General features: G+C 46.0%; 2 protein-coding genes across 15 annotated transcripts; one reads left to right on the top strand and one right to left on the bottom strand.

Moving 5' to 3' along the window:
• The first annotated feature begins 95,515 nt into the window (after nt 1-95,515).
• Nucleotides 95,516-259,049, top strand: HABP4 (hyaluronan binding protein 4). Of its 4 annotated transcripts, none has more exons than XM_078675681.1 (8): nt 95,516-96,024; nt 134,130-134,283; nt 141,122-141,283; nt 141,408-141,479; nt 171,805-171,888; nt 171,967-172,132; nt 217,265-217,450; nt 258,508-259,049. In XM_078675681.1, the coding sequence occupies exons 1-8, from the start codon at nt 95,751-95,753 to the stop codon at nt 258,574-258,576; spliced, it is 1,167 nt and encodes a 388-aa protein (XP_078531807.1). In that variant the 5' UTR covers nt 95,516-95,750; the 3' UTR covers nt 258,577-259,049. The 4 variants fall into 4 exon arrangements, with proteins under 4 accessions (XP_078531807.1, XP_078531810.1, XP_078531809.1 ...); XM_078675683.1 differs by having other exon boundaries at nt 95,548-96,024; nt 134,133-134,283; XM_078675684.1 differs by lacking the exon at nt 141,408-141,479 and having other exon boundaries at nt 95,536-96,024.
• A 243,732-nt stretch (nt 259,050-502,781) lies between these two features.
• Nucleotides 502,782-1,142,907, bottom strand: CDC14B (cell division cycle 14B). Of its 11 annotated transcripts, none has more exons than XM_078675670.1 (16): nt 1,142,703-1,142,906; nt 969,261-969,351; nt 938,569-938,644; nt 905,034-905,129; nt 860,559-860,635; nt 818,881-818,947; nt 787,123-787,185; nt 786,660-786,747; nt 745,283-745,513; nt 705,860-705,998; nt 705,527-705,677; nt 668,141-668,247; nt 513,208-513,312; nt 512,473-512,701; nt 512,041-512,106; nt 502,782-511,763 (listed from the first exon to the last, which is right to left on the bottom strand). In XM_078675670.1, the coding sequence occupies exons 1-16, from the start codon at nt 1,142,830-1,142,832 to the stop codon at nt 511,743-511,745; spliced, it is 1,737 nt and encodes a 578-aa protein (XP_078531796.1). In that variant the 5' UTR covers nt 1,142,833-1,142,906; the 3' UTR covers nt 502,782-511,742. The 11 variants fall into 11 exon arrangements, with proteins under 11 accessions (XP_078531796.1, XP_078531797.1, XP_078531799.1 ...); XM_078675671.1 differs by having other exon boundaries at nt 512,500-512,701; XM_078675673.1 differs by lacking the exon at nt 1,142,703-1,142,906 and adding an exon at nt 978,987-980,202.
• Between the last annotated feature and the right edge of the window lie 10,526 nt (nt 1,142,908-1,153,433).

The following is a 1,153,433-nucleotide window of genomic DNA, read 5'->3' as shown; positions in this document are numbered from 1 at the left end:
TTATGCCAGGGGAGGTGAGTGATCACCGGGAGGGAATAACATTAAATATCATTGAGGCTCCTCAGTATGAGGTGATATTAGGTATGCCGTGGTTATGGAAACATAACCCGTCAATAGACTGGAAGAAGAAGTCTGTTGGTTTTGAATCCGGGGAGTGTGTCGCATTGTTTGCAGTCTTCTATATCTCAGGCTTCTGCTTTGGCACAAGCGTACACTGTAGCTACGGCAGCAGAAAAGGACGTTATGTTGCCTCAGGCATATGTAGAGTATACAGATGTGTTTAGTGAGGCGAAGGCTGAGTCACTTCCCCCGCATAGAGAATATGACTGCCGGATTGATTTGGTAGAAGGAGCAGTGGTGCCTTCATGTAGGGTGTATGCCCTGTCAGTTTCAGAAACTGCTCATTTGAAGAAATACTTGGAGCATTTCTGTTCTCTGGGTTTTATTCGCCCCTCGCGCTCTCCTGCAGCCTCGCCACTTTTTTTTATTTCAAAGGCCAATGGGGAATTGCGGGCTTGCATCGATTTTAGGCAACTGAATAAGGTTACCATCAGAAACCGATACCCGCTTCCGCTCATCCCCGTCCTGTTGGATCAGGTTAGAAGAGCTGCTATTTATACACGCCTAGACTTGAGGGGGGCCTACCATCTGGTCCGCATCAGGGCGGGTGATGAGTGGAAAACGGCTTTTAAAACATGTTTCGGCCTCTATGAGTATATGGTAATGCCGTTTGGGCTTTGTAATGCCCCAGCGGCGTTTCAATATTTCTTGAATGACATCATGAAAGAGTACCTGGACAGCTTTGTTGTTGTTTATATCGATGATTTACTGATCTACTCTGAGTCTCCGGCCCAGCATGTTAGTCATGTGTTAAAGATCTTGCAGAGGTTACAAGAAAACAGCTTATACTGTAAGTTAAGCAAATGTGAGTTTGAAGTGGAGGAGGTGGAGTTTTTGGGTGTGATTCTTAACCCGAAAGGGTTTAGGATGGCGGTGAGAAAGGTGAAGGCAGTTCAAGAGTGGCCGGTGCCTTTGAATGTGAGAGATGTCCAGTGCTTCCTGGGGTTTTCGAACTATTATAGGAGGTTTATATCCCATTTTTCACAGCTGGCATCCCCTATCACTTGTTTGTTACGAAAAGGAGTTCCTTTTGTTTGGACACTTGAGGCCTCGGATGCTTTTGACCAACTGATAGTCGCTTTCAGTACTGCTCCTATCCTGACTCATCCACAGATGGATGTGCCCTTTGTAGTGGAAGCTGACGCATCCGAAGTGGCGATTGGGGCGGTTTTGTCGCAGCGAGACAAAAAGACAGGCCAGTTGCATCCTGTGGCTTTTCTATCAAAAAAACTTAATCCTGCTGAAGCCAACTATACCATCGCTGAGAAGGAACTTCTGGCAGTAAAAAAGGCTTTCCAGGAGTGGAGACATTATTTGTGGGGAGGGCTCCATCCAGTAACAGTGTATTCCGACCATCGGAACCTCCAATATCTGAAAACTGCAAGACATCTGTCCCAACGCCAGATGCGTTGGATGTTCTTTTTTGCGGAGTATGAGTTTACCATCACTTTTGTCCAGGTATAGAAAACAGGAAAGCTGACTCTCTGTCTAGACAGCTGAATTCTGAGAGTCCTCCCAAATCAGAACCAAGACCCATACTGTCTCCGGAAGTGGTGTTGTGTTCCATACAAGTAGAACATTTTTTGGAAGTGGTGGCTAAACAGCGGTCTTTGCAGCAATGGAAAGAGTGGTCCGCTGCGAAAGGACATCGCTCTCTCAAACATGGCTTGCCGATGGTGCTAAATCGACTGTTCCTTCCTATACAGGCCCTCCGGTTGATGGCTTTCAATTGGTGCCATAACGCTTTGATGGCAGGTCATCAAGGTCATCAAAAAACCATTCATGCGTTGCAACGTCACTTTTGGTGGGAAGGCATGGCCAAGGACGTGAAATTGTGGGTGAACCAATGTGAGACATGTGCTCGAGCCAAGAGTGTTCAATCTAAGGCTTCGGGTCTGCTTATGCCACTTCCTACCCCCTCCAGACCATGGCAAGTTATCAGCCTGGATTTTGTGTTGGGTCTGCCTTTGGATAAAGGTAGCAATGCGATCCTGGTGGTTGTGGACAGTTTTTCAAAGATGGGACACTTTCTTCCCTGCACAAATCTCCCGACGGCATCTCAAACTGCACAGTTGCTGTTAACTCAGGTGGTTCGTCTTCATGGACTCCCTCAGGTTATCATCTCGGACCGGGGTCCGCAGTTTATTGCCAGGTTTTGGCGTTCTTGGTGTTAGGCGTTGAACATTTCTGCCGCCCTTTCGACAAGTTTCCATCCGCAATCCGATGGTCAGACGGAACGGCTGAATCAGACCTTGAAGAAGTATCTGCGGTGTTCTGCCGACGAGGCGGCGGACTCCTGGATTTCCTTGTTATGGCTGGCTGAACTGTCATATAACAATGCTTGGCATTGTTCCACGGGTGAGTCACCTTTTCGGACCAATGCCGGTTTCCATGCGGATACTCTACCTGTGACGATGCCGAGTGATGTGATGAACCACCCCACGGTGGCTGGACAAATAAAGGCGCTCCTGAAGATCCATAGGAGAGTGCAGGCACATCTGGAGAAGGCTAAGGTGGCATACAAGAAATGGGAAGATCGTCATCGGCAGGAAGGGTCAGAGTACCAGGTGGGGGATCGGGTGTGGCTTTCCACTAAGAACATTTGATTCCGTGTTCGGAGTATCTTCCATCCGAGGTTTATCAGCCCTTATACCATCCTGCGACGTGTGAATCCTGTGGCTTATACATTGAAACTCCCGGCGTCCTTGAGGATTCACCCGGTGTTTCATTGTAGCCTATTGAAGCCGGCTAGGTCGGCTCGTCGGAAGGCGGTTCCTCCAGTTCTCCGTGATGGAAATGTGGAATATGAGGTTCGCCGGATACTGGATTTCTCGTTACCGGCAGGGGCGTCTGTGGTTTCTTGTCTCCTGGAAGGGGAATGCTGCGGAGGATAATTCGTGGGAGCCGAGTTCTGGAGTTCATGCCCCTCTTGCTGTTCGCCGGTTCTATGCTTGTCATCCAGGGAAGCCAGGCGCTAGAAGACGCTAGGGAGAGGGATGTACTATCATGATCGGCCCTGGACAGTATATAGGCGCCTACTTGGATATCAGGTTTACATTGTTTATTCCCCTTTAAATGGCTTTTTGACTACATGGTCCATAACGCCTGGCGGCTGGGAGGAGTCTGGGAAACTATGAAGGTGGCCATTTTCTGTCTCCAAGTTGTTCGTGATTTTGCTATTTGAATTTGGAACTGAGCCCGGGGAATTTGTATCTGGATTTAACTAGCGTTCAGCGGCTGCTGGACGCTGTGATTTTATGACTGAGGATTGATCTTGTCTTCCACTGTGACACGGGGAGCGCTGTGTTGCTAACAACTGTTTGTGAGCGTTCGGCGGCTGCCGAGCGCCTTTTTGGAAATCTCTGTGTCTCTGAATCAGATACGAGAGAAGCCGTCTGCAGTATAACCTCAATGTCACAGCGGTAAGCGGCTGCTGTTTTGTTTACCAGAGCAGTTTCGAAAAGGAGAAAAAGAACTACGGCTTTCTCGGCGGAGAAGTTTAGTTCGATATAATTTGGAATCCTGGATTTTGGTTGCTGTAGAGTTCTTCGAGGGTGTTCTTTGCTCAGTGAGTACAAGCGTTCTCGGCCGAGACGCACATGAATGACTATAGCTCGAGATAGATAACAAGGAAAGAACTGGGCCTTGACATTTAAATGGTACAGTACTTTTGAACTTGGTTCTTCTGAAAGAAAAAGAAAACTCGTGACTCTTTGCATTTTTGGAATTGGTTAGTGCAACCCTTCCGTTGGATTGGAGATTCCTTTAAGGATTATTGATTACCCCTAATTTTTGTTTCAAGAGACTACAGGGAATTATTTGTTTCATTTTGGGAAGGCTGGAAGGTATGCGTGTAATCAGAGAGAAGTGATTGTGGGTGAATCAAGGGTGTGGAATTACATACGTGACCATACTCTTTGTTATATTTTACAGAATTGTTTCTCAGGGTATAGAGGCGTTTTATCTAATACCACTGAAGGAAGAGGAGGAAACAGTTTACTGATATTTATATTGGTTGGTGGAGTTCTAGCGAGAATTGAATGAGTGTAGATAGTAATTTAATGTACTTACCTTTGTGTGTTTTCTCTGCTTTTCTCGTTTCAGCCTCCCTTTCCCGTTCCAGACCCTTCCTTACCTTTTCCCTCGCCTGATTTCCTATATGCTCTGTAACATACTATAGTCAGAGTATAGGGCAATCGGGAGGTGGACCCCCTTGAGCAACAATCTGATCCCGAGGAAGCCAGGTCGTGACAATTACATTTTGAGTTCAGAATACATTAGCAAAGACAGATAGTTCCCAAATTTCATTCTCCTAACTCCCTAACTCAAAACCCTCACCTAAAGTACATTTTCTGTTAAAGAGAAAAATATAAGTCAGTTAGAATCTTACATCACAGGAAAAATCAGCATTCCAGCAGCATCTCTGGTAGAAATCGAGAAGTTTTTTCCTCACTAAAATCAGCACTTTTTATACCTTTTTCACTAACTCTATCTATCTCAAAGAGTAACTTTTATCATAAATTAGAGTTCTGATTGGACAATTTGGGGGTGGATGAGCATCATCTCGTCATCATAATATTACATTTTCCTTCCGTCCACAAATTTCTAATGGGTCCTTTGTTTGGCCCAAGTCCGGCCTAGTCCTGTTCTCTACTCTCAACTTTAGCATGTATTCCCACATTCTGAACCATTGTCCTCATCCTTTTGGCAGCCATCTATACTTCCAGGCCATCATGTCCTTGAACCGTAGTCACTCCACAGCTTGGACGCAGGCCCTTCTCCTGCCGCTTCTGAAAAAGCCAAATTTGGATCCGTTGGTATATGCCAATTATCGGCCCATTTCTCTCCTTCCCGCATTTGCCAAGGTTGTGGAGAAGCATGTTCATAATTCCCTATCCAATTTTCTTAAAACCAATAACATCCTGCACTGCACCCAGTATGGCTTCCGCACTAACATGAGCACGGAGACAGTGCTGCTAGAAGTAACGGAGGCAATTAAGGAGGTCTTGGATTCGGGGGGTAAGGTGATGTTGGTGATGCTTGATCTTTCGGCGGCCTTTGACACCGTCCCCCACAACGGTCTCCTTTTAAGACTTAGGGAGATTGGTCTGCGGGGGGCGGTGTTCAGTTGGTTTGCGTCCTTCCTAGTGGACCGCCGTCAAACGGTCTGGGCCCCCCCGCTCTCCGCCGTGGTGCCGCCTTTGGAGGTTGGAGTTCCGCAGGGCTCTATTTTGAGCCCTACTCTCTTTAACATATTACCCCCTTGGCGGCACTGGCGGAGTCTTATGGTGCCCAGCTCCTCTTTTCCTATGAGAAGGGTTCTGACTTCAATGGGGAGAGTATTAGAGATTGCCTTGGGGCTTTTTTCCAATGGTTCCAGCTCAATAGCCTCAAGTGCAACTCGGATAAATCCGAGGTGCTTTTCTTCGGATGCCCTTCCGACCCTCGGTGGCAGTCTTGGTGGCCCGAGGCCATGTTTCTTCCCTCCGCCGCTTCCGATACGGCCAAGAATCTAGGAGTGAAAATAGATAATGGCCTTACCTTGAAGCCCCAGATTCTTAGTCTAGTCGGGAAATGCTTCGGCCTTCTCAAAATGCTAAGGAAATTTCTCCCTTTACTCTCTCTGGCCCATAGAAAGATCACTGTGCAGGCACTAATAGGCTCTCAATTGGACTATGCCAACGTGCTTTATCTCGGACTTCCGGAGTATCTTCTATCACGTTTGCAAATAGTCCAAAACTCTGCCGCACGAGCCATCTTCGGACTTCACCGGAGAACTAGTGCCAAAGATCTTCTGAAAACCTTGCACTGGCTTCCAATTCGAAAACGAATTGTTTTTAAGACGCTCACTCTGGCCTTAAGGCCCTCCACGGCACGGGCGCCAAATATATCAGGAAACGGTTGGTTTTTTACCAGCCATCCAGATCGCTTAGGTCAGCCTCCTTGGCCTTGGCTTCTGTTCCGGCCATTAGATGAGCCCGCATAGGAGGCCGTTCTTTTAGACGCTTGGCGCCTCAGTTGTGGAACGCCTTGCCGGCTCCTCTGAGAAAGACTGTCAACCTGTTAGCCTTTAGAAAAGAGCTTAAGTCCTGGCTTTTTGTTCACTAGTATCTGGCATTTTTCTCCTGTCCCTGTACCGCCGCGGGTTTTCAAAGCGCCGGGACACTCCTCGGAGTAGCTGAGCGCTATATAAAACTCATTATAACATAGCATTAACATTAACTCCAGGCACAAACAGCTCGCATTCAGACTTTGCTCGCGCATGCGTATTTCTTTTGTGACCACAATAATCGAGTGACTCCATTTTCTTTTAGGCCTCACGAGTCAAAATGAGAACTATCATAAAAACAAACACAAACGAACGCTAATTTAAAATTTTTAACCCTTCTGTTTACCTCCCCCCTTACTAAGGTTTACCCTATTAGTAGTTACCTAGCGAATAAGCAACTATACTCACCTAATCCCACGATTTCTGCCACAAATACGTAAACAAAAGCACATTTATGCTGCGTTTTATTATTTTAAAGCTGCTTATTAGTTTACAACATGAAAGAATCACACGATTAGTTAATTATGATTGCAACACATAAGCAAAATTAATTCCCACGTGTATCTGTGTGTGCAACTTCTATTCTAAAATTGATTAGCTATTCACACCATTCCATTAGTTCATATTATGGTTATGGAAATGTGACTTCACAAGGGGTACACAACATTTTGTTTCTCCACCTTGCTCCATCAGTATTATTCCAAGAGGTTCAAGAATTGTCCTTCCGGAGAGTCTGCAACAACAGATATTGAAGCGGCGCATGAAGGACATTGTAGAATTGTTGCCACCAAAAGAGCTCTCCTAGACTGAGTCTGGTTTCCACATCTCGACGAGAGAGTTAAACGAGATTTGATGGCCTGTCATCTATTCACTGCCTGTCATCACAAACCACTCAACACACCATAATTATGTCAGAGTTGTCAATGCATGCATGGGAAATAATTGTTATTGACTTCTTCGGCCCTCTAGACAACGGACATCACCTGATGGTGATTGTTGACGAATACTCCTGTTTTCCATTGATTCATTTTATTTAACAGAGGGAGAGATGTAGTGTTGTGTGAGTTTGTAATGACGGAACCCTTGTGGCTCCTGATGTGCTCCATAGAACAGTGACAAAAGCATTAGAGCATAGTGCAGTAAATGCTGGGTTACAATGTTGTGTTTGCGGTTACACACAGAGGAAAGAAGGACATGTCTGTGTATGGTGTAGTCATTGGAGAGTACCCGGGCTAGGGAGACACTACAATATGCAGTTGGATTTCCCTTTGTATTTTCATGTGAATTTTGTGTTTGTCTCTTTCCTCTTGCATGATGTCAGGGGAGCTTATCTTCTGTATTAATCATCATCTTCAATCAAGAACTGTAAGGCCGCCAAGGAGTTTTTTTTTTACCCTTGTGACTTTTTTCCCACCTTTCACTCGTATATCTAAGTGCAGAGTAGCATTGTGGCTACTAGGAGATTCCCCTTATTTATTTATTTATTTATTTTATTGAATTTGTATTGCGCTCAGCTACCCGTAGAGGGTTTCCCGGCGCCAGGGACAGCCTAAAGAAGAAAGATAGGTAATTGCTGAAACAGGAGAAGCAGAGAACATTTGACCAACTAAAACAGAAAAGTTTTTAGTTTTTTGCGAAAGGCCAGAAGATTGGTCTCCATTTTAAGCGTCAGCGGAAGAGCATTCCACATCTTCGGCCCCAAATGGGCAAAAGAGCGGCCTCCCATTTTTGTCAAGCGAATTCTAGGAATTACAAAATTGGCTTGATTTGATGACCTAAGGGAGCGATTTGGCTGGTATGGCCGGACAAGATTGTGCAAGTATGTGGGAGCAGAACCCTGACGGATTTTGAACATAAGGCACAAAGTTTTAAAAGCTACACGGTCAGCAATTTTTAACCAATGAAGGTCACATAGGGCTTGTGTTGCAGACATTCTGCGTGGGACATTGCACAGAAGGCGGGCAGCTGAGTTCTGCACAACCTGGAGTATATTCATTGTAGCTCTATCAGCTCCCAGATAGAGCACATTGCCGTAGTCGATACGGGACATTACAAGAGCCTGGACAACAGTTCGACGAGTAGACTCAGGCAGCATCCATAGGATCTTCTGCAACCAGCGTAGAGTGTTAAAGCAGATTGCAGCGACCTTAGTTGCCTGTTGACGCATCGAGAGTTTCTCGTCGATTAGAAAGCCGAGGTTACGAACAACTGGCACGGGGGTAGGCAGTGGACCCATGTCACTAGGCCAGTGTCTCGAACCCCACAGATCTTTATGTTTGCCAAGTACGATAACCTCGGTCTTTTCACCATTGAGTTTTAGCAGGTTGACCTGCATCCAGGCTGCAACCCGAGAAAGGCCGATTTTAAGGGCAGAGGTGTCCTGAAACCTACTGTCAGACAGGGAGAACACGATCTGCGTATCATCTGCATAGGAGTAAATAGACAGACCGGCGTCCTCTACTATCGTGGCAAGGGGTCTGATGTAAATATTGAACAATAAAGGGCTCAATATAGACCCCTGCGGAACGCCATAAGCAGATGAGCAGATCGCCGATTCAGCTTTGGTTGAAAATACCTGAAAGGTGCGCTCATTAAGAAATGAAGCCACCCAGGCAAGCGCAGATCCTGCAACACCAAGGGAGCGAAGGGACTCTAGGAGAATGGAATGCGACACGGTATCAAAAGCCGCGCTTAAATCCAATAGTATAAGCGCAAAGGTCTCACCACTATCAATACCGTGTCGGAGTCGCTCAGTCACCCCCAGGAGTGCGGATTCGGTGGAATAATTGGCGCGAAAGCCTGATTGGGATGGATGGAGATATCCCGTATTTTCAACAAATCCCTTCCTTGGACAATCACGAAGGAAACTTAACAGACCTTCACAGTGTCCAGTCTTTTGACAGGAAACCAGACTGGATCTTCAGTAGTGGCTGGAGCACATGGAAACATAGAATGGTAACATGACTTTTAGGTCCTCATAGAATATGATTATTGTAAGAAAAGTAGATTATTAGTTGGGGTGGTTGTGAAACCTCACCAAGTAATAATGTCACTGTTGTTTATCAGGTCAAGTTAAGTTTCCTTAAAACAAACCTTAGATCGGTCCTGGGCTGCTATGGCACAGAGCAGTCAGACTTAACTCAAAGGAAAACAACTGAAAAGCATGTATCATTTACCACAGTAAAATCTCCACTCCAATTTAATTAAAAATAGAGTATATTTTTATCTTCAACAAAAATCCGATCAAGGGAGTTGGAATTCCTGTTTTTTACAAGCCTTTCATAAATCACTGTATTTCACTCCAAAAAGTTTGAAAACGTTTTTTAAAGTTTGTAAATCTTGCTTTTCACTTTTAGCTGTAATCTATGAGCCTTGTATGTGAGGTTCTAGATCAAAGTCAAAGTTTCCAGTCAACCTTTGTCGACCTCAGATGCAGGCACCGGGTTGGTCCTGGTCAAGATTTTAGCTTTGAATTTGGTAACTTTTCTGGGGATTTTTCTCATTGCCTGCAAGGGGTCCTCAGCAGCTTGAGTCCTGCCTTGGGTGTGATATCAACTGATTGGCGAAGTACAGGAATCCGGTGAAAGCCTTGGTTCTCAATGGTGTTCGAGGCTACACACAAACCGGCAAGTAGAGGTAGTCTATGAGCCTCGGACTCTGGGCTCAGGAACCCTTTTCTTTGGCTTTTGCTCACATCTTGTAGACCTGTGGAGAGAAGAAGTCTATTCTACCAATGGACCAGGGTCCATGACCTGAGAGGATCCTCTTGGGGTCTAGAACTCGATTCTTGGCTCCACCAGTGGAGTCCAGGGAAATTCCAGGGTGAACTGGTCAGTTGGGCACTTTGCAGGTGCAGGGCCTAATTAGCTTTTGTGTCCCTGAAGCTTAACAGGAGGCTAGCCAACTAGCCCTTGGAGTCCATTCACTGATCCTCAGCACAAGTATGAGCAGGTCCAGCCCTTGGGGTATCTCTCCATGGGTTCGCCAGCAGGGGCAGCCCTTCTCCTTCTGAGGTCATGTCTTGGCTCCGTCTGTGGATCAGGTGTAGTCTTCTTTGTGCAGCCTTTCTTTCTGAGGTCCACAGGCTCAGCAGGTCCAGTCCTCCTTCTGTCCAGTGGTGTTCCGAGGCTGGAAGCCAAAGGTGTCACTTTTATGTCAATATCAAGTTTATTGGTGAAGAGGACTCACTAGCCAATGGAGCTACAATTTCCACGGAGCAACGATACCTACTTTTACATCACTTTCTGTTGGGTTTGCACTAAATAATCCCACAGTACATCTCTACCAAGAGTTAGCAGTTTAAAAGCTGATTGACCAGGTTGAGATGGCAGACCTGGAGCCATGTTTTTACTTTGTTACAGCAGTGGAGGCACAGTACGTGCTGCAGTCCATTGGTGACATTTAACTCACTAGCCCTGGCTACACTTCGTACCATATACCAGGGACTTATAGGTACGTTCAATATGCCAATCAGGGATTAGCCAATGGCACATACAGTTTGAGGGGGTCAGAGCACATGCACTGGGGCCTAGACAGCAAAACTAGCAATTTCAGTCCAATAACTTGGGTGGGGGGGTGATCACACAAAAAGAGCCACTTTCTTACAATTATAGAATCAGATGCCAAATGCAGTGCATAATCCACAGGAGGGGCTTGGTTGAATCAAGAACAAAACCTCCACATAAATTGTCTGGTCCTTCTGGCCTCCTCCCTCACCGCGGAATGCTAGATGAAAGATAAATATAATTGTTGTGCATTGTTGTATATGGATAATATCTCAGCAGTCTACTACAGCAAAAATCAATAGGGTACCAAAACAATAACGTTAGCAGAAGTGACCCAAGATTTTGGACATTATAGCCTGAAAAACAGATTGTCAGTGACTTCAGAATATCTTCTGGGAAAAACCAACATGATGGCAGACTGGAGCTCTAGGTGTTTTTGCAGATTCCCGTTATTGGATGCTGGATCTGCAGATTTTCAAGAATTTCATGATAATTTTGGGTCTATTTGCTTCTGAGTGAACCAACATTTCCTGAATTCTACAGATGTATTTCTACAGAAATGGTGATGAAAGCTAGTCTATATCTTCCCCTATTTGTGATGATTCCACAAATGACTGCCCTTGTAAGGCATCAAGAAGCAGAGCTGCTTCTACTGATGGCACTTAGTTAAGGATGGGGTTGGTTTGTGATTTTGAAGTGATTTTTCGGTTGCATCTCCAGTTCTTCTATTGAAGACTTCCCATTCTAATCAACCCTCAGGTGGAATAGTACACCTGGTCATGGTGGGACAGCTGTGACTGTGACCTATATATGGAGATGATGTCAGAAGCCAAGCCCAACGCAAACAGCTACATTCTATATATAGTAGGCCTGGGCCCCTGTGTCAGGATGCACAAACCTTGTGCACAGGATCTAACAGAGTCAATATGCTTTATATCTCTCTGTACCCCCACCAATGACCATATACACAAGAATATGAGGGTCAGTGGTAGAAGCAGGGAAAGGGGAATAAGAAAAGTGTGAAAAAAGAGACGACTCTACCTCATCTTTTCTGTTAGTCCAGGACGTCTGAGGAATGTAGTGTCCATCTACAAGACAAAAGGGACGTCTAAATAACTTGTCATTACAATTTCTATGAGTCATTGTAATAGTGGATAGATATACCTTGGCAATATCTGTGTGTGTGATACGAGACTGGCATTCTTAAAAGCTAGACATGCAAAGAATGAGACCTTAACATATGTATAACTACATTAACTCTTCTATGTTTGATTGGAATAACTACCTCAAGTTTTGTCACTATGCTTTCTTGACTTCTGTAGAAGTGCAATATAACCAAGAATGATAGCATTCTGGCATTCTCTATTGTTAGAAATTTGTATGCACATACTAAAAATCGAATACCTTGAAATGACACTGTGAGGGTTGGGGTTTGGATAGTGAGGTACGCCACGACCTTTGGACTGTGGTTAACTGTTTTATTCGGTTTTGTGCGGTAAACAGTATGAATAGCCCAACAACCAACAAGTCTCGACACGTTAGGTTCCGGTTCGTTCTCCTTTTCCGGGCTTCTGAGTCCCCCGGTCAGATCTGGTGGGTCACAGCTTCAGGCTCGAAAACAAAAGGAAAAGAGACAGCCGCGTTAGTGGCTGGGACCGGGGTTCAAGGAATGGGAGGCGGGCAGGGGTGTGAGGGATCACCGGGACAGCTACACCATCTAACCAGCGTCTATAGTGAAGGGAAAACGGCGTACAGTGACCACCCTCAAGCTACCCCGTCCCACCCCGTGGTTTAAACAACCCCTGGAAACGGCCCCGTACCTTGTGGAGCCACACTTCTCCCCTGGAAGTGTGGCAGGGCAGCTCGTGATCACGTTGGCCTCCTGGCTTGTCGAGTCTCGGCTCCGGGGATCCTAGCGGCGGTTCTTCGGTGCTTCCTCCTTCTTCGTCCGTGGCGTTCTCCTCGTGGACCGGTTGGTTTCCTCGAGATTCCGCGAGATTCCGCGCCGTCAAGCAGGGGCGATGCTTCCTTAAACGCCCCCTGCTCCTCTGATTGGATGGTTGCGGATGACGTCCGCTCAGCTGATTGGCCGAATGTCGGGAAGTCCGTGGAACACACCCCCACCGTCACGGGAGGCAGGCAGTACGGCGGGGTCCGGGAAGGCAGGGCCGGCGAACCCCAGGAAACGTCCAAGGGATCCTGCGGACGGGGTGGAAATGGAGAAATGTTAGCAGGTACACCCCGTCCCGCTAAGTCAGGGAGTTCGTTCGAGGCAGGGAACTCGACCTCGTGACAGACACGTATGTACATATGCAGTATACTTCAATATAGGAATCCTTCCTGTTCTGTCACATAAACTCATAGCATAAGGGAACAACCCCAGTTTTTATAAGTATTCAGATAAATGTTTTAAAAAGTGTTTACATTTTGCTTTTAACAACATCTCAACTTTCAGAATACATATCTGTATTTCAATGTTTCTTAATATGAATTCTCAGGAAGCAATAGGGCTTAGCAATGAAAATACGAGATCCATGAAGTTCTGGTTTGCAACAACATTGTATCTCAGTTGTCTAGCAAAGAACGCCGTGAATAAAAAATTAGCTAGCTATCGCACCAAGAATTTTCAATTCTATTAAGGACATGGAGGTAAGGATTATGCTTTCTCTTTCATTTATTGCCACACACAGCAGCCAATGAAATTTAGTATTGTATAACAGAAAACTACATTTCCCATGATGCACATATACACATCACATCCTGTAAGACCCCATAAGAGGCAGTCAATACCGGATATCCACTCTTTCTTTGCTTCGAACAGTAAAAGTCGATTCAAATAACTCAAGTCCAACAATAACATCCTCCAACGTGGAAGAACAATCCAACTGGAAAGAACCTCTTCTTAACAGGAAGCATATTTAATCCATCTTCTTCTCAGAACCTGGAAAAATGAGACATAGAAAACCCGTAATTTCTGCTTAAACAGAATATAAACACACAGGTGGGTAAACATTACAATACTTGTAATATAACCGGGTGGGATAATCCTCGCCTCAGTGTCCTTAATAGAATTGAAAAGTCTTGGCGCGATAGCTAGCTAATATTTTCTTCTATTACAGGACCAGAGGCTTTGTATTATGCTAGTTTAATGCTGATGAAACACTACAGAGGAAATATCACCCACCGGTTTATAATAAAACTGTTTAAAAGTGGATTCTGAAGACCAATCAGCAGAATGCATAATGTCCTGAACAGTAGATCCCAACAAAAAACTCTTAGAGGCCATGGCGCCACAAACAGAATGCGCCCCAAACACCTGGGTAGCAATACCCGCCTCTTGCATAACATATTTCAACCATATGGCTATTGTAGCCGCAGTAACAGGCTTGTAAGGTTTCTGCAAAGCAATCAATAGTTGCACAATACCAGCAGGCTGAATGGACCTGGTACACTCCTCATAGGCCTTAAGACATTGCACTACACAAAGCTTAGTATTACTAGGAAAAGCATGGTAATCCACACACCGCGACATTGTCTTAGTTCTGGAAGTAATGTTAAAGGAGACTCCTTTCGGAGTAAATACTCTACCTGTAATGTCCAAAGCCTTAACGTCCGATGACGTCTACATGCCGCAAGGCATAAAAGCATGGCCAATTTGATTGAAAGTTGTTTCCTGGTTAACAAGTCATTCTGAGGCCATTGATTAAACAGGGAAAGAACTAGAGAAATGTCCCATAAGGAAGTATACTTGGGTTTGGGCGGATTCGCTACTCTAATACCTTTCAAAAGTTTACATATTAACGGATGCATCCCTACAGGTTTGCCCTCAATCTGGGAATGACCTGCCAAAATGGCGGAATGGAAATCATTAATGGAACGATATGCCAATCCCTCAGAAGCCTTCTGAGAAAGAAAGCTCACAACGCAGGGTAAGTCTGCCCCCACGGGATCCACGTGTTGTTCCACGCACCAGCTAACCCAGCCTTTCCAGGCTGAAGCATATCTCTTCCTGGTGGAGGGAGCCTAAGCTTGATTGATAAAGGCTGAAGCTTGTTCCGAAAATACTGGCATTTGCCAACGTTGGCGGAAAGTTTCCAGGCCATCAGGGAAAACTGCCCCAACACTACCATCGAGTGCATCTCTCCATGAGGGCCCTGGAGCATCATCGGGGACTCTGGAATTCTCCTGGGGGAGTCGCAGCTCACCTCCAGGAGACTCGGGAATCACGGCTGCGACTTCCACAGGGGAGTCACTAAGATCACTTCGGCCATCTGTCGCATTATCTGCGTGTACACCCACGGAATCAAAATGAACGGGGGAAAGGCATAATTCAGAGACTGGGACCAGTCCTGAGTGAAGGCATCCGTCGCCAGAGCTAACGGAACCGGTCTCCAGCTGAAGAACCTGGCCATTTGCCGATTAAATCTGGACGCAAACAGGTCGATATGGCATGACCCCCAGAGCACTTGCAACTAATGTTCTACCTGAGGCTGGAGTTGCCAATCGCTGTAATCCTTGAGGTGTTGTGAGTTCCAGTCTGCCATCAAGTTCGACTGACCCGGAATGTACTCTGCTATGACCGATATCTGGTGACTTAGGCAATAGTGCCAAAAGTTCTTTGCTATCTCCACTAACATGGAGGACCTCGTGCCTCCCAGTTTGCTGATGTAGCGAACTGCCGATATGTTGTCCATCCGCAATAGGATGCAACACAAGACTTTTTTGGGTGACAGAGTCCGGATCGTGAATGATCCTGCGCGAAGCTCTAGACAGTTGATATGGAGGTCTAGCTCTCGAAGGGACCAGCGCCCTCCTGTGGAAATATTTCCGCAGCGAGCCCCCCAGCTCCAGAGCCTGGCTTCAGACTCTATGACGACCTCCGGAAGGGAGCCGAAGGTGGCTCTGCCGTTCCACGCTTCCACGTGTGCTAGCCACCACTGAATTTCTTCTCGGACCTCTGACGACAGAGGGACCAGGTCCGTGTAAGAGAGACCCTTCTGCAGATGTTGAATCTTTAATCTCTGAAGGGCTCGATAATGAAGAGGACCTGGGAAGATCGCTTGAATGGATGACGCTAGGAGACCCACTATCCTGGCAATGACTCTCAGCAAGACTGTCTGTTTGGACAACATAGCGCGCAGCTCCTTTTTTTTATATCTCGAAGCTTGGAGCGAGGGAGACTCAACTGAGCCATGTGAGAGTTTATAACGAAGCCTAGAAAATCTATTTGTTGTGAAGGATACTGTACTGATTTGGCTTCGTTGACCACAAAACCGAGATTTTGCAACATAGCAATGGTCATGCGCAAGTGTTGAACTGCCACTGCCGGCTATTGCGCCATGATCAGTATATCGTCTAAGTACACTATCATGCAAATCCCTTGCTCCCTGAGGTAGGCTATCACTGGCTTCAACACCTTGATGAAGCACTATGGTGCCGAGGAAAGTCCGAAAGGAAGGACCAAATATTCGTACCATCGGACTCTCCACTGGAATTGCAGGAATCTCCGATGTGGAGGAGAAATCGGAATGGATAAATACGGGTCCTTCAGGACCAGACGGACCATCCAGTCTCCCTGCTTCAGAAGATCTGCCAACAGATGGATACCTTCCATCTTGAAATGTTTGTAGATCATATAATGATTGAAATCTCTTAAATTGAGTACCAACCTGTAACCTCCGCCTTTCTTCTGTACCAGAAAAATATTGCTGCAGAAGCTGCGAGGGCCCTCGTCGCACAACACTATCGTGTGTTTCTGCAGCAATCCTTCGATTTCTGAATCTATAAAAGCGCATTCTGTTTGGGAAAAAGACAGCTGCCTGGGCTGTCTTTCCTGATAAGGAACCTGGAGGAAATCTAGATGAAAACCCTGAACAGTCTGTAGTATCCAAGCATCCTGAGACAATTGAACCCAATTGTGAAAGAAAAATTGAGTACGACCCCCCAAGGGAAGTGGGGAGGTGTCTGGAGCACTCACCTGAAGATTCTGGGGCCTGAAAGCCTCCACGATATGCTCCTCAGTTGAAACGTCTCTTGTTGAAACGTTGCTTGGTGGGGTAGAACGTCCCCCCACGGGTGGAGTCCCAATCACCTCTTCCTCGACCAAAGTCACCTCTCTGGGGACCTTGGGAGAACTGATGGCCAAACGAGCGTCCCCGACCTCGTCCGGCCCTGTTGAAAACACCAGCTTGAAAGACTCTCTTGATCCCTGGCTGGGCCTTGTCGAGAGTCGTGAAGGTGCCCACGTACTTGGCTACATCCTTTACAAAGTGTTTAACAAATAGGTTACCGTCCGCCAGAGGACCTGGTTCTGCCGCAGCCAACTCGGTAAGGTTGGAATCCATCCTCATAAGGAGGGACTTCCGGCGTTCCGTGGATATGGCGCAATTAGTATTACCCAATAAGCATATTGCCCTCTAGGTCCAACCCGCCGAGACATGCAGATCCAATGCAGCACCAGATTCCTGCGCCTCTAGAGCCATCTCCAAGATTTTTGCTAGGGGTCCCACTACGTCCAGGAGCTTGTCCTGACACCCCCGCCAGGCGCGATCAAAGCCCTTTTTAGGGTCTTTGGCGAACTTTTTTAGGAAGGTCAGACGGCTGGAGTCTATGTCCGGTGTTAGTGGAGAAGCGTGGCTCAGTGGTTAGAGGCGGCAGACCCGGAAGCTGAGATCGGCTGTGGACCAGGGTTCGATTCCCTGCCTTGGCGGGACTCGGGCTCAAAAATTCCACGGACTCGACAATTCTCGCTCCGGTGCCTACTCGACTCACGGGTTCACACTCTGCGACTCTGGGCAATAGCTTGCTTAATCTCCACTACGGCCCCTCGCGGTGGGATGCCTGGCTTTCACCTTGTGGATACCCTGCCGGGGTATCTCACAGGGGAATACCAGGATGGGTTCCCTAAGCAAGTGCCTTGATGCCTTCGGGTGATACGTGCGCTATATAAGTCGCAATACATGGCCTTTCCACGACCTTATCATAGATGTCCGGCCTAGGACACTCTGAGCGGAGCCTATTCCGCACCTCCTTGTCGAAACTTTTGCGGAGGTTGTCATGCAGATATGCGGCAACCTCGGGAGCTGGTAGCGAGTCGGTAGATCTCGGGTGAACAATGTCAGCTGGATTAAAGTTAAAGGGGGTGGATATAGGTTGTGGAGGCTCCACATTCTTAGACTTCTTGGACCTCTTCTTAGGAGGAGACTCATCTGGGGTGTCAGTCGACGTAGTGTCCGTATCGGTATCAGTGTCTGCAGCCTTGGACTTGCTGGTGTCAGGGGGAGGCAATGAGGACAAGGTATAGGATGAGGCCAGGACTTAGCTTGAGAGTCAGAGGTTACGACGTCCTTCTGAGGAACTGTTGGGCAGTGAAACCATGACGCTTAGCGAATTTTTCCAACTGCTTAGTGATAGGTTTTAGTGCAGTAGCAGCGCCTGTTGTACAGTTCCCGGAACTGTCTTTTCAAGGGCCTTGTTGACAGAGTCCTGGACCGAAGCGTCCAGGGCCTCAACAATGTTGTCTTCAATGGAAGGATTAGCCACTTCCTCTTCATAGACATTGTCATCCTCTTCATAGGTAACCCAATCATCCATGGTAGTGCCAAATTTGTACATATATTTGCTCATGAGGCAAAATACTGAGAGAAGTAAAGGGGGGAGCCAACCCACAGCACAGAGAGAAAATAACCAGGTACCTAGCTCCTCAGCATCGGCTGTAGCAACAGTTCTTGCAGCCCTCAGGGCGTAGGTGGAGCAAAAGAGCAGTCTCAGGTAGGAGGTGTGCTCCCTCCAGGCCCAACGTTTTTTTACAGCCTGCCAGGCGTAGGGGTGCTGCTCAGGGAAGAAACCTAGCTGCAATGGGCAACAAGCATTTGCAATGCAATAGGTCTCGCATTAGGAAAGTTTGAGCTATTGGTATTGTACAATTTTTTTTTAAATTTATTTGTTGGGTTTGAAAATAGCGAAATTAATAGCTGTCATTTACAATGCCAATAGTTATAACTTTCGCAAATGTGACACCTATAGCATTTGTAATGCCATATGTGTTATATTTACATGACTTAGATGTATTGATATTACAAATAACAGGCTTTTATTTTTTTAAATAATTAATACTTAAATAAGTTATTGTAATTTATATTGGCAATAGCTTAAACTTTTGTAAATAACGTTTGTGAAGATTATGTTCAGTGTATTTTATTGTGACGAAAATCCAAGAACAGAAGTGAAATATTAACATCTTTTTGTGACATTTGTAATAAAGCTTGAAACATTGAGAGAACATATTTTAACCAGTTGTTGTTGAATGGTTGCACAGATTGATGCTGTGGTGCCGACGAGTGATGCTGTAGCCGTCAGTGATGTTGTGGTGCCCATGAGTGATGCTGTGGTGGTGCTGAGTGATGCTGTGGTGATGCGATAGAGGGAGGGAGGGTGATAGGTGGAGTGAGGGGCGATGGGTAGGTGGAGTGAGGGGCGATGGGTAGGTGGAGTGAGGGACGATGGGTAGATGGACAGATGGAGTGAGGGGCGATGGGTGGATAGAGTGAGGGGCGATGGATGGATAGAGAGGGGCGATGGATAGTGTAATTATGTGTAGTGTTATTATGTGGAATTGAGTGGTATTTAGAGTGTATGTTGCGTTGAGCGCAGTGTAATTCTGTAGCATTTAATTATGTGGCACTGAGTGGTATTATGAGGCGTGTATGTTTTCAGTAGAGTCTAATTGTGGCGTGTAATTATGTGGCACTGAGTGGTATTGTTTGGAGTGTATGTTGCATTGTAATTATGTAGCATATAATTATGTGGCACTGTAGTATTGTACTCTTACAGTGCCACGAAAGGCAATAACGAGTCTGTTGTAACAATTGCGTGCACTGTGTGCCGTTGTACCTGTTTGTGGCCCTTTTAGAGCAATACTTACTTGTGTTTGCCAAAGGCGATAGTGCACGATGTATTTACCCATGTCTTGACATCTGTTCAAATTTTGAATACTCTTCTATGATGTTATTTCAGTTGGAGAAGCCGTGCTGTGTCCTATTGAGCCGTTTTGTTGGTAGTGCTGGACAGATGTTAACAGCCGGAGGTGTAAGATTCACAGCAACACTATTTTTGATAAATGTCTGCGGTTGCGAAGTAGCGTGCTACACAGTGATGCTTTACAGCTCGTGGTGTAGCTATTGAGGCCTTCCACAGGAGGCTGAGAATTGAAAACGATGGCCGGGTAGGTGTGAGAACTGAAAACAACGATGGGAGGGTGGGTTAAGAATTGTAAACAATAGGAGGGTGAGGAGAATTGAAAACCGCGATAGTAGTGTGGGGATTGAAACCAGTCTGCTATAAACTCACAACTAGTAGTGGGTCAGAGGGTGGGACCGTGTGCAAGTAACTGGTGATCACGTAAAGCAGTTCAATATGTTCAAATCAAGTTGGCACTTTGATGTTCTAGTGAGTTGGGAAGACAGTAAGAAACGATGGGAGGCTATTTGGGAACAGGACGGGCAAGGCCAGGGAGCAAGGGAGAGCAGGCGACGGTTGACGGGGGGAGAAACCAGAACGCGAGTGAGGGAGTGCGATTATGCAAGTGGTATTCACACAACTGACCTGCTGGAATATTCCAAGCCACAAGAATAAGTGAACAGCCTCCAGTGTCCTCTCCTCCGAGGTCGCGCTACAGTTGAGCTAGGGCGAGGGAAGCCAGGCAAAGGCATTGTAATTAAATAAATCACGTGCCCCGCATCCCGAAGTGCGCATTTAAAGAACATCGGGAAAATAAAAGGAGGTGAAGTGATCTGCTGTCCTCCCCTCTAAACTAGCGTGGGGGAGGAACATTGGTGGAATGAAGGCACAAGCCCTTGCCATGGATGTTTTTGCTCAATGAGTCACCGGATCAACTTAAACATTTGCCCGTACGGGTATCGAAACCACAATCTCAGTGGCATTAGCACTGTTATGACCAGACTGGACTGTCTGATCAGGCTCAATGAGCCTTGTGCATGTTTACACAGATGAAGACACATGCTGCTCAATTTGTTCACCCCCGATAGCGCTAAGCAGTCAGCCCTTAAGAGCGCCACCAGGAGATGAGAAACCTCCCCTAAAAGGCTCTAGACTCACAGCATAAAATCACTGATGATGCCTCCTAGCTCAAAAGCGGGAGAGGGATAGGGCAACTAGCGATGCAGTCAAAGTACATTAGAAGAAGCGGCAATTGGGGGTGGGGGGCATGCAGCGATGCAGGGGGGAGTTGTTCAAGCAGATACTTGGGAGGGGTTGTGGAGCAGACAAGTAGCAAAGACATGCTTCTGTGGTCTTGGAGATTTCCAGCAAGGCAAGCGGCACCTAGTACCTGAGATAGGAGCCGCCGCTCCAACCGTTGGTGAGATGCGCACACGGAGCTCGTGGTGCTGGAGGCGCGGCTTGGGTCCTGAAATGCAGCTGGGTTAGTTGAGGTAGTGTCGGCGGCCTCACAAAAGGGGCTGCAATGACAAAAATCAAACCAATGAAAAATGCACTGACAAAAGAAACACTTGTTTGTGGCTTGGAACATTCAGTGGAATCAAACGCACAAATCTGCTTTAAAGATGACGGACGGTGCCTCGTTTCGGCCAGCTCTTTACCCGGGCACTTTGGAACTGAAAGGACATTGTTTTTAATGATAAAGTCACGCAATCCGGCAAACCGACCTGTCAGGCAGCGACATTCCGGATCTTCAAAGCGGCATTGTTTAGGAAGATCAACGGCATACATTTCAGGACAGTAATAATTCAACGTCCTTAACCACAGATGCCTCGTGACCGCCATTGCAGACGGACCCGGAAGCTCTTGGCCGGCCGGCCAATCCGCTCGCGGCCGACCGGAAGTCCCGCCTCCCCAGGTCCGCGAGCTGCCGGCGCATGGAGCGCCCTGCCGTCCGGTGTAGCCCGGGTCCCCAGGAGGGGGCCGGGGAGAAGGAGGAGTGTGGCGCCTGTTGCGGGGCTCCTCTGACCTGAGGGAGCCCCGATTTAGATGGAGACGCGCCGTGAGGAGCCCCGCCGGAAGAGCGCAGTTGGTGAGTGGGGCCCAGGGCTGATGTAAAGTGCGTGCGTGCCTGTTTGTATGCGTGGGGGGGGGAGTGTGTGCGTGTGTGCGCGAGGGAACGTGTGTGCACATGCGTGACTGTGTGTGATTGAGAGAGAATGCGAGGTAGGGGATAGTGTGCCTGTATGTGTGCCTGTATGGGTGCTGTATGCCTGCGTGTGCATGCGCGCGCCTGTGTGTGTGTGTGTGTGTGCGTGCATGCATGCAGAGAGGTGGGGGCTGCCTGTGTGTGAGCAAGGGCTTTGCGCATGCGCAGCTACCAGACGCTCGCTCCCGAGGTGAAATCCGACACTGAAAACGCTCGTAACACTTTGGTGTCCACTCTCCTAAATACGGATCACATTAGTTGTCGAGCTGACAGCATTCATGCTTCGCATGAATGCTAACGTCAGCTCGACCTAAAAAGGACAAAAAAACGGGCAGTAGCGATGTGCGTAGCCCAATCCTACCAAATGTAGCCCAATTGGGCTACGCACATCGAAACATAAGAACAAACTAAAGTAAAATGCTCCCTGCGCTTCCGGCCAATGAGGGTGGCCTCTGCGCACCAAACTTCATGCAAAATAACCTCCACCGTTGGCGGGGCGGTACTGGTGAGCTTCCTTACTGAATTAGACTGCTAAGCGGCCGTAGCTGTAATATCTTCAAAGCTAAATGCCTCTCTGAGCGGAAAGAACAGCGCGCACTCCCCGACCGCAGCGGGAGAGACGCGGGGCATTTAAACACAAGCGCGATGCTCGCGCTGACACAAGCGGAATTGTCTCATGCAGGGACGTACCAGCAAGAGAGCGCGCCCCACCATGACAGCGGGGTGTCACGGCACGCCTGAGAAAAGCGAGCGCAAGGCTCGCGGAGTACAAATCAACAAATACAGTCAAATGGGCAAAAGCACAGCATTACAGCTAGCGCGATAGACGCGCACTATCAAAACACACAAGTGGCGTGCAAAATTAACATATTAGCATATCAGTACTAATATGACAAGAAGTATAAAGACACTTAACTGGCTGAGTGAGCAGCAAAGAAAGAGGAGGATATCCGGTATTGACTGTCTCTTATGGGGTCTGACAGGATGTGATGTGTATATGTGCATCATGGGAAATTTAGTTTTTTGTTATACAATACTACATTTCATTGGCTGCTGTGTGTGGCAATAAATGAAAGAGAAAGCATAATACGAAGCCTCCGGTCCTGTAATAGAATCATAAGAGAAGTTATGCCTGACAATCCAAGTTCGTCATTCTCTCTATGATATGCATGAGTTTTTGGCCTGCTCTGAATCGTAGGTTGTGCACCCACACACAGTTCTCAGTCCAACAGCACCCGCATTCTATGATGACTGTCAGCTTTTCCTTCAATGAAGGGCGCATACCATGAGTGCGTTTGGCGTACTGCTCCTCCACGCATGAGCAGCCCTTCTTCCTGACACCATAGAACCCAGAAAAGCTTGAAATCGGTGAATATATTCGCGTATGGGATGATCTTTCGATTCTGTCAGGAGAGACATAATACATGTTATCAACTTCTTATCTGAGTTAGTAAATACCAGGTGAGCCTACAAAACCATCATTTCATATCGCTGAGCTATTTCAGTCGGTCACCATCCAGTGTCCAGTTTCCAGTTTACCTGTGGGTGACCACCCTTCAGTCACAAACTTGTTGAGGGGCACACGCATAACTATTTCACCTGAACCAAGATATTCTTGGGATGTCAATAGCCAACTAATCCAGACATACTATGCAAGCTGCTTCAGCTGGTTTAAACATATTGTTGTGTCTCATCTCATGTCACATGATGTCACATGTCAAGGCTTTGGAACCTAGAGAGTAGACTTTTTACTCCTGAAGGGGTCACATTTGTCTGTGCTAGAAGACAGAAACCTCCTCCAGGTGTTTTTATACTTCATTTCCATTTAATCCAAAACCATCTGTGCATGCTTTCAGAAAAAGGGGTCTTGCAGGCCGGGGGTACCATTAGTGAGTCACATCCCCATTTCCTACCAACATCTCGATTTTCCACCACCAATTGCAGCTTGTTTAACAGATTTACATATATGGATGCAGTCAGTTCACTCTAGATACAGAGAAGCATCACTCGACCCTTACTATCTATATCGATCTCAGGGCCATATTATCAAGAACGGCGTTAAAATTATCGCCGCTTTAGCCGCAGGAAACTACAGCTAAAGTGGTGATAATGGGCTTGATAGTATGCCCTTGTGAATTGCCATAGAAGCCAGGGTTCTGGTGTGAACCTGGGCTTCTATGGGAATACACAGGGGCATATTATCAAGCCCATTATCGCCGCTTTAGTGGCAGTTTCCTGTTGCTAAAGCGGCAATAATTTTAACGACCTTCTTGATAATATGCCCTTCAGTTATCCTATTAAGTGTGTTGCTCTTCACATCAGACAGCCTGATTCATTCAATGTTGAAAACACTATGGTGCATATTAGCAAGAAACTCGTTAAAATTATCGCTGTTTTAGCGGCAGGAAACTAATAATAATAATCTTTATTTGGCAGTTGTCACAGCCATAAAAGAACCCACATTTGCAATCAACATCAAATTCATTTGATAACTGCTTATCACCAAAATTTGCAGGACATCTAACCTGGGCTTCTATTGGGATTCTATAGCTCATATTATCAAGCCCATTTTCGCAGCTAAAACGGCGATAATTTTAACGAGCTTCTTGCTAATATGCCCCAATACTTTTAATCTCTTGCCTCTAGTCATTCTAATGTGATAAACTAAGCTTTGAAGGAGCATAATGCTCACCAGTAGTCTTGTCAAAGAATGTGAAAATTCCTAGCTTTTGCATCTGAAAGTTTTAATTGTATTAAGAACTCAAGGGGAGTACTATCCTACCCAAACTTGCACATTTTGGTGATAAGCAGTTATCAAATGAATTTGATGTTGATTTCAAATGTGGGTTCTTTTATGGCTGTGACAAGTGCCAAATAAAGATTATATTATTATTATTCAAACTTGTTACAGAACATTGTTGAATTGCACTAATAAATATGTTGTGATATATACATGTTTTTCCTCCTCAAGATATTTTTATGGATTTTTCATATTGAATCTTTAATATATATATCAGTTTTGGTTTAGAAATGTCCCCAGCATGATGACATGGCTTGAGTATCAGTGGTACATGGGTATCTGGATCCCTGGTATTGTGTGTGCTATGACCTAGGCCTGTCTCAGGGTAATGCAGTCTTGTTAGACTGGGAGGGGTGCGCCAAGTGCTACCCACATAATGGTAGAGGGCTAGTGCTCTTGCCAGGACTCCATTAACATGAGCGTGCTGGTGGTAAGACACATAGTATTAACAAGCCTTTTTACCTTTGTCACTGGAGTAGTGCCTACTGGCCCATGTAAAGTTCCTCTACTGTGTACTTATCTCACCCATAGCCTGCATGGTGAAGGTGTGTAGTGCCGGGCAGCATGTAATACTTGTATGTGTTTGCTGGGATTATGTATGCCAGTACATGGCACAAGACATGGAGGCCTGTGGGTTCCAGTTTGGAAGCTTAGGACCTGGAAAGGCCAGGGGAGGTGAGGACTGCAACTCCCAGACAGGAGATGTGAATTGCTGGCATTCCTGAAGCTGGGATAGGAACACACACACTGGAGTAAGAGGAACAGACCATCCTCTGCATATGTCAATGGTCTCTTAGATTCCAGGAAGAGTTGCTGGTCAGTGGGGATAGGGTCATTATAAAGCGAGAGTGTGGGTCTGATAAGGTTGGCATTGTAGTACCAGGGAATCATGATAGAGGGGAAGTTTTAGGCCTTTGAACCTTTTGGAGGCATATTTCAATGGAGGCTGACATCCAGGCGTGATCCCCGGTTACTCCTTTTGCCTGTGTTGTGGTGAATCAAAATTGGAGCCACTCCTGCTGTGGCAGACTGTCCCTTTGAGAAAGGAAAGGAGAGGAGATAGAGCACTTCAAAGAAGTCGACAGCCACAACAAGAATATTAAAAGACCAGACACTAAATCACATCAGTATCTGGAATTGGACTATAAAGGTAGGAGCCCAAGTCCCACAAGTGGTTTAACAGCACTCTTGAAAAAGGAAAACATCACCAAGACTTGTAACTGCTGAAACTAGGACTAGTGACCAAGGTCTGCAAGTCTCAGTGCTGGGTGAGGAGCCATCACCCAGGAAGTCAAGACCACGCGTCAAGCCCTGAGCCTTCTCCCTACCTGCCAAGACCAGTTTAACCTATGAGAAGGAGGAGAGTGACTAGAGGGGTCGAGGCCCAGCAGGGATCTTAATGAGTGATCCCATTGAGTGGAGTTTAAGACTCTGGGTGTGGTTGGGATCACCACACGGAAAAGTCAGCGACCCTGGCGTGTAAGGTTAGGGCTGTCACCCTTGTGTGGAGAAATCAGTGACCGCTTTCTGTCAGAAGGGGCTACTGTGAAGTTAGGGCCATCGTCCTTGTGCTGAGAAGTTGGCGACCCCTGTGTGTCAGGAAAGGGCCACCATGACGTTAGGATGGTTGCCCTTGTGTGGAGAAGTCGGGTACCCCTCTGTGTCACAAGGGGTTACTGTCAAGCTAGGGCTGCAGTCCTTGTGTGAAGAAGTTGGCGACCCCTTGTGTCTGGAGGGTGCCACCTTGAAGTCAGCGACTGCCACCATGAAATGAGGACTATCACCCTTGTGCAGAGAAGTTGGCAATCCAGGAAGGGGGCCACCATCAAATTAGGGCTGTGGCCCTGAGGCAGGTGAAATCTGTGACCCTTGTGTGCCAGGAGTGGGCCACTGTGGGTGCATGGCTCCTACCCTGGATCACCAAACCCAGGATATTGTGAAGAACACTTACCGAATGCCAAAGGAGAAGACCACCAACACCAACATGGGTCATCCAGAGACTGAGAAGGACTGACGCATCATCAAGGAAAAACCAAAAGATGTTGTGGACCCTAAGCATTGGGAGACGGGAGCCCCTAGAGACATGTCCCAGGTCTCCTGCACCTGCCAGCTGTCATCAGGTCAGGTAAAACTGTTTGCGGCCGACAGACCTATTGGGAACTTGCACAAATTTAGCTTGTAGCGCTGCTGAGCTTGACTATTGAGGCTCAACTTTTACTTTGTCATGTAGGTGCTGGCGTTGCATCCGAAAGTCGCTTACAGTACTGAATGAGGAATAATCAGCATCGCTGGAAGTGACAGAGGGACTCCGGGATACTGCCCAGGACAATGCTAATGTTCTGACTTTAAAAGACTGTGGATATTGTTTAGTGGGTTACCTCCATGCTTTGTGTGTTTTTGTTAAAATACTACTTTTCCATAAATGGTAGAGGTTGACTGGATTATCACCTTATTGTGGTTACTGTTTGTAATTTGAATCTTGTGCCTGTGTGTTCCTTACACCAAATTCCCTCTCAAAGAGCCTTGGACAGCACGACCCACGCTACCACTGGGAGTTCAGTGCTGAAAGGGGGTGTACTTGGCCCAGTTACTCAGGGTGCATATCGGGACCTGAGACTCCTGGAGTAAAATGTTACAACCCCCATGGTTGGGTCCAGTAGTGCTTGCACTTTGGTCCTTTGAATAGGGTTTCTGACAAATAGTGGCAAGTGGTGGGATGTCTAATGTCTGTGCATGTAAATAATGGAGAAAACAGGATTGGGAGTAGACATTATCACCATGTCTGTAGATCAGCTGAAGGATCTATGTAGGGACAGAGGGTGGAGGGCTCACAGGGGCATGGACAGAAATGTCCTTGTTGATTTCATTAGGGACCGGTTTGATAGACTAGGTGAATGGGAGCAGGCTGTGATAGATTGGGGAAGGAACAATCTAACAAGATGTGGAAATATGACCCAGACCAGTATAAGTAAGTATAAAGAGATTTACTTGCAAAATGAAAGGTTCAAAATAAACATTACGATATAAGGATGTGTCACAGTGGCTTCCTTGGCCGTCTGGTGCTTTCTTTGTTCCTTCTTCTTCTGGTGTGATTCTTTAATGATATCCCAGTTGTCACCCTCGGAGAAATTAATAAAGAAAACAAGGTGGTCCTTCACATTTACTTAATCTTCAATAGATGAAAAAATAATACTTTTCACAGTGTTTTTCAATCCTAAAAAGGAAGAGAAAGGAGACAACACAACACTCAAGAAGCCAGATACATGAACCAATTAATTATGGTTTAGACCAATTTTATGAGAAATCAATTTTCAAAAATTCGAATACAAGCAATTTATATTACAGCACAATATTAATTTACAATTTTTTTACAATTAGGCACAATTTTAAAAAACTGCTAGATGCAGAAAGAAAGTGAAAAGGTACATGCTCAAGTGAATGAAAAAGGAATAAGAAGAAGGAAAAAATACTATAATTTTAGTAAAACTCAAATTCAATTATTCTAATTGAACAATGGGGAAGCCTGCCCACAACACAATTCAGAACAGGAGGGCGGGACAGGGACACAAGGGAGCAGGCCCCTAACGCACAGTCAAGACGGGGGGATGGGCGTCGACGTTTCGACCCTGGCGCAATGGAGGGAAGATTAACACCTCTGCTGCGGGTCTTCTTCAGGACGGGGAAGGGATAGGACGGGGAACAGGAGTACCTAAAAGGGGAATTATTACAATGTAATCCCAGCTTCAATTCCAATTAAAGAAAAATGAAACAATAATTAAGATACTTTACCACGATTTCAAAAGCAATATAGATAAGTCACCGATGATAATTCAAGGCGACCTGCAAACACAAAATGAAATAAAATCTGGCTGAGTGCCTGTCTCCATTGACACAAAATTACAAGATCAATTAACATGTGCGTTTTTACAAAAGGCACTCACCGATTAATGGTGTGCCCAATGGTTCCAAATGCTGCCTTCAGGTTAAGCTTGTGGATTTAATTAAGAAATGCCACAAAATGATTATTTCCAATCCATTTTCTAAAAAAGAATACACCAAACATATAATTACTTCACCAACCTACACAAGAATTTCCTTTTACACAATTACCATAACATCGAGTGCAATACCCGACAAACACCTGCACTCACCAATTCACTATCAAGGTGAAGGCAGAAAGGGGTTAAGGATGTCCCTTCAGAGTTGGTCGCGAAACCAACAGTCAAATGTAAAACAACGTCCTCAAGGTGAACAACCGGGGGGTGAAGGGTGTCTCTTCAAACTTTTCCAAAGGTGTTTAATCAGCCCTCAAACGGTTCTTAAAGAAACATCACCATTGTCTAATATCAGTCATATTCGGGAGAAGCAATCATACTAAGATCCACATACAAAAACTGTATTTACCTGAACGGATCAAGCCGTCATGTACTCAAGGAGGGAGCCCACGTTCCAATTCTAGTCAAAACTAAGGGTTTTCAAACGTCGGGGCAACAGCGTTCTAGTCCGCGGTTCCACACGCGAGCTACTTCGATGTTCAGCAATAGTTATGAGCATGTGCGAATGCATCAAGGAACGTAAACAACCAGCGTGATGATGCTACTACGTTCCGGGTCATAGGTCGAAATTCATCACGATTAGGAAGTAATAGGACAGTATCAATGCATCATGTCCTTCATATTGGAGTTGGTAGTTTAACTGGAGTAATAAAAAATCAAATAAAAAATATGGAGTAATAAAATACCCATTCTTACGAAAGTCAGCGCATGCGCATAACCTGCAAATTAGGTGCTAAAATCGAGGTACATATGCATTGGATTCCCAATCAGTCCGACTCTCATATTACTCGTAGCAACCTAATTTAGAATGGCCCATATTTAAGTGGACATAGATGAAAACCTTCCCAGTATTCAATGGAAGAAAGAAGTGATAGGGCATAGAAATGGTAGGAGGTATTATTATCGATAGTAATATAGAACAATAAATACATTTGCAATTTTTGTACATATCAACACCATAGACATATCATTAATAATGCATAAGATGGCAGTGTCCTAATATAACATACACAGCAAAACCAGTAATTGATCATATTGATCACTTGATTTAGATCAGAAGATTAAACAAATAAGTATGAACGAGGACAAGATAGATCCAGGCATAATTGATCAACAGCATATATGGTACAACAACTGTCCATCACCCATTATGTATTTGCGCCATTTGTCTATTCACCTCCTCATATTCATTTAAGCCCCTGTTTACTGTATCGAAAAAATGCATCCATCTGCATTCCCGGTTATTCAGGATGTTGGCAAAATTTCCACCTCGTGGGTTTTTTGAAACTTTTTCAATCACCCACCATTTCAAACTTTCCGGATGGTGATAAAATTTTACAAAATGGTCCACTAAGGGTGCCCCCTGTACCTTGCAGCGAACTCTGATGCAATGCTGCAAGATAGGGGTTTTAACTCTTTGGGTTGTTTGCCCTATGTACATAAAACCACATGGGCAGAGAATTGCATATATTACCCCCATTGTGTTGCAGTTTGTATGGCCACGTAAGGTGTAGGTATAGTCGTTATATGTACATTCTTTCACTTCCATAGTCATAGTGCAGGCCTTACAGGCTCCACACTTATAATGCCCCAACACTGGAGGTATATTCCATAGGGTTGTCTGTCCTTCTACATTTTTCGGTTTTAGGAGAGAATGGACCACATAATCTCGTATGCTTCTTCCTTTACGAAATGCATGCATTGGTGGTTCCAAATCTCCAATCTCCTCTCCAACTAAATGCCAGTGAGAATTAATGATTTTCTTTATTTCTGTGCTACGAGTGTTAAAAGTTGTCACACATGTCATCCTTTCCACTGTATTCTCTCTTTTATTTTTCGGTTCCAGCAAGAGGTCCCTATGGCAAAACCATGCCCTCTTACGCGCCTTTTTAATCAGACTCCTCGGATAACCTCTATAAGGCGTTCAGTTAATATTGCTGCTTCTGAAAAATAATCAATCTTACGGCTGCAATTCCTACGCAACCTCAGGAATTGCCCATAAGCAAGGTTATCCCTGAGGTTGCGAGGATGGTGGCTTGAATATCTTAAAAGGGTATTCTTTTCACTTGGTTTTCTAAAAAGAGTGGTGTGTAATTTACCGTCCTCTTCTCTGATGGTAATATCCAAGAAATTGATTGCGTTCTTACTACTATCCAAAGAAAATTGGATACTCCTTTTCCTCTCATTCAGCCATACATGAAATGCTTTAAGAAGTTCCTCAGACCCTCTCCATATAAGTAGAACGTCGTTGATATATCAACGCCAGAGTTGGATATACTCTCTGTATGGATTAAAAACACTCAATACATAATCCTGCTCATATGAATCCATATAGATAATAGCCAAGTTTGGCGCAAAACTTGCCCCCATAGCTACACCATTTGTCTGCATAAAATATTCACCCCCAAAGATGAAGAAATTCTTTTTCATTGCGATCTCTAAAAGATCTATTAGAAATTTTGTCGGAACCCTATGGGGCCTAGGTCTTTCATCTAGGACTCTACTAATTACTCCTAGGGCAGCTTCCTGCGAGATATTAGTATAGAGGGATGTTATATCCATGGTGACTAGGATATCCTGTTCATTGTCAAAAGATCTCTCATCCACCAATTGTATTGCCTGCATGGTGTCTCTGATATAGCAAGTGGTTTCCTCTGCTAATGGTTTAATAAATATGTTGATGAACTTACATAATGGCTCTAATATTGATCCACAACCGGAGACAATGGGTCTCCCGGGCGGGGTTTCAAGTCTTTTATGCAGTTTGGGAAGTGTATAAATCGTCGGTAATCTAGGATGATTATTATTTAGATATTCATACTCATGTTTAGTTATATATCCTTCCTGAAATGCATTCTCAGTTACACCTCTAATTGTGGCAGCTATTTCCTTTGTTGGATCAGTTCGTAATTTCTTATAGTTGCCCTCAGCCGACAATTGGGTAGCTATCTCTGATTTATAATTGTCCCTATTTTGTATAACGATTGCTCCGCCTTTGTCGGCGGGCTCGATCACTATCTCAGAGCTAAGTTTATTCCGATCGGAAAGAAAATACACCAAATACAATATATCTAGACGAGAAAGGGATGCTCTGGAAACTCTGAAAAATAACTCTTGGTAATATTAATCATGAAAATGGGCACCGTGCTCGCGCTGACACAAGCGGAATTGTCTCATGCAGGGACGTACCAGCAAGAGAGCGCGCCCCACGATGACAGCGGGGTGTCACGGCACGCCTGAGAAAAGCGAGCGCAAGGCTCGCGGAGTACAAATCAACAAATACAGTCAAATGGGCAAAAGCACAGCATTACAGCTAGCGCGATAGACGCGCACTATCAAAACACACAAGCGGCGTGCAAAATTAACATATTAGCATATCAGTACTAATATGACAAGAAGTATAAAGACACTTAACTGGCTGAGTGAGCAGCAAAGAAAGAGGAGGATATCCGGTATTGACTGTCTCTTATGGGGTCTGACAGGATGTGATGTGTATATGTGCATCATGGGAAATTTAGTTTTTTGTTATACAATACTACATTTCATTGGCTGCTGTGTGTGGCAATAAATGAAAGAGAAAGCATAATACGAAGCCTCCGGTCCTGTAATAGAATCATAAGAGAAGTTATGCCTGACAATCCAAGTTCGTCATTCTCTCTATGATATGCATGAGTTTTTGGCCTGCTCTGAATCGTAGGTTGTGCACCCACACACAGTTCTCAGTCCAACAGCACCCGCATTCTATGATGACTGTCAGCTTTTCCTTCAATGAAGGGCGCATACCATGAGTGTGTTTGGCGTACTGCTCCTCCACGCATGAGAAGCCCTTCTTCCTGACACCATAGAACCCAGAAAAGCTTGAAATTGGTGAATATATTCGCGTATGGGATGATCTTTCGATTCTGTCAGGAGAGACATAATACATGTTATCAACTTCTTATCTGAGTTAGTAAATACCAGGTGAGCCTACAAAACCATCATTTCATATCGCTGAGCTATTTCAGTCGGTCACCATCCAGTGTCCAGTTTCCAGTTTACCTGTGGGTGACCACCCTTCAGTCACAAACTTGTTGAGGGGCACACGTATAACTATTTCACCTGAACCAAGATATTCTTGGGATGTCAATAGCCAACTAATCCAGACATACTATGCAAGCTGCTTCAGCTGGTTTAAACATATTGTTGTGTCTCATCTCATGTCACATGATGTCACATGTCAAGGCTTTGGAACCTAGAGAGTAGACTTTTTACTCCTGAAGGGGTCACATTTGTCTGTGCTAGAAGACAGAAACCTCCTCCAGGTGTTTTTATACTTCATTTCCATTTAATCCAAAACCATCTGTGCATGCTTTCAGAAAAAGGGGTCTTGCAGGCCGGGGGTACCAATAGTGAGTCACATCCCCATTTCCTACCAACATCTCGATTTTCCACCACCAATTGCAGCTTGTTTAACAGATTTACATATATGGATGCAGTCAGTTCACTCTAGATACAGAGAAGCATCACTCGACCCTTACTATCTATATCGATTTCAGGGCCATATTATCAAGAACGGCGTTAAAATTATCGCCGCTTTGGCGGCAGGAAACTACAGCTAAAGTGGTGATAATGGGCTTGATAATATGCCCTTGTGAATTGCCATAGAAGCCAGGGTTCTGGTGTGAACCTGGGCTTCTATGGGAATACACAGGGGCATATTATCAAGCCCATTATCGCCGCTTTAGTGGCAGTTTCCTGTTGCTAAAGCGGCAATAATTCTAACGACCTTCTTGATAATATGCCCTTCAGTTATCCTATTAAGTGTGTTGCTCTTCACATCAGACAGCCTGATTCATTCAATGTTGAAAACACTATGGTGCATATTAGCAAGAAACTCGTTAAAATTATCGCTGTTTTAGCGGCAGGAAACTAATAATAATAATCTTTATTTGGCAGTTGTCACAGCCATAAAAGAACCCACATTTTCAATCAAATTCATTTGATAACTGCTTATCACCAAAATGTGCAGGACATCCAACCTGGGCTTCTATTGGAATTCTATAGCTCATATTATCAAGCCCATTTTCGCAGCTAAAACGGCGATAATTTTAACGAGCTTCTTGCTAATATGCCCCAATACTTTTAATCTCTTGCCTCTAGTCATTCTAATGTGATAAACTAAGCTTTGAAGGAGCATAATGCTCACCACTAGTCTTGTCAAAGAATGTGAAAATTCCTAGCTTTTGCATCTGAAAGTTTTAATTGTATTAAGAACTCAAGGGGAGTACTATCCTACCCAAACTTGCACATTTTGGTGATAAGCAGTTATCAAATGAATTTGATGTTGATTTCAAATGTGGGTTCTTTTATGGCTGTGACAAGTGCCAAATAAAGATTATATTATTATTATTCAAACTTGTTACAGAACATTGTTGAATTGCACTAATAAATATGTTGTGATATATACATGTTTTTCCTCCTCAAGATATTTTTATGGATTTTTCATATTGAATCTTTAATATATATCAGTTTTGGTTTAGAAATGTCCCCTGCATGATGACATGGCTTGAGTATCAGTGGTACATGGGTATCTGGATCCCTGGTATTGTGTGTGCTATGACCTAGGCCTGTCTCAGGGTAATGCAGTCTTGTTAGACTGGGAGGGGTGCGCCAAGTGCTACCCACATAATGGTAGAGGGCTAGTGCTCTTGCCAGGACTCCATTAACATGAGCGTGCTGGTGGTAAGACACATAGTATTAACAAGCCTTTTTACCTTTGTCACTGGAGTAGTGCCTACTGGCCCATGTAAAGTTCCTCTACTGTGTACTTATCTCACCCATAGCCTGCATGGTGAAGGTGGGTAGTGCCGGGCAGCATGTAATACTTGTATGTGTTTGCTGGGATTATGTATGCCAGTACATGGCACAAGACATGGAGGCCTGTGGGTTCCAGTTTGGAAGCTTAGGACCTGGAAAGGCCAGGGGAGGTGAGGACTGCAACTCCCAGACAGGAGATGTGAATTGCTGGCATTCCTGAAGCTGGGATAGGAACACACACACTGGAGTAAGAGGAACAGACCATCCTCTGCATATGTCAATGGTCTCTTAGATTCCAGGAAGAGTTGCTGGTCAGTGGGGATAGGGTCATTATAAAGCGAGAGTGTGGGTCTGATAAGGTTGGCATTGTAGTACCAGGGAATCATGATAGAGGGGAAGTTTTAGGCCTTTGAACCTTTTGGAGGCATATTGCAATGGAGGCTGACATCCAGGCGTGATTCCCGGTTACTCCTTTTGCCTGTGTTGTGGTGAATCAAAATTGGAGCCACTCCTGCTGTGGCAGACTGTCCCTTTGAGAAAGGAAAGGAGAGGAGATAGAGCACTTCAAAGAAGTCGACAGCCACAACAAGAATATTAAAAGACCAGACACTAAATCACATCAGTATCTGGAATTGGACTATAAAGGTAGGAGCCCAAGTCCCACAAGTGGTTTAACAGCACTCTTGAAAAAGGAAAACATCACCAAGACTTGTAACTGCTGAAACTAGGACTAGTGACCAAGGTCTGCAAGTCTCAGTGCTGGGTGAGGAGCCATCACCCAGGAAGTCAAGACCACGCGTCAAGCCCTGAGCCTTCTCCCTACCTACTAACAAACAAAAGGGTATGGAGGGTCAGGGGGAATATTTACCGACCTGTCTGCTCACTCCCCAATAGTCAGAACAAACACACAAAGGAGCAGAACAGGTCTGGAAGTGGTGTGTGACCACAACAGTAACTCAGGGACAGTGGGCTGCATATGTGAACCCATGTTGCTGGAGGTTATGGGAAACATTAAGCTAGTACAAAACCCATCAGACCACCCATGTGGTGGAGTTTACGTCACGTGGGAATTGCAGATCAATCCATATCAAAAAGCGGCCATGTAGTGCCGGTATGGAGATGGATGTCGGAAAACTAGCAACATGTTTACCATGTGGTGGACTAGACAATGTGCAGTGCTAAAGAAAAAGTGATGAATAAAATTGACTACACAGACTCTGTGCGAACCTTTAAACAGAAGTCGGTGTGTCAAGAGATAAAAACTGCGCCTGGTGGAATGACTACCATATGGCGCTGTGTGCAGTACGGTCAACATGTTTCTGCCATAAAGGGGGTTTTGCCCCAGGCATTCTTCAGGACCTAATATAAATCAGCTACTGCAAACATAACTGTAATCATTGTGTACAGAGATAGGATTACTGGTAGAAGGATACATATCTATCAGCATTTAGATGTCCACTTGTGGGAAAGAAGGATATCTTCTTCCTATCAATAAACAAAGGAGTTATTGTATAGCAACATTAAATTAAACATACACACACCTCTGCCTCCAGAGAAACTGTATAGACAACACACACCTGCAAGAATACTTTACATTCTGCATATTAAGGAAGCATAATAGCTTAATCACTACGAGGCATTTCCTCAAAGTGATACTCACCCAGCATTGTGTGGGTGACGACCTCACCTCACCCGGCAACCGCTCGGGAGTATGAGGCCCTGCTCTGTGGTGTAGAAAGAGGACACAGTGAACACACAGTACTACAGTGCCCAAGCCAATTGCACTACACACAAACCCAACAAAAGTGTGATAAGCACCCAACTGGCAAGCCTAGTTCACACATGTCACCTCTACCCAGAAGAGATGGCGTAGTAAAAACCTCTAAAGATGGTTAGAAGAGTCTTATGATAGTGTATAGACCCCTCATGTAATGAAGTATTAAGGAAACTTCATAAAGACCAGTCAAAAACAAAAGATACTAGTGGGAGGGACAGAACAGGGACCAAACAAAGACTAGTTTCACTATTCTCAATTAGGACCCCTTACAGTATCAAGCAGTATCATAGTATGGCTATTCTCAAATCGAGGCCCTAACAATATCATGCAGTTACCCCCTAATATGTCCTAGTCATATTTAAGGACAGCACGATTTGGCAAGCTTAGACTACTCTATTCTGTACAGATTCAAAGACAAGAAAGTCTAAGAGGGCAATCACCTGTCCGTCGGTACAATGCTGGGTGAGTATCACTTTGAGGAAATGCCTCGTAGTGATTAAGCTATTATGCTTCCTTAATATGCAGAATGTAAAGTATTCTTGCAGGTGTGTGTTGTCTATACAGTTTCTCTGGAGGCAGAGGTGTGTGTATGTTTAATTTAATGTTGCTATACAATAACTCCTTTGTTTATTGATAGGAAGAAGATATCCTTCTTTCCCACAAGTGGACATCTAAATGCTGATAGATATGTATCCTTCTACCAGTAATCCTATCTCTGTACACAATGATTACAGTTATGTTTGCAGTAGCTGATTTATATTAGGTCCTGAAGAATGCCTGGGGCAAAACCCCCTTTATGGCAGAAACATGTTGACCGTACTGCACACAGCGCCATATGGTAGTCATTCCACCAGGCGCAGTTTTTATCTCTTGACACACCGACTTCTGTTTAAAGGTTCGCACAGAGTCTGTGTAGTCAATTTTATTCATCACTTTTTCTTTAGCACTGCACATTGTCTAGTCCACCACATGGTAAACATGTTGCTAGTTTTCCGACATCCATCTCCATACCGGCACTACATGGCCGCTTTTTGATATGGATTGATCTGCAATTCCCACGTGACGTAAACTCCACCACATGGGTGGTCTGATGGGTTTTGTACTAGCTTAATGTTTCCCATAACCTCCAGCAACATGGGTTCACATATGCAGCCCACTGTCCCTGAGTTACTGTTGTGGTCACACACCACTTCCAGACCTGTTCTGCTCCTTTGTGTGTTTGTTCCTTCTCCCTACCTGCCAAGACCAGTTTAACCTATGAGAAGGAGGAGAGTGACTAGAGGGGGCGAGGCCCAGCAGGGATCTTAATGAGTGATCCCATTGAGTGGAGTTTAAGACTCTGGGTGTGGTTGGGATCACCACACGGAAAAGTCAGCGACCCTGGCGTGTAAGGTTAGGGCTGTCACCCTTGTGTGGAGAAATCAGTGACCGCTTTCTGTCAGAAGGGGCTACTGTGAAGTTAGGGCCATCGTCCTTGTGCTGAGAAGTTGGCGACCCCTGTGTGTCAGGAAAGGGCCACCATGACGTTAGGATGGTTGCCCTTGTGTGGAGAAGTCGGGTACCCCTCTGTGTCACAAGGGGTTACTGTCAAGCTAGGGCTGCAGTCCTTGTGTGAAGAAGTTGGCGACCCCTTGTGTCTGGAGGGTGCCACTTTGAAGTCAGCGACTGCCACCATGAAATGAGGACTATCACCCTTGTGCAGAGAAGTTGGCAATCCAGGAAGGGGGCCACCATCAAATTAGGGCTGTGGCCCTGAGGCAGGTGAAATCTGTGACCCTTGTGTGCCAGGAGTGGGCCACTGTGGGTGCATGGCCCCTACCCTGGATCACCAAACCCAGGATATTGTGAAGAACACTTACCGAATGCCAAAGGAGAAGACCACCAACACCAACATGGGTCATCCAGAGACTGAGAAGGACTGACGCATCATCAAGGAAAAACCAAAAGATGTTGTGGACCCTAAGCATTGGGAGACGGGAGCCCCTAGAGACATGTCCCAGGTCTCCTGCACCTGCCAGCTGTCATCAGGTCAGGTAAAACTGTTTGCGGCCGACAGACCTATTGGGAACTTGCACAAATTTAGCTTGTAGCGCTGCTGAGCTTGACTATTGAGGCTCAACTTTTACTTTGTCATGTAGGTGCTGGCGTTGCATCCGAAAGTCGCTTACAGTACTGAATGAGGAATAATCAGCATCGCTGGAAGTGACAGAGGGACTCCGGGATACTGCCCAGGACAATGCTAATGTTCTGACTTTAAAAGACTGTGGATATTGTTTAGTGGGTTACCTCCATGCTTTGTGTGTTTTTGTTAAAATACTACTTTTCCATAAATGGTAGAGGTTGACTGGATTATCACCTTATTGTGGTTACTGTTTGTAATTTGAATCTTGTGCCTGTGTGTTCCTTACACCAAATTCCCTCTCGAAGAGCCTTGGACAGCACGACCCAAGCTACCACTGGGAGTTCAGTGCTGAAAGGGGGTATACTTGGCCCAGTTACTCAGGGTGCATATCGGGACCTGAGACTCCTGGAGTAAAATGTTACAACCCCCATGGTTGGGTCCAGTAGTGCTTGCACTTTGGTCCTTTGAATAGGGTTTCTGACAAATAGTGGCAAGTGGTGGGATGTCTAATGTCTGTGCATGTAAATAATGGAGAAAACAGGATTGGGAGTAGACATTATCACCATGTCTGTAGATCAGCTGAAGGATCTATGTAGGGACAGAGGGTGGAGGGCTCACAGGGGCATCACAGGGGCATGGACAGAAATGTCCTTGTTGATTTCATTAGGGACCGGTTTGATAGACTAGGTGAATGGGAGCAGGCTGTGATAGATTGGGGAAGGAACAATCTAACAAGATGTGGAAATATGACCCAGACCAGTATAAGTAAGTATAAAGAGATTTACTTGCAAAATGAAAGGTTCAAAATAAACATTGCGATATAAGGATGTGTCACAGTGGCTTCCTTGGCCGTCTGGTGCTTTCTTTGATCCTTCTTCTTCTGGTGTGATTCTTTAATGATATCCCAGTTGTCACCCTCGGAGAAATTAATAAAGAAAACAAGGTGGTCCTTCACATTTACTTAATCTTCAATAGATGAAAAAATAATACTTTTCACAGTGTTTTTCAATCCTAAAAAGGAAGAGAAAGGAGACAACACAACACTCAAGAAGCCAGATACATGAACCAATTAATTATGGTTTAGACCAATTTTATGAGAAATCAATTTTCAAAAATTCGAATACAAGCAATTTATATTACAGCACAATATTAATTTACAATTTTTTTACAATTAGGCACAATTTTAAAAAACTGCTAGATGCAGAAAGAAAGTGAAAAGGTACATGCTCAAGTGAATGAAAAAGGAATAAGAAGAAGGAAAAAATACTATAATTTTAGTAAAACTCAAATTCAATTATTCTAATTGAACAATGGGGAAGCCCGCCCACAACACAATTCAGAACAGGAGGGCGGGACAGGGACACAAGGGAGCAGGCCCCTAACGCACAGTCAAGACGGGGGGATGGGCGTCGACATTTCGACCCTGGCGCAATGGAGGGAAGATTAACACCTCTGCTGCGGGTCTTCTTCAGGACGGGGAAGGGATAGGACGGGGAACAGGAGTACCTAAAAGGGGAATTATTACAATGTTATCCCAGCTTCAATTCCAATTAAAGAAAAATGAAACAATAATTAAGATACTTTACCACGATTTCAAAAGCAATATAGATAAGTCACCGATGATAATTCAAGACGACCTGCAAACACAAAATGAAATAAAATCTGGCTGAGTGCCTGTCTCCATTGACACAAAATTACAAGATCAATTAACATGTGCGTTTTTACAAAAGGCACTCACCGATTAATGGTGTGCCCAATGGTTCCAAATGCTGCCTTCAGGTTAAGCTTGTGGATTTAATTAAGAAATGCCACAAAATGATTATTTCCAATCCATTTTCTAAAAAAGAATACACCAAACATATAATTACTTCACCAACCTACACAAGAATTTCCTTTTACACAATTACCATAACATCGAGTGCAATACCCGACAAACACCTGCACTCACCAATTCACTATCAAGGTGAAGGCAGAAAGGGGTTAAGGATGTCCCTTCAGAGTTGGTCGCGAAACCAACAGTCAAATGTAAAACAACGTCCTCAAGGTGAACAACCGGGGGTGTCTCTTCAAACTTTTCCTAAGGTGTTTAATCAGCCCTCAAACGGTTCTTAAAGAAACATCACCATTGTCTAATATCAGTCATATTCGGGAGAAGCAATCATACTAAGATCCACATACAAAAACTGTATTTACCTGAACGGATCAAGCCGTCATGTACTCAAGGAGGGAGCCCACGTTCCAATTCTAGTCAAAACTAAGGGTTTTCAAACGTCGGGGCAACAACGTTCTAGTCCGCGGTTCCACACGCGAGCTACTTCGATGTTCGGCAATAGTTATGAGCATGTGCGAACGCATCAAGGAACGTAAACAACCAGCGTGATGATGCTACTACGTTCCGGGTCATAGGTCGAAATTCATCACGATTAGGAAGTAATAGGACAGTATCAATGCATCATGTCCTTCATATTGGAGTTGGTAGTTTAACTGGAGTAATAAAAAATCAAATAAAAAATATGGAGTAATAAAATACCCATTCTTACGAAAGTCAGCGCATGCGCATAACCTGCAAATTAGGTGCTAAAATTGAGATAGATATGCATTGGATTCCCAATCATTCCGACTCTCATATTACTCGTAGCAACCTAATTTAGAATGGCCCATATTTAAGTGGACATAGATGAAAACCTTCCCAGTATTCAATGGAAGAAAGAAGTGATAGGGCATAGAAATGGTAGGAGGTATTATTATCGATAGTAATATAGAACAATAAATACATTTGCAATTTTTGTACATATCAACACCATAGCCATATCATTAATAATGCATAAGATGGCAGTGTCCTAATATAACATACACAGCAAAACCAGTAATTGATCATATTGATCACTTGATTTAGATCAGAAGATTAAACAAATAAGTATGAACGAGGACAAGATAGATCCAGGCATAATTGATCAACAGCATATATGGTACAACAACTGTCCATCACCCATTATGTATTTGCGCCATTTGTCTATTCACCTCCTCATATTCATTTAAGCCCCTGTTTACTGTATCGAAAAAATGCATCCATCTGCATTCCCGGTTATTCAGGATGTTGGCAAAATTTCCAACTCGTGGGTTTTTTGAAACTTTTTCAATCACCCACCATTTCAAACTTTCCGGATGGTGATAAAATTTTACAAAATGGTCCACTAAGGGTGCCCCCTGTACCTTGCAGCGAACTCTGATGCAATGCTGCAAGATAGGGGTTTTAACTCTTTGGGTTGTTTGCCCTATGTACATAAAACCACACGGGCAGAGAATTGCATATATTACCCCCATTGTGTTGCAGTTTGTATGGCCACGTAAGGTGTAGGTATAGTCGTTATATGTACATTCTTTCACTTCCATAGTCATAGTGCAGGCCTTACAGGCTCCACACTTATAATGCCCCAACACTGGAGGTATATTCCATAGGGTTGTCTGTCCTTCTACATTTTTCGGTTTTAGGAGAGAATGGACCACATAATCTCGTATGCTTCTTCCTTTACGAAATGCATGCATTGGTGGTTCCAAATCTCCAATCTCCTCTCCAACTAAATGCCAGTGAGAATTAATGATTTTCTTTATTTCTGCGCTACGAGTGTTAAAAGTTGTCACACATGTCATCCTTTCCACTGTATTCTCTCTTTTATTTTTCGGTTCCAGCAAGAGGTCCCTATGGCAAAACCATGCCCTCTTACGCGCCTTTTTAATCAGACTCCTCGGATAACCTCTATAAGGCGTTCAGTTAATATTGCTGCTTCTGAAAAATAATCAATCTTACTGCTGCAATTCCTACGCAACCTCAGGAATTGCCCATAAGCAAGGTTATCCCTGAGGTTGCGAGGATGGTGGCTTGAATATCTTAAAAGGGTATTCTTTTCACTTGGTTTTCTAAAAAGAGTGGTGTGTAATTTACCGTCCTCTTCTCTGATGGTAATATCCAAGAAATTGATTGCGTTCTTACTACTATCCAAAGAAAATTGGATACTCCTTTTCCTCTCATTCAGCCATACATGAAATGCTTTAAGAAGTTCCTCAGACCCTCTCCATATAAGTAGAACGTCGTTGATATATCAACGCCAGAGTTGGATATACTCTCTGTATGGATTAAAAACACTCAATACATAATCCTGCTCATATGAATCCATATAGATAATAGCCAAGTTTGGCGCAAAACTTGCCCCCATAGCTACACCATTTGTCTGCATAAAATATTCACCCCCAAAGATGAAGAAATTCTTTTTCATTGCGATCTCTAAAAGATCTATTAGAAATTTTGTCGGAACCCTATGGGGCCTCGGTCTTTCATCTAGGACTCTACTAATTACTCCTAGGGCAGCTTCCTGCGAGATATTAGTATAGAGGGATGTTATATCCATGGTGACTAGGATATCCTGTTCATTGTCAAAAGATCTCTCATCCACCAATTGTATTGCCTGCATGGTGTCTCTGATATAGCAAGTGGTTTCCTCTGCTAATGGTTTAATAAATATGTTGATGAACTTACATAATGGCTCTAATATTGATCCACAACCGGAGACAATGGGTCTCCCGGGCGGGGTTTCAAGTCTTTTATGCAGTTTGGGAAGTGTATAAATCGTCGGTAATCTAGGATGATTATTATTTAGATATTCATACTCATGTTTAGTTATATATCCTTCCTGAAATGCATTCTCAGTTACACCTCTAATTGTGGCAGCTATTTCCTTTGTTGGATCAGTTCGTAATTTCTTATAGTTGCCCTCAGCCGACAATTGGGTAGCTATCTCTGATTTATAATCGTCCCAATTTTGTATAACGATTGCTCCGCCTTTGTCGGCGGGCTCGATCACTATCTCAGAGCTAAGTTTATTCCGATCGGAAAGAAAATACACCAAATACAATATATCTAGACGAGAAAGGGATGCTCTGGAAACTCTGAAAAATAACTCTGAGATAGTGATCAAGCCCGCCGACAAAGGCGGAGCAATCGTTATACAAAATAGGGACGATAATAAATCAGAGATAGCTACCCAATTGTCGGTTGAGGGCAACTATAAAAAATTACGAACTGATCCAACAAAGGAAATAGCTGCCACAATTAGAGGTGTAACTGAGAATGCATTTCAGGAAGGATATAAAACGAAACATGAGTATGAATATCTAAATAATAATCATCCCAGATTACCGACGATTTATACACTTCCCAAACTGCATAAAAGACTTGAAACCCCGCCCGGGAGACCTATTGTCTCCGGTTGGTGATCAATATTAGAGCCATTATGTAAGTTCATCGACATATTTATTAAACCATTAGCAGAGAAAACCACTTGCTATATCAGGGACACCATGCAGGCAATACAATTGGTGGATGAGAGATCTTTTGACAATGAACGGGATATCCTAGTCACCATGGATATAACATCCCTCTATACTAATATCTCGCAGGAAGCTGCCCTAGGAGTAATTAGTAGAGTCCTAGATGAAAGACCTAGGCCCCATAGGGTTCCGACAAAATTTCTAATAGATCTTTTAGAGATCGCAATGAAAAAGAATTTCTTCATCTTTGAGGGTGAATATTTTATGCAGACAAATGGTGTAGCTATGGAGGCAAGTTTTACGCCAAACTTGGCTATTATCTATATGGATTCATATGAGCAGGATTATGTATTGAGTGTTTTTAATCCATACAGAGAGTATATCCAACTCTGGCGTCGATATAGCGACGATGTTCTACTTATATGGAGAGGGTCTGAGGAACTTCTTAAGACATTTCATGTATGGCTGAATGAGAGGAATAGGAGTATCCAATTTTCTTTGGATAGTAGTAAGAACGCAATCAATTTCTTGGATATTACCATCAGAGAAGAGGACGGTAAATTACACACCACTCTTTTTAGAAAACCAAGTGAAAAGAATACCCTTTTAAGATATTCAAGCCACCATCCTCGCAACCTCAGGGATAACCTTCCTTATGGGCAATTCCTGAGGTTGCGTAGGAATTGCAGCTGTAAGATTGATTATTTTTCAGAAGCAGCAATATTAACTGAACGCCTTATAGATAGAGGTTATCCGAGGAGTCTGATTAAACAGGCGCGTAAGAGGGCATGGTTTTGCCATAGGGACCTCTTGCTGTAACCGAAAAATAAAAGAGAGAATACAGTGGAAAGGATGACATGTGTGACTACTTTTAACACTCGTAGCACAGAAATAAAGAAAATCATTAATTCTCACTGGCATTTAGTTGGAGAGGAGATTGGAGTTTTGAAACCACCAATGCATGCATTTCGTTAAGGAAGAAGCATACGAGATTATGTGGTCCATTCTCTCCTAAAACCGAAAAATGTAGAAGGACAGACAACCCTATGGAATATACCTCCAGTGTTGGGGAATTATAAGTGTGGAGCCTGTAAGGCCTGCACTATGACTATGGAAGTGAAAGAATGTACATATAACGACTATACCTACACCTTACGTGGCCATACAAACTGCAACATAATGGGGGTAATATATGCAATTCTCTGCCCATGTGGTTTTATGTACATAGGGCAAACAACCCATAGAGTTAAAACCCGTATCTTGCAGCATTGAAGCAGAGTTCACTGCAAAGTACAGGGGCCACCCTTAGTGGACCATTTTGTAAAATTTGATCACCATCTGGAAAGTTTGAAATGGTGGGTGATTGAAAAAGTTTCAAAAAACCCACGAGGTGGAAATTTTGCCAATATCCTGAATAACCGGGAATGCAGATGGATGCATTTTTTCGATACAGTAAACAGGGGCTTAAATGAATATGAGGAGGTGAATAGACAAATGGCGCAAATACATAATGGGTGATGGACAGTTGTTGTACCATATATGCTGTTGATCAATTATGCCTGGATCTATCTTGTCCTCGTTCATACTTATTTGTTAAATCTTCTGATCTAAATCAAGTGACCAATATGATCAATTACTGGTTTTGCTGTGTATGTTATATTAAGACACTGTCCATCTTATGCATTATTAATGATATGGCTATGGTGTTGATATGTACAAAAATTGCAAATGTATTTATTGTTCTATATTACTATCGATAATAATACCTCCTACCATTTCTATGCCCTATCACTTCTTTCTTCCATTGAATACTGGGAAGGTTTTCATCTATGTCCACTTAAATATGGGGCATTTGCATTCCATTCTAAATTAGGTTGCTACGAGTAATATGAGAGTCCGACTGATTGGGAATCCAATGCATATGTACCTCGATGTTAGCACCTAATTTGCAGGTTATGCGCATGTGCTGACTTTCGTAAGAATGGGTATTTTATTACTCCATATTTTTTATATGATGCATTGATACTGCCCTATTACTTCTTAATCGTGGTGAATTTCGACCTATGTCCCGGAACGTAGTAGCATCATCACGCTGGTTGTTTACGTTCCTTGATGCATTTGCGCATGTGCATAACTATTGCCGAAGATCGAAGTAGCTCACGTGTGGAACCGCTAACTAGAACGCTGTTGCCCCGACGTTTGAAAACCCTTAGTTTTGACTAGAATTGGAACGTGGGCTCCCTCCTTGAGTACGTGACGGCTAGATCCGTTCAGGTAAATGCAGTTTTCGTATGTGGATCTTAGTATGATTGCTCCTCCCGAATATGACTGATATTAGACAATGGTGATGTTTCTTTACAGAACCGTTTGAGGGCTGATTAAACACCTTTGAAAAAGTTTGAAGAGACACCCTTCACCCCCCGGTTGTTCAACTTGAGGACGTTGTTTTACAACTGACTGCTGGTTTCACGACCAACTCTGAAGGGACATCCTTAACCCCTTCCTGCCTTCACCTTGATAGTGAATTAAAAATTTGCAAACATTCGTGACAAGAATTTTCAATTCTATTAAGGACTAGGAGGCGAGGATTATGCTTTTCTCATTTCTTTAATGAAATGCCCAGCAGCCAATAAATGAACAAAAAACTACATCTCCCATGAACACCCGGGAGTAACCATAGAGTATAGCGTATAAAAGGTCAACACATTAGTCTGTCTTCCTCTTTCTTTGTGGGAAAATGTCCAAGTTAAAATAAAATCCTAAATACAACAGGAACAACAATTCCAAACAGGCCGCTGTCATCCAGAGGATTCTGAAAAAGGCAGCCGAAGAACCATGGGTCCAGAAACCAGGAGGAGCAACCGATTCCGCCGAGGAACAAAATTCATCACTTCTGGTCTGAACCTGGAAAAAAGATACGAAGCCATAATATCCAAAGTAATATTACTGAACAACAAGTCAGGGAGGGAGAACAAGGAATGAAATATTTGTAACTGCGTATATACAGTCATAATACATTAGCATACAAATATGAAACACGGGTGGGATAATCCTCGCCTCCTAGTCCTTAATAGAATTGAAAATTCTTGTCACGAATGTTTGCAAATTTTTAATTCTATGTCAGGACAGGAGGCTCTGATTATGCTTTTTTAAAGCTGATCCACCACCACAGAAGCAACACTATCAATAGGCTTAAAATAAAATGTCTTAAACACAGAAGCAGATGACCAATCTGCAGCCTTCATGATATCAAACAGAGTAACACCCATGGAATAAGCTTTGGATGCCATCGCTCCACGTGCAGAGTGTGCGCCAAACACAGAACATCAATTCCTGCTTCAGACATAAGCCCCCGCACCCAGCGCGCCAAGGTAGCTGGAGAGACAGGGCGAAAAGGCCTTTGTAATGCAATCAGAAGCTGACCCTGCATGTCTGAGCGCAAAGAAGCGGTACTCACCTCATAATCCTTCAGGCATTGAACCACACAAAGGTTGGGGTGAGAAGGAAAAGAAGGATAAGAAATAGAAGGCGTATTAGATTTGGTACGTCTGGAGAGACGAAAGGAAACTCCTTCAGGAGTGAAGCTGCGACCCGCCAGATCCAAAGCGTGTACGTCCGACACGCGCTTACATGAGACCAAACATAGCAACATAGTCAGTTTTGCAGATAGTTGCTTGCGAGATAAGGAAGCATTGGAAGGCCAGGCCTCCAAGAATCTGAGGACAACTGAAACATCCCACAAGGTAACATACTTAGGAGTGGGGGGTTTTGCAAAACGAACTCCTTTAAGTAACCTGGAAACAAAAGGATGTTCACCCGCGAGTTTCCCATCTATGTGGGCATGACCCGCCGAGATAGCCGACCGGAAACCATTGATAGTCGAATAAGCCAGACCAGAGGTGGCTAAGGATGCCAAGAAATTAACAATCAAGCTGATATCTGCTGAAACGGGATCAACTTGTTGTTGTGAACACCAATCGCACCAACGCTTCCAAGACCCCTTATACCGTTTGTGAGTATTGGGAGCCCATGCCTCACTAAGGAGCTTGGAAGCGTCGTTTGAAAGGCCTGGGAGCGACCAGCGATCCCCGAGATCCTCCACGCGAGAAGGGGGAGGGAGCCTGAGAGGATCAGGGGATGAGGATCTCCGAGAGGGTCCAACAGGAGATTCCACAATGGGGGAAGGAGAAACGGTGGAGCCGAACACATTTCTAGAAGGACCGGAAACCACGCTTGAGCCCTCCAGAGAGGGGCAATCAGAATCAGATCCGTCTGAAATCGTTTGGAGTAGGCCAATACCCTGGGAATCATTAGAAATGGAGGGAAGGCATAGCAGAGGGTCGATGGCCACTGCTGGAGAAAGGCATCCGTGGCCAGAGCCTGAGGGTCCGGCCTCCAACTGTAAAAATGCGGAAGCTGCGCATTGAGGCGTGAGGCAAAGAGATCTAGTTGGCAAGGACCCCAACGCCGATGGAGAGCACGGAAGACCCGAGGATGCAGCCTCCAATCGCTGTAATCCCGGAGATGCCTGGAGTGCCAGTCCGCTATCTGATTGTGGCATCCCAGAAGGTACTCCGCAATAACAGTGATCTTCCTCTGCAGACAGAAGTGCCAAAAATCTTTGGCGATCTCCGCCAGGACTTTGGACCTGGTCCCGCCTAGTTTGTTTACATAGCGGACTGCTGATATATTGTCCATCCGGAGAAGGACACAACAACTGGTCTGCAGGGGGGAAAAACATTTGATCGCAAAGGAACCCGCTAGAAGTTCCAGACAGTTGATATGTAGTGTCAATTCCTGAGGGGACCAACGACCCCCGGTCGAGACCGAGCCGCAACGGGCTCCCCAGCCCCACCGACTGGCATCGGATTCTATCACTAGATCCGGGGACACACCGAAGAGGGCTCGGCCGTTCCAGGCCTCCATGTGGTCCAACCACCACTGCATCTCCCACCGGACCTCCTCCGTAAGAGGAATCTGATCGGAATATCCGAGACCTTTCCGGAGATGAAGAATTTTCAGGCGCTGCATTGCCCTGTAATGTAGAAGACCCGGAAATATCGCCTGAATGGACGACGCCAGCAGACCTACTACACGTGCCAACGACCTCAACGACACAGTCGGTCTGGAAATAACAGATGTCAACTCTCTCTTGATATAACGCATCTTTTGGTTGGGCAAGAGAAGTTGACAAGCTACCGAGTCGATCTGGAAGCCCAGGAAATCGATACACTGAGCTGGAACCAAAACCGATTTCTGAACATTGATTAGAAAACCCAGAGACTGTAAAAGAGTGATGGACAATTCCAGATGTTGAAGAAGTTTGAGAGGACAATCCGCCATAAGGAGAATATCGTCCAGATAAATAATCAACCTGACACCCAGAGACCGAAGATGTTCCACAACCGGTCTCAACAGCTTCGTGAAGCACCATGGTGCTGACGAAAGACCGAACGGGAGAACCTGATACTCGTACCAGACCCCCTGCCAGAGAAACTGGAGAAAACGGCGATGTGGTTTGTAAATCGGAACCGAGAGGTACGCATCTTTGAGGTCCAGCCGGACCATCCAATCCCCTTCTCGAAGGAGATCCCTCAAGAGATGGATTCCCTCCATCTTGAAATGTCGATAGACGACTCCGCCGTTGAAGTCTTTCAGGTTGAGAACAAGGCGAGCACCGCCCCCTTTTTTCTCGACCAGAAAGACAGAGCTGGCAAAACCCTTTGGATGACGGGTGGTTGGAACAACCGCCCCCTTCCTGAGGAGAGAGTCTATCTCCTCGGAAAGACAAACCTGATCCTGAAGGGAAAAACATAGACAAGGAGGGGGACAAGTCTGATGCATCGGGTGATAGAATTCTATTCTGAACCCTTGAACAGTTTGTAGCACCCAAGCATCGCCGGAGAGCATGCGCCAATTCTGCAGGAAAAACTGAATGCGACCCCCCAACATCACATCGCATGCACGAATCAGGCTCACCTGTAGAGTGGGAATCCTGGTATTGTCCCTGATGACCACCGGAGCGTCCTTTGCCGTACTGGCCTTTTCCTTTTCTGGAAGGATAAAAGTTGGCTCTCGATGAATAACCTGCGTCGTAGGAGCCTCTGTGCTGAGAGGAATTGCCTCTCTGGGACTGATTGGCAGAACCACGGCCGAACGAGCGTCCCCTACCTCGTCGGGCCTTTCCAAAAACCGGACGCATGGCTCGCCGCAAGGAGGCCTGCGCCTTGTCGATGCCACTGAAGGTGGATACAAAGCGCGTGAGTTCCTTAAGGAATGGCTGACCAAACAGGAGGCCGTCCGCCTCAGGGCCCGACTCTGAAGTGGCTAATTCAGAGAGTCTAGGGTCAAGCTTCAACAAGATGGACCTGCGACGTTCCGCAGACATTGCACAATTTGCATTTCCCAATTGGCAAATCGCCCGTTGCGCCCATTCGATCATCTCCTTTGGGTTCACAAGGGCAGAAGCTTCTTGTGCTCTGTAACCGAGGTCCAAAATCTTAGTGAGAGGCCCAAGCAGGTCTAACATCTTATCTTGACAAGACCGCCAAGATCTATCAAGGCCTTTCTTCGGGTCCTTGGCATATTTTTTCAAATACGTGACCATCATGGGGTCAACGTCAGGTGTCTCAGCCAAATGGGCAGACAAATCAGGCCTCGGGCACTCTGAGCGCAACCGGGCACGAACTGAAGCCTCAAAAGGCTGGCGGATATGCGCCTCAATGTAAGCAGCTACAGCTGGAGAAGGCATCCATGAGGAAGAGTTCGGATGAATGATGTCTGCAGGCTCGAAATTGAGCACCGGAGGACGCTCGGGAGCGTCTACAAAATGTTCTTTACAGACCCGTTTTTTAGGTGGAGGGGAAACATGGTCTGAAGATGCGGAAGATAGCATGTTGTCCGAATCAGCATCGTGAAGACAAGCAGTGGAGGATGGCGCAGATGCCAAACTTTTCGCCAGACGCTGAAAGTCAGTCTTGTGAGGGTTAACAGGCGACTTCGCCGTTTTCTTGGAAGCAGGCAACCAGCCCTGCTGCTGTGCATAGAGATTGAGATGACGCTTCAAAGGATTAATAGCACGTACTAGTGCTTTGTTAACGGACTGTTGAACACCCTTGTCCAATTGTTCAACTAAATCCTGTTCCAAGTAGCCTTCCTCCTCATCAGCATAATAGTAGTCGTCTTCAGCGTCATCATAATAGTCAGCCATTCTACACCAAGGTAGAGGTAAAATGCCCACAAGACGACTAGAAAAAAATATGGAGTGTTGGAAAAACACAAGTCAAGGGGGAGTGTATAAACCCCAAAGCAGGCTTAAAAGCAGGAACAAACCTGACTTGCTAGCAAATAAGACGTGGAGGGAGCCAAAGCCTGCACCAAACCACACTCTAGGCAGAGCCTATGCCAGGAATATACAACCAAAGTCCTAAAAGACCTCGGCGTCAGACGGGGTTAATTGCACTGACAGGCCGTGGGCAAGACGTCAACAAACGCCGTCACTCAACCAGCTGAAGAGAAAGCAACCGGAAACGGGACAGCGCGCATGCGCGACTGTCGCCTGCCAGTGAAAACCGCCGAGGAGCGCTCGCGCTCCAAAACAAACGGAACCCCTGCTCCCGCTCCACAAGAAGCGCGCGAGCAGCTAGGAAGCGCTCGGCGACCAAAACGGAGGTGAGACACACGCTCCGGTAACCAGGCAAACTGCACGCTAAAAGCGGCGAAAAGCGCGAAGAAAAACAACGGAGACCGAGCCCCCAGACGCGCGACACACTGCGCAAAGGCAAAGCACAAAGCGACAGTAAGCAACAAGGCACAATGTAAAAATAAACAGTAGAATGCCAAGAGTAATAAAGATAATGCACTTAACTGGCTGCGGAGCAGCAAAGAAAGAGGAAGACAGACTAATGTGTTGACCTTTTATACGCTATACTCTATGGTTACTCCCGGGTGTTCATGGGAGATGTAGTTTTTTGTTCATTTATTGGCTGCTGGGCATTTCATTAAAGAAATGAGAAAAGCATAATCAGAGCCTCCTGTCCTGACATAGAATTGGTGCGTGTAGGTGTTTGTTGGGGATTGCACTCGATGTTATGGTAATTGTGTAAAAGGAAATTCTTGTGTAGGTTGGTGAAATAATTATATGTTTGGTGTATTGTTTTTTAGAAAATGGATTGGAAATAATCATTTTGTGGCATTTCTTAATTAAATCCACAAGCTTAACCTGAAGGCAGCATTTGGAACCATTGGGCACACCATTAATCGGTGAGTGCCTTTTGTAAAAACGCACATGTTAATTGATCTTGTAATTCTGTGCCAATGGAGACAGGCACTCGGCCAGATTTTATTTCATTTTGCGTTTGCAGGTCGCCTTGAATTATCATCGGTGACTTATCTATATTGCTTTTGAAATCGTGGTAAAGTATCTTAATTATTGTTTCATTTTCCTTTAATTGGAATTGAAGCCGGGATTATTAATACATTGTAATAATTCCCCTTTTAGGTACTCCTGTTCCCCGTCCCATCCCTTCCCCATCCTGAAGAAGACCCGCAGCAGAGGTTTTAATCTTCCCTCCATTGCGCCAGGGTCGAAACGTCGACGCCCATCCCCCCGTCTTGACTGTGCGTTAGGGGCCTGCTCCCTTGTGTCCCTGTCCCGCCCTCCTGTTCTGAATTGTGTTGTGGGCAGGCTTCGCTATTGGTCAATTAGAATAATTGAATTTGAGTTTTACTAAAATTATAGCATTTTTTCCTTCTTATTCCTTTTTCATTCACTTGAGCACGTACCTTTTAACTTTCTTGCTGCATGCTGCATCTAGCAGTTTTTTCCAAATTGTGCCTAATTGTAAAAAAAATGGTAAATTAATGTTGTGCTGTAATATAAATTGCTTGTATTCGAATTTTTGAAAATTGATTTCTCATAAAATCGGTCTAAACCATAATTAATTGGTTCATGTATCTGGCTTCTTGAGTGTTGTGTTGTCTCCTTTCTCTTCCTTTTTAGGATTGAAAAACACTGTGAAAAGTATTATTTTTTCATCTATTGAAGATTAAGTAAATGTGAAGGACCACCTTGTTTTCTTTATTAATTGATACCCAGGTCGTTTGACTTTTGTTGGGTTACCCTATTGATTCCTCGGAGAAATAACAAGCATTTGCATTACAATAGGTCTCGCATTTGCGAGAGTTTGAGCTATTGGCATTATGACAACACCTTTTATTTATGTTTTGTTTTTCAAAACCGAGAAATAAAAGGCATTGTCATTTACAATGCCAATAGCTTAAACTCTTGCAAACGCAAGACCTATTGCATTGTAAGTGCTTGTAATTATATGGGAGCATTTTTACAATCATCCACGCAGCCCTTTATAAATAAATTCCTGAGGACGCTGTCAATCCTACATGATGGGATTTAAGTGCGTTACACTTGTACACTTCAAGTGGTGCACTGTAGAACCAGGGAACAATCTACAAGTGCACCCCAGCGTCCCACCTTTAGGCTGCGCAGTTTTACACAATTCACCAAACACAACCTGTGATTTAGGACATACTTTATAAACTCTGGTGCTCCCCCGTTGTGCATGCCTGCTCTCTTTAATGCATAGCTTGTGTCTGACTGTATTGCAATTGGTGCTGATGTAAAATGCTCTGATATCTTCGGGTAAAGTTTGCGCTATAGAAAAGTGCAAACAAATAACTAAATAAAAAAGCCTACTAGTAGCACATCCATTCTTTAACTGTGATGCCACATGTCTTTGGGTCCCTGTACTTATTAACTGCACCAAGCTGTGGGTAACCTCCATAGCAGGAAGACATGGGGAATGTAGCTGTTATCCTGTGGCTGCACAGCGGGGTGACACTACGGGGGCAGGAAGGCAGGCAGTCGGTACGGCTGTACCATGGCAGAATAGTCCTGAGGAGGTGCTGGTTCCGTATGCCGGCTTCCTGATACACTGACCTTGGGCAGGCCACGGTAATAAAAAAAACAAGTTGGGCGACCCGCAACAACGAGATGTGCAGTCACCATTATTATTTATTATTTTTTTTAAACAATTTGGGCGAGCTGCGCACAAGAAGATGTGCGGCCGTCATCATTTGATGTAATAACACTGGAGGAATATAACAATATTAAAAGATACACGTTACCATCTTTTTTTATACAGCGCAAACTCGACCCGAACGTATCAGCGCGCTTTACATGACCACCAATCCCATTACAGAGCAACGGATTTTTCAGCCCCAGAAGATTGTGATTTGTCTACAATCACAGAATTTTTGAGCCCCACACCACACTCGAACCTGGTTCCTAGCTTCAAAGTCGGCCGCTGTTGGGAATGCAACCTCAGCTTTACAAATGAAAACTACTTGCCGAATGCGCCGGCGCCCATGTTACAAATATGAAAAGGCGCCCTGCTAACATGTAAGTGCGGCACCCGTGCATGTAAATATTATGCGCATGGCGACTCCTGGTAATATTAATCATGAAAATGGGCACCGTTCTACAACATGAAGCGCGGCGCCCGTGCTTAATGAAGTTTCGCGCATGGCAGCCCAAGAAGCGGGGGCGGTGGCTAACAGGAAATTAAAAAAAAATAGTCCCTAAAGGACCACAGAAACAGTTTACAGTTTAAGTAAACAGTAGTTGGTCGGTGCTGCTCCATACAAAACTGAAATGATGTATTCAGACCAACAACAAAGAAGGAGCCACCAAAGAAGAGCAACAGGAGCATGAACCAATGGAAAGCAGGAGGTGGGATTTCACCCTTTTTACTCACAAATGTAAAATATTCTTCTTTGTAAAATGTAAGTTTGCCAAACTTGCAGCCAGATATTTTGGTACCACTGCGCTGAACGGCAGCAGAATAAAATAGAAGTTACATTGCAGTGGCTAGTGAAAAGGGCGCTGTGATGAGGAAATAAAGCTGCAACGTTTTAAAAAAAAAGTTCTCTAAAGAAAAGATGAAGAAAGTTAAGTGTAAGGATCCTGTGGTTGACCGGTGCTCCTAAGCCTTGACCGGAACTGACGTATGGGCTGCCCGAACAACTGACGAGGCAAAAAAGAAGAGTGACGTACGAGTAGTCAAATGGTAAGTAGCAGGCTTGATTTCCCTTCGTGTAGTCCTTTCAGTAGGTCTTACAGACAGCGCATATGCTGTCAAGGCTCGACCTAAAAACAAGGTTTGAAACCAAAATTACAGAAGAAAGGATACTAGCCTATAGAAGAGTGTTCCCCATTATTATATGCAAAATCAGCTGCCCAAAGAAAGGTTTCCCAATCCTCGGAACAGTGAAAAAGCTGATATCTTAAGTATTGTTCTAAACATTGGTTTACTCTCTCCGTTTGCCCATCTGTCTGTGGGTGATGTGCCGAGGAGAGCATCACATCTATGTGCAACAGGGATTTTTTCCCTTTCCAGAATTTGGATACAAACTGGTGATCCCGGTCAGATACAATGACAGATGGGAGGCCATGAAATCTTACTTCGTGCTGTAGAAATACTGTAGCTAGTTCTTTAGAGGCTGGCAGATTTTTTAAAGGTATAAAATGTGGCATATTTGCCAGCATATCGACAACAACTAAAATGACCGTGTGTCCTGGCATATTTTGTGGAAATTCAACAATAAAATCCATGGAAACAGAATGCCATGATGTAGAGGGTGTTGGCATAGGCATCGTTAACCCAGAAGAGACCTGATGTGAGGGTATGCAGACAAAATATCGATATTTAAATATCGATCTACAATTATATCGAAGTTTAAATATCGAAGGGACATAATAAAGAAAGTAAGTAATATCGATATATTTAATATCGATATTAGTAATATCGAAGTTTGAAATATCGATGTCAGTAATATCGATGTTAGTAATTTTGATGTTACTAATATCAATTTGTAAATTATTTTTGTGTATATTATTATGTATTTATTATGTTTTTAATTTATTTTTATGTAATTTAATTAGATTTTGTATTTTAGTACTGTAGCGGGTTGTGGGTTTACAGGGGAATAGGGTGGGAAGTAATTTAATTATGTTAAATTAATTATTAATTAGTAGGAATTATAAATTAATTTTAATTAATTGGTAATTGATTTTAATTAATTGGTAATTAATTTTAATTAATTGATTAATTGATAAATATGTTCTGTAGCGGGTTGTGGGATTATAGGGGAATAGGGTGGGAAGTAATTTAATTATGTTAAATTAATTATTAATTAGTAGGAATTATAAATTAATTTTAATTAATTGGTAATTAATTTTAATTAATTGGTAATTAATTTTAATTGATAAATATGTTCTGTAGCGGGTTGTGGGATTATAGGGGAATAGGGTGGGAAGTAATTTAATTATGTTAAATTAATTATTAATTAGTAGGAATTATAAATTAATTTTAATTAATTGGTAATTAATTAAAATTAATTGGTAATTAATTAAAATTAATTGGTAATTAATTTTAATTAATTGATTAATTGATAAATATGTTCTGTAGCGGGTTGTGGGTTTATAGGGGAATAGGATGGGAAGTAATTTAATTATGTTAAATTTATTATTAATTAGTAAGAATTATAAATTAATTTTAATTAATTGATAGTTATTTTTAATTAATTGGTAATTAATTTTAATTAATTGATTAATTGCTAATTATGTTCTGTAGTGGGTTGTGGGTTTATAGGGGAATAGGGTGGGAAGTAATTTAAATGTAATTAAGTAATAATGTTCTTTAATTAATTGTTTTGTTAATTATATAATTGTTAATTAATTATTAATTGGTAATTAAATATTATTATATGGTATTTTTTATTAATTTTTTTGTTACAAATATTTTGCTAATCATGTTTTTAATAATTATGTATTGGTATTTGTAAATGGTTTATATTTATTTAATAGTTAATATTTTTATTATTTAAAATAATACATTTATTTATAAGTTTGTTATTTTTACCCCTTCGCTATCCAACACTTTCCCTACTGTTGCACTCTCTGGAGTGGGAATAGTAATTTTTACCCCTACGCTATCCAACACTTTCCCTACTGTTGCACTCTCTGGAGTGGGAATAGTAATTTTTACCCCTACGCTATCCAACACTTTCCCTACTGTTGCACTCTCTGGAGTGGGAATAGTAATTTTTACCCCTACGCTATCCAACACTTTCCCTACTGTTGCACTCTCTGGAGTTGGAATAGTAATTGTTACCCCTACGCTATCCAACACTTTCCCTACTGTTGCACTCTCTGGAGTGGGAATAATAATTTTTACCCCTACGCTATCCAATGTTTTCCCTACTGTTGCACTCTCTGGAGTGGGAATAGTAATTTTTACCCCTACGCTTTCCAACACTTTCCCTACTGTTGCATTCTCTGGAGTGGGAATAGTAATTTTTACCCCTACGCTATCCAACACTTTCCCTACTGTTGCACTCTCTGGAGTGGGAATAGTCATTTTTACCCCTACGCTATCCAACACTTTCCCTACTGTTGCACTCTCTGGAGTGGGAATAGTAATTGTTACCCCTACGCTATCCAACACTTTCCCTACTGTTGCACTCTCTAGAGTGGGAATAGTAATTGTTACCCCTTCGCTATCCAACACTTTCCCTACTGTTGCACTCTCTGGAGTGGGAATAGTAATTTTTACCCCTACGCTATCCAACACTTTCCCTACTGTTGCACTCTCTGGAGTGGGAATAGTAATTTTTACCCGTACGCTATCCAAAATGTATTTAATTTTTTTAATTAGTTTTACATTGTTATTAATTGTTATTTATATTATTATTTTATGTATATAAATGTATTCATAATTTATTATATTTTCATTTATTTATAAGTTATTAAAATAATTATTTTAGAGTTATTATTAATGAAGTATATAGTATGTATTATATCTTTATTATTATTATTTTTTATTAAATTATTTATTAATTTTAAATATTATAATATATTTTTAACTATGTTTATTACATTTATAAGTATTATTTTGTTAATATTACATTCTTTTATTACAATAAAACGATATTTTCTAAAACACGATATTTTTGACATCGATATATTTTTTTCGATATTTTTGTACTTACCTTGTTAGAGATAGGATCTCGATATTATTGTCATCGATTTTTTTTGTGATATTTTGGTAGGTAGATATTTTTGTAGTCGATATTTTGTCATAGAATCGATGTGAGCTCTTACTTTGGGCACAGACATGACACTGTTGGATGTACAGGTGAGTATCCTGAACAATAGTGTATCACCAGAAAGATCTCCTGAGTAATTCAATCATTTTCTTATAGCCTGGATGTCCAGCTAACATATGAGAATGACACCAATCAAGAGCTTGCTGTTGTAAGGACTTGGTAGGAAGCAGTAAGCCTTCTTGAATATACAGAAGGTCCTGTACTCCTACACCCATGTGTTTATGTTCTAAGTCCTGCACTACTTTGGTATCTTGTGCTTGAAGCACCTTCTTCAGAAAGATGTCCTTCGAACATATATCCCCCAGGATCCGCTCTGGATAATATAAGGGGTTGATCTTGAGTAATCAAGACTTCTGATTCATCATAGCCATATAGCAATAAGGCATCTGCTTTTCCATGGTTCTTGCCTCCTGTAATTGTCTTACGTAACCGAAGTCACTGAAATAGTTTGTCCAACGTAATTGTCGCATAGATAGGGCTCTGACTCCTTTTAAGAATTGTAGGTTTCTATGGACTGTAATGACGGTAACTGTATGTAAAGCCCCTAACAGGTATTGGTGCCATTCCTCAAAGGCTCGCCTTATAGCTATCAGTTCTCTATCTCCTACAGAATAGTTTTGTTTGGCTGGAGTTAACTTGTGCGACTAAAAAACAACAGGGTCTAACTGACCAGTCTGTCTGTGTCTCTGTGATAAAATTCCCCCAATGGCTACTGGTGATGCATCAGCTTCGACTATAAACAGTTGAGAGGAATCAGGATGTTTTAGGATTGGAGCAATAACAAAAGCGTTTTTTAGTTCTGTAAATGCCTCTTCAGCAGCTGGCGTCCAACAAAAAGGTTTCCCTTTTTTCAAATGTCTTGTGATGGGAGAAGCTAGACATGCAAAATTATCTATGAAACGCCTATAAAATTGGCAAATCCCAGAAAGCTTTGCAGTACCTTTACAATACAAGGGGAAGGCCAGCTTCTGATAGGTGCACTTTTTTGTGGATCCATTGTTACCCCTTCTAGGGACAAGACGAAATCCAGAATAGTAGTGTGAAATTCACACTTGTCCAATTTGACATATAGATTATTCTCCCGTAGGCGTTCTAGCATGGTTTTTACATGTCCTATATGTCCTGCAGTGGTAAAAGAATATGTCAGAATGTCATCTATGTCCGCAATGACACTAATTTCCAACATATCTCTCAAGGCTTGGTTGATAAAAAAAATGGAAAGCGGCAGGAGCGTTGCAAAGGCCAAAGTGCGTTACCAAGTTCTCATAAAGCCCAAATTGTGTACTAAAAGCTGCCTTCCATTCATCGCCCTCTTGTTGCCGCACTAAATATTATGCCTCCTAATATCCAGTTTAGTAAAGATAGTGGCTTCTTTCACTTTATCTAATAATGATTGTATGAGGGGCAGAGGGTATCTGTTCTTTATAGTTATGTCCTTGAGGCCTCTATTATTGATGCAACACCGGAGATCCCGTTTGGGGACGAAAAAGAGGGGGGATGAAGCAGGTGACCTAGAGGGACGAATTAACCTTATCTTAAGCATGTCATCCAGTTACTCTCTTAGATAGATGTTTTCTTTTTCAGTCAGTGCGTAGATCTGGCTGCACAGAATCTTAGCTCAAGGAGCCAGGTCAATGCAACAATCGTATGGACGTTGCGTTGGCAACACAGAACTTTTTCCTTTATTAAACACCTCTCTCAAGATGCGATAACAGGCAGGCAATTCATGTAAGCTGGTGTTTGTTGCTAGGGCTATGTTCTGTGGTTGTGTAGAACCCTTCAGGCAGTGTAATGTGCAAAACTCAGAGGAAAAGACTAAAGAAGAAATTAGGTCAAATTGGACTGTTTCTTGATGATGCTCATAGATACAGAGCTCTAGCTCTGCAGTGGTATGTGTGACGAGGCCTGATTTTATGGTGCTCTCATCAATTGTTTCTACTACTTCCACTACAGATTCCGGTTGGACTGGGATTGCCATATACTTGACCCATTAGGAGTCGATAAAAATTCCCTGTTGCCCCAGAATCTAACATAATCTGGATATCCACAGACTGATCTCCCCAGATGAATTGTCCTCTAACAACAAAATGATGCAGAGGGGGAAAGCATGGCTCTGAGTCAACAGTTGGGAGACCATCAAACCTGGCCTACCCAAAGAACCAGCCTCCGTAGTCCACAGGTTTTTTAGTTTCCCGACTCATTGGGTCTTTTGGGTTTAACAGGGCAGTCTCATAGGTAGTGCCCCAATTTCCCACAATAGAGAGTTGTTTTTTATCTCTACGCCGCTGCCTTTCTTCATCACTCAAAGGTCCCTTGATGCTACCTATCTGCATCGGCTCAGGGTCTTCAACACTCTTTTCCAGTTCCGGTTTCCTTTCTTTAAACATAGGAAATTTGTTCTCTGAAATCGATGGTCTAGTTTGACCACAAGGTCTATTAATGTATTAAAGGACTCAGGTGGGCCCACAACTCAAGCCAATACATCTTTTAATTAATCGCTCAGCCCTTTATTAAAAAAAAGAGCACTATGTTTGGCTTCAGGCCATCCTGCTTCATCTACCAACCTATTAAAACAGGAGATATATGTCATTAAATCCTTTGACCCTTGCTTTAAGTTCAGAAGTTCGGTATTTACTGATTGCATGATGGAATGCCTGTCGAATCATCGACCCAACTCCTCTTTGAATTCAGCGTAGTCATATGAGGGGTTGTTGCATTTTACTAAAGGAATAGACCAAGTATCAGCCGTTCCCCCTAAACATGACAAAATAAATGCTACTTTTGCTTGTTGAGTGGTAAAACAAGAGGACTTACACATAAAATGCAATTGACACTGATTAATGAAAGTAGCAAATTCAGCAGGGTCTCCTAGAAACCGTTCTGGTGGAGCTAATGGTATAGGATGGAGTAGTTATGTGATACACTGAAAGAATGCTACTGGAGGAGTAGGGCAAGGACAAGAACAGATTACGCTGGGTCCCTGTTGCAGCATCCGTTGAGGTTGCAGGCAGGGAAGCATGCTGTAAGGCATCTACCCTGAGTGTCAGGGCTTGCATTTCTTTTTGCAAGTTCCCTATCATATGGGCTACTTCAGCTAATGTAATCTGATGTTCTTCCATCTCACCCAGGCAGAAATTGAACGTGGGCTTCGCGTTCTCTAAGTCTTACCTGGTGTTTCCGCAGGAGCGAGATGCATGGCTTGATGCAGGGTACCAACTTCCCACACCCACCAGAGTCAGCCCAACAAAGTCAAGGCAAACAAGGTGGAGGTGGGAGACGAGGGGAACAAAACAAGGAAAAGGAAAAGGAGATGTGTCACAGTGGTACGCTTTGCACAGCTTTTGGATGGGGCTGGTTGCATACAGCTCTTAGATAAAAAATAAAATATAAGAGGTATCCTATATCTATATGCATCGAGGTCTTGACCTATATCTGCCATACAATACCCTCTAGGTATAACTACCTGGTTAACGTCCCTCTTTCATTCATAATCATGTATAGTAAAGCAGGAAACAGATATAGAGTGATATATCTAGGAACAGGAAACTATGGATTAGACAATGTGCCTAATGTAACTGTACTCTTGAATATGTAAAAATAATTAGCGTAACTAACCTTAACATACATTATATAACAATCCAATCAGGCCAATAAAAGTACATCCAATATATATTAGGAAAAAAACAAAAAAACATATTCTCCTACTCTGGATAGGAAATAAAAGTATATACACAAAAAGGTACAGGGCCAGGTATTTCAATATATGTAGCTCCTTGCAAAGTCAGGAAACTAATAATGTGTGTATTTATATTTTCAGCCACCAAGTGTTAGAAACACAAAAAGAATAATGGGATCTCCACTCACTGTGGAAAGGATGCTTCGGATAAGTATAATTATAGTATCTCAATACATACTATATTTTCATACCGTTGTGTCAGGGAAACAAGGATTCCTTTAAATATCTGTATAGTCCTCTCATTAACCTTTCAGGCTGCACAAGAGGCTGCGGTGACAGGCGCGAGGAGAGACAGCAAGAGACGCAGACTTCTGACCCAATGAGGGAAACACCGGAGCCCTTCTGCAACCCAGAAGTAAAGCTCAATCAAGAGCCGTGACTCGGAAGTGGATGCTCTGGACGTCCAAAGTGAGGAACACATTGATCCGTCAAGTGAGGAATGGAGTACACCTATCAAGCGAGGAACAGAGTAGACCCATCAAGCAAGGAACGGAGGCTAAATCAGGAAAGTATCTTAAGGACAGGGGAGTGTGGCATGGCTGGACATTACTCTAACCGAACGCTAAGCGCGTTCATGTTACTGACTGCCCCTTTTATCCTCGCTTGGATCCACCCCACGCACGCGTGCTATTAGGAGCAGAGCGAGCATGACACTTTGGTGAAAATGTTGTGCTGTACCATCATAGTCCGGCCTGGTTTTTAAGAAATCACCTCTCTGTATCTATCTACCAGGGCATAGAGGTGTTCCTTTTGTGTGGTATTTAGACTGGGCCCAAACAGTACCATTCCCTCCTGTGGGTATGATTCCTTAGGTACAAAGGATATCTCCAGCAGTTGTGAATCTGTGTAAACATGTAATCAACACTGATTCAACTAACGGCCACTGTTGGGGCTATACCTTTTCTTTACTAATAACCAAGTGCCGAAATCCATAATCTATCAGGATCACCGTTGGTTCATTATTTACATGAATCTTTTCTGGTACTTGGCAGGACCATAGTGTAGAGATGCAGTCTAGTGTTCACGCTACGTGATGACGTAGCGTGAACGGCGGCCATTTTGAGTGGCGCGCGAAGAGCGCGAAATCAGGTGCCGGAGCTGCATGTAGACAGCAGCAATCTCGGAGCTCTCCGTGGAGAGATATTTATAAATAAATAGCGATTCCACTTAATACAGTGTCCTGTCATTTGTAAGGAGGAATACAACCTTCACAGTGGCGACGAGGCTGGGACCCGAAAAAAAAATATACAATGAGGGTGAACCCACAGAAGCAACAGGAGAGGACAGCCACACAGCAGCAAACAGACAGGCCCCACAGGAGGAAGGCCAGACGACCACGGAGAGCGCGGCAGAAGCGTCAGAACTCACCAGCACCGAGGGAAAATCGATGACTCCAGGTACAGGGGCACTATTCACCCAGGACAAAGGGGGAAGAATCAGCATAACCAAGAAGTGTGAGGCGGCAGAAAGACAGTTGCCCACGACTCACCAGACACCCAGAAAAGCACGCAGGGGTGCAGCACTGTAGAGAGGGAGCCCAACAGAGCAGGAGCCCTGGCGGAATTAAGGAGCAGTGATAAAGGAGAGGCAGAAAGTCCCCAACTCCAACCAGAACAGGGAGAGGAGAGCAGCGCGCCAGGCAGCCCCAAGAGCCCGAATACAGCGCCGGAAAAGTGCGAAACCATGTGCGCGCAGGCGTCTTCAGCGACAGCTCCAATACCATTCTTGTCCAAACCGGGAGAACCCCTAATGAAGTGGGACGATTGGAGAGAGTACATTCTCAATTACATTGAGGTCCTGGAAGATGAAAATGAGGAGGCGTTCACGAGCAAAAGGAAAAGAAGGATTTTACTGCACAACCTAGGCCCGGAAGGGATCAGGGTATTTAAGAACCTAGTACCCAAGCCTCTGCAAGATGCAGATGATGATGTATTCGCGCATGCCATAGAAGAACTCAATGAGCATTACCGACCGGCGGTGTGTGTGTCAATAGATCGTTACAACTTTCAGCAGCGGGAACAAGAAAGTGGAGAGTCAATCGATGAGTACGTGGCAGCGTTAAAAAGGTTAGCGACGACGTGCAAATATGGCGCACTCCATGATGAGTTCATCAAGGACCAAATTGTCATGCACACGACAAATAAAATGGTGCAGGACAAATTATGGGCGAGTAGCGAGGCCACATTGAAGAAAGTGATTGCGATAGTAAAGAAGGCGGAACTAGCGAAGAGATGCGCAGACGCAGCTAAGAGAGAACCAGGCGTGAGACCAATGGTGACTAAGGTTGACAAGGAAGAACCTAGAGGATGGAACAAGAGCACGGGGTCAACCTACAGAGGACCCAACAAGTGGCTGGGAAAGCCGGGACCAGAAGGGAAGCAGACGAAAGGAGTCAGGAACCCATGCTACCGTTGTGGCAGTTCGGCTCATGAAGCACAAGACAAGAGATGTCCTGCGTTCCCTGCTAAGTGCATGTTTTGCGGCATAATGGGGCATTACGAGAAGGTATGTCGGCGGAAAGCAGGCCACAACATGGTGAAGTACGTGGATCAAAACCAGGAGGACACAGAGGGAAGATGTCAGGAGGAAGAGGACACAGTACTATGTATAGAGGATCAGGTACTAGGAGTGGACATCCGGAGGTCGAATAAACCGCTGCTCGACATGCTAATAGGCAGAGTGCTGATAAGCATCGTGGCGGACTCGGGATCACCATACACAATTGTCCAGAGAGCAGTCTGGAATGAGAAGTTCAAACCTCATTTTGGTCCGAAGTTGGAACCGCCGGACATAAGACCTGTCTCGTACACAGGAGACCGTATCCCAATGGTGGGGTATCGACCGTTAAAATTCGAGTTCAGCGGACGAAGTGCGGATTGCAAACTGTATGTAGCAGAAAAGGGCCCGTCAGTCCTAGGGTGGATGGATCAAGGAGACCTGGGCATCAAGCTGGACCCAGGCGGAGCAGTACCAGTGCTGATGACGGCGCCAGAACAATGGCCGGACCAAGAAAAATTGAAAAGAGATTTCCCAAAGGTGTTTGGCGGGAAGGTCGGGAAGCTGGAGAAGTTCCCACACAAGATTGTCCTCAAGATGGATGCCACACCGGTGTCACACAAAGTACGGAATATGCCCATTGCAGTGAGGGTAGCAGTGCAACAGGAACTGCGAGAGCTGGAAAGGAATGGTATAATCGAACCCATAACGTGTGCAGAGTGGCTAGCACCCCTGGTGGTAGTAATGAAGCCCAACGGCAAGGTCCGGTTGTGCGTGGACCTACGTGAACTGAACAAAAGCATTGTGGTGGGAAAATTTCCGCTGCCCCGCATCGAGGAAATGTTAGCCAAAACCAAGGGCATAAAGTGGTACTCCACCATTGACTTAACATCGGCGTATCACCAGATAGCGCTACACCCGGAGAGCAGGAAGTTGATGTCATTCATAACTCCCTTCGGGTGTTACCAATTCTGCAGAATGCCTTTTGGACTTGCCTCGCTAGCGGCCGTCTTTCAGAAATTCATGCACCGCCTCTTCAAAGACATGGAAGGGATCCAATACTTCCAGGATGATATCCTGGTGATGGGTAGAGACCGGAGGGACCATGACACCAAGTTAACCAAGGTACTGAACGTGCTAGAAGAAAAAGGCTTAACCGCAGAGTGGGAAAAGTGCCGTCTAGGGATGGCTTCAGTTACCTATCTGAGACATGAAATTGGAGAGCAATGTATCACACCAAAAAAAGAAAATGTGAAAATATTATGCGATGCTCCACCTCCCTCCAGCAAGGAAGAAGTCAGGTCCTTTCTAGGGATGGCTGAGTACTACAGCAAGTTCATACAACACTTTGCCACCAAGACTCATCACATGAGGCAACTCATGAGAGAGAAGACGGCGTTCGCATGGACGGAAGAGACGCAGAAGGAGTTTGAATGCATCAAAACGGATGTTGTTCAGGCCATACCCCTCCAGGGGTACGATCCACAAGGACAAACGGTTCTGACGACGGACGCCAGCGACAAAGGGCTGGGAGCAGTCCTAATGCAAGACAGGAGTAGTGGAATAATGGAGACATTAAGCTTTGCGTCCAGATCCCTGACAGACACAGAAAAAAAGTTTAGCGTCATTGAAAAAGAAATGCTTGCAGTACTGTGGGCCATGGGCAGGTTTCGCCAGTTCTTATGGGGCACGAGGTTCCAACTGAAAACGGACCACAAACTATTGGTGAGAGTACTCACGTCCAGTGGACATGCGAGTGCCACTCCCAGAATTGCCAAGATGACCCTGAAATTATTGGAGTATCGATATGATGTGGAGTATATCCCGGGAAGTAGGAACAAGGTGGCAGACTACCTGAGCAGAGCTGCCGCGATGGAGGAAGTCAACGAAGAGACGGAAGTGAGTGAAGAGATGGTGGCTTTGATGGAAGACCCAGAGAAAGTAATAAGCAATCAAGAATGGAAGGAAGCGTACAAAGAGGATCGGAACATCCGAGAGGTGATGGAACACATAGTGGGTGAATGGCCCGAGAAAAAGCATTTGCGAGGAAACTTAAGGAAATACTATGGAGTGAGAGAGGAATTGTCCCTGGATGACAAGGGGGTGTTCGTGTACAGAGGAGATAAAGTGGTACCCCCAGAGGGGCTAATTCCTAGGCTACTAGCAATACTGTATGAGGGTCATCTAGGTATTGGGAAAACTAAGCTGAGAGCCAAACAAGGATACTGGTGGCCAGGCATGGACATACAAACAGAATGACATGTAGGAGAGTGTGACCAATGCCAGCAAGCCGACAAGACGATGACACCATTGAGGCCTTGAAGGCGGGTAATGAGTGTGTTTGGTATCAATTCTAAGTGTCCTTAGGCTCAATCCTTGCTTGTATAGTCAAAGTCAGAAATCCTTATTTTGTAGAAAAGTTGCTCTTTATTTGTTTAGATAAAAACATGCACAGCCGACACGTGTTTCGCCCCTATGGCGATTTGCGCCAGGGCTTTTTCAAGGCTATTTACAATATTTTTTGTTCTTTACAATTCTTCATCGTTTGTGCAAAGATTTCCGAAATAGAATCCGGTTTTTCAATTTGTAAGGGTAAAATCCCTGCGTCGACAGTCATTACCCCCTTCAAAACTTTATTGTTTAAAAACTCAAGAGGTCCAGAGTTTTTTTGAGTGTGTTGTTATTACAGAAACTGTGTGAAAACTGATATGGACTTGGATTCTCCTGTGGACCACTCCCTCCCTGTAGAACACCATTGAGGCCAGCCTTAGGAAAATTCGCTGCTCCGAAGAACCCGTGGGAGGAACTCTCAATAGATATATTGGGACCACCAGAGACCACCAGAGTGGGGCTACAAAGACTCCTTGATGCCTTAATGCAATACACGGCTAACAACCAGTTAGAAATTAACATGAAAAAAACTATGATTGTCCCGTTTGGCAAAAAACGCTACAGCGGTGGAGGCTGGTCGATAGATAAAGAAAGCCTTTCAATCTGTCAATCTTACAAATATTTAGGGGTCCATCTTGACTCCAGGGGCAGTTTTACTAAAAAGAACACTGCGATTGCAGCCAAGGCCACAGCCTTATTGGTATCCTTGGCTAAGTTATCGAGGAGACTCTCAGGCCCCACTGTCTTGCCCTTACTGGAAGTGCTTAGAGCAAAGATCGGCCCCAAACTCTCGTATGGCATTGAGATTTTCAAGGGTAAAATGAACATCACCTTAAATAAACTTACAACCAAACTCTACAAGAAATTGCTTCACTTGCCGAGCTCCTCCTCGCCAGCACGGGTCAGACTAGAGTTGGGGTTAATTAATTATGAAGCCTCCAACGTTGGCTCATATCTTAGGTTGATCCACAAATTAAGACAGGCAGAAGCAGGTACCCTGGAATCCCTAGTTTGGAAGGAAATCAGTGTGAACAACCCGGGGGGATCATTTGGCCGCCTCCTAAATGACCACATTCAACGAATGTCTGCTGCGGATCTCTGGGCTCTTAATCCAAGCCAGACTGTCTTTAAAAATACAATCAAAAAATGTATAAGATTGAAATCCCTGATCATGGACAAAACCCTTCTTGCGAAACGCAGTCATGCTTGGGCAGTAGCCAGCTCTTATAAACGACTATCCCCGGCCAATTACCTTTCGGCAACATTTTCTCATTATCTAAAGCAATGCCTGATCGCCCTTAGATTGGGAGACTGGCGTTTTCTTCAAAATCTCCCAGCATGGCGTCGAAAACGGGACGATTTAATGTGCAGAGGGTGTGGGGCAGCAAATGAAACCATTCTGCACGTGCTTTGCATATGCCCTCTCTTTACTCTTCAACGCAGACGCCTACTCAGGCCAGAATGGAACAGGTTGGGAGTCCGGACATGTAGGCATGCCCTTATTCCTGCTCTGTCTTTAGAGAACACTGTTTTAAATATAAAATTGGCCAAATTCGTTCAGCAAACTTACAGTATTTTAGAAAAATTGGAAACGGCTAAGGCTCCGCTGATAACTATGTAGAATGATATGTATTTTAACTTTATCTGCTTTGTCCGGGAGTGTTATTTTTAAATTGATACGTCGCAGTAAGCTCTGATAAGAAAGGCCAAATTTTATTTTGGTTTTTCTATTTTTTCAATCTGTAAAATTGTACTTAATGTGTTGGAAGAATCTTTTAAAGATATGTTCTTATATATCTAAATAAATAAATTATTATTATTATTATATTGGGACCAATATTAGATGACCAAGGGACTCCGAAATATCTATGCGTCATAGTGGACAGGTACTCCAAATGGCCTGAAGTTCATATTCAAGAAGAGATGGATACGGAGACGATACTCAAGTTCCTCACAGCGACCTTTCTCAGGGAAGGCATCCCCAGGTTCATATTGAGTGACAACGGTCCTCAATTCACTTCTGAAAAATGGCTCAACTATATGGAGAGGAATGGGATCATATTCAAACACACGTCCATATATCATCCAGCTGGAAATGGGCAAGGGGAACGGATTAATAGAGTGCTAATGGGATCCATCCAGGCAGCCATCATGATAGGAAAGGACTGGGAAAAAGAGATTTTACACATGATTTGGGCCTACCGCATCACACCCACAAGTACGGGGTATAGCCCCTTCCAGATCCTCAGAAGCAGAGATCCCTTCACTAAAGACAATTTGGCATGGAAGGAAAAGACGGTTACAAGTAAATGGTCTCCTGCGGTAGTACAGAAAAACTTGGAAAAAGCTCAAAACATATATACAGAACATTACAACAAAAGGAAGAATGTAAAGGACACATCCTTTGAAGAAGGAGAATGGGTGAGGGTCAAGCTGGCGGTGGTACAAAGAAAAGGTGACAGTAAATACAGCCGGCCCCTACAAGTAAAAGAGGTATATGACCGAGCAGCGTTGCTCATTGATGGGAATGTATGGTCCCAGGATCGCATGGCTCGGTGTAACAAGATCATACAATGGTTCCCGGAAGATCGGGAACAGAGGGCGAGAGATCAGAGCACAGCAGAGGATGACCACACCACACAGGAAGGAGATACGGAATGTGTAGAAACAGAGTTGGAGCAAGGAGGCAGCGAAAGTCCCAGAGCAGAGACACAGAGTCGAGAGGAGAGAGAGCCGTCCTGCGGAGCGAGTCCGTGTACCCAAGAAGGTAGAGAGATGGGGTCCACAATGGTCAGCGGGAGAGAAGGTTCCGAGACTATGAGATGGGTGCAGGAAAGTAAACCCCCTAGACTGCTTTTATCCATGTGATACAAAAAGGGGGAGATATGTAGAGATGCAGTCTAGTGTTCACGCTACGTGATGACGTAGCGTGAACGGCGGCCATTTTGAGTGGCACACGAAGAGCGCGGAATCGGGTGCCGGAGCTGCATGTAGAAAGCAGCAATCTCGGCGCTCTCCGTGGAGAGAGATATTTATAAATAAATAGCGATTCCACTTAATACAGTGTCCTGTCATTTGTAAGGAGGATTACAAACTCCACACATAGGCTCATAGGACCCTCCTTGGGAATACCCCTGCTCCATGGGTTCTGCCTGTGGTGTTTTATGAAGGCAGTTGGTTGCAATGTGTCCTCACTCTCCTCACTGGAAACACTGTGGCTCTTGTCTGGACTCCTTTCCTAGAGGATGAGGCAAATACATTCTTTCTGGGGGAATCTTTGGAATGACTTGTGGGACTGGAGGGTTTCTCCAGTTATGAGCAATGGGGGTTGCTACTCAGGGTTGGTTAACCCTAAAATCGGGTGACCTATAAAAGCACAGCCCAGGTCTACAGACACTGGGACTGTTATGTTGGGTTGTTTTCTCATAAAGGCTCAGGTGGGTCCTGGAAGGACCTCCAGGAATTGCTCCAAAAGTACTTTGTCCAACACGTCCTCCATCGAGGTAAGGAAGGCTTCCGCCAAGGATTCCCCAAATCCTGTATCCTATAAAACAGGGATCTGAGGTTGTCTCCTGGGTTCCATATTTCTTTTCTGAACTTCCCTCTGTAATATTCGCTATCAAAACCTAACTGTTCCAAAAAAATCCTCTTGACATCTTGACAGGGGGTGGTACCTACCGATTGGCAGCATGATAGGCTGTTTGGAATTTGCCTGACAAAAGAGGGGCAACAGAGCGAAAAGTAACAACCAAGGCACTTGGGTGAAAAATTGATAATATTGATAAAAGATTACACAAAAGAGGAAGGAATGTAGGTAGGTCTGAAGACAAATTTTATTACTAATTCGATTAAAAAGGAAATCACATACAATAATACAATTCATATATATCAAAAAGACTTTAAAAAGGGGGAAAATAAGATCAGAAAAAGAAACATTCAAAACATATTCATGAAATCTCAAACAAATTAATTTTCAAACATAAAATGGGAGAACTTTATAAAACTGTGGCATTAACTAATGAATTCTCTACGCGCGTTTCGGCGACCAGCGCCTTCTTCTGGAGTAGCCACGTGTATCCTGGTTGGTGAAAACAAAAAAAGGGAGGGAAAAAAATAACCAGATTTAAAAATAATACTAACCTAAAACATATTCACGAAAGGTTATCATCTTTAAACAATTTTATAAAACCATTATGTAAATCGACCTACATCACTTTCATATTGTCAAACATATACATTTTATTTTTGCCTCTTCGTTGAGGACCTTCATTTCTTTGTGCATTTCACACCCAACATACCCGGAGGGGGGGGGGGGGGGGCCGGGGGCGGGGGACCTCCAGGAATTGCTCCAAAAGTACTTTGTCCAACACGTCCTCCATCGAGGTAAGGAAGGCTTCCGCCAAGGATTCCCCAAATCCTGTATCCTATAAAACAGGGATCTGAGGTTGTCTCCTGGGTTCCATATTTCTTTTCTGAACTTCCCTCTGTAATATTCGCTATCAAAACCTAACTGTTCCAAAAAAATCCTCTTGACATCTTGACAGGGGGTGGTACCTACCGATTGGCAGCATGATAGGCTGTTTGGAATTTGCCTGACAAAAGAGGGGCAACATACTGATCCCATTGTTCTGATGGACAAGTGACTGATGTATCGACCCTCCCTCAAAGTTGGTGAAAAAAGTCTGGGTCTTCCCCCACTTGGTACTTTTGGAACACCGAACTAGAAATGGTCAGATGCACCTTCGCACTAGCAATGGTATCAGTCAGTCTCTGTAGGGCCGTGTCCTGAACTAGCTGGTTGTCAGCTATGACTGTGGCCTGGGATATTATAGCTGTCTGTAGTTTTTCCCTATCCCGATGGGCTGCTTTCATTTGCTGTTCTACTACAAGTTGCAGGTGGCACAGCCTTTCGGCCAGCTGCTTGATCATGTCCTCCATTATTACTGTGTGAGCCATTTCCACAGCCCGTCAATAAATAGAACAAACTCCCACTTCTAACACTGTAATGGGATGTGGAAATATGACCCAGACAAATAGAGATAGATCTAAATGGATGCATTTGCAAGATGAAAGATCAGTCAAAAAGAACATTATAAGGATGTGCTGCAGAGGCTTCCTTGCCCTTCTGGTGCTTTCTTTGAACCTTCTTCTTCTGGCATGATTCTTTCACAATATCCCAGTTGTCTTCTTCAGGGAAATAAAAAAGGAAGGCCTTAGTAATCAGACTACACTGTGAATATGGGTCCTGACTCCACACCATAATAAAACCCAATGTGCAAGGCCCGGCGGCCCATAAACTGGTCTGTGAATATCAGGCGCAATTTCAGTGAAGTTTGTATCTAGTATTAACTCACCCCTTGCCGGACTGTGTTGAAAACCTCTGCTGTCCTTAAGTAACATGAAATAAGGCTTGTGCCTTTAATGCCCATGTGAATACCTTGAACACCAATGTGCTCCCCATCTTCCTTGTGCTAAACACTTTACCTTGTGTGTAATAAAATCCCAAGTTCTTCCCCGTTCATCCATTATAGCCCAACCAAGTATCCTTGTGCCACCACCCACACAACAATGGTTCGTGCTCCCCTTTGTGTCTGTCACTTGCCTGAGGCCGCGACTCTGGTTTAGAGCCAAAGCGGCCCTGTCCGTATCACCTTTCCATAGAGTATGGTGCACGCCATCCTCTCAATCGTGCGGGGTCCCCGACTCCTGTAAGTGCGCTGCCATTCCTTGGTTCTCCGATTCCAGAACCTGCCACAAAATCATCTGTACCTCCTCTGACGAGCCAGACTCGATTGCATCCTTCAGGTCGTTCTTCCTCCCACTGGTGTATCCTTACTCTTTTTCATCCTCTGCGTCCAAATCCTTCTCTTCGGCCCTGCGCACACCACGGTTCACCTCAGCTCACCTATTAACTGGCTTGGAGCACTCAAGGGGTATGTCTTGGCTGAGGACTAGAACGCTAGGCAGTGCTCTACTCTTGCCCCCAGGTTCCACACCTGAGACAGTTTCCACTGCATCCCCAATCTCCTGACCACCATGTTGGGATTGTAAGAGGAGGGCATTGTGGTGTTGTGCTCCCTTTAGCAAAGGAGTCTCCAAACTTTTCTGTATTGAGAGCTACTTATGTTCAATAAAACACATTAACAGCTACTAATATTATTAGTGCAGTATAATTTAAATTTCTTTATATGTATATTAATTCAACCAAGCAAAATCTTTCTAATTTAATAAGCTGGGCTGTACACAGGTGAGCTACTCAGAGTTAGTTCAAGAGCTACAGTAGCTCACAAGCTACTGGTTGGAGACCTCTGCTTTAGCACCTCTCTATTTCAGACACATGCTGAGTGGGTCCCCGCACACCTCAAATTTCTAGGATACTACTGTCACCAATTGTAGGAGTAAATCCCTTGAGTGGGTTGAGTCTAGTACAGAACCTGAACTTGTAGTTGGCTCTCAAGAAAGCTAAAACTGAGCAGCAGGAGAAGGCCAGGGAGTTTGAGAGGGAGAAGGTGAAGGTGAGGCTAGCTCCCTAGTAACAAGAAGAGAGGAGGTGAGAGAGATAGAAGGAATTGGCCCAGGAAGAAAAATTAAGAGAGCAGGAAGAGAGGGAAAAGATTGCCCTTGAGAAGAAGCTTGGACTGGTAGTATGTACAGCTCCATGTGTGAGAAGTGACTCCACCTTCAGTTTTAGCCATGTTGTGGCCAAGATTCTAATAGAGCATGTACACATGTATGTGGAAAGGCAGGATATCTTAGAATGGTTTGTGAGCATTGAAGTCACAAGCCTTAAATGAGGTGTCTAAAGCAGCTGCCTAGGTGGGTTGCTTGCCTTCGGAAGGACAGCCATCATTAGAAGGATGCCTGTGGCCGACCAGATGTGTATGAGCAAATGAAGGAAGCTCTCATCTGCAGGTTTAGGCTGAATAAAGCTCAGTGTCTGTCAATTCTCTTTATTTCGATTCTAAGAATCATAAAATAACATTTACAAAGAAATCATTAAAAAAACATATCACTAAAAATTTCTCCTGATGCAAACATTGGGTACAATATTCACTAAAAAATAAGGTGCAGAACGATTGTACAGTTTAAAATTCCCATTATGTCCAGATATTATGACGCAGTTAATTTGTTGTGGGAATAAAGTAAAGTGCAAGTGCGCATTCTATAAACCCCGACCGGCCAAATAATATTTAAAGATTGCACAAGAAAGGGTAAAGCATGCACATTGTGCCAGTGAGATGTATTCTTGCTAATATACCTTCACTTGAGTTATGCTAGACCAGTATATTCATTTATATAATTTGAAAAAAAACAGTAATAAAACTTCATTATAAAATAGAAGTATTACAATTTTTATCCAATCTTTTTCCTTAAATAACTGGTAGCCAGTAAAAATCTGCAGACCCCAAATACAGTAAGTGGTGAGCTGTCTGTTTTCAGTATTTGCAGTGCCTCTAGGTGATGCCTAGTTTTCAAATTCTTACATAACGCATAACGGCCTAATTCATTTTCTCCTGGGCTTAACATAAGATGTACAGAAAAATAATACATGTGGAATATTTTCATTTGCACCTAACGAACATAGAGTACACCTGTAGTCCCTTCTCAAAACCTGAGGCATAGACCATTTAGATGTAAAAGAGTTGATCTGCAGCATCTCGTATCTGAAATTCAGGTAAAGTGTCTTTGCTAATTGAGATTCAATCTCGCCCAGAAACGGTTCAAAACTCGGGTCACTTTGAAAGGCAGAAATTGTGTGGTAAGTCTCCCAGACGCATAATCTAAAGTGACTTCGAGAAAAATAAAATTCTAATAGATGTGCTTAATCTCTCTCTTTGATTCTAATATCAATAGGCTGGGATTTGCCTAAAACCGGCTCACGCCCAGGTCCAGAAGCCATTTTCGGATGTGGGCGAACCATGGTAAAGTGTGATGGGCATCGAGTACCAGTAGCTCACACAGGCTCAGCCTATGTAGTCCCAATTCTTCAGTGGTCCTCATTCTGACCCGGGGAACATCCATTACGACGCAGTTGTTACACCGCGCTACCATTACAACGCGGGCAATACAACGCAAGTCGTTACCATACAGCACCGTAGCAAGCGAGCCCGAACCCCAAAAGGGGGATTTGGGGGGTTACCCCCCCAAGAAAATTTTGGAAAAAAAGAAGAAAAATTTGAGAAAGCAGGAAGGTTAATAAAGCAATTGTGAAAGTGCAGTTATTACATTAATAGATAGCATAACATAGGTAGCTGCTTATTCAGTATAACCACAGAGCTTCATACATTCCGTCCTATTATGCTCAGGTGCTGAATTCAGACTATAAGACTTTCATGGAAATCTCAGCTCTAAGAGTAGAAGAAGTTGCACAGCAGTGTAATGGTTGCCAGGCTCGTTCCGCAGGAGCGTCAGGAACTTGAAGAAAAGTCCACAGTCTTCCCCTGCGGCCTTCCGACTCTATCAGACTCTAGAGTAACGAATGGCACGCCAAGGGAAAACAGGGAAACAAAACAAGGAAAGGCGGGGGAAGAAAAACAGGTCTTGAGCGTGGGAACCTCTTTGTGAATTCTTGAAGAATAGGCACTGGCAGGCTGTAAAGGAAGGAAGATGTTACACTCTATTCTTATCTATACTACAGAGAGTATGAACACACTTGTATATACAACCTACACAGCTTTCAGTCTTGGTTCTAGTAGACAAATGGCAGGTTAACATAGGTTGTACCCATGTGCAACAGAAGGATAAGATTATGAGCACTATGGTCCAACACAATGTCAGTATATACAATGATAAGGTATGTATGGCTCAACACTCTATTCCCAGAGAAGAGTAAGAGGAGTGTGTATTCTTCTGTAGGTTATACGTTCAAAGAATAATCTGCCAGGAGAGAGTGGTCATAAAGGTCACATGAAAGACTAACAATATACTAAATATAAAAGAGGCAGCGCAATGCGCTGTTACCGTGATTCTGGTTGAGCTGAGCTTTGTACACACACTTCACATAGGTCCACGCAAGTACCCCAAACATAAATGGTATAAAGGTTTTCGCAAGTTGCCAAGGGGAAAGGTTTGATAGGCAACACAAGCAACGAATCAATCACCCTGCGGGAGACAGCTCCGGCCAATGAACAAAGGTGAGCAAATCTGTGTAGTCTCCAAATAGAACAAACACTACAAAACTTTTAAAAAAAGAGATAACAATGCATTTCTTACCTCAATCAGAATTTTTTGTATTCAACAAACAAGTAGCAGCATTCACTTTTTGTAAATGAAATCAGCACGTCTGTCTTTCAGTGTAGCAAACTTGTCAATTACTTTCATGTTGAAGTCCGGTATCTTTTGGACTAGCTTGCTCTCTACAGATAGCATCGCCAAAGCATTTAGTCTTTCCTCTAGCATGGTGTTCCTGAGGAATGTCTTTATGCGCTTTAAGGCTGAAAAACATTGTTTAGCTTCTACTGATGTCATTGGAGTCGTAATCACAATTGTTAGTAAAGTCACTGTCTCTGTAAGTGAGTTTTCCATATGCAGTTTATGAATTAAACTCAGCAAACTCAAGGCGCTTGTGGCCTTCTGGTACACAGGCATTCCGTAGAGTACAGTTAACTCAGTTCTCAGCTGCTCTTTTTTGAGCATAGGATATGCTTCCACAGCCTGATTCAGAGCACGCTCAGGGAAGGATTCATCATATTGTGCAAACTCTTTACTTTGCAATAAAGTGGCACTCACCAAATGTTTTGTGAATGAAAAACGTTCTTTTGCCTGCACAATTACAATGTCACATATCTCCTTTCCAATTAGAACCAGAGAGGTGATTTTTTGTCTGCGGTTTGCAAAAGTAGAATGCTCCGGCAGTTTGCTCTCTAAATCGTCAACCCCATCTCTCACTTCCTTTATCTTTTGTACAAATGTAGATGTAGCAGCTTTCACAGAGACAGTATCTATGTCTTTTTGTTGTAACTGATCGTATAACGCATCAACATGACGCATTATGTCATGAAATAAAAACAGTAAGAACTGAAACTCTTTGTCTTGTAGTGTTCTAATAAAGCCATGGGCTTCATTCTGACTTGTGTGATCAAAGTCTTCTCTGGATGCTATGGCGACAAAACATTTCTCAAGGCCCTCCTTCTGTTCAAAGATTAAGTTGACTGTACGAATGTGAAAGTTGCAACGAGTTGAGGATCCCCTTGGTACGCTTTTGTCCACAATCTCATGAAGGGCTTCTGTTCTTTTGGGGGAACGTGTGAAGAATGCTGCTATGCCTCCGATATCCTGAAAGAAAACTCGTGTCTCTCTGATCTTTGATACCGCCTGTTGCATAATAAGATTGAGTTGGTGGGCGTAACAGTGCACAAAATGAGCATTAGGGTACACATCTCGAATTTGTTTCTGTACTCCACCAAGGCTTCCACTCATTACGGACGCACCATCATAGCTTTGTGCGATAAGTTTTTGTTTTTGAGGCAGGTCCTGGAAAATTAAGTCCAGTTGACACGGTATAGCTTCAGTGATGGTTGCTGCACTAGAGTCTCTTAAATGTGTGAAACCATAGAACCTCTCCACAACGTTTCTGTCACTGTCAAGGTACCGAAACACTAACACGGACTGTGTTTTAGTGGCCACATCAGTGGTGTCATCAGGCTGAATAGCCACAAAGTCTGTGTTTCGCAACTCTCGCACAATATGGCTTCTTATAATTTCGAGAATACAGTCAAGGAGTTCATTTTGTATTGTATTAGAGGTGCCCTTAAAGGCTGTAGCACGTGCTAAATGTGTTTCCAAATCCTTGTCTATGGTTGACATTAAATCCACTAGGCCTCGGAAGATCCCAGCTTTTGAGGAAGTTTCTGATTCGTCATGGCCTCGCAATGCCAGTTCGACAGCACCACAGGAACGAATGCAATCAATGATCTTGTATAGATTTTGTCTGTTCTTATCAACAGCTACATTGTGTTTTTGAATGGATTTGCGATATGCATTATTTATCTGCTGCTCAATTGGTGCGTCTTCCCCCAACATTCCCAGTCTTGTCAGGTTTTCCAGATGATTTCTTGTGAGCGCATGCTTCTTTATTTTTTCAGAGATATGCTTCAAGTCAATCATTCCTTGACGTGTCCTAGAAAAGTCACCACCAAACAGCAAGCAGGGGAAGCAGAACAGAGATTTTTTTATAGGGCACCCTGTAAGCCAATCAGCTTTTGTGTACCAGGCATTTGAGAATGTACGTTTTGACATTTTTCCTCTGTCCTGTGTAGTTTGCTGTAGGTTTATTTCAGGCTGATGGGGTCCTAATTGCTTTATCTGTAGTTTTTGTTCAAGTGGCCATGCCTAGAATGACCTTGCAATCAGCTCTTGTACTGTATTCATGATGGTGTGTTGCTGGCCTTACCAATATATATATTAAAGAAACCTGTCAATAATCAAAGTACAACGTATAAGGTGCAGTGCAATTTCAGTATAAATAAATATATCTTGTGCATTATCGTAATACATCTCCAACAGCTCCCCTTTCCACAAAATGACTGCTAAAATACAGCCGTACTGCCTCCTGCCTCTCTGTGCCATAGTGGTTGCTAAAGGCACTGAAAGAGACACTGCTTGAGGGCCTGGAGAGTGACCACATACATACATAGCCCTAACTCTCATGTAAAAAAATATATAGCATCAGTTTCCTTACCTTTAACACTGGTGTTTGCTGGGTTGTAGCCGGGGTGAAAGAGCAGCAAAGGAGGTTGGGGTCCTCTTGTTGTTTGCTGGAAAATTGCCCCAAAATGCGGTAATGTTTCAGGTTGTCAGGTGCTGAAAATGAAAAGATAACAATTTATTTTTGAAACAGTAGGGTAATGAAACAAAGACTGTGGGGAAAAAAACATAACACTACAATTTTTTCCTTGCAGTTTGCATCCAGCTCTTAGATGACAGTTAATAGCTCGCTGTTGTATGTTATAATTTTAACTTAGAAACTGCAAGTAACAAAAGGATCTCTCTGACAAAAGCAGTGCCTCACTGACCTATTTACATCATATGCATTTTGTGATCTGCATCAGGTATATGTTCTTTGCAGCGGGCACATTAAGCTTCTGCGCTGCCGCCTGCTGCTATTTCACTACTGGATACACAATCTAAACAACTATGTTTTTTTGCTGAAGTTAAAAATCAGGGTGTCAATTTCACAATCAAAACAAATGTTCTCTCCACAACTCACCATCTACAAAGAATAGGACCTATACCGAAGCCAAAGGATGTAGGGGCAGGGAGGCAAGACCATTCACCAGTAGTCTGGGTTCAGAAGGACACAGTTCAGGGACAGATTAGTCAAGCAGCCAAACTAGTCTCAGTTTTTCCAAGTTTTTGAGTTGGGGAGAAATGGAGCACTAAGTAAACAACCAATTGGTAGTTTCTGGGGACAACATTGAATCTCACACCAGATCATTTCTGTCCTGTTTGTCCACTGGCAGACGCACCAACCGGAATGGAGGCAGCCACAAGAAAAAATAATCTACCAGATCTGAGTGGGAACTGGAATTTAGTCTACAGATTCACCATCAATGTAAAAAGTAAGGAGAAGAATGTAAAGGTCTGAGAATAACCGTGATCAGCCACAGCCAAAAGAACATATCCCCAGTACAAATGAGACAGATATCCAGGAAGACAGCACCAGAAAAAGTATTTTGTTAGGAATTTTCTGAACAACTCATCCCTGATTAGCGAGATGTGCTAATTTTGCAAAAATAAAAATGTACAAAATGCACACTACTACCAGAGCTCACCTACCAGCAACTTAAGTTCACTATCCCACCTGGTGCAAACAGAGGCCCAAATGTGTCTGGCTCGTTTGCCCCACGTTAGAGGAAGCATAGCCTGGCATTTCCATATACTGTTCTGTCGTGAACACGGGCCTCAGAGCAGTCAGAGGCAGGACACTGCATGTAGTTGTCATCCACACACTAGCTACAGGCAAACACCCGGACCCACCCTCCACCAGTTCCAACCAACAGCCAAAAATGAAGCTCTTGCACCACAGAAATCACCCCCTTGCTACGCCACCCAGCCAAGATGCCAGGCAGATAGCCTTATCTCCCCACACATGAAAGTACAGACAGCAATATTTATAATGCTGGGGGGCTTTGGGACTTACTTACCATAAGATATAAAATAGGTGCCAACAGTACAAGGCAACAATTCTACTTTCTAAAGCTACAAGTCCATGTGTTTACTAGCCTCTCGTATGCACCTCATTCTTAAATTCTATTCCACTGAAGGCTCTCTCTTCTCTGTCATTGTCCTCCCAACACATTGTACCCACCACTATGTCCTAGTCCCTCTTGCATTCCGTTCGGTCTTCTCTTTTGTAGTCTCCCTCACACAATCTACTCTTTCGTTTGCATCCTTTTCTGCACAATGCAGGCTATTCTGGCGATTGTCCTAGTCTCCTAGGTGATTACAACCCTCTCCTCTGTGCACTATGATCTTAACGTGCAATGCCATTTTAGTTCTATTTCTTGTCATATAGCAGCACTTACTCTCTCATACCGTCAAAATGAAGAATCGGAGCATCCTGATGCCAAAGTGAAACCGAAAGACTCACCAGTCAGGACAGTGTCAGAACCCGGCCAGGGCTATGGCCGAGTCATCCGCACGCCTGCCCTCCCACTGAAGAGCTGCAGGGCTTGGGTAGGACCCATCACAAGTCACACTGCCGCCTGTGAGGAGGGCAGAGCCGGGGCGGAGTCAGTCGCGGCTGCCTCTAAAGGGCAGGTAGTGCTTGCAGAGAGTCGGTGACAGTCCGACCCTTGTCCCTGAAGGGTCAGTACTTACGGGGTTATAGCGCGAGGTATGGGTCACGCAAGTGCCCCTGAAAGGTGGGTAGAACTGCGGTCGAGTCGGCGTGTGAGTCCGCTGCCTCTTCAAAGTGGCAGCGACGGTGTACTAAAGATTTGACGTACATAAAGAAGAATGCAAAAATAATGATTCGTCAATCAATCATATTTAGGGCATTAGCATAAGGCTCAGTCACGTCAGCAGGAAGTGTGACGTCAAGTCTCGGAGAGAATATTTTAAGTCCTAACCGAGAGACAGACTGTCAGGGGCCTGCTCTCCAAGAGTGGGGGTAAACCAGACACGACCCCTCCAGTACGAGCTCCGTTCATAATAAAATACAGAGCCCGTTTCACAGAGCACGAATGAACGAAATGTGCAGGGCTCATCCAATCATTTCACAGAATTAAATGCAACCTTGCATTGCGCCGCTCCCTCCCTGGATGCATTTTAATGAAATCCTCTTGAGGTAATGTCACTCACTGCAGGGGCCTGCTCTCCAAGAGTGGGGGTAAACCAGACACGACCCCTCCAGTACGAGCTCCGTTTATAATAAAATACAGAGCCCGTTTCACAGAGCACGAATGAACGAAATGTGGAGGGCTCATCCAATCATTTCACAGAATTAAATGCAACCTTGCATTGCGCCGCTCCCTCCCTGGATGCATTTTAATGAAATCCTCTTGAGGTAATGTCACTCACTGGGCGTGACAGCACATGACGACGGACGAGTCACAAAAACAAGATACTCACTAGAAGAGTAGTCGAGTCGACTTGTACTATAGTCTGTAGTGTAACGATGAGCAGTCCGCAAAGGCAGCAGACACTAGAGGCTGGCAGGTGATGGCGATGCGCACACGACCAGTCCACACCACAGCACACCACGAGGCAAGTCAGCCCAGAACGTCGTCGTCACCAGCACCGCGCGCCGCAAATGGCCAATCACTGCATGACTTCATGAAGTCAGACACAATGATTGGCCACATTGTGATGTGCGGCTGAGCCACCCACGCGTGGCATCCAATAATGGATTGCTGCGCGGTGACCAGCCAATCCTGGCGCTGCATGCAGCACCAGGATTGGCTTGGGGGGCACACTGACTGCTCGCCCTGTCGCCCTTGTTAACGCCGGGGCTCCCCAGAACTCTCCCCTGGCACTATTCTACTAATGGGGGAACTTTCATGCGCATGCTAGGGCTAGTTTCAGCCCCGAGCAGCACTTGCGCATTAGGTATGTGCCTGCAGTGTCTCGTGGACTCGACTCGTCACTGGACTGTCATCTGATTGTCAATCAAACACTCAGACCAGCCCCGCCGCCCGGCCCAGCCCAGCCCCCTGCGCAGTGCACACCCGTTTCAATCGGGTGCTGCCCGGATTCGCCGGCGGAAAATTTGATGTATTTTAAAAATACTAGTATTCAGTGACAATTAATTATACACTTGCAGCCGTGGGTCCATGGGCTGGTGGGGCTATGCCCCTACGCCCCAATGGACGCACCGCGGCTGGTGTAAAGGCGTGCAATAATTGTGCCCACTCTAAAGAGATGGGATGTTTGTGGGTACCCTTTACTTCCTTGTCCCGTAACACCTCCTACTCCGCCTTCCCCCATTTTTTCAAGGCTCCTATCCAGGCTACTATCGGGGGTCTGCCGGGGCCCACCAGTGCATAGCTATTCCTCTTTTTGGTAAGAGGATGGCGAGGGACATAAAGCGACACTGCACTTTCTCAGTCTTCCGTCTACGGAATATCCCGAGAGCGCACGCTTCCCAAGTGGAAATGGTTGTGATATTGGTGACTGCGCTAAGTGTCCGGTGGACTAGGTCCCAACACTCTTGAATGCGGGGGCAATCCCAGAACATGTGCTTAAAGTTCGCCTCAGGGGCTTGACATCGGGGCAGGCAAAATTTGTGTTGGGGTGGAATCTATGGAGCCGGTGGGGCGTGAGGTATGCTCTATGAAGAATGTTGAACTGTATGTTTCGAAAGTGAGCATTCCTGGAGACCTTTTTAGGATATTCCAGGGCCACATCCCATTCTTTGTAGTTAACCACCCTTCCTATTTCCGTTTCCCACTTCTGACGTAACGGCAGCAGTGAGGGGAGAAGCAGCTCCCGGACAGCATTACAGAGCAACACAACTAGGTGATGTCCTATCCCCATGTCTAAAATAGTGTGTATCACTGGGTGTGTAGTAGGCTCCTCTGCAGTCGGGTCCCAGTACCGACCACTACTATCAATAATTTGCCTATGTGTTAAGAATTGCCCTGGTGGGAGACCGTATTGTTCGATCATCTGGGCATATGTTTTAAGTTGGCCGTCCTCCAAACAGGGATTCCATTTCCGTGACTGCGAGGTCGGTCCAGACTTAAAGGGTGCCGGGGGTGTAGTATATGTCTTCCATGGAGAATCCTACCAGTGGGAGCAGGGGTGAGTATGGGGCCTTCCCCTGGACATGCGGTGAATTCGCATCATGCAGGTGCGGGCTAAGGACAACTGTAAGGGTCGGGTAGTGTTTTGAATGTGGCTTCTCACCAATAAGCCACACCCAATCACTGCACTCCCACCTGGGAGGCAAATATACCACTGCACCTTTGAATAATATATACTTTTAAGCATGTCTTACAACCCCTGGCACAGCAAGGTTGCAACACAAAGCAAACAGCACCTTTTGAAAAGGAGTTTTATTTAACAAAGTGCAAAGACTATCACTTTTAGAATAAGGCTTGGGGTTTATTACATAATACTCTCTAAACAAAGGCTGTATCACATACCAAATGCATTAGATTCAAATATATGTTGCAAACCTATAATCTAAAGGCATGAATCATTAACTGAGCAAACTTAAAATCTAATCTAAATGGCATGAATCAATAATTATACTGATTAATAAACAAGCAATAACTGATATAAGGTAAGATACACTGGACGTCCTGCAAGAGATCAGAAAGATATATATACAGAGCAGAGGAGCACTCTGGATGTGCACCTCCCACACCACAAAGAAAACACCTCAAATGATCACAGCCACTGGCAAACATCACGATGGCAATAACCACAAAACTCAATACATCACCTGATGCATACACTGCCCACTTCTGGCCGGGGGAAGTCTTCACACAGCCGGGGATCAGAGCTCAGCAATCAGGGTTCAATCCGAGATAGACACGTCTGCCCTCACTCGGAATCCAAACTCCCAAACTTCCACCAGACCAGTGGAGGCTCCCCCTTTTAATACAAATCCAAACATAACGAAGCTTCTAGCAAGCCCCACCCCCTCGTTCTCATGAGAGCCCGTACCAGTCTGCTCCAAGGCCACGGCATCGGTTGATCTGGCCTTTGCTATGGCTTCCAGACGGACCATGTACATTCCTCTGATAAGAACTGTTTTTTTCCAGTCAGAATAGTGTGAAAAACAGGAGGAAAGCAAAATATGCCCTCTTCAGCTCTGCAGCTTCGTGCAGGCACAGAAAATGCCTTCAGTCATGAAAATGGAGTTAGGTAAGCCATGCACACAGAAAGGCCCAAAGCAAAATGGAATTGAAAAGCAAGATAACATGAGAGCATGTCAAAGGCAATAGTCAGCACTGCCATAAAGCAAGGTAAAGTCAGAAAACAGAATGGTCAAAGCACAATACAATACACATTCCTGCACAACTGCACACCTTCAAATACACATCCCACACGCTCTGCTCTTGGCAAGACTGTTCCACTCCCTGACAGCTCCCACTGAAAGACAGCAAGATTACAGAACAGAAGAGAAGCAGGCAAATGCAGGACCATCCTACATTAAGGAACTCACTAAAGTCAATTAAAATGGTGGTGTTGAGGGTCATCATAGGGTGCCAAAATCACAAGAGTGGCTCATTTATTACAGGTAGGCATAGGTGTGGTGCCCGGTAACAGCATCTTATGGATTGCTGGCAATGGCATGCGGCCCTCTGCATTAGTGGTTTCCCCTGTGTGACGCTCCGCCGTCCAGTATGACAGCCACTGTAGTTGGGCTGCGAGGAAGTATGCCTCGAAGGAAGGCGCTCCAAATCCCCCACCCATCGTGGGTATGTATAGTGTAGACAGCACTACCCTGTGTCGACCACCTCCCCAAATCAGCTCAGTCTGTAGGGTGTCCAGTTCCTTAAAGAATATTTGCGGCGGTATAACTGGGAGGTTGACAAAGTGATATAGCATTCGGGGGACCATGATCATCTTGGCGAGTGCCACTCGCCCTATGGGGGATAGAGGCAGTGATTTCCAGAACCCCACAGCCGACCGTAGCCCTGCCAATGCCCTACGGTGATTCCCTTCATACAGGTCCTTAGGGGAGTGGTACAATCTCACTCCCAGATATCTGGGCGCCTCGGCGTTCCATGCAAGTGTTTGGGTTCCTATCTGTACTTTGAATGGGGCGATATGAGAGCTCAGTGGATAAATAGTGGACTTTCCCCAATTAACTCTGAGACCGGAAGCCTCCGCAAAGTCTTGCAGTGTCTGCCAGATGGGTGTCAGGTCTCGAGTAGCGTCGCGGACATAGAGTAAAAGGTCGTCGGCATAGAGGAACACACAGTGTGTCATGCATGCCAATGGAATACCCCATGTCTCACCCTCCTGTCTCATACGTATTGCCAGGGGCTCCACTGCCAAGGCAAACAGGAGGGGAGACAGAGGGAATCCCTGCCTTGTTCCCCTTTCTATTGCAAACACAGAAGAGATATATTTGCCTATTCGAACTCTTGAGGTGAGGTTGGTGTAAAGGAGTTTTGTGTTTGCCATTAAAGTGTGTCCTATGTTGATCTTGCCATGGAACTCAAATAAATAGGGCCACAGTGACGTGTTGAAGACCTTTTCTAGGTCCAGTATCAGACACGCTGCCTTAGGGAACTGCATTCCTGTCCTATCCTGTAGCTGGAATAGCCTACGTAAATTTTGCGATGTAGTGCATCTAGGGATAAATCTGCATTGGTCTGGGTGAATTAACGGTGTCAGAATTTGGGTGTATCGCTCCGCTAATATTTTCCCCAATATCTTACAGCCCGTATTGAGGAGGGTTACTGGTCTGTAGGAAGAGGGTAGGGTTGGGTCTCTATGCGGTTTAGGGAATGTGACTATGACCGATTCCCTGAGGGAGCCTGGAAGCTCGCCTTTGTCAAGTGCTTCATTATACACTACTGCCATGCGTGGGGTCAATTGGGCGGAGTAAGTGCTGTAATATTCTAGTGGGAAGCCGTCCATTCCGGCATATTTATTCCGCGCTGGTACTCTAATCGTCTGGGAGACATCCGCGGGCTTGATCCTCACCTTTAACTGTTTTTATCCGCTGGTGGGATTTGCGGCTGGGGTAATGGGCCCAGGAAGCTGGCGCCCGCGCGGTGATCACCTTGCTCTGGGGCCCTGTAAATGTCAGAATAATAGTTATGAAAGACACACAGAATGTCTAGTTGCGAATGCCGAAGAGTACCAGAGGCGTGTACTATTTCTGTGATTTGCTTGACCTCTGTATCTTGCTCGGCCAGCTAGGCTAGGAGCGTTCCCCTCCTGTTTCCTTCCTGGTGGACCCTAACTGCGTACATCCGAAAATTGTATTTACAGAGGTCTCTAAGTGTCCCCGCGTAAAGTGTTTTCACCACATCCATTTGCTCCAGAGTAGCCTCATCCTTGTCTGCTCATTTCGAGAGGTTCGCTAGGGTTTGTTCTGCCTTTTGTAGCGATTTCGCTAAGGTTCTGCGCACCCCCACTATTTGTTGGATACAATGTCCCCTTGCCACGACTTTGTATGTGTCCCATTCGATCAGATGAGAGGTCGCTGTGCCGGCCTTTAATGTGAAGTGTTCCTGAATATGTTCCCCATGTTCGTGTTTGAATACTGAATCCATGAGACAGTCTCTTGGTAACTTCCAAGTGGGTACGGGGGGGGTGGTGGTCTCCATCTGAGGGTCAGTACGTGTGCATAATGGTTGCAAGTACCCTTCCCAGGTAATCTGTGTTGTACTTTTGGGAGTAGTGCGGCAGTGCAGAGGAATCTGTCCAGGCACAACCGTAGGGTATGTGGAACTGAGTGGAAGGAGTATAGTTTGGTGGCGGGGTTGCAAATGCGCAATACATCTGTCAATGCCCAGTGTTTTACCCAAGTGTTAAAAATTTCCGTCTGCTTGAACACCAGTGAATGCGCTGGAGGGGGTGAGATCTATCTAAGGCAGTGTCTAGGGTGCAATTGTAGTCGCCACCAAATATCCATTGCATATGTTTTGTCAGCCTTCCAGTGAAGCGAGTCCAAAAGGGGGGTTGTTCTACGTTGGGGGCGTATATGCTTCCTATCAATAAGGGTTGCCCTTCTAATAGGCCCTCTATCACTGTGTATCGTCCTTCCTTGTCTACTTCCTGTGTCAGCTCCTTAAATGGGGTACCAGGACGAATCCATACTAGGGCCCCCCTGGCGAACGCCGAGTACGCTGTAGCGCAGATAGTACGTCGATGGCTGCTAGGACTTTGTCCAATTTGGCTGACATGGTGTCTGCGCTGGGAGGCTCCCCTAGTGGTCGCCGGGGCGCAGGGTCCGGGGAGGATCTTCGTGTTGCCATCGGAGTAGCTGTTGCATTTATCACCCATTGCCGGCCCATGTTGCTCTGGGGTCCCCTCGGGTTACAGTGGGATACCTTCTGGGTTCACCTCCAGCTGTCGGCGTGGTCCTTCCTCGTGGTACGGTTCCCCTACGGGCGATGGGTGGTAGCAGTCTCCGGTCTCGATCTTGGTGGCTCCACTTCGTGTAGTAAGAAAGTCCTCAGGGGCGGAGATCACTGGTCTTGGCTGAGCCGGTCATCAAAGTAAGAGGGGCTCCATGTGGGTTCCGCATCAGCGGCTCCGCTCCATCGGGGATGGTGTAGCTAACTCTCATCTCAGAAGTAGGATCCGCTAGGGGCCCGCAGGCACTCCGTGCTGCCTGTAGGCGTGCTTTGTAGCCCTTTCTCTCGGGTCCCAACGGGTGCAGAAAGTTGCATGTAGATGGGCGTATTCAGGGCAGGTTCCAGGCTCCTGTACGACCCACCGCTCCGCACTCCGATCTCGCAGGCCTCCGCACTTAACTGTTACCCCGGCGGGGGGAGATGGGGGGTGATAATCCTCCAATGTGCAGTGTGGGTGCGGCCGCCACTTTCCAGGCATGGCCAACTTGAAAGGTCCTGTCTCTGGGGGGTCAGGAACAAGGCACTCACCGTGTGTGCCCTGTCTCCTCTTTATTCTTCTGTGTGAGGCGACCCCACTCCTCCCGCTACACTCAAAGAGACTTTCTGGCACTCGCCCCCCTGCACCATGGGGTATCCGCGTGCCGACCGGGATCCGCCGATTCCCGGGTCCAGTGCGGGGCGACACTAGCAGCCTCCTAATGCGGCAGTCAGTCTCGGTGGGGCCCCGGTGAGTCAGGCCTTCTTTTGAGGGAGTCCCGCAGTCTGTGAGTTGGTTGGGGTCCTCCCGCCGTTCATCCCATCAGTGCCTCGATGCCTCCACGCGCTGTGACCTCAGGCGCCGATCGGAGGACACCCGGCCAGGGACTCAGGGCACGGTATCACTTATGCGGGGGCAGGGAGCCTCCAGCTCCGGCGTGCAGCCACCGCAGGATGGCAGTATAGCGGCCATCCCGCCAGGGGACCCCCGCCGGCACCAGGATGGACTCCCTCCCAATGCTCACCATCTACCTCAGCTCAGGTCTCCGAGGTGCTGCGATCCAGTGCTCTGTCCGCTCCGCTCGGCAGACCCAGGGGCGGTCCTGAGGTTGTGGGAACCTGTCCGTGTCGCCACTGGCCGTTAGAAATCGGCGAGTGCCGCCATTTTGGGCGAGTCTGGGGATCTTCAGAAGCATGTCATTGTCCTCGGAACGCGCTGCGGGGACCGGATTTCGAGTCTTCGTGGAAGCGCTTGTGGTCTGCGGTGGTTCCCGAGCTGGTTTTTGTCATTCCCTGGGCATTATATCTGTGGAATTATCACTTTGCGCGGGCAGCCATGCAGAGCTCTAGAGAGGTCCGCCATGTTGGTCGGCTCGGCCACGCCCCTGTCTGCGATTTGTTCTTAGACAAAATCTACTGCCCCGCAGATATGACTTGAATTTTTCGACACGCATGCACATGCTAACATTTCTTTTTCTATAACAGAGTATCTTGTTTCATCTTCTTTCATTCTCCTAGAGGCAAAACCTGCAGTCACTTCTTTGTTGCATCTAACTGTGATAGCACAGCATCCATGCCCTGAGCACTGGCATCTTCAGTTACAAAAGACTCCCTCCCTTCAACATAATGTTGAGGAAATGGAGCTGAAACAATGCTTTGTTTAATACTTTCAAAACTTTGTTGACATTCAGACGACCACTCAAAGGTAGTATTCTATTTTAGCAAGAATCTAAAACATTCAGTCATGTTCACAAACTTCTTAAGGATCTTAAAGTAACATTTACAAAGACGTAAGAAAAACCTGAGCTGCTCTTTATTGATGGGATGAGGTGCATTTAGAATTCCATCCATGATGCCTGGTTTGGGTTTAACTCCCTCCAAAGTTAAAACTTGACCCTAATACTCAACTTTATACACTCCAGATATGCATTTATTATTTCTGATAGTGACTCCATTTATTTCTAATATGGATAGTACTTTTTCCACACACTCATTATGCATTTCCTTGGTATTTGCAAAAATCAAAATGTCGTCTTGAAAAACAACTACATTAGACGAAATTTCAAACATTATTGTCATCACTTTATGAAATACTGATGCAGCTGAGGCTAGCCCAAAAGGCATTCGGCAAAACTGGAATATACCAGGAATGGAACTGGCGGGTTAACTGCCTGCATCATGGTATATATGAAATAATAAACACAAATACTAAAAATTAGTCCACCTGAAAAAATAAGCTAAAATGAAGCAAACTACTAAACACTGTAAGCATGTGAAGTAAATTTTAGAAATTATCAATGTAATATTAATCAAATGCAAGCAGTGTGCTGATCACTATAGTAGACCAGCAGATGGCAGTGTGCTGATCACTGTGGTAGAACAGCATATGTCATTAGATAAGATGATCCAAAGCGCTGCTCGACAACAGTAGATATCGCTGCTAATAGAAGAACTAGCAAAAGTGGACTTTCAAACAATAATTGGCACTGCACCATGGGGAACGTCCTTTACAATGGAACTTTTACAACGAAGTACCGTTACGACGCAGGTTTAACAATGAAAGTCATTACAACGACTTTCGCTGGAGGGCGCACTAGGATAGGTAATAGTTTAATTTACTATCCAACACCTTCCCTACTATCCACGGGGACTGGAGTTGGAATAGTAAATTAAACTATTCACTATCCAGCGCCCCCCAACGCAAGTCGTTGTAACGACTTGCGTTGTAAAACCTGCGTCGTAACGGTACGAGTTGTAAAAGCACGCATTGTACCATCATACATCCCTGCACCATAAAGAGCTGACAGGAAGTAGTATAGTACACAGGAAGTAGTATGGAACTTATAAGCTGAAAGTCGGAGGAGGCCACTGTCAGAGATTCCAGAAATGGGGAAGAGCTACTCAAGGTGGCTGTAGGTGAAATCCAGGCAAGCGTGGAGGAGCGTGCTCTGAAATAGCAGGCCGGCATTCCAAAGTGCTGAAGAAATAGACGCGCTGAACAAATAGATGCTCTCTGGAATAATGCGAGGCACGAGGTGTCCCGCGTGCAAGCAGCACGCTCAACAAAGAGAGATGCACAAGAAGCTACCAACGCAGACACGCACTCAACATAGAGCGATGCGCGACGAGACACAAGTGCTGATACGAGTGTAGCTCAAACAGTTGTCCGTAATCTGCATGCATAGACCTGTGAAAGCCCTCTCGTCTCGAGGAACAAAAGATGCTTAAACTCTAGAAACCAAAATATGCCGACTCAAGCACAGAGACAGGCAGCAGCTTCAAATACAAAGATCGCTAGGATCGCTGCAATGATGAGTGGAAGTGGATCCCTAGGCCCCATTAAAAAATCAACACACTACATGATAAATGTCCTTAAGGAAGCCCAGTAATGGTTGCCCATCTCATCCCCAATTTTGTAGTGTCCAAATAAACTCCAATAAGCAAAATTAACCTGAAGGTTTTATTGAAATACAGTAGACAGAACTTTCGGAGTACATCAGGGCCCAGACGATCCCAACAATTGACTTGTGATTCAAATCAAAGTATATATAGAGGCCGAAAGAGAACTAATACACAATTAATGATATGATAGTAGAATTCTGCAACACTTAACCACAGAAAGGAAAGACATGCTAGATGCTCCAATTCCCTCAATTCCTGTACTCAAATGTTGCCATGTATGCTCACTTGCCTTGTGATGCACTGTATGGTATCTGGCACCCATGATTCCATCTACCAATTTGAAAACACCTTAATAATGTATTCACTCCCAAAGAGGAAGGAACATCTAATATGAATTATACATTTTCCACTAAACGATGCATAAACATGTGAGACAACTGACTTTGGTCATGAGACCAAAGAAATCTGTCCAACAATGTGACTTTGACAACTGTATCTGCAAATAACTCTCAGAATACAAATCATTGTTAGCTGAGAACCTGCAGTTCAGACATAAGCTACAGCGAAAACCCCAGTTGTTAGACAGGAGTCAAAGCTAGGAAATTTTGAATTCGCTTTACATGAAGCATTGGCCCTTAAAAAAGTTGCAGCACTGTGGAATCCCACATTAGATCTTTTAAAAAGCTCTTAATCGACTGACTCAAATAGCATCATTTGTACTACATCGTTGGACTCTCAAGACCTGAAAGCATACTTATCTCATTTAAAAAATGTATAATGAAAGAAAGGTTCAAAAATATCTTACAGATACTTTTGCTGTGCACTATAAAATTAAGAAAAACCAAAGGTGATGATGGACGGAGCGTTGACAATACAAACACTCACCCCCAGTCAACTGATCTGGGTTTAATCCATCACCGTTCTTTAGCTCACTCCGCCACCCCAGTTCAGACATGGCCATATGCAAATCAGTCTGACCCTGTGCCTCATGGGAACAGTCCAGCCCGAACTGCCAAGCCATGTCTTCCCTGGACCGGAATCAAGCTTCCCAGGACCGGTTTCTGGCATTACAGCCGTCTTCAGCCGGGCTTGCTTGACTCCAGTGGCAAAATGAGCAAGGGACTCACATCTGAGCATACCCTGCCAACTTAGGGCGAACAAAGAAAAACCAAAGGTGATGATGGACGGAGCGTTGACAATACAAACACTCACCCCCAGTCAACTGATCTGGGTTTAATCCATCACCGTTCTTTAGCTCACTCCGCCACCCCAGTTCAGACATGGCCATATGCAAATCAGTCTGACCCTGTGCCTCAAGGGAACAGTCCAGCCCGAACTGCCAAGCCATGTCTTCCCTGGACCGGAATCAAGCTTCCCAGGACCAGTTTCTGGCATTACAGCCGTCTTCAGCCGGGCTTGCTTGACTCCAGTGGCAAAGTGAGCAAGGGACTCACGTCTGAGCATACCCTGCCAACTTAGGGCGAACAAAGAAAAACCAAAGGTCAAGATGGAGGGAGCATTGACAATACAAACACTCGCCCCCAGTCAACTGATCTGGGTTTAATTCATCACCGTTCTTTAGCTCACTCCGCCACCCCAGTTCAGACATGGCCATATGCAAATCAGTCTGACCCTGTGTCTCATGGGAACAGTCCAGCCCGAACTGCCAAGCCATGTCTTCCCTGGACCGGAATCAAGCTTCCCAGGACCGGTTTCTGGCATTACAGCCGTCTTCAGCCGGGCTTGCTTGACTCCAGTGGCAAAGTGAGCAAGGGACTCACGTCTGAGCATACCCTGCCAACTTAGGGCGAACAAAGAAAAACCAAAGGTGATGATGGAGTGAGCGTTGACAAAACAAACACTCACCTCCAGTCAACTGATCTGGGTTTAATCCATCACCGTTCTTTAGCTCACTCCGCCACCCCAGTTCAGACATGGCCATATGCAAATCAGTCTGACCCTGTGCCTCAAGGGAACAGTCCAGCCCGAACTGCCAAGCCATGTCTTCCCTGGACTGGAATCAAGCTTCCCAGGACCGGTTTCTGGCATTACAGCCATCTTCAGCCGGGCTTGCTTGACTCCAGTGGCAAAGTGAGCAAGGGACTCACGTCTGAGCATACCCTGCCAACTTAGGGCGAACAAAGAAAAACCAAAGGTGATGATGGACGGAGCGTTGACAATACAAACACTCGCCCCCAGTCAACTGATCTGGGTTTAATCCATCACCGTTCTTTAGCTCACTCCGCCACCCCAGTTCAGACATGGCCATATGCAAATCAGTCTGACCCTGTGTCTCATGGGAACAGTCCAGCCCGAACTGCCAAGCCATGTCTTCCCTGGACCGGAATCAAGCTTCCCAGGACCGGTTTCTGGCATTACAGCCGTCTTCAGCCGGGCTTGCTTGACTCCAGTGGCAAAGTGAGCAAGGGACTCACGTCTGAGCATACCCTGCCAACTTAGGGCGAACAAAGAAAAACCAAAGGTGATGATGGACGGAGCGTTGACAATACAAACACTCACCCCCAGTCAACTGATCTGGGTTTAATCCATCACCGTTCTTTAGCTCACTCCGCCACCCCAGTTCAGACATGGCCATATGCAAATCAGTCTGACCCTGTGCCTCATGGGAACAGTCCAGCCCGAACTGCCAAGCCATGTCTTCCCTGGAACGGAATCAAGCTTCCCAGGACCGGCTTCTGGCATTACAGCCGTCTTCAGCCGGGCTTGCTTGACTCCAGTGGCAAAGTGAGCAAGGGACTCACGTCTGAGCATACCCTGCCAACTTAGGGCGAACAAAGAAAAACCAAAGGTGATGATGGACGGAGCGTTGACAATACAAACACTCACCCCCAGTCAACTGATCTGGGTTTAATCCATCACCGTTCTTTAGCTCACTCCGCCACCCCAGTTCAGACATGGCCATATGCAAATCAGTCTGACCCTGTGCCTCATGGGAACAGTCCAGCCCAAACTGCCAAGCCATGTCTTCCCTGGACCGGAATCAAGGTTCTCAGGACCGGTTTCTGGCATTACAGCCGTCTTCAGCCGGGCTTGCTTGACTCCAGTGGCAAAGTGAGCAAGGGACTCACGTCTGAGCATACCCTGCCAACTTAGGGCGAACAAAGAAAAACCAAAGGTGATGATGGACGGAGCGTTGACAATACAAACACTCACCCCCAGTCAACTGATCTGGGTTTAATCCATCACCGTTCTTTAGCTCAATCCGCCACCCCAGTTCAGACATGGCCATATGCAAATCAGTCTGACCCTGTGCCTCATGGGAACAGTCCAGCCCGAACTGCCAAGCCATGTCTTCCCTGGATCGGAATCAAGCTTCCCAGGACCGGTAATGTATTACAGCCGTCTTCAGCTGGGCTTGCTTGACTCCAGTGGCAAAGTGAGCAAGGGACTCACGTCTGGGCTACCCTTTCAACTTAGGGCGAACAAAGAAAAACCAAAGGTGATGATGGATGGAGCGTTGACAATACAAACACTCACCCCCAGTCAACTGATCTGGGTTTAATCCATCACCGTTCTTTAGCTCACTCCGCCACCCCAGTTCAGTTATGGCCATATGCAAATCAGTCTGACCCTGTGCCTCATGGGAACAGTCCAGCCCGAACTGCCAAGCCATGTCTTCCCTGGACCGGAATCAAGTTTCCCAGGACCGGTTTCTGGCATTACAGCCGTCTTCAGCCGGGCTTGCTTGACTCCAGTGGCAAAGTGAGCTAGGGACACACGTCTGAGCATACCCTGCCAACTTAGGGCGAACAAAGAAAAAACAAAGGTGATGATGGACGGAGCGTTAACAATACAAACACTCACCCCCAGTCAACTGATCTGGGTTTAATCCATCACCGTTCTTTAGCTCACTCCGCCACCCCAGTTCAGACATGGCCATATGCAAATCAGTCTGACCCTGTGCCTCATGGATCCCTGTTAATTTACTTACAAGACACAGTCATTCCTTGTTACCGCTGTCCAAAGTCACTGGTCAACACTTTTATCAAAGTCAGGTATTTGCACAAGTGATATGGACTTATAACAATATTTTTTTTTATCTCATTAAATTATATTTTGAATGGCATGCTTTGGAACTATATTTAAGTGTGTTGTTTTAAATTTGTAGAGCAAAATAAAATAAGCTTGCATTCACAGTCTTTTTTTGTAATTAGCTCGTCTAGTTCGTTTTTCCCTATGCATTCTGGGATTTGTAGACCAATTTATCCCATTAATTAAATCAGGGCCTACAAATCGCAGAATACAATTCAAGGAAAGAAACCAAGGCTGGCTGAGCTATTAATGCGTGGACCTTGGAAACTAAAAAGCTCTGGCAGCAGTGCTACAAGGCGCTTACAATTCTGGTGACTTAACAAGTTTCTGACTTTACTTGCTGTAAACTTGAATCAACAATGTTATTTTTTGTGCGTCTTATAATGATTGTCGGTTACATTATTTGTACTCTGTTTTGTGAGAAAGTTTGTAAAACTGCAAAATAAAACACATCTTCGCGCTAATAACCTTACAATGAAATGCGGCGGCCATTAATTATTTGTGTCGGTGAACATAGGAGACACTCACACGAGTTCCACTTTTAAACAAACGCTTGTTTGTAATTTCTTTAATATACTAGAAGTTATGGGAACATCAAGCATATTTGTGAAATCATTTAGGTTTTACAAAAGTTGTTCCAAGAAAAATTAAGCATTATATTTATAAAAAGAAATATTCGATCGAGCCTAATTTGTTGAAGAGCAACACACAACCCTAAAAACACGGATGTTTGTTTTGTGTAATCTTCTTGCCGAGACAAGGCTGCTTGAACGTATGGTGCTCTAGTTCAAAGATGGCCATATTATACATGCGTAATGGATGGGAGGGCCTGTCGAGCACGTGTACGTTCCAGCTTTGACACTTCAGTTTCTCTTTTATGTCTATACCATGTGAGACCCTGATAGGCACCTCCCAAAAGTGGGACGAAATCCGTGACGCCACAGACGAGGAGGGACCTGGACTACCCTTAGTGGTGGGGTAAGGCGTGGCCAGCCGTGATTGACAACGCCATCACTGCTGGCAGGACTCATTGAGAGGCGGGTCAAAGAAAGGCCGCGCGGGCTGTTGAGAATGACAGACCTAGCAAGTGGGCGGGGCTCTAAAAAATGAGGCGGTGTTAAAATCGGGGCCGAGGGTGGTCGACGGGTTCCTTCCCATCTCCCACGGAGCTGAGTTCCTTTACTCCCTTGCTCGCGACGCGCTCAGCGCGCACCAATCAGCAACGGCCGTTGGAACAGCGCGAGCCGTGCAGTTCGGTTCGCTTGGTACTCGTGTCTTAGGCGCTCCTCACTCCGGCCGCTGCCATGAAGGGCGCGCTGAGCAGCCCCGTCTCCGCTGCCCTGCAAGAGGGCTTCGGCTGCGCCGTCGCCAATCGCTTCCAGCAGCTGCTGGACGACGAGGCGGACCCGCTGGACATCCTGCGACAAGCCGAGGAAGAACGCGCCAGTCGGAAGCGTAAGGAGGAGCCGAAAAAGACTGGGCAGACCGGAGCCCGGCAGCCTCAGCAGCCCCCCCAGCCCAAAAAGGAGACCCAGAAGGACCGTAGGTTGCCATCTGCTGCCGCTCCTCCACAGCCCGGTATGCGGTCCCGTTTGGGTGGTGGCGGGGGTTTGCAGATAGTCGGGGGAATAAGTACATGGGCTTTGCAAGTTAGAGTGCGGCCCGTGCCCTCGACCTGCCGCATGTGGAGGCTGGCCTGCGGCCTTAAGCACGTGGGCAGCACTCGACCTACCAGATGTCATGACGCGAGCCTATACTTTACGTTTTATTGCTATATAATGGCTGCATACCTTTGAATGTCTCCGTGCAGTATTTATAATTTGTTTCTTTAAACCTATTGTTCAGGGAGTCTTGCTGTAGTGTGCTTGTAGCAGGTGGTGTTCCACCGAGAGAGAATGTGTATGTGCGTGCAGTGCAAAAAGAATCCACCGAAGTCGTTGTCACGTGGGTAATCTGCAATGTTACAGACTACATCATACGAACTAATTCTTAGCATATGTTAACCACACAGCAAGTATTTTTGGAAGCGGTATAAACTGTTACCTCAATACTTGTATTTACCTGGGCAACGCTGGCTCCTATATATTGACTTTTAGCTGGAGCACAATAGTCTGTGGCTCCCACTGACGCTTCAGGGGCTAGTATTTGCCTGCCAGCACCTGGCGACACCTGTTTTGGCCACAAGGTATTCAGTGTGCAGCAACAGTTTATTTCCATTTGACCCATCCTAATAATTTGGTATAGCTGGAATAACAATTGTTGTCCTGTGTTAATGGGAGTTCTATTATGTCCTCCAGTGCAGCATAGACCTGTGACCATCACGTTTGTATTTTAGGACCATCCCAGATCATATCCAGAATTGTTCCTGTCATTCTTTGATGATTACTGGAAGTGGTACTAGAAGACCCCCCGCCTCTCCAACTGGTATCATCTTTCTGGGGGAGTGAGGTGGTTTGACCAGTGTTTCCAAACTGTGGGGCGTGTGCCGATTTTTGATGGTTCCAAAAATCCAAGCAATAAATAAAGATTGCTTTTAAATTCTGTAATTAACTTGTCACACTTGCAGTGCTTAAGAGACAGATCAAATATCGGACTGTCTTCTGATAAATTGCTGCTTTTTAGGTTGAGCATTTGAGACCTCTTGTATATGCTTTATTATATGTATGTGGCCTTGGAGATCATCCCTAGGACTTGTCTGCTTCCACGTAAGGACTTTTTTTCTGTTCAACTGCCTCGAACTGCCTTGATGGAAAACTACCACTAGAGATCAGTAAAATACCAGAATTGCTTTCTGCTTAGGGCAGTGGTTCCCAAACTTTTTCAACCCACGGCTCCCTTGACCTATTAGCCGTGAGCCGCGGCTCCCCATAATGTTACATTTCTTTTTTAGGTTGGGGGATGTAAGCCTGGCCTCAGGAGTACTTCCATTTGTCTCCCTGAAAATAATTGGAATGATGCCAATGAAGGCATTATAAACGTACACATACTGTGCCCAACCCACATATATTCGACATTTTACCTCTTGTAGCATCTCCCATGGCAGTATCCTTGTGCTGGTAGGGTGTGCCAAACCTGATACATTGCTCAATAAGTGTTACTTGTCAATTCTGCCTCTGCTCTTGAAACTGTTTCAAAGCAGTTATCGGTTAATACCTGGCTTCATTTCACTTGAAAGTAGGAAAATTCACGTTTTCAATATTTGTTTTCATGGCTTTTATACATTTACAAGCCTGAGAGGTAAATACCACTAATCTCACCAACTATGTGATATCTCTTTGATTAAGAAAATCGGGCTCTCACTTAACTGTATTTGTTCCTGTCTAACAATCAAACTTATGACAGTGCTATGCTGACTGCCACAGCAATATCCCACGTTTCTCTACCACACCACAGATATCGTCCATCATCTGGAAAGGAAACTTTCAGCCAAGTTTCCTTAAATGCTGTTCTGTGACTTTTAGTGCAGTCACATGTACTGCATCAAGCCCAGCGTGCGTCTAACACTTCAGTTTGGAATGATCGTAAGCTTGTGCAACACGCTTGCGGTCATAGAAATAAAAAGAGGACCGCACAAACACGGTCCTCAGAAGAGAGGCACATCTTTCACCGCTCAGTGGTTCCAAACTGTGCTTGATGCGCGGCGCCCCTGGTGGGTTATGACTGCGCACCAGGGTGCCGCGGCGCACAGATTGGGAACCACTGGTTTAGGGACTTATCTTTTTTTGATTTTTTTTTTTTCAGGCAACTGCCTCTAACGGTCTTGATAGAAAACGACCAGCAGAGGTCAGTAAAATACCAGAATCACTTTAGCATTCTCTAGATTCCAGTCCATAAAAATTGTCTTCCATGAGCACCTGTAGATAATGTTTTTTTTTTTTAATCTTGTATTTTCAGTGATACGACCACCTAAGGCCTTGATTGTATGTTCAAAACAGACCTGTGGGCCATACAATTTCCAGCTGAATGGCAATATTTCTCTCCATGTGTTCCCATACCTGGTGTCAGTTTGGTGCTTACTTTCCCTCAATGTTAATGAACAATAGATGTTTCAGCACCCAGGTTAATGTGCTGAATAGCTAAATACATATAAGGTCCCAAAGGTGAGACAGGTTGCATTGCAAATGCTTGTTTAATGTGGGGGTTGGATGTTTACAAGCTCCTCTTACTTTGCAGTCAGAGTAAAATTTATTCTATGACAAGGTGACTGTGGGATGGCATTTTTTATTAACACTACACAATGTTGAATCTTGCAAATGAACTGCACATTCTGCAAGCAAAATGAAGCACATGGTAATTCTGAAGTGTGATGCAAATAAACATTTTAATTGGATAAAAACAGATCAAGACACTTTACCTGGTGAGGCACATTTGATAGATATTCACTGAACCTGATTTCCACACACTATTATTTGTGTGTAATGGTATTTAGTAATACTGTGACAGAAAGTTTAGTGGAAATTTCAGTGGAAAATGTGGCGTGTGAATACCAGTGAGCTACCTCACGATACTTTAGTTGTATTAAGAAATTCACTTGCTTCATGCTCATTAAAGCTATCTGGGTCATGAACATTTGTGCTTGAAATTGGGTCGTGGTTTTAAAGTGTGGTAAGCTCTGTAATACACTGTATGAAAGTAAACTGCGTGCAGTTTAAGCAAGCTGAAACTACCAGACTCTCGTGGACATTTTGGCTTCAGTCTAGTACTCCTCCTTTAATGCAAACCAGACCAGCTGTCCATCTATCCCTCAGGATTAGAAGTGTCTGGTAATTTACCACCTGTGCCTGGTACAGTCTTGAGATGCACTTTCTCCTATGAAGTGAAGGACTAATTTGGCTTCTGTTTTGAATTCGGAGATATGGTTTAGGGTCTCCTTGTAATTAAGGCGTTGAGCAATTATAGGAAGAACTGCAATTTATGTAATTCAGATTCTGCTCTGAGATCAGTGTTTTTTTGTTGGTTTTTTATGTGTAGATACCCATATAGTCCGGGATAGGAAACTCTATCCTCTCCTGTGACCTGAATCCTTTCAAGCTAGTATACTTTCACAAAGGGAGACAAGAGGCTTTATGGGGCTCCTGCCTGCTCTTACTAAAACAAACAAATTGATGTGATACCCTCAGACAAATGCTGTGTGCTTAATCAAGTCAGCTGGTTAGTACCGGAGACCCAATGAGTTCTGTATGCTGCTAGTTGTTTACCTAAATTCAAGGCATTTCTAAGAATTGAACGAGGATGGCTCACTCAATGTGACGAGCTTCATCAATTTGGCACCCCGTCGCACCGTGGTAAGATGATGTTACCAAGGTGGACTCTGCCTCAGAATGGGGCTTTTCTGCTGGAGGTCTTAGATATTTATTCTCGCAGGACAATGATTTAGGTCCACTTTCTGAGTTTAAAAAAACAAGGGGTAATCCACTTACGTATCCTTTAATTTGCTGGTATCCCTGATTGATTAAAAAATTACCAAGGGGTGAATACAGGAGTCGTATTTGGGTGTAATGACCTGTATGCATCACTGTACAAGTAATTATGGCTTGTTTCTGCCTCGAATCAGCTGTGGGTCTAAGGCATTTGTCAGGCAGTGTCTATGCCCCCTACACTGCAATTAGTTAGTGCTGGGTGGATGTGAGGGGTATCTCATAAACTTCTCTAACAAGTTTGTGGGGGACAGTCTCCGGAGTACTGTCATGATCACTTCCCATTAACTCCTCTAGAGGGGTTTCAGTATCTTCTGTTGAATTGGTTGCATCAAACTCTTCAAGGAGCTCCAAGAGCTGTATGTTTGTAGAGTTTGAACCAGTTTTGATTTTGCTGGCTGTACAGAGGGTCCTTACCTTCTCATACTAAGTTGCAGATAAGATGTCCGGTTGAGTGCCTGGACTACTTCCTCTGTGCCAGACATTATTAAGAACAGCTGGGACCTTAGTAGAAAATCAACAAATTCCAAAATACTTTTTAAGACCTAACTCACTAGTGTAATTTTTTTAAAATACCCAATACAGTGGACTTTAAGCAAGGCCATAACAGTTGAGATTAAAAATGTAGAAACAAATCAAACATTTGCAAACATTTTTGACTAAAGTCAATTGTGACTTTCTTCGTGATGAAGTATGTTTAAACTCTTTTTTTAAAGAAAACATGTTTTTCTAGTGTATTTCTAGAACAACCATCTCTAAAACCTATATTCCATTTTCGCTGTGACTGAGACCACGATGACATCTGTACTTGCGATCCACACAAACGTCGCAAAAGCAGACATTTAATGGCCACCAACACTTTAAACTATCGGAACTATGTAATTCATTCTAAACTATTAGAACTATGTAATTCTATCAATCACAGTAGAGGATTCGCTATATAAAAAACTCTATAAAACATTTATCAATCTCTATTTCTATAACCATGCGTCATGAGTCACTAATATATTTTCACCTATATTTACGCCCGCGTATAATTGTTTGTAAATGTGTGTGTTTGTATATATGTATGTATGTATGTGTATTACCTACTGGCAGTCGCCATTAGGTAGTGATAGTTAGGACCAAGTTTCCCTAGGAAGAGCAATTCTTGTTTTGCTTATAACTTTGGTGTTTGATGAATCTACATGAAATTTTCCAAACTAAACCAATTCTTCGTTCAGATCAGCTCGTATGTTGAAAGTTTGGGGCTGATTCGTCAAGGGGGGCCGAGAAAAAAGGGGGGTCCCAGAACGTGTTTTCTCCACACAGTTTCCATAGGAAACTTTAGACAAGGCTACAGGTTGAACGGGTGAAATGAATTACCCCAAATTTGGCAGGGAGAAGGGTCTTGGTCTAGAAAGCACACTTGTTTATTTGGTGTAAATCCGTTCAGTAGTTTCGTAGAAATATCAAAATTTGCAGATATCGATATTTGGGAATCCTGTCATCTGATTGGCTGATGCGTTACGAGCACAAGCTTGCTGGTTATTGGCTGCAAACGGTTGCCACTAGGAAGTGTTGGCAGCCATTTTGTGAATCAGTTGAAGCAAGTAATGGGGGGAAAAAAGGATGAAGTAGGGAAGAGGAGGGTAGGAGTGCTGTGAGCTTTGTGGGGTGGTTAGGGTGTGCTATACAGGGGGTGTGAAGCAAAGTATTCACCCCTACCGGTGTGAAAATGCTGTTTTGGCCAGAGTGAGATGGTTCTGAGATGAGGTGACGGTACACTCTGGGGGTGAAACTGTGTGCCTAAACCGTGAGCCGAGTGCTGTAAACTGATGTGCTCTGGGCGCTGTAGCATACTGGCCGCTGTAGCATAGCTGTGCAGGTGGAGGTAGTATGCGTTTAGACTATAGCGGGAGTGGGAAGCAAACTACTCACTCCTACCGGTTTGAAGACTCTGGGATGAAATTGTGAGCCTAAGCCGTGAGCTGATTGCTGTAAAGTGATGTGCGTGGGCGCTGTAGGATACTGGCCGCTGTAGCATACCTGTGCAAGTAGTGTTAGTATGCGTTTATTCAATACAGGGAGTGTTAAGCGACCTACTCACCCCTACTGGTCTGAAGACTCAAATGCAGTGTTTTAGCAAGCAGGAATAAAGAGATAATCGTGAAGAATATAATGCAGAATGTTGTAATGCCACAGAAGACAAATCGTGAAATCAGGTGTCTAAAAGTGGCTGTGTAATAAAGCGATGGATACTGCAAGTTATATAAAAAGTGTCTTTATTTAAGTGCCATAAATGGACACTGGTGTAAGAGCTAAGGCATCCAGCTGAGGCAAACTCCAACCGCTTCTGCTGGATTCAAACATAAGCTCCTGCATCAGTGAATTCATAAACAATACATCTTAGACATGAATGACTCTAAATTCGATAATGAAAATAAATGTAAGATACAATTACCACGTGTATCCTTTAACAAAAAAAAATATTGCAAAATGTAATCATCAAACTTCTTGGGTACCCTGGTACTCCTTTTTTGAAACACAAAATGATCAAGAGTAGAACAGTCTGCATTCTTCTTCTCCAGTAGATTAAATCTGATGCGTCTCAGAATTGGTAATATATCTACCCACATTGGAACTTTGAGGAACACAAACATTGCGCTTCAGAAGCACATTCGGTACCCTTCTCGTTAAACCATACATTGTCTTCAGCCCTTTCAAAAAAACTTTCTTGTGCAAGAGCTAAGGCATCGAGCCGAGGCAAACTCCAACCGCTTCTGCTGTATTCAAACCTAAGCTACTGCATCCATGAATTCCACATTACATGTTACAGTTCCATGTGACTTAAGCAATAGCTATTAAACATGAATGACTAAATTCTAAAATGAAAATAAAGGTAGGATACTATTACCACACTGTGCCAACCAGTTCCTAAACCATGTTGTGTTTTTTGATCTTGATCGCCAGCTCGTGAGCAGAGGCTGAGGATGAGCTAATTTGTGTGTAAGTGCTTCTTGGATAACAGGCTGGCAGAGATGTGTGCACAAAGAATAGACATGGTTTTAAAATGGATGTCTGGTTCAGGCTAATTTAGCAAGTAAATAGCGTATTTGCATAGGCCATACATCACCCATGCCTGGTTAGGCTGGAGACGTAAGGGGCAATGATGAAAACAGTCTTCAATCCAAGAATAATGTGAATTTCTTAAGTCTTGAAGATTTCAGTCCAGAAGTTCTTCAGCGGTTTGAGATGCGTAATGTTCCCAGAGGCAATTGTTGCCATCGTGTGAGAAGCAAATCTATCCAATTCATATCCTCGAAAGGACAGTAATGTTCCTCGAATGTTGGAGCGGCAATTTGAATTGGCAGGCAATCTGCAATGTTGTCAAAGGTTGCATGTTGCAGGAGATCTTTCGCGGCTGCACAGATATCCCATTCCGCCACGTTACCTTTTTGCTTTGCATCACCATTGCCCGAACAATCCAGTTCATGGTTTTCAAGTTACTCCATTACCTATTGGATATTGGGAGTGATTATTGGGATGTCGGCAAGGCTTAGATCCATTCGGCAGTCGAATGGGCAAGTTTTGCAATGAAAAGATGGTTGCACGCAGATTGCGTATGTGTAAAATAAATGTCCTGTGGTAGATGGGTCTGATAATGGAAGCAGGCAGCCGAAAATTTGTTCCTTTTTTTTTTTCACTGTATTCTGCCTGACATGCTTGTTACCACAGGGAGCGCAGCCATTTTTTACAAGCAAAAATAATAGTAGGATGGCCGCTAAGAGCGAATTATGGGCACTGTTCCTGTACATATTCCAGATATGATAGAATGAATGAAGTCTGGTATTATACCAAAAACAGTTTGAAAGCCTGTGACAAGGTCCGAGGAGACCGTGTTAGTGTGCCAGAGTTTGGGTGTCAGATGTATAGAAAATTGTGTAACCATTCACAAAGTGTAATGGGAGGTTTGTATTTAAAAGGGACTGTATTTTACTTGAAGTTCATGGTATCTGCAGTCGATACATTTATTTTGCAGAAGTGAGGGACACTTCTGTTTTGAAACCAAAGTGCTTTTAGTTTGCTCAGTTTAATGAAATCTGTTTTGAAAGTAGGTGCTGACGGCCAAGGTGAACTTTGGGAGTTACTTTGTGTGGGTAGAAATAGAAATTTTGGAAAACAAAGAGGAGAGTAAGGAGTTGCGTCCGTAGTCGTCGGACGGGGATTTCCTGAGTTTAGACAAAAGCCTTCAGTTACCCTCATCGGGTAGTACTCCTCCATTTTGTTCTTTAGAAATAGAAATTGCCACATGAAGTTACTCTGTTTGACATAGTAAGGACATACGATATGCCAGCTCACATTCGGTAGCAGTCCTTGTTATTAAGAAGCAGATATTAAGAAGAAGATAACTGCCGTTAGAAAGCTGTGTGAAGGTTGGTCTGATTGTGGGAGTTGGTGTGCTTTTAAGAAAGAACGCAAGATTGGGGTCTGTAAGCTTAGAAGCGTGGTGCAGTTGGACATTCTTGCATGGGTGTCTGTGGCTTCCCCTAGTGCATCTGCTGTATTCTGGCCTACCTTGCCATGTGTATCGCCCAGTACTCCTTTTGTGCATTGACTGACTTCCTGCTTCCTGTTTGTTTCCCCAAGACACTGCAGCACCTGTGTGCTCCCTCTCACTCTGGCACCTGTTGCTTCCTTACCTCACATCCTTTGTGTGCTCTTGCAGGCTCTTTCAGTTCCTTTCACTAAAATTTTTTGCATTCAACCTGTAGAGGTAAAGTAAATTTTATTATGCTTGATTAATTAAAACCTTGCATATTACACATGAATAATAAAATCGAAATTACGATAAATGAACAGTGTAAAGGCTAAAATAACCACATTGTGTTATCCATAAAAAAGAGTAATTGCTTCCTATTGAATCATACGTGCTAAAATCAATGGTGCAATTAATACTCAGTCTGTAAAGTCAGTTTGATAAAGTTGATCACTTTAAACTGATGGGATGCTCCTGCGCAGCATGAGACAACTGCCTGGTGTCCCTGCTTGTAGTTTCGTAATACCAACCATTCAACCTGTATGTGTTCAGTACATCTCGCATCCACTGAATTTTCTGCTACTACTGTCACTCCCCTGCAACCTCTGCCTTTTGCACCCCTCAATGCCCTCTGTATGGTGCAGTCTCATGACTTCAGCAGTCCCCCCCCATCTCTCATAGTCCCTTGTCCTCTCGCATACCTCCCTAGGTTGGATGGCATAGTAGTCCCTCCACCTCCCACAAGTATGCATGTGTATCTTATTTCTATAGCACAATTGCTGCCAAAAGGCAGCAGCGCACTCTACATGGTCAACGATGGACATGAAGTAAACTAATAAGAGATGGAACTGGGTTGAGGATGGTTAATGCGTTGTGTAGTGCAGTGAAGGACATTGCTGGGGATTTCCATTCCAGACTCCAGGATGCATATTAGGGATGCATGGTAGACTGTGTCCAAGGCAACTAAGAGGTCCAACAGTATCAGGAGGCAGGGGGAATCTTCGTCTCTGGTCAAAGGCAATGTCTGATGTGTAAGGTAGCGGTTACGGTGCTGCTGCTGCCTGATCTGAAGTCTGACTGCTAGTCATGCAGGAGATGGTTATCATTGGTGTGGTCTTGGAGATGAATATAGGTTTTTTAATTACCTTTCCGATGAAGGTAGGTGATGGATGGGCTGTAGTTGAGTCATTTGGGTTTCTTCCTTTGTGGGAGGATCTGGCCTGTCTTAAATACTACTGGGAATGTCTTGCTTGCCAGGGGCATGGGCAGTGGCAAGTATGTTGAAGGACGATGGTTCAACAGCTTCATAAGTGGTTTGAGGAAGTTATGTCAAATCTGAATGAGATGGGGTTTGAAGGCGGACAATTGTGGTATTATATGAGAATGGGTAGGTCTAATAATTTAACCAGGCATGTTGGATGTGTGCTGTTGGATCTTCTGTATTTTTCTCACAGAAGACTAGATTGATGGCATTGCACTTTTCTGTGTAGGAGGGGGCAATACAGTACTTGATGGTCTTGATCACCTTTCTATATCTGTTGGTGGCTTCATTGATAGTGTTTGGGTAGTATTTTACTTTGGTTGATGTGATGAGGTGTCTGCTTGTTGAGCAGAGGGTCTTCAGTATCAAGAGATCCTCTGAAGTTCTTTTTCTTCCATTTTCTTTCTTGTCGATGTAGAATTTATTTTTGGCATGGCCTTTAGATTACCAAGGTGCTGAAGGCTTTGACTTGCACTTACATGTTTTAATTGGTGTTCGCTTCAGATGTGAAGTTGTTATGGTGAGATGAGTTCAAGTATTAGATTGCGTAGAAAAGCCTTTGAAAGATTGTATGCTTTCGAGCAGGCTTGTCTGGTACCGGCACATCCGCCTCGCCCTGGGGCTCCACCTCCCCCAATGGCTGCCCGCCTCTTGCATTTTCGTGACAGGATCATCTGTTGCAGCAGGCCTGTGCTCATGGCTCCTTTATATCCTGATTTCACCCTCCAGTTTCAGACACCGACACCATTCCTTGCACTTAAGAAAAAGCTGTGCAAACCAGGTGTGCTCTTACAGTGCCCAGCTCGGCGAAGTACAAACTGGATCAGGTGCACTTCACTGACTGAAGCATGGGATTGGCTCAAGTAATACAACAGGGGCACTGTACGACGAGGACTTCCGGAGCAGCAGAGTTCACTGCTTTTTCAGTGGCGAATATCTGGGCATATTGGTTAACTAAATTCCAGGTGGCACTGGAACAGACCAGGGCGGTGAAGACCGCTGCATCTCTTGGAATTGGTGATGGCTCCCCATGACTGGCCCATCGAAGCTCTGCTTCCGCCTCGGACTATTGTGCCAGGTCTGGACAACGTTCTTCAGTTGTCCTGGGCACAGCGGACTACCTTGCTTGGCGATTGACTGGATGGCGATGGATATGGATGTCACTGTAGTCCTGATTGTGCAGTGGTGGCTGCTTCTCTTCTGTTTTTGTTTCCCTTCTCTGATTAGTGTTGGTTGGCTGGGTTGGGGTGGTGTAAGGCACTGACCAGTTGGTATATAAAAGGGGAGACCAATCAAGCGAGTATAGGAATGGGAAGATTAATCCAGTAAGCTCCACTGGTAGGCTTCCAAAAGAAATGTACTCGAGTTGTGCTTTGTATCACCACAGGACCCGGACTGCAAGTAGGGGACTGCCTCAAATTGCCTTTGCAGAATACTATGGGTCTCTGTGCTGAACGCATATTCCAGACACGAGTAGGGCAATCTCCCATTAATTGCAGACATTCCAATGCCCCAGGTGACGGAAGGGGGTTGCGATTGCCTCTATCAACAATCCATGTTGGAGATAAACGAAGTGCTTGTTGAAGTTTACCCTGACAAGACTCCAATACCAGATTGGTTCCAGGCCAAATATTACTGCAGGCTTTGCCAGATCATCTTCCCACCCATTGTGCACATGCATTTTGAGGCTATTGCACAAGGCCAATACCCTCTGGAGGTGGACCTGGCTGCCAGTTGTTGCCAAAACTGAGCATGCCTCCTCGCTGAACTTTCTATGAGCTGATCTCGCATAAATACGCAGGTAAAGTTGTTAACCAAAGTCGTGGCAAAACGTCACACCCATATGGAACTACCTGGTGCATCTGGACCAATGTGGCTTTATTTCCAGTTGTAGTGTGCTCCACTGTATCAGGAGGTTTGAGTGCTGGCCAGATTCCAATTCATGCAGAGATCCATGACACCTATGCTATTAGGCTTCAAAAAAGCCTTTATTCTGTAGACAGGCTGCCTAAATGAAGTGCCATCTAAACAGGGATTTGGTTCTCTGTATATGCATCTTGTATCTTAGTGCGGGTTAACTGGGCATTGTCCTTCAGGGAATCAGGCAGGGGTGCCCATTGGTCCCACTTCCTCTCTACCCTTACTATAGAGCCACTGGTGTCCTGTGCATGTTGTCACACCCAGGTCTGGGGGTTTGATTTGTGAAGTAGCAATGGAGGACAGGAAAGCCCTCTACTGATTACTTCTTCTGTTCATGGTCTGTCAAGACTTGACAATGCCTCACCTGCTTCTTCGATATTTGATAATTATTAATTTATAAAATGCCAGAATCACCCCCAAAGGGGTATCTCCGTGCTGTGGATGAGCTACAGCAGGCCGAGAGGAGAGAATATTAAAACAGTGCAGTTTTAAGGAACCTTCTTAATTGAAGGTAATCAGGTCGTTGCCGAAGATGGCTAGGAGTTGATTCCAATAGGAGGGGTTAGGTGAAGAAGCTTTTCCACCCAAGCAAGATAAATATAGATTTAGTTCCTGAGCGTAGGGACCTGGGTGGCATGTATTGAATTAATTTTCCTGCAAGATAACTGGGACCTTTGTCGTTCAGGGTTTTATGCACATTGCTGCAGATCTTTAATTTGATCAGTTTACGTACCAGAAGCCAATGAAGTTGTTGGAGTGGGAGAGGTAGTTCTGGGAGGGGCATTCGAGACCAGGCGGGCCACAGTGTTTTGGACTACTTGTAGTCTGGTCAGCGATGACTCATTTGCTGAGATCAGAAGGGCGTTACAGTAGTCCAGGTGGCTCAGCACTGATGCCTGAATGAGTTTTCAGAGTGGGCAGAGGGAGGAAGGGAAATACCCTCCCTCGAAAGGCTTAGCGCATGGAAGCAGGAGCCTGTGGTGGTTGCAACGTGCTCCCTTGTCAGTTTTATGTCCGAGTGTATTCCAAGGTTTTTGACCGATCTTGGGAGCCGGGGTGTCACCTAGCTACTCTGGCCACCAACTTTGGGACCACAGCATTGGGTCATCTCCAACCAGCTTTATCTGTTTTCCCTGCTTTGAGTTGAAGTTATTCCTCATCCAGCTAGCAGTAACCATCATGCCTTCCACGAAGGTAGACTTGCCGTTCGGAGTGTTTGTCAATGGAAAGTAAAAGCGGAGTGTCATCAGCATACGAGATTGATGTGAAATGCAATTTCCTAAGTAATCCTGCTAATGGATCAACATAAATATTGATTACAGTGGGACTTAGACAGGAACCCTGGGGTACTCCCTTAGTCAGTCCCATAGGCTTCGAACGGAAGGGGCCTAAGTTGATAGTCGGAGTAAGAAGAGCGAGCACTACATCCATTGAAAGGCTTGTCCTTTGATTCCAATTTCTTTAAGCCTCCTGATCAGAATCTGATGAGATACCGTGTCTAAGGCAGCCGACAGATCGAGCAGTACAAGTAGAAATGCTTGTCCATTGTTCAGGGACTGCCTGATCTTGTCAGTAACCGAAATCAAAGCTGGCTTGGTACTGTGCCTGGGCCTAAATCCAGACTGAGATGGATCAAGGCATCCTGTGGCTTTGACCTGGTTAAATAGGTTTGTTAAGTTTTTCCAATATTTTACTCGGTAGAGGTAACCGAGAAATTGGGCGATAGTTGGATAGGTCCTCCATGGGGGCCTTGATCTTATGGATGGGAATTATTTGTGCCGCCTTCCATTCAGCAGGAAGTTGGCCCTCTCTCATCGAGAGATTGAGGCTAGAGCAAATGGGCAGGGATAGCTGTTTGGGGAGTAATGTGGTGGTTTTGGCTGGAGTAATATCCAGAGGGAGCTCGATTTGACTGTTCAGTGATTACTCCATGTCCCCAACCATGAAAGGGGATTGTGTTTTCCAACATCTGCACATTAGTCTGGGCTGGAGAGTAACAGGATACAGAATCATTATAAAGGTTCCGGAGTGAGGGGATTTGATCATAGATCAGCTCTATTTTCTCGGTGGCAAGAGTCTACGGCTGGGGTGACCAGAACGGGATGACTGCACAGGCTGGCTACGTACCCCAGGGCGAACCGTATCATTCCAGAAGTGGTCGACGCTGGAGTGGTGCACCGTGCTCCAATGGCTAATACTTTTGCTGAGTATTATCGGCAATTTTACACGGCACGGACCCCCGGGCTGACCGTCGCTGCTCTTCTTGACCGGGGTAGAGTGCGTCTCCCTACATTGGAGCAGGCGGCTCAGAAGGACCTGGACCGTCCCTTCTCCCTGAAAGATTGAGGAAGCGATCAACCTGGTCTGCCCGGGTAAGACCCCGGGTCCACACGGCTTGCCACAGGAATATTATGCGGCCTATCGAGGCACCCTGGTCCCCCACCTAGCCAACTTGTTTAAGGAAGCTGTAAACCAAGGATCGTTTCTATCGGAAACCGGAATTGCCACCATTGTGGTTATCCCGAAATCCCAGCCTCTCCCGGTCTTGTGCTGAATACCGCCCCATAATACCAATATCAAACTCTATGCCACCATTCTGGCCCAACGGCTGAAACCTTATTTGGCCTCATTGGTGCACCCAGATCAATGTGGATTCATGCTGCAGCGGGGGACCCGCCACTGCCTCCGAAGATTGCAATCGGCCCTGGCACATCAGCACCTGATAACCCCTTACCTGGCGCTCCCGTCTATAGATTTTGAAAAAGCCTTAGATTCCGTGGACTAGGAATATTTACAGGGCATATTGGCCGAGGTGGGGTTTCGGCCCCATTTTTGTTCCTTTATGCCCGCCCAAGAGCGCGTGTCCTGGTCAACTGGGTACTGTCTGTGGCCTTTCCCATCACCAGGGGCACTATGCAGGGATGTCCCTTTTCCCCCTTGCTTTTTGCCCTGGCAATGGAGCCCTTGGTGTCCCTAGTGCAGGTGGAGGATCGCCTCCGTGGATGGGAATGGCTGCACACGGACAAGATCGTGTTGTAAGCAGATGATGTGCTGGTCTTTCTGTCCGACCCCGCCTCTCCCGGGCCGCAGTGCCTCCTAATCTTGCGCGATTTTGAACAGGCCGCAGGGTTACGGCTTAACCCCGGAAAGTCTGTGCTCGTTCCCCTGCATCTCCAGAGTGCTTCTAGTGACAGTCCACCATACCGCTCCGGAGGCTGTCCTTTAAATATCTGGGGATCTGGATCACCCTTCTTCCCGAACCCTCAACGTGGCCCCCTTGGTTAAGAAAGCTAAAGAGGACCCCCTTAAATGGAAGGCGCTGCCGCTGAGCCCCCTGGGGAGGTTAGCTTTGTTTAAAATTATGATTCTCCCCAGATCCCTCTGTCCTCCAGAACACCCCCTTCTGGTATTCCAAGGTCTGTTCCAAAGAACTGGACAGTCTAATCACCAAGTTCTTCTGGAGGGGTGGAAGGGCCCGGTTGGCTAGGTATGTCTCTTGATTCCCTCTTGTGACGGTGGCATGGGTAGGACACACCTATATCTGTATTTCCTGGCGGTACGGCTGTTAGTGATACATGACTGGTTTAATGGGGGCTGGTCGGACCCTGCCTATCGGCTTGAACTGAGCGAAATGGGGATAACTGGCGTCCAAGCCATGCTGTATGGGGAACCCATTCTGAGCCGACTTTCTGACGTGATGCGCTCTGTGGTGCTGGCATGACGGGCCCTGCTGCGTCACACGGGATGGTCGTGAAAGTTGACCCAGTGCACGACCCTTTGGCAAGGGACCAGGCTTCGTGACGTCCGCGAGTTGAGGGGTTTTAAGCGTTGGGACCTTATTGGTATTTCTCAATTAGGGGATGTGTGGGCAAGAGGCCAGATGCTGTCCTTCCGGGAGCTCCAAACCCGGTACTCCTTACATTCCTCAACACTATAAATATTTGCAGTTGAGACATGCCCTCCTCACACACATTACAGGCGACACTAGGCTCCCTGAATACAGTCCCAGTGAGGCTCAAACGTTGATGGGCGACTTGGGTAGGGGGGGGCGTCTCACGAATTTATCGTACTCTAGTCAATAACACCTCCACATCACTAGACCAGTTGAGGGACCAATGGCTGGAGTGGGTGGGCCCCCTTGACGATGTGGACTGGCGCAATGCCCTCATGGCCCCCAGAATAGTTACGGTCTCTGCCAAACTCAAGCTGATCCAGTTATACCTACACGATGCATACCTCGCTCCCCTGCATCGAGCAGGGTTGCGCCCGATGCGTCGTGCGTGCAATGTGGGCATGTCCCAGCCGACTTCCTCCATATGGTTTGGTCATGCCCCTGCTAGGGGCAGTTCTGGGGTTCCATTGAGGCAGAGCTAACGGAGGTGCTGGGCTGGGATGTCCCCCATGACCCACAGCATTCCTTGCTGGGAATCACCGACTGATTAGATGGGTCCGGGGCTGATAAGTTGTTTTACAGCACACCTATGATGGTGGCCAAGCGGGACATTGCGGCGGCCTGGATAAGTCCTGATCCTCCCACCCTGGAGAGGTGGAGAAAAGGGGTGGATTGATGTGCGCCCCAAGGGAAAGCTATGTATAAAGTGAAGGGGCATATCAAGAAATATCGGAGAATGTGGGGGAAACGGCTGGGGGCTGTGGAAGGTCCCGATTGACCGGAATCCAGATTTTACTAGGTTTTTTTAACGGGGATTGTGATTGGGGGGGGGGGGGGGTAACAGCAATGATGTGAATGAACTTGTATCTGTGATTCTTTTGCTCTGGCTGATTTGTTCTTTCTATGTTTTTAAATGAATAACAATTTGCTTATCAAAAAATAATGGCATGTCGTCATAAATTTGTGATATAATGCTAATATTTAGTGCATGTATTGTAACGTAATATTTGGCAGCTTAAATAGCTAAATCACAAGTCGGAGTATACGTCGGTTAGCTAAATAAATATGGAAATGTACAGTTTTAAAACTTCATTTATACTCCAAACACAAAATGAAAATGCATAAATACAGATAGAATGCCCAAAAAATAATATGAATAAATAGACGGAAATGGTAAAAATAAATACCATAAAACCCGGAGCGGTATTTATAAGTAACTCACATTTGCGAGTCAGGTGGATCTTCATTAAAGGTTGGTTAGTTATTTGTATGCAACTCCAAAGGAATGCATTCGAGGGTGGCACACTTGGTGCCACATTAGTTAGGAATGGTTTCATAGATGAGGAGAAATGCGTAGATTACAGGGTGAAATCTGCTTGGTGCCTTCGATCATGAATATTTGTAAGCCAAGTTGATCTTCATTCGGGAAGGATGGCTTCTAATTAAAATTCTATGAACTGCTTACTTTGGAGAGACGTGGACATCTCCAGATCTACCCTTGCGTGCCATCTTCAAGACAAGCTAAAAGATCTCTTGCTCACAGAAGCCTGGGAAAATTGTCTTCCACAGTCTGCTTTCTAAAAGCTTGCAGCGACTACAGCGAAAATGCTACAGAGGCTGGATGACCTGGCAAAGTTGAGCAAGCGTTAGCATGCTTGGCCAGTGATTAACTTGCACTCCTTGGATCCAGCAGAAATACATTGCCTGTATGTGGCCGCTGTGGCTCAAAGGTAGATTTGCAGTTCTCTGAATGGGAGACTAAAATGGGTTGAAGGGGAGCAGTGCCCAGCATGGTGGTCATCTGCAGCTCAAACTCACCATGCCACCTATGCGGCCTGGGCGTGGAAACTAATTCACATTTTCTACATCTGCCTCACGCTGCTTCTTCTGAGAACTCCTTCCATAATGATTTTGTCGGCTTGGAAGTTCGCCCTTGAAGTCAGGCTGCCTGAACCCAGTGAACTCTATTTTAAATGTAAAAAAATCGAATACCTCCAGGTGGCAGTGACAAAACTAGGGCCCGCTTGCCCCACTGTCTACTAGGAGTTAGGGCCCTGGACATGCTTTAGCACGCTAGTTGCCGTCAAACATCTGAAGGCTGTTGCAACATGCAGACTAATATCAGCTTGAGCTGTCATGGGCATTCCATTGCTCATTAGTACTCCACTCATCTAAAGTATTTCTGGGACCTACTTGTGTTCATGATCATGCTGCACTATGCACCTTCTTCCTGTTTGCCAAATAGCACTATGTGAAGTCCAACACCTGAAGCCACCGGGTCCACTTGGCTGCTGCTCCTGCCCTTATTGACCAATTGACTCTTTGCAGGAAAGCTTTGCCGAGCCTTATCACATTCTCTCGGGTGAACTGTTTAGCATTTAATAATTTCTGGTGCATTAGCGCTGGATTAACATTGACACTCTGTCCTGGAGACCTTACACCCCCCCCCCCCTTGTAGTCTAGAGGCCAATTTTAGTGTGGTATTAACCTTCTCCATGTACATTTTTAAATTGCCTTGATTTTATAGGGAGGATTGTAACTTTATCCTAATATGTTTAACTAATCTTTCTGCGGTTTCGGTGGTTCATTTTATGATTACGTTTCTTGTACTTTTTAGGTCTTGCACCTGCGAACGGATCGCAAAGCGATCGTCGCTGCGAGACTCTATTACAATCAGTTCTGCTTACAAGGAGCCAAGGGAGACAAGAGATGTGCACGCGCGCGTTAACGGATCAGGTCGCGCGCGCTTCCTGTCTCCCATGGCTCCTTGTAAGCGTGCACACACACAGAACCCCCGCTGCCGCACACACACGTAGCGCACCCCCTACCGCGCGCACACCGAGAACCCCCCCCGCCACCGTGCACACACGCACACACATGGGGAACCCTGACACACACACACACCCTTGCCCAGCTGGCGGCCGCAGCACTCGTCGCTCACCACCACCTCCTCGATGCGCCGGAAGGACACAGTGTTTAGGCTCTAGTCGAGCAGCAGCCAGGGGTCAAAGAGCAGCGTGTCGTCCGGCATCATGGCAGGAGGGAGCGGCTACGTATCCAGCCCCGGTCGCCGATACCAGCCCGGCAGGAGCGTGAGCCTCTGACGTAGCACGGTGGGTATGGGCTTCTGGCGCCCGCAGCATTGTCTATGGCAGAGGCAGATTCAGACGCGCGCCTTCGGATTGGGGCGCGCCCGTGAGCTTGTAACGTAGACAGCTCATGACGCGACCCAATCCGAAGGCGCGACCCAATCCGAAGGCGCGCATCTGAATCTTCCTCTGCCATGCTTGTGAATGCGCGTGCCTTGTAGGTTTCAGTTTCTCATTTTCACTCATGCGTGTGCGGTGAGGCGACCCCGTGGGAGGAGGGGGCTTGTTATGTCTGGTTGCACATTTAGTGTAGTGCTTTCTGCATAATAATACCAGCTTAGATTCCTATTTTTCGCAACTGCGAGCTAATTCACAAGCCAACAAAGTGTAACAAAAGCTACTTTCGTAGCACTTTAAAAACCCGCTCTGGCTCAAAGTGTGTACATATCCACTGATTTCCATAGCTCACAATACTTTCCGCAACTGAAATTTAAAATATGTACAATCAAATATGTATAATCTCGGCGATATTGAAACTAGCCCGTGAGCCCATCTGCGCTGCCTTTCAACTTTTTGTATTAGCTATGTATATTATATATTTTCCTGAAAGAAATGTAACTATCATTGAAAGCGGGCACAATTCCAACTGTAACATTTGATTGGTCCGGTTTTACATACGCCTCGTCGGGGGTAGTAAGCACTATATAAGTATAATGTTGTACGTCGATGTTCTTAATTCCATAGTTTAACATGGGTCTTCTGCATGGATTGAGGAAAATAGAATAGAAGCGACTCGAGACGTGGCCAGATAGTGCACAACACAAGTTCACATCTTATGGAGGTGTCCATATCCCCACCCCCTCCCAAAGTTTACTGTGTCTCCCTCCAGGAGCGAGCTGCAGCCTGCCTGACTCTAATGCTGCAGAACGTGTTATTAATGGCGCGCCGCAGTGCTGCCCGGCCGGTCCGACTGCTTGGACTATAATGACTGAGGAGCTGCTTGGATAACGGCATGCAGAAATTGAGCAGGTCTAGTGTCACGTCTGTAACAGTATGCCTTTTTTTCCCCCCCGAGGGGAGACCACCTGCAAGTTAAATTACTCCTGAGGGGGACAGGACCTCGGTTCCAGCTGGTGGCAGTTATGGATGTGTTACTTTCGTTTGACCGGCAGCCTACTACTCTCACCACTGTGCCCAATTGTTCGCAGTGCCTCATCATGCCGCTGCCCTGCGACCGGACTTGGTTGGAAATGAAATGTTGCATTAAAGACACATCAGGGAGAAGTTGCTGCGTGGCTCAATGACCTATGAATAGGTTTAAAACTTAGCCTGACAGAAACTGAGCATGTAGCTCTATTCCAGGCACAGAGTGGGGCTGCAGCGGACTAGGTATGCTCCATTCAGCTGAGTTTGTTTTTTTTTTTTTTTTAATTGAAGCACTAACTAGAATTTAAATAGTTTCGTGCCCTCTCAGATCTGCTCTGCTGTGGAGTAGATCATGCTCACACTGACAGCAGTGTTTTTACGTCCTGCTGTGCCCCCTGCTGCCTCGCCAGCCTTGCCCCCCCCCCCCCGACAAATTCCCGTGGTCAGGGCGGGCGTGTGATACAAAGCATTCTTCACCTGCCCTGGCTCCACGTGCATTCCGAGAATGGTCTGGGCCCTTGTGTCCATTCAGGCGAGCGCTGTGCTGTACTATCTTGATAAGGCACAGCAGTCCAGAGCCTGTGACTTCTCAATGACCTGAACTGGCAGCTGAGTGTGAACGATGATTCTTCATACTGTAAACTCTGCACTGAGCCCCCTTATTTAAGAGAAGCCCAGCGACTGCTGCTGTCGGAGCAATACCAGCACCAGTTCGGGCCATTGGCAAATTTAGCAGAACCCGTAGTGGAGAAAGTCAGTTAGTGGCCTGTCCAGAAGGGGCTCTCAATCTGGGATTATAGAGTGATGGCTGCAGTTGGAGGAGTGACGTATACCAAAGAAATGTTGCAGGCGGTACTTTAAATCAAACATGCAAAATGTGCTGGTACTGATCCACAGTACATATTTCCTCCTTCCAAGTGCCACTGTTCTCCCATTAAATATTACAGTATTCCTGAGAAGTGCAGATGGTCTCTCTTTTAAATTAAAATGGTGCCAGTACTCGGTACCCCACACCATCTACCCAGTTACAGCAATAGTTACTTGAAGAAGATTGGATTTAAGGTCACTCTAAGATTTAGTAGCATTGGATGGCAATTTTACACTGAGTGGTGTCAATTATATGTGGTGCTAGCAGATGTTAAGTGTAGGATGAGAGGAGATTATGCTACTGCCAACTTAGCTTAGCATAAGCGTAACCATTCACAAACCATGTTTATATACCAATTGCAAATTTAAAAAAAAATTAATGCAAAGCATTGTCATTTACAATGCCAGTAACTCAAACTTAAATGCTGCGAGACCTATTGCATTGCAAATGCTTGTTTATTTTCTTAACCTTTACAAAAGCATATATTAATTAACTGTACACTAAATTCATACATACTAATTGATATACATGTTTAAAGGATTGCATTTACTTTAGGATTCTTAATTAGGTGCCACCTGGTTTTTGGTTGTTCTTAGTTTGAGCAATGCTACGTCTATGTGGTGAAGGCGATTCCCAAAGGGTGCTCTGCGTTCAGCTGGTATTGCTTCTCAAGCCATCCTGTGCTTTGGCAGCAGCATGTTTATAGTTCTGGGTTTGCAAACACCATTGACAGTTTTACTTCAACAACCATGGTTGTGTTTACATTTCATGTTTATTTATTTTTATTCTTAAATCAGTCATTTTAATGGCAAACATACTAGATCTTGTACTTGCACTTTCAGAAGTAATCCGTTTTTATCCCTCATGCTTTGTTATGTAGACTTAAACGTGAATTTGAGATTGCTGGAGCAATAGCATTCAAAGAGTTGCTTTTCTATAAAGATACTGAAGTCCTCTTCCCCAATTAGCGTTTTAATGTTACACTAATTACATTGATACTGGACTGAAATTCGAAGGAACAAACTAACAATTTTTTTTTAACATCTTTCATTGAGATCTCTGGTTCTTGTTCGGAAAAAAATAAACTAGTTTGGGATGACCCGTCTTTTGAAAATTAAGTTTGTTTTTCTTACTCCTAGTAAATTTCATCTTAAAATATTCTCTTTATACTCGTAGTGAGCGAGGTAGTTGATCTTAAATTGTGTGATTTGGTATGCTGTAATCAAAGGAGCAGCCAGAAAAATTACCCCCCACCCACTTTGAAATAAAAGTTTTACTGCACCAAGTAGGCAAGACCCATCCCTAGAACTTCCTGGTCTCTTGCATCTATCCATTCATTCTTTCACCTAGCCATCCACACACTGATATCTACCATTTCACCTTTACATTGTCTATTTTTGTTCCCTCCCATCTACTCATTTCATCCACCCATACTGCTGTTCATTCAACCATGCTGCCATCCAGAAGGAGATTCCAGTGGAGCGGAATCTGATAGACCGAGGCTAGACCCAGGGGAGCTTGAAACCAAGCCTGCTCTCATTGGCAGCAATCCTGGGTCAACATTGTGGATGATCAAGAATGGGGGAAAGGCATAGCCCAGGTTGGGGGTGGTCCGGTCCTGAAGAAAAGAAAGTTTCTGGATCTGGACGCCAGCTGAAAAAAGTTACAAGTTGGCAATTGAGAAGAGACCCAAAACATCTCGAACAGGTAATTCAGTGTATAAAACACTTGTGGATGGAACCTCCCTGAAGATGTCCAGACTGCCAATCTGCAACAGCATCCAAGAGGAGAATCTGTTTTGTGTACCGGAGGCCTTTCTGGAGATGCCATATCTTGAGTCTCTGAAGCACCCAATAAAGCAGGAGACTAGGAAAAATGGCCCGGATCGATGAGGGCAACAAGCCCCCACTGAAGCTATTGATCTGAAGGGTACAGTCTAGTCTGCCTGCTCAGACTATCTTTAATTTTTTTTATTGATCTGTACTTTTTGGAGAGGGCGAATTTTCGTTTGCCCAGAGGAAGGATGAACCTGGTCCTAGCAGATTAAGATGTGGAGCACTCAACATGTAGAGGATCAGGGGCTGAGAAATTGGATGAGGTGCTGTAGTCCTGATCTTTTGTCAGGGAACTGGCCAGCCTCTCAGTCAGCAGCATGTGAACCTCCTAGGGGTTTTTCCACTAGTTTTAGTCTGGAAGCATGCATGAACACCTTGTACACTCGGTGGATGGGTAGGCAGCCAACTATGCTGCTCAGCATACCCACATATGGTGTCCCCTCCTAATAAACCTCTTTGTAGTGCTCGGCCATATCTGAATGTCTGCACAGCCGACCAAAAGGTGCCTCAGGCGGGGTATAAGACCAAAGGGCAGAGGAGGAAATCGATCCACAATCTGAGGGGAGTACAGAGTTAAAACCCCCACAAAATGAAGGACCACAACAAACCAACAAGGCACTATGAGTGGAGGCAGGACCTGTTAAACAACTAGGCAGAGCCTACAGGTATTTTCCAACCCTGTCCCTGAACTAAAGGTTACAGGGCATACTTTGGAGCCAAACACTTGCAGGCCATAGACTAGAGGTTATACGAGTCTCGCACATTCGGTTTGAAGCCTCCAATGTCTGAAGGCAACAAAAATGACCGATGCGCGTTGGCTGCATAACAGTGAATATAGAAAGGACCGTGTAACAAGCAGCCACGCATCCTCTCGCCACGTACTCGGGCGAGGGCCCTATTGGGAGGGCAAACTCCAGTGTGCGTGACAATCACGGGCCAAAGCTCCGGAAGCAAAACTATCTAATGAGCACATAAATTAGCGTGTAATGAAGCACATTGCATAAAATAATATACCATCAATGAAAAGGCATTAAAAGCACACAAGGAATATGAGGAATGCACGGAACTGGCTGCGAAGCAGCAAAAGGAAGCTCAAGTTATGCTGAGGGGTTGTATGGGGCTGGGTGTCTATGGTGGTTCAGGTGACTAGAGGGAGTCATGGGAAATGTAGGGTCTTAAAAATTGATTGGCTGCTATTTGAAGTAAAAGTATAATCCGAGCCTCCAGTCCTGACATAAAATCAGATTTTCTTCGTTGTATTACATGAATATGTGGATCAGCTGCTGTTTTCAAAGCTCAAACTGTTGAATGGGTCTTTCGTTATTTATAATATGTGCACGTCGAAGTCCATAACCTTCTGTTTGAGTCGAATACCTAAAACTAGGTGGGGTCTGCTCCAACTTTAATTGTACAAGATCCTCTCCCTGACTCATGGTCCGATCATTTGTTTAATTCAATTCTCTTGGTCCATTAAGCCATCCTAGTCTTCTACAAAGACTTTGGGGGCCAGACCTCCTCCTCGCATTGAGCCTGCTGCCCTGGGCAGAGTCCTGGCAGATACCCGCCTGGGTACCTTCGGGGGTCTGTCGGAAGCAGTCTGTGGATTTAATAACTAGCCGTCTAGAGCAGTGGAGCATTTTTCCACACCCCTGGGTCTTAGAGCAAGAAAATCCCCGTCCCAACCCTGGTTTTCAAGGGAACTAAAAGACCTAAAAACAACTCTGTAAAAAACTAGACCGTTTTTGGAGACAGGCCGACTGTCTGCTAGCCAAAATAGCTCTCGGGAAGGTCCAGAAACACTACTATAACATGGTCAAGTTGGCCAAAGGCTACTTTTTTGCGGAGCGCATTGCTCAATCAAAAAATAATTCAAAGGAAATCTTTGCAATTGTACAAAGCTTCCTGAAACCATGTGCTGAACAGATGGCCTCGCTCGGCTCTAATGACTGGTGTGAGCAGCTTTCGGGTTTTTTATAGATAAAATTCAAGCCATACAGGATAGCTTCGGGACTGCTTACCAACGGCAGGCGACCTATTTGCATCAGACCGCTGTAGACTCTGATCCAGTCCGCCTCTGTTGGACTGCGTTTTCTCCCATCCCGCTGTCGGATACTCTGACAATACTTAAATCGGTAAAATCAGGCTCTCCTACGGATCCCTGCTGAGCTAGGTTACTGGCGGCAGTGGAGGAGGTAGTCCACCCTGAAGTCAACAAAATTGTCAATCTGTCCCTCCTGGACGCCATGGTTCCACCTGAGTGGAAACAGGCAAAACTCCTTCCTTTGCTGAAAAAATACTCACTTAATCCCGCTACCCCTGCTAGTTATCGCCCAATGTCACTCCTCCTGGCGGTGGCTTAGGTGTGAGAAGGCTGCTCACAAGCACCTCTGAGTTTGAGAGCTCTGGCACCCTCCACCCAGCACAGTCTGGCTTCAGGGCCACCCATAGCACCGAGACAGCCCTAGTTCTCCAGTATTAGGGGTGTCTTTCATAGATTCACATGCCTGAATCATTCCCCGTCGTCGGAGTAGGAGTCCCACGGTACATAAAAAAGCAGTAATATGCCATTTGTACATAGCAAATAACAGTTATACTAAACCAGGAAGTAAAGTAGCCCCAGCTACCAAGGAAAAAACTTCCACATTAGTGACTATCTAAGTCATTATGTTAGACCAAACTGCAGCCAATCAGGCCACAGCTCCCACCAGAATACTCTCCCCAGAGACCCAGGCTGTCAGATTTTTTACCGCACGTCGTGTGATAGGGAGTCTCTCTGAGCTCTGCTCAGTTTTTTCTCTATTTTTAAAGTTCTCACTTTCAAACATGTCTAATATCCGCATACTCTATGCATCTATTGCTTGTATCCTGATCATCAAGCAAAGGAGTGCAAGATTTGTCGCACTTTTCCTGCTAAAACCCTCAGGGACAGAGGGTCGCCTACTGCTGTGGATACAGAGGATTAAGGACAAGGATTTGCCACTCTCTGAGGTAGGAAGTTTGGCCTCAGTGTCTTCTATGGGCTCTAGGAAAAGGATGGCTGAGGGTAAGGTGACTACTCCTAAGGCGAAGGTGGCGAGGCAGGCCCAGCTCTCTCAGGACGCTGATGAGCCTTCTACCTCAAAACTGAAGAAATCCTCTGAAAAATCTGTGAGGCCACCAGAAACTAAACAGACTGCGTCTTTAATGTCACCTCAGAGGCCCATAACCAAGGCAGCAACTTCTCTGCCGGTTTCCTGCCAAACAGCCACTGCAGTAACTTCTACCATGACTTTTTCCTCACCAAAACCCTCTTTGGTGATGTCCTCAGCGTCGTCTCCTACCTTTGTTCATGTACAGGTTCGCCCCATCTCGTCGACGAAAATTTCACCCCCCGTCGACGAAGCAAAGATCAGCGTCGACAAACAGCTTGTCGACGACAGCCTTACCGTTGACTAAGCAGGCCGTACCGTCGACGACTATGCCGTCGACTAAGCAGCCGTCGACGATCCCATCGACGACGAGGAAGACCCCGTCAACGGCCCCGTCGACGATCCCTTCGTCGACGCGGAAGACCCTGTCGACGACCTCGTCGACCAAGTCGTCGTCGACTGTCTCGTCGACGAAGAATATAGTTCCGTCGACGGCCCCGTCGACGAAGAAAATGGTCCCGTCGAAGACTTCGTCGTCGACGACAAAATCCGCATCGATGGACTCTAACCAGCCGCAGTCGTCAACGGAGCAATCGTCGTCTAAGAGTGCATCGTGCACAGCCAAGTCTAAGCCACAAGACTTGTCAGTGCCTCAAAAAACTCCAATAACACCAAAGCTGTCATCCTGCACACATCCAAGTCTGGTCAGCAAGAAGCGATGTGATATCGCTGCCATCTCCAGCCACCACTGCGGCGCTATTACAAAAGCACCCATCTCATTCTGCATCTGTCGCCACTGACGCTGCCAGACAGGCTCTTGGATTCTGAGGTAAAGAACTCTGGTGATGAATTATTTCAAGCAGCCAAGAGTCCATCTGACTTGCTTATTCTGGTGAAAGATCAGGAAGAAGAGCAAGTGACGCAACCGCCCAGGTTGGATACTACACCAACACCAGGAATGCATATGCCTATGGAACTGTTCCACAATTTACAGTACATGTTGAGCGATTACTATCGCCGTTTTCCGCCTTTAGAGTCTGGCGCATCTCAAATCTCGTCCCCACAGCCTCAAGTGACCCCGAATTCAATGCCTACTAGGCCAGAAGAAACAGGGCATAACCCATCCATACCGGTGCCTTATAACCAAACGGAGGATGAGAACTCTGAGGAGGAGGCTCAGGAAGAAGGTGAATTAGATAAATCGGATTCGTCGGAGTATGAGGATTATCAAGCTGACACACCGTCTCCGGATGAACAACCAAAGGCTGAGTCACCACCGGTGGATATTGCGAATTTCCATAGGATTATGGACAATGCAACCAAGAGATTTCTCATTACCATGGAGACTAAACAGGATGAATGTTTCCTATACGACTTTAAGAGTTTGTCTCAGAGGCAAAGCTGGTCTATTCCTATTATAGACTTTATTTGGAAAGAAGGTCTCAAGATTATGGCAACGCCGAATTCTTTACCTACCTGCAGTTTTACCACGAGTGGATAAGAAATACAGAGCACCAGCATCTTCACCTGCTTGCCTGATTGGCCAGGCCAAGACGGAGTCAGTCATTTCACAAGCAGCTCAAAAGAGCAAAGAACCCGTCGTCTCAAATCTCCACTCCAACGGACAGAGACTGGAGACGACTCGATACCATTGGGGAAAAAGGTATCAACGATTGCAGCGACCACAGTTAGGGTTGCTAATTCTATGGCAATTCTAGGCAGGTATGATAGGCAAATGTGGTCAGACATATCGCCTTACATTAAAAAACTGCCTGAACCGGACAGGACCGAAGCCATGAAAATCCTGCAGGAAGGGGAATGTGCTTCGTCGGAGATCATTGATGCTGCAGTAGATGTAGCAGCTACAGGATTCAGACAGTTGGCAGGAGCCGCTGTCCTTAGAAGAGAGGGATGGTTGAAATCTACGTCCTTTAGGCAGGAGGTGCAAGCCAAGGTGTTAAACATGGCTTATGATGGCGAGCACCTATTCGGCTCGCATGTGGATGAGGCTTTACAGGCCATCAAAAAGGATACAGAGACTGCACGATCGTTGGGTACTTTGCAGTATCGGAAATCTTCCTTTCGTGGTGCTAGAGGAAGAGGAACCTTCACAAATAGAGGAGGATATTACCAACAGCGTTCCTATACGAACACCCAAAATACCCAGAGGTACCAGCCATATAAACAACAACCTTATGGCCAGAGAAGAAATAATTATTCACAGCCCCAAGGGAAAACAACATATCGGGGTAGAGACTACACCAGCAAAAAGTGAGAATCACTTCCTGCCGCCACTGTCCCAGCCAGAAAAAAATTGGAGGAAGAATATCCCTAAATTACTCAAAATGGTCAAATATTACCACAGACAAATGGGTGCTGGATGTGGTTTCCAAGGGCCACATATTAGAATTTGTAAAAACCCCTCCAAATTCACCCCCAAAAGGGCCGCCCCCAGCTCATCTCAAGGAGCTATTCATCCAAATCAATACAATGATTCGGAAGGGGGCAATCGAGAGAGTACCTCAACATCAGAGAGGAAAAGGCTTTTACTCTCGTTTTTTCTTGATACGCAAAAAATCAGGGGAATGGCGCCCAATCCTCGATTTGCGGGCCCTCAACAAATACATCACAAAATTAACGTTCAGAATGTTAACCCTCCAAGAGATCCTCCAGTTCTTGGCAGAAGGAGACCACTTGGCAACACTCGACCTTCGGGATGCTTACTTCCATGTACCCATTTTCCCCAGACACAGGAAGTTCCTGAGGTTCAGAGTGGCTGGCAGGGATTTCCAATTCAAGGTGCTTCCCTTTGGACTACGTTCAGCCCCGAGGGTGTTCACAAAGATGTTGGCACCTGTAGCGGCCCACTTGCGATTACAGGGTATTCAGATATACCCGTATCTGGACGATTGCCTTATCAAGGCCAATTCCTACGCCACAACAAGCAGACATGTCCAGAAATGCCTTTGCCTGCTTCAAAGCCTGGGTTTCTCAGTGAACTTTGAGAAATCAGATCTGATACCATCACAAAGGAAGTCTTTCCTAGAAGCAACACTGGACTCCAGGCTCGCTCAGGTCTTCATTTCAAGCGAAAGACAGGAGAAGATCCAAAAAATGGCGACTACACTCCTCAGAAAAGAGTGCGTTTCTGTTCGGAAATTCAAATCTTTCCTAGGAATGATCTCATCGTGCATTCCTCTCACTCCAAACTGTCGTCTGAGGATGAGACCATTACAAGAGGAACTCAGTCACCAATGGGTGCAGGTATCAGGTTCCTTCGAGGATATCACCTTAACACCTCGAATGAAGAATACAGTCCTGTGGTGGAGTCAGACACACAACCTGCAAGTGGGTTGTTCTTTCCTCGCAGAAGTCCCCAGGTTCATAGTAACCACAGATGCCTCGCTAGAAGGTTGGGGCGCGCACCTTCAAGGGAAGACTATCAGTGGCAAATGGGACAGTCAACAAAAGAAATTGCACATCAATCTATTGGAATTAAGGGACATTTTCCTCGCCATGAAATCTTTTCAGGCGATTCTGGAAGGCTCGACAGTGTTAATTCGAACAGACAACACAACGAGCATGCATTACCTGAACAAGCAGGGGGGGCACAAGATCAGCCCGGTTGTCCCAGCAGGCTCAAGAGATCTGGACTTGGGCTCTGGCTCACGACATCAACTTGTCAGCGGTGCATGTTCCAGGAGTAGTCAATGTGCTGGCAGACTCATTGAGCAGATCCAAGAGCAGCACTCACGAGTGGGAACTGCATCAGCCAGCGCTGGATCGGATCTTCCAAAGATGGGGTCACCCCGATCTGGACCTTTTCGCAACGTATCGGAATAAAAAATGTACACACTTTGCGAGCTGGATTCCCCACAGAGAATCTTGCGGGGATGTGCTGTCAATGCATTGGGAGCGGATATTTGCCTACGCTTTCCCGCCAATTCCTTTAATTCCCAAGGTCATCAAGAAAATGAGGAGACAGCCGTGTCGAATTATTCTGATTGCTCCACGGTGGCTACGACAGTATTGGTTCACACAGCTTCTTCTTCTATCAGAACGCGAACCAGTCCAACTGCCTCAAATTCCGAATCTTCTGACAATTCAAGAAGGCAGGGTGTATCATCCAGATCCTCATTCTCTGAAATTATCGGCTTGGCTCCTCAACACCATGAGTTTGCACACTTGAACATTCCGCATGACTGTCAAGAAGTCCTAGCCAATGCTAGAGCACCTTCAACGAACAAAACTTATAAACTTAAATGGAAGCGCTTTTGTGTTTGGTGCCAAACTATGAATTTACATCCCATGAATGCGGAACCGGAAAAGATCTTACCCTTCTTTCTACAGTTGGCTAAATCAGGTTTGGCTCACTCAACACTTAAAGTGTTTTTAGCGGCCATATCCCGATACCGTCAAGTTTGGTACGAATTCTCTATATTCTTCAAGAATAATCCAACAATTCTTTAAAGGTTTATTTCGTATGTTTCCTCCAATACGTCGGCCAACCCCATCCTGGCACTTGAATATAGTACTAGCTCAGCTCATGCGCCATCCCTTTGAGCCAATCCATAAAGTTGATCTCAAGTTTATCACTTGGAAGGTTGCATTACTACTGGCATTAACATCAGCCAGAAGGGTGAGTGACATGCAGGGTTTCCCGTCTAAGCCGCCTTTCTTGGAATTCACAAACTACTCTGTGATACTACGCACCAACCCGAAGTACAATGCCAAGGTGCCATTGGATTTTCATTTAAATGAGCCAGTGATACTTAAGACATTCTTTCCCAATCCGCAGTCACCAGCTGAGCGGACTTTACACACATTAGACATTAAGAGATGCCTTAAGTTTTATCTTTCAAGGACAGCTGCCATCAGAAAGACGGATCAGCTATTTGTAGCGCATGGCAGACCGAGACAAGGCTGTGCAGTGACAAAACAGACTATCGCCAGGTGGGTCTCATCCACGATAGGGCTCTGCCATCAGCAAGCAGGTAAACCCTTACAGACCTTACCTAGAGCACATTCTACGAGAGCAGTCTCCTCTTCGACTGCTTTGTTTGCTGGAGTGCCTCTCCTACAGATTTGCAGAGCTGCAACCTGGTCCAGCAGGCACACATTCACGAGGCATTACTGTCTGGATTCTTCAAGTGATACCGATGCCTCGGTGGGGAGAGCAGCCCTGCGCAATCTTTTTCAATAAGGTGAGCCTCTGATGATCTCTCCCACCTCCTATTGCTCTTTTGTCTCTTTCATATGTTATTGCATTACTTTATTTTCATGCATGAAAACTGTTCCTTGGCATCTAAGAGCGACATATGGTATTACTGCTAACTACTCGGATTCAGGCATGTGAATCTATGAAAGACACACCTAATACTGGAGAAGAACAATAGTTACTTACCTGTAATCTGTGGTTCTCCAGTATTGGTGTCTTTCATAGATTCACATGCACCCACCCACCTCCCCTCAGAGTCTCACCCAGGTTGTTCAGATATATCTCTATACACTTGGTACACTCCGGTGCTACAAAAATCTGACAGCCTGGGTCTCTGGGGAGAGTATTCTGGTGGGAGCTGTGGCCTGATTGGCTGCAGTTTGGTCTAACATAATGACTTAGTCACTAATGTGGAAGTTTTTTCCTTGGTAGCTGGGGCTACTTTACTTCCTGGTTTAGTATAACTGTTATTTGCTATGTACAAATGGCATACTACTGCTTTTTTATGTACCGTGGGACTCCTACTCCGACGACGGGGAATGATTCAGGCATGTGAATCTATGAAAGACACCAATACTGGAGAACCACAGATTACAGGTAAGTAACTATTGTTCTTGAGGTGGCGGAGTACCTGGATGCTGGTGGCAGAGCGGTTCTGGTGCCATTAGACCTCTGCCGCATTTGACACCGTGCCACACTGCCAGCTTTTGGCACAGTTGTCTCACATCTGCATCTCTTGTCAGGCATGGGAGTGGACTGAATCTTTTCTAGCCAACAGAACACAGCAAGTATGGCTGCCTCCGTTCTCCTCATCACCGCGAAGCCTGACAACAGATCCCCCCCCCCAGGGCTCGACACTGAGCCCTCTTCTGTTTAATGTCTACATGACGCCCCTTTATCTGGCAGAGGAGCTGGGCGCTAAGATACAGCTTATGCTGATGACACCTAGCTCCTTCACGTGGAAGAAAATTGAATACTCCCCGATCATTGCTAAAAACTGTCTGGCGGAAGTTTTTTAAATGGATAGCGCAGGCCCAACTAAAATGCAATGAAGAGAAATCTCAGGTGCTACTTTATGGATCTTTCCCCTTGCACTTTAGAGAAGACATCTGGCCGGTGGATTACCCCATGCCTCAATCTACAGGGAGCCCCGCGAAACATTTTGAGGTTTGGTTCAGCGAGGAATTGAGATTTCTGCCTCGGAGCAATAGACTGGCGTGTTTGCTTTGGCACACAAACTCAAAGTTTTTGCCACTTTTGCTCGAAGTGGTCAAAGAAATGGTGACCCGCGCCCTCATCCTCACGTCTGGACTACGCCAATGCCCTGTATATTGGTCTCACGGCATATCTGCTAAAAAAGCTGTAGATTGTCCAGAATGCGGTGGCTAAAGCCTTACTGGGTATTGGAAGGTCTAGCTTGAGGCAGACTACGGGATCTGCACTGGCTACCGGTTGACCAATGTATTTTGTTTAAAGCTCTTACTCTTGCCCACAGTGCTCTCAGAAGTATGTTCACGTTTTATCTGCCACACAGACATTTACGTTGTACAGGAGAATGCCTCGTTGCTGTACCGCCTGCCAAGAACGGGAGGCAGCTCCCTTTCTGTCAGAGCGGCCATGGCTTGGAATGCCCTGCCCTTTGAACTGCGGAACACCAGCGACCTCAGGCTGTTTAAAAAACATTTAACATTTTAATTTAAGTAAATCTTCCAGCCGGGTTTGCCCCTCTGTCTCCACCATTTGGCTTCTGCGCCAGGACACTTCCGAGTAGCTGTGCGCGCTATAAATAGAGGATAACGTAACATAACTAGGCCACAAGTGGCATTTTATTTTTAAAATGAAAGCAAAAATATTTCTAAGAATGTATCGCGCTTTATAAACCAGAGCCGGCTCTGGATACAGAGGCCTGCTGCACGAACCCTATTCGTCATTGCCGTCCTACTGATTAAAATGGGAAATACGAGCCAGAGGGAACACTCTGCAGGACTTCCTGCTTCCTAGGCAGGAAGTTCGCACCCAGGCATTGCGTACCACGACGTCCAGGTGATGGCTACAGACACCATGCTTGCCAGTTTCACACAGCTAATTTCAAAAAGGGGGTGGTGATGGACAGAGTATCTGAGTTAATCAGAACACTCCTACCCAGTCAACAGATCAGGGCTTGATCCATCACCGTTTTTTAGCTCACTGCACCATCCCAGTTCAGAACCTGGCTATATGCAAATTAGTCTGTCCCTGGCCCAGTGCATCATGGGAACAGGGCAGACCAAACTACCAAGCCAATTCTTCACTGGAAAGGAAACAAGCTTCCAGGGACCGGTTTCTGGCATTACAGCCGTCTTCGGCCCGGCTTGCTTGAATCCTGATGGTGCAGTGAGCAAGGGACTCATGTCTGAGCATACCCTTCCACACTCATGGTGGCCAAAACGCAGCTAGCCAGGGTATTTCCTCCACTGGGCGCCTCTGCCCCATATTCTAATCACCGCATTGCATAACTTGCAGATGTGTAAACCTGCACTGAGATGGAAAGATGTCCGGGGTGTGATTTAGAAAGGTAGCTGCAGGGCATTTTCCTGTCCTGGCGACCTTAAGGTGCCCAACTACACCCCCTACAACCTACCAGAATCCTAATTTTGTGGGCTTTTGTAGCGCCCGCTGTTTAATGCTAAAAGCTGAAAACGATACACTATGCACCCTTCCAGCACACTCCCGCAATGCCTGCCCTTATCATAATGAAAAAATGAATAATTGACACAGAAGCTAAATGGCAAATAAGGATGTGTGCCTTGATTTAGTCGTTCCTGACATCTTATGGCTAGACTGTTTTAACACATTCCTAAATTCTTGGTGCAATTCGGAGAGTGCGTTACATTCTCTGGTTCCTTTTAGCAGGACCTTTGGCAGTAGAGCCAACTTGTGCGTGTGTGCACAGGGCTGGATAGGTTTGGTAGGTTGGGCTGGCAACAGTTTCCTTCAGTTTGACCGTAGCGGGCAGTCATTGTCTGCGTTGTCGGGTAGTATGAATAGTACTGTTTGTGCAGTGCACATTTCTGTCCCTTTTGAAGTTTTTTCACTTGAGTTGCTAGACATGTTTGATTTTTGTTATTGCAAACGCGTTTTTAAACAAATGTGTAACACTGAAAACATTGCCTTCAGAGACCAAAACTGGTGTCTGCAGTGTATGAGGGAAATTGTTTGGAGTTTCTGTGAAGGCTGAACTAAATCAAGGTCTGAGAAGGTTAACCTAATTGAAGGCATTTGTTTAATTTGTGGTTGCTCCTGCATTTTTCTTTTTGTAACTTATTTAATGAATTTCAACCAGGTAGAACATTAAACAATCACCCCACCCTCCCATAAGAACCCACATTGGTAATCCAAATTGTGCTGGGGTCCGATGTCCTTCATTAACTATTGTTTGTCCGCTTGATTATCATTCTGTGAGAGCTGGCATTTGTGCATGTGTTTTATAGTATGGTTCTGTGTGAGCTGGCATTTGCACCCTCTCCTGAGGATATTGAGCCATAGGTTTACTATTCTGCGTCATCACTGCTATTACCTAGGTTCATTGTCCGAGCCGGTTCTAGTATGATCTGTGTACTTCGCTTACCTTTTTTCTGGGTGTAGCCCTCAAATTATGTAAGTAGCATATTTGCTGCCTATTTGAAATGCTCAGTATCGCTGGTATAGTTGCATGTGTTCCTAAAAGAGCATTTTGGAACAAACACCAATGCAGTTCTCACTAGCGGCATTTAGGGCACTTCCTTTTTTGGGTCGAGCATTGTAGACCTCTTGTATATACTTTAGTGTGTGTGTATATATACTTTAGTATATACATATGTGTAATGTACTTTGTGGGCTCTGGAGATGAGCCCTAGGATCTGTCTGCTTCCGCTTAGGGATTTTGTTCAACTGCCTCTATTTAACTGTCTTGATAGAAAACGATCAGCAGAGGTCAGTAAAATACAAGAGTTGCTTTCTGCTGAGGGACTTCCTTTTGAGAATTTCTGATAACTGCCTCTAGTTTACTTGATGGAAAACGACCAGCAGAGGTAAAAATACCAGAATCGCTAGCATTTTCTAGATTGCAGTCCATAGAAATGTCTTCCACGAGCACCCGTAGACAGTAATATTTTTTCAAAGCCCTGATTTCATGTTAAAAACGCAGCTTTGGACTAGATTTATGTTTATTGGATTTGTATTGCGCACAAATACCCGAAGGTGTCTCGGCGCATAGGATTATCAAGATGAGCTAGAACATACTGAAGATCATTGGTCAAAGAGCCAGGTTTTCCGTTTTTTACGAAAAATTAAGTGTGGGACTGGTCTTAATGGTAAGCGGGAGAGTGTTCCAAAGCCTCGCGGTGGCCACTAGAAAGCGTCTGTCTCCCCAAGCGACAGTTCTAGTGTGGGGGACATGGAGAAGATAGGTGGGTGTAAATCAAGAAAGCCTTTCTGAGGAATAGTGGTCCGGAATTGTGGATAGCCTTGTAGGCAATGCAAAGGGCTTTAAATTTTATGCGGCTACTGACTCGCAGCCAATGGAGTTGGCGTATGGTGGCAGAGACAGAATGTTGCTTGGGAATGGAGAGTAGTACTCTGGCCGCCGCATTTGGGACAGATTGTACTTTGTCTAAAACCTGCTCCTGAGCATTCAGCAAGAGCGCATTGCAATAGTCCAATTTGGAAAATATTAACGTAGTTATGAGTTTTTCCTGCCGCAGGGAGGAGTTTTTTGATTTTTCTGACAATGGAGGAAAAAATCAGTGTTGACATGATGGTGGAATGTTAATTTGGTGTCAAACATGACCCCCAGGTTTCTGACCTTGGCAACCGGTTCTGGCGGGGGCCCCATTTCGGTTGGCCACCAGTTATCCAGCCATACCGGGGAGAGGTTGCCAAAAGTCATCACCTCAGTTTTGTCTGAGTTTTATTTTAAGCAGTTCAACGACATACAGGAGCCTATGGCTAGCATACCCTCATGGAATCTCAACTCAACCGCCACACCATTCTTATGCACAGCCAACACCAATTGGGTGTAGTCTGCGTAGGTGGTTAAACTCAGCCCGTGAGATTTTATGACCCTCGCCAAGTCCGACACATAGATATTAAATAGTGTCGGACTTAGCGATGATCCCTGGGGCACTCCGCACGGCAAAGTGGACGTGGGCGAGTAGAATGTGCCCAATTTCACAGATTGAGTGCGGTTGGCTAAGAAAGAGGCTACAAGATCTCTGGCTAGGTGGTTGACCCCCAATGTTGAGACACGGTCGATCAAGATGGAATGATCGACCGTGTCGAAGGCGGAGAGGTCTAACAGTAGGGCTGCCGCCCCGCCAAGATCTAAGGATGTCCTTATCTCGTCAGCCGCCTTTATCAGTGCGGTTTCTGTCCCATGTCCTTGCCTAAACCCAAACTGTATCTTCCAGCAACCAGTGTTGGTTGATATAATCCGATAGCTGGTGATTCATGGGGATTCAAATATCTTTGCTGGGAAAGGGAGGCAGGCTATGGGTCTGTAGCTAGCTAATTCTGAGGGGTCTAAGGATGGTTTTTTAACAGAGGCTTAATTACTGCTGTTTTCCATATCTCCGGATAGTCACCAGAGAGGGACATAGAGTTACAGATATCCGTAAGTGGAGGGGTAATGGTTTCCGAGAGAAGATTGAAAACCGAGGGTGGGCAGGGGGTCTAACGGAGAGCCTGAGCTAATGGTGGCTAGACCATTTCCAGCTGAAAGGCAATATTTCTCTCCATGTGTTCCCATACCTGGTGTGTCGCGCAGTTTGGTGCAAAACAAGCAAATCCATGCATACAAATAGTTTTGGTGGTTGTCACTTCACCAGATTTTTCCTCTATCATGGAAATAGTATGTGCTCTATTATAAAAAAAAACCTCCACAATGCAGAAAACACACTGTTCTCTTTGTTTTAAAACTACTTGTTTTCATTATCAGAACATTCGAAAATGAGGGAGTTTTTTTCAATGTGATCACAAGTAGAAAATGAAAAATATCTACATTTGATATATCTGGCTTCATGTTATCCGCCAACCGGTGGTAGACCTGACCAGGTTAACAACTGGGAGGGGCCACGGGCCGGGTGGAGGGATGGGGCAGTCCTTGCGTCCATAGCGTTAGGGGTTTGGGTTGCAGATAACCAAGAAGATTGTAGTTTTTATTTTGTGGCTGCTAAGGTGGGGGGGATGATCTGTTTTGTGCTGTTTGACTAAGGGTAGGGGGGAACAGTTTAACGCTGTGAACTAGCTCTACATCCATTGTCCTTTTGCTGTAGTGGTCATTAGTTACTACCCCCCTCTTTCCCGGATTTCCCCCCCCCCCACCTGGTTCGAGGAACTGTCGGGGTTGATTATCTCCTTTGACATATGACATGTTACGTTAAAATGTTATAGCCTAATCAAACCGGAGTGGCTGCAATATGCATGCGAATTTCCAGTCCAATGTTAGTGTAGGTTCATTTCCATGGTGAGCACTTGCCACATTTTAGAGCCTCAGACGGCGTCTTTTTCTTTTCCACAAAAGCATGATAAGTTGATTAACCCAACCGGTTATATCTTATTGGTGTACAAGCACAGGTGATCATTATTAGAGGGTGTTAGACGAAGAGGGTTGTGAGTGGTTGTCTGGATAGGGTATCTCAAGGTGCCTTTAATGTGGCTAAGTATCTCCTTGTAGTACAGTGTTTAAGTCCAGGTTGTAAAAGAATTTATTTTCAAGGTGACTACATTTTGTGCATCATAAATAAGTATGATTGTAGAGTATATCACTAGGCCATCACGCTACATAAAATTGCTGCAGATTAAACTGATCTTTGTTGCAGATGTAGTAATTCCCTGGTGAATTGTATTTGCCTAGCATTGGACTGCTCTTTGATGCTTGCTTTCAGGTGAGGTTGGCTGCATTGCCATGGAGTACTATAAGGGGTTCAAGTTCAGACCTAGTTTCTGGTGACCTTTGTGGATGGATCTAATTAAAAAAAATTAGTTGCATCCCTTGACAGCCATCCTGATTCCTTGAAGTGTTTCCTCTCTTTGTTGCCCAGACAACCTCTTCTCCGCTGACTGGTTAGTAGTGTTGATTTGCTTCAGCAGCAAGGACCCTACTCATAACTAATCAACTTGCCATTACGTTCTAAAGCTATCCAATTTGTATTAGATCCTATGTGAATTTAATGAGTCTTCAAAGTATCACTGCTGTACTTTATTCGATATTGACTTCTTAATACTGCACTTGAGTAAAGAGTTGGATGCTTCCTAGTTTACTACTTCTGTATAATATGTGGTTACTGCTGTTCTATTTTGCTTTGTAAAAATTAGATGTAAGTTTACAGATGTGAAAGCACCGTCTTAAATAGGATTTATTCCCTTTTCTCAGTAGGTCAGAAGCCTGTTTCTAAAAGGGGAGAGTGGGATGGACAAAATGAAAACTGGGGAACAGAGATTAAAGTTGAAAGGACTGAACGGAGAACTGCCTTCAGAGAATTCAGACCCAATGAAATGGAAGGAGCACCGGAATTCGCAGGAGAAAAGTATGTACTCTGCCAGTTGTCTGTAACTCTTATGTTTTTATAACGTTTTCCCTATTTTTCAACTTAATTTTCACCACTGTACCGTGCACTGTGTTCCAGCAAGTAACATTTTAGATGTCTCGTGTTTTTACTAATGCAATGATTTTATATGCTTTAACTTATGTAATATCCAAAGTTGTAGCTAGTGCATGGAGAAAGGGTGAGTTATAGTTCATGTAGTGTGGCAAGTGAGGTGACCAGACTAAGGAGGTGCACGAGTCATATTAATTTAAAGGTGGGATGAAAGTATAAACTTGAGTTATAAGCATCACATAGTGATTTAAAAGTGGCACCTAAATGATACATTTCAACACTAACTTTAGAATTTCTAATCTTTGTTTGGTATACAGACCCACCTTACGTTTTTAAAGGGGGGGGGGGACAGAACCAGCAAGGTCGGAGTGAGCGATGACTGCACCCCAATTAGGAACACCAATATTTCGGATTGATAATTGTTTTAAAATCTAATTGCTCTCAATGTATGTGTCAACTGATGCATTGATTGCTGCTTGCTAGGCACATGCTCACACCCAGTGGGAAAACTACTTCAAAGGTCTGTATTTTCGCACATCTGCTTCTGAGTGGCTGCAGTATTCATGGGCATTCGACTGCAACACAGGTGCTTTCAAGATAAAAAAAGGCCAGTTTGGGATCTTGATTACCCAAAAGTTCATCCAATTGCAAATCTGCCTCAATATTTGCTTTGTCCATCCTACTAATGCTTAACAAATATTGTGCCACCCCTAGAGGGTTGATCTCCCCGGGAGTACTTGCATTTGGCCCAGCTTTGTAACTAAATATGGTCTCCAGTCAGTTAACTACTGCATTAGTCAGTTGCATGCAGCCTCCTGTGGACATTGCTGTTACTGAACCAAGATTCATATCCAGTTCCCCGGTCTCACCAACCTGTACCATAACGTCTGCCCAGGCCGGCATCCCTCTGTTTAAGGGATAACCAACTTCAACAATAGACCATGCCAGCCTTGGTCCATTGTCATTCCAAACCTCCCTTAATATCTGATGAACCAAGTCCCAATATCAGCACATATTCCTCGAGCCTCGGCTTAATAATCAAATTGTCTGTTCTATGCAGTGCTTGCTTCAGGGCACACATCTGCACTGGTGTGTGGCCATTTCATTTTCAGACTAGGATTTAATTTGCCACTTTTCTTGGCCATCTTAAATAGTGGGCATGTTTTGGGCATCTTCCTCAAATTGCAGTTCAGTCCTTACTCTGCTATCCTGTTCTCTGCTATCCTGTTTCCTCAGTTTCCAGAGGAATGACCAGTATTCATGCTTGATTCTGTGGGTTGTTGCATTGTTTCCTTTTGGATCATTTGTCTTGATATGATTCTAGGAGGCCTAGAATGATGGGTGTTTTTGCTAGGGGTGGTTAGTATCACTCTCCCACTCAGTTCCATGGGGTCTAGGGATTTTCTAAGTGTCTTGCCCTGTCGACTCACTTATTTTGCCACTTATAGAAGTTTGCAGTCCAACTGCGTTGCATGCAGTTAGCATTTTACACAGTGAAAACTTTTTCTGTGCTTTTGTACTGGTTTGTTATTGGCAAACAGCATAACTCCTATTGTCTTATTTAAGGTGAGTAATGCTGAGGCTATTATCCTGGTCAGTGTAATTTAAGTTTGGCAATGATCGCTCTGGGTGGCTCACATGTCCGTTTAGCATTAAGGCATGGTGCGCTTGCTCCACTACAAACCAGACTGACCAGTCTATAGGTACCCATGATTAGTCATGTTGGCAAGAAAATCTCATTTAGTGCCCTTTATCCCTTCTAGGATTCCCACAATCTTATGTCCTTTCTTTTTGAGTGTCCTTCCGCTTTTTCCATGTCTGCCTTTCACATAGACTTGACCTCCATGTAGGTTGTTCTAGTTCAGTCCTGATTATCTTCTTTCTCTAATCTTTCTTCAGCTGTGGTGACTTTCTGTCTCTGTCCTGCCGGCCCACTGGTGTTGCCTGCAGTTTACGGAAGGCCACTCGCACTTTCAGGTTACCGTGCTTCCCTTTGACCTTACCAGTGCCCCTCAGGTGTTCACGAAAGTGGCAGTGGTCGCAGCTCATCTGCGCAGATCAGGGGTTCCATTTTTCCCCTATATAGACGACCGGCTGTTGAAGGCAGGCTCTCCCCAGGCTGCAGTCTCCCGCCTACGGCCAACCTTCTGCATTCGCTGGGCTTCACCATCAATGTGCTGAAGTTGCACCCAATTCCCTCTCAGAAGCTCCTTTTCATCGGACCGGTTCCGGACACAGCGCAGTTTCGGGCTTTTCTTCTTGAGCAGCGAGTCTGGGATATTTGGGCTATGATTCTGATCTTTCAGCCTCTATCCTGGGTTTTGGTCAGAATGACTCTGATGCTACTGGGCTTCGTGGCCTCCTGCATCTCTGCCTTTGGACATGGCTGGAACATCAGGGCATATCCCTGGTGGTTCAACTCCTGGCAGGTACTCTGAACACCAGGGCGGACGAACTCCGCCACAGGTGCATGATGGATCACAAATGGCATCTTTACTCTGACGTAGTGCAAGGTCTTTTTCAGCAGTGGGGGAGAGCCTTGGTTAGATCTATTCGCCACCAAAGAAAACGCGCAATGTCAGCAGTTCTGCGTGTTGGAATATCCAAGGCGGCCCTCACTATGCGACTATTTCGTCGCACGTGGAGTTGCGGTCTTCTATACTCCCGCCTATACCACTTCTGCCCAAGTGCTAAAGATCAAACGCGACTGGGCCCAAGTCATTCTTGTGGCTCGGATTGGGCATGAAGAGTCTGGTATCACGAGCTATTGCACATGGCCATCAATCCTCTGATCAGACTGCCTCTTCGGGAGGATCTTCTGTCGCAGCAGCAGGGCGTCGGTCCTTCACCCAAACCTCTGCAGCCTCCACCTACTTGCATGGAGATTGAGCGGCGGCTGTTGACTACTTTCGAACTTCCTCCGGAAGTCTGTATGGTTATCTTGGCAGTTAAACGTCCCTCCCTTAGATGGAACAAGTTTGTGGCATGGTGCACAGCAAAGACTGTGGATACCCTTTCTGCCCCCCTTTCAGAGTTTCTCCTTTTCATTCTTGTTTGGCCCACCAGGGCTCTGCTCTGGGCACTCTCAAAGGCTATCTTTCGGCCTTCCTTCAGCTGCTTGACCAGCCTTCTCTTTTCAAGTCCCCATTTGTTAATCGCTTCCTTAAGGGCATTACTCATTTGTTTCCTCAACTCCTTTTGTGATGCCCCAGTGGGACTTGAATCTGGTTCTTACTTATGTGTGTTCCTTTAGAGCCACTCTGTATCTGTCCTCTCAGACTCCTAACCCTTAAAACTGCCTTTCTGGTTGCCCTCACCTCTGCTTGCAGGGCGAGTGAGCTACATGCCCTTTCTTCTAAGCTTCCTTACCTGGCTGTTCATCCGGGCAAGGTTGTCCTTCGCACTAGGCCTTCCTTCCCAAAGTGGTTACCTCTTTCCATATAGGACAGACCATCACTTCGCCCACCTTTTTTCCGCATCCTTAAGAGTAAGAGGCTCCACCATCTGAATCCAAAACATGCGCTTTTGTTCTATCTGTATCGCACAAAACCATTGCGGGTGGATCACCAGCTCTTTGTCGGTTATGTGGGCGCCAAGAAAGATCTAGCTGTGCAAAAACTAACCTTCTCGCGATTGGTCGTTCTTTGCATCGCAAAACACACAATATGATGGACGGAATGTTGCACAATGGCAAAACATTCACCCCCAGTCACATATCTGGGTTTAATCCATCGTTATTTTGCTCACCAAGCCACCCCAGTTCAGACAAGGCCATATGCAAATCAGTCTTGACCCTGTGCCTCATGGGAACAGTCCAGACCGAACTGCTAAGCCATGTCTTCCCTGGACCGGAATCAAGCATCCTAGGACCGGTTTCTGCCTATCAGCCGACTTCAGCCAGGATAGCTTAACTCCAGTGGCGCAGTGTGCATGGGACCCACGTTCTTTGCATCGAAATATGCTATTCCTTAGTGAAAAAGGAACCTTCAGTTGGGTTGCGTGCCCATTCCACCAGGGCGATGGCGGCCACCACTGCTTTAGTGTGGAGTCTCCCTTCTTGACATCTGCCAGGCAGCTACGTGGGCTTCACTGCACACGTTTATCAAACACTACTGCCTGGACAGCTAAGTCCTAAGGGACGGCTTCTTCGGCCATTCGGTTGTCCAGGACCGCGGCTGGTATTGCTGGGGTATCTATTCTAAAGTGAGGAATCCATAAATAGTTCTCTTTCAGATGAACAAGATACTTGGCTTCAGTAACAATATATCTGTAAGACAGATTAAATATGGATTCCTCACCACCCCACCCGTTGTCCCCGTTCTGCAAACTGACTTCTAGGGTAAGGGACTCCTTTCAGGATCCTAGTTTTCGTGCACCAGTGGTCAGTGTTGTATGGCTCTTCATTTCTGCAGCGGAATGTCTTGCGGCCATGCAGCATCTAAGTAGATACCGCAACGTCATTACGGCAACCACAATGACTACAGCAGAGTCGGCCAATGCCACCTCTCGACGTGCAGAGTTACTGCTCAGGAAATAATTCTCTGTATCCAATCCGATTCCTGGGGGTAATTATAAGGTGAGGAATCCATAACTAATCTGTCTCTTACAGATGAATCGTTATCGAAGTAAAGTAACTTGTTCTGTAACACTGCTGTATGATCTGCTATTGATACTACCACCTGTGTCATCTGCATATTAAACTGTTCTGAAGCAGAAGGCGTGAACATGAAGTTCAAGGAGCTAACAGCATATTAAAGTGAAGGGCTTAAGGATGAATCTTGACACACTGGTCTGTTGGCTATGGGTGGAGTTAAGCTGACCTAGTGAGGTAGTTTGGAGAGAACCGTGCATCTATTTGAGGGGCTTTAACTATGTTTTGGTTGTGCTAGAACACCTTGCTAACAGTGGAAAATTGTGCCAAAGATTGTAGAGAAATCCAGTAATAACCAGTGAGTCACCCCTTCCGTCACGCAGAATACCATGAAGATATTCTGCTACAGTAAGCAGTGCTTCCTAAACTGGCAGTCATCCAAGAGTTGGTGTCCTTCTAAAACTAGGCAACTCTTAAACTCCCCCTCCACCCCCAAACTTCCACTTCCACTCAGGATCTTGGTAGGAAGTAACCTGGAGGAGGAATTGTGGACCCCTAGGGGTCTGTGGACCACAGGTTAAGAACCACTGCCCTATGGAAAATATTCTTTAAGCTGTGTTGGCTGAGGAGCTCAATTTCTCAGCGTAAAATGTGGCATATGCAAGCCTCAGTTGTGGTAGTTTTTGAGTGTCGCAATGTATTGAGCCTTCTCTGCAGGATAGCCAGTGACTGATCCTTTTACCTCCCCACCCAGAGCGCACCATGCTGACTGATGTGCATTGGCTGCCTTGGTGAGGTCATCTGGGAAGAGCTGTAGGTCAGGACTCTGGTCTCCAACAGAAACCAGACTGTACCAGTCTGTTGGTGTTGTATGGCCACTTGCCTTGCTTGCCATCCATAAAAGTGAATTTGGTACATGTCCTCACGCACAACATCCCTGTTATATAGTACTGCAATAAGTAGGGTCCTGTGCTAAAAGGCGCTGCGCTTCTGGAGTTGGCTGAAGCATCTGCTAACCTCACTCTTGAACCTCCTAGCAGGGTCTTTAAAAGTCAGGACGGGTGAGCCGGATACATTTGAAAACATATATAATTTCTTTTGGCAGAAACTATAAATAGATTGTGTGCAATTGATTTTCAGTGATTAATCACAAACTGGGAACCATCGGAAATAGTCTCCCAATAAGTATATAATGGTTTACCAGAGTGAATATGACCATTTTTTATTCTGTAAATATTTCTAGGCAGCCAGCAATATATGTGCATGTTTTGTCCAATCACTTTTTGCTGGTGAAGAGTCTTATTTGAAGCCCTTGTGTGCTTTCTATATGGTCGTAAATTTTCAGTGTTTGACTAGGTGAAGACTATCATGGATTTCTTTTTCTTTGGCTCTGTTCCTATTATTTGTCCCAGATTAGATTGTCACACCTGTGCTTGTGTGACGGACAAATTTGCAATACATTACCATTTGAATTCCTGCTCCAAATTAAGTCATTCTGTTAATAGTAGCGCATTACTTGTGGGTGCATGGGTCTTTGAGTGATCCCTGGAGCTGAAAGTATGCTAGCCATGTTATGGGAGTATAATGTACGGCAGTCCGATACAACAGTCCTCTTTTGAAATGGGATTTTCTTTGGTGGTAGTATCTGTCACACAGACCATCTCCGACAATGATCGAATAGACTCGCATGTAAGAAAACATTTAAACTTTCTAGTTGAAAACTTTCCAGAGTTTTATTGAAGGTTTGTAAATTTTTCTAAGCTTTCACCTCCTCCCTTAGTCAGTTTGTACCGAACATGTAGTGATATGCACGGTTCCAGCTCTAGCATTTGGGTGTAATGCATTTGTAATTGGGCATGGGATGAGGATGAAAACAGCCAGCATTTCTGCATTAATGCTACCATTCTTTGCAAAGGTCAACAATACACACTTGCTGTCATAGGCTAGTTGCATAAAACACATAGGAAATATATTTCTTTGGAATATTAAATTGAACTTGACCCCCCCCTTCTCACACGTGCCTTGAAGCTGTAGTCTAACCATGTCCTCCTACTTCTATGATAGCCAGTGTAAAATTATCTTCACGCATATTACGTTTTTCACTCCTTATTAAGTAAGTCTACGATAAATTTATTTTTAAATTTTCCTGATTGTTCTCCTTTTTACTTTCTTTAGACCATTTGATCGTTGGGACCGTGAAAGAACTATGCGAGGTCGTGGAGGTGTAAGGGGAGGAATGCGAGGCAGAGGAAGAGGTGGATTTGTGAAAACTTGGGATGGTGGTGTGGACCAAAGAGGAAAACGAGAATTTGAAAGGCACAGTGGAAGTGACCGAACGTAAGTAGTTATAAAGTTTGAGCAGTGGTTCAATTTATTTGTGTTGGTTAATCCTTTACTGAAACTATTTGTTATGCAAGGGTACTAAAATTTTGTTGTTCTAAAATGCTTTCCCTGTCTTTAGAGGGATCAGAGCTGAAGACAAAAAGGGTGGAAGTGGAGCTCACAACTGGGGCACAGTGAAAGATGACCTCAGGTACAATACAAACTTGTCTTGGGTGAATGTGTAGTTGCTTGAGTCAGCACATCTTGAGATGTATGGGCTTGCTTTATTCAACAGTGATCACACTGACATGTTGGAATTGCAGTACAGTAACCTGCATTGTATGGTCTTGCATCCCCCTCCTCCAAAAAACATGGAGAACAACCCCTCCAACTAAACTGCTCCTTTTTGTTCTTTAACAGTTGGAGAGCAGGAGTAATCGTTCCCTCTACTATATGTATCTAGTGTAATTATTTACTTGAAGTAAATCATACTTTGGTCTTGAACCACAGGCAACTTCACCATGTGTTTCAAAGTCTTCCATCGTCCTGGTTTCCCATACCACAGTGGAAGTACTTGAAGTAAATCATACTTTGGTCTTGAACCACATGCAACTTCTTCACCAGGTGTTTCAAAGTCTTCCATCGTCCTGGTTTCCCATACCACAGTGGAAGTACTTGAAGTAAATCATACTTTGGTCTTGAACCACATGCAACTTCTTCACCAGGTGTTTCAAAGTCTTCCATCGTCCTGGTTTCCCATACCACAGTGGAAGTACTTGAAGTAAATCATACTTTGGTCTTGAACCACATGCAACTTCTTCACCAGGTGTTTCAAAGTCTTCCATCGTCCTGGTTTCCCATACCACAGTGGAAGTGCTGGAAGCAATGTTCGGGTCTATGGTCTAGACATTGCCTTTGTCGTGGTCTCTCAAAGTTGAAAAACAAATGTTCACCCCTTCCCTTGCGTTTTTTGGCTCTAGTCAGATTGGTGAGAGGGACTCCAGGATTTTATAGGCCCAGGACATCTAAATTGGGTCTCTAACTTTAACACCTACTTCAGCATCTGCAACTCCTTATACCTTTCTTAGTTTATCTGGTGTCCGATCCTTATGCCTTTCTTAGTTTATCTGGTGTCCGATTCTATCACTTAACTACAGGAGTTGAAGATTCCTTATCCATAATACCCCAACATGACTTGTCCTTAGTATTCGTACTCTGTTTGTTCCATAACCTCATTTGTGAGGCATTCATCACCTTTGAAATAAACCCAGCTTCCAGACTGTCTGATTTTTCAAAAGTAACTACTCCAGTGCATCAGCAAATGGCATTGTCCAGTGGCCTTTCGTAGCTCCAGAAATTGTGCTGAGCTGCATATAGGGCACCACTCCTGTGGCTTTCTTTCCATGTGCGTTGCAGATTCAGTGCTCTGCTCCCAACTTCGTCAATGGTGTGAAGCCAAATTTCAACAATAGTGTCTTCCTCAAAGATATTCCCTTTTAAATTGTGCTGCAACTGCAGAAAGCTGAGATTTTGCAGATCTGTGACCAGTGTTTGTGCTGCCTAGGATCCAGTGACACTTCAAAGTAGTGCAACAAATTAACCCTGATGCACCTGCAGGCGATCAGTGAGCCAGCACCACTATGTTGCAGAACATGGAAAGAGTTTTACTCTGGCAATTCTCTTCCAGTCCTAATCTCTATCTAGGTCTTCAGGTATGTCTAGGATTCTCCTTAAGTGCAAGGTGACCATATGGAATTCATCCCACCACCTCACCACACCAGAATAAGAAATAAGCCACACAGTCTGCATTCCAGTGGCCATATTCCTTGGGCATCTTTCAACTACAAGCACATTTTGAGGCTGACCATGGTGTTCCTAGAGTTCCCTTGTCTCTCCATGATCTTTGCTTGGAGATTGAGCAAGCAGCTTGACTTACCTTCTGAAATTGTGTGGCGATTTAACTGTTGGTGCCTAAATCTCATTTTTTTTTCTTCACCCATTTAGTTTGCTTGAAAGATTGTATCTTGCTCTATTAAGTGTGCCTTTCTAAAGGCAAATAATTCTGCAGCTAGTCCCCTCCACCTGTGATATGTTGCCACTAAAACATCTTGCTTCCAGTCTCTCCCCCTGGCTACTTGTGGGCTTATTGTTTGCAGCAGAATTTTAGTTGGAGGATACAAGCATCTTTGCATTTCAAGAGTTTGGAAAAGGGGACTACATTCCTATGTCCCCCACGGGTAGTTAAAAAAAAAAAAAAAAAAAAAAAAAAAAAAAATCTTTAGTTTCATTTTCAGATTTCAGGTCAATCAAGGTTCTGCGGTAGGAGTTTCGGTTTGACACCCATGGGTAGGTTTTGCTGCTACTTGATGGGGATTAAAATGTACAGCTTTTGATTTAGGTCAGTTGTGGCTTGGATTCTTATGCTCTCATCTGGATGGGGTTTTGCTGAACTGTGGAATTGCATCTCTGAAGAGGGCCAGAGAAGACTGATTAAGTCCCTTATGGTTGGATGTCCACTGTCTTCTGTACACACCATTTTCCATTTGTGTCCCCAGAGCGGAGATTGCTCTGCCCCTATAATTGCTGCTGTGTCTGGTATAGGGTCCCCCCTTTACTCTACTTATACTTCCAGCTACCTAAAGGTACATATTGGGTGAACAGTCACTATCCAGCCATGGGCTTTGCTAAGTAGTTCAGTGGCTACTTGACTTGGACTTTAGCAACTGTCCATCTACTTTTAGGCATCCGTGACCAGGTCTTTCCCTCTCTTAGTTGTCACAGGGACTGCCACAAAGTATTACTTACAAGGAAGTTGAAATTTTTGTATTCATAGCATGTTGGTTGCAGATACACATGCTATCCACACTCCTGCCTTCTAGTGCTGGGCCCGACTAAGCAAATTGTATTGTAGGAAGTCTTTGATGGACATTGTGCATCGCATGTCTTACTCGAGGCGTTGCACATTTTCAACAGCTTCTTTAGTTCGAGGCATGTGGGCTGCTAAATTCATATCTGTAGCATAGATCGCTGCCTAGTTTTGGGTCCGGATGATTGCACATTGTTGTCCTGGAAGAGTCTTCGAAGTATCACGAGATAGGTGGCTCCTCCCCTGGACTACGTGCGCATGGGCATCGACTCCATCCCCAGATTGTTTTTTTCCGCCATTGGGTTCGGATGTGATTTCGACGTCTCCTGTTCGGAATCGTAAAAGTACTTTATCAAGGCCAAAAGGCCTTATTGGCACCGTCGGTATTGTTCGCGTTCGGTCCAGTCTATCTTCCAGCTCGTAGAGTCGGATATCCGGGGGGTCGTGAGACTCTTCGGTGATCGGGGCCTAGTCGACGCAGCTAGACTTCGACGGCATGGAGCGGAGTCCATTCAAGAAATGTCCCGTGTGTGGATCCAAGTACCCACACATCGACGTCCATCCTGTGTGCAACAAGTGCCTGTCGCCGGACCACGACGAGGCCAACTGTATGGCCTGTTCGACTTTTTCAATCGAAATCTGGATCAAGCTTCGGTGCGCCTTGAGGCCCAGCGATCAGCTCCAGCACCGGTGGACATCTTTGACGACCCCGCAGAAGACTAGCAAGTGCGTCACCTGCAGATTTCCCCTACCACGGTGGAGGTAGAGTCCGAAGACGGAGCTGACGACCACAGTCCCGACATTGAAGAAATCGTCGAGGGTAGGGGACGACGACACATATGGGGCCATGGAAGATAGCTCGGAGGAAGAGCTATGCCCCGTTCGTACTCTTACAAAGGCTCAGGTCACGGGATCGCCACGCGGCCTTACCCACGACCTTACACCTTGATCCACGGCCCCGCCTTCCGGCTCTGCTACAGACACCTCCGCGGAGCCGCCATTACTGAGAACGAAACCCTCGGTACCGGTGAAAACAAAGATGGCCGACACGCCATCGAAACCGAAGACGTCCGCTCTGGTGCCGACGCCGTCGTCTTCGGGGGCCCCCAAAAAGGCGCAAGATGCCGACCAGGCTAAGGTGCCGAAGGTGGTTAAGGAGCCAAGCTCGAAGAAGCCCACCGGGTCGGAGTCTACCAAGGGAGACAAGCCGACGCCCAAGAAGACTGCCCAGCCTGCATCGGGAAAGTCTGTCGCGCCGAAGACCAAGGGGCCCGTTGACGCGAAGTCGGTGAAGGCCGCAGAGTCGAGGTCTGGGGCCGTGACCCCTAAAGGAAAACCGATCGATCCGAAGCCATCGACGTCTACGGTAGTGGACCGTGATCGAAGCGCACCAGTCACGAGTGCTCCTCGACCGGACAAACACAAGTCAGCCACGCTCGGGTCTTCCCCAGGGGGCGGACCACGGACATCAGTCGGATCGACGAAACCGTCCGCTTCCTTTACGAAGCAGGTCTCGGACTCCCTCAAGCGCCTTAAGGACAAGGCTTCAGCATCGGAACCGAAGACTCCTTCCGCACCGAAGCTAACAGACGCACCGAAGACCACAGCGGCACCGCTCCTCTACACGTTGCCGCCTAAGGTGGCGCCAAAGGCCTTTGCACCGCGGTTGGTGCCCAAGGACACCGTGTCGACTTCCACTCCACCGGCTGGGACCGTGGGTCCTCGACAACCTTTGGCTTAAGAACGGTCGGAGCATTTCATCGATGCCGACACCGGCAAACTCACGCTATACAAGAGGAAGATTACTTCACAACCTTTGCAGTCCTTTACCATTCCCCTGAAACGTAAAAGGCCTGCAGCAGACACCCCAGTTCTGGTGGAGCAGATTCTTCCTCAGCATAGGCGGAGTGCAACACCTTCACCCACATACTCAGATGGGGATGGAGGGGACCAAGATGAGTACAACTTCCCTGCTCATACAGAGCCTGGTGAGCAGCAGGACTCATGGATGGATACTGGTGATCAAGGGGACCAGCAGACGGTCCAGGATCCACAGGTCTATAACGTAAAGCCGTCCCCCACTGAGGACTCTGCGGCATTTAATGCCTTAATCGAAAGGGTAGCTACAAACCATAAGGTGGAGATGCATGCTGACCCCGTGGAAGTGGACTTCCTTTTTGACCCTTTCTCTACTGCTGAAAAAACTGTCAAGACTCTCCCAATGTTGAAAGGGGTCCTTAAGCATGCGGCAGACATTTTCAAGGAACCCATGAGATCCCGGGTGGTAAACCCACGCATTGAGAAGAAATACAGACCGGCACCTGGCGACCCCACTTACATACGGGGCCAGTTGCCTTTGGACTCTTTGGTGGTCTCTAATGCCTGCAAGAGGGCAAACTCCCAAACAACTGGTGAAGCTCCTCCCCAGACAAAGTCAAAAGTGCTGGAGGCATCTGGGAAGCGGGTAGCAGCTCAGGCGGCCAACATATGGCGCATCTCAAACACGCAAGCTCTGTTGGCCAGATATGATAGGGCGCACTACGACACCCTAGAGCAGCTGTTACAACACCTCCCAGACCAGTTTAAAGAGGGAGCTGAAATGCTTTTTCAAGAGGGGAAGCTCATCTCCAACGCTGCTATAAAGTGTGCGCTAGATGTTGTGGACACAGCAGCGAGAGCAATCAACACTAGTGTGATGCTGAGACGTCAGGCATGGCTCCGCATCTCGGGATTCAAGCCAGAGATACAAACTACTATCCTCAACCAACCCGTTAATCCAGACAGGTTGTTTGGCCCAGAGGTGGACACCACCCTAGAGAAGATCAAAAAAGATAGACTGCCAAGTCCATGGGAGCTCTCCAGTCACAACAATTTAGAGGGAACACTTTTCGTCGCTCAGGCAATCGAGGTGTTAACAGAGGGCACATGTCGCAGCAGACGCCATTCAATAAAAGTGGTGCGCAATCCTCCTACAGCAAGCAGGGCAGAGGTGGATACAGAGGAAACAGTGCCAAGGGTAGAGGAAGATTCAGAAAAGGGGGTGGTGATGAACAGAGTGTCTGAATTAAGCAGACCACTCTTACCCAGTCCAAAGATCAGGGCTTGATCGATCAACCTTATTTAGCTCACTGTCCCATCCCAGCTCAGAACCTGGCTCTTTGCACCATCAGGATTCAATCAAGCCGGGCCGACGACGCCTGAAATGGCAGAAACCGGTCCCCGGAAGCTTGTTTCCTTCCCAGTATAAGAATTTGCTTGGTAGTTTGGTTTGCCCTGTTCCCATCATGCACTGGGACAGGAACAGACTAATTTGCATATAGCCAAGTTCTGAGCTGGGATGGTGCAGTGAGCTAAAAAACGGTGATGGATCAAGCCCTGATCTTTGGACTGGGTAAGAGTGGTCTGCTTAATTCAGGCACTCTGTTCATCACCACCCCCTTTTCTGAATCAAGGGTAGAGGCAGAGGCAACAACAGTTCCCGTTCCTCTGCCGCCAACAAACAGTGACTCCCTGTCACTGCCCCCCGACCATCCTACACCTGTCGGGGGGAGACCAACAGTTCCTGCCCGTCTGGAAGTCCATCACCACAGACAGGTGGGTCAGGAAACTTATCCAGTTCGGCTATTGTTTAGAACTGACATCCACCCCACCACTCATGCCCCCAAAACACCGTCTTATGTCAGCAGAGCACTTGCACTTATTGCAGCAGGAGGTTCTAGTGATGCTGCAAAAAGGCGCAATAGAGCTCGTGCCGGTGGAGGAGGAAGGCACAGGGGTTTCTTCCCTGTACTTCTTAATCCCAAAAAAGGACGGCTCGCTCAGACCGATTCTAGACCTACGCCCCTTAAACCAGTACATTCTTTCAGAACACTTCCACATGTTGACACTGCAGCAGGTTCTTCCCTTGTTACAACGGGGAGACTTCCTCGCAACCTTGGACCTCAAAGATGCTTACTTTCACATACCACTCCACCCCTCCCACAGAAAGTACCTCAGGTTCACCATCCAAAACCGGCATTACCAGTTCAAGGTACTCCCCTTCGGAGTGACCACTGCTCCCAGAGTGTTCACAAAATGTCTGGCGACAGTGGCGGCACACCTTCGGAGACAGAGTATACATGTCTACCCTTATCTGGACGACTGACTCGTGCAGGCAAAGTCAGCCCAGCAGTGCGCCGCGGACATGTCCCACACCATTCACCTCCTTCACAGTCTAGGATTTACACTGAACTACCCGAAGTCACACCTTCAGCCAGCCCATGTGCGGCAGTATTTAGGCGTGACGATCAATACTCTGGCTGCCACAGCTCAGCCGAACCCAGCGAGGATCGACAACATCCAGACGCTGATCCAAAAGTTCAGACCACAACACTCACTCCCAGCGAGAGTTCATGCAGTTGATAGGCATGATGGCCTCCTGCATCTTCATAGTCCCGCACGCGAGACTCCATATGCGTCCGCTCCAAGAATGCTTAGCGCATCAGTGGACTCTGGCTCAAGGACAACTAAACGACCTAGTGTTGGTGACTGGTCGGGCATACAGCTCTCTGCATTGGTGGAATCCACACAACCTTTGCAAGGGCCGACCCTTCCAGGAGCCTGTGCCACAGATTACACTAACAACGGACGCGTCTCTCCTGGGATGGGGGGCTAATGTGCTCCACTATACGGTGCAGGGACTATGGACAGCGCAACAAAGGAAGATGCACATCAACTACTTGGAGCTGATGGCAATCTTCATGGCACTCAAGTCCTTCAAAGTACATCTGTGCAACAAAGTCGTGTTGATCCGGACAGACAACATGACAGCCATGTACTACATTCAAAAGCAGGGAGGTACGCACTCTCCACAGTTGTCTCATCTGGCTCAGAGCATGTGGAAGTGGGCCATTCAGAGGAACATCTTCCTCATGGCAGAACACCTCCCGGGCACGGACAATCAGATGGCGGATCTGCTCAGCAGGTACAGCCACCAGATGCACGAGTGGGAGTTACATCCATCAGTACTCCGCCCGTACTTCCAGCAGTGGGGTCATCCAGAGATAGACCTGTTTGCCACGGAGGAAAACTCAAAATGCCAAAGCTTTGCCGCCAGGTTCCCTCACCCACTATCGCAGGGCAATGCGATATGGATGAACTGGTCAGGCAGATTTGCGTACGCTTTTCCCCCAGCGCCTCTCATTCCGCTGGTGGCAAGAAAGCTCAAGCAACACTCGCTGACGCTAATCCTAGTTGCTCCAATGTGGGCGCGACAACCGTGGTACACCACGTTCCTCGAACTCTCCGTGGTACCGCATCAAAGACTGCACCTCACACCCCGGCTCTTGACGCAGAACCGTGGCGACATTCAGCACCCGGATCCGCAGCAGCTCAATCTGGCGATCTGGCTCCTGAAGTCTTAGAGTTTGGCTACCTTGATTTGCCCCCTGAATGCATGGACATCATCCGGGAGGCAAGGAAGCCCACTACCAGAGCTTGCTATGCAGCAAAATGGAAGCAGTTTGTCATCTACTGTACCAAGCACGCTCTATCAACCCGCTCGATGACTCCATTCCTAATATCATCTGCTATCTGTTTCATCTTTACAAATGCAATCTAGCATACGCTTCCATTAGGATACACTTATCCGCCATAGCGGCTTATCTCCAAAACAGGCAGCATCTCTGTCTTCAGGGTGCCTGCCATTAAAGCATTCCTGGAAGGGCTGAAGCGGGTCATCCCTCCCAGGACCCCACCAGCTCCTGTGTGGAACCTCAATGTGGTGCTCACCAGATTGATGGGTCCCCCATTTGAACCTCTGCATTCATGTGAGCTTCAGTTCCTCACATGGAAAGTGGCTTTTCTCATTGCCATAACGTCTCAAAGACGTGTTAGTGAGCTACAGGCGCTCATCATCCAAGAGCCATTTATACAAATTCATTCAAACAGGGTGGTGCTGCGCACTAACCCCAAATTTCTCCCTAAGGTGGTGTCGCAGTTTCATGTCAATCGAACTGCCCGCATTCTTTCCCAACCCAGAAACGGTAGCAGAAAGGATGCTCCATACGCTTGATGTCAAAAGTGCGCTTATGTACTACATTGACAGAACACAACCTTTTAGAAAGACACAGCAACTCTTTGTTGCCTTCGCAGCCCAGCACAAAGGCAACCCCATTTCCAAAGCAGGAATAGCCAGGTGGATCGTTAAGTGTATTCAGATTTGCTATCAGAAGGCTAAGCACACTTTAACGGTCCCCCCCAGGGAACACTCCACACGCAAGTTGGGGGCCTCCATGGCATTCCTGGGAAACATTCCTTTGGAAGACATTTGTAGGGCAGCCACATGGTCTACACCACATACGTTTACCAAACATTACTGTGTAGATGTGCATTCCAAACAGCAGGCAGCTGTAGGACAGGCTGTTCTTAAAACACTTTTTCAGACTTCTGCAGCTGGCACGGGCGGCCGCCGTTAATGGAGGGACTGCTATGTATTCTATGCTACAGATATGAATTTAGCAGCCCACATGCCTCGAACTGAATATGCTACTTACCAGTATGCATCTGTTCTTGGCATGTAGGGCTGCTAACATTCATATCGCCCGCCCTCCTCCCCGGCGCACGTAGCGGCTGCAGACTTTTCTTACATTTTATCTCTAGCATGGCCATCACTTTCACTGTTAAACTCCATCTTTGCCACAATGGCTAAAAACAATCTGGGGATGGAGTCGCTGCCCATGCGCACTGTAGTCCAGGGGAGGAGCCACCTATCTCGTGATACTTAGACTCTTCCAGGACAACAATGTGCAATCATCCGGACCCAACACTAGGCGGCGATCTATGCTACAGATATGAATGTTAGCAGCCCTACATGCCAAGAACAGATGCATACTGGTAAGTAGCATATTCATTAGCAGGGCTCAATCCTAAAACTGTTACTAGACCGCTGGTCTAGTAACTTTAATTCACTACTCGACTTAACTGTAATGTACTTGCCCTGTGAACTGGTCTCATCCCAATTGTCACACAGATCACTGTACAAAATCCTCTTAACTTCAGTTACAATAAGAAAAGTAAATGTAGAAAACAAACTGACTTTTGACCTCTGTCTCAAAGCGGGGAAATGTGGCAAGATTACAAGATTTAAAGACATCCTAATTGCTCATTCACTTTGTGAGCAAGCAGTACACCTGTAGGCAGCTCGCCATAATGGGCAAGTATTCTTGTCCTGATTTAATCTGACACATTGTGATTGGGCAAGTGGATTTTCGTGCCCTGATTAGATACATTTGTTTCCGCCATCAGGCTTGGACAAACTGCTTTGGAGCCCTGTAGTTTCGACGCCTTTCCATGCTAATGATTACAGGTTCCTGCTGATTGAAGATAAATGGAGACTGACAGGCTTTGGCAAATGCAGGAACTGTACTAATAGAGTGAAGGCACATGTTGAGGCCACGGGAGGCTTGGCGTCCTGCCAGGCTGGCTTCCGCCCCAAACACTCGACTGAGTCTGTGGTGGTGTCAGTCCTAAACACCCTCAGGGAGGGTCGGGACCAAAATAAACATCAAGCCCTGGTGCTCCTCGATCTCTCCGCCGCTTTCGATACGGTGGATCATTCCATGTTTTCACGTATCGGAGCGGCGGGAATCGGGGGGTCAGCACTAGTGTGGCTCTCGTCCTTCCTGCGGGATCGGACACAGGCGGTCCGGCTGGGAGAGTTCATGGCAGACCCTTTGAAGATCACTTGTGGTGTTCCCCAAGGTTCCTCTCTTTCTCCCTTATTGTTTAATCTTTATATCTACCCTCTGATCTTTGCACTTCAACAGCTGGAGGTCGCGGTGTATAACTATGCGGATGACCTCCAGCTGGTCTTTGACCTGTCTTCTCCTCACGCTATTTCCAATTTTCAGTCTATTATGATTTTTATCAGGGACTGGATGAGCCACAACCATCTGAAGCTCAATCCGGACAAAACCGAGTTGGTGCTTACTGGTGGCTCCTCCAGTCCCTGGAACTCTTCCTTTTGGCCCCTCACTCTTGGTATCCCTCCCCTTCCTTCTACGGTAAAAACTTTGGGTATAAAAATTAATCACCAGCTCACCCTTCACTCACAGGTTGCTGCTGTTGTCTCTTCGTTTTCTTATGCTTCGAACTATCCGTATTGTGTCCCGCTTCTTTTCCCCGTTGGCACTTAAACTCATTATGTCTGCCCTGGTCATCTCCCGGCTAGACTATGCCAATGCCCTTTACAACGGCATTCCGGCATACAGCCTCCGCAAACTCCAGCTGGTGCAGAACCAAGCAGCCCGGCTGGTGTATGGCCTTCCCCGGTCCCATCATTCTACACCTCTTTTGAAGGAACTACACTGGCTGCCTGTCCGGCAACGCTCACTTTTTAAGATGGGGTGCATGGTCTTTCAGGCAAGACAGGGAACTGCTCCGGCCTTCATTTCATCACTTTTAACCAACTACGTTCCCGTCAGACAACTTCGTTCGTCGGCTCGGTCCCTACTTCAAGTCCCTCGTTTTACTAGGAAAAAATGGGGAGGTTCTAATTTCTCCTTCCTAGCTCCGGTATTCTGGAACTCCTTGCCGGACCACCTTCGAAGTTCTAAACAATATTCTGCCTTTCGCAAGGGCCTGAAAACCTTTGTTTACTCAGGCCTTCCCACTCTAAATGGTCCATTTACTAGGTTGTTGCAAGCCGTTAAAGCGCCAAGAAACCGCAATGGTGTACGATGCGCTATATAAGCTTTTTAAATTCAAATTCACATGACTGCCACATTGTCACAATCCACAACTGTTTAATGTTCGTCTCTGGGTAATGTATACTAAAAGTTTTTCAGGAGGTTGCCTTCTGATTCTTCACTTGTCTGGGGAAGGCTACAACAATTTAACCAGTTGTGGACAGAAGTAACATCGGGGCAAAGGTCTTGGACAGCTTCAATCAGGGATATTGCCTGGAGCTCAAATAACCACCGCCCAAAATCCCACCAAAAATACACACTCCAAATCCTCAGCACCTACTCCTGCCGAAGGAAGCTGTAAAAGCATTATTACAAAAAAGGGGCAACAGAGCCGTTACAGTCAAACATCTGGGTCAATGAGTGTACTCGAATACCCAAAAAGGATGGGATGCTCTATCATATACTAGACTTAAACCCACTCGCTACATCCTATCCTAATTCTTTCACATAGTGAGACTACAGGATGTGCTACATCTACTGGCGGAAGTAGACTGACTGCTCCAGACTTGAAGGACTCATATTTTCTTATGCCAACCCATCAGTCATATCACTGACACTTCCAGTTTGTGGTAAGTGGAGGTCACTATCAGTTCAAAGTCCTACCATTCCGGGTAACAGCCCATGTGTATTCACTAAAAGCCTAGCAGTAAGCTGCAAAGCTAAGGAGGGAGAACATACAGGTCTTCCCTTAGCTAGACGATTGGCTGATCAAGAGTGCCAGCAAATAAGTGTCTACATAACACCCAAAACACTATCAAACTTTTACCCAGGTTGCGGTTAACCATAAATGTGTCCACAATTAATCTGCAGCTACTCCAGATACTACCATGCCTTGGAGCCATACTCTACTCAATAATTGCAGAGGCCAAATCCTCATTGGGTTCTAGCACCAGAACCAACTGGCTTTTTCAGCCACTTCGTTTAACAGAAAAAATGGTGATGCACCTTTTTAGGTGTGACTGCTTCCTAGCAATAGAACCACATACAGGACTACATATGCAACCCCCTACAATGGTGCTTAGCATCAGTGGTCACAGGCTGAGGGCTACACGGAGGATTTAGTGTTGGTTTCATCCCAGGTCCATCAGATACTATAATGGTGGAACTCTCAAAACACACTTAAGGGAAATGCCTTCAAGGACCCAATTCTGTAGGTGACAATTATAACAGATGTGTCACTCAGCAGTTTGGGTGCTCGTAGGGCTTCAGAGTACAGGGTCACTGGTCTCCACAACAAGAAACCGTGCACATAGATGTGCTAGAACTACTTGCCATACAGATGGCTCTCAAGGCATTCCTACCCATCGTAGCAGGGTAAAATTTTCAGCTTCGCATAGACGTATGACTGATGTACTACATACAGAAACCAGGAGGGTACCATTCAAAAGAACCTCTGTAGTTTCAATTGAAAATCCTTTATGTAGTGTTCTTCTGACCTACAGAGTGGCCCTAGCAGGAGCCAGCACCTCTAACCTTGAAATTGCTGTACTTGTATGCAATGGTGAGACTGTTTCCTCAGACTTGGAAGAAGATACAATTTGTGGTAGAGCTTGTAAGTCTTACAGCTTTCTTAAGCTGCACTTTCTGAGAGTCTGTAGGGTTTAAGAGTATCTTTGGGTCTCATTACCTTGGACTGCAGACCAGGGGTTGTCCTCTGAGCATGACCATGGCTGTCTGGTCTATGCACAGTATCTGATTCCAAATTGTCACATTCCTTTCTGGCACTCTTTTTCTTGATGGCACTTTGGGAGTGGTATTGGAGGTGGACATTTTCATTATTCATTGGAAGCAAATCTTAACTTTTTTTCTTATCTAACAAACCAAGGAGCACTATAAAATAAAATAATTGACAAATACTATTAGTTGTGGGACATTCCCCGATAACATTGTGTTTTGCCACTATTCAAATTGTGGTCCTGAAGGTGGCTTCATAGTGATAATGTGACACCGAAACGTACGTTGACGTGGATGATTGATACCCAACTGACAACACTGTGGCGACTGTTTTCGGTCTTCCTTACATGACCTTTTTGGTGCATGTCAGCTGGTTGGCTATGGAAACGCTTTTATGTAACTGTTTACGGCGTATGTCCCGGGACTGAATCCAGGATCCAGTCTTGTGGTTAGAAAAGTAATCCATCAAGTAATCTACTGCATTTATGCAGAAAAACCCATTGAGCTCCATTTTAAATTGGTTGAAATTGTGTGCCTATTGCAACCACTGTAGCTATTGAACTTACAAAGTCTATTGCCTTTTTGCAAAGTAATTACATAGTCACTCATATTGCGAGGTATATTTTGATACCTGTTAGTTCTAAAAAAAAAACTATCTTTTGATATAAAACAATTGGCCTAGAGTTCAGTTCTTGAGTGTGAGACAATTTGCTGACTGAGTGTGTACAACAAATGCTTTACACTGTCCTCTGATACTGCCTTACTGCTCGACCAAGCTACCACTTTAGAGAGTAAGGTTATACCTAACATTAACCTCTGCCATACCTCTGGGGACTCTACACACTGTACCATACTTTGGTCCAGTGTATATATAGAGCCACTTTCTTACAGTTTTACAATGGCAAGTAAAGCTAAGCATTTAGTACTGCTTGTAACACTGCTACAGTGGGAATCCCTCCACGACTATAGGGAAGATTGAAGCATGTGAAACTATAAAAGATATTAATACTGCAGAACCAGTGTAAAGGTAAGTAACTTAATTTGTCTCCATCATACACTTATTACCAGTTTTGTTCGAGGGCCTGGTAGGTTATGGAACTGGTCTTGAAGGTGGAATGCAAACTAGTGGAGTTGCTTCAGTGATGTGGCCGAAATCTTGGGGGTTTTGATGAGCTGTGACCTGTGTACCTTTCAGAAACATGTATACAACAGGGGAGGGCCTTTTCGTTTTCTCCATCCAGGGGTTTGGTGGGGAGCGGGGGCAATAAGGGGTCTGAATTCAATTTTAGATAGAAAGATATTCACTAAGGTATAGGGTGCATTGGTACCATGCTGTGTTCTTACATGTGCCCTTTAAAGGAGAGATGTCTAGTTTGAGTTGGCTTTGTTCTCTTTCAGTAGGGGTTAACGCCTCTTTGTCGGCCATGTTTGAAACCAATTGTGTAGAGTAATTAGAGAAAGAGTTCTGTATTTGAGGTTAGTGCTTAATATCCAGTTCTGAGTTACCTTGAGTTTTCATTGTCTCGGAGCGACCACCACAGGTTTTCAGGTAGTTGTACAATGCTTCGACGACTGGCTGTTTGTGGTACTGACAAACTGGGGTATTGGGTAGTGCAATGGCATGGAGGTAAAAGGTTTTGTCTCCTTGAATAACCATGTTTGCTGAGAAACTGTTGGTATATACAGCAGAACTTTGGTTGTACTGGATTAACCTGAAGTAGACTGATGCCAAGCAACCACTCCTTTGTCAGAAGCTGCAGCAGGCTAACTCGATTTTCCAGAAAGACCAGGGCTTCAAACACTCTGAGCACTCGGAGGCCTAGAATAAATGAATAAATACGCATAGATATAAATCATGCCAGTTCCTTAATTAAAGTTTGCAAATTGCACCAAACATTCAATGCAATTAAATAAACTGTATGTGCAGAAGTTCTCATGTATTTTAACTTTTTTTCTCTAGTTTATTGAATGGTGGATGGTCACTTGCTTGAATAATTCTGAGTTGAGTCCACAGTGACCTTACAGCACCAAAGAGATGCATTATTATATTGCCCAATCACTTCATTACACAAGATCTGAGTTTCAGTTTTAGTCTAACAACTCTACACACCACATACCCACAGGAGGTTTCAATTCATTGTTCTGCACTGCGTAGTTTTGGAAGGGCAGCACTCTGACGTATCACTTTATTTTTCCAAATTTGTGGGCATGTGCATCATGTGGCAGACCTCTTGATAATGACCCACATTCTAGGTGTGGTTACTACCCTCACACCCAGCCTCCCCTGTGCACACAATTACATCCAGCGCCTGCTCCTCTGGCACCAGTTCCTCTACCTGTGACTTTGTGTCTGAACCAGTTCAACTTGTGGATACAGATTCTTTAGATTAGTACATTGAGGAAGTAATGGATCTTCACATATCCTGAGGCACCATATGAGTGGGATAGCGGAGTTGCTGCAAAAAAATGCCCCATCTTTCCTCATTCCAACTTGCATCCGTATGGTATTGCTAGTTTCCACTCACAAGTGGAAAGAGCATCTAAACTATTTGACTTGCCAGGGACAGACTGACATTGACTTGTGTAAACATTTAAAGAGTTATCCTGTACATTGGTGATTACCCAAATTGTTAATGGCACCTGGAAAGAGGGTGTAAGAGCATGCAGAAATCTGCTTCATTTCTGGTTCCTAGATTGAACAGAAAATATAGAAACCCTGACAATTTAGTAATCCATCTTTGCTCTGCACTGCACCCCCAGACAGGAAAAGTTGTAGATTAACTATTTTGGGAAAAGTGTACCCACCTTTCTGCAATTTCAATTAAGACTGCAGACTCCATGGCAATAGTTGGCATGTACGGTCGCTAAATGTGGCCTGATATGAATTAATATGTTAACCTGCTGCTAGAAGAAAGTAGCATGGATTTCCTGCTGTGCAATTGCATTCTTATTATGCTTAACTACAGTATAGTTTCAGAACGATTCTGTTTTTTAGGTCGAGCATGCTCTGCTGTATGGGAGGCTTCTTGTGAGCACTCCAAACTTCCCCGTGTGGGTGTGACTCCGCCCACACATTTGATTGGCCTTTGGTTGTGGCTTTCAATAAAAGCACAAAATGGCCAAAGGCGGGAGCATGTCCCACCTTCTTAAAATGTTCCCTCCCACGGCGTTTAGGTCTCGGGTGTGCAGCGGCGCGCAGGGTGCAGTTGCATTCTTCCTCGCGTCGTGGATCAGGTTACAATAAACAGGGTGTCGTTTTCACGGCCGCGCTTGTTCCTACTTCATATTGTGCTCGTCACATCAAGTACATCGCAAACGTCTCCTTGTGGAGGGTACCGTCTGAGCGTGTAACCTAGAGTATAGCCCACTCTTCTGAATATCATTCCTGTTCGTGTCAGGCAAGAGTAGCCTAGCCATGCGTAAGAGCACAGAATTTGTTGTACAATTCCTAAGTGCACGTAACGCTACCACTGGTTGCACACGCCGTCTGGATTCTATCAGCGGTCAACAGACATTGCAGCTGCCTGCCCATAACGCAACCATGGTCTGACTTTAACCGCCAAATCTGACAAAACACGAGCCAACGTCATGTTTAAATTTTAAGTATATCTTGAACTCTCCCTAGTGGTTTAACGCAACTGTTTAAAAGTGATATTATTAAATTTGGGTATATGTGTTCGAGGCATATGGGCTGCAGATGGTACATTTATGAATAGATCGCCATCTGGTGTTGGTCTCGGATGATTGCACTTGTTTTTCTTCTGGAGAAGTCTTTGTCGTCATCGATGACTCCTCCTGTAGGTGCTAGTGCGCATGGGCATCGGCTCCATCCTTAGATTGTTTTTTTCCGCCATCTGGTTCGGATGAGGATCGAAGCGCTCCGGATCGACTTTGATAAAGAAAGTGATATTCGGCGCGTAACCATTTCCAATTCGACGGTATTGTTATCGAACGCGACTACACTTCCATCTCGACGCGTTTCGAAGAACGACGACTACGGGAAGACCAGCTCGACGTAGTCCAGCCCGGAGTCCATGGAAAGGACTCCATTCAAAAAATAATCCAGCGTGTGTTGCCAAGTTCCCACACAAGGACCTACACGAGGTGTGCAACCTCTGCTTGTCCCCTGAACACGAATCCAGGGACTGTGAGGCCTGTGCAGCATTTTCCTCAAAATCGACGATTAGAAACCCTCGAGCCCGAAGACACGAGGTATCGAGAATGCAGTCACAAGCAATCCCGGAGCTGTTCGAGGACCAGTACCCCGAAGAGGAGGAAGAGGCCGACGAGGCGGGGTCTGAAGTGGACGAGTCCGACGTCGAGGAAATCGACGTCCAACAAACCGTGAGTGACGACGTCCCTTTACCAAAGAACAGAACCCGCACGGTGTCGACCCCGCCCTCGAGCCCGGTCAGACAACCGAAAAAAGTTTCCGCCGCCCCGCCTTCGGGCCCGGCAACGAAACCGAAACACTCGGTCTCCCATCATGGTGGTTCCGATAAACGACCCACCCCGACATCGACACCGAAGCTCCATATCAAGAAAAGCTCTAAGTCGAAACAGTCCATGTCGACACAGAAACACGCTTCGATGTCGAAAACAACATCGACACCGAAGACACCCTCGACACCGAAGACATCTGATCCGAATAAAATCTCGGTGCCGAAAATACAAATAGACAGTCAGAAGAAAAAACACCTTTCGGACCCGAAAACTCCGGTAACGACACAGGAATATAAAACCGATCCTAAACAAAAGACTGTTTATTGATCCACAAACTGGCAAGGTAGTCACAGAACTACCCAAAAAGAGGAAAAATGAACAATCGGACGACAAAACTCCTCCGAAGAAGAGAACAATGGGGACAAATACAACTCCTTCCCCACATCCTAGAGACACACCCTCTTCTCCTATTCCTCACAATAGGCCAGCTATTCCTCCCACACGACCATCTACACCTACAACAGATGTAGAAAGTGACACAGGGGAGGGAGAGCATCCTGGGGATGATGAAGACACAATCCCAGAGGACGCAGACCCATGGGAACAGTACAATGTAGGGTCAGATAACGATAACTACCCTGAATTGTATCCGTCAAAACCTTCACCTCCTGATGATAATACTGGGTTTGCACAACTCATTGATAGAGCAGCAAAATACCACAAGGTAGAACTACATGCAGAACCTCAAATAGAGGATTTCCTATTAGAAACACTACCGGCTGCACAAAGGACATCAGGAACACTACCAATGCTTAAGGGCCTTCTCAATCACACATCAGAGATATTCAAAGACCCGGTGAGGGCTAGGGTACTGAACCCAAGAATTGATAAGAAATATAGGGCAGCTCCAAAAGACCCAATATTCATCAAGGGACAAATTCCTCTAGACTCACTAGTGGTCACAAACTCTCGTAAGAGAGCAAACTCTTTATCTACAGGAGAAGCTCCACCTCCTGACAGAGTCTAAGCTAATAGATGCTTCTGGCAAGAGTTGCATCTCAAGCGGCAAACAGCTGGCGCATAGCTAATACACAGGCACCACTTGCAAGGTATGACAGAGCGCATTATGATGAGTTAGAGAAACTCATCACACATCTCCCTAAAGAACATCAAGAGGGCAGATCAACTCATACAGGAAGGGAAGTTAATTACTAACTGTAGGAAGGTAGATCCCTGACTATGGTTGCCCCCAACTTTTTGCCTGGTGTTTTGCTGGTTTTCTGACTTAGTTGACCTGGGGCCCTGCTATTCAGGACCCCAGGCCCACTGCTCTGTTAAAATGGATTCCATGTACCTTAGGTACATATCTAATTGGATACTGAGTCACCTTATCAGTCCCTGTACAGTGTACCTTAGGTACCCAGGGCATAGGTGTACCCAGGGCCTACCAGGGGCTGCAGCATGTATTATGCCACCCCTGGCTGGCCATCCAAATCTGACACAACTGGCTGCACGACAGCTGGGGCAAGGTGGTGTAATCACCCTTTGCTTTAGATATAGTATTCCTATATCTAAACCTAAAATGGACACATATATTCCTATCAGTCACTCCTATGGCAGGCCTTAACAATCTTGAAGGCAGAGTGCATGGAATCATGTGAAATGGTGCTCTGCCATGAGCTGAGCCCGTTTGCAGCTTGCGGAACCAAGTCCTAATAGCTGTTCCATGATAACGCTATACCATATACTCTTAAGTGCATTATGTACCTCGCGGTCATATGCTAACTTTGGTATAACATTATCAAAACATGTCGAGTAAGGTGTCATACGAATTGGAATACTAACCCCTCGCCAATTCTGGCGACGGGGTTAGCATTCCACCCTTCTAGAGGGACACATGTTGGTAACCTGTAACCCTGGTTAAAGTCAGACATAGCCTCAGCTCCACAAGATGGATGCTGCCACCGAGACACAAGTCTGCCCTCCTGCTGCTGGGAGTCCTCCCAGCACAGGAGGCAAGGACAAAGGGTTTCCTGCCAGGGGCGGTGCCAGCACCGTCCCAGACAGGATTTTGTGTATCCTAGGTAGGCAGGGCTTTAGAGGAAGGTGACTGCAAGTGGCACCCCGGTGCTCACTGTGCATAGGCCGGCTTGAACCAGTTCCAGGGGCACTCCAGCCCCTGATCTGGGGAAAGCCTGCCAAAGGAGAGGGGTGTAACCACCCCCTCCTAGTCCCACCCATAGGGCAGGACTTAGTCGCGTGCCAGCCCCTTTTTGCAGGATAAAGGTAGGAATTGGCCCCCTTCCAGATCAGATCATCTTTGAATCCTGAACCAACTTTCCACGAAAGGACCTCAAGACTCTTCTCAAGATTTCTCCCTTGTGACTAAGGAGTAGTCACCCTGCAGCAGCAGGCACCAACCAAGCATCGCGGTCTGCTGTAAGTCTCTCCTCCGGATCAAGACTGCCCAGCACGACTAGAACCGGCTTCCCTGGCACCTCTGACCTCAACCTGCATCATCAGCCCAGCTGTGATCCGTGGGTGTGACGAGACCTCGAGGGACCAGCCATCTTTGAAGACTGCACGACGCTTGTCCAGCGCGACCACCGAGTGACCCTCGACTGAGTGCTTTGGGGTAAGAGAATCCCCGACCCTGAGCAGCTCCAGCACCGAAGTTCAGCCCCCCTGCATCCACGAGATCTGCGTGGGGCCCTTCTGCTCTTTGCTGCTCACCGCGTTGTCCAGGTCACTTGCCCGTTGGCTAGTGGCCCCCTTACGACGCTTCACGACCAACACCGCTGGTCTGGTTGCTCCAGACTAGCCCTTGCTCCCCTCCAAAAGAGGAGCACCCTGGACCCTCCTGGTCCACTCCAGACTCCATTTTAAGTCCACCTCGTGGGCTTGCATTTGCCAAGACTTGTTGCCCCAATCCTGGGTCCAGCGACGTTGACAGCAGAGACCTTCGTGGGACAGCTCGCACCTCCATCCTGGTCGCCGACAACGCCTCCTGGTCCGAGAGACTGCAGAGCCCAGCAGCGCCCACTCACCTGGTCGAGGTGACTTCGTCCGGTGCCATCCTGGTGCCCACCTAAATCACTGGCTAGTGATTCAGAACTTGGTCCCCTCTGCTTACAGGTTTTCTCCTTCCCTGATCCAGGCTTTGATCCCCACGAACTTCTTCACTGGCCGCCTGCCAGCAACTTCTTTCTTCAGGCTCCTGGATCTTCAACGAGGGTTTCCGACGCAACTTGAACCCTATGCAGCCGCAGCCCCTGGGCTATGTAAACTGAGTACTCCGGTGCTCCAGCATAGTCCAACACCCTAAGTGTTCGGATCCACTCTTGTTTTCGACCCACCTAGTCGGGTTCGCCCGAGAACAGTAACTTTGTGATTGCTAGTATCCATAGACTTGTTCCCGCATTACGCGTGAGAGTTCCCACTCTGCACACGGCGTCCCTAGGCCTCCTGCTTCTAATCCAAGGGTTCAGCATTGTAGGCCTAGCGTTTCTACAGTCTAGAAAAGTATTACTTACCTGCTAGTAACTTCGCATTCCACTTCTTGTGTATATGGTTTTTCGTGCCCCTCGGGCATTTGTGTAAATTGTGCGACTTTCAGTATTTCTTTAAGAGTTTTGTTGTGTGCTTAGCTCCCTGTCTCATAAAGAGCCAGGGTAGTCCTGTTATAAATAAATATACTTTATTTTTGATAACTTGTGTGGTGTCCTTTCACTTGGTGTTCAAGGGGTAATGTGATGGTAAAACAGCTGGCTTAACACGCCCTCTAGAGTCTTAGCCTTAGACTGCTCGTATCCATGCTACTAGGATAGCTGGTCTATAAGGTTGACTTACAACCAATCATCAATAAGGGTTGTTTGGACTGATACATAGTGATCACTAGAATAGTGAGCACTGCATATCAGGCCAACTTCTCACACTAACACTTCAATCAAGTGCGCCCTAGACGTGGCAGACACTGCAGCAAGATCCATAAACACAAGCACCATGTTAAGGAGACATGCATGGCTCAGGGGTTCAAACAAGAGGTGCAAACTTCATTACTGAACCAACCTTTTGATGAGAACACTTTTCGGCACAGGGACAGATGAGGCCTTAGAAAAGATGAAAAAGGATACGGAAACGGCTAAATCAATGGGAGCATTGCAACAGCCGACCCAAAGAGGTTCCTTTCGTAGGTCCGCCTATAGAGGAGGATCCAAAAATACAGGTACAAGCCAGCAACAAACCTCTTTTACACCGACATCACCCAGAGGTAATTCTAGAGGTAGTTACAGAGGTAACAGCAAGGGTAGAGGACGCGGAAACAACAACCGCAACTCTCCAACCCCAAAGCAGTGACTTCATACAGCTCCCCCCAGACCATATAACACCGGTCGGGGGACGCCTATCACAGTTCCTACCTGTCTGGGAAAACATCACATCAGACAGGTGGGTGAGACAAATTATCCAACATGGTTATTGCCTGGAACTCACATCTACCCCACCAAACATCCCCCCCAAACAGCGTCCAATGAAACCAGATCACTTAACACTGTTAAAACAAGAAGTACTATCTCTGCTACAAAAGCATGCCATAGAGAAGGTTCCAAAGCAACAACAAGGAACAGGAGTATACTCCCTATACTTCCTAATTCCAAAAAAGGATGGGTCTCTAAGGCCAATACTAGACCTAAGACCTCTCAACGCATACATAAATTCGGAACATTTCCACATGGTCACGCTCCAACAAGTACTTCCTTTACTGAAGAAAGGGGACTTTCTTTCTACACTGGATCTAAAAGACGCTTACTTTCATATCCCGATTCACAAAGCCCACAGGAAATATCTAAGGTTTGTGGTAGAAGGACAACATTATCAGTTCAAAGCCAAGGATGTTCACAAAATGCCTAGCGGTGGTTGCAGCCCACCTAAGAAGACCACAAATACATGTCTTCCCATACTTGGACGACTGGCTAATAAAGGCCAAGTCACAAAAAGAATGTCTTCAGAACACACAAGACAATTCACATGCTGCACCAACTAGGGTTCACTGTGAACTACAGTCACACCTGCAACCAAGCAAGGTTCAACAATATTCAGGGGCTACTATAGACACAGAAAAAGCCAAAGTATACCCCAATCCAGTCAGGATCCAGACGATGCTTACAATCATTCAAAAATTTCAGCCACAACACTCATTAACAGCAAGTGTTCATGCAGCTATTAGGGATGATGTCATCCTGCATAATGCTAATACCATATGCCAAACTACAAATGCGTCCGCTACAAGAATGTTTAGCGACACAGTGGAATCGGGCTCGAGGACAGATTACAGATCTGGTGTTGGTAGACGACCGCACACACCGCTCTCTGAAGTGGTGGAACACAACAAACATTGCCAAGGGGCGGTCGTTCCTAGAACCAATTCCACAGGTGACAATAACAGCGGACGCATCGCTCACGGGATGTGGAGCGCATATGGAGAAATATACAGTACAAGGAAGATGGAGTGTGCAGGAAAGAAGGCTGCACATCAATCATCTAGAACTACTAGCAGTGTTCCTAGAATTGAAAGCCTTTCAAATGCATGTTACCAACAAAGCAGTCCTGATCAGAACAGACAACATGACAGCAATGTATTATATTCAAAAACGGGGGGACGCACTCTCTCCAACTATCCAGACTAGCGCAGGAAATTTGGAGATGGGCCATTCCTCAAAACATCTATCTGTTAGCAGAACACCTACCAAGAGTTCAAAACCAGATGGCAGACATCTTAAGCAGACAGTCCGAACAAATACACGAATGGGAACTGCACCAACAAATACTGCAACCATTCTTCCAAAGATGGGGACAACCAGAGATAGACCTCTTTGCCACTCATCAGAACGCAAAATGCCAAAGCTTCGCGTCCAGGTACCCACACCACCTGTCGCAGGCCAATGCGTTATGGATAAATTGGTCCAACAAATTTGCATACGCTTTTCCCCCTCTCCCACTAATCCCATTAGTGGTCAAAGCTGCAACAACACTCAATGACCATGATACTAGTGGCACCCACTTGGGCACGACAACCGTGGTTCACCACGCTCTTGCAACTCTCACAAGTGCCACACCACAAGCTAAGAATTCTACCCATGCAACTTACACAGAACCATGGAGAAATAATGCACCCAGATCCCACACAACTGAACTTAGCGATCTGGCTCCTGAAATCCTAGAATTTGGGTACTTAGATCGACCCCCAAATTGCATGGAGATAATTAAGCAAGCGCGACGTCCCACCACCAGAGCATGCTACGCAGCTAAGTGGAAGAGGTTTGCTATATACTGTACCACTAATATCAACCCTCTGGACGTATCAACAAAGGAGATTATTTGCTACTTACTACACTTACAACAATGTAATCTCGCGTACACATCTAGCAGCGTACCTACAAAACAGGCCGCACATATCCCTGTTTAGAGTGCCAGCGATAAAAGCCTTCATGGAAGGCCTTAAGAGTCATTCCACCAAGATTACCACCTTCCCCAGTCTGGAACCTCAACGTAGTACTCACCAGACTAATGGGACCACCTTTCGAACCTATGCATAGGTGTGAAATACAATTCCTTACATGGAAGGTGGCCTTTCTTATAGCCATTACCTCACTCAGGAGAGTAAGTGAATTACAGGCATTGACAATACAAGAACCATTCCTACAATTACATCAGAATAAAGTGGTTCTTAGAACAAACCCAAAGTTCTTGCCTAAAGTAATTTCAGCATTTCACATCAATCAACCGGTGGAACTACCAGTCTTTTTCCCAAAGCCACAGACGGTAGCAGAAAGGCCCCTACATACACTAGATGTCAAAAGGGCCATTTTGTACTACATAGAAAGGACACAAAATTTCAGGAAAACTAAACCACTATTTGTAGCATTTTCCCCAACACATAAGGGCAATCCTATCTCTAAAGCAGGCATCGCTAGATGGATTGTAAGATGTATACAAATATGTTACATAAAAGCAAAGAGGACATTAACTGTTCCTCCTAGAGCTCATTCTACACGTAAGCTAGGAGCATCTATGGCATTCTTAGGAAACCTTCCTCTAGATGACATATGCAGAGCAGCAACTTGGTCTACACCACAAACCTTTACAAAGCACTACTGTGTTGATGTGCAGGCTACACAACAAGCCAGAGTGGGCCAAGCTGTATTAAAAACTCTATTTCAAACAGTTGCGACAGACACGGGTGACCACCGCTAGGGAGGTAACTGCTGTATAATCTATTCATAAATGTACCATCTGCAGCCCATATGCCTCGAACGGAATATGCTACTTACCAGTATGCATCTGTTCTTGGCATAGAGGGCTGCAGAGTGGTACATGCCCTCCCTGCCTCCCCGGAAACCAGTGTCTATCAACGTTGTCTTATTTAGATACATTTACATGGGCATATCTTTATGTATTATACTACACTACTCCATCTAACCCTACTATGGCAAAACAATCTAAGGATGGAGCCGATGCCCATGCGCACTAGCACCTACAGGAGGAGTCATCGATGACGACAAAGACTTCTCCAGAAGAAAAACAAGTGCAAACATCCGAGCCCAACACCAGATGACGATCTATTCATAAATGTACCACTCTGCAGCCCTCTATGCCAAGAACAGATGCATACTGGTAAGTAGCATATTCCATATGTATGTATATATATATATATATATGTGTATGTGTATATATATGTGTATATGTGTATATATGTATATATATATATATATATATATATATATATATATGTGTATATATATATGTGTATATATGTGTATATATATATATATATATATATATATATATATATATATATATATATACATCACACACATACACACACTGAGTTAAGAAAACACTCGGCTGTGTGGGAGTACTCCTCCGTGCGGAGTACTAACTGCATGATGGGATCTGTAGTACACACACATGAACTGGCCGAGTGATCCTTAAAACGAGATGTGGTGCGGGTGAGCCCCGCGCTACTTTAGAAGGAAGGGCATAAGATATAAAGAGAGAAACAAGACCTTGAGATTGCAACAACGGAGGCATCTGATGAGGCAACCGCCAAAACGCGTCATGCCAATACCAAAGAATTCCTATGAAGCCCTGCAGTGTTCCCCGATTCTTTTCAACCGAGAAGGATGGCTGCGGATATATATATGTATATGTAGCAAGTTGGATTTTATATAATATATATTTTTTTTAAGCATAAACAAAATTGATCATCACTACATAATACTTACAAGGTCCCAAAAGCTAGACCTATTGGCTATGCCAATGCTTGTTAATAGACTGCATATGCTGTTTCCTCTGATCAAAAAATCCTTCTCCGGCATTGCAAGTGTTTCCTGATGTAGTATTACCCAACTTAAAGTTGGTATTTGTCTTTTTATCCCCTTCCATGCTGGCCCGTTTCCGCCGCTGTGCGGTAAACGAACAGGGCGGGGCCGTGACTAACCCAGCCGTCATCGACACACTAGCACTGTGGAGCGTGACGGCTGGGGTTCGTCACCAGCATGGAAGGGGTTAATACCACTTACACTAGATATTCTCATATTGCTAATTAAAATATTGTCTGTTCCAGCTCGCCCCAATTGGTGTTTGTAGTAAAGTGCTCCTTTTTGTCTAAATAGCCTAATTGTCAGAATTGACTCATTTGCACCCCTGTAAGTCCCTAGTAAGTGGATGAAACACTACATGGCACACTCCCTGTGTCAAACAATGCGGGAAATCGGGATGCACACCCTTGTATTCAGCTTTATCAAACTTATCCATTCCTGTAAGTGAAATGCGTGCAGCATTGGTATAGTGCCTTGCCCTGATGGCACTTAAATAAACAAAGTTACGAGATGAGGCGAGATACGCCCCAAACCAATTGCACAGCTTTGAACTGCCTCCTTGGCGAATTCATTCATCTGTTTAACCATCAATTAGTCATATCGGTTTGGAGGTGGGAGAATGGAGTGCTGAAAATTTCCAGAGCAGTGTCCCCTGACGAAGGGCGTATTCCGCCCGAAATGCATTGGGTAATTAATAAACACCGCTTGGAATGAACCATGGCATCAGTCGTGTTTTTACCAGAGGCTTGGATGGGCACAGTTTAAACATGAGAAACTTGAAAAAAGCTGTATGAATCCCGCATGTAGAGCTCTAAACTAGTCAATAAAAAGGATTATATAAAGAAAAGTTGTGGAGTAAATTGATAAAAATGACTAATTGATGGTTAAACAGGTGAATGAATTCGCCAAGGAGGCAGTTCAAAGCTGTGCAATTGGTTTGGGGCGTATCTCGCCTCATCTCGTAACACTCCCTGTGTGCCATGCCAAAGTCTTTACATGTTGTATGCAAGTTTTCTCTACAGCATGCTTTGTAGCCCTACGGCAGGGTGCATTTTATATTACATGTGAGGGTATATCTGCATGAGCAGATATTCCCAGATGCGGTCTAGTCCAATTACTAGATGGTACAAGTGAATCTTGAGTATATGTATGGAACACTGGTCATTAAGAGTTCCCCCAGCTATATGATGGCTTTACTGAAACCAGTGGTGTTCGGTATCAAACACCTTGTCTGAATAAAACTGTACTGTTGCCTTATTATGACATGCACTGAGAGGGCACCTTGGAGGTTCCCTCCTGAAAAACCTGCCACTATCTAGTGGGCTGGCTGACTTGTCTCGTCCATCTTGCTACCACAGACCGGTTTCTGACCCCCTGCAGGTTAGAGACCATGCTCTGAGACCAGAAACCGTGCCTGCTCTGTAGGAAGGTGTTCACCGCTTTTCCAGCAGGATGGCTAGTGATGTAGCACATAGTCCAAGGGCTTCAGAGCCCTTGCTGCATTTGATAACCCAGATTCCTCCATACTTGGTAGCTGCCACCTCTACCCTGAGGCCCATTTGGCACCAGGACAGGTGAGCAATTAGCCATGCTAATAGGCGTGTTGCGTCACCAGGCTAGTCACACTCCTAAGGTGGGCTACCTGATGTGCTCCTTGAAAGAATTGTTCCACTGTTTGTTAGGTAGAGCATGGCAGCGAATTTGCTGCTGCAAGGCATGCAGTAGGAGTATTGCTTTGAAGCTCCACCCAAATTTTTAATTGGTTTGTCATTTTCCTTCGTAAAACACTGGCTTCTGAGTCGTTAGTAGGCTTTTTAGTCCTTCCTTGGTACCGCCTTGTCTGCAATTGCAACCTCTCATTACTACTGGACCTTTTGCTGGCGTTACATGGTCTGCTATATAAGTTGGTGAGCACCATTTCCTTTAATTCTTCCCCTATTCCACCCACGACATTGCTGCACACCGCACTCTGTGACTACTGTATTTAAATTACTATGCAGTCTGCTTTACCTATAGCGGCCGTCTTATTCAATTATTTTATTTAAGGTGGGCTCCGCTTTCAGTTTAGCTGCTGCGGTTATTTAATTTATTTTTCAGGCAGACTCTAATGTGAAAGTGGCTGTACTTATTTTATTAATAGCGCGGGCCACTCACTTCGCCGCCGCGCTGCAGAACGTTTCTAAATGATTCTTTTTGCTTTGTGTGAAAGCTCACCATATGCACTTTCACTTTAATATTGTCCGTGCCCCTTTCTTTAGACGCTGCTCACTGTAACATGACTATGGCAAGCTGTGTCTAAAGAGGGGCACTGCCAACATTAAAGTGCTCTCGCATTTGCGAGAGTTTGAGTTAATGTCATTAAAAATAGCAATGCCTTTTATATATGTGCAGGGTTTAAAACGCATCAATAAAAGGCATTGTCATTTTACAATGCCAATCACTTGCAAAAGCGATGCCTATTACATTATAATTGCTTGCCTTTGGTGGAATTAGGAGCCCTGGGACTGGGTTATGCCCACTCCCCCACAGGAAGTGGTCATGTGGGGGGGGTAGTAGTGACCCCAAGGGTAAGTAGCCAATTTGCTACTACCTTTGACTTACCTAAACTCCTCAAATCAGTATTTAGGTGGCCCCTTGACACCAGGAACTCTGGTTCACCTGATTGAAGGACAAAGGAGCCGAACAACGCAAGAACTATGGACTAGCTGAGGACCTCGCGCTAAATCCTGCATGCTTCTGTCTCGGCAGTTGCAAAGACCCGACTCTTCCTGCAGCTGTGCATCCTCCAAAAGCTTCGGAGGGATGCCATCACTTTGCCGACCAGCCTTGGTTGAGGAGCCACTTCCCTGCAGTCACCGACCGCAATAGCCGGTTCACTGATCTGCTGAGCACCTGATGCCCTGATGATGCAGCTGCTCAGGAGGTGGTCACCGTGCTCCAGGATGTCGGGTCAGTCTCCCCCCACCACGTTTGGAGATGCTAGGATCCACCCTGCACCAATACCCGGGGTACTGGACCCCTTGCAGCAACCACAGCTTGTTTAGTGTCTGGCCCGGTTATCACCACCACCAAGACTTGCCCACCTATGTTTGATGTCTGCACCAGAAAGGTCATTGAGAGTGGCCCTGCTGTCTTGTTTTGTCCCCTATCTCCAGGTCAACCCCAAAAGTGAGAGCCTCCAGCACAGGCAGCCCACCGGACAAGATATCTCTGCACCTCAACTCCACAGCCAGAGTCAGTGCCTACTGACTGTGCACCCGTGCCTACTGACTGTGCACCCGTGCCTACTGACTGTGCGCACCCGTGCCTACTGACTGTGCGCACCCGTGCCTACTGACTGTGCGCACCCGTGCCTACTGACTGTGCACCCGTGCCCCAGAGACCCTCTGAACCGATTTCCTATCCCCCACCACCCGCTTCCAGGTGCCGATTACTTGTCTCCACATGCAGCATTTTTCTGTATCCGGTTTTCTCCATAGACAACAGTGGCTGTGTTCACGCCTACCCTTGCAACCAGCGCCTCTGCGCCATGACACATCCGGGCAGGTAAATCTAAACTGCTGGTGGTTCGAAGGACCATGGCCCCTACTTACCTTAAGTCCAGAAGAGCAACCCTGTAACTCGATTGCAAGTACCCCTATGCAGTGACTATTTCTCCTATAGGATAAGTGTTCGAGCCTCATGCCTCAAATCTGGCAGTTGTATGTTTCTTAAAATCACTAACTCCAATTACTTGCCTAATCTTGTAGATCTTGGTGTCTAAATTAATATAAAAATCGTTATTTTTCTAAATTGCTGACTCATTTCCTTATTGAGTTTCATTTATTGACTGCGTGCAACAAATGCCAAACAGTCCCCTCTGACTAGCGTAAGGCTGCTCGACCACACTACCACAAATGGAGCACCTTGGGATTGTTAAAGCAAGCCCTTGTTCTCTAGTAATTGATACCTGAACTCTCTAAACAGTGCACCTGATTTGGTACACTACCTAGAGCAAGTTTCCTACAATTGTCACTTGAGCAGGAAGGGTATGATCAGTTACTGCATGCCTTGTGATGTTCATGCTCTAGTCCTTGCCTAGCTCCTGTGTGTAGTTTACTTTGTTACTAATGCAAGTTCTCTAGCAGCAGGACTGTTCAGTATCTACAAATGGAAGATCTCTGTTGTGAAGATAGCTTGTAATTACTGGCATGCCTTATGATAATGCTTCAGTCCTCTCCTAGCCCCTATGTTTAGGTTACTTTACCACTCCAGTGGGTGTTGTAGCTGAAGGAAGGACAGCTCTTTACCTACCAATGTCTAGTGCTATTATGACTTGGAGCTGCTGGCAGTAGTAATACATGGATCATAAGACAAAGGTTTTTTAACTTATTTTTTTTACTAATGTTCTATGCCCCCACCCCCTCCATCAAACCTATATATTACTTAGTATTCCTTTTCTTTATGTAGTGACATGGAACAGTCTACACCAATGGAAGAAACTCCAGAGACTGAAGAGCGTCAAGAAGGAGTTGAAGGAGATACAGAGGCCAGGTAATGTCCTCATGTGTACATTTTAATTGGATTAGTGTAAAATGTATGTTAGTAAATTGTGTGTTTGTATACCTATAGGGTGATTGAAGGAACTGTAGAAGCTTCGGTTCCTGAAATGACCTTGGATGAGTGGAAATCTCTCCAGGAGCAGGTTCGACCAAAACCAGAATTTAACATCCGAAAGCCAGATTCCTCTGTTCCTTCCAAAGCTGTGGTAATTCATAAGTCAAAATACAAAGATGATGTAAGTAAGACTCGAATGTGTTTTGCAATGCCATACATGTATTTATAGTTATTGATTATTACTGATTTTAAATGGTCTGTGGTTAGTTATCCTTTGTCAGATGTGTACTAGGCTTGGTGACATTTATAAATGGCTGAGGTGGAGAACCGTTCTGACCCATATCACCGGGATGGGGCAGATCAGTGACTGGTAAAAAGTGGGATGCGGTCATTCTAGAATTGGCGGAAGGAACTCCGTTTGAAAGACCCACATAATTGTGGCACATTGGAACCATATTTGCCTATTCCAATGCTGAGATGAGTTATTTCAGACTTGGTAATGTAAGAAGTGTGGCGTAAAGTGTGAATTACATAGACTCTGTAGGGCCCAGTTCCTTATTAGCCTTTTGAAGATGTATATTGTACACAACCCTATTTTCGCTATTGTATAAGATCATTTAACAAGCTTGACCGATGTGGATATCACCAAATATTGTTACTTTTATGGATCCCTGTTTTTGATTTGGAGTTATTGGATTGCTTACGTTTAGAGTGGCACTTTGAGAAGATTCTGCGCGCAGTTTCATGATTCTCACAGATGTCATGATTTTTATTCCTTTGGGAATGTCCAGGCATGCATGTAAAATAGATGTTTTTAAATAGTTTCAGTAAAGCCAATAAGTTTTGCTTTAGTCTTTTGGCTCTGCTTTTGCATTTTGGAGATGTACAGCATGGGCAAAAGAAGAGGGTGAAATTACAGCTGTCATTCTGTAGGTGCACCATAATTGATAACCTATGCGTGGACATGTCATGGTGAGTGCCTTTTTATTTTTAACGCTCTGAGTAGGATTGCTGAATAACAAATTAAAGTAGGTTGAAATGACTGTAGGGCTGAGGGAGCAGATGGAGAAAAGTAAAGCGGAGTTGGGTGGTGGGGGTAGTAGATGGGGGAAAGTGGCACACGAGCAACGCAGGGGCATGTGGAGAAATGCATGATTGAGAGAGCAACAGTAAGGGTGTGAAGCATGAAATTAAGCAGCACACTGAAAAGAGCAGTAGTGTAGGAGGTAGAGAAGTGCACAGAGCTGGAAACACATGCACTCTTCTGGAATACTTAACTAAGCAGAAAGTAGTCTTCCCCCAATATTCACCCCCCCCCATATCCCCCATGTGAACTGTGAAAGGATACAAGTTGGGAAATCAAAAGGTATGGATCTGAGGAGGGACAAGCACAAAAAAGACAAGACCACGTATACAAAGGAATCAAATGAGTGACCAAGTCAACTAATGGTAAGTAGTGGGCAGGTTCTAAGCTTGCCAAGTTCTTGGTAAGCCCACAATAGTTTTTTGTAGCAAAGACCGCTTGTGCTGTCTCGTAGGCGAACCCTTAAAAGTATTTAATGGAGCTTGATGGATTTCATTTTGCCAAAGTAGCAAATTCATTATAGGTAATAAAAAGCAGACCTGAACAGTGCCCTCCCCCTTTTTTTTTTTATTCTTTTTTTAGGGCAGGGCATATCTGCAATGTCAATTTTGGTTTTGATATTTGCCTTAACATTAGTAGTCTAGTGACTTTATTGATAACATCAGAATGTGAAAATTAAGGATGTAAGAATTAAAATATTAAAATATAATAGATTTGTCCTACATTAATCTACCTTTTGAAAAGGCAAAAACATGTTTATTCGGAGGGGACATCATGAGTCATTACTTGGCAATTATACTGCCAATTTCCTAAATGGAGGGTTCACCTATATTGTTGTGCGATTTGATCAGTACAAGTGAATAATGCTTTGCCCGGCATTCTTACAAAAGTTGCTCATCTCCCAAACTCCCCCTGCAATATGTAGTGCTAAACTATTTGCTCTAGACCTAATGCTTCCGACCTTGTAGACTAACACAAATTTTAGAAAGTTGCATCTTTCTTTGAGGCGGAGTTACTATACTACGAATATTGGCAATAGAGGTCTCATCCAGAAAAGGATCCATTGAATTTACTGTTTGTCTCATAGTTAAAAAATATTCTGATCCTCCTTAATGCTGGATTGGGACTGCAGATCTTTTTATTCCGTTTTGTCAGGAGCTTGTTATGAATTGCCAGAATTGTCTGGAATTTATTTTCCTCTGGCTGTGCTTTATATCTCATGTAATGAGATTGGCTTTCTTTTCAATATAGTCCAGTGTATTTTGATTCTGTTTGAAATCTTGTTCGATTTTCAGATACGTTCAGAAATTCTGCTCAATTTAGAGGCTAAAGAGTGATCTAGCATAGCCGTACAGTAATTTGGATAGATTATTGGTGGCTTACTATTGATACTGCCAACACATTTTCAGATTTCCACCTAATGTCCCACTCCCCCACCCCTCCCAACGTGCTGGAGTTAACTATTGATATATGCAGGAAGCATTTCACAAATTCAAATCTCCAGTTACTTCATTTTTTACATTTAAAATTGGGAGTTCGCTAATGTATTAACCCGTTCCGTGCTGCCGTCGGCAGCACTACCTCCCCAGTGCTGCCAATGGCCGCGGCCCCGCCCGTTTTGCGGAAGTGCTGCACTTCCGCAAAATCGCGCCCGGCTTTAATTACCTGCCCCTCAGGCAGCATGCATAATTGGTACGTTGTAATCTTCAGAGGAGCTAGAGGAATCCCTTTCGAGTTGATTTAGCCAGAACATCACTTTCTGAAGTAAAATAATTCTGTCAGACCCTTTTGGGGGGGGGGGGGGGGGGTTTGGGCGTTTGATGCCTTTTACTGCTAATGTCTCAGGGCCGAATTACTGTGGGCTCAGTACCTAGGCCAAGTACTACCCCTTCAGTATTTGACTTCCTGTGTTAGCAGGGGTTTATGCAGTCTGAGGTTTCTTACGAGGAGATATGTGCACTTCAAGGTTTACTCTGGCACTAGACGGTAAGTATGCTTAGCAACCCCAATAAGTGTCTAGCCAGATATTTGCTTTAATGAAAAGTAATATTTGTATACAAAGTGAAATACTGCACACTAGACATGTATACAGTCTTTGTGAGCCTGGCACTCTCGCCTTGTCTGTGTATGATCGAAGTCTCACTTCCCTACTGACTGGTTATTCCCGGTTTGTGAAGCAGCAGTCAAGCTAGGCCCCGCTAGTTAGTACGAGTCTTAGAAGTTCCACAATGGCTATTTAACAAAACAATTTCCTTGGAGCAAGTGCCCAGAGGCTCTGCGATCTGCTGATCAGTCTTAACTCACTGATGTTGCAATATGAAAAGCCAGTGTACATTTCAGCGGTTCAGTTGTGAATGGTTGGATGTGGCAGCCAAGGTGGCAGGCATCCACGAAATTTCTCCAGTACGTCTTCCAATTCCAGCGGCATGCCTTGGGTGGCTTCCTAGTTCTGGTAGTCCTGTAATGCTCTGCTTACACTGGTTGCACACCACTAGGCTTCACTTTTGACACTGCTCAAGGGTGACTGCCTTCTCTATTGCAATCCCTACCTGGTAATCTGCTTGGAGAGGAGGGGGGAGTGGGGGCATGAACATGTGACTGCCCCTGCAGGTCACAGCACTGCATAGAGTGGTGGCCCTCTTTGGTCGCGGTTATGCACCAGGGCAACACCCCTTTCGCTTAACTACACCCCCCACTTAGGAGATGGTGAAAAGCAGCTGATGGCCCAATCGGTGAGGCTGTCCTGACTGGACCAAAGCAAATCTCACACTTCACTTCAGGGATTCACTCAACTGGATCCCTGCTGGACCTCTGTCCCTCCCGGCACTCCCCTCCTTACAGGGTCCTTTGTTCTCTGTGGCAGGCGTTCCAGGCTTCTGGACAAGTGGTCTACATTCTCCTGGGTGATCTCACATTACCCAGCAGGGAGACTAACCGACCTTAGTCCCAGGCCTGGTTATAACCTGCAAAACTCGCACTGATCTGCTACACCTTGTCAAACGTTCCACAGGTTACTGTGGCTGTACATACATTTTGGAAGGCTTGACCTCCCCTTTTTATAATCCATTTCCTGACGCTTGTGATAGTGTCTCAGTCTTTAAAGTGGGCAACACCATTAGCACAAACATCAAAGTGCTCATTCCTCTGTCCTGTCCTTTGTCCAGGAAGCAGTCTGTCAAAGCAGGAGTAACTCAAACTTGCCTCCACCACCAGAAAAGCCATGGCGGGGACTAGGGTTCACACCTGGATGTCAAGCCTCACTTCTAATATACTCCTACCAAAACGTTAGAGAACTGCTTTGATTCCCGGTCTCTGCAGTGTTTCCCTTATCAGTCCTATAGTCTCCTACAAAATGCTCCGGCCCCAATAACCTTTTGGTAATCAAACTTTTGAAGTGCACAAAAGAGCATGGTTCTCCTTTTCTGCCGTGTATCCTACTAAGCTCTCCGAAAGACATGGGGAGGTAATGCCCCAGACAGGTTTGTGGCTCGGTGTTTCAAAGTCCCTGGGTTTTTAACATGAAGCCCACCATCCTATGTGTACTGTACCACACATACTTGCTGAGCAGTGCAATATACTAACATGTTCGAGGCATGTGGGCTGCTGAATTCATGTTCGAGGCATGTGGGCTGCTGAATTCATATCTATAGCATAGATCGCCGCCTAGTGTTGGGTCCGGATGATTGCACATTGTTGTCCTGGAAGAGTCTTCGAAGTATCACGAGATAGGTGGCTCCTCCCCTGGACTACAGTGCGCATGGGCATTGACTCCATCCCCAGATTGTTTTTTCCCGCCATTGGGTTCGGATGTACTTTCGTTCTCTCAGTTCGGAATCGACATAATTCTCGTGGCCAAAAGGCCTTTTTCTCTCTATCGTCGGTATTGTTTGCGTTCGGTGCCCAGTTCTGTTCGGACTCTTTTCCGAGTTCAACATCCAAGGAGTCGCGTGACTCTTGGAGCTCAAGGCCCAGTCGACGCATCAAGACCCTCGACAACGCGACATGGAACGGAGCCCGTTCAAGAAGTGTCCCGTGTGCGGATCAAAGTACCCACACATCGACGTCCACCCGGTGTGCAACAAGTGCCTGTCGCCGGACCACGATGAAGCCAACTGTATGGCTTGTTCGAGGTTTCGTTCGAAGAAGACTATTATCGGCCTTACCCAAGACCTTCTACCAAGATCCACGGCCCCGCCTTCCGGCCCGGCTACGGACACTTCGATGGAGCCACCATTAAAGAAATCTAAACCGAAAGTGAAAGCTTTGGTGTCCGAACAACCTAAAGTGGTTCAGGCTCCACCGAAACCTTCTGATCCACCGTCGACACCCTCGTCCTTAGAGGTGTCTGGACAGCCCAAGCCGAAGAAGCCTGTCGACCCGGCAAAGTCTGTGAAATCAGTCCTGCCAAAGCAGACTAAAGGCGTCGAGCTGACGCACAAAAAGGCCGTCCAGACTCCGTCAAGCAAGGGCGTCGAGCCGAAGTCCGGATCTGGCATCGAACTGAAGCCGAGCAAGGGCGCGGCACCAAAGGCCGCAAAGGGCGTCTTGCTGAAGACCAGCTAAGGCATCGAGCCGAAGGTTGGTGCCCCTAAAGCGGTTGCCCAGGACACCACCACGGGCACGCCTCGGACCGACCAGCCAAAGTCGTTGACGATCGAGTCTTCCCACGTTGCTGGACCAAGGTCGTCTGTCGTATCGGCGAAACCATCCGCTTCATTCACGAAGCAGGTCTCGGACTCCCTCAAGCGTATCAGGGACAAGGCCTCGGCGGTAGACCCCAAACAGCCTTCCGCGCCGAAACAGTCGGTTCCCACCTCCAAGTCATTGACGCCGCTCCTTCACGTTGCCGCCGAAGGTGGCACCGAAGGCCTTCGCACCACGGGCGGCGCCCGAAGCAAACGCACAGTGCTGTGGGGTCGACGCCTACTCTCCCGGCTGGGGGCTTAACGCATCGACCACCATTACTGGAGGAACAGTCTGAACGTTTCATCGATGCGGACACTGGGAAGCTTACGCTTTACAAGCGACGACGCCTTTGGAGTCGTATACCATTCCTTTAAAGCGCAAGAAGCCTGCTTCAGATGCACCAGTCTTGGTCGAACCATTGATTCCTCGGACTCGCAGAATTGCCACACCCTTGCCAACTTATTCTGATGCCGAGGATGCTGGGGATCAAGATGAGGAATACAGCTTCCCGACCCACGCTGATCCTGATGCACAACAGGACGCATGGGTGGACACAGGTGACCAGGGTGACAAGGGGGAATCAGCAGCCCACTCTTGACCCTCAGATATACAATATCAATACGTCTCCCACTGAGGATTCTGCGGCATTCAATGCCTTAATTGAAAGGGCAGCTAAGAACCACGACGTTTAACTCCATGCTGACCCTGTGGAGGTGGACTTCCTCTTTGACACTTTCAACAGCTGGAAAGACTGTGAAAACCCTCCCAATGCTGAAAGGGGTCCTCAAACATGCTGCGGACATTTTCATGGAGCCCACACTGGCACGGGTGGTCAACCCTAGAATAAAAAAAATACCGACCAGCACCTGGCGATCCCACTTGCATCAAGGGCCAGTTGCCATTGGACTCTGGTCGTTTCAAATGCACGCAAGAGGGCGAATTCGCAAATAACTGGTGAAGCTCCTCCCCCGGACAAAGAGTCCAAAGTGCTGGAAGCATCGGGAAAGAGAGTAGCAGCTCAGGCGGCCAATATATGGCGTATCTCTAACACGCAGGCACTCTTGGCACGCTACGACAGGTCACACTACGATACACTAGAGACCCTGTTGCAACATCTCCCAGATCAATATAAGGAGGCTGCGGAGATGCTAATCCAGGAAGGGAAGCTCATCTCCAACGCTTCAATAAAGTGTGCACTGGACGTTGCCGATACTGCAGCCAGGGCAATTAACACCAGTGTGCTGTTAAGACGACAGGCATGGCTCAGAATCTCTGGATTTAAGCCTGAGATTCAAACTACCATCCTCAACCAGCCAGTTAACCCTGACAGATTATTTGGTCCAGAGGTGGATACCACCTTAGAAAAAATAAAGGATACCGAGACTGCCAAGTCCATGGGAGCTCTCCAATCCCAACAGTTTCGGGGGAGCACTTTTTGTCGCTCAGGCAATAGGGGTGTTTCCAGAGGTCAGATGTCCCAGCAAACGCAATTCAATAAAGGTGGGGCGCAATCCTCTTACCCCAAGCAGAATAGAGGAGGTTATGCAAAGGCAACAACAACTCCCGTTCCTCTGCCTCCAACAAACAGTGACGCCCTGTCACTGCCCCCCGACCATTCCACACCTGTCGGGGGGGAGACTCCAGCAGTTCCTGCCACACTGGACATCCATCACCATAGACAGGTGGGTCAGGAAACTTATCCAGTACGGTTATTGTTTGGAGCTCACATCCACTCCACCCAACATACCACCAAAACACCGTCCTATGTCCACAGAGCATTTGCACTTATTGCAGCAGGAGGTTCTCGTCATGCTGCAAAAGGGCGCTATAGAGCTCGTGCCAGTGGAGGAAGAAGGCACAGGGGTGTACTCCCTGTACTTCTTGATCCCAAAGAAGGACGGGTCCCTCAGGCCTATTTTGGACCTCAGGCCCCTGAACCACTACATTCTCTCAGAACACTTCCACATGCTGACGCTGCAGCAGGTTCTTCCGCTCCTCAATCAGGGAGACTTCCTCGCAACCTTGGACCTCAAGGATGCTTACTTCCACATTCCACTCCATCCATCACACAAAAAATACCTCAGATTCACCACTCCAAATCGGCATTACCAATTCAAGTTCCTTCCTTTCGGAGTGACCACAGCCCCCAGAGTGTTCACCAAATGTCTAGCGACAGTGGCGGCGCACCTCAGGAGACAACACATCCATGTCTACCCTTATCTGGACGACTGGCTGGTTCAGGCAAAGTCGGCACAGCAGTGCGCCGCAGACATGTCCCACACCATTCACCTTCTTCACAGTCTGGGGTTCTCCCTGAACTATCCAAAGTCTCACCTTCAGCCGGCCCATGTGCAGCAGTATCTGGGCGCGACAATAGATACCCTGGCAGCCACGGCTCAGCCAACTTCAGCGCGGATCACCAACATCCAGTCGCTAATCCAACAGTTCCAACCACAACACTCTCTTCCTGCGAGAGTGTTCATGCAGTTGATAGGCATGATGGCCTCCTGCATTTTCATAGTCCCGCACGCGAGGTTACATATGCGTCCGCTCCAGGAATGCTTAGCACATCAGTGGAATCAGGCTCAAGGACAGTTGAAAGACCTAGTGTTGGTCACCGGTCAGGCATACAACTCTCTGCATTGGTGGAATCCACACAACCTTTGCAAGGGCCGGCCGTTCCACGAGCCTGTCCCACAGATCATCCTAACGGAGGACGCGTCTCTCCAGGGATGGGGAGCTCATGTACTCCACTACACAGTGCAGGGACTATGGACAATACAGCAAAAGAAGATGCACATCAACTACCTAGAACTGATGGCAATCTTCATGGCACTGAAGGCATTCAAAGTACATCTGTGCAACAAGGTCGTGTTGATCCGGACGGACAACATGACAGCCATGTACTACATCCAGAAGCAGGGAGGTACGCCAACCATGGTACACCACGTTTCTAGAACTCTCCGTGGTACCGCATCAAAGGCTACACCTCACGCCCAAGCTTTTGATGCAGAGCCATGGCGACATTCAGCACCCAGATCCGCAGCAGCTCAACCTGGCGATCTGGCTCCTGAAGTCTTAGAATTTGGCTACCTTGACTTGCCTCCTGAATGCATGGATATCATACGTGAGGCAAGAAAGCCCACCACCAGAGCCTGCTATGCAGCAAAATGGAAGCGGTTTGTCATTTACTGTGCTACACACATCAACCCGCTAGATGCATCCACTCCCAACATCATCTGCTATTTGTTACATCTTTACAAATGCAATCTAGCATACGCTTCCATCAGGATACACTTATCCGCCATAGCGGCTTATCTCCAGAACAGGCAACATCTCTCCGTCTTCAGAGTGCCTGCCATTAAAGCCTTCCTAGAAGGCCTAAAGCGGGTCATCCCTCCCAGGACCCCGCCAGCTCCTGTATGGAACCTCAATGTGGTCCTCACCAGGTTGATGGGCCCACCTTTTGAGCCTCTACATTCATGTGAGATTCAGTTCTTAACATGGAAAGTGGCTTTTCTCATTGCCATTACGTCTCTGCGACGTGTTAGTGAGCTACAAGCGCTCACTGTACAAGAGCCATTCATTCAAGTTCACTCCAACAGGGTAGTGCTGCGCACTAACCCTAAATTTCTTCCTAAAGTGGTTTCGCAGTTCCATGTCAATCAGACCATTGAACTGCCCGCATTCTTTCAAAACCCAGAAACAGTTGCTGAAAGAATGCTCCACACTCTTGATGTCAAACAAGCCTTGATGTACTACATCGATAGGACCAAAGACTTTAAGAAAACACAACAACTTTGTTGCCTTCTCAGCCCAGCACAAAGGCAACCCCATTTCCAAAGCAGGTATAGCCAGGTGGATCGTTAAGTGCATTCAAATTTGCTATCACAAGGCTAAGCGCACTTTAACGGTCCCTTCACGAGCCCACTCCACCCGAAAGTTGGGGGCCTCTATGGCTTTCCTTGGTAATATTCCTTTGGAAGATATTTGTAGAGCAGCCACATGGTCTACACCACACACATTTACTAAAAATTACTGTGTAGATGTGCACTCCAAGCAGCAGGCAGCTGTAGGGCAGGCTGTTCTTAAAACGCTTTTTCAGACTTCTGCAGCTGGCACAGGCGGCCGCCGTTAATGGAGAGACTGCTATGTATTCAATGCTATAGATATGAATTCAGCAGCCCACATGCCTCGAACTGAATATGCTACTTACCAGTATGCATCTGTTCTTGGCATGTAGGGCTGCTGACATTCAGATCGCCCACCCTCCTCCCTGGGGCCTGTCGCAGCTGCAGGGTTTTCTTTGCATGGCCATCTTTACTCTACTATACTCCATCTTTGCCACAATGGTGAAAAACAATCTAAGGATGGAGTCTATGCCCATGCGCACTGTAGTCCAGGGGAGGAGCCACCTATCTCGTGATACTTCGAAGACTCTTCCAGGATAACAATGTGCAATCATCCGGACCCAACACTAGGCGGCGATCTATGCTATACATATGAATGTCAGCAGCCCTACATGCCAAGAACAGATGCATACTGGTAAGTAGCATATTCAATCTGTGCATAGATCGCCGCCTAGTGTTGGGTCTGGATGATTGCACTTTGTTGTCTTGGAAGAGTCTTCGAAGTATCACAAGATAAGTGACTCCTCCCTTGCACTACAGTGCGCATGGGCATCTTCTCCAACCTCAGATTTTTTTTCCCGCCATTGGGTTCGGATGTTACTCCTATACTCCAACTTCGGAATCGAAACAAAACTTTTCTAAAGGCCAAAAGACCTTCGAATTCAACGGTATTGTTCTCGCTCAGTGCCTCTTTACTCGATCAAGCTTTCCATCTCGACTCGGTCGTCGACGCGGGCCGTTGGGCCTTTTCGACGCCACGTGGGCCTGCTGTCGATGGAAAGCCCTTTCAAAAGGTGCCCACAATGCCACTCCAAGTTCCCACATACTGACAAACACTCAGTATGCAACAAGTGCCTCTCACCAGACCATAAGGAAGAAACCTGCCCAGCCTGCGCCCAATTTCGGTCGAAGAAAACCATACAGATTCGACGGGCCCCTAGGCAAGAGCTGCAGCGACGGGAACCGGACAACATCTTTGATGACCAAGAACTACTGGAAGCTCCAGATTCGGACCTAGAGATCATTACCGTCGAGGACTACTCAGACTCCGATGACGAGATCCCACCGGGGCAAATCGTGAGTACACTGCCCCCGACATCACTTACCCCGTTACCGAAAGCTCCAGTAGAGGCATCGCCAAAAGGCCTTAGCCAAGATCCGAAAAGTTTCGCCAGCCCCGCCATCCGGCTCAGCTCCGAAATCGAAACCTAAGCCTTCAGAGACCCCAGGGCCAAGTACCGTCAACCCTAAGAAGGTTCCAGAGCCCAAGAAGGTCGTCGACCCGAAAAAGGGCTTCGAACCACACAAGGACACACAGCCGAAGGACGCCGAACCAAGGAAGGTCGCCGACCCGAACAAGCCAGCTGTAATGTAAACAGTCGACCCGGCAAAGGTCGCCGACAAAGGGTGCCGCACCGAAGCCCGTAACCCGGCCGTAGAAGTCTATCAACCCAAAAACAAGTGCTTCAAAAACACCAGTCGATCCTAAAAACACCATCGACTAGGCAAAGGACAGTCAACCAAAAAAGCCTGTCGAGCACAAACGTGTCGACCTGAAAGATCCAGTCGACCCGAACTCTTGACCCGAAAAAAGGGCCCGAGCCGAAGAAAAGCAATACGACTCCAAAAGTCATCAAACAGAAGGTGTTATCGACCCAAAAAAGTCAAACACACAACCAAGGACTGTAGAGTAAGAACTCTTCCATCCATGTCTATCAGACGACCAAGCAAAAATATATATTAATCCTGAGACTGGTAAAGTCACAATCCTGCACAGGAAGAAGAGGCCACTGGACGCTGGCTCTCATTCACCTAGTCCACTAAAGAAGCAGGACTTTGGGACTTCTCCCTCTAGACCCTTCATCCCTTTCTATCCTATTATGCCTACTACACCTTTTGCTCCTTACACTCCATCTCACCACGGGGACAATGAGGGAAACACAGGGGAAGATCCACAGCCTGAGTATGATTTTCCACAAGATCCTCACCCACAAGATGAACCATGGGAGGAGCCAACAGACATTTAAAACACCATCCCATCCCTGATGTATCCTCTTATCCAACTAAGCTGTCACCTACTGATGACACCATTGTCTTCAACCAACTAATAGACAGGGCAGCGCAGTACCACAATGTAGACATGCATAATGACCCTGTAGCGGAAGACTTCTTATTTGACACCTTCCCTACTTCAGAAAAGTGTCAGAACACTTCCTATATTAAAGGGAGTGTTAAAACGCGCACCTGACCTATTTAAAGATACAGCCAGGGCACGAGTAATCAATCCCAGGATTGAGAAGAAGTATAGAGCAGACCCTACCTACATCAGGGCAGTTACCATTAGACTCGCTGGTAGTGGCTGATGCACGTAAAAGGGCCAACTCACAGACTGGGAGGCACCTCCCCCGATAAGGAATCCAAGATACTAGAGGCCTCGGTTAAAAGGGTAGCGGCACAAGCCTCCAATTCATGGAGGATTGCGAACGCACTGGCCCGTTAAGATAGGGCACACTATGACCAGCTTGAAAGCTTAATGCAACACCTACTGAGCCTTTCAAAGCACAAGCTGCTGACCTCATACAGGAGGGAAAATTAATTACAAACGCCGCCATCAAATGTGCGCTTGACGCAGCCGACACCGCAGCCAGGTCTATTAACAGTGTTTTACTACGCAGACATGCATGGCTGTGCATTTCCAGCTGTAAGAACGAGGTGCAGCCCACCATTCTTAACCAGCCAGTCAATCAGGACTTTCTATTTGGCCCTGCTGTCGATACCATTTTAGATAAAATGAAGGACACAGAAACCACAAAGTCAATGGGGGCTTTACAGTTTCAGCAACATAGAGGCTTCTTTCGACACTCCTCATACAGGGCAACCACACGAGGCAACACCTTGCAAACGTCCTCTTCATACAAAGGCAACACACCAGGTTCCTTCACCAAAAATTCAAACAGAGGAGGTTATAGGGGCAACAATAATAAGGGAAGAGGACATGGAGGCAATAACACCAGAGCCTCTACTGCCACAAAACAGTGACTTCATCACGCTACCTCCAGACCACCTAACAGCGCTCGGAGGCAGACTCCAACAGTTCCTGCCTGTCTGCCACGCAATTACCATGGTCAGGTGGGTGAGAGAAATTATCCAGTATGGTTATTGCCTGGAACTCACTTCTACACCACCAAACATACCACCCAGACACCGTCCTATGTCCAAAGAACACATCACCCTGCTCCAACAAGAGGTGAAATGCATGCTGGAAAAGGGGGCCATAGAGCCAGTCCCTTTCCAACAGCAAGGGACAGGAGTATACTCCCTATACTTTCTTATTCCCAAGGACGGTTCTCTCAGACCAATATTGGACCTCAGACCCCTTAATCAATACATACTGTCGGAGCAGTTTCATATGATCACACTACAGCAAGTGCCCCTTTTGCTTCAAGGAGACTTCCTAGCAACACTGAACCTCAAGGATGCGTATTTTCAAATACCCATCCATCAGCTCACAGAAAATATCTCAGGTTCACAATACAAGGTCAACACTACCAATTCAAGGTTCTACCCTTCGGGGTAACCACGGCTCCAAGAGTGTTTACAAAATGCTTAGCAACAGTAGCAGCTCATCTCAGAAGGCAGCACATCCATGTGTTCCCGTATCTAGACGATTGGCTAATTCAAGCGAAATCGTACCAACAGTGTGCAAGACACACGTCTCAAACACTTTAGCTTCTACACAGCCTAGGGTTTTCAATAAACTACCCAAAATCGCATCTGCAACCATCCCACACACAATATCTGGGAGCCACTATAGATACCTCCGTGGCAAAGGCATACCCAAACTCTGCAAGGATAACCAGCATGCAGATGCTCATTCGCAAATTTCTGCCACAACACTCTCTGCCAGCTCGAGTCTTCATGCAGCTCATAGGCATGATGGCCTCCTGCATATTCATTGTCCCCCATGCCAGACTTCAAATGCGTCCATTACAGGAATGCCTAGCACGGCAATGGAACCATGCTCGACAACTTAAAGACCTAGTGTTGGTGGACAGTCGCGCTCACAACTCTCTGCAGTGGTGGAACCCACAAAACCTTTCCAAGGGGCGACGGTTCCAAGAACCGGTTCCACAACTAGTACGAACTGCGGACGCATCCCTGACAGGCTGGGGAGCCCATCTCCTTCAATACACAGTACAAGGGCTCTGGACAACCAAACAAAAGAAACTGCATATCAACCAACTAGAGTTGCTAGCGATATTCCTAGCCCTGAAAGCATTCCAAAAATACTTGTACAGCAAGACTGTTGATCCGGACGGACAACATGACCGCAATGTACTATATCCAGAAACGGGGAGGAACACACTCCACAGCTGTCCCACCTGGCACAAAGCATATGGAAGTGGGCAATTCCCAAAAACATTTTTCTCCTAGCAGAACACCTTCCAGGGAAAGACAATCAAATAGCAGACCTGCTCAGCAGGCACAGCCAACAACTACACGAATGGGAGATTCACCCCCAAGTTCTCTAACCATTCTTCAGAGTGGGGTCACCCAGAGATAGACCTGTTCCCACATCTGTTGTCACAGGGCAATGCGATATGGATGAACTGGTCAGGCAGGTTTGCATACGCTTTTCCCCCAGCACCGCTGATTCCGCTGGTGGCACGCAAACTGCGGCAACAGTCACTCACTCTAATCCTAGTTGCACCCACATGGGCGAGACAACCATGGTACACAACGTTCCTGGAGCTTTCAGTAGTTCCTCATCAAAGACTGCCTCGCACCCCATCTAACTCAGAACCATGGAGAAATCAGACACCCAGATCCCAATCAGATGAACCTTCCGATCTGGCTCCTGAAGTCTTAGATTGGATACCTTACCTTGCCTCCAGACTGCATGAACATCATTAGGGAAGCAAGACAACTAACTACACGAGCGTGCTATGCAGCTAAATGGGAGAGATTGGTTGATTACTGCAACAATAACCAAAGCAACCCATTAGATGCTTCCATACAAAACATTGTTACCTGCTGCATCTACAAAGATGCAACTTAGCATACTCTTCGATACGACTACACCTCGCTGCTATAGCGGCATACCTTCAAAACAGGCAACACCTTTCACTGTTTGGAGTACCAGCAATCAAAGCCTTTATGGAGGGTCTTAAAAGGGTGATCCCTCCAAGACACCACCCTTCCCCAGTCTGGAATCTAAATATAGTACTTACCAGACTCATGGGACCTTCCTTCGAACCTCTACACATGTGAACTGCAATTCTTAACGTGGAAGGTAGCATTCTTGATTGCCATTACTTCACTCAGACGAGTAAGCGAATTACAAGCACTAACAATTCAAGAACCTTTCATGCAAGTACATGCCAACAGGGTGGTTCTTAGAACAAACCCTAAGTTCATGCCGAAGGTCGTATCCAATTTCCATATTAATCAATCAATAGAACAGCCAGTATTTCAAAATCCAGTCAGTAGCTGAGAGCCCTACACACACTAGATGTAAAAAGAGCTCTGCTTTATTATGTGGACAGAACTAAATCATTTAGAAGGACAAACTAATTATTTATTGCTTTTGCACCACAACACAAAGGAAATCCAATATCAAAGTCAGGAATAGCCAGATTGATAGTTAAATGCATTCAGATATGCTATCAAAAGGCAAAACGCACTTTAACCGTCCCCCCAAGAGCACACTCTACAAGGAAAATGGGGGCACCCATGGCTTTCCTAGGGAATATTCCTCTTGAAGACATTTGTAAGGCAGCCACATGGACCACCATACACACTTTCACAAAACACTACTGTGTAGATGTGCAGGCAAAACAGCAAGCTGCTGTAGGCTAGGCTGTCCTCAAAACTCTTTTTTCAAACTGCTGCAGCTAGACAAGATACTGCTATACAGTCTATGCACAGATATGAATTCAGCAGCCCACATGCCTCAAACGGAATATGCTACTTACCAGTATGCATCTGTTCTTGGCATGTAGGGCTGCTGACATTCATATCGCCCTCCTCCCCGGTGCCTGTCGCAGATGCAGCATTATCTTTGGCATGGCCATCTCTTACTATCTTTATCTTCTCTGCCACAATGGTGAAAAACAATCTGAGGATGGAGAAGATGCCTATGCGCACTGTAGTCCAAGGGAGGAGTCGCCTATCTCGTGATACTTCGAAGACTCTTCCAAGACAACAAAGTGCAATCATCCGGACCCAACACTAGGCGGCGATCTATGCACAGATATGAATGTCAGCAGCCCTACATGCCAAGAACAGATGCATACTGGTAAGTAGCATATTCCTTAGGCCAAGGCGGAGTTTGGCACACAGCAGCCGAACTTTACATAAATGAGCCAGTAGGCCTTCCTCCTGTGGCTCTGGTAAGTCTGTTCACGCTACAGATTATGATTACAAAAAACGGATAAGCTGCCACTAACGTTCTTGTTTTGCTTAACCCTTTGTAAATGTAGTATCTCTTTACCCCTAAACGTTTCAGGCTTGTGCACCCCTCATGGTCTAACAAGACCTCAATCTGTGAAACCGGCATAGGTCATGGCACACAGCATGATCCGTGTTTCCCTTTGATCTAAATTCTGCACAGAGGAGACAAATCTTGTTGCAGCTGGGGCACTTAGGCAGGGGTGCATGTAGGGGACGGTTCTATCCAGTTTATGTCCACTAAACAGGGACCTGTAGGGATTTGAGGTTGGAATAGACCATACATCCTCTGACAGCATCTCTATGCGTAGTAACTAAATGTTGGTAGATGTTAAAGCCAAAATCTCCAATTAAGATCCTCAACGAATTTATTTATTTTTTAAATTTCTAAACGCACTGTTACCAGCCGGTGTTCTGGCGCTGATTGACCACTCCCAAAGCAAGACCTGAAACTTACTGTCTAAAAAGCCAAGTTTTCAGGGCCCTCCGAAAGGACATCCAATCCGGTGCCTGTCTGAGGGCCACTGGCAGAGCGTTCCAGGCCTTAGCTGCTCGCAGGGCAAAACACCCCCCCCCCCCCTAGCTGCTCGCAGGGCAAAACACCCCCCACCCCCCCTCTCCAACTCTTGGAACCACAATCAGCCCCTAATTGGCTGATCTAAGTGATCTCGCTGGTTTGTACCACTGAAAGAGCTGGGTCATGCAGTGAGGGCCAACTCCTTTGAGCGCCTTAAACTACACCGAGAGCTTTGAATGCTATTCCTTTGCGTACCGGTAGCCAGTGTAGTATTACCAGATCCTGTGCAACAGAGGCAAATTTAGGTGTACCTGTGATCAGGCGGGCTGCTGCATTTTGCAGGATTTGTAGCTTATTAAGCAGCCCCTGTTGAGCATTGAGCAGCAAGCTGTTGCAGTAATCCAGCCGGGACATAATCAAACCAGTCACCACTGTCTTCCTGTGCTCATCTGGGAGAAAGGGCAATACTTTGCATACTGTTTTCAGAACATAGTGGGTGGCTGAAGACAGCGCGTTTACTTGAGGCCTGAAGGACAGTGTATCGTCAATCAGGATCCCAAGGTTCTTAACCGAAGCAACCATTTCTTCCGGCCACAGTCTAGGGGACCAGAAATTATCTCTAGCCCCAAACAGAACTTCGGTCTTTGATGAATTCAGCTTTAGGCAGTTCCCTGCCATCCAACTGCTGACTGCGCGCATGCAGTCTATAAACCTGTCAGCCGTGCCTTCCTCTCCCCCTGGTAGCAGCGACACCACAATCTGCGTGTCTGCATATGATAAGTTGAAGCCGAATGATCAAATGACAGGTGCCAAGGTGGAAACATAAACGTTAAAAAGAGTCGGACTCCTGGATGAACCCTGAGGAACCCCACAAGGGTGCGCAAACGGATCCGACTCTAGATCGCCCAGAGCCACCACCTGACTCCTGTTGGAAAGAAAAGCCTGTAAGATCTTAAGTGCTTTACCCTGAATCCCGCAGGCCCTTAGACGGTCCACCAATAACCTATGGTGGACCGTATCAAAGGCCGCGGACAGGTCCAACAGAATCAAGGCGGCTCTGCCTCCTGCGTCCATCAGTCCTGATGTCTTCTGCCTACTTGATCAGGGCTGATTCTGTGCTGTGTCCCGCCCGGAATCCATGCTGTGATGGATCCAGATGTTGCCCAGCACCCAGAAACATACTCAGCTGGGTATTCATTATTCCCTCTATGATCTTGGCCGGCAGTGGGAGTCTGGCAATGGGCCGATAGTTGTTCAGGTCGGCCCCATCCAAATTTGTTTTGTTTTTTTAAGAGGGGCAGGATGGATGCCTGTTTCCAACGAGACGGGAACTTCTCACTTTCCAACATGTTGTTAAATAATGGGGTGAGTACAGTAGATATCGGAAGTACCGCTAACTTCGCTACGGTAGCTGGGCAGGGATCGCGAGGAGAGCCTGATTTTAGCCTCCGCAACCGTTTCCTGACCTCCTCCTCGCTTATCGGGGAGACTCTTGTTAGCCTATTTTCCTGTCTATTAGTCTCTGTACTCACTGGATTGGCCTCTAAGGGGTTGGTCTTTACTTAGTCATCCAGGGAGTTGAAAATCGTCTCCACTTTATTCTGAAAAAATTTGGCCAGATCCTCACAATTCCCGACTGGGGGGCACCGCCGCAGGTTTTGGGGCTGCCAGCGATTGAAACTGTTAGAAAAAGTTCCTTTGGGGAATTGCTCGCCTCCTTAATGCGATTGGTGAAGGTGCGTTTGGCCTTCCCCATTATCTTTGTACACCGCCAACTCCAATTTAAGTCTCTTTCGATCGGCCTCATAGTAGTGTTTCCGTAAGGGACCTGCTTCAGAAGAGGACAGGAGTTTTGGATTACTGTGCAGCACAAGTAAATAAAATGCACTTGTCCATTATTCAATATGTGGATCAAACCTTAAACTTAATTGGTAGGAAGGTAGAACACGTCCTAGATCCATGTGTAATCTAGAGATCAGAATGGGCATTCCTCTGCTTGCCTGTGCTTTTGTGGAAGCTGTTGTGGGGCTAAAATATATAATCCGAGATGAATATGCCAAGAGCCAATGTCTCTTGAGAGTAAGTATAGCAGCTTTAGAATTTTTGTTCCTCCTGGCAGGGCTACCGTCTGGTTAGCCCTGCCAGATTCCAAGACAAGATTGTTAAGCAGTGAATGTAATACTGCCAGTTTGTTATAGAGGAGAAAACCTGTCAGCCAGTACTTGCTTCCTCTGTCACAACCTTCAAGTGCTCTTGAATGCTTACCAACCAGCCCCCTGTGCTGTAATGGATCGAAACAGACTGGGCTTCACTAGTTGGCTCCAGTGAAGGAACCGGACTAGGCTTATGAACATATGTAAGACTTTTGCCTTTTGCTCAATGTCCATCTTCCAAATTTCTTGTATTGCAAATTATGGGCAATGTCAATTCCATGGCTTGAATGCGACTAAATAATGATTCAGAATAAAGGTGCTGGTTTCTTTTGCTTGATTATAGACTTGAGAGGCAGGATTTGCCATCACCTCCTCCACTGGCAATCCAGGTGGGTTTTGCAAATAGTTCGAAGGGGCTACTCCCTACCCATCGAGACTACCCCATCTCTCCATGCCACGGTCTTTCGATCGCATGTCTAAGGATCACTTGGCACTTTTCCACCAGGAAGTTTCAGCTCTCTTGGCCAAGGAAACTATAGAAAGGGTCCTAGCGCCAGAAGTAGGTTGAGGTTGCTATACCTGCTACTTTCTGGTGTACAAGGACTAAGGCCTGCAATCTCTTCTACACTTCTGGGCCCTTAACTGCTTCTGCCGGAAGAAGTTCAAGATGCTCACGTTGGCTTTGGTCCTATCTGCCCTCGATCCCAGAGACTGGATGGTGACGTTAGACTTTCAGGACTCCCAGTTCCATATTCCCGTTTTGCCGGCCCACAGACACTATCTACGGTTCATGGTGGGCCACAAGCACTTAAAGTTCACTGTGCTCCCCTTTGGCCTTACCTAGTGCACCTCGGGTGTTCACGAAAATGATGGCAGTGGTCGCAGCTTATCTGCACACATCAGGGGTTCCATTCTTCCCCCTATTTCGACTACTGGCTGAAGGTAAGTTCGCCCCAGGCTGTCTCCCACCTCCAGACTACAGTGGACCTCTTGCACTCGCTGGGGGTTCGTGCCAAAGTCACACCTCCTGCCCTCTGAGACACTCCCTTTCATCTGAGCTGTTCTGGACACAGTAAAGTTTTAGGCCTATCCTCACAAGCAGCGTGTCCGAGACATCTGGGCTATGATACTCATGTTTCAGCCTCTATCCCAGAATATGCAGAGTGACTGGGGTTGCTGGGCCTCCTGGCCTCCTGCAGCTTGCTGGTGGATCACACAAGATGGCGTATGCAGGCTTTAAAGTTCCAGTGGGTGCAGCATCAGGGGAATCTTTGAGACCACGTTCAGCTCTGTGGGAACTGTACAACTGCAGTGGTGGCTAACGAACAAAGCTTTGGTCAGAAGCAGATGCCTCTCCCTTCCCCAACCAGATCCAACAGTGGTGATGGATGAGCCACTCCTGGGATGGGGCAGCCATCTGGGAGATCAGGAGTCTGGTCTCCAGTGGAGTCCGGGCTCCATATCAATCTGCTGTAGCGCCAGGCGATCTGACTGGCACTGAAGGCATTCCTTCCCTCTTTCAAAGGTAATGTAGTGCAGGTGTTCAGACAGCACCGCGAGCAGCCCCTGAGCGTATAAGTATCACTGATCTAGAGGTTATTTCAGAGGGCCCAGTCATTCTATACTTGCCAGGGGTTGATTGCAGCAGTTTCTCTCCACCTGGCAGTCCGCAACATCAGATCAGTGGTTGTTGGGCATTATCCAACATTTGTATTGCCAAGAGCTGATTGGCACTCCTCCCAGTATTCCACCTTGCGCCCACACGCGCTCTCAGGAACATAAACTACTGCTCAAACAGGAAGTGCAAGCTCTTACTCAACAGAGCTATAGTGCCAGTTCCCCGAAAACATTAGGGGTAAGGGGTTTACTCCAATTTTAAATCTAGGGCCTCTAGAAGACTAGTAGGGTTTAGGGGGTACCTCTAAGGTACCCTCTGGATGCTTGTACTAAAAAAAATCCATCACTGGAATCAATGGGTTTATAACCAAATACAATAGGTTTCAGTGAAGCCATTATGTAGCTGGGAAACTAGTTTTGACCAGTAGCCATTACATACCTTAAGATGGCTTACCTCTTTACTTGTACTGTCAGTATTTGAACTGTCCAGCACAGGGGCATAGCTGCTCGTGCAGATGTCCCCAGAAGTTATATAATGCATCATCCTTTAGGGCTGTAAGTCCTGCTGTAGCAGTGACTTACAAATATTACATGCAGTTTCTGATGGATACATCTGCCAGTGGATTCCTCACCTTGTGAATATCCCCTGCGCCAGCAACATTTGCAAACTTTTGTAGCTCTCCACGCCGACTAATATGTAGACTAAGTCATAGAGGCACGACTCCACTCGTGACCTCGCTGACGGATCCATAATAGAGCCTCGTCGGCGTGATGACGTTCCTTCCCTTTTTTCCGCGCCAACGTTTTTTGGGACCATCTGTAGCTTGCTACTTTGTGTTTTCCAGTTTGTATCCGGTTCTCTCTTTTCAAGGATGTCGTTGAGAAAATCAGGATTCAAGCCATGCAGGGAGTGTGGTGGACACATGTTCATAACAGACCCTCACGACGATTGCGTATGGTGTTGATCATTGGACTATGACGTCGAGGATTGTCCTTCCTGCAGGAAAATGAACCCGAAGGCTCTAAAAATAGGAAACCCAAGCTGTTTATGGCAAAGATGCGTAAAGAAAAGAGGTCGGAGGAGATCGAGCCCGATCTCGACCTGGTCTTCGAAGTCTAGGTCTGGTCTTGCTTCAAAATCCTAGAAGCATAAGAAAAGGAAGAGGCATGGCTCTCAACGCGGTTCGGATAAAGAAGAGGCACAGTTGTCTGTTTCCAAAGCACATCTACATCGAAAGGACTATGTATCTCCTTCCCCGGTGAGAGTATCTTCTCCTTTGGCTTCACCAGCGCCGAATCCTTCTCCGTCTTTGGAGCATACTCCGGCTCCGGAAGAAGAGGTACCAGTACCTGAAAGGCCATCTACACCGGTGGATCCACACTCTGCGCCGGCAGGCCAGAGTCCTGTGATGCCTATGCCTGAGCGCATTCAAGGCGAGTACCCTCCTGTTCCTGGTCCAGGGCAAGACCCGACGCATTATCTTAATGCGATGTACGATGTCTTTGCGAGGGCAATGTACCCTCTAGTGCACCTATGGGTCCCATAGCATTCAATTTGGGAGTACCTCAAGCGTATGCTCCAGCTCCCTTCATGCCATTTCTGCCTGCGGCTCCATCTTGGCATTTGCTGACGTAGATTCCTCCATCTCCGGCTCCATCAGCTCGGCCGACTTCAAATGTGCCCCTTGATCCGGGTTCGACGTCGGTTCCGACTCCGTTGGATCTGTGTGCGACTCAATTGGCCCCGAAGATAAGGTCCAGACAGGCGGCACAAAGATTGCTGGAGGAGCAGCATTATAGAGCGGATGAAATGGAGGAAGGTGAACTTCATCAGGACTTTTTTTGAAGACCTAAGCGAGACAAGTGGTTTGGAACGATCACCAGAATGGCAACTCTCTCCTCCTTCAGAGGTTCCCTCCAAAGATGTGGTTCCTTACCACACTGATTTGTAAGGCTGCTGATCTTTTGGATTTGCAACTCCCGACAACTGAATTTAAATCTAATGTTCGAGGCATGTGGGCTGCTAAATTCATATCTTAGCATTAGATCGCCGCCTAGTGTTGGGTCCGGATGATCGCACATTGTTGTCCTGGAAGAGTCTTCGAAGTATCCTGAGATAGGTGGCTCCTCCCCTGGACTACAGTGCGCATGGGCATCGGCTCCATCCCCAGATTGTTTTTTTCCGCCATTGGGTTCGGATGCGGTCTCGACGTCTGTCGGAACCGTGAAAAACTAACTTTCAACGGCCAAAAGGCCTTGTATTCTTCGCGTCGGTATTGTTTGCGTGCGGTCTCGAGTTCTTCCGTCTCTTGGAGTCTGAATCAGCGGAGTGCTTACACTCTTCGGACGTCGGGGCCTTCTCATCGCGACACGACTGCGACTTTACAGCATGGAGCGGAGTCCGTTTCAGCTCTGTCCGCTCTGTGGGTCCAAATACCCACATATAGACCTGCACCCGGTCTGTAACAAATGCCTTTCGCCAGACCACGACGACGGCAACTGCAGGGCCTGTGCAAAGTTCAGGTCCAAGAAAACACTCAAGATTCGGCGCGCGGTGCGCCTTGAGGCCAGACAAGCGGCCCCAGATCCAGAAAACATCTTCGGCGACCAGGAAGACTAGGATCAGAGCCATCATCTTCAAATCTCCCAGCCCGAGACGGAGGTCGAGGCAGATCCGGAACACGACGACTGAGTCGGGGGTCAAGGCCTTGAATACGTCGAAGAGGTAGGGGACGTCGAAGAGGTTTATGGGGCCGCGGAAGATAGCTCGGGGGACGAGCTATGCCCCGAAGGTTACGAAGATCGAGATCGGGTCACGGGATCGCCTGTCGGCCTTACCCTAGACCCCGTACCGCAAGCCACGGCCCCGCCTTCCGGCCCGGCCACGGACAAACTTGCTGGGCAGGCCTTATCGAAACCGAAACCTACGGTATCGACGACACCTAAAATGGCTGACCCAAAATCGAAACCGAAACTTATGGATTCGAGCACACCTAAAATGGCGGCCGTACCAACGAAAACGACCAAACCCGCTTCTTCATCGACTCAGTCGACCTCCGGGCCACAGAAGTCGAAGAAGTCTGTCGATTCCACAGTGTCAAAATCGGCGACAGAGGAGGGATCCTCTAAGAAGGGTGGTCGGCACGGGTCGACCGCTGCGGCGCCGTCAAAGCCCGCAACAGCCAGCGACACGGCTCCGGTTCCGACTGGGACTCCGTTAGTCGGACGCGTGGTAGAGACGGAGCCGAAAAAGTCACACGGATCGAAGGCTGGGACATCTGCGCATCGCTCCAAGGACTCTGGGTCGGCGGCTGCGGCATCATCGTCAAAGTCTCAGAAGGGGCAACAGGACGTCGGATCCGAGGGAAAGGTCAAGTCCTCCTCGTCGACGCCAAGGGCCACTGTAAGTGACGCGTCCCTCGTCGACGCTTCACTACAGAGGATCAGGGAGAAGGCCTCTGCAACGTCGGCTCCGATGCCATCGCCACAGAAGCCGATGGACACTCCGGTGAAGCCTGCGAATAAACTGCTCTTCCTTCTGCCGCCAAAGGAGGCGCCAAAGGCCTTTTCAACAAAATCTGCGCCGGAGAAGTCGGATTCTTCGACGGCAGGGGAGTTTTCAAGTCGGGTACTCGACTCAGAGGAGGATTCTGAGCGTTTTATCGACGCAGACACGGGCAAATTGATCCTTTACAATAGGAGAATCACTTCACAGCCAGTGGACTCCTATGTCATCCCCCTGAAAAAGAAAAGGCTTCCTCGGGACGCTTCAGGCCTCATGGAACCTATCCAGCCTCCTCCAAGAAGGAGCCCAACTCCTTCCCCGGAACACTCTGAGGGTGAGGGATATGATGAGGATGACCAATACACTTTCCCCATCAATGAACCAGATGCACAGCCGGATTCATATGATGACATTGGTGACCAAAGCACTCAGGATGTGGGGCAAGACCCACAGCCTGACCCACAGCCTTTCAGTGTTCGTGCCTCCCCAACAGAAGATTCTGCAGGTTTTCATGCACTCATTGAGATGTGGACATGCATGCTGACCCAGTAGACGAAGACTTTTTATTTGACACTTTTTCAGTCTCTGAAAGGACAGTAAAGACACTGCCTATGCTCAAAGGGGTCCTCAAACATGCTGCGGACATCTTTAAAGAACCTACCAGGACGAGAGTGGTCAATCCACGTATCGAAAAGAAGTACAGACCAGCACCTGCAGACCCTGCATACATTCGGGGACAGTTGCCGCTTGACTCCCTGGTGGTCGCAAATGCCCGCAAAAGGGCCAACTCCCAAACAACGGGTGAAGCTCCTCCCCCAGATAAGGAGTCCAAAGTGCTAGAGGCAGGAGGCAAAAGAGTAGCTGCACAGGCTGCCAATTTTTGGCGTATTGCAAATACACAGGCACTCTTGGCACGTTACGATAGGGCGCATTACGACACCCTGGAGCAAGTTTTACAACACCTGCCTCCGCAGTTTCAAGAGGCTACCAAACTGCTTATAGAGGAGGGAAAACTGATCTCCAACGCAGCCATAAAGTGTGCACTTGATGCCGCGGACACGGCCGCTAGGGCCATTAACACTAGCGTCCTGCTGAGACGACAGGCGTGGCTCCGCATATCGGGGTTTAAACCTGACATTCAGACAACCATACTTAATCAGCCAGTCAATCCTGATAGACTGTTTGGTCCAGATGTTGACACCACCCTAGAAAAAATAAAGAGACACCGAAACTGCTAAGTCTATGGGGGCCCTACAATCACAACAGTTTCGTGGCAACAATTTTCGTCGCTCAGGTGCGCGTGGAGTCACCAGAGGACAGATGGGTCAACAATCACAATTCTCTAGAGGTGGAGCACAATCCTCGTACCCCAAACAGAACAAGGGGGGTTACCGAGGAAACAGCACCAGAGGACGTGGCAGAGGAAACAACAACTCCCGCTCCTCTACCCCAAGCAAACAGTGACTCTCTGTCACTGCCCCCGACCACTTAACACCTGTCGGGGGGAGGCTACAGCAGTTCCTGCCCGTCTGGAGAAACATCACCACAGACAGGTGGGTGCGACAACTTGTCCAGTACGGTTATTGTCTAGAGTTAAAGTCCACTCCACCCAACATTCCACCAAGGCAACGGCCTATGTCCGCAGAGCATTTGCACTTATTGCAGCAGGAGGTAGTGGTGATGCTGCAAAAAGGCGCTATCGAGCTCGTGCCGGTGGAGGAGGAGGGCCCAGGGGTATATTCCCTGTACTTCCTTATTCCAAAGAAGGACGGATCTCTCAGACCCATTCTGGATCTGCGTCCCCTCAACCTGTATATACTGTCAGAACATTTCCATATGCTTACACTACAACAGATTCTTCCCTTGTTAAACCAAGGGGACTTCTTAGCAACCTTAGACCTCAAGGATGCTTATTTCCACATTCCACTACACCCGTCCCACAGGAAATACCTCAGATTCACTATCCAAGGCAAACCTTATCAGTTCAAGGTCCTACCCTTCGGAGTGACCACAGCCCCAAGAGTATTTACCAAGTGTCTGGCGACAGTGGCGGCGCACCTCAGGAGGCAGAACATCCATGTCTACCCCTACCTAGACGACTGGCTCGTTCAAGCCAAGTCGGAACAGTGCGCCGCGGACATGTCGACTACCATTCACCTCCTTCACGATCTGGGCTTCTCGTTGAACTACCCAAAGTCGCATCTTCAGCCGGCACATGTCCGGCAGTTTCTGGGTGCGACGATCAATACCCTGACGGCCATGGCTCACCCAAACCAGGTCAGGATAGACAGCATGCAGTCTCTAATCCAAAGGTTCAAACCACAACACTCACTTCCAGCGAGAGTGTTCATGCAGTTGATAGGCATGATGGCCTCCTGCATCTTCATAGTCCCTCACGCACGGTTACATATGCGCCCGCTCCAGGAGTGCTTAGCAAATCAGTGGACACAGGCTCAAGGACAATTAACAGACCTAGTGTTGGTTACCAGTCGGGCATACGACTCTCTGCATTGGTGGACTCCACACAACCTTTGCAAGGGCCGACTGTTCCAGGAGCCAGTGCCACAGATTATCCTGACGACGGACGCATCTCTCCAGGGATGGGGAGCTCATTTGCTCACGTACACCGTGCAGGGACTATGGACGACGCAGCAACAGAAGATGCACATCAACTATCTGGAACTGATGGCAATCTTCATGGCGCTCAAGTCCTTCATTTTACATCTGTGCAACAAGGTAGTGTTAGTCCGGACGGACAACATGACCGCGATGTACTACATTCAAAAACAGGGGGGCACCCACTCGCCACAGCTGTCATCTGGCTCAGGGCATGTGGCGGTGGGCCATTCAGAGGAACATCTTCCTCATGGCAGAACACCTCCCGGGCAAGGACAATCAGATGGCGGATCTGCTCAGCAGATACAGCCATCAAATGCACGAGTGGGAGTTACATCTGTCAGTACTCCTCCCGTACTTCCAGCGGTAGGGTCATCCGGAGATAGACCTGTTTGCAACAAAAGAAAACGCAAAATGCCAACACTTTGCCGCCAGGTTCCCTCACCCACAGTCGCAGGGGAATGCGATATGGATGAACTGGTCAGGCAAATTTGCGTACGCTTTTCCGCCAGCCCCTCTGATACCGCTGGTGGCAAGAAAGCTAAGGCAGCACGCGATGACTCTCATCCTAGTTGCTCCAACGTGGGCGCGCCAAGCATGGTACACCACGTTCCTCGAACTCTCAGTGGTGGCCCATCAAAGACTGCGCCTCACGCCCAGACTCTTGATGCAGAACCATGGAGAAATTCAGCATCCAGATCCGCAACAGCTCAACCTGGCGATCTGGCTCCTGAAGTCCTAGAGTTTGGATACCTTAACCTGCCTCCAGAATGCATGAACATCATCAAGGAGGCGAGGAAGCCAACTACCAGAGCATGCTATGCTGCAAAATGGAAGCGTTTTGTCATTTACTGTACAGCCAATGACATCAACCCGCTAGATGCTTCTATCCCTAACATCATTTGCTATCTGCTTCATCTTTACAAGTGCAATCTAGCGTTCACTTCTATTCGGATACGTTTATCCGCCATCGCAGCTTATCTTCAAAATAGGCAGCATCTCGCTGTTTTCAGGGTGCCTGCTATTAAAGCTTTCCTTGAAGGCCTGAAACAAGTCATTCCCCCAAGAACACCGCCAGCTCCGGTGTGGAACCTCAATGTGGTCCTCACCAGACTGATGGGACCACCATTTGAGCCACTGCACTCGTGTGAACTCCAGTTCCTAACATGGAAAGTGGCTTTCCTAATTGCTATTACGTCACTGAGGCGTGTTAGTGAGCTACAAGCGCTCACAATCCAAGAGCCATTCATTCAGATTCATCCAAATAGGGTAGTGCTACGTACTAACCCCAAATTCCTTCCAAAGGTGGTGTCACAGTTTCATCTCAACCAAACTATTGACTTGCCGGCATTCTTCCAAAACCCACAAACGGTAGTGGAAAGAATGCTCCATACGTTAGACGTACGGAGGGCATTAATGTACTACATAGACAGAACACAACACTTTAGGAAGACAAAACAACTTTTTGTTGCCTTCTCACCACAACACAAAGGCAACCCTATTTCCAAAGCAGGAATAGCCAGGTGGATTGTTAAGTGCATCCAAATCTGTTATCACAAGGCCAAGCGCACGTTAACGATACCCCCCAGGGCGCACTCCACACGCAAATTGGGGGCATCCATGGCTTTCCTAGGGAACATTCCTTTAGAGGACATTTGCAGAGCAGCCACGTGGGTTACACCACATACCTTTACAAAACACTACTGTGTTGATGTGCATTCCAAGCAGCAAGCTGCTGTGGGACAGGCTGTTCTCAAGACACTTTTTCAGGTTTCTGCAGCTGGCACGGGCAACCGCCGCTAATGGAGGGACTGCTATGTATTCTATGCTAAGATATGAATTTAGCAGCCCACATGCCTCGAACTGAATATGCTACTTACCAGTATGCATCTGTTCTTGGCATGTAGGGCTGCTAACATTCATATCGCCCACCCTCCTCCCCGGTGCCTGTCGCAGCTGCAGATCTACTATTGTATTCAATCATTAGCATGGGCATCCTTTACACTTTTCACTCCATCTTCTGCCACAATGGCGAAAAACAATCTGGGGATGGAGCCGATGCCCATGCGCACTGTAGTCCAGGGGAGGAGCCACCTATCTCAGGATACTTCGAAGACTCTTCCAGGACAACAATGTGCGATCATCCGGACCCAACACTAGGCGGCGATCTAATGCTAAGATATGAATGTTAGCAGCCCTACATGCCAAGAACAGATGCATACTGGTAAGTAGCATATTCAATTCTGACCGAAGTGCTTAATTCTCCTTCTGCAGTAATTGAACCTTTACTTGCATTTAATGAAGTGATCACTGAGCCAATTATGGAAGTTTGGCAAAAACCCTTTTCGGCTCCTGCAGTTTCGAGGTCAGTTGCCAGGAGATATAGGACGGCTCCAGGAGAGATCTGAAGGTTTTTTTATCCTCACATCCTGCACCTGAGTTTAGTTATTCAAGCCGCCTGCTCAAAGAAATCGGCTGGAGCTTTTCCACAGACTCCAGGTGACAGTCTAAGAGGCTGGTTCAGGCTGCTAAATAGGTGTTAATCAGCTTCTATGGTTCATCAGATTCGAAGTCCACCAATGCCACTTGCCTTTTGGGCAGGTATATCCATGCTTTAATGGATTCTGCTAAACAACTGGCCCCAAAATTATCGGAGGAGGACCGAACTTTGAGGCCTTGTCTGACACTCAGGCGGCTACAAAACAGGTGATCCAGTGTGGCCTTGATACAGCGGACTCTGTAGCCAGGATAATGGGGTCATCGGTTGCATCTAGGAGTGCCTGGGTTTAGTCTTCAGAATTTTCTCAGGATGTCCAGGCAACTCTTTTGGACCTCCCATTTGATGGTTCTGGACTTTTTTGGGGAAAAAGGCAGATGCAGCTCTGGAAAGGTTTAAAGAAAGCAAGGCTACAGCCAAGTCCCTGGGTCTGCAGACACAACCTTGGGGGTTCTTCTTATAGGAAGTTCAGGGGCTCTGGAAGGTAGTCCTTGCGGACATACAGACAACCGCAGGAGAACACCCTATAGGTCATTTAGGGGCAGGAACAGAGGTCGCCCACGAGGTCGACAACCCTCCTCTTCCTCTCCCCCTCTTACCACAGCAAAGCAGCCCTAGATCCCCCATTCTGGATCATGTTGGTCTTGTGGGGGGTCGGCTTACTCATTTTCTACAAGATTGTGAATTGGTCACTACAGATAGTTGGGTTCTCAATCTTGTAGAAAATGGGTATGCTCTTCCTTTTCGGGAATTCCCTCTAAATTACCCTCCTTGCCAAGGAGCTTGCTCGGAGGACCATCTTCTCCTGCAGGAGGAAGTTCTAACCTTACAAAAAAAAAAGGTGCAATAGAGGTGGTTCCAGAGCAGGAAAAGGGTCAGGGATGCTACTCCTGGTATTTCTTGATACCCATGAAGGATGGCAGGTTACGTCCAATCCTGGATCTCTGGGTCTTGAATCCTTTTTCTGAAGCAAGTAAAGTTCAAGATGCTCACCCTAGGGCAGGTTCTTCAAGCGCAACAGCAAGAGGACTGGATGGTGTCGATCGACTTGCAGGATGCATATTTTCATATTCCAATCCTGAAGTCGCACAGTCTGTTTGCTTCCTGCATTCTGTTGGTTCACCATGCATGCTGGCATATGAGGGCGCTTCAGTGGTGCCTCCGCAGGCAGTAGTATCAGCACAAAGATCTCAGGGAGTCTGGATCTCCAGAGAAGCTGCAGTGATCTGTCTTGGTGGAGCGTGGAGGGCAATCTGACTCGGAAAGCCCTTCCTTCTCCCTCCATCGATGGCCACAGTGATAACTGATATATCCACTCTAGGGTGGGGTGCTCCTCTGGGGGAACTGGCGATCAAAGGTCTTTGGTCTCTAGAGGAAAGGTTGCTTCATATCCACCTTCTGGAATTACAGGCAATAAGTTTGGCGCTCAAGGCCTTTCTCCCTTCCCTTCGCAGTCAGTCTGTTGAAGTCCTAACGGACAACACTACCGCAATGTGGTATGTCAACAAACAGGGGGGAGTAGGGTCGTATTGTCTCTGCAGAGAGGCTCTACGTCTCTGGTCCTGGGTTCGGGATCATCAATTTGTCTGATGGCAAATCATCTGGCCGGAGTTCTAAACGTACGTGCAGACCGTCTCAGTCGGCAGTTCTCGGCCGACCACGAGTGGAAGCTTCATCCGGAGGTGGTTCGTCACGTCTTCTGGACGTGGGGATATCCTCAGGTGGACCTGTTTGCCACTCACGAACACTCACTGCCCGTCATTCTGCAGCCCCCAGTATCCGATGCAGGGAGCGCTGGGGGGCGCGTTTCATTTGAGTTGGGGCTCAACTCCTTTATGAGTTTCCTCCCATACCCTTGATTCCTCTGGTTCTGAGGAATTCGCCAAGAATGGGCCCAAGTCATATTGATCACCCCGGATTGGCCAAGAAGGGTGTGGTACACGGATCTTCTCCACCTGTCCTCGTGCCCTCCGCTCCGTCTCCCTTTCAGGGCAGATCTCCTCTCGCAGGGGCAGGTTCTACACCCTCACCTCCAGAGCTTACACCTTCATGACTGGAGACTGAACAGGGCCATCTGAATTATTTCTCTCTCCCGCCTGACGTGGTGGATATTATTCTTTCGGCCAGGCTGCATTCCACCAAGTCTATTTATTCCTATAGGTGCTCCAAATTTGTTTCATGGTGTGGAGAGCAGTCTATTGACCCCTTAAGGGCCCGTTTATCCAACATCCTTCAGTTTGCTCTTTCTTTAGCCAAGCAGGGCTTCGCAGTGGCTACTGTGGAGGGCTATTTGTCAGCTTTGTCGGCATTCATTTGTTTGCTGGATCAACCATCATTATTTAAATCTCCTATTGTGTTACGTTTTATTAAGGGCCTTACCAACAAATTTCCGCCCACTCCATTTATTGTCTCAATGGGACTTAAATCTTGTCTTAACCTACTTGATGGGTTCTCCCTTTGTGCCCTTGCACAAGTGTCCCTTGAGACGGTCTTTTAAAACTGTCTTTCTAGTTGGTATTACCTCGGCAAGGAGGGTAAGTGAGCTTCAAGCTTTGAGTTTGAAACCTTTTTTTTTTTTTTTTATCATTCATGCTGAAAGAATGGTACTCAGGACCAGGGCTGCTTTTCTGCCTAAGATGGTAACTCCCTTCCATCTGGGGCAATCCATTATCCTTCCTTACTTCTTTCCTCCCCCTCACCCTTCCAAGGAGGAGGAGCGGCTTCCCCGCTTGGACCCAAAGAGGGTGGTGAGCTTCTACCTTGACAGAACTAAAGACTATTGTGTGGATGACCAGCTCTTCGTGGGCTTTGCTGGCTGCAGAAAAGGCAGAGCGGTGCACAAGCGCACACTTTCCGGATGGATTGTCTTGTGCATCAAGATTTGTATGGAACCTCCAGAGGGTTTAAGAGCTCATTCTACCAGGGCAAAGTCTTCTACATCTGCCTTATCTAGAGGTGTTCCTGTCGGACATTTGTAGAGCGGGCATCTTGGGCCTCCCTCCACACTTTCGCGAAGCATTACTGCTTAGATTCCGAAGTGAGGGATGGCCATTTTGCGCGTTCCGTCCTTCAACGTTCTTGGTATAGAGGAGTGGAGACTGCTGTGGGATTCACAAGTTGAGGAATCCACTGGCAGATGTATCCAGCAAAAGAACAAGTTACTTGCCTTCGGTAACGCTTTTTCTGGTAGATACAGTATCTGCCTGTGGATTCCTCACTGGCCCACCCGCCTCCACTCTTCTATACCGAAGTGTTTATTTTAGGATTGTGTCTTTCTATAGAAATGTTTGTTTTTAAATTGATTTCACACTGTTAGTTTGAATACTGTGTATACTGTACCTATATGTCGGTCCGTCCGTGCGCCTCGGGGGCGGAAAAAAGGGCGGAACTGAGGCCATCACGCCGACGAGGCTCTATTATGGATCCAGTGACTTCAGCGAGGTCGCCAGCGGAGTTGTGCCTCCGTCGTCTACGTCCTCGTCGGCGTGGAGAGCTACAAAAGTTTCCAAATGTTGCTGGCGCAGGGGATATTCACAAGGTGAGGAATCCACAGGCAGATACTGTATCCACCAGAAGTAACTTGTTCATTAGGAAACATTGCACACAAGTGTGTGCCATGTCGTGTTTTCAATTTTTAGAGCACCTTGTCACTCAACCTGCAGTGGCAGTCTGTATTAGTTTGGTGTTGGGTCCCTTAGAGTGTGGATCAGCTGATCAGGGATATTTCCCAATGATTTTCCTCTCCTCTCCTTACGTGGATCAGAAGTTCATGCAAACATTCCTCACACTAATTCTAATAGCCCCCAACATGGGCTCTACAAGTACGGTTCACAACCCTACTGCAACTATCAGTTCTACGACATGAGAAGCTGCCCATCTGGCCACGTCTTCTAAATCAGGACCACTGAAGGGTCTTGCACCACTACCCCAAACTAAACTAGACTAGCGATCTGGCTCCTGAAGTCTCAGAATTCGGGTCCCTCAGTCTTCCACAAGAATGTATGAACATTCTTATAACAAGATTGCAAACTTACCATATTAAATGTTATGCAGCTAAATGGAAGAGGTGTGAGCATTGTTTAGAAAAGCAAATACAACCACTATGGTTTAAAATTGTATTCTGATACATCTGCCGTGTTGATTCCTCACCTTGTGAATATCCCCTTGCGTCCGCAACATTCGGAAATTCTTTTCGTAGCTTCGCGTGGACTTGGATGTCATAGAGGCACGGCATCGCTCACGACTCCGCTGAAGTCACCGACACCTATAATAGGCCCACACCGGCGTGATGACATCAGTTCCCTTTTTTCCGCGTCGTCGACGTTAACGGTTTTCTAGGGATCATCCGTAGCTTTTACAGTAACTTTGTTACTTTGTATTTTCCTTTATCTCCTATTTCGACATGTCTTTGAAGAAGACTGGTTTTAAAGCCTGTGGAGAATGCGGCAAGACCATGTCCATTACGGATCCGCATGAATGTTTATGGTGTCTTAGCTCCGACCACGATGTCGAAGACTGCCGATCTTGCATGAAGATAACTCCAAAGGCCCTCATGGAGAGAGAAGCTAAACTTATTGTTGCAAAACTTAAAGGAAATAGAGAAGAAGAAATCGAGGTCGCGGACTCTACGCTCGAGGTCAAGATCTCACTCGAGGTCTCGTTCGGATTCGTCCTCTGCCCATGCTGCGAGATCTTCAAAAAAGAAACATAAGAGGTCTCATGAATCCCGACATTGTTCGAAGAAAGATTCGGTTCTAAACCGAAGTCGCAGGTGAAGCTGGTTGAGAGAAGTGGTGTCTTCGGCTTCGGAAGAACAGGACGCCGGAGGTGAGGCGTCGCATGCAAATTCGCCTGGTTCGCCGAAGCAGACAGCGAATCCATCTCCGGTTCCATCCCATTCTCCGGATTGGGAGGATGAAGGTGAGGAGGAGATGGTTGGAGAGGGAGAGGCTCCGTTGCCCGAAGGTCTGTCGACTCCAGTGCACCAGCCTGAAGAGGTCGACGTCGTATCGACTCCACGCCCTCAAGAACCACCTGGGTGTTCGTACCCAGCCTTCCCGGCTCCAGGTCAGGATCCAACGCATTTTCTAAATGCGATGTATGGTATTTACTCCAGGGCTATGTACCCCTCTGGGGTTCCTGTTGGTCCCACGGGTCCGATGGCATTTGGTCTGGGTGTCACCCAAACCTATGCTCCTGCGCCCTTTATGCCGGCTCCGGCGCCGCATTGGCATTTTCTGACACCAGCGAGGCCTTCGACTCCGAAGCCATCATCTGATGCCGAACGACGTCGTGGGAGTCTTGCTCGGCTCCGACTTCGGAGTCGACAGTGGATTCGACGGCTTTGAATGTGAAGCACAGGTCGAGGCGTGAAGCCCAGAGACTGATTGTAGGAGAGTAGGGTCTGCAATCCTATGATCACCCAGATTTTTGCTTTTTGCTGCACTGGTTTACGACTTTCCCTGGCTGTGGGCCTGCTAATCAGACCCACAGCCTAGCTGTTCTCTCTATCCAAATTGTACTTAGGTACTGAATTGGCACTGGGCCCTCTCCAAGTCCCTGTACCCAGGGCTGAGGTGCACCCAGAAGTCTCCCAGGGGCTGAAGCATGTATTGTGCCACCCCTGGATTGACTAACTGAAACTGACACAACTGGCTGCACGACAGCTGGGGCAAGGTGGTGTACTCACCCTTTGCTTTAGATATAGTATACCTATATCTAACCCTAAAATGGACACACAGATCTCCTATCAGTCACTCCTATAGCAGGCCTTAACAATCCTGAAGGCAGAGTGCTTGGAATCGTGTGAGATGGTGCTCTAGCATGAGCTGAGCCTGTCTGCGGCGTTCGGGATCCATCCCTTAGCCGTTTCCATGATATCGCATACCATATACTCTTAAGTGCATTATAATCCTCGCGGTTATGTGCCAACTCTGGTATCGCTTTATCAAAACATGTCGAGTAAGGTGTCATACGAATTGGAATACTAACCCCTCGCCAATTCTGGCGACGGGGTTAGCATTCCACCCTTCTAGAGGGACACGACATGCATATAACCTATAACCCGGTTAAAAGTCAGACAGAGCCTTAGCATTCACAAAATGGATGCTGCCACCGAGACACAAGTCTGCCCTCCTGCTGCTGGGAGTCCTCCCAGAGCAGGAGATAAGGACAAAGGGTTTCCTGCCAGGGGCGGTGCCAGCACCGTCCCAGACAGGGTTTTGTGTATTGTAGGTAGGCAGGGCTTTAGAGGAAGGTGACTGCAAGTAGCACCCCGGTGCTCACTGTGCATAGGCCGGCTGGAACCAGTTCCAGGGTCACTCCAGACCCTGTGCTGGGGAAAAGCCCGCCAAGGAAGTGGGTGTAACCACCCCCCTCCTAGTCCCACCCATAGGGCAGGACTTAGTCGCGTGCCAGCCCCTTTTTACAGGATAAAGGTAGAGACTGGCCCCCTTCCAAATCAGATCATCTTTGAATCCTGAAACTACTTTCTGCGAAAGGAACTCAAGACTTCTTCCTAAGATTTCTCCCTTGTGACTAAGGAGTAGTCACCCTGCATCCGCAGGCACCACCTAAGAACACTGCGGTCTGCTGTAAGTCCTTCCTCCGGAATCCGACTGCCCAGCTCGACGAGAACCGGCTTCCCTGGCACCTCTGACCTCTACCCACCTCTACAGCCCAGCTGAGAACCGTGGGTGCGACGAGACCTCAAGGGACCGGCCATCTGCAAGACTGCACGACTTCTTTCCAGCAAGCCCGCCGAGTAATCTACTGGTGAGTGCTTTGGGGTCCGAGAAGCCCCGACTCTGAGCAGCTCCAGCTCCGAAGTGCAGCCCCCCAGCATCTCCACGATCTGCGTGGGGCCCTTCTGCTTTCCGCTGCTCACCGCGTTGTTTGGCTACTAGCCCGTTGGCTTGTGGCCTTCCTGACGACGCCCGACGACATTTCTGCTGCTGGTCTGGTTGCTCCAGACTGGCCCTTGCTCCCTCCCAGAAGAGGAGCACCCTGGACCCTCCTGGTCCACTCAAGACGCCATTTTGAGTCCACCGCGTGGGCTTGAATTAGCCAAGGCTTGTTGCCCAATCCTGGGTAACTTCGACGCCAACGACTTCATCCTTCGTGGGACAGCTCGCACCTCCATCCTGGTCGCCGACAACGCCTCCTGGTCCGAGAGACTGCAGAGCCCAGCAGCGCCCACTCACCTGACTGCGGTGACTTCGCCCGGTGCCATCCTGGTGCCCACTTAATCACTGGCTAGTGATTCAAGAACTTGGTCCCCTCTGCTTTCAGGTTTTCTTCTTCCTTGATCCAGGCTTGGATCCATCGAACTTTTCGTCACTGGTCGCCTGCCAGCAACTTCTTCCTTCCAGGCTCCTGGTCCGGCAACGAGATCCCCGACGTCTTTTCAGACCTATGCAGCTGCAGCCCCTGGGCTAGGTAACTTCGGCACTCCGGTGTCCCAGCATAGCCTCACTATCCAAGGGTCAGGATCCACTGTCATTTTCTCCCTACCAGGTCGGGTTCGCCCGTGAACACTAACTTTGTGAATTCTAGCTTCCATAGACTTTGTCCCGCATCCCGCGTGAGAGTGCACACTCTGCACCCGAGTCCCCTAGGCCTCCTAGTAGTAATCTAACGATTCCCTAGTCCAGTCCTAGCGATTCCAAAGCCTATTAGAACTGTTACTTACCTGCTAGTAATTCGCATTCCACTTTTAGCGTATATGGTTTTTCGTGCCCCTCGGGCATTTGTGTAACGTGCTAACTTAAAAGTATTTTCGTAAGAGTTTTGTTGTGTGCTTAGCACCCTGTCCTCATAAAGAGTACAGGGTTGTTGTGATTCTAATAAATACATTGTTTATTTTCATAACACTTGTGTGGTGTCCTTTCACTGGGTGTTCAAGGGGTAATGTGATGGTAAAACAGCTGGCTTAACACGCCCTCTAGAGTCTTAGCCTTGGACTGCTCGTATCCATGCTACTAGGATAGCTGGTCTATAAGGTTGACTTACAACCAATCATTAAGGGTTGTTTGGACTGATATATAGTGATCACTAGAATAGTGAACACTGCACATCAGGCCAACTTCTCACACTGATGGAAGAAGAGAACTATCGTGAGGAGTATTTGGAGGAGGGTGAGCTGCAGGATCCTGAGGACCCTTATGAGGATCTTTCGGTGGCCAGTGGTCTTGAACTGTCCCCTGAGTGGGATTTGGTTTCAGTAACAGATGAACCCTCTAAAGATGTGGCTCCTTACCACGTTGTGATTAAGAAGGCTGCAAATTTGTTGAACATTGCTTTACCTAATGCTGAGTTCAAGTCGAATCTTCTCACAGAGGTTCTTCACTCTCAATCATCGGTGACTGAACCATTGCTGCCCTTTAATGATGCCCTTAAAGATCCTATTTTAGAGGTTTGGAAGAAAGCTCCTGCTGTTTCTAGGGCTGTTGCCAGAAGGTACAGGACTGCTCCAGAGGACCCAGAATTTTTATCCACTCACCCTCTGCCTGAGAGTTTGGTGGTACAGGCTGCCTGTTCCAAACGATCAATAGGAGCTTTTCCTCAGGTTCCAGCTGAAAGTCGAGAAAGCAGGATCAGGCTGCTAAAAAGATTTTCTCCTCTGCTAGTATGGCGATAAAGTCCACAAATGCGACCTGCCTGATGGGGCGTTATATTGACTCCTTTATGGCCACTGTAAAACAGTTGGTACCCAAGTTGCCGGAGGAGGATAGAAAAGTCTTCCAGGAGGTTATCTCTGACACTCTTGGCTGCAGCAAGGCAGGTGATTCAGAGTGGGTTGGACACGGCGGACTCTGTGGCAAGGGTCATGGGCTCTTCTGTAGCTACGAGGAGAGCTGTGTGGCTGAAGTCGAGTGTTTTCTTCAGATGTCCAATCTACGTTGTTGGATCTCCCATTCGATGGATCTGGTTTATTTGGCAAAAAGGCAGACGCTGCTTTAGAACGCTTTAAAGACAGCAGGGCGACAGCCAAGTCGTTGGGCCTTCAGACCAGGGGCACTTTTGGAAGGCGTACTAGAGGATTTAGCAGATCTTCCTTTCGATCCCTACAAATCTACGCAGCAGCAGCCGCAGCAAAACACGCTGTACAGGTCTTATAGGGGCAAACAAAGAGGCCGTCAAGTCTCCTCCTCTTCCCCTTCCCAGCCCCCTGCCAACGCAGCAAAGCAGCCCTAGATCCGCCATTCCGGATCATGTGGCACCAGTGGGGGGTCGGCTTACCCATTTCCTACGAGATTGGGAATTGATAACATCTGATCTTTGGGTTCTCAATCTCGTGGGGAATGGGTATGCTCTTCCCTTTCAGGAGTTCCCCCAAATTACCCTCCTTGCCAGGGTTTTTGTTCGGAGGACCACCTGCTTCTCCTGCAGGAAGAAGTCCTGGCACTGTTCAGAAAGGGTGCGCTAGAGGTGGTTCCGGAGCAGGAGAGGGGTCAGGGATGCTACTCCCGGTATTTTCTGATCCCCAAGAAGGATGGCAGGCTTCGGCCAATCCTGGATCTCAGGATCTTAAACCTTTACTTGAAACAGGAAATGTTCAAGATGCTCACTCTTGCACAGGTTCTTCAAGCGCTGCTGGAAGAGGACTGGTTGGTGTCGATAGACTTGCAGTATGCGTATTTTCGTTTTCCCATCGCACAGAAAGGATCTCCGTTTTACGGTTGGGTCGGAACACTACCAGTTTGCGGTCCTTCCGTTTGGTCTTACTACTGCGCCTCGAGTCTTCACCAAGGTGATGGCAGTGGTGGCAGCACATCTCAGGAGGTCGGGGATTCCTGTATTCCCGTATCTGGACGACTGGCTGATCAAAGCGGAGTCGCCAGAGAAGGTGCTCCATCATCTGCAAGAGACAACTAATTTGTTGCACAGGTTGGGTTTTTCGATAAATGTACCCCAGTCTCACCTGGTGCCCTCCCAGCGCAACCTGTTCATAGGTGCGGTACTGGACACTACTATATGTCGTGCATTCCCTCCTCAAAGGATTCGCGACATACAGGAAATGATTCCTTTATTCTACAATGGAGCGGTTGTTCCAGTCCTGAAGGTCCTTCGTCTGATGGCTTCATGCATTCTGTTGGTCAACCATGCACGCTGGCACATGAGGGCACTCCAGTGGTGCCTCCGCAGGCAGTGGTATCAGCACTACAGAGATCTCAGGGAGTCAGAGGATCTCCAGAGAAACTGCAGCGGATCTGTCTTGGTGGAGCGTGGAAGGCAATCTGTCGCAAGGAAAGCTTTTTCAACTTCCTCCATCGGTGGCCACGGTAATAACGGATGCATCCACTCTAGGGTGGGGTGCTCCTCTGGGGAACCTGTAGGTCAAGGGTCTTTGGTCTCCAGAGGAAAGGTTGCTTCATATCAACCTTCTAGAGTTGCGGGCGATACGTCTGGCGCTCAAGGCCCTCCTCCCTTCCCGGTCCGTCTGTTCAGGTCCTGACGGACAGCACGACCGTGATGTGGTACATCAACAAGCAGGGAGGAGTGGGGTCGCAGTGTCTTTGCAGAGAGGCTCTGCGTCTCTGATCCTGGGTTCAGGACCATCAGATTTGTCTGATGGCAAATCATCTGGCCGGAGTTCAGAACGTTCGTGCAGAGAGTCTCAGTCGGCAGTTCTGTGCCGACCACGAGTGGAGGCTTCATCCAGAGGTAGTTCGTCACATCTTTCGGACGTGGGGAACTCCTCAGGTGGACCTGTTCGCCACTCAAAAGAATGCTCACTGCCTGTTATTCTGCAGTCTCCAGTATCCGATGCAAGGAGCCTTGGGGCACGCGTTTCAGTTGAGTTGGAGCTCGCAATTCCTTTATGCGTTTCCTCCCATACCTTTGATTCCTCGGGTTCTGAGAAATTCGCCAAGACCGGTCCCAAGTTATATTGATCGCCCCGGATTGGCCAAGAAGGGTGTGGTATACAGATCTTCTCCACCTCTCCTCTCACCCGCTGCTCCGTCTCCCTCACGGGGCAGATCTCCTCTCCCAGATGGAGGGGCAGGTTCTACACCCCCACCTCCAGACCTTACACCTTCATGCCTGGAGATTGAACGGGGCAACCTGAGTTCTTTTTCTCTCCCGCCTGACATGGTGGATGTCATGTCAGCCAGGCGGGACTCCACTAAGTCCATCTATTCTTATAGGTGGTCAAAATTTGTCACTTGGTGTGGGGAGAAGTCTATAGACCCTTTGAGAGCCCATTTTTCTAATGTTCTCCAGTTTGCCCTTTCTCTGGCGCAACAGGGGCTTGCTGTTGCCACAGTGAAGGGTTATCTTTCAGCGCTGTCTGCATTTCTCTGCTTGCCTGACCAGCCATATCTTTTTAAGTCTCCTGTAGTTTTAAGGTTTTTGAAGGGCCTCACGAATAAGTTCCCTCCTACTCCTTTTATTGTGCCTCAGTGAGACTTAAATCTTGTTTTGACCTTTTTGATGGGTGCTCCCTTTGAGCCACTTCACAAATGTCCTATGAGACTTCTGACTCTTAAAACAGTTTTCCTCGTTGCGATAACCTCGGCAAGGAGGGTAAGTGAGCTTCAAGCTTAGTTCCAAGCCCCCTTTCTTGACCATTCATGCTGATCGAATGGTTCTTAGGACCAGGGCTGCTTTTCTGCCTAAGGTGGTGACTCCTTTCCACCTTGGTCAATCTGTTACCCTTCCTGCCTTTTATCCACCCCCACACCCTTCCAAGGAGGAGGAGAGATTACACCGTCTGGACCCCAAGAGGGCGGTGTCTTTTTACCTGGACAGATCTAAAGACTGTCGGTTGGATGACCAGCTCTTCATTGGCTTTGCTGGCTGCAAGAGGAAGAGCGGTCCATAAAATAACTTTGTCAAGATGGATTGTCCTCTGTATTAAGATCTGCTACTCTTTGGCCGGTAAGGAACCTCCAGAGGGTATAATGGCTCATTCTACTAGAACGAAGTCGTCAACCTCTGCATTGGCTAGAGGTGTTCCTGTAGAGGATATTTGTAGGACGGCAACTTGGTCTTCCCTCCACACTTTCGCGAAGCATTACTGCTTGGATTCCGAGGTGAGGGACGGTCACTTTGCATGCTCTGTTCTCCAGGATTTCCTGGTCTAGAAGAGTGGACACCCTCCTCCGGGAGTGGGGACTGCTGTGGGACTCAATTCACAAGGTGAGGAATCCACAAGGCAGATGTATCTATCAGAAGAACAAGTTACTTGCCTTCTGTAACGCTTTTTTGGTAGATACAATTTCTGCCTGTGGATTCCTCACTGACCCACCCGCCTCCCCATTGTCCATTCTTCTATGCCAGAGTTTCTATAATGTATTTTATTGTCAAGGAGTTGTTTATTTCAAATGTTTTATTGCATTTGCTTCACACTGTTTTACCTTGATATTTGTACTGTGTATATGTCTACTGTCATTGGTCCGTCAGTGTGCCTCGAAGGCATGGAAAAAAGGGCGGAACTGATGTCATCACACCGGCGTGGGCCTATTATAGGCGTCGGTGACGTCAGCGGAGCCGCGAGCGATGCCGTGCCTCTATGACGTCCAAGTCCACGTCGGCGCGAAGCTATGAAAAGAATTTCCAAATGTTGCTGACGCAAGGGGATATTCACAAGGTGAGGAATCCAGGCAGATATTGTATCTACCAGAAAAAGCGTTACCGAAGGTAAGTAACTTGTTGTTTGCTACCCACTCCATTTACAACAAGCCGGTCTTGCATACACCTCTAATAGGTTACACTTAGCAGCACTTTCTGCATACGTGCAAAACCGACCGCATCTTTAGTTCCTCCATTAATGCTTTATAACTGGAATGTTAGTCATTCCTCCCTTTCCCCCAGCACCAGCCTGGAATCTTAATAGAGCTCTCACCAGGCTTTTGGGTCCTCACTTTTGAGACACTATATCCATGTGATATACAGTTCCTCACATGGAAGGTAGCATTCTTGTTGGCTACAACATCTGACGTAAAAGTTAACTTAAAGCACTCTCTAGAAAGACCCTTCCTTTCAAATCAGTCCAGAGAAATTGAGAACAAGCCCCACATTTCTCTCTGATGTAGCTTCATCTTTTGATGTAAACCAGAGCATTGAGCTCCCAGTTTTCTTTCCGAAACCAAACTTAGTGGGAGAAAGAGCTCCACACACTAAATGTTAAAAGAGCAGTAATATACTACATCGACATGACAAACTTCATGAAACGCTGCAACTTCATCGCTTTTTAAAACTCAGAAGGGCTAATCTATATCTAAAGGTGGATCGTAAATTCATACTAACCTTTCTACCACAAAGCTAAGCGGTTTCTACCTGCAGCATCAAGAGTTGTTTCCACATGTAAAAACTCATTGGTAATAGTGGACTATGTACTAAGCCGGAAACTGAATCGTGTTTTTTTTTTTTGGGGGGGGGGGGGGGGGGGTTTCTTTCAATGACTGTGATGGGGTGTAAATAGGACTGGTTGTGACTAATTACCTGGATGATCCTCCACTGTCTATGGACCTTGGCAAAAGCATGACCAGAAACAATAAAAACTTATAATAATTTAATTTGTGGTTTCACATTTTGTACATGGTCTGAACGGCTCATTTAAGAAATGGCACTTTGTACCCTGCCAAGGAAGCGTGCATATTAACCTCTTGGTTACGAACGATGTACTGGACATGTCCTTAGCACAGAAGTAGTGTGAAGGACATGTCCAGCACGTCCTAGAACCATGTACTGGGAATTCCTCTTGTGCTGAGGAATATATTGATGCCCCACCTCTGTGAGAAATATATTGATGCCCCACCTCTGTGAGAAATATATTGATGCCCCACCTCTGTCTGACAGAAGACCACCGTCCAGTCAAGCGTTTAGTTTTTTTTGCACAACACTGCATTGAATTTACAGTCAAATTTAGGCCATCCGTTCTTGTGACCGGATCACCCACGCATGGGGTTTTTTCATCAGTGTGAAGGCAGAATATGAATACTTTTTTACTTTCTCTGGAAGTACTGGAATTTTCTGCTCTTTTTTTCCACACCTGTTTGTTAATATTTGCAGGGCTTTCTGGGTAGGAAAATGTTGTGGGATTTACACACGCAAATTGGATTTCTGTATTACAGAAATGCCCAGGGTCCATAGTATTCCCTGGCTGGTGGCTCACATGGCCGAAATACTGCAACCATCCTCATTGGAAAGTGAGAGCAAATGTGGGATTTATTAGGCATGGTTGATATTTGCAAGGCATTTTGGGATAAAACCTACAGGGATCCACAAGCTGCATCAATATGGATCAACATGCCTTGCTAGTTTTCAATAAACCCCATTGTTGGTATGTTTAAGGGTTCTAGCAAACCCTCGTTCCGAAATTCTGTTGCAGTCCCCTATGGAAACTGAAAGAAATGTGCGTTTTTGGATATTGAATTGACGTTTGCATGACATTCTGAGTAAGAACACCTGCTTAGATTCATGTGGTCTACACCACTGTGGCCTCATCTAGAGGTTTAGTTTCCAGAAATGTCTGGGGTGGTAGCTTTTTATGCATGCTAGCTATGCCCAGGCTTGAATAGCGCAACTGCCCGAGACTCAAGAATCGATGTAACATCAAGGGAAAATTCTGTCGCTCCTTGCACATTCCAGAAACCTTTGACAAATGTGTTTTTATGCAATGTTTAACATTTGCAGGGCATTCTGTGTACGCATGTAGTGCGATCGAAACTCCTTTGAATGTCTAGTTTTCCAAAATGTCTTGTATTGGTAGACTTCACTACGTGCCAGCCAGCATTGGGTCCAGATAATGCAGCTACCCACAATCCAAGAATAAATTATACTGCAAAGCATATCTTTACATGTTCATGGGTTTCTTGGTCCTTCCATTTCTGGGAGATGGGCCTACCTGCACAAATTGTTTGACACTTACTTTTATATTGACTGCCTATTTTTCCCTTACAATCGTAAATTACTTCGCACAAATACAGTTGGGAAAAAAATTCCCCCAGAATATTTTGGCATTGTGTAATCCATAAGTCAGAGGAGTATGAATAACCCAGATCCTAAGCTTTGATTCTTGGGTGCGAAGGAATACTATGCATTTTTCAAATGTACCCATTTTATTGATTAGATTTTTCTGTATGAAGTATAGAATAGGTGGTACAAAATTTAAAAAAAATCAATTGTAAGCCATAGCCTGGTTGTTGTCTCTGGATAACGTGGGCAAAGGCTAAATGTATGCTGACAGAAGTATGATCAGTATGCTACTTTTATGGGTCTGCTTTCGGTGCAAAAACTAACAGAAGAAAACTGTTTCAGACCTTCCCTTTCTCCTACCAACTAAATGCCCACTAAAGTTCACGTTTTATATCTAAGTTTCTGTGGAAAATCTTTGCATAATCGATACAAATGTCCCCTTGATAAATGCAGAATGTTATCCAGTTTCAGATAAGTATAGCTTTCTGCGTTTATTCATGGGTTTTATTCCTTTTCCTCACTAGTTGCAGTTGGGTAAAAATTGGGAAATATTGACCACTAATTAGAAAATTGGATACAATGTAGTGAAAGGAGGGTTTTCATCCCACTTTGCTGGTTTCAAAAATTGGGAAGAATATCTTGGCACAGGGAACCTTTTGTTGCTGCGTCTTCTAAAAGTGTCATGTTCTTACGCAGCCCTTTCTTTCCACGTTTTTAAAATAAAGATCCTGAGTACCATGATTATCGCAGATATGTTGAGATTTGGGGGAGGGAGGACCTATTTTGCTTTTATAACTTGTGTAAAGTTAGAAAGCCTAAAGCACAAACTTCCCAAAATGGCGAAAAAAGGGCTCTGCACCAAAAGGGAAAAATTAGTGTGGCGCAGTGGTTAATAACCTCAATTTAATAACTTCAAGATTAGCAGAAGGATGAAATAGCTTAACGTTAATAATGTATACCTTGCTGACAAACACATTTTTCATGAAATTAGGCTAAACTGTATGTTACTTGTATGACCTGTTCACTATGTAATTCCAAAGACTAAGTTGGTGGCTTAAATTCAAAGACTCCTTAATGAAGCTTTTTGATTGTGTGTGTGTGTGTATATATGTAAATATATATTATTTTTTTAGGGTCTAAAGGAAGATGAAGATGACGAGCATCACTATTTTCGTAGGCCTACTAACGACATTACCTCTCAGCTTGATATAAATTTTGGAAGTCTCTCTCGTCCTGGTCGTGGCAATAGAGGTGGTGCAAGGGGAGGAGGAAGAGGCCGTATCAAAAAACCAGAGGGATTCATACCTGAAGTAATACATGTAAGTTTACAATGTCCTGGGTGTAATCTTGCCTATTAAACGATGTTCAGAAGTGGCAGAGATGCTCCTAACCCAATCACGAACTTTATTGCCCATGAGTAGTATCATTAAACACATTTCTTTCTGCCTAGATTGTCAGCTAACATTGGTGTAAAAAATGCATACAGCAGTGTATTGCTTCCCAATCTGTCCCTACCGTTTAACTTCAGGCATAAAAATTCAGGGTAATGATACTGTCTTGCTTCAAGGCACCCAGAGAACTTGACAGTTGGTGTGCAGCCACTTAAGTTAATTCCTTAGTTCTTTGAACTCTAGATGGCTTTCTAAACACTAGGCCCTGCCCGTCAATCTTTTTATCTCATATTAATGAATCCAGATTTTATCAATGTTGCCTCTGAAATGTAAGTTCCTTGATTTGCTGATGTCTATGCCACAAACCTACTAAACCCCATATTTTGCCCTTTCCTATCTTCACCTGAGGCCATCATACAGCGCTTTATTGCCTTGCACCGAAGTGTCCACCTCATAAATGCCCTAGATACATAGTTCTATTTCAATGTTTTGAAACTAGTACTTCTCCATTATTAGGGGTGTCTTTCATAGATTCACATGCTTGAATATTCCCCGTCATCAAAAATAGCAGTAATATATGCATATATGGAAGAAAAAATTATATCATCATACATATATACATATAGAGCAATTAGATATAAAGATACCATACAGTTAAAGTACCATAGAACAGAATAGGCACATAGCAGCCTAAGGGAGAATTCACTTTAGTAACATATCAGTGTCATTTTTATGGCCCACATTCCAGCCAATCAGGCTGCAGCACCCTCTATAACCTTCTCCTCAGAAGCTCAAGTCCTCAGATTTTCTACCGCACGTTGTGTGAAGGGAGTCTCCCTGAGCTCTGCTCAGTTTTTCTACTTTCATAGCTCATTTCTACCTACTAATGTCTTCCCCAGGGAAATCTTTATTTAGACAATGTTCATCCTGTGGCAAACAGACTATTTCATGAAGATCCACACAGTAAATTTATTTACTGTCTCTACCCGGACCATGAAGTCAAGAACTGTAAGTACTGCCGTACTTTTTCTGCTAAAACTTTAAGAGACAGAGGCCCGTCTCCTTCTGTGGCTACAGAATGTGAAGACCTCTGAGTCGGTGGTCTCGGATATTGAGTCTCATTTCATTCCAAGGCCTCTCAGAAACGTGGGTCAGAGACTGAGATGCCCTCTCCATTCCTCAAGAAACGAAGACTTGCTGAAGTCTCTAAGAAGGTCTCACCATAGGACTTGCCTCCCAACGCCTACGGGACCTGGTTATCTGGCGTCAGTCCAAAGCCGTGCCATCATCTTCAAAAACGGGCACTGGCTCGTCGACGGGCTCGTCGAAGCGTCCATAGACGACGACTAAATCAGTTGATGCTGTCTCTACGTCGCCGACATGTTCTGTCTTCAGGGACTACGTCGACTATGTCCACCTCGTCGACGACGTCCAATGAGGTGAGACCCATTACTTCTATCATTAAGATCTCGTCGACGATTGCCAAGACCTCATTGACGAAAAAGCGTCCATCTTCGTCGACGCGCCCCTCTTCGTCGACGAAGGCGACACCATCGTCGACTGGAACCTCTTCGTCGACGGTGACCACTCCATCGACTGTTGCATCCTTGTCAACGGTCCCAACTTCGTCGACTAGTAAAATTCCGACAACGGCATACTCGTCGACGGTCCCAACTTCGTCGACGAGTAAAATTCCGGCGACATCTGCGTCCACGCTACCCTCTTCGTCGACGGTGAAAAACCATTCGTCGATGAAGAATAAAGGGAAGTCACATCAGTCAATGGCTACAGATTCTTCATCAGCAGACCCAGCGCTGACAATTCAGCCTCCTTCTGAATCTTCTGCCGCTTCGTTGACGAGCTTGTCAACTTCACACCATCCACTGGCCGTAGCCACCACCTTTACAGTGGTCACTGCTTCAATGGTTAAGACTGGTACCTCTACTGCATTTAAGTCCTGTAAAAAGTGGCTCTGCTCTTCCTGAACGATTGTTTCAGTCCACGGAGGAGGACTCTAATGATGGCTCATAAGTCGATGTTTTTCGACCTGCGACTAGCCCCTCTGAACTTAACATCAAGTGCCAGGACTATGACGAGGAGGAGGAAGAAGGAACCGACCATGGGGCAGATCTTTTCCCCATAGAGCACTCTGAAACGACCAGAACGGAACAGATGACACAAATACCTCTGTCTTTAGTGTCTAATTTGCAGCACATGCTGGATGATTACAATCGCAGGTTTCCGCCATCTAGACCTGCTTCACCACCTCCGCAACCTCGCCCACAAACACAAGTTTCTATACCTACAATAACACCCAGATCACAGTACGCCTTCAACAGGATACTGATGATGAGGAACAGGACCCTCAAAACACCGATCAAGATGACGACCACAACGTCCTCACTGATTGGGATGATTACAGGGCTCAAACACCTTCTACTCCACCAACATCGCCAAGGTCTTCACCTCCAGTGGAGATTGGCAGCTTTCACAACTTGATGGTCCGTGCTGGCAAAAGGTTTCACCTGACTTGAGAGATCCAGCAGACAGACTGCTTTTTATATGATTTCAGGGATCTTCCTCAGAGGCAAGACCACACCATCCCGATCATCGATCACATTTGGAAGGAAGGTCTCAAATTAATGGAGCGGCCTAATTCGATCCCGTCTGTTTTACCTAGACTTGATAAAGTATAAAGCGCCTGCAAATTCTCCAGCATGCCTAGTTTCTCATCCAAAGGCGGATTCTGTCATCACACAGGTGGCTCAGAAAAGGTCTCGCAATCCTGCCACACCTCACATCCCCCCTGATCAAGAAGGACGCAAATTGGATTCCAACGGGAAAAAGTTTACCACTATGGCAGCCACAACAGTTAGGGCGGCTAATTCCCTAGCAATTCTTGGACGGTATGACCGCCAGATGTGGTCCGAAATTGCAGCATTAATTCCACAATTGCCGGATGCCATCCGCGCGAAAACGCAAGCCATTATACAGGAGGGAGAAACTATCTCTTCAGAGATCATCGACGGTGCCATCGACATCTCATCTACGGGATTCAGGCAATTGGCAGGGGCTACTGTGTTGCGACGCCAAGGATGGCTAAAGTCAACTGCATTTCGACCAGAGGTTCAAGCACGAGTGCTTGATCTACCCTATGATGGCGATTCGATCTTCGGCAAACATGTTGATGACTCTCTCGAATCTATTAAAAAGGATACGGCCCGGGCTTTAGCAACTCTCCAATATAAAACTACCGTTTCGAGGAGCACGTGGTAGGGGCGGCAGCTCTTCCACTTTTCGTGGCTCCAACCAATACCGTTCCTATAACGACAATAGACAATGAAATAACTACCAGTCTCAAAGTCGCCAGACCAATTCAAGACCATACCAGAGAAAAACCACGTACAGAGGTGGTTCCAATGCTAAGAAACAGTGACAACCCCAGCGTAAAGTACACAGTCTGTGAAAATTGGAGGTCGGATCTCCAAGTCAATCTTAAATTGGTCAAACATCACCTCCGATCATTGGGTCCTGGATGTGATCTCAAAGGGACATACTCTAGAAATTATAAAATTTCCTCCCAACCGCCCACCTACTGGTCCGCCCCACCTCATTACAGAGAACTATTGGCTCAAGTCAAATTGATGATCAAAAAAGGGGCTGTCAAGTGGTACCGCAGGGGCAACAGGGCAAGGGCTTTTACTCCCGTTTCTTTTTAATCAAGAAAGTCAGGAGAGTGGCGCCCTATTTTGGACTTGCGGGCCCTGAACAAATTCATCACAGCAAAAACATTTCAAATGTTAACACTACTTAAAATTTTAAATTACCTCAATCCCGGAGAATTCTTCTCCACTATCGACCTCCAGGACGCATATTATGTGCCGATACAACACAGAAGATATCTCCATTTCACAGTCTGACACCTGCATTTCCAGTTCAAAGTCCTACCATTCGGCCTTCGCTCAGCACCGAGGGTCTTTCCAAAGATCATGGCTCCGGTAGCTGCTTTTCTGCGCCTGCAAGGCATCCAATTTTACCCTTACCTAGACGACTGTCTTATAAAGGCTCCGTCATACCAGGTGGCGAATCAACCCACTCAGGTCTGCATCTCGCTTTTTCGCACCTTGGGCCTTACAATCAATCGCCAAAAGTCACACTTTCGCCCATCACAGCAGCGAGTTTTTCAGGAGCCTTGCTAGATTCTCAACTGGCAAAGGTGTTTGTCTCCCAGGAACGACAGAACCGAATAATCAAGATGGTACTTTCCCTGCAGTCAAAACAGTACGTTTCTGCCTGGATGTTTAAATCATTCCTGGGCATGGCTTCCTCTTGCATACATCTGATTCCACATTGCAGACTACATATGAGTCGTACAAGAGGAACTGGACAAGCAGTGGAAACAGATCTCGGGGTCGTTCTGACCAGATTTACCTCACACCCTGCATTCAATCTGCACTGGAGTGGTGGGCTCACTCTCCAAACATCTCCATGGGACGACCTTTTCAAGAGGCAATTCCGACACCGACGCTCACAACAGACGCGTCATTGGATGTTTGGGGAGCACACCTCGAAGGACTGTCCTTTAAAGGAAAGTTGAATGCACTCCAACGCACGTGGCACATAAATCGCCTAGAACTTCTGGCAATTTTCCTTGCCCTAAAATCTTTCCAGAGGGTAGTGCAGGGCCAATCGCTGCTGGTGCGGACAGACACCACCAGCATGCACTACCTCAACAAACAGGGTGGCACGAGGTCTCTTCTGCTCTCCAGACAAGCACAAGAAATATGGGACTGGGCGATTCACCATCAAGTCAATCTCTCAGCGATCCATGTGCCGGTTGTCTCCAATGTCATAGCGGACTCACTCAGGTCTCTCACAGACAATCACGAGTGGGAACTCAATCAACCAACTCTAGAGTTCATCTTCCGTCAGTGGGGTCAGCCACAGATGGATCTTTTTGCGACTGCCATCAACAGGAAATGCCGGCGCTTTGCAAGTCGTCATCCCCACAGTCGAGCGGGAATGCATTTTCGATCAATTGGTTGAACGACTTCATTGACGCTTTCCCTCCGCTCCCTCTAGTTCCGCCCCTGTTACACAGGATGAGGCTTCAGTCCTGTCATGTCATCCTAATAGCACCCAGGTGGCCACGGCGCCCATGGTTCACGGATCTTCTCCTGTTTTCTCAGAGCGCTCCAATTCCGCTTCATCCTCTGCCTCACCTCCTGACAATGAAACTGGGGCAAATCTGCCATCCAAATCCGGCGTATCTCCAGCTACATGCCTGGAACCTGAACACGATGAATTTGCACGTCTAAACAAGATTGCAGAGAAGTGCTGGCTCACGCTTGTGCTCCATCCACCATTAAAACCGATCAACTGAAGTGGAAGCGTTTCTGTGTCTGGTGCCACACTAAAGCCTTGGATCCAATGACCGCCAAGCCTGAACCGATTCTGCCTTTTTTTCCTGTCCGTTGCAAAATCAGGACTTTCTCATTCCACTCTTAGTCTTCTTGGCAGCACTCTCCCGCTTCCGTCATGATGGCTCCACGTCATTATATTCCTCTCTAGTTATCCAACAGTTTTTCAAGGGCCTCTGTCGGATGTTTCTGCCCATTCGTCGCCCTCCGCCTGCTTGGCGCTTAAATTTGGTCCTGTCTCAACTCCTCCTACCTCCTTTCGAGCACATTCATTCAGCGGGCTTAAAATTCCTCACGTGGAAAGTTGCTCTTCTACTTGCATTAACATCCTCCAGGCGAGGAAGTGACATTCAAGCATTTACGATCCAACCTCCTTTTCTTCAGTTTTCTAAAGGAGTTACACTCCTCACCAATTCAAAATTTATTCCTAAGGTTCCAAGCGATTTCCACCTTAATGAACCGGTCATCCTTATGACATTTTTCCCTAATCCTCAGTCTCCTGCAGAACGTTCCCTGCATTCTTTGGACTTAAACCGTTGTTTGAAATTCTACATTCAACGCACTGCGCCTTTTCGAAAATCAGACCAGCTCTTCGTGGCCTGTGGCCCAATCTGCAAAGGACAGCCAGTTACCAAACAATCCATCACTAGGTGGATCTCCGCTGCCATTGCTTTTTTTCCACCAACTGGCTGGAAAGCCCCTCTACTCCTGTACGAGCTCACTCCACAAGGGCGGTGTCAACTTCCACAGCCCTCTTTGCGGGAGTGCCTCTACGCCACATCTGTAGAGCTGCAACGTGGTCGAGCAGACACACGTTTACGAAGCACTACTGTCTCTGATCAGCAGACGCGGCTGTGGGACAAGCGGTGCAAGAGAATCTTTTCCAATAAGGTGAGCCTCTGGTGCTTCCCGCCTCCAGTCATAAAGGTATTTTCTCTTGAATCATAGTATGCACAGTTTTACGTTGAATTGTGTTATGTACTTTGGTATATGCTACCTTTATGACTCATGTTGTGCTTTACTGCTTTCTATTCAAGCATGTGAATCTATGAAAGACACCCCTAATACTGGAGAAGAACATAAGTTACCTGTAAACTGTGGTTCTCCAGTATTGGTGTCTTTCATAGATTCACATGCGACCCACCCTTCCTCCCCTCAGAGGCTCTCTTCTCCTCATGCACTCTTGGTCACTTTGTGCTACGAAAATCTGAGGACTTGAGCTTCTGAGGAGAAGGTTCTAGAGGGTGCTGCAGCCTGATTGGCTGGAATGTGGACCATAAAAATGACACTGTTACTAAAGTGAATTCTCCCTTAGGCTGCTATGGGCCTATTCTGTTCTATGGTACTTTAACTGTATGGTATCTTTATATCTAATTGCTCTATGTATGATTATGTAATCTTTTCTTCCATATGCATATATTACTGCTATTTATGTACGGTGGGACTCCCACTTCGACGACGGGGAATATTCAAGCATGTGAATCTATGAAAGACACCAATACTGGAGAACCACAGTTTACAGGTAAGTAACTTATGTTCTTATTTTTCATGTCCTATGCATGTTTATTTCTTAACTTTTATTTTCGGTTATAGAAGTACACAAACCAACATAGGCAACAGTTGCACAATATATCACTGTCAGGATCTAGTCGTTAATAGTATACAGTATGGGGGGGCGTGGCTTGGTGAGCCAGCATGGTGGACGTGCTCTAGACGAGCTCCGTCCGGCCCGCGGTTTATCCTTCACTTATCCTAACTCCCGCAGAATTTTGACGTCTCCCACATACCTTGCGCACTTGGCAGCACTGTTCCCATGGCGTTTTGGCTGTCTGGAGGGCCTGGGACAGGAGCTTGTGGTTCCCGGTGCTGCGCGGCCTAGACGCAGCGTGCAGAGCTGGTGCCTGTAGTTGGGAGCCTGCACCGTACGAGTTGAATCGCGGTGGCGGTCCTGCCGGGAGAGCCCGGGTGCTGGAGGGGCCAGCGAGCGGCGGTCGGGGGGCACATTGGCCTCTGGAGCTTATTAGAAGCTGCCCCAGACGGCGTGGGGGGTGCCTCGATCTGGATTAAGCAGCGGAATCTGCAACTGACGGAGGGCCCAGGCGACGGGAGCGGAGCAATGAGCCCGGGGAGGCGGATCCAAAGACCGGGAGAGGTGCGTGTTCCGGAGTACTGTTGGGCCCCCGAGGAAGGGCCACCCTCGCTCTGGATGATGAGCTGCCTGCGTGGGGGCCCTCATGCATGAGTGTTCGTCCCACCAGCCCGTTGATCCGGCTGTGAGGCCTGCTGTGTGCCGCCGGGCGGCTGCTGTGGTAGAACGGGGTGCCTGCCTGGGGATTTGGTTGTGACTTGGCCTGGCTGGTGCCCCGGAGGTGGCCAACATCGTGGTCTGGGGCACCGAGGAGAGGGGGGGCCCCCCGCCGAGCGTCTCCCGGTGGCCGGGGTCAGTGGCGCCATTAATCATAGACATTAGTGGCGGCAGCATGGATTGGCTGGGGCTTTTGGGACTTCCGCAGCGGGGATAAAGGGCCCGCAGGGGTTCTCCCTGGCAGGGTTGGACCTGCTTGGGATCCGCATTGACGACCATACTCTTCACCGGTGAAGACAATGGAAGGGGGATGGTGTGGTATCCGGAGGTCCCCCCCCCCCCCTTGGCGTGAAGATTGTGGCGGAGGGCCGGGTGAGCAGACTGCACCAGGCGGAGGTGTGGGGAGTGCAGCCCGGCGGAGTGGGGATTGTGGACCTTGGCTGGGGCCTGCTGACAGTTACTGGCCCGGGTTGAACTTGAGGACCCTTATAGTACCGTGTGCATTAGTGGAGGAGGCGCCTAGAACTTGGCCCGACCTGGAGGGCGCCCGGAGGCTGGTAGCCATGACCAGGGTCAAGGGCAGTGGGGGCACCGCGACCCATGGGCCCATTGATAAATTCACTGAGCCGAGTGGAGGGGCCGGAGCGGCTGGGGGACACCAGGAACCCGAGCCAGATAATGCTGCATTGATGGCGGCGATTACGCAGTCCCGGGACATGCTCCATGCTAAAATTGGCGCAGTAGGTGCGGACGTCCCACTCCTGCGGCAGAACTTGTGGAATGCTGTGTCTCGCATCAGAGGCGGAGACTAGGATCTCGTGAGTGGAAGATGAGGTCGCAGCCCTGAAGCGTCAAGTAGCCAAGATGGAAAGCGTACAAAAGGGTCTGGCGTTGCGGGCTGAAGATGCGGAGGGACAGGCGCAAAGCAATAACCTGCGCTTCGTTTGTTTTCTGAAGGGCTGCAAGAAGGGCGATATGGAGAAGTTCTTGACTCAATGGCTGGAGAGCTGGCTCCCCCTGACACTGTCTCGTTGCTTTGTGATAAAACGGGCCCACCGGGCCCTGATCCAGAAACCTCCTGTGGGGGCCCGGCCAGTCATCGCGAAATTATTGAACTACCATGATCGTGACGTCATCCTGAAACAGGCCAGGGCTAAAGAACCTCTGCTGTATGAGAACAGCCGCATCATGATTTTCCCAGATTACATGCGCCTGGTGCAGCAGCAGCGGCAGTCGTTCCAGGCTGCCAAGGCCAGTCTTTGGGACCTTAAACTTCCATACACTCTTCTCTTTCCGGCCAGGCTGAGGGTGGTGTTTCAGGAGCGCACCCACTTTTTCGATACCCCGGAGGACTTCTTTAAGTTGACCGGTGAGGGTGCGACCGCACACGCTGCCGGGGATGGACTCGACTCTTCTGCGAGTGAAGCCCAATTGAAGTCTTCCAGGGGGTCTCGCCGGGAGGGGAACTGGCGATCCCGGTCTCTACAGCGATCGGCCTCCGGTGGGGACACAGCCCTGGGTCCCCATGCCTCTGGACACTAAGCAGCATATCTAACTTGTGCAGTGTGTGTTTTTACTAATGTCTACCTGTTCCTTCTAGGGAGCTTATTGTTGTGCTACGATTCCTTTTTGCGGGAGGGGAAGGTGATGCGGGCCGTCCCTCTCTATTCCTTGGCCTGGCACGGGGTGGGCCAGGATGAGATTAAGAGGGGGGCGGTGCTGCGAAACGAATTGGGGCTGACCTACTCTTCCTACAGGAAACTCATTTACTAGGCACTAAAGCCCTGTGTTTGCAGAGCTACGGCTATCGGCAGGTCTTCCATGCAGGCTTTGTGAGGGGGGGTCCAGGGGCGCGGCTTTTCTCATTCACTGTAGAATCCCCTTCACCCACACGAAACTATGGGCAGATACACAAGGAAGGTACCTGTTAGGGGTATGGTAGGAGAGGACCCCCTGGTCTTGTGTTTATGCCCCGCCGCCATTGCAGTGGTTACTAAACGAGAAACTGTACGCGATATGGGCAGACATCCCAGATGTGCTTGCAGCGGTTGGGGGCGATCGGAACGATGTCCTGGATATTACCAAGGATGGGTTTAGGTGGGGGGGGGGGGGTATAAGCATAGATCACTCCACGAAACTGCGGGATATGGTGGTGGGACTGGACTGGGTTGACTCATGGAGGCATCTTCATGGGGAACAACGGGAGTACACCTACCTCTCTGCTGTCCATAAATCCTTCTCCCGGCTGGACTATATTTTTGTCACTCGAATCGCGATTGGACGAGTGGAATCGGCAGCAATTCTCCCACGGGGCCTTTCAGATCACTCGCCGGTATATGTAGAGCTTCGGCTGGGCCGGGGGAGGAAGCCATTCCGCTGGCGCTTGTCGGTGTGGCACCTCCAGCAGGAGGACTATAGCCGGCATATCCGTACGGCGATTTGCGATTATTTTGCTAGGAATGTTGGTTCGGTCTCTAGTGCTGGGACGCTATGGGAGGCATTGAAGCCTATGCTGCGGGCGGTGGATATTGCCTGGTGTGCAGCGGCGCGAATGCAGCGGCGGGCGGCCCTGGTGCGGGCAGAAGTGGGATAATTGGAGCGTCGGGAACGATCGACCGGGGGCGACTGGGGAGGTGAGCCAGCTCCTATTGGCACAACAGTCCTATGCGGCTCTCCTTCTAGATGAGGCAAGGCAGAGATGGTTAGCTACACGCAGTAGAATTTGCCAGTGGGGAGACAAGTCGAGTAAAATGCTACATCTGCTCTGCCAGGGGACCTTCCATGCGCATAAGTTGCCGGGGATACTGGCTGAAACAGGGGACCCGGTGACCAACCCCCCGGGAGTTGGCAGAGAGCTTTGCCGCGTACTATGCGGATTTGCATGCCCCACAGGAGTGCCTGCCGGATCATATGGTTGACAAATTCATAGCTGACTTGCCCCCCAAGGCATTGTCAGATGAGGTGCGAGACAAGTTGGAACTCCCCATGACAGATGAGGAGCTAGGTGCGGTCCTGGGTGAGCTGAATTCGGGGAAAAGCTCCCGGTCCAAATGGTTTTCCCAGTGAATTTTTTCAAGAAATACAACACGCAATTAGCCCCTTACTACCGGGGCGTTGGAAGAGGCCAGGGCCCGGGGCAGGCTCCCACCAGGCATGCTGAGGTGGTGGTGTTCCACAAACCGGGTCGTCCCCCAGAGCAACACGCCTCCTATCGCCTGATCTCGCTCCTCAACAGAGGCGAAGTTCTGATAGATACATCTGCCGTGTGGATTCCTCACCTTGTGAATATCCCCCTTGCGCCAGCAACATTCGGAAATTATTTTTGTAGCTTCGCGCCAACGTGGACTTGGACGTCATAGACACGGCATCGCTCGCGACTCCGCTGATGTCACAGACGCCTACAATAGTCCCACGCCGGCGTGATGACATCGGTTCCCTTTTTTCCGCGTCGTCGACGCTAACGGTTTATGGGATACTCAGTAGCTTTTAGTAACTCTGTTACTGTTTTTCTTCGTTTCTCTATTCTCTTGCCTCTTTGTCTCTGTCGACAAAGAAAACAGGATTTAAACCCTGCTGGGAATGCGGGAAGATGTCCGTTACGGACCACACCAGGACTGTATTTGGTGTTTGAGCTCCGACCACGACGTGGATGGATGTTCGTTGTGTCAAAAAATGAATCCAAAGGCCCTGCGAGAAAGGGAGACAAAGCTTCTTGTGGCAAAACTGAAGGCTGATGAAGGAAGTCTTCGAAATCCCGGTGGAAGTAGAGATCAAGATCTCGGGAGGCGTTGGCTTCGAAGTCCTCATCGGATCATGCTTCGAGGTCACATAAGAAGCATAAGAAAAGGAGACATGAATCTCGACGTCATTCGGGTTGAGAAGTCAGACTCTGGGTCGAGATCACCCAAGAAGATTAAATCGAAAGTGATTCCTCCACAAGAGATTTCAGATCAAGAAGGCGAGGCCTCGCCTTCAGAGTCGCAAATTCATTCTCAGACTCCGGTTTCCGACCAGACCCCAGCACCGTCTCCAGCTCAAGAGGTCGGTGAGGTTCCTAATGAAGAAGAGGAATCGACTCCTGTTGTTGAAACTGACTCATCTGCCTCGAGGTCGACCTGAAGGTGATCATCCACCTTTTCCAGGTCAGGATCCTTCAGCGTTTCTCAACACTATGTATGGTATTTTCTCGGTCATGGTACCCCTCTGGAGCGCCTTCGGGTCCTATGGGTCCAATGGCATTTAATTTGGGTGTGCCTCACTCTTATGCCCCAGCACCTTTCATGCCGTATATGCCGGCCCCGACTCCGCTGTGGCAGTACCCAGCTCCACCGAGGTCGATGCCGGCTCGACCGAAGTCGACGACTCCGGCACCGGCGTCGCCTGCTCCAAGCAAATCTCTGGACCATCCTTCTAAACCTGCAGATTCGGTACCGACGTTGGCTCCGGCGCCGTCTGAGTCGACAGTGGATCCGGCTGCAATCCGTGTTAAGCAGAGATCTAGGAGAGAAGCTCAACGTCTCCTGGAAGAACGGAGGTATTATGAGTCTCATTCTGACTTGGAAGAAGGTGAGCTGGATGAAAATTATTTCGAGGAGCTAGCTGATGCTAGTGGTCTTGAATTTTCCCCAGAGTGGGTATTACCATCAGGTCCTGATGCACCCTCTAAGGATGTTCAACCATATCATGTGGTAATGAAAAAGGCAGCAGGACTTTTAGGTTTAACTTTGCCTACTGTTGAATTTAAATCAAATCTGCTTACTGACGTTCTCCATTCACCGAGCTCAGCTGTGGAACCATTACTCCCATTTAATGAGGCTTTGACTGAACCCATTATGGAGGTGTGGAAAGCCTCTTTCTGCTCCTGCGGTCTCAAAAGGTGTTGCTAGGAGATATAGAGTGGCTCCTGAGGACCCTGCCTTTTTGTCATCTCACCCTTCTCCTGAGTCTGGTGATTCAAGCTGCGTGTTCAAAAAAGTCAGTTGGTGCTTTTCCACAAGTGCCTGGTGACAAAGAAGCTAAAAAAACAGGATCAAGTGGCCAAGAAAACGTTCTCCTCCGCGTATGGCATTAAAATCAACGAATGCCACTTGCCTTATGGGAAGATATGTACACGCACTTATGGACTCTATGCGTTCATTGATCCCAATGGTTCCAGTAGACTGCAGAGGTGACTTTGAGGAAGTTTTATCGGATACTCAGGCGGCAGCTCGTCAAGTTATTCAGAGCGGTCTAGATACTGCAGATTCTGTTGCAAGGATCATGGGCACTGCTGTTGCCACAAGACGTTCAGCTTGGCTAAAATCTTCAGATTTTTTGCTGATGTGCAGTCTGCATGATTAGATCTACCTTTTTGATGGTGAAGGACTCTTTGGCAAGAAGGCAGATGCAGCCTTAGAGAGATGTAAGGATAGCAGGGCGACTGCTAGATCTCTTGGTCTTCAAGTTAGAGGTTCAACAACCAGAAAATTCAGAGGTTTTGGACGCTCTTTTCGTTCCTATAGACAAGGTCAGCAGCAACAGCAGCAAAATACCTTGTATAGGTCATACAGGGGTAAGCAAAGGTCACGTCCTCGAGGGCGTCAAGCCTCTTCCTCCTCCACGTCCTCCAACCCCTCAGCCACAGAAAAGCAGCCCTAGATCCGCCATTCAGGATCATGTGGGTCCGGTGGGGGGTCGGCTTACCCACTTTCTAAGAGATTGGGAATCGGTTACATCGGATCTTTGGGTTCTCAATCTCGTAGAGAATGGGTATGCCCTTCCCTTTCGGGAATTCCCTCCCAATTACCCTCCTTGCCAGGGATATTGCTCAAAGGAACATCTGTTACTCCTAACAGGAGGAAGTTCAAACTCTGTTAAGAAAAGGTGCAATAGAGGTGGTCCCAGAGCAGGAAAGGGGTCAGGGGTGCTACTCCCGGTATTTCCTGATTCCCAAAATGGATGGCAGGCTTCGTCCAATCCTGGATCTCAGGATCTTGAATTTTTATCTGAAACAAGAGAAATTCAAGATGCTCACCCTTGCTCAGGTTCTTCAGGCTCTGCTGGAAGAAGCCTGGATGGTGTCACTCGACTTGCAGGATGCGTACTTTCACATCCCGATCCTGAAGTCACACAGGAAGTATCTCCGTTTTACGGTGGGATCGCAACACTATCAGTTTGCGGTCCTTCCGTTTGGTCTTACTACTGCGCCTCGAGTCTTCACCAAGGTGATGGCAGTGGTGGCGGCGCATCTCAGGTCAGGGATTCCTGTAGTCCCTTTTCTGATAGATACATCTGCCGTGTGGATTCCTCACCTTGTGAATATCCCCCTTGCGCCAGCAACGTTCGGAAATTTTCTTCGTAGTACGCCGACGTGGGCGACGTCACAGGAGCACGGCATCGCGCGCGACTCCGTCTGACGTCACCGACCCTACATCAGGCCCACGCCGGCGTGATGACGTCAGTTCCCTTTTTTCCGCGTCTTCGACGCTAACGGTTTTCGGGATCTTACTGCGATACTTAGTATCTTTCTGTTTATTAATAGACATTGTTTCTCTCTTGCGACTTGATTCTTCTCCGAAGATGTCGTCGAGGAAAACAGGCTTTAAGCCGTGTAGGTCTTGTGCCCGCACGATGTCCATCACTGACCCACATAAGGACTGTTTGTGGTGTCTTGGTTCGAGTCACGACGTCAAGAACTGCAATTCCTGTTTTAAGATGAATCCGAAGGCACTTCGAGAACGTGAAGCTAAATTACTTTTGGCTAAGGTAAAACAGGATTCTGGACGTTATTCAAGATCGACGTCACGGAGGTCGAAGTCGAAACAAAGGTCTCGATCGAAGTCTGTGTCGGCGTCGAGATCCAGAGCGGGTTCGAGATCTGGTGAGGATACGAGATCTAAAGAGAAATCGAAATCCAGGGAAAGATCGAGGTCTAGATCTAAATCGGCTTCCGGTCACGCTTCGAGCTCCTCGAGGAGAAAGCATAAGAGGAGGAAACACAGTTCGAAACATCATTCAGAAAAGGAATCCTCTGACTCGAAGAGAAGGTCTCATAAACATCGTAAAGACTTTATCTCTCCTTCTCCTGCTTTATCGAAAGAAGGTTCTCCGGCCCCGGAGCCAGAACCGGAGCCGGATCCGGATCCGATGTCCTCGGAACATGAAGAGGAAGAAGAAGTGATTCCTCAAGAACCGACTCCAGCGGAGACTCCTGCGGATCCGGAAGGTCAGAGTGAGGGTGTGTCGGGGCGACCTCCATTGGATCCGGTAGGTCTGTACCCTCCCTTTCCTGGTCCTGGACAGGATCCCTCGCATTTTTTAAATGCAATGTTCGGAGTATATTCCAGGGCAATGTACCCCACTGGAGCACCTGTTGGTCCCATGGGTCCATTATCATACAATCTGGTTATTCCTCAGTCGTATGCCCCAGCTCCGTTTATGCCATTCATGCCGGCGCCTCTTCCACCATGGCTCGGTACGGCTCCACCGAGGTCTTCGACTCCGCATGCGGCTTCGCCGGCTCCGGATCGACCTCGCAGTCGAGATCGAGGTACCACACCTGTTCATGACTCTCGTCCTGCTCCGGCTCCTCGATCGACGTCGGAACCGGCTCCGTCGGAGTCGTTACCGGATCCGTCGACGTCGATTCGATTGGAGTGGTCGAGGCGAAGAGCTCAGCGCCTTCTAGAACAAAAGGATGATGAGAGTTCTGATGTGGAAGAAGGCGAGCTTCCTGATCATGACGATGATTTCGATGAACTTCGGGATGCTAGTGGTCTAGAACTCTCTCCTGAGTGGGTTCTGCCTTCAGCTTCTGATGCTCCATCTAGAGACGTGGCACCCTATCACGTGGTCATTAGGAAGGCTGCTGACCTTCTTAATTTGAAGCTGCCCACAGTGGAGTACAAACCCAACATCCTCACTGAAGTCTTACATTCTCCTTCTTCAATTGTGGAACCTACACTGCCATTTACTGATGCCTTGACGGATCCAATAAAGGAGATTTGGAAGAAGCCCTTATCTGCTCCTGCAGTTTCAAGAGTTATTGCAAGACGCTATAGGGTGGCTCCTGATGACCCTGCATTTCTTTCTACGCATCCATCTCCGGAAAGTCTTGTGGTTCAGGCGGCTTGCTCTAATAGGGCTGCTGGCTCCTTCCCTCAAGTGCCAGCTGACAAAGAGTCTAAAAAATTAGATCTGTCTGCGAAGAAGACTTTCTCTTCTGGGAGCATGGCTCTTAAATCATCAAATGCTACTTGCCTTTTAGGTAGATACGTGCATGCGCTAATGGACTCAGTGAAGCAATTATCATCAACTTCCTGAGGATGATAAGAAGAACTTTAATGAGGTTGTCTCTGACACTCAGGCTGCTGCCCGCATGGTCATTCAAAGCGGTATGGACACTGTGGATTCTGTTGCTAGAATTATGGGTTCATCCATTGCGACCAGGAGAGCCGCATGGCTAAAGTCTTCAGATTTTTCTGCGGATGTGCAATCTACATTGCTGGACTTACCCTTTGATGGAACTGGCCTTTTCGGTAAGAAGGCTGATGTAGCCTTGGAAAGGTTTAAGGACAGCCGTGCCACCGCTAGATCTTTGGGTCTGCAGATGAGAGGATCGACGACTAAAAAGTTCAAAGGATTTGGCAGATCTTCTTTTCGTCCCTTCAAGCAGGGCCAACAACAACAGCAACAGCAGCAAAACCCTCTATATAGATCCTATAGAGGTAAACAGAGGGGTCGTGGACGTGGACGTCAAGTCTCCTCTTCCTCCACTTCCTCCAATAATGCCCAACCCCCACCCGCATCAGCAAAGCAGCCCTAGATCCACCATTCTGGATCATGTAGGGCCAGTAGGGGGTCGGCTTACTCATTTTCTACGAGATTGGGAATCGGTTACATCAGATCTTTGGGTTCTCAATCTCGTAGAGAATGGGTATGCACTTCCTTTTCAGGAATTCCCTCCCAATTACCCTCCTTGCCAAGGTTATTGTTCGGAGGACCACCTGCTTCTCCTGCAGGAGGAAGTCCTGGCACTGTTTCGAAAGGGTGCGATAGAGGTGGTTCCAGAGCAGGAGAGGGGTCAAGGGTGCTACTCCCGGTATTTCTTGATTCCCAAGAAGGATGGCAGGCTTCGGCCTATCCTGGATCTCAGGATTTTGAACCTCCATCTCAAACAGAAGTTCAAAATGCTCACCCTTGCTCAGGTTCTTCTAGCGCTGATGGAAGAAGACTGGATGGTGTCGATCGACTTGCAGGATGCGTACTTTCACATCCCAATCCTGAAGTCGCACAGGAGGTATCTCCGTTTTACGGTGGAATCGCAACACTACCAGTTTGCGGTCCTTCCCTTTGGACTTACTACTGCGCCTCGAGTCTTCACCAAGGTGATGGCAGTGGTGGCTGCGCATCTCAGAAGGTCGGGGATTCCTGTATTCCCTTATCTAGACGACTGGCTGATCAAAGCAGAGTCGCCGGAGATGGTGCTCCATCATCTGCAGGAGACAACTCAGTTGTTACACAGGTTGGGTTTTTCGATAAATGTACCCAAGTCTCACCTGGTGCCCTCCCAGCGCAACCTGTTCATAGGTGCGGTACTGGACACTTCTGTATGTCGTGCATTCCCTCCACCTCAAAGAATTCACGACATTCAGGAGATGATTCCTTTATTCTACAATGGAGCGGTTGTTCCGGTCCTGAAGGTCCTTCGTCTGCTCGGTCTGATGGCTTCTTGCATTCTGTTGGTCAGTCATGCACGCTGGCACATGAGGGCACTCCAGTGGTGCCTCCGCAGGCAGTGGTATCAGCACAACGGAGATCTCAGGGAGTCAGTGAAGATCTCCGGGGAAGCTGCAGCGGATCTGTCTTGGTGGAGCGTGGAAGGCAATCTGTCACAAGGAAAGCCTTTTCAGCTACCTCCTTCAGTGGCCACAGTGATTTCGGATGCGTCCACTCTCGGGTGGGGTGCTCATCTGGGAGACCTGGAGGTCAAAGGTTTTTGGTCTCCGGAAGAAAGGTTGTTTCACATCAACCTTCTGGAATTGAGGGCGATACGTTTGGCACTCAAGGCCTTCCTCCCTTCCCTTCGCGGTCGTTCGGTTCAAGTCCTGACGGACAACACGACTGCGATGTGGTACATCAACAAGCAGGGAGGAGTAGGGTCGCAGTGTCTCTGCAGAGAGGCTCTGCGTCTCTGGTCCTGGGTTCAGGACCATCAGATTTGTCTGGTGGCAAATCACCTGGCCGGAGTTCTGAACGTTCGTGCAGACAGTCTCAGTCGGCAGTTCTCTGCCGACCACGAGTGGAGGCTTCACCCAGAGGTTGTTCACGACATCTTTCGGATGTGGGGGACTCCTCGGGTGGATCTATTCGCCACTCGCGAGAATGCTCACTGCCTTTCGTTCTGCAGTCTCCAGTATCCGATGCAAGGAGCATTGGGGGACGCGTTTCAGCTGAGTTGGGGAGATCAACTCCTTTACGCGTTTCCTCCCATACCTTTGATTCCTCGGGTTCTGAGGAAGATTCGTCAAGACCGGGCCCAAGTCATATTGGTCGCCCCGGATTGGCCAAGAAGGGTGTGGTACTCAGACCTTCTCCGCCTCTCCTCTCACCCGCCGCTCCGTCTCCCTCACAGGGCAGACCTCCTCTCTCAGATGGAGGGGCAGGTTTTACACCCCCACCTCCAGACATTACACCTTCATGCCTGGAGATTGAACGGGGCAACTTGAGTTCTTTTTCTCTCCCTCACGAGGTAGTGGATGTCATTCTTTCTGCCAGGCGTGACACCACTAAGTCCATTTACTCCTATAGGTGGTCTAAATTTGTTTCTTGGTGCAGGGAGAGAGATGTTGACCCTTTGAAGGCTCATTTGTCTAATATTTTACAATTTGCCCTTTATCTGGCGCAGCAAGGTTTGGCTGTGGCCACGGTCAAGGGGTATCTTTCTGCCTTATCGGCATTTCTATGTTTGCCGGATCAGCCATCTCTCTTTAAGTCTCCGGTGGTTTTGAGATTCTTGAAGGGTCTCATAAATATGTTCCCTCCTACTCCTTTTGTTGTTCCTCATTGGGATTTGAATCTTGTGCTGACCTTCTTAATGGGTTCTCCCTTCGAGCCCTTGCACAAGTGTCCATTGAGGCTTCTATCTTTTAAAACGATCTTCCTCGTTGCAATCACCTCGGCAAGGAGGGTAAGTGAGCTTCAAGCTCTAAGTTCCAAACCCCCATTCCTGACCATTCATGCTGAAAGGATGGTTCTCAGGACCAGGGCTGCTTTTCTGCCTAAGGTGGTGACTCCTTTCCATCTTGGGCAGTCCATTACCCTTCCTACCTTCTATCCTCCCCCTCACCCGTCTAAGGAGGAAGAGAGACTGCATCGTCTGGACCCTAAGAGGGCGGTGTCGTTCTATCTGGACAGGACTAAAGACTTCCGGATGGATGACCAGCTGTTTGTTGGTTTTGCTGGCTGCAAGAAGGGCAGAGCGGTGCACAAGCGCACACTTTCCAGGTGGATAATCCTGTGCATCAAGATCTGCTACTCTCTTGCTGGTAAGGACCCTCCTGAGGGTATTAGAGCACATTCTACTAGAGCAAAGTCTGCAACATCTGCTTTGTCTAGGGGTGTACCTGTTGAGGATATTTGCAAGGCCGCGACTTGGGCCTCCCTCCACACTTTCGCGAAGCATTACTGCTTGGATACCGAGGTGAGGAGGGATGGCCACTTCGCGCGCTCTGTCCTCCAAGACTTCCTGGTGTAGCAGAGTGGGCACCCTCCTCCGGGAGTGGGGACTGCTGTGGGAATCTATTCACAAGGTGAGGAATCCACACGGCAGATGTATCTATCAGAAGAACAAGTTACTTACCTTCGGTAACGCTTTTTCTGGTAGATACTATATCTGCCTGTGGATTCCTCACTGACCCACCCGCCTCCCCGTTGTCCACTCTGCTATACCTGGTCTTTCTGTATATATGTTTATACTATTGATTTAGTTCTATTTGTACTGTGTACATTGTATATTTGCATATTTGCTGTCGTTGGTCCGTCCGTGTGCCTCGAAGGCACGGAAAAAAGGGCGGAACTGACGTCATCACGCCGGCGTGGGCCTGATGTAGGGTCGGTGACGTCAGACGGAGTCGCGCGCGATGCCGTGCTCCTGTGACGTCGCCCACGTCTGCGTACTACGAAGAAAATTTCCGAACGTTGCTGGCGCAAGGGGGATATTCACAAGGTGAGGAATCCACAGGCAGATATAGTATCTACCAGAAAAAGCGTTACCGAAGGTAAGTAACTTGTTCATTTGGACGACTGGCTGATCAAAGCAGAGTCGTCAGAGTGCTCCATCTGCGAGAGACAACCCAGTTGTTGTACAGGTTGGGTTTTTCGATAAATGTACCAAAGTCTCACCTGGTGCCCTCCCAGCGCAACCTGTTCATAGGTGCTGTACTGGACACAACTGTATGTCGTGCATTCCCTCCTCAAAGGATTCGCGACATACAGGAAATGATTCCTTTATTTTACAATGGAGCGGTCGTTCCAGTCCTGAAGGTCCTTCGCCTGCTCGGTCTGATGGCTTCATGCATTCTGTTGGTCAACCATGCACGCTGGCATATGAGGGCGCTCCAGTGGTGCCTCCGCAGGCAGTGGTATCCGCACAATGGGGATCTCAGGGAGTCAGTGAGGATCTCCAGAGAAGCTGCGGCGGATCTTTCTTGGTGGGGCGTGGAAGGCAACCTGTCTCTGGGGAAGCCTTTTCAGTTGCCTCCTCCGGTGACCACAGTGATAACGGATGCATCCACTCTAGGGTGGGGTGCTCATCTGGGGGATCTGGAGGTCAAGGGTCTTTGGTCTCCAGAGGAAAGGTTGCTTCATATCAACCTTCTATAATTACGGGCGATACGTTTGGCGCTCAAGGCCTTCCACCCCTCCCTTCGCGGTCGTTCGGTCCAGGTCCTGACGGACAACACGACCGCGATGTGGTACATCAACAAACGGGGAGGAGTGGGGTCGCAGTGTCTCTGCAGAGAGGCTCTGCGTCTCTGGTCCTGGGTTCAGGACCATCAGATTTGTCTGATGGCAAATCATCTGGCCGGAGTTCTGAACGTTCGTGCAGACAGTCTCAGTCGGCAGTTCTCTGCCGACCACGAGTGGAGGCTTCACCCGGAGGTGGTTCGTCACGTCTTTCTGACGTGGGGGACTCCTCGGGTGGACCTGTTCGCCACTCGCGAGAATGCTCACTGCCTGTCATTCTTCAGTCTCCAGTATCCGATGCAATGAGCCTTGGGGGGGACGCGTTCCAGTTGAGTTGGGGAAGAAAACTCCTTTACGCGTTTCCTCCCATACCTTTGATTCCTCTGGTTCTGAGGAAGATTCGCCAAGACCAGGCCCAAGTCATATTGGTCGCCCCGGACTGGCCAAGAAGGGTGTGGTATACTGATCTTCTCCACCTCTCCTCTCACCCGCCGCTCCGTCTCCCTCTCAGATGGAGGGGCAGGTTCTACACCCCCACCTCCAGACATTACACCTTCATGCCTGGAGATTGAACGGGGCAACCTGAATTCCTTTTCCCTTCCGCCAGACGTTGTGGATGTCATCTGGTCAGCCAGGCGTGACTCCACTAAGTCTATCTATTCTTATAGATGGTCAAAATTTGTCACGTGGTGTGGGGAAAAAATCTATTGACCCTTTGAGAGCCCATTTGTCTGATGTTCTCCAGTTTGCTCTCTCTGGTGCAGCAAGGGCTTGCTGTTGCCACAGTTAAGGGCTATCTTTCTGCGCTGTCGGCATTTCTCTGCTTGCCTGACCAGCCATATCTTTTTAAGTCTCCTGTAGTTTTAAGGTTTTTGAAGGGCCTCACGAATAAGTTTCCCTCCTACTCCTTTTATTGTGCCTCAGTGGGACTTAAATCTTGTTTTGACCTTTTTGATGGGTGCTCCCTTTGAGCCTCTTCACAAATGTCCTATGAGACTTCTGACTCTTAAAACAGTCTTCCTCGTTGCAATAACCTCGGCAAGGAGGGTAAGTGAGCTTCAAGCTCTTAGTTCCAAGCCCCCTTTCTTGACCATTCATGCTGATCGAATGGTTCTTAGGACCAGGGCTGCTTTTCTGCCTAAGGTGGTGACTCCTTTCCACCGTTGGTCAATCCATTACCCTCCCTACCTTTTATCCTCCCCACACCCTTCTAAGGATGAGGAGAGGTTACATCGTCTGGACCCCAAAAGGGCGGTGTCCTTTTACTTGGACAGATCTAAAGACTTTCGTTTGGATGACCAGCTCTTCATTGGGTTTGCTGCAAGAAAGGAAGAGCGGTCCATAAGAGAACCTTGTCGAGATGGATCGTCCTCTGTATAAAGATCTGCTACTCTTTGGCCGGTAAGAAACCACCAGAGGGTATAAGGGCTCATTCCACAAGAGCTAAGTCGTCAACCTTAGCATTGGCTAGAGGTGTTCCTGTAGAGGATATTTGTAGAGCGGCTACTTGGTCTTCCCTCCACACTTTCGCGAAGCATTACTGCTTGGATTCCGAAGTGAGGAGGGACGGCCACTTTGCGCGCTCTGTCCTCCAGGATTTCCGGGTTTAGAAGAGTGGACACCCTCCTCCGGGAGTGGGGACTGCTGTGGGACTCTATTCACAAGGTGAATCCACACGGCAGATGTATCTATCAGAAGAACAAGTTACTTACCTTTGGTAACGCTTTTTCTGGTAGATACAATATCTGCCTGTGAATTCCCCTCTGTAATGTATTCATTTTATTGTCAAGGAATTGTTTATTTCAAATGTTTTATTGCATTTGCTACACACTGTGTTTGTCCTTGATATTTGTACTGCGTATACTGTGTATATGTCTGTCATTGGTCCGTCCGTGTGCCTTGAAGGCACGGAAAAAAGGGCGGAACTGATATCATCACGCCGGCGTGGGCCTATTGTAGGCGTCTGTGACGTCAGCGGAGTCCCGAGCGATGCCGTGTCTCTGACGTCCAAGTCGACGAGAAGCAACAAAAAATTTCCGAATGTTGCTGGCGCAAGGGGGATATTCACAAGGTGAGGAATCCACAGGCAGATATTGTATCTACCAGAAAAAGCGTTACCGAAGGTAAGTAACTTGTTCGTCTTGGCCAAGGCGTTCGCCCCTATATCTCGGGGCTTGTTCACCCGGACCAGGCTGGCTTCATGCCTCAAAGGGCGACCAGACATAATGTCAGACGGGCGCATGTGGCAATGGAGATTATTAGGGGCAGCGGGCTGCGCTCCTCCTTGCCGACGTAGACCGAGCATTCGATTCATTAAGCTGGGTGTATCTGTTCTCGCTGTTGCTTAGGCTCAATCTCTGACCTCGCTTCCTGTCCTATTTGCGCCTGCTAGAGCAATCTCGTCTCCATTTCTGGTTCGGCGTGGTACCCCCTGTCGCCTTATTTGTTTGCCTTGGCTATGGTGCCCCTGGCGGCGTGGGTGCTCATAGATGCGCAGCTGAGTGGGTTTGAATGGGAGCGGGGCCCGTCAGACAGGATTGCGCTATACGCAGATTTCCTTCTTTCTTACAGACCTTAACAGATCAGGGCCGCGCCTTCTGCGGATCATGCAGATCTTTGGGGAGTCATCAAGGCGCGTTATAAAACCCCCCCCCCCCCCTTCCATTACCTCTGACGCATTCCAATACTTGTAAAAAATTCTCTGGCACCACCAAAGCCAGTAAACTAAAAGGCAACTGAAAACGTGGAACATCTAAGTCACTGGGGTTCTCCAACAGGACAAATTTCGGCCCTAGCAGGAGAGACCCCCTCCCCAAAAAAGCAGTTCTTGGAGGATTGCTGTCCAGTATGATTGAATGCAGGGACTAGTCCCAGAGCATGTGAATGAAACTACCCAGAGCATAGCTTCAAACCAACCTCCAAGCAGGAACAACCTAGAAAGGCAGTGCGCTTCAAAGGCTTCCCGTCCTTTGGAGGCACCCTGGTCAGCATAACAGATAGTGGAGGTGCTCAACCCCTGATGAGCCTTTTTTTTTTTTTTTTTTTGCAGCAAGGTCTGTGGGGAAATTAATAGGCAAGAGGTGTCTCCCTCAGCTAGGAACACCCCTAAGGTACCCTGAGCTGAAGTGACTCCCTCCTTTGAGAACCCTCCATATTGTTTTGAATGACTTTAGCCAATCGTGAATGGGACATACAAAAAGTGTAGGCAGACCAAGGGAAGTATCCCATTGGCTATTGTCTTCTAACCCAGTAAAACCCCAGATTACCAACTATCTATGAAGAAGAGGACAGAAAAGCTGTGCAGCAGCAAAGTTTGAAGACACCAGCTGACTTGGCCCCAGCCCTACTGGCCGGTCTTCATTCCTCAGACACTTCTACAGAAGAGCGCCTTGTCCCACAGCCCAGTGACTCCAGAACTAAGGACTGCCTGCCGCCTACAAAAACTCCTGATCTCCCATGAACAGCTGACTTATCCAGAAGAAAGCCCTCTTTAAAGGCCAAAGGCTCTGCCTGTGGAACCACAAAGTCAACCACCTCTTCACCTGATGCCCACGGCCAGAGTCCAAGAGGCCCACTGTTCCAGAAATGATTCCCCAGCTATCCTGAGCAAGACTACACATTGACTCCTGCAGTCTCTGCACAATGATGCCCCCCTGACCGCAACCGCATTGATAAGCTAACTTCCGACACCAAGGGACACACTGCACTCGGAGCCCCTGAGCCTTGGAGATCTACGGACTGTGTCCTGAGGCTCCAGCACATCCCAACTTGCCTGTGCAGCAGTAGGTTTCCATCGATTTGCCTCTTGGCCTGAGCCTGCAGCATTTTTCAAAGTTTGAGCTTCCTCATTGGTTTCAATTCAGCGCCCAACACTGTTTGCACTCTGCACCTGGCTGCCTCTGAGCTGCTGGAGGTGTACATTTGGTGCTACCTTGTGGCCCCCATGCTTACCTGAACACTCGGGCTGGGTTCCAAAACCATGCAACTCTCCTGCAAGTGCTACCACTTTAAATGCCCCCTTTCTCCATTGGATAACATTGGCACCAGATCCCGAGTTTGACCTCTGTACCCACTGCCTCGGTGCCGCTGGTGAAGCAGTGAGGTAACTTACCTGAATTTTGCCTGGTACTGATTCTTCTTCTAAAAGCTCTATACTGGAAATAGGTTATTTACCTGCATGTTGCAGATTGGGCTACTTCCCATAGTGCATTTTCCAATCAATAGATTGTTTTCCTGTGTCCACTTTTTACAGTTGAAAGTGATGGGGCTAAACTTATTTTACTGCACAAAGTGTATTTGGTTCTATAAAATATACCAAGTGATATTTTTACACACCATTGGTCTGACTTAGTCATTGTGTGTGTAATCCTTGCATGTGTGTAAAACAAATGCTTAACACTGATAAGCCTAACTGCTCGTCCACGCTACCACAAAAGAGCATTAGTATTATCTGCGTCAGCCACTGTAAAACATCCGGAGATTCACTGGACCATTAACTATACAAAATGAAGGTAAATTGTGCTCAGTCTGCTGCCTACACCCTCCCTTTTATTGGCTATGTTGTAGTGTTTTGAGCAAGATTCTAGAGTGGTGTCCATCCCATAGCAGGGTCCTCAATTCTCCATTGATATTAGGGAACCCTCTCTGGGGGACTGGTAGTAGGTCTTCTGTAATGTATAGATAAGAGTGGGGAGTGTAATCATTTTAAACTGTCCACTCCACCAACGTCCGCCTGAAAAGCTGTGAGCATCCTCCCTACTTTGTGATCCACGCAGAGTTCCCTCCGGTTCGAGGCATGTGGGCTGCTAAATTCATATCTTAGCATTAGATCGCCGCCTAGTGTTGGGCTCGGATGATTGCACATTGTTGTCCTGGAAGAGTCTTCGAAGTATCCTGAGATAGGTGGCTCCTCCCCTGGACTACAGTGCGCATGGGCATCGGCTCCATCCCCAGATTGTTTTTTTCCGCCATTGGGTTCGGATGTGGTCTCGACGTCTTACTGTCGGAACCAAGTAAAACTACCTTTTAGCGGCCAAAAGGCCTCGATTTTCTTGCGTCGGTATTGTCTGCGCACGGTCTCGAGTCTTCCGTCTCTTGGAGCCGGAAAAAGCGGAGTTTTCTTCGCTCTCTGAACTTTGAGGCCTTCTCATCGCGACACGACTGCAAGCCTTTTCGGACATGGAGCGGAGCCCGTTTAAGTACTGCCCGCTCTGTGGGTCCAAGTACCCACACATCGATCTGCACCCCGTGTGTAACAAGTGCCTTTCGCCGGACCACGACGACGGCAAGTGCAAGGCCTGTGCACAGTTCCGCTCCAAGAAAACTCTCAAGCTTCGGCGCGCGGTGCGCTTGGAAGCTAGGCAAGCGGCCCCGGATCCGGAGAACATCTTCGGCGACCAGGAAGAAGAGGTCCAGGGTCACCATCTACAAATCTCCCCATCACAGACGGAGGTCGAGGCGGATCCGGGAGACGACGACGGAGTCGCGGGTCAAGTCCTCGAATTCGTCGAAGAGGTAGGAGACGACGATGAGATTTATGGGGCCGCGGCAGACAGCTCGGGGGACGAGCTCTGCCCTGAAGGTTACGAAGATACTGACCGGGACACGGGATCGCCTGTCGGCCTTACCCAGGACCCGTTGCCGCAAGCCACAGCCCCGCCTTCAGGCCCGGCTACGGACTCACTTGCTGGGCACGCTGTTTCGAAACCGAAACTGAAACCATCGGGGTCGTCGACACCTAAAATGGCCAACCCGAAATCGAAACTGAAACCTAAGGACTCGAGTGTCCCTAAGATGGCTGCCGTGCCGGTGAAGAAATCGGTGCCCGTCGCCCCATCGGCTCCGTCGACCTCCGGTCCGCAGAAGCCGAGGAAGTCTGTCGATTCCGATGCTCCAAAATCGAAACCGACGCCCGAGGAAGGGGCCTCCAAGAAGGACGGTCGGCACGGATCAGCGGCTACGGCGCCGTCCAAGCCCGCCAAGGTCGGCTCCAAAGAGGCTACGCACAAGAAGTCTGCGCCCCGGCCTCAAGTATCGGAGGTGCCGAAGACAGTTTCCGCGCCCAAACCGCACAAGGCCCACGAAGAAGTCGGATCCGAGGGACCGCTCCATGCATCCTTGTCGGCGTCGAAACCTACTGACAGTGTACCGTCCCCCATTGCGGAGTCACTGCAGTGGATCAGGGAGAAAGCCTTTGCTCCTTCGGCTCCAAAACCATCTCCGCAGCCGCAAAAGGACACTCCGGCAAAGCCTTCTGGGAAACTCCTCTTTCTCTTGCCACCTAAGGAGGCGCCGAGAGCGTTTTCGACGAAACCGGCTCCGAAACAGGGTTCCTCGCTGGCTGACCCTCTTCCACGTCGTGTACTCGATTCGGAAGACGATTCAGAGCGTGTCATCGATGCTGCCACCGGCAAGCTGACACTCTATAAAAGGAAGATCACTTCTGAGCCGGTGGACTCCTACATCATCCCACTGAAGAAAAAGAGGGTGCCCCTTGACGCCTCGGGCCTCACGGAACCGATCCAGCCTCCTCCAAGACGGAGCCCCACTCCCTCCCCAGAACACTCTGTGGGTGAGGGGTATGATGAGGATGAGCAGTACAATTTCCCTATCGATGAACCTGATGTACAACCGGATTCATACGATGACACTGGTGACCAGAACACCCAAGGTGTGGGCCAAGACCCGCAGACCTTTAATGCACGTGCATCCCCGACTGAGGACTCAGCAGGATTTCATGCACTAATTGAAAGGGCGGCGGCCAATCATGATGTGGACATGCATGCCGACCCGGTTGAGGAAGACTTCCTTTTCGACACATTTGCAATCTCTGAAAGGACAGTAAAAACACTTCCTATGCTGAAAGGTGTCCTCAAACATGCTGGGGACATTTTTAAGGAGCCTACGAGGGCGAGAGTGGTCAACCCTCGCATTGAAAAGAAGTACAGGCCTGCTCCTGCGGACCCCGCCTACATCCGGGGACAACTGCCACTGGACTCTCTTGTGGTTGCCAATGCCAGGAAACGTGCCAACTCACAGACGACGGGTGAAGCTCCTCCCCCGGATAAGGAGTCCAAAGTGCTAGAGGCAGGGGGCAAAAGAGTGGCTGCGCAGGCAGCAAACTTTTGGCGCATCGCCAATACACAGGCGCTCCTGGCGCGTTACGATAGGGCGCACTACGACACCCTAGAACAGGTTATACAACACCTGCCCCCACAGTTCCAAGAAGGCACAAAAATGCTTATTGAGGAAGGAAAGCTAATATCAAACGCAGCCATCAAGTGTGCACTTGACGCTGCGGACACAGCTGCTAGGGCTATCAACACTAGCGTTATGCTGAGAAGACAAGCGTGGCTCCGCATCTCAGGGTTTAAGCAGGATATTCAGTCTACAATTCTTAATCAGCCAGTCAATCCTGATAGTCTGTTTGGTCCGGATGTTGACACCACCCTAGAGAAAATAAAGAAAGACACAGAAACTGCTAAGTCTATGGGGGCCCTACAGTCCCAACAGTTTCGTGGCAGCAATTTTCGTCGCTCAGGTGCACGTGGCGTCACCAGAGGACAGATGGGCCAACAATCCCAGTTCTCCAAAAGTGGGGCGCAATCCTCGTTCACTAAACAGAACAAGGGAGGTTACAGGAATAACAGCAACAGAGGTCGCGGCAGAGGAAACAACAGCTCCCGCACCTCTACTCCAAGCAAACAGTGACTCTCTGTCACTGCCCCCCGACCACCTAACACCTGTCGGGGGGAGACTGCAGCAGTTCCTGCCCGTCTGGAGAAACATCACCACAGACAGGTGGGTGCGACAACTAGTTCAGTATGGTTATTGCCTAGAGTTGAAATCCACTCCACCCAACATCCCACCAAGGCAAAGGCCTATGTCCGCAGAGCACTTGCACTTATTGCAGCAGGAAGTAGTGGCGATGCTGCAAAAAGGCGCAGTCGAGCTCGTGCCGGTGGGGGAGGAAGGCACAGGGGTATATTCCCTGTACTTCCTTATTCCAAAGAAGGACGGTTCTCTCAGGCCCATTCTCGATCTACGTCCCCTCAACCTGTACATACTATCGGAACATTTCCACATGCTTACACTGCAGCAGATTCTTCCCTTGCTAAACCAGGGAGACTTCTTAGCAACCTTAGATCTCAAGGATGCTTATTTCCATATTCCACTACACCAGTCACACAGGAAATACCTCAGGTTCACTATTCAAGGCAGGCACTACCAGTTCAAAGTCCTACCCTTCGGAGTCACAACAGCCCCGAGGGTGTTCACCAAGTGTCTAGCGACAGTGGCGGCGCACCTCAGGAGGCAGAATATCCATGTCTACCCCTACCTAGACGACTGGCTCGTACAAGCCAAGTCGGAGCAACAGTGCGCCGCAGACATGTCGACTACAATTCGCCAGCTTCACGATCTGGGTTTCTCCCTGAACTACCCAAAATCGCATCTTCAGCCGGCACATGTCCGGCAGTTCCTGGGTGCTACGATCAACACCCTGACAGCCATGGCTCAGCCAAACCAAGTCAGAATCGACAGCATTCAGTCGCTGATCCAACGATTCAGACCACGACACTCCCTGCCAGCGAGAGTGTTCATGCAGTTGATAGGCATGATGGCCTCCTGCATCTTCATAGTCCCTCACGCACGGTTGCATATGCGCCCGCTCCAGGAGTGCTTAGCGAATCAGTGGACACAGGCTCGTGGGCGATTGACAGACCTAGTGTTGGTTACCAGTCGGGCATACGACTCTCTGCATTGGTGGACTCCACACAACCTTTGCAAGGGCCGACTGTTCCAAGAGCCTGTGCCGCAGATTATCCTGACAACGGACGCGTCTCTCCAGGGATGGGGAGCTCATGTGCTCACTTACACAGTGCAGGGACTATGGACGACGCAGCAACAAAAGATGCACATCAACTATCTGGAACTGATGGCAATCTTCATGGCGCTCAAGTCCTTCATTGTACATCTGAGCAACAAGGTCGTGCTAGTCCGGACGGACAACATGACCGCAATGTACTACATTCAAAAGCAGGGAGGCACCCACTCGCCACAGCTGTCTCATCTGGCTCAGAGCATGTGGAAGTGGGCCATTCAGAGGAACATTTTCCTCATGGCAGAACACCTCCCGGGAAAGGACAATCAGATGGCGGATCTGCTCAGCAGATACAGCCATCAAATGCACGAGTGGGAGATACACCCTTCTGTTCTCCACCCGTACTTCCAGCAGTGGGGTCATCCGGAGATAGACCTGTTTGCCACAAAGGAGAACGCAAAATGCCGACTCTTTGCCGCCAGGTTCCCTCACCCACAGTCGCAGGGGAATGCGATATGGATGAACTGGTCAGGCAAATTTGCGTACGCTTTTCCGCCAGCCCCTCTAATACCGCTGGTCGCAAGAAAGCTAAGGCAGCACTCCATGACTCTCATCCTGGTTGCTCCAACGTGGGCACGCCAGGCTTGGTACTCCACGTTCCTCGAACTCTCAGTGGTGCCGCATCGAAGACTGCGCCTCACGCCCAGTCTTTTGACGCAGAACCATGGAGACATTCAGCATCCAGATCCACGACAGCTCAACCTGGCGATCTGGCTCCTGAAGTCCTAGAGTTTGGATACCTTAACCTGCCTCCGGAATGCATGAGTATCATCAAGGAGGCGAGGAAACCAACTACTAGAGCATGCTATGCTGCTAAATGGAAGCGTTTTGTCATCTACTGTACGTCCAATGACATCAACCCACTAGATGCATCTATCCCCAACATCATCTGCTATCTGCTACATCTCTACAAGTGCAATCTGGCGTACACTTCCATTAGGATACATCTATCAGCCATAGCGGCTTATCTTCAAAACAGGCAGCACCTCTCTGTCTTCAGAGTGCCCGCCATTAAAGCTTTCCTTGAAGGTCTGAAGAGTCATTCCCCCAAGGACGCCACCAGCTCCGGTGTGGAACCTCAACGTCGTTCTCACCAGACTGATGGGACCACCATTTGAGCCACTACACTCGTGTGAGCTCCAATTCCTTACGTGGAAGGTGGCTTTTCTTATAGCTATTACGTCTCTGAGGCGTGTCAGTGAGCTGCAAGCGCTCACCATACAAGAGCCATTCATTCAAATTCACCCGAATAGGGTAGTGCTACGCACTAACCCTAAATTCCTTCCTAAGGTGGTGTCACAGTTTCATCTAAATCAGACCATTGACTTACCAGCATTCTTTCAAAACCCGCAAACGGTGGCGGAAAGGATGCTCCATACCTTAGATGTACGAAGGGCGTTGATGTACTACATAGACAGGACACAACACTTTCGAAAGACAAAGCAACTCTTTGTTGCCTTCGCACCACAACACAAAGGCAACCCAATCTCCAAGGCAGGGATAGCCAGGTGGATTGTTAAGTGCATCCAGATATGTTATCAGAAAGCGAAGCGCACGTTAACAATACCCCCCAGGGCGCACTCCACGCGCAAACTGGGGGCATCCATGGCTTTCCTGGGAAACATTCCTTTGGAGGACATTTGCAGAGCAGCCACGTGGGTCACACCACACACCTTCACAAAACACTACTGTGTTGATGTGCATTCCAAACAGCAAGCTGCTGTAGGACAGGCTGTTCTCAAAACACTTTTTCAGGTTTCTGCAGCTGGCACGGGCAACCGCCGCTGATGGAGGGACTGCTATGTATTCTATGCTAAGATATGAATTTAGCAGCCCACATGCCTCGAACTGAATATGCTACTTACCAGTATGCATCTGTTCTTGGCATGTAGGGCTGCTAACATTCATATCGCCCGCCCTCCTCCCCGGTGCCTGTCGCAGCTGCAGATATACTATTGTATTTATTCATTAGCATGGACATCCTTTACACTTTCACTCCATCTTCTGCCACAATGGCGAAAAACAATCTGGGGATGGAGCCGATGCCCATGCGCACTGTAGTCCAGGGGAGGAGCCACCTATCTCAGGATACTTCGAAGACTCTTCCAGGACAACAATGTGCAATCATCCGAGCCCAACACTAGGCGGCGATCTAATGCTAAGATATGAATGTTAGCAGCCCTACATGCCAAGAACAGATGCATACTGGTAAGTAGCATATTCATTATGTTACAAAGATCCCGAAGTATTGGAAACCAGTCTGCCAGCTGCACCCCCTGTGGCAATGATGTTGGGTCTAAGAGGCCACTAGTGGTTACAGAACTGATTTGTCCCAATTAATCTTACAGCCTGAATGGGTTCTGTGTTCTCCCAATATTTGAAAGAATGTCAGGATAGGGTTCACCAGATTAGTTATATAAATGAGAATATTGTCATAATACAACAGTATTTTTTCCTCCTGGTCATCTGTGGCAGATGCACGAAACTCTGGGATGTAACTGCACTGCACAAGCTAAGGACTCAAACTTTGGCGTGAATAAAAGTAGGCAGTGGGAGGGGGGGCTGGGCAGAGCTGTCCCCTACCCTATCGGAAATTCGGCTGATGTTCTCCCATTAACCTGTAATGTTGCAGCCGGACTCTCATAGAGCACTGCCACTCACTTCCTAAAGCTGGGGCCAAAGCCAAATTTCAGTAGTGTTCTGTAACCAATGGCTAGTTGACCGCATTGAACGCTTTCTCTGGGTCTAGGGAGAGCAACACAAGGTTTTGAGCATGCTTTTACAGTGTTTAACCAATTATGCATTTGTCTCAGATTAAGGCAGGTCGACCTGCCTGGCTTGAGCCCAGACTGATCCCAATGTAGCTGGGGTGATTACCTGTAACAGTAGAGTGGCCAGGTTTGTGGTCAGTAATTTAGTCTCCATATTAAGTAGATTGGGCAAGAAGAATCGGACCTCTTCCCTTTCTTCGGAAGAACCATAATAGTGACTCTGCAGATCTGATGGAAGCTCCTCGGAGTCTCTGGCTTCTATAAACAGATTCAGCTGGTGAGGCCCAGTGTATTTGCATACCTTTTTATCAAATTCTCTAGGGATGCTATTTGGCCCAGGGGTTTTCCCTGATTTCAGTTTGGATATCAGGGCTTGCATCTACTCTTCTTCCAAAGAGACCTAGGCTTCCGCATCTATCACTGGGGTGCGTATCACAGACCAATATTGTGCAGTAGCATCCGGGTCCTGGAGCGATATACCTTTATAAAACTCCTCCTAGTAGTGGCCAGCAATGAGGGCGTCTGTTGCAAATGACCCCAGTTGGGCTGAGAATTGGTTCCTGGTCTTTTCTACTCAGCCACAGCAGGAGTCTGCTAGCCTGGTCTCTCGTTTCTAGAAATCTGATAGACTTCTAGCTGCAGATTCCTTACCTTTTGAATTTCCCAGACATCAGGCTGGATCCGTAAACATTTGCTGAGCAATACCCCTTGCGCGCACCGTGTTGCTTCATTTGGCTCTGCATACCGCCGGTAGTGTCTGTCATGACATTGCAGTACCCATATAGGCACTAACCAGGCATGCAGACGTCAGTTCTTTTCTTTCCACTCCAGTTAAGTACCGATCCGGAAAGTGCTACCCCTCTATTGCTTTTTGACAGGTTTTTTCTTGACTTGTGTCAAATTTGAAAAAAAGTTCCTTTGTGGGAGGATGTCTGAGGGGAAGACTGGGTTCAAACCAGGCAGTGCCTGTCTCTGCATGATGCTTTATCGACACAAACACCCTGCCTCTGGTGTCTCAAGCGCGATTATGATTTGAAGTTTTGCTCGGACTGTCTGGCTATGGCCTCGAAGGCCTTGCAGGAGTGGGCTAAGAAGCTCCTTGCGGCCCGGCAGTCGACACTGTCCAGCGAGACTCCCCGGAGGTCCAGATCGAAGAAGAGATGGTCGCAGGACTGCTCCCAAAGCACAAAGTCCTCTTTGTCCCACTTAAGGTCTTCAGGACACTTCGAGGCACAAAAAGGAGTCCAAGCAGTCTTTATCTTCACCCCGGCTGTTTGTCTGTCGACAAAAGAGGTAAGGCGCACCGACGCTCTAGGAAAGTTTCGGCGGAGCCAGGGTTGACTTTGAACCTCCCTCCCTATTGTGAGCCGGAGCAAACCCTCTGAGCCCTTCGGCTGCATGGAATCTGAAGGGGCCCCATTGGGTTTGACGCAGTCTGCTCCTGCCTGCCATAGCACTGGTGGGGCCTCTGGGTATCTGATCCCGTATCCAGGTCGACACCGGTTGTGCCATCATGACCTCCTCCAGCGTCTGACACGAAGTCTGTGCCACTGGCACCAGCCCTAATCTTATCCCTGACGACACGAAGTCTGAACAATGTCGCTCGACGCCAGGGGTTTTGTGTCGTCGCCTGGACACTTTGAGGATGTGTTAAGCTCGGGAGAGGAATGGGTGGGGTCTATAAACCCTTCGGAACACCAGGATGGCTCCGCAGAGCAGTTTGACTGGTATGGGGAACTTGAGGAAGCCAGTGGACTGGACTCTCCTCCAGATACTGGCATGCTCTCTCAACCAGCATGGCATACCCCATACCCACAGTTGGCGAAGAGGCCAGCTGATGTCCTCTGACTAGAGCTGCCCTCGGTACAGGTCATGATTAATCGCCTGATTTAAGTGATTCAACCTGGGGCAATCACCTCTGAACCCCTTTTGCCCTTTAACAAAGCATTAACTGAGGTCCTAAGCACATGGTCCGACTAGCACAGGGGCTCCTGTGAATAGGACAATTGCATGCTTCCATCGCCCACTGCCGGATGACCCACCGTGCCACAGCTAGCACCCCACCCCAGAAATTTGGTGCAGGCCTATACATCCCAGGGGGCGCATTCCCTTCCCACTGGATAGGGAATCCAAGAGGTTGGGTTCATTTGGGAACATGTTTTCTACTCCAGCCTGGCATTGCGGTCCGTGAATACAGCATGCTTATTGGGCAGTTTCTCCCCCTCCCTTTGGTAGACTGTTGCGCAATTGCTGCCTCAAGTCCCAGAGGATTATGCTAGAGAACAATGGTCCCTATTTTGGAATAAGAAATACTGTCAAAGGATAAACATACGCTGAATAGGTAGTATATTTTATGTCCAGCCGGACATGGATTTATTTATCAAATGTAAGCCTTCATAAAATTGGTTGAGCGCAATAGATTACAAGTGGGCACAGCCGTGACCCACAAAACATAAGACAAACCAACGAACACAGAAATGGCAAAGGCAAAGTACACATGTCTGTAAGCTTGTACTCAGTAAAACAGACTTGGATATGCATTTAGACACCATTACACATAATATTGCTTATTCATATTGCATATGGTGCGTAAGTGTCGACGTTTTGATGCCACCTTTTTAAATACAGGGCATCATCAGGACAAATTTATAAGTCATTGTTTTAAAAATAGATTACCCTATGCCTATATCACATTACTGTAGACAATTAACCATAGGAAGAAAAGGGGGGGAGAAAAATAAAACCTAGGACAAAAAGTAAGTTTGGTATCTGCTAGGCATTTGAACAATGTGATGAGTAACTTAGTGTGAATTTAAAAAGTTCCACATGAGCGGTGATCCGGGGTGGGTTCAATAATAAATGGGTGAATCCAAAGTCTGGCATATAGACTGCGAGTGGCAACGTACTGCGCAGGTGGCGAATGCTATCAATGCAGAGTACAAGCGAGAGGCTCATTGGTGGTAGCAGGCACTTACAGTGATGTTATCAGGCACTAGTATACGTGGCACAGTGTGTCGGACCGGTGGCAACAGGATATATCGCAGGATTTACAAGAACGAATGCCAGTGGTATTTACTACAATTACAAGAAAGAATGCCAGTGCTGGTATTGTCTAGCATCGCAGTGTCTAAATGGAGTATCGGGGGTGTTTGTGGAACATACGGCGCAGTGGGCACACTGTGGATGAGTGGCGATGGAACAGGGTCAGTATTCTTGCGTGTCTATGGAATGGCAGCCTCAACGGAGACTCTACGTGAAAATTAATATTGGGCAGCTGGTGTGGTACCACCAAGGGAGCGTGGAGGCTCAAAACTGGTCTTTGTCACCGCTGGGGGGGCGGGACCTGGTGGTGAAAACGGCACATGATTAGCGTGATGTGCCTGGCAGAGCGGGCTTGTTGAATAAGTGAGCAAGGCAAAAAATAATTAAATACCGTTTGGTTTTGAAAGTCGGGTTTGGAAAATATCTTCCAGCTTTGAGTGGGGTGCACGGTCGCACAGTCTAAAAAAAGGGGGGAAATAAAAGCTGCCGGTTAGCGATGGTTTCTATTAGTCCAGGTGGACCGGGTTTGGCAGCAATAATTTCACTTACTTGGAATTTGACAACAGGAGCTCGATAACTCATCTGTCTGCTCAATGGCAAGGATTGACGGCGTGATGGTGGGCGTGCTCGTGGTTAAGGCTGGAGTGCCATAGAAAGCAAGGGCGGACTCACTTGCTTGGAGTGGGGGGAGTGTGAAGCACGGTGGCGGACATCTTGGAAGGGGGTTGGATGTGAGGGGGAAGGTGAAACTGTAAGCTGAATTAAGTGCAGACGGCGCAGATGGCCCGGGGAGGGACCATGATTATTTTAAAACAGAGTGATGGGCTCATAACGGAGCAGGTGACTTGATTGGAGCATTAATACAAACTCAAAAGTGGTACATTACGAACAGAATTCATAGGTTGCAAGGGACCAGTCTGAATTGCTGGAAAATTCAGTCTAGAGCAAGGAGGTCCAGTCCTCAACGCGGTTCAGTCCATTTCGAATACTATTAGTCTTTAGGATCCAGTGCAGTTCTTCCTTGTTTAGTAGCAGAGAGACATCTGTGCCACGGGGGGGGGGAGGGGGGGCGTTTATTGAGAACAGTCCAAACCAGATCTTTTTCACTATGTCCATTTTCACTGAAGTGATCCACGAGTGGGGCGTTGGGTGTTTTGCAGCGGATTCTACTACGATGTCCAATTTGGAGTTGTATCTTCTGGCTTGTTTGACCTATATAGATAAGCATACAGGGACATAAAATCGCGTAGACCACGTCCCAGAGGAGGCCCGGGCTGTGCTCTCCCAAGCAGTCAAGGATGGGAGAGATGCAGCAAAATTTACCATAAGGTGTGGCCTTGATGCAACGGATTCACTGGGCAGATTTCCACAACAGTGGCCTTGAAGTGCCACGCCTGGCTCTGAACAACTGGCTTCTCTGATGTGCAGGTGAATTTGATGTCATGCCCTTTGATAGAACCTATCTTTTTTTGGGGTGAAAGGCAGAGTCTGTCCTAGTGAGGTTCAAGGACTCTAGAGCTGCAGCCAGATCCTTGGGCCTCTTCAACTCCTCGTAGCCAGTCTACCTTTCGCCCCTTTTGTAGCAACTGAAGGGGTTTCCAACCAAGTCAGACCTATCCCAACCACCGTCCTGCTCACGCTTCACGTGCTGTGCGTAGATGTTCATTCTGACCTAGGAATGGAAGCCTGAAGTAGTCTTGCCACCCTGCCATTGGCAGCTGAAGCCTCAAAGCACTCCTAGTCTAACTCTGCAAGACCACACCACTCCAGTTGGCGGGAGAATCTATCTCCCACACTGGAAGTCCATAACATCGGACACTGTCTTGCAGATCCTTCAGGAGGGTTATTCTCTGCCTTTCCTCCTCCCATTCTGCCAAATTAGGAACAGAGGATCATCTGAAATTTCTCCAGGAGGCAGTTGCAGCTCTTTTGGCCAAAGGAGCTATAGCAATCGTCCCCATTTCAGTAGTAGGCAGTGGCCATCACAGCTACCTTCTGATTCTGTAGTACAAAAGGGTGTGGCCCATTTTGGATCTTCGGACTGTCAATCTCTTCCTCAAGTTGAGAATGCTCACTCTAGCGCAGGTCTTGTCTGCTCCAGAGCAGGAAGACTGGATGGTAGCATTGAACCTGCAGGATGCATATTTCCCCATCCTGCTGGACCACAGATGTTACCTGCAGTTCAAGGTAGGCCCTGGCACTTTCAGTTCATGGTGCTACCCTTCGACCTTACCAGTGCCCCTCACATGTCCACCAAGGTGATGGCGGTAATTGCAGCTCATCTGTGCAGGTTAGGGGTTTCAGGTTTCTCCCTACCTCGACGACTGGCTGTTGAAGGCGTCCTCGCCCCAAGCTGTCTTATCCCACCTTCAGACTACGGCAAACCTCCTACATTTGGTTCTCTATAAACATGCCAAAGTCACACCTGACTCCTTCTCAGACACTCCCTTTCAGCAGAGCGGTACTGGACACAGTGCAGTTTCAGGGCTATTCTCCCGAGTAGTGAGTCCAGGATATTCAGTTTATTTCCGATGCTTCAGCATCTAGCCAGGATTTCGGTGAGTGACTGAGGCTGTTGGGCCTCATGCTTCCTGCATCCTGTTGGTAAAGCATGCCAGGTGGCGTATGCGGGCTCTGCAGTGGGACCTGACGTTCCAGTGGCCACTGTATAGAGTAAATGTCACCTGTATGGGCCTGATCTCTGAAGGAATTGCAAGAGACCTGCAGTGGTGGTTGACGAATGGGTCAACGGCAGACCCCTCTCCTTTCCCCAAACAGTTCAGTCGTGACGCATGCATCACTTCTGGGATGGGGGTGGCCATTTGGGAGAGGTGGTCATCTGAGGACACTGGTCTCTGGCGGAGTTGGGGGTCTGCATAAATTTGTTGCAGCTTCAAACAATTCGATTGGCACTGACAGCATTTCTTCCCTCTGTCAAGGGAAGTTAGTGCAGGTGTTCACAGACAACACACCGCAATGTGGTATTGCAACAAGCTGGGCGGGGTGGGGTCGTGGACCCTTTGTCGAGAGGCCTTGTGTCTCTGGAGAATGGCTGGAGCTGCCTTTACAGGTGGCCGAAATGCCTGAGCTGGTATCGCTCTGCACACTTTCTGCTTTCCCTTTAGGTTCTAAAGAATCTGTTCCGTCTAAAATTGGTTCAATCTCTTTGTGCATCCTCTTCTGGAAATCTCTTGTTCCTCACCTGAATAATCTAAATTCTGAGCCTAACATTTCGAACGACCGCCCAATCTCCCTAACTTTCCCAGCCAAATTCAGACCGCTCAGTTTTTATGGTTTGTGAGGCATCAAATATGTTGGACACATCAGTTTAGGTTTAATCCCGCCACTGGCACCAAAGTTGTTTTAATACCAGTTGCATCCGTTTGACACTTGACCTGGTTGGTGCAGCCGCTTTAATTTTGTCGGTGGTAAAGCTGCTTTAAATTTTGTTGAACATCTCAGCGGCATTAGATGAGGCCTGATTGTCTCGAAAGCTTTAGGGTAAAGATCTTTGAGTACTTTGTAACCTTTTTATAGGGTTGAGCACTAAGGTGGACACCTCACTCTGAGCCGTTATTGATTTATAAAGCATGCAGCTACCAACCAGGTCTCCCAGTGCTGATAGGGTCTCCCTGCGCTTTTGAACACTGTCTCAAATTATGAAGCTTTTACGAGCAAATTGTTTCCAGTGTTGGTGTAACGTGTTTAATGAATGCAAAACAGAACCACAACAGCATAAAGCATTGGGTCATCGCTCTAAAGTGCAGAACTGGAAATTGACTCCATAATGATATGGAAGAGGTGGCCGCCCAGACTCTTTCAGATCCATATTGTGCCGCGTTCAAGTAGATGTCTTGCAGGGTACCTCGGGCCTCCAACTAGAATCCTACATTATTGAACAAAATAATGTTTAAAAAGAACTGCAGTTCACCCTCTTTACTGGCTCTGTGCTGCCACTGAGCCAGTAAAGCGAGGGTGATCAACAGGCCAGCAGGCTGTAGAGTTGTTAAATCCCTCTGCTGCCTGCCTTTGAAATACGGGGGGTGGGGGGGAAATGAGGGGGTCTGTGAACTCCTAGGATGTTCCATTGTGGTGATGCTTTACGAAAATGTTCTTCTTACAAAGTTACTTTGTCACATGTTGTGATTTTCCAACTGTTCTAGTTTCCTTGTAGCTAAAATCGTCTGATCTGTGTGTATATATTACTTGACTTCTTTATCAGTACCTGATCTTCAGCAACGTGATCCTTTCACCCCCAGGTCTCATTACTATCTGGGACCACAGTATCCTTTGTGCACACTGATGGACTGAGCAAGTTTGGTCTGAATGTGCGAACTATGACTGAATAGGTTTCCTCTTTTGCAATGGTGCAGTAACTTCGGAGATTACAGCTGGTCTGTTTCTCTTGAACCACCTTTGATCGTAGGGAAGAACCTCTGCAAGACCCCAGCCTTGCTTAAGAGGATTAATCCCTCCCCATGTGGTATGTAAAATATCGATCTATATCTATCCTCCACCCTCATGTGCCCCTTTTTCCTGAAAGTGTAGAGTATTCCATCCTGGTGAGTAAATCTATTGGGTTTTCTTGGCCAAATATGTGCTTCATAACATGTGGATTCGTCTACATTTTTTGCATACTTGGGACCAGGGTAATTTCTTCAACCTGCTTTATCTATGACTAGGAGTCGGTTCAGTAATTCAGGCAAGGTGTTCTCAAAGGTGTCCATTGTAAAGTGCATATTCTTGCAGTGCATAGGTATTTCTACTCTTCAAGGATTATCTAATCCTGAAAATAGCCATTCTGCTGGCATGTAATAGTCCAGATAATTGCCGCCCCTTGTGGGCTTCCACCCATATCCTCTTATGGCACATGACATGCAGTGTCCTAGGGGAAGTTTAGGCAACACATTTAAAATACAATGCTTGTAGCTACTTTCTCTCTCTACCCTTTGACTGTTAGGTTTGGTTTGAAGCAAGCTATTACGTACCACAAATATAGTAAAAATGATGGACACGGAGTTTAGAACTTGTTCAATCTTGACATTAGGTGGCAGGCAGTTAATTGGTAATGAAGTCTAAGCGGAATAATGGAAGTAAACTACTTGCTCCATTATGATTTCCTGCATTTATATTTATCCCTTGCAAGTAACTAGTAAGCAAAATGCCCAGTTTAGAGCTTGGCTTCCTGATGCAATGAGAAGGCTCCAGACAACATGATTTAAAATCCCACCCAGTGTCACAGTAAAAGCCCCAAAGAAGTGAAACTGCTATATTAAAGGAACTGTAGTTCTGCCCTAGCCAAAATAAAGTGAGACTCGGACATAAATTTTGCTGAATCTTGAGTCTGTATGTTTCACACTTTACAGTTGTATGATCAGTTCAATACAGTGCATATTTTCCAGTGGTGTATACACCATTCTTAAAGTTTCTTCGAAGCAGACCTATGCTGTCCAATGGGCGTTCCAGCCCTCAGGTTAGCTGTGCGTGGATTATTCCTTGCCTACCGTCTAATTTCAATTATTGGATGTTACTGTTTTGTACATTAAAGTGTTTACGTTGAGGCAAAGTTTTTATGCAGTCAATAGTTTAAGCATTTATATATTTTTTTCTACTCCATGTAGACTGAAGTTCCTGCACTAAGCCTGGCTCCTAACCCGGATGACCCAGAGGATTTTCCTGCTTTGGCTTAAAGCAGCCCCAATGCCTTAATTTACGTCACCTGGAAATGGCTTGGTCTTGAAGTCAACTGTTCATGCTTATGGTGGAGGAAATGGGAGCGACCAAGTAGTAAAATGGAATGATGTACACTTTTCCTTGTAATGTCAGTTGATTGCGCTTTCGTGGATTTGGGGCTAAAAAGTAAGGTGCATTTTGAGAACACTAATGGTGTTTGCGTCTGGACAGGTGTGCAAAGGTTTATATGGTTACTCAGACAGTTAAGAGCAAGATGTTGAACAAAAATATGTATATAAAGGTTGATTTCTACTTTACCACAAATTCATGCAAGCTGTATATTACTGTTCAGTTTGGACAATGTACCAGAAAGCTGGAAGTTAAACAAAAAAAGTTCCCTGCTTCATTGTTAAATCAACAATGTTCCATTGAAATTTATGCAATTCTACTGCATTATTCAGAATTGAAAAAATAAACATATCTAACAGCTTTCAAAGTTACCTTTTTCAATAACTATACTTTATGTAGTGTAAGATTTGTTAGGATTGCCTGACTGCCTGACTTCAAAGTTTGCATGTGCGGTGTTGGTGTCTGTGGAGTAGTACCAGATTAAAGACTTTGAACTGTTCTTCAGTTTACTTGCCAGCAACCGAGTGCAAAAGTGTATAGTTGCGTTTTTTGTAAGGTCAAGCTAACATCGGACTTCCAGGTCGGGGACAGATCTCTGTAGTCTACATATGACATGTTGGATTCATTTATGTATGTTAGTCTAGGATTTGCGTCTTATTTTGGATTGAACCAATAGACCATGCAGGTTTTGCAGCATGAACAAATTCTCATGCTGTGCTTTACTCAATCATATAGTGTTTGGCTCCAACACTTTAATTGCTGTAAGTTTAACTTGTGTGTTGACTAGAGAAAGAGCTGTATCACTCCAGTGCTCTGTACTTAGCCACTATCTTTAGATTCTTTTCTTACACTGTTGTGGTTGGTTGCAAATGAAGAAACACCAGTTAAGATTCAACAACCTTTTAATGGCAACAAATGGTATATTATTCACGTTTGAACTCAAAATTGAAATCTTCATGCAGACATAGATTATGGCCCTTGCATCTTGAGCCAATGCAATGGTAAGATTTATGGGAGCTCTACTCACTAGATGTACTTGAGACGGGGCATATTCTTGCACTACCTCTCCGTGGATACCCCTCTGTACAACAAGTATACATCCAATAGTAAACTCTTGGGTCAGCATAGTCACAATGCAGCAGCAACAAATACATAGGCGTTTTTATGGAGGCAGAGGGTAGAAGCAAAACAGGATACATGATCAGTCCTAAAATACCCTGGCCACAAAGCATCAGTGTGATGTTTCAGAAGAAACTGAAGGATCACTCAAAGTAGAATATGATCTCAAACAAATGGTCTTTCAAATTTCACATGACCGTATTGCATAAACCTTTGCCACCAAATGTGTGACAGAGGGGAAAATACAATTAAAAACACCCCCTCTATTTTTAGAGGAGTGCCATGCAATGAAGCAATAAAAAATGTTCCACATGAGGTACGATACCAAAGTGTTACATATCCTGGGTCTCTGGCCCAGGTCTGCAGGGTTTGGATTCTTTACCCATGGGTGCCTGGACTGAGGACAGTGCACCTGCACTTAAGCAGGGGAGTCCAGGTTATTGTTGCCCCGCACAACCTACTGAGCAGACATGCGGTGTGGAGTCCATGCTTTCTGGGTTGTTAACAGTCCTGTAAAGTGCTTTGGGACGCAGTGGGAATTCAGACTCCATTTCGTACTTCAGAAAAGCGATCTCAAACAATGCACTAAGAAAAGACACTGTTTAAAAGTGCTTTATTTCAAGTCTCATCCTGTTGCTTAGTACATGTAATAGCCACACACAATATAATTAAAACAGCACTTATGCATCTTGCTAGCAAGAATAAAATGAACAGTTAGAACACTTAGAAGTGTACTTAAGGATGATAGGTGATTAGAGGCAATTTGGCTACTCCATGCTCTTCTAGAGTTAGAGATAGAATTTTCTTAAAGTTTCTTGGGGCCCACCACATCTTACACCTGTGTACAGCAGATCAGCTCCAGTTATCGACCTCAGCTGGGAGTCTGTTCACTCGTGGGAAGGGAAAACACATGATTAGCTCAGCTTATTTTTTTCGGCTCTTGGCATAAGAGGGGATGCTACGCCAGTCTGCCAGTACCTCTTGTGCGAATGCATTTCGAAGGCCTTTCAAATTCAGTGGTCAATTTTTGGAGTTTATATAGGGTTGACCACTGACTTTTAGCCTACATTTGGGGACTTTCCATTAATCCTAGAGAACTGGTCTGAACTTGCCTGATAATGTGATCTTGGGCTAAATGTTTATTCTACACATCTGTTTTCAAACCTTGAAACGTAGATAGTGGAGCTTGTAGTAGACTTGTCTTTTCTGATAGCAAAGCCCTTGTTTAGATGAAATGACACTTTCATGAATTCTGCAAAAGGTAATGAAGTGCTGAATGTGAACCACGGCAAGCAGTCTAACGTGACGTTCTGAAAATGGAGTCTGGTTTGGGATTTTTATGGTAAGTATTTTTTCCTTTTTTTTTCCCTCCTAACATCGGAAGTGAATTTAACACTTTATCTAGTACACTTAACGGAGTCCACACCACTACAGTAAGACCCAGGATATACTTCAGCCCTAACGCAGGATGGTTACTTGGCCACGCTGTATCTCATACCATATATGTGTAACCCATACTTAAGACCATCCGCTGTGCAGAGGAAGTTATTCAAGCTGTCACAAATGTAAACAAGGTAATAACATTCTTGTATCAATTGAAATTTGATACATCCGACTAATCTTCAATAAATTACACACTTCTCTGGGAACTGGGATTGATGTGATCAAAGAACCATCGCTAGAGTACTGGCTTTTCAGGATGAAATGTACCTTTACCACACGTCACCAGAAATGTGACGTTGCAGGTAAAGATGGCATTGTTCCTCCAAACGCAGCGATACCAATTAACAGATCAGTTTTCAGACTCTGGAGCACTAGGATCTAGGTGTTGCCACTGTTAGAGACATTTTTACAATGGTCAATAAGGCAATGTGGTGCAAAACACCAGCCGCACCCGCTGTTAAAATAACATTCTTCAAGACTGGATGAGAGGGGTACATTTAAAGAGGCTTCAAGTGAGTGAGAAGCCATTGGTCCTCTGCAGATGTAATGAACATACCCTTTTGGAGACTATTCTTTCTAGAGACAGAAGAGTGGTATGGTGCAAATCTGACTGCCATCACAATGTTCTTTAAAGGAGTGGGTACAAAATCCAATACAAGCTATCTTTGGAAATTTGAGACTGCTGCCAGAATATCTCGTACGAGTGATCAAAAAGTGGTAGATCAGATTGTATGTTCACATTAAATGTCAATCGCCTATGCCAGATTTTTGTATCCTGTTACTCTCATTCCCCAATCTAGATCAGAGTTAATGTGATTCAGCTGATGTTGGCCCTTTGTCATATGCATGTTCATTAGCCATTTGCAAGTGCATAGCCTCAAGAATGAATGTTGATACTCATTGTACTTGACTGACACGTCAACCATGGTAAATCCACCTCGTTGCACAAAATGTAATATGGAAGATAGCTGCATTCCAACATCTTTTGTCACAACTTGATGGAACAATTCCAAGAGCCTCAACACTATTACTTGTGACCTTGGGTGGTAATTGTTCATTTACATTTATGGTTAATCTTTGTATTAGCTTTCACATACGGCCTCCGACCTGTGGTGCTGTATAATCAGTGAGTTTTAACTGCTGTACAACACATCTAATAAAACAAAGAACCCCCACTAACCTCCCTCAACAGGCATGTTTGATGAAAGCCACCTCCTATTGCTTTCACTTTTAAGTTTGTACTTCCAGATGTGCACCCCTTCAACTCCAAGAAGGCCTAGGTCACAACAGCATCTGGATTTGTGGACTGTGATGCAGAAAACCTATCTCGGGCAGGCAAACTCCCTATACTCTTGGGAAATGTAAGGGCTGCCTGCCCTCCTAGCCTTCTTGTTTCTGGCTGCTTTGCTCTCTAGGTTCACGGAGAGCTTTTCCATACCAAAGAGCTCCCACAGCCTATTGACCCAACTCCCATACTCTGTGGCCAATCCCTCACTCTGTAGCAAACTCCCTCCCCAACCCAACAGTGTGGCGATTGCCAGCCTGATGGACTTTTTAGCAGATTCCTTACCTTTGATCGTGAGCAGTACCCCTGTGCGTCAGTTACTGACAGTGGGCTTAGCCTGTCAGTAACTGACCTGCACCTAGTCTGCCTGTGGTTCCTGGAGCATGACAGAGTCCTGCACTAATTGGTAGGTGATAAACCTGAAGGTGTGCTAATTGCCAAGTGATAAATCTGAAGGGATAGAGGGAGTGTTCCCTGACACGTTTGGCAGTCCAGCATGAAACTCCACAATAATTGAGGTCCCAGGCTTGTTCGCAGTGCCCAAAGTCCTTGGGACATTCAGGTAAGAGGCACAAGAGTAAGAAGTGGACTTTGTCTCTTAGGCTTCTCAGCTGACGCTACGAGCAAGTATTGGCTTTCGATGCCTTATTCCTCGGAGTCTTGGCAGACTTTGCACCTCCCTGATTTTTGGCCAATCGACCCCACCCACCCCTCTTCCCCCCCCAGCAAAACTAGTTTTGAGTCCATGGGCCTCCCCCGCCTGTGCGGCCATGCCCAGTCGACATGCCTTTAGGTCCTGCGGGGATTGCAGGGGCACTATCTGGTTCTGCTGCTCCAGTGGGACCCTAGGGGATCCAATCCAGGATCTTAACTGGCACCAGTCATACCCCCCTGAATGCTGGCAGGACTTTTGAGTCCTAGATTGGAGCCTGAGCCCTATTCCCTTGGGCTAGGACTTGAGTATGTGGGCAATACGTTGAGGACCCTAATAATGACTGGTGAGGAACTTGGTGAAGCCAGTGGACTGGATACTATTCCACATACTGGTATGCTTTCTCCACCTAAAATGGCTACAAAGGATTTGAGACCTAAAGGTTCTTTCCTCGCTCCAACAGTCACAAAACACTCGACATGTTTGAAGCTTTAGTACAGAAGGATTTACAGACCATATTCAAGATTCCACACAAACCAAAAATGAACTTAACTAAAAGTGACAGACAAGCGCTTGCACAGCTAGCCATGAATGAAAACATCACCTTGTTATCCGGACACCACGTTTTACAAAGATAGTGTAATCACACATCTACATGATACTAATGTGTACATGGAAATTAATTCGTACCCCACCTCAGAATACACTGCTGTACTCCATCCTCTCATTGACAAAGCAATCCAACAGGGTACGATTACGGAAAGGGACATGAGATACCTGCTTAAAGAACATCCTCAAATACCTTACCTGTATATGGTTCCTAAAATGCACAAGCACCCTTCCAGACCTCCATTCAGACCCATCGTGAGCACATGGAACTCACTACATGAGCCAATAGGCACTTACCTTGACAGACATCTGCAAGCCAGTGTTACCAGTGTGTCCAGTTACATCCGAGACACCACCAACTTCCTGCTGAAAACCAAAGACATACGCATTGATGATCACTCACCCATCCTTCTCTGTACCATCGATGTTAATTCATTATACACTTCAATTCCACACAACCTCGGCCTTCAGGCCATAGAATCTGCTCTTCAGACCAAGAAACCTACAGATTTACACATTTTCCTCATGGAACTGATGCAATTCACCTTACTACATAGTTGGATAAAAAAATGTCTGAGTATTTGAAGTAACTATCAGGAGTAGCGATGGGCAATTGTGCCGCTCTGGCATACGCTAATCTATTCATGCATGAATATAAGACAGAACATATCTTAATGAACTCAGAATGGCAACAACACCTCAAAACATACTACCGATGATATATTCCTTACCTGGTCTGGTTCTGAACAGGAATTAATCTCCATCATCCACCTCAATGAAGTCAACGAGCGAATCCAATTCACTTACACCATCAACGCATCAAGAATCTCGTTATTAGATGTTGACATTAAGATTGCACAATCCAAGTTGGAAACATCCATCTACAGCAAGCCAACTGACCGCAACAACTATGTTCGAGGCATGTGGGCTGCTGAATTCATATCTATTGCATTAGATCGCCGCCTAGTGTTGGGTCCGGATGATTGCACATTGTTGTCCTGGAGTAGTCTTCAAAGTATCACGGGATAGGTGGCTCCTCCCCTGGATTACAGTGCGCATGGGCATCCTCTCCATCCTCATTGTTTTTTTCCGCCATTGGGTTCGGATGTTAACATCTTAGCTCAAGTTAGGAAACTTTTTCTCAAAGCCAAAAGGCTTTCGCGACCGTCAGTATCGTTTCGATCGGTATCGATAACATTTATCTACAGGACATCGACTATCGGACGGCTTCATTCACCTCTCGCATAGTTTCATCATCGATGGAGAGTCGAGGCCTTTTCAAAAGGTGTCCGCTTTGTAATGCAAAATATGCACACGACGACGTCCACCCTGTGTGCAACAAATGCTTGTCACCGGACCACAATGAAGACCAATGTATGGCCTGTGCCCGGTTCAGATCAAAGAAGACTCTTCGTACCCGAAGCGCGGCTCGATTGCAATCGAATAGGTCTGCGCCAGAACCAGAAAATATCTTCGGGACCGGAGACGAAGAAGTCGTCGAACTACCGTACCGAGATGAATCGGAGCAGGGATCTGTGCATGGATCCGACTATGAAGCAGATGAAGAGGAGTATCTGGAAGATGAGGAGACTTATGAAGTCGTCGACGTTCAGGCTCCTGGGGCCGAGGAAGATAGCTCAGAGGAGCTAGGCCCAACCGTCGATACGCGGGCCGATGGACATAATATCAAAACGGCTCAGGTCGAGGGATCGCCTCAAGGCCTTACCCAAGATCTACCTTTGAGTTCAACAGCCCCGCAACAAAGCCCGGCTTCGAACATTATCATTGAGCCATCGGTTTCCAAACCAACTTTAGTTGATCTCAGCAAACCGAAGCCAGCACAGTTGAAACCGAAAGTGCAACTGGCTCTAGTCGGCGCCAAGGCCTCCAAACCCTCGGGCCGACTAAACAAATGAGGGACTTTGATGCGGGGAGCTTCCAGAAGGCCCTCGACTCGAGTAGCGGGGCGCCAAGGGCCACGGTGAAGATCTTCAAGTCTATGACGTCGGCACTGAAGGGAGCCGCTACGCAGCTCGAATCGAGACAGAGCTCTACTCCTCGATCAAAGACGGGACCGGAGACTAACGTCGGTTCAAAGTCAGATGCAGCTGTGGTGCATGCGGAGCATAAGGCCCAAGACATGGCCCTACACGTCGGGGAGTCGATTCAAAGAATCAGACAAGGCTTTGTCGGCGGGACCGAAGAAAGTCAACTGCAAAGTTGGTCACCGCGCTTGCTGCGTCGGCGCCAATAAAATACGGTTTGCCACCGCCAGTGAGGCCGAAGATGTTCGAGCCAAAACAGAGCGTTGACCCCGTAAAAAGACCCGCATTGGCCCACAGGCCTGCATACGAGACAGAGGAACAAGAACCGAGGAAGTTCATCGACTCTGACACGGGGAGACTGTCTATCTACAAAAGGAAAATAGTCCCAGAAAAACCCATGAAGTCTTTCAGGATTCCTCTTAAGAAAAAGAGGGGATCACCTGCGTCACCAGTGATGGTCGAACACTTGCAGACATATGAGCAGGAGCCTCAATCCTTTTCCCCTACATACTCTGATGCAGGGGCATGTGACGATAATAATAATGATGCTGCTGACGATGTGATGGACACTGGTCGTGATGATCAGAACCACCCATGGGCAGACCCTGCTGACCCAGGCAACACGCAAAATGACCCTGATACTACGGTCTACAATGTCAAAACATCACCAACTGAAGACACTACAGCTTTCAACGCTCTGATTGAAAGAGCTGCGTTAAATCATGACGTTGATCTTCATAGTGATACTGTGGAAGTGGACTTCCTTGTGGACACGTTCTCAACTTCCGAAAGAAGTGTAAAGACACTACCAATGCTCATGGGCGTTCTTAAACACGCCAAGGACATTTTCAAAGAAAATACTAGAGCATGGGTAGTTAACCCTAGGATAGGAAAAAAAGTATAGGCCTGCACCTGTGGATCCTACCTATATTAAAGGTCAATTGCCTTTGGACTCTATGGTGGTTGCAAATGCAAGGAAGAGGGCAAACTCGCAGACAACGGGAGATGCGCCTCTGCCTGATAAAGAGTCAAAGATACTGGACACATCTGGCAAAAGAGTGGCAGCACAGGCTGCTAACATCTGGCGTATTGCTAATACTCAGGCGCTTCTGGCCAGATATGATAGGTCACACTACGATACTCTGGAGACATTATTACAGCACCTCCCAGAACAATTCAAGGAAGGAGCAGAGCTATTGGTTCAGGAGGGGAAGCTGATCTCCAATGCTTCCATTAAGTGCGCACTAGACACAGCTGACACTGCAGCTAGGGCTATGAACACTAGCGTCATGCTAAGGCGACATGTTTGGTTGAGGATATCTGGTTTCAAACCAGAAATACAGACCACCATCCTTAATCAGCCAGTTAACACGGACATCTTGTTTGGCCCTGAAGTTGATGCCACCCTAGAAAAGATTAAAAAGGACACAAACTGCAAAATCCATGGGAGCTCTGCAGTCGCAGCAGTTTCGGGGTGGTTCCTTTCGGCGCTCCAATTACAGAGGACCCTCAAGAGGCCAAAACACCCAACAAACGCAGTATAACAAGGGAGGTACACAATCCACCTACAATAAAAATCCCAGGGGTGGATATAGAGGAAATAACATCAAGGGCAGAGGAAGAGGAAACAACCACTCCAGATCCTCTGCCAATACCAAACCGCGACGCCTTGTCACTGCCCCCCCGACCATCTAACACCTGTCGGGGGGAAGACTACAACAGTTCCTGTCTGTATGGAAATCCATCATCAGACAGGTGGGTACGAGATATTGTACAGTACGGGTATTGTCTGGAGCTTACAGCCACTCCACCCAACATTCCACCAAGACACCGTCCTATGTCTGCAGAGCACTTACTCTTATTGCAGCAAGAGGTCGTCAGTATGCTGCAAAAAGGAGCCTTAGAGCTCGTGCCTCTAGCGGAGCAAGGCTCAGGGGTGTACTCTCTGTACTTCTTGATTCCAAAAAAGGACAGGTCTCTCCGGCCCATACTCTACCTACGACCTCTGAACCAATACATTCTGTCAGAGCACTTTCACATGCTCACCTTACAGCAAGTCCTACCGCTTTTAAGTCAGGGAGATTTCCTCGCAACACTGGATCTCAAGGATGCGTACTTCCACATTCCCATGCACCCTTCCCACAGAAAGTATCTCGGGTTCACCATTCATGATCAACACTACCAGTTCAAGGTCCTCCCCTTCGGAGTGACGACAGCACCCAGAGTATTCACCAAGTGTCTGGCGACAGTGGCGGCACACCTACGGAGACAGCACATACATGTCTACCCTTATCTGGACGACTGGCTTATTCAAGCAAAGTCGGCCCAGCTGTGTGCCAGCCACGTGTCCCACACCATTCACCTCCTTCAAGATCTGGGATTCTCACTGAATTACCCCAAGTCACATCTTCAACCCGCCCGCGTATGGCAGTACCTGGGCGCAACTATAGACACTCTAGCAGCCAAAGCTCAGCCAAATTCAGTGTGGATACACAGCATGCAATTGCTGATACAAAAATTCAGACCTCAACACTCGCTTCAGGCAAGAGTGTTCATGCAGTTGATAGGCATGATGGCCTCCTGCATCTTCATAGTCCCGCATGCAAGACTACATATGCGCCTGCTTCAGGAGTGCTTGTCACGTCAGTGGAACCTGGCTCGAGGGCAGTTAAAAGACCTAGTGTTGGTGAGCGGTCGGGCATACAAGTCTCTGCATTGGTGGAATCCACACAACCTTTGCAAGGGCCGACTGTTCCAAGAGCCTGTACCACAGGTAATACTGACAACTGACGCATCTCTCCAGGGATGGGGAGCTCATGCACTCCATTACACAGTGCAGGGACTATGGACGACACAGCAGAAGATGCACATCAACCTTCTAGAGCTGATGGCAATCTTCATGGCACTGGAAGCCTTCAAAGTACATCTGTGCAACAAAGTCATGTTCTGGACGGACAACATGACTGCCATGTACTACATACAGAAGCAGGGAGGAACACACTCTCCACAGTTGTCTCACCTGGCTCAGAGCTTGTGGAAGTGGGCCATTCAGAGGAACATGTTCCTCATGGCGGAACACCTCCCAGGCAAGGACAACCAAATGGCGGACCTGCTCAGCAGGCACAGCCACCAGATGCACGAGTGGGAGATACATCCATCAGTACTCCAGCCGTACTTCCATCAGTGGGGTTATCCAGAGATAGACCTATTCGCCACAAGGGAAAACGCAAAATGCCGAAGCTTCGCCGCCAGGTTCCCACATCCGCAGTCGCAGGGCAATGCGATATGGATGAACTGGTCAGGCAAGTTTGCGTACGCTTTTCCCCCAGCGCCATTGATTCCGCTAGTGGCACGTAAACTGAGGCAACACTCTGACACTCATCCTGGTTGCTCCAACGTGGGCACGCCAACCATGGTACACCACGCTCGTGGAACTTTCCGTTGTGCCTCATCAAAGGCTGCAACTAACGCCCAGACTTTTGACGCAGAGCCATGGCGACATTCAGCACCCAGATCCGCAACAGCTCAACCTGGCGATCTGGCTCCTGAGGTCCTAGAATTTGGATACCTCAACTTGCCCCCAGACTGCATGAATATCATAAAGGAGGCAAGAAGACCCACGACTAGAGCATGTTATGCGGCGAAATGGCAAAGGTTTGTCATATACTGCAACAATGACATTAACCCACTAGATGCATCTATTCAGAACATTATTTGTTATCTGTTGCATTTATACAGATGTAATCTGGCTTACAGTTCCATCCGCATACATCTATCCGCAGTAGCAGCCTACCTGCAAAACAGGCAGCACCTATCCCTATTCAGAGTACCTGCAATTAAAGCCTTTCTTGAGGGACTCAAAAGAGTGATCCCTCAGACTTCCACCTTCACCATTCTGGAACCTCAACCTGGTTCTCACAAGACTCATGGGGCCAGCCTTTGAACCTCTACATTCCTGTGAGATTCAATTTTTAACCTGGAAAGTGGCTTTCCTGGTAGCCATCACCTCACTCAGAAGAGTTAGTGAACTCCAGGCGCTAACCATTCAAGAGCCATTCATACAAGTTCACCCAAACAGGGTTGTTTTACGTACAAACCCCACTTTTATGCCTAAGGTGATATCGCAGTTCCACATGAACCAAACCATAGAACTGCCAGTTTTCTACCCAAATCCAGAAAATGTTGCAGAGAGATGCCTACACACATTAGATGTGAAAAGGGCCCTCATGTATTATATAGACCGAACTAAAGATTTCAGAAAAAACAACTGTTCGTCGCCTTCGCTCCACAGCATAAAGGCAATCCCATTTCAAAATCAGGAATAGCCAGATGGATCGTTAAGTGTATACAAATTTGCTATGAAAAAGCTAAACGCACTTTAACGATTTCTCCACGTGCACACTCCACACGCAAGTTTGGAGCATCCATGGCTTTCCTAGGGAACATTCCACTAGAGGAGATATGTAGAGCAGCCACATGGTCCACTATTCATACATTTACAAAACACTACTGCGTAGATGTACACTCTAGACAGCAGGCTGCTGTAGGACAGGCTGTTCTCAAAACACTTTCAGACTGCTGCAGCTGGCACGGGCGGCCGCCGCTAATGGAGGGACTGCTATGTATTCTATGCAATAGATATTAATTCAGCAGCCCACATGCCTCGAACCGAATATACTACTTACCAGTATGTATCTGTTCTTGGCATGTAGGGCTGCTGACATTCATATCGCCCACTCCCCTCACCCTGTTGCAGCTGCAGCATTCAGAATTTCTATTTAGCATGGACATCACTCACTGTATTACACTCCATCTCTGCCACAATGGCGAAAAACAATCTGAGGATGGAGAGGATGCCCATGCGCACTGTAGTCCAGGGGAGGAGCCACCTATCCCGTGATACTTGGAAGACTTCTCCAGGACAACAATGTGCAATCATCCGGACCCAACACTAGGCGGCGATCTAATGCAATAGATATGAATGTCAGCAGCTCTACATGCCAAGAACAGATGCATACTGGTAAGTAGCATTTTCGTTACATTTCTCAAGCTTCCATCAAATGAGCCTAAATGCCACTTACCATTTTCTCAACTACTACGAGCTAAGCTAATTGCCTCAACCCAAGCAGCTTACAAATCGGACAATCAAATCCTCAAATTCATACAAAGGTTATCCCAACCACATCATAAACGCAGCCCTAAACAGTGGAAGAAATAGACCGCACTACTTTACTTAACCAAAAAATCTCACGAGATTCTTCAGAGACTCGAAGTGTATTCGTTTCCAAATATCACAGCAAACTTCTCAAACAATCCATTATAAAACACTGGCAACTTTTGCAATTGGAAACAGATTTCAAACAAATTTTTCAAAATCAACCTATATTCGCATACCAACATTCACGCAACCACAACAGATGTTAAACCAAATCCCACCGAACCTACAATATATATAAAGGAACAATCATGTCACAACTTGCAACTGTATCATTCCAGGCACTGTAGTGACACATCCGATTCATGGCACCCCATTCATCTTAAAGTAAACGCCACATGCGACACCGCAAATGTCGTATATCTTTTGAAATGTCCTTGCGGCTTACCCTATGTCAGGAAAACCGAGCGCAAAATGAAAATACGACTCACCGAACACTGCAGCAACATCAGAACTAAGAACTTAAAATAGTGTTGCAGCTTACCTGAACAGTCACACCATTAGTCAAATTAGATTTCACATCCTGGAGTTGGTGAGAGGACCTCGCGGGTTGGACCCCAAAAAGTTCTTGTTGCAACGCGAACTTTATTGGATGCACAGACTTCGCTCCATCCATCCGACGCTCAATGAGAGACTCTAATACAGCAGTTTCCTTTGATCAAATGTTTTATTTCTCTTTGATTCATGCATACCTTGTTACCGTTCCGTCATTGCTCTCTCTCTGACTGTAGTACATCCTCCCTCCCTTTTTCTTCTTTCTCGTGACTTTTGTATAAGTTGTTTAATGTTTTCTTCTCCAAGCACCACCGGCTTCACCCTTTCTCACACTCACTCTCCCCCGCTCTACTTCTGGTTCCTCCCACACCTTTATCTGTCCCATTCATGTTTTGTTGTTCCATTCTCCACTCTTTTACTTTTCTACCAATATTTACATGTCTATTCGTATCGTGTTTACGTTTTTCGTTATGTTCGTTTTATGTTTATTTGCATCGTCTGTTTTTTTTTTAAAACTTGTTTTTATTAAGAACAATAAGGCATCTGATAGACAATTGGTACATACAGCATGAAAGGCAATTCAAATTAAGAGGCAGTATCAGTAAAATTTGTAAAATATTCAAATAACATCACCCCAATCCATTGGTACATACCCTAGCCCCCCACCCCCTCCCATCTAAAATTCAGAATCACTTTCTTCATCCGGCCTCGGTGGATCACACAGATGCCCCCTGTATTCGTTCCAGGCACCCCAAATCTTATCCCATTTTCGGGGACGACCCCGGTGTAGGTATACTACTCTCTCTGCCATCATGGCCGCATCTAAATCTGTGCACGTCTCAACGTGGGTACCTCAGCGCCCCAGTATTTGGCAATATTGTGTTTGGCAAACATACCCAATGTCACCCAGTCCTGAGCAGGGTGGGTAAGGTCGTTCGGGTCCCAGACGTTTAATAAACGCCGTGGCTCAGGTAAAACAGATGCATTCACTACCTGCGACATCGTCCTCATGACCTTGGCCCAGTATGTAGCGACCCGGGGGCATTGCCATATGGTATGGAAGAATGTTCCCTCCTCCCCGCAACCCCTTTGACAAAAACGGTGTGTGGCGCGTCCTATAGTGTGCAGAGTAGTCCTAGTGTAGTACACACGATGGAGTATTTTTAACTGTATCAGGTGGAGCCTAGAGGGTATGGCATCTTCTCTTGGGGAAGATGGTGCAGTCTGCCAGTCTGCCTTGTCAAATTCCCCCAAGTCCCCAGACCAACTGTGCCTTAATTTCAGGGTGGGATCTGGAAAATATTAACTAGCTTGCGATACGTAAATGACGTCACTTTTTTATGCTTGTGTTCCGTAAGTAACCTGTCTTCCAGCGGAGTAGATTCAGGCAGATCCGTATTTGGTGGGATAACCGACCGCAGGGCATGGCGGACCTGCAAATATCTAAATCTTTCAGTGGGTGCCACGTCGTATTGGGTTTGAAGCTCGTCAAATGGTATGATTGCACCCCTCTTCCATAGGTTGCCTACCGTGGAGATTCCGATCAGGTCCCATTCTCTAAACCCTGTACTGTTGCAGAGTTTACCCAGTCTGCGTGTGGTCCATAGTGGAGTCATTTGAGTAATTGTGTCCTTGCACTTGAGACGAGTCTGCGCAGCGTACCATATGCCCACTGTGTGCGCTGTTGGGCGGAGGAGGGACGATGTACCCTTTTTGTCATACAGCACAGAAAGAATTCCTTCCTCCCCAATCTCGTATTTGTCCGCTTGGAATACCGGTTCTATTTGTGATGCGTGCAGCCATTGGTTTATTTTTAAATAGGCAGCCCAATATTACAACTGGATATCTGGGAGGGCGATGCCTCTGTCATACCAGCTCCTAATTGACTTGCCACGTGACATCTGTGCTGTCTTATTAACCAAAAGTAGACCTGAAACTAGGGTATCTATTTTTTGGAAATACTTTACAGGGACAGGGAACGGGGTGTTTTCCAATATATATATATATATATATATATATATATATATATATATATATATATCCGTCGCGGAAGTGTCATCTTGTAAAGGGCTGCTTTACCCAGAAGTGTCAAAGGCAGGGTATGCCAGTGCTTTACATCGGAAAGGAATCGCTCCAGGGGAGGTTCTAGATTTTTAAGGAGGAAGACACTAGGATTAGGCGTTAGCCACACCCCCAAGTATTTAAAGGACTCCTCTGTAACCCTTAGGGAGCATTCCGCCGGAAGTTGTGGAGGCGGGCCTTTAAGGACAAATAAGAGACTTAGACCGGTTAATATTCTAGCCAGACACCCGTCCGAAAATCTCACAAATATTTAAGAGTGCCATGATAGACTGCTTTGGTGATAAGTAAAAAAAAGATATCATCCGCATATAAGGAGGTGCAGTCCTCCCACGTTGCGGTCCAGTGTAGCCCCTTAATCATGCAGTCCCATCGAATCCAGGCCGCCAATGGCTCCAACGCCAGAGCAAATAGCAACGGAGACAATGGGCAGCCCTGGCGTGTGCCACGACCTAACTTAAAGTCCCTGGAAATATGGCCATTGGCCACCACGTGGGCCAGGGGGCGTGAATACAATAATTTCAACTTTCGCTGCAAAAAGAACACCAAAATGTGCAGGCATTTCCATGACAATAACCACACTGCTGATTCATTCAAGTGGTTAATACTGGAGGCCAGCCCGAATTGCCCCAAACAGAACCTATTTTTAAAGGAACAACGGCGGATACACCGATTGGCCACAGACACAATAGGCCTGAACGAAGATATTCCCTGGAGTTCCCTATAACCACTGACTTAATTCTGGTCCCCTTATACATCCATTACCTCATAGGGACTTCCTGCAGGATGGGACATACATAACCCTCAAACACAACATCACTACCCAACCTGGTTTTCCAGGTACAACAGCCGAAGCTGTGAAAGCCTGTTCTAACATCACCATCAGTGTCACTACAAAATGGCCACCACCGGTATCACCCCAACCATGTGACCTGCCTGACTACGACCGGCAGCACCAGTGGGGTGTTTCTCAGGGGCTGATTTGGTTAGTATCGTAAACCAACTCTCGACCATCAGTTGAGACATCTACTTCTTACACCTGGATAGGGAGCATTTCCCTTAAAGTGGGGCCCCGATTACAAGGTTTTTTTCTAGTGAAAATATAGCAATACAATCTACCGACTAGAAGCATTTACAATATTTATTAGATTAATACACATTAATCTTGCACGATTTGTGATACTAACTCCTGCCCGGTTTCAATAGACCATCACAAGATGGCGGTCACTGTTTTAACAACAATCAGGTGACTACCTGGCCACGTGACCTACACCCACGGTGAGCCAGAGATACAATATAATGGAGGCTGTGAACGTCCGACGGCATCTACCTGATCCCGGCGGAGAGGGGTAGGTCTAATACCACGGACACAGGAGACCTGAGGTGAGTGTTACCACTTAGGATGCCGGTATACACGGCGCACCCCGCACCAGATATCAGTTTAACCTCACGGTTACCATAATTAACTGGCCAAGGCGCCGGGAGGGAAACATCGAATATACGTAATAGCGTTGGAATGGGCCATACTTATACTTAAACTAAGGATTGGACACACTTGGTCGTCATCTACGGACGCACCCGGACACACAATAACTTCTATAGGGGACCCACTAACACCGACAGGCACAGACCTAGCGCCTCATACCTAACTTGTATTTTACACATCTAGGCACCAGACGTGCGGTGACTCCCCCTCTGACCGGCACTTTGAGCGCCAACTACATGCAGAGTAAACCCAACCTCTCTATTTGTCTGGCATCTCCTTAACTAACTCGCTAGGAGACCTACAAATATGGAACACCTAAACAAGGGAAGAGGTCCACAGTACACCCCACGGACATTAATTAGACCCACTCAACCCCCATCCTACCAGAATAAGAAAGATGATACAGAAGGAGGAGCCAAGCTCTCGAGCGTAATGGTCGCCTTTTAGCTCGGCTCCCGCAGCCCTCCGGCCTGATCATGTATCCTGTATAATATCCTGTCCGGAGATGACACATCGGAGAATCGGAAACGGAACACCTCGCTTGTACTCACCATTTGGCCCGGAGGTTTCGACGTGCAGCGGCTCCGAAGTTGTGCCCTCCGCAAGACCGGGGCCTCCGTGGAACCTAGACCGGGACCTAGCCTGTGGGATCCGACGACTGTCGGCCCCGGTCGAGAGAGTGAACCAATGATGAGAGCCGTTGTGCGAAAATCCCGGCAATCCGGATCCGGGCCTGCCCTGGTGACCGTGCGGCTGATGTGGGTGAGATGCACCTGGGACTGATTCTGTGAAGGGGTCCTCCCCCCGCCGCTGCTTTGTCTGGCGGCCCTGGACCTCTGCGCCCGGACTCTGCTTGTTGGGGGCGCCGGTGCTGGTGTAGGCGGAGACCCGCATTGGGCGGACATCCTTTCGGCACCAAGGCTGCCATTGCTGGGAACCCCCCGGAGCTCTGTGAAGTCCTACATTTTTTAACTGTTTTTTGGGGGTCGCGGAGGGCGGCGACTGGGCTGACTTCGCGAAATGGCGGCCGACCCTCTGAAACATGAATCTCCTTGTGGCGGTGGGCTTGGGTTGCCTAATTGCGCGGGGGTCCGGTCTGGTGAGCGTGAGCTTACGGTCAGAGATAGCCTGGAAGCTCTGAGATCCCTGCGCGCATCCCTGGCCCCCGATGTCCCTGTGAGTCCGCCACGATCTGCCGCCATTTTGAGCAGCCGTTTCTTCTTGCCGCCCTCTTGTTTCAGTGACTCCATTGCCTCGCCCCCCTCGATTGCTGCAAGTGTTGCTGCCGCTGATCGAAGATCATTTTGTGTGCCGGTGACTTTGGAGCTCCCTGTTTTTCGAGGTTCTGACCCCGGGGACTTGGACATTGTGCCGCGGCCCTGTTCGGCTCAGATGCCTAGAAATATTGGTGGACTGCCGCCTGCACCTGTTCCGATGGCTTCGCCTTTGTCTATTACAGAGACCCCCTCGCCTTCCCAAGCGGCGAAACTGAACTCCTGTTCATCACCCGTGCTGCGCTTGCTGATGCTTTTAAACTCTCTGCTCTGACTTTTGCTCACTTGCGGACCGATTTACCCCCCCATGTCTACATGGTAGTCAACATTTTTTTCGATTGTGTGCTGGTCTTGTATTGAGTATCTCATTTTACACTGTCATGTGGTGGGTGGGATTTGTGGTTCGGAAGGGATGGGGGTGATATGCACGACTCCTGGTTGATTATTGGTATACGACTTAGTGGCGCAGTTGTTTGTACCCGTAGAGGGGTGGGGGGTCCCCTCCTCTAAGTTTTATGGCGCTTGATGGGGTGTCGTCCTGGTCTGTTTTTGCTGCGATTGTCTGGTTGGGCGGAGGGTGGCGGCCGACCATATTGATTTCTGTTCTTATGCTCCTCCCTCCTGTTTTCTTTATTTCTGTTTCTGTTTCTTTTTGTCTCGTTCTTCTCTCTTTCTTGCTATATTTCGGGTTCTGGTTTAGGGCGACAGGCACGCTGTCTGAAGGGTAGGCCATAGCCTTCTACAGGGGTGTAGGGTGGGCTGGGTGGGTTGGGTGCTATTTGTTGTTTGTTTTATGGTTCTATGGCCCTTTTGTATCTCTTTATAGTAATGCCGCGTCTGTCCCTGCCTCCCGTGGTGTGTTCGGGGTGGGGTGTGTGGTGTCGTTGCCCCTCCTTTTATGGTTCGGTTGCTTTTCTTCTCGATTGCTGTACCCTCACTGGTGCTGATACTCCTGTTTTCTCCTGTACTCCTGCCACGGGACGCCTGTGTCGGCGTGTCTTCTTTCTTTCGTTTTTGTATTTCATTTCTTTTTTTCATTGTTCCGCCTTGTTCTCCTCCCCTCCCCCTCTTCCCCCTCTTTTCCTCGCCCCTGCCCCCTCCCTCCTTTTTCCTAGAGGTCACTATGACGGGTTAGTTTTGATGTAATGTTTCTCCGATCCCTCTGTTCTGGCTTAGCTGTGGTTTGGGTGGTGGGCATGTAACGATGATAATGCTCAAGTGTCGATTATGTCTAAATTATCCCGATCTTCCTGTGTGAATTGTGTTGCCTCTCCTGTATTGCGGCCCCATACCCCCTTATTGTCGCTGAGGCTGGTTCTGGGACTTCGGACGTCTCTATATTGAAAGTGAGCCTGTCGTACGCCTTATCCCCATATTATAAAATTAACCTTTTTTGCTCCTGTGTCTTGGCCCTCTGGTTCCTAGGTATATTCCCCTTTTTACGATTGTATTGCCTCTGCTTCTTGCTGATTGACTCTGTAATGTATGCCTTGGAACCTCTGATTGCTTTACGTATTGAGGCCGGCCGATTTGGTTGTAGGCCTAGACTTGTGTATCCTTTTGACGCTAAATAAAGGTTTAAAAAAAAAAAAAAAGAAAGATGATACATTACAGAGGGGAGGGGATCACGACTCACCGCGAGCCTAGGTTACCAACTGAACCCCACTCTACTTTCCATTTTTTCTTCCACATGTTCAGCCTTTGACTAAGAGGCCTGATCCCTGATGTACGACCCGCCGGGTATTGATGTTGCATATAAATTTGACCCTTGGGTGAGTTTGGGGTCCCCATTAGGAACAACCAGAATGTGGTTACATTGTTTGTTTTTTATTGATGTGTACTCATGGTTTAGCTGCTCGCTATGTTTTTAAACGTGCAATTCCACATGAGCATGTTACTCCTTCCACTCATTGTGGTGAGCACTCACTTGTTTTTCCACGCATGCTAATGCAAGTCACGTTTTAGCATGTCACGTTGTGTGTACTTGGTCACTAGAATTGTGGGTATTTAGCTACATATGCCCCCTAACCAGCCTCTTTTTGTTCCCCACTCCAGGCAAGGAACAGTGCAACAGAGGTACTACATTTCCATAACTGGTAATGAGCATATGATACTGACATAAGCTTGAGTGTTTGTAGACTTCCCCATATAGGTCCTGACTAATCGCGGGTCAATGTACCAAAGCGAGAAACATGTTGACCGATTTTTCTATTTTTTTTTTTTTTTTTTTACTTTAGTCTAGAGCCAGGAAACATTATTTTCCAGCACACAGACTAATTTACGTTTTTAATTGAAGCAAGGGACCGCCCGAATAAAGTTGTTTCTGGTACCCTATACTTCATATTAACTCACTCTTCTTGTCTACAACCCCTTGGCCGCACACCCACACTTCACCCATAGGCAGTTGAATTAAAAGATCTCCGCTAAAGAGCCCCTCTTTGAGGTGAGCCTGTCGGGAATTGCACCGTCTACCCGACGAGGAGCACTGCCTATGATGAAGCATGACACCTGCAAAGGTGTGAGGCAACTATATCCAACATAAAGGATACCCAGTGGTAGGTTTACACACGTTAACCACCACGTCCCCACCTCCTGGTGACCAGCACACATACAGGAACAGCCTTGTCCATCTATTTTGATACATACTCTCTTAGGGCACGGACTGCGGCTGGACCTTTCCACTCCCTTGAGTGGTACTTCTGCCCTCCTGACCAAATTGGATCACCCTCTCTATCTTTGTATACGTTCCTGAAGCACTGCCAGGTCAGCCTCCAGGGTGTCTAGCTCTCCCCTCGCCTATAGCCCGTTATAGAGGCAATAGCTTGCCCTCGAACCACTGTCTTGTACGCCTCCCATAAAATGCTCGGGGACTGTACAGAGTTTTCATTTTCGTGGAAGTAGTGCTTTGTAGCCCTCACTATGGCTTTACGGATCTTGGGGACTTGTAAATAACCCGGGGGAATAGGGAAAATACGCTTCCTTGTTTTGATATGTAGTGTATAAGTCAGGTGCACTGGTGAGTGGTCTGATATGCCTCGAGGGCGTATCTCAACGTCAGTGACATGGGGGAGGCTTTCTGCAGAAAGGAGAAAGTAGTCCATACGGAGAGACTATTATGTACCCCAGATAAGTGTACTGTAGGTCTGCGGGATGTCTATCGCCAGGTGTCCGTGAGACCCAAGGCGTCAAACCCAGTCATGCGGGAACCACCTGCCCCGTGGGCCTATTAGGGTAGCGATCCCTGGTACTATCAACCACTGCATTAAAATCTCCCCCTATAAGAAGTTCTCCATCAGGCAGGTCCAATAGGAAGGTGCTGAGTGCTGGGAAACCTACAGAATGAAGAGCGGGGGGGGATATACACTGACACTATATTAAATCTTTTCCCTTTCCACTGGCACGAGACTGCTGCAAACCGCCAGTGAGTATCAGACCAGGTGCGATGTACAATCAACGGGAATTGTTTACGAACCAAAATGCCCACTCCTCTCGAGCCCGATGTGAACTCAGAGTGCACCAGCTTTCTGAACCCCCAGCGGTCCATAGCCCTGCATGCCGATCCCACCGAATGTGTTTCCTGTAACAGTACCGCCACTGGTGCACAGCGCTTCAGATATTGCAACACTAGACCTCTCTTAATTTTATCCCCCAAACCATGCACGTTCCAAGTAAGCACTGTCAAAGGGGACACTGGGGCCCGATAGCGGGAGCATCAGTACCAATTTCAGAACGCGCTGATACAGTCTCTCCTGCCATAAATAACACAGTTGTAAATCGCTGCCGAGGCAGCGCAGCCACACAGCAGTATCATGTACATTAGCCCTCAGATTTTGTCCTAAATCTAGAACTGAAAAAACTAGAACATTATGCAAAAAAAAAAACTTCTCCCCCTCCCTGCTTTACGGTACTAGAACTGCCTGCCACCCCAACAAAGCAGAGTGCTTAATACCCATTCCCAGTCCTGAACGGTGAAGGCGAGAGAAAGTTGCTCCAGTCCTCCACAGAGCCCTTGTACTAAATCAATGTCAATGACCCAACATCAGTCGAGTGACAGCAGAGAATGAAAGACTGCAGCAAAGTTGTCTTGCAATTGTCATTAAAGCGCAGTCCGGTCAGACCATCCCTCCCGGTAAGACTCCCCTCTATCGGATCCCCTCTTTAATCCGTTCCGCCGGGCTCCCAGTCTCAGTGCTTCAACAGCTCTTGCAGCACCGAGGAGGTCAATATTCCTTACTCAGCCGCAGTGTCACTCGCAGACCATCAGCACACTCCGACCGGTAATGACGGTAGGGCAGTCTCCTCCACTCCGTCCTGGATCGTTGGCCCGCTCTCACGGGGAACTACGCCAGTCCTTGCCCCGGGCCGCCAGCCACTCCCGCGCTGCCTCTACTCCCCACCCCTCGAAGGACACTGGGGGAAGGCGGAGTCTCCGATGTCGCCGCCTGTCTGTGCTCAGATCTGGCGCAGGGCCTCCTCTCTCGGGCACCACAGTCACTGTGGGTCCCGGTCTTCACACGCAGGTAGGCCCCAGCCTTTCCACGACCACGGCTGCAGGCAAGGTCGCAGACTTTGGCGATTGGCACCAGATGGTACCGGACAGTTTCCACCGCGGTCACACAATTTTTGGGGTCAAGGAGAATACGGATAATTTATCTGGTTAGTCTGGCTCCGTGTTAGGTGCTCAGAGCCTCTCTAGGCTGCGGCCATATTCCTTGGCTGCTAGCCACTTCCCTTGCATCGTCTGGTTTAATTTCCCTGTATCTAGCTCGACCCCCCCACATTGTTCTGTTGTGTTCGTATGTTACCTGGACACAATTTGTTTTCGAGTACATTTGCAGTACTCTCTATTTTTATTTGCGACACTTTTTTCGTAATAATTTGGGTCTTAGCACCACTAAATCACTATAGTAGCCAGTTTCCTCCTTTTTTCTGTCCTTCGCATCGCTCTTTATTTACACTCTACAGTCCTCTTTCTATATTTACTATCGCAGCACTTATCACGCATGCTTGCGTACCGGCACCATTTCTCCCCGGAGAGTTTGAACGCCACACGTCGCTGATATCGGCGTTATTCGTTTTACTCAGGCATGGTAAGCGCTTCACAGCACGCTTTAATTCAAGATAGTCCTTACTCGGGCACGCATTTCTTATGCACGTACTAAAATTGGGTTAACATGCGCATTTTGACTCTTGCGTGATTTATGCCGCTCTGGCATCTACTTCGGCGCTAGTTCACCGTATTTATGCACAGCTCAATGTTCGGTTAGGATATCAGCACTATCTTAGATTCGCCTGCATTACCTTTACATCTCTTTTTTTTAGTCAATAATAGCGGCTCCACTGGTCGTTCACATGCACGTTTTTTAAATTAGAGCTAGTTAGTTAATTTGGCTTTCCTGTGCGATTAACGTTGTACCCATATTCATTCGGGCACCATTTTACCGCATGTATTCAAATCACTTTGTTTATTTATCCAGACTATTGGCACCATCCCACAGATGGTAGCAACCCCCCAGTCTTTTTCTAGCCATTACTTAGCAGCTCCACTGGTCTCCACGTTTTCTAACCGTCTGGTTCACCATGGTGACTTTTCACTTCATGACTCGTTTTATTATCCAGAATTTATCTCTGGCTCCTGTTCTAAAAATAGTTATTTGCATTTCCTCAGACATTTTTCCCCTGAAGAAGAGCTCAGGCTCGAAATGCATCGGGGTGACTCTCACAATATCATGCCACTCTAGTAATCTCAATTAATGCATTTGTACAACCAGTTTGGATCTGTTTATTTCTTGGATCTTACATGGAACATATGAAGTAATAGGACTCCGTTTACGGATTGATTAAAACAGTGAATACTCCAGTCATACCACATTTGGACATTTGAATTTTATTAACACAGCAGCTATTGATTCTGCATATAGGTGTGCTCAAGTTTCTTTCCTTACACTTGTAAGGCACCATTGTTTCCTCAATATCCTTGCGCCTCCACAGGGCAGAAGGCGACCTTCTTGAGCACCCTCAAATTTTGAAGTTTGATTATCTTATCTACCTCGTTTTACAATGGTTCACATTGACTTTGCTACAAAGGAGGGAGCCTCATACAGTGGTAGTGTAGAGGGATGCTGACGTCCTTGACATTCAGCTGCCCTCTCATTCAAGACTAACATCTTAAAGGAGGTGTTTCAACCAGTAGTCTCTATCAGAACCTGTACTCCATTTCAATGATGCCTTCACTGACTTCCTGTTGGGGACCTGGTCCAAACACAGCACAAGGGTTCTGTGAATTGGATTATTGCCCGCCACCACTGCCCTGTTCCAGGGGACCCAAACTTCCTCACCCTACCCCAAAGAGTTTGGTGATCCAAGCCTGAACTTCCCAGGGTGCATGCCCTACTGCTCCCCTGGATGGGGACTCCTAGAGGCTGGACTCTTTGGGGGAAGATATTTTCCTCCTTCAGCATTGCATTGCGGTCTGATCACAGCATGCCTTTTGGGTCGTTATTCCCACACCCTACGATATGCTTGCGCAAGTGCTGCCATAGGTCCCGAAGGAGGCATGGCCATGCTCTCCTGGGATGGATGCAGCAAAGATTACCATTTGTTGTAGATTGGACATAACTGACTCACTGGGCAGAGCAGTTTCATTGACTGTATCCCTGAGGTGCCACGCATGGTTGAGGATTGGTTTTTAGGGAATGGCCAACAGTCCCTTGTGGATATGCCCTTCGTTGGCACCGTCTTTCAGAGACCAGGCAGATCGCTGGACTGCTTTAAGGACTGACTGGCTACAGCCAAGTCCTTGGCCTCTCTGCAGCCCTACATCAATCTGCCATATCTGAAAGAGACACGTTAGTGATAGATTCCTTACCTTAGAATATCTCCAGGCGTCGGACTGGATCCAGAAACTTTTGCGTAGCAGTACCCTTGCTCGTCGGTAGGCGTCGTCTGCGGCTCCGCATCCGTCGTGGGCGCCGTGATGACGTCGTCGGAGTACTTAGACGCCGCCTACGCATGCTGACGTCAGTTCTTTTTTCCGCGCCAGCAAGCGCAGATCTGGAAAAAGCAGAAACCCTAGTCAATTTTTGACTAACTTTTTGATCGTTTTTTGATCATTTCTCGAAGTCTTTCGACTCAGATTGGTGCCGTAGGGATGCCCGGCTTTAAGCACTGCGAGGATTGCGACCGCACGATGTCGATCACGGATCCTCACCACCTGTGTTTAACTTGTCTAGGCAGCGATCAGGACGACAAGGCCTGCTCAGACTGCCGGGCCCTCTCTTCGAAAGCCAGGCGGGAGCGGTCCCGCAGGCGACTCTAACTCCGACAGTCGGTCCCGCGCCGCGAGAGGTCTCGGTCCCACGGGAGGTCGGGGGACAGGTCACGGGCTCGGAGCCACCACAGCTCCGAGAGTAGGCCGCACTCCTCCGGGTCGAAGTCGTCGTCAGGTAAGAAGCACAAGAAGTCCAAGAGGTGTCATCGCTCTGCGGACACCTCTTGTACGGTGTGGGCTGGATACCACCGACTCACTGGGTAGAGCGATGGCAACGACGGTGGCGGTCAGACGTCACGCCAGGTTGAGGTCCGCCAACTTTTTGGCTGATGTCCAGAACACCTTGATGGACATGCCGTTTGATGGCTGTCGCCTCTTTGGCGACAAGGCAGACCAAGCGCTCGACCGCTTTAAGGACTCCAGGGCTACGGCCAAGTCCTTGGGCCTCTCGGCCCCGCGCCAGCAATCGGCTGCCTTTCATTCCTTTGGTGGCCACGGAAGGGGTGTACCCACATGTGCTGCCAGCCACGCTCCGCAGGGTAATACCCAACGCGGTGGCGGCCGTGGGAACCGTTGTACCGGTGGTCGGGGACAACGGCGAGGTCAGTCCACACCTTCCCCCGCAGCATCCGCCTCAAAACCCTCCTAGTCCGTGCTTTCAGGCCCATGTGACGCCAGTGGGGGGCAGGGTTCGCCATCACCACCTCCACTGGCGCACCGTCACTTCGGACAGGTGGGTGCTGCAGATCGTCCGAAGGGGCTACTCCCTCCCCTTCGAGGCGACTCCTCCAGCCATGCCACCGCAGAACCACCGTGTATCGGGGGATCATTTGCGACTTCTGCAGGAGGAAGTTACAGCCCTCTTGGCCAAGGGGGCCATCGAGCGCGTTCCTGGGCCAGAAGTAGGGTGTGGTTGCTACTCCCACTACTTTCTGGTACCCAAGAAGGGCAAAGGGGGCCTACGCCCTATCTTGGACCTAAGGAACGTCAACGGCTTCCTCCGGAAGGAGAAGTTCAAGATGCTGACACTGGCTCCGGTCCTAGCTGCCCTGGACCCAGGAGACTGGATGGTAGCATTGGACTTGCAGGACGCTTATTTCCACATCCCCGTCCTGCCGGCCCACCGGCGCTACCTGCGGTTCACGGTTGGCCACGAGCACTTTCAGTATACCGTGCTCCCCTTCGGCCTTACCAGCGCCCCACGGGTGTTCACAAAGGTGATGGCGGTGGTCGCAGCTCATCTGTGCAGGTTAGGGGGTTTGTCTTCCCCTACCTCGACGACTGGTTGTTGAAGGTGGGCTCGCCCCAGACAGTAGTCAGCCACCTCCAGACTACGGCAGATCTCCTGCACCGGCTGGGGTTCTCCATCAATGTGCCGAAGTCACACCTGTACCCCTCTCAGAAGCTCCTTTTCATCGGAGCGGTTCTCGACTCGGCGCGGTTTCGGGTTTATCCACCCGACAGCGGGTCTGGGATATTCAGGCTCTGATTCCCATCTTTCAGCCATTATCCCGGGTCTCGGTCAGGTTGACGCTGCGGCTTCTGGGGCCGATGGCCTCCTGCATCCTGCTGGTGCATCACGCCAGGTGGCGGATGCGGGCTCTACAGTGGTACCTGAAGTTTCAGTGGGCCCAGCATCAGGGCAACCTATCCGACCACGTCCTGATCTCGGAGGGCACTGGGAGACAGCTGCAGTGGTGGCTCACGGACCGCGATTGGGTCAGCGGCAGATCCCTCTCCCTTCCCCAATAGGAGCACGTAGTTGTGACGGATGCGTCCCTCCAGGGCTGGGGAGGCCACATGGGAGAGGCGGAGATCAGAGGCCTCTGGTCTCCGGCGGAGGCCCGGCTCATTAACCTGTTGGAGTTACGGGCGATTCGTCTAGCACTGAAAACATTCCTCCCCTCTGTCCGGGGGAGTGTAGTGCAGGTGTTAACGGACAACACCACCGCCATGTGGTACTGCAACAAACAGGGCAGGGTGAGGTCGCGGACCCTTTGCCAGGAGGCTCTGCACCTCTGGCAATGGCTGGAACGCCAAGGCGTGACCCTGGTGGCTCAACACCTGGCAGGTTCTCTGAACGCCAGGGCGGACGAGCTCAGCCGTCGGTGCATGATTGATCACGAATGGCGTCTGCACTCGGACGTGGCGCAAGGCCTCTTTCAGCAATGGGGAGAGCCTTGGTTAGATCTATTAGCCACCGAAGAGAACGCGCAATGTCATCAGTTCTGCGCGTTGGAATTTCCAAGGCGGCACTCGCTCGGAGACGCTTTTCGTCACGAGTGGGGCTGCGGTCTACTGTACGCCTTTCCGCCTATACCACTTCTGCCCAGAGTGCTGAAAAAGATCAAGCGCGACCGGGCCCAAGTCATCCTTGTGGCTCCGGACTGGGCTCGAAGGTACTGGTATCCAGAGCTACTCCGTATGTCAGTCGATTTCCCCCGGTTCGTCTGCCTCTTCAGGAGGACCTTCTGTTGCAGCAGCAGGGGACGGTCCTCCACCCGAACCTGTCCAGTCTCCACCTCCATGCTTGGAGATTGAGCGGCGACAGTTGAGGCCATTTGACTTGCCTCCTGAAGTCTGTAACGTCATTCTGGCAGCCAGGCGTCCCTCCACAAAGTCGGTATACGCCTGCAGGTGGAACAGATTTGTGGCATGGTGCACAGCAAAGGCTGTGGATCCTCTTGCTGCCCCTCTTTCTGAGGTTCTTCTCTTCCTTCTTTCTCTTGCCCAGCAGGGCTCTGCTCTGGGCACTATCAAGGGCTACCTTTCTGCCCTTTCAGCCTTTCTAAGGCTGCCTGATCAACCTTCTTTGTTCAAGTACCCTATTGTAAATAGATTTCTAAAGGGCATCACACACACATTCCCTCCTGTTCCGTTTGTGATGACTCAGTGGGACTTGAACCTGGTTCTTACGTTTCTGATGTGCGCTCCCTTTGAGCCACTTCACAACTGTCCTCTTCGCCTTCTTACTCTGAAGACTGCTTTCCTGGTTGCCATCACCTCTGCCAGGAGAGTGAGTGAGCTCCAGGCCCTTTCTTGTACTCCACCTTTCCTTTCTTTCCATCCGGACAAAGTGGTGTTGCGTACTAAGCCTTCTTTCCTGCCCAAGGTCGTCACGGCCTTTCACATCGGGCAGTCTATCACCTTGCCAACCTTCTTCCCGCCACCGCATCCCTCTAAAGAGGAAGAGCGGCTCCACCGTCTGGACCCAAAACGTGCGCTCATTTTACTTGGATCGCACACGCCAGTTCCGGGTGGATGACCAACTCTTTGTTGGTTACGTGGGCGCTAAGAAGGGGAAAGCGGTGTACAAGAGGACCATCTCCCGGTGGATCATCTTGTGTATCCAGGTATGCTACTCCTTGGCTAAAAAGGAGCCCCCTGTTGGATTGCGGGCTCACTCTACCCGAGCCACGGCGACTACAACTGCCCTGGGCTGGGGAGTGCCCTTACAAGACATCTGTCAGGCAGCTACGTGGGCAATGCTGCACACGTTTGCAAGACACTACTGCCTGGACAGCCAAGTCCGGAGGGATGGCTTCTTTGGCCGTTCTGTCCTCCAGGACTTTCTGGTGTGATTATTGGTTCGCAGACCCACCACCGGGGTTGGTATTGCTGGGGTATCTATTCTAAGGTAAGGAATCTAATACTAACGTGTCTCTTTCAGATGCACAAGTTACTACTTGTGTAACGATATATCTGTAAGAGACATTAGTTAGTATTAGATTCCTTACCGACCCACCCATCCTCCCTGTTCTGCGAACCTATATCTAGGGTTAGGGTTACCCCCTTTCAGGGCCCTAGTTTCAATGGCACCAGTGTTGGTTATTAACATGGCTCTGCGTTTCTGGCGCGGAAAAGCTGTGTCTAAGAACTGACGTCAGCACGCGGAGGCGGCGTCTAAGTACTCCGACGTCATCACGGCGCCGCCGACGACGGACTCGGAGCTGCAGACTACGCCTACCGACGCGCAAGGGTACTGCTACGCAAAAGTTTCCGGATCCAGTCTGACGCCTGGGGATATTCTAAGGTAAGGAATCTAATACTAACTAATGTCTCTTACAGATATATCGTTACACAAGTAGTAACTTGTGCTTATGGCTACGAAAGGGGCTTCCAACCGCACCAATTTTTACTTGGATACCGAGCTGTGCATGCTTCCCAGCCTCTGCATAGATGCGGTACCTCTAGACTTTGTGGATCAGGTAGCCTGCGGTTTGGTCTGCCCACCACCCCCCCTGCAGCTTCCAAGCCCTCCAAATCTGCCCTGTTGCTATCATTGGCATCCAGTTGACTGCAGGATTTGCCACCATCTGCCCCACTGAAACTCAGTAACATCAGACAGGTGGGGTCTCACAGATTGCCCGAAGGGGCTAGTCTCTCCCCTTAGAGACAACTGCTCCCTCCATGCCACCATCTCAAGACTGGCTGACTGCGGATCATCTAGCCTTACTCCGCAAGGAAGTCATGACTCTTGGCCATGCAAGCCGTAGAGGGTTCCGGTAGCACAAGTAGACTGTGGTTGCTTTTCCTGCTACCTTCTGGTCCCTAAAAAAGAAAGGGGGCAAGGGTCTTTCTCCTATCCTCTGTCCCTCAACTTCGTCCTCAAAAGGAGAAATGTAGATGCTCACACTAGCTTTCAAGATACCCATTTCCACAGTCCCATCCTGCCTGAACACCCGTGTGATCTGAGGTTCAGGGTAGGCCACAAGCAAGTGCTCTCCTTTTGGACTTGCCAGCGCCCCCTCGGGTGTTCAGCATGCTGATAGTGGGAAGACTCACACCCCTAATCAGCAGATTAGCTGTGACCACCACCAGCTCAACAACGGGTTGTTGGTGGGCTTGCCCCAGGTTGTCATTCCCCACCTCTGTACTACAGCAAAACTCCTGCACTCATTGCTGAAGTCACACCGGACTCCTCAAGAGTACCCTTTCATTGGAGCTGTTCTGGACAGAGTGAATTCTCTGGCTTATCCTGCCAAGCAGAGTGTAGAATGGTCATTCTCTGATGGATGTTTCAGCCTCTATCCTCGGTTTTGGTGATGTAGACTGAAGCTGTTGGGCCTCATGACCTCCTGCTTAGGAGACATGCCCGATGGAATAAGTGAACTCTGCATTGGGACTTGGTGTCAGTGGGCACAGCATCAACGGAACCTCTTTGACATGGTCCAGATCTGATGGAACTGTAAAGAACCTCCAGTGGTGGCTTAAGGACCTCGATTGGGTCAGTGGCCAACCCCTTTCCCTTACCCAACCAAAACTGACTGACAGATGCATCACTCCTGCAAGGAGTGTGCCATGTGGGAGAGGTGGAGATCAGAGGACTCCTCCGGTGGAATCCGTACTCCACATCAACCTGCTGGAGCTCTGTGCAATCTGACTAGCATTGAAAGCCTTTCTACCCTCCAGGGTAAGGCTAGCGCAAGTGGTCATGGACGACACCATCCCCTCCATGTGGTACTGAAACTAACTGGATGGAGTGGTGCAATGGAACCTTTGTCAAGGGGCCCTGCGCTTCTGGACATGACTGGAACAGCAGGATATATCCTTGGTGGTGCCACACCTGGCGGGCTGCCTGAATGCCAGAGCTGAAACTCTGCCACAAATGCCTAGTGGATCGTGAATGGCGTCTCCACCATGAGGTGGCGCAAGGGCTTTTAGCAGTGGGGAGAGCCTTAGATATGTTTGCTTCTGAATGTGCAATGTCAGCAGTTTTGTATGTTGAAGTTGCCAAGGATGCTCTTGCTCATATACTCTATTTGTCTCGAGTGGAGGTCAGGCTTCTTGTTTGCCTTTCTGCCCATACCTCTCTTGCTCAGGTTCGTTGGCGCAAAAGTCATCTTTGTGGCTCTGAACTGGGCACGAAGAGTTTAGTATCCCAAGCTTTTAAGCCTGGCCATTGATCCTCCCATCAGGATGCCTTAGACCTGGCATTTCTTGGTGTGGTTACCCCCTGATGTTACCTCCTCTATTTTTGATGCTGTGATGGATTTCGTTTTGCTTTGGGTACTTTGCCACTGCTGATCATTTTTATAGTGCAAGTGCTCCCTGTATAGAGTGTTATGGTAATTGGTAATTGGTTGTCCATAATTGGTATGTTTGTCCTACTAGTAAAGTCCCTAGTAAAGGTCACTGTGTGCGCCAGGGTTGGTAATGCAAATGCTACTAGTGGGCCTGCAGCACTAATTGTGCCTTCCACACAAGTAGCCCTAAAATCTCAGGCCTGCCACTGCAGTACCTCTGTGCAGTTAACTGCCTTGTTGTCCTGACAAGTGCACCCAATTGCCAGGCCTTACCTTTTTATGCACATCAGACACCCCTATAGTAGGCCCAAGGTACCCCCCTAGACTGTGTATCTGAAAGGTAGGACATGTAATGAGGTGTGTACTATGTCCTGACAGTGAAATACTACCAAATTCGTTTTAAACTGTTGCAAGGCCATCTTGCCCATAGGACAGAATGGGAAATGCTGAGTCACATGTTTCCTGCATATCTTCCCATAGGCATAAGATGGTGAGATGGAGTTTAGTGTGCTTGAACTCAGAACTTCACACATCTTGTAGTGAAGATGGTTAATGAGGATAAATCTAGGTGGAGGCTGCAATAGTGGAATATAGGAAGGGAATTGTTTTAGCAAATCAGAATATTTTGCAAACATCTTAAACTCTAAAAATAACTCCAGAACTAATTTTAAAATAGTAAAGGATATTGCTGCTCCTGAATGTGCACAATCTAAAATCCTACCAACTCCTGCTCTGTGTGATAACTTTGCGAAAATTAGTAACATTATTGAAGGTGAACGATCTCTCCGGGAATGAGGGTCCTGTTACTAAAACTAATGGGTCATGAGATACAGGTATAGAGAATGGGGCGGAGCAAGGTCCACCGACTTCTCTGAACCATTTTGAGCCACCCACGGAGGAGAACTTTAACACAATTGCCTTGGGTGTGTCATCTTTCCCCCTTTAGGCACTCTGCCTCATAAAATCTGGAAGGAACTGGGCTCTTTCCCACTCTTCGACAGATCTGCAATAGCACCCTGATTTCTGGATCAGTACCAGCATGCTAGAAACGGGCTGTGGTCACACCACTTTTGAAAAATGCGACACGCGATCCTACTTGTGCTAGTAACTACAGACCGATGTCACTCTTACTGTATCCGGTTAAAATCATTGAACGACTGGTCAACAAAACTTTGTCCCAGTTCCTAGAATCTAACTCTAGGCTATATTTACAATTCGGTTTTCGACCTGGCCATGGAACTGAGACTGCTCCGGTGACCGTATTAGACGATCTTCGATTGAAGGCAGACGGGACTGTCTGGCATTCTTATTTTGCTTGACCTGTCTGACGCTTTCGACACGGTCAACTATGACATCTTGCTGACCAGGCTGGAAGAGATCGGGGTGTCGGGCACGGCTCTAGTATGGTTTGGCTCTTGTTTATCCGGTAGGTGTCGGGTAGTCTCTCTCTCCCTCTGTACCAAATTGAGTTTTCCAATATCAATCGTGGCGTTCCTCAAGGATCGGCGATCAGTCCTAGTCTCTTTAACATCTATATGAGACCCTTGATCGATATAAAGGCGCATGGTGTGAAATTGGTGAACTATGCTTACGACACTCAGCTCTTTCCCTCCTTGGAGGGAAGTCAGTCGATACCTCTTGCGACATTTCATGCCTGCATGCAGCTCACTGCCCTTTGACTAAGAGCCAACTCTCTTCAATTTAATTCTGACCAGACTGAAGTCTTAACTGTGCTGAGGGGAAAGTTCCCTCCCCTGGACAATTTCTGGCCAACTTCAGCTACCTCTACTCTGGTCCTGGCTAAATCGGTACGTAATTTGGGAGTTATGCTAGAGGCCAACCTAAATCTGGAAGTACATATAAATAAGCTGGTGGGCAACTGTTTTTCCCTGATTACAGCTTTGAGGAAGATCCTCCCGCTGTTGCCTAATACGGCTAGAGCCTTGGTCGTTGTAAGTATCATTCTCAGCAGGTTGGACTATTGTAGCGCACTACCATTGGAGTCCCCAAAATTCCTGATTGACTGCCTTCAGAATTCAAACTTTGGCAGCCAAACTGGCATTGATGAAACCTTGCCGCTCGTCGGCCTCCTCGGCCCTAGCAGAGCTTCATTGGCTACCAATAATGCAGAGAATTCAGTTTACATCTCTCTGCTTGGTATTCAAAGCCCTTCACGGCTTTGGACCCAAACTTTTACAGGAGACCTTTGCATGGTATATCCTGCTGAGGTGCCTTTGTTCCTCCACTGCTTACCTGGTGAGAACGCCTAAAATTTGAAAAGCCAAGGCAGAAGGTAGGGCGTTTAGCTCGGCCGCCGCAAAGCTCTGGAATAAACTTCCTTCGGGAATAGACAGTCCCATGACCTTTTGCAGATTTTTTGAAAAAGGTCAAAACATGATTGTTCACTAGAACTTGACATCTCTGAGGACTTTCTATGTTATCCCACACCTGATGCCATCTCTGACTGATGATTCACGTACTATAGCGCCAAGATACCCGTTGGGTGATAGCTGAGCTCTATAAATACTGCATACAAATTATGTGTTTAGATACAACAGTTTTAGAAGTGGCTGGTTTCTTGTCTTAAACCATCCTGTGTTCCTCTGCCTGGTTGTGTATTGACTGTCTGGATTTGACAGCGTCCGGACACCAGAGAGGAGTAGGTGAGACCGCAGCAGGCTGGCTGAAGATGGCTGTAATGCCAGAAACCGGTCCTCGGAAGCTTGTTTCCGGTCCAGGGAAGGCATGGCTTGGCAGTTTCGGCTGGACTGTTCCCATGAGGCACAGGGTCAGACTGATTTGCATATAGCCATGGCTGAACTGGGGTGGCAGAGTGGGCTAAAGAACGGTGATGGATTAAACCCAGATCTTTTGACTGGGTGTGTGTGTGTTTGATTGATTCAGATGCTCTGTCCATCACCACCCCATTTTGCACAGCTTTTGGCCGCCATAAGTGTGGCAGGGTATGCTCAGATGTGAGTCCCTTGATCACTTTGCCACTGGTTTCAAGCAAGCTGGGCTGAAGACTGCTATAATGCCAGAAACCGGTCCTTGGAAGCTTGTTTCCAGTCCAGGGAAGGCATGGCTTGGCAGTTCGGGCTGGACTGTTCTCATGAGGCACAGGGTCAGACTGATTTGCATATAGCCATGTCTGAACTGGGGTGGCAGAGTGGGCTAAGAACGGTGATGGATTAAACTCAGATCTTTTGACTGGGTGTGAGTGTTTGATTCAGATGCTCCGTCCATCACCACCCCCTTTTGTACTGCATGTGATGTGGGTGTAGGAGTAGCCCCCTGAATGTGAAGAGGGCTGTGTTGCTGCCACCAAAGGATGGTGCCACCTGCTGAGCATCTGGGGCCCAGACCCTCACTTTCAAAGGAAGAGGGTGTGCACTGGCAGGAAGACACCCAGGTCTGGCTTGGACTGGAATCAGAGACCCTCAACACAAAGAATTCAAGGGTTTCAGCTCACATTTATACCCCTAAATGCCTTTGAACTCCAGACTGAAAAAGGATTGGAACTACTTTGTAATCAAGAGGAACCTCTACCAAGGAAGAACTGATTTGACTGAGGCGAGGACAAGGGACTTTGCTGGTTCCTGAAGTAACTTGTCTCCAAGGGCTGACAGGAACTGGCTCCCTGTTGTGCCAACTCTGGAACCTAAAGGTTTCCAAGTGTGTGTCCTTTTTGCAGCCTGAGACCATTGTGAGAATTTGCCCTTGACAGTGTGCCCTGGAGCAGTCTTGCGCTCTGCTTCGATCGAAAGTGTAAGGAGAAGTGCTGCAATAGTTATCGTCCCATCCTTTGTCCAAGATCAACAGTCATGCTGTGAGCCAATCATCTGCAAGGCTGTCGCCTGATAGCCCGACTCTCACTGTGAGGAGCAGCTGCTGCAAACCCGAAGCTACACAGCTTGACACCCAATAGGCGAGAGACTGCCCCCCCCGGTAATGCTCAGCGTGCGTGTCGCCGCCTGGGGCGGAGTGTGTGCTACGAGAGACTGCTCTTGGCCTTTCCCATCTTAGCAGCGCTCAAGTCAGTATCTTGGCCTGTACTTGCCGAGGAGTGGCAGTACCGGGATTGGATTCCTGTGCTGCACTTTGTTTCCTTGTTTCCTTTCGTAACAGGATTAGGAGGGCATATTTTGGCAACTGCTGACCATGAGTCAGCCAGGAGTGGCATAGAGACCTTCACAAGTGCCGCAATGTTTATATGCTCCGCATTAGTACTTGCACTACGAACTGCCTTATTACTTGCTTTTACGACCCGCATCAGTACATGCACTACCAACTGCATTATTACCTGGTTTTACGATCCGCATTAGTACTTTCATTAAGGACTGTCTTATTTTCTACATTACGAACTGCATAGCATTAGATCATCGTGAACTGCTCGTTAATACTGCAAGAACCTCCAAGTGATTGTTGGCCTAATAATGGGCCCAGTAAAATACTACGACTACGCATATGCTGGATATTTTTATAGTTTGGTCTCATCGTAGTATTTCTTGATAAAGATACTGCTATTTTCCTAAATCCGTTTGGTATCCATTTGTGGTGTTATCACTGTTACTGGGCGTGTGGTTGCAAATTCTTTTCACATTGCCTTGGCGACGAGCCTGGCTGCTTGTGCCAAGCTGTGGGGGGTGAACATGGGTTATCTAAGAGTGTCCCTCCTTTCCCTGACTAGAAGCAAGGGTTCCTATTTGGACTAAGGTACCTACCTCAGCCAACTAGAGACCCCCACAACTAACAATGTCCCTTTGGGAGGATCTTCTGTCGCCGCATCAGGGGAGGGTACTCCATTCAAATCTCCCCTCTCTCTGACTTCTTGCTTGGAGTTTGAGCGATAGCAGTTGACAGCTTTCAGCCTCCCTCCCAAAGTGTGTAATGTCATTTTGTCAGCCAGGCGTTCCTGCACAAAGACTGTGTACTCCTGCTGTTGAAAGAAATTTGTGGCATGATGTGCAGAAAAATCTGATGGTGTGAGTGATCTGCTGGCATTGGTCTTAATTAAGGGGTGAGTCACTGTGTCTAATCTGTTTAGTGCCTGCATTCCCTCTCAAGGAGTAGATAGTCTTGTTTCAGTGTTAAGAAAGACTGAATGCCCTTCATGTTTGCAGTCTGCGCCCACTGTATACCATGCCTTCCTTTGCTGGTGAAAATTCTGGGTTATCAGTTATCTGGGAAGGATTAGTTTGGGTCTCTTGAGACTGCTACTGTCTCCTGATGCCATGGTGGCCATAACAACCAAGGACAGTTCCCCTCCCCCCCCCGCATCATGACCATTCGGACACTGTGGGTGCTCTCAGGCGGTGCGATGGTGGGTCGGTAGAGTCAAGCCGATACAAATTACACAAGTCTTGCCAAACGAAAAAAATCCTACTCACGGATGTCATGAAAGTCCAGTTTATTTACAATTAACAGCTATGCTGTAAACACACCAGCAACACCCAACGTGTTTCAGTCTCTTCAAGACCTTGTGCCCTGATTTCAAGTTATATTTTAATGTATCACATTATTATTTTCACTTGAATTGGTGTTGGTCTAATAAAAATGGGTGTTTGAATTCACAAAACTACGTTTGCCGTAATGCAAAGTGGCACAACACAGGTAGTGTTGCAAAAATATTGCAAGTGTTTAAATAATTAAATGCTGCCTTCTTCCTTAACCGTGAACAAGGTCTTGTAGAGACTGAAACGTGTTGGATGTTGCTGATAGAACATGTACACAAAGAGGAAGAAAGGTGCAGAAAGAAGCTAGAAAAATGCAGAAAGGGGAAACGGAAGTCCAGAAAGGTGGAGAAAGAAGCAACAGAGGTGCAGAAAGAGGCCTACTTTGACTGTACCTTTTTACATTTAAAGTAGCCTAATCACTGATCATTCTCCCACGATGTCTTAAACCTCACTTTTCTCTTGAAGGTTCACTATTAATAGACTGTGCGGAGTTGGGGACTACCAAATATAAACCAGCAATCCTAAGCATAATCACTGTTTTAGGTCTCACCAAGTTTGTGAAGGTATGAATGCAAGTGTGTTCTTTTACCTAGTGACATGTTACAAAAAATTAAACGTACAACAACTTGAATTCCTGTGTTTTGAACCGCATACTCTGTAAATGTGTGTACAAAAAGTAGTATGTATTTCTTTCTGCTCATAATACAGGGCACATTGGAATTCAATAGTATATTTTGGGGGTGGCTCTAACAGGTATATACATAAGACCTGTCCGCCTATGCAACCAAATGACAGAGCAGAACAAAGCAGATTTGACCACCTATAAGAGAAGCTACCTGCTATTTAGACTACCATCTCCAGATGCTAACGCCTGAGAATACTTTTATTCAAGTAGATGTATACCTGAGTCACAAGAGCATGCAGACCTTAAAACTTGACAGCTCGCACTTCCCATTTGAATAAAGAAATAGGCAGAAGTAGTACAGAAAAAAGCAAGGGAATTGCAGAAAAAAATGAGGTTCAGAAAGGTGCAGTTGCAGAAAAAAACTAGGGGTGCAGAAAAAACTGGTGTGGAAAGAGTCAAGAGTGGTGCAGAAAGAACCAACGCAGGTGCGGAGAGGTGCAAAAAAAGCTAGGGGTGCAAAAAGGCATGAGGGTGCAGAAAGAGGGAACAGGTGCAGACAGAGGCAAGAGGAGTGCAGAAAGTCAAGAGGGGTGCAGAAGGAGACAAGAGAACTGCAGAAAGGGAACTGGGGTACAGAAAGAAGCAAGAGCTGTGCAGAAAGAGGCAAGAGGGATGCAGGAGGCAAAAGAGGCACAGAAGTTGCAGAAACAGGCAACCGAGGTGCAGGAACAGGAAAATGGGTGGAGAAGGAAGAATGGGAAGGGCAGAAAGAGGCGAGAGGTGAGGAAAGAGGCAAGAGCCATGGAGAAAGAACTAACAGGTGCAAAAAGAGGCAAGAGGTGCAGAAAGAAGCCAAATTGCAGAAAGGCAAAAGGGGTGCAGAAAGAAGCAAGGGAAGGGCAGAAAGGCAAGAAGGACAAAAAGAAGCAACAGGGAAGAGGGTTTCAGAAGGAAACAAGCAGTACAGAAAGAAGCAAGAGCAGTGCAAAAAGAAGTAACCGGTGCAGAAAGGTTAGAATGATGCAGAAAGATGGAAGAGGGGTGCAGAAAGAAGCAAGCGATTGCAGAAGGAGGCAACAGAATTGCAGAAAGAGGCTAGAGGGTTGCAGAAAGAAGCTAGAGGGGTGCGGAAAGAGGCTAATGGGGCTGCGGAAAGAGGCTAGAGAGGTGCAGAAAGGCAAGACGGGTGCAGAAAGAGGCAAGAGGTGTGGAACGAAGCAATGGAGGTGCGGAAAGAAGCAACAGGTGCAGAAAGGCAAGAGGTGCAAAAAAGCAAGAGGGGTGCACAAAGGCAAGAGGGGTACAGAAAAAGGCAAGAGTGATGCAGAAAGAAGCAAGAGGGGTGCATAAAGAGGGAACGGGTGCAGCAGAGGCAAGAGGGGTAGAGAAATTTGCAAGAGCAGTGTAGAAAGAGACAAGAAGTGCAGAAAGAGGCACAGACAGGGAAGAGGGGTGCAGAAAGAGGCAAGAGGTGCAGCAAGCAGTGCAGAAAAGTAACGGGTGTTGAAAGAGGCACAGAAAGGGGAGAGGGGTGCAGAAAGAAGCAAGAGCAGTGCAGAAGGAGGCAACAGAAGTGCAGAAAGATGCAAGGATGCACAAAGGGAAGAAGGGTGCAGAAAGAGGTAAGAGGTGCAGAAAGAAGCAACAGAGGTGCAAAAAGAGCCAAGAGAAGTGAACAGGCATGAGAGGGGCAGAAAGATGGAATTGGGGTACAGAAAGAAGCAAGAGGGGTGCAGAAGGAGGCAAGGGAAGGGCAGAAAGAGGCAAGAGGTGCAGAAAGAGTAGGGCAGGTGGACTTATCTTTTCGTACCTTGCAGCTCTGCACTGAAACGAGCTACCGCTGGAACTGCGGCTGATCGAGGATTACATGACATTCAGGAAGAATCTTAAAACCCACTTATTTCCCAAGGACTGATGCCACCGAACTCATTAGACCCGCCTAATTCGCTACACTAGTGCCGTCATATCCTTATGGGATGAATGTTGCGCTTTATAAATAAATAAAAAGAAAGAGGCACGAGACGTGCGGAAAGCGGCAAGAAGTACAGAAAGAAGCAACCGATGCAGACAGGGAAGAGGGGTGCTGAAAGAAACAAGAGTTACTGAAAGTAGCAAAAGGTACAGAAAAGCAAGAGCAGTGCAGAAAGGTTAGAGTGATGCAGAAATAGGCAAGAGGAGTGCAGAAAGAAGCAAGAGGGGTGCAGAAAGAAGCAAGAATTGCAGAAAGAAGCAACAGAGGTGCAGAAGGAGGCAAGAGAATTGGAGAAACAGGCAAAAGAGGTGCAGAAAGAGGGACCTGAGGTGCAGAATGGAGCAAGAAGGCTGCAGAAGGAGGCAACACATGCAGAATGAAGCAAAAGAGAAAGAGGTAACAGGTGCAGGAAGAGGCAAGGGTTGCTGAAAGAGGCAAAAGGTTACAGAAAGAGGCAAAGGGGTGCAGAAAGAGGCAAGAGGTGCAGAAAGAAGCAAAATAAGTTCAGAAAGAAACTGGTGCAGGAAGAGGCAAGAGCAGTGCAGAAAGCGGTGTAGAAAGAGGCAATAGAGTTATGGAAAGGGGTGCAGAAAGCAAGTGAGGTGCTGAACGAGGCAATGGAGGTGCAGAAACGATGCAAGAGTGGTGCAGAAATGATGCAAGAAGGGTGCCGAAAGAAGCAACTGGTGCAGAAGGGGGAAAGAGCTCAGAAAGAAGCAAGAGTTACAGAAACTGGCAAGAGGGGTGCAGGAATAGGTGTGCAGTAACAGGCAGAAAGGGTGCAGAAAGAAGCAAGAGAAGTGCAGAAAGAACCAACAGATGTGCAGAAAGAGGCAAGAAAAGTGCAGAAAGGAGCAAGAGGATTGAAGAGAAGCAAGAGGGTTGCAGAAAGAAGCAAGAGGGTTGCAGAAAGAAGCAAGGGGGTGCAGAAAGAAGCAAGAGGTGCAGAAAGATGCGAGAGGTGCAGTAGATAGAAGCAAGAGGGGTGCAGAAAGAGGAATAAAAAGCAAGAGAAATGCAGAGAGGCACAGAAAGAAGCAAGAGTGGTTTGTGTACCATTAGTATCCAATGTATAACTGCAAAAAATTGCTGCAGCCGAACAGTCTCATAATTTCAATGGCCCTGCTCATACCTCTGACAAGGTCCAGAAGTGCTCCTCAGTGGTTCCTTCTTTTTTTAGTGTCTTATTGAGTTTATAGTTTAGCTTCTATGGAAATGAGGAATACTAAACATGAGGTTACCACTTCACAACACAGACTACCATACCACATAATTCATCTCCATAACATACAATCCCACTCTACATAATTCCTATACACTAAATACCACATACTTTCTATCCACATAATTTCACTGCACAACATACCACATAATTCAATCACACACAACGTACATCCACTCCACTTCAAAAAACATAAGTAAAAAAACGTTTACATTTACAACGCCAAAAGCTCTACTCTCACAAAGGCGAGACTTATTGCATTGCAATTGCTTGTTGAACTAGTAGTCGTGTTTCCAGAGTGGTGGAGAAAGGGGTCTGGGCCTTCGACCAGCGCTCAGGATTTCTGTTGCGTAGGACTTAAAGGAGGTACCAAGACACCTTCTTGGCCCCCAAAGTCCCTCAGGAGTAAAGTGGACTTAATCCCCCAACCAGTAGTGTGCCAGGAGGTGCATTTGCAGACTGGTGGACAAACGGGGGCGAGGCCTCCAAAGATCTCTTCGCAATCCCACTGTGTGACTTACTGGAGGTGACAGATGGGGTTGTTGCCCCACAAGAAAATCCTTGGGGGCCAACTACCCTTTCTATTACCTACACTAAGTCTCATACAGCAGGGTTGCTACGTTCTGATAGGCCATGCCCCCTTTGCCCACCAATCTGCAAACACGCCTCCTGGTGCGCTCTGGGTTGGGGGATGAAGTCCCCTTGCCTCTTGAGGGTCCCTGGGGCCCAACTAGCCCTCCTGGTACCTCTGGTAAGCCCCACGCAGTCTGATTGCTGAGACGTGGTTGCAGGCTATGCCCCTTTTCTCCCCCACTCTGCAAACGCGCCTCCTGGCGTGCTCTGCATTGGGGGATGAAGTCCCTTTGCCTCTTGAGGGTCTCTGGGGGCCAACTAGCCCTCCTGTTAACTCCAGTAAGCCCCACACAGCTGGATGGCAGAGTGGTAGTCAGAGGTCACGCCCCCTTTTTACACCACTCTGGAATTGAGTCTCCTGGCACACCTGCTACGGCGATGAAGTCCACTTTAGTCCTGAAGCCCTCTCGTCGCAAGGGGACCTAATCGCCGCACCAGCAGTGCGCCAAGAGGCATGTTTGCAGACTGGTGGGAAAAGGGGCATGGCCCCAATCACCTCTCAGCAATCTCACTGTGTGGGGCTTACTGGAGGTAATAGGTGGGCTAGTTGGCCACTAAGGACCCTTCGTAGGGAAGGGGACTTGATCCCTCAACCTAGAATTTGCCAGGACAGGCGTTTGCAAAGTAGTGGTGAAAGGGGGCGGGGTTTCCAGCGAGTTGCGGGGCTTCCTTTTTATTTTTTTTATTTTAGTAAGGGGGCTGTGTGACCCCTCTTCTCCTGACCCTTTTGGGCCCCGGGAACCCCATCCCCCGGGGCCAGACCCACTTCATAAAAAATACAAAGGGTGGGGGTCGTGGGCCCTCCTCCCAATGCCAAACCTGGCCCCGGGGAACCCATCCCCAGGGGCTAGACCTTTGCTTATATAACTTTTTTTAAGGGGAGGTGGGCCATGCGGCCCCACCTCCCCAGGCCGAATTTTGCCCCATGGACTCCATTGCACGGGGCCAGGACAATTTTTTATTTATTTTTTTAGTTCAGCCCCCTTCAGGCGATTTGTCTTTTTTGGGCCCCGGGGACCCCATTGGCCATTTTAAAAAAAAGTTAGTTCATTTTCAGTGAGGGGAACCGCGTGGCCCCCCATCCTTGGTCAATTGCGGACCCAGGGACCCCATCGCCCTGGGCTTGGCCACTTTATTTTGTTCATTTTATCTTCAGGGATGGGAGCCTGGTGGCCCCATCCGGGCCGTTTTCAGCCCCAGGGTCCCCATCCCCTGGGGCAGGGGCATTTTTGAATGGACCGCTGGGAGCCTGAAGGCCCCCGCGGTCCCAGCCGGCTCTCACCCCTGCGGGTGCCGCATTGCTTTTAACCCTCAGGAAGCTGCTAACGGTGATTAAATACAAAGTGTACTCGCTGTGCAGAAACTGAGTACACTGTTTTCTGTGGCAGGGCATGAGCCCTGCATACCAAACTGCAATGTCCCGGAGCTGGGCATCCCAAGACATTGCTGCAGCCAGCCCTTTGGGGTGGTGGTCCCCAGGGCCATGAAGGGCTCCTGGAGGGGCGCCCAGTGGCCCCCCTCCCTTAGTGTTTAATGCCCGGGGAGATGGTAGTCCCTGGGGCTGGGGGGCCGCAATGGAACCCTGCACTTAAATATTTATGTATGCCTTGGGGAGGTGGTGGTCCCTGGGGCCGTGTGGGGGGCTCAAGCCCCCACACTACTTTATTTTAATGCAAAGCCCCGGGAAGGTGGCAGTCCCCGGGGCTGCGGGGGCCCCGCATAATAGTTAAGCATTGCCCCAGGGCCTGGCCCACCCGGGTGCTTAAATGAATTGAAGCGCTTCGTTTTCTTAAAAACCTTTCAGCGGGCTTCGTGCACCCTCCGCAAATCCCGCAGATTTTTTTTTTTTAAAAAGCTTTTTTGGGTCCTGTTAGGCAGGCCAAGGGGGTCAGGGTGTTTCTATCCTGCCCCCTTTTCTTTTTTTTTTATAAACTTTTTTTTTGTGACTCGGTTGAACCGAGTCACAAGATGGCTGCGAACACTTACTGGTTTGAAGTGTTGGCAGCCAATCAAAGGTCCGCTCACGATCGGGAGGGTTCACGGAGTCACTGCGGTCACCAGATACCCATGTTTTTTTCTATATGAATTTCTCAGGGACTGCTGAACGGATTTACACCATTTAAAGCAAAGAGTGCACTCTGCCAAATTTGGTGTAATTCCGTTCAGCAGTTTGGGCTGTAGCTGCGACATAAGTTTTCTATGGAGCCCCCACTTGACGAATCACCCCAAAACTTTCACGACCGGAGCTGACCAGGGCGCCATTCGTTTTGAAAATTTTGTGATAATTCGTCAAATGGCACCAAAGATATTGGCAAAAGAAAAAACTCTTTTTGAATAGAATCAAGGTCCTAACTATAACTACCTACTAGCGACTACCAGTAGGTAATATATATTGCAAGGTAGTAACACCCAGCCCACTCTCATCCAGGGAGAGATACGCTTGTGTTTTTTTTAGCTATGTGGGCATCTTTACCACCCCCCCTCTTAGTCTCACACCACAATATGAAGCACTCCATAAGCCTCGGAAGTGTATCTATTATGCCCAGGGAGGGCTGCATTGGCACTGTTTGTTTTACATATAAAATTTAAGGCAGGAGGGTCCTCTTTATAGCCTTGATGCTGCCCAATAATGACAGCCCACCCATTTGCTAGCTTTGCCTTTGCTGGTAATCTCGGTCACTATAGTTTTGAAGGGCTGTCTTATCTGTTGTGGTGCAGATCTTAACCCCAAGGCATTGGATATGACATTGTCCAGGTAAGTGGGAACAATACTGTAGCGTGAGGCAGGAAGCAATCCACAAAGTAGGCCTTTTAGATAAATATTTATTGAAGCAATAACACACAGATAAGTTGCTGGTACAAAGGGCCCAGTTGGTCTAATGTTTTACCAGCCCTTCAAAAGAACAAAGAGTTCATTCCACAATAGAACATGAAGATAGCTAATGACATCTTCAACACATTAGCAAAGATAATAATAGATACTGTTGGACCCGGCCTCGTGGCGTGGTCCTTCCTGACCCGTGCAGCTCCCCATGACCCTGATTCACCCGACCATTCCCCCCATGACCCACTTCCCCGTCCTCGCCCTCCATTTCCCTGTTACCCGAGGCCGAGGCCCAGGCCCATGTCTCTGCACCTAAGATGGCCGCCCCGGCCCCAGCCCGACCTCGGCCTTCGGCGCCATACCCGGCCAGGGGGTAGAGCGCTCCCTGTGAGTGAGAGAGGGAGGAGTAGCTCGATCACACCTCCCACCTCCCCTCGAGAGATGAGTTTCGATCACCCATCCGGCTTCCCTGAGGGCTGGCTCCAGGCCCGCTGAGTGTCGGGGATCCCTCCAGACCCAACTTGAAAGGATGAAAGGAGCCGCCGAGGCGGAACCCCCAACAACCGGCCCCCAGGTGCTAAGACCTCCGCCGGCGAGGACTCCGGACATCAAAGAGGAGCAGTCCTATATCAAGAGTGACTCTAGGGACGTTCCCCAGTTGTATCCTGGACTACGTGAGCCCTGCTGACCTCGTCGCGGCTCCCCTGCAACCTGAAGACTACTTGAGCCCTGCTGACGCTGTCGCGGCTCCTACCGAGCGGAGAAGGACTTCTGCCCGAGACCACCTGAGCCCTGCCGACGCTGTCGCGGCTCCCTTGCAACCTAAAGAACCACCTGAGCCCTGCTGAGGCTGTCGCGGCTCTCTTGCAACCTAAAGAACCACCTGAGCCCTGCTGACGTTGTCGCGGCTCTCTTGCAACCTGAAGAACCACCTGAGCCCTGCTGACGCTGTCGCGGCTCCCTTGCAACCTTGACACTTCTGAGCCCTGCTGATTCGATCGCGGCTCCCCAAGACCGTAAGAACTGAAACTTCCTAACTCGAGCCCTGCTGATTCGATCGCGGCTCAGAGACTACCCTGGTCCGGCTGGACCCCAGATCACCCCATATCCCCCGGCTCGAGGATTGAGAGCTGTGCGCAGGATATGCACCCACAAGTAACCTTGAACTTTGAGACTGTCCCGCTACCCTACCCCTACCGAGACATTTTTGAGCCCTTGCTCGCCTGTACATAAAAATCTGCGGATCATAAAGATCCATTGCTTTCTTGAAGATAAAGAATACGTTCTCTTAATCCTACTGTGTGGTGTCCCTTTGTCGTGTGGTGCTAGCGCAGCGTTTACGATCCTAGATCGGAGGTCCTCTCCCGGTGGGGTCTCCCGCCAGTGCTCGGCTGTGTTCCTTGGAGAGGTGGGTCACAGGGTGGTCAGGTGTCGAATCTGCCCTCCCCTGGGATCGCCCCTCTAACATTGGTGGCAAGCGACGGGATCCAAGCCCATAATCTAGAGATCGTACAGTAAGCGGCTGACGCACTACCAAACAAAGATGACGGAAACAAACACCAAGAGTTCCACTGAAGCCGACGCGAGTGCCACGTTCCCTGCGGAACGGCTGGAAGAGTACACACACAGAGAACTGAAAGAATTTTGCAAAGCACGAGGAATCGATACCACAGGCCTAAATACAATGGAGGATATGCAGAAAGCCCTACAAGCATGGGTAGAGTCCGAGGAAAATCCGCCCCCGACAGGAGGAGGAGAAGAGCAGCCGACCGAACCCGAACGCAACCCAAGAGTGGGCAGCAACACTGCGGTACGGAGCAGCGCACCAGAAGGGGGCCTCTCCCCGGAAGAACTAGAAACCGCAATCATGAGCTCGAATTGGCAAAACTCAAAATTGAGTGAGAATTAAAGCTAGCAGAAAAGAAGCTAGCAGTAGAGCAGCTGCGAGTACAAGGAGAGTTGGAAGAGAAGAAACTCCAAAGGGAACACGAAGGCAAGAGACTCCAGCTGGAGCACGAGCGCGCGGCCTGAAGGAGATCGAGCTAAAGGCCCGGAGCGAAGAAAACCGAACCCCGGGGAACAGAGAAACCGTCCCCCCGGTAGAGCCAAAAGTCCACATCACCAAGGATGTGGTGAGAGAATACTATAAGAACTACGATATCCAGCAATGGTTCAAGGCATACGAAGTCGCCATGACCTCACACCGAGTTCCGCAGAAGGATTGGGGAGCTGGGTTGTGGGGCCGATTCCTGAGCGAGGGGAGAGACACCCTGCTTGATCTGCCGTCCTCCGTACAGACCTCCTACAGCCACATGAAAGAAGCCCTCCTCACAAGATACGGGCTCACCCCCGAGATGTATCGCCAGCGGTTCCGGGACTGTAAGAAGATCCCTGGCACCACGTGGGTGGAGTACGTGAACTTTTACAGTCGAGCCTTGGAAGGATGGATCAAGGGCAGCAAAGTTACCACCTTCGAAGAACTTACCGACCTTATCGCATGGGAACATTTGTCCGCGAACTGTTTTGTGGAACTACGCCAGCATTTGCTGGACAGCAAACTTGCAGACCCCAGGAAGCTGGCCGTGGAGGCCGATCGCTGGGTGAACACCCGAGTCCCCCGGGGGCCCGTAGGAGACTATCCCCGAAGCAATCAGGGATCGCCCCGCCAGAGAGGAGGGGGGAACCAAGGAAGACAGAGGGATTCCCAGTCAGGACCCCAGCATAGTCCCCCCAGAGGCCAATCCCAGACCGTACCAGCACCCCCACCAGCCAATCCTGCCCCCCGGGCAACCGTTGGCACCGGGTCACTATTTCCTGTTACCGCTGCCAACAGCCAGGGCATTACGCCAGTGAACCTCAGTGTCCCATGGCCCCGCGACCCTCCACGACAGCTCCCCCAGCCAGACAGGTAGCCAACGTAGCCCTAGGGGAGGAGATGGAGGACACCGAAGAGTGGGAACCCGCTGCCATGACCCTAGTCTCCCTAGGAGACCAAGAGATGATTCCCGGGCCCCCTTACCCGATAATACCAAGAAATACCGGCAACTGGTGACGGTGAACGGCCACCAGGTGGAGGCCCTTCGCGACACCGGGGCGAGTATCACCGGTGTCCTCAGTCACCTAGTCAGAGAGGACTAGATCATTCCAAATGTCCTGTGCCCCGTACTGTCCGCTGACAACACCGAGAGTCTCTGTAAAATGGCCCTAGTACCGTTCGAATGGGGGGGGGAGTGATAGGAAAATTACGAGTCGCTGTCCGAGCCTCCCAACCAGTAGACTGTCTCCTGGGCAACGACCTAGAAAGTTCCCAGTGGAGACAGGTGGAACGCAAGACCCACCTGGGCATGATGGGCCTACCCGAGTGGGTGTGCGCCACCACCCGATCCATGTCCGCCCGACTACCCCCCCTCGGGGCTGTCGACGCCGAGCCTCCCAGCCCACGCCCTGTAGGAGAAGATAGAGACGACCAAACTGAGCCCCCCGGCCTCTCCCCAGGAGGAGAGCCCATCACCGACAACAAAACCTTACATCCCGAGCCCGCACAGGTCCCTGAGCTAGATGACCTACCCGAGTTGGCGCAGTGGCGTCACGAAGGGGGCCCCTCCCGAGAGGAGTTCTGCCGGGAGCAAGCCATTTGCCCTTCCCTGGTCGGACCCCGGCGACAGGCCGCGGCCCAAGCTGCAGGCGACCAGACTGGATCCCATTCCGTATACTGGGAGAATGATCACCTATACAGTGAGCAGAAGTCTGCCGAGCTAGGGTCAGCCCGAGTGCTGGTGGTACCCCTACGCTTCCGGGACTTCCTCCTGGGCCTGGCCCACGATGTACCCACGGCGGGACACTTGGGCCAGGACAAGACCTATGACCGCCTAGTTACGCACTTTTATTGGCCCAAGATGCGAGCGAATGTAGAAGCCCACTGCAAGTCCTGTCTCACGTGCCAGGCTAGTGGAAAAAGTGGAGGAACGCGCAAGGCTCCCCTCCAACCCTACCCCGTCGTCAGTACCCCCTTTGAGCGGGTCGGGGTCGACATAGTAGGACTCCTGGACCCTAGAACCTCCCAAGGTCACCGATTCATCCTAGTCCTGGTGGATCACGCCACCCGATACCCAGAGGCCATCTCCCTTCGCACGATAACGGCCCCCGTGGTGGGACGGGCGCTAATGGGGATCTTCTCCCGAGTGGGGTTTCCCCGCGAGGTCGTGAGTGACCGCGGCACAAACTTCATCTCGAAATACATGATGTCCCTGTGGCAACAATGTGGAGTGTCCTACAAATTCACCACCCCGTATCATCCCCAAGGAAATGGCCTAGTGGAACGGTTTAACCGAACACTGAAGGGGATGATCATGGGCCTAGAAGAGCCCCTCCGGCGCAAGTGGGACGTCCTCCTCCCCTGCTTCTTGTTCGCCTACCGGGAGGTCCCCCAGAAGTCCCTGGGGTTCAGCCCATTTGAGCTGCTGTACGGGCATCCCGTCCGAGGGCCCCTCAGCTTGGTCAAGGAGGGATGGGAGACGGCCCCCCGAGAACCTCCTCCAGATGTGTTCAGCTACATTCTCCCCCTCCGAAATCAGACCCGGAAATTCCGAGCGCTGGCAGAAGCCAACCTCGAAGCAAGTCAGGAGGAGATGAAGCGCTGGTATGATCAGAATGCCACTCTGGTCGAGTTTCAACCGGGCCATTAGGTCTGGGGGATGTCCCCGGTGAAACCCTGTGCCCTCCAAGACAAATGGAACGGCCCCTTTAAGGTCGTGGAGAGGAAAAGCTAAGTGACCTACTTGGTGGATGTCCAGTCCCCTCGGAACCCCCTTCGGGTCCTCCACGTGAACCGCCTCAAGCCTCATTTCGTGCGGACGGAGTTGAGCTTGCTCTTGGCCACCGACGACGGAGTGGAAGAGGAAACGGAGCCTCTCCCTGACCTCCTGTGTGCCAAAGAGAAAGATGGCTCCGTAGATGAGGACTGCCGCCGGCTCTTGGGGCAGTTCCCAGATTTGTTCTCCTTGGTCCCCAAAGTCACCGACTGGTGTGTCCACGACGTGGACACCGGAGACAGCCCGCCGGTGCAGCACCGAGCCTACCGAGTGCCTGACCGAGTCCGGACCTGCATCCAGGCCGAAGTCTCAAAAATGCTCACCCTAGGAGTGGTGGAGCCTTCCGACAGTCCCTGGGCCAGCCCCGTGGTGCTGGTCCCGAAAGCCGCGGCCCCTGATGCTGTCCCCGAACTTCGGTTTTGCGTGGACTACCGGGAGCTCAACGCTGTCACCCGAGCAGACGCCCACCCCATTCCCCGCGCCGATGAGCTCATCGACCGACTGGGGTCTGCTCGTTACCTGAGTACCTTCGACCTGACCTGCGGCTACTGGCAAATTGCGCTCGCAGAGGGAGCCAAGGAGCGGTCCGCCTTCTCCACCCCGGACGGGCACTATCGCTTTCGAGTGATGCCGTTCGGGATGAAAATGCCCCGGCCACCTTTCAAAGACTAGTAAATCGAGTCCTGGCCTGGCTGGAAGAGTTCAGCGCCGCATATCTGGACGATATTGCGGTGTTCAGTTCGCAATGGGACGAGCACCTCCGGCACCTCCGGAGGGTGTTGCTAGCCCTGCGCCAGGCAGGCTTGACGGTGAAAGCCAGCAAGTGCCAGATTGGGCTGGGGTCAGTGACCTACCTAGGCCATCAGGTCGGAAGCGGGCAGGTCGCCCCACTCCAGCCAAAGATCGATGCCATCCTGGCCTGGGAACCGCCCAGCACCCAAACCGAGGTCCGAGCCTTCCTGGGCCTCACCGGCTACTACCGGAGGTTCATAAAGAATTACGGCAGCATAGTGGGTCCCCTCACAGAGTTGACGTCCAAAAAGCAGCCCAAGCGCGTGCACTGGACCCCCGCCTGTCAAGAGGCGTTTGATGCCTTAAAGAGCGCCATGTGTACTGCCCCCGTGCTTCAAGCCCCGGACCACTCCAAAGAGTTTGTGGTCCAGACAGACACCTCCGAGCATGGCATCGGGGCCGTACTGTCCCAGCTCAATGAGGAGGGCATAGATCAACCCGTGGCCTTCATCAGCAGAAGGTTACTGCCCCGAGAACAGAGATGGAGCGCCATCGAACGAGAAGCGCTCGCAGTAGTCTGGGCCCTCAAGAAACTCCGACCCTACCTGTTCGGAACCCACTTCCGAGAGCAGACAGATCATCGACCCTTACGGTGGCTCATGCAGATGAGAGGAGAGAACCCCAAACTGCTGCGATGGTCAATCTCCCTCCAGGGGATGGACTTCACAGTAGAGCACAGCCCTGGTACCGACCACGCCAACGCTGACGGCCTCTCCAGGTTCTTCCGCCTCAGCGAAGAGAACCCCCAAGAGGATGGGTAGTTCTCCTCGATCTTCAGCTGGGGGGGATGCGTGTTGGACCCGGCCTCGTGGCGTGGTCCTTCCTGACCCGTGCAGCTCCCCATGACCCTGATTCACCCGACCATTCCCCCCATGACCCACATCCCCGACACTGGGCTTCCCCGTCCTCGCCCTCCATTTCCCTGGTACCCGAGGCCGAGGCCCATGTCCCTGCACCTAAGATGGCCGCCCCGGCCCCAACCCGACCTCGGCCTTCGGCCTACCAGGGGGTAGAGCGCTCCCTGTGAGTGAGAGAGGAAGGAGTAGCTCGATCACACCTCCTACCTCCCCTCGAGAGATGAGTTTCGATCACCCATCCGGCTTCCCTGAGGGCTGGCTCCAGACCCGCTGAGTGTCTGGGATCCCTCCAGACCCAACTTGAAAGGATGAAAGGAGCTGCCGAGGCGGAACCCCCAACAACCGGCCCCCAGGTGCTAAGACCTCCGCCGGTGAGGACTCCGGACATCAAAGGGGAGCAGTCCTATATCAAGAGTGACTCTAGGCACGTTCCCCAGTTGTATCCTGGACTACGTGAGCCCTGCTGACCTCGTCGCGGCTCCCCTGCAACCTGAAGACTACTTGAGCCCTGCTGACGCTGTCGCGGCTCCTACCGAACGGAGAAGGATTTCTGCCCGAGACCACCTGAGCCCTGCTGACACTGTCGCGGCTCCCTTGCAACCTAAAGAACCACCTGAGCCCTGCTGACGCTGTCGCGGCTCTCTTGCAACCTAAAGAACCACCTGAGCCCTGCTGACGCTGTCGCGGCTCCCTTGCAACCTTGAGACTCCTGAGCCCTGCTGATTCGATCGCGGCTCCCCAAGACCGTAAGAACTGAAACTTCCTTGCTCGAGCCCCGCTGATTCGATCGCGGCTCAGAGACTACCCTGGTCCGGCTGGACCCCAGATCACCCCGTATCCCCCGGCTCGAGGATTGAGAGCTGTGTGCAGGATACGCACCCGCAAGTAACCTTGAACTTTGAAACTGTCCCGCTACCCTACCCCTACCGAGACATTTTTGAGCCCTTGCTCGCCTGTACATAAAAATCTGCGGATCATAAAGATCCATTGCTTTCTTGAAGATAAAGAATACGTTCTCCTAATCCTACGGTGTGGTGTCCCTTTGTCGAGTGGTGCTAGCGCAGCGTTTACGATCCTAGATCGCAGGTCCTCTCCTGGAGGGGTCTCCCGCCAGTGCTCGGCTGTGTTCCTAGGAGAGGTGGGTCACAGGGTGGTCAGGTGTCGAATCTGCCCTCCCCTGGGATCGCCCCTCTAACAGATACAGATAAAATACTTAAGAATGCCACACATCCCTTTTAATGTCTCTGGTGTCTTGTGGTTGGATACAATCTGCAACTTTTTAGTGTTCAGTTTGGACTTTTGGACTAAGAGTTGTCAAAATGTTTCCAACTCCTGTAAGAGACACACAATGGAGCTCATAATCGGTTCGGTAGCATCACTAGTATGTCATCAGCATATAGAACCAATTTATGGTTGTGATTCCCCATCCTTATCCCTTAATTAGGGGGTTTGACTGTATGCTCTGCCAATTGCTCTTTATTCAGAGCAGAGGAGTGGGGACCGGGGGCACCCCTGACTTGTACCCCTGTGCCCTACCAGAGGCTGTGACAAGATACCATTAACCCCACATTTCGCAGTGGGACTACAATATCTTTTAAATATCCAGGAATTGAATTTGGGGCCAAGGCCCAGCTTACCCAGGACCCTACTGCAAAAAGAGCCAGTGGACCTGTTCAAAAGCGTTCTTTGCATCAATTGAGATTGTCCTTGTACAGGCAGTTTTTGTCAAGAATATAGATTATTTATTTGCCATTGTCACTGACTCCCCCTCAGGGATGAATCCAATTTGTTCGGGGTCCACTAGCCCCAGCATATGGTGACCAACGTGGTGCGCCAAGATGTCTGAAAATCTTGACTTCTACATTCAAAAGTGATACAGGCTTCCATGATGCACACTGCTGGGTCCTTGCCTGGCTTGGGAATTACAGTAATGACTCTCATGCATTTACAGTGTTGCTGTACCTGTGGGAGCAAAGGTACTATATAAGCATGTCAGAAGTTGTGCCAAGAGGACAAAACGTCTTCTAGCATTCTCCCCGGAGCCTTTCAAATGTGTGGTTTAGCTGTTTCAAAGATAACCACCTTAAATGTTATATCTGTCTCTTAAGGTAACGACCTGCTGTGTTATGAGAGATGACAATGAAACTGCTGATAAGTGTGTTGATAGCGATTCTGTGGTTTACAGATATGCATAATATTGCTGAATGGCATTTTTAATCTCTGCACTCGTTAACGGTCTCTCCCTCTTTGCAGTGGCAATTTGTTGTGTGGTCCCTTTTTACATCTTAGCCTGTATTTTACATGAAAGACGTTTACAGGCTTTGTTTGTGCACACTCCCTTCCCCCGCACTCAATAGTACTGCTGACTGAGACAGACTGCATATCCCATCCTATCCAGATCCAGTGGTTTGAGTTGTTTCATAGCCAGTGAAAGGTGGTGCCATACTTTACGAGAGCCAGATAATTTATGAACGTCTTCAATTACTTTGTTCTGCTTCTTTGTTCAAACCGCTTGTCCCACCTTTCCCCCTTATACCATGCTGCCAGTGAGATCAGTTCCCCAGACACTTTTGAGGGTATCCCCCAGGCCCGTGATCTGAGTCTCCGGTCAGTTGTCTTGTAGAAAACTTGATCTTTTGTCTGAATTAGGTCATATTTTATTATATTCTCATCCAATCGCCATGTATGCGAGTAGGAGACTGTATGGTTGTCCTAAAGTGAATCTGTGGATGTCCTGATTTGCAGGTGCTACACCCTGACAATTACGTCTAGGTTTTCCAGTATTGTATCTTGTACAGATTCACATGCTTGAATCTTCCCCATCGTCCTGTTTGTGGTCCCACTGTAAGAGAAGGAATAGCAGTGATAAAACATCACCATAGACCTCCATAGAACAGAAAACTCACTTAAGGAACTTTTCAGCCTCATTTTATAACATCCAAATTTCAGCCAATCACTTCAGAGACCTCAGTTTCCTTACCCACAGAGCCACCATACCTCAGATTTCTTACAGCACATCGTGTGATAGGGAGTCTCCATGAGCTCTGCTCAGTTACAGTATTTCTCCTTCAACTTTAGACCTCCAGTCTCAGCTTTTGCTACTCTTGAGGTATTTGTTGGACTTTATACTTCTGCCCTTCCTTAGTGTTGAGATGCCAGAGCCTAAAAAAGGGCTGTTTAGGTCCTGTAAGACCTGTGGGAAGTATAGGCTATTTTCTGAAGACCCCCAAAAACAGTGTCTATGTTGTCTCTACCCTGACCATAAACCCAAGGAATGCAAGTATTGTCGCACTTTTTGAGCTAAAATTATTAAAAACAGGGAGGGTAGGCTGCTACTCTGGTTACAGAAGAGGCAAAGGCCCATTCTTCCTCAGGGAAAAGAAAGGAGGACAGTCCTTCCTCACATCATGGGGACTCTAAGAGATCAAAGTCTCAGGACAAATCTTAACCAAAATACCACAAACCTCAGACAGAGGCTTCAGAGCCTTCTTCACCGCCTGCTCCTCTCAGAGACCAATCTTTTTGACCGTTGTTGAAGATTCCACTCCCCTCAAGAAAGCCTGAGGTACCTGCGAAGTCGACGGCGGTCAAGAAGTCGACGGCAGCAACTGCGATGGGAGCTTTTACTACGGTAACTACGTTGTTGTAGACGAGGCCCTCATCGGCTACTAGAATTTCGCCACCAGCCCGTCGACTCCGATGACAGCCCCCGCAGACGAAGCTCGTCCAAGCACCGTTGAAGTTGCCACAGACTAACCTGTTGTGGCCTTGGCCTTAGGTGAAAGTAGATTGGCGCTCGATAAGTAGGACTATTTTGTTTGAACTGATTTGAGGATATGGGCATTCTTCCAGGATTTCATGGTTTTAGAGTCTGCCAGCAAATAATTCTGATTGGATGAAACCTTCAGATAGAACAAAATGTTAGAAAGTATTCCAGACATTTAATGTATGAGACATAAGTTAGTGTGCAGGGCTAGAACAAATTCTTGTAGAACTCCTTCAGTTACAGAGACCAGGTCAATCCTAACCATTTGTGTGTGCTTAATTACATAAACAGGAGGAGAGACCTAATTGATAGAGTTGCTGACTTTAAAACTGGGAACAATTTTTGATTCCTGGCCTCTGCTCTATTGTATGATTCTGGGCAAATTACTTAACCTCCCTATTCCCTTAACAAAAATACCCTTGGGACAAGTTTGTGCTGTATAAAAATCCAGAAAATAAAATATACAAATCACCCAATCAAGTAGTTTACCTTTGATGCCTACTGTAGGAAATTGGGTTACTGTGGGATAGAGGAGAGGTGAAATCCTTCTCAAGCTGCAACCGCAATTCCTGTCAGGGTTGAATCAGAAGTTAACCACACATTGATGTCTGCTTAACACTTTAGTAGCTTGACACAAAAGCAGTCAGGCTTAACATTGAAGTGCTGCATAAATACTTTGTCTGATGCCTCTCACAGTAATCAAGTCAAAACCCATCACAAGAAAAATCACGCACGAATTTAGAGAAACAGAATTTAATAAACTATTTGAGGCCTAAACAATAATCCAATCAGTAGAACCGGAGATTTTCAATTGTAAAGATGTAAGATGAGTATAGTGCCTAAAAGCACACAGCGCCACTTGTGGTTATCTAGTCGTGTAAGACTTGTTGAAAGTCGCAAGTTGCCCAGACACATGGACTAGGTTAGTCCAGCTGAAAAAGTTACTTTCTAGAATTCTGAGCGAAATGTCCAGTTTGCAGTGGAGAGGGCTGTGAGGAGCAGGGAGAGGGTCTAATATGGTTGTAACTGGAGCATTTAGAGGAGACTGGATGTCATGGATGGTTGTTGTTGTAGTACGAATATCCTGTCGGTGTCACAGACTGTCTTTGCTGGAGATTTGCATTGGTGGTCACTGTAGTCTGAAGTGCAGCTTTCGCATTGCTACCTGTAGCAAGAAGAGTCTGGTGCACCTGAGCTTTGTGTTGGTGGTCGGCATGGTCAGCAAGATCTAAGCGTGAACAGGCCTTGTTCACAATCACGAAGAGCCCAGAACATCAGGATTTTGCCTTTTCTTGGAGGTAAAGCTCAACTGATTCCACACTGAGGGACAGATTTACAAGCCCCTTGTGCCACTTTTGCGTCACGTTTCCCATGTTAAAAGTGACGTAAAAGTGGCGCAAGGGGCTTGTAAATCTGCCTATGAGAGTCCAGGATCTGAGGGGCAGCGCTTGGAGATCAGAGACCCACCCCAAAGAAGCCAGCTGGGCTACGGCAGGTCAAGTTGCAGGTCAGCTGAGCAGATGCCAGGAGGCCTCTGGAGCCTATATACTTGTAGCTGCGAACAGGAGGCGAGTCAGCTGACCCTTGGAGTCACTTCAGCCTGGGATGAAGGGTGCAGGTTCTGTCTTCCTTCTGTGTAAGCTGGGTAGCAGAGTAACAAGGCTGCAAAGTAGCAATCCTTCTGAGGTATCCCCAGGTCCAGAGGTGTACTGAAGAGTTAGGTCTGAGGGTCCAATATGTATGCTTGGTGCCAGCTTTGAAGTAGGAAAAAGTTTTGTAGGTTTGAAATGTTCTGCCTCCCGCTTGTCTGGGACACCAAGGACTAGTATCAATCCATTTGTGATTATGCTCAAGCAGATCCTTTGTGAAATGCAAAGCTGGTAGGTGTTGATTCTTCCCCATCACGTTGTAGATGGCCCATCCTACCGACCCCTATTCCTCTGTTTGTGTGACTCTCTGGGAGCAATGCTCACTGACCAGCTGCTAGCTACACCCAATCATGTGACCCAGATACAGGCACCAAATAGTTAGCACAAGAAAATGTAAACTTTCTGAAAGTGACATTTTTCAGAATTATGACTTAAAATCCAACTTTACCATTAAATACGTTTTTAGTTTTCACTTTTTTTTTCCTCCCTGACATATGGTGATAATAGTTTACGTTTTGATGTCAGTGGCCGGGGGGGGGGGCGAGGGGGAGGGGCACAGCACTCCATATATTGCAGGGACTAATGGTCCTTGGGCCTCATAAGTTGGGAAGGATGGGTGGGGGGGCGGGAGGGTTGGTGTTGGTGGTATGATGGGGTGGGGAATGGGTTGGGCACGGGATTTTGGTGGAAGTGGGTGAAAAAGACAGCAGCAGACAGCAATGATCTAAAGCAGATAAGCGTAGTAAGAAGGAAAATACGTGAAAGTGCTTGCAAGGTATTCGAATTTAAGAAAATTGATTGCCTCAATATTAATTTGGCTTTCTTTAATAATGCTTATGGATAGGAAAATAAAGATTTGCACGTTAAAAATATGCGGCCTTAATGACCCTAAGAAACGACAAGTTCTAGCTAAAATTGTGCAAATACTGCATATTGATATGTTGTGTTTGCAGGAAACACATGTTGCTTGGGCCAATAGAGGGTATTTTAGGAATATGGGTATGGAGCTGGTAGTATGTTCTAAGCAGACTGGTGTTAAAAGAGGGGTTGCGATACTTAAAAAAGGGGATTTGGGGAGTGTGTTAAAACTGCAGCTGACTAATGGGGACGTTGGGCTATTTCCGAGTTTAGGGTTGGCCTATATAAGTTCACACTTTGTAATATTTATGGGCCAAATCTGTATGACGCGGAACTTTTTAATTCCTTGAATTTGGAATTAGCACAGTGGACGCTGCCAGTGTTAATGTGCGGTGATCTTAATATTAATCTTGATGCAGGAGTGAATGTTAGATCTAATCATGTCTATACAGGAAGAAATAAGTTAGTTTTTAATGCTCTACGGGGTCTGATTTTGGATCATGGCCTGTATGATGTGTGGAACTCAAAACATTCCGACGACCCTGGTTTTACCTTTTTTGCTGGCCCTCACTCAAAATTTGCACTGTTGGCCAAAGCTAAAATTGAGATTCAACCCAAATTAGTTTCGGATCACAATCCGATCATACTAGATCTGTTCATAGATTCGGCTGAAAAAGTGGAGTTCCAACAGTGGTCCTTTGATAGAAAATTGCTTTTGGATGAGGAGTACTGTCAGTTCATAGATAAAATAATTCAGGAATTCTTTGTTATTAATAAAGGTACGGCCGCACAGGAGATAGTCTGGGACGCGTTTAAATCAGTAGTACGTGGAGAAACCCTTAGTTTTTCTAAATTGAAGCGTAAAAGGATGTGGATTAAACACCGACAGGATTTTGATCAGGTCTATATTGCCGAGAAGAAGTTGGCAGAGATAATAAGGCTAGGTGCCGAAGCAGACACAGTACAAGCGGTCCAAAGAGATCTTACTATAAAAAGGGCTAGTGCCTATGCTATTATTGCCGATCAAATTGCTGAAAAGTATGTACTAAATAAAGAAACAGCATATGAGTTTGGAGAAAAAGCGGGTAGATTGCTGGCAAAAAGGGCAAGGGAGAAAGCTGTTTACAGTGATATTCCTAGAATTACAGATTTAAAGGGGGTTTTGCAAGAGACTAAGGAAGGCGTCTTGACTTCCTTTCAAGAGTTTTATCAATCGTTATATAGTGATGAGACAGGCCGGGCGGAAGCCGGTGAATACTTAAAGGACGTGATCCCTGCAACATTGTCGGAAGCACAAAAAATTATTTTGCTGGCACCGCCAGATTGGTGTGAAATTGAATTAGCAATATTAGGCTTGGCCACGGGCAAGGCCATGGGCCCGGATAATATCCCTCTGGAATTTTATAGGACCTTTAGGAACATGATGAAAAGGGAATTGGTAGAAGTATGTCAACAAGCCTTTTTGGGGAGGGCCCCGCAGTCATGGACTAATGCTACAATTGTGGTGTTCAAAAAGAAAGGTAAAAAGGATACTGAAATGGGGTCTGATAGACCCATTTCATTATTAAACTCAGACAGCAAAATTTATTCTAAACTTATTGCTAATAGGCTAAACGATATGATGCCAGGTTTAGTCTCTTTAAGACAACATGGATTCATACAGCATAGAGGTACTACAGATCATATAAGGCGGATAATATCTTTATTGGACTGGGCGCAGGGTACTAACTCCCCTGTTGGCGTGGCCCTGTTGGACGCTGAAAAAGCGTTCAACAGGGTCTCATGGAGCTTTATGTGGTCTGTTCTTGCAAGAAAGGGGTTTCCGACGGAATTTGTCAGAGCTATTCAGACATTGTACTCACATCCATCTGCTGTTATCAGGGTTTCTGGGAAAACATCAGGGAAGGTATTTATAGCAAGGGGGACGAGACATGGCTGTCCCTGCTCCCCCTTGCTGTTTGCATTATATATTGACCCGTTTATCGTTACCTTGGAGAGGAATAGGTAAATTATACCTCTGCAGATACTTAACCGTGATTTTAAAGTTTGTGCGTATGCAGACGACATCGCGGTATTGACATCAGATATCAGCACTGCACTACCTAATATTATAGCGGAAGCTGAAGAGTTCGGCCGGTTATCCGGTTACAAATTAAACGTTGGAAAGACACAACTTATTCACTCAGAGGCCGGCCGTCCAGAGAACATTAAGTTTGAAAAAGAGGCTATATATTTAGGCATAAAGATTACAACTAATATGGAGTATATTATTCCTGAAAATTTGGATCCGGTCATAATTACTTCAAATAAAATATTAGATAGAATAAACAATCTAAAGCTCTCACTTTTTGGCCGCAGCAATGTCTTAAAAAAGCTAATTTTTCCTAAGTTTTTGTATTTATTTCGGGCTATCCCCTTTCTCATACCTAATTTTTACTTTACCCGAATGAGAGGATGTGTTCGCGATTTCTTTGGGGTTACCATCGGGCTCGGAGAGCATTTAAGAGATGTACGCTGTCTAGAGAGAGAGGAGGCTGGGGCATTCCAAATTTTCAGATGTATCATTGGATTGCGATATTACAGCATATGGGTGTACCTATATTACCAGAAGATCCAACCGAGGAATTTGCTGCTCCATCTATTTATGAGATGTTATTAGGTGCCGAGGCAAAACAATGTTTAAATCGCATTATAGAACTAAGTTATTATAAGAAAAACAAATTTAAGATTCTTTATTCTGCTTTTGTTATATGGAGGACAACTAAAAAGAGATTAGGAATAGGTCCAAATATTAATTTATATACTCCTCTCCAAAATTGTCCCCTTTTACCAGATATATTTAATGATCAGGTGATGTCAAGGTGGCACAACTTGGGGATTCGCAAACTTGGGGATCTGTTTCAGGGGAATCATTTTGTTTCTTTTGATCATTTAAGGGAGGCGTATAGGTTGCAATGTACAGATTTTTTAAATACCTTCAAGTACGTAGCTTTTGTGATCAGAAAATATCAAAGAATTTGATTGCATTAGGAAAAATCGCGATTTTTGAAGCGATTAAGGATAGGCAAAAAAATGGGGGTTTTGTATCAATTATTGCGGGAGAAGATAGTGGACGATTTAGAGGTCAGGGAAGCAAAATTGAAAAATAAATTGAGCATTGAGCGTGTCGATTTGGAGAGAAGTATAGAAATGGCCACCAATCTATTACTGAACGGTTCACTGATAAGCCAACATTTTATGTCAGTTTTTGACCTGTACTATACGCCAGGTAAATTGGCTAAATGGAACTCCGGGGGGGGGCAAACTGTAACCGTTGTGGCTTATATGCAGCCGATGCTGCCCATATGTTTGTTTTTTTTGTCCTAAATTGCTTCAGTTTATTTCTGATATAGAGTTTTGTTTAAAGAATAACCTGGGCATCCTAGCAAAGCTAACGGCACCATTGGTTATTTTTGGATGTGAAGAGAGCAATACCCGTAAGATTTCAGCTGCTGAGGAAGGCTTTATTTTTATATGCATGGCTGTATATCGTTCATGTATCACATCTCAATGGTTAGATGAGGAATCACCAAATTTTATTAAGTGGCAAACTAAATTACTGTTTATTTACCATCTTGAGATTGCACTGTATAAAATTAAGGGTATAAGGAAGAAAACTTGTGGATATAAATTATGGTCTCCTATTACCAACTGGATAGGATCTTAAGGGAAATTTCTAAATATCTCTGTTATTGCATTCGGTTATTCTATTTCTCTCTTTTTTTGTCTGTTATTAGTTTCACCAATTTGGTTTTGGAGATCTGATTTGTTTAAAGTGGCCTTATGATGTAAGTTTACCAATGTTTTCTCTGTCTGTCTGCTGTCATAAAACTCAATAAAAAAAAAAAAAAAAAAAATACGTTTTTAGTTTCATAAAGTAAGTTTATTGACAAAAAGCAACAGAGAGACAGTATCAATACTTCGTACAAGTGATCAAAAAGGATTCCATAAGTACGAGAAAAAGAAATAAAGAATAATGGTATTCTGCCATTACAATTGAGAAAAAAAATAAAATAAAGAATACAATGAGGAATATAAATACAGTCAGAATATAAAGATTTGGCTCATAGGGATCTTAATATTGTAATACATGCTAAAAATATAGAACTATCTGCATACTACTGAAATAGTATATTAAACAATGTCATATTCAGTATATAGGAAGTGAAGGAGGCTTTGTAACTTCTTGTATTGAGGGCTGAGGTGTATAAGATTTCTTCGCACTATTATCTAGGAATTGCGTGATAGGATATCATAATTGTAAACTCTTTTTAGCAAGAGAAATGGGATGTACCAGAGCTGTGTCTAATCGATGGTAGTGACAAATAGCACACCACCAAGCTAGATAGGTCAATTTAGAAGCATCTTTTCAATTTTTTGTTATCTGCTTGAAGGCGACTGCTAGTAACAAGTCTATAAGTAGTGTTTGCGATTGTGATAGTGATCTCTTCCAGTCAGTGAATAAGCTTCCTAAAAATAGATTCGTAAGAGAGAGAGGGGCGTTAGTGTGAAAAATGATGTTAATTTGAGACCAAACTTGTTTCCAAAATTCGCAGACGTATGGGCATGAACAGAGCATGTGTTTCAAGTCAGTGTTGTCCTGAGAGCACGTCCAAAAAGTAGTGGGATTTGTGTAGTGAATCTTATGCATATCAGTAGGTGTTAGAAACAATCTGTTGTATATGAAGAACATTGTTTGTGTTGTGCTTGCCGCTCTAGATGATTTCCGTATTTTTATCCAAATTTTGTTCCATACAGAAATAGGCCAAACAACTTCCAGATCAAGCTCCCAAGACAGTTCTATTTGGGTTTTGTCCCCATTGATGAGAGGATTCACTAAGCAAGAATAAATGGCAGAAGCCTTAGGATGTGTGCGTAGGAAATGATGCCATGTAGAAATAGAGTGGAGGGGCGGGAAGGTATAGTTATGAGGTAATACCAAGGTGCAAGTACTGTATTTCACAGAAGTGTAAATTTATGCTGAAACAAAAGAGGTAAATGATAGAGGGCCTGTGGCTGTGAGAATTGGATAGGTATGCCTTGATCAAATAACTGATGCACCCAAGGTAAACCCTTGTTTCTCCATACTGTCCAGCATACAGGTTTATTATTAAGAAGGATGAGTTTGTTATGCCACAATGTAGACTTGAGAAAGGTATCAGTCATGTGGAACAAGATGAAGAGTAGCGTCTAATATTTTACAAGTTTGCTGAATTACTGGGGTAGAATTCTTTTGCGATTTGCAAAGTTTTTAAGTTATAAGTTTTAAGACCTCAAACTCTACATTCCTACCTGCTCCTAATTGAATGTTATCACTAATTAAATGTTATAAGTTAACCCAATGTTACCCTATGGGAGAGGCAGGCCTTGCAGTAGTGAAAAAACAATTTGAGTTTTTCAATAGCAGGACATGTCAAACTTGGAAGTACATATCCAACTTTTTTAATACACTGTACCCTACCCTCTAGGCTGTTTAGGGCCTACCCTGGGGGGGTGACTTTTATGTAATAAAAAGGAACGTTTGGGCCTGGCTAAAGGATTATTTTGCCATGTCAAAATGGCAGTTTACACTGCACACACATGTTTCAGGCCTGCCATTGCAGCCTGTTGAAAAGGCTACTTAAGTATGTGCCACAATCTGTGCTGCAAGATCACTAGCTGCATTTCATTTATAGGCCATGGGTACATGTAGTACCATTTTACTAGGGACTTACAAGTAAATTAAATGTGCCAATTGGGTGTTTTTCACCATATTTTAGGGAGTGAGCACAATCATTTTTTTACATTCAAGTTTTCAGCTTTTACAGAATAAAGGCAACATCAGCTTCTACAATGTTTGTCATGCATTATTACATATAAGACAGTTCAATGCATTACTTGTGGCACAAGGTTTACAATACATAATATACATATAAGATTAGGACCCAGCAAACCTGGTCAGAAGATATGTGGTAAATGTGCCCCATATATGTGTGGGTGTCTAGGCCTGTGGAAGCTCCTCAGTATACAGATCAAACTGATCTCTGCAGTATGCCATAGCTCCCAACCACTGGTTCGAATGTGTGGGCTACTACCCCCACCCCAATGGATGACCACTCTCCGTTTTGCCAGCAATAAGGCTATTGCTGTCAATCTGCGGTTCTATTGTTGTTTACAGTATTTCCCTGACGAAGGGCCTGTTCGGTCCGAAATGCATTGGATAATGGATAAATAAACATACTGCTTGAAGAGAACCATGCTTTTTGTACGTGATTTTGGCTGAGAGGTTCTGATGGCCCACCAAATCATGAGAAACTTTGAAAATTGGCATTGCCTTGCATAAGAATGTGGTGAAAACGGATGATTTAAAAAAAGTTAGATCCATTGGAAGAATATTGATTAACAGTTGTAACGAAGAAGCAAGAAAACGAAAATGAGCAAGCAAATGCATTGGTAAATAAGGCTGTCGGCACTGAAATGGAGCTAGAAGAAAGTTCTATTATTTTGGTGTTTATGTTAAACTCGTGCAGCACGGGCTTGGCACGACACAGTGTGCACGCCGCGCGAAAAATTAAAAGAGATATAAGAGTTAAAGGAAACAGTTTGTGAAAGGAAGGTGTGCAACCTAATTCCATGTGATATTTGTCGTTTCTCAAGCCTAAAAGGTTAGCACCCAGCTTGAAATTATGTACATTCAACAAGGAATTCTGAGGAGTTAAGAAAAAACAGCGCACGTTATGCAAGGAGGATTATCAAGGTTCACTCAACACGTTTATTTTTCCTAAAGAAAACGCCAGTTGAATATGGTAGAACGACGAACAAGAAAAAGTGGACATATGACTAAAATATTTATGAATTCCCTGATTAAGACAGATGTTTTCAAGTTTGCATGTTAGATTTAAGTCTAGCTACGAGGAGACCGTGGTTCCACATGGAACAATGTTAGAATAAGGGATTATGGGAGATGTAGGTTTTTCACGAACGCAGGTGGGAGTCCGCTTGAGTTAAACAGGGGCGGGTCTGATGAAAGATGGCGGGAAATTCTATTCAAATGACGGGGAGGAACGTAGAAGGGTTAGCGTTTGATGTTACGAGAGAGGAGGCTGTTAGCAGTCAAAGCAGGTAAACGATGTGGGATAAGTGGAGGGAAAAGAAGGAGGGAGATGTAAAGCTAGAGAATGGTGGGTAGACTGCGGGGATGGTATACGCTTAAAAGAAGAAATATGGGAAAGATGTGCGTGAAAGGAAAAGTTGAATAGAAATGGACCGAGGGAGAGGTTTAATGAGGAACGGTATAGAGAGAAGGTTAGGGGAGAGGTTAAGTTGAAAACTGAATGTTAAAAGACACCCATAAATAAACATGATTGTTTAGTAGTAGCATTGCGGACATTATGGATGAGTAATGAAAATTGTATTTTAATATATAGGGTTTTAAAGATGGCTGTTAAAATATGTTCTATTGTTGTTTACAGTATTTCCCTGACGAAGGGCCTGTTCGGTCCGAAATGCATTGGATAATGGATAAATAAACATACTGCTTGAAGAGAACCATGCTTTTTGTACGTGATTTTGGCTGAGAGGTTCTGATGGCCCACCAAATCATGAGAAACTTTGAAAATTGGCATTGCCTTGCATAAGAATGTGGTGAAAACGGATGATTTAAAAAAAGTTAGATCCATTGGAAGAATATTGATTAACAGTTGTAACGAAGAAGCAAGAAAACGAAAATGAGCAAGCAAATGCATTGGTAAATAAGGCTGTCGCCACTGAAATGGAGCTAGAAGAAAGTTCTATTATTTTGGTGTATCTATGCGGAGCCCATACTTATTCAATTGAAGAGGAGTGTAGGATATTTGTTGAAGATACTTAAAATAGATTATTCTTAGGTTGCAGTTGGCGGTGAGTTGGCCTGTTTGTGCACAACAAAATTCCCAGTCCTCTAACGTGAATTGGACCTCTAGTAGAGTGTTCCTTTTTCAAATGCCGCACTAGATGCTGCTCTTCCATCTGCCTCGGAGGCATTATATAACCTTGTGACAAGATGCTTGACTTTGCTATGTGTAAGCAGTGTGGGTGGTTTGTCTGGGATTTGTGGGTAGAGCGTTCTCAGCCTCCCGCAGCCGATAACTGAATAGCAGCAGCGGGTTTCTGGGAGACTGAGATAGCTGGGTGGTGTATTAGCGGCAACGCAGGAGCATACGAAGTGGGCTTACTCGCCCACACACCTAAGCGTCCGCTATGCCCTTGTGGTGCTGTGTATGGTGTTTATTTCTAGACTTGTAACGTCTTTTCGCTCAAGAGGAAGAAGGGCATTGAGAGGTAAGGTAAGGTCCCATCTGCCTACCTAGTTCACGGTGCAAGAGGGGAGCTAAGCCTGAACTAGGTAGACAGATGGGATGGGACCTTTGACAAGACTGTGACTACAAGGCCTCCCACTCATTGTTACTGTTAAGCATACTTGTAAAGTGCACTGTAACCCTGCGGGCATCCTGACGCTGAGATACATATATACTACTATCATGCCCGCTGCAGAACCATACAAGGTTGATCTGTTAACCTCTTGGAAAGAGCCAAGTTTTTTTTTCTTGCGGAACAGTAGCAGGTCCTGCGCCTGCCTCAGTTCGGTGGGCAGACCATTCCATAGCCTGGCAGCTGCAGTACTGAAGGCCCTACCTCCTGAATTGGCTCTTTTAATCCTCAGTATTTTTACCAGGGTAGCCGAGGAAGAGCGGAGAATACGGGTGGGAACATACCATCTAAATTTGCTCTGCAATGTTTTAGGCCCGAGCCCGTGCAGTGCCTTATCGACCATGCACAGTGACTTGAACTGTATCCGTTGCAGAACAGGGAGCCAATGCAACTCCACCAGAGCCTGAGATGCTGAAGATCGCCCTGGTCTCATAAGGGCGAGCTTTGCCACCACAGTCTGGACTCAAGGAGTTACAATAATCCAGACGACTCAGGATAACGCTCCTTACTACTAGAGCTCTGGCCTGGATTGGTAACATTAGAAGAATCTTCCGAAGTGTTCTAATAATTGAGAACCCACCTCCTACATTTTTGTTGACTTGAGTAACTAGGTTCAGTTTATCATTAAAACTGACTCCTAGGTTTCGAACCTTCTCAACAGGTACCAAAGGTACATCCGTAGGGATAGGCCAGAAGTCAATTGGAAGTGTAGGAGCCACTTTCCCTATCACACATTGTAAAATCTCAGTGTTTTCACTGTTAAATTGCAAAGAGTTGTGTCTTAGCCATTTTACTGTTGCTTGCATACAAGCGTGAAACTTTCCTAAGGATGCCATGTGATCCCCTTCTAGAGACAAAATCAACTGTGTATCATCAGCATAATTAACAAAGCTGACATTGAATGATGTAATGATTTCCCTCAGCGGGCTCATATAGGCATTAAACAGTATTGGGCTAATTGCCGACCCCTGGGGTACACCATGCTCAATATCAGCAAAGGCTGATTGATAGGGGGAGAGCCACTGCTTGCCATCTGTTAGCCAGATAAGATTGAAACCATCGCAGGGCCACATCCACCACCCCTATTCCTTCTAGCCTGGTTAGAAGGATCACATGGTTAACTGTGTCGAAAGCGCCAGGCAGGTCCAGCAAGATCAAAATAGCTGACTGTCACCTGTCTGCACGCATTTGAAGATCATCCAACACAGTCACCAGCGCGGTCTCCATCCCATGTCCCGGGTGGAAACCAAATTGAGCGTCCTCCAATTTATTATTAGTCTCTAGAAACTTTGAGAGTGTCCTGCTCACCAGGCGCTCAATGATCTTCACTGGGTACGGTAAAAGAGAAATGGCCCTATAACTCTTAAGGCACAGGGGATCAAGATTTGGCTTCTTAAAAAAGCGGCGTGATAATTACTTGTTTCCAGCAGGGTGGTATAAATCCACTACTTAAGGATTGTCCACACAACTGGCGGAGTGGCGGGAAAAGTTCAGGTCCTAGCTCTTTCCAGGTTTTATGAGGCAAGGGTTTAAGAGGCGAGCCTGAAGAGACACCCATTGCTAGATTTTTAAAGTCCTCTTTTGAGGGTAGCTCAAAATGGTCTAAAACGGTCACCTGCTCATCTGTCTTGATCCCACCATCCTCACTCCATTGAGTGTTTACTGATGACCTGCCGTCTATCCCTCCGGAAGGTTGTATGATTAAACAACTACCTCGTAAATTACGAGTGCCTAAACCACGAAGGCTAAACAACGAACAATGCCAAACCACTAATTAATGAACCACAAATTACTGAACAATGAAAAATATTCATTTTAGATATAAACCGAATCTACCACTACATTCAAATCAACTCATCTAACTCACGTTTTATTACCTATGGGGGCGTTTTTTGCTAAAGTATAAAATGCACAATGCAGTCATGGGTTTAACAGAGAAGAACATAGTAAGTGTCACACGTTTATTTTTACTGCGAATGTCCATGTAGTTTATTTGTCCTTTAACTGCGCAGTATTTGCAAGATAATAGACAAACCCGTTTCAGGGCAGTCACTCTACCAAGGCCTGTGACACTTGCGTGAATATTAAACAGGATGGCACGGTCTGATGCATGAGGAACGGCGCTCAATCACTCTCAAATTACTATCTCCCCTATAACTCATGCCTCTATCCCACAAATGCCATAAATAAAATGAAAAAAAGGCTTTTAAAGATCAGAGTAACACGTCCCTGTGGCATCTTGCTGAAACGTTTCTTTTCTATTCGAAATGAAAGTCCGTCACAACTACTGCGGTAGTGCTCTCTCCAAGTAACTCTTTTTTAAATTTAGTTTATGATTTCAAACATTAGGAAGCATGAGAACACTAATAGCTCAAATTTCTGTAGGTCATTCTGAGATTCATTAATGTCATGGAGACAGGTGTTAACAGAAGCAGCGATTAAACATTTACGTGGGCTGGTTAATTTTCATTGTAATTCTGTGCCGTATTCTTGACATTCGCGGCTTCGGCTCAGTGAACTAGATTTTATGACTTTAAAAATAATTTCTTTAAAACAAAAAATAATAATAATATGATAATTAAACTTACCTTTAGCTCGTTCTAAATGAAGTAGTGGTTAAGGAAGTCGTGGTTAAAAAAGTCGTGGTTCAGGTCCAGGTCGTTGTTAATGAGTCGTTGTTCAGGCCACTCGTTTTAAAAAAATCGTTGTAAAGGTCGTTTCCCCCTCCGGAATTGTCCGGGTCACCCGCTTTCATCCCCATAATGATCTTACTTATTTTCTCCTCAAAAAAGACTGTTCAATTATCCCATAACTCCTGTGTTGGGCAGATCTTATTTCTTGTACAGTCTGGGCTGGCAATATCTTTCACAATTTTGAAAATGCTCCATCGTACTATTAGATGCCTTCATAATGACATCTGCATAATATTCTGCTTTTACTACAGTGATTTCTTCTTTGTAGCTAGCTATTTTCCCCTTCCTTATAACTTTTTCATTTTCCACGTACCTCTTCCTCCATTGCCGCTCTGCATATTTGCATTCCCTTTTTTACATTCCTCCTTTTTAGGTTTTGTTTGGCAATGCGTACGAAGTACGCATGCGCTAGCAAAATCTAATGATATCTCTATGTGGGGTCGGGTATCCGCCCCCTCCTCCCATTGGCTAGCTCCATAAATGGAGGCTAGCCATTGGTAGAGGGCTCTGTCCGTCAATCTCGGACCAGATTCGGGGGCGTTCCCGAGAATTTTTCCACTTTGGCTACGTCACGCTACGTCAGCCGAGAACGCCCCCGAATCTGGTCCGCCATTGAAGGCACCCGGAAGAAGTCCAGGTGAGTGCTTGCTTTTTTTTTTTGCTTTTTACCGCTGCCTCGGCTCCCGTTCCCGCCCCCCTACCACTGCCTCGCTCTCTGTGTCTCCCCGGCCCCGTTCCCGCCCCCCTACCGCTGCCTCGGCTCCCGTTCCCGCCCCCCTACCACTGCCTCGCTCTCTGTGTCTCCCCGGCCCCATTCCCGCCCCCCTACCACTGCCTCGGCTCCCGTTCCCGCCCCCCTACCACTGCCTCGCTCTCTGTGTCTCCCCGGCCCCTTTATGATAGTCCCTCCCACATCTCCCCAAACCACAGCACACCTCCGATGCGCACATTCACCTACAGGGCACAAAAGCCCTTCGAGCCCTAAAGGGCACAACTGATCAGTCCCGGTGGAAAACACAGTGCCGGCCCCTGGGGAGGCCCCGCCCTACTTTCAAGGAGCGCCACGACTGCAAGTCTTACTGCTGCCCCCGCGGACGCTTCCAGCTACTGGACACTGCACAATAAAACCAGCTGCATCGCTGCCCTAGCCGCACTCTCATCTTCACAGTGACGAGTGTTTATTCCACGTGCGCATTTCAATGGAGGCCTGACGCGTAAGCAAATAACAGGGCCAAAAGCTGCTTTTAATGCCCACTTACTACTCGTAAATATATAGTTGAACTCACCTATTACCCAACTGTTCTCGGCGAAAAGCCCATCGCCGGCGTTTTTAGGATTCCCATTTCTGGACAGCACTGGATGATGAAGTATACCCGTTGTTAAAATTTAAAATGTATTTTTTTAGCAAACGGTAGCTCTAGTAGCGTTACTATCACATATGTTTGGCACTGCATCCAATAAAGATTGTTTTCACGGATCTTCGATGCTGCACGTTTAAATACAAAGACGGGCTTTAATTAGTTAATAATAGCATAACTAAATTTGACTGTTTTTAAACAAACAAAAATGCCAGTGGTGCAATTTTGTATACACACTCTCCTGTTACTAAAGGCTCGGGTCATAATTGAGCGGCGCGCTTGATCCGAAATTAGAGCCCGGACTTAATTGCAACTATCTTCCAATTAATAAAACAGCTAAACAAGGAAAAAAAACAGCACCGAACATACCAGATTCTTAAATGATATTTTGAACGCATAAAACTACAGCGTCGCCCGTCAAAACAGATAGCGTAAGGAGCAGAAGCCGTGTGGAATTCAAGTCTTGCATATATTCTTTATTTAATGGGGAAAACGCTTGTATCCGTTTGAAAATGCCCCTTCTAGTTCTTTCTCGAATGGAATCGAGTATTTTGGAACGAAATGTTTTAATTGGGGCAGTTGCTTTGCAGGAAAGCAGTTTACAATTGTTAAGGTTGATTTTTAATTACAATTGATGCTGTTGCATTTTGTGTCCAAGGGAATGCTGGCAAGAGGCTAATCTCAAATAGACGTTCTTATTTCGGCAAACAGCACCGTGCAACGCGACGTTCATATTATCTGTATTACTATATAAGAAGATCTTAGAGAAGAAACCGTGTAAACATCGTTTTATGATCGTAAAATGGCATCAATGCAAATTCCTTGGCTTTTTTAGGGTTTCCACATAACCGGTTAAAAATCGAATTCCAAACAGCATCACACACAAAATAAGTTGCTTGTTTTTGTTACTATAGCACCATCCCAAACTTTGCTTATAAACAATCAGGCGTTTATTGCTCATGCAAATTAAATCCCGTAAGCACCCTTTCTCCAGAAATCAGCAAGCACTCAATACTGAAAAGTGCGAAATAATGCATTTCTTTACACATCGTTTTATTTAAACGTGACAGAAATAACAGCCGGGGTTAATGTGTGAGAGCGAGCGTGGAGGGAGGCGCTGCTCCCTGGAGGGGTTAGAGAAAGGTTGCGGTTAAGGTGAAGGTTAGGTTTGTTTACTAAATACAAGTGCTGCGTTAGTTGTGTTCTCTGGGAGGTGTGCGGGGGCTGCAGGTGTTGTTACCTCCTCCCCCACCCCTTTAAATGTAATTCGCACCACTCCATACAGCATCCAGCTGGGCTACAGCGCCTCTACGCACACATTCTGGGGCGTGGACCAACACAGCGCCCCCAGCTGGGCGGGGGCTCCGGCAGATAGAGCAAAACACGAGAGAAACCGAAGGGATGCAGGGGGCCAGAGAACAGTGTGTGCCGGCAGCTCCCTCCTTGTGCTGTGCGTGGAGGAGCCGACCCTTCTGACCACCCATCCCGCGCCCCTTCCGGATATCTTAAGTGTAACTCAAGGCGCGAGTCCCTCTGCATTGCCTTCGACGTGAAAACCCGCCCCGGATCCGGAGAGGAGGGTGAGCGGGCCCGGGCGCACAAGCGCTCACTCCTTTCATCCCCGCCATCCTCGTTCTGTCTATTAGCAGGCATGTCTAGCCAAAAATAGTGCTGCAAACATTCCAATCCGCGATCCATTCGAGAATGTCTTCGTTTTAGAGGTTCCTGCTGAGAAGTATTATTAGCCTCCAAAGGCACGCTGTTTTGTAAGTGATCAGCTGTCAGATACATGCTTGCATGCTCGCTTTCTGAGATTTATAGATATAAAGGTATTTGTTTGAAATGTTAAGATTCATGATTCTCTCTCCCCTGCACAATGGCCTCTTTACTATCCTAACAGATTATGTTGTCGACGCCGAGACTCGACCCTGGCCCCCCAGCTCCATAATGTCCGTGTTCCCGTTCCTTCCCGCACCCCCCCCCCCCCACCCCCCCTCCCGCTGTCCGTGTCTCCGGCCATCTGTCCCACCTCATTTACATTAGAACATCTTCAGTCCTGCTCTTTAATAACCAGCTCCCGCAACAACTCCCCGTGCCAAGTCCTCGCACACACTCTTTACATAAAACGCCTCTCTGTTGCCTGCGTGTGCCTCCGTGTGCCCCTGTTGCCTGCTTGTACCTCCGTGTGCCCCTGTTGCCTGCTTGTGCCTCCGTGTGCCCCTGTTGCCTGCTTGTGCCTCCGTGTGCCCCTGTTGCCTGCTTGTGCCTCCGTGTGCCCCTGTTGCCTGCTTGTGCCTCCGTGTGCCCCTGTTGCCTGCTTGTGCCTCTGTGTGCCCCTGTTGCCTGCTTGTGCCTCTGTGTGCCCCTGTTGCCTGCTTGTGCCTCCGTGTGCCCCTGTTGCCTGCTTGTGCCTCCGTTTTCGTGCCCCTGTTGCCTGCTTGTGCCTCCATGTGCCCCTGTTGCCTGCTTGTGCCTCTGTGTGCCCCTGTTGCCTGCTTGTGCCTCAGTGTGCCCCTGTTGCCTGCTTGTGCCTCCGTGTGCCCCTGTTGCCTGCTTGTGCCACCGTGTGCCCCTGTTGCCTGCTTGTGCCTCCATGTGCCCCTGTTGCCTGCTTGTGCCTCCGTGTGCCCCTGTTGCCTGCTTGTGCTGTGTGGGTGTGTGTGGAGGGCTCTGTGTGGCTGTGTGTGTGGGAAGCTTTGTGTGGCTGTGTGTGTGGGAAGCTTTGTGTGGCTGTGTGTGTGGGGGGCTTTGTGTGGCTGTGTGTGTGGGGGGCTTTGTGTGGCTGTGTGTGTGGGGGGGCTCTGTGTGGCTGTGTGTGTGGGGGGCTCTGTGTGGGTGGGTGTGGGGGGGCTCTGTGTGTGTTTGTGTGTGTCATTTGCGAGAGATAAAGCTAGTGGCATTGTAAATGACAATGCCATTTATTTATGTTAAAAAAAACATAAATAGAAATAATGTCAAGAGCAATGCCAATAGCTCTAACTTTAACAAAGGCAAAACCATTGCATTGTAAATGCTTGTTTCATTATACTTATTTATTTATTTATTCAAAGTTTTATATAGCGCAAACAAGATCCTTACAGATATCAGAGCGCTTCACAGAGACAGGGGTAGGGGCAGCAGGAATGAACAGAGATAATGGGAGCAGTATAATAATCACTAACATAGTAGGATAATAATAACGTACAGAAAACATATCAATATACAATCAGGTAAACAAGTAATATAAGACGGCACAAGTCATTGATCCCACTACAGAAGGGTTCAGGTAAACCTTGGATGTGTGGATGGCTTATACCAATTTCTTAGGATAGAGAGAACACAGTGTGGGGGCATCGGGAGGGTGATTCAATAAACCAAAGTGTATCATATATTGGTGGGTAGTAAGAGAGTAGCGTAGTAGTGTCACCATCAAGTAGGAGTATAGTGCCAAAGGACAGGGGGCAGAGGGTCTACCCACTTTCCTAATCGTTTTTCATGGAGCAATCTGATCAAGTTAATTTTTGATGCCCTTAGAGAATGCGGAGTAGTTTTCGTCCACCTGTTTCCTAGAGTCAAAAATCTAATTTTAAATGAAATACCTGGGATATTTTAGCCCTCTTCACCAATCTATTCCAATTTCTACCTGTATAACCCCTTCCTGTCTTCGGGGCAGAGGCATTCAAGCTGAGGTTAGTCACCCGGAACCTAACCAGATAATGATCGGACCATCCCATTGGTAGGATACCGTCCATACCAATGGAGTCTTTCTCAGCAAAAATCTAATTCAGTGCATTGCCTCCCTTGTGAGTAGATTCTGTGACCCATTGGACCAAATTCATATCTTCACAAGACTGTATAAGGTGTTTATAGCCTGAGTCCAGCTTCCCATTGGTCCACATGTTGAAATCTCCTAGAATTAGCATTCTGGCATGGGTCAGTGCCATATTGCTGAAGACATTGGCCAGATCCTGTTGGAATTTCACAGTGACTTTTCCCGGAGGTCTGTAACAGACCATCCCGGTCAGCACATGCCCAGTAGGATTTTTCAGGGAGAAGCAAAATAATTCAAGGCCCCCGTGGGAGCATTTTTTTCAACTCAAGTTTGGTCATTCCCAGCAGTGGCAAGTACAAATCTTACAAACCTTATGCATACTTTTTGCATGCTATTAACAACTACCACACGTTAGTCACGTCATTGGGGGAGTGACCTCTTTGCTACCCACCCTGACGAAAGCCCAGGACCTCACAGAGGTCGATAGAACAGGGCTGAAACATGTTGGTGAATTAGGGTCATAGGACCATCATTTTCTCATACCCTATAGCATATATTTATTTTCTTCACGCCCACTCCACTAATAAAGAATAATTTAGGAGTGTGTGTGGAATTTTATCTTTAAAGTTACTCCCCCCTACACCTTATCTTCACAAGCGCTCCGTGGAATATGGTTGAGCCCACCCTGAACTTTAGAAATCAGGATGAACCCAATGATGTAGGATGCCACTATTAGAGTGGCTGAGGGTTATTTAAAGAAAAGGGTTCTTCTCGCTTCCCACCCCTAAAATAGAGGGTGTGTTATCATTCGGTGTACCACTTGTCCTACTGTAGCTTCCGAGGAGCTGTTGCGCTCCGGAAGTGATACTTATTGTCTTATAACAGGTATAAGAATCTGTGCAACACATTAATTATCATGAGTGCTATTCTATTGGCAACGGACAGGGGCAGTCGTGAGCACCTCCTATGCTATTTATTAAAAATAAGTGAATACAAGTACACAGGCACTAACATTCTACAGTACATCTGCTGTTATCAAATATCACAACACATTCAATTTTCTTATTTCCTCCCTCAACAAAGCCTGTCCTTAGTACCCCTGCCCCCAAAGCAACCTGTAAGGGCTAACAATCAAGTTTACAATTTTGAAGTCACAGAACATAGTATCCACATTTTAGCACTATTTTAACATCCAGTGAAGATTCAGGTTCTGTTTTCACTACCAAATCTATCAACCACTCTTCAGTGCATTAAAGTTTCTCAGCCATGTGGGACAGCAAGTTCTAAGGATACCTTGCAACAGAAAATCAAGCAAAGCACCCTAGATCACTTCAAAGTATCCATAAGGGCGTTGCTCGGTCTCCATCGCCAGTTACCTTGAGACGAAGATGCCCCAAAGCAATTGGTATAGGCACTTTTTCCAGTGACCTGCCAAAGTTGTTTAAGTCGCACCCAAGCATCCTCATATCACCATTCTTTAAGATTTACAGGTAGATTCATCAAGCTTAAATCCGCTCCCAAAGGGGCAGATTCTCAGAATCTGCCCCTTTGCGACCGGTATTTTTGCATTTGGGATGCATCATCCCAAATGCAAAAATCGCTAATTAAGAATTTGCTAAATTGCGATTCTTTGCATTTAAGGATTATCAAATTGAGATTCCTTAAATGCAATGCATGAAAGTGAAAAAAATAGCAAATTCGCTATTAGGGCACGCAAATTACCATGAAGTACAACTTTGTGGTAATTTGCAAAAACTTTGAAAAATGCACTAAAGTGCATTTTTCAAAGTTCCATGTTGCGCACACACATGCCCCAAGGGCATGTGTGTGCGCAACATATGTGCATATATCAATTTCAGGGGTGCAACAGGGTGTCCTTTGGACACCCCTGCACCCTGGAAATCGCAATCTCAATTTGCGAATCGCTAATTGCGATTAGCAAATTGAGATTGTCTTCCCATTCATTCCTATGGGCCTCTAGGCCTCTAGGCCCATAGGAATGAATGGGGAGATATTCCTTAATTGTGACTCGCAATTTGCGAGTCACAATTAAGGAATTATTAGAAATCGCTATTTTTTTAGTGATTTCTTGATGAATATCATTTTGCTATTCCTTTATAGCGAATCGGTATTTTTCGCTATTAAGGAATAGCAAAATGTGTTCTTGATGAATCTGGGGGTTAGTTTGTTGTCACAGACTGAGAGTAATACTAGGCCTTCACAGTGGAAATATCAGTTGCTGCGGGATTTCCCCAGATCGTCTTTATTGCACCTATGATCTCAATAGTTTAATCAGGTCAGCCCCAGCCTAAAATTTCCTAGAAAACCACAACCTATCTAACACCCTGTACTTGTTTGTGTGAAGCCTTTCCATATACCAGTTGTACATGACCTAATAGTTTGCATCTCCACCCACCATACTATGACTGTGTGTAGATGTGTCCTGCTAAGGGACATTCCACTGTAGTTCACTAATATCCTTCCCTATATCCCTTGTGTCTTATATTCATGTGTAGTCAGTTGAATGAATTGATATAATATGGTGCTCGGAGCAATTATCCGTCCTCTTGACTCTCTAGACATTTTAACAAATGCTTCCTCGGGGTAAGCTTTTAAGTTGCTATCCGTCTAGTCTGTGGCTACAAAACCCTGGTATGTTGCGCATATTGGAGCCACTTAGATTAATCTAAACAGTGTAAGAAACTGGGTTCTTGCTGCAGTAACTCCCACTCCCTCTCCCACTGCCTGCCTGCCTATCTGTCTGCCTGCCTGGTATTTGATGCAACTTTGAAGTGCACTGGGTCCCTGCTAACCAGGTCTCCAGTGCCAGTGTTCCTTCCCTAAGACAAGACAACTGGTCATTTGATCCTCAAGTCGCCAGGCCTTTAGCACCTCTGTAAGTTCCTAGTAAGTGGTACCTCAGGTACCTAGGGCATTGGCACTAAAGAGGGACCCGAAGAACTGCAACATATCTAGTGCCACACTAAGGACCCCTGCTCATTGCACCATCAGGATTCAAGCAAGCCGGGCCGACGACGGCTGAAATGCCAGAAACCGGTCCCCGGAAGCTTGTTTCCTTCCCAGTGTAAGAATTGGCTTGGTAGTTTGGTTTTCCCTGTTCCCATCATGCACTGGGACAGGAACAGACTAATTTGCATATAGCCAGGTTCTGAACTGGGATGGTGCAGTGAGCTAAAAAACGGTGTTGGATCTAGCCCTGATCTCTTGACTGGGTGAGAGTATTCTGCTTAATTCAGAAACTCTGTCCATCTCCACCCCTTGTTGTTAAATACACTAAGGACCCCAGCACAAAACTCTTATAGCCTGCCACTGCAGGCTGCATTACATGGTGCTCTGAAGTGAAAACCTGACATAGCCCACACTTGTGTCATGTCTCCTAAACACTGCATGTAATAATTGTAAGTCACCCCCTACAGCAGGCCTTACACCCCCCTACAGCAGGGTGCATTATATTACATATGAAGACATATCTGCATGAGCACTAATGACCCTGTGCTGGTGAGTTCCTCTACTGCCAGTACCAGTGGTCAGGGAAGCCATTTTAAAACCTGTGCTGGACGCTGGTGAAGACGAGTTCCCCAGCTACATGGTTGTGTCACTGAAAATAAGGGTGTTTAGTATCAAACATCTCGTATTAATAAGCCCACACTGATTCTAGTATTTGATTTATTGACACATGCACCCAGAGGGCACCTTAGAGGTGCCCCCTGAAAACCTACCAGCTACTGATGTGCTGACTGGCTGGTTATTGCCAGCCTGCCACCAGAGACTAGTTTCTGACCCCCAAGGTCGAGGGCCTTTGCTCTCAGGAGGTCAGTATCAAACCCTCTCCCACAGAATGACCTGCAGTTTAACATTCCAAAGCAGGAGAGCTTGAAAGAGCCCCCGCCTTTGGTATGCAAATCTGACTTCCCTCACAGAAGAGGATGCCACCCCCCTTTGTCCATAGCCCTTTGGCACCTGAAAAGGTGGGAAATGTATATCAGGTAGGCGTGTCCACCTTCAGGCTAGTGCCACCCCTAAGGTGGGCTACCTGAAGTGCATACGATTTTTCAGAGTTGCCCATCTTGGTGATGGCAAACTTGGACCTCAGGGACGGGGTTATGCCTACTTCCCACAGGAAGTGGTCATTTAGGGGGTGTAGTGACCCCTAAACTCCCCTAATGCCCCAAAAACCAGTATTTAGGGGGGACCTGGCACCAGAAAAGTAAATCATGCTTACCTACTATGGACACTGAAGAACCGTTAAAGCAAAGCATGAATGAAGCAATTTGCTTGGCCTCAGCTCTGTCTGTCTGCTGTTCCAATCGAATTGTGCCATAAGTAGTCTTGTCCCGCAAGCTGTCATGCCTCCCACAGCCTGGGAAGACTGCCTGCCTTCAACAAACACCCAGGGACTCCTGTGGACAGGGTTGTTTTCCTTCATCCTTCAGGCACCTAAGAAGGGCCACAAGGTCTCCGGACCTGCCAAAACCAGACAACTCCAAGCATCACTGCACTTGAGCCCCCCAGCCTGAGCCGAATTGAGCCAACCATGTGAGCGCAGTCCCCAAACCATCAGGATACGGAGTCCACGCTGGTTTTGCCCCTCATGAACTCTTCGAAACTGCCTGCAGCCTCTCTGTGCAGGCCCTCTCAACCGCGAGTCCTCCCGGACAAAGAAACCCGACACCTCAAGGACCCTCTGCAACCGCCGCCCCCCCCCCCCAACCTGAGGAGAAGTGGACCACCTGTCCTCACGTCCCATAGCATCGCAAGGCTTGAACCCACTGGTTGGTTCAGCCAGACTGGCCCCTTAGTCCAAACCTGCAGCCTTCTTTCATGCAGACTGGGCATAGGCACAACCACCGCTGTATTACACCACTCCACCCGGCCGCCCTTGTGCTGCTGTATGTGACCTTCTGGTGCTGCCTTGGACCTTGCCCGATACATTAAGTTCAGAAGATTGGGGTCTTGTAAGTCGCTGTACTCTACCTGAATGCTGTACTTGTTTTTCCTCTCATAGGATAGCATTCCGGCTTCAGAAAAATGCAGTCAATTTTTTAAAACATAAAAGCATTTCTCTTGCAAAACGTATTTACCTGATCGTATTGATTTTGATGACTAAAGATGTATAAGGGTACGTGTTATTTTTATAAATTGGTGTGGATCTCCTTTCTTGAGTCGTATGCATCATTTATTAACTAGCGTGTGTATTTGCAGATGTCTAAAACTCCTCTGTGATAAGCCTAAGGCTGCTCAACCACACTAACCCCTAGAACAGCATCTTGGGATTGCTAGATCGAGCCCCTCTCCACTTATAAGGGAATACCTGAACTCTTTGCACAGTATATCTCTTTTTGGTATACTATATAAAGAGCCAGCTTCCTACAAACAGAACTTCTGCTTACAACATTTGAAAGATAGTACCTCCTGTCCTTAAAACATATTATCAAAGATCGTAAGACAATCCCCTGATCTCCATTTGTCAAGCAGACTGGTTTAGAGCTGGGCTAAGGGGAAAGGGCGGTTGTCGTAAAATGTATGGGAATGTGTGAGGACCGAAAAGTTGGTCTGAAGAGTCCTTCACCACCAGTGTTGTGTTGGCTTGCAATTGTGTGCCTTTCTGTTTATGGTTTCCAAATTACATCTATAAGTTCTACCCACAACAGCCCGACCCGAATGCAACCAGTGCTGTTCAGTGGCATGAAGTGATCAAACTGCTGTGACAGAAAGTTGAGCTGTAATGCACAAGAGCGTCCCAAGAAATATGTTATTCTTTCGAAATGTGTTTGTCCACCTCTGGACACTCACAAAAAAGTGACTGGATGCCCTCATACACCACCAGATGTCAAGCTTCATCATAGGACTCCCCTATAGCGCTGGAATAATTTTTTTAGAAGTCATGAAGGTTGAGTGAGCTATGAATGCCCAACTATTTAATAGATTTACTTGCCAATTTAAACGACAAGTAGGGGAGCAGAGTGGCCTTCCCAACTTGAAGAAGACTAAAATGCATAATCTGATTTGTGTGCATCTTAAACCCAAGCTCTTTGAATTCGTTCAGGTGTTGTTGGAGCTACGGCAATATTGTAGTTGGGGTAAGGGAGAATATTGGAGAAAAGTGTATAATTTTATGCTTCAGTGTGAATCTCCTTTTCTTCTCGTAACTTGGATACCAACTAAGCACAAAGCATTGGTAAGAGCTGGCGGTTACCACACCCAAAGGAGAGTGGGCGTGAATATCTCCTGTTGACTTTGTTATGGCAGGCTACAGTTATCCTAACGCGAGAGTAATCTTAATGAATATAGGGGCAAATGGTGCTCTAGTCAAAGCTAGAAATCTCCTATACACACAATCGAAAGCCGCCTTTGTGTATAGAGGCAGGAACAGCTTTATTTTTGGCTTATTCAATCAGGTAGAGTAGTCTAATGTTGTGGTTCTGCCTGTCCTGAAGGAAACACGATTGTACCCACTGATGCAGGGGCGGCCTTAGGCATGTGCAAGCTGTGCACCTGCACAGGGCTGCCAAACCCCAGGGGCCGCCACGCAAATATATATCCTTAATATAATAATCCTCTGAGGATGGATGCATATTTGCGTGGCGGCCCCTGGCAGGGTTTTGGCGGCCTCCAGCTCTGTTCCGCTTCCAAACACCCTGACCCCCTCCCCCCCCCCCCCCCCCCCTCTTCACTGGCCTCCGCGCCTGAGTTCCTCCGGGGCCCCCTACCTACGCTCCCTGCCCAGGGCCGCCATGAGCCTAGAGCCGCCCCTGACTGATGCCATTCTTGATCCATCATGATGACCAATCGGCGAGCTAGAACTTTTATGTTGCGCTTGCATCGAGATAATTGCTATAGGACTGTAAGCATAGCATTGTGCAGCATCCTTACCGGTACATTAGCCTCTATCACAGATGTGGTCGTTGCCCATTTTGTCTAATTACATTAAATAAGTTAGATTGGGTATAAGGGTGGGAGAGAAGGTTTTATAAAAGCTGGGTGTGCTGCCATCTGGGCCTGGAGCCTTATGAAGTTTTCACGACAAAGTGACCCCTTTGATTACCTTCCCTGTGAAGGGAGCTTCCGATTTTTCTGCTATTAGCTGTGCATGGGTGACTTCTTGCAGGTACTGGGATTGTGCTTTCTCTTTAGGGATTCTTTAGAGTACAGAAACACATAGAAGTTTCTAAAGGTTTATCATTTCTTCAACTCGTCCAGAAGGGAGATTTATTTGCCCTTTGTATTTTTGTTCTCGCTTATGTCTAAATTGCCTCTCCTATTGTGTACGAACTCCATAGCTAGAAGCGCATTGATGTGCTTTGAGTAGAAGGATGGAGTCCTGCTTTATTAGTGGCTATTAAAGATGTAACTTTGTGCATATGTTTTATCTTTTCAAAATGTTTTATGAGATGTTATTTTACTTATTTGTATTTGTCTGCTTTTGTGATTTTACAAAACTAAAATCGAATAAACCTCTTTTTGATTTGATTTTGATTTGATAGTGGCTATTTCATTTAATGTGTCCCTTCGGGCCATCCCTTTGCAGGTGTCTTGTGTTCTTTTTCTCCTTGTGTTAGAGACTACTAATGATTCTTGCTAAGCCCGCCTCGGTTTCTTAATATTAACTAGGGTGCCTCTGCTTCTATGAACACTTTGAGGCCGTTCCAGATGCAACCAGGGCTAGTGTCACTCAATGGCTTATGCTGAAAGTAATCAATGTATTCGTGTAACTTGGCTTTCATAAGCTGGTCTCATGTGGCATATACAGCGACCTTCTTTAGGTTCATGTACTAGGTCCCATGCCAGCGTAATTTTGGTAAAAGTATGGTCCAAAATCATTTTCTGACCTATTGGAGTATTGCATGCCATGGGCAATAGGGCACTGTTGACTACTGTATAGTCTATTCTAGAATATGATGGGGCAGATTTTACGCCACCTCTTTTACGCCGCCTTTGCGTCACTTTTGTGATGCAGCGGCCGCGTAAACCAGCACCATGGTGCGTGGTACTTGCAACGTGACGCATCTGGGAGATGTGTCACGTTGTAAAGCCCTGCGCCACAAGAAGGTGTTCCTGCGCATGGGGGGGCGTTCCGGTGCATGGGGGGGCGTTCCGGTGCAGGAACACCTCCTAACAGTGGCTGAGTGAAATCTACAAGATTTCACTCAGTCACTTTTAGGGCCATGCTGCGTCAAAACCCTGCGCCTGCTTGAAGCAGGCATAAGGATTGACGCAGCATGTTAGAGATAGGGCACCCCTGAGCCTTGCTGGAGCTGCGTCGCGCTTGCGACGCAACTCCAGCAATTTGCCGCATTTCCACCGGGGATGCGTTATGCATCTGCCCATCCGAGCGCCACGGTGTGCTGCATTTACAATGCGGCGCATCAGTGGTGCCGCACAGGTGGGCAGATGCATCGCAACTCTTCTGGCGCATCTCTGGTGATTAGCTGAGATGCGCCAGAAGTCGTAAATCTGCCCCTATGTATATGTGAGTGAAAAGTGTATAAGGTACTTGCAATGTATTGCTCTTTATACGGATCCCGGAGCCATAACCCTGAACATGTTTTATCTTTTAGAGAGCTTTCCCAACTTAAGGTTGGAGCCTTCACATCTATCCGCAGTTGGGTCCCACTCATTCACCCCTAAATCTCCCAATTTATTCGAATCGGGCCATAAATTGTCCGATTACTTTCTTTTCTTGTAGGATACCTGTTACTATAATCGGTGTCCTGTTTAACAGCTTTATGGTAAAAGGTTTATAGCCTAGGGTATCTCGAAAGTATAGTGCTAGACCCATTATGCTTAGTCTTGGCCGAGGATTGGAATACCAAAGGGTAGCATCTGTGCTTCATGCAGGCTTCATCTTATTTTCTAAAGTGTGTTTTGGAGAGCAGTGCTATATCTGCTTTCTAATAGGTGCTTCCTTATCTTGGCCCTTTAATTGGGAGAGATACATTTATATCCTTAAATACGATGGGGCAGATTTACAAGCCCCTTGCGCCTATTTTACGTCATCGTTGCGTCACTTTTGGGATGCAGCGGCGGCGCAAATCTAGCGCCATGGTGCGGGGTACTTACAACGTGACGCATGTGGGAGATGCGTCACGTTGTAAAGCCCTGCGCCACAAGAAGGCGTTCCTGCGCATGGGGAGGCGTTCCGGTGCAGGAACGCCTCCTAAGAGTGGCTGAGTGAAATCCACAAGATTTCACTCAGTCACTTTTAGGGCCATGCTGCATCAAAACCCTGTGCCTGCTTAAAGCAGGCATCAGGATTGACGCAACATGTGAGAGGTAGGGCATCCCCGAGCCTTGCAGGGGCTGCGTCGCGCTTGCGACACAACTCCAGCAATGCGCTGCATTTCCGCTGAGGATGCGTCAGGCATCTGCCCATCCGAGCGCCACAGTGCGCCGCATTTACAATGCAAAAACAACAGTTAATGGACAGAATGCAGAACAATGTCATACATTCACCCCAGTACAGAGATCTGGGCCTAAATCCATCGTTTTTTTGCTCACCATGCCATTCCAGTTTGAACCCAGCCATATGCAAATCAGTCTTGACTCTGTACCCCATGGGAACAGCCCAGCCCGAACTGCCAAGCCAGGTCCTCCCTAGACTGGAAACAAGCATCCAAGGACCGGTTTCGGGCTTTCAGCCCTCATCAGCCTGGATAGCTTGATTCCAGTGGCATGAAGAGCACGGGACTCACGCCTGAGCATACCCGTCCCACTCGGGGTGACAAATGCAAAAACAACAGTTGATGGACAGAATGCAGAACAATGTCACAGATTCATCCCAGTACAGAGATCTGGGCCTAAATCCATCGTTTTTTTGCTCACCATGCCATTCCAGTTTGAACCCAGCCATATGCAAATCAGTCTTGACCCTATGCCCCATGGGAACAGTCCAGCCCGAACTGCCAAGCCAGGTCCTCCCTGGACTGGAAACAAGCATCCAAGGACCGGTTTCGGGCTTTCAGCCCTCATCAGCCTGGATAGCTTGATTCCAGTGGCATGAAGAGCACGGAACTCACCCCTGAGCATACCCGTCCCATTCGGGGTGACAAATGCAAAAACAACAGTTGATGGACAGAATGCAGAACAATGTCATACATTCACCCCAGTACAGAGATCTGGGCCTAAATCCATCGTTGTTTTGCTCACCATGCCATTCCAGTTTGAACCCAGCCATATGCAAATCAGTCTTGACTCTGTGCCCCATGGGAACAGTCCAGCCCGAACTGCCAAGCCGGGTCCTCCCTGGACTGGAAACAAGCATCCAAGGACCGGTTTCGGGCTTTCAGCCCTCATCAGCCTGGATAGCTTGATTCCAGTGGCATGGAGTGCACGGGACTCACGCCTGAGCATACCCGTCCCACTCGGGGTGACAAATGCAAAAACAACAGTTGATGGACAGAATGCAGAACAATCTGATACATTCACCCCAGTACAGAGATCTGGGCCTAAATCCATAGTTCTTTTGCTCACCATGCCATTCCAGTTTGAACCCAGCCATATGCAAATCAGTCTTGACCCTGTGCCCCATGGGAACAGTCCAGCCCGAATTGCCAAGCCAGGTCCTCCCTGGACTGGAAACAAGCATCCAAGGACCGGTTTCGGGCTTTCAGCCCTCATCAGCCTGGATAGCTTGATTCCAGTGGCATGGAGAGCACGGGACTCACGCCTGAGCATACCCGTCCCACTCGGGGTGACAAATGCAAAAACAACAGTTGATGGACAGAATGCAGAACAATCTGGTACATTCACCCCAGTACAGAGATCTGGGCCTAAATCCATAGTTCTTTTGCTCACCATGCCATTCCAGTTTGAACCCAGCAATATGCAAATCAGTCTTGACCCTGTGCCCCATGGGAACAGTCCAGCCCGAACTGCCAAGCCAGGTCCTCCCTCGACTGGAAACAAGCATCCAAGGACCGGTTTCGGGCTTTCAGCCCTCATCAGCCTTGATAGCTTGATTCCAGTGGCATGGAGAGCACGGGACTCACGCCTGAGCATACCCGTCCCACTCGGGGTGACAAATGCAAAAACAACAGTTGATGGACAGAATGCAGAACAATGTCATACATTCACCCCAGTACAGAGATCTTGGCCTAAATCCATAGTTTTTTTGCTCACCATACCATTCCAGTTTGAACCCCGCCATATGCAAATCAGTCTTGACCCTGTGCCCCATGGGAACAGTCCAGCCCGAACTGCCAAGCCAGGTCCTCCCTCGACTGGAAACAAGCATCCAAGGACCGGTTTCGGGCTTTCAGCCCTCATCAGCCTTGATAGCTTGATTCCAGTGGCATGGAGAGCACGGGACTCACGCCTGAGCATACCCGTCCCACTCGGGGTGACAAATGCAAAAACAACAGTTGATGGACAGAATGCAGAACAATGTCATACATTCACCCCAGTACAGAGATCTTGGCCTAAATCCATAGTTTTTTTGCTCACCATACCATTCCAGTTTGAACCCCGCCATATGCAAATCAGTCTTGACCCTGTGCCCCATGGGAACAGTCCAGCCCGAACTGCCAAGCCAGGTCCTCCCTGGACTGGAAACAAGCATCCAAGGTCCGGTTTCGGGCTTTCAGCCCTCATCAGCCTGGATAGCTTGATTCCAGTGGCATGGAGAGCACGGGACTCACGTCTGGTTCCACTCGGGGTGACGAATGCAAAAACAACAGTTGATGGACAGAATGCAGAACAATGTCATACATTGACCCCAGTACAGAGATCTGGGCCTAAATCCATCGTTTTTTTTTGCTCACCATGCCATTCCATTTTGAACCCAGCCATATGCAAATCAGTCTTGACCCTGTGCCCCATGGGAACAGTCCAGCCCGAACTGCCAAGCCAGGTCCTCCCTGGACTGGAAACAAGCATCCAAGGACCGGTTTCGGGCTTTCAGCCCTCATCAACCTGGATAGCTTGATTCCAGTGGCATGGAGAGCACGGGACTCACGTCTGAGCATACCCGTCCCACTCGGGGTGACAAATGCAAAAACAACAGTTGATGGACAGAATGCAGAACAATGTCATACATTCACCCCTGTACAGAGACCTGGGCCTAAATCCATCGGTTTTTTTTTGCTCACCATGCCATTCCAGTTTGATCCCAGCCATATGCAAATCAGTCTTGACCCTGTGCCCCATGGGAACAGTCAAGCCCGAATTGCCAAGCCAGGTCCTCCCTGGACTGGAAACAAGCATCCAAGGACCGTTTTCGGGCTTTCAGCCCTCATTAGCCTGGATAGCTTGATTCCAGTGGCATGGAGAGCACGGGACTCACAACTGAGCATACCCGTCCCACTGGGGGTGACAAATCCAAAAACAACAGTTGATGGACAGAATGCAGAACAATGTCATACATTCACCCCAGTACAGAGATCTGGGCTCAAATCCTTAGTTTTTTTGCTCACCATACCATTCCAGTTTGAACCCCGCCATATGCAAATCAGTCTTGACCCTGTGCCCCATGGGAACAGTCCAGCCCAAACTGCCAAGCCAGGTCCTCCCTGGACTGGAAACAAGCATCCAAGGACCAGTTTCGGGCTTTCAGCCCTCATCAACCTTGGATAGCTTGATTCCAGTGGCATGGAGAGCACAGGACTCACGTCTGAGCATACCCGTTCCACTCGGGGTGACAAATGCAAAAACAACAGTTGATGGACAGAATGCAGAACACTGTCATACATTCACCCCTGTACAGAGACCTGGGCCTAAATCCATCGTTTTTTTTGCTCACCATGCCATTCCAGTTTGAAGGCATGGCTTGGCAGTTCGGGCTGGACTGTTCCCATGAGGCACAGGGTCAGACTGATTTGCATATGGCCATGTCTGAACTGGGGTGGGAGAGTGGGCTAAAGAACGGTGATGGATTAAACCCAGATCTGTTGACTGGGTGTGAGTGTTTGATTGGTTCAGATGCTCCGTCCATCACCACCCCCTTTTGTACCGCTTTGTTTGCCATAAGTTGGCAGGGTATGCTCAGACGTTGAGTCCCTTGCTCACTTTGCACCTGGGTTCAAGCAAGCCTGGCTGAAGACGGCTGAAATGCCAGAAACCGGTCCTAGGAAGCTTGATTCTGGTCCAGGGAGGGCATGGCTTGGCAGTTCGGGCTTGACTGTTCCCATGAGGCACAGGGTCAGACTGATTTGCATATGGCCATGTCTGAACTGTGGTGGCAGAGTGGGCTAAAGAACGGTGATGGATTAAACCCAGATCTGTTGACTGGGTGTGAGTGTTTGATTGGTTCAGATGCTCCGTCCATCACCACCCCCTTTTGTACCGCTTTGTTTGCCATAAGTTACAGGGTATGCTCAGACGTTGAGTCCCTTGCTCACTTTGCCACTGGATTCAAGCAAGCCTGGCTGAAGACGGCTGAAATGCCAGAAACCAGCCCTAGGAAGCTTGATTCCGGTCCAGGGAAGGCATAGATTGGCAGTTCGAGCTGGATTGTTCCCATGAGGCACAGGGTCATACAGATTTGCATATGGCCATGTCTGAACTGGGGTGGCAAAGTGGGCTAAAGAACGGTGATGGATTAAACCCAGATCTGTTGACTGGGTGTGAGTGTTTGATTGGTTCAGATGCTCCGTCCATCACCACCTCCTTTTGTACCACTTTGTTCGCCATAAGTTGGCAGGGTATGCTCAGACGTTGAGTCCCTTGCTCACTTTGCCACTGAATTCAAGCAAACCTGGCTGAAGACGGCTGAAATGCCAGAAACCGGTCCTAGGAAGCTTGATTCCGGTCCAGGGAAGGCATGGCTTGGCAGTTCGGGCTGGACTGTTCCCATGAGGCACAGGGTCAGACTGATTTGCATATGGCCATGTCTGAACTGGGGTGGCAGAGTGGGCTAAAGAACGGTGATGGATTAAACCCAGATCTGTTGACTGGGTGTGAGTGTTTGATTGGTTCAGATACTCCGTTCATCCCCACCCACTTTTGTACCGCTTTGTTTGCCATAAGTTGGCAGGGTATGCTCGGACTTTGAGTCCCTTGCTCACTTTGCCACTGGATTCAAGCAAGCCTGGCTGAAGACGGCTGAAATGCCAGAAACCGGTCCTAGGTAGCTTGATTCCGGTCCAAGGAAGGCATGGCTTGGCAGTTCGGGCTGGACTGTTCCCATGAGGCACAGGGTCAGACTGATTTGCATATGGCCATGTCTGAACTGGGGTAGCAGAGTGGGCTAAAGAACGGTGATGGATGAAACCCAGATCTGTTGACTGGGTGTGAGTGTTTGATTGGTTCAGATACTCCGTCCATCACCACCCCCATTTTTACCGCTTTGTTTGCCATAAGTTGGCAGGGTATGCTCAGACGTTGAGTCCCTTGCTCACTTTGCCACTGGTTTCAAGCAAGCCTGGCTGAAGACGGGTGAAATGCCAGAAACCGGTCCTAGGTAGCTTGATTCCGGTCCAGGGAAGGCATGGCTTGGCAGTTCGGGCTGGACTGTTCCCATGAGGCACAGGGTCAGACTGATTTGCATATGGCCATGTCTGAACTGGGGTGGCAGAGTGGGCTAAAGAACGGTGATGGATTAAACCCAGATCTGTTGACTGTCTGTGAGTGTTTGATTGGTTCAGATGCTCCGTCCATCACCACCCCCTTTTGTACCGCTTTGTTTGCCATAAGTTAGCAGGGTATGCTCAGACGTTGAGTCACTTGCTCACTTTGCCACTGGATTCAAGCTAGCCTGGCTGAAGACGACTGAAATGCCAGAAACCGGTCCTAGGAAGCTTGATTCTGGTCCAGGGAAGGCATGGCTTGGCAGTTCGGGCAGGACTGTTTCCATGAGGCACGAGGTCAGACTGATTTGCATATGGCCATGTCTGAACTGGGGTGGCAGAGTGGGCTAAAGAACAGTGATGGATTAAACCCAGATCCGTTGACTGGGTGTGATTGTTTGATTGGTTCAGATGCTCCGTCCATCACCACCCCCTTTTGTACCACATTTACAATGCGGCACATCAGTGGTGGCGCACGGGTGGGCAGATGCTTCGCAACTCTTCTGGCGCATCTCTGCTGATTAGCAGAGATGCGCCAGAAGTCATTAATCTGCCCCTATGGGACTTAAGTGCCACGTGTAGATCTACTAATGAGTTTATAGAGTCACAAGTGAAAAAAATCAAGAGTTTCAGGTTGCCCCATGAGTGTCTTGCAAAGGCTGCCCGGGGGGCCACGTAGGGGACCCACCAACGGGGCGGCCGCCTTAGTGCCACAGGAAGGCACACTAGTCAGCACACTAGTGCCCCCGGTCTGTTGTTCAATACACACACCTCTGGACAGGACTGCCCCCCCGAGCAAAGGGAAGTAAAACACTATATGGGTTGGCATGCTTTTGCAGATGTTGGTGATTAGCTCGCACACATGGGTATTCTGCAGAGTTTGGGGGCAGATGGCATGCTTTATCTTGTCACTTCTCTGTCAGAGCCAACAGACACCTGGGGTGACAGCGCGCTCAAATGTCATGTAGGAGGTAGGTCCAGGACGAAAAGGTTGTGCTGGGTGAGGCTCAAATCCAAAGTGGTTGTGGTATCTTTCCAAGGGGCACATCTGGTTGGGCAATACAAAATAAATAAATATATAAATTTGAAAGTACAACCGGGGATCCCCTCCTTTATGTCAGATTCTGCTTATTTGTTGTTTCCGCATAGTTTGGGGCAGGTTAACTGGCCGAATCTTGTCTCGGTGGGTTTGATGTGGGGTTGTGTCAATTGACTAAGTACAGCCAATTTTGCTAGGTATATCTGGGCATGATGGAATGCCAGGCAGGAGTCTAGCAAAGGCAGGTAGCGGTACTTATGGGGGTATGTGATGTATTATCTCACTTGCAGCCTGCCATGCAGGGGGACCATGAACCTAGGTCACTCAAATCAGGCAGAGGTGCCCAGTGGAAGCATGAGAGGGACTGCACAGAGCAGGACACTGCACAGGTTAGAGGTCGGTGAATTGTGGCGGCACTACGGAAGATGGGAAAAGTAATCCTGGACTGATTTACATGCGGTGTATGGTGGTGGTGGTCCCTACCTCATTTCTCAGGATCCCTCCCTGTTGGGCTTAGCTAACAATAATCTTAATGGACTTTAAATTTACAGCCTCTCTTATCTCTGCCATACTGTGAGTAGGTTAGCCATGGACTTTAATAAGTGTGGCAATGGCCCTCTCAAGCGATAATACAGTATTGAGTTTACCGATGCTAAATGTACCATCATTAGCACCAGCAGCGGCTCACAAGGGTAGCAGTAAAGCGTCCTTTTATTTCTCCTGGGATTGGGCTGGCAATGTCAACTAATTTTGCAGCCAGAAACTGAATAGGGAAATACACTCATGTGATGGTGCAACACACACTCAGCAGTAGAGCCAACTAAGTTTCAACATAATCCTGGTATACAGTCTGATAAACGCAAGTTCATGGGCTACACACGAATAGACACTTTGTCAGCTGGGGCGTGAGTGTGCCATTCCGAAAAGGGTTAGGGTTGCCTGGTTAGTACTGCTTATAGGCAGGGGATGGAGCACTAATACGGAAACCTACCAGAGCACATTGTGCAGTCATAGGTAAGGTTAAATTGATTAAATGGGTGGCATGTTACCAGTTGCTTCAGTTAAGCGAATTTTCCTTGGGAGTTGTCTGTGAACATTCGGACTGCAATGTTGGTGGTTGGCAGGCCTTTTAGAGGTGTGTTTCAAGCTCAGGCAGGTCCAAGTATGGGTTATGGTGCCTGAAGTCTGCCCTGGGACACAAGTTTACAGACAAGTGGAGCGGCGGAACTAAAAGGGGCTTAGGTTCGACCGCTGGTCACAGGTTCAGATCCTGGTAGGTCCACTTAGCAGTTCACCCTGCTGAGGTCGATGTAGCAAGTACCATTGAGTCGAGTAACAAGAACAAGTGCAAATTCTCCCGCCCTATTGCCTTGGCTGGCAGCCATGCAGGTTGTGGAAGTTGTCATCCAGCGAGTGTGCTATGGTCCATAAGATGGGGAAATCCATGGGTTAAACAAAAATGGGCTACAAAGTATTAAAGAACACTTGGCATTCCCAGTATTCAATAAAGGGCAGGTATTTATACTTATGGTTCCCCTTGGGTTCACACTGTCCTCTCTGCTCCCTGGTATACTAGCAGACGTTTGGGAGGGCAAGGCATCACCAAGGGTGGGGACGGACTGAATGCAATGGACATACTCCGACAAGTGCTATACACAGATAACTGGGTGAAAGTGGAAGTAAGGCGGGCTAATAACTCTTACTTCCACCCGCATTGCCACTTCTTGTCAGGAGTGGCTTGTCAAAGGTATTGCTCTTCAGACAGGCAATGTTAACATTGAACCAACATCAAACTATTGGTTTTAGGTCATATACATGAAGGGCTGGGCGAGGCGGGTACCACGGATACTGGGTCCCCTTCCCAGTTGTAGACTCAGCAGGACATGCTAACAGGTGGGGCCATGGGAATCCCAAGGCATTTAAGGGGACAGCCGGCCGTAAGCCACCCTAGGAGGGGTGGTGTAATTGTGCAGGCACTGGAACAGCTTCTGTAGAAGCAGCGGCCCGGATGGGGGGGGGGGGGGTCTTCCTTTCTCACCACAGGGGTCTGATAGCGGGGAGGCAATGATTTGACTTTCCAGGGTAGGAGGGTCCTGCTGCCAGAATTCAATTCCCCCTGGTGTAAGTAATGCATCCATCCCTGAACAGAGGGGTTTTGGTTAGCAGTCTAAAGTCCACAGGGAGTTTAGAAAGGATGGGGGCACCTGTCCAGAAGGGGCATGCTGGCCTCCGGTCCGGTATGGGCTTGAACTTGTTTTGGCTGGACCTGGGAGAGGCCCTGTAATCCGCAGGATGTAGGTAAAGATGCCTACCTCGGTGGCGGGGCCTGGTTGTGACGGTGGCCATCCCCAGAGCTGTGGAGGAGTTACAGGCGATCCAGGGTCTGAAAGGTACAGAAGGGTACTACATGCAGCAGCACATTAAGGGTGATAAGCCAAGGATACCCAGGGATGTCTTAGCATGTCCCCTGGAAGTACAATGGCGCCCCGTTTGTCCTACGGGCGGTTGTGGGCCTGAACATCCGGCGGGCTGCCTTGAATGCTCCGCCCCCTTTTGGGGGGGCGTGAGTAAGTGCATGGCAGTGCATGGTAAGTGCATCCTTCGACACCGCCACCTTCCCTGAGAGCTGGAAGCACGCCGAACTCAGCGCTCTACTCAAGAAACCAACAGCGGACCCCACCGAACTCAAGAACTACCGCCCCATCTCGCTCCTCCCGTTTCCAGCCAAAGTCATCGAGAAGACCGTCAACAAGCAGCTGGCCGCCTTCCTCGAGACGAATGGATCCCTCGACCCCTCACAGTCCGGCTTCCGAGCCAATCACAGCACCGAGACCGCCCTCATCGCCGCCACCGATGACATCCGAGCCCTGATGGACAACGGAGAAACAGCGGCCCTCATCCTCCTAGACCTCTCCGCGGCATTCGACACTGTCTGCCACCGCACCCTGGTACAGCGCCTGAGCAACGTCGGAATCCAGGACAAGGCGCTGGAATGGATCATCTCCTTCCTCGACGGAAGAACACAGAGAGTCCGCCTACCACCGTACAAGTCAGAGGCCTCCGAAGTCATCTGCGGCGTCCCTCAAGGATCATCTCTGAGCCCCACCCTCTTCAACGTCTACATGAGCCCCTTCGCGGCCATCGCACGCCAACACAACCTCAGCATAATCTCCTACGCCGACGACACCCAGCTGATCCTCTCCCTGACCAACGACCCCGCCGCCGCCAGAGCCAACCTACACGAAGGGATGAAAGAGGTAGCCGAGTGGATGACGACCAGCCGCCTGAAACTGAACTCGGACAAGACGGAGGTCCTCATCCTGGGCTCTTCACCCTCCGCCTGGGACGACTCCTGGTGGCCTCCCGCCCTGGGCACCGCACCCAAACCGACAGACCATGCACGCAACCTGGGCTTCATCCTGGACTCCTCCCTCTCCATGACCAGGCAAGTCAACAACGTCTCCTCGGCGTGCTTCAACATCCTACGCATGTTACGGAAGATCTTCTGGTGGATCCCCACCGAGACCAGGAAGACCGTCACCCAGGCCCTCGTCACCAGCCGACTGGACTACGGCAATGCCCTCTACGCCGGTACCACCGCCAAGCTCCAGAAGAGACTCCAGCGGATCCAGAACGCCTCAGCACAACTCATCCTCGACATCCCACGACACAGCCACATCTCCGGACATCTGAGAGACCTTCACTGGCTCCCCGTCAACAAAAGAATCACCTTCCGCCTCCTCACCCACGCACACAAAGCCCTACACGACCAAGGCCCGAGCTACCTCAACAGCCGGATCAACTTCTACGCTCCCAAACGCCACCTCCGTTCAGCCAACCACGCCCTCGCCGCCGTCCCCCGCATCCGAAGAGCAACTACAGGAGGAAGGTCCTTCTCCTACCTGGCCGCCAAGACCTGGAACTCCCTCCCGACCGACCTGCGCCTGACCCAAGACCACCTCTCCTTCAGGAAGAAGCTGAAGACCTGGCTGTTCGAGCAGTAGCGGCACCCCCCCCTCCCCTAAGCGCCTTGAGACCCTACGGGTAGGTAGCGCGCTCTATAAGTGTCACTGATTGATTGATTGATTGACTGGCGGTCCACTGATGGGAGGGGTGGCCCCTCCCAAAATTGGTTACCACCGATTGGTGACGGCCACTGTGTAATTTCGCTCATCAGGCGGGCAGGCAGCATAGGGGCTGGCCTGCCCTTGGATCGCCCGTAAGATAACCCACTATTTTGGCATATTTGTTATGCAAATAAACCTGCAGCAATATTCTCCACTAACAAGGTGTCTTGTGGTTTATTTATGTATGTTGCTGTATGAAAACTGAGGAGTGTTGCAGATATTGGCACTATGCAAAGGCTGCCCGGGGGCCACGTAGGGTACCCTCCAACAGGGCGGCCACCTTAGTGCCACAGGAAGGCACACTAGTCAGCACACTAGTGCCCCCGGTCTAGGGACCAGGGGGTCAGTCGGCCGTGGTGGGGGAGACCAAGGGTACAAATACCCTCCCCCGCCCACGGTGCAGCCTCTTGCCTGCTGCCCGTCTCGCTGTTTCCCGCCCTACCGCATATCCTGCAGACGGCCAGAGGTTGGTAAAGGAGGGGAAAAATCTAACTTATTTTGTTCTGTTGCAGGAGGAGTACAGGGTGATCCAGGGTCTGCAAGGTACAGAAGGGTACTACATGCAGCAGCACATTAAGGGTGCTAAGCCAAGGATACCCAGGGATGTCTTAGCGTGTCCCCTGGAAGTACAATGGCGCCCCATTTGTCCTACGGGCGGTTGTGGGCCTGAACAACCGGGGGCTGCCTGGAATGCTCCGCCCCCTTTTGGGGGGCGTGAGTAAGTGTGTGGACTGGCGGTCCACTGATGGGAGGGGTGGCCCCTCCCAAAATTGGTAACTGCCGATTGGCGACGGCCACGTAATTTGGTTCATCAGGCGGGCAGGCAGCATAGGGGATGGCCTGCCCTTGGATCGCCGTAAGATAACCCACTATGTGGGCATATTTGTTAAACAAATAAACCTGCAGCAATATTCTCCACTAACAAGGTGTTTTGTGGTTTATTTGTGTATGTTGCTGTATGAAAACTGAGGAGTGTTGCCGATATTGGCACTATGTCTGGTACCTACAAATTGCTAAGCGGTCTTAACTCGAAGTTCTGTTAATACCTTCTATAACGTTAACTGCAAAAACAGTTTGGAAAAAGTCACAAGAGCTAAAGTGTATTAGGAAAAAGGAATGTAGATGGTTTTCTACCTAGAATGGGGACCCCCTCTCCCCCCAAACACTGGGCCCCCACCCCTGGGCAAATGGTTGCCTAAGAGAGAGAAGTGAAATATCCCAGTCACTTGGGACCTCCATTATTGCACAAAGAAAAGGAGGCACTTGCGTTTTCTGCTAGTGATCCTGATTAGAGTAATGTGCACAGGTTGAGTGTTAGAAAAAGCCCCTTTTCCTCCAAACGAGGAGCAGGTACCCTTGGTAGGTAGAAGATCTTTCTCACCAAGAAGCATTTAAAGTGGGCTTCAAAAGTTATGTTGCATGTCTACCGTTGCTAGATTTTCTTGGCATCTGTGTTCTTGTTATCAATCAGTGTGACAAATGTATTGTCTCATTGGTTTCCTGACGGTCGGTATTGTTTGTGTGTTATGCAAGTTGTCTCAGTGCTTTTCTGTTGCACTAGAGAGGACCAAGGAGCACTCCACTGAAAACAGTTTTGCGAAGAGCCCGCAAGCTGCAATAGTGGGACACAGATGCCCCCTTTTTCTGTTAATCTGTTATTTGTATTTGTGAGTGGGGTCCCTGATTATCCATAGATGACTAGGTAAGACGCAGCAGTTTGTTATTGAATTAAACGTTCTCATCGGCTCCTATTGTCGCGTCAATTGTGGAAGCCCATTGAGTGGGAAGAGGCGCCAGGGACACAATCAAAGCGTTGATGCACCGTCTAGCTTGTATCTCAGATTGCCCCTTTAACAGACTCAACCACCTTTTAGTTAGCCACTTCAGTCTCTGCAGCATCGCCACCTCAGGGGCTATGGGAGCACAAGGGAGCATTGTGCAACCCGGCCTCAAGGCCTTCTAAGCAGTCCTTCCTCCAGTAGTTATGCCAGGGTCACCCGCCCTGCCGGTGTCACGCCTCCTCTAGTCTCTCCATTCCTCCATGGGCCTTTCGGGTGGGCTGCAGCTGCCTTGCTCTTGTCCCTATTATTTTTAGTTTGATTTTTTTTCTTGTGGGCTACTGTCAATGCCGTCTGGATTCTGCCATATTGTGTTGCCTTGCAGACAGTGCACATCTGTCTTCCATGGCTGTTTTCTCTGTTGCTGCATGTAATATTGGCTTCACTCTCAATAAGTGTCTTCCAGGGCGTTTCATGGGCAATCTCATGTGCCCATAGGCTTAATATTAAATCCAATTCAAACCAGCCGCTTTTTGAGCTCATGTAAGAAACTTGTAGGTGTACATATTGCTAGGTCGTGTACCAACTCATCTGCCCCATAATATAATTTTAAAAAGTTGTTATAAGAACCTTATGATTAATAGCAGCAAATTACATTTATTATCAACCTTCATTATCCAAAATGTATAGAGCAAAATAGATGACTTGAAAAATGACTGTTTTAGTACTGCAGTCAGCTCAAAGGCTAGACTGAAGATCGCCCAGAAAGTTTCTTTTGCTCAAATGAGTGAGTTGATGGTTCATACAACTTTTGAGCATTTTAACAAAAAATAAGCCAGCTTCTGGGTGTAGGGTTTGCATCTTCAGAGTATGCCTGATTACTGCTATGAATATATATGCCTGCGTATATTCACTTTTTTAGCACCATGGTAGAACGCTACCTTTTATTTACGCTGTCGGTGCTTTGCCATTGTATATACCTGTTTCTGTCTCATGGTTGTTGCAGCACATGTATTTTATACTAGAATGACGCTGGTTCAATAAATGCTTATTGAAAACATCCCCATCGTTTATTCTGTTTATTTCTATGAAACTAAGGGCCCTATTAGGATGGCGGACGGACCTGCGTCCGTCCGCCACCCCCGAGGAAGAGGGACCGTCCGCATGGGCAGCGGCGGTCCCTCCATTGCAATTAGGATGTGACCGCCACCCTGGCGGTCACATCCCCTACATTTAACATTGCGGCAGATGCTGCTTCAAGCAGCACCCGCCGCAAGGTTAAAAAGTGCATGTTGACCTTTGCATGCACGAAGCGGCAGGGACCGCGTGGTGCCTGCCGTTTCGTGCACGCAAAGGCAGGGGGGTACCATAGGTACCCCCCATGTGCAACCCCCACCCCCCCCCCCTTCACCCCTGGGGGCCTGCAACGGGCCCCCAAAGAAAAGACCGTATGCTTTTCCACGGCGGCATTTCCGCTGTGGAAAGGCATAGAACTGCCGCCATCCTAATATGCCTGGCGGTGTCTGATAGACACCGCCAGCCATGTTAGAGCTTTTCCGCCGCGGTCGGAAGCCGACCGCGGCGGAAAAGCTACGGACGGAAAAAATATCCCCCCGCCATCCTAATCTGACGGGGGGTATTTCTTCAGTCCGCAGCGGTTAATCCGCATCCTCCGGCCCGGCGGTGGCTTCCGCCGGCCATGAGGATGCGGATTATCCGCAATCATAATCGGCCCCTAAGTGAGTACGAGTGACTGAGCGAAAAGAAGTACACTGTTTCTTTGATCCCTAAATGATCAAGGGTTGTCATATTCGATAGTTGCCAGAGACTATTTGCTCCTTGGTAAAGTTAGAGGGCTTATGATGGCACTGTGGGCTAGCTGGTCTAAAGGGCTAACATAATTTATAATGTATAATTAGTGTGTTTAGTAAAATAATGTATTACAATCTGTAAATTCTGAAATTTGTATTTTTAAGTTTTAATATAACATTAATTGGTAACATTTTTTAGTAGCAGGATGTAGGTTTTTAGGGAATAGAGGCGGGGACATTTTTTGAAACGTTGATATTTTATTTTTAATGTAATTGTAATTTTTTCTTATGCAAATTAAAAGCAAAATGAATTATATATTTATTACATTTTAATAAATATGTTGAACGTTTTGCTAAATTAAAACAATGTAGGCTATTGACACATTTAATTTAAATATGAAATTAGTTAAAAAAAATGTTGGGAAAATAAATAATTTTCAGTCAAAAAATGATGTACATATTTATGCATATTTAATGAAATAACATATTTGTGATTTAATGAATGCATTATCAAAATGTATTTTAATATTTTAGGATATTTGTTTTTTTATGTTGAATAAAGTTCCACTATTTACCATTTATTTCATATACATTTTTTGGCAGAACATCTACATGTTTCAAAATATATTTAATAATTGTATATTTTTATACTATTACATTTATAATTTACAGTTATTTCAAATCTTTGACATTTTTTAAATATTGAAAAAAGTTTTTACATTTTCAAGTTATATTCCCATTGATTTCTATGGGGAGATAGTGTTTTTTTAAATTTAATTTAGCTGCCTTTTTGTTTTTACTGCTATCTTATATCTTGTAGTCTACTTGTCCTGTGTTAAGTCTATTATCTGTTCTTTAGGTCGTAGGAAGGTGCTGTTGTTCGTAGGAACAGGTAAGTCCTTCTTAAAGGTTTTTTTTAGTTTTGAGGGCAGGTGAGATTTGGGGTATCTAGGTTAGTTAGTGTTTTTGTGTGTTTACTACATATAATTGTAGTAATTGTAATGTTCTTCACTAGTGAGTTTTTGTAAGTTTTCAGACAGTGCTGTAGTAACGTTGGGATATGTTATGTTATATTGTGTTATGTTAGTTATTTTTTATATTATTTGCTTGTTTTTTTGTGGGTGGTGTCCTATTTTACTTTGCAGGATTGCTTTTATGAACGTGTTTTATGGACAACTGGATTTTTTTTCTTTATAAGGAAATCAATTTTCCAGTAAGTTTTTTTTTTCCTTTTTTTGTATGATGTCCTTTGTTTCCTGGTGTGTTTCTTTATATGAACTTTTTTTATCGTACCTGAATACTTTGGATTGCTTTAATTTGATATTCCCGATCATCTAAGAACAAATCACAGGCCAACTACCAACTATAGACACCTAATAATAAGTTTTTGGAGTAGTAAGTTAAAGTTTGTGTACCTTCTATATTGTTAGTTTAATTGATTGTGTGTGTGTGTGTGATTTCATTGGCTCTGTTTGTTTATAGTTTAACTTTATTGGTTAGTTATCCTTTGTTTCAAATTGCTTTTCAGTTATGTCCTACCATGGTGAACGCTAATTTATATATTTTTATAGTGTTTAATATGTAGGTAGGTAGTAATGTTGTTACATTTTATATATATACATATATACAATAGTGGTATAAAAGTATTGATTATACATATTTTTTTTGGGGGGGTTTATTTATATTTATTTTGTAATGTAATATGAATATTCTATTGTTAAAATACATGTATATGTTGTTTATTGTTTATTTTAATGTATAATGCAGTTATTTTTATGATGGGTATTTAAAAATATACTTATTTTGGTGATATTGCTCTTATCATTATTGTGTGAGGCGATATTTTTGACAATTTATATGTTTGTTTGAAGGGAACAATATTTTTACTGATATTTTTTTATTCGATATTAGTAAAAACCAATATTTTAACTGCAATATTTTTGTCATTCTTAATTATTGTTTTATTAGATAAGTGTAGAAAGGCTATATTTTTGTTAATAATACTTAATTTCCAATATTTTGGTGAATCGATATTCTGTGCATTGATATTGTCATTGAACCCTGTAACCCAGTAGAAGTCTATATAAATGTCTTCATTAATTTAGCACACACCTAACATCTTAATGCAAAGAAGCCTCTCCACTGACTTGTGCCGCACCCATGATGCTTCAGAGGAAAAGGATTTCCTGCAGCTTATTTGGCCCTGTCCTCTCATTAATGAATATTGGGAAGAGGTTACCACTGTTATTGATAATGACTGAGGATATAGAAGTACCACCTGGGCCACAAATAGTGCTTAATTCGTGCCAGTGAGTTCCGGTGCTCAGCGCTGGCACTTATTTCACAGTGCTGTGTCTACTGAATTTTCCGTCCTTGGGCTGTGGGCCTAATAGTTATTAAAAATAAATGTACAAGTTCTCCTTTGGATGTCAGATTGGTATGTCTCCAGATGATGACCCACCCAGATCCAGACATGATGACTGCATCACGATTATGATGTCAGCAGTGCATAGCTACCTTTCACCAAAGAACATCGTCATTTTCTTATTCCATTGGTACATTTTGGTTTGAGGGCGGGTTGATGGCTTAACTGAGTGGGGAGTGGGGCGCGGGGGCATGCTGATAAAGTTCAGGACAAACTTTAGGATGTAATGGAGCAAATTAAAAGTGCATAGCATACTGTTTTCATCAGCTCACACTGAACTGAAACCACCTGATAGTGGCCATACTACTACTTTTATGTGCTCGTGGCCTAGGCTCACCACAAACTGCAGTCACTGCCATAACACGTGTGCATGTGCTTGTCTACAATGCCACTGTATACAAACTGACAGCACTCGAATTGCTTTGCTGCGTGAGCCTCCCAGTGGCAGTATCACGGGGAGCAAGCACAGTAGGCCAAGCAGAACTGTAGACCCCGGCACCTGCCGCGTGGCCTACACTGATTAGAGCATGACGATGAACTGCTGTGACCAGCCATCGTCCCATTTTTTTAAAACAAAATGTATTAAGATTTTATCAGCATACAGTCCAAAACATAAATCACAATGCCTGTATCCTTTAAATATGTGTCCATGCTTACTCCCAACTAATGCCTAGGTTCCCCCCTCCCGTTTCAGTCGGTGTGGGCACATTTCAAATATATATATAGCACAGCATAGTTCAAGCTATAAGGACATTATTCGCAACGTAATTTGCATATCAATATTCACATGTACGTTCCTTATACATTAATCCTCATCTCCCCTTTGCGAGTCAAACAGAGCCTGTACCAGTGCTTCCCAAGTTCTCGCCAACTCCAGAGCCTTTTCATTTGCTGTTCGTCTAGCCTGTTGAAATTTAACGGTGCTCTCGCTGCTAGCTCATTTATACAGTTATGTCCTCCATCTCTTACTTGATGGCCCTTCTTTTGATTTCCAGTGCCAGGTTATCTCCCATTTTCCAGTAATAACCCCAAGTCAATGAATTTGCTAGTTATTTTGGTTTTAGCTGTGTGTGGAAACCAATGCAACAAGCATACAGACATATCGTAGTCTAAATGTCTATCCGTTATGTCATTCAGGAGTCCCCCTATCTCCACCCAGTATCGCCCCAAGATCGGACAGTTCCAGAGCATATGTTCTAGTTCCACGCCCTGTTCCGAACACCTAGGGCACGCTGCATCATGCACCTGGAAATATTTCCGGATCTTCCCTGGGGTCAGATAGGCTCGGTGCAATATGAAAAATTGCACCTGCTGGAATCGTGCATTCCCGTTCCCCTTCCATGCCCTCCTAAGGATGTGGCCCCATGCTGCGTCTGGTATTGGCCGGCCTATGTTCGTCTCCCATTTTAATTTCAGGTCATCTAGTTGTCACAGCCCCTCATGTAGCATCCGAGATTGGAGACATGTGACTGCTTTAAAAGTCCCCGCAGCCATTATAACATATTTGCAAGCCATTGTAGTTATTGGCTCTGCTTCTTCTTTCCAATGCCTCCAAATTGCCACTAGTACCGCTGCATGGAGTAGGAAGCTACCTTCTGGGAGGCCATACCTCTCCTGTAGCACCTGGAAAGGCATCAGCTCCCCCCATCGTACAGGTCCCCCACCATTTGGAGTCCTAGCTGTTCCCATTCCATGAGGGGGGTCCAATCCCCACCGTGTGATAGTGCTGTTAGCATTCCCAATGGGATTTCCGGTGCATAGGGATGCGCTACCCCTGCCCTATGCTGACTCCTGTTACAGCACAACCTCAGGGTTCCCTCTTCCATTGTTAAGTCCCGCATGTTAAGTTTTTGTTGTAAGACTATATATGATAGAACATGCCTTTGTATCCCTTTTCCTCGCAAATATTCAGGACCCCGAAATTCCGCTGTAACGCATTGTGTAAGAACCTGCAGCTGCGCTGCTTGCTGCTAAATAATAAAGCTCAAAGTTGGGAACTGCCATCCCGCCCTCCGTTTTAGGTCTCATCAGTTTGGCCAGCGCTACTCGCCGCCGTCCATTCCTCCATAGAAACCCAATAGTCTATGTCCTTAGTTCTTTAAACATGCGCGGAGGGATCCAAACTGGCAGGGTTCGGAAATAATAGAGCAGCCTAGGTAAGGCTACCATTTTGAGTAGAGCCACTCTCCCCACTACTGAAAGGGGGAGTGTCGGCCAGAATGCCATGCTCCCCTTCAAGGCACTTATACAGCGCCCCACATTCCCTTCTAGCATGTCCGTTGCATCATGATAGATTCGAACCCCCAGGTAAGTGAGACACGTCGGCTCCCATTTTATCTCCTTGGGCAGCATCGGCGGACGCGCGCATGGCCGTATCGGGAAGAGGCATGTCTTACGTCAGTTTACCCTGAGGCCCGAGAATTCTCCAAATCGTGATAACAGAGATATTGCTCCCTGTAGTGCGTCCTCTATGTTTTCCAAAAACAGGAGCAAGTCGTCTGCATATAACGATATGTACTGTGGCATTCCATTTAACCATAGTCCTTCAAAGATTTGCCAAGACCTTGCTTTTACTGCGAGGGGTTCTGTTTCTAGAGCGAACAGCAATGGAGACAAGGAACACCCCTGTCTCGTCCCCCTCATGACTGGATACTGGGTGGATATCACCGCCCCCAATCTTACTCTGGCCTTCGCTGATGAATACAGTACCCTTGTCCAGGCCCCAAACTGCGCTCCCAAGCCGAAACGTTCTAGCACCCTGTGGAGGAATGCCCACTCCAGACTGTCAAAAGACTTTTCTATATCCACTGATAGGACCGCCGGCAATTGTAGATCATAGTGGTTGCCTCCCATAACCCGCACTAGCCTCTGTATATTCGAAGACGTATTCCTAGTCGGAATGAACCCCGCTTGGTCTGCGTGCACCAGCGTAGTCATATGTGGCAATAAGCGGGTTGCCAGTATCCGGTTCAAAATTTTGTAGTCCGTTGTCAACATAGACAGCGGTCTGTAAGAGGTCACATCTGTATCCGTTCGTCCCGGTTTTAGGAGGGGAATAATCAGCGCTTCTCGCATTGACGTGGGCAACTGGCCTAACTCCCTGGCTTCTGTAAATACTTCCAACAATCGGGGCACCAAAATGTCCACATACTGTGCATAAAATTCTATGGGTAGGCCATCTACTCCTGGTGTTTTGTTCCGGGCCATGTGTTTAATTGCGCTCCGGATCTCAGTCAGTGTTATAGCTTGCCCCAATATCTCTGCTTGTTCCTCGTCTAGTCGCGGAAGCGGGACCCGTGCTAAATACTCATCTATTTCTGTCTCCTCTACTTCCAAATTACATTTGTACAGGGATTCATAGTAGGTTAGGAATCATGATAGTACCTCGTTTTGCATGTAAACCATGTCCCCTGCGGCTGTCTCTATCCTCATAACTGGGCCTCCTCTCGGAACTGAGTTCGCCAACCACGCTAGCAGCGTTCCTACCTTATCCCCTTCTGCGTGAACCTGTACCATGTAGCTCTTGTAATCAAAACTTCGCAAGCGCTCTATTTCAGTCGCTGATGCTTCCTTTGCTTCCATTAGTTTCGCTTGCAGTATTGGTTGTTCCGGTCTTTGTTTCTCTATCTCCCTTAGGTTTCCCTCCGCCTTTGCTACGTCATTGAGTACCGTTTTCCTTACTCCTGAGTATTTACTAATACAGAGCCCTCGTATCACCACTTTAAATGCATCCCATTCTACCGCTCTAGTAGATGCTGTTCCTTGATTCTCCTCAAAATAACGTTCAATGCCCTCTTCTACCTCTGTATGGAAAACCTGGTTTTCTAGTGTTTCCAGGCGGAGATGCCAGGTAGGTATGGAAGAACTCGCCCATAGCCAATTAATAGACAATAACTGTGGATTATGGTCAGATATAGTCCTGGCTTAATACTCGGAGTGTACCGCCATATGGGCTATTGATTGAGAGCATAGGATTGTATCTATTCTAACATGGAGCTCATGTAAAGCCGAGAAAAAAGAATAGTCCCTGTCTCGAGGGTGATGTCTGCGCCATGCATCAACCAACCCCCATCTGTCTTGCCAATCGATCTGATTTTGGCTAATCGACGAACGGGAGAATTAACTAGTGGTGGATGTGACCTATCAAGAGCTACATCCGTTATTGAGTTAAAGTCACCTCCCACAATTGCTGGGCCGGCCAGGTAATGCGCTAGCGCCCCAGACATCCGATCCAGGAAGCGTGCTTGATCCACATTTGGTGCATATATACTACATAGTACAACATCTCTTCCATATAGCTTTCCTTCCACTGCCATATATCTGCCTTCTGGGTCTAAGATATGGTTCGTAGCCTGGAAAGGGACACCTGCTCTCACCCAGATCAGCGCTCCTCTGGCAAATGCCGAGTACAACGTGCTGAAAACCTGACCCCTCCATCTACGTTGTAGCGCTTGTCCCTCCGCCCTGGTGAGATGGGTTTCTTGAAGTAGGGCTATTTGGATTCCCCTTCTCACTAGATATGCATGGACTTTGTGGCGTCTCGTCATTGTATTCAGACCTCGTACGTTCCATGTGATACATCGCAATTCAGGTAATGTTCCCATTGTAGTTATCCCACAGCTTCCTAACTTCTCATTTTATACTTGCCCACACCAAAATCACCCCCCCAGTCACCAACACCCCACTCAACACTCCCTCACCACCCCAAGAACAGAACTTAACATCAAACTAACAGTCCCCATCCAAACCAAAAAACAACACACACAACTATACCCAGTAGTAGTCACCACTGGCTTGCCTTAAGGGCAATTGGGGGTTGCTTGGCTCCAACAGGCAGCTACGCCAGCCCCAGGCCCCGCTGCTCTGCGATCCCATATGGAACTTGCAATACCTGTTCCCTCCCACTTCGCTCCCAGGTGCATTTTTATGTCCAAACATTCCATGTAAATGTACTAACTGCTAGCGTCCTCTCAGTAAATTTATTCATCCAGCATGCTTTCTGCAGTCCCAGGCGTGACATCCGGACCCTTATTGCTATCCGTTTCTGACATTTCAGCGTCTGATCGTGCCTTGTCCTCTTCTGAGTCAGTCCCTGCTGTCGATTCATTCCTCTGCAAGCCAGTTATCGCTGATGTCGCTTCCAATGCTCCCTGTCTGTATGCGCTGCTTGTGACATCAGTTGTTTCCGCAGGCTCTTATTTCTCCTTCTTATTCTCTGGGATTTACGCGTCTGTGGTGCCTATGTCGGTTCAGACTGTCGGTGCCCTTTGTGATCTGTGCCCGCTCTATTGGTTTCCAGCCATGCCCACGCTTCCTCAGATGTAAGTAAGAACTGCGTTGTGTCATCTACAATAACTCTCAGCTTTGCAGGGAAAATCAATGAGTATTGAAGCCCTTCCTCCCGAAGCTCTTTCTTAATTGTCAGGAACGAAGCGCGGCGTCTTTGAATCTCCTGTGCATAATCCGGGAATATTGTCACCTTGCTGTTTCCTACTGTGAAGGGGCCAGCCGTGCGCGCTCTTTGGATCAACAGGTCTCTGTCTTTGTAATGGAGTAATCTGGCTACCACTGGCCTAGGAGGACGGCCCAGCAACGGTTGCCCTGCTGGGACCCTATGTGCCCTCTCAAGTGTGAAGGAGGACAACCCCTCTGGTGCAACCACTGTCTGAAGCCAATTCTCTAAGCAGCCAATCATATCGACCCCCTCTGTTTTCTCCGGGAGACCCACTATGCGTATGTTATTGCGTCTATTTCTACTTTCGGAGTCTTCCGCTTTCTTCTCCAGCGCTACTATGCGGTCCAGGGCATCCACCATTTTGGCCTCCAGGGCAGTGTGGGCCGGCGTCAAGTCCTGGAGAACATTCTCAGTTGTTTTCACTCTGTCTGCCTAGCCCAGCCCTAGCCCAGTTGCCACCTGCGCAATGTCCTGTTGGAGGGCTTCTTTTGATGCAGCTATGGCTCCTAAGATCCTGTAGAATTGTTGCGGGAATCCCGGGTCTGGCATTGTTTCCGCCGTTCCCTGCTCCGCTTTATTAGTATCGTCCGTCTTCGCGGTCCCGTCTCTCTTTCCTTTAGGCTTCATCACGACCAAATACGACCCCACTGTTCAGCACAGTGCTTCTGTTTCTCTCAAGGCCCCGCCAATTCTTGCCCTCCACCAAGGCTCCAGTAGTTAGGTAGCCCACAGAGCTTGTTCACAGCGGTCCTCAAGGGTCCAGCTGGGTGCCTAAAACAATATCCGACCCCTTCTGGTGTACTCACTGGTTCTATTGCCATGCTAGAGTTTTGTTTCTGCGGTCAGTTCCAACTGAGTACTCTACTGTGCATGCCCTCCTTAATCTAGCACTGTCGGAGGATCAGGTCCCTGCTCCCTGCAGATATACACCAATGGCTATTCGACTTCAAACCCAATGTCACCGCGTCTGAATTAGCTGGTCCCCATTTGCTCACGAGGGCCAAAGGATCTCGCCCTATTTCAGCCCGCCGTAGTTCAAGCAATTCACAGGGCGTCTCAGTACCCTGTCTTCCAGCGCGCAATCTGTCAAGGCACTGCGGGATGTTCCTTGGGTGTTACACGCTTTGGCTATGGTGCGCTCCCTCCTCCTTTCTAATGTTTTTCATGTAGGGGATGTGTCTTGTGTCTCTGTCGCCCCTTCATTCCATGGAGTCAGTACCTCTCCCGGAGCCTGCCGCACCCAGTTGCATGTTCTCGCCCTAGTGCATGCAGCGCTGCGCGCCTGACACCCGCCCCACCTCCGCAGTACAGGGTTCAGGCACACCGCACTCACCCGGGCCTTGCTGTCGGACTCCTCGGCGGCCGCTACACCTCCCATGCGCTGTCTTCTCCGCACCACACCGCACTGCTGTGCTATACAGGGTCCCCAGGGCTTCGCTTCTTTCCGCAGCCAGGCTATTGACTCCCGTGTTGAAAGCGCCAGCCTCCGGTAGCCTCACTGTGAAACGGCACCCCAGATCCCAGCTGGTCGCCGTAGGGACAATTTCGCCGTTGCTTTTTCCCGACAGTGTCTTTGAGCCTTGGTTTCTTTAATTGCCTCACAGTAATCTTGCGCTCCATAGGCAGACCAGGCGCAAAGTCGCCATTTGAAAAAACTCGGTTCTGATCTATTGTCTGCCTGGGACCACGAAATGCCGGCATTGCCGTTTCTTGTCCTCGCACCGCACCTCTGTCGGAGCAGTTCCCCAGTTCACTCGCGCTCTCGCATCTGTTTCGCGATCGTTCAACTGGTTGCTCCGTACAGCTGGGGTCTTCAACCGCCGAGCTCCGCCGCCATTTTGTCATTCCTTTCGCTTCAGCTCCGCTGCACTAATCTGCTCCTGTAGCCTTGCGGATGGTTCCGGTTGTCCCGCAATCGTATACCTGCACTTTCCCAGCCTTTCATACACCGGGAGCGCTGGTTCTCGTTATCGGGCGAACAGGATATTCAGGATGTTTTCAGGGATCGGGCGCGGAGCTCCGAGCTCACGCCGCCTCTCCCATCGGCGCTCAAGCCACGCCCACCAGCCATCATCCCATCACCTCTCCTCACTGAGGAGGCAAGAGGAGGTTGATATCCACTTGCTGATTCTGTGTGTGTGTGTAATTCACCGATTCTGTGTGTGTTTTGCCGATTCTGAAGGGTGATCGATTATGTGTGTATCCTCACCCAAGACTGACATTAGCAAAGTGCATTTCTCCTTGGTAGTGCCTGTCAGCTATGTTTTTTCGGGTCTGTTTGTATTTATTATCTTTTAAAACATCTTTGAATGTGTATTTTTGCAATGTTACTACCCATTTGTAACTTTATATTAAAGTTGGCCTATTTTCGTAGCTTATAAAGCCACCAAAAAAAGTGCTCCAAAGCCTGCCAGGCCCTTGCTAGAGTATGTACTAAAAGCAACAGTTTCTAGTCCAGTGCAGGCACTGAAACGAGCCTTTACAGCATGTACATTTTGTCATGTAACTGGCAAGCTCAAGGCACTGCCAACCACTCTCAGTAGATCACACCTGCAAGGGATGTGTCTTCAAGTCATGAGACACTATAGCGAGGTTATCCAGCTGTCCTTTTTCATGCAGCACTGTAATTCTAAAGTTGGACTGGGAGTATTTAGAAGTCATTTTTAGTGCTATACGTACAAAGTATTGAATGTGAATGAAGCTCTGCAAAGCCGCCTGAGCAAAAATTGTTCTGACCAAATGGTTCTGACCAGGCGAAAGGATGATCTCCAGGGGGTTGGCCATTGAGTGATGCTGTGCTCGTGTGTTCGACAATGAACAAGTGAGTGCACAGGATCAAACTGTTTAGTAAAGTGAAAAGTCAGGATTAGAACTGAGGATATCACTCACAAAGAAGAGACTTAAATGTATTACTGACAGAAATTTGAAATTTGAAGTGACTTTTGATCAGTACGTAGTTCCTTGTTGTTGACAATGTATAGCAAAGGGAGAAGATCTTGTATTACATCAGAGTGCCGCCTTTGGATAAGGAGAACCAGCTTTGACTCGTGGCGTCGGGGCTCACTATTCTGTGATTCTGAGCAAATCGCTTAATCTTCATGTACAAAAAGAAATGTCCTTGCATAATGCCGCTAGTGCTCATGTGAAGAGCTCAAATGTCTTCGATGGAGTTCGCGCGAAAGGAAGCTATTTAGAACCGTGCAATATTAGTAATTGATGACTGGCTGTAACTTAAACGTCAACACAATATATTTGAATACCCGCCGGCACCAGATGTTCTCATGTCTGAACATCATCTCAAGTCTTTTGTTCCACGCTTTTTGTCTTCAGCTTTCTGATATAGGTTTTTATGATAATGATTTGCATAGAAACCTTCATCATTTTTTTCACAGATGTAGGTTTGTTTTGGCTAGAATATAAAAAGTCTCTAAACTTTGATACAGGCAGTTTTACCAACAGCACTTCATGGTTGATTGGAGACGGGTCAGTCAGCACCTGGATATCTTTAGTGTGTTTACTGCTGGCAGAAGGTGACTAGTAATAATACTAAGGAAAGAACTACTTGAAGACTTGGTGAAAAGTAGCTATTTTCTCAAATGGCTGGTGAGCACAAATGAAAGTTGCGTGGATGTACATTTTAGGTGGTACCAATTGCACATTCCAAAACAGAAAAGATAAAAACAAGTGAAAGCTTTTTAATATTAAATAGTTTGATGACTTTCTCTTTTGATCTCCCAGGATGAACAAGCAAAGGGCAGGGAAAGAGAGGTGCATGCCCCACTGTGAGAGTCAAGCCCTGACTGATTCCCAGTCTCTCCCCAGCAATGCCTCCTTTCTGAACCTTCCACACTCTTGCCCTCTCTCCCCAGCAGTGCTTGCTCTCACTCTCTCCATTCCTTTCCCGCCTGGACATTCTTTCCTCAGCAGTAATTGCTCTCCCTCTTTCTCCCTAAATTCTCGCCTTCCAACCTCCTGCTCTCATCCCTTTCCTCTCTTTGGCCCATCTCTCCCCAGGAGTGCACGCTCACTCACTCTCTCTCTCTCCCCCTGCCCTCTCTGTTCTCTGTTGCTTCTTTCAGCAATTCCCTTGCCTCTTTGTGCACGTCTCTTGCCTGTTTCTGCACTTCTGTTGCCTCTTTCTGCACCACTGTTGCTTCATTCTGCACTTTCCATGCTTCCTTCAGCACCTGCCTTGCTTCTTTCTGTACACCTGTTGTCTCTTTCTTTATCTCTTTTGCCTCTTTCTGTACTTTTCTTTCCTTTTTCTGCACCTCTCTTCCCTCTTTCTACATGTCTGTTGCCTCTTTCTGCATCTCATTTGCTTATTTCTGCACCCCTGTTGTCTCTTTATGCACTCGTGTTCCCTCTTTCTGTACCTTTCCTGACTGTTTTTGCATCTCACCTGCCTCTTTCTGCCCTTTTCTTCATCTTTCTACACCTCTGTTGCTTCTTTCAGCAATTCTCTTGCCTGTTTCTGCACCTCTCTTGCCTCTTTTTGCACCTCTGTTGGCTCTTTCTGCACCCCTGTTGCTTCATTCTGCAATTTCTATGCTTCTTTCTGCACATGTCTTGCTTCTTTCTGCACCCCTGTTGTCTCTTTTTTGTACCTCTTTTGCCTCTTTCTGCGTGTTTCTGCACCTCTCCTCTCTTTATGCACATCTGTTGCCTCTTTCTGCACCCCTGTTGTCTCTTTCTGCACTCGTCTTCCACTCTTTCTGTACCTTTTTTGCCTTTTTTTGCAACTCACTTGCCTCTTTCTGCACTTTTCTAGTTTCTTTCTACATCTCTTTTGCTTCTTTCAGCAACGCTCTTGCCTCTTTGTGCACGTCCCTTGCCTGTTTCTGCAGTTCTCTTGCCTCTTTCTGCACCCCTGTTGCCTCATTCTGCACTTTCCATGCTTCTTTCTGCACCTGTCTTGCTTCTTTCTGCACCCCTTTTGTCTCTTTATGTACCTCTTTTGCCTCTTTCTGCACTTTTCTTGGCTTTTTCTGCACTTAACTTCCTTATTTATTTATAAAGTTGTATATAGCGCATACTTGATCCCGAAGGATATCAGAGCGCTTTACAATTTGGGGGAAAGGAAGGTAACAGTTCATTACATGAGCCAAATGGGAGTATAAAACAGACAGGGAATCAATTAGGGCTCACATAACAAGGCCAGTTACAAATCATAGGGGCCAGCTGATACATAGCAACATAGGAGGGGAGCAAATGATTCAACAAGTAAAAAAAGGAAAAAAAAGAAATTGTTAGCATCTAGCTCTGGGCTTAAAGGAGTAAGTCCAATGCATTAGAGCAGACGATCGCGCACCCTAATAAGGTAAGAACTTGTTCATGAGGAATCTTTTTACTTCCAATTTGAAAGCAACCTTGGAGGAGATTCTACGAATTTCCGGTAGAAGAGAGTTCCAGATTCTCATTGCAGAGCCGGCAAAAAGCTTGTTGGCATGTTCTCTTTTTACGAAAGATCTACAATGTGTTTCACCGGACAAATCTGTTAAGGGGTTCCAAAACTTTTCAAGCTCGCGGGGACATTATAGACCCTGTTACACCTCGGGCTCTGCCAACTGGCACAGGTCAAGATCATTTTCCCAGCGCAAAGCTATATTTTTAAATAACACAATGTGGTAAGTAATACATTAACTAGACAAAGTATCATTTTTTTAAAGAAAAATAGGATCTTGCAAAGTCGGTATCCTTAGAATGCGAATTTGCCTGTTTTCTCACTAACTTTGCTTCAAGGCCGCACAGTCTGCCAGATGAGTGGCCTATGTGGCCTTGAAGGGTACCTTCTTTCAGCACCCCTCCTGCCTTTTTATGTACCTCTCCTGCCTCTTTGTGCACTGTTCTTGGCTTTTTCTGCACTTAACTTCCTTATTTATTTATTTATAAAGTTTTATATAGTGCGTACTTGATCCCGAAGGATATCAGAGCGCTTTACAATTTGAGGGAAAGGAAGGTAACAGTTCATTACATGAGTCAAATGGGAGTATAAAACAGACAGGGAATCAATTAGGGCTCACATAACAAGGCCAGTTACAAATCCTAGTGGTCAGCTGATATATTGCGACATAGGAGGGGAGCAAATGATTCAACAAGTAAAGAAAAGAAAAAAAATACAACGTTAGCATCTAGCTCTGGGCTTAAAGGAGTAAGTCCAATGCATTAGAGCAGACGATCGCGCACCCTATAAAGGTAATAACTTGTTCATGAGGAATATTTTTACTTCCAATTTGAAAGCAACCTTGGAGGAGATTCTACGAATTTCCGGTGGAAAAGAGTTCCAGATTTTCGGTGCAGAGCCGGCGAAAAGCTTGTTGGCATGATCTCTTTTATGCGAAAGATCTACAATGTGTTTCACCGGACAAATCTGGTAAGGGGTTTCCAAAACTTTTCGAACTCGCAGGGACATTATAGACCCTGATACACCTCGGGCTCTGCTAACTGGCACATTTCAAGATAATTTTCCCAGCGCAAAGCTATATTTTTAAATAACACAATGTGGTAAGTAATACATTAACTAGACAAAAGCATCATTTTTTTGATAAAGAAAAATAGGATCTTGCAAAGTCGGTATCCTTAGAATGCGAATTTGCCTGTTTTCTCACTAGCTTTGCTTCAAGGCTGCAACGTCTGCAAGATGAGTGGCCTATGTGTTCTTGAAGGGTACCTTCTTTCTGCACCCCTCCTGCCTTTTTATGTACCTCTCTTGCCTCTTTGTGCACCCATCCTACCTTTTTGTGCACCCTTCTTGCCTATCTCTCCACCCCTCTTCTCTCTTTCTGCAACTCTGTTGGTTCTTTCTGCCCTGCTCTTGCTTCTATGTGCAGCTTTCTTGCCTCTTTCTGTACTTCTCTTGCTTCTTTCTACACCTCTCTTGCTTCTTTCAGGAATTCTCTTCCCTCTTTCTGCACCTCTGTTGGTTCTTTCTGCACTGCTCTTGCTTCATTCAGCACTTCACTGGCTTTTTTCTGCACCTCTCTTGCCTCTTTTGGCACCTGTGTTGCTTCTTTCTGTATACTTCTCTTGCCTCCTTCTGTACCTCTTAGTTAGAGGTAGTTTTGATCCCCCTGCCCTATTATGTACTAGGACCATACAGGGGAGGTCATGCCAATCACAGGGGTACCCCAACCCATAGTGTACCCTAGAGGTTGTAGGTGTTTTCACTGTATTCTAAGTGTCTTTCACCATAGAACTGGCCGCCGGGCCTGGTTGGTCAGCGTCTGTTACCAAAACCAGAGAAATTTGGCCATTATAGTTAGTTCCGCTAACTCTAACTCATGCCCCCGCAATGCACTGCTGATGACGTCACATATTACATCATTCATGACATGGTCAGTGACATCACGGATGACATCTCAAATGACATAATAGATGACATCTCAAATGACATCACAGATGACATCACTGATGACATCATCCACATGATAATCAGATGCACCTCCTCATACCCTAATATAACCTTTGATACACCCACTCTAAAATACAGACTATCATTTTCGAAACCATAGACACACCAATACCAGTTAGTACATACCCACTCACTAATTCCTAGGTCTATACACATATCTACTTATTCACCCATACAGTCACTCATACAGGCAGTCAACAATCAATACAGCACTATCATATGCACTCACATATCTATACAGACACTCACACACCACCACTAATCCTTAGAGTTACTCTCCCACCTAGTCAGTCATGCAAAGAATCAATCCCACTCTCATTTACTCATCTATACATATATACACACACCACCTTACTTTTTCAAACATATACTAACACATACTTACACTCTTATGCAATAACTAATACAAGCACTCTCATCCATATCGCCACTCTCACAATCACTCACTCTCACATATAGTAATTTATATATTCCAACTCTCACATATACTGCCTTTCACATATGCAGTTACTCACACATGTAACACTGAGGCATCCATTCACTCACCAACACACCCATACACACACTCACCCACCCATACAGCCCTTCACAGATGCGCTCTTGAACCCATACACCCAGTGAATCACCCACTCACGCATCTATGCACAGTAACACCCCCCACCCACCCACACAGACACTCAGGCACTCATAAAGATAATCAGACAACCAATCAATAACCCATATAGACCCTCATTTAGCTACTCACCAACCCATGCAACCGCTTACACACCAACTGACAAACTAAACTGTGTGAAGGTCTGTATCAGTCACTAACACATGCATTCACTAAGACACATTTAATCACTCACTTATAGTCAGTGACGCACCTACTAAATCATCCATTCAGACACTTATACATCCACTCATTCTTCAATACACCTTGGCCTATATATATATATATATATATATATATATATATATATATATATATATATAACATTTAAACTTTACAGAAACACAGTCACTGGATGATGCCATTAGTGATGTCATTTGAGATTTCATCAGTGATGTCATCATTGAGGTCACTGACCATGTCATAAATGATGTAGTATGTGACGTCATCAGCAGGGCATTGCGGGGGCACGAGTTATAGTTAGTGGAACTAACTATAATGGTCGAATTTCTCTGGTTTTGTACGAGTGAAATGTCCAACTAACTATAACGTCCCTGAAGCCTGTGTTTTTTTCAGTGAATTTTTAAGGTTTTTATCTCTGAATATATATGTGTGTGTGTGTTGAATATCAACCCCTGCCCCTCTTAACTCTGTCCCTTGTGACTCCAGCATTGCTACCAAATTTCCCAGACCCATGCATAATGTGCTGCCCCAGCTCAGGTTTTTCTTTGAATTCTCAGATTTGTAGTCCTGTTTTATAATGGAATAAACAAGACTACAAGTCCCAGAATTCAGAGAAAATACTTGGGTTGGGGACATGGTAAAGTTTGCAGGCCTCCTCCAGCCCATTCATCTGCCACAATGTCAGCCCCAATTTATGGGATCCTTTAGTCATTTCTTTCCATGCGAGCACTGGTTAAAAGTAAAGCCTACAAGTGCCACAATGTAGCTTGTTGCAGGTTGAATTAGAGGGGTACATCATAGATAGCTCAAGACAGGTTCAAGACTGAAGCATGACTTTGAAGGCCCTGTTGGAACCTTGAACCCATAACAATCTGAGCTTTCAAATGGTGCTCAGCCCTGGATGTGGCATTATGGCTAGAGCTGTCAATTTTGGACTTGGGTAACCAAGTTCATGTCTCAACACTGGCTCAACATTCTATGATTCTGGACAAATCATTTAACCTACCCTTTCCAAAAAATATGACCTTGTGTAATTTTACCGATACTGATGTAAAGTGCTCCAATGCCTTCTGGTCGAGTTGAGCTATATAAAAACTGCAGAGAGGTAAAAACAAAGCCTCAACATAAAAGTAAAGAACTACATACCCATTTTGTGTATGCTTTTTATAAGGTGAAACCTGAAAGCCTATATAAAGCACGGTTTCCCTGCTTAAAACTTGTGATCTTAAGTATGTAGTTTATTTCACTTAAACTCCATTTTCTTCATAAGTACACATGAAAGTATTTTAAAAAATGTGAGTTCAGAATACCAGCTCTGCAAAAACTTACTGTTTGATTTAATAGACCATAATGATGCTCAATAATGATCTGGGAAGCATACAGGGTTCACATGACAACTGTCTTGCCTCTTAGTTCACTAATTTATACTGAGTTTATAGAGCGCCTGGTTACACTAGCCAGTGTGTCCCCGCGCTATTCTGTGGCCTAAATGATCTCTAATACAGTTCACAAAAAATACAATTTAATATTTAGGGAACAGGTGAGTTTTGAGTTCCTTGCGGAAAACTTTTTCGGACGGCTCCATCCGGAGTCTGAGAGGGAGGGTGTTCCAACTCCGGGCCGCCAGGAGGCGGAAGGATCTGCCGCCCATCCTGGCCCTGCTGATCTTCGGGATACACATTAACCCAGTGCCCTCCGACCGGAGGGGCCTAGTGGGTTTATACAGTGTGAGCAGATTCCGCAGGAAGCTGGGCTCTTACCGTGAGCGATCCGATGGCTTATACACAGAATTTTAAACTGGACACGCTCTTTAATTGGTAACCAATGAAGCGTTCCCAAGGCCTTTTTGGAGGAAGATCTTTTAGGCAGCGTCAGTACTAGGCGTGCAGCAGCATTTTGGATATTTTGCAATCGTTGGAGGCATCTCACATTAGCTCCCAAATATAAGGCATTCCCATAGTCCAGCCTGGAAGTAACCAGGGCCTGGACCAGGGCCCTTCTTGCTGACACTGGGAGCAGATCAAGCGTCTTTCTCAAACAACGGAGAATGCCAAAGCAGGTGCCGGCTACACGTCTAGTGTGATACTCGAAGGAAAGTTTCGAGTCCATCCAGATACCCAAGTTCTTGACCTGTTCTTTAGGTTGGGGCAAAGGGCCCAGAGTCTGGGGCCACCATGCGGATGTCCAAACAGACGGAGACTTGCCTACAATAAGCACCTCCGTCTTGTCTCCGTTCAATCTGAGACTAATGGCACTGTCATTGGTTGGGGGCAGGGGCAGGAATAGTTCTACAGTTCACTTTTACTGAGTACTTCTCAGTGCAACGCTATAATGTGTCCTAATAATGCTAAAACTTCCACATGTTAAAGATATACACTTCTTTGTTCAGGTATTTTACACAATGTTAGTTGTACGATTTCCATCATCTCTGCGTTCAATAGGGAGTCAGTCATATGACATATCACCACCTGGCAAGACTACATGCAAATATGAAAGCCCTTTGCTGCTTCTGTCACTGGTATCTCTAAAGATTTGAATATGTTGTATTAATAAGCCACATGTTTTCTTTCTCAATATTCTCTCTCATGCTTTCTATCTCGTTCTTTTTCAATTCTGTAAATATCTCTTGTTTCCCCTCTTGTTTTTGCAATATTTCCTAGCTTTTTAGGTCTTGGCTAGGAAGCGCTTGTGCTTTCTCTTCCAGACATGCTGTTATTTAATCTGTGGGCTTCGAGCATGCCTATTGTTTTCATTCATTCTTCTAAAAACCTGGCTTTTCATTGCTGCATTGGCTGTATTTGTCCCTCCTTTTGGTGTATGGTTTCCTCCCATGGCTACTGGCCCTTTAACATGTACTCCTCCCCTCCTGTCTATTTGGGTTAGTTTTGGCACACTGTTTGTTCTGCACATTTTTGTGGCATGGGAAGGCTCTCCCTGGCACAGCTGGGCTACCCCTTCTCGATTGCTGTAGGGCTCAGTGCAATAGAGACTAGGGGCCCCAATCCGATGTGGTTTGGAAATCATTCCGACCAAATCGGTTTTGGAATGGTTTCTGACTGACTCGGATCAGGAGAGTCCGACCGACCGAATACCATGCATCCGGATGCTTCCAGATACGATTGGGTCGGGCTCCCATTGACTTCAATGAGAACCTATGTTCTGACCGAATGCATAGGCTTCCATTGAAAGGGGTGGCTGGGGTAAATTGGGCACCCTGTGGCAGGCACTCCCTGGTGCCTGCCACACTGTGCATGGCTGGTAAGCGGGGACCCATGGGTACCCCCACTGGCCCTATTGGGAAGTATGCTATTGCTGTTCACGTCTGCGCACTGACGTCTCTAGTCTATCACTAGGCATTCTAAGTTCTCTTTCACATGATGTTTGTACAATAAGATATGGCAAAGCAATTAGCCCAATGTCCACTTCATTTCACTCTGCTTATAGCAATGTCCTTTTCCCGAGACCTACTTTGGCCTGTCCTTAAATTGAGAGAGAATTGAAGGGCCTGCCTGGACTTTCCATTCTGTTATTTATGTGCTGCTACATATACAGGGTATGCGCCTATCATCTTTGGCCACGACGCAGAGCCACTTAACCCTGAATAGCAGCATGACCGGAATATCATGGCAATTGTTTCTGTTTGCAAATGGCGGGTTGGTTTGAGTGACACGCCTTCCAGAAATTGAACTGTATTAAAGTTAAACCCTCTCTGAAATAACACATCAGCCAGATCGCCTCTGTGCATTTCATTATGCAAATCCCGCAGACGGCCAGGCTACAATTTAGGCTGCAATAATCTGCGGTTTGCATTTATTTAGCTGAGAAGCAACTGTGACTATGTAGCAAGCAGGCTGCAGTTTCCTCAACCCTCTCTCTCTCTCTTCCTCCACCCTCTCTCTCTCTACCTCCACCCTCTCTCTCTCTCTCTAACTCTCTCTCTACCTCTCTCTCTCTTCTTCCACCATCTCTCTCTCTCTACCTCTCTCTCTCTAACTCTCTCTCTATACCTCTCCTCCTCCAACCTCTCTCTCTCTACCTCTCTCTCTCTCTTCCTCCACCCTCTCTCTCTACCTCTCTCTCTATACCTCTCTCTCTATACCTCTCTTCCTTCACCCTCTCTCTCTCTCTCTCTCTCTCTCTCTCTCTCTCTCTCTACCTCTCTACCTCCCCCTCTCTCTACCTCTCTCTCTCTGCCTCTCTACTTCTCTCTCTCTACCTCTCTCTATCTCTCTCTACCTCTCTACCTCTACCTCTCTCTCTCTCTACCTCTCTCTCTCTCTCTTTCTACCTCTCTCTACTGCTCTCTCCACCTCTCTACCTCTCTCTCTCTACCTCTCTCTCTCTCTCTTTCTACCTCTCTCTACCGCTCTCTCCACCTCTCTACCTCTCTCTCTCTACCTCTCTCTCTCTACCTCTCTCTCTCTACCTCTCTAACTCTCTCTACCTCTCTACCTCTCACCCTCTACCTCTCACTCTCTACCTCTCTCTCTACACCCCTCTCTCTACACCCCTCTCTCTACACCCCTCTCTCTACACCCCTCTCTCTCTACCCCTCTCTCTCTACACACCTCTCTACCCTTACAAAGCACGAGGAGTAAGCAAATTTAAATACAACAAAAGGGGTTGGACGTGTCTTCCACAAATGCGAAAGTAAAATGTGTTTTATCGTACAAAGCAGTGTCATCTACATACATAAAGGTTGCTGCATCTTTAGAACCCGAGCAAGCACGCACAAACACACACACAATGTGTTGCCTAAAATGACCGCGGCTAGACAAATGTTAATCTGCATTTGCTGAGGCCGTAGAGCCATAATGCTTCTGGCCTCGGGTTATTTTCAGACAGCCTGTTATGATGGCCGGTCTTTCTTCAGACCAATTCTGCACCAAATGCCCCCACTCCACCAACAACCTGCTATGTTACGTTGTCGCCCACCCTTCTCTCACCTCCTTTACCTGCACTTCATCTGACGTCAAAGTTCCACAAGTCTATTACCATGCCTAATGGCATCCTGTCTGACCCCCAACCTGCTGCCCTTTCACGGTGCCTTAAAGATTTACACTTAACAGCAGTCAAGCAAGCTTACGAGCTACACAGAATAACAAAGGAACCAACTAAACAAGGGAAGATAGCAAAGTTAAGCAACCCAACAAAAAAAAGAGTGGAAACTTTAACTGACTTATCATTACAACCTACTCAAACTTCACTGCCTCGCCCCACTTGACTGACCTACTGCCTGTGGAGCAGCTGTAATCTACCCAGGACTGAGAGTGAGGTGGGAAGGCAGATAGGAGGGAAGCCTTCAAGGACTAGACAAGGAAGAGCAAATAAGGATTTCAAGGCAACAGGAACAGAGAAAGTCTTTTTATCGTCCAGATCTCACTTGTTTGCATTTAAACAATGCTGAATCTACTTCCCTCAGACACCAGGCCCCTTTAGATGATTCCTACTGCAACTTAGCAAACAATGGCCTTCAATTTAGAGCCCCTTTGCGAGAAGTATTTTGAAGGCATATCCACTTTGGCCACGGTCACACATATCAGTACACCATCAACAAACCTGGCGCATCCAACACAAGAACCAATTGTGGAATGGCCACCACAGCATCACTCACCGTCACCACAGCATCACTCAACTTCACAACAGCATCACTCTGCACCACACAGCATCACTCAGCGCAACCACAGCAACATTCAGCAACACCACAGCATCACTCAGCGCAATCACAGCATCACTCAGCGACACCACAGCATCACTCAGGGCCAACACAGCATCACTCTACACCACCACAGCATCACTCTACACCACCACAGCATCACTCTACACCACCACAGCATCACTCAGGGCCACAACAATATCACTCAGCACAACCACAACATCAGACAGAACCACCACAGCATCACTCAGCATCACCACAGCATCACTCAGCACCACCACAGCATCAGTCAGCACCACCACAGCATCACTCAGGACCACAAAAATATCACTCAGCGCAACTACAGCATCAGTCAGCACCACAACAGCATCACTCAGCACTACCACAGCATCACTCGAGGCCACCACAGCATCAGTCAGCAGCACCACAGAATCACTCAGCACCACCACAGCATCACTCAGCAACACCACAGTGTTAGACGGGGACCCAGAGGGTCGGCCGAATACTGGGGGAGAGGCCTCCGATGAGGGCCGTCTCCGGCGATCGTACAGACAAGTCACTACCCTCCCCACAGATAGACACCACACCAGGATGAGATCGACACTCTTTATATAGGGTTCTTGCGGCAAGGTTATCAGCGGTACAGGAGATTCAGGACTCGAGGGTCCTCTCAATTCTAGTCTCTGTAGGGAAAGGGGTAGCGGGACAGTCTTGGTACCGGGTCGGTACAGGGGGTGGTAAGAGAGAAGCTCACAATCCTCGAGCTTAGGAGTCTGCAAGGTCGGGCCGCGGCAGCGCCAGCCGGCTAAGATGAAGGTCGACAACGAAGGGGCCGCGGCAGAGCCAGCAGGCCAAGGCGATGGTTCAAGTACAGAGGGCCGCGGCAGCGCCAGCAGGCCAAGGTGGTAGTCCACGTTGCAGAGGGCCGCGGCATAGCCAGCAGGCCAAGGTGGTAGTTCACGTTGCAGAGGGCCGCGGCAGCGCCAGCAGGCCAAGATGATGGTTTCACGAGGGTGGGCCGCGGCAGCGCCAGCAGGCCAAGACGAAGGGTTCACAGGGCAGGGCTGCGGCAGCGCCAGCAGTCCGTCAAGGATGAGTTCTTCTCGGTGTCTCTCGACTCCAGGATACAACTGCCCTCCTGGTCTGGGGCTTCCCCAGTTATAGGTCTGGATCCCTTTGATGTCCGGACCCTCGCGCCTTGAGGTCGGGAGGTCCGGAATGAGGTGGTCCCGACACCCAGCAGGGGGTTGGAGCCAGCGCCCAGGGAGGCCGGGGGTGATCGACACCCGGCGGAGGAGAGCCGTTGACGCCTTCTTCTTTCATTGACCTGCCAAGTGGTCTCTTTACCTCCTGTGTGGAGGTTGGTGCCTCGATGTCGGGGCCGGGCCAGGCCCAGGGTTGGGGTCGAGTCGAGGCCATGCGGCCTCGTGCTGTAGTGTCCAAAGATGGCGGCTGGGCCGGGGCCATGGTGCTGACGGGGACCAGGGCCAGCCGGTACGGGAGGGTTCAGGAGCTGGCGTCCCGTTGTGGACGGGTTGTGGGTTGCCTCGGGGGGATGCCGGGGTGGCTCTTGCTGGGGATTCAGGGAGAGCCGGGGTCCGGGCCCTGTTGTGCGGAGGGGGGACGGCCCAGCCACGAGGCCTGTCCAACGCACAGCATCACAAAGGGCCACAACAGCATCACTCAGCAACAACACAGCATCAGCTAGAGGAGATTTAGTATGTGGTGTTGTACTTTAAGATTTTGTGGCGCAAAATACTGTAACGTCTCCAGATTTTACGGATCAAAATCTAAGGAAAACAAGCATTGGCATAGCCAATAGGTCTTGCCTTTGGGACATTATAACTGTTTAGCCATGCAACGGTTGATGTTGTTGCACACAGGATATTGTGCTGCAAAAATAAATACTTATTTCATCCCAAAAGTGAGACCTATTGGCTATGCCAATGCTTGTTTTTCTAATTCTGGCTTTTCCCCTTGTCATTGCTTCCTCCTATTGGCTTGCACATGCCCACCTCCTGTCGTTGTTGACGACCCACCCCAACCTACTAGCTCATTGTGGCTTGCCTCCACTCCCACTTTCCGCATGTCGTTGTTGCTTTCCCATCCCCCTCGCACCCCTCCCGACCCCCATTGTTGTGTATCATGCCCACACAGTTTTGCAATCTAGGAATGGCACGAACTAGAGAGTTCCGAACAATTTGCTTCTTGTGCCACGTGTAGCATCGCGCTCTAGTTGTCGCACGCTGCTTCATGACGCAGCGCGCGGCGGCCATCTTGGATGGCAAACTAGCGAAACTCGGAGAGCACCGGACTGCTGAATATAATAAACCTCCATTAGACAAACCTCACCCCTGTGTCTGTGGACTCATTGGGGGGATAAAATAGCAATATTACACCACGTTTGTATTTTTCAATAGAGCTGCCAGCATGCTTGTTCTAGGTACCATTTTGCACGTTGGTTCTCCTCATTATTTTCAATGCGTAACAGACCAAATAGAATGAATGACCAATTTCCAAATTCTAACTCTTGAACTGCAGTACCATCTAGTGGAATTTTGAACAAATGCAACGAGGAAGAAAAATATTCCACCTGCACTCATTCCACGATTTTGGCCTACTTTAGTCGCAGTTCAAAAAGCACATGGCAGCGTAAATAAGCAATGTATACCGATTTTTAAAAAGAATTTCGGTGTACACAGATAAATTATAATTTATTAAATGTGAATGTTATTCTCTGTGTATTGTTGTCCTTTGTGCTTTTTACATTTTCATGTTAATATCTACACGTCATATGTATCAGTCCTTTAATTGTATCCAAAAACAAAACAGTTTTATACTGGAAATTTCAAACCCGCACATGCATTGATATAAGCTTTACTACAAGTTTCAGAATGCTTATTGTAATTCTCTTCTGACTGGTCTTCCCAAATCTCACCTCTCCCCCCTCAAATCCGTCCTCCATTCAGCAGCTCGCTTCATTTCAGGGTCCAAACGAAGTGACCACATCACTCCTATCCTGTCTTCTCTCCGATGGCTTCCCATTGAGGCTAGAGCTATCGACAAAACAGTGTGCATCACCCACAAAGCTTTGCACTCTTCCTCCCCTCGCTATCTGGCGAATAAACTGAAATTTTCTGGAGGCTCAAGACCTTCTCGGAATGCTGAAAATTTGCTTCTTTGACCCCCTCCTTCAAAAGGGAAAAATTGTTGGCACAATCCTTCTCAGGTAATGTGGTGAGAATCTGGAACTCGCTTCCTCCTTTGCTCCGTTCCATCACCTCCATCCAGATCTTCAAAGCGGACCTCAAATCTCTTTTATTCCAAAGACACTTTCAGAACGAATTCCCTCCTTCTCGGACCCCCACAAGAAGTTCGTTAGTCATTGTAAATTTGTCACATATATTTATATTTTTGTTTGTACATCCTGCGCTTGCTGCGTTTGATATTGTGTTCCTTTTGCCTGCGTTGTTTTGATTCTATGGCCTGCTATTTCTCGCCAGGAAGTTCTTTATTCATTGTAAAATTTGTCATATTTATTCTTATTTTTGCTTGTACAGTCAGTTCATGCTGTGCTTGAGATTGTGTGCCTTTTGCCTGCGTCGCTTCGACTCTATGGCATGCTATTTTTGTTTGTTCCATTCTTGTAACAGTTCTCTCATGTAACGTAACTGGTTCTATTGTACAGTGCTCTGACCCCTTCGGGTAAAGTCCGCGCTTTATAAAAATGCATTAAATAAAATAAATAAATGCAGTGTGCTGTTTGCTGGAAAGCCAGGCCTGACTGTAGAAGTAACTCACACATGAATTGGGAGAACACGGCCACGATGTGTTGAAGCATGACACTATTTTTATTTTTATGTTAGCCATTTTTATTTGCTGTTTTCATAATGCTAGATCAGTTATGGGGCTGCTTCAAAGCGGCCTACGGGCTGAGAGGTGCAAGAATGAGTACAGAGGAGGAATTGGGACACACGATTTATACTGAGTCGATTCCAAATACTTTCTGGAGATCAATGGGAAAAGGTAAAGGATTCCAAAGAGTTTATATTTGTGAATGCACGTTCTCCCACCCATACCACTGTAGGCAGTGCTTTAAATGGAACAAAATAAGTGCAGGTACTCACCTGAGATGTTGACTAGGGGGCAGGGTAAGGGGGGGCAGAGCTATGGGGGCGAGGCTAAGGTAGTGCTATGGGATGGGGCCAAAGGCATGCATTTAATTTCATTGTGGCTTGCCTCCACTCCCACTCTCCGCATGTCGTTGTTGCTTTCCCATCCCCCTCGCACCCCTCCCGACCCCCATTGTTGTGTATCATGCCCACACAGTTTTGCAATCTAGGAATGGCACGAACTACAGAGTTCCGAACAATTTGCTTCTTGTGCCACGTGTAGCATCGCGCTCTAGTTGTCGCACGCTGCTTGATGACGCAGCGCGCGGCGGCCATCTTGGATGGCAAACGAGCGAAACTCGGAGAGCACCGGACTGCTGAATATAATAAACCTCCATTAGACAAACCTCACCCCTGTGTCTGTGGACTTATTGGGGGGATAAAATAGCAATATTACACCACGTTTGTATTTTTCAATAGAGCTGCCAGCATGCTTGTTCTAGGTACCATTTTGCACGTTGGTACTCCTCATTATTTTCAATGCGTAACAGACCAAATAGAATGAATGACCAATTTCCAAATTCTAACTCTTGAACTGCAGTACCATCTAGTGGAATTTTGAACAAATGCAACGAGGAAGAAAAATATTCTACCTGCACTCATTCCACGATTTTGGCCTACTTTAGTCGCAGTTCAAAACAAGCATTGGAAATGCAATAGGTCTCGCAGCATTAGAGTTAGTGCTTTTAGAATTGTTTATGGGTTTTTGTGTAAATCTTTAGCATTTTTGTTTCCTGTAGCCAATGCTAAAGAATTAAAAAAAAAAGCCATAAACATTTCTAAAAGCTCTAACTCAAATGCTCCGAGACCTATTGCACTGTGTGAGGGTGAGGGGTTGAGGGTGAGTGAGGGTGAGTGAGGGTGAGGGTGGGTGAGGGTGAGTGAGGGTGAGTGAGGGGTTGAGGGTGAGTGAGGGTGAGGGGTTGAGGGTGAGTGAGAGCGAGGGTGAGTGAGGGTGAGTGAGGGTGAGTGAGAGTGAGGGTGAGGGTGAGTGAGGGTGAGTGAGGGTGAGGGTGAGGGTGAGGGTGAGGGTGGGTGAGGGTGAGTGAGGGTGAGGGTGAGTGAGGGTGAGGGTGAGTGAGGGTGGGTGAGGGTGAGTGAGGGTGAGGGTGAGTGAGGGTGAGGGGTTGATGTTGAGGGTGAGAGGGTGAGTGAGGGGTTGAGGGTGAGTGAGGGTGAGGGTGAGTTAGGGTGAGGGGTTGAGGGTGAGTGAGGGTGAGGGGTTGAGGGTGAGTGAGGATGAGTGAGAGTGAGGGTGAGTGAGGGGTTGAGGGCTCTCACAATGTCATTCAGATATAGGAGGATAGTAACAAGGCTCATCCCGGCAGATCTCCCACCACCTCTCTCTTTAACCAGGCCTGCTTAGGACCAAACATGCTTAAAACAAAATATTAGGTTGGACAATCCAGTGCAGTAACCAGCTGTGTATGGACTAGGATTATAATAAGTACCTTATAGAGGGACCTGCAAGTTTACAGAAAAACATAAACTGTGTGTCTGTCTCACCACCACTTCTTCATGAACCACACTATTAGGCACAAAGTCTAGTGACACAAGGACCGCACTTCGGTGGTCCTCAAGCACGACATGGAAACACTTACTACACAGGATCAAAAAAGAAAGACAACACAATCCCCAACACACACCCTGCATAACGCGGCTGGCTGCCAATGCAGACAGGCAATTAAGTGCCCCACATAGGAGTAGTAAGCGCTATATAAATGCTGAAATACAATACAGCCACCTAAGTGGGTAATAATCTCTTATTTACAGAACATAGAAACGGACGTTAAATAAAAATAGCTTCTATTAGCATGTCATTCACCAGAAGAACCGCTGAACTTTATCAAACCTCTAAAAAAATACGTCCCTTAATCTTACTCCCAAACCTGCTCCTCCAGGTGAGGAAAGGTGCCGCCCACAATCCCCAAAGCACAATGCCACGCAGGAGTGTCTTGCGTAACAACAAAAACACATTCTAAACTTAAATGCCGACTTATTTAGTGAAAGGAAGCGTCCCCGCAAGCAAATGCAGTCTTAAGGTGCAGAAGTTCCCAAATAAACCGGTATCCGTGGAGTGCATGGGGACCGAGGACACCGGGGCTGCAGCCCGCAAAGCGTGCCTTACATAAGCCCCCGCCCTCTTTCATAACATCTGCGTTCTGTGCAAAACGTCAGGGGAGTTCGCTAACTACCCTGCGCAGTAAAGGAAAACTCCACCATGGAGGCGCTTTAGCCAGTACTGTGCCCTGGTATATGTCTCTTACCTCACATACAGCGGGTCCCGCGGTCCCTGGTGCGCCTCTCCGAGTTGGACAGGAAGTGGCAACTGCAACACATGAGCTTCTCTTCGTTGGTTTCTGGACTGGCCCTTCCCAGCCCATTAGTGTCCCTGGAATGCTAACCGGAAGTGAGCTAATCAATCGTTTGCACGCGAAGGTCGTTCGGTCTGGAACTCACACCTTTTAAAAAGGCGTCCAAAAGACCTGTCTGTGCAATGTTAAAATAGGTGCTTTATTATTGTTATCAGTGGGGTCTGCAATAGTTCTCATAGTAAGCGCTTCTCGCCTCGTCAGGGGTAGTAAGCGCTATATAAATGCAATTACAATACAATAGTGCTATGTTTTGGTAGCGCGTCAAGCGTGCTTGTTACATATTAACTTTTCAACTTCCAAGATTTGGTGTGATTACTTCAGTCTTTGACCCAGCTTGTGCATACGGTTGGCGCTTTTATTGATTTTCAAAGGACATTAATTATTCTTCGGGTGCGGAGAAAAAGCTTCTAGAGATTCAAGAAATAATTCTTTATTTAACCATGAGCTTGGCCTGAGTACAAAGCGTTAAGATAAACCCTTTTAAACTGGCACAGCCTGTTGATCGAAGGCGTTAACTAAATACACATGCGCTACAGCTAGCGGCAGGCAGGCAGGGGAGGAGGGGGGAGGAGAGTAGGGGAGGCACGGCCTAGCGGCCGTGCAATCAAGTAGTGAGGGGGCGGAGCTGGGGGAGGCTGTGGAAGAGAGTAGGCAAGGCGACACGGCGGGAGGGGGCGGAGCGGGTAAACAAAGACGGACATGCACGCGCCCGTGACTTTTAAGGTCAATGCGCATGCGCATAAGCTTAATGCGCATGCGCATTGACCTTAAAAGTCACGGGCACTGCAAGGAATCGCCACGATTCCTTGCAGTGTGGATAAAGAGTGGATAACTCGCAATACTCTCGCCTTGCTCGATGCGCATGCGCATCGACAGGCGAGACCTAAAAAAGCACATGGCAGCGTAAATAAGCAATGTATACCGATTTTTAAAAAGAATTTCGGTGTACACAGATAAATTATAATTTATTAAATGTGAATGTTATTCTCTGTGTATTGTCGTCCTTTGTGCTTTTTACATTTTCATGTTAATATCTACACGTCATATGTATCAGTCCTTTAATTGTATCCAAAAACAGTTTTATACTGGAAATTTCAAACCCGCACATGCATTGATATAAGCTTTACTACAAGTTTCAGAATGCTTATTGTAATTCTCTTCTGACTGGTCTTCCCAAATCTCACCTCTCCCCCCTCAAATCCGTCCTCCATTCAGCAGCTCGCTTCATTTCAGGGTCCAAACGAAGTGACCACATCACTCCTATCCTGTCTTCTCTCCGATGGCTTCCCATTGAGGCTAGAGCTATCGACAAAACAGCGTGCATCACCCACAAAGCTTTGCACTCTTCCTCCCCTCGCTATCTGGCGAATAAACTGAAATTTTCTGGAGGCTCAAGACCTTCTCGGAATGCTGAAAAGTTGCTTCTTTGACCCCCTCCTTCAAAAGGGAAAAATTGTTGGCACAATCCTTCTCAGGTAATGTGGTGATAATCTGGAACTCGCTTCCTCCTTTGCTCCGTGCCATCACCTCCATCCAGATCTTCAAAGCGGACCTCAAATCTCTTTTATTCCAAAGACACTTTCAGAACGAATTCCCTCCTTCTCGGACCCCCACAAGAAGTTCGTTAGTCATTGTAAATTTGTCACATATATTTATATTTTTGTTTGTACATCCTGTGCTTGCTGCGTTTGATATTGTGTTCCTTTTGCCTGCGTTGTTTTGATTCTATGGCCTGCTATTTCTCGCCAGGAAGTTCTTTAACCATTGTAAAATTTGTCATATTTATTCTTATTTTTGCTTGTACAGTCAGTTCATGCTGTGCTTGAGATTGTGTGCCTTTTGCCTGCGTCGCTTCGACTCTATGGCATGCTATTTTTGTTTGTTCCATTCTTGTAACAGTTCTCTCATGTAACGTAACTGGTTCTATTGTACAGTGCTCTGACCCCTTCGGGTAAAGTCCGCGCTTTATAAAAATGCATTAAATAAAATAAATAAATGCAGTGTGCTGTTTGCTGGAAAGCCAGGCCTGACTGTAGAAGTAACTCACACATGAATTGGGAAAACACGGCCGCGATGTGTTGAAGCATGACACTACTTTTATTTTTATGTTAGCCATTTTTATTTGCTGTTTTCATAATGCTAGATCAGTTATGGGGCTGCTTCAAAGCGCCTACGGGCTGAGAGATGCAAGAATGAGTACAGAGGAGGAATTGGGACACACGATTTATACTGAGTCGATTCCAAATACTTTCGGGAGATGAATGGGAAAAGGTAAAGGATTCCAAAGAGTTTATATTTGTGAATGCACGTTCTCCCACCCATACCACTGTAGGCAGTGCTTTAAATGGAACAAAATAAGTGCAGGTACTCACCTGAGATGTTGACTAGGGGGCGGGGTAAGGGGGGGCAGGGCTATGGGGGCGAGGCTATGGCAGTGCTAATGGACGGGGCCAAAGGCATACATTTAATCTGATTGAGGTTTCATTGGTGTGCAGATATGCACACTGCAGACAACTCTCACTCATACAAGAACATGCACAGGGACATAAAGGCACTAGTGCACGCAGACAGGGTAATTAATTCATGTGTTTTAGAAACGCATATTCTGATGTCCACATTGCTACCTTCATTCCCCCTCCCCCCGCCTGCCCCCCACTGCTGTGCTACAGCCTCATCATCACCACCTTTCTCCTCGTTCTGGCTCCAATCAAGTGCTGCCCTACTCTGCTATGCCAGCAGGAAACCTACTCTTAGGTTTCTCGAGTCATGAGATGTGCCTCTTAGCAGGCCCTTCTCGCACACCTGCAGTGTAAATGTCTCCACAGAGCGTGAGTGGACACTGTGTCAATAATCACAGTGCGACTCGGGCTGGGTCCCTCCTGGTTTACTGGAAAATATACTGATGATTTCTGACCAATTAATGTAATCAATCATTAGGTAATCCATCTCAGTGATTTAGTTATGGTTTATATTTCACATGTTATACTGAATCTTGCACTCAATTAGAGTGTTAGCTATTGGCAGGATGATGTATTTTTGTATTTCTTTCAGCGTAATGCTCTTGTATAGCACATGCTTTGAAATTAGTCACCAGCAGGTGTTCATAATGGACACAATTAAGAGATCTTGAGTTGAGGCTGAAGGTAGTGCAAGCTTCTCGCACCGCCTGTCAGTGGGTCAAGAAGGTGTTCAGAATTCTTGGCTTCTCACCAGGGTACACACAGGCAGCTATTGGCAAAGCCAATTCTGCTCACTTGCTTTAGGTGAAGGTCAAATATTGTGTTATATATCTGGATTCAATGACAGAAAGCTCAGAGAGACACCAAAGTACTGGTCGGGGGCACACAATGGGAAGCACAGAAATGTAGTTTGCATGGTTGAGTCACACCTATAACTACAAAGGCTATGCTCTTTTTTATCGACCCCTCGCCCCCCCCTCCACCACAACCACCACAAACACTTTTTTCATACCACTTAAGGCCCTGGTCGGAAGTAGAGAAACATGGTTCAGAGAAACCGAGCCTAGGCATCTCAATGGGTAGCGTTGGTGTCAGAATTTATGTTGGAAGGTAATACCCTGTCAATGCTTAGTGCCGCTTTGTGTCAGTGCGTGAATGTGCGGTAGCGCAGTCTTAATAAACCTGGGGGCTTATTTATGAGCCCTTGCGTCACTTATGCCCTGCTGGTGCGTCACTTTTTGTGACGCACCAGCAGGGTACAAAATGCGCCAGCTTGAGTCATATTTACAAAGTGACGCATCTAGGTAGATGAGCCACTTCTTAAACCCCTGCGCCACATTATACCTGTGCCAGGTATAATGTATGCAAGGGGGCGTATTGACGCAAGGAAGGGTCGTAGAAGTGACGCAGTGAAATCTATGAGATTTCACTGCGTCACTTTTAGGACACAGTTGCGTCAAAATCTTGCACCTGCCTCACAGCAGGCGTAAGACTGACGCAGGCCCTTTCACATGGGGCTTGCCCCATGTGAAAGGACGCATTGCTGGAGATGCGTCACTTTTGTGAAACACTCCAGCAATGCGTCCCTTTTGCGCTTACAGATACGTCAGAAATACTGACATATCTGTAACTCCTTGCGACATGATGCGTCATACATTAAATATGACTAGGCTGCCGGGTTTTAGGTTTAAACCTATAATAACTGATAAAACCCCACTGAAAGAAATATAGCCCTCACCGGTGAAAACATATAAACACTGAAAAAACACCTGGACAACCACAAACTAAATGCCATTCAAAAAAAGGAAAAAGAGAGTGAAAGTAATTTTTTTCTTCCTGAAGGGTCAATACAATGTAACTTTGTTATACAAGTAGCAGTAAGAAAGATTGGCTAACATTATTCTGCTTGAGTTTTGTTCTTTAGAGTTGCCACTAAAATATTGTTTCGTCTTCCTTTTACTTTTTCAGTTTTGTGGCCTTTGGTCTAAAGATGCAGGGTTTAGTTTCATGTTTTAGGTCTAGTTTAATTATTTTATAAACTACTAGCAGCCCGTCCCGACTTTGTCCGGGAGCAATTTTGGCTCAGGGCCCCCGCCCGCCCTGACGTTGTGTAACCTGCCCACCTCACTGGTCACGTCACTTTTTCCTGCTGTGATGCCTCGTTTGGTACCTGCCCACGTCACTTGCCAAGTCACTTTTTTGTTCTGTAATGCCCCGTTTGCTACCCGCTCCACTTTGTATGCTTTTGTCCCCTGCACACGTTTGTTTTTCCTCCTGTTAACCTGCCCACGTCACTGCCCACGTCACTTTTTCCTCCTGTAATACCCCGTTTCACCTTTTCATCCTGTAACGGCCCGTTTGCTGCCCGCTCCACTTTGTACGCTTTTGTCACCTGCACATGTTTGTTTTTAGGTCTCGCGACCTATCAATGCGCGCAAGCGCATTGAGCGGAGCGAGAATTCAAGTGCTCAAAAAGCTCGTCAAACCAAGGGCTTTTTGCTGCGGTTTTCTTTGAGTTCACGTGAATCACGTGACCAAACAAGCACGCGCATCAGCCTCCCTCCCTCCCTCCTAATTGCATTTTTTCACGGCCGCACAGCACATCAAAGGGCTTCTCCCAGCGTGTGCTGTGCGGCTTCTCCTCCCCTAATTATTCATGGCTGGCCGGTGGCCGGCCGTACTTTCAGTTTCCCGGCCGCTCTGCATTATCAGGTACGTGTTGGTGACGATTTACACAGAACGCTTGTTTCCGCTTGCATTTCCTGGCCGCTTTTCATTATTTTCTTTCTTTTTAATGTCCCGAGCCCTCTGCCCTCTGTTAGTGGCTATGCCCTCTGTTAAAATCGTTTTTTGTTTGTGCTTTGCATCAATGCCCGCACCTACTCTCGCCCAAACACAGATGTAGAAACAGGGAAACTGTCCCATCCGCTCTATATCCGACCTGCATGCTTTGCTTTCATAGAACAAACAACAGTAGTGAGCGCTAGTTGTTTGTGCCTTTCTGCCCCTATTAGACTCGTTTTTTTCCGCTTGCATTTCCCGGCCGCTTTTCATTATTTTCTTTCTTTTTAATGTCCCGAGCCCTCTGCCCTCTGTTAGCAGCTATGCTCTCTGTTAGAATCGTTTTTTGTTTGTGCCTTTCTGCCCCTGTTAGATTCGTTTTTTTGTGCCCTTCTGCCCTCAGACTCGTTTTTTTTTCCCCTTCTTTTTATACCCATTGGGAAAGCATGCAGCGGTCCATGGGACATCTTCCGATACCCGAAGCCTGCACTCGCATTGATAATTTGTTTGTACTACGAAGGTAGTTGCCCCCTCCTTGACTAGTTGGTAACATTCCTGTGGTTTCCGCAGAGCGCATCTCACTCACACACACTCAAGCCTCTGCGCCCCGATCCTCTCTGCACCCCAGCGACTTGTAGGGATTTCCAATGCGTCATTGAGATTGACAGGCGCTTGTGAATTGCAATCCACAGTATGTGTACTCTACATTGGTACTTAGCATTTGCGAAGCCTGCTTGCAGCGGTTTTGTGAGTGTGGCTCATCACTTCTTTGGGTCCGTTGCATGTAATATCTGTACTCGGACACATGGTGATGTTTGGCATGAATTTAGGGACAAGAAATGGTATAACTTGTTTACATTTGCTTTTGTTCGTGGTTGTTCAGCTTCAGCGCCCGTCTGTACTGCCCCCACCCCATCACTTCATTATTGTTGTCTGAAAAGCAGAGCAACCGGAGCCCAGCCAAGCCCCCCAGTAAAACACCGTATACCACGTTGAGGAAGTTGGAATTTCAAGTCCATTTCATGTTACTTTCCTTTGGTTTCAATTTAAGTTTTCAGTTTGGTATAACATTTTTGTCGTTCGTAGTGCCCCTTAAGAAGTGCTTCATTTTTTCATCTGCAGAACCGAACCCGTGACCTACAAGTAACACATCTCTGCATGGGTCTCTTAGCTCATTAAATCACGTTAAAACTTCAGAGAACATTTACCAGTCCTGGCTCAGGTGCTTTGGTGGCGGTAATGGGACTATGAAATATTAATTTGGGTGGTGTGAAGAGCCCACCTCTTTGGGTCTATAAAAAGAGGTCTGCGCATCAGGTGTCCTTTGATATGTGGGTGCAGAAATCATTCAATTAACCATATGCCCCAGAAAGTAAAAGCATTGTACGTGCTTCCACTAGGCAAACTAAAAGCAAACAAGCATTTGCAAAGCAATAGGTTTAGCATTTGTGGGAGTTTGTTATTGACATTGATTACAATGCCTTTTCTTTATATTTTTTTAAAACGAAAACCTCATTAATAGGCATTGTCATTTACAATGCCAATAGCTCAAACTTAAGTAAATGCGAGACCTATTGGCAATGCCAGTGCTTGTTCCTCCTGTTAACCTGCCCACGTTACTTTTTCCTGCACACGTTTGTTTTTCCTCCGGTACCTGTGGCTCACTCACCGCTCCTCCCGTTTCTTTTTCCTCCTGTTAACCTGCCCACGTTACTTTTTCCTGCACACGTTTGTTTTTCTTCCTTTACCTGTGGCTCGCTCACCGCTCCTCCCCGCCGCCGCTCCTCACTGTCTGCCCGCCGATCCTCTCCGCCTGTCCGCCGGTCATGTCCGCTGCTCCCCTGATCTCCGCCGCTCCTCGTCACTGCTCCTCCCCGCGCTGATCTCCGCCGCTCCTCCCCGCGCTGATCTCCGCCGCTCCTGTACGCCGCTCCTCGCGTGTACGCCGCTCCTGATGTCAGCACGCACGTCGCGGCCGGCGCTACTTCAGAAGGGACTACTTTTTTTTAAAACTTATATTTTTTACTAACGTATTTATTTTTAATTTATATAGCCTATGTCCATCTGCACACCCTGAGGATTACAACGATGTATCGGGTGTGTGGATTGGCGCTGTGGTTCCCGAGTTTACCTGGCTCAAAGGTTTGTGTTCTCTCTTTATAATAGTAGTATAGATAGAGAATCAGGAAATATCAAACTCATATTTGATATTTTGGCTGCATTTGATTCTTTCACCGATAGGTAAAATGGCTGGGTTCATAAAAATCTTTCCTAATATGTGTCATCACATTTACCCAAAGAGAATGGGTAAAACCCCCTAATACATCAGACCATAGTTTCTAGTGGGTCAGTATTGATAGTAGGTGGATTTAAACATTCAATGCAAGGTATAGTGACAAGTATATATATCACCAAGCATCTGGGATAGTGGTGAAAACATGACACCAGACGTTTGGAAAACATGGAACGCAGTGTCACTTGTAATGTTCTGCAAAAAAGGTTCTTTCCAAGTTCAACAAAGATTGGAGTAATATTGTTTGTATTTGCAGTGATTCTGCTACGTGTATAAAAAAGTTGTGTGATGACCTGTCAAAATTGATACCCGAGCTGAAGTGATTCCCTGTAGTAGATCCTTGCCACTTGTTGAATGGTATGCTGAAACCATCTTTACAATCTTAAGAGTTAATGAGGGATGCTATTGACTTTTTAGTCCATTCTGGTTCACTGGTTTCTGATGCACAGGAACTAAAACGCAAATATTTATAATTTCGGGCTTTATGTGGCATCAAAGAAAGAGTCATCCCAACTGTGTCCCTTAGCTGATGGTTCTCAGCCCAATGGGCTAAGAATGCTGAGAGTGCCTTTTCACAGAAGTTAGCATGGGAAGGAAAGAGCGGGCGCACATGACAAAAAAGACTCACTGAAGAAGTATTGTATGGTGTACTACAATAAGATTAATTTGCAAAAATCTATTTGGACCTCATATACACTATAAGTACAGTGTCTATATACCATGTTCTTTCAGTGCAAAAAGCAAGCAATAATGAAAGCACAATATTCCATAAACACCGAAAAAACAAGTTTTCTGTTGTTTTTAGTGGCACGAACATGTGTAACTACTGTTAACAACTGTTTTTTAAGATATTGAAAAAACTGAAAAAAACCCACCAGAATTTACCAAAAATAGAAACTGAAAACAGGAAAGCCTAAATATGAAGCATCAGGAATGTCGCAAGGAGTGCGCACTGAGAAGTGATGCATTGCTGCTTTCACGCAGCGATGCGTCATTTCTCATAAATGAGGCCCCTGCCTCTTTGTCTAGAAGAATAAAAAACTCCCCACAGAGTTGCACTTTAAAACTTCGATACATTTTTTGTGGGTTTGCAGAAGGACTCATCTGTAATAGGTTTAGCCGCGTATGTGACCATATAATGTGACCGATCAATCCAAGTTTGGCTTTGCACACTGGGACTTGAAGGTCCTTTATCATCCAAAAGTAAAAACAAAGCCATCTAAAAACTAAAGGCCGGAAATGGTTCATTGCCTTATAAAGGGTCGCTCTTTTGGAATGCTGCCACTGTGCACGTGTCAGTGTTACTTCCTTCCTAAATAGCAGAGTGTGATGATTGTGGGTTTTCCACCTGCGCAGTGGTATCGTTCCTTATCTCCGTCTGCACTCAGAGATAGATTTTTAAACTCGGAGACTGTGAGTCATGCCTGCTCCGCTACAACAGTCACATGGTGCATTATAAATTAGCACAATTGTATCAGGCCACTTGTACTTAAGTGAAATACTTCTCTTTAGTACTGGTGTGCACAAAGACATTCTGATCTTACTAAAGATATATGTATTTTAGTCAACTCTTTTCATCCATTGGTCTATCATTGTGTCATTCATGTTTTTGTTTTGCCCCCACTACATCACAGGATGATGGGGAACCACCTTCACTGTGACGTTTTCTCTTTCACAAGGAGCACACACAAACATGCAAACGAATTATCTTCTGTGTCATGGGCTGTATGCCATTTCTTTGATTGAGGTGCCAAACAGTTTCTCCTACAATAAAGTTTGTAAAATCCATCAAAAATTGAGAATTGACCACACCAATTTTCTGGCTGCCAACATTTCAAAGTCAACAAGCATTGGCAAAGCTATCTGGTAGTTGAATGTCTGCATTTGCAATGAAAATAGTTTGGTAAGCACCTTCAATGCGAAAGCAATTAATTTTTTTTTATCTCCACGGTTTCCATTACCTTATTATTCTCTTTAAATTTAAGCAACTGTTTAATATCGGATTAAAGCTCTTGAGGGGTTTGTCACTAATTAATAGATAATTTCACCTCATCAAAAGTGTTGCCACTTGTTTAATCCAGTTTGAATTGAACATGTATTTAATTATTTGTCTTAAGGCATGCCTTAAGTGATAGTCTGCCAAATCTAGGAAGGAACAAAAAAAAGGAACTTGAGCCATTCAGACGTCTTAGAAATAGAGTTGTTGCAAAGCGTCTGTCAGTCCTTTTCTATGCTATACACAGCAACATCTTAGTGTGTGGCCTAATTTATGTCACAGATTCACCCCCATTGTACACTTATTGTCAACTTACGTTCACTCAACCCATTCAGGGCATCTTTCAATTTTTAATCATGTTTTTCCATGTCTGGTCCAGTTACCAAGTTAGGGCCTCATCTACCAGAAAATTGAACAGCACGGCGCCGCAAGCCATTTAGCTGCGCCATGCCGTGTCATTTTCAAAGTACAGGGATACATCATTAACAATACGATGCATCCCTGTGCTTTTCGCCTGCACTGGCGCACAATTGACTGCCATGTGCCAGTACAGGCACCCTTGAGTCATTTTGCAAGGGTACCTGCGATGCAGGGATGATTGTTTTTGTGCAGAAAGAACACCTTGGCGCAACAAGGAGAAATACTTTTATTTCTCCTTGTTTTTTCCGCTTTCTATGCATGTTGAATTCGGATGTATGACATTACAACGCATGCTTTTACATCGCATGCTTTTACATCGCGGTTTTTACAACGCATGCTGTTACAACGCATAGCGCTTTGGGGTGCTGGATAGTGAATAGTTTAATTTACTATTCCAACTCCAGTCCCCGTGGACACTAGGGAAGGTGTTGGATAGTAAATTAAATCTATTCCCTATCCTAGAGCGCCAGCCCAGCGCAATGCGTTGTAATGGTTTGCGTTGTAAAAGTTGCGATGTAAAAGCACTGCGTGGTAAAGGTTGCGTTGTAAAGGATGTTTCCCGTTGAATTCGGCAGCATGCATAGAAAGAGGAAAATGCCATTAATGGTTGTTTTGTGCAGGTATGTGTTTTCTCATTTCTTTTCCGACTTTGCATGCATGCTGCACTGCGAAGCACACCTGCAAAGTAGGAAAAGTGCTCAAACTTGTCTATTGATAGTATTTTGTACAGGCAGGGTACCCTTACTGTACAAAACCTATGGTAGACTCAGGCACGCACCCTAGCACTATACTGATAAGGTGTGTGCCTGGCGCACGTCTGCTGAAATCACCGCAGGCGATAGGGAGAGGTGAGGAAAGAGCCAGATCTCTGTAGATATGGCAGTCTCCAGCTCGCTCCCTATCACGCAAAGCAGCACAGCATTTTTGGCTGCTGCGTTTGATAACAGTTTTGAAAATATGGCCTTTTGTCTTTGTCTATGCAGAGGGGCATATTTACCAGGGCATTTCCCCATAGGGACATCAATTTTAACAACGTTCCTGTGGTGCAATAACCTGCTCCTTATTTACAAAGTGGCTTAATGCCTCTTTGTAAAAATGGTACCCTTTCACGCAGGTATCTGATTTGATTTGATTTTATCTGTGTGAGAGGGGCATGCAATGGGTGTTGCTGTGGACATTCCACCACAACACCCATTGCTTTTTGACTCTGCCCTAGATTTACAATGATATGTAAATCTGAGGCAGTACCAAAAACTAACACAAAACGAGGAGAAATACTTTTGTTTCTCTTCATTTTTGCTTTTTCTATGTGTGCTGAATTCTGCAGCACATATAGAGAGAGAAATACACCATCAAGGCACACATTACCACACATAAATAATCATTAAATAATGCAGATTTGCTACTTCGATGTGTGCTGCAGAATGCAGCACACATAGAAGTAGCAAAATAGCCATTATTGATTGTTTATGTGCAGAAAGGGACACCTTTCTGCACATAAACAATAATTCCCTGCAACACAGGCAGCTCATTTTAGCACCATAAGTAGGGAAAACACAGGGGTGCACTGTATTGTTGTACATACAGCGCATCCCTACATTTTGGAAATGTCGATGTGCGGCGCTGCCAAATTTGGTGAAGCTCCGCGCTTCGACATTTCCTTGTACATATGCTCTAGAGTGTGTTCCACAAACTATCCTTCATTTTTCATATCCCATCTGTAATTTTTGGTAAACAACCTTTACAACGCAACTTTTACATCGCAGAGCCTTTACAACGCAACCATTACAACGCAAACTATTACAACGCATTGCTCTGGGGGGCGCTCTAGGATAGGGAATAGGTTAATTTACTATCCAATAACCTTCCCTAGTGTCCACGGGGACTGGAGTTGGAATAGTAAATTAAACTATTCACTATCCAGCACCCCAAAGCCCTATGCGTTGTAATGGACTGCGTTGTAATACTTGCGTTGTAAAGGCATGCGATGTAAAAGCATGCGTTGTAATGTCATACATCCGTAATTTTTCTTATCAATTTGGCATTTCCCTACATTATGCACAACTTCTGTCAAATATTTTCTTATTTACTCCTCTAGTAGCATGCATACATCTTCCAGACATATCTGCCTAGAGAGCAAGAGATATTGCTTCTCGTAGGGAGCATTCGCTGATTACCATTAGCTATTTACAGAACAGTTTCATCATATTTAAATTGCTTTCGTAAAATAAAAACCTACAATATGCAGTCATAGCTTTCATAGAGATTTAATATCTATATTTACATCCTTGCCTTCTCTCCCTAAATTCACCTTCTCATTTTTTCAAGAGCAAATGGTTCCTCATTAATTATACTTATGTAGTTTTAAAAATACTCCTTCTACAACCTCCATATTAAGACAGGTTATTTTATGCGTTATTTGGAATGCAGAGGGATACCATGTAGATGCTATTTGATTTGCACATGATACCATTTTGCTGAAGTCTTTAATTCTGGCTTTTTGTGATTTTGCTTGTGAATCTCCACAGGCACCAGCCTCTCTGTGGTAGCCTTCTTGCAATAGCTTCTCTCCTCTGGTAGGTGGGACCTTCTGCCTCTTTCTTTCTGTGGTAACTCTTGTAATACCTTCTCCCATCTGGTAGGTGGCACCTATTGCCTCTGTCGCTACTCCATCCTGCTCATGAACATGATGACGAAAAGGAGCCCCATTAAGGCTCCAGTAATGTGCCCTGGCATAATTTTTCCTTTCTCTTTTTTTTTTAACACCCAAAGACACAAACCTGGAGTTTAGCTCCTACCTATTTTTTTTCCTTATCGGAAACGCAAAGCTAGTCATACAGTTCAACTCCACACATTTCCAATCCACACCACATAATTTGACACCAAACCACATACTCAATTCAATTATACAGTTACACAACCACTACACTATATACATCCAATCAAAACTACAGAATTCCACAGCATTCCACAAAATTCACCAGCACACCACACAATTAAACTCTACTGCATACCACTCAACAACACAAAATACGATTTCACATAATTACACTCCATAACACACAATCCCACTCCACATAATTCCAGTACACTCAATACGACATAATTATTATCTTTATAATTCCACTGCATTCCATGCTATATAATTCTACTACACAAATCCACTCCACACCACACAATTACATGCCACACAATTCCACAACTAACAATTCCAATCCAACCCACATAATTCAACTACATACCACACACATACACCCCATAATAACACATTGGCAAAACACATTGGCATTTACAACATCAATACCTTTAACTCAAGCAAATGCCAGACTTATTGCATTTCCAATGCTTGTTCTATTACTGTGATGGTTCCCCTCCCTTTTTATTATCTTTTTCTCTTGTTAACTTCGTTCCATTTCCTTAAACTAATCTTTTAGTTTAGTATTCGAGATCTCTGTATATTTCTTTCTTTGTTTTACATTTAATTAATATTTTGAGGCTGTCAGTGCAAATAGTCTGGTGATAAACATATGGAACAGTTAAGCATGTTATTGAGACTATGCATTGGTGGAGTTCATAACTCCAGGAAGTGTTGAAAATACTCTGGCGCAATTAGTGGAGTTCTGCAAGCAGCGGAGTGAGGTAAGTTACGCTTCTCGCGCTGATTTGTAGCACCTGCGTTTGTCCTGCTCTGTAAAATCAATGCAAATGGCACCATGCGCAGCACAAGAGGGCGTAGCTTCTGACTGCTGCTCGAGTAGATGTTCTACTTGAGCGGCAGTTTCCTCAACGCGAGTGCCTCGTTTCTCAACGTTAGCGGTAGCGACCTGCCGCATCTGACCATGTTGAGAAATCTTGGTGGGAGGTGGTCTAGCATATGATTTATCTCGCTCACCAACTTAACCCTGGAGAGACGCAAGAGAGGGAAAACTCTGCTCCGCATTCTATGCAGAGTGGGAAAAACTCAGCGAGCGGAGAATTATACGCCCAGGCCTAATTGAGACCCTTTCTGAGTGTCCCCGTAAGCTGAGCGATGGGTGCCTTCCTACAAGCAGCTGTCCTCGGAGCGCTGCTGCTTCTGCTTGCCTTAAGCTGAGGTGGGCAGGGCTGCTGCGGACCCGTCCAAGCTCTCCAATAGGCAAGACCTTCGAAGACTGCAGAAGATCAGGGGATACTCATTCCCGGGGGGGATACCAAATATTACACAACACCGGCATATAGCTAACATTCATACCCCTTGCCTGCAAAATGCATATGTGCAGGTCATGAATGTTAGAGAAATGGGGAAGAAAGAGGATGTTTTAACTGTCAACCCAATTGTGCCATTTAACCATCTCCTGGGTGAATGTAACCGATTTTACCTGGTACTCAGCAACAAGTTTGATTTTTCTAAAAAGACTGCAAATAAATACTGATCCGTGCTGCAGAGTAGGCTGTGTTGCAGCTCCTGGTGCCTCTGTTAGGACAACTCTGAGTTGTATTGTGTTAGAGAACGAAAGCTGTAAACGGCATTAATGGAGTCAGGCCTTGAGGACAAGGATAAGGACAGGCCTTGAGAACTTAAAGGGCATTATTAGCAGCAGGGTCACCTCACGCAGGGGTTACTGAGAAAGGGAGGGATCTACTGAAGAAGATTGACATGTAGCCCAGTCTTGGACAAGGATATGCAGGAAACGCCCAGGGTCTACATTATATCTGCCCGAAGGTGCTTATGGCCACAGCAGCGCCTCTCAATTTGTACCATGGGCTGTTCATGCTATCATTTTGTAAGTGCTGCAAGCACGCACCTGCGTTTTTGCTGTGCCATAGTGCCCGCATGACAACAAAGTAATACTTAAAGGTTGCTAATTTAGGGGCTTATTTACAAGCCCATTGCGCCGCCAGTGAGTCACTTTTTTTGATGCATTGGAGGCGCAATGGGCTTGTCCATAATTTACAAGCCACGTAAAGTCATCCTGTGTCACTTTTCATGGCCTTGTGAATATGGGCCTCTTTCACGTATTACCCTGCGTGAAATGGGCATTCCATGGGTGTTGCTGTGGGTGTTCCCGCGCAACATTCAAGGAACTTGACGCATTCCCAGATTTACAACATTTATAAAACTGGAAATGCGTCACAATCAAACACCTACCCAAGGAAGGCGTAGGATTGGCGCAACAAGGAGAAGTACTTTATTTCTCGCCGTTTTTTCCTCTTTCTATGCGTGCTGCATTGTGCAGAACGCATAGAAAGAGGAAATGCCATTAATGATTAATTTTGTGCAGGAAAATCTCCCAGGGGAGAGAATTTGAGTGATTTTCCCCATGATTTTGCCAACTTTTGTGTGCTTTAGATGGGAGTCCTTTGACTGACCAGTAAGCAGGAAAAAACAGACAAACATAACATGGTTGTAGTCGCACTTCGACTCAAAAATCGCTTTATCTGAGGCAAAAGAAGCACATCATTTCATCGTGCATTCTCTTACCCACACAAATTGGATATGTTTAAAAAAAACACTACTAACACCAACAGAAAACAAAAGCCGACACATTACACTGCACCAAAAATGTACTTCCTGTTCTATGGAGCCCTCTCAGATTTAGAAAGGAGTCAGCTAGGACACTTCTTGACACCTAAGATAAAAGAGGTATAGTGCCCCCTCACACCAGTTCACAGTCCAACATTAGAACTTTTAAGTGAACATAAATGCTCACTTCTGGCGATAGCAGAGACTGTATTTATGTCCATCGTGCACTTAAATCATTTTCTGGAGCTGTGCTGGCTGCAAGGGAATTATCCCTAGCCAAGATGTACCCTGCCAATCCCCCTCACCTTCCTGTTGTAAGGCAAGGTCACAGATGGAGGCCTGCATCCACGTTATTGTTTCATGAACACTGCCATAACACATACATGCCAACATTTTCAAACAGGTTAGGGGGGATTTTGAAAGAAATTTCCGGGGAATGTAGTTTCCAGGGGTGGCTCCTCCATTAAGGTGGCGGAAAGTCGCCCCCATTGCTCTCTGAGCACTGCAAAGGAAAAAGAAAATGATAATACCATAATGTTATTATCATTTTATTTTTAGTGTGGAGCCAAGTTTGGGTGTGGCTCACATCAGAGGGAGGAGGAGTGGTCAGGGCACCATAGGTGTGCATAACAGTTTGGCGGGCCGTCTTGGGCCGGCCAAACCGTCATGTGCACTTAACGTATTGTCCACCCGGCCTGGGTGGAGAACATGCACAGGCTCCCACTCCCTGTTTGAGTGCTGAACCAGGCCACTCAGACAAATCATGATGCTGTTGACAGCAGTGTAGTGATTGGCTAGGGGAGTCTGGGAGCCTGGGTGATGCCGGGAGCCAGGATAACAGGGAGGACGGACGAGAGGCGGCTAACCCCCACCTCACCGGAACCCCGCCACAGTTCCCTACCAGCCCCCACTGATATTTTCACCATAGGCTTATATGGAAACAAAGGCACTTTTAGGCGGGAGATAGCTAAAATAAAGCAATGTTTGGCTTCAAAAATCGGTAGTCACCTGCCTGAATCGGGCCTATTGTTGCCACATATATCTTAACTTCAGATCCTGCTTGTAATTCATGCCAGTTTTACACCACAGGGCAGCTAGGTGGCTCATCTTCTGAGCCTGCTACCTCGGCAGGCTGTGTGTCATCCAGCAAGGTACACTCTGGAGTCATGCGGTCCTTAAAAATATTGTATCTGTTTTTAAAGACTTAGGGGCATATTATCAAGCCTGGGCGATACAATTATCGCCGCTTTATCGGACGAAAACGGCCAATAAAGCGGCGATAATGGGCTTGATAATATGCTCTATGGAATTCCATAGAGCATATTATCAAGCCCATTATTGCCGCTTTATCGGCCGTTTTCGGCCGATAAAGCGGTGATAATTGTATCGCCCAGGCTTGATAATATGCCCCTAAGTCTTTAAAAACAGACGAATTCCAATCGAAGCCCATGTTAGATGTCTTCACATCTAACATGGGCTTCGATTGGAATTCCGTAGAGCATATTACCAAGCCCATTATCGCCGCTTTATCAGCCGTTTTCGTCCGATAAAGCGGCGATAATTGTATCGCCCAGGCTTGATAATATGCCCCTTAATTATTGTGCCTTCCAAAACCACGTCTCTAAGTGGAAGTGAGTATACAGATTCAATTCTAAACAGGGCAGCCCTGAAAATTCCTATTTTCAAGCAAAGGCCACATTTTTAAAAATGTCAATTTGCCCAAAAGAATAGAATTCATCTATATATTCAAAATATTGCTGAGGATTCACAAAAGTAAATTGTCAGTGGCTGCCTGCACTTACTGTGCTTTGGCTCTATCATGTGGCAAAACACAGCAACTGCAGGCATTAGAAAAATTAGGGTAGATATGAAACATTTTGCGCTGCGTTAGTGTCACCAAAGTGACGCTAACCAGCACAAAATGTGTTTTTGTTTACCAATTTAGTGCCTCATTTACAAGGCCACCGCACCGCTGGTGTGTCATCCTTTTTGACGCACCCTCGATGCAGTGGGCCTGCCCATATTTACAAAGCCATGTGAAGTAACCCTGCGTGACTTTTCATGGCCAGGTAAATAAAGCCTCTTTCATGCATTACTCTGCGTGAAAGGCGTGTTCCATGGTTGCTGCTGTGTGTGTTGCCATGTGACATTCATGGAGCCTGACACATTCTCAAATTTACAATGTAAAGCTGGGAATGCGTTCGAATCCTACACCTTCCTTGGGGAGGCGTAGGAGTGGCAAACGAGAAGAAATACTTGTATCTCTCCTTGTTGTTTCCTCTTTCTAAGCATTCTGCATTCTGAAGCATGCATAGAAAGAGGAAAATGTCATCAATGATTGCATTTGTGCAGGAAGGCTCCCCATCAGGAAACAGGCCATCTTTAAATTGTTATGTACGGTCTTTAAGTCTCTACAGGGGATTGGCCCTGCCTATCTGAAGAAAAATCTTGAATGGTACTGACCAACACGGCAGTTAAGATCTAGCAATCGCTCTCTACTGTGTACTCCGAGAATCAGGAAGGTCAAAATACGCGGCTGGGCTTTTTCTCATGTCGCCCCTCAGCATTGGAATAGGCTCCTGGAGGATATTCGGACCTGCTCTTAATTTGCATGGTTCAAGAAGCTACTCAAACATGGCTGTTTTAGATTCTACTGCCCTTTTCGAGTCCCTCTCTCAGGCACCCTTGAGATCCCTCTGGGGATGAGTCGATGCACCATACAAATGAGTAAATAAGTAAATAACATCATTCTCACAACGCAGGCACCCTTGCAACATGACGCAAGAGTGCCTGCATTGACGCATGGCAGCCAATTGTGTGCCAGAACAGGGGACAGTACACAGATGCAGTGTGTTGTTGTTAATACATTGCATCCCTGTGCTTTTAATATAACGCATCTCGGCGCAGAGAAATTGCTTGCAGCACCACGCTTAATTTTTTGTAAACGAGGCCCTTACTTTCCAGCAATAAACTTGTTCTGCGTTGAAAAGTACCCTACAAGCAATGCAAAGCAGCGCATAGCATTGCTTTGCGTTACTTAGCGCCCAGGGGGAGTTACATGGGCTTCTAGGTTCCTGTCATTCAGACCAGTCTTCGAAGACTGCGTCATACCTGTTTTCCGATGCCTGTTTTGCGGAGGAGAAGGCAAGTTAGACATCTGTCTGACACCTCTAACGGAGAATCCAGCGGACTTAGACTCCAGGCTGGAACCACTGCGGTCCCATGCTCGACTCTGTCCTCAGCGTATTCCCATCTTAACGCATGCATTCCTCGAGGATCCGCTGGTGCCCTTGACCGAATTGGATTTCAGCGCCATCCTTGGCACCGAGGTATTGAATACAGCACCGGCTGCCTCACCAACAACTGTTGGCAGCACTCTGACGAGTTTCATCCATGCACACTTGATGTGCTATGCGAGGTACTACAATGTTTGTCCCCTACGACAGCAGGCAATTTTTATTTATTTATTTTATTTATTTAACTTATAAAGCGCACTGTCACCTTGCAGGCATCCTGGCGCTGTGACATCCTGGCACAATGACAATGTTATGTCTCCCAGCCAGAACATATAATCTGAATCTGGCTCAACGTGTGCTGGAAACAAATTCCGTTTTTCTTTCCCATTCTTTTTACTCAAAAGTACTTTTTCAAATTCACACTTTCTATAACAAAGCATGGCCTTCTAAGTACGCTTGCAGAAGTTCAACTCGTGTGATCGAACTCATTTAGAACTGTGATTTGTGGAACTTTACTACAAATGTCATACTTTCCCAAAGAATATTTTTCTTTGTTTTTTAAACTGTTTTTAAATGAAATTTTAACGTTTTTAGAAACATTTAAATGACTGCTTGATAAATTTATGCACTGACACTGTTATAAATGTGTATCTCAAATGTGCATTATCATTGTTAAGTATAAGGTGGAGTGGGTGTTATATTTCATATTGGTACCCTGATATAGGTCCAGGGAACATTGTACACTTTCCCTACATCATCTCCCCGTCATTTCATATAAACAAGCCTTTTAAGGACATAACACCAAATAAGGACAGACTCCCTTGTATGGACATAATGCCTTATAAGGACTGTAGCCTTTTATGGACTAATCCTTTCACCTAGTTCCATGCCGAGGGTGGGTTTTTCCCAATCGATATTGCTACGACGTCATCCTTAGCACATATGAATAATTTATGAGTACACTCTCCAGGAGGTACACTTCTCCTCTCCATCCCGCTGGTTGGCGGACTGGGTTATCTGGCACACGCTCAGACAGCATAAATCTAGACGGTCATGTCTCCGCGCAGGGCGGAAGCGCCTTCCTTGCGCCGAAGGAGCACCAAAGGAAAGCCTGTCTGCGCCCGTCCGCGCTCCGACCGGGCGCAGGGCCAGAAATGCTGTTCATTCACAAAACAGCACGCAAGATATCTTGAAATATAGTAGGGATATATTGCTATCACTAACCATAAGCCCCCAAGCCTGTCAGCACGTACTAGACCTTTCCTTATGGAAGGGACCTGTTAGCTGCCGGGATTGTAAAAAATTGTTTCCATACTAGCAAATCTCATCAATGGTACAGGGCACTAAAGAATTGCAAGGGGGGCTAATAAATGCATGGTCCATGTCTAAACATGCAATGCATATCTATGACATGTTAATTGAAAGTGACCTCGATTGTCTCTTTGTCACAGAAACGTGGCTAAAATCATGGAGCAACCCGGATATTGTACATGCACTACCGCCAGGCTACCTTATACAAAGGCTGGATAGGGGGGAACAGCAACGGGGTGGAGGTTTAGCAATTATTTATAGGGACACCCTGAGTTGCTCAATAGATGAACTTCAAGATATTAAAGGAGCGGAATGTATGGGCTTCCGTATTAAGATCAAGGACACCTTTACATTTGCAGGGGCCCTAGTCTACCGCCCATCAGGCCCGAATAAAGAATTTCTTGAAAGTATATGGGAGGTACTTAGCAACCTGGCATTAAGATTCTCTAATTTCACGATACTTGGGGATATCATCTCCACCTGGATTCCTCTACGGATCCGGCAGTAATTTTGTTTAAAGATACGATGGAGGTATTAGGTCTATCCATACTTACCCTGAATACCACACATAAAGCAGAGCACATATTGGACTGCATCTGCTCCAATCTTGGTACACTTAATGTCAACCCTCCTATGGTCCAGACATGGTCAGATCACGCACTGGTTCCATTTAACTTTCCATTAGGAGGGGGTGAGAAGAGCAAGAAATTAGGAAAAAATACGCAGGCCAGAAATGAAGGATGGAAAGCCATCGCGGACCATCCAGACCTGATTTCGATGGCTAACGATTGTAAACCGGTAATGACAGGAATTTCAGAAACTGACAATAATTGCTTCGGGGGATGGATGGCTGCCCCTAAGGAGAAAGCTGGGCCTGCCATTGTGAAAAACAGGCCACACCATAAGAGAATATCCGCCTCATGGTTCGATCAGCCACTAAAAGAGAAACAAAGAGAAGTACGCATGGCTGAACATAGGTGGCGGAAAGAATATCTGGAAGAGGAACACGGTAACTACAAATTAGCGAGATGTCAATACCATGCACTTATTAAAAAGACCAAAGTCAACTTCTACACGAAAGCAATAGAAGCGGCAAATAACAAGCAAAAATCTATTTTTAAGATAGTAAAAGATTTTAATAACCCCAAAATACTATTGCAGGAAATTCCTCCATCTGAAAATCTCTGTAATACAATTGCAGACTTTTTTTAACAAAAAGTACAGGGCCTTATTAAGGACTTTGTCATTCCCGACAAAGTTCTAGGGGAAGAAAGAAGCACGGTGAGCATGCTTTTTGACAGGCTGGAGACTTTTCGGAAAATCAACTTAGAGGAAACCCGCCAGGCCATCTTAGCGACCAAATCAGGGTCGCCGTTTGATCCTTGCCCTCCTCTACTTTTGCACAAACTTGTAGACACGGTTAACCCTGTAATTAACACTATCGTAAATACGTCATTGTCCACGGCCAGTATTCCCCTAGAATGGAAACTGGTGGCTGTTAAACCATTGCAGAAAAAACAACTGGCCGACCCCACCACGCTGTCTAATCTTCGACCGATTTCGCTGCTCCCAGTGTTATGCAAAATTACAGAATCCTTTGTAAATAAGCAAATCCCCTCATTTCTTGAAGACAGCCAAGCCTGGCACCCAAATCAATCAGGCTTCAGAGCACAACACTCCACAGAGTCAGCTCTCCTGTTCACTACCGATACCATCCGAATGGCTCTGGATCAGGGTAAAAGGCTTCGACACGGTCTCACATACCATCCTGATTGACCGGCTAGTAACATCTGGCATAACAGGAAAGGTATTGGATTGGATTAAGAACTTCCTAAGTGACAGGAGGCAAGTAGTCACCCTAGTAGACTTCTGTTCAAAGGAAAAAATAATTACGACTGGAGTCCTGCAAGGATCCAGTTTAAGCCCGACACTTTTCAATATTTATACCACCCCTCTGATTAGGCTAATATCGTCTTATAGCATAGACGTTGTAGCGTATGCAGACGATACACAGCTCATCCTAGTCCTTGACAAAGATACCAAGGACTGGGAAGCTAATCTCAAATGTTGCCTAACGGCCGCATTCGATTGGATGGGGAAAAACCACCTGAAATGTAATACGGGCAAGACGGAAATCATGTTAATGGGCCCCAAAAATGACTTTGTCCCCAAGTTATGGTGGCCGGAAAATGCAGAGGTACCGCCGCATACAACTAATATGGCACGGAACCTAGGTATTAAATTTGATACCGCTCGGTCATTTAAACAGCAGGCATTATCAGTAGCAGGTACATGCTTTAATGTCATCAAAGGACTAAGGAAATGTTTCGACCTACTGCCTTTGGCAGCAAGGAAAATGGTAGCGGTCGCTCTCGTAACGTCGAGACTCGACTACTGCAACAGCCTGTATGCAGGAACCATGAAGGTGGTCACCCACAGGCTGCAGACGGTGCAACACGCTGCCGCAAGGCTGGTGCTGAAATGGCCTAAGAAATCCTCGACGTCAGCTGCACTTAATACTTTGCACTGGCTATCAGTGATCAAATGGGTCCTCTTCAAGGTCCTGCTTATTACCTTTCGAGCTTTCCATGCTCAAGGACCAAAGTACATATAAAAGAGGTTCTCCCGATACTATCCCTTGCGGACTTTGAGGTCCTCAAATGCCAATTTGCTGACTGTTCCAGCTATTAGACTCAGCACGAGGGGTGGCAAATCTCTGCCGGTCCTTGGGTCCAAGGCATGGAATAAACTCCCCCCACATCTTCGCGCAATGGAACGAGAATCTGAGTTCCGCAAGGCATTAAAGACCTGGATTTTCAATCTCCCCGACACCTGTGCCAGAGCTTTAGTATAAACATCTTAGCAGGACTAGTGAAAGTAATACGATCAGAATCTAGATCTTCCTGATCAGTATAGGCGCCAAGATGCTCCATGGAGTGATAGCTGTGCGATATAAATGCCAATTTACATGACATTACATTACATTGACGCACAAGGTTTAATCCACAACGTCATCTCAATACAATGGGGAACACACTCACATAGACTGTATAAATACAGCACCTCTTGCTATCAGTAGGCTGGAGGGAACCGAGACTTTAAGGCCGACACACTGACCAGAGACGCTGCATCTCTTGCATGCCATTGCTCCAGCTGACAGTGGTCTGACGATCCCTTGTGGGGTGTCCAGCTCAAGTCCAGTACTAAGTCCCACACTCTCGCTATTCAGGTATGGGGGTTCGACTAAATCCTAGTGGGATTCTTGGCTCTTAGACTTAGGTTCTTTGACTTAGGCTCTTTCGCACCTACTCACATGCTAGGTACATTTAGGTACATCTAGACAGGCATTTTTGGAGTACTCACTTTATTTTATAAATGCATTTTTATATTCATGTATGTGTTCATGACTATTGCAAAATGGTAGAACAATGCTATTCCTTTTTATTCACTGTACTGCTGGTTCTATATCTCTGCTACTGTGTTACAGTTGTAGTAGCGCACTTATTTTACATGAGACGAACAGCGGTACAATAAACTCTTATTGTAAACACGCTCAACTGTTTCTTCTGTGTATCTCTCTGAGAGCAAAACAAGCAAGCACGAGTGACTGGGTGAAAGTAGTATATTGTTTCCATGAGTCTGATGTTATTATGTTCTGAGGTTGCTCTGAAAACAGGAGATTCTAGTGGCACTGCGAGCTAACTAATGCGAAAACATAGGCTGACATATTCGGTGGGGGTGTACAAAGTCAGTTTGCCACCAAGCCCACAGTATATGTTATCCGTAAACAGCGTCGGTCCTGCATGAAAAGGTACTATCGGAATTACACTACACACAGTACATGGGCGTTCCCATGCAACTAACCATGCCTTTTGATACAAAATCCTCTCTGCAAGCATTTGTCGACAGGGTTTAGCTCCAAAAGTTAACACCATCTGAAAGGTGGCGTTCGTAGGAGAAATGTTTAGTTGCTCCTTTTTTCCTACTTTGCATGTGTGCTGCCCTGTGCAGCACAGATACAAAGTGGGAAACGTGTTTGAGTGTAACATACTTTTTGTATAGGAAGGGTACCCTTCCTGTACAAAATACTATGGCTAGACAAGTTCAGACAGGCACCTTAGCGCTATGGCACTAAGGTGTGTGCCTGGCTCAAGTCAGCTGAATTCAGTGCCGGCGCTAGCGAGATGGAAGGAGAGAGCCATATCTCTGTAGATAAGGCGCCATCCTGCTCCCTCCCTGTCATGCAACGCAGCATAGCATTTTTGGCTGCTGTGCTGCGTTGCGTGACTTCTTTGAAAAACTACCTCAACGTGCATACCAATTGAAGTGGAAACTGACATTTTTTAAACAGTGAGGACCAGGTTTCATAAAGTTATTCACTGCAATGAAATATACTAGTAGATATTTGCAAAGCCACACAAGGGGTGAGTTGGGCTGCCTTGCGTGGCTTTGTAAAGAAATGTAACTCAGCGCAGCTGCTTTGCGCTGCTTTACCTTATATTTCATTCTGGTGAGCGAACCATGGGTGGGGCATGGGCATTTTCCGTACATCTATCCATGGATTTGAAAGGTGCATAAACATAGGATTTCGTAAAATCGCTACATCTTCCAAAGGTTGGCATAACCAGGAGAAAAATATTTTTCCCCTCCTTATTTCCCCTTTCCATGTGTGCACACATAGAAAGAGGAAAATGCCTCAAGGGATTGTTTTTGTGCCGAAAGGTATTCCTTCCTGCACAAAAACAATTGTTCTTGTAATGCAGGCACCCTTGCATTGTTGTGCAGGGGTGTCTGCATTGGTGCTAGGCTGCCTGAAGTCCGACAGCGCTGTGAGAGAGCAGAAGTGCACCATAATATTTGTCGAACTGGCGCATTTCTACTATCTCCATTTCACGTAGTGTAACGCAGCAAGTTGACTTGCTGCACTTTGTTGCGTGAAAGGTTCGTAAATTTGGCCCTGGGTTCCTATAGGTCTCTCTCAATTGAAATTGAAATCCAAATGCTCTAGGGGGCATATTTATGAACATAGTGGCACAGGGCAGCACAGCAAGTCACCTCGCTGCGCTGTCCTGCGTCACAGGGAAAGGGCAGGGATGGCCATATTAAAGAAATGTGGCGAATTCCTGTCCTTTCCCCCTGTGCTGGCACCGTTTTGGCATCCTAGCACCAATGCTCATGGAACGTATCCCTTGCGCAGAGTAAGGCAAAGCAGCGATTTGCACTGCGTTGACTTACTCCAGAAGCCATTGAAAGCCATGCAATGTGGCATTGCTTGGCTTCATTAATCTGACTTAGAGGCTTGTGTCACTCATGTACCACTGTGTGTGGTGCAAACATGACCCAAGCCTCTCACAAATTTGCCCCTAGGTATCTCATAAACCAACAAACATTTGCATTTACTTTGACTCAGTCTTTGGTGTTTCTGAGTTTTAAGTAAACTCAAAATCTTGTACCCTACAGTTACAGTCAAAATTGGTAACTATCAAAACAGAATTGTTTCATATAATTACGCTATCTCATGTGTCCCTTTATCATTGAGACCATATAGTAGGGCTCTTAGCATCATGTAGTCATGTAGTCTTTCCATAGCCTTTCACTGCCAACCCCTTCAGAGGATAAACATTTGCCACCTCAAAGAGGATCTAAGTCATTTAGATATGGTTCTTCTGGATTCAAAAAGAAGAGAGAAGGCACGCTCTTGGCTAGAAAATTTCCTCACTTGGAACTGGAGGTCTATTTTCAATTCCATCTCTGATATCCTATTAGAGTCAAATGCAAGTTCATCAGTGTGGGGGCAGGGTGCATATTGTAGCCATTTATCTTCTAGCAAAGCAGTTCTTTGAGTATCCTTTTCACCATCATATTTCAGTCACATCAGAATACTTACCAGGTCACATAAAGTTGGTTACAGATTGGCTATCTTCCCATATCAGACACTAGCGACTGGCAACTAGATGTCCCAATTTTTCAGCATCTCCTGACCATCTGGAGTCCGTGTTTCCATACACCTTTTCATCTCCAAACTCAATTCTGAACTTCCTCTTTTCTACAGCTGGGGATCAGATCCTCTAAAATAGGCAAAGGATGCCTTCTTAGAACCTTGGGGTATATTATCAACAACTAGCGATAATTTTTGTCTCTAACTTGTTTAGAGACAAAAATTATCGCCGCACATCGGCGATTTTTATCACAGATAAACCTTGCTATTAGCAAGGTTTATCGCAAATGCGATAAAAAACGCCCGCAATGCATGAATATCGCTGAAAAGTCAGCGATATTCATGCATTATCGAGCAAATGCTCTTAGCCATGTTATCCACCTCCCATTGGATAACATGGCTAAGAACTGCTCAGGGCAGGTGTTAGCTTTTGGAGATATTCGCCCTTAGCGCAAATATCTCCAAAAGTTGGTAATAGGAGATAGCGATGTTAGCGACTGTTTCCAGTCGCTAACATCTTAGCACGCCCACTTTGCATATCATTAGTGATAAATATCACTGACATGCAAAGTGGGGCCCATGATGGTCGCTATCTCCTATTAGCTGTCGCTAACTGGTGTTAGCGACAGCTTGGTAATAGGGAGATAATTTTATCTCCGCTTTCTTGGCTTTTAAAGCCAAAAAAGCGGAGATAAAACCCCTTGATAATATACTGTTATTAGGGTCTTCCTTATGCCTTTCTCCTATTCATCATGATATCCCAGCGGCTTTCCAAGAGCAGGAGAGAAGTCCTTCCAATAGTCACAGTGGCTCCATTTTGGCTCTCACAAATATGGTATCAGGACCTATTGTAAATGCCAGTAAACATTCCAGTCCTCCTTCCCAGCTTCCCACACCTGTCAAGCAATCCAAGCAGCCAATTCTATAACCTGATTCTATCAGGGGATCTTTGTCTCAGAGCCTGGAATGTATCCAGGCTTCTTGGAATGCCCATGGTCTTTTAGCTCACACCCTCAACCCTACCCAAACAGTTTGAGCACCAGGGTCAAAGAGAGTATATAGATTAGCAAGGGCTTCTACGTCTCACTGGTGTATGGAATCAGACACGAATCCCTTTTTGGCAGATTTAGCATTTATAGCAGATTTCCAATGTTACCTGGCTTTTTCAGGCAAGTCCTAGAGAATGAAAAACACTCATAGATCAGCCATTTCACTAAACCATCAGAACAGTCACCAACACTTCTCTGTTAAAAGATTATAAAAATTCCATTCTTCAGACAAATGTATCATACTTTTCTCTGAAAATCACAAATTCCGCTTCGAAGACTAAAGACATTTTCTCTATAGTTGATGAACTTTCACAACCAGACAGAGTGATAGCTAGACCCGTCCCCTCACAAAGGGGGCCCATTAGGATGTCTGGCAGATCGCCACCGCCATGTGGGCGGTGGCGATCCGCCCGACATCCTTGCCCGCCCACCACCCATTTCCCCCCGCCATATTACTATGGCTGGGGGGACTGCAGCGGACGGAAACACCGTCCGCCACTTTTCCGCCCCGGTCGCCTTGCGGCCGGGGCGGAAAAGGGTTTATATGGTGGCGGTGTCTAGCAGACACCACCAGCCATATTACGATGGGCTGTGGGAGATGCCTTACTGTGGCGTCAATGCCGCCACGGAAAGGCAGGCGGTCTTTACTTTGGGGGCCCCTGCGGGCCCCCATGGTCAAGGTGAGGTGGGGGGTGCACATGGGGGGTACCTGTGGTACCCCCCTGCATTTGCATACACAATGCGGCAGGCACCACGCGGTGCCTGTCGCTTTGTGTATTCAAATGCATGCCATGCATTTTTAACATTGCGGTGGGCGGTGCTTTCAGCACCGCCCGCCGCAATGTTAAAAAGGCGGGATGCTCCCGCCACTGTGGCGGGCGCATCCTAATTCCCCCATGGGACTCCCGACCTTATGGCGGGCAGTCTCAATCTCCCGGAGGATGGCGGGCGGGCAAAGTCCGCCCCCCATCCTAATGACCCCCAAACAATCTGTGACTCTTTAAATTCGTATTTTATGGAGAAAATAGCTACTATAAAAAGCAGCATTCCTTACCCTGTCTTGCCAACATCTCCCTCTTTGTTTAAAAATTCTCAGATGCTGGATCAAATACTTTTGATATCCAGAGAAGAGTTCCCAGTCCTATTAAAAAAAGATAGTTCAGGCTCCCCAACAGATTGCTGCCCCCCACATATTTTACGAGAAGCTTTCTCCACTTGTCCAGACCCCCCTCTTGCACTCCTCAATAATTCTCTTAGACAAGGCATTGTCCCTGATATCTTCAAACTTGCTGAAATCGTTCCCATCTTGAAGAAACCCAACGCCGATCCTCTGATATTGAGCAATTTTTGCCCCATTTCGTTACTTCCCTACCTCAGTTGCAGCCTGATTCATCAAGGGGCCGTTTTGCGAGCCCCTAATAGCGATTCATAGCGAATCGCTATTAAGGACTTGCAAAACGGTATTCATGTAGGAATTGCTAAATAAATAGCGATTCCTACATATTCCTTATTTGCGAGTAGCAATTTGCTACTCGCAAATAAGGAATAACTCCCCATTCATTCCTATGGGCCAAAAGGCCCATAGGAATGAATGGAGAGTATCCCTTATTTGCGAGTAGCAATTTGCTACTCGCAAATAAGATAGCGATTTAAAGGGTGCCAGGGGTGTCCAAAGGACACCCTGTAGCACCCCTTAAATGCACATTTGAACAGGTGTTGCGCACACACATGTCCAAAGGACATGTGTGTGTGTAACATGCAAAAGAAAAAAATGCACTTAAGTGCTTTTTACACTATTTTCGCAATTTACCACCAAGTCAGACTTGGTGGTAAATTGCGACCAAATATTGCAATTTCGCAATTTCTAATTGGTTGATGAATTGCATTTAAGGAATCTCTATTAGAGATTCCTTAAATCCAATTCCTCGCAAATATGAGAATTCTTAAATAGCGATTTTTGCATTTGGGATGATGAATCCCAAATGCAAAAATTGCACTCGCAAAAGGCAAGATTCTGAGAATCTTGCCCTTTGCAAGTGCAATTTAGCTTGATGAATCACGCTGTAAGATCTTAGAAGCCCATGTGGCCAACTGCCTCAGCTCTTTTATTGAACATTCACAATTCCTTGACTCTCAGCAAGCAGGATTTAGACCAGCACATTCTACGGAGTTGGTCATCCTAGCAGTCATGGATGAACTTAGGAAGGGGGCTGATCAAAACACCACCCAGGCGCTGGTACTCCTGGTTTTGTCTGCCGCTTTTGACATGGTTGATCATGATCTCCTGATCGACCGTGTCAATAATGCTGGCATCCAGGGACTGGCCCTGAGGTGGATCTCCTCCTTCTTGGACAATTGTTTTCAGGCAGTTCGTCTTGGCAATTGTTCGGCTGAGAAGGTTAGGTTGACATGCAGAATCCCCCAGGGGTCCTCTCTTTCACCCCTCCTTTTTAATTTGTATATGTCACCTCTGATCCAGTCTCTTCGCAACAGTAAAGTTGCCGCCTTCAACTATGCTGATGATCTTCAGTTGGTGTTTGATATTGATTCTTCAACCACTTCAGTGTCTAACTTTCAGTCCACCATGAACCTCATTAGCAACTGGATGTATGCCAGCCAAGTTAAGCTCAACCCTGATAAGACTGAGCTGATTCTGACCGGAGGCACTTCCAATCCTTGGAACTCGAACTTTTGGCCTCCTCGTTTAGGTAACCCCACCTTGCCCAGCTGAATCTGTAAAAAGTCTTGGGGTTATAATAAGCAAAGATCTGTCTATGAAATCCCAGATCGGCGCGGTAGTATCATCCTGCTTTTTTCATCTACGGCGAGTACAGAAAATCTGTAGATTTTTAACCACTAAAGCTTTAACTCTGGTCCTTCTTGCGCCGGTTATCTCCTGCATTGATTATGCCAACTCACTTTATGTTGGCATTCCTGCTTATCAGCTCCACCACTTACAACTGGTACAAAACCAAGCAGCCAGGCTCATTTTCCATCAACCCATGTACGCCCTTTGATGAAGAGCCTTCACTGGCTCCCGGTGGCTAAACGTTGTGTATTTAAATTGGGATGTACCATCTTCAAAGCCCTGGCCGGCCAAGGACTGGCATTTATTTCTTCCTTGATACACCGTTATACTCCTGTCCATGAACTCCATTCTTCTCATTTGAACTTGCTTAACATCCCCTTTGTCAAACGAAAGAAGCATGGCGGTCTGAGATCCTCTTTTCTGGCTCCTCAATTTTGGAACTCCCTCCCTATGGAATTCAGATCAGTAACTTCCTAAACTCAGTTCAGAACTCTTCTAAAAACCCATCTGTTCTCTCAGGCATATGAGTACGCTTTTGTTACTATTCCACTGCTGCACCCCGTTCACAGCGCCATTAAACCGTTTGGTGTAAGTAGGCTATATAAATGATTTTAACATAACATAATATAACAACATTATAGGGAAACTAGTAGAATATCCTCTCATCTGCTGTTTACTAAGAGGAATGTTGATGAGTAGTCCTCCTTCTCCTAAATATATTGGTTTGTTAGATGTTAATTTGGTTTTGAGCTTGTTTATGAATTGTCTCTGAAAGCTTAATTTGCAAAATCAACTGTCCATGTGTTTAATCTCTTCCAAAACAGTTTCAGATGTCAAGGACTTGGATCGCTCAGCTGAACAGTATACTCCCACTGGGTTCTTTTTCTTTATCTCCAGAAGAAAATGACCTTTTCCTCTTCAATCAAGAATTGAGCTTTTCAAAACTTTATGCCATCAGATGCGTCACCCCTCTAGTCCATGAGAACCATTTATGTCCTTCGTGCTACATCTGCAGTGCATAGGACATCAATGGGTCCTCCAAAGTGGAAGCATGAGGGAAGATTTTGTGCTCACACTGAGACTTCCTCCTATGTGGCCACTGATGTTGGGCCGATGTGGAATCACTTCAGCGCCAGCCCCCACCTCTCCCCCCGCCCATCAGTGACATCAACGCTGACATCACAGATTCCACTGGATGATGCCACAAGGAACAGGTGAAAGCAGTTTCATACGTCCAGTGGGATTTGTCCCCTGAGCTTTCCCAGGTTTACTACTGGCAGTAAATCTGGGGATACGCCAAAATCCATTAGTGGATGCATGGGAACACCAACACCCCACCCCTGGAATGCTTTCCCAGGTAGAGTACTCCAGAAATTTGCCATGCCGCGGAGAGTACCCTTCATTGCTGGGTGTCCTTAGGGGTAAACTAGCCTACCGGTTATCTCCAGTAAGCCCCACACAGTGGGGTTGCTGAGAGGTGGCCGCAGGGCACAACCCCTTTCTCCACCACTCTGCAAACGCAACTTCTGGCGCGCTCTTGGTTGGGTAATGAAGTGCCCTTGCATCTTGAGGGTCCCTGAGGGCCAACTAGCACTCCTGTTACCTCTAGTAAGCCCCACACAGCTGGATTGCTGAGAGGTGGTCCGAGGTCACACCCCCTTTCTCCCCCACATAGCAAAAGCACCTCCTGGCATGCTGCTGCTTGAGAGATGAAGTCCACATTAGTCCTGAGGCTCTCAGGATGGAAAGGGATCTCATCGCCCCACCAGCAGTGTGCTGAGAGGTGCGTTTGAAGAGTGTTGGAAAAAGGGGCATGGCCTCGGATCCCCTCTCACCAATCTCACTATGTGGGGCTTGCTGGAGGTAACAGGTGGGCTAATTGGCCCCTAGGGACCTTCAGCAGGAAAGGGGACTTCATCCCCCAACCAAAGAGCGTGCCAGGAGGCGCATGTGCAGAGTAGTGCAAAAAGGAGGCAGGGCCTCTGGTGAGTTGCCGGCTTTGGTTCCTTTTCCTATTTTAGGAAGGGGGGCTCTGTGGCCCCCCTTCCCTTGATACTTTTTGGGCCCTGGGTACCCCATACCCTGTGGCCTGACCCATTTAAAAAAAAAAGAAACACAAAAGGGGATTGGGGCTGCGTGACCCCCTCCTGAGGCCGATTTCTGCCGCGGGGACCACATCTTTATAAAAAAAGAATTTAAGGAAGGGGGGCCGTGTGACCTCCCTTCACTGGGTCAGTTCTGGCCCCGGGGACCCTATCCCCCGGAGCCTGCCCTTTATTTTATTTATTATTTTTGGGGGATGGTGGCCATGCGGCCCTCTCCTGAAGCCAATATTGCCTCTGGGACCCCCATCCCCCAGGGCATGGCCACATCCTTTCTTTTATAAAAATAATAAAAATGGGTGAGGGGGCCCTGCATGGCCCCCCTACCAGGCCATTTACGGCCCCTGGGGCCTGCCCTTTATTTATTTTTTATTTTTTTGGGACGGGCACATGGCCCCCCTCCTGAGGCCGATATTGCCCAGGAGACCACATCCCCGTAGCATTGCCACATGGATGGGTACCTGCAGGATACAGCATTGCTTCTGGGCAGAGGGAGCGGCAAACATGCTGCTCACTCTGCCCAAAAGTAATTCAGCTTTGCTTCATGGAAGCAAGAGCATTTTTCCTGCTCTCACTTCTATGAAGTGAAGCAGAGTTTGCTATTTTGGTATGGCATGGAGGGAGCAAAATGCAATGTCCCGGGGGTGGGCACCCTGGGACCTTGCTGGAGCCGGTCCTGGGGGGTTGCTCTCCCCAGGGCCATGGAGGGCTCTAGGAGGGCTTGCGCCGCCCCCCTTGCCATTTGTAAGTAGTCCCGGGAAGGTGGAGGTCCCCGGGGCTGCACGGGGGGGAGCAGCAGCCCCTACGCCTAATTATGTAAATAGCCCTAGGAAGGTGGTGGTCCCCAGTGCTGCGGGGGGCCACGTGGAGGGCTCCAGGAGGGGGTTGTGCTGCCGCCCTCCCATTTGTAAGTAGTCACAGGGAGGTGGTGGTGGTGGTCCCCACGGCTGCGTGGGGGGGCACGAGCCCCCTACACCTAATTATGTAAATACCTCCAGGGAGGTGGTGGCCTCCGGTGCTGCATGGGGAGCATGAGCCCCCCACACACTTTCATTATAAACTAAGCCCCGGAGAGGTGGCAGTCCCCAGGGCATGCAGGGGCCGTGCGGGCCCCCACATCTCATTTGTCATTGCCCTTGGAACCAAGTACACCCAGGGGCTTAAAGAAAACGAAGCCTGCGCTTTGTTTTTTAAAAACTTTTCTGTCAGATTTGCTGATCCAATGCGAATCCCACCAAAACGTTTTTTAAAATGCTGTTTTTGCCCCTGTGGGACCCCCTCAGCAGGCCTAGGGGGTCAGGATGTGTGAGAAGTTGGCCTGGTATATGATGTCCACAGTTCTGTGGGCACCTTGTATCAGTCCAAACAATCCCTTATGGTGGTGGTTGTAAGTCAACCTTATAGACAAGCTATCCTAGGGGTAGCATGGACTAAGCAGCCTTAAAGGCTTAACTCCAAAGGACATGTGAAGCCAGCTGTTTTACCATATACAATCCTGTAATATCAAATGAAAGGACACCACACAAGTTATATATTATCAAAATATATGTATTTATTCTTAGAATAATCCCCACTACTCTTTATAGGCAATGAAGTACAAGCGTTTTTAGACAAGTTGCACGTTTTTGGATGAGGCCGGTGGCCACTCAAACCATATATCAAAAAAGTGGTATAACAATCACTAATCGATCTGGGGTAAGGCCTAGGGCCTTGTGAATCGCTGGGACTATACTGGACTAACAGCAGTTAGGACGGGAGTAGCCCGCGGGATTCGGGTGCAGTGCGGGAAGCACGGCTTACACCAATGCAAAGTCAATGGTGCGTAAAAGTTACAAAGTTATTGCAAAAGGAGTCTTCCGACTGGACTAGGACTACCAAACTTTAGACTTAGGCACTAGAGGTGTGTACCAGTGTGGGAACACCGGCGCTAGTAAGTTACCTCACCCACAGGACGCGGGTGCACAGGTGCCAACCTATGTCGGGTTTCGTCACGCAGTTCGATGGTGCCTGAGGATAAAGATGCTGCAGGCGTCCAGAAGAGAAGTGTCCGGTGCGATCCAAGGGTGGATCGAAGTTGAAGGGTACCTGAAAGCAGAGGGGACAGAGTCTGGGTCACTAGCCAGTGACCAGGAAGGAACCAGGCGATGTCGGGCGCAATCAGGTCGATGTCGGGTGCCTTGTCTCCGCTGCCATGTGGACTCTGGGTCACCGAAGATGTCCTGGAGTGGATCACAAGCTGTCCTATAAAGGCTCTCGCTGTCGGCCATGTCAGCTTCCAGATCGGAGTCAACAAGCCTTGGCAAAGGCAACCCACGCAGGATTCAAAGAAGGCTTAACACTCGGACCAGCAAGGTCTGAGCGGGTGCTCCTTTTCAGGGGAGCGAGTGCCAATCTGGAGCAACCAGATCAGTTGTGTAAATTTGTAGGTTCGTTGGTTCTGGGGCCACTAGCCAAGGGGCAAGTGACCGGACCAACGCGTCAAGCAGGAAAATGCAAAAGGGCCCCACGCAGCACTCATCGAGTGTGGAGGGGTGAGCTTCGTTGCATAAGCTGCTCGGTGCTGGAGCTTCTCAGACTCCAATGCACAGCTTCGAGGGAGCCTCTGTTGCTGCACGGTCAGCGCTTCATGGTTTATCCAAGATGGCCGCTTCCATGCTTCAGGTCGCCTCCACGGGTCTCAGCTCTGCATAGACTGTGGATCGGGCTGTTGGAAGGCAGGAAAGCTGGCTCTTGTTGATCTCTGTCGCTCGAGTTCCGGCGGGAACTGCAACAAAGCAAATGTCGAGGTGCTGGATGGTGCCTGTTTGCACAGGGTGGTCACTCCTTGACCACAAGGGAGATTCTTCAGTCTTCCACGTCGAGTGGGATGTCGAATGGTCCAGAGTTTCATTTCATAAGTTTCAGTCAGGGTAATCTGATGTGCATTGGCACTGCTCCCACCTATATTCCAAATCTGGGGGCTGGATTACCTGCGAGGTCCCTCCTATGGGTGGGACCCAGGAAGGGGGTGGTTACACCCCTTTCCTTTGTCCAGTTTGCCGCCAAGACTGGGGCTGGAGTGCCCCAGAACCGGTTTGACTGGAATCTGCCCAGTGACACCTTGTGTGTCCCAGGCAGTGTCTAGTTTCTTTCAACCCTCCCTGCTACAATCCACCTCCCTGTGACAGGAAACTCTTTGTCCAGGCGTCCTCTGCCAAGTTTCGGTCAGCAGCAGGAGGTCAGACATGTGTCTGTGGCAGCAGCATCCATTTTGTGATGCTGGGGCTCTGGTTAGGATTAACCGCGTTTTCAGTAAAGTAACATGTCTTCTCCCTCTAGAAGGGTGGAATGCTACCCCCGTCGCCAGAACTGGCGAGGGGGTAGTATTCCAAAATGTATGACACCAAACACAACATGTTTTGATAAAGCCAAACCAAAGTTAGCATTAACCGCGAGGATTATAATGCACTTAAGAGTATATGGTATGGCAGTATCACTGGAACAGCAGTAAGGAAATGGTTCCGAACGCTGCACACAGGCTCAGCTCATGCTAGAGCACCATCTCACATAAAACCAAGCACTCTGCCTCCAGTATTGTTAAGGCCTGCCATAGGAGTGACTTATAGGTATATATGTGTCCAGATATAGGTTTAGACATAGGTATACTATATCTAAGCAAGGGGTGATTACGCCACCTTGCCCCAGCTGTGTGAACAGCCAGTTGTGTCGATTTAAGTACCAGCCAGGGGTGGCAAAAGATATGCTGCAGCCCCTGGTAGGCCTTGGATGCACATATGCCCTTGGCACCTATAGTGCACTGTATAGGGGCTGACAAGGTGTCCAGTACCAAATTGGTTATGCACCTAGGGTGCATGGAGTCCATTTTAAGAGAGAGCAGATAGCCTGGGGCCCTGGTTAGCAGGATCCCAGGCCAACTAAGTCGAAAACCAGCTAAACACAGGGCAAAAAATCTAGGGTAACAATAGTCAGGTATCCACCTTCCTACATAGTCCCCCCCCCAAACGAAAGGAGATAAGGCTATCCTTGACCAGGTAAGCCTATATTGCCTAAGTGGCCATTTAATGAAGTACCTGCACTAGCATGGTTACCCCCTGTCTCATGGTCCACTAAGCAATCCCTCACCCTAGGGGTATCAGAGGGTCTCCACCATAGGGAATCACTACCTTTGGTGTGTTTTGGCAAAGTAAAAGGCTGGGGTTGAGATGGAGTACTGAAGTGAGGCTCCACTAAATTAGGGCTCAGCTTCCTCCAATCCTCTTCCACCGGGTGTGCCTTTCTTTCCTTGACTGAGTTGCACTGTGCTCTCAGGGTCAACCTCTGGCTGCCTACAGCTGGAGGCTGGGTCCCTTCTGTTGGCTTACTGGAGGGACAGATCAGGTTTGGGGCCCTTAGGCCCCAGGTTTGGCTGTGCCCAACAGTTTCCATCTGTGGGAGGTCCCTAACTTGTGGTAAGGGGGATCCCTCAGGAGTTTTTAACTTTTTCACCTTGCTAGGGCTGCTAGCTTTGGTGCCCCTAATCTGCTGATGGGGGTGTTTAATTTGACAGGGGGCCCTTTGGGGCTCACTGATCTCCTTGACCTCTGGGCTGACTGAGGCAGGGTAGAGAGGGGCAGGTTACCTGCTCCAGACTGGGTCCCACCTTGGAAGGGTCCACTGACATCAGGGGCTCTGTCAGGCTAGGCCTGACTACCTTTGGGGCAGTTCCTTCACAAGGGGTAAGATCAGTTCCCTGAGGAGGCTGATCCTTACCTAATGTCTGGTGGGAGGGAGATTTCTCCTCCTCCTCCATGCTCTCTGTTTGTGTGGAGTGATCCATAGTTTCAGGCTTCACAACACATGAATCAGTTTGAGTTTGGGCTGTGGCCATCACAGCCCCACCAACCTTTTCAGGAAGGGACTCAGTTTGGGTATGGGCTGTTATCATAACAGCTTTGCTAACCTTTTCAGGAATGGATTCTGCTGAAGATGGGGCTGAGTCTTGCACAGCCCTACCAACCTTTTCAGGAAGGACATCTTGGATTGGGGCTGAAGCCATTACAGCCCCACTAACCTTTCCATGGAGATTTACCATTTTAGAATGGGTTTCTTGTTCCACCTCAGCCCAGGCTGAGATTTCTAAATCATTCCCAAGTAGACAATCTACAGGCAAGTTTGATGACACTGCCACTCTCTTTGGGCCAGTGACACCTCCCCAGCTGAGATTTACTACTGCCATGGGATGATTTTTCTGAACTCCATCAATGTTTGTCACCTGATATGTGGCACCAGGTAAAAGTTGCCTTGAGGGGACTAGATTCTCAGTCACCATGGTGATACTAGCCCCTGTGTCTCTGTAGGCCTCAACTTTTTGACCATTGATGATGGGCTCCTGTCTATACTTGCTCAAAGTGTTTGGGCAATCAGTGAAGTTGGCAAACCCCATGCCATTCTCATAGACAAGAGCATCTGGACTTGGGGACCTGGTTAGGCCAGAATCCACCTGAGCTCCAAAAGTAAACCCACCCACATTTTTGGGGGTGCTCCCACCACCTGGGGGATTACTGCTGAAAGTAACAGGAGGTGTTGGAGCTTTACTTGGAGGTATGCTTTCCTTATTGTTATTCCTGGGGCAACTGCTATCAGTTTTCCAGTGGCCAGGCTGTTTACAGACATGGCAATAAGGTTTCTTCTGGTCAGAGGAAGTGTTCTGGGACCCACCCCCACCCTTGGAGTTTTGGGGCCCTGTGGGAGACTTGTCTTTAGATTTATTCCCACCCTTCTCTTGAGCCTTGGAAGTATCCTTCTTTTGGTCATTACCCTGATTCTTAGGCCTAATCCTGGTTCTGACCCATTTGTCTGCCCTCTTACCCAATTCTTGTGGAGAGGTCAGATCTGAGTCCACCAGGTGCTGGTGTAAAAGCTGGTTCTGACAATTACTTAGGATCTGCTCCCTCATAATAAAATTATACAATCCTGTACAGTCATGTACTTTGCTGCCATGTAGCCAACCTTCCAGAGCCTTAGTAGCACAATCTACAAAATCAGTCCAGTCCTGAGTCTGAGCTTTTTGGGTGTCTCTGAACAACAACCTGTATTGTTCAGTGGTTAATCCAAACCCATCAATAAGAGCATTCTTCAGGACAGTGTAGTTTTTAGCATCCTCAGCTCTAACAGTGAGGAGCTTATCTCTCCCTTTCTCAGAAAAGGAGACCCACAAGATTGCTGCCCACTGATCTGAAGGAACCTGCTGTACCATGCAGGCCCTCTCCAGAGCAGTTATCCATTTGTGGATGTCATCCCCATCTCTGTAGGGGGGCACAATCTTACTCAGGTTTCTAGTATCATAGGACCTGTCTTTATCTCTTGGGATAATGCTGCCACCAGTGGGAGTCTCCCCACTCAATCTTTGCTCTGTGTGCTCGATTGCTTAAAGTTATTCTTTCTGTTCGGGGGAAAACATCATGTCAGACAGATTTTCAAAAAAGCAGTTTACTGCTTCAGGTGAAAGTTCAACCAAGTTGGAAAATGTCGCTACCATGCAGTCGTGCGCATGTTCGCTCTCAGTGATGTTTCGATCAGCATTGCTTACTGAAGGTCGTACCTGGTTGATGCTGCTCTCATTTTGTACTTCACCACCCTTCAATCGTAGTGGTGAAGTCTCCACGAATGCCGTCATCAGGATAGGTAGCCGCTGGGGACAGCACGATGCATGAGCCTTTACTGGACCCAACAAAGTATCTGTATCCAATGGTACTTCTGACTGTAGTGTAAGACAGGTGTCCAACACGCATTCTTCGCCGCATAGCATGCACCTCAATACAGGTAAGACACAATTCTGCCATATGGGTCTGAACGAAAGAAACCAGGTCATATTCAGATCTCTTAGCCGGGCTAATCCAAGGACTTTAGTTATGCGGTCCCGATAGCGTATAGCTAGGATCATTTCTTCCATTGTTGCTGGAGTCTTGTCTGTGACATGGCTTGCCATAACGAAGCAGGAGTAGCAAAAATAAGATGCCTGCTACGAGTCCCAACAGGAGTGAAAGTCCGCCAAAGACAGAATGGACAAAATTGGGAAATATACCCAGGACTGCTTTGAATGGGGTTAACAGTCCCGAAAAAACGGTCTTAAATACACTCGCGATACCATTCGTATCCGAAATGTTTAATATTTCGTTTAGCATTTCTGCGAAGTGTAGGGGGCAATTTGTCGATAACAATGCATGTATCTCTTCCGTTGTCCTTTTCAACTTGGAGATCATACGTTTCTTTTGATGACGTCAAATGAACTGGTGTCTGTAGGAGCACAGCCTTCATTCTGCTTAAAGTATCAATTCGAATAGAAGAGATTTTCAAACTGGGCCACATTTTTCCCTCCCTGTCTGGAGTGTCGTTTGGATACAATACTCGCCCACAGCAAGTGACCATGGAACTCACGCTTACTAGATAAGGTTTTCCTGGCAGCAAGCCACAACATCTGTGATTCACAATTAGAATGTAGCTCCCGTTAGAAAGCCGTCTAAAGAATGGCTCTATTCGCGTTGCAGGTGTGCCGAGCTGGTGACATGAAAGGTTATTTGAAGTCCCCTCACAGGCCCCATGTAAACTTACACCCTGACACAGAAGTATACCACTTAGTGATTTTTCACAATTGTTACCACTAAGAAATACACTCTGTCCTTTTTCACTATAACATGTGTGTGTATAAGGTAGGTTCCATGTTGACTTAATCTATCCTTTACCCAACCTTTCATACTGGCCTGCCTGTATATATTTTTGGCAGTATCGAAATCGGAAAGTCGTTATCGGAATAGTTATTATCCCATGTATTATCCATTCAATGACAGGTCGTTCTGACATTGTCAATGGTAATCTCTCAAGTTTTTCAATGCTCAGAATTGTATATTCTGCACCCTTCTGTGCCAAGCTGATTTGTGTATCAGTAAGGTTAAAGATATCGAATAATGACGGTGTGTTGATTAAACGCCAAGGCACGTAGCCTGAACGCAGATTTTGTAACGTCCAGCCAAGCTGTACAATAGAACGTAATTGGGACTAACCGTGTTGCAACATCAGTAAGTCTTGCTCTATTATATCGATTGTAGATGATACAATGCTGTCCAGTGAATATATTCTGGAAGACAGAGTCATTAACCCATTGTCCACAACAGAAAGTGATTTTTCCAAATTAACACGGTCAATTTCCCGTATCTTCTCTGCTGACTTAATTTGAGTTACTTTCCAAGCTTCATTGTAAGCTGCATATATAGAGGCCGCTATGAAACGTTTTTGACGCTGTTTGCGTGGTCCCATAATGAAATCACGCAAGTCAGCACCTTCTTTAAGTAAAGTCAAGTGTTGCTTAATTTCTGCCAGTGTGGATGTTTGTAGCCATTCGAGGCAGAGTTTCCCTACACTGTATGTAGTTACAATCCCTGGATGTTGTCTCTGGGAGTATCTAGGATCTGGCCTGATCAATTTGAACCCCTGTATTTTGTTCAGGAATCTATCTTGACAGTTATTTGTGTCTGTGGGCCAGATCAACCATTTTTTCCAATCAGGATGTGTTCTGTTTTGGTTAAAAATATGGGATACATCTATCTCAACATCTGTAGTGCTATTACTGTCAGGTGTTGGCTTTGGAATAGACGGGTTGTTCAAGTCTTTAATTTTGGCTAGGCCAAGACAGGTAGTCTGTTGAATTGTGTCATTCAAGAATATAATTTGTTCTGGGATCATGCAGGCTCTAAATAAGGAATCTGTACCTTGCACTTGCCAATCTTTTGTACCCCAGATTGTTTTCGTTTCAATATTATTGTTCCAGAAATCAAAACCGAATGTATTCATTTTGTCAAAAAATGATTCTGAATAAATTAATTTTGTATTTGTAAGCATGGTTTTCATTCCTGTCTTATTTAACAGTTTGAAATAAAACGTTTCTGCATCACTTGTATTAAACCCTGAGAAGTATGGAAATTTCTCATAGAATGTTTTCGAGCTTCCTTTTGGCGGAGTTGCACAATGTTCCCATTGGTTATAATTTAAAACATTTCTAGGTTGAGCAGATTTATGCAGATAATGGTTACCATAGTGCTTGTAACAGTACATCTGGTCATAATTAGATGAACCCTGTAAATAATCATGTTCTGTAAATGTAGCTGACATCACTAGATCTGACATCATATCATTAATACTTTCAAAGTCCCAATCATCAGCGAATGTGCTCGGTTTTACAAAGTCACTTAATGAAACCTTAAATTGATGAGGATAATTCAAGAGCTCGACCGGGCCATAGATTTCGTAATCAGTTTTGTCCCATGCTACCCCACCGGGTATAGGATTGGCTGTGAAGTTTACTGAAGAAAGTTCTCTTTTCTCGATGTGTGAAGACTTGTGTGGTTTCAGGACCAAGTTGATATTCTGACTTGCTGTGTCCATTGTAACATATTTTCCCTCAAAGAAATGTCCCAAGTATAGTACCATAATGAGCCAAAGTATGAGGACAAATACACCTTGTGCCACCCAAAATTCAATCCATGGAGAAATCAGATAAGTTTCTTCTAGGTGATGAAAGAGTTTTTTAGCCTTGTCTTTAAAAGTTGTTGTTGATGTTGACTGTTCCTCCGGTTCACTCGGATCCTCAGAAAAATCATCGAAGTTGATGAAGTAGCCTGATGCTGTTCTGACAATTGTTTCATTTGCTTCTGGATTCCTTTATGTTTTTGGAATTCTCTTTGTTTCATTAGCATAGTCTCTGGTTACATCATTGTAGACTGGTGTTTCTTGATGTAATATTTGGATTTGGGTTTCAAGAGGTTTAAGTTCCATGGCTTTGTTGCATAGTCCTTGTTGATTTACTGTAGGTTTTTCAAATGTGATTAGTCTCTCAGTTTGAACCTCTATGTTTGTAGCAAACTTTGGTGTTCTGCTATTTCTTCGGAGTCCACTTGGCCTACTACTTATTATCGGCCACATGATTGTGGTTTAACCAGGTTGATGGATACAACTCGGTTCTCCTTTTTACCAGCAAGGGGCGGTAATACAACTGATCTTGTCCCGTTGATAGCCAAGACAGGTACTGCTTTTCTGTAAGAAGGCCCAAATTCCTTCTTTACCGCGATCTTCTCTCTGACCAGATCCCCGATTTTTGGAATCCAGACAGGCCTTGCTGGGACAGGTGGTTTTTCTTCAGTGGTTGTTGGCTGTTGTTTCAATTTTATGTTGCTCAGGTCTTTTCTTTTTTCGTTGAAGTCCTGTAAAATAGGCAAACGATCTTTGATATCAAAGTATTTTTCTTTAACCACTGAAGTTTGACTATCGAGGTCCTGGATCAACATTCTAGTCCCAAACAATAGTTCGTACGGACTGAGACCTCTCAGAGAATTTCTTGGCAGATTATTAAGACCACGTTGCACACTTATTAAATGTTTGACCCACCCAGCCCCCGAACCTAATACCTTTGCCGTTATAGATTGCTCTATGCCTTGGTTTTTTCTTTACACCATCCCGTTTCCCTCAGGAAGGAAGTGATAAGAGTCCCGCAATGCAATGCCCATGCTGGCCATGCCCCCCCATAAGCTCGAGAGCTAAAGGCAGGACAATGGTCAGAATGTAGCATGCCCCTTGCGTATATGCCATTATAGACTCGCAAATCTTTTTATAACAGTTCAGACGTCAGCCGAGAGCTGGGGTCTACATTGTAAGTGAAGTTAGTCTTAGATAATATACATTGGGACGCATGTTTCCTGTTTAATCATGCGAATAGATCGCTTTATGCTTTCTATTATGTGTTCTGGCACTACTTCTGCCGGTTCGCCACTGCGATCTCTGTTGCAGTTTTCACAATTTTTTGCAAATTTGTGATTATCCACGCTCATCCCCGGCCACCAGTATTCTGATTTTAATTCTGTCAAAGATTCTTTGATCGTCTGATGCCTTAAACCTAATCCCATATGTGCTTCTTGTATTAAGAAGCCTCTCCTGTTCCTGTTTGGAATTACCCTATCCCCCACTCCAGGGATTCGAGCAAAAGGAACGGAATTTGCATCGATTATGTATGTATAATTGAGTGGATAGTTAACAGGTAACGCTGAACAGTCGCCTTTTGATGACGTTTTTACCGCCAGCATTGTTTCCCCGTCTATGTATTTTCCTGAACGCGTTTTTGTAGCTACGGAAGCCGACTTAGTTGCTTCCGCTGTGGCTGTCTCAGCCAAAGAATTCCCTGCAGCGTGAACGCCATCACGCTGATGACTCAGTGTATGTATCACGTGAGTCTTTTGTAGTTCCTTTTGTAAAAGAACTACTTGTTCCCAAAGCGATTTTTGCTTTATTGTGGCACCTGTGTCATCTTTGTAACCGTTTTCAACCCATTTCTGCAAGTTTTCGTTGAATGATTTGACGCAGGAATGCGAATCGCACACTATTAGTGTCGGGAATTCGCGATCGGCAATATCGAGCGCCATTTTTAAAGCTATTAATTCAGTTTGATGACCTGAATTGTCTTTTACAGATTGTGACATTGTTACTAGTGGCATTAATTTACGTCTGCGCCACCGGCATTTGACAACCTCGCATGTAGCGTTGTTGGCTTGTTTTCCCCAAACTGAGGGTTCTGCATAACTGTTTGTGTATATTACGCAGGCGTAAAGTTGTATGGGCAGAATGTCGCTAGGCAGAGGATATTCTCTTTCATATTCTAGATTTTTTTATTTTTTCATTTCCGGGTCAAAATAGTATTTCACTCTGTCTGTAGCAAGAGAATTTTCCCATTGTATCCATTTTGGATTTAATGCCACAGTAGGTAAATTACATGGGCTTGTTAATGCCTCAAAGGCTGATTCTGCTGTTCTAACAGTAATCCGTCTGCCGTCAGCTTGGTCTCTTTCTCTTGCTACAGCTCTTTGAACCGCATGTACAGTGTTTTCCTTAATGCTGAATGTTTTTTCAGCTTCTGTGTACAAATGAGATTTGTATGCTATTGGTACCGTTTCTCCCTCATTAGAGGTCAGGTATGTGAATCCGCATCTTCCTGGGATGACTCGGATTACAAGGTTGCGTGTGTTATCGCGTGTTTGCAATTTTGTCTTAGTTAACATGTCTGTTTGTAATGATCTCAAAATTTCTGTGTGTTTTTGAGTCCAATTGATTGCTTTAAAATCTGGTCTTATTAGGTCATAGAGAGGTTTAACCCTCTCTGCATAATTTATAATGTACGTTCTACCGAAATTCAGGAAACCTAGAATTGATTGTAAGTTTTTCAGCATTCTTGGTGCTTGGATTACGGCACATTTCTCTAGGAAATTATCTGCCAGGCTATTGCCTTCACTTGATAGTTCATATCCTAAAAACAGGACAGTTAGATGGGCAATTCTTGACTTTTTGAAGTTGAATTTATAACCCTCTGCTGCGAACCCAAGTATTATGGTGTTCACTCTTTTCAAGTGAGTATCCAAGTCATCATCTGTTAGATAGATGTAATCGACATAAGATAATGCCTCATCATCATATATTTGTAGTAACTCTGTTACTCTCGCTGAGAATAATCCTGGGCTGTTCTTGAACCCCTGTGGTAAACGACAGAAATTTGTCTGCGAGCCATTTATTGAGAAAGCGGTCAAATATCTGCTTTCTGGTGCTATATTTTGACAAAAGAATCCATTAGAGATGTCTAATGTTGTTTTGTATTTTTTGCGCACTATGCTATTCATTAGTGCTGCACTGTGTGAGTTTTGTACTGCAAATGTTTTGCAACATGAGTTAAGGTGTCTGTAGTCCAAAACTAGACGATATGAATCATCTGGCTTGGAGACAGGAAACAAAGGATTGTTCATTTGTGAGGTGCATGTTTCAATCACCCCCTGGTATTCAAGTTGATCTAAGATCTCCCTGACCTGTTTTTTTGCTTCTTGCTTAATTGGGTACTGCCTTTGTGCAGTTGGTTGAGATTTTAACTGGATTTTGTGAGGAGGTGAGTCCTCACCCCATCCTACATGGTTTTTATATAATGCAGGAGCTTGGGCTACTGCCCACTTTCTTGCAAGTGTATATTTTGTATGTATTGGAATGTGATTTGAGAAGGCAGGCATAATCATTTCTTCGCCATGAGGGCACTCCCTGACAAACTCTGGTGGCCAGTCTTTTTCAGCTAAAAGGATGTCATAGCCTTTGGATAGGTTATCCCAAAATAGACCCCTTATTTTTCTAGTCTTATCTCCCTCTATACGTAATGTTATTTCGTATATTTTATGAGGTTTGCTAACTCTGGTGTCTGCAGTTTCCACTTGAATGTATTCATTCGTGTCCACTGTCTCCAGATGATTCATCAGGATCTTGCGAGCTATGCTCACTTCTGCTGCGCTGTCTAGCATTGTCTGAGCCCACTCTCCGTTTTTCAGCTGTGTCCTCAGGATCCTCGGCATGTTTGATTACTTTAATACTGGCTACCTTCTTCTTTGGAAATTGTAACTTTTTACTTTGATGAGCAGGTTCCTTGTCTTTGGACTTGAAGTGCTTTTCCCTGTGTTCTGACCGTCCTCTTCTTTCCGATTTCTGCGAGGAAGTCTGAAAAGATCGAGATGGACGTGTATCAATATCTTGATATCTATCAGGTTTCTTCAAATTATCCCTATTTCTAAGGTTGTATTTTTTCTCAGAGGGCTCCCTCTGGGGAGACTTGTGTCCTTGGTCTGGAGATCTTTCTCTCCACCGAGGAGACCTTCCTCTGGACTGGAATCTTTTTTCTTTGGGAGTGGATTGTTTATTTCCATCCCAGCTCTTTTTTGGAGCGGTTAGATTGTTTTTAATAAATACCTTTTCAGGATTTTCAGTTAGTTGGGGTTTCACTGGTTTCCCACCCAAACTATCTCTTCCTAGTTCTTCATAGGATTTTTCTATGATTCTGGCAAGTTCAAATGGTTGTTCTGCTATATCTGTTTCTTTCAACTTCTGGCGGATCGCTACAGATGCTGCTTCCCCCTTTATGTTGGCTAGTAATATAGCCGAGACCTGCTTGAAGTCTTTTAGTAATTTCATACCCAGAGTTAAAGCAGGTTCTGGACCGTATTCATTTTGAATCTGTCTTAGTACGTCTGGTATTACCGCCATGGACGGAACACCATGTGTTTTTGTGTAAATGGAAGCAAAGACTGTGCCCCAAGTGTCATAGTCCTCCACATGTGGTGCGATCCCCATTGGAAGACAGATAGTCAGAATTCTGTGTTTTTCAGTAGGGGTAGTATCCGGAAATACCGCCTCTATTTGAGTGATTTTTTGTGCTATTCAGAATGGAATTTGTTCCCGTTTTGCGGGTACTTTACCTAGACATGACTGTATGTTCTGTGGTGTGATTTTATTTGTGTTCCCCTGATGAGGGGTCAGCTGTGGAATTTTAATAGCTGGTTGGACTGTTGAAGTCCGCATTACATATTGGACTAATTGTCTCTGTATTTTAATCAGTTGTTTTAACTGTACCAAAAGTTCTGGTATTGACATTTTTTCAATGTCGGGATGTGGTGTGTAGCTGGCTAGAACCGGCCACGTTGCTCCTGGTCTACCTAGTGGACCGAGCCTGGTGATGTGATTATTATGTTTTAGGGCGCCTTTAAACCAGAGCAGGTGCTCTTGGTATTTTAGTGGGATTTCCACCTCCTTGAAAGGAGTGTAATCATCCGGTGGTTCCTCTATTTTGTAATAGTGGAACTCATGTGTGACAGCGTTTGCTGCTGGAAAGTTTATCCATGAATAGAATACCTCTGTCTGCCGATATTCATGTGCCTCAATTACGAATATGACTGTACCACCTCTTGATGTTAGTCCATTTTCTATTAGCTTAAGAGTTATAGGGGCAGATTTATGATGCCCTTGCGCCTCCTTGCGCCGCAATTGCGTCACGTTGGAAACCCCTGCGCCATAAGGAGGCGTTCCTGCGCAGGGGGGGCGTTCCTGCGCAGGAACGCCTCCTAAAAAAGTGGCTGAGTGAAATCTATGAGATTTCACTCAGCCACTTTCTACGTCAATTCCTTGAAGCAGGCGTAAGGGTGACGCACAATGCATTGAATAGGTGGCTCCGGTGCATTGCAGGAGTCATGCCGCACTTGCGACATGACTCCTGCAATGCGCCGCCCGTACACCGAGAGATGCGTCACGCATCCTCACTGCCTTGCACCATGGTGCGCCGCATCATAAATGCGGCGCACCATGGGTGGCGGAGCAGTGGCGCACTGTGGCGCATGTTAACTGGCGCATCCCTGGGGATGCGCCAGTTAACATAAATCTGCCCCATAGTTTTTCTTATGCTGACCGGGATGAGTATTGCATCTGGGTCTTGCTGTAGGAGACTTGTGTCATCCGCTAGGAGTTGAGCTGCTATTCTAGCTGCCTCCCTTTCTTCTTCATTGTCTGACATTTTACTGACAAGAAGGTTTTTTGTTGTAGATCAAGTTTTTAAGGAAACAAAGATTAGGTGCACAATATTTTGGAACACTGTATCCTTCAACGTTGAATAAACCAAAAACTATACATGGAAATCTCTTTCTACTAAGTTCTGGCGGATTTTAACCTTTGACCCACTCCAGACGTCTTTGGAGTATTTTACGGGAGAAAGGGTCTGTGTGAAAAAGCACGACTGAGTTACTCTAATGTCTTGCCTTAGATTTATCGCCTTACCAAACCGTTGGGCGCCATGTAGTGTAGTTCCTATATTCCCAATAGGCTCTGCGCATTGGAATAATATCTTCAATAGTATAGACATAGGACAGAGGTTAACTAGGTCTTCTACTGACGATATTAGACTTAAGTTTTGTGTGCCAGCTAGCTCAGAGTTCACTAGAAACTTTCTCGAATAGGCGAGGAGGATTTTAACCTCCCTGGATAGACAAGAAGGGATTTAGTTTCTGACAACCATAGAACATGACAACGTTGCTCTCCCTGATCAAGAGTGTATCTCTAGAGTCGTGTGAAAACAAAAGACAGCTATTTTACTCAGTCAATACGTGCGTACTTAGTTTCACCAGATTGCAGAGAACAGGAGAGACGGGCGTTTTCAATAAAAGGTGTTATTTATTGATCAGTCTCTTTTCTCATACAAGAGAAATGAATCGCTACAATTGCAATACTTATAGTTAAGTAAAGTGCATACAGTAAAAGCAGGATCATGAAATAATACTGTAAAAGCATTGATATGGTTTCTTAGCCATATGATACTTTAAAATGGATAAAAGATATACATACATATATACATTGAGTAATCGTACTCAACTGGTGCTTCTAACTACGCCTACCCCAGTGTACCTGACCTAAGCCTAATACATGGGAGGGAGTAAGTAAGTAGCAGTTTAAGTTAAGTTTGTTTTGCCAAGAATCTGACTCAAGAATTCTCTATAAGGGTTTAGTCAGTTCAGTACCTGGGATTTAGAAGGCTGGAGGTCTGGTATCTCTTTCTCAGGACTCGGTATCCCAGTCACCCGCGAAGGTGGGCTGGAAACGCTGGAGGCTGGATTTCTCGGCAAGAGAAAAGATAGCGTCTTCCTCAGTGCGTCAAAAGGGGAGGGGCAGCGTCCGTGGGCTCTCGCATCAGCTGGGCTCTCCGGCAAGTAGTCACTGCTCCAGGTTCATCACCACCGTGTCTCTGCTTAGGACAGCGTTGGTATATTTATACCTGAGAGGTGCTGGGTTTGACGTAAGGATGGACATAAGACTTCAATAAAGATGTCACTAAGAACTGAGCGTTCTTGCAGTGCTTTACAGGAGTTCTTGGACTAAATCAAAACATGGCAGGCGGGGATTTCCCAGGTTGCTCGAGGCTTGGATTTGTTTAAGAACTCGGTGTGCTTTCTAGGGGGCTGGAGGAATAGTGCTTGCTTAATGTGATAGCATGCGCTATGACTAATTTATGAAACGGGTTTCTGTGCCGTTGTATGGATATTAGTGATTTATAACTGGGCACGGGTCAGAAATAGGAGTATCGATACAGGTCCCTAGATAAATACACTACAGCTTCAGGTCGCCTCCACGGGTCTCAGCTCTGCATAGACTGTGGATCGGGCTCTTGTTGATCTCTGTTGCTCGAGTTCCGGCGGGAACTGCAACAAAGCAAGCGTCGAGGTGCTGGATGGTGCCTGTTTGCACAGGGTGGTCACTCCTTGACCACAAGGGAGATTCTTTAGTCTTCCACGTCCAGTGGGATGTCAAAGGGTCCAGAGTTTCGTTTCATAACTTTCAGTCAGGGTAATCTGATGTGCATTGGCACTGCTCCCACCTATATTCCAAATCTGGGGGCTGGATTACCTGCTAGGTCCCTCCTATGGGTGGGACCCAGGAAGGGGGTGGTTACACCCCTTTCCTTTGTCCAGTTTGCCGCCAAGACTGGGGCTGGAGTGCCCCAGAACCGGTTTGACTGGAATCTGCCCAGTGACACCTTGTGTGCCCCAGGCAGTGTCTAGCTTCTTTCAACCCTCCCTGCTACAATCCACTATCTCCTGTCTGGGGTGGTGTGACACCTCCCTGTGACAGGAAACTCTTTGTCCAGGCGTCCTCTGCCAAGTTTCGGTCAGCAGCAGGAGGTCAGACATGTGTCTGTGGCAGCAGCATCCATTTTGTGATGCTGGGGCTCTGGTTAGGATTAACCGCGTTTTCAGTAAAGTAACATGTCTTCTCCCTCTAGAAGGGTGGAATTCTACCCCCATCGCCAGAACTGGCGAGGGGGTAGTATTCCAAAATGTATGACACCAAACACGACATGTTTTGATAAAGCCAAACCAAAGTTAGCATTAACCGCGAGGATTATAATGCACTTAAGAGTATATGGTATGGCAGTATCACTGGAACAGCAGTAAGAAAATGGTTCAGAACACTGCAGACAGGCTCAGCTCATGCTAGAGCACCATCTCACATAAAACCAATCACTCTGTCTCCAGGATTGTTAAGGCCTGCCATAGGAGTGACTTATAGGTATATATGTGTCCAGATATAGGTTTAGACATAGGTATACTATATCTAAGCAAGGGGTGATTACACCAACTTGCCCCAGCTGTGTGAACAGCCAGTTGTGTCGATTTAAGTACCAGCCAGGGGTGGCAAAAGATATGCTGCAGCCCCTGGTAGGCCTTGGATGCACCTATGCCCTTGGCACCTATAGTGCACTGTATAGGGGCTGACAAGGTGTCCAGTACCAAATTGGTTATGCACCTAGGGTGCATGGAGTCCATTTTAAGAGAGAGCAGATAGCCTGGGGCCCTGGTTAGCAGGATCCCAGGCCAACTAAGTCGAAAACCAGCTAAACACAGGGCAAAAAATCTAGGGTAACAATAGTCAGGTATCCACCTTCCTACAGGATGTTTCTACCCTGCCCCCTTTTCTTATTTTTTTTTAACCTTTTTTCTTGTGATTCAGCTCAACCAAGTCACATGATGGCTGCCAACACTTTCTGGTTGGAATTGTTGGCAGCCAATCAGATCGCCGGCACGAGATCGGGAGAGTTCGCGGATCATCCGTGGCCATATTTATAGATGTAAGAAATGTTTACCTTTCTCAGGAACTACTGAATGGATTTAAACCATAACAAAAAGAGTGCACTCTGGATCAAGAGCTACTTTTCTGCCAAGTTCGGTGTAATTCCGTTCAGTTTGGGCTGTAGCTTTGTCAACAGTTTACTATGAAACTTAACATGGCGAAAAAGTATTTTGGACCCCCCCTTTCTCTCAGTCCCTCCTTGACGAATCACCCCAAAACTGTCAACACAGCAGCTGAAGTGAGTGGGCCATTATTTTTGAAAATGTTACGAATATTCGAACATTCGTCGAGCGACGCCAAAGATATTGGAAAAAGAGAGAGAGATTTAGTCATACTTTTATGTCTAACCTGTCCCTGTTTTAGTTTCTCAAAATGTGGTCACCCTACTTGCAATGCTTACACATTCTGCCTTTACAAGTTCAAAACTGCCCCAATTTTCAAACATGGGCCAAATTTGTACCTTTATAACTTACTAATGGGGTGGGGGCGGGTCACTTTTATTTTGGTGCCCAGGTCTATTTTCTATCTAAGTTCGAACATGCATAGGCCCTGCCCAGAAGCCTGCAGCCAGTGCAACTGTCTACATGACGAATATCAAGGCTGGTCGCCTTAAATCCATCTCATGTCTCTTAAATAGTCTACCAGGCACTCCCAGACTTTTTTCTCACTCTTGTAGGTTCCTGCTCTCTCTCCCCTGGTGATGGTATTTCCGTCTTTTTCTTCCTCTGTCTTTACAATTTGTGTGTTTTTCTCCATCTTGCTCTCAGGAAATGTCTGATGCAGAAAAACAAGTGCTGGAAGCCCCCATAGGCTCAAATTAATCACTGATACTTCATCATAGGCAGATTCCATTTTATGAAAAACTAGCTCAGAATGAAGTCCTAATATAGGGCCCGATTCACAGAATGAACTTAAGACTAAATCCTAAACTTACTACTATTTGGTATTCACAGAATGCACTTACTACTTTCGGGATTCACAGAGTGAACTTACTACTTTCGGGATTCACAGAATAAACTTACTACTTTCGGTATTCACAGAATAGATTTAAGACTACTAACTCTAAGTCCGAAATCGGGGAGTAAATTCCGGCCCGGAGGCGGAGCTTACGGCCCAGAGGCGGAGCTTTTGGCCCGGAGGCGGAGCTTCCGGCCCGGAGGCGGAGCTTCCGGCTCGGAGGTGGGGATTTTTGCCATGCTGCAATCTCCGCCTCCGGGCCGGAAGCTCCGCCTCCGGGCCGTAAGCTCCGCCTCCGGGCCGTAAGCTCCGCCTCCGGGCCGGAATTTACTCCCCGATTTCGGACTTAGAGTTAGTAGTCTTAAATCTATTCTGTGAATACCGAAAGTAGTAAGTTTATTCTGCGAATCCCGAAAGTAGTAAGTTCACTCTGTGAATCCCGAAAGTAGTAAGTGCATTCTGTGAATACCAAATAGTAGTAAGTTTAGGATTTAGTCTTAAATTCATTCTGTGAATCGGGCCCTGAGATTTTAAAAAAGCAGAGAGCAGCTACAATACAAACTGCTTAGGCATCACTCTATCAAAGCGGCATTGCAAGCATCCTAACACACAAAGTGCTGTTCAGTAAACAAATGGAGATCAGATACTGTAGTGACTATGGGCCACATGTTTGAAACAATTTTTCGATTTAAAATGGTGCAAATCAATAAATTTGGCCGTTTGCAAATGCAAAATGTCCTTTCAAGATGTATGAAAGGCTTTGTAGTCGCAATTTTTGGTGATAGCAAAATAGCTTTTACCTAAAATTATGATTACAAATAGGGGATCGCAATTTGCAATTCCCTTAGCACACATACCAAGCAGTTTCTAAATGCAAACCATAAACTGAACATGTTATTACCATATGCAGATTTTGAAAAATGCACAAAAATGCATATTTCAAAGTGCCATGTAGTGCACATATGCCCTTAGGGCATGTGTGTGATTTACATGTGCACATGTGTGATTTTCTGGGGTGCTTCAGGGGGGGCTTAGTCAAGCTCTCATGTGGTCAATCCCTCCTTCCTTCCCGGATGTGGCGTTACGGCCAGTGCTGCAGACTGTGGAACCAGGTTTGATTCTCTGGTCATTTTAACATCCTGTGATTCTGGTCCCTGACTTAATCTCCACATGCCTTTAAGAAATGACTGTGTGTGGCCTTGTGTAATGTAACTGGCAAAGGGTAGGTTCAGTGGTGTTAGATCCCACTGTTTGAACTGGCTGACCCCTGCGTCATGGAAGTGGCCCAACCAGTACTGGGTGCGGCTTGCGAACCAGGTCTGATCCCACCCTTTCCCCAGACAAGAGATCTATCAACTACTGCAGCTACAAAAGACCAGTGCATACCCACCGCACAGCCCACCAATTGAGCAACTATCAGCATGCAACCCTCTGTTGTCTCATTACGAACAATAAAGGCAAACAGGGTAAGGCAGTGCCGAGAAGGCCTAAGAAAATAGTTCCCTGTTGGGATATTACATAGAGGAGATGACAAATACACCTATTCTTAGGAGAGCTTCAGTTTAGCGCCTGTAATGTAACATCGGTTTGACCTGTGTGGCGAATAAACTTAAAACTACTTTTTTAAGCAGCCAAGGGCAGCCATCACCCTTATATAGAGGCAGACAGTCATCAGGATGAGCTCAAGCCCCGTCGGGATCTAAAAAACAGGAAGCTGGAGTCAACCACAGGGGAGGCAGCATCAAAAAGTAAAGCCAAAAGCAAAGTGGCTAGTAGCTCCCCCTTGGTCTAGCACAACCCTGTCTCAGAGTGGGTCAGAGGCTCAGTGGGGAGTCTACTGGACAAGGGGGGCTTGGAAGTCGATCAAGCTACTGGATGGCTCCAAGGATCACCGCACCACCAAAAACATCAAAGATCTCAGACTTCTTCCCGCCATTAAGTAGCACAAGAGATGGAACATCCACAGATGGAGCAAGCCATAGCCAGTACACTGGGGTGGAAGACAATCCTGTTGCCAAAGCCGCATCGCAAAATCATATTGCATCTGGGCCTGCTGGGGAGGACAGTAACGCAACCTCATTGGAGAGGCCTTTTTCGGTTCCTCTGTCTCTCAACGTAGTAATTATGAAGAATGTATTCTCCTCTCTGCCCAATTTGGACAAGACAGCCTCGGAAGGCCCATGCAGTGATACCCCCAAATTTGTGGAGATCCCAGCGGACAGGCAATCTGCCTAGGTAATCCGCACACTAGAGCTTAGATCCAGCTCAGGTAGCCCAAAAAGGTCCCCGTTTATGTATTGCACATTTCCATTATTCAATGTCAACTCAGTTACAGGCCTGGGCTCACCACAGGCAGCTTCAGGCCCGTTAGGCCAACACAGGAATTGGACTCAGGGAGTATAACTCCCCCGGCCTGGCGTTTGCAGGTCGTGGCTTGGGTCAAAGAGCTCAACGCCAATGCTCAAGGTCCAACAGACTCTCACAAGTTGTATGCTACATGCAAGTCACTGTTATGGCTCTCAATCATCATGCCAACAAAATAGGCATTCAAGTGGACCTACTCAACACCATGGCAGTTTTTGGTGTCAGGCATTAATGAAAAACGAAATGCCCTTATCACTCGAGTACAAGCAAACAAGGATACCAACTTCACTATATGCTCATGCAAGGAAGAGGTCGACAAGCAAGTGCAGCTTCTGGTGATCTCTTGAGGGAAGTAAGAACCTACCTCACCCCAAAGGGTGAACACCCAGGTGCCCCAGCATGTAATGTACCATGTAATTAATCGTCGCTGGGAGTATGCAACATCAGAACCCGTCTGTCACAGAGGGAATACTGGGGAGCCTGTAGGCTGTAGGGCGAGGCAAACCAGGAAACCAGCCTGGACCTAGATCCTGCTTCGGTGCGCACCCACATGACGAAGAGGGAAAGGAAATGTGCCAGAAAGGGTAGAAATAAGGCCCACCCCAGGGTCTCTAGGAACCTAATCCCAATTCCAACTAGGACCCTCAGGGTGGAAGAGGGTCTGCTTGAAATCAACGACTCACCAGAGGACAATCCCGTGCCGGTAAGGACCACACCAACAAATGACATAACCCTACAAGACAAAAAGAGCAGCAGTCTGCTAATCATGCAGAGCGAAGTGGCGAATCCCAGCTTAAATATTGAAGATACCAACCAGCCCAAGGATCGTAGTCAGTCATCAGATAGGATTTTCTTCCTTGCAGGTGTGGTGTGGCACCATAGAGGCCAACAGAGTCAGTATCCCCAAACCAATCGATTAGGCAAGCAAAGTTGCTATGCCCTCAGGAATGTGCTCACTTTGGAACCTGGGCCCTCTCCCCAGCCAAGGGGAAGAACTTGGTGATCACCAAGACCAACCAAAGGCCCACGACAGATCCCAGCCGAACAGAAAGACCAGGTGCATTGGCTCCTATGGATCCCAGAATTTAAGTCCAGGGGCGCACAGGATGTTTTAAGTCGTACAAACGTCCCCAAACTGATGTGGGTGCTACCAGGCCTGGACCACGTAGTGTCAGATGACATCTTTTCCATCAAGTTTCTACCAACTAAAGGAAGGCAGGTTTCGCAACCCACTCTTATGACATTTTCTGCACCTGGCCTCCCTGGACAAATTTTAGAGAGCATAAACCTGCTTTAGAGCTGGATCATAGAATTTGTCGCCTTCAAGGGAGACCAATATCCCCCTCTGTTTGCACAGCAACAACACCCAGTCTTATGGATAGGCTCTACAAGATCAATATTGAGAAATGTGTTGGAGGATCATCTCCCCACTTCCGTAAATCACCCCAGTCTGACAATTCACGTAAACCCAGAATGTGAGCCTGTGGAGCAGCGATGGGCCATAAGGAGGAAAAACGTTCAGGAGTGCTGGGTCTGTCGGCCATCCATTCTATCAATGACTACCCTTAAGGATTAAATAGGGGTGCACCCTAGTGCCAAGGAATGGAGTGGTCTTCTTGACATGCTCATGGATCCTGAGAAGATTAGAGCGAATAATTGAAGATACCTCTGTAGTGGAATACCTGAGTGCTTTCGGTATAGTAGCTATCAAGATCTGCACCGCCAGCGCAAGTTAGGCTTGAGTTCTTGCTGGTAAGGCAGACCCTTGCAAGGCTTGGAGCATTCATAAAATTCTGTCACGCTGAAAAACGCAGTAAGGAGTCCTTAACCCACTATGTCAAGTCCGAAATTAACCTCCAAAGAATAAAGGGTAACTGTAGTGATTGAGCCATTTTTATGGATAATTGGCTCGATTATGACCATTGCCCACTATCATCTCAGTATATTTTGCTCTAATATAGTGCTATGTAAGCCTGCATGATGTGAACTAGCTGTAAAATAGGATTCAATAATGTTCTTTTTGTGTCTGACTGTATCTTGCTTAAAGGCAGGGCTTACCTATTGGCTTTGGCATACTCTAATGCCATCTTGCATACTAATTCGGGCTCTTTGCGGGAATAGTAGCCTATGCTTAAGCAACTCCATTTTCTGAGCTGTCGATTATTCTTCGCCTTTCTGGGTGAGGAGTCATGTTTTACTTCTCACTTGTTTTCCGCACTTCTTATACAAGTAGGAACCGGTTCTTGTCGGAGGAATGTGCTTGCTCTGCCTCGGAGTCATGACAGACGCCTAGCTAGCTGATGGTGTGGAGTGGTATGGAATCTGATGGGAACAGGGGGCTAGGCTTGCAAGAAGCTTCAACCAACGTTTCCACTTGTACTAAAGGGGGTGTTCGGGACTCGACCACTGGTAGTCCATCAAATTGCAGAGGTGCAGCTGTGACAGTGGAGCAGAGAATCCTGATTCGGCTGGAGAAACGGGCTCCCCTCTGGCGAAGTGGAAACGGGATGTGTAGAAACTTGATGAGGTGTTCCACTAACTTTTATTTCCTGACTGTTCTTATCTAACTATTGTCTCCTATTTTCAGTTTATATGCTGAATTACATATGAGTTCTATATATGTACATTCTAATTGCATTAGCAATTGCTTAGGGATTGATGTGAAGAAGGCCTATCGTGACATAGTGGTAATTTCTTTCTTTTGTCCTTCTATCATTGTGTAATAAAGAAACCTCAGAATAAATACCCTTATTCGCTTGTATTCCTTGGGATGGGAGGTTGGGGCCTTTCTGGTCCAAGTGCTGTAGCATCGGAAGGATGGTAAGTTTCCCTTCTAGCAGGTAGTTGTTGAAGGTTGGGTTCCGCTCTTATCCAAGGAAACCAAAACCAATAAGTAATCCACCCCGAGGCATTGTTAGGAGGAGTGCGCGTTGTTTTTAGCTCCACCAGGGTGGGCTTTGTTTTGCATTGTTTCGCATTGTTGTTACCCTGTGGCCCTTGGTATTGTGTTGTGTTTTCGTACGTTGGGGTACGTTGTTACCTTCTGGCCCTAGGTTTCTTGGGTTGTTTTACCGAGTGACGTTGTTTTCCAGGGTTGTTGTTTCTGTCGTCACTGGTATTGTTTTTGCGTTCTTGTCGCCAGTTGGCATTGTTATTCGCAAGCTGCCCAGCAATAGCCATATATCTTTAGTTATTTGTTAGTATTATTCCTTTCTTAGGTAAGTATTGTGAAGTGTTGTATCGTTTTGGGTCCTGAGAAGGGATAAGGTAAGTATGCCCTGGTGATTGGCAGAATTATCAGGTCATTACAGCAACTATAAAAGTATCTTGAGGACAACATAGAAAAACTCAGTTTGGGTGAGTTGTGGAAGGTAGACGCAACAGAGGAAGTGTTCAAGAGAATAGTAAACAAAAGCATTAGACTCAAGAGCCGGGGAGAGGATACAGGAATGATGGCCAAGTGAGAGCACAGATGGCCGGTGTTAAGCTCCTATAATGACCAAAAGGACCAGCCTTTCCTAGAAGCTGCATACTATCTTAAGGTTAAGTAGAAGCTACTGTTAATGAGACCGGGAGAAATTCCCACCCTAGACTTCAAGCCAAAATGGCAGGAGGAAGGACAACGGGGGATATAAAGTGCCATCAGACAATCAGACACTGCTGCATGTCCTTTATATCTGCCCCAGTTTAGGCACACAGCGGAGGACCATGCTGTGAAGTGAGTTTAAGAAATTAGGAATCAGGACATGTACATCTGCAGCAATGTAGTAATTAAACCCGTGGAGCATGATGCTTAATATTCTTGTTCTTTTTAAAAGCTTTATTGATCAACAAACAAAGAGCGTACATGGTAGATTGCATCTCGACACGTCAGCATCGCCTCATTACAATGAAATCATGTATAGTGAACCCTCCAGCAGCATCCCAGCATAAGTCTGCCAGGCAGCAAGAGTCCCTTCATATCCCGCCCCCCACCCCTGTCCTGCTCGGCAGGATCATTCCATCTGCCCCGGCCTACCTATCGCCGCCTCATCTCTGTGTCTAAGGTATTGGGTGAGGGGTTCACAGATGTTTAGAGGTCTGGATCGCACTGGCATAAGCTCCCAATATGCACTAACCCAACACCCACGCAGCATGAGTGGGTTTTGGCCTTCGGCGGGGCCCCAGTGCATGCAACCCTGCGCCTCGCTAATAAAAGAAGCATTGCCACACGACGGCGATGCACGACTGATATCTCCCCTAACATAGCTCAGGAGGCACATCACAGGGTCCAGCGGCCAATAGCCTCCGACCAGGGCCGGTCCTAGAACTTCTGGGGCCCCGGGCGAAAAGGAAGATGTGAGGCCCCCCTAATTTCCATGTAACATCCAGTCACGGCCGGCATGATGCACGGGTGGGGGGTCTCGTGGGGGTTCGCTGTAATTTATACCTTGCAGTTTGCATGCAGCTGTTAGATGACAGTTAATAGCTCATTGTTCAATGTTAGGATTTTGACTTATAAACTGCAAGGAACAATAGCATCTCTCTGACAAAAGCAGTAACCCATTAGCCTATTTAAATCATGTGGATTTAGTGATCTGCATGGTACATGTTCTTTGCAGCAGGCACATTAACCCTCTGCGCTACCTTTTAAAGAAGTCAAAACTTCCACTTGACAAAACTCCATCTCTCTCTAGGAAGAACATTAATCATCGGAGTATTCATGACATTTTTATTGTGGCCAAAATTGTTGGAGGCCAGGAAGGAGTCAACAAGTGCTTTTAGAAACATAATATACTCGCAAACATGACGCCCCCACCCGAAGTCAGCACTCAGTGCGATCTCATAGGTCGAACCGCCCTAGAGCCTTCCTGCTCAAGGGTCCTATGACCTCAATGGCAGAGTCACTAGGGTGTGCTGCTTCGAAGGCCTGCCCAAAAGACTCAAGTTGAGCTTCAATAAGGGTTGTAATGGACAGGCCTTCAAGTTTAACCCACACTTGCCACCGCTATGGTCCACCTGCTGGTGCTCAGACACCATTCTTCTAAGGTCTTTCGGGGCCTACTAAATGTGCTCTCTTGGGAGAGTGGTCTGGTGGACTGGTCATGAAGGCTGAACCTGGTTCCCCAGTTCCAAATTTGGCAGCTCTGACCATAGTGCCACATCCTCTCCCTTACTGAACACCATACTGCCCCACTGGGAGAAACTCGCACTGCCTTCAACTACAAATCCAATTGCGCCCCGCTATAAACACCTGGAGGCGACCCAATTCAAATTAGGCACTAGACAAGAGAAATATGCTGCCTAAAAAAAAAATTACAACATCCTGTAAAAAGCAAACACTCATGAAGAAGGTAAGATTAATTAAAAGCATGTGAAATGTAAGCAGGAACAACATGGTTACCTTAACCCTTTTGCACTTATTCAGAAATCAATGAGTGCTTTTGCATGAAAAGTTAAGGCCATGGCTACAGGGCCGTAAGGGGCCAGTTTCAATGTCCATTGCTTATATCCTGACAAAACGTAAGCAATATAGTTCAAAAAGACCACATTCGAGAATACAGAGCCTCGGCATGCGTTTTGTTTTCCAATCCGCCCATCAAGCAGGTATTGCAGTACATCCAGGAATGGTGCACTTCCAAACCCAGGGAAAACAATGCTGTTCAGAGAAAGACAAGAAATCAAAAGTAGTGCTTCACTGGCAAACTCTGTAAAGTGGCACTAATGTGTTTTGGGTGTGAATAAAATCAATCTGGCCCCTTTTCGACCCACTCTGTCTTGCTTTAGTTATTTTTTACATTTTTAACCTTTTATTTCTCTCCATCCCAATGCTGCATGCAGGTTGGAAGTGAAAAATGTCAGAAAAAAGACGACCTTTCCAGCAACAGTTTTTATTTTTTGGATTCATTTCACTGGAGAACAAATAAAGGAGTACTGGCTTCAAGGCCCAGGGAAAGGGGCCCCCACACCTGGACCTTGCAGCTTTCTATAGTGCTTAGAGGCCCAGGGAAAGGGGGCCCCTCCCCTGGGCCTTTGAAGCAGTGAGTCATTTCGTAAAACACTGCCCTAGCACTGGCAGTTCTACATATATTAAGTTAACAAAAGGTAGTTGATCTGGCTGCTCCCTCCTCCCCTCACCCACCTCCCTTACCTGTGTCCGGCTGGTCCTGGAAACAAAAGGGGCCTTCTGTCACCTGGCAACAAAATGCAGAAAGGGAATGGCCAGTACTTAACACAGGTGCTCCCCCGCCCCTGACACTGTGATGCTGGCCAGCTGCTCTGCCTTTCCCCCCCCCCGCACCCCCAGGAATGCCAACACGCCGCGATTAGCAAGGTCGACTCCAGCCTTGCATGTGTATTGTATTGTGATTGTGCGGGGAGTGGGCCCAGCAGGAGCAGATGGGCAATCTGTGAAAGTGTGGCCTTTCACAGTGAAGCGGTGGTGGCCCCCTGTCTTGCAGCCGAGCGCGAGGCCCTGGGCAGCTGCACACACTGCCCATGCCTAGCGCCGGCCCTGCCTCCGACAATGCAACTAATTGTAGCACACACCGCCTCACAATAGCGCGCCGCTCCACGGCATCCCCAGGCCAAGTGGAGAAACGTGCCTCACCCACACCACAACGGCTGCAGCTCGAGGTCTCTCGCAGCCAAATGTTGTGCAACTGTAGAGGTGTGCGGTACAGTCTATGGATGTACTTAATATGAATCAAACAAAGCCTATAATTTGGGGATAAGCGTGTAGTCTGCCCACAGCAGTATTTCCACCTCTTGGCCAGGATCTCACATCCCAGTTCCCGCCTCCAGTGCTTCCACCAGAGACATCTTAAGAAATTTGGGGGCCCTGGGCTAAAAGTAATTTGGGGGCTCCTGTTCTGAACAGCTTTGAATTTATACTCCAATATTTGCTCCTTTATGCCCTCTTTGGACAGGTCACTTACAGTTCACTGGCACACTCGTCCAAATTCTAAATGTGTTTACATCTAATATTCAGGGATAGTGATGTGTTTCTTCAATATTTTAACACAGCAGCAGCTCACTAATATTACTGCAAATAATCTCTGTGACACCCTCCCATTTCTCATATCTGAGATGCTGTTTCGATCTAAAAGAAACTTTTTTATTTATGTTGCATAAAATCCAAGCATACTTTCTCTGTAAATTTTCTGTAATAGACTCTGGTACATCACCCAAATAAAAAATAAATTAAAGGAAAACTATAAACAATCAATTTAGGAACTATTAAAGGTCATCAGGGCAAAATCTCTCTGCAGAACAGATCTGGCTCCATCAGGGGCCCCCTGAAATGCTGGGGCCCTGGGCCAGAGCCCACTTTGCCCATGCCTTAAAACGTAGAAAAGGAGGAGGACTAGCTGGGTCATAGATGACTGCACCACCAGAACTAGTCACTTAGTTGTAAATAGTATTGCCCACCTCAAATGGCCTGCTGCTTGTAGACCGTGCAGGTAAATATGTTAATTAGTTAGATTAGGCAATACATGGATACAAGCAATTTGGTACACAAAAACACATCAATAAGAGACATTTGCAGGTCTTTTTATTCTCAGATGTGCTTCATATGATAGAACCAGCCAACGCGTTTCGCCCCAACATGGGCTTCTTCAGGGTAATAGCGTGGAGGAATAAAATGTATCCTCAGACACTGGATCAAGAAGATTAACACGAGCCCTAGGGCGCATAGGTAAAGCTCTTGGTAGAACGTAGTCCAATGAGTATATGTAATGCCGTGTACTAGTAGCGGTACTAACCGCGTATATACGGGGAGCCGTGTCCGGGAAACGTCCTGTGATCAGCAGAATGATTGGAAAAAAACGGCCAGACCAGAAAACGTTGACCTGCAAATGCCTCTTATTGATGTGTTTTTGTGTACCAAATTGCTTGTATCCATTATTGCCTCCCCTCTAACTAATTAACATGCCTTAAAACGTCTCTGGCTTCCACGGTATCCAGCTGAGATAACTTCATTGTAAGCGTATAGGGTCTAGTAACGAGTTTTCGGAGGATGTCGTGCTGTACATGTGCTCTAGCGCCATGAAGGTAGGGGGGACGGGGAAAGTATCATACATCGTATGACAAGTCGATCGTAGTATACCAGCGTGCCTAGCGCACTGGGCCCTCGTACAGCGAGGTCGGTCAGCAAAGTGATGAACTCACCCTCTGGGAACAGGTCTGCCAGCGCTTTAATTCCCAATTCGGCAACTCTGTTAGCCAATCCCCTGTCCTGTAAAGGGAGAGATAACGGGTTGTCTGCCAGCGGGGCTGACGGGGCATACAAAACTGTGAGCCCAGCCCGGCGCAGAGACCATCCCACATCCATCTCACGCACTCCACTGGATCTATTTATTCTTTGGGTGCCTTATATTGCTGGAGCACAACCGTTGTCAATGGCTGCGGAGACGCCCAGTTGTGCTCAACCGCCACATATGGCTGAAATGGAGCCGGATACAGCCAGTGGTTCAGGAAACTCGCCTGTGCACACAGAGCCTACTGCTGTGAATCTGGCACCCCCAACCCGCCACATGCCAGTGGCAGTGTCACCAATTCGTACCTCACTCTGGGCTGTCGTCCAGCCCAGGTAAGCACTCTTAAATTGGACAGTAGCCTCTTAACTGTTAGGGGCATCGGTATGTTAGCAAATAGATACAAGAATTTAGGAAGTACGATCATCTTTGCTATCGCAATGCGGCCCATGAGAGACAACGGGAGCTTGGTCCAGACTGGTATGCGTGACTCCAGCCTGTCCACCGCCTGTCCATAGTTCACCCTCCAAATCTTGTCCATATCTTGGCTTAGCTATATGCCCAAATATTTGACTGGCTCAGTGGCCCATCAATAGCGATATTCACTCTGGCATGGAATGATGGCGTCAGTGAGTGGGAACAATATTGAATTCCCCCAGTTGTTCTGAATGCCGGAATGCCCCACCAAATCATATGACATCGCAGGTCAATGGTTCCAAATTCGTACTGGGCTCCCGAACATAAAGAGCAACATCATCTGCGTATATCGATACCACCAGTCCCTGGGTAGGGAATCCTATGCCACGGTCCGCGTGGTGCTGTCTCAGCCTCACAGCCAGCGGATCCATGGCCACTGCAAAAAGCAGAGGGGACAGGGGGCACCCCTGTCTAGTACCCCGGGATGCCCCAAATTACACCAATACTTATCCATTCAACCTTATCCGGGCTGTAGGTTGGGCATAAAGGAGTTGGACTTTTCGTATGTAGCTGGTACTGAACCCTAGTCTTGCCAGTAGTGCAAAAAGAAACAACCATTCTAGCGTATCAAATGCATTTGTGGTGTCTAGAAAGGCAGCTACAGCCGGCAGCGAGGGATTGAAATGGTGAATGACAGCAAAGACAGTGCGTTAATTATGTGAGGTCCTCCGCCCGGCACAAAACCCGACTGAGCTGGCCGTATAATTAGGGGCAGGAGAGACAGCATGCGATTTGCCAAAAGTTTCGCATAGATATCAATATTTATGAAAGATAGGGGGCAGTATCACACAGCTTAGGTGACTTATCTGTCTTGAGTATCATGACGATCATAGCTTCACGTAAGGATAGGGGAGTGCCCCCTTTGTCAGCGACTCATGATACATTTCAATGAGGCGCGGGATTAGCAAATCTGCATATGCCTATAGAAAGTGGGCATAAGGCGTCTGAGCCCAGCGCATTTCCAGCCGGTAAGCCAGCTATTACCTAAGCTACCTCCTCCGGCGTTATAGGGGCATCTAGAAATTCCCTGTGCCCCCATCCCAGCCAGAGCAGCTCAATAGTGTCAAAGTATCCTGATATGGCTTATTGACCTGCAGTCGAGCCAGCAGTGTATAACAAGGAGGATATAACCTCTGGTATTGTGGTCGGAGAGGAGACCACTTGTCCATTACTGTCCTCCAATTCTACCACATAAGCTGAGGCATGTGGTTTGCACAGCAGTCCTGCAAGGGTCTTACTCTGTCGCTCTCCATACCCAGAACGTCCCGCTTGCGCCTCTTTCTCTAAATAAAGGACCTCCTTTCGGCTTCTTCACAGTATGCCAATGTAGTCTGACTGGGGTCAGCAGCCTGTGCCAATTCTAACCCACCGATCTCTGCCTCTAGTCAGCTCATGTACCCCTGATTGCCTTCAGTACCCCCTTTTTTTGCTATACACGTCCAACGTATCACTACCTTAAAAGCCTCCCATTATGTGGATGGCGATTCGACCGATCCATCATTATTTGCCAAATAGTCCACAATAGCAGTGCGTATCTCCTCCCGTCACCAGCCAGAAATCAATGGGAGACCATGAGCTATGGTATGTGGAGTGGCAGGTACTGCTGCACGTGTCCTGATGTGTGTGACGCCATATATCTGTTAGCGTGTTGTCAGTGAGAGGTGCCCTTAGTGTGTCTACGGCTTGAGGGTGGTTCTGTCTACCTCCCGAGTGATCCAGCTGGCCATTTAATGCCACGTTGAAGTCTCCGCCCCATATCACTGCCCCCAGTCCAGTGACCTTCACCTGCCTCCAGACATTCAGAAAAAAAAACCGGGTCATCTCCATTTGGTCCATATATGGCCACCAGAGTCATGGGTTGCTGGAACAGAGTGCCAGCAAGAATTACGTATCTCCCATCTTTATCAATGTGAGTGTGAGTAGTGCACCATCCCCTTCTGAATAGGATAGCACACCCCTGCTGTAATTAGAGTAGACAGATGAATAGGAATCCCTGCACCAATGGGTGCAGGGCCGGGATTTCATGCTCCCCGTCAGGTGTGTCTCCTGCAAGAAGCACCCATCCACCCCCTGCCCAGCCAGGTAAGTGTGCCCTAGTTGGGACTTCCGGTGGTCATTTAGACCCCTGACATTCCACTTCAAGCATGTTATCCTAGCCATATACACCAGAGCACCATATCGGCCGTCCGCCGAGTGTTAAGGCGTGCTTTATTACGTGAGGGGAGGGAGAGCACGTATGTATGTATGGGTATCTAGTGTTCTGTGGGTAGCATGTCAAGCCTGGAAGTAAAGTATCTAACCAGTTTGTGTGTTCCTCTCCAAGTGAGAAAACATCCCACTCCCAATCCCACCCCATCAACATTGCCCCCCTAGAACCTGTAACCCAACTCCAAACACCCACGCCCATCCACACCAACCCCCAATTAGGTTGTGAACAACTTTCCGCCAACCTCCCACTACCCCAACCCAGTAGGTCCATCCTAAGGACTTTAGGGAATTATACCGCAGGGGCACTGCTTCTTCTAGCGGTCTCCCCTGTTGCCAAGAACAGGGTGGCCAAGCCATATCAACACCCTTAGGACTGTTTATATTTCCAATTAAGAATTGTCAGTATCCCGCCTCTGGGGGGGGGGAGCCTCCACACATAGTCATTATGTAGATTCATTCCAGTAATGCCACAGTTTTTGAGCCAGCCTGCCATTGTACCAGCTGCAATTGTACCAGATTACTGGTACATAAATCATTGTCATTGGTGTTGCCTTCATCACGGTGTTCAGGGGTTCTGCTGGAAGCCTTGCGGGCTCTTTCCATTTTTTTGGCAAACGTCTGGCCGGCCTTAGGATCTGTGAAGAATTGCATCTTGTCTTTGCTGTTGACGCACAATTTGGCAGGGCAGAGCAAGGCGTAAGGCACTCCATGTTTCTGTAGGATGAGTTTAGCTGGGAGGAATTCTCTACGGGTGGCCTGCACCGCCAGGGTGTAATCTGGGTAGAAGGATAACACATTACCCTCATAACAGATCTCACCCATCTTGGGTGCCTTCCGCAGAACGGCATCGCAATCCCAACAATTTAGCAATATGTCTACTATCAGGCACGCCAGGACTCCCGGCAGTGGCCTTGGTACGAGCGATCTGTGCATGTGTTCCACAATAAAGACCGAGGAGAGGACAGTCCCAAAGAGTTCATGCAGCAATGATTCCACATAGTCCTTCATTCGTGAGATCACTGTGGACTCTGGCACTCCCGTTATGCAGAGATTGTTCCTCCTTGAACGCACCTCTAAGTCTTCATTTTTGGCTTTAATCAGTTCTAGAATGTTGTCAATTTTTAATAATCACTGTTTATCCTCTACCAGCGTGTCATCAGCATCTGAGACCCTGATTTCCAATTGCACAATTTTTTCATCATGCGTGTCCACCCGATGTTTGATGTGATCAATACATGCAGTCAATTGGTCCAGCTTTGAGTCAATAGTTCTTAGGCTGGTTTTAAAGTCCATCAGTAGCGAGTAAAGATCATCATCACGGAAGTCTGAACTCTCGGTCTGCTTGGACTGTTCCCCTGTCTCCGGGGGGGAAACAGCTTTGAATGTTTGGCATATGCTTTATCCATATTTCCTGGCAGCACAATATCAATATGCTGTCTTTTTTACAAGGCGCTGGGTTGGGTGAGTCCAAGAATACAGTTCCCCTGTCGTCAATGAATTCGGTAGCTATGGAGAGGAGTGGGGTGTGTGCGCTGAGGCATTTAAGCTTCACTCATTTACGCTGCCCCTGATTCCAATGGGCCAAGTCCTCCGTGCCTCTGCGCCAGCAGTGGCCAGGGCATCCTCCTAGCCACCCTTCCATTTCTTCCCAAGTTGTCCTGCAGCACAGTAGGATCACAGGCCACACCAGTGACGGTCACTGCAGCCTCTCTGCTCCCTCGGCAGCTCACAGTGCAGTCCGCTGTTGTTGTGGGCCTGGTCGCCATCGGGAGCGAAGGGCCAAGCAGGGATGCCGCCACTGTGGTGGTCTGACACGGGCAGAGGGGAAGGCGCAGGCCCGCAACCAGACAGCAGCTAGGCTGCACCCAGTGCCTCCCTCCCCTGCCACAACGCAGACTCGGACACCCTAGAGCAGCTGCGTGCCCCCAACAGCGCCCCGCTCCCCCTGCAGCATCCCAGGCCCGCTCACCTGAGGTCCCAGTCGACATGCTCCACAGTCCGGGAGTCTTCGCATCCTTCAGAAGCAGCCGTCCCGACTCCCCCAGCCAATGGGCCGCATCTGCCATGCCAGATCCGCAGGTAGGACGCAATCCATGCTTCTTCACCCGATTCACCTCTGCAGCACCCAATGGACTGGATGTCCAGCCGCTCCTCCCTAGGCAAGCACAGCGAGCCTTTCACAAGTCTTCGCAAATCAAATGCTGTGATCCGGCCTCTCCGGCATCCGCTGTCCGCACCACCACATTGCCCAGCATCTCATAGGCCGTCATACTTTTCAAGCCACATCATGGGTCTGTGGTGATCGTCGGGGCTCCAGAAACAGGTCTTCTCACCCCCCAACGTGGCGTGATCATTTGCTTCCAACAGGGGTCGTTACTGTCCCTCAGGGTCTGCTGGATAAAGTGGATTATGGGCTTGGCTGGCAGAGCGCGCTTAAAGTGCGGCCATCTTGCCGTCGGCTAAGCCACGCTCCCATGATGCTTAGTATTTAACTGGTGCAGTTTATGGACATTTTTAAGGAACTGGTTAAGGCTAAGAACTGTTTAGGGTGCTGGGTGGCCAAAGGCTGATGCCCCTGGGGAATTGATGGGGATTTACAGATGGCTTGAATAGGGGTATATCTGGAATAATAGCCTTCTATCCCGCTATGGGCGGGCTGCTGGGATTACTAAGAATAATAAGGCCTAATCCCCCGCCCCGTTAATTCCAAGGGCCCACCACTATAGGCACCACAGCACGTGTTTCAGTGCTCATGGAAAGTGATTAGTTAACCCTGCTTAGACCTAGGTGGGCTGAAAAGGGTGTAGTAAGTTGTTATAATGTATTAAACCCCTATCCCACCTTGTTGAGTCCACAAGTTATTTGCAGGCCTTACATATGCACTTTATACATAGTGGTGGGTCTTAGGTTATGGGTGGGTCATGAGAGGCACGGCAAAAGTTTTCTAGTCCCCAATCTTGCCTGTTGAGGTTCTGGACATACTTTAGGCAGCATGCACTGAGAACCTTATGCACAGGGGTCTTCTTTGGACAGTAATAAGGTCAGGTCCATTTGCAGTGGTATCTAATAATATGTTACCCCGTGAGTAGAGTTAATGAGACCGGCACCCTGCAGCAAGATAAGATATGGTAGCAAAAAAGGAAGCACTTCAGCCCCACGGTTTATAATTAGGGGTGGTCTTTTTATGTGATTTTTATCCTTTTTATATTACTCCCTTTAGCAATATAAGCTAAGGTGGGGAAATGTGTAGTGCATTAGGCTTCCAGATCTTATGACTGTTTTTTTATTATGATGTTATCCTTTTATGTTACTGTTATTCTCGTTTTAACATACCAATTACTGAAGGTATGTTTTGCAATGTGTATGGTTTTTATTGAATAATAAACTATTACTTTAATACTTCTCAGTGCACTGCTATAATGTGGGGTATTGATGTCAACGCTTCATGTTAAAAAAATAAAATGTTTTTTTTTGTTTTTTTTTTAGTTCACAAATTTTTATTGGGAGTTTAAGAAGTGATCAGCATGTAAAACAATCGTAAGTACAAATTAAATATTACATGAAGGAAATAAAGAGTACATGGTGGTAGCGAGCTGAAAGAAACAGGTGAAAGTGCATATAAATTATACATACAAAATTACATATAAGAAATTATATAGAGAAATAAAATATAAGAGCGTTGCAACAGTTCACTGATGTGAAGGTAAGTCTGCAAGCAGTCATACAGGATACATGAGCGTATTAATAACCTTGTCATAATAACGTGGGTTCATCATGCGATCATGGTGGTTTGTGTAAGTCAAAGTATTCATCCAGTGAGGTCCAGAGTTTCCTATGTGGGGGACGCCAAGGGGTAGAGGCAAGGGCTATATTATCGACTCCTCTAAGATTGGAGACCCAGTTAAGCCAGTGGGGGAAGGAGGCTTTAGATGTGTCCTTCCAATAGTTTAGTATGATCTTAACCGCCGCCGTCAGTAGTAGGTCAAGTAGGGCTTTGTCATTATCATTGAGTGTGATGGCTTTGGTAAATCCCAACACGAGGGTTGAGAATTCCTTCGGAAGCGAGACATGTAAGACTTTGGTGACGAAATCAAAGATTCTGTCCCAGTAGGTGGTGACACATGGGCATTTAAGTATTAGGTGTTCGAGATCCCCACTGTCATCCTTGCAATTCCAGCAGGTGTCGTCGTCCCTAATGTTGTGTAGGAATAGCCTCTTAGGCGTCCAGAAGGCTTTGTAGAGAAGCCAGAACTTAGTTTGGGATAAAGTGGGGCTGATTTTGTGACGTGTGGTGGATTCCCAAGTTCTGGCCCACTCTATTTCTGAAGTTGGTGTGGACGAATAAGATTCCCAGAATAATTTTAGGGAGTCCGTCAAAGTGGAACTTTGTGGGCGGATTAATTTGTAGATCCTCGAAACCTGATGGCCAAGTCTATTGAGCGTATGAAGGAAGTAAGGGAGGGAGGGGGTGAGATCACTTAAGTCTGCCTTTGTGAGTGCCACTTTGATGTGTAAAAAGTTGGAGTTCCATGCGTTGGAGCTGATATCTATTTTGTAGTGCACTAAAGGGGAGCGGTGACGAGCCCTCGTAGAGTTGGTGTGGAAAGTGTATCCCCTTGGCTATCCATGTGGTGTAGTGCAGTGGTTTCCATTTGTATGTTAGGGTGTTGTTCTGCCAGATCGATTCCCATCTTGATTTCCGGAATTGGTGTGGTAGGTGTTTGCTCACTTGGAGTAAGGCCGTTTTGGTATTTTTAAAGATGGGGCCTGAGCCTAGGTTGGGGCGAATTTTAATGGTGAGAAGGGTGGAGGGGTCGAGGTCTTAGAGGAGGGATTTTTCCACGGTCAGCCACACCAGGGTGTAGTCAGTCTGTGGCGTTATCCAATACGAACCCTGTCTGGCCAGAAAGGCGGTTTGGTATAGCTTAAAGTCCGCCAGATTAACGCCTCCCAGGTTTTTATCTAATCATAGCTTTTTTAAGCTAATTCTGGCTTTTTTGCCTTGCCAGAGGAAGGAGGAAAGCATTTTGTCTAGCTTGTTATGGAATTCTTTGGAGAGGGTGAGGGGTAGCATCGTGCTGAGATAGTTGACTAACGGGGATACCATCATTTTTATGGTTTCCACCCGACCCCACCAGGTAATAAACCGGGGAGACCAACCATCAAGTAGGCGTTTAATTTTGGTAAGGGTAGTGGATTCATTGTGTCTGAGTGTGCTCAGAAGGGAGTCAGTAAATTCCATTCCCAAGTATTTAATAACATCCGTTTGCCATGCTAGTCCCGAGTCCCCTAGGACCTCCTTGGTGGTGTGGACATTTAGGGGCTTGACTTCGGATTTGTCCTTATTTAATTTATATCCTGATAGGGCTGAGTTTTTACCGATTGAGGACCTGAGTCCAGAGATAGATTTAGCGGGGTCTTCTGTTGCGATTAAGATGTCGTCAGCGTAGGCTGCTAATTTTACCCGGGTGACATCGAAAGAGACTCCGGCGATTTCTTCGTTACGCTTGATATCAGTTAGGAGGGGTTCAAGGGCTAGGAGGAAAAGTGCTGGGGAGAGCGGGCAGCCTTGCCTGGTGCCCTGATAGAGTCGAAACGGGTTGGAGAGGTTACCGTGGATTGCTATTCTAGCTGACGGGGAGGAGTAAAGGGCCATCACCATTTTTATAAAGGAGTGGCCGAGGTTGAAACTATGCATACATTGCTGGAGAAAAGACCAAGAGACCTTATCGAAGGCCTTTTCTGCATCTAAGGTTATCGCCACTATTGGGGAGGTAGAGTTCTTAGCTTTCTCCAATAGGTGACACAGTATTCTGGTATTGTCGTTCGACATCCGATGTTTCAGGAAGCCAACCTGTGCCGGGCTAATCAGTTTTGGGAGGAAGGAATTTAATCTATTCGCTAAGATTTTGGCATAAATCTTGCAATCAAGATTTATCAAAGAGATGGGGCGGTAGTTCTTGGTTAGAAGAGGGTCTTTTCCCTCCTTGGGGATGACTATGATTGTGGCTTCACTCATCGAGGGGGAAACGCTTCCACTGGTCGCTGTGGAATTAAAAAGGGTTTGGAGCGCGGGGTTGAGTTGGTTAGTGAAGGCCTTATAGAAGGCCGCGGAAAAGCCGTCAGGCCCGGGGGCCTTATTGCTCTTTAGTGTTTTGATGGCCGCTGTAATCTCTGCGCTTGTGATGGGGGACCCTAGTTGAGACTTATCGCCTTCCGATAATTTGGGGAGTTGTAGGGACGCAAAATAGTCGGTGCAGGCTGCCAAGTCCAATGTTTTGTCGTTTTTGTATAGGTCTCCATAGAAGGTTTTGAATGTCTCAAGGATTTTGGATTGTCTGGTATGGGTGTTGTTTGAGGAGTCCTTTATCGAGGATATGGTGGACAGTCTCTGTTTATGTTTGAGATAGGAAGCGAGGAGCTTGCCTGCCTTGTTTCCCTCACATAGTTTTAGGGCGTTGAAGCGATTGATCCATACACCCGCTCTCTTACTAGTGATGGTGTTGTATTCATATTTCTTTTGGGTCAGTAGTTCTAGAGATTTGGAATCGAGGGGATTGGATTTGTGGTGGGATTCTAGGAGCCCGATCTGATGTTCCAGTTGTTCTAGGCCCTTATTTAATGCTTTGTTAGTTTTGGCTCTGATACTGATAATGACCCCACGAACCGTAGCCTTAAGTGCGTCCCTTAAGGTATTAGGTGTAGTGTCCTGAACATCATTCAGTAATAAATATTCTTCAATGGCGTTAGCTATGAGTAGTTTGTCAGAGGTGTCGGATAAGGTTTCCTCGTTAAATCTCCATCTCCTAGGGGGAAGAATCGAGCGGGAGCCAGCAAGTTTGGTGCGGATACAGGCATGGTCGGATACTAATTTAGGGGCTATTTCAGTGTCCTCTATCAGGTGTGTGAAGGGGCTGAATATTAGGATAAAATCTATGCGTGAATATGAGTTATGTGGGGCAGAAAAGAAGGTATAGTCTCTACCATCTGGATTTTGGAGGCGCCAGGAGTCTTTTAGGCAGTATCGCTCACAAAGGCGTAAGAGGGCTTCGTGTGAGCGGGAGGAGTGAAATGTGCATTTGGATTGCCTGTCCAATATTGGGTCCAGGGGGAGATTGAAGTCGCCCCCTACTATTAGTAGGTCGTCTTGTGGAATGTGTTCTATCGAGCGAGAGACTGAGTCCCAGAATTCGGGGTCATCAGTGTTGGGGCCGTAGATGTTCACCACATGTATAGGGTCATCCTCCCTTAGGCGATGTGTCACCGATAGTCTGCCCATCGTGTCATGTGTGTGTGAGACTAGAGTTCAGTTGGATTTTTTCGCCAGTAAAGTGATAACTCCGCCTTTTTTGTGTGTCGCGGGGGAGCTCATTACTTGTGACGCCCAGTGTATGTTCAGGAAACGTAAGTCCTCCTCTGACAGCTTGGTCTCCTGGAGTAAGATGACGTCCCCTTTTGTTTTAGCGAGGTATTCGAAAAATTTTCGTCTTTTTACCGGGTGGTTAAGTCCTTTGAAATTCAGGGAGATTATGTTAAGGTCGTCTGCTAATGATTTGGCGCTAGACATCGGTGTGAGCCTTAATCGCTAAGAATTGATTCGGTGGAAAGAGCGCTCGATGAGCGGGGTGCCGTGGTTGCCCGTGCGGGTCGGGTGGTGGATGTAGGCCTTGACTTTTTGTATGCAGAAAGGATAGCCTGCATAGTTCAGTGTATGGAGATGCAACTTTAAGCAAAGGGTGGAGGTTACGGCATGTAACAAAAGGTGTTTGTGTCGAGAAAAAGTGAGTGCTGTACCTGGAAAGAACAAACATAAGCAAAAAGCAGTACAAAATATAAGTAGAATCTCTTGACTTCTGGATCATCTTAACCCTCTGTAACTCCCTCCCTTCCAATTTCACCCAATGTCTCCCCCCTCCTCCTCCCCTCCCCCCCAAATACGTACGTAGGGAGTACGACGACAGTACCTTGCTAGGTAGAACAGGAGTAAGAGTAACAATAACATAGTAACATTCCCAGTAGTAGAGTCAATTGGGAGTATACAATCCCGCTGTAAGAGCCGGAGTAACAAATATTAAACCATCCGAGCCAAAAATTAAATCGGCTGGGGGGGCTAAGATTGGGAACCTATTGTGTGAGCCCATTGGCTCTAATTAGTAATTAAATAAACAGTGAGGATGTAGGTTACCCAGGTCTAGGTGGTAGCATGGCTTTGATATGAACTATAGAGCTGGGTAGATAGAGCTTCGTCTGATTTGCGGTATACGCATTGTATGGAACAAGAATACAGTGTTCGAAACCAGAGTAGTCTAAGTAGAGCATTAGCACCGGTTAACCAGATTCTTAAAGTCACTAACATGGCCCTACAGTCTTAGACTATAAACTCACGGAACAGGAGAACACTCAGGCAGGGTGTTGCACTTCTTGATTGAAGGATTGGTGGCACCTGGATAGAGGTCCATAGTGTCGAGCACATCTCGAGCTCGCAGGTAGCGAATATCAACCCTGCCAGAACAGGGAATCAGTGAATCGGAAGGGCTGCATCATGAGGAGTTAGAGCCGCCGTTTTCCTTTTATTGGAGAGACCGGTTGATTGATCCATTTCTTGTGCAGTGTGGTTTTCGAGGAGATATGCCAGGGCTTTGGGATCCGTGAAGAATCTGGGGCGGCCGTCTATCATAATCTTGAATTTAGCGGGGCCTGCGAAAGAGAAGGAGATGTTTTTGGATATGAGCTTGTCGCGTAGGTCTAGAAAACCCTTGCGCACCTCCACCGTGTCCTTTGAATAATCCTGCGTGAAGATGATTCTTTGGCCCTCCCATAGAATGGAGTGATTTTTCCTTGCCTATTGGAGGATCATCTCAACGTGCTGGAACCTGAGCGGCTTGCATATCAGCGGCCTAGGGCCTTTGGTGTGTTTACTAGCGAAGGTGGGGATCCTGTGTGCCCTGTCCAATTCGAGGCCGTGTGGGAAGTCTATTTTGGTGATCATGGGGATCCATGATTCCAGGAAGGCCACGCAAGAGTCCGCGTCCTTTTCAGAATTCTCCGGTACGCCGAAAATTCTAATGTTCCCCCTTCTGTTCCGATCTTCTAACTCAGCGTTGTGGCGTCTGAGAGCGTCAGTTGTATTCTCTAGGCGTTGGATTTTCTTCGTTGATTGTCGTGATAGATCTTCCACGTCGCTAATGCGTTGTTCGGCCACCCCCAATCCTGTATTCAGTGCGCTCATGTCGGCCCTAATCGCTGTGAGTTCGAGCTGCATGGATTCGGTGTTAGCTTTGGTGGATTTAGAGAGCTCATGGAGGTCTGCTAATTTCCTAAGGATCATTTCCATTGTGGCCGCCATGTCTGTTTTGTTTTTAATGGGTGATTCTGAAATCGTCGGTTCTGGTTTTACTTTCTTGACAATATTTCTATCTTCTCTGTTCGACATTGTGGCAGAATAGAGTGGTGGTCGCAGCGGTAAGAATTGTAGGAGAACTTATATGCGAGTCTTCTAGTCGCGGTTATCGCTCTTTGTGATTAGTCCAAGTGTGATTGAATATAATTCGGTTAAAGGTGTACCGTGCAGGCGAGACTCCAGCTCTCTTACAGGTCTGCGCCTGGAGCCGGAGTGAGTTGATCGTAGGATTGTGAGAGTCAGCAGTGCCCGGAGTTGGCGTGGAGATACAGCTGGAAGACGGTGTTCAATGGGCTTTGTTTAGAGGCATCGGGATGAATCCGGCGATTGGACAGGGTCAGATGGTTCAGGAGTTCGCAGGCGGTCGCAGGTAGGAAGTGAGCAAGTCACTGCACGTCGAAGTGGAGGCAAGAGCCTCGTGCAGCTCTCTAGAAGTGTCGGTTAGAGAACTTCTTACCCCTGGAGACAGTCTATGAAGGGCAGAGGCACCTAACTGAATGGCGATGAAACAAGAGGTGTAAGGCTGATCTTCATCACACGGCTGGCTGAGAGCGCGGGATATGGGGCATCACTCCCCGCAGTGTGGAGGCAGCAGGGGGCTTTTGGTGATCAGCGTCTGGTTTTATTGTGACAAGCAGGAGGTGTGGAGAATACCTTTGCTGCGTTTAAACCCGACCGAGTTGCTCACAGGGCATCTCTCCTCTTGTAGGGCAGATCAAAGGGATCTTGTGGCGTTAGATGGCTTCACTGCGACATGAGGCACTTCATTAGGAACAGTGATTAAAGATATTTCGAAACTCCGAGGGCGCCGCCATTTTGAGGTCAGGCACGTTGGGCCGATTTTCGGGCTTTAGCGGCACTTTCGTAGAGTCTTCTCACCTCAGTGGGGCTCTGTATGTAAGCCTAGGTGTTCTTTTCCATCACCGGGTTGTGTGGAGGGTGGATGCTGGCTGTGGGTGATAGAACCAGCCTTCGGTGTCAGGCAATGAGATTGTGACCGGGCGCCGCCATTTTGAGGGCTTCTCGGAGCGCGGGCGGATGAAAACTGGAGAAAAGTCTGCAAATAGGCGTCCGAGGTCGCAGATCAGGAAACCGGAGGACACCTCATGATTTTAGGCTTCGTGTTCTCTGTTTTGTGCTCGAGTTAGTGCGGGGAATCACCGGGATAAAGGCTGTAGTCGCTCTCCTGGACTACGGAGCTCCCGGTTAAGCAGCCATTGCCACTGCCGTCCAAGCCACGCCCCCGTTGTTTTTAGTTTTGAAGAAAGTTTTCCATATTTTATGTGATGTTTGTTGTGTGATTTGCATTGTAAATATTTTCAGGACTCGGCTCGTGCAGGGCTCTAAGGTTGAAGCCAGAACCTTGGCTCTGCTTTCCCTGGAAATTTGTTGGCTGGCCCATCCCTAGTAGCAACATAACAGCTAAGCAGATGCACCCGGCACTTAGCAGAGGTGCGCCATTAGTCTTGTCACAGGCAAGAGGGAGAAGGCAAATGGCAGTACCTCTCGCGGGAGCGACGTCATCAGAAGGTGTTTGCATGGGGGCTTTAAAAAAAAACTGCATGCAAAGGATCAGCCTCTTCATTCCTTGGCCACACACGGGATGACTACTCACAGACTCCTACACCTACAGCTTGCTTGTTGGTTTTTAGCGTGACTGTCATTGTGTACAGATGCACTCTATGTGGAATGCTTTTAGGTCGAGCCTAGACCGTGCTTGCGCTGTCAGGATGATCTGTTGTATGTACTTTGCATGCATGGACTCCGCCCATTGCTTTTGATTTGTCTAATTGCTTGTCTTTTAAAATTCCTTCCTTCAGTGGGTAATTTATCTTCCTGATCCCTCCTTTTTGGAACTCATTCACTCCCCTAGAGCATCGCCCCGTGACCTGTTGGCTTCAGATTTTTTAATTTTACTACTGGCTCAGAAACGTTTGTTAAAATTCAGACCAGCTCTTAACATACATACGTGAATGTTCGCTCCCATGCCCTCTAGTCGGGCTGCAGCTGCCCCCCCCCCCTTCTTCCTACTTGTTTACTTTAGCGGTTCACATATAAGAACGCTTGCTCTCCTCGGGCTGTAGCTGCCTCCTCCTTCCTCCAGCTTGGTTACTTTACGGCTGTTTAACATTGTTAAGACGTTAGGTTCCGTCACATCTGTTAACCATATTACTTAAATGAACTTGGTGTGAATCGCACTATCCACACAGAGGCCATGTTGGGTGTGACTGTAACCTTCATTTTGTGGGAGGAACAAGTAGGGTGGTTCTCATTCCTTAACTTACACGGCTCGCACAAGGAAGCGAATCCCCAATTAACAAAGCCCAGTACAGATATTGTTTCTGAGGCGTGTGAGGAGTATGAAGATTGGCCACATGCATTGCACGTGCACTTGGAGGTAGCGTGGCTGGATGTTCAGTTCAGGAAATGAGTGCATTTCTGGGGTTGATGCTAGTCATGGACAAACTACACAGGCTCAAGCAGTTTGATGCATATCCAAAAACGTTAGAGGATTTTAGAATTAAGACCTTCAAGGGAGCTGTAGGTTGAAGAAGACCCTTCCCTAGATGCTCAGAGCGGTTTGGTGCATACAATACAGCAAGAGCCTATGAATTTGGAGACTTACAGTTCATTTTTAGTTAAATCCTAAGAGTGGCAGGCGGTTCGCAGTTTAAAAGAGGAGAGGCAGAGCATTCGTTGTTCACATGGAAAGGTTCCTTGTGTAAATTTTAGGTGACAGTTGAAGTTGATTGTTAATACATCCAGTTTATCGCATAAGGATTATGAACATACAGATTTCAGATTCCCATTTGCTATTTATTAATATTTGATAGTGTGTGTTGGCTTTAGTCTAAATTTTCATCTCCACTAATTTATTTGACGTTCATTTCAATGCAGATAAACTTTTATATCTGAACTGGGTCTAGGTGAAGAATTTCTTTTCAGTTGGTAAGTGGAATAATAGGAAGGGCTATAGAATACTGTGTATATAGAAGGGCATCCAATTTACTGTGTGCATGTTTGTGTGGTCAGAGGTGTAAGTCAGCGATATCAGATAGAGAGCAGAGCAAGATGTCTGAGTTCATTTTTGTTTGATTGAAGAGGTCTGAAATTTTGAATAAAAAACTCATACCTAACAATAAACAACATTTACATAGTTTGAGATGCAACTATAAAAGTAGGCAACACAAATCAGAGTAGAAGATTGAGGCATTATGCAAAGATTAGTACTGCTTTTCATACAGCGTTTACCATCCCTACGTTGACAGTGAAACACACTTTGGAGTGGTAGAATGCTGCTTTGGCTATGCTTGCTGCCTTAGAGACTTGCATAAGAAATTACAGTCTGTCATGTTGATTATTACACAGTTCGTCACATGAGTTGAAAACAATTTATCGCGCAGTCTGGAGAGTAATTTATATACATGGATGTTACATGACTGTCGTGTACTTTGAGTAGTAAGGTTGTTATAAAATGTCATGAGAACATCATGAATTATAGCTGATTTCGAATAGGTGCTTGGTTATCTATGCTGCTGTTCCACTGAAATAGTTCATGCTGAAGCTTAGTGGTGTCCTAGGTGCTTGTGCAATTCGGTCAAGTAAGGAATATGTATGAGGTACTAATAATTCACACATTTTACCTTGAATGCTAGGTTAGAATATTACTGCATTTCCTTAATAATACATACTTATGGAGTACTTCCCATAAGCTCGGCCACTGCCAGCGCCACTGAATACAATTTCAACCATGTATGGCAAGTGCCCATTGAGTGACTCTCGATTGAGTCTGCGATTGATAAATTATTTGCTACCTTTATCAGTTCTTGTATGGGTTAATGATATTATGTATGTGGAAGCATGTGTGTTGAGTAACTCGCTTGTACTGCTGAATTGTTCCTATCCTTATTGGGTGATAATGTTTAGATCTGGTCTGTCAATTTCTTTCTGTGGCACTGGCCAGGGAAGCGTAAGGTCTTTGCCGTCCTTTTGACTCTAGGTGGTTGTCAATTTATTTTATTCTTATTAGAAGTGACTTTCAGAGTTTTTTTCAGCTTGTACCAACCATTCTTGTAAATGGTCTTTATGTTTACCTAAGGACAGTCTGGTTTGAAGTGTCCTTTTCTGAGAACATCTCTTGAGTTTACTTGTAGAAAAACTGAGCCCTACTGTTTGTGGCCTTCTGTATAATGTAGTGGATCTTTAAGGTAGATCGTCTAGTAATGAGCAGCAAGTGAATGACCTGTAAGGCAGGGGAGATATAGGCATGTAGCTTTAAAAGCGGGAGTTGGCTGGCTCTTATATATTCACAGCGGCTCTGACCTCCTAGTACTAAAAATACACAAGTCATTATTCTCCACTACACCACACAAGATTTAATTTGGTTTCCTGGGTGAGCATGTATTCCCGAATCAGACTGCATGACACAGTGTGCAGTAATTGTATACCTCTTCAATCTCTGATGGCACAACACCCAGGGTAATATGCGGCATAGGTAAAAACTCATAAGGTCCCAAAGATGAGACCTACTGGCTATGCCAATGCTTGTTCTGTTTCTGGTGGCACTGATAGAGGGGTCGTGTGGCTTAGTCTGTAGTGTATCCGCCTTATTTACTGCATTGCATGTTCAAGTTGCAGCGCTGCTCGGGGTCAGCAAAGGTCAAAACAGAGACCTCCATTGATGCACGGGCCTCCGAGGGAAAACAGTAGAGACCGAAGAGCGTGAGATTATGAGCTGCATGGGCCATGTCACACACCAGGCTCCTGCTGGTGCAGTCTGCCGTCTTTTTTTTAATTTCAAACATTTTATTGTTTTGTAATGAAGGTATAGCTTAAGAAAAGACAGGTATAAGGTGTAAGACACCTGCACACCACAAGATAAAAAACAGAGCGAACAGCAAGTACATTTGTTGTCAGTTGTGAGGATTGTCAGCCAAACACTGAATAATTCCATTACACAAATTCTGTGAGTAATGTATATTTATTATTTTCTAGAAGTAAGATGTAGCGTTGCATACTAAAAATAGCAATACCTACATTACATCACACTAAATTACACACTAGATGTGGTATTGTAAACTAGCTGAAATATTAGATTGTAGATGCGTTACATTACAGGGGATTTTAGAATTGCAGATCAAGAGTGTAGGCGTTCATTCGAATATCTTTGGGGAGAGCAGAGAACGATAAAGATTATTAAAGGTGCATACTTCTACCACGAGGATTTTGTGCTATCGAAGTCTATATTGTAATTGTAGAAAGGGATATAGTGACGTGTGCAAGGGCACGAAAAGAGATACGGGAGAAGGGTAGAGGGTGCGGGAGGAGAGGAGCAGCCCCTTGAAATGTCATTACCGCTAGGTCTGACATGGGAGGAGCAGGTCTGCAAGGTATGTTAAAGGTGTAGGGATATCCATGTTCATGGGGGGTCAGATCTCTGTAGGAAAATGTCAAGAGAATTCCAAAGTCCTTTAAAGGCATTGGTGTTGTTGCTTTTTTGTAAATAATATTGTTGCCCCTCTGGTTGCGCCATTTTTTGTAAGAGGATTCTGTGGTTACTTTCCAGTCTGTCAGAATAGTTTTGGTGCCGAGGGCTAGCATAAGGTCAAGTAGGAGGTAGTCTTGTTGCTATAAGGCGATGGGTGGATGATGTGCATTAAGGCCAAGAGTTTCTGTGAGAAGATTCGGTGTAAAGTTAGTGTTGAAGATGTTCTGGATGGATTGTTGTGTCTTGGTTCATAGGGGTTGGACCATTTTGCAGGCGAAGAACATGGGTTTGTGTCTTCCAGAGGCCTCTTCACAATCCCAGCATATGTCGGTCTTTCATATCCTTACTTTATATAGTCTGTAGGGGGTCCAATGACTTTTGTGGATACTCCAAAGTCTTGACTGGGCTATTGACAGGGTAATTTTTAATTGGAAGGGGGTATGCCAGATTCTGTGAAAGATGGGTTCTGAGAAGTGTGATGTCATGGTTACAGGGATTTGTGTCAGCCATTCATCCTTTAATTTTTTCGTGATGTGCAATCTTTGGGGTTCTAGGATATTATAGATGCGGGAGGCCACGTGGCCTGATCTTTTGAGTCTCCTCAATGGGCCCGGTAGGTCTAGTTTGTGGGGGTTCTTGAGAGATCTCATTGCTATTTTAAATTTTAAGAAATTGTAGAACACGATCGGAGCTAGATCGGAGCGTGAGCTTAGTTCACCAAAGGGGATAGGATTAGTCATTGAGCCTAGGTCGCTGATGCAGTTAATACCTTTTCTGCCCAGATTTTCCAGAACAATGTTTTCCATCAAGTTTGAATTTGTGTTTCTGCCACAGGGAGACTATAGTAGAGTATGAGTCGCTTGGGGAGTTTTTTATCGATGTAACGAAGCACTGCTGCTGTGTCGCTTATCATGGGGTAGGAGTGGAGAATGGGTAGAATTTAGATGTTTTGCATCGTTAGGGTCGTTTTTAGTAAGGAAGGGTGCAATAGATGTCTTTCGGCATGTAGCCAATGGGGATAGGAGTCTAGGGAGTCCTTGAGCCACCAGTAACCTTGTGCTGCTAGGAAAGATTGTTGGTATCTTTGAAAGTCAGTTAGGTTTAGGCCCCTCTGTTTTTATTCAGTTTTAGTGTGGGCCACACTATTCTGGGTCTCTTTCCTTTCCATATAAATTTTGTGATAAACTTATCCACAGATTTGAAGAATTGAGCGGATAGCTTTATGAGGAGCATGCTTGAGATGCAGTTTATTAGTGGTGCGATCATCATTCTTACCGTGTCTATTCTACCCCACCAGGTTAAATTTTTAGGAGACCATGAGGCTAAGAGGTTATTTATTTTGAAAAGTGTTTCATTTTTATTGATCGTTATGGTTTCATGAAGGTCCTTGCTGAACCATATGCCAAGATATTTGAAAGCATCCGATTGCCATTTCAGGCCTGAAATACCTAGGATGGAGGATGTGCAGTGAATGTTCATAGGGAATACTTCTGATATGGAATGGTTTAGGGATTAGCCAGATACTTTGGAGTAGTCATTCATTTTGGACCTGATCGGCAGTATGGCCTTGTCGGCGTATTCGGTAAAGATCAGGACATCGTCAGCGTTGGCTGCGACTAGTTGTCTACCTGATTGAAATTGAATACCCGTAGTGCTATTGTTGGCTTTTAGGCGATATAGCAGGGGCTCTATAACTAGTACAAATATGCGTAAATAGAGAAGACACCATTGTCTTGTACCTTGTGTTAGTGGGAATAGGTTGGATAGCCGGCCATTTATTCTGACTCTTGCAGATGGGAAGGCATAAAGGGCAATCGTCATATGGATAAAGTTCTCACCTAGGTTGAATTTGCGTAAATTCTTGATTAGAAAGATCCAAGAGACCTTGTCAAAAGCTTTTTCGGCATCGAGTGCCATAGCCATGGCGGGTGGGGATGCAGAGCGAGCTTTTTCAAGGGCATGACAGAAGACGTGGATATTGTCAGCGGCCAGTCTGCCTTTCATAAAGCTATGTAATATCATGAGTTAGTATGTTAAAGGTTAAGAAAGGTGAGACAGAATTAGTACTCTGCCAAGTAGAACCAGTGGGGTGATCTTAGTAATGTTAGTAAGCAGGTAGACCTATGAGACAGATTGTAGTTAGAGTTTGTGAAGTTGATTTTGGAGAAAAGTTTACACTAAAGTGTAGTGATTAGTGATCTTTGAGAGACATACTAGGCGCTTATAACCAACTTAGATACAGACTGAAAAAGAAAAGAAAAATGCTTTATTAGATTTCATTTAAAATAATAAAAGCACGATACAAACAACCAAAGAATGATCTAAAAACATTAGACATTAGTGCTAGTTTAAATATAAGGTTACAATAATCTGGTTAAAATACGGTCTAAAATAATGATAAAACGATTTTCCTAGGACTTCTTATAAACATAGGGCTTCCAGCCCTGCAATGAAAGGGTAAGACATCTGATGTATTTAAGTTAGTCCAACCGAAGACTATCCAACCTTGTAAAGGTCAACCGGTAAAGGTCAACGGATGAATATTGTGTAAGGGGCTACTTCAATGAACACCTAGACTGCCAGTATTTGACCAAAAATAGACAGGTATGAGATGGTAGCGTATGTTCCTATATGTGTTCTCTGATTTTGCATTGGCTTTATATATCCTCTTTTTTGTCTTCTATTGACTTATGGAGTTAAAAGAAAAAGCACTTTACAGGTCTTGGTGCTGTTTCTTGCTTTAATAAAAAATAAAGAGGCGGTAAAGAATCCCAATAGACATGCTTGATTAATCTGTCCTCCGTTTCCAGTTCCTTTGCCGCCGAGCTCAGAAACGTTATCGCCTTACATGCTAATTGGACTATTGAACCCACTAATGATTTTATGACGGCAGATCTGCATGTTCTTACTCGTTGTTGCTTCAATAGGGGCCGTAATAGAGTTTTCCAGAGAGGTAGTAATGCCGGGCAGGTGTATTATAGATGGAGTAGTGATTCATTACCATAACCACAAAGGCGCCATTCCAAAGTAGGCCAAGACCGTTTCCATTTTGGTGTAAGGTCTTTAGATGGATAAACTCCTAGCCTCAGTGACATCAAGTTGTGCTTTTCTGATCTCGAAAAGTGTTCCAGAAGGTACAATTGAGGTTTAAAGGTTTATATGTTGGCATCCCCACCCACACATGGGCTTTGTACTTCAAAGGGTGCAAAAGCCCTTTATGGGCTTAGTTGGTTTATCTATTAGCTGTGATTGCAGCTTAATGGCTTTGTTGGTTGTTTGTTTGAATACGGGGTAGGCAGGTGTTGTGAGTCAAGCCTCATCCAACTTTAAAGATGAAAGTGCTTACCTTAAAACAGAATATACTGATCTATTCAATCTGGATTGTTTTTCAACCTCCAGTCAGCAGTGAAGGGCTAGGGAGTTTGCCTCTGCTGCCCTCATTCTCCAGTTAAATTTAATGAGGGCGCCATGTCTCACCGGGATCTGTTTTTTTTTATCCGAAATCCAGCATGATGTGAGCTTGAAATATGTAACGTGGAATTGAAAATAATTTCTTAAAGAGACTAGATTGTGCAGTGTTCAGACCTGACGCATAATTGGTTTTAAGCAGTACCGATCCATACGAGATTGAGGTCAAGAATTTTGTTGCTATAACCTTTAACAGATGATTTGTTGAGCAGTCACTACGTTTTTTCTGCAGGAATTTGAATGCAAATAGTAGCTGGTTTGCTTTAGCTTGCCTTAATGCCAAGTATTGCTTGTAGTTTAGGTGCCGATCTAGTAGTACCCCCAGATATTTCCATGTAGCAACCTCAACCAGGATGTTACTTTCGGCCGTTCAGGTGAATCTGGGTAGTCTTTTAGGAGAACTTGAAAAGCATATAACTTTGATTTTCAGTAATTAAGGTCTAGTTGAGCAATGTATATATCCTACTAACTGAGTAATCAGCAGTTTTAAACCTCGAGGTGTTTTGCTGAGCAGGACAATGTCATCAGCGTATTGCAAGCTTGCTGTTGGAGCGCTGCCCAATTTTTGGTGGGGGGGTCTCCTTGTATATAGCATAAGTGGGTCTCTAGGTCCAATGTGTAAATGTTAAACAGAGAGGGGGACAGAACGCACGCCTGTTTTAAGCCGTTGGTTGTTGAGATTTTGTTAGTAACACTTCGGCCATCTCCTATTTTTATTTGGACCCATGTTCTTGAATAGAGGTTGATGATTGCCTCCAGCAATTTTGTGGGAGCTACCACAGCATTTCATTTTTTCCCATAACTTTGTTCTAGGGACCTTATCAAAAGCGGCTTTAAGGTCTACAAAACATGCATAGAGGATGCTTGATTTAGCAATGGCTTGGTCAGCCATGAGGGTGACAGTTGATAGATTTGTTAAGGTGCTCATTCCTGTGCGGAGTCCTGTTTATGTTTTAGGAATTAGGTTTATGCTGTTAACCCAATCCTCTAGGTCAATGAACAGGTTTGAAGCATAAATCTTAGCCTCCACGTCAATGAGTGCTATTAGTCTATAATCACCAGGTTTTGAGGCACCCCTGTTTTATATATCCGCTGGAGTATACTTCCTCACCATGAGTCTAGGATGGTACCCGTCTCCAATGCGTACGTAAACAGGGGGTTAGCAGTGTAAACCAGAAGACTGGATCTTTTTTGAATAAGGCATTAGGCAGGCCATTTATCCCCTGGGCCCCATCAGATCTGTTTTATGGCATACATTACCTGCTTTTGCGTGAACTGTGAAATTTTGATTGGCCCTTGGTGTTAAGTGCGCTACAGACTGCACCTCATCTTCTGTGTGGCTATCTTGGATCTTAGGGGGATTCATGGATATTGGTAGGCGAATGTTGGTGATTGTTTTCATTTTATTTAAGGGCGACGAGACCTTGAGGCTCATTTTCAGACTAGAGACCGACTGAGTCGCATTCGATGTTTCTTAGATGGTTGCCGCTCGAAGGTAGGCTGCATTATTGTATGTGATTGCTATATGGGCTCGCCAGGAGTGTTCTGTGATGACTGAATTACAATGACGGCTTTTACCGTTTAATAGATTATTGATGTTAAAAAAGTTTTGAGTTTCTTGGCTGGCTGGCATCGAGCATTCTTGTCTAAATGGCCACATCATATATGTGCTTTGCCATCCTAATTTCCTTTCGAAGTCACATTTAATTTTTGCACTTCTTGCAAGTGAGTGCTGAGCTGGTTGGGAGCCCTGAGAGCACATCAATCTAAGTTGTTTGTTAAGTTTTTTTTTAAATCTTTAAATTGTGTGTAAACCATGCTGCATCTTTGCTCCCGACTACTTTGTGACTGGAGGTGCTGTAAGAGAATGTTGTATTTAGATTGATGACAAAGGCCTTCCAAGCCACGATCTTGGGTGGCTTCGCGTTGTCTGTCGTCAATAAGGTGGTGCCAACCTCTATGATGGCATCTATGTTATTTTCATTCCATGCAAGGCATTTTAAATTGTAGGGCTGGGTTATCATTGTGAGGGCCTTGGCTTCCCTGGTCCTTTCCGGGATGCAGGCTGCAGTAAATGTTTGGGGGTAGTGATCACTTTCAGATCTTTCCTTTGTTTTGAAGTTTAAGATATATGTAAACAAGTCTGGGTCTGTCAGGGTGAAGTCGACAGTTGCATCAGTTTGTTATTTACTCTTGTAAAGGCTGCCGGGCTGTCCAGATGCCGTGTCCATTTAATGTGACCAGGGACAGTTCTTCCATTAGCGAAATGCATTTCTTGCCTAGCGTATCACATCTTGTTGTGTTGCCCTGCCTCGCCTGTATGTGACCTGCTGAATTGTTTTCGTAGCCTTGTAGTAAATTCATGTTGAAATCTCCCGACAGGATTATATTGGCATGCGGATAAGTAGCTTTTAGTGTTTTGAGCGAGCCTGTCAATAACTGGATTTGTTTTCCTTGTGCGCTGGGTGAATATAAATATTCAAAATTAATAAAATAGAGGAAGATGAAACTGCTAGTTCAATACATTGCATCCAGGACGAATCTAGGTCTATTTCTTCATATTCTCAAAGGATGTCAGTGGAAATATAGATCGATCCACCTTTTGCCCTTCCGTAGTTTGCTTCTTTTGTGGCTATGTTGAGGTGTTCCTTGTAGCCTGTGATTGGTGTGTTTGCTGACCGCCAGGTTTCCTGAAGTAGCAGGATATCGTACACTTATAGGAATTCCACAACGTCAGCCTCGTCAATCCTACTGCCTAAACCATTCAGATTCCAAGAGCAGATCTTGCAGCCTTGCGATGTGTTGGGAAAGTTTTGGATAGTGGTTCATGCTCTTCCGTTTTTGGTTTTTGGTTTTTCGAGGCCCTGTCTGTGGGTTATCCTTGGGGTTAGCTACATGGGTCTGTGGCCTTGTGATGATCATTTGCCTTGTGATTTGATCTCCGACTTTGACTGTGCTGAAATTGTCAGGCCCTTTTGCTTCTTTCAGTATGCCTGTAATTTGATTAGACTGTTTTGAGGGCTTGGGTAGCAAGGTTGCGCCACCGTTTTAAACTCTATACCCAATGTTGCAAATATTCCCTATGCAGCAAAATCCGTTCTGAAATGAGATGATCTGCCCAAGTTGCTATTGTTCAAATCTGCCTATTCCTGCACTTTTTCACCTCTGGCTATATCTGACTGTGAATGCGCCCTGTTTAAAATCAACTTATCACATAATTTCACTCTCACTGGGCTTCTTATCTATCGCCCTCCAGGGCCGGCCTTGGCTCCCAACACATCCACGCTTGCCCTACAGACAGCCAACTTTAGCCTTATAGGAGATCTCAATTTACATCTGGAACGTCTTGACTCCATGAGATTACCAAATTTCTGGGAGACATGGATGCCTGCCAACTAACTCAACTAGTGGAGGGCACGTCACATCTCGCAGGCCACCTACTGGACCCAGTAGTTTCCAATATTCGGTCGCTCAAACTTCATGCTCCCCTTCCACTAACTTGGACAGATCATTTCCTAGTCGGTGCCCCCCAGCAGAATTCTCTCCCATCCTCTTTGAAACGCCCTTGGCACAAACTGGATGAACCTAGCTTTGGGTCCAGCCTAAAATTATCCTGTCCAGACTGGCCCACTGATCTAGAAGAAGCGGATAGAGCCTTCAGGGGGTGGATTAACAACTCATTCGACCATTGTATCCCCAAGAGATTGACACGGTCCAAGCGCACGCCTTCGCACACTTGGTATAATGAGACCTTAGCGTTGGAAAAAACCCACTGTAAAACTCTGGAATGCTCCTGGAGGCGCACCTATGACCCCATAGCTAAAAAGACCTATAGGCAGGCTATTAAAGCATACCACAAACTTGTACAAAAGTCGAAAGCCGTATTCTACACTAATTTGATTACATCAAGACCTAACCCTTCCAAAACTATTTTCTCTCTTATAAGTGACATGACAAAATCTTCGGCAGGAACTAACAACATAATATCTTCTAACCTGCAATGCGAATCTCTGGCACGTTATTTCATCAACAAAGTTGAGTGTATCTACAACTCACTCGACGTCAGGTCTTCTTTTAATCCATGGCTGCTTAACTGCGCACTTGACCTTCCCTACTCTCTACAAGCTCTTCCATCTATGTCCTTTAAAGACCTAGAAACCCTGGTTGCGAAGGTGAAGTCAGGTTCCCCTGACGACCCTGTAAAACCAGACACCTTTAGGAAATTCCAGGACTGTATTTTGCTTGAGGGTTGGGAATTGATCAAAAGATTGCTCCAGTCATCAGTAATCCCTAAATCTTGGAAACACGCCAAGGTTGTTCCTTTACTGAAAAAATCAGCACTGGATGCATCCCTGCAGGAGAACTTCCGGCCTATTTCTTTGCTTCCCTACTTGGCCAAGGTAATGGAATCCCATGTTTACATCACCGTGACCAAGTATCTGGAAGTTAATGAGATCCTGGACAGGTCACAAAACAGATTCCGGCCTAAGCATAGTACGGAATCCGCCCTCATGGCAGTCACAGAGCAACTGAGGGCATCGCAGGACATGGGCAACACCTCAGCATTGATTCTGCTCGATCTGAGTGCGGCCTTTGACACGGTCTTCCATGAGATTTTGCTCCATCGACTTGGGGAGATCGGGGTCAGTGGTGGGGCCTTGGCCTGGTTTGCATCTTTTCTATCTGATCGCTCCTTTCAGATCCACGCCCCTCCATATTTGTCCGGCACTCACCCCCTCAATTGTGGTGTCCCCCAAGGCTTTGCTCTGAGCCCCACGTTGTTCAACATGTACGTCCGCCCCCTTGCTCTTCTGGCCAAAGACCGGAAGATTGATATGATATCATATGCGGACGACACACAACTGATTATCACTTTCATTAATAACTCAGTGTATTACCAACAAAAATTTCGTGAAGATGTCCTGGCCATCTCAGATTGGATGGCTGACAACTATCTTCAACTTAATTCCTCAAAACCGGAGGTGCTCTTGGTTGGGCGTGACTCCCATAAATATGACTATCAGTGGTGGCCTGCGGCACTGGGCCCTCCTCCCTAACCGAAAGGGGTAGTCTATTTTTTCACAGGCTTAAAAGATTTGTCGGATGTAACTTGAAACAGTTTATCGTTGTCTCTGCAGGTGCTTCGGTTGTACTTGTAAGAAGTAACCAATGGGGTTTTGTGAGGTGCTTTGTCAATCTATTGGTGATTGTACATCTAGGCTTCTCGAAATTGGTGGGAGTTATCGGGCCTTCTTTGCGGTTGCACTTCTCTATTGTGACTATCCTCCTGTGAATAGCTGCATGTCCTGGTTGCTGATTTCACTCGCTCTTGTCGTTGGTTCTCTGGAGGGTTGGATTGAGTTGATATTTGGTTCGACTTGAATTGTTGTCTTAGTTGTCTCGCGCATGTCCGAAAGTTTGAATATGTTATATATTCTGCTAGCAGGGGGTGTTTTGCTTGTTGGGGGTATGTGGCTTGTTGAGTCTGTAACCTCTTTTGTAGGTGACAGTGTGTGGTTAGTTGCACTGGTAATTTTTGGGGTTTCCCTGGTGTTTTCTACTCCCAGATCTATCCCATTTTTTATTGATATTGTGAGGAGAGGTTCCCTTTTGTGTGAGTAAAGAGTGTGAGCACTGTTTATTTAGTTTACTTTTCCTTGCTTTCCTCAGGTGTTTGCGTTCCCTCTTTGTGAGGGAAATGTGTGAATTTGTTGATGTAGAAATTTCATCAAGCTTCCCAGTAGAGTTTTTTAGGTCGAGCCTGTCCCATTCCGCAGGAATGGATAGGATCGAATTCATGTCGGCAAAATCCTCTTCAAACTAAGGGGTTTCAGCCCGGTGTTTTCTTGCAGTTCACATGAACATGCACGAGCATTCACGGCCAGGGCTTCTCCTCCCCTAGCAGCACTCCTCCCACACCAGCAACTCCCCCCTCCCACACCAGCACCTCCCCTCTCTCTCCCCGCAAACACAGCCTTGCCGTAGCAGCACTCCTCCCACACCAGCACCTCCCCCCGCCCACACCAGCACCTCCGCTCTCTCTCCCCGCAAACACAGCCTTCCTTTCATTTCTCCTCCCCCTCCCCAGCCAGCTTCCTCCAGGCCGTGTTCCCTCAGATATGCTATTGCATATCGTTTGCTACCTCTTGTATTTTGTTGCTCTTGATACTTGCACAACTGTCACTATTGTCTCATGTAACGTAACATTTGCCTTTGTAACATGCTCACTTGTAATTTTGGCTTCATGTATCTAAAAACGCCTCCCTCGCGCTCCTTTCTCCCGCTCTCCCGCTGCCTAGTCCTCCCACCCCCTCCCTCTCCAGCACGCGCGCTCCACTCGCATCTGCCTGCTGCTCCCCCGCCCACCCCCCCACTCCCCCAACCAGCAATGCCGAGAAGCTTGTTTCCTCTAAGAACATATCGTTTGCTACCTCCAGGCCGTGTTCCGTCAGATATGCTATTGCATATCATTTGCTACCTCTTGTATTTTGTTGCTCTTGTTACTTGCACAACTATCACTATTGTCTCATGTAACGTAACGTTTGCTTTTGTAACATGCTCACTTGTAATTTTGGCTTCATGTATCTAAAAACGCCTCCCTCGCGCTCCTTTCTCCCTCTCTCCCGCTGCCTAGTCCTCCCACCCCCTCCCTCTCCAGCGCGCGCTCCACTTGCATCTGCCTGCTGCTCCCCCGCCCACCCCCCCACTCCCCAACCAGCAATTCACACACAGCAAAGCCACTCACACACGCAACGCAACTCCTCCACGCAACCCCACTCACACACGCAACCCCACTCACACACGCAACGCCACTCACACATGCAACGCCACTCACACACGCAACGCCACTCACACACGCAACGCCACTCACACACGCAACTCATCGACGCAACCCCACTCATCGACGCAACCCCACTCATCGACGCAACCCCACTCACCGACGCAACCCCACTCACACACGCAACGCCACTCACACACGCAACGCCACTCACACACAGGGTGCAGATTGTGGGTGCATGTTCAGAGTGCAGATTCAGAGTGCAGATTCAGAGTGCAGATTGTGGGTGCAGATTGTGGGTGCAGATTGTGGGTGCAGATTCAGAGTGCAGATTCAGAGTGCAGATTGTGGGTGCAGATTGTGGGTGCAGATTGTGGGTGCAGATTCAGAGTGCAGATTGTGGGTGCAGATTGTGGGTGCAGATTGTGGGTGCAGATTGCGGGTGCAGATTCAGAGTGCAGATTGTGGGTGCAGATTGTGGGTGCAGATTCAGAGTGCAGTTTGTGGGTGCAGATTGTGGGTGCAGATTCAGAGTGCAGATTGTGGGTGCAGATTGTGGGTGCAAATTGTGGGTGCAGATTGTGGGTGCAGATTCAGAGTGCAGATTGTGGGTGCAGATTGTGGGTGCAGATTGTGGGTGCAGATTCAGAGTGCAGATTCAGAGTGCAGATTCAGGGTGCAGATTCAGAGTGCAGATTGTGGGTGCAGATTCAGAGTGCAGATTCAGGGTGCAGATTCAGGGTGCAGATTGTGGGTGCAGATTGTGGGTGCAGATTGTGGGTGCAGATTCAGAGTGCAGATTGTGGGTGCAGATTGTGGGTGCAGATTCAGGGTGCAGATTGTGGGTGCAGATTGTGGGTGCAGATTGTGGGTGCAGATTGTGGGTGCAGATTGAGGGTGCAGATTGAGGGTGCAGATTCAGGGTGCAGATTCAGAGTGCAGATTCAGAGTGCAGATTCAGAGAAAACTCAGCAGCACCACCACCACAGCATCAATCTGTGCAACCATTCAACAACAACTGGTTCAATTATGTTCTCTCAATGTTTCAAGCTTTATTACAAATGTCACAAAAAGATGTTATTTCACTTCTGTTCTTGGATTTTCATCACAATAAAATACACTGAACATAATCTTCACAAACGTTATTTACAAAAGTTTAAGCTATTGCCAATATAAATTACAATCACTTATATTTAAGTATTAATTATTTAAAAAAATTAAAAGTCGTTGCTATTTGTAATATCAATACATCTAAGTCACGTAAATACAAAACATGTTGCATTACAAATGCTATAGTCGTCACATGTGCGAAAGTTATAACTATTGGCATTGAAAATGACAAAGCTAATAATTTAGCTATTTTCAAAATCAACACATAAATAAAAAAATTGTCATTTACAAGACCAATAGCTCAAACTTTCATAATGCGAGACCTATTGCATTGCAAATGCTTGTTTCTTTAAGTGGCATCGTTGACCCTCCGGAAGATTGTCCATTCAGCTGTTCGATCTCATCCGTTGCGTCAGGTATTGTTGTAGACACACTTTCTATTTTATTGAGGATCGTTTTTTGTTACTTTGTGCCGACTGGTGGCTGCCACAATCTTTGGTCTTTGAGCGCCAGTCCCTGCTATTACGAGTTAGAGTAGATTTCCTTGACTTCCCCTAGTAGCTCTGTCATTGTGATTGGAACCATTGCAAGTTCATCAATTATTTGGGGACAATGACAAGAATGATAGGTGATGTCACGATCCTGTTAAACCTTCGTTATCATTGTGTTTAAGGTCTGCAACCTTTGTTCTATCCCCTAAATGTGGAGAGCTAAGACGTTTTGTAGCTCAACTTGAGTGTCGAGCTTATCCGCGTAGTATGTCATGGCAATTCCGATGACTTCCATGGTGTTTAGCAGGTGGTGCCACATGAAGGGGACTGGGGGATTGATCCTCAAACGTTCTTGGTTGTGCCTCCTCGCACGTTTCAGTTGCAGGGGCGATGGTAGGCCCTTTTGTCTCCTGAGATAGACGACTGTTTGTGTTTGATTGCACGTATCCTCTTCCGTTTGTTTTAATTTTTTTAACAACTTGGGTGGCTACCTTTGTCAGGCCGGCATTATATCCGGATGCCAAACCACCAAGAAGTACGATTGAACAAGGAGATACAGCAGTAATTATCTGCTCTCCACGTCAGGCATAGAGAGTTGATGGGAGCTCGAGTCAGTGCGAAATTAAACTCTCTCTTTAAAAGGGGTAGACATGGTGTTAGAGGCACTGTCAAAATAAGAACTTCGGCCCATAGCTTAATCGCAGCTCCCAGATGTTAGCTTGACAAACAGTTGAAGGGTAGTCACTGCATTTGGGAACCGTTTAATGAGTAATATTTGCTTTTCTTTTACCGGATAGTAGGTATTCTACAGGCTAAGCAGGGGTGGTGATCCTCTTGTTGGGCTGCTTTCTTATGGTGCACTTCGAAATATGCTAAAGCATGATGACAGTAGGAGACTTTCTTTATAAGCGGCTTTTGCACAAATCGGGCCTTGACTCACCTGGCACAATAGTCTTACAGTTTGTAGTGATGGTTACATCGCTTCCTTTTTTGGAAGCATCCTCTTTAAGGGTACAAAGCAAACCAGATGGGTGGCAAAGGGGGGTGGCAAAATAGGCAAGTGAGTACAATTTGACTGGATGTTGCCCAATGTTCAGGCAAAATCATTTTCTGAATCAATCAAGGATTGATAAAGCACTGCAAATTACCTGAGAGGGTCTCAAGGCACTGGTTCATGTTTGCTAGAAACATGAATCCTCAAAGGGCCAGTTGGTAGGGCAAGCTTTATCACTTGCCAGTAGTTTGGGATCACACAGCAAATAAGTCTGTGTGCCAGCACGTGCGTTAGTCATGACCTATCATGAGGCGATGATGTTACCTTTCTTAATTTTGGCCCTATCGCACAGGCTTATCTGTGACCCAGACGCCATCTTAGTACGCTCATATCTTAGCAGTACCTCATTTTCATCAGGCAATAGCCCAGTTGGGCAGGGTGCACAGTACTGGTACCAGTTAAAGGGACAAATTGCGGGGATTAACGTGTGGAAACAGTTATCTGTGGGAACAGCGCTAAGCAGCAGTGTCAGCCACTACCACCACTATTGTGTGCTCTGAGGGTGTTTGACATATCCAAATGGACATGTTCCTACTATGCACTCCTTGTTTAAAAATGCAATAGGCTGTATTATATTTTCGTTTTCCAGGTGCACCTAGGAGTATCCTCTGTCCTTGGATGCCTTTGAGGGCTGACACGATGCGCGCTTATTCATAGAGGCATGTGGGTGTTAGAATATTAACCAACACAACTAGTTCTTTCTTTCTTTCCCTTATTGATCAATCGGCAATATCATGATAAACTCATGTTCTTTATCCTCATTTTCTCAAATCCTATTTGAATAAAAATTATAGTTACATTATCTGACAAAAACCAAAGTGGTCATCCTACAATTCAGATTAAATTCCCAAGAACAACTGGGGATGTGTTCATAAAGTCTCTTTGGCCTAAAGGCATACCCAACTGGTGCCACCCAACTATCGCAAGGACTAATTTTTAGGACACACTATAAATCTGGTGTCTTGGCGAAATATAGGATGGAAGAGCTTTTTTGTTAGACCATACCTTGTCTTAGCATTCTCTCACGAGTGACTAATAAGGTCAAAGAGCACAGTAAGAATTGCCGAGTACATTACAACTTGGAGATTTCACTTTATCTGTAAGGGCCAGAGATTATAAAAGCGGTCCCTAATCTTCTGATCCTGATTCTTGTAAGAGTCGACTAAAACTTTGCATGCAGTAAGAAGGACATTTGTTATCGGGGAAAGAAATCTGCTTCAGATGGACTCAAGTTTTCAAATGAATGACAAACACAGCTGTAGGAGAATAGGGTCTACTTTCCTATCGTCACCCCATTTTTTGCTTTTTGCTTCACTGGTTTTCGACTTAATGTGGCTGTGGGCCTGCTAATCAGACCCACAGCCCTGCTGTTCTCTCTCTAAATTTCACACCATGTACTTTAGGTACATCACCAATTGGGATTTGGGTCACTCTTATGAGTCTCTGTACAGTGTACCATAGTTACCCAGGGCATAGGTGCACCCAAGGCCTACCAGGGGCTGCAGGATATCTTTTCTTCAAGGGCAGACTTGAGGCAGGCACAGTTAGACTGCCCCTCTCTTGAACCCCTCAGACAGCAAGCTTCTTCTGAGGCTGCTGGGAATGCTACAGGTACCCATAAAGTTTACTGGGATGAAGGACTCCTTTATTCTGAGGGTAGAGACCCCAAGCCTGGTGCTTCCAGGAGGTTGGCCATACCTCAGGCCTTTATGGGTTTCCTTCTTACCTTAGCCCATAATATTCCCTTAGCAGGACATCTAGGCCAGAACAAGAATTGGGACAGGCTTGTCGCTCACTTCCACTGGCCCCATATGTCAGAAGATGCCAAGGAGTTTTGTCGCTCCTGTGTGACCTGCCAAGCCAGTGGCAAATCAGGTGGCACAACAAAGGCCCCCCTTATACCACTACCTGTGGTGGGGGTACCCTTTGACCAATGGATCCCCAAACAGCCTCTGGGCACAGATTTATACTGGTGGTAGTGGATCATGCCACCAGGTATCCAGAAGCTATTCCCCTAAGGACCACAACAGCACATGTTATGGCAAGAGCCCTCCTGGGAGTTTACTCAAGGGTGGGCTTTCCAAAGGAGGTTGTCTCAGACAGAGGTGCAAACTTCATGTCTGGGTACTTGAATGCTATGTGGAAGGAGTGTGGTGTTAATTAGAAATTCACTATACCCTACCATCCACAGTGCAATGGGCTTGTTGAAAGATTTAACAAGACCCTCAAGGGTATGATCAAGGGTTTACCTGAAAAGCTTAGGCGAAGATGGGACATCCTTCTACCCTGCCTTCTGTTTGCTTACAGAGAGGTCCCACAAAAGGGTGTTGGCTACAGCCCTTTTGAACTTTTGTTTGGGCATCTTGCAAGGGGACTCCTATGTCTGGTGAAGGAAGGATGGGAATTACCTCTCAAAAAACTTACCAAAACAAGACATAGTGGACTATGTACTTGGTCTCCGCTCCAGGATGGCTGAGTATATGAAGAAGGCTTCTAAAAACCTTGAGGCTAGCCAAGAACTCCAAAAAGCTTGGCATTACCAAAAGGCTGTGCTGACTGAGTACCAGCCAGGACAGAAGGTGTGGGTGTTGGAGCCAGTGGCCCCAGCAGCACTCCAGGACAAATGGTCTGGACCCCACACAATTGTTGAGAAAAAGGGAGAGGTCACCTACTTGGTGGACTTTGGAACTCCCAGGAGCCCCCACAGGGTGCTCCATGTCAACAGACTCAAAGCATATGTTGACAGGGCAGACATGGGCTTGCTCATGGGTACAGATGAGGGACAGGAGGAAGAGAGTGACCCTCTCCCAGACCTGTTGACTCAGAACCCTGATGATGGTTCAGTTGATGGAGTGACCTTGGCAGGCAGCCTCACTGACCAGCAGCAACAGGACTGCAGACAAGTTATACAGTCCTTCAGACACATGTTTTACATTGACACCTAGTCAGACTAACTGTTGCACCCATGAGGTGGACACTGGTGACAGTCTGCCTGTGAAGAGTAAGATCTACAGGCAACCTGACCATGTAAGGGACTGTATAAAGACTGAGGTACAGAAAATGCTGGAGTTGGGAGTAAGTGAGCCATCAGAGAGCCCCTGGGCCAGCCCAGTAGTCCTTGTACCAATACCTCACACCTAAGATGGTAAGAGAGAGATGAGGTTCTGTGTGGACTATAGAGGTCTCAATGCTATCACTAGGACAGATGCTCACCCAATTCCAAGAGCAGATGAGCTCATTGATAGATTGGCATCTACTAAGTTTCTGAGCACATTTGATTTGACAGCTGGCTATTGGCAAATCAGGTTAGCTGAGGATGCCACGGCCAAAACTGCTTTCTCAACCCCAGGAGGTCATTATCAATTTATGGTAATACCCTTTGGCTTGAAGAATGCACCTGCCACTTTCCAAAGGTTGGTGAACCAAGTCCTCACTGGGTTGGATGACTTTTGTGCAGCTTATCTTGATGATATTGCTGTCTTCAGCTCCACCTGGGAGGAACACCTGATCCACCTGAAGAAGGTTTTAGAGGCCCTGCAGAAGGCAGGCCTAACAATCAAGGCCACAAAGTGCCAGATAGGGCAGAGTAAGGTTGTGTACCTGGGCCACCTTGTAGGTGGGGGTCAGGTTCAACCACTGGAGAGTAAGATCCAGACCATCAAGGACTGGGCTCCTCCAACCACCCAGACACAGGTCAGAGCTTTCTTGGGCCTGTCTGGGTACTACAGAAAGTTTGTTAAGAACTATGGGTCCATTGTGACACTACTTAATGACTTGACTTCAAAGAAGATGCCAAAAAAGGTTCAGTGGACAGTAAGCTGTCAAAAGGCATTTGATGACCTGAAGAAGGCCATGTGCTCTGCACTTATCTTGAAGAGTCCGGACTACTCCAAAGAGTTTATTGAGTTGGGGGTGGGAGCTGTGCTTTCACAACTTAATGTAGAAGGTCAAGACCAGCCCATTGCTTTTATTAGCAGAAGGCTGACCCCTAGAGAGAAATGTTGTCAGCCATTGAGAGGGAGGCATTTGCTGTGGTTTGGGCCCTGAAGAAGTTGAGGCCATACTTGTTTGGCACTCACTTCAAGATTCAGACCGACCATAAGCCCCTCTTGTGGCTAAATCAGATGAAGGGTGAGAATCCCAAACTACTCAGGTGGTCCATTTCCCTACAGGGGATGGACTTTACAGTGGATCACAGACCAGGGACTGACCATGGCAATGCAGATGGTTTCTCCAGGTACTTCCACTTAGAACATGAAGACACAACTGGTCAAGGTTAGTCTAATGTCCCTGCGTTTGGGTGGGGGGTTATGTAGGAGAATAGGGTCTGCTTTCCTATGGTCACCCCATTTTTCACTGGTTTTCGACTTAATGTGGCTGTGGGCCTGCTAATCAGACCCGCAGCCCTGCTGTTCTCTCTCTAAATTTTACACCATGTACTTTAGGTACATCACCAATTGGGATTTGGGTCACTTTTATGAGTCCCTGTACAGTGTACCATAGGTACCCAGGGCATAGGTGCACCCAATGCCTACCAGGGGCTGCAGCATATCTTTTGCCACCCCTGGTTGGCCACCCAAACTGACACAACTGGTTGATCACTCAGCTGGGGCAAGGTCGTGTAATCACCCCTTGCTTAGGTATAGTATTCCTATGCCTACCATTATATATAAACACATATGCACCTATAAGTCACTCCTATGGCAGGCCTTAACAATCCTGAAGGCAGAGTGCTTGGTTTTATGTGAGATGGTGCTCTAGCATGAGCTGAGCCTGTCTGCAGCTTTCGGAACCATGTCCTTATAGCTGTTCTATGATATTGCCATACCATATACTCTTAAGTGCATTATAATCCTTGTGGTTATTGCTAACTTTGGTTTGGCTTTATCAAAACATGTATGTAAGGTGTCATACGCTTTGGAATACTACCCCCTCACCAGTTCTGGCGACGGGGGTAGCATTCCACCTTTCTACAGGGAGAAGACATGTTGTTCCTACTAATCCCGATTAAAGTTAACCAGAGCCTCAGCATCACAAAATAGATGCTGCTGAGGGACCTAGCAGGTAATCCAGACCCTAAATTTGGTATATAGGTAGGAGCTGAGTCCCAAGACTTTAGATTTATCCTGACTGAAACTTGAAACGAAACTCTGGACCTTCGACATTCTACTCAACATAGAAGACTGAAGAATCTCCCTTGTGGTCAAGGAGTGACCACCCTGTGCAAGCAGGCACCATCAAGCGATCAACGGTTTGCTTTGTCGACGCTCCTGCCGGAGCCCGAGCACAAAGCCTGACAAGACCCGGACTTCCAGACTTCCAACAGCCCGATCCACAGTCACAGCAGAGCTGAGACCCATGGAGGCGACGAGAGACGTGGGACCGGCCATCTTGGAAAGCCAGCGAATTGCTTTCCGTGCAACTTCTGAGGCACCCTCGAAGTTGTGCATTGGAGATTGAGAAGCCCCAGCCCCGAGCACCAACTGCACCGAAGATCAGCCCTCCACACTCCACGAGTTCTGTGTGGGGCCCTTCTGTATTTTCCTGCTCGATGCATCTGTCCGGTCACTTGCCCGTTGGCTAGTGGCCTCTGTGACGACGAATCTTTTGATTTACACCACTGGTCTGGTTGCTCCAGACTGGCCCTTGCTTCCCTGAAAAGGAGAAGTCCAACAGACCTTGCTGGTCTGATCCGTAAGCCATCTTCGATTCCTGCGTGGGTTGCCTTTGCCAAGGCTTGTTGACTCCAATCCAGAAGCCGACACCGCCGACAGCGAGAGCCTTTGTGGGACAGTCCGTATCCAGCTCCTGGTCGTCGTCGACACCTCCTGGTCCACGTGGCTGCAGAGACAAGCTTCACAACATCACCTGATTGCTTTGCGACATTTCCTGGTTCCTTCCTGGTCACTGGCTAGTGACCCAGACTCTTTCCCCTCTGCTTTCAGGTACTCTTCATCCTCGATCCGCCCTTGGATCCACCCGGACACTTCCCTCCTGGTCGCCTGCAGCATCTTTCTCCAAGGCTCCATAGGAATCAGCGACGAAACCCGACACACTTTGACACCTATGCACCCGCTTCCTGTGGGTGAGGTAACACGAGTACTTCGGTGCTCCTGTGGGTATTTACTATCCTAGTATCTAACTTTCAAGTAGCTTTCTCCTAGTTCATCCGGAAGTGCCCTAAAAGAACTAGTTTCCATTTCTCTCGTTCCCATTATAACTATGGTAACTTGCGTGCGTGTAAAGACACTGCACGCGCATCCCGTGGGCCTCCTGCTCCCTATCCTTTGGTAGTACAGCATAGCCCCAGCGATTCTCCAGACCCTAGGCCTATCCTTTGTTCGTGACGTGGTTCTTATACCACTATTTTAGTATATGGTTCGAAGTGCCCCTAGGGCATTACTGTATTTTGTGCAACTTATTGTATTATTATTGAGTATCTTGTTATGTGCTTGTGCCTCTGACCTCATAAAGAGTTCAGAGGATTGTGTTAGAAATAAATACATATATATTTTTATATACAACCTGTGTGGTGTCCTTTCACTTGGTATTAAAGGGGTTACATATGGTAAAACAGCTGGCTTCACATGCCCTCTTGAGTTTAGCCTAAGACTGCTTTGTCCATGCTACCGCTAGGATAGCTTGCCTATAAGGTTGACTTTACAACCATCACCATAAGGGTTGTTTGGACTGATACAAGGTGCCCACTAGAATAGTGGACATCACATATCAGGCCAACTTCTCACAACAGCATCGCAGGCTAATGCACCAATAGCTTGAAGGGTGGTAAGTAGAGTTATCATGTAAGTGCAAGCCTTAGGGAGAGTAGATCCCATTTAGCCACACTGTGCATACATTGGGGAGTCGCTATTTTGCAGATTATACAAACCCAAGGCTGTAATATATCGGATATATTAAGCAGTTGGGTAGAAGACGAGTCCGGCTCTTGCCTGTGGAAGTTTGCAAGGGGCAGACTCAATGGAATAATTTCGAAGTATTTCACACATGTTGAATCATTTCTATATAGACAAGGTCAAATGTTTGACTCTTCTTTTTAGAGCCCAAGTCTCATATCGGAGTATATTCAAAATAATTAAATGTCTGATAAGGCCAGTGCTTATACTGGCAGGCAGCTGTAGCTCATCAGTGACCGTTGGTAATAGTCGCCCAGCGAACTGAGATCACAACATAGTGCCCCATGGTCAAACATATGCACTGACCTGTGGCGATAATAAGGTAATGGGTAGAATAGAGGAGAACTGTATAGTGTGTGTGCCCACTGCAGTTAGTTGGGAGATAGTGGGGACTCTTGTTATGCTCCATTCAGCGGCCACAAGGTCTTTATCTTAGGGGCCATAACCGAAGCAATTCAGCGCACAAGGGAGGAGGGCGAGTTCACCAGTGACCTAATCGCACTGTGGTGGAAATGGTAAGCAGAAGAGAACAGAATATTTTTCACATTCCTCTGTGTAAGAAGCTGGCTCTGTATATACTATACCAAAATGAGGTATAGTGTGCACAGAGTCCAAAGGTAGGCAGAGGTAAAAGTAGATAGCACCTTGCTCTCTAGTTGTGATAGTGTGGGCGAGCACTAAGGCTTTATGAGGCGGTAGTGTTAAGCATTTGTTGTACACACTCAGAGAAGAAATTATAGGATACACTCAAAGACTGAACTCAGACCAATTTGTTTGTATAAAAATATTCTATAGTTATTTTATTTCTAGAGCCAAGCCTGGTGCAGGTAAGTGAAATAATACTTTGCAAGTTTTTATGCAGTGAATTACAGTTGAATGCAGGTTCAAATGCAGTTGGTCGAGTTACAAGTAAGTCAACAGTTCGAAATTACTTTTCAGTTACTTTACAGATTACTGTGCATGTTCCTTATTGGATTACTTTTTAAGTTACTTTTGCTAACCAGGGTGATATGCCTATATATCACACTGGGACATCTCCTAGACAAAAGGTAAATAATACTGTTTTTGGATATTTGCAGTTTTTAAAGTTTTCATACAAACAAACTCCACACGTAGAAGATTTTTTTTAAAGAAAAGCAGTCAATGCAATCCTATGGAAGGGAATGAAATTATCAGTTTACAGGTTAAGTACTTTGTGTAGGAGTTAGTATTCTGGGGTTAGCACCAGGGTTCCCCCCGGGTCTAGGATGCACTCTTCAAGCACACTCAGTGGCTATAGGGCGGCTGGGTGCAGAGTGTGGAGGCCCAATGTCATCTATTGGGGGGGGTAGGGGGCCCCCGGTTGGTGGCTGCTCATGAGCATGCCACAAGGTTGTGTGAGCAAAGCTCCTGGTGTTAGGCTCAGGGCAAAGGGGGATCCAATTTAGCACCAAAAGTGCACCCGCAGCGGCACAGGGGCTGTTTTGGCGTCAGGTGCCCTGTTTGTTTCAATGGGGATTCTCCGGTTTCAACAAACACTGCAGGCTCAGGGACGAAGATCTTCTGGAGGCAACCATTGGTTGGAGAGGTAAGTTAGGATGCCTGGGGTGCTGGGACACTGTCGGTTGAGCCACCCAAGGCCGTGCGACGTCAGGTGCAGGGGTGTCTTTAGGCGTCGGGTTTTCTTACTAGCTCTGGTGTCAGTCAGGGGGATCCTCCAGAAAAGGGGTGCAGACATTGATTGGCAATTCAAGGCAGGTCAGAGACTACCAGTTCTCAGGTCAGGATCGCCGGGGAGATCTCCTCGTGGTATTGGGCCACTCGAACTCGGGCCGTGGGCATCGGGTGCAGACTCGCAGATTTGGCCGTAGCCAGAGTCTGTGGGTAAGCAAATCTGGTGCTCACAGGAGACATAGACTTGGTTTGAGAAGGCAGGGCAGGTCCTCAGAGTTCTTGGGGGCTGCTGGCTGCAGGACACACCAGGAGCTCGCTGGAGCAGGTTCAAGGTGGGGACAGACTGGTAGGGCTGGGGCCAAGCCAGTGGGTGTCCTCATTTTAGATCAGCAATGCTTCTTCAATCCTTCTGCTCTTCTTCTGGTTGGTTCTTGTTTGAGGAGACAACGTTTGAGGATGCCCCTAAATACTAGATTTAGGGGCGTTACAGGTAAGTAAAGGTCAGTACCAATGGGTCCCTTCCTTAGGGTGGGTACACTCCCTATTATGCCACCTTCCAATGGGAGGGGGGCATATGCCTCTCTCTGGTTGGCTGGGTCCCCCAACTGCAAGATGGCAGGGACTGAGAGTTGTGCTTCACCTCACCTCACCCACCTGAGGGGTGGGATTGGCAAAGGTGGGCACGCCTCACTTACTCACGTGGGGGCATATTATCAAGAAACAGCATCGAAATTATTGTCGCTTTAGCAGCAGGAAACTGCCGCTAAAGCGGCGATAATGGGCTTGATAATAGGCCCTTGTGAATTCCCACAGAAGCCCATGTTCTGGTGTCTGCGAATGTAAAGAGTTACGTCTTAATAAACCAAACATTGGTGTATGCCTCTTTCTTACTGTTTTCAAGTTTGTTGTGTGGGGCCTGGCCCATTGTGAGCGCACTATTCATGTAACAGCTACTTATGTGATGGAAGTGGTTGCACTTGCAGGGGATCGGCCTTGACAACCATAATCCATCTAGGAAGTATTTGCTTTAAAACCACCGTGTCCATCCCTACACCAGAAAGCCCCATTAACCCTTTCAATGCGCATGATGGGCGGGAGCTGTCGTGTGCAACGGTGGTCGTGTGCGCACGACGGCTCCTGGCCGTCATGGCATATGGCCCCGGATTTCTATTTCTCCCCTGTAGCCCTAGGAGCTGGGGAAGAGCTTCCCCAGCTCCCGAGACCCCCAGCGCCTTTCAGTGAAATAACGATCAGCGCACACTTTGCGCTGACGCCATTTCACTGAAACCGAAACTGAAATGAGCTTCTAGGCTCATTTCAGTTTCATTTTCTATGTGCTCAGGGGGCTATCTCAGCCCCTTGAGCACGTAGAAATACCGTAGAGGTATCATTGGAAAGGGGAGAATCTCCCCTTTCCAACGGTACCCCTCCCCAGTGGATCTCTGGAGGAGGGCGATCCCCAAGCAGGGATCCACCACTAGACACCAGGGAGGGGGAAGCGGCCCCTTGGGCAAGGCCCTCTGTTCCCCCCCAAAAAGAATTTGGCCATAGTCAGTCTTGCTGCCCCCCCGGTGGGGGGGCAGAAAGCCCACTGGACTCCAGGGAGTTTTTGGTGTGCCATTTAAATGAGGGTGGGGCTGCCCAAAACGGGCACGCCAATGGCCCCCCCACCATAACTACAGCTTTTCTGCTCCCCCTGGGGGCAGATGGGGGCAGTAACCCCCCGAGAAAAAAGTGGGTTTTTTTCAGCTATCCCAGGACCAAGTCAAGTACCCGCTACAGGCAAAGGCCCAAAACGTATTGAGTAGACATCAAAATGACCTATCACAAAACAGCCTGTTTTGCAAGGGGAGTCACCTGGGTTTTTGGCCCCGGGCTCAGCGGCCATCTTGGGAAACCTACACCCGGGGAGTCCAGCGAGGTATTGCTTGCGTTAGTCCGCCAACGTTTTCCTATCTAGAATCCCCTGAAAACCTCAAATTTAGCTAAAGAAAATCACGTTTTTTCCAGATCTCTGTGTGGGAAAGTTGTGGAATCTACGTGGATCCAAAAAGTTCCTACCACCCAGTGCTCCCCCAGGTCTCCCGATAAAAATGGTACCTCACTCACGTGGGGGGGTCAAGTACCCGCTACAGGCAAGGGCCGAACACGTATTGAGTAGACCTCAAAATGATCTATCACAAAACAACCTGGTTTTGCAAGGGGGGGTAGGGGGGTCACCTGGGTTTTTGGCCCCGGCGGCCATCTAGGGAAACTACCAAACCCACACATTTCTGAAAACTAGATACCAGGGGGGAGTCCAGCGAGGTATGGCTTACATGGATCCCCCAACTTTTTCCTACCTAGAATCCGCCGCAAACCTCAAATTTAGCTGAAAAAAACACTTTTTTCTCAAATTTCGGTGTGGGAAAGTTCTGGAATCTATGTGGATCCACAAATTTCCTACCACCCAGCGTTCCCCCAGGTCTCCAGATAAAAATGATACCTCACTCACTTGGGTGAGTCAAGTACCTGCTACAGGCAAGGGCCCAAAACGTATTGAGTAGACACTTGTGTGGGTGAGGCAAGGGCCTGTGACTGGGAAGAGCTCAAAACATAGGGATTAAGGGTATAGCACAGAGAATTCTAAGCGCTACATTTTTTGCGCCAATTCTGCATTAGTCACCCACGCAAGTGAGATATCATTTTACTTGGGACACTAAGTAGAATGCTGGGGGGTAGGACATTTGTGCCGGCATGGTGATTCCACAAAAAAATATGTGGAAAACGTGTTTTGTCAGCTAAATTTGAGGTTTGCAGGGGATTCTGGGTAAGGAAACGTTGGGGGATCCACGCAAGCCATACCTCATTGGACTCCCCAGGGTGTCTAGTTTTCAGAAATGTGTGGGTTTGGTATGTTTCCTTAGATGGGGCAAGCCTGAAATCCCAGGTGCCATACCCCCCCCCCCCGCCCGACAAAACCAGGTAATTTTGTTATAGGTAATTTTGAAGTCTCCACTTTACGATGTGGGGCATTTATTGTTGCAGCCACTATGCCTACCCACACAAGTGAAATACCATTTTTATCGGGAGACCTGGAGGAACGCTGGGTGGTAGGAAATTCGTGGATCCACGTAGATTCCAGAGCTTTCCCACACAGAAATTTGCGAAAAAAGTGATTTTAGCAGCTACATTTGCGGTTTGCAGGGGATTCTGGGTAGGAAAACGTTGGGGACCCAAGCAAGCAATCCCTCGCTGGACTCCCCCGGGTGCCTAGTTTCCAGAAATGTCTGGGTTTAGTAGGTTGTTTTGTTGTAGGTTATTTTGATGTTGCATCAATAGTTTTTTTTGGGCCCTTGCCTATCGCGGTTACTTCACCCACCCAAGCAAGTGAGGTACCATTTTTATCGGGCGACCTCGCTGGACTCCCCCGGGTGTCTAGTTTTCAGAAATGTGAGGCTTTGGTAGGTTTCCCTAGATGGCCGCCGAGCCCGGGGCCAAAAACTCATGGGACCCCCCCTTGCAAAACCAGGTTGGTTTGTGATAGGTAATTCTGATGTCTCCTCTATAGGTTTTGGGCCCTTGCCTGTCGCGGGTACTTGACACACCCACACAAGTGAGGTACTATTTTTCTTAGAATACTTGGGGGAACGTGGGGTGCATTGAATTTTGTGGATCCACGCAGTTTCCAGAACTTTCCACCACCGAAATATGAGGAAAATGTGAAGTTTTTTGACCATTTTTTAGGTTTGCAAGGGATTCTGGGTAACAGAACCTGGTGAAAGCCAGTCAAGTCACCCATTCCTGGATTCCCCTGGGTGTCTAGTTTTAAAAAATGTATAGGTTTGCTAGGTTTCCCTAGGTGCCGGCAGAGGTAGGATTCAAAAACTACAGCTAGGCACTTTGCAAAAAAAGGATAATATTCCATTGTGAAAATGTGGTGTGTTCACATTGCGTTTTGAGCTATTTCCTGTCGCGGGCACTATGCCTGCCCACACAAGTGAGGCACCATTTTTATCGGGAGACTTAGGGTAATTCAGATTTGTAAAGCAACTGTTATTAACTATTGACTTTCGATGCATTTCTACCTTCCAAATGAAAGACAATGTGTAAAAAAGGAGTCATTTTGAAAAATGACAGATAATTCTCATGCTAGAATGAGTATTTCCAATTTCGGAAATGTGCAAATATCTACTGTTTCTAAACACTATATTTTGTTCCCATTTCAGAAATACATAGGTGTCTTTCATACCGATTTTTCCATGTATACATTTTCCCAGAATAATTGCTATATACCCGGTACATAATAAAACAACATTGCAAGTCGCTGCTCAGTCTAGCAGCGAAGGAGTTAAAAAATATGCCTGTGAAGGACTCACCTCTGACCATAACATACTATAGGTTTACAGACTGTTTCCATGTTAGTGCTATCACATGTGTGCGCCGTTGCTGTATTTTCAGTATAGAAATTCCATGTTTGACACTGTTCAAACTAACAAGTAAGAGAAAGTAAAATTTGCCACTTCTCTGGTGCATGCACTTTAACCGCGCCTGCAAGGAAGGATGACATTAGAGACTTAGGGGCTTATTTACAAGCCCCTTGCGCCACCCATACGTCACTTTTCCCATGTTAAAATTGACGCAAAAGTGGCGCAAGGGGCTTGTAAATCTGCCCCTTAGATCTTTGAAAAGGAAAGTAGCAGCAGCTTCAGTAAAAGGACATTGTACATTTTTTTGTAGCAAAGCAAAAGCGGAGCATAAATGACCTCCTCCTCGCTTCGTAAGACATCATTGGTGATAAAGGTGTGTAAGGTATTAGTGCAGGGGCAGGATGATACACAAGGACCAGAAACTAAGGAGGAAAGCTAAATTTCTAACTGTTGGCATAATGGCAGCATAAGGAACTCAGGGAAATTATTCATGGCTTAATTTAGGCTCAGTACATCAATAGCGTTACAGGTTAGATGGCTGGCAACTTTGTGTAAGGAAGAGACTAAAAGCTTACAATTGTGTGAAGAAATATGATAGGGGCATATCTAAAAATTTGCCTTGATCTGCAAATTATACGTTGAACTGTTTAGAACAGCGAGTCTGCTGATACACATGATTTGTAGGCAATTACTACAAAAGAATCATATGCGAGTAAAACACCAACCATCGTGTGTGCATACTGATTTGGGATAAAAGGACAGTGCTCCAGTTATCATCTGCAGATAAGAAAGTCTGATAGGTTTGTCTGACTCCTAACACTCCCCCACTTAAAACAGCACGACTCACTAGAGGAGAAGTGAAAAACAGTTCTCCTTTCATCCTACAGTGCATTTCTTATTGGGCTAAGGGCACCTACCGGGTGTGAATTAACAATATGGGGGTGCAAGGGACACCTTAGTGTTTTAACAAAGAAACATTAGACTCTGCTAGGGTCCAGAGTGTAAAACCTCCTCTTGCTTGAAAGGACAAGGACATCAACAGAAACAATGGTGAACTATTGTGAAAAATTAACAGTGCCTCCAGGAGAAATAGATGCCTATCTCAACACTTACCCGTATAAAAAGGACAAAATGAAGAGTAGATGCTCCCAGAACACCTGCAGCTGGCTCAACAGGCAAGCAATGCACACCGGAAAAAAGTTCTTAACATTAAAGGTTAAAATGAACAAGAGTACCTAGGTTTAAAGCAAGATCTCATCAGAAATGGTGGAACTAAAGCCAGATCCAGGCAGATGAAATTTACAATTTGATGGGCCTCCAAAATACCTTCCCAGCCTGACAGAGCAGACCCATAAGGAAGTTGAAGTGCAAACCCTGCTATGAGTAGCAGGGAGAGGCTCAAATGTCAATAAGTCAACCCTTCAGTCTACCCCCTAGGCCATTTTACGCCAAGGAAAGTGCGAAATGCAGAACAAGGGCTGCTCTGCCAGAATAACCAACCACATCATAGCCCACTGGCAGGTATAAAAGGGCAGCAGGGCACCTAGGGTATGTAGTGCTGGGTTTTCAATATAGGAATGTAATGTCCTCCTGTCCCGACTCAAAAGCACCAACACAGATGCATGCTAAATTGGAACTAGTTTCAGGAGATATAGACTCCTGGGGGCACATTGAAGACAGTGACCCTGCCCCCAGGGACTCAACGGGCATGTGCATCCCCAGAAACTGTAGCATTAAAGAAGGTGCCCCAGGCGCTTCTGCTGTATTTTTCTGTAATACACATAGTGCCGGCGCTATCTTAAGAGGGTGTTCCCTCATGTGCACTGGGGCATGGCCCCATGCAAATGAGAGAAACACTTTGAATGGAGGCGGGCAGAGAGGCCTTCATGAGGCGCACTGATTGTGTACCAGAAAAAACAAATGGCTGCACTGTCAGTTCCCTCACCCCTCCTCTCCACCGGTGATCTCAGTCCTTGCGGGGTGGTACATCTCCCTTTAAAGTGCAGTGAAAGGCTGAGCATCTGCTTCAAGCAAGCGCTCTGGGAGCATCGTATTGTGTGTCGTAGGGCACACCGTCCCAGTATGCGCCTGTCACACCCAGTTAAACGTGCATTATAGTGCATACAGTGACGGTGCACCTTTTTTGTAATACAGGTCTAGCTTTTACTTCTCGGTCTGTCGTGATCATGATTGCTGGGTGAAATCATTTCTTCTGGACTACTTTAGTCACATGTGTGCTGAATAATGCGTTTATACCATGGCAGCCCTTGGATAACCATGGTTTGTCCATGTACATACCAACAGAAGAAGATTCAACACTGGTGTGAGTACATACAAAGGATTTACTTCTCACAATACCATCTCCTGCAATCCCATTTGTAGGTACTCCCTTCAGCTTTATAGAGGTTGCTTGTTGCTCATATCTGAGACGAAGGTCGATGTCTCAGGTTACCAAATGGGAGAACACACTATCCACCATATAAGGGTTGAACCTCACTTATTGGGCCTCTACTAATCTGCACAGGGCATTAGCCTGAACATTTTACATACAATCCAGGTAAGGTGCCTCCAGAGTTGCCATGTACTTTTGAAGACCTCCAGTAAGACTTTAGCTACACAATGAAAAGAGCCCCCACCATATGAAGGTGTTTCACATGATACTGCACTACATGCTGCTGCACCATGGCGAGGCCGCCGCAATAGCTAGGCATATCACCCAATGCACCTGGGAGTTGGCATGGCACTGATTCTCTGTAGATGGACAAATCATCAAAGTGAGCACCCTGGTCAAGACAGGAGGATATCTGCTGCAGCTTCTACCTGGGAATGGTGTTTGATCGATAATATCCCATGCCGGGAATACCCAAACTGTACAGCTGTGATCCAAGTATCTTGATGTTTGGTCATGCCACACACATCCTCTGTGCACGCATCGACCTAGGACCGGTCTGATGACAAGGATAGGTTCTGGATCTAGTCATGAACTGGGAGATGACCGTTAACCAAACTCTTGTAGTGACAGGGAAAACCATCCCAGTTGCAGGTTTCACATGTGGAGCGAGGTGGTGGTAGCATCCTGTGTTAATGGATGTAAGCAGCAGATCTCCTTACGGCGGAAACATGAATGCAAGCCTACTGGTCCCTTCATCTAACAAGTTCAGCTGCTCACAAAGATCCCTGAATTTCAGAAAGCGACATACTGTGCAACGTATGTGTGTGCTAGAGTTATAGTATGTCCCACACGAGTGATGCAACCTTGTGGGTTCCATTTTGGAAGCCCACAACCTGGACCAGAGGACATGGTAGGGGTTACAAGGCGAGGCCTGCAGAATCTGTTAGGTAAATGAGTCCTTTGCAGGGACACAGATCTTGTTCTATCTTCCTGATCTCTGTGAGGAGTGGTCATACATAGCTGGGTGCAGCCTGCTGACAACCCTTTATACTTCTGTGGTGGGCATTCCACCTGCAGTGTCCTGCTAGGCAGATCATCTTTGCAGACGGAGGCAAGCCCTGGAAGGTAACTTGACCGGGACACATGAAATGAGAACAGACCAAAACTGGTTCCAAGAAAGCAGACATGGAATACACATCCTTTTTCCAACCCAAATCCATATAGCAATGGAAGCACAAAACCCCTCGTTGTTGTGGTCTCTTTTATCACAGAGGGGGTACTCTGCAGAGTTTTCAGGGACTACTACGCAGACAAAGGGTGTCGCACTGACCGCCAACTCCCCAGAGGTGAGGGAACATTACCTGAAGTCTGATGTGATGGAGGAATTAATGACTGTCCTGGGTGCCAAGACATCCTCCCTATGAGTGAGGGAAGCGCCAAACCTTCAGGGGGAGTGGATACTGGAAGGGACTGCGACAACTGGGTTTCAGCGGAGGCAAGGGCCTTGTGATGCTGTTTTTCATTAAAAATTGAACCCCCAATGATAAACTAACCGTGCTAATCCTCCCTGAGGTAATGGTAATCCTTCCTGTTGAGAGGAACCCAAGGAAAATCAATACGTAATACTTAGGTTCTCCAAAGATGCAGTTCAAAAGGGGTGAGTTGAAAAAAATCTCCCAAATAAAGAGTATTCTCAGGCATTGTGCTGAGGAAACTAGCTGGAATGAAGACCTATTGTATTTGGAATGTCACCCCCTTTTTATTTTCTCCGCAGGGCCCTGATAGCTTACTGTATCTATATAGAATACCAGATACGATTTTGCAGAGTAAAGCTCTGAGGGTGGAAATTGACCCGGGGTGGCGGATGCCAAGTGTAAAAGAGCAGATAGCTGAGAGCTGTGGTCAGTGTCCATGCAAGTTGGATATTCAGTAAGCCTCTTAATGGATTTTGTATTTTTCCAAGAGGAAAGTAAGATTCGGCGACCAGATTACAAAAAATTATGGGATTTGGTCAAGAGAAGTGGGTTTAAACTTGGTGTATGGTATTACACATCTGGATATAGCCATTGCAAACAGTCAATATTTGCACAAAAAAAAAGGGATTATATTATGCTAGGAATACCCCCAACCTCTCTATCCCCCTCCCTGAGTCCTCCCCGAATAGTGACTATATCTCACTGTAGGGCATAAGGATGATTTGAGAACATGCAGTCCAAGATAGGAGGGCTTGGTCGGGGTCTAATATTGATCTCTAGAACTGGGAACTTGAGCTCTCTAGTGTGACCGTATTAGTTTTTGAAGCCTTCTTGAAACTCCGTATTGCACAATGCACCTTATTAACTATATAAGTAACTGAAACTAGTTGCTGTCATATCTCAATATAGTTTAACCATTGTACATATTGAAAATAATAAGTATGTTTATGAATTGGATTTGTAGCAGACTATGCCAAGGGGTACTTCTATGGATAAGTATTTGAACCATGGATTTGTGCCTGTTTGTTAGGTTTGTGTTATTTGTAATAATGCCATTTAGTTTTAGTTATTGGTTATTCTATGATAAACCTAAAGGTTATGTATTAATAAATTGGAAAAATATTTCTATTTCTGGAGCTGCCTCAAGACACTACATGTAGAAGATAACATCTGGTGCCCACTGCCTCAAGGAACAGTCATTTGTGGGTGTGTGCCAAGCATGCCAAAGAAGAACAAGGCAAATACTCAACAGAGCACCAGAGTGAACCTCAACGTGAGTTCAGTACCAACTAGAGTGCTGGAGTAAGCTGTGATCTGCTGCTGCCACCTGGAATAGCAAAGTAAACAAAAAAAACGTAATGGATTGAATGCTTGATTTAATCGCAGCTCCTGGCAATTACTCAGGGCTGCATCTCATGTCCATTGTTATTTTGCACACAGTGCCACCTCAGTTTGGCCCAGACATCTGCACATCTCGCTTCACAGTGCTCCAACAGGAACAGTCCAGCCGAGTTGCTAGGTCAGGTCCTCCCCGAGCAGGAAAAAAGCAGCCCAAAACCAGTTTCACCCTTGTATCAGTCAGGTATAGCTTGGTTCTAGTGCCACTGCACCATATCCAAGATAGCTCCAATGAACAGGAACATGTGCGAAAGAGTCAGGTTTGACTTTGGAACCTTGATAGTAAACCCAAATGATGTAAGGTTGTTTTCTGTCATCTGAAGGTGGCCCACAACTGCCTGGGGCATGCTTGCCTTTACTGGCCACTTAGCTAGGTATGGGAAGACTGGTACACTAGACCTCCTAATATGCAGTATGACAACCGCCATCACTTTTGTGAACACTGGAGGGGCACTGGTTAGGTCAAAGGGGAAGACTGAAAATGCTCCTGGCTCACTGTGAACCACTGGTAATGCCTGTGGGCCTGCAGGACGGGAATATGGAAATACAATGCTACCATCCAGTCTCCGGGATCCAGGGTAGACAAGACCTGGGTCAGCATGAGCATCTTGAAGCTGCAGGAAGGCTTTGAGAGGGTGAAGATCCAAAATAAGACAAAGGCCTCTATCCTTCTTCAGCACAAGGAAACTGCAGGAGCAACACTCAGTTCCTGATTCTCAGGCTGGAACGTTCTCTGGCTCCATTGGCTAAAAAAAACAAAGCCTGCACTGACAGCTACAAAACAGATAGGTGTTCATCCAGCTAATGGAAGTTCGAAACTCTGCTTGACAAGTTGCAGGACCCATGCATCCGAAGTTGTCTTGCCACCCTTGGAGTAAATGCCTGAACCTGCCTCATTCTGGGTGGGCATTTGTTAAAAATGGGCACACTAAAAAGGTTTTGAAGTTGTGGTTGCCGGAGGGATGGTGAAATGGACTGCACATTGTCCTGGATGCCCTGAACACTGTCTGGGTGCCGTGGCCTCGGGAGCAAAATGTTGAGTGCTGGTGGCAGGGTCTGGTGTTAGCTGTACTGAAAAACCCCTTATGGCGCCACAAAAGGGGTGAAACTGCTGATGACATTTTCTAGTAGGGGCAGAAAGCCCCAGAGAATGAACTGTGGCACAACTCTCCTTAAAGGATTCCAGAGCAGGGGCTGCTTTTTCACCAAAAAGGAAGGGTCATCAAATGGCACGTTCAAAGATTCATGAACATCCCTAGAGAAGACCATAAACCTCATACAGGAGTGGTGCTGAAGCTCCACACTTGTGCTGATTATTTGAACCAAGCAGTCAGTTGTGTTTAGGCCAAGTTTTGCCGCATCCTGGATGTTCTGTATGGTTTGGGCTGGACACCTGTAGGTCCTTTGAACTGCCGGCAGGATCTGACTAACTGTATCCCATAAGGAATGACTGTAGTGGCCTAGAAGTCAGTTACGAATTAGCATTTACTAATCGCAAAATAAGGCTAGCCAGAAGTTTCCATGTGCTTATACACAGTCAGGACGTGTAGTGGGAAAGGCTGGTAGATACCTAGCCCAGTAGGCTCTCAAGCACAGGGTGTTGTGTCAAGAAGTGAGGATCGCCCAGTGCTGGTTTGTAGCAACAAGCTACCTATTACCTGGGGTCCAGAAAATGGTATTCCTAAACACCACAGAGGGTATTCGTTAAAGCCTTGTTAAATGATAAGAGAAGTTCAGTAGGCATCTGGCCAAGCTGAAGAACCTCTCTCAAATTGTTACGCTTTGACCTCCTTTGTTGGGAGCTGTAGTGCCTCTCCAGTCTGCCTTATGACCATCGAAAAAGATGCACTCTCTTCAGCGACGACAGAAAAGTCCAGAGTTTGAGGAAGTGTCCAGACCACTGGTGTCCTGTAGTTAGGCATTCCAATTGTGCTCATCCTATGTAGGAGCACAGTTGTCCACTTCATCTTAATGATTATTGTCAGAATTGAAACTAAGAGCAGATATAAAGTATGAACTGTACCACCTGATAAGGGCAACATATTGTAAGGTGAGGAATAAATATTACCCCACAATATGAACCAGGATACCCCCTACCTTTTCTTCCCTCTGGCCTTGCAGGAGGGCCACTAAGGGGGGGGGGGGGGGGGGGAGAAGACAACCTCCTCTGTGCTCAAGGGTGCAAGGGGTCCCTCGGCTAGAGAACAACCAGTGCATAAAAACCACTAGAGAACAGGACGTACTGGTATTGAACTATCAGATGACGCTGCAAGGGGCTTTGTGAGAACAATCAGTTGCTCTCTAACTACAGTGTGGCTCAAGAGGCACAGAACGGCATCAACACCTGCCTGCTCCGCATGTGCTCCTGGAATATAAATGGTCTCACCACAAAGTTATCTGAAAATGACTTACACGTTTATTTGAGGTCATTTGATGTCATCCACCTGCAAGCACGAGACCTGGCTGAATGAACCTGTCCATATTCAAGGCTTTACTAACTTTTTCGCTCCTGCTGTAAAATGAGCGAAACATGGTCACCTCGTGGGTGGCTTGGCAACCTATATCTCAATAGCAAGCATAGCATCTGAAACAGCCCTAGAGGTCACAACTCCTGGTATGTGCGCAACGAAATGCACCATACCAATCAACAATATAACGGTCGACGTAATCTTTAGCAATACATACATACCCCCCAAAAAGCAAGACAAAGAACTGAAGGAAACAAGTGTAGGACGTAACAAGGGTCGCAGAAGAGGACGGCTCCACATTTCTGGTCATCCCAGGGGATTTCAGTCTGCAGCTATTAGGAGCCCCATCAGCAGCCTAGCAGCAGTCCAAACTACTCTTCTTGAGATTCCTATATAAGGTAGAAATACATTGGGGTGCCGTACAAAAACCGGAACGTGCCTGGTGGATGACCTTGAACATCTAAGCTTCAGGGCACTGAATGGCATATGTACAGAAGACAATCCACCAGCTGCCACAAATCATTCCATCAGAACAAGCATAACTCTGGATTACACCTTTGTGACCCTCCCACTATTCTAACACGTCCACACTTATCATATCAGAGATAGAACTGGGAGTGATCATTTCCAGCAAGATGTATCCTTCTCTTCAAATCTATTCATCCCAAAACCATCAGGATGACCATGGAGACAACTTATACTATTAACTACAAACAAATCAAGATCACCCCAAGCCATACTTGCGCAACTGCCCGCAGCAGCAGCGGACACTCTACCGAAATTTTGGGGTGGAGATGAAGACGTTGTATCAAACTGGGAGTCTCTTGTAGTAACACTCCAGGAAGAATACACAAAAATAACCAAACCAAAGCCTTCCCTCAAGACCCTAATGAGAAAAAATAAAACAACACAGGAAACCAGAGTCCGGCAGCTCAAAACCACAGTAAATAAGACGCTGCATATCCTGCAGAAAAGACTGGGAGACCCAATCGCCCTAGTTGCTTTAAAACACAAAACTGAAATGGGCCATAAAAAGAGCACAAGACGACGAACTTTGGGCCAAACTGCACACAGACTTAGAAACCCAAAATCTTGCGCTATCATTGTGTTTTGTTAACCATCTCCTCTGACCCAACCATGGAGGCATTGATTCCTATATCCCTGAAGCACCATCAACAGTTTTTAAAAGATCATTTTAACAACCCAAAGACAGATAGTATCCAGCAGGATGAACAGGTAACCGCACCCTTGAAACCAACGGAAGAGCTCAACGACGTGGGCACAGAGAACATCATGAGGCAGATAGCCAAAGGATGGAGCACCGGGCCCCAATCTGAAGGACCGAACAGTCTGTAGTATTGACTGCCAGAGTGCCAACTGATAGGACACCCTTCTCTCACAGGGCACACATGTTCCCTCAAGAGTGGATTAAAGCCATTTTGCAAGGGACTGAGAAGGGCTGTTGCCTATGAAAACCCCAGAAATCGCCATATATCCTCTATATCTGCAAAACAGCCTTTTTTGCTGCTGAACTGGTTGTGATGGCTGGTGGCAATGAAAAGAAGTAATCAAGAATATCGCCTGAACTTGCGGTACTTCTAATGGAACTGGCATGCAGGAGTAGCCAGTCGCAGTGTGAGAGCCATGGCCGGGTCTGCTTGAAGCAATCTAGGGCTGAGTCTTCTTTCTTACCAAAAAAGCAGGCTCTGTTAAAAGACATGCCTTTTGCTTCTGTATTGCCTTAATAACCAGTGGAACACATCCAAGCTTAGCGGACGATGGCCAATCAAGACGCCCAGATCCCACTAACAAATTCACTGTGTCCAGACCAGAGTGGAGCATTTGTTTTACTGTGTCGTGCTCATTGCAGACTATTTCTGCAAAATGGTCATAAAAAAGGTTGGGGATGACCAACAACTCACAAGGAGCTGAAATAACTGACCTCCAGGAGCAAAGGGCAAGGTTCCACAAGAAGAAGAGGAGCACAGGCACTAGTTCACCTCTGTTCCGGAAGTGGACCAGTGCCTTTGCTCCTCATTAGCACACATGCTAAAGGTTCCTTTTCAATGGCGGACCCGCCATTCAACTGGATTACATGTGCATACTTACTGGGATCTCCGGCACACCAATGCTTCTTGTTCTTGTACTGCAGTCACAAAGACTAGTCCTTTCTACCTTTACTTATTGGGATCTCCGGCACACCGGTGCTTCTTGTTCTTATACCGCACAGTCACAAAGACGAGCCCGTTCTACCTTTGCTTTACTTACTGGGATCTCCGGAAAACACTGGAGCCTTTTGGTCTTACACTGTACACTCACAAGGACGATACCGTTCTTCTTTTACCTTTACAAGACCAGCCGGGTTGAAATTATTACCGGCGGAGCACCCTGAAGAAGTCACGGGATACTTCCCATTGTGACGAAAACACGTGTTGGCTGGTTGTGTCCATTAATGATAAAGATTAAACAAACTGAAGAGCCCGTAAATAACCTGAGTGCACCTTGTATGGCAACATTCTTGATGCAAGAGACTTTGCTAATCATTGCATTTACCCATTAACGTGTGCCATGGGCCTTTGTTGGTCTACAATTGTGCGGGTTTCTACCCACACACACACATAGGGGTTATAGGGTACTCACCCTATCCTGGTTACACAGTGTCACAGGCATAACTAATACACTAAACACAAACATAGCAAGGCACCATACTTCCTGGCATATCCTAAACCCTATCTTTTAGACTAAAGCTGTTTTGTTCCAAGTGACCAAGATAGGGTCCATTACCAGTTCAATGAACAGGAAAATGGCCTGGCTACCAAAAAGGAAGTCTGCAAAATGTCTGAGGAAGTTCACCCTGTTCTCTTCCAAAGGTAACAGTAGGTGAAGGACTGCTCTGACCTTGCACAAGACAGACATGAATGGGGCAACCACATCAGTCGGAGACCTCAAAGGAATCTCTAGATTAGTGGTCGCAAAGCACACTGCGCCACCATTGTGCAAAAGATCAAAACAACAAAGGGCCCCAAAAATGTAAACAGCAGCTCTAAATATATTTTATACTTAATAATCCAAACATTTAAAAATGCAACAAAAACACGACTGCCCTAAAGTAAAAGTAGCCAGAGTGTGATAAAATAGGGATTTGGGCAGGGGACATGGAGGTTTATTGGTAATTCCTGCAACTATGATGCCTACTCCCAGCCAGGATACGAGTGACAATGGGTGTTACAGATGGCCCATTACTGGGAGGCTCTTGCCTGTTTATTTCACTAAAAATAAAGCAGTTTTCAGCACGATGCTCCTTTTGGCCAGTACCCCCCAACACTGATATCAATTCAGGCCTGCTTCCCAGTTTTAGACCTCTGGTCTAGATTCACCTTGTGAGGTATCCAGCCAACTAGCTTTTTGCAGAGCTACTCACCAGCATTTGTCCAGTGGGGAAGAGGGGAGGAAAGAAAAGTGGGAGAAGATGAACTTTGTCTTCCTTTTAAATGACATGGAATCATGTTTTAGCACCAGTGATAGGTAGTGAGTGGTTATGCGATGGCTATCTGTCTGCTGTAGGAATGGCAGAACTTAAACCCTGAATTGTTTGCTTTGTAAATGATTTTGTATGCAAAAATATTCAGAGGACTGCAACTATGGATTTTTGTTCAAGAGCATTGAAAATGAACTGTAGTCAGTGCATCGGGGTGACACCTTTGATGGCTCAGGTATTTCATATCCTTCCCAAGGGTTAGTCGGAGCGGAGATGCAACCATTCGGCACAGGAGAGCTATTTCAAGTTTCAGGATCCAGTCTGGAACCTGGAGAAGATTCAAGCGATGATGAAAAATCTGCAGGTAGAAGTCGCCATTACAAATTACATTCCCAATGATTGCCTTTTGTTTTTAAAAAATACAACTCTACAGCGATGCTAAGATTTATTCTTATGCTGCATTCTCACACTGAATACATGCATTTACCACCACTTGCATTTATTGAACAAGAGTTTGGTCAAAGGTGCCTATAAATACTATTTGTACACTTTAAAGCTGATCTATTCAGTTGACTTTATACCCCTACTATTGTCTCTTTAAAAAACATTTCTGAATACGTTTCTAGATTTGATGCTTGCATCCATTCCATAGCTTCAAAATAACTTGGGAAATGTCACTGTTGAAATATATTCCCAGAGGGAAGATAGTTAGTTGTGCATCAGGAAGTGCTACTTCAGCAAGTGAGTGGGGAAGCAAGATACATATGCTGCTTTTGCATCCTCCTCCCTCAATCAAGCTATAGTCAATACTTTAACTTTTCCATGAACGTTGATTTGCCTCAAGGTCTGAAACATGTTAGTGAACTACTTTTAATGATTTCAGTGCTTCCTCCTGCAAGAAATACATCATTCCTACCTTCAAGTCCCTTAAGATTTTCAGAGCTGACTGATCTTCATAACTATGTGGCTTTTTAATTCCATTGAATGGATTATCTTGAGTCAGACTAAAAGAATGCTAGCTGTTACACACCGTTAGCTGAAGAATACAAAAATAATCTTTTGTAACTTGTGTATAATCTGCCTTTGAGAAGCAGACTTCTAAACAACTTGAAGCAAGGAGGGTTCTACCGAGCAACAGTGAATGTTATTCTGGGAAATTTCCTCACCCAGAAAACCATACATTGCAGCCAAAGTGGTGTCATCTGCTTGTCATCAAATAAGCTTTATGGAAACCCTCTTACAGGCCGTTACTTTGGCCACGCCTCTTATTTTCTGCAGAAATGCATTGGCCACAATCACCCATTTGGACACAATTCAGTCAAGCATTACTCAAGAGACTTCATAATTTAAGACTTCTTTCTGATTTTCAATTTGCCTCCTCCTTTTCAAATTCTTTGTAATGTTTAGACACGCATGGAGATTGGATGCGGATACAAGACTGAGCATAAGTATTCCTAGGTCTTCACTCTCTCCTATTCCAACAACAGGTAATATGCCACCGAGTGGCTGGCATGAATTTGCTCATCAAAGCGGTGTGTAACTGTACCAACGTGAATAGGCATATGATCATAGTATCGTAACAGTGCTTATTTTTGAGCTTGAGGTTGCAGGTGTGGCCCAACTGACACTCTTTTTTGAACACCAGGACTTATTTCCCATCATCAGACTGACTCAAAACAGGAAAGGCAGAAAAGAGGGGGAAAGGAGAGCGAATGATTGAAAACAGTGACAAAAGGAGACAGCAGGGACTAAAATTAAACTGCAAGAAAAGGGGCTGGGAGTGTAAGATGGGGGGATAGAATACAATCATGAGGTGGAATCAAGACTTGGCATTCGGTAACCGCGACATTCTGTAGTGTCAGTGGTGGGCATCTAAGAAAAACTTTGGACTTCAGCACATTTTACAAATTAAGCACTGTATGTAACCCACCACACAACACACTCTTACCAATTACTTTTTGCCCTTCTTATCTGTGTAGTCCGGAAAGCTGTAGCTCTCAAGCGAAGATTCTGTACCACATGGGAAATATCCAGTTTTTTCTGATTCCAAGATTTATTTTGATATCCTCTATCAAGATCTTAAGCAAAACACATTCGAAGTTCAACCCATGCGTGCAGTGCTAAAGCAATCTGCAGAAAAGCTGTATGATGTACAACTACGCCTTTCACGGATATTAAAATGCAGATTATGACTACTTCCATCTGACTCCAGATAGGAACATACACATTCACATATGCAATTAGAAGTGCCATGAAGGCTTGTAAGATCCAAAATGGAAGATAAGGGGGTCGAGAGGCTGCCAGCAATGCTGAGGTTATTGTTCTTCCAATGTCCAACTACTTTGCATTCACATGTGTGCCTGTGGAGAAGAAAACCAGGGAGAGAAAGCAGCAAGAAGCTTCACACAAACAACATTTCTCAATTTGCTGCATCACTCCACCTGTGTGTCCTTCTCCCACAAACATCCTCATATCTCAAATGGAGGAAGCAATCTCTTATTGAAATTAACTCCTATTGTCCATGACCCACTACGGCACGAGCGCTACAGGAAATCTACTGAGCTCAGAATAGGCCTTCTGCTTTTTGATTGGTATAATAGTTTTAAATGTTTCCTTCATATGGTCAGTGGGAAACCAACATGTCTGTGGTGAGCTCTGACCCCAAGCAAGTATGGAACATGGTCATCTGCATCACTTTAGAATCCATATGATTAAGTAAAATAGTGTTTGTAGCGAAATAGGACTAGGTAGCACCGAACTGCTAATCTTTGTTTTTACAAATTAACAAATAATGAAAAGCATGAGGCATTTTGCAAAGTAATTTCATTTATTGATTGTCACCTGCACAAGTAAGAATGCGGGCTGCTTTACTCCAACAACATCACGAAGGAAGAGTGTACCTGTTTAGTGATTGGGAACTGTAATATGAATCTGTATTTATAATATTCGAAAACTGAAGGCCCTGTTGATATTTAAACACGTTTCAGAGCCACATCTCAAACTAAGATGTGATAGGACCTGAAACCCTTTTTTGGTTTGAGAGATTTTTGTAAAAAGTATTCTGAGATGATCTCATCATACAGCAAAGCACAATATAAATGCACAGAAAACAAACCACGAAGACAAGTAATTTCTTTTCCTTTTTTACTGAGTTATTTCTTGCAGGCGTAAAGCAGACATTTTGGTAAATTGTTGTAAACTACAACACTGTACAGTGATTCGTAATATACAATAATCTGCATAAAATACAAATGTACATTATTTAATGAAAGATTTTCAAGCAAGATGATGCATATCAAGCTACAAAAATATGTCAAATATGCAAGACGGGTATAACTATTATTTAAAAAAATACCTTCAGTAAAATAATCTTCCAGTCTTTTCTTTAAGCTTATTTGGACTTAAAAACTATGGTAAAAATACATCTTCTAAAAATTAACCAACAACTGAGATCAATAATCAAATGTTTCCAACCATCAAATATACTAGATGAATATGCAAATAAAGCAATTGCAAGGGAATCAGTATTGTGAACTAGCAATACATCAGGAGCAGACATTTCTATAAAACTTTTTGTCTTTGCACTTTTGCCACTTTAATTATTCAATTAATAAAAAAAATAATCGTGTTGCAACTCTCACAGTTTTGGAGAGAGGAGATGTCATGGAAGTTCCTTAATATGATGAACAACCAGCAAAGAATAAGGCTAGTCACTAGTGATCAATATTCCGGGCATAAATTTGACTGACAATATATGCAAACAACTATTTCCAAACACAGCCCAGCTACTTGTCTTTTGCACTGAAGCGATTTGCTTCAAATTTATGAACCATATTAGGCAATTTGTTCTATAGTGGATTTGTACTTCCCCATCCCTCATCCAGCAATAAGGCAAGTGTGCTCAGTAACCTAAAGCAATACCTATTGTTCAGCTGAGATGTAACAAAAAAAGAAATTATTTAAGTGTGTTCACATCGTCCCTACTGCTCGAACCCCTCACCCCCGGCCCCCTTAACTGGTCTGGGTGTCAAATTTCGGTATTCAACTTTTAGTCGTAAGAAGTTTAGATCAACAGGTGGCAAAAACATGGAGACTGAACATATACATTTTGTAAACTGAGTTCCAGATAATCTATATTCTTTTGACATTCATTTTTTTTCTACTTGGCACATACTGGAGATAAAATGTGATAATGCCAATAAATCAAATATTCCTTATTTGAAATGCGCACACCAGCAGGAAGCTTTTATTTTTTAAAGTGCAGAATGCATTTGGAATTAGGCCAAAAAAGGAAAGAACTACTGTAAGGATACTAAGCTAGCAAATACTCCAGTAGTCTTGCTTTGAAGACGTGGCTTGAATTTCAATTGCATGAAACAAGACTCAGTAGTACTCTGAAGGGTTTGGCTGCCATTCATAACTAAAAATCGCTTTGTGGACAAAGGGTTATTAAAACAATGAAAAAGCTCAAGCTAGAGGCTTTGTGAAAACAGGTGATGGTCCTTAAAAACAAAAAAACGTTATAAAGTATTTATTGAACTAACCATAATTAATTTGGACTAACCAAAGCTATTTTGTCAAAGCCAACTTGTGCAAAATTTTTATGAGAATATGCCATTCAGTGGCCTAATTAGTTGCAAAGCCCCTCATCCACAAGAAACCAAACTTGAATCAATACAGCTGTGGTTCAAATGAGAAGCTATCCTGCGTGTTAGCTGTATATTAGGAACTGAGGCGTGAGACACACATCAGACACATTATGCAGTTCCTGAAAGTCAGAGGTTGATGCACCTTTAAGATCAAAAGCTGAAACTCTTGCCAATTAGAGTAAAAAAATCTCGGTGGGATGGACATGTTCAAAATCAGAAGTCAAGGTCATTACCATGGTTGGGATGGTTGCCACCAGATAGCCCGCACACAGGAAAAAACGACTACATTCAAATGCTGCATTCAGCATTAACTTATTTGTTTGGACTCAAAATTTAAACATAACTGATGGTGCTCCTACTTAATAATATGCCCATATGGATTTTTATGTGAAAACTAATGTGTCAGACTTTATAGTCTTTCAAATATAAAGGGCAGTGACATTTGTTTACAACTGTACATAATCTTGAAAATAAAAAATGTTCATTGAACACAGCTGTAGTAACAGAATTAAAATCTATTCACGCCAGTGCATAATAAACACAGGTGAACGATAACGAAGCGGTAGTGATAGTTCTGAAGCTGAAATTGGTCTAATTTATCAGCTAGCTCCCCTTAACAAAAAGCATTCTAAACCTCAGTGACCAAATAGTGCTGCTCTACTCAGACACATTTTTTAGGAGCATTCCCCTATGTGCTGACAAACTATCTGATGTTTACTGTAACGGAGTTGCCTGGAAAATGTTAATATTTACAAGTATAAATTGTTTTCCTTTTATCATGAGTTACAAGGTATACACAAGCTGAAGGGGAAGGTGGGGTTGGCAGAGTCTGGGGGAAGCAGGATGATTCATTCATATGCTGACCTAAGGGCACTTTTATATCCACCCGACTTACACAACATAAGGTAGCAAGCCAGTTGTAGTTATTAGATTTTTCCATTCAGACACAACCTTTTTGTGCAGTTTTTGGTTTGGGTGCTTGAAAATCAGATCTCAAAACAAAGATCACCATAATGCTCCAGAAACTAGCACTGACCTTGCTTTCATCTCTATCTCGGTCTTTAAACAGTTGTTTTTATGTATGAGTTGGTATGACTACATTCAATGTAGTTTTGTTAAAAGAGCTAAAAACATTACAGTGATATCCCAGGAGTGGAGCCAATAATACAGACTAATGATTTCTTGGCTTCCTACAGCTCCGCAAAACAGAACAAGGCCCAGAATTCCCCATTTTGACTTATTGCAACTTTGATTTTGTCACACAGAGTTACATGATGTGCCTATTTCCACAATCCAGTCCTTGTTGCTCAAATGTACTTTTATGAAATACCAACCTTATAGGTGTCAGAGGTAATTTTGTCATCAAATATTTTGTATTATTGACCAGACCCCATCTGATTCTACTTCATATTCAAAATATCTTGCTGAGACTACATGTAGTAGCGACTCACTTCTGACTTTATATTTTTTTCTTCTGGACGGGTGAAGGGGTGCCGGACGTAGTTTCATATCTGGTATTAAATGGCAAATCCAGTGTTACAACTAGGTAGCATTCCTTTTATAAGAAGAGTCAATTAAAGAAACTATTTAATAAGGAAGGTCTCGAGAAAAGCAGGTTTTCCTAAACAAGTTCCGAAAAAACCCTGACTAAAAAGAGCATGTTGATGCACATTACAATTCAAATGGTAATAATTACCAAAGAAATGTACTGCACAAAATGCTGCTTTGTTAAAAGTTTTAGTGGAACACTGCGCCTATGATTGTAGCAGTAGTTTCTTTCCCTCATGTTTAATGTGCTTTTGCAACATCTAGCACTAGCACTGTTGGCAAAGTTGTAACTGAAGTTGGCACGCCTTTTGAAAAGGACAACATTCCTTTTGCACTGGTTTTTATCTTCACTGCAGGTAACACTGCAAGTAAAAACTGAGTCTGTCTTTGCAATAAATACAATAAACAATCATATTGAAGAACAACACAGGCAGATCAACAGGTTGGCTGAAGTAAAAGCAGAAATTATGTATTGAGAAGAGGATTGATGGAGTTGCAGAGTCGCCTTAGTTCAGTGAATTTCCATTTACTGATTCACCGACTGTGAAGTCATATTGACTGCTACAAATGCTGCATCACACCAAATGTATGCAATACGACAGTTGTGTATCACCTAAAAAACAACTTACATGAATCAATCAAGACTGAATTGTTGGCTAACAGCACTCAAAAGTAGCACTAATTCAGGATCTACAAGCACCTCAGTTAAAGGTAAAGTTTCCTGCTGTGCCTCCACAGCAGTGCTGCAGGCTCCTTACATTTCCTATTTGCTACAGTTGACAAGAGCTGACAACACAGCTCTGCTGCTTACTAATCCTCACAGTTCTCCAATGATAACTTCTGTGGGTATGGGGAGATACTCAGTGTTAGAGAGCCTGTAGTTTGCAGTTGCCGACAGACACAAATTAGCAGCAGATACTTCTTGTGTCTTCAGTGAAGAACTCCCCTCCCAGCAAAGACCTCCCTTCTGAACGCCTGTCAGTCTTCCCCAGTCCAGTGATGTGTCAAAATCCTTCACATATGTAAGCATGTTCCCCCTTCACCCTCTGCAATGTACATTGGTCTTGCTGAGTGTGCAAAACATGACTGACTGACAGCAGCCAGCTGGATGATGTGCACAGTACAGATGAGCATGTGCAGAGCATTTCTGGGAGTATACAAAGCCAAGCTGTGGAGGCAGGGACAATAATTGATGGTTTTATGTTATGATCAGCATTAGTTTACAGTAGTTTGTATCCACTACAGAAAAAATATATTTTATGTTTTATTGGGTGACTTCAGAGCTTCTGGATATATAGTGAGGCTTTCCACACATCGTAGAACTTTAAGTGAGCTTTGCGTTCTGCTGCAACTCCAAATCTCGACTTCTTGTGGGATGGAACAAAGCAGAAAGACAGCTCTTAGAGAGAGGAGACAATCTTAAAACAATAGCTAATTTCTTCAGTTTTACAGACTAGCAGAAAGTATTCAACATAAGAGGGAAAGGGTGTTATGCTGAATGTGGACATAGCATGGCTAAGCAGACAAACTGTTTGCAGTGTCAGTAAGAAAACCCATAATGACTGTGGTTCATTGTCAGCAGGTGACTGATCAAACACTGGTGGCAGGTTCAGAGCTAATTTTTCTGTGCATTAATATTGCAGGCTCCTTAAAGTTGATATAAGGTGCTAAAAGTACAGGCAGCAGGATCGTGGTGGTCTACAAGCGGTAATACCTCAATTTCTGTCGGGCATGATCTTTATTCATGAACTAACAGTTCTCTAAACAATGTGCAAATAGCAGCATTTTGTCTGTGGGCAAAGTTGCTAAATGGATAAGGACGGAAACGTATGTGCCGCCGCATGAACTAAGAATAAAACAAGGGCTATGTTATACTTCAGTTTAGGCTACACATCTTGCACACTTTGTAAACAAGCTTTCTAGCTAAATGACTAACACATGCTTGTTCAAGATCTTCGGCCTCTAGAGATTTTCCATCAATTTCTTCACTACAATCCAGCCCCCACATTCTAGGGCACCAGGCCAAGTCTCTGAAGTAAATTGGAAAATATTTATTCACCTTAGATAACACTGGCCAATGTTGTACTTTTATGAACAGACAATCTTATTAAGAACTCTGTATCAAGACAGTTTTATCAAAACGTTGACATTTCTTGTTTTCAAGGCCACATGTCTGATGGTATAGAGGAGGAAAGCATACATGAAATCAACTAGTCAATCAGAACTACATCCACAAGAAAGGCCACTTGAGGATACTTGGATGGAACTATTTGTGTTTTTCTTTCCACATATCTGGCTAACAGTCAGAGAAAACCTTTTAACTACTCGTTGGTCCTTTTACACCGTAGGGGAGGTCCTGCAAGAGCATACTTGCAGCATTCAAGATCTGTTTTCTTTTTCTGGCAAACACTTTGCCAGCAGCCTTACTCACATTGGAAATACCCAGTCTAAAAATTATTTTAGTCTCCCTTGATATCCATAGGGAGGGTGCACACACTTGCTTGATGGCATTTATTTTAGTCTTCTTAACTTTTTCGAGATCAGCACAAGAGTCACTGTTGAGCTACAGATGGCTTGCTTTCTGCTGAAATAAATTTTTCATTTCTGTGCACTATACCAAGAAGTAATGCCCATCATGTCAGGGGAGCATCAGACACTTTAACCACTTTTTTTCCATGGAGCAGAGATGTGCATGTATATTATGTACATCATATACGTTATAATTTGGGAGATCAAAACATTTTAAGTCTGTTGCCTAATAGGACAAGTACACAATCTTCTAAATTTACCACAGACTGTCCTTTGTTCATTCAAACACTCCTGCAGCAACACGTTCCTAAATCTGTCTCAAGGCACCAACTGGATATTTGAAGCCATCAGTCCCAACAGTGCTCTGGTGTCTGGAACTGTGAAACATGGTATCAAAACCTTTTGCAATATTTACCACAACCCTCCAATCAGTAGTAGAGAAATCAGCATTGTAAAAGGTACACTTAGCTGACTGCAGACCTTCATATGAGCTAATTAACCGGGTGAAGATTTATATGGCATGTCTTCATTACTCGGGGGTGCCGACATGACACCAAGTAGGTAGTGTGATTGATGTATATGCAAGAAAGTAATATTAACAGTTGCAAAGGTCTAGTTCCAAAGGCAAAGGTCTAATATAGCCCTAAGAGTACCATTCACTTTGGAAATATAGGGAGTAATTACCCCAGTGTTGTTCATTCACCAGCACCTAATATATAGGCAGTGTTGCTAAAAGAGGAAATGCATATTCTAGCAGTTGGTATTCTTCGGCAGAATAGTCCAATGTCTAGGGGAAGATTAAGTTCACATCAAACTGTACCTCGACTCAGTATTTCTGCCCTCAACCATCAACACCAAATGATTAAGCAGAACGATCGAAATTTGAGACCCGCCCAGTGTTTAGTCCAACTGCAAATCAAAATTACCAAACACAAATATTTTCAAATGTCATGGCCTTGACGCTAGTCATGCTTCAGGTGAAATACTGATAGGATAATCTTTCCTATTGCTAACAACACTATAGAAACAATGTCACTATTGCCCAATGGAACCCTACTTGTGAGATCCAGGGTGTTTCATAATTTACTTCTTCAGTTACTACTCAAGATGCAGTATTTCGCACTGGAATCCTCAAATTTAGGACACATTTTTAGGGAGCCTCTGTCTTGGAAAGAATTGCAGTTTGATTAAACGAAGGCATATCGCATGTATGCTAGGGCATTAACCAAGCTGTTTTTTACCCAAAAACGAACCCCCCCCCCCCAATAGGCTTTTAAAGCAAGCACTAACTACTCTGACTGTCTCATAACTATTGTCTTTAGAGTTTAAGGCAGAACTGCTGCTATTCGCCTGGTATTCAGCTCACCATGATACGAATATATGAATATATTTGTTTCAATATTTAATCATTTTCAAAGCAGTGAGAAGATTGGGTCACAGCAGATTCTCGCGGTCAGAAGAGGATTGAATAACTGCCAATTTTGCAAGGGTCATGCGTGACTAACAGCTCCAGTCCAGGTTTTATCTTTGCATTTTTAGGGTTGTAGACCTCGCTTTTATAATGGGATAAACAAGACTACAAGTCCCAGAATGGAAAGAAAAACACGAATTGGCGCAACTGTTCACACTAACAATTACTCCGTTGATGTCCAAAAAGGCCTCAATTTTTACTAATACGGATAACATGAATGCAGGCACTAGATTGCATGAATAAGCAATGCATGTATATAGTAGATGTACAAACCCTTTTACAATATTAACTCACTATAATTAAATCATTATAATTAAAGCAAGTCCGAATTTAAAAATACGAGTTTGCTTAGGTAACAATGTAAATTGGCAAAAAATTTTGAGTATGGAAAAGTATTAGGAGCATATATATACTATCTGAGGAAAGAATTTAAAAGCTTCATATCCCCCACGCATGACCCACATTTTTCTTTGGATTTATTTTAGCAGGTAGAGAAAAGATAGAAAAAACACAAAATGCATGAGACTTTGAGAAGCTTGCTAATAAATCAGTCAAAGCCTGTATCTTGCTTCATTGTGGACTAACAGGGACCTCAAAACCTGTTAACTTTGATATTCTTGTGTATTTTCCAAGCAAGTACAGTGGTAAGCAAAGGTTCTTACTTTTTTCTTAAGGTCTCCCAAGCATTTTCTCTTTTCTGGTTCTTCCTCACATTCTCAATATGATCTTCTTTGCTTGACTTCAGATACAGTCTTTATCATTGCAGTATTTGTGGGACATGAGGGGACTTCAGAGTGTCCAAAAAGAGCTGACTAGAGCAGGAAGAAGGCGCTGCTTCTCCAGACACGAATATGTACTTTCACAAGTATTCGAGATCTTCTATCTTCTAAGTCAGTAAGAGTAGTATGACCACGACAGCTCCAAGTCAAAAGCCAAGGTGCATATCTCAGGTCAATTAATAGATCTGTCCCTAAAGTGAAGAAAGTGAATGTGGGCGGCTTTCCAGTCACGACCACATTTCTTTATAGAACTGCATCCATTTGTTTAAGGAGGAAATCATTACAAATTCATATGGCCTATACATTCATTCTGTTCCTTGGGTAGATTGTGTATTGCTACCTCACACACAGCATTGTTCCACTTTGGTTTGAATTAATCATTTTGATGGTAAGGCTACTGTGGTGGCATGTTGCTGTCAGACACATTCCTTCAGACACTCAAAATTTGGTCTTTGAACTGTATGCTTTTCAGAACTTCTCCTTTACAAGAATTGATCACTTTTCAAAACCTGTCCCTTGAGTTCCACAAAATTGACTTTTTCTCTCACAATATGAGGAGGAATGTCTTAAATAAGCAACATACTATCTGTTAAACCATACAACACATCCGTATTTTAAAAAAAGCGTAATTTTGGCATAACATTAAAGGTAGAAGTGCTATTTACAAAGTAATTATATATTGGTGGCAGATGAAGGCTATTTGATTAACAGATAAAAAAAATATGTATATACATAAAAATCATTTTTTTCTAACCCTTTTCACTGGGTTACAAGACAGGAACGATTGCCTTCGCAATTGCGCACCACATACATCCTACATATCATCAACCCTTCTTGACAATGAAGGCATTTCTATTTACACCAGTTTAAAGACATCCCGTCATTCCACAGCATAAATGCAGATAGTCCTATTTTAGGATGCTGATCTAGGAGAAGACCACATGTCTGTTTTCAGCAAACTGAACTTTATATGGCAATTGCCGAAGGGGCATCCCTGGACATCCCCATTCAAAGCAGTCCATTTCCCGATGGCTTTTAAAGTCTGTGGGTTAAGTAGAGAACTTCTTTGCCCAGCATCTGCAGCTTTGGGCGCTGGAGTTTAACGTAACACAGCTCTAGTCCTCGGAACGGAGTGACTGTTGAAATGATAAAATGTATTTTAATGCCAAGTAAAGTTATGAGGACAGACATTTAAGAAAATCACACACAAAACAATCAAAAATATAAAATAACGTCTACAGAATTAGCCAAGCAAAAAATAAACAATGAAGTGCACAAAGGACAGAGATGTGTTCTGTTTTAAGACAATGCTGTATTAGTTCTAAAGCAGCACAGAGAGGATGGATTATGCAGAGCAGAGCAAACGTTGAAGTACAATTTTTCAGGCAAGAAGCAGCAGAGGATTGAGAGTACCATAATTTCATTAAGCGCATTTGGTGTAAAGCAATCCTTTTCCTCCTCTCCCTCTGAGGAATCAGGCTGTGGGAAAAGTAGAAAGAATGATAAAAGGCAAATTTTGCATAGGGCTTTTAAATAAAAGGGAATCAGATTACAGAGAGCTCAGGCACATCAAAGCAGTTTCCATGTTTTTTTTAAAGAGCGGACTGCTGCTAAAAAGCTTTCTTGTTCGAGCCAGTCAGCTAATGAATGGATCAAATGGGTTTGTGATCAGGGGTCAGAAGCAAAGCTCCCTGCTCCGAAAACTCCTTGCATTCAATGCTCGTTTTGACCACACATGAAGATTAACTTGTGTCCATGCTCCCACAACCCATCATAACGCATCTCAGTGAGACTGGGCATTCTGAATGAGAATAAATGCAATTGTTAAGAGAAGCAAGCACTTACTGGATGCGAGCGACTTAAATATCGTACCGAGTGAGACCAGCCGGCATCTCTGGCCATTCTTTGAGGGTTGTGACTTCCAAGATTGTAAGTGTTTGCAATGTTCTGCTGCTTGCTTGAAGGGCTCAGGGGTTTACAACCTGACTTTGCCCTGTTCTGGTTGGGATCTTGGTCACTATCCAATACATGCAAGTTGCATAGTGATCTGGTTAACTTAGCATTTAAAGATTGTCTGCGTTTTGGAAGGAAGAAAGTGTGCATTAGGTCACTAGTCAAAATTCATGGTATCAATTGATCACATTAGGCTGCTTCAAGGATTAGTTTCCATCCACCACAGTTCCATGGAAAACAATTAAGGGGGACTTGTCATTGTACTCCAAGTCAAAGCCTAGAATCACCTTGAATCAAAACTTGAAATTACTCACTGGCTTTATGGGTGGTTTTAATCGTTTTACATCTTTCATTTAATATTACATTGTGAAATAAATAATTGGTTCAAAGGTAAATTTCACTTTTCCAAAAGTAGTTGAGTGTCAAATCAGATCATTCTGGAAACTGCTAGGTTTGTGCCATTGCGATAACACATTTGTTGGTTCAGGTTGAAAACATTTTAATATCAACTAATAAAAGCTATACATATGTAGCACTTGTGTTTTAACTAGTATATGCACATCAAGAGAGCACAGTACTTTGAACATAAGTGAACAGTGTCTTGTTATTATAAGAAATAGTTCTTACCCTCTCAGGCTGCCATCTCCCACAGCAGATCTGGTTGTTCTTTTAGCAACTACTGTACTGCCACTTAAAGGTTTACTCCTCTGCACACTTGATTGCAGAATAACTCTGAAAAGAGCAGGAAAACATTTCAGTACATAAGCCTGCAAAGCGGCATTATAAGAATGACAAGTTGATGTGAAATGCAAGCAATCCAACTACTCAAGTTTACAAATCTTCTCCTAGCAAGGGATATAAAATGATACTGAAGAGCAGTAATAACAAAATAGCTTTGCTGTGTGGAATATGCTCAGTATTATCCTTTTGCACAGAAAATGTGAATACCTAAGACAACTAAATGCCAATTGCAAAGCAACCTTAATCCTTTTTTGTCAGCTATCCTTAATAGGTTGCCTTATAATCAATCAATCCAATCAGAATTGTGTTTACATTCTTAATCAAATTACAATAATTGATAAATTACACACTGTGGTAAATATTCATGAATTGCATCCTTCCTTCTCAACTGTACAGTAAACGTTCTTAGAGAAAAAGGACCACTGTTGCTTCAGACCTCTATCATGCAACAAAACACATCATGGCATTAAAATTTTATAAGCAACTTAGCCTAGAAGTCCTACTCTTATGTTTAGCAGAATAAAGCAGTTATGTGCTACGATTTCCTAAAAAGGCGTGTTCAGCGGTGCCATTCCTATAGAAGACAGTAATACTCCATCTGAAAGCAGTACAGCATTCACGGTGACCATACAGCAAGACAAAATAATGTTTTGGGCTTTTATGATTATAGATGCACTGTAGATCATTCGCCGCCATTTATTTTTTCAGGCTGAACTGTTCCGTTTTTTGTCATGGCTTTAGAACATGTGGGCATCAAGCATGGGTGTGTTTAAGTACACTTTCCTAGAATAAGCCCTCCACAATGTGTCCTTTATCAGAATATTTGCCATACAATGCTTTCCTTGCTCATAACAAAAAGGAAACAATGTATGAAACACTATACATATCAGCTGCAGAAAGTAACCGAATTCCTTAATTAGACTAACAAAAACAAAAGCTTTAACTTTTTCACTTTCCCTGGGGGTGCGTGAAATAGGCCTACACAACTTTTAGCGAGATCTCTCTATTTCCTGCCCATCCACCTGTAATTTAAATCAGTCAGCTAGGCCCGACTCAATTAACACATTACTTACCTTTAGGAACTTCTTTTCTGGTGTAGACTATTTAACTGCAAATGACAACAGCCACAAACTTATCCCAATGGAAGGTGTTAACAGTTTTATAGGAGGGACTTCTGGCTACCCTGATGGCATTACAGACGTCAGGAGAGTGACTGAAAAACTCAACTATCACCACTCAATATCCATGCATGGAGGTGGAGCATTCACAGGCTCGGGTGTAGGACTGCACCCTGTTGCTGTGACAGGAGATCCTGATGCTTAGGACTTTTAGATACAATCCTCTCTGTGCCCAACCTGTACCCACTGGGATGACTAGGGCCCAGCTGGTCCTGATCTTCTTGAGAACCTTGGGGAGAAGGGGCATTAGCAGGAAGGCGCACAGGAGTCCCAGGTTCCATTTGAGTTGGAACGCATCTCACAGTGAGTCACTTTGGAAACTCCAGCACGCAGAAGTGCTGACATTGAGCTTTCTTGACTGTGGCGAATAGATTGAGAACAGGTTCTCCCTAGTCTCAGAAGAGATTTTATACCACCTCTGGATATAGACAGCATTTGTGATCTGCGAGGCAGGTAGCTGAGTTTGTATGTCATGGCATTCAGAGATCTCTCTAGGTGTTGTACAACCTGCAAAAATGTCCTGAAGTTCCGGCCATGTCTAGAGGCGGAGCACCTCCTGACAAAGATTCCACGATCCCACCCCGCCCTGTTTGTTGCAGCCTGACTTTTGATGGATGGGAGGAAGGCTTTCAATGGCAATAGAATACTTCTATTACCAATAAGTTTATGTGGAGCTGATATTACGCAGGAGACGAGTCCTCTGATCTCTACCTCTCCCAAATGGCCGCCCAACCCAGGAGTGATGCACCTGTCACCACCTTTTAACTCTAGCTGGGGAAAGGAAAGGGGTCTTGGGCCATGAGAAATCCACTACCTCACTTGCTACGTAAAGTCAAATTTAATCAGGGCTGAAGGTGCAATAAAGATGCCTTTAAATCTTCTTTCTTTCTTGTCACATTTGCTCTCTGTTCAGAGACAGAGGTCCGAAGTCAGTTTAAGTCTTCTTACAATTACTTTTCTTTCTGAAAAGTGAACTCTCTGATGTACTGTACAAATAGTGTGAAATGAAAGGCTTTATAATGTTAGGTTTTTTTCTAAAGTATTTGAATAGCTAATTCGTGAGCTGAACAAACATTTCAAAATATATTTCAGCAGTCATAAAAGCCCATTTTTTGTAATTCTGTGAAATGAAAAATTATTTTAATACAATGAAAACAAATCAAAACACTTTACCTGGTGATGTGCAAATGATAACTAAGTTTGCTGATACACAATTTTCACAGATTTTTGCTAATGCACCATATAGTTTTATCAGTAAAACTGTATGTTAGTAGTTAAAGTTTTTGGCCATTTCAATGGGAAATGTACTGTCTATAAATGACGGTATGCTACCACATCATGCTCTAGTAATATGGGGCAGTGTAAATGCTGTGAGTCTGCCTTCAACAGCCAGCCATTTAGGTAGGGGAAGACTGGAGCCCGTAACCTCTGTAAATGGGATGCAAATACCGCCATCACTTTCATGAACAATAAAAGGGCACTGGTGAAGTCAAAGGGGCGCACAGCGAACTGCAATTATTTGGGTCTCCCTGTGTACCACAGGTAACGCCTGTGGCCAGCAGAATGTGGAAATACACGTCCTGCAGCTTACCATCAAGTCTCCAGTGTAGTTCGAACCAGAACCAGAACCAGCATGAGCATCTTGAACTTGTCTTTTTTCAGGAAGGCATTGAGACGGCGCAGATCTAGTATAAGGCGTAGGCCTCCATTCTTTTTCGGCACCAGCAATTAGCTCAAATAAATACCCGGCTCTATTCTGGTGCAGGCACCCTCTCGAAGGCTACTATGGCTAAAAGCACCTGCACCTTTGACGGAGTAAGGAACGATGGTCTTTGGATGGTGGGAGGGGAATAGGTGTATTCACAAATGGTAAGGTGTACCCTTCTGTACTATCAGAAGCACCCAATTGTTGGATGCAATTGAACCACCATTGGGGCAGGTGGTGTCGATTCTGTCACCAACGGGATGGCTGTGATGAGCAGAGGGCACTAAAGAGGCATGCAGGGTGGGGCAGGGGACTGGGCAACATGCTGGGACTGGCTCTTGCATCCCTTTTGAGCTCAACAGTTCTATCCTTGAAAGGGCAGGCTACTGGTCTAGGCACAGCTGGATTACCTATACAGTGCTGAGGTAGAAAACACGCTCTGTATAACCTTTGCTGTTGAGGCCTGCACCGCCAGGCTCTCGGGAGGGTGCAGGGAGTGCAAGACTGGATCACCTTGGACAGTACGATGGAATTGGGCAATCATGCAGTGCACAGGAGCACCTGTGCAAAGTTTAGCCAAGGATTCCATGAGAATGTCAGAGAGCGTTTAGTTGAAGGGGAGCAAGGGTTCAGAAAAACGCTCTTCTGGGTGAAGTATCTGTCAGGACATTGATCTTGACCTCGACAGCTGCCAATCGAGGACCTCTGCTGTCAAGCACATCATGGCCTCATCATCCCTCCCCGTCAGGAGTGTCAATGTGTGGAAAGTCCAGGGGATGGTAGGGCCTGGACTGCGCCGATAGACGTAGAGCGGTGTTGGTGTTGCACTGTGTCAGGGATAACAATCAGCTCGTCGTCCAGCAGCTCTGGTGGTACCGGGGATGGTGCCAGATGGTACAGAGGAGGGGAGGACGGAGGCATCGGTGGCAATGTCAGTCCGGATCTGGGGGCGGATCCAGAGGACCTGGCTTATGTCTAGGGCAAACCTGCAGGCAGTTACCCAGCAGAGGCACCTCTTGGCTTTGTGGGACACTAAGATGGCATGAATGGTGTTGCAAAACTTAAGTTGGACGGGTGTCATTCCGGAAATGGGAAAGTCCGGATAGCGCAGTGCAGTCCCTGACGCTGCTCTCTAGATGGAGTACAAGACCAGAGCCTAGAAGCACGATATCAAGCAGGTGAAGTCTTCATCTTCTTTTGCTTTTCTGACAACCTGACTTAGACGAGGACGTCTTGGAGAGTGAAGTCGATTGTCTGTGGGAACGGCTCCGCAATCTACCACGGGAGCCCTCTGCAGTCTTTTTTTGCTGCGCCGCCTGCAGCTTCATGGCCTGCACCCAAATTGCCTTGGGGTGCCCTGACCTGCACTAAAAGCAGGCCTTGGGGTTGTGTCCTAATCTCAGTCAAAGACAAACCAGGTGGAGATGTGCCTGGCTTGAACCCTCAAGGTTTTGTGGGGACATGATGCCCTAGCACGCTGGGAGCAGAGCTCAAAAACACTGACACAGTCAAAAATTGATGGTCTAAAAATGGCAGAGGTAGTGCTTTGGAAACTGGTGACATGGCGACTGGGTGACACCTATATATGTACAGTAGCATCACTCCTGACGCAGAACTGATCAATGTCACCTACAGGCATATAGATGTACTGCTCAGATTTCCCAGACCAAGTCTGACGCCTGGGAAATATTCTAAGGTGAGGAATCTGTGGTTAGAAGTCTCTATCAGAAATGACATTGCTAAAGCAGACTATTCCCATTCCAACTGAAGTCCCCATGCGAAGATACGGAGAAAGGGAATGCAATCAATGTCATTTATGCTGGATCTTAAAAAACATCCAATATTGAATGCCTGCAGAATTTTGTTTCGTATGTGCAAACAAACACTTATCACAAGACTGCCGCAAGCCCAGGCACCAATGACACCTGGTGCAGATCCATGACTGACTGCTGCTTCCTGCAGACACAGCACAGCATACATTCAGTAGTTTTTTTGTGAAGACATCGTTCTCTAGCACACTTCCAAGTTTAGAAGCTATCTGTAAACTGACAAATTCGGGAGCAGAGCTTCAAATCGGCATTGGAAGGAACAGCAAGAAAGGACCCCACTACATATCACAGGGTAGCAGTTCTATGTGGATCAACGTTATCACTACCTGGGTGATATAGAGCCAATGCATTGTCGCATGGTCCCACCTAGTAGCGCATAGGAGCACTGCTAAGAAAAATCTCCAGAACCCTTCTCGCCCTGGGAGCTAATGAGGAATCGGTGTTTAAAAATAGTAATTAGGAATGTGTTTTTACCTCTTAATCCAGGTGAACTGGGAAGAGAACCAAATGTTAATTGGAAGCTGAAGTTAAAAAGGTTTTCCATCAGCAGTATGAATCATTTAAGTAAAGAATCTCCACCCTCCTTAAAGCAACGTTTTGTGGGTATGAGGACAACACGACATGCAGAATTCGGGTTATTCTGTAGACACCAGAATGCCCTTGTGCTTCAATCCATCTGGGCACATACTTGGGGTACAGAGGTCTACAGGACAGCACCAATGACAATAGCAACTGGAAGGTGGATGACCCATGCATTGAAAGGGAGCCATTCGGTGGATGGTAAAGCAGTGAAGGAGAAGAACTGTCTGAGCTGTAGGTAAGACAAAATGGCTGTTGCAGTGAGGAAGTAGACCTTCTTGGGAGATCATGACCTCCAAGTGGGGTGTCTCCATTTCAGCATCCAGATGGCCAGGGGAAGGAGAAATAAGGCTAAGGTGGAGGATTCTTCTGGACAGGAGGCGCCAAGATAAAGGCTTTCAAAGTTCGACATCATGTGACATCATAGAATCTAACCAGGCTCAGATGCACATAAAATTCATCTTTAATGACCCCAATATGGCTATGTCTATAGCAGAGGGTGTGAAGAGGAATTCTTCTTAAGAATAATGCTCTTGGTGGAGTGGTGATCGCTTTGGAGTTATCTAAGTTCTATGTAGTATTACATGCTATTTAGGACTGGGCTGGGTGGTTACGTTTTCTTTTTGCGACTTATAATGCAATGATGGTTTTTCCTCTTTGCTGTCTGTTATTCTTCCCTCCCTAGGCCCCCACCCCATGTTCTACCTTTGAAGAAACAGCTGTTATGACACTGATATTGGACAGCTGGAATGCAATTGCTGTGCCATCCTCTACATCCGTGTTTTCTTTACAGGCGTTTAGTGAGAGCTTCACATGTGGCAGCTTGGAACCCTCTGTTTTTTTCCTATTTAATCTCAAGGCAATGTAGTCTTCTTGACGCCCAATGCGTTAAGCTCTTATATAGTTAATCCATAAACGTGACCAACAAACTAAAGCCTTCCTTCTGGCTCGAAGACTTACACCAATCAATCAATCCACTTCATTCGATTTTTGTAAAAATCTTAAAAGTACAAAAAGACAAATACAAAGACAGCAACACATCCTTTAAAAACCATTTGGTCATCTCGAAATACAATAACTACAATAATTTTAAAAAGGCGAGTACCCAATTGAAAAAACATTACCGTTGCAATTCATACACAGTCTAGACCAGGACATCTTTTTTTCTTCAAACGGACAGCAGCAACAAGAAAACAAGCACTGGCGTTGCCAATAGGTCTCGCAGTAGGAAAGTTGGAGCTATTACAATTGCAAATAACAATGCCTTTTATTTTTGTTATCATTTTAATAACATAAAGGGCTTTGTCATTTACAAAACCAATAGCTCCAACTTTCCTACTGCGAGACCTATTGGCAACGCCAGTGCTTGTTTAGATTGCGAGTACAGAGAAAAAAAGTAACTAATATACCTGTTTCCTTCAACTAAACAAACGTGCTTTAAACCAATGCATGCTCGTGCTTTTTGCCGGAAACTGTCATAGGGCGGGACTTCCAGGGAAAAAAAGTAACTAATATACCGGTTTCCTTCAACTAAACAAACGTGCTTTAAATCAATGCATGCTCGTGCTTTTTGCCGGAAACTGTCATAGGGCGGGACTTCCGTTCTCTAATAGAAGCTTGCGCTCACGGAATGCTAAGCTAAAGAAGCAGTCGTGATACAGAAGTCTAATGCTCGAGAGTTAGCTCAGTGGCTGCGGCTTAAGTGTAAATGTGAACATATGTTTTCGGCGTAGGAAGTATGTTCTGTGCACTGGTATATGCATAGGAAAAGGGTGCGTGTTTGCTCCTATGTGTGAAGGCTATGTGTATGCAGGCGCGCGTGAAAGCTGTGGCCGGAGGGAAGCCGGATGGGGGCGGGAGAGCCCGGTGGGGGGCGGGAATGCGAACGAGGGGAGGAGAATGGAGGGGGAGGCAAGACAGAGGCAAGGAGTGTGGCAAATGGCCGGAGGGAAGCCGGATGGGGGCGGGAGAGCCTACGAGAGAAGAACACAAGGGAGACATGAGGGAAGCTGGTAATTAGGGGAGAAGCCGCAGAGCGCACGCTGGGCGAAGCCCTTTGATGTGCTGTGCGGCCGTGAATGCGCGTGCTTGTTTGGTCACGTGATTCACGCGTACTTAATGAAAACCGCAGCGCAAGAAGCCCTTGGTTTGACGAGGATTTCGAGTACTTGAATTCTCGCTCCGCTCAATGCGCGCAGGTCGCGAGACCTAACAAGTAACATTAAAAGTATCCCTGGGGTTACTCAGCATTTGAAGATAGAGTAAGGCCGGTCTTACTTGTACAAAACCTTTACCCCTCAGTAATGGCATTATGAACCTCCTTCTAATGACATTGTAATAATCACAGAACATCATGAAATGTAGGGTATTCTGTACAGAAAAATTATCTCAATGACAGGGTTCAACCTCCTCTGGCTTACACCACCCCTGGAAATCACCCAACACCAAGTGGATCAGGGTGAAACGGAATCTTGTCAGGAGCCAGCGGTGAAAAGATTTGCTAACCGTAATCTGGTAAGGTTCAGTAGACAAGGTGGTTGTAGTCAAACAGTGAACCCTAGCTAATGGTTTCTGAAGCTCCCACTCTTCCCGCTCCAACATCGAAATATTTAAAAAAAATTGTTTTGACCCACTTTAAGTCCTCCTTACAAATCCTATCAGGGGATTCAAATAATTCTGTCCGTCCTATTTTTAAAAACATATGTTTAACATATGTCAGCCACTTAATTTCATTGGCTTTGTCCAGATTGTTAATATCTCGCTGAATCAACTGATTCAAAGTCAATTCTGGAATAAGCCAAGTTTTGACCCAGCACAAAAGAAGAGCTAAACTCATAATATCTGACACGTAGCCCTGCCTTAGTTCCTGATGAGTTGCATAGGTGGGTGAAGATTGAGGGACGGACAAAAGGCTAAGGAGAAATCTATTTTCGGCTATCTGGACCCCTGGCTGTTGTTTAAAACCCCAAATAGAGGAACCGTATGCGGCAATAGCCACACACTTTGATCCATATATTTTCATAATTGCCTCAACTGGCTTAGCCCCCAAATGTTGAGCAAACCCTAATAAGGCTGTCGTCGAGCTACTTACAGCCAGTCTCTTAGCCTTATCTTGGGGGACCCATGAGCCCTTGTCATCGAATAATACTCCAGGGTAAGTAAAGGAGGAAACCCTGGACACTTCCACTCCATTACAGAAAGATGACTTCAATTTCCTAGTTTTTTTGCCAATGGACATTATGTGCGACTTCCCATTGTCCACAACCAGGTCTAAAGACTGCATATACGATCCAAAAGCGTCCAGGAGCTTCTGGAGATCCAACGCAGTACGTGCTAAAAGGACGGCATCATCCGCGTATAGGAGAACAGGTATTAAATATTCTCCTACACGCGGGATATCCACGGTGGCCTCCTTTAAAGATTTATCAAGTGCATTACTATAAAGAGTAAACAATAGAGGTGCCAATATGCAACCTTGGCGGACGTCTTGGGAGGTCCTAACTGACGTATCTAAGTCCAGATGGAGATCAACCAAAAAAGAAACTAAACGTGGCTCAATGCCCATTTCTAGCAGAATGTTCCACAGCCTAGACCTGTTACACGTTTTAGGTGATCCCTAAAAAGACCATGATTACGTCCTTTCCACATGTTCAATGCAGATGTGGAATATCAGGAAAAATAACTGAATTGTGCGTAACTGACTGCTATGCAGGGCTCAATCCATAATTAAAAATTTGGAAATTGCTTTCCCCTTGCGTAGTTGTTCAAGGGCACATACTGATCACTCTGTTTCATTTTGTGGTCCAGTATAAAATGAAGGGGCCTCAGGGTGTCGGTTAATGTGAAAAAGTGAGAATCTTGGGTGGAAATGTACAATGTGTGCACAATAAATTCTTCACCCTTATGCACTTGAAAATAAGATTCCTCTGTTATCACGGTCTGCAGCTTACTGCCTTAAGTAATATAAAATCACTTTCAATGACAGTTCCTTAAGTCCAAATGAATGCATTGGTACAAAAGGAAGGTGTAATTGTGAGAACAAAGACTCCAAGCTGGGATGAGAAGATTTTAATACTTCCAAGAATAAAAGGATGAAAGAGAACAAAAAAAATAGAATAACGGGGTCTGCTTTGTAACAGTAACTGCTGCTAAAAGCAGACAGAAATGTACATAAAACCAGATTGTTGACATGCTCTATAAATGTACTGTAACGAAGTGTTAAGGAATCGAAATCCTGAGTAATACCAAGCTTTACAAGAAGTATACATTTAGTAATTTTGCACACCATTGTGGTATTCTGGTGTACTTCTTGAAGGTAATTTATACATTCAGCATGTAAATTCAGGTACCTTGAAGCAAGATTTCACAGGTCTGTTAAGTCTTTGCCCACAGCTTGGCTTCCTGGGTCGTAATGTGCAGGAAGACTTCCCTATGACTAACAACATCTCGATGGAGTGGGGAAAGAAATCAACGTGAACGATTGCCATAGGGACCAGATGCAGGTTTCTCACCATGAATGAAAAAAGATTATTGGTGGGAACACGCACTCCATCAGGCTTTGGGTGAGGATACCTGGAAGTGAAGTTTTTACATCAATAGCAGTATTGTTTATATTTTCCTTTTAGGTCTTTTGGTGGTGTCTGCTCAGCAGATCATTGTGTATCCCTGGCAAGTGTTCTGACCAGTGTGGTATGCCCAAAAGGAGAGTCCAATACCAATTGTTCTGTGTCACTGTTAAAATCGGAAGTGAGCCTGTGGCTCCCTTTTCCTGCAAGTATGGCTTAGATGTCATGCTGACTTTGCATGTCAATACACTCATGTAAAAGATGTCTGAACCCGTTCTTGTTTGGGATATGCTTTAGCAACTTTGGAAATTAGGGCAGCACTTAGAAAACTTGGGATCTGTTCTGGCTGGCAGCAACATTTGGAAACCTTTATGGTGCAACTAAAATAGTAGAGTAACAAGATTGTTTGCTTGGTCGGGGTTGGTATTAAACAAACATTTTTCCCTTCACCAACAAATTGGCCAGATCTTGGCAAAAGTGAATGGACAAGCAGAATAAATGAGCCGCCGCTGCCACGGCAGAAAAACATTTGGTGCACACTTGTGGAACAGACTTTATACTAAGGGGGTGACCTCTTAATTGAGGAGGTATGCACTCACCATAAATCTTAGGTATTTTCATTCACTAAGATGCAGAGTAATGTGGAAGTAGGCATCCTTCAAATCAAGGTTTAACATGAAATCACCTAGCTGCATAAGAGAAAAGGATTTCTGTAGGGTTGCCTTTCGAAATACAGAGCTCCTACATGTCAATTCAGAATTCTGAGATCTTTTTAGTATGGGACAAAACGCTCCAGCATGTTTTAGAATGAGGAAATATACAGAGAAGACCCTTCTCCCTACAGTAACGTTTAGATGAACATAGGCTACTTCTTGCAAATGGAATATGTTGCTATTCTGTTGTCTTGGTGGATAACTGAAGTAACTAATTCAATGGAAAATCTACCTACAATATATTTTAAGCGCAGACAGGCCTTAAGTAATATCCTTATACCAATGTCTGAATCTTAGCAGGGTGGAGGGAAAAGTAACTGTTTGGACTACCTTGACATTTCCTGTGCTGTGACCTGGTGGTGCCTCCCTAACATCCTTGGATATTGGGTCCTCCTGCAAACCTTGGTGGCTTTGTTTGGTAGACACAAACTACCTGTGACTATCTGTGCTCTGTAAATATAAGGGTGATCCTATTATCGTCCCCATATATTTAGCAGTATCTGTATTCTTTGAAATCTTCAACAACGTTGGGACCAAAGAGGTGCTACCAGTCAAAAAGCGCGTATAAATGCATCTCAAGTTTAGAAATCAATTTGGATACTAATAGCCATGTGTAATGATTCAACAGGAGGCAGGGTTAAATTGCAGACAAGCAGCACTTCCAACATCCAAATGATGAGCACATATTCACATTAGAAATAGGCCTTTCTTCATTCACCATCTCCTAAATTCATTTTTGTGGTGCCACTGGATGGATCTTGTTCCATTTCTTCCCACTCATGACAACCATATCATATGTAAGCTCTTGCAGTGTAGCTTTAACATTCTATGCCACCCAAGGGCAATGGATCAAGTCTTGAAAGAACAGCAAATCAGTCTTTAGCTGACTTCAAAACAACATTTCAAATGGGGAAGCACTGGCTTTGTATTCACATGTTTCAAACAAGCATTTACAATGCAATGGTTTTGCCTTTGTTAAAGTTAGAGCTATTGGCATTGCTCTTGACATTATTTTTATTTATGGTTTTTTTAACATAAATAAATGGCATTGTCATTTACAATGCCACTAGCTTTATCTCTCGCAAAAGACACACACAAACACACACAGAGCCCTCCCACACACACAGCCACACAGAGCCCCCCACACACACAGCCACACAGAGCCCCCCACACACACAGCCACACAAAGCCCCCACACACACAGCCACACAAAGCCCCCCACACACACAGCCACACAAAGCTTCCTACACACACAGCCACACAGAGCCCTCCACACACACCCACACAGCACAAGCAGGCAATAGGGGCACACGGAGGCACAAGCAGGCAACAGGGGCACAAGCAGGCAACAGGGGGACACGGAGGCACAAGCAGGCAACAGGGGGACACGGAGGCACAAGCAGGCAACAGGGGCACACGGAGGCACAAGCAGGCAACAGGGGCACATGGAGGCATAAGCAGGCAACAGGGGCACATGGAGGCATAAGCAGGCAACAGGGGCACGAAAACGGAGGCACAAGCAGACAACAGGGGCACACGAAGGCACAAGCAGGCAACAGGGGAACACGGAGGCACAAGCAGGCAACAGGGGCACACGGAGGCACAAGCAGGCAACAGGGGCACACGGAGGCACAAGCAGGCAACAGGGGCACACGGAGGCACAAGCAGGCAACAGGGGCACACGGAGGCACAAGCAGGCAACAGGGGCACGAAAACTGAGGCACAAGCAGGCAACAGGGGCACGAAAACTGAGGCACAAGCAGGCGACAGGGGCACACGGAGGCACCAGCAGGCAACAGGGGCACACGGAGGCACAAGCAGGCAACACGGGCACACGGAGGCACAAGCAGGCAACAGGGGCACACGGAGGCACAAGCAGGCAACAGGGGCACACGGAGGCACAAGCAGGCAACAGGGTCATGAAAACAAGCACAAGCAGGCAAAAGGGTCACAAGCATAATTTGTAATTTAGACGGGGCTGAAGTGGAGAACGGTCAGTAGGGAAGTAGTGCGGCTGGTGCAGTGGTACCAGGCCGAAAGGTGAGAGGGGCTGTCTGCACCCCAGTTTGGACAGTTTCCACTACCTAACAGGGATTGGTGGGAGGGGGGCGTACTTCTTGCTTGCTTTAGGGCTGTTACTTAGGGGACGCAGTGCACGCTCCTGCCTGCTGCTGCCGGCACACGATAACAGGCAGGGAGAGGGCAGGCTGGGAGAGGGCAGGGAGGGGACAGGCTGGGAGAGGGCAGGTTGGGAGAGGGCAGGTTGGGAGAGGGCAGGTTGGGAGAGGGCAGGTTGGGAGAGGGCAGGTTGGGAGAGGGCAGGCTGGAAGTGGGCAGGTTGGGAGAGGGCAGGCTGGAAGTGGACAGGCTGGGAGAGGACAGGTTGTGAAAGGGCAGGCTGGAAGTGGGCAGGCTGGGAGAGGACAGGCTGGGAGAGGACAGGCTGGGAGAGGGCAGGGAGGGGACAGGCTGGGAGAGAACAGGCCGGGAGAGAACAGGCAGCGAGAGGACAGGCCGCGAGAGGACAGGCCGCGAGAGGACAGGCCGCGAGAGGACAGGCCGCGAGAGGACAGGCCGGGAGAGGACAGGCCGGGAGAGGACAGGCCGGGAGAGGGCAGGCCGGGAGAGGGCAGGCCGGGAGAGGGCAGGCCGGGAGAGGGCAGGCCGGGAGAGGGCAGGCCGGGAGAGGGCAGGCCGGGAGAGGGCAGGCCGGGAGAGGGCAGGCCGGGAGAGGGCAGGCCGGGAGAGGGCAGGCTATTGGCATTGTAAATTACAACATTTTTATTTATGTTGGTTTTGAAAACCGATAAATAAATGGCATTGTCATTTACATTGCCAACAGCTTAATCTCTCGCAAATGTGAGACCTATTGTACCCTACTGGATGAGCTCAGCAGACAGCAATTACTTGCAGACGAGTTCTATAACACAACAGTGACACTGCTAAATCCAGCGCTGTGGCAGCACTGTGGAGAACGATGAATGAAGGCACATTCAATGAGTAGGAGCAGAGAGCAGGGTTAGGGCAGAAGCTATGGCTGGCGCCAGCGTCCTGGCATAGCGCAAGGGCAAGACACGGAGGGCAGCGTGGTAAATTGTGGCATAACCAAGGCAGGTGGAGTGCAGGATGGGATGCTGAGCAGGAAAGACTAGGGTAGAGTGCAGTCCTGGGAAGGAAGCTGTGATGGTCCTAGCCAGGGCAGTGAAAGTGAATGATCGGAACAGTTAGGTACTAGCACAGAATAGAACTTGACTGGGTGTGAACGAACGGCATATGGCATGGCTGGGGAGGGAGGGGTGGGGGTCCGGGGGAGCGGCAGAGCGCGACGGAGGAGAGCAGTTGGGGAATGAGTGCATTAGTACATAAAACGCTTTGATGGGCTTCTCTGAGCTACAGACACTTAGGATTGATTATCAACTGCTATGACACCAGGCTCGTCGTGCACTACAGAGTGCCGCTTCTGTGTCGCAAGCACGTACGGGGGTGCCGGGGGGGGAGGTTGGTTTTACAACAACGTACATAAATAGAAAACGTCTGCGCTTGTCAAACAGGAATGCCACAGGAACAAACCTTTCCCTAGCTCGCAAATCATTCATTAAAGACATCCTCTTTGACAGAGTTAGCTCACGAAACAAGTTTTTATTTGTATTTTTTATGGAACATGTAGCATCTGTTTTTCGGGATGGATTTTTTCACCAAGTGGCATTTAACCATCGAACCCCCTTATTCCCCTGAATGACGGTGTAGTGACTGAGAAGACAAGAGGGTTGCTTTACGGCTTAAAATGCTCACTGCCTCTGCTTATGGTAACGTGAGCTCTGCAGCTGAAAGCCCAGCCCAGACACCCTCTTCTGCCCTAGGCTGGAGGTGTCACCCCCTCACCCCAGAGCCGGTGTTAAGATGCATTACTATCCGGGCCAGCGTGGAGCGGTGCTAGGGCCAGGGGGCCCTCTGCAGTCAGAGCGCGGGCAGCAGCCTTAGAGCGCCCCCGTGAGGCGGGTCACACAGCACCTTCTCACCGGTGCCTTCGGAGCAGTCCAGCTGTACCCGGAGCTCGCAGGGCATGCCTTCAAGCGCCAAGGACAGAAAAACGCCCCTCTTAGCACTCGGCGCTAGGCGTCCCTGAAGAGCGGGGCCATGGCAGACCATCTGAGAAAACCTGAGAAACAGGCTTTTCTGGAGTGAAACGTAGCCTCTTTGTATTCACTGTTTGTCCCTGTTAGAATGGGGTGACGGATTAGCGCTAAGAAACCCTCCGGTGTTATTGCAGGCTCTAGAAAATGTAATTATTATATTTTTCCTAGAGCTTAACAAATGCGATAATGGTCTACATCAAAGAGCCGCCGTGATGCCAATAGTCATGACTGGCACAACACAGATGCCCACGAATCTCCCTGCAAGGCACATGGTATGCGCAGCTGCCCCACAGCACCCACGCTAGTGCCCCATGGCTTGATGCTGCGGCGCCCCGCCCCCACACCCCAACAGAACAATTCATAACACAGACCACCCCGGGTTGACCCCGCCTCTAGCACACTAGAGGCCACGAAAGTGAATTAAAACGGACAGCCAATCATAACTATAATATAGTGCCTATCTCTCGCGCCTTCTCCTGCATCACACTTCTAAGCGCTGCGGCCCAAGAAAAGTTGATATCCCCTCCGCGGTCTTTCACGTTAGACACCAAAACGACTCCCACTTGTGATAACTACTAATGCAGCGCCGCCAACCCCGCACTCCGCCACGGTGTAGCGCCTACCCACCCAGAAAGACGCTTCGGCGCTCCAAGTAGGGGTGTGAAGCGCTATATGAAAGCTACAATACAATAAAGATGGAAATATTGGCTCTTCGGCATTTAGAGTGGACACTGCTGAAAGACAGAGCAACAGGCGCCTGGACCCACTCAGCTAACCAGCAGCAGCTAGATAGCTGTGTAAAGTTACTACAGAGACGGATTTAGAAAGTCTATCCCAATCCGAGTGTAAATCTTGCTTTGAAACTTCCGGTGTTAAAACACACGCTTTAGCTCCTCACAGCTCGGCAATGGCGTCCAGGCGCTGGGATGTCTGAAGAGAGATGCGGTTCTCTCCCTCGGGGTGAGTGAAGGGCAGCAGGGAGGGGGCGGTGCACACAGGGGCGTATCTCAGTCAGTAACTGAGGGGAGGGCTCTAAAGTTTAGTCACAACCAGCCAACAAACATTGGTAATGCCAATATGCCTGGCAGTGGCTGCCAATTCTTGGTTAGTCTTGTAATTGTATAAACAATACATTATTGTTTGGAGCGCTGGAGGCCGTTTTTCTGGTATCAAAAAGCAAACATTACCTTGGTACTCACGTCGCTGACGAGAACAGTTTTGTGTGTGCATGTGCTGCTTGTCTAAGGACAGCATGTCCTGGCTGACAGTGAGGTCAGCCAGCGGGCCGAGGGCCGGCCCCTCCCGGATGTTAGTGCCCGAGCGGGGTGAAAAATAGCGTGCCCACGTTGGCCGTCACCAGCAGCATCCCGGTGCCCGAACATGCCCCCTTCACCGCCATACGTCAGCGCTGCGGAATTGTATTTTGTATTAGGAGGAGGCAGATTCTTGCAGGGAAGAGCCAGCCAAAGGGGGTTGCTCTGAGAGGGGCGGGGCGGGGGCAGGCACTGCAGACTATAAGGGAGACGGCTCTTCAAACAGACGCTGAGCGCCTCACGATTTAAAGAGTTGTAATGCCTTGCCAAAATGCAATTTTAGCGGGAGGGTCGGAAAAGCACAGGGAGCAGCCACGGCCAAGTGACAGCTGGAGGAGGATGACTGGGGACAACGGGAGGGGTCCCGAGCAGGAAGGCACGCGCTACTGCGGGGGAGGGGCGGACAACGACAATGTGTCCCGGCGCCCCTCCCTTTCGTGTGCTCACTCACCGGTCGGCAGCTCTCTTCAGCCGGTGTCAATACCGGTTGCTGGGTGGCCGGCGATCTCACTCGGAGACTCACCCCCGCAGGCACGCCCTCCGTCGCGGCTTCTCTGCTCCCGAGCGGCGGTCCAATCCGGTCGCAGCTTCCACTGGCCTCCGATGACGTCGAGGGGTTCCCCGGAGTCAGCCACTCACAGCGCGGCTCCCGGGGCAGATCCTGATGACGCGGCGATACTTCAACCAATGGTGGCGCAGCTCACGGGGACAGGCCCACTGCAGCAGCCAATCAGAGCGCGCCTCTGCCGACGAGCCTCCAGGAAGCAACCAATGCGGTCGCGGCCCCTTCGTGCATCGGCCAAGATGCCGAACAGCGGAGAGTGAAACCACGCCCATGGAAAAAATCTCGGGAACGCCCCCGAATCGGGTCCGAGATTGACGGACAGAGCCTTCTCCCAATGGCTAGCCTCCATTTATGGAGCTAGCCAATGGGAGGAGGGGGCGGATACCCGACCCCACAGAGAAAAACATAAGATTTTGCTAGCGCATGCGTACTTCGTACGCATTGGCTAGGCAAAACCTAAAAAGAAATCCTCTTGAAAGCATGCTGTTCTTAGGATAACTGCATGTTGATGGAGACTGTGGTTGAAACTCATGCACTTCAAACTTCTACTTCCTCCAGCTTTCAACTTTTCTGTCAATTTCTGTAGTGCAGCGTACAGTTAGTTTTTGATATTAACTGATATAAAAGATCTAGCCTGCAATCAGAGCAATATTAAATTGATCCCTTTCAGAAATCAGTTTGCATTGGAATCATGTCTGAGCATCGATTTCAATGGATGTCTGGAAAAGTGTTGCTCTGGGCACCAGGTTCTTCTCTGGAGTGTCATCTCGCAGGTAAACTCCATTGGAAAGATCAGATCTGTTCACTTTTACAGCTGTCTTTTTTTATAAGAATGAGTAAGATTTGTGACGCTGGTGGAACCAAAAGGTGGTGCTGTCTTGAGGATGAAAAACATCAATGTGGTTCTTCGTTTTGGACAGGTTTACACTCCTTGTGGAATTCTGTGAGACCAGAAGACTGTTCCTCTGGAAGAGTTTAAATGGAAAAGAAATCAGATCGTCATGCTGCACAGCTATAAACACTGATATTTCTGCAAAAAGACCTATCATCCCTCTGCTCGGCGCTTTCCTCCAATTCTTCCTGAAATGCTTCAAGAGGACTCGGTAGAGTCAGCATGAGTTCAAAGGCACTCCTTTTTGAGTTTGCTATGTTTTAAGCAGCGCAGTGTTTGACAAGCAAGCCGCTTACAGTTGTAGAGTAAGTAGAGGTTGCATATTGAATGGATATCTTTACTTAAACATTTAGTTTATCAGGGAGTGGGATAACGCTGGAACTGTCAAATTGTTAAATAACTCTTGCCTCACATGTATTTCACAATTTTGCACTGACATATAACAATGCCTAGTGAATTTGTGAACAAAACTGTAGGATGCTTCCTAGAACCTGTCCTGCACTTCGACTTTTCTATAGAAATGTATTGTGGCTCCCTACGTCGCAGCCTAATATGTGACTATACATACTCAAAGAACAACTTTTTTTCTATACCATCGACCTACAGTACCACACCTGGGATCCCCTACTGTGCTGGGAGGCAATTAACATAGATCGCTTAGAGGACAATAGAGGGAACACATGTTTTTTCTCTAAGGTGCGCAGTAGCCCTGGGATGTGTGTTGGTGCTATGTTCATAATGTAGGAGTAATTTCACACTGTAGACTACACTTTTCTTAGTAACGGTACACCATTTATGATCACATGAAAGATAACTTTCAATAGGGAACTACTTCAAATGATGGGATTGAACGATGAAAATACCATGACTCAGAAGTCCTGACCGTACCACGCTGACCATCGCCCATAAAAATCAACTTTTGCTCTATTGCCGTTTTTACTGTCCGAGTAAAAGGGATACTCACTCGTTAACATCCCCACTAAAGGTAAGGTGCACCCAATTTATTTTGTTTAACTTGAACACACTACCTATGTTAGGACCAATTCTGCGGAGGTTAGGGAGTGAACAAAGGTCATGTCCGGTGGAGTTCCCAGGACGGCAGTAGATAGGGCAGAAATATGTTGATAGCACAATCTAAACTCTAGTGGCTTGCTGTTTTTAACCATGTTAAAGGGACAGTATGAATGAAGGAAAACTATCTATAACCATCCTCTGCATAGTTTTAACTTTAGTTCCCATACATAAACCCTTTCCAAAACAGAAGAAGGATTATAGGTACACACTTCGCCGGACTCAATTCGCATGGTAGCCTTATCATTTAGGTAGACTCCCTGTGCTTTTAGGAGCGCCCGCAAGAGGCCATCATGAACCAAAAGTAGGTTTGTTGTTAGGCAGAACCAAATGACTAAGTATGCCACAGATGGGTGAAGGTTACCATCCTTTTTAATGAATAAGTCAGAAACATGAAAATGATGAACAGAAATGACTATAATTCTCAAATCTAAATGAAGCAAACCCGTCTTATGCTTGTCATGGAAGTATCTATTTTTTGTGCATTTGGAAAGTTAAACCAGAGCTTATGAAACACTATTAACACAAAAAAACCATACAAAATAACCCTTTGCCATCATGCTCATTCCTTTCATTATTAACTCTAGAACTGTTTTTTAGATCTTAAAATAGTATTGGGATGCATATTGCTGATAAGGCAATTAGTTCTAAAAGAAGAAAAACAGTTTACCCTAGTTTGGTCAAGTTAGGCTCCATTTTCTGACGTAGTCAGAGCTACAAGTCAGACGCTTACGACGAATATTGGTCAGATGCAATAAGAATGACATGATGTTTTTAATGGAGTAATGTTGTGGATCTTTGAATCATGCAATGGCTACTTCTAGGATTTGACGCTATCATCTCTGCTGTGTTAATGGACAACCTATACACCTCCATGATCACCTGGCTTAGCAATAAAAAAAAGTATATGCAAATGTCTCGCACAAACCTATCAGCAGTGCATAAGACATGTGATGAACAAGACAATCACAGCATTTTAATTTTTTCGTTGTGGCAAAAACAGATGTGTGTGTTTTCTTCCACTGTAGTAGTATGTCCTCTTCTGTTGCTCTACCTAGCGCCCATTCAATTTGTTTGTGCTGCCTCAACTTATACGTGGTGACTTGAGTCTGCATTCTTTTCTGAGCCTAGAAAATGATCTGCAATGAAATGGTCAAATGCTACGTTTTAGTCTCCTGTGGACAGCCTTAGGGACTTTGTTTATCCTTATTCCAGTGCTTACAACATGGTGTTAATGTCTGTGAAGGGTCTACCTGTGACAGATTGTATATACTCAATTTGAGGACCTCACTGTCTTTGCTACTGCCACCACTAGACCATTCCGATTTCTTGGACTACAACATGAAAGTAACTGCCGGAGTTACCACTCCAGGTATGTTTGTGTGGAACACACAAAGGCATACCTTGAAAGGGTTAAAGTTCAGCCCCTGGCACCAGGAAATAAACTTGTCCCAGTGGCCGGAGTAAACAGATTTGATGTACAGCTTCCACTCTGCCAAAATTACACCCGCTAACTCAGAGAGAAAACCTCTGAGTAAAGCTTCAGCATCCACGGATTAGGGTGGAGGACATGAACATCCTCCAGCACCAGATCTACTCTGCTAGAGGAAGAACACTGTTTCAACTTGCCAAGTCCAGGGCAGAGCGAATCACCCTGCACATTCAATGCTCTTGCCAGTTAAGCTATCAACAGCAATTACCTTTGGGTAATAAGTTTCAAGTTTGTTGTTTTTACTCGTTAAAACAATTGCGAAAAGTATAACTATAAAGAAAAAACAAAGGTACAAAATATTCAGTGGCAGATAGTCCCTTGTTTTAGTTGACAGTGTCCGCTGTGGCAAAAAAAAAAAAAAGTTTAAGACGTAGTCAAATCTTCGCGAGCTACTAAAGTGCATATTGAGCTTTAAAGTGCAAACTGAACCACATCATCCATATCAGCATTAAAAACAAAGTGTTTAGCTGCCCATTGGAATTCCCAACAAAACTCATGCTGAGCGAGCTTACATAATTTTTCAACAAAAGCTGTAGCAATTTTAAATCAAATGTTATAAAACCTTTATCGAGCAAGTAAAGGGCATATGAATCCTTAAAGTGCATACTATGCAAATGTTGATCCTTGCCTGCCCATTTTAAAAGTGCTCAGACGTGAGTCCCGTTCTCTCCATGCCACTGGAATCAAGCTATCCTGACTGAAGAGGGGTGAAACCCCGAAACCGGTCCTAGGATGCTTGTTTCCAGTCCAAGGAGGACCTGGCTTGACAGTTCGGGCTGGACTGTTCCCATGAGGCACAGGGTCAAGACTGATTTGCATATGGCTGGGTTCAAACTGGAATGGCATGGTGAGAAAAAAAATGAGGGATTTAGGCCCAGATCTCTGTACTGGGGTGAATGTATGACATTGTTCTGCATTCTGTCCATCAACTGTTGTTTTTGCATTTGTCACCCCGAGTGGGACGGGTATGCTCAGACGTGAGTCCCGTGCTCTCCATGCCACTGGAATGAAGCTATCCTGGCTGAAGAGGGGTGAAACCCCAAAACCGGTCCTAGGATGCTTGTTTCCAGTCCAGGGAGGACCTGGCTTGGCAGTTCGGGCTGGACTGTTCCTATGAGGCACAGGGTCAAGACTAATTTGCATATGGCTGGGTTCAAACTGGAATGGCATGGTGAGCAAAAAAATGATAGATTTAGGCCCAGATCTCTGTACTGGGGTGAATGTATGACATTGTTCTGCATTCTGTCCATCAACTGTTTTTGCATTTCAAAAGTGAAGCATTAATAGTGTGTTGCCACTCCAATAAAATGCATTCTGAGCGAATCAACCAAGTCTACCTGCCTATAACCACAGAAAAAAATATTAGCACTGTTTACCTCCCCTTTGAATGACCACGAACACACAAAAGCTACAATTATCCAGCTGCAGTTAAAGTCCATGCAAATCCCTGCCCCATGCACATTTTCAAGATAGGCAGTAGTCAAACTTAGTTGCTTGAAGTGTTGTTGTCAGGCCAGTGGAGTGTGCTTTTTCAGACAATGTTGTACAGCCAAAGATAATCTACCCTCCGACTCAATAGGCATTTTACAGAGTGTGCTGAACATGAGGGGGTGGTAAAAATATAAGTGGTTTCCCAAGACTACATTCCGGGCACACGTAAATCAGCTCTATTTGTATAATGGGGATGATTGCCACAAACCGAGCCTCCATGGACAGGATTTTGGCCTCACAGCCAGTTTAGATGATGGATTGATGTGGTGTTTTCTAACAGAGCCTGCACTATGCAGCACAAGAAGTAGAGGACAAAGGCCTTCAAGGCGAGGCAGATGGCGTGAAGGTTCAGTACGTTGACGTGAATTCTTTGTTTCAACCTGGACCAGAGGCCTCACACCATTCAATCCCTCAGGGCCAGCTGCCAGCTTCCACAACTCTTTCTGCTACACTTATAGCCAAGAGAACATCTGGCGTGTACTTGCTGGTACACTATGTCCCTCAATAAGCAAGCAGTGCCATGGAAGACTCTTGTCCCGAACGTTTAAGAGTTAGCTAGTAGCCTGCAGGAGACCCAATGCCTCTAGTTCTATTCAGGTAAAATTTTAAAACTAGAAATTGAATAGGCGTTTTGAGATGCGAATAAAGGTAAGGAAAAGAAAAACGTAACACTGTCTCGTAAGTGAGATGAGCATCTGACATGAACTCAGGAAGGGACAACGTAGGGATTTAAATGAAGATATGAAGGGTAGGCCATGATAGATTCTGAAATTAACAGACTCTGCAAGAAAAGGTACCTGCAAACCAAAACCACATCTTCTCCAGTGAACAATAGATTGTCACTGGTAGCGAATTGCTCAAAAGCCTTATTAACTAGAACTAAATGGTTTGAAAATTGGCAAATGCTTGGACTGATTTCTTAAAAGCTGATCAAATTGCTCCAGTAGTTGTATTTCCAGGGAACTCACATGGACCGACTCCTTTGCAGGACACCTTTCATATTAGAAGCCTAATGCATTTGGTCCCTTCGGACAGACAACCCTCTGACTCTTGAGACCCAAACCAGAGCCTAGCCCAGTTGATACACACTTTTTGAACCAATGGCAATTTGCCATGGAATACTCTTTTTGCTTACCATAACATCTTCCAGTTACGTAAGTGAGCTACAAGCACCTCATGCCTCAGAACCTCTAACCATCTTTTACAGAAAAAGCCACTTCTAGTAAGGCAGAATCTATGGTATTCTCCAGGCTAAAAACATATGGCGTGGGACTTCCCCGCAAGCATTTTGCAGACACTAGGCTTTCAAAGCAGATTCCAAGAGTGATCAAATATTTGGCCAGAAACGTGCATGCTACATGTTTGCCTTGGCCTAAGTTACCCAATGAAGTCTTTTCCTCCTCTCCTTTTTTTGCCCTCTACTGTTGTGGCATTTACCACAAAGTTGAGAATGGTAAAGAGCCACGATGTAAGGAGTGATAAAGTTATATAGGGACTCCATCTCAGTACATAAGCTCTTTCCCTCCATCAGTTCCCACCTGTCATATCTTAGCCACTTGCCTAAAAACATAACCAGATGTTTTTGCATGAATGATAGTGTCAATGGTGCAGAGGTACTCGAGGAAAGAGATGTGCAGGACCTACAGAAGGAGTGTACAGTCCTGCCATAAACTAATAAGGGAAAAAATCACACAGACGGCCAGTCACCTTTAAAGTAACATTTGTCATTTGCTCACAATTTTCTTGGGTTCATATCGGAGTAACCTCTGAGGTGTCAGGAAGAGGTGGGTGTGTGGGATCAGGTATAGATGGATAAGACCCTTCAAAACAGGAGCCGCTAACATTTTCTGTAGCGAGAGCTACTTCTGATCAGTAAAAATCATTGTGAGCTACTGAAGGCTAAACAACGTGTGCATTGTTACCACACACCGTCACACCCAGCTCCATTGACTAAGCCTAATGTCCATGGAGCCTGATACTATGGTTTTAACAAAGTACTCTGAATAGGGCCACTATGACAGGGCTGCCAGGTGTATGACAGGGCTGCCAGGTGTGTCAGTGTGAGTGTGGTCTTTGGAGTGGGCCTATCTTTCGCCATATATGGCACTGTTACATATGTAACACAAACATACCATTTTTTTTAATGAGAGGAATTGAAAGTGCAGATACATTTTCTGCAAATAATTTTTAATATGGAACATTTTTCTACTCTTTAAATTTCCCTCATTTAAAAAAATGGCTGTATTTTTGAGTTATACGTGTGGCAACGTGTCTACTGGCCACTGGGAGTAAGGGCCTGCTGTTTGTAAATGTGACATTTTGAAATGGGTAAAAATTAAAATTCAGATTTTAACTTGATCATCAAGTAACTTTTCTTTTAATTTTCGCATATTTAAAAGCATTTAGAAACATTTTGTCACAGCTCAGGTATTGGGTTGACAAGGACTTTTATTTAAGGATTAAATATCTGTGCTTCAGTTCACCTCTGTGCCCCATCCCAGGTCATAAATCTGACTGAGCACTGCTCATTATCAGACCCTGCTATCTGCAGCTTGACGATTGTATTGTAAAATAAACACAGCCTTCCCTTAACTTTAAAAGGAAAATATGACCTTGCGCTAATATAAAAATGAACTCAAGGCTGTGAGCTACTCTGGAGGGGTCTGGGAACTACTGGTAGGTCACAATTGACTGGTTGGAGACACCTGCTCCAAAGCCTCTGGTACCAGGAAGGAAGCTGCCGACTGATGAAACTGAGCACACATAGGAAAAGCAAGTTTCTCTGAATTGGAAAGATGTGCAACCTTTTCTGAATTTAGGCCTTCGTGAGGTCCTTCAAGATAATAAATGCCATAATCTCAGCCTCTGTAACGTCCACTCTCATGTGAAAAAAAAAGGATGCATGTCTGAAGTGGGTCCCATTCAGCTGCTGACTCTATGAACTAGGTAATCCTGATAAAACTCCTTAGAAAGGAGTGCATACCCAAGCTTTGTTAATGGTCACATCCTTGTGTCGCTATTCTCAGAGACCCACCTTCTCCAGTTAACCAACCTTTGACTATAGAAACCAGAGGGCCCAAACAATGAAGACAACGTCGCATCTTCCCTTTGGCTCCAAGGACTCATATGGAGAGCTGGGCTGCGGATACACAGGGTTTCAAACCCTATTAAGGGCATACAGAACAGTTGTTTGTTCTCTTGCATGGTGGTAGGTAATCACTTGCATGGTGGTAGGTAATCACATGCCTGGACGTAAGATGTAATCTACATTTGGGTGACCCATCGCACAACCCAAGACGATCTAGGTGTTTGGAGAACAAGTAGTTATCAGGGGAGGGGAAAGGCCAGGGTGAATCTTATAGTAAACATCATTCCTAAAAAGGCAGGTACTGTGTAATATAAACTCAGCAATCAAGAAAATAAGCAGCAATTGAGGGAAGGGCAGGCAGAGGAAAAAACAAATGCAAACAAAAAACAATTTCTTTTTTAGAGTAATAAAAAATATTTTCACTTTGAGAGCGGAGTTGCTTATCAGAATACAGGACAGTATCTGCTATCATTGCTTACACAAGGCTAAAAAACATTCTAACCAAAGTGATTTCATGCAAATAATTCCTCAAACAGAAATATGACTATATGATTGATTGATTGATGCTTTATTTCGATATGCACATATCATAAAAGCAGTACAAAAAAATATAAAAACAGCATGTCGAAATAAGTAAGACTGTACAAATAGAATGGCAATTAAAACACGATGTATCAGAATAAATTATCTAAAAAGAGAATTAAATTGATATGGACAGTCTTCTAAGTCTTATCAACCAAGCCCATTTTAAAATTTTGCAACAGCACAAACAATAGGAGGGGCTGTATTCGTTAAAAGAATCCGAAGGGCAACAAAGTGCTGACGAGTCCCCAATTCTCTACAAATGGGGCCAAGCCAACGTGATCTGGGGCGACCATAGTCCGGGCATTCAAAAAGGAAGTGTGGCACCGTCTCTGGTTTATCCGGACAAGAGGCACAAAAGCGTGATGTGTGCTGGGCTTTATTCCACCTTGAACAGAGATCCGCCAAGGGCAAGGTTCCTAGCCGAAATTTTATATACAGGGACCTATCCATGGCAACTGTTATAATATCCATATATGGCTCGTACAAGACAACGTCTTTAAACAACAGGAAAGCTGCGGTGGTTTTGCAATGCTGCTGGCTACTAGAGCGCTTCACGTCAACCCACTCCCAGAAAAGTTTTTTTAGAGTCTTCTTTGGTGGAGCGGAGTGACTATGCCAGCAAGAGGCCAAACCCAGTTCCCCTAAAAGATATTTTATGTCCTTCAGCCATTTGATGCTACTCCAGCCATCAGCATGCATCACTTCTGCCAGCCCATTGGCGTAAGACTGTAGCTCCGGGACCCTCCACAAGCGTGCCCAGAGCAGAAGGGGGCGAAGCCGAGCCTGGTCCTTTATGGCTTTACAGCCAGTGTCCAAGAGCATTGGGATGGTCGGGCTGCTCGATGGGATAGCAAGAAGGTCCTTGATAAATTTATTTTCGGCCTTACTCAGTGAATCGACCTTTCCCAAGCCCCACAGTTCCGATCCATAGAGAGAAGCAGGGACTGCACGGGCTTTGTAAATCTCGAGTATGGGAGCAACACAATGTTTTGAGGAGTTATTATACTCCCTAAGAAGGGCGCCCCCCACCCTTTTGTGAGCCAAAGTCATTTTATCAATGTGGGCAGTCCAGCTCATTGCATCATTCAAGCGGATCCCCAGATAATCAAATTCCGCCACTCTTTCTAGGGGTATAGAGTTCAGAATTGGAGGGAGACCAAGTTTGCGGGGTGGGTGCATGACTAGATACTTGGTCTTATCTATGTTTATGACGAGGCCTTTAGTGGTACAGAAATCCTGGAAGCGGTTCAGTAGGGACTGTAGACCTTGGGGGGTTTTGGAGATGAGGAGGGTGTCGTCGGCGAACAACAGAGTTGGAATTTTTACTCCACCCAAGCTAGGAGCGTCTGATGGTTCGCCCAGAAGATAATCTACCACCCCGTTAATGTAGAGGGAGAATAAGGTGGGGGCCAAGACACAGCCCTGTCTTACTCCCCTCTCGACCCTGATTTTATCGGTCTTTTCCCCATTCAACCCCCATCTAACCTGGGCATAGGTGTTAGTATGCAGGTTAATGAGGAGGTTCAGTAGGTACGGGGGCATCCCTAAGCCATCAAGCACCCTCCAAAGTTCCTCCCTCGGTACCAGGTCAAAGGCAGTCTTAAGGTCAATAAAGGCCAGATAAAGACTGCCCTTGCCCAGCACCACCACCTTCCAGTGTATCAACAAAAGCCTAAAGGCCTGTTCAATGGTTCCTGTACCTGAACGGAACCCAGCCTGCATGTCGGACAGAATGTGATTGTCGTCCACCCATTGGGTAATTCTCCCCAAGATGGTTTTCCCGGCCAATTTCTGGCTGGAGTCTATTAGGCTTATAGGCCTATAGTTCCCTGGTGAATCCCGACTGCCCTTTTTGAAGATGGGCACCACCTCCGCACCTCTCCAGGAGTCAGGCACAGGCCCTCCCCCCATGATTGCATTGAGGAGTGCAGAGATTAGAGCCCCCCATTCTTCCGGATAGGCACGGAGAATGTCCCCCGGTAGGCCATCCGGGCCAGCAGCTTTCAAAGGGACCAGGGTTTTAATTTGCTTTATTACATCGAGGGGGGAAAACAATTCCTGGTCTCGGTCTAGAGTAAAGGGTGGAATTTTAAAGGGATCATTAAGTGGACCTTCAATAGCAGAGTAAAGGTTTTGGAAATGGGAAAACCAAGTCTGGGCATTAATCGCACAAGTCCTCCGGGAATCGTCGGGACGATTCCTTTTGCCCACCATGTCCCAAAAACCTTTAGCGTCTTTCCCACGGCTGGCCGCCAGGAGGTCCTGCCAGAATTTGTCCTCCCATTCCATCCTTGCATTTTTCTGGCAGAGTGTGTAGTGTCTCCTGGCCTCTCTAGTCCTAAGCGGTAGCTTGGACTTAACTGCCTCAATAAGAAGTGTTTTCGCCTCCCTACACTTTTGGTTGTACCAGCCCTGACCCGGACGTAGGTTAGGTTTCCTTCCTCTCGGGTGGGCTGGGACTACAAAGAGGTCACCAATGGCCTGGATTATGGCACAAAACCTAGGTGCCACCTCCATCTGTCCTTCCTCTTGACAGTCGAGATTGGCCAGGGCTGAGGCCAGAAGCTGCCTGATCACAGAGGTTTTCTCCTCCGAAAGAGCCAGCCTCGCCCACTTCAGCCTACGCCCACAGTTCGAGACCACTGACAGGTCTGGAGCGGGGTTACAAGAAGACCCACTCACGGTACTATTGACGCACCTGTGTGACAGGGTGAGGGACAGCAGATTGTGGTCACTCTCCACAGAAGGTAAAACTACCATGTCCTCCACCATGCCCCACAGGTGTGTGTCAAGAAGGAAATAATCAATGCGTGACGTGTGTCCTGGCCTATTGTAGGTGTGCGCCCCTGCCCTGTCGGACCTGGTCCTACCATTGGCAGCTCTAAGCCCGAACTCCATAGCTAGGGAATTGATCTGGAGGGCCACTTCCGTCCACTTTTTAACAGGGCCAAGCTCGAGGGGGGGAATCCCCCACCCATTATCGAGTTCCTCCTGATCTGCTAAAATATCCAGATCAAGAGGCTCGAAGGTGCAGTTCAGATCACCTGCCAGCAGTGTACAAGACCCGTATGGAGATGATCGGAGTTGCACCTCCAAACAAGCTATGACCGAGGATTCTCTTCCCCCCTTAGTGCCGCGGGCATAGATGTTAAAAATGTTTAAGATAACTCTGCCCTGGGAATTACGAAGCAAAATATTTAGGAGGTCAGGGCAGTTAGTGTCCTTCTCCTCCACCCTACAGTTAAGTTTTGTAGCTACCCAGATTAACAAACCGCCAGAGGGACGGCCCCTACCAGTTGCACTTTCTGCTGCCGGCAAAAAGTGGGTGGAATACCCCGCCTTATGGAGGGGCACCCGGCTCCATGTTTCCTGGAACAGGCATATGGAGTATTGCTCCACACGCTCGTTCCAATCCGGCAATGCCAGCTTCCTCTCGAGGCCCGCAACATTCCAGCTGAAAACCCTAATCGGGGGGTCCGTTACAGCTGCAATGCTACAATCCTCGACAGGGGGTGACAAGTCCGCAAAACCCACAACAGGGGGACCAAGCGTAGAGTTATGGGGAGCCCTGGTCTCCCCCCTCCCCTCTACATACTCGGCCATAGCCAGAGTCTGCAGTGGAGAGGAGGGGCCAATGGTTTTGGAGTATGGTGTTGACTCAGCGACAGAACCCGGGGCCACAACGACCTCCCCCGGATCGTAACCGAGTCAACAACTCCCAGGTCCCCAATTTAGCAACACTGGGGCTGTACATAGCTGCTGAGAAGGAACTCCCGGGGTCAGAAAGCCGTGGGCATTGTTTTCTACCAAAAATTGGCCCCCTAGGCTGCCAGTGAAGGAGGGATGACCAAGATGGATGGAGGGGGTGGTCATAAGAGGCCGTGGATAAAAGAATGTCAAATCGACTATGTCGATTCCCGAACCAGCCGTGGGTTGACCTTGAGAGCATATAAATTGGGCAACCCTAGCATCTTGAAAATTTACGACCACACAATCCCCTTCAAGCGATTTTTCCCCGTATCCAATCCAACCCACCCTGCGTACACCGAGAACAATTCCATCCACTCCCACAGGCAAGGGCCTGTTGGCTTTCAGCCAGTGGATGACCTTGTTCTTTAGTGCCTGATGGTTTTCACGCTGGGTACTCCCAAGAGGGGGAACTTTCAGGAGGATAACGACATACGGGTGACACTCAGGGGGGAGGTTGACTGGGGGGCACTTGCGTCTGCTGATCTGAGGAGGACCCAAAGGGGGCCGATGTGTAGGTGGGACAGGAATAGATGAAACCTTAGGAGTTGATGCAACCCCACCAGTTGCATCAGATATGGCAACCCCAGGTTGCGAAGTAGGGCCCATCCCTCCCTTCTTGTGTTTCCTTGGTGCCTTGCCAGCCACCGGGGGTATTACTGCTGGGGGAAGGGTAGCATGCACAAGGGCAACACAGGTGGGAGCCTTCGATTTTGTCTGACTGGTACCACCCCTAGGAGCAGCCAAGATCGTATTCCCAGGTGCAGGGTGCTTAGGCGGCTGCGTCAACTGGTCTCCCAGGGGGGGTCTCACTGGGGCCTCTATCCTATTGAGCTCCTCTAACCTATCTGACCTATCTGTCCTATCCTCACAGGGCTTCGGCTGGTGCTTGAGAAGGGTTTTTAGAGCAAAGAAATTGTCCCTAGTAGCCTGCTCAAAGCAGTCAAGCCTTTCCCCCAACCTCTTGACCTGGTCTATAAGTGGCAGCACAAGAGATTTGACCATCTTCTCAAACGCCTCCATAGAGTGACCCACGTTATCCTGAGCAGGCGTTGATGGGGCCGACAAGCAAGGTGGCACTATGTCAGTAACAACTGGTGCGCAAGTGGCTGTCCCTGGGGATACCGAGGATACCGATCCTGCAGTGCTCTGGGGGGAAGGACCCCTCAGGAGCGGGTACCTGGGGTGGTTAATAGACTTGAGTGGACAACCCTTTCGAGTGTGGTTTGCCCTTCTCCCCTTCCTTTTAATGGGCTCCTGGATGGGTTGCTTCTTAGACGGGGCTTGTATAGCGAGAGTCAGAACCTCAGGGCAGTGTAGGGACTGGGTGCCAGGTGGGTCTGCTAAGGAAAGCTCATTGCAAGGATCTATAAGCACGGCACATGGGCTGGTACCGTGGACATCAATCAGTGAGTTATCTAACCCCTCTAACCCCTCTAAACCACCCATTGGAGGTGCAATAAGGGGATCCCCAGGTGAATCTCCAAGCAAGAGTGCAGGGGACGAAGGATTTGAAGGGGACACAACTATTGCTGGCGGAGGGCTTTTAACAGGAGGGAAGTCAAGTGAAAGGCGCCGTTCAGATATAGCAAGTTCATTGTCTATGACAGCCGCCACCCTTGTCAGAAATTTGTCCATCGAGCCAAACATAGCATCTCTGGGGGTACTCTCCCCGCAACCCCTCAAGGCCTTACCGGAGCGTGTTGACATGCTGAGTTGCGGCACCACAGGTTGTAGCCGGTACGGTAGATGAAAATGGGGTGGCCCTGCCCTGCCTCTTCCTGCCCCGGACGGCCACAGACGGCCCGCCCTCTGCCCGGGCTCAGCCCGGCGCTGCCCGCGCGCGACTCGCGGGGCGAGAGGGGGTGTCAGGCTTTTACTGGCGCCTCCGGGCGCTCTGGACGCGTCACGGGCGCGCCGCCGCCCAAGAGGCTGCTGGGGAGTGTGGTCCGATGTCGCTGACCGCCTCCTGCAGCCTCCCGGCGTGTGCAGACCTCGGCCGTTCCCCTCACGGCGCTGGAAATGCGGTAAGAGTCACTGGTGTTCCCCCCATATGACTATATAACTATGCAAGGGATTAAGTGGATAGTGCAACAGACTAAAGAGACCATGAAAAGTAACAATCTGCTTGAGGCAGGTGAGCGTGTAGATACACATACTTTGCATAGACTGTATAGCAGTGTCCTCCAAAAGCGGTTGCTAACCAGTGGACGTTGTAGTTGTTGAAAAAAGTGTACGTAGCATTGCCTGCCCTATATTAGCTTGTTGGTGAGCTAGAACATCCACACAATAATGCTTAGTTAAAGTGTGTGGTGTATACCATGTAGCTGCATTACAAATGTCAGCTATGGGGATATAACCCAAAAAGGCCATGGACGCTCCTATTTTATGAGTAGCATGTGTCTAAGGGGTATAGACAATGTCCGTTTGGCTTTGATATAGCATGTTTGAATACATTTAACAATACATCTAGAAAGGCCAGCTTTTTAAATGAGCTGCCCTTTATGAGGCAGCACAAAAGCAACAAAGTTGTTTTGTTGAAGTCTTTTGGCCTGTCAATATAATACCTTGATGCTCTTTTGACATCTAGTGAATGAAGAGCTCTTTATGCCACAGAATCTGTTTAAGGGAAGAAAACAGGCCGTTCAACTTATTGTGGAAATGGGAAAATTACCTTTGGAAGGAATTGTGGGTTGGTACGAAGAGCCACCCAATCCCTATGAAGTTGGAAAAATGATTCTCCTACAGTTAGTGCCTGGAGCTCACTGACACGCCTTAGTGAAGTGATGCCAATTAAGAAAGTGACCTTCCAATATAGTAACTGAAAGGGGGCAATTGTATAATGGTTCAAAGGGTGGACCCATAAGTCTTGTGAGAACAAAATTGAGATTCCACGCAAGTGCAGGTAGTACTCTGAGTGGTATTACTCTTTTAAGGCCTTCCACAAAAGCCTTAATAACTGGCACTTTGAACAAGGATAAGTGTTGCTGGTTTTGCAGATAGGCAGCCACTGCCTCAAGATGTAGACATATGGAAGTGTAAGCAAGGCCAGAGTGTTGTAAATGCAAGAGGTAACAAATAATGTTTTGCACAGAGGCCTTGAGTGGATAAATTGTTTGTTTACTACAGTAAACAACAAATATTTTCCATTTGGCTGCATTACAAACAATAATGAAAAAAATAAAATAATAATAAGGCATTTATAAAGCGCCTGGCTGCACAAAACTGTGTCCCCCCGCGCTTACTGCTAATACAATACAGAAATCCAGAAGAGCTATGGCAAAGGAGCTCAGAGTGAGATTACATGTTGGAGAATAGATAAGTTTTTAGTTTTGTCCTAAATCTCAATTCGGATGGCTCCATCCGCAAGTGGAGCGGGAGCGCATTCCAATGTTTAGAGGCTAAATACCTAAAGGATTTTCCTCCCATTTTGGCTCTGATGATTCGGGGGAGTTTGAATAACATCATGCCAGATGATCTTAGATTCCGGGTCGGGCGATGTTTAATGAGGAGATTTTTTAATTATTCAGGGCCCTTGTCCTGCGCGATGCGGTGGGCATAACAAAGGGTCTTAAACTTAATCCTCTCCTTAACTGGGAGCCAATGGAGTTTGGATAGGGCAGCTTTGACGGAGGTTCTTTTTGGAAGTCCGAGCACCAGTCGTGCGGCAGCATTCTGCACGCATTGTAATTGATGTAAGCCCTTCTGACTGAGCCCAATCAGGAGGGCATTCCCATAGTCCAAATGGGGTGTCACCAGAGCATGGACCCATGGTTTCCCTGGCTTCGGTGGGGAGAAGATCCAACACCTTTCGGAGAACTTTTAGTATTCCAAAACACCTTCCTGTTACCTTGTTGACTTGGGTCTTACCAGAGAGGTCGGAGTCCAGCATAACGCCTAGGTTTCTAACTGCCTCTACGGGGGTAGGCAGCTTACCCAGTTCGCTAGGCCACCATGCATGAGACCACACAGAAGTAGCTCTCCCGACCACCAGTAGTTGGTCTTATCGCCATTCAGACGGAGACAGTTGTTATTCATCCAGGCCGCTACTGCCGACATACAGTCAGAGAAATTGGTATAATGATGATAATAAAATAATGATAGGTTTACGTGCTTCCTTAAAAATAGTCATGCATTCTTATGCCAAATTTAGAGTTGAGGTGAAGCTTCTCATGTAGAACTACTGAAAGTTCGAGTGTTGTGGTGAACCACAGTTGACAACCCATGTGGGAGCTACCAGAATGAAGGAGAGACGTTTGCCTAAGCCTCCGAACCAGAAAAGGGAGAGGTGGAAAAGCATAGTCAAATATCCCTGACCAATTCATCTACAGCGCATTGTCTTTGGAAAGAAGATGGGGGAACTTGAAAGCAAAGTATAGGCAATTTGAGTTCTCTGCTGTCAAAAAGAGGTCAGTCTGTGAAAACCCCCACTTGTGGAAATATGGGAGGAGGACTTGGGGGTGGAGTTCCTACTCGTGGACTTGTTGCCGAATCCTGCTGAGGTCAGCAAAATCGTCAGTGTCCGAAGATGTTCTGCTACCAGATGATTTTGTGATGCATTGCCCTACGCTAAATGGTCCGAGAGGGGCGTGGCAACTGTGGAGTGTGTGTCCCCGTTTTTGCAAATAGTACATGGCTGTCATATTTTCTGACCAGACGAAGATAACTTTGTCTATGAGGTGAGGCAGAAACGCTTTCAACGCTAGGTGAACAGCTTGGAGCTCTAAATAGCTGACGTGGAGATTCTGGTGTTTGGTGTCCCAGAGACCCTTAACTGTCAGATCTTGTAGATCAGCACCCCAACCTGTGAGGGATGCACCTGCTGTTAGCACGACCTGTGGAACAAAGTCGACTAACGGCCACCCCTTTTTTTTTTTTATATCTTTTTTATTGAAAATTAAAACAGATAAAAGATACAGTGGCAGACGCCTTACATCACGGAATGGATAATTTTCAAACAAATAAATGGTGAGCAATGAACGGAGAGTCCAGACTGAGGCCAGAGCTCGGGCTGAAATGGCGTGCGATTTTGCAATACGCAACAATAAGCAATCCTATAGATCGACATTTTGATTCTTCCATCACTCTTTGAAAACAGGATATTAAATGCAAGATAATCGAGTAGGTGTCGAAAGCAACACGATAAAAACGATAAGCGAAGCTACAATCATTATCCATTTGCAGCAATTAAGGAGAAGACATTGTGAAAAGTCTAAAGCAACCGCAGCACTAGGACCCGTCCATCCACCGAACCAGATAACCCCCCGGGAAGGCAGCTACCACCAGGATCGAAAAAGGAGTTTGAGACATAAAAACACACACACATACAATCGACGAACACCCCCCCCCTCCCTGCACCCTATGCATAAGGCTTCCACCCAACCCCAACTAGCAGTGTGCCTGTCGCCCCATCTAACTAAATACCAAACATGGAAACGTGGAGGAGGAATTTGTCATACATGCTCCCGGTCTCCCCTCCCCCTCGCCAAAGGTCAACGACCCCTATTATTAAAATATTGGAGGAAAATCGATTAGCGAAAATACATAGGGGAAGTTATAACAACCACCGGACCTCCCGCATCAGCAAAGGTAGCAGAATCCCATGTCCATTAAAGTCTCAATATCGAACCCAAACAGTCAAGCTCATCCCTGGCCCTTGCGATCCTTCATGCGAGCTCCCACCATTAGAACCACCGGAAAGACAGGAGAGTCAAGGAGTCCAAGGAATTTCAAACATTCACGGCAGAAACAAGTAAAAGTTAGTAGGCCTTGAAATTAATTAATCTCGCTGAAGTATTCCCCCATCGACAGAAAATCTCGATAGCCTTTCCGCGACGAATGCGGTAAAGCCAGATGGGGGAAGAGGGATGGAAAGTCAATCGAGAAGGTAACAAAGGAGTCCTCCAGCCGTGAACGGTCAAGTGATTCTATTTCAGGCAACAATGGTGGTGGAAGCAAGAAATTTTCAGAGATCTCGAGCTCGCAGGCTGGTACTGGAGCGTTAATCAGGGGCGTCAGAACCATGTTTAGCACGGGGTCCTCCTCCTCGGTTAAAATCCGCTCCGCAGGGAACTCAACTTGTGTCGATGCTGGTAAAGGTTCAGAGTCCGGTCTCAAACAAATAGTCTCGACTACATCGGTCATTTTGTGGAGGATGGCGTCAACTTGATAGTGAAGTGCCCCGATGGCGGCCATTATGGCACTGAGTGTCGGAGTACACTCCGTCCGATCCATCTCCTCACGCTCTATAAGAATCATATCGATTATAGGGGCCGGACGGCTCCGGGAGGACAAACAAGAGCGGGGCGGACGGTAACGGAGGGCGACCTAGCAATCAGACGATTTCGCTCCGCCGCGGCAGGCGGGGACCCCAGCCCGCGAGACCCGGGAGGCGGTGCAAGGTCCCCGGGGAGGGGACCCCCGCTCACGGCCACAGATCTTTGGTGTCGCCGGTCCTGTATCATCAAACGTACCACTCTACCGCCATTCGAATCGGGCAAGGATGACCTCCACTTTGATAGACCGGACCCTGCCCACGTTCCGCGGCCGATGTTATTCAACTGAAACCCGACTGGGTCAGTACTCGAGGCCCCGGCTTCCAGGCTGGGTTAGGCCAAAAAAGGAGACACGGTGTAGCTCCGTCATTCGAGCCAGCAAAAGTCTCGGAAAAGCATCATTGGGATCTGCAACTCCTTAGCCACACGGAGGTCCGGCGCAAAATCAGGATAATTAACAGGATTGCGGAGCCAGTGGCGGAGGTCGACGGAGCCGGGAGCTTACACGGCCATCTTGGTTGCTGTCGTAGCTCCTCCCCCAACGGCCACCCTTTTAACATGTTTTGTATGTTCAACCTATGCAGAGTGTGATGAGTGCGGCTGCCTACCAACACTAGATCGTCCAGTCAACCCTGTGAGTCCATTGTCATGCCAAAGATTCTTGTAGAGGACGCATGTTTAGTCTTGCATGAGGCACTTTGGTGATGTAGGATGCCATCATCCTCAAAAGACGCATAAAAGTTTAGACAGTACAGTATTGATTGGCTTGAAATTGTGGTAGCAGTTTTTGTATTTTTTTTAATCCTGGCTGCATTTGGATAGGCTAGACCTAATTGAGTTTTGAGCATAGCCCCTAGATATGGTTGCAAGTAGGCAGGTTGAACATGGGATTTTTGAACTTTGATAGTGAACCCCAGCTGATGTAGGAGGTTTATGGTAATATGAGTGTGTTGACGACACAGAAGGTGCGTACAGGGTTTGATAAGCCAATCGTCAAGATACGGGAAGATATGAATGTTTTGTCTGCGTAAATGTGCTACTACCACTGCTAAGCATTTGGTGACTACGAATAAAAGGACCTTGAATTTGTGATGTTTTCCTGCTATCATAAACCGGAGGCATTTGCAATGTGAGGGGTGAATGAGAATGTGAAAGTATGCATCCTTAAAGTCCAGTCCTGATTTTAAGTCGCCGTGCTGTAGAAGTGGAAGCACTTGAGTGTGGCCATATGGAAGTGCTCTAATAGTATGTAATGATTCAGAGGCCTTTGATATAAAATGAGCATTCCAGGCGGGGCGAGAGCCTTGAGTTTTTAACTGATGCTGATCTTGTTGAAGCCAGCTTTGTTAATCCTGAGGATCGGTGCCCCACATTTAAATCCAAGGCCAGTAACTATTATAGATTTCATTTTTATGTCTCCCATGCTATTGACTAAGGTTAACTTCTATAACGCTCAGGAATCCCCTTTGAGAGATCATAACCCGGATATTTTAATTTTGGATACTACTTGAGGTATTCTGGGCAAGGGAGGCAGGAACCGGGTCCCGAATAAGGTGTTACCCTGTGATCAGGGGAGGAGGCTTAGATGGGCCAATATAACCCCAGATACATTCCTCAAGGGCCTGTGGGAGAATTGCTCAGATGGTTCTACTGTCTGTATTGACCCCCCTAAGCACTAAGGTTGCGGTACTCAGAGCCTTCGAGGGTATTTGGAGTCAGATAGGCTTTGACATAATTTCTAAAACCAAACTGAGACTCAAATGTGGCCCAAAGTGGTTTGATGAGAAATGCTCATCGCTCATTATCCCTTGCCCTGAAAAAACAACCCTGGGATAGGGACTTGATAGCCAGGTGGAGGAAGGAGTATAAGTTAGTCCTTCACAGGTGGAAAAATGAGATTAAAGAAGAGGCATGGAACTCCTTATTGTCTGTGGATGTGTTAAGGGATAGCTTCAACCCATCCTGGCTTTCCCTGTGAGGCGTCCACTCCTGGGCACCCCCAAGGTGGAGGCCAGGCATCCTTAGCGTTGTGGGGGCCGTTGTGGAGATTAAGCAAGCTATTGCCCAGAGTTTCAGAGTGGGACTCCATGGTTGGAATAGGCACTGAGGCGAGAATTATCGAGTCCGTGGAATTTTGAGCCCAAGACCCGCCGAGGCGGGGAATTGAACCCTGGTGCCGGGCTAGACCTCTGCATCAGGGTCTGCCGCTCTAACCATTGAGCCACACTTCTCCACTGATCCAATGATCCAATGATCTAGACAAATCGCTAGTAGAGGCTGCATTGGATATTCCGCAAGTGGGAGAGTGCCCAATTCCTGTCGTCCTTTGCACGGACGACGCAGTTCTATTAGCCCGTACGGCAGTAGGTCTACAATGGCTCTTAGATGCTTTTGGGGCGTTCATGCTCTCACTGGATCTGATTGTGAACAATGGAAAGTCGCATTCCATGACAGTAGGTCACAGACCTAGAAATATTTTTTTATTGTAATGGTGTGGAGGTTTCTTCTGTGTCTTCCTTCACTTATTTGGAAGTCCTTTTTGATGACAGGTTATCCTGGGTTCAACAACAAAAAGTCAAAAAGAACGCAGTTACACAAGCTTCCTCATCCCTTTTAGGATTTGCGCGGCGTCTGGGGGCCAGACCAATAGAGGCTATCCTAAAGGTCTATAAGGCCAAATGTTTGGCTATTGCGGCCTATGGATCCTCTATATGGGTCTACAAAGATGAGGCTGGCATACAGATAGCTGAAAACAAATTTTTAAGGAGTCTTTTTTTTGTCTGTCTCACAATCAACCCCATAGTACGCTATACATCAGGAGTTAGGGATAGGTTATGTCACCGATATTGTGAGAACAGCTCAGTTGCTTTGCTGGCTCAAAACTGAATCCCGAATTAACCCTGAATCACATGATTTTACGAGACTGTATAGCGCTGGATAAGTCTGTAAAAATCAGATGGTTGGCGTACGTTAAAAGTATGTTATCTAAATTAGGACGGCCAGAGCTTTATGAGGATCCTGATAAGATTTGGAAGGAGGACTTACTGTGGGTTAAACTGAATTTTAAGAACCTCTTGTCGGTGGGGCGTGAAGAACAGGAGCTATGTAAACTCTTAGTTAGGGCCCATTACTTGTTAAAAACATCTATTAACCTCTGGTGACAGTATCCGTAGAGTCCAGTGCACATTTAATGGAGAAGTTGAAAATGTACTTTCCTCCCTGAAGCAGTTCTTGCTCTTTCTTTTTATGTTCCTCTGGGAGAAACTAGGAGTTCATCCATCTCATCCCAGTGAGCTCCGTAGCTCTGTCATATCTAGCCAACTGCCCCCTGTGTGTGTGCAATTCACAAGTGATTGGCAGATTGTGCAGCAACCTGTTTGCCTGATGCGTCATTAAGTTTGGATTCCTTATCAGGAGCAAGGTGCGTCAGCTGTACTTTGTGAGTTTGCAAGTTTACAGGCATTTGAAACAACTAGGGAGACTGGTGGAAGCTGGCCTCTAATAAAAATTAGGACAGATGGTGCAGCCTTATATTTTTTTATCTACCCTAGGGGTGATATTGCGAGGCCATGCAGGATCCTTAAAAATATAATCTGCATTGCACATCATACCTTTCAGCATTGGAAGAGATTGAGACGTGTAGGGATGTCTCAAATAAAGAATTTTCCATGGATTCCTTATGTCGTGTAACGTCAAGGTATGCTACTGCCCTAGCAATGATTTAGTATCAGGTGGTGAAGATTAGGCAGGATTACAGGCCAGTCTCTGGATGTTTATGGATCCATTTTTGTTTTGCAATGAGTCTTTCCTGTATTGTCTCTTAAATGGGCTCCGGGAGAGTAGTGGTATTTGGTGGCGAAGGTTTCGGAACCGAACACGTTTTGACTTTCGGAACCGAAGCGGTCGTAGCCAAAGAGGTGGAATCTCTGCTTGTTGTGGAACCAGGTAGCTTCACATGTGCTTTCAGTACCAAGCCCTAGGGTAATTCTCTGTATTGACCATGTCCATATGGTAGTGGCGGCTCGAAAGCCTTTTGTTTTGTGGAAGCCGAATGTTTTTATGTGGACAGGTGAGGGGTACCTCACAGCACCATGACCTAGTGGAAGACTGTGCAACACAGTCTATCTTCAAGTTGGAGTCCGAATCTTGAACTAAAAAGGCCCCTTCTTGGGCTGCAGAGGCCTGGAGATCTTCCTCTTCTGTCTCAATATCTCCTGACCGAAGAGATCAGGCATTTGTTAGATGTCACGTATCTGCATTTCTCTGCGTCATGCCAGATAGTCCCCCAAGGTCTTTTACGATCAAAACGACTGACAGGCCTCACAATTTTCTTCTCTATGCTCGGGGGACAAGTACAGATTGCAGACCTCGTGAAGGCTGGTCTGCGGGTACTTGGAATGGCACTGGGGCAGAGTTGAAACAGAGTCCATTCCATTATTGATGGAGTCAAATGAAGGTAAGGTAGCCAGGATGGGCGAGGGCCAAAGGCTGCAATCAGAACGTTCCAACCAGACAGACGAGTCTCTTCCGAATTTCAATTAGGGAGGAAAAAGCGTTCAAAACAATACAGATGAGGGTAAGGTGGATTATGCACCAAAGTGGTCCCAAAGACCGTCTTGAACTGGAGCGCTGCAATACACATCCGAACCCGATGGCGGAAAGAAAACAATTTAAGAATGGAGCAGATGCCCATGCGCACTATTAACAAGAGGAGGAGTCACCTTACCTCATGACTATAAACACTTCTTCAAAGATAAACAACTTGCACATATCCAGACCCAACACTAGATGGCAGGAGTATGCTAAGCATGTATATCTACAACTACACGTGCCTTGAACAGTTTTTCCACAAACCACAAAATATGCAAAGCAAAAGCCAATTAAGCAACCACTGGGTCATTATGACCCAGGACAGAGTAGTTTTCAGCAAGTAGGCATTAAAGAAACATCCATCTAAGTCCCACTTTCATAGATTCCAAGTGAAAATATACATCCATTTGTGTTATAAGATCTGCCTGGTGTGCTACCTAATGTAAAATTCATTCTCAAGAGGAACAGGTCCAGGTAACAAATATCCTTGTGATCAGCAAAATTATTGTATGTAATATCCCAGCCTCTGTGAAACTGGCAAATTCTAGGGTATCAATGGGAGAGAATACATGAGAAGTCAGTCGCCAACGGTTCAGTATAGTGTTCCCTCAATGAGAATATAAAATGCTTTTTTATTTGACATGGGATTATTGCATTATTGTGTCATTTTGTATACTGAGTTATTGGACGTAAGAGCTAGTGAAAATATGTTGTGTAAATCATACATTAGAATATGGGTACTGATAGTGAATCATGCAAGAGGATATCATGATTATCGTAGTGCTTGTCAAATGTCTGGTCTGATGTGAAATACAGCATGCTAGATGGGCCTCTTCTTTAACACTACAAACTACAAGACCCAAAGTCCCTGATATGCTGTCAAAACCAAGTTCTCAGCTTTTAAAGAGAACTAGATAGAAAAAGATAATAAGTAATCAGGTGGATTTTACTGTTTTCTCACCTGTGCCCTTTTTACATTGAAAAGGCTGCTTTGCCTCGCACTTTTTATTCACTGTAATGAATTCAGTAAAAGTGTGATCCCACCACATCTTACACCTTCATTAAAGCTACTGCAGATTCCTGTGCGATGATGGTTATATTAATATCTAGTTAGTTGATTTATGATCACACTGATATCTATATAGGTGTCCTGGCACCAAGGCACAGCAAAAAAGAAAAAGAAACTGCGGAAAAAGAAGAACTTACTATTGGGTATAAACCTAAATTTTTAGGGATTTTCTAAACAGCAGACACTGAGTCTTGCGCAGTAGGAGCTTAGTTAGAACTCTATGGCTTCTCTAGCTTTCACGATCTGTCAGATTAGTGTATACAAGTCTGAAGCTACAAACACTTAGTTGGTAGAATCCCACAACAGCTGGAAACAGTGCTGAAAATAGCATGTTGTAGAGTCAAGCGCTGACCAACAAGGGCACTCAGCTTCACCATGCTGATTTGTAAAAGGTCACTTGCTTATCGGTCACAGCTGTATGGTACGTTCAATAATTTTCGCTACAAATCATAAGGAAGGACGACACGGCTCTCAATACTTTAAATAAATTGTAGTGAGTGTTCCCACGGGAAGCATGGGACATAGGCAAATGAGGGAAGAGAAAGATTTGGAAGAATATGAATGAATAGAAGACAACAGAAATAAGGTCTGATTTTCTCAAAGATTATAGCCTTACAAATTTAGAATAACTCAAGTAGAAAGGTGTCTGCATATTAAAATGTTTAATTACTATTTCATTAACACAGAATAAATACAAGCATTTGCGCAAAAGTATGGTAAAAAATATTTTAACATAGAATAGCAATTGTACATTTGTGTCCATTGTGGTATTTGAGTTGCGAAACAAAGTCTGTTATTGCTAAAAGAGCACTTAGGATAATGTAAATATCTTTTGAATTGCATTGTGAAATAATTAATCTTGCTATGTACCTGTTCCAAAAACATAATAAATCGCATTTTACAAACCCTTTGTCATTTATAGCTATGAGAAACTTCCAGCAGCAGGTACACCACTCTAACTCTCCGAATTATCACACTTTCATGAGAGGCTCTCCATCTCACACGACAAAACTATGTTTGCCCTAAATCCGTTCCTTGTCCATTTAACTGCTCTTTGGTTGCATTTTGTGACATATTAAGAACGTCCCTGAAATATCCATAACTACTGATCACCCATTAAGACCGGACATCAGTATTCTATAACACACTGTGCTCTTTCGGCAAAATAGATATCACAAAAGATTCTATAGCTGGACAGTTAGCTTCGGCAGGTGCTGCGACGATCTCGTCAAAGCGTCGGGACTCGGTGTGGATGCGGCGCGCTTCTTTTCCAGGGCTCGGCAATGCGTCAGGAACGTGTGCGGATGCGGCACATCTTCTCCGTGACTCGGCGATGCATCAGGAATCGGTGGGGCTGCGACACGCTTCTTCCTCGTTGCGCCGATCTTCTAGCTCCTAACAACAGTCTCTAGAGGTCCTAAACAGTAGCAGGCACCTCTTTGCAGGTTGGAATTCCCAGAAAGGGAATTTGTGGGAGCTGGGGGTGAAGTCTTTGTATCCCTGAGACTTCAGAAAGGAGGCAAGCTCAATTTCAAGCACTTGGAGATCTTCCTCAAGATGACAAAGCAAACAGCAAAGTCTTTTTCTCCTTTCCTTGGCAACAAGTAACCACTGCAGGCCAAACTCAAACAGCACAGGGGCAGTAATCTTCCTTCAGCTTCTCCGGTTTCTTCTTCTTCGCAAAGGTATCTCTTGATTTCCCAAAAGTGATCTAAAGTTCTGGGGTGTGGGTCCCCCTTTTTATACACACACTCTCTGAAGGCAGAGAGTGTCTGTCCCCAGCCAAAACCAGTTCTGTCCTCTCTGGTGCAGCTTATTGGCAGGAGGTGGAGACTGCATTGTTGAAAGCAGACCTGGCCCAGGCAGGTGAAAGGAAATCTCCTCCCCCTACTCTAAATTCAACCCAGGTCCCATTCAGCCCAGCCCTGACTCATCAGACTGCTGGAGCTGCAGCCCTCTCCCAGCTCCTGTGACTCACAAGCCAGACATGCAATACACATACTTAGTAGAGGCATACTGGATGGTTAGGCAAGAAAATACCTACTTTCTAAGAGTGGAATTTTCAAACACAATGTTAAAATGCACTTTAACATTCTGAGTTCAGGCATACAAAACTTTATTTTCCTATCTTGTTACCTGGGTCAGTTATGTTTATAAGATGTTATAATCAAACCGCCCATTCTGGCCTATGGGAACAGATAGCCTTGCAATAGTGAAAAACGAAAATGGCTGTAATTCACTATCAGGACATGCCACACACATAAGGGCATGTCCTACCTTTCACATACAATGCACCCTGCCCACAGGGGTACCTTGGGTCTACCTTAGGGGTGACTAACATGTAGAAAAAGAAAGGTTTAGGGACTGGCAAGTGTGTGCACTTGCCAAGTCGACATGGCAGTCCCAGACTGCACACAGGCTCTGCAATGGCAGGCCTGAGCCACATTTTACAAGCTGCTTCTGTGGGTGGCACAATCAGTGCTGCAAGCCCAGCAGCAGCATTTGATTTACAGGCCCTGGGTACCCATGGTGCACTGTACTAGGGACTGATAAGTAATTCAAATAACCAATCATGGAATCACTAATCCATAACAACAATTTACAATAGGGAGCACTTGCACTTTGGCACTAAACAGCAGCGGCAAAGTGCACCAAGCATCTAGACCAGCAAAAACACAGAAAAACCACAGGAGGCAACAGCAAAAAATGGAAGGGAGACTCACGCCAATGGTGCCAAGTCTAACATTCACTTTCCATAAATAAATGTGTTCTCCTTTAAGAAACATTGTCTCTTGCTTCTGTACACCTTTAAGAAACATCGGCTACTGCTTCTGTACAGCATTACAAAACATCAGTTCTTGTTTCTGACCTAACCAATGGTATCTCTAAAGTTCTGCATCTGTATGCCAAATACCATTAATTAGGTTTTTCAGTTTTTTTTTAAATTGCATTTTTCCACTGGACTTTTGCATGTCATACAAAAAGATAAAATTCAAAATAAAATATAGGTGAATGCGTGCATAATAACAAATGGTAAAGAATCAATGTGGGGGGTAATGAAAAATAAAAGAAACATGGGCGACAGACAATCATTGCATAAATATTGGCACCACTTCATTCTCATCAACAAAGAGTTGACAATACTCTCAAGCACAGAAAATCTGCTCTTTTACTATGCAATTTGTTTCTACTCTGTCTCTCGGTGCTCTTCAAGCTTCAGGCCCACTACATTGCTGATGGAAATTTCTTAAAGGGACCATCCTGTTAACGGTATCACAATAGGTCTCAAACCCCAAGTTGAAATCACCAAAGATCCCACCAAGCAAAGGAACATTTGGCAATGCCTATTGTTAGTGATGCAGGACTGGGTAAACAGCACAGTTTTTTTGTAAAGGGCTCAATGTAAAACCCAAAGTGCTCTATTAGGGGTAGTGTAGGCAAGCAGCCTTAGGCCTAACACAGAGGAGTGTAGCCATTTATTGCAAAATAGTGATCAATAATGGACACACGACTCAAGGAGATCCGGTTAAATTTTACAAAATTAGACTGTTTGTACTTTATTTTAAGACCCAGGTCTTGGTAATCAGAAGAGATACTTACCTTCGGTAATGATATAACTGGTAGAGACACAGTCTAGCCGCAGATTACTTAACTTAGAATATCCTCCCAGGCGTCGGACTGGATCTGGAAAATCTTTTTCCCAGCAATACCTCTGCACGCCGGGAGGCGTCGTCGCCTGTTTCCGTCCAGACGTCGTACATGGAAGTGACGTCAATGCAGCCATATATGCCCCTCCCGGCGTGCTGACGTCAATTTTCTACAGGAAACCTTTCCACGCCACAACGCGGATCTATGCAAATACTGCAATAGCATAGGAACAGTGCGTGTTAAAAAAGAGCAAGCTTGTTGAAATAACGATAAGTAACATAAAAAAGAAAAAGAAGAGGAAGTTTAAAAAAGTACCTAGTACCCGGAAGGACTAAAGGGAGCTCATAGAGCACTTGCTGCAAGCAAGGCCACAACAAATTGCCAAGCCTTGCCCGACCTTGAGGGGGTAACGGCTGCAGCAGAAAAGATAGCACAAGCCAGACACAGCTTGTCACCACCGGAGGGAAATTAAAAGAACCACCATATTGAAGCAAATAAGTTGCAAAACAAGTGATTAGAAGTGAACCACTACCAGAAAGTTCACTACACACACCCTCCAGAGATTGAAGGAGTGTAACACCAAAGAGAACCTAACCCAACCGACTGCCATAGAAAGATGGAGGTACAGGCGTGGACGGTGGGTGACAATGAATATGCTACTTACCAGTATGCATCTGTTCTTGGCATGTAGGGCTGCTGACATTCATATCTATAGCGTAGATCGCCGCCTAGTGTTGGGTCCGGATGATTGCACATTGTTGTCCTGGAAGAGTCTTCGAAGTATCACGAGATAGGTGGCTCCTCCCCTGGACTACAGTGCGCATGGGCATCGACTCCATCCCCAGATTGTTTTAAGCCATTGTGGCAAAGATGGAGTGTAATAGTGTAAGCGAAGGCCATGCTAAGAGTAAGTGTTAAAAAGTCTGCAGCCGCTACAGGCGCCGGGGAGGAGGGCGGGCGATATGAATGTCAGCAGCCCTACATGCCAAGAACAGATGCATACTGGTAAGTAGCATATTCAGTTCGAGGCATGTGGGCTGCTGAATTCATATCTATAGCATAGAATACATAGCAGTCCCTCCATTAGCGGCGGCCGCCTGTGCCAGCTGCAGAAGTCTGAAAAAGTGTTTTAAGAACAGCCTGCCCTACAGCTGCCTGCTGCTTGGAGTGCACATCTACACAGTAATGTTTAGTAAATGTGTGTGGTGTAGACCATGTGGCTGCTCTACAAATATCTTCCAAAGGGATATTACCAAGGAAAGCCATAGAGGCCCCCAACTTTCGGGGGGAGTGGGCTCTTGGAGGGACCGTTAAAGTGCGCTTAGCTTTGTGAAAGCAAATCTGAATGGACTTAACGATCCACCTGGCTATACCTGCTTTGGAAATGGGGTTGCCTTTGTGCTGGGCTGAGAAGGCAACAAAGAGTTGTGTTTTCCTAAAGTCTTTGGTCCTATCGATGTAGTACATCAAGGCTAGTTTGACATCAAGAGTGTGGAGCATTCTTTCGGCAACTGTTTCTGGGTTCTGAGAGAATGCGGGCAGTTCAATGGTCTGATGGACATGGAACTGCGAAACCACTTTAGGAAGAAATTTAGGGTTAGTGCGCAGCACCACCCTGTTGGAGTGAATTTGAATGAATGGCTCTTGTACAGTGAGCGCCTGTAGCTCACTAACACGTCGCAGAGACGTAATGGCAATGAGCAAAGCCACTTTCCATGTCAAGAACTGGATCTCACATGAATGTAGAGGCTCAAAAGGTGGGCCCATCAACCTGGTGAGGACCACATTGAGGTTCCATACAGGAGCCGGCGGGGTCCTGGGAGGGATGACCCGCTTCAGGCCTTCTAGGAAGGCTTTAATGGCAGGCACTCTGAAGACGGAGAGATGCTGCCTGTTCTGGAGATAAGCCGCTATGGCGGATAAGTGTATCCTGATGGAAGCGTATGCTAGATTGCATTTGTAAAGATGTAACAAATAGCAGATGATGTTGGGAGTGGATGCATCTAGCGGGTTGATGTTGTGTGTTGCACAGCAAATGACAAACCGCTTCCATTTTGCTGCATAGCAGGCTCTGGTGGTGGGCTTTCTTGCCTACCGTATGATATCCATGCATTCAGGGGGCAAGTCAAGGTAGCCAAACTCTAAGACTTCAGGAGCCAGATCGCCAGGTTGAGCTGTTGCGGATCTAGATGCTGAATGTCGCCATGGCTCTGCGTCAAAAGCTTGGGCGTGAGGTGTAGCCTTTGATGCGGTAGCACGGAGAGTTCCAGAAACGTGGTGTACCATGGCTGGCGTGCCCACGTTGGAGCAACCAGGATGAGAGTCATCGAGTGTTGCTTTAGCTTTCTTGCCACCAGCGGTATGAGAGGTGCTGGGGGAAAAGCGTACGCAAATCTGCCTGACCAGTTCATCCATATCGCATTGCCGTGCGACTGTGGGTGAGGGAACCTGGTGGCAAAGCTTTGGCATTTTGCGTTATCTGTGGATGACCCCACTTCTGGAAGTACGGGCGGAGTACTGATGGATGTATCTCCCAGTCGTGCATCTGGTGGCTGTACCTGCTGAGCAGGTCCGCCATCTGATTGTCCGTGCCTGGGAGGTGTTCCGCCATGAGGAAGATGTTCCTTTGAATGGCCCACTTCCACATGCTCTGAGCCAGATGAGACAACTGTGGAGAGTGTGTACCTCCCTGCTTCTGGATGTAGTACATGGCGGTCATGTTGTCCATCCGGATCAACACGACCTTGTTGCACAGATGTACTTTGAATGTCTTCAATGCCATGAAGATTGCCATCAGTTCTAGGTAGTTGATGTGCATCTTCTTCTGCTGTATTGTCCATAGTCCCTGCACTGTGTAGTGGAGTACATGAGCTCCCCATCCCTGGAGAGACGCGTCCGCCGTCAGGATGATTTGTGGGACAGGCTCTTGGAACTGTCGGCCCTTGCAAAGGTTGTGTGGATTCCACCAATGCAGAGAGTTGTACGCCCGACCGGTGACCAACACTAGGTCTTTCAACTGTCCCTGAGCCTGATTCCACTGATGCGCTAAGCATTCCTGGAGCGGGCGCATATGTAACCTCGCGTGCGGGACTATGAAAATGCAGGAGGCCATCATGCCTATCAACTGCATGAACACTCTCGCTTGAAGCGAGCGTTGCGGTTGGAACTGTTGGATTAGCGACCGGATGTTGTTGATCTGCGCTGAAGTTGGCTGAGCTGTGGCTGCCAGAGTATTGATCGTTGCACCCAGATATTGCCGCACATGGGCTGGCTGAAGGTGCGACTTTGGATAGTTCAGGGAGAACCCCAGACTGTGAAGAAGGTGAATGGTGTGGGACATGTCGGCGGCGCACTGCTGGGCCGACTTTGCCTGAACCAGCCAGTTGTCCAGATAAGGGTAGACATGGATGTGTTGTCTCCTGAGGTGCGCCGCTACTGTCGCTAGACATTTGGTGAACACTCTGGGGGCTGTGGTCACTCCGAAAGGAAGGACCTTGAATTGATAATGCCGATTTTGAATGGTGAATCTGAGGTATTTTTTGTGTGAAGGATGGAGTGGAATGTGGAAGTAAGCATCCTTGAGGTCTAAGGTTGCGAGGAAGTCTCCCTGATTGAGGAGTGGAAGTACCTGTTGCAGCGTTAGCATGTGGAAGTGTTCTGAGAGAATGTACTGGTCTAGGGGCCTGAGGTCTAGAATAGGCCTGAGGGACCCGTCCTTCTTGGGGATTAAGAAGTACAGGGAGTACACCCCTGTACCTTCCTCCTCCACTGGCACGAGCTCTATAGCGCCCTTTTGCAGCATGACGAGAACCTCCTGCTGCAATAAGTGCAAATGCTCTGTGGACATAGGACGGTGTTTTGGTGGTATGTTGGGTGGAGTGGATGTGAGCTCCAAACAATAGCCGTCCTGGATAAGTTTCCTGACCCACCTGTCTGTGGTGATGTTTTTCCAGACTGGCAGGAACCGCTGGAGTCTCCCCCCGACAGGCGTGGAATGGTCGGGGGGCAGTGGAACGAGAGTTGTTGTTGCCCTTGCCTCTGCCCTTGGCGTTGTTGCCTCGATAACCTCCTCTATTTTGTTTGGGGTAAGAGGACTGCGCCCCACCTTTATTGAATTGTGTTTGCTGGGACATCTGGCCTCTGGAAACACCCCTATTGCCTGAGCGATGAAAAGTGCTCCCCCGAAACTGTTGGGATTGGAGAGCTCCCATGGACTTGGCAGTCTCTGTATCCTTTTTTATTTTTTCCAAGGTGGTATCCACCTCAGGACCAAATAATCTGTCAGGGTTAACTGGTTGGTTGAGGATGGTAGTTTGGATCTCTGGCTTAAATCCAGAGATTCTGAGCCACGCCTGTCGTCTTAACATCACACTGGTGTTAATCGCCCTGGCTGCAGTATCGGCAACGTCCAGTGCGCACTTTATTGAAGCGTTGAAGATGAGCTTCCCCTCTTGGATAAGCATCTCTGCAGCCTCCTTATATTGGTCTGGGAGATGTTGCAACAGGGTCTCTAGGGTGTCGTAGTGTGCCCTGTCGTAGCGTGCCAAGAGTGCCTGCGTGTTAGAGATACGCCATATATTGGCCACCTGAGCAGCTACTCTCTTTCCCGAAGCTTCAAGCACTTTGGACTCTTTGTCCGGGGGAGGAGCTTCACCCGTGGTCTGTGAATTTGCCCTCTTGCGGGCATTAGAAATGACCAGAGAGTCCAATGGCAACTGGCCCTTGATGTAAGTGGGATCGCCAGGTGCCGGTCGGTATTTCTTTTCAATTCTAGGGTTGACCACCCTAGCTCGTGTGGGCTCCTTGAAAATGTCCGCTGCATGTTTGAGGACCCCTTTGAGCATTGGGAGAGTTTTCACAGTTTTCTCAGCTGCTGAAAAAGTGTCAAAGAGGAAGTCCACCTCCACAGGGTCAGCATGGAGTTCAACGTCGTGGTTCTTAGCCGCCCTTTCAATCAAGGCATTGAATGCCGCAGAATCCTCAGTGGGAGACGTTTTGATATTGTATATCTGAGGGTCGAGAGTGGGTTGCTGATCCCCCATATCACCCTGGTCACCTGTGTCCACCCATGCGTCCTGTTGTGCATCAGGATCAGCGTGGGTTGGGAAGCTGTATTCGTCATCTTGATCCCCAGCATCCTCTGCATCGGAATAAGTTGGCGAGGGCGTGGCAATTCTTTGAGTCCGAGGGGTCAATGGTTCGACCAAGACTGGTGCATCAGAAGCAGGCTTTTTGCGCTTTAAGGGAATGGTATACGACTCCAAAGGCGTTGTCGCCGTAATTTTTCGCTTGTAAAGCGTAAGCTTCCCAGTGTCGGCATCCATGAAGGGTTCCGACTGTTCCTCCAGCAATGGTGGTCGATGCGTTGAGCCCCCAGCTGGGAGAGTAGGCGTCGACCCCACAGCACTGTGCGTTTTCGCTTCGGGCGCCGCCCGTGGTGCGAATGCCTTTGGTGCCACCTTCTGTGGTAACGTGAAGAGGAGTGGCGTCAATGACTTGGAGGTGGGGACCGACTGTTTCGGCGCGGAAGGCGTTCTGGGGTCTTCTGCCGAGGCTTTGTCCCTGATACGCTTGAGTGAGTCCGAGACCTGCTTCGTGAATGAAGCGGACGGTTTCGCCGATACGACAGACGACCTCGGTCCAGCAACGTGGGAAGACTCGCTCGTCGACGACTTTGGCTGGTCGGTCCGAGGCGTGCCTGTGGCGGTGCCCTGGGCAACCTTTGGCTCGATGCCCATGCCGGTCTTCGGCTCGACGCCCTTTGCGGCCTTCGGTGCCGCGGCCTTGCTCGGCTTCGGCTCGATACCCGATCCGGACTTCGGCTCGACGCCCTTGCTGGACGGAGTCTGGACGACCTTTTTGGGCTGCACCTCGACGCCTTTAGTCTGCTTCGGCTGGACGGATTTCACCGACTTGGCCGGGTCGACTTGCTTCTTTGGCTTGGGCTTTTCCCACACCCTGAAGGATGTGGGTGTCGATGGTGGATCAGAGGGTTTCAGTTTCGATTGCGCCTGAACCACTTTAGGGTGTTCGGAGACCGAAGGTTTCACTTTCGGTTTCGATTTCTTCAATGGCGGCTCCGCCGAAGTGTCCGTAGCCGGGCCTGCAGGCGGGGCTGTGGATTTTGGTAGAAGGTCTTGGGTAAGGCCGATAGGTGATCCCTCGACCTGAGCCTTAGTAAGAGTTCGAACGGGGCATAGCTCGTCCTCTGAGCTATCTTCCATGGCCCCATAGGCCTCATCGTCGTCTCCTACCTCGTCGACGACGTCTGCTACGGGTAGGTCTTCGACATCCACTTGAGGGTCGTCTTCGAATTCTTCCGCTGGAGGCGAAATCTGCAGGTGAACGTCGTGTTCGTCTGCTTCGTCGCTGTCGAAGATGTACACCGGTGCCGGGCCGACTGCCGGGCCTCCATGCGCGCCACGCGCCGAAGTCGAATCGTTTTCTTCGAACTAAATCTGGAACAAGCCATACAGTTGGCTTCATCGTGGTCCGGCGACAGGCACTTGTTGCACACCGGGTGGACGTCGATGTGCGGGTACTTCGATCCGCACACGGGACACTTCTTGAACGGGCTCCATTCCATGTCGCGTCGTCGAGGGTCTTGCTGCGTCAACTGGGCCTCGAGCTCCAAGAGTCACGCGACTCCCTGAATGTCGAACTCGGAAGGCGAGTCCGAACAGAACTGGACACCGAACGCAAACAATACCGACGATAAAGAGAGAAAGAAAGGCCTTTTGGCCTCGAGAATATGTCGATTCCGAACTGAGAGAACAAAAGTACATCCGAATCCAATGGCGGAAAAAAACAATCTGGGGATGGAGTCGATGCCCATGCGCACTGTAGTCCAGGGGAGGAGCCACCTATCTCGTGATACTTCGAAGACTCTTCCAGGACAACAATGTGCAATCATCCGGACCCAACACTAGGCGGCGATCTATGCTATAGATATGAATTCAGCAGCCCACATGCCTCGAACTTAAAAACAGAATAACTCCACGAGTGAGGAACACAGGTATAGGAACATGAGAAGGCAGTGAAAAGTATAGACCCCAACCACCTAAAAACGTGGATGGAGTGGGGAGCAAAAAAGGGCTCAAAAACCAAACACCCCCTGCACCAAATGGAAGGTGCGAGAACACGCTACCAACCAAACACTAAGACGGAGGGGACGCCGAAGGGCCCCACGCACAACAACACACCCTACCCCGGTGTGAGGTGCGAGAGTACTCCTCCGAAAGACCAAGGGCACCAGAAAGGTTGGGGCTAGGTGTAAAAACACCATATGAAAAGGTTTTCGCAGAGCGGGGAGGATGGGCGGACGTTAAGGAATCTACTGATAAACTGTGTCTCTACCAGATATATCGTTACCGAAGGTAAGCAACTCTTCCATCTGATAGAGATATCTAGCAGCAGATTCCTTAACTTAAAATAGATACCAAAGCCATACCCCCAAGGAGGAGGGTCTGCGAACCAACCACCAAGTTCCAGGAGTACATATTTGTCAAAAGGCTTAACGAAACACGTTGGGAACCGCGATGTCAGGGCAATTGACATTAGACCCAGAGAACGCCTTAAGGAACATGACAATGGTATAGGATACCGCCTGACATATACCATAGCGGATGCCAAGACGATACAGGGGATAGTCCGAAGACTGTCCGGCGAAGAACTATACGCAACAGGAGGCCCGTGTGTGTAAGAAAAAACACATCAAATGTGTACCCCTTAGGACATGCGACAACAGTGGCAGGGCCAAACCCAGAGTAGAGTGTCAACAGAGACAAAAGAGTCACCATGGAGCAAAGCTCAGTAGGTAGGCATGCAGCCAAACGTACCGGAAGGTACCACCGTGAGGGGTCAACCTGCAAAGCCAGGAACACATAGGGGACTGTATCCTGAAGGAGAGAGGTAGCAAGAAGGTCAGATACTAGGGCAAAAAGAACCTAGTATGCGAGCACCCCCGTGGTGTGTAGAACCTACAACATACACACAAAAAGACAGTAATGGTGCCACACATACGTGAAAGGACGAAATCGTAAACAGGGGAGTAGTTCAATTGGCACCACTGTACAGGTGTGCAGCAGAACAGTCACAGAATGTAGGTGGGAACCTAGACCACGATACTGTCAGTAAGGGATTGAGAAAAGGCACAGACAGAAGCCTGTCGCCAGAAGCACACATCGCCATACACCGACACCGTCTACCAACAAGGAGAATGCCAAGAAGACTATCAGCACAGTAATGCTACCTAAAGAAGCAACTGAGCCATAAACGGGAGTAAAAACACACCCCCAGAAAAACAGCTGGTAGGGAGCTCAACACCAGTGCTACACATGTGAGTAAGAACCCACACCCGGAGAAACCGCAGGGGTCGAGCACAGATCAGGTGGCAGAAAGTTATAGACAACTTGAATAATTAAGAAATATCCACAGGGCAGGAGCGGAAAAACCGAACGCCCTGTCCTGCAAGAAGCAAGGGTCCAGAGACCCTGCTAGGGAAGTGAGGTAGGAGGCAACACATAGCCGAGACTGAGCCGGCAGGAACTCCCCACGCCATAGGCAAGAATCCAGACTGTCTTTGAGCCACAAGAAAGAACATAGAGCACAACCTCCGTGCACCAATACGGCAAGTATTCACAGGTATACAGAAGAGATTGTTCCAGAACGCAACAGAGAGAGCTACCTCCCAGGGGCACATGTCCACCTGTAGACAGACAAGACAGACACGTGAGCCTGCAAGAACACACCAGGAAAAAGAATGCGTGATAAAGCCCCAACCAAACAGCAGGGAAGGACACCCCTACTGAGGCATGGATGTACTATGGACCAACTGCAGACGACCCATGGTAACCCCCGGATAGAGACCAACCCGATGGATCTCACCAGAGGAGACATCCTGCAACAGTAGGAAGAGTCAACTTGCAGCAAAACTTCCCAGGTAAGGAAGAGTAGCAATATAACTGCTTATATAGGGTAAGGCACAACCCTGCAAAAGAAGGGTTCCTCTTGAAACAAGCTTGTGGACAGAGGCTCAAAAGAAAGGTAAACACAGCTAAACCAGCTGTACTAGAATAAGGAAATAACACGGCAGAACAGCCACACAGCTTAGAACAGCTGTAACCTAGAACGGGTGACAGAGAAGAAAGTGACTGCACCGTCACAAAACCAGAAATCCTCCACGAGGATTAAAACCTTGGAAGACAAGAAAACAGACAGGAAGGCGCCTGACCGCCTAATCACCATGGGTATAAAAAAAGAGTGACCTCATCAAATGGTAGCTCTCTAAGCCGCTCCTGAATATGCTCTGGGAAAACGCCATCGCGCAACCACACATGGCGGAGCATGACAACTGACCTGGCCATCGTCCAACCCATGGAGTCAGTGGTGTCCATGGCCAACAAAATCGAATATTGAACCATATCACTGCCATCACGGATTATGCGGGCCAGATCGGCACAAGAGTTCTCCGGCAAGGAGGGGAGGAGCTGCATGACAAGAGTCCCAATGGGCAAATGTAGCCCGAGCAAACACACACAACGTGTTTAGGGACTGGAGTCCCGTGCTGGCTGAGGCAAACATATCGCGACCACATGACTCCAACCACCGAGGCTCCCAAGTGGGAGGATGCAACGAAACAGGGTTAGTCGAGAGAGCTGCCTGAATTACAAGTCCACCAGCCACAGGATGGAGGGTCAAACAGGCGGGGTCATCGGGAGCTGGTGGTGTGCCACAGCACGATCCACCCGGTCCCCCGAAAAGGGCTTCACCCACTCCCAAGAAGGATGTCAAATAATGACTTTGCAAATGGCAACAATGGATCCAGGTCCCCCGCGCCCTGGTGGAGAAGATCTAGCAATGGCTCCGAAGGCCTAGAGACTAAGGGCGGCTACCTCCTCAAAATGTCTGCAGCTCTGCAAACAGCCCTGATAAATGTCTCACTAGCCTCCGTGGCCCCGTAAGGCAGTGACAAGTCATCAGTAGGTGATGGATGCAAGCTAATCCGGTCATGTAACAGAGGCTCAGCAAAAGGATGAGTAGACCAATGCCCCTCTGGCGCATGCTAAGGAGAGCGTTGAAGCGACTCAGGGGATGGGGAATCCACTGGAACCTCACCTTCCATCAATAAAGCCGGCGATGGTACTGGCATCCAGGCGACGTCAACCCGGTGTACCCGACCTCCTAAAAGGCCTCGGCTGGCGGAGTGGAACCTGCTCCGTCGACCTCCGTAAAGGCCTCGACCGTCCGAGTTGAGCCGGCATCGGTGACCTCCGAAAGGGCCTCGACCTGCCGAGTTGAGCAGGAGACCTCTGAAAAGGTCTTGACCGGATGAGTCGAGCCAGCGTCGACGACCTCTGAAAAGGTCTCAACCGGCCGAGTTGAGCCGGTGTCGCCGACCACCAGAAAGGTTGTGACCGACCTGAGTCGGACTGGCGACGAATCAACATCTCCCAAGGTGGAAACCTGTGGGGATAGAGTGTGCCGAAGCGGAGTCGTGCATCGCGCCACATCCACATCCAGCGATGCGCAGGAAGGCTGTGCGACGGCGCTGTGGAAAGGCTAGACGTTGTATGATGCCCCTCCGAGCCGTGTCCCAATGTTGCGGCGACTGGAGTAGGAGCCAGGGCATTCGGTCGGTGCCGAGGGTAAACCCGCCGGCGGAGTCCCGACTTGAGTCCCTACCCCACTGTGGTGCCCTAAGGCGTGCCAGGGAGGCGGTGAGGGGAGGGGGGGAGGGGGGGAGGGAGGCAAAGCAAGAAGGGACTGCAGGGCCCTTCAGTAGTCCTCCGTCTGAGGTTGAGTCACTCCAGTACCCGGAAACAGGGGATATGCAGGGCACGATTCCTGGGGGCCCAACTCCGGCAAAAACCGGAAGCAGCTGGCCCGACATGATGGCAACGCGAAGCTGAAGACTTCTGTGACTTCAGTTTGTGCTTACCCGAGGTAGGCGAATGATGGCAACGGTCCCGGGACCTGCCCCGAACAGGAACGTCCTCTAGTGAGGAGTGGCACTGTGTCGACGTCTCCGCTGGAGAAGGAGACCGGTGTTGTAAGGGGTCCGTTCGGGACATCCGGGCAGACAGCAGCTTAATGCTTCGGCTGCAGCTGGCGGCAAGCGTCGCACTCCACGGAGTCGTGGTGCTCGCCCAAGCACCATATGCAGATTTCATGAGGGTCCGTTGCTGACATCTGACGCGAGTAGGACCGGCACGGCTGAAAGCCCAGAAGCATCGAATCGAATACATGGTTCCTTGACGCAAAAAGGCGTCAAAAAGGCCTGAAGATAAGACCAACAGGCCAGAGGTTTCCCTTTCCCGGATCCGCTTTAGGACGCAGAAAACAAGAAAACGGACGTCAGCATGCCGGGAGGGGCATATATGGCTCCATTGACGTCACTACCGTGGAAGACGTCAGGGAGGAGCCGGGCGACGCCACCTCCCGGCGTGCAGAGGTAGTGCTGGGGAAAAGATTTGTCGGATCCAGTCTGACGCCTGGGAGGATATTCTAAGTTAAGGAATCTGCGGCTAGATGTCTATCAGATAGGCAAGTACGTTTAAAAAAAACACAACACTTTTCAGTTTGAAAAATCGACACTTAGAAACTTTTTCACACAGTCCAATGTTATCCTATGGGGAAAACAATATTGTGGCTAAACAGGTAAGTATTTAACTGACAATCTCAGTCTTCAGAGCCAAAAGTAAGCAAGGGCCAGGGGGTCAGGTAAGTACCAAAAATGCACCACCAACGGCACAGGGGCAGATGGGAGCACAGATCAGAATGGAGCTTGACCCAATGCTTTCCAATGGAACCACACTACCTGCAGGTAAGTAAATCGGCTGCAGGGGCCAAGCTTTGGGGGTTAGCAAAAGCACACGGCGAGTCACAAAGCAGCACCAAACATACACCAGCAGTGACAGGGTGCAAACTTGACATTGGGTGCCTAATGCTTTTCAATGAGGATCTTCCTGATGGTAAAAAAGCTGCAAGAGTGGCACCGGAGGTTATGGGAGGAAGACCTGCGACAGCAGGGGTAAGTTGGGATGTAGGGGGTCATAGGGGCACCATCGATTGAGCTCACCAAGACTCAGGGGCTTCAGGTGAAGGGGTTCCTTTCAACGTCAGAGTCTTCTTTCCGGAGCCGGTCACAGTCGGGGGAGCCTCTGGACTCACACTTCAGGTACCATCGTGGAGGGCAGGAGAGTCAGCCAATGCTGGACACGGGGTCAATATCACCGAGGAGACTCCACTACACAGGTCAGCCACTCACTCGGGCCGTGGGTGTCGGGTGCAGAGGGGGCAGGAGACCCGGATCCACCTGGATCCAGAGTCTTAGGAGTAGATTTCTTCTGGATATGTCCGCTGTCCACTGGAGAGTGGAGTATTTTTCGAAGGTAACAGTCCTCCCAGGGGTTTTAGAGGTTGCTGTTAAAATGCAAGTCGCAGGGTCATCTGTTACAGGATGTCTTCTTTCTTATTTCGTCACAAATCTGAGTGCCAGATCTGGGGGAGTCACCTAACAATCAAATTTAGGAGACGTTTTAGGGGAGTAGCAGGTAGGGCCAATCTTTCCCTTACCTGGGGTGACTACACCCTCTATTATGCCACCCTCCTATGGGAGGGGCCAAAGACCTAGCCCTCGTTAGAGGGGTCTCCCCATCTTCAAGATGCCGGGGACTAAAAGATGTGCTTCACCTTGTGTCCTCCACCTTAGGGATGGAGTTGGCAGAAGTGGGCACACCTCCTATTCTGGTTTTCCCACCCAAAGGGGAGGTGCAAACCAGAGGCTGTAATCTGTTGCTACCAGCAGAGGCTGGGGGGGTCGCATTACAAATGCAGCAGGCCTGTGAAGCATCCCTCTTCGAGCGCTGGGCCACCCAGGGGTAGGAGTTTTGACACCTCTGCCCAGGATGTGCATTGTTTGTGGTCCCAGAGAGCAGACGTTCTTTACCCAGGGGTCCAGAAACATGACATGCCTGGTGGTACTGGCTGCCTAAAGCCAGTCAGTGCCCACACCAGAGGCAGTAGGTTTCCAGGTTGCCCTCTGAGGACATGTTTTAATAAATCTCACACTGGAATCAGTGGGGATTTATTACAAGGAGCTGTTTGGTACCAAACACTCCTGGGTTTAGTGAAGCAATCATGGTGCTGTGGAACACGAGTTGTCAAGTTCCCTGCCCATGCACTCTCCATGGCTACCCTGGCACTTACAATTTTTGGGAATAGACCCTACTACTTTAGGGGCATATCTGCTTATGCAGATATGCCCACACCTGGGATATAGTGCAGCCTGCCTTAGGGCTGGTAAAGCCTGCTAGAGGGGTGACCTACCTATATCTTAAGCAGTGCTAGCTGGCAAGGTACACAGTCAGTGTGCCATGTCGACTTGGGCATTCTGTCACCTCACAGTTGCATGCCAGCTGCAGGGACATGGTCCTAGTGAGGGGGTCCCAGGGGACCCTCCTCAGTCTTCAGGTATTAAGTACCCAGGGTACCACTCACTAGGGACTTACAGAGGGGCAGAAGTACCAATTTTGGACATGCTCTTAGGGAAAGAACACTGGTACTGGGAACCTGGATAGCAGAGACCTACAACTCTACAGTCAAAGTTGCATCAAAGCCAGGCAAAACGTGTGTATGTGTGGGGAAGGGCGAGTGTCATGGGTTGGGGCGCAGTCGGGGGTACAGCCACAGAACCCCATTCTCTCACAATCCTCTTGAGAGCAACATTTATAGTGCAACATGATGCTTACACTAGGAACATTATAGTTTATAGTTCCCCAAAAACGATCAACTAGGAATGTGGAGTAGAACTTAAGGACATTGCTGCTACTGACATACAACATTAAAAATTGTCCTGATGATACTCACTGGAAATGCTGCATTTGAAGGGAAGGCTGTTGTGGAATGGCACATAGAAACACCCAACTAGATGCACGTAAAAAAATCACCACCTACAGGCACTTCACCATTTGCAAACCATATGTCAGAGCTTCAACAATTCTGTATGAGCAGAAAGCAGCAGGTCTCTCTTTGTCCTGAACCAGAACCAGCAAAGCAGATGTGGACAAAGTGAAAAGCAGCCTAGATTAAGTGACACATAAATGTCACGCACAAGGCAGTGAACCGTCAAAGCTTTTATCCTCCTTTCCCACAAATACAGGACTTGTGTGTTCTAGTAGGCTGGCACATTGACAAATCATATCCTATTGACAACAAAGGGGCTAGTTCTTACAAAGACAGAATGTGCTCCTCGTATCCATAACCTCTATTGTATAAATAAAATGTAAAAAATTAAAAAAAGGTTCAACTTTGCCTCCAACAGACTACTAAGTACAGTAATTTATTCAAAAGATAGTTTTGGCTAACTTTTTCACAAGAAGCTATCTTTACTGAAGTCAACTATGACTTCACAAGACATTTACATTTATCAAAACCAACAGGCTAGAGACGAGTTAAGCTGTTTCAATTCCTTTACTCGAATATTTTTCAAACTACAACCGCAAGTCAATTTGCTATTTGACTGTTTTATCTTGAAGAATTGCACCCTTTACAAACAAGTCTCTTGAACACTCGGACTAGCGAGAAACAAAGAGGTTGACAACCACAGAAAAGAAATGTAGATTAAAGTCAGTGAGTCTCCACACTGAATGTAAATTAAACTTCATCTTATAGGCAGCTCGGCTGCCTAGAAGATGTAATATAGGGAAACCCATTTGGACTGAAAGGATTTACATCCACCTTAATAGAAAGACCCCAATGCTTTTTTGTACTTGGGCAAAAAAGGTCCAATAGAGGGGGTCCTGTTACCAACGATAATCTTCCAATAGTCCTCTTTATTCTAAGTACTGAGCATCTACTTTTATTGTATATGACTTCACAGGAATAACATCCGACAAAGCCGCCTAACCCACCTCCATTGTTGGCTCGATGATCATCTGGTGCAACTCATTCTGATAATAAATCTTCAGTCAGAATTATTTGCACCTAGAAAACTGAAGTTTGTCAGATCACTGTATACAACTGAATACGAACATACAAAAAATATCAAATCGTCTGATACTCTAGATGCAATTTTAAAACCATCTGCATCAATTTATAAAGACATACAGTGAATATGCAAGCCCTTCATTAACCATTGCCACTTTCATTGCCAAGCACCAGCCAGCAGAATTTCCTTCTGTTAAATTCTTCATTATAAAGTATGGAGTCCTGCACAACATGGTACCGTTTCTACCCCAGGTCAGATATCTGCATTCCCCTTTAAATGTGCCGCTCAAACCACCTACAGGTAGCACCTAATGTTCGCTTTCCTCACTTCAACACAAAAAAATGAAACACCAGGTGTTTCCAATTAAATTCCAAGCATTTCTTCAAATCTAAACCAGATTAATGTTGGCACCCTTAGTTTAACCTAAGAGTGTCACCTGCTGGGACTGAATCCAGTACAACACTACTCAAATGTTTTTCCTCATTACTGAACTACCACCCTGCTCCGACCTGGCTCTTTTTAGGCGCTGTCACAATATGTCTCAACAGCTTGTTTCAGGACTTGTGATGAGGCCTATGCCTCTTAAGGCCCTACCCTCATTGCTGCTCAGATGCTGCAGCCAGCATATTCTAGTGCATGTTCATAAATTTTCCAAGGATAGATTGTACAAAACCATTGCTACTGCTTCCACCTGGAGTCAAAATACCTTACTCTTTCGCTCTCCTCCTTCCACTGTCTTTCCCAGTGGATCCAAGTTCTTATTACCACTTACCGGTATAACCATCTTAGAAACACCTTCTTATCATTTCACCACCACTGTAGGCCCTAAATCTATGGAAACAAAAGAAGCATCTGAAAAGGGTAATTCCAGCATCTCAACTACGAAGGTACATTGCATCCTCTGCTTTGGATCTTTATGCTCAATTTTGACTTAGTTGTTGACCATAGTACTAATACCTTCTCTATCATTAATGGACGTATGGGCTAAATAAACTCAGTGAATGTTTTGCCACCCACCTGAAGAGTGCTTTCTACCCTCTAATGCACGCAGAAAAGTATACTTGGATATATCTTTACAGATTACAAATCTGACAAAGAAGCTTAAGGAAATGGATACTTAGTCCTACAACATTTCCTGTTGTAGCTTGGCAAACTCGATTTTGTATGTGAACCTTTGCAAGGCATACTAATTTCTTTCAATATTGTAATTTTTTTGTAATTCCACTAATGCACCTTCCAATTTTGAAATCTGTTCATATTCACAATCAAGATTCTATTTTTTGCACAGCCCCGTTTGTGTATTTTTCTTCTACACTGCATATTATACTTAGCACCTGCTCCTGGCAAAGGTTCTATAGAAGGAATATTTATGCGGCAGATCGCAAAGTGATCAATAACTGGCTTAGTTAATGCTTCAAAACCAATGCAGTAAGGAAAGTAGTACACGTCATCTGCAATATAGAGGATAGGATCGTCAGTTTTACTTGAGATGTGTTAAGTTTAGCTGGTGTGTCAATTGATAAAGGAACATTCAAAGTACAGAAACTGAATTATTTTGCAAGAGCCTTGACAGTAGCAACCTGTTCACATGAAAACTTAATTGTGAATACTGCTGTCGTAATACTGAAGGCCTTTACCATTGGTTGTTTATTAGTCAGGCACTCTAATAAACTCCCAGAGCAAGTTCTTGTTTCGTAAAGATCATAGGCGCCAGACTGTACCCAGAAACGTTTGTAGTAGCTCGTTTATGCCCACAGGACAAGCCTCTGAAAAGAGTCAATGGGAGAGACAAAATTGTTGCAAGGGCAGAGTGACTGGAGATCAGTCTGATATTGGGCTGATGGCCTGCAGGTGGGAAGAACATGATGGAGAGGTGGATGGATCAAATGTCAGGGAAGACAGCAAACCTGGACAGTAGTTGATGTCTTTTCAAAGCTTTGTAACTTTAGCAATGCAGAAGGTGGACGGAACTTTAGACAGATTGGTGAATTTAGGGTTAGAAAATGAAGTTGAAGCAGTTGTGGAGTGGGGACTTTCTTCAGTAACCAGAAACGTGAGCGTACTGTATTAGGGGCACTGCACATCAGGGCGGATTAATCAATTATAGGTTATTGTGAGCCCTGAGATGGGAGTGTCTGAAGAGTATCTGTAGCGGTTTTTGTCCAGTGCCTTTATTATTTAAAGGATTGAGCGGGAATCGCTGTTTTAATTGGTGTCTTGTGTGCCTATGAGGCAGAATCACAAACTGCAAAGTGGAAGAGGAATCTTTTTAACCGGATGGTCATGAATGCTGTGGGAGTGGATGCACAGGCATACGTGAGAGGCAGAGGTGAAGAGTGGGCACACCTTGAATGGGAACAGGGAAACTGTGCTGTTGCTAGTTAATAATATGTCCATTGTGTGATCTTTTTATTGTAGAGAAAACACTCAGCTGTGTTAGAACCAGTGTTCCATATTGTGCATAACTGTGTTGGAAGTGAAAGGTGTGACTCTTCTCTCAAATATTAGTCACCACAGATCAGTGGGTTGGAGTGTCTAGCAAGGACCTGTAAAAAGTACACGTGAGGAAAGTACAGCAAGTTTTGAATGAGGTAGGAGAGCAGCAGTGCTTAAGAGGTGAAAAGTAAAAGTGACAATGTACCATATGTTTTCAGCAAAGACAGGTAATGTTGCCACATCAGTTTCATAAGATTTTGTATGGTGGATATTCCTTTTATGCTTGTGACTTTACATCTAATCGTACAGCCCAGGCTTTCTAAAACAATGTTCTATTTCAAATTATCCTGTGACAGCCGCCATTCCTCAGGCCCCCTTATTTGTTTTGATGTATTTTCCCTTTCTCTATCATTTTGTTTGCTACTATCATGACATTAACCATATAATATGCCTTGTATCACATACAATAATAACAAAACTCACCAAAGCAGATCTTAAAATCCATGGAGGAGCTTGTTTTCAGTTACGTTCTTGTATATATATATTACCATACCTTGCGTTCTCTCGACAGAACTATGACCACATAGAGATGGCATGGTTCCACAGGTGCAATTTGAAAGCAATATGTCTAACTGTACTAAGCCTTTAAATTACTTTGAAAATAATCTTGCTCAAATATTTTCAATTAATCTCACCTTATCTTAGTTTCCTCTTTTTCCCTTGTCTGTCTGGCTGATTTCTTCTTTTCTTCCTCTCTACTGTTCCGATCTTCTCCCTGCTACCTCTCTTCTCTGGCGTCAAACACCGCATGGGCTTATGAACAGTCCTGTGACCCAATGGCAGGCATCATAACCTTGGATAACTGTACAAGTCTTATGCACTGAAGATCACAAGACTGTTGTGCGACCTACAGCACAACTGCACAAACTACAGACATGTTACTTGAGTTTTAGGATAATAAATACTATGGGTGACTCATTATTTTAAGTATCTGAAGCTACCAGAAACTGCTTGGTTTAGCAGAGGTGTACAGAAAACAGTTTGATTTACAAAACCTTTACAAGAAATTTCTAATTAAAGCAAGTAGAAATATATGCCTTCTTAAAGAACCACATTTCAGAAAGTTCTTCAAAGGTTTAGTAAGGTGGAGGGTCCCTGGATCTTTAAATGTTGACACGGTCAACCAATACCCCGAAACGTCCCCTTCTAATGATCGATATAGGAGCAATTTGTGGAAGGTGTGGGAAGTGGAATGGCGCATTTGCCTCCAATATATTACATTTCACTGAAATCCTTTGGCTGTAAATTATTTTAATGAAAAATATCTTCTATTAAAACTGCATTTTAATTTAAATCACTGGGTGAATAATCACTGAAAAACGCATCTGATTTTTAATTACACAACCCCATCCCCCCTTTAAACGTATTTTTGGAAAGGTTTCCTTATACCTCAAAACAGTCTTTCTGCTAACCTCAATGCTCAACATAACCTTTCATCCCAACCCAGCCTTTATCTCACCCAAACCCTGCTCCTAATCCTGACCGAGCCCTAACCTTATCGAAATGTTGTTCATTACTATCAGCCAAAAACTAACCTTGACCCAAGCACTCAGCCTGACTCTTACATAATAACCCCAGCCCCATCTCGGATGTTTCCCTCTACCTCTGATCTTCACCAAAGCACAAAATGTGATGCTTAACAGTAATTTGCCCTCAAGCATGACCCTATTCATAGTCAATCTTTAGTAGTGGCATTTACCTTAACACTCACCTAACCAAAACCATAGCCTTCGCCTTTACAGTAACATTTCCCTAACCTAGACCATTAGTGTAACTTTTATTCTAAAACTAATCCCGACCCTAAACCTAATCATGACCACACTCTTCACCTTAATATCCTAATTTTGATGAAATTCTTGAATTAATATTTCTCTGAACGTTCCCAGATTTTTTTTTATTTATACTAGAATGACAACAGATCATACTTAACAGGTCGTATTAAATTTTCCAACCTCAGAAGGGTGGACGGCTGAGTTGGCTAGGCAGGGATTTAAACTCAGAGCCACCAGGTGTGAACAGCAAACTCAACCATCCTGCTGCTAAAAGTAGCAGTTATGCAAGGCTAACTAACAAACAAACCAATTATTCAAAATGATAGTCTTCAGTGGCTTCAAACAAATCATCCCCAAGTTTATTATGGATATACGTAGATGAACTACTTATGGTTTCTGTAATGCAAGTGCTTCCCAGAGTCTAATCCTTTTGTTTCAGTCTCCTATTAGAAGCTGCACACAGTTGTGTTTGGTGCCTTTTCTTTTTTTTAACTCCCTTTAAGTGCTTACTTAAAAATGCACATCTGTGCTGTTAAACATTCCCTTTTGCTACCCCACGTACAGCTCCAACATTACTAGTCACTCTTTTCTACTTCTAAATGAGCAATCATTTCCTATCTTGCAAGACAACCTTGACCTACAAGTGCTATGCCCAATCCTGTGTAACAACACCTTTTGTGAGTGTCAACCAGCCCCAAACATTTTGTCTAATTACATTGTGGATGAAGTGGCAAGAGCAGAGAAAACTGCCTTAAAACACTTACTGATAAACAATTGTACGTACTGTTCTGCAATTTGTATTCTCTGCATTAGAGGACAGGGCATCATTTGTCTGAAAATAAAACTCGCTTTTAGAATTTACTTTACAGTGACGCTCAAAATGTCAGAAAGCTTGAGCAGGATTCTGCCAACAAGCACAATTGTCGCACACACTGGGGACTCCACTATAGACAACTCTCCTGAATACATAAGGTCCCAAAAAGCTATGATACTGTTATTATACCAACTTGCAGAACAAGCAGAAGTGCTGATGCTATCAAACGCAACACAGTTGTGGTTTTAGATTTACAACAAGCTGCTTAATCACTGCGGACTAGTAGGTGTCACATTTCTGCCTAAAGAATATTTGTCTTGGATAGATCAATATTGTATTTTCAATCAAAAGCAATATGTATTCCAGAACCCCCAATTGAAAGGAGCAGCAAAAGGTTGCTGTGGGCACAGCATTTCTAACTCCAGATTGTTTCCTGGCCCTGGGACAAACAAGCCAGGAATTTCAGAGTGGCATGCTTGGTCTTAATGATTCCTCAGTCTGTCCCTCAGGCACAGTGCTGCTGAGAACTCCTTGACACGTGGTTCCAAACCAGATCAGTCTTTGGAACCAGCAACACATCCTGGTGAGACCAGGAGGTAAACTGTCCCAAAAGGTTCTCCTTTTCAAAAGAGTGGCTTAGATTAGGATAATTGTAAATGAAACTCAGTATAAAAGGAAAGACCACTGTCTTGAACATTAGGCATTCGTCTATCTCCATGCCAACTACCTAGAGCTTAAAACCATCTGTTTGGGTTTCAAATCCTTGTTCTCAAAGAGAGGCTGGGCAAGTCCTACTTGAAAAGAAAACTGATGCCGTGTTTTATTCAATTGCATCTGCAGGGACGTTGTCTTATTCTCATCTTGTTCCTCAGCTTTGAGACTGCTCGATTATATATATATATATATATATATATATATATATATATATATATATATATATATATATATATATATATATATACACACATACACACACACACACACACTCCTCTATACACACACACTCCTCTAAAAAGGGAAGTGGAGATGCGTTCACCAGACTTTGCTAAGGCCCCAAATGAGCAGCAAGTTTGCTGCTGACAGTTAGGGAAAACTGGACTCTTTTTTGCAAATAAATGTTTTTGCTAGAGAAAACCCTGAGCTTGTGAGACAATGAGAATAATCTTCATATGGAAATATGCCTCCAGGTTTAGCTGGGAAGTTAACAACGTTCCTCCTATCAAGAAACATCCTTGCTCATAAGGTTATAGATCTCCCAGACCAGCAAAAGAGTATGAAGCTTCACCTACCCCCAGCATTGCTAAAGTGCCTCGAAATCCTGCTCTTGTGCAGGATCAACCAAAAATCAGTGCTAAGGAAAACGGCTAAAATTGTGCTCTAGAGCAGAAAATGAGCCAACTCACACTTCCCGTTACATACTAGAACCGGTTTTTTAACTGATTCCTGCAAACACAACCCAACACTCACTGCGACCTCTTAAATAACACAAGGCACCCACATCTATCCCAATTGAGCTACACATTTTCATTTTAAGTAAATCTTGCTGTGCCCTGCCTATCTGGCGCAAATGACCGAGTCTATGGCCCGGTTAGTAAGTCATGCAGAGTTTTGAGGGAATCAATCTTGCTCCTCAAGCAGTTCAAAGCTCCGACAACTCCAAACAAAAGGAGGGAGTTTCCTCGAAAAATCAACCTAAAATAACCATTTCCTTAAAAGCAATATCTCTAGAATTCACACTAGATTACCAGTTTATAACAGTCTCCAACTGTCAAATCCATGAATTTACAACTATGCCTTTAAAAGCAGAATTAAATAGTCATCGTGCCCAGTTATTTCAAATGGGTCACTCATCCAATAAAATTCTTCTTCTGTTGGCCTCCTTGATGCACACTTGTCAGCCCCGTTAAACGGGGAGAAACAAAGCTCTTTGCCGCCAAGTCTGCTATCTCGAGGTCTGGGCGACACAAATAAAACAGTGCTCCCGTCAGAGCGAGCGACGGGGCTCCGGAGCGGCCGGTGCCCCCAACAACGCACTAGCAGAGGGTGCTCGCTGGCCTCTCTCCCTCACAATACTTTTTGACTCTTCGCCAAATAGATTGCAATGTTAAAATCTAAACACATTTATCGGCTGCTGTATCTTTTAAGTCACCGAATTCAAATAATAGATACACTTTCCTACCTAAATTCACAGTTAGCGGACACACCCATGCAAAGCATCTAAACAAAAAAAAGTGTTTGTTAATATTAGTAATATAGCTGGTACGGTTCTAAGTGATTTTTCATAAGTAAAGCAGTTACCGGACACAACCATGCAACGCATCTCAAAGAAGCAAGCGCTGTACCGCAAAGGCAGCCATAAGTTTATTTTCGCATCGCGCTTTCACTGTAAGTGAAAGCGCGATGCGAAAATAAACCTGTGGCTGACTTTGCCAAAACCGAATTATAAGAAAAAAGTGTGTACCGACTAATGCCGGTGAGTGTGTCACGTCGCCAGTAAACGATCCAATCCAGGTAGGTGTGCCAAAAGAAGACAAGGCGGCAACAAGGAGGGACCAAGAATCCTCCTTTACAATCAGAAGCCAGCGTTTTGCATGGAAGATGACGCTACGCAATTAAAAAGATGGGCGGGGCTTCAACTCCGCCTGCGAGAGCTTCGGAATCTGTATTGATTCCAAGAAGCTCTCGAATGCCGAGAGCAGCGCATGTGCGCTGCTATCGTCAGCCGAGTCCTAAAAACGTCAAGTCCTTCCTGTGCCATGGTCTCATGGGTATATTAAGATATGCACCCTAGAAGTAAAATGCTATAAATCCAGGTCCTGAAGGAACTGCACCTGACTTATTCTGAGGTTTTGATTGTGCAAGATTATGTTTACTGAGGGCATACCTCTGCAAGAAATAAACTAGTAAGAGACGGATTAGTTTCCCATAATATGGAAGGAGAACATTACTCACCTGTAACTATTGATTTATAGCTTGTTGTGTTTGTGCACTTTACCATCATCTATTGTTGAGCTTTGGAATATTACAGTTTTAAAACGTTTTTATGAAAAAAAAGAGTTGTATGAAAGCTTAGAGATGCAAATTACCAACCCTACTACTTTCCCATCAGATGGGAGGTGAATGGCCCCATTAATCCACAACATGGCAAGGTGCAAACCAATTACTACAGGTAAGCTACGTGTTCTGCTTGCAGCAAGCTTTGTTGTAGACCCCCATTGCTGTGCAACAACTGAATAGCAATGCCTGACCCCAACAAGGCTAACAAAAGTACTAGCGTTTGCAGTAACTAGTCTTCAATACAGATTGAACCAATTGAGCGTCTCTTCCAGCAAGAATGTCAACAGCTAGCTAGCACTTGTGGAATACACTTAAGGCATGCTATCAGAAACTGCTGAGACGTACATAACTAATGTGAATGCATTGCACAATACATATATTAAGACCCTCTTGGAAATAGGGAGACCTAAATGTGTAAGGATGAAGAAGACAATTCAGGTTTGAGAATGGAATTGCTCCTAGCAATGTAAAACATGAGACCATTTTAACATCACACAAATCTAACATGTTTTCAGATCTACTGAAGAGTTATGGAACAATGTCAAAAGTACAATAGCCCAATTCAGATGAAATGACAAAACCACCTAGGGAGAGAAGCATGGTTGTGTGCACAAAAAAACGTAGCTTTGGTAACTGAATGTATGGCTCTTCATCAGACAGTGACTGAATGAAGTTTGCTTATTGGTGCAGGAATTTAATATCCAAAAAATACAACTGTTAAACATAACAGTTCAAATAATCATGAATATAGGCCTTCAAAACTTAGACCTCTTAACATGGTAAGATTAATACTGAAGTCCCCTTGGGGTGCCCTTGGAGGGATTTCCACGTGAGTGCATCTAAGAATGTCTTAATGCCAGGAGTTTCCTTAATGGACTACATTTGCTCATGTTGCAAGTAAGGGTGAAGTACTCTGGATGCAAAGTGCAGGCATTTTGAAAAATAGCCAATAGATGTCTGCTGTCTCCCACGTTTGGAAACAGAAGTTCAGTGCCAAATCCATGTTCTCCTAACTGTGTGCCTCCTTATGTCGGCTCAGGAGATCGTCAAAAGTGCTCGTCTTCCTCTGGCGGGAGCTGCGTGTTCTACTAAGCGTTACAAGGGTACAGAATGTGGGCCAACATATTACCTGAATGTTATGTTGACTTTGCGTTTTAACACAACCCAACCCTGAAGGTTGCTCTACGAGTTTTTAGAGCAAAAGAAAAATGCCTTCAAATCTAGGACATCACATGCAGGATACAGCTGTGAAGGACATGACTGCAGCTACCTATGTCCCTGTATTGCGAGATGAGCTATGAGGGCTACCCACTCATGTACAGGGCATCTTCTGTGATTTGAGGCTGGAGGTCTACAAAGAGTTTGGCAAAGAAGAAAAGTCCCAGATTGCAAGCACGAGTGTGCCTGTGTTTTAGATAAAGAAACTTTTAAACTAGAGATTACATTCACTATATCTGGTAGTATATTGGCAAAAGAGTCAAATAGTTAGCAAACACTAAATGATAAAAAAAAGAATACAAAATTGTTAAAATACAAAATTTCAGTTTATTACACAAAATTTAAAAATAGCACATCCATAAAAATATTCCACGATTACATAAAAAAAAAATCAACATTTCATGATTAAACTTCAGAAAACAAAGTCGACGCTGCGTTTCGGTGATTTACAAAGATGTTCACCTTTTAGGTATTGGCATTTATCAGTGTTGCGGACGACAAACTCTTTAAAACCTCATTTCATATTATTAGCCTGCACCTGTTATCTGGTACTTACATATTCTCAACAAGTTGAGGCCCTTAAGATTTATTCAAACATATAGTAGAGGAAAAAATCACTGCACTATTGAGGTAAGCGGGCCGGTGCTGTTTTCATGTTAGTCTGGTGAGCCTCACGTTATACGTGACCGCAACTCTTAATTTCAGTCCCACTAGACCCTTTTTGTTTTACCCGATATGCGATCCATCTGGAGCAAGGCAGACTAGCTTTGTGTCTGTACCGCTAATGCTCCTGGGTATCTAGCTAAGAACGGGATGTAGAGTTTAAACATCATAGCCCCGAATCCACATAATCTAGCCGGATGGAGGAACGCTAGGTTTAATACGAAGATTTGATTATAAAATTCCCTAGAGAAACGCTAGAGACACGTAGATATTAATTTTATCTCTTCTGTGAAAAACTGATATGTTATCTGCATGGGTACATAAATACAATGAATATACACTGCAGGAGTTAGGTTGCTTTTACGCTCGTTTACTTCAATGAGTTAACAAGTAGGGTCTGACATATACATGAACCATGAATTTTTTTATATGCGCATTGCATTTCCCTTTTATTAACAGGTCTATCAAGAACCTTTAACCCAATAAATATATCACATCCTAAGACCAGGTACAATGATTTTCTTTGCATGGTTTATAGTAACTAAGAAAGACCTTTTTTATAATAAAAATAAAAAACTTCCAGGAGAAGTAAAATTCTCGTCTGGTTGATCCTTCTATAGATTCTTGGATCTAGAAGAGTAAATCGATGCTGAGGCTCTAGGCGCAGTCGTTATCCAGTCGCGACTTACTAGTACCCCATATTAAAGGTTCCTTGTTCATTTTAAATGAGGCAAGTACCTAAACACTAATATAATGTTGTATGACATTTAATTATAGTGAAGGGAAACAGACTCTTTTATCTTTATCTCTGCCTTACCTCTACAGTGTTTTATTATATTATACGGTGGCTCCAATGAAGGTCTCCAAATTTTGAGTCTGTCACTCGCTGGTATGTATTGATTCACTTGCCCACTTACATTTTTTTTGAGTATACAGCTGGCTAAGAATTTAATCTTACTTTTTTTTACTTCATAGATAGTAACCGGGGGTGACACTTATGAAACTCTATCTCCATTTCATTCTGCCTACTTTGATGTAAAGACTAATTGACAATAGAGAAGTGAGGTACGATCGTCCATATATATATAATTTTTGAGATGTCCTTTTAGTATATTAGTCCTACAAGCTTTTGTCTTAGTAGATTTATAATGAACAATGTTACAAGAGATTTTTGTTTTAAATTATTGTAGAAGGCTGTGTAGACTTGTGGGAAAATTTGAATGTATTTGTGATTTTTTTCCTCTACTATATGTTTGAATAAATCTTAAGGGCCTCAACTTGTTGAGAATATGTAAGTACCAGATAGCAGGTACAGGCTAATAATATGAAATGAGGTTTTAAAAAGGTTGTCGTCAGCAACACCGATAAATGCCAATACCTACAAGTAACAAATTGTCCTTTACCATTTAGAAAACTGTCCTGAAGAAGGTGAACATCTTTGTGAATCACCGAAACGCAGCGTCGACTTTGTTTTCTGAAGTTTAATCATGAAATGTTGATTTTTTTTTTTTTTTTAATGTAATCATGGAATATTTTTATGGATGTACTATTTTTAAATTTTGTGTAATAAACTGACATTTTGTATTTTAACAATTTTGTATTTTTTTTAATCATTTAGCGTTTGCTGACGATTTGACTCTTTTGCCAATATACTACCAGATATATTGAATGTAATCTCTAGTTTAAAAGTTTCTTTATCTAAAACACAGGCACACTCGTGCTTGCAATCTGGGACTTTTCTTCTTTGCCAAACTGTACTTACCCTGTGCCTATTTTCGAATAGTAGGGTTCCTCCCTCCTTTTTAGGTCTCGCCTGTCGATGCGCATGCGCATCGAGCAAGCGAGACTATAGGGGCTCATCCAGACTTTATCTAACTTGCAAGGAATCGTGGCGATTCCTTGCAGTGCCCGTGACTTTTAAGCTCAATGCGCATGTGCATTGAGCTTAAAAGCGCGTGCACATGCCCCCAGCCGCCTGCCTTGCCTACTCTCTCTCACAGCCTCCCCCAGCTCCGCCCCCTCACTACTTGATTGCACGGCCGCTAGGCCGTGCCTCCCCTACTCTCCTCCCCCCTCCTCCTCTCCTCCCCTGCCTGCCTGCCGCTAGGCCGTGCCTCCCCTACTCTCCTCCCCCCTCCTCCTCCTACTGCCGTGTCGCACCTCTCCCCTCTCCGCCCCCTCCCCTGCCAGCCGTGTTACGGTGAAAGGCTTGTTTGTTTATTTTACCCGCCGTGTCTCTGCTGCTTCCCCCTGTCCTGTCTCTCCTCCTCTCCCTCTCTATACCCTCCCCCTCCCCCCCACCACTCCCATCAAGTCCCTCTGGCCCTTCCCTCCTCCCCGGACCCCTCCTCCCCTGCCCCCTCCTCCCCTGCCCCCTCCTCCCTTTCTTGTTGTTACTACGTAAATGGTAGTCTGCCAGCACCGCCCATCCTAGGAACTCCAGCACAAGCTTCTCCTGCCTCCGCCCAGAACTGTAACCAAACACTCAGCACAAGCTTTTCCCAATTCAACTTCAGACCGCCCTCCGCTTCACTGCCCAGAACTGTGTCGGAAGTGCGGGTCGGTTTGTGGCATATTCACCTTCCACCTCTAGCAGTCGCAGCACTTCTTACAGAATTCTGCGAAGTCGCTAATGCATCCAGGTGTTTCTTTTTCTGCTCTTACCTGCACGTTTGTACAAAGTAGGCATAGGACAATTTGGTTTGTATCCAGGTGTTTATTTACGTTGACAACTTCCTGCCGCAGATCTTTCAGTACGTAAAGGAAAGCCCCTTAACCCTAGTTATCGTAAAATGCATATCTCGCCCACCCAGACCTCTCTGCTATTGGTAAGGCGCGTGTCAGGGTTCTCTTTGAGCTCTCTAAAACAAAACATGATAACATGCGCCCAACATAAACAAAGTCTACATGCTTTAACAAACAGGACTCAGGGATCCGGGGTCACACATACTCCAGCTGCCTTTTGTCTCCGGCCAGCATGTGTTTGTGGGGGCGGGGCGATAACCTCCTGTTATCTCACTGGCTGTGTCTTATAAAACATATACACGCACATTAACATTTAGAAACACCTGGTAGGGGCGTAAAACAAGGGATTTTTCATTTGCATGGACCGGCAAGCAGAGTCAGGAATAGAAGGGGTCGAATCAACAGAGAAATCGACACCATGTTTGGCTAAAAGGAATGTCTCACCTCACCATCACCCACCCTCAACCCCTCATCCTAACTCGCAATAACCCTCCCTCACCCTCACCCTCACCCTCACTCACTCTCACTCTCACTCACCCTCAACACCTCACTCACCCTCAACACCTCACTCACACTCAACTCCTCACTCACCCCCACCCTCACTCACCCTCAACACCTCACCCTCACACAGTGCAATAGGTCTCGTAGGATTTTTAGTTACAGCTTTTACAATTGTTTATTGCTTTTTTGATTTGTAATTCTTTAGCATTGGCAAAAAAAAATAAAAATGCAAAAGATTTACAACAAAAAACCCATAAACAATTCTAAATGCACTAACTCTAATGCTGCGAGACCTATTGCATTTCCAATGCTTGTTCAATATGGTCTACAAAGTAGGCCACCATTCAGCGATTCCTTGTGTTCCACTGTAGCAACTTATGTTGTATAAGGAGAAACAACAGTAGATTTTCTCAATTCCAAAATGCCCAAGCCTAAAACCTAGACAAACACTCTTGAAGCAGAGGTGTATGTCAACATGCTTGAGGCACCTGGTTTCACCCATGTGGCCCGTCCACCAATTTAGGTCAATGTATCAACGATAGTTAGACTTCTGCCCATAGCCTTGCTTTCCAACATTAGTAACCTGTTGCAGTAGGTTACCTTTATGTACAGTATGCAAACTAACATCAGCATCAAAAACTCTGAGAACTTACTTTGGACTCAACGCCAACACACTAACTGTAATTCGTCCCATATAATCTATATGATTACCTGTCCATGTGGACTCAAATATATTGGGATGACATGCCGCAAAGCAAAAGTGAGTATTGGCGAGTATAAGAGTAAAAAATACAAAAAAAGAAACAACTAAAATGAGCAAACATTTTCTGGAGTCCAATCATAAAGCAGATGAATTAAAATGGACAATAATAGAGATGTTAACTAATAAGGACAACAATGCAGAGAGAATTCTATTTGAAAGAGAACAGAGGTGGGTGGATCGCCTAAAAACTAACAGCCAGGGACTGAATGATGACATACCTTGGTCCCAACTCTCTTGATTTTTATGATCCAAAACCCTTTAATCTCGATACAGGTCAGTGCACAACTGAATAGAACACATAGCTAGTTACCTTTTTTTTAAAAAAAATTCCCCCAAGATCAAGCAACCTTCGGTAAATATACTATATACCATTGCTTGTGCAGAGTTATAATCTCCTCCAAAACGTTATTGGCACTTACCCTTCAGGTTAGTACAAAACGTACGATTATAACAAACGGTCTTTTTGTTAAAATGCCATCAAGACTAAATATATAAAATGATTACTTGTGCAGATACCACCACCTCATTATCGATATTGGTACTTACTTTGATGTCCTGATTTAGGCCAGCACATAACCATATGAATGTCACGAAGATTAAATAACCATCGGTAAATATATGTGTACCGATGCCTGCACAGAGATACCATAATCTCAAAAAACGATATTAGTACTGACCTTTGTGTCCCGATTGAGGCCACCATAACTACAAATCAATATAACACCTTGTTGTTATCGGCTTCTTGAAAATGCCCCAATTATATGCTTGTGTAGTAACATCTCCCGACAACGATATTAGTACATATTTTCACAAGTATTATATAAATGGCCAAATAGGTATAACAATGGTATATATCGTTACAAAAAAAATGTTGTTTCACAAATTTCACACTTCGTTGATAAAAAACGGCGATATTATACGGAAGTCTTTCTTCCGTATAGTCTTTTCTTAATTTCCCATAGGCTTTGGCAATAGAAAAAGGCCCGGAGACCCGCTCCCGTCACTTTCGGGGGTAGCGGCAGCACAAGCAAAGGACATCCAAAGAGCTGGTGAGGAACCGCCATGTTGCCGCAAACACGGGGCGAAAACCAAGTAAGACCGTTCCTTTAACTATGCATTTCCTTTTTACACAGGCGACGGAGAAGACTATCTCTTGATTATTATTTTAGACTTGAGAGGTTCGGCTAGAATTACAATAGGTCATTGGGCACGAACGATGCTAAGAATTGCGAAGTCGATTTTTGGCATAACAACTATCGTAAGAGGGGCAAATACATTTAAATTATGATAATGCCAAATACGATTGCAACGCATTACTGATTCTCTGCGCAGGGGGGCGTTTTTTACATACTATGAGTCCACTATACAATTATAAATAAAGCGCTTTAGACTCCATCTTCATTTACAATAATTTGAATACAAGATAAACCTTTATACATCATGGTGACAGATAGGACTAACTTTCCATTCTCTGTAACATGTTCACAGTATCCCTCCTATCACGAAATTAGTGTTTAAAGTATTTATTTCGTCACTAAATCAGAATTTGAAGTTATTCATATAGGGTCACATTGAATATTAAATATCAACATATTACCTTTATGTCTTTCTTTGGTTGTAGGTATTACTGACCTCACCAAACAGAAGGTGGAAAATACAACTACTGTTGTGCTACACAAATTGTGCAAGTATTTTAACTTACATCTCGGTCCTGAAGAAAGCCCCCCAGATCCGGCTGGGCATAGTGGGGCTGAAACATGTCGACCATCTGACCAAATCTAATGTATTGTAGATCTAGTAACACGATCTTAATCTATACAAAACGCTTTTTTAAAAATAATTCTTGAATCACGTTTCTTTATTAAAAATAATTTTTTTGATCCAACGATTTTTAAAAACCTTTTTTATATTCACTTACACATCTATTTTGAGCACTATTTCTGAACACTGCTACATAGCCAGTGGTTACCTCCGAGTGGAGGTTGCATACTACTATATAAAGACCCTATGATGATGCACCCACGCTATGTATAATGGTGGAGAATCAAGATATACCACCACACCGCTTACGTGCGTGTATGAGGGTTTTTTAAGAAGGTCTCCAAAGAACCCTGGTGCTGTAGTATCAAGTGTTCCACTCCCCATTTGATTCTTTGATTGTGCAGTAGGTTAGCTGTCAACCCAGGTGGTTGGAGGGGATCAATACTATGAGTCCCCATCCTGCCAAACAGGGCCATTCTGACTGTCGGAGAATGTTACATTTGGAAAACAGGAATCAGTCTTTGAAATGTCCATACATTGTTGAGTGGGAAATAATTAGGCTATTGCCTAATTGACAGTTGGGCCTAAGAATTCTAAATCTGCAAAAGTTGCAGCTGTGAATTCTTTGTATTCAGGAAGAAACCCAACTGTTGTATCAAGGACACGTCCTCCAAGAATGAGGGGTATTACAAGGAGTTGTTCCTCTTCACCAGCCAATCATCTAGGACAGGATAACAGGCACTCCTTTGCACTGGTGGGGTGAAGCGGCCACTGACAGACACTTCATAAGCATTCTCCTAGAAGGAGCTCATCCGGTCACTCAAGATTTCACAGACAAACTGGCAAATAATTACACGACCAAATAAACAGGTTGGACCCATACCTAAAATAAAGACAAAGCACCAGCACTGACCCTTTTTACAAAACAACAATCAAAGAGTACTCTAACCCAGCCCCTCTGTTCCATCTAACACATTTCACATGATTAATTTATGGACTTGGTCAAAGCAAGCAGGCCTGCCGGCAAACCTTCTGACCTGTGTCCACCGTAAACCTTCAAGACAAAACAACCTCCGTTGCCACTCCAGTAAGAAGAATCATCAACAACTCCTTAAGTACCAGAATATTTCCTGACGAACTCTAAAAGTCATACATGCGCCCATTACTGAAGAAAACTAACTTGGACCCACTGAACCCTGACAACTACAGACCAATTACAAATGGACCTTTCCTGAGCAAACTGATAGAAAGAGCAGCATTCGCCCAGATGTCACAATTCATTGAAGATAATGCCATACTTTCAGACTTCCAAACGGGATCCCGTCCAGGAAGAGGCCCAGAAGCTGCACTCCTTGCCATCTGGGATGACCTGAAGAAAACAGTTGACCGCAACGGGATTACTGAGCTACTTCTCTTGGACCTCTCGGCTGCCTTTGACAAGGTTGCCCATGACACCCTGATACAAAGACTCTACGAAGCCAGCATAGAGGGGACTGCTCTAGATTGGATTGCATTCAACCTTCACAACAGAACTAATGTAATCCATACCTCACCTTTCTCGTCCAAACCGTACTCCACAAAAACAGGGGTCCCTCAAGGTTCTATCATCTCGCCCATGCTTTTCAATATCTTCATGAAGTAACTACCGGCACTGATCAATCAATTTCACCTCACATGCTATAACTATGCAGATGACATGTAAATACTCCTTCAACTGGAATGCCCCCAAAGACATTGGAAGCTCTCCAATTTTCAGTTGTCTAAGAGCAGTGGATCAATGGATGGCGTGCAGCCATCTTAAATTGAATGCTTCCAAAATGGAAATACTTACGTGAGGTGATTGGAAAGATTATGACCCGCTCAAGGCGTGGCCGGATGATTTGGGAACACCACCGAAAGTATATAAGGAAGTGAGAAACCTCAGAATGACCATGGACTCCAAGCTATTGATGAATGCCCAAGTGGACAAACTAGCAAAATCAAGCTTTGTTACTATAAAAACTCTGCAACAAATCTACGCCCATTTGGGATTCCCAACCCTCTTCCGTGTTCTGTCCAAACTTGATTGAGCCAATAGCCTCTACCACAGATCACCTTTAACAACTATGAAAAGACTACAACGGATTCAGAACTCGGCTGCCAGACTACACTTACATATAAAACCGCACAACCACATCTCCCCTGCATTGGTTACCGGGTTGCCAGAAGATCCACATTTAAGATGCTTTGTATCACCCACAAAGCGATACATGGAACAGGACCGTTCTTCATCCGGAATTAAACACCAAACACATTCAGCAAAGGAACCTCTGCTCTAGAGTGGCACCTCACCTCAAAATTCCAAGATACAAGAAAAGAAATCATGGGTGGCACATCCTTCTCTGTTCAAGTAGCTAAACTATGGAACTCTTTACCCCCTAAAAAAAGAGCCACAGATAACCACCTTATCTTCAGAAACTTACTCAAGAATTGGCTCTTACCAACATAACCATTATATGCAAACAGAAATATACAGCTATCCCTCTGTATATATATTAGCATGTATTGTACTATAGGTATGTACCTATATATGTGTATTACTTTGTATAAACGTGAATAATTATGTTAAAAAAAATATATATATTCATTAGTTCTGCGAAGCAAATGTACATATTACTGATAGTTACATTATTCTATGTTTTTAACATGTATATGTGACTGCATAAATAAAGCATTTATCATAACGATCTACAATTGTTTCACTATTGAATTACACACAAAAATATATATACACATACATATTATTATTATTACACTTATAAAGCACACAGCTACCAGACAGGGTCTCCCGGTACTATAAATAAAATTAATTTTAAGTACAACACTTGCGAGCCAGAGTGTATTTAATGCATCTTTAATCTACATATACTAACTTCCTTTCTGCATCTATATACCTTCCATGTATTTATGGATCTAAATACTTATTACTTTTCTTCTAATTCAGAATATCCATTGCACTACCTTATTCTTCACCCTATCACGCTCTCAATATATCCTCAACCTCAGACTCTGACTCATCTCAAACATCTTTCTACTACTCTTTCCAATGTACTACGCTATTTCTCACCCTATACCTCTATCATTTTATCCTCTACCTCAGCTCTCATTCATCCTAAACCCCATACCACTACTATGATCGTCAAAATAACACTTTCTAGACTCTTTCCTACTCTAACCCTCCTTGAATCATGTCATACCTCTTTTACTATTCTGATCCCCCAAAACAAGCCTTTCTAAACCATTCCCTCTGACTCTTCCCTCTTTACATCCCTTTTACTCGTCCCACGCCTCCTCCTACTGCTATGAGCTCCAAAACTAACAAAAAAAGTCTAAATCGTTCCCTCTTCTAACCCTCCGCTATCCTTCTCAATCCAAAGAACTGACTAACATATCCATCACTCAAATTACTTTCATATTTCACTATACAAATTCACCACTAATCCTTTATGAGTTCTGTAGTAGCGTGCTACTTGCCGATAAAATGCTTCAACGCCTCGCCAGGAGTAGTAAGTGCTATATATAAATGCAATTACAATACAATTCTTGGGTCGGCGTGAGCCAGAAAGACCTGATAATGTTTCCACCGACCACAAACCGGAGGCACTGTCGCTGTTTTGGCTGGATTGCGGTATGGCAGAAGGTATCTGTAGCATGGCTGTTTTGCAATTAATTGTCTATTGGTAAATATTCAAAATCATCTGTAATCATTTTTAACAAGGCCTTTCTGTCTTTGTTTACTCTATTTAAAAGTCAGGAATCATTAAGGCAACTCTATATTTAAACTAAGTGCTTATAAGGGGAAAAATACACCAGCTTTAAATGACTTTCTTTACTGCCAGACCCAAAAATACTGGTCATGCCAGTAAAATACTTGCTGGCTGGCAACTTTAGCTGTTGGATCTACAAAGAGTCCCTCTCTGTTAAGATTATGCCTTAAGAGAATTTGTGCTGCAGACCTTGAGGAGGCTGTATAACCAATTGCTAGGAAGCCTGGTAGAATTATCTTTTGGACCTTGTTGGACAGCGTCTCTCCCGACAGCACTGAAACCTCTTCTGTTATTTCATGCTGTCCCTCGATTTAGTAGTTTAGTTCTTTTTTTAATTTTATTTATTTTTTTCCTTTTTTTCCCCAAGCTGTCATCCACTTGTCAGCTAAACAACTACTCTCCGTCAAAAGGCATGCAGAAATGCTGGTTCCTCGACCTCCGGTCTAAAGCCAGAGATATGAACTCTAGTGGAATGCTAGTGTTGGTTTGATGACAGAATTGCTGTATCCTGGGTGCAACAGAGACCTGCATTAAGACCTAGCTTCCCCCTCGTCTACTATATCTACTTCTGTTTTCTGAAACTTCCCACTTAAACCATTCATATGTGCTGAGCAGAGCTTAAACAATGCCAAGGTGGCCCCTTTCATCACCACTCTTCTACCAACAGCTTCAATGAACTTTACTTTTGTTATCCAGGGGAGGACTTTCTGTTGTACTTTAGGTGGGTGCTCTGTTATGGGCTGCATGCATAAAGTAAAGAGTCAGATGGCATTCGCAGACATATGTGCAGAGGTTTGTAAGGCACAGCCTTGTATTCACACTCCACCAGTGGCAATATGCAGCAACTTGAACTGACTTTGAAATTCCAATCATACTTTTAAGCGGGGGCTACTTGGAAGGTGCATAATAGAGTTTCTCTGAAGAAGTCATTGTTCTCCTCATACGTAGCCATTGTTACCCCATGGTGACAAGCTGCCGCTGCATGAAGGTATAGGCTGAAGTGTTATAAGATGAAGACAACTTGATGGGATAATTCTCAAAGGGCTCTTCAGAATCAAGAGTCCAGTACTTATGTATCCCATGCTTCTTCCTTGTCTGTGACAACTTCCTCATGTCCCTGATCGTCTTCACTGGAATCAGTGTGCAAAAACATAGATGGTTAATGAGGAGGCTGGTGTGAGAAGTTGGCCTGGTATATGATGTTCACTATTCTAGTGAACACCTTGCACCAGTCCTAACAACCCTTATGGTGATGGTTGTAAGTCAACCTTATAGACCAGCTATCCTAGTGGTAGCGTGGACAGAACAGTCTTAGGCTAAGAGACTCTTGAGTGCGTGTAAAACCAGCTGTTTTACCATATGTAACCCCTTGAATATCAAATGAAAGGACACCACATAGGATATATATAAAATATATATGTATTTATTTACTAACACACTCCTCTGAACTCTTTTTGAGATCAGAGGCCAAAGCACATAACAAGATACTTAGTCATAATACGTTAAGTTGCACAATTTACGGTTAGCCCCTAGGGGCGAACCAAACCATATATTAAGAAAGTGGTATAAGTACCACGTCACGAGAAAAGGAAAGGCCTAGGGCATCGCTGGGGCTAGACTATCTGAACCTTAGTTTAGAAGTAGGAGGCCCACAGGCGGCGCATGCAGTGTCTTTACACACAGGCGTGAGTCAATACAAAGGCAATAGGAACTTAGAAGTTAGATTTAGAAGGATTTAGGACACTTCCGGTTTAGCTAGGAGGAAACAACTAAAAACCTAGACACTTGGATAGTCAATACCCTTGGGAGCACCGAAGTACTCTCGTTACCTCACCCACGGACGGTGGGTGCATAGGTGTGAAGCTGTGTCGGGTTTCGCCGTGGAGTCCTATGGAGCCTTTGAAGAAAGATGCTGCAGGCGACCAGGAGGAAGATTTCCGGGTGGATCGAAGATGAAGAGGACCTGAAAGCAGAGGGGACAGAGACCTACTTGTAGGACAGCCCCGCGCCGCACGGCCACCAGCTGCTGCGTGTGCCCCCGCCTGCCGCTACTTCTGCCTCGCTGTAGCCTCGCTGAAGCCTCGCTGAAGCCTTCCCACCCTCGGGTCCGCCCTCAGGCCACGCCCCCCGCCTGTTAGTTTGCAGCGCTGTGTGCCACTGTCCAGCTGTACTCGTTTGTATTGTAGTTTATATTTGTATTCTGTACCCTGTATCTTGTTTTGTCCCCGTGCTGCCCTCTGTACCCATATCCCCCCCTGGGCTGCTGTCCCCCTGCACCCGCTCCCCGCTGCCGATTCCCGCCGCCGGGGAGTGTTGACACGCCCCCTTCCTCCCCGCTCCCGCCTCCCAGCTGCCCCTCCCTCCCTGCACTTGGCCATAAATGGCGACCGTGCGGCACAGGTGAGTGTGACCTACTTGTAGGACACCCCCGCGCCGCACGGCCACCAGCTGCTGCGTGTGCCCCCGCCTGCCGCTACTTCTGCCTCGCTGTAGCCTCGCTGAAGCCTCGCTGAAGCCTTCCCACCCTCGGGTCCGCCCTCAGGCCACGCCCCCCGCCTGTTAGTTTGCAGCGCTGTGTGCCACTGTCCAGCTGTACTCGTTTGTATTGTAGTTTATATTTGTATTCTTTACCCTGTATCTTGTTTTGTCCCCGTGCTGCACTCTGTACCCATATCCCCCCCTGGGCTGCTGTCCCCCTGCACCCGCTCCCCGCTGCCGGGGAGTGTTGACATGCCCCCTTCCTCCCCGCTCCCGCCTCCCAGCTGCCCCTCCCTCCCTGCACTTCACCATAAATGGCGACCGTGCGCCCGCGCAGCGGGCGCGCCAATTGTGCGCCGAAGGCGCGCCAAAGGTAAGCCCGTCTGCGCCCGTCCGCGCCCAGTGCCAGGACCCCTGGCTCCCGCAGACACCAGCCCACCCGCCGGACCTAAAACGCCACCGAACTCATCGCACTCAACGTCGGCCGATTCCCGGGTTGCTACCGAGCCACCCCGAGACGCACCCACGGACCCTTCTGCTGCACCTCCTGCAAATTCACCTGCATCTGGACCTACACCACTCCAGCAGTGCCCAAGACCCCGACGAGCAACAACAGCAGCCACCTGAAGTGCATCCTGCTCAACACTCGCTCCGTCCACAGACACGCCGTCGAGCTCTGGAACCTGATCGACACCACAGCCCCAGACGTCGCCTTCCTCACGGAAACCTGGATGAACGCCTCTTCAGCGCCCGCCATCGCCATCCCGGACGGCTTCAAGATCATCCGGAGGGACCGCGTCAACCAGACAGGAGGAGGCATCGCCATCATCCACAGGAACTCCATCCGCATCACGACCAACACCGACGACACCCTCGCACCCGCCGAGCACCTGCACTTCCAGATCCACATCGACCCCAAGACCACCCTCAGAGGCACCCTCATCTACAGACCCCCGGGACCACGCACACAATTCAGCGAGGACATCGCCGACTTCATCACCCCGCACGCCCTCCCCTCCGCCGACTACATCCTCCTCGGGGACCTCAACTTCCACCTGGAGAACAACAACGACCGCAACACCACCACCCTGCTAGACAACCTCGCCAACCTCGGTCTCAAGCAACTGGTGACCACCCCCACCCACTACGCCGGACACACACTCGACCCAGTCTTCTCCTCCACCAAGGACATCGCCTTCAGCCACGCCTCCGGACTCCACTGGACGGACCACAGCTGCGTCCACTTCAGCTTCAGAAGGACCACGATCCACCACCACCACCAACAGGTTGCACGCAGAAGCTGGAACAAGATCACAGCCGAACAGCTCGCAACTTCCCTGAACAAGAGCCCACCCACCAGCGCAACGAACCCCAGCCAAGCGGCCACCAACCTCACGAAGTGGATCAGCGACTGCGCGGACGACCTCGCCCCCCTGATGACCCCGCCTAGCAGACCCGGCAGCAACAAAGCCCCTTGGTTCACCGACGAACTCAAGTGCTCCAAGAAGAACTGCAGAGCCCTTGAGAACGCCTGGCGCAGAGACCCCACCATGGACAACATGACTGCCCTCAAGCTCGCCACCCGAAAACACCACCAACTGATTCGCACCAACAAGAAGACTGCATTTAAAGAACGACTGGACAACAACGCACACAACAGCAAGGAACTCTTCAACATCGTTAAAGAGCTCTCCAACCCCAACGCCGGAAACAACGACATCACCCCTTCGCAAGACCTCTGCAACTCCCTCGCCTCCTACTTCCACAACAAGATCGCGGACATACACAACAGCTTCAGCACTCAACCGACGCACGCCACAACCGAACCACCGCCCCCCACCACCACCCTCCGCGCCTGGACCACGATCAGCACCGAAGACACCATCCGCACGATGAACTCCATCCACTCCGGATCTCCAACCGACCCCTGCCCCCACCACGTCTTCAACAAGGCTGACGCTATCATCGCACCCCACCTGAGGGACATCATCAACACCTCCTTCAACACCGCCACCTTCCCGGAGAGCTGCAAGCACGCCGAACTCAGCTCCCTACTGAAGAAGCCATCAGCCGACCCCACCGACCTCAAGAACTACCGACCCATCTCGCTGCTCCCGTTTCCCGCAAAAGTCATCGAGAAGACCGTCAACAAACAGCTGGCCGCCTTCCTCGAGACGAACGGATCCCTCGACCTCTTGCAGTCTGGCTTCCGGGCCAACCACAGCACCGAGACCGCCCTGATCGCAGCAACCGATGACATCCGAGCCCTGCTCGACAACGGAGAAACAGCGGCCCTCATCCTCCTAGACCTCTCCGCGGCCTTCGACACAGTCTGCCACCGCACCCTAGTACAGCGCCTCAGCAACGTCGGAATCCAGGAGAAGGCACTGGAGTGGATCATCTCCTTCCTCGCCGGAAGGACACAGAGTTCGCCTCCCCCGTTCAGATCAGAAGCCACCGAAGTCATCTGCGGCGTCCCTCAAGGCTCCTCGCTCAGCCCAACCCTCTTCAACGTCTACATGAGTCCCCTCGCAGCCATCGCACGCCAGCACAACCTCAACATCATCTCCTACGCCGACGACACCCAGCTGATCCTCTCCCTCACCAACGACCCCGCCACCGCCAGAGCCAACCTACACGAAGGGATGAAAGAGGTAGCCGAATGGATGAAGAACAGCCGCCTGAAACTGAACTCTGACAAGACGGAAGTCCTCATCTTGGGATCCTCACCCTCCGCCTGGGACGACTCCTGGTGGCCCCCCGCCCTAGGCAGCGCACCCAAACCAACAGACCACGCACGCAACCTGGGCTTCATCCTGGACTCCTCCCTCACCATGACCAGACAAGTCAACGCCGTCTCCTCATCGTGCTTCAATATCCTACGCATGCTACGCAAGATCTTCCGGTGGATCCCCACCAAGACCAGGAAGACGGTCACCCAGGCCCTCGTCACCAGCCGCCTGGACTACGGCAACGCCCTCTACGCCGGAACCACCGCCAAACTCCAGAAGAGACTCCAGCGGATCCAGAACGCCTCAGCACGACTCATCCTGGACATCCCCCGCCGCAGCCACATCTCCGGACACCTGAGAGACCTGCACTGGCTCCCGGTCAACAAGCGAATCACCTTCCGTCTCCTCACCCACGCACACAAAGCCCTGCACAACCAAGGCCCAGGATACCTCAACAGCCGCCTCAATTTCTACGCTTCCAAACGCCAGCTTCGATCGACCAGTCACGCCCTCGCCGCCGTCCCCCGCATCCGAAGAGCCACCACAGGGGGAAGGTCCTTCTCCTACCTCGCCGCCAAGACCTGGAACTCCCTCCCGACCCACATCCGCCTGACCCAGGACCACCTCGCCTTCAGGAAGCAGCTCAAGACCTGGCTGTTCGAGCAGTAGCGGACCCCCTCTCCCCTAGCGCCTTGAGACCCTCCGGGTGAGTAGTGCGCTATACAAATGCTGTGATTGATTGATTGATTGGGTCACTAGCCAGTGACCAGGTGGAACCAGGAAGGAACCAGACGACGTCGAGGAGCAATCAGGTGCTGTCTTGAAGCTTGTCTTCGCAGCCAAACGGACCAGGAGGCGTCGAGGACGACCAGGTGCTGGAGAGGAGCTGTCCCACGAAGGTTCTCGCAGATGGAGGGGTCGACTGCCGGATTTGAATCAACAGGCCTTGGCAAAGGCAACCCACGCAGGATACAACAAAGGCTTCTGTGGCAGACCAGCAAGGTCTGGGGTGCTTCTCCTTTGCAGGGAAGCAAGGGCTAGTCTGGAGCAACCAGACCAGCGATGTAGATCAAAAGGATTGTAGTCACAGAGGCTACTAGCCAATGGGCCAGCAACCGGACAACGCGTCGAGCAGAACACAAGCAGAAGGGCCCCACGCAGAACTCGTGGAGTGCTGATCTTCGGTGCAGGTGGAGCTCGGGTTTGGGGTTTCTCAGTCCCCAGTGCACAGCTTCGAGGATGCCTCAGGAGCTGCACAGTTAGCAAGTTGCAGACTTTCCAAGATGTCCGGTCCCACATGTTTTGTCGCCTCCACGGATCTCAGCTATGCTGCAGTCGTGAAGAGAGGGTCAGAGAGGTCTGGAAGTCTGGGTCTTGTCAGGCTCTGTGCTCAGTTTCCGGCAGGAACATCGACAAAGCAAGCCGTTGATTTGCAGGATGGTGCCTAGTTGCCCAGGGTGGTCACTCCTTGGCCACAAGGGAGATTCTTCAGTCTTCAGCAGAATGTCGAAGGTCCAGAGTTTCGTGTCAAGTTTCGATTCAGGATTAATCTAAAGTCTCAGGACTCAGTTCCTACCTTTATACAACTAAAAAGGGCTTGATTACTTTCTAGGTCCCTTCTATGGGTGGTTACACCCCCTTTCCTTTGTCCAGTTTGGCGCCAGAGCTGGGGCTGGAGTGCCCCAGCAACTGGTTTAAACTGGGGTATGCATGGAGCACCTAGGGTGCTCCAGGCAGTGTCTCATTCTATTCAGCCCTCCCTGTCCCAATACACAAAGTCCTGTCTGGGGTGGTGCTCGCACCTCTCCAGGCAGGAAACCTATTGTCCAAACCTCCGTGACTGGAAGGACTCCCAGCAGCAGGAGGTCAGACTTGTGTCGGTGGCAGCAGCGTCCATTTTGTAACGCTGGGGGCTCTGGTTAACTTTAACCGGGATAGTCAGCAACAACACGTCTTCTCCCTCTAGAAGGGTGGAATGCTACCCCGTCGCCAGAATTGGCGAAGGGGTAGTATTCCAAAGCGTATGACACCTTACACGACATGTTTGGATAAAGCCAAACCAAAGTTAGCATTTAACCGCGTGGTTCATAATGCACTTAAGAGTATATGGTATGGCAATATCATAGAACAGCTATAAGGACATGGTTCCGAAAGCTGTAGACAGGCTCAGCTCATGCTAGAGCACCATCTCACACATAACCAAGCCCTCTGCCTCCAGGATTGTTAACGCCTGCCATAGGAGTGACTTATAGGTTACTATGTGTCTATATACAAGTAGGTATAGGAATACCATACCTAAGCAAGGGGTGATTACACGACCTTGCCCCAGCTGAGTGATCAGCCAGTTGTGTCTATTTGAGTGGCCAGCCAGGGGTGGCATAATACATGCTGCAGCCCCTGGTAGGCCTTGGTTACACCTATGCCCTGAGTACCTAGGGTACACTTCTACAGGGGCTGACAAGGTGAACCAACTCCCAACTGTGTATGCACCTAGAGTACATGGTGTAAATTTAGAGAGAGTGCATCTGGGCTGTGGGTCTGATTAGCAGGCCCACAGCCCCATCTAAGTAAAAAACCAGTAAAGCAAAGCAAAAAGTGGGGGTGACCATAGGAAGCAGACCCTACTCTCCTACACCTGGTACTGGAAAATGGGAGGACACTTTATTTTTGGGCACTCTGCAGTGGTGCAGTCTGATAACTCTGGGGAAATAGCCTCTTCAAAGGAAATCATTTTTTGGTTAGCGCTTTGGTGGTGTCTGGTTCTTCAGTTAAGAACTGGAGGAGTATTTCTGAGATCTTTTTAATATCAGACCTGTGAATACAGTTTTTGTGTTGAGGCATTTAGGATTCCTTTATGGAATCACTTAAAGGTATTTTAAAGCTGACCATTTAATCTGGCAACTCACTTTCAGGTTATCCATGTTCTTAAAGCCAATGTTCACTCAGTTTCTGGGAACCTTTTGAAGGAGACTTGCAATGTTGCGTCAATCAGCTTTTAGTGTCTGTGAGTCCTTTTGAGGACAACACCCCTCAGACTTCGAGACATGCTTCTGGGATCTCTTTGGAATCAGTACTCTAACACAGTTAACTCTGCACCCTTAAAACGTGCTGTGCGACCAGATCACCCCTTCACAAGACTGCACATATGTTTTTGACTTGGAGTCTGAGTGCTCCAGTGGCTAATCTCAGGACCCCTATGGATAGATGCTGTGACTGATAAAATTAGGACACATGATCTCTCCTTATTGGAAATATAATTTCTTAAGCTTACCCTTTTTACTCCAGGTTCATTAACCCCGAAATGCATCACTAAGTCCTAGCCCACCTATAAAACAACTGAATTGTATTCTTCTACTTTGAGCCAACATGCTCTTTTGTTTTGATCTTGAAGAACAGAGAGATACTATCTCAATGCCCACTGGATTGTTCCACTTTCACATAGAACCAAGGGCAATAATGAATTGAGGTTTTCCAGATCCCATCAAGTCACGGTCAAACAATCTTATTTATGAGTGAGTGATTAGTCCCAATGCACAAGTTACTTACCTTCGGTAACGATATATCTATAAGAAACAGTAGTTAGTATTAGATTCCTTACCTTAGAATATCCCCAGGCGTCAGACTGGATCCGGAAAGTTTTGTGTAGCAGTACCCCTGTGCGTCGGTAGGCATCGTCTGCAGCTCCGCGTCCCCACGTCAGTCATCGGCGTCGTGGTCGCCGGGATGACGTCGGTGTACTTAGAGGCCACACTCACACGGTGACGTCAGTTCTTGTACATAGCTTTCCGTGCCAGGAACGCCGAGCCATGCCAGAGGCCGACACTGGTGCCATAAAACTAGGGCCCTCAAAGGGAAATACCTTAACCCTAGATATCGGTCCGCAGAATGGGGAGGATGGGTGGGGCGGTAAGGAATCTAACACTAACTACTGTTTCTTACAGATATATCGTTACCGAAGGTAAGAACTTGTGCATCTGAAAGAAACAGGTAAGTGTTAGATTCCTTACCTTAGAATAGATACACTAGCAATACCAACCCCGGTGGTGGGTCTGCGGACCAAGATCACACCAGAAAGTCCTGGAGAACGGAACGGCCGAAAAAGCCATCTCTCCGGACTTGGCTGTCCAGGCAGTAGTGTCTAGCAAACGTGTGCAGCGAGGCCCATGTAGCTGCCCAACAGATGTCCTGCAAGGGGACTCCCCGACCCAGGGCAGTAGTAGCCGCCGTGGCCTGAGTGGAATGGGCCCTCAGCCCAACAGGGGGCTCCTTTTTAGCCAAGGAGTAACAGACCTTGATGCACAACACGACCCACCGAGAGATAGTCCGTTTGTACACCGCCCGTCCCTTCATCGCGCCCACGTAACCAACAAAGAGCTAGTCATTCACCCGGAACTGGCATGTGCGATCAAGGTAGAAGGAGAGCGCACGTTTTGGGTCCAGACGGTGGAGCCTCTCTTCCTCTTTCGAGGGATGCGGAAAGAAGGTGGGCAAGGTGATGGACTGCCCGATGTGAAAGGCCGTAACCACCTTGGGCAGGAAAGAAAGACGCGTTCTTAAAACAACCTTGTCCGGATGGGCAGAAAGGAAGGAAGGCTTAGAAAATAGGGCCTGGAGCTCACTCACTCTCCTGGCAGAGGTGATGGCAACCAGGAAGGCAGTCTTGAGAGTCAGAAGCTGAAGAGGGCAATTGTGAAGTGGCTCCAAAGGAGCGCACATCAGATAGGTTAGAACAAGGTTCAAGTCCCACTGAGGCATCATGAAAGGAACAGGAGGAAACATGTGCGTGATGCCCTTCAAGAATCTATTTACAACAGGGGACATGAAAAGAGAAGGCTGATCAGGAAGCCTCAAGAAGGCAGAAATGGCAGAGAGGTAGCCCTTAAGAGTGCCCAGAGCAGAGCCCTGCCGGGCAAGAGAAAGAAGGAAGAGGAGAACCTCTGAAAGGGGGGCAGAAAGAGAATCCACAGCCTTTGCTGTGCACCATGCCACAAATTTGTTCCACTTGCAGGCGTATACCGATTTTGTGGAGGGACGCCTGGCTGCCAGAATCAAATCACAGACTTCAGGAGGCAAGTCAAATGGCCTAAACTGCCGCCGCTCAATCTCCACGCATGGAGGTGGAGGCTGGACAGGTTCGGGTGGAGGATCGTCCCCTGCTGCTGCGACAGAAGGTCCTCCTGAAGATGCAGACGAATCGGGGGGGATCAACTGACATTCTCAGTAGCTCGGGATACCAGTATCTTCGTGCCCAGTCCGGAGCCACAAGGATGCCTTGGGCCCGGTCTCGCCTGACCTTCTTCAGCACTCTGGGCAGTAGTGGTATAGGCGGAAAGGCGTACAACAGACCGCAGCTCCACTCGCGGCGAAAAGCGTCGCCGAGCGAGTGCCGCCTTGGAAATTCCAACGTGCAGAACTGATGACATTGCGCGTTCTCTTCGGTGGCTAATAGATCTAATCAAGGCTTTCCCCACTGCTGAAAGAGACCTTGCGCCACGTCCGAGTTCAGACGTCATTCGTGATCCATCATGCACCGGCGGCTAAGTTTGTGCACCCTGGCGTTCAGGGAACCTGCCAGGTGTTGAACCACCAGGGTGTCGCCCTGGTGTTCCAGCCATTGCCAGAGGCGCAGAGCCTTCTGACAAAGGGTCCACGACCCCACCCCGCCCTGTTTGTTGCAGTACCACATGGTGATGGTGTCCGTGAACACCTGCACTACACTTCCCCAGACAGAGGGAAGGAATGCTTTCAGTGCAAGTTGGATCGCCCGCAGCTCCAGAAAGTTGATGTGGAGCCGGGACTCCGCCGGAGACCAGAGGCCTCTGATCTCCCATGTAGCCTCCCCATCCCAGGAGGGACTCATCTGTCACTACTACGTGCTCCGGTTGGGGAAGGGAGAGAGATCTGCTGCTGACCCAATCACGGTTCTTGAGCCACCACTGCAACTGTTTCGCAGTGCCCTCCGAGATCCGGACGAAGTCGGACAGGTGTCCCTGATGCTGTGCCCACTGAAAAGTCAGGTCCCACTGTAGAGCCCGCATCCGCCACCGAGCGTGATGCACCAGAAGTATGCAGGAGGCCATCAGCCCCAGGAGCCGAAGCGTCAACCTGACCGAGACTCGGGATAAAGGCTGAAAGACCGGAATCAGAGCCTGAATATCCCAAACCCGCTGTTCGGGGGGATAAACCTGAAACTGCGAAGAGTCCAGAACCTGTCCGATGAAAAGGAGCCTCTGCGAGGGGCACAGGTGTGACTTTGGCACGTTGATGGAGAACCCCAGCGAGTGCAGGAGGTCGGCCGTAGTCTGGAGGCGACTGTTTGGGGCGAGACCGCCTTCAACAACCAGTCATCGAGATAGGGGAAGAGTGAAACCCCTAATCTGCATAGATGAGCTGCGACCACCGCCATCATTTTCGTGAACACCCGTGGAGCGCTGGTAAGGCCGAATGGGAGCACAGTAAACTGAAAGTGCTCATGGCATACCATGAACCGCAGATAACGCCGGTGGGCCGGCAGGACGGGGATGTGGAAATATGTGTCCTGCAAGTCCAACGCTACCATCCAGTCTTCTGGGTCCAGGGCAGGACCTGAGCCAAAGTCGGCATTTTGAACTTCTCCTTCCGGAGGAAGCCGTTGACGCTCCTTAGATCCAAGATAGGGCGCAGGCCCCCTTTGCCCTTCTTGGGTACCAGAAAGTAGTGGGAATAGCAACCACGTCCTACTTCTGGCCCAGGAACGCGCTCGATGGCCCCCTTGGCCAAGAGGGCCATAACTTCCTCCTGCAGAAGTTGCAAGTGATCCCCCGACATGCGGTGGGTACTGTGGTGGCATGGCTGCAGGGGTCGCATTGATGGGGAGGGAGTAGCCCCTTCGGACGATTTGCAGCACCCACCTGTCCGACGTGATGGTACGCAAGTGGGGGAGGTGATGGCGTACCCTGCCCTCCACTGGCATCGAATGGGCCTGAAATGTCGGATTAGGAAGGCTTAGAGGCAGATGCTGCGGGGGCGGGTGTGGACTGACCCTGCCGGTGTCCCCCGGTACCGCCACGGCAGTAACCACATCCGCGACCGCGTTGAGACTGGGTCTGCAGCCTGTGGCTGGCGGGACGTGTGGGGGCGCCCCTTTCCTGGCCACGAAAGGGGCAAAAAGCGGAAGTTTGCTGGCATTGGCCTAGGCCCAAGGACTTGGCATTAGGCCTGGAGTCCTTAAAACGCTGCAGCGTACTATCCGCTTTGTTGCCAAAGAGGCGACGGCCATCGAAGCGCATGTCCATGAGCGTGGCCTGGACATCCCCCGAAAAGTTGGCGGAACTCAGCCAGACGTGGCGACAAACCGCCACTGTAGTTGCAATTGCTCTACCCAGCGAGTCTGTGGTGTCAAGTCCACACCGGATCGAGTATCGTGCTGCATCCCACCCTTCCGCCAGAGCTTGGGCGAGTCGTGTCAAGGCCTCCTCCGGGCACTGTGGCAGCACCTCCGCAACCGTATCCCACAGAGAGTGGGTGTAACAGCCCAAAAGGCAGGCGGTGTTGACAGACCGCAGTCCCAAACTCAGGGAGGAGAACAGTTTCTTCCAAACTGATCATACCTTTTGGATCCGGAGGAGCTGTCGGGAATGTGGTCTGGAACGTAGAGGCCTGGATCACCAGGCTCTCGGGGGTGGGGTGAACGGAATGAAAGCAGGGGAGGCCCGGAGCAGGGCGGTGGCGTCGGGCCACGTTCCGATCCACAGTGAGGCCGGTGGAGGGCTTGGACCAGGTGCCCATCAGAACGTCGGTGAGGGCTTCGTTAAACGGCAGTAGAGGCTCCGAGGAGCTTGCCTGCGGTTTGAGCTCCTCAGTGAGGAGGTTAGTCCTCACGGCCGTGACAGGGAGCTCAAGAGCCAAGGCCTTGGCCGCCCTGTTCAACACCACGCTGTAAGCAGCCCCCTCCTCCGAAGCCACGGAGGGAGGAGAGACAAATCCAGTGTCGGGCGAAGTGTCCAGACCACTGGCCTTCCCCAGCTCTTCTGCCCAGTCCTGGCCCAACTGGCACTGCTGTGCCAGAGGGTCCTCAGACCCCTCCCAGTCCTCCTCGTCATCCATCTCCTGATAAACAGGCAAAAATGATGGAACCGGATCGTAGGTGAAGGCCTCACCCATCGACGCCGGAAACGGCGCCGGACCCGGACTGGGGCTGAAACTGGGGTCGACGTCGTCAGAGGACGGCACCGGGAGCGACACCCTCGGGGTCGGCGCCAGCGGAGTTGTATGGTCGACTGGCGATGACCCGGATTCAGGCCTGGATCCTACGGGGCCCTGCGGCGTCGGGACCGGAGTAGACGACGGCTCCAAAGCACCCTATGGCGCAGGGGCAAGAGCTGCCGGCCCGCTAGGGCTCCCAGTTGGACCAGCGGGGCCCGAAGGCGCCTTAACAGGTTCCGACGGAGGAAAGTGCGACCTCATGGCCATGAGGAAAGCACTTATCTCCTCCGGCATCGCGTGCAGCCCAGGAACCGGAGCGTATGGAGCTGGAAGCGGCGCCTACGGCTCTGGTGGAGCCACGCGGGCGGTGTTACCCGAACCCCGTGCCATTCGGGCGAGCGTCGGGGTGAGTTGGAAGAGCGAGGACACCTCTTCGACTTCTATTTCAAATGCCTCGACTTACTGGAGGACTTGGAGCTCGCCGAGTGGTGGTGACTCGACAAGCGGCGATGACTGCGGCTCCGTGACCGGCCTCTCGACTTCCTCCTCGACCGGGACCTCGAGCCGACTGCCGGAGCTCGAGCAGCTTACGGGACCACTCCCGTCTAGCCTTCGAGGTCAAGGCCCGGCAGTCGGGGCACGACTTGTCTTCATGGTCGGCCCGAGGTAGTAAAGGCACCGATGGTGGGGGTCGGTCACCGACATTAGACAGTGACAGGACTCGCAAGGTTTAAAACCAGGCATCCCTAACAGCACCGCGAGTCGAAGGTCAACTCGAAAAGTGATCAAAAGAGACCAAAAAAGTTAGTAAAAAAATGACTAGAGTACTGCTCTTCCCAGATCTGCGCTTGCTATGTACAGAACTGACGTCAGAATGCTAGGGCGGCGTCTACGTACTCTGACGACGCCATCCCAGCAAACACGACGCCGACGATGGACGTGGCGCAGCAGACGTCGCCTATCGACGCGCAAGGGTACTGCTGACGAAAACTTTCCGGATCCAGTCTGACGCCTGGGGATATTCTAAGGTAAGGAATCTAACACTAACGTGTTTCTTTCGGATTTAAATAGTAAGTAGAGGAAGAAAACATTTTAAAATGTGTTTTACAGCTACCTCAATGACCCCGGACTGATAATTAAAGTAAACAAAGACCAGAGAGACCATGTTTTAAATGAATACCTACTATTTCATTTGAAGTTTTACTTAAGAATCACGGCTGGGCCTTTGCAGGATATTAAAAGGAACTGATGGGCAGTATCTTTCTCTGGGAAAGGGGACAACCCTAGGAATGGGATCGACAAGTCATTTTAAACTAGCATTGGCAAAGACAAATCGGTCTGGCCTTTCACATAGCAAGTAATTATTAGATGTCCTTTTCAAGTCATTAGAAACAGTGTGAAGTCTTTAACAAAACTGTACTTCAGAATCTTGCTAGATGACCCTCTCAAGTCAGAAGTTATTGCTTAACAAGTCTGTCACAAAGCTGCAATAACTCATGTTGTGCCTAAATATGACTCAAATTCAAAATTCCTTTATTCGACTGTATGCAAAACAGTCATAAAAGTACAATTAAAAAAAATATACATTCAAAACAATGTTAAAAAGACAGTTTATCAAGAGCGAGAAATTACAAGAAGAAATACAGTTTCTGAAAAATATAGATATGCTATTTATCTAAAAAACATATTGCTGGAGGAGGCATAATGCATAGAACAGCTAACCTTCCATGCTTTTTCTGAATTTCAAGGCTGTTTTTAAAAAATTACATAAAAACATAGTACTTTCACAGTGTAGCATTTAAAGATAGAGTAATGCAGGCCTTATTTGTACAAAATTCAGTTGTTTAAAAAGGGGTTTTAAAAACAGTTTTCGTGGTATCGTGTAGTAGGAGCATATGAATCAGAAGTGAGCCAAGTCTTGCGGAGACTTACTGTCGCAGCCGCAAGCTGGCAACACTTGTCCCCTGTGGGCCCCACTAGGCACGGTAAGCAACAAATGATACAAATCAAAGCGGAATCTGGACATCAAAAAACGTTCATATCTGGAAATGGGCCAGGATAAATAGGGTTCAATTTGCACGCAGGATTTTGTTAAGACATGCTTCCTCACACTGCCTTTTTTAAGCTCAGACTCTTCCCTAGCTAGCTGCCGGTTCAACATAAAGGTATCTTTCACATGAGTTACATCTTGTTTGGATACTTGCTGTGGTGCTAGGAAAAGTTCCAGCCGACCTAATTCATGAAGACAGTTTCTGATATATTTTAACCATGGTATCTTGTATTTCCCTTCCCAAGTGAGTGCATCAAGAAGGATGTTTTGGGTAAACGGTATATCATCATTCGTCCAGCAGTTTAACCAACACAGCAGAGGGTTGACAGCTATTTTATCTCCTAGGTAGGGCATACCAAGTTCTTCGTGAATGGAGAAGTTAGCTGTGCCTTTAGGTAGACTTAGTACTTGTTTTAGGAAATTGTTTTCAGTTGTTACGAGGTCACCCACAGGAACAAAACCCCAAATTTCACTCCCGTAACAGGCCACAGCGGTGCTTTTAGTTTGATACAGTTTCATCAGAGCAACCGTGGCGTGTTTCCCATTTTACGTGCAAAGTCTATTATTGCAGCATTTGTCCTTGCTGTTTCTCCCTTTTTTTTCCTTACCGCAGGTCCCCAAGTAAGTTTATGGTCAAACAATAGCCAAGATAGGAAAAAGTCTTTGTTATCGGTATTTTTTCCCCCATTAACAAAGAAGGGATAAGATTTTTTTGAGCCAGAACCTATCTTCATGGCAAATGATTTTGTGTTGTTGATGCTTAGGCCCCGTGATTTCATAAAAAAAAAAAAAAAGAATCAAGTAATATTTGAAGGCCCAATGCAGTTCTGGAGATAAGGACGGCGTCGTCTGCATAAAGCAGAACAGGCACGCCTTTTCTCCCTATGTATGGGTAATCAGTTTTTGTGTTTAAAAGATGCTCCTCAAGTCCATTAATATATAAATTAAAAAGAAACCGCGCTAAAATGCAGTCCTGCCTAACCCCCCGATTTATCTTAAAATCTCTGGTAACTTTCAAGTCTTTTGTATAGCGGACATTTGCTCGGGTATCACTATGGAGGTCGGCTAAAAAATTAATCAAATTCTTCTCAACCCCCATTTTGAGCAGGACGTCCCAGAGCCTGCCTCTGTCGACACAATCAAAGGCCGATGAAAAGTCCATAAAGGCCATATACACAGTTCCTTTTCTGGCCATAGTATACTTACCACTAATTAAATATAGGTTCAGGCATTGAGTTATTGTTGAGTGCCCTCGTCTGAACCCATATTGAACGGGGGACATTACATTGTTGATTTTAGCCCACGTGGTCAGCCTATTTAAAATTATTCCTCCCACTACCTTTGCAACTGAGTTTATCAGGGAGATAGGCCTGTAACATGCTGCATTGTTTCTGTCACCCTTCTTGTAGACAGGTATTATGGTTGAGGCCCCCCAGGACTTCGGGCTCCCGGATGCAACTCCAGCATTAACAACCGCAGTAAGGATTGGGGCCCATAGTGGGATATTTGATTTGTATAAGTCTGGAGGAAGACCATCTGGGCCCGGGGCCTTATTACTGGTTAAGCCACGAATCCCCTTCTCAACTTCTTCAACTGTGAAGTGCAAGGGAGCTTCTTCTGTGATTGTAATTTCATATATCACCTGTGGTTAATCGCTCTTGAAAATTAGACTAAAATGGGAGACCCACTCATCCTCGGGTAGGTTGGTTCCAAGACTGGGGGCATTAGGGTCATCAAACATAGGCTTATTAATTATGCTCCAGAACTTAGAGCTGTTGCCCAGGGTTGATGGGTCAAGCAAAGACTCCCAGACATGTGCTTTTATGACCTTTTTGCGGGATGCCATAGTTGATTTATATTCAGATCGCAAGATTTTAATATGTGCGGGATCCCTTGGTTTTTTCTTGAGGGCCAATTTCAGGTTCCGGCTAGCTACCGAACAAGCGTGGTCAAACCATCTTGGCTGGTAAGCAGTTGGGCCCTTTAATGGGACAGATAGCAGTTGGCCGATTCTTTGGACCACAACAGCAAAGGCAGATAAGATGGTTTCAGGTGGAGTGGACTCAGAGACACAAAGATTGAGTTCCTGGTTGCAACTCGTTTTAACAGACTTATACAAAGTGTCACTATTTATCATGGACCATTTCAAACGACGATTTCCATTGATCAACTTTAATGCACCCGTGTCTTTATGATTTTTCCGTAGATCAAAAAGTCCCACTCCTAGTTCAATTGAGATTGGATTGTGGTCACTAAAGATGCTTTCGTGTATTTTGAAGTTTAAGGCTAAATTTGCCAGATCAACGGAAAGGAGAATGTGGTCAATGAAGGAGCCATGCTCAGAACCTTTATAAGTTGGTACTTCAAAGATAAAGGAGTCATCTTTCAAGGACATAGCGACGCTCAGGTTCAGCTCATCAATTAGATTATTGACATGATTACCTCGCAGACAGTGAGTAAAATGAAGGCCTGACCTGTTTTCGCACCCCAGGGAGCCCATAGTTGTCACGGCAGGATTTCCACAAATGTGCGCGTTGAAATCACCAGTGATTATTTTATTCCGTGGCAATTTTGCCTTTTCACCTTGCAGATAGTTGTGGAGCTTGACGATGTTACATTCTCCTAGTGGTGTTACTGAGTTATAAAAATTGACCAAGGTTAATGCCTTTCTGCCCTTCCTAAGCTCCATAACCTGAATGTTCCTGTTTTCCAGATGTTTAGTTTTAGTCCGACAGATGAGGGAGAGGCTGATGAATGTTGCCAAGCCCCCCTTTGATCTGCCACTGGACGATGGAATTGCTGGCACGAAGAAGCTCTGGAACCCCTCAATAAAAACATTATCTACGAGCCATGTTTCCTGAAAACACAGTATAGCAAAGTTCCTTATGAATTCCACCCACGTGCGGTGCTTTACTTTTGCAGCCAGTCCTGCTATGTTCCACGACAAGATTGTTGTAGTATTAAGTGCGTCATGGTCAGACAGTGACTCTTCGGTCGTACCAATGAGCAGATGCAAGTCTTGAATAGGTCGGCTTGTTACAACTGCTAATTGATTTCCAATGCTAGGTGGCAAGTTAGGAGCTATAGTGGGGGGAGAGCTGCATAATTCATGGGTAGAGAGGATAGGCGTCGCTTGTTGGCAGAGATTCTCAGGAGAAGTTATTAAGGGCTCTATTGTACTAATGACAGGTACCACTCTTGGGAAGGCTAAAGTGCTTGCTGAATTATCAGTACTTGTTATGTTAAGTTGTTCCACCCAGTTCAGGGGGCCAGGTGAAGACCGTGGGCATACAGAACATCATATCTGTTTGAGGTCGGAACCCCAAATTGGTTATGGGGCAGATAGGGATGTGCATGATCTCGTTTATATATATATGGTGCAAATTCCCTTCTCTCATACATTGTTGGTGGATAATTATAAGGTCTGCCTTCCCAAGGTTGTGCATGACTTTTTTGTTCAGAGTCTAAGGGCATCACCTGGCTAGGGGCAAGAGGTGGCGCCCATAATTGATATTGAGCTTGAGGCACCACCGACCCCTCCTGGCCATAATAGGTCTGAGGGTTTTTAATTTGTCCATTTATGTTAGAGGGGTAGAAGTAGCTCAAGCCCATCGTGAGAATCAGGCTATTTGTTGAGGATCTCCTCCAGCTGGTGATGAAGTTTGCCACTCGTCTGTCTCTAAAGTTAACTACAATACAGTCTCCCTCTGTTGATTTGAATCTTGAACCCACCCAATCTACTCTCTTCACAGGACAGATCTGCCCACTTATATGAGAGGGAAGTGGTCTGTGTGTAGTTAGCCATTGCATTACCTTGTTTTTTAGTTCCGTATAAGTCTCCCCCCTGTTGTCGGCCAGCTTGGGAACCCCAATCATGACAATTGTGTATGCATTAGATTCTGGTGGGAGGTTTATATAGATAGATCTTTTTATTGTCGCGGGATTAAGCTGATTTGCCCCTACTGTCTTAATAGAAATATTCGGTGTTAATGATGTAGGGTGTCGCCACGGCTCTGTATTTGCTGTAACTAATTCTGAAGGGTAACCCCCAGCAGCCCATTCACTATCATCAGTTTCATCAGCTACCTGTATAATTTGTGTATTACTCATAGGCGTGGCTACTATCTGCGGTAGTTTGAGAGCTACTTGTGTAGTAGTCACTAAGTTTGGGGTAGCTGGAGATCCCTGTTGGTGATGCGAAGGCTGTTAGATGGCACTATTTGTTGTATCTCTAGTGGCTTTCGCGGTTTTAGTGTTAATAGCGTTGAGGGTTTTACTTGCTGGAACAAAGATAGAGGTAGGTTTGGGCGTTTTAAGTATTTTAAGCATGCTGGAGGAAACTTCGTTTTGTGCTCTCTCAAATTTTCCTAGAGCCTTCTCTATATTAATAACTCGTTTACTAATAGGCTGTAAGAGAGATTTGACCATAGATTCTATTTCGCTCAGGAGGGGTATTTTCAATGTAGATGATTGATCTGTTTGACTTGTCTGATCTTTAACCGAATTACTCTCAGTGATATTCTTCTCACTTGGGAGTGTATCAGGGTCCTGGATGGATGTCGAGGGAATCCCGGTCGTGGTTTTTGTGGAAATTTTGGCCTGTCTAAGTTTTGACCAGATATCTTTAATGGAGTATTTCGGTTTGGTTATTGGGCGATAGGTTTTCCTCAACGGGAGTTTTATCTTTCGTTTTTTTCTGTGATACTGAATTACGCTTTATGGATCATGAGTTATCCCAGATGTAGGTTGAGTGGCAGGTATTGAATTCTCCGCTGATTGAACCTCTGGGTATAAAAACGATGTGTGCAGGCAGCTTGTATTGTTGCCATGGCTGGTCATCACCAGAGGACTGCTCACCATGGAGTTCCCAGTAGGACGTGTAAATAAAGCTCTCTGTGTATTGTCTTTAATATGTGAGCCTGGCAAATCTGTGAACGACTGCATTAACAAGGATTCCTGGGAGTTAATTGAAGCGTCCATAATGTGTGTGTTATCGGTGGTGTGCAAAGACAGGTCTGGAAAGCACAAGTCCGGGGTCAGAGAAAGTCGTCTCTCTGTGTTCTGTATGGCATCTGCCACTACGCCAATAGTTTTTTGCAGCATAAGGTCTATGGCGGTTATGGTAGGTAGTGGCGTGCTAGCAGATTTTAGTCTTGTTGTGGATCTCGTCGCCACCGGGGTTTTCCTTACTTTATTCATCATTTTGATGTATTACTATGTGCTGTGTACCTAGCACACGGGTTTTCTTGTGACCAGAGTATCTGATGAGGAGAAGTTAAGGGGGGAGTTAAGGGGGGGGTGGCCCGTCCCGGCCTCTTTAGGCCCCTGAGGGCCACAGAGGGACCGCCCTTTGCCCGGGCTTAGCCCGGCGCTCCCGCGACGCGGGAGGTGAATGCCTCTTTTAAGCGCCTCCTGGCGCGCTCCGCCTCGACGCGACTTCCGGTCGCGGAGGCCGCTGGGAGTTGTGGTTTTCCACTCACTCACCCCCACGCTGCGGCAGCACTGTTGGAAGGAGGCTGCGGCGGGGGGAGGAGACAGGCAGCGGTGGAGCAGCGGCGAAGGCAGCAGTGCCGGCGTCTCTTCAAGGGCTCACTGGTAGGTTTGGCGGCAGATTAACACTGATGGCTGAGAGGTTTGCACAGACACCCGCTCCACAGCAGGTGAATGCCTCTTTTAAGCGCCTCCTGGCGCGCTCCGCCTCGACGCGACTTCCGGTCGCGGAGGCCGCTGGGAGTTGTGGTTTTCCACTCACTCACCCCCACGCTGCGGCAGCACTGTTGGAAGGAGGCTGCGGCGGGGGGAGGAGACAGGCAGCGGTGGAGCAGCGGCGAAGGCAGCAGTGCCGGCGTCTCTTCAAGGGCTCACTGGTAGGTTTGGCGGCAGATTAACACTGATGGCTGAGAGGTTTGCACAGACACCTTGAATCTGACTCTTGAATAAGATGCAACTGCTTCAAATGTCCTTCACAAAGTTGAGGGGATGTGGCTTCAAATTTGTGAAAGGGATGAGTTCAACTTTTGCGACTAATAAATTGTGCTTGATTTCAATAGAATAAGTAAATATGTCAGTATATGCTGATGAATCAATATCACAACTTTCAATTTATGTCTTGATTAGTATGGAACACTTGTAAAGACAACCTAGTACATCTGTAGATACTAGTAATCACAGGTTAAGTCAAGTGCTTTCTACCGTATTGTTGGGAAACAGTTTTTTGAGTGGCACTATATTTGTCCCAGTAAAATGCCCATTGCCTTATACTATGGGCTGTAGTAAGAACAAGCCTAAATGAATATTCAATCCTGCATATCCTCAAGTTGTTACAATAGGCCCCAATCGAGTAAAATGCGAAAGCACTGAAATTCTTACACGAAGCTGCAGTTCCCCTAGTCCTTACTAGTGTTCCTCAAAAGTTGAATGCAAAAGCATTGGCATTCATTCATGAAGCTGCAGTTCAACAAGTTGTTACTACTAGCGAGTCCGATGCAAAAGGACTGAAATTATTACTTTAAGTTGCAGTTTCATTAGTTGTTACTAGGTGCCCCTCAAGTCAAATGCAAAAGCATTGACATTCTTACATCAAGCCACAGTTCTACTTATGAACACTAGGTGTTTCTCAAAAATCGAATACAAAAGCACTGAAATTCTTTCATGAAGCTGCAGTTTTATAAGTCGTTACTAGGTGTCGCTTTCTAGTCAAATGGAAAAGAACTGAAATTCTTAAACGAGGCTGCAGGTCCAAACCTCTATCACTACAAACTCCCACCAACACAGAGGAAAGGCTGTAATCAACAGGTGCAGTGTGGAATTTGGCGAGAACCTAAACAGTCTATATTACAGAGTACTCTTGTTAGATGGGTCTACTGTAATATACCATACAGAGACAACAAAAACTTAGACTCAGGTCGCAGGATGCACCGCCCCTCTGACGACCTCCATTTGCAGAGAAATTCCTCCACTTATTCCACACCAAACTTAACTGTGCAGTTGCTATTTGGGAAGGAAGTTGGTCCTTCTGCACAGGAAGTCAACTTGAGTGAGGACAGCTCGAGCCAAGTTAGGGCAAAATACTGGTGTCCAACTAAGACTAAATCCAGAGCTCCACTTCCTCTAGAAGAGCTGAGTAAGTTCCTCTGTATTTATGAATATAAAACAGTTTCAGTGTTTGTGGGGTACACCAAAATCCACTCATCTGGGAGGGTAACAGAACTAGCTACTACAGAAAATTATTTCTACTGGAGCGCGCACACACTTGTGCCAACAAGGAAAACAAGTCAACTTGAAAAAAGAATAGTACAATAGTGCCTGTAGCCGATTTGTTCTTTATAGCATTTCTGGCGCTACGAGGAGTCTTTCACAAGTTAACGACAAAAGCATTGAAATATTTTTATGAAGCTGCAGTACCACTTGTTGTTAATAGAGGTCTAACTTAAGTCGGAAGCAACTGTTCCAAATGACCTGTATCAATCTGAGGGGGTGAGACTTCAGAATAAAAAACCGAATACATACTTATGCTATATTAATAATTTGTGCTTGTATTCCATAGGATTATTTGCCAAAGCGGGTTCATAATAATTAGTCAAAATTACAGTTTTCTATAAATTTCTAGGTTTTTTCTTTTTAAATAGGTTGTGCTTACACCCTAATATTTATGGGAACCTTTGTTCACTGGGAAGAGTACATTTACGTAGCTTATTTTGGCTGTTTATATCTTGGTGAGCTTAAGCTTTGCCTTTGAGTGGCGAGGAGTGTTTTCTGCATAAGGACAGTGCTGGTACAACGCTCCAATAGGGAACAAAGTTAAATTAGTAGTTATTCAAGGGCTCTCTCCAGAAGTTGATACCTGTGGGGGTGCGTGGCTTCAACATAAAAACCTGCACACACACTATAGCTACTCTAATGATTTGTGCTAATTTTCAGTAGGATAAATAAAAATACCAAAGTTGGTTTATAGGGAAGAATGAATGTGATTTACAATAAATGTCTTGAGAGTTATAAAATACATGACATAGCCCTACTACACATAGGAACTATTAGCTATTGCGAATTGAAAGTGTAGCAATTTCTATTTTTGGGGAACAATTTTTTTAAGTGTATGTATACATGTGCATGGGAAAATTACAGTCACTCAAAGTGAAAGTAGCCAATGGCTGGAGTGAGCTGGCCTGTTGAGCGACACCTTCTGCTGGTGTGTGAGGGAGAACAACTTGAGTGGCATGTCAAACCGACCAATTGTGAAAGAGTGTTGATTGGGAGCCTCTATATATGTATTTTTTCTGTATATCGACAAACTGGGAGACAAGGAAGTGATCCTTATCTAGATCCCCTCACAAATGCATATAAACTCCCCAAAAGAGAAGGACTGAAATATGCTGTAAAAGAAAACAGCAACTGGGCGACTAATCACTGTCTATGAATACACCAGATGCGCTTACTAGGGAGAAAAAGTGTAATATATAGAAATTTTGGGGAAAATCATTTGATTTTTTAAGACTGCCCTCAACCACTATGTAGTGGCATGCTTCATCATAGGGCCGCTGTCAACACTCTTGTGCAAACCAACACAGGGTAAAGTGTCGATTTTTTTTTCTTGAAGTTCCACAATTCGTTACCAAGTGTCACTTTCTAGTCAAATTCAAAAACCTTTACATTCTTACATGAAGCCACAGTTCCACTAGTCATTTCTAGGTGTCCCTATAGAGTTAGGTGCAAAAGCATTGAAATATTAAAATGAAGCTGCAGTTCCACTTGTTAATACAGGTTCAGCTCAAGTCAGAAGCAACTGCTTGAAATGACTTGCACCAAGCTGAGGACGTGTGGCGTTTTATATTTTCCACAGGATTCATTATTTGCGAAAGCCGGTTCATAATAGGTAAAAATTGCACATTTCGCTACATTTCTTGATTTTTTTTTTTTTTAAAGTTTGTGATCTTATCCTAATATTTATAGGAACTTTTATTTACTGGTAAGTACAAATACATTTAGATTGCTTATTTTGGCTTATCGATTTGGTGGGTGTAAGCTTTGTCTTTAGTTGAGAGGAGAGTTTTCTGAATACGGACAGTGCTGGTACAACCCTCCAATAGAGGAGGCGTAAGGTAGATACTATAGGGCTCTCTCAAGTGGTTGAAATGTCAATCGCAAGCCTGGGGGAGTGGGGTGACAACAACCTACAAATCTGCACATGCACAAGCTACTCTAATGACGTGCTCATTTTCAGTATGATAAATAAATATACCAAACCTGGTTTATAGTGCGGAATGAACATTGTAATTTGCAATAAATGTCTTAAAAGTTATGGATATAGTCATGTAACCCTACTATAGATAGGAACCATAAGTCATAGGGAAGTGCAAGGGATAACATTTATATTTTTGGGGAACTATTTTGTAGGTATATGAGTACATGTGCAAGAGTCAAATGCAGTCACTCAAAGAGAAAGCATATAATGGGTGAAGTGGGCTGGACTGTTGATCGATACTGTCTGCTGAGGTGGGAGGGAATACAATTTGATTGACAAAAGTATTGATTGGGAACCTCGATATATGTATGTATTTTTGTATGATATTTTTGTGCTACACTAGGCTCGAAAAATAGCTAAAGCTGTCTTTAGGCCAGACCAAAAAACAGTAAGAAAAGACTTCAAGGGAAAGCAACTTGCAATATTCCAAACTCAACACTAGATGGCAGGACAGAGTACAGAAAGTGAGCTATAACACTACATACAGTAATACTGGAATATTGATTCACTTATGCATGATTATGCTCTGTTTTGGGATACACCAGTGTAGGTAAAAGTGATAGCCAGGCTGAAAGGAAGGATATGAACACTATGTATTCACAGCTTCGTCTTTACTCTTACACTGCGGTTTAGAGGTTTACTGCTCCAACACATTTCAAAATGTCTACTTGTTTGGTGAATCCTGACTTTCTTTTATCTCTGAGAAAATAAACAATTGAACAAATGCTCATCATAAGCAGAAAAATCCTACAAAATCCTTCATAATTAAGAAATCTCCTAAGCCTGTAAAGTGTTCAGGTAGCCTGGGGTGACCAATGCTGCAGGACTATCAAGTTGGTTCACTGCAACACTGATACTCTGAGCTCAGCTCCACACCTTGCTTTCCAACACTAACAACTTGTTGGAGCAGGTTTTCTGTCTACCCATGTGGTGGTGGAGATATAGGAGGGGAGCACTACTAACTATATTCTAGATAAGCAAAGGATAACTACACTTCTGCCTACCTTGGCTCTCTTCTACAGGTTTTACTAATTATCACTAACAAGAACTCCATGAAGTAATCTATCTTCGTGCTTACTATGCCTCGCTCCCAATGAACAGACTCCTCATTCTTCACCGAACCAAACACACTGGAACAAGATGGGAGAATACAAACTGGGCCTAAGAAAATAGAGGGGAGTACACATTTGCAGAGAAACACATAAACTGGGGACATGAATTACACAGTTCAGAACCCAGGAAAGATTTGAGCACTCTAAAGGAGCGAGACAATCCAAATAATCACATCGATGATAAAACATGTATAAAGAAATTTAAGCAAATCAGGCCACTTCGTAAATAAGCTAAGACAGACAAAAGGCTGTAACCAGCCAGTGCAGTTGGGAATTAGGCGAGACCCCAAGTGACAGTCTACATTAAAGAGTTCAGAGACCCAAATCCCTACTGTAATACACCAGACAGAGACAACTCAAATACTCAGACACAGGACGCACCGCCCCTCTGTGGACCTCCATTTGCAGAGAAATCTCTTCACGTAATCCACACCACACTTAACTGTGTACTTGCCAGTTGGGAAGGAAGTGGGTCGGTCTGCACAGGAAGACAACGTGAGTAAGTAGAGCTCCAGCCAAAAGAGGCCAAAATACTGGTGTCCAGCTAGGACCGAATCCAGAGCTCCAGTTCCTCTAGAAGAGTGGAGTATGGCACTCTGTTTTTGTGGGTATAGAACATAGTTTCAGTGTTTGTGTGGTACACCAAAATCCACTCAACTGGGAGGTAGCAGTAGATAGATACCTCAGAAACGTATTTGTACTGGTGGGCACAAACACACTTCTGCTAAAATGGAAAACTCAACAACCTGAAAAAAAGAAAAGTACAATAGTGTCCAAAGCTTATCTGTTCTTTCTAGCATTTACCAGTTGAGAGGTTTGATGGTGAGTGGACCACTATGTCCCTCGTGCCTGGATACAGGGGTGTCTTGCACTGTGAAAAGCGAGGGAACTGCCATTTCATACAATACCAAAAATGTTCTATGCTTGTAAGGATGACACAGTAACAAGTGTTTTCATGCAAGCAAAGAAAAAAATCAAGTAAGGAACACAAGGAATTGCATTCCAGCTTAACCAAAATAAAGCCTCCAACAACGTATGAAGATGCTCAATCCCACATTTAGCTGGAAATCTTCCTACTGTAGAACCTAGAAACCATCAATGTACATGACCTTCATACATTGCTACAGGCAATGGTTTGCAGACACCACAGCAGACAAAAGACACTTCAGTACAGAAAGGAGGAATTCCAAAAAGAAGTCAATGGGCATATAAAAAGGTGTAAGAAAAAGCAGATACAGTAACATGCAGCAAAAAAAACAAAAAAAAGGAGAAACACTGGACGCAAAGCATTGTAGAGAAATGGAATGGGACACTTACAGTGGCAATTTACCAGGGTCCTCATGGTTATTATTCTCTTAAACCATCCCCAAAGAAGAGCAGGATGGGCAGAAGGGAGTCATAAACAATCCACCACAGGGCAACGCTACATACTGTAGAAACCAGCATAGCTAGGAACCATCTAAAAAAGTAGGGGAAAAACATGAACATAACACAAATGGGAACGGGAAGGATTAAGAAAGAATTACTTACCTGCACCGGCTCTTCATTGTTGGTATTTTTCATAGATTCACATTTTTGAATATTCAGAATCAGGCTGGGAACCGCTCGTAGAAATAACAAATCAATAGTGCCACACATTTAACACAGTATTTTGTTCAGCTTATTCAATTAATTGCTTGAACAGCTTTGCAACCAAGAAAGTGAGGAGACTGTGAGCAGTACTCGCCCTATAGGGCACTGTAATACTAAATGTGAAAAAGACTAATTAGAGTCTCACACCAGGGAAGAAAAGCTGGTTGCATAAGAATCTATGAAAAATATCAACACAAGAAAATGGACTTTCAGGAAGTACCATAAGCACTGAATCTTTCAAAGATTGACAGGCCATTGGATCACTAGTTGGTTTGGGGTTTGGAGTGGGTGAGTGAAGATGGTGAATTTAGTCAAAGCTTTTCCTAAGCACCTCCTGCCCTAATCTGGTCTTCGATCTGGGTAGGATGTATAGGTTTTAATGCAATATAAAGATGTGACATGTTTTTTGTGACTGTGCGAAAGTCTGTCATGGATAAGCCTGAGAAAGAAGTACAATAAGACAAAGCGAACACTCAGAGCAGCCTTCCTGCTTTGTTGTTGCAATGTTTGGTGCCTACCTTTATAAACATCCTTAATACTTATTTAGATACAGCCTGAACTTTGCTACTGAGTCCAATAAAAACTAACAGCTGATCTGATTTTCGGATCGTCTTAGTTCTGTCAGGTAATCTGTTAGGCACCTCGATATCCAACTAAAACAAATGTGGCTGGTGTAAACAGATTGATAACAATAGATAGTACCTCCTGCTGGTTCCAATGAAAGTCTGTTGGTACACTAGAGATTAGCTGTGGACTTGTTTTCAGCACTTTAGTCATAGTAGAACGTGAGTTATGTTTACTGCTTAAGAAGACATGTTTAGCTAACAAGCCTTGTTGAAATAAAGTCTGGAAAATAGTGTTGCAGCTTTCGGAGGCAGGAATTTTGAATCCCCCTTGAGGATGGGGTCATAACAGGGGTAACCAGGAGTCTTGACAACATTACACGGAGTTCAAATGAGGGAGTACTAGCAGAAACTGAGAAGATATTCTGAATAACCTACTTATGGATATGAGAAGGGGAAGATTGAGGCTGACTTCAGTTGCCTTGCGAACCGAAAAACTGTTGCCAGATAGACACTGATGGAAGTGTTTTTATGTTAACTTTGCCAAGTGCAGGAAATAATGCAACAATTGGTGAACTCCATCAAGAAGGGGTTAAACATAGCTGTTGGGCAGAAGCTCTCTCATTGTAGGTTTTGAGGTATATTAATAAAAACTGATCTTCATAGAGAACTTCAAACTGTACTTTTGCTACTGAAAAAGCAATAAAAATCATTGGTGCTACCATTACAGAGTTCAATTGTACCCACATTACAGATTTCAGCAAAGCAAACTGTGAGATTATTAACTAAGAATATAAATTATAACCTTCAGATCACAAAAGTCAGCAGCTCAAACCTTTAACCTAATAGGCCCTTCTGCTACCATGTTTTTTCTGGTTGCTCTTTTTCTAAATAAAAACAAACAAACAAATACTTGGAGATCTTTCTGGTGGGTTCTCTATCCACCTGAAGATTGACCCTCTAGGCACCAGACAGGATCTGGTGCTGTATATGGTGTCTGCGGCAGAAGAACCAATAGAGGACATGGAGAAAGTTTCTCGAGCATGGGGATATTTACCAGTTCTGATTATGAGGATGACTCCGCAGAGGGCAGAGTGAGCTGAGGAGACTAACCTCTCAACACGGAGTTTCTGTGAGTCATCCCTGTGCTTTCTCTTCTCTTTAGGTTTTCTCCTCTTCTCCTTGAAGGAATTCGATGACCAAGAAGAGTGTTTTGGCAGTGCGAGCAGTGTCGAAGCAGACTCTAGTTGTGGGAAAAATTTGCCCTCAAGCACTTTTACACAGTAGCATCATTTCTGGTGCAGAGATGGAGGCTGCACCCCCTGCCAGAGCTGGAGAGTTATGGAAACGTTTGCGGATCCAGTCTGGTGTGAGGCATCTACATTGAAAAGCATCAATCCAAAATGAACCTATGCTCATTCATGACAGGCAAGGGCTCAAAATGTACCTCCTTAAGAGCTAGCCATTCGCTTCAAAGAGGTACAGTTGCAGTGAAACACTTAGCCACACTCACAAGGAGAAGGAATACTTTAAAAGTAAACCGTCTTGCAGCCAGCATCAAGAAGGCTGCAAACTAATGCTGCATCTCTGACAATAACTAAAAGCTAGGGCAACCCTATTATCCATATGGGAATGGAGTACACAATGTAAGAACAATGGATCCTACATTAACAATATTCCCTTGTTCAACTTTAAACTGATGTTTGGGACAAGCCTCAGAAATAGGCCTAATAAATAAACCACCATTGTATCTTAGGAATCAGAATATCAGTAGCAGCAGAAACAGGGCATGTGATGAAACGAACAAAGTCTGTTTGATTTTGTAGATTAGTAAGCAGAAGAAAATAGTGAGAAAAACAATTGTGCTCTGGCGTTTGGGAATACAGTAACAATATGGGTGAATGTAGCACCCAGGTTTCAACTCTTGCTTAATAATGTATGCAAGGCTCTTCATCAGGACAGGCAATATTTGACAAGGTTGAAGACACCATTCCAACATTCTCAGGAGATTCTTTATGACACAAAAGGCATGTAGTCTATCAAAATGAGAGCAGAGTGGCTAAATACATGAAACCCAATAGGCCAACAATGCCAATCACCTCAACACAGTAATGTTTAATTTGCAGATGGTTGGCTTTCTTCACAGATATTCATAAAACTATTACATTTTAAAATAAGGATTTGCTTCAAGGAAGTTTGTTTCTTCCTTTGAGGTTTCTTCAATGAGTTTAACTTCATGCAGGTGTGGTTTCACCTTGTTGATGAAAAACTCTAGAGATGAAAGAAGGGTACAAGTTGTCTGTAGGTATGCTGTTTCTCACTGTGAAAGACACATCTACAGTAGGCAATTGTTGAGCTATGGGAATACATGTATACCCTACCTGCGAGGACAGGCTTCACTCCTGCCATTACCTTTGTAAACACGAAGGTGCTTTGGTGAAGGATTGGACGGTAAACTAGAAGTGTTTCAATCCCACCACATATCTGGTTCGTAGTTATCCTTGTCATCAGGAACTTTCAGAAGTCCTAGCTGTCGCAGAATCTGATCCTAAAATGGGCCTGATGTAGGAGGACTTTGGATCTGATTCAGAAGCATGAGCCTGGGTTGGACAAGAGTAGCCACCTTTGGAGCAGTTGAAACTGCTGCAACCTCCAATGCAGGGATGGAGCTGGACACTGGCACAACGACAGGCCTCCCAAGATGTAGTCTAGCTGGGGGCACCAGCAGCTGCATGGGGCCTGAAGGCTCTCCAGAGGGAGCCACTGAAAATTTGCAGCATGGCTCACCCTCTAGTCCTCCATCTGCTGTGGGGCTGATGGCATCCCAATGAACTCAAAGCGAGCTGGGACCAGTCTCGAAACTGGCTCAGAGCTGAATGAAGAGAGCACAGTGAGGAACAGTTTTGGGACAAGGAAGAATCCTGCATGCACTTCCTGCATTTGTGGCAAGACTGGTTTCTTGAGCTTTTCGTCACCTTACCAATGGGCAGTGACTTGGAACAAGTCCACTGTACGGAACCCTGTTTTTGGGTGATGTTCAGATTTCCTGCTCGCTCCTTGATGGCCTTCGGGTGCTTCACAGAGCATTTGTCACTGAATCAAAGTTGAGCTAAGACCCCAGATAACACAAGCTGCGTGGATCTGTGACAAACCTCCTGCTTCCTGTAGTTGTGGTATTGTCTGAAGCCTGTGGTCTTCAGGGGACACGATTTGCCTAGTACAGTATGTGGAGAAAAACAATATTGAGTTGGTAATACACTGCACAAGTTAGGGGTAGAGCTCTGGATTTGAGTCGAAGAGTGGGTAAAGAAAGTGATGTCAACACAAGGTGTTGGTGCTTATATACAGCTCCTTGTTGTCACCTCCGAAGGCAATGTGATTGACGTTGTTGCACAGCCCGATGTTGACACCTCTTAGCAATTCGGAGCCACTGCTATGAAAAGTTCTGGATCAAGTGAGGAAATCGCAGCTAGAAATATCCATAAGAATGTGTGTTATGGTGGTGCAGGGGAGTAGAGCTCACAGATGCCCCAAATCCTACATTAAATGTGTGCTTTAAGGGGCTGCTGATTTACCATTTGCACTGCGAGATCCCTACCCAACAACAGAGATTAATTCAAGCATGTCAATCTATGATAGATTCGACCCAGCAGAACTGTAAGGTACTAATGAACTTCCGCCTAACGGCTGCCTAAATGCAAAAATACATTGCATCCAACAGCACACCATGCATTGTTATTATTAGTAAGTGTCACAATAGTCCATGCAAACATTTCACACAAAAAAAGAATCCTTTGCAGTGTTATGTAGGCAGAAAGACTTCAGCAGATGCTTGCTGGTAACCTGATCGTCTATTTTCGCAATCACTGAAACTTAACTAATGCACACACCTGCAAACAAATAATCCTTTGCATTATACACAGATTGAAAAACGTAGTCGAACTGATAATACATAAAAAAAACCTTACTTATAGCACATGTCAAGCACATGCCTGATGGGGAAAGGCTTCGGTCAAAACCACACATGAAGCCATAACACACTAGGTTCTGAAATAGTGATGCGCAAAATCACACCCACTTTACCCAAACGTAACACGCATATGCAAATAAGAAGCAGATGTATATTGTATAGATCAAGTGAAAAACGGTTGTAGTACAAATGTCAAAATAACACTTAGCTCTGTGCGACTTTACAATACTGCAGTCCAAGCAGTGTATTTGTGTAATCTCCTAAATTACTGTGAGCCATTTGAAGGGAAGACATTTGAGTAACATGATGAAGCTCTTGACAGTATCAGTACTATTATTTTGATCAACTCAATAACTAGACGTGGTTAAAATGTATGGCTTTTACAGTAATGCTTTTACACCCTGAATATCAATTTATTTTATAGGAATTATAACTAGGCATTACGTACCAGGAATAACCTCTGGCCACAATCATCATCCGGAACACTAACAAGTGAAACTCTGAGGAATCTCTGCTATGACTTGGAGTACAAAAGGTCCTCTCACCATTGCTTCAGCTGCTTTTGAGTTTCTCACTGCAGTTAACTATCTCTCTGGGAAAGATATTGAAGCATGAGGAGGGAAGTGCGAGTTGTTAGTATCTGGAGTGATGAGGTGGGAGAGTCATTTTAAAATCGCTTTTGGTATGTTCTACAAAAAATTTTAATAACTGCAACAGAAGCATAAACAGTAGATGAGAAAGCTACCTGATGTCTGGAAAACAAAGGTGGAAAACATAGGACAGATTGTGAGAAGCATTCTCCTTAGCTAAATGGCACAATAATTAGGTAATAAACCAAATGAATGCACTTTCTTAAACCAACTAAATTGAGAAAAGCAGAAATGGCTAAAGTTACTAATGAATACACAAAAAAACAAAAAAAGCTCATGCAAATACTAATAGCACCTTCGTAATGCAAGGACTAGCTCAGAACTCTCAGAATGGTGAATCTGTTCTTCCCGCATTGTACATCAGTGAGTGAGGGGAACTGTGACATGAAGCTGAGGCATGAAACACAAAGGGAAAGTACGGTGTGTTGTGAGAGAGAGCGCTCAGTGGGGAGGGCAAGATTTGTTAACTGTCAAGGAGGTAAGATAATTACTGAACATATGCTACCTGTGGGTAACTGGTGTTAATTGCCCTTTCTTCTCATGTCTACCTAAGTTGGTCAGTGTAAAACAAAGGCTGTGCACTAACACCCGTCAATGCCCAGAGTAGAGCAGGAATGTTCACTTAACCAAAAACCTAGCTGCTGTTTTGCTCACGTTTGCAAGAGATACATATCCAATGGAAATCAACAAGACTGTCTATGGTGTAGTGAATCAAATTTGCTGAATATCTAACAGCTTGCTATGTATTGCATCGGAGTCAAAAACTTTTGAAATTTTATGGCCTTTGTCCTGTTAATTTAGTACAGGAAATCAAAGGTGTGCAGCACTCTAACTGCTGGGGTTTTAGGGTCAGTGAAGAAAGAACTATTTACATCTGGCTGACATGATAAATGTAGACCATTTGGAGACAAATCTCGGTCGACTGCGCAAGACCAATCTGTGCTTGTGTATCAGAAAGCAGAGAGAGGTGCTACTTCAACATCTCACTTATTTCACATTGTCAAATAATTTCAGTAAAGAAAGCCATCTTCAAGTCAGGTGCTTTAGAGAAGTTATGCACTGGCTCACAGAGAGGTACCATCAATTTAGTCAGTACCATAACTAGGTTCAATAAGGGGGTGATACTGCAGCATGGTGGGTTTAGAGGTCTAAGCAAGCATTCACCATCCACCTGTGTAACGAGTGTGACTGACGTTTAGGTACTTTACCTAGACCCCAACTGTTGATCTCTGAGGGCAAATAATGGGCATTTGTTTTCACATCTGAAATGCACTACAACAATGCACTGTCTCTAAATGAAAATGAGAGACATCGTGTGGTTGCTAGAACATCAAAGGTGTCAAGCGCCAAAGCTTGGGCTCAAAGCACAAGTTACTACTTGTGTAACGATATATCTGTAAGAGACATTAGTTAGTGATAGATTCCTTACCTTAGAATATCCCCAGGCGTCAGACTGGATACGGAATTTTTTTGCGTAGCAGTACCCATGCGCGTCGGTAGGCGTCGTCCGCGGCTCCGCGTCCCTCGTCGGCGTCGTGGGCGCCGTGATGACGTCGTCTGAGTACTTAGACGCCGCCTCCGCGTGCTGACGTCAGTTCTTATACACAGCTTTTCCGCGCCAGAAACGCAGAGCCATGATAAAAACCAACACTGGTGCCATGAAACTAGGGCCCTGAAAGGGGATGACCTTTACCCTAGATATCGGTTCTCAGAACGGGGAGGATGGGTGGGTCGGTAAGGAATCCATCACTAACTAATATCTCTTACAGATATATCGTTACACAAGTAGTAACTTGTGCATCTGAAAGAGACACGTTCGTGATAGATTCCTTACCTTAGAATAGATACCCCAGCAATACCAACCCCGGTGGTGGGTCTGCGAACCAATAATCACACCAGAAAGTCCTGGAGGACGGAACGGCCAAAGGAGCCATCCCTCCGGACTTGGCTGTCCAGGCTGTAGTGTCTTGCGAACGTGTTCAGCGGGGCCCAAGTAGCTGCATGACAAATGTCCTGCAAGGGGACTCCCCGGCCCAGGGCAGTAGTAGTTGCCGTGGCCCGAGTGGAATGGGCCCTCAGCCCAACAGGAGGTTCCTTTTTAGCCAAGGAGTAGCATGCCTGGATGCACAACACGATCCACCGAGAGATGGTCCGTTTGTGCACCGCCCGTCCCTTCTTAGCGCCCACGTAACCAACAAAGAGTTGGTCATCCACCCGGAACTGGCGTGTGCGATCCAGATAAAATGAGAGCGCACGTTTTGGGTCCAGACGGTGGAGCCTCTCTTCCTCTTTCGAGGGATGCGGAGGCGGAAAGAAGGTGGGCAAGGTGATGGACTGCACGATGTGGAAGGCTGTGACTACCTTGGACACAACCTTGTCTGGATGGACAGAAAGGAATGGAGGTTTGGAAGAAAGAGCCTGGAGCTCACTCACTCTCCTGGCAGAGGTGATGGCAACCAGGAAAGCAGTCTTCAGAGTAAGAAGGCGGAGAGGACAGTTATGAAGTGGCTCAAAGGGAGCGCACATCAGATAAGTAAGTACCAGGTTGAAGTCCCACTGGGGCATCACGAATGGAACAGGAGGGAACATGTGTGTGATGCCCTTCAAAAACCTATTTACAATTGGGGACTTGAACAAAGATGGCTGATCAGGTAGCCTTAAGAAGGCGGAAAGGGCAGAAAGGTAGCCCTTGATAGTGCCCAGAGCAGAGCCCTGCTGGGCAAGAGAAAGAAGGAAGAGGAGAACCTCAGAAAGAGGTGCAGAGAGTGGATCCACAGCCTTTGCTGTGCACCATGCCACAAATCTGTTCCACCTGCAGGCGTATACCGACTTTGTGGAGGGACGACTGGCTGCCAGAATGACATTACAGACTTCAGGAGGCAAGTCAAATGGCCTCAACAGTCGCCGCTCAATCTCCAAGCTTGTAGGTGGAGACTGGACAGGTTCGGGTGGAGGACCGTCCCCTGCTGCTGCGACAGAAGGTCCTCCCGAAGAGGCAGACGAATCGGGGGATCGACAGACATGCTGAGTAGCTCTGGATACCAATATCTTCGTGCCCAGTCCGGAGCCACAAGGATGCCTTGGGCCCGGTCTCGCCTGACCTTCTTCAGCACTCTGGGCAGTAGTGGTATAGGCGGAAAGGCGTACAACAGACCGCAGCTCCACTCGCGACGAAAAGCGTCGCCGAGCGAGTGCCGCCTTGGAAATTCCAACGTGCAGAACTGATGACATTGCGCGTTCTCTTCGGTGGCTAATAGATCTAACCAAGGCTCTCCCCACTGCTGAAAGAGGCCTTGCGCCACGTCTGAGTTCAGACGCCATTCGTGATCCATCATGCACCGATGGCTGAGTTCGTCCGCCCTGGCGTTCAGAGAACCTGCCAGGTGTTGAACCACCAGGGTCACACCCTGATGTTCCAGCCACTGCCAGAGGTGCAGAGCCTCCTGGCATAGGGTCCACGACCCCACCCCTCCCTGTTTGTTGCAGTACCACATGGCGGTGGTGTTGTCCGTGAACACCTGCACTACACTCCCCCGGACAGAGGGGAGGAATGCCTTCAGTGCAAGCCGGATCGCCCGCAGCTCCAGAAGGTTGATGTGGAGCTGGGACTCCGCCGGAGACCAGAGGCATCTGATCTCCGCCTCTCCCATGTGGCCCACACAGCCCTGGAGTGACGCGTCCGTCACAACTACGTGCTCCGGTTGGGGTAGGGAGAGGGATCTGCCGCTGACCCAATCGCGGTCCGTGAGCCACCACTGCAACTGTCTTGCAGTGCCCTCCGAGATCAAGACATGGTCGGACAAGTTGCCCTGATGCTGGGCCCACTGAAACTTCAGGTCCCACTGCAGAGCCCGCATCCTCCACCGGGCGTGATGCACCAGAAAGATGCAGGAGGCCATCAGCCCCAGAAGCCGCAGCGTCAACCTGACCGAGACTCGGGATAAAGGCTGAAAGATCGGAATCAGAGCCTGAATATCCCGAACCCGCTGTTCGGGAGGATAAACCCGAAACTGCGCCGAGTCTAGAACCGCTCCGATGAAGAGGAGCTTCTGAGAGGAACACAGGTGTGACTTCGGCACATTGATGGAGAACCCCAGCAGGTGCAGGAGGTCAGCTGTAGTCTGGAGGTGGCTGATGACTGTCTGGGGCGAGCCCGCCTTCAACAACCAGTCGTCGAGGTAGGGGAAGACTGAAACCCTAACCTGCGCAGATGAGCCGCGACCACCACCATCACTTTCGTGAACAACCGTGGGGCGCTGGTAAGGCCGAAGGGGAGCACGGTAAACTGAAAGTGCTCGTGGCCTACCGTGAACCGCAGCTAAAGAGGCGACGGCCATCGAACGGCATGTCCATAAGGGTGTTTTGGACATCGGCCGAGAAATTGGCAGACCTCAACCAGGCGTGACGACGAATCGCCACCGTCGTTGCCATCGCTCTGCCTAGAGAGTCCAGCCCACACCGGATAGAATACCGTGCCGCATCTCGGCCCTCCACAAGGGCCTGGCTGAGTTTAGCCCGTACCTCCATCGGGCATTCTGGCAGCACAGAGAGTGGGTGCAGCGGTCGAAGAGGCACGCGGTATTGACTGACCGCAATCCCGAACTCAGGGAGGAGAATACCCTTTTCCCGTAATTCTCGTACCTCTTGGATTCCCGGTCGGGGGGAGCCGACGGGAATGCGGTCTGGGAATTGGAGGCCTGGATAACCAGGCTCTCAGGGGTGGGATGGGTAGACAGAAATCAAGGGTCACCCGGAGCAGGGCGGTGGCGTCTGGCCACGTTCCTATCCACAGGCTGCCCGGTGGCGGGCCTGGACCAAGTGCCCAAAAGAACGTCTGACAAGGCCTCATTAAACGGCAGCAGAGGCTCGGCCGAGCTTGACTGCAGGTTTAAGGACCTCAGGAGGTTAGTCCTCACGGCCGCGACGGGGAGCTCAAGGCCCAGGGCCTTGGCTGCCCTCATCAGCACCACGCTATAAGCAGCCCCCTCCTCCGTAGCCACGCTAGGAGGGGAGACAAAACCAGTGTCGGGCGAAGTGTCCAGACCACTGGCATTCCCAAGCTCTCCTGTCCAGTCCACAGAGGACTGACACTCACATGCCAGAGGGTCCTCGGACCCCTCCCAATATTCCTCATCACCCACCGCCTGATACTCAGGCTCAAAAGATGGGGTTGGTTCATAGAAATAAAATTCTCCCATCGGCGTCGAGAGCGGCGCCGGACCCGAATCGAGGGCAGGACCAGGGACGACGTCGTCCTGGGACAGCGCCGGGGGGGCGAGGTCGGCGTCGGCGAGGTCGACCGGCGGCGACTGTGATCCGGAACCGGACCCAGAGGGGCCCTGCGGTGTCGGGACCAAAGTCGCTGACGGCGCCAAAGCACCCGGCCCGCGTGGGGACCCAGTCAGAGCCGCTTGGCCCGAAGGCACCGCGGAACCCGACGGAGGAGCGAGCGACCTCATGGCCATGAGGAAGTCTGCAATCTCCCCCGGCATCGCGTCCTGCCCAGGAACCGGCGGGTGTGGAGCAGGCCGCGACACCTGCGGCTCCAGCAGAGGTGCGTGGGCGGTGTCGCTTGAACCCCTGGCCGTGTCGCATGAGCGTCGGGGAGAGTCAGAAGAGCGATGATGCCTCTTCGACTTCTTGTGCCTCTTACCTGAGAACTTCGAGCCCCAAGACCGATGACGACTCTCGGAACTGTGGTGGCTCCGGCACCGCAACCGGTCCCTCGACCTCCTTTCGGACCGGGACCTCGAGCGCCGCGGGGCGGACTGCCAAAGCCCGAGTCGCTTACAGGACCGCTCCCGTCTAGCCTTAGACGTCAGGTCCCGGCAGTCGGAGCAGGACTTGTCGTGGTCCAGGCCTAAACAGTGCAGGCACCGGCGATGGGGTTCGGTAACCGACATCAGTCGGCGCAGGGCTTGAACCCGGGCATACCTACCGGCACCGTCTGAGTCTAATAGACTTCGAAAATAGATCAAAAAGGATCTCAAAAGGTTAGTCAAAAAGTGACTAGGGTACAACTTTTTCCAGATCTGCGCTACCTGGCGCGGAAAAAAGAAGAACTGACATCAGCACGCGGAGCCGGCGTCTAAGTACTCCGACGACGTCATCATGGCGCCGACGCGGAGCCGCGGATGACGCCTACCCACGCGCATGGGTACTGCTACGCAAAAAAATTCCGGATCCAGTCTGACGTCTGGGGATATTCTAAGGTAAGGAATCGATCACTAACGTGTCTCTTTCAGATATTAAAGGTAACAGTTGTAAGATGTCATGGAGCCATCACACAGAGAGGTTTATTAATGTTCTCCTTTTAATACAAAATATGATACATGTTTAAAATTCTGTCTCTTCTGCTCTGTCACCTTGGTGACTAGCAGAAGGAATTTAGACAATAGTAAAAGAAAATATGCCATGTTCTGAAAACCGAAAGTGGCCCATCAGGGAAATAACCATTAAAATGCCTGAGTGTATTGGTAAGGAAAGAGCAGCATCTCAAGAACTATGCGCAAAACTTGGATAAGTTGAGTGGCGGTAGTACCCGGGACTACACCATTCAACGAGACCAGGAAGGGTTGTGTGACTGTTGAAACTGAGTGGGGCCACACAGGAGCAAAAAAATGATGCCTACATCCACTGTCCAACCACAGCAGGTAAGGCACAGATATAGCTGACCGCCATTAGTGCATAGCAGCAGTGTATGAAGAGTCGCATTATGAGACCAACACAAGCACCATTCGCTATGCACAACAGATCAGAAGGTGTAACGCACCACCCAGGCACAACCCACTGCAGGGAATAAGGAAAGAGTAATTCACATACAGAACACAATGAGCATTCAAAGAAAGAAAAAACATGGCATAAAGATGAAAACTGTATTTAAGAGTAACCAGAGTAGAAGCCCTACAAGTGTGTCAATAGATCTGAAAGGCAAATAAAGAGAAAATAAAAATAATACTTATTAAAGACTTGTAGGAAAGAAAAAAAATATATGGAAAGTGCCAGCATCAACAGCTTTATTATCCCAAACAAAGCTCTACAAGCGGTCTTTCATTCAAAGAGACCAAGCATTATTGCAGTACATTATTCTGTTGGAGACATTTTCTGTGGAGTCTGCGTGTGCACTGTGATCCCTGGAGATCAGCTGAGTGACTACATCCACCTTTTTGATCATCCAATACCAACTAGGCCTGTGATTGTCAGAAGACTGTGGTCAATTTCGTTCCATCTGGCCTGATCTTTAAATTGTGGAGGATGACCTACAGGATTGCACCTAGAGGCCAAAGTCCTTTTGGTTATTAAATAATCTGTATTTGCCCCACGTCATGCAACATTCTCTGTATATAACCTACGTCCTGTAAGAATAGTTTACTTATGGTCAATCTGGGGACTGGCTCAGTGCAAAGGCCTGGCTACTAAAGTCAGGGGAATACACAAGCCTAGGCAGTTCTGTATGTCACAACCACTATATCCTTACATTTACCTAAAGTCTGTAACCACTGGCGGATGAAGGCAGATCTATGAACTATGCTTGAAGTTGGCTCAAGTAAAGGTTAACATAAGATACCAGTGGATTAAGTAACCAGGTTTTTTTCCCCCCCCGGTCCAATGATTAAGCTGCTGTGGTTTTCACCCTCAGTACGTGCTTGGCTCAGGGTCGGCTCCCTAGCTACGATGGCAGCACTTTCCACGTTTTTATTGGATTCAATGTATGGGTCCTGAATGGCTCTTGTATGCTGAAGGGTGTTGGTACAGGAAGATCGCGTAAGCTCTACCAGTAGTATACTGAGGCAGTATCTGAGTCCATTGGTACCTGTCATCCTTGAAACCATGGTGGAAAATGAGGACACACAAAAAAAAAAAAGATACCAGTGGAATCCATGAAGCTTTAATTCCCAGAAGTATCATCACTGTTTTCCTAGACAGACTGCGACATCCTGTAAAGAAAAATTGCATTCTGAAGAGGCAGCAGAGTCTCTGTCACCATTGCCACCACTTTCAAAGTGCCAATATAGTCCCTTAGAAATGTTTACTGCCAACAAGGGTATTGACACAAATGTTCCATGTTTACTTAGAAACATTGAAACATAGCAGGGACATTCTATTAATGGTACTATTTATGCCTCTATGACAATTCTCTTTGAACACCCACTGGTCTAGGTGAGAGTCTTTCTTCTGCCCGCTGCACAAACATTTATTTTGTTTGGGTGGGGTTCCTAAACCCAGTGAGCTGTGATTTCATCTGCATCTCCTTCAAATCAATAAGATAACTAGTCTTGGAATGTGTGCTGCAGACAGAGGGTAACGGCTGCTGGAAATAGGACTGAGATTACTGGTGGTAGATGTGTGTACTGATCCCTCCTGTCATTGTGGTCTGCTCGATGACAGGGCAAAGAAAGGACTCTGAGACATTACTGTCATGCATCAAATTGACAAACCACCATTTGACAGCTTTTGACTTTACTTTTAGGACAACAGTGTACATTTTTACTTTCTATGCAAGAGATAGAAATATATATATTTGAGGACCTGACTCTACGAAGGTAGCGAAGTTGAGGGGTAAAGCAAAGCCTTACTCTATGAGATGGTAAGGGTTTAGAAACTCAGACACAGCATGACATAAAAAGTCAATGTTTAGCCAATGCTATTTCTTCACATAGGCATGTCCTTTATTTACCTGTTGATAAAAAGAACAGTTACAGATAGGATGTATATTTAAAACTAGAATGTGCAGGTCAAGTTAACACAAAACCTGTGCAGGGACCCATGGTGCTGGATGTTCTCCAGTGTGCTTAAACTAACAGACCACTGAATATTGATCTTGTGTAGGCCCCACTTCACCCTGTTTGAGCCACTATAACTTATATACTGCATTCTGGATACTCACAATAAGTTCTGTAGAAGGCGGCTTAGGTGACTATTACATCATCGCTGTGTTTGACCTCTGTGCTCTTATAAATATCTATTGACCAGGATCCGCTCACTTCCACACAGAAGTTTGCTCATGATCAAGCCAAAGGTTCCATGTCGACTCCTATTTGCAGGGGTAGGGTAGTGAAAGATTTCACAAATGCAGCACGTTCCTGCAGCTATACTGAGGTGAAATTGAATCCTCCATGAGGGAGCTACCAGCTATCAAATTCTCAATTGGTGACGTGAGGTGCTGAAGTCAAGTCCATACATGCAGACTCTTCATCCTTCGAAGCTAGGATATGGGCTACAAACAGGAGACTTGCCACAATGGATGGCTAAGGTTCCTTATTGATGCAAGCTCCTGACTGGGATTAAGAACCTTGGAAACTGCAACAGCTGACTCACTGAGATCAAGAATCACTGTGAGGTGAAAATAGCCGGTTCTCTGCAGTCCTTTAAGTTGAAGTACAGAATGGCATGCTGCCTTTATTGGCAACCTGTGTCCTAGGGATGACAGTCCAAGACTTCATAAAATCGCTGACCTACTCAAGTTTGAAGAATAAATAGACATGTCCACTAAGGTACGGGTACCAAAGCAAACTGTATACTGGCAAAAACAACGGATCCTTCAGAAAAAATGGAATAAAGACATTTTGCATATTGGGTAGCCTTCAAAAGCCCACTCCAGTCTGTGTCCTATATAGGTCTTATTTCTTTCACTTACAAATTAATCTTGTGGTCTAGGCTGCAACATGCACATCCTAATGGTTTCAGAATATACCACAATCATTCGTGATTTGCCAAGTAAAAAGAAATATGTTAGCAACAGCCCAGAGAATAAATTTAACACGAAACATGCTTGAACTAAAAACAGAACAGAGAAGCGATCAGTGAAGGTGATAAGCCACTGCACGACTCATTAATTGTGCAAGAAAACTTCACTGCATTCAGTGCCACCAGTGACACAACGTCTTTAAAAAAAAAAAAAAACACTTGAAATTGTTTGTCTTGGAGAGTAGGTGGATCACATATAGCCACCTGCACCAGCTACAGCTATCTGGGAGGATGGTTCAATGAAAGGGCAAACCAACTGGCCCATCTTAAACATCTTCAGCCCAAGGAAGCTGGGGTTATACATAGCCCGAGGCACCTGAATCGGCACTTGCATAGCACCACCGCCGAGCCATTCTTAAGGGTCTGACGTGCCAAACTGCTCCCAGCATTGTTTTATGACCACCTGGCTTTTCCAGGCAAAATGGATCCATTCCTTGCAAATTATCAAACAATGGCCTATAAAAAAATACTTTCCGCTCCCCAGCATGCAAGGAGGGCCAGGTTGAGGCTTGAGCTGGGCCTGGTAAGTGCAGACCTTCACTGCTTAGGCGACTTAATGACATTTTAGATCTATACTCCTCAGCTCAATACCTTAAAGAACAACTTCAATCTATGTTCAAGGACAAACTATCCCCCAGGTACAGACAGCTGCCTTTGGCCATCTCCACACTGAAGATCGAAACTACAAACCTCTCTAACCCAACCATTCCGCTGTCAACGTGGAAAAAGACAATAAAAAGTCAAATTACCCTAGTGTCAGTTGAGAGAGACCTTGCTCAGCTTCCTAAAAAAATCACTCTTCACAGCTCTGGATGCCTCGTATATCTAGGAGAAACCCCAACCATACTTTAATTACTCCCTTCAACCACAGACCTACAACAAAATTATTTATACGAGGCTGTTAGCCCTTCCAATTTACGACTTTAATCCGCTTTGGGCTCAGAGGAATGGACAGCTAACATGTAGGCTTTGTAATTATTCACATGAGTCCTGGCTACATCTGCTATGCTGTTGTCCTCCCCTTTCTAATGACCTTTGTAGACAATTGTTCCCAGTCTATCAGGACAAGTTACTGAGGCATTGCAGGAAAGCATCTGATTTGTGCCTCAGGAACAATTCCACTCAAGTTCAACAAGGGCTGGGAAGTTTATTAATATGATTATAACCGCACTGCACACGGCTCAGCACTAAGAAATAGACAAAGAACATCAGACGGGCTTCAGGGGGTCAAACCAGATCACCGAGCAGAGTCTAACAAAGCACATACAAAGATAGCTCAGTAAGAGCTGTTGAAGCAATCTCAAGTTCCTTCTTATATTGCCATTGTACAAATGGACTTTCTTGAAAGCTAGGTATCGGCATTTGCAATAAACCGTGGGACATTCTGTTCTTGCCTTTTGCACTCAACACTTTCCTTCTGGGGCTAAATGGCCAATTTTGACATTCTTGCCATCAACCAGAAACGCTGCTTTGGAATTGTCACTTATCTTGTACTACTTGCTTTTATAATGCGTTTTAAAATTTGAATCCCTGTTTTAATTAAGTATCAATGCGATGTTTATACGTGACGGTTTTAATTAACTGTATAATAAAGAGAGACTTGAAATTGTTGATATTTCTAACCCTTCTGACAATGGCTTCCAATGGGGTCTACCTCCAGACCAATCATGGTAACACCCCCAGAAAAACTAACCGAAAATGTGGAGGGACTGTGATCTCAACAAACTACTGTTGGTATTTCAAAGATCACATAGACTTGACTTCTTACCTTATGTTGCTTTGTAAGAAGCCAATAGAGTTTGAAAATCAGGAAACGTGATAGTATTAATAGAGTTATAAAACTAGAAACAAATCAAAAGGGCTTTTTCAGATAATTATAAAGTGACCCTATCACTCACTAAATAAAGTAGCATTTCATTCAGGAACACACTAAAAATCTACATTTGCATTACTGCCAATGACTGTAAAAAACTAAATCAATTGCCAACTCAGAGTACACCTTTTTAAGGTGGAGAGGATAATGGTTAATACTACCATAAACACTTACTCCCCTGACATGCTGGATGAATAATTAATGAAGCTTTATGATTCTGTCAATCTGGGGTCTGCATTAATAGGAGAAAAGAATAGCCGGGCTATTTGTGGTTCTAAATCTAAACGAACTACTGGCATAAAGTGGAGTATGTGAGCAGCATACTTGATTCTTAACATGTCTCAGTCTCAGGGCCAAGCCTGTACATGCCACACACCACTAAAACCTTCCTTTGGTTTTCAATACAATAAAGATTGTTGTATAGGAAAATAATGTAGTGGTATGCTTGATTTATGGCCCCTAGTGGAAGTAAGGTCGGGTTCTTACCCGGTATATCAAGGATCTTGACCGAATTTAGTTTATACAGGATTGTAGTTAGGGACAACTGGACTGTGACTGTTGAATCTGTAAGTTAGAAGCCTGCTTACGTACCGGATATCATGCTATTAATTTGTAGAAGCCTGCACCTACATTGAGGCTACATATTAGTCTCCTGTATACACGTACTGAATTATGTGTTATGTCTGGAATCCTGCTGCCAGATGTCTCAGACTGTTCAATTCTAGAGGGCAGCATATCTGACCACAAACCTTTACTTAAAGGTCTTTCCTGTGTGCTCCATTCGCCACCCTCAAATCAAATATAAAGGTTTCAGTTACATCTAATCAGACTTTATGGGCAGCTGATAAATCTTGTATTGGGATGAAGTGAAAGCCTCCACTATAAAACATAAAAGGATGAAAGCAGCACACAACTGGTGCTTGACTCTACTACAAATAAGTAAAACAGATAGCCTTCAAACTAATTTTATGAGAATTTTTGAGGGCCAAGTTTGACAATAATGAACAAATGATTTACCTTCGGTAATGCCTTATTTAGTAGACCCGCAGATTCTTTACCATAGAATTAACCCCGGGCGTCAGACTGGATCAGGACATTTTTCATGAGCAGTAACCCAGCACGCCGGTAGAAGACATCGTTCGGCTCTGTGTGGTGTCATCGGCCATGTTATAAAAGAAATGCGAGGTGCCTATACAGGCGCCACGCCAGAACATGGACGTCAAATACTTTGTGCAAATTTCCACGCCAGGAGCGCAAAGCTACAAAGAACACAGACCATTGGTGTGGAAAACTAGGGCTCTGAAAGGGGAACGCCTGGTCCCTAGAAATCAGTTTGCAGAGCGAGGAGGGGTAGGTCGGTAAGGAATTTGCAGCTAGACAGTCTCTACCAGATAAGGCATTACTTGTTCATCTGAAAGACGTCTAGCCACAGATTCCTTATATTAGAATAGATACTCAAGAAATACCTCTCCAGAGCTAGGTCTTTAAAAACAATTACACACCAAAAGTCCTGCAGAACCGAACAGGCAAAGTGCCCATCCCTACAGACCAGACTGTCTAGGCTGTAGTGTTTATTGAACATGTGCAGAGGACTGCCTTGCCACTGGCAGATGTCCAGGACCAGGACTTCGTGTGCCAACACAGTGGTCGCAGCCATGCATTGGTGAAATGAGCATACAAGCCCTGGGGAGGGGGGGTGGGGTTGCTTCTTGGCCAATGCGTAGTAGATTTTAATACAGAGCACGACCCGTTGTGAGATGGTCCATTCCTGCAGAGCATTTCCGTTCATCGTTTCGACATACCCCACTAAGTGTTGGTCATCCACCCGAACTCTTTTGTGCGGTCAAGATAAAAAACAATAATCTTTTCGGATTCAGTCGAAGTCGCTCCTCTTCTGTGGAGGGATGTGGCGAAGAAATAAAAAAGTAGGCAGGTGACGGACTAGCCTACATGAAAGGCAGTGAAGTTTCAGCAGAAAGGAAGCTTTAGTGCAAAGTTCCAGCTTGTCTGGGTAGATGTTCAGGTACGGAGGCTTGGTTGACAAAGCCTGAAGCTCACTGACCTTCTGGGCAGATATTATTGCCACTAGAGAGACCATATTGATGATCAAGAGTCTGAAAGGACATCTATCCAAATGCTCACATGGAGCAAACATCAGAATGGTTAAGACCAGATTATGGTGCCATTGAGGCATGATGAATGGCGAAGATGGAAACATGTGCCGAAAACTTTGAGAACCCATTTACAACAGGGGATTTAAAGAGGGATGGCTGATCAGGCAACCACCAAAAGGCTTAAATGGCAGGAAGATAACTATTTGGGGTGTTCAGTACAGAGCCCTGCTGGCAAGAGAAAGGAAAAGAGAAGGACCTGAGAGAGGGGAGCAGAAAGAGGGTCAACCTGTTTCTATGCACACCATGCCACAAACCTGCCCCACAGCAGGCGTGTACAGTCTTGGTGGAGAGACGACTGACTTCAACTGTCGCCACTCAATTTCCACGCAAGAGTGCAGAGCGTTGACAGGTTCGTGTGAAGAACACTCCATTGCTGCTGCGACAAAAGATCCTCCCTAAGACGCAGCCTGATCTGAGGACCAATGGACATGCTCAACAGCTCGGGATACCAAACTCTGAGCCCAGTCTGGAACCACAAGGATGACTTGGGCCCAGTCGTTCTTGATCTTCTTGAGAAATCTGGGCAGGAGTGGTATGGGCGGAAAGGCATGCCGTGGGCCTGATCTCCACGAGACGAAAATAGTCTGAGTGAGAGCCACCTTGGAAACTCCAGCACACGGAACCAATGACATTGCTCATTCTCGGTGGCTGTGAACAGATCTAACCAAGGTTCTCCCCACAGCAGAAGGAGACACTGCAGTACCTCATGATCGTGACGCTATTCGTGATCCGCTAAGCATCTTTGGCTGAATTTGGCTCCCCTGACTTTCAGAGAGCCTGACAGGTGTTGAACCACCAGGGATATGCCCGCACGTTCTAGCCATGTCCAGAAACATAAGGCTTCTTGACCGAGGATCCACACCACACCTCACCCTGTCTGTTGCAGAACCACATGGCAGTGGTGTTGTCTGTGAACACCTGCATGAGCAAGGATAGAGGCTGAAACATCTGAATAACAGCCTGAATATCCTCAACTCTGTTCGGGAGGATAGGCCTGAAAATGCACCATGTCCAGAACAGCTCAGATGAAAAGCGAGCATTTGAGAAGGGGTCATGTGTGACTTTGGCACGTTGATAGTAAACCCCAGCGAGTGCAGGAGGTCTGCTATAGTGTGGAGGTGAAAGACGCCAGCCTGGGGCCAGCCCGCCTTCCACAGCAAGTCATTGAGATAGAGGAAGACTGGTATTCCTGATCTCCGCAGATGAGCTGCAAAGACGGCCACCACCTTGTTGAACACTCGAGTTGCGCTGGTAAGGCCAAAAGGAAGCACAGCAAACTGAAAGTGCTTGTGGCCCACTATGAACCACAGGTAACGCCTGTGGGCAGGCAGGGCGGAAAAGTGGAAGTATGCATCCTGCAAGTCCGATGCTACTATCAAGTCTCCTGGGTTCAGGGCAGACAGGACTTGAGCTCGAATCTAGTAAACCAGAGGCTTTTCTGAGCCCAACAACAAAATACAGACAGGATGTACATCATTTAAGTGCAAAACTACTCTTTGTTGCAAATGAAAAAGTAACCTGCCTGTCAGTGCACCAGATTTAGGAGTGTTAATAGATTTGCATGCAGCAGGAGACTATTATAGAGTCACATGCTGGCAACATTATGCAATCAAGTGCATGATCTCGAAAAAACAACTTGCTTTCATAAATTAATGATTTTGGGCTTCAATTACAAAATGAGTCAGCATGACTTAAGATGACATGGACCCTGAAGCCCCAACTAACTCACAACATATTGACCTTTTTTTGTCCCTAAGTGATATTTTCGTTTGTACTTGAGTAGTAAGAAGCCTGATTTGTGTGGTGGATGGAGAGTCTATGAATTTAATACATATAAATGTTAATGGACCAGTTTTTCCGCTTGTCTGTATACATTTCTAAGATGCAATTATAGCTGAATACTTTTGAATTTAGTTGCCTATGGCTGTCTTACATAAAAATGAGTGCAAGATACTAGAAATGCTGCCTTGATTGCTTTGACAATGGTATAGCAAATGGGCCTCCAAATTAATCTGTTTTGAGTTTTGTCCTCAACTAATGGTGTGTAGTGGTGGTGAGAGGTTAAGGCCTAATGGCCAGAGCTGCAGACTTTGGAGCTGGGGAATCAAGTTCGAGTCTCGGCGTCTGCTCAACATCCTGTGATTCTGGGCAAATCACTTAATATCCCCGAGCTTACCAAAAATTAATGTGTCCTTGTGTAATGTAACTGGTGCTCATGAAAAGTGCTCCAATACCTTCAGATCAAGTTCACACTATATAAATAAAACTACAAAAAATAATTTTAAAAAAACCCTATCTTTCCTGGCTTTGTTTGCTCCTTATGGGCTAGCCACTAGGTCAGTGAGACTGATAACTCAAATAAGGAAACAATGCACAGATCTCTTTAGACTTTGGAGTGTGGATCCATGTACATACACCTAGGTATGGGGAATGTAATACTTATTACAACAAATGATTGCAGCAATTGGTCATGATGCCCTGTTGCTCCCTTAGCAATGGTAAACATTAACACTTCACATTGAATATTGGTATATACAATTTATGTCATGCTATATATAAAACTAACCAGTTCACAAGTAGTTAAAACTCCACAACAAGATATAAATTACTACAACTAGGCACTGATAGTATGGCTCCCATGTAAACCCCTTTTTGCCATGGGATGTATGACAGGGAGGCGGTACCAAGGTGATATTTGTGTTTTCAGAGTACATATGCTCAAAAGACAACAGCAACTCCATGAAACTCACAAGGAAGTTTCGTTCTAAGGCTGGAAACGTTTTCCCTTGAACACTACAGTAATTGCAGGCAGATAAAAGCATCTGACAGCTGAGAAATGTTTGATCCCTTGTAATATCTGTCTATCTATATATTTATTCCAAACGAAAGCATGTACTCCTCCAGTGACATGCAAAGAGGCCCACCAGACGTGCTTGAGTAAAAAATCCCTTAATCTTGACAAGTCTTACAGCTTTACGCGTTTCGACTCAGTCTTAATCAGGCGCACAACACCCATTGGGCTCACGGGGCTAGCCCCCCCCCCCCCGTCGTGTGTCAGCCCGGGCTGACACAGCTTTGCGGGCGACCATCTAATTGCAGCCGCACCCGAATACTTAACAGGTCTTTAAAAGACCATTTACTTGTAAATTAGGCTTTTGTTGTGTTTCGACCCCTTCTTTCAGTCACTCTGTCTATGGTTGGAAGAATTAGCCCCCCCCCCCCCCCCCCACGAAATATTTTTCAGCCTTGCCCACCCCCCCCGAAATTTGGCTCTAGTTGCCCGCCTGGTCTTAATCATATGCAAACAGGTAGGAGTGAGCAGCCATCTGATCTCGTTCAAGCTCGGCTTCAAAGACAGTAATGAAGGACTACAGAGTATGAGCATTTCAAACAGAGTTTTAAAGTGGCAGTGTGCTAGTCATTTAAATATGTAACATGACTTCAAGCTTGAGACCGTGCACATTTTTAGAATTCTATGTAATCAATATATTCAAAATGTAGTGTTTTATATGTGCAGAACTCTTCACTGATTTCCCTTAGTGCTGTTTTTTAGGAGCTTAAAAATCCCAACTACCATAATGCACTGCATTTGTCTGCAAGATGTCCCAATCCTTCAATGTCTTTCCTCTAGTTGTTTAGTCACCTTTGAAAATACATGTGCCAAAAAGGCCCTCATCAGTGGCGGTCACCACTGTGTAGTTCTAGTTAGGAAAGATTTTCTATAGGAAAGGTGGCTTTTGCTTTGCTAATAACTTTAGCGCTGTTTGACAAATCTTGCCAAAAGTTTCCCCCCAAAAAAACAAAAAAACTTCAGCTCAGCTCCAAACTTAAAAGGTTCGGGAGATCTATCAAGCCAGGCCCAACAAAAAGTAAAGACGAGGGGTTGGGGGAGCTTTGTAGGCCCCAAAACGCAATTTTCAAAGGGATTTTTGAACAGAGGTACAGCCAAAACCGCTGAATGGAATTACACCAAATGTGGCAGAAAGCTAGATGTTTACCCAGAAAGCGTTCACAAAGAATGTTGCTGTATACCCAGCAGTTCGGACCAGGGCAGCCTGCGGGGAGCCAGCGAGGTTGCAGATGCCTGGGAAAATAATAAATGAGCGGCCGAAGCTGTTCATTTGTTATTCACAGCTCTCACCAAACAGCACCCCATTGTGACCGACATGGACTAGTGTGCATATATATTTCTGCATATATTTGTTATGCCTTGTGGTGCTCCAATCTGAATAGGGGCCCCAGCAATAGGTTTTAGTGTAGTGGTGGGCTACAGGGAGTGCAGCAACAGCCCCTCGGAAATATTTGATTAAAATCAACCCTATGTTCACTGGGGATCTAAAGATGTGACTACCGGAAAGGTTTATACTGTTTTCAAGCATTACTAGAGCTGGGGCTTTCGCTCTTCAGTTAAAAAATGCAGAGAACAGAATTATTATGGTTCATTTTATAGCTGCATTGTGTGGCCTGAGGAATGCAAAGCACACACATGTCTTTATTTTGAACAAAGATGCTTTATTTAAAAAGGTTTATTGATGCATATTGCAAAGATGTCCTCAAAGAATGTCTTGGAATATGCCAATGGATTTGACTGGCTTAAATGTTGCATCCAAACATAAATGACCCCCCCTTGATAAAGCGAATAGGCTTGTCTTTATATATTGATGTGGTGGTGAACCTCAGACAAAGCCAAAAGGCTTGCCTTGTATATGGATGTGCTCACCACCTGACAAAGCTAATAGGACTGAACAAAAACCCATGAGACGCACAGCCAAAGATTTGGTATAGTTATGAGTGGTAATAAAATCGTAGTTTATGAAAAAAAAAATACAACAAAAAAAGAAACCTAGAAACTTACTGAAAAGGTGAGTGACATAGTTACGTCTGGTATTAATACCCTACTTAACACCAAAAAAAACCTCAAGACATTCCATTAAAAAAACAAAGGTTAAAGTGATATCACTGAAATCATCAATGATGTAAATTGAACAGTTCATGAGTGATGTGATATGTAAGGCCATATGAGTTTAAAATTGTATATTGTATGTGACATTTTCACCTAACTATTACACTTTGATGTGTGTGTGTGTGTATATATATATATATATATTTTTTTTTTCCTCATCCGTACCCGGGATACACCGCCGCCTTCCAAACCACCGGGTGTGTCGTCAACTGGACCACCCAAGTAACGGTCCTCAAAATAACAATAGTTCCTCCGCTCAGCAACGCCAACAAAGGACGACGACACTGTGTATCGGCCTCCAAATCTTTATTGGGTCAGCTTGTGAGCTGACCCAATAAAGATTTGGAGGCCGATACACAGTGTCGTCGTTCTTTGCTGAGCGGAGGAACTTTATATATGTGTATATATATATAAAAAATGCTACTTACCAGTATGCATCTGTTCTTGGCATGTAGAGCTGCCGAACTGTACATAGATGGCCACCTAGTGTTGGGCCCGGATTTTTGCAGTTTGTTTTGTTGTATAAAAGTCTTTGGAAGTCACGGGATAGGTGACTCTTCCTTTGGATGATACTGCGCATGGGCATCGGCTCCATCCCCAGATTGTTTTTCGCCATTAGGGAAGTGATGGAGCTGAACAAGAAATAGTGATGTCCATGTAATTTGTATCTAATTAAGATAATACTGGAGCAGATAAAGGTAGCCAGGGAGGCGTGTGTAATTCTGTAGCTCTAAATGCCAAGAACAGATGCATACTGGTAAGTAGCATTTTCCATTCGAGGCATATGAGCTGCAGATTACACACTGTGCATAGATTGTATAGCAGTACCCACACCTAGCGGCGACCACCAGTATCTGTTGCAGTTGTTTGTTTTTAGTACAGCCTGGCCCACAGTGGCTTGTTGTTTAGTTTGCACTTCTACACAATAATGTTTTGTGAATGTGTGCGGTGTAGACCATGTAGCTGCTTTGCATATATCATCTAGGAGAATGTTCCCTAAGAATGCCATTGAAGCCCCTATTTTCCTTGTAGAATGGGCTTTTGGAGGAATTGTTAACGTACGTCTGGCTTTATGGCAACATATTTGTATATATTTAACAATTCACCCAGCTATCCCTGATTTTGATATGGGGTTGTCTTTATGTGGTGGTGAAAAAGACATGAAAAGTTGTTTTGTTTTACGAAACGTTTGTGTCCTTTCGATGTAGTACAGTAATAATCATTTGACATCTAAAGTGTGTAGAGCTCTTTCTGCGACTGTTTGAGGCTGCGAGAAAAAAACGGGCACCTCAACTGATTGATTTAGATGGAATGGTGAAATGACTTTCAGAAGGAATTTAGGATTAGTACGAAGAACCACTTTGTTAAGATGCATTTGCAGAAAGGGTTCTTGAATGGTAAATGCTTGAAGTTCACTAACCCTTCTGAGAGAAGTAATAGCTACTAGGAAAGCTACTTTCAAGGTTAGGAATTGTAATTCACATTTATGTAACGGTTCAAAGGGAGGTCCCATTAATCTTGTGAGAACAATGTTTAAGTTCCACAATGGTGAAGGTGGCGTTCTGGGAGGAATTATTTGTTTGAGTCCTTCAATGAAAGCTTTTATAGCTGGTACTCTAAAAAGAGATAGATGTTGTTTATTTTGTAAGTATGCTGCAATGGCAGCGAGGTGTAGTCTGATGGACGTATAGGCTAAGTTACACTTTTGAATGTGTTGAATAGACGCGTCTAAAGGATTTATCTGGTTGTTTTGACAGTATATGACAAACCGTTTCCACTCAGCAGCATAACATGCTCTAGTAGTGTGACGTCTAGCTTCTTTGATAACGTTCATACATTCTGGAGGAGGGTTGAGGTAACCAAACTCTGACTTCAGAAGCCAGATGGCTAGGTTGAGCTGAGCTGGGTCCGAGTGTCTGATCTCTCCATGGTTCTGTGTTAAAAGTCCTGGAGATAGGCTTAGTTTTTGGTGTGGTACTACAGACATTTGCAGCAGCGTGGTGTACCACGGTTGTCCGGCCCAAGTTGGAGCAACTAGAATGAGCGTTAGGGAATGTTGCTGTAGTTTGCGTACCACTAACGAAAGTAGTGGGAGAGGAGGAAAAGCGTACGCAAATTGTCCTGACCAGTTCATCCATATTGCATTGCCTTTGGACAATGGGTGTGGGTATCTGGCGGCGAAGTTTGGGCATTTTGCATTTCCGTGGGTGGCAAAGAGGTCTATCTGAGGTTGTCCCCACATTTGAAAGAACGGTTGAAGAACTAGCGGATGAAGTTCCCACTCGTGGATCTGTTGTTTTTGTCGACTTAGCAGATCTGCTATGGTGTTTTGTACTCCCGGGACATGTTGGGCTAAGAGGAAGATCCTTAGTGGTATAGCCCATCTCCATATCTGCTGTGCTAACAGAGAGCTGCAGAGAGTGTGTTCCCCCTTGTTTGTTTATGTAGTACATGGCTGTCATATTGTCTGTGAGGACTAAGACAGCTTTGCCTGACACTTGATTTTGAAATGCTTTTAGGGCTAGAAAAACAGCTAGCAACTCCAAGTGGTTGATGTGGAGTAACTTTTGTTGAGGTGTCCACCTGCCTTGCATGGTGTGATGCAATAGGTGAGCTCCCCAGCCGGAGAGCGATGCGTCCGCTGTCATGACGATTTGAGAAACTGGCTCTAGAAACGGTTGCCCTTTGGAAAGGTTTTTGGTGGTCCACCATTGCAGAGAACGATGAGTCCGACCGCCTACCAACACTAGGTCTCTTAATTGACCATGAGCCTGGTTCCATTGGCGTGCTAGGCATTCTTGAAGTGGACGCATTTGCAGTCTTGCGTGAGGTACTACGAACATGCAAGATGCCATCATTCGTATGAGCTGCATGAATACTCGAGCTGGAAGCGAGTGTTGCAGTTTGAATCTGGTTAGAAGAGTTTGTACACTTGCTATCCTGGCTGGAGAGGGATAGGCTAGTGTTAGTTGGGTGTTTATTGTAGCACCGAGATATTGTTGTATGTGTGAGGGTTGTAGATGTGACTTCGTATGATTTACTGTGAATCCCAAGTCGTGAAGCAGTTGAATAGTAGCGTAAGTGTGTTATTCACATTGGCTCTATGAGGTGGCTTTTACGAGCTAGTCGTCTAGGTATGGGAAGACATGAATATGTTGTCTTAGGTGTGCTGCTACTACTGATAGGCATTTGGTAAACACCCTTGGCGCTGGTGTGACTCCAAATGGGAGCACTTTGAACTGGTAGTGCAGCCCGTCTAGAAAAAATCTGAGATATTTTCTGTGCACCGTGTGGATGGGAATGAGGAAGTAGGCGTCCTTGAGATCTAGAGTGACCAGGAAGTCGTTTTGTATAAGGAGTGGAAGGACTTGCTGGAGTGTGACCATATGGAAATGATCTGACTGTATGTAAATGTTTAGAGGTCTGAGGTCTAGAACAGGTCTTCGCGATCCGTCCTTCTTTGGGATTAGGAAATATAGGGAGTATACTCCTTTGTTTTGCTGATGCTTTGGAACTATTTCTATTGCATTTTTCTGCAGGAGGGATATTACTTTCTCTCTGAGCAGTGTTAAATGTTCTTGTGACATTGGACGCTGATTGGGTGGTATCTTTTGGGGGGGGGGGTAAATGTTAGTTCTAGACATTACTGATTGAATTATTAGAAGCACCCACCTGTCTGATGTGACGTTTTCCCAGGCTGGCAGGTATTGTTGTAGTCTTCCCCCGACAGGAGTGGAAGGGGACGGGGGAAGGGAAAGGGAGTCATTGGGCAGGGGTAGAGGCAGAGCGGGTGGAGTTGTTTTTACCTCTGCCTTTATTATTGTTACCCCTGTAACCATTCCTTTGGTAGCCATTACTATAGGTGGATTGTGTAGGGGCTTTGTACGAGGTAGAAGGTGTGTCTGAAGAGTATCCCCTGGTGGCGCCTCTATAAGATGAGCGGCGAAATGACCGTCTGGGAGCCTGCGACTGCAGGGCTCCCATTGATTTGGCTGTATCTGTATCCTTTTTCCAAGTGATAAATCTAGATTGGGTCCGAATAAGTGTTGCTCATCGAAGGGTTGATTAAGTATAGCACTTTGGACTTCAGGTTTGAACCCTGTTATGCGTAGCCAGGCATGTCTACGTAATAAAACACTGGTGTTAACTGCCCTGGAGGCAGTGTCTGCTGCATCAAGTGACAAAGTAGTGTATGCAAGACCTTGCAAATACATCCCCGTTAGGGCACTCCAAGTTCGCAAAGAAAATTTTGCTTCACGTTGTATCGGAAAAGTTTTTATTTGGATTTAAACATTCGATATTGAAGTCATATCAATGTAATTCATTCCATTATGTAGACACATGAACTGTTCTCCAATGCATTTCGGGCCGGAGGCCCTTTGTCAAGGAGCGCTGTGGAGGGAGACAGAAAACGCTGCAGTGAGACTTTTAAAAGTCGGGTGAAAAGGCGGGATTTTTAAACGTGTCTAAGTGGGGGTTGGAAAAATAATCAATCGACGTGTCTAAAGGATGTGTGCATGGGGGCGTGAGGGGAGCATTTAATCGCCGAAGAGTGAGCTGAAGCGAAGGATCAAACTGAGTTACTTACTTAGTTCTTGCGCGTAGCAGAGTTCAACACGGCTGTGAAGTCTGTGTGAATGGCGTTCATGCCGGTAGGCTTATGAACCCACGTGATTAGAACTGGGCGGGTGCACGCGCAGGGTGATGAAAATAAACAACGGTGCTTAAGCTTAAAGCCTGGAGTGGCGGCCATCTATGAAAGTGATAAGTGATGAAATAATAGGTGAAATAATAGGTGAGCGATCAAGGAGCAATATACAAAATACAAAATACAATGCATTATGTTTTAAAGGTAACAACTGTATTCTATGCGGTCATTGAGACCGAACGGCTTCTGAGTTTGTAACAAATAAATCCACTCTAATTCACGTTTTAACAATTGTTTGTTGTTGTCAACTCCTTCTCTCTTGATGACAATTTCCAGAACGATGAATTTGAGTTGTGCGATGGTGTGACGTGATTCTGCAAAGTGCATGGCAATGTTCGATTTTTCCTGTTTTAATCGAATGTTCGATTTATGTTCATTTAATCGGGTTTTGATTTTGCGTTCCGTTTTCCCTACATAGAGTTTCCCGCAGGGACATTTCAAGGCATATATCAAATTCGTCGAATCGCATGTTGCATCAACCTGTAATTTAATGGAGTGCCCCTTCATTGGATGTTGGATTGTACTGCCCTTAATGATACAATTGCAATGACTGCAGTTTAAACAGGGTTGAGTTCCTCGATGTGGTCTACTGGTGTCGGTGGGAGTGGGTTTTGACAAGATTTCTTTCACATTCTTACTCCTGGTATAAGCAAACAAGGGTGGCTGGTCAAATATGCCCTGAAAATCAGGTTCGGCTTGTAAAATGGGCCAGTGTTTTAAAATGATTCTCTTGTAGATTGGACTTGCTGTGGAGAATTTAGAAACCAGTACCATCTGTGATTTGTTGTCCTTCTCAACCTTTTTTAAGCAGTCTTGTCTGGACATCTTCAAGACGCGGTTGTATGCGTCATCCAGTACATTGTCAGGGTAACCTCGATTGGTGAATCGTTCACGCATTTCTTTGAGACGTGAGGTGAGTATGTGTTCGTCAGATACGATCCGTTTTACACGTACCATTTGGGAAAATGGTAAGTGTTTCTTAAGGGCACCTTGATGAAAGCTGGAATAGTGCAGGGTATTATTGCGGTCGGTGGATTTTCTATATAGGTCAGTGATGAACCCTTCAGGGGTGCTGGTGATGTTTACATCTAAAAAGGGGATAGATGTATCACTGATGAGCCATGTCAGCTGGATGCGTGAATCTTTAGTGTTGATCTCAGTAAGCACTTGATTCAAAGTCTCTTTTGTGTCTGACCACATTATAAACAAATCGTCTATGTAGCGCGCATACATTCTAGAATGTTTTTGAAATAGTTCATTGGTGTATATATGTTGTCTTTCAAAGTTCTCCATGTAAATATTGGCATACGTGGGAGCAGCGCAGTTTCCCATCGCCATCCCGGATAGCTGCAGATACCATTTGTCATTGGCTTGAAAGTAGCTGTGGTAAAGCGTAAAAATCATTAACTCTAATAGAAATGATTGCATGGACGTGTCGATGTTGCTGTTGAGTAGAGCATGTTCGAAAGCTTCAATGCCTCCCAGGTGTGGTATAGAGGTGTAGAGGGAACTCACATCGGCAGTACATAAGATGTAAGGTTTATGCTTGTTGGTAGGTGTAGCAGCTAGTTTGTTTAAGAAGTCAGCAGTGTCCCTGATGTAACTGGTGGTATTGGTGACAAACGGTTGTAGATACTTATCAATCAGTTTCCCAGTCGTTTCGTGTATGGATCCTTTTGTGGACACGATCGGCCTGAAAGGAGGGTCATTGAGGTTCTTGTGTATTTTGGGACATATGTGGATGGTAGGGCTTCTCGGGTAATCCTGCAGTAAGTACTTTTTTGTGCGATCTTCTATTGTGCCTGCTGTGTAAGCAGTGATGACAATGTCTTTTAAAATATTTTGAAATTCATTGGTGGGATTATAGTCGAGTTCCATGTAAATGGATGAGTCTTGTATATGTTCGTTCAGCTTCTGAGTGTACATGGTGGAGTTGAGTATCACGAGAGCTCCTCCTTTGTCGGCCTTTACACATCGGATCTTAGTATTGTTTGCCAGGGATTTCAAAGTGTCTCTGTCCTTCTTTGATAAGTTTTGTTGTTTAGCCGACTTTCTAAAGTTGATTTTTTGGACATCTTTATGTACGAGCGTCTCGAAGAGATCGATGCTCTTATGACTTTGTGGTGCCTGGTAAGAACTAGGGGGACGGAGGCCACGAAGTTCATCAACTTTATCGATGGTTTTTGTTGGCAAAATGTTGTCAAAAAAGTGACGAAGTTTGATTTTTCTGGTGAGTTTGAATGTACTCACTTCTAGTTCGAGCAAGTTGGTAGCTGTAGTAGGGATGAATGAAGTGCCTTTCTCAAGCAGAGACATTTGGTAATCAGGAATGGTCACATCTGATATGTTAATAACTAAGTGTTCTTTCTTGGTTTCACGGTCTTGGTGGCCGTGCTCCGAGTTGCTGGAGGGCTCTTTTCTCTTTCCTTTTCTTTTGTTTTGGCTCCTCCTGAGTCGTCGAGTTGATCCGGACTTATATCTAAAAAATGAGGTGTAGGGGTTTGTTCGTGATGGGTAGTCGAAGTGCTAGCTTGATCACTACTTGTTTTAGTTCTCGATGTTGTTGGTTGGCGGGATGTTCTATAGTTGGAATCCGTATCTGACGATGACGTGTCTGTTTGGGTGTTAGGTGGTTTATTGCGGCGTCTCTGGGCGTACACGTCTGCCCACGAGTACACTTCATCCAGCTTGTAATCAAGCGTGTCCCTTCGAAATTTCCTCACTTTACGTTCATTTATTTCGTTTTGATGTTTATCTAAGGTGTTCTTGATATCTTGAAGGGTGGAAGTTAATTCTTCAGGGGTCATCATGTTATTTAGTTCCTGATCAATCTCCTTGATTTCCATTTCTAGTTCCTTAAGGATTCCAGCTAATTCCTCAACTATTAACAGTATCAGGTCTAAACTGCATTTATTGAGTATCCCATTCCATTTAGTCAAAAAGGTTTTTGAGTTTTTGCACAGAGAAGGCTTTAAGGCTATCCGTAGACCACGAGGGATCCTGAGTGCTCGATGGTACTTCAACAACGTGCTCGCGTGGAGCTTTTGATTAATGTGGCGCTTAGATAAGTAAAGTAATTGTTTAATGCATTGCTCCTTGTTGCGGCGGGTAGTGGTGAAACTTGTGTCTTCCTCGATCAGCGAATATATACGTTGTTTTTCAGTGTCATCGTATGCTAGAGTGTGAGCTCTAGCATCGGTACTTTTGCTGATTTCTTCAAACTGCATTGTGGGTTGATTGGCGTGCTGACCACCGTCGGCGGAATAATAACTTGACACGAGAAAAGGAACTCGGTGGTGCACTGCTAGTTAATCAGTGGTATAGTCAAAGTTAACGGGTGCTCCTACGGGTGGTGTCTTCCGTCAGACACTTTGAAACATGACAAAGTAGTGTATGCAAGACCTTGCAAATACATCCCCGTTAGGGCACTCCAAGTTCGCAAAGAAAATTTTGCTTCACGTTGTATCGGAAAAGTTTTTATTTGGATTTAAACATTTGATATTGAAGTCATATCAATGTAATTCATTCCATTATGTAGACACATGAACTGTTCTCCAATGCATTTCGGGCCGGAGGCCCTTTGTCAAGGAGCGCTGTGGAGGGAGACAGAAAACGCTGCAGTGAGACTTTTAAAAGTCGGGTGAAAAGGCGGGATTTTTAAACGTGTCTAAGTGGGGGTTGGAAAAATAATCAATCGACGTGTCTAAAGGATGTGTGCATGGGGGCGTGAGGGGAGCATTTAATCGCCGAAGAGTGAGCTGAAGCGAAGGATCAAACTGAGTTACTTACTTAGTTCTTGCGCGTAGCAGAGTTCAACACGGCTGTGAAGTCTGTGTGAATGGCGTTCATGCCGGTAGGCTTATGAACCCACGTGATTAGAACTGGGCGGGTGCACGCGCAGGGTGATGAAAATAAACAACGGTGCTTAAGCTTAAAGCCTGGAGTGGCGGCCATCTATGAAAGTGATAAGTGATGAAATAATAGGTGAAATAATAGGTGAGCGATCAAGGAGCAATATACAAAATACAAAATACAATGCATTATGTTTTAAAGGTAACAACTGTATTCTATGCGGTCATTGAGACCGAACGGCTTCTGAGTTTGTAACAAATAAATCCACTCTAATTCACGTTTTAACAATTGTTTGTTGTTGTCAACTCCTTCTCTCTTGATGACAATTTCCAGAACGATGAATTTGAGTTGTGCGATGGTGTGACGTGATTCTGCAAAGTGCATGGCAATGTTCGATTTTTCCTGTTTTAATCGAATGTTCGATTTATGTTCATTTAATCGGGTTTTGATTTTGCGTTCCGTTTTCCCTACATAGAGTTTCCCGCAGGGACATTTCAAGGCATATATCAAATTCGTCGAATCGCATGTTGCATCAACCTGTAATTTAATGGAGTGCCCCTTCATTGGATGTTGGATTGTACTGCCCTTAATGATACAATTGCAATGACTGCAGTTTAAACAGGGTTGAGTTCCTCGATGTGGTCTACTGGTGTCGGTGGGAGTGGGTTTTGACAAGATTTCTTTCACATTCTTACTCCTGGTATAAGCAAACAAGGGTGGCTGGTCAAATATGCCCTGAAAATCAGGTTCGGCTTGTAAAATGGGCCAGTGTTTTAAAATGATTCTCTTGTAGATTGGACTTGCTGTGGAGAATTTAGAAACCAGTACCATCTGTGATTTGTTGTCCTTCTCAACCTTTTTTAAGCAGTCTTGTCTGGACATCTTCAAGACGCGGTTGTATGCGTCATCCAGTACATTGTCAGGGTAACCTCGATTGGTGAATCGTTCACGCATTTCTTTGAGACGTGAGGTGAGTATGTGTTCGTCAGATACAATCAAAAGCTCCACGCGAGCACGTTGTTGAAGTACCATCGAGCACTCAGGATCCCTCGTGGTCTACGGATAGCCTTAAAGCCTTCTCTGTGCAAAAACTCAAAAACCTTTTTGACTAAATGGAATGGGATACTCAATAAATGCAGTTTAGACCTGATACTGTTAATAGTTGAGGAATTAGCTGGAATCCTTAAGGAACTAGAAATGGAAATCAAGGAGATTGATCAGGAACTAAATAACATGATGACCCCTGAAGAATTAACTTCCACCCTTCAAGATATCAAGAACACCTTAGATAAACATCAAAACGAAATAAATGAACGTAAAGTGAGGAAATTTCGAAGGGACACGCTTGATTACAAGCTGGATGAAGTGTACTCGTGGGCAGACGTGTACGCCCAGAGACGCCGCAATAAACCACCTAACACCCAAACAGACACGTCATCGTCAGATACGGATTCCAACTATAGAACATCCCGCCAACCAACAACATCGAGAACTAAAACAAGTAGTGATCAAGCTAGCACTTCGACTACCCATCACGAACAAACCCCTACACCTCATTTTTTAGATATAAGTCCGGATCAACTCGACGACTCAGGAGGAGCCAAAACAAAAGAAAAGGAAAGAGAAAAGAGCCCTCCAGCAACTCGGAGCACGGCCACCAAGACCGTGAAACCAAGAAAGAACACTTAGTTATTAACATATCAGATGTGACCATTCCTGATTACCAAATGTCTCTGCTTGAGAAAGGCACTTCATTCATCCCTACTACAGCTACCAACTTGCTCGAACTAGAAGTGAGTACATTCAAACTCACCAGAAAAATCAAACTTCGTCACTTTTTTGACAACATTTTGCCAACAAAAACCATCGATAAAGTTGATGAACTTCGTGGCCTCCGTCCCCCTAGTTCTTACCAGGCACCACAAAGTCATAAGAGCATCGATCTCTTCGAGACGCTCGTACATAAAGATGTCCAAAAAATCAACTTTAGAAAGTCGGCTAAACAACAAAACTTATCAAAGAAGGACAGAGACACTTTGAAATCCCTGGCAAACAATACTAAGATCCGATGTGTAAAGGCCGACAAAGGAGGAGCTCTCGTGATACTCAACTCCACCATGTACACTCAGAAGCTGAACGAACATATACAAGACTCATCCATTTACATGGAACTCGACTATAATCCCACCAATGAATTTCAAAATATTTTAAAAGACATTGTCATCACTGCTTACACAGCAGGCACAATAGAAGATCGCACAAAAAAGTACTTACTGCAGGATTACCCGAGAAGCCCTACCATCCACATATGTCCCAAAATACACAAGAACCTCAATGACCCTCCTTTCAGGCCGATCGTGTCCACAAAAGGATCCATACACGAAACGACTGGGAAACTGATTGATAAGTATCTACAACCGTTTGTCACCAATACCACCAGTTACATCAGGGACACTGCTGACTTCTTAAACAAACTAGCTGCTACACCTACCAACAAGCATAAACCTTACATCTTATGTACTGCCGATGTGAGTTCCCTCTACACCTCTATACCACACCTGGGAGGCATTGAAGCTTTCGAACATGCTCTACTCAACAGCAACATCGACACGTCCATGCAATCATTTCTATTAGAGTTAATGATTTTTACGCTTTACCACAGCTACTTTCAAGCCAATGACAAATGGTATCTGCAGCTATCCGGGATGGCGATGGGAAACTGCGCTGCTCCCACGTATGCCAATATTTACATGGAGAACTTTGAAAGACAACATATATACACCAATGAACTATTTCAAAAACATTCTAGAATGTATGCGCGCTACATAGACGATTTGTTTATAATGTGGTCAGACACAAAAGAGACTTTGAATCAAGTGCTTACTGAGATCAACACTAAAGATTCACGCATCCAGCTGACATGGCTCATCAGTGATACATCTATCCCCTTTTTAGATGTAAACATCACCAGCACCCCTGAAGGGTTCATCACTGACCTATATAGAAAATCCACCGACCGCAATAATACCCTGCACTATTCCAGCTTTCATCAAGGTGCCCTTAAGAAACACTTACCATTTTCCCAAATGGTACGTGTAAAACGGATCGTATCTGACGAACACATACTCACCTCACGTCTCAAAGAAATGCGTGAACGATTCACCAATCGAGGTTACCCTGACAATGTACTGGATGACGCATACAACCGCGTCTTGAAGATGTCCAGACAAGACTGCTTAAAAAAGGTTGAGAAGGACAACAAATCACAGATGGTACTGGTTTCTAAATTCTCCACAGCAAGTCCAATCTACAAGAGAATCATTTTAAAACACTGGCCCATTTTACAAGCCGAACCTGATTTTCAGGGCATATTTGACCAGCCACCCTTGTTTGCTTATACCAGGAGTAAGAATGTGAAAGAAATCTTGTCAAAACCCACTCCCACCGACACCAGTAGACCACATCGAGGAACTCAACCCTGTTTAAACTGCAGTCATTGCAATTGTATCATTAAGGGCAGTACAATCCAACATCCAATGAAGGGGCACTCCATTAAATTACAGGTTGATGCAACATGCGATTCGACGAATTTGATATATGCCTTGAAATGTCCCTGCGGGAAACTCTATGTAGGGAAAACGGAACGCAAAATCAAAACCCGATTAAATGAACATAAATCGAACATTCGATTAAAACAGGAAAAATCGAACATTGCCATGCACTTTGCAGAATCACGTCACACCATCGCACAACTCAAATTCATCGTTCTGGAAATTGTCATCAAGAGAGAAGGAGTTGACAACAACAAACAATTGTTAAAACGTGAATTAGAGTGGATTTATTTGTTACAAACTCAGAAGCCGTTCGGTCTCAATGACCGCATAGAATACAGTTGTTACCTTTAAAACATAATGCATTGTATTTTGTATTTTGTATATTGCTCCTTGATCGCTCACCTATTATTTCACCTATTATTTCATCACTTATCACTTTCATAGATGGCCGCCACTCCAGGCTTTAAGCTTAAGCACCGTTGTTTATTTTCATCACCCTGCGCGTGCACCCGCCCAGTTCTAATCACGTGGGTTCATAAGCCTACCGGCATGAACGCCATTCACACAGACTTCACAGCCGTGTTGAACTCTGCTACGCGCAAGAACTAAGTAAGTAACTCAGTTTGATCCTTCGCTTCAGCTCACTCTTCGGCGATTAAATGCTCCCCTCACGCCCCCATGCACACATCCTTTAGACACGTCGATTGATTATTTTTCCAACCCCCACTTAGACACGTTTAAAAATCCCGCCTTTTCACCCGACTTTTAAAAGTCTCACTGCAGCGTTTTCTGTCTCCCTCCACAGCGCTCCTTGACAAAGGGCCTCCGGCCCGAAATGCATTGGAGAACAGTTCATGTGTCTACATAATGGAATGAATTACATTGATATGACTTCAATATCGAATGTTTAAATCCAAATAAAAACTTTTCCGATACAACGTGAAGCAAAATTTTCTTTGCGAACTTGGAGTGCCCTAACGGGGATGTATTTGCAAGGTCTTGCATACACTACTTTGTCATGTTTCAAAGTGTCTGACGGAAGACACCACCCGTAGGAGCACCCGTTAACTTTGACTATACCACTGATTAACTAGCAGTGCACCACCGAGTTCCTTTTCTCGTGCTGCATCAAGTGCACACCGAATAGAGGTGTTTGTAATATTTTTCCCTTCTTGGATAAGTTAATTTGCTCTATCTTTGTACTTATCAGGGCTCATTAGTGATTCTAACTCGTCATAATGTGCCTGTCATATCTGGCCAATAATGCTTGTGTATTGGCAATACGCCACATGTTTGCTGCTTGAGACGCAGTTCTTTTCCGTGATGCGTCAAGTAGCTTAGACTCTTTATCTGGTGGGGGAGCTTCACCCGATGTCTGTGAGTTTGCTCTCTTGCGTGCATTGGAAACTACAAGTGAGTCTAGTGGTACTGGGCCTTTAATATATGCTGGGTCTGAATGGGCAGCCTTATACTTATTTCTCTATTCAAGGGTTAATGACCCGAGTTCTGACTGGGTCCTTGAAGACTTCAGGAGCATGCTTAATCACTCCTTTAAACATTGGTAAAATGGAGGAGGACCTTTGTGCATTATCAAAGGTATCCATTATGAAGTCTTCATCTACAGGGTCTGTATGCCTGTCTACCCCATGAAATTGCGCAGCTCTGTGTATCAACTGATTGAAACCCATAGTCTTCTGGTGGGGAAGGCCTTGAGGGGTATATGTCATCTTAAGGCACATTTGGGACGTCTGGGGTGTTATAATCATCCCACGGGTCTGGTGAGCCTGGAGGAACAGATGGATCATCTATGTTACCCCCTATATCATCAGAGCTATCATCCCTGTTGTCATCGTCTGGTATGATAGAGGATGCAGGGGAATGTTGTGGTAAGGTAGCAGATGGTGATGGTATAGGTGGAGGAGAAGGGGAAGGAAGTCTTAGAGGAGAAGTAGCCATGTCCTTCTTCTTTGAATGAGGAGCTGGATCTGGTGTATCCAGTGTTCGCTTTTTTTAAGCTAAAGTTAGCTGACCAATGATTGAATCTTTAGCCAGAGTCTTTTGGGCAGGATGAATAAAGTCCTCTGCAGGAGGCCGATCTTTTGGTGCGGAGGGAGGTTTTGGTACTGAAGCAGTTTCTTTAGGTTTTTTGGCCATGTTTTTAACCGGAGAAGCAGGAGTTTTTTTTTGCGGCTCCGATGATTTTTTCGTCTCCGGTATATTTTTTGGATCCGATGTTTTTTTCGGTTTTGGTGGTCTTTTTGAATCTGAAACGGGTTTGCTTGGTTCCGACCTGGGTTTCGGCGCCGAAGGAGTAGTGGTATGCTTTGGCGCCGGTGGTTTGGATGTCTGCGTGGTCGGTGATGTTGTCTTTTTCGTTGCTGGTAGGTGTGCGTCGGCACCGTGGGAAGGCCGACTCGAGCCAAAGTTGCCTGAAGGCTTAGTTACCTTCTTAGCCGGGCCCGAAGGTGGGGCAGTAGAAGCAGTGTGTCAGTGTGCACCCGAGCCCGAGGGCGTGACCAGGGCCTTCTTTGGGTGTGTCGAGGAAGGGTCGGGGTCGACGGTCTTACTTATGACCCACTGCATTGGAGTGGTGTCCTCGACTTCGGAATCTTCTGCCTCGGAGTTGCTGTCGACGTCGTTTGTTCTGGGACGTCGACGCCTTCTTCAAAGATGGCATCCGGAATCGGAGCTGAAGATCGAGCCATTGTTCTTCTAGCTCTTCGGTCCCGGATAGTCTTTTTGGATAGGAAAGAGGCGCAAGCTGAACAGTCTCTGGCCTCGTGTTCCGGGGAGAGGCAAAGGTTACACACTTCATGAAGGTCAGTGTGGGGAAACTTCGACCCACATTGAGGACACTTTTTAAATGGCGCCCTTTCCATGAGCTGGAGTCGAGGCCTAGTTAGGCCCGAAGGCCGTCGACCGTAATCAAAATCTTAGGTGTTGAAGAGTAGCATCGACTGGAAAAGCGCTTGAAACTAATTTTTTGAAGTTGGTGAGGATTGCGCACCGAAGGAAATCGGTTCCAACACGGAGCGCTGGAAACACATCCGAGCCCAGTGGAGGAAAAAAAACATTCTGGGGATGGAGCCGATGCCCATGCGCAGTATCATCCAAAGGAGGAGTCACTAATCCTGTGACTTCAAAAGACTTTCCTACAACAAAACAAACAAACTGCAAACATCCGGGCCCAACACTAGGTGGCCATCTATGCAGAGTGTGTAATCTGCAGCTCATATGCCTCGAACATATATATATATATATATATATATATATATATATATATATATATATATATTCATTGAAAAAACCATAGGTTTCACACCAGTTATAGTTAGGAATTAGCATTTAAAAAACCTATTAAATTCACTGAAAAAACCATAGGTTTGACACCAGTTATAGTTAGCTGGAAATTTTACTGTCATAAAACCATTGAAATTCCCACGTTATAGTTAGTTGGACTCACTATAACTCGCGCGCCCGCAATGCACTGCTGATGATGTCACATATTACATCATTCATGACATCACTGATGACATCACTGATGACATCACTGATGTCATCACTGATGACATCACTGATGACATCACTGATGACATCACTGATGACATCACTGATGACATCATCCAGTGTCTGTGTGTTTCTGTAAAGTTAAAATATGTTTTACATATTGAAGAATGAGTGTATGTATGAGTGTCTGGATGAAGGATTTAGTAGGTGCGTGACTGACTGTATGAGTGAGTGATTAAATGTGTCTTAGGGAATGCATGGGTTAGTGACTAAACTGTCTGAATGTGTACATCATTATGTTTGTTGTTGTGTAAGCTGCTGCATGTGAGAGTTGTCATATATAAATGACTATATATAACAGCCTGTGATTGCATAAGTGACTGTATCTATCAATATGTACTTGTATCAGTGATTGTAAAAGACAGTAAGTATGTGTTAGTCTATGTTTTAATAAGCAAGGTTTTGTGTGTATAACTGTATAGTTGTGGAAATGGGAGTGTGATTGATTCTTTACATGACTGACTAGGTGTGTGAGTAACTCCATGGATGAGTGGCAGTGTGTGAGTCTCTGTATAGGTGTATGAGTGCATATGTTGGTCTTGTATTGATGAGTGACTGTATGTATGAAAGATTGTATGGGTGAATGAGTGGATGTGTGTGTAGACCTAGAAATCAATGAGTGCGTATGTGGTAAGTGGTTTTACTGTATCAATGGTTTCAGGAATGGTAGTTTGTATTTAACACTAGGTGTATCATGTGTTAGATTAGAGTGTGAGGAGGTGTATTGTATTATCACATGGATGATGTCATCAGTGATGTCATGGGTGATGTCATTTGAGATGTCATCAGTGATGTCATCAGTGATGTCACTAACCATGTCATGAATGATGTAATATGTGACATCGTCAGCAGTGCATTGCGGGCGCGCGAGTTATAGTGAGTCCAACTAACTATAACGTGGGAATTTCAATGGTTTTATGACAGTAAAATTTCCAGCTAACTATAACTGGTGTCAAACCTATGGTTTTTTCAGTGAATTTAATAGGTTTTTTAAATGCTAATTCCTAACTATAACTGGTGTGAAACCTATGGTTTTTTCAGTGAATTTCATAGGTTTTTTAATAGCAAATTTCTATAGCTATGAAATATAATATTTTTTATAATTAATCCTATATTGTATATTTATGTAATACTATTTTTTATGTATATTGTTCATGTTTATTTTTTTATTTTTTGCCCTGGAGCGCTCCCGGTGCGCGTACCGGTGAGCGCACCAGTAAGCGCGCCCCGGTGCGCGTACCGGTGAGCGTCCCGTTAGCGCTATTTCCGCGAACGAAAACATCATCGTGACGTATCGTGTAGCCGCGTGATGCGTCTTATGACGCACATTTGGGAACCATACAATGCTTCGCCACATGCAACGCAGGCACCCAAACAACTATGCTGCGGCAGAGGTCAGAGAACTGACCAGAAACCCTCCCCAATCTTCTCCCAGCACCTCCAAAACAAATCAACCCACTCCATCGGGTCCAGAGACAAGGGAGATGGTCCCAAATATACAACGCCAGTTTGGAGACTACAAAATAGTTTGTATATTTTGCGGGACTACAATTTCCTATGGGGAGCAAAGCATCAAACTCATCAACCGTGCTGGAGACAATCACAACTGCAGAAAGAAACCTTAATTTTTTGCTGATTTTTTTTTCTCCAGTTGAGCAGTTTACAATTCCCAGTTTTTTGTTTGTCCTCATAAAAATTACAAAAAAAATATAAAATTGTTCATAAAAGCCAAAAAAAGTAAAAAAAATTCAAAAAAAAATAAAAAATATAAAACAAAAAGAATAAAAAAACAGTTCTTTTTAGAACTACCTCCAATTTATAAAAAAATGCTAAATTTTTAAAAAACTGTCATTCTTTTTTCCCCATGGTACGCTCCCCGGTACGCGTACCGGGCGCTCGCGATACCCCCCCCTGCGAAAATCGGAAAAAAAAAATATTTTATGGCTCCCACATCAAACCTAGGGGGTCGGGGGGTCTACCCTGCCCCCTTTTGGTCACTTCCCCCTTTGTTTTTGCCACCTCTTGTGTCTCGATCCTACCGAGACACAAGATGGCGGCCGCTCCGGACTGTTTGGAATGTTGACAGACACCCGAGAGCCAATCAGCTTTCCGCTCGCGTACTCGCGTAGCGCGCTGGTACGCGTCCCGGTGCGCGCTTATAGATATATATATATTTTTGAACCTAAATTAATCAAAATCCACTGGAGCACATATCTTGAGACATAGCAAAGGCACATCGGGCTACCAGTCCCTACAATTTTGCCAAGTTTGGTGGAAATCCATTCAGCCGTCCAACCGCCCTATGGAAATTAACATGGGGAAAACACGTTTTGGGACCCCCCTTTTATCTCGGCCCCCGCTTGACGAATCCCCCTCAAACTTTCAGGGAAGGAGCGGAGCGGAGCTGGCCATTTTCCTGGAGAAATTCAGCCAATTCCGTTCATCAACGCCAAAGTTATTCCCAATAGAATGTTGCGGATTTCCTATGGAAACTAGGTCTTAACTATAACTACCTACTGGCGACCGCCAGTAGGTAATATATATATATACATATATATATATACATATACATATACATACACACACACACACACAAAATCATCAACAAGGGCCCTAATGGAAGCCAATGTCATGAACTGAACTTATTTCCCAACCCTTTTAGTGGGGATACAAGCAATCCAAAACATACAGATATGAACATCCAGTATAAGATATATGGGATAAAATACCCCCCATTCTGAACAGTATAAGGATGTTGCAAGTCACCAAGGAGTTCTGTGACCATATAGAGGCATGAGTGAGGCCACAGGCCTAGTGCATTTATTAGTAACAGAACTCAAAGGTGACTTGCAATAGTCTTATAATGTATATTAACCCCGTCCATGCTGATGACGGCCCCCAGCCGTCATGGCACACAGTGCTCGTGTGCGGATGACGGCTGGGGGCCGTCATGACTACGCCCGCGGGCCGTCATGACTACGCCCGCGATCGGAATGTCCAGCACAGGAGCAGAATTCCGGCAGCGGGCAAGGGGTTAAGGAGCATTTAATTCCATATAACATGTGGGCTTAGCCTCACCTTCTAAAATCTAATTAAATGGCCAGCAAGTGGCTAGGTGTTATGTATGACACCTTCTGGAGCTGCTATTTTAGCTCACAGCTCTTTGCAAGATGAGATTTTCTATTTTGAAGCAAAACAACATGTCCCAGAATGCAATGTGCTGCAGGCTACAAAGGCAGGTATTGTTGATGGTATGGTATACATAACGTGGGTCCCCTTCGTAGCTGTGCTTAAACATCCTCCTGGAAGGAGCAGAGCTGGCCTAACATAAAAACAAAACCCAGTACTGTAATGTGAGAAAGTCAGAGGAAAAAAAAAAACACAAATTGCTTTAGCTTTCACCCGTAATAGAAATAACTGTATTTCTTAGATGGGCTATCGCCGTACATTACTGTAAGCTATTTTAGGCAGTCTGCATTCCTTACCAGAAACAATGAAGGAAACTTGAACTCAGCCCAAGCACTGAAACTGTTAAGTGAGTTTATTATGAAACTACTGCTACACACATGCAGTGCTTGGGCTCACACGCACCAACATCCCTCCCGACCGACCTGCGCCTGACCCAAGACCACCTCTCCTTCAGGAAGAAGATCAAGACCTGGCTGTTCGAGCAGTAACGGCACCCCCCCCCCCTAAGCGCCTTGAGACCCCACGGGTAAGTAGTGCGCTATATAAATGTCTTTGATTGATTGACTGAAGCAAAGTGAAGGTCGCTGCGTTTCGATCACTGTAACATCAGCACTGTCTTGTAATAAACTCATTGCAAGTGACTGGGAGTGTCATTTTCTTATAACCGATGCATTATGACATCAGAATGAGCCAATTATAAACTACACTACATTACAGAGAGATTATGGGCTCCCAGATATGATACCAAAATCATGCACTTTTGAGAATATGTGTAATACTGTTATGTGCGAATAATCCTAAACTAACAGGGCCACTAGAATGATGTGATATCGCGTCCATCGCATTTTAAGCATAGTTATGGATTTGACACAATTGCCATATAACCCGTCATCTACAGCATGATCTGCAGATTTCAACAAAAAATGTGTTTCTCGCTCGCACTGATCAAAGGTAACTGAAAGCATGCAACATGTGTTACCACGCAGTGGAAGGCCCTTTGCAAAGATTGACTGGTTAGCTCCCAAAGTGGTACTAATGAGGTGAAAACATTTCCCAGATAGTATTAACGTGTAAAAATTCCCCAAAATAATGATATAATATGAACACTAAATGTGCCACATAAGGCTGCAACATTTGCCATTTCTTGAAACTTAACTTAGCCAGCCCTGTCACATAATTTGGTCCTCCCCTGCTGCATAATTCCAGTGGACCGGACCATGAGTGCTGCTAGGACCAAATAATCATTTAAAATGAAATGCATTCAGACCTTCACACAGAACTCAACTTGGTGAATGTTCACAGAGGTACAGATAGGACATATCTGTACAACCAAGCGTTGTTACCCTTGGAGCTGCTAGCAGGACAATTACGCCTACAGAACCCAGAAAGGCTGAGCTGGAGTACAAAGAACATATGTAATTAAGGCTCCCTGTTTTCCGTTTTTTTTTAAAGACATAAATACAGACAGAAAACATTCATTTTTATATCTGTATTTATTTTTAAATGTGGATGAATACAGAAATTGGGTTGCTTTTTTAGTAATTTTCAATACTCCCTGCCAGGCCAATAGATGTAGGGATTGATAGATAAGGGGGTTAAAAAAGAAAGGAATTTTAATAAAGAGGTTTTAACAGCAGTAGATTATGCACAAGGTTGATACAGAAATGTGCATATTTTCATATAAGTGCACTGATTTATCCTCTGCAGGTGTTCACAGCACTGAAACCTGGCAGACATTCAAGTATGAGTGTATATTTATCGGTTACATAAATGTTGAAATATACTCAATTCAGCTTAATTTTCCCACATAACCCAAAATAAATATGGATAAAAACAGACGTAAATGGCAAAAAAAACAAAAATACCATAAAACCGGAAGCCCTATATATAAGCTTACATTGATAGCACTAGGCTATATGTGGAGTTAATCTAAGAGAAGCTTGCCATCTCATCTTGAACTTCTGCTCGTGAAAGTGTTCCTTTGCCCAGCTTAATGGTCAAGACTTTCATTTGCCCACTTCGGTCTCAAATCATGCAGTCAATGTAATATATCTTCTCTATTGCTTCATGTTCAGGTACTATGCCCTTTACATTAGGATACAATATATTCATGTGGAGTCCAGGCAGCGCATGTGCGGTCTGTTAGAGAACTGCTGTATCCTTTTTGTGGGTTTACAGTCCACCCATTGCCTTTCAATTTGTCCCTTCGATAGTTGTTCAAAAAAGTTTGCTTGCCAGAGGTTAATCCTTCGTCTTTGTGCCTCCTTTATCAGTTTGATTTCCTCCTAGAGAGCACCACCCAATTACTGTTAACATTATGCTTTTATGTTTATGTATTCCTTTGTGAGACTATTCTTTTTTTTTTATTCCTGCTAGTGGCACCGTTTGCCTGGCTTTGGTGGTTCAGCTTTGGAGCTTGTGACTTAATCAACTCATTCCATTCAAATTCTGAGATGAAATGTCAGATGCTTCAGACACTGTTTTCAAAATCACCTCTTGAATTTTCTCTGACTTCAAAGTGCGAGGATTTCATCCCCAGGTCCCTCCCACTTTGCTGATTGTTGCTTTAGCAAGCCTTAGTCACCAGACCTTCAGCAGCCAAACCTTGCAGCATAGTTAAGGACAAGGCTAGGGCAACTCCCATCGTATTCTCTCTGATGCTTATTTATATAATTTGAACGTGAGCGACTCGAACATGTTCCAACGCTTTACATGAGCGCTAATTAGATTACACAATGCAGATTAATTTTTGGGAGAATTTTTATAGAGCACAAACTCGACTGAACCAACGGTATTGAAGCGCTTTACAAACGCACCAGTTACATTACACAAGGTCAGATAAATTTGTTTGTTCTTAGGTGTGCTGAGATCAAGTTTATTCATTATTTCCCCTCTTCATGACAAATGAAGGCAGAGTTCGTCCCTCCCATTATATTGTTGCATGCCCATCACGCTGCCTCTTTCGTGTTGTCGTCGTCCTACTCTCAGGGCTATAATTTCAAAGGACATTCATGGCAGCTCCTCAGGGATTATGAGGCATTTTTTATTCCACACTGTGAAATCGAGACACAAAGGTGTTGGAGGGCTTTGCGTGAGTGCTAGTTACATCACACAATGCCAGATTAATTTTTGGGGGCATTTTTATAGAGCACGAACCTTACCTACCCAACGGTATTTAAGCGCTTTACAAAAGCAGCAGTTACATCACTCCATCTGCTCAGAGAGCTTCACGGGCTTTCAGTGAAAAAGAGATCATTCTTCAAGAACTGCTGTCTCACCTTTAAAGCCATTAATGGAACGGGTCCTGGTTATTTGCAAAATAAACTTTGTATGCAGACTTCCATTTGTAACCGGAGATCAAACTCGTTGGCACTGTTGAAGATCCCTCGCAATCGGCGTAACCGTACAGGGGCAAAGCTTTTTCATATATTACCCCCAAGTACTGGAATTCTCTACCAGAGACTTTGCGTAAATCTACCTCCTATCTGGTTTTCAGGAAACAACTCAAGGCCTTCCTATTTTAACTCTCTTTGGCATTGATCCATAATTTTTTCCCCTGGTTTTCCTCTAAGTAAGCGCTGAGATGCCCCTGGGTGAGTCATGCGCTATATAAGAGGCCACTAACATAACAAACGGTCAGGTTAATTTTAAAGTTATTTAGGTGCGTGAAGATTAAGTGATGCTGACCCCCATCCCGGTTCATTAATTATTTCCCATCTCCCTGACAAATGGGAGCATTTTGTTTTTGTTGCTAAGTCCAGTGCTCCTATACTCAGGGGACTGGAACAGAGGGCGGGCCGGGGGTTTGCTGGTCAATGGAAGGTCTGAGCAGTGTTTTGAATGGAAACATCTGGAGAAGAGTGCCTAGTGAATAGGCCTCAGGGAGGAAGGTTGGACTTGCACACTTCAGCAAATGATTTGGAAATTTAAAAAAAGTACAGGAATTTCCCTCCCAGTGCATAACAAGGGCCAATGTAAAGTCATAATGCATATCGATGTAATTTGAAGTTCTGCTCATTTACAAAGAAATGACACTAATGGAAATGTTAGTATTCCCAAAAATGCGCCACCACCCCACCACAAGGAGTTCAGCTTCCAGACACGAGGAGAGTTGCAATCACTGCTTAACTGGTTTGCCAATTCTTCAAGCACACCACATGAATGGAACGCAGGCAAATTCTCCAAATTTGGTCCTATAAGAATCTAACAGCAATAACCAGGAATGGCATAAGTGAGCACCATGTTTGTTCAGGTAGAATACTGTAGTAGTGGTGTTGGTAAACAAGAATATCATTCTGAGGAACAAGAAGAAATATGATTGACAAACATTGCTTTCCACTCAAAACCACTGTTAAAATGCCTATATTCCTTTTATTAAAGAATAGAGGTCTGCACCTATGTGTGAGACTCCTTACAAACTCAGTCAAAAAAGGTGAAGACCTGTGACATTGTGGACATGAAAGAGACCCCTATGAGCAGGTTCTCTTCTGCAGCCACTAGGCAAGAACATAATGACAGGAAACTAATTTGTGGTCTAGTGTCTAGGCAGACTTAATTTGACAGATGTAGCTGCGATTCTGAACGTAGTACGGACAGCAAGATAGCTTTTAAGTGTCCTAGACATAATGAAGGTTTGTCTCTCGGGGTCCTGTTTTGTAACAAGGCAAGTGAAAGGGACACAAGGGTTTGAAATACATCAAACACTCAAACCCTTAAAAACGACACCTAAAGGTCTACCAATGTGATAAAAAAAACTCAACTCTGCAAAAGGTGGGATTTTTCTTTATAGTCTAGCATTTCTTAATCAAAATAAACCAATGTAGATACATTACAAAACACCAGATTAGCTTGATAGCGGGCGTTACACGTGTAGATTTTTAGTTATCCATGAATATACCAATTAAATATGCAAGTTTCTAAATCACACTTGGTGTTTGCAACTCAAAATTAAAGGGGTTTTAACCAAACTTTGTAATATAGGTACTTTTGTTTTGAATCGTTAGTTTCAGTGATGCTATACATTTACACAAAAGTATATATTTTTTTTATTCCTTATGTAGTAATTTGTTTGTGGCTTTTGTGGAAGTTTCTGCATATTTCTTCACTCAATGAGTGGGAAGATGGAAGACTTATCGCTAGGCTCCTAAAATTATTAAAATCTTAACTCTCGAGTTAATACAGGCTACAATTAGGACCTACGAAATCAACATTTTGAGCATTACATGGGAGTCGACAAAAAATTACAAACTAGATCATTAACACTGTTTTAGATTTGGATTTACAGAATCAAATACATCTGCATAAATGACTGCAATATTATATGATAAACTATAAGCACAACCAACAGTTAGTTCACACAGGTAGATATTAAATGCTTTTGGGAAATATTGATTTTGGGAGTAAAAACATAATTGTTTAGATACAAAACATGCATAAAAAAGTAAATAAAGCATGCATCACTTACGACAACGGAGCAGAGACCAATGTTCTAGCCTGCCTTTTACTTTTCAGCGCTCGGAGCTTATCTCCTTGTGTGATAGCATGAATATCTTCATCCTCTGTGCTGCACTGCTGAAACAAACCACAGGAAATAGCCACAGATTTACCACTTCAGGATAATACAGTACCAGAGGCTTCATATCACATGAAACATCTCTTAAGATTAATTTTCTGAGGTAAATAAAAATTCCATCTACAAACTCAAACACAGTTGGGAGCACAAAGTAAAAAAGTAGGTGAACATCAAATCTGTTGCAAACTGAAATGTACCTGCTGACAGGTCCCAACCCTTGTTTTCTTACTGCTACTTGTGTAAGAAACTAGCGCTTTTTGACATGGCCACCCCCACTTTTTGCCTGGTAACTAAAGTGAACTGGGGTCCTGCTAACCAGGTCCCCATTGCTAGAGCAAAAGTAATAGTTACTTACCTTCGGTAACGATATATCTGGTAGAGACGTTGTCTAGCGGCAGATTCCATAACTTAGAATATTCCCAGGCGTGAGACTAGAACCGGAAATTTTTTGCAGCAGCACCTCTGCGCGCTGGGGGACAGCGCCACACGACCCTGCCCTGACATCGTCCATGTAGAGCTAGAACCTGAGCAGTGCGTTGGGAATAGCCAGCGGGACAAGAAACAGGCCAAGTGCCCACCATACCTCCAAAAGGGTAATGAGGGGCAATTAGTATCAATCAACAACCCGCCGAAGCAGGTACAAATATGCACAGGAAGTATAGGAGTGCCCGACCGGGCAGCATGAAGTCAAAGCAAGCAACAATCCACAATGTAGGCTTGCAGGCAGTAGGCAATGACCACTGCCAGGAGACAAACTGTCTCGCAGGCGTAGCTTTGTAACAAGAGTAGGTTGATAATTTGGAAAAAAGGGCATATACGAAGGAAGGAGCCAAAAACACCAAGTCAACGAACGGTAGCAAGAGTCTCGGAATCCAAGACCTATACTCCAGAAATACACGCACAGCATCGAACAACAAAAAGGGAACATATATCAATTTGGGAAATCACTCCAGTAAGCAGAAGCAAGGAGCAAGGAGGCCCCCATGGCAACTTGCAGCAACTCCGAAAGCTCCCCCACACATGCAGATATTGGTCCAGACCTTGCAGTCTCGACAAGAAGTGGCGACGTAGGAAGAGGATACCAAGGCATGTATACATAAATGTAGAAACATATGATTATGTAGAAACAGGACTGGCCAGGAGCATAAATATGACCATACAGGAACATACCTAGTACAGTAAGGACAGGTAGGAGCCATTTTTGAAGAGGAGACCATAAAACCTCCCAAGGAGGCGGATGACCATGGCGTCGGCAGATGGCACCAGGGAAAAACATAGAACACCGTACAGCGGACCACCAATCGACGCATGGAGCCCACAGGACCTCCAGGTCCAGGTGAGATAAGTAAGGCTATATAATAGCGTACAAGTACTCTACATGGAGTATGCGTACTCCAAACAACGGGGAACACCTCTTAGGGCAATAAGCCAGGTCGAAAGAATGCAGTAACGAACCGAACCCATGAACTGAGTTCCGGCCCGTAATGACATTACCGAGCTGAGCCACCGGCTGAATAACACAGTCAGACGACACAGCAACCTGAGGAACGCGGCCACAGGAGGCCAACAGGCGGTTGAAAGCAAAAAGCAACCAAGGGATGCCTATAAAAGGGTAAGCATCCTTGACCACAGAAAAAAGAAGACGTAAGGCTCACTGCCCATGTTAAACACAGAGCTCATCTAAAGGATGCAAAAATGAAAAAATACCACTGCAGAAGACAAGCCCAAAAGGACCTACGTGGGAGGACGAAAGCCAGCCAGAAGCCGGTGAACTGCCAACTCGGCGTGAGCATCAAAGAGCAAAACCCCTTCAAAGGGTAAATCAACCAGACGCTCCCAGATATTTTCGGGGAAAACACTATCTTGCAACCAAGTGTGACTCCTTAAGGCAACGGAACTCGCCATAGCTCGGCCCAGAGAATCCGCAGTATCTAAGGCTTAACGGATTGTGAATTCAGCAAGGTTGCGGCCATCCCGGATGGAGTGAAGGAGATCAGCACACGCACCTTCGGAGTTGGCAATAAGCAAAGACTCCGCAGAGTCCCACAGGGCAGGGGTAGCCCACGCCAACACACACACACACACACACACACACACACACACACACACTGTATTTAAGGATTGAAGGGCAGCACTAGTGGATGCAAAGACGTTCCAACCTCAGGATTCAAGCCACCTGGACTCCCGAGAGGGAGGAAGGGTTAGAGGGGGCAGAGAAGGAAAGGCAGTCTGCAACAGAAACCCCTGCGCATCAGGATGCACAAAAAGACAGACCGGATCATGCGGAGCAGGCAGGTGGTGCAAAATTGAACGAGCCACCAGGTCACCTGAAGCAGATCGGCCCCAGGTACCCAAGACGGCATCATAAAGGGAAGCCTCAAAAGTCAAAAGCGGCTCCACATTGCAGGACCCATGGTGGTGGACCTCAAGCAAGGGGTCCACAGACAAAGGGGTAAAAGGGGGTTGCATATTCAAAATGCAGGTGGCCAAAGAGACCACTCTCAAAAAAGCTGCACCAACCTCGATAGCCCTCCGCGGAGGGGAAAACAGCTCATCAGTGGGGAGGGTTGTAGGCTGACCCTCCCAAGACACTGAGGGTGCGCCCAATGTCCCACGGAAGGCAGCCCCATGGAAGAATGAAGATCCTGACGTGGTTCCTAGGGAGGCGAATCACCTGCCGGATCTGGGAGCTCCTGGGGAGGCTCCACAAACTCCGAGGGGGCACTGGTAACACGAGCTCCGGGGAAAAGCTCCGGGGACGCTGGGCGGCATCGAACTCTCTCCCGAGACCTCTATAGAAGAGTCCAGAACGCGGCATCAACATGGCGCCGAAACGACGCGTGACGCTGCCGATTGTGCCTCGTCAGACGCTTACTCTGCAGCCTCTGGCGTAGAGTCGGCACAGTCTGGTTTCAAAACTAGGATGAGCTCGCCCTCTGAAGGAGAGGGCGCAGGGGTCCGCGAGGCAGACTGCGCCGGCTCTGCCTCATCCAGAGCGGGCTCAGATTCCAGAGAAAGGAGCAGAGGCAGAGCCGAGGAGGCGATCTTCCGGCGCTGACCCCGGCTCCGGACAGGCATCTGCCTGCCTGGAAGGCTGGGGTGTGCTCAAGTTTAGGGCTTTGAGCACCGGCAACAACCTGCAGCGCCACAGGGACCCTCGCAGGGCTATGCGACGCGGCAGAGGCACCGTGAGTCGAAGAGGGGGACCCAGCCAGGCCACGCCCGACTACTCCACGTGGAGCGAAGAGGGGGACACAGCCGGGTCGCGCCCTGACACCACATCTTCGACGTTCCTGAGTGGCAAAGGCTGAATCGGTGAGTCCATCAGAGACCCCATAAGAAGTGGAGGTCCACAGGACGCCTCAGGAACGGGAGAGGACCCCAGGGAGGCCTGCAAAGCCATAGCATAGGCTTCGATTTGGGCCCGAGTCGCCCCCAAACCCGGAAAGGGCGGATAGAGGAGGCCGATCGTCGGGAGCGCACATCCGGAATGTTCTGAGAACAAGTGCCACTGATAACAGAAGAACGACTGCCCCGGACCCCAGTGGGGCGTTCGACGGCGGAACCGAACAGAAGAGGGACCTACAGTTGACGATGAGGCCGGGGGAGGGGGCGAGACGACTCCGACCGGGACAGCCGTGCTGAGAGAAGCTCCATACGGCGCTCACGCTGAGACTTCGGTTTCAGGCGTTGTCAGGCTTCACAGTCCGTGGAGTCCTGGGGCTCGCCCAGACACCATATACAAATAAGATGCAGGTCCGTCGCGGACATTTGCTGCAAACAGGAATTACAAGATTTAAAGCCCGAAGGCATCGTACACTGTTCCCTACGCGGACTTGTATGACCTCGCTGAGGTCACATACGTGGGCGACGTCAGGGCAGGGTCGTGTGGCGCCGTCCCCCGGCGCGCAGAGGAGCTGCTGCAAAAAAGTTCTAGATCCAGTCTAACGCCTGGGGATATTCTAAGTTAAGGAATCTTTAGCTAGATGTCTCTATCAGATATGTACAATTGTAACCTTTACTACCCCCCGTAAGTCCCTAGTAAATGGGACCCCTGGTACCTAGAACCTGAGGTAATAGAAAGGGTCCCTAATGACGGCAGCACAAATTGTGTCATCCTAATTGACCCCTCACCCAGCACATGCAAAGCTGCCATTGCAGGCTGCATATCTTGGTGCAGACAAAAGTGAAAACAAGACATGACACACATCCCTGTGTCATTAACCCTGCATTTAATGTTTGTAAGCCACCCCCACAACAGGCCTAACAGCCCTAAGGCAGGGTGCTGCGTATTATATGTGAGGGCATAGCTGCATGACCAGATATGCCCCTGTGCTGGTCAGTCATATTACTGCCAGTCCAAGTGACTAGGGAAGTCATTTTAAAACATGTGTTGGACACTGGTGAAACTACATGATGGCTTCAATGAAAATAGGGATGTTTGGTATCAAATATCTCGTATAGATAAACCCATACATATTCCAGTGATGGATTTACCAATACATGCACCTAGAGGGCAACTTAGAAGTGCCCCCTGAAAATCTACAAGCCTCTAGTGTGCTCACTGACTGATTTCTGCCAGCTTGCCACCCGAGACACTGTTTTGACCTCCTGAGACTTTCAGAATACATATCTGGCTCCACTCACAGGAGAGAAGACGCCCCCTTTGTCCAGAGCCCCTTTGGCACCTCAACAGGCGAGAATATTTCCTAGTCGGGTACGTATGCCACCTGCAGGCCAATACCACCATTAGGGGGGCTGCACTGAGGTTTACACGATTATTCAGAAGTAGCCATCTTCATGATGGCATACTTAAGAATTCTCGGACAGGATTATGCCCACTTCCAAAAGGAAGTGTTCATACAGGGGGAATAGTGACCCCAAGGGTCAGTAGTCCATTGGCTACTACACACCAGTCTCTAACACTCTAAATTCAGTAATTAAAGGAGCCCCTGGCACCAGAGAAACAGATCTCGATACCCTACGAAGGACACGAAGACTGAAGAGAGTACCTGACTAGGTCCCAGCCCAGCTGACCTGTTTGCCGTTCTCCATCTAAACTGAGTCAAGGAGGTCTCATCCAGCAGCTTTGTGCCTCCAAAACCTGAGGACTGCCTTCCTCCAATAAAGACCAAGACTTAACAAAGCCTCAAAAAAACCTAGTTGTTCAACTCCTAAAGCTCAAGGCAACTCTATTACCAGCCTCTAGGGGGACATCTTACACAGCGCCAGGATGCCTTTGGGCAGCAGTGCGCTTTATAAATGTCATTAACATTAACAAAGGACAGATGAACTGTTACCTGTATCCTGCACAAATGCCAAAAGAAAAGACTCGGAGGACTCAACCGCACCAGTCACTCCCAGCCCGAGTCGAAGTGAGCATACAGTGCCAGCAAGGTCCCCATGCCCTCCAGAGCCGGAGTCCATTGTGTTTTCACCGCTTGTGGACCCACCTACGTTACCTGCAGCCTCTGCACTCAGATCCCCTCTATCGTGCCTGCTTCCAGTAACAAAACCTGGCGCCTAAAGACAACTCTGCACTAGTCACCCCCGGGGAGTGGAGAGGAGGACTAAACGTGTCCCTAGGTCCCAGAGCATTGCAAGGCCTAAGCCCACCTGTAAGTTCAGCCAGATGCTTTCCAGCCAGAATCTACAACATCGTTATGCAGTGACTGATCTCCATAGAACAGCGTTAGGTTCCCCACTCTGTTCTGCCACCCTGCACCCGGCTGCCCTCTTGCTGCTGCTGGTGTACTGTTGGTGCTGCACTGGACCTTGCCGACGACTCACTAAGTCGTTGTACTATACCTGTTTGAAATACTTGTTCTTCCTGCAATAGGATAACATTGCAGAACTCAGAAATTGCAGAGTCCACTTCTTGAACTGAAAAGAATTTATATTTAAAAAGGAATATGTTACTTACCAGTATGCATCTGTTCTTGGCATGTAGGGCTGCTGACATTCATATCTGTGCATAGATCGCCACCTAGTGTTGGGTCCGGATGATTGCACATTGTTGTCCTGGAAGAGTCTTCGAAGTATCACGAGATAGGTGGCTCCTCCCTCGGACTACAGTGCGCATGGGCATCCTCTACATCCTCAGATTGTTTTTCGCCATTGTGGCAGAGATGGAGTATAGTACAGTAAGAGATGTCCATGCAAAGAGTGAATGCTGCAGCTGCGACAGGCACCGGGGAGGCGGGTGGGCGATATGAATGTCAGCAGCCCTACATGCCAAGAACAGAAGCATACTGGTAAGTAGCATATTCCGTTCGAGGCATGTGGGCTGCTGAATTCATATCTGTGCATAGAATGTATATCAGTATCTCCCATAGCGGTGGCTACCTATATCAGCTGCAGCAGTCTGGAAAAGAGTTTTGAGAACAGCCTGTCCTACAGCAGTTTGCTGTTTTGAATGTACATCTACACAAAAGTGTTTGGTAAATGTATGTGTGGTTGACCATGTGGCTGCTCTACAAATTTCGTGTAAAGGAATATTACCCAGGAAAGCCATGGATGCCCCTAGCTTGCGTGTGGAATGCGCCCTAGGGGGAACTGTTAAGGTGCGTTTTGCCTTTAAATAACATATTTGGATGCGCTTAACGATCCATCTGGCTATACCTGATTTTGAAATAGGGTTGCCTTTGTGTTGCGGTGAGAAAGCAAAAAACAACTGTTTTGTCTTTCGAAATGCCTACATCTAGAGTATGCAAGGCCCTTTCAGCTACTGTCTGGTGGTTTTGAAAGAACACTGGCAGTTCCATGGTTTGATTTATATGGAAATGGGATACCACCTCTGGCATGAATTTAGGGTTTGTTCTGAGAACTACTCTATTTGCATGTACTTGAATGAATGGCTCTTGAATAGTTAGGGCTTGCAGCTCGCTAACTCTTCGAAGCGAAGTAATGGCAATAAGGAAAGCCACCTTCCAAGTAAGAAATTGTAGTTCGCATAAGTGTAGTGGTTCAAAAGGTTGTCCCATAAAACAATGTTCAGATTCCAGACTGGTGAAGGTGTGTGTCTTGGAGGAATTATGCGTTCAAGTCCTTCCATAAACGCTTTAATTGCTGGCACCCTAAATAGTGAAAGGTGTTGCCTGTTTTGAAGATATGCTGCTAACGCAGCTAAATGTATCCTGATGGATGAATAGGCTAAATTGCAACGTTGTAGGTGCAAGAGATAGCAAATGATGTTTTGAGTAGAAGCATCAAGTGGGTTAATATCGTTCTTACTACAGTAAATGACGAAACGTTTCCACTTAGCTGCATTACATGCTCTAGTAGTGGGTTTTCTTGCCTCTTTGATAATATTCATGCAGTCTGGGGGCAAGTTTAGGTATACGAACTCTAGGATTTCAGGCGCCAGATCGCCAGGTTCAGCTGTTGCGGGTCTACGGGTGTTGGATTTCTCCATGGCTCTGAGTTCTAGGAACGTTGGGTACCATGGTTGCCTCGCCCATGTGGGAGCAACTAGGATCAGTGTTAGCGGATGTTGGCGCATTTTGCGTGCCACCAGCGGTATTAATGGAGCTGGGGGAAAAAGCGTACGCAAATTTGCCTGACCAGTTCATCCATATCGCATTGCCCTGCGACTGCGGATGTGGGAACCTGTCGGCAAAGTACTGGCATTTTGCGTTTTCGCTTGTGGCAAACAGATCTATCTCCGGGTGTCCCCACTTCCGGAAGAATGGTTGGAGCACTTTGGGGTGAATTTCCCATTCGTGCATCTGTTGGCTGTGCCTTAAGAGCAGGTCGGCTACTTGATTGTCCTTGCCTGGGAGGTGCTCTGCCATGAGAAACATGTTCCTCTGAATGGCCCATTTCCACATTGATTGAGCTAGGTGCGACAGCTGTGGTGAGTGTGTTCCTCCCTGTTTTTGAATGTAATCCATAGCTGTCATGTTGTCCGTCCGGAACAACACATCTTTGTTGCATAAGTGTGTTTTGAACGCTTTTAGGGCTAGAAAGATGGCCATCAACTCCAGAAGGTTGATGTGCATTTTCTTTTGTTGTACAGTCCAGAGTCCCTGTACTGTGTAATGTAGGACATGGGATCCCCATCCTAGTAGGGATGCGTCCGCGGTTAACACTGTTTGTGGGACAGGCTCTTGGAACAGTCGCCCTTTGCAAAGGTTTTGTGGATTCCACCAATGCAGAGAGTTGTAGGCCCGACTGGTCACCAACACTAGGTCCTGTAATCGCCCCTGAGCCTGGTTCCACTGCCTTGCTAGGCACTCTTGGAGCGGACGCATATGTAGCCTGGCATGAGGGACTATGAATATGCACGAGGCCATCATGCCTATTAGTTGCATAAACACTCAAGCTGGTAATGAGTGTTGGGGTCTGAACCTTTGGACGAACGTTTGCATTCCTTTGATCCGTGCTGCGTTGGGATATGCTTTTGCTGCTAGTGTATCTATTGTTGCTCCCAGGTACTGTTGGACGTGGGAGGGTTGCAGATGTGATTTTGGGTAGTTTAGCGAGAAGCCTAAACTGTGCAGGAGATGGATGGTCTGTGACATGTGGTTGGCACATTGCTGGGCTGATGGCGCGTGTATTAGCCAATCGTCCAGATATGGGTACACATGGATGTGTTGCCTCCTGAGATGTGCCGCAACTGTAGCTAGGCATTTGGTGAACACTCGTGGAGCAGTTGTGACACCAAATGGTAGGACTTTGAACTGGTAGCGGTGCGCTTAAATGGTGAACCTGAGATACTTCTGTGAGCAGGGTGTATTGGTATATGAAAGTATGCGTCCTTGAGGTCTAGAGTTGCTAGGAAGTCTCCCTGGCGAAGCAATGGTAAGACTTGCTGGAGAGTGAGCATATTAAAATGCTCCGACAAGATGTACAGGTTGAGGGGCCTGAGGTCCAATATTGGTCTGAGAGACCCGTCCTTTTTTGGAATAAGGAAGTATAGGGAGTATACTCCCGTTCCTTGATGTTGTAGTGGAACTGGTTCTATGGCCCTCTTTTGCAGCATACTGATGACCTCTTGCTGTAGTAGCGTTATATTTTCCTGTGACATTGGACGGTGCACAGGTGGTATGTTGGGTGGTGTTGAGGTAAGTTCTAGGCAATAGCCATGTTGGATAATTTGCCTGACCCACTTGTCTGTGGTGATATTTAACCAGACTGGCAGAAATTGTTGTAGTCTTCCCCCGACCGGTGTTATATGGTCTGGGGGTAGTGCCAAGTAGTCACTGTTTGGTGTTAGTGGAGGATCTATATGCATTGCCTCCACTACCTCTTCCCTTGGTATTATTTCCTCTGTATCCACCCCCGTTTGTGTTCTTGTTGTATGTGGATTGCGTGTTACTTTTATAGGTGGAGGATTGCTGTGATGTATTACTTCGCACTCCTCCTCTATAATTGGAGCGACGAAAGGAGCCCCGGTGTTGTTGGGACTGGAGAGCTCCCATGGACTTCGCTGTTTCAGCATCCTTTTTCATTTTGTCCAGAATTGAGTCAACTGCTGGACCAAACAAAAAGTCTGGGTTTATGGGCTGATTAAGAATAGTGGATTGGGGGGCGTGGCCAAGACGGCAAGCATGGCGGACGCAGCCTGAGAGAGCTCCGTCCCGCCGGCGAAATATCCGCGCAATTATCCTGCATCACCCCGACCCAAAGGCGTCCAGACTGGGTGACTGACTAGCGGAGGTGGCGAGTAAGCCCCAGCAGCGATTTGGGCGACCCTGGAGCACAAATACTAGCGGTCTGCGCCCAGTGACGGTGAGGCCTGCGCCGCTTGCAGGAGCCGGGACCTCGAGTTACGTGAAGTCTGGCCGGAAGTGCGGCGGCGCTGGGGCCGGCGGGGGGAAGAGTGCCCACCTTTATTTCCGACTACAGTCGATCCGGAGCCGCGGACCCCGGCGGGCGGACAGCACACGGCAAGAGGCAGCAGCGAGATCCTAGCGCCGCCTTGGAGTTGGGGCGCCAGCGGATGCGGGGTAAGCTGCCATCGGGAGACGAGCGGCCTTGAGGGAGGAGGGGACACTCCCTCAGGAGCGGTGCCACAGCGGAACGGGCCGACTCCACTCGGCGGTCGAGTCGGACCGCGGGAGCCCGGTAGACCGGGAGTACTGGGGGGCTCCTGTCCTCTCCCCCCACCCCCCTCCCCCTATGGTGGATGCCTGGGCTCCGGAGTGGAGTGTGTTGCTGCTGAGGATGGCGGCTCGGTGTATATCCTGTCCGGGCCCTGGGCCACTGCAGTACACCTACGGGTGCCCCTCACTCGGCGGCTAGGTCGGGCCGCGGGGCGGACCCCCCCCCCCAGGGAGCGAGAGTGTTTGGGAACCGGCGCCTGGGCCCAGACCGAAGTCCTGATGGGGCCGGTTGGAGCAGCCGAGGCGGGGTCGAGTCATCTCCCGCTGGCCCTGGAGCTGGCCCTGGAGCTGGCCCTGGAGCTGGCCAGGCACGCGTGCCTCCATGACTTTGCAGTGAAGGTCCTTAACAGGGGGCACACAACTCTCTGGGGCGGCCATCAGACCTCGGACAGAAGCAGGGCGTATATCCGGCGTTGGGGGTCATAATATTGAACATGGCACCAATGGATGGGGGTGTCGCCATGGTGGAGTGAGGTGGCGAAACAACACACATAGCCACACCGGCCTCCTGGGAAGTTGGGATGTGACCCCCCTTGGACTCGGGGAAAGCGGGAGAGATCCTGTTGGGGATCCCCACCCAGAGAGTGATACTGCCCGGCACCCCCGCCGCAAGTTTGGGCCTTGTACTCGCGCCCATAGACCATCATGACGAGGGGCGGCAACAGTGCGGCACTACGAAACAGGGACCAATCGACAAATTCACAGGGCCGAACAGTGGAGCAGGGGTCTCCGGGGGTCCACAGGGACCGGGACCAGACAATGCGGCCCTTATGGCGGCTATAACGCAATCTAGAGACATGCTAGACGCAAAAATTGGGGCAGTTGGGGCTGATGTCACCTTGCTCCGTCAGGATTTGCGAAATGCTGTGGCCCGTATAACTGAGACCAGAATCACGGGGGTGGAGGATGATGTGGCGATTCTCAAAAAGAAAGTGGCCAACATGGAAGGGATTCAGAAGGGCCTTGCGCTCCGGGCTGTGGATGCGGAATGGCGGTCCCGGAGAAACAACCTGCGGTTTGTGGGATTCCCGGAGGACAGTGAGAAGGGCAACATGGAGGCCTTCCTGACCCAGTGGCTGGAGGGCGGGGGGAGTTCGGGGATGTTCATTTATATCAAAATGTTGATTGAACTGCCTGTACGTGATGGTTACTTACCTGCTCACTGCTCCTCTGGTCTCCGGAGAGCAGTGCCTTTTTGTACTCCTTCAACAACATAATAAAATTTTGTTCTGAAAAAAAAAAAAAAAGAATAGTGGATTGGACTTCATTCTTAAAGCCTGATATGCGAAGCCATGCGTGTCGCCTCAGCAGCACGCTTGTGTTGATGGATTTGGCAGCTAAGTCTGCCGCGTCTAGGGCACATTTAGTCGAGGCATTTGTGATGAGCTTTCCCTCCTGTATAAGTTAATCTGCCTGATTTTTGTACGGGTCAGGTAAGTGTTGGAGAATTTCCTCTAAACTGTCAAAGTGCGCCCTGTCATATCTGGCCAGCAAGGCCTGTGTATTGGCTATTCTCCATGAGTTTGCTGCCTGAGCTGCTACTCTCTTGCCTGATGCCTCAAAGATCTTTGACTCCTTGTCTGGAGGAGCAGTCTCTCCAGTAGTCTGTGAATTTGCACGCTTTCGTGCGTTGGATACCACTAGGGAGTCTAAGGGTAGTTGTCCCCTGATGTATGTAGGATCTATAGGTGCAGCCCTATATTTCTTTTCAATTCTAGGGTTTATGACACGTGCCCTAGCAGTGTCCTTAAAAATGTCATTTGCGTGCTTTAAGACGCCCTTCAACATTGGGAGTGTTTTTACATGTCTTTCCGATGTTGTTAATGTATCAAAGAGAAAGTCTTCTTCAATAGCATCAGAATGCATATCTACATTATGGTAGCTTGCTGCTCTATCTAGTAGAGAGGTAAAGGCCACTGTATCTTCTGTGGGTGATGGCTTAGTTGGGTATACTGCAGGGTCTGTAATGGGCAGAGTCCCTTCAGTGTCTGGTTCACCTCCCCCATCCCATGGCTGTGAGTGGGGGTCTCCATATGGGTTTTGTGGATAACCAAACCCCACATCTGCATCCTGATCTTCATCTGGGTTGTAGTCAGAGCGTGCAGGTGAGTTTGTGGCATATGGAGTAGTAGGCATAGCTGGAGTGATAGGCTCAAAAAGTATTGGAGAGGTAGCACAGTCTCTCTTTTTCTTGAGTGGAATTCTAGAAAAGTCTTCAGTAGACAGAGGTCTTTCTTTTTTGTTAAACAGTTACTTTACCAATTTTTGGGTCAATATATAGTTTTGACTGGTCTTCTGTGGAGGGGTCTGGATGGATAATCTCTTCTTCCACAGTTTTTGGCCTTGGTGCCGTAGCCTTTGGTTTGACTTTTTTCGGGTCAATGCTTTTAATAGGTTCGACCACTTTTGGTGGTTGGATCGGTTTTTGAGGTTTTTCGACAGCTTTTGTCGGTTGGACGTCTTTGGCAGGCTTCACCACCTTCTTCGGACCGAGCGGTTTGGCAGTGTCTTTAGGCGGTAGAGGTGTCTTCGGAGCCTGCGGTTTTGGCTCGATACCCCTTTTCAGATCGATGGGCTTCGGCTCTACCGATTTGCTTTGGTCCACCTTAGGTTTCACTTTCGGTTCGACGTTTGTTTTGGGCGTAGACCGTTTTTTCCCCTTTGTCGATAGTTGAGCCTGTATGCTCGATTCGACGTGCTTTGTTTTCGGGTTGGGGGTCGAGTCGACGTGCTTTTGTTTGGGTGTTGATTCGACGTGTTTTGGCCTCGAGGTCGACTCGACGGCTTTTGTCTTCGATGTCGACTCGACGGCCTTTGGCTTCGAAGGGTGTATTGGAACTGTGGCCTTCGGGTCGACGTCCTTTGGCTTAATCACCTTCGGTTCGACGACGATCGGTCCGAAGACTGTGTTGTCGACGAGTTTCGGTTTCGATGGAACCGGTGTCGTATGTCGTGTCTCAGAAGGCTCTTTTTGTATGTTCTTAGCCGGGCGGTATGGCGGGGCTATAGAACCAGAATGTTGATCTTGGCTAAGGCCTGTTGGCGATGCCTCGACCGGAGTCTCTGATATTGGTGTAGTGTCTATATGGGGCGGTGTACTCACGGTTCGCCCCTCGTCGACATCGGAGTCGTCTTCGACAGCTACGATGTCTTGATCGTATTCCTCGAGATCGACGATTTGTTCCTCTTCGAGGTAATATTCGGAGTCGTGCTCCGAGTATTGTTCTTCGTCTTGATCAGAGTCTTCGGCGCTACCTAGGTCTTCCTCATCGTCGAAGATATTATCCGGCTCTGGTGCCGACCTCTGCATTTCTTGCCTCGCCGCCCGTCGATTCCGGATAGTCTTCTTCGACCGGAACTGGGCACAGGCTAGGCAACTATCTTCATTGTGATCTGGAGATAGGCATTTGTTGCACACTGGATGCTTATCTGTGTGCGGGAACTTGGAGTTGCACTGCGGGCAGTATTTGAATGGACTTCGTTCCATCGACGGTCGGTCCACGTGGCGTCGAGAAGGCCTCACGGCCCGATCCGACGACCAGAGTGCAACAGATGTTCAAAAAGTGTATCGGTACCGAGCGCTTAACAATACCAACGGATCCGAAGGCCTTTTGGCCTTTAGAAAAGTTTTTGTTGATTCCGAACTTGGAGTGCTGGAAAGTACATCCGAACCCAATGGCGGAAAAGAACAATCTGAGGATGCCCATGCGCACTGTAGTCCGAGGGAGGAGCCACCTATCTCGTGATACTTCTAAGACTCTTCCAGGACAACAATGTGCAATCATCCGGACCCAACACTAAGCGGCGATCTATGCACAGATATGAATTCAGCAGCCCACATGCCTCGAACCGTACTTACCTGAAGAATTTCTCTCCAATGCCTAAACATATGGAATATGCTACTTACCAGTATGCATCTGTTCTTGGCATAGAGGGCTGCAGAGTGGTACATTTATGAATAGATCGCCATCTGGTGTTGGGCTCGGATGATTGCACTTGTTTTTCTTCTGGAGAAGTCTTTGTCGTCATAGATGACTCCTCCTCTTGGTGTTAGTGCGCATGGGCATCGGCTCCATCCTTAGATTGTTTTGCCATAGTAGGGTTAGATGGAGTAGTGTAGTATAATACATAAAGATATGCCCATGTAAGTGTATCTAAATAAGATAATGTTGGGACAGACACAGGTTTCCGGGGAGGCAGGGAGGTCATGTACCACTCTGCAGCCCTCTATGCCAAGAACAGATGCATACTGGTAAGTAGCATATTCCGTTCGAGGCATATGGGCTGCAGATGGTACATTTATGAATAGATTGTACAGCAGTTACCTCCCTAGCGGTGGTCACCAGTGTCTGTCGCAACTGTTTGAAATAGAGTTTTTAATACAGCTTGGCCCACTCTGGCTTGTTGTGTAGCCTGTACATCAACACAGTAGTGCTTAGTGAATGTATGTGGTGTAGACCAAGTTGCTGCTCTACATATGTCATCTAGGGGAATGTTCCCTAAGAATGCCATAGATGCTCCTAGTTTTCGTGTAGAATGAGCTCTAGGAGGAACAGTTAATGTTCTCTTTGCTTTAATGTAACATATTTGTATACATCTTACAATCCATCTAGCGATGCCTGCTTTAGAGATAGGATTGCCCTTATGTGTAGGGGAAAATGCTACAAATAGTTGTTTAGTTTTCCTGAAGTTTTGTGTTCTTTCTATGTAGTACAAAATGGCTCTTTTGACATCTAGTGTATGTAGAGCCCTTTCTGCCACCGTCTGTGGCTTTGGAAAGAAGACTGGTAGTTCCACTGGCTGATTGATGTGAAATGCCGAAATTACTTTAGGTAAGAACTTTGGGTTTGTTCTAAGAACCACTTTATTCTGGTGTAACTGTAGGAATGGTTCTTGTATTGTCAATGCCTGTAATTCACTTACTCTCCTAAGTGAGGTAATGGCTATAAGGAAAGCCACCTTCCATGTAAGGAATTGTATTTCACACCTATGCATAGGTTCGAAAGGTGGCCCCATTAGTCTGGTGAGTACTACGTTGAGGTTCCAGACTGGGGAAGGTGGTAATCTTGGTGGAATGACTCTTTTAAGGCCTTCCATAAATGCTTTTATCGCTGGTACTCTGAACAGTGATATGTGCTGCCTGTTTTGTAGGTACGCTGCTATAGCTGCTAGATGTACTCTGATAGATGTGTACGCTAGATTACATTGCTGTAAGTGTAATAAGTAGCAAATAATCTCCCTTGTTGATACGTCCAGAGGGTTGATATTGTTGTTAGTACAGTGTATAGCAAACCTCTTCCACTTAGCTGCATAGCTCGCTCTGGTGGTAGGACGTCTTGCTTGTTTAATTATCTCCATGCAATTTGGGGGTAGATTTAAGTACCCAAATTCTAGGATTTCAGGAGCCAGATCGCTAGGTTCAATTGTGTGGGATCTTGGTGCATTATTTCTCCATGGTTCTGTGTAAGGTGCATGGGTAGAATTCGTAGCTTTTGATGTGGCACTTGTGAGAGTTGTAGGAGCGTGGTGAACCACGGTTGTCGTGCCCACGTGGGTGCCACTAGTATCATGGTCATTGAGTGTTGTTGCAGCTTTCTGACCACTAATGGGATTAGTGGGAGAGGGGGAAAAGCGTATGCAAATTTGTTGGACCAATTTATCCATAACGCATTGCCCTGCGACAGGTGGTGTGGGTACCTGGACGCGAAGCTTTGGCATTTTGCGTTCTGATGAGTGGCAAAGAGGTCTATCTCTGGTTGTCCCCATCTTTGGAAGAATGGCTGCAGTATTTGTTGGTGCAGTTCCCATTCGTGTATTTGTTCCGACTGTCTGCTTAAGATTTCTGCTATCTGGTTTTGTACTCCTGGTAGGTGTTCGGCTAACAGGTAGATGTTTTGAGGAATGGCCCATCTCCAAATTTCCTGTGCTAGTCTGGATAGTTGGAGAGAGTGTGTCCCCCCCTGTTTTTGAATATAATACATTGCTGTCATGTTGTCTGTTCTGATCAGGACTGCTTTGTTGGTAACATGCATTTGGAAGGCTTTCAATGCTAGAAACACTGCTAGTAGTTCTAGATGATTGATGTGCAGTCTTCTTTCCTGCACACTCCACCTTCCTTGTACTGTGTATTTCTCCATATGTGCTCCCCATCCGCGATGCGTCCGCTGTTATTGTCACCTGTGGAATTGGTTCTAGGAACGACCGTCCCTTGGCAATGTTTGTTGTGTTCCACCACTTCAGAGAGCGGTGTGTGCGGTCGTCTACCAACACCAGATCTGTAATCTGCCCTTGAGCCTGATTCCACTGTGTCGCTAAACATTCTTGTAGCGGACGCATTTGTAGTTTGGCATATGGTATTAGCAGTATGCAGGATGACATCATCCCTAATAGCTGCATGAACACTCTTGCTGGTAGTGAGTGTTGTGGTTGGAATCTTTGAATGATTGTTAGCATTGTTTGGATCCTGACTGGTTTGGGGTATACTTTGGCTTTTTCTGTGTCTATAGTAGCCCCCAGATATTGTTGAACCTTGCTTGTTTGTAGGTGTGACTTTGTGTAGTTCACCGTGAACCCTAGCTGGTGTAGTAGCTGAATTGTCTTTTGTGTGTTTTGAAGACATTCCTCTTGTGACTTGGCCTTTATTAGCCAGTCGTCCAAGTACGGGAAGACATGTATTTGTTGTCTTCTTAGGTGAGCTGCCACCACTGCCAGGCATTTTGTGAACACCCTTGGTGCCGTTGTGACACCAAACGGAAGGACTTTGAACTGATAATGTTGTCCTTCTACCACAAACCTGAGGTATTTCCTGTGGGCTTTGTGAATCGGGATATGAAAGTAAGCGTCTTTTAGATCCAGTGTAGAAAGAAAGTCCCCTTTCTTCAGTAAAGGAAGTACCTGTTGGAGCGTGACCATGTGGAAATGTTCCGAATTTATGTATGCGTTGAGAGGTCTTAGGTCCAGTATCGGCCTTAGAGACCCATCCTTTTTGGGAATTAGGAAGTATAGGGAGTATACTCCTGTTCCTTGCTGGTGCTGTGGAACCTTCTCTATGGCATGCTTTCCTAGTAGGGATAGTACTTCCTGCTTTAGTAGTGTCAGGTGATCTTGTGTCATTGGACGCTGTTTGGGGGGGATGTTTGGTGGGGTAGATGTGAGTTCCAGGCAATAACCATGTTGGATAATTTGTCTCACCCACCTGTCTGATGTGATGTTTTCCCAGACAGGTAGGAACTGTGATAGGCGTCCCCCGACCGGTGTTATATGGTCTGGGGGGAGCTGTATGAAGTCACTGCTTTGGGGTTGGAGAGTTGCGGTTGTTGTTGTTTCCGCGACCTCTACCCTTGTTGTTGTTACCTCTGTAGCCACCTCTAGAATTACCTCTGGGTGATGTAGGTGTAAAAGAGGTTTGTTGCTGGCTTGTACCTGTATTTTTGGATCCTCCTCTATAGGTGGACCTACGAAAGGAACCTCTTTGTGTTGGCTGTTGCAATGCTCCCATTGATTTAGCCGTTTCGGTATCTTTTTTCATCTTTTCTAAGGCCTCATCTGTCCCTGTGCCGAAAAGTGTTTTCCCATCAAAGGGTTGGTTCAGTAACGATGTTTGTACCTCTTGTTTGAACCCTGATACTCTGAGCCATGCATGTCTCCTTAACATGATGCTTGTGTTTGTAGATCTTGCTGCAGTGTCTGCCGCGTCTAGGGCGCACTTTATTGAAGTGTTAGTAATTAACTTCCCTTCTTGTATGAGTTGATCTGCCCTCTTTTGATGTTCTTTAGGGAGATGTGTGATGAGTTTTTCTAACTCATCATAATGCGCTCTGTCATATCTTGCAAGTAGTGCTTGCGTATTAGCTACGCGCCAGCTGTTTGCCGCTTGAGATGCTACTCTCTTGCCAGAGGCATCTATTAGCTTAGACTCTTTGTCAGGAGGTGGAGCTTCTCCTGTAGATAAAGAGTTTGCTCTCTTACGAGCGTTTGTGACCACTAGTGAGTCTAGAGGAATTTGTCCTTTAATGTATATTGGGTCTTTTGGAGCTGCCCTATATTTCTTATCGATTCTTGGGTTCAGTACCCTAGCCCTCACTGGGTCTTTAAATATCTCTGATGTGTGACTGAGAAGGCCCTTAAGCATTGGTAGTGTTCCTGATGTCCTTTGTGCAGTAGGTAGTGTTTCTAATAAGAAATCCTCTATTTGAGGTTCTGCGTGTAGTTCTACCTTGTGATATGTTGCTGCTCTATTAATGAGTTGCGCAAACCCAGTATTATCATCAGGAGGTGAGGGTTTTGAAGGATACAATTCAGGGTCGTTATCGTTATCTGACCCTACATTGTACTCTTCCCATGGGTCTGCCTCCTCTGGGATTGTGTCTTCATCATCCCCAGGATGTTCCCCCTCCCCTGTGTCGCTCTCTACATCTGTTGTAGGTGTAGATGGTCGTGTGGGAGGAATATTTGGTCTATTGTGAGGAAGAGGAGAAGATGGTGTGTGTCTAGGTTTTGGAGAAGGGGGAGGAGTTGTATTTGTCCCCATTGTTCTCTTCTTCGGATGAGTTTTGTCGTCCGAATGTTCATTCTTCCTCTTTTTAGGTAGTTCTGTGACTACCTTGCCAGTTTTTGGATCAATAAACAGAGTTTTTTGTTTAGGATCGGTCTTGTATTCCTGTGTCGGTACCGCAGTTTTCGGGTCCGAAAGGTGTTTTTTCTTCTGACTGTCCATTTGTATTTTCGGCACCGAGATTTTATTCGTTCCGATGTCTTCGGTATCGAAGATGTCCCCGGTGTCGAGGGTGTTTTCGACGTCGAAACATGTTTCGGTGTCGACATGGACTGCTTCGACTTCGAGCTTTCCTTGACTTGGAGCTTCGGTGTCGATGTGGTCCGTTTATCGGAGCCGCCATGATGGGAGACCGAGTGTTTCGGTTTCGTTGCCGGGCTCGAAGGCGGGGCGTCGGAAACTTTTTTCGGTTGTCTGACCGGGCTCGAAGGCGGGGTCGACACCGTGCGGGGTCTGTTCTTTGGTAAAGGGACGTCGTCACTCACGGTTTGTTGGACGTCGATTTCCTCGACGTCGGACTCGTCCGCTTCAGACCCCGCCTCGTCGGCCTCTTCTTCCTCCTCTTCTGGGTGCTGGTCCTCAAACAGCTCCGGGATTGCCTGTGACTGCATTCTCGATACCTCGTGTCTTCGGGCTCGACGGTTTCTAATCGTCGATTTTGAAGAGAACGCTGCACAGGCCTCACAGTCCCTGGATTCGTGTTCAGGGGACAAGCAGAGGTTGCACACCTCGTGTAGGTCCTTGTGTGGGAACTTAGCACCACACGTTGGACATTTTTTAAATGGAGTCCTTTCCATGGACCCCGGGCTGGACTACGTCGATTTTCTCGTAGTCGTCGTCCTTCGAAACGCGTCGGTATGGAAGTGAAGTCGCGTTCGATAACAATACCGTCGAATTGGAAAGGGTTACGCGCCGAATATAGCCTTCTTTATCGAAGTCGGTCCGGAGCGCTTCGATCCTCATCCGAACCCGATGGCGGAAAAAAACAATCTAAGGATGGAGCCGATGCCCATGCGCACTAACACCAAGAGGAGGAGTCATCTATGACGACAAAGACTTCTCCAGAAGAAAAACAAGTGCAATCATCCGAGCACAACACCAGATGGCGATCTATTCATAAATGTACCATCTGCAGCCCATATGCCTCGAACATAAAGATACTTGCTATTTTTATAAATTGGTGTGGATCTCCTTCTCGAGTCGTGTGTGTTTCATTTACTGATTTTTGTGTAAATAAATAAAATCAAATCCAGAATTTGTCAAGCGCAAACCACTTCACCGAGAAGGGTCACAAGGCGCTGGGGGCCGTCGAGGAGATTAAGTGAGCTATTGCCCAGTGTCACATGGTGCTGAGCTGGCACCGGGGATCGTACAGTGAGCCCTGCATTTTGGAGTCAGCTGCCCTGGCCGCTGCGCCACAAACACACACCTCTGTGTATCTGCAGATGTCCTGCACTCCTCTCGGTTAAGCCTAAGGCTGCTCGACCACACTACCCCTAATACAGAAAACCTTGGGATTGCTAGAGCAAGCTCCTGTCCACTTATAAGGGAACCCCTGGACTCTTTACACAGTATATCAGATTATTGATATATCACATAAGGAGTAAGCATCCTACAGAGTGCTATAAAAATCTTGTGGCAGTTGGAAATCTAATTACGGTTTGCATGGATTTGTTCCATTTTTTTGCTGTATCTAAATATTGATGTCTTCTCAATCTCCCCTCAGGAACTCTGTTATTTAGCCAAAACCACCATGTTTTCTTTAATAAGCAGTCCCTAATAAATATTCATTTTATTTTTTACTCTCTTTGGTGTTGCAGCGTGAACAGGTATATTTCAGGTTTCCTTTTAAAAGTAATTGATCAAAAATCTAATTATACAGGTTAAAGCGGCTATTCTTGGATTAAATCTGAAATGAGAATTGTGTGTATGTTGTATGTATGTGATATTTGCATAGCACACACATAGCCAAATGACAGTGACGTGCTGCTTGAGGTCAAAGGCAAAGAGAAGAGGCAAAAAGTATTTAGAAGGGACGGCTTAGAAAGACCCCATAAGTGCCTTTCAGACATTCAAAATTAACAACTTATTTACCTTCAGTAACGTTTTTTATGGTAGATATCCTAGCTAACTGCAGACTCTTCAGATTTTTAATTCCGAGGCACCACACTGGGTCAAGAGCTTTGCATAGCAATCGCTCTAGTGTGCCGGCAGATAACACCATCGTACTCCGCTAATGGAAGTGACGGCATGGAGTTGTATGTAGGTGTCACCTAGTGGTTGGTGAGCCAATGGAAGCGCAGGCAAGGCTCGAGCCTGCAGCCTGGTCAATGTCCCCCATGGATCCTCAAGCCCATAAGCAGAGTTTTCATGTGTGTTCTGCCTGTCAACTTTGCGCTACTTATGATGTGGTGTTATGGGGAAAGCTGCTCCCTTTCGAACAGAGAAACCAGGTTTAAGTCTTAGCGGCGTCTCAACATAGTCATTTTGGGTAAACCACTTAATGTCCTCATGCCTAAAAATACATGAATGTGACCATCTGTAATGTAACTGGTGTTTATGTTAATTGCTCCAATAGTTTTATATTGAGTTTGCCCTATATAAAAGCTGCAGAAAAATGCACAGAGGATAAAAAAAAAGCATGAACATGAAAAGGGGGGACAAATAGGTACCCATTTAATAGCAGATTTGTACAAAGTGAAACCAGAAAACCTGGCTAAATCGAGACTTTGTCACCTAAATAATGTCTTAGGTAAATATTGTATTTCACAAAAACTCTTAATTCTTCATATTTGGAGGGAAACCCCTTTCCAATATGTAAGTTCAGAATACCAGCTGTACAAAAACCTATTGTGTTACTCTATAATAATCTGGGCCACATACTGGGCTTACATTTTAACGGTTTTGCCTTGTTAGTTCCCTAATGACACTGTCACCAGAGTGGGGGTGGAGACCAGAATGGTTTTAAGTTCATGTTTCAAAACTATCACTTTTAAGAAGCACTTCTCAGTATAGGTCTATGGTTCCATATGTGAAAGAAATACAGTTTGAAGAAACTTTATCATGTTTTAAGTGATGTGTGTTGCATGATTTCATAGCAAACGTTTTCAGGGCTTGGCTTGTGCATGGGCTCTAAGAGCCAAGCCAGACCTTTGGCTCAGCTCACCCTGTTAATTTGTTGGCTTGCCCACCTGTAGTGTCACCCCAGCAAGATTACATCTGCAGTGACGGCTCCTCTAAGGCGGAGGAGCGTCGCCCCACTGGACAGGTTAAAAAGGAAAACAAAATTATAACTCATGGTTATCATTTTATTTTCCGTACTTACTCAGATGGGTAGGGGTAGGGCGACTCTTCTCACAGAGTAGGGGAGTTGTGGTTTGACCTCTCCAAGTATGCCTGACACTTTGGCCGGCCGTCCCAACTGTCATGCGCACTTTGCATGTTCTCCACCCAGGCAGCATTACAGTTTGGGTCGAGAACATGCCCAGCCTCCCACTCCCTGGCTGAGCGCTGAACCACAGCACTCAGACCAATCACAACGCTGCACTGCAGCATTGTGATTTGCTATGGGGAGCCTGGGATCCGGGTGCTTCCTGCCCTGGAGGTGGGCGAAGAGGACCGAGAGGCGGCGGCACACAGGTAAGTGTTTAAATTTTACTTCCATCACCCCCCCCCCCGCACCTCCACTGCAGTTCAATACAAGGAAAGGAGTAGTTTCTTACCTGTAACTCCAGTTCTGTAGTAGGGGTATCTCTGTTATAGTCATAATCTAGTGAATAGTCCCGCCCATGTGCGTGGACCCCTGAGCAATCAAAAATAATCTCTTAAGCTGTCTTCATTGCAGTCCTGCATAGACACTTAAGAGAAAATTAAAGACAATAATGCAGCCTGTACCTACAAGGCTACACTGTCCAGTACTTCAACTAGAAATGCCAAGGACATAACACCAATAACACATTTAACACAATCTGTCAAGTTTCACCCACAGAGCAACTTTCCTCCCCTCACCAAATCCTTGGAATGATAGAGAGGAAGGTAAGGACAGATAAGCCTCCATAGGCTGCCATTATGTGTCTGGAAAAGGGATACCGTGCCTTTAACCCCTCCCCTGCTGATGACGGAACCGCTCCGTCATCAGCCGCGGTCGTGCTGTGCTGATGACGGAGCGGTTCCGTCACGGCCCGCTCGGCGCGGATTCCGCGCCTGCGCTGAGCGTTCTATTGAGCGGGCGGGGCCGCTCCGTCATAAGCACAGCGCAACCGACGCTGGTGACGGAGCGGTTCCGTCACCAGCATGCGCCCGCCGCTCTTCCGCCCCGCCCCCTTAGCACTGCGGCGGAATAGCCTCCGCAGTGAAGGGGTTAAGGAACTCTGGAGACCCTCGGTATCCCAGCATGCTCAGCCCCTTCCTTATACTTTCAGTTCTTTTTGAAGGTGCATAAAGCAAGGCCTGTAGCATACATCACAGTGCCATTTTCTCCACCGGGGAGGAGGGCGGGCGCTTATGACTATAACAGAGATACCCCTACTACAGAACTGTGGAATGTTTCCCAGGAAAGCCATGGATGCCCCCATTTTGCGCGTGGAGTGTGCTCTTGGGGGTACTGTTAGAGTGCGTTTAGCTTTGTGGTAGCATATTTGAATGCATTTAACTATCCATCTAGCTATTCCTGATTTAGAGATAGGGTTACCTTTATGTTGTGGTGAGAAAGCAACAAACAGTTGCTTTGTCTTTCTGAATAGTTTAGTTCTGTCAATGTAATATAACAGAGCTCTTCTTACATCTAGTGTGTGTAAGGCTCTTTCAGCTACTGACTGCAGGTTTTGGAAGAAAACGGGCAGTTCAATGGACTGATTGATATGGAAAGTGGAAATGACCTTTGGTATGAACTTAGGGTTAGTACGTAGTACCACCTTATTTGCATGTAAGGTTCCTGAATAGTTAAAGCCTGTAGCTCACCTACTTGTCTGAGTGAAGTGATGGAAATTAAAAAAAAGCCACCTTCCATGTCAGAAATTGCAGTTCACATGAGTAGAGTGGTTCAAAAGGAGGTCCCATAAGTCTGGTAAGTACTATATTTAAGTTCCAGACCGGTGAAGGTGGATGTTTGGGAGGGATTATCCGTTTGAGCCCTTCCATGAAAGCCTTGATTGCTGGAACTCTGAACAGAGACAGGTGTTGTCTGTTTTGGAGGTAAGCTGCTACAGCTGCAAGATGAAGTCTTATTGAAGAGTATGCTAGATTGCATCTTTGAAGATGCAACAGGTAACAAATAATGTTTTGTATTGAAGCGTCTAATGGATTGATTTGGTTATTGTTGCAATAAATTACAAAGATTTTCCATTTGGCTGCATAGCATGCTCTAGTGGTTGGGCGTCTTGCCTCTTTGATAATGTTCATACAATCAGGAGGCAAATTGAGATATCCAAATTCTAAGACTTCAGGAGCCAGATCGCTAGGTTCAGTTGATTGGGATCTGGGTGCCCGATTTCTCCATGGTTCTGAGTTAGGAGATGTGGCGATAGACGCAGTCTTTGGTGTGGAACCATGGAGAGTTCTAGGAATGTTGTGTACCATGGTTGTCTGGCCCATGTTGGAGCAACCAGGATCAGTGTCGGAGACTGCTGACGTAGTTTGCGTGAATCAGTGGGGCTGGTGAAAAAGCGTACGCAAACCTGCCTGACCAGTTCATCCATATCGCATTGCCCTGTGACAACGGATGTGGGAACCTAGCGGCAAAGTACTGGCATTTGGAGTTTTCGTTTGTGGCAAACAGATCTATTTCTGGATACCCCCATTCTTGGAAGAATGGTTGCAGAGCTTGAGGATGAATCTCCCATTCGTGTATCTGTTGGCTGTGTCTGCTTAACAGATCCGCTATTTGTTGTCTTTCCCTGGCAGGTGATGTGCTAGGAGAAAGATGTTCTTTGGACTTGCCCACCTCCATATGCTCTGCGCTAAGTGGGAAAGCTGTAGAGAGTGTGTCCCTCCCTATCTCTGGATGTAATACATGGCTGTCATGTTGTACGTCCGGATCAACACCGCTTTGTTGTATATGTGGTTTTGGAACGCTTTCAGTGCCAGAAAAACTGCTAGCAACTCTAAGTGGTTGATATGTAGTGTCTTTTGCTTGGCTGTCCAGAGTCCCTGGACTGTGTATTGATGTAGGCGGGCTCCCCATCTGGTCAGTGATGCGTCCGCTGTCAATACTACTTGTGGAACTGGCTCTTGGAACAGTCGCCCTTTGGAAAGGTTTTGTGGATTCCACCACTGCAGAGAGTTGTATGCGCGACTGTCTACCAACACTAGGTCTTTTAGTTGTCCTTGAGCCTGGTTCCACTGCCTTGCTAGGCATTCTTGTAATGGACGCATTTGAAGTCTGGCATGGGGGACAATGAATATGCAGGAGGCCATCATGCCTATGAGTTGCATGAACACTCGAGCTGGTAGGGAGTGTTGTGGTTGAAACCTTTGGATTAGTGTCTGCATGTTGGCTATCTTGACTGAATTGGGACAAGTCTTTGCTGCTGATGTATCTATTGTAGCTCCCAGATATTGTTGTATGTGGGAGGGTTGCAGATGAGATTTTGGGTAATTTATTGAGAAACCCAGACTGTGCAGTAGTTGAGGGTTTGAGACGTATGACTTGCACATTGGATGTCTGACTTGGCTTTTATGAGCCAATCGTTGAGATAGGGACACACGTGGATGTGTTGCCGCCTGAGGTGTGCTGCCACTACAGCTAGGCACTTGGTGAACACCCTTGGAGCTGTAGTTACTCCAAAGGGGAGAACTTTGAATTGATAGTGTTGTTCTTGTATTGTGAACCTGAGATATTTCCTGTGAGCTGGGTGTATAGGAATGTGGAAGTATGCGTCTTTGAGGTCTAATGTGGTAAGGAAGTCGCCCTGCTGAAGCAGTGGGAGAACTTGTTGTAAGGTTATCATATGGAAGTGCTCTGATAGTATGTATTGGTTCAGAGGTCTGAGGTCCAAAATGTGTCTGAGAGACCCGTCCTTTTTGGGAATTAGGAAGTATAGAGAATATACTTCTGTTCCTTGGTGTTGAAAAGGGACTGGCTCTATGGTGCCCTTTTGTAGCATGGATTGGACCTCTTGCTGTAACAGTGTTATGTGCTCTTTGGACATAGGACGGTGTTTGGGTGGTATGTTGGGTGGAGTAGAAGTGAGTTCCAGGCAATAACCATACTGGATAATTTGTCTCACCCACCTGTCTGTGGTAATTGCGTTCCAGACAGGTAGGAACTGATTGATTCTGCCTCCGACAGGTGTTGTGTGTTCTGGAGGGAGTGTGGTGAAGTCACTGTTTGGTGGCAGTGGAGGCTCTGGTGTTGTTGCCTCCACGTCCTCTGCCCTTATTATTGTTTCCTCTGTAACCTCCTCTATTGGAGCCTTTGTTAAAAGTGCTCTGGGTATTTGACTTGAAGGTGGAGGAGGCGAAGTGCTGCCCCTTCCTGCACCTCTATATGAGGAGCGACGAAAGGAGCCCCGGTGTTGTTGGAACTGAAGCGCCCCCATTGATTTGGCAGTTTCAGTGTCTTTTTTCATTTTATCTAAAATGGTGTCAACTGCAGGGCCAAACACAAAGTATTGGTTTACTGGCTGATTGAGGATGGTGGATTGCACCTCGTTCTTAAAACCAGATATGTGTAACCATACGTGTCTGCGCAGTAGAACGCTGGTGTTGATAGACCTGGCCGAAGTATCGGCTGCGTCTAGCGCGCATTTGATGGAGGAGTTTGTTATGAATTTGCCTTCCTGAATGAGGTCGTTGGCCTGCGCCTTAAAGGGTTCTGGTATGTGTTGCATTAGAGTCTCGAGTTGGTCGTAGTGTGCTCTATCATATCTCGCTAAGAAAGCTTGTGTATTAGCGATTCTCCAAGAATTAGCAGCTTGTGAAGCTACTCTTTTTCCTGATGCTTCTAAAATTTTAGATTCTTTATCAGGTGGGGGAGCGTCTCCTGTTTGCGAATTGGCTCGTTTACGAGCGTTTGCAATGACTAAGAATCTAAATGCAACTTTTGTTTTATATAAGTAGGGTCTGCTGGTGCTGCCTTATATTTTTTCTCTATTCTTGGATTGAGCACTCGTGCCCTAGCAGGATCTTTAAAGATATCTGGCGCGTGCTTGAGGACCCCTTTAAGCATTGGAAGAGTTCTGACATTTTTCTCAGAAGTGGGGATGGTGTCGAACAAGAAATCTTCCTCTATAGGGTCAGTGTGCATATCTACCTTGTGATATTTAGATGCCCTATCTATAAGTTGATTAAACAGGATTGTGTTGTCTGTAGGCATCGGTTTTGTTGGGTATGGGGAAGTATCTGGGATGGGCTGTTGCTCGTCATCATCTTGGTCATCCCATGTGTTATCTTGTTGATCAGGATCCCCAGTGTCATCATAATTGTATTGAGGATCTTCCCCCATGTCCTCTCCCTCATTGTGATCAGAGTGTGTGGGAGAGTAAGTAATGAAAGGCATATCAGGCAGAAAAGGAGGAGTGAAAGGCCTTGAGGGAGATGTGCCGAAGTCTTTTTTTCTTTGGAGGAACTGGAGAAGGAGTGGCTTGTGGTAAAGGCCTCTTCTTTCGGTGGAAGACTATCACGTGTCCTGTATCTGGATTGATATTTAATTTAGCTTGCTCCTCGGACACTGGATGTGGGTGGAGTAGCTCTTCCTCGACGGTCCGTGGCTTTAGCGTCGAGGGTTTAGGTTTATGAACCTTTTTTGGAGTCTGTGGCTCGGTGCTTTTTGGTGTCGGAGCTCCTTTGGGCTCGACAGCTGATTTAGGTTCAATAACCTTTCTTGGTTCAATGCGTTCTTTGGCTTTAGAGTCTTTCTTCGGATCGGCGGCCTTTTTAGGCTCGGCGACTTGTTTTGGATCGACCGGGGATTTTGGTTCGGTAAGTTTTTTTGTCCGAAGCCTGGTGTTTCTTTCGGTCGATTGTCTTTTTTGTGTGTTCTGCAGCCTTTTTAAGTTTGTTTGTATCAGTTGGATATATGACCTTTTTCGGTTGGACGATTTTCTTTGGTTCTGATATCTTCGGTTTCGATGGTTTTTTGGGCTCGACAATTGTATTTGTTGCTACACCTTTTGGTACCGAGTGTTTTTGGGGCGCAATGCTCTTCGGTGCCGAGGGTTTCGGTGCCAATGGTTTTTCGGCGTAGACAGCTTTCTTAGGCTGTACACCGTTTGGATCGACGACCTTACTTTTTGGGTCGATGATCTTCGGTCCTGTAGTGGCCTCATGTGTAGGCGCGCGTGCGGAGTGAGGAAGATACAAGAGGCCATCTATCCCAGTAGAGAAGACACCGTCCTCACTGTTGTAGATGGAGCCTCAGGTTGACCCCATGGCAGTACCCGTGGGCTGCCAAGAGGGAAGAATCCGCAGCCGAACTTATCACCTGGTTGGAAACCAGCAGACCTTCAGCGAGAATCTCTTGGAAATCTTCCCTCTTCTCCCGGGGAAGGTGTTCCGCAAACTGTTGGAGGGACTCCCACAGAGCCAGATAGTAGCGTCCCAACAGGGCTGAGGCACTCGCGGCCTTCATCGATGTGGAGGCCGTCCCACAAACCTTCCTGCCTGCCGAATCCATCCAGCGGCTCTCCTTGTCAGGAGGTACTGTTGATGATGGGGTGGTGGCGTGCTGTGTTCTTGCCGCCGTCACAATCGCTGAGTCAGGCGTGGGATCCACCCGAAGAAATGCTGGGTCCGAGTCAGGAGCCTTATATTTCTTCTGCAGCCTTGAAGGTGCCGCTTTCGTAGACGCAGGCGTGAGGAACAGTTCCATGGCGGGTTCTACCAGCCCAGGTACCAAGGGCAGCAAAGGGCGGGACAACTGCTTCGTGTGCATCGTTTCGAAGATGACTGACGTCAGTGGCGCGGGCACAGTGAGCGTGATGCCCAGCTTAGCCGCCCCCCGTAGCAACATGCCCTGGAAGGACACTGTCGTCTACCGGAGTCACCCTCGTCCGAGGGGAATCCGTCAGGGTAGGTGAATAGTCTCTGGCAATAGAGGAATCTGTGTAGCGGGACCTCGACCGGTCCCTCCTGTGGCGCCGTCTGGTTCTTGTAGAAGAGCAACAGCGACTCCTGGATCTATCCCTCCGTCTGGAGCGAGATCTCGACCTCCGCGGCCTCGGACGTTCCACGGGCAGCAGCAGAGGGCGCTGTGGAGGCCTAAACGGGAGCCTAGGTTGCGGTGGCCCCGTAGGCGTCGTCGGGTAATGTGGTAACGAGGCAGACCTCGGCGCAGGTGGTGGTGTAGGAGGTGGTGGACGATGAGGAGGAACAGGTGGGGGAGGTGGCGTCGGATTACGCGGAGGAGGGTGCGTCGGATTACGCGGAGGAGGGTGCGTCGGGTTACGCGGAGGAGGGTCCTTCGGTAACGGAGGAGGTGTAGGTGACCTCGGCTTGGCGGGGGAATAAACTTGTGAATGCTCCGAGCCCGGAGCCTCTTCCCCTCTCTTCCTTTTCTCCGCCTGACCTGAAGGGGGGACCTAGAGGCCGTATTCCTGGCAGCCGAGCAACGGCGCCGCTGCGACCGTGGACTTGTGGTGACCGAAGACACAGTCCTGGCTTTGGACCGTCTCCTGGAGGGCGATGCTCTCCTCCTCATCGCTGAGCGCCTTTTCGACGTCGAGGAACTCCGTCTCGACGTCGAGGAACATCGTCTCGATGTCGATAAATGCCTCATCGATGTCAATGAACGCCTCCTCGACGTCGATAAACGCCTCCTCGACGTCGATAAACGCCTCCTCGACGTCGATGATGATCCCCTTCTCGACGTTGACGATTTCCTTCTCGACGTTGATCTTCATCTCGACGCCGAACGTCGAGTCGACGTCGAACGACAGTGACGCCTCGACGTCGACCGCCTGCGTCTTCTCGAACCCTCGACGTCGATGATGACTCGACGACGAAGCAGTTCTCGACGTCGACCTCGGAGGTCTCGACGCCAATCCCCTCGACGTTGACGTCGCTTCGACCCAGAGCCCTGGGGAGACTGGGAGCAGACCGTGGTCATTCCTCTTGACGCCGACATCGAGGCTATTGACGCAGAAGGAGACCGGTGGTGTTTTCTGGCCTTCTTCTTACTGGGGAGCCCCCCAGAGGACTCAGCACGGGCAGAGGAAGAAGCCCCTTCCTGCCCAGACCCACCTTGACCTTGCTGTCTTCTTTGCTCCAGTCCTTGGAGCCTGATCTTCTCTCTGTCCTTCAGGGTACTACTGGAAAACTGCAGGCAGATCTCACAAGTCCCAGGAACATGACAAGAAGGGAGACACAGGATACAGACCCTGTGTGGATCAGATCTTGCCTTCCTCCTGGCACACTCCGGGCATTTCTCAAATAAGGCAGGCATATTTGATAAAAGAGTGGCCAGAAAAGTGAAGAAGAGGAGAAAATACATCGAGTGAACACACTCTAAAACTTTAAAAGTGCCAAAAAGTTAACAAAACATCCAAAAAGGGAGAGCTCAATGCTCCAGGGTCCTGCTAGCAGGAGCCGGAAAAAAGAACTGAAAGTAAAAGGAAGGGGCTGAGCATGCTGGGATACCGAGGGTCTCCAGAGAGTTCCTTAAAGGCACGGTATCCCTTTTCCAGACACATAATGGCAGCCTATGGAGGCTTGTCTGTCCTTACCTTCCTCTCTATCACTCCAAGGATTTGGTGAGGGGAGGAAAGTTTCTCTGTGGGTGAAACTTGACAGATTGTGTTAAATGTGTTATTGGTGTTATGTCCTTGGCATTTCTAGTTGAAGTACTGGACAGTGTAGCCTTGTAGGTACAGGCTGCATTATTGTTTTTAATTTTCTCTTAAGTGTCTATGCAGGACTGCAATGAAGACAGCTTAAGAGATTATTTTTGATTGCTCCAGGGTCCACGCACATAGGCGGGACTATTCACTAGATTATGACTATACACAGAGATCCCCTACTACAGAAAGATTTTACAACAGACAGAGACGAAAGCAGACTGGACGGCAGAGGCGGGTCTTAACAACCATTAATATCTGCCTATCTACAGCAGCGGCAGTGTGTGCTCAAAGAATAGCTTTGACCTTTTATCAGCTATTATAAAGATAATTTGCAGTGCTGGGAACTCTACAGACTCAAGGAGTACTTGAATGGGATGTTTGGGCCCCATTCTGCTTTCTCCTTTCTTACACATATGCCATGGGGAGGCCTAAAAGGTATTGTGCCGGTTTGAAATGCGAGCGGGCTACGGGCACCCAGTGGGCTCGTCGAGCACGTTTATTTCTGACTTTTTTTCTTTTTTTTATACAGAGCCAACGAAAAAGGAATATGCTACTTACCAGTATGCATCTGTTCTTGGCATGTAGGACTGCTGACATTCATATTTGTGCATAGATCGCCGCCTAGTGTTGGGTCCGGATGATTGCACATTGTTGTCCTGGAAGAGTCTTCGAAGTATCACGAGATAGGTGGCTCCTCCCTCGGACTACAGTGCGCATGGGCATCCTCAGATTGTTTTTCGCCATTGTGGCAGAGATGGAGTATAGTACAGTAAGAGATGTCCATGCAAAGAGTGAATGCTGCAGCTGCAACAGGCACCGGGGAGGTGGGTGGGCGATATGAATGTCAGCAGCCCTACATGCCAAGAACAGATGCATACTGGTAAGTAGCATATTCCGTTCGAGGCATATGAGCTGCAGATTACACACTGTGCATAGTCCTTCCATAAACGCTTTAATTGCTGGCACCCTAAATAGTGAAAGGTGTTGCCTGTTTTGAAGATATACTGCTAACACGGCTAAATGTATCCTGATGGATGAATAGGCTAAATTGCAACGTTGTAGGTGCAAGAGATAGCAGATGATGTTTTGAGTAGAAGCATCAAGTGGGTTAATATCGTTGTTACTACAGTAAATGACGAAACGTTTCCACTTAGCTGCATAACATGCTCTGGTAGTGGGTTTTCTTGCCTCTTTGATAATGTTCATGCAGTCTGGGGGCAAGTTTAGGTATCCAAACTCTAGGATTTCAGGAGCCAGATGGCCAGGTTCAGCTGTTGCGGGTCTGGGTGTTGGATTTCTCCATGGCTCTGAGTTAGAAGATTGGGTGTGAGTCGCAGTCTTTGATGAGGCACCACTGACAGTTCTAGGAACGTTGGGTACCATGGTTGCCTCGCCCATGTGGGAGCAACTAGGATCAGTGTTAGCGAATGTTGGCGCATTTTGCGTGCCACCAGCGGTATTAATGGAGCTTGGGGAAAAGCGTACGCAAATTTGCCTGACCAGTTCATCCATATCGCATTGCCCTGCGACTGCGGATGTGAGAACCTGGCGGCAAAGTACTGGCATTTTGCGTTTTCGCTTGTGGCAAACAGATCTATCTCCGGGTGTCCCCACTTCCGGAAGAATGGTTGGAGCACTTTGGGGTGAATTTCCCATTTGTGCATCTGTTGGCTGTGCCTGCTGAGCAGGTCGGCAACTTGGTTGTCCTTGCCTGGGAGGTGTTCTGCCATGAGGAAAATGTTCCTCTGAATGGCCCATTTCCACATTGCTTGAGCTAGGTGCGACAGCTGTGGCGAGTGTGTTCCTCCCTGTTTTTGAATGTAATACATAGCTGTCATGTTGTCCGTCCGCATCAACACAGCTTTGTTGCGTAAGTGTGTTGCGAAAGCTTTTAGTGCTAGAAAGATGGCCATCAACTCCAGAAGGTTGATATGCATTTTCTTTTCATGTATAGTCCAGAGTCCCTGTACTGTGTAGTGTAGGACATGGGCTCCCCATCCTAGTAGGGATGCGTCCACTGTTAAGACTATTTGTGGGACAGGCTCTTGGAACAGTCGTCCCTTGCAAAGGTTTTGTGGATTCCACCAATTCAGAGAGTTGTATGCCCGACTGGTCACCAACACTAGGTCTTTTAATTGCCCGTGAGCCTGGTTCCACTGCCTTGCTAGGCATTCTTGTAGTGGACGCATATGTAGTCTGGCGTGAGGGACTATGAATATGCACGCGGAATTAGGAAGTATAGGGAGTATACTCCTGTTCCCTGATGTTGCAGTGGGACTGGTCTATGGCCCCCTTTTGCAGCATGCAGATGACCTCTTGCTGAAGTAGCGTTATATGTTCCTGTGACATGGGATGGTGCATGGGTGGTATGTTGGGTGGAGTTGAGGTGAGTTCGAGGCAATAGCCATGTTGGATAATTTGCCTGACCCACTTGTCTGTGGTGATATTTAACCAGACTGGCAGAAATTGTTGTATTCTTCCCCCGACTGGTGTTATGTGGTTTGGGGGTAGTGTCAAGAAGTGACTGCTTTGTGTTAGTGGAGGATCTATTTGCATTGCCTCCACGACCTCTACCCTTGGTATTGTTTCCTCTATAACCACCCCTGCTAGTGTTTTTGTTATATGTGGATTGTGTGTTAGTCTTGTAGTTGGAGGATTGCTGTGATGTTCTTCGTGCTCCTCCTCTATAATTGGAGCGACGAAAGGAGCCCCGGTGTTGTTGGGACTGAAGAGCTCCCATAGACTTTGCAGTCTCTGCATCCTTTTTCATTTTGTCCAGAATTTAATCAACTGCTGGACCAAATAAAAAGTCTGGGTTGATTGGCTGATTAAGAATTGTAGATTGGACTTCATTCTTAAAGCCTGATATACGAAGCCATGCGTGGCGCCTTAGCAGCACGCTTGTATTGATGGATCTGGCAGCTGTGTCTGCCGCGTCTAGGGCACATTTAATGGATGCATTGGTGATGAGCTTTCCCTCTTGTATAAGTTCATCTGCCTGCTGTTTGTATGGATCAGGTAAGTGTTGGAGAATTTCTTCCAAACTGTCGTAGTGCGCTCTATCATATCTGGCTAGCAAGGCCTGTGTATTGGCTATTCTCCAGGAGTTTGCTGCCTGAGCCGCCACTCTTACCTGATGCCTCAAAGATTTTAGACTCCTTGTCTGGTGGTGCGGCCTCACCAGTAGTCTGTGAGTTTGCACGCTTATGTGCGTTGGATACCACTAAGGAATCTAGGGGTAGCTGCCCTTTGATGTATGTAGGATCTGTAGGTGCAGCCCTATATTTTTTCTCAATTCTAGGGTTTATGACCCATGCCCTAGCAGTGTCTTTAAAAATGTCACTTGCATGTTTTAATACCCCTTTTAACATTGGGAGTGTCTTAACGTGTCTCTCAGATGTCGTCAGTGTATCAAAGAGGAAGTCTTCCTCAACAGCAGCAGAGTGCATCTCTACATTGTGGTAGGTTGCTGCTCTATCCAGTAGTGAATTAAATGCTACTGTATCCTCTGTGGGTGATGGCTTAGTAGGGTATACTGTAGGGTCTGTAATGGGCAGAATCCCTTCAGTGTCCGGTTCCCCACCTCCACCCCATGGCTGTGTGTTTGGCTCTGGAAGAGGGTTTTGTGGATAACCAAAACCTACATCTGCGTCCTGATCTTCATCTGGGGTGTAGTCAGAGCGTGCAGGTGAGGTTGGGGCATAAGGAGTAGTAGGCATAGCAGGAGTGATAGGTTCAAAGAATATAGGAGAGGTAGCACAGTCTCTCTTTTTCTTTAGGGGGATCCTAGAAAGGTCTTCAGTTGGTAGAGGTCTTTTCTTTTTGGTATAAACAGTCACTTTACCAGTTTTTGGGTCAATGTAGATTTTCGACTGGTCCTCTGTGGAGGGGTCTGGGTGAAGAAGTTCCTCTTCCACAGTTTTTGTTTTTGGTGCTGTAACCTTTGGTTTTTGTGTCTTTGGGTCGAGGCTTTTTGTGGCTTCGACCGTTTTAGGTGGTTAGATTGGTTTTGGGCGTTTTTCAACCGGTTTTGTTGGTTGAACGTCTTTGGCTGGCTTCACAACCTGTTTCGGACCGAGTGGTTTTGTCGGTTCGGCAGTGTCTTTATGTTGTTTTGGAGCCTGCTGTTTTTAGCTCGATGCCCTTTTTCGGTTCGAGGGGCTTCGGCTCGACCGTTTTCCTTTCGTCCACCTTCGGTTTCGGGTCGACTGTAGTTTTGGGCGTAGGCCTTGTTCCGTCGACCAGTTTCTTCCTCTTGTCGATACCGGAGGCTGATTTGCTCGATTCTTCGTGCTTTTTGGGGGTCGATTCGACATGCTTTTGTTTTTGTGTCAAATAGACGTGTTTTGGCTTCGAGGTTGACTCGACGGCCTTCGACTTCGAGCTCGACTGCTTTGCTCTTCGATGTCGACTCGACGATCTTTGTTTTCGAAGGTTGTAGTGGTACTGCGGCCTTCGGTTCGACGCCCTTCGGCTTCGATACCTTGGGTTCGATGTAATTCAGTCCGAAGACTGTATTGTCGATCAGTTTCGGTTTCGATGGAACCGATGTCTTGTGATGTGTCTCAGAGGGCTCTTTTGATATGTTCTTAGCTGGGCAGTATGTAGAACGAGGAGGTTGATCTCAGCTAAGGCCTGCTGGCGATGCCTCGACCGGAGTCTCTGATAGAGGTGTAGTGTCTATATGGGGCGGTGTACTCACGGTTCGCCCAACGTCGTCATCGGAGTCGTCTTCAACTGCTACGATGTCGAGATCGACGATCAGTTCTCCCTCTTCGGGTAATATTCGGAGTCGGGCTCAGAGTATTGTCTGTCGCCTTGGTCCGAGTCTTTGGCGCTCGCTAGATCTTCTTCGTCATCGAAGATGTTATCGGGCTCTGGCGCCGTTCGTTGCATTTCTTGCCTCGCCGCCCGTCGATTACGAATAGTCTTTTTCGATCGGAACTGGGCACAGGCTAGGCAAATATCTTCATTGTGATCTGGAGATAGGCATTTATTGCAAACTGGATGCTTGTCTGTGTGCGGGAACTTCGAGTTGCACTGAGGGCAGTACTTGAATGGACTTCGTTCCATCGACGGTCGGTCCACGTGGTGTCGAGATGGCCTCACGGCCCGATTCGACAACCGGAGTGCAACAATGTTGTAAAAGTGTATCGGCACCGAGCGCTGAACAATACCGACGGATCCGGAGGCCTTTTGAAGAGTTTTTCTTGATTCCGAACTTGGAGAGTAGGAAAGTACATCCAAACCCAATGGCGGAGAAAAACAATCTGAGGATGGAGAGGATGCCCATGCGCACTGTAGTCCGAGGGAGGAGCCATCTATCTCGTGATACTTCGAAGACTCTTCCAGGACAACAATGTGCAATCATCCGGACCCAACACTAGGCGGCGATCTATGCAAAGATATGAATGTCAGCAGCCCTACATGCCAAGAACACGATGTTATCTCTACATTTCGGAGTAGAAAGGAATCTTTGTATTTTTCTGTATGTCGTGCACCGTATTGCTTTGTATAGTAATCCCAATTCTATCAATGTCAACATATTACAATGTCACTCACTCTATTAATCCATCCTACCAGATCCCACAGAACTACAAGTGAAGACAACGTGAGGTGCAAGGCACTCCGATCCAACAACAATCACCGACCCAGGCGTTGTGCATGACTGAATGGGGTAGCCCTGAGTACTGTTTAACAGTTGAGCGCAGCTCAGTGTGCAGCAACACGCAGATTTGGTTTCTACTCTGCTGTTATACACCTGGGTATCTATGGGGGGCCTAGTGTCGTCCTTTGCCTCCTGGCTGTAAGTCCCTGTCCAGCACCTCCCCTCTCATGAACCCCAGCCATAATAGGTGTATGCGCTCCTTAAATACTTTACACACTGCCTTTAATTTAAGTTTAAATGGTGTGTGTCACGATACAGAGATTATTGATACTTTTCCACTCCAAATATCCAATTTACTACATAGAGGCACAAAGAATAGTACTAGGCTTAGTATGTTCCAACAGCAAACGGCAGTTATGAAGCTTAGTTATAAGGATGTCTATAGATGATCAAGAGTTTGCTACTGCAGATCAGTGTGGAGAAAATCTCTAAAATGAGACAAGATAAAAAGGTCAAGAGCCTATCTGGACTCAGTGAAGGAATGTTTATGGGGGGGATGCAGAGCATGGTTATGGGGAGTGTGAGAGAGGAGGATGTAGGAGTTATGAGTCTGCAATAAGATAACAAGTGGTACCTGAAACTGATGGATTTTGGGATCTGGGGGAATCCTCAAGATCCTTAATGGTAGAGAACCAAAGATGCAGTCAAGCCAAGGGCATTGCAAATTTTCTTGGTGAAGAACATTGCCTTAGACATTTTAATGGTGGCTTTGTAGGCTGGGTTAAGCCTTTGCAAATTGACTGTTAAGAATAGGTCACAGTCAAGGTGTAGAAGACTTCAAATAGAACGTTCTATTTCTAAATGGTTGCCAGAGAGCTAGCTAAGGGAAGGTCGAGTCCATTGGAAAGACTTTCAGAAGAGTGATCCCATGGATGCTAGCACTAATCTGGGCACTATATTTGTCCAGAAAGAGCTGGGGATTCTGTTTAGAGAGTTAGCTGGTTGATACCACACAGGAAGCTAATGAAAGAGTAGGATTAGGTAATTAGATACTTGCCTGCATCTAGCCCATCGCAGACAATGTGCGCAAAACCTTCACTTAGATGGTGTGCTTTGATCATTTGCACCATCTCCCATAGAGCATGGAACGACAGATCAGAAGTGCAAGCCATCATCTTCATTGATACTGCCCAAGAAAATCTATATTTGGGAAAGAAAACTATTTAAAATGATTACTTGTTCGTCATCCTCCTTGCTCGTTTGGTTCCTCCTGTCGTTAATTGATATTTCGTCCACACCAGAAAGAATCATCGTCACAGCTCCTTTACTTCTGTCCTTTAACTTCTTGCGGTAGATGTCTCCTAAAGTCCAAAGGCTCAACTGTTTCCTAATATAAACATAACAAAGTATTGAAATAAGAAGCTAGTATGAGCACAGATCTCACATTTTTACCCCATCAAATAAATTCAATATTATACAAGAAGCTCAAGCAGAACAGTAAATATATCACTTTTTCAGCTATCCATATACTATCTACTATTTCCAAACATTATTTGGAGGCCTACTTACGTCGCCAAAAAGTTTTGTTGTGGTCCTATCACAGAGCCAGGTCTGCATATTCTAATCCAGCCAAGGGTTTCCCCTGCAGTCATCCTGAAATGCTTCATTAGGTAGCATCCAATAAGGGTACCTGTTCTGCCAAGGCCAGCTGTGGAAGAGAGAAGGTGAACACTGTACATAGCATGCAGCAGCTTCCAACCAATTACATAGGTCTCCAATACAATGGTACACTGTATCTTCTCTTTGATTGGCAAGACCAATCTTTACGCAGATGGTCAGTCAGTGTACTTTAGTAGGCTTTATTGAACCTCCAACTTGTCGTCCAGAGGTAGTCTACATGTGCTCAAAACTTCGATGTTATAGTGTCCCTGTTCTCACTGTAGACAGAGCTTAAGCCAGGATAAATTAAAACAATATGATTGTTACTTAGATTCTTAACATACAGTACAAGGAAACAGTCAATGCTATAAAACAAAAAGGACAGAAACAACATTCCTTTTGGCAATTTCTCACATAGCCACATATTATTTAAATCCATTGCCATATAAGGAGGATGATGAGATAACAAGTGGCAAATAATAAAGTTTCTAAATCGGTCTTTTTTAAAGTTCATTATATAATATTTGTTACGAGTACATTTTCAAGAGTTACATTTGCCAGAGTTCAACTTGTTTTTCAGCTTCCAAGTGAAAACTTCCTAGGACATATGGAACCAACTTTCTCTCTTACACAAGAAAAATATTTACTAGGGGCAACCCAGACAAACTAGATGTTCATAAACGAGCAGCCAAGCCTAGGGACTGAGGACAATTGTTAAGAATGTGGCTTTTTTGCCAATCCTTGGGCAGCAACATTGGAGTTACAACACTGTTGAGTATAGGCCAGAGAAACCAACTGAATCTGAATACCCATTATTTAGCCCGGGCTATGGGAAGCAAAGCAATGGGTTACTGGAAAAACAGTCTTGAAGTTGGCCAAAACAAACACAGAATTCTTCGGCCACCAGGATTTTGAGAGACAAGGTGGCATCCAAGATAAAGGCCACATTCCATACTACCTAGGTGGGACATGGAGGTGCCTGCATTGATTCAGATCAGTGAATCATCAACCAGGAGATTGGTGAATTTGGCATGAGAAGCACTTCAGCTTTAAGTTCAGCAAGTCAGAAGGCTTTCACAAGGCAAAGTGAGGCCACAGGTTAAAGCATTTTCAAATAGTTACGGGTTAGTGTTTCATTTAACCCCTTCGGCGCTGATGACGAGCTCAGCTCGTCATCAGTTGCGTCGCTCGCACGCTGATGACGAGCTGAGCTCGTCATGTAACGCAGCTTTTTCAAAAAAGCCGCGTAGCGCGAAAATCGGCGCAGCGTGCATGCGGTGAAGGAATGGGAAGACCAAACATAATTTGTGTATTATTCGCAGACATGTAAAAGCCAAACCGTAAGTGCTATAAAAGGGCAGTTAGTGTAATTGGGATAGAACTGAACAATGTGAGACAGGTGTAAAGGATTAGCTGATGACCTGAAAGGAACGTAGTAACATATTTGACAACTTGTCCACTTAGGACAACTTCAATAAGGGTGCTTTTCAAGATGGAGTGATCTATGCTGTTAGCTATACTTCTTAACACGTTTTATCAGTAGCTGAAATGACCTGCTACTTACTTGTGCTCTGTGACGAGCCTATTCAGACCAGCAGAAAGATAGAAGGCTTAAACTGTTTTTAACTAAAAGGCTGGAAAGCGACAACCAAAGTAATTCTTTTGACACACATAATAAACACCCATGATGACGAACACTTTTTTTTATCTTCTCCAATTAGTTTTAGGTCATATGGATGATGTTCCTAGATTCTATGAGAGTTTATACAGTTTAGGTGTTTTAAATGTGAAAACTATGGTGCTAGGTTTAACTATTAACAAGGCACAAGGAAATGTTAACTACTTAATACAGCTTAGTACTTAAATGCCCAAAAAAGTTCACATTTACAAACTCTCAAAATGGAAGATTAAAGAATGCCTATGATGCAGGGAATGGAAACCCAATTATGCCTGTGAACATACACTGAGATGAACCCTACGAAGACTGGAAAGTGTCGCTCGATATAGCATTTAGTGGTTTGAGGTTCATTTGGAAAGTTAAAACGGTGGCACATATGTATGTATGTATGTATGTATAGATATTTTTATATAGCGCTTTCTGTCACCCAACGGGCATCCTGGCGCTTGACTACTGTGGTAACCTATTTGGGATTACGGCGAGAAGTATTTTGTCTTTTCCATGTTTCTGCATTGAGATTTTTGTGAATAAAAATAAATCATTAAAAACATTTAAAAACAGACTCAGACGAGGCATGTTTTGACACGCGATTCTTTTATGGCCATGTGTCAAGTTTTTACCTGACATATGGGGGGCCAACGTCTCACTGAGGACATAATGGGAGTATCTGACTTCTACGAACCCGGCAGGGTTTGTGGGCACTCATAGCAGACATACAGATACATTTAGCAACAAGCATTGGCATAGCCAATAGGTCTCGCCTTTGGGACCATATAAGGGGTTAGCTATGCAGCACACAAGTTGCGAGTTTACAAATATTTGAAAGAAGACAGAGAAACCGAGAAGTGCTGCACTTACTCAATGGGCCGGATGTGCTTGGAAGACTGGCTTTCTAACAAATCCTTTAAAAGGTGGTGTTGCTCCTCAACAAGGATCGTGTGTGTGAACGCGCTTTGTATATTTCCAACATGACACCACGCGGCCACTTCAAGGCACTAGTGATGCTGTCAACACAAACTGTAGCACCATTCACCAGGAGGTGCAGCTATCTTAAGTTAGAGCTTGCTTTAAGGAGCGCTTACATTACACAGCTCTGCAGCGTCGACGAAGGCGAGTAAGGGGCCGGGGAGAGATCTGTAGAAAGTGCCCCAAACAAAGGCAGTTTGGACACAGTACAGACAAAGAAGTGAGAAATAACTAGAGTGAAGCACGACAGAAACCTCAAGGCAGGTACATGAGGTACAACTTTGTGTTGGTAACAGGAAGTTAACACGCAGTGCCATGTGGTGCTGGACCTTGGAAGACGGAAGCGCATCGCCGTTTGAGACTATTAAGAAAGTGAGGCCGGAGTGACATGGATGAGGGCACCATGCCAACGCCACCTTAAAGCGCAGCCAAAGCGGACTGCGCGAGTAAATATGCAGCGTGCGAGGAAGGCTCTCCGGGCTCAGTAAAAAACAAATCAAACAGGAAGCGTAGCGCCACTTGAGACCATTGAGAAAGCAAGGCTTGGTCATTGGAGGAACGCCTGAGTGACATGGATGAGGGCACTTTGCCAACACCGCCTTATTGAGGTCGCAATAAAAGGAAAATGCTACTTACCAGTATGCATCTGTTCTTGGCACGCAGAGCTGCAGATCCACACACTCCCACCCACCTCCCCGGGACCTGCATCTGTTCCAGTACTATCTTTCTTAGATATACACACTTGGACATCTTTTTCTTTTCTACTAACTCCATCATTTCCCATCATGGCGAAAAACAATCTAAGGATGGAGTAATGCCCATGCGCACTCTCGACCAAGGGAGGAGTCACCTATCTCGTGACTACAAAGACTTCTTCCAAGACAACAACAAGGTGCAACCATCCGAGCCCAACACCAGATGGCGATCTAATGCAAAGTGTGTGATCTGCAGCTCATATCCCTAGAACGCTGTGTTATCAGAAGCGAGAGCGTGCACGCTCATTAAAGGAAACAAAGATGGCGTCGGCCTGCCCAAATGGGCCATCCTAAAAGTGGACAAGGTGGTACCGAAAAGCCCAATTTTCAATTATGCACCAGCGTTGAACATAAACGATGACGCGTGCCAATTGAAAACAAGGGCAGGTGCTTAAAGTCCCTTCCAAAACTGTATTGATTATAAAAAGGTTCTCGCATGCCAAGAGCAACGCAGCCGCGCTGCCAACGCCAGGCGAGACCTTGAAATGGCTACCACGTTTGAGGTGCTGTTTAGCAGCCTCATTATTTATCGAGCAATAACACCTACAAAGGTTCATAAAACGCAAGATAATATTTTGGATCACATGCAAATCTATGGATTGCCTAACGGTTTAACAGCAACGTTTTGTGGAACACTACATGAGGCTCTTGGTACCTTTCTACTATCTGCTCCTATCTTATCCTTCTGTGAAATCGATGGAGTATTGAGTAAAACAAAGCCTGAAGAAGTCAGAGGAACAAAAGGCCAGGTCAGTAGACTTCATAAAGCAGCCAAACTCATGTGTAATCTGAGGTCCAACACCAAAAATTACTGAGAAATTTGAATATGTAAAGAGCACAAATGTCCACTTTACATATGTCCATTGTGGGAAAGTGCCACGGTTGAAACCTTACCACTTATCATAACATATCACGACGTGTATTTGTAAAGCGCACATTCACCCAAGGGTATCCTGGCACTGAATAAAATATGTTTTTTATTACCAAACTCAATGGTACTCATTTGATTGACCTCAGAAGTATGAAAGGCTTGAATTGACCCGCTAGGATTTGAATCTGTGACCATGAAGTCAAACACAGGCCCTTAACGTAGAAGCATTAGTCCAGTAAGCCATCAGACCCGGATATTAAGTTGAATGCACTCTTGGATAGTTTATTAGCTAGGATGTACCTATACTAATTCTTGGACTGGAATCATTCATTGCAGTCCGATGCCACAGTTAAAATGAACACATTACTTACTTTCTGTAATGCCTCCTCAGGTAGTGGCTATGTTGCCACAGATTGCTTACCTTGGAATATCCCAAAGGCATCCGTTCTGGATCCAGAGATTCATAAGCAGTACTCCTGTGCGCCGGGAGGTGGCGTTGAACAGCTTTGAGTTAGCAGCGTCAAATATGACATTTGCGGTGCCTAAATAGGCGCTAACCAGTGTGCGGACATCAGTTTTAACTATTTCGTACCAGAAGCATGGAACCACATGAGGGTTTTGACCTGTGTGCAGATTGTAAGGGTCTACAAGGATCTTGTTAGGTGGGAAAGTCCAGTTGACAGAACAGGGAGGATTGGTAAGGAATCTGCAGATACATAAGAGTCACTACCAGAAAAGGAGTTACTGAAGGTAACTAACTTGTTCATCTGAAAGAAACGTCTAGCCGCAGATTTCTTACCTTACAATAGATACCAAAGCAATACCTCCCCAAAGGTGGGTCTGCGAACTGGCTTAGACCAAAATGTCTTGGCGAACCGGACAGGTAAATTGCCTATCATGACATTACTGTCAAGGAAGTAGTGTTTGGTAAACATGTGCAAAGATGCCCACGCACCCTGACAGATGTCCAGGACAGGAACTCCATGAGCTAACGCAGTAGAGGCAGTTTTGGTTCTGGTGGAGTGAGCCCGGAAGTCCTCAGGGGGTTGCTTCTCGTCTAAATGCCAGCACACCTTTACAAAGAGTACAATCCACCTGCAGATGTAGGTTTCATGTCTGCACTTCTTTCCCCTTCTCTATTCAAGTAAATCCTACAAAGAGCTGATTTTCCACTCTATATTCTTCGTTTAGATCGATATGAAAGGACAGTGCCCTCGAGTGGCGTTTTTCTTCCTTTGAGGAGTGAAGTGGAGCAAAGAAAGTTGACAGTGTGATGCTTTGGTCGACGTGGGAAGGTGTCATCACCTATGGTAGAAAAGAGGCGCAGGTTCAGAGAAGCAGTTTATCTGGGAAGATACCGGTGTATGGAGTGTGAACAGAAAGAGCCTACACCTCACTGACCCTCCTGACAGGGTTGATGGCCACCAAAACGAATGTCTTAATCGGCAGAAGACTTAGAGGGCAGCTGTGCATGGGTTCAAAAGTGGAACACATCAAATAGGTTAAAACTAAATTAAGATCGCATTGGGGCATTAGGAGAGATTTGGGTGGAAACGTGCAGACGGCCTTTTAGAAAACAGGTCACAATAGATCACTTAAACAGGGAACTTTGGTCTGACAACCGCTAAAACCCAGAGATGGCCGAAAGATATCCCATATCTGTGCCCAGAGCAAGTCCTTGCCATGATAAGGACAAAACAAACACCACCACTGCGGACAAGAGAGCAGAAAGTGGGTCAATCTGTTTCTCAGCGCAACAAGCCACAAACTTGTCCAAACGGCAGGCATATGCAGTTTTTAGGGCGAGCTGGTGTAAGGAGTGTGAAGCACTGCGGTCTAGCGAAGCCTCTATTGTTAGCGACTTGCTCTGGAAGTGGGACAGGGGATGGGCACGAGCTTTCGGCGATTTCAGCATGTGCACGTACAGCCATGCATCGTGCACATCTCCTGTCCCGCTTCCGAGGCAAGTCAGCCTCCTGCAATCAATCAATCATACACACATGCACACACACACGCGCACACACACACACACGCGCACACACACACCCACCCACCCAGTGCACGCAACTTGTCTTCAAACAGTCTGCAAGGTCTCACTTACCGGCTCAGTCCTTGCCCATCTCCTGAAACGCCGCGGGGCTCTCCTCACCACTCGGGAGCCTCGTGTTGCCTCTGGTGCCATGCAGTCTTCGCCCGGTCCCTCTGATGGGGCCAGGGACTTCAGCATTCAGCGTGCAGGGTTCCGGACATTCTCCCGGCGGTTCCTTCCTGTTTCTTTTGCAGGCCCCGCCCGCATCCCAAAGAAGGCTGCCTGACTTCCGCGATGTCGCCTCAGTTCTTCAGGTCAGTATGATCAGAGGAGGTGCTGACATTATTGACAGGCCTCAGACGGCACGCAGCCCGCAGCCATGTATTAATTTGGGGACAGAGTCACAGACACTGAGTGAGATTCGCAGATACTGGTGTACACTGCAGGCGCTTTACCCGCTGCGCGTCTGTATGTTCTGTTGATCGGTCGCTGTCTGTATATTCTGTTGATCCATCACTTCTGTTTCGGTGGGGTTCGGTGTCTGTGCTGCAGGTAGGCGAGCAATCGATAGACACAGAGGGTATCACGCCGCCTGCAGTGGGTAGACACTGGGGCAGGCTTCGGAACTTCATCAGCACTGAATTAGAAATAGTGACTGCTCCTGTCACACTGTTTGACGTATCCACCCTGTAATAACAGAGTCTGATGTACGCCTGTCTGGCAGATATTCATTGTGGCATTTTTTATTATGAAAACTACTTTCCCTGGCACCAGTGGCCTAAAGCATAATGGTGTGGGGCCCCTTAATCAAGTTCACAGTTCTCTGGCACCTTATGTTAGCATTCGAGTTGTCTTTGCTTTGCACGTGCACTGCTCGTGTGTTCACTGCACTATAGAGGGGACGTACTCCACCCGACCCTTCACGTGCACACTCACCGGATCCAATGCCAGGGCGTTTAGTGCGCGCGCCTTTAAGATCCTTCCTGACGGTCCAGGTGTTTTAACTCGGCTGTGGATACTGCTGTCTACCTAGAAAGTGTATGTGTGAATAGTGCAGCAGGTACAGCGACACCAGGGTCAGGGTTCTGAATAGATCACTACACCCCAGTTATAGCTTTTTTCCCCTACCAAACATGCGCTGCTGCATGTTTTCATTGGATTTTAGGTTTTGTACCAAACAGAGATTTTTCAAGACATTTCCAGAAGCCTGTACCTTTCATCTGTGAACATTTGCATTCCATGAAGAACAAAACAGCGCTTTCGACTGGTTGCTTCTGTCAGACACATGGGTAGCCGCACTTCGATACAGGCCCTGCAGCAGGGCTGCAGCACTTTCACTGGAACGGCGCTGACAAAGGAAAGGGACACATTTGTGAGGCGAGAGCTGACTTCCGGCAGGTGAACATCGATTCCCCACCTATATATTCTATGAGAAGGAAGCCTAGAACTTTATTTAAAGGCGATGTGCTGTCCGTACCGAGGGCCTGCACTTCTCAGCACTGCTGCAATACAATTAATGGGAGTGTACCGGCACGGCTCAGCAGGGTCGGACTGAGACAAAAATTAGGCCCGGACACCAAAATAACAGAGTTCCTTATTAGCGAATAAGGAGTAATATCAGGGAAATTAACAGTTCAACCCGACCCGCATGGCCATATAACGGTCCACCAACAACAGAGTAGCATTTGGTCACTGTCTTCGAAAAGATTGAATTCAATATATAAAAGGTGTGAAAGAGTTACTAACAGGAGTCGTTCACTGGGCACTCTCAGACCTACTGATAGTGTTCCCATCAGGCAACCGACCTGTACCGCCCTTCATCATTTGGGACAAACATCTTGAGGCTCACTGGAAGTCGCCCAGTGTGCGAGCACGCACAATAGTGCTCTGGTGGTTTGCTATATCCCAATGATTAGCTTTATCGAAGAGTAGGTAACAAGGGTTGCTCTCAAGCAGTGCAAAAGTGTTAAATTAAACAAATTAATTAAATATAAACGGTGGTGGTGCCATTAAAATAGGGTAAAGGAAGGAAAACAGTTTAATAGGGACCTTCCCTTCCCAATGTTAAAAACAGTGAAAGAAAGGTAGCATCAACAAATAACTACCTTAACAGTTTTTTTTGGTCGACATGTTTCTGCAGTGTTTACCTTGGGCCCAGAGGTCACCTACTGCTTCATCAGGACCTATTCGTTCTACTGCTTGTAGTGGAAATTTACAGAAAAATAAAGTGTAAACAATATCACCTTCAGCTCTCCTGGATTGTAGAAATTCCGAATTTCAAAAGGTAACACACGCACCAATATGCAAGAGAAATAGAGAAAAAACACATTAAGCTATTTTATCGCTTCTTGCTACACAAAGCCCCCAGCTTTGTCACATAGCTGTGGCTCACACCCTCCTAGTAATGTCCACAACCACATATCACAATTTCGCTTTTAGCGATTCTTGTAAGAGCAGCATGACTTATGGTCACATACACTCACCTTTTATTAAGGAGAGTAACGCCTCACCTCGCCCGGTATCAGCGCAGGTAGCAAGGAGCCCCGCTCTGTGGGAGATAATGCATGGATAAAAGTATGGGCAGAAAGGTCAGAGGAAGCACCTGCACACGAGGGCAACCAACGTGTAATCTTTTAGCTTTGATCGACACTTACGAGGAAAATCCTCGTCACAGTTAGAAAAGCTTAAGGACTATTTCTGATTTGGATTGTATATGCTTTTAGAAGCGCTGCACGCATTCGACCTGGTAGTTGTTACCAAAACGAGTTGGATTCAATTGACAGGCGTGCACCGTCAGTAGATTACAAGCAAGCGCGGCATCTAACTAGAAGCGCCACACTCGCTGGGCGGTCAACCCTCACCGGTCGCTTACCTGCCCGTCGGTACTCCAGACGTCCTTCTGGGCTGTCTGTGGGAGGTGCCGAACGGGCAGGAAGTACCGCTATTTACCATTGTCGTCTTCCATGATTCCTCTGTGTGGCGACGCGACGTCATCGCGATGCGCCAAGGGATCATGGGAATTGTAGTTTGGAGCAAGTGTGGTGATTTAAGAGCCCGCGCTGTTAGGAACTCCTACTACTCCAAACTGAGATTCACAATATTGCCCGCCTTAGGAGAAAAGAGAGAATAAATTCAATCTTTAGAGCATCACAGTCTAATATGGAAACTCTAAGCCCCAGCCAAGATGCTTAAGTTTAAAAAGAGTTTGGGAGAAATATTTTGAACTACAATTTAAGCATATGTAGGTCAATCAGTGTGATATTTCATCATATTCAGGAACATAACTCTCCCAAGTGAGTCAATAGATAGTCTCTTGACCTCTTTGAGTTCATGCCTTAGAACTAGAGTAAGGATACATTGTTCTAGATCTTAGAATATTGTTGTGATTGTGAGACTTATTCTAATGTTATCATGACGATCGATACATCAAGGCTCTTACAGATTTTATAAAGACATCCATGGAATGTCTTCATTTAATCCTTCTTTATCCGTCCTAAGCTTGTGCACCCATTTTTGTTCACGTCTGAACAGAAACCCTTTCGTATCAGTAGTATGTGAGTTTGGAGAAGTGTGGCTCAGGGGTTAGAGGCAGCAGACCCGGAAGCTGAGATCGGTCCTGGACCAGGGTTCAATTCCCCGCCTCGGCGGGTCTTGGGCTAAAAATTCCACGGACTCGATAATTCTCGCCCCGGTGCCTCCTCGACTCACGGGTTCACACTCTGCGACTCTGGGCAATAGCTTGCTTAATCTCCACAACGGCCCCTCGCGGCGGGATGCCTGACTTTCACCTTGTGGATACCCTGCTATCTCACAGGGGAATACCAGGAAGGGTTCCCTAAGCAAGCGCCGGGAAACCCACTGCGGGTAGCTGTGCGCTATATAAGCTCAACTACATTTACACATTTATCAGAGGTTGATCTAACACTGTCCAGTGTAGATCCTTCGGAGTGTGCTTTACTTGCAAGAAATGATTCGTGAGTTTCGTTGACTGCCTGGAACACCGAATTGAACTCTTGTGCTCGGTGATGCGTGTCCTGACTTTACGGGTCGTCATGCCCACATACCTTTTTTGGCAAGGGCATGTGACCAGGTAAATAAGATTAGAGCTATTGCACGTGGTGAATCTACGTTGCTCCCATGGGCGGTCTGTACCAATATATATGGTTAATGATCTGGTGGTGTTGGGACATACTGAACAGTTGCCGCAGGGATGGTGCCCGATGGCGGCCGGCATGTCCCACAGGGTACCCAATGCTCTTGGTAAATCATCCTTTGGCCGGGTATGCACAAGTCTGTCCTTTAGGCTTTGCCCCCTCTTGAACGCAAACAGAGGGATCTTAATGCCATCTGTCCCCGTATTAAGAATACTCCAATGCTTCTTCACTATTTGTTGAATACTATTGGACTGTGTCGTGAAAGTACTCACAAATGTCATACGTTCTTGTTCAGATTTAGGTGGTGAGATCTCTAGTAACCCCTCACGGTTGTTATTTGAGGCTCGTTTCTTACATTTCCGAACCAGATGCCTGGGGTATTCTTTGTGCAGGAGATTTTGTTCCAGACTTCCCGCATGGTGTTCAAAGCGCTCTCGTGTGGAACAATTCTTCTGAATCCGCAAAAATTGCCCAAAGGGCAAATTATCCCTTAAGGATTTGGGGTGACAACTGTTGTAATTCAATAAAGAATTTCGTGCCATCGGTTTGCGGTAGAGTTCGGACGCCAGGCCTGTGGATGTTGAGGTGATAAGTAGGTCCAAAAAGGGCAAATGTGTCCTATTGTATTCAACGGTGAATTTTAGGAACTGATTCCTGCCGTTCAACCATTCATGAAAATCAATAAGTTCCGCCTCACTCCCTCTCCATATCACCAACACATCATCTATATACCGTTTCCACAGACGTAATTTGTCTGTGAAAGGGTTAGTCTCAGAGAAGATGTGATCAGACTCAAATCTATGAACGTATAGATTCGCCAGGGAAGGGGCAAAAATACTGCCCATGCTCGTCCCACTGATTTGCAAATATAGTGAGTCCTCATAGCGGAAAAAGTTCTCAGTCATTGCCAACGTTGCCAATGTCATTATTAGCCTTACTGGAGTAATAGAGTCTAATTCTCTCTCTCGAGAATTAGACTCTATTACTCCAGTAAGGCTAATAATGACATTGGCAACGTTGGCAATGACTGAGAACTTTTTCCGCTATGAGGACTCACTATATTTGCAAATCAGTGGGACGAGCATGGGCAGTATTTTTGCCCCTTCCCTGGCGAATCTATACGTTCATAGATTTGAGTCTGATCACATCTTCTCTGAGACTAACCCTTTCACAGACAAATTACGTCTGTGGAAACGGTATATAGATGATGTGTTGGTGATATGGAGAGGGAGTGAGGCGGAACTTATTGATTTTCATGAATGGTTGAACGGCAGGAATCAGTTCCTAAAATTCACCGTTGAATACAATAGGACACATTTGCCCTTTTTGGACCTACTTATCACCTCAACATCCACAGGCCTGGCGTCCGAACTCTACCGCAAACCGATGGCACGAAATTCTTTATTGAATTACAACAGTTGTCACCCCAAATCCTTAAGGGATAATTTGCCCTTTGGGCAATTTTTGCGGATTCAGAAGAATTGTTCCACACGAGAGCGCTTTGAACACCATGCGGGAAGTCTGGAACAAGATCTCCTGCACAAAGAATACCCCAGGCATCTGGTTCGGAAATGTAAGAAACGAGCCTCAAATAACAACCGTGAGGGGTTACTAGAGATCTCACCACCTAAATCTGAACAAGAACGTATGACATTTGTGAGTACTTTCACGACACAGTCCAATAGTATTCAACAAATAGTGAAGAAGCATTGGAGTATTCTTAATACGGGGACAGATGGCATTAAGATCCCTCTGTTTGCGTTCAAGAGGGGGCAAAGCCTAAAGGACAGACTTGTGCATACCCGGCCAAAGGATGATTTACCAAGAGCATTGGGTACCCTGTGGGACATGCCGGCCGCCATCGGGCACCATCCCTGCGGCAACTGTTCAGTATGTCCCAACACCACCAGATCATTAACCATATATATTGGTACAGACCGCCCATGGGAGCAACGTAGATTCACCACGTGCAATAGCTCTAATCTTATTTACCTGGTCACATGCCCTTGCCAAAAAAGGTATGTGGGCATGACGACCCGTAAAGTCAGGACACGCATCACCGAGCACAAGAGTTCAATTCGGTGTTCCAGGCAGTCAACGAAACTCACGAATCATTTCTTGCAAGTAAAGCACACTCCGAAGGATCTACACTGGACAGTGTTAGATCAACCTCTGATACCCTCACATACTACTGATACGAAAGGGTTTCTGTTCAGACGTGAACAAAAATGGGTGCACAAGCTTAGGACGGATAAAGAAGGATTAAATGAAGACATTCCATGGATGTCTTTATAAAATCTGTAAGAGCCTTGATGTATCGATCGTCATGATAACATTAGAATAAGTCTCACAATCACAACAATATTCTAAGATCTAGAACAATGTATCCTTACTCTAGTTCTAAGGCATGAACTCAAAGAGGTCAAGAGACTATCTATTGACTCACTTGGGAGAGTTATGTTCCTGAATATGATGAAATATCACACTGATTGACCTACATATGCTTAAATTGTAGTTCAAAATATTTCTCCCAAACTCTTTTTAAACTTAAGCATCTTGGCTGGGGCTTAGAGTTTCCATATTAGACTGTGATGCTCTAAAGATTGAATTTATTCTCTCTTTTCTCCTAAGGCGGGCAATATTGTGAATCTCAGTTTGGAGTAGTATGAGTTCCTAACAGCGCGGGCTCTTAAATCACCACACTTGCTCCAAACTACAATTCCCATGATCCCTTGGCGCATCGCGATGACGTCGCGTCGCCACACGGAGGAATCATGGAAGACGACAATGGTAAATAGCGGTACTTCCTGCCCGTTCGGCACCTCCCACAGACAGCCCAGAAGGACGTCTGGAGTACCGACGGGCAGGTAAGCGACCGGTGAGGGTTGACCGCCCAGCGAGTGTGGCGCTTCTAGTTAGATGCCGCGCTTGCTTGTAATCTACTGACGGTGCACGCCTGTCAATTGAATCCAACTCGTTTTGGTAACAACTACCAGGTCGAATGCGTGCAGCGCTTCTAAAAGCATATACAATCCAAATCAGAAATAGTCCTTAAGCTTTTCTAACTGTGACGAGGATTTTCCTCGTAAGTGTCGATCAAAGCTTAAAGATTACACGTTGGTTGCCCTCGTGTGCAGGTGCTTCCTCTGACCTTTCTGCCCATACTTTTATCCATGCATTATCTCCCACAGAGCGGGGCTCCATGCTACCTGCGCTGATGCCGGGCGAGGTGAGGCGTTACTCTCCTTAATAAAAGGTGAGTGTATGTGACCATAAGTCATGCTGCTCTTACAAGAATCGCTAAAAGCGAAATTGTGATATGTGGTTGTGGACATTACTAGGAGGGTGTGAGCCACAGCTATGTGACAAAGCTGGGGGCTTTGTGTAGCAAGAAGCGATAAAATAGCTTAATGTGTTTTTTCTCTATTTCTCTTGCATATTGGTGCGTGTGTTACCTTTTGAAATTCGGAATTTCTACAATCCAGGAGAGCTGAAGGTGATATTGTTTACACTTTATTTTTCTGTAAATTTCCACTACAAGCAGTAGAACGAATAGGTCCTGATGAAGCAGTAGGTGACCTCTGGGCCCAAGGTAAACACTGCAGAAACATGTCGACCAAAAAAAACTGTTAAGGTAGTTATTTGTTGATGCTACCTTTCTTTCACTGTTTTTAACATTGGGAAGGGAAGGTCCCTATTAAACTGTTTTCCTTCCTTTACCCTATTTTAATGGCACCACCACCGTTTATATTTAATTAATTTGTTTAATTTAACACTTTTGCACTGCTTGAGAGCAACCCTTGTTACCTACTCTTCGATAAAGCTAATCATTGGGATATAGCAAACCACCAGAGCACTATTGTGCGTGCTCGCACACTGGGCGACTTCCAGTGAGCCTCAAGATGTTTGTCCCAAATGATGAAGGGCGGTACAGGTCGGTTGCCTGATGGGAACACTATCAGTAGGTCTGAGAGTGCCCAGTGAACGACTCCTGTTAGTAACTCTTTCACACCTTTATATATTGAATTCAATCTTTTCGAAGACAGTGACCAAATGCTACTCTGTTGTTGGTAGAAGTTAAGATAGAGGGCTGTAGCATTTTGGTCGGTAAATATTCCCTCAGACCCCCTGTTTGTATGTAGTCATATAACGGTCCCACACAGCGATCTGTCAGACCAGCCCTTCAGTTCGAACTGAGGGGTAAGCAAACATGTGCTATACTGAGTACCTGCACTTCTATTTACATATAAAGGCGTGGAAGAAGGATACGATAGAACCCGCGCCCGGCCTCTCACAGGGGGCAGTCTCGATTACCACTGGACATGGGGTCCCAGGTTAATTCTCGCAGGGCCGCGGCATAGCGACGCAGAGGTAAGTGCATGGTCGTGCAGGACCTGCGTGAGCCAGCTATATCTAGTAGGCGCTGTTTGGCACAAGGCCTCTTATTCGATGTAAAGATATAACTCAAAACGGATTTCAACAAACAGGACCACCCGAGCAGCGTACGGTTGAGTCAGTCGTCCCAAAGTCAAGTTGCCCGAACTTTGAGAAGTGTCACTCATTTAAACTTAGCAAGATGTTTCACCGCGGTTTGCACAGTGTGTGCATGTTGTGTGTGTGTACAGAATGTCAGCGAAGGAAAATGCTACTTACCAGTATGCATCTGTTCTTGGCATGTAGAGCTGCAGAGTTACACACTATGTATAGATATCCACCTAGGGTTGGGCCCGGATGTTTTTACATACCTTCCTGTGCCAACACCTGAAAGTGATTCTCCAGAGCGAAAAAATCACGTCGGAGGAAAGGAGTGTCTTGACTACAGAGGATATGTTTGCTCAAGGGCTTATGCAATTTCAGCTCCACGGTCTTATTAAGTTATATTGCGTCCCTGCTTGCATCGAAGTTGCATTTAGCCATTCTAGCGCTTCATGGCCTCAGAAGGTGCCGACGCTCCTTTGGAGCACAGATAGCGCTATACTGTGGAGTATGTATTTTTTGGAAGTGCATGTGTTTATTGTTTGGCTATTTAGGGCATGGTTTTGTGTCGTGCGTGATGATGAGCAGAAAGATTTGGTAGTTGTATAGCGCTCGCCTGCTGCTAGTCTGGTGTTTTGCTGCGGTTTGTTGGCAGTCTGTATTGTTCTTTGCCGCACAGCAGTCTCTTTGTAATTTAAACATTGATACATGGTTCTGGGATTCGCAGACAGGGAGCTGGTTGGGCCTGATGTTTGGAGGTGTAGATCTTGGGCCCAGCTGGCAGCCCGATGCCTGGGGCTGGGTTCATGCTCGCCTGCTGGTGTGGCATCCTTGCGGTATGTGCCCCTCGGTGTTGTTGGGGGCTCGTGGGTCCTAGGCAGTTGTTGGATTGCACAGGCATCTGAGGGTAGGAGGGCTTCGGTAGGGTGGAGTGTAGGAGGAGGGCAGGCGTGACTCGTCGCCATTGAGTTGGCCTTTGGTCGTGGGGTGGCTGCAGCTCACGCAGGACGGGCTCAAGGACTTGCAGACCTGACCCCGGTGGCATGCAGGATGCGCACCAGGGGTTGCGTAGGGGCAGAGAGCAGGCGGGGCGGAGTGTGAGTGTAGTCTTGAGAGTAGTGACTACTACACATTGGCCTTGGACGCACAGGTGTTTGCGGACCCGAGTCCGGTCCAAGTGCTTTGCTTGGATGGTGGTGTTTGACTTGGATACCTGTCCGCATATTGTGGACGCACACACACTACAGGCACGCGCACACAGACTGACTCACACACGCTGTGCGCGCCCAGCACACACACTCTGCGTGAAACCAACATGCACACCTTGCTCTGTGGCCTCTGCACAGGCCTCACACAGTTCTCTGAGCACCAGCAGCAGCAAAAAAGAGCGTGACAGCCTGACAATGGCATCATATGGTCTAGTGCCTTCCCCTCCCCCACGGGTTGGCTCTGATTTATTTATTTTTTATTTATTTTGAAAGTTTTATATAGCGCGGACAAGATCTTTGCAGATATCAGAGCGCTTTACAAAGAGTAGTACATGAGGGAGTATAGTCAGACAGATAAATCAATAGGTTAAAACAGTACAACTAGGTGGCTACAAAGCCAATCATGTGAGTGATAAAACAGCTAATACAGATAATCAAAGGGATCAAACAAGTAGTACAAATCGATGCAGAGTATTAACAGTGTCTGAGATAAAAGCTCAAGTGTATTTAGCCATGAGGATGGCTTTTACTTCATTTTTAAAGAGTGTAGTGGAAGAGATAAGCCTGGTTTCGGGAGGGAGTGAGTTCCAGATCCTAGGCGCCATTCCTGAGAAGGAGCGCTTATATGTTTTTTCCTTCCGGAATCTTCGAGGTTTCAGCAGAAGATTGTTTGTGCCTCTAGTGTTTCTAACTCCGCCAGAGATTGTCAGTTTCTGAGCGAGGTATCCGGGTGAGTTTAAGTGTACCGCCTTGTGTGTCATGCAGGCGATTTTCAGATGTATTCTGGCTTCAAAAGGCAGCCAGTTCAGGGATTTCAAGTCAGGGGTAATATGGGAGTGCTTTTTTGACCCAGTGATGAGTCTCGCTGCAGCGTTTAGAGAAGCACTCAGGGGTGCGGTTGTAGTTAGTGGGAGTCCGCAGAGGGCGATGCTGCCGTATTCAATTCGAGGGATGACTAGTGCTTGTACTGCGGTTTGGAAGTCTTTGGCTGGGAGGAAGGGTTTAAGTTTCCTCAGAGTATTGATCTGGAAGTTCGCTCCCTTTGTTGCCTTGCTGATATGTTGCTGCATGTTGAGATTGGTGTCGAGTGTTATGCCTAAAGATTTTGCTGAGTCCACGATGGTCGGTTGGACATTGAGTGCGGTTAGGTGTTTAAGCCAAGTTTGAGTGGTGGAGATCTTCGCTGGAGGTGAAATCAGAAGGAACTCTGTTTTCAGGGCATTGAGTTTGAGATGATTATCGGCAAGCCAGGATTGGGTGCATCTGATCGTTGAGTTCAGGAGCAAGATGTCTTAGGGGGACTGTAATTTGAGATAAAGTTGGGTGTCATCGGCGTACATGTGAAAGTGTACATTGGATGCTTGTAGCAAGGTGGTGAGCGGTTCCATGACTAGGTTGAACAGAGTTGGGGATAGAGAGGATCCTTGGGGGACGCCTAGCGTTACGGGTATTGGCGAGGACATCAGGTTGTTGCTCTTGAATTTCTGCGACCTGTTGTGAAGAAAGGAAGTGAACCACTTGAGAACAGTTCCAGATAAACCCATTCTAGCGTTTAGTAGTTCTAGTAAGTTCTCATGTTTAACGGTGTCGAATGCTGAAGAGAGATCAAGGAGGATGAGGAGGCAGGTCTCGTTTTGGTCTAGCATTTGCAGTGCGTCGTCAATTAAGTGGGTCATAGCAGTTTCTGTACTGTGTCCTGCTCGGAAGCCTGACTGGTGAGGGTTAAGGAGATCAAATTGTTCAATGTGTTTAGTCAATTGTAGTTGCGCACATTTTTCCAGCAGTTTGGCGAGAGTGGGAATATTGGTAATGGGACGGTAATTGTTGAGATCAGAGGGGTCGGCTGTAGGTTTCTTTAGCAGTGGTGTGACCTGGCCAACTTTGAGGGAATCAGGTATGCTTCCTTGTTGAAGAGAACTGTTGATAATTTTAGTCCAGAGAGGGAGCAGCAAAGGGGTAAAGTCTTTTACTGCGTTAGCAGGAAGGGGGTCCGTTAGGTGATTGGATGGTTTCAGGGTGCTGAGCAGTTTGCCAATTTCTTCTTCCGAGTATGTGCCAAAGGTTGACCAAGTAGCATTGTTTTTTGGTTCAGTGGGTGCTAGGCACTGGGGTTTGGAGTAGAGGCTTGCATCAATGAGGAGATCGCTCTTTATGTTGTCAGTTTTTTGGATAAAGAAAGCAGCGAAGTCTTCACAGGAGGGTGCCTCACGCCCAATGTTGAGTGGTTGGGGTTGATCCTTGGATTGTGTTCTAATTAGCTCAAACAGTTTTCTCGGGCGGTTTTTTGCTTGGTCGAGCTGGAGGCTGAAGAAGTCTGATTTTGAGCGTTTTATTTTCCTGAAGTAGGCGTTTCTCTTTTTCTTCAGATCTTTTAGGTGCATTGCAGAGGGAGCTGATCTCCAGGTACGCTCTGCCAGTCGCATGTCTCGTCTATCCTCATTGAGACTCCCGTCGTACCATGGATTGGAGATTTTAGTAGAAACTCTTTTTAGCTGCATAGGTGCAGCCTCATTAATTATTGAGGTCATAGCGTTGAGATAATGGTCAGTCAGGGTTTGAACGTCCGTAGCGCCTGCCGGTGGGAGTAGGAGGTTGCAACTATTAGGGGGCAAACTTCCTGCTTTGAGTTTTTTCAAGTCTCTTTTCCAGACTTTGGGCTTGGAGAGTTGAGCCGGGTTAACTTTAACTTTTTCATTGATAAAGAATGTGACAATATGATGATCTGACCAGTCACAGGGTTGGATGGACTCGAGTTGGATAGAGTCCTCTTTGGAGATGATCAGGTCGAGGATAGAACCTTTCTCGTGGGTCGGGGTGTCGCATATTTGGGTGAGGTTAAGGGCATCGAGGAAGTTTTTAAGACTATTTACCACCGCGTCATTGCGATCGTTCCAGTGGAGGTTGAAGTCACCAAGATATATTTGGGTGAGCTGCCTTCCGGAATTGGTTGAGATCATATCCATGATTTGTTGGGAAAAGGTGAAGTTGTCCCTGGGTGGGTGGTAAATGCTGTGAAGCGAGCATATCGGGTTGCCCTCACTAATAATGTCAAGGCAGATGTATTCCCAGGATGTTGGGGATGGTAGGGAGGTGGAATTGACTTTCTGAACAGAGGTTGTTCCTGTAGATGCACGCAATTCCACCACCTATTTTGCCTGCTCTGTCGAGCCTAATAATGTGGTAGTTGGGAGGAACCAGAATGTCCATTATAGGTGTCGAAGATTCAGTTAGCCAAGTTTCAGTCAGGATGATTAGGTCAAGGTCCAGCGATAAGAGGAGATCAGCAATGGCGGCGGAGTGTTTCGTGGCCGATCTGCAGTTGAGGAGAGTGCATTTGAGACGGGGTGTATTGAGGGTGGTAGATGGTTCTAGAGAGAGAGGGACTTTTCTAAGGTTATTGGGGATGGAGAATCTGCTGTTTAGTGTCGGGGGTCTAAGGGGGTTTGAGTGTATCGTGGGAATGTTGAGGTGTGGGGTGGTTGTGTTATTTTGGGGGGCTGTGTAATTTTGGGGGGCTGGGTCATAGGAGCGGAGAAGGGTGAGTGTGTCGAGGTCAGAAGTTGAGTTGTGGGTGCGACGAGGGCGACTGTTGCGATTGCGAGCTGGGATTGAGGTCAGGTTGGGCGAGAGTTGAGTGAGAGAGTTAATCGGAAGGGTGGGGGACAAGTTGTGCGGGGAGGTGTATTTGTGTGAGGGGTTGCAGGGGCGATGAGGGGGACGAGGGCAGTTACTGCGCCTATGACCAGGGATTGACGCCCGTTGTAGGGCTTGTTGAGTGACGGTGTCAGCCGGAGGGGTAGGGGACAAATTGGGAGGGGAGGTGGGGGTGGGTGAGGGGTGTATGGGGTGTGTGGAGAGTAGTTCTTTGATGATGTGTATGTCTTCTTTGATCTGAGTGAGGGTGGCCATGATGTTGTCCATCGTGGGGTAGGTGTTGGAGGTGGGGGTGGCGGACAGAGGTGAATGGCTGACCAGGGAATTCGTGTGCAGGTGGGAGAGTGGGCTGGTGTTCGAGCAGGTCTGCGTTGTGTTGGTGTACGGGATGGTGTTAGGGAGGTGAGACATTTTGGGCGGGAGGGGTGTGGCTGAAGTAGGAAGGAGGTTGGTGGTATGAGTGAGGGCATTGATGGTAGGAGGGGAGGACAAGGTGTAGGCTGGGAGAATGTTAGTCGTGGTGAGGGTGCGGGACGGGTAATGAGGGCTGAGAGTAGGAGGGCCCATGATGGTCCTGTTGTGGGGAGGGGGGGTTAAATTAAGAGGGGAGGTGTGTTCTGCGTAGTTGGTTAGAGGGAAATGGGGACTGAGAATGGGGGGGGGATAAAGGGGGGGAATTGTCGAAGTGGGTGATGTTCTGGTGCTGGACTAGGTTAGGTGTGTTGTGGGTGGGAGCTGTGCTGTCAGGGGTGAGCGGACTGTTAATGCCCGCTGTAGGTGTGAGAGGGGTGTTGATGGTATGTGTGGAGGTCCGAGGGTTGGTAGAAGGGGTGGGAGTGTGAGTGGTGTATGAGGGGGAGCGATCTGTGCCTGTGTTTGAGTCGTGTGTTACATCTGCCTGGTGCTGAACTGGGATAGAGGGGTTGTGGGTGGGAGATGCGAGATCAGGGGTGGTAGGTGTGTCCCTGATTGAGGAGTATGTAGCTGTGAGGTCATGGTTGGTGCGACTGGAGGAGATATGAGTGTTGGTCCGTGAATTGGAGAGGTGCTCTTTGAAAGTGGGGAACAAATTGTCTATTAGTTCCAGGTTCCGGTCTGTGGATTGGGATAGGACAATCCCGTTATTGTAAATAGTGATGGTGGCTCTGCCTGTGAAGAATAGGGATGGCGTGATGGAGAGAGTTAGGCTGTGAGCGGATTTCCTGGTGGAGGAGACGGTGAGTAGGGTGAGGAACGCTTTTCTCCATTGAGCTCTGCGTGAGGTGTGGAAGATGATATCAGTGTTCAGGGATCCATTGACCGGTGAGAAGTAGGTGTCAGCAAAGGGGGTTTCAGGGTGTGACCTAAGGAAGTTGTGTTTAAAGCGTTAAGCGGCTTTTTTGGTGAGTGACGGTGGGTAGTTGATTTTATATGTGTGATTGCCGATAGGATCCATGTCGCAGTGATATTTTAGTTGGGTATGGGAGAATGCACTATAGTGGTACACATGTGCAGAAAAACAAATACCTACAGTAGGTTACACAGTACAAAGTTACACAGTATAGAGTAGTACTAGTGATCCATCAACATAACCCAAGTGTAAGAATGTGCGAGGAAACAAAAACATACAGAAGTTGTAAAATACAAGTTATAAAGTACCAGAGTGGCACTAGTGATCAACCTTTGCATGAATCAAAAATCAGAAATCAAACGTAACATTAGTTAGCACCCAACATATATGAGGTAGCAATCTGTGCATTACAAATGTTCAGAATACAGGTAGCAGTGACAATAGTGAGCAATCAGAATATATGAGGTAGCAATATATGCATTATAAGTGTTCAAGCTACAGGTAGAAGTGACACTAGTGAGCAACCAGAAATATATGAGGTAGCAATCGGTGCCTTACAGGAGAGAAGAGTGAGAATGGATGCAGGTTGCAGAACTGTGCAGAATAGTGTAGAATGCAGAGGAAGCATGCGATATATGAGGTAGCAATCGGTGCAGAACAGGAGAGAAAAATGGGATGGGTGCAGGTTGCGAAAATGTGCAAAATAGTGCAGAATATAGGTGTGTGTATACTACTGATTGAATATAAGAACAGAATACAGATGTAGCCAGTGGTGTGCATGAATCAAAAATCAAAGATGACATTAGTTAGCAACCAAGGTATTTGAGGTAGCAGCCTGTGCATTACAAGAGTTCAAAATACAGGTAGCAGTATAATACTGCAATAATAGGTATAGGTAGCAATCTGTGCAATACAAATGTTCAAAACACAGGTATAAGCATAATACTGCAATAATAGGCAGACATTCTTTCATATATGAGGTAGCAATCTGTGCATTACAAATGTTCAAAATATAGGTAGAAATATAATACTGCAATAATAGGCAAACATTCTTTCACAAGAAGGTCTAGATACATAACTGAGCAAAGTACTCGGTAGTTGAGCTTAGTCAAAGATGATAAGTTCTTAGTGTGTGATCAGATAATGATGAAAATGACTAGTCCAGGATGGCCGCCCAAGAGAGAGACTAGTCTAATCTAACATGGCCGCCAAATAGGTGAGATAGAGCCAGTAGTCCTCTGTTTGTTGCTGTTGCTTAGATAGCAGAGAGGAGCAGTTTCCCTTCAATCATGCAGGCAGGGAGCATAGGGGAGGGAATTTCATTTTCTGTTTGAGCAAGCAATGCTCAAGGCTAGCTGGGAGGAATTCTTATCTCGGTGTGGGGGAGTTAAGCTGAGGAGCCTCGTGGACATCCGAGGTACGAGGGGATTTATTGCTACAGCTTTATGGCCCCAGCCATTTTGAACAAAGGAGGTAGTTATTTTTTTAAAAGTGAGCAGGCGGGTGGGGGAAATAAATACCTTAAGTCTCTGTGTGCCTGTTGAGTCTGCCAGCAGAATTTTTCAGAAGCATTGTTTTAGACCAAGATTGGCTCAGTACTGATGGCTTTGCTCTGGCAGTAAGCCGCTTTCTGAATGTGCTTCTGCACTGCACGCTCTCATTAAGGGGGCCCCATGTTCAGGTGCAGTGGTGATGGTGAAAAGTGAGGTATCCTTGTGAAGGGAGCGGTGTCTGTGGACCATGTCACTGTGGTGGCTGCTGATTGAAAACGAAGACCCTGGCGTAGCTTTTTACTGTCACACTTTGGGTTTGCCGCTTGCCGTATGAGTTTTTTAATATGAAGGTCAACCAAAAAAATGCGACTCATCACCAGATGCTGGTAAAGTGTTCAAGTCTATGGGTGACAGAGAAGTGTAAAGTTATCGTGGCTTGAAATGCCCTCACCCAAAATTATATGAAAGGAGCGCCTAGCCTTGAGGGAAGGAGTACCACATGTAGCGCCTGAAAAGTCTGTCCTTGCCCTGAATAATCATTTACAAGGACCTTGTCCCCATAGACTTGTACTTGTTCTTCCTAAAACTAAACAGACATAACCTCCATCCCCAGCATGCAAGTTTAACTCAAGTGTCTGTGTCTGACTTCAAGTTCTAAAGCTACGTTTAACTCCAAATGCCTAGCTCCAATGCCCCTGCCTAATCAGAATCATAATCCTGATTGCTAAGGCTAAACCCCAATGAACCTAAACTAAAGAATTTTTTGACATGTCTCTAAACATCAAAATGTAACCAGCTGTGACACTAAACCTAAAACAAAGTCTATAACTCTAAATGCAATCTTAGTCTCTAAGTGCTACAACTCCAAAATGAATGCTAAGGATCACAGAGTAAGAGTAAACCTTAGGATACACGTCCAAGCCCAAACTCCTACATTCAAACATATAGGATAGGCCTCAAAAAGATGCCTAAACACTCGAACCTAAGCACTTAATGTTAAACAAACAGAAAGTCTAAGACTGTAAACCTAATGCTAAACTCAAAGGCTGTTGATACCCAATCAGCCTAAACCTCTAAATCTGATACCTAAGGCAATCCACCTACATATTTCTAAACCTTTAGGTTAATACCAGGCTCCTAAACCTTAAAGTCTTTATACTTGGTTTAACCTCATGAATCTAAGCCTATTTCCCTAAACCCACATTTAAATTCCTCAGCCCCAATCACAGCCGCTGTGTCTAAATCTAAACCATTTGTCCCTACTTAAACATCTAGGCTAAGGTTACTCCCTAAACCAAAACGTGTGCGACTCAATTCCCTAAACCTATGTTTATCCCCTTATTGGTATACCTGGAATTTATTATAAAAGTTTACTCTCATTTTGCAAATCTAACCCTTTTAATCCATTCTAGTAAATTTTAGTCTAAATGTTTTAGACTAAAACGCTAAATCCATAATATTGTCCGAATCCCAAACAATATGTGTCCACAATCTCCACTTCTGGATGAAGGACAACCATTTCTGCTTGAATGGTGACAAAACTGAGATCATGCTTCTAGGCGGTACTAGGGAGAATCCATCCCATTTCCATTACCCTTAATCCAGGCAAAAACTCCTGTCCCAGCAAAGAAGGCAAAGAATCCAAGCATTACTTTAGACTCTGTAATCACATTTATGCTGCAAACAGATAAGGTGCTCAAGGATGCTAGCTTTCAACTCTCCAGCTCTACAAGTTCTTGTAACTCCTGCAAACAACCACCAGATGGAAGTGGCTAGAAGTCGGTTCATAGTCGTCTTCATTATTCCATTATTATCTACATCGGCCAGCCCATAAAACTCAGACATGATGCAGCAAATGTGAAATGAAATGATCCGGTTGTGCATATGAGAACCACCTTGCTAGTTCTCAATTTTCTTACACTTAAATGGAGAATTATATTCACAGTTCTCTGTGCAGTGCATACGGCCCGGTGGATCACAGGCCCTCGCAGCCGCAGGAGCTTGGCCACACTATTGACCAGAGTTATATGGTGTGCAAAGTACTCATGATCAGCCATCCAAAACAAATGCTGCAGAAGCCTGGCAGGAGGGTATCTGAGCTCCATGAGCCAGGGATCCTAAACATGACCTCTTGCAAAGGCTCCTGGAGCACGTGCTGTTCAGACAGACCTTCAGCTGAAGATGATCATCACAAGCAGGGCCGGACTGGCAACCGGGCTTTCCTTAATTAACAATGCAAACACATGTTTAAGCAAGCATTTGCAGTGTAATAGGTCTCGCATTTCAGCTGAAGATGATCATCACAAGCAGGGCCGGACTAGCAACCGGGCTTTCCTTAATTAACAATGCAAACACATGTTTAAGCAAGCATTTGCAGTGTAATAGGCATCGCATTTCAGCTGAAGATGATCATCACAAGCAGGGCCGGACTAGCAACCGGGCTTTCCTTAATAAACAATGCAAACATGTTTAAACAAGCATTTGCAGTGCAATAGGTCTCGCATTTATGCAAGTTTGACCTATTGGCATTGTAAATGACAACGGCTTTTATTTATGTTTCATAAATAAAAGGCAATGTCAATTACAATAAAAATAGCTCAAATTCTCGCAAATGCGAGACCTATTGCATTGCAAATGCTTGTTGTTGATAGACGCCGCGGTACTAAGATGACCTCACAGACTTCGGGAGGAAGATCAAAGACCTCCAACTGTAGCCACTCAATCAACAGGCAGGAAGGTGGAGTCTGTACAGATGCTCGTGCTCAGGGGCGACAAGATGTTCTCCCGAATAGGCAGTCTAATCAGAGGACAGATGCTCGTGCTCAGGAGAGAGGATACCAAACACTTGGCACATTCTTGAGCCACTAAGCTGACCTTGGCCTGGTCGGTCCTGATCTTTTAGAAAATACAGGGCAGGAGCTATCGGCGGAAATGTATACAGGAGTTTACGGGTTCTATTCTAAGCAGATTGTGTCTGAAAACGAGAGCATCTTTGGAAACTGCAGTGCGCAGAACAGCAGACATTGCATGTTTTTGGCGATGGCATAAAGATCAAGCCAGGGTTCTTCCCATTCTTTGAAGAGACCTTGCACCAGCTGCTGCTGTAGACACCATTCGTGATTCGCAAGGCATCCGTGGCCGTGTTAGTCTGCCCTGGCATTCAGATACATCACAACCAGGAAGATGTCACGACGAAGCAATAAAAACACACCACCAGGAAAGGGATTTCACTTTTATAAAAACAATGTTTTCAGAATAAGGCATGGGGTTTTGTTTGTGCAACACTCTAACAAAAAGGCTTTCCCAGATATATATGAATATATATGTGCAAGCGATAATAACACTTATAAGTAGGCAAATGCAACTGCTAAATGCATGGATAATATTATGAAATTAAGTACAAGCAGATAATACTGGATGTCTGCTTCAAGAAATCAGAAAGATATATACACTAAATACATCAGATGATTACAACCACCGCAGACTTGAATGTGCACACAGACTCACTCACACATCACAAAGTCAATACTCAAAAACAAAACACTGCACTGGCTTCAAACATTGCATTGTAGCCCACTCCAGACTGTGGGATTCACAGCCGGGGTTAAGAGCCTCACCAAACTGGGTTCTGCCAAAGTAGATGTGTCCGTCCCCATTTGATTCCAAAATCACAGTTTCTAAGTCAACAAACCCCAGCTTTATAATCTCAAAGCACACTAGAAGGTTCCGGGAGGCCCTTCTCTGCGCCAAGGAAACTTACTGGAGTTGGCCACTTTCAATACAAGCATTCCAAAGGCAAAAGAATTCTCAAGTTACTTCTGGGCGCTCACGTATTCCAGCCTTTATCTTAACGAAGCTTACTAAAGTCGCCACGAGAAAACAAAACAAAACAAACTTGAATGTGAATAGCCTAAACAACTTGAGTAATCTGGAGGCCTGCCTCTGTGCGCAAAAGCTCAAGCTAGCTGACAAAATTCAAGTTGGCATGAGGGCATGCCAAAGCCAATAGTAAGAACTTCATAATACTTTATGATGTACAGCACAATGCACATTTGTGCACCACTGCTCTATAGCATCACACACTTCATCTCCCAATGTACAACATATTGTACGTTTGAGCACCACTGCTAACACTGTACTTCGAGACCAAGAATTAAATTCTACACCTCTCTCTCTCTCTCGCTCATGCTTTCAAATGCACATCCTAAACGTTCTGTTCTTGGCAAGGATGTTCTACTCTATGAAAGCTCTCCCCCTGTGCAGCTACAAGAAGACATGAAATATAGATCGCAGAACACTCCTTCAAAGTAGTGCCTTTACCCTACAGGCGCAATGAAAAGAGCACGGCCCACTGGAAATCTGTTCTGACTACAATATTTATTTTACTCCCAAACAAAGTGCGGCAGCCATTACGCGTTTCGTCCCTCCCAGGGGACTTGATCACATGACTCGCTTCAAACCTTGACAGTTTCTTATATAGGTTTCACATTTTTTTCTTTTTTTTTTCCCGTTTTATTCCCCACATCACGTGATTGTTACTTAAGGTGACATATACCTAATCACAACTGATAAAGACAGAGATGGTAGTGGACGATCTCGTTGTACATTCTGTAGTCATCAGATCATTGTTAAAACAGCATGCTCTGTTTTGTATATACAATGTGCAATTGGCCCCAAAGTTTGTTGAGCACAGTGTTTTCTGTAACACTGGATATGCATAAATAAATATATCCTCATAAAACATGTCTTTATAAAACCTACATGTAGTTGACGCATATTCAATATTTACATAAATAAATAATACCCGATTACAAATAAATATAGATAATATTACAGATATAAGATAAGTGCATAAATGCTTGCATTTGACTTCCTGATTTGTTGACATCTTGGTATAAGTACCTCCAATCTAGGTGCTCATTAACCTAACTATGCCAAGATTGACCACTTTCGGGCTAGATATTCTCACCAAATCTATTCCCTATGTGGTTTGTCAGTTGTTTTTCGTGTAAGTGATTTGTGCAAAACAAAGTTAAGTGAATTTAAAACCAAGGGGAAGGTGTATTTTTCATTTAGTAAAATTACTCAAGGCGGTCTTTTTTGCTGAATACACAAAGTACTTGATCAAAGAACAATTGGATCATTAATCATTTTGCCTTTGGGACAGGGGCATTTTTGAACATTTGATGTTTTTCTTTATTATTGCAAAAATGCCTTCTCGTGTGTATAGACTAGCATATAACTCCTCCGAACTGTTTAAACCATTTGGATGCTTGGTAGCAAGATTTAAGATGTAATTCATTTATCTCAGGAGCGCCTTTTCTCGGTCCCCTCCCCTTTTATTAGTTGGGATTAAATCTATGAGATAGAATTTTAGATCCCTAGGGTTACCGTTATGCCTCTCGTTAAAATTGCCGGCCACCGAATAGGCTTGGTCGTTTTTTATGGTTCATATGTGCTGGGGCACCCTTTTGTGCCCTTACAAGATGGTACTCCCGATATATTTTAAATTGCAAGGGCACTCCAGCACATAGACCACAATCTGTTTTGCAGTTCAGAGCTTTGTCTATATTTCCCTCCGGGCCGCCAAAGGGGGTTGTGTAGCTTGTCATGGACATCCCATGTTGACATGCTTTGCAAGTCTTACATTTGAAAAATCCCATTCTCTGACTTAGCCATGTACTTTTGGTTGAAGGACCACAGGGATCGTTGTTGACTAAGGCATCCTTCATGTAGATGCTCCTGCTATTGGTAATGGCAGGTCTCTTGGGGGCTGTTTTACCAATCATCTGGTCTTGGCGGATGAGATACCAATTTTTTCTAATTATCTTTCTCACCTCCACTTCCTGCCGATTGTATTCCAAAATAAATCTAAATTTGTTAGGTGTATCCGCTACAGTAACCTTACTTGATTTGTGTTTGAGAAGGGTTTCCCTGTCTTTCTGATTGCTATTGGTCAAGGCGGTAGCCCAACATTTCACTACTATACCCCCTCTCCTTAAATCTAGATAAGCATTCCATTTGTGCAACCTCTAGATCCTTACTGTTGCTAGAAATCCGCTTTAAGCGTAATAGATCACCATATGGTATGTTTTGAACCAAGTGGCCTGGATGCGAGCTGCTGGCATGCAGAATTGCATTACCAGCGGTTGGCTTTCTATGCAATTTTGTCTCTAGCCTAACCTGATTAGCGTACACCTTAACATCTAGAAAATGTATTTTAGCTTTACTGGTACAGACAGTGAAGTGTAAATTTAGCTGATTTTTGTTGATTTGTTCAATGAACATTTCAGCTTCTGACTGGGTTCCATGCCAGACTAAAAACAGACTGTCTATGAATCTCCACCATATCTTAACATTGTTGAGCATGACATTAATATGTTCATCCATGAGAACCAGCTCCTCCCACCAGCCCAGGTGTAAACATGCATAACTGGGGGAGAAGCTGGCTCCCTGGCAACCTCTCGAGATTGTTGGAACAGGGTGTTTTGAAACAAAGATGTTGTTAGTGAAACAAATTTCCACCATATTGATCAACATTTTGTTGTGTTCAGCATATTGTGGCCCCCTCCTTGAAAGATAATAATGCAAGGCTCGGAGTCCATCTTTGTGTCTGATTGATGTATATAAAGAGGCTACATCCAGTGTAAATCAACAAGTAGTCCTCTATCCATGAAAAGTTGATCATTTTGGCAAAAACCAAAAAGTCGCCTGTGTCCTTAATATAAGATGTCAGTTTTTGGACGTGTTCTTGTAGGAAGGAAGATAGATAGATATATATATATATATATATGTCTCACTCTTGCAGCGATATTAGGCAAAGTTAATTTATTCTTAAATCCATTTGTCAGGAACACAGAGACACAACCAACGTGTTTCGGTATTTTGTAATACCTTGGTCACGGTTATATTTCTATAAAGACAAAAGGGTCCAAAAAAAAAAGTGGCCCAAATAATACAGCAGCAGCTCTACAGATCAGCTCTGTTGCGGAAAGGAAGGAACAGAGGTCAGCGCGCCGTGTGGTACCTATACGTGCACATCACTTCTGATGCAGACGTCGAGCCGATCAACAGCACCTACTGTTGGACATGGTTACTGTTCAAGATTTTCCCAAATACAGTCTAGTGCCTGAGGAAAAGTCTAAGGTGAAGAATTTGTGCTTATATGTCTCTATTGGAAACAGTTGCTTAACTTTAATATCTATATTGTGCTGTAGATACAGGTGCTTTGCACACACCGGTCATCTAATGGTGGTCTTGGAACATTACAACTTGTTTATCTTCAAAGAAATCCTTTTGATCTAGAGGTGACTCATGCTATATCCCATGAACCCCACAAAGTACCAAGACACGTACCTATGTCGGTAAGTCCAATAGGGAAGATGGATAGCAGTATTATTCTCATGCGTGGCAAACAAATCGGCTGTTGGCATGCACCAGTGCTTTAAGTATTGAACACTTGGGTTGATCTCCCATTCATGTGTTTGCTGAGTACTCAAGTGCAAGAGATCCACAAGGTTATCATCAACTCCAGGGACAGGTTCTGCCAACAAGTGAACTTGATGGTACCAATGTCAAATTGTATGTGCAATCTAGGACAGCTGCAGTGAATGCATCCCCCGTTTAAGTGTGTAATACATTACAGTCATGAGGTCTGTTCAAATAAGCATCACTTTGCCATAAAAAATGTGAGTCACAAAAGTTCAAAGGGCTAGCTTGACGGTCTAGAATTATAATAGAGTAATGCAAAGGAGATGTTCCTGTGGAGACCAAAGACTGTAAAGGGTTACCTTTAACATCACCCCAAACCGTCAGGAAAGCATCTGATTTTATGGTCACTTGTGATTGTGAATAGAGAAAAGACCTGCCTATTAATAAGCACCACTGTAGTTTGTGCTGAGCACTGGGGATCTACCAACGCTAGATCCTGCCAATCCCCATTCGCTTGTGACCACTGCCCAGACAGATTCTCAAGTGGGCGCATGTGCAATTTTGCATTCTGTTCTAAGACAATATAAGAGGCTAATATTCGTAGTATCCTCATGATTTTTCTTACAGTCAGAGAACACAAAATCTGGTAAGGTGAAGCAGTCTTTGGAACTCCATCACACTCTTGTGAATGGGGTAAGCTTTCATGCGTCACTGCACCAAGTTTGGCTTCAAGGAATACTTGCATTTGTTGAGGACAAAGATGTGATTGTTTTCAGACTGACGGAGACTGCCAATGGATGGAGAAGAAATTTTGTCTGCTAAGTGTAAGCAAGACACATTCCTTTGTTGCTTACATTTATCTGCAAGTCGTGGAAGTGTGTAAAGAGATGTACTAGAACGTATATGATCTACCGAAATTGCCAGACATTGGGTGAACACCCTTGGAGCTGTGATGACTACGAAGTATAGCAGCTTGAATTGGTGATGAATTCCACAATCCTTAAATACTATAACTACTGTAAGTGGGCTGGATGAATAGGAGTGTGGAAGCTGGCATTCTGGAGATTGAGGGTTGACATGTAACAAAATCCTACTTAAAGAAGAGGGATGGCATCCTCAAGGGTGGTTGTGCTTGCTCTGGAATGAGAAAATAGAACAAGGGTATGCCCCCCCCTCTCTTATGGTGAAGGGGCAATCTCCATGGCTCCCTCTGGAGTAGCACTTGAACCTACTCCAGTAGAAGCATGCAATGTTCTAGAGTCATGCTGTACGGGCCTGTAATATATTGGGGGTTAGTTTTTAGCTAGAGACAATAGCCTTGGGCGACAATGAGCAGTACCTATTGATCTGAGGTTATACGCCAGGTCTGGTGGCTTAGTGGACTAATGAATCCCATTCAGGGGCCTGTGTTCTACCTCATGGTCACAGGTTCAAATCCCGGCGGGTCCACTCAGCCTTTCATCCATCTGATGTCGATAAAATGAGTACCATTGAGTTGGGTAACAATAAACATCTGTTATTCAGCGCCTTGAGACCCATGGGTCTTAAGGCGCTGCCCATTGCGCTTTATAAATACAAGTGTAAGGTTATGTTCCTCCGCCATCATGGCATGTATGTCAGCCGTTCCCAAACAGATGTTTGATGGTCAGGGAAATAAATACCTGGTTATTGCGTAGTGGCAGAGGTGCCTCCACTTCGGGCACCACTAGCTTTTCTTTACTTGTTTCCACAGAAGCATCCTTTTTGATACAGGCACTGCTCTGACTTTTCTGAAAGGACTGCTGCTGCTGCTGCTGGTGGTACTGGGTTTAAGGTCTGAGGGAAACTTGCTTGGGATGATGCCCTCATTTGTTACCTAGGAAAAAGTGTTTTACCCTACTGGAGCTGCAACACTGCAATAAATTGGCTGTGTTGGTATTCTTTTTTTTTTTTTTTTTTTTTAAATTCAGCATCTTGTTAACCTATGGGCAGAGATGCTCACCGTCAAAAGACAAACCAGTGTGAGCACTCGCATGATCCCTCGCCCGACATCGGCCATAGGCTTCTCCTGAAACAGGATGAGTTTCGGTTAAAATCTAGAGAGCAGATAGTGGCCAGGTATCAAGCGACGCAACACAGACTCTTCGAGTTAGGGGACAGGACAGGCAGGACGCTTACGTGGCTGGAAAGGCGGAAAAAAGGCTCCAGATGGGTTCATAAGCTGCCAACGCAGGATGGAGACACGGTAGCACACCGAAAGAAATAGTGGAAAGATTTGCAGACTACTTTGAAGGGGTGTACTCCCCCTCTACTAGTTACACAGCAGACGATTCACATCAGTTTCTTGCAGACATTAATGTACCGTGCCTCTCGGAGACAGATAAAGAAGTTCTGGAGGCTGACCTATCCACAGAAGGAATAGGCAAGGCTCTGGGGCAACTTATGTCAGGAAAGGCTATGGGGCCTAACGGAGTTCCGGTGGAGTTTCTGAAGGCTACAGCCTCTTTAACTATACAACATCTGAAAGCCATGTATGATGAGAGTTTGGAGAGGGGCCAGCTGCCCATAGACCAGCGCCTGGCCACTATAGTAGTTATTTATAAACAAGGAAAACCGAGCGACGATTGTAGCTCCTATAGGCCAATCTCATTGATAAATGTGGAGACAAAGATATTAGCGAAAGTCTTGGCGAATAGATTAGCGACGGTTATCACTTCTTTAGTCCACCCAGACCATTCTGGCTTTATGCCAGGGCGTAACACGGCTCTCAACTTGCGAAGGGTACACAACGTCATGGCTAGATGACCATACATACAAGAAGACGCTGCGTTATTATCCCTTGACGCCTCTATGGCGTTCGACTCCATAGAATGGCCATATCTATTCGAGGTGTTGCAAAGGGAAGGGCTAGGCCCCACATTTGTGGCTTGGATATGCCTCTTATATACAGGGGTATTAGGACAGGTGAGGGTGAACGGTTTTACTTCCCGGACGTTCGAACTTCGTAGGGGTACGAGGCATGGATGCCCGTTGTCCCCCCTGATCTTTTCCCTCGTACTGGAGCCACTCGCGGCCTGGATACGTAGAGACGTGATGGTACGTGGCATGAGCTGGGCGAATGATGTGGAAGACCGCGTATCGCTCTATGCGGATGATATCCTTCTGTACTTGACATACCCATATAGGTTGATCAGTGTTGTCTTAGACATATTCACGAACTTTGGCAAATACTCGGGGTTTGCTATAAACTGGTGCAAGTCAGTCCTTTTCATGCTGAAAGGAGAGGTGCCGCATCTCATAGCACAATGTGTGATAACGGTAGCCACTGACAGTTTGATATCTAGGGATCTTTGTTACCTCAGACCGAGCCTGTTTTTATGACTCAAATTTGGCTCCACCTCTGGCTAGATTGCATGCAGATGTTAAGCATTGGAGGACACTACCCATGACACTGGTGGGGAGGGCGGCGCTTTTTAAGATGCTGGCCCTTCCTCGCTTCCTTTAAGTTCTCCACAACTGCCCCTACAAAGTCCCAGAATCATATTTCAGAGCGGTTGAGGGTGAGATCACCACGCTGCTATGGGATGGGAGGGCCCTTAGGATTGCTAGGCAGAAACTGACAAAAAGTTGGTATGATGGGGGCATAGCCCTTCCAGACCTGCAGCGTTATTACTGGGCGGCGCATCTGGGGACTGTCAACCATTGGATATATTACCCTCCAGATGACCCAGCGTATGCTCTGGATAGATAGACTGACCGTTCGGGTTATTTGGGTGCCCTGTCAACCACAGATAAGAAAAATAAAGGGAAGTTTTTTGGGCCGACTAAGCACACACTTGATATTTGGCGCCTAGTCACGTCTCAACTGGGCTGGACAGACACATTATCGTTGGCCATGCCACTTTGGTTCGCTCAGAAGTTGGGGAGGCTGGGATATCAGCCCGGGTTTGATAAATGGGACCTCATTGGGCTGTCCACAGTGGAAGATTTGGTTAAAAAGGGGTCGATATTGACCTTTAGTGAGCTCCCCACGACTAGGACTGCTAAACATTTGGGAGGCCATGGACCTAACTGAAATCGAACAACAGTTCACTACATTTGGGTTACACAATGGTGAAGAGAGGTCGCTAGGGGTTGGGGGGGACAAAACCCCGCCTTGTGTCACCTTGTGGGGCAAAGAAATGGACTGGTGAATGCTGGCAGAGACAGAGGTCTATAGGGGCTGCCCTAAGAAATGGGATTGGAAGTGGTCCCGCTGGAACAAACACAGGGGAGATATAGGTGTGTCGCCCACGGTAGAAATGGAAATGCGTAGACAAGAGATTGATGGGTGATGTGCCTTGAAGGCTATTGACTGATGGTGACTTGTAATTTCCTGATGATATTCTGCAATGTGTAGTTCAATCATGTACTGTACTACTGTGATTTTCCTCAATAACCAATAAAAAAAAAAAAAAAAAAAAAGTATACAACACATTGTGCCTTTTGGGTATAACAAAATGTACAGCTTATATATCTAAGCAATCTTTTAATTAAAATAGATCATGCTTAAAAATAAATAAAAAAAAAGCCAAACCAGTGAGGGATTGTTGAACCTCTGATCTAAAGCCTAACACTCTAAGACAAGTATGGTGGTGATGAGGAGTTGGATGGTACCCCCTTTCTACAAACTGATGGACCCACTGGTCCATTGTTGTGGCCTTCCAAGCAAGTAGAAAGGAGAATGCCCTTTCTCCCAAGGGTTGCGCACATTCTTTCATTGGAAAGCTAAAGCAGCTTTCCAGGTGGCGCAGGGAAGGAGAGGTGGCTTTCTGGGCATGTTAGCCCATGCCTTTACCTCTACCCCTGTATTGTCAGTGGAGCTGGTTCTGGTGCTGGGAAGACTGGGAAGACCGTGAAGGCTGGCAACAACTTGAAGTCTTTTGACAACACATCTAAATTTTCAAAACTGCTGGGCGTTTTTCACCCCATCCCCACCCACCTTCCCCAGGGCTATTGCCTGTAGCAGCTGCAATCAAGCACTAGGGCTAATGCAGGCTTCTCCCATGCAGTTGTCACCGGGTTGATAATTGAGTTATTGGACAGGTGTAAGGGTTCGGAGGTAATGGCTAAATGACATCTGGACCGATGTTAACATGTTAGACTTGACTTCTACAGTAGGCAAACAATGCTCAAGGACATCAGCAGACCCTCTCAAAACTGCACAAAATGAAGCCACCGCAGGGGAAGCTGACATGGGAGGGCAGTCCATTTGTACCTCTGGTGAAGTATCAAATCCATTAGGCTGTTGCAAGGCTAAGTAATACACTCTGTCAGAAGACAGTGATGGAAGTAAATTGGCTTCTTTGTTACCATTGTATTATCATGTTGGATTGGATCAGGCATTTGAATTTAGTCGGAATCCGAGCCAAACATATTGTGCATTGTATGTAAGTAGTACTAGTGGGAAGGGTCATCTTAACTTGAATAATTCTTTGAGCTTCTCTTCTAGATATCTGCAGGATTGCCTTTGTTTTACATATAGACTGCTCAATAGTGGTGCCACAAAGAGGCCAGCTGGCAAAAGTCGTCCCGCGGGACACTTCCAAATAACACAAGAGGTGTTCAATGTGGAACGTAGAGGATGAACTACATCGTCAGGACTCACAAAAGAGAACCCGAACAGAGCCCTAAAAGGTTCCATGGGCCTCACAAGTCCTCCACAGGGGATCGATGCACACCTAAACATCTCAGTCATGGGGTGAATAAAGTAACCTGCATTGGCTCCCCGTGTCAGGAGCTTGGACCTAGGGCTGCCTTGGGAAGGGCAGCGGTGGCTGAGGAGCTGGTGCAATCCTTGGGTCAGAGCCAGTGGCTGCGCTAGCAGAGGATCCTGTGAAGAAATTATCTCCACACCTACAGCACTCCAATGACTACTAACAGGGGGGCAGAGTAAGCTCCAACGTGAATTACCTTTTGAATGAGAACAAAGCTTTTGAGAAACATATCCATGCCTCATACTTTAGTTTGTGTTTTATTTTGAAAACTTTGATGGAGAGAATGATCTGGATGGAAATTCTGACCTAGACCGCAAGAACGTTGAGACGGATGTTTGTCGTGGCCCATAAACCTTTGGCCTTGTACTCCAAGACATTGGGATGTACAGGGCCACACTTGTCACACCACCTCGAGCCTGTGCCTTCAACCCAAGCATAATTCATGAGGATCTAAAATAGACATGGTCCATTACAGTCCCATCAGGCTTTGAACCCTGACATTTAGGGGGAGAAATCTCTAGCACTAAATGGCAAAACTGTTTTAGAACAATCTGTGAATAAAACATTGAACAACGAAGGAGAGAGACCCCTATGAGAGATCTGGATCTCAGGACCTAGAATTGGCCGTTACCAGTAGGCTCAATGACAAGTCAGCTATATGCAGCTATATGTCCCAGCTCGAAATGTGTCCCCAATCATTGCTGTATGCCAAGGAGTTGGTTCAGATATTGGTCACTGCATCGGTGTTCCTGATTGCAGCATTAAAAGAAATCGACACAAGCTTGGGCTCAAAATCTTATTACATGTGGCACCCATCTTGGGCAGACCCAGGTTCTTTAAGTAAGCTCTGCCCCTGCATCAACCACCAGATAGTGATGAAGCATTCCAAGGGTAGATTTCATGTTTTCAATTGAACCTGTGTGCCCGTATATCCACACAGCTGAAGGTATGTGGGACTTTACTTGGCAATTACTTCAACTAAGTGACATTGCAGAGTAACTTCAACAGATTTTTTTTTACAACTAGCCAAGGGAAGAAAGCAATACATCTTGCCTTATTTAAAGTGCCTAAAGGATTGTAGAAATGTGTCCCATTCCCTTACCATCTACAAATCTTGTTTTAGGGAAATTGTGAAAGTCAAGGTTAGGAGAGCTCTGGGTTTGAAGTAAGACCCAGGTCTCCGAGTACAGGGAGCCACTGAGACATTTCACAGTGGCTTGCGAACGGACTGCTTCTGATCAAAACTTTACCAACAGTTAAAGTATTAATAAATACAATGTGTGAAACAATTCTGGGCAAAATATGGAAATTCTGCTAGGTATAATTCTATTGCTTTGGCAGATGTATTATGGTGCCAAACTAGTTTCCCTTTGAATGGTTTCAGATCGGTAAGGAATTTTGTAGCACCCTTCTCCATTCCCTAACCAAAGGAGGTCAGATCCTATTTTCTAATCTACCACCCCCATGACTCCGGCTAGGAACAGCACAATAATTGCACTTTAATTTAATACCTCTGCAAACATTGTTCAAGAGGAAGTAGTAGCCAGAAACTCCTTTCCACAGGATTGACTCCCTGGCATCCCTTTCCTAACCCCAATCTCCTGGGCCTTCCGGTGGGCCATCTGAGTTTGTTTCGTGGCTACCGCACCAAGGCTGAGATGGTGGCGGATTACATTCTGCTTAAGTATTCAGGGCATGGACAACTCCTGATATGAGTCGAAGGACAGTGAAAAAAAGGGAGCAGATCGGTTACCAGAAAGATAAACTCATCTATCCAGCTATACATTTATTGTGATAACACTGATATACACGAGTGACAAATCAGCTACCTATATATTTATATGTAATATTTTTACATTACCCATATACAGAAGCTGGGTGAGAACTTGAACATGTAATTCTTACATAATTTCTACACTGTGAACTGCTCTGCAACTGCGATAATGCTGCAGCTTGGTATGCCATACTGATTTGGTTCCAATGACTGAAATCTGGGACGAAAACATATGGCAATTGCCCTACGTTGTAGCTTCCATCACTGCAACCTTCCTTGCCTCTTTTGTTCTGCTTCAAGATCATCCTGATCGTCTCAAAAGCTCTAGCCTCTTGTATTTAACCGCTTCCACACCCTTAACACCCTCAGCCACTAAGGAGCCCACAGCAGCACCTCACAAAGCAAGGCGAGCGAAATCAGTCAATGATTCAGTCCCTTGCAGCCTATGATTAAATGGCCTTACCTAGCACACAGAACCAAAAGACATATAGATCACTACGAGCCACCTTCTCAACAGCATGCATCTTATCACCCTAAACCCACATCTCTACAATCCAGAAATGGTTAACTTAAATAGAACACAACAACATGCACATAACACTGTACCAAAGCCACACATGATGCCTTACAGTTGAGCAGCCACTGAATGCATATCTATTAAAACACTAGCTAATGAAAAACTTTACTAAACAATACACTAGTCAGTTATACTTTATGCGGTGTCCATCCAAAATGATCTAGTATTAATAGATAATAAAGAGCGCAACTAAATGAAATGCGTACACATCACCATGACTTAGCGAAGGAGTATGACTGCACCATATTGGTGCCCAGACCCAAAGTGCTAAGAGAGCATACAAAGAATAGAAATGTGCTGAAGAATAGTTTCGAACCGGAGCACTGCAAACCACGTACGAACCTGATGGCTGAAAGAAAACAATCTAAGAATGGAGTCGATGCCCATGTGCACTATCACCGAAAGTAGAAGTCACCTTACCTTGTGACTGAAAAATACTTTTTATTTATTTTTTAACATTCTTTTGAAAAATGGTTCTTTGAAGAAAAACAACTTGCAAACATCCGGACCCAACACTAGATGGCAGGAGTATGCAAATCATGTGTATTTAAGGCACACATGCCTTCGAACGTGTGCTTTAGAAATGCACATAACAAAATGCAGCATAAGATACATTCAAGAGGCAAAAATAAAATAAAGGCAATGTGTGTGGGCTGCCTGCAAATGGAGAAAACAATCTACTGCTTGCTTACATAAAAGTTCAGGCTAAATAGGCTGCTCATGCACAGTACACACTGCTATTACAAGCTACCAAGTTCAACAACTTCAAAATGGAAAAAAAACATATCTATGACATCTAGAATTTGAATTTCTTGCTTGCAGAGGCTGAAAGTTAGTAAAGATGCCTGTACTGGACTTCCCTGAAATCAATAAAATGCTTCAGCACCATACCAAAAAGCTTTTGACTACCAATTCATCGTCACCCCATATCTCGCTCCCTTGTGTTGCAACATGTTGACAAACTATGCAGTCAAAGGAACAAAGCCTTAAATATGCTGTGAAGATGCAGAATCCTTCCTTCTGCATGCATTACAGGATTCACTGTGCGCAAAAATAGACAAATACATTTGGATCAAAAGTTCTTATGTTTACAGTAGTGGAAAATTGGCTTCGCTCTTTTCTAGATAAAACAGAATACAAAAAAATAACAAAAGCTGATTAATGGCAATGAGTATCCCATTCTAAACTATAGTGTAGTGTACCTTTGCAATGCACTGCTATGGCACCTTCTGCGTTTTCGCAAATGTTCAGAAATCTTTTCACAATGGCATCATTTGGTGTGCTTCCATCCACAAAAAAGAGATCATGGTGGTCAAAGTTTGCGTCAGTAAATCTTTTTGCATCATACATTTTCCTGTTTAGCCGAATAATTGTTGTGACATTGTGCTTCTTGAAGTATGGAAAGTAAGCCTCAGGAGCATGAAGTGGATAACCTACAGAAAGAAATGGAACAGTCTAAACAGATATGTAAAAAACATGAGGCGCCCAGTGCACAATATAGCAAGTAAAAGTTAGCTCATAGGGTAGATCTTTTCATTAACTTGTTAGGGATGCAAGAAATATTATTGTATTAGACACCTCAATGGCGTTCAAGCAATGTCCAATAATTTAGTGCATATACACAGTAAAATAAGTTTGAGAAATTAAAAAAATATATAAATATTTAAATCTGGCTAAGATCCAGACACTTGCGAACAAGAACACAGACAAATCACAGGTCTACATAAAGAAAAAAAACACAAAACATAAAAACATTTCAGACAGAAAATGACTGTGGTTGATAATGTTTTTTCTTGGAATTCAGTAAATACGGCAACGTTAGCTGTGTTTTTGCGAAGTTTGATACTGGGCTACACTTCTTTGCATCTCTAGCAACAGCTTCATTACAATATGAAAGAAGCATTAGGTCAATGTTCAAAATAAGACTAAATCATTTCACCTAGCTTCATTGACTAAAGTGACAAAACTGTATAGAATTGGACTGAAACATAAGGATGAAAGAAACTCTAAGAAGCTGAATAAAGGTAGACAAGAGTCACTTTATCCACTGAAGAGAAGCACTATAATCTGGGGTAGTGTTCTTTACTGTAATAAAGAGAAACACATTGATATTTACCATTACCTGGGAGTCTATTTATCAGATCTGTGAGAGACAAAGTGCGCAAAAATTGCATACAACTTAGAGAAAAGAAACATCTAATCAAAAAGGGAGCTTCATTCCCCAACTTCTGCTCCCCTTTTTACGGACAAAGAATTGACATTTATACAAGAGACAGAATGGATACCAGGCTGCCTGTGACATTTGGTAATGAGGACTATGAATATGCTGAAATTTATCAAAGCGGAGTGAGCAACATTCTTAGGCCGTGCAGAAAAGTCTGGCGTGAACCTGTGCGCATTTGCTGCAGTTACGTTGTGTAAATTCAAACCTGAATAAGGGAAAAGCAAGATATCGGATATGACAACACATCATCGCAAGGACACCCAGGTAAGGTCATGTCAACAAACTGATGAATTTAAAGATTATAGATCAATGAGAAAGTATCAACACATCTGAAATCCTGCATGCATGAGTGATTTGAAGTGTGGGGGGAATCTGCAGGCTTATTTAGACAACCCAGCTTGCCTGCCACAAATGATGCAGAGCAGTCCAGGACTTCATCTCCTGAGGCAAGCAAAAGGTGGTAGAGCAGGGACTGGTGAACGACCATTTTGAAAGTGTTGGAGAAATCCAAAAGGATGAGTAGGCATGTTACCTTTGTCTAGGATTTTTGAAGTCATCAACTAACCCTGTTCTTTTTTAATATCTTGTTCCCCCATTGTTCTTTGGTAAGAAACACCAACTTTCATCTTTACTTGGTGGGTTTTGCTTCTACCCCACCAGCTGCCATACACATCAGGTGAAAAAGCAATGGAATTCCCATTGAGGAGTATCTATGCCATCGAGTATATGATCTGACATTTGGCAATGAGATTTAGTAACTCTTTGCTGGCCTCTTTTTGCACAGACTGAGACAGCTGGTTCTAATGATCTGAATTTGGTAGGTTATGTTTGCTACCTCCTGTTCAAGAAACTCACTACAGAAACAGGCAGAGGTTTGTTCCCACAAGAAATAGTGCAGGTAAGGCTGTATCTGGTAGACACAGTCTAGCCACAGATTCCTTAACATAGAATATCCTCCAGGCGCCAGTCTGGATCCAGAGGCTTTTCAGCAGTGCCTCTGCGCTCTGGGGGACGGTGTCGCAGGGGTCCGCTTTGACATCATCCACGGATATGACATCAGTGGAGCCATACAAGTCCCTCCCGGTGCACTGACGTCAGTTTTCTACTGTGAAACGGTTTGTGCCACAACACGGAGCCCATACTAAAACTGAATGTGCGGGAACAGTGTGACAAAAAGGGTGAAAGATCTTTGAGACAACAATGATAATAAAGAAGAGAAACATGACCTTGCATGTTAGGGAAAACCACTACATAATGTAAGAGACTGACTGGCGAGAGCAGAGTACTCCGCACGTAGAAACAGTCTTGTATAAACAAAGAACGATACCCTCCTATGAAGCAAAACAGCAAATGAATGTTACAGGAAACAATAGGCAGTCTGTCACCACAGGTAAGTCATGGGAATCGATAAAAACGGTACCAATATGTTAAAGCAAGTAACAACATCCCTGCAACAGCAGAGAATGTGCAACCACACACACTAAATATGAGCAATTGACTGTATCAGAGGCAAATAGGCCACAAACTAATGGATAAAAGGGGGGTGGGGGAGAGAAGGACATGGCCAACCTCCACACTGCAAAGACCAGGATGCAAGAGTGTGCATGTATATATGACTCCAACACCCATTTGTGAGAATGGGTGAAGAAGCAACAGGTAAAACAGACTAAGACATCCTGACCTGGAGAAGGATGTGAAGTAGAGAAACATGCATGAAGGCAATGATCACTGGCAGGAAAGACCAGTGAGTAAGAACCCAACCTGAAAATGGTCCTCGCAGAGTGGGAAGGATGGGTGGGCGCTAAGGAAGCTGAGACTAGACTGTCTCTACCAGATACATTGTTACCGAAGGTAAGTAACTTGTTCATCTGATAGAGAGATCTAGCCGCAGATGCCTCAACTTAAAATAGATACCAAAGCTAGATATCAAAGCTATACCCCAGAGGAGGGTCTGCGACTCAACCTCATCAGGTTCCATAAGAGAACAATCCATCAAGAAGATGGACCAAAACTAGGTGGGGACAGCAAGTGTAAGTTTGGCTGACACCAGATCATTAAGCTTTGTAAAAGAAGCATCAACAAGTAAAGGCACTGGCACCACAGTCCGCCAGAGGACAGATCAAGACCGTCACTTCCCAGGAAGAGACGAGGGAAAATCATAGAAACCACAATGGTAATGCACAATGGAAGAAATTCACAAGCTTCTGCAATAAGAATAAGAAGCAGAACTGTGCACAGGATTCATGGATCTGGAAAAAAATTAATGTCCCAGAGAAAGGACAAAGCAGTACGAAAGACAACAATGGATGCCAAGATGGACATATATAGAGGCAGATGTCACCCATGCAACCGGTAAGCCAGCTCAAGAAGGAGACTGACAACGCTCTGACTCCAAACGAGACATCCGGGCGAACAACAATTTCATCCTACGTTCCCGCTGGGATTTCGGCTTCAGCTGCTGACAGGCGTCTCACTCCTTGGAGTCGTGGTGCTCACCCAAGCACCACATACAAATCACGCGAGGATCCGTCGCCGACATCTGCAGCGTACAGGTTTCACACATTTGAAGTCCGAAGGCATTGATCACACTGTTCCCGGACGCGAAAAGGCATCAGTAAGGCCAAAAACCAAAACAGGCCAGAGGAACAGTTTCTCCTGCATCTGCATTGCAGGACAGAAAAGAAGAAAACGGACGTCAGTGGGGACATATATGGCTCCACTGACATCATATCCGTGGACGACCTCAGAGCGGAGCCATACAAAGCCATTCCCCCAGCGCGCAGAGGTACTGCTGAAAAGTCTCCAGATCCAGACTGGCGCCTGGAGGATATTCTATGTTAAGAAATGTGCGGCTAGATGTCTATCAGATATCCCTATATTACCGTACACCTCCAGCTACACAGCGAATGAGTGCATATGTTCCCAACACTTCCCTAGTTTTCCTTTCCTTTGGAAAAGTATACAAATCAATGAGAACACCAGGGAAACCTTGGTGAAAGACAGGCGAACCTGAAAACAACTTTCATACAATCTCTCAGTCAGGGCCAGTCCTTCTCTCAGTGATCCCCATTTATACCAGCTTACAGTTGTGTATTTCATTGGCATCCCCTTGACTTTTCTCCCATCCCCTTAACTGCAGGTCTCCTTTAAGGACAGTGCCTACAGATAATCAACAGATAGTATCCACAATAAAAGCATTAATATAACATCCAAATAGCTACCATTCCTATTTCTAACCCATTCCCTATGCCCACTATTCCTAGCAGAACGTGTCAACCCATTCCTGGTCTTCTCCAGCACCCTGTTTTACTCCTATTCTTCTAGTCACCATTTCCCACATTCCACATTTTTATTTTCACCATTTCTCCCAGCAACCCCAAAGATAAAGGTTTTTTTTTAGAACTGAGAAGTATTTCTTTCACTCTGCCGTAGTTTTTAAACCTCTATCTCCATATAATGTGTTGATAGCACATTAGGAGAACGTTACCACTCATTCGAGTATATAGCATATAGGTTGCAAAGTTTTTGGAGATAATATGAACCCCTGGAATAAGTCTGCTAGGTATGATGAAAAGCACTCCAATGCCTATTCTTTTACGTCCATGTAGATGTCAGACCTGAGATAGTTTAGTGTGTTTTTGTTTGCTCTAATTAATTATTTTTTGGGGTTCAGTGCCTTTATCTCATTATTGTTGAGCTTGTATTGTATTCTGTGAATGCTTTTCTATCAAATTCTAATTTATTGGTTTGGGTTAATTATGAAGTATTTTTAATTTCTTTATTTTGCCACTTGACGAGCATCCCTTTTACATCAGACACCCTTGTATAAAACTGGTCTTAGCACCATTACGCTTTTACATTCCAGGGACACCTCATTTTCAGTATACAGATCAAGCAATAGTTACATTAAAGAACAAAGAATGCCTGAGAGCCTGTGGAGGAATGACTTGGAGCAGGCATGGTCCACCCATTAAAACCTGTTTGGACATGCATCATCCAAGATGTCTTGTGTACTGACCCACTATAACTAATGCAATTCCAAACAGAACTTTGATAATGATCTATGATTAACCGCTTACGTCAATTAAAAAACACAAAACCACTTTGGGAAATCCTTGTAATCCTATAGCTGGAAATGGACCCTTGTTGCACATCGACCCCTTTTCGGGTGGTCACCCACAGCTTTTAAATGTTTTTGGGAATCACCTGCTAGTAATCTGGAACTCAACACTTGGACACTGCTATATAATGCCCTTTGTGGCTGCTCTATCCCCTAAAACATGCTGAAATTGGCCTAAAACTTGATTGGCAACTTTCCTGTAGGGTCACATTATACGGTGCAGAAATACACCAATGGCATGGAAGGTTAAATGCCTCTTGAAGACTGCAGCACATTCAGTGAGATGCACTACAGTGGCAGTGAAAATATGGCTTCAGGCCAACCGTGTATACATGGACAACAGCAGCTTGAGGCCTGCTAGACCGACTTGTCAAAATCACCCCGTTTGCCAGGTATGAAAACCTGATTTTAAATATTAAACAAGTCACCGTAAGGTAGGGGGAATAATATCAATAATATTGAAGAGTGGACCATGTGCGATATTAGAGATGGCATGTTCCTGCTGTAACAAGGTTCAAACTGAGAGTCACTATTCAGGCTGTAACTAGTACACAGAAAAAGCCAAAGTATAAAATATGTGACTTGAATCTATAACTTTAGACCTGTACCAGCTACAGACTCCTTTCAAACGCTTATTTCTATATCTAGTAAAAATCCTACCTGATGGTAAATTCGGAGTTTTAATAAATATATTGCAACTTTAGAAAATTACCTTTGCCCTCTCTGAAGCGGATAATTTGCAATCGCTCTCCAGGAACTGTCCAGCCTGTACATGGCCGGAATTATGTGTGAAAGAAGTCTGAAAACTGCTACCAGAGCAGAGGCAATGGCATGGGAGTAGAGAGGTGTTCTCTTCTCCCGACAGGATGACCAGTTGGAGCTTCAAAATAGCCTGCCCTGTAACAAACAAATGTTAAGTGACACCTGGAAAGCCTCAGCCGTTGTCCACAGTCAGACTCGCACAAAAGAACTGGCTTTGAGTGACCACAGAGGAGGGGATTGTTCATTACCCTGACCAGACTTCAGGGTATGCACAAAAGCTCTGCAGAAGGGGATAAGGGTTTCCCTAGCTGGATTCTGAGATCAAGGGGCACTGGGGGATTGTTTGCAATAGGGCAAACAGGAACTGCTGAGAAAGTGGGTAGGGGTGCCCCAGGACCATTTATCCCCATTGGTTAGGTAATGCCCGGGAGTTACCCACACCGAGTCGTTGGTGCTACGCATAAATATGGCACCCCAAAGTACCATCCTCAGAACACTTACTGGACCTGAAGAAGATCAAAAGAGGACTGGACCTGATCCCTTTGTAACCAGGCTAGGAAGTGGACTCCAAAAGACAGTTTGCTGACTTGCTGTGTCACTACAAGGACACAGCTGCAAGAGGCCTTTTCTTAGAAACTTCCAGATGACCAGTGACAACTGGACATGAACTAGACTTTGCTGTTGACCTCTGCCTGACACCCTCAGAGTCTCTAAGTGCCTTCCCCTGAGGTCCCGAAGGCCTTAAAAATGTGCTCCTAGTGGTTTATGGGTCCCAGAAGAAAGTTACAAAATTCATGAAAACTTTTCCTCCAGAGCTTTAGGGGTACTGGTGGGAAAAATGTATCCAACTGGCAGTTGCATGACATCGGACTGAATTTCAGCTTTGTGCCTCCTCAAGGCTCACAGCACCTCCGTACAATCAACAAATTATCATTCTATGTTGAGGTTTAGAAACGTTTTAGTAAGAAATCTCCAAAGTTCCAGAGCTCAAGCAAGACCAATCTGCTTCAAGTATCGAACCGTTGGTTCCCCGGTGGAGGTTACAGTTTTCTCAAAAAGTGACAAACTCATTTTCTTGCGCTGGAACTTGAGAACTTTATTAGTTTTTTGACTATCACCGGGACCAATCCATTCCTCCTACCTGACCAGGGCTCCTTCGTGGTCAGTATATACCACCCTAACTTGGAAAGATCATCAAATATGTCTTTTCACGATAAAACCAAAGCTTCTATTAACTAATGCTTGTGTGATAAAGTTAAGAACGGCATTGACACTGCTGGACGTCTGAAGAAAAGCCTGTTGAGCAGATTCTGGTATAGCCCCTAAGCACCACGCTGGCCCAAACTGCCTTACCCATTCAGTCTGTTGTGTCAGGTAAGACCAGATAGTGCATTTCACAGCATCTAGGCCATCGAGGATCAGGATTGTTTGACATTCTCCAGGACAGCTGGCAAAACATTCGCTAACCAGCCCACAAGGTATGCGAGTACCGTCCCAGGAAACATTCAAGGATCGCAATGCAAGGCTGATACTGTAAAAGGCATATTTCGCAAAATTGACTGATTGTGGGTGCCTCCTTGTTTTTATCACGTAATACATTACTATCTTGTTGGTCACATTTATAAGGACCATCTCTCTATGAGCGAGTGGATAGAAAGCTTTGAGCGCTAGGCAAATGGCCGGTAAACCCAGGTAGTGGATGCGCCTGCTCTGCTCAAGAGGGTTATGTGTGCCATCATGGGCAGTTATGACATCAAGAAGTTTGCCCCCCTCCTATAAGAGATGGATTGGTAGTAAGGGTCAAATGCGAAAGAGTCCAAAAAAGGTATTCCTAATAGATTGATGCTGTTCTACCACTGTAGAGAGAGATGAGTGCCGGCCTTTATCACCAGTAGATCTTCCAATTGAGCCTCCGATTGGGACCACTGGCTGGTAAGGCACTGTTGCAAGGGGCTAATGACAATTGCTATTTAAGATCCCATTATCCAAAGCATTGTTAATACGGTTCTTACTTTAATAGGTGAGTATAGTGAAAAAGAAGCAGCAGCTGCTGAAGCATTATTACGCTTTGCTGACGGGGTATGCCTACCCCATGACAGCATTCAGGAAGATCCTAAAAAAGGTTTGGATCTGCTGAAGTTGTAGGAGGATTCCTTTGCATTGACTGTAAAGCCTAACCAGCGTAGAAAACAGCACTGTCCTGGTGTGTGCTAGGCATTGCTTCCTGCAGCTGCTCTTGATCAGCCCGTCAAAGAGATAAGAAAACATGTGGATGCCTACTCTCTGCAGATGAACGGCTACGGCAGCTAGGCAGTTGATGAAGACCCTTGGGGCTGTTGTAACACCAGTTTGCAGTATTGTAAACTGTTAGTGCTGTCCACTTACCATGAACCTGATGTACAGATGATGGACAGGGTGGATGGGAATGCGGAAGCAGACTTTTGACGTCTAATGCGGCCTAATCTCATTATCAAAGCAAAAGTATGATGTCCTGCAATGTTGTTATGCAAAAGTGCTCCAGCAGGATGAACTGGATGAGTGGCAGACCATCCAGTATGCCCTGTAGGGTTGCGTCATTTTAAGGGATGAGGAAGTACATTGAGTACACACCCTTTCCCTGTTTGTGTAGGAGTACTTGGAAACCTTTTAAAATAGGGCTTGAACTTCCCCTTGTTCAAACAAAACAAAAAAAAGTTGACTTGTTGTAGACTGAATACACGTTGACAGAGTGGTATGAAATTCCATTCAGTACCTCAGTTGGACGACGAGTACCCATTGGTCTAAAGTGATTTTCACCCAGTGAGTAGACATCCCTTAGCCCCAACCCTGAATAACCCCAAACAGGTTACGTGATCAGATGGGTCCATGAGTGAGTCAGGGCTTGGGGGTTGGTTACCTTTTCAGAGCCCTACTGACAATTGTCAAAAATAATGGTTCAGATAACCACAAAGATTCTCTGGTAACAAATTCAGATGTCATAATAATTTAAATGAATAATTCCAGTACGAGGAGTACAGTAGCTTCAAACTAGGTGAAGCAGTCATGAATAAAAATGTAAATTAAATACACTCCTGAGATAGCATTTGTATATCACCTTGCCATTATATTTCAAAAATGAGTGTAGGAAAGTGGATTATTTGTGGTGGCCAAGTGTCCACCTCAAAGGATAAGGCCACCTCCTGCTAGATGTCACACAAATTAAATTAAATAAACCTGTTCTCAATCCCTGGTAACAAGACATGCAACAGTCGGTCTTAAATCAAAGGCAATGTGTAAAGTAAGACCAAAACAACAAAAACCCAATAAGTAGAATCAAAGATATGAATTTTTTCTCCTACCTCTACCCGCTTCTCCACAGCACCAATGCGTTTACTCTCCTTATCCGGGGGTTAGACGTCCACTAATTTATGGGTTGACACATTCTTTTTGACAGTCTGAGGGAACCAGACCCTGATGCAACTCTGGTCCCAGTGAGAAGCTTTAAATGTCTCAATGCTGAGTGTAACAACCCTGGCTCCAACAAGCTACACAAAATAGTCAGAGGCTGATTTCAGCATATCCTTAGAAAAGAACATACATATTATATATACATAATATATATATATATATATATATATATATATAAATATATATATATATATATATATATATATATATATATATATATATATATATTACCTACTGGCGGTCGCCAGTAGGTATATATAGTTAGGATTTTTTCTCTATGGGATTTTTGAAAATTCTATGTCAAATAACTTTGGCGTTTGTGGACGGAATTGGCTGAAATTTTCAGGAAAATGGCACATTTTGTTTCTGAGCAGCCCCTGAAAATTGGGGGGGGGGGGGGTTCGTCCAGGGGGGGGTCGAGAAAAAAGGGGGGTCCCAAAACGTGTTTTTAACATTGAGTTTTCCATAGGGCGGTTGGCCTCACTTTTAGCCCGAACGGCTGAATGGATTTGCACGAAACTTGGCAAAATTGTACGGACTGGTAGCCCGATGTGCCTTTTGTAGGTCTCAATATATGTGCTACAGTGGATTTTGAGAAATTAACGTTTAAAAAAAGATATATATCTGTAACAGCGGACCGGGCAGCGCTCCGGTTCGCGGACTTTTCGCGCAACGGAGCTTTGTGAAGCGAAGCTGATTGGTTCTCCGGCGTCTGTCAACATTCCAAACAGTCCGTAGCGGCCGCCATCTTGTCTCTCGGTAGGATCGAGAGACAAGAGGAGGCCAAAGCGAAGGGGCAAATGACCATAAGGGGGCATAGTAGATCCTCGCTGACCCCCTAGGTTTGATGTGGAGGTTTTAAAAGGGCCCCGCGGGGCAAAAAAAAAAATAATAATAATAATCGAACGGCTGAATGGATTTGCACGAAACTTGGTAAAATATTAGGGACTGGTAGCCCGATGTGCCTTTGCTAGGTCTCAATATATGTGCTCCAGTGGATTTTGAGAAATTAACGTTCAAAAAAAGATATATATCTGTAACAGCGCTCCGCTTCGCGTAACGGAGGTTTGCGAAGCTGATTGGTCATTCTGTCACTGGGCTATAGTTGGGCTACATCTGGCTGATATTTGGGCTACATTTGTTTTTTTTGTCTCTGGCGGCCATCTTTGGGCTACATTGGGCTTCATTGGGCTACATTGGGCTACATTTGGGCTCCAACATATATATAGGCCAATGTAGCCCAATATATATTTTTCAAAGTTAATTTTCGTAAAAACTACTGGAGCATATATCTTGAGACATAGCAAAGGCACATCGGGCTACCAGTCCCTACAATTTTGCCAAGTTTCGTGGAAATCCATTCAGCCGTTCGAGCTAAAAGTGAGTCCAACCGCCCTATGGAAATGAAGGAAATGAATGGGTAATTTGTAATTAGCAAATAGCTCATCGCAAACTAGGAATGGTAAAGAATCGCTATTTATTCCTTAAAGTTCGCTATTTAGGAAATGCAAAAAACTTTGATGATACATATGGCGGTTCATCTCTAACAGATAAGAAGCATAGGGATAGATTTATGATGACTGGCGCATCACCAGGGATGTGTTAGTCATTCTGTGCCGCTGTTCCGTCACCTATGGTGTGCTGCATTTACAATGCGGCGCATCATGGGGCAAAAACAGCACAGATGCGTGATGTATCTGTGCCGTAAAGGTGGCGCATTGCTGGAGTTGTATCGCAAGTGTGATGAAGCTCCAGCAAGGGTCGGGGGTGCCCCTGTCGCAGGGTTTCTGTTCTCACACAGAACTGTGGACAGAGGATTGGAACCTCGGCGAATTAGGGTGCCCCAAAACTCACCTTAGTAATCAAAAACCCCTTAGCAAGCTAGGTACAGTGTCACATTGGATATAACAAACTCTCAATGTTTAGACAATCCAGAATATGAACTTATAGTACCTCAGGATACGTGGAACTCATGAACAGTCGGTCGTTATATATTTCTTAGAAACCAGAACATGGAGTTAAGAAGAACACATGTGTATTTGAAATGTTTATTTACTAATGCCGTCTTCTCAGGCGTAGTATCTTAGATAATACAAGTACACATATTATCAGTAGCAAAATTACCAGCATAGTTACTAGTACATAAAAAGCGAATGGTGACAGTATGTTAACATGCTGTAAATGAATAAGAGTTAGCAACACTTATAAGCAGCCACGGGCCGTGGAGGGAGTTACGGTGGGGCAGGGAGGCGGGGAGGGGGAGGGGCAGGGTGGAGAGGGCTCCACCCTGCCCCTCCCTGCCCCACCGTAACTCCCTCCACGGCCCGCGGCTGCTTATATCTCACCCTCCCTAATACACATATTATATTATTTGCTAAGAAGGTCTGTTTGTGTTGGTTTAGGGCGTGCCCATACTTTAGTGTCTTAGATTTGAAGGAATCACATCAGCATACACCAGCTCTCTCTTCATGTGAACCGCATCAACTGTTGTGTATGTGTGTTCGGCAAAGCAATATAAAACCCGCCTCATGCCCAGAATTGGCAGAAGCTGCACTTATGTTATGAGTATGAAGTCATGGAGATCAGACCTCATAACAATTCTGTATCGTGTTGTTCTTGAAACTTCAGCACTCGCTGTACAGATATAGTTTAACAAGCAAAGCAGATAGTAGAGCAATAACATATTATTCTCATGTAAACCACGATGAACTACTAGGTTGAAAGCTAAAGCAACAACTAAGTGTCGTGTGCAGAAGTTGCAAAAAAGGAAAAATGGCGTTTAAACCGGTAATGAGCCCATGCTAACTTAACACGGTGTGAAGATATCCAGGACCTAGATGACACCTCCCCATGATCCGGAAACGAACTGAATAAGATAATAGAAGTGCCATCTCATGAGAGCAGATTGCAACTTTATATGTGGACGGTCCGCAAGGTAAAACATTAAAAACTAGGAAAATTTAATGCTAAAGAAAAATAAAACAGCCAAGTACTTTATCGAGTCTTAAGCCAATAGGCAAGCTAAATAATAAAAACTTGACAAATAAGTCAATGAATTGTCAATGAAATGCTAGTACTCAGCATATCAAACATGAAAAAGGTCTATGACATAACTGTGTATGCAAAATAAGCTGCAACAGCCTCCAATAGGAAGTCACCGTCTTCATCCGAAAAGAGTTCAGCCATCCAATTTAAAAGCGGAAAAGAACATACGTGCTCTCCCAGCACCGGATCCTCTATCACCATCAGAGGACAGCTCGGTGGGTTTTCAAGAAAGCTCTGTTCCAAGAAAGACTGTGTTGCCGCCAGTAAATTCCAGGGACCAATTAGTCCATGCATCAATGCCACAGCCATAATCCTTTCGCCAGGACAAACCAACTCGTGAGTAATGATAGGAGTCATCAGCTGATTAAAGTCGACGTCAGGAGAAACCGGTCCGCAGAGACACAAATCAATGGCCCAATCGAAATCACAGGTCAGGCAGTGAAATACAGGCTGGACACAGGTGAAGTAGGAGAATCGAAAAGATAATCCATATGCCGTGCTTAATATCGCCAACGGCATTGTGCCATAATATTCTAGCATGCGATTGCGGAACAGTGTCAGCAGCTGCAGGGCGGGAGCTTGCACAGGAGGGACATCCATATTTAAAAATGTAAAAAAGCACAAGAGCGTCCGCTGGTAATGCAAGTAAAAATGGGAATCCACGAAGCACAGTGGAAAAAAATAGAATGAAAGAAAGCAGGGATGACTCCAAAGATTTTCTCAAATGAAGTCACGAGACCACTGGTAACAACTTTAAAAAAATGCGCCAGGCCCTTTGTGGAGGACGCGTTAAAGATAGTCCGAACCATCTTGCTGAAATGGAAAGGCGAATCTGTATTGAAAAGGGTCTGCACCTCTGCACGGGTGTTCGCTATGTGAAGCACGAAAGTTTCACGGGCCGAACTCAAGGCCACCTCTCTCTGAGACCAAAGAGCTCTTATTCTTGCCATGCCGTTGAAATCTGCTCCCAAGGTTGGTATTTGTGGCCAGATTGAAAACTCCCTATGTTCATGTGTGGGAGGAAATAGAACATTTCTGCAGCAAATAACCCGGTCACTTACTGTTACGATAAAAGGAATACTTTTAATTAACCCAGAACAATCTTCATTATCGAGCATCAAATAACTACCATTTTCCAACAACTTGAACGTGGGGATGATAGCAGGAACTGGCGTGCCTTGCAACACGCAAGCCATATTTGGTCGGTGTTTGTTGCATGAACCGTGTAACTGTATGTGCCTACACATTAGTGAATGATCTGGCGTCTCAGTGCATTCCTCTCCATTCAGATAAACTTCTTGATCATCTTTGAAACATCTGTATGTGTATGGAAGCGACCAGACCTCATGAAGAAAAGCACTACCTAAAGGTTCATAACAACCTATTGGTATATATTTCATACAATTTGAAAACTTATATAAAGCAAAAGGCAGCGTTATTAAACCGTGGATAAGGCACGTTGCCAAAAAACCCGCAATCCTCTGCTGATGATGTCACTGAGCATGTCATGAATGATGTAATATGTGACATCATCAGCAGTGGATTACGGGTAATAGTATCTCTAGTTTACTCCCCTATAGCTGTCTTTCTTTTAACATAAGTGTCTGTTTCCTTCCCTTATACTTACTGTTCTTTTTTTAAAAAAAATTTTTGGGTTCACTTCCGGTTCGCGTACCGGCGAGCGAACTGGGAAGCGAACTACGAGAAATAGAGGTTGGCACAGTTCCAAATATTGTACCAATTTTTTAATAACGGGGAGGTAGTTCTGAAAAGAACTTTTTTTTAATTGTTTTTGTTGTTTTATATTTTTTTTATTATTTTTCTGAACTTTTTTTACTTTTTTTGAATTTTTCTGAACAGTTTTATATTTTTTGGGGTTTTTCTTGCAGGGGGCAATGAAAACGATTCATTGTAAAGGGCTCAACAGGAGCAACAAAACAAAAAAAAAGTATTTATTATTTGGGGCGTTTCGTACAAACTTGCATATGATAGTCAATAGCTCTGTTGATCAGAGTGATGCTTCTTTCTCCGTAGCAAATGAATCCATTGCAATGTACGCAGACGTGTTTTACTTCATGAAATCTCGTTTGAATATTTGGCACCATCTCCCTGCCCTCTGGTCCCGTTACTTCCGGTACAACAGATCTTCTGGCCATAATAGGGAGATTATCTAGGTCGTTACGAAACTGTGCAGCACTGTAGTTGTTAGGATGCCACCTAGTCATATGGCGATGCATTGTGTAGTTTCCGAAACTGTATTTTTTGTCGGTCCCTCTGGACAGTCTATCTTGACATATAAGGCAAGTTACGTATCTTGCATTTACTTTTTTCTGACCTTTGGGAATTTTAAAAAATTGCCAAATGAACTTTTCTTTCCGGTGAGATGTCCTGGGCTCCTCAGGCAAAAAGTGCCTCTCTTCGTGCTCGTCGTCCTGTTCCTCTTCTTCCTCTTCTTGCTGAATTATAACTTGAGCAGGTGGTCCACTCTTCCTTGGATGTGGTGGAGGTGGTGGGGAAGCACCAGCTGAAGCTAGTAAAGAAGCCATTGCTCACTGGTAACAAAGGGTCTTTCTCTCACAATGATGAGTCAGAGTGAGGAAAGAAGGAGGGATTTTCATCATTTGGGAAAAACAATAGTTCTCAACCAATGAAAAGTGTTCATTTTAGATTATATGACCTAGTCTTACATCATTAGGAAACCAAAAGTGAAATGAACCAATGAAAAGTGTTATTACCAAGTCACATGACCTGCTGTGTTTACGTTAAGCGCTTTGCAGGGCCTCTCGGTTTGCTTCCAGAAACCTGTGCTTTGCGACTCGGTAAGCGTACCAGTTCGCTAACGTAGCACGTCATATGACGTATCACGCGACAACGCGAAACGTCATGCGGACGGGAGGCGTCACGATGTTGTTTTCTAACGCGGCAGTTGCGGTAAAGAAACGTTTACCGGCTCGCGGTCTATTTCGCGGCATCAAGGTCAGCTAACGGGAAGCTTCCCGATTCGCGAAGCGGGAACGAAGAAAAAAAAATATTTTTAAAAAAATGTATTAATAAACAAAATATATTTTTGGATTTAAAGAAGAATACATTTTACAGCTACAGATATTAGCTGTTAAAAAACCAATGAAATTCACTGAAAAAACCATAGGTTATAGACCATATATAGTTAGGAATTAGCATTTACAAAACCTTGAAAATTCACTGAAAAAAACCATAGGTTATAGACCATATATAGTTAGGAATTAGCATTTAGAAAACCTTATTTTACTCACACAAAACCATTGAAATTCCATATATAGTTAGTTGCACTAACTATATATCGCGCACCCGCAATCCACTGCTGATGATGTCACATATTACATCATTCATGACATGGTCAGTGACATCACTGATGACATCACTGATGACATCTCAAATGACATCACTGATGACATCACTGATGACATCTCAAATGACATCACTGATGACATCATGACACACCAATACCAGTTACTACATACGCACTCACTGATTCCTACGTCTACACACACATTCACTCATTCACCCATACAATCACTCATACATACAGTCACTCATTATTACAACACTATCATATGCACTCATACACCTATGCAGACACTCACACACTGCCACTCATCCATGGAGTTACTCTCACACCTAGTCAGTCCTGTAAAGAATCAATCACACTTCCATTTCCTCATCTATACAGTTAAACACAGAACACCATACTTCAGTGACATCACTGATGACATCACTGATGACATCTCAAATGACATCACTGATGACATCATGACACACCAATACCAGTTACTACATACGCACTCACTGATTCCTACGTCTACACACACATTCACTCACCCATACAATCACTCATACATACAGTCACTCATTATTACAACACTATCATATGCACTCATACACCTAGTCAGTCCTGTGAAGAATCAATCACACTTCGATTTCCTCATCTATACAGTCATCTATACAGTTAAACACAGAACACCATACTTTTCACACATATACTAACACATACTTACTCTCTTATACAATCACTGATACAAGTACACATTGATATGCACAGAGTCACACACCTCCCAGCCAGCCACACACACACTCAGTCTTCCATACATCCACTCATTCTTCAATATGTAAAACATATTTAAACTTTACAAAAACACACAGACACTAGATGATGTCATTTGAGATGTCATCAGTGATGTCATTTGAGATGTCATCAGTGATGTCATCAGTGATGTCACTGACCATGTCATGAATGATGTAATATGTGACATCATCAGCAGTGGATTGCGGGTGCGCGATATATAGTTAGTGCAACTAACTATATATGGAATTTCAATGGTTTTGTGTGAGTAAAATAAGGTTTTCTAAATGCTAATTCCTAACTATATATGGTCTATAACCTATGGTTTTTTCAGTGAATATATATATATATATATATATATATATATATATATACATATACATACACACACATATATACACACACATATATATACATATATATATATACATATATATATTTTGTAACTCCACATACGCCACTTCCTGATCCACCCAGGACCGGTGAGGCAGGCAAAGTAGGAGACGGATCACAGGTTCTTATTTTATTGCAGCTGGTAAAACAGGAGGGCAATACGCGTTTCGGGCTTCAAGAGCCCTTGTTCACATGCAATGAACTAGTGCAACTTTTTTATTTTTATAATGCTTAGTGAATAGCAAACTCTGCCCTTCGAACAATCACATGACTATAGACAGACAACATCTTGTGAGTTCTTATCACAATTCTCCATGCAAATACGCAAAAATAAGTAAAAATAAGTTAAACACTTTTATACATATGTTAGTTAATTATTTTCTTAAACATAACAATCATAATTTCATCAATTAAAATTTATAAAAGTGTCTTTTTAAATGCGAATTTGTAAACCAATAGCAGGATAAATCCATTGAACACTATGTCTCTGAGTCTATAGTAGGAATATTCAAGTGATTTTGAGGCAGGCTAAATATAAAGTGCAAATAACAGTGCTGAACTAGATCAATGTCTAGCTGTGTGTAAAGTGCAATCAAGCGTGCTGTAGGGAGTAGCAGTGTAAAATGTTGCACATACATGATAAAGTGACCTGTGTAAGAAATGCATAAATGCTTGATCCGACAATTAGGATATACTCACAATTTTGTCATTCTAAAAAGCATAATTTAAAACATTTTATACAGGTATAAAATAGTATGTTAAAAAAGTGATAAAAACACCAATAGATAAAAAGTGCTAAAATTCTAAATAGTGATAAATATGAGTATATACAAGGAAGTGAAGAGTGATTAACTTAAGTTACATTACCGTGGCTAACAAGGAACTTGACTAGCCACGGAAAACAGGGTATCGAAAACCAGATATAATTAGAGTAAACTTAGACATACAGTTCATTTCGGAAGGGATCATCTCTAGGTAACAGGGAACCTGACTACCTGAGGAAATTTAAATTATTGGATCCCCGGGCTTATATCAGAGAAAATTACGTAAATCCTCAGTATTATTAAGCCCATTTGGCCACTTGCTGTCATATTCGAGGATAAAACGAGATTCTAGTTGCCTCAGTTTAAGCTCTCGATTACCACCCCGCCTAAGGGTGGGGACTGAGGCTACGACATAATAAGTTAGACAATTTACATCTTTATTATTATGTATACTCTGAAAATGACGAGCCACCGGGTATGATTGGTCACAGTGCAGGATGGCCCTGATATGCTGCAAGATCCTGACGTGCACCTGCTGCTTAGTACTGCCTATATAGTTGAGGCCGCAGGTGCACGTCAGGACGTATACAGCATATTCAGTTTTACAGCTGTAGTTGCCAACAATGGGTGTATCCACTGATTTGAACGGGGTACTGTAGTGAGTTTTATTGATGCTGAATTGGCATGCTCTACAAGTGGAGCACTTGCGGAACCCAGATGCCGGTTGTAGCCAGACAGCTTTTTGTTTTAATTCTGGACTACTTTGGTCCAGCACTGTCCCCATACTCTGCTCTTTCCGAAATGGAACCAGTGGTTTGTTTGGCAACATATTTCCTAACACTGTGTCCGTCAGAATAGTTGGCCAATTACGGTTAATGATTTGTCTGATCTTTTTCTCTTGACTACTGAATGCAGTAATAAATCTCGGACAGTCATTAGAAACTGCCACTGTTGAGGTTACTGCAGTAAGATCATTATCAGTAGGTTCTGGGAACAATGAAGATCTAGGTCGTTTGTCGGCTCTAGCCAGAGCTCGTTTAAACACCTGATCAGAATACCCTCGAGCTTTTAGTCGTATCCTTAAATCCATGACACATTTAAGAAATTCTTCATGAGAGCTACAAATTCTTTTGATGCGAAGGATTTCTCCCAATGGTATGCTTTCAATGGTGTGCATGGGATGGAGACTAGACGCATGCAGAGTTGTGTTACCTGCAGTGGCTCTTCTGTGTAGGGTCGTTTGTAACCTGTTATTCTTATCTATATAAACTCTGACATCCAAAAATTCAATTTCTTTGGCGCTGATGTGGGACGTGAATTTTAAGTTGAGGGCATTGTTGTTGATTTCATCAATAAATTGACAAGCTTCCCTTTTGTCTCCCTGCCAAACTATAAAGATGTCGTCTATATAGCGTAAAAATGTAACCATTTTTTCTCTGACCCAAACCTGGTGTGTGACGTTAAGAACCCGCTCCTCCTACCAGCCCACGTGTAAACACGCGTAACTGGGGGAGAAGCAGGCCCTCATCGCCACACCTCGGAGCTGTTTCCAAACCTCTTTTCCGAAAGAAAAGTAATTATTGTGTAAACACCATTCCATTAAGCTCAAAATCATTTTGTTATGCTGATGAAATTCCAATGGCCTTTGCCCTAAAAAATGAGCTGTCGCATTTAAACCACAGCTATGGGCAATGCTAGTATATAATTGCTCAACGTCCAAAGTTATAAGAAGCATGTCTTCCTGCCATTCTAGGCCCACAATTTTTTCCAAAAAGTCACTCCTATCGCGTACATAGCTGGGCAGTTCGCTTACCAAGTTTTTAAAAAAAAAGTCAATAAACCGTCCAACATTTTCCCCACTGCTCTTGATAGCGGAGATAATTGGCCTGCCAGGTATTGATAATATTCCTTTGTGAATTTTAGGTATTAAATAGAAAACCGGTAAGACAGGAAATTCGTTGAGCATGAATTTGAGTTCGTCACCTGAAATGAGGCCTTCCCTGCGCCATTTCTGTAACAATTTTTTCTAATTTTCATTGGCCTTTTTGTAGTCTTTAAGATTGGATTTAGCATTGCATGCATTGTCCTGTAGCTGTCTTTGTGCCTCCTGGATATAGTCTGGTTTTGGCCAGATAACAAGGTTGCCTCCTTTTTCGGCGTTTTTCTCCACGATATCTGTTGTCATTAAGTCTTTTGATTAGATCATTGTAATTGGCTCTTTTCGGATTAAAAGTTTGTCTCTTCCGATTGTTAGTTTTCCTGTATAGGTCTTTAATTTCAATGAGGATACAGTCTTGAAAAACATTCACCGCATCTCTGGTCATTAGCGGTACAAAGTCAGATTTGCCTTTGAAGGGGGTTATGCTCGCCCCTTTCTGTACAATGTTAATTTTCTCCAATCTTCTTTGGGTGTTGAGGTCTTGTTCTGGACCCATAGGTTGTGAGTCCGTTGCTTGATTTAAATCATGACAGTCAAAGAGCGCTGGAATATCAGCCACTACTAACTGGGGGTTGTTAGTGGAAACCTTAGCCTTGGCTGGATTGGCAATGTCTGTACTTGATTTGAGATGTTGCAACGCAAAGAATTTCTTGAGTTTAAGTTTGCGAATATAGCAATACACATCTACTCTTGTGGAGGCGTACTTGAAATTCTGTTCAGGACAAAAATTGAGGCCTAAAGCAAGGAGTTGTTGTTCCGCTTTAGATAAGACGACATCCGAGAGGTTTATAACAGATCTTTCATTAGTTACTTCTTCTGCCAATGTTTCTTTGTCTTCATTTTTTTGCGCAGCGTTGTTTTTCTTTTCATCTTCTTTCACGTCTTTTTTTATTCCTACGGATGTTGCCTCGTTTTTTTGTCGTGGCCTCAATGTTCGAAGCCTTTCCGCCACCATATATATATATATATATATATATATATATATATATATATATATATATATACATATATACATATATATACATATACGTACATATACATATAGGTCTTTATCCAATTTGAGCACATCCCAGTATTTTTTAAGACTACGTCTCACCTCCCATGACTGGCTGTCATAGTTGGTGATGAATCTAATTTGTTCCTGATTCTGACGTTGTTTAGGGATAAGTAAATCCTTTCTATTCATGGCATTTACTTTTTCTTCTGCCTGCTTGATTACAGTCTGGCTATAGCCTCTTTCTGAGAATCTCTGATTCATAATCGGTTTCTCTTTTTCGAAACCTTCAGATGTGCTACTTAATACGTAGTATCCCCTTGGGAGAATTGATCAGAGCAAAACGTAATTGTAGCACATCTGAAGGTTTCGAAAAAGAGAAACAGATTATGAATCAGAGATTCTCAGAAAGAGGATAAAGCCAGATTCATCACCAACTACGTTATGTTATGTTGTGTTGTCTTGTAAAGCGCATGGCTACCCCAGCAATGGGGCGTCCCAGCGCTGTAGACCACTGGGGAACCCGTCCTGGCTTTCCCTGTGAGATGATCCCTGCTGGGTATCTCCAAGGTGAAACCAGGCATCCCCGGTGTATGTGGGGGGCCGTGGTGGAGATGAGGCAAGCTAATGCCCAGAGTTGCCGAGAGTAATCCCTGGTTAGAGTAGGCACCGAAGCAAGAATTATCGAGTCCGCTGACCCTGGTCCACGACCCTGCCGTGTCGGGAATTGAACCCTGGTCCCAGGCCGTCCTCTGCTTCCGGGTCTGCCGCCTCTAACTAGTGGCAGCAATGACAGCCAGTCATGGGAGGTGAGACGTAGTCTTAAAAAATACTGGAATGTGCTCAATTTGGATAAAGACCTAAAAGAAACCATTCATGATAACCCGTCCATTACATTCAGGAAGGCTAAGTCATTGAAAAACACCTTGCGTACTACTCTAATCAAAGAACATCAGAAATCTACTTCTGTACAAGGATTTTTTCCTTGCAGGAAATGCAAGGCATGTAGATATAGTCAAAATTGCTAAATATTGAAAATTTCGAAGGATCGTGCAGCTCATAAAATTGTAAAACATCTAAGCTGCAATACTGAGTATGCAATATATGCACTACAGTGCCCTTGCAACAAATTTTACATAGGGTGCACAACGAAACAGGCTAAATTGAGAATTTTAGAACACCAGAGAGCTATCAAAAACTTAAATCAGCAGTATCCGGTGGCCAGGCACTTTGCGGCTGAACATAATCAAAATCCGAACTTAATGAAGTTTTATGTACTGTACTGCATTCAAAACACGGAAAGGGCGGCAATAGATGGTTAGAATTGAGAAAACTTGAGTCCAAATACATTAAAAAGTAAAACACAACACAGCCCACAGGCCATAACTTGGGTGAGGAATTAGCAGTTCATTTATACCCCTAAGTATGAATTGCCTACTGTGATTATGGCTCGCTACTGCCCATAAATAATCTCCATTCTTTTAAATGTAACAGTTTTTAAAGTTTTAATATGTGATCGGTGCATATGTAACTTTATCAAGTAAATCGCTGCATTGTTTCTGTATTTTTCAGGAATGGAAACTAAGTGTTCTATATGCAGGAAAGCTATAGCCCACTGGGGAAACCAGGTTACAACATAGGAAGTATCCATGAAAAGACTTTGGACAATCGCCCACTTGGGCAATACTTCTGACTTTTTTCTTTAACCTGTATAAATTTTGGATTTTCCATAAACTTTGATTTAAATTGGCAATCCTGCAGAACGTATAAAGTTACAATATAAACTTTATTGATTCTAAACAAACCTACACAAGCAACAATGTAACGTTGATGAATATGTCTTTTATGTTTACTGATCACGTGATTTGTTTGAAAAAATGTAATTTTCACTTTAAAAAGAATGGCTGTGAATTGAAACTCCACCCGTGAGCAAGAGGTCGGCTGACCTCGAAACGCGTAGGGTGTTCTTTTTCTTGTGCCAATAAACCTGCACTGCACGAACATTGGGGCCTCGACGCTGTTTTTTTTCTGAATGAATGATGAACCAGGAGGTTTGATATATATATATACACATATATATATACATACATATACATACATATACATATATATATATATATATATATATATATATATATATATATATATATATATCTATATCTATCCTACTGGCGGTCGCCAGTAGGTAGTTACAGTTAGGACTTAGTTTCCATAGGAAATCCGCAACATTCTATTTGGAATAACTTTGGCACCGGTCGACGAATCTTCATGAAATTCTCCAAGAAAATGGCCTGCTCCGCTCCTTCCCTGAAAGTTTCGGGGTGATTCGTAAAGCGGGGGCCGAGATAAAAGGGGGGTCCCAAAACGTGTTTTCCCCATGCAATTTTCCATAGGGTTCTTTAAGTGAAGCTACAGCCCGAACTGCTGAACGGATATACACCAAATTTGGCAAAAAGGTAGAGTTTGGTTCGCAGATTACGCTTTTTGTTAAATGGTGTAAATCTGTTCAGTAGTTCCTTAGAAATTCAAAAGTAAAATCATAGATATATCTATAGATGAAGTACTGTACGCGTACGGTATGCGTATCTTCCCGAGCATGAGCTTTAAGCTAATTGGCTGTCAACACTCCAAACCAGGAAGTGTTGGCAGCCATCTTGTAGCTCGGTAGAACAGAGCGATACAAAAGGGGGATGAAGGACAGAGCGTTTGAGCAAATCAAACACTCACCCCCAGTCAACTGATCTGGGTTTAATCCATCACCATTCTTTAGCTCACTCCGCCACCCCAGTTCAAACATGGCCATATGCAAATCAGTCTGACCCTGTGCCTCAAGGGAACAGTCCAGCCCGAACTGCCAAGCCACATCTTCCCTGGACCGGAAACAAGCATCCTGGGACCGGTTTCGGATTCATTATCCTCATCAGCCAGGCTATCTTGAATCCAGTGGCAAAGTAAGCAAGGAACTCACGTCTGAGCATACCCTGCCAACTTATGGCGAACAAAGCGATACAAAAGTGGGATGATGGACGGAGCGTTTGAGCAAATCAAACATTCACCCCCAGTCAACTGATCTGGGTTTAATCCATCACCATTCTTTAGCTCACTCCGCCACCCTAGTTCAAACATGGACATATGCAAATCAGTCTGGCCCTGTGCCTCATGGGCCGAAGGCGCGCCTAAGGCAAGCCTGTCTGCGCCCATCCGCGCCTGGCCCGTGCCCAGGGCCAGTCCCCCTGCCTGTCCGGCTGTCTCTGGCCTCAGGTGCTGGACCAAATCCCAGCTTCTCCTCCTAAAACCCACAACTTGCCCCTCCACTACACGATGTAACCCCGAGCACTTGGAGGCCGCCTCTTTTCACTGCACTAAATGTAATTTTACGCTCCCGCCTTGTAGCCTTCTCCCCTCTCTCTGTCCTAGCCTGCCAAATCGCCTGTCCCACCCCCTGACGCTGAAAGCAGGTCTGATTAACTGCCGCTCTCTGCCCCGTCATGCCAACGAGATATGGACGTCAATCGTCTCCGACGCCTGGGATGTCCTGTTCCTTACCGAGTCTTGGCTCACTGATTCCTCCACTCCAGATATCCATCTTGCTACTCAGCCAGGCTACATCTTAAAGGGCATTAATCGTGCAGGAGGCAAACTAGGAGGTGGTCTTGCTATCATCCTAAAATCCCACCTCAAGCTGTCCATCACCAAACTGACGAATATCGGGATGATTGAAGCTATGTACTTCACCATATCGGATACCGCTGCAGTAATATTGGCGGGTACATTAGTCTACAACCCTCCTACTGCCTCTACTCTCTCTTTAACTGCACTGACCCACCTGTTGGCGGATCTTTCCCTCAAACACCAACATTTTTTGGCGCTAGGAGACTTCAACCTCCACGTGGACAATCCTCTCTGCTCGAAAGCTAACAACCTACTAGAAACAATGCAGAGTCTGAACCTACTTCAGTTAGTCAAAGGCCCCACACATACAGCTGGGCATACCCTTGATCTAATCTTTACTAACTTCTCAAATATCATAGTCCTTCCTTCCCTTCCTCTCACTTGGTCTGACCATCATCTGGTCCCTTTCAACCTCGTTCTAAACTCGAAACCCGCCCCTACGATCCTCAGAAAAAAGCTGGGGAGAAAATGGCATAAAGTCACCTGTGCCACTTTTGACCCCTTATTCCACTTTCAACCGGACCCTCTCTCCAGTGACATTGATGGAAATGTCTCTAGACTCAATTCTGCATTGCTCCATGCCATCGACTTCATCGCCCCCCTCAAACCCATCTCTTCCGCTAGAACCCGGCCCTCTGCCCCTTGGTTTTCCACTACCCTTCGCGAAGAAAAAAGCAGATGCAAACTACTTGAACGCAAGTGGCGGCATAACTACGACCCTGAAGCCAAAGTTATTTACAAAACCGCTCTGAAAAAATTTCTCAAACAAAAAAAAAGCACTATGAGAGACTACTTCTCACTACAAATCTCCGCCAAAAACTCCTCAAAAATCATTTTTAAAATTGTCAAGGAATTCATAAATCCTCCCGCTAGGGCCACACAGAACACCCCCAGCCAGGCACTTTGCGATGGACTTTCGGACTATTTCCTTGATAAAATTGACAAAATCTGTACCTCATTCCCTACTGAGGTATCCCCCCTGATCCCCAACGTGAGGGTCCGGGAACCTGCCTCCCTGCAGTCTTATAACAAGCTGACTCTTGACACCGCACTCCGGCTATTCACTCAATGCAGATCTGGCTCCCCCTCCGACCTAATCCCTGCCAGAATCATGGGTGACCTAGCTCCCTCACTAGCTAATTCCTTCCTCTCCATTTGGAATGCCTCCCTCCATCATGGCATCTTCCCAACCTCATGGAAGGAAGCACTGCTGGTCCCCATTCTGAAAAAGCCCGATGCCGATCCTACTAAATTCCCTAACTACCGCCCCATTTCCCTCCTCCCCAAACCCGCAAAAATCCTGGAAAAGGCCGTGCAGCTGCAACTAAGAGAGTATCTGGAGGACCACTCTCTGCTGCACGACTCTCAGTCCGGATTCAGAGCGGGTTTCAGCACTGAGACCGCTCTTCTGGAAGTAGCTGAGACTATCCGTGAGTGTGTGGATAAGGGCGAGGAGGCCATGTTGGTCCTCCTCGACCTATCCGCCGCTTTTGATACGGTCTCCCACAAAATCCTGCTAAACCGTCTCCAGCAGGTCGGAATCGGTGGCTCCACGCTCGCTTGGATTGAATCCTTCCTCACTGGCAGAAAACAGAGGGTGATGCTTAGGCCTTTTAAATCAGAGGGTAAACCTCTGCTGTGTGGTGTTCCGCAAGGCTCTGCCCTAAGCCCCCTGTTTTTCAACGTCTATCTCGCCCCCCTGGCCGCTGTGGTGGAATCTTGTGGAGTCAGAGTGGTATCTTACGCTGATGATACTCAGTTGATATTCTCCTTCAGAGACCACTCTGACTCCACTTTTGCCAACTTCCGACAATGTCTGGACAACATCTGTGGCTGGATGACCAACAATCACCTAAGACTGAATGCTGATAAAACAGAAGTTCTGTTTTTTAACCAGAAAAGTCCTATCTCCTCCTCCCTGTGGTGGCCCACAGCACCTGACCCTGCGCCCTCCCCTGTCCACTCAGTACGTAACCTAGGCTATCAGTTCGACGACTCACTCTCATGCAAAGCACAAGTCAACAAGGTCACTTCTGCCTGCTTCGCGAAGCTACGCATGATTAAAAAAATCCTTCCCTACCTCCCATTAGACGCCCGCCGAACAATCACTCAGGCCCTCATCACCTCTCACCTGGACTACGCCAACAGCTTATACGCCGGCGCTCCTCAATATCTGATCGATCGGCTCCAGATCATTCAGAATGCTGCGGCCAGACTGATTGGCAACATCCCCTACCGTCAGTCTGTTGCCACCTATCGTAAAGAGCTCCACTGGCTTCCCATTGCTAGCCGCATTGAATTTAAGATCCTCACGCTCGCTTTCCGAGCCATCAACGGGCTTGGCCCCAGCTACCTGAAAAAGCGAGTGTCAATATCCCAATCCACAAGATCACTAAGATCTAACAACTTACGCCTTCTGATTTCACCTCGCTTTCGACGCTCCAGAATGGGCGGCAGAGGGTTCAGCGTACTCACTGCCAAACTCTGGAACTGCCTCCCAACCGACCTCAGGTTCTGCCCGTCCGAATCCATCTTCCGTGCTAAACTAAAAACCTGGCTGTTCTCTAGATCATGATTCCTGGCTTGTAATCAGCTCATTCCGCCCCTCCTCCTTTGAGGTCTGGTTCTAGCGCCGGGACACCCCCTCGGGGGTAGCTGCGCGCTGTATAAGCTACATAAATAAAATAAATAAATGGGAACAGTCCAGCCCAAACTGCCAAGCCATATCTTCCCTGGACCGGAAACAAGCATCCTGCAACCGGTTTCGGATTCATAATCCTCATCAGCCATGCTATCTTGAATCGAGTGGCAAAGAGAGCAAGGAACTCACGTCTGAGCATACCCTGCCAACTTATGGCGAACAAAGCGATACAAAAGGCAGATGATGGTCGGAGCTTTTGAGCAAATCAAACACTCACCTCCAGTCAACTGATCTGGGTTTAATCCATCACCATTCTTTGGCTCACTCCGCCACCCCAGTTCAAACATGGCCATATGCAAATCAGTCTGACCCTGTGCCTCATGGGAACAGTCCAGCCCGAACTGCCAAGCCATATGTTCCCTGGACCAGAAACAAGCATCCTGCGACCGGTTTCGGATTCATAATCCTCATCAGCCAGGCTATCTTGAATCCAGTGGCAAAGTGAGCAGGGAAATCACGTCTGAGCATACCCTGCCAACTTATGGCGAACAAAGCGATACAAAAGGCAGATGATGGTCGGAGCGTTTGAGCAAATCAAACACTCACCCCCAGTCAACTGATCTGGGTTTAATCCATCACCATTCTTTGGCTCACTCCGCCACCCCAGTTCAAACATGGCCATATGCAAATCAGTCTGACCCTGTGCCTCATGGGAACCTGTAAAAAGGTGCGTGGCCTCAGAACACCTCTCTGCAACGCAGCTACATGGCGCATACTGGAGGTTCCTGGTAGGCTAGTTGGCCCCCAGGGAACCCCAGTATACAAGGGGAATTAGTTCCCCCTCTGCAAACGCGCCACGGGGCTGCGTTGCAGAGAGGTGTAAAAAGGGGCATGGCCTCATTACACTTCTGTGCAACGCAGCCCCCTGGCACATACTGGAGGTTCCTGGTGGGCTAGTTGGCCCCCAGCGACCCCCAGTATGCAAGGGGAATTAGTTCCCCCTCTGCAAACGCGCCAGGGGGCTGCGTTGCAGAGAGGTGTAAAGAGGCCACGCCCCTTTTTACACCTCTCTGCAACGCAGCCCCCTGGCGCATACTGGAGGTTCCTGGTGGGCTAGTTGGCCCCCATGGACCACCAGTATGCAAGGGGACTTAATCCCCCAACTTAAAACGCGCTACAGGCGTGTTTGCACAGTGGTGAAGGTAGGGGGCGGGGCTAGAGGTGATATGTGTGCAAACATGCCCTGTGGTGCGTTTTAAGTTGGGGAATTAATTCTTCTTCAATCCAGAGGTCCCCTAGGGGCCAACTAGTCCAACATGAACCTCCAGTAAGCGCCACGGAGCTGCGTTGCAGAGTGTTGTAAAAAGGGGGCGTGCCCTCTGGACATGTATCTATACGCTAAGTAATATCCCCCACCAAACCATACAGACACTCATACTGATACTCAAAAAACAAACTAATAACCCATATAGAAACTCATGTAGCTACTCACCAACCCATGCAGCCACTTATAGACAAAGTGAGACACTGATACAGACATTTACATAAACATTACTCGCTAATACATGTATTCACTAAGATGCACTTAAGTCAGTTATGCAATAATTGCTACAAAAAAATCATCCATTCAGACACTTATTTACCCATTTATTCTTCCATCGACCCTTAGATATACATATATAAAAAATATTTATTTTTCAGAAAGACACATTCACTGGATGATGTCATCAGTGATGTCACGAGTGATGTCACGAGTGATGTCACGAGTGATGTAATAGGTGACGTCATCAGCAGTGCATTGCGGGCGCGCAAGTTATAGTTAGCTGAACTAACTATAACGAGGGAATTTCAATGGTTTTGTATGAGTGAAATATCCAGCTAACTAACGTGTGAAACCTATATTTGTTTAGTAAAAAAAAAAAAAAAAATTATATATATATATATATATATATATATATATATATATATATATATATATCAGTCATTGACGGACGCCCACGGAGGAATTACAATTCATCCAGTGGCAGGCGAGGGGTACACTTAGAAACTTACCATCAAGGAGTGACCGCCCCAGTGAAGGATTGGTAGAGTAAGGCAGGACGGATGAGGGTGGCGGGAGCCAACATCTGATGGGAACATCAGGAAAATATTTTTGATCGGACGCTGAGGTCCTTTGATTAATAGCTGGTATGGAGGATGTCAATACGTCACTGTCATGCCGTAGTGACTGCCGCTTTCAGGTTGGCCAGAGAACAGCCAATCAGATAGCCAAACAGTTTAAATGGACTTGGTGCTGTGTACATCGGATGTTTGTTTCTGCCGCACTGAGGAAGGCATTGAGCTGAAACGCGTATGCAGCAATAAAAGTTTTATTGATTACCCTGCGAGTGCTCCAGGTGTTCTTAGAAGTGGTTGTGTAACCAGAGGGCCCCACCCCTGCTTTTCGGATGCACCCGTTGTGAGTCTGGCGGCCCTGGTGGAGAGTTCACAAGGAATATGCTACTTAGCAGTATGCATCTGTTCTTGGCATGTAGGGCTGCTGATATTCATATCTGTGCATAGATCGCCGCCTAGTGTTGGGTCCGGATGATTGCACATAGTTGTCCTGGAAGAGTCTTCGATGTATCACGAGATAGCTGGCTCCTCCCTTGGACTACAGTGCGCATGGGCATCCTCTCCATCCTCAGATTGTTTTTCACCATTGTGGCAGAGATGGAGTATAGTACAGTAAGAGATGTCCATGCAAAGAGTGAATGCTGCAGCTGCTACAGGCACCGGGGAGGTGGGTGAGCAATATGAATATCAGCAGCCCTACATGCCAAGAACAGATGCATACTGGTAAGTAGCATATTCCGTTCGAGGCATGTGGGCTGCTGAATTCATATCTGTGCATAGAATGTATAGCAGTATCTCACTTAGGAGTGGCCACCTGTGTCAGCTGCAGCAGTCTGGAAAAGAGTTTTGAGAACAGCCTGTCCTACAGCAGCTTGCCGTTTTGAATGTACATCTACACAATAGGGTTTGGTAAATGTATGTGTGATTGACCATGTGGCTGCTCTACAGATTTCGTGTAAAGGAATATTACCCAGGAAAGCCATGGATGCCCCTAGCTTGTGTGTGGAATGCGTCTGAGGGGGAACTGTTCAGGTGCGTTTTGCTTTTAAATAACATATTTGGAGGCACTTAACGATCCATCTGGCTATACCTGATTTTGAAATAAGGTTACCTTTGTGTTGCGGTGAGAAAGCAACAAACAACTGCTTTGTCTTTCGAAAAGCCTTAGTTCTATCAATGTAGTATAGCAGAGCTCTCTTGACATCTAGAGTATGCAAGGCCCTTTCAGCTACAGTCTGTGGGTTTTGAAAGAACACCGGCAGTTCTATAGTTTGATTTATATGGAAATGGGATACCACCTTTGGCATGAATTTAGGGTTTGTTCTGAGAACTACTCGATTTGCATGTACTTGAATGAATGGCTCTTGAATAGTTAGGGCTTGCAGCTCGCTAACTCTTCGAAGTGAAGTAATGGCAATAAGGAAAGCCACCTTCCAAGTAAGAAATTGTATTTCGCATGAGTGTAGTGGTTCAAAAGGTAGTCCCATAAGTCTGGTTAAAACTACGTTTAGATTCCAGACTGGTGAAGGTGGGTGTCTTGGAGGAATTACACGTTTAAGTCCTTCCATAAAGGCTTTAATTGCTGGCACCCTAAATAGTGAAAGGTGTTGCCTGTTTTGCAGATATGCTGCTAACGCAGCTAAATGTATCATGATGGATGAATAGGCTAAATTGCAACGTTGTAGGTGCAAGAGATAGCAAATGATGTTTTGAGTAGAAGCGTCAAGTGGGTTAATGTCATTGTTACTGCAGTAAAAGACGAAACGTTTCCACTTTGCTGCATAACATGCTCTGATAGTAGGTTTTCTTGCCTCCTTGATAATATTCATGCAGTCTGGGGGCAGGTTTAGGTATCCAAACTCTAGGACTTCAGGAGCCAGATCCCCAGGTTTAGCTGTTGCGGGTCTGGGATTTCTCCATGGCTCTGAGTCAGAAGATTGGGTGTGAGGCGCAGTCTTTGATGAGGCACCACTGACAGTTCTAGGAACGTTGTGTACCACGGTTGCCTTGTCCATGTGGGAGCAACTAGGATCAGTGTTAGCGAATGTTGGCGCATTTTGCGTGCCACCAGCGGTATTAACGGAGCTGGGGGAAAAGCGTACGTAAATTTGCCTGACCAGTTCATCCATATCGCATTGCCCTGCGACTGCGGATGTGGGAACCTGGCGGCAAAGTACTGGCATTTTGCGTTTTCGCTTGTGGCAAACAGATCTATCTCCGGTTGTCCCCACTTCCGGAAGAATGGTTGGAGCACTTTGGGGTGAATTTCCCATTTGTGCATTTGTTGGCTGTGCCTGCTGAGCAGGTTGGCTACTTGATTGTCCTTGCCTGGGAGGTGTTCTGCCATGAGAAACATATTCCTCTGAATGGCCCACTTCCACATTGCTTGAGCTAGGTGTGACAGTTGTAGTGAGTGTGTTCCTCCCTGTTTTTGAATGTAATACATAGCTGTCATGTTGTCCGTCCGGATCAACACAGCTTTGTTGCATAAGTGTGTCTTGAAAGCTTTTAGGGCTAGAAAGACCGCCATCAACTCCAGAAGGTTGATATGCATTTTCTTTTGCTGTACGGACCAGAATCCCTGTACTGTGTAGTGTAGGACATGGGCTCCCCATCCTAATAGGGATGCGTCCGCTGTTAACACTATTTGTGGGACAGGCTCCTGGAACAGTCGTCCCTTGCAAAGGTTTTGTGGATTCCACCAATGCAGAGAGTTGTATGCTCGACTGGTCACCAACACTAGGTCCTTTAATTGCCCTTGAGCCTGGTTCCACTGGCTTGCTAGGCACTCTTGTAGCGGACGCATATGTAGCCTGGCATGAGGGACTATGAATATGCACAAGGCCATCATGCCTATGAGTTGCATAAACACTCGAGCTGGAAGTGAGTGTTGGGGTCTGAATTTTTGGATCAATGTTTGCATTCCCGTGATCCGTGCTGCGTTGGGATATGCTTTTGCTGCCAGTGAATCTATTGTTGCTCCCAGGTACTGTTGGACGTGGGAGGGTTGCAGATGTGATTTTGGGTAGTTTAGTGAGAATCCTAAACTGTGCAGGAGATGTATGGTTTTTGACATGTGGTTGGCACATTGCTGGGCTGATGGTGCGTGTATTAGCCAATCGTCCAGATAAGGGTACACGTGGATGTGTTGCCTTCTGAGATGTGCCGCCACTGTCGCCAGACATTTGGTGAACACTCTTGGAGCTGTTGTGACACCAAATGGCAGGACTTTGAACTGGTAGTGCTGTCCCTGAATGGTGAACCTCAGATACTTTCTGTGAGCAGGGTGTATTGGTATATGAAAGTATGCGTCTTTGAGGTCTAGAGTTGCTAGGAAGTCTCCCTGGCGAAGCAATGGTAAGACTTCCTGGAGAGTGAGCATATGGAAATGCTCAGACAAAATTTACAGGTTGAGGGGCCTGAGGTCCAATATTGGTCTGAGCGACCCGTCCTTTGGAATAAGGAAGTATAGGGAGTATATGCGAGGCGCCGTAGCAGCACGCTTGTATTGATGGATCTTGCAGCTGTGTCTGCCGCGTCTAGGGCACATTTAATTGACGCATTAGTAATGAGCTTTCCCTCTTGTATAAGCTCATCGGCTTGTTGTTTGTAAGGATCAGGTAAGTGTTGGAGAATTTCTTCTAGACTGTCGTAGTGCGCCCTGTCATACCTGGCTAGTAAGGCCTGTGTATTGGCAATTCTCCACGAGTTTGCTGCTTGAGCTGCCACTCTTTTGCCTGATGCCTCAAAGATTTTTGACTCCTTGTCTGAGGGAGCAGCCTCTCCAGTAGTTTGGGAATTTGCACGTTTACGTGCGTTAGATACCACAAGGGAGTCTAGGGGTAGTTGCCCCCTGATGTATGTTGGATCAATGGGTGCAGCCCTATATTTCTGTTCAATTCTTGGGTTAATGACCCGTGCCCTAGCAGTGTCCTTAAAAATGTCACCTGCGTGCTTTAAGACGCCCTTCAACATGGGGAGTGGTTTAACATGTCTTTCAGATGTTGTCAGTGTATCAAAGAGGAAGTCTTCTTCAATGGCATCAGAGTGCATATCTACATTATGGTAGGTTGTTGCTCTATCTAGTAGTGAATTAAAGGCTACTGTATCCTCTGTGGGTGATGGCCTAGTTGGGTATACTGCAGGGTCTGTGATGGGCAGATTCCCTTCAGTGTCTGGTTCTCCTCCCCCACCCCTTGGCTGTAAGTTGGGGTCCTCATTTGGGTTTTGTGGGTAACCAAACCCCACATCTACGTCCTGATCTCCCTCTGGGTTGTAGTCAGAGCGTGCAGGTGATGTTGGGGCATATGGAGTATCAGGCATAGCTGGAGTGATAGGTTCAAAGAGAATAGGAGAGGTAGCACAGTCTCTTTTCTTCTTTAGTGGAAGTCCAGAAAAGTCTTTATTTGGCAGAGGTCTTTTCTTTTTTGTATAGACAGTCACTTTACCAGTGTTTGGGTCGATATACAGTTTTGACTGGTCTTCTGTGGAGGGATCTGGATGAATAATCTCTTCCTCTACAGTTTTTGGCCTTGGTGCTGTAGCCTTTGGTTGAACCTTTTTAGGTCTCGTGACTTTAAATGCGCGCAAGCGCATTGAGGAACGAGAATTCAAGTGCTCAAAATGCTCATGAAACCACCAGCTTTTTGCTGGCGTTTTCATGCAGTTCATGTGAACCACGTGTTCAAACATGAACGCGCATCAGCCTCCCTCCATTTGCCGCACAGCACATCAAAGGGCTTCGCCCAGCGTGCGCTCTGCGGCTTCTCCTCCCCTAACTTCCTTGCATTTCTCCTCCCCCTCCCCAGCCAGCTTCCCCCAGGCCGTGTTCCCTCATCCCTTGCACCCCCTCCAATGATCGCACGTCACGACCAGAAGATTTGTTTTTTTAGTACAACCTCGTACAGCTCCTGCCTTGACTTTTCTTGCTCCGTCTCTTCTCCAGTGTCTTCCTTCTCGTCCATGCCTCCCTGGTCTTGTTATCTGCCTTTTTTTTTTACCTCTACTTGTAATCGCACACATGTCACTTTTTCCTCTTGTAACGTATCGCTTGCTACCTCTTGTATTTTGTTTGCTTTTGGCACATGCACAATTGTCATCTTTGCCTCATGAAATGTAACGTTTGCTTTTGTAACACGTCCACTTGTAATTTTCTCCTCATGTAACGCTACTGTTCCCATTGTGAAGCGCTTTGACACCTTCGGGTAAAGTCCGCGCTATATAAAACCGCATAAAGTAAATAAAAAAATTAATCAAATCTATTCTCCCTTTCAACAGGTGTCAACGTCTAGCCTCCTGTCACTGCTCTTTCGTGTCCATGTCTCCTCCGTTCACCCTCTCTCTACTCTGGCTTCTCCAGCGCCGTCGCATCTTTCTTAACCTCCCCCTCTCGCTTGAACTCTTTCTTCCGTGGTCTACTGTTCGGGATCTTCAGGATCTTTGCTCCTTTCTCTAAAGCTCACCTCCCTCTCCCTTACGGCGCCCCCTCTTAGGCTTCAACCCTCTCGCTCATATCCCGTTCATCTTTTTTTTTTTTCTTTTGCAGTTTTATATAGCGCGGGCTCGACCCGAAAGTATCGGAGCGCTTTACATCAGCACCGGTGAAATTACTATGAACCCTAACTCTTTAAAGGTTAATGCTTCCAATGCTGGCGCCTTATCGACAGACCCTGTTCTTGAAAAGTATGCAATGAATCTTTCATAAAATGGAATATGCCTTACTGTGGCAATGCACTTTGGTTGCATCACTTTGTATTTTCTTTCATTATGAAACTCAATAAACAAGCATTTGCAATGCAATAGGTCTCGTTTTAACGCAAATTTAAGCTATAGGCCTTGTAAATGACAAAGCCTTTTATTTATGTTCCAAAAACCAGAACGCAAAAATAAAGGGCATTATCATTTACAATGCTAATAGTTCAGACTCGCGTTATTGCGAGACCTATTGCATTACCAATGCTTGTTTGGGTCGGTGCCTGTTTTTGGTTCGACCGCCTTAGGTGGTTGGATCGGCTTTTGATGTTTTTCGAAAACTTTAGTCGGTTCGGCGTCTTTGGCTGGCTTTACCACCTTTTTCGGACCGAGAGGTTTTGTCGGTTCGATAGTGTTTTTAGGTGTTTTCGGTGCCTGTGGTTTTGGCTCGATGCCCTTTTTCGGTTAGATGGGCTTCAGCTCGACCGATTTTTTTTGATCCACCTTTGGTTTCGGTTCGACTGTACTTTTGGGCGTAGGACTTGTTGTTTCGTCGACCGCTTTTTTGCCTTTGTCGATACTTGAGGCTGCTTTGCCCGATTCAACGTGCTTTGTCTTGGGGGTCGATTTGACGTGCTTTTGTTTTGTTGTTGATTTGACGTGTTTTGGCCTCGAGGTTGACTCAACGGCTTTCGACTTTGAGCTCGACTCGATAGCTTTGATCTTCGATGTCGACTCGACGGTTTTTGGCTTCGAAAGTTGTGATGGGACTGTGGCCTTCGGGTCGACGCCCTTCGGCTTAATGACCTTCGGTTCGACGACGTTCGGTCCGAAGACGATATTGTCGACGAGTTTCGGTTTCAATGGAACCGGTGTCGTATGTCGTATCTCAGAGGGCTCTTTTTAAATGTTCTTAGCCGGGCGGTATGGCGGGGCTGTAGGACGAGGATGTTTATCTTGGCTAAGGCCTGATGGCGTTGCCTCGACCTGAGTCTCTGATAGAGGTATAGTGTCTATATGGGGCGGGGTACTCACGGTTCGCCCCTGATCTTCATCGGAGTCGTCTTCAACTGCTACGATGTCCTGATCGTATTCCTCGAGGTCGACGACTAGTTCCTCCTCTTCGAGGTAATATTCGGAGTCGTGCTCAGAGTATTGTTCTTCGTCGTGATCTGAGTCTTCGGCGCTGTCTAGATCTACCTCATCGTCGAAGATATTATCGGGCTCTGGCGCCGACCTCTGCATTTCTTGCCTCGCCGCCCGTCGATTTCGGATCGTCTTCTTCGACCGGAACTGGGCACAGGCTAGGCAACTATTTATTTATTTTTGAGATTTATACAGCGCGTACAATTGCCCGTAGGCGTCTCGGCGCTAGAAACTTTGAATGTATTCCCGAGGTTAGGCCGGTAACTATTCTTGATCAAACAGCCAGGTCTTTATCTTTCTGCGGAAATGCATCAGGGATGGGCTGTCTTTGATGGAAGCTGGCAGGGAATTCCATAATCTGGGAGCTGCCACAAGGAAGCGTCTATCGCCCCAGTTAACTGTTTTTGTTCGTGGTATTTGTAGGATTTTAAGGTTGTTAGATCGGAGCGATCTTGTGGAGGATTGGTATCGGAGTTGGGATTTCAGGAAATGTGGGCCACAGTTGTGCAATGCTTTATAGAGTATGCACAGCGCTTTAGACTTGATCCTGTTTCGAATCTTGAGCCAATGCAGGTCCCTTATGGTCTCGGAGATTGGTGAGAACTTTGGGATTCCAGACAGGAGACGGGCTGCAGCATTCTGGATGGTCTGCATTTTGTTGGTCACTCTTGCTTGGGCGTTGATGAATAAGCCGTTACAGTAGTCAAGAGATGACAACACGAGGGCGCTTACCAGCTGAGGTTGGTAGAAACGGCATGATTTTCTTGATCAGCCTGAGTTTATGATGGGCTGTTGCTGCTATTTTATTTGAGTGGGCCATGAAATTTAATTTATCGTCAAAAATCACCCCCAGATTTCTGACGGTGACGGCTGGTGTAGGTGGTGTTCCGTGCGTAGGGGGCCACCAGGTGTTTGACCATCCGGGGGAGAGATGTCCAAATATGACGACCTCCGTTTTTTCAGCATTTAACTTTAGGCAGTTAGAGGTCATCCACTCACCGATCGCCCGCATGCCCTCTTGGAAGTATTCGGCTACCTTGTATCCATTCCCGTTGATGGCCAACACAAGCTGGGTGTCATCCGCGTATGAGGTAAGGCTCATCCCATAGGCCTTGATGACAGAGGCCAGGTCCGACACGTAGATATTGAATAGTGTCGGACTGAGGGATGAGCCTTGAGGAACCCCACACGGTAGTGACAGCTTGTGCGATTGGAAGGGCCCCAGTGTGACCACCTATGATCTACCGGCCAGTAAGGAGGAAAGCAGATTTCTAGCCATGTGGCGGATGCCCAGGTTTTCGGCACAGTCGACCAGGATCTTGTGGTCGACCGTGTCGAAGGCTGCCGACAGATCGAGCAATACGAGTATTGCTGTACCTCCTTGGTCTCGTATCACTCTTATGTCCTCTGTAGCTTTTATTAAGGCAGTTTCGGTTCCATGGAACTTGCGGAAACCAAATTGAGCGTTGTCCAATCGTTGATGTTTTTCTAAGAACTCCGAGAGTTGTAAGTTCATAGCCTTTTCCACTACCTTGGCTAAAAAGGGAAGACTGGCTATGGGGCGGTAGTTTTTTGGTTGGTCCTTGTCCAGATTAGCTTTCTTAAGTAAGGGTTTGACCAAGGTGTTTTTAAGGGAGTCTGGGTATATCCCAGTTCTGAACATTGTGTTGCAGATAGATACAATGTCAGAGGAGAGATAGTCCATGATCGGACGAATGACTTTTAGAGGACAGGGATCTAATGCTGAGCCTGATTTGATTGTGGCCGTTATTTCCTTGATTTGTGTTTCTCCAAGGTCTGAGAACTGAGATAGTTCGATATTATTGATCCCGTTGTTAGATGTGGGGGAGCTGATTACTGTTTTTGTGGAGAATGCTTGATATATATCATTCACCTTTGTGAAAAAGAAATCAGCCAGAAAATCACAAAAGACTTGGGATTGTGGAGGATTCAGGTCCGGTGCGTTTCCCGTTAAGACCTTAGTTATCTCAAAGTTTTTTACTTGAGTTTTTAGCAGAATTGATTTGTTCAGTGAAATAGGATTTTTTGTCTCGACAATAAGGGCTTTATATTGTCGGAGTGCTTCCTTATAACTGGTCTTGCTTTCAGCGCTGTAGGATCTGCGCCAGTGTCTCTCCCTGTTTCTACAGAATTGCCTCTTAATACGGCGCTCCTCTGTAAACCATGGGGCTGATGGCGTTGCTCTATTTCTAGAGAGTTTTTTAGTTGGGGCTAAGGAGTGGGTGGCGGTACCTATCCATTCCTGAAATTGTCGGGTGGCCAAGTTTGGATCAAATGTTGAATCAGGACGGGTTTTTTCAAGTAAGGTCGTTAGCTCAGCGTGATCGATGTCCTTCCAAACTTTGATGGTTTGTGGTTTCAGTACAGAGTGGGATCTGAGTCTATTTAATGTGACTGATATTTTTATTAAAATGGCGAAGTGGTCGGTCCATGGCATTGGTAAGGTATCTATTATATTAACGCCTTGCATATTAGTAAAGATGCCATCTAACGTGTGACCGGCTATATGGGTGGGGGTGGTTACCAGTTGCCGAAGACTCATGGTGTGCATGTCTGATATCAAGGAAAAGGTGTCTTTGTCAGATGTATTCTCAAGATGGAAGTTCAAGTCGCCCAATAATGTAAATGAGTCTTCCAGCGATGGAGCTTCTAGTACTGCACCCAGATTTGCAAGAAAGTTGGTGCGAGGGCCTGGTGGTCGGTATAGGAGGATGCCTTTAAAATGAAACGTTGGGGTGAGTTTAAGATCGAAAAGAAGGGCTTCGCAGGAGGTGGAGTGGATGTGAGATATTCTGACCGTTATGTGGTCGCGGGCGATGATAGCTAGTCCTCCTCCGCGCTGCCCCACTCTATCTAGGCGATAGGCGTTATAGGCTGGGTGGGTCGCAACTGCCATGTCAGGATCGGATGCTCCATCCGTCCATGTCTCCGTGAGAAAAAGACAATCAAGGTTGTTATTGATAATAAGATTGTGTATTTCTTGCCGGTGCTTGACAAGGGATCGTGCATTAATTAGTGCAGCGGTGATGTCGGTAGACATAGATGCAGTGACAGCATGCGTTTTGATTTTTTCATTAGTTATCTGTAACTTAACGTTGCAGTGAGGACATGTACATTTTGTGGTATCTGACCATAGGTGTGGATTGTATTGAGCGCAGTCGGTGTTAGGCGTGCGTAATGCCATCAATGTGGATTTGGGGTAGATGTGGGGAGCCAGTCGCGGGGATTGATCAGGGGTTCTGGCCCTTGGCCCGGCACAGACGAGCTTGCCTTATGCGCGCCTTCGGCGCGCAATCGTCGCGCCCGCTGCGCTTCCGGAACATGCACATATTTGTAGGGAGGGAACAATGCAAGGGGCGTGGCCTCGAAGTGGGCGTGTCCCAGTCAGGGAGAGGGGAATGAAGTTGGCGGGAAAACGGCGATTTTGCCCTTACCAGTGCTCGTTTTTCAGCAGGAAGGGGTGCCTGCACTCTGTAGTTGTGTGACAGGGAAGGTGAGTGATTTAAAAAACAAAGTGAAATTTTACAGTTTTTAAAACAAAGTTATGCTCAGTTTTCCTTGCTACTCCCGGCTGTGCCTCAGGAGGGTTCAAAAATTATCTGATCACTATCTTCATTGTGATCTGGAGATAGGCATTTGTTGCACACTGGATGTTTATCTGTGTGCGGGAACTTGGAGTTGCACTGCGGGCAGAACTTGAATGGACTTCGTTCCATCGACAGCCGCTCCACGTGGTGTCGAGAAGGCATCACGGCCCGAATCGACGACCGGAGTGCAACAGATGTTGAAAAAGTATATCGGTACCAAGGGCTGAACAATACCGACGGATTCGAAGGCCTTTTGGCCTTTAAAAAAAGTTTTTTTGATTCTGAACTTTGAGTGTAGGAAAGTACATCCGAACCCAATGGCGGAAAAAAACAATCTGAGGATGGAGAGGATGCCCATGCGCACTGTAGTTCAAGGGAGGAGCCACCTATCTCGTGATACTTTGAAGACTCTTCCAGGACAACAATGTGCAATCATCCGGACCCAACACTAGGCGGCGATCTATGCACAGATATGAATTCAGCAGCCCACATGCCTCGAACATATATATATTACTCATCAAAACATCTCCAGTTGAAGACGCACTCGAAAAGCAGACAAATTCTACTAATTCTTTATTTGAAAGAAAACTGGCGTCTTCATTCAGATGCATTTCATTGCCATAGTGTTTCAGAGCAACAGATCCTTGGTCACAGGCTTCATGATACTGTGCAAGATAGGTGGAAAGGCACTCTCCTCTGCATGTCCTTTATTTGATTAGCACTCACTGAGCCTCACAGGCAAGTTCAACTTCTGTTGGAGGGCTTTTAAATCAAATGAACATCATGCTACAGGGCAGAAACCTACTAAAGGTAAAGGAATTCATGAAAATGCACTACTAATCACAGCATGCAACACTAAGTATATGGAAAGAGATAGCTGTCAGAGAACAAGAGATAAATTAGAGTGGGGCATTGAGAGAATTTGACGGAGAGGAGTACGAGAGATAGAGCAGAAGCCAAGATAGTACTTGAAATACAAACAAAGGTGCGTTAGGAGGGTGCATACATATTAACACTCCTAAAGCTGGTTGTGAGAAACTAGATTTTTACAGAAAAGAGCAGCTTTGGTCTGACAAAACATATTAGAAAACAGACACTACCCTGGAAAGAGGCATGTATGCTCAGTGAAGGAAAGGAAAATCAGCACATAAGGTTGATTTAACAAAAGCAAGAAATGGCACAAAAATGAGAGAGTGCTACATGAATAAATAAAAAAAGATTAAGGCATGACTGTCACAGCACCAGGGGGAAAATGAATGCCCTTTTCTCAGAAGAAAATGTTAACGCAGCAGGTTTGGCCTGTTGAACTTTATCAAAGGAAAACTGTTGGGGTGCCGTTTTAGTAGCCATACTCTTAATTGTGAAATGTGTGGTAACACTGCAAGTAACCAGTCCACCCACAATGAGGGGCCACGCAAACAAATGATTCTCTCCAATCTGTGTAAAAAATACACACTCTACTGTAACTGGGATTGAAATAAAAACAGCCTCCAACAGTTGACCTCAGTCTTTGAATGCACAGCAAATTTAAGCAGATAAGCACAGGATTTACAGCCCTGTTTACAGAAACGGACTTCAGTCTTGGAGCAACTGTAAACATCTAGTGCTCCTGTCAAATGCTCTTAGAGAAGGGGAAATGTAGTCCCTTAACAGATGCTACAATGGGACAAGTGGAAGGGTACATGTACTGGGGCATTGCTATGTGGGTATAAAAACTGACAAAAAGGTGGGACAAATAGGGAAGACTGACCACTAACAAGCAAAGATTTTTAAAGGACACTGAAACAAACAAATGAAAGCAGTAGGCAAGCTTTGAGCTCAGAAAGGGAATAGAACAGGTTCAACCTAAAAAGGGAAGCAATCTAGTTGAACTAATAAATCAATGCGCAAACCAAGATCGCTGCTTAGTGAAGACATACCATTTTCAATTTTAGTTTTTGGATGAGGCCCACTGAATGCCAGAAATTTCTTTGGAACAATCCAGTTAAAGTCACCATTTTCTGCTTTCTGGAAAAATTAAAAAGGTATTTTATAATATGTGTCATGTACCAGTTTAATAGCATTTTTTACAATACTCTGTGCGATAGCCTAAATTGATCATGGAGAAGGTAGGCTACTCATGTGGGACGTATTACTGTCAAAAGAGGCTCTGTTTACTGTACTTTATGTGGCCTAAAGCCCTTAATTATCTGCTCTGCCAGACACCCCCTCAACTTGCATCAATGTAACATGCTAAAATGAAGTAACATTCTTCTATGTTCAATCACATCAATGTATTCAATCATCACAACCAAATTATTCAATCTAGTCCAACCTAACCGTCGTTTAAAATAGGCAAGTGTTGTATATCAGTATGTTAAGTAAAGAAAAGAAACTACCAACCTCATAGTGTTCGTATTCCTCCACATCAAATTCTGAGAAGTTAAGGAAATCGTACTGCACAGCCTAGAAGACAAGACAATACGATTATATTTTCCATTCATACAACAAAAGCCATTGCAGGACAATAATCAAAAAGAGAAACTAAAAAAAGCAGGTACATGTATTTTATTACACTCCAGCTAAACCAACATTCAATTATAGATAAAAAAACACTTAAAATGAAGACTTTAAGGTTTGCACACATACATTTGACAAGTACAATTCAATCTCCTGTCACTAATATCTTATTATTAATTACTCTGCATCTCTATTTCTAGCTATTTCTTTCCTTTATGGCCAATGCCACCCCAAGTTTAACTGTTACACAATTTAGACTGTTATACCCACGTTAGAGACATGGCTCTGACGGTTCTATGCTTATGTCAAGATGATGCGGTACCACATTCCCCATGCCAATTCTGAAACCACTAGAATGACTTGGGGCCCAGTTGTACGTGATCATTTTCAAAAATTTGGGCAGGAGGCAGAGGCAGACAGGCATACAGGAGTCCCAGGTGCTGTTCCAATTAGAACATATCTCCAAGCATCTCAAAACGAAAAACATTTGCCACTGTGCGTTAAACTGTAGCAAAAACATCTAGCCAGTGTTCTTCCCATTGCTGGAGGATGTCCTGCACCACTAAAGGAAATCATCTCCATATCTAGGCTGCCAGACCATCTGCTGAACTCATCTGTTCTGCCATTCAAAGACCCTGCGAGGTAGTTCACAATTGGAAATGACTCCCCAAACAACTCCAGAGGTGCAGAGCAACATTTTACAGATCCTAGGACTCTACACTCCCCTGCTTGGTGCAATACCACATGGTTCTGTTGCCTCTGATAACCTATACAGCCTCCCTTTAAAGGATGGTAGCAAGGCCTTCAAGGAAAAGCTAATGATTCAGTGCGCTATGGTCAAAGCCCTTCTAAAGAAACCCAATCTCAATGAGGATGGCTTTGCCAACTGCTCAAGTTAAATTCCAGATCCTTGAAGTTGTTACTCCCACACCCGTAAAGAGCTTGACCAAGACTTTGTTGCAGAGGGAGGTATTTTGGATCAAAAGACTAGACACCCAAGATCCGAAAGGGATCAATGACCGAGTAGATTTAGCATGCTTCCTGTGATTCAGGCACGACATATGTACGCACAAGGACTGGAGCACTGTTTTTATATATTAATGATTTGTGACTTGTTTAAAAGGTGTTTGCTTTTGCTCTAAATTTTCATGAAACGTTTTTTTTAGTGAATAACATTGTCAAAATGTCCACATTTTATTCACATATTTCCATCATGGTACGCTTTCTTTACATGGTTGTAGGTAAACATCTTTGTTTATCCGTTTCATCATGGCGCTCGCGCCGACACTATTCTCTAACCTTCACCTCCTGGGTGATAGTCCGTTTTCGATCGCTACTGACACTAATACATCATGGATATGGCCGACGTATATTTCGGGTGTTTGGATCGGGTGCTCAAACACGATGGGTTGATTCGGTTTGCTTCGCTGAGGTCTTTTTTTGGTAACAGGTACGAGACATTGTCGTTTGCACACATGAGAGACGGCTTATTTAATATCCCACACTTATTACGCTTCGCTGTTATTTTCACAGACGATACTGCTGATACACCGGCAAAGCTTCTGCGCATGGAAAGAAGGTTTTAGAATTGGGCACTGTACTGTCTTTAACACGAAAGGTTGGTTCGGGCGGAATGCGCTCGGTTGAACAACTGTTTTTCAGTTAAATTTCTTATCGGGCACTTTATAAACGTGTGCTCTCTTTAGGCATTGGATGTGATAATCATTACGAGGCATAATGTGTTGACCTAGATGTCGTGTTTTCGCCATTGTCAGACGGGAGTTCATTGCTTATGACAGTTTCTTTATCGTCGCATATTAAAACGCGTTGTCAACGAATCTTTGTTTGCTCCTTAGAAAAAAGGTTAAATCACATCCCATCCTTGGGGGAAGGATCACGAACGTGCACCTGTTTCCTATTGCCGTTGCGCATCATTATTTTCAAGTGAGTTAAACGCTCAGTGTTTCCCATAATAATTTAACATGGACATTGAACACTTTTGTCATCTCCGGTTTGTTTACATTGTAGAATATCGATACGTCAAGCCTTCTATGTTCGGAAACTTCTAGGACTCCATATTGTTTCCTAGCCATTTTTTCCATACAAGTGAGTTAGTGCTCTGGACTATGTTGTTTAATACCATGTAAATCATATGACATATGTTTTTCACTTATTCAAAATGATGCTATTTATTCTTTTCATGATGCTTTTACGGAAAACACTTTTTAGATATAACACGATTGAATTGATTGCTGCAGTGAACTGTAAACTGTGAAGTTGAAGGTCTTTCAATGTAGTGAAAGTACGCATTGTTTATGTTTTTCAGGTACAGCCCCTGACGAAGGGCCGTATGGCCCGAAATGCATTGGGCATGGGCAACTTGTGAGATCAAATAAGAGTTTTTGATGAAAATACTGTATTACTAGATAACAAAGAACATTATGACATACAATAATGTGTTGATGAACTAAATCACAGTAAAAAATATGCATTTACTGAATAGTTTGTTGTTCATGTGTTTGTTTAAAACTGTACATTAGATAATTAATTATATCCAGTTTGGATTCGCAACAGTGCGCAGAGGTCAAGCGGTTTCGCTTGATCATATTTATCAGTGACCGGCACAGTATGGGCATTGCGTCTACCTCCGCAGCACACGTAGAAGAGTAAACATATTACTATTTAGTGAGAATTGTCAATTTTCAGGTGTGCCTCTCCCACCATTAATTTTTGTTTTGCCAACTATCACCCCATTTCTCTCCTTCCCTGGGTGAGTAAGATTCTTGAGAAACACAAACACCATTATGGTGGGTTTTCTGGAATCTAACGATTTACTCCATCCCTCCCAGACAGGCTTTCGTCCCCAATTTGGGACCGAGACCGCCCTCCTCGCAGAAACTGAGGAAGCAAGGAGGCCTCTGGATAAAGGGGGCACTGCAGCGATCATCCTCCTCAACCTCAGTGCCGCTTTCAACACTGTCAATCATAACACTCTGATCCTCAAGACTTAAAAATCTGGGAGTATCCGGCATTGCATTGACCTGGTTGCACTCCTTTCTGAGTGAGAACTTCTTCAAGGTCTTCGAAGGAGATGTTGTTTCCAATCAGTTGCCTCTCAGCTGTGGGGTTCGTCAGGGCACCTCCCTGAGCCCCAAGCAGTGTAATGTGTACCTAAGACCCCTGGCGGAGATTGTCCATTCATTTGGCATAAAAATGATAGATGGCACGCAGCTCGTGGTGGCGTTAAAGCACCCAGAGAGGTCATCTAGCACCCTAGGCTGTTGCCTAGAGAAGGTTGCCAGATGGATGGAACTCTCGTGCCTCAAACTCAATGGGGACAAGACAGAGCTTATGCTCCTAGGCAATTCTCCCTCCTTTAACTCTGCCATGCTTTGCCTAACTGTCTTGGGCCTGCCCCAGTCCCTAAAAATCAGATCAAAAGTCTTGGCATCTGGCTCGATCGTTCCCTCACCTTCAATCACCAAGCAGCAAAACTCTCAGCTACTTGTTTTGGCTTGCATAGGATGCTTCGTAAGATCCTTCCCCTCCTCCCTTTTCAAGCAAGAAGGATTATGGTCCAGGCCCTTATTCTTTCCCGCCTGGAATATGGGAACACTCTCTACCTGGGAGCCCCACAATACACCATCAATAAGCTCCAGATTATCCAAAATTGCGCTGCCCGCCTGCTTCTACAGATCCCCCGCCGGCAGTCTGCAAAGCCAGCCCTAGAGACCCTTCATTGGCTGCCGATCAGGGAAAGGATTCAGTTTAAAGCCATGTGTTTGGCCCACAAAGCCTTTTGGAAGAACGGCCCAGCTGTTATCCAATCCCTTATTACCCCATACCAACCTAGGAGAGACCTCCGTTCAATGGACGCCTTTCTCTCTTTACCCCCCTAGAATAAGGCGAGTCAGATGTGGCGGACTGTCTTTTTCGTATGAAGCTGCTATTCTCTGGAACGCTCTTCCACTTCACCTTCGAAATTAGCCCAATCTGTTGGCCTTCCGAAAGCTTCTAAAGACATGGCTCTTCAGGAACTGTATCTAATTCCCACCTGTTCGGTCCTCTGTTGTGTCATCTGTAGCGCTGGGAGGCCTCAGGGTAGCCATCTTGCTCTATAAATGTAATTTCATTTCATAACACCAGTAAGCTGATATGGAGCCAGGCTTTCATCAGAGACCAGAATTCCCCTATCTCCAGCTCTCCTGAATCGCATCCCCCGTCCCAGCACTGATTCGTCTGTCACCACCGTCCGCTCTGGTGAGGAAGAGGGCCTGCCATTGGTCCACCTGCGGTTGAGTAGCCCCCACTGCAGTTTATGAGTAGTATTTTAGATCTGAATTGCCTGCAACAGCTTTCCTTGGTGCTGGGCCCACTGGAATTTTAGACACCATTATTAGGCCCACATAAGACACCTGGCACAGTCTACAATGAGGATGGAGGAAGCTAAAAGGCCAAGAAGCATCGAAACTACTCTCACCAAGACTATGGCTAAAATATTAGTGTAAGAAGCTAGCTCTTTATATATCAAAATAAGACATAGCGTGCAAAGAATACAGGGGTTCCCTTATGAGTGGACTAAGGCTTGCCCTAGCACCCCAAGGTGCTCTTCTAGGGCGTAGTGTGGTCAGGCAGCCTTAGGCCTCTCAGACAGGAGTGCAAGACATCAGCAAATACACACAATAATCAATAAGTAATACATGATTCAATAACAAGGTCCACACCAATTCATAAAAATAACTAGTATTTTTATATAAGTTTAGGCACCAGAATCAATTCACTCAGGTAAGTAAATTTTTCAAAAGAAACACATTTGTATTTAAAAAGCCGACTATAAGTGCAATTTTCAGTAGCTGTAATGTTATCCTATGGGAGGAAAAGCAAGTGCGGCATTCATGTACAGTACAGTACAGTGACCTATGGGACCAGTCTCCAGGAGTTGAGGTGAGTGGTGGGCAAGATCCAAGGTAGCACCAGTAGAACACCACCAGCAGCACTAGGGCGGCCAGGTACAGAGGAGCAAACCAGTGGTGGGTGCCAAATGTTACTCTATGGTCATTGTGAAAAGAGGCTGCAGGCTTTGACTGGGTGACTAGTCTGGCTGAACCTACTGGGGGGCTCGGGTCTCATGATGCTCTGGGACGGAGGGACACATCTGGTCCTCTTCTCCACAGCCTGGGGGCATTGGGTGCAAAGGTGTCCTTAGGCTTCAAGTTTTTCTTGCCAGGGAGCGTTTGCAGTAGAGGGGGCTTGCATGCAGAGGCTGAAGGAGACGTCAGAGTTCACCACGGGCGAAACCATGGTGGACTCGGCCTCCGGAGTACCACAATGACACCACTGGCCCACTTCAACTCTGGTTTGGAGTGACGGGTGCAGTGGTGTCTTCACGCATTGGGTTTCTGCGGTCACAGAGTCCTCTAAGGATTCTTTGGATGACTGCAGGATGCACGGAAGAAGGTCTGTTACTTCTCTGGAAGTTTTGATTCCTGGGTGAAGTGCTGGCAGGTTCTCCAAGGCTTTGGGGACTCAGCAGCTGCAGGATAAGTCATCTTTGGCACAACCGTCATAGTAAACAGGCAGGCCTGCGGGGTTGGTGCCAAGTCAGTTGCTGGGTCTTCTGTTCTTGCAGTTGCGTTTAAGTCTGTCATCTTTCAGGTCAGCAGGATTTGATTTTCTGGTACCAAGGGCTCCCCTTAATACTGAATTTGGGGGTGTTAGGGGAGTGTAGGGTAGTACCCAATGGGCTACCGACCCTTGAGGTCACAACGCACCCTATATCACCACTTATGTGGGAAGGGGCATAACCCTGCCCTGGAGTTCCTAAGTTTGCCATCACAAAGACGTCCACTTCTGAAAAGTCGTGTCTACCTCAGAGTAGGCCACCTTAGGGGTGATACTAGCCTGGGGGTGGACGCACCTACCTGACTAGCTAATTTTACTGCCTGTCCAGGTGCCAAAGGGCCCTGGGCAACGGGGGTCAGCATACTCGCCTGTGAGGAGAGCCAGACTTGCATTTCAAAAGTGGTAGCTTCTTTGAAGCTCCCCTGCCTTGGAATGCTAATCAGCATATCCTGTCGGAGGGGGTGTAAGCACCTTTCCTGAGCAAGCTTTGTATCTGACCTCCTGGGAGCAGAGGCTCTCACCCCTAGTGAGGCTCCTCTCAAGTGGCAGGCTGGCTGAAACCAGTTAGCCAACACACCAAGGTATGGTAGGTTTTCAGGGGCCACCTCTAATGTCTCCTCTGGGTGCATGTATTAATAAAGCAAACACTGCAGTAAGTGTAGGTCTATTAATACTAGGGGTTTGACAGTAAACAGCCCAATCTTCAGTGAAGCCATCACGTAGCTGGGCAACTCCTTTTCACCTGCTTGTTAGCAGATGTTCTAAATTGCTTTCCTGTTTACTTACACTGACAGTAATGGAAATGACCAGCACAGGGGCATATATGCTCATGCAGTTATGCCCTCACTTGTAATATTAAGCACCCTGCCATAGGGTTGTGAGGCCCGCTGTAGAAGTGACTTACAAATACTACATGAAGTGTCAGGAAATATGGCACACACAGATGTGTGTCATGTCGTGTTTTCACTACTGTCTGCACCCAAACTCAGCTGGCAAAGGAGGTCTTGCATGTGTTTGGTGAGCGGTTCCTTAGGGTGGCACAGTCTGTGGTGCAGCCCTTACGGGTACTGAAGAGGAAGCCCTGTGAAGAAAATTAACCTTATACTATCCAAGACGGCCCCAGTGAAAGGAAGCATTTGCGAAGGAGCCACGTGTGACAATCGGCTCATTGACCGTGAACCCACCAACTATGCCAGGCTGTTCACTGTTGTCTTGTAGGAAAAAACTGCTAACCACAACCTTCGAAGATGACAGTGTCCACACCCCATCACTTTCATGAACTCCTGAGGGGTACTGAGGAGGCTAAAGAGTGGCACGGCAAATAGAAAATACTCTTGGCCTATCTTGAACCACAAGTAACGTGTGGGACTGCAGGACTGGTATATGAATATATTTATCATGGAGGTCCAAGGACACAATTGAGTCTCTTGGGTCCAAGGCAGACAGAAACTGAGCCAGCTCTAACATTTTGAATTTGTCCTTAAGGAGAAAATCATTTTGTGAACGAAGGTCTGAGATGGGGTGAAGGCCACATCCTTCTTTGGCACATGGAAATAGTGAGAGTAGTAACCCTTCCCTATTTCTAGTTCGGAACATCCTCTATAGCTCTTTTGGAAAGTAAAACTTGCATCTCTTGAAACTGAAAGGACATGTTGTCCCGAGATTCGCATTGATTGGGGTGGGGTGTGGTGATCGGGGGTAGAAAGATAGGGTAGGACATAGACATGCTAAAGAATTTGAAGCACCCATCTGCTGGGACTTGAAGGATCAGCACCCTGGGACAAATTAGTTGCTTCAAAAGCAGCTTGGTGGTGGCTAGTGTAGGAAAAGGGGACTGTGAGGAATATTTGCCCATATAGGTCTGCAAGTTGCCGGCCAGATCCAGATCACTGGCCTCGAAAGGACTGGGGTGATTGCAGCAGTGTTTCGGACGACTTATGCTGCTTATTCGCCAGCCTTCTAGAGTAGCCTCGGAATTTCCTTCACTAATTAGAAGAAAACTGTTTGTAAGAGGTCAAAAGCCACAGTGAGCACGCCACCACTCTACTTTTCTTCCAAGGCAGAATCAGCTTTTTCTCCAAAAGGCACAAGCTATCCAAAGGTATATCCACGGGAGCGGCCTGTGCATCTCTAGATAATCCTGCCGAGCAAATCCACTCTCAGCAGTAGCAACGCACTACACTGCTGCCAACCACCCTTCCCACACAATCAGTAGTATCAAGGCCAGAACGAATCATGTATTTGGCCACATCTTAACCATCCGGAATGGTTTAAGCCAGTGAGGCCCTAAGGTCCTCCTGGACAGTTGGCAAGTCCTCGCTAACCTTGTCCCATGTTTATATCGGCCCAATAAGCAGACTTCATTGGCTGATCTCAATACTAGGCTAGCTAAATAGAACATTTGTTTTTCAAAAGTCCCAATCCTCTTAGACTCCCTATTCGCAGGACTGGTGGGGAATGAATTACTGGTTGAAGCCTAAACAACCAGACCCCCTACACCTCGTCAGGGTAATAAGCACTATATAAATGTTTCATAGTAAAATCAGAGTCTCCAGGTGCCGGACTGGGACGTCTATCCAATTCACCGGTGAGAAATAACAGGGGTTTGAGCAGGTATCCTTAAAAGTGTCAGTGAGGGCAGTGGCGGTGCGTCCATTGGGGGCGCTGGGGCGTTGCCCCACCAATGCCACAGCCCCATTCAAATTCTTAGTTCTACTTCTCCGACGCTATTCATTCCAATCAGGACTCCTGATTGGAATTAGCGTAGGAGAAGTAGAACGCGGGATGCTGAAGGGAGTGGGAGGGGGTGGGGCCCGGGCGGGGCTTCAATAGCACTCAGGGAGTTGAGTGACAGCAGGGCTGAACGCACTAGACAACGGTCAGCAATAGTGCGCATGTTCGTTTCTGGGCTTGTAATTTCTGTGCCCAGCCCGAACATGCGCACCAGCCTTCCCTTTAGAGACCGAGGGTTGCTTCATGCCGCAGCCCCCGGTCTCCTAACGGGCAGGGAGTATCCTTGCCCTCAGCCAATACTGGCGCTGCTGGAGCAGCGTCAGTAGAGGGGTTGGCAGTGACGTCGCGGCTGTTCCTGTTCCAAGAGCGCGAGACCCTGGCTCAGGAGTAGTGACCGTGTCCGGCTAGGAGTTGATTCTGCGCGGTACCCAACAGTAAGGTACCGTCCGTTTTATTTTTATTTCTTTATTCCCCAAATGCCCCCCCCCGATCCTCCCCTCCCGTGGGCATAGAGCAGTGTTTTCATTCCAAGTCCGGGCTTCTGCCGGACTGTTGTGCCCACGTGACATGGCACTAGGGATGAGGGGCTGTCTCTCTCTTCTTTTCTTGTGCCACGAGAAACCCATGAGGAAAGTCGGTGCCCGCAACTAAACCCAATGCTCTAGTATCGGCACGATGCAGGAAAACCCCAAGCAGGCCAAGATCGACATTTCAAAGGTGGTGGTGGTAAGTGAGGCAAGTGAGAGCTTGATCAGTATGGAAACGCTGAAATGCATTGTATTCAAGATTCTTATTCTAGAAGTAAATTGCCGTCCGTCAAAGTGTTTGTTGTGCGCCTCAAAAACGAATGCCTGTCTGTACGTACTAGATTTTTGGGGAATAAAATTCCCTGTTGTGTCATTTTTGGCAGGTTATTTTGGGTTGGTATGTCATTAAAAAAAAAGTACAACTGAGCGAGGAATAGACTCTGTAACTGTAGCAGAGTTTCTTTCCTTTCCATATGGTTATATAACTGCTGAGTTGGGCCTGTCACTTTCGCCTTTTACTTTAAACACTGAGCCTGGGGTGGTCGTTAATTCACTAATTCGCCACCTCCGGAAAACGGAGCTGCTATGTTTGACATGCTTATCTGGAAGAGGGCGGCTTCCATGCGCTCTGCAGGCATGTGAAAAGTCTCTTTTACCGCCACATTGGGTAGCTCTGCACAAAAGCTAAACAATATTCAGAAGCAGTGTTCATATAATTATGGCTGCTGTTCACCCCTGCAAAGGAAAGCTGCTTCAGTGAATTTGAAATACGTGCATACTTGCTTTAAAGAAGCAGTGCAAAAGGACTATTAAAGGAATGAACGAGAATCATTAGGTAAGGCCTTATTCTAGTATTCCTGTTCCATCCATGGGGAGAAATCCACGTTTGAAGTGTGTGAAACCTTACACCAGCTACTTTACCACACTCACAGTCACAGATAGGAGCGCAGTTGTTCTGGAACAGTTTTTCAGTGCTGCATCACTGAAGTCATAGGAATTCTAAAAAAGCATCACACAAACAGCAAGGACTGCAGTTGTATTCAGTGGACAGTGGTAAGGTTGTAGTTAGCATGTAGCTTATGCTGGATTTTGGAGCACACTGTTGAAAATATATTACTAAAGCATCATGCGGTAGCACACCCTCATTTACAGAAGGCACATCTTCAGTTGAGTTGGCCACCGGATTTACGCAGGCACAGGTATGCTGATGGGATTATGAAACACACAAATGATAACGTCTGGAAATTGGGATTCAGTGAAAATGTAATATGTGCATCATAAACTAAAATTACTTTATTTGTTTTGATCCAATTGGAGTCTCTGCTTCCTTCGCATTTCAGAATTATGGAGATGTGCTTACATTTGTGCTCCTAACTGCTTGTGCATTCTGGGATGTTTGTACAGTTCATTTGCAGCAGGGTTTTTGAATTCTGATTTTGTGACACAAAAATGGCATCCTACAACCTTTCCTTTTTTGTACCCAGCAAAATCGTCTTATTTCACTTTACAAAATTCTTTCACTGCAATCCGAGAAAGAAAATTAAATACCAATCTCCCTTTTAAAACAATAGGCAGCAACTTGTCAAATGACTGAGTCTGACATTTGACCTCTCTGAATGCACAGAAAATGTGAAAGGATAAAAACAAAATTTGAAGCCATCTTTATTGCTCTTTCATCTTCTAAACTCCAGTATTGTTATTTAGGACATGTTGCAGCACCCCTGCAGCCTTACTTCCAGCGAGCGCCTCTGCCAAAGCGCAAAGATTCAATAGAGTAGGCATAGAAATAAACTAAATGGTATATTTTGCACCTACTTTCTCAGTGAATTTGGTCACCACCTATCCATCTACATTCTTCCTACTCTCCATCCACCTTTCCTCACTTCGTGCACCTATCCATCCTTCTCTACCCCCATTTAATGATCCTTCTTAAATCTATTCATTTCTCAATCCATCCACCCATCTCTCCAACAATATGTCTTCCTTCGTTCTATTCATCCATCCATCTTTCTCCTCGTCAGAACTCCCAGTCCAACCATCTTTCTCTTCTTCCATTCTTTGCTCTACCCTTCTCTCCATTTCTTCCTTTTGTGTTGTCCTGTTGCATTTGTTCCCCTAATCAAACCCCCCCCCCCGAACCCAACTTTTGACGGTCGGACTCGCTCGCCACCGGCGACGGGACTCATCACAAACCTTTACGCCTCACCACTTTCAAATGTCACCAGCCGCCACTGAGTGAGGGCCTTGCTGAAAGAGAGCAAAGGCTCAGATGTGACTGACCCAGCACAGGCTGTAAGATTTCCTGAATATTAGAGGGCAGATGTAGGTCCAAGTCCTCAGCAGCTCAGCAGATTACCACTGCAATGAATGCATTCTTCCATTGGAGGTTAAAATGCAGATTTCAAACCTGTATATGGGAACTTATCAAGCCCACCAGCCTCATGGAAGCCCAAGTAAAAAATGGTCTACTCATTAAAATAAGGTGATAAATCATGCCTATCCCCATCATCATCTCTTGGTGGTAGCAAGCTTTAGTCAAATCGGAGCCACTAAGAATGGACCTCTGATGTAGTGTGTGCCATAGGAGGTGTCAGGCTGTAGGACCACCAACTGTGCCGTAATAATTTCGTAGTGCAAATTAGGTCAGAATAGTGCTGAAGGTGGTACACGGTCAGACATGGGAACCAGCACCATATCTTCCCCTGGCCCAAGAGGTGTCGATATTGACGTTGGCGAGGGGTAATCAAAGCAGGCCGTAGAGCCGGGATGGAAGTGTGTACCAGGGTCGGCGCAGAACCCATACCAGGATCCAAGGGGGTCAGACAGGATCAAGTATGGATATGTCTAGAGCAAACCAACTGACTGCCTCTGTGAATTCCTGGAGCCTGAAGGCGTGCCAGAGGTCGCTGAAAGAGCGCCAAATATCTGCAGCACGTTCTCCTTAAACGCGCCGATTTGTCGTGGGGTCGCTGATAGCTTGGAACATTCGGATGACACAGGGAACACATTTGGAATGTGCTCCACAACAGGAGATCTGGAATGAGACTGACTAACATTGAAACACTGACACGCCTACTTTTTGGTTAGACATTGCCAGAATATGGTGGAGTCCCACTTAACTTTCTTGTGCTTACGTATGGACTCAATTTTGACTTACCAGACGACATGAATTGCAACAGAATTCTCAAGAGCAAGTTTTTGTCCAGTACTTGGGAACGTACTTTTACAAACCTTTAGAGTTGTTCTTGTGCTCTGTGGCATATAGCTTTGTTTCTTGGTCCAGGATCGCCTACGGGTACCTGAGATCACATTTGTTGCATTACTTTGAGTACTGTCCCAAGCCCATACACCAAAGAAACACCGTGTGTAGTCCGTGACCAGCATCTACGGTTTCTACCACATTGATATAACAGAACTGCGGACAGTGGACCACTCCAGTTCCAAGCACCAACCCTAATATCTCCAATATAATTTGTATTACTATTTTTCTAAAGTACTGGCGTGCAGTTTTCAAATGCCCCCTGTCCCCAAGGGCATATCCAAGAAAGTTGGAAATAGTCTATATTTTTTATAAATGAAAAAGCACCGCTGCAAGGTTAAATGTCCAATAGTTCATTGGAGAGTATTAACTCGTTAGGCCACATTCATACAGACGCTGAATCATAAGGAATGATGTAAAGATATATGGAATTCAATGTTCCTTTAATAGTCCATACAAACACCAGCCAACGCGTTTCGTTCCGTTACCGGAACTTCTTCAGGGCTAAATTATTTTCAAGACGCTAGGTATTTCTGATCCGAATTCCTCCTGGGTTTGGGTTTCCTCACTATATTAAACCCTTTTAAATATCAATTTCCATTAGGAGAACGTGTATGCCAAATATTATGCCAGGTATTAACCTTTTCAATATGTGCAGAGTCTCTATCTTCAATTAAGAATGTCTCTCTTTAGCTCAATTTTCAATTTCAAAGATAATGTCAAAGATGGTATTTGCCCGTGTGGTCAGTAAACCAACATCGAGGGTAGCGTCTCGGATCACCGGCGTCAGTGAGAATCCAACTAAGGATAGTTTCTACCACATTCTACAGTTGCAGCACGGTTTGAAACCTGCAGTCTTCGGAGAGGACATCGTTCTGTAGCACACTGATTATCTGTTTTAGGAGTCGCTGGAAGGCCAACGAAATTGGATGCTCTGCTCTAGATCCATGCTGGATGGTGTGAAGAAAAAAAACAAGTTACTTACCTTCTGTAACAATGGATCTGTAAGATCTATGTAGTTATAGATTCCTTACCTTAGAATTACCCGCAGGCGTCAGACTGGACACGGATAAATGTTTTGATAGCAATACCCCTGCGTATCAGTAGGTGCTGTTGGTCGACTCTCCGGCCATCGTCATGGTCGCTGGGATGACATCACAGTGTCGACTTAGACGCCGTCCTGCACGCTGACGTCAGTTCTGACACGACTTTCCACGCCAGAAGCGCAGAGCCATGCAAGACACTAACCACTGGTGCACATAACTAGGGCTCTGTAAAGGAGTCCCTATCCCTAGAAGTCAGTTTGCTGAATGGGGAGGATGAGTGGGGTGGTAAGGAATCTATAACTACATAGGTCTCATGCAGATGCATCGTTATTTATTGAGTTTTATATAGCGCTGGCTAGACACGTAGGTATCAGAGCGCTTCACATTAGGTAACACCACAGCGAGTTGCAATTTACGAGTTTAAATAAGTTACATAATGATTACATGGAAACAACAAGAGTACAGTCAAGGTACAATAAAATAAAAGACAGTTGCATGGAAATTAACAGGGGAAGTGGGAAAATCAAAAGGGTGGGAGAGAAGGTAGAGGGGGACAAAAATAGTGTTATGAGAGTGTGGGGATACAAGGGGATGGGGAAAAGGCAAATCAGAAAGAGGGAGAAATGTTGAGGATCATCAAGGGGGGGGGGGACGATGGAAAAGGATAAAAGGAACAACAAGATAGCGGGTCTGGGTCCGGAGGAATCAGCGAAGAACAGCAACAAAATGGCGGGCAGGGCAAAAGATAAAAAAATCGATACCGAAGGTAAGTAAGTTGTTCCTCTGAAAGAGCCAGTAATTATAGATTCCTTCCCTTATAATAGATACCCCAGCAATGCCAACCCCGGTGGTGGGTCTACAAACTAAGATCACACTAGGAAGTCCTGGAGAACAGAACGGACGAAAAAGCAGTCCTTTCCAGACTCTGCTGTCCAGGCAGTAATGTTTCATGAACGTGTGCAGGGATGCCCAGGTGGCTGCCCGGTAGATGTCAATCAACTGAACTCCACATACCAAAGCAGTAGTGCCTGCCGTCGCCCTGGTTGAGTGGGTGCGCAGTCATACCAGAGGTTACTTTATTGCCAAAGAATAACAGACCTTAATGCAAAAGATAACTCATCGAGAGATAGTATGTTTTTTCACTGCCCGACCTTTCTTAGCACCCACATAACATACGAAGAGTTGATCGTCCACCCGGAAGTCTTTAGTGCGGTTAAGGTAGAAGGACAGCGCACGTTTTGGGTCCAGACGGTGGAGGCTCTCCTCCTCTTTAGAAGGAGGCAGGAAGAAGGTGGGAAATGGGATGGTCTGGCCTATGTGGAAAGAGGAAACTACTTTGGACAGAAAAGAAGGTCTAGTACGAAGGACCACTTTGTCCAGATGGAAGGCAAGAAAGGGAAGTCTGGAAGAGAGAGCCTGAAGGTCACTCACCCTGCATGCAGATGTGATGGCAAGCAAGAAAACAGTCTTTAAAGTAAGTGACGAAGAGCACAATTATGTAATAGCTCAAAGGGAGCACAATTAAGATAAGGGAGGACCAGACTCAAGTCCCACTGAGGCATTATGAAAGGAGAAGGAGGAAACAGATGAGCAATGCCCTACAGAAATCTGTTAACGATAGGGGATTTGAAAAGAGAAGGCTGATCAGGAAGGCGATGAAAAGCCGAAATATAGCCTTTAAGAGTGCTCAGAACCCTGCTGGGCCAAAAAAAGAATGAAGTGGAGAATCTCTGCAAGTGGGGCAGAAAGGGGATCCACAGCCTTTGCTGTGCACCGTGCCACAAATTTGTTCTATCTACAGGCGCATACCCTTTTAGTGGAGGGACGCCTGGCTGCCAAGAGGACGTTACAGACTTCAGGATGAAGGTCGAAAGTTGTCAACTGTCGTCGCTCAATCTCCACACAAGGGGGTGAAGACTGGACAGGTTCGGGTGGAGAACCGGCCCCTGCTGTTGCGACAGAAGATCCTCCCAAAGAGGTAGTCTGATCGGAGGATCGATGGCCATGCTCAAGAGCTCTGGTTACCAGACTCTTTGCGCACAAGAACAACTTGGGCCTGTTTGCGCTTGATTTTCTTCAGCACTCTGGGTAGAAGTGGTACAGGTAGACAGATGTACAGGAGGCCGCAATTCCACTGGTGACGAAAGGCGTGGCCGAGCTAGTGCTGCCTTGGAAACTCCAACACGCAGAAATGCTGACATTGCGTATTCTCACCGGTGGCGAATAGATCTAACCATAGCTCTCCCCACTGCTGAAAGACACCTTGCACCACCTCAGAGTGAAGACGCCACTTGTGATCCTTCAAGCACCGGTGGCTGAGGTTGTCTGCCCTGGCGTTTCAGGGAACCCGCCAGGTGTTGAACCACCAGGGATATGCTCTGATGTTCCAGCTATGTCCAAAGGCGAAGATCCTCTTGGCATAGGGTCCACAACCCCACCTACCCTGTTTGTTGCAGTACAACATGGCAGTGGTGTTGTCCGTGAACACCTGCACTACTCTTCCTTTGACAGAAGGAAGGATTGCCTTCAGTGCAAGACGAATTGCTTAGAGTTCCAGAAGGTTGATGTGGAGCTCGGACTCCGCCGGAGACCAGAGACCCCTGATCTCCGCCTCTCCCATGTGGCTGCCCCATCCCAGGAGTGACGCATCTGTCACCACTGTGAACTCTGGCTGGGGGAAGGGAGAGGGATCTGCAGCTGACCCAATCTTGGCTTGTTAGCAACCATTGCAACTGACTCGCAGTCCCCTCCGAGAACTGGACGACATCGGAAAGATTGCTTTGATGCTGCGCACACTGGAACTTCAGGTCCCACTGCAGAGCCTGCATATGCCATCTGGCATGATCTACCAGCAGGATGCAGGAGGCCATTAGGCCCAGCAGCATCAGAGTCATTCTCACTAAAATCAGGGCTAGAGGCTGAAACATCGGTATCATAGCCTGAATACCCCGGAATCGCTGCTCGGGAGGATAAGCCCGAAACTGCGCTGTGTCCAGAACGGCTCCGATGAAAAGGCGATTCGGAGAGGGAATCAGGTGCGACTTCGGCACATTGATAGTGAACCTCATCGAATGCAGGAGGTGGGAGATGACAGCCTGGGGCGAGCTGTCCTTTAACAGCCAGTTGTCGAGATAGGGGAAGACTGAAACCTCTGAGCTGCGACCATCGCCATCAATTTCTTGAACACCAGAGGGGCGCTGGTAGGGCCAAACCGGAGCACGGTAAACTGAAAATGCTCATGGCCTACCGTGAACCGTAGGTAACGCCGGTGGGCAGGCAAGACGGAGATGTGACAATAAGCATTCTGCAAGTCCAACGCTACCATCCAGTCTCCAGGGTCGAGGGCAGCCAGGACCTGAGACAAGGTTAACATTTTGAACTTCTCCTTCCTGAGGAAGCGATTGACGTACCGGAGGACTAAGATAGAATGCAGCCCTTTTGCCGTCTTGGGTACCAGGTAGTAGTGGGAGTAGCAACCACGCCCTACTTCTGGCACCATGACTTGGTCGATCGCTCCCTTGGCTAAGAGAGTCGTAACTTCCTGGCGGAGAAAGGCCAAGTGATCCTCGGACACGCAATGGAGTGTAGGTGGCATGGAGGGAGGAGTAATGTCGAAGCAGAGGGAGTAGCCTCTTCAGACCATCTGCAAAACCCACCTGTCCATTGTGATGTTGTGCCAGTGGGGGAGGTGATGGAGGATCCTGCCACCCACTGGCAACTGGTGGCCCTGAAAAGTCAGACTAGGAAGGTTTGGAGGCTGCTGCAGGGGGGCATTGGTGTACTGTCCCACCCGCTGGCCCCCAGACCCACGACACTGGGCTCCACGTTCCCAGCCACGCATTGGCTGGGTAGCTTGCGCAGCCCTGTGGCTCTGGGTGGAACGTGGTGGGGCACCCCTTCGGTAGCCACGAAAAGATAGAAAGACAGACTGCATTGGGGGAGACGTTGCTGCAAGGCCCAAGGATCTGGCCGTGGCCCAAGGATCTGGTCAAGCACTCGAGAGCGTTGTCTGCATTGTTACCAAACAGGCGACTGCAATCAAAAGGCAGGTCCAAAAGTGTGGATTGGATATCCCCAGAGAAGCCAGACATTCTCTGCCAGCCATAGCACCTCAGAGCTACAGACGCGGAAACCGTCCTACCCAGCAAGTCGGCGGTATCGAGCCCACACCGGATGGTGAACTTAGCTGCGTCTTGACCCTCAACAACAGCGCGGGTGAGCATGGCCCGAGCCTCCTTCAGGCACTGTGGCAGCACTTGCGTGACCATATCCTACACTGTGTGTGTATAATGGGCCAAGAGCCTTGCAGTGTTTACCAACCGCAGTCCTAAGCTGGCGGAAGAAAACATCTTCCCAAGATGGTCCAGCTTCTTGGATTCCTTCTCTGGGGGAGCAGTGGGAATGCGCCTTTGGAGGATGAGGCTTGGGCCACCAAGCTTTGAAAAAGTAGGATGTTGGGAGAGGAAAAGTGGGTCGCCCGGGGCAAGACAGTGGTGTCGGGCAATCATCCTGTCCACAGGAGCCCCAGTGCTGGGCTTGGACCAAGTGCCCAGAAGGATGTCAGTGAGAGCCTCATTAAAAGGCAGCAGGCGTTCCAAATGGACTGCTGCCAGCTGAAGCAACTCAGTCAGGAGGTTAGTCCCGACAGCCACCATACAAAGCTTGAGGCCCAAGGCCCCGGCTGCCTACGCAACACCACAGCGTAGGAAGCTTCCTCCTCCGTAGCCACGGTAAGGGAAGAAAGCATACCAAGGTCTGGGGAGGTATCCAGACCACTGGCATCACCAAACTCCTCTTGCCAGTCCAGCTCCTCAAGTAGAGGGTCAAAAGACCCCTCCCAGGCCTTCTCACCCTCCTCTGACTGCCACTCAGGGCAGTAGGGAATGCCAGGGATGAACGGCGGCACAAAAGTACCTTCCGGGACCGACATCGGTCCGGCGCTGTGCCCAAACCAAGGGTGAGGCTGGGGTCGCCCCGGTTGGGGCCGCAACAGACGTCGGGTGTGTCATCACTGTATTGGTGACGGGGAAGGTACCGTGAGGTCGACGGCACTGATCCGGAACCAGGCCTGGATCCTAAGGGGCTCTGCGGTGCTGAGGCCTGAGTCGCTGGCATCAAAGGGCCAGGGCCCCCAGCAGAGTCCGTGGGGCCGGAAGGCGCGCCTGCAGAGTCAGGCTGACCAAAGATGCTGTGCAGTGCTTCGTAAAATGCACAAAGCTGGGTAGGGGACGCTCCGGGAAAAGGAGGGAAGGGCGGAGCTGTCCCAGGTGGCTCCGAGGAAGGAGTCAGAGAGCGACGATGCTCCGGGTCCGCATTGCATCAGCCGAAAGACGGGGAGAAGGTGAAGAGCGACGAGGCTTCTTCGTCTTCTTCTTGTGCTTCGACTTAACCGAGGAGTGTGAAGACTTCGAGGGCGAATGGTGCTGGCTCTGCAACCGGGCCTGTGACCTTCCCCTCGACCAGGACCTCGAACGGAGCGGAGCCGACTGCCGGGCCTCCAAAGCTTTCGGGATCGCTCCCACAAAGACTTCGGGTTCGGGCCCAGCAGTCGGAGCATGATCGGTGACTGACATCAACTAGTGACAGGAGTGACAGGGTTCGAAACCGGGCCGACGACTGGACATCCCTTGTCCACCAAGAGTTGAAGACTCAAAGATGACGACAAAAGTCGAAAAAGGGTTAGTCAAAAAGTGACTAAGGGGCATGCTCTCTCCAGATCTGCGCTGGCTGGGTCGGACAAAATAAAGAACTGACGTCAGGGCGCAGGGCCGGTGTCTAAATAGACACTGTGACGTCATCCTGGTGACCATGATGCCGATGATGGACGCTGAATCAACCAACAAAATCTACAGACGAGCAGGAGTACTGCTACGAAAAAATGTCTACGGATCCAGTCTGATGCCTGGGGGTAGTTCTAAGGAATCTATGCCTACGGTCTCTTTCAGATGGAACGGACGTCAGTGCACCAAGGTGGCGATTATATGCGGGTCCCCTCTCTCACTTCTGATGAGGTATGAAGTCAACAAATCATGCAGAACTGATTAAGATATTAATCCAGTCTGGTGTCTGTATTTATTCTAAGATGAGGAATCTGCAGCTATAAGTATCCATCAGAAAGTAAAAAGAATGTCAAAGACTCAAGTGTGAAAGTCACATATACATAGTCTGTAAGCAGTTGGCATTATTCTCTATAACTGGTTCACATGGATTCAAATATATGAAATTAATTTACTGTGGTATCAGGAACACAGTTCTCAGAATAATTTAGGGTGTAACTAGACTATAACATTTTAGTCCGCTGAGGCAAGAACTCCAACACCATTGTTCTGATCTCACCAACAAATGGCCATACTCCAACAAAACACACTAGACATGACAACCCTCATTCCCATGCACACAATACAGCAAAGAAGCCAGACAGCTGGCAAAGTGAGGCCAAATCAACAGTACTGCCTTGCACCACACCAAAATACACTAGAACCATGTAGATAATTATAGCCTACTACAATACAGAGAGGACAGGATATAACAGCCTTTGGCCCTCTGGTGTGCCTAACTCTCTAGGGAACTGATCTAGGGGCACAATAGTTATTGACATTAGAGATAGGGCCAAGACAAGGGAGGAAGCTTCTCCAAGCACTGCTCACACTTTAAAAGGAGGCAATAAAAGGTGATGAAAATGTCTTTCCCACAACATTCCAAGTCTTCCATTCTCCAGCAGAACCAGAGAGAATGCGTAGGTGTGGCAGAAGTTAGTTTACAAAACAACCAAGTCTTAGGCCAGTACCATAAATTATAGCCCACTGACAATTAACTGTTTTCAAAAACACCATGAACACTACGATGTTTTAATTATTTCATGCAGCATTGTCATGCTCTATAAAAAGTTGGCACTTGCTCGGTTAATCAGAAACTTACAAAGCAGGCAATAACTTTGGTTTAACATGTATAGATCTTTCTCCCACTCTAAGGAGTGTACTAAGTAATACAGCTCGTGCTTTCCAAAATATAATTTTTGATTTGACAAATGGCAATGTTTGTTTTTCCAATATTCAGTGCAAATTTAACTGGAAGTAGGTTATTTGGAAGGCAGCCAATCATCTTTTGCAGTCCATTTGCATGATCTTTGCCCTTCCAAGCTTACACATACCTTTATTTTACGTTGTTCATAGATCTGTTCAAAAATGACTTGAACAAGCCTGGGTGACAGTCTTGCAAGGGAAGCAATTTCTTGATCGTGCGGACACTGCTGTCTTTGCCAAGGCCACCTTCTTGGCTACAACTGTAGAGAAAATTCCAACTGCTAATATTTCTGCCCACCTCTATTCCCATTTCTTATTGGGGGACTGACAATTCAGCTTTGTAGCAGGCCAGGGCACAGAAAAAAAACCACAATGGTGGCTAACAAAGGTTTAAAGATCACAGAATCCTGGAGGGCTGTCTAACAAGGGCAACTTATGTGTCCGATCTGTCAATGGGCTGATTTAGGGATTATCCAGATAAAAGTGCCCAGAGAAAAATGCCAGGATTCTTTATTTATTTATTTTTTTACATTTGTACAGCGCACTGTTACCCGTAGGTGTCATGGCGCTCTGTAAAACTCCATAGGCACAAACCGTGGAATGAATCATTAGTGAACAGCTAGGTCTTAAGACCTCTCCTAAAGGCCATAAGGTCGGTCATCTTTCTAAGAGCCAGGGGCAGGGCATTCCAGGCCTTGGCTGCTCCCAGCACAAAGCTCTACCTCCCCAGCGCGCTTTCCTGATGCGAGGTACAACAATCAGCCCTGCGTCAGCGGATCTAAGGTGCCTTGTAGGATGATACCAACGAAAATACTGCCGGAGGAAGGATGGCCCTAGGCCTCGCAAGGCCTTAAATACCAGGCATAGTGCTTTAAACGAGATCCGCTTTCGCACCGGGAGCCAGTGAAGTTTAACTAGCTCCTGGGAAATGGAGGCGTACTTAGGAATGCCCGTAATGAGCCGTGCTGCAGCATTTTGCAAGACCTGCAGTTTGTTCAAAATGCCCTGTTGGGCGTTAAGAAACAGACTGTTACAATAATCCAGCCGCGAAAGTACCAGAGTGGTAACAACTGTTTTATTTACCACTTACTTGAAGAAAAGGCAGAATCTTTCGAATTGTTTTAAGCAGGAAGGAAATGGAGGACAGCGCATTAACCTGAGGTCGAAAGGTAAGCTGATCATCGATCAGCACCCCTAGGTTCTTGACTTTAGACACAGGGGTAGGAACGTTGCCCATACCCTCAGGCCACCAGTTTGGACTCCAAAAGTTAACGTTTGAGCCAAACACTATAACTTCCGTTTTAGCCGAGTTCAGTTTAGGGCAGTTTACGGCCATCCAATTTTCCACCGCCAGCATGCAATCCTGAAATTGTTCGGCTACTCCTTCCTCTGTACCTGGTAACAGTGACACCACAATCTGGGTGTCATCGGCGTATGATGTAAGTTCAAAACCAAATGCCCGAACTACTGGGGCCAGTGAGCGGACGTAAATATTGAACAGAGTGGGGCTCTTTAGCACCCTTTACTAGAGTTACAGTGTCTTAAGGCTTCTTCCATTTCCTAGACACTGTTTAAAATCTATATTTAGTCATCACATCAGGAGGCGATGGGGAAGACAGGTGATTCTGCTAATGTACTATGGATCTTGCCTCATGAAATCATTTGTAGGATACAAAAGAGCTCAACAAGCAAAGCTGCCTGCATCCAATTGGATGTGTATTACCTAGTTTTCCTTAAGCCAGAACTAACTGTTCCTAATCATAGCAGTGGTGCATTTAAAATAAATAAATAATTATATTTAGCATATTTTAAATGGTGCCAAAATGTGCCTTGAGTTTGCAACTTCCAAGCTGAGCTTGCAGACTGACTTATACAAATGGCATGTAGTCCACAAATTCTGCTTGCAGATCACAAACTCTGAGCAGGTGACAACACGGATTCATAAATTCATTGGTTCTAGAAATCTGTTAAAAAATGTGCAGACTTCTCTAGGCTTGGAAATGTTTGTGAACTTAGACAGGTTCACAAACCCCACGCAATATTTTTGTTTATTTTATTCCGAGATGGGGACTTTGAGTTTCCTCCCTCGTGTTCACCCCCCACACAAGCTTGTGGTGTTCTAGCTATGCTCGGCCTCACCCCTCCAAGGGACCCCAAGACAGCTCTGAGACTCTACAAAGATTGTACTTTAGAACACATAGGTAGATAATCTGCTCTTGGTGGGGTTCCCTGGACAAATTAAATGCAAGGTGATGCACAAGAGAACCATGTGCCACTAGATTGTGCTTTTCATTAAAATCTGCTACGCGTTAGCTAAAAAGCAGCCTCCGAAGGTCTCTGTGCACTATGGCCAAAGCTGCTAAGGAATGGCACGCAAAGTCTCTGTCCTAGACACAGCTATGAGGATGTTTCTCCTTACAAATATGAAATACTATTGCCTGGGCAGTCCAGTCCGCTGAGAAGGGAATTTTGCCTGCTCAGTTCTGCAGGACTTTCAGGTTTCAGACCATCCACAGACCCACCTCCAATTAGGTACTGCTTTAGTATCTACTCAAAAGGTGAGGAATCTGTGGGTAGAAGTCTATATCAGAAGAACAATGCAATTACTTTCAGTAGCACTCTTTCTGGTAGAGACTATCTAGCTGCAGATTTTGCACTGATGTTCCCACCCTCCCCATTCTGTGATTGTACGCTATCCATTAATTAGATCACAATTCTAGGAACCTGCATACTGATCACTCCAATTTGTTTTTGACGCTCTGCACCGGATTCGCGAAAAGTCTTGAAAGCAACGGGCAGTACTTCTGGAGTGTATCTGCATCTGTGCGGAGCCATACAGTGCCATCTACCAGCACATATAACTACTGCTGAAGTTTCATATCCATTTGGACGCCCAGGGAATATTAAACAAGCATTGTCATAGTCAATAGGTCTCACCTTTGGGACCTTATGAGTGTTTAGACAGAGCTATTGCCTTGAACAAGTGCTCATTGGAAACAGTGCAGAAAGTGCACGAGTTTCCCAAAAAGTCCGGAGTGATTCCAAGAGGTCACTCCAAAGCAGCAATTGTGCGCTGCGTAGGCGCGAACTAAAAAGTGAGGGTTCTACAGCTAGAAGTCTCTATCGGAAAGGGTGTGTGTAGCTTTAGCATAGCATGTTTGGATACATTTAACTATCCATCTGGGAATATCAGCTTTTGAAATAGGAGACCCTTAAGGGGTTTAGCAAAAGCTACAAAAAGTTGAATGACTTATTTCGGTCAATATAGAACATAAGTGCTATTAACAGCAAGTGCCCTTTTAGCTAGTCTGGCTTCTGAGAAAGACTAGTAGCTCATTGATTTGGTTGATGTGGAAATGTGAGACAACCTTAAGTAATAATTTAGAGTTAGTGCGAAGTGCCCTATCTCTGAAAGTGAATGTATGGATCATGCATTCTAAGGGCGTGTAGTTTACTACTATGTCTAAGCAAAGTGATGCTAAGAAGAAAATCGACTTGAAAGATATTATAATGCACGCAAATGGAGAGGCGCAGAAGGAGGGCCCATAAGTTGCTTGAATACAACATTTGAGTTGCAAACAGGTGCAGGTGTTTTGGTTGAAGTGTAGGGGGGTGAGGGAGAACACTTTTTTAGCTCTTCCATGCCTTAATAAGTAGAGTAGAGGTAATAAAAGTGGTGCACTGCAAGGACAGTAAAGTGTGTGTAACAGGCAGAACACTGTCAAGAGAACAGACAAGGTGGTAGTATCAAAACATACTGTCTAGCCAGTCTATAGCTAGAACTGTGCCTTTGCTAAAGTTCATGCCAGGCTGCAGGGAACACATTGCGAACATGCATGCGCCAAAGCAGGGAGTGACTTTGCAGTGCAGTTGGGAACTTCTGGCAGTGCCAGAACAGCCCACAGCTTCAGAGAAAAACCTTATATTTACAGCAAAGCAACTTGATAAAGAAGGGAGAACACTTTTTTAGCTCTCCCATGCCTTAATAACAGGCACTCTAAAGATTGATGAATGCTTTATTTTCTGAGGGTACATTGCAACTGCAGTGAGATGTAGTTGTATGAAAGTATACGCTAACCTTGCTTTATAAGTATAGTCCTGCAATAAAACTGTAAAAGAGTGCATAAACCTCTTCCATTTGGCTGCGCAGCAAGCACGAGTAGTACGTCCAGCAGAATTAACATGCATTCTTTTGGGAGGTTAAGGTACCTATCCTTTGGGATTTACATGACTGAGACAACCCTGATGCTGGTGAGAAGGTCCTGCCTTTTTGGAAGCTTCTCAAGAGGGCTAACTGCCATCTCTAGAAGCACAGAGTATAAAGGCTGTTTTGCCCATGTTAGTGCAATAAGGATTAGAGTCACAGACACCTGTTGCATCTTTATGACAACATACAGGAGGAGGAGAAGAGACAGAAAAGTGTAAGCAGATAACCCTGATCAACTGTTCCATAGCGCATTGCCCTTGGAATTTAGGTTGGTAGGGGGTATGAGTATCTAAGGGCAAGATTTTACCAGTTTGCATTTTCGTCAGTGGAAAACAGATATTTTGTTGGTGTTCCCCAATGGTGGAAGTACTTTTGAAGGGCTTGTGGGTAGAGTTCCCACTTGTGTTCCTATTGATGCGCCATGCTGAACAGGTCTGCAAATTTGTTTTCCACTCCTGGAAGATGCACAACCGAGAGGGGAATTTTGTGATCGGCTGCTCAATGCCAAATCTCCTGTGCGAACTGTGAAAGCTGTGTGTGGTGGGTCCTGTCCTGCTTGAGAATGTAGCAGATTGCCATCATGATGTCTATCATATTGTCTATTTTTATTAGTGCAGCTTTGCACTAAAGAATTGTAAGAAATGCTTTGGCCACTGCGCCACATCTCTCCCAACCGCTGCGCTATACCTCTTCCACAACAATTTTTATAGGGTTTTACATGGTACACTTCATACATTGGGATAACTTCTTTCAATTACATGTACTCCATGGTTAGCCCCATTTCTCATGTGTTACTTCAGATGAACATCTATTCTTGTACTTTCTTCGTAACCCTTAGCGTCTGCTGGGATAGTATTGTCCGTAGGTGACTTTTCGTGTGAGTCGGTGGGCAGGTGTCCAGGAACACCGGGTCTTGTGGTGCCACGTGCTGAGTATCAGGGTATAAGTAATGTTTGGATTGGCTGCCCTCTCGGCAAGGCCCCAGGTGCGTCAGGCTCTGATTCTTTGATACTATCCATCAATGCTTCCTAGGCCCGGTCCGGGTCCAGTTGATCTAATCCCCATTTGCCTTCCCACACCCTTCCCTCACAGTACGCCCATTGTCCAACACCTTATGCCAGGCAGAGAGTCCAGGCCCCGCTGGGGATTTCCAATTTTTTGTATTTTAATGTTTAGCCAGCATGAAGACAAGGTCTTGGAATTTGCTGGTCATCTTGGTTTTAGAGGTGTGGGGAAAACAACTCAGGAGACAGTGACCCGGCGAGCGGGGGCAAGACCAGAGCACGTTGGACCACATCTCCCTGGGACATCTTTGGGATTTGATTAAGAAGATTTCCCCAATCATGTTCGGGCATTGGGACACGTAGGGCCTCCCAGTAGGCCGACAACCTCTCCAATAAGAGGTCCAGGTCTACCCTATGGCCCTATACAGGGATGTGACCGCTTTGATAGTTCTCATGGAGAGGACCAATTACTGACAGCACTTATGCAGCTGTGGCTCTGCAGTGCCGTGGCCCAATATTTGCGAAATATGGAGTTATCCACCCTGTGGAGCAGGAAGTGACAGTGTGGGAGATCTGAGCAGAATTTGTCAAAGGGTAACAGTACTGAGTCCCTAACAGGTCATCCCTTGTGGTTGCTCCTACACCTGCCCAATCCTCCCCAGTTCCCTCCGTGCTGTAGCTCCACCAGCACTGTTCTGCTATAGACACTCTTGCAGTGGTCTCGTGCAATCTGGCGTGCAGGGCGATCGCCATTCAAGAAGATATAATGCCCAATGGTTTCATCACAGTTCATACAGTGATGGGACTGTGTGTCTGAAAGAGGCAGCAGCTCCTGGAATGCCATTGCTCTCTGTATGGTCAGGACAGACCCTAGAAAGGGTTGAATTTGCTGAGGTTGGAAATGCTAGTTTTTCACTTTGACGGTAAAGCAAAGTTTGTGCAGGAGTGTGTGTTTAGCAGTTAAGCACTAGGCTCTGCTACTTCTCTTTATCAGTCAATCATCTAGGTATGGAAAACATGAATGGCATGTCTGCGCAATTGGACTTCCCAACTGACTGGGTAAATGCCACTGGGGCTGCGGTAATCCCAAAGGGAAGACCCTTGAGCTAGTGCGGTTTTCCACTTACCACGAAGATAAGGTACCAATGGTGGATCATTCAGAACCAACACATATATGAAGTCATTTAGTCGGGGGAAAACTTCTTGCAATATGGCCATGTGAATGTGTTCTGAGGAGGTGAACTTGCTCAATTTTTGGAGGAAGAGGATCAGCCAGGGTGCATCATCCTTTAGGGTATAAGAAGTGTAGGAAAGTGCCCAAATGGCTGCCCCCACTTTTTGACTGATACGTGATGTGACTTTGACTAAAAGTGCACTGGGTTCCTGTCCCCAGTACCAGAGCTCTTTCCAAATAATATGCAATTTTTCCCTCAATTGGCAGAACCTTTAGCACCCTCTGTAAATCCCTACTAAATGATACCCTGGTACCTAGGGCACTAACGAGGGCCCCTAAGGGCTGCAGGACGAATTGTGCCACCCTTATGGACCCCTCACCAAGCACATACATGACTGCAAGTGCAGGCTGCGTGTCTTGATGCAGATAAAAGTGTAAACAAGACGTCACACATCACTGTGTGCCATGTCCCCTACCGCTGCTTCTGACATTTGTAAGTCACCTCTAGAGCAGGCCTGAGAACCCTAAGGCAGGATTTTTAATTTTATATGTGAGGACATATCTGCATGATCAGATATACCCCTGTGCTGGTCTATCATATTGCTGCAAGTGCAAGAGGCCAGGGAAGCAATCTTAAATCATGTACTGGACACTGAAAACGTGTTCCCGAGATACATGAAGGTTTCACTGAAAATAGGGATGTTTCGTAAAACATCTTGTCTTAACAAACCCACACAGGTGCCAGTGTTGGATTGATCATAAAATGCACTCCGAGGGCACCTTAGAGGAGCCCCCTGAAAACATACCAGCCTCTGGTGTGCTTGCTGACTGAAATCTGCCAGTCTGCCACCGGAGACATGTTTCTGACCCCCTAGGGTGAAAGCCTGTTGCTCTCAGGAGGTTAGGAACAAAAGCCTGTCCAGGAAGAGAGTGTAACATCCCCTCCCACAGGATGACCTGCTGATTAGCCTCCTTATGGTGGCAAGCATCAAAGGAGGCGCTGCGGTTGGAATGCAAATCCGACTCCCCTAACCGGAGAGGAAGTACTCCACCCCCGCCCCCACCCGCCCGTCCACAGCTCACTTCGCACCTTGGCAGGTGGGAAAAGTAGCTAGACAGGTAGGCATGCCACACTCAGACTAGTACAACCCCTATGGTGGGCTAATTGTAAGGTGGATATGATTTTTCATAGGCAACCATCTTTGTGATGATACCTAGGAATTCTGGGACAGGGTTATGCCCACTTCCCACAGGAAGTGGTAATATAGGGAGCATATTGACCCCAACTGTCAGTAGCCCATAGGCTACTACCCTACACTCCACTAACACCTCTAAATTCACTATTTAGGAGTCTCCCTGGCAGCAGAGAAGTTGATTCTGAAGACTTAAGAAGAGAAGACACCAAAGAGCCGCAAAAGCAGAAAAGACTAAGGCGAGCACCTGACTTGGCCCCAGCCGGTCGGCCTGTCTGCAGCCCTCATCGAAACCTCTGTCAAAGTCGACTCGTCCTGCACCTGTGACTCCAGAAACTTTTTAGAACTGCCTACCTACGAAAAAAGACCCAAGAATTCCCGTGAACAGCAGACCTGTTCATCAGAAACTCCAAAAGTAAGACTTTGAGGCTTCCAGAACTGCCAACACCCGACACCTGAAGCAACCACTGCATCTGTCGCCCTTGGCCTGAGTTGAAGTAGTCCAATGGTGCCAACAAGGTTCCATAGCCCTCCAGAACTCGAGGCCATTGTGGTTTCACCCCTTCTAGACCCCACCCCAACCTCGCCTGCAGCCTCTGCACGCAGACCCCCTCTACTGCGACTGCTCCAGTAAGGGAAAACCCAACACCTAAAGACATCCCTGCACCTGTGGCCCCTGGGCATTGGAGAAGAGGACCAAAGGTTTAACCCCATTCCAGAGCATCGCAAGTCTTGAACCCCTTTGCTGGTTCAGCACAACTGCCCCGCTGGCCAGAACCTGCAGCTTCTTTTCGCAGTGACTGGTCACCATTGAAATACATTGAGCTCCTGACACTGTTTTGCATCCTGCACCTGGTCGCCCTTGTGCCACTGGTGGTGTTCTGTTTGTGCTGCCTTGGACCTTGCCCGCCACTCACCTTAACTCCTGGAGATTGGTCTTGTAGGTCACTGTACTACATTGGTTTGCAGAACTTGTTTTTCCTTCCATAGGATATCATTACAGAACTCAGGAATTGCACGTTTTAAATTTGAAAAGAATTTATATTTTAAAACTTACTTACCTATAGGATTTTTCTCTCAAAGGAAACCTATATGAAGATACTTCCTATTTTTATAATTTGGTGTGGGTCTCCATCTTGAGCTGAGCTGTCATTTATCAAATCATTGTGTGTATTTGCAAATGTCTTACACTCATCTGTGTCAAGCCTAAGGCTGCCCACCACACTACCCTCTAACAGAGCAGTTTGGGACTGCATAGTACGCCTTGTCCACAAGTAAGGGACCCCATGGGCTCTTTAAAAGGTATATCAGATTATTGATATATCACATAAAGAGCCACCTTCCTACAAGAAGTAGAGGGCATAGACCCCTTTCCTTTGTAGGAGTAGAGGAACAATTTCTCTGGTGCCCTTTGCTCGAGTGTTTGTACCTCTTCCTATAGGAGAAGGAGCTGGTCTGAACTGTGACGACCAGGTGGATGTTGGGAGGGAGTGTGTGGAATTTGAGGTAGTTCCTTTCCTGTATAATGGAGAGGACCACACTGGTTGGATGCAATTTTTTCCATTGTGACAGTAATTGGGCAATCTTTCCCCTGACAGGTATAGTGTGATTGGGGGAGAAGGGGAGTGAAGTTGCTGCGTATTAGCAAAGGATCCCTTGGGAGGGGGTGGGGGGCTCACCTGTATCTTTGCCTCTTTAGTCATTTCAATGAAGGTTTTGCCCTGTTTGGGATCCCATAATGGGGTCTAGTAATGTTGGAAGAGGGGCCTCTGTCTGCACCCCCCCTTATAGGCTGCATCGCCTGATTACTGTTTTTGAAATACAGGCTTTGGTGTGGGGGATTGTAAGGCGCCCTTTGACTAGGCAATGTGTATGTCTTTTAATTTTACCAAGATCTAATCGCTCCGTCGGCCAACAAAATGCTGCAAATTGAAAGGTACATTTAGGTGGGTTACTCCTAAAAGAGTGTTCTATTCTTAGGCATGTCCTTAAGTATGGTTAGGTAACTAACAGACCTTTCCATCTTGGAGAAGGTTTTTAGGAGGAAGTCAATCATGCCTGCTGTATGGTACGAAGTGTATTTGATCAGGAAGGCTTAACAAAGGTATAGCTCAATATTTGGGTAATCCTGTGTACTCACTACATAGTCTTCTCAAGGATCCTACACCCCTATGGTCTAAAGAGCTCTTTTTTGGGGGCCAGAAGGGCTTTCTGGGTCAGAATCGGTGTCCTGTGTGTTAAATTACAGTTTATAGGGAGAAGAGGTGGAGCTGTGGTAAAACATGGCACACAGTAAGGAATGGTGGTAGCTGTGTAACTCACTTTTTTTAGGGTTTGGTGGTGGAATAGGCAGAGATGAAGGAGGTTCTTCCTTGAAGGCTAGGTGTTGTTTCTTTGGAATGGCAAAAAGGGCTGGAGCTGGGGCCTCTGAGTATTCGAGGTGTGTCCAGATGGATGAACAGTTTATCATCTGGACGTCAACATGTCTATCCAATATCTATCCTTCGATTGCTCTGTCTCAGAGGAGTGTGCTAGCTCCCTGGACTCAGGTTTGGCCCCGAAGTGGGCTTGTAGACAGAAGGGGATAGCGGTGTCGAATGACACTAGATGACAGGAGTATGCAGAGCTTGTGTATCTACAGCCACACATGCTCTAAAAATAATTATATATATATATCTATATATATCTCCAACAACAAACAGCCCCAAGGAGAGGGCACTTCGCATAGCGGGTGCCGGGGATGGGGATGGGCTTATCCTCGCAATATCAAAGACAACAAGGTTCCTTTAGGTAAAGGAAAACACCGCACTCCAACAAGGTTGTATTCCAAGGATTTATTCTGTGCAATTATTCACCAATTACCACCACCAACGCGTTTCAACCTGCAATAGGTCTTGCTCACGGTGAGCAAGACCCAATTGGTGAATAATTGCACAGAATAAATCCTTGGAATACAACCTTGTTGGAGTGCGGTGTTTTCCTTTACCTAAAGGAACTATATGTATATATATATTCAGTTCAGTTGCGTCAGAACCTGTGCCGCTTGCTGTGGTAGGTTTGCAAACCCTTACTATACCAACATACGCGTCGTAACAAACCAATCCAAAAGGACAACACTCCTTGACAACACATGAGGTGTTTAAAAGACTATTGTTTTTGCATTCACACTACTCGTGAGCAAGGAGCGGACGCTCCGAAACGCGTAGGGTGACTTTGCTGGAATAAATCACGCTTAAGAAAGTTTGTGGCCAAGCTGTGTTGTCCTTTTGGATTAGTTTGTGAGGACGCGTTTGTTGGAAAACACACACATATATATATATATATATATATATATAAAAATTATTTTTAGAGCTTTTATGTTTGATTACCTCAATAGTAAACATATGGTATGCAGACACCTTGCTAATTTACAAGTGGACTGTGGTCAGATATTAGGTAATAGTCAATACATTTATTTATTTTAAAGCAACTGAGAGCATTGGCAGCCTGTATTTAATTTTGAGCAAGCTGAGAACTTAGGCCAGCGAACATGCTTTGCTTCTCAGTGGCGTGCAGGCCTGCGGCTTTCTAGAGGTTGTTTAGATACATTTATATATCACATAAGTAAAAAATAAATGCAAAAGCAAATAAGTACAAATAAAAAGTGAAAAAAAATAAAGAATACAAGAGAAACAATTATAGATATATTTTAAAAATATATTCTACATAAAGCAACAATGCTTATGAAGAAGCATATGAAGTTCATGCAGGAGCATTTACATTTATCAGTAATAATCAACGTTCAGAATTACTGTATACATAGAGTAACAATTAAACAGCAGTTTGTTTAAAAAACACAGATACTTTATACTCGCCTTCTGTATTGCATGTAGGCTGTCAAGCAATGTTAGATGAAAACTACAATTGCCAAAAGCGGCATCCCTGTAAAACAGGCACACATTTCAGAATTATTTTTCCTTTGTCAAAATGGTGATTTAATTTCACATTTAGTATTTAGTACAATATGCAAAATTTAATTTGCAAATATCACAACTATTAACTGTATGTGCTATACCCAGAATAATGGACCTCAATTAGAACATTATGAGAAACAACGCCTTTATAAAGCAATTAATAATATTAACACACACACACACACACACACACACACACACACACAAACACACACATGCACAAACGTGTGCACTCTTTAAATCAACTCTATGGTGGTGCATTCTATAAATTTAGGATTCTTCCAAAGAAGTCAGCAGGTGCCATGCCATGAAATTAGGAAAAGATTGCAGTATTTGGCCAGGCTTGCTTGTTCTCAGAAAGTGCAATTGCCAGAGTAAAAGCATGAGCCAATAATTACGGTCAATTGACTGAAAACATTTATATAGCCCTTCATATTCATGGGAAGGTCAAATGGTGCTTCAATTTGCAGCAGATTCCGTGTGCCTCTCTATTTTAGTGTTTACTGACGTCACAACTAAATATGCTAGATTGACATCAAGATATATCTTGCTTGAAATGGTGTTGCGGTAATATTTTTCGGTCTGCCGTTCATTAAAAACCAAGCTATCAGAATAAATGGAATACTTACACATTTAAGAAGATAAGAGTACATGGACATTCCTCCTTATTTGCATCAAGAATTTGGTACAGACTTACGTTAATGTATATAGACCGTAGGCATGCTTTATTGCTAAAATGTACTCAATCCCAGATGAGCAAATAAAGAGGAGAGAAATTAAAGCTATACATTCTACAAACTCAGTGGGGACATGCATGATTGAAACTGGCAGCTCCTTCAGCACATGGTTCATGTTGCCCCTCAACATGGGTTCCATGACGCTGGCACACATCCAGTGGCGTAGCAAGGTCGGGAAGGACACTAATGTAAGCAGTCCTGCTGTAACGGGCATATGCTCTCTCACCCTCTTCCTCACACACAGCTAGGAGTTTAGGTTGAGCACATTTGAGTGGATGTTACTGCACACATCACAGGACTTGAAGAGGTTGTACGACTTCTCAGGCAAAAGTGGGGGTCAGTGGTTATAGATGGTATCATGCATGTGCTACCAGAAGGCCCACTTAAGAGGATGTCAATAGTTACACCATGGACCAGAGGCATACATAGGAGCTGCTGGTGCTGAGGGGCACAGTTAGAGCACTGACCGTCTTGGTGCCTTCAGTAATATTTACAGTGTCACACTGGTTTACTTCAAACGTATGAGACCTCCAAGGGAGTGTGTCACATACTTGGCACCCTGGCCACCCAGTCACTTCCCTCTTGTCCTGTTTGGAGAAAGAAGTGCATGCCCTTTTTTTTTTATCTCAGTCACATGTAGCTGTTCTGGGTAGGGAGCAATTTTGGATGCTGCTACTCTTGATGCTGTGATTTTGCACTGCTGCAGATGCATGCAAAGTTTCCATGAGAAATCCCTTGAAGGAGATGCTAGTCTCCTCCCCCTGACAGAAAAGCGTCCTGCTTGCCTTCAATAACTACGCATAAATTGCTCTGGTCAGAACTCACATGGACCCAATACCTTCATTTACCCTCTTGGCACCTCACCTCGTAATGTCTGTTGGGTGCTTTGTGGAGGATTAGCATCGGAAGAACAAGTTACTTACCTACGGTAACACCTTATCAGATAGAGACTATCTAGCCGCTGATTCCATACCGTAGAATTTTCCGTAGGCATCAGACTGGATCCAGAAACTTTGAGCTTGCGCGCCTATAGGTGGTGTCTTCAGCTCTGCGTTGTCCGCGCTGGAAGTGACATGCATGGTGCCTTTATAGACGCCACCCTTAGCATGCTACTTTCACAATATTTCCACGCCGGAAGCACATAGCCACAAAGGATGCTTATGTACTAGTGTGCAGACAAAGGATCGTCATAGGCCATAAGGATTACCCTATGTGGTGAAATCTGTTCATAGAGTGGGGGGGGGGGTGGGGGAGGGGGGGAATCTGTTAAGGAAAAGGAAGTTAGATATCTCTACCAGATAAGAGGTTACCGAAGTTAAAGCTTGTTCATCTGATAGAGACTTCCAAGCCAGATTCCTTACCCGACTGTCCAATGAGCAGTGCTTCGTAAACATGTACAGAGATACCCACGTTGCAGCCTGACAGATGTCCAGGATAGAGACTCCACGAGCAAATGCAGTGGTTACAGGCTTGGCTCTGGTGGAATGAGCCCACAAGCCATCAGGGGGTTTCTTCTTCTTGCCAGAGCTTTGCAGATTTTAATGTAGGGCACACTCCATAGTTAAATGCACAGTGTCTGCATGGCCTCCTCTTCTTCGCCCCCTACAAAGAGCCGATTGGCCACCAAGAGCTCTCTGGTACAATCAATGTAGAACTATAATGCTCTTTTTGGGTCTATAGAAGCGTGGTGCAGAGCAAAGGTGTTACCACTTTTGGCAGAAAAGAGGCATGTGTTCTCAAAAACAGTTTGAATGGGGGGAAAAAGTTGGTTAAGGATGGTGCACAGAAAGTGCTTGCAGCTCACTAACCCTACTGGCCGACATATTGGCCACTTGAATGGCTGTGTTTAAAGTCAACAAGCGTTGAGGGCAATTGTGCCTAAAGGGCGAGCACATTGAGAAGGTCAAAACTAGGTTCTGGTCCCACTAGAGCATGATTAAGGGTTTTGGAGGAACATATGCTGTAGTCCTTTTAGAAGCGAGTCACAATAGGTGACGTGAACAGGGAGGGCTGATCAGGCAACCACAATAACACCGATATGGCTGAAAGCTACCCTTTAACTGTGCCCAAAGCAAAGCCTTGCTAAGCTAACGAGAAAACCACCAACAAAACATCAGATTGTTGCAGAAAGGGAATCAACATTTATGGACATACACCAAGCCACAATTTTGTCCCAACGGCACCCTATACGGTATTCTACCTTTACTACTCGGTCATTACTTCGTATTACCATTTCTACACATTTTAGTTCGCAGATGCCATTACTTAGCATGCACTTACTACGCATAATGGAGTTACTGTGCAAATTAAAGTTTTGGGGTACAGGGGTATTTTTAGGGGTCAGGATGGGTTAGAGTTTTGAGGTGTAGGGAGTATTTTTAGGGTTCAGGGTGCATTTAAGGTTCTGGGGTATTTTTGGGATTCAGGGTGCGTTTAGGTGCTGGGGTAATTTTAGGGGTCAGGGTGCATTTAGGTTTTGGGGTACTGGGGTATTTTTAGGGGTCAGGGTGGGTTATGGGGTGCATGGAGTATTTTGAGGGTTCAGGGTACGTTTAAGGTTTTGGGGTGCTGGGGTATTTTTGGGGTTCAGGGTGTGTTTAGGTTTTGGGATGCAGGGGTATTTTTAGGGGTCAGGGTGGGTTAGTGTTTTGGGGTGTGGGGGTATTTTTAGGGTTCAGGGTGCATTTAAGGTTTTGGGGTGCTGGGGCATTTTTGGGGTTCAGGGTGAGTGTAGGTATTGGGGTGCTAGAATATTTTTAGGGGTCAGGGTTGGATAGGGTGTAGGGGTAATTTTTAGGGTGTGTTTAAGGTTTTGGGGTAATTTTAGGAGTCAGGGTGGGTTAGGGTTTTGGGGTGTAGGGGTCAGGGGGTTGGGGTGAAGGGGCTATTTTTACAGTTCAGGGTGCGTGCCAGGGGATAGGTGGCTATTACAATATATTTGCTGTTTTAAAGTACCGATAACGTGTTGTAACAGTATGCATAATAAAAAACTGCGAAGTAAAAGCATTTTTAATGTATTTGAATATATTTGCAAAGTAAAAGCATGCGCACTAAAATCATGCGTAGTAATGGTATTTGCGAAGTAACAATTCCAAAGTAAATACCTGTGGAGTAAGGGTATGCTAAGTAACATCATATGTTCACCTATACTGTCTTGGTTGAGGGACGCCTGGCGGCCAGAATGACATAAACCTGCCAACTTTCACTTCTCCATCTCCATGCATAAAGGCAGAGCATGCTCACATTCGGGTGCAGGAGCCTGCCCCCCTTGCTGCAACAGCAGATCTTACAAAAAAAAGCCTGATCAAGGGACCGATGTTCATGAGTTTGGGTACCATACTCTGTTCCCAACACAGAGCCACCAGCATGATTTAGACCCTGTTGTGACTGATCTTCGTGAGCACTCTGGGTAGGGGTGGTATAGGCTGAAAAGTGGACAGGAGGCCTGAGTGCCACTCAAGAGGATAGGTCCGAGCGAGAGTTACCTTGGAAACTCCAGTGCGCAGAAGTGCTAACTGTGTGTTTCGTATATAATGAAGGGGTCCCAGTATTGGAACATCAAGAAGTGTTTACACAAATGGACAGGGAAAAAGAAAACATTAAAGTATACTTAAACACGTACAGCTTTTGGATAATAACAGGGGTATTTAATCACACTGATTTCTTATAGCATAACGTCTGTCTGGTTACAAACAAATTTGTATTTTTTCTTTAAAAAGGAATTTTTTTTTTGACATAACAGTGCCCCAGGTAGGTAAAAAAAAAGGGGGGGGGGAAGAAGTGACTTCAGTGAGGTAGTGGAAAGATTTGAGTGACAGAGGATCACAAATAGTTCAAGCATATATTACTCCTATGCCTGTGCAATAGGTGGTTGGATACACACGTGCAATCATTTACAGTCAATACAAAGTTCTGCCATGTAATACAATGTATCACAGTAAGTAAAGTACTGTTAAAAAGAACTGGCAATGTGTCGAAAGTCGACCCCGATGAGAATGTAGGCAACTCTGAGCCTTACGCTTTGGTTCTTCCTCAGGACAGTGGTGTGGAGTGAGCAGTGACCTAGAGGGGACACAGGAAGGGGTATCAAAAATCGAAAGTAGGCAAGAAGCTGGCTAATAAAAGTGCTGAATGTTCTAGTAGGTTCTTGGATATTTACCATCAAGGGCGAAATCTCGCTACTCAATAATGGATAAGGTGGGGGGCTTTGTGGCTCCCAGTGGATCTCGGCAGGAGTGAGAAGGCACCTGTTGGAACAAGGTGACTATTTGAAAGTATATAGTTCCACTATCAATGGAGAACTAATGGTAAAGGTATGCAAGTATATTCACATACCTCACTAGTGGCAGTTATAATAGTGCATGTAAATCAAAAACCCATCAATGGTGGTGCAAGAGCCCGAATCAATCTGGGGGGTATTTGGAACCAATCTGTTAGGAGGTGCGTTTTTTTTAGCTTACCTTTGTATTCCTCCTAACAGATTGTACTTATCAAAACATAATACAATGGGAGCACCTATGAGGGTTTCAAAATGAGGGAAAGCACATCCTCCAAGTCCACCAAAGGAGCAGAGGGAAGACTTCATAAACCTAGATAAGCATATGGAAAGGATATAGTCTTGGATGATTAACACTGGAAGGGTTCATGACTTGTGGTTGGGGAGGTTGTATATCAAAATACCCTCTCTTTCATCCAGCAACGATTGAAGGTATCTTGGCTCCTTGAATATACGGTGTCTCCCATCTGTGTGGATCTTACATTTCGCTGGGCTAATGAAAGAGAATTGTAGGTTCGAAGCTTTAAGTCTTGTGTGAAGAGAGAGGAAGCCCTCCCTTGTCTTGACGGTAGGTCTGGAATAAACCTGAGATGTAGATTTTGTGGCCTTTCCATGGTATGTGGTTGTTTTTACACACATGGTTGAGGATTAGTTCTGTATGTTGGTACCTCAGAGGGTGGCAGACAATCTGTTTAAGTTATCTGTTTTGAATGTAGGTACCCAGTGTGCTCTTTCAAGCTCGAAGTCTTTCTTGAACGGAAGGCCTGTCATTTGAGGGATCCATTTTTAGGTCGAGGCTACCGTCCCACAGCGAAGCTGTGGGGGGCGGAGCCGAAGATTTAATGACTTCAACAGTGGGGCTTAATCCTGCCTCTCTCTTCCATTGGCTAGCTTCGTAAATGGAGGCTAGCCATTGGAAGAGATGTGTGTCAATTACTATTTTCCCCGCCTTGATGCGATCCGTGGGCGTTTTTGTCTCTTTTTAAGTCCCGCCCCTTTTTCATCGTCATTCGGAGGTGGGCGTTTACTTCTTTTTTTTTTTTGCCGGCGCTTTTGTTTTGCCATTACCGCCGCTGCAGGAAGGTTGTGCTGCCCGCCCGCCCCCCCCCCCTCACACCCCTCTCGTTGTGCTTGTTTTTTTTTTACATACAGCGCGGGAGCTTATTTCTAAAGAAATTGACATTTGGCTGTAGAGTGTCACTTATAAGTGAACCTAAAACCATGGAAATAGTGCATACATGTCAACATGTTCACACTCTTGGCGTCTGAAACGGGTGAAACAGGACTATGAGATTGCAAGATTTCTGCGAAAATTGATCGTCTTAAAGAGCTCTGCCGCCCACTTTAACACACATTCAAGACCTCACTAAGTGAGGAGACCCCACTGTTCCTCTACCATGAGGCATCAGACCTTTAAGACCGCAGCCTTCTTTCTGTTCGAGTGAACGCAGACCCTGTACAGTCGGTGGAATACCACTCGTACGAGGCACAACCCAGCCTCCTATAATCGCGCAGCTTTGTGTGACACGTTCCGTGAATTCAATTCCCCAAATCTGTTGCGAAATACTACAGCCCACACGTTACCCGTGTTGTGACTGACTGGTTGATTTCTGAACAACGTTCAAGATGGCCAACGCATTTACAGCGTCACAGGGGGCGGCTGACGTAGTATTCTGTTGAACTGCTAGGGAGTTTACCCTGCGAGTCCACCTTCTCTGTTCACGGACGGATGGCTGTTTTGTTTCTTCCCGTGAGTTCCGCTGCGGCTAGTGGTTGACTCTTCGGCGTGTGGCTGTACGCCTTTCAGTCCCCGCGCGATGGTCGTGGTGGTGTGGGTGAGGGAACCGTTCACCGGAAAAGTTGACTGGTGTACTGCCTGCGATGGGACACCGGTGCGTGATCCACTACTTCCCAGGGTCAAGGTGAGGGAGCTTTCGACGCAATGGGAACACTGTGGCATAATAATGCGCACGTCACATGGAGTGGCTGACTCCTGAGTATACCGCCAACCTTGGTGTCGTCACAGGTTGTCGAACTCTTGTGGATATCTTTATTGTTGATTAAAAATCTCTAAAGTTGCTTACTGTACATCTGTATTTCCTTTCGGCAAATTCCGCTCATTATGTTTTTAGTGGTGAAACGGTTATTTGTTTTGCAGAAACCATAGGCTCGCCAAGGGGGCCCAATGATAAAGAATTGCGCTTAAATAGTGCTTACTATCTCTGACCAGGTGTGGAACCACTTGTGAACCATTTTCACCTCTTTATCATCCAATCCCGTGCTTGGCCTGCGATCCTCTGTCATAGGTTGAACCATGGGCATCAATTAACCAAAATAGCAGGGGTAGTGGAAGTACATCAATTTTGTAACCCAATAGCATATGACTTTTGACACGCTGTCACACCCCCCTCAGCTGTTTGTCATCTTTTAACGTTTCTATTATCTGTCACGTCTTTCTCACCTGTCGCTGACTCCTGTTCACCCCTCCTGTCTACCTTAACTGTGTATTTCTCACTGATCTCCTTATAAAGCATCTTTTCCCCTCTCTCACCTAACTTTGTCACCTGTTCTATCTCTTTTTACAGTCATCTTTCTACCTACTCTTTATTTGTGCTTTTTCACCGGCCTGTCACTGTATTATTGGTGTCTCTTTCAACCCTCTTTGTCCCTCTCCAGAATACATCCGCCTGTGTTTTGTCTTTTCATCACCCACGTCTTTGTAGTGTCTTTTTCCTTTCGTTATTTACCCTTCCTTTGTCTCAAAGCCTTTTAACTTTACCTCCTCTCTCCCTCTCCCCTGTATTTGTTTCTTACTGTCTCCATTTGTTCAGGGGCAGCAGGAACCACAGAGATTATTCACATTACTTGGAACTATTCTTTTCCAAGTTAGCTACTGTTCTCTAAGGTCTGATTCAGGGGATCACAGTAACAGTGCTGGGGGTCTCAGGATGCAAGCCAGGGGTCGCAGCTGTGACTCTGGTGACCCTAAATGACATCCATGGGTTGAACGTTTCGTACAGGCGGAAGATTGGCCTTGAACTTTTATTGGAATAGTTGGCAGGTATTAAGCAACCCTACTTTTAACTTGGGCTGTCAATATTTTCCCCGTAAATATATGTTTAGCACTTCTATAGCCAAATGAGCAGCAGAGAATAAAAGCTGCTAACCAAAAAGGGACTAGGAAGAATGTTGCCTTACGCATGAGAAGGTTTAACAGACGATTGAGGGTGACTACATTGATTCATGTATTTATTTTATTAGTACTTGCGAAGTTATGAAAAACAATTGCATGCAAAAACGTTAAAAGTGGTACAATAATTCACATCAGTGCAACTCCTGTGGAACTACATGTGTTACCAAAGAAATTTGTACAACCAAGTCACTAAGAAGAAAATGCAGGAATAGAGTTGCGGAAGACCCCACTGTAAATATAACTATTGCATACAAAAATGTTAAAAAAAAATGGGTGCCGATATCTGGAATAATAAGACTTTTCTCTTTGATCAAAGATTTATATGGGGATCCTGCCCATTGAACATTTAGTTTATTTGCTGCTCGAATCAGGAATTTAATGAAGGGGGCAGTTAGTCTGAGGTCGGTGGCTAACTCGGACTCGTTCAGGGTGACTACATGACTTGATTGTATTGAGGAGTAATAAGTCTGTATTTATGGCAATGGTTGAGAAATGAATAGGTATAGATGATGATGAGGAAGTGTGGGATAATAGGGCTGTAACTTGGTATCGGGAAAGTTGTTAGACCTTATTTTGTTATGGGATTATTCATTCATGAGTCCACCTTAGAAACAGCTGCTTTTTTGCTGACTATGAGCCCCATCTTCCCTATGTGGTCCCTTCCTTGCATGCATGTGACACTGCTAAGACAGTCCACAGCTACAACACACCGGAAAGTAAAGGTGTTAAATGACGAAGTTGCACTTTATTAAAAGCATACAACTGTAAATCCCAATTATTTACTGTGTTCCAGATACATAGCATTTGCCATGAAATAATTAAGTAAACTGTAAAGGTTGCAAGCCGTACTTATGGTTGCAGGTGCGAGTTAGTGCCTCATCATTATATCTCAAGCTAGGCAATGCTGGCTTACAGTGAAAAAGATGATTGGCAGAAAAGTTCGCTGTTACTTTCCAGAACCCAACCGACCAATTAGCTGTTGCATCTTCAAAATGTTAGTTTTCAGCAGGTCGTTCTCGAACTCCTACATGGGTTGGCAAGTCTTTACAAATGAAACCAAACAGGCGAAATTTAAACTGAATGATGCTTTGCTAACTGCTAGAGTTTTAAGGGTTTATTTATTACTATTATTTGTAACCTGAGGTCTACAAAGTACTTGGAATAATTGTTGTGAAATACTTGTCATGTTTTTGTTCTGGATTTGTTTTCCTTTGTGGGAGCACCCATGTCCACTACCACCACGTCCATTACCACCACCACGTCCACCACCACAACGTCCACTTACCTGCACTGCCCCAAGCACCAGGAACCCTGGCCCCACGACAATCCAACGCAAAAACTCACCTGCAAATGTAGCTATAATATATATTTTTTCATGCTGCTACCAGTAACCAGGTCTTTCCGTCGCATGGGACTAGCCGATCTGATTATTTTTGGTAGTTTTTCCCTTGCAGGACTCCCGCTAGTATACATTTGAAATGTTCATTTCTCAAAAACTGCTGAACTGATTTACACCAAATCACAAAAAGTATGTTTTCTGGGTAAAGGTCTAGCTTTCTGCCATATTTTGTGTAATTCCCTTGAGCAGTTTTAGCTGTAGCATTTTATAAAGTTCCTATGGGGAAAAAAAGAGTTTTGGAACCTTCCCTTTTTCTCAGGCCTGCTTGATGATCACCCCAAAAACTTTAAAGGTAGTAGATTCAGTGGAGAAATATATTATTGGGAAAATGTTATGAAGAATCATTTAACTGCCCAAAAGATCTCTTCCTATAAGAGCTCAGTTCTAACTAGAACTACCCACTGGAAACCGACACTGTAATAGCTACCTATCTATCTATACACAAACAACCCACATTTTCTTCACTTATTAATTATGTACTGTGATAGAATAGTAGGTGGGTACTTCACATTTCAACAACGAATATATCAAACATTTCAAAGAGAGACAAAGTACAGACAATCGGAAGCCATGTGTTTAACTCAGAGCATGGGAAACAGATATGCAAAAAGAGATGGCAGTATGTGTGCCTGGTTATATGTACTATCAGAGACCCCAAGTATATTTGTCATCAAAATGTTACATAGATTTAAATAACTACGTTGATCTAAATTCTCAAACTTGTTGTAACCTATCCAAAGTGACACTCTAGGATTGTTTCAATGTCATCATGAGCATTTGTCAGGTAACAACATTCAAATTACTTGCAAAATCAATAATGCGCCAGACATTTAGGGACGTAAATAGTGAGTTGAGAACATTGTTGTGGGATGGGAAGGGTGCACAGATCGCACTAGCTAAATTATAGAAGAGGGTGTATGAGGGTGGTCTAGCCATCCCAGACCTTCAAAAATATTATCGGGCATCGCACCTGATGTTAACGACTGGGCTTTTAAGGACCTAAATGATCCAGCATACAGGGTTGATCATTGGGAGATGGGGCAGACGGATACTTAAGGGCTCTATATGACCAAGGGAAGCAGGGTGGAATGCCACCGCATACTCAAATAGTGCTGACGGCATGGACTAAGGCTACTCTATTTCTGGGTTGGGAGGGCCGGCTGACGGACCAGACTCCTCTGTGGACTAGTGTACTGTTGCGGGAGGTGGGGCGGCTACAGGGTTTTTCAAAATGGAAACTAAGAACTACAGACAGAATTGCAACTGGTGCCCACGGAACACTATAGATATCTACAATTGAAGAATGCGCTGGGTAGACACACTAAAGGTGGGGATCAGATTCCAGAGTATAGTCCGCTGGAAGATACGCTATTGCGAAATCCAATCCCGGAGAAGGCAAGCTCCTGGACATACAGGAACATTTTAAATAACTCACCAGATTTACTACTCAAAATGCGGGAGGCATGGGAATCAGATGTGTGAATTTTGGAGGATGACGATTGGGCAGAGGCTGTGCAGAGTCCGAGGTAGGTGGCAATCCAGGCAAGATTTAGACTAGTCCAGCTGAGGACACAACATAGATCCTCTTACACCAGCACAGTTATGTTCAAATTGGGGCGCATACCAAATGAGGAATGTCGGAGAGGGTGTACTTTGCCGGATTTTCCATATTTTGTGGGCTAGCCTTCTTATACAGAAATTCTGGAAGATGGTAGTGCGCACTACGTCGGAGGTGTTAGAGCAAGAAATCCCCTTAGACGCTAGGTGGCCTATATTTTGTTTCTGGGGAACAGACTTGGACTGAATACCAGACAATCTGGCTGCAGGTGGCGGCGATGGTTGCTAAGAGGAACATAGCGGGGGCATGGAGGGCAACTCAGCCACCGAAAGCTTCTCAGTGGAAAAGAGACATGGATTGGTGTTGTGCTGCAGAAAAGACAATTTATGAAAGTCTGGGATGCCCCAAGAAATGGGAGAAAATTTGGCAGCGATTGGAGGCCCACAGGGGATTTGGGGAGTGAAGAGGGGCGGGGGGGGTTTCAAACAGAGAGGGGGCTCTTGCGGAAATTAACTGGATTCTATAGACGGGAGCCAGGGGAAACATTACTACTGCATTATGTCTCTAAATCAGAGCTTTTCAAACTGTGTGTCCCGACACAGTACTGTGTCACCTGCAAGTGGTGGGTGTGTCGCAGGATGAGGCACTTAGCACATAACTGATAATTAGGAGGCATTCCTTTGAAAGAGTGTCTCGGAGTCAGTCACAACAGCGCAGACTCTGAGACACTCTGCTCTAGGGGGGCCAGGAGATTCACAACAAAGCCCCATTAACAAGTAAATGGTCCTTTAAAGACTTGCGTAGTACTCGGGGTGCAGCTGTGTGTGCCCGGGAAGCTGGGGTGAGGTGCCAGAGGGTGACAGGCAGAGGGAGGGAGACAATGAGATAGAGGGAGGAAGACAGAGAGAGGGAGACAGAGGGACGGATACAGAGGGATTGAGACAGAGAGAAGGATACAGAGAGAATGATACAGAGGGAGACAGAGAGGGAGACAGACAGAGGGATGGAGACAGACAGAGGGAGGGAGATGGAGAGAGAGGGAGAAAGACAGACAGAGGAAGACAGTGGGAGGTAGACAGACAAGAGACAGATGGAGGGAGGGAGACAGAGGGAGAGAGAGGGAGGGAGAAAGACAGGGAGAAAGAGAGGGAGACAGAGAGTGAGTGAGACCGAGGGAGGGAGAGAGAGGTAGAGAAAGGGAGAGCGATAGAGAGGGAGGGAGACACAGACAGACAGAGACAGAAACAGACAGAGACAAATAGAGGCAGGGGCAGCCAGGCAGAGATAGAGGGTGGGAGACAGAGAACGACAGAGGGAAGGAGACAGAGGAAGTGAGACAGTGGGAGGCAGGTAGACACGGAGGGAGGTAGACACAGAGGGAGACAGACGGACAGACAGAGGGAGACAGACAGAGGGAGACAGACAGAGGGAGACAGAGTGAGGGAGAGAGAGGGACGGAGAGAGAGGGAGGGAGAGAGAGGGACGGAGAGAGAGGGAGGGAGGGAGAAAGAGAGGGAGGGAGGGAGGGAGAAAGAGAGAGGGAGGGAGGGAGAGGGAGGGAGAGAGAGGGAGAGAGAGGGAGAGAGAGGGAGAGAGAGGGAGAGAGAGGGAGAGAGAGGGAGGGAGAGGGAGGGAGAGAGAGGGAGGGAGACATAGAGAGGGAGGGAGACAGAGGTAGAGGTTGGGAGACAGAGGTATAGGTTGGGAGACAGAGAGAGGGAGGGAGACCGTTTCAGAGAGAGAGAGAGAGAGAGAGGGAGAGAGAGAGAGAGAGAGAGAGGGAGACAGACAGAGTGAGTGAGAACCCCCCTCCGCCCTCCCGAACCACCCTTAGGTAGTTTGGGCTCGCTACGCTACATTCGCTCGCTACACTGCCTTACTGTGTCCCAAAATGATGCATCTCCAAAAAGTGTCCCCCCAACATAAAAATTTTGGAAAGCTGTGCTCTAAATCGTAGTATGTGTAGGTCGTTGTTAACGCTTGTACCCAAATTTATGATTATGTGACCACTGATGGATGCTGACAACTGTTTAATAAAACGATTTATAAAAAAAAAACAATGCACCAGACAAGTGAGGGGGCAGACCACTGCATCAGATCCGCAATTAGTGTGGAGCACTACCCTTAAATTAATTGACAAAGATATTTGAACCATGGAGTATGCGGTTAAAAATAGCTTTCTATATGCACAGCCAACCACTTTAATATTTTAGCGACAAATTCTGTAAATTGCATCCAAATTGCATGGGTATTTGGACTGCAGGCGTCTCCTGAACATTTTCACTCACTTTACGCCAATGGTCAGACACCAGATGGCTTAATCGGTGTGATGGAACCAAAGAATAGCAAACACCACAAATAACAACCAGATTAGGTAGCTCCATAGCACTTTAAAAATTAACAGTGAAAAAGCCATTTGGCCTTCAAACTTTGTACCTTTCCACGTAAAATGAATTCGAAATTATTTGCCATGACCATTGCCAAGGGTAAAGAGACTTTACTCTTGGACATTGAGAACCTGAAGTGCTATGTATGGCTATTTCTTCCAGAACTACATACTTCCCCGTGGATCTAGATACACTTGTGGACATAAGAGTACTTCTGTTCATTTATTTATTTGAAGTATTTTTATACTAAAAACCTAGACACGTAGGCAGTGGAGTGTTTAACAGTTAGTCGGGAGGCTATTGTCAGAAGAACTGAGACATATTTACTAGAAATATTTGTTTAGCGCTGGCCTAGCAATATGAGCAGGCTGGAAAAAGGAGTTGAAATTACAGGGGAATGCACCAAAGTAGGAGACCATGAAAGGAGTTTCTATACTATCAAAAAATACAACTTCCTGAGACTTAACTCAGGATGTATTTGCTTCATTTAGATTCTCAAAGGATTACCCTTTCCTTGAAGTAATTGTTTTTATTTCCACCAATTATTACCTGTTCCCAATCTTTTTTTCTCTAGCCTAAAATCTTTGCACCTCGTCCTGCAGGACACCATTTCCTGGAGATTTTTACATTCGTTGTGACATCCGGATAACGAGACTTGATGTTAACAACGAGGGCAAGTTTTCCGCTTTCATTGCTTCTGAAATGAAAACCCTCTCCAAATTCTGTAGAGGTGTTTGGGGTGCAGACTGTGGTGGATGGTGACTGTATAGAAGTCCTTGAAGAGCAGATTCATCCATGATGACCTATGTTATTTGGATCCAGTAAGAGGTGGGGACTTTCCAAGAGGTAAGGCCGAAGGGAGTAGATAATCCCCTAAAGTTATAGGGACAGCTTGGCGCCAGTTGAGGGCAAGGGGCTGGGTTGTTCAATCCTCTGAAATGCCTCTTCTTTTGAGGTTTCCCAAGGAGGAGGAGGGTCAAGCTGTGGTCTTGAAGCAAAACAATTTCTGAGCACTGAAAGAGACCGGTAGACATTCAATGGTTTGAAGCTAAGCAAAGGGCCCAGGCTGTACCGCTTGGATGGCACTCAGTGATTTTGCTATGACTGCCAGATTTGTAGAGCCGAAGGACCTTATTAGTAGAGAGCATGAGTAGGATCTTTCCTTCAATGGGATGGTCAATATTTTTATCCACATATCGTCCGCTCCACACCATCATTGCCCTGACTGAGCATGACCATACCAATCAAATCAAAAGTACTTATTACCAACAAAGTTCATCCTAAAAATATTTTCAACAGATTTAAAACACATTCTCCTTAGTAAATCACAGAACGATTATATAATCTCTGCTAAGAGCAACTCTCTTTAAAATTGTGCACAAAATAGCAATACACTTGTAGAATGCAATAAAGAAGAATGCAGCTTTTTAAAAAAAAGGTTATAACATGGATTAATAAAACATTAGTTTGTGGTACCTACAGCTTTATTCGTAAAGTACAATAAAATTGCCTACCTATTATCTAGACAAAACAAGTGAATATAAATCAGTACACTAGCAGGTGGCAATCAAGAGTACACACTTTGCCCACTTACGCCATAAGTCAAGTGTCGGCTCACTTGGAAATATCACTTCTTAAAATCCTTAGGGCAATTGCATATTGTGTAATACCCATCTTTAAGCATAATGGCTGAATCCATTTCCTTCAAAAACCCAGATACTTGCTGCAAAAAAACAGCACATGTTCAATAGTTTCACCTGCCTGGCCGCATGCAGGACACAGAATGTCGGCATGGTCATAGTGCTGTCGGCTTTTGATAGATTTCATCAGTAATGTACCAAATTGGAAACGCACATGCAAACTCTTGGCCTGCTGTGGGACAATAGTATCAAGAGACAATTCAAAACTCAGAGATTTTGAAATTAAAGAAGTTACTGGTTAAGTGGCCTTTAGATCCAGCCATAACATACTGTTCTTGGACATATGTCCAATAGCAATTTTTGAATTGATTGATTCCTGCTTTGGTGATAGTTTTAGGATCTTTCCACCATTTCTGATAACCTAACTTCCCAAGACATTTTGACATAAATTTAAGCCACAGAACCTTCAATAAATTGCTCATCTGCATCAGTTCATTAAGGGAATCCCTATAGTCCATGCACAGTGTGTCTCTTGCTTTCTCACCCTAAGTGCGTCGGGTATGCCCAGACGTTGGTCCCAGGTTCGCTGCGCCACTGGATTCAAGCTAGCCTGGCTGATATGGGGTGATGCCCCCAAACCGGTCCCAGGATGCTGGTTTGCTGTCCAGGGAGTACCGGACTTGGTAGTTCGGGTTGGACTGTTCCAATGAGGAACAGGGTCAAGACTAATTTGCATATGGCTCGGTCCAAAGTGAGATGGCAATAGGAGCAAAAGAACAAAGGATTTAACCCAGATCTCTTGACTGGGGGTGAATGTTTGATTTGCTCTGCATTCCGCCCATCATCTGTGTGTATTTTGAATTCAGGACATGGGCATTAAGCTCTGCCTAAATCCCGCCCATGTATTGTATTGGCTCTTGTCGGTGTCTTTTGGAAAACTTTGTATTTCATTGGTTTATTTTTTTAGTACACCCTCCTTGTCCCTCTTTAGTACCTCCCTCTCTTCTGATACCTGCCATAGGGACACCTCCTGTTACATGTGTTGTTACTTAATTGGTTTCAAATACAGTTGGTGGGCATTATTTTGTTAATGTTGTTGCAGGCACAACTCCATGGCCTGCGTGTACATGGTATGTGTAATTTTTTTTAAGCAGCGCGGCATGCCACAGGCTAAATATTTAATAATGGCAGCCGTGCAGCTTTATTTAATTTTGTGTGGCTCGCACAACTACTATTTTTAAATAGTACATGTTTATTTCAGAAGCTCGGCATGCCGCGTTTCACCTTCATCAAGGTGTAAGCAGCGTGGTGTGCTGCACACTTAATTCTTACTAATTGCAGCCGAGCGACTTTCTTTTATTTCACGCGGCTCGTACAAGTTCATTTTGAAAAAGTTACATTCTTTACATGCAGCACTTTTCATCAACATCAATGGGGGCCGCATGCTTTTGCTTTCTGTTGCGCAGCTCGCCCAACTCTTATTTGCAATGCAGAAGTAGCCTGGCGTGCCGCAAGCTACATCATTAATGGCAGCTGTGCGCCTTAATTTAATTTTGCACAGCTCGTCTAACTATAGTTTTAGCAAAAATAAAAGTGTTTATATGCAGCACGGAACGCTGTGCATTATAGTTTTTTAATGGTGGCCGCAAATGCACTAAGCTAGTAAAGGGTGCAGAACCACAGGTTACTGCTAAGTGTCCCTGTAGTGTTGTAAAGGTACCTCTATAGGCCACACAAGGTACTGCACCCTAAATGCACTTATAAACAGAAAGATTCCAGCTGAGAACTGCAATAAGGGTGCAGTACCTTAGGTGGCTAATATAGGTCCCTTTACAACTCAATAGGGACACTTTAAAAGCGTGTGATACTAGACCCTTTCCTGCTTTGTGGAATTTCTTTTGTTACTTAATTTTTTCATTTGTAATATCAATAGCTCAAACAGTCACTTATGCGAGTTCTATTGCATTGCAAACACTTGTTATACATAGAAGTCACCCCCTAAGGTAGCCGTAAATAGCTCATGGGGCAGAGTGCTGTGTATTTAAAAACTTGGACATGCACTTTTGACTCTTACATGTCCTGGTAGTGAAAAAATTGCTTTTCACTACTGTCAGGCCTAGAACATTGGGTTACAATGTTACATTTAATAAGTTATAACTTTCAATTAGGAGCAGGTAAGAAAGCAGAATCTGGTTTCTAAAGAATTGTCATTTAAAATCCTCTTCAATCGTAAAGTTGGATTTTAAGTCATAATTCTGAAAATGCTACTTTTAGAAAGTTGCCATTTTTTTGTCCCAACTATATGGAGCCTGCAGCCTGTATCCTGGGTCGCATGACTAGGTGTAGCTGGCAGTGATTTTTGTGTATTACGCCTAGAGAGTGAGGCAAAGGGGAATAGTGTAGGCAGGATGGGCCACCTCGGACTTGATAGGGGTGGAGCTGTCCCCTACCACACTTGCACATAACAGAGACTGTCTCAGCATACTTACTAAAGTTTTCCCGACGGTCTTTAGCGCCCTTAGAAGAGCTGGGGATGAGTTAGGGAGGTAGGACATTCCAGACACCTCTGTAGGGGGAGGACTCTAGAAGCTTATCCTACTTCAAAGTGGGCACCAGGTATAAATATTGGACCCTCAGATCAAACTCTTCAGTTCACTTCTGGACCTGTAGAAGACATAGACGAAGGGCTGCTGTGCTGCAGCAAGGACTGCACTGCTACTCTGCTGCCTTTTGGCCTGAGTGAGAAGGACTGGACCTGCATTTGGAACCAAGGACCACCTGAGTGACTAAGGGCTAGTTAGCTGGCCTCCGGTTCAGAGCCTCGGGGACAGAAAATGCTCCAACCATTTGAACCCTGCACCTGGGCTCTGCCTGCTGTGAGTCTACTCGCCCCCCCCCCCCAAGAGCGGTACCCCTCCAGTCCTGGACCCTTGGAAGTGGGGATAAAGTTGCTCTGCCTGCCCAGCTGAGGTCTCTTCAGAATCACCCCTGTGCAATGCATCTTCGACATGGACCTTACATCACTTCTCTGGACTGCTGCTGCGTGGTGCAACGCTCTACAACCAGGTTTTAAGGTAGGTACATTTCTCAGCCGAACTAACTTAGTTCCTGTATCCGTTCCACGCTCTATTTGGTTGGTCTGAACTTGAGACTTTGACCTAATCTGGTGTGACCAGATCGCCACAGCTGACACTTTCTCCTTTTAAGCACTATCTTAACTTAATCTCTAAAATTGCATATCTCCAGTTCTACTAATCGGAGTTTTGTTGTTTTTTGTGTCCAATAATGTATTAAGGCTTACTCTATTTTTCTAAATGAGTGGGGAACTTTTTCTTGTGTTATCATTTTATTACTGTTTGTGTGCCACAAATACTTTACATATTGCCTCCAAGTTAAGCCTGACTGCTTTTCTGTGAAGCTACCCGAGGGTTAAAAACAGGATAATTTGACGTTTGCTTGTGACTGCACCATGGCCAGAATAATGGTTGCTTCTTGAGTAGGATCTCATCACCCTCAACCAGTAACTTAATTTCCTACATAGTTTGTGTAAGTTTGTTTTCTTGGTTTTTTCTAATTTATCTATTGTACCTTGTAGGGTGGTATCTTGTGAAGTGATCGAAGGGAATAGTAAGTTGATATAGTCAATAACCGAGGCATATATTTTTCACTGTGAGACAAGGTGTCTTTTTATGACATTTTCTATAAATATTGACTATGGATAAGTCAGTTGGGAATAGGGCGTGGAAAAGGGAGTTGGCGGAGAGAAAAGGAAAGTGAGAAGGAAAAGAAAAAGGCAAAATAGTAAGGGAAGGGAGGAGCGGCAATCTCTGGCTACCAATTGGTAACTAATATATGTAGCAAGCAAGCACTGGTGGCATATGGTTAGACACAGGTCCTTGTTGCCACTGGTGTTCGGGTTGGTGTCTCGTTCTCCACAAGGAGCTCTGAGAGAAGTTGTCTTGGAAGGAGGACCCTTGCAGAATGGTCAACCTTCACAGTGCAGTTGGAGCATCCATGACAGAGTGTAGGGTTGGCAGCTACATAATTGCCAGCTGGGACAGGGGACGGATGCTTTGGCTGTATCATTCGCCTTAGGGACTTCAGTTGAGTACAAAGGAGAAGCAAAAATATTTTTGAGGGGCTAGGGTGATTTCCCTTGCCTTAAATTTGGCACGTAGAGCATTCAAGCAGTTCCAAAAATAACAGATGAACATAAGGTAGACATAAAGAGTGGACGGTATGATAAGGAGTATGATGCCCTATCCAACTATGAACAGGAACTGTAATCTTCCTCTAAGCATCAAGGAATTAATGAGATTCTCCCTCTCACCAAGCCAGGTTGGTCTACTTTTACTAGATAATTCAGTCAGTTAAGCTTCTTTTGCTATGTGCGAGTGAGGATAGTGGAAAACTTTTTTTTAACCCAGATAATTTTCATCTGTTGCCACCAGTGTATCGGTCTCACCTTGTACTGCGAGGATAAAGCTACAAAACTTAAGGGAGCTCCATGATCTGACTTGTATAAAAGTACCCACTGAGAAAAGCAGAAAGGCCACATACAGTACGATAATCTTTGCTCTATCAAACAACTTCTAATGACAAAAGTAGTGATTATGACATCTTTTACACACACCATGGCAAAACGTGTGTTAAGTTAGACATTAAGAAACTGGATATAAATATGAGATCTAGTCACTGCACCGTAAATGTATGCAGGAAGAAAGGTAGTTAATAGACATATAATTAATAAAGATGTGGCGATTTTTCATGAAATAGTATTTTCGCTCATTTAGGTCTGGGTCTGTTAGAATAACGTAGGAGATAAAGTCTCACATTAATGGAATTTATTGTTAATTGACTTGGTTTTCTTGTAATGAATATGAAAAGAGTAAGACAAAAAGAAAATATTATGACTTAGTTTCGATTTACATTTGAAAATTAATTACGTCATTTCATGTTGTAACATTTGCACTGAAAATGACAAAAGAAAAGTAGGTGCTAGATGAATACATCTCGTGTTCAGGTGATAGGCACAGGTTGCAGACCTTGTGATGGTCACGGTGCGGGAATTTTGCTCCACACTGGGGGCGTTTCTTGAATGGCGTCCTTTCCATGAGCTATAGGCTTCCAGGCGTGGATAGGCCCAACAGCCCGCGCCGACGTCCGGAATCGAGCTGATGAAAGGTGCGTCAAAGGTATAGATGTTCAAAGTCAATCCGAAGAGTTATAGAAGTTTTTTGCTTCGAAGTAGTTTGAAATGTAGATTTCGAACCAGAGAGCAAAAGTTACATCCGAACTCAATGGCGGAAAAAAAATAAGGATGGAGTCGATGCCCATGCGCACTATCGTCCAAGGGAGGAGTCACCTATCCCGTGACTACAAAGACTTCTTCCAAGACAACAACAACCTGCAAGCATCCGAGCCCAACACAAGATGGTGATCTAATGCGAAGTGTGAGATCTGCAACTCATATGCCTCGAACAAATAATTTCCAGATCCAGTCTCACGCCTGGGGATAATTCTACGTTAAGGAATCTGCAGCTAGTAGTCTCTATCAGGTAAAACTGTTAAGCATGCCTGGCACTCACAGGTAAACCAGTGACTGAATAAAGGAAAGCAAGACATCATGCAAGACATTTTCTTCCTCATTTCCAACCCAAAATCGCCACATCAGCATTTGACTGAGATAAATGGATACGGGTCACATAGTATGTGACCCGTATCCATTTATCTCAGTAGCAAGATATACTTCACTTTCTTTTCTGGATTGGTACAAGATGAAGCAGCAGGACTTTCACCAAAGACAACATAGGTTTGTTCCAGAGGAAATATAAAGACATACTGTATCATAAGGTAAGATTCTGAACTATTCTCATTCTTTCTTGGGACAATCGTAGTAGAGCTATTTTCTAAATGAGGACTCTTTAGGCATGTCAATGTAGCATGAGAAAGCATAAATGGTAGGGGGGAACCAGGGTCAAATCACCATGAGGTCAGATAGGGTATGGAAAACTAGTCCCATAGCAGATCTTCAGGTAGAGTTACTGCCTAATTACAAAAATACTTGTATTTATCCCTAACTTAAATGTCATATTAAGAGCCAGCAAGCCCAAATTACGATTTGCAATTATTTAAACTTAAAACACGGGCAAGAAATAGAGTCTTAACCTTTCTGTTTGTATACATTTTAGGATTTTATTAATGGTTTTAAAAATAATTTTGGACTCTGTTTTGGACCACTCTTACCTTGTGAAGCAATCCCTATTACGCCGTAGCATGTGCTGTTTGCGTGGAGTCTAGTCTTTCACTTCCTCTTCCCCTCACCTGATAGTTGCAGGCTATTTACGGCCATAATGGGCACGGACGTCTAACGGACGCACGTAGTGGTGCACCAAAGGCAAGCCCGTCAGCCGCCAGGACCCCTGCCCCTTTTCGACAGTCAGTTATAAGGAAAGCACAATAATGGCGCCTCTGTTACTCTAGCTTTGAATTAAAGAATATCAGGGAAAAGGCCGCAGCTACCTGCACCCATAATTCTGGCAATATACCTAACCCAGTCTTTGAACACAAAGGCCTAAACTCCTGTAAAAAAAAATAACTGTACTCTTTCTCTCCCCCAATTGGAGTCTAAAATCTCAGGACAGAGGTCAGCAGCATGAATTTCAAGGTGTATATTGTATGCACGCTAGATTCCTAAACGTGCCTTAGACGAGAGTTATGGAATATGTTGGATATCAAACATCCAGATATTGGTCTTTTAAAGAAACCTGGCTACATACAGCAGCCCTCCAAGACATTTTATTGGCCTTTCCCTACAACTAGAAACTAATTCGGTAGGATAAAAAAACACATGAGGAGGGGGAATTACAATTGCCTTTTCCAATCGGAAAAGGTTATTTTAGAGGAGCTTTATATTACGACTGGATAGAATTATGTATTTTTAGACTGAAAACATCAGGGAAAGGAACCTGTAGAGAGGCTCTTGTGTACAGACCCCCAGAATCAGAACAGGACTTTAGTAATAAATTGATGGAATTCATAGCCCAACATATCTTTTCCACAGATAGCTTCCTAATGGCCAGAGACTTCAACCACCACGCAGAACTAAACTCAGTCACTGATACTATTCGTCTAATCATTGATTTAGGATCTCTAGTTCTGTATGAAAAGGTGATTGGACCCACACATACTGCAAGGCCCACTCTGGACCTAGTGCACAAGTTACTTACCTTCGGTAACGATGTATCTGTAAGAAACAGTACTTAGTGTTAGATTCCTTACCTTAGAATATCGTCAGGCTGGATCCGGAAAGTTTTCGTCAGCAGTACCCTTGCACGTCGGTAGGCGTCGTCTGCGGCTCTGCGTCCGTAGTCTGAGTCGTGATCGCCAGAATGACGTCGGAGTACTTAGATGCCACCCTCGTGCGCTGACGTCAGTTCTGTACATAGCTTTCCGTGCCAGGAACGCAGAGCCATGATAGAAACCGACACTGGTGCCATAAAACTAGGGCCCTGAAAGGGATGTTCTTAACCCTAGATATCGGTTCGCAGAACGTGGAGGATGGGTGGGGCGGTAAGGAATCTAACACCAACTACTGTTTCTTACAGATATATCGTTACCGAAGGAAAGTAACTTGTGTATCTGGAAGAAACAGGTTAGTGTTAGATTCCTTACCTTAGAATAGATACCCCAGCAATACCAACCCCGGTGGTGGGTCTGCGAACCAAGATCACACCAGAAAGTCCTGGAGAACGGAATAGCCGAAAAAGCCAAGTCTCCGGACTTGGCTGTCCAGGCAGTAGTGCCTAGCAAACGTGTGCAGCGAGGCCCACGTAGCTGCCTGACAGATGTCCTGCAAGGGGAGTCCCCGACCCAGGGTAGTAGTAGCCGCCGTGGCCAGAGTGGAATGGGAGCATAGCCCCAAATGAGGCTCCTTTTTTAGCCAAGGAGTAACAAACCTTGATGCACAAAATGACCCACTGAGAGATGGCCGCTTGTGCACCGTCCGTCCCTTCTCAGCGCCCACGTAACCAAAAAAGAGCTGGTCGTCCACCCGGAACTGGCGTGTGCAGTCTAGATAGAAGGAGAGCGCACGTCGAGACGGTGGAGCCTCTCTTCCTCTTTCGAGGGATGCGGAGGCGAAAGGAAGGTGGGCAAGGTGATGGACTGCCCGATATGAAAGGCTGCAACCACCTTGGGCAGGAAAGAAGGAAGAGTCCTCAGAACAACCGTGTCCGGATGGACAGAGTGAAAAGGAGGTTTAGAAGACAGAGCCTGAAGCTCACGGACTCTCCTGGCAGAGGTGATGGCAACCAGGAATGCAGTTTTAAGAGTCAAAAGACGTAGAGGACAGTTATGAAGTGGCTCATAGGGAGCACAGATAAGTCAGTACAAAGTTCAAGTCCCACTGAGGCATCACGAAAGGAACAGGAGGAAACATGTGTGTGATGCCTTTCAAGAATCTATTTACAACAGGGGACATGAAAAGAGAAGGCTGATAAGGAAGCCTCAAGAAGGGTGAAATGGCAGAGAGGTATCCCTTGATAGTGCTCAGAGCAGAGCCCTGCTGGACAAGAGAAAGAAGAAAGAGGAGAACCTCTGAAAGATGGGCAGAGAGTGGATCCACAGCCTTTGCTGTGCACCATGCCACAAACTTGTTCCACCTGCAGGCGTATACCGATTTTGTGGAGGGACGCCTGGCTGCCAGAATCACATCACAGACTACAGGAGGCAAGTCAAATGGCCTCAACTGTCGCCGCTCAAAATCCACACATGTAGGTGGAGACTGGACAGGTTCGGGTGGAGGACCGTCCCCTGCTGCTGCGACAGAAGGTCCTCCTGAAGAGGCAGAGGGATCGGGGGATCAACTGACATGCTGAGTAGCTCGGGATACCAGTATCTTCATGCCCAGTCCGGAGTCACAAGGATGACTTGGACCCGGTCTCGCCTGATCTTCCTCAGCACTCTGGGCAGAAGTGGTATAGGCGGAAAGGCGTACAACAGACTGCAGCTCCACTCGCGACGAAATGCGTCTCCGAGCGAGTGCCGCCTTGGAAATTCCAATGCGCAGAACGGATGACATTGCACGTTCGCTTCGGTGGCGAATAGATCTAACCAAGGCTCTCCCAGCTGCCGAAAGAGACCATGTGCCACGTCCGAGTTCAGACGCCATTCGTGATCCATCATGCACCGTCAGCTGAGTTTGTCCGCCCTGGTGTTCAGGGAACCTGCCAGGTGTTGAACCACCTGGTGTTCCAGCCAGGTCCAGAGGCGAAGAGCCTCCTGACAAAGGGTCCACGACCCCACCCAGCCTTGTTTGTTGCAGTACCACATGGCGGTAGTGTTGTCTGTGAACACCTGCACTACACTTCCCCGGACAGAAGGAAGGAATGCCTTCAGTGCAAGCCGGATGGCCCGCAGCTCCAGAAGGTTGAAGTGGAGCCGGGACTCTGAGGGAGATCAGAGGCTTCTGATCTCCGCCTCTCCCCTGTGGCCCCCCCATCCCAGGAGGGACGGATCCGTCACTACTACTTGCTCCAATTGGGGTAGGGAGAGGGATCTGCCGCTGACCCAATTGCGGTTTGTGAGCAACCACTGCAACTGACTCGCAGTGCCCTCCGAGATCAGGACATGGTCGAACAGATTGCCCTGATGCTGTGACCACTGAAACTTCAGATCCCACTCCAGGGCCCGAATCCGCCACCTGGCGTGATGCACCTGAAGGATGCACAAGGCCATCAGCCCCAGGAGCCGCAGCGTCAACCTGACCGAAACTCGGGATAAAGGCTGAAAGATCGGAATCAGAGCCAGAATATCCAGAACCTGCTGTTCGGGGGGATAAACCCGAAACTGCGCCGAGTCCAGAACCGCTCCGATGAAAAGGAGCTTCTGAGAGGGGCACAGGTGCGACTTCAGCACGCTGATGAAGAACCCCAGCGAGTGCAGGAGGTCGGCCGTAGTCTGGAGGTGGGAGACGACTGTTTGGGGCGAGCCCGCCTTCAACAACCAGTCGTCGAGATAGGGGAAGACTGGAACCCCTGATCTGCACAGATGAGCTGCGACCACCGCCATCACTTTCGTGAACACCCAAGGGGCGCTGGTAAGGCCGAAGGGGAGCACAGTAAACTGAAAGTTCTCGTGGCCTACCGTGAACCGCAGGTAGCGCCGGTGGGCCGGCAGGACGGGGATGAGGAAATGTGCATCCTGCAAGTCCAACGCTACCATCCAGTCTCCAGGGTCTAGGGCAGCTAGGCCCTGAGCTAAAGTCAGCATCTTGAACTTCTCCTTCAGGAGGAAGCCGTTGACGCTCCGGAGGTCCAAGACAGGTCCGAGATAGGGCATAGGCCTAATTTGCCCTTTTGTGTACCAGAAAGTAGAGAGAGTAGCAACCACGTCCTACTTCTGGCCCAGCAACGCACTCAATGGCCCCCTTGGCCAAGAGGGCCATAACTTCCTCCTGAAGAAGTTGCAAGTGATCCCCGATATGCGGTGGTACTGTGGTGGCATGACAGGAGGGGTCGCCTAGAAGGGGAGGGAGTAACCCCTTCGGACGATTTGCAGCACCCACCTTTCCGACGTGATGGAGCGCCAGTGGAGGAGGTGATGGTGGACCCTGCCCCCCACTGGGGTCGAATGTGCCTGAAAACTGGGACTAGGAAGGCTTTGAGGTAGATGCTGCGGGAGCAGGTGTGGACTGGCCTTGCCATTGTTCCCCGGCACCGCCACAGCGGTTACCACGTCCGCGGCCTCGTTGAGGCTGGTTCTGCAGCCTGTGCCTGGCAGGACGTGTGGGGGTGCCCCTTCCTTGGCCACGAAAGGGGCAAAAAGCAGAAGTTTGCTGGCGATGGCCAAACAGGCCCAAGGACTTGGCCGTAGTTCTGGAGTCCTTGAAACGCTCAAGCGTACGGTCTGCTTTGTCGCCAAAGAGGCGACGGCCATCGAAGGGCATGTCCATGAGCGTGGCCTGGACATCGCCTGAGAAATTGGCCGCACTCAGCCAGGCGTGGCAGCAAACCACCACCGTCGTGGAAATCTCCCTTCCCAGCGACTCCGTGGTATCCAGTCCACACCTGATGGAATGACGCGCCGCATCCCACCCCTATTCAACGGCTTGGGTGGGCCGGGCCCGGGCCTCCTACGGGGACTGGGGCAGCACGTCCGCAACTGTGTCCCACAAAGAGTGGGCATATCGGCCCAAAAGGCAAGCGATGTTGATAGACCGCAACCCCAAACTCAAACTCAATGAGAACAGTTTATTTCCAAACTGATCAAACCTTTTGGATTCCCGACCTGGGGGAGCGGTAGGGAATGAGGTCTGGGATGTAGAAGCCTGATTTACCAGGCACGGACAGAAAGCTAGTGTCGCCCGGAGCCAGGCTGTGGCGTCGAGCCACATTCCGATCCACAGGGGGCACTATGGAGGGCTTGGACCAGGTGCCCATCAGATCGTCCGTAAAGGCCTTATTGAACGGCAGTAGAGGCTCCGAGGAGCTTACTGGCGGCTGAAGCACCTCAGTGAGGTTAGTCCTCACGGCCGCAGCAGGGAGTTCAAGAGCCAGGGCCTTGGCTGCCCTGCGCAAAACCACACCGTATGTAGCATCCTCCTCCGTAGCCACGGAGGGAGGAGAGATGAATCCAGTGTTGGGCGAAGTGTCCAAACCACTGACCTCCCCTAGTTCATCTGCCCAGTCCTGGCTCAACTGGCACTGCTGTGCCAGAGGGTCGACAGACCCCTCCCAGTCCTCCCCTTCATCCGTGTTCTGGTAAACAGGCTGGAATGACGGAGCTGGTTCGTAGGTGAAGGTATTACCCATCGATGCCAGAGACAGCTCCGAGTGGCGCCGTTCCGACGCCGGACCCGGACTGAAACTGGGGCCGACGTCATCTGAGGACGGCGCCGGGAGCGACAGCATTAGGGTCGGAGGGAGGAGTCGTAAGGTCAACTGGCGTCGACCAGGATCCAGGCACGGATCCCACGGGGGCCGGCGGCGTCGGGACCGAAGTTGACGACGGGGCCGGGGCCGAAGCACCCGACGGGGCCGGAACCACTGGACCGCCAAGCCCCAAGTCGGGTCTGCGGGGCCCGAAGGTGCGCCAGCAGGCCTCAACGGAGGGAAGTGAGTCCTCATGGCAATGTGAAAATCACGAATCTCCTCTGGTGTCGCTCGCAGGCCAGGTAGCGGAGGGTATGGGCCTGGAGGCAGCGCCTGCGGCTCCAACGGAGCCGCACGGGCGGTGTCGCCAGAACCCTGAGCCGCGTCACGTGAGCGGAGTCTGAAGAGCGATGTCGCCTCTTCGACTACTTCTAAGAGTGCCTCGACTTACAGGTGAACTTGGAGCCCGACGAGTGCTGGCGATGACTCGACGAGCGACGATTGCGGCTCCGTGACCGGTCCTTTGACTTCCTCCTCGAGCGGCGCAGAGCCGACTGACGGATCTCGAGTAGCTTGCGGGACCGCTCCCGCCTAGCTTTCGAGGTCAAGGCCCGGCAGTCGGGGCACGACTTCTGTTCGTGGTCAGCCCCGAGGCAGTACAGACACCCATGGTGGGGGTCAGTCACCGACATCAGGCGGTGACAGGCGACGGACGGCTTGAAGCCAGGTATCCCTACGGCACCAGGAGTCGAAGTCGACTCGAAAAAGAGATCCAAAATAGACCAAAAAGTTAGTCAAAAAATGACCAAGAGTACTGCTCTTCTCGGATCTGCGCTAGCTGGCGCGGAAAAAACGATAACTTATGTCAGCGCGTGAGGGAGGTGTCGAAGTACTCCGATGTCATCCCGGCGATCACGACTCCAACGACGGACACGGGGCCGCAGACGACGCCTACCAACGCGCATGGGTACTGCTGGCAAAAACTTTCCGGTTACCGCCTGGGTATATTCTAAGGTAAAGAATCTAACACTAACCTGTTTCTTTCAGATGCTCAGTAACAAACCAAATATTAGAGTCAACCCCCCTTCCCAATTGGTCACCATTATGCCATCCAATTCAATTTTCAGGCAGGAGTCACGTCCTCCGCCCCAAAGTTAAGTCGGACATGGAGGATAACTGGCCTAGCCAACTTCACCTCAAATTTTTGCCCTCCCTCCTTAACGAACTTTGGATAAGGTGGGCCCTGTTACAATGGGCAAATTCAAATCCAAGCATATGATCAAATTAGCCCCATGCTTCACGGATTCCCTGAGGGTAGGAAAGACTGCTTGTAGGAAACTGGAACGTAAATGTAAGCCATCAAAAAAGCATGAAGATAGATTAACCTACAAAAAGGCCCATAGACAATATCTTGCCAACAAAGCACATATTGTTAATAGAATTGAAAACGTAGCTAACTCACACAAAGAATTGTACAGAATTCTTAAAGAGTTCACTAATCCCAAATCTAGTGAGGAATCTATCCTCGCCTCACAGGACTTGGTAGAAGATTGCAAAATATTTTCGATGATAAAATTACTAAAATCTACAACACCCGAGCGTTAGACTCAACACGCTCTTTAACCCACCTACAATCGGTTTAACATTAGGCCTTGAAATGCCTTATACCACTTCGGATTCGATCGTACCACAGAGCACGGATAAAACATGAACACAATGTTTATAAGATTGGTGATATAATAGTGTTCTGATCTTTACTATGTGCACAGTTTTTCTTCCTTTTTCCCTCACTTTGGTATATTCATTAGATATTAATGCATGTTAGTGATACTTAACACATCGCGACTATTTAGGATATATAGAGTTGTCCCCCATAATCAGCTTGATTATTTTCATTTCACAGATACTTCCCCTGATGAAGGGCTAGGAAGGCCCGAAATGCATAGGGATGTGCGATGAAGTTGTTTGACACATGTATGAATTAACATTGGAAACCATATTCCTTGTACAAATGAACAACATAATTTGACAAAGAAAAAGTGATTCATGAAGTAAAAACTTTGATGGATTCAATTCATGCTCTTGAATAACTTTATTATATGTAAATGTAAATGTACAGGAATTTATATAGCGCAAATCACCGAGCGGTTTCTAAGCGCTTGCTTAGGGAACCCGTCCTGGTATTCCCCTGTGAGATAACCCCGGCAGGGTATCCACAAGGTGAAAGCCAGGCATCCCGCCGCGAGGGGCCGTTGTGGAGATTAAGCAAGCTATTGCCCAGAGTCGCAGAGTGTGAACTCGTGAATCGAGTAGGCACCGGAGCGAGAATTGTCGAGTCCATGGACATTTTAGGACTCAAGACCCCGCCGAGCCAGGAATTGAACCCTGGTCCCGGGCTGACCTCTGATTCCAGGTCTGCCTCCTCTAATCAGTGAGCCACACTTCTCCATCACATTACATTATACCTCAGGTATTCAAACATGTGGTGCGCAGGGGGACAACCCCTACTTTGGAGTTGCTATATTTATTCTTAGAAAGCTGCCATCTCCTTGACCCTCACCAGTCAGGTTTCCGTGCATTGCATAGCATGAAGACAGCACTAGAGGAAGTATTAGACAATATAAGACTTTCCCTTGATGATGGACACTCAGCAATGTTGGTCTTATGAGAACTATCAGCTGTGTGCAACACTATCTTCCATGCAGTCTTAATTAAGAGACTGGGGGCCCGATGTAGGTAATCCCATGGCCCCAGGAAGGCCAGAAGGATGGTGTGGACAGAAAAAGGAAGCTGAAATTCAGCACAACTGAGCTCCAGGATCTGGTGGAGGAGGTAGTGCAGCATTACAGCCAGCTTTTTGGGAGACAGTCCCTGCAAGTAGCAGAGTCTGTAAAGAGAAACACCTGGCTGGCAATCCAGGGCAAAGTAAATTCCCTAGGAGTCACACATCGTGAAATAGATGACATCAAGAAAAGGTGGTATGATCTGAGGATCACCACCAAAAAGAAGATCGCCACCCAGAGAAAGGAATCCGCAGCCACAGGTGGGGGGGAAGAGCCGTGCACCAAGCCTAACTGAACTGGATCAGCTTGTAGAATCCACCATGGAGCCTGAGAGCATACACGGGATTGGGGATGCTGACAGCTCAGCCAGAGCTGCAAGAAAGAAAGGTAAGATGCAGGGACATGTACCCCACCCATTCCCTGGCCCCTTCCCCTATGTGGGTGACTCACTCATAATCCAGAACACATGACAGTAGTCACCAGCAATGCATCATGGTAGTCGTAGTCATAGGAACATTCATCAAAGCAGCCAACACTGAACACTGCATGCCATGCCACACTCCCCATACACAAGCAGTTGAGGCATATTAAATTGTGTGTTAGGCATTCGTGTGATGAAAACACACAGCTGATAATTGTCCATGTGTGCCCACAGGAGAGTCATCGCGCAATGCAGCGCAGGGAGGGGAGTCAAGTGCACCAATAACGGCTGCGAGGGAGAAGCCCACAGACACAGCAGGACCTAGCACTGTCCCTGAGGACACTTCCACAACGCACGCACCCACAGCAATGGAGCAAGACACCACTGCACAGCCACTGTCACCCCTGCTGTTTGAGACACAGACTCCGGCAGCACCTGCAGGTGCCACAACATCAAGCTCAGGGTCCTCTGTGCATGTGAGGCCAAGGAGGCAGGACGTACCACCATTCCGGATCCTGGAAAGCTCCGATGAGGAAGAGGTGGAGGCTCACAGACCTAGCACTCCACCACTGGCTGGCAACGCAGGGCAACAGAGGTCATTAGGATCTGGCCGTGCAAGTGACCGTGGCCGTAGGGCACGTGAGCGAGACGAGGGGCAGAATATGCAGCGGGTCTTTGCTGGTTTGGAAACCACTATGGTTAAGGTCCAGCGCATGCAGGCCAAAGGGATCATGGCAGTGCACAGACAGGTGCGCATCCTGAACAGCAGGATGTCAAACATTGATCGGGGGATATGCGCCATGGCAAAAGCAATGGAGTCCATGGTCAAAGGAATGGAGTCCATGGCAGAGGGGGTGAGGGACATGGGTGTGCGCATGGGTTCCCCCTGTGACAGGCTGGAGAGTGACCAGACAGAAAGGCGCAGGAATAGGCGCGTAGTCAAGCAGCTGAATCAGTCAATCAACCGTCTGGCAACTGCAACCACACTGCTATGCCGCCGGTCAGTGAACATGCAGACTGACATTGTGCACTGCTGCAGTGACTTGTCCAGGGGGATGGGGAGGGTGACCTCTGCTATGGAGGTACTGCTGACACAGCAGACAGCCACTGCTGGTAACACGTGTGTTGGGGACACAGAGGAGTCCACAAGCAGGCGTGGATCCAGCACGCCTGTACAGGACATTCGTCGGAGCAGCAGACTCCATGCAGATGACACTGGCACCACTGCGCAGGTTGACCCCCTGCCCCGTGGCTCCCACATCATTATGCGTAAGCGCAAACATTAAAAAATCATCATTAACACAGGACAGGTCACAGTGAAGTGAACTTTGGCCACCCAGTGTGAAAAGTGAATTTTATTTGGTTTATGTGGTCTTGAATAGTGCAGTAGTGCATATTAAAGTGAGTGATTCAAGAACTGAACATGCCTGTGTTTCATCACTCTATTAAAAGTATCTGTTAGTGATTTCTGCGCGTCGCAGTCTACCATCTGTTGCTGGCACTGCTCCTGCTGCATTGTGATCGGCTTGTCCTGTCCCATCATCTATGTCCTCATGATATGAGAGTTCTATCTCTGTGCCCTCCTTGGTGGCAAGATTGTGCAGCATGGCGCAGGTCGCAAAATTCTTGCAACAGATAATTGGCGTGTATTGCCGTGCACCTCCACTCTTATGGAGGCACCTAAATCTATTTTTCAGCAGTCCAAAAGTGCGTTCCACCACGCAACGTGTAGTTCTGTGTGCCACGTTGTAACGCCTTTCGCTCCTGGTGGATGGGTTAAGGTAGGGGGTGAGCACAAATTAACGCAGGGCATATGCACTGTCACCTAGGTGGAAAATGAAATTTGATTAGTCACATACTCATGATTGCTCCTTCTGCATGGACTATCAGGGTGTCTCACACATACTTACCTAGCAGGTATCCATCACCAAAATCACCAGCCACAAGGCGTCTGTATATCCCACTGTTCTGGAATACGTAAGAGTCGTGGGTACTCCCAGGAAATTTGGCTACAATGTCCGTAATAATGTTGCCAGCGTTGCAGATCACCTGCACATTGATTGAATGTGTGGACTTCCGGTTTCTATATATGTGTTCAGTTGCTGCAGGTAAGCATAGTGGGATGTGCGTCCCATCGATACAGCCTATGATGTGCGGGAACTGTGCAAGTTGATAGAAATCGGTTTTAGTCTTTGCTAGTTCAGCAAGTGTGTCAGGGAACTCAATGTAGTGTTCCATCCTCTGCATCATGGCGTCAAGAAATGTTCTGAAAAACCGTGACAGGCAGCTCTGGGACACCCCACCTACTGTAGCTATCACATGCTGGTAGCTCCCAGAAGCAAGAAGGTGTAGACAGGACAACACCTGCACGTGGGGTGGGATGGCGTGGCTCTTGGTGTTGGGTGTTCCAGATATGGGTGGAGGTCCCTGATCAAGTCCAGGATGGTTCTGGGGTGGAGTTGGTACCTTTGCAGGATCTCAGCTTCAGTTAGTTGGAAGAGGGTGATCCTATGCCTATACACCTGCTCCACCCTTAGCCAGACCCTCTCTCCTGCTGCCTGTATCCGTAGCCGCCTTGCAATAATGTAGAAAGCCGCCATTGTGGTTGCACTGTTGCATTTTGGGGCCTTTTTTCATATCCTGTTCCTGGTTTCCACCTGCTTCCAATGCATGGTAAATACCGACTCTTAAATACCGAATTTGATGGTATTCGGTATTTTTTGGATTTGCTACATCTCAACAAGCCATTTTTACCATTTCTTATTTACCGACTCTGTAAATAAGAATTCGGTGTTTTCCGATTCGGAATATTACCATTTCTTAATTACAGATTCGGTAATTATGAATTCGGTATATTCCGATTCGTGTTATACCGATTCGGTATTTTACCGACTGGTATTTACCGATTCGGTAACTTTTTAGTCACATAGTCATATCCCCTTGCTCCTCCCTCTCTGGACCAAGATCATCAACAGCTCTTTGCAACAAGGCCACATTCCAGACTCCCTTAAGGTGGGGCAAGTCACGCCTATACTCAAGAAACCTACAGCTGATCCGTCTGACCTAAACAACTATCGGCCCATCACCAATATCCCCACCCTGGCCAAACTGCTGGAGAAATGTGTCCAACTCCAACTAACAAAACACATTGATCAATTTGACCTCCTCAACCCTCATCAATCAGGCTTCAGAGCGAAACATAGCACGGAAACAGCTATGACACACATAATTGATGACGCCCTCCAAATTCTGGATCGCAATGAGTCCTGCCTCCTCATCCTTCTTGACCTCTTGTCAGCATTTGACACGGTCAAACATGAGAACTTGCTGGAGCTGTTAAGCACTAGAATGGGGCTATCGGGAACTGTTCTCAAGTGGTTTTCGTCCTTCCTTCACAATCGGTCTCAGAGGTTCAAGATCGACAATGTGCTATCTACACCTGTGCCTGCAGATCTAGGTGTCCCACAAGGATCCACCCTCTCCCCTACACTGTTCAACCTCGTTATGGAACCGCTCGCCACCTTGCTTCAAGCATCCAATGTTCAATTCCATATGTACGCCGATGACACACAACTCTATCTAAAGTTACAATCCCCGGAAGATATCAAACATCTGAATTCCACGCTTATTAACACCCAATCATGGCTGGCCGATAATCACCTCAAACTAAATGCTCTGAAAACTGAGTTCCTACTCATCACACCCCCGGCGAAAATCTCCACCACCCAAACCTGGCTCAACAACCTAACAGCACTCAATGTCCAACCTACCATCGTGGACTCGGCGAAATCCCTAGGCATCACACTCGACGCCAAGCTCAACATGCAGCAGCACGTCAGCAAAGCCACAAAAGCAGCTAATTTCCAAATTCACACACTGAGGAAAATCAAACCCTTCCTCCCGGCCAAAGACTTCCAAACTGCTGTACAAGCTTTAGTCATCCCTCGAATAGACTACGGAATTGCGGCCCTCAGCGGTCTCCCGCTATCCACAACAGCACCCTTAAGAGCCTCCCTGAACGCTGCCGCGAGACTCATTACTGGCTCTAGAAAGCATTCGCACATATCCCCAGACTTAAAGTCCCTAAAATGGCTGCCTTTTGAAGCCAGAATACAGCTAAAAATTGCAGTTATGACACACGCGGCCGTGCACCACAAGGCACCCAACTACCTCGCTCAAAAGCTGTCTATATCAGGAGGTTCGAGATCCAATAGGAGTACAAAAAATCTACTCCTGAAACCTCGTAGATTCCAGAAAGTGAAAACTTACAAGCGCTCCTTCTCAGGAATGGCACCCAGGATCTGGAATGCGCTCCCTCCTGAAACCAGGCTGATCTCCTCCACTGCACTCTTCAAGAAAGAGGTGAAAACAATCCTTCTGGCCAAGATCTCCTGATCGCTATAGATGTTGGTTCAGAGACTCTGCATTGCTTTGTATCACTGCTCACCCTATCCCTTGGCACTATACTCTACTTGTTGGGGGCACTACTACGCTACTCTCTTACTACCGTCCAAGATATGATACACGTTGGTTTACTGATCCACCTGAACACCTCTGTAGTGGGATCAATGACTTGTGCTGTCCTATATTACTTCCTTACCTGATTGTATATGGATTGGTTTTATGTATGTTTTTATTATCCATGTTATTACCATGTTATTGACTATTATACTGTTCCCATTATCTCTGTTGACTCCTACTGCCCCTACCCTGTGTTTGTGAAGCGCTCTGATATCTGTAAGGATCCTGTTCGCGCTATATAAAACTTTGAATAAATAAATAAATAAATAAAATACATCTCGATGCTCTTATACTGGTCGGTAAAGGTCGAAATTACCGATTTTCGGCGGTTACCGACCGGTATTTGGCTACCTACATCGGGCCCTAGAAGAGATTGGTGTCAGCGGGAAAGCCCTAGGCTGACTAAGGAACTTTAAGCGGGCGGACACATACGGTGTAGTTAGAATCCTTTGTATATCCTTGGACAGGGAAGTGCCACAGGTATCTGCATTAAGCCCTACTCTTTTTAATATATCCGTGGCACCACTTGCACAAGTGATAAAATCATAAGGTTTTGATGTTATCTCTTACGCAGATGACACTCAGCTTGTCATCACAATAGGACCAAAGGCAGAAGATACTAAAGTAAGATTCAGAGACTGCATGGATCATACTGTTACATGGATGCAGCAGAATTTTGTATGAAAATATGTTGTTTTATGTAATGTAATCACATTATTTTAAATCCAGTGCATGGTGTCCCAAGTGATAATGAAATCTGTATTTCAAGGATGTGACTTTTTGTGACATAAAAACAAGCTTTCATCAAAGATGTACAAGAGCGACCATTAAATCAACACATAATATGTGCTCACAGCCAACTAATACAGTAATAGTGGCTGACAAGGGTTCGCTTCACTTCGTCGATGATGTTTCGACTCACTTAACAATGTGGGGTCTCATCAGGACCTAGAAATGATGGGGTACCTGGGGGTATAGATGAGTCTGAACTGAGGTGGCGAAGTGAGCTAAAGAATGATGATGGATTCAACCCAGATCTGTGACTGGGGGTGAGTGTCTGAAAAGTTCAGTGCTCCGTCCATCATCTCCTTTTGTTCGCTTTGGTCACCGTAAGTTGCCAGGCTATGCCCAGACATGAGTCCCTTGCTCACTTTGCCACTGGATTCAAGCTAGCCTGGCTGATGAAGGGTGTTACCCAGAAACCGGTCACAGGATGCTTGTTTCCGGTTCTGGGAAGAACTGGCTTAGCAGTTCTGGCTGGACTGTTCCCATGAGGCACAGGGTCAAGACTGATGTGCATATAGCTTGTTCTGAACTGAGGTGGTGAAGTAAGCTAAAGAATGATGATGGATTCAACCCTGATCTGTGACTGGGGGATGAGTGTCTGAAAGGTTTTAGTGATCCGACCATCATCTCCTTGTGTTTGAAGCATTTGTTGTACACACTCAATCAGCAAATGATTTCACACACACAAAAATTGAACTTCAGACCAATTGTTTTTGTACAAAAATATTTGTTTATTTTATTTCCTAGAACCAAGCAAGCCTGGCACAGGCAAGTGATAAGAATTTTGAAGTAAACATACAGATTGTAACAGTTTTGATTGCAATTGTACTTTGATTTGATTACAGTAGTGTTACTGATAATGCAATGCTTTTCAGAATACAAAACATATACTTTGCATAGGATTTTGAGTAAAATTGCAGGTTAGTTACTTTTCTTACACAGTGTAGTATACCTGGATACTGCACTGGGACATTTCCTGTAAACAGGAAAGTAAAATCTTTTTGTTAGTTAGTACAATTTTAAAGATTTCTTTAGGTTTTTAAACTCAACACTTTGAAACTTTTCCAAGAAAAACAGTCAATGTTATTCTATGTAGAAAAACAGTTATCGGTTTTAGGTTAAGTATTCGGTAGTGGGAGTTGAGGTTCTGGGATAAACTCTGGGGTTCCCCAGGATGCACTCTTGTTACACCCTCAGCTGCAATAGGGTGGCCGTGTGCAGAGTGCTGAGGCCCAATGTTTTCCAATGGGGGGTGAGGGCCTCCAGTTGGTGGCTGCTGACTAGCAGGCCACTTGGTTGTGCGAGTAAAGCTCCTGGACTTTAGCTCAGGGCAAATGGGGAAACAAAGTAGCACCAAAGTTGCCCCCTCAGTGGCACTAGGGCGGCCGGGTGCAGGGTGATTTGACGTTGGGCGCCCTGTTTGCAATGGGAAACAAAGGCACTGCGGGCTCGGGATGAAGGTCTTCTGGGTGTGACCACCACATCGAGAGGTTAGTTGGGATGTTTTCCCACTTGAGCTCGGGCCGTGGACAGCAGGTGCAGTGTGGTGCGGATTCGCGGTTGCCGTCTGGGGCCAGAGGTTGGTGATAAACAAATCCGGAGTTCACAGGAGACACAGTCTTTGTACTTTAAGGCAGGCAGGTCCTCTGGGGTTTTCGAGGTTGCTGGCTGCAGGACACACTGGGATTTCGCAGGAGCATATTCGAGATGGAGACAGGCCGGTAGGGCTGGGACCCAGTCAGGTAGCGTCTTCCTCTTGTTAGCTTCTGCACGGGTGTTTGGTCCTCATTCTTTTTTTGTAGTTTCTTCTTGTCTGAGGAAGCAAGGTTCAGGGGTGCCCCTAAATACTAGATTTAGGGGCGTTACAAGTAGGTAAAAGGTTGGGACCAATGAGTCCCTACCCTGGGGTGGGTACACCCCCTATTAAGCCACCCTCAAGTGGGAGTGGGGCATAAGCCTTTCCCTGGGAGGCTGAGTTCCCCCCATCTGCAAGATAGCGGGGACTGAGAGTTGTGCTTCACCTTGCCTCCCCCCACCTGAGGGGTGGAGTTGGCACAGGTGGGCACACCTCCTTTCCTCACTTGTTTTTCCCACCAGTTCTCCGCCTAAAGCGGGGGTCAGAACCAGTGGGGACCAGTTGCTGAAAGCAATAAGTGACCTGGGGAAGCTCACAAAGGCAGTAAAGCCTTTGAAGCTTCCCCTTCGTGGACCCTGCCCATTCTGGGGGAGGAGGCTTGGCACCTCGTCCCATGATGTGCATTGTTTCATGCCCCCGAGAGATGCCGGCTCTCAGCCCAGGGTCCAGAAAAATGTCTGTCGGTAGCAGCTGAAAGCAGCAACTCATCCTGGACTCTGCCTTGACACTAGTGGTAGGTTAGTTTTCAGGGGGCATCTCTAAGATGCTCTCTGTGTGCATTTCTCATTAAATCCCACACTGGCATCAGTGTGAGTTTTAAGTGCTAAGACAATTCATACCAAACTTGTCAGTTTTCAGTGTAGCCATTATGGTGCAGTGGAGTTCAAACTCCCAGCACCATATGCTCTTCAATGTCTAGGAATGGACACTGTAGGGGTCCAGGGCTCATGCACCTGTACCCTCACCACTGGTATAGTGCACCTATAGTGCACCTAGCTAGAGGGGTGACTGATCTATGCGAGGGCAGTGGGCTGGAGGCATGGCACACAGGGATGTGTGCCATGTCGACTCTTCATTTTGTTCTGCACCAAAACACGCAGCCTGCAAAGGCAGTGTGTGAGTGTGAAGGTATAGGACCTCTAAGGGTGGCACAATAAGTGCTGCAGATCTTAGAGGCTCTGGTCACAGTTCCCTGGTTATCTGTGGTACCATTACCAGGGGCTGACCTGTGGCCAGAGATGCCAATTGGGGTTAGGCTTCAATGCAGTTTTAGGGAAAGAACAAAGGCCTTGGGTACCTGGTAACTGGGGGCCCCATGCAGAAAAAGGGCACACTATCACAGAGACCCTGTGCACTACAACTGAACCCACATAATTTTCAGGCAAAAAGTGGGGGGCTAACTGTGTCAAACTAGGCACTTTTCAGTGTTCAATGCCTCTAAACACCTATGATGAATTAGCAGCACAGGCGTTTTATAAACACTTACACCCACCAGCCGGACACAGGATGTACAAAATTAGGTAGAAAATGTACATGGTAGCTAGCAGTCACTATGTAAACAGTAAAATAAACAAACACTGATGATGTCATCAGTGATTTCACAAATGATGTAATCGAACAGGTCATCAGTGATGCAATATGTCAGGTCATAAGCAGTGCATGGCGGGGCGCAAGATATAGTTAACTGGTGAATTTGTGTTTTTTTTTGTTCAAAATATTTATGTAGTCTCTGACAAATTCACCTAACTATAACATTACTTTACCCTTTGATTTTCTTCAGTGAATTTCTAGGGCTTGTAAAGTATTATTTTATTTCCATATGTAAAGCCAACCCTCTGCCCAGCACAGCGTGGAGTTGGCCACAGGACTTTTCTTTCTTTTTTTTTTTTTTTTTTAAAAGGTGAGGTGTCCATGTGACCCTTACCCGAGCCTTATTAGGCCTTGGGGACCCATCCCCCAGGTATTTTTTACTTTATTTTTAAAGAGAGGTGGGCTGCGTTTCTTCCCCCGAGCCTTTGTAGGCATCATCCAACCCAGGGCTGCTACTTAAAATAGAGGGGGGGGGGATTGCCTGATCCTCACTTCCGAGCCTTGTTAGACCCAGGGGACTCCATCACCAGGCCCTTTTTTAATTTTCTTTAGATGAAAGGAGAGGGGCCATGTGCCAACCCCCAGTCTCCGTGTCGTTTGGCCCTGGGAAACCCATGCTCCAGGGCTGAAAATTTACAAAAGCAGTCCCCTTCCAATGTTGAAAACGTTTGGCCCTAGGTGTGGGCTCTCTGGAGCCTCTGATGGCTCTGGGAGGGGAGGTGCATGCCTCCCTCCCATTTTTAAAGCAATATGGCCCCAGTCGCCATATTCAATTTTTTTACGATCCCGTAGGACTTCCACAGGATTGTGGAAATGTTTTCCTATGTGTTTTCGTTTTTGGCCCTGGGGGTACCCCCCATGGCACCTAGGGGGTCAGGGGGTCTCTACCCTGCCCCCTTAGATATATTTCTTTCTAAAATGTTCAGGACAGGGAATTAAGTGCAGAGCCTTGTAATGGCTTCCAACAACATTTTTTTCAGGCTGTTGGCAGTCAATCAGAGCGTTCGCCCCCACTGGAGTCTGACTCCCACGGGAGCAAGATGGCCCAAGGGAAATATAGCTCCTTGGGCCAATCAGAACGTTTATTTTTGAATTGGTGCTTCCGCAAGAGTGTCTCACAGATCCAACCTTCCAGCTATACAATTTATTTTACCCATAATTTCTCAAGAACTACTGAACAGATTTAAACTAAATCAAAAAAAGTGCAATCAACTGACCCAGATCTAGCTTTTGGCCAAATTTGGTGTAAATCCGTACAGCAGTTTTTGCAGTAGCCTGACTTAAAGAAATTTATGGAAAATGCATGGTGATTTTGTGTTTTGGGACCCTTAGTTTGTTCCTCTGTCCCCGTCTGACAAATCACCGCAAAACTTTCCATGAAGAAACCAGTCAAAAAGTGGCACCATTTTGGAAAATAAGTGCCAATTTGTCAACCAGTGCCAAGATTATCACCACCAAAAACAACGCATTTCCAATGGAACAGCGGACCCAATTAAAACTACCTAGTGTCTATCACTGGGGAGGCGGGTGGGTGAGGGTATGTGTGCATGTTTTCCTTTATATCTCATTGTTGCTTATGGCTGGGATTCTTTTGACACCAGCCACCTGTATCAAGTCTAAATTATATACAAGTTACTCTTACAGGAGTCCCTCTTTAGATTATTTTAATATTCACCCAGTCTCATGAGTGATTATTTGGTTACCCTATTGTATTTACTGAAAGAGCTCTGAGAGAACTGATCTGAAAAGTCTTGGGTAGATGCAGAAGACCAATTGGCGTGTGTTTGTTGGCCATGAAATTTCCTACTCACCTAGGATATGATCAAGTGAACCTTTCTGTAGCTGCTCCAGTGACTCTTGCTTAAGCAACAGAATAGTGGAACTAGAGCAGTCTACCTGGTTCGGCTTTTTCTGCCACTCAATGGTCCTTCTGAGATAATGCCACAGCCAGAGATCAGAAAATGAGAACCAAGATGCGCATTCAGGTCAAGAAAATCTGGCCTTTAGGGTACTGGTAGAGACCTGGATTTTAGAATGTCAAAGAGATTAACATCAAAGAAATTAACAAGTTTCAAATTATGATTTCCAGTGTCTTAAGTTTGGGAAGCATCTCAAAGAATGCCGTGGAGATGAAGTAACAAAGAAGCCATGCTGAAAACAAAATATCACACAGGGGAATGTATATACGGAATGCTGAAGCGACAAGCCTTACAAGCATAACCAGCGAAAGACCCATTTTGAGAACTGCTGAGACTGCCTACTTTCATCTGTGATATGAGCAGTAAACCAGGAATGAATGAAAACATCTTAAAATAAATCACAAGTCCAAGAAAAGGCATGCAACCAGTGAACAGTGAAAGGTGTGCATAAATCTGGATTTTTCGATCAGAATGAGGAAAACTCAGCCCCGGGTCTCTGGTAAGGCACACAGCAGAGTTGGGAGGGATAGGAAAGAGGGGTGATAAAGGTGCAGAAGGGGCAGTTGAGCTTTATAATGGATTACTCTGTTCACTGTAAAAAGGGTCTGGTCTTCTCCATTACCGGTTTGCACATCCCACTTTAAATGATTAATAGTGTGAAGGAATGCACTGAAATACATCAGTGATGCCAAGTATGCAAAATTATATGTACAGTTTTTAAATCAGCATTAGCCAACATTGTTATAGAAGTTGAAAATGTAAGTTGAAGAGAGTGTTCGATGAAAAAAAACAAGAAAGACTAAGATAATCATTTGTGTTTTAAATTAAATGAGTTGTCAATTATCTGGTTTTATAATTACCTGAATGGAAGATAGGATGGGCTAACAACCAACAGAAGCTTGTACACATCTTCAGGTAGTTTCTTCAAATATATGACCTATAGCAGATGGAAGCACAGGTGTCAAATGAACGACTACTTGCAAAAAGCTTCTTTCCGCTATACAATAACAAACTTTAAAACTGGCACATGAACCCCCGCTAAAGTCTGGTACATCGCATAAAGCAAATCTCAAGTTAGCCGATGATCAAGCTATATCGAATTGAGTGTTTTGGGGATTCCGCAATCCCAACTGAATGCTAGAAATGGAAATAAATACAATTCTGAAACATTAGGGACCCTTCCTTCTCAGAAATCTTTCAGATATTTCATACAGCACCAACATGTCCCCAAGGAGCAGTAGAGCACCTCAATTGAGAGCATTTCACTGTATTAATAAAATCTCAAATACAAGGCTACTCCTAGATCTCACTATGTACAGTTTTGTTATACTTAAATTACATAGATCTACAATTGGTAGCAAAGGGAAATATAACGTGTTCAATAATACTGCTTTCATATCGAAAAGGTGGGTGCAAGTGATGACAAGACACTTTGTAGTAAAAGCACTTATAGAGACAAGAAATTTGCATAAAAAGTCCAGTGGATATTTACATATTTGGAGAAATACAAATATTGTACATCATGGACACTGGAAGTCTGCTCAATGACAAAATATTATTACATAGACATACACGGTCTTGAACTTTTTTGGCAGGAGGTGACACACACCATGTGCATTACCAGTGTTGATATACTCCACGAATCACTTCATTTCGGACTCTAGGGAACATCCTTCATACTCTGGAAGACAGCGGGGCACAAGGAGTTCCACTTCTTTCGATAACTTTTTACTTTGAGGCCTGCAGGAATCTGCTGAAGCTACAACTCCCTGTAACACACCTCAACCAAATGATGAATTCTAGATAAATGCAGAGTCAAGATGCCAGTGTCCTCACATGGTGCATTAACACTTAGGTCCCCCCTCCTCTCGCCCACAAGTGGTGGAGCCCACCCAGATCGTGCTACACCCAGTAAGTGACTTTGGTGACAATACCACTAGCATTCAGCGGCTGCGACCCAACAGGCGCTGCCGTGCTGCTGGAGTGTACCCTGCTCCCTTCTTACCCCTATAGTATTACTGGGCTACTAGGAAGGACAGCACTACCCCGACACTATGGGACGAAACAGACTGAAACAGCAGGGCCAGATGGTGGTGGACCCCACGCACGATATGACAGATGATGTGGATACTACGCCGGGATCAGGCTGTGTCCCCCCTACGGTGGTGCCCGCACAGATAGACAAGCTGGACCTTATTCTGCAGGAAGTGCGAGACTCCTGGAAGGCCATAGAGTCGCAGATAGGTACTCTAACCACAGGTTTAACCCTACTGAGAGCGGATCACACGAAGGTAGCGGACAAAGTGAAAGACCACGCCAAGACCTTAGCGGAGATGCTACCGCAACAAAAACAAGCGGAGGCGGATGTGAAAACCCTGCAGACTCAGGTTGCCGCCCTAATAGACCGGGTGGAGGACGCGGAAGGAAGGGCAAGGCGCAATAACATCAGAGTGATCGGCCTGACGGAGAAAAGTGAAGGGACTGACGCCACAAGCTACATGGAACAATGGTTTAGGGACCATGTAACGATGGAAGGTCTCTCCTCGCAATATTACATTGAAGGGGCGCATCGCATACCTACTGGCAGACCGAAACCGGGGGCCCCGCCACGTCCCCTTATTGCGAAACTGCTCAATTTCAGAGATAGAGACGAATTGTTGCAGAAGGCCAGAGAGAAGGCACCGATCACCTTTGAAAACACGAGTCTCCCTATATTCGGACTACACGCAAACGGTCCAACGCCAGCGTTCCTCATTCCTGGATGTGAAGCGAAGGCTAAGGGACCTGAATATCCAATATGCTCTCTTGTTTCCGGCACGCCTGAAGATACTACATGAACAAAAAGCCTACTTCTTCGAGAGCCCTGGGGATGTCGAGGATTGGATCGAGGTGATGGAGCCGACTGCAAAAGCCGACGCCACTAGCCGCCAGGGCCCCGCCAAAGGATCTCAACAGACTGCATCAATGGGTCGTAGAGGTGGACACATCCGAAGGACCTTCCAGAGTAAGCGAGTCCCCTCGCTACGGCTGCAACAATTTAAGCAAAGGAGGAGGAGCTTTGCTCGCATTCGAGATGGCCGCGTGAGCACAGGGCTCCTGACACCCTCGCCGCCCTCCGCATATATCCTGCAAGATATCCTGATTATGAAGACGGGTTATTGGAGATGAAACTCAGCTGATATCTTCGTAGCTTTCAAAAATCGATTTGGACTTCGGGAACCGTCACAACGACAATTTGAACTTTTGAGGCCCACCCTACGGCGACACCTGGGGCTCGAGTCACTAAGACGCCCGGGAAGTAGTTGAACAACAACGGCTCAAGGGGTTCTGCTCATTGCCTTGGAGTTAACTTTCGGTTTCGTTTTTGTGTGTCCTTGGCTTCATTCGATCGCCAGACTGACCCGACTGCCCGAGGTCTAGCCGAACTCAGCAGGTCCATCGTGTGCCACTGATCGCGAGTGACTGTGTGCTGAGCTACGCTGCCGCTACTGCCACCCGTTTTTTTGAAGACTCTGGCGGGTTGACCGCGAACGGCCATTTTCACCAGGTCTCACGGGCCCCTCGGGGGCACACTGCCCAATATGGCAGGCAGGCCCGACAACGAGAAGCGGAAAACCAAGACGCCTCTTCGGGGGGGAACTGTCCAAACGAATGTCATGGATCGATATACCCATCCCAAGGGGTCCCCCAGAGGTATGAGTAGAACCCTGGAAGAGGCTAAGGAAGACCCAGCCGCGCTGATCGACTTGACTCTACAGGATGTCATGGGCGCCATTGCCAATATGAAGACCTCCATTGGCCAACAATATGAGGCTCTCGCCCTTAAACTCGACACTGTAGCCATTGACGTCACTTTAATTAGAGCAGACTTATCGAAGACTAATGAGAAGGTCAAATTGTTAGATTTGAAGACCTCCAGCCTCACGACCGATGTATCAGACTTGCTGACGGAGGTCGGCAACCTGCGATCCACCAATGATCTCATGGTCCGTCGACTGGAGGAGTTTGAAAATAGGGCCCGACGCAATAACGTACGTATTATCGGGGTCCCTGAAAACTCGGAAAATCCCACTGCAGATCTCCTTGTGGAGGACCTCGTCCTAAATCATCTCGCCCCCACGGGACTGAGTAAATTCTTTGCTGTGGAGCGTGCGCACCGAGTGCCGGGTGCCCCTCCGAGGCCGATCATCGCCAGACTTTTTAACTTCCGAGATAGAGACGCTATCCTGCAGGCATCGAGGGTGGGCAGCCCCGTGAAGTTCGAAAACACAATGGTGAGCTTTTACCCGGACTTCACCCAGCTCGTTCAGAGGCAAAGGATGGGGTTCCAGGGGGTGAAGCGAAGGTTGGGAGACATGGATTTAAAATACGCGATGCTATTTCCAACTAGGCTTAGTGTCGAATATGAGGACCGGGTGTTTTTCTTTGATCGTCCTGAGAGAGTGAGTGACTGGCTAGATGCATTACCAAAGCGGAGCGACCGAACGGAGCACTCGGGTGGGGCGGAGGGTGGCATGTCGGAACAAGAATGACAATATGGTTCCCGTCTTCCGAACAACTAACATACTGTACAGCTGGGTTCGATGTCTTTCGTACTAATCTGACTTATTGTTGCATGCCCGAGGGTGGCAGGGGGAGTGGGACTCTTTCCTCCTCCAGGTTTCTTTTTGTAGACTAGTTTAATGTCAGGGCGACAGGCACACTGCAAGTTGGGGTGGCTTTTGAGTCTAACGCAGGGGTGCAGGGTACTGTAACGGGTTCAAGTTGGGGGTGGAGTGGAGTGTTTGGGTGTGTTTTATCTTTTCTCAAGGCAACGTATTGTTTACTTCTTGGATCTGGTCATTGTGCTCGCAATGGGGTGGATTCTGCATTAATTTCCGTGATGGGGGGGTAGTGGGTTGAAACTATTGTGTTGGAATGTCAATGGGTTGGGGGATAGGATAAAGCGGGGAGTAGTGCTACAGTTGTTGCGACGCCTCTCTCCTGATGTTGTGTTGTTGCAGGAGACGCACTTGATTGGAAATACTTGCCACGCCATGAATCGGCGAGGATACCGTCTCGCTGTGCACTCTGGGTTCACATCTGGCTCTAGGGGTGTGGGCATCCTAGTCAAGACCTCTCTCCCCCTGTAAATAGACGAGGTAATTCTTGATGATAGGGGGCACTACGCCGCTCTCACCGGGAGATGGGAGGGGAGGACCGCTTCGCTGATCTCTGTATATGTCCCGCCAGGTCTACAGACCTCGACCTTTGCAGATCTTGGGCGTGTGGTGTTGGGGCTCCCGGAGGGCATCCTGATAATAGGCGGAGATTTCAACTCGGTTGTCTCCGGTACCCTAGATCGCTACCCCCACAGAGATCTCCCTAGGTCGCAATCCTGGTTGAGTGGGTTCTTGGATACACTGGGGCTGGTAGATTGCTGGAGGCTGATGCACCCGGACCAGACACAATACACTTTCCACTCTGGGGCCTACGGCAGTCTTTCTAGACTTTACTATGTTTTGATGCCGTCGGCACAGGCCTCCTCTATCAGGGAGATTAGACACCTGGCCCGGGGCATATCAGATCACTGCCCACTGTGGCTCCTAATGAACACTAGTATGGGTAACGAGGGTCGGGTTGCCCCGACCAATCCCTGGTATCTTCGCAATCCCAAAACCTGTGCAGATTTGATCAGTATTTTGCTGAGAATGAGGGGTCCGTGTCCTCTTCTGTTATCACTGTGGGAGGCATTTAAGACGGTCATCCGTGGACAGGCACTATCGTTAATCGCTGGTGCCAAGAAAAGTAAGAATGAGGAGGTGGTCCGTTTAGAGACTGAAATAGCTGAGCTTGAAAGGGAATTGGAACTGAGAGTGGCTCGTGATAAGCTCCATACCCTCAGCCTCAAACAACTAGATTACAAAGCCCTGGTTACGGATGCTGCGAAAGTCATGAGTAGAGAGCAACAGGGCAGACTGTATGATGTGGGAGATAAGGCAGGGAAATTGATTGCCTGGCTGGAAAAAAAAAGAGAGGGCGAGTCGTGTGGTTCCAGTGATTGAGAAAGCTGATGTGAGTGTGTGTGACTGACCCGACTGAAATCGTTGAGTGTTTCGCGGACCATTTCCAAACGGTGTACTCCCCGGTTTCTGATAGACCTGAGGAAGACTCATCTGTTGCTGCGTGACATTGCATTGCCTTGCCTGTCTGAAGCGGACAGGGACCTAATGGACGCAGCACCCTCAGCGGAGGAGGTGGCCATTGCTATTCGCTCCGTGCGTTCGGGCAGAGCCATGGGTCCTAACGGTCTGCCCATCGAGCTATACAAGTTGCATCCTGATACAATGGCGCCGTACCTCCGTGACATGTTTCTAGAGTCGCGGGACATCGGCTCCCTCCCTCGTGATCAGCGTCTCGCTACTATCGTGGTGATCCATAAGGAGGGGAAACCGAGGGATCGCTGTGTGTCCTACAGGCCCATTTCGCTTTTAAACGCCGAACCAAAGATTCTTGCCAAGTTGTTGGCCAACCGCTTGATAAAAGTAATTAGTGACTTGATTCACCCGGATCAGTCCGGTTTTATCCCACACCGCAATACTGCGCTCAACCTGAGGCGTCTGCACGGTGTTCTCGCGAGGGCCGCGTTTCTGCGCGAACCGGCCATTTTGGCTTCCTTGGACGCTACGATGGCCTTCGATACACTGGAATGGCCATATCTCTGGGCCGCTCTGGCGAGATTCTGCTTTGGTCCCGGGTCATTGGTTGGGTGAAACTTTTGTGCGAGGAGCGATTGGCGCAGGTGGTAGTGAATGGTCGAGTGTCTAGACCCTTTGTCCTCGGAAGGGGCACGCGGAAGGGCTGTCCATTGTCCCCACTTCTTTTCGCCCTGGCCCTTGACCTCTGGCCGCCTGGTTGCGATGGGAGCCTTCGATGAAGGGTATTCAATGGACCCTGGAATTCGAAGATCGTATATTTTTTATTTTTATTTATTTATTTTTTTAAACAACAATCTAAGCACAAGGCGATCATCGCGACGGCAACCTTTACAAGCGTTCCGCGAGCTGGTAACGAGACTAAATCCGCCACAGAAGAGGAATCTTCACGTGGTTCGCACTCTGAAGGCAGCATAGCACTGTACCCATCGGCTACACCCCAACTGATCACGGACTTATTTGGTTGATATACCCATGCAAGTATACATTATGATGCATTTCTAAGGCGTAACTAAGATACACTGTTGAACATTGTTACCTGCTATTTATATGCCTATTGCAGGAGAGCACTGACAGGGCTCGGATACCGTTGTAGCTTCACAAAGCTCTCTCATGGTCATGCACGTGCGCGTGCGAGGTGCAGGAACCGCCCCCCCACATGGCGAAGGCCCCTGGTTTGCAATTTTTGATTTGCTTGTTGCAATGTTACGTTGTGGTCTGGTATAGTTCTGGACCCAGACCGTGTACTGGGAAAGGTGGGAGGAGGGCTGGTCACTTTCATGACGCAGATAACACTTTAGTCACGTTATTACGCACCACATTTGCATCCTATAGGATGTACAGATTGACACAATGTATGCACTGAACAGCTATACTATAATTACCTGGAATGTATGAGGTATGGGCACCACACACAAACGTCATAGGATACATGCACATCTGATTCGACGCAAGGTGCAAATAGCCTGTGTACAGGAATCACACATGGTGGCCGGTGAAATAGTAAAATTTAGAAAGAAATGGAGAGGGCAGATTTTCTCCACCTCTTATTCAGGCTACGCTAGAGGTTCTACGATATGGGTATGCCATGGGGTGCTCTTTGCGGCGCATGAACAAAAAATCGATGAGGGCAGATATGTTTTTGTACGAGGGACACTGGACGGACAATTGGTGGTGTTAGGATCCATATATGCCCCTAATTTTGATCAGGACAAATACTGGGACTCAGCGGTGCACTTGCAGGATGGATGGAGTGTACCCTGGATACTGGGTGGGGACTACAATACGGTAGTAGATGTAACCTTAGATAGATCACATCCGCCACTACGCGGCACAGGGGTACTCAAGCAAACTGAGGCGCTAATATGTTGGATGACGGGTTGGAGACTCTGTGATGTGTGGAGGATGCGACATCAAGACCACCGGGAATATTCATTTTACTCGGCAATGCACTCATTACACACTAGAATAGACGGGATTGCATGCTCTGATGCTATTGCAATGCAGGTGCTTCGTTCTACATACCTACCAAAAACATTCTCCGACCATAACCCACTGGAGGTTACGGTCACATTGGGCAGGGTACCTTCACCGGTCCCCACATGGCGCCTCTGGCCACAGTTACTGGAAGATACGGTATTTCGCACAGATATACTACACACGATAGATCGGTACTTCACCTAAAACAGTGGCACTGCGACCAACAGATTGATAGAATGGGATGCGTTCAAGGCGGTGTTGCGGGGCAGGGCGATCAGTACAACGGTGGGTGCACGACAAGCATTACATAGGTCACTGGTAGCAACCGAAAGGAAGATGGGCAGATTAGAACAGCTGGCAGCGGCTGATGACACACTCGGGAGCGCTCCAGGAACTGTGGATTGTACATGCTGAACTGTTGGAATCTCTTAGAAACATAGATTACCAAGAATACACTAGACGTACACATGTAGATGCGGACAAAGCAGGCACCATGCTAGCCAGACTTCTCCGGGATACTCCTCCCTCAATAGTGATTACTGAAATTAAAACGGTTGATGACACAAGCATATACACAGGGAGAGATCAATAAGGCCTTCAAAATATACTATGCTTCTCTATATGGCATACCCGAGACGGCACCAGCCGAGCGAACAGACTATTTCCTATCCACCTTGACCTTCCCTACACTGACACCCACGGCACAAAAAGACCTCCAGGGCCCATAACCCCACAGGAAATAAGGGTTGCTATGAAGGGCCTCCCTCGTAATAAGGTGGTCTACCCATTGAATTTTACACCAGGTACGCAGAGACGTTAGTACCCAAATTAGCAGACTTATACAAGATGATCTGGGAGGATGGTGCACTACCTCTTACCACCGCGCAAGCAATGGTAATATCATTGCCTAAGCCAAGCAGGGATCACACGGACATGGCCAATTATCGCCCGCTATCGCTATTACCCACTAGATACAAAATACTGAGTAAGGTACTGGCCAACAGGCTACAACCCTGCTTACACCACCTGATACATGTAGATCAGACAGGGTTCATACCAGCGCGTGGCACCTCCCTGAACACTAGGAAGTTACACCACTTGATGTCGGAGGCACTGCAGGAATTCCCCCACGCGGGATGTCTCTCTTTAGACCTTAAGCAAGCGTTTGATTCGATCCACTGGGAATACATGTTTAGGGCACTACCGCGCTTTGGGATACCTGAGAGTTATAGAACATGGCTGAGACTGCTTTTCATGAAGCAGACAGCAAGAGCAAGGACCGGTAAACACATCTCGGGAGAATATAGGATACACCGAGGGACGAGACAGGGCTGCCCGTTATCGCCTCTGATTTTTATACTAGCACTGGAACCCTTGGCGATTGCACTGAGGCGGACCTTCCCAGATATGGGAATACCACTCAGACACACTACCCATCTTTTTTTCGGCGCATGCTGATGACATAATTATTTATCTCTGTGTCCTTCGTCAGCCTTTAGCTCCACTCTACGACTTGTTTAAGTCCTTCGAGATCATGTCTGGCCTGGCCGTGAATATAGCCAAATCACAGGCCTTTTTCTTTACGGATCATGCTGCCACCACAGAGGTGGACTTCCGGAACACTCCACTGCAGGTTGCTCCCACTACATTTAAATACTTGGGTATCCAAGTGTATAGAATACATGCTCTTATGTTAGAGGGCAATCTTGACAGGACTATACGACCCCTGCGATCCAGTATTGTTTTCTGGACCTCGCTGCCCTTATCAGTTATGGGGAGAGTCGCGATAGCGAAAATGGTAGTCCTACCACGCCTGCTTTATTATTTTACGAATTTGCCCCTAATAGTGCCACTATCCACCTTTCAAACATTAAACACGCTGCTAATAGACTTAATATGGGGCGCAGGACGGCGGCGTATTAGCTTGAAGAAACTGCAAGTTGGTACTGGTATGGGAGGGCTGGGAGTCCAGGACTTCCGTGCATATTATTACGCCTGCCAATTACAATGGTTATCCTACTGGACGGCAGGCCGTAACCTCCATGAAATAGGATACACTACAACTGATTTGGAAAGAGGCGCCCTACACGCTCTGTTATATAGCTCCTATATATCCTTATATCGTGTTAAGTTAGCATAGGTACATTTGAGGTTTAAACGCCATTTTTCCTTTCTTGCAACTTCTGCACACGACCCTAAATTGTTGACTTAGCTTTCAACCTAGTGGTTTGCCGTGGTGTATGTGAGAATAATATGTTATTGCTCTGATATCAGCTTTGTTTAATAAACCATGTCTGCACGGAGAGTGCTGAAGTTTCAGGAGCAACACGATATGGAATTGTTATGAGGTCTGATCTCCACGCCTTCATAGTCATAACACAAGTGCAGCCTTTGCCAACTTGGGCTTGAGGCGGGATTGATATTGCTTTGCACGAGAATTGTTAACACACTTGATGCGGTGCACATGCAGAGAGAGCTGGTGTATGCTGATGTGATTCCTTCATGCTAGGACACTATGGTATGGGCCCGCCCTAAAACAACCCAAAGAGACCTTCTTAGCTAATAATATAATATATGTGTTAGGGAGGGTGAGATATAAGTGTTGTTAACTCTTATTCATTACAGCATGTTAACATGCTGTCACCATTCGCTTTTTATGTCTTAGTAACTATGCTGATAATTTTGATACTGATAATAAGTATACTTGTATTATCTAAGATACTGCGCCTGAGAAGACGGCATTAGTAAATAAACATTTCAAATGCACATGTGTCTTCTTTACTCCATGTTCTGGTTTGTAATGATAATATAACAAAAGAGTGTTCATGAGTTCCACGTACCCTGAGGTACTGTAAGTTCATGTTCTGGTTTGTCTAAACATTGGGAGTTCAGATATGTCCAATGAGACACTGTAGCTAGCTCGGTAAGGGGTGAGTTGGTTGCTAAGGTAAGTTTTGGGACACCCTAATTTGCCGAGGTTCCACTCCTCTGTGCACAGTTCTGTGTGAGAACAGAAACCCTGCGACATGGCGCCCAACGGTTTCGGTGGTCTTATATCATGACACTCGAGTAGTATATCGTTCGAACCTTAACCCCTTCACATCCGTTATCGGAAAACGGGGTGTCGGTGAAACCTACCTATTTTTTGAGATAGGTCTTTTTCAAGCTTGATTCTTTCTAAAACGGTTTCTTTGAATTACTACCCAGTTGTGCTACAAAGTATTCTTTGTGTTTTCTTGTTTCCAGTGTAGTCATGGCGGCGGTGGCCATTGCGCAACATAGTCGCGTGGCGGTGCGCAACCATCTTCAGACGTACCAGGTACCGGTGGATGGGATGGCTGTGGTTTTAGTGGTGTGTGCAGATCCGGCGTTCCCTTACGAGTTGTTTTACTCTTGGGTTACGTTTCCGGCAGTGGACGCAACTTCTGGGTTGTTCCACTCCTACACCGCCTCAGCTGTCCCGGCTGAAAATACACCGTACAGGGCACTGGAAATACCTATTGATCATTGGCAGCATCGCGTTTGGTTTGATGGCGCCCTCCCCCACTCTTTGTCCGCTGCGAGGTTAGGTCCACTCTCGATTCCAGGTACTAACTGGCCTGCGTTGGGTGGTTTTACCCCGCACCCGAATCACGGTGCTTGTACCCTTCAGGAAATTCGAAGGTTACATGTTGTGTCTATTTAACCATAGTCAGAGAGGCGCTGCGTCCACTACTGAGGGTGACAGCGACTGATGTCTACGTTGTGATAGAAACAGCGGATACGAGACTTGCTCCCCCTGAAAGACTATATGAAATTGTCCTGTTAATTGAAGGTGACATACAGCGTACCGTTAAAGGTGTATTTTGGGAGAATCTGTCTTCTACATATGATATTTTACTTTCGGAGGCTGACTGGCCCCCACCTTTTGTGCTCGCGGCGCCGCGAGGGGAGGAGGTGATCCTACCCAGTTTCGCGAACACTGTCTCGAAAGAGCATGCGCAGCATTTTGCAGAAGAGTGGGCTCGGGCTCTCGCGCCGGCTCTGTACCGTAACCAATGTGGTTGGGATAGATTGTCGCCTTGCCACGAAATTCCGTTGCGGTCTCAGCCGCAGCCTCAACCTCAATATCCCATTCGGCGTGAAGCTAAATCTTCCGTCGCGGAAATCCTTGAACAATTGGAATATCAGGGAATTATTGAAACGTGTGTGTCACCGATGAATAATCCCCTTTTTACTGTGAACAAACCTGACGGATCATATCGTTTGGTTTTGGATTACCGGCATTTAAACTCGCATTGCCGTAACTGTGCTGTACAGAATACCCACGGCTCTGCCCTAGTGGATAGTCTCGTGCGTAAGCGTTTCAAGACAACGCTTGACATATCCAATGGTTTTTATGCCCACAGATTGGACAGCTTTAGCTCCCAATGGACCAGTTTTACGAGCGCTGGAGTCCAAAAGCAATTCCGGCGTCTTCCAATGGGCTATAAGAATAGTCCTGGTATATTTACCGCTCGCATTGTCTCTATTCTGGAGGCACTCGACCCTGATGCTTTTTCGTATGTGGATGACATATATCTCACAGACGACGATATTTGGGAGCATCTGTGTCGTGTAAATTCTGTTATTTGCAACTTCGCTGACATGGGTTACAAATTTAACTTTGCAAAATCGCACATTGCTGAACACACAGTGTTGTTTTTGGGCTATGAGCTCAACAATGAAGGTAGAGGTTTGGCTCCTCACTTCTTAGAGAAGTGCGCACAATTGCGCGCTCCTACAACACTGAAAAAATTACAATCTTTACTGGCCTTTTTGAATTTCGGCAGAACTTACATTCCGGAATATGCCCAGCGTATCAAGCCTTTGTATGCTTTGATACAACCAACTTTCTCAAAATCATGCTGGCTGCCTGAGCATTCAGCCATTTTGCAATCCTTGCAGGCTGATCTGCTCGCTTCTAAATATTTACTGACTCGTGATAACCACACCAACCTGGTGATAAGAATAATTCCTGGGACAGTGGGTTTCACATACCTCACTTTTAATGAAGGTGACACAGTACCTATTGCTTACAAGTCACACTTGTACACTTCGGCTGAGTTGCGGTTTCCCACAGTGGAAAAGGTTTTAACTGCTGTACAGATGGCAATTCTTAAGGAACGAGCACTGTCTCAGGGGAAACGCATGCTAGTGGTAACACCCTGTCCTCATTTGGAGGCAGTCACGAAAGCCAGTGTACCAAATTCAAAAGCTTTGCACCCTCGGTGGATTCAGTGGGCTGCGTCATTGTCATCCACGGATGTCATGTTTATTTTTGACGCCTCCTTACGGTCGCAAGAGTACTTGCAGTATGAATTCGTTCATCCTGCTCCTCTGGCTATGCGACCTTTGGAGGACTTCCATTGCATCATTTACACTGATGGGTCGGCGCAGGTTGCGCATGGCTCTAAACATGCCTACGTTTCCGCCTGCGCCATTGTGGTCGGTGCTATGTTGAATGATGAGTTCATTTCCAGGGAGGTGCACACGATGCCCCTGGGCGATTGCACCGCACAATTGGCAGAGCTTCGTGCTCTATTACTAGCGTTAGAGTACGCGGATCCAAGTGTTACTACTCTGATTGTAAGTGATTCTTACTACTGTGTCCAGTCTTACAATGAAAACTTGTTCTTTTGGATTCAAAATGATTTTCATGATTCAAAGGGTAGCACAATAAAACATAAAATTATCTGGGTTCGAGTGGCAGAGCTTAAGGCTAAGTTGCCACTCGTTTTTGTTATTCATACTCTCGGTCATCAGCGCGTAGGAGTTCACGCTGTTGGCAACTCGCTTGCTGATGAAGCAGCGAAATCAGCAGTATCTACATACTTAGTTGCAGCGGTTACTAGGTCTAAAACCAAGATTGATAGCGACATCTTGGCAGCGATTGCTGCCTCTGAGAAGGGAAGTAAACATCCTGCGGGATTCCCTTCGAAGTATAAATACCACTTAAGTCCCGAAAAGGTTCCTTTTGTGACTATTCCTGATGTTGGGGAACGTCTGATTCCCAACTCTGATCGCAGAGCAGACTTGATTACAGCGGCTCATGAAGGTGTGGCGTCTGCGCATGCGGGCGTCTCGGCCACTGTAACGCAATTACAACAACGTTTCTGGTGGCGGGGACTGTACAAACAGACGCGTGATTATGTCCTTCTTTGTGACATATGCCAGCAGATTAAACCTTCAACTGCTACGCGTCCGCCACAGACTCAGTTGTACATTTCTAATAAACCGCTAGGCTGTGTTTATTTAGATCACTGCGGTCCTTTTTCATCTGATACTGCGTATAAGTACATCTTAGTAGCAGTTGACTCATGCACACGCTTTGTGTGGGTATGGCCACATCGCAGCGCTGATTCACGGACTGTCATTAGAGATTTGCGTATCTTTATAGGGATTTTTGCCTGTGGTACCTTCCATTCGGATCAGGGTCCGGCTTTCGCCTCGAAGGCGTATAAGGATGCCATGACTTCGTTGGGGGTCCAAGTCAAGTTTTCGTCTCCCTACAGACCTGAGGGTAATAGTGTAGTTGAGCGAATGAACCGTGATTTAAAGCAATCTTTGACAGCCCGAGTTATAGGCACTGGCAGAAACTGGCTGGCTCACCTCTATGGCGTGCAGCGTGCTCTTAATAATCTCCCTAGAAGGTCTCTGGGTGGGCGGACCCCATACGAGATGCTCTTTGGCATCAAGATGTACGTCCCCGACCTTGACGGTCTAGACTTGGTGGTTCGCGCCACTTGCTTTGACGCAGATGAACATTGCAATGTTTTACAGAATCTACAAAAGACCAGAGACAGTCTTGCAAAGGAACATTTGCCCTCCACGTCGGATGATGCGTTGCAGATCCCGGTAGCTGGCTGGTTACCCCAAGTTGGCGAACTGGTTCGAGAGAAGATCGATAACAAGAAAGAATTTGGTCCTTCCTATCGAGCTCCGGTTCCCGTCCTTGGAGTGAAGGGCACAAGAACAGTCATTTTACCACCACTTCCTGGTCGTAAGGAAAACAGGTTTATTTCAATTGACAATGTCAAGATACACAGAGTGGCCGATTCTTCTTAGCATGACACCGGCTGTTTCCTGTCCTTCCATTGTGAGAAATTCAGTTATGCCCACTGCTTCTAATATTGAACCTGAAGTGGCCATCGAATTACCTGCTGTTTCCAGTCCATTATTAAATAATTTACCCGGAACTAACGTTGATGAGTTGGACTATACATACCCCACTGATTTGTCCATGCCTGACCTGCAAGCTCGTTTAGCCACGGAATCCAGATTTTCATTTGACTCTGCTTCCCTTGCCTCGAAAAAACCCTCTCAAATTGCAGTTTATGCTAGCCTGTTTAAAAAACATTTTTTGATACCTCCTTGGACATACATTTGGCTGGTCCTTTTTTCAGTTTACCTTTTTATGTCAATTGGTTTTGTGTTTTATTTTTTTCGAATTATGAATGGACACTATTATCGAGGAGAGAACTTGCATTACTCATTTAAATGGAACTTTGGCCCCACTTTCCTCTTCACATTCTACACACAGATTAAAAAGAGACTTGACTTTGGTTAACATCACAGCATGGCCTGTTCTGGATGGAATCGCGTGGGATGCAGTTCGGTTTCAAATTCATGGCCCAACGGAAGTCGTTAATGTTCCTAATGTACTTAGAGTGAATATGGGGGATGTGGTGAAACAAAACATTCGTTCTGATGATTGGGATGTTAATGCTGTGGAAAGTTTGTTTTCTGATTTGAAATACTATGCTGCTTTTGATGCTGAGGATTTATATTTAGAATCTGCTAATTATGGTGAATTGTTCTGTTACCAACATTATGGCAATCACTTCTTACACAAGACATCTTCCCGAAGGGATGCTGTTAATTTTACTCAGTGGGAACATTGCCCAGCACCTACACAAGGGAGTTCAGAAACGTTTCTTAAAAAGTATACTTATTTCACTGACTTTAATCAGTCCAATCCCGAGTCCTTTTATTTTAAATTTCACAAACAGCCACTGTCCAAGGTTAGACTTACCGATACAAAATTGTTGTATTCGAAGGCCTTCCTAGATCAATTAGTTACTGGGGGCTATGAGTTATGGAAGGAAACAATAGACCTTAAATCGGTTTGGGGTTCAAGGGCCTGGCAGGTACGAGGCACTGAGGCTTTGCACCGTGCATGTCTCATCCCGAATCATATGTTTTTAAATGAAACCATTTCCCAGACCACATGCTTTGGATTGGCTACATCTAAAAGGTTAAACACCCCGTCTTTCCCGGAGTTGGAGGAATATGAGGATTGGAGTAATTTTACTCAATTGTCCATTAAAGATATACAGGCTCTGCTTCTTAATTCCTCCTTTAACATTTCCAGTATGAATCCTAAGGGTTGGCTGCTTTGGCACCGTAGTGCTGATTCTTGCCAAAAAAGATTTTTAAATATAACTAACGGTTTTAAGACTGTTAGATCTGATCCCCGGTTTGATTTGAGTCATACTGTCACCTCTTACTCTGTGGGCAAGTTGTGTCAAGTTTGGCTGAAACATTCAACTTTACCTGCGGTTAAGTATCACCTTTCCAAACTGAATGCAGACGTGGATTTAAATGATTTCATTAGAGGCCCAGCTAGTGGCAGGTCGAAAAGGTGGTTATATGGGGTTTACAATGAAATTTGGAAACTGTCACAGATTGAGGCTGCTACACGCCTTAGGGCTATTGATCAGGCGAATCTTGAGAAAGTGCTTGCAGTCGTTGACAATAGCATTAACGTGCTTTCCTCTAGAATTTACACTTTGGATAATATTGTGTCGTCTGTTGTTGATATTGTGCATGATGAAGTGTCAGTATTATACCATGGTCAAAATCAATTACGGTCAATCATGCAGTTTGCATGGACACTTCAGACTCTGAAAATGGGTAAAGTTCCCTGGGGATACATGAACGTTTCCTCTTTATTTGCACCGTTTAATTTGACTGACAAACAACGCTTGCTTTCAATGCGTGATGCTTCCTTTTCTATGTTACATATTGAAAGGTTGGAATCTTTACCTTTTTCTGTGGCAGAAGCCACTGCTGCTACTTGGCTTATCCACGGTTTAATAACACTGCCTTTTGCTTTATATAAGTTTTCAAATTGTATGAAATATGTGCCAATAGGTCGTTTTGAACCCTTAGGTAGCGGTTTTCTTCATGAGGTCTGGTCACTCCCATACACATACAGATGTTTCAAGGATGAACAGGAGGTTTATCTAACAGGGGAGGAGTGTACTGAGACGCCAGATCATTCTTTAATGTGCAGACACATACAGTTACACGGTTCGTGTAACAAGGACCGACCGAATATGGCTTGCGTTTTACAGGGCACGCCAGTTCCTGCTGTCATCCCCACGTTTAAATTGTTAGAAAATGGTAGTTATTTGATGCTCAATAATGAAAACTGTTGTGGGTTAATTAAAGGTATAGCTTTCATAGTAACAGTAAGTGAGCGAGTTATTTGCTGCAGAAATGTTCTTTATCCTCCCACACGTGAACATAGGGAGTCTTCCATTTGGCCACAGATACCGACCTTGGGAGCAGAATTCAGCGGCATGGCTAGAATAAGAGCTCTTTTGTCCCAGAAAGAGGTGGCCTTGAGCTCAGCCCGTGAAACTTTCGTGCTTCACATTGCTAACACCCGTACGGAGGTTCAGGCTCTTTTAAATACTGATTTGCCTTTGCATTTCGGAGCCATGGTTCGTTCTATCTTTAACGCATCCTCCACAACGGGCCTAGCACATTTTTTTAAAGTTAGCAGTGGTCTCGTGACTTCCTTTGAGAAGATTTTTGGAGTCATCCCTGCCTTCTTCCATTCTATTTTTTCATCCTTATTTGGAGGGTTCCCGTTTTTTCTTGCATTAGCGGCTGGCGCTTTGGTGGTTTTCTGCCTTTTTAAATATGGATGCCCTTCCTGTGCAAGACCACGCGCAACTGCTACTGACGCGGTTTCGCAACCGCATGCTTGATTATTATGGCACACTGCCGTTGGCGACTCTAAGCACGGCGTTTGGATTATCTTTTCGGTTCTCCTATTTCACCTGTGTCCAGCCTGTATTTCGTTGCCTGACCTGTGATTTCCTTTGGGCCATTGATTTGTGTCTCTGCGGACCGATTTCTTCTGACGTCGATTTTAATCAGCTGATGAGTCCTATCATTGCTCACGAGTTGGTTTGTTCTGACGAGAGGATTATGGCCTTGGCGGTGGCGCATGGACTAATGGGTCCCTGGGATGTATTGTCGGCAGCGCAAAATTTCTTGGAACGAAGTTTTCTTGAAAACCCACCGAGCTGTCCTCTGATGGTTATAGAGGATCCGGTGCTGGGAGATCACGTATGTTCCTTTCATCTTTTAAATTGGATGGCTGAACTGTTTTCGGATGAGGACAGTGACTTCCTCCTGGAGGCTGTTGCAGCTTACTTTTCATATACAGTCTTATCATAAACACTGCCTCGAATTGACGTGCTGATTAATAGCATTTCCTTGATTTTATTGACTTTTGGTCAAGACATTTTATTTTTGCTTGCCTATTGGCTTGAGCCACATTATACCTTTGGGCTATTTTTTAGCATTAGTTTTTATAATTGAATTTTTATTCATGCTCGTTTATTGTTGGATTCTGCTCTCATGTGATGGCACTTCTGTTATCTTATTTAGTCCGTTCTCGGATCATGGGGGGGGTGTTATATAGCTCCTATATATCCTTATATCGTGTTAAGTTAGCATAGGTACATTTGAGGTTTAAACGCCATTTTTCCTTTCTTGCAACTTCTGCACACGACCCTAAATTGTTGACTTAGCTTTCAACCTAGTGGTTTGCCGTGGTGTATGTGAGAATAATATGTTATTGCTCTGATATCAGCTTTGTTTAATAAACCATGTCTGCACGGAGAGTGCTGAAGTTTCAGGAGCAACACGATATGGAATTGTTATGAGGTCTGATCTCCACGCCTTCATAGTCATAACACAAGTGCAGCCTTTGCCAACTTGGGCTTGAGGCGGGATTGATATTGCTTTGCACGAGAATTGTTAACACACTTGATGCGGTGCACATGCAGAGAGAGCTGGTGTATGCTGATGTGATTCCTTCATGCTAGGACACTAAGGTATGGGCCCGCCCTAAAACAACCCAAAGAGACCTTCTTAGCTAATAATATAATATATGTGTTAGGGAGGGTGAGATATAAGTGTTGTTAACTCTTATTCATTACAGCATGTTAACATGCTGTCACCATTCGCTTTTTATGTCTTAGTAACTATGCTGATAATTTTGATACTGATAATAAGTATACTTGTATTATCTAAGATACTGCGCCTGAGAAGACGGCATTAGTAAATAAACATTTCAAATGCACATGTGTCTTCTTTACTCCATGTTCTGGTTTGTAATGATAATATAACAAAAGAGTGTTCATGAGTTCCACGTACCCTGAGGTACTGTAAGTTCATGTTCTGGTTTGTCTAAACATTGGGAGTTCAGATATGTCCAATGAGACACTGTAGCTAGCTCGGTAAGGGGTGAGTTGGTTGCTAAGGTAAGTTTTGGGACACCCTAATTTGCCGAGGTTCCACTCCTCTGTGCACAGTTCTGTGTGAGAACAGAAACCCTGCGACAGCTCTCAGCTACAAACTGCGGAGAGACTTACCTACACTACTAACCACTGCATTAACGTGCTGGAAGGCGGCAACCCAATATACAAAGACACCCTCCATGTATGCGAGTAATATACCTCTGCTGGGCATCCCGGTTGCCGCTGGTATCCTCACTACACGTAAACTGACGCCATGGGCAGACTCTGGTGTCACAACAGAGGCAGACCTATTTAGCCAAGAGCTCCTGTTGGATCATGACCCGTTCGTTCACGAGACAGGCGCACCGCTACACTTATTTTTAACCCACGCTGCTCTCCAACAGTACATTAAAACATATTGGGCACCACAGGGCCAGGAACCCGACCAAAATGAATTGGTGAAGATGGTACATTATATGGGGAGAGGGCGGCACCTGATCCGCTGGATATATCATGAGATCAGTACCCATACCAGGATGAACTTAGATTCATTGCGTGCTGTATGGGGGGAGGAGATAGGTAGGGAACTATAGGACAATGTATGTATGTATGTATGTATGTATGTATGTATGTATGTATGTACACAACATTTATGTCCACAATGCCATTTCCCAGGAGCGGGATTATTACATATGCTGTCCCTCCCTATTAGACTACTGGGTCAGGATTAGAGAGCTACTGGGAACAGTGACGCACCTTACTTTGCACGACACAGTGGAGGAATGCCTGCTGGGCTTACACACACACACACACAGATCAAAGCACAAGGTACAATTTCGCTTCATTGACCTGGCGTTACTCCTAGCTAGTAGGAATATTACGATGCGCTGGAAATCCAGCAGGCCCACTGCGATACACAAATGGCACGCGGAAATGATAAAATGGGGTAGTGCAGAAGGTGCAGTGCTGCGCAGAGAAGAGGCGAAAGGATTACGTAAAACACCGACAACCCTAGAATGGGAGGCTATGTTAGAGGCGTTCAGATCGGAGGAACCCGATGCGTTAATTTGATGATTACAATATATGTGAAAAAAATATTGCAAATTGCCCACACTGGACTATCCAACTGAGTATGTAGTTGTGTTATGCAGCTGTATGTAACTCAACTTACTTGGAATGCAAATGTACACATACGGATTTTGCTATTGAAATGTGACCACAGTTATTGGGGGTGGGGGGAGGTTTGTACGGGGGTATTTCTTTATGGTTACCCGTTATGGACCAATGATATGTACTTCATTGACGTAATTGTAGAACCAATCATATTGCTGGCATGTGATGAACATGTATGACTATTTTACAAGACTATGAACGTAAATTAAAAATCAATAAAATATGTTTAAAAAACCCACCATAAACACTTAGGTCATATTAGTCAACCATGCCAAAACACTGCCGACGTTATCCCTGATGTCTGGTTGTTTTGCGATAAATGCCCTTTCGTAATATCTAACCAACTTTGACAGCATTATACCTAGCCGCAGTCATAAAACAAGTGCTAGTCTGAACTTGTAGTAAAAAAAAAAAAAAAAAAAAGAACAGCATCAGTGAACCTACTTAACGCATTCAGGGGCATGTTTTTCGAATACGGTCTCCTGATTGTCGAGAATATCCCAACAGAGCATGGTTTGAGAGCGACATGCTTTGTTTCTGAAAACATACGAACATTACCTGCCCTTCCGTTACAAGGTCAATCAATAAAATCTGTGCAGAGGACACAAAACAACCCCCAAAAAAGAAAAGCACATGTCAATTTAAGGTTCAAGGTTCAGTTGTTCTACCGGAACTTCTAAAGACAACAAGAATTAAAAGAGGCATGGACTATGCCCTGGTTATATGCAGGTCAGAGACCAAATGCCAGATGAAGTCCAAAATTGAAATGATATTGTAGTCTACAGACCTGTGGGAAATAGACTGAGGACTGCCCAGAACCACTGACAGTCTGCATAGAGGAAGAAGTGTGAGCAGGCCAAGCACATCTCCTCCAAAGCACAATTTAAACCAACACAATTCCATTTCTTAAATAATGCATGTTCTACCTTCTAGAAGTTGGCATTAATTTACCATTGGTGACAGTTTGCCTTTAAGAAAGAACAGTTCACTGGGCATGGACCTTCAGCACATGATGTGGAGCTGTCCTCAAATGCTGGGTTCGGAGAGGACATGATGGACATTTTAAAAATGACTACAGGTGCACTGCTTAAAAAAGTTATTAGGCAAAGCTTACTGAGAATATATCCTAGCAGAAAGGGTTTTAAAATTAAATTATGCACGTTATCTTTGGGAACTGTCCAAAAGGCGCGTAGCAATTTACTGGGCGAGCACATGGGGGTTGCCTTGTGGAAAAAGGAGGACTTGATAAAGTGAACCATGGTGAATGACCTGCATATGAAGGGCTCATCGAAAGACGACAAAGTGATGGTAGATCTTGCTGAATGAGAAGAAATATTAGACTAATTGATCCTATGAATAGATCACCTTGAATGGGGGGGAGGAGAGAGGGGTGGGGGGAGCTGTACTTAGAATTTTGATAACTTATCTCATATTGATCTTCGAATGAATTAGACAATGTGGAAGCTGCTTAGGGCAAACAGGTTGTCATGGCCAATGCTAATCTGCTGTTAATGTTGTATAGTGAATACCACTGTAAATGTGCAGTTGGATGTTACTGATGAGAATTAAGAACAAGCACTGACAAAGCCAATCGCTCTTGGCAATACGAGACCTATTGGCTTTGTCAATGTGTTTAAGCACAGTATGGCCAGATGGTAAGTGTTCCCCAGGTAGATGCAGCACCAAAGTGCCCGCAGCTGATGAACGGTTACTCCTTTGTGTAACCAGGGCATCCAAGAAGAAGGCATCCCAAATTAAATTTACCATTTGATGGAGAACAAAACACAATAGTGTGAAAAAAAACACGGAGGCAGGAAGGTAATTCCAACGGTAATTCCACTTTATCAAGTCCTCCATTCCACCACTGACCATTGTCAAGAAGAACTGCAGTACCCTTTGTTTTGACCACACGCCTAGGTTCACTATACTTGCTCATGTTGGCCCCCTTCCTGGGATACTTCACTCTCACCACGTCACCTTCTTTCACTGACATCTTTCGCACAGCATTCCTTATGTCATAATTTGTGCGCATACGCTTCTGGCACTCATCAACCAGACTTCTCATCTTACTCTCACTCTTTACAGTTTATTTTCCCTTTTTTCCAAGCCAATGACCAATGTGGTTGCAAACGTGTGATCGTTGTTCTACCCCTGACGAGTTCAAATGGGATTCTACCAGTGGTACTGTGAGGGGTAGTTCGGTATGACCACAACCTGGTGCGTAGTGCTGCCTCAACAGAAATGTGAGACTTCAAGGCCATTTGGATGGTTTCTTTAATCAGGCGATTGGCCTGTTCCACTTGGCCATTGCCCTGTAGATGATATAACGAGGACTAACTGAGAGGATACAAGCTGCACTCCGTTGTCGGAGACCAGTTGATGGGGAAAGCCTTCTCTGCAAAATAAATCCTTCAGGAAGTTAATTACCTCTCGTGTGGTGGGTTGAGACACAAACTTGACTTCCACCCACTTGCTGAAATAATCAATCAACACTATGGCATAACGTAATTCTAGACTCAACGCATTCATGGGACCTATGAAGGCGATGCAGACTTTGATCCACGGACCTTCTGGAAGTTCAACTGAAGTCATGGGACAATGGCGTGTCGTTAAAGTTTTGTCAGCTTCATTGCACATTGAGCAGTAAGTAACAAACATTTCAACGTCATTATCCATTGAGGGCCACCAGTATCCTTCCCTCAAACTCTGTTTGATGCCTGTCATCCCTACATGTCCTTCATGGGATAAAGCCACCAACTTTCTTCTCATGGACATTGGTTTTATTAAAGGACCACGTCTGAGAATGACATCTTCGACAACACCAATATCATCCTTAATTTTCCAGTAGGGTCTGAGTGCTTCGTCGAGTAATTTCTCACGTGACCAACCTGTGATCACATATTTTTTAATTGTTTTTAACACGGTCACCTTTCATAGCTTCTAACCATTCTGATTTGGAAATGTTACCGTTGGATTCATGACCTTCAGACAAGCATGCAACAAGTACATCATCATCATCCAATTCGCATTCAGAGTCATCCTCGCACGGGGCCCATGACAAATAATCTACAGATATATTCACTCGGCCTGGAAAGTATTCCATCTTAACTTGATGCTCCTGCAATTTGCATGCCAACTTCACAATTCTTGGCGAAGGCTGGCTAGAACCTTTACCCTCAAGTTAACTGACCAACGGTTTGTGGACGGTACGGATAGGAAATTCCTTGCCCCACAGGAAACTTTTAAACTTTGTAACAGCCCAAACACAAGCCAATAGTTCACGTTCAATTACGGAGTACTTTGTCTCGGGCCCCTTAGTTTCCTGGATGCAAATGCGATGATTTTCTACCTGTTCGCAGTCATTTGGGTAAGCATAGCTCCAACCCGATTTTGCTTGCGTCTGTTGTTACAGTGCTGTTCATCTTCTCATCGAATGACTGGAGAGATGGTGCTTGCTCAAGTTCCATCTTAATGTCTTTTATGCTTCATTCACACTCTTCATTCCAGATGAATTCCGCACCCTTCTTTACCATCTTTCGCAGCGGTTCAACCTTGGCTGCATAATGTTGTATGAACTTGGAATGGAATTCACACATGCCCAAGAAAGATGCCAGTTCATCCTTATTTTTTGGATTTGGTGAACAGGAAATTGCAGAAATCAAGGAGAGTTTGGGTCGTACTCCAGTTTCATCGATGAGGTGTCCCAAGTACTCAACTGTTTCTTTTAGGAATTAGCATTTGTCTTTTTGCAGTGTAAGTCCACTGTCCTGAATCCTCTAGAAAACTTTTTTCAGGATGACCAGGTGTTCCTCTTTTGTCTTGCTGTAAATTAGATCATCATCCTGGAACGATCTGACTCCTTCCATGCCTTTGAATAACTGGTTCATTATGCGTTGAAACACAGCAGACGGCAATAATAACCCGTAGGGAAACCTGCGGAATTGATACGCTCCTTCTGGAGTGACGAAGGCCGTGTTTTTTTTTACTCATCTTGCAGTTGTATCTGATGGTAGGTGGCGCTGAAGTCTAGAGTGGTGAAGATCTTCGCCTGACCTAACGTCATCACCATTTCGTTAATCAAAGGCAGAGGTTGGCAATCAGCTATCACGTGGCGGTTCAGCTCGCGAAGGTCAATGCACAAACGGATCTTCCCGTTCAGTTTCCTCGCAATAACCATTGGCGACAACCACTCAGATGCATTAATTGGCTCGATAATACCATCCTTGCACCAATTCTCCAGGATTGTCTTGACTTCAGCGCGGGCAGATAAGGGTATCTTCCTGACTTTCTGTTTCACTGGATATGCTTTCTTCTTCGGGATAATCTGATGTTCAAAGTTCTTTAAGCATCCTAATTGTTCCTTGAACACTCCCTCAAATTCCTTGAGAATGGTCTCCAGGCCGTCCTCTTGAATGCTGAACATATACGGTGGTTGACCAGGATTAATCATCATTTTGAGTTTTTGTTGTACCAGCCATCCCAGAATGTTCACATTGTAGTCCACTACAAAGACTTTCGTAGAGGTGTTCTTTTTTTTAAACGATAAATCCGCCTTGAAGACCCCTACTAATTTTATCTTGGAATCCGCCATACGCACCTGGAATGATTCTGCTAGATTCCAACGGTGATTTGCACTTGAGTCCGTTGTACATGTCCTTGGACAGAATTGTTATTCTTGACCCGGTGTCCACCAACATCTCGACATCTTCACCATTCACAGCAACATCACACCTGGGTTGGTTTTGTGCATCTTCACAGTTGATGATTGCGACCAGCAGCACCAGGTTCTCCAGTAGTTCACTCTCATCTGAGTCTACATCGGACTTTGACTCGTTAACAGTGTAGATTTTTTTAGATCGTGAAGTTCTGCAAACCTTAATGAAATGATCAATTTTTCCACATCCTTGACAGATCCTGCCCCTCGCAGGACATTCTTTGCTAGTTGCCACATGTGCCTTGGATCCACAACGATAACAATTCTGCCTTCCCACATGGGTACTGGGGTTCCTAGGCCAGGTGAAATTCTTGTGTGGTTTGTTGGACGTGGACTCCTCCTCCTTCCGCACAAGATTGATGCTCACTTGTTGGTTATCAGGTTTGCGCAGCAATTTTACACCTTTAGCCGACCTTTCCATGCTTTTAATAGTAGACACCACCTTCTCAAGGTATGGAATCTTGCGGCATAACTTCTCTTGCGCCTTCACACACGTGGTTCGCATCACCACCTGATCCTGTATCATCTCGTCTGCATCTTTGAATGCACACGTTGTAGCTAACATTCTTAAAGTTGCAACGTAAGACTCAAGCGCCTCAACTGGTGCTTGGTACCTGTAGTAAAAGTTATATCTCACCATTATCACACTCATAGTGGTGTCAAAGTAGTATTTCATTCTCAATTTGGCCTCCTTAAATACATCCCACTCTTCATCCCCTCCCTCTTTTTCAATTGGAGTTATGTGGTCGAATAACCTCCTTCCTTCTGCACCCAATTGTACATCATTGCTTGTTTTCTCGTGGGATTATATTCAGTCCCATCAATTGCCTCCAAATGTACGTGGTTGAGTAAATGTCGCCTTTCTAATGTAATAAAATACCGTAAACATTACATATATTTCTCTAAAATCCATTCTTTTTTCTTATCTCATGTTATGTTTTATTTTATTTGCAAGAGCATAGCATAGACCAATCTTTTATTATAGAGTATATGATAGACTTATTTTTAAGTTGATAACTTAATGGCTAACACTAGAAAGATAAAAATCGTGTCATATAAGGTCAAATCATAATTCCTCAAAACGCATGCAGTATGTGCTTCCTCGTAAACCAAGCAATGTAAATCAATAAATGAGAATAATTATCATCCGTTGAAATGATATATTTAAAAACAATTATATGAGGTTGAAAATAGGAAAAATACTAAGAATATTAAATTCACTGTGTAGTCTCTGATCAGTGCTTATTTACAAGTTTTGAGGCGTAGTAAAATATACAGCCCCCCCAGGATATAGCGGCATGGATTAGCAAATTTAGCGGCACAAATACGGAAATTTAGCAGCATTTTTGCGACACTTTATTTTACTCCTTATCATTCATTTTCAGCATTAAAACAATGAAAACTGTTTTAGCATAGTATTCCACTTTGAAATAGGCCCCGATTAGTATTTACATTTAAGTAACATTGCTTGCAGGCATAAGTTTCCCTATTTATCTTGGATAGTGAATACATAAAAGTATACGCCCGGCTTATAACACGCCCATTAAATTGCGATCCCCCTTCAAACACCTGTTTGCCCAGAGACCAAGATTGTAAGTGCTGTGATGCCTATCACACTCAATATTACCCTTTGTTCGATTTCAGCAAAGCAACCCTGCGGAAATTTAGCCAGAGGAAAATGCATAGTATGTACAGGACTGGTACATTTTTGTGCGTTAAGGAATACAATTAACATGTTTTTGCCCCACAAAATCAGGGAGAAGGTATGGGAGGTGAAAGGGCCCATTTTTACTGCCTGTGAGCGGTTGGCCAGGAAGGAAGCGAGAAGTTCTTTGGCCTTGTTCTGAATGCCTATTGCTGAGACACGGTCGATCAGGGTGGCATGATCGACCGTGTCGAAAGCTGCAGAAAGATCTAGCAGTATTAATACTGCCGCTCCTCCTTTGTCCAATGTCATTCTTATTTCGTCTGCCGCTTTTATTAAAGCAGTTTCGGTTCCGTGTCCCTGCCTGAACCCAAATTGGGTCTCGTCCAATAGATTGTTTTCATCTATGAATTTAGAAAGTTGTATATTCATTGCCTTTTCAAATACTTTTGCTGGAAAGGGAAGACATGCGATGGGTCTGTAACTAGATGGGAAGGAGGGATCGAGAGTGGGTTTTTTCAGGAGTGGCTTAATGATGGCCTTTTTCCAAACTAAGGGATATGAGCCGGTAGTGAACATAGCATTGCAAATGTTTGTCAAAGCGGGGGAAATGGCTTCTGGGATGAGGTTGAGAATGGACGGAGGGCAAGGATCTAGGGGAGATCCTGATTTGGTGCTTTGGTTTAACAATGTTCAACAGATCATGGAACTAGAAAATCCCTCCAGCAACCCACTGAACTTTAAAAATGTTGGAAGAGAGGAGGAGCTTCGCGGACATCCAAGATGGTCGCGTGAGTACAGAGCTCCCCGGACCCGCGCCGCCCTTAGCAAATATCCTGACTACATTCTGATTTTGAAGATGGGCTTTGGTTGACAACCTCTCGCTGATCTGAGCATTCTTTGAAGAACTGAAATTGGACGTTGGGATCCACTTCTACACCGCATGGAACTTTTGCGGCCCGCCCGAGCCGAACCGGGGTCTCCGTTGCTTGGCAGGCCGAGGAGTAGTTCAACAACAACAGCCGAAGGGGTCCCCTCCCAGCCGACCTCAGCGTAACTTTCGGTTTCGTTTTCCACTCCCGGCTCAGCTTTCTTGCTGCGCCGCTTGGATCCACCCTTTTGTCGGTCTGATGTCACTGCGCTGCTGTGCGCTGTCCCTGCTGAGTGCCCCATCTCCGGCTTTATTGGGTCCTCTGCTACTTTGGTCCGGTTTTGCTGTATTTTTGGCCTTTCTACACCCGGCCATTTTCACCAGGTCACGCGGGCCCCTTCGGGGTCCCTTCTCTGCTATGACCACCAGACCTGATTCTGAGAGACGAAAGACCAAGACACCTCTCTGTGGGGGACAGACCCAGACGAATATTATGGACTATTACTCCCATTTAAAGCGGTCCCCCAGCGGTGATGGCCGCACTCCTGACGACCCTAAGGCCGATCCTGCTGCGACCTCAGAATTATCGCTGCAAGACGTCATGAGTGCTATCACCAGTATGAAGGCCTCCATGGGACAGCAGTATGAGGCCCTTGCCTCTAAGATCGACATGGTGGCAGTTGAGGTCACGCTAATTAGAGCAGATCTGGTGAAGACTAACGAGAGGGTCAAGGCGCTGGATTCGAAGACTTCCAGTCTGACTACGGATGTCACGGACGCACAGACCGAGATCGGTAACTTGCGCTCTTCTCACGATGTGATGGCCCGTCGTCTCGAGGATTATGAAAATAGGGCCCGTCGTAACAACGTGCGCCTTATTGGTGTCCCTGAAAATCCCGAGGCCTATGCAACCGACCTTCTCGTGGAAGACCTGGTCACAAACTATCTCGCTCCCGCCGGACTCAGCAAATTCTTTGCTGTTGAGCGGGCACATCGGGTCCCAGGCGGAAAGGCGAAGCCGGGTGCCCCCCCCCCCCCCCCCCCCCGAGACCCATTATTGCACGACTATTCCACTTTCGGGATCGAGATGCTATCCTTCAAGCCTCTCGGGACAAAGGCCCTGTGAAGTTCGAAAATACCACCGTGACCTTCTATCCCGACTTTACCCCGCTTGTTCAGCAGCAAAGGCTGGGGTTTCAGGGAGTAAAGAGACGGCTTCGGGATTTGGGCCTTAAATACGCATGTTGTTTCCGACCAGACTTCGGATCGAGTATGAGGAACGCACATTTTTCTTCGATCGCCTGGACAATGTTAGTGACTGGCTCGACTCCTTGCCCAAGAGACGATCTCTCCGGACACCACGGTGGCGCTGATGGTGGCGCGCCGGAGTGAGAGGGACACTGGATCCTGGCGTCTGAACTTTCCAACTATTTCAGCTGAGTCTGGACATCGGTTTTCCTGTTCTTATTTTAGATCGGCCCGAGGGTGGCGGGGGGCGAATGGGGACTCTTCCTTCTCCAGGGTTCTTTGTGTAGATTAGTTTTATGACAGGGCGACAAGCACACTGCAAGTTGGGGTGGCTTATGAGTCATACGCAGGGGTGCAGGGTGGGGGGTGTTGAAACAGGGTTAAGTTGGGGGGTGTTGGGTGGGTGTGTGTGTGATTTTCTTTTCACGAGGCATCGCATTGTTTTTTTCATTTGCTCTGGTCGTTGGGTCTTGTGTGGGGGGTGCTCCGCCTTTTGCTTGGGGATGGGGGGTGGCGGGTTGAGACTGCTGTCCTGGAATGTCAATGGGTTGGGAGACAGGATAAAGCGAGGGGTTGTGTTACAGTTCCTTAGACGCCATTCCCCCGACATTGTCCTTCTGCAGGAAACGCATCTAATAGGTAATGAATGTCAGGCCATGAATAGACGTGGATATCGGCTGGTGGCTTACTCTCGGTTTACTTCTGGCTCCAGGGGGGCGGGCATTCTCATCAGGTCCGCTCTCCCTTTTGAAATCGATGCAGTAACGCTTGACGACAGGGGGCGCTACGTTGCACTCACTGGTAGATGGGAGGGGAAGACACTGTCCATACTTTCGGTATATGTCCCTCCGGGCCTACAGGCCTCAACTTATGCTGATCTTGGCAAGGTTATATTGGAACTTCCTGAGGGCCTCCTGATCCTCGGCGGGGATTTTAATTCTGTGGTTTCTGGCACTTGTCCCCCTAGGGCTTTGGCTAGGTCCCAAATGTGGCTGGTTGACTTGCTCGAAACGTTTGGGCTGATAGACAGTTGGAGGTTGATGCATCCTACGCAGTTACAATATACCTTTCATTCTGGGGCCCATGGCAGTCTCTCCAGGCTAGATTATTTTTTGATGCCATCGGCCCAATCCTCCTCCATTAGAGAAGTTCGTCATCTCCCCAGAGGTATTTCTGATCATTCCCCTTTGTGGCTTTGTTTCGAGGTTGGGGTGGGCAGTGAGGGTAGAATTGCCCCTATTAATCCCTGGTATTTCCGCAATCCCAAAACCCGCTCTGAACTTGTGAAAGCTATTGACCATTACTTTAACGAAAATGTGGGGTCTGTTTCTTCTTCTGTTTCATTGTGGGAAGCTTTTAAGACGGTTATTCGTGGGCACTCTCTGTCGCTAATTGCTGCTGCCAAAAAGTCTAATAATGTGGAACTTGTACGTTTGGAAACCGAAATAACTGTGCTAGAAAATGATCTTGTATCGGGAGTAACTCGTGCAAAGCTGCATTCCCTCAGTTTGAAACAAGCCGATTACAGAGCTCTCGTTACGGATGCGGCGAAAGTGACGAATAGAGAGCAACAGGGCAGGTTGTATGATGTGGGGGACAAAGCCGGTAAATTGCTTGCGTGGTTGAACAAGAAAGACAGAATGAACCGTGTTGTCCCGGTGATTGAGAGGCTTGACGGTGAGTGTGTTATTGACCCCGTCGGGATCGTTCAGTGTTTTGTAGACCATTTTAAGACTGTGTATGCCTCGGTCTGTGATAGAGATGAGGAGGACTCCCGCTTGCTGTTACGGGACATTGCATTGCCCTGCCTTTCTGACGCTGTTAGAGACCTCATGGAGGCCCCTCTTACGGTGGATGAAGTCGCAGTTGCTATCCGTTCCCTTCGGTCTGGCAAGGCAATGGGCCCCAATGGTTTGCCCATTGAATTGTACAAACTGCGACCTGACAAAATGGCGCCCTACTTGAGGGAGATGTTCCTTGAGGCTTTAGATTCTGGTTCCCTCCCCGCCAATCAGCGACTTGCTACCATCGTAGTCATCCATAAAGAGGGCAAGCCGCGTGATCGCTGTGCGTCGTACAGGCCCATTTCTTTACTTAATGCGAAACCTAAAATTCTGGCTAAGTTGTTGGCTAATCGTTTGATTAAGGTGATCGGGGATTTGATCCATACGGATCAGTCCGGTTTCATCCCACACCGAAACACCGCCCTTAATCTTCGTAGACTCCATGGTGTTCTCGCGAGAGCTGGGACGCTCAATGAATCGGCCATTTTGGCTTCCCTTGACGCTACCATGGCTTTCGATACCATCGAGTGGCCTTACCTCTGGGCGGCCCTCTCGAACTTTGGATTTGGCCCGGTGTTCATCGCTTGGGTGGAACTCCTTTACGAGAGGCCCTTGGCTCAGGTGGTGGTTAATGGGAAGGTGTCCGGTGTTTTTACACTTGGGCGTGGCACTCGGCAAGGCTGCCCGCTGTCTCCACTGCTCTTTGCCCTCGCTCTAGAACCATTAGCGGAATGGCTCCCAATGAGGGGCATTCGGTGGACTCCTGATTTTGAGGATTGTGTCTCGCTATACGCAGACGATATCCTCCTCTACCTTACCTCCCCCCGGAAGTCCCTGAATGTACTTTTCGATGTTCTGACCTCCTTCGGAAAGAACTCGGGTCTCGTTATCAATTGGACTAAATCCTGTGTCTACGTTTTGGCAGGAGGTCTCCCTCCATTGCCTCGTAGATTTCCAATTCAAGTAACTGAGACTGGTTTTAAGTACTTTGGGATTTATGTGTCCTTGGTCCCCTGTGTGCGCTACGAGCGTAATCTGTTGCCCTCTCTCCAACGGTTGAAGCTTGATGTTGCACGATGGCGTAAGTTGCCACTGTCACCGCTAGATCGTGCGGCTCTTTTCAAGATGATGTCCCTGCCCAGATTCTTGTACGCACTTCAGAATTCATTTGACCCAGTTCCTTCGGATTATTTTCGTGAAGTGGAGGGTCTACAGAGACGACTGGTCTGGGATGGGCGTGCGCGCATTTCCTTCTCCAAACTCACACTTCCGTGGTATGATGGTGGCATTGCCCTCCCGGACATCAAGCGCTACTATTGGGCTTCTCAGTTGAGTGCGATCAACCACGCGCCTTATACTCTCGGTCCTGCCCCGGCTTTCGCAATGGATAAATACCTTCTGCCGGGGGGGAATTTCAACAGGGCGCTATACTCCAAGAGGCTCTATAGAATACTGGCCGGACCCACTAAAATGGCTGTACGGGTGGGGCATGACGCAAATGCGGCATTGGGGTGGTGTGATAGACTTACCCGCACAACCCCTTTGTAGGAGTCTGAAGATTTGGGTAATTTGTGGAGATCGAAAGGCTTTGATAAATGGGATATGATTGGTATCAGCAAGGTGGGTGACCTCTGGTCTAAAGGTAACGTTAAGTCCTTCGAGGTGCTGAAGGCGGAATACGAGCTCGGTGACATAGAATTCTTTAGGTATGCTCAGGTCCGCCATGCCCTACTCTCAGTTTTTGCTGTGGGCACCAATATTCCTGAATCCTCCCCTCTTGAGGACCGTATCCTAGATGGCCATGTGCCCGACAGCACAATTTCATTGATCTACAAGAAGCTGATCAATAACAGGGCCGATCTGCTTGTGCGCCTCAGGGCTTTGTGGATTGCTGACGGATTAGAACTAGACGACGGGGATTGGCAATCTGCTCTGTCCTCGCCTAAGGAGGTTGCCATACCTGCTTGTCTTAGATTTGTCCAACTTAAGATCCTCCATCGCGTGTATGTTACGGGTCCGAGTCTGGTTCGTATGGGCTATTCTTCAGACGGGTTGTGTAAGCGTGGCTGCGGTATGACTGGTACCTTCCTCCACATTCTGTGGGAATGTCCGGAGATGGTTGAGTTTTGGTCCCGAGTGCATGTGGTGATGGAAAGGGTCACTGGTGTGCCGCTGCTGCCTGAAGCCAGGCGTTGTCTTTTGAATGTTTGGGAACCCAACGATTACAACACGGCACAGGTTCATTGGGCGACCCTTGGTAATGTGATTGCGAAGAGGGATATTGCGCAGCTCTGGGGCTCCCATAGGCCGCCTACTGTACTGCAGCGGAAAGAAAACATGGATTGGTGCATGTTTCGGGAGAAAACTGTATTTGTTACGGGGCAGGCACAAGAAATGGGGCAAGATCTGGTCACAGTGGAACGCATATCATGGAAATGTATGTACTCCCCCACATGATTCATCTTCCGATGTCTTTGTCCCCCTAACTGACATTCCGATTTATATCAGTGACTGTATTATTGATTGTTACCTCGCTACCCCCCCCCCCCCCCTCGATTATTGAATGCACTATGCATACTGTACAGTTGGAGCTCTGCATGCACAGACTCATGACCATGCTTCATTATATTTCTGCCTGGTGAAGTTTGTTATTTTGTTTTTGTACAATTTAATAAAAATTATTTAAAAAAAAGAAAAATGTTGGAAGACATACCTCCTAGGAGTATTAAATGTCAAGAAAATAGTCATGGGCAAATAACATCTGTTCTTAAAAAAATTCCAGCAGAAATAAATAAAAGGTGATTTAAACCTCACTGGTGGAGGGGGTGCCGATCTAAAGCACAGACCCGCAGCTTTCCGGAGCCGTGCAAGTGGGTGTGACGATCTCCCCATGCGCCGTAGCACCGAGGGCCACTGCAAGGTGACATTTTGCTGCTCCACACGCCGCCACTGGTGAGCTCTGGCATCGCTGCCTGCACTACAGCGACAGACGCGGCCTGTGACTAGTGGGAGCTGCACTGACTCGAACGCCCATCCTTGCCTCCCCCATGACGTTCCGGGGGCTGCCTCGCACGATCGATTTACCGGGCTGTGGATCGCCTGCCATCCGACCCTTCTCTCGGGTGGCGAGACCGGAGGTCCCGGAGGCCGTGGTGCACACACAGACTGCAGCGGTGTGGCCTACTTTCCACCAGCGGCCGTGCTGAATCGGATTGTTGGTTTCCTCCGGCCCAGCTGCCCTTCCCTTGCCGGTGAATACACACTTCAGACGGAGCCCTGTTGCTTTGCCTGCCGCCCGGCCCTCACACTCAACATCGGGGTAGGCGAGCCTGGGGCTGTGAGGCGTACATTGCTGACGGCGGCAGGGCCTAATCCAACGGCAGACACACGGCACTGATTCATCGGCCTTCCCCCGACCCAGCCGCCCTGATCTGCCTGGCGGGGGCCTGCATTGATGACAGCGGACTCTGCTATCAGCCGCCGGCCCAGAGGAGCTTGCTGGGTGGCCTGCAAATAAGGTGAGCCGGCAAGCTGGCGTGTCCCCCGGCTGCGCTCCTGCGGCCTGAGACCCCGGCGAAACTTGGTGGTGGGACCCCAGGCGACATACTGATCCTGATCTGCCCTGCAGCGACACCGGTGGTATGAGACTCTAGGGCTGCGGGACCTCGTACGGAGGGGCTGGGGGTGCGCCTGCTGCCGCCTACCATTGCTGCTGGGCTCCACCCGTGCCTGCAGCATTCTGAAATCTAGCGGCGTGCCTGCGATGGCACCAGAGTTACCCGTGGAGGTGAGGGGGACGCGCTGGGGTCCGGCGCTGGATCGCGCCTACAGCGATAAGAGGCGTGGAGCCTGCCCGGCACCAACACGTCCGTGGTGGACATTGTAAGGAGGTCTGGAGCCCTGCTCTCCTGAACATCCTTTCAGCCTCGCCCCTGGGGGCCGGTGGTCCTGACAGATTGACCAGGGTCGGCTGTGCCAACCTGACCTGTGCTAACACCCAATACGAATGGCGTCCTCTGGGCCCGTGGGAGACTCGGTGGGCCTTCGCCAGCGACCTCCGTTGCGCAGGATCTGTGGGGCGACGGCTTCTAACTGGGAGAACTGAGAACAGTGATAACAGCAGCTCACAGGAGGGCCTACCTGGAGAGCGCTACCCTGGTCCTGGAGAAGGCCGACTCCGAGAGTAAGAAACAGGACTCTCACGATATTGGGTGCTTCCGCCCTGATCACGCTGCCCCCATAGCCTCTGACCTGTATCTTGAAACGCTGTTGGGCTGAGCCCCTGGGTACTCACCCGATTTGCGTGGCCCTGTTCCAGCGAGAAGGGGACGGGCCCGCTCCGCTCACTCCCGGGGGCGCAGGGTTGGGATATGACCTCCACCCGTACCAGGAGGGACAAAACCCACAAGGACGCCAAGCCCGACCTCACAGTGAAGGATCTCTTGTCGCGCGCCCAGCGGGCCCCTTTAAAATGGTTCATTCATCTCAGCAGACCGAGTCCTCCCTCACACCGAGAGATGCCCAGGAGGAGCCGGTGACACAGGCCTTCCTCGAGTCACTGTTCACAATCCTCCGGGAGGACTTGCAAACAGTGAAAAGCGATCTCACCTCTGAGATCAAGGACATTCGTAGAGATGTTGATAACATTGGGGAACGGGTCGCAGAGCTTGAGGACGGAAGGAATGACAGGGACACAGGACATCCATGAACAACCGTTAGACCTCCAATGACACCTCGAGGACCAGGAAAACCGCTCCCGGCGGCACAACATAAGAACCCGAGGAGTTGCAACGAACGCGGAGGCGGGAGACCTTTTCGCCTTCGTAACAGGGACAGTTCAACCATGTAATGGGAAACACAGACTTTGATATCAAGATTCATAGGGCTCACAGGGTGGGGCTTCCTACAGCTGACAGGCTGCCACTGCTGACATCCTGGCCGGCATCCAAGACTTCCGCACAAAAGGAGATTCTTCGCAGGGCCAGGTCTATGCACCTAATCGCATACCAGGACCACCGTCCCACTCTCTACCAAGACCTTGCGGCGATTACATTGCAGAAACGCAGGCTCTTCATCCCCATCAAGTTCCACCTCCGCCAACGAGACATACCTTACTCCTGAGGACACCCATTCAGTCTGATCTTCGGCATGGACAGGAAGCAATACCAGCTTCTAGGAGTTGCTCTTCCGGAAGAGGATGGGGGAACCGTGGCTCAGGCCCCGCCGCGGAGGCCTTGCCATCGGGCTGGCAGAGCAGCGATGCTGAAGGCGCTCCAAGCGGCAGGACCCCACAGAAATAGCGCTGAATCAAAAAGCTGCCTTGGAGTCCCTGACTGAGGAGCTAGCAAAGACTGAATCCTCATGATCTTAAGCAGGTCTGTCTGCTCTTTGTTCTACGGAGGCAGGAGGGTGGGGTTACCCTTGGCCACTCTATTGACCCCTTACCGGACCCTTCCTGTTCCTCTTGGGATGACGGACTTCTAAGTTCCAGATGTTGGCTATTAGTGAACCTCCCTTCTCCCATTGGGAGCGTTTCTCCCTCAATCCCCCCCCCCCCCCGAACCGATTGAATATTGCTTCTATTCTTAACAAATTATTTTTTTCTTTTCTTTTGGCCTTTCTCCTCTCTTTCCCTTTGCGCTTCCCTTCGATCTCCCACTATTGCTGGGATCGGCTCTCTGCGCTGGCGACACATGCCCCATATGCCTTCCTAAGCTGTGGCTGCGTCGCACTCAGTCCTGCCATAGGCTGCGCACACTTTCAACGCAGAATCCCCCCACTGTAGATGCCTCCCCATAGTCTGAAAGACTTAACAATCCCATTAAGCGCCAAGCGATTCTGGCCTATTTGGAGAGTTCTGGGGCGGACGTCTGCTTGCTACTAAAAACGCGTTTGCTGGCCAAAGATGGTCACAGACTTCAGTCTCGGGCTTTTCCAACTCAATTCTTCTCCTCGGGACCCACAAAATCTGTTGGGGTGGTGATCCTGATACCCAGGGCCTTTAAGGGGAAAGTGGTGCAAAAAGAGGCCGAAATTAAGGCCGAAATTAAGGGCAGATTCCTCACCTACCTACTCTCGATTAGGGACCATTCATTGATCTTAGGGTCCATCTACGCCTCTAACGAGGGGCAGAAGCGGTTTCTTCATGAAGCACTCACTAAAGCTACTGCCACTCCGGAGCGCAGGTTGCTATTGGGGATTGATCTCAATCTAGTCCTTAACAACGAGCTAGACAGGTCGGTGCAACGCTTCGGCCAGCTAGGGGCTCTTTCTCACGCTGGACTTGCTAGGCTGGGAGACCTTTGGAAGGACCTCCATCCAAACTCTAGAGAATACTCTTACTACTCTGTTGCTCACAAGACCTTTGCTAGATTAAACTACTTTATAGGCACCAAGACTATTAACCACTTGGCTGCTAAGGCACCTGATGATCTTCCATTGACTTTCCATTGAAATCAATGGAAAGTCCATGACGAGTTACCCTTGTCATTAGCGCTGAAGTGGTTAAGGACATTACACTCTCCTCCGATATCCTCGTGGCTGCCTTATCGGATCATGCTCCGGTAGTAATTAGACTCTGCCCCCCTCCCCGTCCGGCCTCCCACTCGGCGGTGGTGCTTCCGTGTGCCACCCACTTACACCGCGCGGACACGGTTGCCAAGATTCAGCACACACTATATGATTATCTATGTAACAATGAGTTCACGCTATATAAAACTTTATAAATAAATAAATAAAATAAATAAATAACAATGCGGACACCCCTATCTCTACTAGATGGGGAGCCCTGAAAGCGGTGGTTAGGGGAGCAATCAACGCTGTCTCCTCGGCGGACAATGCGGAACGTAAGCGCAAGAGGGAAGACCTCACCCAGAAAGTGTGCGAGTTAGAACAGATCTATCAACGGACTGGAGCGCCGCGCATCTGGCGTCAGCTGTAGGCAGCTAGAGTGCAGTTAGCGGCCATAGATCGCAATAAAGCAGAATATACGGCTCTCCGCCTGTGCCACTCCTTTTATGTCGGCGGGGACAAATGCGGCCAGCTGTTAGCACACAAACTACGGGAGTCCCGGCCGCGCGACGGGGTACAGGAGATCAGTGACCAGGCAGGCCACACGCACACTGAAGACGCTGACATAGCTAAGACTTTCCGAGACTTTTATGCACAATTGTACGTTGCACAGCATTTAGAATCGACGGATATAGATAGCTATCTGAATCGGGTTACTCTGCCCAGCCTGTCCCAGGCGCAGGCTGACCACATAGAGCACGAGTTACGCCCAGAAAAAGTAATCTCCGCCATCACGCGCCTAAAAATTGCTAAATCACCAGGCCCAGACAGCTACACGGCGGCTTTTTATAAGCAGTTCTGCCCCACGCTAACTCCTCTTCTCACGCGCCTCTAACTCCTTCGCTTCTTCGGGGGCGATCCCTTCTACCATGCTTCAGGCGGATATAGTGGTCATTGACGAGCCCGGTAAGGATAAGAAGCTTTGGGCTGCATACCGGCCTATCTCTCTGTTGAACATCGACCTGAAGCTCTATAAGAGTTTCCTTGCGACCCGCCTAGCTCCCTACTTTCCTGGGTTAATCGACCCTGACCAAGCGGTGTTTATACCCCAAAGGAAGACCAGCGACAATACGAAGAGGGTGCTCCATCTCATCGAAAAAGGCGACTATATGCTTCTGGCCATCGATGCTGAAAAGGCATTCGATCACGTGCACTGGCCCTAATTGGAGCAGGTGCTGCTCTGTTTTGGCCTAATGGAGAAGATGAGGACCCGCATCCTCAATTGTTACTGTGGCCCTGCGGCTGTGGTGCATGTGAACGTGCATGCGTCCATCCCCTTTCATATCCACAGAGGCACTAGACACAGGTGCCCTCTATCGCCCCTACTCTTTGCCTTATATATGGAGCCCCTGGCGCAACGAGTACGTGAGCATCCGGGATTCCGGGAATACGCTTTGGCAGTGACACCCACACCATTAGTTTGTATGTAGACGACGTTCTGGCCACCCTGACGAGGGGGAAATAAATGGCGCTTGCACTGGGCTCTGCCACACAAAACATTCTCACACACTGGAAGTCTACACGTAGCCCAACACTCACAGGGTGGCTTCACCGCCTATGGCATATATTGGGCATGGAGAAGATTTCGCTCACCGCGGTTGGCAAAGGCTCAGGATTTAACAACCTGTGGCAGCCCTTCCTGGCCCTCCTGGCACAGGACTTTAGAGAGTTGACATGCCCAAGATACCTGCGCCTTTTGCGCTGACACCACTGGACGCCTCCACGTTGGAGGCGGGTCATGCCGACTAGGAAGCGCCTATCTCTGGATGGGCATGGTTGGGGGATATGGGGGAGGAGGGAGGAGTGTTATTTCCTATTTTCTTCTTTTCCTATTTCTGGGTTGGGGGGGGAGGGGCTATTCTTTGGTCTCATTTTTATGGTTTGATTTGTCTGATAAACTTATATGTCACTTGTTTGCACTGGAGCCCTGCATGGCACAATTGGTCGCACTGCTGTTTTGCAGGTTTGCAGTAAATGGCATTTATTTCAATAAAAAGATTGAAACCATAAACCCCATTGGTCGCCCAAATCTCCAAAAAGTGCAGAATTTAAATCATGACTTCAAGAAATGGTGTGATAGATATTACCCAACATCACATGCTAATCAACAAAGCAAGGTAGAGCACAAATAAGAAAAGTTCCTGATTGCTGAAGATGCTCTCTTTCACGAGGTATACAAGAGTTGCCTTAAAAAAATATCTCTATAGACAGAGCTGAAAAAAGCGCTCAATCGCTCTACTGTCACGTGGAAGTTAGCAAACTGCTTGCATCGTTGATAGTTTGGGCTGCTGTAGAGTAAAAAGGAATTCTTGATTTATCAAAGATAATTCTGCAGACCCTGTCCAAATCAGCATATTTCTGACTTATTCAAACATACATAGCCTTCGATTGACATGAATAAGATCTGACAAAGCACAGCGAAAGACGAAGAAAAGTGCACTCTGGTCTTCCCATTTGATTGGGAATTGCTGGCCTGTAAACACTGCAGCCATTCAATACTATCCAAACACAAATGTATTTTCTGAAACTTAGATGTGGTATAGCAATCACAATATATCATAGGTGGCAGATTTACATACTCCGGTCAAAGTGTCTCAATTTCAACAGACATGTCAGATTTAGCAACTCCTATTCACTAAGATGAAGAGGCTAATGCACAAACATATAAAAATATAATACTGTTACTTTGGATCACTTTATATAAAAAATGTTCAAATGGGGATGAAAGCTTAGTGGCCTAGTGCAGTTTGCATTCTACCTATATCACAAGACCCAGACACCGAGCAATACAATATGCAAAGCTGGAAGGGTGCTCCTACTAAGAGCAATGAGTTACAGTGCCTTGCGCATCTAAGATAGGACAATAACTAGGACAATAAAATGAAGAGGCTCACTGCCAACATCATCAGTTCTCATAAGTGTTCTACTTTATATGAATCACAGGTGCTTGAATTCATCAGGGTAGAGGTGCTTTGTGTCCAGCATAAATTCACAACACAATCCATACGCTGGCACCAATATTTAAGAGTTTCCAAAATCATCTCCTTCACACAGTGTATAAATGGACTGTGGGGTTACCGTGGGTTGCGCTAGCACCGCTTACAAGTAGACTTCACAGTCTCATGGCTTTCCTTGGTTGTACCTTCCGCATCTGGGTGAACCTCAAAGACCAATTACTTGGTGTCTGGACAGATCCTTGAGTTGCACCATCTCCACTTCTTGGTGAACCCACTACTGCAGTGCTTATATCTATAATTGTGTTGCAATGCCTTGTGCATCTGGGTATACCTCCTAAGCTCACTAATGTGGTGTTTGTGGCTATTCTTTCCGTTATGCCAGATCTACTGATGGATCTTATAAAGCCAATATTGTGGTGTCTGATGTTCTTTGAGTTGCATCATCACTGCTTTTGTGTGGCCACTACTGTGGGGTCTGTGGTTATCTTTTGGGTACGAAACGACTGCTCCTTAATGGACCCGGCTTTCTTTTCTTAGAAACATATTCAGTTGCCAGAAGATATAAACCTGATAAGATAATCATTGTAGGTCAAATTCAGATGAAACTAACCTTCACATTTCTCCGCAAAACTATGTAATTTAGCAGAGATAGAAGTTGGGTATAATTGAGATAGTTCTGCCCAGATGTGGGTCCCATGGCCACTATGTCATAGGACTCAAGCTGCACCCAATTGATAAGGCCCAAATAGGCTGAAATCGGACTGGGGTTTGTCTGTGATCCTTTTCAGAGGGGACTTGGTGTGGCTTCTCTGGCTGTGCTGTTCGTATTTGGAGCAGGGCATGGTTGACTAGTATATGGCTGTTTCCTGTGTGAGGCAGCATGATAGGGGGAAAAAACGTCGCACTGACTATGGCCCACAGTAATTACCAGTGGCAGAGATTAATTCAAACAATCACCTCATCACTTAAATGACACTAGAATTCCTCAAATATCCACCCCTCTAAAAAGAAAAAGATATCCATCAAACATTCATATCAATCAATCAATCAGAGCAGCTACTTATTCATCTATTTGGAATCCAATTCTGGGCCTTCCAGGGTTGAAACAAAAAAATACCAATATAATACCCTACCTACCAGAGAACTTTCTGAACAATATACTTGAAGACCAATTGTCAACTCCTATGACCATTCCTTCATGATGGTTTCAAGATGAAACCATGCAAACAAACAAGTCATCCTTTTGCCATGAACAAAGTGTAAAAGTGGTTTATTTTGGGCCTGTGTAACTAAGGAATGTAATATTGGTACGTTTTTGGAGGTTTACTAGATGTACTTCTTTGCTCACTACTGACTAAATGATGCTCTGCCATAATAAGGTAATGTCATACATATGCAACAGAGGAAGGTGAAAAACAACTTAAAGGGGCCATCCAACCAATGGTGTGACAATGTCATAAGTTTCCTGCACGGCCCATTATAGATTTCTCTATGTTGGCCTGGTTGTACACGTTGTGGGACGCATTTTCTTTTGCACACGTTACTACATAAACGTGCTTTTGTGCCACATTGTGGTTTTGCACAGAATCTGCTTTAGGTTTCGCATACTGTTCTTTTTCTGGGATTTAGTATGATCACAGACAAGGTCAAATAACCTTGTTATTCTCTCTGGTCAAACACTAGTAAGTAAAGACACAATGAGCGAGGGTTCTGCGCCAGCTGAGATGTAGAACGTTCATCTGTCTATGCTATGGTATGGGGTCCGCTACTAATCTCAGAGATCTTTGATATATAATCATTTAGCTTCAGAAAAAAAAGAAGAAAAAAAAAGGGTGGGGGTGTTTAGGCTATATTGGTCTTATAACATGACGGACTTTTTATAGTATATGGTTCATTAGCCATGCTAACAATAAATCTGATATGTATTTGTTTTCTAATTGTGGCACGAATACTGCATTTTAGAGAGCGTTAATTTAAATAAATATTCAAAACTTTCTTTGTGTTCTTGTTTACATTATTATGGAAGAGTACGAGTGACAGAATGAAAAGGTGTATCCGGTTACTGCGATTGCTGAGAGGGTTGTGAGTGGTTTGTTCTTGCGTGCCGATTTACTTGTTTCTCCGGTAAGGTTAGGAGGGCAAGTGAGGCACTAAAGCTAGTCTGCATCTGGCTCACAGGTATTGAGGTGAGCTGAGTTGACTTAGTACCTAAATGCCGATGTTCTATGGTTCCAAGCATAGTTCTGTTTCTGAGCAGAATCCCTACAACAACAATACATCTCAAAATCTAAACCAACATCAAAACAAGCAAAATACTAGAACTACGGTTCTTGGTAGTTAGCAATGGTGGGATATGAAAAGACAACTTTTTTTCCTTATCACTTTATGCCCACTTTTTATTTTAATATTGCAATTGTATTTCTATACCGCTAACTATTCCTGACAAGGCGTTAAAATGCTTTTCGATGAGTAGCATGCTACTCCAGAACATAAAAAGGATTAGTGGTGGGTTAGTATAGGGAAATAGGTGTTAATTTGAGCAGTGGACATGTAAATCTGTTAGTTGGATTGAATAGGATAATGGAGGGACAAAAAAGGGAGAATCTTGACTGCTTCAAAAGAAATGGTCAAAAAGTGCATGGTATATACTCCAAAAGATTGATGGTTAAAAAATGTTTAAGACGGAGGTGAACATAACAGTGTGGAAGAGTGGAAGTTGAAGCATCATACATATATGTGGAGGTGTTCTACTTGCATTATGAAGTTTGCTCTGTGCATTACAGTTCATACCAAAACATCTACGTCAACTCTGAATACTTCAAAATCAGGCCAAACAAACAATACTGCAGCATGCACTGTGAAACGTCCGAGCTATTACATAGAATATGGGACATCAATTTTCATAAGTTCACATGACAAGTATTTCCACCTATTTTTGCACCCCTCTAGGACTTCGTCCTTTTTGGTGTTGGCTTCATTAGTGTAAAGGAGTAGGAAACTAACTACCATTTTGGATAACAGCTTCAGTCTTCAGAAAACATGCTTCTCTTTTCCCTGATCCCTGCATTCTGTAAGAATGAATCAGGGAACGAGTCAAGGGAACACGCAGGTAGACTGCGTTTATCTACTATTTTCATAGGATGCCATCAGGCTTCCTTTTGTTCCAGCATCTTGGCTGGGAGCCATCAGGAGCCTCGCACCTAAATGCAAACACAACGGAGGAACAGCAAAAGGCACACAGCTTGTTATTACTTTAAAACATACTAAAGAGAGGCATGCTTTTGAGTTTCTTCAGTCCCTGTATATAAGAGATATTGATGCACTATAAGAATGTCAAACGCGCTGTCATTTTATTTACACAAATAATTTAAATGCCACTATTTTTTGTTTCCTTTATAGTGCTAGGCATCCAGATGTAGGGTGTCAGAATGCTTTACATCACAATTACACATATGTTGACAACAAATCATGTCTGTGTAAATCAATGTACAAGATGCGTTACATACGACAGTGAGAGTTACAATGTGCAGGGGTCACATGTCCTTCATAGCTCACCGTGCTTTATGAGTAGGATTGCAATTTATGAACTGCAAGTAACAAAAGGATCTCCGCGCTAAAAGCAGTAGCCCACTTACCTAGCTACATAAAATAAAAATTTGTCATCTGACTATACCATGATGGCTTTGCAGGAGACATATGAACCCTATTATATGCTACTATGATTCAAAACTGGGACTAGATAAAACAGATCTTTCCAAAAAATACATTAACCTTCAGAGCTATCTTTCCATTATGAATATTCCATGGCACACAAAGATCTCTACAGCAGGTGCCTTACCTCCATAAGATATTTGACAATGCAGACTCTGCAAACAATTGAGCAGAAAAGATTGAATGCTACATTCTACTTTTACAATTTCTTCATGGCAGAGTTAAAAAAATTAAATGTATAAGTTGAGGTTCAACTTTTGTGTCGGGTTGCATTACTTTTTTGGCACAACCTAGATGCAAAATCTAATTTGATAATCTCGCAAAGCGCTCAAATGTACTCATGATAAACCTGCTAAACATGTGTGAAGTGTTAAAATCTGATGTCACTGCCTAAGAGGTCATGGGTTGTGATGCCACTTCCTATGATTTCACATCCTGCGAAGACATGTGCGATGTCACGCACAGTGATGTTTCATGCCATGATATAACTTGCATACTGCCTAACTTGGTTAGTTCCCCCACTTCTTTTTTAGGAATTGTGCTCTCAAATGAATGAGTTCCATGGCAACGTCTACATATTTACCAGAGAGAATCAATAAAACTCAAGCTTACTAAACAAGACTGTACTTCATTCAGATGTGCCAACGAGGAGAGTCTCTTCCATGAACAAATTTCCAGTTGCTAAATCAGTCACCTTAAAAATTCCCTTGTTGTGAAGGCCTGGTCACACAAATGTACAATGGTGACGGGGTGCTTTAGTAAGATATTTACAGAAACATTTAAATTGTCAGAATAACTAAAATAATTAAGAGACATCTATAACTTTACACTGGTTAACTTTATCCATTCTTAGAAGCTGTGTAAAGATTTGTGTGCATCAAATGGATCAGATCATGTGTGCGCCACTTAAAATAGTTAAATACTTACTGTGTAAGAGCCTATCAGGAATGCAGCATTTGCTTGTTTCTTTGGATCAAGTCCAGTATAATGAACGATTTTCTTCTTTGCCAGAGGGAATGATGACTGCAGGAAAATAAAGCAAGGTTGCAGCAGTCAAGATAGGTTATATTGTATACTTTTTATGAAGTCATCTCATTATCAGCTGAAAGTTACTCGTAACATTTAACCACCTTTTCTTTGACATAGGCATTTGCATACTATAACCCACACAATACACTTTTTTAGGAACCACCACCAGCAAATGCTACCAAGCGCTTATCACGTTACTGCTTTACCTGCTCAGACACAGGAAGGTGTGTCGACTGCGATTGAGATCCTAGACTGGCAGGGTAAGACATTGCATAGTCAACTTAATATTTCTTCCACGGATCTTCTATCTTTCTCTCCTGCCGACTTATCACTTCACCCAAGCCCTCAAGTTACAACCAGCAACCCTTTCATGGCCCCCCAAAAAACATCAAAAAGAAATTCCTACCCATCCCCTTACAATTCTCGAACTGTTGCACTGAGTGCTATTCCTACATGACTTCACTAACCATTGTCCCCTTTTCTTTTTTAAATAAACAAAGGGTATAATTTCCATAGCCTACTCATTGCGTCATTTCTCACTCATCTCGGATTCTGTCACGGTTTTCGATACTCTTTTCATGCTAAACTTGCTTCACCAGGATATGAATCTGGAAGATAACTTTGTTAGTGTTCAATATTTGGTTCCCTTCTTTGGCCAATTTCACCACCAGTGCATTCCCTTGCTGTTCATGCTGGGCAGGTAGCTGAATATGGACCATGTTTGTTTGGTAGAGCCCTTATCCTCCAACTAGCAGTGCTGCTCACATTGCCGCATCTTCATCATTACAATTCTCAAATGAAATAGAAGAGAGACTCAATGGGCACGTTTAAGTGTCAACTACTTATTTTCTTCTGTTCCAATTTTTCCAACATTAGTATGAAGATAAACAAACTTGAAGATATTTCTGATTAGGATCTTAACACCTCAGTTTGGTGCTAATTTGTTGGTTTTGACTCGATGTCGGAGGAACTTACAGTTTACATACATTACATCACTGCCAAATGATGGATCATAAATGGTACATGTAAATGTAAATGTAAATGTAGTATACTTGTAAAGCGCACAGCTGCCCCAGCAACGGGGCGTCCCGGCGCTGTATAACTCTGGGGAACCCGTCCTGGCTTTCCCTGTGGGATGGTCCCTTGCTGGGAGTCCCCAAGGTGGAGCCAGGCATCCCCGGAATTGGTGGGGCCGTTGTGGAGATTAGGCAAGCTAATGCCCAGAGTTGCCGAGTGGAACCCCTGATTAGAGTAAGCACCAAAGCTAGAATTATCGAGTCCGCTGACCAAGGTCCACGACCCTGCCGCGTCGGGAATTGAACCCTGGTCCCAGGCTGACTTCTGCTCTCAGGCCTGCCGCCTCTAACCAGTGAGCCACACTACTCCACAGTATAGTGCATTGGATAATTGTACTGAATCAATTCAGTAAAAACCACATTTTGGGATCCAGACAGACTAGAACAACCTACTGCAAAACAATGCTATTTCCCCATCCGTCATTCCATGTCCAGTAAGTAAATCTCATTTTGTACACAAGCACCAAAAGGCATGGAACTTTATTAATTTAGCCATAGCATTTCTAGAGCACTAAACCTAGTCGGAGTCCTCGCTATCTATCACCTTCAGTTCCCAAACACCTGTCAGTCTTCTACCCCCATGCTTGCAAACCCTCCACATTCCTTTCTCTTTCCAGCCTAGGACAGTACTCAATCAGGGGCTTTGGGAGAAGCACAAAAATAATCTTTGTATATCTGGAAAATGTTGAATTCATGTGAACGGAATAGATGAGCTATGAAAATATTGCCCCCACGTTTTTCACAAGCCCGGCAGACCACCCAGCACCACGCCTCGTATCTCCCTTCTGAACGTCGAGGTCAAGTTATGGCCAAGGCCTTAGCGCATCGTCTCCGGCCCCATATAGCTTTGCTGGTACATCCGGATGAGGCAGGGTTTATGCCCCCAACGGGCGACCCACCACAATATTCGACAGGCGCAAGGTGCGGTGGCAACTATGCAGGGTCTGGGGGTACGGGCAGCGCTCCTGCTGGCGGACATGGGTATTCTTTGAGCTGGGTATATCTTTTTGCTCTCCTGCGAAGGCTGGACCTCGGACCTCGATTTATGTCATATTTAACCCTGTTGTACACAGACTTAACGACGTCGGTGCGAGTCACAGGCTTGGTCTCCTCTACATACGGCATTAGACAGGTTACCAGGCACGGGTGTCCGTAACCCTCTTATTTATTTGCTTTAGCGTTGGAGTGACTGCTGCTTGGGTGAGGATGGACGCTCAGGTGTCCGGTTTTTAATGGGCACACGGATTGTCTGATCGCATCGCACTGTACGCCGATGATGTGCTGTTCTTCCTTACCAACTTAAATAGGACGGGCCCTCGGCTGCTGCTCATAATGCAGATCTTTGGCGAAACCTCGGGATTATATATGAACCCTCGGAAATCCACCCTGTGGGTCTTGGGAGGTGGGGGCGCGCGCGGTTCCTGGGCATCATCAGTGCAGGTGGTTCTGTCTGACTCTCCCGCCACGGCGTGGGATCGTAACCTGGCAACGGTATGGGATCGCGTGCGTGAGGATATCAAGAAGTGGTCTCACATGCCCCTTATATGTATGACCGGACAGCCATTTTTTAAGATGGTGTCACTCCTGCGCCTTCTGGATCAACTGCAGAATCATACCTATCTGATTCCCCCGCTGTGGTTTCGTCAGATGAATGCAGCCTTGGGCCAGTTCCTCTGGGATGGTGGGGCAGCTAGGGTGCCGATACGGACTTGTTTACAGTCTACGTATTGCAGGGGACTGGCAACTTCGGATATTTAGTCTTATTATATGGCATCGCACCTGCTCGTCTTAAAACGAGTGGTGGTACGGGGACAGGACAGCCTAGGCCGTTGAGCAACGGTGCATGGGGGCTCACTCTACATACAATTCTCTACTCCGCCCCGCTGAGATGCTCTCTACCGTCTGCCACGCGGATTGTCTTTCAGATCTGGAGGCAGGTGATGCCGAAGATTGGTTGGTGGAACAGACTGATTCGGGAGACCCCACTTTGGCATAATGGCCGCTTTCTACAACTGGCGTCCCTACATGGGTTCCGCGACTGGAATAATATTGAGAGACGTTATGCGGGCCTGATTTTAAAATTCTTCCAGGACATCCAGAAAGACTTTCAGATGTTGAAAACCCAATTTTTCAAGTATTTACAGTTCAGGCCTGCCATCTCCCCCAGCCTGGAGGGTTTGGATTCGCTGCCAGAGTTCAGCCCGGTAGAAGCCAAAGTAGTTATGGGGGACCTCCTCGATCATAAGATCTCCAAAATTTACCAGTCCCTAGTTACACACTGTTCCCCTTCACTGCCGCGCTTAAGGGAGGCCTGGGAGGGTGATGTGGGTCAGATGGAAGAGGAAGATTGGACAGAGGCTCTGGCATCTCAGCGTGGGGCAGCTATCGCAATGAGCCTATGCCTCATTCAATTCAAGTATCTCCATAGAGTTTATTATACCAGGGTCAGGCTTTGGAGGGCGGGCTTGGTGGCCTCTCCGATGTGATCATGAGGATGGGACCCTATTGCATACTATCTGGCACTGCACTAGCAAGATTCTGGAGGGGGGTGCTGGCCTCTCTCTCTGAAGTGCTGGGGTGGGAGCACCCCAACTCACCGAAGCTAGTCCTCCTGCATGTGATGGAGGGGAAAGGGGGCAATATCTACAAGTGTCATCTTATGCTCCTGGGCTTTACACTGGCAAAGAGGGACATAACTAGGGCATGGAAGGCAGCGGTTGCTCCCTCAGTCTCCGCATGGAAAAACGGTCTAGACTTTTGTATGGGCTTGGAGATCCTGGTATTTGAGGCCAAGGGGTGTCCCCGGAAGCACTACACGATCTGGAGGCGCTGGGCTGACTATTAGGGCCTGGAGCTTGAGCCGCCATGGGGAGACCGGAGCCGGGACCCAGTGTGACCTCCATATCTCCTGCTGTTGATTTTCTTCTGGTCTGTTCTTATTTGTGATCTGTCTGTTGCCCTTGGACAGGACAATTGTTTCATGGATGATGTCGTCTTATATTGTAGAATGGCAGTTTGTCTAAGTGATGTTGCTCTGGAATAGATGGCAGTGCGCGGGGGGGGGTTGCGGTTCTATGGGGTTTGATTTTATTTGCATTGCCTGTCATTTTCTCCTGAAGTTTTATGAAAAATTGTCAAATTCAATTTTTGTATCTTACATGCGGCAGTGGTCTATGGGGCTCAGAGATCTGCGTCATAGGTGATATTTTTGCAAATAAAATCTGTTTAAAAAATATATATTGCCCCCACACCAACCCAATCTAGGATCATCCTCAACAAACGGATTCAGAGATGACACAAATACGTAATGGTGCATGGGATAGCGAACCAAACAAACAATTTCAAGTCATTCAAATAAACAGACTTGACAAAGTCTCAAGAACTACTATTTCCATCCCCTTGCAGCTACTTCCATGGTGACAATCCACAACAGACACACTGACCGAAACAACAAGTATGGGTCAGACAATACCAAGCTTACAAAGACTGCCCCAATAATCAAACCCACCATTTGGTGACAGCTGCATCTTACAGTCAACAGTGCCAAGAGGCCAAATAATTTGTGCATGCTGAACTTTGGCATGTGATGGAACATAAAAGTTCAAGGACAACTAATAAAAAGGAGCAGCTCTTCACTTCTGGGGAAGAGAACAATAAAGTAATTTAATTGAGCACTGAAAAAAACCTTAAATAAAGGACACAAAACAAACTATAGACTTCTTGCAGGTCCCCAACAAACATGTATTTAGTAAACCAAGGCAATTTATACAAGTAACTCATCATACACTTGTATGTACTTCCTGTTCTTGATTTCCTTCCTGCCATACTAAAGGGATCTTCTTAACTTTGAAGGGGAAAAGTGGCTGGTTGTACGTTAACAGGAGAAAAGTTGAGTCACCCCATATGAACATCCCATTCTGCCCCCAATATGACCAATAAACACATGCATTATTTGCACGGACACCAAGAAGAGTCCCTGGTGCTTAAAAAAAAAAAATATAGAACACAGAAGGATAAAGTACTAATTACGGTTGATTAAAGAGCCAAGTGTTCTGACTGGAGAAACAAGGTCAGCAGAAGGCTGTCCTTGAAAAGTTGGGTCAATCAATATAAAATAATAGGAGGGTGGAACAGCCAATGGGCCACTACTATAAAATCGTTTGAGATAGCCTGGAAGATATTCAGCAAATCTGATCCTGAGATCTTTAGTAAAAAGGAAGTCTGCGTACAGGGCGGAGATTTAAAAAAAGATAGTATCTGCAGAGGCAACTGAAGCAGAATTTGCTGGCTTGTTGCGTAATCAACAACTTTACCTTCTGCAAAATGCAAGTTGACTTCTACTTCATGTGTTACAGGACATAAGGGCGATGGAGTACATTCACAAAGTCAATGTGTAATGAAAGAGGACTTCACAGAGGTGATACTAACATGCAAGAGACAGAAGGAGCAGTTTCCATGTCCACATCGCTGGCAGGAGGACTACAGTCTCTGGTTGCGATTACAGATCTCAAGATGGTAGCCTGAGGAATGGAAGATACCGAGCAGCGTTGTGAGGGTGTGTGGCTGACACAGTGCGGAGGCTGCAGATTCTCACACTCGGGCATTAGATTAACATCGGATCGAAGTCCTGCAATCGCCCTTGCTTTTTAGCTCGGTTGGCTAGAACTTATCCTTAGGCTGCGACAAAGCACCTGAGGAGCTCTCTCTCCTTGCACTAGGGGTGAGAGCTTGGGCTCATCGGAGACTCCCATCAGCACATGGCCATAATTACCACACTGGCCTTGTGAGGTGTGGTGGCTGACCTGCAGCACGGGCAGTTTTGCTTACCCTGAGGAGCCAGATTGCTATATGGTCTGGCTGCCTTGAATTGGTTCCATGCTGGTAACTGTAGGAAAGTGGGTTTCTGTTGTGATACCTGCTCGGCCCCCATTTTTTGCCGGACTCTGATGCATTTTTGACTGAGTGTGTACTGGGTTCCTGCTCACCAGGTCCCCAGCACCTGTGTTCTTTGTCAAAACTGTACCATTGCTTCCACAATTGGCACACCTCCGGCACACATAAGTCCCTTGTAAAAGGCACAGTGGTACCAATGGCATTGTGACCAGAGAGGGTCTCTAAGGGCTGCAGCATGTATTATGCCTCCCTAAGAGACCCCTCAACAATCACATGAACACTGCCACCTGCTTGTTTTGGTGCAGATAAAAGTGAAGTGTCGACCTGGCACACATCCCTGTGCACCAGGCCTATCAGCACTGCTAAAGACATAGGTAAGTCACCCCTACAGTACGACTTACAGCCCTGAGGCAGGGTGCACCATACCTCATGTGAGCGCATGAGAAGATATGCCCCTACAGTGTCTAAGTCCATTCTTAGACATAATAAGTGCACAGTGAAGCCACACTGAGTGCATGGGCTCGGAGCTTGTCACTACGAGTTCCACAGCTCCATGATGCCTTCGCGGAATTCCAAGATGTTTGGCATCAAGCATCTCTGATTAGTGTGCCCACAATGATGCCAGTGTTGGATTCATTAATAAATGCACTCAGAGGGCACTTCAGAGGTGCCCCTTGCAAACCTACCAAACCACTAGTGTGTGCTTGACTGGGCTGCACCAGCCAACCATCTCTAGGCATGCTTCTGACCCCCTGAGGTGGGAGCCTCTTGTGGTCAGAAACAAAGCCTGATTCGGGTGGAGGCGCTTCACACCTACCTCCAAGCATAACACGGCGGTGAGCCTCAAATGCTTCCTGCTCTTTGTTATGCTGACCAGGGCCTCTCCAACTAGTGGAGATGCCCGGCCCCCTGACTAAGACCCACTTTTGGGGGCAAGGTCGGTGGGAAGATTAGTAAGCAAGAGAGGTGTGTCTTCTCTCGGCCAACCCCACTCTTAAGGGGCCCTGAGCTGAAGTGACCCTCTCCTTTGAAAATCCTCCATATTGTTTTGGAGGACTCTAGCCAATAGGGTTAGGGCAGTGGTTCCCAAACTGTGTGCCGCGGCACCCAGGTGCGCCACCACAACCAGCCAGGGGCGCCACAGTTGCTGAGCAGAGTCCATTCCATGGCATTAGGAGATCAATTAGCTATTGTTCAACCTGCTCAGGCAAGTCTCTTACTACACTGTACAAAGCCGCGTGCAATCCACAACAATTGCATAGAGGCGAGGAGGCATTTTAAATGGGCTTTGCAGAGTCCCAACCTCTGTAGATGGGGGGGATAAGGGAAGCTGAGACATCCTTGAGAACAGCATCTGCAGACTGGGGCAGTAAAGGCTTGATATTCCGTGTTTGAGACTGCCACCCACAACCTTGAGGTAAAAAATCATTCTGAAGGCCATGGATGAAAACTGGTAGAATTGGTTTTAATGAGGCTCCTATATCGGCATCCTGGAAAATAGCACATAACTGCATAGGCATACACACATGATATGTGTTTCCTATTGTAAACCATCAATACTTTCTGTTCCGGTTTTTTATAGTGGATGGCCATTTGACAGAACTGTGCAGCTTCATGGCATAGCGGTCTACTTCATTATTGATGTTCGCTTTATTTTAAAGAATGGTCAAAGAGTGGACATTAACGCCACCCAGAGTTTTACCCGCTCATCACAGGCTATGGGAATTAATTCTGCTTTCTGTGAAGTATTTCTATCGGAGTGCATGATGGGCTAGTTTACATCAGAAACGTACCTTGAATTGTCATATAGATATGCTTTGCCTGCACAGTGTGTTAAGGTAGCATGAGCTTATTAGAAGTTTAAACGCCATTTTACCTTTCTGCTGCTTCTGCACACGGGACATATTGTTATTAGAGCTTTGAGCCTAGTAGAATATTTTGCTTCACACGCGAATAATATGTTTTGCTATTTGTATTAGCTTTGCTTGGTAAGCTATGTCTGTACAGTGAGTGCCGAGGCCTTCAAGGTTAGTTCAACACAGTGGTTGTTGTGAGGTCTGGTCTTCGCACGTTCTAGACATAACATACATGCAGCGGCAGCCAACTCTGGCTTTAGGCGCGTTTGATATTGCACTGCACAGAGCACACACACACTTGATGATGCTTCGCATGCAGAGAGCTGGTGGAAGATGATGTGATCCCTTACCACTAGGATCAGAGGTATGGGGCCGCCCTGCTAAAACCCAAAGAGACCTTCTTTAGATATAATATAATACACTAGCAAGGGAGGGTAAGATTTAGGTGCTATTTAGCCTTCTTCCCTCTAGCATTTTAACATGCTTTCTCCTTTTGTATTCTATGGACTAGTAACTATGCGGATTACTTTGTTTCTTATAATATGTTTGCTTGTATTAGCTAAGATATTGCGCTTGAGAACACTGCATTAGAAATAAACATTTCAAACGTGCACGTGTCTTCATTGACTCCTCGTTCTGGATTGATATGTTAGTATACCGAAAGAGTGTTCATGTGTTCCACATTACCGGAGGTCTTATAAGTCCGTGTTCTGGGTTGTCTAAACATTGGGAGTTTGTAAGAACCAATGAGACACCGATTGCTAGTCTGGTAGGGGATTTTGGTTACTATGGTGAGTTTTGGCAAACCCTTATTCACTGAGGTTCCAAGTCTCTATGCACAGTTCTGTGTAGGAGCAGAATCCCTGCGACATGGCGCCCAATCGTTGGTGGTCTTATTACATGACACTTGAGTAGTGCTATATTCAGTCCTTAACCCCTTCACTATTGTTTCGGGTTAACAGTGGTGTCGCACAAACCTACCCATACTTACATAGGTCTTTTCAAGCTTAATTCTTTCAAAACGGTTTCCTTGAATTACTACCCAGTTGTGCTACAAAGTTTACTTTGTACCTATTCCTTTCTGTGTCACTATGGCCGCGGTGGACATTCCGCAACATAGTCGCATTGCGGTGCGCAGTCACTTGCAGACTTATAATGTCCCCGTGGAAGGCATGGCTGTGATTATGGTTGTGAGTGCGGAAGTAGCTTACCCATATGAGATTTTTTATTCGTGGGTGACCTTCCCAGCTGTGAATGCAAATACTAATGTGTTCGACACGTACACTGCAACTGTCGTGCCACAGGACTACATTCCGTATAGGACAAAGGAAGTTCCGATTAACGCTTGGCAGCACCGCGTTTGGTTTAATGGCGTCCTACCCCACTCTTTGACAGCCCCGAGGTTAGGTCCGTTGTCCATTCCAGGCGCAACTTGGCCTGTTTTGGCTGGATTTACACCTCATCCTCAACACAGGGCTTGTCCTATTGCAGATATAAGACTACTACATGTAGTTGCAATTAGCGTAATTAGGTCGTTAGTGCAGTACATTACCCGCAATTTCCCGGGCGGGGCCCCAGGTGGTGCGGCGCTTCCAGCCAGACAGGGTGGCATGAAGCTCAGTCCCGTGATGATGAACTCTGTAATGGGCAAGCGCCCCCAGAATAGGGATGATTTTCCTTTCTGGCTTGCCGAGAAGTTTGACCAGCTGGAAGCAGTATTTCCTAACATAACTCCTGGTGAAAAACACAGGATTCTGACAATTAGCATGCCAAAAGACTTGGTCCCGGAACCTGGTGACTGTGAGACATGGCTTTGCGGCAGTATACACGAGGTGCTTCGGCACTCTGTCAATGACTGTCCTTCCTACAGTCCTTAAGCGTGTTCAAGATGAGCACGGACCAGAGGCGGCGGTTGAATTGGGTATGCGCCTATGCGGTGCTTTTGACGTAGTTTCCGATCTCGTACTTGCGAATGTCAAGGGAGATGCTGTGAACTTTCAGGTGTCTAATGCTTTGCAGGCTGTACCCGATATCGACAAACCCCGACAGTTAGCAAGAATTATTGTGGCGGCTTATAAGACAGTAGGCCGTAATAGTTTGGGACTCAAGCCTTTCTCAACAAAAGAGAAAAAACAACCCCAAGGGCAGAAGTCAGAAGCTGACGAACAGCCCAAGGCTAGGAAGCAAAATTGGCCGAAAAAGCAACAAAAACAGGGTAAACCGCAACAAGAGTCTCGTCCTGCATCTCTAGTGCCTGAACCTACAGAACGTCTTTATGACTTGCGCGATCGCACGACGATAAAATCTCCTGATCGTTTTCAGGTTTTTGAACAACGCTCTCCTCGTTCTTTTCAGGAATCATCGGCCTCGTCGACCGGTGGTGGAGGAGGCGGCAGAGGTCGTGGCGGCCAGCAGGGACGCGACCAATCCCGCCCGAAAGACGGTAAAGGCAAGCAGGACGATTCAACACCGAAAAGACCCCAGTTTCAGAAAAAGAAAGTTGCCGCTTTAACAGCGAGATATGCCGCAGATAGTGAGAACGCAGCTTCGGAATCAGACATGGGCTCTGACCTTGCTGGACAGTGCGGCGGAGATAACCATAGTGGGAGAGGCCCTGCGTCCGCTACTAGAGGTGACAGCGACTGACCGTTATGTTGTTGTGAAGACAGCTGACACTAGAGTAGCTCCCCCTGATAGACTTTATGAAATAGTCCTTTTAGTTGAAGGTGACATACAGCGTACCATAAAAGGGGTATTTTGGGAAAATCTTACGACTACCTATGACATTTTGTTAGCGGAGGCTGACTGGCCCCCACCTTTTGTGATCGCAGCTCCGAGAGGGGAGGAGGTAATCCTCCCTAGTTTCGCGTACACTGTCTCGAAGGAGCATGCGCTGAAATTTACAAAAGAGTGGGCTAAAGCCCTTGCGCCCGCTCTGTACCGTACACACTGTGGTTGGGATACATTTTCTCCATGCCACGAGATTCCTTTACGATCTATGCCACAGCCTCAACCTCAATATCCCATTAGACGCGAAGCTAAGGCTTCCGTTGCAGAAATCCTTGAACAAATGGAATATCAAGGTGTAATTTAAACATGTGTGTCACCGATGAATAACCCTCTTTTTACTGTGACCAAGCCTGACGGATCATATCGTTTGATATTGGATTACCAGCATTTGATCTCGCATTGCCGTACCTGTGCAGTACAGAATACTCACGGCTCTGCCTTAGTGGATAGTCTTGTGCGTAAGTGGTTTAAAACCACGCTTGACATATCCAACGTTTTTTTTGCCCACCATTTGGATGGTCTAAGTTCCCAATGGATCAGTTTCACAAGCGGCGGCAAACAAAAACAGTTCAAACGTTTACCAATGGGGTATAAGAATAGTCCAGGCGTGTTTGCTGCCCGCATAGTCTCTCTCTTGGAGAGTGTAGACCCAGATGCGTGTTCATATGTGGATGACATTTATCTCGCAGGCGACAAACTTTGGGCGCATCTGTGTCACATTGACCGCATAATTTGTAGCTTTGCGGACTTCGGCTACAAATTTAACTTTCCAAAATCTCACATTGCAGAGAACACAGTGTTGTTCCTGGGCTATGAGCTCAACAATGAAGGTCGAGGATTGGCTCCTCACTTCTTGGAGAAAAGCGCACAACTGCGCGCTCCGTCAACTCTGAAAAAATTACATTCCTTGCTGGGATTTTTGAATTTCGGACGAACATACATTCCTGAATATGCCCAGCGTATCAAGCCTTTGTATGCTTTGATACAACCTACTTTTACCAAATCGTGCTGGCTACCAGAACACTCAGCTATTTTGCAATCATTGCAGGCTGATCTTCTAGAATCTAAATTCTTACTGACTCATGATAACCACACCTACCTGGTGATAAGAATCATCCCTGGGGCGGTGGGTTTCACTTACCTTACTTTTAACGAAGGAGACAATACCTAGTGCTTACAAGTCACACTTGTACACATCGGTTGAAATGCGATTTTTCTCTGTGGATAAGGTTTTAACAGGAGTGCAGATGGCGATTCTTAAGGAACATGCACTGTCACAGGGAAAACGCATGTTGGTTGTTACCCCGTATCCTGCACTAGAGGCAGTGACGAAAGCCAGTGTACCAAATTCTAAAGCTTTGCACCCTCGGTGGATACAATGGGCGGCATCATTGACATCTCCGGATGTCACGTTTATTTTTTACACCTCCTTACAGTCGCAGGAGTTTTTGCAATATGAATTTGTTCATCCTGCACCTTTGGCTATGCGGCCTTTGGAGGATTTCCATTGTATCATTTACACTGATGGTTCAGCGCAATTTGCGCATGGGTCTAAACACGCATACGTTTCCGCTTGCGCCATTGTGGTAGGTGCCATGGTGAACGATGAGTTCAAGTCCAGGGTCGTGCACACGCAGACTCTAGGGGACTGCACCGCACAATTGGCAGAGCTTCGTGCTCTGATGCTTGCATTGGAGTACGCTGATCCTAGTGCGACGACTCTGATCGTGAGTGATTCTTACCACTGTGTCCAGTCTTACAATGAAAACCTGTTCTTTTGGATTCAGAATGATTTTCTTGATTCCAAAGGTAGCACGATAAAACATAAAATGATCTGGGTCCGAGTGGCTGAGCTTAAAGAGCAGTTGCCACTCGTGTTTGTAATTCACACTCTGGGTCATCAGCGCATGGGAGTCCACGCTGTTGGCAATTCGTTGGCAGATGAGGCCGCAAAATCAGCATTATCTTCATATTTAGTTGCAGCAGGTACACAGTCCAAAAGTAAGATTGATGATGATATCGTGGCAGCTGTTGCTGTGACTGAGAAGGGAAGTAAATATCCTAAGGGATTCCCTTCGAAGTATTCCTACCACTTAAGTCCTGATAAAGTACCTCATGTGAAAATACCTGACGTTGGTGAGAGATTGATTCCCAACGCAGATCGCAGACACACATTGCTCACAGCGGCCCATGAAGGAGTTGCGTCTGCGCATGCGGGCGTTTCTGCTACTGTGGCTCAGTTACACAGGCGTTTCTGGTGGTGGGGAATGTACAAACAGCCGCGTGATTATGTCCTTCAATGTGACATTTGCCAGCAGATTAAGCCTTCAACTGCTGCGCGTCCGCCCCAGACACAGTTGTACATATCTAATAAACCACTAGGTTGTGTTTACTTAGATCACTGCGGTCCTTTTTCTTCTGATACTGCGTATAAGTACATCTTAGTAGCAGTTGATTCATGCACACGCTCTGTGTGGGTATGGCCTCACCGCAGCGCTGATTCACGAACTGTCATAAGAGACTTGCATGTCTTTGTAGGGATTTTTGCCTGTGGTACCTTCCATTCGGATCAGGGTCCGGCTTTCGCCTCTAAGGCGTATAAGGATGCCATGACTTCGTTGGGGGTCCAAGTCAAGTTTGTCTCCATACAGACCTGAGGGTAATAGTGTTGTAGAACGGATGAACCGTGACTTAAAGCAGTCTTTGACAGCTCGAGGTATAGGCACTGGCAGGAACTGGCTGGCCCACCTCAATGGCGTGCAGCGTGCTGTTAATAATTTTATTTTATTTATTTATTTGCGAGTTTGTAACGCGCTAGGATCACCTCCCGAAGGAGTATCTCCGCGCCTTTGGCAACCTAGAAGCAAATAAACAACCTGTCGCTGTATCTCCATGATTTAAAATAAGAACGTTTTCAGCTGTCTCCTAAAGGCTAGGTGCTCTTTACAGAGTCTCAGGGAAAGTGGAAGGGTATTCCACAACATGGGGCCCGCAATGGAAAGTGCTCTGTCCCCTTGTCTCACCTTTTTCGCTCTAGGTATCTGCAGCAAAGCCTGTTCGCTTGATCTCAAGGACCGTGAAGGCACATAGGGTGAGAATTTGCTAAGCAGATATAGAGGGCCTTTTCCCAAAAGACATTTGTGCATAATACAACACACCTTAAACTTCACCCTTTGTTTCACAGAAAGCCAATGCAACGCAGTCAAAAGGGGTTTAGAGGGTGTTCGGGGGGGTTTATTAAGGACAAGGCGAGCTGCTGTGTTTTGGACGACCTGCAATCTCGAGGTAACCCCCTCATTTGCAGAGAGGAGCAACCCGTTGCAGTAGTCCAACCGACTCAGTATCAGGGCTTGTACCAGGGTCTTCCTTGTTGAATCCGGCAATAGGGGAAATACCTTCCGCAACATCCCAATTATGTGGAAGCAGGACCCTATCACTTGGGCAGTATGGTTTTTAAAGGAGAGGTCCTGGTCTAGGCGCACTCCGAGATCCTTGACCACCTGTTTAGGCTCCTGGACTGGGCCAAGGTCATGTGGCCACCAGTCTGGGGACCAAAGGATCTTGGCTTCCCCGAACAGCATCACCTCCGTTTTCGCAACATTGCATTGCAGGAGGTTAGATGCCATCCAGTGGGCCACTGCCTTCATCCCCTGGGAAAAGGAGTTCCTGATCTCATCCGTAAGGATCTTAAAAGGGAAGAGGAGCTGGGTATCATCTGCGTATGACGCAGGAATAAACCCATGGGATCTCATGATGTTAGCGAGGGGGGCCACGTAGATATTAAATAGAGTAGGGCTCAAGCAAGAGCCCTGTGGCACCCCCTTTGAGATCCCCGACTCCTCTGACCGATAAGCACCCAAGGTGACTGTTTGGGTGCGATCCCTCAGGAAACTCCCCAACCATGCCAGTGCCTTATCTTCCAGGCCGATGTTGACAAGCCTGGCGGTCATGATGTCGTGTGACACAGTATCAAATGCCGCAGACAGATCCAACAGGACCAGGATAACAGAGTAACCTTTATCCTGGAACCTGTGTAGATCGTCCGCGACTGACAGCAAGGTGGTCTCGGTGCTGTGCCCCGGCCTAAAACCCGACTGGGAGGGATCCAACCCATTAGTCTCCTCGACGAACCTAGACAGGTGTTGGTTGACATGTTTCTCCATAATCTTACCCATAAAGGGGAGAAGGGAGATCGGCCGTAGATTGGCTAAGTCCGTCCAGGGAACGGCAGAGTTCTTCCTCAGAGGTCTCACCAAGGCCCGTTTCCAGTCTCTCGGCACTTCTCCGGTGCTCAGAGATAGGTTAATTAACTTTTGGATTTCTGGGCCCAGGACATCAGACAGCAAAGGCATAATGCGAGCTGGAATGATATCCAGGGGGCTACCACTCTTGATCTGAGTGGTTAGTGTAGTAACCTCTTCTAGTGAGATGGGGGGAAAGCTTTTAAGGCTAGCTACGGTTAGGTTCGGGAATACATTATTGTCTGGGAGATTTAGACCAGCTGTCTCGTTTAACTTAGCAGCCAGTATCTTTTCATAGATGGCATCAATTTTCCTCGTGAAAAATAGTGCAATCTCATCACATAGTGCCTGAGAGGCATTCTCCATTGTTTCACAAGCTGCCGGTTTGGTAAATGTTAGAAGGATTTTATACAACAGCCCTGGGTCTTTCCCAGCCTCTGCTAATTGTGTGCCTATATAATTTTTCCGAGCTACCCTGATAGCTTTATGATATTTCCTTAGGGAAACTTTATGCAGTTCCTTATCCTCAGACCTTCGAGACCGTCTCCATACTTTTTCTAGCTTCCTGGTTTTTTGTTTAAGCAATCTCAAGCTTTCAGAAAACCAGATTTCTTGTCTGTTTGCCTTGCGTGCTTTATATATTTTCAGAGGAATGGTAGAGTTTATGGCTGCACTAATAGCCTGCTCGAGCCGCTGAAGCTCAGTATTTATATCCACCGACTGACCAGTGGACAGGTGATCTTTATATACCTCTGCAAAGGCCTCGGCAGTTAATTTGTGCCAGGGTCTTCTTTTAATGGCAAGTGCGGTCTGTATGGCTGGTGTATTCATAGTGTCCGTATAGAATTCCAGAATAAAATGGTCTGTCCATTCGACCTGGGTGGAAGCTGCACATATTGTCCGGGGTGAATTCGAGAACACTAGGTCCAAAGTATGGCCTGCCTCATGCGTAGGCCCATAGTTAATTTTTTTTAGGCCTAAGATCTCAAGATCCGTTAAAAGAGTTTTAACATCCAGGCAGTCTTCCAACTCTCCATGTACATTAAAATCTCCTAATAACAGGAAGTTTTGATTTTGATCTACAAACGGTAGTAGAGCTTCCATGAGGGAGATAGAAAAGTTTCCACTGGGGCCTGGGGGGCGATAGACCAGGGCACCCTTTCTTTGTTCTCTCGATGCGGAGTTAAGTTTAAAAACTAACAGTTCCATCTGTAGGGTACTGATTTCATCCAGAATGGTAATTTTAAATTCCTCCTTATGCACTATTGCAACCCCCCCTCCTACTTTATTCAACCGATCCATCCGGACTATTTTGTACCCTGATGGAATGCTCAGCGCGATAGCAGGGACTAGATGGGGTTTGAGCCAGGTCTCCGTTATAAAACAGATATCTGGTAACTCCGTATCTATCATGTCCCAAATTTGAGTGCTATGCTTTACTAATGATCGTGCATTGCATAGTAGGTTTTTACTCCCCGCAAAGGAATTAGGCCCACTGTAAGGTCCATCCCCGGTGGGCCTAGCAACACTAAATAGCTGTTGATCGGTTCCCTCAATATTATGGTGGAACTGCGTTCTACATACTAAACACGAGAACGGCCCCTCTAGATGGTGGTCTATCTTACCGACGCAGGTAGTCGGTAGACGCTCACGTACTACTGTTAGCGTCTGGGGGCTATATATGATCCTCTCGTGTCCGAGGGCATCGGCCACACCGCCAGAGTGTGCCGCCATGTCCTCCTGCCCCTAGCCCCGTCCTGTCGCGGACGGGCGCAGACGGGCTGGTCTTTGGCTCGTCTTAGGCTCGTCTCCCTAGAAGGTCTCTTCGGGTGGGCGGACCCCATACGAGATGACCTTTGGTATCAAGATGTATGTACCGGACCTTGACAGTCTAGACTCGGCGGCTGTTGCTGCCTCCTTTGACGTAGATGAACATTGCAATGTTTTACAGAATCTACAAGAGACAGTCTTGCAAAGGAACATTTGCCCTCCACCTCGGATGATGCATTGCAGATCCCGGTAGTTGGCTGGCTACCCCAAGTTGGAGAACTAGTTCGGGAGAAGATCGAAAACAAGAAAGAATCTGGTCCCTCTTATCGAGCTCCAGTTCCAGTGCTTGGAGTGAAGGGCACAACAACAGTCATTTTACCACCACTTCCAGGTCGTAAGGAAAACAGGTATATCTCCATTGACAACGTCAAGATACACAGAGTGGCCGATTCTTCTTAGTATGACACCGGCAGTCTCGTGTCCTTCGATTGTGAGAAATTCTGTTTTGGCCCTGGCTTCTAATCCAGTGCCTGAGGTTGCCTTCGAGATGCCTGCAATTTCTAGTCCTTTATGGAGTACACTGCCTGGTACTCAACTTGATGAAACTGACTACACTTACGCAACTGACTTATCGATGCCTGATTTACAAACTCGCTTGGCCATAGAATCCAGATTTTCATTTGACACTGTTTCACACACATCAAGAAAGCCTTCAAGAATTACTGTTTATGTGAGACTGTTTAAAAAACATTTTTTGATTCCACCTTGGCCTATATTTGGCTGGTGCTTTTTTCAATTTGCCTTTTTATGTCAATTGTTTTTGTGTTTTATTTTTTCCTTCTCGTCAATGGACACTATGTCGAAGAGAGAACATGCATTCGACATATCAATGGAACATTGGCTCCCCATTCCTCATCACACAGATTGAAGAGATACTTGGCTTTTGTTAACTTCACTGCCTGGCCTGTCCTGGAAGGGATTGTATGGGATGCTGTAAAATTGCAAATCCACGGCCCCACTGAAGTTATAAATGTCCCTAATGTACTTAGAGTTAACATGGGGGATGTAGTTAAACAAAATATACGTTCTGATGATTGGGATGTTCGGGCGGTAGAAGCGTTTTCTGATTTGAAATATTATGCTGCCTTTGATGCTGAAGATTTGTATTCAGAATCTGCTAATTACGGTGATTTATATTGTTACCAACATTTTGGCAATCAATACCTGCATAAAACTAATACCAGGAGGAACACTGTAAATTATAGCTCCTATACAAGGCAGTTCTGCTTCCTTTTTGAAAAAGTACACTTATTTTACTGATCTTAATCAGTCAAATCCCAATGCTTTTTATTTTAAAATGACTGAAAAGTCCACATCCAAAGTTAGACTTACCGATACTAAATTATTGTACTCTAAGTACTTTCTAGACCAGCTAGCTGTTGGAGGCTACGAGTTGTGGAAGGAAACAGTTGACCTTAAATCTGTTTGGGGTTCTAAAAGTTGGCAGGTGCAAGGCACTGAGGCTTTGCACCGGCATGTCTCATCCCGAATCATATGTTGTTTTTGAATTCTACAATTTCACAGACAACTAGCTTTGGATTGGCTACCTCTAAAAAAATTAAATGCTCCTTCCTTCCCTGATTTGGAAGAATATTCAGGTTGGGGTAACACTACAATATTTTCGATCAGAGAGTTGCAAACTCTTGTTGCTAAATTCTTCTTTTAACATATCCAGTCTGGATCCCAATGGCTGGTTGTTCTGGCACATGAGTGCTGACTCTTGCCAACATAGTTTTCTGGGTTTGGCTCGAGACTTTACACAGGTTAGGGTGGATCCCCGTTTTGAAAGTGACCATTCTGTAACTACCTATTCTGTAGGCGAATTATGTCAGAATTGGCTCAAACATTCAACCTTGGCGCCAGTTATACTGCATTTACCTAAACTGACTGACGATGTTGATCTGAATGATTTCATAAAAGGCCCGGCTAAAGGTAGATCTAAAAGATGGATATATGCTGTTTATAACGAATTCTGGAAAACATCCCAGATTGAGGCGGCTACCCGCCTTAGGGCTATAGATCAAGCTAATTTAGAAAAAGTGCTAGCAGTTGTGGATAATAGCATTAACACGCTCTCTTCCCGCATTTACACATTGGACAATATTGTGTCATCTGTTGTTGATATTGCACAAGATGAAGTGTCTGTATTGTACCATGGTCAGAATCAATTGCGTTCAATTATGCAGTTTGCATGGACCCTGCAGACGCTCAAGGCCTGAAAAGTGCCATGGCATTACATGAATACCTCTTCTCTATTTGCCCCGTTTAATTTGACTGACAAGCAGCGTTTACTTTCGATGAAAGATGCCTCTTTTTCCATGTTACACATTGAGCGGTTAGAGTCTTTACCGTTTTCTGTGGCAGAGGCCGCTACTGCAACGTGGCTTTTCCACGGATTGATAACTCTCCAGTTTCCTCTGTTCGAGTTTAAAAATTGTATGAAATACTTTGCCATTGGCAGATACGAGCCCCTTGGTAGTTCTTATCTCCATGAAGCCTGGTCGCTTCCTTTTACATATAGATGCCTTAGGGAGGTCAAGGAAGTTTATTTGAATGGTGAAGAATGCACTGAAACACCGGATCACTCATTGCTGTGTAGACATATCCAATTACACGGCTCCTGTAATCAAGACGAGCCTAATTTAGCCTGTGTTTTGAAAGGTACCCCCGTGCCTGCTATCGTTCCCACATTCACATTACTGGCAAATGGGAGTTATTTACTATTAAACAATGAGGATTGCTGTGGGTTAGTAAAAGGAATTGCTTATGTCGTTATAGTCAGTGAACGTGTGGTTTGCTGTAAGAATGTAATGTATCAACCCAGGCATGGAAAACTGGATGTTTCCATGGAGCGCTGCCACTTGCCACCTCAAGTGCAGTTTATGGATTATCGTTTCGATTTTCCTATTTTACATGTGTCCAGCCTGTCTTTCATTGCCTGAGCTGCGATTTCGTCTGGGCCCTGGATTTGTGTGTCTGCAATACGGTGTCTCCTGATGTGGATTATAACCAGCTCATGAGTCCCTTAGTTGCTCATGAATTGCTTTGTTCTGACGGAGGGATTATGGCCTTTGCAGCAATGCATGGAATACTGGGTCGTTGGAATGTTTCCGCAGCGGCGCAAGATTTCTTGGCACACAGCTTCATTGAGAACCCACCGAATTGCCCTCTGATGGGGATAGAGGCTCCGGTAATTGAAGAGCATATATGGTCTTTCCCGCTATTCAATTGGATGGCTGAACTATTTTCGGATGAGAACAGTGACTTCCTATTGGAAGCTGTTGCTGCATATTTTGCATATTCAATGTTACAATGAAGTATTTCATCACCATTTATTGGACATTGAACATTTTTTTTGTTGTTATTTTTTCTGGCATATGACAATTTTCTCTGCCCCAGGCCTATTGACTTTGCCCAAGCCAATGACTAAACTTTCTTGCTTATGAGATTTTGTTATTGAGTGAAATTTTTTTTTTTACTTTCGCAAATTTGAGCTGACTGTTGTTCTTGAACTCTGCATTTCAAAATGTTACCCTTACCTTATCTTATCTGTGCTCGGATCAAGGGAGGGTGTCATATAGATATGCTTTGCCTGCACACTGTGTTAAGTTAGCATGAGCTTATTAGAAGTTTAAACGCCATTTTACCTTTCTGCTGCTTCTACACACGGGACATATTGTTATTAGAGCTTTGAGCCTAGTAGAATATTTTGCTTCACACGAGAATAATATATTTTGCTATTTGTATCAGCTTTGCTTGGTAAGCTATGTCTGTACAATGAGTGCCGAGGCCTTCAAGGTTAGTTCAACACAGTGGTTGTTGCGAGGTCTGATCTTCGCACGTTCTAGACATAACATATATGCAGCTGCGGCCAACTCTGGCTTTAGGCGCGTTTAATATTGCACTGCACAGAGCACACACACACACACTTGATGATGCTTCGCATGCAGAGAGCTGGTGGAAGATGATGTGATCCCTTACCACTAGGATCAGAGGTATGGGTCCGCCCTGCTAAAACCCAAAGAGACCTTCTTTAGATATAATATAATACACTAGCAAGGGAGGGTAAGATTTAGGTGCTATTTAGCCTTCTTCCCTCTAGCATTTTAACATGCTTTCTCCTTTTGTATTCTATGGACTAGTAACTATGCTGATTACTTTGTTTCTTATAATATGTTTGCTTGTATTAGCTAAGATATTGCGCTTGAGAACACTGCATTAGAAATAAACATTTCAAACGTGCACGTGTCTTCATTGAGTCCTCCTTCTGGATTGATATGTTAGTATACCGAAAGAGTGTTCATGTGTTCCACGTTACCTGAGGTGTTCTAAGTCCATGTTCTTGGTTGTCTAAACATTGGGAGTTTGTAAGAACCAATGAGACACTGATTGCTAGTCTGGTAGGGGATTTTGGGTACTAAGGTGAGTTTAGGCACACCCTAATTCACTGAGATTCCAAGTCTCTATGCACAGTTCTGTGTAGGAGCAGAATCCCTGCGACAGAATCATCGCACAATTTGTCATATTCAGTTTAAATCCCATGTGAATGATATGGAGAAGAAAATCCATTTTGCTGTTCTCCTGCCATTTCCATAGTAAAGAATATGGGTGCACGCAGCTAATGCGAACAGAATTTATGAAAACCTTTATCACCATAACTCCAGGTCTTTTGACTTAGCAGTTGCTTGTGTTTTCTAATTGGGTATATTTTATGGCGCCATGGTTTTCATATAGCATGGGGTTATTTGTTTTGCACCTTGTATCTATATACCTGTAATTTGGAAATTCCAAGAGTGATACTACATATATCCTTGCTTCCACTCTTCTAGGTAGCAATGCAAAAGCCTGCATAGGAGTTGTAGAGTTCTTAGCATGTTGTTAGGTCATATCTAGCAGTAATACTGGAATCAGTGTCCATATTTGTTATTGGACTGCTATTTGGAATATTGTGGATGCTTTTTACATGTCAACTCAACAATATTAATTGAACCATGGACATTTAGCTTGCAGGAAAGGGAGTAAAGTCCTGTATTTTTTTTGTCTATACGCTTATTATCACTTTGTCCCTCGCATGAGACCAGATTCCATTTTGTAAAACAGTCATGAAATCCATTTTTGACCTGCAGTGTTGATCATTGCACATGAACCGATAGCCCATTTGTTCACATGGGTAATATGTGGTGTGAGCTGCTTGCCAAACGGTGCACCATGGCTGGTTTCGACTGGATGTGTCCAGCTCCAGGCTTAGCACGTACAAACAGCAAAGAGATGCAATCACTGGATGGCACAAGGGTACACAAATATTGTGAAAAGAGACAGAATATCCTTGCATTGCGCGCACTATTCTCCATACCATAATTCTGGTTATTTTCAGGGATTAAAATTAAAGTACTGCCTATGCCGGGCTTCCATCCTCATGCTCACGCCTGCGCCAAGAAAAGTAATGTAATGGGGAGCCGCGGCCAGCAGTCAATTGATCAAGGGAGCCGTGGGTAGAAAACGTTTGGGAACCACTGGTGTAGTCTGAGAAGGCATTCTGTATATATTAATGATTAACCAATTTCAAGCTATATAAAGTGAGAAAATGTATTCTTGAAGCAGAGTTATATTTAAAGAAAAACATGAAAGTTAATGTTTCTTAGGATATTGGGTACACCAAAGATCGACCAGGTCTAATTCCCTCTTGCAATTAACTAAAGCTTTAGTCATTTGTGGCTTATTTTGCCTCTGTGTGGTAGAGGATGTGTCGAATGCCAAATCTTGCAGGAAGTTAAAATCTCCACCCAGGATCATCTGGCATGGAATATTGATCCCAAACGAAAAATCAAACCTAACAGCCAGCAACTTTAGGATTCAGAATTCTAATTAGACAATTTCATGAGCAATGACTGAGCCTCCCCAATGTCAGAAAATAAGAATAATTGACCCTTTGCTAATATTTTAAGTTTAGTTTGTTGTGCTATATATGTCAGGCCTTGCAACACTCGTCTCTCAGACACCTGGGCTGTCAATGTGAATGGCTCCAGAAAAAAAACTCTCTCCCCAGTCCTACAACATCTATAGTTTGCATACTTACATAATTAACCTTATCTTCACAGGATTTTTAAAAATAATTCTATGTCTGGAGGAGAACTATGAACAGCCTGCTCAGTAGTTGTACAGTCTGGAATTATTGCTAGATTAGTTGAGATCTTAAGTGGTGTGGTAAGTGATAAAATTACTTCTTCAAAGATCAAGTTCCATCCTTTGTGCTCCAAGTGTACATTATGTTGTCACCATGACCGTGTTTAAGGTTACTAGAAGAGTCTACATCACCAAGATCTCAAGGCTCTGGTTTTTGTAAAACAGCCTAGTGCATTGTGGCAGCTGATGTTTATTCTGATCACTAAACAATATGAGCTGAACTGCCAGATTACGGAGAACCGCAGAAGGAAAGCAGAGGTCTGTAGCTTTTTATCCTTGGTGATATGGAATCATTTGGTTGCAGTAAACAGATCAACTAACATGAAACCACCACAAGCATTTTCTTCAGGAACTCTGAAGATCTCACCTTCCATTCTGCACTGAGCCTTCATATTCTTGTGCCAAATGCATCACTCTGGTATTGCCTGTACGGAACCTACCCTTTGGCTTCTGTGTCCCCAGCTATTCCCTGGTGTGAACAAGTTTGTTGCAGTGATGTTCCAATCAAGGAGGAGGCGGTAGGGAAGTGACAAGCTGCTTCTACCACCACCTGCCTTCCTGCAAATCCGCATTTCACATGCTGAGATTTTATTGGGCAGAGTCCAAGGTAAGCTGGGTGCTGGGATTTATTGTATGCAAATAATCAGTTGACCGTCAACATGATGTGAGGCACTCAGGCACACTAGCAGGAGATGCATGCCACTGTTCTCTGCAGTGTGAGCCAGGGAAGCATTTCTTTACTCTCAGAAATCGACCCCCACCATTGATTTCCCTCCTTGCTACAGTCACAACAAACACAATTTTCACCCCAACAAATACTGCTCGGACTGCATTCTGTGCTTCACATCCCAGTTGATTTAAAATGCTGGTCACCTTCTCTGCTAACTCCTGTTCCTCTCCTTCATCACAATTGCTACCCTATACCAGCCTTGGGCGGTATACATTGCTTAACTTGTCACCCACTTCCCAGTTGTTCTTTTTCCCTGTTCCTAAAACAATGGGAGTTGGCTCCACGTCCTCCCAGCTTGGTGCTTCCTTTGATTCATGTGGCCATGCCACCATGTACTGTTCAGCCTAAGCCTCCCTGACTAACAGATACCAGTTGCTTCCAACCTCTACTCGCTCCTCATATCGCTGCCTCACTTGTCCCTCTAGCCTAGTGTTGCAGAGATTCACCTACCTCACCAGCATTATTGCACCCTTCCCAATACACATCAACGATCTCTCCATCCCCCATCATGTCAGACTCCTTCAGAACAAGGGGATAGGCTTGATGTTGCATCAAGAAAAAACACCAATAAATGTTCCCTGATACACACAACACGCCGAGGTGGTTTCTGAGGGAACACACAGGAATCCAGATGAAGAATTAAGACCTAGACAAACTGATTTAGAAGAGACTTCATCACTTGACAATATCCCAGAAGTGCCCTCTAGACATGGACAGTAAAACTCATGCATTACTTCCAGATTAGGACACAATACAGCAGTTGGCTTCAAATGAATGTTTTTATTCTGCACTTTATACCTCAGCCTGCCTTTTATGGGCTGTAAAGAGGGGGTATTTATATTTTCCAGTGTAACAGTACTGAATGTATCAACCTGAAGGAGCGTACCACGATTCAAGTTTGTAACTTGAAGGCCACACACAATGTCAGCAGCAGAGTAAGTTGCCAGTTTACTAATATTTGGTGATGCATTGAGAGTCACACATTATTTCAGATGAACTCTTCAGAGAGATCTCCAGAAGGGGGATGCCTCATCAGTTACAACAAATCCCCCATTTCCTGTGCTTTTATTTTTATTAACTTCTAATTGGTATCCAAACATTCCTTTAGCTCTTAATACTACACACTGTCATGCTGGTGATGCACTCCAGGTCACTCAATGTGGAATTAATGGATGCTAATGGACAAGGAAACTTAAACTGCTGATGGCATTGTTCTGTGCATGATTGAAATATGTATTGGGCTGCACATGCTACACCTGTTCTTTGTATGGGAAGAAAGCTTGCATTGCTTTGAAGCCAAGTGTGCTATACCTGTTCTTTGTCTTAGGGAAGCTTGTACTGCCCCTGTACATTAGTGGATACTGGCAAACTCTTCACACAACAGTAAAATTATGGATTTTTGTCGACGCTGGTTTCAAATCCACTGGAATCTGAACTCGGACAAAGCATTGTTCGCAAATACATATAACTTACTAGCTTCTATGCAATTGTATTTCTTATTATTCTGAAGAACGTAGCCCTAACCATATCCACAACAGCACGTTCTATTCTGGCAACTTTAAAAAAACAAGCATTTGCAATGCAATAGGTCTTGTAGTTACACAAGTTAAACCTATTGGCATTGTAAATGACAATGCCTTTTATTAATGTTTTTAAAATGAAAACAAATATAAAAAAGGCATTGTTATTTGGAATGTCAGTAGCTCACGCTCACGTAAATGCGAGACCTATTGCATTGCAAATGTTATTTAAACTAACTATAATTATTTAAGGATGTCCCCCATTAAGTAAACTTTCGTTTCAGTGCTCGAACTTTTGAAAAGCTTCGTAACTGCTGGAAACATGCATATAATTTGGTTGTTTTTTTTTTTAACGTTTTATTTTCCTCTTATTTGTACTCGCAAGAGTTCGTGTGTTAATTACTAAATGGTTCCCAAGTGGACGAATGCATTCCAGCTAAATAGTTTTGGTTTCCTGCTAATTAACTTTGCTTCAAGAGTTTACTCAAAATATAAAAAGCTAGTGTGCTGTTTTTTAAATCAACAATTCCACGAAAGGCCCTACATTTGATATTAGGGTGGCAGACTTATTTGCCTTGCTTCCACATTTGAAGAATTTAGGCCAGAGTTCCAAGCAGTTGCAAAGCCCAGGAGGAGAAGGAATAAACGTATGTCCTGGTGGCTAGCCCTTACACGGCCCGCCTTGGCAGTAATCCGCCCTCATTTACTCCTGCCGACCGGTCTGTCTAGAACGGTGGAGTTTTTCATAGCAGCATGTAGATTTCATTGTGAACTCCCCATTCTGATAATACGTAAAATTGTGTTTTTTTTGCCCCAGCTGACACCCATGGGTAGAGGAAAGTTAAAGAGTAGGCCCTCACTGTCTCTAGAGCGGAGGTCTTCAACATGTTTTGTCCTGAGCCCCCTAAACAAACTTTTAAAGTCTGGCCCTCTCCAAAGGTTTTGGCAAGATCTTGGGTAGCGGGAGAGGCAGGCCGGATAGCAAGGGCTGGGATTACGGGGTCCTGTTATTCTGTAGGAGCACAAATGCGAATGCCAACAAAAAGATTTTGTTTTGTTGCATTTTGTTTGCCGTTTGTTGAGTAAACCAAAAGAAATAAAAAAAAGATAGCCTGGGTGGGGTGACATAACAGAGGGGAGTGGGAAGAAACACAAAGGGGGGCGGGGAACCAAGCAACATGGAGAGCAAGCAACAAGAGGCCATTGTGGGGTTATTTGTTAACACTGAGGACGAGGTTGGAGAAGCGACACTGAAAATGCGGGCGGGAAGGAAGATGGAGGGCTCAGGTGGGTTGGGGAGCAAAAGTATGAGTGTGCACAGCGTGGAACTGAGGAGGAACTACACATGATAAAAAACAATGAGGGAGTGGGGGGATAAGCAAACGAGAGTGGTGGAGATTTATTCAGGGAAGGCAATAGCAACACAAGAGCAGTAGAGGGGAAAGGGTACATGAGGGAGACTGGTAGAAAAGATGTGCACTCGAGCTGATTGCAATGAAGCCAGACCAACTGACCTCACTTTTCTGACCAAACGTTCATGTGAAATCGAACACGAGGGACATTTACCTATTCGTATCATGGCCATTACAAAAGTTGACTACTACGTATTTCACAAATGTTCTGCAATGCAAGCCAGGAAATAGTTCGGGCCTCACCCTCCATACATTTCCTGCACCCCAAACACAACATGCCGGTTGTGCTAACAAGGCGAAGCAGTTAGTTGCCATCGTCACCTCAAAGTCGTTACCGCTCAGATCAACGCCTCTGATGAAGGGGAGCACCCCATTGGAAGCCATCTCTGCGTCCCGGCACCCAGCGCTGACCGCCGCTGCTGGAATGGCATGTACAGCTCTCCTCCAATGCTCCGCAGCTGGCCGCCCTCGCTCACCTGCCCGCGCACATTTAAGCCGTAACCCAAGTCCGACTTTAGGATGCGGACTATGCAAGAGGCCCCCGCCACCCATTCCCCCCATGAGCACCAGCGAGCCCTCCCAGTTCCTCTGCGGACCCTCCATCTCCTCGTCCACCATCTTCACTTCACTGGCAGCGGCTTGGATCTTCACTTCGGTGGCAGCTTGTTTCAGGGGTAGACCGGAAAAGAGGCCGCCAGACCTACAACCGCCTGAAACGCCATAAAGAAAGTCAAAGCGCGCCGAAGCGCCGTGCCCGCACAGCAAACACGTGCACATCTTGTGCTGAAAGGCCGCAGCGAGGGAAAGTGAAAGCGAGCCATGGGCCTGATGGAGACAGGAAGGGAGCGAGCGAGAGGGAACACGAAAGCACGCCATGCAGTGATCGTGCACACTCGCTCGTAAAGAATGTTTTCATTAATAGGACACTAACGCATAAGAAAAGAAGACGTTCACGGCATGTTAATTAGCACATAACACACCCACGTGTATATTATCATGCTAGATAGCACTAATAGGAACAAACTACGCTGCTGTACACGCCCTCGCTTGCGAAAGTAAAAGCCATGGGGAGCGCGAGAAGAGACGCGCGCGTTCACAGCCCATGTCTCCAAAAGCGCGGTGTCACAGTCATTGTCTCCAATGTATTTAGAAGCTTGTGCACCTCTCCTGTCCCACTTCGCTGGGTGGGTCCCGTGCTCACTACACCACTGGAGTCAAGCTATCCTGGCTGAAGACGGCTGATAGCCAGAAACCGGTCCTAGGATGCTTGATTCCGGTCCAGGGAAGACATGGCTTGGCAGTTCGGTCTGGACTGTTCCCATGAGGCACAGGGTCAAGACTGATTTGCATATGGCCATGTCTGAACTGGGGTGGCTTGGTGAGCAAAATAACGATGGATTAAACCCAGATCTGTGACTGGGGGTGAATGTTTAGCCATTGTGCAACATTCCGTCCATCATCTTGTGTGTTTTGCTGTTCACCCTATGTGGGAAGGGTATGCCCAGACGTGGGTCCCGTGCTCACTACGCCACTGGAGTCAAGCTATCCTGGCTGAAGACGGATGATAGCCAGAAACCGGTCCTAGGATGCGTGATTCCGGTCCAGGGAAGACATGGCTTGGCAGTTCGGTCTGGACTGTTCCCATGAGGCACAGGGTCAAGACTGATTTGCATATGGCCATGTCTGAACTGGGGTGGCTTGGTGAGCAAAATAACGATGGATTAAACCCAGATCTGTGACTGGGGGTGAATGTATAGCCATTGTGCAACATTCCGTCCATCATCTTGTGTGTTTTGCTGTTCACCCTATGTGGGAAGGGTATGCCCAGACGTGGGTCCCGTGCTCACTACGCCACTGGAGTCAAGCTATCCTGGCTGAAGACGGCTGATAGCCAGAAACCGGTCCTAGGATGCTTGATTCCGGTCCAGGGAAGACATGGCTTGGCAGTTCGGTCTGGACTGTTCCCATGAGGCACAGGGTCAAGACTGATTTGCTATATGGCCAGGTCTGAACTGGGGTGGTTTGGCGAGCAAAATAACGATGGATTAAACCCAGATCTGTGACTGGGGGTGAATGTTTAGCCATTGTGCAACATTCCGTCCATCATCTTGTGTGTTTTGCTTACGCAAGCAGTGCATGGCGCTGCATCGCTAGGCGAGACCTAAAAAGAATTTAACACCAGTGATGTCGATCAACTACACGCCAACTGGGAGCTTTTGCTGGTGAGCATTTATACTGGTTGTTAAGCCAAATGTAGATTTTGCTTGCAAGACTGTGCTGATCCTGGTGCATCATCTTGTCAGCCAAAGACTTCTGGTTCTAAACAATGTATCTCATGGACAAGCCAGTCTTTCTAGTCCCCTAGATAAGGTTGTCTAATAAGGTTTTTAACGTATTACGCCCTGGATGGGCCTTGAATCCATACATATACCCGGAACACAGAATGCAACACATAACTGTTCAATAAAGTTCACATCAAATTTCATCAAAGAATTGGAATTTTCAATAAAAGATTTCATCAAAGCAATCAAAATTTCAATACAGTAAATAAATTCCTTAAGATTACCCCAGATGTACCGCAAGTTCCTCACTACTATTCAAACCCAATGGATTCTTACTTTGAAGGGCTATAATGTAGCGGGACTCTAAACGTCTGAGTTTCTGTATACGTATTCAAGGCCCATCCAGGGCGTAATAAGTTACAAACATTATTAGACAACCTTATCTAGGGTACAATAATGTTATGTATAATCAATGCCGGTTTTGTACATCTGCAGTGTTATGGGCACATTACGTTTTTCATGTATTGACAGACTGTGCTGAAACCTTAGTATTTAGTAATGGCGGACATTTTGGGAGATGTTTATCCTGTCCTCTTTCTATTATCATGCATCCGCAACTACGATTGCTTGTGTACAGATCAATAAAGAATGGTAACAGTCGCGTTTTCGTGCAACAATTGACAAAGGCTGAGTGCCAAAACGAGTCTGTGTGCCCGAGTTTTTGAATAAACTTGCTCGGAAACTCTCCCCGTGAGTGCTGTTGTCTGTTTCAGGTACGAGTGCCTGGTGGATTTGGGAGCTTCATGTGTAGACGGGAACACCCCCGTCGGACGTGCACCCGTTCATGAGTGCAGCGGGCTGGTGTTCGAAGGAAAAAATAAATTATATATATATATATATATATATATATACACACACACACAGACACATATTACCTACTGGCGGTCGCCAGTAGGTATATATAGTTAGGATTTTTTCTCTATGGGATTTTTGAAAATTCTATGTCTAATAACTTTGGCGTTTGTGGACGGAATTGGCTGAAATTTTCAGGAAAATGGAACATTTTGTTTCTGAGCAGCCCCTGACAATTTGGGGGGGTTTCATCAAGGGGGGGCCGAGAAAAAAGGGGGGTCCCAAAACGTGTTTTTCCCATGTTAATTTCCATAGGGCGGTTGGCCTCACTTTTAGCTCGAACGGCTGAATGGATTTGCACGAAACTTGGCAAAATTGTAGGGACTGTTAGCCCGATGTGCCTTTGCTAGGTCTCAATATATGTGCTCCAGTGGATTTTGAGTAATTTAGGTTAAAAAAAAGATACATATCTGGGCGGAGCCTAACCACACATCTGATCTGATTGGCTGTCAGCACTTCATCCAAGAAGTGTTGGCAGCCATCTTGGGACCAATATACATGATAGCACCTCATTAAAAAGCATTGTAGTTAATAGAGGGTTTTAGGACTTTAGTTACATTATAAATCATTTGTTGATGGTACCATACTCGTTTTAGGAATTGTGGTGGGTTCTAAGGTGATTTTACCATGTGAAAAAACCTTCTGCTGTGATATCATGAATAGTGTTTGAAAGAAAACTAATATCTCATGATTTTCCCACAGTGGTTTGGAAGGGGATCTATAAGCTAAACTGAAAGCATATTTTCTGTAAATTCACATTATCTTTCTCAGTCATGTGAAAATGAAGTCTGACATTCTCAGTAAAACATGTACATCCAACAAGGACAGAGACTGTCAGTTGATTCCTTTGTGTTCTACTGCAGCCTCCTAGAGTGTTCTAAAGAACAACTAGAGCGCTAACAGTCCTACTTATTACAAAGGTATGGCACACCTGAAGCCATCTTGATTGGAATAAAGTGGTAACTCTTAAAACATTTAATTTAAAAAGAAACAACATGAGGGGGTATATTTTGCCATAGAAAGTATGATTAGTGCTGCAGAAAGAAAAATTAGGGCACATTTTGAGTGACTTCTCAAACCCTCTTCAATTTCATTAAAAAAATTCTGACATGCAGACTGAAACATGCACTTTGAATACCAGCAGCAGACGTCCCTGGTGAGCAGTAGCTTTACTACAGTGATCTAATGTGCAACTAGAGTGCGAACATTCAGAATTTATGGCAAATGTGTGACACATCTGAATGCCTTCTTGATGGAACCAAAGTAAACAAGCATTGAAAATGCAATAGATCTCGCCCTCGTTTAAGTTAAAGCCATTCTGTTTGTAATGAGGTGGCTTTTTAGCTTTGCTTTTATTAGTGTTTTTTCAACTTTCATGTAAATAACATGCATCTGTATGCATATAAGTATATGTATGCATGCATTTATGTTTGTATTTATATAGATATACAGATGATATATGTTTATATATGTATGTATATATATATATTCACTGAAAAAACCATAGGTTATAGACCATATATAGTTAGGAATTAGCATTTACAAAACCTTGAAAATTCACTGAAAAAACCATAGGTTATAGACCATATATAGTTAGGAATTAGCATTTACAAAACCTTGAAAATTCACTGAAAAAACCATAGGTTATAGACCATATATAGTTAGGAATTCGCATTTACAAAACCTTATTTTACTCACACAAAACCATTGAAATTCCATATATAGTTAGTTGCACTAACTATATATCGCGCACCCGCAATCCACTGCTGATGATGTCACATATTACATCATTCATGACATGGTCAGTGACATCACTGATGACATCACTGATGACATCTCAAATGACATCACTGATGACATCACTGATGACAACATCCAGTGACTGTATGTTTCTGTAAAGTTAAAATATGTCTTACATATTGAAGAATGAGTGGATGTATAAGTGTCTGGATGAAGGATTTAGTAGGTGCATGACTGACTGTATGAGTGAGTGATTAAATGTGTCTCACTGAGTGCATGGGTTAGTGACTAAACTGTCTTAATTTGTGCATCATTATGTCTGTTGTTCTGTAAACTGTTGCATGTGTTGATAAGTAGCTATATGAGTAACTATATGGGTTATTGATTGGTTGCCCAAGTATTTGTATGGGAGACTGAGTGTGTGTGGGTGGCTGGGAGGTGTATGACTCTGTGCATAGATGTGTGAGCAGTTGATTCACTAGATGTATGGTTTCAAAAGTGCATGTGGAAACAGCTGTATGGGCGGTTGACTGTGTGCATGAGTGTATTGGTGAGTGAATGGATATCTCAGTGCTACATGTCAAAGTAAGTACATATGTAAAACACAGTACATGTGAGAGTTGACATATATAAATAACTGTGCATAAGAGCCAGTGAATGTGTGAGTGGCTGTATGGATCATTGTGAACTTGTAACAGGGATTGTATAAGAGAGTAAATATGTGTTAGTATATGTTTGAATAAGTAAAGTTTGAATAACTGTATAGTTGAGGAAATGGAGGTGTGATTGATTCTTTGCATGACTGACTAGGTGTGTGAGTAACTCCATGGATGAGTGACAGTCTGTGAGTGTCTGTTTACACTGATTGTATCTAAGGTTATATTAGAGTCTGAAGAGGTTCATTGTATTATCACATGAATGATATCATCAGTGATGTGATCAGTAATGTCAAATGAGATGTCATCAGTGATGTCATCAGTGATGTCATTTGAGATGTCATCAGTGATGTCATTTGAGATGTCATCAGTGATGTCACTGACCATGTCATGAATGATGTAATATGTGACATCAGCAGCAGTGGATTGCGGGTGCGCGATATATAGTTAGTGCAACCAACTATATATGGAATTTCAATGGTTTTGTGTGAGTAAAATAAGGTTTTGTAAATGCGAATTCCTAACTATATATGGTCTATAACCTATGGTTTTTTCAGTGAATATATATATATATATATATATATATATATATATATATATACACACATATATATATATACACACACACACATATATATATATATATATATATATATATATATATATATATATATATATATATATATATATATACACACACACACATATATATACACACACACACATATATATATATATTCTCTCTCTACACCTCTCTCTCGACACCCCTCTCTCGACACCCCTCTCTCTCTACATCTCACACACACACACACACACACACACACACACACACACACACACACACCATTAAGGGGAATCTCCAGGGAACCAATTTTTCCAGCAGTAGAAGTTCAACGCTGCATGTCAGGAAAGATGAATCCTTGAAACATCTACACAAATCATTTATACTGCAAGTGGACGTGATAAGGAAATCCAGTCACATAAGGAAAAATGCATTAATGAAGTAGGCAGAGCTAACAAGACGCCAGTTCAGTCCAAGTTCAATTTAAAAAATAAACAGCAGTCGATGTAAGAAAATCAAGCTCATTTTCATGTTACAAATCGGAACTGCTAATGTGTGCACATGTGCTAAGAAACTAAGTGAGATGGAATTTGCATGGAACATCTGTAACAAACTGAGCTAAACATTTATACCATAAATGTACCACTTTGGACATGTAATGTTCACAAAATAACTTAAAGAAAACTAACTTTTTTTAGCAAATAGAAAAAGACAATACTACTGAAGATCAAAAACACTGAATGTGCTTACCTTTAACTTCTTATTCAGTTTGCGACAATATCTGTAGAGCATTGCCAAATTGAGCGGTCCAAAGTCTGCATAGAAGCTTCAAGAACAAAATTTAAAAAAAATTGGAGTTCAGGAGTAACAAAAACATATTAGCATGTTATCATTAGGGACTTTCCCCACCACTACACAAATGCAACCATCACAACATATATTTATTTTATTTTTAAATTGAAAAAACAAAATAAAGGCATTTTTTTTTATATCAAAAGTCAAAAATGTAAGATCTCGAACAACAAATGTTTTGGAAGAGCTTGCTGCGAAGTGAATGCCCGCTATCCAAGTGCAGCTATCCCCAATTTACTGGAAGCAAGACTTAACATTACCACTTTCTTGATGGCTGTAACTACATTTCATACAGTCAAGTCTTTAAAAAATATAAGTGGCAAGAGGAAATGTAAACAAAGAAAAAGCAGGCATACTGCCATATTTGTCTTCATCACAGTTTGTCCAGTGCTTTACGAGGACGTGTCAATGCAGCTGAAAACTGGATTTAGTACAGAAATGATGTAGAAGACCTAAATAAGTAATTGTAGCTAGTGACCAAATACAGTAGACAAAAATCCCATCGAATATACATATAAATATACTCTTTTAACAGGGTGTTATGGTTACAAGCCAAACACCCCCAGATCATCAAAACTGCCCAATTAACATATTTAAGTAGCCTTAACCAATATGTTACTTATGGTATAACCAACCATTTTCACTGATTATCCCATTTGCAAACAAGGGGAACTCTCAGTCTGTGCGTACCAGTTGTATCGGTCACATATACAATCTTTAACGCAGAGCCACGGAAATTATGCAACGAGAAGGACCTAATTAAGCGGCAGAATTATACAGTATGAAAAAGCAAATTATGCTGTGTGAAGTGGCACTTTTTTATTATTACTTATTTTGACATGTAAACACCTTCTAAGAAAAGATTACAACCCATTAGCACCAGTTTTACGCCCAATTACAGCAATAAGCAACTGAAAGGTGAACAGTCAACCTTTGACAAGGGCTTGGCACTCCAACAGGTTTTGCTGTTTTTTAGTAACTTTTGATCGATTTAAAGTAGAAACAATTTTTTTTATGTAAAATCTGCAGATTAAGCAACATAATTATACAGAAAACGACACAGCATTGGATAATTCCAGTGGCATTTGTATCTGTGTTGGGTTTATATAGCGCTGGAATCGACTCCCGGAGGAGTATCTCTGCGCTTACGTGGAAACTAAGGAAGATTGAATAGAGATGGCCTAGCAAACACGGAACAGAAACGTTTTTAGCATTTTCCTAAACGCCAGATGTTCTGTGCAATGTCTGAGGGAGTCAGGTAGTTTGTTCCATAAGTGGGGGCCAAGATAGGAAAGAGCCTTCCCTCCCATTCTGGCCTTCTTGATAATGGGTATTTCAAGAAGGTTTTTGCTGCAGGAGCGCAGAACACGCAGAGGAGTGTAGGAAACAAATTTGTCGGCCAGATAGGATGGGCCTAGATCGTGTAAGGCTTTATGTATGATGCAACAGATCTTGACCCTAATCCGCTGGTGGATGGGCAGCCAGTGGAGTTTCATCAATAGGGGACTCGATGGGGTCCTAGGCGGTGCATTCTGGACCAGTCTGGCTGCAGTGTTCTGGACCACTTGGAGTCTGCTCAGCAGGGAATCATTGGCTGAGATCAGCAGCCCATTACAATAGTCCAGGCGGCTAAGGACTAATGCCTGGACTAATGTTTTCCAGGTAGAGTCTGGGAGTAAAGGAAAGACTTTCCGGAGCATTCCAATTATTTGGAAGCATGAGCCTGCTGTCTGTGCCACTTGTTGTTTTAAAGTGAGGGCTTGATCTAATTGGATACCTACATTTTTTACCACAGATCTAGGGACGGGATTGGGGCCCAGATCTAGAGGCCACCAGTCTGGGGTCCACAAAAGGGGGGCATCACCAAACAACATAACTTCTGTTTTCCCACGTTACATTGCAGGAAGTTATTTGCCATCCATTGAGACACAGCTCGCATTCCAACAGAAAAGGTCTGTTGGACTGCCGTTGTTACTTTGCTGAATGGAAAAAGGAGCTGTGTGTTGTCTGCGTGTGAAACTGGGATAAACCCAAAAGTCCTTAGAAGACTGGCCAAAGGGGCAACATAGATATTAAACAAGGTGGAGCTCAGACAAGAGCCCTGAGGAACCCCCTTGGTCAGCTCCATAGGCAGAGAGTGATACGGACCAAGATTTACACTCTGAAATCGACCAGACAAAAAGCTCTTCATCCATGACATGGCTGACCCTCTCAGTCCCACCTAATCCAACCTCTTGAGCAAGGTTATGGGAAATTGTGTCAAATGCCGCCGATAGGTCCAACAGCACCAAAACCATAGACTGCCCCCCATCTAGTAACATTCTGATGTTATTCGTCACTGAGATAAGAGCAGATTCGGTGCTGTGCCTCGGCATGAACCCAGATTGAGAGGGGTCCAGACAATCCGTATGTTCAATAAAGTTTGACAAATGGGTATTAACATGTTTTTCAACCAGTTTGCTCAAGTAAGGAAGGAGTGAGATGGGACGTAAGTTGGACAGTTCAGACCATGGAATACTGTGATTTTTCTGAATTGGTCTCACCTGAGCAACCTTCCACTCTTGTGGCACAGTGCCCTCTGTAAGGGATAAATTAACTAGGGCCTGTATAATGGGACCAAGTTGTTTAGATAGCAGATGACTAGTTTTCGCTGGGATTAGGTCAGAGGGGGAGCCTGAATTAATCTGGCACACCAAGGACTCAGCCTCAGTTACAGTAATATCCGGAAAGATGTCAAGCAGCGCCTGATTTATAGATTTGGGAGTGTGTAGGGGAATCAGATTCTTCATCAAATTTCCAGTCTTTAGGATTTTATCATATATCACTTCGATTTTGTTTGAAAAATAGGAGGATATCTCATCACACCTCTTTTGAGATGGTTCTTCTAGACTTTCGCAAGCCTTGGGTTTGGTGAAGGATTGTAAGATTTGAAATAGTATTTTAGGTGAATTGCCTAAATGCAACATGCCACAGTGCCCACAGACTCTCTTTATGCATCCTTGGACCACATGTGTGTTGCTTAAAAGTTCCTGCTTCCGTGCCTCCTCTCCACACTCATTGGATCCAATTCCAAAACACACAAACCCCACCTCAACACCCCTTTAATGGACATTCAATCCATATGACTGGCATTCGTGTGCTTTCAACATACTTCTGTATGAACTTGAACGAGATCATGAATTGCACCGTACTCTTGGATCCCAAAAATGACTCCTGAAAAGCATTTTGCATTCCTCATGTGCCATCAAGGAGTGGGCATGGCGCTGGCCCTGGCCCTCTCCTTTTACTTTTTAAATGGCATAAACTGACCATTCAAGACCACCTTTCATATGACTACATAATCTACAAAATTGCACAGGCTTGGCACTAACAGATCAGTGACTCAGATCATTCCAATAACTTCGCCTGATCGGACAGGTAGTCTTAAAGAGATTATGTATCACATCTAAACATATTCACCTTCTACATTGGTTACCAACTGATTAAAGAATTCGTTTTAAAGTCCTGACCATCTCTCATAAATCTATTTATGGGCCTAATGATTCAAACCCAAACTAAAGAACGTAATTTGCAGTCATGCTTTCACCACCCCTAAAATTAGAAGGGTCAGACAAGGCCGTCGCTCCTTTTGATGTGCATTATGTTAATTGTGGAATACACTTCCAGTGAGTTTCACTTAACAAGCAATCACTTAAGTTGCAGGAAATTGCCAAAACGTAATTTGTATAAATAATTAAGAATAGCAAAATTACTGCCAGGACACCATGTTGGTAATCACAAGCTTTTAAACTTCTTAGCATATCACAAAAATCCAGGCTATCTTTAATCAAAGACCAGGCATTTAAGAAGCTTCCTAGTTTTGTTCGTAGCAGACCTCTTACAACATCAGATTATTTATTCTACAGGAATCTAAATTTCTTAAACCCTTTTCAAGAAAACTGGAGACCCAGCTTTTAGGTTGGTAGGTAAGAGACGATTCCACCCCCTCAATCCTTTCTACGTCCCATCCCCTCCCCTCCAGATTTCTGGTTTCAGAGTCTGACAGGGAGTGATAACTCAATGAAAGTATAAACCACACTGACTGTAAAATATTGGCTAGAGTCCAACTCCTGCGTTATAGTGGAATTAGCACTTAGATCCATTAGGACTTGGCTCTGGAATCCATATTAATGGATTCCTGACAAGACAACCCCCTGGCCAAGTTGACAACACTTAGAGTTTAGTACACCTGCATCTATAATGTTACTCAGGTCTGAACACATGTGTATCCTTATCCTGCACTAGGTCTCAGAGCCCCATCTCCAGTACTGGCAGAGAACAAAATTCTCCTGGGTCTCCATCGCTTCTCAAGAACTCAGTGGGGAAACTCTGCAGTTGCAGTAAGATACTGTGGCTTGTGCTTCTGTTCCAGTACCTTAAGTAGTACACCAAAGAGTGTCAGTTTACTGTCAAAAGTTGTACTAATCAGTTTGGCATTATCAATAGTCTATCAGTCGGTGAGTCGGTGTATACCCCAAAGAGACTTTGAACATTGCCAGTGAGACACTTCTGCCCAGCAACCAGATGTTGAGGTCACCTTTGGAATTAACCAGCTTCCTTATTGCACTATTACATCTTTCCAAAATTTCACTTAAGTGGGGCAACCCGATCATATGTAGAGAGCTACTGTCACTGAACCAACATCTTACTAATATTTGTTGGAGCTTCCCTTATCTAAGTAGGTGAGTAAGCCTGTGGTAAAGAGCTATTTACTGGCCACAAAGATCTGAGGAAGGTATCTTAGTGCTGTAGAATAAGTCTTAAAAAGACGTAGTATCCACTTGGGTAATGTGTAGTATTGAAAAGTCAGGTCCTAGAACATGTTGACAAAAAGGCAATAGTTTGGTTTCTTCCTAATGGGAAAGAAGAGCTACCCTGAAAGCTGGAACCACAAGGATCATCTTAGTCTTACAGTTTGAGTATAGACTGAGGTGTAAGGAGGAGTGCTGGAATAAGGCAACTACTGTGAATATGGCATATAAAGCAAGTTGTTTTAAACAAGTCTATGTAAATGATTAAATCAGGAAGCCAACGGAAAGATTCAGCTTCGACCAAAAAACAAAAATAACCCTTGCTGTGATCTTTTAAACATGTTGAGATTTACTCAGGACCCTAGCTGATTGGTTTAGATATTTCAAATTACAAAAAGGGAATAAGCAAATTTTTATTATCCTAACCATCATAGTGCAATTTTAAAAATCTACGACCCATTTAAGACTTTTCAGGTGAAAGAACCATGATTTGTGATGCATGACATGTGAGCAGATAGATGTCTGGTTAAAGGACTTCCAGAACTACAGAGAATAAAGGTGATGATGGTACAGTGCCCAAGAAGTGTGCCAGAAATGAAAGTTTCAGTATTTAATTTTCACTTTTTTTTCAAGATAATTACAGGCAGACACTGAATTTGTGAAATGATCAGCCAAAGAAAGAAAACTAGCTTTAAGTATTGCTCAATCCTTGCAATAAGGTTATTCCCTATTCTCCACCACACTGACTGGTCCAGATGTTGACAACCAACACAAGCCATTGTTCAATGTTAGACAGCGGAAAGGGGCCTGCAAGCTAAATCTGTTCAGCATCTGCCTGTGTTTCAGGGCCACAACTATTGTTATGAGCCCTAATGTACCCCAATATAGGCCTAGGTAACTGCCCTACCTTTTACCTACATTTGTCCTACCCTGTTCTACAGAACGGCTCTTGCGCTGACATTATATGCAGAATAAATGTTGTGTGATTGTATTAGAAAACTAGCCTAATTTATTATGCATGAGGATTTTTAACAAATGCGAGGAGATGGACGGAGCGCTGAAACTTTTCAGACACCCCAGTTCAGACCCAGCCTTATGTTCGCCCTAAGTTGGCAGGGTATGCATAGACATGGGTCCCTTGCTTACTTTGTCACTTGATTCAAGCTAGCCTGGCTGATGAGGGGTGTTACCCTGAAATTCGTTCCAGGATGCTGGTTTCCGGTCCAGGGAAGACCTGGCTTGGCAGTTCTTCAAGGTCAAGACTGATTTGCATATGACTGGGTTTGAACTGTGATGGGGAAGTGAGCTAAAGAACGATGATGGATTGAACCCAGATCTGTTACCAGGGGTGAGTGTCTGAAAAGTTTCAGCGCTCCGTCCATCATCACCTTGTGTTGGCTAAATTGGACAAACAGTGGAAACGACTCACAGTGGTGGAGCAGCACATATCAACAGCCAAAGGCAGCTTGCAGTCCGGGAACCCAAAATGTTTGAACATGGAAAAAGTTCTACCGGTCATACAGGCTAAGAATGAAGACCTAGAGGTGCGCTCCGTCGTAATAACTGGCTTACTACTGGTATCTCATTGCCCACCAACACCAGCAAGATGGAACAATTTGTAGAAACTATGTTGAGGGAGATATTTGGATCGGAGAACTTGTCAAATCTGCCGATACTGGAGAGGATGCATAGGTCTCATGGCTAGGTCACACGTAGCTGCACCACCGTGCCCAATTATAGCCAAGCTACTCAATTACTGAGACTGAGATTCTGATTCTCTACCTGTCCCGGGAGAAGACCATACTATATCAAGGCAATGACATTGCCTTCTTTTCTGACTTTACAGCGGCAGTACAGTCCATCTTCAAGAAATTTCTCCTTGTTAAAAAGATGTCACAGAAGGAAGAAATACCATATGCAATGCGTTACCCGGCTAGATTACACATCGACCACCATGGGGCGTACAAAAGGTCTGCCACCCCCAAAGCAGCGATCTGAGCACCCAGAGTCAGAGTTGGAAGACCAGAGCAACTGACCCACCAAACTTCTTAGGACATCAAAAAAGACTAGCTGGAGGTTTGATGCACCTCGGACAGTGTGGACACATAGTAGGGCGTCTACGGTGCAAATATAGGCACCTTCACTTGATGCCAGGTGACCACCCTATACATAAACAGAATGGGAGGTGTGCACGGATCTGAGGATACTATTGGTGAAGTAGGGCCTTCACCCATGTATGATGTGCTACCACCCAGTAGATATACTGTTGTTACTCCTGCCACCCCCCTAGACTACTTGGGGGAATTTTGGCCTCTAGCTGCTGCTACGATGATACACCCTCCATTCTTTTAAAGTGTGCTGCAGCACTTGTCATGCACTGTGATGTTTTGTTTATACATCTGTCTCTTTTTCTTTTAGTTTGCAGGATGTCTTTGGCATGTTTGGGATGCTGGAATTGGGGGGTGGGGGTGGGGGGGGGGAGAGGATTCATTGTTAACCGTTTTTATTGCCACCAATGCACTACTATTTGCTAATGCTGAGTATTGCCTGTAAAGATGTATGGCTTGATAAATGAGCATGTGTTGTTGCCATGACTCCAGCCCCACTGCACATTTCTTTCTTAACAAGGAATGTCTGGGGACTCAGCAACCCCAAGAAATGAAAGCCAAGTACATGAATACGTAGACATGCATCATGTTCAAACCACACCCCTAAAAGAGACATCTCAAGTCACACAGAGCGTTATTGGTGCTCGTTGGGTAGGTGTCCAAGTGGCCTCGTCCTCCACCTCGTACTCTAGGGGGTATTCTTGTTGGTCAAAAAGGGAGTGCCATTCATGGTCACCCATTTCAAGACTAATTGGGTGGGGTGGGGGGGGGGGGGGGGGCTGGGGGGGTAGGTGGTCTCAACACGCATTTAGACCCAGCACTCGACCGGTCGGCCACAACTGACTGGTAAGGCAAATACTCCGCCCAAGCTCTCCTCGAGGGAATGGAAGATTGTGGCCTTGTGAAGACTGCAGAACCCAGCAGGTCGGGGGGGGCACTTTCACTTCTTTAGTGCACAGCTCGTGGTCCCGGTTATACTATTGGTTGGTGACCCGGGAGGTGAGCACTTGGACAGTGAATGTGTGACATATACCAAGAACACTGTCTGAGCATTAGCCAGTGCAGCTGTTAGTTTCACTCCCTACTCTCATCCCCATGCAATCTACATGGATGTTTCATGTCACAACCCTGCTAGACCCCATGTTCCTGGAGGGACTGCACAGGATAATTCTTGAATACTTTGAGAAAAATGTGGGCTCCGTGGCAGAAGTTGATACCCCTGTGGGAGGCAATTTAGGTTACCATCAGATGGCTGTCTATAGACACACATGAAGGCGTCTTGAGGGCCAGACATGCACAGTTGCAGACTATGGAACACACCATATAAACCCTACAGTGTGAATATGACACTGCACCTTGCCCCAACATGCTTGCCAACATAAGAGAACGAATCACAAATTATACCGACACTGCGGCGCAGGAAGTGTGCCACTTTTACCGGCACTCCTTTGCGAGGGCATAGATGGATTATGTTGAGGCACTGGCTCCACAACTTCATGCAATGTATGAGGAGGTGTATGTCAAGCAGGTATGGTCTCTGTCCCTAAGAGAGGCCCTCAGTATAGTATTGCTAAAGCATGATAAGCAGCCAGAACATTGCAAATATAAATCGTTATCACAGATCAATACATATGCAAACATTCTGGCTAAGATACTAGTCACCTGGCTCCAACTGCTGCTCACGAACATGGTGCTGTCAGACCAGTCAGATTTAATCCCTACTCGTTCAACTGCACACACTTTACACACTCTCCTTCCATTGCTGCACCAGCTAGATCCCTCCAAGCAGGTGGCAGCGGTCCTTCCGGACGCCGCCAAAGCCTTTGACTCAATCGAGTGGACCTATAGGTTCACGGTCCTACATCAGATTGGGATCCCCAGGCCTTTCTGCGGTGGATACGCCTGCTGTACACAGATCAGCTGGCGCAGGTGCCGATAAATGGTAACACATCTGAGATACAACATATATACAGGGGCACACAACAGGAGTGTCCTTTGTCACAATTATTATTCAAGCAGGTCCTGGAACCCCTGATGTGTAGGATTTGTCACTGGTATGCTGTTTCCGCATGACAATTTTGCCTGTGTCCGCTAGCTATTCTTTTATATGCGGACAACATAGTGTGGTATGCCCATGACCCAGCCATGCACCTGGCACCGGTCATTCTGGAGTCCATTCAATATGAATGTTATTCTGGCTTAAGCATCAACTGGTCGAAATCAAGCATCTTTTATTTGATTCTAGATACTGCGCCGCATTCGCTGGAATTTCCTCTTGAGTGGAACACAGATACTGTCAAATACTTCGGGTAAACAGGGGTCCACAGCTGGTTATTCAATATAATTATGATAGAGTAATTTTGAAACTCAAAGAACAGGTGACCCAGTGGTCCCAGCTACAGGCAATCATGAAAATGGTAGTACTGCCTACATTTCTTTACCTCTTTATTAGTATACCAATTAGTTTGACGAGCCTTTTTCAAAACACACAGATCCCACATGATCACTTTAGCTTGGGTAGGAAAACAGCCTAGAATTCGCTGGGACAGGCGAACACTACCATACAACCAGGGGGTTGTGACTCCCCAGACTTGTACCTGTATTATCTGTACACATAGGTGCGTGTGCTGTGAATGCAGCGCCAGATACAGACCTTCACATACTACCACCTTCTGCTGTCCTGCGCATGCTATATCCCCAGTTCTCTGCTGAACTTCCTGCTCTTGGGGTGCTCCAAACTTGGCTCACTAGCACCACACGTAGGAATCTATATATAATGCCTCACAGAGGGACAGGGAGGAAGTCCCGAACACAACGTTAGACAAGTGGAACGTCATGCTTGATACAGCGTTAAGCCCGGCAGACTGGGATTTTTTCTATGCGTTGACAGTGTGAGCACATCTAATTGTAACCAGCGCATTATATATTTCAAATATTTGCAAGTTAATGTATTATACTCCTGTCAGATTGTTCAAATATGGGCTCACTGTGAATGCGAATTGTGTGACGTGTGGGGCATTGGAGCAGCCTTCATGCACCTGGCTTGGCTGAGCACTCCTATCCTGCAATTCTGGAAGCAGGTTGTGAAAGCTCTCACAGCTATGAAATTGAGCTGGTAAATACTCCACCAGACAGATGTGCCTGCTTGGCCTAGTTACGCCTCTACAACCAACCAATCGTAAACTGGTGGTGGCCCTACTCTCAGAGAAGGAGAGGAGCGCTATACATTGGGGCAGAAAGGCAGTACCAAGAAACAATAAGTGGCTTCATGACATTGCATACAGCAGAGACCAGCTGGAACTGAATGCTGCAGAATTATCACAGCCCTTACGACCAATGTACATCTGGAGACCGTTTACAACCTACCTCTTATCGACTGTGGAAGTATCCTAGTGGGCTGGGCTATTCTGGTATTCCCCCAAGTGGTGACCCAACTGTAATATGCATGAGCTAGCGTTGATGGTAATGTACAGCACACATGCTTTCTCATACTGCATACAGCATTTGTTGGCAATCTGTTTATGCCTGTTCTATAATATGATAAAACCCAATAAAAACAAATAAATAAAAAAACATTTCCACTGGAGCCAACTCATCCAGTGCCCAGGTAAAAACCTTATTATTAGTAAAAACAAATCCCATTCTAACTAAGTTTTGGGGTCTGAACATTGACAGCATTGTGAACATTGGCCTATCTTAATACTGTGTAATTTAATGCTTCTGGGTGCTATAAAATCTAGATCACAGTTACAGATTACAAAATCTAGGGCACGCCATAGGGCAGTAATCAACAATGCAAAAAGGGAGAGGGAAGCATCAATATGGTCCGATCTGCACGATGCCCTGGTTAACAGGGATTATAGGGATTTTTGGAAAAGTGTAGCTATCATGTCTAGGGGTAAGAAATCTGTACTTGATTTCTGTATTCAACCTGAGGTTTGGTTTGCCCACTTTAGCCACCTACACACTTATAATCTTAAATTGTCCAATGGAAGAGCTATTGTAGTTGTGAGTGGGGACCTCTCTGAGCCATATGACTTGCAATTCTCACTAAGTGAGACCGAAGTAGCTATTAGCTCCTGTGTCTCTGGTCGTGCCCCGGGACCCGATAGGATACCCAATGATTTATACAAAGAAGCTCTAAAAATATGGGGACCATATATTAATTTACTCTCAAATAGCTTTCTATCAGGTATGGAATGTGAGAAGGACCCCGCACTCACCAGGGTAACGCAGTCACGGACCTTGTATCTGCTGCGCCACATGGGACTACAACGACCATGTTCGTCTCCCGTGTTTCCACAGGGAGAAGCCGATCGCTGGTATGAACCGGAAGTACCGCCCCTAGGCCCCGGAAGAGAAGAGAGCAAGCCAATGAAAGGAGCGCAGGGTCAGAACAGAGGGGAGAGAGAAGACGCGGAAGAAGGAGCAGGAAGGCGGCATACAGCGGATAGAGAGAGAGAAGACTCGGGACCCGTTTGGACGAGTGAAGACGCGGGACCCGACTCGGAGAATTCCAGAGGCCCGGAAGGAGGAGTGGAACGCGAGTCAGAGGACTGGTGGCGTCCAGAGGAGGCTGGAAGGCGGCCGTAACTCAGGGAGAGTTACGGCGGGGCCGGTGAGTGTAACTGGCTCGGGGTCACACAGTGGGAGGGGGAGGAAGAAGTCATAGCGGGAGGGTAGTACACGAAGTATTGAAGACGGGTTGGAGAAGGAGTTTGAGGGGCATGTTTTAAGCGGACTATACACATATAGGCGCACTGTTAACTTCCCTCCCTAGGTACCTAAAGTGCACCATCCCTGACATCCTAGGCACCTAAAGTTCACCCTCCCTGGAATCCTAGGCACCTAAAGTTCACCATCCCCGAGATCCTATCCTCAACTGTTTGATAGGACAGCTCGGTTCTATCCTGCATCTTACCTGATAATCACAACGGTGTGGTGAAGGGATAGCCATATCTTGACCTTAGAACCCTATTCTGACGGTTCCCCTATTGTTTCCTTTCATCCTTCTATGAGCCTCCGGAAAGGCCAACCCGGTCCGGAAGAACCAGAGGGCAAGAAACCACCTTTGCCAGCTTCAGCTTCCTCCAGCTCATCCCAGGAATCGTCAGAAGAAGAAGAAAAACCACCTAACCAACCCTTTCCATCTCACCCTATTATCAATAAACCCATTTCTAAACCCCTATTGCAGCCTACACGCCTGTTTATCAAGCCTGCGCTCCCACATGGAAGTAACCCCCTCGTGGAAGTTGGCTGAGATTGTGACCATTTTCAAGAAGGGGGACCGTTCCCTCCAGGTGAACTATAGGCCTATCAGCCTTATCGATTCACTTAGAAGGTAATATCTCAGAGTGGCAGGCTGGTTTTAGGGAACAAATAAGCACCCTAGACCAAATTTTCCGCTTTATTTGTATTTTTTAGAGGGAGGTCACCATTCGCACAGGCAAATTATACGTTGCCTTTGTGGACTTACGTGCCACATTCGGTATGGTACCTAGAGCTAAATTGTGGGAGGTCTTAGCAAAGATGGGAATGTCAGCACCTCTTCTTAACATTTTAATAAGACTACAAGCTAATACACTGGCACAAGTAAGGTGGAGTGAAAATGGGGCCTTAACTGAAGTGATCAATCTTGACAAAGGAGTATTGGCTCCCACCCTGTTCATCAACAATGTCATTAGCTTTTTGAGCAGGGATTGCTACGATGCTCCGAGAATAGGTGGTAAATAGGCCCCTGCTCTTTTATTTGCAAATGACGCTCTGCTTAGATCTAATTATTACAAAAAACAAAAAGGTCCAAAGCATGAAGGGATACTGTACTTGTATTATATAGACCACAATAGGCTACTATATGTTTTCCTTACCCAGCCGGGCAGGGAATTTTATTATAGTTGATTCAAGTGTTTTCGGTTTTTAAAAAAAAAATACATTTTCTGCAGCAAAAAGGTTTTGCTGTAAGGCACAGCCCTGCGCCGTACTGGAAGATTGAAAAAATAGAGGGAGAAAGGAGAAAAGTTTAAAGACAAGTGCTTAAGGCAACAAAGAAGTGAGCAGTCTGGGCACTGTAAAGATCAAAAAAATATCAGTGTTTCCCAGAGCAGACCATACATTCAATAATAACAATGATCAACAGTACGTCTACTAAGAAAGGTCGACGTTTCGATCCCGGGCTCTAATTAAAACGGATCATCATCAGGACTTTAACAGAATAATTGCCTGGTAAAATTGTAAATGCGCCTGTTAGGAAAAAACAGGGAGAAAAAACAAGGAATAAACAGTTTAAATTTCTTGAAAAGTCAGCTAAGCCACGTTTTTACATCCGGAATCGCAGTGAAGAGTTGCAAGCAAGGCGCCTCTCAAACATTCTGATTTTATGGTGATAAAATTGTGTTTTGACCATTCGAAATCTTTGGTGAGAAATTGTAGGGCATGCTGTGACCTGCAACATGCCAGGAGTACTCAGTGACACTAGTGAAGGATGGCTTAAACTGTGCACTACGGGCACCTCCGGGAGGGGGTGAAGTGGGGGACGGTGTCCATGGGTGGGGGTGTGGCGTTGGGAAGTGAGTCGGGGGATTGTTGTGAGTAGCGGTGTCTACCTTGGTATTGGCTTGTTATAGCCCCCAAACACTCAGAGTCACAGTGTGTCTACCAGGGGCTGCGTTGAGCTTCCGGTTGGAGAGGATGCTTTGGGCACTAAAAGGGGTGAAAAATTGGATTGTTAGGTCTCGGAATAACATGGTGGCTGACAAAGGGTGTAGAGAATCTTAGCGGGCATACCCAAAGTGAGGTACATGTGGTTTAAGCGCCCGTGTCACCCATTCTTCTGGTGAAGCAGAATAAAGGCTTCCGTTACTGGAGCGGTCGATTTCTGGGAGGTCGATCCGCTGGGGAGAGAGGCATCAAGGGTTAGCGTGGTGCTCATTGCGTTGGGAGCCGCCAGGTCGGGGAAGAAGTTTACTTACCAATTGGAGGGTGCAGAGGTGATGGCCTCGCTCGGGGTGCTTCAGGGAATGGGAATTCAGGGTTTGGCGGTCGATAAAGTTGAGTCGATCCGCTGGTAAGAGGCGCAAATTAATTTAATCAAATGTTCGGTGCAGGGGGCGGCAAGCCGTTACTGGAGCAGTCGATTTCTGTGAGGTCGATCCGCTGGGGAGAGAGGCATCAAGGGTTAGCGTAGTGCTCATTGCGTTGGGAGCCGCCAGGTCGGGGAAGAAGTTTACTTACCAATTGGAGGGTGCAGAGGTAATGGCCTCGCTCGGGGTGCTTCAGGGAATGGGAATTCAGGGTTTTGCGGTAGATAAAGTTGAGTCGATCCGCTGGTAAGAGGCGCAAATTAATTTAATCAAATGGTCGGTGCAGGGGGCGGCAAGCCGAGGGAGATTTAACTTACCAGTATGGGAGCAATGTCCAGGTGAACGCCAGTCTGGCTGCCGGTGCCTCGCAGAGTGGTGAGCCTGAAGCGAGCGCCATCATTGCTTTCAACCACATTACCACGTGATTGTGTCATGTGACAGTATCACATGTCAGGGGAGGATGACACACATCGGCACTATGGCGGCCATTTTAGAGTGGTGAAAGGGTCCTACTGGAGGAGTGTTATTCACGTGCAAGTGCATTTAATTATTTTGTAGAAATAATTGTGGTTGGTGGCCCAAATAAGTGTACCTCGCTGTTACACGGAATGGATGTTAGACGGGAGGCAGAGGTAACCGATTTAGTGAGTTAAAATTACGGCGCAGTGACAGTGTAAAATACATTTTTAACATATTACAAGAATATCAGTACACTGGTGAGGCACAGAAGTTCATCTCTTGTCAGGGCCAATCCTGAGGGTGAACAGTTTGTTCGTACAGTTTGTGTCTTATAGAAGGGTTGTCCAGTCCTCACTTCGGTTCAATCGAGTTTGGATAGTGTTGAACTGGATCATAGTCTTTAGTTCTTCACGATTCAGCAGTTGGGCTAAGTTGCCGCCTCTTTGTGGCAACTTGACGGTTTTGAGAATAATCCACTTGATGTCATCTGCCGTATGGTTCAGTTCAGAAAAATGCTCTACCAAGGGAGCGTTGGGTGTGCCACACCTAACGCGGCTGCGGTGCTGACAGATGCGGGTCGTTGCCTTTTGGGTTGTTTGACCCACATACAATTTCGGGGAGGGGCAGAGAATAGCATAAATAACATTACATGTGTTACAGTTTGTGAACGATTTCATTTCTACATTTAGGCCATTGTGACAAAAATTACGAGCCTCAATCGTGAAATCACAAACATTGCAGCATCAACATTTCATATGACCTAATACTGGTGGTAAGCCCCAATTGGATTCAATTGTCGTTCTTGTAGTAGGGGCTGGTAATGCTGCCCTGACCAAATGGTCTCTTAAGTTTTTGTTTTTGCGGAAGGCAAAAAGAGGTCTTTCTAGATTAATGGGACCTGCATTTATTATAGGCCAGTGTTTCAAGATGGATTTAAGGATCTTGTTTGAGACCGGGGAGAATGTGGTTACGCACGCTATCCTCTCGCTCTTGTCAAGCTTTTTGGTGTAAGCAGAACCTCTCGTGGACAGTACCAGGCCCTTTTTGATGCAGTTTTGACCAATCGCCTTGGGTAGCCACGGGTCTTGAGTTTGTTTGCGAGGATATCTGCCTCCCTGAAATAGTCTGTTTTTGAAGAACAATTGCGCCTTATCCGCAAGAATTGGTAGTAGGGCAATGAATCTTTTAAAGCCCTAGGGTGGTTGCTGCTATAGCTAAGAAGGGTGTTACGTTCTGTAGGCTTGCGGTAGAGGCGTGTTAGGAGTTCGCCTTCATCATGGAAGATAGTTAGATCTAGGAACGCAATTTGGTTTTTATCATGGGATAGAGTGAAGGTTAGGTCTGCACAGTTGTTATTAAGCCAATGGAGAAACAGGTTCAGTGTGGCAATGTCAAGCTTCCAGATCAGAAAAATGTCATCTATATAACGCCGCCATAACCCTATTCCTGGTAGGAATGGGTTCCCAACTGCCAGGATTGAGCCAGTTTCAAGAGCGTCCATAAACAAAATGGCCAGGTTGGGGGCAAAAATAGCCCCCATGGACGTCCCCTTGATTTGCTGATAAAAAGCATTATCAAAGGTAAAGAAATTTCGAGAAAGGCATAGTTCTAGTAGCTGGAGAATAAATAGGGTGGGAACCCTATGTGGACGGGGACGAGAGTCAAGAGTCTTTTGAATGACAAGAAGAGCCATAGTTTGCGGAATATTTGTATACAGCGACTCCACATCTAGAGTACAGAGTGTATTCAGTGCTGGGTCAAAGGGATAATGTTCTACCAAGTTAATCATTGCCATACTATCCCTTACATAGCAGGCTGTTGTAGGTACAAATTCTTTTATAAAAACGATGGTTCAATGCTCCAGGGAAGCGCAGAACGAGGAACAATTTTTATCAGTGGTAGAGCAGATAGGAAGAAATGACCCTCACTCCTCTGGTCTGCAAACCTCCCAAGTTGAACTAATACCCATTTTTAACTTGTCCAAACACATCCTTCAGGACACAGAACTAGACATTCTGAAAAAGGGACTATCATTTGTAGCCACTGTGCACCCAGACTTCATGGAATTACAGACAGAATTGCTTAGATTTTTTAGATTGGTTCGCCTGAAAGCGTTTTTTCAATTACACCCTTCTCCCACCATCATCCCTAATACACCATTTCGCCCACCATTCAGATTCTTGCCCACAGCTAGCATGATTCCACCAGAGATCACAACTTTTGAAAAACTGGTCCAGAAAGATCTTGTGGCAATAGAAAAGAAAAAATTGTTCATCCCATATAACATCTCCCGACAGGAGAAGGATGCAATAAGCACACTCAAGAGCAACACATCGCTCATAATAAAGAGTGCGGACAAGGGAGGCGGGATCGTACTCCAGGACATTGACTCATACAAAAAGGAAATTTTGCGGCAACTTGGTAACACAAATCATTATCAAAGATTACCAGGTAAACCCACCAAAGATATCCAGGATATCATATTGAAACTTACATCGGACGCATGTACCGAAGGATATTTGAGCAAAAAAAGAGTACATCTTCCTTAATGTAAAAAGCCCGTGCTTACCGGTGATTTACACTCTCCCGAAAGTGCACAAAAATATTGACCAACCCCCAGGCAGACAGATTGTCTCAGCATGTGGATCAGTGTTGGAACCTTTGGGAGCATATGTGGACTTTTTTATAAAAGAATTTGTACCTACAACAGCCTGCTATGTAAGGGAAAGTATGGCAATGATTAACTTGGTAGAACATTATCCCTTTGACCCAGCACTGAATACACTCTGTACTCTAGATGAGGAGTCGCTGTATACAAATATTCCGCAAACTTTGGCTCTTCTTGTCATTCAAAAGACTCTTGACTCTCGTCCCCGTCCACATAGGGTTCCCACCTTATTTATTCTCCAGCTACTAGAACTATGCCTTTCTCGAAATTTCTTTACCTTTGATAATGCTTTTTATCAGCAAATCAAGGGGACGTCCATGGGGGCTATTTTTGCCCCCTACCTGGCCATTTTGTTTATGGACGCTCTTGAAACTGGCTCAATCCTGGCAGTTGGGAACCCATTCCTACAAGGAATAGGGTTATGATGGCGTTATATAGACGACATTTTTCTGATCTGGAAGCTTGACATTGCCACACTGAACCTGTTTCTCCATTGGCTTAATAACAACTGTGCAGACCTAACCTTCACTCTATCCCATGATAAAAACCAAATTGCGTTCCTAGATCTAACTATCTTCCATGATGAAGGCGAACTCCTAACACGCCTCTACCGCAAGCCTACAGAACGTAACACCCTTCTTAGCTATAGCAGCAACCACCCTAGGGCTTTAAAAGATTCATTGCCCTACTACCAATTCTTGCGGATAAGGCGCAATTGTTCTTCAAAAACAGACTATTTCAGGGAGGCAGATATCCTCGCAAACAAACTCAAGACCCGTGGCTACCCAAGGCGATTGGTCAAAACTGCATCAAAAAGGGCCTGGTACTGTCCGCGAGAGGTTCTGCTTACACCAAAAAAGCTTGACAAGAGCGAGAGGATAGCGTGCGTAACCACATTCTCGCCGGTCTCAAACAAGATCCGTAAATCCATCTTGAAACACTGGCCTATAATAAATGCAGGTCCCATTAATCTAGAAAGACCTCTTATTGCCTTCCGCAAAAACAAAAACTTAAGAGACCATTTGGTCAGGGCAGCATTACCAGCCCCTACTACAAGAACGACAATTGAATCCAATTGGGGCTTACCACCAGTATTAGGTCATGTTAAATGTGGATGCTGCAATGTTTGTGATTTCACGATTGAGGCTCGTAATTTTTGTCACAATGGCATAAATGTAGAAATGAAATCGTTCACAAACTGTAACACATGTAATGTTATTTATGCTATTCTCTGCCCCTACCCGAAAATGTATGTGGGTCAAACAACCCAAAAGGCAAAGACCCGCATCTGTCAGCACCGCAGCTGCATTAGGTGTGGCACACCCAACGCTCCCTTGGTAGAGCATTTTTCTGAACTGAACCATACGGCAGATGACATCAAGTGGACTATTCTCAAAACCGTCAAGTTGCCACAAAGAGGCGGCAACTTAGCCCAACTGCTGAATCGTGAAGAACTAAAGACTATAATCCAGTTCAACACTATCCAAACTGGATTGAACAGAAGTGAGGACTGGACAGCCCTTCTATAAGACACAAACTGTACCAACAAACTGTTCACCCTCAAGATTGGCCCTGACAAGAGATGAACTTCTGTGCCTCACCAGTGTACTGATATTCTTGTAATATGTTAAAAATTTATTTTACACTATGCCACCGCGCCGTAATTTTAACTCACTAAATCGGTTACCTCGGCCTCCCGTTTAACATCCATTCCGTGTAACAGCGAGTTACACTTATTTGGGCCACCAACCACAATTATTTCTACAAAATAATTAAATGCACTTGCACGTGAATAACACTCCAATAGGACCCTTTCACCACTCTAAAATGGCCGCCATAGTGCCGATGTGTGTCATCCTCCCCTGACATGTAATACTGTCACCTGACACAATCACATTGTAATGTGGTTGAAAACAATGATGGCGCTCGCTTCAGGCTCACCACTCTGCGAGGCACCGGCAGCCAGACTGGCGTTCACCTGGACATTGCTCCCATACTGGTAAGTCCAATCTCCCTCGGCTTGCCGCCCCAGCACCGACCATTTGATTAAATTAATTTGCCTCTCTTACCAGCGGATCGACTCAACTTTATCGACCGCCAAACCCTGAATTCCCATTCCCTGAAGCACCCCGAGCGAGGCCATCACCTCTGCACCCTCCAATTGGTAAGTCAACTTCTTCCCCGACCTGGCGGCTCCCAACGCAATGAGCACCACGCTAACCCTTGATCCCTCTCTCCCCAGCGGATCGACCTCCCAGAAATCGACCGCTCCAGTAACGGAAGCCTTTCTTCTGCTTCACCAGAAGAATGGGTGACACGGGCGCTTAAACCACATGTTCCTCACTTCGGGTATGCCCGCTAAGATTCTCTACACCCTTTGTCAGCCACCATGTTATTCCGAGACCTAACAATCCAATTTTTCACCCCTTTTAGTGCCCAAAGCATCCTCTCCGACCGGGAGCTCAACGCAGCCCCTGGTAGACACACTGTGACTGAGCGTCTGGAGGCTATAACGAGCCATTACCAAGGTAGACACCGCTACTCACAACAATCCCCCGACTCACTTCCCAACGCCACACCCCCACCCATGGACACCGTCCCCCACTTCACCCCCTCCCGCAGGTGCCCGTAGTGCACAGTTTAAGCCATCCTTCACTAGTGTCACTGAGTACTCCTGGCATGCTGCAGGTCACAGCATGCCCTACAATTTCTCATCAAAGATTTCGAATGGTCAAAACACAATTTTATCACCATAAAATCAGAATGTTTGAGAGGCGCCTTGCTTGCAACTCTTCACTGCGATTCCGGATGTAAAAACATGGCTTAGCTGACTTTTCAAGAAATTTAAACTGTTTATTCCTTGTTTTTTCTCCCTGTTTTTTCCTAACAGGCGCATTTACAATTTTACCAGGCAATTATTCTGTTAAAGTCCTGATGATGATCCGTTTTAATTAGAGCCCGGGATCGAAACGTCGACCTTTCTTAGTAGACGTACTGTTGATCATTGTTATTATTGAATGTATGGTCTGCTCTGGGAAACACTGATATTTTTTTGATCTTTACAGTGCCCAGACTGCTCACTTCTTTGTTGCCTGAAGCATTTGTCTTTAAACTTTTCTCCTTTCTCCCTCTATTTTTTCAATCTTCCAGTACGGCGCAGGACTGTGCCTTACAGCAAAACCTTTTTGCTGCAGAAAATGTATTTTTTTTAAAACCGAAAACACTTGAATCAACTATAATAAAATTCCCTGCCCGGCTGGGTAAGGAAAACATATAGTAGCCTATTGTGGTCTATATAATACAAGTACAGTATCCATTCATGCTTTGGACCTTTTGTTTTTTGTAATAACTAATACCCATGGTCCACAGCTACCAAGTGGGTCCCCCTTGTTTTCTATAAAACTGCTTAGATCTAAGACACCTCAAGGGCTCCAGCAGCTGCTAGATGATTTTCAGAATTTTTGTTTGGGTAGGGAGCTGGAACTAAATAGTTCCAAAACAAAATGTATGTCGTTTTCAACTAATTTAAATACCAAATGTAAGAAACAACTGTGTGTGGGCGGCGAACTACTAGAATTAGTAGCAGATTTTGATTATCTGGGTATTAAACTCTCTCAGAATATGAGCTGGGCCCCACTATTGGTCAAAGCACAGCTAACTTTGGTCCAACAAGACAACCATATTGAAAATCCACAGGAGAACCAGATCTAGAAAGCTAACTTCAGCGCTAGAAATGTATAATACCAAAGCCCTAGGTGTAACCTTATATGGTGCAGAGTTCTGGGGCTTTTCTAACTGTTGTAATCTCTCAGTCACTTAACAGAAATTCCTAAGATCACTAGTGAATCTCCCGATGTCTTCTCCATTGATCTATTTCTCTCTATTTAGATCTCGGGCAGAAGAGGATTTTACATAAAATCGGCATGCGGATACTCTTGTTTTGGCACCGGTTATGGACCACTACAGCACTCGCCTCCTACAGGGTGGGCCTCCGTGAACTAATGAGAGTATCCTGTGTGGACAAGATCCCCTGGATGCTCTCAGTTAAGAATCTGCTAGCTAAGCTAGGACTGGATACGTCCTGGAGGGATCCAGAAACCCTTAGCCCGATCGGTAAATCTAGTCTTAAAGTTGCATATTGAGGTTTTATCAAAACCGACCTGATAAGGAATTGCAAGGGATCACTTTCGAACGAATTTATGAATTTTAAACAGACTTTGTCATTTGAGCCCACATTGGATGAAATCGAACCACTGCTTGCAGGGAAACTATACCTACAGTTTAGGTATGGCTGTCTTCCTCTAAATTATTTTAAGAGACACTGGAGTCAGGCAGAAGAGAGTACCAATGAGTATTGTCCACGTTTTTGAAGGATTCCCGACTCACCTGAACACGTCTTATTTTTTTGTCCCTTCTACTCCAGATCGCGATTTAAATATATTGCTCCCATTTGTAGGAATTTGGGAGTAAGGAGATACAAGGAGGCATATAGAATATTGAATACAAACACATCACGCATGATTGTATTCTGTAGAACTATGTTTTTAATGGCCGTGTGGATCAGGCGCACTAAGTTCTCTCCTGACAGCCTCTAGAGTGTAGGTTCTATGGGCCACCATTTCCCATGGTTTGTAAAGTTTTTACTGTGGGTTATGCTCTAATATAAGAGTATATATCATTTTAATTTATCCTTTTTATATATATTTCTCAAGATGAGGCTTTTAAGTATAAATAAGGATGTATTTTTACAAATATTAATACACTTTGACTGACCAATATTACTGTAGTGCGAATAGTCATCGATTGTTTATCTCAATTAAATTTTTTGCCATCTACACCTTGATGAAGCTTGAAACTTTAAACAATTATTTCATTTCTATAATCATGCTGCTATTATTGAGAAATGTTTCTCCTTTCCCTTTGTACAATTTACTGATGCACTTTGACTGTCCAACCCTGGAGTAACTGTAAACAGACTGTGTATGTTTATTTATATCGAAATGTTTTATCTGTATTGTGTGTTTGTAAATATCTAGCTCTATGGTGCACTTTTATGATCCTCAGTGATAGAAATAAAGTCTCTTTGATTTAATGCACCTAAAAGAACAGAATGAATTGGGCAGACAATGAGTCCTGAGAAAGCATCTTGAAAGCCATTGCTTTATAAATATAATTCACAAGCGTTTCACCACTTTTGTACTTTTGATTCAAATTAGCACTGTGCCACTTCACTTTTAAACATTTGCATCACATTTTTACAATACATTTATAAATGTTTTCCGATAATATAAATGTGGCGATACTCACTACGTTGTATTTAACTTTCTCTCCAGTATCTTTACCAACAGCAATTTACTTACCCATTGCACTTTTCTAAATTTTCTTGACATCACAGAGGTCCCTTTAGGAGTTAAACTGCATTGATCCTGAATGCTTAAGTACTCTACTAACAGTTGCACCTGAAGGAACCATGGTTTCATTTGTGTGAAAATTCAGGCACTCTGGTTAGCCGGGTTACCAGGTAACATATACAAAATGTAAAAGCAATGAGCACAATGACCAGAAATGGCTATTGTACACCGCCTGGACAGGTAACTGAACAGACAAGATCAAACTCATAGGTTTCTGGTAGCCTTATTCTTTCTTCTGTGCAGCAGGATATCAAAGATTATTACTGCGGTCAGGCATTGGAGGAATGCACAAACGGGTCTGCAGAGGAAGAAAATTAAGACATGGAGAAATGTTCCGTTGCAATTCTAAGTAATCACTCATCTTTTATGCATGCTCCCGTCAGCCTCAGCGCTGGGGCAGAAATGCGCATTATAAGAACAAATAACATAACATAACTTGAGTTCTGGAAAGATTCGGGTGACATACGGGACAAACAACATAACTTTAGAGTAGAAGAGAGTTATATAAGAACGTATTTTCTTTTACACATTGACTTACAGTTAGGTACCAACAGTAGGCTAGTCTGTTCTCTTTTCAAAACTCTTGCTTAGCCGACTGGCACTTCACAATTTATTTTGCTTCAGAAATACCCACTGCTTGCTGTGGAACAGGGAAAGAGTTTAGTCTAGACTTGACACAGCGTCCATGACTTTTTTCCGAATTGGTAGAGCAAGTTGTTGGACCTAAACCTCAATAATATTTGGCGCTTCATATCTTCGAATGCCTCACAGCACAGCACCCACAAAGTGTATCCAAGGCCATGATATACTTTGGTTATTGCTCTCTCCACCACGGGTAGTGGATGTCGTACAGTTAATGGCAGCTGAATTTACAGTTGTGGGGCACTAGCCTTTTTAGGTTTCGCCTATTATCATTCGCTTGCGAATGTAATAGGCGAAAATTCAAGGGCTCAATCGACTAGTGAAACCACTGCGGTTTCTTCACAGTGCATGTCCACAAAAGCGGGTCACGTGACCACACAAGCACGCGCATCTCCCTAATCCGCCTGCCTCCCCTCGCTCGCATTCCCCCCCCCCACCAGGCTCTCCCGCCCCCATCCGGCTTCCCTCCTAATCCGCCTGCCTCCCCTCGCTCGCATTCCCGCCCCAGGCTCTCCCACCCCCATCTGGCTTCCCTCCGGCCATTTGCCACACTCGCGTTTTCGACTCCCAGACTTTTCTTCAACGTAGCCTCATATTTGCCTCTGTGACTAGTCTGTCACTCCCGCCTGTTTGTCTCTCGCGCTCAGTTTCTCCATGTCATTCTTTTTTCCTTAATTTCCACGCACTTCTCTCGTCATGTTTCTGCTGCACACCTTTCCTTATCCTATCCTTATCGTAAACACAGAAACCCCCGCCCCCATCCGGCTTCCCTCCGCGCATCTGCCTGCCTGGTGCTTGCGCTCCGTCATATCAGCTAGGGTTTATACTTTGTCGGACGGAGCGCAGCGGACAGCAGACTTGAAACTGGAAATGAGAAAATCTCTCTAGCTCATCTTTCTTTTCCTCTTCATTCCTTCGGTCCCTTTCCATCTTTGTGTATCCATTTCCTCTCCTTATCTTTGTTTCCTTCCTCTTCCTCTCACAATACTTTTTTTCTAATGTAAAACTCGTTTGGTTCTTTCCATACTTCTCGCACCCCGTCTTTATTTCTCATCTTTAACCCCTCGCGTTTTCGACTCCCAGACTTTTCTTCAACGTAGCCTCATATTCGCCTCTGTGACTAGTCTGTCACTCCCACCTGTTTGTCTCTCGCGCTCAGTTTCTCCATGTCATTCTTTTTTCCTTAATTTCCACGCACTTCTCTCGTCATGTTTCTGCTGCACACCTTTCCTTATCTTATCCTTATCGTAAGCTTATGTTTCTACTCCTCTCCATATTTTTATCATATTTCTCTCTCGGCATCCTTCTTTTTACTCCTATTCTCCACACATTTTTTCTCTTTGTTTCGGTCTATAGCTTTCCTTCTCCTTCGCCATACTCTTCTGTCTTCCCATCTTTCTACGCCCGTCCCTTTCTCGCTCAGATATAACATCCAGATTCTCTATCAACCGGGTAATTTTTTTGTTTCGATAACTGTCTCTCCCCGCCCCACCTCTTTTCTGACACATATATCGTTTTCTCCCCACCACTGGCCCTTCCTTTTCTTCTCCTCCTTTCAGGCCTCTCCTCTGGTGCAGGTGGCTCTGCATTTCACCACAGAAGGCTGTGACACTTGCAGTCTGACTGCAGCGCAGACGTTGAAACATAATTATTTCATTTAAAACAAAAAACAATTCCCTTTTCGCTATGTTTTGATCATGCCCACGAGACGGCCATTGTCACCAACAGAAGCAGCCCCTTGCTGGTCCACACCTCGTTTTCATTAATATTCACGAACGTGGAGAACCTATCAGAGGCGTCGTGACGCACAATAACACTGCGCTGCGCAAATGGCTGCATTGTGTGCAAAACGGACGTGATAAGGTTCCTGCCTCGAAAGATTTGTTGCACGCTCATCTCTTCATTGTCCAGACTGTCAAGGCACCGAAAGCGAGAGCAGGCCAATATACACACTTCTCCTCCCATCGCTCGCATTCCCGCCTTAACAGGCTCTCCCCCAACAGGCTCTCCCGCCCCCATCCGGCTTCCCATGTACCCGTGTAGTGAAAATGAGTGGTAATCGGTTCCGTTCACCTAAGATAAATTATCGTTTTCAAGTTTTATTTTCCACGAAAAATTCTCTAGTCAGACAGCCCCAAAACAAGTTTTTCACCACTGGACACAACCTTGAATGCCGCACGGAGATTTATCTCGACTACCCCGAGTTGTGCTACAGACTGTAAACAGACATGCTGTTCTGACGTTGCAAGCGGCACAGAGAAATGTAAAACTCTAAAAAGAAATTCAAACAGGAAAATCAGCAGGCCGTTTGCTACCCTTTAGCTTTAAAGCATAACTTGCTTTTTGGCCCTCTGTGCCAGCTCATAACTTGCTAATGCATTCATTCTCTAATTGCTATCGCTGAGTTACATCTATCCCAGACAACACTCTGCGCCTCTTGGAACCAAAAAATATTGCTTTTGTTCGTGTTCGCGGCTGGATTGCATAACAGCGCCTGGGCCCGGGCCAACCCCTCCGAACGGATCCATACTGCTCTGCAACAGGAAAAACAACAACTTGTTCATAGCTATGGCTGCTCAATCAGGGACACGAGTGCGCTGGAACAGAATTTGTTTATCTTGTTTCCTTTTCACACAGAATTTGTTATGGAACCCATCACAAAAAGGCTACCCCGAGTTGTGCTGAGGAAGTGTTCTTCACTCTGCTTTCCATGGTTTGTCACGTTCATGAGCAGGGGGAGCCAAGAATGAGTGCAACGAGAAGTCACAGTCACACACCGGAAACTCCCAGACCTGGATGGATCCGAACCAGGATTAGGATCTACTAGTGTACAGGCACCGATGCAGGTGGCACCTGTGCATGTTGGGAAGCGGATCGGTCACTGTAGAACGCTGTGCCCGAGTTTCCTGCCGAATCCCATGCTCATTAGGCATTACTAGGAAAGGGCGAGGGCACGTTCTTTGCGGGCGGGCGCGAAGCACCAGGCCCGGTCATTAGCACATGAGTGTCAGAAGCTTTGGCGGGAAGAGGAGCCTGGTGGCAGCGCGAGCAGATGCCGTGCCCCGAGGCGGCTCATTCCAGACAACAAGACTGTGACAAGTTATACCAAACATGGTGCGTGCCTACCTGCGAGAAACAAGCACTGGCGTTGCCAATAGGTTTCGCATTTGGAAAGTTGGAGCTATTGGTTTTGTAAATGACATTTTATATTTATATATTGTTATTGACAATGCCAATAACGATATATAAATATAAAATGTCATTTACAAAACCAATAGCTCCACCTTTCCATATGCGAAACCTATTGGCAACGCCAGTGCTTGTTAATTTGTAGAGCTGGTAGGGATAAGAGCTGCCAGCTCACCCCTCCCCCATACAATCTGATCAAACACCAATTAAAGAAAAATGATGTCCTTCGATCTCCTTGCAAATAGGTCCTATCCAACATGCTTATTTGCTGTGTTAAGGGAGGAAAGTATGGTATGAATATGAAGATATGAATGCAAGGGCATTCACTTGAGAATAGCGATTCACATATACCTGAAGCTTCAGAGACCCCATTGCATTTTCAGCCTGGTTTGGTTTCAGGCTGCAACGTTCAATCAACCCATAGCCCCGCCCACACGCAAGACATACCAAATCTGTTTTGGGTGTTTTGCAGCTATATATGTAGGTCTGCCTGATCAATACAGATCTTGTGCCCTTCCTTTTTATGTGCCATGCAAAGGGCGGTATAGAAACTGCAGTGGTGCCTCTCTTAGAATCCACATTTTTAAGACCAACTGGAGCTTGTTCTTCCTCTCCTTTGTTATTGTATGTGAAGCAAAGCTCACATGGATGCTATTTATGTTGGTTGGCTGGTGTGAAGATTTGAGGACCCAGCACCGCAACTTGACTGGTTTTGGTTTCCAACCAGTGATTCCATTTTTATTGGGTAGATACTGCCTCCCAACCACTTATACTAAGGGGATGAGTTCCGGACTTCAAGAGAATCTCTACGAAACTAGCAGGGGCAGGTGCAATGAGGAACAGAACTCTGAAAGATGTTTTTTACCCCCGAAATTGGGAAAAAGTCTGGTACTCTGGGAGACGCCCTACTGCTGTCGCCATCCCTAAATGAAAGGCAGTTGCCCATAATCTTAGTAGTAGTCATAATTGTAAAAAGCGAAATGCGTAACCTGTATTAAAAACCAGCTTCTGGTAAATGCAATAACTCAGAGTGATCGCTTTATTGGACTGAATCATTGATATTATGACCGGCGTGCTCCGCTGGCTACAGGCGATCTACTGAGCAGGGCGAGGAAAGGCGGAAGGAGCAGAAACGGAGGAAATATATATATATATATCATTCGATCAAGCCACTCAATAGCCACAAGGACCTTGCTGACTACAACCAAACATGAGAAATCTACTTTTCATGGAGTTGGATAACTGCAAAGGGCATTCCAAAACTACTAGTGTGGTATAACAGCCTCTTGCAGACCTGCACCATACTATTTAGTCTCTGAGGTAGCCTATATCACCCTGTTTCTGCCCTGTCACCCAAGGTCGAAAGGTAGTGTCCCATTGTCTGAGGTTGGTCAGTCTAAATCTTCAACTATTTGCATCACAGGACTGAAAGTGGTTTGATTCAATTAGTCTTCTTTTCAACTTGTAGCATAGTTATGTTCAATATTTTATTTTTATTAACTCTGCAGATGTGTAATTTAAGACTTTTCTTCAAAGTTACATATTTATCTTGTGACACAGGAAGGTCCCTTTTCAACGTTGCCTTTATATAAACATGTTTTGAAACTAATGTGACACTTCTAGATTGTAATACAATGTTATCTCAAGAATGCTCACACAGGTTTCTCATATGGCTTCTAACCCCCCGATAAAGTGTCATTCAACACAAAATGTATTGAGCATAAATTCATGAACACTAATTCTGGAATAATAAAAGTTCATTGATTGGATACCCCAACTGAGTCGATTAAACTGTTCTCCAAATAACAAGACTTTCGCGTTGAACATGTTTGGTTAGAAATAGCCTGTGGAAACATCTTTGAAGGCAGTTGCTGCAACGTCTGCAAGGTGGAATCTTTGTAACCTTTCAGTTTTTATTATGGTAAACTATGACCAGATGCATCTTAGAACATTTGATATTTTTTAGCAGATTGTCATGTGCCTTTAGTTCAATGGCCACAGAATTAAACGCATCAAAGTAAGAGAAATGAAACAGATGAAAATGTATATCTCCTGATCATTTCCTGTAGATGAGAACGCTGTCAAGAAGTTGTGGCATTAATATGAGATTACCACCTCCCAGTAAAAATTCTACAAATCATTGTGGGCTTGTATATCAGGAGGGTCGAGGACCTTTTGGTCTGATCTGCTGTTCAAATGTCAAGCATTGCCAAAATGTTAATAAGAGTCATTAAAAAAATATATACAGCAACAACTGAACTATGGGTTAACTAGGTCAGTGTGCGCAAGTTCCAAACGTATCACCTCTTCGAGTGATCACTAACTGCTTGACAAAGATAAGCTGGGCATTCAATTGCAGAAAGGTAGACCACTAATTGCAAACAGTACCCAACAAAGATATGGCCCAATAATCGCAAATTGCCCCAAAAACAAAGCAAAGGCCACACACTGCTCTGTTAAATTGTGCATAAGGAAGCAAGAAGACCGGACTGTGAGTGGTAGGACAGCGATCAGCTGAACAAGACACTTGGCCTGATCTGAGCTTAGAGAAAACTAATCATCACATTTCAACCCAATATCTAAAAGAAAACGATGTGGCCTCAAATTAAAGGTAAATCTCCAAAGGACTGCTGCGTCTAGGTTGCTGGAAAGATGTCATGATATGACCTACTCATCAATGCAGGGCCTAAATTAAAAAAATTAAAACTGTATTAAATTATAAGAATAAGCGTCCTCTGTCTGAAACCATATCACTATGGTGTCCTGATTGCAGTAACTATGAATATTTTACCAAAAGAGAAACAAAGTCGTCATTCCCTTTGAAAAATTTGGGAACGGAATTCTGAGGGGGAAAAACTGCCTCAATCAAAAAGCAGCTCAAAGAACCACCTCATTTGTAATACAGTTTTAATGAGGCTGACCAGATCTCTATTTTCAAAACAGTATTTCCCAAACAGCAGAACATTTGAGTTCCACCACAGAAACTGAGTGGTTAATCTTCTCTTCAACAGATGTTTGAGAAAGCACCTCAAAATATTTTCTTTTAGGTCACAGCTTAACTAGGTCCAAAACGCACCACATACCCAAGAACTACATCGAATGTCATCACTGCACAGCAGTCGATTAAAAAAAAATGTAATGAGAAGATACTGTAGTAAAGTGTGTAAATTAAGAGCCCCTATTTAAAGGAAAAAACTATAATTTTTGTGATCTAGCTTGCAAATGCCACCAAATCATAGAAAATTATTAATAGAGAAAAAGTTAAAGGAAACAGAAGCAGTGGTCCCTAGAGTAATCTATTTAAGGTACAATAAAGTTGCATAATTCTGTCTGTTGTTAACAATGCTGATGTCATTAACTTTTTATACCCAATGCCACTAGCTGTAGTGCTCATGTAAACTGCTCCAAAATATCTGAAAAGGAAATCGATTTCTTTTTCACAACTCTGTTTCCAGTCAAAGACAGCTAGACAACAATTTAATTAGGCATTAAGGTATCAAATATGGAAGAGCCGATGGGGAATTGTCGAACATTAATATCAGTCTCCCACTGCACCCCCCAAAAAAATACACCCCTCCAGGTGACCACAGTATATGATAGAAGTAAAAGATGTGGGTAAAGCAGTAGCGTGGAGGGATTCTACTTGTACAAGGAACAGGGATATAACATCTCTTCTAAATGGTGGATTGCAGGTCTTTACCCTCCTGTGAACAGCAGAACTAAAAAATCCCACTGCCTTAGAACAAACACACAAGAAAATAGTGAAGGGACTCAAAAACAGCATGAAGATTCATGGGGGGGGGGGGGAGGCGTAATCTGTATGTAAATACAGAGAACAGGCCTTCATAGCCACCACTGGAAGACTGACTCCCTTATACAAATACTAAGTCAGCACAAAAGAGAGAAGAACGGAACAGGCAAAAAACACAAGCATGCGTTAAGGATAATAGTTTGTAACTTGCCACCATGGAATGGCCTTTAATGTTTCAAGGACAACAAACGTGTAGCCTAAAAAGGCAGGTGAGGTTGAACCAGTCCATTTTGATGATTACTTAGTACCAGAGAAGAATAATAAATACTGGCAATAAGATTTTCGATGTTAAGAACGGACTGGTGTACAAGTACTTGTAGCGAAAAGTAGTCAAGTGACTGTTTAACTAAACAGTGCACAGTGGGCATGAAACATTTTTTGCGACGTGAAGGGCAAAGCAAATTGGATGCGAAGAAACAAAAATGATACTCACTTCTCATATACAAGTTCATCATCAATGCAGAAATAATGTGTATTTGAGGTGGCCTTTGGTTTGTGAGAGAAGATGGCGAAATAAAGACGATCTGAAACACAAAAAACTCTGTATGAGGCCACACACAGTTTAAAAAGATCACAGATAAGATACACAACCAAATGTACAATTAAAACATCAAGATGTGCCTAAAACTAGATATGATAAATGGAACCAACTAATGGATTATGTCGAACTTCCAGTATTTGAGTTTTTTTTTTCTAAACTACAATAGAGCAAGAAAAACGTAACCAATAACCTTCCAACAGAGCAGTTTTGTAAGAACAATAGTTAACAACTAAGAGTAAAGGGAAGGTTTAAGCATATAACTTTAGAAACAAAAGTACTAGTTATGTTGGAGTACCAGAAGCCATTCTGATAAGACCTCTAACTTTAACAAGGCAAAGATTATGTACGTTAAAAATAAGAGCTTTGAGGAGCACACAAAAAGACTTGGATTACAAATAAAATTTCAAATCAATAGTAAAACCATGCTTCAGGTAGTCGACATCCACCTGAAAGGCTCTTTGTGGATTGAATGGCTCTTGTATATTTGTGAGTGTATATAATATGTGCCTTGGGCTAATGGAAGATAACCAGCATCTCTGAACTAGCAAATATCTGTTAATGTTGTGCTTAAAATTAACCAAACTAATCTTTTTTTAATCAACTACAATGTGACTAAATAAAAAACACAATCAATTAATTGAAACAAAAAACTAAACTATTATAATTAAAAGAAAAACCTGATAACTAAAACACTTGAAATATATATACAATGAAAGACTTATTGCCCCGGTTATAAAGTTTCAACTTGCCAAAATAGCCCAACGCAAAAAAATTAAATGCTCAAATCACCTACATAGAATCTTTAATATCAAACCATACCATACTGCCCTGATTTAAAAGGGGACTAAGGGTGAGGTGGGCGACAGCGCTGAGCCACTAAAAACACCCATTACCTCAACCCAATTCCTCTTACAATGCGCAGTCTTACACCATCTCTTCTAATCTGCATACTCCATCAGCATTTTTCCTTCTGTATTGTGTGATTTTGGTGTTGATGTAGGTGATGTGCATTATCCCTTTATTGAGATTTCCGATTAGATAATATGTACTTTTCGGTTGCCTGTACGTGGTTTTACTTGTTGGCCCAAAGTCAACTCGTAGTACACCACGCTCTTAAAAAAATAAACCGTTTAGACAGGAGATAGCAGTTGGCTCTTCAGAAGGTAAAAGACTAAGGAAGAGCCTCAGCAGCCTACAAAAGGGGGCCATATTTATGTCGAGCTTGGGCAGCACATGTGCTGCTTTGCGACGCTGCTATATTCAGGTATGGACTCTAAGCTCTGCCCACATTTCTCATTGGCATTCGTCATTGTCCACTGTAAACTGTGGCTTTTCATTGGTCAATAGGCTTAGAAACCCCTTCTTAGCATCACCTTGTCCTATTTTGTTACCGCTTAGGAGGATACCCCCTTTTAAGTGTGTTGTTAATCAGTAGGCTTTACTTACAGCCTCCGAGCACTATTTTCTCAAATAGCTTTGTCCTGCCTGATGTTGCAGGCAAGACACGCTCTCTCCTATCTCCCCTAACGCTTTTTCAAAAAAAATCTTTATAGCACGGGCGCTGAAAGCATTTGCAATGCAATAGGTCTCGCATTTGCAAGAGTAAGCTATTGGCATTGTAAACGACAATGCCATTTATTTATCCGTTTTAAAAACAACACAAATAAAAGGTATTGTCATTTACAATGCCAATAGCTCAAACTCTCATAAATGCGAGATCTATTACATTGCAAATGCTTGTTAGGTCGAGCCTGGGCAGCGCATGCACTGCTCTGCGAGGGCTGCTGTATTCTGGTAGACCTGAAGCTCCGCCCACATTTTTCATTGGCCTGTGTCATTTCCACTGTAAACTGTGGCTGTTCATTGGTCCATAGGCTTAGTAGTCCCTCCTTAGTGCCTACCGCCTTGTGTCATTTTGTAACCTCCCATGGGGACACCCCTTGTTACGTGTGTGGTTACTCAGTAGGCTTTAATTATAGAACTCTTTTCTCAAATAAATGTTCCCTGCCTGCTGGACACGCTCTCTCCTAACACTTTTAAAAAAAGAATTTTAAATAGTATAGCACGGGCGCCGAACGCATTAGCAATGCAATAGGTCGCGCATTTGCAAGAGTTTAAGCAATTTGCACCGTAAATGACAGTGCCTTTTATTTATCTGGTTTAAAAACAACACATAAATAAAAGGCATAGTCATTTACAATGCCAATAGCTCAAATTCTTGTTAATGCGAGATTACATCGCAAATGCTTGTTCTTCAAATGTTGCCAGTCAGTCATTCAAATATTTAAATACAGATCTGATTTCAAAATCAGTGACTCATGAGAGCGACCCTCGACCCTGGTTCAGGGTAGGCCGCTCCCCACCACGCTCACTGCTGCTCCCTTTGCCACCGCTGCTGTTCTACCACTGTTTTTGCCTCCCCCCGTGCCATTGTGGTCTCTTACTTGTTGTCTGTGTTCTCTCTTACCCTGTGTCCACGATCCGCTGTGCCCGCTCCCGCTGTTTTTTTCTTTTCCCGCCGATGCCTTCCCCTGCGGCCCCGGACCCCTTAGCGCCCATTCGCCGCCCCGCTCTCACCTCTTAGCTGCTCCTCACTCCCTTAACCACTTATATGGAGGCCGCACAGTAACTGGCAGAGCAACCCTCGACCCTGTTTCAGGGTAGGCCACTCCCCACCACGCTCACTGCTGCTCCCTGTGCCACCGCTGCTGTTCTACCACTGTTTTTGCCTCCCCCGTGCCATTGTTGCCTCTTCCTTGTTGTCTGTATTCTCTCTCTCTCTCTCTCCCCGTGTCCACGATCCGCTGTGCCCGCTCCTGCCGTTTTTTCTTTTCCCGCCGCGGCCTTCCTCTGCGGCCCCGCCCCCCCTTAGCACCCATTCGCCGCCCCGCTCCCACCTCCCAGCTGCTCCTCCCTGCCTTAACCACTTATATGGAGAACACGCGCAGCAGGGGCGCCAAAGGCAAGCCCGTCTGCACCCGTCCGCGCCTAGACCGCGCCCAGGGCCAGAACCCCTTGCCACCGTGAACGCCACGATGCCCGCCTCCACGCACTCAACTCCGGCCGATTACGAACCTGCTGCCTGGCCATCCTGAAACGCACCCAAGGACCCTTCTCCTGCCGCAACTGCAACTTCAGTGGCTTCCGGCCCGCCAACGGACCCACAGAAGAACCCAAATTCCTCAGATGCATCCTGCTCAACACCCGCTCCGCCCGCAAACATGCCGTCGAATTCTGGGACCTACTCGACACCAACGCCCTAGACGTCGTCTTCCTGACGGAGACCTGGTTGACCCCCTCCTCGACACCTGACATCACCATAGCCATCCCGGAAGGCTACAAGATCACCCACAAGGACCGCACCAATGGGACAGGAGGAGGAATTGCCATTATCCACAGGAAAACTCTCAGTCTCGACCAACACCGACAACACCCTCAGCACCGCCGAACACCTGCACTTCCTGATCCACACCGACCGCAACACCACCCACAGAGGAACCCTCATCTAGAGACCCACACGGACGCTGACCGCAGTTCAGAGACTCCATCACCGACCTCGTCCGCACGCACACCCTCACCTCTATGGACTACATCCTCCTCGGGGACCTGAACTTCCACCTCAAGAACAACAACGACGACACCAACTCCTCCACCCTGATCGACAACCTCTGACTCAGACAACTCGTCACAGCACCAACACACTCCGCTGGCCACACGCTGACCCCATCTTCTCTGCGAGCACCCACGTCTTCTTCGACCGCACTACCGAACTCCACTGGACTGATCACCGCTGTATCCACTTCGCCTTCCGGAAACCCACCATACACCACCGCACCCAGCAGATGCCTAGCCGCAGCTGGGGCAAGGTCAGCGCCGACCAGCTAACCGCCGCCCTCGCCCAGAGCCCACGCGCAGACCCTACCGACCCCAACACCGCAGCCCACAGCCTCAGACAATGGATCAAGGGCTGCGCCAACACCCTCGCCCCGCTCAAGTAGCCCGCCAACACCAACACCAGCAAGAGAGCCAGTTGGTTCACCGAAGACCTCCAGGCCTCCAAGTGAGCCTGCTGTAAACTAGAGAAAAACTGGACCAGCGAAAAAACACCGGAAAGCTACACAGCCCAAAGGAACGCCACCCGCCAACACCACCAACTCATCAGATCCGCCAAAAGGACCGCCTTCAGAGACCACCTAGACAACAATGCACACAACAGCAAAGAGGGAACTCTCCAACCCCAGCTCCAACACCAACGACATCCCACCATCACAAGACCTGTGCGACTAACTGGCCATCTTCTTTCATCGCAAGACCGCAGACATCCACGACAGCTTCGACACCGTCATCACCTCGGCAACATCCAACACCCCCGCTCCCACGACCACCACCTCCACCAACTGCCTGCTCCAACATCAACAACGACGACACCAACAAGATCATGAACACAGTCCACTGCGGATCCCCGGCAGATCCCTGCCCACACCACATCTTCAACAAAGCCAGCAGCACCATCGCACCCCACCTCAGGAAAATCATCAACATCTCCTTCGAGACAGCAACCATCCCGGGGAGCTGGAAGCACGCAGAGATCAACGGCCTACTAAAGAAACCCAAGGCCGACCCCAAGGACCTCAAGAACTTCCGACCCATCTCCCTGCTCCCGTTCCCGGCGAAGGTCATCGAAAAGGCCGTCAACAAACAACTAACCAGCTTCCTCGAAGAGAGCAACATCCTGGACACCTCCCAGTCCGGGTTCCGCAGCAACCACAGCACCAAAACTGCCCTCATCGCCGCCACCGACGACATCAGGATCATGCTCAACAATGGAGAAACTGCTGCCCTCATCCTCCTGGACCTGTCAGCCACTTTCGACACAGTCTGTCACTGCACAGTTAAGAGCACGCCTCCACGATGCCGGAATCCGAGGAAAGGCCCCGACAGGACCACCTCCTTCCTCTCCGGGAGAACCCAGAGCGTTCGCCGTCCCCCATTCTGTTCCAAAACCACTGAAATCATCTGCGGCGTACCCCAAGGCTCATCTCTCAGCCCAACGCTGTTCAACGTCTACATGGCACCACTTGCCTATGTCGCCATACAGCACGACCTAAATATAATCTCCTACGCCGACGACATCCAGCTGAACCTCTCACTTACCAAGGACCCCCACACTGCCAAAACCAACCTCCACGAAGAACTGAAGGCTGTCGCCGACTGGATGAAGGACAGCCGACTGAAACTGAACTCAGACAAGAGAGAGGTCCTCATCTTCGGCTCCACCCCCTCGGCCTGGGACGACTCCTGGTGGCCAACGGCACTAGGAGCACCCCACACACCCACCAACCACGCAAGAAACCTAGGAGTCATCCTAGACCCTACACTCTCCATGACAAAGCAGATCAACGCCGTTTCCTCCTCCTGCTTCAACACCATCTGCATGCTTCACAGGATCTTCAAGTGGATCCCCACCAAAACTAGAAGGACGGGTATCCAAGCCCTCGTCAGCAGTAGACTGGACTACGGCAACGCACTATACGCAGAAGCCCCGGCCAAACTTCTGACACGACTCCAACACATACAGAACGCCTCCGCACGCCTGATCCTCGACATCCCCCGCCGCAGTCACATCACACCCCACCTGAAAGACCTGCACTGGCTTCCCATCAACAAGAGGATAACCTTCAAGCTCCTCACCCATGCACACAAGGCACTCCACGACCCCGGACCAGCGTTCCTAAACAAATGACTCTGCCTGTACACGCCCGCCAGCTCCGCAGACTACGCCCTCGCCATCATTCCCCGCATCCAAAAAGTGACCACCAGCGGTAGATCATTCTCCTACCTAGCCGCCAAGACATGGAACACCCTCCCCATTCGGCTCCGACAAACCGAAGACCTTCTAACATTCAGGAGACTCCTCAAGACCTGGCTCTTTGAACGGTAGCAGCTCCCCCACCCCCCCAGCGCCTTCAGACCCTCACGTGTATGTAGTGCGCTTTACAAATGCTATGATTGATTGATTGACTGTTCATTTAGCATGTGCCATTACTTTAGAAGCACTGTTTCTCTGAAAAACAGCTTTGTTTAGATTTAGTACATTTTTGAAGTCCATTGCCATGAAGTACTGAAAATCTCCTCCCCTTTGCATGTCTTTTGTAGTAATCAAATTAATATAAGAGGCAATATTTATGCCCAGAGTCTGTTGCAAAACAAATATATTTTGCCCTGTGATTATGCATTTCTAGCAAGCCCCTGAATTCGTCAATTCTCAATCATATTGGTGAGCATCTGAGGTATGTAGTGGCCCTTAATCAACCTTGCTCCTTCCCCTGCCCCCCCCCCCCCCCCTCCTTATTTTCTGGATCCAAACGCAACCATCTGCTTCTTCGTGTTTCAGTAAACATGGGTAAATCCAAGTATTACTATGAAGGACAAATGTATACTCTAGGCCAGGTTTACTCAAAGTATGGCCCAGGGGCCGCATGTGGCGCTCCTGACATTGAATTGTGGCATCCTGGTGAACAGCAGCATTGGGATGCTGTTCACTTGACAGAGCAGGAGCAATCAAAACTGTGAAACAAACAGGCATACTTTATTTACACCTTAACTAAAGTAACAATGAAGAAAAGCAGGTATCCTACACAACTTATCTTTAGGAACACCTTTAGTTTTAAAGACATCTTGCCCTAAACATGTAAAATAACATGACATACTCCCTCCAAACTTCAAGAAAGTTTATTTTATTTTTTTAACATGCATCAGCATTTTACCTTAGTAGATCAGATTACATCACTGCATTGGGAGTGATTTATTAGCAGTGATAGTTTTCAAACATGATCTTGGAAATATTGATGCCGCCCTCATTCTGAAAACATTGCTATTAGTGAGCCAAGAGGCAAGACATTTGTTAAGTGTACCTTGTGTGTAGCCGTAATTGTTATACAATAGAAACATTATAGTTTATTTAAAAAAAAAAACACAAGAAGGTTCGAGGTACAGCACACATTCTGAACTTGTATATTTTAATGGGGCTCTCATATGTGGTAATGAGGAAATAGGAGCCAAAGTGAAATTAACCAATTGCTTAGAATCTCACAATTTGGTCAAGTGGGGATGCCAGGACTGATATCAGGCTTTCTGGTTTCACATTTTCCAGTTCAGCCACCAGGTGAGTAACTCTTAACTTCTCACGTTTTACATTAGACATTAAAGCACCAACTTTAATTTTTGGTGCGTGAGAATAGGGCATTGATGGCAGACAGAAGTCACGTGAAGGCTAGGTTTGATGTCCACACTATGCAACTGCTTCGCGTCTCCCTACATTCACATTTCATCACCCGACCATTGCATTGCTGGCATCGGTTCAACCCGTGGGCATGCCACAGACATTACTTTGCGGACCCCGGGGAAATGTTTGCGAGTAACCATGCTCTAGACATTCTAGATCCTAGACCCTGGAAAATAACAAACTTGAGGAAGCTCACCACCTTTGGTGGTTCTCGGCACACGTGCAGCAAGACACCATTAAATTGCAATGCAGACTAGGAAGTTTTCAACAAGGAAAAATAAGGAAGAGCTTTTCCATCTATGTACCCATAATCTGCCAACTCTGCTTCAATTTAGAAAGAGAAGACAGCGTGCCTTTTTTTAAAAAGCATTTCATCACAATGCATATCCAGTCTGAGAGCAAGACCTTAAAACCCTGGTCCAATCGCTGGTCCTCTCCAGACTGGACTACTGCAATTCTCTTCTTACTGGCCTCCCCAAATCCCACCTGTCCCCCCGTAAATCTGTTCTCCATTCAGCAGCTCGTTTCATTTATGGGGCCAAAAGAAGGGACCACATCACACCCATGTTACCTACCCTCCCCTGGCTTCCCATCGAGGCAAGATCTAGCTACAAGACTGCCTGTATCACCCACAAAGCCTTGCACTCCTCCTCTCCTCGCTACCTGGCGAATAAACAAACGCTCTGGAGGCTCTAGACCATCACGTTATGCGGAAAATGTACTGCTTGAACCTCCCACTTTTAAGAAGGAAAGATTGATGGCCCAATCCTTTTCAGACAACGCGGTGAGAATCAGGAACTCACTTCCTCCTCAGCTCTGGACCACCACCTCCTCCCAGGCCTTCAAAACTGACCTCAAAGTTCTCCTCCTTCAAAGACCCTTGCAAATGTAATTCATGCCCCCTCTATTATCTGAAGGAAGACCTTCCATTATAGAAAACTCTATTCTCAATTACTATAAGTGCCTTCCCAGTGTGTTCTTCTGGTTTGAATGTCTGCCATTTATTGCTGTATTATCCTTCTATCTGTGTTTGGCACTCTTTTGTAACATGCACACGCCCCTTTTATCTTATAACACACTGTTTGCTACCTCTTACATTTTGCTTGCTTTGAATACTTGCACAAGCGCCACCATTGCCTACGTAACGTGTGTTCTTGTGTTTGAGTGTCTTTCATTTATTGCAGTATTATACCTCTACTTGTACTTTGTACGCTTTTGTAACTTGCGCACATCACTTTTTCCTCCTGTAATGTACCTTTTGCCACCTCTTGTATTTTGTTTGCTCACAATTGTCACTTTTGTCTCTTGTAACTTAATGTTTGCTTTTGTAATTTGTTCACTTGTAATTTTCTCCTCATGTATCAATACTGTTCCTATTGAGAAGCGCTCTGACACCTTCGGGTAAAGTCTGCGCTATATAAAAACGCATAAAATAAAATAAATAAAATAAATGTATTGTCCCCAATGCTAAAAACCCTGGAGTACATTAAGTTTATTCTCCTCAACCGCGAGAAGATCCAACATCTGGTTGAGAGCTTTAATACATAAACTACTGCAGAAACCTTCGTTTTAAGCATTAACACCCTAGAAAGATATTACTTCTCAGAATGGAGATAACGGTATTTCGAAACGAAATGGTCAACTGCACTGGTTGCAATATTTCCATCAGAGTTGCACGTCTTGGCAGCAGTGAATGGGGCACTTTAAAAAAAAGGCGACCCAAGTTACCCTCATTTTTCGATTCACAATTTCGAGCAAACAGGTTAATTGACGTTAAATCGGCGTGCAAAAGATTAATATTTTTTATCTGATCATCAGGAACAGTCCAAACGTGCATTGTTTGGACAACGGTGACAGAGTTCAACAAAGATTATCAAAACATACAGGAATGTTGTTGACATGTACGAGGTACCACCTTTTTCTTGAAACCGATGAGAATGCTAGGTTGCGAACGCAGGTAACTGGCAGACTTATAGACTGCCAACCAGCCAGCTCGAAGTACATTGCCTCCAGAAAATTAATTGGTAACCGAAGTTATATGAGTGTTAGATCTCTGGATCACATATTACATGGACACACCACTGCTGATCAGATAATAAACTTGCTTACTATCCTATGGTGGTGGAAGATAGGCCGCGCAGCTATGTACAGCACAGAGGGTCTTGTTTGTGTCATCTACAACAGTCAGATAAAAACAACGCTCGCTGCACCACTGTGTTGCGCTTAATACACACAGAGTTGACAGAGAAAAAACGATCTCCCTTTCTACATGAATAGCCTCTCTGGATTCGTCGCTCCTTGCCATGCTGCAATGGCAACTCACTCACACATACCTGGAATGATGGGGGCGGCGTGGAGAAGCTCCGGGTCGCTCATGGTGCCCAGTAGGGCTGCTGCTGGGTTGTGACGACTGGACTCCGCTCCTCTTCCCCAAACAGGTGCAAAATCGTTGCCGCAAAGGATACACCACGACTCCAACACAGAAGAGGAAACAATGAAGAGCAAGTGGACTCGGGAGCGCGCACCGAGGCAGGATAAAGTGTGCAGCACCAACCAGCACACAACATTCACAAACAGGAGCTGTTCCGACAATGCGCGCCTCTGTAAGTGGCAGGGCCAACAACTACACACACACCCCAACTTGACACACCCACAACACAAGGCTGCCAGCTAGCAAACAACGCGCAGCAAGGACGAGAACCAGCCCGCCCTGCCCCCTGCATCCCTCCCCTGCAGCTTCAGGGCCGTCCCTCCGTGCTGGCAATGAACTCGCCTGACAGCCATCTTGAAGCGAAACGATCCACCTCCCAGTACGAGTTCAGGACATGACTAAGGACTACGGACAGAGAAAGCACTACACCTTGTCCGTGATGCTGCGGTGCAATAGCGTAATCTGGAACACTGAGTTTTAATAGGGTGCATTCTATACCGTAATAAACAGTTCTCACTGTAAATTACTGATATATAGGATTGTATTTTTAAATATGAAAGATACGATGCTCTGCACTTTGTATATATGTAGGCGGGGAACTCGACGAGAAGTCTCATTCTTCATTGTATCCTGTCACAGCAGGTCCGCTTCAAGATGGCCGCCACACCTACACAGAGAAGTACTGCCAGCCGCTTGCCTGGGACAGCTCTCTCGCAGCAATTGGCGGGTGATTGGCACTGGCAATGCTTTGGCCAAGCAACATAAATACTGTCCGAGGTGGTTTCGAAAGCTTCAGCGATGATAGGGCGAGGATCTGCGCTCTGGTCCAAGCCACACTGTGCAGGCGGTCGTGTTTATAAATATTCATGTCTGCCTGGCACCACGAGTGTTTCTGATGGGATGATACTGCTGCTGCTGAATATATAATGCTGAAATACTGTAGGGTTAACGTACCTCTGGTTTACTGCTCTAACTGAATAGTACAATACAAATTTGCCTGTATTAATAGAAAGGCTAAAACATTGTAGAGCTCATTGGATTTTCGTAATAAAAAATTACTGCGTGTCTTAATATGCCTTCCGCAGTAAAGAAACCGGTTAAGGTGGTCATCGAGTGACAGGGGAGGCCTTGCGAGCCCACTTTGAAGGATGTGAGGCAGTTGGGAGGGATCCCAAGTTGGGGGTTGGCCTTCCCGACCGTTTACGGCTCTGGGCCAATAGATTTTTTGCAGCCCCAGTTTAAATGACTGAGTGGCCTTGCCCTTTAATAAAAACATATCTACAAACACGTGGCCGCTGCCCCGCCCCTCTACGCACAGGATGACGAAATCCATTGGTGATAACAACAACCGCTTGGCACAGATGGGAATTTCTAGTGCTGAAAAGTATGACAGCGAAGCATGCAGGGCCCAGCAATTGCCTAGAATCAAATAACCCAACAGTGTTTTAGTTCGGTTAAGTTCTCAATAGTATTCGAAGAGCAGATAATATAACGGGGACCAGACAGAATACAATTTACCGCATTTCTGTCAAAATAGCACGTACGTTGCAAATCAAATTCAAACTACACGTGCGTCGCTTCCCAGATTTAGCCCCGCATCAACCCGACTAGTGTTTGTTGGTGTTTTTCCGACCAAGACATGTAACAATTCATGGAACCCATTAAAGTTAGATAATTTTCCCATTTGAAATCTAAACTTAAAGCAACAAACACAATATGAAACCCTGTCTAAATATATTTTATACATTTTTATATTGGATTTTATGAAACAACAAACGCAATTATTCACAGCTCAGCCATAGTAATGCAAGAAAACCGTACTTCGTCCAAACCACTTCAGGCCCTCCCCATTTCCATGAGCCAATAGTACACTAATGGTCCCACCGGAATCTCATTATCCCAAATTATTTTTAAAGGAAATACGGGCTTAACCACTGTGTTAAAAACAATGTCTTGGATTTCCCACAATCCAACCATTATTCATGTATCAACTTCTGGCCTTTCCAAACAATCACAAATAGGCACTTTGAACTTTAGTAGTGATCTATAAATTGGTGGTAGTAATGTACGCAAGTTACATCACATGCGACACCTCATATTTTGTTTTCCAATTGATATTTAGAAGAGACCTAGCAGAAAGCTGCCTATTTTTTTTAAACCTGTTTTTATTGGTTTTTCAAGTTTTGCATTATGACAAGTTGTACATAAATTCCACATGCATATTCAATTGGCGCTTCTTAGAGTTGCTTCGGTACATACGTTGGTTAGTCTGTTCTACAACATTATGAACACAAAGTATAGTTATGCCATTGGGTTAGCTGCACAGTGTACAAGTACTACTCGTATTGACCCATTAATGTCACATGTTTGCCGCTGTTTTGCAACTGTGTTGCTTGTAGTCCCATCGTTTTTTAGGTCTCACCTACGCAGCACACATGCGCTACATAGGAGACCTTTAGCCCTCGTTCAGCTCTTTTTGAAGCACATACTAGTGCTTGTGGCAGCATACACCTTGCGGGAGCGCGCAGGGCCATGCCATAAGCATGAGTATGTGCTTCGAAAAAGAGCAGACTGCTCTACGAAGCGCGCACAGGTGCACCACTCCTGTGCTTGCAATGGCTCCTCCTCCCATGTTGCTCCATCGCACACAATTTCTCTTCACGTCATTCCTGCTTGCACACTTTGCACAATTGACAAACCCAGAAACCGTTTATTTAAACTTGCGACCTGCACCTTCCACTAACACGCTGAACTTTCTTCGGCGTTGCTTATCGAGGACGTGCCCTTCACCGAGGCGGACTTCGAGGAGTAAGTCTTGTTAAACAATTGCTTTTGAGCGCGTTTGTGAATGGCTCTGATGTGTGCTTCAAGTTAGTCAATTACTGTTTCAGCCTGCAAGCCTCCGGGGAAACGCCATATCCACGGGCTTAAGGTAGGCAGCCACCGTGTGCCGCCAGGTCTGCTGCCCATTTGTAACATTGTGTTTTATTTATTGAAATGTCACCCAGAATTTCCTTTTCTCCAGTATGTTTATATGCATGTAGGTATTAATGAATTTTGGTATGTGTAAGTAAATGAAGTGCAGGTTAGTTGGGGGCAGTTTTAAAAGGGCATTATCAGATTCACTTGAAAACGAATGCTCTTTACTAGGCCTGAGCATTTTCTATTGCACAACAGAGAAGTGAAAATATTTTAAAGCTCAACCTTTAGCATTGTTTCGCCTCCATGAAATGCTGGCAGTTCGCACCATTTTTTGCCAGTTTACATTGGCTCGTGCTTGTTTGCTAGTTCGTATGTGGATGACATTCAGGAACAAACTGATAAATAATTCCCAGAGTAAAATGTGTACATAGGTGGATTTTTCATATTTTGCCTTTATTTGAAGAATTTCTCCAGCCCCTGCTCTTTACTACAGGAAATAGTTTTTCACACCATTGCACTAAATCTATCTATCACAAAGCTAGTTGTTTTCCTAGCTTTGATCCATTATTTCATTTTGTGGAAATGCAGTAAGTAGAATTCGTTAAGATTAAAAAATAAGTATGGATGTCTATACTGAAGGCTTCATGAAGGGAGGCGTTTTAGTTGTGTCTGTCATTTTACAGTTCGTGAATATAACCTTCCAGTTCTCAAACTTGTGAATGGCTCTCATGTATGCTTCTAGGTCTCCCTTCCCCAACCGTTCCCTCTTCAAACAAAAAAAAAAACAAGCATTGGCATACCCAATTGGTCTCGCCTTTGGGACCTTATAAGTGTTTACCCATGGAATAGTTGATGTTGCACCAAGGATATTGTGCTGCATAACTAAATACTTATAAGGTCCCAATAGCGAGACCTATTGGCTATGCCAATGCTGGTTATCTTTCCGCTGCTACTCGTGACATTTGGGATACTATTCAGCCCTTCTTAAACTGGGCATAGCTTGTACATCTTTGCCATTGCCTTTATCAGGTGTATATTTTCTCACAAAGTAAACTGTGGGAAAGGGTCATAATATATCAAGGACTAGTGATACGTGATGATTTTTTGCAACTGGGTGGTGAATGTTGTCGCTGAGATGCCCTGGTTGTGTGTCCCAGATAGCATGGGTGTGCATGTCTAGCATGTATGTCGTGACGTTTGTTGAACTGAGAGAGGGAGGTTTTTCGCCCAGTGTTGCTGATTGTTTGCCTGCTTTATCTGTCCAGCTCAGCGCCCTGGTCCGGTCTGGTAATGTGTCCCTATTCATCCCGCCCTTGCTGTTGATGTGGTGAAGGGGGTTCGTCGTTATTATCTATGCGCAAGAGCGTTGTTAGGAGCTCGTACCAGCTGTTTGCGATCAGGATCTAGCGGGAAGATGCTTTAATGCTGTTATCACACTTGGAGGCCTGACTAATTTCTAATATTAGACAGTGCTTGACAAGGAAATCTAAAAGTGCAGGTACTCACTGTCTCAAATAACCTGTCTAGTAGAGAGAAGCACAGGTATGCCTCATTAAAAGTATTGCGCACGGTGGTAAATGCTGGTACCTTACTTTTCAAATTAAAGAAGTTCAGGTATTCTGTACCTGCAAGTACTTGACCATTTATGGCACTGAAACTAGCAAATATGATGACATCACCGATCCTTAAGTCCATTAACTGGCTTTTACAGAAAATAGATGCTGTAGGAGAACTGCTTGTATTAATTACAAAGCAATATGACACAATGCCCCCCAAATATGTAGCACAAAAATTCAGTTATGATAGTACAACGGTATTTAGAAGCAACCAAAATCTTACATTATAAATCCCAAGGTTTCAAATTACACTAGCCCTAACAAAGCCCTAAAGGTGGCACAGTATTTATCTGACAACCACACTTTTCCCTAAACAGAATGGAGGACCTTCAAAATATAATGGCTAAAGTACCCTCTGCCGTATATTACAAGGATACTGCAAGTCACCGCAGAGTTCCGTAACCATACAGAGGAACGAGGGTGAAGGAAGAGTTCTTTTATAAGGTTATGGAACTCCGAGGTGACTAGCAATATAATTATCATGTACGGCATGGGGGTCTTTATCCCTTATAACTCATGGTAATACAGTAACCTTTGCCACAAACCACTTAAAGCCTTGGTGTGTAGCTTTTCCCTATGAAAGAGTGCATGTCTCCAAACATGAAGAATAAAAATGGAACCTCTAGTGCAAAATTTAACACACTAAAAACCTATTTGTTATTGGCTGCAAAAAGGTATTGGAAACAGTTCAGTTAAAAAAAAAAACGGACTTGTATTGAAGTAGCTCGGAAGGTGCAGAAACATGCAGAAAGATTCTAACTTTTCTATAATTATCTAATAAGTTACAAAATGTACTTATTCTTTCTGCTTATCACTGTAAGCTAGAAAAATAGAGAAGAAGAATGAAAAGCAACACTTAGGGGCTCATTATGTTGGCGGAAGGACCGCCACCGCCGGGCCCACACACTGTAAATTTTCACCGCCATCCTAATTTGGCAGTGGGAATTTACAGTGTGATGGCAGAAAGTCTGTCCGCCATGGTTCCTCAAGAAGGTCCTGTTCCGCCCGCCTTGCGGAACCAGGACACAGGGCAAGGCACAACCGCAGGGATTACGAAATCCCTTTCTGCTCGTCTTTTTGCGGTGGTCATTCCGCTGCAAAAAGACAGGCGGAGGCTGGATACAAGGGCCCGTTGCGGGCCCCCTCTGTGTGGGGGGGGGGGTGCACTGGGGGGGTAAGTAACCCCCTGCATTTCCCTGCACTGCGTGGCAGGCACCGCATGGTGCCTGCCATGCAATGCAGGGAAATGCAGTGCATGTCGTTTTCACACTGCCAATGGTGCTGCAGCCGGCAGCGCCGTCCGCAATGTCGAAGACCCTGGATGCGCCCGCCAGTATGGTGGGCGCATCCTAATTGCAGTGGTGGGACCACTGCAAGTCTGGCGGGCGGTCCCAGCACCGCAACGATGGTGGGCGGACTGATGTTCACGCGCCATCGTAATGAACCCCTTAATTTTTGTTGCTTTAAACAGCTGCTCCATGACCTGCTTTTCATCCAGCGGCAGCTCCTTTTTTTTTTGAAGACCATCCTACTGAAATAAACTCCCTCCTGAACTTCGGGCCATCTCAGCTATCTCCACGTTCAGAAAGGAACCAAAGACATGCCTTTTTAATTTAGCTTAAATCTGCTTTGGTGCCTGGTGTAGCAATTATAGACGTGCATAGCACCAGGACACTCTCCGTAGTAACAGTGTGCTCCACAAATGCCCTTTCATTCTTCATTGTATATATACATCAGTGTTCTGACCAAGGTCCTGTGAATGTCGAGGTTTCATGAGATGGGAAAGTTTAACGATGTTGCCAATGGGCACATGAAGTGAAATGTTATTGGTTCCTGGAAGGGTTGTATGTGGATCATACTATGAGAATGTATCTGTATGTTTTAAGTAATGTATGCACTGTCAAAGTTTAGAGCAGATCTCTTTAGACTTAGAGAGGTACAGACCTCTCTGCTTGCCCTATTCTTGAGAGTGTAAAGCTATATGCTAAACACATGTACTCTCTTGGAGGTTTTCTACTGAATCCTTGCTATGCTGACTACTTTATATTTCATTATCATATGTCTTAAATTCCTCTGAGATTTCCCCATTATAAACCATCCTCCATTCAAACTTAGTGCCCTGATTAGATGACTTTAAACCTTTTGCCATCTGTACTTATGTGGCTACCCTTGTCACATTTTGATGCTATTAAACTGGATTAACTTTGTTGACTAACGTCTTCTTTTGAACTCTGTATCTGAGCAATGCTTAATTTGCATTGTTTTGAATTTACTAGTGATTGTAATAAACCTACTTAAATTAAGTTACTGATTCCTAGTCCTTATTGTGTGGCGAGATAGGTTACACAAAATGTAATTGTTTTGTTGAATGCAAAAGCATTTGCTCCTCAGTTGACCACAACGGTCTGTCACATGGAAATTGTAACCGCGTGCCAACACGCCATTGAAGGTGGTAGCAGAGGATGTTTGGTTGCTGAGGTAAAGATAGGTTAGATTATCCATTCTAAATTTGCCCAAACCCAGTCTAAGTCCCTAAAGCCCATGTCTTGCGTCTGAGGATTTGTGGAGTTCCAGTAGTTCGGGAGACACTTGTGACCATGGAGGAGTACGTATTAATAGGGATGTCCTTTGCTATTCAGTATGTCTATCTTGCAGTGTTATGCAGAGATAGTGTGGCATGATGCGGTAATGTTCTGAGTTGTTGTGTGAGTGTAGCACTTGGAGTAAAGAAATTGAAGTTGTTATTGGGCTCGAAGTAGCTCAAGATCCCGGGATGATATAAAAGAATTTAAAGGACTCTGTATTTTAATTGTCTGCTAAGTTTTGTGGTGCTTGTCATGAGAAGTCATCAATGGCACAATTGAGATAGGGATACTTATGTTTGTGTGAGACTAAGATGTGGTTGGCACAGTGTATCCTAGTGTCCAAGGAGAAACTGTCTCAATTCGGGTGATTCCCACTGGTCGAGGTTTCAGTCGAGTGTGTACTTGAGTAGGTCAGAGGGTGCTGCTCCAAACCATTTCTTGTATGATTGTTTTTTTGAATGGAAAGTCTCTTTGCTCCTCAGTCGACCAAAAATGACTGTCGCATGGAAATTGTAACTGTGTGCCAACAACTGTCTGCATTGATTATGGAGCGGGTTGTGTATATATATGAGCATCAAGCTAATAGATAATATATGAACGCACTGAATACACCACGTTCCGTAATGGCCCAATGTCACAAGCGGTGTTCTCAAAATAAGAAATAGAAGGCACTAGTAATGAAGAACGTATGGGACATTGACACTGACAAGTATATCGCGAATCTTTAACTTTGTAGACAGCAAAGAAAAGATCAGCAGCAGTAATAGGATACTGCCGGGTCTGGGAGCAGCAGGCAGATTATCCTCTTATAAATAAAAAGAAAAAATAACACCAAGTGCAAAAAAGCAAATTTGTTAAAACATACCAACCTGAACATAAAACATGGCGGACAAATCTAGAAATCGCCACCAAAGGGCAAGTGAGTTGCTGAGTGATGAGGCAGTCCCCTCGACAAGCACAAACATGGGTTCAAATGCGAGGGGAACTGCAGGGGATAAAGGAAAAAGAACCATACTAAGTATCCTAAGAGAACTCCAACTGAACAGGATCCTGGAAGTAAATAAATGGTGGGAAAAAACAACCTTGGAAAAATACATCATATTCAAGAGAGTCCCAAGGGGGCTCCGGATATTAATTATGCCTACATTAAATGATTTCGATCCAGATCTGATTAAACAGTGGCAACAGGACACAAACGAATGCTCATTCAAGTTGATGTGAACACTAATCTTTCATGCAGAGAGGAAACTGGACAAGATAACTGCCATTATCCAAGCACTGGATTTAGAATTGGCGAAATTTCCAACATCTGAGGAAAATAAAGTATTAATTGAAAATATGGAAAAGAAAAGAAATAAACACGAACAGAAGTGGAAAAAAGGAAGGCGCAAAAATTCACGAGAGACAGACTGGATTATGCCAACGGGCGTATTTACACTTTTGCCCGTAAATACGACACACTGAGAAGCAGAGTGGTGATGGACAAATGCGCAGAAACCTCTGTAACAATGTGGATAGCTCAGAGGTGAGCTCTGCTGATGAAGACGCAGGCACAATTGCCATTGGATTTTCGGGGGGAGATGCACCTAGCCCAAATGATAACGCGGCAACGAGGAAGAGGCAGAATCAATACGTGGGGGAGAGGACAGCCAAAAATACCAGAAGGGGCAGGAGAAGAAGCAGAATCAAAGAGAGGAAGAGGAAAACAAAAGTAGCTCTCAAAAAGATGGAGGCAAATCTGAACAACAACTTCGTAATCAATATTTCAAACACACTTCTAACGGAGCCCCAACTACAATTATTGAATAGGGGCTTATCCTACTGCCCGAACAAGGACATGGACTACCCAAATACACGGATAGACCTCTACAAATTCTGCAGAAAAGTAAAACTCAAAAAATACTTTCTGGAGAAAAAACCTTCACCCGAAAACCGTCAAAAAGAAAAAGCAGAACCATCGCCAATCTTGCAAAGGGAACTTCCAACCCTTAAAACATTAACTCTATTGGAAACAGAAATGTCATCCAACATTGAAGATACCCAAGACTCAATGGCTTCGGACATAGAATTCTGCAGCAGAATAGGAGTAGCCACAAACAGGAGGGGAGAGAGGACTCAAGAAACAGTCCAGATACTGTCCACAGTTGCAAACTGGCAATAAAATTGATCTATTTCAAGAGATCATGGTGGAGGAAATCGCACAAATGGCGGTGAGATCAGCCAACAGTCAAATTCAAAACAAGAGCAAAATCCAGAGAAAAAAGAATTGGAACCTCACACCTAATGAATATAAAGCTATGACAGAACTCAAAAATGACCCCCAATAATAATCAAAGCCTCGGACAAAGGGGGCAACATTGTGGTCCAAAACATTGCGGACTATGTGGAAGAAGCGAACCGGTAATTGGGGATTGGAGAGCACTATGAACTCTTGAAAAAAATCCAAGTGAAAATTGGATGGGGGAATATCATACCCTTCTACTGGGATGGAAAGAGAGGGGACTAATTGACTTCGACGAATATATGTACTTGAAAACGGATAATCCCATCAAGGCGACAATTTACTTTCTGCCGCAAGTACATAAATCAGTCAACAAACCACCCGGCAGACCTATAGTCAGCTCAATTAGTTCCCTACTAGAAACAACTTCAAGGTTCATAGATATATTCCTGATGAATTATGTGTTGAAACTACCCTCGTATCTACGAGACACCATGGATTTCGTGAATAAATTGAACAACATAGAATGGGACACGCAATACCAAATGGCAACAATAGATGTCTCTTCCCTCTATATGTCCATACAACATCAGGACGGTATAGATGCAGTCCAAATATTTTTAAAAGAAAGATTAGTGAATTTCCTGGAACACTCTGCCATGCTAATGGAGATGCTAACCTATTGCCTGACACACAATATCTTCTTCTTTCAAGGTAAATTGTACCTACAACAACAAGGGACGGCGATGGGCACATCTTTTGCCCCCACGTACGCAAATCTACTTATGGCCATCTGGGAAAAAGAGGTCCTGTTGGAAGAAAATAAGAAACATCGAAAAATAAAAGTTGGTGTCGGTATATCGACGACCTCCTTGTAATATGGGATGGGAACCAGACAGAACTACAGCCCTTCATAGACTCTCTGGAGAACAACAGGTACAACTTACACTTCACATCAACTATCAGCAACACCAGTGTGATCTATTTGGATGTAGAAATGAACATACGTAACAACAAACTATGCACAAAGATGTACCGTAAACCAACATCCTATAATAGCATCCTCCATGCCAACAGCGGTCATCCTTCGAACCTAAAATGGAGTATACCGTACGGAGAGATGTTAAGAGCAAAAACAAACTGCTCGGAAAAAGAAGATCTGGATGCAGAAATCGAGAGAATGTTTGGCCGGTTCCTTTTAAGAGGTTATCCGCTAGAAGTTCTCACAACAGCGAAATCCCGGATGCACCTGAAGAATAGACCGGACCTCTTGGTCTCACGGAAAGAGCTAGAACAAACAATGGCAGCCCAAGAGGCCGCTAAAGAACGAAAGATGGAAGAGTCAGAAAGTAAAATACGTCTCATTATGGACTTCAACAATCAGAGTCAAAATCTCAAGAAGGTTATAAAAAGGAATTGGGAAATCCTCTTATTAGATGAAATACTGAAGGAACATCTAACACCCTATCCGAGTATAACCTACAGAAAGACATCGTCCCAAAGAGACATTCTGACGCAAAGTCATCTGGATATCAAACAACCGGAAAAAATCTCTTGGCTGACCACACCAGGGTTTTGGAAATGTGCAAAGTGCAAAGCTTGTGAGCATGGCCAGAATATCAAGGAGTACACACTGCAAAATGGAAAAACTGAGAAGATCTTAGATCACATCACCTGCGAATCAAAGTAAGTGATTTATAGACTCAAATGTCCATGTGGAAAAGACTATATCGGGAGCACCATCAACAAATTAAAACTGCGGATCCTCCAACATCTACGTGCGATAAAAAATAACGATCCGAACTACCCCATGGCAAAACACTTCAATGAACTACATCAAGGAGATTACACTAAATTGACATACTCAGGGTTAAAGCTCGCCAAAATATCTGAAGAGGAGGAGATCGCATTCTGAAATTAAGAAAATTGGAAAGCAGAATGATTCTCGGGATGGGAACCGAATTTCCACATGGACATAACTTAGATGCAGAATTACATGTACACCTGGAGAAATGAACAATCCGTATAGATTCACCATCAGCACTGAAAGGCCAATTCCTCAAAATGCAATGCATATGAATGAACTCATCCCCATTAGAAAATAGAGAAGAACAAGATCAAGAACTCATCAGCAATAAAGCCCCACAAAAGTGCACAGGAAATGGAAACATTCAAAGAATTCTAGAAAACAGCAAGAAGAATGTAGGAAAATGGACAAGAGTTGAAAATTAGGATAATAAAAGGAGTCGAACTGTAATACAATAAATGTTTGGAATTATTGTTCAAATGAAAGGGAAAAAAAGGATGTGAAAATGAGCTCTATTTTTGAGAAAGCAACTAAAAAGAGAAAGGATTATCCTTTGAAATGAGAAAATGAACCGTGACGGAGCAATAAAGAAGACACCAGTCAGTAAAAGCCATTCTGGATTTCTCAAAAGGACAATATATTCTATTGTTGAAAAGAACTATGAACTAGCGTAATTGCACAGTTTGATCAAATACATTCCAGTTATTTTAGATCATAATATCGAATGAATCAATCAACCCTAGATCTTGCTGTTTAAGGACTACATAAGTAAAATGTACTTTACATGAATTATGAATGTAATAAGCTTACAAACACATGAGTGTATTTTTGCACTAGGCACTTTGCACTTTATTAGAATGTGATAAATTACAAATTCATGAATGAATCCTTTGCACTATGCACTTTGCATTTTCTTAGTACGTCTCAAAAGTAGTACTTTACGGAAAATAATGATGATGTAATTAAGAATGAAGTAGTATAAACAGAGAGAGTACCTGGGATCCCGCTTTGAATTTTTAAATCAACCACACCATATTCTTTTTGTGATGGGTAATTTATTTGACCTCTTATTTCCTTATTTTCAATAATTCTTTTGAATAGGGAAACTATCCTTTTTCAGAGAGACATACAGTTTTTATCACAAATATACATTATATACAAGACACAAATGACTAGACAAAAAAAATTAATTATACAAGAAATGAACAAATATACATTCAAAAATTGCAACATATTAAAAAACACCGCAATGAATTTGTGCGTGTGTATTCAAATTTCTTAAATCAAAACAATTGCTACTCGATGCAACTCATTCAAGAAGCAAAAAACAGATCAATGGTCTGCTTTTATCGGTTCATTTAATTAATCTCGTTAAAGAAAATGCCAACGCGTTTCCAGCCACGTTCAATTCCTTTGGGGGCTTTCATCAGGGCTTCTTATTAAGAGCATAATGAGGCAATCTATTAAACAGAAATGAATAAACACTTTTCATTATTGGTGCCTCAACCTAACTCTTGCAGACTCCATCAGTTCCTACTGGCATATAGCTCATACCTTATATGTAGAGATATTAGTGACTTCAGTTTTCTGAATGGCGGCCACGCTGTGTCTTATCTGGAAAAGACACATGTGTTTGGTTGACTAATCAGCAACTTACAAACTCAGTATCTAAAGTAACGGAATAACGCCCCACTACCGCATACCTTCTAGGTATTCACACCAGTTTCTTCGGTGAAGAATATCAAGCCAGGGAAACTCTGTGGGCAAAGAAATGTGTGTGTGATTGTAAAAACGCTGCCTCTCCGTGCCTGCACATTGTTGCCAATAGATGCCTTTTTAAGACGGCATACCTGTCTCCTGCTTTGTGTATATTTTCTGGAGGTGGCTGGACACTTCTCTCACTCTTCGCTTTTGTCGAGGGGATTCTGAAAGAACGACAATCAAATTATTGCCGTATATACTACTTGCCCGTATGGCCATTTACTATGTGTTCTAACTGGGAGTCGCATCGTTGCGCTTTCTCACCTTATTCAATCAAACTGCTCAAAAGGGCCGTCTCCGTTAATTCCTCGAGGTTGGTCACCACCATTCGTGTCTCTAGCGCAACCACTGTGCTGCTGCCGGTAACCCGGGTCTGGTTCCTATCATATCCTGTTCCCCATGCCTCTAAAGCTGCTGGGAATTGTAGTCCTAAGCATGAAGCACAAAATGGCGACTACACTGCACCATGTAATAGTGTTCAAGGTTGGTAGTCTAGTTGTTTTTAAACGGTATGGAAACTGACAAGGGTACTAGCACAGAGCACATCATAAATTCTCTAGACACGGAGGACTCTATGGTCCAGTTGAAGACTAAGTATAGTCGAAACGCGTAGGCCGTCCCTTTTGCAACTGCACATGGTGTCTTAAATAATCAATAACTAACTTAAACTTACCTGCTGATGTAGTGCCGTGACTTCTGTCTACACACGTGGAGACAAGAGGAATCAAGGCAAGTGCTGAAACGCGTCTGTTTCATTGTTTGTTTGTGCAATAAACCCGACAAGGTTTAACCTACTACGAGTGCTGGTGTGTCAAGTTTTTTGGCAGTGGAGCAAGAATATATATATATCAACTACCTCCACAAAGAAGAAAGCAGAGGCCAGACGGGAATCCTTTGGAGATAATTTATTGCTACAGAACAGCAAACAGTGGCGGCGAATGCATTTAAATATATATCTCCAAGACTTGCAGTGATGTAACACAAATTGAAATTAAGATTCCTAGCACGTATAATGATAACGTTTTAACGCAAGCAAAATTTAAGGCAAACCAGAAAGAAACAGACAAGCTTCTTTTTACAGATAAGTGACCCAATCATTGGCTCACAGATCCATAAGAAACCCCTGATGGCTTTTCGGAGGGCAAGGTCAATTTATTTATTTATTTATTTATTATTGGTATTTATAAAGCGCTCAAATGTCCTGGGGCGTCTTGGCGCAGCGGACCAGGTCTATAAGAAAGTCATTGATTAAACAACCAGGTCTTTATCATCTTTCTAAAAACTAGCAGTGACTGACATGACCTGATCTCAAATGGGAGGGAATTCCAAAGTCTAGTCACCGTAACAACAAAACGCCTGTCGCCCCATGAGACAGTTCTTGTGCGTGGCACAGAAAGGTGGAAAGCATTAGATGATCGCAGTAAACGGTTAGTAGTGTAGGTGACCAGATGGTTTATTAGAAACTGGGGACCTGTCTTGCGGGAGGCTTTGTAAGCGATACCTAGGGCTTTAAACTTTATTCGATTCCTTACTGACAGACAGTGATAGCCTTTGATGATATGTGAAATTGGTTTAACCTTGGGGATTCCTGACAGCACTCTGGAAGCCGCATTCTGGACGGTTTGCAATTTTTGTATAACCCTGCTTTGTGCATTAGCAAACAGCTCATTGCAATAGTCCAGAGATGACATCACCAGGGTGCTGACCAATGTTTTGCCTGAATTCAAAAGGAGATATGGTAAGATCTTTTTGATCATGTTGAGTTTGTGAAATGCTGCTGAAGCAACCAGATTGGCATGTGGTGCAAAGGTCAGTCTGTCATCAAATAGGATACCTAATTTCCAGACCTTAGTGACTGGGTTTGGGGGAGGACCTAAGGCAGGTGGCCACACGTACTGGACCATGTGGGGGACAGCTTACCAAAGATAATAACCTCCGTTTTGTCGGAGTTCGATTTTAAACAATTGCTGGCCATCTAGCTACTGATGGCCAGCATAAGATGTAAGGCTCATCCCATTAGCCTTGATGACTCTGGCTAAGTCCGACACATAAATGTTAAAAAGTGTCGGGCTTAGGGATGAGCCTTGCGGAACTCCACATGGGAGTGTCAATTGGGCCGATTTGAAGGGGCCCAAAGTCACTGCCTGAGTTTGATTTGATAGAAAGGATAAGAGTAATCCTTTAGCTTTGTCCTGGATTCCCATTGTGGTGCCACGGTCGATCAAAATGGTATGATCGACCATGTCAAATGCTGCAGAGAGGTCTAGCAATATAAGCACAGGTGTGCCTCCCTGGTCCAAGATAGTTCTTATTTCTTCCGAGACCTTGCTTAATGCTGTTTCAGGGCTATGTGCTTTCCGGAAACCAAATTGGGTTTCATCTAGCAAGTGGTGATCTTCAATGTATTTGGAGAGTTGTTGATTCATCAACTTTTCCACCACTTTGGCCGGGAAAGGTAAACTGGCTATAGGCCTATAGTTCTTGGTGTCCTCCGCATCCAAGTGAGATTTTTTTAGTAGTGGCTTGAGTACAGATTTCTTCCATGAAATGGGGTATTTCCCTGAGATAAACATTACATTGCAGATTTTCGCTAATACAGGGGCTATCTGGTAAATAACTGATCCTAGAACAGATAGAGGACAAGGATCATTAGCTGAACCAGATTTGATGGTAGTCATTACATCAGTAATTTGATTCACAGTAACTTTTTCAAACTGTACAAAAAGATGATCCAAGGGGTTAATGGGTATGGGCTGATTACTCTGATTTGTATGTAATGAGAATTCAGAGTAGATATTATTTACTTTCTCATAAAAATATTCTGCTAGATAATTACAAAGTGATTGAGAAGGCGCTGGAGCTGCCACTGAGGTTCGGCCCAGTAGTTTAGTGACTACCTGGTAGAGTTGTTTATTTGAGTTCTTTGCAGATTCAATCTGTGCTGTGTAATATTTACTTTTTTCTTGCACTATCATAGATTTGTATTTAGTGAGTTCTTCCTTGCAACAAAGTTTATCTTCGGAAGCGTAGAATTTACGCCAATGTCTTTCTCTGTTTCTGCAAAGTTGTTTTTGTGCGTCAATGAGGGACGATCTTGTAAAGAGCAGCCCAGAGATGAGTGTGAGTGACACTTGGCTCATGGGCAAAGAAGGCTTTATTAAATGTCACAGATGCAAGGCCTGCACATATGGGGTAAACGTCATGCAATTGCCTATACCACTAACAAATCGAATATGGAGGATCAAACAATCATTGCAAAAGTGAATATGTGTTATAGGTATTAAGATGCAGTTGTTGGAACATGTACATAGGTAGTACAATCTTATGTGTACACCTAATAATATTGCAACACATAAAAACAATTGTAAATAAAGATCCAAAGTACCCAGTAGCTAGGATCTTTGAGGAAGCTCATGGTAGCAATTTGGACAATTTGCAATATTTTGCCATTGATTAATCGTATTTGAGGAGGGAACAGGGAACGGTGTTTTAAACAGTTGGAGTCTAAACATATTCTGAGGTTCAATACGAAGGTTCCAACAGGTCTCAATATTGAAGAGAATCTTCATGTTCACTTGTAAATATAATTCTAATGAAATGAAAATTAAGAAGTTAGTGAGTATGAGTTGAAGTGTAGGAGATTATGTTTTTAGTTTTGGGCACAGGGCACTTTAGGATTAAGAATTGGTGAACTTTGTGAGCAGTTGAAGGTAACTGTAAGAATGTGTATTGTATGTTAGGGCACTTGCCCTTTATTGTAATTCTTTAAAAAATGCACTTTGCACTTTTGAGGATAGGGCACCGGCCCTTGATTAATTCAACGAGCCCCTAGTCATTCTTTATTTGCTGATGATTTATATTGGAATGGCACTTTGCACTTTAATTTTGTGACATATTGGGCATTTGCACTTTAATTCGGTGTATAGGTTTACATTCTAATACAGGCAGAGTAAGAACATTTAAGAACAAGCATTTGCAATGCAATAGATCTCGCATTTACGCGAGTTTAAGCTATGGGCATTATAAATGATAATGCCTTTTATTTACATTTTAAAAATCAAAACATATATAAAAGTCATTGTCATTCACAATGCCAATAGCTAAAACTCATGTAAATGCGAGACCTATTGCATTTCTGTGTTCCGTAATCCAGGGGTCCTGGCTGCTTCCTTCTTCTACAACCCTTGGCAGTCAGGGTGAAACAACTTTACTAATTACTCTCTTTGAAAACACAATAGTTTCAGGGCATTATTAATAACTAAGTAGGACAGCAAGATAATTTGCTTTCAATCCAAACTTTCCCACTTTGATGTCCACTTATCTACTGTTAGCTGATGTTTTCGGTTCGGTACCATATCCTTGTAGGAACTGGTGTGCTTAATCCTGAAAGCATCATTACGAGGTGTGCATGGTGCTCTACCCAAACCTGCTGTTAGCAGGTATGGGTTGTTCTGCCCCAAGGCTCTACTCTGCCCTAGCAGAAGCAGGTTGCCACAGTGCTTTGATCTAGTCAGTAAGCAACCAACACGTTCCATGTTGTACTTTATCCTGAAAGTAGAAAACATGCAAATGCTATGCAGAAACTCCATTCTACATGTGTATGATTATCACTGGTCGGGGTGTTTGAATACACCACTTACTATGTGCTTTTACACTATACAGTTTAATCATGGAAAACTCCTGAAACACACATTCTTACATTTGTGGACAAAAGCCCATCAATCAATGAAAAGAGACTTTCTCCCGTAACGTAAACTAGCCCTGAAGGACTTCCATTATAGAAAAGGAATCAAAGGCATTGGTGGCTTTCATTTCAAAATGGATTGAGCATACACCATGGGATTAGACAATGTCATGCGCTGTCCCATTCTGTTACCGAAAGAGACCCTCACTCATGTGCCATTTCAACAGGTTCACTAGCACTCCAGAGAAATGAGAGGGTGTGCAAATGGCAGATCAGCAAGTCCAAGTCTCCTTCCACTTTTGGGCTGTGAAGGTAAATAAATATATGGGCTGGGGGGAGGGAGCAGGAATGACCATGTCCGTTTATCAAGAGTACTAAGCACACACCAAAACTGGAACAGAGAAAGCATGGACACAAAGAAAGAAAACCCACGAATACACAGACGTGCACACTGTAACCAAAGAAGAAGACCAACAGTGGAGCCCTTCCCATGCGAAACCCACAACAAACAGTATACTAGTTTAACCCCTTTGGTGCTTGCGTCGGCCAATGGCCGATGCAAGCACTACCTCTCTGGTGCGGCGCACGTCCATTGGCCGACACCAGGGAGGGCCAACTTTGAACCTCCGGTGCATCACAGCGGAGATTGTTTTTTTTAAAATTCCCCCTTGTGGAGACATGGAAGGCTTTCCGCGTCTCACCCCTCCCGCCCAACTGTGACGTCAGCGCGCCGCGAGGTGCGCTGACGCCATTGATTTCCCCATCGAAGCCGAGGACAGCCACATGTAAGGCCGCGCTCTACTCCGATAGGGAAATCAGGCCGGAAATGGCCTCCCCAGCTTTCAGGGAGGCCTCGTTTGAAAGGGGAGAGTCTCCCCTTTCAAACGAGGCCATCCTCTAGCCCTCTAGCCCTGCGATGTACGGCCAGGATACCCCACTAGACACACCACAGATGTCTTTTTGGGGGGTCGGCCTTCGTGGTGATGGTTCGCCCTCGTGGTGATGGTTCACCCTCCCTCCACCCGGGGGCATATTTATTCATTTAAAAAATGTTGGCTGACCTTGGGGGGGCGCGATCGCCCTCCCCAAATTTAATTAACATGATTAAAAAAATGGCGTCGATATTGGCAGGTGGTCGGTCCTCCTGCTCAGTGGCCGACCCCCTGTGGGAAAAACAGAAACAGTTGGCTGGACTGGACAAATTCTCAACAAAAATTCTGCAGCCACGCAGTCAAACTGTACCACGTGACCACTGGATTATTATTCCAAACAATTCTCTCATTTATTTTTCAAGTTTTTCAATTTTCAAACAAAAGCACAAACAGAATGACCATCAGAACAGTGGGTTCATATGCACAGTATCTACAAACATACAATATATACAATATTTACAACAATCGAATTAAGCGACTGTGGGGGCATATTTTTAAAAAAAACATGTTGGCATTCCTTGGGGAGCACGATCGGCCCCAAAAAATGCCCAAATCTTATAAAAAAATGTGCAATGGTGGCAATATATTCAATTAGCCCGGCAGCCGCCAAGCTCCGCTCTCCTCAAGCCTCTGAACGAAGGCGGTTCGTGTGTAGGTAGCGAGCCTACAAATCAATTCGAAAACTTGACTTTCCGTTTTCGGTTTAAAGGCAACCAAAATACTCTATTTCTATTATTTTGGTTGCCTTTAAACTGCATTAAAGGCTAATTCTTCAGCAATCTGAGTTCGTTGTTATTTGACTAGAAAACGGAAAGTCAAGTTTTTGAATTGATTTTATATATATATATATATATATATATATATATATATATATAGAGAGAGAGAAATAGTCTCTTTCTCTCTGTAGATGATATTTGTATATATGTATCTAAATACATATGTATGTGTATATAGATACATATATACATACGTCTAAAGAGTGAATGATATATATGTATCTATATACATATATGTGTATAGATATATGCATATATACATATAAATATATGTAGAGATAAAATCTATGTATATATATATATGTGTCCGTGTGTGTATGTATATACAATTATGTTTAAAAAACATGTGTTAAGATGGCGCCCGTTTTTTAAATAGTAATTTCGGTGAAGTCCACTGTCTATGCTAATGAATTGTGTGACGGAAACACTGTCGACAAGAAAGTTTAAATGGCGATTGATTCAATGTGCACTTTTGTACACAGCTGGAAAAAGGCGCGACAAACCGAAACGCGTCCTGTGCTTTTCTTGAAAACTAATGCACGAATAAATAATTTGGTGGAAAAGTACCCCCGTGAGTGCGGCCCGTTCTTGTGTGTGTGTCTGTGTGTGTGTGTGTGTGTGTGTGTTTTCCTTGCCGCACAGTGAACGGCGCACTCGTGAACGGGTGCCTTCCAAACGTGGGCGTGCACCCGCGATAGTTATCCAGGCTCTGGTTCCTTGTTTCCCAAAAAGAATAACCGCACTCGCGGTGGCAGTTGCTAGAGTTTATTGGCAAGGCAACATATTGCATTGCAAATAAACTCTAGCAACTGCCCCAGCGAGTGCTTTTTTTTTCTTTTTGGGAAACAAGGAAAACATATTGCACCAGAACTTGGATCCGCATTCGTATGGTTCTGTTTGAAAGGAGTATGAGTGGCGAAGCAGGATATATATCAATATCAAACATCCACCTCGATTCGGCATCTCTTTATTCATTACAGTCGCCCTCAATCCCAAACACAAGGAGAGACACGTTTCAGCCTTTAAGAGGCCTTTGTGTGTGTGTGTGTATATATATATATATATATATATATAGATATAGATATAGATATATATATTTTGTCCGATTGCTCTGCAGCAGGGGAGCACACAATAGCAGTAAGGTATAAATCCTCTTTTCTTCATATATATGGGCTCATGGCAATACGGTGATGTAAGGCTTCTGCAGTTCCGTGACTGACGCTGTCTATTGTAGCACAGCCTCAGGTGTGTGCAATTAGTAGCGCGATCATCACTCACAGTGAGTTCTGGGAGCTGTAGTTCCTGCCTTTAACTACCCACAATGGGTCCCACAGTGACATGAAAATTGTGCAAGTTTTCAGTCGTTTATTAGCATTCTACTGTAAAGTTAGTCACTTCAGTGTGCCCTGGAGGTCATCGCACCTTTGTTAGTTTCCGACGGGTTGGTGGGAGAAAGAAGTGGCGTGGAATCCAACACACAACAAATCAGTACAAAAATAATAAAATGGATACGGTTTATTAACGATTTACTAATCATTTGGAATGGCAGTGTGGAAGATTTTCAGGAATATTTTGAATTTATCAATGCAAGTGTGGCAAACCTAAAATTTACTTATAACATCAGCAATGAACAGGTCATATTCCTTGATACTGAAATATATGTAAAAAATATGAAAATGGAAACCACCCTACAACAAAAGACAACAACCACCAACTCAACCCTTGAAGCCACAAGTTTTCATCAACCAGCTTTGATTTCTAGCATCCCATATGGGGAATGGAGACCTACTGTCTGTGGGTCACTCCTTCACTACGCAAGCAGCTGCAGGATATTTCTTCCTCTACTCCATGAAATCATGGACTTCTCAACACCTTTATCTGCTTTCAGAACGTGGTAGTTGTTCTGTTCGCCAGTTGACAAGTGCATTACAGTCCCCACGCTGCACATATGCCACGTTGTCATGGAGTACCCGTGTTTCACATATAACCCTTCTTCGTAGTTTATGATGTTCTCTTTAGGAAGTTTTTGTTTGCCTTAGTTTCAAAGGTAGATATGCTTGCTCAGCTTGAGAAATGTTTTTGCGGCATACTCGGGCACCCCCAACTTGCACCCACAAACTGGAAGGAGTTGGATGGAGCATTGTGAGAGCATTGATAGCTCATGACAGAAATGTTCACTCAAGCTTCAAGCAGCTAGAGATGGAAGGCATTAGTATAGGGTCTCTTAACAATTGGACAAGGTTAGTCAGGACTCTGAGGACAGACACACGAACGGGTTAGCATACGCTAGGTATGCTTTCCGAGGAATATTGCAAAGATAGAAGGCAGATAATAAAGGTAGTATAGATACACATCCTGACTACTTCTTCACCCACGGATTCAAATCCATTGCTGCCACACTCACACTGAATTTACTGTAGTACTTGTGGGTCAATGCTGCCTGCCATGTTCATCCTCCGTTAGAACTTAGTAGATGGTCAGTTTGCTGTATGCATTACAGTCACTGCACATAACGGTGGATTGGACATATGCTACGTTGCCACAGACTACCCTTGTTTGACATTCATCCATTCATAGTTTATAATTTATTTTTATTTATTTTATTGAACTTGTATTGCGCACAGCTACCCGCAATGGGTTTCCCGGCGCCAGGGACAGACTAGAGAAGAAAGACAAGCAGTGGCTGAAAGATAAAAACAAAATTAAAAAGAAATTAGAACAGAAAAGTCTTTAATTTTTTACGGAAAACAGAAAGGCTAGTTTCTGTTTTTAGCGCCAACGGGAGAGTATTCCACATTTTGGGTCCCAAATACGCAAATGAGCGGCCTCCCATTTTAGTCAATCGAATCCTAGGAATCACGAGATTGTTGTTGTTGGATGATCTAAGAGAGCGGCCAGGCTGATATGGCTGGACAAGATTGAGCAGGTAACTTGGAGCGGAACCCTGACGAATCTTAAATAGGAAGCACAGAGTTTTAAAAACCACACGATCAGAGATTTTTAACCAGTGGAGGTCACGCAAAGCTTGCATTGCGGACGTTCTCCGTGGAACATTGCGCAACAAGCGCGCAGCTGAGTTCTGTACAACCTGGAGTTTATTGATTGTAGCTTTGTCTGCTCCTAAGTAGAGCACATTGCCATAGTCGATGCGAGACATCACTAGGGCCTGTACGACAGTTCTTCGAGTGGACTCAGGCAACATCCATATGATCTTCTGCAACCAGCGTAGAGTATTAAAACAGATTGCAGTGACCTTAGTAGCCTGCTGCCTCATTGAAAGATTGTCGTCAATCAGGACACCGAGGTTAAGGGCAACAGACACGGGGATAGGCAACGGACCCATGTCGCTGGGCCAGTGTCTAGAGCCCCACAGATCTTTGTGTTTACCCAGTATAATCACCTCGGTCTTGTCTCCGTTGAGCTTTAGCAGATGCGCTTGCATCCAGGCTGCAACACGAGAAAGGCCAATTTTAAGGGCAGAAATGTCCTGAGTCCTGCTGCTAGACAAAGAGAACACAATCTGCGTGTCGTCTGCATATGAGTATATAGACAAACCGGCGTCCTCTACAATAGAAGCAAGTGGTCTGATGTAAATATTGAACAACAAAGGGCTCAATATAGACCCTTGAGGGACGCCGTAAGCAGAGGAATAAATCGCAGATTCAGCTTTGTTCGAGAAAACCTGAAAAGTGCGCTCATTAAGAAATGAGGCCACCCAGGCAAGCGCTGGTCTAGCAACACCGAGGGAGCAAAGAGACTCCAATAAGATGGAATGGGACACGGTATCGAAAGCAGCGCTTAAATCAAGAAGAATAAGCGCAAAGGTCTCACCGCCATCGATACCGTGTCGGAGTCGCTCAGTCACCCCAAGGAGTGCAGATTCGGTGGAATAGTTAGCGCGAAAGCCTGATTGGGATGGATGGAGATATCCCACGCTTTCAACAAACTTATTAAGCTGAGTGTTGACATGACGCTCCAATAGTTTGGAGCAAGCTGGCAGCAGGGATATAGGCCTGAAGTTAGCAAGGTTTGTGATGTCAGCGCCTGATTTTTTAAGCAGGGGAACAACCATGGCATGTTTCCAGTCCTGTTCAACCCGAGATTCAATGAGAGAGATGTTAAGTAACCTCATTAAGAATCGCCGAGGTTCAAGGTCAAGTTGTTTCAGTATCTTCATAGGGACAGGGTCCCTCGGAGAGCCTGACCTAATACTTTTCAGACAAGACAGGAAGGAAGAGTCATCAAATAATGTCCAGTTATAAATGAACTCAGTAGGAGAAGCGAAGGTGTTGCAGGAGGAGCTGGGTTGAGAGAAATCAGTTAGAGGTGAAAGGGAGGCCAAGGATTGGTAAATGCCCTCAACCTTAGATATAAAAAAGTCAGCAATGGCATTACATTGTGTACCATCTAAAGCCGGCAGCGCAGGAGTAGTATCGGCTCCTGTAAGTTTCTTAACAGTGGCAAAAAGAGTCAGAGGACAATTTTGCACTGAGGTGATTGTAGAGGTGATGTAAGGGGCCTTGGCACGTTTACAGTTTGCGTGGTAAACTTTTAGTTCTTCTTTGTAAATCACTTTAGAAGGAGCAGAATAAGACATCCTCCACTTCCTCTCCAGGGCTTTACATTTAGCACGTTGAGTTTCAAGCTCATCCGAGTACCAAGGTGCTGGTGGGCGCAGGGATCTACATTTGCTGCTAGACCGGGGAACAAGAGCCGACACTGCATCTGTCAGCCAACCAAAAATGGGAGCATTCAAATTCTGCTCAAAGTTGATAGAAGATGGAATAGTCTCAGTCAGACGCAGATTAAAAGCGGCTACATCTAGCCTGTCCCAGCGATAAGATGATCTAATTTCCTCCACATAAGCACTGGCCGAATATAGACCAGGTGGTAGCTCGAAATGTACCGCATAATGATCAGACCAGACGAGCGGACGCGTCGAGTAAGTGCAGTCAAATGACAGAGTGGAAATAATCGGATCCAGAAGGTGACCGGCAAGATGAGTAGCTCCAGAATTACAAAGTTTGAGGTTAAAAACCTCAAGATCAGAGAGAAAGGATTTATTGAGGGGATTGTTAACATCATCTAAATGGATGTTTAAATCACCAAGAATGGTGAAATTATTCGATTTTAGTAGTGTTGCTGATAGGCAATCAACGAGTGAGGTAATCCATGACGTAGCATTTCCGGGCGGCCGATAGATTAGCAAACCGGAAAGCGTCATTTGAGGATTAATCATAAGTTTAAACAATGCTGCCTCACTACCTGGAAGATGTAATGATTCCAGTTTACATTGGAAGATAGATTTAAAGATGATTGCGATTCCACCACCTTTACCTGAGGGTCTATCCTGATGCAACACCACATAGTTGGGTGGAATGGCTGCGGCTATATCCGGACCCGAGCTGGCATGTATCCAAGTCTCGGTCAGGAACAAAGCATCAGGAGATTCCTCAGTAATAAAATCGAAGATGTTTGATTTATTCTTAGGAAGCGATCTACAATTTAAGCTCCAAAAATGGAGCGGGGGAGGAGAAGAGGTGTGACCCTTAGTAGGCTTCCTTTTTCCCCTATGATGTTTAACACTCTGTTGTGTCTTGGAGAACTGCATTTTGGCAGTAGAGAAGCCACAACCGGCACATAAAAAGTAATGACGGGGTAAGGTGCATATGGTACAGGAAGTGGGGATGTAGGGACGCAATGAAAGTAATGCCGTAGAAGAGTAGTATAAACGACCAGCCAGAACTTGCTTACCAGAGGACATGATGGTATGAGGCAGCCCGTCCTGCAGCCCGTCCTCAGCGCGGACGGGCGCAGACGGGCTGAACTCTGGCGTAACTCTGGCGTAACTCTGGCGTAACTCTGGCGTAACTCCGGCGGAAGACCGGCGATCCCGCTGCGCGATAACGCTGCGCGAATGCATGACTGAAATTTATGTAGGTCGAGCCTCCTAAATGAGGACTAGACCGCCGAGTGGATCACTCCTCACTCAAGATGGCCGCCACCGTGACAAGGGCGAGGGACCCGCGAAAAACGCGGTGAGATATCCAATTAATGTGCAGGTTAGAAGGGCAGCAGTGCAGGTAAGTGAGGCCACACATTTTAAAAGCAGGGGAGAATTTCGAATTAAAAATGAACAAAATGCAAAAACGGGGCTTTAAAAACAGCAGTAGCTGCACCCTGGTCGAGCGCTGCACGGAAGTGCCAAAGCTTGTAAAGGGACGCGCCTTTGATTTACCTGAAATTTATACAGGTCGAGCCTCCTAAATGAGGACTAGACCGCCGAGTGGATCACTCCTCACTCAAGATGGCCGCCACCGTGACAAGGGCGAGGGACCCGCGAAAAACGCGGTGAGATATCCAATTAATGTGCAGGTTAGAAGGGCAGCAGTGCAGGTAAGTGAGGCCACAAATTTTAAAAGCAGGGGAGAATGTCGAACTCAAAATGAACAAAAATGCAAAAACGGGGCTTTAAAAACAGCAGTAGCTGCACCCTGGTCGAGCGCTGCACGGAAGTGCCAAAGCTTGTAAAGGGACGCGCCTTTCATTTACCTGAAATTTATACAGGTCGAGCCTCCTAAATGAGGACTAGACCGCCGAGTGGATCACTCCTCACTCAAGATGGCCGCCACCGTGACAAGGGCGAGGGACCCGCGAAAAACGCGGTGAGATATCCAATTAATGTGCAGGTTAGAAGGGCAGCAGTGCAGGTAAGTGAGGCCACAAATTTTAAAAGCAGGGGAGAATGTCGAACTCAAAATGAACAAAAATGCAAAAACGGGGCTTTAAAAACAGCAGTAGCTGCACCCTGGTCGAGCGCTGCACGGAAGTGCCAAAGCTTGTAAAGGGACGCGCCTTTGATTTACCTGAAATTTATACAGGTCGAGCCTCCTAAATGAGGACTAGACCGCCGAGTGGATCACTCCTCACTCAAGATGGCCGTCACCGTGACAAGGGCGAGGGACCCGCGAAAAACGCGGTGAGATATCCAATTAATGTGCAGGTTAGAAGGGCAGCAGTGCAGGTAAGTGAGGCCACACATTTTAAAAGCAGGGGAGAATGTCGAACTCAAAATGAACAAAAATGCAAAAACGGGGCTTTAAAAACAGCAGTAGCTGCACCCTGGTCGAGCGCTGCACGGAAGTGCCAAAGCTTGTAAAGGGACGCGCCTTTGATTTACCTGAAATTTATACAGGTCGAGCCTCCTAAATGAGGACTAGACCGCCGAGTGGATCACTCCTCACTCAAGATGGCCGCCACCGTGACAAGGGCGAGGGACCCGCGAAAAACGCGGTGAGATATCCAATTAATGTGCAGGTTAGAAGGGCAGCAGTGCAGGTAAGTGAGGCCACAAATTTTAAAAGCAGGGGAGAATGTCGAACTCAAAATGAACAAAAATGCAAAAACGGGGCTTTAAAAACAGCAGTAGCTGCACCCTGGTCGAGCGCTGCACGGAAGTGCCAAAGCTTGTAAAAGCTTGTAATGTTATCTTTTGAAAATTTCCAGCATGTTTGCCTTAGTTTCAAAGATAGATAGGCTTGCTCAGCTTGAGAAATGTTTTTGCGGCATACTTGGGCAACCCCTAACTTGCAACCACTAACTGGAAGGAGTTGGATAGAGCATTGTGAGAGCATTGATAGCTCATGACAGAAATGTTCACTCAAGCTTCAAGTAGCTAGAGATGGAAGGCATTAGTATAGGGTCTCTTAACAATTGGACAGGGTTAGTAAGGAATCTGAGGACAGACACATGAACGGGTTAGAACAGCTTACGGGAGATACGCTTTCCCAGGAATATTGCAAAGGTAGAAGGCAGATACTAAAGGTAGTATAGATACATGTCCTGACTTCTTCACCCATGGATTCAAATCCATTGCTGCCACACTCACACTGAATTTACTGTAGTACTTATGGGTCAATGCTGCTTGCCATGTTCATTCTCCGTTAGTACTTAGTAGATGGTCAGTTAGCTGTATGATAAGTGCATTACAGTCACTGCACATAACGGTGGATCAGAAATATGCTACGTTGTCACGGACTACCCTTGTTTCACATTCATCCATACATAGTTTATGATGTTATCTTTTGAAAATTTCCAGCATGTTTGCATTAGTTTCAAAGGTAGATATGCTTGCGCAGCTCGAGGAATGGGCTTTGCGGCATGCTCGAGCACCCCCAACTTGCATCCACAAACTGAAAGGAGTTGAATTTAGCATAGTGAGTGCACTAAAGGTGCATGAAAGACATGTATTCCTGAGCCTCATGTGGCTGTCATGGAAGCCATTAGTATAGGTTCACTGGGCATGCGTTCGGTAACGTTCTAGAAGAAGTAGGTGGAGACTTGACAGGTGGTAAAATATAGTGAAAGTCATTATGTTTTGAGGCGTATGAATGTGATGGGCCCTTGCATGGCGGCAGTATGTTTGTGACAGTGCGAGTGATATGGTTGTTTGGGCACGTGGCTGGCGGTATGGAAGTCTTGTGTGTGGTGTGTGAATGGCGTGTAAATGGACCATAAAGTGGTTGGTGCCGTGGTGTGGCTTTATGGCTGCCCTTCAGAAGGCTTAGCTTCAATATTTATATACTTTGATAAGTATTTGTGCTTTGAAGCCAGCATTTCTGGAGGTGCTAAAACCAACCAGTATAAGTGGTGGATTAGCTTTATCAAATTAGTGTTAGATTTATATTTGTGTCGGTTTAATGGCCTTTTGCAAGATTCTTTTGTCTAAATGGGTAGCAGGGGACTTTCTGTCCTAGCTCAGTCGTCACCTAGGCAAACCTTTACATTTTTGAGTAGTAGACAAAGGGGGATGTACAAGGGTGAATGACCTGCGTGGCTCTCGCTGCTTTTATTTTACCCAACATGCCCAGCTAGCCTCATATTTAGTTGAAGAAATCACTTTTTCCACAAATGTTTGTGTGGGAAAGTTGTGGCATGGTCAGGCAGACAAATTTCCTACCACCCAGCGTTCCCCAAGGTCTCCCTATAAAAATGGTGCCTCACTCGTGTGGGAGGCCCAAGTACCTGCGACAGGCTAGGGCCCAAAACGATCCCAAAACAACCTTGTTTTGCTAGGGGCCACCTGGGATTTTGGCCCAGTGCTTGGCGGCCAGCTAGGGGCACATATGAAACCCACACATTTCTGAAAACTAGATACCCGGGGGGTTCCAGGGAGGTATGGCTTGTGTGGATCCCCCAATGTTTTCTTACCCAGAATCCCCTGCAAACCTCAAATTTAGCTGGGAAAAAAAATCACTTTTCCACACATGTTTGTGTGGGAAAGTTGTGGCATCGCCAGGCAGACATGAATTTCCTACCACCCAGCATTCCCCCAGGTCTCCCGATGAAAATGGTGCTTCACTCGTGTGGGAGGACCAAGTACCTGCGTCAGGCTAGGGCCCAAAACGTATTGAGGCGACATCAAAATTGGCGATCACAAATCAACCTGGTTTTGCGAGGGGGATCACCTCGGTTTTTGGCCCCGTGCTCGGCAGCCAGCTATGGAAACCTATCAAACCCACACATTTCTGACACCAGGGGGGTTCCAGGGAGGTATGGCTTGCGTGGATCCCCCAAAGTTTTCTTACCCAGAATCCCCTGCAAACCTCAAATTTAGCTGGAAAAAAATAACTTTTTCCACACATTTTTGTGTGGGAAAGTTGTGGCATCGCCGGGCAGACACGAATTTCCTACCACCCAGAGTTCCCCAAGGTCACCCGATAAAAATGGTGCCTCACTCGTGTGGGAGGCCTAACTACCCACACCAGGCTAGGGCCCAAAACGTATTGAGGCGACATTAAACCTTAGATGGGTTTCCCTAGCTGGCTGCCGAGCATGGGGCCAAAAACATAGGTGACCCCCCTTGCAAAAGCAAGTTGTTTTGTGATAGGCAATTTTAATGTCGCCTCAATACGTTTTGGGCCCTAGCCTGTCGCGGGTACTTGGGCCTCCCACACAAGTGAGGCACCATTTTTATCGGGAAACTTTGGGGAATGCGGGGTGGGTGGAAATTTGTGGATCCACGCCAATTCCAGAACTTTCCACCACAGAAATGTGAGGAAAATGTGTTTTTTTTTTGTATTTTTTTTTAAAACCTTTATTTGCAAGAGACAAATAGATACAAAGATGTGCCTACAACCCTCTGGGCCGGCCGGTGCAACATTCCAAAACAACGTTAAGGTACACAGCTCATCAGCCGACAACCAGGGGTCCGGCAGCCATGGTGCATGACAACGATACATTTCAAAACGACAGGATATAAAAAGGTTTCATTTTTAAAACAACCAAACAAACAAAGATGAAAAAGACAAGGCTATGCTCGAGTTGTTACGTCCGTGTCATGAGGTGCGGGTCGAGTCAGACCTAGAACAATAAGGAAAGACAGGAGAATCTTCAGAGGATAAAAGAAAAAGGGAGGGGGGGAAAGGGGGGACCCAGCGCCAGTGATCAAACTAAGATACAGCACAGGAAGAGCCGAAACACACAGCTAAGGGGAACAAGGAGTATCAGGGGGATCAGTGAAAGGGGGGTCGCAGACATCCCCACGGAACGAATTCCATTGGCCCCATATCCTATTCCATTTTTTGGGCCTGCCACGGGAGACATACACAATCTTTTCCTTGAACATGCACCAGTCCATACTATTTTCCCACCCGGAGACCGATGGAGCCCTCTGAGATCCCCACAGTTGCGCAATGTCCCTCTTTGCAACCATGTTCCCCAGCGTCACCCACCGAGTCTGGGCAACATTACAATCAGTCGGCTCCCATACATTCAAAAGACAACGCCGGGCCTCAGGCAGCAACTGAACATGCACAACTTCACTCATCACCTTATACACTCCATTCCAAAAAGATACAACCTCCGGACACTCCCATATAATATGGAGGAAGGTAGCAAGCATACCACAGCCCCGCCGACACAATCCATCCTCTGAAAAACCCATATGCATCAGTCGGGGACCCGTGACATAGACCCGGTGTAGAATTTTCAGCTGAACGAGTCGCAGACAAGCCGGAATCGCAACCTCCTTAGGAGAGGATATCGCAGCCTGCCAATCCTCATCATCCAGCTCCAGTCCGTCGTCAATCCAGGACGCACGCAGGTGAAGAAGCAAATCAGACCGAGTATTAATACGTTTCTTATATATAAGAGAGATAGTGCTGTCCGGAACATGTCCGTCCAGCACCCTGTCTTCCAGAGGGGAGCTCTCTGGGATGGCAGACCCAGCCGGGAACACCGACCCAATGGCATGACGAACCTGAAGGTACTGGAAAAACTCCGAATCAGTCAAACCATATTCCTGTTGCAGTTCGGCAAAGGACTTAACCCTGTCCTTAACCCAGAGGTCATCCAACTTACTGATCCCGATGAGGTCCCATCTATCAAACCCTTTTGAGGTCCACAACTCACCCAGCCTCTCCGAGGCAAATAGAGGGGTCGCTCTGGTCAACCTATCTGTCCATCCGGTAGCCGCGGTCGCGCTGCCCCACACCCGCACCGCCACTCCAGTGGGTCCCGTCAAGTTCTTCCTGGCGCCTCGAGAATAAAACGCCCTGTAATAGTTTCCTCCGGGCAACAGCCACCGTTCCATTTCGTAAGCAGGATTCGGAACTGGACCATACATAGCATGATTAACAGCACTCAGTTGAGATGCCCAATAATACCGTTGTATATCAGGTAACGCAATGCCCCCATCGTACCAGGGTAACGTGAGTTTAGCCAGCGCAATACGAGGTCGGCCAGCCCATACCAGCTTCCTTTGGAGGCCCTCAATTTCGCGGAAATAGCTAGCCGGCACTAGATCAAGTGTGTTTTGCACAGCATATAAGAACCGGGGAAGAGACATCATTTTAAACAGGGCCGCCCGTCCCAGGGGGGATAAGGGCAGATTACACCAAGCCGCGACGTCCGACCGAAGTCGGGCGAGCGGAGGCGACAGATTCCGATCGTAACGCAGCACAGGGTCAAGTGAAATATAAACACCCAAATACTTAAAACCCTCGGTGCAGACTGGGATCGGGCACACTCGGGGCAAAGAGAGAGGGTCACCGGTAAGCGAGAAAATACAGGATTTGGACCAATTAATAACCAACCCGGAGTTACGTCCGAAGGAACGCAGGACATCAAAGAGAACTCCCAATGACTTACGGGGGGACGTCAAATACAACAAAATGTCGTCGGCGTATAATGAAACACGGTCTTCAAAATCAGGAGACCACCGAATACCCTTCAAGGAGGGTTCCCACCGGAGCCAGGCGGCCAGCGGCTCGAGCGCGAGGGCGAACAACAACGGTGACAAAGGACATCCCTGCCTCGTGCCTCGCCCAAGAGTGAAGGGCCCTGAAGCTCTACCATTTACCACCACCTGCGCCAACGGTTGCTCATACAGGAGTTTAACCCATGCAATAAATTTCGGGCCAAAACCAAACTTGGCGAGAGTAGCCCACAAATATGGCCACTCAACCGTATCAAAGGCCATCGAAGCATCAAGAGAAACCAAGATGGCCGGCTCACCAAGAGATCCCGCCCTCGCTATGACGCCATGCAGTCGACGAAGATTGAATGCAGTATTACGCTGGGGGATAAAACCGGACTGATCAGGGTGTACCAGTCCGCTAATCACCGTTACTAGTCGGTTTGCCAGTAGTTTCGCCAATATCTTGGGTTCCGCGTTCAAAAGCGAAATCGGGCGATACGAGGAACAGCACTCACGGGGTTTGCCGTCTTTATGAATGACCACAATAGAGGCAAGCCTCTGGTCTCTAGGAAGACAGCCGAGGTCACGTGACGCCGCAAACATACGCAGCAGATACGGCGCCATTTTATCCGGGCATAGCTTGTACAGCTCGACCGGTATGCCATTAGGGCCCGAAGCCTTTCCTGAACGAAGAGAGCGAATAGCGAGCGCAACCTCATCGATGGAGAAATCAGCCTCCATTAAAACCCCGTCCGATTCCGAGAGACTGGGCAGCTCAAGATCACGAAGTAGCAAGCACGAGTCCTCCTCCGGCAAGCCCGAAACCGGCGCATACACAACCCGAAAGTGCTGGGCAAACACCTCCACTATCTCAACCGGGTCCACGACTTGCACACCATCAACTCTCTCAACCACAGGCACCACACGATTCAGTCTGTCTCGCTTATCCAGCCATGCGATCAACTTCCCCGCTTTGTCACCCACGTCGTACAGACGCCCCTGTTGCATACGATGCAATGCCTCAGCCGAGGTAGTAACCAAGGCTCTGTAATCAGATTGCTTAAGAGCCAAAACATGCAGCGTCTCAGGCGTAACCTCAGCTTCCAACCGTTCCTCCAACCCAGTAATCTCAGACTCCAATCTCACCACCTCTTCTTGTGTGCGCCGCTTCTTGTCAGAAATTAGGGATAAAGTCTGCCCACGGATAACAGTTTTATAGGCCTCCCATAAGGATACTGGGGAAGATACCGATCCCTCATTTTCAGCAAAATAAAAAGTCATGCATTTGACCACCTCTGCTCTGATCTTAGGGTCCTGAAAATGCCATGGATTGATCGGGGCAATTCGGCCCCCATTCCCCAAACAGATATCCAAGTGTAGCCATATCGGGGAGTGGTCTGAGATCCCTCTAGCCAAGTGTTTAATTTCACGCACAGAGAGCAACTGCACCACCGGCACGAGGAAATAGTCAATTCTCGAGAGACTGCCATGAGCTCCCGAGTGGAAAGTGTACTGAAGCCGGCCAGGGTGCAGCTGCCTCCAGCAGTCGGCCAAACCAAAGGCATCCAAGAATTTCCCCAACCATAACTGCGAGGCAGGGAGGAGCCTGGGGGGGCTACGATCACTCTCACCATTCGACACAGAGTTAAAGTCCCCACCCAACACCAGTAAGCCATCGGGCAAACCAAGGACAACCTCACCCAAGTCGGTGAACGTGGTAGATTGCAACCCAGGCGGGACATAGACAGACAGTATGGAAATCAATTTCCCCTCCCATCTCCCCGTAATGCCAGCGTAGCGGCCCCTGTCATCCAGCACCGTGCTATCTATCTCCAGGGGAAGGGAATTCCTAACCATGATACCGACCCCTCGTGATCCCGAAGTAAAGCCGGAATGTGCCACCAAACGATAGCCTCTTCTGTCCAATGCATGACATGTATTGCCCACCAAATGGGTCTCTTGAAGCAAGACCACATCTGGGGCGTGTCTCTTCAAATATTGTAGCACAATCCTGTCCCCAAGACCGTTAACATTCCAGCTCAACACCCTGAGTCCCCTACCCCCCATCCCAAAAGAAGACCGATCGCCCCCCCCATCCCGAAACAGACACATGAAAGCAGTTGTAAAGCAAAGCACAGCCTTGAAACCAACAAAGAAAAAAGAACCCCACCACCACCCCCAAGGAACCCATCAAATTCAAACCCCCCTCCCTGCACCCCTGCGGTAGACCTAGTAGCCACCCCAACTTGCAGTGTGCCTGTCGCCCCATTGAACTAACCTACAGAAAGAGAGAAAAAGTCCCCAGAGGAGGAAGATCCCCGAACTCCCCCACCCCCGGGCATTCACACAATGCTTGAAACAAAGTCTCTAAGCCACTGCAGCGGATGCTGGCTCGCCGATGTAGACTCACTGCTCCTGACCCTCCACGCCTCCCTCAGCGCCTCTCGAGTCCTCTGGGCCCTCATGGTGCGTCGACAAAGTGTCCAACCAGTCACTAACCACCTCAGGGCGGTCAAAGAAGAATGCACGATCAGCATGTTTGATTCTCAGGCGGGCCGGGAAGAGCATGGCATATTTCAGTCCCAGGTCCCTGAGTCGCCTTTTCACACCCGTAAAGCCCATCCTCTGTTTCTGAACTGCCTGAGTAAAGTCAGGATAGAAACTGATTGAAACGTTCTCAAATTTAGTGGGCCCATTGGTGCGCGAAGCTTGCAGGATAGCGTCCCTATCACGAAAGTTGAAAAGTCTAGCAATTATGGGCCGCGGGGCGGCTCCCGACTTTGGCTTGCCACCCGGAACTCGGTGGGCGCGCTCCACAGCAAAGAATTTACTGAGGCCTTTCGGCACCAGATGCTTCAACACGAGGTCCTCCACCAGGATATCAATAGGCATGTCGGCAGAATTCTCCGGGACACCCACAATGCGGACGTTATTGCGCCTGGCCCGGCCCTCGAAATCTTCCAACCGATTGGCAAACAGGTCACAAGTAGTCCTAAGATGGCGGACTGTGGTCTGAAGGTCCGAGACATCCGTGGTCAAACTAGCGGTCTTGAGATCGAGAGATTTGACACGCTCATTCGTTTTCCCAAGGTCTGCTCTGATGAGGGTGACATCAATCGCCACCGTATCAATCTTAGCCGCTAGTGTTTCGTATTGCTGACCCATGGCGGATTGTACACTCGCAATGGCGCCCATAACGTCCTTCAACGTTGGCTCCTCGTCGTCAGGAGCACCATCCCCAGCTTCTTCCAGGGCACCGCTCAATCCGCCCGGGGATCCCCGTGGTCGAGTAGATCAATAGTCTGAGATTGGGTGACCCCCCCTCGGGATGAGCCTCTGGTGCCGCGCCTCTCAACGACTGTTCTGCCCGTCATGTCGTGGAAGGAGCACCAACGGGAATTGTAGAATCAAGGCAAAGCAAACTTCGTCGTGACAGGCTTTGAACTGCGAGTAGACAAGGGCGCAGCAGAGGCAGCAGGCTGGCAGCGATTGCAGAATCAAAACTCGGATCTGGAAGTGAGCGTTCAGAACAAAGATCAGAAACGAAACCGAAAGTACACCAGGGGCAGCAGGCGTGGCTTATCCGCTGTTGTTGTTCGATTGCCACCTGGGCACCTCGGGGACTCAAGCCCCCGGCTGGCATACGATATAGGCCCCAAAGTTCAAAGCGCAGCAGGTCCAGTATCCGACGGTCAAATCGATTTCTGAAAAGAACGCTGGCATCAGCAGGGCTTCAATAAGGAGTACCCATCGTCAAAATCAGGATCTTGTACAGGATAGTCGCGGGAGGTGGAAGGGGTATCGGGAGCCCTTAGCTCACGCGTCCATCTTGGAATCGCGCGAAGCTCCTCCCTAAATGTGTTTTTTTAAACAATGTTTTAGGTTTGCAAGGGATTCTGGGTAACTGAACCTGGTGAAAGCCAGTCAAGTCACCCCTTCCTGGATTACCCTGGGTGTCTAGTTTTAAAAAATGTACAGGTTTGCTAGGTTTCCATGGGTGCCGGCAGAGCAAGGGTTCAAAAACTACAGCTAGGCTCTTTGCAAAGAAAGGGTCATTTTTCATTGTGAAAATGTGGTGTGTTCGCATTGCTCGTGGACACTATGCCTACCCACAGAAGTGAGGTACCATTTTTATCGGGGACACTTAGGGTAATTCAGATTTGTAAAGCAACTGTTATTACCTATTGACTTTTGATGCATTTCTGCCTTCCAAATGAAAGACAATGTGTAAAAAAAAAAGAAGTCATTTTGAAAAATGACCAAAAAGTCTCATGCTAGTATTCCCAATTTCTGAAATGTGCAAATATCTACTGTTTCTAAACTCTATATTTTGTTCCTATTTCAGAAATACATAGAAGACTTTTCATACTGAATTTTCCATGTATGCATTTTTCCAGAATAATTGCTATATATTGAAAGCACAAAAAATAGCAAAAATAGGCTATGTCGCAGAAAAATGCCAGAACTGTAAAAGATTTTTGGTTTTCTGAAAAAAGTCTGTCATTACCTAAAAGCAGGAAAAATTGAGATTTCAGCCCCACAAACCCTTTTTTGATATCCTTTGCAGGGAAAAACCCCAGACGCTTTCATATGCAGGACTTTTTTCCCCAATTTTTCCCCCCAAAAAACAAAATGTAGCTGTATTTTGGCTAAAATCTGGGACCCCTCCAGGGCAATCCACAAACCCTGGGTATCTTTAGAATCCCCATGATGTTGGAAGAAAAGGTCGCAAATTTGGCGTGGATACCTTATGTGGTTAAAAAGTTACAGAGGCCTAATCGCGAACTTCTACAAATATCAAAAAAAGGGCTCAGCACTAGGGGGGGAAGGCCCAGCAGTTAAGGGGTTAACACTCAGCTGCACCAATAGGCCATGTAAATTAAAATTCACACTGTACAAAAAGATGTAAATATAAACCCCAGGTTCATGGCTTGGGTATATGGCAGGAGCTGAATGACGAGTTAAGTCCTAAAAGTGCCATATATTACAAGTTTGGGAATGTGAAACGTGAATGCCCATCAGCTGTACATTACCAACATTTTTGTGCAACCACACATTGATCGCCTACTGCACATGCCGTTATTATTATATTTGATAATATGTTTTATTCAACTCAACATTTTAAAAAAAAGAATGACAAAGTGGCCAATAAAAAGGCTGTGTTACTTTAAAAGACTTAAAGGGGAAAGGCGGGTGGGCAGCAGTCCGATGATCATTAAAAAATTCCTACAGAAAAAATTATCCAAATACTGTTCTAAGTCCGTAACGAAAACGTGGTTACTTAAATAATGATCTTTTGCATGTGGGTCACACTTCACCAAGGCTGAAATCAAACTAAAATATGTTTCAATCCTTGCAGATTTACAAAAATAAATAGTCAAAAGGGACTTATTCCAACAGGCCAAACACTAAAAACGCACTCGCAAAGCTACCTGACCCTTGTCAATGATAAAAAAAAAAAATTGGCTAAATGCTAAAATATTTTTGGGGTCTAAAAAAATTACAAAATGTCATGGTACTTCCCGATACTTTGATTTCGATAAAGTCAATCTAAGTATACAATACATTCAATATTTGTAGACTTAAAAGGTATTGGCTAATGGAGGGCTAGAAAAAGGTTACATTGTAAGCCATAACCACAAAGGTGCTTAAGTAAGCTACTGTAACAGAGAGTGTGTGGTGGGGCTAAAGTTACAGTCACTTGCAAGTGTTGAATTGTTGAAACAAGTGACCATCTCTGCTCTTGGGAAAATCGAGAATGGCGACTTCCTGAAGAGGTGAAGATTAGATATGTGGGAATAGAAAGGAGGATATTGCTTAACTCGTCAAATCTGGATTTCATGAATTAAAACAACAAATACACAACTCCACGCAAAGCACAAACACATTTTCTATTAGCGCAGAGGGTTGTGGGCGGCACAGAAGCCACACTTTTCCAAATCTGAAATTCAGTCTATATCTGCCATCAAGTAAGCAGACCAGGCAGCGGTATAGGACATGCGATGTATACACTATATTGAAAGCACGCCGGATCCTAGGCACTTGTGTTACTTTAAAGGCTCAGGTGTTGAGGGATGTGAATTAAACTGACTGGACACTTAACATTTTCATTGAGATGAGTACTACTGTGACATTCAAGGGTTGCCCCTGACCCAAACCCGCTCTCCAGAATGAGGTGTCTAACACAGTCATCCTCCTGCCTTGCAGTGTGACGTGCGGGAGTTAACAATCTAATGCCGCCATGCCAATGTGCCAATTGGGGTGGCAGGGTCTCATTCAGTACCCTCCAGATTTATATATCTGGTTCTCTCGACCTGTACCATCAAGTCTTGTATGCCCACCCGCAACCCAACAGTCTGCTACCAGGGTGTCTGTCCCCACCTTTGATGTGTCCTCCACTGTAATGTCCAGGAACTTGCACCCCCTGTCACTTGGTCTTTGATCTTTTGATCCCAGCATGCAAAAAAAGATTCTCGAGTATGCTGCATCTAACACCCATCCTTCGTGCCACTGACAGAGATGTACTGAATGCACATATCTCTACATTCAAAAACAGACTCCTCCAATCCTGTCTCCCATGATGACGTGCCGTATACCCCCCAGCCGCCTTCTCCTTATGGTTCACTGCCCCAACCCTATGGTCCTAGGTTGCAGTCCTCAGACTATGATAGAAGGGTAGTACTGCTCGCTACCTCCTCCTCCCCCCTTGTAGTGTCGATATGTACACTTGGGCCTCTTTCCTGGCGTGCCTGGTGCCCTCAAAGAAGGTGGGGCTGTCTCGCCCAGAAGGAATGGGAGCTACTAACACTCCCTCCCAGCCCTTGGCTCCCCCTCCGTGTACGTCGATCTACCGTACTCGCCGTAGTGTGTCTGAGCGGCGGCGGTAGCACGGGGTCTCTCTGCATGGGCTACCAGGACCCCGGAGGCAGAGATAGGGCTGCAGGCGGCGGCGCCTGATTCGGAGATGCACAAAGGAGGGGGCACAGAGAGGGTCACGGAAGGGGGGGCAGATAAATCAAAGGGGAAATGTACCAGATTGAAGGTTAGACCTATAAAATGAAAGGGAGGGGAGAGGGGAACCGGGATGGGGGTAACCAACGATGGGCTATTAACGGGATGGGGGTCCCAAAGGAGGTAGTGTGGGGGGGTCTCAGGGTATGGGCGGAACTGCTGACTAGAGAGGGTGTTTAAGCAACACTGGTGGTTCGGGCTTGACACCTTGTTACAGACGCAATCGGTTTCATGGTAGGGGGTGGGGGGAGTGGAGGTTTAAGAGCAGAAAAAGATGGCGCAGATTCAAAACCAGGATGCGTATTAAACAAGCGGTCGGCATTCCCGCTGTTTATTTTTGCATCGCGCTTTCACTTTAAAAATAAACATGCAGCGCCCTGTCTCCTTTTGGGACAGCTCATCTGGACTGGCTCTCACGGCTTGTTTATCTAACACGCCTCCTAAAGATAAGAAATTGCTTTGCAACATCCGCAAAGCAGACGAGCCAGTCCGGATGGGCCGGACCAAAAGGCGAAAGGACGGTAACAAAGAAGCCTCATTTTCAATGGAAGGCCACCGTTTACCATAAACGATGACGCCTTCCAATGAAAATGAGGGGCGGGGCTTCAAGCTCTCTTCCAAAAGTCCTCCTTCACAATAAATCTCGCCGAGCAAGCAGCGCATGCGTGCGCTGCAACACTAGGCAAGACTTAAAAAGGGCTGGTATTAGGATTAACATGTACAATCTTTACATATTCATTATAATAACTTCATAAACCAATGCTGCTAGCTTAATGGAAAAGTCCACTAATGGATTTGCTTTTTTTACTGTCACATGATTGGTGAAGTGACGATGTGAGATGGTATGCCTAGGTCACTTCAAGATGTTTATATTTTGTTGAGTTGTACAGGTTAGTATGATTTTCTTTTGTCCAAACCAGTGCAATTTTAAGGGTGTTTTATTGAGGAGTATACATTATGAAAGATTCATGAAATAATACCGTAAGATATTGCTCAGCACGGATGTGAGAAATAATTGCACTGTCACTTTAAGGATTTCAGTGATTATAAAAGGCACAAAATGGAATCGGGAAAATGTTGTGAAATAGACTGCAAAGATGGTCGAAATTTGCCATCCCAAGCCACAATAAACTGTTGGATATGAACCCGAGCGTGTTGGAATCTGTTTTTTTAAAGAAATATATACATTTATTTATTCCCTGGTGTCGCGGGTGCTTTCTGTCCAGTGGAGGTAGATTGGGGATAATCATCCTCATTTGCCCCTGGGGGGCAGAAAGACTGTTAGCACATTTATTTGGGGTGGGGTAATGGCCATGCTCATGGTGGGCAGGCCCCACACCATCTATAAATAAAAAAATGTAAATGCCCCTGGTGTCTAGTGGGTTTCTGCTCCCCGGCGGGGGACGGGAAGACTTTTGCTGCATTTGTTGGGGTGGGGGCATGACCATGTGCATGGTGGGCAGCCCACACTCCTATATTTCCTTTTCTGATATATTCACTAGTGTCTGGAGGGGTGGGGACATATCAGGGGTAATCACCCCATCCACCCCCAGGGGGGGCAGAAAGACTGATACTTTTAGGGCTGGTGGGGTCTCCCATATGACCCTGGGGCCTAGTAGGTGTATCGCTGCTTGGGGGGGGGCACACTGATTGTCATTACAATGGAAAAAAGTTAGACTCCTTGGGAAGCTCTTCCCCGAGCAGCCCTAGGTAAAAATTAAATTTAAAAAATCCCTCGACCAGAGGGGCCTTTATATTCCTCCCTTAGTGTCAGATGGACACACTTAATACTGTATCCCATAGCTTTCCTACAGAACAGCAAACCAAGCTAAAGTGAAAATAGCTTTTAGGGCTTTTTCCCTGGAAGGACATGTTTACCTTTAAACCTTTACAGCAGAGCACTGTACAGGGTCAAAGACAAGCATACTGTCAATAAGTAGTAGCAGAGGTACCTGGTTAATGCACCACGATATAGTGTTATTTAAAGAGATGTTACTACCAGGGGTTGATTTTACATTGTTTGCTTTATGAGAACGCATTTATATGATGCTGTGTCTTTAATTTCAAACTCTACATGGTTCACGTTTCTACATATATATTTCTATCAAATAAACACCAATGAAAAATATGGTTTAAAAAGCAATGTGGGGGTGAAGTCTATCACTCGAAAATAAAGAGTCAATAACTTTGCATAATAGGCACACAAATGCACATGCACACGTACAATCTCCTTTACTTTAGTGCCGTGGAGTAGTGTCGTAAACATCATGTCCACAACTAAAGCTTGATCATGTATATTAGCGCCGAGACACCCTCACGGGTATTTGCGCGCTTTAAAAATCGCATAAAATAAAATAAAAAAATCAGTGCCATTCTGCCTCAGGAAATGCTTATTGCATTAACTCAGCATGTCAAAGTACCATTTCCTGGCCGCCACAGATGACTGATAAACAATTTGCATAAAAGGGACAATAGAAATTCTTGGAAGGCTAAATAAAGCTGCTGATCTGCTTCCTCTGTTGTGTCATCAACCAATTAATTGTTCGACTTGGAATGCGGGCAAGCTTGTTCGATAAGCTCGTACGATGCACAGACGTCTGAGATGACCACTTCACCACATAATGTGATCTCGCCATTCACATGAAAATAAAAAAGCTGACAAGTTAAAAAGTAAATGAAAAAAATAAAAGATATGCATAAGATGTTCAAAGTTCGGACTGACAATATGTTATGTTGAATAAACAAACGTGTTACAAAGTGTGCAGCTGACCTATTCTGTTTCCCAGAATGACTGCATAAAGCGAAAATACTGTTCAAGCGTGAACCCCAATCGAACGGCCCTAGTTTAAGCCTCTCACTATACTATTTATGATTAATTAACAATTTTAGTGGCGATGTCCATGATGCTTCCAAAATAAATATGTCCATGATGTTTTTTTTCCTTACAGAAATGGCAATATCAGATTGTCCACAAAACAGAGCAGTAGTTTTGCCAAGATGGGTGAAGGAACGGGCAAATGGGGTTCAACGAATGGAGACGCATGGGCCGCTCAACTTTGCCGACATTAGTGGCTGGCGTCTGTCATTCTGGTGGTACAGAGGCACGTGAAACTGGGAGATCTAAAGTACCACCAGGCTCAATGTTTTCTTCTATTATATTTGATCCCACTGTATTTTCTTATAGCATTTGTATGGTGCCTCAACCCCCGACAAGGCTCTGACGTGATTCTGGGTGATTAAGGGACTACTCCATTCGTTGCATCTTGTTGGGAAGGGTTGGGTCTATAATGTGGTAATTTTGGGGAGAGTTTTAGTAGTTAGCCAAAGATATAGAGAGGTGCTCAGATCGCCTCAGAATCTGCATGCTCTTTACAGTGAAGAGAAAGATTCTCATTGACTGGAAACATAGTGGTGATACTGTATTGCATTGTACTGTAGCGTTTGTGTATACTTACGACCCCTTTGTTTGGTGCTGAATTGCTTTCCTACATGTGTAGCACGCTACACCATGTAATGTGGGTTGTTGGAAGGATGTTGTGTTTGTTTTGATCCTATCTGTCATGGTGGCATTGCAGTACGGTCTATATGGAAGAACTTGGTATTGTGCATGAGGCCTGGTTTAGTGCTCCAAACATCTGCAAGAAGCTTGATGGTGTGCATATGAGTGGGGCTACAGTTGGGAGGTTCACTCTTATAGCCGCATTTATATCGCGTTTGCTTTGGATGGGTGGGAGGGTGCTAGAGGTGAGTATTATCCACCATTTTGACCACTAAGGTCCACATATACTTGAATCCCTGCCGCAGAGGGATGACGAGGGCGAGAACACGTTCAAGCAGACGGACCCTGACCCACACCCCTCTGAACACACACTAAAGATCTTCCCCCCACTGCCCCAGGAAACTCTTCTTACCCTGCTGTCCTCAGTAAAGAGCGGATCACCAAAGGATCCTGCACCGCTTAACATTCTAAAACAGGTAGCATAGACAATAGCCCCTAACTTGACTGATCTGATCAACGCATCACTGTCCACAGGAATTGTTACTACCAACTGGAAAAGGGCCATGGTGAAAGCCCTACTTAAAAAAACAACTAGGACCCGGCAGCTTTGGGCAATTACCGCCCTATCTCTCTCCTGACGGGAATAGGTAAAGTGGCAGAGAAATACGTTAATCAAACCCTCTCATGATTCCTCGAAACCCACAACCTGCTTCACTCCTCTCAAACAGGGTTTCGACCGCGTCAGAGTACCGAAACGGCCCTGTTAGCAGTGGTGGAGGAAAGCAGGAAAATTTTAGACTCAGGAGGTTCAACAGCAATCATACTCCTTGACCTAAGCACAGCATTTGACATGGTGAACCATAAGATCCTGACTCACAGTCTCAGGAGTATAGGAGTAACGGGCACAGTACTACAATGGCTGCGCTCCTTTTTGGAGGGCAGAACCTTCCAGGTATTTGAGGAGAACATCGCATCCGAACCCACCCCTCTGATGAGCGGAGTCCCCCAGGGCTCGTCGCTTAGCCCAATCCTTTTTAATGTATATATGGCTCCTCTGACAGCCATTGTAGAGCCCTCTGGAATCCGCATGGTGACCTATGCCATTGATACGCAATTGGTGGTAGCGCTTAACCAAGCAGACCATATTACTAATGGCCTCTACACTTGTTTAGAGGACATCTCAAAATGGATGGACGCGTCTCAGCTGAAGATCAGTGGCGGAAAAACTGGCGGAAAAACTGAGATCATGACATTGGGCAACCTCCTCATTTTTAAGGCCAGTTCCTTGTGGCCAGCTGGCATGGGTCCGCCGCCGGTTCATCAGCTTTGATGGAAAGAAAATCTGGTTTTTATTAAAGACATGGGGGCTAATATTATAGCAATCTTCCTTTATTGCGCCACCCACAGCAGCACCTTTAAAGAACAAAGAACATTAACCAAAGGTCTAAGAATCTAACAAACGGCCAGAACCACCAGCCATCTTACTTCATTTTTTGTGCACTGCAACAAAACACAAACATAAGTCCATAATAATAACAACTTGATAAATCCAGGCAAAAAGTTATCCACTTTTAACATGAAACCATCTTCTTGTCTCATTGTTGACCACGTCCTGTGAAAGAACAAACAACAATTACCAAACAAGGGCAGGGGAAAGGGTGGGAATATTAGCCTTCGTGTCTTTAATAAAATCTAGATTTTCTGTTCATTAAAGCTGATGAAAATCTACATTTTATGACAAAACCGAAGGCTAAGATTATTGCAAGTTCAAAGCTTCTCTAACAAATGAGAAGCTGCATTAATCACAGGTTCAAAATAAAACAGAATCATTAGACCAAACAGCCCATCACAAAATATCATGCAAAGCACCACCCAGCAAAAAAGCTTTTGAAGCAGAGGCACCTCTCACCGAATGTGCACCAAACCTGCCCACATCAACTCCAGATTCTTCATCACTTTTTTCACCCATCATGCTAGAGTTGGGCTAGATACAGCCCTGTGCAGTTTCCTATAAGATATTAAAATCTGCTTCTCATTTGAAGAACGAATACCAGAAGTTCTCCTCTCATACTCCTTCAAACAACACAAACATTCATGCTCATCCAATTAAGTGAGTCCCTCACAATTCAGACCCGAAGCACAATTTTATACATGAGGCTGACCATGCTGGGGATAGCTGATTTCAATCCCGTTTGGGCCCGAAATAGGGAATCCATAACGTGCAGATTGTGTACCTACAAGAAGGAATCCTGGCTGCACCTTCTCTGTTGCCGCTCAAACCTCAACAACGACCGCCGGCGACTGCTGCGACCAATTTGCCTCAGCACGAACATTAAGTCTTGTAGCGAAGCATCAGCACTATGTCGGTCTAATACCAGCACAATGATCCTGGCAAGACTGGCGAAATTCATCCACCAAATCAGGCTGGCCCTAAAAGCTGTGGGCCACAGCGGACGGGATCCATTCACGCAACTCCACTGTCAGTGTCCCATTTGCACGTCCCCTTCCAAGAAAACAACGCACCTAGCAAGAAACTCAATGCACCATCGATAGTAGCTTATACGCTCACCTGCAACAGACTAACTCCGAGGCACATAAGCTGGGGAACGGACAATCATGAGGGTCTCAGTCATTCGAATAAAATACTTAATGCTAGTAAATGATGTAACTAATTACAGTTCTGATTTTAGCACTAGCTTTTAACTCAGTTTTTTAACTATCTATTATTTTACATATACAAGAAATTGTTTCATTGCTGATTTTACTGTAACGATTTTAATTAATTATACAGTCAATAAAATTGTCAATTGTCAATTATCAAATTAAGGATAGAAAATGGTTTCTGAATTAGTTTACGTTCTTCTGCACAGGTAGAAACAAACCCCTTCTGGTTTAAAAATCCTATTACAGAAATCCAAAGCTTTCACATCTGAAACTCTTCTAAAAGACAGCAAACACAACAACATTGTCAATTTTCCACTTAAAATCCTCAAATCCAACCCACTGTTTCCTAAATTCTCCAAATACGATAACACTTTTGATACATCCCAAACGGAAGAATGTCTGTCCACAGGAGGCTTAGAAACTCACGCTTCTCATCAACATTTTCATCAGAACATTCTTCCCTACAGAAACTCCAAAAATCAGTTCATGACCAGCAGCAATGGCTGATCTATATAAATGTTAGTTCGGTAAGCTAAACCAGAACCAAACAAAGTTGCTAAATAATTGACTATTTTGACTCCATACACTGAAACGGGATCAAAATCCCTCTCCACACACCAGTGTAACCATTTGTCCCACGCCAGTCTATACATTTTTCTGGTTCCTGGAGCCCAGGATTCTCTAATAAGGTTAGAAGCCTCCTGCAAAAGTCCAGGCACTTCCCAGACTTGCCTGAAATTCTCCATGCCATCAGTCTCAACTGATTCAATAACATCAATTTGTGATGTTCCCCCAACGGACCCCTCAAATGTCTTGAAACGATGAAAGCAAAATTGGAAAATCTATCGACATTTCTAGAAGGATTGGGTACCAGACCTGAGACTTCCAAAGTGGAGTTACCAAAACTACAGGGGCCTTCCATTTCCGTATCAACAAGGTCACTCGTGTTATCAGGACAAAAGGAGGGAAAGCATAAGGACGAAGTCCCCTCCAATCCTGTCTGAAAGCATCTATCCCCGCTGAATCCGGATGCCAACTGTAAAATTTCACCAACTGGGTATTCCTCCTGTTTGCAAACAGATCCACATAGCAAGGTCCACAAATTTCCATCAACCTAAAAAACACTGACCTGTGGAGACTCCAGTCGCTGGAATCCTTGTAATTCCTCAAGCACCAATCTGCTTCCACATTCTTCAGACCTGGAATATGTTCCGCCTGAACCAGGATATTCTGACTCAAACAATAATCCCAAAAATCTCTCACTAGATCTGCCAGATCCTTTGATCTTAGACCCCCTAATTTGTTCACATATCTCACTGCTGAGACATTGTGTGTTCTCAACATGCCCTGTCCTTTGTAAAGCTCTTTAACGCAAAAGACCCTGCAAGCAATTCCAGGCAATTTATATGTATTTTCCTTTCTTCTAAGTCCAAATTCCTCCTGTCAATGTTGCACCACAATAAGCTCCCCAACCAGTTAAACTTGCATCGGATTCTATAATCAATTCCTGATTTACTCCGAAAATTGCTTTCCCATTCCAAGCCTCCATATTTCTTAGCCACCAATGAAGTTCTAACTTTGCTTCCTCTGAAAGTGTAATTTCCTCTGAATACTTCATACCACACCTTAAGTGACTGCTCTTCAACCTTTGAAGTGCACGATAATTCAAAGGTCCTAGAAAAATAGCTTGAATAGTTGAAGACAACAAACCTAAAATCCTTGCCAACATTCTCAAAGAAATCACATCCAACAACAAAACTCTTCAAATGTACTTTCTTATTCTCTTTGTTTTTTTCATAGGTAATCTCAACTGACTTTGAATCGTGTTTATCAAAATCCCTAAGAACTGTGTCTCTTGACTTGGAATCAAACATGACTTCTCTCTGTTTACTACAAACCCAAGTCTCTCCAATAGATCTATTGCCAACCTCGTATGATCGTCCACTCTAGATTTCTCCTGATCCATAATTAAAATATCGTCCAAATAAATAAATAATCACACAAATTCCGCTCTCTCTCAAAAAGGCAACAACTGGATGACGCATTTTGGTGAAACACCACGGGTGGAGGATAACCCGAAGGGGAGACAGACAAACTACCACAACCTTCCTCCCCATCTGAACCTTAGAAATCTCTAGACGAGTCATCCAGTCTCCTAACTATAATACATCTCTCAGCATATGCATTCCTTACATCTTAAAGTGATGGTATTCCACCCAATCGTTTAATTGTCTCAAATTCATGACAGGTCTCATACCTTTTCCTTTCTTCTCCTCCAGAAAAATTTTGCTCACAAACCCCACAGTGTGAATTAATTCCTCCACAATTGCACCTTTCTTTACTAACTCTTTTACTTCTGCATCCACTAGTTCTGTTAACTGAGTCGAATCTTATCATAACCGGACAACGATGTTGAACCGGTTCCTCTATGAAATCTATGTGATACCCCATTACTGCCTGAAAAACCCACGGGTCCTTTGTTATGGCACGCCAGTTTTGATAAAATTGAGCAAGTCTGGCACCCAACTTTACATGGATAACAAAAGGGCCTTGATGTACCTGATCCTCTAGACCTTGTATTTCCTCTCAAGTTGGCCCTCTGCCTTTGAGGATATAAGTTTCCGGGTTGATAACCACCTTGCGTCTGGTACTGGTAAGGCCTAAACCCACTTGAAAAGGAGGCCCTTGTAATTCCTTGTCCACGGCTGGGGAAACAACCTCTATTTCGCCCAGCCCCACCAAAAACACGACAGTCAAAAGACCTTTTTGATTTCTCTCTGCGACTTCTGTATTTTGACATTTCTTTATAAATGTTTCACCAAACAACATTCCATTGGCCTCCAAGCCACCTTTATTATTAGCTAGTTCAGCCAATCTCCAATCAATTTTGAGAAGTATACTCTTTCTTCTTTCCACTGAAAGGGCTGTGTTTGCATTGCCTAGCAAGCAAACTGCTCTTTGAATCCATTCTCTCAGCTCTTCCACATCCAAATCTTTTTTTCCCCACATAGGCCTCTTTGGCCATATCAAAAATATTTGTGAGTGGACCAGTCAGATCCAAGAGCCTATCTTGGCACATTCTTAAACCTTTATCTAATTCCTTCCTTGGATCTTTTCCACCTTTCCCAAAAAACGCTATAATTTTAGCGTCAAGATCTGGTGTCATTCCAATTTTCTTAGCCAGATTAGGTCGTAGACATTCAGACCGTAATCTCATTCTCACATCCTTAGGAATTTGCTTCATTAACCGCAATTCCATGTATTGTGCCACATGTGGAGCCGGGCTCCATTCAGGTGAAAGAGGCTGTTTCAACATCATTGGGCCAAACAGACTCCCCAAGTGGGTCCATGACCCCACCAAGGCCATCCGCCTTGTCAGCTAACATGTTTATACAGTGAGCCAGCTATATAGAAATACTTAAATGGCACTACTAGGGGGATTCTTGGGACACTTGGAAGTAGGGAATGAATGTGAGCTACTGCCCCACTGATAAGTATCGAACATCTCCATTGTGAGATATCTTCAAATTCAAACTACAAAGCCTGGGCATGAGGAAAATCCAAGGAAAAGCACCCAACATCCTTAAACAAGCATTTACAATGCAATGGTTTTGCCTTTGTTAAAGTTTGAGCTACTGGCATTGCTCTTGACAATATTTTTATTTATGTTTTTTTCAACATAAATAAATGGCATTGTCATTTACAATGCCACAAGCTTTATCTCTCGCAAATGACACACACAAACACCCACAGAGAGCCACCCCAACACACACTCAGAGGCCTCCCCACACACACACCCACACAGACCCCCCCACACACACACCCACACAGAGCCCCCCACACACACAGCCACACAAAGCCCCCCACACACCCACACAGCCTCCCTACAAACTGCGAGCCCCCCCACACACTGCGAGCCCCCCCACACACTGTGAGCCCCCCCCACACACTGCGAGCCCCCCCACACACTGCAAGCCCCCCACACACACTGCAAGCCCCCCACACACTGCGAGCCCCCCACACTGCGAGCCCCCCACACACTGCGAACCCCCAACACACTGCGAGCCCCCCCACACACTGCGAGCCCCCCCACACACTGCGAGCCCCCCAACACACTGCAAGCCCCCCAACAAACTGCAAGCCCCCCAACAAACTGCAAGCCCCCACACACACTGCAAGCCCCCACACAGCTGCAGGTAGAAGACACGGGCAATGCTGGACCTGTAAAAGAGAGGAAGAAACATTACATTAGCAAAATAAAGCAGATGGCTTACCTCAAAGATAAAAACACAGCAGCATACATACCGTCGGAACCACTTCCTGCACAGCGGAGCACACAGCTGCAGGTAGAAGACACGGGCCATGCTGGACCTGGAAAAGAGAGGGGAAAAAATTACATTAGCAAAATAAAGCAGATGGCTTACCTCAAAGATAAAAACACAGCAGCATACATACCGTCGGAACCACTTCCTGCACAGCGGTGCACACAGCTGCAGGTAGAAGACACGGGCCATGCTGGACCTGTAAAAGAGAGGAAGAAACATTACATTAGCAAAATAAAGCAGATGGCTTACCTCAAAGATAAAAACACAGCAGCATACATACTGTCGGAACCACTTCCTGCACAGCGGAGCACACAGCTGCAGGTAGAAGACACGGGCCATGCTGGACCTGGAAAAGAGAGGGAGAAACATTACATTAGCAAAATAAAGCAGATGGTTTACCTCAAAGATAAAAACACAGCAGCATACATACCGTCGGAACCACTTCCTGCACAGCGGTGCACACAGCTGCAGGTAGAAGACACGGGCCATGCTGGACCTGGAAAAGAGAGGGAAAAAAATTACATTAGCAAAATAAAGCAGATGGCTTACCTCAAAGATAAAAACACAGCAGCATACATACCGTCGGAACCACTTCCTGCACAGCGGTGCACACAGCTGCAGGTAGAAGACACGGGCCATGCTGGACCTGGAAAAGAGAGGGAGAAACATTACATTAGCAAAATAAAGCAGATGGCTTACCTCAAAGATAAAAGACAGCAGCATGCATACCGTCGGAACCACTTCCTGCACAGCGGTGCACACAGCTGCAGGTAGAAGACACGGGCCATGCTGGACCTGTAAAAGAGAGGAAGAAACATTACATTAGCAAAATAAAGCAGATGGCTTACCTCAAAGATAAAAACAAAGCAGCATACATACCGTCGGAACCACTTCCTGCACAGCGGTGCACACAGCTGCAGGTAGAAGACACGGGCCATGCTGGACCTGGAAAAGAGAGGGAGAAACATTACATTAGCAAAATAAAGCAGATGGCTTACCTCAAAGATAAAAACACAGCAGCATACATACCGTCGGAACCACTTCCTGCACAGCGGTGCACACAGCTGCAGGTAGAAGACACGGGCCATGCTGGACCTGGAAAAGAGAGGAAGAAACATTACATTAGCAAAATAAAGCAGATGGCTTACCTCAAAGATAATAACAAAGCAGCATACATACCGTCGGAACCACTTCCTGCACAGCGGTGCACACAGCTGCAGGTAGAAGACACGGGCCATGCTGGACCTGGAAAAGAGAGGGAGAAACATTACATTAGCAAAATAAAGCAGATGGCTTACCTCAAAGATAAAAACACAGCAGCATACATACCGTCGGAACCACTTCCTGCACAGCGGTGCACACAGCTGCAGGTAGAAGACACGGGCCATGCTGGACCTGTAAAAGAGAGGAAGAAACATTACATTAGCAAAATAAAGCAGATGGCTTACCTCAAAGATAAAAACACAGCAGCATACATACCGTCGGAACCACTTCCTGCACAGCGGAGCACACAGCTGCAGGTAGAAGACACGGGCCATGCTGGACCTGGAAAAGAGAGGGAGAAACATTACATTAGCAAAATAAAGCAGATGGCTTACCTCAAAGATAAAAACACAGCAGCATACATACTGTCGGAACCACTTCCTGCACAGCGGAGCACACAGCTGCAGGTAGAAGACACGGGCCATGCTGGACCTGGAAAAGAGAGGGAGAAACATTACATTAGCAAAATAAAGCAGATGGCTTACCTCAAAGATAAAAACACAGCAGCATACATACCGTCGGAACCACTTCCTGCACAGCGGAGCACACAGCTGCAGGTAGAAGACACGGGCCATGCTGGACCTGGAAAAGAGAGGGAAAAAAATTACATTAGCAAAATAAAGCAGATGGCTTACCTCAAAGATAAAAACACAGCAGCATACATACCGTCGGAACCACTTCCTGCACAGCGGTGCACACAGCTGCAGGTAGAAGACACGGGCCATGCTGGACCTGTAAAAGAGAGGAAGAAACATTACATTAGCAAAATAAAGCAGATGGCTTACCTCAAAGATAAAAGACAGCAGCATGCATACCGTCGGAACCATTTCCTGCACAGCGGTGCACACAGCTGCAGGTAGAAGACACGGGCCATGCTGGACCTGTAAAAGAGAGGAAGAAACATTACATTAGCAAAATAAAGCAGATGGCTTACCTCAAAGATAAAAACAAAGCAGCATACATACCGTCGGAACCACTTCCTGCACAGCGGTGCACACAGCTGCAGGTAGAAGACACGGGCCATGCTGGACCTGGAAAAGAGAGGGAGAAACATTACATTAGCAAAATAAAGCAGATGGCTTACCTCAAAGATAAAAACACAGCAGCATACATACCGTCGGAACCACTTCCTGCACAGCGGTGCACACAGCTGCAGGTAGAAGACACGGGCCATGCTGGACCTGTAAAAGAGAGGAAGAAACATTACATTAGCAAAATAAAGCAGATGGCTTACCTCAAAGATAAAAACACAGCAGCATACATACCGTCGGAACCACTTCCTGCACAGCGGAGCACACAGCTGCAGGTAGAAGACACGGGCCATGCTGGACCTGGAAAAGAGAGGGAGAAACATTACATTAGCAAAATAAAGCAGATGGCTTACCTCAAAGATAAAAACACAGCAGCATACATACTGTCGGAACCACTTCCTGCACAGCGGAGCACACAGCTGCAGGTAGAAGACACGGGCCATGCTGGACCTGGAAAAGAGAGGGAGAAACATTACATTAGCAAAATAAAGCAGATGGCTTACCTCAAAGATAAAAACACAGCAGCATACATACCGTCGGAACCACTTCCTGCACAGCGGAGCACACAGCTGCAGGTAGAAGACACGGGCCATGCTGGACCTGGAAAAGAGAGGGAAAAAAATTACATTAGCAAAATAAAGCAGATGGCTTACCTCAAAGATAAAAACACAGCAGCATACATACCGTCGGAACCACTTCCTGCACAGCGGTGCACACAGCTGCAGGTAGAAGACACGGGCCATGCTGGACCTGGAAAAGAGAGGGAGAAACATTACATTAGCAAAATAAAGCAGATGGCTTACCTCAAAAAAAAAAACACAGCAGCATACATACCGTCGGAACCACTTCAAAATAAAGCCACTCCTCCTCCCGATGACACGGCGGAGGCTCGGCCGGCTGGGCCAATCCCAGCGCGGCCCTTGCTGTAGACGGACGGCTGCTTCCTTCGGCAGGAAGGTGGGTGTAGGCTCAATGCAGACCCAGATTCGGGGGCGTTCCCGAGAATCGGCTTTCGGCTGACGTAGCGTGACGTCGGCAAAAGCCAAAGAATCTCGGGAACGCCCCCGAATCTGGTCCGGCATTGACGGACAGGCCCCTCGTCCAATGGCTAGGCTCCATTTATGGAGCCAGCCAATGAATGACGAGGGCCGACCCAAACCCCACTACAGTTCTCATCAGGTTTTCGCCTGCGCGAAAAAGATGCGCAGAGCGCATCTTTTCGCCAGGCAAAACCTAAAAACGGGAGCATGCTTTCCCAATGAAACACACTTTCTGAGTCATGACAGTGTCACCTCGGGGTGTGCGGAACGCCAAGTCAGGCAGTGATGATGCTGCAGAGGGGAGATAGAGCACTCCTAGAGCACCTCTTATGAGGTACCCCGTCCCTCCCCTAGTGGAGGCAGCGTCCCTGCCCCCCCCCCCCCCCAGAAACACACCAGAGGGGAGCCGAGGAATGAGGGCGAGCAACCAGGCCCGGCCTGTACCCAAGTCAGCCGGCCCTGCAGGGATGAATGGGGAAGCGGGTCTAGGCTGGCACATGCAGGAAGGAAGGGTGGAGTAAGGGGTGAAGACGAGGCGGCAGTCTACCTAGGGAATTGTGAGGCTCTGTGGCAGGATAAACCTTCTCTCTCCCGTCCGCGACAGAGTCAGGTTAAGCTTTACTAGGAGCCGGGGTGAGGCCAGCTGCACCCTTTACCCGTCGCGCATGTGGTGCGTTGTGCAGCTGGGAATATTTAAATTTCACGTTTAGCCTCCTATGATGATGAGAAAAGGAGTGGGTTAGACATACTACTTAGTCACTCTGTAGCTAGCTGCTTGAAACGGTTTTTTAAAGTGAAAAAAAATACAAACCGAGCGGGTGTCCCTAAAGTGGACGCCGCGCTCAACAGAAATGTAAAATATAGATAAAGTGAGCGCGGTGTGCCTAGCGTGCGCCGCACTCATTAAAGTCAAGCCCCAAAACACGTATATGTTCGTAACTTCTATGCGTATGTATTGCCACAAGCCCCAGTCGGACTCAGGAGCTACGCTTTCTCCTCCCAAAAAGTGCCTACACCAAGTAATGAAGGGGAGAGTGTCACGCCACCAGTAAAGCATCCAGTCCCGGTGGGCGGGGCTAAAACTGGACAGGGTGGTAACCAGGAGGGACTAAAAAGCCTCACAAAGAATAGGAAGCCAGGGTTTAGCATACAGAATGACGCTAGCGAATGAAAATAAGGGGCGGAGCCTACACTCCACTTCTGTAATCTTATCGATTACAAAAGCCTCGCAGAGCGAGCAGTGCGCATTGGCTGCCACGCAGGTCTGCGAGACCTAAAAAGGAAGATGGCTGGTGGTTCTGGCCCTTTGTTGGATTCTTAGAACTTTGGTTAATGTTCTTTGTTCTTTAAAGGTGCTGCTGTGGGTGGCACAATAAAGGAAGATTGCAATAATCTTGTCATAAAATGATTGCCCGTGGCCCCTACCGGCAACAACAGGCTCAAATTAAGCACTAGGTTTGACGGTCAGGAGAGGACCAAGCTTGAACGGACGGTTACTTTTTTAATCCTCATATTACCTTCAAAGGTACATGTAGCACAGCTTGAATCCCCTAGCATAACCGAAGCTTGAACTTTCTATCTGAAACATGTAACGTGCAAAGAATCAGCTCTAAAAACGTAACAAACCATACATTCTGCTACGAAGCAGGAATAATCACAGGACTATACTTCATACTCATCTTCAACTATCTCTTTATTTTCATCACTCATTACCTTTATATTCTCCCAACCATTTCCTGAGATCCAAAATGTTGGTGCTTTCCTTAATAGACTTTAGCTTCCAGTCTATACAGTTTCATACCACTTAAACCATTCCAATGCTACAATTCTACTACCGTAGGCCACTACAAATAGTCAAGGAGAGCTTGGATGGGGCGGAGGTGTTTGGGACCAAGATCGAGCTCAAATCATCGTGCCCGATAGTGGTGGCGGTCTACCGTCTGCCTCAACCAACCCCACTATTTAACATGTTCCACGAAGTGATTAGCAACCTATGCTCCAGATACCAGCAGATCCTGGTTCTTGGGGATTTTAACTACCATTGTGACTCTCTACCCAAGGACCATGCAGCCATCAGGTTCGGAGAGTCCATGACTATGCTAGGACTTCAGCAACTCGTGGAGTCCCCCACCCACGAGAAGGGTCATACCCTCGATCTTATCTGGACTATGTCCTCAGCTAAGATACACACTGAATGTAAACCTTGCAGCTGGTCAGATCATCTGATCAGCCTCCAACTTCCGGTGGATAGCCGCCCGATACACCCCCCCCCCCCCAATTTGGAGGGCGGCGCAGAACTGGCACAAAATAGAGGACGCCAAGTTGAGGGAAGAACTAAATAAGACACTACATGTGGGTGTACAGACCGGGGATCCGGACTGGGCGTACGAAAACCTCTTATCCGGGATTAGGGAAGTTTTCGATTCGATGGCCCCTATGCAAAAAGAAAGGATAATGCACACCACGAAAGGTGCTCCCTGATATACACCAGAACTCAGAGGGGAAGAACAGGCCCGTCGTCAATGCGAGAGGCACTGGCAGAAAGCATATGACTCTGAAGCCCAAGAAAAGTATAAAACATCACTAGCTCTCAATAAAAAAAATCAATCATTAGGTCTAAATCACTGTACTATAAAGGGAGGATTAGGGAAGCAACAAACATCCAGAAAGAGAACTTTAACATACTCAAGGAACTGAGTTGCACAAAAGAACAAATGATTGTGGTAAACCAAGCAGAACGTGAAAAGGTACAGGATTTTTTTCCTGACCAAGTTTAACAACATTATCACTGAAATAAACAATACTGGCATTACACCCTGTCCTCTATTAGTGGTGGACCCTCTAGATCCCCTGGATACCTTGCTCTCTACCTTTCCGGCACTCGATCCTAAGGGCCTAGCCCACATTATGGCCAAGGTAAAGTCCAGGTCTCTCAAAGACCCCTGCCCTCCTTTGGTGTTTAAAAAGGTCTTTGCAGTAGGGTCAGAGGTACTATCATTATTAAATCTCTAACTACAGGGAAGGTACCTCAAAAATTCAAAGAAGCTATAGTGATCCCTCTGCCCAAAAAAACAGGGAGGACCTGAGCAATCTGAAAAAAATTCCAACAGATCTCCCAGTTGCCTTTCTTGACGAAGGTCCTGGAGCAACATGTACTTAAAACTCTCTCGACTTTCCTGGAAAAACATCAGTTGCTACATGCACGACAAGTAGGCTTCAGGGCCCACAACAGCACTGAGTTGGTGATGCTCTCAGTGCTGGATGAATTGAGGCTAGCAGCTGACAAGAAGATTCCCTCAGCACTGATCCTACTAGACCTCTCAGCCGCGTTTGACATGGGGGACCATGCGCAGATGCGAGTTCGTGAGAGGGTGCTTCAATGGATTACTTCCTTTCTGGAAAACCGGTCTCAAAGAACCCAACTTGAGGACTGCAGGTCTAGGCAGTGTGTCCTACCCTGGGGGGGGGGGGACAAGGCTCAGCACTATCCCCCTGCTATTTAATATCTATCTTCAGCCACTGGTCGAATCACTGGCAAAACTAGACTGCCAGGTGTTCAACTATGCTGACGTCACCCAGCTAATAGTTCGAGTCAAATACTGTCTCCAAGCACAGCTCAATGTCCAGAACATACTACGGTTCACCATGAATTGGATGACCTTGAATTCACTAAAAGTGAATACTGATAAGACAGAGGTGTTGGCTCTAACCACAGAGGCCTCACTCTGGTCAAATCTTTTCTGGCCCCAAGAGCTCAGTACCACCCCAACACCTGTACCAGTTGAAAGAGTATTGGCATCAAATTAGATACCAAACTTACCCTAAACAATCAGGTGTTGGCGGTAGTGGGGAGCTGCACAAGTCTGCTACGCCAACTCCGAAAGCTTGGTCCCCTGCTGTCATTTTCTACCATGCGTACCATCGTGACAGCCCTAATACTGTCACGCTTGGACTATGGTAACGCAATATACATAGGGCTCCCTGAAAAACTCCTGGGGGAACTCCAGGTGGTTTTAAATGATACAGCAAGGCTGATTTTTAAATCTCCAAGAAGAACACATGCCACCCCCCCTGTTGAAACAGTTGCACTGGCTCCCTATTAGGCATAGAATCAGGTTCAAGGGTCTGTGCTTTGCGCACAGAGCCAAATATGGAATGGCAGCGAAATACATCACAGACCGCCTGAAGTCCTATGTGCCTAGTAGGCACCTCCGGTCATCGGAGGCCAGCTTGCTGGCCTGCCCGCGTTTGAATAGAACCACCATGGGAGGACGGGCTTTCTCAGTCGTAATCCCCCAGGTCTGGAATAAACTTCCGGATAATATACGAATGGAAACTGTGTTACTGCCATTTAGGAAAAAACGTAAAACCATCCTGTTTACTGAGGCATTTGGCTAAATCCATTCAGTGCGCTGTCTACAGTTGGGACCAGTGGTCGTCGGTCCACGCTACCTGCGCCTAGAGACCTATGGTGATTGGCGCTCGACAAATATAAACTAACGATAACAATAACAATGCTGTTGGCGGCAATTTAGAAACCCACTTTTTACACATCTTGCCTGCCTAGTAACTTGCAATTAAATGGCAAATCCTGTTTTCCTCGCCATATAAACTCAGTTATCTTTGACAGCACAAAAAAAAGTACTGGAATGGGAGTTACCTCCATATCTTGTTGAAAGAAAGAAACAACATATTTACTCAGATTACTTCAATATTTCTCTAAATCAGGCACTTCTGAGGCATGGTATTTAAGACAGAGCCTCACCACCTGGTCTGAACTTCAAAGGTCTGTTATAATCCAGTAGATCATGTGAGGAATGAAAACGTGGTTTTCCTGAAAGTGGCTGACTTAACAATGGAGTATAATATACTCATAGATACTTGCCAATTGTCCTAATATTCCAGCATTGGCTAGGATACGGCCCACACTTGTTCCGTTAGACAAAACTTACCATCTAATGTGTCACAATACCATTGCACAACTTCTTTCTTCATTGTAGTTGTAGCATGGAATTCAGGCTAGCCAAAGTGATTCCCAGGATCTGATTTCAATCCATTTATAAAGTTGCCACACACATTAAGCCTAGAGTTCTTTAAATGATGGCTGAGAGCTCAGTAGCTCATAACCTCCTCGAGTGGCTCTTAACCTGTGGTCCAAGTAACCCTGGGGGTCCGTGAGGCTTACTCAGGGGGTCTGCAACTGTTACAACATTGAATAATATTCGAATATATACAATAAAATGAGTAAAGTATATACAAATAAAGAAGTAACATTTGAAAACTTTTTCTACATTCGATTGTGAATTAAACACAATGTTTGAATATTTAGAGCATCCGTTTGGTGTATACTTGTTTTTGCATTTTTGTGTACTGTTTTAAAAGTTCAAATTATAGAACTTGCTGAAGCCGGGGTCCCCAGCTTCTAATCATGACCCAATGGGGTCCCTGGATTCTAGTAATGATTTACTGGTTATTCGTGGAAGTTAAAAGGTTAAGAACTGGCTGCTGCCTTAAATCATAATCTAGCAGCCTTGTTAACTTTAGTTTTTTAAGTATTTGAGAGAGGAGTATTTGTATAAAAAATTGAGAATGTATTCTACTATCTTTGAATTGAAAAGCATGCCCTTTTTAGATTTGTCAGACTAATTAACTAAAATTCACGTAGAACACCCTATAATAGAGATGAATGCAACCTACACTTTTTATAGGACTGACAGCTTTTTCACAGACAACCCAGCCCCTATGGAAGTCTAAAAAAACAAAAAGTCCCTTGGATATTGTTTAGACTCTTTTTTGCAACTTCTAGGGAGAGCACACTTTTTAGTATATCACCAATGTTTCAAATGAAGGAAGGTTATTCCAATTGTGAAGAATTCACCTATGGTGACTTGATTTACTTTTAAGCACTACAGACAGGTCACAGTCCATGATCAGTCCCAGATTTCTGATTTCCATTGATGTGGCTGGAGATGGTATTAATGGTTTTTGTGATGGTGGTAGCATGATACTTCATCCAGTTTTTTTAGGTGAGGAGTTTGATCAACGCAGTTTGAGGTGGCTTAGTAGCATTCATTTGTAAAGGAGAATCTAACCTGAACATGTCTCAGCAAACTGTTCTAGAGGTAGGGGCAAGTGTTGCATATCAGAATATCGAGTAAAAATCTTGTCCCAAAATATCTTGAACTAAATATTGTAAGTAAGTAAGTAAACTTATATCTATATATGCTTAAATTCACGATATTTTGGTTCTGGATATTTAGGTCTTCATATTGTGGCCCCATAATATTTTGTACTCAATCTGGAGGAATACTGGGGAGAAGGGGTCTCTTTTTTTCTCCCTGCCTTCAAAGGTTGCAAGGTTTGCATAACAAATTCTGTGCACTGTCAGGTCAAAAGGCCTTGCCCAAGGTTCTTCAAGAATCATAGCTGTTTCTTCGTGAAGTGGCAGTTCTCTTACAGGCAGGAGACAGAGATATTTTCCACCTCATCATTTTACTGAGCAATATATTTCTCTTAACGAAGAGGTCACCAAAAGCTCCAGCATCAGGGAAAAGATTAGTGGCGACAGGGGAGAGCCCTGCTGTATCTCTCTTCCAAGTCAGAATGTTCTGAGGTATGGCAATTTACTACCACTTGTGTCAACGATTCCGCATATAGCAGTCTGGCCCATGTCAGAATTTTTGTGCCGAATCGCATGCGCTCCAGGACCATAAATAGATGGGCCAGTCACGCATCTAGATATATCACTGCATCTTCTTTAATTGTGCCCATTCTTCCCAACACTCCATGGAGGCGACGCAGGTTAAGGGACGGGCTGCACCCTGGCATGAAGCCCAATTGATCTGGGCGCACTAATTTAGTAATGATAGGAATCAAGCATGATGATAGCAATTTAGCCAGGATCTTGGCCTCTGCGTTAAGACATGAAATGGGCTTGTAAGGGTTGCAGCTCTCTGCTGGTTTGCCCTGTTTATGAATTACTGCTATGGGGGCCGATCTTTGATCCTGCAGTAAAATACGCTTCTGCCTGCTCTCTAAATATGCCTCATAGATGAAGTGCAGTTTTAGTAGCCGTTAGTTTAATAAAATTCTATTGGGAGGCCATTGGGTCCCATCGCTTTGCCGGATTGCATGCTGCATATTACAGAGGTTAGTTCCTCCTCTGTGGGATCTCCTTCTAGTGATCCCTGATCGTCAGAGAAGAGGGTCAGCAGGGGGAAGTCTGCTAAGAGTTCTCTAGAGTCGTCGGTAGTGGGAGAGTATAAGTGTGTGAAATGAGATGCAAAGGCCTCCGCTCTCATGTGCTGGTCCTTCAGTGTCTCACCAGTGTCTGTGTTCAGTGTGGGTATCAAACGGTGAGCCTGCTCACGCCTTTTGAGCCAGGCTAGCAGCTTACCTGCCTTATCCCCCAGTTTGTATACTTTGTGCTGTGTTGCTAAATGTTTAGCTCTAGCTGTCTCAGTTACCAGGTGTTTATATTCGAGTTGTTTAATGTCGAACGCATGCCTGGCCGCTTCATCATCGGTTCCACAATTCTAGATTCCCCGTCCAGTGTTTCTCTTTCCAGTTCCTCTACCTTCGCTCTTTTATCTCTCCTGTGACCCAGCATAAGTAAAAGTGCTTGCCCCTTCATTGCTAATTAAATGCTTCTCAAAGCGTTTGTGGTGACTCACTAGATTGTACAAGCTCCTTTCCAATGTATGGGATGTTCAAATACCAAGGGTTGATAGAGTGTTTTGCGTCTTGGGGGCGTCTTCAGGGCATAGCAAGCCCAGATCGGGGAATGATCCGAGATTCCCTGTGCTAGATATAGGACCTCTCTAAGAACGGTCTTGGGGAGGATGTTGGGGCAGACAGCGATCAACCTGATCACTTAGTGTCATATTAAGATTGCCTCCGATCAGGAGTTCTCCACTTGGTAGATCCAGAATAAACTTACTTAGTTCAGGGAGGACTGTCTTTAGGAGTGCTGAGGGAACGTAAGTTGATAGTATGTTTACTGATTTCCCCTCCCATGTGCCAGTCACTGCCATGAATCTTCCTTGTGTGTCAACCCAGGTCTTCTTCACTGTGAAGGTGAAACGTTTACGAAGTATTCCTGTCCCTCTGGATCCTGAGGTAAATCCTGCATGTGAGATTAATTTGTACCACCATTTGTCAAAGGCCTTGCAGGTGTTGCCTATCAGATGTGCTTCCTGCAGTAAGACAACATCTGGTGCTTGGCGTTTTATAAACTGAAGCACTATCCCCCCTCTTGAGTTTGTCTCCTAAGCCATTAACATTCCTGGAGAGGATTCGGAGTGTTGTCTCCCTTCAGCTGTCCGTCATGGGAGGGTCGGTGCAAGCTTTCTCTCTTCTCCTGGTCTCTATGGCCCCCGCTCGTGCAATGACTAAGTCGTGCCCCTTTCCCCCTTTCATGTCTCAGTCGTGGTCACCGTTTAGGGATAATAGTGACTCTTTGGGTTATGTGGTGTGGCGTGTTCCCCTTTCCTGTTTCCCCAAAGACAAGTGTTAAAACCTGAGGCGGGTCGGGGACAATCGATATTTGCCCGGCGGTATTGCCTCTGTGACCCTCTAGTTAATTAACCAATGAAGAGGCAGGCGCTGGAGACTGGAAAGCAGGAAACAAGGTTTTTATTTTCTCCGGAGGAGAACACAACGAAACGGACAGAAGGTATCGTTCTGAGGTGCTCTAGATACATTTCTGAGGCCTGGCCTCTTATACCCTGGTTTATGACTTTATTGTAAATTACACATTCATGTTAAAGCTTTGATGTATGGAAAAGACATTCCCGGAAATCCCCTTTGGGCCCGTTCCCACACACATTTACAGTTGAAGTCCCCACCCTAGTCACAACAGGTGATGAGTATCACGCAGCTGGATATTCCGCCGATTCACGGAATGTGGGGGGTTTTGATCGGATCTCATGGGGTGCGGGCTTTGATCAACCCGGGGATCCTTTGATGGGGGAAGCTTTCTATTGTACGGGGAGGGGCAAGGAATGGTATCGGCAGAGCTGGGTGTCGGCCTGGGAACGGGGAAGACAAAACGGGCACACGGGGGAAAAAGGGGTTTGCATCTAAGGGCCGGAGATCGTGAAAGGGAAGCAGGGTGGTGTCGCGCTGGGAACAGGATGAGGGCCTGGGGCAGAGCAGCGCCGAAGAGGGGTTTATGACTCAAGGCAGGTGCAAGCAGGGGGGTGGTCAGCGTGCAGGCTTAGTGAAGGCGAAGGGCTATGTCAGGGGCCAGCAGCATGCAAAAGGGTTCGCTCTGATCGGGGCATCTAAAAAAAATGGCGGGCGCGCACGACAAAAGTGTGGCATCAGGGGAAGAGGCAAGATGGCGCAGATAATGTTCACCAAAACGTACTAATTTTCAACAGTCCTCCCTTTAACATATTCAAGACATCTTGCTGGTTCATTTTCTACTCGGTTCTATTGTGGTGGGCATGAGAAAGGAAACGGTAGGAACCCTAGAGGTAAAAGAGTTGTAAACAATACATTTTAACATTTCTAGTTTTTAGGAGGTGGGTCTATTTGATAAACTTTGATCAATTTGTTTAGCAGGAAAGTCATAGGAATGTAATACAAAAACGATTCTGTAGCGAGAGCAGCAAGCATATTTCATACTGGCAGGTTATTACATATATATCAGGTTCGGATTGGAGCATGATCAATACAATGGCGGCTGGGAGAGAAATGAGGTCTAGCAGAAACGGCGATTGGGGATGTCAAATGTTCGAAGTTTAACGAGTTCTCATCATTCTTTGTTGCCTTTCGTTGGCGCTGTTGAGCACCGGCGGTGGAGCTACAAGTCCAGCTCTGTTCTAAGTTCTGCGTTGCAGGGCACGACCCTTTCCTCGCGTTTCTGGTCGGAAAGGTCCTTTTCGCCCTGTGTCCTTTGAGGTGTTTGTCAGAAAGTTCAAATGGAAGAAGAGCGTACAAAACAGTCCACAAGGTAGGTCAGAGGAAAAGGGGGATGGAGCAAGGCCAAATTAGGAACAAACTAGGGGAACGAGAGACTTCAAATAGGCGGGCGTGTGACTGAATTCAGAGAGCGGGGACTTGTCGACAGACACTGGACATCGAGCAGGGGCATCAGGTCGACCCTTTCTTCTCATGTTGTCGAAAACAGTGCCTTGTCCTGCAGCTCTTTTCTGTCGTGGTCTCGCCTTGGCTAATGTCGCAGGTGTTCCCTAGTCTGCAGTCAGGCCTCGTGCTCCCACATCCGGTCCTTCTCTCCTCCAACAGCAGTACCCTTAAACAAGTTTGAAAAGACAGTCTTTAGAGAATTTGCAGATGAAGATAATCAAAAAGTCTATTTCTCTCCCAGCTCCAGGCAAAGAATGAAAAAATGCCCGTTCTATTAGTGTTCACAACTGGCATATGAATGACCGGTGACGGGCCTGTTGGATTTACTATGACTTTCCTTTAAAATTATTTATCACAGTCACGACAGTTCATCTGATGGTGACCCACCTTTGTGAGACGTTAACATGGTACTACACAGGTATTTTGCTGAGAGACGAACATGGCTAAACATTTCCTTTCTATCGATGCATCCTGCCTTTTAACTACTACGGGGTTCATTTCGATGATTTCTTTACCTTGGACTAGTCTGGTAACCTTGTAAAACGTCATTCTGGATCCTACGTAACCTTTTACAGCCCGATTACTTAATTAGGAAGGACAGGGGTTTTATGGGGAACAACCAGGGACATAGGAAACTTGTGGTAAGGGCATAAATCGACCCATCTCTCACAACCGGAAATGAGGGGTAGTTTCATAATTCCAGTTTTTGGGCGGCTGATACAGGGGAGGTAACAGGGGTGATCATTTTTCCGGTCTGGGTATTGCGACAATTCGGGGAGGGGGGGGTCGCGTATTCTGAGGTCCTTGTTTTATGCCATAGGAGCCGTCGACATGTAGTTCCCTTATTTCGGGCCAGATTAGGGAACCTCTGTCGTCTTACCTGTCCTTTCCCTTACGGCCCAACCTCGGTTCATTGACTTCTAGCGGAAAAGGAGAGGTAATGACGCGGCCTCAGGGTGATTGTATTAAAGACACGTTTTTGTGCAAATACTGACGGTATTTGAAGCCAATTAGGAGGTGTGCTAGGGGTGGCAATCTGCCAATTTCGGGGCTAATCACTCGGAAGAGTGGGAGTGCAAAAATAGAGGGAGAGTGAGAGTGAGAGAGAGAGAGAGAGAGAGAGAGAGAGAGAGTGAGAGAGTGAGAGAGAGAGAGAGAGAGAGAGAGTGAGAGAGTGAGAGAGAGAGAGAGAGAGAGAGAGAGAGAGAGAGAGAGAGAGAGAGAGAGAGAGAGAGAGAGAGAGAGAGAGAGAGAGAGAGAGAGAGAGAGAGAGAGAGAGAGAGAGAGAGTGCAACGGCAGGCTAAATAGTACACGTGCAACAGAGAGGGGGGCAGTGTATTCAAGAAAGGCTATTTAGTGCATTACATAGTAAAGGGCATTCACGGGTCTGCGTTAGAATCTTGTAATCATGCAGTTTGAGCATTAGACAGGGTAGAGGGGACGTGCCTTGAGAAAAAGGAAAGAAGAAAGGAGGTACCATTTTGTCGCACTTTCTCGCATTCTCGGTCCTTCGACCAGTTAGGCCGACGCCTCAGTCACACATACACACATTCCCTCATAGTTTCGCATCATACGTGACATGGGTTCATTCGTCCGGTCTGGTTTAAGGGTGATCACTTTTTATCAGGTTGTGCTAATTTTTCGGATTTGTTCAATACGTGAGTAGTTTGCAGGCGTGCTTAGACACCACCTTGCGGCGCTAGTCCGCTTCGTGTATTAGACATGGCAAGGCTTCAGATCTTCGCCACACCTTGGCTGTAATCTCTGATGTAACCTGCAGAGGGAGGAAAAAGGGGTGGGGGAGACAGCATTCGCGCATATTCAAACACATGGATTCATAAGACCTTTACTTACCTCTTACTCGTCTTTCCTCCTCGGGGCAGGGTCCCCGGGGATATGATTTCTGGGGTCGGGGGGGGTAGTGTGTCCATATAGGTCGTGTGCGGGGAAACGTAAAAAGGAAACCAGAGGTGCTTAGTGCGAGGTATCTAGTCAAAGGATGTATCTCACTATCGGGATCCTTAAACCTCTTTCAACGCTGTGGCGTTCTAAGGTTCTTTGGTTCTTGGGTCAGCTCCGTTCCCTGATACTTTGGAACGTTGTACTTTATCACATTTACATTATTTCATTTCACCCTCCTTTTACATTCCCTCATTTACACCGTTCGTTTTACCCATCCTTGGAAGTCGAAGTCTTCCTCTACGCGAGAGGTCATGAGTCAGTCGCGTACTTTGAAGGCGGAGTGTCGTGTTGTCGATCCGATCCGTCCTCCAGGGCTGGGCAACCATCTTCTTTTAACCTTAAAGAGAGAGCAGAGTAGGGTGCACAGAAAAGAACTTTCCCACCGATCCCACATTTTTTAAAATAAGGCATGCAATACCCGTCCATAGTTTCAAAAACTTTATTTTGCAAAATCATTTCAGCATGAGGATTATGAGGGTGCGGTCGTATTTGGCCGGTCGTGGCGATGGCTAAAGTGCGTACAGTGGGGTGTCGTTTGCAGCAATAAAAACATCGGAAAGTTTTACTCATTCATTGGTAAGAGACTAAAACGTCTATTAATTGGCTGGGGGTTCGGGGGCATTTATTTTCATAATTTAGAAGCATAATCATAATAGTGGTAATCAGATTTCCTATATGCATACCGTACGTGAGCGTCGTAAATGAGGTTTACATCAGTTATAAAAATATAATACATTGTACATTTGTAATCAACATTTGTAACGGGGATCCTTTCATACTGTTCGTCGAGTGAGTTCTCCTTGTCCTTTCTAACCAAGTGTACAAAGGATCATATAAGATCTCAGAACATCAAGTTTATATTAGTGCGAAGGAACACCACGAGGTGTTCGTAAGTTCCGATTGATACCAGCGCCATTTTGGGCGGGGCCGGCTCAGTCCGGAAGCAGCATCAGGGGGAAATGTTTCCCATTACTGGCAGTTTGGACCAGAGTCCTTTTCGGCAGTTCTAGAATTCATGCTAACAGAAGGAGTGGCAATGTCATGTTTGTTTCGTTGGCGCTCAAGGCAGCCGTCCCTTACCGGAAACCTGCAAAGGCCGAAGGTTCCGCCGGGGACCTTTGTAGGATCTTCAAGGCTGCGGAGACGCTGTCGGAGATGGGGGCTCGTGCTCCAGGGGGCAAATGTTCGAGTTATATTGCTGGTCAAAGTTACTCTAGTGGCCGGGGCCCGCCTTCCAGCGGACCCAGACGCCATTTTGAGGCCCTACAGGGGCCACTCTCGTCGAGTTTGCAAGAGTGGGAGAGATCCTTCGGAGTGAAAGGAAGAGGGCTCTGTTTTGTGAAAGCGGGACGTTCGGCTGGGGTGCAGCTGTGATGCCCCCACCTGGGGGGGCGAGGGAGACTCGTCCGCATCGTCTCCTTCTCCCGGTGCACTCCATGCCGCTCCTTTTCATCGCCCCGCAGGAAGGTCTCTCCACATCCGGTGTTCCCCAAGTCCTGTGCTCGGTGCTGTGGGAGTATGGCCACCTGTGGCGCGCATTCGGCGCGGCACGAGTATCAGTGCAGTCATTGCAGGTTCGGTGTTCCGAGAATATGGCCACCATTGTACGTTCGGTGCTGCGCAAGTACTGGGGTGCCACCATGGTGTGTTCGGTGCTGTGGAAGTATTGGCACCATCGCCTGACTGGGGGTGTTCGGCGTCGGGCCGGGGGCTGGGAAACCTCCTATCGGTGGAGGTGGGAGAGGCTCGTCCGCGTCGCCTCTCCCTCCCAGCCCAACTTGGACAAATTGTTGTGGAGGTACGTGCAGGACATCCCGCCGTCCAGAGCTGCTGCGGCTGTTACGGAAGAGAAAAGGAAACAAGCATTTACAATGCAATAGGTCTCGCAGCATTAAAGTTTGAGTTATTGGCATTGTGTATGACAATGCCAATAGTCATAACTTTCGCAAATGTGACACCTATTGCATTTGTACTGCAATATGTGTTGAGAGTGAGTGAGTCAGTGAGTGAGAATGAGTGGGCGAGTCAGTCAGTGGGCGAGTCAGTCAGTGGGCGAGTCAGTCAGTGAGTGAGTCAGTTAGTTAGTGAGTGAGAGAGAGTGGGTGAGTCGGTCAGTGAGAGTCTGGACAGTGAATGAGTGAGTTAGTGAGTGGGAGAGTCAGTCAGTGAGAGTCTGGTAGTGACAGTGAGTGAGTGAGAGAATGGGAGAGTCTGTCATGATAGTGAGAGAATCAGTGGGAGTGAGAGTCAGTGTGAGTGAGAGTCAGTGTGAGTGAGAGTCAGTGTGAGAGAGAGTTAGTGTGAGTGAGTCAGTGAGAGTGAGAGTTTGTGAGAGTGTGAGAGAGGGAGAGTCTGTGAGAGTGTGATAGTTAGTGCGAGTAGTGTGCTGGGTGCAGGAAGGCTGACACATCCCACTCCTTCCCCCAGTAGGCCCCCAGAAAACACTTCAACAGAAAAGCAACAGGGTCACAGGAAAGGGCAGGAAACACACACACACCAAGGGTGTCCACGAGAGCCATGAAAACTTCTGCGAAGGCAGAGCCCTACGTAGAAATGCAGCGGCACAGAGTGCTTTTAACACTCCTCACCTCTCCTTCTTTCACATCTACCCTTCTACTGGTTTACTGTTTTCTTTATTTTTTAAACATCCCAAAGCACCAACAAAATTGACCCTCGCCCCGTTCTGCTCTAGGAGTGCCGTCTGCCCTTTGTGTCTGGAGTTCGGAGGGAGCCATCTGTGCCCCAGAGGACGGTCTCGTGAAGGAACAGTGACTGGGGACTTCCACGCAAACAGTGACCATGGGGAGCAGCAAATTAAGACGGGCAGAAAGGCAAAATCTTATATCCCTTAAATACAGAAATAAATGTTTATAGAGACGCTTTATTGTGATCATATCTATGAGAGAAAAATATGGACACAGTCGGAGTGCAAGCCTAAAATTAGCAGTCTGTCCTTCGTTGCAATCGAACCCTTTTTGCTGCGACGGGGAAATGCGCTTGTTTATTATGGACACAAGACGGCACACGGGTTTTTGCTCAGTGAGTATAAAGCCACAGAATTTAAATTTTACAACAGGGCAGTGGATGAGCTCAGACTTTTTTTCAATTGGAAGTGTGTTTATCATTAGTCTGAAGAGCAATAACCCCAACCCCCACTGCCAGGCATAGTGGGTGGGTCTCCGCGTTGCCATGTGAGTTCTTAGGAAAGTATGCCGATGTTCGGAAACATCAAAACGTTACAAGAAAAAAGCACACGTTTTTGAAGGAGCAGTAGTAGGGCTGAGAGAAGAGGAGGGTTGGGAAGACTCATTTTTATTAGTCATATCGTGCTTTGGGGAAGGAGTGCAAGGGTGGGGGTGAGGGGGCCTGCCGGAGACCGAAAGAGCAAAGGACATAAAACAAGTAACAACAGACAGAGATACACACAGGTAAGAGCGGCACACAAGCGGGTAAACAGAGACGCACAGACAACAAGAGGAGGGAGAGAGAAGAGAAACGAAGATAAGTGAGAGGGAGAGCAGCAAAGAGGTAGTGGAGAAACGGGGAGTAAACTGGTTGTAAAAAGAATAGAGTGAGGAGACGGGCGTTGAAGTTGGGCGGTTGTGAAGAGAAGTGTCTGGAAAGAATGTTAGTGGAATGGAGAAATGGATTTAACAAGACGGAGGGAAGAGAGGGGAGGGGGGAGGGGGGAGGAGAAATGCGACACGCAGGCAGGATGACTCAGGGGAGGGGGCGGAGCAGGGCAGAGCGGCATGTGGGTGTGAAGAACCGGGCCTTTGAAGTGAAGCTAAGCTTCACTTCAAAGGTGTCGGAGGAATGCGGGCGGCTGTGCACGCGCTTTTAAGCTCAATGCACATGCGCATTGAGCTTAAAAGTCACGGGCACTGCAAGGAATCGCCACGATTCCTTGCAAGTTAGATAAAGTGTAGATGAGCCCCTATAGTCTCGCTTGCTCGATGCGCATGCGCATCGACAGGCGAGACCTAAAAAGGTGCCTCGTTCTCCTCTGGACATGTGGCGGGACTACTTAAGTCTATCCAGGCCCGTTGCGGCTGGCTGAAGAGACATGTGGCAGGACTACCTACAACTGCCCCGGCTGCTGGCTCCTGCCTCTCCTCCGGCTCCCCCATACGTTAAGATTTCCTGACCAAGAGTTGGCGGCCGGGCCCGCCTTATATGGGTTGCCGTTGGTTGGGCGTAGCCGTAACCCTGCCCTACTTTGGAAGGTTCCAGAATGGGGGGGGATGTTCTGTTTGACTTTCATTTTCTACAGTTTACCGTTATTATTCCTTGTTTGTTGTGTTAAATTAAAAGTTCAAGTTCATTAATGGTCTACGGATTTTGTTTTACCATTTCTTTCTTTTCAGGTTGTTTTTATGCTAAGTTTCTGCTAACAGAGGTTGAGTAACACGGAAACACGTGTAGAGGGATGACGCAGATTTGTACATTACATACACACAAACTCAGACGGGGGGACAGTACAAGTACGACATACAAAGACCCAAGACGAATATAAAACAGTTATTGGTCATAATTATCTCTTTCCGTCAGTGAATTTGAAACAAGGCTGGGTTCCCGTCTTGACGTTGCCCGACCTAGGAAAACTTGAGCATGCCGCTGAAATTGTCCTGGCGAAATCTGTGCCATCGGGCATAATCAAACGTGGTGGTTCTGTCTGGTCTGTCTATGTAAGTCGGGTTCTTCTTTGTCTCGCGCTTTTTCTTGTCCTGCCGGTCTGTCGTTCCTGTCGGCCCTTTGCCTTTACTCACGCTCAGTAGAGTCGGGCATTGGGCTTTCCAGTGTCCGACATACCTACAAAAAGCGCATTGGGCTGGCCCTAAGTCTGGTCGTCTTTTGCATAGTGTCGGGGGATAAGTTGTGGGTAGCGATGTCCTGGGGTTGTCCTGTCGGTATATTTCTCTGCTTGGTTTGTCCTCGTCTTTTCTCTGTCGTTGCATAGCCTCTCTGCGCCACATACCCAGACTGTCGAGCATAATTGGCGTTGTCTTATTATTTCGAAGGGCTATTTCTAACGTTTCTATTTTATCAAGGTCAAAGGATCCTGCCAGTGGCCACTGTTTGTCTTGACTATTTTCGGTATACCTGTGCCACAATTTATTATAGGCTATGGTGACTAATCCATAGTTTATGAACATGTCCTTATTAGGGGTGCCTTCTAGTGGAGCTATATGGTCCACCTCTAATACACGGTCCGGGCTAAACAGGCTATTAATCAGTGGGGAGAAGACAGACATGACGGCTCGTAACGAGGGACTAAAAAGTCAGCACTGCCTATCTTATCACTAGGTGCAAAGACCGGACAGAATATTTCTATTCAACGTTGTTTGCAGGCAGTGAATACCTCATGGATCAAAAATAACAAAAAAAGACCAATAAATAACAATGGGGAGAATGAGTAGGTCCGCAAAGATCTGCGTTACCTACCCTTTTCACTATCTGCAAAAAGGGTGGTCTCTTCCCTGTTTGCAGACAGGGAATCTCCAGGAAACAATAGTTTTGCGAACAACAGTTCAGTTTCAAGTAATTATTGAGTGGGGGAGAAAAAATAAGCACGGCTGCTGCCCTACCTATCCTCCACTGCTTGCAAAGAGAGAGCCCGTTGTTTCTCCGTTTGTAGACAGTGAATCTCCAAATAAATAAAGAGCAATAACAATCAAGCAATCAAGCAATTATTTCGCAACTTGTCGTGATTACACGACCTTACCCGGACCATGTGGACAGTTTCTTGTCTTCCGAATCCAGCGCCCGATCGTCCTCTTTTTCTCGTATTTCTCACGGCACTCCTGATGGTCCCCAGTCAGGACCGTAGATCACTCGAGAGAGGTCTGTTCGGAACTAGTGAAGTTCGGATGATCGGCTGCCAGACGAGGGTCTATTGGGCAAGAGCTCTCCCGATCGTTGCAGTCGTTCACTCTGTCGTCGGGACCTCTCCCACTGGATCCACGAGTCGCTGATGGGCCCCACGCTTGGGACGCCAATTGTTAAAACCTGAGGCGGGTCGGGGACAATCGATATTTGCCCGGCGGTATTGCCTCTGTGACCCTCTAGTTAATTAACCAATGAAGAGGCAGGCGCTGGAGACTGGAAAGCAGGAAACAAGGTTTTTATTTTCTCCGGAGGAGAACACAACGAAACGGACAGAAGGTATCGTTCTGAGGTGCTCTAGATACATTTCTGAGGCCTGGCCTCTTATACCCTGGTTTATGACTTTATTGTAAATTACACATTCATGTTAAAGCTTTGATGTATGGAAAAGACATTCCCGGAAATCCCCTTTGGGCCCGTTCCCACACACATTTACAGTTGAAGTCCCCACCCTAGTCACAACAGGTGATGAGTATCACGCAGCTGGATATTCCGCCGATTCACGGAATGTGGGGGGTTTTGATCGGATCTCATGGGGTGGGGGCTTTGATCAACCCGGGGATCCTTTGATGGGGGAAGCTTTCTATTGTACGGGGAGGGGCAAGGAATGGTATCGGCAGAGCTGGGTGTCGGCCTGGGAACGGGGAAGACAAAACGGGCACACGGGGGAAAAAGGGGTTTGCATCTAAGGGCCGGAGATCGTGAAAGGGAAGCAGGGTGGTGTCGCGCTGGGAACAGGATGAGGGCCTGGGGCAGAGCAGCGCCGAAGAGGGGTTTATGACTCAAGGCAGGTGCAAGCAGGGGGGTGGTCAGCGTGCAGGCTTAGTGAAGGCGAAGGGCTATGTCAGGGGCCAGCAGCATGCAAAAGGGTTCGCTCTGATCGGGGCATCTAAAAAAAATGGCGGGCGCGCACGACAAAAGTGTGGCATCAGGGGAAGAGGCAAGATGGCGCAGATAATGTTCACCAAAACGTACTAATTTTCAACACAAGACACTAAAACTTACTCCGATAGCATGGTATATCCCATCCCCCTTCCTTGCATGACGGTTTATGAAGTACCCCCCTCCCCAACATTGCAGAGTGCCTGTCGCCCTTCCCCTTTGAAATTCAGGGGTCCATGGCTCCCCTGGTTCCACCTCCCTCTACCCCATGAGCATACAAGAATAGAGCAAGGTGCAGGTATGGTACATTTTGGACGCCGCTTCGGTCTGCTGCAACTAATGACTCATCCCCACAGCAATTTCAAAGGGTTAGTCAAACACTTCAAGGACCTGTCAAAAGTGTCATTTTGGGGATGGTAGACACACCATTGTTGTTTTTCAAGCTGGCAGTCCATCACTGCCACCCCTGCCAACAATCTCTAATGTCTGCCTGGCTGCTTCGTATCATTGGGCATATTAAGCTTTGTCTGTCTCTTCATCCACAGGATTCATGTCTCTAGAGCTGGGATCAGTATGCTTGTGCTGCCTTTATGCCTGCTTCACACGTCAGCCAGGAAGACTGGACTCTCCAACTCTCAGCCACCCATCCAGCCACTCCCATAAGTTCTCAGGTCTAGTAAAAAACATGTTTTACCTTCTGCTTCTATTCTCAGTTTTGCTGGAAACACCATAGCATATTTTAGTCCTCCTTCCCTGAAGACCTGTTTAACTTCCGTGAAATTGTGCTGTTTGTTTTTGTACTTTCATTGTAAAGTCAGGGAAAAATGTTATGGTGTTATCATATTTGACAGGTGGAGCACTACGAGCAGTCGCCAGGATGACATCCCTGTCCCGGAAGTTGAAGACCTGGGCTATTATTGTTTTGGAGGGGGGCTCCAGGCTTCGGAATACCCCTGGTTACTCTGTGGGCTCTGTCAATCGAGAAGTAGTTTTAGAGATCTCTCGGTTGCAGATGTTTCAGGACCAGGTCTTCCACAAAGAGATGTGCTGCGGATCTCTCTGTATGTTTGGTAACTCCTATGATCCATACATTATTCCGCCTCGATCTACCTTCGCAGTTGTCCAAATGAGCTTCTAGTAGTTTGCTCTTAGCATGTAGGTCACCGACTTGCTTTTTTAGCATAGTTGGATCGGCTGACAAGGAGTGTGTCATGTCTTCCTTCTTTAACCTGTTCCATGCTCATGACAAGGTCAGCTCGTCATGCAGTTTACTGGACCTGTGCTTATGACGAGCTGACCTTGTCATGAACAATGGTAAATATCCATTTGCAGCACAGGAGAAAAATCTCCTGTAGCATTGAAGGTGTTAACTCTGGCATCCATTTTGCACAGGTCTGCTCTGATCAGGGAAACCTCAGTAGTGACAGAATCCAAACGTGATTCAAGAGAGGTGCACACGTTATTAATAGCTGCCGTGATGTAATGTAGGGTGAGGTCAACGTCCTCAGCAGGGGCCTGTGCCTGTGATTGGGATCATTCTTCAGGGCTCTCCTGCATCTCTGGCCCTTTTCCCATGCAAATGTGTCCAGTTTGGTCTTGTACGAGGCGCGTCCAGCCTTGAAATCAGTCATGGGGCAATTTCAATGGGGGGGCTGTCTGTAAGATGGAGGTGGTGCACAAAACCAGCCAGGTACTCCCCGCCGCCTGCTCTAGGGTGGAACACCTCTTCCGACCTGACGGTTTTCCCCTGGCACGGTTCTCCCACTTCAGATGAAAGTCCCCATACATATAGGAACCACATCTCTGCCCCTTAGGCTCCAACTCGCCTGGGCCCCGAGAGATACAGCAGTCTTTTGGTGCTCTGCGCAGTGTTACAGAACCAGTACGTGGCCAAGACCCGTAGGTCAGCACTACTTTCTGGATGCACATGCGGCCCACCAACTCCGTTAGAGGTTTATAGTTCTTATTCTCTGTCTCTTACTGTCCTGGGCAGCACTGCTGTGTCAGGGGAAGAGTTTTGATGTTGCTTAGGCAGAAAGCGCCGTCATGCATAGGCTAGGTTCACTGGAGCCACTCTACACATCCCGCAGCGACCCGAGGCACCAGGTCCCTCTCCACTCTGAAGGCCGCCCAGCACTCGTCCTGCTAGGCACACGGAGGCGGTCAGCAGGCACACCCCACAGGGCGATCCACCAACAACACCAAGCTGGCCCCTTCATCACCTTCCCAGACTCTCTGCAGATGGTGTCCCGCTGTGCGGGAGAGTCGCCTTCGGTGGCCCGTGCCATCTCAGCGCATCTCGCATCACGGCCCCAGGTCAGCCTCAGCCCCAGGGCAACACTCCAGCGCTGCCACAGCACCACCTGATCGTTGCATCACTTCAATTTTACAGGAAGGTCGCAGGCAGGTCGTCTACTCATCCAGGCAATGCCTCGGATCACCACTCCTTCTGCCGCAGCCACCGTCTGTGTCAAGCAACGTCCCCTCTGCTGCCAAACCCCCGGCTCACTCTTGAGGTGCGAATCCGAACAACAGCGCCTTCTGCCCAAAGTAGACTCGGGCCACCCACACGCTGTTCCGCGAGCCCGTACACTGCTACTGCGCCTGCTTCACCCCATGATCAGGCCCCGCTTTAGGCTTGGCATCATCCGTGCCAATGCAGTTTGTGGGACTCAGGCTCAAGGTTGCAGTGAGCGATCCTTGGTGAGTTTGCTGCACTTTGTTCACAAATTATATGTCGGTTGGTATGGAATGTTGGGTGTGGACCACAGGAGCCGTGTTAATGCGCAGCCATCTTCCTCGACTGCTGGCCACGCCTCCTAGTGTCATCATTCTTAGTGTCTTTTATTGTCCCTTAAACTATCAGGCAGAATACATGTTAAAATTTCACAATGAAAAGGACTCGCATACACAATAGTATTCACTTATTGCACTGACTGATTGGCCTATCCTTCTAAAGAAGTGTAATTTCAAAATGGAATTAATCTTGTGGCAAGACCATTTCAACACATGGTGTAGTAAGGCAATTTTTTTAGATACGGAGAACTACATAGTCCTACAATCTGATGTATGAAGATCAGATTAGGACCTTCTCTGTGGCCAGTTCTCGACTGGTAAAGCAAGGTCTCTAGAGGAGTTCTGTTCCACATCAATTCATAAGAGATACATGCAGGGTCTTTTAACATCTGTGGTGTCACAAAAGATGATACTCATTGGAAGTTATACTGTAAGTGGACAATCTTGAGGTGGATTACCGCATGAAAAGTAACAGACTTGTTTGTTCTTCAGTGGTTCCTTTGAAGGAGACCTTTAAGCTTTACCATCTTTTATCATGATAACCAGTTATATAACTCAAACTCGTCAACAATGGACTGATAACACCAGTTCCAACTTCTCAAATCATATTCCCTACTCTTCTGAAACCATCAGAAAGAATTCTCATTCTTTCCCTTGTTTTCTTTAGTTCTTGCAGGACGAGAGCCACAATCTTATTTATTTGGTTTGACTCTCTAAAACTGATGGCATAAAGCAGTTCAGTTCTGCCTGGAAGCCCCCAGATTTTTGGGCAAATTCTTCTATCAATATCAACAAATTCCCTGCTTCAGATACTACAAAGCTTGTAAATGGCTGATCACCTTGTAGTTGCCAGACGTATCTTTCTATTTCAGAAGGATGTAAATTTAACTCTGAACGTTATGGTTTGTTTAGCTTCTCATGGCTAATCCTGCTGTACAGCCAACAATCATCATTCAATGATTTCAGCAGAACACAACAAGCTTGATGGAAAGGTAATAGGTAAACATCATGCAAGTAGTCTCCTGAAGAGCTTTAGACTCCCAAAACATGCTTCTTCAAATGTTCTAGAACTTACCCTTGGTCTGCTCAGTCTGGGTTTTTGATGGCTAGGTAAAGATCATCTTTGCTTTAATTGGCATCCGCAAAATCTATGAGTTTTTTTGTCTCATTTCTTTCTAAACGTTCTCGATCTTAAAGCATGAAAATTGAATGTAAGATAGTTCTCCCCTTCAGGTAGGTAGGTAGGTATGTATGTATATATATATATATATATCTTATTTTCAAGGAGAACTGAACACATTTCATTAAGTCACAAAAGAAAACAAGCATTGGAAATGCAATAGGTTGCGGCTTTGTTTAAGTTAAAGCCATTTGCTTTATTAATGGTATTGTATTTTATCTATGTATTATTGAGTGTATTATTGAGTTTATTTGGTTTTCTCTCTCTTTCCTATATATTCTTCTTTCTTTCCTAACTCTCGCAGCATGTTTACCATGTCCTCTTGTTTTTACTGGTCCTTAGTAACAAAACAGTTAATTGTCAACGTTTACTTTTTGATCCCCATCCAATGCTCAAGTCCAACCTGCATCTGACTTATTGTAACCCTTTAAGAAACAACTGTTTGCCGATATCTGGGTTATAACATCATTAGGTAGGGGTTTAGCAGCGCCAGACATATAAGCAGTTGTGTAAGATGGATGTTTACTAGACCCCTGAGGAATGTGGGGTTTTTAATGATGTGGAGTCCCACTAAACTCCGTACTTTTGGCAAAGCTATGAGCGTAGTCCATTTATAATACAGACTGCACATGTTTGAGGAAACAGGACTTTGGTCCAACTAGAGTACATCCTGACTACAGTAGAGGCCAGATTTGCGGTGCTAGCTCCATCCTTCTGGAATTCGCTTCCTCTTGCACTTAGGACTTCATCCTCCTACTTGGAATTCCGCAAACTACTCAAGACCTTCCTGTTTTCTAGATCTTCAGCAGCCTAGCTTCCATCCTCGCCTCCACTGATTCACCGCTGTCTAGCGCCATGAAACCGTCCCGGTATAAGTGCGCTTAATAAATATTTTAAAATTCAAATCCTGACTACAGTAGAGCCCCCGATATTTCATAGAAAGCTCACTGCAATTGGTTTAAGGACTAAATTCTATGGACCTGATCAAAGTGGCAATGTCTTTTTATCCATCTTCCTTGCAAGAACGTATGTTTCAGAAAACACAATTTTTTTAAATAAACACTGCACTTGCAATAGTAGCGCATGTCAATTGTTAATTCGGTAACTAGTGATGCTGCAACCTAATTTAGTATATCATCCACCCCAGTAAGCGGTCAGTCTTGCCCGCCAACCAATCCTAGTTAATAGGTTGCAGACAAGTGGTGGGAAATTCGCTACATGGCTAATATTTTCCTGGGTGCTGTGATGCCAGGAATTGAATAGCTATACAATTACTATACACTGAGACATGCAGTCTATGTATTCCCCACAGGCATAAATGAAGACAACGTCACGCATAAACAGACAAGTGGAGTAACATAAAATGTAACCCTAAATACCCAGAGGCTTATTTAAAAGCCCCCAGCGCAGAAAGTACAACACTTTTTTCCATGTTAAAAGTGACGCACCTCCGGCGTAAGGGTCTTGTAAATAAGCCCCCTAGTATATGCACTTTGGTTTTACATTGGTAGTTTTCGGGGGGTAGTGGAATGAGCTAGAGTTGATGGGTCAGTGAAGGCTTTATTTTACCAGCACAAACAGTTAGCAAGCACAGTCAGCCGGTGTACAGCGCGCAGAAGTTAATAGTGCAAAGTGGAAGTTAGCAGAATAAGGAGATTGTCTGGTCAGGCTGGTGGAAGCCAAAACAAGCCGGTGTTCGTGACAAGACATGAATGTGACAAAATCAGAAATAAAGGGGGTTGGGTAAAACCATGTGAGAAAGGAATGCCTACATAAAGCAGCACACAACATTGAATACAAATTCTGATGACAATTGCAGCCAACCAGTACCGCATACCGCCTTGGGCGTTAAATCTGACCAGCGGTGACCTCAGTGCAAGTTCGTACCACATCCACCTGCGCAATAAATATAAAAGTGCCTGCTCACCGAAGTGAAATGTCACCGGCTGCAGGCTGTAATTTCTTTCAGCTGTGCTATGACAGATGTGCTAATAATGTTGTTGTAGGTGCGGTTGCCAAGAGCTACAGTTGACTCCCAATTCAATGCACATGCGTGCAGTGTCAGCAGAGGTCCAGTTGTTCTCACAACGCACACAACAATTTTACACTGCCAAAGTCAGCAACACAAAAAATCCGGAAGTCACATACAAACATTTACTGCGAGTGTAAAAGACTCTCAGGCACAGGATTCAGGCAACTGCAACATGTTTGAATGTACACGGTCCTTGGAACACATTAATGTTAGTGTCTTGCACATGCCGCTTCTATAGGGAGATTAAGTGATTTGCCCAGAATCACAGGATGCCAAGGTTCGAACCCGGTTCCCCAGCTCCAAAAGTCGGCAGCTCTAGCCGTTAGGCTACATCCTCTCCCCATTTAGGAGTTTCTCACTGTGTGTTTAAGGATGTGTGCCCTGGAGGTGACAACACACATTTCATACCGTACACCACGGGTGTTCAGTGTTTAAGACGTTCAGGCCTTTTGTTAATGTACTATTGAAAAAACAACTCATGCTTTGACCAGTGTGACAACAGATAGTAAATGGATGAGTCCATATTTTCCTGCAATCTTTTTAAATCCCTTATGTGTTGGATGTATTTTGCAAGTGCCGCGTGTTCTGTGGAAAGAATGTGAGTGGCCTTATGATTAAAAATCTGAAATTGTGGACATGATCATTTGCGAAAGACTGAAAGCTCGAACTCTGTAGAGGAGCGCCGGTAGGTTGAGTGCTGCAGACAGTCGCCAGCTGCGTGGAACCGGCCAGCCTGGGTTTGTGTCGTTTTTCTGCATCCATTGTGAGCTTCAAGTCGATAATCCATCAGCGTCAGCCTATAACAATATGGATATGTTTGCATGTGTTGCTGGCCTGTTCTTCCCTCCCCCCCCCAACTCTGCCTGCTTCGTTTGGCATATATTAAGGGCACACAAAGGAAATTGCACTGATGGCGGCTGTGCAACCCTGTGAATTAATGAAAGCGGGTGCCATGCTGTAACGAGAGAGCGGCGCCGTGTAAATAAAAGTTAGTCACAATGTAAAGCAGGACCACATCCCGAGCCAATCACATCCAGCCTGGCCCTGACGAGGGTGGGATGGCATATGGAGTCAAAGATAGGACTGAAAACCCGTTGGGAGCGGGGAAAGATGGTGGCTGCCACAACCCTGTAAAGGAAAGGGGCGCTCGTATAAACGAAAGTTTGGGGCACGGTCGACATGATGAAACCTTATTACAATGGTGGTACTTGCGCTTTATATTTAAGCATGTAAAGCTAAAGCACGGTGCCACGACTGCTTCAAAAGTAAAGCAGTAAATTCTATTTCTTCACTTTTGAAGCAATGGCGGCACCGCGCTTTAGCTTAACATGTTTAAATCTAAAGCGCAAATGCCACCATTGTGAGCTCAGTAAAATGACCAGAAAAAAGGCATGTGTATGAAGGAGCGGGTCCTGCCATGATTATTACTGATTAGCAATGATGCTGCTGGGTGAAGCATGCAAGTGTATCTACACAAGGAACAGTTTAAGGAAAGTAGCAGCTGGGGGAACGTGAAGAGAATATGCTCGCTGACACTTAGTGCTGTTGCCTGATGCGCGCAAACGTGCCAGTTTGTGTAATAGCCTACGGAAACAAGCGCAATCCTCAGCGAGATCTAAAAAGCTGTCACCACGCCATTGTGGGAACGGAAAAAAAGATCTCACCGAGAAATTAGAAGACACTGTGTCACGCCACGGAGTAAAAGATCCAATCCCAGAGGGCGGGGCCAAAAGTGGACAAGGCGGTAACCAGCAGGGACTAAGAAGCCTCCTTTTCAATCAAGTTCCAGTGTTTACCATGGAGTATGATGCCAGCAAATGAAAAAAATGGGCGGAGCTTCTGAAAGCTTACAAAAGCGTATTAATTACAAAAGGCCATCACATGGCGAGAGCAGCGCATGCGTGCTGCTAACGCCAGGTGAGACCTAAAAAACAAAGCTACAGGTACAGGGTTGCTCCAATTTAGGAAAGAGTGAAGTACATCTCTTTAAAAACACAATAACACGATGCAGTAACAGGTCACTTCGGCCCCAAGACACAAAGTACTCCTCCAATCACTTGTTAACTGTATTCTTGCCTTTCACCGTGTAGAGTGCTCTGCGCCCTTTTGACTTGGATAATGCTATACAAATACCACATACATATATACACAAGAACTAAGTGTACAGATTCTCTAGCTCAATCAAACTTGGATGCTGTTAGATGATTGAAAGAATATGAAGCTAAAAAGCTTGTATGGTGCACAGTCCATATCCACTTTGACTTAGTGAGTTCAACTGATTAAAAAATTATATTGATACCACAGTGTTTGCGTCACATTTATTCCGGAAGCTATGACTTTACAGACGTTGGGGCTGAATCCATGCAGGAAGACATGTTTACATCAGCAGATTTATATCAAACTTCTGTTTATGCTTCTAAGACAAGTTTCATGCATGATTACTAGAAGCCTCAGGCCATGTGATAAAATGAATATTTTGCTATCTAGACAGTGAACTAAGGACTCCATTTTATTACAGCAAAAATAAAGTGTTATTGTTTTATATTGCTGGCGAGCTACCCCTTCAAAGGTTTTTACAATGCTTATTTGATTTCTTTACTTGGACTTTTTTCTAGGTTTAATTCTTGCAGTACTTCTATAAGTATTTCCACAGATTTTTTAAATTACATTTCTGTATATTATCCGATCATCCACTCATAAGAACAAAAGCTGACTTATTAGCTGCATTAAGGGTTTAGAGTACCACGAACTATCCGCAGTAGGTAGGTTAATTGTTCACACTCACTGGTAATGTTCTCTTTGTAAAGGTGTTTTTTTGTTGACTTGGTAGTTGTTTTATAAAGCAATGCATGATAGCTTAATACTCGTGTATGTGTCTCTACTAACACTGTGGAAATCCTTCACTCCAGTCTCCAGGGAGGTATATTCCCATTCATTTGTAGAAATATGATTTTATTATGTATGCGTGTTGGCTAGGATTACGTTCTATCTTTAAAACGGCAGATTCCAGGAGTGAGCTAGCTTAATCCTCCACAAATACCTACCCTGTTTTGTTCACAATGTGCTACCTCAAATATTTTACGAATTACTGTTTTTAACCACAACATGGGTGGGGACAATCTTCATTCTCCATCTATAGAGAACATGAGTTGTTCTTAGTTTGCAACTGGAGTTGCTGCCAGTGCCCTTTCCACCTTGGTTGCTTGCTGTTACCAGTTTGTTGTGGCATCAGAGAATAGGATAAAAAGCATTACTTACATGCATCAGGATACCACTTCTGCAGGATTTCTCCTGCAACAATGTATTGTATGTTTTTACGGCACGAGTCAGACTGGAGGAACAGACTTGCAATATGACAGACTCCAAACACATTCAACTTATCTAAATACGTTTAATTAAAGTTAAAGTAAAGTGGGCAGCACCAGCTTCTATCTCGAGGTAAAACCAGGCTCTGGCGTTCCCCTGCAAAGAGCACTAGTACACTGCTCCCGAATGAGGGTGGATGTGTATGGGAAACCCATCTCTGGGGCGGGGCCCTCTTACAACTGCATTATAAGGAGTCTATGAATTTTAAATACTCATGCGCTTAAAGATATTGCTTTGGAAAAGAACATTTATCGAACTTGCAATATGCGATATTTATCATCACACCATATAAATATCGAACCTGGGGTATCAGTTTTTATAAGGTAAGACAAATACCATATCCCCGACAGGAGTACCCATAAGGAGGGAATAAGAGAGGGATTTAACTAAAACATAGAGGTAATATAATTTCCCTATTGCACTGGAGTGCAGAAAGTTTTAGGTGGAATAAAGCTAAAGCAATTTTTCAAGGTTGGAAAAATAGTGAGTCTCTTGCCAGAACGGGGCACAGTTGCTCACATAACAACCTCGTTCCTTTCCCACCTTATGTTCTCCTATACTTTGTAGTTACAGTGAAATATTTACTTGCCACTGGCAAGATGAAAATATGGAAGATATTAAAGAATCAAACAGAGGAAACCGAAGCCTGTGATATCTGCTCTGTACAGCATAAAACGCAAGCTGGTGTCAGCATTTTATCAAAGCGCCCACCACCCTGCTCTAGAGGCAAAGTCAAAGATCACATGAATATGTGACAACACACAAACACACACACCCTTCCCGTGTTGGAAAACCAGTTCACGACACAAACCTAGTCAGCCGCGGATTCCTTGTAAATGTCAAAGATCGCCCATGAAGGTGTGTCAGCCGGACCTGCTAAAGATGTCCCCGCCTTTCACTGAGTCACCGCCGTCAAACCATAGAAAGCCGTGAGGACCTATGCACACGTGTGCCTGCTATAAAATGTCTGGACTTTCGTCATCTACGCAGAACTCTCGTGCCTGAAGCATCCTGAAACCACTAATCATCAACCTAAGCCTGGCCGCACCATGCGTCCTAAGATCAGCACGAAACCCTCTCGCGTGACACGTGGTAGCGTGACAACAAAACAGAACTGTTATCGCGCTGTGGAGAATATTTCGTTGATTGCTGTAACATTAATGCACAATCATCTCTACAAACAAGGCAAGATGATAAAAAATAAGAAACGGTACAAAACCAGACACGGAAAACAGAGAGAGCATTCGACGGCACTTTGCACACCCACTCACCACAGCTCAGCCCCCTAGACGGTGCGAGAGCTGTCACTTTAAGAGATTTGTTTTCTAACACTGGGCTTAAAGACCCCCCACTGCTACCCAATGGTTGACTTCATTATGACTCATTTGCTTGTTTCTTATTGGTCAGCTGCCTAAGGCATTCTTCCTGTTCACGTTTGTCCCTTGCATGGATGTGTGGAAGGGCGAGATTTTGATCGATACCTTATCACTATTGATCTAAACCCCGATCTGGTCGACTGAACCTTTGTTGCCTGTCATTGAGGGAAGAAAGTGCATCTCTTACCAAGTTAGTTCACCCAATAAAGGACCCCGCTCCAAAAGATCACAAACAACTTCTAGCTTTCAAAGGTTTATTGTAAGGTTAGGATAAGCTGCAAATACAGGCATCTCAGAATGAGATTCACGAGATACACAGGTCCAACTACATACATGTGCTCTCTGAAAGCCCTCAGACGAGCAACGGAAATTACCAGCACAAGTTCTAAGAATAATAAAGCTATCAGCATTGACGCATATTGAGATCTCTCCTTCATTTAAGTTGGAGGGAAAACACACAGGTTAGGCTGTCCCTACCCTGCTCTAGATGGTATCCCTACTTAACCAAGTCTCAACCTAACAAAAGGTGTCAGCAGTGAATGACCCCCAAGGGAAGTCACTCACTCTTAGTCTCTTGGTGAAAACCTATAGTTCTCCAGTCATGACCCCTCTCTGCCTACCCATCCGCTCTCTAAAGGGTCCTCAGGCATCTGCTCCAACTCCACCCAGGGGTGCTGTCCCTAATACAAAACAGTCAACAACATTTGAGACGCCCCTCGTGAGACGCCCCTCACGTGGTGTAGCTTCTGGCTTTTTCCATGCTGCTTTGTATTGGGCCTCATACGTTGGAGTTGACCTTGCTTCTCAGACTCTTCTCCGGCCCGCTGATACCCCTTAAAACATTCCGGAACCCTCCTCCATGTCTGGGCCGTCTTCTGAACAGACCTCTATTCATATTATTTATAATTGGATCCCCCCTTTTCTCTTGCAGACAGACATCTGCAGCCAAGATCCCAACTCTCATAGACTTCCAAAAAGTTTCGCAACATTTCTCGGCCCAGACCAGTACGTGTAAATCAATGTTAAAACATTACAGGCCTACAGCATTTCTCATAATAATTATAGCATTCAACTTCTTCATTAATTAAAGCATGTTAATACTCTTATTCTATTATTCAGTAAACACATCTATACATCATGGCCCATTAATGCAATGACCAAAACATTAGTGCAATCTATGTCGTGAAAAGAAACACCTTCCCCTTCCCTTCTAGCTCTGGCCCTGAGGCCTACCACATTCTGCGTTTAACCACATGCCATCTTACATTTTAACAGCTACACGACATGGATTCAGAAATAATCACATCTAATAAAATCATATAGTGTCACACATTTCTGTATTAGTTCCACTTCTACTTAAATCTCTACATTAGCTATACATTCAGAATATAATTGCAGATACTACTAGCACTCATGGCATTTCTCCTCATGATTTGTGCTTACTACGGGTAAGTGTGATGCACTCATACATTTAGGTCAGTTTGCGCTCTCTCAGTTCCCCCCTTTGATGACCTCTCGGGGTCATCACTAACATTTAAACTGCAGTTATTGCTAGCATAACTTGTCTCTGCGTTTCCAGAGCCCTCAGACTCCTGTACTGATTATCTTGTATGGCAGCCAATCTCTGCAGCTGCTCTCTTTGGGCCCTTTCTGACCTTTTTGCTCTGTACCATTTGAATACCCTCACCAATCCCCACAATATGATCCCACAGATCAATATTATGATGATAGGTTTTAGTATATACCACACAAAGCTTTTGCCTAGGGTGGAGATCCACCCTCCAACTGCACTCATTCCGTGGCCCACCTTTTCCCAGACATTTTCTCTACTCAAGTCTTCGATCTCCTTGTGAATATCAGTTATGTTCCTAATAACTTTTTCAAGGGGCTTTGAATTGTCTGGAATGTAAGTACAACATTCCTGGACCTTCAAAGCCTTACAGACTCCGCCCTCTTTTGCTAGTAGGACGTCTAACGCAAGACGGTTCTGAAGAACCATAGCCCTTATCGATTGCATCTCTCCTTCTACCAGCATTAAGGACTGAGCAGTGCTGGCAGACAACCTGTCGACGACTGTTGCCAGTCGTCTAATTTTAACATCATTAAGGATTAGTCCCAGAAGAGGGAACACAGCTCCAAAGACATCTCCAACCATTTCTGCATCTCCTATATCTCTTCTTCCCCTCGATGATGTCTTGCCCTCGATGATCTCTAAGTCTTGTGCATGATATATTTTGGGGAAGACAATTGCTAGGTAACATGATCCATACCAGTTGTCAGGTAGTCTCACGTAGGCATTTCTTCCACATACAAAATACACATTTGGAATCACTTGCATTCCCTTCAGGAAATCTTTAGTATAGTACTCTATATTGAAAGCATGTTCACAGCTGACTTCTCCCACGTATACATTTTCGTAATACGTTTTGGCTCGGTGAAGACATAGCTTTCCTCTCTGCGTCTTATCTAAAGCTATTGGACCACTACTACCCTTTCTCTTGTGTGCCTTCTCTTCCTCGGTCCAATCTGTTTTCCATTGTCCTGATTTTTTCAAAATCTTTTGTCTCCTGTAACGATCATCCACCTGCCCTATGAACTTCTTCTCGACTTCTGACACTTTGCATGTCAGGTTATTTCTACGGGCATGTGAAGTATCTAAGGTAATCCAAGGAATGAAGAACTTGGCCAATCTGTCTTCACTCTTCCAGTAGTCCCATTTGTTCATCTGCTTATAATTTGGGACTTCTGGCAACACTGAATCATAGTTGGAGAAATAGTATTCAAAACTATCTCTCCCATAAAATATACTAAGCAATAAGCTACATGTAATGCCATATGTCAGCGGGAGGTGATGATATCTAATGCCTTCATCTACAGACGCCGGCAACTGCATGCAGACGTAACAGTCCTTAACCTCCATGGCATCCACGTATTCATATAAGAGTTTAGCATAAGCATTTGACCTAAAGTCTCCTTGGGACTCATCTACGTGTAACCTGCGGGCTTCTGCAGCTAATAACGCTTTCTCTTGAGTGTTTTCCCTTTTCTCACCAGCAACAGTGGGTGTAAGCGTTTCTACAGATTTCACATCAGTTACCTTCGCCTCTTCCTCATGTCCCTTTACATAAGAAATTGTTACCACTAAAGCTATTAATATTATCACTCCTACTATTAGTGTACCTATTATACATTTAGCTCTGCGGTTCTGGGTGCCGGCTTCCATTTCGTCAGACAATATGGCTCTCTCTTATTTTGGCACAAAGTTCTTTTCTTCTCGTTCCTTTACAGTCTCTTTTTACTCTTTTTGTCTTTAGAATCCACACAACTGGAAGCTGACAACCTTCTTCGCAAAGGTCCTTTAACAGTTCAATACAGACAACCCTAGCCCTTCTCCATCAACTCAAGGGAAGGTCCCTAATATTCTCTGCTTCCTGGGCGCTAGGTAATCTTCTTTTTCTGCTCGCTTTATTTACAAAGTCCTTTAAGCATCTACTATCAGGTTTGTGCCTGCAGCTTCGATAGCAAAGTTCAGTATTTCCAAACGAAGATTGTGCTCTTCATGGGCTGTTATCGTTGTACCAAAGTCGGGGAATTGCAATTCTGAGAGAAACATGTGTTTTAACTTGCTGAGGCGGGGAGGTCTGGGGAGCATGAATGTTAGTGACCCTTCTTGTTCGACTCCGGGTACCAACAGTCGTATTTCCACGGTGACGATGGGCTCAGAACTGGACACCACCACCGCTCGAATCCTCCCTGTCTCCTGTTTCAAAGACATTTGTCGCCAGATATGTCCACTCAGGGGTGGAGTATCTTCTGCTAGGCACACGCACTCTTCTTGACCTTCTTCGGTCCGGTGCTTCAGCGCCCTGAGCACCTTCTTCCGGGTCTGAGTCTTCTGATATCGGAGGAAGGGTTATCTCTGGAGTTGACCTCAGGCTAGAGCTCCTTCTTTGCGGCCAATTAGCTTCTCCACGTGCCCTTCTACTCCTTCTCCTTCTTGTCTGTTCTCGCTCTCTGTCAGACCTGTCAGTGTCTGACTCGTACTCCCAGCTACCTTCTCCTTCTGTAGCGTCGTCTGTTTCGCTGTTGTACTGACCGTCCTCAGCTTGGTCAGACTCGTTCCCTGCTTCCGCTGGCACCTCTACAGCTTGGCTAGCCCCCTCTATGGCTTCTCGGTCCTCTGCTGGACGTCTATCCGAGAGAGGAGCTGTTTCTTCCAGAGGTGCTGGAACCCTTTGCGTATGTGACGCGTGGATCCAATTGGGCAGGCCTCCCACCTTCACAGCCGTGTTCGCGATCAGGATGACCTGGAAGGGCCCACGCCAACGAACATCCAGGCAGCTTCTTCTCACATGTTTTTTCACCAGGACCCAGTCCCCAGGGTACAGGTCATGGCACGGGCCCTGGCACGATGGAACCTCGGCAGCCTGCACCTGAAGGGACACAGAATGAATGGCGTCAGACAGCCCCTTACAATAGTCCAGGATCATATCATCTGTGATATTTAACAGTGCAGTAGTTGGGACAGATGGCAGCCTCATTGCTCTCCCCATTAACACCTCATGTGGTGACAACCCCGTTCTTCTGTCTGGGGTACTACGAAGGCTCATGAGGACCAATGGCAGGGCGTCAGGCCAACTCAGGGTCGTTGAGGAACACACTTTTGCAATTCTGGCTTTGATCGTGCCATTGATCTGCTCCACAATTCCTGAGGCTTCTGGTCGGTAACTGCAATGCAATTTCTGATCTATGTTCAGAGCCGCACAAATCATCTTCACAAGCTCGCTGTTGAAATGCGTTCCCCTATCTGATTCCAAAGAGGCCGGCACCCCGAAGCGCGGAATGAGTTCCCTAAGCAGTAACTTGGCCACTGTGAGGGTGTCGCACCTACGTGTAGGGTATGCCTCAACCCATCTGGAGAATACACAAACAACCACCAGGACATAGCGGAGGCGGTTGCACCTCGGCATTTCAATGAAATCTATCTGCATTCGATTGAATGGACCTCCAGACCTTCCTATGTGGCTTAGTGCAACTGGTGTTCTTTTCCCTACGTTCAGCTGCTGACAGGTCACACAACGCTGGCACACTGCTTCTGCTGCTATTCTAAACTTAGGATTGTACCAGGTCTGTCTAAACACTCTCAGCATAGCGTCTCTCCCTAGGTGTACGGGACCATGTATGTGTCTGGCCATTGGGCTCACCATCTCATTGGGCAACACTGCTCTGCCATCTGCTGAGACCCAAAAATGGGACTCACCCACTACACATCCTGCCTTTTCCCATGTTTCTTTTTCAAAATCAGGAGCATTTTCTTGCATGTTTGTCAGTTCGTCCCAAGTATCAACAGTTTCCAATATCATGGCTAATTCAGTCCTTACATTTATTCCACCCACTTCCACCTCTGTGAAAGAGTACCCTTGTTCCGCGCAATACCGCGCGACTTCGTCGGCATATCTATTGCCTTTCGAGACGAAGTCCACATTTCTGGTATGTGCGGTGCACTTTACAACTGCGATACCTGCTGGACATTGCAACGCCTCTAACAACAGGCGCACAAACTCTCCATTGCGAATGGGAGAGCCTGAAGAGGTCATGAACCCTCTTTGAGACCATAACTGCCCGTAATCATGAACCACCCCATAACCATATTGGCTGTCGGTGTATATGGTGACTCGAATTTGATTGCTTGCCAAGCAAGCACGTGTCAAGGCAATAATCTCGGCTACCTGAGCGGAGTGTACTCCTTCCAGGCACCCAGCTTCCACAACTCCAGTAATTGTACAAACAGCGTAAGCTGCTCTCAACTGCCCAACTTCGTCTCTTACACATGAGCCATCGACAAAGAAAATTTCATCTGGGTCGGTCAGTGGCTCATCTACGATGTCGGGTCTGGGTTTGGTGCATAGTTCAGTCACATCGAGGCAGTCATGGTCTGTACATTCATCATCATCCTCGATATCATTTGGGAGTGGCATCAAGGTGGCAGGGTTCAAAACAGAGCATCTCCTGAGGGTCACATTCTCTGCAGCAAGAATAACTTGCTCATAGCGCGTGAGCCTGCTGTTGGTCAGATGCTGTGTTTTGGTCCTGGTCATCAACAGTTCAACAGAATGGGGCACGCACACCTCTAACGGATGCCCCATGACGATATTTTCACATCTCTCAATGCTGACACCCGTTGCAGCAACGGATTTGAGACATCCGGGCAACGCTGCGGCTACTGGGTCTAAAGTAGCCGAGAAATAAGCAACTGGTCTACGGGCATTCCCATGGATTTGGACTAACACAGACAACGCGCAACCTTCTCTCTCACAACAGTAAAGCAAAAATGGTTTATTGTAATCAGGCATTCCCAATGCCGGAGCACGACACAGGTCCTCTCGCAGCTGTAGGAATGCCATCAAACAGTCTTTGTCCCATGGTACCGGATCGCTCACCTCCTTATGCGTCAGTTTTTGCAAGGGCTTTGCTTTCAGTGAAAAGTTCGCGATCCACTGTCGGCAATAACCCACCATCCCTAGGAACATCCTGACCTCTCTCTGTGTCTTAGGCGCATTCATTTTCATGATCGCCTCTATCCTGTCTGGTGACACCTTTCGTTTGCCTTTCTCTATTCGGTGTCCCAAGTACTGCACCTCTGTCAGGCAGTACTGCAACTTTCCCGGGGACACCTTGTGCCCATTGGCAGCTAGGTGATTTAACAAAGCAATGGAGTCCTCCCTGCAAGCTTCTTCTGTTTCTGACGCCACGAGGAGGTCGTCTATGTACTGGACCAGAACTGACTTCTGGGGCAGCACTAGACTTTCAAGATTTTTCTTCAAAAGCTGGTTGAAGATCGATGGGCTTTCTGTATACCCCTGAGGAATACGACACCATGTTAGGACGCGACCTTCCAGCTTAAATGCGAAAAGAAAATGGCTTTCTTCGTCCAGAGGGATCGAAAAGAAAGCCTGACAAAGATCAATCACAGTGAACCACTCAGCTTGGAATGGAATCTGAAACAGTATCACTGATGGATTCGGTACCACTGGACAACACGAAACGACTATGTTATTAATCTTTCGGAGGTCCTGCACTATCCGGAATTTCCCATTTGGTTTCTGCAGACCCATAATCGGGGAGTTGCATGGACTACCCACGATTTCTTTCAGTATTCCCTGTTTAATCATGGACTCGATCACGGGTTTTATGCCTGCAATCGTTTCTGGAGTCAATTTATATTGGGGTGTTCTTGGGAACTCAGCATGCGGTTTCACTACAATTTTCACTGGGTCCACCCCTTTGACCAATCCAATCTCTTCCCCAGTGAAGTCCCATACTTCTGGTGCCACTGTCTCTCTCAAGTCCCAGGGGAGCTCATCTACTGTCAAAGTAGGGTACAGCTCCACGCATATTCTTGAGTTTGCAACTTTGAAGTCTGCGTCATCATCATTGGTCAATACCTCCACTCCCTGAGGTGTACAGTATATTGTACAATTCAATTTACACAACAGGTCTCTGCCTAGCAGACACACAGGACTTGAATCGCAAACCACAAACTGGTGCTCATCGCTGTACTTCCCTATTTTCACCTGTACCGGTTCTGTCAATTGGCTGGTTATTCTCCTGTTTGCGACCCCCACCACTTGTATGGTCTCTCCAGACATGGGCAGGTCTGGAACTGCAGCTGATCTGATCGTGGATCTAGTGGCTCCTGTGTCCACCAGAAATGTCGTGGGGCACCCTGCTACTTCTGCTTCGACATAGGGTCCCCTCTGGTCCACCTCCAAGGCTGCCCCGAGGGTGCAGTCTTCTCTTTCCACTCTCTGTCCGGTTAATGGGTCCACATAATAGCACTCTTCTCCTTCTACAAACAGGGGCATCTGTCTATAGGTCTTACCCATAGTCCCTACTCGGGGAGGTTGCGGGAACTGGGCTCGGGGAGGAGCCCCCCCCCCTTTGAGCACCTTTCCCTGGTATGGCGTCACCCCTCTTGTAGGCGCGCTCTGGACCTCTTCCTCCTCTATCTCTTGTTCTCCTATCTCTACATTGTAGGGACACTCGCGTTTCCAATGTCCCACCTCGTTACACTGGTGGCACCTAGTCGTTTTCTTCAAGGCAGCTACGTCTATTCTGGGTCTAAAGGTGGAACTCTCCTCATTGCCCTTGTTCTGACTGTACTGCTTCTTTCCTCCTGTACCTGTTCCTTGCTGCTGTTGCTGCTGTCCCCCCTTCCCTGCTGCCTGCATCTGTACCACCATCAATTTTTCCTTTAGTTTCTTAGCCTTGGAGTCTATCTCATCACAGCAGTACCTGGCATATCTCAGTATTTCGTCTAGGGGTTTATTTTGCCAACAAATCAAGTGTTGCTGAATCATTAAACTAATATCCGGTCTCAGTCCCAGGACGAACTTGGACACAAATTGCCCTATGTCTTTTGGATCCATTACATCCAGGCCGCTATACTGTTTAAACGCCTTCAGCAATCTCTCATAATATTCGTGGACTGTCTCTTTGGGTTCCTGTCTGGTTCGGTCTATTCTGACCCAATCTATGTCTTGCATTGGCACTTTCTCTTTCAGCCAAGTCATCACTCTCTCGAATTTTGCCATCACAATCTCGGACGGCCCATTAGTCTTAGCATCTCTCTCCGGCTCCGTTGTGGGCCACTCAGCGCTAACCTTGCATGCTGTCCACAGATCTCCTGGTACTACAATGTCAAACAGCGTGTTCAGATCTATCCATAGGACCTTTGAGATTTTTACAAATCTCTCAACTTGCTTGTACCACTCCACTGGGTTTTCCCGCAATTTGGGGAAGGAGGTGGTAAAAGCAGCTAAATCTCCCCTACTCCAAGGGACATGCACATAGTTCCCATTTGCGACTTCACGCAAAGGGTATGCTTCTATTCCCTGCAGCCTTCCTGGTGTCGTACCAAGCGTGCTTCTCCTGACGGTCCCTTTCTTGGACCACCTCTCTTCCCACTTATCTAGTGCCCTCCATGTCCTTATTCCAGTGATCAGTTCCCTTATGTGCGTTTTCAGCCCGATCGTTCTCCTCTCATCTAGGTCTCGATCTGTGTAATGTAGCCTGTGGTTACCCTGTAATGCTTTGGTTCTTGACAGGTCCACCATATATTTGCCTGCTAGTTCGACTAACTTCTCATGGATTGCTCTCGCCTTTCGAGTGATGTCCTTTGCCATATACAGTATTTCATCCTGCTCATACATTTCCATTCTCTCTAAAGGCAGGGTACCATCTACCATGTCATCCAGGTCTGACCTTAAACTGGCGACATCGAGTCTCTTGGCTTTTATCTCAGCTCGCAATATGTCTTTCGAAGGGGGCTCACTGGTCTCCCTACCATCCCAACTCCGAGCTCTACGTTTGGGCTCGGGAGAGTTAATGAGTGCTCTCCCTTGCTCCCATCTCTCCAGGTCCCATGCTCGGCCATCCGATCTTGGAAGGTGATGGAACACGGGCCTGTTACCCCCACTCTTGCTCTGCCCACTCTCTCCTTCTTCTCTCCTTTCACCGTACGCCTCTCTGTTATTTTCCCTCTGGTCGCTACTCTCCCTTTGCCTAGTATCGCTCAGTATCCGATACGATCCTTCCTGGTTCCCCATATTCCCTGGGCTGCGCTCGTGTCCGTCATCACAGGGACTATGGTGCGACCTCTCACAACTCCCATTCAGTTCTCTGGTGCCGGGCACACAGTGGGTACACTTAAAGCTGTTTCTGTACTCTTGCGTTCTCCTCTCCCCTTCACTGAGTGTTGGGCGCGCCACCCCTCCACTCCCGGGGCCCCCGTTTTCCAGGTCCGTTCTATCTCCACTCCGGGCCCAATGGGTGACTCCCCTACTATCTCTCTCTCTCCAGTCCCACTCCGGGCTGCTCTCCCCAGCCCCGCAGTGAGTCCGAGCTCTGCTGTCCTGACTTTCCCTTTCAGCTTCCGCAGCTATGATGCTCTTGTGAGCCTCCACTGCCTCATCCCACTTCTTCATGTACTCATTTAGCTCTTGAAAGGATTTTCGTCCAGATCCCCTCATATCCACTGGCCATCTAGGGCCCCCAGGATCCCCTCCTGGATCCCCTGCTGTGTGCACCGGGGTGCTCCACTCTCTTGGTATCGGCATCTGACTTGGGAAATTGATCGTATCGTTCCTCCTTGCCGTCTCTGCTCTTTCTCCGTCCTTCCGTACCCGTTCTTCCCCTCTTGCTCTCTCTGGGTCATATATCGATATTATAGGACCTATGGTAACAGGTACCTGTAGTGCATCTGGTAATGCGTAGGATGTGGCGCACTCCGTTTCCGGCGCTCTTTGTACCACAAACCTCCCGACTACCTGTTGCACCTGACTAGGCTGGGACAGCTCTTTCTTTGCCTCAGGATCCCACTCTGAACTGGGAAGCGGTCCATGCTCTCCTGCCTTGCCCCCCTTTTCTCTTTCACTATGCTCGACCTCTCCCCCTGCTCTATTATACGGGGGTGGCCTGTCTGTCAATAATCTGTTTATCAGGCTGTCCTCTGTTTCGCTCTCATCATCTTCTTCTAGGGGGCTTTTATTTCCGGGCACCTCTAACACTGGGTACAGTTTATTGACTTCCATGTTATGCACTCTCCATCTTTTAGCATCCGCATCCCATCTGGCATCCTGCACTGCCCTTACCGATCGTTTCACCCTTTCTTGTCGTCTGTTCATATTCTTTTCATGCGCTGCCCTAATCCATGCATCAAGGGCTTCAAACTGGGTCGGTCTAGGCAAGGGTCTCATTGAGGTCATGACTGATTTTAATCGATGTAACACCTCTAATCTGAACGTCCCGTACTTCGGGAACGTCAGTTCCTCATTTCCTTCCGTAATCTTACTCCACTCTGTTATCCAAAGGATCGTATGCAGCCCAACATTCACTGCCATGTAACGAGCCGGCGTACCCTCCGGCGGGGCTTCTTCCCCTTCATCCGATCCCCGCTTCTCTTTTTTAAACGCCGCTCTCAGCCATTTAAAACACTTCATAATTATACGCACAATATCCAGCCTCGCTACTCTGTTTACTTCCTGATGACAATCCACCAATCCTAACGCGGCTTTGCTAACTTGGCCTATCGCAGCGCGGTCTTTCTCCGGTCGGCCAATCCCAGCTCGACACTTTCTGACGTCTTTGCTAGCTGGCCTATCACAGCGCGGTCTTTCTCCGGTCGGCCAATCACAGCGCGACACTTCCTGACGTCACTTTTCTCCGCTTCGCAGCAGCACCCCTCCTTTCTCAACTCGTCTCCCGGTCATGCATGCGTCCCATTCATACACCGAAAAATGACTACTTCCGACCAAGCGGTCACTTCCCTCGACTGTACGTCCACAGTCTATATGTAATTGTCAACACAACTGACGAAATGTCTATCGTCTCTCTGATAGGTTGCTTACACACACAGTAACCTCCGACCAGCGTCCGTTACTCACGCACTCACTCTTACGTTCCCCCTATCTCGGTCTTTCGGGTGATCAATGGTACCTCATGACCCCCTTCACACTAGTTGACAATTACTCTGGGTGTCCGATACACCCGAACCACTTAAGCTCTCCTTGAACTTAAGATTTCCACCGGTTGCGCGCGCTCACAACCTGTTCCACAGTCACTCTACAGACATTCAACTCCGCCAGACATTACAACATAGATACAATACAAAAACACCGCAATCTAACACGCATGACCCTTTATACTCACTCTCGACCGATACTGCTGCTTTTTCTGTCTCACGTCATCCGGATCTTCTTCGGCGGGCGGTTCTTCCGATCATCGATCTCTAAGGGCCTTGGGGTAAGCTAACCTGGCCTAGGTCACCGTCCTCAAGAAGGCAACCATCCTCTATAGCTACCAACTGGAAGGGCGAGATTTTGATCGATACCTTATCACTATTGATCTAAACCCCGATCTGGTCGACTGAACCTTTGTTGCCTGTCATTGAGGGAAGAAAGTGCATCTCTTACCAAGTTAGTTCACCCAATAAAGGACCCCGCTCCAAAAGATCACAAACAACTTCTAGCTTTCAAAGGTTTATTGTAAGGTTAGGATAAGCTGCAAATACAGGCATCTCAGAATGAGATTCACGAGATACACAGGTCCAACTACATACATGTGCTCTCTGAAAGCCCTCAGACGAGCAACGGAAATTACCAGCACAAGTTCTAAGAATAATAAAGCTATCAGCATTGACGCATATTGAGATCTCTCCTTCATTTAAGTTGGAGGGAAAACACACAGGTTAGGCTGTCCCTACCCTGCTCTAGATGGTATCCCTACTTAACCAAGTCTCAACCTAACAAAAGGTGTCAGCAGTGAATGACCCCCAAGGGAAGTCACTCACTCTTAGTCTCTTGGTGAAAACCTATAGTTCTCCAGTCATGACCCCTCTCTGCCTACCCATCCGCTCTCTAAAGGGTCCTCAGGCATCTGCTCCAACTCCACCCAGGGGTGCTGTCCCTAATACAAAACAGTCAACAACATTTGAGACGCCCCTCGTGAGACGCCCCTCACGTGGTGTAGCTTCTGGCTTTTTCCATGCTGCTTTGTATTGGGCCTCATACGTTGGAGTTGACCTTGCTTCTCAGACTCTTCTCCGGCCCGCTGATACCCCTTAAAACATTCCGGAACCCTCCTCCATGTCTGGGCCGTCTTCTGAACAGACCTCTATTCATATTATTTATAATTGGATCCCCCCTTTTCTCTTGCAGACAGACATCTGCAGCCAAGATCCCAACTCTCATAGACTTCCAAAAAGTTTCGCAACATTTCTCGGCCCAGACCAGTACGTGTAAATCAATGTTAAAACATTACAGGCCTACAGCATTTCTCATAATAATTATAGCATTCAACTTCTTCATTAATTAAAGCATGTTAATACTCTTATTCTATTATTCAGTAAACACATCTATACATCATGGCCCATTAATGCAATGACCAAAACATTAGTGCAATCTATGTCGTGAAAAGAAACACCTTCCCCTTCCCTTCTAGCTCTGGCCCTGAGGCCTACCACATTCTGCGTTTAACCACATGCCATCTTACATTTTAACAGCTACACGACATGGATTCAGAAATAATCACATCTAATAAAATCATATAGTGTCACACATTTCTGTATTAGTTCCACTTCTACTTAAATCTCTACATTAGCTATACATTCAGAATATAATTGCAGATACTACTAGCACTCATGGCATTTCTCCTCATGATTTGTGCTTACTACGGGTAAGTGTGATGCACTCATACATTTAGGTCAGTTTGCGCTCTCTCATGTGTTACTTGTGTCCTTCCAATACTCATTTTTGTAGACGCTACGTTTTTCTTTGCATTTTAAGCAGTCTATTAATGTGTGTCTTTTTCAGCTGATTCCCTCTTGTACTTCTCCACACACGTGTTCCTACCCTCTCCGTTTGCTTGCCCCCTGCCACCATTCCCTTCTTCATTTTCAGTGTTGGCCCCCTCTCTCTGTGTGTGTTGTCTGTGTTTGCTTGCCCCCACCTTCCCTCCCTTGTCCGTGTTGGCTTGCCTCACACTCCCTTCCTTCATTGTCAGTATTTGCTTGCAACCACCCTCTCTTCAACCTTCCCTATTCCCTCATCTATCCATGTTAGCTTGCCTACACCCTCCTTCCCTCCCTCCATTTGTTGCCAATGGTTTCCCCCCACATTCTCTCCCTTCGTTTGTTGTCTGTGTTGGCTTGCCTTCACCTTCCATCCTTCCGTTGTCCATGTTGCCCTGACTCCTCCCTTCTTTTAAAAAAGGCGCTCCTACATGGTCACCGCTGATCGCATCATATTGCAAGTTTCATCCCCCGTGCTACCGCCCCCACCCTCGGTGTTACCTCCCCCTTCCACCAACAATATAAAAAAGTGCTATGACGAGGCACCACTGGCCATGCCGCAGCCCTTTTTGTGAACTCTCAAACATGCTTTACAGCAGCTCTGCTCCTGATCAACATAGCTAAAAAACTTTCACAAAGCAATACCTCACCAAGGGGAGACCTATTGGCTTTTGCCAGTGCTTGTTTGAGAAGGTACCACACCAGCCGTATGATAATAAGCAACACAACAACTAATAGCAATGGACCGGGTTGTACATGTGTGACCCTGTGCAGATTGGAATGATATCTGCAGGTGTCTCTGCACAAAATAGCACCTTCTACTAGGAAAGAACAAACAAAAAATGCTTTACACTGAACAGAGGGCACACATCCAACATAGCTCAGTTACTCTATATAGGGCCCCATTATGAGATCAGGTATAATTGCGAAAACGCCATTAACCGGAATTATAAGACCTGCAGATCTGTTTAATGCATCTGAAGATTTCGACAGCTAAAAACACAGTGAAAAGAAATTAACATAACTAGGAGAATTGAATCCAAAATGAAGACAGCCCTGATAATCCCTAACTTTTTAAGGGATTCAACCTGGAATTAATGCTCATTCGGCACGCAAACAGTTAACAGGACATCCTGTATCGTTAAGTCTGGGGAACGGGAAGGTTTAGGCAGGAGGCTGAATTAACACTCCCACATCTGGGGCACAAAAAGGCCCACAGTTGCATATCAGTGAGGTTACAACACTACTAATCATAACCACTCCATATTACAGAATACAATAAACAGAACAAAATTGACAGACATCACCATATTCGTTACAAAACAATGTACCACTTCACAACAAAGGAAAATAATCATAATCGAACACCCCATTGTTAGTCTGGCCAAAAGAATACTATGGCCCTAACAAGACACCATTTCCCACTATCCTAAAAACATACCTCAAGCCAACCGGGTAATGACTGCTGAATACACACACACACACATATCGAAACATCTATAACTGCCATAACTAAGCGTGACAAAATGTCTCCATGAAAGCAGCATATTACTCCCCCATTACTACCGATCCAACCAGAAATCAGACTTCAGTCTGTGAGTAAATACTCTGGGGCTGACATTTTATAAAATGTACTCTTCAAAGTGTCTGAATACTTCAGAAATCTACTTGCTTTATATAAGAATCCACCCATTCCATTTGATGCATTCAGGGAGGTGACAAATTATAATAATATTGTTATTTTATTTGAGATATTACCTCAGATTATGCCACAATTCTTGTTATGAAAAGGTTCTGGTTCTAGCAAGGCTCTGATTAGACCACCATTTTGCATTATACCCAGGGCACAAGTCGTAAAAAAAGAAGTGGGGGACGAAGTCACCGGAAGTGACGTCACAACAGGAAGTGACATCACGAGAGGTGCCGAGCTCCTCGTTCCAGAGAGGCCAAAGAGTGAAGTCCAGCTGTTTGGCAGGGGGGGGGGGACGGCATCCCCCCAGTAAAATAAGTGGGGGGATGCCGTCCACCCGCATGGTACCCCGATTCGAGCCCGGATTATACCAGATGACAAACATGCCACAGCATGAGTTCAGTTTATAAACAAACTTTTGAATATGCACTGTTCAGGACAGCTTTCGGATCACAGTGGGCTCTGAATATGTCAGCACTTTCATTATGCTTAGGTCCCAATTAGAGCAAAGTTCTTATACATCATTGTTCTAATTGTAGTATTGCTCTCTTACCTAAGTGTTCGAGGAAGCACCTATTAATTACTTTGGCAAATGTACTTCTTATATTTATAGTCCAAAGCCTAGGTGGCCAAAGAGGATTAAGACAGTCTGAACTTCTTCACTTGATCACATTGTGTAATTCTGGGGCAAATCACTCCAAGTCACTATGCATAAATCCCCATTTGCCATTCGTATGAGCAACACCAAATGCGAGATCAATGACTGAGACAATGTGGGACACAAAATGTGCGGTTCCATAATAGTACTGTAGACAAGTCATAATTGCTGAGATTTTGGCACATCATGAAGTTTAATGGTTTACTTTTTTCAATTAAAAAAAAATTCAAAACTGCTAGGTAAGTGAATGGTTTACAATTTACAACAAGAGAAATGCTGCAAACTGTGGTCAGAGTCAAAATATTATAGGCCTGTTTCCCAAAACTATTTGCTCGAGTAAGGTTGACATACACCTGCAAATGTTGGTTTTACACTAATAAAAATATTTATTCACATGAAGATTTTTGTATGAAGAAATAGACTCACAGGGTCTGGAAGCAGGTGGGAAGTGGGGCTCTAATTCTGAACTGCACAGCAAGTTTATGCACACCCGTACAATTACATGTTTAGGGGCATTCAACAACTTCTCTCCAACACACACCCATCCTTCAAGAGGGTGGTTATTTACTATTGACAAAGAAAGGAGTAAAACATTCTCCAGAGTGGTAGGGGATCACCACCTCCCCAAAAATATGGTGGTGGTGTGAGGAAAGGAACTCCACCATGGCCAATCCCAAGCCCAGCTGCAAAAGGAAGAGGGTTATTCGTAAGGGTAGCTACCCCACGACATAAAAAAAAATCATCCTAGCTACAGAAATGTCAACCAAAAGACATCACAGCCTTGATGAGAGAGGAATCTCCTTCACGGAGAGCTATAACAACTTGTGGTGAAAGCCAGAGATACCTGGAAGCCACAAAGCCGATCCACCTGCTTTTGACCAAGACAATCACCATCAGAACATAGAATGTGAGGATCGTATATGAGTGTTACTGAGCGTGCAGTGTGAGGCTTAGGTTCAAACTGGAATGGCATGGTGAGCAAAAAAAAGTTACTACCTCCTACATCCATCAGTTGACCAACTGATGGATGTAGGAGGTAGTAACTCGCCTCCCTTAAACACTCCCAAGCCTTATTTTAACCGCTGACGGGGGCCCAGTTATTAAAATGTAATTTACCCTCGGGTACTGGGACCCTCGCCAAGCCGTTTTAACTCACACTTCATTTTACACCTCACACTGCACTCTCAGTAAAATACCAGCTCCGCTGTAATCAGGCGTCGCAGCACACCCAGAACACATTAGGTGTCACTGGGGTGGGCCCGATGATGAAGCATGCCACCAACCAGGTTGGTGGGTGAGGGCTTCATGAACTCACCAACAAGGTGCCCATGACAAATCTAATCAGAGTCCTAACAATATTGGTCATATTTAAGCTAGTCTCTTTTGATAACACATATAAACTACGGGGACTCGGACTAGCTTTCTAGTCCTCTCTCTTTCTCTTGATACGCGCAGGATCGTATACGAGACAGGCAAGACAGCTCAAGTGGCAAGGGAGATGATAAAATACAACCTTGCCTTGCTTGGCATCAGCAAGATCATATAGAGACACAGTCCGGACAGAAAAGACTGGCTCCAGGAGGAATTCTGCTGTATTGTGGACACAAGGAGGAGAACGCCGCACATACTCCGGGAGTAGCACGGATGCTAATGCCAGCATCCAAGAGAACTCTGATTGGATGGGAAGCCCAGTGTCCCAGAATCATCACAGCGACCTTCTGCACAAAGAAAAAGAGGATCAACCTGAAGGTTATCTAGTGCTATGCACCTACAAATGACAGCAAAGAAGAGGAAAAATAACTATTTTACAACAGACTCCCATCCATACTAGAGAAATACCTGAGAGAGACATCACAATACAGATGGAGGACATTGATGCCAAGACTGGAAGCAACAACACTGGGTACAAGGAAGTCATGGGCAACCATGGTCTTGGCAACATAAACAAGAATGGTGAAAGGCTCGCATGTCTCTGTGCCCTGAACAGTCTGGTGATAGGTGGTAGGTATTCCAATGAAAACACAAGGCAGCATGGGTGTCACCATACCATTCAACAGATAACAGATCAACCATGTTTGCATTGCCAAGAAGTTCCAGAGGTCCCTGCAGGATGTGTAAGTGATGAGAGCAGTGAACGTGGCATCAGACCATAACCATGTCATGGTCAGGCTAAAGATAAAGCTGAAGAAAGCATGGATGAAATCAACAAACCGATGCCAGGGATAGAACACCACCCGCAGAAAATGCACAGAAATGGAGTGAATACTCAGTCTCCCTAACTGACAAGTTTCAGGTCTTGCAAGAACTAGAGGATGACAGAGACCCAGTACAAAGTCGACGGGAGAATATCAAAGAAACAGTGACATCAACCTGCCAGGAGGCACTAGATCACAAGCAACACTAGCATAAAGAATGGATCTACACAGAGACTCTCCATAAAATCCAAGAGAGAAAGGAAAAGAAAGTTGCAGTCAACACCAGCTAAATAAGAGCAGAAAAAACAAAGCTCATGGAGAATACACAAAAACCAGCAACATGGAGGCAAAGAGAAGCTTAATAGCAGACAAGAGAAGATTCATCAATGGTCTTGCCACAGAAGCCCGGGAAGCAGCAAGCCATGGAAACCTAAATGAACTCTACCACATAACAAGGAAACTCTCTGGCAGCAAGCCAGAAAGACATGTTAAAGAGAAAGCTGGGAAGACAATCATGGGTAACAAAGGCCAATAAAGAAGATGGATAAAGCACTTTGAAGAACTGCTAAATCAGCCTATGCCTCAATCTCAACTAGATATACAGCCAGTTGTAAAGGACTTGTCAATCGACTGCAGCAGACCAACCAAGGAAGAAATACATGAAGCCATCAAACATCTGAGAAATGGGAAGGCAGCATGACTTTACAACAAATGTGCTGTCAGATTGGAATAAGGGATATCTCATCAAGATCCCCAAGAAATGTGGCCTGAGTAACTGTTCAAACTACAGAAGGATAACTCTTCTATCAATCCCAGGCAAAGTGTTCAACAGAGTCATCCTGAACTGAATGAACAAGATGATACTCAGTTGCAAGATCAGCAAGCTGGCTTTCGCAAAGATAGATCCTGCACAGGTCAGATTGCAACACTGTGCATAATCATTAAGCAGTCGAAGGAATGGACCTCCCCCTCTAAGTCAAATTCATCAACTATGAGAAGGCATTCAACAGTACAGACAGAGATCCTTTGGAAGCTCCTCCGCCAATACTGCGTGCCAGATAAACTCCTAAGCATCATAAGGAACTCCTCACAGGGAATGCACTGCAAGATAGTCCATGGAGGACAACTCACGGAAGCCTTCCAAGTGATGACCGGAGTCGGACAGGGTTGTTTGCTCTTGCCTTTTCTCTTCCTGCTAGCCATAGGACCATGAAGACATCCACAGCAAGGAGAAGAAAAGGGATTCAGTGGACACATCAGATGCAGCTCGATGACCTGGAAGTATCAGATGCCCTGGTCTTACTCTCCCATACCCATCTGCAAATGCAAGAGAAGATTGACATGGTGACACCCACATCAGCACAACTTGGCCTCAACATTCACAGGGGAAAACCCAAGATCTTAAAGTCTTACGCAGCCAGCACAACTGCAGTCACTCTTGCAAGCAATGCACTGGAAGAGGTTGAGGCCTTCACCTACTTGGGAAGTGCCATAGGCAGTGTCATGGGAAAACCTTCAGTCAATTAAAGATGATCTGCTGCTCCAAAGACGTAATGCTGCAAACCAAGATCAGGCTTTTTTTTTAACACCAACGTAAAATCAGTCCTATGTGGAGCGGAAACTTGGAGGGCAACAGTGACCACCATCAACAAAATCCAGATCTTCAATGGCTGCCTGAAGAAAATCTGCCAAATCCGCTGGCAAAACACCATCAGCAAAAAACAACCTATGGCAGCAGGCTTCCCAACTCTTCCCAACCCTGCTTCATGAAGAAATTATGAAAAGACGCTGTGGACGGATAGGCCACACCCTACGCACGCCCGCATCAAACATCATCAGGCAAGACCTGACGTGGAACCCTCAAGGGAAAAGGAAAAGAGGAAGGCCAAGAAACACCTGGAGCCGTGGCCTCGAGGCAGACTGAAAGGAGATGGGTTACACCTGGAGTCAAATTGAAAGAAAAGCCCAGGACAGAGGTGGCTGGAGAGTCCTGGTTTATGGCTTTTTATCCCAGGATGGGTATTTGACATAAATAAGTAAATAAATAAGTAGGTGGGTGAATGAGTTTTTCCAGTGAGAGAAGTATTTTCCCACAGAATAAAAAAGAAAATAATTTAAGAATGTCAATTAACATTTACTCTACAGGTTTTCACATGAGCAGATTTGCAATGGTATATTTGCTTCTGCTAATGGTATTTTTGCTTATGTCAATATAGAATTCACAGTGCCTGGCCCCACTTCTCCCTGACATAAAGGTTTTGTGATTGATCGTTCAATCACACATAATCTCCGCACCTTGTTTGCGGTCATGCACGGTGTGGACCCGAGTGTAGCAGAGAGTGGCGTAGGTGAGATTGACTTCGAATTAGTGGATGAGGAGTGATAGAAGAAAGAAAGACTTGTATTTATTAGAATATATTTTTGTATCGTTTTATAAGTGCCCACGATATACGTATATAAGATGTTTGATAGTCTATTTGAATAAGTATTAGATATAAATCCGATAAAGAAATGTGGCAACCTATTGTCAAATGCAGAAGCTCCATTCATTGTTCGAGATTAGATCTCTTGTGTATAACGAGATATTTCCGCTACATGATATCACAGGCAGGTGTTTTCCCTTTTTAGGGTCATTTAGGTTTCTCTTTCTCCCTGGTAACTGGCCTATATTTTTCTCGGGGACCCTCTTTTGTTCTACCAGTGAGATATCTGGGCCTGCGGCTGAGCGAAGACATGGGCAAACTCACTTTAGTGGTAGCGGAGAGAGAAGCAACACGCTCTAGAGAGGAGACGCCGGGAATGTGAGGCACCCTTGCTCCTCTACCCTGCGGAGAAACCGTCCCGCAACGACGACGCCGTGGCGCTACAAAAGAAATCACCAGATTTCCCCAGTAACTAAAGACTGCGGACACACAGCCTCAACACATCGGCTTGTGAGAAACCCCGCCTCCTGTTACTCAACTGTACTCAAGGAATGCAGTACTGATTTTCCCTCACTTGGGTGTGACATGATGATCCCCAACACCTACTGCGAGCCCTGATGAAGACCTGCTTAAACTTCCCATCCTGTCAAGATTTCCATCCAGGTCGAAACGCGTAGGCTCAACTTCAGTGCCAGGAGAGACATTTGCCATATGATCTTACCAAATATTTGGGACATATAGTGAGAGACGTATCTCACAATTAGGCATCTAACACCTTTGAATACATGACTGTCCCTGGCGAGATACAGGATAACTAACTTTTCCCTTTGAGGGACAAATTGATAATATTCCCCTGGGACACTAACATAATCTCCCTTAGATTTATAGTAGGACCTTGAAAAACCAGTTGTAAATAATATTCTGTTGTCACATGAACTCACTTTTCTCTTTCTTTTTTGTGGATCGTTTGAATTTATTAATTTTTTCATTGTAATTTTGTCACTGTGTTTTCCTCACGTTGATTTACTTAAACAAGTTATTTGTTGTAAATAGTAAATGTACTTCATGTCATAAGGAGATATTCCAAGCTGAGCTGTTCACACCCAATGTGTACCCTTTTGAACTCTAAAATAATGTGCTAATATAATAGCGTTCATTGTCAATAAATAGGACCTGAACAAAAAATAACCTGTGCGATCCATGGTGTCAGAGGCTTTGTATACTTAACAATATGGGCAAACTATGGCAGGCCAACTATGATAGGGCAATATCCTGGCTGGATGAGAGAATTCCGACCTGGAATCGCCCATCTCTCTTGTTAACTGGACGACTGGCAATCTCAAAGATGGTTGTGCTACCTAAATTCTTGTATCTTTTTAAATCTCCCCTTGCCGCTCACTGAGCAGTTTTTTAAACATCTGAGGTCATCATGATCTCATTGGCCTGGGCAGGCAAACAGCCCAGAATAGTGTGGGAAATCCTCACGCTGCCCTTGAGCCAGGACAGCCTCAACGCACCCATGACATTATATGCACTGTGCGCCCAGGCCCAGTATCTACATTTTTGGTTATATCCAGTCAAATTCCAGCTGCAATTTGCAGTGGAGGCGGACCTGACTTACCCGGTCCCGCCATCCACTGCGCTCTACAAAACTTACAGACCCACACGTACTGCAGCAGACACAGTGGAGTGTGTAATGTGGGTCTGTGATGGACTGGGACGACATGCATGTCTTGACTGCATATATGCTCCGTCTATAGCTACAGAGCTCAGCCCTTTGGTGCCATCGCTGTTGGACAATGGAATGCGAACCCGGGCTCATAATAAACACCTATTTACATTCACTGATCTATACCCAGACGGACAGTTCATACCATCACTTGCGCCAACTGACATCCCAATGCCCACAATGATGGATATGCTTCTCTATACCCAACTCCAAACCACGTGCCGCTCACGTCACCCTACTTTGCCTGCACCCCCTCCAACCCTACACACTGTTGAACAAATGCTCACAAACACTTCACACAGCAAGCTCATCACTAGACTCTATACGGTAATGCAGGACAAAGCAGCTGTATGTACCCCCGTAGAGCATGCCCAATGATTAGACACAGAACCCCCATAACCGCTGAACAATTATCATACTGCAGTGCACAAACCGCAGCTTCATCACCTAACTATAGATTGCACCTTATACACTAAGTTTCTCCATAGACTATATCACACTCCCCTACAACTGCAGTGCCTGGGGCTGAGAGAGGAGGCAAGATGTGTTAGATGTTTGGCACCTCAGACCTCGTTTCTACATTTGGCCCGGGAATGTCCAAAAATCTAAGACTACTGGCGTGAGGTACATTCTATACTTCAGCAACTCACTGGGCATCAGATCCCTTTAACTCCATTGGTTAGTCGCCTTGGCTATGACAAAGATCTGCCACTGACCCTGTGTCGCCTAACTGCATTGCTTTTGATACTAGCTAAGTGCCAACTAACTAAACACTGGGGAAGAAGAGCGGTCCCTCAAGCCATATTATGATGCTTTTGATATTAGCTAATGCAAAAAGAACAGTTGACGGACAGAATGCAGAACAATGTCACACATTCACCCCAGTACAGAGATATGGGCCTAAATCCATTGTTTTTTTTGCTCACCATGCCATTCCAGTTTGAACAAAGCCATATGCAAATCAGTCTTGACCCTGTGCCTCATGGGAACAGTCCAGCCCGAACTGCCAAGCCAGGTCCTCCCTGGACTGGAAACAAGCATCCTGACATCTTCTGCAGCATCTATGGGGTTGTTTCGCTTGCGGCACATCGCTATTGACCTTTTAAACTCTGGTTATTCATTGTCAGCCCGAGGACCTTTGGGATGACCCGTTTATATATTCCCTCACAGTTTTCCTGGTCCCCTGACGTACTGTGGAAATAGTCCCTATTCAGCTATATTTTATGCTTGACTGCCAAAGTAATTTTTTCTGGATTCTTCATTATTATATTTTTTCTTGCCTGGACCCATATTCCTTGGTCTGCTGTATTTGCAAATGTGTCTCCATTTTTAGGCCTTTTTTGGACTCTCATTCAATCATAGCTCAGCCCTCGGTGCCGACTTATTGTAGTTATATTTTGTACTCTCTATTTTCACCTCTTATTGGTTCTTGAGACAGTTCATTTAGCCCTGCCTTCACACTATACATTGTGTATTTCTATGGTTGATGGCTGCCTCCTGGCCACTAAAATATGTAAATCGATGAAGTCTGCGCCCTGATGAAGGAAGCTTGAAACAGTGGTATTTCGGAAACGTGCGTTGGCGCTTCTCACCTTTGTTGCCATATCTGTGATGTGAGTATTATTCATGTCTTCTATTGTTTTTCATTGGGTTATGTTGTTTCTTAGTTTTATATTGATGCACTAATGTATTTTGTTTATGCCTATTCGTTAGTCAGCTGGTTTTTTGTATAGTGACGTTCGATTGGCTTTCTCCTTTGGGCTTGTTTTTTGTCTTGTGATTATTGGTTTATTGTACACATGATTGTTAATATTTATTATGTGTTCACTTTTATATATTTAAAATATTTATGCAAAAAAAACTTTTTCTACCAAAACAGCAATGATGATAAATAAATAACTGTGATTCAAACTGCTCTGTGGGTGACATTTTTAGGTCTCGCGCCTAGCGTTGCACTGCGTAGCAGTGCTTCGCGCAGCGCGAGGCATTTTGTAATCGAAAAACGGGGTTTCAGCAGCCACTTTGGAAGATTGTGCGTGTTCTTTTTTGTTTAGTGTAACGTCATTGGTCTTGGCGTTCTTCCGATAACAAAAGACTTCGCACTATTGGCTTGTGTCGCGCGCATTGCTCCTCCCATGGCGCATGAAGCCCGTAACAGACACCAATAGGCCGAGTGAGAAGCAACAGAGCGATGGGCATGTTAATAGAAATGTCACGCCTTGTTGTTGTGCGAGGGCGTGCGTGTTACCAATTACGGGCATTTTTTTTCCTGTGTGGCGTGCTTTAAGCAAGAGAGAAGAGCAACAGAGCGACGGGCATGGTAAATGACATGCCTTGCTGTTGCGCATGCGTTTTTTTTTGTTGAATGCGTGCTTGAAGCCATTGCAAACTAATGCGATGTCCCCTTCGAAATGGTCTGTCTGCCTGTAAAGAGAAGTACAAACGTAGGAGCAGTTAGAATGCGCGCGTTTTCCAATTACTTAGTTTTAGCGGTGCAGGAGTACTTCAGAGTTTTTTAAAACACCATTTGTTTGAAACTTAGGCTTTTGTTATGTTTTCAGTCCTTCTCACAGGCACTCTGTCTATCATTGTTAGAATTAGTCCCCCTCTAAAGAAAGGCTATCAACCCCTCGCAATGTACCTCTACTTGCCTGTCTGCAAAGTGAAGTACAAAGGTAGGAGCATTGATATACATGCAGGTACAATGCGCGCGTTCACTAATGACGTAACTGCAGCCTTGCAGGAGTATTTAATAGATTTGTAAAACATAATTTACTTGTACATTTGCCTTTAGTTATGTTTTCAGTTCTTCTCACAGGCTATGGTCGTTAGAATTAGCCCCCACCCCCTTCCGAAAAAAATTGCCTTCTCCCTTTAAATTCGGGTATAGTTGCCTTCCTGTAGAGACAATTACAAAGGTATAAGTAGTAATGTATACCTGGAGGCTGAATGCGCGCGTTTACCAATTTTGGTGTTTTTTTCTTTCCAATTGCTATTAATTTCATTTCTGAACATTTGAAAGGTAAATAAAGTCGTGCTTTAAGCATTAGCAATGGAATGGTATTTAGAGATTGTCTTTTTTTGGCATTATTTTGTAAGTAATGTAATACATATATAATATACATTAGAAGTCGAAATAAAGAGTAAAACGAAGGTATGCAAACTCAAATTGACAGAATCCTAAAAGGTAGAAGCAGTAATAGACATGCAGGAATAATTATGCATTGACAATGATGCATTCAAAGAAACAAAGCAATACACATGTACATACCAAGGAGAATATCGTGATACGGACATATAAAGATGCATATATAGATCTAGTTAGATAAAAAAAAATGTAGAAGAAGCACAAAGGTAGAAGTACAAGACAGGCACCAAGATAGAGACACAGGCTTTGACAAACATACACACAGGCAGACATGTAGACACTCACAGGCAAGTGAAGAATTCAGTGTGAAATGTTCCACACACAAAGGTAGAAGTACAATACATGCACCAAGATAGAGACACAGGCTTTGACAAACATACACACAGGCAGACATGTACACACTCACAGGCAAGTGAACAATTCAGTGTGAAATGTTCCACACATGGCATCTGTACGGGTAATGGTCAACTTGCCACCATCTCTGCTATTCTCCATACCTGCTATTTGTAAGTGAAATTTTCTACTTCGTACCATCTACAGCCATTACCTTCAGCTGTGCTTCTGTTCTTAAGTTTTAAATGCCCTTTTCCAATTGGTGCACTAATCACTGCCCGGTGACGTATACTGGGACAAATAGGTGAACTCACAGTGATACAGACACTGACTCCTATGTATGTACAAAGACACAGTAACAAACAGGAAGGTATACCAAAACACCAGTGTTCTCGCATACGCAATGCTCAGCTTCAAAACAATGAACACAAGTACCAACCCAGACTCTGCACTATAAATGTACCCAGAGGGCTGCACACAAGTCAAATGAAGATACACCTCATACATTAAGTATTCATTTTTATGTCCTGCTTCATTATTAGGTCTTCCCGTTCTAGCTACAGGGTGAGGTGTGCTGCGATTTGCAGACATTTGTGAGCACTTTTTATGAGACACAGTATATGTTTTTGCATGTGTCATTACTGCAGTGTGAAAAGTGTGTTGCTGTGATGGCCTATGCGAGTGTGATATAAGCGTTCGGTGATTACTGTTTGCAAGATCCGATCTAATCTCGTCTACATTAGGTTTGTGTTTGCAAGTTCCTCTGGGTATGTGACCTAGTGTAAACAGAGTTATAGTGGCTAAAAAACCAACTGACATCTACTGTGGTATGTACGAGCAGCCAAAGACAAAGACAGACTCACAGTCTTTGTTAAAGAAACAAACACACAGGCAGACATGTACACACTCACAGGCAAGTCAACAATTCAGTGGGATATGTTCCACACATGGCAACTATAAGGCTAATTGTCAACTTGCCACCATCTCTGCTATGCTCCACACTTTCTATTTGCAAGTGGAACAGTCTATTTTGCACCATCTGTAGCCATTACCTTCAGTTGTGCTTCTGCTCAGTATTTTAAATGTCCTCTTCCTATAGGTGCACTATTCACTGCCTGGTGGTGAATACTGGAACTAATAGGTGAACTCACAGTGAGACAGACAGTGACACAAAGACACACTTACCAACAGGAAAGTGTACCTAAACACTAGTGTTCCTAAACCCAGCGTTCTTGGATATGCAATGCTGTGCTACGTACCAATGAATACAAGTACCAACACACACTCTGAAATATAAATGTGCCTAGAGGTTTGTATAGAAGTGCAATGTTAAAAAAAAACACAGTGTTTGTAAGATACCCCTCACACACCAAGTATTAATTGATGTCATGCTTCATCATTGGGGTCTTCCCGTTCTAGCTACAGGACGGGGCGTGCTGTGACTCGCAGAGACGTGGGAGCACTTTTTGATGGAGAAGACTATATGTTTTGCATTTGTTATTACTTTAGTGTGAAAACGATATGTAAAAAAATGTAATCTGTCAAGAATCACTGACAGAAACTGCAACATATATCACAGACCAATAACATGTTGATGGTGACGATTATAACCATATCACAGTTACTATTTTCTTTTATGTAACATATCATTAGAATAAAAAATACAACTTTTGCTTACCAATAGAAATTTATTATACAATTGTGTCTTTACTATGTTACCGAAAAAAAAAAAAAAAATACCAAAAATTGTTATGCTGAAAGTGATAACCATTAAATATTAGGTACTGCATAAATTAACAACAATATTATGAGAATGAAAATTAAAGTTTTGTTTTACAATACAAATATCATTACTTTGTATATTCATTACACTCTTTCATACTTGTCATACTTTATCCATACTATATTATAAAGAGAGAGCCCAAACCTTTGAGGCGGGTAATCTCAGTAACGACAGCACCAATCACAACACCCAATACAGCGTTGGAAAGGGCAGTTGCAGCAGAAGGACATAGGCTATGCAGACGGCCACCATATACAATTTTTTATTTTTATTGTTTTTATTAACTTTTCAAGAAACAGTGGTGTTCATCACACTCATACAGTGCAAGACATACAATTGTACCGTAGGCACCATATACATTTATAAGGTAAAAGAACCGTGCCAGCAAAGTAGTCCCTTGTGGGCGTGTCTGCGTTGTGCTGTGGGCATGGGCTGGGGGCGTGACAAACGCTGGGGGCGTGTGTCCGCCCTTCATGCCATGTGAGTCGTACTTACAAGTGCCAATTACGTTGCTGCGCAGCATCAAGGGGCACGCTGGGGGCGTGACACGCTGGGGGTGTGAGAAATGCTGGGGGCGTGTGTCCGGCCTTCATGCCATGTGAACGCAATTGCGCCGCATCAAGGGGCACGCTGGGGGCGTGAGAAACGCTGGGGGCGTGTGCTACGTTCCGCCCTTCATGCCATGTGGGTCGTACATTAATCAGAACATCGTCTGCTGTGGCAGTGTGCTGGGGGCATGTCAAATGCGTTCAGCTGGAGGCCTGGTAAGTAACATTACTGCAGCCTCTCCTGCGCGCTGTTACTGAACTCTCTCATTCAACGAAATTAGACGCGCCTGCTACCATCAACCAGGGCTCTAGCCGGGCTCAGGTGGCGGATCAGTACACTAATTACACGCGCCTGATAACATCAACCAGGGCTGCAGCTGGGCCTCAAGCGGGGGAACACGCGACTGTTAACTTCAAACAGGCCTGCATCTGGGCCTCAAGCGGGGGAACACGCAAATGAGCGTGTCTGCCGGGACAATTACTGCAGCCTCTCCTACTCGCTGTCACTGAACTCTCTCATTAAACGGATTTACCCGCAGCTGAAAACTCTCTCATTCAACGACATTACACGCGCCTGCTAACATCAACCAGGGCTGTAGCCGGGCTCAGGCGGCGGATCACTACACCAATTACATGCGCCTGCTAACATCAACCAGGGCTGCAGCTGGCACTTCTCCGTCCCTATTCTAATGAAACAAAAAATGTGGTCTACCGTGAGATTTTAAAGTAAATTGCCCTTGCCAAATACACACATTACACACATTCTATTTCATACCCGGACAACGTCGGGACGGGCTGCTAGTATAATATATATTCTTTGTCATCTGCATTAATACATACCTATGACTACAAAAAAATACTATTTCACACAACAAAAATATAACTTTAATAATGCGAGACCTATTGCATTGTAGATGCTTGTTTACTCTTGGAGCTACTGCCCATTTACTAAACTCAGTGGGGGTATCCGTACATGTTCTCTTTTTCCTCCCTACTCTGGAAACAAGCTTCCTAGGACCGGTTTTGGGGTTTCACCCCTCTTCAGCCAGGATAGCTTGATTCCTGTGGCATGGAGAGCACCGGACCCACATCGGGGCATACCCGTACCACTCGGGGTGACTAATGCAAAAACAACAGTTGATGGACAGAATGCAGAACAATGTCATACACTCACCCCTGTACAGAGATCTGGGCCTAAATCCATCACTTTTTTGCTCACCATGCCATTTCAGTTTGAACCCGAATTCCGTCCAGCATTTGTTTGCTGTAACACTTTTCGCCGTAAGTGGGATGGGTATGCCCAGACGTGGGTCCCTTGCTCACTGTGCCACTGGATTCAAGCTAGCCTGGCTGAAGAAGGGTGACATACCCTGAAATCGGTCCCAGGATGCTCGTTTCCGGTCCAGGGAGGACCTGGCCTGGCAGTTTGGTCTGGACTGTTCCCATGAGGCACAGGGTCAAGACTGATTTGCATATGGCTGGGTCCAAACTGGGGTGGGGTAGTGGGCAAAAGAACGATGGATTTAACCCAGATCTTTTGACTGGGGGAGAATGTTTGCATTGTCAGCATTCCGTCCATCATTTGTTTGCTGTAACACTTTGATATTAGCTATGCGCCAACTAGCTAAACACTGGGAGAGGAGAGCGGTCCCTCAAGACATATTATGGTTACAAGACGCTATGTACTGTCAAGAACAACTGGCCAACTACTGGGAGCTCAAGCCCATACAAGTCCATCCGAAAGACATTTGGGAACCGTTCTTAATATACCTAAGATCACGAGAATGACCCCCACCCTAGAAACAGGACGCTCTGAACGGAGTACCCCATGTGTGAACTGCAGACAATGCTATATAATGTGTGGCAGCAGTATAAAGTAGCCCTAACTTACACCTCTGAAATACTATCCGGGATGTTCAAGATGCATATGGTCCTCTAACCGGATTGTCATACTTCAATCAATCAATCAATCAATGGCATTTATAGAGCGCACTACATACCCGTAGGGTCTCAAGGCGCTGGGGGAGGGGGGGTGCCGCTACTGCTCGAACAGCCAGGTCTTCGGCTTCTTCCTGAAGGAGAGGTGGTCTTGGGTCAGGCGCAGGTCGGTCGGGAGGGAGTTCCAGGTTTTGGCGGCCAGGTAGGAGAAGGACCTTCCTCCTGTAGTCGCTCTTCGGATGCGGGGGACGGCGGCGAGGGCGTGGTTGGCTGATCGGAGGTGGCGTTTGGGAGCGTAGAAGTTGATTCGGCTGTTGAGGTAGCTCGGGCCTTGGTCGTGTAGGGCTTTGTGTGCGTGGGTGAGGAGGCGGAAGGTGATTCTTTTGTTGACGGGGAGCCAGTGAAGGTCTCTCAGGTGTCCGGAGATGTGGCTGGTTCGTGGGATGTCGAGGATGAGTCTGGCAGAGGCGTTCTGGATCCGCTGGAGTCTCTTCTGGAGCTTGGCGGTGGTACCGGCGTAGAGGGCGTTGCCGTAGTCCAGTCGGCTAGTGACGAGGGCCTGGGTGACGGTCTTCCTGGTCTCGGTGGGGATCCACCAGAAGATCTTCCGTAGCATGCGTAGGATGTTGAAGCACGCCGAGGAGATGTTGTTGACTTGCCTGGTCATGGAGAGGGAGGAGTCCAGGATGAAGCCCAGGTTGCGTGCATGGTCTGTTGGTTTGGGTGCGGTGCCCAGGGCGGGAGGCCACCAGGAGTTGTCCCAGGCGGAGGGTGAAGAGCCCAGGATGAGGACCTCCGTCTTGTCGGAGTTCAGTACTTGAGACTTTTTGATTGTTAATCACGATTGTGCTGCTATTGTGCACAGTTTTGCATCCAGCGTGATGTAACTCTCTCGGTCACGTCACTTAATTGTGCTGTATACGTTCTGCCCCTCCCTCCCCCTCTCCCTGCCTCCCAGCAATGTCGAAGCTATGTCATTGGCAGTGTATGTTGCTTGAATGTCAAAGTAAAAAAAAAATGGTATTCACAGTAGTTTGCTAAGAGTATGGCTTCCAAGTACACTTCTGTAACATCCTGCGAAATCTTGAAATTCATAAATCTGCACCAAAACTGTGATGTAATTTTGCGACTTTCTTTAAGAATGGCCTAAAAAAGCAAGAGAACCCAAAATGTCCACATGAACTTAGGTATCTAATGTAGAAACGGAATTGGGCATTCACATGGAAATCATTTTTTAACACAATGTAATGTCACAGGAACTCTGTGCAGATTCGATTTTACATGAAACAATGTGTATTGAAACAGACAATTATTCTCTAAAGACAAAGGGGCAAATCTACAAGAAAGTGCTGCAGCGCGGCACCGCAAGCACTTTGCCTGCGCCAGGCTGCGGCACTTTCAGAGCACAGGAATGCGACATATCTACAATGATGTCACATTCCTGTGCTCTCCCCTGGTGCAGAAACAGCTGCCATGTGCCGGCGCAGGCACCCTTGACCATGGTGCAAGGATGCCTGCGCCATGGGGAGATTGCTTTTGTGAAGGAAGGTGCCCCTTCCTGCACAAAAGCAATAACTGCAGGCATTTTCCTCTTTTAATGCGTGCTGTAGAATGCAGCACGCATTGAAAGAGGAAAAAACGAGGAGAAATGAAAACATTTCTCCTCGTTTCGCTTGGCAACGCCACCCCTATGGTGGTGCAGCAAACTGACGCGTTTCCAGGTTCACGATTTCTCGTAAATCTGGAAATGCCTCAGTGGACACAGATGTTGTGTGGTAACACCCACAGTAACACCCATGTCCCGCCCCTAACACGTAAAGTGTTGCGTGAACAAGGGCGATATTTACAAGCACAGGTTCAGTCACGCAGGGTGACTTTACATGTGCTTGTAAATATCCCTGAGCAGGCTGCGCCACCGGTGCGTAGCGCAACGTGATGCACCGGCGGCGCATGGGGCTTGTAAATCTGCCCCTTACTCTCTGTTCAAATGACAACCAGTGTCTCATTATCCCATTTTATTCAGCCGAATCGAAGTTTATTTTTAAACCAAACAATATAATGATATCATAATCACAATGAAGTGAGTAATGAGAAGTTGTCAAAGAGCATCCCAACTTCTTCAGGGCTGGCACATCGGTGTGTGGGTATGCATCCATGTAATCAATATTAGGTATATTTGGCGGGAGGTCCACGCTGCTAGTACACAAGGAGTACTCTTCCTGCCGGGACGTCTTGCCGGATAACTGACATTGGCTTTCTTTTGACCTCTACTAGATTTTTGCCAAATATACCCAATATCAATTACATGGATGCATACCCACATAGCAATGTGCCAGCCCTGAGGAAGTCGAGGTGTTACTGACCCATTGACGAAAATACGTGTTGGCGGATTAGCTTCAAGCTGATTATATTAACTGCCTTTCGTATGGAAAATTGTATTGGATTGTTTTTCCTTTGGAATAAGAACTGGCAAAGATACTCACTACAAGCCTAATGTGAAGACTTGGATTATACCTATTGGGCCTGAACTGAAACATTGGATTAAATTGGACTATTACTACTGTTTTTCTGATTATTTTGGTAAACACCAGAGTGCTCAGATTTGTATGTTGATACTGTTTGCTCTCCATCTGGAGGGCATATTAGGGATGTTTATGGTAACCGACCCTCTTTTCCTTGGAGCACCACCTATATACTATATTTGCTGTCGACTCCCCCTTAATTAAATTGCAGTGTGCCCTTATTCGTTTTGCCACCTGGTCACCATATTATATTACATTGAATATGTTATCCCGCCTCTGAGCAGCTCACCTGTAAGCTAATGTACCATGTGAGAACCACACAAACAAGCACGTACTCACCATCCCCAAGTCTTCAAACTCCCACCCCTTTCTTACCTATCAAAAAGAAAAACAAGAATCTTGCCTCCTTCTACACTGTCCTCTGCCACATCTTTTAAGAGAGCACGCCACAGAGCAGCCTTTAGGTACTTTAAATGGCAATATTACTATTGTAAATTTACAGATACTCATTGGATGCACAGATAAAAATCCACCCAGCCCTGGATCAGAACAAACGAGCAGCAAGCAAAGGAACCAGCGGTTATTAATAGTGTAAGAGCACCCCGGCCCTCTTGCCATCTGTCCACCTCACTTGGGTAAGTGAAGATCCTGGGACGTCTAAGAGATGACTGACTACCTACTGGGGTGCCTGGAGACTCAGGGAAAGCAGGGAAGTAGCACCTGCAGGAGCAATTCTTGAGACCTAGGCTTGTACATGCAGAGTCGGTCACTATCATCTCCAGTTACTCCATGTCAGATTGACAGATTTGAACTTCAAGAACAAGTCTCTATTGACGTTACCAATGAATAAGTGTCGAGAGCCCTTGACACAAGGACACAATCCAAGACATTCCTGTGTCACACTGGAGGCAAACAAACGTGTCATTGCATCTGGAGATTGGCTTATGGGCATCTGCTTTCCCAAAGATCTATAAGAAAAATGGAGATGCCGCGTGCCTGAAACGAATGTCTATTAATTAGTTAAAACCAACCTAGCCAGATGCAAGTCTGGAGGAAGGGGCTGTAGGGCCTGCTTCTACCAGAAAAGAGGGACACTGTCTCGGTTACGTGGAAAAGGATCACAGCATGATTGCATAACACTTCGATAAACACAATTTGCAAAACTGATGCATTAATGCAATTAGTCTCCCCTCAGACCTTACATTCCAGCTGCTTGCCTGTAGATCTGTTTCTTTTGCCTTTGTCTGTACTGGTGGCTGCACGTAGAGTAGAGATGGCAGGAGGGACGTCTGGAGGAATGGGAGCTGGAAGGCTTGGAGTACAGGAGTCAACATTCATTGGGTTTAAGCCATACATTACTCAGCATGATCTGACCAAACTATACCTCAGTTCTGGTTGCAAAACAGTGCTAGGAAAAGCGTGAAGCACCACAGACATGCCTATCTTACAGATCACATACAGTGGCACGTGTACCTGAAGAGCCACAGGTAACACCCAGGCTGTTTGACAGGATCATCGTACATAACAAGGAGCCGACCTGAAGTTTGTAATTAATCCGAGGATTTCCTCATGGGAGCAATGCAGTAGCGAAAAGTCAACATTACTGGGCACGTTTTAGCCTGCCTCTGTACAGAATGCTTTGCCAATCAGTAAATAAAATAATCAGGATATCAAGCAGAGATTAAACAAATATCAGCCAAATCTCAGTAAAAAAGTAGATCTGGTGAATAAATTCCCCATGTAGACTGTACTGTAATCTATTCTATTATTTGTATAGAGCCTTGTACCCTTGAAGAGGCCCAGAAGCGTGTTCAGTGCTTCCAGTAAAAGGCGACTTCGTTTTTTTTGCATGGTTTATACAGGGTACATTTAAATAATGACCTATGTGGGAAATGTTTTGGTGTCATACCTGAGGTTTAGAGGGACGTGCCCATCGTGCTGTGGCAAACGTGCCGCTGTGCTTATGCTTGTAGAGCAGCAGAGGGGTGTACTAGAGATAGATCCGCATTCGCATCTGCTCACCATCTTCAAGTAAGAGGCTACTCCTTCTGTTGTGCCTGGCTGGGAAAGTATTGGTCTATAGAGTGCCTTATATGGGAAGAATCTGAGATTTGTGCACAAGGTTCTAAGGGGGCTCCAATCACACTGCGGCAAACTTGTGCCTGAGTTTAAGAATGGAGTGAAGCAGAGCGGTATACCAGAGTCAGAGTTACGTTTTTTTATACTTGCCTGCTCCAGCTTTTAGGCAAGAAGAGCTTATCCTGGGGCATGTGTCTGCTAGATAGAGTTCAGGTTTGTAGTGTGGCCAAAGTGGCGAAACTATGGATATTGTGTATAAAGGATGCTCCAGTCGTGATGCAGAAATCTTGTAGCTATGCCTCTGCCTGGAGTGCTGTGGCAGAGCATAAAATGGTTAGTGTGGAGCAAACAAGGTTACCATATTCCTCTTAGATTACATGAACACGGTTTAGAGATTGTGTTTGGAAACAGCCCAGTCTTAGAACCCTCCTGAATTCTATGTGGTCATGTATGGCCTTTATCCTAACTGGTAGTGAGTTCCAGAGCTTGAGAAGGAAGTACCACAAATGCACACTTATCTGAAGGGAAGGATAGTCAGGATTGCAGCCAGTCTGGAACTGGAATGTCCTCCTTTGGGGCATCGCTATGGTTTTAGGTGGAGGATGATGGGTCTAAGGCCAGGGATGCTCCAGTGGGCAAAGTAGGGATCTTTAAATGATCTGCACCTGGCTTTAAGCATCAAACAGAGTACCTGCAGGACTGGAGAGAGTTGGATATGTATGCATAGATGTCAGAGTTGCCGGACATCCACTATCTTGATCTACTGGAATCTTCGCAGGAGTAAGAGACGGGACCCCAGGTATAATCCACTGGCATGGTCTAAGAGTGATAATATTGACACAATGTGTAAAGATGACACAACATCCAGAGTACCACTGTATGAAGACAATCACCTATGAAATGTAGAGGTCGAATGGATTTGTGAGCTTTTGGAATATCTGGGTTTTATCCTTATTGTTGTAGGAGGTTAGGTTGAACAATTTGTTGAGGTCCAGTGGATGTGGAACAGGAATGGAGTCTGTCACCATCACCCCCACTAAATTCACATCAAGTGGTCATCAAATCTCAGCCTGTCCGCCCTCTCCTACACTTAGCCGCCTGGCAAAGACATTGATCACAGACAAGCTTTTCACTAAACAAAAGCCAAAGTATTGCTTTGGCAATGCTTGTCGTCATTGTAATATAGAACATAAACTTCTAAATGTTAGCAACTGCAAAATCAGCGAAAATAAGAATAAGCATTGCCTCTCTGCAGACGAGAGGAGAGGCCTTGTATGTCATCCACTTTCTCTGAGATGGCTCTCGTAGCCTTGGTGCGTGGCACATGACACTATATCCGACACAACACCTGGCCTGATGCCCTTAACTGTAGACGAGCAGGCCTTCCAAGGCAAGGGCCAAAAAACACAAACACAGGGTTCTTCCGTGCCATGTGACTTACACACGCCAGAGGAATAATGAGGTGACTTTCTGCCATTTATGTAAAACTTCACTGTCCAATGGTATGATGCTGTAAATCTGGCCTGTAACAAAATGCATGTAACCGCAATGGAAACTGACCAGTGAAGTACTTTTGAAAGAAACTATTTTTATAGGCCCGGCTAAATAGAATGGATTCCTCACAGTTCCACCTCAGACTAGCTGAACCCTGTTGCAAACGAACAGCTGACAATGTGGGGCCCTCGCTAAAGCATCGAAGCCAGAACTAAGATCATGTTTCGGAGAGAAAATGTTTGCTTTGCATATCGGTGCTGCTAAGATCTCAATTCACTTACAACACTTCGAGGCATCAAGGGAAACACTAATGGAATACGGATAAAATTATCGATATACTTGTACTCTAAGAGAAAACCTACCGGCCGTTGGATCATATTTTCAGATTTAGAAATAGCCAAGACCTGGTACTAGAATTAGGATGTCTCAAAAATCCTGTTTTTATTTTTTTTATTTTTACATGACAGTTCCGCCTTAACTCACGATAATTTCGGATAGATTTAGACGGCTTTAAAATAGAGTTAAAAGATGTTTCTACTTGGATTTGCTCCCTTATGTTTGTATACTGAAAAAGTAGACTTTTGCTGTCTTTTACATGAAAATGCCGCGCATGCAAGTGAAATACAGGGCAGGTGGCAACGCAAAGGCCCTCATTATGAGCCGCCTCATAATTCCGATTGTGCCGGGTGAGAATTATTAAATCTGCGGTGCTTCTGCGGGTCTGTTTATTGTCACGCACATAATTCAGCTGCTGAAAACAGGCGAAATCTATGCTGCAATCGGGGGGGGGGGGGGGGGGGCGGGGTATTGATCAGGAATTACGACGGGAATCAGACCCAGAATTAACGATTCCCACTTTAATTCCTCATTTCTAAGAGAGCCTGTAGGATCCCAGGGTGGGAAAAATCTGGGCGATCTGCAACGAGGCCCTAGTGGAACTAAACTGGAACAGAAAAATGACTTGAAATTGTCAGTCCAATAAAGTTACATTTTCACATAAGGGATTTGTTGAATATCAATTGATGAAGGCAACATGCACTGATCAACAGAAAACTAAATGTTAGCTAGGTAAAGAGTGTTGTAGTAAAGGCTTAATCTAGTAGAAAACGAAGGCTGCAGTGACATTCTTTTATGAAACTGGAGAAATAAATCCTGGGAAGCCGCTGGCTCCCCCAGTGTAGTTCTACACATGTTTTATCTCTCACATTTCCCACAATGCTGCCCTTTCTTTCGAATCACTTGGCACGAAAAAGCCACAGTGTAAGTAAGATGTTTCTTGGGCCTGAATTGTACACACAAACAGGGCTGGGAGGAAACACACGAATGTACTTGCAGTCTCACACCTTGCGGGCGTGAATGGGCAGAGCCTCCAGCCTCTCCCAGCTGAGGAATTAGTGCCCGCGCGCCCTACAGGCACCAAAACATCTAGCGCGCATGCTTCACACACGCGAAGGAGGCGCTACAGAACCGCTTCGATCCTTCCTGTTCAGGAGCCTTCAATAAACACTGTCGAAAACAGACCTAATCCTGCACCGACCAGACACACAAACCTGGCCAGAGAGGAAACCCTGCACCACGCGGAGACGCAGTCAGCACCTAGAGACGCACCAAAGGCATACACGTGACTTACAAATGATAACACACGGGAAGACACGACACACTGCCATGAAGGAAGGCGGACTTCCCAATACTGTGGCCTAACGAGGCACGTGCCTCTAAAGCTGCTGCGTAGCATGCGTCAACGCGCATAACACAAAGGGAGGAAGTGACCACGTGTAAGAGACGTGGATGTCTGGTATGAGCTAAGTGGCAGTGCGGTCTGTGATCCCAGCACCGGAGCATGCTGCCCGGGAAAGACTGGTATTCATGACTACCTCCTGTCAGCTAATAATTAACTCATACCTGGCAACGTGCTCTCAGAATACAGCCCCTAAAGTAATGAACGTTCTCCTAGTGACGGCTAGTCTGATTTCAACCAAACTCGCTTAGCAACAAGCACTGGCAAAGCCAATCGGTCGGAGCGATTTGAGGTGGACGTGTTGAAATGCCTTTAATTTTAGTACAACCTTAACCAAAGGAGCTGATATCAGGGACACATTGCAGGGCGGTGCTGTACACATATTTGTGTTCGCTTATGCAGATCCTCTACCTTTTCAGAATGTTTTGGGGTCTTCCCAATAAAGGATGTGGGAGTTTGTAGGTTTGCCTCTCATGTTGGTTAAGTTACCTCTTATCTACAAGTCACACTTCTTCCCCAGTGTCATCCCGCAGAACACTCTACTTTTCAGATCGGTTGAAGGATGGCACCTCCTGCCACCCTTGAGTGAATGGTTGCTATCCAGAGCCTATATTCCTGGAGAAGTGTGGCTCACTGGTTAGAGGAGGCAGACCTGGAAGCAGAGGTCAGCCCGGGACCAGGGTTCAATTCCCGGCTCGGCGGGGTCTTGAGTCCTAAAATGTCCATGGACTCGACAATTCTCACTCCGGTGCCTACTCGATTCACAGGTTCACACTCTGCGACTCTGGGCAATAGCTTGCTTAATCTCCACAACGGCCCCTCGTGGCGGGATGCCTGGCTTTCACCTTGCGGATACCCTGCCGGGGTTATTTCACAGGGGAATACCAGGACGGGTTCCCTAAGCAAGCGCTTAGAAACCGCTTGGTGATTTGCGCTATATAAATTCCTGTACATTTACATTTACATTTACTTTCTGACAAGTTATTACCAGAGCACACACAAACTTATACAAAGGTATGCAACTGAATGGTAGGCTAGAATGAGGGAGTGTGATGTCATGACCATGGCTCCAAGGGGGGCTTAAAGAGGTGGGATGGATCCTGCACTTATCGATGCATACGTCCAGAAGAGTGAGGAAACTAGAACAAAGCGATGCATGTCTTGCATACATGCCTGTAGCATGTACAGTGTGAGACAGCGGTTTGAATGTGTTTCTACTTCTAAATGAAAACACTAATTTGTTCAACACGTCATATGTTATTAAGTCGTTCAGGAACTTTAAGTGATAATATAGATATCCAAGGGCCAGTTACATGCCAAGTTTTCAGGACAATAACAGACTTTGTAATGTTTTCTATTTATATTCAACGTATGCAAATATACCTTATGTGCATTTCCTGAAATACACCAGGCCCTCCTAGACCTACGCTGGATACCCTTGTGTTATGGGATTAGTGCTGGATGGAACGGCAGGAAAAGGGTTCATATTCAATGATGTTCGTCATACATAGCATTGTGCAAAGAGCGTATTTATGCATTTATTTATGTGATGCTTTTTTGTAAGGCACCTCTAGCTCCTGAGCCTATTTCAGACCACTTAATTGAGTTGGGAAATAAACATGCTCAGTCAGTGTTTCCAATGTTCTGCATTTCCAGAGAGACTTCAAAATAAGGTTAGGTCAGCATGCATGCTGTACCTTAATTCCAATGTGTGTCATGTCCTCTGCCTACCTGTTTTTCACGCCAATTTACTGTTTCTTAACAAGGACTCAAAAATCCCAAAAATGAGGCAGATTTCCAAAGACAATATTGCCGTCTGTTCGAGGGATCATGAAACTAATAAAGAAAACCATTGTGTCCTCATTTTGAGGTCATTCGAGGCTGTTTTCTACCTCCACTAGTGTAATAAGAGGTGCTTTTTACCGCAAGGCTCTGACACTCTTCTCCGACAACTCACTATAAGATAATACAGCAAGGCCGGAGGACATGTCAGAGGAAGAAGGGGGGGGGAGGAAAGGAAGTATGGTCCCATTAATTGTCACCATATACGGGCATTGTAAATGGAGGTGATCTCTTACTGAGGGGTAAAGGTAAACACCCATTATCACAAATCTTTCTTCCCGCATACCATCACTCCGCATACTATTATTACGAATCTACCATGACTCCGCAATGCCATTATAAAGAATGCCATTATAACGTATGGCATTACATTTTATATGCTTTTACCACGCATACATTTACAACGAAATTCGTTGTAAATGCATGAATGGTAAAAGCATTTTTTTTATATGTTAGGATAAGGTAAGTATGGGTATAGGGGTATATGTTTTGGGGTTCATAGGTATATGTTTTGGGGTGATTGGGTATTTTAAGGGTTCAGGGATAGGTTTGGGTTTTGGGGTACAGGGGTATTTTTAGGGTTTAGAGATAGGTTTGGGTTTTGGGGTGCAGGGGTATTTTTAGGGTTCAGGGCAAGTTTTGGGTTTTTGGGTACAGGGGTATTTTTAGGGTTCAGGGCTAGGTTTGGGGTATAGGGGTATTTTTAGGTTTCCAGGCTAGGTATGGGTTTTGGGGTACAGGGGTATTTTTAGGGTTCAGGGCTAGGTTTGGGTTTTGGGGTAAAGGGCATTTTTAGGGTTCAGGGCTAGGTTTGGGATTTGGGGTACAGAGGTATTTTTAGGGTTCAGGGATAGGTTTGGATTTTGGGGTACAGGGACATTTTTAGGGTTCAGGGATAGGTTTGGGTTTTGGGGTACAGGGGCATTTTTAGGGTTCAGGGATAGGTTTGGGTTGTAGGGTGTATTTTTAGGCTCAGGATGGGTTAGTGTTTAAGGATGCTGGGGTAATTTTCAAGGAGTAAGGGTGGGTTATGATTATGGGGTGCAGGGGTATTTAAAGTGACCAGGGTGAGATTATTTTTTAGGGTGTAAAGGGTAATTAAAAATAAAAATATATATTTAATATTATTATATATATATATATATATATATATATATATAAAAATATATATAAATAATTCAATTTAAAAGGAAAAATTTTTAAAAAATAAATACATCTATCTCTCTCTCTATATATATATATATATATATATATATATATATATATATATATATATATATATATATATATATATATATATATATATATATATATATATATCAGAGCAGAGATCCAGGAAAACTAAAGGAAATCAGGCGAGCCCACAAGGTAGATGCAGCAGGTGAAGTTTATTCCTGGCAGCAAAGACGACGCGTTTTGACCACGTCCGTGGTCTTGGTCACATGACCCACGTCTCCACAATGCAACCATTTAAAGGTACATTTCAAACTGTCTTGCATAGACATAGAAGAAAATAAATGTTTCTTACAACATGTTTTAACGTCACATTTCGAAAATAAAATTAAGTGTAGTAAAGACAACTGTGCATTGGTTAAAAAATGAGGTACTGCAGTTTTTTGTACAATGTTACAGCCATATATATATATTTAAATAAAGTACTTTTACAAAGTATATGCCTTCACCACGCATTCCTTTGCGTTATAATGGCATGCGTGGTAAAGGCATATGCGGAGTAAATATTTGCGGGGTCATGGTATGTCGGAGTAAACGCACTTGCGTTATGAAAAATGCGGAGTAATGATATTCACCTGCGGAATAAAGTCATATATTCAGGGGGTATTGTTATGCGTCCTAGCCTTGTAAAAACTGTAATGCTGTCTGATTGTGGTTTGTGTGGCTCTGCCAATGATGAACAATAGACTCTAAGTCCACTGTGTTAACACCTTTGGCTGCCTCGGACTACGGATCACAGGCCCATACTTCATGAGTTATTTGATACTATACCCTTGGGGGCAGATTTACAAGCCCCTTACGCCACTTTTGCGTCACTTTTCCAATGTTAAAAGTGGCGCAAGGGGCTTGTAAATCTGCCCCTTGGTATCCACTTTTATGTTAAAAATTGCTATGGAGCTCACATTTTTCCACATACGCACCTATCCCTACAGTGGCGTAACTAACCTTGAGGGGGGCCCCCTGCAGGGTAAGTGAAGGGCGGACTCAAGCTAGAGCTCCCCAGCAGAAGTGCGGTGCTGACGGGGCCCCCTGGAGGGTGAGGGGGCCGCAGGGGCCTGTGTTACGCCCTTGTATCCCTATCAATTCAGAGAACGTTACTAATGCTCTCGTGAAATTTCAAAGTCCCAGAAGTGTTTCAGGATCTGAACGGACAGTAGACAATCATTTTAAATCACCCCAGACCTCTGGAGATTTGCAACACTTTATAGCTCCAATTCAAGTTCAAAGACCCTGTCTATTGTATATATAAGGGATGACCACTGAAAAGCATTAGACACCTTTAAGTAAACAATTCCTTTTAAAGGCATCAATATTAAAAAGTTAAGAAGAATTTTACCAAAACAAAGAGTCTGCTGGGGCAGAAACACCGTGCTCTTTTCTTTTCCTGTGGTGCAGCTTTTTAATTCTGAATAAAAAAACAAGTTAATTTACTTTCTCAATGAAAGATGGATTTTGCGCTCCAAAATGCAGAGAGAATGGCTTAAACTGAAGAAATGATCTAGGACTCTCACAAAAAAGCAAACCGCTCATCTTTTTGTGTTCCACTTTTAAACTTGTAAAGACACTCTTTAGGACTGTCTTGCAAAGTACAGAAGACAGTCTGCATTTTGCTCCAGGCAATGTCAACAGTAAACGCTAGCCCACCAGACCAAAAAAAAAAGGCCACATCTTACATTAAAAAAAGCAGGCCACACATGAAGTATCAGACAAGTCCTTCTGACACTGTCAGAAACCATACAAGCCCCTGCCTGTTTGTAAATAACGAACACATGAACTGTAATCTTAAAATGTGTTGCGTAGACATATCTGGCCAGAAGCTCAGAATTTTCACTTTAAAATGTGGAATATACCCTACTCTACCCTTTGTACCCAAAGTCCATAAACAAAAAAGTCAGACAAGCTCGTTCTCAAGCAATGCCCCTTAAGTTTGGAACTCCATACCAACACACATCAGGGCGAACCCCCCTTCTTGAGCTTTAAGAGACACTAAAGGATCTCCTCCTCAACAGACACCTCAACTAGGAGGTCATCATTTGCCCAACGGGGCAGGCTTTTTAACCCATGCTCTCATTATAACTCGTACAAAATGTTTCTCTCCCTTCGTCCCACTAAATGATTGGAGACAGAGTTCACAGTCACTTCCCCTTTCTGGAAGTGGAACGGGAATTTAGAAACTTAGGCACAATGGTCATAGGAGTTCCAGTTTTGATGGCTGCAAAGGGATGAAATTGTTGGTCTGCTTCTTGGGAGATGTACTCTACTGAAGGAAACTTCCACTGACTCCTTGAGTGAAGGGGTGGCATTTTAAATTATTGGACTGCCAAAGAGCCTCTAGACCTTATAAACTAGCCCATTTTGGACATCATTCTGAGATTATTGCTATGAGATGGTGGTACCCCCACAATGTCTCTAAATTTACTGTGCAGAAGAGCCAAAGAAGAGGTCTATCACTCCAGGGTCGATCTGGCCAATAGGGCAGTCAGGAAGTGCCCAAAGGCCTGGTCTCACAGATCAGTGTGTGTGGTCCTTTTTAGGTCTCAGATAGACCGTGCATGCACGGTCTCAAAGAGACATGTTTTTTAAAATTCAGTGGGCTTTAGCTGACCGATGGGCGTACCATTTGTTCACTCCATCATTGCTTTTGTATCCTATATTCCCGTTTGTCCATGGCATGCATGAGTCATGCCTCTTCTTGTGTTTAGACCTCCCCTAGAGCATGGACCAGGTACTTGTGTCAATACACTGTTCCCGTTTTAGGAGCAACTTTTTTCTTTGCGTTTGAGCATTCCACACGAGGGCTCTTGTTTTCACCTCGCTCCGTCCACCGTCTCCTGTGGTCTCTTCTCCCTCCCACTACAGGGATCGGAGATTTGGAGCCGCCACAGCTTTGTGCTAGATGTCTCTGTGTCAGCTATAGCCAGCAGCCACCCACCACTTTTTCCACACATTTTCTGTTTCTCTCAGATAAGTCAAATTTGGGCGTGCAATGAAAATTCCTACACAATCTGCCTCCGGCTGCAACTTTGTGACTTTGATAACACAACCATCAGAAGAAAAGTAAGGCAAGTGTGGAATTGTCCGATTGCTCACCATTAGAAAAACAGGTCTCAAAACCCTTGGCCAAGAAGGCAGCCTCGTTGATATACAAGACCCTTGTAAGCACTGTCCTGATAATCTTGACTGCATGGGATTGAAATCGTAATGGAACTCGAGCCCACTTGAAGATTCAGAGAGGGAAGTAGCAATATTGGCAGGCTTCAAACTAGTGAAAGTAGGTCTCTCAGAGGATATACTACACTAGAGCCCAGATGTCATTATTTGAAGGAACCCTCATGACAATATGTCTCACAGGATGCAAACAAGAGGATTCTTTCTAGCACAACCTAAGACAGTGCCCCAAGATCCACAATTTTGGGGATACAATAAGTAAGTTCTAGTATGGAAACTGTAAGTCCCTATAAACCTACCAGTCAAGGCACCTATTTTGAGGATATGGGGTGAAAGACCTATGGAGGCATCACAAATCCTTCCCCATCCTTGGGCTTGAGATAGCCCGCAGAGACACTGTACGTATGTTGGGTGGCCCACAGCCCGCTGAGTCACAATGTGGCTAAATCAACTGGTGTATGGCTGCAGATAGGGCAATATGTGCTAGTCACAGGTGCGCCAAGTTACAAAAAGATTGAGACTCATAGAGAAGACACTTAAGCCTTGATTAGCAACTCGCCGAAGACACTGGCTATAAAGAAAAGGCTTCCTCCAGCTTCATAGTGAATTGCCTTAGAGAGGGTCCCATTCTCTACAGGCCATATTATTTACAATAATGCAGTATTGTTTGTGCTGCACTGCCTGCAGGGTTGGGTTACACACAGACATAACAATGTGTAGATACAATTGATATTTGTTTTACTCTTCTGAAAGTGGGAAAGAACAAAAACAGCCATACAAATTCTAATAAAGGGAACAAATGGTTCCTGGAGGATTCAGCTACTTAGAATCTACTGGATTGCTATGGAGAAAATGTCAGTATATTCCACTTGTGACAGAGAACTGGTTATGTTTTTTCTGTAGCGCTTATGCATGCAATGACATAAGAGTACTAGAACAGAGATAACAAGCACCTTGCCTATGCGAGAGCTAGTGGCTTTACCAATGTCTTTCAGCCATGTTGTGCAGCAGGGAGTTTGCTGTGCAGCATGGCTAAAAGTTGGTGGCCTGGCATAGAGTGGAGTGGCACAGAGTGGAGTGGCATTAAGTGGTGTGGCATGGCACAGAGTAGGGTAAAGTGGTGTGGCATGGCACAGAGTAGGGTAGAGTGGCATAGAGTTGAGTGACATGGAATGGCAGAGATGAGAAGCATAGAGTGGAGTGGTTTGGTGTAGTGGTGTGGAGTAGAGTGGCGTAGAGTTGAGGAGAGTGGGGTGGAGGTGAGTGGAATAGAGTGGCATGGAGTAGAGTGGTATAGAGTGGAGTGGAATAGATTGATGAAGAGCAGAGCTCTGTGGAGTACAGTGGAGTGGCGCAGATTAGAGTGGCACAAAGTAGAGTGGAGTGACAGAGTGGCATGGAGTGGTATAGAGTGAAATGGGGTGGCTTACTAATATCCAACATTTCTTGTGACTCGGTTCGTAACTATGTACCTCGTCTCCAATGTACTTTAAACATTATAATATACCATTCTCCAGCAACAAGAAATGGGATTGGTTTCATAGAAGATATTCACAATACATTTTTCACATCTGTTCACGCAGTGGCGGCGCAAATATATTGTATGATTTATGTAGTGTGCGCCGCCCGTAAGCAAACAAAACAAAAGGCAGAACACCGGCTTAACTGCAGTTATCAACCAGATTTTTAAGAAGTCTTTACGTATAGAAGTCAATGATTTTAATCCTGCCGTGTGGCTGTTTTCCACTGTGAGGCTTGCAATCCATTCGTATCACTTCCACATAGAAACTGGAGCTTTTTTAAAACTAAAGTGGGCACATCCAAATGCGAACCCACCAAGGATTTATTTAATTATTTTAGGTTCCACTAAGTATTAGAAGTATTTCAAAACATTTCTATACATCCGTTGTATGCGCCATGGCACATCGGGATGCCCTGTGGCTCAGTAAATTAAATTATGCATGTGGTTTATACCTTGAGCAATCTCATGCTGATTTCTATCCTCGTGATTCGTTTAATTTATGCACAACCCTATTACATGACCGATATTTGCATTAAAATGTTTACCTACACTTATTTCGAACTTGTGATATCTATGTTAAAAACAATGCATCATGAGCTTATGCATGGGTGGGGGAATTCCTCAACTCAGATTTTTACTTTCTATTTTTCCTCCAAAGTCACTTTCACACATCCTATTGACACTGTACAGATTCATTTACTACAACCTACATTCTGCACAACTTAGGCATTGTCCATTCTGATGGAACTCAGATGCTCGCCTCAGCCAGTGAATGTCATGAAACTCACTACTGGAGAACTTTACCATACCTTGACAGGTCATACCATACTATATGACAGGGCATCCCATAAAATGATAGACTATACCATGTCACACCATACAGTCTGTACCATAACATACTATACAATGACTGGCAATGCCATGCAATACTCTACAATGACAGGCCATAGCAACCCATGCCATAACATAATACACGGTGACAGGCCACACCATACCATGACAGGCCATACCAGACAACAATGGTCTTCAAACTTTTAAATACCCTACCCCTGACTGATTCATATTTTTTTTAAACCAACATTTTCACACATTATTTTATTAATTTAGCAATGTTTAAATATGTCAAAAATATCTCAATATTGCAGTTAAGTTCTGGTGCCTCCGCTCACTCCTGTCACTTAAAGCACTGTTATCAGCAGCTTGATGCTTCTCTTGACCGGCGCTCCCCATGAGATCAATTAGTGCCCCCCCCCCCATGAGATCAATTAAAGTCCCCCTCCCATACTATACAATGACTGGCCATACTACACCATACCATACCATACAATACAATGACATATGATGCCATACCGTAGCTTACTCTATAAAATAACTAAAACAAATATTAACAAAGCTACTAGTCTTGCATAGGCGAGGCCTATTGGCTTTATCAGTGCTTGTTTGCACTTGAATTAGGGGATAATCGTCGTGTACATGGAGTTTTGCCACAGTTATTTTTTTTGTACTGGTCATTTCACTAACTGGTAAACACTGCCCTCTGGTGTGTGAGAGGGGAAGATGAATCGTCGAAACAAAGTACACAGTGCTACTGTTTTTCGTGAAGAGAAAACCTAAATAAACGGACAATTACTAACACATTTTGTCCTTTATACCCTGTCAGGGAGTAGATGTAAAAGGGGAAGGGATTCCAAATATTCCTCAGACCCCCCCCCCCCCCTGTTTGTGGAATTCTATTTCAGGACAGGAGGCTCCGATTATGCTATACTCATTTCTTTATTATAAATGCCCAGCAGCCAATAAAAACACATAAAAACCACAAAACCCATGAACACTTGGGTAACAACCATAGAGTCTGCAGTATATAAGGCCAGGTAGATAGTCACACTTCCTCTTTCTTTGCTGCCGCATCCAGTTAAGTGCTTTATTATTACCTACTTACATTTTGCTGTGTTTTTGCTTGTATTCTACTTAGCGCTTTGCTCGCGCTCTGTGCCGTGCTGTGTTCCGCGTTCCCTCGTGTCTGTGCCCATTTCCCCTTCATTTCGTTTCTGCGGCGTTGCGCGGCTGGGAGCGTGTGTTCACCTCCCTTAAGGTCCGGGCGCCTTGTGCCCGTGTCCAGTGCCTGTGGAGTGGTAGTTGGGGGTTGTGGAGGACTCGCGCTGTCTGCGCGAGCTCCTCTCTTCATTTTGAGGCAGCCGGTGTCCGCGCATGCGCGGTGAAGATTTCCGGCGCTCCGTGTGTCTGACTGGAACCGGAGCTTCAGAGAACGACGTCCCTTGAGACTAGCACGCCCACAGCCTCAAATTTAACCCCAAATTGACGCCGGTTGCTGGAAAAAGCTATCGGCTGGATAATCTGGCATAGGCTCTGCCTATAGTGCTTTTTGATAGACGGCAAGCCCTCCCTCCATCTTTTACATATTTTTTGAGGCAGTTTTTTCTGCTTTCCTTGGCTTGCTGTGGGGTTTTGGTCACTCCCCCTGACTTTTGGCTTCGGCAAATTTCTATTCAGTCATCTTTTGGGCAGAATTACCCTATTGGTGTACGATGAGTGAATATTACTATGAAGATGACATTGCTTTTGACGAAGAGGCTTCTGAGTCTCTTGAACAAGATTTGGTGGAAGCCCTTGATAGGGGTGTACAACATTCCATGAATAAAGCACTGGTTCGTGCGATCCATCCTCTGAAAAGACATTTGACACAATATGCTCAACAACAAGGTTGGGTTCCTGCATCGCGTAAATCTTCCAGTTCCCCTGGGAATCCCCATGCTTAGGACTTTCAGCGGTTAGCTAAGTCTCTGTCCGCTGCCAAGTCCAAATCTGCGGCAGCGGAAGCTGAAAGTGAGGACCAGCTCTCCTCATCTTCCTCAGACCACGTTCCACCACCTCCAAAGAAGAGGAAGTGCAGAGAACATTTTGTGGATGCCCCCACTCATCCTCCAGTCCTCACCTTTGATCCCACGGACATTGTCCACCCCAATTCAACAGCTTGGCTCCCATCCCCGGCGGTGGCAGAGTATGTGCAGCAGCACATCCGTCAACCTTTTGGGAAGGAGGTCCGTGCACGTCTCCGTTCGAGTGCCCAAGACCGGATCTGGCGGACAACTTGGCAGACACACCAGATGTAGAGCCCACCATGGTGACTTATCTTCGCAAGTTTGCAAAAGACCCGAAGAAAGGTCTGGACCGTTCATGGCGTTCGTGCCAGGACAAGGCCCTTGATATGCTGGGTCCCCTTACAAAGATTTGGGATCTTGGCTTCATGGCCAAAGAGTCATCTGCGATGGTGGATCCGGATGAGCTTATCGAGTGGGCTCAGAGGGCGATTTGCAAATTTGGCAATGGCAATTGCGTGCTCTCCAGTGAGAGGCGTTGGTCTATCCTTCTGAAACTCGACCCAAAACTGGCAGAGCTTTCTGCCTCGGAGTCGGGTCATGCTGCTCAGGGCTTACTTTTTGGTCAGCCATTTTTGAAAGAACTGACCCAGTTTGTCAATACCTTTAGTAGATTAGACAAAGCCCAGGCATCACTCCGACGTGCTTTTCATCCGGTTTTCAACAAGGCCGGACGAAACAGGGGACGCTCGTTCGGCCGTGGTCAACAACAACCCAATCAGAGAGGTTACCAGTACCACAGAGGAGGAAATCAAGATTCCGGCTACTCCCAAAGGTCAAACTTCTATCCCTCAAGGAAGGGCCGCGGACAGTACAAAAAGGGACGTTCCGGTGGAAACTCCGGTGGATATCAAGATTCCGCAACTTCAGGTGAGCCTGATTCCTGCATGCAGTGTTGTCTGGGGGGCAGGATACGTTTTTTCCGAGACAATTGGCGCTTGATCTCCAGCGATGCATGGGTGCTGGAGACAGTCCAGGGGTACAAAATAGAGTTTTATCAGCCCCAGTGTCAATCCCATCCTCCTTCTCCTCTTTGTTTTTCTCAAGAGGAGCAAGTGTTCATCACCGTGGAACTCAAGTCACTTCTCTTAAAGGGGGCGATTATTCCGACCGTGCGTCATCCACAGGGATACGTCAGCACGGTCTTCCTTGTGGGGAAGAAGGGAGGGGTCTCCAGATTGGTGCTCAATCTAAAGGAGTTCAACGGAGGAGTGGCCTACAGACACTTCAAGATGGAGGGAATCCATCTGTTGTGGGATCTTCTTCTAGAGAAGGACTGGATGGTTCGTCTGGACCTCAAGGACGCATACTTGTCCATTCCAATCTTCCGCCCGCATCGCCGCTTCCTCCAGTTCCACTGGCAGGGGACTTGGTACTTGACTTCCATTATTACAAAACTGACTGTGTCATTGAGGTCGTTAGCACGAGTCGTCGGTCTCTTGGCTTCTTCCCTTCAAGCGATCTTCCCGGCCCTGCTGCATTACAGAGCTTTGCAGCGCCTGAAAATTCGTCATCGCCAGAACGGCCTCAGATATTCGGATCAAATTCCTCTCTCGGAGGACACGAGGTCGGAGATGCAATGGTGGCTGGATCATATGGAGGCTTGGAATGGTCGAGCCCTGTTCGGGTCCACGCCAAAGGTGGTGCTCGAGTCGGATGCCAGTCGTTGGGGCTGGGGGGCCCGGTGCGGTCGCGACGGGGGGTCTCCCCAAGAGCTCTCCCTCCACATCAACTGTCTGGAGCTCCTGGCGGGATCCTTTGCGATTCGTTGCCTGTCTCCCCTTCGGTCCAACTGCTGCATACTTCTCCGCATGGACAACGTATCGGCAGTCCGCTATATCAACAAGCTAGGGGGAAATCGGTCACGGTTACTGGCAGAGATTGCCAAGGATTTTTGGCACTTTTGTCTGCAACAAAAGATCACGGTTATTGCAGAGTATCTCCCTGGTTGCAACAATCTCATTGCAGATTGGAACTCGAGGCATCTGAGGGACTTCAGCGATTGGAGGCTTCATCCTCGCGTGTTCCGTCATCTTCTCCGGACCTGGGGACAATGTCAGATAGACCTATTTGCGTCCCTCCTCAACTCTCAGCTTCCACTGTTCTTCAGTTGGAGGCCGGATCCGGAAGCCCTAGCCACGAATGCCTTTCTCCAACCGTGGCCGGCAGCGCTGTTATGCCTTTCCCCAGTTCATGATGATCCACAGAGTCCTGGCTTACACGAAGCGCTACCAAGTGGAGTTGATCTTGATTGCTCCTCTGTGGAGGGCTCAAGCATGGTTCCCGGTTCTCCTGGAAATGGCTTGTGCAGTGCCGTTCCTTCTTCCCCAGAAGTGGAATCTCCTGCTAGATCCTCTTCAGACTCCGCATCCCCTGATTCTGTCAGGCTCTCTCCTTCTTCTGGCGTGGCGGATTTTGGGGAACGCTTGTCGGTCCCAGGCCTTTCTGCGGACGCTTCCAGATTCACCAGTGGTCTCCTGGTACCCACAAACGCTACAGAGGCTCTTGGAAGCGTTGGAGTGACTGGTGTGTTCAACGGCAAGTTGATCCAACATCGGCTGATGTCTCTGTGATGGTCAATTTTTGGGCCTCGCTTGCTTCGTCTAGTTTAGCGTATCGCGCGGTGAACAACTTCCGCTCTGCTATTTCTGCAGGTCACCTCCGCGTGGACGGTAAACCGGCAGGTGAACATCCTTTAGTTGCTAAATTGCTCAAAGGTATCCGCCTTGCGAATCCTCCACGTCCTACATGCGTTTCATTATGGGACGTGTCTATTGTTTTGCGTTTACTGGAGGCTTGGCCGGTCAATTCTTTGCTGTCCCGTAAACAGCTGTCAGCCAAACTGACTATGTTGTTGTGTCTTGTTTCCTGCAAGCGGGTGTCGGATGTCCGTGCTTTAGATCTAGCCGGGCGTAGTTTTACTCCTGAGGGCGTCACGTTTCGTCTCTCTAGGCGTACCAAGACCAATACTACGTTTATTTCTTATCCGTCCTTCCCCGCACATCCTAACCTTTGTGTCGTTCAATGTCTCAAAGATTACAAAGTAAGTACTTCTTCTTTTCGTTCTGATATGCAGGGTCAATTGTTGATTGCTTTGCAGAAGCCCTTTCGCCCCCATTACCCCAGCTACTTTGGCTCGGTGGGTACGTTGGCTCATGGCGGAAGCTGGAATTGATGTGTCTGTGTTTGAGGCTCATTCTGCACGAGGGGCTATGGCTTCTAAAGCCTTCTCGTCGGGTGTCACTTTGTTTGATATTATGAAGGCCGCTGATTGGTCCTCTGATTCTGTTTTTAAAACCTTTTACTTTAAGCCTATTGATCATGTTGCTTCTGTTGTGGTGGATCAGCTTTAAACAAGCATAATCGGAGCCTCCTGTCCTGAAATAGAATTCAAAATTTGCAAACATACGTGACAAGAATTTTCAATTCTATTAAGGACAAGGAGGCGAGGATCATCCCACCCATTGTTGTATACATTATTGTTACTGTACACATTTTCAGGATTTCCTTGCTGTTGACATAATGCAATGATCGTGTTTTTCTACCCACCCTTCTTTTTATGATCATCTTGCACAGACTGTGTATTACAGCTTTCCGTCTCTTTTCAGGATCTGATCCCAAGTGATGATTCTTCGTGGAGGCCTGGACTTCCCTGCCTGCTCCTTTGAGGATTGTGGTTCCTGTCTTCGGCTTTGTTGGCCTTCGGAGGTTTCCTTGGCTGTCCTGGATTGGTGATGGTGTTTTACCTTGACTGACTTTCCATGTTAATTTTTCTGGTTATTTGAACAAACTTTTCTCACCAAAGAAAGAGGAAGTGTGACTATCTACCTGGCCTTATATACTGCAGACTCTATGGTTGTTACCCAAGTGTTCACGGGTATTGTGGTTTTTATGTGTTTTTATTGGCTGCTGGGCATTTCTAATAAAGAAATGAGTATAGCATAATCCTCGACTCCTTGTCCTTAATAGAATTGAAAATTCTTGTCATGTATGTTTGCAAATTTTGAATTTTGTTTGGTCATATGTTAATAGTTTTTGAAGGATCAACACGACAAGTACTCATGATTCCGGTCACTTGATAGTTGATATTTTTCAGAAATTGGGCTGTGCAACAGGCACCAATGAACAGGGTAAGCATTAATACTTCTGTTATTGACTGTGCTAAAGGAACTTAAAAACAAAAAACAGAAGTAAAAAACAGCACTTTGAAATCTGTGGATATCTAGTGTGTTTAATAAACTTTCCTAAAAAAAATCCTTTTGTGAGCTCAGTTTCTGATGCAATTGCACTTGGACAGGTCCACTACCTCCTTTCGAAAAGGCTGCTGATCCCGCTGTATTGAAAGTGGGACTGATAGTTTAAAACTGCTGGCTGGCTGGCTTTTCAATGTTGTACATGCCACAGTGTAGGCGTGAGTTAGAATTGCACTACGGACAATGATCTGAGGATACACCAGTCTAGACCGAGACGGTGTGCAATTTTACTTAACATGGCCCAGTTGCCAAGTATGCAGGGGAGGTCCTTTATAAGCTAGGGATCATGACCACATGCTGTGTGGCCACAGTAATCCAGTTATGTTTATAACATGGATGGTGTGGGCACCTTTTGGCAGATACTGTGCTCACAAACTGCTAGGTAGTGAGAGTGGCTTGCGTGCCAGAGGTTGCCACCAGATGCGTCGTAGGGGCTGTGTCTGCAATGGAGAGATGCTAGGCAGGCACACCCACACGCAGAAACATGTACACTCAAACATAAACTGACATATATATATATACACACGGACACAAACACACAAAACTGATGACCTAGTTGCTCACATACCGGACTCTTTTCTCTTATTGAGCACCACACCAAAGCTATTCCTGACTTCTCAGACTGAAGCTGCTCTGCAATTTTCCTTGCAGCTTTGTGTTCTCTCTCTGGCTCACACACTCCCTCGCTGTCACATTTACACACTGTTGGCCCAATTCACAGACCTAACTTACTACACTATCCAAAACTTACTACCATTTTGGCATTCACAGAAGGCACTTACTCATTTTGGTATTCACAGAAGGTACTAAAGGCAATAAACCCAACAACTTACCAAGGTTGGGTTTATTATAACTGTCACAGAAAATAAGTTATAGAACTTGCTTCTTTGATTCACCAAAATCCGTCCGTCCGGCAGCCTCTCCTGATTGGCCAGTCTTTGACAGGCTGAGCCAAGCTTCTCTGATTAGGTGTGAAGTGGCCTGCATAGAAACAAAGGACGGTCGTCGGAGATCTGCAGCTGCAGAGCAAAAGGCAGGATGAGCTGGAGTAGCCCAAACTGGTCTTCAAAGAAGGAATGACTGGACAAGACACAGGGTCAACCCCACTTCCTTCTATCCCAGCCAGACAGGAGCCCCAATAATTAAATTAGCATAAGGGCGGGAAGGGAAGTGTTAGGGAAAGTTAGCCAAGCAAGTGGGTTGGCTTAGCCAGATCTTAACCTCCAGGAGGTAGTTTATCCATTTTGGATTTTTCCAAACAATGCTTTCTGAGACAAGAATATGCCACAGTTTGGAGGAAGATGTCATACTTCTGGGTGGCACTGATCAGGGGTGCCCCCTGCTGTTCACCTAAGAACACTGGATAAATATAGGAGTGCTGCACAGTAACTCATTCCAGCCTGAAACTACAAGAAAAAGAAGGACTACCCTGCTGAAACCCTGGCCTGCACCAAGGGCATTGCACTCTGAATGACTGCACCAGCAGCACACTTTGGAACTAAGGCCCTAAGGACGTTGCCTGGCTTTGAAAAGTGAAGGACTGGACTCATTTAAAGCATCAGGTTAAAAGAGATCCACCTTCATCATCTCCATCAAGAAGACGCCAGCTGGACAGCGTTCAGTCGACATTTTAAGGATGTGGACAGGTGCACTGTGGGTCTTGTAGTTCCAACTTCCCAAGGAGCAACTCAGTTATTATGGTACCTTGGGTTGGTGTTGTGGATGCTTAAAGACCCAAAAGAAATATTTGGAGAAGGACTGCGCTGCTAGACCGTTGGGCTGCACCTGCTGCACCCACAAGGCTTCACAACAAAAGGGCTTTGCCTGTCTTAAAGAATAAGGAGTGGACTACTTGATTAGCAACAGGTAAAAAAGAGCTGGAAGGCCTACCTGCCACATCAACAACGAGAACAACTCCAGCTGACAAGTTTCACCTGCATTTCACTTGGATTGACAAAGTACATTGTGGGAGTTGTAGCCCCAGACCTCAAGAGGCAAACCAGAACTTCTGAACCCTTGGGTGGTGCTGTGGACCACTTTCCTGCACCAAGAAACACTTCTGAAAGTAAGTGTAAAAGTGTTACATCGTGGGTGGCCTAAACTCTTGACTTTGTCCTAGTCCAGCACAACCTTTTTTAACCCTTTGAGCCCTATTTGCTTCCAAATGCTCGTTTTACTTTAAATGTTCGAAAATTCATCTCTGTGGTTCCCTACATTAGATGTTTGTCGTTTTGGTGTCATTTTAATCATTACAATATATCCTCGGTTTATAAATTGGACTTAGATTTTTACTGTGTGTAGTGTGTTACTTATTTAATTCATTGCTGTTTTTTTAATGCTTAACACACCTGTCTCCTAAGTTAAGCCTGTCCACTCGCAGCCAGCTACCAAAGGATGAGCAAGGGAACAATTTATTGAGACCATGACAGAACCTTATATTGTGATTCTGCCCTGGTTACTAATGGTAGGTACCTACCTACATCTACTAATAAACCACCTTCCAACTCCTGCCTACAACAAAAGTGGTAGCAGAAAGGTAGTTAGGTAAATTTGTTTATTAGTTGATTAAAACCAAAAACATTGATTAAAAACATCAACACAGATCATATACATCAATAAAATCTGTTGGAATATCACAGAGTCTTAGTGCTAGCAAACTCTGCTTTATCTTTCGGTAGTAGTTGGCTTCCAGAAGGGGTGACTCACATGGAGCAACATAAGATTTCAAGACCAGCCACCTGTGTCACCGCTTGGACACCTTTACATTGTCATTCAGCCAGATTGGCAGTTTAATAGATTTTTTTGCTGCTCTTCTAAAGGCCTGATCAGGTATATGGGTATTCCATAGGTCACTCAGCTCGAGCATCTTAATGCTGCATGCAAGATGTTTTTGTGTTAATCGTTCCGCCGTTGCAGATTAATTTCAGACCAGACTAAATTGGCCAGTGAGCCCTCGGTGGCTGATTTCAATTTGTGGCAACACTTAATCTAGGGCGCGGTCTGGCGAGTGACTGTTTCGTCAGTGAGAACTCCAGCCTGACATTGATGGGTGATGCCAATGTGGGAAGCCGGAATACTTGCTTGTAAGTTTCCTATCATGATTTTTATCAAGAAGGCTGGCCGCAGCGCCTATCATTATTTCTGATCCATACGCAAGAGTTGGTAGCAACTTGGCTTTCATTACTATAACCAGTGGCTTCAATTTATGAACATGGATGAAACTTGCTAGCGTTGTAAAAGCATGATCAAGTGCTCTGGCCTTTACCTTAATCACATCTATTTTAACACCTTAGTGGTCAAAACACCACTAAGGATGCGCTCTAGACACCCCGGCACCCACTTCAGTACCACCCACTTCATTGGGACACAGTCAAACTGCCTTGAAGTCAACAAAGCCAAAATAGAGTTGTGTACCTGTAGCCTTTGCTCTACTAAATATTAAACCCACTGCTATAAGATTTGTTACTGTCATTATCCAAGGAGCTCATCCTGCGAGGCAAAGTTCCCCTTCGTCGTCTAGTACCGGGGCCATATAGTCTCAGTACCAGCTATGTATTTAGTGCTTGGTCTTCCTTGCCATTGATTTAAACTATTTCTAAAGAGAACACATGAGTATATATTCTAAATGTACAGAATATTCCCTGGATGTGACAGAAGCGAGTGAAGGTGTTTGCATGACTAAGTCACTGACAATTTCAAGTTAGGTACATATCTTTCAATTAATTTTGTTTAATAATCTAAACAGAGTTTGGGTGGATTAGTTAACTCTTTTTTTAATACAGATATCTATTTTCTGCTACTGAAAATTCCCTCAAAGTAGTTTAGGATCTAGTCTGCCTTTCTCACCCATAGCGTTTCACCCTTCTCTACCTATTTTAGTAAAAGTAGTAGTGAACATGGGGTTAACCGAATTAGGATTGTGATCTTTGCTGCAGAAGTCAAGATCACTATATAATTTCATTAAGATCGTACACTCAAAAAGTAAAATGTTGCCACATTTATATAGAATACACTCTTTTGTAGATTGAATATAAGGTGTACAACACCAGTAATAAGTTGTCATGTTTGTTTTAAAGACAGGTGTTGTTTACACAAAATGCCTTATCAGCCTATTTAGAGGTTAGCAGTAAGAAGACATCAGGAAAAGATTAGCACCTGCCAAGCTCTTGGTTCTCCCACCTCACTTAGAGGTGATGAGAGCACTATATTTCTGATTAGGTAGCCACAGCCAGCTCCACTGTTGAAACCATAGTCTTTGACAATACTGAAGTGGCATCAGGCATCCCACTCTATTTAGATTGGGCCTTCCAAAGTCATGTCAGCTGTGTTTTTCCATGTGTGGCACTTCCTTGAAAAGCATAACAACATAGTGGTACTATCACTAGAGGTTGAACCTTTTTCCTTCTAGAGTGGCTCAGATAGATGCCCATAAGATACAGGCCTGCAGTAAACATTGATTTCTATGCCCTCATGCATTAGCAGGGCTACAATAATTTACTGATTTACAGGTTGGGGTCCTGCAGGGGTTGCTATTCCTATACAAGTCAAAGTCATTGATAATCTGAACAAGCAATACACATCAATATTTATATTTTTATTGTGTCTCGCTAGGGTTAATACCCCCTCAACTTGTTCAGCTTTGCCGAGGCAAAAGCAAGCAGTACTCTATAGGTACAAAGGACAAATAATACTGTGGGGACTTAAAATGAACCTGCCAGATAGTTCTGGTGATATATAGCACTCAAACACAACCATCCTAGAGGACTTGATCCCAGAAAATACAGTTCAATTTGTCCTGGGATCAGACTGGTCTACCCTGGACGTGTTGCTTCAAAATTACGTAACAAAATGAGAGCAGCTTCCTTGGGGCCCATAACCAAACAACTATAACCTTTTTGCCAGATTACCTCAAAATCCGCCACATTTTTCTCCATGTCCAGACTTTACTTCCCCCAAAAGACCTACATTTCCTCAAAAATGGTAGACGCCTTAGAACATTTAAAGAAGACTTATCTATAGGTCCTGGCCACTAGTCCAGGGGTGGAGGAGGACAAAATGAAAAGTGGTGTTTCGCTTCAAGATAAGGAAGATATTAAGCCAGCTTCTGATGCCTCAGAAAGCAAGGAGATTCACTCTCAGCTACCAGTGCCAAAACTGAAGAAATGAGGACACTGACTTAGGAGGAAGGCTCCTCAGGGTCTTAAACTCATTCCCTTCTATTGCAAGGTACATTTGACCTGGAGGACATCATCCATCCACATTTGGCGGAGTGGACCACCTCCCCGAAGACTTATATTGTATATGCCCAAAACAGAGTATGAAACTCTTTTCCGAAAGAAGTCTGTAACAGACTTCGAGCAGAGGGCCCTCACCAATGTCTAGTTGGGAAAGTAGCAGTGACCCCAGACATCAACCCCAAACTTTCTACCTTTTTGGGAAGATTTGTGGAAAATCTGAAAAAGAGCATCCACAACACATGGAAAGCTTGCCACAATAAGCTTTTGGATCTGCTGGGCCATCTTTATAAGATTCTGAATCTTGCATTTGAAGCAAAAGACCCAGGCATCATGATCAGGCTTGAGATTCTAGAAGACTGGGCCCGGCACAATTTATCTTTTAAGCAGCACATATTGTGCATACCCTTCAGAGCACTGATGTTCTATACTTCTTAGGATAGATCCTAAATCATGCTAGCTCGCCGCTAATGAGGCAGACCCATCTGCCAACAACTATGCTTTGGCAATGCCTTCATAGAGGAGGGGACATGTTTTCTAAACACCTTCACCTCTTTAGAAAAAACCCAAGCTGCCTTAAAGAAGGTGTTCCAGCCATACCTCTTCACCAGGCTGGCAGAGACAGGGGCCACTACGCCAGTCACTTCTCCTACCAGGCTCTGTCCTTCAGAGTTCAGACACAATAGTGAGGATCTCATACCAATCAACAGAGAGGATCTCCTTTCATCCCCTCCCGGGCAGGAAGTCTCAGGGGGTGTTTCCATCACAGAACTTTCTGTGAGGCTTCAACAAACTCCTTATTCCCAGGTAAGACACTTCCATTCTTTCCCACAAGAACTTGGGGGTAGAATACAACATTGTGTACACAACTGGAAACTGATCACAGTGATGCTGGTGTAATCCAAACTGTCTTGATATTCCATTTAAAGTTTTATGCAAAACCATCCTACTGACCGACCAAAACCACTTCAATTTCCAATACACAAACTACAGTTCATAGACCAAGAGATTGCTTCACTCCTTCACAAACAGGCTATAGGGCATTGTGTTCCACACTAATCAGGGTTCCTGAGAATGTTTTCTTGGTAGTCAAGAAAGGGGGAGGGTTTTGACTGGTTGTCAACCAAAGAGTTCAACAGGTGAAATCTCTAAAGGTATTTCAAACTGGAGGGGATCCATTTGTTGAGAGACCTCCGAAGAGAAGGCAACTTCTTGGTCCACCTGGACCTGAAGCACACTTATGTAAGTAATAGTCCTTATATTTTCACCTTATGACAGTATCCTGCAATTCCAATGGAAGCACAGCACCTAAGAGTTCTCAGCCATGCCCTTTGGTCTATCTTCCTCTGAATCCAGGGGTCCAGCTAGGATGCTTGTTTTCAGTCCAGGGAGGACCTGGCTTGGCAGTTCGGGCTGGACTGTTCCCATGAGGGACAGAGTCAAGACTGATTTGCATATGACTGGGTCCAAACTGGGGTGGCATGGTGAGCAAAAGAGCAATGGATTTAACCCAGCTCTCTAGACTTGGGGTAACTGTTTGATTTGCTATGCATTCCGTACATCCTCTTTGTGTCTTTTGGTTTGGTCTATCTTCAGCACCTTAGTGCATTACAGATATGCTCAAGACTGGTGGAGTATTTGAGAGCCAGAGGTGTACATTTGATGATTACTTTACTTTTACTTATAACATTCTGTTGATGTCTCAAGAGCTCTCCCCTCAGGTGACAGCTGAACTTGATGATCTCCGTCTTACAGTCTCTGGGTTTCATAATCAATTACCAGAAATCAGAACTTAGTCCATCACAACAAATGATCTTCCTAGTGCCTGCAGTAGATTCAGTATCAGGTAATCTCTCACTTCCACTTCAAAAGATCAAAAATATCAAGAACGTGATTCACAATGCTCTCCACTGTTTTTCAAGACTAGTGGGATTTCTACCCTCATCCATACAGGCAATTTTCCCATGAACCCTCCATTAACAAGCCCTTCAACATCTCAACAGTTGCGGAAACAGGCTTTTTTATGTAGAGCGAATATCCCTAACCTCAAAGGTCCATCAAGAACTTAAATGGTGGCTCAATTACATAGACGCATGGAATAGGAGAGCCACCTTTGGTCTCTATGCAGGCATGATGATTGAGTCAGAAATAAGCCACTGGTTTGGGGCGCCAGATGCAGAGACCTGACAGTGAGATGGGCAGATGGTCCAGAAAGGAAGTTTCCCATTATATCAACTGCCTTGAGTGTCTGGCAGGCTCTTTTGCAATTCAATCCTTTTCTCCTCAAGATTGTCACAGCTGTATTCTCCTCAAGATGGACAGCATGTTGACCTGGACAGCCCTGAATTATGCTTTTCCCAAGTTATCTATTATCCTGAGGGTAGCGTTGCAATTCAGAAAACAACAGATGGAATTAGTCTTGATCACTCCTTTCTGGAGAACACACAGTTGGTTTCCCCTACCACAAGAACTGCTATGCAAACACCCTCTCTTACTTCCAATTTTCCTGAATCTTCTGCTGGACCTCTGTGTCAGCAAAATCCTCTGGTACAACCCAAACAATTGCAGGTAATAGCCTGGAGACATTCCAGGGATGCTGACAAGTTCCAGGACTTTTGGTGCAGGCTCTTGATTTCATCGACAGGGCATGAGCCAATTCAATCCACAAAAGATTCATATCATCTTGGAGATGTTGGTCAGGTTGGTGCATAGAACGGCATTTGGATACCATGGCAGCATTTGTAAAATGTCACAAATATTCTTACTTCCTTAGTGTCAAGCAACGTGTCGTACAGAGCTATTAACTTCTATAGGTCTGTGATCTCTGCTGGTCACGTCCATGTTGCCAACAGACCAGTGGATGAACATCCCCAAGAATCAAAACTATTGAGGGGCATACAATTTTCAGGGTGGTTATTACCGGGACAGGTGGATGTAATGTAGGTGTAGATGGAACAAGGCATTTACATAATGTGGATTGGGAATTGTGGAGTTATTTTGAGAGTTTCATTCCATATTGCCGTCTAAAGTGTGCACCTAGTCTCTAGAATAGACACAAATATGACACTATTGTGCAATGTTGTATCAGAATCGGCGTCCTTCTACCACACCCTGGGGTAAGCCTTCTCTACTTGCTGTCGCTACCTTCAGCGAGTCAAGTGTGCAGAGGAAGTAACTTGATTATTGAACTGGAATGAAATAGAATCTTAGGTCTCACAATATCAATATTCCGTTCATCTCTTAAACGTAAACATTAGGAATGCTTAGAAACAGGTTTAGTTAAGGTAGCAAGGGCTATAAAAACTCTGACAAAACCCCCCCTGTTTTGTACTATAAGTGTTGCTGGTAAAATGAGCACATGGAGTGGTTGTTTTAACTGGTGTTTGTAATGTCCATGCACACACATTCATTGTTGTTTAGGGCTCGCCTGCTGATGCGCTTGCGCATAGCTGGCGAAGCTCTATAGTGGCTTATCCAGAGTTTAACCACTGGCGATTCCATGCAGTGCATGTGTGCTTTTTAGGTCATTGCGCAAGCACAAGCCCTAAAAAGCGCGTGCACAATGCCACCAGCCGCCTGCCTGCCTGCCTCACATTACCACATCAAAGGCAGCCCAGCCTCCCTCCCACAAGCTTCTCAGCGTGCGCTCTGCATTTCTCATCCCAGCGCATTTCTCATCCCCTAATTATTCACGGCCGGCCGGCCGTACTTTCAGTTTCACGGCCGCCAGGCCGTGTCTCCTTTTACGCTCTCTGATGCTTGTTTTTTTTATATTGCAGCCTAACCACCTCGCACGCTGCTCTTGAAACAATAACCGTTGTTGGTCATGATATAATTAAACGCTCTAATTATTTTATCAGGGCCACACAGAATTTTATATTTTATATTGCAGCCTAACCATCTCGCACGCTGCTCTTGAAACAATAACCGTTGTTGGTCATGATATAATTAAACGCTCTAATTATTTTATCAGGGGCACACAGAATTTTACAAAGTCTTTTGCTGGCATTTTCGTTTTATGCTGATTGCTATTTTACACCTTTAACATGCTGGCGATTTGCTTCAAAGGAATACATTCATCCTGAATCCCGTTACTAGAGCTTTCTCCTCTTCTGCTATATATGGGTTTTAATTGAATTTCATTGATCTCTTTTACTAATGATTTATAAAAAGTGCGAGATTGTTACACAAATGTTATTTGTTTGAATTGTGTTTGAAACCAAATAGGAAAACATTTAAGTTCACACAGCTCCACCAATGCACCCACTAAGCTCCACCGATGCACCCACCAAACAGCTCCACCGATGCACCCACCACACAGCTCCACTGATGCACCCACCACCCAGCTCCACCGATGCATCCACCACACAGCTCCACTGATGCACCCACCACCACCGATGCACCCACCACCCAGCTCCACTGATGCACCCACCACCCAGCTCCACCGACACAGCTCCACCGATGCATCCACCACACAGCTCCACTGATGCACCCACCACACAGCTCCACCGATGCTCCAACTAAGCTCCACCAATGCACCCACCACACAGCTCCACCAATGCACCCACTAAGCTCCACCGATGCACCCACCACACAGCTTCACCGATGCACCCACCACAGAGCTCCACGAGGCACCCACCACACAGCTCCACTGATGCACCCACCACACAGCTCCACCGATGCACCCACCACACAGCTCCACCGATGCACCCACCACACAGCTCCACCGATGCACCCACCACACAGCTCCACCGATGCACCCACCACACAGCTCCACCAATGCACCCACCACACAGCTCCACCGATGCACCCACCACACAGCTCCACCGATGCACCCACCACACAGCTCCACCTACACAGCTCCACCGATGCACCCACCACACAGCTCAACTGATGCACCCACCACACAGCTCCACTGAGGCACCCACCACACAGCTCCACCGATGCACACAGCTCCACCGATGCACCGACCACACAGCTCCACCGATGCAGCCACCACATAGCTCCACCGACACAGCTCTACCGATGCACCCACCACCCAGCTCCACCGATGCACCCACCACACAGCTCCACCGACACAGCTCCACCGATGCACCCACCACACAGCTCCACCGATGCACCCACCACACAGCTCCACCGAGGCACCCACCATGCAGCTCCACCAAGGTACCCACCACACAGCTCCACCGATGCACCCATCACACAGCTCCACCGAGGCACCCACCACACAGCTCCACAGATGCACCCACCACACAGCTCCACAGATGCACCCATTACACAGCTCCACAGATGCACCCACCACACAGCTCCACCGAAACACCCACCACACAGCTCCACTGATGCACCCACCACACAGCTCCGCCGAGGCACCCACCACACAGCTCCACCCACACAGCTCCACTGATGCACCCACCACCCAGCTCCACCGATGCACCCACCACACAGCTCCACCCACACAGCTCCACCGATGCACCCACCACACAGCTCCACCTACACAGCTCCACCGATGCACCCACCACCCAGCTCCACCGATGCACCCACCACACAGCTCCACTGACACAGCTCCACCAATGCACCCACCACACAGCTCCACTGATGCACCCACCACACAGCTCCACTGATGCACCCACCACACAGCTTCACCGATGCACCCACCACACAGCTCCACCGATGCTCCAACTAAGCTCCACCAATGCACCCACCATACATCTCCACCAATGCACCCACTAAGCTCCACCGATGCACCCACCACACAGCTTCACTGATGCACCCACCACAGAGCTCCACCGAGGCACCCACCACACAGCTCCACCGATGCACCCACCACACAGCTCCACCAATGCACCCACTAAGCTCCACCGATGCACCCACCACAGAGCTCCACCGAGGCACCCACCACACAGCTCCACCGATGCACCCACAACACAGCTCCACCGATGCACCCACCACACAGCTCCACCTACACAGCTCCACCGATGCACCCACCACATAGCTCCACCGATGCACCCACCACACAGCTCCACCGAGGCACCCACCACACAGCTCCACCGATGGACCCACCACACAGCTCCACCGATGCACCCACCACACAGCTCCACCGATGCAGCCACCACACAGCTCCACCGACACAGCTCCACCGATGCACCCACCACCCAGCTCCACCGATGCACCCACCACACAGCTCCACCGACACAGCTCCACCGATGCACCCACCACACAGCTCCACCGATGCACCCACCACACAGCTCCACCAAGGCACCCACCACACAGCTCCACCAAGGCACCCACCACACAGCTCCACCGAGGCACCCCCACACAGCTCCACCAAGGCACCCACCACACAGCTCCACAGATGCACCCATTACACAGCTCCACCGAAGCACCCACCACACAGCTCCACCGAAGCACCCACCACACAGCTCCACTGATGCACCCACCACACAGCTCCACCGAGGCACCCACCACACAGCTCCACCCTCACAGCTCCACTGATGCACCCACCACCCAGCTCCACCGATGCACCCACCACACAGCTCCACCCACACAGCTCCACCGATGCACCCACCACACAGCTCCAAGGCACCCACCACACAGCTCCACCGATGCACCCACCACACAGCTCCACCGAGGCACCCACCACACAGCTCCACAGATGCACCCACCACCCAGCTCCACCGATGCACCCACCACACAGCTCCACCGACACAGCTCCACCGATGCACCCACCACACAGCTCACCGATGCACCCACCACACAGCTCCACTGATGCACCCACCACACAGCTCCACTGATGCACCCACCACACAGCTCCACTGATGCACCCACCACACAGCTCCACCGATGCACCCACCACACAGCTCCACCGATGCTCCAACTAAGCTCCACCAATGCACCCACCACACAGCTCCACCAATGCACCCACTAAGCTCCACCGATGCACCCACCACACAGCTCCGCCGATGCACCCACCACACAGCTCCGCCGAGGCACCCACCACACAGCTCCACCGATGCACCCACCACACAGCTCCACCGATGCTCCAACTAAACTCCACCAATGCACCCACCACACAGCTCCACCAATGCACCCACTAAGCTCCACCGATGCACACACCACTCAACGCAACCACAGCATCACTCAGCGCAACCACAGCATCACTCAGCACCAACACAGTATCACTCAGCACCAACACAGCATCACTCAGAGCAACCACAGCATCACTCAGCGCAACCACAGCATCACTGGTTCAAATATGTTCTTTCAATGTTTCAAGCTGTTTTCAAGCTTTCACGCTTTATTACAAATCACAAAAAGATGTTAATATTTCACTTCTGTTCATGGATTTTCGTCACAATAAAAAACACTGAACATAATCTTCACAAAAGTTATTTACAAAAGTTTAAGCTATTGCCATTACAAATTAAATAAATTATTTAAGTATTAATTATTTTAAAAAATTAAAAGCCATTGTTATTTGTAATATCAATACATCTAAGTCACGTAAATACAAAACATGTTGCATTACAAATGCTATAGGTGTCACATTTGCGAAAGTTATAACTATTGGCATTGTAAATAACAAAGCTATTAATTTAACTATTTTAAAAAATAACACATAAATAAAAAAAAATTCATTTATAAGACCAATAGCTCAAACTTTCCTAATGCGAGCCCTATTGCATTTCCAATGCTTGTTTTAATTATATCACTGTGTAGTTTTAGATCCTTGTTAAAAGTCCTCTGAATGTGTCCCTGCACTGTTTTCAGCAGATCATGTTAACATCTGTTATAATGTTTTGTTGAGATGTAAATTACAGGTGATAATACAGCAAACTGTATACATGCTTCATTGATGAAGACTAGTCTTTTTCAGCATTGGTGCGTTAACACTCAATACTTAAGTAAAAACTGAGAAGTGTGTGCCAGATATTTGCGCAAATTCTATTTAAATTACAGTACGCTGCCTCCTTCAAGACCCAAGTAGAATCAGCATGGTTGAAAAGAAGTGTACTAACAAGGGCTCATGGGTGAATGATGCATTGCAATTTGCATGAACCAGTGGTGCTGTAACAATTTTCATAGCGGGCCTGCTGCCATTAAGGTTACATCACTGATGGGTCACACAAAAAAACAAGCGTAGCAAATGTTTTCAGCAGGATAGCGGGAAGGGTGTAGTATGCAACTGGTGGAATAATTTGGAGCACACTGTTGCAAATATTTTACTAAAGCATGGTGTGGTAGCACACCGCCCTTTACAGACAATACATTTTTGAGTCAAATTACTATCACATTTGCATAGTCAGACAGTTATACTGCTAAAACTTTACGGCGCACAAACGATGACACAGGGAAATAAGGTATCAGCAAATATTTCATTTGTGCATCACCAAATGTATTGATTTGCTTTGATAGTATTACAATCTTTGTTTCACCACACTTCAGAATTAAAAATAAATAAATAAATAAAAAGTGCTTTATGTGTCTTTTCCTAATTGCTGATATTTTGAACTATTTGTACTGTTCATTTACAGATATTTAAATGTTGCTGTGTGCTACAAAAAAATGTCATCATACGGCCTTTCCATTCACACGCCCTGTACTGAACAAGATTACAGATAATTTCACAAAATCTTGTCACCATGCAGTCACAGAAAGAAAAGTACACACCAATCTACCTTTAAAAAGAATAAACAGCAATGTGTTAAATGACAGAGCCTGACATTTGACTTCTGTCTTTGAACACACAGCAAATGTGACAAGATAAATACAAAATTTAATGGTCTCTTTATTGCTCATTCGACCTCTGAACTCCAGCATGGGTATTCCTATGGCACAGGTCTGAAACTGAGGAAGAGGATCGTTTGGGTTATGCTATTGGTAAAGATCACTGACCAAAATAAGCAAGCTTGCAGACAGAAATGTTTGCCTAACAGGTATGCATGACTGATGAACTCGTAGTGCCAGAAATAAGTCAGACCCCCGAGGATTCCGCGATTTGCAAAGGCAGGGCTTTTTACAATAGTGCCCACACAATTTGGAGAATGCGATCTGATATTTTTTGGGGGTCTTGAAAACATAATTTATACCTATTTTCGCCTCTCAATTCCCAGGGAGGCTGGGCACTTAGTTGGCAATCCTGCTCCAGGTAAGAAGATATTGCATGGGTTTAGGCACCTTACAGTGTTCGGGGCAGAATGTGGCTGATTTTGTGTCCTTAGAACTGTGATAAGTATTTGTTCAGCTACAGAAACTTTACATGATGTTACATTTAATTATTCTGCCAGGGTTTATGTATGAAAACTTTACATGGATCTGTATAATAACAACATGAAAGAGATGAATACATTGGGCTTCTTATGATTATGTGTGACCTTGAAGTGATGACCTAAATTGTGCATGTGTACCGAAATGAAAAGGTTATTTGGTGACTTTTTGTAGGTTTAGATTGCTTGCTTTACGTGGAAATATACATTATTGTTTAAAATAAAAAAATACTGTTGTTGGTACTAAATTTGTGGAATTTGCATTTTGTTACACGGAGTACTTCTGTGCTTGTATTTGGTGTTCTTTCAGACTCTTACGGTATTGTATTGGAGCATAAATTGAGACACGCAATCCTGTTAAGAAATTGTCAGCGTTAATATTGAGGTAGATTTCTCTAGCAACCTGACCCCAAGATATCTTCACTCTTCTGCGTCTCTAAGGTCTGTAGTATTTCTTCCTGATCACCCTGTCTCAAACAGCCCTTAAGACCTTTTACACATGACGCGATACATCAAGCTGCGATCCCACTGCATGCCTACAGGATTATGAGGTATCCACTGAGTACAATTTTTAGTAGGTGCAATTTAAATACAATTAGTTTTTTCATTCATTGTTCAGTCCCACGGTGTAGTAGTGCGACAGAGTAAAGTACATATATTATTTAAGGGCAAACCCAAGGCATCTGCAATGAGGCAGTGTGGTTGAGGGCGGAGGGCACGTGGTGTTCTTAACAGAGAAGGAAACCTCACTACACCAGAAGAAGCGTCACTTTTAAACAATGCCTAACTCCGAAAGCCAAAATTGACCTCTAGTGTTAGGGGAAATACCGCATTATAATGACATCTCGCCTTGCAGAGAAAGTATGGATTATACATTACATATTTCAAAATAAAGTACAGCATAAATGCCGCAATATTACCAAATGTGTGCCGCAAAATGGCCATATGTGTGCCACAAAATGTACTAATCCATGCCGCAATATCCTGGGGAGTCTGATAAGTGGACCCAGTCATGCAGAAAGATAGGAGGCAGGAAACCTTAAAAAAAATACAGCACATTTACTGCATTAGCTGTTTTGTGAACTTGCATACAAGGGAAACTGCTGAAGACACATGCACTCTCATGGAGTGCCAAAAACAAAAAAGAGTTCCCAGAAATCAAGCACTCTTGGAAGAATACAAGGAGATAGTCAGAAAGGAGATACAAGTTTAAATCAAATCAATGGTGGCATAACAAATAAAACTAGCCTCACACTTCATAAAACCAGTGAACGGGGCCAATCCCCCACATAAGGTCTAAATTTAACCTTCACAATAATATACCACCAAAGTCAGACTGGGCTATAGAGCAACCTGGCAGTGTCAGAAGAACTGGTCTTACAGGTAAGTGTGTGGCTGTGTTTAGGCTGTTTGGGGGCATTTTTTATGGTCTGGTGGGCCAATGTTTCCTAATGATGTCCCTGATACTACCACAAACATTGGCCACAAGTGAAAATGCATGCAGTTTCTCATACCTTGAAAAACACCTATCGGCGTGTCTTTACAAGTTCCAAACTGCCCTGATTTTCAAATGTGGGGCACATTTTTTTGCTATAGCTATATTTGTTTTAGTGAGGATAGAAGAGGGCCCCTGCAATACAAAGAATACGGAGAAGCTACCCAGGGGAAAGAACAATCACAATGAAGCAAACTAAAGCTTCTCCAAGGACTTTGAAACAGAAATGATTCTTTAAATATTTAAAGTCATAAGTCACACCAGTTCTGTTTATATTTTAATTTCTTAATATATCTTCATATAAATGTTCACATCAATACATGCAAAAATATACAGATTAGGGCCAAATGTATGAACACATTTTCCCATAGAGACAAAATGCGTAAAACCGTTTAATAAATCTGGGCCATAAACTTAAAATCCCCTATATTCACAGAATCAAAACCAAAAAGAACAACCAAATCCTCATAATCCAAGTCAATCATACCTACTCGGACTGAAAAAAACACACGCCAAATACTAAAAACATTATTCAAAAATTATACGCACATTCCAGTGTAATGTCAGTTGGCCAATATCCTAATGGCTTCGATGGGCATAAATATACATGTTAGGTATTTTTTTCTTTTTTGTTTTTAAGACAATATATATGTTTACTGACCATGACAATTATATTAACAATCGTAAAGGTTAAACTAGACAAAAGAAAAAGATTGAAAAAAAGAAGAAGAAATTGTGCAGACACGCGTTTCGGTGAGCAAGACATACTTAAATGAATTATGCAACCTTCATTGGGGCACTAAGCGAAATACATATAAGGTGGCTAAGGCCAACTGAGCTGAACAATTCAATGATGTAGGGAACTCACATCGATTTCTTTATGTGGTTTTGAAATAAGAATGGTTCCACACTTATTTAAGAATGATTAGTGACAATAATAGAAATAAAAGAACTGAGGGAAAAGGAGATATACTGACAACGATCCGAGGGATCCAGTCAAACCAAGACACCCATTGTGCAAGAAGTTTCTAAATATGTGTGTCCAATACATTTTATATACCAAGAGTGATTACTCTAAGGAGCAGTGGCATGCAGCATACAGTGACAGTTACAGTTTAGAGTCATACAGAAAAGTCGGAGTTTTACTTTAATAGAAGACTGTAATGCAAAGGTTTTTAGGTAACATAAACCAGTAGAAAATACCTGCAATGTCCAACCCAAGGCACATTTTCCCCAGCAGAGAGGTAGCCATTAAACTGAACTGCTCCTGAAGCAAGTAAGAGAATCAGGGAGCCAAGAGAAGCATGATATAGAGCCTTTCAGGTAGAGAGCTGGGAGTAAAGAACATACAGAATAACATGAAAAAGGTCTGTGCAAAGGTTCCGCAGACCAGCTAGACTTGAAAACTGAAAGCCATACAAACACTTGGTAACTACCCTGTAGCGGGTCCAATTAAAGAAACACACACACACGGCAACCAATCCAATCATTGAGGAGATCGTAAATAGCAACCAATATACAGATTTCATAAACTGTTGCAGGATAACTCCACAAATAGATCCTTGGCGGTCACATGGAGATAGTTCTGCAAAGTGCACAGAAAATATTTGAAAGCCGGCTTACGCAGCCTGGTCGCAAGGATAAACTAGGAGAACCCCATGGTTAAAACGGAGACGATAGAATAGAGTCTGACAAGGCATAAGTTAAAGAACGACGGACCATAGCCTAGAGGCTATGGAGGATTACAGCCGCCCCACAGAAAGACAGCAAATACAAGAGGGATACAAATAAACAACAACAAGAGGAACTCAGATACGTCCTAGTATCGATTTCAAATAAAAAGACTAAGTTAGCGGTATAAAGTACTTCCGCCCAAACATAAGCCCAAAAAGTCAGGCTTAGTGAGTTCTGAAATAGGGTAAAGGTACTCTAGTTCAGACGTTTCTTACCTGTAAAAAGACCCACAGAGAAAAGATTAACCTCAAATAGAGCATAGCTAGACAAAGCGGACCAGCAGCAAGCCAGAAAGTATAATGGCCTTACCTGTAGAGCAAAAGAGGCAAAGCTTCGTCTCAATCTCAGATACAGAAACCTAAAAAGCATTCCGCCTAAAGGGATAGAGAACATATAGCCCAGAATCATTAGTGCAACAGATCACATCTGCTGTCTTAGCGAGTGGAATACCTGTAGACGTTACAGGAGGGAAATTTGGCTATCATTTTGGAAGTAGTAAACTGCCGAGCTCACGGTTAAATGCACAAAAATCCACAAAGAGGAAAAGATCCACCTACGTCTAAAGTAGATATATAAGGCTCTCTACCATACCCATGACGATAAATGCATACACTTAGGGGGAGGCACACAAAGCATTACACAATAGCATAACTAAATTAGCTAAAAATAAAACTGCATCGCCTGAAATGAAAAACCCCCGGTGACTTACTTCCTTGGCCACCATTCGATCGCCAAATTGGGAGGGGAAAACAAACGAATTGCCAAAGGCCACTCATAAATGGAGAGAGCCGCATCAAGCCTCCATTAAGGCTTTCCAGAAAACATCAATAAAAAATAATAATCTAGGGTCTTTTCAGTAAATATGGAACAAAAACAAGCTAAAAGAAATTAAAACTGAAAAACATAGACCCATGTATCAATCTTAAAAAGGTAACCAAGTAAAACTGAGGTGAAAAATGGAACATATATGAGCAAAATGTAAATAAGTCTGAGGAAATAGATCTCAGGTAGCATGAAATGAAGACGAGGCAAATGCAAACAAAATAGCAATAAGTCTAAATGAACATCAATGTTTGTAACTAGAGGAACCCAGAGAGACAAACTCAGTGAATGTACCCCTTCCAGGTTTCCCAAGACATTCATAAGGAAGATTACCTGATATATAAACAGAAAATGGCCACAGGATACTGAAACAAATAACACAAATTTTAAAAAAAGTTAAGAATATGCATGTCTAGCTGAAATACACAAAACAGATCAAACGACAATGGGCTAGCCCATTTAAGTGATGGCATTTTCCCATGGTAAAAGTTCCTTCAATTCATGTTCGAAAGTGCCAAGGAAAAAAAAATCCAGTAAACCTCTTGTTTCTTTCTGTGAGCATTAGTATTGCTGCCTTTGGGAATCTTGTTTTGTTGATGGTAGACCATGGTAGACCAATGTTCTACTAAGAGAGCTGCTGTTCTATTATTCCTAATGGCAGATTTGTGTTCGCTGAAGCGAACCATAAATTCATGGCTGGTTTCCCAGACATATCCTAAGGAACAAGGGCATTGAATGAAGTACAGCATGTTAGCTGTCCTTCAGTTGGTCATTTCGGGTGTATTCAATTTTCTTTTTTCCCCATATAAGGGTGTCAGTCAACAGGGCATGGGTACAAGCGTGGCAATTACACATTTATGATTATCTGCAACCGGTTCCAAACCTGTAATCAATCACTTTTCGCCCTTAACAACTGCAGTCCCACCCTTCACTTGGTTCAGATGGGAGTGAACCAAATAGCAGTGAAGACTGATCGGCAGCTCTTGTCAACAAAAAGACCCTTCTAAATTTCTAAAGGAGGGTTGCCTCCTCTTTCTCTTCTTCATTGTCTAGGTCTTCTCCCTGCACCTCCAGGAATGTCAGCAATACACTGCCACTGTCTGTGAAAACTACTTAATCTCCATTTTATGCACAGGATCAGGCCAATGACTTCTAAAATGTAATTGCCAGGCCTCCAGTACTCTACTTAATTCATGCACACAATGTATATACCACATGGGCCACAAAATGCCAACACATGACATATACTTGGGATAATAGCACTAGGATCCCCGTAAGCGCAGAGTACCTGCCACCAACACTCTACATGCTAACCTAATAAAGGGATGGTAACCCTCGGCCAGTTAAATGAAAGCCTACATGGTGTGTTCCTCCAGATCACAGGACAGGTCCAGGACCAGGACCTCACTTGTGTCAATGGAAAGGCCTAGGCCTTCGTGCACATACTAGATTAGCTTGAGGTTGGGGGAAAAACATCTAAAACTAGGATACCAGATAAACGCAGTCTGGCACTTAAGGAAGGGGAACACAACTGAACACCCTGAAAGGGTCATTCCTTTCCCAATAACTACCATCATTTCTTAGAATACAGGTGACATTCAATCCGAAGAGACCGTTCCAGAATGGATGGCTCAAATTCCTTGCTACTTATGAAATTCTTCCATTAAAGGAAACCCTGGCTGAAGAGTTGTGGGAAACCAAGGATTATTTAAACTACACAATCCAACATGCCCGGTGGAAACACTGACCTCTGAAGGGAGAGAAGTGGTGCCAGAATCTTGAGCTATGAAGAGTTCATGAAGAGAAATCATTGCACAATCTAATCACCTGCAACTAGAGAGGAGGAAAAGGAATAAAGCCTGGCAACCATATGCTGCTCTCAAAGGGCTTGCTAAAAACAACTATTGAGCCAGACTTAGTGTTCTGCCATGTTCTAGACAGAATTCACGCCACCCCTAATAAATACACCAACACAAGAAATAGCTCTAAGATTAAGCACCTAGTGAACCACTACTTCACAATTGGAAAATGTGAAATTATTGCAAAGGGAAATTCGCAGTTTAGTGACTCCCTCTAGGCTTACAAGAAAAAGGGACCTTTGCAGAATTACTGAAAAGCACACAGTCATAAAGGGAAAAGATCACATCTTCACCTAGAAATTGAACTCAGTGGAAAGACGTGTTTGATTTCTTCAGCAATCATGCAAGATATCTGAAAACAATATCCAATCCACAGGAACAAAGGTTCTTCATTGAGGCTACAACTAACAGCCTGCCACTTGCATTACTTTCATCATAAAGACCCAAGGTGAAAAGGTCAAGCTTGCCAATTGCCAAATAGCAAAGAAGGACCACAGGTATTTTGTTTTGTTGTGAAGCCAAAAGATTTTAGTACACTTGAAGAAGGAAGGGATATAAGATATGGTAGTGGCAGGTCTTTCATCCTCAGCTACCTACAGCAAGAGGTCAAAACGCCACAGATGGTTACCTTAGGAGCGCATGAAAAGAGAGAGCACCTTGGCGGAAGTAGTTCTTAGAGATGCACTACAAGGTTGAATGCCAAGTGCCTGTCGTCCAGATTGGTAGACTTGTTGATCAGTCAACCTAAATAACATTAGCTTTTCGAGTCTTGTCTAAGAGGGAGAGTGTGAGTGGAGTGTCATTGGCTAGAGGGTTCATGTATGCGTTAAAGAGAGTGGATTTGAGTGACAAATCTTGAGGCCACGGCCATCTTGTCATTTATTTCTACTTTAACTTGAAAAACAGGAACTTCAAGTAGTCCCCAACAGCTACCAAGACTGACTTATGGTTTGAGATACTTCCTCGCAACTAAAGTCCTGTAAGCACTTGTTTCCTCAGGACAGGAACCGTCCACCCATTGAAACCTGCACCACTACAAACCATGGTATTTCAATGCAGGTGCTTAAAACATCTGGGTTCCTTTCCCAAATGTCTACTGCTACTAAATTGAATGCCACAATGTTCTCTCGGGTCACCCACAGTCAACACACTCGCTATAACGGGTGCAGCTGGTCTAGGGTCTTTCACCCGGCATTCCCTTTATCACTGTCCATTCTTGGGACACCTATAACTGGTAATTATTTTGGGCTCTGGAAAAAACTTCTGTCCCCTTTTTAGGTCTCGCCTACGCAGTGCACTTGCGCTGCATATGCAAAAAGACCTTTTGCAATCAATTCTGTTGTTCGGTCAAAAACGTGCACGCATTGCATTGCTTTGAATGTAACGCATGCACGTTTGACGATTCCCATGCGGGAGCGAGCCTTGAAACCATATGGTTCCTGCTCGTTCCCGCAAGGGAAACAGCCGCAGGCCCCCTCCTCTCTCCCCTCCCCCTGCTGCCAGCGTGAGGCGCACGCTGGTTCTTTTTTGGATGCATTTCACAGGGAAGCTACTAAATGAGAGAAGGAAAGAGAGGTTGTGAACCGTTTCTTTAAGTCACAGTTTTCAGTAAGTGAGGAGCGCACTGTTTTTTTTTATATAGATTGCAGTCCTGCCAAGCGTCACGCAATAGGTGTGACGCTCATGCATTTCAGTGTGGTGATCCGCATCACCGCACTGAAATGCATTGTCACGCATTTTCCACCTGTGCCAGGGCGCTCCTGTGCCCGGGCTCTCAGCCTCTCTCTGCTGTTCTGAGAGAGGTGCTGCTCAGCCCGGGTTGAGTGCCTAAACAGTTAATCAGACTGCCGCAGCTCTCAGCTCTGTAGTAGCTGAGAGAAGCGCGCTACAACGTATCAGTCTCTGCCAGCCTGGAGCTGCCTGGTCCGACTCCTGTTGCCCTGGAAAGTAGAATCAGAGCTGTCAATCACCGTGTGGCCGGGATTAAATCCGGATGTGCCGGCCGCGGTAGTGCTGGTCACGTCCAGGGGAACAGGAAGAAGTGCAGAAGCGGCGGGAAGATTAGAGAGTGCAGGCTGCAGACGCGGTCTCTCTCAGCTTTGGCCCCCCGCCGCGGCCGCCTGCCCCCGGCCCCGCTAAAACACTGCAACTGTGGCAGGCTGCAGCCAGCTGCACCAATGTCACCTCCTGGCAGCTCAGCTGAGCCCGCGAGTCAGCTCTCTGGCCACCAGGAGACTGTAAGCGCTGTCGCGCCAGGCCCCGGGGGCCTGGCCGGTGGTGGCCGAGGAGTGCAGTCCGTCGTGGGCGTGCCAAGGAGAGTGGACAGAGAGGAGAAGCCTGCTGGATGAAGACAGGAGCCGGCACCACTGGCAGTGTGTCAGAGTCGGGGCCAGTGCACATGATCGTGGGCCGCCGGGAGTCATCATAGGCAGCCGCAGGCAGCAACAAGTAAGTGTCAGTCACTGTCCAAGCTGCATACGCGACGCCGGCCGGTGTCACTAGGTTTTAATTATGTTATGCGTCACGCTGACAGTTACCCCGGGATGTCAGAGCGCTTTACAATAGGAACAGACAGTACTGATACATGAGGAGAAAATTATTTATGTGACAACAAATTACAAAAACCAAACGTTAAGTTACATGAGGCAAAAGTGACAATCGTGAGCAAAAATACAAGAGATAGCAAACGGTGCATTACAGGAAGAAAGTACAAACGTTACGTAGGCAATGGTGGCACTAGTGCAAGTGTCTAAAGCAAACAATATGTAGGAGATAGCAACCAGTGTGTTAGAAGACAAAAGTGACATTCCGCAACTTAAGAGCTCCGAGCTGTTAACTTCTTATTGTAGCCGCTTGCCTATGATGACTCAGACTCCTCGAGGCCCAGGCCAGGGGTCCCCATCTTGTTGCTAAGCAGTGACACCTGTTTTGACTTTATTCGGGCTCCTCTGCTCACACATCCTGGGGCATGGACGGTCTCAGACACTACAAGAGAGATGCCTTGGGGTCAAGTTTCTTAGCAATAGCCCGGCCGCATGATCATTTAAAGGGAGGAGGAGAGGCCCTACCTGCCCCCACCAGCACAAGGTAGATAGCCAGCCAGGCAGGTTCGCTTTCAGTTCAGCCTGCCCGGCCTCTCTCACATCCTGTTTAAGCTGGTGGGTCAACTCCCACCACATGAGAGAGAGGCCCTGAAGTGATTATGCATTACCATGCTCCAACTGCAGCAACATTAGGAAGGAGGAGCCAGAGGCCTTGCCCATTCCTTAGAGTACAGTCATGTTATAGGAGGGAGCACTAGGGTTAGTGCCCTTCCATTTCTGGTGCTCTGCAGCAGTTTCAAGAACTTCTTGGAGTTTCTTGTTGCTCATATGGCTGTAATTTCTGATATTTAGAAGTTTCCCTCATCCTCATTGGATGATTTTAGCTCCTGAGAAAGTGTTACTCATAGTTGTTGAAATGTCACTCATAATTTCACTAAAATTATGAAAATGTCACACAGGGCAATCTGAAACCTTGGCAGCTATGGATTTGGGGATTGTGTAGCAGGGTTTGCAAGCTAGTGCAGATTTATGGAGCAGTGTTGGGGGATTACAGTTCAGAAATAGGCTAAGTAGTCCCTCCTTAGTACCGTCTTGTCTCTTTTGTAACCTCCCATGAGGAAAAAATTAAAACGAAACAGGCGGTTTTAGATGCTTTTTCATTCTGTATGTGGAGAGTGTTTCCTATCAAAATGATTGTCTGATGTCTTCTAAACTGCTGAAGAGGAACACTATGGCCTCATCATTGTGCTTCCCGTTTTGTACAAAAATAACTTTGGGGCAGTCAGTGGACAAGCCTGAGTACCAAAACAAAACGTTGACTGCAATTTACACAAACCAACAGGATGCTGTTAATGTGCCCTGAAACCTCACTACCTCTTCCCTCAAAAGTGCTAACCTCCATGTGGTGCCCACCATAGGGAGGTCGCGTAATGTAGGAGCCTTCTTCAAATCTGACCTCTGTCTGGCTCTTTGGTTACTTCATTTGTATGCCTTATGTTACCCCCCAAACCGCTGCTGTTCTTAAAGCTAATGAGAAACGTTTTGTTTTGGAATACCCTGCGGCTGTTCTTGCCCACTCTTACACATGCAAATTGATTACACATGTATTACATAATTTATGGCATGTAGTTTATGAATCCTGACAAGATGGCTCTATGAGCAAATACTTTCCACCAATATCTGTAGCTTTCTGAAATTCACAGGTTTGAATCTCGGAAATGGTCATCCACCCGACCCGAGTAGCAAGAAACTTTGTAATCGTAACACCTGCATTTGACAGTGTTTAGAGACTAGAGAAGGGCATTATGATGCATTATATGAAGCGAGGTATTCTTTTTTATTAATAATATTCAATAAAATTAACATCAAAGTTGTAGCGCTTTTAACCTCTTGCTATATAATTTGGAACAAGCATATGTTGGGACCAGTGATGAGGTATTGCCATATTCATGTTTTAAAATAGGTGTATATGCAATCTGTGTAATTTGATGCTGGGCAGAGGAGATAATTGACCATACATCTTGAATACATAGTACCTTTTTTACAGAGCTTTCGGATTGCATGGTCTGAGAACTCAGCAGGTATAGAACTAAGTAGTCTAAATGCAAGCCCAAGACGATTTTGTCCACTCGCATTTAGGTCTTAGGAAGCACTACATAACTTAGAATGTGGCAATGTACGACAAAAACATTAAATGCAGCACTCCGAGCCATACAACCTATTTTGTTTGATGCTAGATTCTTACTTGACGGATTGGTCACACCTGTGGTCTGGGCTATAAAATGCAGACACATCTCCTACTTAAAGCTAGATTATTCAGATTCTTACTACAGTAGGTAGTTCAGGCTACATAGAAGTTTTGTAACTGTCAGAAAGGTGCGCTTCAGGCTCACTTGGGTTGGCATCTCGTACGCTGGCTTGGAGAGTTGTAGATTTGAAGCTTATTTAAAAAGGTAGACTTCAAGATTTTGAAAAAACACAGGCAGATAGATGTTTTGCTTAGCTGGCCGTAGCCTTTGAGTTCCACAGGTAAGGATAGTCACTGTAAAGGCTCCGCTGTCCCCACTCATTGCTTTACAGACACCTAGACTAGCATAACGTGCTGTATAACGGACAAGCATAACATCACTTGAAAACGATCCCTTGTGCTCAGGGATTGCTGTAGCCATGGTTATGCTTTTCCTTAAGGATCGATTTTTGCAGGGAGGAGTCAACTTGTTGGTTGCATAAGCAGTTTGTTTTATGAGCAGTGTGCAGATATTTGCATTCAATGGACGATTTCGGGGACAGTACAGGTGATGTAGGAGTAATGCGCTCCCAGAATCTTATATGAGGAATGTTTTTTACCTTAGAGCTCCCTACTAGGTGGAGAGCTTGGAATCCACCCTACAATGATATCCATACTCTTAAAGTGAGTTGCAGTAGTCAAGACCTGAGTCTCCATAGGCATGTGTGGCTTCCACAGTGCCTTGACATTTTGTTTACCAGCATTGGCATAGCCAATAGGTCTCGCTTTTGGGACCTTATAAGTATTTAGTTATGCAGCATAATATCCTTTTGAGCAACAAAATAAACTGTTGCATGGCTAAAAACTTATAAGGTCCCAAAAGCGAGACCTATTGGCTATGCCAATGCTCGTTTCTCTTGGAACCTAATTCACTGTTAGTCTATATCCTCCCTTGAACCCTTGGGAATTGCCTGACCATCACCCTATGCTTTGGAACCAGTCTGTGGAGAGTTCCTCTCTCCCTTTAGCTGGGAGCCATGCAGCTCCAGCCCTAAATTTACCTTGTTAGCTAACTACTTTTCAGCAAATGCTGCAATCTTCTCTGAATCCCGTTCTGTCAAGTCAGACAGGTACTGCTTAAGTGAGTTACAGCACTCCTCCTTGAGACCCGTTGTCATAATTTATTAGTTAAAGACATGAAAATTCCTAGCCTTGATCTCTCTCATCCTCTCTTTCCAATCAAGCAACACACCATGAATGAAAATTTCAAATGGATCAACATCCGCTCTCTAGCTTTTTTTAAATCTCCAAAGGTAAGGGGCTGGTTATAGTACCAACTATTTAATCAGTGCTTACTTCATTTGATTTTAGTTCATCTGCTCACCTAGAGTAATTCTTCCAGTGACTGCAGTTCCATCTATGGGTAAGTGCCTCACTAAAGTGGCTAACTTGGGGGATGGAGCAATCCAGCGTACTAGATGGAACTGGACCTATTAGGGTTCGATAACGTGATGAGCTTTTTATACGGCCAGTCCATTCTGAACCACACTTTTGAAATCACAAAGACAGTACTACTAATCTGGCGGGTCACAAACAGATTTCTCAGATGGGGATAAAAAGCTGCCACGGCAGACACCCCTGTGGAACTAACACTGGCTGCAGCATACAGCCCAGTTAGAAGGATTTGGGAAGTGGGATTAAGTAGGGATCACTACTCTGAGTGATGTATGGAGCAGATCACACATGAAATTGTTCCAAGACTTGCAACCCCAGTTCAAAGTGTCACCCACCCAATTCCACAAACACTTACAGCTCCAACACGCATTAGCCAGTTATCATGAAGGGCTCACCAACCTACTGGAATTCAGCCTGATGGAGACCAAGTTAGTGCTAGGTAGCCTGGGCTGCAGTGGAAGGTCCCAGATATATTGTTTGTTCAATTGCAATACACCAACTACATTTCAATGTCTGAAACAGAGATGGGAGAGTGTGTAGGCACCTTTGATGGGTAGGCACTTTAGACGAGGTGGAATGGAAGGGGGCATGCATGGCTCCAAGAGAAACCTCAGTTTTCTAATGCCTTGGGCTGATCCAACTACATTACTTACACATGACCTATCTCACACCACAACACCTCGGACACCCAGCTATACTAAGTAATCCTAGATGCCCCTGATGAATGCACCCGGAGGCACGCTTCTTTCATATGGTGAGGGCAATACCCAAGCATTGCTAGACACTAGAGAATGATTACCAGAACCCTTACTAGAGTGTTGGAGAGACCAATAGACCGGTCTCCCAAGATGGCTTTGCCGAGCTTGCTGGAGAACCCGCGAGGCCCCACGGGGGAGTAATGTTGGTGGGTATAGTGAGAGCCCTCACCTCCTTTAATTTTGTGGCTGCGCTAACGGTAACTTGGAGCACGGTCTTCATTGTGATTTTAAGAAAAAAGGGGGAAGTGGGTCTTGAGGAGCTTGCAAAACAAATGTAAGTGCCCAAAGGCTGTAACTGCAGCCTAGAACCCAAGAAACAGTAGTGGAATAATAGGTAGATCAGAGTGAGTAGGAAATGACCTGGTGATGTACAGCCAAAAAAAGATGCAATATAGTCAGTATCCAGAAGTAGGAGTTTAAAGTGGTCACATAAACACCTGGGAGCAGTCAGGGGAGCTTGAGCAAGGTACGGGTTCTGGAAATTGTACTAACTGAAAAAGTGCACAAGAAAGCCCTCGTCTTAGCTTTGCCTCGTTGGTACCAAACCGGGCTAAACACCCAAGGAAAGCCAAGGAAAGCCAAGGAAAGGGGTAAGGGCTGGGCCATGTTAACTGGTGTTTCGCTCTGCACCTGGGAAAATGTCAAAACGGTACTTTATTGAAAACCCGCTCTTAAAAAAGAAACTGCAACAATCTGCACCTCGGTAAAAGTCAAAGACGTACCGACTTGAGCTAAAATTGTCTCTTCAAAAAATGAAATGCAACTAACCCAATCAGGTTTACTGGCACGAAAAGTAAATAACAAGCCGTACAGACTCCAGTAAAGGGTCCACCCATGCGCTATCCCCATCGAAATGTCTCAACTGTCTTTCACAATAACCTTTAAACTATAAAATTAACTCTGCCCAGCGCGAAATTGAGTACAATTGCCATGCCTCTATCTTTGAAAGGCCCGCTGAATTGTTACAAGCGTGTACTTTACTAATAAAACATTGACTAACATAAAAAAAACGCCCAAACCGTATGCAAGCATTCCACTGTCGGCACCTGGATTCCTACCCCTCGGCTTCTTCAACCCCCTCCAGACGATTCTCCGTCCTATCTGCTTGAACCTAGTGCGCTTCCCGCAACCACGAAATTCGACCATCTGCAAATATGCAGAGTAGGAGATGCCATTCCAAAATTGAAACTATGATCCATCTCCTCAACCACGGCTTTAAGTGGGCCGGGTCCTGCCGGTGCTCAACACCGGCAGTTCTAAAAAGCAGTTGCTGGGACGGGTTTCTATCAGGCTCTCCATTTTCGCCTGAGGGTGGAAAAAAATCTTAACTGCAGCAGTGCCACCCTTCACTGCTTTGACGTATCTTCAAAGACACTCGTTATAGTGTTTTTTTCAGTCTCTTACTTTCGGAACTGAAACATTTTCAGTATTAAATACAACGAAGCCATCGTTGTTGTTTATTTATCTTACACAACTAACAACCATTGGCAAAGTCATTAGCCCTGACCGGTTGTAGGTGTAATGTTGTTTGCTATATTATATATCTGTATGCAATAACATTCCAGTTGGGTGGCACACGACGCTCAGCACAGATTTTTAGCTTGTGTATTTTTAAGCCACGCCCTTAATTACATCGGCCACGCCCTTTTGAGACCCCTTTTATTTTTTATTTTTTTACTTTTTTCATTCCGCTTAAAGCCCTATCCTCAAGACCTCAACCCCATTCGTATTTGCTCCTTTCCCACTGTGTCTCCCCTCCCGCCCTGACCATGACTGACCTGAGACGTTGACGTAGTTGTCGGGCCGAGGTGCTTTAGTTATGACCCTGGATGTGGAGCGTCGGTTTGTGCGGGATTTGTAACAGCGCAGGCTTGAATTCATTTTTTTGGAGGGCTTCTTGCATTTCATATTTGAGGTGCTGTGGGGGGTGTCCGGTTTGAGGCTCTGCGACTGCTATTCTCCCAGGCTCATGGCAATACAACGAACGGACGCTGGGGCTGGACAGTCTCTATCCTCGGGCAGCGGGAGTTTCACTCAAAGTAAACTGGGCCGGAACGCAGCCCAGTCGCTGCTTAGCCCCTCCCTCCCAAAGGGTGCAGGATGGGAGCGCCCCTTCTGGCCAATCTGCTTCTGTAGTCCTTGTCTCCGATGCTGCCACAGTCAGGGGTGCGTTCTTTGGCACTGTTCTTGCTGGCTCATTGGTACCACCCGGAGCATGCCTGCCTTCTCCCACGCTGGCACCCGGCACCCTCTTCACCCGCCCACGCTGATCCCGAGCGGTCACTCACTTATTGGTTCAGCCGGGGCGATAGCGGCATAAACTTGCCAACTGCGTGGCCTTCCCGCTGACGCCATAATAGGCCCTTAGGGTTGCAGAGGCCTCCAGTGTCACACAGGCAAACATGGTGGGGAAGCGAGTCCTTTGCGTTTATTTACAGGGATTCCGGTACGCGTCCATCTTCTCGCACGACCGACGTGTAAATGGAAATTTAATTTAAGACACATCTAAAAGTTAAATAGTTCCTTTGTGTTAAATGAATGGATTTGTGTGTCTGTGCCGTCCCGGTTTTTCGTTCTGAAAATCTGGTCACCATAGTTATAAGAAACACATTGGTCTTGAGCTGTACTAAACTCCCGAGGCGTCTCTTTAAAACAAGCATTTGCAATGTAGTAGGTCTCACATTTGCGAAAGTTTGAGCCATTGGCGTTGTAAATGACAAAGCCTTTTGTTGATATGTTTTGAAAACCTGCAATTTGTACTTATAGTCGTTGCTTACGAGAAGCAAGGCTAGCAGTAACTGCGTCTCTTTTTCTGACAGCCTTGCTTTTTGTAAGTAGGGACTATAAGTACAAAGTGCGTGTTTACGCATCGCTTGCAGGCTTTCAAAACATATATAAAAGACCTAATACATTGCAAATGCTTGTTAACTCTCTAAACGAAACACTGTTTTTTACGCACTCCAGTGCGTAAATGGGAATTCTATGTTCCTGTCCTACGAACCTCCCTGCGACATATTCCCAAATATGGTTAGTATGGGAAAGTTGCAATGCCCGCAGCCTGCGGGCAAAAGGGGTGAGTTATAATGACCTAAGAGGGAGTTTTAATGTAGACGGCAAGTGTCTTTAGGCTATTGGCGGGCAGACCTCAGGGGGCATCGGAAAGGAATCCAGCACTGCCCTGGAGCCCAGTTACACATGGTCTAAGCCGCACCAGCTCTCCCACTGTCCTGATTGAAAGTGAAACTGTTTCCCACTGCTGCAAGGGGGAAACAGTGAACGACCTGCACATGCCGCTGCTGAAGTAAACAGAGGCAGGTAATGGGTGAGTGCTGGTCGTGGGGATTTGCAGCGCGAGGTCTCGGTGTCGGCTCGGGGCCATGAAGAACCCACATCTGTGTTTGTGCTTGGAAGGTTGGAGAGGGGTCTGAACGCAAGGAGGGAGAGGTAACAACCCAAAACAAAGAGGCAGCAACGGAGGGTAGAGTTAAGGCTGCATATCCATAAAACAAGCATTTACAATGCAATGGTCTCGGCATTATTAAAGGTAGAGCTATTGGCATTGCACATGACATATATATATATTTTTTTTAAATCATAAATAAATGGCATTGTCATTTACATTGCCAATAGCTTAATCGTTAAATAAATGTCATTGTAATTTTCAATGCCAATTGCTTAATCACTCGCAAATGCATGACCTATTGCATGTACGTACACACACACACACACACACACCCCCCCCCCCCGCCCCCCCCAGATTTCCTCACTTTGTCCCATACACAGATGTAGGCCCCCTGGCGAGCCAGGAACTGTTGTTGGATGCCAAACTCCAGCCTGATCTGGGCTGGGGAGGTCCACTAAGGAAGACTAAAGATGATTCTGTATGCGGCTATGATTGTGCTGTCAAGTATTGTTGCATCTCTGCCTCGTAGAACCTCACTTCCATAAGTGATTGTAGGCAGTAGTTTAGCCCGGATAACTTGTACCAATGGTGTTAATGATGGCCCAGATAGCTTATTGTTCAAGGTTTTTAAAGCAATTGCCAGGGCTATCCCTTTGCCTTTGATGCAAGACCTTTGTGCACTGAATCGTCCGCCGTTATCAATTTTCACGCCTAAATATTTATATATTGTCGTATCTTTGATGCGAGATTTGTTCCAGAGCCACGTGAGGGTTTTTCTTTTTCTTTTGCTGATGGTCATAGTTTGGGTTTTCTCGAGGTTAGCTTTTAGATCATTTGCCTCGGAATAGCTCTGAGTGATGTTCAGGAGTCTTTGAAGCCCTACTTTAGTGTGGCTTATAAGAACAATGTCATCCGCATATAAGAGGCATGGTACATTAAGCCCTCCTAGTTTAGGGGCATGTGAGTTGCAGTCAATCAAATTTGGCGCCAGGTCGCCCAAAAACAGATTAAACAGTGTTGGGGCCAGGACGCAGCCCTGCTTGAGACCGTTGTTTGTCGGTATGCGCCTGGACAGCAGTGAGCCATCCCCCACCTTTATCCGTATCCAGGTCTCCGTGTGCAGGTTTATTAGCAGGTCCAGCAGCGGTTTTGAGATCCCCCAGTTCTTTAGTTTAGACCACAGGAAATTCCGGTTGATGTTGTCGAAAGCCGCTTTATAATCTATGTAGCAGAGATGTAGTGGCAGTTTTTTCGTCTCTGCCTTATCTATTAGTAGGCCCATGGTTAGAATATTTGTCATCGTGCCCACTGTTTTAACAAAGCCTGTCTGATAAACCGGTATCAGCGATTTCTTTGCAGCCCTTTCCTGTAGTTCCTCCAGCAGTAATCCTGCGAAGTACTTCGCCTCGTTATCTATTAGGGCCACTAGTCGGTAGTTTTGAGGAAGAGCCCTGTCCCCTGCTTTGTATATTGGGGTTATGATAGAGCCCTTCCAGGAATCTGGCAAGATGTTCGAGCACCTGATTTCCAAAAAAAGGGGTTCAAGAGCTGCTGCCCAGTAACCCTCATCTTGCTTGAAGAGGATCGGGGGGATTCCATTAGGTCCCGGAGCTCCTTCCCTTCTACCTTTTCTAATTTTACATTCAATGCTGTGTTGGAGCTTTGAGATGCTGATAGGTTCGTATTTGTCTTTAGTTTTTGTGCACAATTGGGTTTGTTGTGCAATGTTGGCTTTGTCGACTATTCTGTTATCTGATGTAGATAGGACCTGGTTTTTAGGTGGTTCTAGATTGAAGTGCGTGTCGAGATAGGATGCCCATGTTTCCTCTGTAATGTTTGATGAGACCCCCAAGTTTGCCGGACGTATCAGCGAGTTGATGGTTTTCCAGAACCTCGCCCCATCATTCTGTTTAGTATCTGAGTGAAGTTTAGCCCACAAGTCCTCCTCTGCTGATTTGGTTGCTTCCCATTTCAACTTTTTTAATTTGGATTTCAATGTCCGGAGATGAGTTTGCTTTGCTATTTCTTTAGGGTCCAGCTGTATTTCCCTCATTAAGTGGTATATCATGTTTTTCGCTTCCTTAATTTTTTCTCTGTACTCTCGTGATAGGATTTCAATTTTGCCGATCTTTGCAACTGCTTTGGGCTGTGTTGCGTAGTTTGACATCGTGATTGTGAATTGTTCCCATTATGTAACCTCATTTAGTCCTGTGCGCTCCTAAAAGTGTTGTTGTGCACTTCCTATTAACATTTCACCCATTGCTACTGAATACTTGATTTTTTTTAAAGTTAACGGTATAAATGGACTCTTTTGGGGCGTTTGATCGCTCGAGTGTAGGTTTCACTATATTCAAAACCTTTTCCTGAGGGCAATGGTCACTGCTTTTTGTAGTGGTAGGTCCCAAAGTATGTTTTGAGCTAAGTTTGCCTCTTCTTGTGGCGTACCCATAAGGTTAAGGTTTAAATCCCCTGTGAGCACAATATTCGTTGTTGACCTTCCCATAAAACATTCTTCCAAGAAGCTGTATAATTCCTTAACTGCTTTTTTTTCCCTTTTGGATGGATGTAGACATTGATGAACATGCAGTCACTAATGGCTTCCTTCTCACCTTGGGGTGCTACGGCCAGCTTAATTGCAAGATTGGCTTCTGAAGAAGAGCCTATTTCTTCTATCCTGACAAAACTAGTGACTGCTACATAAATCGCTAGTCCGCCTTTGAGGTGCCCGTACTTAGCTGACCTTTTGGCCTCAGTGGAAAAACGTAAGTATCCTTGAAGATGTGGGGGTTCGACTAGCCATGTCTCCTGCAGGGCCACTATGTCGAAAGATCTTATGTAGGCTGTAAATTCTAAATCCAGCATTTTGTTTGATAGACCATTGATGTTCCAGGAGCATATGCGCAGTTGGTTTAGCGTGTGCTCCCGGGGGTTTTGGTCGGATTGTCAGTTGCTGTTTAGGAGGGAGGCAGTTGAACACGTTGTTTTTGACAGCGCCCAAGCAGCATGGAAACGTGCAGGGGCACACAACAGGAAGACTGTGGATGTTTTGTCTGAGCCCGAAACTCGCACACAGCACCCCTTTGTGTAGCTTTTTCAACCGGCTGAAACCAAAAGCCACTTGCCACAGTTCAGTCCACTTTTTGTATTACCTCAGCTTGTGCACCTTAAAGTTTACAAAACTTGTCACCCGACCCCCCATATGTTCTCTAAGCACACCGTGAACGCTTCCTGGCATAGTAACCAGCCTCGAACCCACTCCCTGGCAATCAAACAGAACTCACCTCGCTTAGCTTTCATCCTGCTCCGCACTTCAAAACTTTCCCCGGTCAGGAAGAACATAGAAGCAGCGGGGACAAAGTTTGAGGCGCTGGAATCCGCCTGGCTTTGGAGGGGTTGAGGGCAGCAGGTACCCACTGCCAGGTCTCTGGGGTGCCCTCCTGTCGGTGTGAGCCTCCTCTCAGGGCAGCACGTGTTGCCAGCAGCACCCCTCCGTCTCAGCCAGAATCCGTGCCACTGTCCCCCGGGCTGTCAGAGGGGGGCACAGGGAGGAGGAGGCCAGCCGAGGGAGAGACCCACAGCAGGAAGGACGGCGAGAGTGGCGGCGGGCGACCCGGGCCCCCTGCGCTCTGCTGAGGGCTGTGGGTGGCGGCTGCCCGTGCAGTTACGGCTTGGGGTGGCTCCAGGTTCCCTAACTTGAGTATGGCTTACAAGACAAAGCGGCGAGGAGGAGCAGGCTTTCGACTGGGGGAAAAAAATGGCGGCCGCAAAGCTCTGAACATTTTCGGATCCAGGGGCGTGTTTTGGCGTTCTGAGTGACGGATGACGTCACAGGTGGTGACGTCATGCCCCTCTCCTCCAATGGCTGGCCTCTGTTTAGGAAGCCAGTCAATGGAGGAGAGATGGAGGAGAGAGGCGGGTTCAAGCCCCGTACTAAAAAACATTAAATCTCCGACCGGAGACTGCGCAAGCGCAGCCTTTCGGTCCTCAACCTAAAAATAAAGCACTGCATTCATGAAGCCGTGCTGATAGGCAAGCAGAAGGAAAGGAAATAAGAGTGCGCAGGATCAAACATATATTAAAACAGAGTAAATACCACAGTAACAGGGGCAGTTGCCTGGGAGGGTCCAAATCGCAGGACTAATTTAAAATATCCACCAACCAAAACAAGCATTTAAGAAGGCCACTACCAGAAGCCAATAGGAACTATGGAAAGTTCTTCAAAAACACATACCAGATAAAGCATGTCTCACAGAGCAGCACATGCACACTGTGCTAGTCTCAACCTAAAAACATTGAGGGTAAGATTCCACCATGTCCGTCAGCTTTGAGACACACTAGCGACTCATGTTTACGAAGTGTCTACTGTCTTCGTAGATACTGGAAAAGAAAGTGGCTAAAACTTCCCTGACCACGCTGTCACAGGTTATCAGCGCTTAAGTAACGGTGCACCAGAACATTTGTAGGTAGTCCAATGCACTGCAGAGACTGAGCTTAACCAGAGACACCAAAAAGGTTTTGGAGCGGGGAGAAGATACACAGGTCAGTAACAGAGAAAATGTAAAAAAATGAAAATAATTAACATTCATTTATTAAAAGCATTTAAAAAAACATCGTCCTCATAAATTGGGCGATACGGAGCTTTACAAGAAACTAGGAAGAAATATAATAACCAGTAGAACAAGGAAATAAAGAAATACAGGACTGCATCTGGTAAAGGCTGATGTTATACAAGGATTTCACAAGTCATGAGGCTTTGAGGGAAGAGAATTCCGGAAACATAGAGGGAAAGGGGGGCAGGAGTAAAGCAGAGACTAAAGATAAAAACAAGAGAACATAGGGGATAGGAAAGAGAGTGAAAAAGTATAGGGGGGTACAAATAAGATAAACAGAGGTTCCAGAGGCAAGCAAAGAGTTGGAAAAAAGACTGTGATGGAAGAAAGAACACAGACTATGTGGTCAGAGAAAAGGCTGTAGGGAAGAGAAGTGCACATAACATTGGCAGAAGAAAGCAGAGAGTCAGATCAGGCGTATAAGGGCGGAAGAGAGATGCTGCCTCCAGTGGAGCTGAACGTTTTCAGAGTGCAGGTACCGCCATCAATGTAACATTACTAAAGTCAGAGAGATTGTAAAAAATCCAAGCTTCAAGCAAACAACAATCCTGTTGGGACAGGAGGCTCCGATTATGCTTCACTTTCTTTACTGAAAAGTTTTCAGCAGGCCATCAAAACACTTTAAACAAAAATACTACAATTCCCATCATTCTATGGGCAGTGTTACATCACACAGTTCACCATTCTCCATACAAATGACCCTTTAAATATGACTAACTCCCTGCCTCTTTCTGCACAGCTCAACAGAAGAGCTAACAGCCAGATTCATCAACACAAATTGCGATCGCAATAGCTGCAAATTAGCTATTGCGATCACAATTCCATGAACCGCAATTCATGAAAAAAAAATGACCATATTGCGAATTCACAAAATAGATTTAGTGACTTCGCAATTAAATTTGCAGAATCTAGGTGGAACCCCCTTAGTGAATCAGAATTAGCGAGATCCCAATGATTCTGCGATTACATTTGCGAATCCGCTAAATATTCGCAAACCAAATGCATGAAACATCGCAATTAGCGAAAAACCTTAAAATCGCTATTTGCGATGCGCAAATTAAGGAGAACTCAAACCAGGTGGTAACCATAAAGTTCAAATAAAAATAAAATAAAAAAACTTTTCTCAAACTAGCCGCAGGTGCGGGGCTGACCAAACACACTTAAGGAGACACAGTAGGGGCATGAGGACATTCACAATGCCAGGACTCTACATGGTAGTTAGGCGGCGAAGGCTGCAGCAAGGAACAGACGTAGGATCCAGGAGCGAATTTACAGCCAGCGGATCACACTACTGGGCCAGACTGAGGAGGAAATCTACTTAAAGTACCGGCTGAATGGGCCAATGATTACAAAGGTCATACGGGATCTTGACCCCTTGATGCAGCACCCAACGAGGAGGACCAATGCCGTGCTCACCCATGTCCAGGTCTTGTGCTGCCTGCACCTCCTGGCCTCTGGAAGCTTCTAGGGGATAGTTGCTGTTGCAGGGGGGATCTCCCAGAGCACAATGTCCCGCTGCCTAAGTAGTTTCCTGGAGGCCATGCTGACCCGCCTACACCATTACATCACATTCCCAACCACCCAACAGGACTTGAATCAAACCAAGCTACAATTTTACAACATTGCGCAATTCCCCCATGTAATTGGATGCATTGACTGTACCCACATCCACATCTGCCCACCTGCAGAGACAGAATACATGTACCGGAACCGCAAGTCCTACCACTCACTGAATATTCAGATGGTGTGCAACACTAAGACAATCATCACAGACATAGTGGCACAATACCCGGGGAGCACGCATGACTCCTTCCTATTCCAGCACATCGGCATGCACACACGACTGGCCAGGGGAGACTTTGGCGAAGGACACCTTCTAGGTAAGTAAACATGCCAACAAACAGTACATCGCGACCATGTAGCTGCGCATAACAGGCACTCGCCCTCTGCTCCTTTCATTCAGGGGACAGCGCCTACGGTCTCCGTGACTACCTCCTCACCCCATACCTCAACCCTCCCACACCACAGCAACGGCGTTACAATGCTGCACACATCCGCACTTGAAATTGCATTGAGCGGACATTTGGGCTTTTAAAGAGCCGATTCCGCATTCTACACAAGACTGGTGGGGCCCTCAAATACCAGCCTGAGGTCTGCTGCCGTATCGTGGCCGTGTGTGCAATACTCCACAACATTACTACCAAGCGGAGGATACCTGTGAAGATCTCTGGCAGTGAGTCGGAAGGGGACAACCACCCACCTGCACTTGTGCCTCATGCACGTGGGGAGAATCCTGCTGAAGGACACAGGCGCCGCAACCAAATAACAATGAACTGTTTCTAGTGCACCCATTCCCCTCACACAACACTGCACTCAAGCATGACAAATGAAATAATGACATGAGTCAGATTAACTTGTGACTATTAAATCTTATTGTTTTTTTCACAATATTGTATATATCTATTTTTTATATTACACCATACCAGGGATACCGCCCTGGTATGGTTGTCCTCCTTCCTGAGGGACTGCACCCAGGCTGTTCGCCTGGGTGATTTTTCCGCGGACTTCCGGAAAGTTCAGTGCGGGGTCCCCCAAGGTTCTTCCCTTTCACCTCTTTTGTTTAACCTCTATATCGCCCCCCTTATTTTTTCATTACAGCAAATGGAGGTCAACGTGTATAATTATGCGGATGACCTCCAACTTGTTTTCAATCTGTCTTCTTCCTCTGCTTCCATTTCAAACTTTCAGTCTATTATGATTTTTATCCGGGACTGGATGAACTACAACCACCTGAAACTTAACCCGGATAAAACCGAGTTGGTGTTGACGGGTGGTTGCTCCAGTCCCTGGTCTTCTCTTTTTTGGCCCCCTTCCCTAGGCTCTCCCCCGGCCCCTTCTACCTCGGTTAAAACTTTAGGTATCAAACTTAATTCCCAGCTCACTCTCCACTCCCAGGTTAGTTCCGTGGTGTCCTCTTCCTTTTTGTCACTACGCACCATCCGCAAGGTATCTCGTTTTTTTTCTTTTGATGCCTTGAAACTGATCATCCTGGCGATGGTTATTTCCCGCCTGGATTATGGCAACGCCCTGTATGCAGGGATTCCTGCATATTGTCTATAGCGCCTGCAGCTGATCCAGAACCAGGCGGCACGGTTGGTGTTCAATCTCCCAAAATCTCACCACGTAACACCCCTTCTTAAATCCTTGCACTGGCTCCCTGTCCGTGAACGCGTCCAGTTTAAGCTCGCTTCCATCACCTTTCAAGCACGACTGGGCGCGGCTCCGGCCTTCATCACATCTGAGATCGTTCCCTATGTTCCAACTAGGGATCTACGATCATCCACACAATCCCTGTTATCAGTCTCCCGTTTCCGGAGGAAGAAATGGGGAGGATCAAAGTTCGCGACCCTTGCCCCAGTCATGTGGAATTCCTTGCCTCTAGAGCTTAGATCTCTAACTCATTACCCTCAATTCCGGAAGAAACTTAAAGCCCATCTATTTGCTAAATCTTTTAACTAGGTTGGTTCTTGCTTTGCTCACTTTTTTGTTATTTTCTGTTTTCCCCCCTGGGGATTTGTTTGTTGCAGCGCCATGAAACCGCCGGTGAAAGTGCGCTTTTATAAATATTTTAAACTCAAACTCAAACGAGAGCTGTATTCCCTCATACATCCCCATGTTTGTGAAGAGGGCATGCTTGTGTCATCAGCATGGCCCTGCTGCTACAGTACAATGAGTCAGTGGCGCCTCCGGCCGGACGCACCCATGATGCTGCAGTGGGCCTGGTGCTGCGGCGGCGTACCGTCACCAGCGGCAAAGACAGGCTGCTGTGGCTGGAAGTGCCCTCACTGGCATCATCCCCCCCACTTGCTTGGCCAGTCGCTTGCAGACTCTGCACTGCTGTGGTGACTTACGCAAGGGCCCTTGCGACGTCCTGGCAACATTGCACCATCTGGATCTGCATCGCAAGAGAGCGACGCGATCGTTGGGAGGTGGCATTTCCGATTATGTGATTTGATCTAGTGTAAGCTGACAGGCGGGTCAGCAGCTGGCGGTGGCGGTGGCGGGTGACATCCTGCTGAGACACCAAGATCTGGCTGTTTTCACGGACAGCTGCGGTCATGAGTTGTATGCTATCTGTGAGCTGGCCCACATTACGCGCAGTCTTGTTCAGCTGCAGGTGGATGGCTGCCAAGTGACGTGCCTGCTTCTGGTGGGCTCTGAGCAGCCGACATTCGATGGACAGGTCAGGATCCCGGACATGTACCCCCCTGCCAGTGCGTGTTGTTACGTCACGCTGCTCCCTCACCAGTCCGCTGGACTGGGATCGCACAGTGGCTGTGCGCCTTGTCTGCTTCCTGGCTGCTGCTGTTGTGGCCTGTACCACTGCCATGGGTGTTAAATGGAGTGGTTGTTCAGCACCTGTGGCTGCAGGGGTGGCCCTGTCCATATGGGGAGGTGGTGGTACTGCTGCTGCTGCCTTTGATGGTCCGGGTTGA

This window comes from Lissotriton helveticus, chromosome 2_1, assembly GCF_964261635.1.
Source record: "Lissotriton helveticus chromosome 2_1, aLisHel1.1, whole genome shotgun sequence".
Classification (NCBI taxonomy): domain Eukaryota; kingdom Metazoa; phylum Chordata; class Amphibia; order Caudata; family Salamandridae; genus Lissotriton; species Lissotriton helveticus.
Note: the sequence above shows the minus strand (reverse complement) of the source record. Positions and strands in the feature narration are given on the sequence as shown.

Excerpts from the sequence above, each read along its gene's own strand:
- CDC14B (XM_078675670.1), bottom strand. The coding sequence starts at position 1,142,832 with ATGAAATGCAAGAAGCCCTCCAAAAAAATGAATTCAAGCCTGCGCTGT. Across the intron at positions 787,186-818,880 it reads GCCTACATGCAATACAGAAG|GCTGTGCAGTACGATTTCCT; the intron begins GCGAGTATAAAG and ends CTTGTCTTCTAG. Across the intron at positions 513,313-668,140 it reads TTGGTCTCTGCTCCGTTGTC|AGTTATTCTGCAATCAAGTG; the intron begins GTAAGTGATGCA and ends TGCTCTTTTCAG.
- HABP4 (XM_078675681.1), top strand. The coding sequence starts at position 95,751 with ATGAAGGGCGCGCTGAGCAGCCCCGTCTCCGCTGCCCTGCAAGAGGGC. Across the intron at positions 172,133-217,264 it reads AGTCAAAATACAAAGATGAT|GGTCTAAAGGAAGATGAAGA; the intron begins GTAAGTAAGACT and ends TTATTTTTTTAG. Across the intron at positions 217,451-258,507 it reads TCATACCTGAAGTAATACAT|ACTGAAGTTCCTGCACTAAG; the intron begins GTAAGTTTACAA and ends TACTCCATGTAG.